Below are 1,153,433 nucleotides of genomic sequence, written 5' to 3'. Positions count from 1 at the left end.
AATGGCGGCCATTGATGTTTACATTTGAAACAGGAGATTTGTTGCCAATCTAGAGAAACTTAGCTTCGCAACAACAAAGATAACGCATTCATTTATTATTGCCAATTAAATCATGCTTAATTCTTTCTGGAATTTTTTCGAGAAAATAAGTGTTTGAAATTTACTTCGTAATTTTTAATATAGATATTTTGAGTTTTTATGTATTTTTGCCTTCTCGCGAAGTGAGAACTGAATTAAATGAGAAATACTCAATCGTCTGTGGAAAACTATTTCTTTTTTTTTTTTTTTTTTTGCTTAATTTCTTTTATATATTCTACCTTTATTATAGTATTTGAATAGAACATGTGGCAACGATTAGATAATTCTGTTCTTTAAATGATATAAATTTTGTGCATTATGAGTTATAATGTGAACGAAATATAATACTGAAGGGGAGTCATCAGTTTTGCGCAAAACAAAAAGTCAGAATTTTAACTGATTTTCGAGTTTTAATAAGTCAAAGGTTAAAATGCGGTTTAGCCCACTGCTTGGCGATTGTTTTTCAATGGGCAATAAACGCGCCAGCATGGCTAACCCGATGTTCTGAAGCTGTGTTGTTATTCTGTTGCCACTAAATGTTATCGCCTTGTGTTATATTTAAAGAAATTAAATATTGAAAAATCTGCATAAATGTTTCTCGCATTGTGATAAAACAACGGTACCTAGAGCCATCAAATTTTGAATAACATACGTTTCCAACCTAATATGGGCATCTGGAAGCCCAAACTTGGAATTTTTTTTATTATCTGATTGATATTTTGTAAAACTTGAACGAAATTTTATTAGCAAACTCAAAGATTTCAAAGCGAGCAACTGCAACACAGTACGAGAAAAAAAAAAAAATTTACTTGCAGAGCGCAAAACTGTGTATCAGAAATTCTAAAGATATGCTCATTTTTAAATTATTTTGCGATATTGCTGTTGAACTAAATTTTATGGTTTAAGTGTAAAAAACATTATATGATAAAGAAATGTAACACACAAAACGTTAAAAAAACGCCCTTTGGGCGTAATGTAAAATCTAAAGCTTTCATTATTTTTATTTTATTTATTATTTTTTTTTTTACTTGTTAATTCTGTTGCGGTTTAAATGTTCTTATGAGGTTTCTTTTTTTAATCCAGTGTTCCCCCCCCTGTGGGTTTTAGCCTTTTTTCTGCATATATTACGGAAACGGCGTACAAACGTTTGTAAATTTATTTAAAGATGAGGGGGGATCCAAAATCCAAAAGGGTTTCCCCCTGAAATAAATTCATATATAAAACCCCTCAAAAAGACTTTACATTTTTCTTTGAAAGGGTAAGTGAAAAAATTTTTCTTGTATGGTTCGTTTTAAAGTTGCTTATTTTAATATTTTGTATTTCTTTTTGGCTCAATCCTAGAAGATTGGAAAAGCTAACGTTGTGCAATTCTCTGATGTTTTTTTTTTAATGAAAATAGATCGATATGTACATGGGCAAAGCCAATGTAGTGCGCAATGCCGACGTTGTGCGCGATGCCGAGTTTGTGCAATTCTGAGAGGGTTTTTTTAAGTGAAAATAGATCGATGTGCATATGGGCAAAGCCAATGTGGTGCGCAATGCCGAGTTTGTGCAATTCTGGGATGTTTTTTAAGTGAAAATAGATCGATGTGCACATGGGCAAAGCCATTGTGGTGCGCAATGCCGAGGTTGTGCGCGATGTCGCGTTTGTGCAATTCTGGGATTTTTTTTAAGTGAAAATAGATCGATGTGCACATGGGCAAAGCCAATGTGGTGCGCGATGCCGAGTTTGTGCAATTCTGGGATTTTTTTTAAGTAAAAATAAATCGATGTGCACATGGGCAAAGCCAATGTGGTGCACAGTGCCGAGGTTGTGCGCGATGCCGAGTTTGTGCAATTCTGGGATTTTTTTTAAATGAAAATAGATCGATGTGTACATGGGAAAAGCCAATGTAGCCAATGTTTCAAATTGTGGCCAACAAATATTATCTCACTGTATTATATTTAAAGGAATTAAACGATTAAAAATCTTCATAAATGTATGTATGTTTCCCTCATTTTGATAAAACAACGTTACCTAGAAACATCAAATTTAGAATAACGTCATCCTCCTGCGATTATGGGTATCTGGAAGACCAAATTTGAAATTTGCAATGACAATGCTCTACAGATAAAAACATTTTTATCTCCAGCGCGCGAGACTGTGTATCGGAAAATCTAAAGATATGCTTATTTTAAAATTATTTTGTGATATTGCTGTTGAACTGAATTTTACGGTTTAAGTGCGAAGAACATGATATTTAATTAATAAAGGTAACACGCAAAGTGTTAAAAAATGCACCTTTGGGGCGTAATGTAAAATCTTAAATTTCAGATTTTATTTTGTTTTTTAATTTCATTATATTTGTTGTCTTTTTTTTTAATTTCCTATCGTTGACAATATTACCTATCGTAGCTTTAGATATCGAAAAGCCATGGCTTTCACAGCGCTTTTTAATAACTAGATACGAATAAATTTCTTCGGAGAGAGCACAAATATCCGAAAACAAATTGTCAATTAGCAGACGATAATTTATGCTTTCAAAACTATACTTGCAGTTAAAAAGAATTTCCAAGCAGACGATTTCTTTTGGAATTTTTACTTCGTAATTTGAGCAGTTAATTCATTTGCCGTTTGAATGTTCTTATGTGGTAGTTATCAATCGAGTGGTTTTATCTGTGTGTTTTTTCCATATTTCTGCATATATTTCGTTAAATAAATAATCGCTATGGATTTATCTGTGATGCTGAGAGAGGTGAGTGAATGTACATGTAAATTTATTACTTTATTGGAAATGCAAGGGAAACGTGCCGTCATCGTCAAAATGACTTTTTATTTTCCTGAAAAGGGTAAGTGAAAATATTTTTTCTTTTTAAAATTGCTTATTTTTAATATTTTCTTATTTTTTTTCATTGTGAGAAATTAGATTTTTTAAATTTATTAATGTGTAGAATTCTAATACGAAAGTATAGAACGTGGTTTAGGAATTTAAGAAACATGGAAATGAAAGCTGTGTATGATGTTGATATTCAATAATAAATATTTTCCCTTTTTTTATTAATATAAAGCTTAAAAATTTTTTAGAAAATAATGAAGATTGTTTACTTACTAGTATGTAAGAGATAGTGTCGTTACGTAGCAATAAGGTAATTTTGTAAAGATGATATAAAGTTAAAATGTTCCCCAATATGAAATTAAAATTTAAAAAAATCTGTTTTTATTTGTATAAATACTAAAGCTTAAAAATATTCACCCTGTATGAGAGACTGCGACGTTGTTTACAGTTTTAATAACTGTTACAATTCACTTACCGTATTTAATAGTTTGAAATAGAAAACATTTAGTATGCTTATTTCTACATCTGTAGAGAATACATTGTGACGTCACAATCTTAGTCCCACCCATTTATAAACGTCACATAGCTCCGTCTTCGCAACTTTGTTTATACAACGTTTACTGAAAAATCGCCAAGCAGTGGGCTAAAGCACATTTTCACCAAGTCAAATTGTTTTTGTCATACATATATGAAATTTTCAGTGTGTCATCTTTATACATAGATGATTATCTTTCTTGATTTATTTTACTTAATAGTGTATAAGAATTTGTTTTATAAAGAAAAAACTAACTGTATTTTCTGAAAATTTAAAATTTGTACTGAAGCACTGCGCGCAAACTAACAGTAATACAAATTTAGCTACAGTAATAATTTTTAAGTGAATCTGTTATATAATTATTGGATTATATAACAGTTAACTTAGTTTCCGTTATATAATTATTATATAAGTTAACTGTTATATAATTATTAATACTGTTAAGTGAATCTAGCCCCAGAGCGTCGCTATGGTAAACAAATACTAGAGAGAATTTTAAAGAATGCATTTATTCTATTGTGGTTTATGCGCTGTCGGCGAAGTAGACTTAATTCAATCCAATAAGTTTAAATGAAATGCAAGAAAAATGCGTATAATTTAATATTCCGTACAAGGAAGTCATGTGGTGTACACATCAGATTTTTTACACATGCCTTCTGGCAGATTTTCTTTACGACTATATTCCTGAAACAGTAACTGTTACGCTAAGCGTGCAACGGACAACTATTGCTGGTCACTGAACCAAAATATGAGTGAAGGTTTTAGAAATTTGTGCATATTCCATTTTAAGTACAAGGGTGATAGCCCGAATGGACTACTAGTTTCGAAACCGGATTTTGTATCGTCCACTCTAAACGGCTGTAATCACTTTTAAAATTATTGCCACCAAATATTATTGCCTTATATTATTTTCAAAGAAGTTAAATGATGAAGAATCCGCATCTATGTATGTATTTTCTTCACATAGTAAGGAAACGACGGTACCTAGAGCCATCAAATTTTGAATAACATACTCCTGCACCGGAACATCTGTAACTGAAAGCCCGATATTTGAATTTCGAATTTTGTATTTTGTAAATATTTAATGAATATTTTATTAACAGACCCAAAAATTTGAAAATGAACAATGGCAACACTGAACGGAATAAAATATTTTTGTCTCCAGGACGCGAGACTGCCAGTTGGAAATTCCAAACATACGCTGTTTTAATATTTTGTAATTTTGCTGTTGAATTGAATTTTATATGGCGTAAGAGCAAAGAACCTGATAATGAATTGATAAATGTAGTACCCAAAACTATAATAATAAAAAGACAAAAAAAGTTTTTCAAGCCATCTTACTAAGAAAACGGAACTCTGATATGGTAAACTGAGAAACGACTGAAAAATAATAAAAAATATATGCCAACACTTTACACTGCATCGAAAATTCTAAACATATGCTGCTATGTTGCTTTTAAATGTTTTGTATTTTTGCTGTTGTACATGACGTAAGTGCTAAGAAAACGATGCTTAAATAAAGCTTAAAAAAAAAAAAAAAAAAAAAAAAAAGGGTTATCAGGAGCAAGTGCAACAGCAGACTTATAGACTGCGAGTTGAGCGAGAGCGTAAAAATTCCTTTAACTAACCCTTTTGGGCGACCATTCAAATCTAAACCCTTTCATATTTTTCTATTTTTTCTTTTGTTTATTTTCCCACCTTTATACTTTTCTAAAGCAAAGTCCTTTTTAAAAATGCTGTTTTGGAAAAATCTAAAGCTTTTTCTTGGAAGTTAAACAGGTTTGGTACGCACATTGGATCATGAATGGCTAATTTTAATGCAGGATAAATTAATTATTCACTCGGGTGAAATCTGAACGTCAAAGCGGAAAATATCTGGTGGAATTCTTTTTTCAACGGTGAATCATTTTTTAACCCAAAAGGGCGGTAGCCCAGAAGGGCTGTTAGTCTCAAAACGGCATTTTGTAGCGTTTCAGTATAAAAAGCGAATCACGTTTTAAATTTTTACCACCAAATATTATCGCCCTGTATTATATTCAACGAAATTAAATAATGATAATCTGCATGAATGTATGTATGTTTCTCGCATCGTGAGAAAAACGACGGTATAGAGCCATCAAATTTTGAATAATGTAACCCTCCTCCCGAACTTGGGCATCTGAACGCCCGAATTCTGAATTTCTAATTTGTTTTATTACCTATTTCATATTATGTAAAACTTTAAGGAATTCCTAGTTAACAGACTCAACAATTTACTCAACAATCAGACTAATCAATTAACAGACTCAACAATCATATTTATTTCCAGCGCGCGAGGCTGTCTATCGGAAATTCTAAAGATATGCTGTTTTTAAATATTTTGTGATATTGCTGTTGAATTAAATTTTATGTAGTTTAAGTGAAAAGAACGTGATATTTAATAAATAAGGGTAACGTACAAAATGTTAAACCCTTGGACGTAATATAAAATCTGATCTGAAAGATTTCAGGTTTTATATTTTTTTAATGATTTCCAGGTTTATTTTCTTTTTATTATAATTACTTTTCTTTTAATATTTAAAACTTCTATGCTTCTGTCGGGTGTTTACCGTATACAGAAACAGGGAAAATATCAAGCAATTTACAATACCGAACAATGAATGAGAAGCATTGCTTACGTCTCTACAAGCTGACAATTGTTGCTTCTACGTGATTTTTGAACAACTTCCATTATGAACCTTAAACAAACAATAGACGATAACAAACAATAAACGTAAACATAAACGTCAATAGACGTAAACATAAACGTCAATAGACGTAATAGACGTAAAACATAAATTCAATAAATACAATACCTTAAACAAGCAATAGACGTAAAACATAAATTCACTAAATACAATACCTTAAACAAACAATAGACGTAAAACATAAATTCAGCAGTTTGGTTTCAACGTCTAGTACGAGTTGTACACTTCTTTTCTATGCTGAAAGTGAAAACATTACTGAAATAGGATTTTCAGTAAGGTAATAAATTTTTATCGCTAAAATTATGTCTTAATTCACGTCAAAAATTCATTACAATTCTTTAAAATTCGAAATTGCAGTATTATGTTCATTTGTCATGATTGAAAAAATGTGGAAATTGGGAGGCACTTCAATGTAACAAAGATTTCGGGGTATTGAGATACATTTTATCGTTTGGCCGATTTTTTTTCTGGTAATGGCAAAAGTACCAAAGCTGTGGTAAAGCGTATATACAATAAAACGGGATATAGAAAAGCGTAATTTGGAATATCTAGTATTTAGTAAAGATTCCATCATACAATAAAACGGGATATAGAAAAGCGTAATTTGGAATATCTAGTATTTAGTAAAGATTCCATCTTACATCTTTCACATCGTCAAGATTTCGACCAGGCTCGTAAAGAGGATTCATGCCGCATAGAAAGGAAAACTGCCAATGGAGGAATAATTCACTTTTCTCAGTAATTACGCCCAAGCCAATAGAGAAAAACTCTTGGTTGGAGGAAGCTGTAGCAGAAACTTTTCCCGATAATTAGTTAGGTTGTATCCTAACGGATAACTTTCGAGCACGCAATATGGAAGCTCAGAGCTAAGCGAGTTATTAATTAATAATTATAAAGTACTTCAAAACGCGTAAAACTACTTATATGATACAAAATTTAATGGATTTGAATGTCAGTTTGTGTAAGCTCTTTCGATTATTAAGTATATGTGTGCATGCTCATCTTAATTAAGAAGATAAAACATAAATCTTTCTTTACCTCAAGTCATCAAAGTTGTAAAATTGTGTAAAGAGTATTTAAAAGATATGCAGTCCTCCATTGAGTACTGCAGTTATTTGATGGAATATTTTAAAGAGAACATCTGTTTATTCAGTGATTAAATTAAGATTTAGTTATCTAATTATTTCCTACAACTCATTAGTCTTTTACTTTTAGTTACTTTATTATATTTTTTATCTAGTGGATATACATTGGACTATCAAATTTGGACAGTTTTGGAAACCACCGACATTTTCTGTTAATAGCGTTTATTTTTAATTGTAATACATTATGTCTTACAAAGTATTTCAAGATAGAGAATATTTTGATATTTTAATTACTAAATATGCATCATTAGGGAATTGTAATTTTAAAAGGCATTTAAATTATTTTAACCATCATATATGCTCGATGTATATAATAACGCTCCATTTCTGAAATGATATATTTGGAAAAAATAAAAATTTTAGAATTTCGTCGAAGGTAAGGACATGAGCGTACAAAAATATGGCAGTATCGTAAATTTCAAGCAAAGTAATAAGATTAAGTTAGGTTTATTTATTTCAGACGCAGTCCGGCCCACATGACGAGCGAAGCTCGTCTTATGACACGAAGGGAGCTGCGCCCATAAAAGTTTAGTTAGCTTATATGAATACAATGAAATCTCTTGTAACCGGAAATATCAAAATAACGACACTTTTGAAAGTCTAAATTCAAATCCGAAATTTAGGGCTTTGCGATACAAATGTACGTTACTGGCTAAGAATGTGAAGACTTAAATGTTAAAATCATTTGCCGGCCAGCGTAATAAGCGTTAGCCAACTAAAAGTAAATCAAAGTATTATCCAAAATATAAAGTATCGATATCTTTTCATGCTTCCATGTGTAAACTTTCAATGTAGTGCCGGTGACTTTCAAAAACAATTCACTTAAGAGATTGCGATGTTTTCTCTGTGCTTTCTTTTCTCCCACGATGTTTTGCACGACGACATTTTCGCCTTTTATTTTCTCCGCAATGTATTTGCTGCAATGTTTTTGGCAATTACAGGCCGTTGCGGTTGCAGGTCACAAAACATCGCGACAAAAATTAGCGGAGAAAACATTGCAAGACGCCTTAGAAAATATCATTGATGAAAAGAAAGCAAGAAGAAAACATCACAGTTTAGTACCCATGGTACCAAACATCGTCGTTAACAGTAAAGCGGTTACAAAATTCCGCGTTTTAAAAACATCGTTGAAGAAAATACCGCTGTAAAGTATAAAAAATCTACAAATCATCGGATGAGTATAACATTGTAGACAAGCGTTTTTCAGGCTTTAAAATTTTAAATGCATATCACATAATGATTTGGGAGGACAGGAAGAAATGAGGAATAATTAGCCCAAAAGGTATTAATTTCGCTTTGACATTTTGTAGTGTTTCACTATAAACGGCGTTTCACTTTTCACATTGTTAGCACCAAATATTATCGCCCTGTATTATATTCAACGAAATTAAATAACGAAGAATCTGCATGAATGTATGTATATGTTTCTCGAATTGTAATAAAACAACGATACCTAGAGCCATCAAATTTTGAATAACGTACGTCTCCACCCGAGTATGGGGATCTCGAAACCCAAATTTGGAATTTGTTTTATTATCTATTTCATATTTTGTAAAGCATTTATGAGTTTCTGATTAAGAACTCAACGATTTCAAAGCGAGCAACGGCAATACTACACAGGGAAAAAAAAAAAAAAAAAAAAAAGAGAGAGAGAGAAACTTTTTCACCCAGCACGCGAGACTGTGTATCGGAAATTTTAAATATATTCTCTTTTAAAATTATTTTGTGATATTGCTGTTGAATTGAATTTAAGGGTTTAAGCGCGAAGAACAGGATATTAATAAATAAAGGTAACGCACAAAACGTTGAAAAAGCGCCCATTTGGTCGTAATATAAAATCTGAAAACTTTCAAATTTGTTTATATTTTTTATTTTACTTTTATATTTGATATTTTTGTATTAACTAATAAATTTTTGCCGAAAAAGTAGTGAAAACTTTAATTTAAGAATTGAAAAATTTTAAATAAGTAGAAATTAAAGCTACTGTAGCAGTTAGTAGAATTTTAAATTTACTTAGCTAACTAATAAAGGTCATTAATTAATTAACCTCTTTTATAAAGTTTTACTGGTAAATTTTACTGAAAAATATAGCTTAAAAAGGATCAGTAAAAGGAAGATGAATAACTTCATGAGGTTACCTTCATGTGCACGTGCAGTTAATCGCTTGTATGTCGATTTGCTGCTTATGACGAAACATGTCAGCTACATAATATGAGTAGGGAATTTAAATTCCATTAACCGATATAAGTAGCATTAATTTTCTACAAAGTTTCTTTCCAGTTTTTGAACACTTAAGTTATTTTTTTCTTTTTTCAGCAAACATTTATTGGTTAATTCAGAAATATGAAAAATAAAAGCAAAATTATTTCGCATTCCTTCTTGCGCTGACAAATCATTATGCAAGTATGCAGTTACAACTTTTAAAGCCTGAAAGACGCATGTCATGCGATGATTTGTAGGTGCTTTTCTTTTTACCACGATATTTTTAAACTGAGAAATTTTTTAACCGCCTTTGTTTTCCACGACGATGTATTGTACACCATGTTTTAGAACTGCTCTGTTTTCTCTGTGCTTTATTTTCTTCCACGATGTTTTGTACAACGACGTTTTTGCCTTGCGTTGTTTTCTCCACTTCTCTGCTATGATTTTGTTGCGGTATTTTCGGCGGACGCCGATGGATGCCGCATTTACCTTGTCTCTTTCCTGAAAAGATATAAAGAACATCTCTTTACGTCGCTATTTCTATAAATTGTGGCCTATGATCATGTTCACATATGAAGAGTCAAAAGTCGAGTGATAAGCATTATCTTGGTTTAAAAACACGTCCGGTGTCCGTGTCAGATATCCTGGATTTACTTACATATTTGGAGAAGATTAGTGTTTAGTGTTAGTAAAAAGGAAGTGCAGGGTTGGATGGATGCCCTGCACTTCCTTTTTTATATTCAATTTTATATTCACGACAATTTTATATTCACGTCGTACTTTCTCAAGATGACGATATAGTTATAAGGTATTTCTCCCACTTCCCTAGCGTGCCTTCGTGGTGTAGTGGTTCTGCACACTGAGCCGGTCTTTCAGAGGTCCGTGGTTCGATTCCCGGCGAAGGCGGTTGCATATTTTTCATCTTTTCTGCTTCCAATTATCCTAATGACTCTACATAGTAATCGGACATGTACTGGGAAAAGAGAAAAATAATGTTGAAGAGGAGGGGGAGGAGGAAGATGATGACAACACGCAGAATAAGGAAGTTACACGGAAGGAAGCTGCCGGAGACTTTCATAAGATTTTACGAGAAATGTTCTTTTATGTCATTACATGATGTTATGAAATCTCATTGTGTACACATCGAATTATTAAAACTACGGTGGCTGTCTTGTAAGCAGGCAGAATATTCGAAGTTATGTGCCATTATACTAAGAAATTCGTAAATGCCTTATGATAATAAAAATTATAATTATAAAATACTAGCGTAAATGCCCGATGCCTGTTAAGTTAGATCGAGAGTAATGTATCTAACAACAGAGAGAGAGTAATCCTTTTCTAATAACGATGCAAAAAAAATATGATTCATGTTATACGTTCGTTTTTCAGTCTGAAGCGATATGGAACCCACATAAAATTTTCCATAGAAAAATAAACCAATTTTCTATTATATCAGCAACAATGGCACGCAGTTTTTAATGATTTTTGTCTTTATAATCAAATGGTCGTAAAAGCTCACGTGTTTCAATTTTAGTCGATTAAATGTGCCGAAAAATTTATCATAATTGATCGGAAATCAATAGCGCGAACAAACAATTAAACAAGCATTCTTCTTTATATATATAGATTTTGTAAAACTTAGAAATTTTTGATTAACAAACTCTACAATTTGAAAGCGAGCAGTAGCAACACTTTTCGAAATAGAACATTTTAAACTCCAACGCGTGATACTGTTGCCACTCGGGAAAATGATTGCAAAAATTAGTGTTCTCGGAGTTCCTTTCTGGAGAGAAGCAAATCTTCCATTTAATCTTACTGAATAGTTCTTCCTTGGGCCCAGAGTGTGTCTTCGTATACTTATTCTTCAGAGGGGTAGAACTGATTGAAAATTACACAGCACTGTCCCAGCCGACGATGCATATGATTATAATACTCCTTGCTTCGTCTTAAAATTTTAAAACTTATAACCAGATTTTTTTTGTCATACTTGACACCTCTGGCAAAAAGTTCCAAATTATGTTTTTAACAGGCAGAAATATTTTAAGTAAAAATCATTTTGAAAGAGAAAACGTAAAATAACTGAAGACGTTTTTAATAAAAATAACAATGTATGTGTATTACCTTCTCCTTCGCGAAGCCTATAATAGCTTAATATACTGCGTGTTATGTAAGCAGCTTAAAAAAAAAACTAATGCTTTAATGATACAGTACTTTAATTTTTCGGTTCCTCGCATAATGATGTAGGGAGAGGAAACTTTTAAGTGGTTTTTTGTTTAGAGAAATACAAGTCGCATTTAATGCGCTAATTGCTAGATCGCTGTCAATTTAATGCACTGATTGGTAACTAGATGTAAAACAAAAAAACAAAAATTTGTTTTGAACATATTACGCCCTTTTTAGATTAATACGTAATTTTAAAGTGCGGTTGAGTGTCTTAGAAATCAGTGAACTGTTTTGAGCTAATAAATTCAAGATAGCCACTTTGTAAAATTATGTATATATCGGATAGGCTTGATTTGGTATGGTTTTGTTTACGCGATTACGACAAATCCTCGAGAGCTATCTGCCGAAGAGGATAGATGCCATCATGAAGGACTTTCTAAGTGAGACTGGCTCATATACGTGTTACACATGTATCTGTTAAGCTGAACTTTTTCTGCTATCTGCGATTTATCTCTAGCAGAGAAATTAAGTGCTTTTAGTAAAGAGGAAATAATACACTAGCAATAAAAATAACAAAATATTGAGATCTACACCTTATCACAAAACCTGAACTGTAGTTTACAGGTCCTCTACGACTGTCAGGGATTAAAATATTTATTACGAAACCAGTAGAGCTACTCTCAGCACTTTCACGTGCGTATTTGAATCAGAGATCTCTAACTATATATAGGAACTTTTCTAGAAAATTATAGGTGTCTTATGTTTAACTGGAAATGCATTAGTGATAATTGGAGATACACTGGCGGTCATTGTCGACTGATTTATTAAACTCACGTGATGAAAATATATGTGTATTAAATTTTTGATTATTGCTAATAAAAATCATTGCCTTTCACGAATATTGGTCACTTTTATATCACGTAATAATCATATCCCCAAAGTCGCTAAGTGTGTGCCTTCATACGACGATTAATCCATTAAAGGAACTTACAGCACAAGCTCCGCCCAAACGGGATAGTGGTTAGTAATTCTTGACTACTGTACCGAAGGCCCGGGTTCGAATCCCGGAAAAAGCATCAATGTTTGAAATCCCGGAGAAAGCACACATGGGTGCATTCTAAATACTCTCGTATATGACGAGCCGAAACGTCCTCTTGTGTGGTTTGATGATAGGGGAAGAGGAGTGGAAGACCCTTGGACACACCTCCTCGGGTTGCTGTCTTTCTAAATTGAGGTAGAACTGGGCAGAATTATACTGTCGAAAAATCGAACTTGGTAAAACTTTGGAAATCCCAAGCGGTTTTGCACCTACATCGCGGTGCTCTGGTATTTATTTCCTGGTCGCACGGAAAGGTCAGTTTCAGGCACATCAGATTACAGTCGGTTTTCTAACGGTAACCTCACCTTTTTAACGGTCAGAACATTGTCAGTTCGTTCTCTCTATCTCAGGCAATCCTACCCTTTTTACTTTCTTTAGAGAATGCTCTCTTTTATTTATTTCAATTCTTATATCTCTTAACTAGCTCCTTTCTTTAGCACATAATGGCTTCTTTCACTTTCTTTGCCGAGTGATCTCTCTTATTTATTTCAATTCTTATTAACGACGATGACAAAGATAATTGCATTTAAATACAAATGTATTTCGTAATCAAATGCCTTGGTCCTATATGCTGCCCAAGGCTCTTGCCAACGATAGACGTAATTTTGTATTCCTTGCCACGATAAAAATCGTGGAATTGTTCTGATGATAAGACCAGACAAGTCAGATTAGTCACAACACGCACAGCCACAAGCGCGATAATATCTGCAATTCTTTGCTTTAAATCAACTGGCAAAGCGAGCCGTAGCAATACACTCAAAGAACTACGTTTAAGTTCTTTGGCTATAAGTCGTATGTATCATGCAGCTAAACTAATTGCTAAACTGATACTTCAAATAACACTCGATGCTTCTTCTTAAATGCTGAGTAAAATTTTATGTTTGAGGATTAGGACTAAGCTGCAAAGGACAGACAGTAACTGTTAAAATCAAACTGTTATTTAAACTAAACTTTCTTGAAACAATTTTGTTCCTTAAATATTTAATTGTTGATGAATAATTTCTTTAAATGCAACTTAAAATAGTGTTGATGAAAGTTCAGCTGATGAAGAACATTTTCTCTCAATAAACTTTATACGTTCCAGTATTGGTGAACAATTTCTTTCAGTCTTTTAAACTGGACGAGTGAAATTGAAATCTTGTGAAAATGTTTCTTTTTGTTTAACTGAAAGTATAACCAGAACTTTTTATTGACTATTAACGGACTTCTTATTGATATTTTATTATTTTTATAGCTAATCAGTGCACATTTATTTTAATCCGAGAAGTTAAAGATCATAAAAACAATTGAATCACTTTAGGATACTAACAACCGCTCTGCTTACATAGTAGCAGAGGAGCTGGTTGTCATAGCAGGATCTGGATTAATCGAAGTTGAAATGCCCGAGAAAATGTAAATGTTTTTATGTAGTGCACGGGTTCTCAATCGGTGGTATGCGTACCACTGGTAGCACGCAAGAATACGCAAAGGAAGCAAAGTATTTTTAACTATTAAATTCAAAAATTACAACCCCAACATCCTGATTGAGTTTATTGTCTAATACTCGTAAATTTATGCGATCTGAGCTTTGTTCGCCCACCAGCGGCCGAGCGGTAAAAACGCTGAACACTGGTAGTTCGGTCTGAGGTTCGAATCCCGCGAACGGGCTGGCTGCATGGGCGTTTTCGTGGTTTTCCCCATGTGTAACGTGTATACGAGCCAGTTTCCCTTAGAAAGTCCTCCACGAAAGGCATCCCTCCCTTTAGGCAGATAGCCCTCGTGTGCTTTGCCATAATTAAATACACCACACCACACTGAGCTTTGTTCAAGAGTGATGGTGGTGGTGGCGGTAGTAGTAGTACTTTGTAGTGGTGGAACTAAAGGTTTTAATTTTTTGTTTAGATGGTACGCGTTAGTCAAAAGGTTAAGAACCGCTAGTGTAGTGGATATTAAAAAGTCCCCTTGAGAGGTTTATGGTAAGGAAAGGGGATGTCAGAGACCCTCGGATACATCCTCGGGAAATTCTTATTCGAAACTGGGACAGAGATGCGCAGATTCGTACTCTTAGCTATAAGATGCCTATAAGGTTATTCTTTTGCCGACGATAAAGTTACTAAATCTGATTTGGTTGTAGGTTCAGGTCAAGAGGATCAGAAACAAGAACAACAAGAGGATGAAGATACTAAAAGCTGTACCCGAAATTACACTTTCTTAAGATTCAGCGCTTTTAGCACATTCGTATATTACCTTACATAACATACATATATGTATCATCCTATTACCTAGTTACCGCCATTATTGATTTAATTATTATCTCTTGATTATTTCATTAATTTTGCTGCCTACTGCGTGACTATAATAGCAAATGGTATTAATTTTAATTTTCTAAACGCTTATTTATATGCATGTAAAAAAAAAGTTGCTTTATAACTGAAGAATTGTTATGACTCTATAAAAAAAAACACCTCTTAAAATACTGCTAGATAAGAAATTAAATTATTTCATTCACTTCTTACTGTAATAAACTCCATAAAATATTGCTGCAGGCTGTAAAATAATTTATGATCCGGTACCGCGTAACTTAAAATGGGAATCCGAGAAAATCTGAGTGCAAAGGTTTTGCCAAAACACAATAGAATGCATATAGGCTTCCAGGCAAGAGAAAAGAATACGTTTTTCCCCATTAATACACTTGCCCCCAAAAAAATAGGCCACGACCGTTCAGTTTGAGATCTTTTCACTTTAACGCAGCTGAAAAGGAATTTCCACGTTGTTCAGTTTATTCTTTATTTTATTTCTGTTTGCTGGCTTTTGAAATAAAATCAATGAAAGTTTCTGCATGTAAGCAAGCCTTATTTTTTTTTCACTTTTCGAAAGTTACGGACTGCTACACGTTCTTTTATCGGACAGGCTCAGAATGAAAACCTGAATTTGATATTTTACTTATCACTGTAACTTTCAAACCTATGTATTCGAAGAACGGTAAAAAATTCTGAAAATTATCGGTTTTTACTTTAACACACCCAGTCGTTGTTAAGTAAGTACTTCTTCAAGCATAATAAGGAGTGAATAAAAAGAAAAAAATAAAATCAAGAAAGGAGGTTAATATTTTCTTCAAGAAATTATATTGCAACGTATTTGAATGCAATATTTTTATTAAGTGTTTTTATAAGCAAATATTTTCTTCCTTGGCAGCTGTTCTTCGTAAATTTCTGTGCATTTTTTCCCCTTTACTCATGTGTTCTTCCTTGATCAGTCATGTTTCTTTTACTTTTCTTGGAGAACGAAATGAAAAGAGTTTGATGGGATCAAGAAACAAAAGATTTTAGACAAGACACACTACTCGGTAAGAGTTTGTGCAGGAAAGCTCCTCTCGACGCGATTTCGATTTATGTGATAATCAATTGATGTTATATTATTATCCCTTGGCTTTAGCGAGTATTAATCTAATATATTATATTTGGATCTTTTTCGTAAATAGGTTTCAAACACGCGTCAAACAAATTTATCTAGGAAGATTTATTCTCCAAATTGATACATTCATCTGGACATTAAAAATAGTAATCTCTTAGTTCGTTTATTTCTACCATTAAAAAAAGAATATAAGATTTAAAAACAAGACAATACTTATTTTAAATATATAATACATTCCTATATAAATAATACATTAATAAAGAATACATTACTATATAAATAATTCATTAATAAAGAATACATTACTATATAAATGATACATTACTATAAATACATTATACAATATACATACAACTTACATTTATACAATACTTAACTATTATAAGAGGAGAAAATGGCGAATTTTATAAATAGGTAACCAGTAACCCTAAAGTTGGTAAATTTATCTTTTTAGTGTGATGTTCCAGCTCTAGTTCCGTCTAGTGTGATTTATCTTTCTAGTAATTATGGAAGTATATGATGTCCTATATGGAAAAGATATCTTTTTACTTCCTTTTATGAAGTAAAAAGGAAGTATTGTAATCGTGAGAAATTTCTGGTATCATATTTCAACGAAAATATCCATTTTGACCGCCATCGAAAGCAATTTAACGATGATTTTGCTTGACATCTCTACTTAGGGACAGAACAACGGACTCTTTTTCCCCAAAAAATTTATAAAACTGATATAAAATGAATTCTGAAGAGATATTTTCGTGGTGTCTGTACGAATGTACGTATATCGCATAACTCAAAAACGAGTTGCCTCAGAACGTTGAAATTTTGTACATAGGACTGCTCTAAAATGTAAATGTTCATCTCCCATTTTGGTTGTAATCTGCCGCACCAAAAGTATATATATATATATATCCGCTCTCTTACTTGGTTCAGTGAGCTCAGGTTCTTTATTCGTATATGTTTGTAAATTGTGCTGATTTTATGTTGCTCTGGTTAAGATTTTTATGCCTTTAGTTAGCCTGCATGCAATAATTGAGGAATTATCAACAATTTAAAAGTATTTTAAGTGCGGCTAAGCCTAATTTCTGATTACCATGGCAGCCATGTTTGTTTACATTTGAAACTTATCAGAATGATGAATTCGTTGTCAATCTAGAGACACTAAGCTTCACAACAACAAAGTAATGTCTTCTTTTATTAGTGCGAGTTAAATTATGCTTAATTCCTTCTGGAATGAACATTTATTAGCTTGTTTTGGCGTAGAAAATATAATTTTAATTTAAAAAGTGTTTTTATAATTGTCTAACTATTCTTTTTGTTTTATGTTTTTCTATATTTTTAAAATTTTAACGAAAATATTTTGAATTTTTATGTATTTTTGTCTTTCTGCGAAGTGAGAATTGAAATAATTAGTAGCGCATGCACATTAGGTAAGCGGCGCTAAATCTTCTGCGAAAAACTGCTTCTTTTTTATTTGTTTAATTTCTTTTATACATCATTTTAGATTTATTATGGTATTTGAATAGAACTTGTGGTAATTCTTCAGATGATACAATTTTTGCGCACTCCGAGTTATAAAATGAATGAGATGTAATGCTGTCAAGTGAACCTAACGAAAAATGTCTTTATAATAAATAAATATAATAAACTTTAAGAAGTGCACTTATGCTATTGTGGTTTATGCGCTATCGTTGAAGTAGATTTAATTCAAAATTCGTTAACTGTTAATTCAATATGTTTAAATGAAATGCAGGAAAATTGCGTGTAATTTAATATTCCGTACAGCGAAGTCATGTGATGTACACATCAGATTTTTTAATTTTGCGATATTGGAAAAAATACCTTTTTTTAATTTTGCAATTGTGTAGGCAAATTTGTAGGCACTTCAAGGAATTTGTGACCCTCCTCCATTTGTAATTGTTATAGGTGTCACAGACCTTATTTTCTGCACCTTATTTGAGATAGTAAGTCAACTCGTGATCCATGGGTGCGTTTTTCACTATGCGAAACATGGTAAACAGAAAAGAAGTGAAAAAACAATTTCTGAACTTGAGCATCTGCTGCACTGTCGTTACCATGGTTATGAGTTACACCAGTTGGAGAAATGACCCTGATGTGTCTATTCTAAATTAATGGACTATAATTACGATCGCTTCAATATTTGCAATTATGTCTGGCCTCTTATGTTCTATACCTATTATCTCACTGTTATTCTTTTTATTCATCGATTATGCCGTTAACACTTAAATGTACTTTAAAAATGAATTATGGTAAAATGTAAACATTCAGTTAAGATTTAACAATAATAGTGCGTTTTCAGTCTAGCATATGCTTGGATTATCTTACACCATGTGTTAAATTGCGTACCAGTATTACTGTTTATGCGAATATGGAAATAAATTAGTTGTTTACATAAAATTATAGAACTGGAATTATATTTTTCTTTATAGTGTTATAGAAATATTCATTGAGCCGTATGTATCTTCTTCCTGTTTTGAGTATCTTTTATAGACATAATAAAATTGAACGCAGTTTGTTGAAGACGCCCGTTCATGTTTCTTAGTTTTAGGAAGTCGCAATGTTCTATATTTCAGTGAAAGGGAAAGCGAATTCGCTTAGCTTCTACTTCAGTAATATAGGCAACTTCTCACATGTGGATCCAGCATGGCTTTAGTATAATGGGAGCCGCTTGATCACGTTCGTGATCATGTTTGTCCAAGATTAATTTGACTAATATGACTAATATTCGTTTGACGTCTCTTAATTCACCATGCCATATTTGTTCTTTAGAAAGTTCATCATATGATATTCTTGTATATGTTTAAAAAACAACTAGCAGATATCGTCTTCTGTCACTGACACTTCAACTTGAATTTTTTTCAGATTTGACATGAAGAATATTTTTCATATATTCTGACTAGAGAAGGCACAAACATCTAGAATTCCACCTTGATATTAAGTAATTTTGAATATGCAAGTCGATCTTTCAAAGACTTTAAAAACGGGTTCCTTTATATATGGTAGTAATCAAAATTTCCTTAAATCAAATTCAAGCTGCTTGTTGAATTAATCCTTTACTTGGTGACATGTCTCTTCCATTAGGCAATTTCGTTACTCTCTTTCGACCTTATTTGACGATTATATTGCAGTTTAAAAATTCATTCTGCAGTATTTTGATAACATTAGAACTGTTGATCACAATAAAGTGAGGTATTTTTCATGTTTTGGTTTACAAATGGGCTGGACTTCGCCGATTCTGCGATCATATTAAGCGGCGCATACGTTATCATTAATTAAAAAGAAGAGGGATCAGGATAAAGTTATTGGATAGTATTCATTTCTTTTATTTTGCTAATGAAGAACGTTGATATGTATCTGTATATCTCTTCCATATGGGCACACTTCAGATGACTTAGTTTCAGATTGTAAATGGTAAATATTAGTGAGTAACGGGATACGAATCTTTCATATTTAATAATTTTAAGATCGAAAACTATTCGTGTAAGTGCTTGCTAGGTATTCATTTATTCTAAACACTGGTGCAATCCGTACTTTTGTATAGTTTTTTTAAAATTAAGATTTGAATTAATTCGGTTAAAAATCAAAAGAAAATACAGCTGTTTAAAGACAAGTCTGACTGATGTGTTAGGCTAAACAGAATTAATCAAAGCCACACCTTAAATTTAAACTTAATTTTTAAAACACGCAGTTCTCTCACTCTTATATATATATATTATATATTTTTATTTATTTATTATTTCAAATATTGTGCATTTTGCTCTGATTATATAGTCCCTTGAAAAGTATTTCCTCCAAGCGTCGGCAAACTTTTCTTAACATTTTGCCTACTGTAACAAATACGAGAAACATTTCTCTCTTAACATGGAATATTACTCAAGCCAAGCAAAGTACCATCTTACAACTCCTCCACCTCACTGAACTCTTTTTTTTAATGTACTGAGCTTTTTTATTTGTATAAATGCCCACCAACGGCCGAGCACTTCAGTCGCAGAACACTTTAGTTCGGTCAAGGGTTCGAATCCCGGCGAACAGGCTGACTGCACGGGCGTTAACGTGTATACGAGCCAGTTTCTTTTAGAAAGTCCTTCACAAAGGCTTCCTTTCTCTTAGGCAATAGCCCTCGGTGCTTTGCCATAATCAGATTAAACCAAATAAATCAAATCTTATCCGTAGAAGCACAAAAGAGTCGCAAGGTGATCAGCGTCAGTGAAGTACAAGCATTTAAGGCTTCGTTCACACTAATTTTAAACTCAGAAGAGGCCTGAGTCCGATTTCGTTGCTAAATAATCATACTTTGTTAGGTCACTAGAGATGGTTTAAGGATTTTGCCTTCTAAGTTCTAACTTTTTAACTGGTATGCCAGCTGGGTTGTAAGAACCACCAGTCATAGCGAACCAAACATCGGCCGATGGTTTCGCTAGTCAGGTACACATGCGCAATTTGCGCTTCCTTGATGTCTGCGGCTCAAACCTCGTTAATAGGTGTGAATGGAGTTAATGATTTTGGTGTATTAAATTTACAAAGCTTCATGATGAGAAAACCGTCATCTGAACGATATGCCAAGAACTATCGGTTGGAGAAAGTTTCTTGAGAAATCTGGTGATTGGTCTTTTGACGATCTTCATTAGTAGCATATTGCAGTGATTTGTAGCCCACTGCATTTTGGATTTCAGTGTTTTCCTGATTTGTGCCCGTCATTGGATATCCAGGTTTAGCAGTCTGCATTTGACATTCGCTATTTTTTAACCTGTAAATACTTAGAATTTACTTAAAGCATTATCTTTAAAGTTTTACTGGGGCATATTAAACGCTTCAGGTGCAAAATTTCTTAACAACTGATGAAAAACAAAATTGCATGTACACAGTTTGTTTATTATAGTCACACATGACAAAGGTAACAAGAAGTTGCCAGCAGAAAAACATTCAAATCAGCTTCGAGGATGAACGATCGATTCAGACTGATAACGTTTAGCAAATAGGCATGAAAGGTCCAGGGGACAAGATTCGTAATTATGAAACGCTCGGTTGCTGATTTGTTGGATTTTTCTTCTGTTACTTGGGGTACCTTACGTATAATTATTAGCATTATATCTCTTGGAATAATTTGACAACTGTTGTATGTTTTTCCGTAATATTTCCAATTTAAGATTAAATATAAATATTTTTAAAATGTAACATGTACATTTATTTCTATTTATTTATTGTGTGTAAGGAAATGTTTAAACGTTTAGAAAGAAAGTTGTACTTAAATGTTCATGTGAGCATTCCTCATGGTATCATTGTTGTAGTAATAAATTATTGGAATTGTGTAGTACCTGTTTTAAAATGGAAATTCTGCCATAAAATATTCAGAAACTTATTTGGTTTTTAATTCAACTCCTTCGACCATGCGAGTGCCAGTCACAATCTCAGGCATTTAGTCATTTCAGCAGGGGGTTGCTAAACAGTTTACTGATGTAAAAAGAGTTCTATGAGTATTTTAAAGCATTTTTTATAATTTCATTTTACTCCAGCACTTATTTTAATATTGTTGTCTGCATTTTTATTCTGTCTTATGATCAAGAAGCATAGACAAAATTTCTACTGAAAAGAAGCTTCATTTAATTCTATTATATTCGTGCTATCTTCAAGAACGAATAAAAAAAGGGTAATATATGACCTACATATGGAAGAAAAGTAACGCAATAAGCTACAAGCCGTGACATAAAATTCCAGAAAATTCCAGTGACATCTATCACTTTGGACTCAAATAGAGTGAAAAAGGAGTCATCTTGGGTTCTAAAGAACGCGGGTTTTCTCGAATTAAACTTCTTTCGCGGTCAAAACCAATTTCCGAGCATGACAGGAAGAAGAATTGGGTATAAAACTAGAAAAGTGGTCATTCTTCTTCCCCCATTCCTGTTGATTTCTCTCCACCCCCCTTTTTTAACCCCCTCGAAAGTCAATCCACGGAAAGAAAATTTTGGAGAGGATAGGGTTCATATCGCTGTCGTGCTGCAAGGGGATATAGAAAAGAGGTGAATTTCTGTTTCTAGCATCAATCCTTTTTTATTTTTATCATTCAGGGACGTATTTTTAGAACGAGCTTCTTTTCTTTCCTTTTCCGCTCTTGAGAGGGAGGGGTTCGGTTGGTTAGCAAGCTCGTTTCTCCGAGGAATTTATTTCCGCTGATAGTAGGTATTTTACGATAGATAAAAAATTGTACTTGAATATTATGGCTATGAAGTTATATGGCCAAAGATTTTAGGAAAAGAATGTGCTTACAGTTGCTGATTGTAGAAGACATTTGCCAGTATGGGATTGCCCTTGTTTTCGATTTTCTTTGCTCAGCAGTTTTGCTCTTATATTCAGGTTTTTTTAAATGTGTGTGCGTTTCATTTTTCCTTCCGCAGTTAATTTTATCAATCTCATCCTATATATTCAATAACTTTGGTATTCATACTACTCGAAAATTAATACTGATCATATTTATTATATATGAATTATATAATTGAATATCATATTAGAAATATATAATATTATAATATTATATAATATTATATAATTGTAGAAATTGGATAATTAATTGCATTTCTAAATTTTCATTCAAAGTCAAATGCATCGGTAAGTCTGAATGTCACTTATTTATAATTTTCTTAGAGTAAAACTATTTTCTCACATTTCATACTTTTGCGACAGATATTGTCAGACCCTGATTTAACGATTGTCGAAGAAATATGGAAAGTTATCGTTGAGTTCTAGGTATTATATTATTCAGTTATCAAACTATCAAATGTTAAGTTCATTAGGTATTTTCTCCCTCTCTTCCGCACCGTTTCGTGGTATAAGTGGAAACTTGTTCGGCGCGTATTCGGGAGTCCGGAGTTCAATGGATTTCTTCAATTTCCTCATATCGAAAATTCTAGAAGATTCTACAAGTAGCGCCCAAACTAAAAATGTCTTTGACGATAATGCGTCACCACCAGGATTTGGCGATTGTGTCCCACTTTTTCCAGTCACCCTTTAGATGCGGGAGTATACAAGGTATTTTCTCCATCCTTTTGTCATGCCTTCGAGGTGTAATCGAAAGCACGCTCGACGCTTATTCGAGAGTTCCGGCGTTTGAATACCGGTGTGTGTATTTTTCACGTTTCTGCATCCATAGACCACGTTCCTGCCATTGGTATAACCTAAAGGCAAGTTATTTGTTTGCGCTTATCATTTGTGTAATTCTTTTATGTTTTAAGTATACACGAACCAATGATCTTTAATATAGAATAATATTCCATTATTTTTATACATTACGGTTTAGACGATAAAAAAGCTAAAACGCCCGAGATGGCCTTTCATTCAAAGGACCACAACCGCCCGAAATGACTGAGATTGGGATGTTGTTTTCTTCCACCCCCCTAAGGTATGCAGTAGTAGGTGTTATTTCCGCAAATGCGTTGTATCACTTTACGGCAGACAGCTTGTCCTAAAAGGTTAATGAAAGGTTCTTTGTTAGGAAGTAGAAAGGATGCCATTTGAAATCTTCACACCCCTTTGTGTGTTAATGGATGGGAAGGAGAGGAAACGGACAAGATGGGTAATAGACAGGGACGGGAGTTTCGGATTTTAAGCATATTGCTTAGAGAAATCTTCGATTTTCTAAGGGTTAATACAGAAGATAATTTTGATATACGCGCATTCATTGACTGAACATGGAATTCAATTGAAACTCGGATCCTACAAAATAGATAGCTTTGTTGATCGAAATTGTTGTATTCATTCTCCATTTCATCACAAGTGAACTTTTACATTATTTTAGGCGAGGCTTTATCAGTGTCCAACCACTGATGCATCTGTTTTGGATAATAATATTCCAAAAGAATATTTCTGGATTGGAAGACATTCTTTTCTCGTACCGGAAAAAATTGTTTCTATTGTTTTAAAGAAAGTAGTGTGTTAAAGTCAAGTTCATCGAATAGATAATTCAGAAAACTCCAATCATGTGTTCACACTGGATAATGAAAACTCACTTTTTGTTTGTTTGTTTGTCACTTTTTTTTTTTTTTTTTTTACTCAACATTTTTTTCCAACAATCTGCTAGCCGAATTGCGCTTATGCTAGAACTTTTATGGAAGAAAAGTGCTTAATCATGACGAAGATTAGGTGCGAAATTGGGAGAAAGTGCAGAATCGCCCACTGCTTGCCACGTTTTTAAGAATTGCACATACACGGTATCATCCATGTACACGTCGACCTATTTTCACTTAAAAAAACATCCCAGAATTGCACAAAAATGGCATTGCGCACACTCTTGACTTTATCCATGTACACTGCTAAAGTCCTAGCGAGTAACTTTTATCGCCTTACCAAAATGTCGCCAAACTACCTGTTACCATATTCCAAAGATTAGCCACAGAAACATTTGTCAAGAAATGTATTAAACTTGTATTAGCAGATTCATGCTATCCTAGTAGCAAGACTATCATACTTCAAAACTGTAGTAAAAGTGTGCAAAATAAAATCAACATAAATTCTACATTAAATGTTTAAAATCTTATAAGTATGCAATGGTAGCTATATATACAATATAATGAATGTTGTCATTTATAAAATATTAATGAAATGATATTTTTGGAAATAATGCACAAAATTTCAGTTTTGTTTTATAATTAGTTTAACGAATTGTTAGAAAAATATTTTAGGTCATTTCCATTTTTCCCCTGTTGATATTGGTATATTAAAATATATGGAATAATTAAGTTGCATCTAGTTAGTAAAACAAAACATTACGAAAAGTATGATACGGCATATTTTAATCAATATAATTACTTCATTTTGGAATTATAATATTTTCGTAAGAAATTAATACCACTGAAAAAATATTATTACACTAAAGGAATAAACGAGATTCTTGACCGCGTTGTTCAAGTTTTTGTAATTTTACTTCATAACACACTCGTACATAAACATATTAGACTGAATTATAAACCAAGTACAACTAATTAGGTAATCCTAGAAAAAGAATAAACTAAATCTAGTAAGCAAAAAATATATACATTACATTCCGAATTCTAAATGTTTATATAAACGTTTCTCGCAAGGCCTGCCGGGAAAAAGATGTCAAACGTTCTTTGGTCAGACGATTGGAAAAGAACGCTAAAATGATTAGTTTTGTTTTCAACAACCACATTACCATTTCAATTATATACCACAAAGAGTGATTAAATTTTGGAATAATTAGTTTTAAATAATAATAAGGGCAGTTGAAGGCGTAATTTATCGGATGCACAATGACAAAATACTACTATTAGATCTGCATTTGGAATAAATATTTTGCACTCTTTCAACTCATTAGACATTACGAACACTGATATTAATTAATCGCAAAGCTTAAACATTTAAATACTCACTACATATAACAGTGCAACGTGCATGAGAATAATCTGCATAAAATGAACAAAAAATATTTCAAGCAATAATTGTAAACTTTTTCTTACTTACCTGCGCTATACAACCAACATGCGTTCAGCCATGTTTTTTTCTGCAACTAGCTTTCAAACACTTTTCTCCTGATTGGCTAATTTCCAGTCAGTCACGTGATTCTTCCGCGCGGCTTCTGAAACATTATCTGTAACGCTACAAGCAAATCAGCTGTTACCGCTACAGTTTGCTTTCAACCTGTTACCATTACAGGAAATTCTTGTGTAACTTTTTGATTTCTGTAACTTTACAAAACTTTTGCCTGTAAAGAGCGAACTTTTTTTTTACCTTGCAGATAGCAGTTTAGATAGTAGTTAAATTTGATTTTGAAAGCAAATAGATAATTTTGTTCTTTAGTTACAGCAGATTGGGTCAACTAAAGATATCTTACAGTAATCTTCTTAATGCACTCGTCTTGTTTTTAGACAGGATGAAGCGGCTTTTATTAAATTTGTATTTCTTATGTAAGTGCTCAACTATATCTTTAATCCTTTTATTTTGTACATATTGTAGAATAGCCACAATTTAGTAATTTGTACTTATGTAGGGAAGCTAGATATCCTAGTTACGGACAATTGTGTTGAAAATGAGCCAGGTCTTTGTAAAGTGAATTAAATCTGTTCGTAATGGAGTATCATGCTACCACTCAAATAATATAACCTAAGGGAGACATAGCTGAATGCTCTTAACTCCGACACCAAATTATTAGGCATTGCGTTCACTCATTGATAATATACTGAGGAAATCCTGGACACTCCCTCAGGAAACAAGCCTAGTAGAAACAAGCTTCAATCTAAACCATTAGAGTACAATAGGTAGTTGTTCATTAATGCACGCATGATTAGTAATAAGGCTGCCTAGCATTCATCTATGTCATGTCTTCTCTGTTTAGAACCCTTTATATAGAAATTGTTATAACAATTTTATCTTTTTCTGTAGCAGCCGGGGTTGGGTTCGAAAATGAAGTATAGAATCTTTTAATTATTATATAGAAATAATAACTAAATCACATACTTTGGAAGTCGTATCCAGTTACTACTAAAAAAATACATATCCAAAAAGAGAAATGGGAATAAATAAACATGTGGCAGAAATTATTGAAATATTTAGAGTAGCTTGGGATTCTCTTTTTTAATTTTCATGATTCGTATTGTGCTGAAACATAAAGCTTTGGCCAAACATCAAGAATGAATGAACAGATGCGATCGAGAATTTTTGGAAGCTAAAATGATCCTTTCGAATCTGTTTATATGACATCATACTGTAGGATTAAGTAACTCTTGCTGTAGTATTAAGTAACTCGTACTAATGCTATTCATACACCAAAGTAACCAGTAAAACATTAAAAAAACACCACCCTAAACTCAGTGGTGCAATAGCCCTTAGCGAGCCATGGCCTGCAGTGCCCTGATATCTGGTTTCTTGACTGTGGGCCCGAATGCATGAGCGTATACCTTGGGCAAGTGGATCAGCTTGTCGCAGGACCCTCGGTGTTTCGTTCCCAAGCGAACTTGGTACTCATTTTATCGACCCACTCAAGGGATGAAAGGTTGAATCAAAGTTTGCGTTGTTTTCTCCGCAACGTTTTCATCCGTGATGTTTTCGATTCGTAACCGAGCCCCTAGCATTGTGGTGCTGCTGCGGTAACCGCTAGCCAGTGCGCCACTAGTTCGTCACAGTAATACATATACCCGGGGGTGTAGTTGATAATTCGAACGTAGTGATTTTCCTCAGAGACTGCATGAAGCGAGCCTTTGACACTGATATATGGATATTTTAAAGGAAACAGCTGGATTTCAATATACTTCGACAGTCTTTAGTAAGAAAAGAGAAGTTTCTAATGACAGCATATTTTAAAAAATCTATGGTCATTACGGTCGCCTCATGTGATAAATCCAGATGTTTTGCTGAGCTGTGTTAAGAGGAGAGTTTATGGTTACCGAAAGATAAAGCATTACTGTTGTTGAAAAGCATTACCAATGCGACAATATGCCATGTTGCAAAAAGGAAAAAAACAACAAAATTTTTGAATCATATGTGCCTGCAGAGAAAGGAGATCACATTAAACGTATGATGTGCGGTATACATATTTGATCTGACATTAGGAAAGGAAGGTCTTAAAAATTTGACAGTTATTTTAATATGTTTCTATTCTGCTCCAGTAACTTTTAATTTCGATAATGTTTACAAAAAAAAAAAAAAAAAAAAAAAAAAAAAAAAGAGAGAGAGAGAGGCAAAAGAATGTATTGCTTTAAAAAAGGAATGGATCACAGTAATATGTTTTCCATATTTACTTTGCATATTTAAAAGGGAACGCGAATCATCCCTATTTTGTTACTGAACGTATATTTTGAAATAATCTGAAGTTTTTGCTGCATGAGAGGATCCTTCAAAGGGTTATAGTTCATGTTCGTATTTCAAATATTGAAAATATTATTTTCATCATTTCAACGGGAGCCCACCAGCGGCCGAGCGGTAACGTCGCTGAACACTGGTAGTTCGGTCCGAGGTTCGAATCCCGCGAACGGACTGGCTGCATGGGTGTTTTCGTGGTTTTCCCCATGTGTAACGTGTATACGAGCCAGTTTCCCTTAAAAAGTCCTCCACGAAGGCATCCCTCCCCTTAGGCAGATAGCCCTAGTGTGCTTTGCCATAATTAAATACACACACACACACATCATTTCAACGGCTAGTATCCTTCCTCTCCTGTAAGATCAAACATTACCCGTTTTTCCGCTAAACCGATAGTTTCTTTTTTGACATTTCCGAAGAACATTTTTCGGTATATTTGAAAGAAATTATGTTGCACAGAAACCCTTAATTAATTTCATATTAATTTTTGTTTTTCCCTTCATTTGAAAGTGATACTAATTATGTTTATTTCCTATACTTTCATGCTGCATTTCAAAGTTTATAGAATATATTCATCAATTCAATCAAAAATAACGATATAATTTTGTTTTATAAAATTGATATAACATATAGGGATTTCTTAAAACAAGTTTTAAGTTATAATTATCAATCGACTTGTTGATGGTATTAATATACTAAATTAAGAGGTTTGTTAAGAGAGTTACTAAGTCCTTTTCTAAGATGAACGTCGAGGAACTTAGTGAACTATATAGCGACTTATCGCTGAGTTCAAAACAACTAAGACGTAGGAGAAGGGTTAAAGTACCCTTTTATTAACTCAAATAAGAATACCAGTCGGCCCCTTCTCGGGCTTACAGGGAAGCCTTTACTCGGGCTTTAACTCAGAATAAGAAATAAGAAACTAAACTATAATTAACTAAACGAGACTTAGACGAAGCTAGACACAAGTATCTAACGTAGTAGGCCCTTAAATTAAACTAGCCGGCAAATATCAATAGGCACGTGTAATACGTCCGAGCGTAAAAGCTTCAAGAATGACTTAGCCAGAAGGCAAACACACGCAACTAAAGACTCCTAGCACTGTCTATCGAAGTTAGTTGAACCTTCCTTAAATATTTCTTCCAACGCGTTTGCATTCAACGCGATTGTAAAAAGGGTCTAGGACTTTTATCCGTCGCCATTTCACCGTGGCCATTTCGCAGTCAAGGGATATTTTTCTTTACATGACTGTATCATATCTCGCCATAATATACTCGTATTAAATTTATTTAGTTTAATAATTGTGTTTACCTTTCGCATACGTAATAAAGGTTGCTTATAATATATATAGTTTTTGTAAATATGAGATATAAAGAAACTGCACATAGTTATTTACAAATGTAAGATAGAATACACATAGTTAGTTAGAAAATTATATCAGTATCAAAGAGAACTGGTGATAAACCTCTGATATAACAGAAGTTATATTATCGGTTTCAAAATTATGCAGGTACAATTTTTACACGATTCGTCAAAATGTCTTGAAATTTTAATCGGTAGTGGAGAACAATCACTCATGCAAGCAGGAAATTCACATTTTTATAAAATCTGAATTGAAAACGGAATTATTTTGGAATCTTGCCAGCACATTACTCTCTTAAAATTAATCTGTCATGCGTAACGATGTATTTGTATAAAATTGTATACAAAAACATTGTATATATCATTCAAAAGCTTTTAATGCGAGGAAATTGCTTAACTGTAAATGTTAACGAACTATCTGGTTCTTTAAACGACAAAAATGTAGAAAGTTGTTTTATGCGATTTGCTTAAAGTACTTCCAAGAAATTGCAAAAGGTCTTTTTCTTTTAAAATTTAAGACAACCAGAGGTATACAACAGGTAAACAAAATTATTAAATTAAATAAACTTTATAATGTAATATGACAAGATATAATATAGGCATATAAAGAAAAATATCTTTTAAATATACAAGGTTCTTGGCTCGTGAACTAAATCACATTACGGGTCTACTCCCCCTTTGGGCACTTCGTGGAGGTTCAACCTCCACTATTACCCTTCCAGGGGAGCAGCGCACCACCTGGAAACGACACCAGGCAGCACTGGTCGCCAGTTGCTCCTGCCAGTCGCATGGGCGAGCCCGTCGCAGTGGGCCGTTACCCAGCAACCCGAGGAGAACTAGCCCTCCAGCTACGGTTCCACACCGCTCAGAACATGCCAGACCCCGAGGCCGGCCAATAAGTGACCTTTCCCAGGGCCACCAAGTTCATAAATTTTATACCCCCATGGCCGAGACTGCCTAGGTACAGATCCTAGCCAGTAGCTTCGTAGAATTCTCTACGTTGACCCCCGGGGTGGTTTTAAATATACAGGTGACAGGTGACAGCAGGGCCGGACACCCGGACGGCTTACAATGACTACTCGGGTGCTGTCCGGACCCTGCAACTATCTGTAGCTGAAACTTTAAATAGACATAAATATAGTAGTTTACAAATAGACCTGATCGTGTAATCGCACAATGCGTCAATGTACATAATGCAGCACACTAAGATACTGTAAACTCAAAGATAGACACAATACACCAATACACATAATTGTGACACAATAGTATGCTATACACCAGTATACTATACAAAAATTCACTAATATACTATACACTAAAAGATAGACACAATACACCAGTGCGCATAAATGCAACACACTAGTAAACATTGACACTAATACATAAGTACCATATACACAAAAATACACATAGGTAAGATAATACAATTATTCTATTATACTACTGTAACATACACGTGGATACAATACACTGAGATAGGTAGAAACTTACGCTAAGTTACAATATATAAAAAAGTTAAGTACTGATCCACATAGATACTGCATAAATTCTATATATTTTAAAATACACTTTTGTGTAAATATTAATAATACACAGTACTACTACAGGTGTTACTCTGTATGTTCTTAGATCTTGAAACATGACAACATGATGCTAGAATATATTTATAGACACAATAAACCAATGACACGATGCGGTTTAAATATACAGTAGGTAAACAGAATTATTAAAGTAAATCAACTTAATATATTTCTTCAAGATATAATATAGTCATGTAAAAAATATGTATTCACTGCGAAATGTTCCGACGGCGAAACATCTCGACAGCGAAACGTCCTGACAGCGAAGCGGCCACGGTGATAGTTCCATTCCTTTCTAAAAATTCATTCTAAAAATGGTTCTTCTAAAAACTGTTGGGAGTTGTCAATAGAAACAAGAATTGATAGAAAAGGGTTTCAAAATTAAAATAACTGTTATAAAATTAAAATATACCTTACAGGTTATAAATAAATATAAATTACGATATTAGCTCTTCATCGATTTCCGATGTTTTGTGGAGTTTACTGTATATAGCCGATTAGTGTAGAGCAAAGGTGTACCTGTTTATGAAAATGTAATAAAAGATGTTTAAGTGTTAAGTTTAAGAACTGAGTTGAATAAGCTAAGCAGATTACGGCAATTTTTGTCCAGTAATACCTTTCAGTTAGGATAAGGGAATAATTCTTGATGGCCTCGAACGGGGAAAAAATGTATCAACAAGAAAATTGATTTCCATAGGCTTATATACTTGCATGTAAGATAAAATACTAACTTTAAATAACAATAGTCCAAAGTTGCGTTAGTTCAGAAGGGATATTAGTGTCGAAACGGGATTTTGCGTTGATTCACTGCAAAGGCAGAATCACTTTTCAAATTGTTGCCACCAAGTATTAAAGCCCTATATTGTTTAAAAAATTAAATAAAGGAGTTTGTGCATGAGTAGGTATGTTTCTCGCTTGTGAAAAGCGATGGTACCTAGAGCCATCCAATTTTGAATAACGTAGTCCTCCACCCGAATCTGGACACCCGGAAGCTTGAATTTCGAATTTGTTTTATTGTGTATTTCGTATTTTGTAAAATGTTAACGAATTTTTATTTAACAAACTCAATTTCTAAGCTAGCAATGGCAACACTGTACAGAAAAATCATTTTTATCTCCGGTGCGCGAGACTATCTATGGGAAATTCTAAAGGCTGTGTTTAAATATTTTTAGCCCAAAGGGGTATTAACACAAATTCTCTCGAAACATGTATTTGTACGTAAATGAAAAAAAAATGTTTTCTTTCCATCCTATAAATGTTAACATGCTTGTAATGAATCTTTCTAAAGGGCATCATTTCAAAACTTGTCCATTTCAGAAGATTATTGCAAAATGTTCATGACGCAGGTACTTACATTACGTTTCAGACACTAATGATTTCAAATTTTGCGAACCGAATTTTAAACAACCAATCACAATGAAGCTGAATCAAAACTAAAACTGCTTTAGCAAAAATTTCGGTGTATCATATACGCATTTCTTTTGGTTCTTCGTCCTGCTGATTTATGTCGGAGTTTTTTTAATTGATGGAAATATGTCCTTAAAATATAAAAATTGGTAAAGAACTGGCGCATGTCGTGAGTCAGCGTAGCTCTTCGTGTCAAGAATGAAAATGTAATATGCTAAATAGTGATTAGTTTTTAAAACACATTAAAAAACCCAAAGGAATAAACCATATTTTAAACGCATTTAAAAAAGCTAACATAAAATAAAATTTTGCCAAAATTATCATACTTTGAAAATCTGCGTTTATTAGCCCAAAAGGGCCGTTAGTTCTAAATGGGGTATTAGTTTCGTAACGGCATTTTGCGTTGAATCACTATAAACGCTGAATCACTTTTCAAATTGTTGCCTCCAAATATTATCGGCCTGTATTATATTTAAAGACATTAAATAATGAAAAAAGCTGCATGAGTGTATCCATGTTTCTCGCACTGTGAAAAAACAACTGTACCTAGAGTCATCTAATTTTGAATAGCGTAGTCCTCCTTCCGAACACGGGCACCTGAAAGCCCGAATTTAGAATTTCAAACTGTTTTTAGCATCTATTTCATATCTTTCAAAACTTTAACCAATTTTTTGTATTAACAAATTCAACGATTTCAACGCGAGCAATGACATTATTGTCCGGCAGAAGCATTTTTATCTCTAGCGTACGAGACTGTCTATCGGAAATTCTGAAGATATGCGGTTTTCACATATTTTGTGATTTTGCCGTTGAATCGAATTTCATGTGGCGTAAACGCCAAGAACGCGATATTTAATAAATAAAGTAAACACAAAAAAACGTTAATAATAAAAAGATAAAGAAAGAGTTTTGTAAAGCCATCTTAGTAAGAAAACTGAAAGTTGATATGATAAACTGAGAAAAGGCTGGGAAAAAAACGGAAAAATATATGCCAATATTGCATCAGGAATTCGAAATGTATTCTGCTGTGCTGCTTTTAAAATTTTTCGTAATTTTGCTGTTGAATTGTAGATGGCGAAAATACGGAAAAAAATTCTTAATAATAAACCTAAAATGACAAAAAAATGCCTTTGTATAAGAGAATATAACAGCAGACTGGTAGACTGCGACCTCAGCGAGAGCGTAAAAAAAAAACTTAACAAACCCTTTTGGGCGACCGTTAAAATGTAAAACATTTCAGATTTTTTTAAATTTACTTTTTTTTAATGCAAAATGTAAGCATCGGCTATATTTAAGATATGTCTATGAAATCGTTTTAGTCATCGTGTATATACATTTTTCAACTTGGTGCACACTTTCGTTTGGTTGCATATTATTTTACATTTCTGTTTTTCTTGCATTGTATTTTTCTTTTCCTCATGGCACATTTATTGAGAATCATTATTATATAGAAGTTGTTTTATAGTGCAATTTAAGGAGTTATTTTTGAAGTAAGTTGTAGCACACTAGCGACAAGAATTTCATTTATCATACCACACACCGACTGGAAGTATTTTCTGTCACACTTACATCCTAGTCTTTAATTTTGGCAACGTTAATGTATATGTAATCCCAGTGATTAATCTAAACTGTCACTGGAATTACGTGGCGTACAAATTGTGGTCATATGCAACCCCATGGCTAACAAATTGTGGTCATTATAATTTTTTAATTTTTTTAAAGAGATATGACATTATTGGCTCCACTTATGTGTGGTAGCGTTGTTTGCATAAACGGAATCAATAAAGAGATCGTTAAAAGAGCTCTTCAGCGCAAGAATTTCGGGTGGGCCGGAAGTGGCGGAGAGGGTGAAGCACGTGAATTTGGAGCAACGCAGAATTGATCCGTAACCTTTTATTAAGAAAGTATTTTGGGGTACTGCCACATCCAGGTGAAATAAATAAGGATTTTTTTTTTTTTTTTCCTAGAGGAGACAAACATTATAGAGTTTCCCTCTTATCTCGGCTTAATCGTTCACTATTTAAGTGAAAGAAAGACTTAGAAATATTCTGTTACATTTATTCGTGTGTGTAGGTATAAATACACAGTTCACTAAAACGAATTCTGTCTTCAGCGGGTTGTCAGTAATTTTAATCATATGATTCAAATCGTCAGTCGAATTTAAAAGAAAAATTAGTGAATAAAATCAGGTATTCTCTTTGAAGTGCGCTGACGTGGATCTTATCTATGAGACTGTGGACGGGAAAGAAGCAGCTCTTCAAAAAAAAGTACCTTGTAATTTTTTTTTTTTTTTTAACCTCCTTTGAAAAGTTGCTCATTTTAGAGGCAGCCTAGGAGCTAAAATACCTGTTATCAAGCTTCGAATTCATGTAAAAATGCTTACTGACCAAAATCCGCTCGGATAGTGACAATTTGCGCCTGCAGAATGCGTTTGCCTACCGCTCAAGAATGCCTTGTACCAACTCAACCGCCCATTCACAACATTCTAATAGAAAATCTGCTTATTTCGGTTTCCTCTACCTTTCCTTTATATATTTGCCAGGTATTTTTGTGTCGCCCTATTTATCTTTCTTATATGCTTTTGTAGAAACATTAGGTTATTTCAAAGAAGGAAACGTGAAAAATGAGCAATGCCTTCTCCGGAACTCGAACTTAAACCTCTCGAATACGCGCCGAGTGTGCTACTGTTACACCAGGAAGGCATGCAGAAAAGAGAGAGAAAATACCGTATACTTTTATATTTTTAAAGATTTAAGTTTAATGAAATTTTTTTATAGTGAATGAAGTAACGAAATCTTAAACTTTGCTTAAACTTTGTTAATAACATATATGTCGCCATGCCGAGACATGTGTTTAATTTCATTTCCTATTGGTTACACTGATTTTTATTTTTCACTTGGCTTCTTATCATTTAGAATATCCAGTTGAGGAGAAATATATGCATATTTTGGTCGTATGTTGCGTAGTACTAATTTTTACTTCAACATTCATACATCTGAAATTTCCTTGTAATTTCGTGCTTAAATTATTATCTCTTCTTGCCCTGTACCACCTTAACTAAAAAACTCAAAAAGAGCTATTTTAATTTTTATGAAATTTTCTGATGATATGATGCTTATATATTCCTGATATGATGCTTATGTATTCCTGTACTGTTTGTTGTAAGTATTATACAAAGGAAGGGAAATCGGCCATCGTTTTTAGATGAACCTGTATATTTTAAACTGTCAGAAATTCGATAATGTTGGGGTATCGCATTTATTTGGATAATCAATAGAATTCGAAGGTAAGTTAGCCTTAATTTCCATGAAAATAGCAAAAAATGTTAGAATACTAAACTTTGGAACGCTCTATTATAAGCTGTAAAGGAAAATAAGAAAATATATTTTGTTAAAATTACAAGCATTAAAAAAATTAATGTGAGCTCTTAGTACTTGGTTTAACCTTCAAAAGTGAATCAGCTAATAAACAATGATTTCGATAGAAATTTCTTCTTTGCTGGTGCTAGGACTCAAAATATAGAAAGAATATTCGTTTAAAATTATAAATAACTTAGGCTGATATTTTTATTTCACATTAAAGACAGCATTTAGAAAATTACTGAAAGTTTACACCGTATACTTAATGTCATTTATTTGTATGTATATTTTGTTATTTTCTTATTATATAATGCGTATTTTGCTTATTATTAACTCTAGCTTTATCTTTTCAGGTAAGTTCTTTATGTTTTCGAAGTTTGCCATTGGTATGGTGAGTTCTTATTTGTTATCATTTTTGTAGTGTTGTAATTGGTTTAGTTTTGCCAGTAGTGACGTATAGAAAGAATACTTACTGCATATGCGGTCCTTAATGCCAGTGTGGTGGCGTAATGCGTTTGGAAAGCGTCCTGCTTAATGTTGTAATATCCTAGCTAAATTACAGTTCTTTGAAAGCTGGAATACTGAAAAACTGTAGGACTATTCGCTGAGTTCTTGTTGCGTAAGTAACAACCCCAAAGAAGGGTTAAAATAGCCTGTTATTATACCTCAAAAACGATTCACAGATATCTTAGGCGTACAAGAAGCCTCGACTTGGGTTTTAACTCAAAATAGAAAATCGAAAACTAACTAGTACTAAATACATTTAATCAGCCGAAGCTGTACATAATCAATCTTGTATTCTGCGAAAAAAAAGGGGGGACTATTCTATACCTCCCGTTCTACTGGACCGATTGACGAAATTCAACTTGCGTTTTTCATGTTTCAAAAGCGCGACTTAGGATATGTATTAGATTTATATTAGCATTGTTTTAGTATAGGTATTTTGATACAAAATCGGGCTTTTTCTAAAATTATGCCAGTTCTTTCTTATATTTCGATGCTAGGACTCAAATTATGCAATACTGCGAAGCTATTGTAAAAATCGTATGAGTAGATTTTAAAAAATTAGCTCTCAAAATGTTAGCTCCTCAGTGTTAATTGAATTTGAAATATGTTTATTAATGTCTCTTTTTTTATTAAACTTATATGATTCTTCCTTTGATATTTCGAAATTTAGGTTCATTCCAAATAAAATTTGCCTGTTTTTTATGATTTATTTTTAAATAATTTTTATAAATTTTTCGAAAAACATTTTTAATTATAATCTGTAAACTTTTTACCATCATATTAAAAGTAGATGTATTTCTAAGCATACCTACAAAAAATTACAGTTTTTTATTCAAAATTTCCGAAGATATGCGGGATTTTACATACTGGCGTGTTTTGAAATTTGGCATATTTATTGAAAGCGATAATAAGATCAAATGTGGTTTAGGCACCTTTGTTAAAATTATTTGACAATACAAACCATATAACTTTTTTCCCGCTCATGCACAATGTAAAAAGCTATAAATTTTTGTCCGGTCCTGCACATGGAAGGGAAAGGAAAATAGGTTGCCATATATTAAGAAGTTCGCCGAGGAAATTATTCTTGGCGTAAACGGAAAGAAATCCACCAAGTTAAATTTTTAAATTTCTCCGTAAATTTCGCACCATATTTTACAAAATCTAATATATAGGCATAATTTGAGTCGTAGAATCGAAATATGGAAAAAAAATTGGTATGTTAATTTCGGAAAAAGTCCAATTTTGTGTAAAAATATCTATGTTAGAACGGCGTAAGCTAACAAACAAACTAAAATACTCAGTCGTACTAAAATAACTCAGACCTCAGCTTAAATACTAGTTTACATCTTATTTGCATAAGGTGTAAAACTGAAAACTCATTCTGGTAGGAAAGTAGTAAGAAAATGAGAGCGTTAAGAAAAGGCTTGTTCCAAAATAAAAATAACTATTAGCAAAATAAAGTAAAACTTAACAATGTAATTATAAGAAAGCATAGATTCACTATTGTGGTAATTTTAGCGGGTGGAAGTACACAGTCATTATTTTTGAAATAATTTTTACTGTACTGAGAAGTCCAGTTGTTCGCCTTGAACATACCAACAAAATGGCGGACCATTCGCAAAAGAATGCTCTGTCATCTCATGCACAATAATGCATGATGTGCAAAGCATTATGCGACTCAAAATATGCTGTGAGTATATATAATTAATGATCATGTTATTAAATGTTAATGTTATTCTTATCGTGTATCATTCTTATCTTATGTAATCATCCACAATTTATGTAAGTTGTGCTTATTTTCAGAGAAATGTTTGGATAAAAAAGTGGCAACGTGAATTTATGATGATTTTAAAAGCGCATACCAAAATTTATGAGATTTTGTTTTAAAATAAATGAGTTTATTACACCTGAAATAAATTTCCCATGAAAGCAGATTTTTTCTTGCAAAAACCTGTGTCAATCGTAAGTTGAGTTTTGCTTTGTTTGAATTTATTGTATAGAACATTTAGGGATGTCTCCTATGGTAATATAGTAAGCGACATACACATCAGCATCAGTATTTCTTAATTGCTGTACACAATAACTAATAATCTTTCTTCGCTTATTAAGCAGCGTATAATGTGGGAAATCACTAGGGATAATTATTAGTTTGCTGTTTCGCGTATGGCGCAGCTGTGAGTTGAAGAGGGAAATTGTCGCAGCCACTACTCAACCAGAGCAGGTGAATAATTAAATTCCTTACCAGAGCGATCCATTTGCAGCACGAGATGTCAAGGATGAATTCAAAATTACGCCACCAACTGAATTTCGGAAACAGGAATGGCGTTCGAAATATTTCTCAAAACAAATTGTCGAAATGGAACATCATTTTACGCCAAAAGTACATCCTTCTGGATGGAGCTATGAAATTAGTAAAAATTGTAAAGTTTTGAAATTTATTTTAGTAGAAAAGTGCTATGAATTAGATGTTAAATCTCATCTATGAATTGTAGCATAACACAATTTTTGATTTTTCCCCAATTTGTTAGAATTAGTCTCATTTAATTAAATTTAATTGCAAACAGAAAAGTAAAGAATTCACAAATTGTTCTGCGCTCGTTACCGCTGTTTTCGTTCTGTATTCACTGTATCGTAGTTGTTTATATTGTGTTATTATCATAAGCAGATCTTAAAGATCTTGGTTTAGCATTCCATTCCTTGAGTTGTTAGAGCTGGCAGGAAGTCTTTATGTGATTTCCTGAGTAATATAATTTATACATAAGCCATCAGTAATAAAAATTATGAAACGAAATGCTCATTTTTCACATCAGTAAGTACATCATAATTATTGACACCAGTGATTTTGCAGAAACTCATGAAGTTCTAAGTGGATTTGCGCTTGTTCAACTTTTCGTGGATCATATCGTATTGTATCATAACGTTTCATCTATATTATGTTAATATATGAAAATTATCGATGTTGTACGAGGATCACTCTGAAATGAATGAAATACACATAGGTTTTTAAAGTCATACTTACGAAAATTTAAAGTAGTCTCCTCCAGCATCCATGCATTTCTGTAAGCGAATTTTCCAAATATTAAATGCCTCAAATCATTCATATCTTGGAATCGATGAAAAAAAGGAATTTATATCCTTATCAGTCACATATGCGGGATTAAAATGACGTTCACATAAGTTCTTTTTAAGATTAAAGAATAGCCAACATAGATAAATCGGGTGAACAGGTTGGATGCTCCATCACTTTCAATGTGATGTTTTTTCTTCAAGAAACTCAACTGTCAATCTTGCATAATAAGAAGATGCATTGTCATGGTGGAGCTTCACTTCTTGAAGAAAATTGGTATACCAGTTAGCTGTGACTGTCTTCTGTCCTTCCAGTTTGATGGCTTTGACCAGTTCTGTACTTCTGGAAGAAAAAAAAAAAAAAAACGTCATACATTACTTCTTTCATGGCACGTTGTTTTTCACCATTGTGGGCGTGGTTATCCTCTTCAAAGACCCATACTTTACTTTCTTGACGTGTTAGAACGTCAAAAAATGGTTATGCACGTTTCATTACTAGTTACAATTTTAGAAACAATGCGGTTGCTGCCATCTTTAAATAATTTAAGGGTTTCTTTACTAATTCAGACATGCCCCTATTTTTGGTGTTCAGTTAAATTATAGGCAACCTAACGGCAAACTAGGTTTTTCTTATGCAATTCCTCATGAATAATTTTATGTATGGCGGATGATCCAACTCTGTATCATCAGGTATGTGCAGCGATTATGATCAATTCACGTTTTCCATATGGCGGACACATTATCCAGGATTACTGCTAACAACGGCCGTGATGTGTGTTCTTCATCCTGAAGAGAGTTGCGACCTCTGTGAAATTCTGTAAACCATCTGAATACAATAGTACAAGATAGACCTTCCTTTCCAAATGCTAATTGTAGACGTTGAACGCATTCTTCTTGATTTAATCCCACTTTAAAATCGTACAGCGTTAATGTTCTCGCGTTAACTCCATTTTTCCTTCTGTCTAAAATTTATTCTACGCTTCTTTAAACTACTTGCAGTTGGCCAATAAAAAGTTATTTGCTACGCATTGATATAGTTCATATTTTCAAATCTAACCGTTAATTTTTTCTGCCACCTATCGTCTGCTAGTATCTGAACAATTCCAGACTTTTATGTTCGAACAGAGATAACAAATAAAATTTTTAGCTTGAATTATATTGTATTTTTTATACAATATTACTGATATTACTGTTTTGCAGTAACTTATAAAATTTTAAATGGATTTGCACTCTAACTTTTCATCGATACTATATTAATATAGCATAATTTTCGATATTGTATCGTGTTCGAAAGGAGTAACAAATAAAGTTTTAGCTTGAATAATACTTTGTTTATTATGCGTCATGAATACTATATAATATCAAATATTCCAAATTATCTTTGTGTATATACAGCTTGTGCATAAAAGTCTTTAAACGCGACCTTTATTTTTAGAATTTTTAGGTCTGGACATGTATTTATAGTTATATACATATTTTTAAAAGTCATATATTCATGTTTCGGCATTTATAAAACTAAAAAACGTAATTTTGTACAGTAATCGCAAGATAGATTTATAACCAAAATATTTATGTTTATGTGTTAATAAAATAAAATATCAGTAAGGTGTCTGGTGTTAGTAGATCAAGTGACAATGTCTTAAAAAGTATTGATTAATTCACAGTCTTTCAAAACGATCATTTTCACGAAGAAAAATAAGAAAATATTTCTTGCCCAGTGAAATTTTGTATAACCATTGGATTATGATTTTAAAGTAAATAATAAGACTGCGTGGTATTTTTTAAAAAATAAATATTTTATAATATTAAAATATTTTTATCATTTAAAAACTTTGAACTTACTTGTGTGGATATGTTTTTGACATAATAAATGTCACAAATTTATAAACTAAAGAATGTTTCACATTAGTAAATCACAAAGGAATATCACTCAAATTAAATGAAAAAAGAAATCAACATTGAATTATTCTGATTTATTTTTTAACCGACCTCTTAAGTGTAAAGATAAAGATTATTTTTATGTCAGTGAAAAATCTGAATGTTCCACAGTATGAAATTAAATATTTTAATCAATTTCTATCTAACGTTTCATATTTTTTAATGAGTTTTATCATTTACTAATTATAACTGTACGGTCTAGAAATTTATAGAAAAGCTACATTTTGTAATTTTTCAATATTGATTTTTTAATTTAAAAATAGTGTTATTTGAATATTTATGTAATTTAAAATATTTTTGTATGTGGAAGTATAAGCCTACGACCAACGGTTCCGATAATAAAGACTATGTATAAAAAAAAAAGAGTCTTTTGGAAAATTTAGAAAATTTAAGTAAATAATTTGAAAAGAAATCTGAAAGATATCAGATATCGTTTTTTTAGCGTTTTGTGTGTTACCTTTATTTATTAAATATCATTTTCTTCGCACTTAAACCATGCAATTTAATTCAACAGCAATATCGCAAAATAATTTTAAAATGAGTATACGCGATGGAGATAAAAATGTTTTTTTTTTCGTACAGTGTTGCCATTCCTCGCTTTGAAATCGTTGAGTTTCTTAATAAGAAATTCTTTAATGTCTGACAAAATATGAATAGATAGTAAAACAAATTCCATTTTCCAGGGGGCTCATATTCGCTGGAGAATTACTTTATTCAGAAATTGATAGCTCTAGGTTCCGTGTTTTATCACAATGCGAAACACATACACACATTTATGAAGATTCTTCATTATTTAATTTCTTTAAATATAATACAGGGCTGTAATATTTGGTGGCAACAGTTTGAAAAGTGAACAAACGCAGAAAATGAATCGACGCAAAATGCCAAAACGAAAATAATCCCTCTTCTGGGGTAACGCCCTTTGAACTAAAAACGTTTTTATAAAATAAGGTTTTATCTAAAACTAATAAAATAATTAAAGCACTAAGAGGGGGAAATAATTTATCATCAATTTTAATAATAACAAGAGATTAAATAACTCTCTTTTTTAAAATTTGTATACAATTTTATATCAAGAGTAACAGAACTCAGAATTTAAGTTAGAAACATAAATTTCATTAAAAATATCATACAAATTTCTTTTTAGATCATGATATCGTTTCTGCTCTCCGATAGTGCAAACAGTAAAAGTAAAAAGTTTTAATTTGTTTATTGTGTAAACATATGTGAAAACAGTATTAAATTTTAAAATTTAATTTTTCAGTATTAAGTTTAAAAAAACTCAATCAAATACTGTCGTGAAGCGACAATACAGTGTCATGAGTCATCCACTTCCTATGTTCAAAAGTTGAATTCAGTAACTTATCAGGGAATAGTTTAACAATATTGCTGATAATATTTTGATCAGTGACGAACGCCAGAAGCGAATTGAGTAAAAACCTATAAAAACGCGGCTAGATTTTAAAAAGTCGACTAAAAATCAATGTTTAAAATCCTGTAAAAAATAATATTACGTACTATTAAAATGAGATGCTGAAAAAAATGTGTATAAACGTATGAGATGGAAATAATTCGAAATGATGCAGTAGTTTTCATTGCAAATTATTTTAAACGCTATTCAATCCCGTTATTTTGTAGATAAATAAAATTAAATATAAAATTAAATAATTTGCAAATACAAAACTTAATTATAAAAATAAGGGACAGTTGTAACATTTATAAAATCGTAGAAGACTCTTATAGTAAGCTTAATTTCTTTGAAAGTAATTTTTTATAGCAGTGAAAATGAGACATAAATAAGTAAATAAAATGAATTTTTAGAGAAATATATGCGGATACAAGAAATATGGTTTGACGTAATGGCATCATAATTTTCAATGTTTTCCAAGCGGTGGCCTAATGAAGAACCGAAACTTCCTCTTCTGTTTCATATTGTAGCATATTTAAAAAAAATCGTCCAGTTAGTATCCTATATTATCTATCATTATTTTTTTAAATGGGCGAAAAGCTTCTTTTATAATCTATGAAAGTTTTAAACTTTATGAAATCGTAGTTGACAAATAGTCGGAAAAAATTAAGTAATTTTCGAGAATTCGAAATTATGTATAAAATTTCAGAAAAATTTCATATATTGTATTTTTCTTCCGCTTTCTCTGATGGTATAAACTGGGAAATATTGTATTCTTAATTTGTTCATTAAACGAAGGTATGTGCGAAAAAGGTGTCAACATTAATTCAAAAAATGCAAATCGAATTTTGACTTAATTGCTTCACCGCATAGTTATTCAATTTATATTTACATTTTTATATTAGCATTTCATCCATTTTATTCCCCCTTGCATTTATCTTTTACCGTCCGTCTTTAACTTCTTTATCTTTTACTTTTGTCTTTTAAAAACAGTTTTTGTGCTGTTCTGCGTGTTTTCAGCTCTTTTCACATTTTGTTTGTAACACATTTTCTTTTCACATATTGTTATTTCTTATCTTATTTGTGTGATGTAGTTCTTATTTGAAGTACATTAAATGAATTTTTTCATCTGAGGGCTAATTTATTGGTAAATTGTATTCCCTTGTTTATTTTTACTTTTATTCAGCGTATTAAATTTATATTTACATTTTTATATTAACATTTCATCTATTTTATTTCCCCTTGCATTTATTACTTGAAAGGAATTTTGCGTAGATTTTTATTAAGCTACCCGGAAGTAGCAAATGTTCTCAGACTAAAGAACTTTCTATACATGCGATTTAACCTCACTTCTATTATTTACGTTCCATTGCATTGTAACTATATCTACTGCTGTTGCTTTCGATCTTTCGAAATTCCGTGTCATTTTTTCGTCCTCCTTCTGTTCCATTCCTCGTCTGTACCTAATCGGAAATGTGTTCAATGCCTAATCGTGTGGGTGAACCTGCGGCTTTACAAGGTGATTGAGCACGACGTGTCCTGCTCAGTTGCCATCAGATATCAGCTCAATATTAATCTATGTATGCCTATAGGAAAGTAGGTTACTTTTAAAGAAATAATATTGTGATCGTTACCAGTAGTTTATCCATGATTGCTTTCCGTTTATATTATGTTCCTACGGTAATCGCGTTTTTCGGAAGTTAAATTACTCGCTTAATTTTCGTTCTTGGTTTTCGCACGATAAAATTAGTTAAAAGAAGAGGAAAAAAATACACGAGAAAATATGGTAATAAAAGTTTTGCGGAACTGTCAACACTGAAGGACGCCGCCAGTGCCTTCCGCTGAGGAAGCGAAAATATCTTAGCCTTGTCTCTCAATTAAAAGTATTATGCCAGATTGGTGAGTGAAGTCAGGCGTGCTTGAGATTTAGCAAAGCCGGGAGCTGATACGTTCAAGAAGACGCAAGTGAAAGTAATCTCAGCTTTTATGGTTCCTTTAAGAGGATCCTAGACTTAAATTATTAAATCCCTTATTAAAAGCTCATTTTCCTTCGCAGTAATTGCATTATTCATTTTTATTCGCCTTATTAACGCTCAGCAAATGCTTGAAGGGGACCGGAAATGCATATTCTCAGGTGATGGCACTGTGTCAAGATAAAATGTATTTCTAACTGAGCGGAAATTTATGGCTGAATTCTTCCCGTTTTATGATTTAAATGGATTTGAGTTTCAGGTGCCTAATTTGATTCACAATTCGATTTCTGTCTTCTTTGCAGTTAAACTATGGCTCGTAAGAAAATTTTTCCTTTGATTGCCCAATTGGGCTTTGTACTTTTTGGTACTCCCAAATCGATAAAAATTACCGAATTTTAAATTTTTTGCTAAAAAAATACCTTGCTACTCTTACCCTACTAAAGAGAAATTTTGAAATCATCTAACAGTAAAAAATGGTATTAAAACGTCTTTTAAAAATTTTGACAGCACACTTTAAATGCCATTCCCCCCTCAGTGTTTATTTATTTTTTTTAATTCTAAATTGTTTCATTAATTTATTAAAAATCAGTGTAAAAGAAGAGAAATGTAAGTAAGTATGACGACTGCAACTATCAGAAAACTCTGTTTTATATGTGTAAACTGTTATAGTTAAATACTAAGTGAAGTTGATTAAAATATATTTTTCACTTTTAAACTGGCAGGTTTTTATATATATGTAAAATATAAAAAATAGGACGGCTTTGCTCTATGCAAACAAGCAACCTTTAATTAACTTTCTGCAATTTCAGGATCTTCCTCCTAGACCAGTACTTTCGAGAACATTCCAGCCTATTATGTAACCGCTTCTATAAATAGAGAACTCGCGCCATTTTGCGTCAGAGAGACCGCTTTCTCCCTTTGCTGCTAAGATCTGTGCTATTGCTCTTCTGCCTTTCTTTAGAATACTATGACGCAGTGAAATTAATTTATTTAGTATAGAGTGATGATATGCCTGTCAATTGAATAAAGATCAATCAAGACAATTAACTTCTGTATCATCATTTCTGCCAAGCTTCATTCATGTGCCCGACTGCCAAAATATTATATAAATTGCGCAAGTAGTAGAATAACTCTATTTCGCACTAAGTGAATTTAAAATAATACAACATTTTATATATATATATTCAGCTCAGCAAATATTTCTGTGTATATTATCAGTCAAATTCGCTGTGCTTCTTCAAAAATTGAAATTATTTGTGATAAGAAGCGAAGCGAAACAGGTGGCGTAATGAAAGCGATCGAGTTCCTGAATGTAGCGTTACTGAAAATATTGCTGGAACAAACATTAAAGTCATTTATTATTTAAAATACACATAAATTAATTTAAAATGCAATTTATACACGAGATCAAATGGCTGAAAGATGAGAAGAAATCGTATATACGATTGAGCTGTTTTAAATAAAATATTTTACATCTATTCAAATATCAAATGTTGCTTTTTGAAAAAATTGATAAAATGACAAGTTAATATTATTAATATTAATTATAAATATTTTAGAAATTATTTTGTAATTAATTCATGCATTAAAATTGTTTTGAAGCTGTGTTACAAAACAGAAACAGGTCGAGAAAAGTACTTGCTGCATTTTATGATTTTTGGCATTATTCTGGGCAGATAAGGTTATAAATAAAGCTTATAATTTGTGTGCATGTGAACTGGAAGCACCTCTAATTCGCAGCCGAAAGGTCCGGTGTTTGAATCTCAGCGAGGGCATCGCGCATTTTTCACGTTTCCTGCTTTTCAAGTTTTTCACGTTTCCTGCCTGTGCACTTTTCTTCACAAACCTAATCGCTGTACAAACCCTTCAAGGGAACTTAAAGGGAAGACAATCGTCATAGATGGCCCTCGTGTGCTTTTACTTAATCAATTAACAACCGTAGAATTACAAAGATTTTGAATAAAAACCCAAAGATTTCGAGGGCAAACAAACATAGGTCTTTCTTCTTCAAGAACAAAAAAGAAATAATAATAATAATAATAATAATAATAATAATAATGCTCATGTAGGAAACTCACGGAGCAGTAGGAAATTTCTCAGAAATAAAGGTTAATATGAAAATATGTAGTTGGAAGAGAAACTGCAGTAGTAAACGTTTTCTTAGGAACCGAAACTGAAGAGGAAACTGTGTCTGATCGCCCACGGATTTAACATAGTTTTTTCAAAATTTAAGCCGTCTCATTCTGTATAATTTAATTGGCATAGTTTACCCCCCCCAAAAAAAAAATTTAGGCCATCTCATTTTGCGTAATTTGTAGACAGTTTTCTTTTCCTTTTATTTCCCCCCTCCAAAACTTTAAGCCATCTCATTTTGCATAATTTTTAATTAGATCTATGCAGTAGAATTCGTTTATCCGAATTAATTGGAGTTTCGGATTAATTGGAGTAGTTTCGGATGACACATATTATATAGTTTATAGTTTCCGATAAGGTTATATTGTTTATAGTTTCGGTTATCTACTAGATTATAGATATATAGTTTCGGATGACACACTAAGTTTCTTTTCATAAAAATAAATAAATAAATAAATAAATAAATGGAAATTGATCTTTTCAAGCATTCGTTTTCAAAATTAGTGTTAGTGTTATTCTCATAAATTAAATTTACAAATTTGTACTTCAAACTTTTCATTTGCCTCGAAATTATTTCATCATAATAATAAATTTGTTGTTTTTCATTCATTTTTAACTGCACTAATCGTTGTCATACAGACGTTCTGTAGGTGAAGTTCGGTAGATATGTAAAGATTAATATTAATGTAGTTTATACGCATGAATAGTTACAAAATAAGGCAAGTTGTAAAAAGCTTGAATTGGGGGGGGGGGAACACCTTCTAACAAACCAATAAACATCTGCGAGTTTCGACTGATAGAAATCTCTTCCTGTCAACATAAGTGATAGCTCACTGTTGTTTACAATATAAGAATGCCAGTTTTATTAACATACTAACCTTAGCTGTTTTTCCCCTTTTTTTCCGTTGCTAGTGTATTCGCTTTTAAAAGAATTCTTTATCCTATTATGCAAATTTTCATTAGTATACTATTCCCGTCAATGAGCATAGATACTGAAAATTAATCTCATGGGCAGTGTTCACAATTTGGCATCTATACTATTAACATACGTGTGCATCTATCTGTCTAGAGCGGTACCCCCCAATTCCAAAAATCCGTGGGAAGCCATTGCGACTATTCTCATCTTCGTACGACTCTGATAAGCCGAGATATTAATTAAAAACACCGAAAAACGGTAATTTTCACCCTCATTTTCCCGAGTAGCAACAGTCTCGAACGCTGGAGAAAATTCATCTGCTTTTTTTCGAAAAGTGTTGCCACTGCTCGCTTTCAAATCGTTCAAACCATAGAGTTTGTTAATAAAAAAATTTGTAAGTTTTACAGAATGTGAAATAAAAATAGCATTGCCAAATATTAAATATATAATTTCGGATTTTAAAAATTCGTGAGAAGCCATTTCAACCATTCGCATCTTCGTACGACTTTAATCAGCCGAAATATCAATTAAAAACTCTAAAACAGCTAATTTTCACACTCATTTTTCCGAGTATTAACAGTCTTTCGCGCTGGAGATAAAAATCTGTTTTATATCAAGTGTTGCCACTGCTCCCTTTGAAATCTAAGAGATTATTTGTAAAGACATTAGGTTTTTTTTGGGGGGGAAAGCCGGAGAGATGAAAAATTAGCAACGCCTTCGCCGAGAATCGAACCACGGACCTCTGGAATACCGGCCCAGCGTGCAGACCACCACACCACGAAGGCACGCTAGGAAGGCGGGAGAAATACCTTATATATTAAGAAAAAAATTGCAAGTTTTAGAAAATATGAAATAAAAATAGCATTCCCAAACATTAAAAATATTATTGTTATATAAGATCATATTCTTACGTTGAAGAAAGCACGCGATTGCATGTTGCGTTAGTATGCTATATTTCTTGACAAAATATTGATTTACCTATGAAGTATGGTGGTGTGGTGTGGTGTATTTAATTATGGCAAAGCACTGCCTAAGGGGAGGGATGCCTTTCGTGGAGGACTTTCTAAGGGAAACTGGCTCGTATACACGTTACACATGGGGAAAACCACGAAAACGCCCATGCAGCCAGCCCGTTCGCGGGATTCGAACCTCGGACCGAACTACCAGTGTTCAGCGTCTTTGCCGCTCGGCCGCTGGTGGGCCCCTATGAAGTATGAAACGATGATTTAGGAGAGCGGTATAAATTATTTAGGAGAGCTAAGAATCTGCTTTTCAGGTGCTGTTAAGCAAAGTTTTACTTCCTTTCTTACTTGAACTATACAATACATTTCCAATATCTTTGAATTACGAAAGTGTTACGGAATATATGCTTGAAGAAATGTTTTAGAATTACGGAATATAGTATTTACTTTTGAAAAAATTACTATCACTGAAGTTGGCGCCTAAAAGGTATAATTAATTTTTGAAATGCTTTATATTAATTCGTATACTTCTTATTGGTATTAAAGAAGGGTCGTAAAATATAAATGTGTGTTATATAAAAACAATCAACTCAGATATATTTAACATGGTGAAATGCATCAGATGTTGAAATACTAAGGAAAGTCAGAAGATTTATTCTTACTTTAGATTTCGAATTCATTTTGTAGCATGAACAGCCTGGAAAGTACTTCAGTATCGTTTCAAATCCTTTGTATTAGTTATGATATTTGTTTTCTGTACATCTGAAGATGATAATTCTTCATATCCAAAACTATGCACCGGATAGTCCTACAAAATAAGTTCATCGAATTACGTCAGTAGCATCAGAAGTATTCTGTGATTCTGGGTAAGTTTTGGGTTTCTCAACAAATGGGATTGAATCATTTTTATCGATCAAAAAATTGTTAAACTTCTCATTCGCATTTTTAACCGTCAAAACGTGTTGATTTGCATCTTTAGTAATTCTTGAATCATTCCAATATGCCGAACAGTTTTGGACTAATAAAATTTTAATATCCGAAAATTCAGGTACCTGCATACATATTTATAAACAGCTGCATTTTTAATGATTTCAGCTGCATAATTAAATTTTAATAATAAGTTGATTGGTTAGTTAATTCATAAGGCGAAGCATACGAGAGGTGTGGTATTAAGGAAGAGTGTAGCAATCTTCTTAGAAAAACGGCTTCTTATTTATACACTCATGTGTAAATTAAGAGAATTTACAAATTATGTCTATTTTTACCAAAAAGTACTGAGCCGAAAATACTAAATATGCCGATGAAGAATTATGCAAATATTTAGAGTTGAATATGTAAGCGTAAAGTGCGTGTCTGCAAAGCTGTGACTGTGGAGGGGATATAAGCGCATGAGGCGTTTTGGGCGATTTGTGCGCTCGTACTCCTTCACGACATTCGCGGTGTTTTGGGTAAATTGTATAAGGCCATAAAAAATGAGTAATGAGTTGTAAAATGTGTTGCCATCAACGTATGGATGACGGAATGAAGAGAAAAATTGTAGATAGATTAAGCGCAGATAGTTACAGAGCTCAATATAACGCTCATTGTCGTCCGCAGTTTGTGGAAACAGTTTCAGGACACTGGATCCATATCGAGAAGACCTGGAGAAAGTCGACCAAGATCTACAACGACGAATGAGGACCGTTATTTGGTACTTTCAGCGCGGTGACACAGGACTGCTACAGCTTCACAGTTCTCACGGGTGTTGTATGCTACCAGTGGAGCCTGAGCTTCACGGTCTACAGTTGCCCGAAGGCTTCATGAGATAGGGCTTATCCCAGAAGACCAAAAAATGAGAAATGAGTTGTAAAATGTGTTGCCATCAACGTATGGATGACGGAATGAAGTGAAAAATTGTACAGAGGTCAATATAACGCTCATTGTCGTCCGCAGTTTGTAGAAACAGTTTCAGGACACTGGATCCATATCGAGAAGACCTGGAGAAAGTCTATCAAGATCTACAACGACGAATGAGGACCGTTATTTGGTACTTTCAGCGCGGTGACACAGGACTTCTACAGCTTCACAGTTCTCACGGGTGTTGTATGCTACCAGTGGAGCCTGAGCTTCACGGTCTACAGTTGCCCGAAGGCTTCATGAGATAGGGCTTATCCCAGAAGACCAAAAAATGAGTAATGAGTTGTAAAATGTGTTGCCATCAACGTATGGATGACGGAATGAAGTGAAAAATTTTAGATAGATTAAGCGCAGATAGTTACAGAGCTCAATGTAACGCCCATTGTCGTCCGTTCACTTCAACAAAAGACAGCGCGTTAAGCATTGTGCAAACAACATGTGCCTTGGACCAGACTTCAATGGAGCACCGTTATTTTTACAGATTTGTCGAGACAGATGTTCAGCTAGAACACTGATTTTTGGCATACCTGTATCTGGAAAGAGCTTTAAATATCATATCAACACTCCGTTATCAACGAAAAGGATCGTTAGGGGGGTAGAGGTGTGAAGGTTTGGGCACGCATTAACATTGGACGGCCACAACCCTGCATGTGTTTCAAAAAGGCTCCGTGACTGCTGTAAGGTATACAGAGAGGCGATCTTAGACCCCCGATGTTCGACATTTCAGGGGCACTGTTGGTACTGAGATCCTATTAATGGACGACAATGCCCGTCCACATAGGACTTACCTGGTCGGCAATTACCTGGAAAGTGAGGATATTCGCCGCGCGCGTTGTCCAACCAGATTTCCTGATCTCAACCCTATAGAGACATACCCTGTAGAAATCCTATAGGGACGCTTTTCAGAGAGCAGTTTCATCTCTGCACTCCCTCCGAAAACAACTCTGGACAACTTTGCTGCAGGACTGGAATCGATTGCCACAGGGACTGATCAACTACCTCCCGTTCAGTATGCCATCAAGTTGTGTGACCTGTCTGGCTGTGAGAAGGGACCATACCCCGTTTTAGATTTATAATCATAACGTCGATTTTAGATATCACAACGTGGATTTTGTATAGCGCTGCACTGTGAGCTTTCCTCATAATCGTGAGTACATACAATAAGTTTGGAATGGTACATATCTTTTCTTTGTTATAACTGTGTATTCGTAAGCGATATCATTAATATCTCTCCATTAGTTTTTCCAAAATTTGATATTGAAATTCTCTTAATTTTGCACACGAGAGTATTACAGGTAGGAAAAACTATGGAAACCTTAATTAACCATCACGTTCACTTTTCTTGTGAAAATTTGGAAATACAATTTTTCACCATTTGAACATAGCACACCTGTGCTAGTAAATGGTAAAATACGATATATAATTTGACATTTTTCGTTATCCCCGTTAACAACATTCCAGTATGTTCATTATCTTGTTATTGATTCAGATTTTTATTATGTTATGATTCAGATCGTGTCTCAGCGTTTCTAAAAAAATTCTAAATTAAGGATTTCTTTGTATTGTTTGGAGTAATAAAATTTTAACGTTAGTTATTTCATGATTCATAATTCTGAAATTATTTTTATGAATAACATTAAATACTGCTATCAAAATGCGCGTAACTGATGTATACGTATGCAGTCTGAAGTAGATTTATTTACTTAAAATAAGTTATATTTTTCCTTTCTTTTTTTAGCAACACATGTGTGTAACGTAGGGCTAGTTAGCATTATTTGTATTTATTTTGTTTCACGTAACAGAGAGACTTCTTTATTTAGGGAAAAATATTTGGTATTTATAGGTATTTTGAAATCAAGGGAAATAATAAAGTATAAGTGTATCATGGGGTCTCAATCTTTAATAGATTTAATCACGGTGTTAATTTAGCAATTTTATTCTTCTTTTTACTGTGCTTATGGTTAGGCTATATATATTTCTGAATTTCTTGCTATGACAGTTTAGTTATCTTATTTTTAAAATTGTTTCCTAAAGCATACGAATGTGTTGATAAAGGACTATTCCTAAATCTACCATAGTTCGACCGTCTTAAACGCAGCCCTGGCTGGCATTTTGCAAAAACACATAGAATCGTCCAAAAGGAGGGGCGTTAAAATCCTCTAAGCGGTAAGGCCGTATACTCGTATATACGGCCTAGAATATTTTTTGTGACATCTGTAAGAACGTACATATACGTGCATATTAAAATATGTCAAAGAAGTTAAGGCACTATATCAAAAGTACAAAAATCCAGGTATGAAATACCAGGAGAGTTTTTACATTAAAATAAAAAAAAAAATAATTTGTTCTCATAGTACTTTTGGGAAATTTGTGATTTCTTAGCAAAAATGGCCGCTCAGAGGGTTTATTACATGGCGCAAAGGAAAGGCTACGAGAAAATCCTCTCTGCCGAAAAGAGGGAATTTATGAGGAAGGGTTTGTAATAATTATTTGTTTTAATTTGGTTTGTAATAATTAAGGGTATAATAATTATTTTGTAATGTCAAAAAATTCTAATGTCATCGGGTGATTCTGTTGTCAGTTGTCTTTCGCGCCTTTGTTTCATATTCACGAAAATAAATGCTAAGATTCGCATTGCTTTGCAACCCCGAAACGAAGAATGTTGAGATATTTTGTTCATAATTTATTAATTTTATATGAACAGTATATATTTCATCGCATACTTTTCAAGATAAAAATCATGGAACTCTATTCTTTAGTGGAAGTAAAGAATAGTCTTTTCGTAGTAAAAATTGGAACCGGTTAATAAGTTTGCACCCCATTTGCGCAGAATTTATATAGGTCATAGTTGTTTTTAAAGTGATTTGGCCACCTATTGTGGTCTTTTGTGTAGTATTAGGGATAGTTTGTTTCTATCGTTAAAATGAGTTCAATTGATAAAAACAAGGCATTGCGCAGTGGCTCTAAGAAATTGCTACATAATATCATTACATATTGTGAATGGAGAACTTAGCTTTCCCATCTCATAGCCCATGAAAATAGCCAGCAACATTACAAAAGTATATTTTAGCTCATATAATTATCAATTAAAAAGATCAAATAATTACCTATTATAATATAAGTATAATAATTATTTTATTGTCGTATAATTATTATAATTAATTATAATAATAATTAAATTATTAGAATTAATTGTAATACTGCTATAATAACGAAAATCACACATTAAAATGTAATAATTAAAAAATTAGAATTACAATTATAAGTATGAAATGAAATATAATGAAAATCATACAATAAAATAAAGTAATCGAATGAGCACAACTACAACTATAATACAGTAAAATTTATATTTATTACTTTTTTAAAGTAATCTATATATATGTCAACACTGATATGGAAATCATTTCCATTTTTACATATATGTAAGTAAATAAATGAAAAAAATTAAATACCATGTAGTAAAGCAGCTAATAATAAATTACGATTAGGATCCGCAGCTTAGATTACTTAAAAGTAATTATCTGTCTTATCTGTCATCTGGTTCTTTGAATGCCTTGGAAATAAACAAAGAAAAAATAAGAACGCAAAAAATCCCTAATGCATTATTCATGTCCATCCACCCTGTTTTGAAAATAAGTCGGTCCAAAAGGTGCATCCGTGTTTGCGCTTATGCCCGCAGCTTATGTTTCTTGCATTGTGATAAAACAACGGTACCTAGGGTTATCAAATTCTGAAAAACGTACGTCTCCACCCGAATTTGGGCATCTGGAAGCCCAAATTTGGAATTTGTTTTATTATCTATTTCATTTTTTGTAAAACATTTATGAGTTTTTGATTCAAAACTCAAGGATTTCAAAGCGAGCATTGGCAACAGTGTACGGGGAGAAAACATTTTTATCTCCAGCGCGCGAGACTCTAGCGGAAATTCTAAAGATATGCTCTTTTAAAATTATTTTGTGATATTGCTGTTGAATGAAATTTTATGGTTTAAGTGCGAAGAACATGATATTTAATAAATAAAGGTAGTGCACAAAACGTTGAATAAAAAGAGCCCATTTGGGTGTAATGTAAAATCTGAAAACCTTCAGATTTTTTAATGTAATTTTAAATATGCGTATACTAATTACGTTTCTATTTTATTTCTTTAAAATATAACCTAAAAGGTTGTAAGGATCTTAAGTTTTACTAACGTTTATTTTATTTTAAATCTTTACTATCACTTCTTATTTTCTACTTCCGGCCAGAATTATAACCGTGAAGGTTTTTATGCAAAGTTTGTCTGGCGAACGCCAAGTATTTAAGTGTGGCCTTTTTGCCAAGCGAAAGAGAGGAAGCAGTGAGTTCGAAGCAGGCCGCTTACCTTAGAAGTTACGCAGTTGCTATTTGCCTTCCAGGCCAGAGGTTTTAATCCTCTTGATAAATTAAACGTATTGTAGTGTTCACAGTCTCTGTGCTACATACGCTTCCTGTTATTATAAGGCCAATCTTCCACGTGTATTATTCTAAAGTTAAATTAGAGTTTAGTTTTATTTTTTATACTTTTTTACGTTAGACCCCGAGTGGAGGGTCATTGTATTCCGAAGTACGGAAGTCATTGTATATAGAGAAAAATAAAGGGTTTTGTATACCCTTCGTCTGTATCCTGTCTACTTACTACAATTAGTGAACATAGCTTTAGTAAGCTCTCTGTTCCTAGTCAGGTCCTTGTATGTTCCCGAACAAGGTTAGAAGGAACATTGAACCTGATAGTGGCGCCCAACGAAGAAGAATAACCATGGCCGAGTTTCAAGAAGAAACGGCTCAGAATCCAGAAATGCCAGCTGCCGCCCTGGAAGGATTCGGTTACATCGTCCAGACCATGCGCGCTTCGATGAAACCAGAAGCAACGTTTAATGGAAACTCACCGGTAACCAGTTTTTTGGAAAAATTGGATGACCACTTCATGCTCTACCCCGTGCACGAGTTTCAAAAAGTTACCTTAGCTACCAGCGCTTTGAGGGGCCAAGCGCTTAACTGGTTCAAATGTATCGGCAGAAGTCTCTTGGGTCAAGCAGGAAGTCCCACCTATACTTACGAAAATTTCAAGACTGCCCTACTAAAAGCCTTCCCTGTTGTAAGGGATCGTGCGAAATTAGAAACGGAACTTTTTAGTATATATCAACAAAGAATCGAAAACCTCTCGAGCTTTATTTTAAGAAAAATTCACGTTTTCAAGCTCTTGTATGGAAACCGTCCGGATCCTGAAATAATTCAAGTGATTTTGCCGAGGTTACTACCCCAAGTGCAAGACTTTATTGAATTAAGAAATCCGACTACACTGGAAAAGTTATTTGAGCTAGCAATCCAGTTTGAAAGTAGAAGAACGGCGGACGTCGAAAGAAGACGCCAATATCAACAGCGAAACCAGTTTGGTACGCCAAGACTACAGCAAACTCAAGCATACGGCTACGGAGAAAAAGCGAATCAGTGGGCAAGGAAACCCGAGCATTCAAAAACAGCCGGCGAACGTCGACAGTTCAATAGCAACCCAGGAAAAAAGTCTCAAGGCCAGGGGAAAAAGAAGGAAAGCACGGAAAGGAAAAATAATTTAAACTAAAACGGATTTCTGCGGACGAGAGGGTGCGAAAATCCGAAGGCCACGAAAACCCCTCTTCCTACAAGTTAAATACAGTAATGGTGAAAAATTTGACTCTTCCGAAGATTGAAGTCTTGGTGAATAATATCCCGACCACCGCACTCCTGGATACCGGCGCGCAGTGTTCCTGTGTGGCAGAAGTCTTTTTTAGAAAGTATTTTCGCAAATACCGCATATATAATGCGGATAATACGACAGTATTAGCGGCGCAAGGAGAACAATGTAAGTGCGTAGGTAAAGTACCTTTGTATATCCGTATCAAGGACGAACAAGTAAAGGTGATGTTTTTTATAGTAAAGAATCTGCAAGCACATTTGATCTTAGGAATAGACTTTCTTTCAGGCGCACAAGCTACACTGGATTTTAATGAAGCGTCCCTTAAGCTGACAATGAAACCAGTGCGTGTAGAAAAGGTTGAACCGCCAAGGTTAAATCTTGACCACCTGCCTAATGACGAGCAAGATAGAATCCGACAAGTGGTAAGTGAATTTGCTTCGTTATTTAGTGATATTCCAGGATTTACTCAGGTTACTAACCATAGTATTGACACCGGAGATGCATTGCCAGTTCGTCAAAAACCATACCGGTATGATAAGAATAAGGAAAAAATTATAGAATGGCATATTACCGATATGCTACGTAAAAAGATCATAACGCCCATCTCAAGTAGTTATGCTAGCCCGGTGGTTTTATGTAAGAAAAATAATGATTATCCTTTGGAGCATCCAAAAAGGTGGAGATTCGCTATTGATTACCGTAAATTAAATTCCATAACGAAATATCCGGTATATCCGTTACCGATCATAGAAGAAATTTTAAGGAACATAAAATCAACCAAATTTATGACGACTTTAGACTTAACGACTGGTTATTTTCAAATATTGGTGAGGCCTGAGGACGTGCCTAAGACTGCTTTTATAACCAAGTCTGGCACTTATGCATTTTTGCGTATGCCGTTTTGCCTTTCAGGGGCCCCGGCAACATTTCAGCGATGCATGGACATTGTGTTAAGACCTGTTCTTGGAAAGTCCACATTTATCTATTTAGACGATATCATTATTACTAGTGATAATCTCGACCAACATATACAGGATTTAAGACAGGTGTTTTCTTTATTAAATGAGGCCGGTCTAAAAGTTAATGTCGAAAAGTGCAAATTTGCAGCCCCTGAATTAAAATATTTAGGTCACAAAATATCTCAAAAAGGGATCGAGACAGATGAATCAAAAATAATCGCTGTACAAAAGTATCCGACTCCAAACACGGCAAAGAAGCTCTCTTCTTTTCTAGGACTTTGTTCATATTATAGGTCCTTTATAAAAAATTTTGCGGCTATCGCTGAGCCATTCTTAAAATTAAAAAGGAAAAAGGCAAGATTCTCGTGGACGGCCGAAGCCAATAGTGCTTTCGAAAAATTAAAACAAGCATTAACGCAAGCCCCTGTGTTAAAATTTCCTGAAAAGGATGAAAATTTAGAAATTTCAGCGGATGCTTCGGATTATGCGGTAGGAGCGGTACTTTCGCAAAATCAGCAGCCCGTGGCATTTTTTAGCCGAACTTTAAATGAAACACAAAGAAACTATTCCGCGACCGAGAGAGAGGCACTTGCAGTTCTGTTAGCAGTGCAAAAGTTCCGAGTCTATTTTGGAAAGGCGCCGATAACAGTATACTCTGATCATGCGGCGGTAACTAGATTGTACTCAGGGAAAAATTTATCCCCAAGGTTAATAAGATGGGCACTCAAGCTGCAAGAATATAATCTGGAAATCAAGCATACCCCCGGAAAGGAAAATATCCTAGCAGATGCCCTATCACGAATTAAATTAGACGAACAGGGTAATACCGTAAAAGTTGCAATGCTTACAGCGCGTACAATAAATTCCCCAGAAACTGTAATAACAGAACTGGGTAAGGATCCTGAGTTTGGAAGTATTTATGAGTATTTGAAGGATCCTGAAAATTTTAACCACCAAGATATTGTGGTGATAAGAAATAGGGCGGCCCATTACGAACTAATAGATGGTCTATTATTCTACACAAAAACTACGAATTCCAACAACGAATTTCGACCTGTTATCCCAGCTAGTCTTAGATTAAATATCCTGCATGAGCTCCATGACAGCCCTTTAGCTTCTCATGCTGGTATTCGAAAAACTATCCAACGCGTACGCGAGGCAGTCTACTTTCCTGAACTGCAAAAGTTAACAAGGGCGTATGTCCAGTCCTGCCCAACATGTCAAGCCGTTAATTATATTAATTTGCGCCCGGCCGGGTTTCTAAATAGTATTAAATCCGAATTTCCAAATGAAATAATTGGCATCGATTTATTGGGCCCTTTCCCAAAAAGTCAGTTAAATAAAAGTCGCTATCTCCTTGTTATGGTTGATCATTTTAGTAAATGGACCGAAATTGTTCCCTTAAAACGAGCCTCCGCGAAATTGGTTACCGATTCTATTTTAAATAAATATATTTTAAAATACGGGGCGCCCCTAAAAGTTATATCGGATAATGGTCCTCAATTTGTAAGTAATATATTTGAAGACATGTGCCAAAAACTGGGCATACGTCATTTAAAAATGGTCCCGTATCGGCCGCAATCAAATATAGCGGAACGGGTCAACAGAAATATAGTGAAAATTATCCGTAGTTATGTTAAAAATTTTCATAAAAGCTGGGATAACTATGTCAATGAATTTGCTTTCGCCCTTAGGACCGCAAAACATGATACAACGGGCAAAACTCCTGCTGAGTTATTTCTAGGCAGAAAGATTATAACACCGTTAGATAAACTATTTTATGTGCAACAAAGAGCCCCAGAATTTAAAATGGGTGATATAGAAAAACTAATAAAAGAAGTAAAAAAGAATACGGAAGTAGCACAAAGAAAACAGAAATTATATTATGATTTGAAACGACGGGGAGTAACTTATAAAGTAGGGGATGAAGTTTTAAAAATTAAGCATTCACTTTCTTCAGCACCAGAAGATAAAACTGCCAAATTTTTTCCACGATTTGAAGGACCATATGTTATAGAAAAAATAACTCACGCTGTTGTAGTGTTAAAAGCCAGAAATGGTGAAACCTGTTCCGCAAACATTGATCAAATCAAGCCCTACTTCGATCGTAATAAAATGCAAATCTTTTCAGATCTTTTGCAGGATCCGGCACGGCAGACACCGCAGGTACAAGTTCCAGAGGTGAAAAAACGACAAGTACAAGGGCAAGCCAATGAGAGACAGAAGCAAGTGAAAAGAAAATTGCCCCGCGGAAAAATGGAAGGTAACAAGAAAAAGAAGCCGTTCCACCGTGCAGAAAACAGAGTTCACGAACACCCCCAGAATGAAGAAGGGAGAAGGACGACGTATGTGAAGAGGACCAGGAGAAATGACGGCAACTATAACCCGGCTTTAAAACGGAAGATCTACTCATCCGACAGAACTCTCCGCAGTAAAAGTCGCCGAACTGCGGAAGGGCCATCAGCGGCGGAGGAAAAAGTACAAGAAAAATTTGAACGGCCAACAACGAGGTCCAAGCAGGATCACGACAGAAGTTTTCCGGTTCCGCCAAGACCAGCTGCCATCAAACGGCAAAGACCACAAGCAGAGGAGAAAAGGAAAGTATTCAAGGGTGGCCGTACTGGTGAAAAAAGGAAGCTTCCAGAGGAAAGCACTGAAGGGCGAGCCCGTACAAGAAGGAGGATAAACCAAGCTACTATCTGCAGTACCTTTAAAGACTGGGCCCAGAAAAGGATGTCCGAATATTACAAAGATAAGTAAAATTTTATGTTACTTTGCAAACTTAAGTTAATCTTTCATTCTTACTGCAAGTGGCAGATTTCAAGAAGTTTTACCTCATGCGAGGTCTACCTTTATCGCCAAAAGGGCGAGAAATGAGTTGTGACCGATTTTCGTATTATGTTTTTAAATTACTCGTGCGTAAAACTAAAGTTGATGTATAATAGCGTTGTGTAAAGACTTAAATATTGTAAAAAGTTATTGTATAAATTTTATTTAAAACATTCTAGCAAGAAAGAAGTTTTAGTCTGAAAGACTTTTTGAAATGTAGTATTATTTCAATGTAGAAAGAATTGGCACTTGCTTTGAAAAGAATAGAAGTTAACAATGTACTACTAATGTATGTTTTCAAATGTGTAAAATTAACGGCATGTTGATATGTTCTTATATACATGTGAACTGTTATTTTAAATGTTAAGAAATACCGTGATATGGTAAAAGTGAAAGTAATGTTAAAAATTTGTTATTCGTGTGACTGTAAAGATTAAATCATGGCGAATATGTGTTAAAGGTTGAATGATGTAGTTAGGCTCTCTGACGCTACACTTTAGAGTTAGCCACTTTTAGAATAGTACCTCAGGGTTTAGAGTTGAAAGTAGGGTGTGTTAAGAGGTCTCGTTATGTTGAATTTTAACACGTTAGTGTTTTGATTGTGGGAGGAAGTGTGGCACACGTAGACAGAAACACATTCGTGTTTGGTGTTCTTTTACAACACATGTCAGAGAGCACGGGGAGAGATAATTAAAATAGTCATGAATGAAATAAGAATGTAAAGAGCAGTATAATTCTATATGTTACTTGCCATGTCATTGTGTAACATTTCATTAAACTAGTTTTCCTTCCAGATCTCTGGAAGGAACCAGAATTGAATAAAAGCTCCTGGTTAGATGCAGTACAGATGAAAAAAAGATTGTTGTATATCCTGGGAGCTGCTATTGTAACAAATTTTTTCTTTTAAATTTCTGGTTTCTAGCTAAGTTATGTTTGTAAAAGGTTGGCCTCGCGTTAGATTCTAGAGCTAAAAGTTTTCAACAAGGTCGTTTTAGACCTCAGTTTCAATCTAATTAACTCTGGCGGGAAGTATGTAAGGATCTTAAGTTTTACTAACGTTTATTTTATTTTAAATCTTTACTATCACTTCTTATTTTCTACTTCCGGCCAGAATTATAAGCGTGAAGGTTTTTATGCAAAGTTTGTCTGGCGAACGCCAAGTATTTAAGTGTGGCCTTTTTGCCAAGCGAAAGAGAGGAAGCAGTGAGTTCGAAGCAGGCCGCTTACCTTAGAAGTTACGCAGTTGCTATTTGCCTTCCAGGCCAGAGGTTTTAATCCTCTTGATAAATTAAACGTATTGTAGTGTTCACAGTCTCTGTGCTACTTACGCTTCCTGTTATTATAAGGCCAATTATTCTAAAGTTCTTCCACGTGTATTATTCTAAAGTTAAATTAGAGTTTAGTTTTATTTTTTATACTTTTTTACGTTAGACCCCGAGTGGAGGGTCATTGTATTCCGAAGTACGGAAGTCATTGTATATAGAGAAAAATAAAGGGTTTTGTATACCCTTCGTCTGTATCCTGTCTACTTACTACAATTAGTGAACATAGCTTTAGTAAGCTCTCTGTTCCTAGTCAGGTCCTTGTATGTTCCCGAAGAAGGTTAGAAGGAACATTGAACCTGATAAGGTATTAAATCTTTTCAACAAAGTTACGTGTCTAAGAGCTTTAGTCATTTATTCTTATTTACATTTGCTAAATTGTGATGTACCTTGATGAGACTATTTTCTTGAAATATACTTTATACTAAAAGAGGTTTTTCAGCTTAAGTCAAGAGACAAAGTCTTTTTCAATTATCTTCATTCTTCTGGCGTCCCCCTGTGTGATATCTCATAAGAACTTGCAATATTTTGTGATTTAAAGATTTTAATTAATAGTCCAGCAATTTTGTCATTTAGAAGGTTTAATTAGCATTCAAGCAATTTTCATCATTTAAAAGTTTTAATTAACGGTCATTTAAGCTATAAAGCTTTCAAAATACTTCTTAAAGTGGAGACATTCATTGCGTTGCTAAATGCTGTTATTATAAATTAAGCAAAAGGAAAAATTAATTAATAAAAATGTAAATCAAGAAATTTGAACAAAGCGAAATGTGAAATATCATTTTCAAAAAGAAAATTAAGCAATATATTACTCCCTTTTTTATATTTAATTAAATATCGATTTCTTATCGAATAAAGTCCCGGATATACTGTAATCGACAATGGTTCCTCATCGCATGTGTTTAGAAGCATAGCTAAAGCCAATCATGTGTTTGCTTGTTGTTGCACAACACAAACTGAGTCTAATCATAACACAAATTCGGATTGAGCTCCCTTTCTTCCTTTTTATATATTATGTTCTGGTGTGCGTTTGTTTCTTACGATAACTTTAGTTGCATACTCAGCCCTGCATAAATTAAGAGCTGCAAAAGAAATTGTAATGCTTGCTGTTTTACCCAATCTAAATTCCCGTCTGAAATGTTTCCGAATTTAGGGCAATCAAATGAACGTAAACTTCCCCTCTAGTGAAAGTTCTAGTAAAATTTCTATAAATTAATTTTTTGCCGTGCAGTTTTAAATTCGAAGGAGAATCATTACAGAACAGGTTTTAATAAAATTCTGAAATTTGAAAATTCCATTGAAAAATAAATCTGCTATTTTGAATCAAATAATGAAAGTCATTCGATTAGGACAAAACTCGGACAGATTAGCATGCTAGAAGTTACGTGAAATACAGCGCGCATTATACGGAAGGAAGCAATGCCTTCGCAGAGGATTTTTCTAAGGGAAACTAGCTTGCATTAACACGTGACACATGGGGAAAGCCGCGAGAATGCCCCATGCAGTCAGCCGAGAGAATGCCCAATGCACAAGCAATACCCCAGTTCGCGGCATTCGAACCTCGCGGCCGAACTACCAGTGTTCTAGGACTTTACCCCCAGGCCGCTCATGGGTCCGCACAGTAATGTTAACTTTCGAAAATTCAAAACTTTTTTTTAAATCTAAAAACAATGACCGCGTACATCCAAAGCACTTCGACCCACCGGCCTCCGAGCGATAAAGTCGCTGAACAGTGGTAGTTCGTTCCGGGTTCGAATCCCTTCGAACGGGCTGCTGGCATGGGAGTTTTCGAGGTTTTCCGCATGTGTAAGGTGTATGTGTTACCGTGAAAGACCGGAATTGGAGAATGTCGACTTTCACCGGAGAATGTCAACATTCACCAAGTACGTCGGTGAAAGATCGAATATTGCATTACTTTCTTGTACCTTCGGACCCTCACCGGTGTATGTCGACAATCACAGATATGCTCTGGGGCAGGTCGAAAAGAGAGGTCATGAAGTGTCATAATAGTTGTTGCAATAAATGAAATTGGAATCATATAATTTAGTGAGTTTTTTATTACTATTATTTTATTTTCTTATTTAGAACGTACTGTATAAATAAGTAAGTTTTTAACTTCTATTATTTTCCTTTCTCATTTTGAATGCGCTGTGTGTTTTAAGTTCTTAAGTTCTTATTTTAAGTCTCAAGTGCGTTTTTTCGCGACTGAATTACGGAGAAGAAAATTTAATATTCTTATGTGTTCAACATTCACCATTAGTACATGGTGAATGTCGACATTTACCGGTGTAAGTCAGAAATAAGAGTATTTGGAAAATATTTCGGACATACACCAAGTGAATATGTGAATGTTGACATTCACCGGTAAAAGTTGACATTATCCAGATTTCGTTGTTTCACCGTTAACATATGCAAGTCAGATTCCCTTAAAAAGTCCTCCACGAAGGTTCATCCTTTCCCCTTAGGCAGGTATCACTTTGTGGGCTTTGCCATAAATAAATAAACCAGAGCGCTTCAGCGGCCGCTATGCATCGCTTAAACCACTGCCTTGGCTAATATAATTTGCAATAAATCCATTGCTAAAATATTTTTTTAATTATTAAGATGTTCTTGATGATATGCTATGAAACTTTGTCGTACCAAATGCTGCCATTTCAATAAATTACATTTATTTTGGATCCAGGTTTTAATATGCCTTCTAGAACTTGATGTAGAGACCGTAGACTTCCAGAAGCTTGAAAGAAATAAGCTTCGGCAAAACAAGCCTTAATTGGGACTAACGAATCAAATCATTTCCTGGAAAAAGAAAGCACAATCTTCTTTGAAAATTGACTCGGAAACGTTGCAATCCAAGGTTCCGTGCTGAAATCGTTATTCTGAGTCCAAGATCTAAAGACAAAAACGGAGTGATTCGTTACATTGGGACAGATTGAGATGTCCAAACCACATGACTTCAAAAAACTGTCTATCGGAGGTACTAAAGATATGCTCATTTTAAAATTTTGCTATATTGCTGTTGAATTGAATTTTATGGTTTAAGTGCGAAGAACATGATATTTAATAAATAAAGGTTAACACACAAAACGTTAAAAAAAAAGACCCTTTGGACGTAATTTAGAATCCGAAACCTTTAAGATTTTTTCTCTTTCTATACTATTAAAATCTATACTTCTCTGTCTGTTTATTTATTATTTATTATTTTATTTTTTAATTTTTATTTTTTATTTATTTATTTTTTGTGGCATCATCTCTTTCAGAAATGACTTTCAATAGAGGTACCCCCGAATTCCAAAATTTTGTGGGAAGCCATTTCGACAATTCTCATCTTTTTACGACCTTAATAAGCCGACATATTAATTTAAAACTCTGAAAACGCTCATTTTCGCCATCATTTTTCCGAGTGGCAACAGTCTTGCACCGCTGGAAATAAAAATCTGCTTTATTTCGAAAAGTGTTGCCACACCTTTTTTGTTTCAGTTTAGGTAATTGACCCGATACCTTATTGCCACGTTAGTTCTTATATTGATATTGAGGAAAAGTTGTTATATTACATAAAATTTAAATCATGACATCATACGTATACCTGAAGTGTCCAAGGGTTTTGTTTCCTGGTTTGGCAACAAAAAAAATTATTAAAAAATTGGTTGTTCCTTGGAAATAATGAACTGATTTCATTCATATTTGAAATGATTTTGTACATTTTCATTTCAGGTATGCATAGAACTTATAAATTTGCTTGCCGCAGCCCGCTAGTTTCAGTATATTATTTGAAAAAATAATAAAGTGTGAATTTTATGTCTGAGAGAAACTTTTTATTTGTACCTATTTTCAGATACATTATGTAAAAATATTTGGTAATTGTAAAATTATTATAGTAGGTTAAAGAACTATCGAAATTGCTAAACTTTTTGGCGACCCCTTAGTGCAGATCCCCGCGACTCCAATTGAGATCGTGACCCTCAGTTTAAGAAACTCTGGTATATAGAAAATGGCTTTCAAGAATGATTATATTTAGTTCATTTAATGAAGGCTTCCACGAGTTTACTTTCAGTTACACTTGATCAAGAATGTTACGAGAAAAAAATTAGTACATTTTCTTCACAACTTTGAAACGTTTTCTTAATATATTTTATGTGGATGTAATATCTCTAATAATAGCATCTAAACTCAGACGCCTTGTGCTTTCAATTAAATTCAGTTAACAATTCTTGTTGTTCATTAAAAAACGATGTTAAAAAGCATATGTGCTAGCTGCGGACCCAAATCAAAAGCTGTGAATTACTGTTTCGATTACTGTATATTTTTTCTGTTCCTTTTGTATAAAATGCCTACATAAAAAAGTGTAATACATATTATCAAAATAAATACGGTTAAATAAGTTGTTGAAAATTTGCATTCCTGTGCTCCGAGACTTTTGAAAATGCTCAAAGCCATATTCTTTTTACTTATTCATTCAAAATTTGTTTAGATAATCGAGGCAGTATTGCATACTTGCTTACTTACTTTCTGAGAATGTTAAGCGATTGGTCGAATAACTGAGACTGTACAGTTTGCTTATTCCTTAGATAGTTTTGATAAGTTGATTTTAACTGAGGCAAAGTACATGAGAAAAGTATGTGTCAAAAGGTTAAGCTGTTGGTGCATGGGACGTTCCAGTAAAAAGGGCTCATGAGCACAATGGTTTATGATTCGAGGCGATGTTTTCTTCCCTTTCCCCTCCCTTTTTAATTTTCTCATTTTTGCGGGGAAGGGGGAGAAGTGGGTTAGTTGGTTCAGTTAAATACAGCAAAACATGTAAGGACTATCTGCCTAAGGGAGTGATGGCTCCGTGGAGTACTTTCAAAGCTAAACTAACCCGTATCACGTTATCCATCAAGAAGACCACGAAAATCAACGCAGTCGCCCGGGTTTGAGACAGGGAAGGACTACCGGTTATTCAACAGATTTTAACCATTCCGCTATTCACGAGGGCGATCTGTCAAAACAGAGATGCCTTCGTACGAGATTTTTTTAAGAAAACCTGGCTCGCGTTCAAACCAGCGAAATGTGCTGCCCATTTACCGAATTTTTAACCCTAATTGAACTACCAGTGTTCAGTGGTCTGGTCCATTCGACTGTTGATGGGCATTGGAAATGTTCATTAAGTTCAATCAAAATTATTTACTAGATATGTTAAATTGTTGCTGCGCGGATAAATAAGGCCGAATACTCGGTGCTCACTGAATGTGATAAATAATTATTTTAATAATCGAAACTGTATTCCATTTCCGTTTCACTTTCTTGGAATGTTCGGTAACTAATCGGATAATCGTGAATGTATTGTACTTACTTGCTATCTGCTAACATTTAAATTCGTTTTTCATTTAATTAGATAAAAGTAAAATAAAATGAAATCAATCCTAGACGTGGCTCCTTTAATTAAAAACTCCCGCATTCTCCCGTAAATAGCCAAAAAAGTCATAAACAATAGTCACCTCATCAGTAAATTAAGAAGATGGATTCGTTCTGTTATCCTTCCCCGTTCTCGCCTTTGAACCGCTCCATCACCATCAATATTCCTTTTCACATCCACACTATCTTGTCTTTGACAAAACGCCCACGTGACCTCACTCCGTCCCGAACCGTTTTATTTTTCGGGGGGTAAAAAAGATGTTACCCTTCTCCTTCGTCGTCGTCTTGCTGAACAAGATTTAATGAAGACATTTTTCAGCTCAGGGTGACTTTTTTTTCCCCTTCCTTGGATTTGCTTTTAATCTTTAAATTTAAACGACTCTGAAAAAGAAGAGTAATGTGGGGAAAAAAGTACTTATTGTCTTTTTAGCGTGCTTCAAGTTTTCGTATTTTGTTAAGCTCTCGTTTTATTTTGACTCGCAGGATGCAAGATGTATTTTTAAATCGGCGGAAATAGAGATTTTATTATGGAATTTATGAGACACGTTTTGGTATCTTTTTATGATGAAAATGCGATATAAATTTCAATCATAAAACCGTTTAAAAATCTGGAGGGCTGTTTCAGATTTCCTATCTTCTATTTTTCTTTCAAAAAATTTCTCGTCGTGTTTTCGTGTAAGTAAAATGGTGACAACGCTGACGCTGTATTAATTTCGCTTATTATTTTACTTTCACGTTAATATTATGCAGAAATTTTATGCTATATCAGACTAGTGCAAATGTTGTAAATTTCATTAATGGTAACTGGTGTCCATTTTCTTTCATTGATGTAAACCATTCAGAATTTTCTCCAAAGTTTGTGTAAACTCAAACAAGGAAACATACCAGTGTTTTAAATCAGGCAAAACAGCAACCACATTTTTGCATAGATTTTGAGTAAAATTATATCGATTTCGAGAGAAATCAGGCAGGGGTTCTTCTTCTTCAGAAGCATATACGAAAATAGAAAGAGCGAGAAAAAAAAGAAAGGGGGGGCAAGGAAAAAAATCTGCAAAATGGGGAAAGCCACGACCGGATTTATATCGAAAGCAATGGGCGGAGCAAAGCGAATATGAACGTAGCGTATAGTAATATAAACGAAGTAACAATAATGCTCGCAGCCGGGTATTAGTTTTCATGCCGCTCAGCCGGTCATATCTTCTTTTGTTCCTATTTTGCATACTCTTCACCTGAAATAACGTCTCATTCCTCTTTCGTTATTCTTACTACTAAGTTCTTTCTTTGTGTGCGAGTAGGAAACACGTTACTATTATTAAAAGTTTCTAGGGCGATTTTTGTGTAGCTGTTGCCGTCATATGCGAGATTCCTTAATACTGTAATTTTCTGTGTGTAAACTCTCGAGTGATTTACGTGTGTAGAAAGTAAAAGCAAGCAAAGCGTCGAGTTCGTTTTCCTGGTCTTCTGCCTAAGGATATAGGTTATGAAATGTATATAATCCTGCAATAATATCAAATATGTTTATCTGTTCAGCGACATGTTTCACTGCGGCTAGAATTTTACAAATTTTACAAATTTACATTTACAAAATTTGAGAAATAGTATTGGTATGAAATAATTAATATTTGTAATTTAAATTTATTATTTTATTTGTTATAGTGCATATAATTATTAATTGAAGTAAAGTTACAAAAAGTACCCTAATTTGTATACCGGCTGTACCCTGTCTTGTATGAAGTGGGATTACGTAGAGTATCCTATTTTGTATACCGCCGCTCTTATGATGCCAAGGGCTTATACAAGAGTGTTTTTACTTAACGATCAGGTAGTTCTAAGAAGATTGCTCCATAACAAGTTAAAAATTGGTCTTCGTGAAGGTAAAAAATATACAAAACAATAATAAACTTGGTTAAATTTTGAACAGAATTCAAGTTTGTATTTGTGTTTTGTTCAAAATCTAAGGCAAAATAAGCCTGCTATTTTTCCTAATTTTGAATTTTACATTGGAATGTTTCTCTTCCGATTTGACTTTGTGAAGATTTTCCCCTTTTATGCGAATATATCCATCCTTCTGATGGTTTCCATCTTAGCGGAGATTGGCTAATCTGCATCAAGATTCCAATGCCGAAGAACTGGATCCATTCATTCACAATTCGGATGTGTTCCTTTCAGTTATTGCAGATACCTAAAATTATAATGCTACTTTATCTCTTTCGGTTAACCACTACAAATATAAATCTCGAGGAGTCAAATACGAATCTAAACCGTCAACAGTATTGAAAACTGATGCTGGCGACTAGGTAATACTATGTAATTTGGAAACGACATCAGCAAATTTATCTTAGATTACTTCTGCCGCAATGATTGCCATTTCAAAGTCTTACATACATGTGGATTTTCTATTTATATAATATATACTGGTGTCACTACGTACATTCGGGTGCTTCCGTGCGCTTATCTTTATATAACCTCATCTGCCTTAAAAGCACGTGTAACCTAAGATGATAAACTATTTCCGCTAGTAGTAAAAGCGTGAAACTTTTGTTAGAAAACATGCGTTATACTTTTACTGGGCGCCATAGCAAAATTTTCACTGAACGAGTTGAATGTGTGGTCTTAATCTTTTTTCCAATAAAGTTGTTTAGCAATGCGACCCTGTTCTTGCCTGAGACTTGAAGCTGATTGAAATAATCTGTTGCTAATACCATTTTGTTGCTAGTTTTCAAAAAACCGTCAGCCGGTATCGTGGTTAGTGACCCTGATTGCCGTAGCGATGGGCCCAGATTCGAATTCCAGAGAAGGCAGGGTTGTAACTTTCCCGTCCCTTCATTAGAGGCAACGGTGACCACCTATTAAGGGGTTTCGTAGTGAAATGGCTACCACTTCCGGCCCTTGTAGTGGCGCAAGGCTAATAGCTATTAAATAAAGCACCTGGGCATTAAAAAATAAATAAATAAAAATAAAATCTGAAATGTTTCAGATTATAAATTACGTCCAAAGGGGAGTTTTCTTTATCATTTTGTGTGTTACCTTTATTTATTAAATATCACGTTCTTCGCCCTTAAACCATAAAATTCAGTTCAACAGCAATATCACAAAATAGTTTTAAAATGAGCACGTCTTTAGAATTTCTGATTCAGAGACTCACGCGTTGAATATAAAACTGTACAACGTTGCCATTGCTCGCTTTGAAATCCTTGAGTTTGTTAATCAAAAATTCGTTAAAGTTTTACAAAATAGGAAATCGATCATAAAACAAATTCCAAATTTCAAATTGGGTCTTCCACATGCTCCTATTCGTAGGAGGATTGCGTCATTCGAAATTCGATCACTCTATGTACTGTTGTTTTATCGCAGTGCGAGAAATATACATACATTTATGCAGATTTTTCATTATTAAATTTCTTTAAATATAACACATTTCTTTAAATATAACTTAAATATAACACTTTGTAACAACAGTTTGAAAAGTGATTCGCCGTTTGTAGTGAGTCGACGCGAAATCGCAAAATGAAAACAGTAGTCCTTCAGGGACAAAACCCCTTTGGATTAAAATAAATAAATAAATAAACACTCTAACTGTTGTAGCCACTCACCATGCGTCCACACACGGTCGACCTCACATGTTTCCTGGGACAAAACTGTTATTCTCTTATTATGTGATCCATTGATTTTACAAATTACTCGTATTTATTAAAATAAAGCCTAGTGTATAAAAATGAGCCTTGGCGTAATAGTTTCGGTTTAGTTTATTTAATTATGGCAAAGCACTCAAGAAGTATCTGTCTAAGGAGAGGGATATCTTCGTGGAGGACTTTTCAGGAAAATACGTTTTACATGGGCGTAATATCATGCCGTCTTCATATGCCGCCTCATAAAGAAACTATAACTCTTTTTCGTATTTTTAAATGTTTATTACACATACAGCACTACACACTAGATCATTAAACTACACTACTAATAATTGAAAAATATGTACATTCATTAATACAGGTTAATTTCGTTTCCATTTAACGACTCTTGTGAGCCCTCTCTTTATCTCTGACCTCTCTATAGGTCTCCCTCCTGGTAACTAAACTTTTGGTGCCTCTCAGATTGAGAATTAGCGTCCTCTATGCATCTTGTTGGTTGGCGTGACCCATACATAAAAATGGTTAAGGCCAGGAAAGCGCCTATGCAGCCAGCCCATTCGCCGGAATTCGAGCCCCGGACTGATCTACCAGTGTTTAGCAGCTTTGCCGCTCGGCCGCTGGTGGGCCGCTTAAGGTAATAAGAAGTAAGTGTCTTATAACTTGTTATTCGTAAAGTCATTCCTTTGCGTAAAATTATTCGCTTGGTTCATCTTCGACATAATGGTATCATGAAACTAAAATGCTGCATTATGTCTCACTTAATGAACTATTAAAATAATCTGTAACCAATTATGTTTACAGTTTGGGCTTATAAATACCTCATTAAAAACTGCGCCATACGAAGATTTAAAACCATGCGGTTAAAAAAATTCAAGACTTAAACTCTGAAGATATTTCCCACGAGCCCATTAACTTTCGAGCCATGACTGCATATAAATGGTTTCAAAATTTTCTTCTTTCTCTAATTTATTAAATACTATTTCCATAATGGAAATTTAATTCCTGCTCCCCGTCGAGGCAGCTGAAAGCGTCCTTTTTTAATTCTTTTCTTTAAGGTTTGTGCAGCGCGCCTCATTTCCTAATTGGGAAAAGGCAAAGAAAAAATGTATTCTATCCTTCTTATGTTTCTGTTAGAATAATTTCTCGTAATGGACTTCTGAAAGTTAGTCAAATGTTGCATTATCCGCCTCCTACGGAGAGACACGACAAGTGTAGGAAAGAGTTTTCTGTTTCTGTGTCGAGAAATTAGACGCTCCCATCCGTTACGGGTATGGTTAACGAGGTCGACAATATGGACAAATTACCCTTACAAGAATCGGAATGGCAGCAGCTGGACGTAACTTCTAAGAATTCTTTGTGATTACTCTTTGATTAGCCTAATCAACAAAGTTTTCCTCATATATATAAAAAAAGATAAATATTACGAATGTATGCTAATGTTCTATGTAAAAAACGAACAGACAAAAATAGCCTGTGCGTTCTAATTTCATGTATAAAATATAGGCAAATTAATGAAAACAGAAGAGAAATACGGCAAGTGATACATAAGTAACGGCAAGTGATACATAGTAACACAACAGCTGTGAGTTTGGCGTAGATTTATGTCAAGGTCTCAATCGATTTCGAGGGAAACACGTACAGGTCCCTCTTCGTCAGGAGCAAAAAAATCTGCAAGACTGGTAAGCGGACTTTTTTTGTGGAGCGGAAATCCGAACTGTCCGCAGGAAAATAAAGATTGAAAATATTTTAATGTTGCGCACACTTTTATGTGGAAATAAAAATAGAATTGTTATTATGTTTATTATTTCTGTTGTTTGTTTGAATCATAACGGAACTCATATTATTCTGTTTGTTAATGTAGATGTTTAACTTTGGGGTCTTGATGATATTCGAAGGCTCTTTCGAATTATGATTTTTCACTTTCACTTTTCTTTATAGACACTTTTCTTACACTTCTTCTTTTCACTTTTCTTTATAGACGCTGCATGGAAACCCATGGCGCCGCGAAACAGAGTTTGAAGACATTGGTCTTCAAACTCTTAACATAACTTAAAACTTGAACAAAAACTTAAAACTGCAAACTTTTGTGATGAAAACAATTGCAATCTATTCTAATCTTTTTGGAGGGTTAATGGTTTAATAATGAATGTACTGTGATGCAGAAAATGTAGAAATTTCACTAAGCTTGCATTTTATAACCGCATGCCACAGCACAAAAAACATAAATATGAAAAGTTGATCTTTCCTATGAAGCAATTTTGGAATGGTTTGGTTTGGTTTATTCGAATATGTGAGCACGTGACTATGTGATATGTGAGCAAAGCACTTGAGGGCTATCTGCTTGAGGGGACTATCCTTCATGGAGGACTTTCTAAGGGGAACTGGGAACCATGTTATACACTGGGAAAACCACATTCACGAAAACGCCCATTCAGCTATACCGTTCGCGTATAATCGAACCCAGGTCGAACTACCAATGTTCAGCACCTTTACAGTTTTGGAATATTAAATGTTAACTAAATTACTCATATTAAATAAAACATGGAACTGTCCAAAATTAACTGGAAAAAAAGTTTATCACATTTTAATTCATTAGAAAAGGCTTTAAACTTCCATTAATAATCATTTACCAGTTCCCAATCAAATGAAGCAATATTTCTTCTCAATCTGAGAACGTACGTATTCCTTGGGTAAATAAGTTTTAAAATACTATTTATTTTAAAACCACAGAATAACAAATCCCCAGGCAAACAGTTGCCATTTTTCCTCACTAAATATCCCTTTGAGGGAAGCCGAATCTGCAAAAAGACCTTGTAATATGAGAGGGCTTGAAAACTGCTAAATATAACACTAATATACATACCGAAACCGCGTTAAAAATAATTATTCTGTTTTCCCCGAAGTAAAAGATGTAATCTATCCCCCACGAGTAGGCGGAGTGTAGATTCAGGAAATGGCCATCATAACAAATTTTGGTCTCTGAAGGCCAAATGAGCATTACGGGATGCGCTCCAAAATAAACATGTTGTTGCCCGTCGTATTTATTCTAGATTTTCAAAAGTGTGGAGCAATGAGTTTGTAATAAAGAATTAGGAGTAAAGGAGTTGGGAAGTAGAAGTAAAAACACATTGTGGACTGTTTTTTTCTGGTTCTTCTTCTGCAGATAGAAACAATCGAGTTTTTGAAATTTTTATTGAATTTAAATTATTGTTGGATTTTAAAGATTACACTATTTGTGTAAGATATAAAACCAACAATAATTTAAATTATTATTATTTATGTCTTACACCGTATTAAATGAGTGCAGCTTATTGCGTAAAATGATGCGTACGGTTGACTTTCAACCAATGCGGGTTCGAAATGCGCGGCCGCCTTTGTAGATGCCATTTTTAAAGATATATATTTAACTTTTTTTAATTTGAAAGCTTCCATATTTTCTATTACGCTCAAAAGGGGTATTTTTTAACGTTTTGTGTTACCTTTGCTTAATAAATATCATGTTCTTCGCACTTAAATCATAAAATTCAATTCAACAGCAATATCAAAAAAAAAAAAAAAAAAAAAAAAAAGGATCTTCGCACATTTGAGATGCACGCGATGTCAATGTTAATGGAATGCTTTAAAATCATTGAGTCTGCTAATTAAAAATTCGCAAAATATGAATTAGATGATAAAACAAATTCTAAATTAGGCTTTCAGATGCCCAGATTCGAGTGAAGGACTACGTTATTCAAAATTTGGTTTCTTTAAATATAATGCAGGGCGATGATATTTGTTGGCAACAATTTGAAAAGTGATTCAGACTTTTATAGTGAACCAACGCAAAATGCCAAAACGAAATTAATAACCCTTCTACGCTGACGCTTCTTTAGGCTAAAAATAAAGTAGATTTATTACACTTACTTTGTTAAGGTAAAAAAAAAAGATTCTTCATCTCGGCACATAATACTTGTCACCATAATTTTATAAATTACATTAAAGTTGCAGACGTTCGAATTGGAAGGTAAGCACACTCACGTAAAGTTTAAAATAAGGAAGGGGGCAACACAGGAGGGACAAATATAAATTGTCATAGATTTTGAATAAGATCCATCAAAGATCGATCAGTTTCAAAAATGTAGGTCGTTCTTCTTCAGGAGTCAAAGGTATTTTGCTGCAGTTTTTTAAATTAATATGAAAAGAGACATACCAAACAATTAAAAAAGCACCTTATTTGAATGCAATTTTAAAAGAGTTATAAGGTATTTCTCCTCCCTTCTCGGCATGCCTTTGAGGTGTGGTGTTCTGCACGCTTAGCGCGTAATTGAGAGGTCTGTGGTTCGATTCCCGGCGAAGGCGTTGCTAATTTTTCATGTTTCCTGCTTCCAAAATATTTAATGTCTCTACAGAGTGATTGACGTTTTGTAGTAACCGTGGAGAGCGTGCGTACGATGCTACAAAATGTAAACACCAACTTTTGATCTTAGTTAGTTTGGATGCTGGTAACAGTGAACAGAATGAATAGTTTTACAATCGGTATAATATAGGGTATCAGAAACGTATTTTTGCGTTTCACAATTATGGTACAACATAGTTTGGCATATTATTAAGAAGTTAAAATAAAATAAATTTTTAAATGATTCACTTTTTTACGCTAATGAACAAAGAACTTTAGTAATATCGAATTTTAACGAAAGGAATACGCTCTTTATTTTGTAAACTTTATTGTAACATACAGGGATATCATTGCTCTCTGAAAAAGTATCAGTTCTTCGAGGTTTGAAGAATAATAAATAAAAAATGAAATTAATTAATAAATAAGGTAAATAAATAAAAAAGGGTCTGAAAGCTTACATATTTTATACTACATCCAAAGAGGCTTTTTTAACGTTTTGTGTATTACTTTATTTATTAAATATCATGTTCTTCTCACTTAAACCATAAAATTCAACACAACAGCTTCCGATACACAGTCTCGCGCGCTGGAGGTAACTTTTTACTTCCTTGTACGAAGTAAAAAGGAAGTATTGTAATCTCGAAAAGTTTCAGGCAGCATATTTCAACGAAAATATCCATTTTGACCGCTATCAAATGCAATTTAACGATGTCTTTGCGTGATATTTGTACGTAAGGACAGAATAAAAGACTCTTTTCCTTCAAAAAAAATATAAAACGGCTTTAAAATTAATTCTGAAGAGAATTTTTTGTGGCGTCTGTACGAACGTATGTACGTACGTGCGTACGTACGTTCGTGCGTACGTACGTTTCTCGCATAACTCAAAAACGAGTAGCCTCAGAACGTTGAAATTTTGTATATAACATGTAGATGCTATAACATGGACTGCTATAACATGTAGATGTGCACTTCGTATTTTGGTTGCAATCGGCCGCACCAAACGTATATAAATATATTTATATATATATCCACTCTGTTACCCGGTTCAGTGATCTCAGTTTCTTTACTCTTATATGTTGGTAAATTGTACATTTTTTGCTTTAAAAATGATTGAATTATGTTGTTTTTATCTTCCGGTTAAGGATTTTATGCCTTTAGTAAATCTGTGTGCAATATTTTTAGAATTATCAGCAATTTTAAAGTTGTTTAATTTCCGCTAAGCCTTTTTTAATGACGGCCATTGATGTTTACATTTGAAACAGGAGACTAGTGGATTTGTTGCCAATCTAGAGAAACTTAGCTTCGCAACAACAAAGATAACGCCTTCATTTATTATTTAAATCATGCTTAATCCGTTCTGGAATTTTTTCGAGGAAATAAGCGTTTAAGATTTACTTCGTAATTTTTAATATAGATATTTTGAGTTCTTATATATTTTTGCCTTCTCGCAAAGTGAGAACTGAATTAATTAAATGAGAAATACTCAATCGTCTGTGAAAAACTGTTTCTTTTTTGTTTTGTTTGCTTAAATTCTTTTATACATCATTCTAGATTTATTATAGTATTCGAATAGAACATGTGGCAACGATTAGATAATTCTATTCTTTAAATAATATAAATTTTTTGCATTATGAGTTATAATATGAACGAAATATATAAGTTAACTGTTATATAATTATTGGATTACATAACAGGTAACTTACTTTCCGTTATAAAATTATTATATAAGTTAACTGTTATATAATTATTAATACTGTTAAGTGAATCTAGCGCCAATGTGTCGCTATCGTAAAGTAAGTACTAGAGTACTAGAGGGAATTTTAAATATTAAATAATAAATTTAAAGTACTAGAGTGAATTTTAAAGAATGCATTTATTCTATTGTGGTTTATGCGCTGTCGGCGAAGTAGATTTAATTCAATCCAATAAGTTTAAATGAAATGGAAGAAAAAAATGCGTATAATTTAATATTCCAATACAAGGAAGTCATGTGGTGTACACATCAGATTTTTTTTTTCATAGTGTTGCCATTGCTCGCTTTGAAATCGTTGAGTTTGTTAATCAAAAATTCGTTAAAGATTTACAAAATATGAAATAGATAATAAAACAAATTCCAAATTTCGGCTTCCAGATGCCCATATTCGAGTGGAGGACTACGTGATTCAGAATTTGATGTCTCTAGGTACCGTTGTTTTTTCAAAATGCGAGAAACGTACATATATTCATGCAGATTTGTCATTATTTAATTCCTTTAAATATGATGCAGGGATTTAATATTTGTTGGCAACAATCTGAAAAGTGAAACACCGTTGTATAGTAGACGACACAAAATGACAAAACGAAATTAATAGCCCTTCTGTGCAAATAGCCCCTTTGGGCTAATAAGTTGGAAAAATTGTATCTGTGGTTCAACTCAACAAACAAACAGTTAGGCATGTTTGGAACGAAAAGTTTTTTTTAAATGCAAACCATATTTTGAAATCAAATGTATATAGATAGGTAGTATATTATGTAGCACTTCATAGTATCATTTAATTTAAATATATGCAACAAAAAGTATTTACTATATTTATAATTTAAGGTTTCCTTTTTTAACTTTCTTAAAACCAAATTAGATTAAAAGAAACGTTTCTCTTACTTTAAAGGAGAGAAAATTAACTAAAATAATAAAAGTAAGATGAAAGAAAAACTTGTTGTTTTTCGAAATTTTCCACCAGTGGGTATTTTGATGCGATAATCTCTTTCTTTCCTTTCTAATGATTTTCTTATTTCAATTTATTATAAATAAATAATTTGAAAAATCTCATTAGTGATCGTTTTTGATGAAGTTTGCTCTTTCAATCCTTCATTATCCTTGTTAAAGAAAAAGGTTTCAGCGGAAGTTCCATACATTGCAAAGAAATTACAACGTTGCTCTTTATTTTTCTTTTAGCCCTTTAGTTTTCCTTTTGGCAAAATAAAGACTTTTTTTTTCTTTTTCATTCAATTTATTATTTAACCTTTATAATCGATACAATTAAAAGTATTTCGCATCATCAATAAAAGAACTGAAGAAATAAAATAACCAGAACAAACAATCTTTAAAATAAATGAGTAAATTGTATTTACTAGATAACATTGTGGTGTAAAACATTAAATTCGACTAAAATTAAAAGCAAATGGATTTTACATTTCTTGGAAACTCTTCTTCAGGAGGTGGGCATCTCGTGAAACGCGAAACAAAATTAGTTTGTTTTGAATTAACAAAGGCAAAGGCACGAAATTTAATGTATGGACAATTTTAGTCTAAAATTAAATAAAAGTTAAACAAAATTGTGTGTTGATGAGCCCAATTTCGACAGAACGAAATTAAAAAAGCAGTAAAATAAAAAGCAAATCATAAAACGAAAGCAAAGTTATAAATAAAAAAAGGTGCATAATATAAAAAATATTAAAGTTTTTTTTTTTTTTTTTTTTTTTTTTTTTTTTTTTACATGAACTACTTTTGTAATTCAAATTTTATAAAATGGAAAAATGCTACAAAGTTGGCAATAGAACAGTTTCTTATCGGTAATATAAATAAAAGTTAAAAATAACAAAAAGTAAAAATTTTAACAAAGTAATTTTTAAATTTGTTAAAAGTAACAAATTTTAATCAAACTCGAAATTTGCAGATTAATAAGTTAAGTTCTTTTTTAATTCTGAACTCAATACTATGAAATAACATGCTATAAAATAAAAAAATAATTAAAAGTAACGTGTTTATGCTGTGAAGAGAATTAAGTGGCAGTTAAGTTAGTAAACATGATTGTAATATTTGTATTAAAAAAAAAAATTATAAGGTCTTTAATTTAGATAACGTCTAAGCAGCAACAGAGGTAAAAATTGAAATGCGCAATTATCTAGTATGGAAGCTCACCAAGAGAAGGTATTGGTTTAGGTTAGGAAGGTTTCAGTTCTCGAAATTTTGAATTCATGTTCCGAATTAGCTACGTCATCATCGTTACGTAAGCTGTGTGACATAGATTAATCTAGAAATGGCGCAGTCCACTACTACTTTTAAAGAGGCTATTACTAAACTAAATTATGAAGCTGATTTACATTTTATCTTACACACACACACACACACACACACACACACATATATATATATATATATATATGTAAGATAAAAAATATGCAAATCAAAATTATAACTTTAAAACCCTCTTGATAGCTTATTTTTAATTTGGGTACTTCCTGTCTAGTAATAACTTTCTCGAAACTGCATCATATCTGAAAAGTAATTCCGCATTATGTCATCTTAAACTTCTACATTGCCTATAAGTTTTAGCCAATCAGATGAACGAAAAATTTTACTATACTAAATACCGTTGCAATCCTACAACCCTCTTTCTCTGCCTGTGCTTGCTAGCTAAAGAACGTCTCTTGCTTGGCTGCTTTTGTTAAAAATGTAATGCGCCATCATCAAAATTGTGAGGTACAGATTAGTTCCATTGTGAAGTGCAACAAGTAATAAAGATATAATTGGAATATCAAGTGATTTTCCGATTTTTCAAAAGTTCACGGCATTTTCTACTACGTAATTAGTACTTTCAGTGATCTAACCTCAATCCACTCGGACTGCAAAATAATGTCTTTCCTAGTCAAGTACTCATCTCTCATCAATTTACTGCAAGAAACTAAATCTTATCATCACATATATATATAAATATATATATATGAAATGTTTCGAGGAAAATACCTTAAAAGTTTACATTTCTGAAGAATAATATGACTAGCAGTTTAAAGTTTTAAGATTATTATTATTATTATTTGTTTCATTCTTTTGGGGAAATTAGGCTTATAATTCTCAGCTGAACGCTGTCACGTTTCTAGGAGTTTTAAAAAGTTGAATATCATCAGCAAGTTTTAGGTTTGTTATCGAAATTACAAAGATCTCGATGTGTAAAAAAGATTTCTTTCGATTAATATGTGTATATTGATCATTCAATGAAATGTCCTCAAGCAGAAAATTAAAAGCGGAGATTATAGAAATGTTTTGATTATCCGTTTGATCTCATAATCTCTTCTACAATCTCTGAGCCAAGTGTGAGCGAATAATTTTAATCTTTATCGAATATTAATATGATATACACAGTGAATGATCTTATGCAAAATTTTAAACATAATTATGAAAAATAGCTGCAACATTGAGTTATAAATGATTGTCTCATAGAGAATAAATAGATAGGAAGAATATTAATCTTATTTTAAAAATTGTTCTTTTGATAAGATTCTTCTTATCAATTCTGCCTGGATGAACATCATAGGAGAGAAATAAAATGAAGATACCCCCGCGATTTACTATGTTGCATTTCTTTAATACAAAAAAATGTGTAACACCATATCTTGGTTTCACTTTAAAAAAGATATGAAAGCTCTCAGATTTTATATTACGCTGATTTTTTTTTTTCATTTACACACACATACACGTTTCGAGAGCATTTGGGTTAACGCCCCTTTAGGCTAAAAATATTTTTTTAAAATCTTCAATAGACAGACTCTCGCGCGGTAGATAAAAATGTTTTATTCAGTACAGTGTTGCCATGGCTCGCTTTGAAATCAATTGAGTTTATTAATCCAAAATTCGCTTAAGTTTCACAAAATATGAAATGGGCAATAAAACAAATTCGAAATTCAAAATTCGGGCTTTTAGGTGCCTATATTCGGGTAGAGGATTAAGCTATCCAAAATTTAATGGCTTTAGGCGCTGCTGTTTTTTTCCCACTGCGAGAAATGTACATACATTCGAGCAGATTAATTATTTAATTTCTTTAAATATAATACAGGGCGATACTATTTGGTGGCAACAATTTGGGAATTGATTATGTACGCTATGCTACCAAATCTTCTACGGTAATAGTTTGTGTGTGTTCGTACTCCAACGTTCTGCAGTTTGTATAATATGCAATTACACACACACACCGGAAAAAAAGTGGAAATTTTTTAATATATTTTTTAAGAAATAATGCTGCGGGGAATGCTGCTTATAATTATGTGAAGGGCATTTAAAGAATTCCCTGAGTTCATCATAAATGTAAGCGTAGTCTACGGAGTTAAAAAATGGTGACATATACATAAATTATAATGTAGTTTTTATATCGACTGATGAACAGAAATGAGAAAAACATTGAGAAAGTGCGACTCATAAAGATCGTAGAAATATCCTACATAGATTTCGGAAGGCATTCATCTTTCCATCTTTTTTAGCAAAGAATCTTCCATTCATCTTAGCAAAGAACAGCAATGTGGCTTATAACTTATTTACACTATTCATTAAACATTCTTCTTTCTCAATGTGCGTTTTTCTAATACTGCCAATAAAGGAAACTTTGAAAAAATAATTCAGTGTATCAAATGAAAAAGTCAGTCAGTCATGTGGATGAGATGCGAGGAAATAACTTGCGTGTCTTGAATAATATTGTTACGAAATGCCCTGCCGTGGTAAGGTAGATTCTCCATAAGGCGGTTCAGGGTTGCCAGAAAATGGCAACGGTAGGCAGGGTTTCCGTATTTGGTGCGAAATCGACCATTTGGCGACAAGAGTGGCGATATGCCGGATGGAGAACATTCTAGAACAAATTCTTACCGTTGTGGCCTAGAATGTTCTCGAAGGCAAGCCAAAAGCTATATAAACCCTGCCTGTACGCTGAGTAGCAATATATCGCAGTATATCGTCGAGTTTTATCTTGAGTGTGTTGAGTTCCGAGAGCGATCGACCGAGTCGAGAGTTGTACTTTAGTGCTTTGCCCTGAATCTGTCTTCACCGTTATGGCCTGAAGGCTGTGTCGCTGATTGTTTCAGCGTGTTTGTCGTAGTTTGTCTACGATTTTAAACGTGTTTTTGGAACTGTCCTGAGTAATACTGGCTAAAAAAATTGTGTTTTTATCCTTCATCAAGTGTTGTCGTCAATCACTTCAGATTCACGAACCCGTAGAACACAACAATATTCCGTGTGTCAAGAACTCCAGAACTATTTACATGCTTTTATCATTGTGAAGAATGCTGAGAAAAGTGTATCGATGCTGGAGGAAAACGCTTTGAAGGGGAGTAAAATATGTACGTAAAGTATAATATTAATGGTTTAAATTAATTCTGGTTATTCTTAGGTACTTCGCTTGTACATTGTTTCTGCTTTCTAAAGTCTGCGAATATATTAATATCAATGAAATGTTTTTAATATATTTTAGATTGTTCAGGTTGTTTAGTATGAATCAATAACCTTTGATCTGAAACATTTTCTTCGTCGTATTAAACAGGAATATTTCTTTATCTCTATATATCATTTTAGCTTGTGAAAGGTTTCACATGAATGCTTTGCTTTCACATATACCGGGAGAAACCTGTAATGTGCCACACCTTTATCTACGTTAGAGATTATTTTGAAGTACAGCTTCTAAAAGATCGAGATTGAGGTTAGAGATTTAAAAGGAGGAGGGAAAAGCACATGTTTCAATTTATAAAAGAGTAAAAGGATAGGAAAGGCTGGAAAAGTAAATGACTGTAATTTTGTAGCAAGAGAAAGGCAGTAATCGCGCAAACCGAAAGTACTTAATGTGAGCAAACCGAATCGGTTTCAGAAATCTAGACAGAGTTAAGAAAGTAAGAATAGCAATAAGAAAAGGCTATTAGAGTCTGAAAGAGAACAAGAAGTGAAAGAGTGTCCCAGCTCTCCAATTAAAAGCATTAAGGTTTTGAGAACTTCAGACATACTGCAAAGATTGTTACAAATGGTTTAAAATCAAGCAGTGTGTTTTCGGCAGAGTTGAGAACTCCAGAGAACTTTAAAAATATCTTTTGAGATAAAGCCGGCTGTGAGCTGTCTAATATTATAATAGCGCAGGCATTTTTTAATTTTATTTCATTTATAGTAAAGAATTTTGGTTTGTGTTTAAATTTGCTTACATTTCATAATTCCACTTCTGCTTTCTTGAAGAAACGCATAGTTATAAGGACGGAGTAGCTAATTTAAAGTGGGAGAACATAATTCAAGTGTTCTTGGTTGCTTAGATTTTTGTTAGTTGGCTCTGCTCTTTCTCATTGTGAAGCATGCTACACTGATCGTTTCTAAATTCGAATAAGAATCTTTTGGTTTAAAATAAGTCCCTTGTAAATTAAACCATTCTAGCTTCTGGGTTTGAGATACGAGTGTGATTTTAGCGTTTAACAATGAAATTAGCGTTGAAATTATAAATGTACGTAATTTGGCTTCATATTTTACTTACTATCATTAATTTACAAGTTTCATTAGTTTTGTTAGCCCAGAAGGCCTATTAGTCTCGAAACAGCATTTTCTGTCGAATCACTATAAACGACTCTATCACTTTTCAGATTGTTGCCACCAAATATTATCGCCCTGAATTATATTTAAAGAAATTAAATAATGTAGAATCTGCATGAATGTATGCATGTTTATCGCACTGTTATAAAAAATACGGTATCTAGGGTTATCAAATTCTGAATAACGTACGTCTCCACCCGAATTTGGGCGTCTGGAAGCCCAAATTTGGAATTTGTTTTATTATCTATTTCATTTTTTGTAAAACATTTATGAGTTTTTGATTAAAAACTCAAGGATTTCAAAGCGTTCGAAATTTTAAAGATATGCTCTTTTTTAATTAGTTTGTGATATTGCTGTTGAATTGAATTATATGGTTTAAGGGCGAAGAACGTGATATTTCACGAATAAAGGTAACACAGAAACGTTAAATGCTTTCAGAGTATTATTATTATTATTATTATTATTATTGTTGTTGTTGTTGTTGTTGTTGTTGTTGAATTCTCTTAAACAGTTAAAGAGAAATTCAAAGGATATAAATTCATGAGAGTTTGTAATTGAATGCTTCTCTGAGTCCGTAATGAAATAGTCATTAATAAACTTTATATTCGTATTTGACGTTACCCTAATTCTTAGAAACTGAAATTGAAAGAAGGGAGAAACAGTTCTGATTTAAAGCTAAAAGTAGATAGGATTATATACCTTAGTCATTCAGTCCGAATTTGAAGTGGGTCTGAAAGCTTAGAGTTACGAAGATTCTTTTGAGCTCACAGTTTGAGTTTCAGTTAAATCTCCTTATGATTTCTATTCTCAGCCCAAGGAAGAATATTTACTTTACGAATAATTAAATCCTACTTATGAAATTCTAAATCGTATTATTTAGTTCAGGCAGTAAGCGAATAGAGAAGATATATTAGGCTATGGGAAAGTCTAGATTTTTAAATTTAAGCTTGAGGCTAATCTTGAAACAGATTAACGCCGTATTGTAAATACTTAGAATAACGGAGCGTCTAGAAATATCACAAACTTTATTGAAAGTCGATGTTTTGGCCTCCTCGGTGACTGCGGTGATTTGTACCCAGAGGGTGCACCGCACAAAGAGTTAGTTGCGTTATAGAACGTGAAGAGAACGGACACGCCGATATGTCGGACGTATTACCGCTAATTGATATAATACATCGCATCTGCCAGGTGGCTGAAAATTAATATCATGTATCAATTTGCAATGCCAGGTGGCATAAGGCTTGTAAATAAGACTTGTTAATAAATATACACTAAAATATCTTGGTGAAATAAATCAAGGAACACGCAACAACAACAAATAATCAATTGGATACGTTCAGTCAGATTGTACAGATTTATGTGAAGAAATCAAGAAAACGATATACCAGTTTGTATCCGCTGATTTTTGTTCTTATTATTTTATTATTTTAGTTACGGATTTTTATTATGGTTACTTGTAAGGAGTTATGGCATTTCCTTGTGTGTATCCCTCGTGGAATAAGTGCTTGGCATTTTTGACTTAGAATAACTAAAAAATAAAAGATTGAACTTATTTTGTTCGTATATTTACTACCGTCAGTTGAATATTCATTATATATTCATTCAAAATGGATAAAAAATGGCAGATAATCAGTCTAGAGCACGGGGTTCTCAATCAGTGGTATGCAAGAGAAAAATAGGTGGTACGCAAAGAAGCAAAGTATTTTTAACTATTAAATCCAAAAATTAAAACCCCAACATCCTGATAGAGGTTTTTCCTTAACACTCGTAAATTTATGCAATCTGATATTTGCTTAAGAGTGGTGGCGGTACTAGTAGTTTGTAGTAGTGGTGCTAAAGGTTTTCGATTTTTGTTTAGATGGTACTCGTTAGTCAAAAGGTTGAGAACCGCTGGTCTAGTGTCTTTATTTTCTAACGCAGGCGAAAAGCAGCTATAAATTAAAAGAAATTAAGTATTGGTGGCGAATGGGATTTATATTAATAATGCCAGTCACCGAACACCCAAGAGTGGCGTTGACATAGTACCCGATGGAAAGAGATTAAAAGGCATATCCGAACTGTCATTTCGAAGAATAGTAGAAGATGAGAGGAATAATGTGGCGTCATGATTGGAGCTAGCAAAGGACGTGGTATTATACCACCCACGGCAGTAAATACAAGACTGTACACTCTACGCGCCCAAACTGACGTGAAAATGCTAACTGTGAAGATACCTTGCATTTTATAATTCTGTGGGCAGGCAGAACTGTACAGGTAGAATAGCAAACACTGTACGAGTGGGAAAAAAATTATCTCCAGCGCGTGGTGTATCGGAAATTCTAAAAGTATGCTATTTTTAAAATTTTTGCGATATTGCTGTTGAATTTAATTTTATGGTTTAAATGCGAGAACATGATATTTAATAAACACATAAAGTTTACACACAAAAACTTTAAAAAATGGCCCCTTGAGCGTAATATAAAATCTGAAAGCTTTCAGATTCTTTTTGTATTATTATTACTTTTAAATTTACAAATATAAACAATTTAAGTTGTAATTGCCCAAATATTCGGTTTTAATTAATCCAATGGCTGAGCTTGCCATATTGATGCAGTATGTATAATAGTTGACATGAAACTTCTTCACTCTTAAATAATCTCGTTTAATAGTTTTCACCCTGTTTCTAGTTGCTGATATGTTTTTCGCGTGTTTCTGACAAAGTGATCACTTAATCTTAGGAGTTCGTGTGCTACAGGCTAGGAATAGCTACCTTAAATTAAAAATTGTCAGAGTTCATTACCCATTAATTCCTTATGGGGCATTCTTTAACTCCATCCATTAATTTCTTATATTATATTCTTTGACATGGATGATTATTTCCGTATTTTTAATTTTCACAATTAACGTAAACCTTATAAAGCATAGCATATGCTATGATGTGACACCGTCATAAACCTCTTAACGTATTGATATTTCCATAGTTTGAGCGTGTAACAAATCCTCCATATTAAATGACTCATTTGAATCTTATTATCAGATACTGAACATTGAATACGATCGCAGATGTCACCGATTGTCAAACAATTGAGAATGGGAATGAGTTATAGAAAGACTTCAGAATTGTCAAACGAATACCACGTACATAATTGCACAGCTGCTTCAAATTATTCTCCATTCTGAATTTGAGAATTTGGAACTTAGACCTTTGTAAAGGTGCACAAGAAGGGAAATTATTTCTTTTAAAGGGTTCTTGTCAATATTTCTGCTCATTTTAAGCGCCAGAAAGATCGATTTCTATTGGGAAAATTATACTCTTACTGTCATAAAAATCTAACAAATTTGTTAAACGAAACTGAATTAGTGCACGCGGGAAATATCACGTACAGTCAACTTCTGATTTTCGGTAATATGTAACTTCGATTGCTTTTACCTATAATCATTAAGCACATGTTTAACGTGTAATTCACAATTTTGGCCTAGTTTTATAATCTAATGCATATTTTAAAGTGAGTTTTTATTTGTTTACAATGCTCTTGTACGCATAAAGTTTGTTATGTGTCACAAATATTCAGAAATGATATATATATATGCTTATGTTATTTATGATTTTCGCAACCATATTTGCATATGAAACTTAGGCCACACATTTTAATACTTTAAAATGTTTTTGACAGTCTATCTTTTCTGTTTTTGCGATTCCTAAACTGTTGAATGAGCAGGAAATGGCGGTTATTATATTAACAACAAATCACACTCTGAGCCCTTATTTCTAACCTAAAGAACATGTATGGAATATTAATCAATGATAATAAACCCAAAGGGGCTTTGTCCCCGAAGGACTATTGTTTTCGTTTTGCGATTTTGCGTTGAATCACTATAAATGTCCGTTTCACTTTTCAAACTGTTGCCACCAAATGTTAGAGTCCTGCATTATACACTCATGTCCATAAATTAAGGACAATGCAAAATCACACAAAGGAAGAGTTAGAAGCAAAACAAATTTGACTTATTTGTAAAGCTTATTTATTAAACAAAAGCTAAAGAGCAAAACAAGATGCTATATGTTTGATATTATTAAAAAAATTAGCGATTTTTTCTCCCTGGAGCAAATTACAAAAAAAAAAAAAAAAAAAAAAAACCCTACTTACAAAAAAACCAATATTACATGGTTGGTATGATTGTTAATACATTTATGTCTCCCAGACGATGCAATACAGTCCGTACAACGCCTAGGCATGCTGAGTATCAAATTATCGATCTGATCTTGGGGGATATTACACCATTCAAAAAGCAATGCTCTCCGAAGTTCCGGTAGACAAGTAGGAGGAGGTTGACGAGCTGCAACTCGTCGCCCAAGCATATCCCACACGTGCTCTACTGGATTTAAGTCCGGTGAGAATGCTGGCCAGTCCATACGGGTGATATCCTCCTATTGAAGGCATTCGCTTACGATGTTTGCAAGCTGAAGACGGGCGTTGTCATCCATAAACACAAATTGTACGCCCATGGCGCGCCGAAACAAACGTACATGTTGTTCCAGAATGTCGTCCCGATAGATTTGGCTTGTCATGGTTCCAATTTGAACATGCAGGTCAGTTCTGGAACCCAGAATAATTCCATCCCAAACGAGCACTCCTGCACCACCGTAACGGTGTCGTTCAATGATGTTTTCTTGGTGGTAACGGGTACCTGGAGCTCTCCATATGAAAGTCCGGCGAGAATCAGACTGCAAGCTGAACCTGGACTCGTCGGAAAACATCATACAAGCCCACTGTTGCGGTGTCCACAATGCATGCTCACTACTCCAGGCTAACCGCAGTCGACAGTGAGTTGCAGTAAGTGGAACTCATCTGACAGGTCTACGAGCATATAGACCAATCTGCCCTAAGCGTCTGTACACGATCTGCCTTGAAATTGTCGTACCAGTGGCTGAAGAGAGCTGACGAGACAGGTCTGAGGCTGTGCTCCGCCTGTTTCTTTTGGCAGTAACTACCAAATATCGGTCCTCATTTGGCGTTGTAACTGTGGGGCGACCTGTGCTGTAACGTATACTCACATTACCATCATCTTGGAATCGTTGCCAAAGCCTGGAGATGACACTCTGGGCAATTCCAAGTTCGTCTGATACTTCCAGTTGGGTACGCCCACATTCCAGACGGCCGATAATTCTGCCACCTAAAAATCATCTAAATGCGTCCTTTGTGCAATAACTATTCGGTTATTGCACTGAAATGCTTATAAAGCGACTGCGAACAATTTTACTTCTTTGCCTGTATTCCTTATATATCACTCTCATACATTCTCGTCATTGTGACGTACCATCGGTGTCATCTGGTTACTTCCTGAAATTTGCATATGATTCTTGAAGGTGCGTGTGGTGATTTTACAGGTGATATATTTATTTTAGAGTTCGATTTCGCGTGACTCCGAATTATCCTTAATTTATGGACATGAATATATTTGAAGAAATTAAATAATGAAAAATCTGTATAAATGTATTTATATTTCTCGCATTGTGATAAAACAGCGGTACCTAAAGCCATAGAATTTTGAATGACGTAATCCTCCTACGAATATGGACATGTTGAAGACCAAATTTGAAATTTGAAATTTGTTTTATTATCGATTTCATATGTTGTAAAACTTTAACAAATTTTTCATTAACAAACTCAAGGGTTTCAAAGCGAGCAATGGCAATACTTTACGGGGGGGGGAGGAACCCTTTTTATGTCCAGCGCGCGGAACTGGGTATCGGAAATTCTAAAGACATGTTCATTTTAAAAGTATTTTGCGACATTGCTACTGAACTGAATTTTATGGTTTAAGTGCAAAGAACATGATATTTAATAAATAAAGGTAACATACAAAATGTTAAAAAAACGCCCCTTTGGACGTAATTTAAAATCTGAAACTTTTTTTTAATTCATTTATTTAACATTGTATGCGCCCAACTAAGATAGCGGTTAGCGACGCTGACTGCCTTACCGAATCCCGAAGAATCAATGTATAGTAAAATACTATACATTTGTAAATGACTAGTGTCTGTGTGGCCTGAGGGCACTCTAAATATGCGGGGAGCCGAAAGTCCTCTCGAGAGGTTAGTGGTAGGGAAAGAGAGGTGGGAGACCCACGGACCCGTCAGCCGGGGTGCTCTCCATCAAAATAGGGGCAGAACTGAGCAAAGTCATGCTGTCACCTGTATGGTGCTCACGGCTCTTGTCAACGAGCAATGTTGCACTCCTTGCACGATGAATTTCGTGGGCTTGTTCTGGTGCTGTCAAACAAGTGAGATAAGTCACAACAACAATATCTGACACTGTTACAATAACATTGTGCAGTTCCAGTATTTTATCTAACAGCTAAGTGTGTAGGAACCTCGTGAACAGGTAAGCGAATAATCGCTTTAGTTCAGAAAACAGAAAGCCATGAAACAGAAAGCCAAAAAGCGAACGCGCGCTAGTCAGAAACTCTGGCTCTCTAACGAAGTCAGTGGAACTTCGACTTAATTTGTGGAAGTCAGTGGAACTTCGACTCATTTGCATTAAACCCGATTCTAAAAAACACATTCTGGTAAGAAATTGTAATCTGAAATTAGGAGGGACAGGAAAGTAGCTTTAATTAAAGATAACTGTTAAAAACTTAGGATAAAACTTACAACGTTATTAACATTGTTTTTCATTTAAAATTATATTTCCTGCTGGACCATATGTACGTCTGTAACATATACAGTAGTAACTTTCATAGCTCACGTTCGATCAGCCCGGATTCACTATAGTTTGATTTAAAAATTTTAAAACAGTTAAATTTTAATTGAGTAAAATAAAAATTAATTAAAAATTAATATCAAAATATTTTTTATTACATAGATGATCGGTTTTTCTTCCTTTATGCAGTGAAGCATTTTTGCGCGGCTTATTTTTATACAGTTTTAAAGTCAAGGGACACGATGCACATTTAAATTTTTTTCTGAAGTTTCCAGTAGTATCTTTAAGGACCTATTCTGAGACCATTCATTCCGAGTGCTGAAGAGGCATGCTCCACATTGACTTTTATCTCGATTTGGCTACAACGCTTACAGTTGTCAAAGCTTAAGTCTTAGACGTCAAGTATAAACAAGACGCCATTCTGATTGCAGTTCAGGGTATGCTGTACAATAGCATTCTTTTGAACAGCTGCATTGAATACAATCCACTCTCTTTGTCGGAATGTTTACTCAAACATTTAACCCATACACATATTTTTTCCTTTTTTGCTTGTCAACGCGGTTTACCATTGTTCGAAAGGTTAGGACGAATGTTCAAATAAATGACCTCAAAAGATAAGAGCATTGCACATATATCTTTTAGATTTCTTTGGAAAGAACTAGGTGTTCGTTATACCGTGAATATACCTAAAAATTTAAAAAGAAATGTAGCTTGAATTTATAGATACGCGTTATACGTCGGAAAATACTTTAATTGAGTGCATCCGATCGAACATTAATGAACTACGTAATGAAACAATTATTAACGTAAATGAACAATGGGGGAAACAACATTGCTGACAGTGACTACAATGAAGTGCCTGAACGAGAATTACACTGAACGACTATAAAAAGTTATTTGCAGTGGTGGAAATTTTATCAGAGCATAATATGGAAATTGATTCCAATATTGAATGTAGCTTTATAATTCCCCGAATGATAAAGGATGCAATTTGTTACTACAGAAAAATGTGTGAATTGACAAAGCAGGCCGAGACGAGAAATATGCAGATACCGATGTTGTATAAAAAAAATTAATTACGACAAATATGTATTTTTATAAATTATTTTTAGTTAAGACATTTGAATTTGTTAATGACATTTTATTTATTGAAAAGCATGAAGAAAAATAATTTGGAATCAATAATCATTTTACTGCACTTATTTACATCTTTGATTAATGCGATTCCAAATACTCTAGGATACTTGGCGGAACCGATTATTATGGGAAGTATTGCTGCATATCTAAAATTCATTCCGTATGGGTTATTTGATTATTAAATCACTCTAGAAATCACACTAGGGCTATCTGATTATCCTTATCATACGATGATATAGGACTGTTTCATATTCTATGAATAAAAATTAATTAAGCTGCAAATGATGGGAGTTTTGCTATTTAAAAGAGTGTTGTTATTGGTTTAGTATACACAGGATTGTTTTTATGCGATTTAAATTTCTTCTAATTTCATCAGTTGCATGACTTTAAATAAAAACAAAATAGCAAAATTTTTGTTTTATTTAATTATTTATTTATGAACCCAAAGGGCCGCTAGCCCAGAAGGGCTATTACTCTCGAAACGGCATTTTTCGTCGGTTTGCTATAAATATCCGTTTTATTTTTTAAATTATTGCCACCAAATATTATCGCCCTATTAGTCTCGAAACGGCATTTTTCGTCGGTTTGCTATAAATATCCGTTTTATTTTTTAAATTATTGCCACCAAATATTATCGCCCTGTATAATAATTAAAGAAATTAGACAATGAAAGAATCTACATGAGTGTATGCATCTTTCTCGCATTGTGAAAAAACGCAGTACTTAAGAGTCATAAAATTAGGAATAACGTCGTCTTCCACACGAACATGGGCACATGGAAGCCTGAATTAGGATTTTCAAATTTGTTTTATTGTGAGACTCTGCATCGGAAATTCGAAAGATATGCTCAGTTTAAATCTATTTTGCGATTTTGCTCTTGAACTGAATTTCATGGTTTAAGTGCGAAGAACGTGATATTTAATAAATAAAAGTAACAGATAAAATGTTAAAAAAAACGTCCCTTTGGACGTAATTTAAATTTTATTATTTAAATCTGAAACCTTTCAGATTAAAAAAAAATAATATTTTTATTTCTTTACATCTGTTTATTTTTTGTGAAACAAGACAAGGAAGGTTGAGACAAACACGTGCGACTTCAATTTTGGATCTATCTAATAAAAATTCTACATTTGAATAAAACATCGCGACAGTAGTGGAAATAAATTTCCTGAAACTTTTAGAAAATTACTCTCTGTAGATGCCATTTTTTTCTTTCTTCAAAAAAAGTTTTAGAATGCTGAGTCATTTAAATGAGAACCCAAAATTCTAATCGTTACGGAACATTTGATGTTATCTGAGAACGACTATGTCTATTACGCTTCTTCACTTCAGTGTATACTCTTTTAAATTTACTACTTTCTGCCGAGAACATTTTTTCGCTTAAGCTACATCAATAACTTTCATCTTCCCATTCCCTAGATCCAAAGCTTTTACCCCCTTTTATCCCCTTCTCAGAAGCAAATAGAAAACAAAATTTTTACCAAGTAAGAAGTCTTTTACAGTGCAGTTGAAAGGGGAAGGTGGTAGTGTGTTGGGAAGCAGTATTTACTGCCATACTAAGCGGCAACGGTAGGATTATTTGCGAAGACTTTGACGAATGAGAGCTGAGATCAAGTAACAGATGAAAAATGGGATACGCTGCTATATGAAGACGGGTTTTCCAAATTTCAGAAGATATTGCTCATTAGAAAGACAAAATGAAAATTTCCAGTTTCTTTGTGAGATTTATTTTCTTTTTTTTAATCCCAAATGCTTCAGTATAGTTATTTTTTTAGTACCCATATTTCATTTCTAACTGTCTGATGCTAACTGAAATGAGGAATATTATTAAATTATTTATAAACTATTACTATAGCTTTAAGTGAACTACCGTATTATCTTATGAAAATATGTGCATTGGTACACTGTACGCACACACACACACAAAAAAAGGGGGAAATAGTTCTGTATCTCCGTTCTGCTGCGCCAGTTGACGAAATTTAGCTTGCGTTTTTCATGTATCGAAAGCGCGATTTATATTAGATTTATATATAACATTGTTTTAAAATAGGTACTTTGACGCAAAATTCGATTTTTTTCTGAAGTAACAAACCAAATTTGTTTCCCTATTTCGATTCTACTACTCAAATTATACCCAAATATTAAATTTTGTAAAATTTGGGAAGAAACTTTACCGAGACATTTAGGCATTTATCTTGGCGCATTTTTTTCAGTTTGCGTCAAGATTAATTAACGTGACAAAATTCTTAATAGCAACCTATTTTCCCTTCCCTTTTTTAATTTACGCAAACGGAAAAAACGGTGTACCGTTCATTCTTTCAGATAATTTTTACAAAGTGCGTCAACAACGTTTGGCGTTATTATCGCCTATAAGAAATATACCAAGTTTCAAAACGCGCCAATATATAAGTTCACGTATATCTTGGCAAATTTTGAATAAAAAGTTTTTATTTTTCGCAGGTATAGCTTGAATTACATCTAATTTAAGGTGATGGTAAAAATTTTATAGCTTATAATTCATAAATGTTTTCTAAAAATTTACAAAAATTATTAAAACTACAAGTTTTTAAATAAATTGGAAAATATCTACGAATTTCATTTGGATTGAATCTAAATTATAAACTGTGAAAGAAGGAATCAAGTAAGTTTAATAAATAAAAAAAGAGATACTAATAAGTATATACCAAATTCAATTAACATTGAGGAGATAAAATTTTGAGACCCAATTGTTTTAAAAATTTAGCATTTTGCGTAACTTGGGTCGTAGAATTGAAATATGGAAATAAATCGATATGCCATTTCAGAAAAAATTCCATTCTGTGTCAGAATACCTATGTTAGAATAATGCTGTCTATAAATCTAATATATATACGCAAGTTAAATTTCGTCAATCGTCCCATTAGAACGGGAGATATAGAACTGTTTCCCCCCTTTTTGTGTGTGTGTGTTGTGTAAGGAGTGCCTCGGTTATGCCTCATTAATCATGCGACAGAAGTGCTGCGTTTCAGATCCTTGGACGTGTACCAAATGAAGTTTTCCAATAAGAAATTAAGGAAAATAATTAATCCGTTCTTATAAAAAATCACATTACAATTATTATAATATTGTTTAATACTAAAATACAAATACAGTGCGTCAAATATATACTGTACGTAAATGAAAAACTGCACACTGCACTGCAATTTTTCAAAGTGCCTCTAACATCTTTGATCAGCATTGGTAACCAACCTATTTCATACCCTTCGCAACGTTAGTCGGTTCAATAGCGTCCATTTGTAGACACCATCGTACTCGACATACGATATGCAGTATTCACACATGTCATCTTTACACTTTCAAAGAATCTCTTTTTAAACCTCCCCGGCGATCCTGCTAGACTTTTCTAATTAACTTTCCTAAAACGCATCGTAATGAATTTACAAAACATTTACTCGAAAAAACACAATATCGCTTGAATATTCAGAGTTATAGTGCAGGTTGCTTACCAGAACCATACTGACGCTCATGAGCAGTCATAGCATTGTCTGGAGGTAAACAAGTGTAAGTGCCCGCAATCTGACTTTATGAACTAGAGTCATATACCGACAACGTTTTCCCATCCAAAAAGGATGTACGCTAAGAGGTTACAGCCGAAAACATCGCGGACGAAAACATCGCGGAGAAAACAACGCAAGGCGAAAACGTGCTACAAAACATCGTGGGAGAAAACATCGCAGTCCTAAAACATCGTGGTACAAAACATCGTCGTCGAAAATAAAGCGGTTCAAAAACTTCGCAGTTTAAAAACATCGTCGTCGAAAATATCGTGGTAAAAAATAAAGTATCTACAAATGATCGCATAACGATAACATCGCAGACATGCTTTTTTCAGGCTTTAATAACTGTAAATGGATATTCCTATAATGATTTGTGAGCGCAAGATGGAAAGAGGGATAATTTTTACTTTCTCATTTTATTCACTAATAAATTTTTGCTGAGAAAATAAGAAGGAAACTTAAGCATAGAAAATTAATGCAACTTATAGCACTTAATAGAATTTTAAACCGACATAGTTCACTAACAAAGGCCATTAGTAAATCATTTTTATAAAGTTTTTACTGGTAATTTTTCATGAAAAGTATAATCTATAAGTTGCATTTAATTAATTAATGCAATAATTTAACTTTTTCAGCAAAAATTTATTAGTCAATAAAAAACTGTGAAAGTAAAAATTATCCTTCTTTACATCTTGCGCTCACAAATCCTTCTGAGAACCATATTTCCATTTACAAAGCCATTAATTTTTGCTTACGTTTGTTTAATGCTGTTTTAAAAGGAATATTTTAATGTTAATGTATGTTACAAATCGAAAAACGTTGGCTTATATTGCTTAGAATGTGAATATTTTACTCTACAATACTTTGCTAACATTAGGCATTACATACATTGCGCAAGTAGACGTAAAACATTCATACATTGCGCAGGTAGAGGTAGAAGTGGGCGAGACAGATGAAATTCATTATAGGTCGTACTGGTACAATCTCGCCACATTAACTGCGCAGCTCCACCCTAGTTTTGATGAAGAACCACGGAGGTAACTATTTGCAGTAACAATAATCTGCTGTCTTGCTACCTGCTACCTTGCAATTCTATGTAGTAGTCCTTTCAGACATTTCTTATATTTTTTTGAATATTTTGACTGAAATTATATTACATTTTTTTGAATATTTTGACTGAAATGAAAGGCGAGCCAAGCGAAACCGCAGGAACACGCGAAGCATATTTCCGGAGGTTGACGCCTGTTAACATTCGAGGACAACCTGAACTTGGACCTCTTGACAACAACCTGGACCTCTTGAATACGCGCCGAGTGTACTACAATTACATTACGGTGGCATGCTGGAAGGAGGGAGAAAATACTTTATAACTCTTATAATTGCGTAGTAACGGGCATGCCTTTTTCAAAAATGTGCAGTGCCCCCATCGGGACTCGGAACACTGGACCTCTTGAAAACGCCTCAAGGATGCTTCCAATTACACCACAAAGACATGCGGAGAGGAGGGAGAAAATACCTTATACACTGTTTGTTAGCCAAACGCAAAATAACGTTTTAAATATTTACATGGATTGGCACCAACATGACCAAACCTCGCGCTGAAAAGAGCGATACTACACCAAACGCGTCACGTGCCAAGTTTGTGTACGCTTGCTTTCCAATCACTCTTTTTCGATTTCCTTCCTCACTGAAAGCCTGTCTCGAAACGATGCTTTAAACGTATCGCTTTACTTCTTTTTCCGAATCCGGGAGGTTTATTTTTAAATACAGGAGGCAATGATAATTACTTCGCGTTAGGAAGATGTGGGTAGCGGAACTTACGACAGAAGTGCTGCGTGTCATTGGACGACCACCCACAGCATCTTAAGTTGTGGCTTTATAATCTGCAATCAGAAAAGTTAATTTTTATAAATTATTGCTTCCATTACTTTTACTACAGCATTGTGGGAAACGTTTCTTTGGTTTTGATATAAAAATATATAAATGTTTTCAACCATCCATCTGTCTGATATTACGATATCAGCTTTTCAACTTCCTCAAGTCAAATTGACAGTTTTAGTTTTTATTGTCTGAGCTCAGTCACATTTTTTTTTTGCATTCATCACCGCGCATTAAACTAAAAGCGAGGTAAATTGTTTTTCTCTTAATTTTTCAGATCATAAGAATTAACAAATAATTTTTAGCAATAAGCATTTGTGGTTAAATGCATATCATCTGCTAATCCAGTGTTTTGTTCACTTATTCACTTATTTACATTTTATCATATACCGAAAATGTTTTTGTAAAACAAAGAAATAAACGAACTACAACAAAATGCGGCTTATTAGCGTGGTAACTCGGTACGAGGTTCGAATTCCGCGAACGGGCTGGCTGCATGGGCCCCATGTGTAGCGTATTAATACGAGCCAGTTTCCCTTAGGAAGTCCTCCACGAAGGCATCCTTCCCTTCCATTTAGTGCCTTAGGGCGGAACACGTAATAAATAATAATAATAAAAGCTATAAAATGCACACTAAGCGAAGAATGAGCAGAATAATTGCAGCATAATTAATGCATCCGTGATTGTACCTTTGTGCTTATGCCATCTATAAGTACACTTATTCTCAGTTCAGATACATATTCACTGCTTATGCTGTGCTTTGGTTCAAAAGCGAGATTATTGTTTTTCGCCATGCTTTGCAACTATGCATTGTACTGTAAAGTTCAGGTACAAACCTTTTTATAGCTTAATTGTCTCTTGGAAATTAAGCTAAAATGTCAAAATTCCTCTTTTTTATACACACAAGAGACACAAAGTACACTATACGATAAATATTGTGTAGTTTACAGTATTTTTCATTATTGCTGCTTTAAATTTTATCTTTCACCAAACAAAGGATAGTTTAATGTATTTTATATATATGCTATACCAATTTCATTTTATACATAACGTTGGGTTTTATCTGACAAAGGCGTTATTTTATCGCAGAATAAAATGATGAAAAGTGCTTAATTTATTCTTTTTTTCTTTTTCCCTCAGTTTGAATTAGTATTCTTTAATTAAGACACAATAACACGCCGAATAAATACTGATTCAGAAGTTAAACAACAAAAATCAGCGTTTGTGAAATTTTGTGAATTAACGCTGATTTTTGTTGTTTGACTTCTGAATTAGTATTCTTTATTTCTTGTTGTATCTTATTCTCCAGTGGCCGAGATAAAATCGCTGAACACTGGTAGTTCGACCCAGGCTCAGATTCGTGCGAACAGATTGCCGAGATACTTTAGAGATTTTCTCTGTATGTAATGTGGCTAGGAGCCAATTTTTCTTTAAAAATATTTTACGAAGACATCGTACCTCCTAGACAGGTAGTTCTCGTGTACTTTGTAAACAAAACAGACTAAAAAACCCTCATTTCTGAATTTCTCAATCAAATCAATGAGAAAAATTAAGATCAAAATTTGAGCCCTCGCACTGATTCGTATCTGGTAAATGAATAGCAGTGTGCTTTTAGTCATGCATATTGAACAGAGAAAACAATTTAAATTAAATATGTTGAACTATGTCGAGAGCGTTGAATAATGAGTATTTGAATTCTTTCGTAAAATACATTTAAGGCACATGCTTCTACAGTTGAAAAATAAATTATAAATAATTCTATTGGAAGGTGGAAATTGAAGGAACAATAACCATGAACATGGAAAATGAAATTTACGAGAAAAAATTAATTAGCCCAGTCTCGGAACAGGGTTTTGCGTCGAATCACTCTAAATTAGACGTTTCATTTTCCATTCGAATCTGTTGCCATTCGGCAAAATGTAAGATTCTTTTGTAAATGTAAATTTTAATCTTTCAAATTGAATATGTCTATTGTGGATTAACAAACTAAGCTATTTGAGAGCAATAAATGCACTTCTTAAGAATATTCGTTTCTTAATTTTGAGCTGAGTTGATTTAAATATTAAAAATGCATTTCATTCATGATCTGTCTAATTAAAAATATGTTCAATATTTTCATAGAATGACGCTATATATCATTAGTCCAAAGGGGCTTTGTCCCTGAAGGACTATTGTTTTCATTCTGCGATTTTGCATTGAATCACTATAAAAGTCCATTTCACTTTTCAAACTGCTGCCACCAAATGTTAGAGTGCTGCATTATATTTGAAGAAATTGAATAATGAAAACTATGCATAAATGAAGGTCTGTTTCTCGTATTTTAAAAAAACAACGGTACATAGAGCCATCGAATTTTGAATGACATAATCCTCCTATGAATATGGGCATGTGGAAGACCAAATTTGAAATTTGGAATTTGTTTTATCATCTATTTCATATTTTGTAAAACTTAAACGAATTTTTGAGTAACAAACTCAACGATTTGAAAGCGAGCAATGACAACAATCTACGGGGGGGGGGAGAAGGAAACGTTTTATCTCTAGCTCGCGGAAGTATGTATAGGAAATTCTAAAGATAAGCTCATTTTAAAATTATTTTGCGACATTGCTGTTGAACTGAAATTTGTGGTTTAAGTGCGAAGAACATGATATTTAATAAATAAAGGTAACACACAAAACGTTAAAAAATGCCCCTTTGGACGTAATTTAAAATCTGAAACCTTTTCAGATTGTTTATTTTTATTTTTATTTATTGTTATGCCAAAACTTAACACTGGGTTGGGAATTTTAAACGTTATACGGATATATATTTATTTTAACTAACAAGTTTAATTTTAAACTTTCCTACAAGCCTTCATTCCCGTAATTGTCGATGCCAGAATATGTAAATTTGGTATTTCATAATTTAAATTTGAAGGAATGAACGTGGAACGGGAGAAGAGAAAAGTTTTTAATATTGAGTTTTAAAAGGAAGGTTAGAGAGAGTTAGGCTATAGCCGTTACCTCAGTAGCGCGAGCTTCTACGCCCGAGTTTAGCTGTATTGCTGGTTTTACGTGGCATAACAACATTTACTTTGCTACCACTGTTTTCGACGCGGGTTTAAGAAATAGGAATATCTGAGCCATGTAGTTTACAGTCTACTACTTGTGAACATCTTCAAATTTTTTGTTTAGTTCTGTGATTTTTGTTACCGCCCAAGGGAGGCGCAGTGTGTTAGCGTCGTGTTGACGCATTGTAAATTTTGAAGAGTTTAATGAAAGGTAGTTTTAGACCTTCTTCTGTGTACTTCCTATCAGAACTTACTTACACGTACAATTGTAACTTAGAAGATAAGCAAGTGTATCCTACTACGTATGCACCTCTTTTTAACCCTTTCGCCTTTTAACTTTTTCTTTTTTTCTTAGAATGTACTGTCGTTTTCTCTGTACATCATAATTTTCCATACATAACTTTCGTAGTGGATAAATAAATGTCAATGAATATTAAGTAAAGTTATAAGGAAATAAAGCATAATGGAATAGTAATAATATCTCTGCTTATTTCTAAGAGCAGGATAATTTGATAACATCTGATCCAGGTGGTCCACTCCTCCCATTTTGGAGAATGCTTGAAGCGCGTTACACCCGCCCTACAGAAGTTTCACTTGAACGCACTAGACGCGTTACGGACGACGAAGAGGTTAAAATTTGTGTGATTTTGCTGTTGAACTTTATATGGCTAAGCGCGAAGAAAACAATCTTAATAATATAGCTTATAAAACAGTGGAGGGGCGCAAGAGCAGACTGGTAGACTGCGAGCTTAGCAAGACCGTAAAAAACCTCAACAGGCTCTTTTGGGCGACAGTTAAAATCTGAAACTTTTCAGATTTTTTAAATGGTTTATTTTCAAAACCGAGATGTATGACATGTTTTTCACTTGAATTTTCATTTTCATGAGGAAAGCTATTTATGGGAGCTATTCATGAGGAAAGCTATATTATTTATTATTTATATACCTGTGGGGTGTGCAAGCCAATATTATCGAAAGTAATACTAATACGAATGTATTGCGATATGTTACGTTGTGAATATAGAATAATTAAAAAACTTTTTTTTTAATTTACAGGCTTGTATGCAGTGATACAAACTGATACGAGGATGTTTAGTTACTAACCCTATTATCCTAATTTCTTAAGTTGTTTTTTTTTTTTTTTTTCCATTTAATGCAAATCGTTAAAATTATTTCTTCATAAAATGATTTCTCTTTGCATTAGCATAAATTTAATGTTCCCAAAATCTTCAATTGTTATCATCGGCATAATCTTTCAAGCTTCGCTGATTTATTTGTTATTTGGCTTCGATACCAAGAATTACTGATACGAATAAGATATGCGGACAAGATAATAAATAACACAGGAAAAAGAAGTGAACAGAAAACTATAATGGCAGATACGATAGTCATTCTGAGATAATTGCTTGAACGCACAAAAAGTTAATTAAAATCCTTCGATATTCTTCACAGATTTTTTTCCCCTTTTTTGTTAGAATTAATTTCTTTTGCAAGCAATCGTCGTAGCGCATTATTACATTAATATATTACGTGAGACAGTTTTGCTGTTTTTTATTTTTAAATAATCATTTGAAGCTGGAATTTAAAATACGAGTTTTAAATTAAATTGAAATGCATTCTTAAGCGTTTAATTAATTTTCTGAGTCTTAAAATGTTCCTTCTTGATGAGAGTGCAAGCACAATCCATACCCAAATATATCTATATATTGATTTCTGATCTACTCTTATGATTTTCTTATAGATTGCTATGATTCCAAGCCTTCATTTTCGTTGCTCATTTATCATCTCTTCTGCTTCGAAGTAACTGAATGTCTCTACAGTGGCGTTCAAACTAAAAGGGTGTTGGATGATGATTCTCCACACCCAGGATTTGGCGATTGGGTCCCCTAAACCTCACTCGTCTTTTAAAAGGGGGAGTATATAAGGTATTTCTCCCGTCTTCTTAACATGCTTTCGTAGTGTAGTGGCCAACACGCTGGGCGTGTATTCCAGAAGTCCATGGTTCAAGTCCCGACGAGGGCGTTGCTCATGTTTCATCTGTCCTGCTTCCAATTAACCTAATGTCTCCACAGTCGTATAAAAAATTCATTAAACTACAAATATTTTTCTTTTTTAATTGATGTAAATAATGTAAGGAATTGTTTACGTGTCAGTACCAAATCCTGCGAGTGCTTTTTGTAAGATTTGATATATAAAATACCGTTTTGAAAAAAAAGTATGGTGATCAATATTTTTCGCACTAATCTGCACATCTGCATAGAAATGCTCGTCACATAATCTATTAATATCAGGACCTTTTTCTAAACTGGTATTTTTAGTTACGCTACATTCCGCTTTTCAGTATGTGTAGGACGCCTGAGTATGATAATAAGATCTCCGTTTTATAATATAAAAAATCTAGGTCAATTTTTGGATTACAGGCGAAAACATCGCAAATGAAAACGTAGCGGAGAAAACAACGCAAGGTGAAAACGTCGTCGTACAAAGCATCGTTTCAGAAAAGAAAGCAAGGAGAAAAAATCGCAGTTCTAAAATATCGTGGTACGAAACATCGACGTTAAAAATAAAGCGATTCAAGAACTTCGCAGTGTAAAATTATCGTTGTCTAAATTGTCGTGGTAAAAAATAAAGCGTCTATAAATCATCACATTACGATTAAACCTCAGATATGTGTTTTCGATGCATGTTGTAAATGCACATTAGCGTAATGATCTGTGAGCGCAAAAAGGAATGAGGAGTATTTTTACTTTTAAATTTTACAACTAACTGGTAAATGGTCGCCGAAAAATTCAGAAGGAAAACTTAAAGCATTCAAAAACTGAAAATGAGTGGAAAATTAATGCTGTTTACAGCAGTTAACATACTTTTATGATATGATAATTGATTAATCAAATTTAATGAGGTAACTACATGCAGTTTCTCATCTTCCTTATCCTAATCTTTTTTAGGCTAAGTTTTTTATGAAAAATTGCCAGTAAAACGTTATAAAAGTGATTAATTTATTAGTGGCCTTTATTAGTTAACTATAAAAGTTTAAAACTCTATTATTAGCTGCTATACCTAGAATTATTTTCCGATTCACTTTCAGTCTTTGAATGCTCAAATTTCCTCTTATTTTTTCAGCAAAATAGTATTGGTTAATTCGAAATTATAAAATTAAAAACATTTCTCATGCCTTCTTAGGCTCACAAATCATTATGCGGCTATGAAAATTATTAAAGTGCATGTATGCGACGATTTGTAGGTGCTTTGTTTTTTACCACGATATTTTCCAAGACAATATTTTTAAACTGGGAAGCCGCATTATTTATGCTTGAACCAATATTGTACATATTTATGCTTTATTTTTAAAGAGGATGTTTTGTACTATGATGTTTTAGAACCGCGATGTTTTCTCTTTGCTTTCTTTTTTTCCACGATGTTTTGTACGACGATATCGTGGCATGTTTCTATGTATCTTGAGATGATTTGTTATACAGGAGTCAAACCTTCTGCTTTTTATTTTTCATAACGAGTAACAAAATTTTCCTAAACATAAGTGTAGTCAGAGGAGAATTTATCAACTCTTAGATTTTATAATTTATCCAAAATTAGTTAAGCTAAATTTAAAAATACTTAAACATGAATCTTTACAACGTTTAAAACATTTTTATAATTGGAAGTATATATTTAGGACAAAAGTTTAAAAAAATGCCGGGTATGGACTTTTGTGGGCAGGATGTATAATCACATAAGAGTGTTTAAATTTTTAAATCCAAAGATATCTGTCATAGTACAAATAACAATGTGGATATATATTCAAATCTGTAACTTAGAGAAAAGTATTCATTCTTGAAGTTTTATTACTTGATGAATCTGTGCGTTAAATTGAAATATCTGAACACAATAACTACTTCAAACGATATTTTTACTGTTCAAGAGTTAAATTGCACTTTCTGCTAAATTGCAAAAAGGAATTACAGTCTTCAGCAGTTTGAAATCGGCTCAGAAAACATAAATTAGTATAAGGAAACCATTTTGTTATTGACCGAAATTACAGCATATCTGGACGCCGTATTATCAAGATAATTGCATTTCAGTTATTAATGACTTTATGTGTCTTTAATAAAATACATCATTGAGATAAAATGGCAATTCATCTACCCAAAAACACAATGCAATACTAATATTTTACGTCTATAACTCCTCAACCAAGCTCTTTTTAAAGTCACCACCCATTATGGGGTCATAAAAGTAGCGGGAAAATTTCCGGGGAGAAGGGGTGGCTTAAAAGGGAGAACTATTCCTTCGACTTATATATGCGTTAACATATCTTCTCCCCCGAGCGTCAGTCCTTGGGGGGCATTCATTTCCTAGCCATTTCGCGGACAAAAAGAACGCTAAGAATGCCACTAATGTGATTCCCGGGAAAAGATCTGCTGCGCATCAAAATGAAGTATGCGAAATGCTTCCCATTATGTATTTCGTATGGTCGCCATTTACTTTCTTTGAATGAAGATTCTTGGAGTTTCAAAGTAAATAGCATGATTGAGATTGTGTTTCCTTAATGTTTTATAATATTTGCATCACAAAATGTTCAGATTTAGGAAGTATTTGTTCGTATTCTGAAATAAATCTTAGTCATATACAATTTGCATGAATGGAAAATTCCAAGTAAGTCGAATAAATTCCACTAAATCACAAAGCGTTTTCGCAAAAGTCTGAATGAATGCTAGATTTTCTTTGAGTATTCACAACTGATGAAGTTCGGTCTTCATTTACAGTGTTGATTTCAGTGTATTGATTGAAAATAAATCATCAACAACTTTCTTAATAATATTTTTCCTATTCTTTACTATAGCACTGAAATTGAGAGAAACAATGATTCCTTAAAACAACATTGAAATTGTGCGTTATCTATTCAGACGACGTCTCAAGGGTTTTGCATGAATGCAGATTTTCTGGAATATCATTTCCAACAATATAATTGCCTATCCATGGTCAAAACGTGTTGCTTTTATATACAATATTCGTTTTGTTACAAGCGTTGTTACCAGAGATATTTTACAGGATAATTGTAATTTCACTACAGATATTTACAAAAGTCAAAAAAAGTTTTTTTACTAAAGTCACAAAAACTGTAAATCTCACATAGTAAGCCTCAGGTCTTAGCGATCCATAAATAAGGACAAATCATGACCTAAGCCTTAGCTCTAAAAATTGATAATCAAAAGATCAAGTATGTAAATACAATTATAGACAATCGACAGGGAATTTTCCTGGATTCCTCATCTACAAAATAATAAACTTCGTACAACATCAGTAGCTAACTGCATATGATGTATGCAAGAATATAACTGGCGCTTAAATCACCAAATAATGCGGATTCTCCTAAAAACAGTAATATCAAAAATACCAGGAATTAGCCCTAACCAGCGACAGTGAGAAAGATTAAATGTTTAAATTCAATTCAAAGGCCTTTTACTCTTTGCATTACTCGAGCGTGACACACATCTGTAAATATAACTCTTGATACTTTAGCTGGTGCTCTACCACTAACAATCAGTGCAGAAATGGAAAACACCTACATGAAAGTCCTTCAACTTTACCAAGCTGCAGAATTCAGCAATCAAACCTTTCCCCATCCAACTATGGAAAGAAAAATAATCCTAATCTTATGCATCCAACGCTCCGCTTCAGCGAAATAAAATTCTCCATGTCTGATAAAATTTCAAGTAATCTCCCGTTACATATGCTGATGAATTAAAAAATTGAAATAAAAGTTGGTTCAGTAGCCCATTTTCAAACTGGGCATTAAAATGTCGTCATATAAAAAGGTCATCTCCATAACAATATTAGTTTTTTCCAGTCTAAATTGTCAGCCATAAAAGCAGCGACTGAAATAGAGATTCAAAAAATCTCAACAAATTTAGCATAAAAATCTGTTTGCGGAGCAGCTATTTTAGCGATTAAGAATCTCTTATCTTCCTTCCCATTATTTTCCGACATAAATTTTCTTCTTGCTTTTTTTCCAAACTACAAAGTTAGAATTTCATGGACATAGTGGTTATTTTGCTAATGACTAGGCATATGAATTAGCCAAAGAAGCAGCTCTTAATCAAGATGGTATTTAAATCGTCCTTCCATGAAATTTCAAAAGCCAACTAAAACAACTTGCTTCAAAATATTGATAAGATTTGTGAATAATTCTTCACAGAGAAGACGCAAATATACTTTGATCCCCAGGGAAAGCTTCGAATCTCTATACTCGAATCCTTCATTTATATAACAGGACAACCGTTCCCTACATATTTCTACGCAAGAACTCCGACATATATATCTTATCTGGGTAACTTCTGATCATTACACTTTCTCGTGCCCCTTAACTGAGATTAATCAGATAAAATCCACACAAACTGATCTTCTGCCATTCCAAAAGTTTCTAATGAAATGTAAACCTCGGTATCCATGCAACAACTCTCTTCCTACTGCTTAGATCTTTGTTAAGTATACGTTCTTCATACTGCATAAGGCCCACCAGCGGCCGATCGGTAAAGTCGCTGAACACTGGTAGTTCGGTCCGAGGTTCGAATCCCGCGAACGGGCTGGCTGCATGGGTGTTTTCGTGGTTTTCCCCATGTGTAACGTGTATACGAGCGAGTTTCCTTTAGAAAGTCCTCCACGAAAGGCATCCCTCCCCTTAGGCAGATAGCCCTAGTGTGCTTTGCCATAATTAAATACACCACACCATACTGCATAAATTTAAAGAAATTTTACATCCTGTGAATATGTTGAAATGATTCATTCCACTTGTGAACTTTATAAACTGTAATAATCTTCTCCAGCATACCATTTTAAGTACCTTTTTTAAGACAGTTTTGGTCTCTTATCAAAATTATTTTCAATATTCCCAGTTTTTGTATTCTCGAATCCTTGAGCTCTCGTATTTTGACTCACAGTGCTTATTGATGTTATTTTCAATAGATTCGACCTCCTGGGCACTTCTTAGGTATTATTGGCACAGCTTATTTACTACGTATTATATTTATCTCATTATGTTTATGTGTTGCTTTTTTTATGTCAAAACAAATGTTTTCAATGTAATTTGTGACTTTGAAATTGTGCTGAAATTATATTTCAATCTCCTCATGTTCTAAATCACGGCTTCTCAAACTGTTTTTCAGTCGCAACACCTTTTTATCACAGATATTTTTTTAGCGACCCCAGGGCCCCTTACGAAACTTTTGTGGGACCCCATAAGCATTGCGCAAATCCGACACACGCGCGAGTGAAACTCAATTTTTTCCCCTTGTACTGTAATATACTATTGCAGTTTTAGGTCATTAACTTTAATTTCTAATTTTAAGACATAGAGCAATGTAAAAATTTTAAATAAATAACAGAGGAAATGACAGCGTCATGTGCAAAGCAAGCAGAATGAACGTTTATATTACAAAAAGAATGCGTCGAAACGTTTTCGTTTTTTCTTTGTGTGTATTGTCTTATCTTTATCTATTTTCAGATACACTGTGTAAAAATATGTGGTAATTATCAAATTATTATAATCAAGATAAGTTAAAGAAATATCAAAACTGCTAACATCTTTGGTGACCCCCATGGGGGTCGCTATCCACAGTTTAAGAAACTCTGTTCTAAATGATTAGAACTAGTGTTCTAAATTATTAGAACGGAGTTTCTTAAACTGTGGATACCTTTTAATAAATGCTGAATGGGGGTTGTACGGTGGGATCGCACGGCGTACCGTAAGAGTTCAACTCTAGATTCTTTGGAAAGCTGTAGCTGCTTATCTCCTCAACTTTTCTTCGTAAACTCTTATAAAGCTTGCAAAAAAATGGGGAGTTAGTATGAGAAGACGTTACCAGTTGATCCATGGTAAATCGCAGATGTCTCCCATATTTTTACCTTTAACTGTTCTGTATTTGCATAATATTGAATTATTTCAGACTTAACAAGTGACACTCGACAAAGGAAAAGCCGGAAAAAAAACTAGGGAAAACAAAGGAGCGAAATCGTATTCCTGAAGAAAACGTATTTAAGAAAGGAGGCAAGATACGAATGTTTGTGCTTGGTTTTGAACTTCACACAGTCACGTTTTGGCAGGCATCTCAGAGGTAAAATATCTGACGTTTAACGTATCTGAAAGTGACTAATGATCGTGTGTCTCCTCTGCATTTAGAAACTCCCAAGGGAGGTAATCAACACTAACACATTGAATCGAGATTATTTTAACATGTTGCTATACTTTTACAAACATTAGAATTAAAGTTGGTTTATAAAGCAGTTTATGCTTAAATCGATATTATGCTGGCGTGGTTGACGAACCACTTTAAAGAATAATATCAATTAGAATTTCTAATAGGCATTGAATCTAGTAGTACAATAAGGAAACATTTTGAATGTCCGAACTCTCTATATATGGTAATTTATATGCAGTTTTATAAAGTAATATAGGAATTTAATAAGAACTGGAAAATATGTGTTTAGTTGTTTTCAATTTCCTTATTGTAAAGCATTAAAAGTATCGCATATAACGCGCACTTTTAATGCAACAGTTAAGATCGAAATTTACGGGGGCGCGTTATACGCCGGATATAAAAATGATACATTTAATGATAAGGAAAAGAACAACATACGGAAATTAGATTTCTGTATGTATCTAAATGCTGTTTATTTAAAAGAAATAGCACACGTTATGAATTTAAAAGTCTTCATTATTGAATAATTTCCGTTACGTAAAGCATATTAATTATTAGTGCTTTTATATTCATCCAGAGAAAGCATCTGATTCCTTATTCCGCGACTTCATTTCGGTCGGAAGTGCATTCTTACTTCAAATTATGTCCCCTTTTCTCCAAAGCCTAGAATAACATTCTTGTGCACGGCTGCATCGAATACAACCCACCCTTTCTGGCAGAATAATATGCTCCCTCAAGCATCCCCCAACACATTGTTGTTCCCTTTATCGCTTGTCAGTCCAATGTACCATAATTCGAAAGTCTGCGGAAAATCTTCCAAGTAATGACTTCAAAAGATAAGAGCATCGCATATATATCTTTCAGGTTTCTTCGTGGAGAACTAGATGCGCGTTATACGACGAATATACCTAAAAATAAAAAATTGTAGTTTGAAATTATAGGTGCGCGTTATACGATGTAATATACGGCTCCTTATCAAGGAAATGCTTTACACTTATTACATAAACATGCAAAAAATGCATGCGAGTATCCTATAATTAATTTGATCAAGCAGACTTCTTAAATAAATTACAGCCAGCAATCTTGCAATGTGAAAATCTCAAGGAAAGGTGCATATCCGGAATTTTGATGAAGGGCATGCTCCTGAAGACTAAATTTAAAAAAATGTAATTAATGACTGGAATTTTAAATTACCATGCATTAGAAAGTTGACTGTAGTATTTGCGTATTAATATAATGGTAAATATCGTATAATATGTAAAGTAATGAAATGAAAAGGTCTCATCTTCTTTGGCAGCATAAACTAAATTGCGCCTTAGGTTAAGCGACTTCTTACGTTTTCTGTCTGTTTACTGTGTCCAGTAAACAGACAGAGAACGTAAGAAGAGTATAAAAGACCCTTTTATTGAACTCAGATAAGTTAACAAATGACATTTCTTGTGCTTACAAAACCAGCTAGCATTTATGGCCAGTGAATTCAAATTGAAACTTAACAGGTTAAGCTACGCAGAATAGATAACGCACACGTTGGCACAAAGCTATGCCAGTATGGCAATCTCTAATGGCAAAGCAAAATTAGTAAATAAATTATATATTTAAATTATTATTTTATCTTAGTACTAGTTAAAAGTTGAATACTGGTACAGTTGACGCTGATACTATCAAAATCAGTCTTTTGTTTCATTTATCATGTAACGAATACCACTGGTATTTATTTATACATGGTAGAAATGCAGGAAATCGTCTATTTTAAGTCTCAAGGGAAAAACTGCTAATTTCCAAATTTTGTCGCTAACGGCAGGAATCAATAAAGACCTTACTTTCATAGCTCTGCTTATCTTCATTTAAAAGTAATTGCGGTGAGTTTTAGTAGGAAGCATAAATGTCGTTTACATAAATTTTACATATATTTGTTTAAACTATGTTTCAGGAAATAAAGCTATTTTGTAAAAAGTAAGTTAAACTATACATTCGAGTCTTTTACGTATAGCTTTATGTGTAGCCCCCAAGTCGCGAATAATATTTTAATGAAAAGTTTAAATTATTTATTCTAACCTTCGGATCCTTAGAAGGATATCAATTGGCTAGAGGAATTATAATTGCCTTTTGAAATGCATCTAATCTAAAATGTGCATATGTCAAATCTAAATTAAAATCTAATGACTTCAGCCCTCGCAAGAGAGCGAATGTTGGAGCACTGAGAAACCGAGAAATCACTGCGTTTAACAATAGCTGGTTGTGAGTTGAAATTAGGCTCAAGACTGCATCTTTTCCCAGTATTATAAATCTTTACCATCATAATGCACTTCATACCAATCATAATGCACTGAAGACATCATCAAAAAGTAATAGTTTGGATTTCAAAGATAAAACAGAAATTATATTCAGAGAATAATGATTCAGAGAATAATAACAACATTGTTGTGTTATACTGTTAGTTTATTTTAAAGTAGCTGTGTTTATTCTGATTTTTCAGCTATCGGTTCATAATGGTTCTAAGATCGTTCCATACAATCATGGATAGGAGAAACGTATGAAATTTAAAATAATAAACATAAATCGTTATTGGAAAAAATCACGCATGATGCGGAATTCATTATTAACATAAACAAAGTAGAGTTCGAACACCTTAGATGTAATATGTGTTGACTATTTGTTTCATATATAATGTAAAGTCTGTTTCATATACACTTCGCGTTTTGCAAACATGACCTTGATGTAGGGTAAAAATCAGTTTCTGTGAGCATTAGAATTAAAAGAATATTAATAGTTTAATGAACTTTCGATTTCACATGAAATTTATTAAATGCACAAGATTAAAAAAACAGTTAAAAACAGGTAAATAAAGAGGAAAAGAAAGAGATAATATCTTTTTTGTAGTCACGCGTTTCTATTTTTAGTCACATATAAGCAAAACTATTGTGATAAGTAAACAAATTAATTTTTCTTCCTATGTTTGATGCTATTTACTAAAAGCATGTAACTTTTAATAAAATTTACGCATATTTTCACGTTTAAGGGTTAAATATGGCAACATACAAGAAACGATAAGCTTTTATAAGCTCATGAGACGATATAAGTATGATGGTAAAGTTCATGGAAGATGCGTTATTTCCAAGGTTAAAGAATGATTTGACTTCCAGTTTATTATTCCTTTTTAATGAGATGAATAATGCTATCATAAAAGTCCCAAGTTTTTTTTTTTTTTTTTTTTGTGTGTGTGTGTGTGTGTGTGTGTGTGTGTGTGTGAAACATAAAAAGAAATTAACTGTTGTGAGTGGCTTGATATAACCATCATATTAGCTCGCTATGTAAGGAATAAAGAAAAACAGTAAAAGATATCAAATTTAATCCAGGGAGCTGCTTTTTTGTTGTGGGGGGGGAGGAAGCACGTTTAGGTACGTGTTATTTTATTCTTCATTAAAAATATGTTATTGTCCTGTAATAAAGGACAAAATTAAGCATAAAATAAATTTTTGCTTCTTTTTTCATAATTTCCTCGCGTTATTTATTTTTTAGTTGCATATTTTATTTTCGTTCATTGTTAGTTCTGAACTTAAGCACACTCACTTTCCTTTCTCTATTTAATTTAAGAATTCGATGGCGGGAGACCTCATACGTCATCAAACTATAGTCATAATATTATTCTACTTTTAATATTTCTTTGAACATTGTTATACGGAATTGAACGCTAGCATTATAATATTACCCGCCAATCGGATAATAGTTAGTAACTCTGATTGCCGTATCGAAGGGCCTGGGATGAATTCCGGAGAAGGTATGGATATCTGTAAATGTATAGTGTCTGTGCGGCATGGGAGCAAATATGCGGCGAGCCGAAAGTCCTCTCAATAAGTTGGTGATAGGAAAGGAGAGGTGTGAGACCTTCGGACCCAGTGTTCGTTCTCAAAACTGGGGTAGGGGGACGGGTTGAACGATAAAATCGGGTTGTTAATGGTGCTCAAGACTCTTGCTAAGGACAGGCGCATTTCACTCCTTACCACGATGAATGTCAGACAAGTGAGATTGGAAACAACAATATAAAAACATATTAGATGGGCTGCAGTACGAAATCTGAAGAATTTCTATGCGAATGATTAGTATGGATGTATGTATGCATATAAATACTTTTTATATAGTATACAATAATTAATATAAGCTTATATAAATACGCTGCACCATTTATATACTATATGAATGGTTGGCAGCGTATTCGTTTTAAAGCCAACAGAATTTTATACTACATGGTATGTCGATACTATTGTGTGAAAAAATTAAGAACAAAATTAATTAAAAAAGAATTAAGAACTTAGATTGACTTTTTTCAAACATTTCGTAGTAAATTCGTGATATTTGATTATTTATTGTATTTCTACATAATGGAATATGGTAATGCAGCGATAACATGTATGGTATAAATAGTATGTATTGTTCCGAAATGCTTAGCGGCTGCGGGGTGAAACAGCTTCTCCAGCGGGGCGGAGAAAGAAGTCTTTCGGCTGAGCAGCGTGAGTCAACGGGCAAGGAAAAGGAGGTTGTCAGATTCGACGCGAAATTGCCCATTAGGCGGCAAAATTGGCAATATGCCATAGATGGAGCGAGAACATTCTAGAACGCATTCTTTGAGGTTTTCTCGGCAATGTTCTTGAAGGTAGGTTAAATCTATATATACCCTGCTTGAGTTCAGAGATTAACTTCAGAGCGATCGACCGAGTCAAGAGCTTTACTTTGGTGCTTTGCGTTGAAACTGTCTTCACCGATAAAGCCGTGTTGCTGATTGTTTCAGCATGTTTGTCATAGGTTTTCGACGACTGGAAACGTGTCTTTTGTACTATTTTGTGTAATAGAGTTTACTGGCGAACAAATTGTGTTTTGATTCTTCATTAATGTTATCATGAACTACTCCAATGCCGCGAACTTGTAAAACGCAACAGCATGTTTACTTTACCGCATTTGTTATGAATCATTACCTGCAGCAGCTATTTATGCAATAATTCATAATCGAATAAGAAAAAGCAAACGAACATTTTAATTATCGAAAATGATATTTTTGAAATACATTTAGTTATAACTTTATGGTTTTTACTGAATTCTACCTATGCGCCTCGAAAAATTGAATCAGATATAGTTAAAATTACAGTAAGTCAGAATCAGATATAATACAGCGAGTCAACATTGTTTAATATCTTATCAGTGATTTAATTGCAATAAATCTGGTGCTGAAAGCTTTGATTCATTAAGCTAGTTAACACACATTGAAATTATTGCACTGCGTGGGAATACTGCCCGTTGAGCTGATTTACGTTAATTACTAAATGCGCTAGAAATTAATATTGTATGTAATATATTAATATCTACGAAAAGGCTGCTCGCTACGCTGAACGCTATTTAATACATTATATATGAACAATTAGAAAATGCACCTCCAGCAGCGTGAACTATAAATTATGTCACCTGTATGAATTACTCAGTGCTAATATATCAGAATGATATGTCCTGTAATGTACAGTTTCTGTTTTCTTCTGTAAGGCTAGGCACTGACCTAAGTTCTAAACTGCCTTTAAAGCCGTGAAATAACTTCTGTGCATTTATTTTTGTCGCATTGTCTTAAATACACACAAGTGTTTCGTTCAAAACTTTTCATAACTGGGCAAATTTTCGCTCTTAGGGCAGTGGTTCGTAGCTTTGTCTGTGTTTCATAACTCTAAGAAATATTAATCAATGTTTGTACCTACTGTAGTAATCCCATTTTGGCAGCTAATTGACTGAGTGACACGCGGGACTCGTATTTCTTAAATACAATCTATTCTTCATTGCGCTTCCTAAAATTGATGTTACTGACATGCTCGATTGGAAACCCTTGTCTGATGGTGAGATTCCTCTTTGCTTTGCCACAGTTAATCTAACCATATACACTAAATCTGTTTGCGTTAGTTTCAAACGTACACTTAGGTAGGTTTTAGTTGTACTTTACTCTTTATTTCACTGCGACTACTACTTAATGAATAACAGTACATCGAAGTCCAGGTATGTAACAACAATTTCCATTAAAGCAAAGCCAAATAATTCTGCTTTTTATTCTGTCTTTTAGTATCAATGTTCATTAAAGTAAAATACTGCAGTACGAAGTAAAATAAAGTTTTGTGGCAACAATATTCATTAAAGTAAAATTATGTAACAATAATGTTCATTAAAAATAAAGCCAATTACTTCTACTTTTTATTCTGCATTTTAGCAACAATGTTCTTTAAAGTAAAGTGCTGCAGTACGAAGTAAAATAAAGTTATGTAACAACAATGCTCATTAAAGCAAAGTTATGTAAGAACTATGCTCGTTAAAGCCAAATACTTTTGCTTTTTATTTTGTATTTTAGCAACAATGTTCATTAAAGTGCTGCAGTACGAAGTAAAATTATGTAACTGCAATGTTCATTAAGTAAAGCCAAATACTCCTTTTTCTGTATTTTAGCAACAGTGTTCATTAAAGTAAAATACTGCAGCATGAAGTAAAGTAAGGATATGTAATAGATATGTTCATTAAAGCAAAGTCAAATACTTTTGCTTTTTATTCTGTATTTTAGTAACAATGTTCATTAAAGCAAAGTTATGTAACAACATTGTTCACTAAAGTAAAGCCAAATGCTTTTGCTTTTTATCCTGTATTTCAGCAGAAAGGTTCATTAAGTAAAGCCAAATACTACTGCCTTTTACTCTATATTTTAGTAACAATGTTCATTAAAGTAAAATACTGCATTACAAAGTAAAGTAAAGTTTAACAACAGTGTTCATTAAAGTAATGTTATGTAACAACAATATTCATTAAAGTAAAGTCAAATACTATTATTGCGTATTATTGCGCTTTTTATTGCGTATTTTAACAATATTCAAAGAAAGTCAGTTTAATGTATGTGATGATATAACTGAAATGTACTCTGTTTCGGTATTAAAACACTCAGAGATGATGTTCATCACAACGGATGCCTTATGGATATGTCATTTAGACAAAGCTCCATCCAGTTATTAAACGTTTGCATAAATAAAACTTCTAAGATCATCTGATTCCATAGTCACATTTACACGTACCTTCCGATAGTTGTAATTACCTGAGCAGCAACAGAACTATGATAACGAGTTTATTAATGAAGTTACTTTAGAGCCTGGAGTCGGGGGTCTGTTGGTACCATACTAAGTATGGAACTACTTAGTATACTAAGTAAGGAACTTTTATTTCCACTACAATTAGATAGACTCACGTATGGGTACCATGGAGATAGTTGATTCGTTGTATTTTTTTTAAAGAATAGAATAAAGAATTTTAAAACGCTAAACGTCACTGACCGCCTAAATAGAATGAAAATGGCTGTTGAATTCTAGGAGTATGAAAATATATTCATACTCCTAGATTGATCTATCTATGCAGCGGAAACGGGTTTGTATCTTATTAATAAACTGATACCTTTGTTTTTCTATTGTCGTTTTATTTTCATTAACTTCAGAATCTTCAATGACGTTTTCATTTCTATTATTAATTTTAATTCTCATTTAATTAAACCCTCTCATAATTAAAACCTTTTAATTACAGAGAGTACAATTTAAAATGCTTAAGAAAATGGCGCCTAGTGATTTTCTAGTATGAATATAGATGATAGTGTTTGCTACTTTATTTGTTTGCTTGTTAACGCTCCATTTTAGAACATCATATATTCAAAAATATTTAGATGGAATTTGTTCAATTTTGCGCAACATTTTATTGTTACTTGATTTGAACTGATCATGCAAAATATTGAGTTTTTTTTTTTTATTTTTAAGAGTTTATAGAGTATAGGGAGAGTTAAGAATATTGTTTTATAACGTTCCTGATTTAAAAAAAAAAAAAAAAAAAAAAAATTTTGACGTAAAAACCACAAGAAATATAAACTAGGGTAGTATTGTGGAGAGAAGGTTCATTAATGTACTGTACTTTTGAATTCAGTGCTGAAGATTAACTTGTAAACTAGATGTCGGTGTCCTGAATTAAAAACAGCCCTCCCCCCAAAAAATGTATAAATATAGAATTTCTTTTCTATGAACAGTCTATATGTTTCTTTTAAGAATACTAGATAGTAATGAAATAAAATATGAAATTTTAAAAGTTAGTAAATCTCTAATTGGATTATATATAGCAGATAAAAAAATATGTCAAATGTTAGAAATTTGTTTTGGTAAAAAGAATTTCCGAAGAAGCGTTGCAATAACAGAAATTATTCCTTGATGAAATAAATGAGTGGCATTACATAAAATCAGCCTCTGCGCAATTTTTAACTTCTAATTATTCCGTTAATGGGTCCATATTTTGGTTGAAATTACATAGGCATGAAGAATTTAAGCTGCCATTTTAAACCTCAGAAAACCATTACGGCATACTCTCACAACTTTGCCGAAAATTAATTTTTGGGGAAATGGCGGTTGAGTAACACGTTTTCACTTCCATATTTTCAATTAATTACGAATAATACCTTACGATTCCAACGTGTGGGGAGTAGGAACAACGCATGTTGTTGTTATACGTCTCACGTTGCAACGCAACGACCCCTCCACAACCTGCAATGAATTAACAATCATTCACCACCCGCCAGTGTCTATTAAGTCCCCAAATTAACTCTTCGGGGAGAATTAATGGCCGCTTCAATCTGCTTGCTTCCTTTTAATGAGCACGTTTTACAACTCGTATGAATCCTCGTCGAAAGATTAAAACGGGCACACCTAGAGCGGTACAAATCTTTCAAGATTGAGCAACTCTGTAGAAGCTACCAAAGCGGGGGTGGGTCATAGAGCTGGGGAGTGAAATCAACAGGGAATATCCATTTATCACAGAAAAGGAAGTTGTTTTCCTCGCAGGGAAACTTTCGATTAACGTAATGCGCTGAAGCGTGAGGTCCTCTTGCAGTTCTTTTTTAACCGTTTCTTTACACAGGTTTTTCTCTTTTCTTAGTAAGCGATAAATTTTGGGGAGTTTTATGATTAAACATTATTATAGGATTATTCGAAAGCAATCGACAGGAAGTGAAAGAATGCAGTGACTTGAAACAGGTGGAAGGGGGGAGGTTTTCACTGCAGTTGTAGATTATAGTAATTAGGTGTTTTTATATCGATTGAGTACAACTTTATTTGTAACAGAAAAACAGGGTCTCTTAAAGAAACTTGTCTAATGTTAGATGAAGGATAGAAAAGGCAGGCGATAAAACATAAATTCAAAGAATTCTTCTCGTGCATAGAACTGACGTGTATACGAGGGCCATCCAGGAAGTAGATTACGTTTCCGTCTGTGTCCGCTAGGGGCGGGGCTAGCGCGGCCATCTTGGGGTCAGAGCGTTGCGCAGCTCAGTCTGCATCTAGCCGTGCTAGTGAGAGGTTCGTGCTGTGCTCCGTTCAGATACTGTGACGGTTTGAAATGTCTGCGTTAATTGAAAATCCCGCGAGGTGCGCTCAGTAATAAGGTTTCTGACTGCAAAAAACTGTAAACCGATAGAAATCTATCGGCAGCTTCGTGAAGTGTATGGGGACAACATTATCACTGAAGGTGGAGTGCGTCAGTGGGTCATAAGATTTCAAAATGGCCGAACCAATGTTCACGACGAAGATCGAAGTGGGAGACCCAGCATAGTGACCGCCGAACTTCTCGAAAAAGTCGATGCTAAAGTCCGTGAAAATCGAAATTTCACAATAATGGAACTTTCTTTGAGTTTTCCACAAATTTCGCGAAGTTTGTTGCACGAAATCATCAGCGAAAAGCTTGGTTACCACAAGTTTTGTGCAAGATGGATTCCAAAAATCTTGACAGAGGACCACAAAAATCAGCGAATGGCTGCAGCGTTGAACTTTTTGGACGCTTACCATAAGGATGGTGACTCTTTACTCGATCGCATCGTTACTGGTGACGAAACATGGGTGAAACATGTGAACTGTGAAACGAAATTGCAATCAATGCAGTGGGGGCACACAAGTTCTCCCCAAAAACCCAAGAAATGCATGCAAACAATGTCGGCAAGGAAGATGATGGCGACTGTTTTTTGGGACAGAAAAGGTGTAATTTTGGTGGACTTCCTGGAAAGAGGCACTACAATAAACTCTCAAAGGTATTGCCAAACTCTCCAAAAACTCAGAAGAGCAATTCAAAACAAGCTCAGAGGAATGTTGAGCTCTAAGATCTTGTTGATTCACGACAACGCCCGGCCCCACACGGCAAATGTCACTCGTAAAGTTCTTGAATCTTTTAAGTGGGAGTTGTTTCCTCATCCGCCGTACAGTCCCGACCTGGCACCGAGCGACTTCCACCTATTCCCAGCAATGAAGAAGTGGCTGGCTATGCAGCGTTTTGATGACGACGCACAGCTGCAAGAAGAGGTAACGAAGTGGTTGAAGGCGCAGGCGGCCGAATTTTTCGACGAAGGAATTTCCAAGCTCGTACATCGCTACGATAAATGCCTTAATTTGTATGGTGACTATGTAGAAAAGTAGTATTTGAGTGTGGCTTTCATCTGTATATAATAAAATTTGTTTCCTATACTTTGTTTATTTTTTTATTCCAAAACGTAATCTACTTTCTGGATAGCCCTCGTATTTGAGTTAAGAGATGCCAGCCTCGTATCACGGATACTTTATTGTCACATACCAGTTGTTCAGCAGACAATGCCACGGCGTATCTAACCGAGATCTACGATGAATGTAAACTCAGCATCTGAGCTTCTACATGTGTGGTTCAGAGTCAGTCTGGTTTAAAAAGAATTTATTAGAATACCGAAACAAATTAATCTAATCTGTAACCTATTTAAAATCGCGTTAAGCTGCATCAAACAAATCGAAAGCAAGTTTTAAAAGTCCACACTGTTGCCATTTACCGTTCTCTAAATCAATGCGCTTCTGCTGATTTTCGTATTGCCATTCAAAAGCAGGGAAATGTGTCTATTCAAACTGGAACACCAATGTACAGTTTATTACCGATTTCACAGTATAATTCTCTGTATATCATTTAGAACACTTCACGTGATGCTCACTGGAAGTGCATGAAACGTAAACAAATGTAAAGATTTGAGTTAAAAATAACGTGCCGAATAACGATTATCGGAGGAGGTAAAGCAACAAGAATCAGCGTAATATTCATAAAGTTACAAGTTTCAAAACTAGTTCAGAGAATTCATGAGTATTGGGCTGCTTCTTGGTGCTTTAAACCCTCCAATAAATGTAAAGATGCCAATTTTAAATTATGCCCACTCCGTATGGCATTCATGTTATCTAATTGAATAATTCAGCAGTAAACACAGTACTGTGGAAAATATTTAAGTAAGTGCTAACAGAAAAACCATTTAGTTTGTAACCCGAATTATCCACCGAATTTCGGATAGATGAATATAGTGCAATTTCAGAAGTGTGTTTTATCTAATGGTTTTCTCTCATAAAAATTGGTGTTTTTCTCTAACTTTACTTACTTTTAATGCAGCATATAATAGATATATGTTTTATCTACTGTTTATAGGTATTATTTAAATTTTAGGGATGCTCATTGCAAATATCTATATAAGCAAACATGCTTATATGTTTCAATTGCTATATGTTTAAACATATAGCAATGTTTACCCTCACGGGTAAGATACGCCAGGTTGCCCTCGCAACCATAAGAAGTTTTTCGTTTTCTGTATTCTGAAGGCAACGTATACATTTGTACTCTGAATTGCATTTTCAACTTTCCGTTTGTATGCATTGTTTTTGCATGCCAGTTTTTTTTTCCCTAAGTGTCCGTACAAAAAGTTAAACTATATTGGTAAAATCTGGAAATCCGAGGGACCAAAGGTTTTAGATAAGAGGATAATGTTGCAAAAAATACTATACCAGCATATTCAACGGGAAAATAGTCTGTATAATGTATTCGCACCAAATTGGTGTACTCAAGACTGGTGTTCATTTTCCCATAGTAAATCAGTGAATCTTTTGACTAATGTCTTGGAGAGGCATTAGCATGCTTGATTGTTTCAAAAACAAATGCTTTGATGACATACGCCAAACACAAAGGTGAAAATAAGACTCTATAAATAAATACACTAACTCTGAACGCCTTGTTCGATAGGTGTCATTACAGACACATCCACTTAGACGAATCCATGAATTGTCTGTAAAAACACCTGATTTAAAAGGAGAAGTATCCTCCTCAAACCCCATTCTTCTTAAGAAGAATTCATTTCTCTACAGACAAAATTAATTTATCCATCCTTTCGTCCATAATTACCCTTCAGAGAGCTACAACGAATGAAATATAGACAAAAATATGTATCTATAAGTTTGCATTCTTCATTTAAGTTAAACACCCTGTGCATTTGTGTAATATTTTTATGCCTCTAATTACCGCGTAACTGAAAGTTCAACTGCAGTTTAGATGCTTTTCAATTCTTGCAAACACTCAGTCACAATACAAATATGAATGTTCTTGAATGCTAAAATGAAGGAGCTTCAGAAATTTAGATTTCCCTGTGGGGCTAGGACGACCTTTCTTCCTAAATCGTAGGAAATATTTGATTCTTAGTTAACTAATTAAGTACTTAAGTTAATTTTAGTCATCACTAATTAACCATAATGGTGTAGTCACAAGATTTGGAAATATGGGGAAACATCAATTGGAAATAGATAGATGATGGTCTTAGCAATTAGTAGATAGATGATCTTAGCAATTACTCCGCTACAAGCATACAGAAAGCACGCTGTTATCCATAATTAAAAAAAATTCTCAGATTATTTTTCATGCGATTTATGGGAATCAGATTCATTCCTACGTCTCTCAACGCTACCAAAGTCTAGTATCATTAAATAGCATTAAATTAATAAGTATCATTAAATTAATAAGATTCTTAAGACACTTTAATATTTCTTTCATCGTTTAATTTTGATATCATTAATATTTTTAAACAAGTATTTTTTCCTTCTTTTGAGAAGTTATTACTTTAAATTTCGTAGTTTTGTTATTTCTTTGAGAATTAAGACGAACTAACATTTTCATGTCGTTATTTTTAAATACGTGTATTGCATGCCGCAAATTAAAAAAATTTATTCAAGCCTATTCCAGGAAGTAAGGCTCGTTTAATCTATTGCATATTGATGTTGGTTTTGTTTGTTTATTACGGAAAAGCCTCGAGGGCTATCTGCTTAAGGGGAGGGATGCCTTCCTAGAGGACTTTCTAAGGGAAATTGGCTTATATACAAGTTGCACATGGGAAAAACCACGAAAATGCTCATGCAGTCAGCCCGTTAGTGGGATTCGAACCTCGGACCGAACTACCAGTGTTCAACGACTTTACCGCTCGGCCGCTCGTAGGCCTTGTGTATTGATCTTATGCAGAAGATTAGGAATTGCCGATTAACAAAGTTCTTCAGTTAAGATGCAGTGCCTGAATTAAAATTGTTTCATGTGGCAATATTTGGATAAGAGCAGGGTCCATTCTTAAATTTTTATTTTGTTTGCATGAAATGATCATGATGCTATCTCTCGTCAAATAAGATAGTATAACGTCGAATATGGTTCAAAAGAGTTCGAAAATGTTACAACACATTTTTCAAAGGGCGTTTTTGAACCCTCAAGAGCTAGCTGTGATGCTGTGACATATCACAGCCAGCTCTTGAGGACTAGATCTAGTCTGGATCTAGTTCTCGTATTTTAGGGGAAATATATGAACATACTATAACAGGGGTGGCCAACCTTCGGCTCTGTTTTAAAAAATTATTATCGTTCCGTATGTGTTTCAAATTTCTTTTAAATTACTGACAGCAAATATGAAAGACTAAGGGCAACGTTGTAACAAATTTCATTTCCGTTCAAGTTAAGAATGATATAACTCATCGAAAACTGCACGAACGAACATAAACATAGGCGTAACAGTTCCGTTCGTCGGATTTTCTTCTCCCTTCGACTGCCTCGTGAATTATGAGACATGGATTTATTCGTAGTAATGTAACATGTGTTGTTATTGTTTTAATAACACAAAATTTGTATTTTTCTAAATTTCTTTATTTATTTTCAGTACTTTTAAAACTATGACGATTGAGAACGAAAATAAAAAGAAAATACGAGCAAGAAAATAAAGTTTTAATTATGACTGGGAGGATAATTTCTTTTTTATTGACAATAACAGAAAAGCATTATGTATTATTATAATTACACGGTCAAAAATTATAAAGCTAGCAATTTATGTCGACATTATGAAACCAATCATCCTCAGTTTTCTAATCAGTATCCTTTAAATTCCAAATTAAGATAAGATAAACTTGCTTCTTTAAAATCAAATTTAAATACACAACAGTCTGTTTTAATGACCTCTAGCAATCAAGCTAATAATGTGGCTGAAGCCAGTTTTGTTATTGCCTGGAATATTCCTCGTGCAGAACGCCCGTATGGAGAGGGAGAGTTTTTAAAAAAAACTTGGAAGATGTACTTAGATGTTGTAGAGTTTTAGATTCAAATAATGCAGCATTGCACAAAGTTGTTTCGCAAATTCCCATCTCGAGACACACAACCGAATGCAATTAATACATCATACGCATAACTACAACGCATAACTGCAATTAATACATCTCTTGAATATAATTTTAAAAATGATTTGAAGAACTGTATTGCATTCAGCTTAGCCCTTGACGAATCGACAGGTATCACAGATAATCCGCAATTGGCAGTTTTCATACGTTTTGTTTCACCTGACTTCGTTGTTAAAGAAACATTATTAGATTTAGTAGCACTTCAAGAGTCAACCCGCGGTGTCGATATTAAAAATGCATTAGATTCCATAATAAAAACTTTTGATGTGTCTCTTAATAAACTTGTAAGCGTTGCAACTGATGGAGCTCCGGCAATGCTGGGTAAAAAAATATCTTATTGAGCTTTTAAGAGATAATTCTCAAATTCCACAATTCATACCGATTCACTGCATAATTCACCAAAAACATCTCGTTACAAAATATTTAAAATATCCTGATGTTATGAAAACAGTGTTACACATTGTAAACTGCATTTGCACCAATGCAAAAGAAATCATCGAGAATTCAAAAATTTTCTTGAAGAATTAAAGGACGAAGAACCTCCAAATGACATTAATTTCTTTTCCATTGTTAGATGGTTATCTAGATACAACGTATTAAATCGACTTATAGATTTGTTTCATTTCATAACTGTATTTCTAGAAGAAAAGGAAATAACCTATTCAGAATTAGACGATGACGAGTGGTTAGAAGACTTAATGTTTTTGACTAATGTCATGGAACATTTGCAAAAACTGAATTTACAATTGCAGGGGAAAGATAAAATAATATCTGACCTCTCACAGTGTATATTTTGTTTATTATAACGTTTTCAAAAGGACATTAAAAATAAAACATTTTGTCATTTTCCTCGAATTAAAAAAAAATTGTTCCAATATTAAACAAGGAAAACTCAACGAGTATATAAAAAAGCTAGAAGGAATATTGACGGAATTCCAAAATAGAATTCAAAACTTGAAATATTTTAAATCGTCTCTTTATTTATTTTTTTTTCTGAATCCATTTGAAATTAACATACTTCAAGGTGAGTTTTCCATTTCCAATATAATTATGACCCAAAACGCATCTGGAGAATTAGAATTAATAGAGATGCAACAAGATCAAGCTCTATGATTAAAATATAAGTCGACGCCGATTACGGAATTTTGGAAATTTGTACCAGAATCGAAATATCCCGAAATAAAAAAGGTTCCTTGTCGAATTATTTCAATATTCGGAACAACATACTCATGTGAATCATTTTATTCCACTTTAAAATTCGTGAAATCCCAACACCGATAACTATTAACTAACCAGCATCTCAAAGAATTACTAAGAAGTGCTGTCTCCAATTATTCACCAAATTTTAAAGAATTATCAAGAGAAGTAAAATAAATATGTTTAATTTTTAATATTTAAATTCAATATACTTTTATTTATAGGTTTTCAATAAGTATAATTTCTGTACAAAAATTGTAAAACTTTTTTGAATACATTATCCGTATTTAATTGCGGCTCCCGAGAAATTTCAAATTTTGAAAAATGGCTCGGATTATCAAGGAGCTTGGCTACCCCTGTACCCCTTTCCCAATTGTACTTTTCTCTCCTCATAAAAAAAAAAAATCTGATGTGTATACCACATGACTTCCTTGTACGGAATATTAAATTATACGCATTTTTTCTTGCATTTCATTTAAACTTATTGGATTGAATTACATCTAATTCGCCGACAGCGCATAAACTACAATAGAATAAATGCATTTTTTAAAATTCACTCTATATGTTTACCATAGCGACACTCTGGCGCTAGGTTCATTTAACAGTATTATATTTCGTTCATATTATAACTCAGAATGCACAAAGTTTATATCATTTAAAGAATAGAATTATCTAATCGTTGCCACGTGTTCTTTTCAAATACTATACCAAAGCTAGAACGATGTATAAAAGAAATTAAGCAAACAAAACAAAAAAGAAACAGTTTTTCGCAGACGATTGAGTATTTCTCATTCAATTAATTCAGTTCTCACTTCGCGACAAGGCAAAAATACATAAAAGCTCAAAATATCTGTATTAAAAATTACTAATTATTAAAAATTAAATTACTAATTACTAAAAATTAAGTAAATCTTAAACACTTATTTCCTTGAAAAAATTCCAGAAAGGATTAAGCATGATTTAATTCCCAATAATAAATAAAGGCGTTATCTTTGTTGTTGCGAAGCTACGTTTCTCTAGATTGGCAACAAATTCACTACTCTGCTGTTTCAAATGTAAACAAGCAATGGCCGCCATCAAAAAAATTATTAGGCTTAGTGGCACTTAAACAACTTTAAAACTGTTGATAATTCTAAAAATATTGCGTACAGATTTACTAAAGGCATAAAAACCTTAACCGGAAGAAAAGAACAACATAATTCAATCATTTTTAAAAGAAAAAGATGTACAATTTACGAACATATAAGTGTAAAGAAACTGAGATCACTGAGCCGGGTAACAGAGTGGATATATATATAAATATATTTATATACGTTTGGCGCTACCGATTGCAACCAAAATACGAGGTGCACATCTACATGTCATAGTAGTCCTATATACAAAATTTCAACGTTCTGAGGCTACTCGTTTTTGAGTTATGCGATATACGTGCGTACGTGTACGTAAGTACGTACATACGTTCGTACAGACGCCACGAAAAATTCTCTTTAGAATTCATTTTAAAGCAGTTTTATTTATTTATTTATTTATTTATTTATTTGGAGGGAAAGAGTCTTTTATTCTGCCCTTACGTACAGATATCACCCAAAAACATCGTTAAATTGCATTCGAAATCGGTCAAAACGGATATTTTCGTTGAAATATGCTGCCTGCAACTTTTCGCGATTACAATACTTCCTTTTTACTTAGTACAAGGAAGTAAAAAAGAAAGTTGCTACTGGGCCCAAAAAAAAAAAAAAAAAAATGCTGTGTTTGAGGACCTGAACTCTATTCGGCCCTCTTTATTAAGTCTTTATAAAGAGAGTTTAGGTCCTCAAGATGAAAGGATCAGATAATTATTATAGCACGTGCTTTTTAATCTTCCATCCTTTTATAATTAATATTTATTGAACATTATTGCATTTAATATTTGTTGAATATTGATGAAATTTAAAGTCTTCTTCTAACAGTATCCTAAGTAAGGAATTCTCTAAATGACGGCAGTTATCTGAGTGCTTTTAACTTAATAAGCTGCCAAACCCATTTGTCTGTCCTTCTAAATTCCTCTAATTCATAACAGACTTATTTCTCATGCACTATTATTTCGTTCGCTGTAGACAATTTTTTCAAATAATGAAGATTATATTTTAAGCTAATGGTCTTTTTGTTTGTTTGTTTAGAGAGTAAAGATTTAATCTTTACTCTAAATTTTTTTCGTACTGCTTCATAATTAAGGATACCACAGGAAGAATATAAAAAACAGTTATTTAATTATTTTTGTTTACAAAATAAAATAAATAATGAAAGAAAATGTTATTAACTTAAATATCAAGTTTCCCCTCACCTTCTCCCTGTTCTAGTTCCCTGTCAAGGTATTTATGGAGTTATTTTCTATTATGAATTGCTAAAGAAGCTATTATCATTTAAATTAGCTTTTTTAAAAATCATCCCAGAAGATGTAGTGTTTCTTTCTTATTAGCCTGACGATAACGCTATCGTATTAATCGAAATTGAATCACCTTTTTATTTTAATTTTATGTAGCAATATAAAACGCATTTTAAGCTGTTTTTTTATCTTGATAAAATCTAAAGATAAATAAAATAGTTTCAAGGATTTTTTTATGAATTTTAAATTAAGGAAGTTACCTGAACAAAGCCGAAAAAATACCTCTATGAAAATATTTGTCTTAAATGCTTTGGGGAATGGAATAAGAATGCACCGGAGGATATTAAAAAAGTGCAGTTTTTAAATTTAAAAATTTCAAAGCAATTATCTTTTAATTTTTGCAGTATATTTACAATTTGTTATTTCTAAATTTCATGCTGCAAAGAAGGTATATTATGTAAAATAAAAATTTCATATAAGTTTACATTAAAAATTTAGTATTTGTTGAGGCAAGTGATTTCTCGTTGTTTAACAATAAAGAATGTGGCAAAATGCGCAGTGTTTTTATGTTACGTTAACTCCTTAAGACAAATCACAGGTTTGGTTTGGTTTACTTAATTACGGCAAAACACATCAGTGCCTCTCTGCCTAAAGAGAGGGATGCCTTCGTGGAGGAGGTTTTAAGGGAATCTGGCTTATGTTACGCATGAGGATTCCATGTTACACATGGAGAAAACCACGAAAACGCCCATTCAGTCAGCCCATTCGCCGGGACTTCAATCCCGGACTAAACTACCAGCGTTCAGCGAGTGTAACTGCGGTGAATTTATATTTTAGTGGATTATGATAAAGCACAAAATTGCTATCTGCATAAAGGAAAAGATTTCTTTATGAAGGGATTTTTAAGGGAACCTGGCTTGTCTTCACTTTCCACCTGGAGAAAACCACAAAAGCGTTCATACAGCTAGTCCGTTTACCTAAATTTGAATCTGGGTTGAACGACCTGTGTTCAACAATCTTAATCGCTTGGACGCTAGAGGGGCTTGCATCTATGTTACACATGAAGAAAACTGCATGTAACTACCTCATCTATCGCAATTTGAATTGAACTTGAAGTGTCCACTCGGATATCAAATCGTTTTACTCGTGAAACAGTTGTAAACAAATATCAGTCTTATTTCGACTATTATCCTTACTTTTATTGTATAGGTTATTCATATCGTTGAAGTTGAAAATTTAAATTAGCAAAGGTTATGTGGGAAGCAATACGTATTCAGTATTTATAATTAGTTTAATGTATGTAAACAGTTTTGCTTCTGCTTCGATGATTCTTATTGTCGCAAATTTCGGTACTTGAGATCCCAAATTTTATATCTGCTGAGCTATCCCATGCGCAAGCTAACATACTCTTACGAAATGTACAGGCGCGGTGGGATAGCCTCCCCGCAAAGCAGTTTTAAGGTTGCCATAAAATGGCAAGGGAAGGCAGGGTTGCCACATTTTGCGAGAAATCGCCGCCACGAAGAAGAATAACCATGGCCGAGTTTTAAGAAGAACCTGTGCTGCCTGCAGAAACGGCTCAGAATCCAGAAATGCCAGCTGCCGCCCTGGAAGGATTTGGTTACATCGTCCAGACCATGCGCGCTTCCATGAAACCAGAAGCAACATTTAATGGAAACTCACCGGTAACCAGTTTTTTGGAAAAATTGGATGACCACTTCATGCTCTACCCCGTGCACGAGTTTCAAAAAGTTACCTTAGCTACCAGCACTTTGAGGGGCCAAGCGCTTAACTGGTTCAAATGTATAGGCAGAAGTCTCTTGGGTCAAGCAGGAAGTCCCACCTATACTTACGAAAATTTCAAGACTGCCCTACTAAAAGCCTTCCCTGTTGTAAGGGATCGTGCGAAATTAGAAACGGAACTTTTTAGTATATATCAACAAAGAATCGAAAACCTCTCAAGCTTTATTTTAAGAAAAATTCACGTCTTTAAACTCTTGTATGGAAACTGTCCGGATCCTGAAATAATTCAAGTGATTTTGCCGAGGTTACTGCCCCAAGTGCAAGACTTTATTGAATTAAGAAATCCGACTACACTGGAAAAGTTATTTGAGCTAGCAATCCAGTTTGAAAGTAGAAGAACGGCGGACATTGAAAGAAGACGCCAATATCAACAGCGAAACCAATTTGGTGCGCCATGACTACAGCAAACTCAAGCACACGGCTACGGTAGCAAAGCGAATCAGTGGGCAAGGAAACCCGAGCATTCAAAAACAGCCGGCGAACGTCGACAGTTCAATAGCAATCCAGGAAAAAAGTCTCAAGGCCAGGGAAAAAAGAAGGAAAGCACGGAAATGAAAAATAATTTAAACTAAAACGGATTTCTGCTGACGGGAGGGTGCGGAAATCCGAAGTCCACGAAAACCCCTCTTCCTACAAGTTAAATACAGTAATGGTGAAAAATTTGACTCTTCCGAAGATTGAAGTGTTGGTGAATAATATCCCAGCCACCGCACTTCTGGATACCGGGTAAAGTACCGTTGTATGTCCGTATCAAGAACGAACAAGTAAAGGTGATGTTTTTTATAGTAAAGAATCTGCATGCACACATAGTTTTAGGAATAGATTTTCTTTCAGAAGCACAAGCAACACTGGATTTTAATGAAGCGTCCCTTAAGCTGACAATGAAAGCACTTCGTGCAGAAAAGGCTGAACCGCCGATGTTAAAACTTGACCACCTCCCTAATGACGAGCAAGGAAGAATCCGACAAGTGGTAAGTGAATTTGCTTCGTTATTTAGTGATATTCCAGGATTTACTCAGGTTACTAACCATAGTATTGACACCGGAGATGCAATGCCAGTTCGCCAAAAACCATACCGGTATGATAAGAATAAGGAAAAAATTATAGAATGGCATATTACCGATATGCTACGTAAAAAGATCATAACGCCCATCTCAAGTAGTTATGCTAGCCCGGTGGTTTTATGTAAGAAAAATAATGACTATCCTTTGACGCATCCAAAAAGGTGGAGATTCGCTATTGATTACCGTAAATTAAACTCCATAACTAAATATCCGGTATATCCGTTACCGATCATTGAAGAAATTCTAAGGAACATAAAATCAACCAAATTTATGACGACTTTAGACTTAACGACTGGTTATTTTCAAATAGGGGTTAGGCCTGAGGACGTGCCTAAGACTGCTTTTATAACCAAGTCTGGCACTTATGCATTTTTGCGTATGCCGTTTGGGCTTTCAGGGGCCCCGGCAACATTTCAGCGATGCATGGACATAGTGTTACGACCTGTTCTTGGAAAGACCACATTTATCTATTTAGACGATATCATTATTACTAGTGATAATCTCGACCAACATGTACAGGATTTAAGACAGGTGTTTTCTTTATTAAATGAGGCCGGTCTAAAAGTTAATGTCGAAAAGTGCAAATTTGCAGCCCCTGAATTAAAATATTTAGGTTACAAAATATCTCAAAAAGGAATCGAGACAGACGAATCAAAAATAATCGCTGTACAAAAGTATCCGACTCCAAACACGGCAAAGAAGCTCTCTTCTTTTCTAGGACTTTGTTCATATTATAGGTCCTTTATAAAAGATTTTGCGGCTATCGCTGAGTCATTGTTAAAATTAAAAAGGAAAAAGGCAAGATTCTCGTGGACGGCCGAAGCCAATAGTGCTTTCGAAAAATTAAAACAAGCATTAACGCAAGCCCCTGTGTTGAAATTTCCTGAAAAGGATGAGAATTTAGAAATTTCAGCGGATGCTTCGGATTATGCGGTAGGAGCGGTACTTTCGCAAAATCAGCAGCCCGTGGCATTTTTTACCCGAACTTTAAATCAAACACAAAGAAACTATTCCGCGACCGAGAGAGAGGCACTTGCAGTTCTGTTAGCAGTGCAAAAGTTCCGAGTCTATTTTGGAAAGGCGCCGATAACAGTGTACTCTGATCATGCGGCGGTAACTAGATTGTACTCAGGGAAAAATTTATCCCCAAGGTTAATAAGATGGGCACTCAAGCTGCAAGAATATAATCTGGTAATCAAGCATACCCCCGGAAAGGAAAATATCGTAGCAGATGCCCTATCAAGAATTAAAATAGATGAACAAGGTAATACCGTAAAGGTGGCAATGCTCACAGCATGTACAATAAATTCCCGAGAAACTGTAATAACCGAACTGGGTAAGGATCCTGAGTTTGGAAACATTTATGAGTATTTAAAGGATCCTGAAAATTTTAGCCACCAAGATATTGTGGCGATAAGAAATAGGGCGGCCCATTACGAACTAATAGATGGTCTATTATTCTATACAAAAACTACGAATTCCAACAATGAATTTCGACCTGTTATCCCAGCTAGTCTTAGATTAAATATCCTGCAGGAGCTCCATGACAGCCCTTTAGCTTCTCATGCTGGTATTCGAAAAACTATCCAACGCGTACGCGAGGCAGTCTACTTTCCTGAACTGCAAAAGTTAACAAGGGCGTATGTCCAGTCCTGCCCAACATGTCAAACCGTTAATTATATTAATTTCCGCCCGGCCGTGTTTCTAAATAGTATTAAATCCGAATTTCCAAATGAAATAATTGGCATCGATTTATTGGGCCCTTTCCCAAAAAGTCAGTTAAATAAAAGTCGCTATCTCCTTGTTATGGTTGATCATTTTAGTAAATGGACCGAAATTGTTCCCTTAAAACGAGCCTCCGCGAAATTAGTTACTGATTCTATTTTAAATAAATATATTTTAAAATACGGGGCGCCCCTAAAAGTTATATCGGATAATGGTCCTCAATTTGTAAGTAATATATTTGAAGACATGTGCCAAAAACTGGGCATACGTCATTTAAAAATGGTCCCTATCGGCCGCAATCAAATATAGCGGAACGGGTCAATAGAAATATAGTGAAAATTATCCGTAGTTATGTTAAAAATTTTCATAAAAGCTGGGATAACTATGTCAATGAATTTGCTTTCGCCCTTAGGACCGCAAAACATGATACAACGGGCAAAACTCCAGCTGAGTTATTTCTAGGCAGAAAGATTATAACGCCGTTAGATAAATTATTTTATGTGCGACAAAGAGCCCCAGAATTTAAAATGGGTGATATAGAAAAACTAATTAAGGAAGCAAAGAAGAATACGGAAGTAGCACAAAGAAAACAGAAGCTCTATTATGATTTGAAACGACGGGGAGTAACTTATAAAGTAGGGGATGAAGTTTTAAAAATTAAGCATTCACTTTCTTCAGCACCAGAAGATAAGACTGCCAAATTTTTTCCACGATTTGAAGGACCATATGTTATAGAAAAAATAACTCACGCTGTAGTAGTGTTAAAAGCCAGAAATGGTGAAACCTGCTCCGCAAACATTGATCAAATCAAACCCTACTTTGATCGTAATAAAATGCAAATATTTTCAGATCTTTTGCAGGATCCGGCACGGCAGACACCGCAGGCACAAGCTCCAGAGGTGGAAAAACGACAAGTACAAGGGCAAGCCATTAAGAGGCAGGAGCAAGTGAAAAGAAAATTTCCCCGCCGAAAAATTAAAGGTAGCAAGAAAAAGAAGCCGTTCCACCGTCCAGAAAAGAGAGTTCACGAACACCCTCAGAATGAAGAAGGGAGAAGGACGACGGATGTGAAGAGAACCAGGAGAAATGACGGCAACTATAACCCGGCTCTAAAACAGAAGATATACTCATCCGACAGGACTCTCCGCAGCAAATGTCGCCGAACTGCGGACGGGCCATCAGCGGCGGAGGAAACGTTACAAGGAAAATTTGAACGGCCAGCAACGAGGTCCAAGCAGGAACACAAAAGAAGTTTCCCGGTTCCGCCAAGACCAGCTGCCATCAAACGGCCAAGACCACAAGCAGAGGAGAAAAAGAAGGTATTCAAGGGTGACCGAACTGGTGAAAAAAAGGAAGCTTCCAGAGGAAGGCACTGAAGGGCGAGCCCGTACAAGAAGGAGGATATATCAAACAGCTATATGCAATACCTTTAAGGACTGGGCCCAGAAAAGGATGTCCGAATATCACAAAGATAAGTAAAATTTTATGTTACTTTGCAAACTTAAGTTAATCTTTCATTCTTACTGCAAGTGGCAGATTTCAAGAAGTTTTACCTCATGCGAGGTCTACCTTTATCGCCAAAAAGGCGAGAAATGAGTTGTTACCGATTTTGGTATTATGTTTTTCAATTACTCGCGCGTAAAATTAAAGTTCATGTATAATAGCGTTGTGTAAAGACTTAAATATTGTAAAAAGTTATTGTATAAATTTTATTTAAAACATTCTAGCAAGAAAGAAGTTTTAGTGTGAAAGACTTTTTGAAATGTAGTATTTCAATGTAGAAAGAATTGGCACTTGCTTTGAAAAGAATAGAAGTTAACAATGTACTACTAATGTATGTTTTCAAATGTGTAAAATTAACGGCATGTTAATATATTCTTATATACAATGTGAACTGTTATTTTAAATGTTAAGAAATACCGTGATATGGTAAAAGTGAATGTTAAAATTTTTTTTATTCGTGTGACTGTAAAAAGACTAAAGCATGGCGAATATGTGTTAAAGGTTGAATGATGTAGTTAGGCTCTCTGACGCTACACTTTAGAGTTAGCCACTTTTAGAATAGTACCTCAGGGTTTAGAGTTGAAATTAGGGTGTGTTAAGAGGTCTTGTTATGTTGAATTTTAACACGTTAGTGTTTTGATTGTAGGAGGAACTGTGGAACACGTAGACAGAAACACATTCGTGTTTGGTGTTCTTTTACAACACATGTCAGAGAGCACGGGGAGAGATAATTAAAATAGTCATGAATGAAATAAGAATGTTAAGAGAAGTATAATTATACATGTTACTTGCCATTTCATTGTGTAACATTTCATTAAACTAGTTTTCCTTCCAGATCTCTGGAAGGAACCAGATTTGAATAAGAGCTCCTGTTTGGATACAGTACAGATGAAAAAAAATTGTGTATCCTGGGAGCTGCTATTGTAAAAACAAATTTCTTTCTTTTAAATTTCTAGTTTCTAGCGAAAAGTATTTGTAAAAGATTGGTCTCGCGTTAGATTCTAGAGCTAAAAGTTTTCAACAAGGTCGTTTTAGACCTCAGTTTCAAACTAATTAACTCTGGCGGGAAGTATGTAAGGATCTTAAGTTTTGCTAACGTTTATTTTATTTTAAATCTTTACTATCACTTCTTATTTTCTACTTCCGGCCAGAATTATAAGCGTTAAGGTTTTTATGAAATAAGAATGTTAAGAGAAGTATAATTATACATGTTACTTGCCATTTCATTGTGTAACATTTCATTAAACTAGTTTTCCTTCCAGATCTCTGGAAGGAACCAGATTTGAATAAGAGCTCCTGTTTGGATACAGTACAGATGAAAAAAAATTGTGTATCCTGGGAGCTGCTATTGTAAAAACAAATTTCTTTCTTTTAAATTTCTAGTTTCTAGCGAAAAGTATTTGTAAAAGATTGGTCTCGCGTTAGATTCTAGAGCTAAAAGTTTTCAACAAGGTCGTTTTAGACCTCAGTTTCAAACTAATTAACTCTGGCGGGAAGTATGTAAGGATCTTAAGTTTTGCTAACGTTTATTTTATTTTAAATCTTTACTATCACTTCTTATTTTCTACTTCCGGCCAGAATTATAAGCGTTAAGGTTTTTATGCAAAGTTTGTCTGGCGAACGCCAAGTATTTAAGTTGTGGCTTTTTGCCAAGCGAGAGAGAGGAAGCAGTGAGTCGAAGCAGGCCGCTTACCTTAGAAGTTACGCAGTTGCTTGTTGCCTTCCAGGCCAGAGGTTTTAATCCTCTTGATAAATTTTAAACGTATTGTAGTGTTCACAGTTCTCTGTACTACATACGCTTCCTGTTAATATAAGGCCAATCTTCCACGTTTATTATTCTAAAGTTAAATTAGAGTTTAGTTTTATTTTTATACTTTTACGTTTTGACCCCAAGTAGCGGGTCGGTGTATTCCGAAGTACGGAAGTCATTGTAAATAGAGAAAAATAAAGGGTTTTGTATACCCTTCTTGTGTATCCTGTTTACTTTCCACAGTTTTGAACATAGCATTAGTAAGCTCTCTGTTCCGAGTCAGGTCCTTGCATGTTCCCGAAGAAGGTTAGAAGGAACATTGACCCTGATAACAGCTAGTCCGTTTACCTAAATTTGAATCTGGGTTGAACGACCTGTGTTCAACAATCTTAATCGCTTGGACGCTAGAGGGGCTTGCATCTATGTTACACATGAAGAAAACTGCATGTAACTACTTCATCTATCGCAATTTGAATTGAACTTGAAGTGTCCACTCGGATATCAAATCGTTTTACTCGTGAAACAGTTGTAAACAAATATCAGTCTTATTTCGACTGTTATCCTTACTTTTATTGTATAGGTTATTCATATCGTTGAAGTTGAAAATTTAAATTAGCAAAGGTTATGTGGGAAGCAATACGTATTCAGTATTTATAATTAGTTTAATGTATGTAAACAGTTTTGCTTCTGCTTCGATGATTCTTATTGTCGCAAATTTCGGTACTTGTGATCCCAAATTTTATATCTGCTGAGCTATCCCATGCGCAAGCTAACATACTCTTACGAAATGTACAGGCGCGGTGGGATAGCCTCCCCGCAAAGCAGTTTTAGGGTTGCCATAAAATGGCAAGGGAAGGCAGGGTTGCCACATTTTGCGAGAAATCGCCCATTTGGCGACATTTCGCGACGGAATTGGCGATATGCCATGGACGGATGGAGAACCTTCTGGAACGAATTCTTACCGGTTTAGCCCAGAATGTTCTCGAACACAAGCCGAAAGCTATATAAACCCTGCTGGTCCGCAGTCAGTTAGTATGTGTACCTCGTCGAGAGGGCGAATGAGAGTGCTTCGCATAGAGGACGAGTTAGTCAGTATCGAGTTGGTGTCTCATCTAGCGAATCAATCCCTGCGGAGTCGATCGAGTTGACAGCCGGGCAGCGAGTGCCAAGTGGGTCGTCGAGTGCACCGTGTCTGTTAGTGTATCACGGTTAGTGCATCGTTGAGAGAGAGCGTGTTGAGCTCCAGGAACGACTGAACCGAAGAGTGGAGATCTGTGCTCGTGTGTCGTCGAGTACATCGCGAGTTGTTGCGTGGAGAGTCTCGAGAGTACCTAGATTTCCGAGAACGACCAAGCAGAGTCGGGAGCTGTACTCTGCTGCTTTGCAGGAAGCTGTCTCCACCGTTATTGCCTCACAGTGTGAAGGCTGTGTCGCTGATTATTCCAGCGTGTTTATAGTAGATCTTCGACGACTGTAAAAAGTGTTGTTGGAGCTGTCCTGATTAAAATTGACCAAATAAAGTGTGTTTTGATACTTCATCAGGTATCGTCGTTATTCACTCCAAATCTACGAACCCCGTACGAACGTGAAGGGAGAAGAAAAACGCAACGATACATATAGTGAAATTGGCTTTTCCGAGTACATTACAAGCAAAAGCATGATTGGCGACTTAGGACAGTTTAAACTGCAAAAATAAAATACTGTCGTTGTTTTCTAGTTTTCCTCTTCAACAGCAATAGATTTAAGGAATTCTGCAACTTTCTAACATTAAAACTGAGTTTAGATAATTGGTTATGACTGAATTAAAGTAAACCGAGTTTAGATAATGGGTTATGACTGAGTTAAAGTAAACTGAGTTTATATAATTGGTTATGACAGAGTTAAAGTAAACTGAGTTTATGTAAAAAATTAGATATTAAACATAGTCCAAATAATTAGTTCCACCAATATCCTCCGCGAAGTCCACAAGGAAGAAAGTTCTCCACGAAGGCATTCCTTCCCTTCAACCCTTTGAAGCTCACGACGGCAGATAACCTTCGTTTTTTTTTTTTTTTTTTTTTTTTTTTTTTTTTTTTTTTTTTGCCATATTCAATTTAAATAACCAACCTGCTATTGATGAAGATTCTTTTACATTTTAAAACAAGTACATAATTTTTTGTCACATTTTTACTTTTTTCTTCATTTTTGAAATTTATTTGGAATAATAGGATAATAACATATTAGTCTTTCGGATAGAATGGTGCAATTTAGAAAATAATTTTTAAGAGTATACTGTTTCTGTGCTTTTAAAATTCTTTCCTATACTCTCCGTTGTTTATCTAAAAAATATTTCTTCTAATTTGCAACTTCAGGTTAAAATAATTAATTCATGAGAATTATTTCCATTTGGGTATTATTCCCATTTTTAACTACCGTATATAAAAAAACCTGGACGTACAAAAGTACCAAATGTGAAGCAGCTGAAGCTGCAATTTCAAACCTTTTCTTTCAAAAATGTAATTTATCATAAAAGCACTGGGTACGGTAAAGTAGAGGAGGGAATCGATTCAATTCCAGTTCCTCCTACCACTTTTTCTCTATACCAAGATTTATTTCTTTGGGGAGCCTAAACCCATTATCGCAACGCCTTATCTTTTCTAATGCTGTTTCTGATTGAAAAGCTATATATACACATTTTTTTAAATAAAATACTGTATTGGTATTTTCTTTGTTATCATTTTCTCTTTTTTTCAGTAAAAGGCTTTAAAAGCTTTTCAAATATATATATGTAAAGAAGTAGACTAAGATGCAATGATGTAGGAATGTTGATTGCGTAGATACTGAGATGTTGATTTGTAATAAACAGCAAACTTGGCAGCCAAGGCAGATTAAATACTCCTTTTTATTTAAATTCGTATTTGCGGTCACAAATACTTGTCACATTAATCGCGCCTTTTCGAGAACAGTTACATTTTTTATATTGTTTTGCGGAAGAAGGGATAGCAACAAGCAGCAGTCTTTGCGGCAATAGAGGTAGAAGCAAAGTTTCTTGTGTTCAGGATGAAATCTTAATTCAGAGTGAGTGAGATTCGGTTTCAAAGCATTTGACTGGATAATTTATAATGTTGTAAAATTATTATTGGCTGTTCGAGTTTTAGTCCCATTTACGTAACCAGCGTTATGTGAAAGTCGTATAATATGGATTAATCTCGAAATGACCCAGTTCGGAAAAAAATATTACTAACTCTGTCTTATATATTTATTTCTTATATGTAGTAATGTAACAATTAAAACTTCTGAAAGAATAGCATGGAGAAAGAATTAAAATGCAGAAAATAAAACTTGGTTGAAACAAAACGCGATTCACGGTCAATAAATATAAATCCAGAATTATAGTTTTATATACTTCACTTTCAATATATTTCATCAAAATTAAAATGTCTCAGAAAGCAAAGACAAAACGTCTGAGATAAGAGAACTAATTTCAGATTTCATGAAAACTAAATTGTTATTGCATACGTTATTTTAACTTACCCTAAATTACATAAATACTATTTTAACCAAAAAATTATTCTTTTAATTCTACAGTAGCAGTTTTTATAAATTATAACAATACAAATTACAACGAATTTTAATTACTTTGTGTTATCAGCTGTATTTTATTTCTTCGGGTCTATAAGGTTGCTAAATATTGGTAATTTGACCTCGCTTCGAAACCCGCGAATATGCCTATTTGAAGGGGCTTCGTGTTTTCGCATTAGGTACCATAAAAGCGAGCTGTTGTCTTTCAGAAAAATGCTCTGCGAAGGTATTTTTTCTTAGACAGACAGAAGGCCAATGCTGAATGATTTGCCCATTGGGTCATTTTGTAGAGTCATTGGGTTATTTTGAAGTAGGAGCACAAAGAAAATGAGCAGTGCCCTCGCCGCTATTCGAACCTGGACCCCTCTAATACGCGCCGAGTGTGCTATCGTTACACGAAGGCATGCAGGAAGGAGGGCTAAAATACATACTCCCCCTTTTAAAGGGCTACTGGGGATCCAATCGCTCAATATCAGGGACCCAATCCCCAATTCCTGGTAGGGAAGAATCATCATCTACTAGATTTTAGTTCGTATACCACTGTAGAGTCATTAGGTAATTTTGAAGCAGGAGACGTGAAAAATGAGCAATGCACTCACCGGGACTCGAATCTGGACTTCTTGAATACGCGCCGAGTGTGCTACTGTTACACCACGAAGGCATGCAGAAAGGAGGGTGAAAATACCTTATAATTTATAGTATATGAGGATTGTTGGGAGGGAGAGGAAATGAGCATGTGTTACATAGCACACAGGATTATGATAGCATACATTACGAAATTGCATTCATAATTTAATTTGAGAAATGGGTTCTAATTATCAAAACTTCCATTTTTAAGATGAAAGGTGAAGAATGTGTACTTTTATTTTCGAACTCTTTGCTTATGTCTGTACCTTATAAAGTATTTCTCCCGCCTTCTTATCATGCCTTCGTAGTGTAGTGGTCAATACGCTGGGCGCGTATTCCAGAGGTCCGTGGTTCGACTCCCGGCGAAGGCGTTGCTTGTTTTTCATTTCTCCTGCTTCCAAAAAAAAAAAAAAATCCTAATGTCTCTACAGGCTTTTAAGAAATTTATAAATTTTAGACGCAAAATTTAAAAAATTCTTTCAGTTTAGTATTTGAATATATGTTTATTGATATACATGAGAAATGTTCCACTCTGATTAATTCATAATACACAATAGGTCTGAGAAGTTTAATGTATAGTATTATGAAGAAAATAAAATTTAACGCTTCGAAAAGTATGCATAGTGTTACCAAGAGTTGAGAATATGGGTGTATTCTAAGAAATGGCAGCAAGCATGTGGATTTGACTGATGCGTCGAATATGAGAACGATAAAAATTTTCTTACTCTAACTGATTTTACTGATTACAGATTTTGACTTAATTCAAATCTGAAAGTTAGTTTAGTTTAAATAGACGAAAGATAATTCAATAACAACTAACAAAACAACATTTGTTAACAGCGGGTTTAATAAAAATGACAAGCTTTGTATCCTTAAATACTATATCTATACATATATTACAAAATTTCTGAAAGTATAGCACTAGAATGCTGAAATAAATCTCAGCGTTATGCGTAGACGGGTTTTGTATAAAGTCAAAATTTAATTTTTTCTATGTTAGCACAAAATGTTGTTTTATTATTTATTATAAAACATTGCTGTTATTATTTGTTTCTCTTTCAAATTCAGTTAATAAAATGTTGCTAAAGTAAATATAAATCATTTTGTAATACAGAAACCTGTAAGCATGATATTTAATAAATAAAGGTGACACACAAAAAGTTTAAAAAATGCCCCTTTAAGCGTAATATAAAATCTGAAAGCTTTCAGATTTTTTTTTAAATTATATATATACATATATATTTCAGAACTTAAAATCGTATGGTTTGAGCAGTACTTTTAATTTATGCTTTTTGTGTCTCTTGTTGCTGTTGACATGTTTTAGATTCTCCAGCTCATGTGTTAGAAACTTTTTTTAAAAAATGAAATCTGATTTATATAACGCGTGGCATAGGCTTTTAAACCGGAAAAGATGTTTCAGATACAAAATTTGCGTTTACATGCAGCGTATTGGGAACCGTTCGCGATGAGAAACACTCTTTCTTGTTTATCAGCTTTTTAAGCTTCCTGTAAGACATGTCAAAGGCTTTTATTGACGATATGAAAGTGCGAGAAGGATGCCTATTTTTTACTAATGTGCTGCATAATGCGGTAATCCATTATTTTGTACAATTTCTTAGAAACGATGGGTAGTATTGTATATTTAACAGATAAACAGCGGAGTATTCATTTTTCCCTATTTTTATCTATCAAGAGAACGTTCTTCCACTTTTCCATAATTATTTAATCTGAATAGATCAAAAATATTATTTATCTTTAATAGGCTGAAATGTTTACATAAATGATTGTTTTATATTTCAAGTTATTTTTGTTGGCTCAACAGTAATTTATGTTTGCAGCTGAAATGTTACATGTCTTTTCTTATTTAAATTACTTGAAAGTTACATTTAGTTTGAGTATAAAAGTAATGTTAGATCCAACTCATCAGTAAGAAGAATAAAATTCGTGTCTTCTTACTTATGATGAGGATCCAACATTACTTTTAAACTTCATTAAATTTAGCAGCACTTTGCGCTAATTTATTACTTTTAGTACAAACGTACTTTCTTGTTACTTCGTTGACTGCTTCTTTTCTCTTTGAGTATATATGTATGTGTAAAATATAAAATATGAAACAAAATTATTAAACTTAATTTGAGTCAGATAGATCTTCAAATTCATAAATTTGAATTAAACGCATCCCCGCTTTAAATATATGCTTTGCTGTGTCACTGTGCCACGTGTTACGTCAATCTTTTCTTGCAATTTCTCTGCACTGCGATATCTGTAGCCCAAACGCTGCTCAGGATTAACGAAATGACTTTCTGGCTATAAGTTGCTTTTTATCGCTTGCTATTGTCTGGTGTAAACCACATCTCTCGCTTCGCCTTCTTTTTCTTTTTATCTGAAATGTAAACTGCGCAAGCGCAGTTACAAAATTGTTGTGCGCGTTTAGCACCACTATTCTTGTACCAGATTTATGCAAAAATGGCTTTCTGAATAAGTGTTTCTGTGCAAAAATAAAAATGATATTTTAACCATCGAGCCAGTCGCACCAGTCGTCATCTACGCAAGAGTCTTCTCGGGCATGACTCAATATTGTTGTCATCTTCCCCCAAAATTACGACGTCACATAGCAATATTCATATTCATAGTTTGGTATTTTTAAATTAAAAAATATTTTATAAAAACCTTAGAATTTTATATTGTTTACTAATATACTATAATCCCTATAATTATGTTTAGTAAAAGTTTATACACATTTAATGTGACCGAAGTATTTAATGTTTGAGATAATATTCAGAGGTCGTACACAAATTGACGTGTGAAACTTCTGCATTCGTCCATAACTAAAAATTCAATTAATTTAGGAAAACGTTTCCTTGTGTCAAAAGTTTAAGTGACAGCTATGCAGATTGCTTGGCGTGAAAGTTATTGGTCAGTATATATCGTTTCATAAAAGTAGACCTGATCTTATAGAATTCATATTCAAGAAATAAGAGTATTTTTCAAAACTGGCTAATTAAAAATATTTGCAGTATCTTAATTTTTTGTTATTATTATTAAATTATGATCGTGCAATAATAAAATTTCATGATAATATTGATAATTTTCAGCATTTTAAAACTTATCAGTTACTCGCGTGAAAATTTTTCTCCATGTTATATGTAAAGTTAAAAATTACACAATGCTACGCGCTAGTAAATCACAAAAGATTATCACCGAATCACAATAAAGGAGAAAATGAATCTCGAATTGTTCTAATTTATTTTTTAATCGCTCCCTCAAGGCATCCCGGAAAGGGTGTGAATAAACTTATTTTTCTTAAAGGTTATTTTTTATCGACGGACCAGCTTCACTGCTTCGTTTTTAATTATTTTATTTAGAAAAACATCATATACAAATATTTACAGTGAAGCAAAATACAATTTAATTGTGAGCTTCGGTTACAAGTAATTGCTCACGTCAGACCGGTTAGATTTCTTCTTCAAGTCTGCTGCCTCAATCGTAGGAGGCGATAATTTGGCGAGATTCGTTGGCGTAAAATGCGCCAACATCCCGCCCGGCCTTGCTATGTTCACATGCAAGAACTTAACATAAATTTAATTATGAAATATCAGTATTAAAGTTTCAGTTATTCATGTAAACAAGTATAAAATATGTATAGAAAAATATAAAATAAGTGAACAAAACATGAATATAAAAATTATTGAGAAAAATAATTTTCAATATAATTACTAACAACTGAGTAACATAATTCACAACTTGCTAAACTTCAATAGGCAATACAGCTATTTTATTAATTGTCCTTTTAAAGTCCCCTGTTTTGGTACGAACTTTTACAACACGGACTTTTCCATCAGAACCGTGGTACAATGATGTTATTCGCCCTAAAAGCCAATCGTTAATTGGCAGAAAATCTTCTTTAATCAAAACCATTTGGCCGATCATCAGATCATTTTTTTCAACCATCCATTTTCATCTAGATTGTAAAGTATTCAAGTAATCAGACTTCCATCTTTTCCAAATAAGTTGTATAGTTTTTGTAGTTTTTTGCCAACGACTTAAGCGGTTTTCCTTTAAATCCGTTAAAAACGGCTCAGAAATTGCTGTTATAGGTCGCCCTATCAAGAAATGATCTGGCGTCAGAACTTCGAAACTTTCTGAATCACTAGAAAGAGGAGTAAGCGGTCGCGAATTTAATATTCCTTCTATCTGAATGACAATCGTTTCGAATTCTTCGTAAGTGAAATGAAAATTGCCAATCGTACGTTTAAGATGGTACCTCACCGATTTTATCCCAGCTTCCCAAAGTCCACCGAAGTGAGGCGATTTGGGTGGAATAAAATTCCAATCTATATTTTCTTGCGAAAAATGATTAGCTAATTCTTTGTCTGGGAAATTAATGAGCTTATAAAATTTTTTCAATTTTGAATTCGCTCCAACAAAGTTAGTAGCATTGTCGGTATAAATTTTGAAACATTTGCCACGTCTACTTGTAAAACGTTTAAGTGTTGCAATTAAAGCATCGGAAGTCAAATCTGTTAATGTCTCAAGATGGATGGCTTTTGTTGCGAAACATATAAAAATACAAATATACAATTTATTCAGAATACCTTTACGTTGATTTTTAAATTTCACTAAATAAGGGCCACATAAATCAATACCTGTAATAGAAAATGGAGCTGAAACATTAACTCTTTCACTAGGCAAATTACCCATAATTTGTGAAGAAGTGGCTTACATTAGAAAGAGTGGGCTTACATTTAAAGCACGTTACACATTGATGTACTGTTTTGCGTGCGAGACTACGGCCACCTAAAGGCCAAAATTTCAAGCGCACTGCATTTAGCAGACCTTGTGGTCCAACATGAAATAATTTCCTGTGTAAACTTTCAAAATAAATTTTACTTAATCTTGAACCCTTAGGTAAAATAGGAGGATGTCTTTGAGAATATGGCACTGAAGCATTCTTCAGCCTTCCTCCTACACGTACTATTCCTTTGTCATCAAAAAACGGAAATAAATTCGAAATATTACTTGGCAGTTACTTTCCTTCAAGGAGAACTCGTTGTTCATGCTTAATCAACACTTCTTCGGCTTCTCTTACCTCCTCCACTGACAGTGGTCCTGTGTTTTTTACCTTATTCCTGCAATTCAAAATAAACCTGAAAATATAAGACAAAACATGGTTAATTTTATAATAATTGTTTGAAAGTTCTAAGAGGTCGTCCACAATAAAATGTTGAGAGCTGTCATTTAGCAGGGCTGTTTCTTTACAAGTCTCATCTTCAAAAGGAATTTTCCTTTCTCGCCGCAAAGTTTCTTTTTCGACTTGTTCTATGGTTTCAATCTCAGGAATAAATGGTTGCAAGTTCTTGAAACTGTCAGGCTGCATCAAGAATTCTGGACCTGCTCACCATCTAGAATCTGTCACCAAGGGATCAGCATTCATTCCACGTGAGAGAAGATCGGCAGGATTTTCTTTACCTGCACAGTGATGAAAAGAGTTGGGATCTGTCAAGCTGGTGATTTCGTTCACTCGGTTTGCCACAAATTGCTTCCATCGGGTTTTTGCACCCTTTATCCAAAAAAGTGCAATCTTGGAATCTGTCCAATGGTATTCAACAGAAGATCTTTGCAGATTCACGATTCTCTTTACCTTAGAACTAAGACGAGCTGCAACTAGAACACCCAATAGTTCTAATCTTGGTAAGGTTACACCGTTTAATGGAGCCACACGACTTTTTGAAGTTAGGAGTTTCACCGATATTCCACTGAGTGTCTTCACCTTCAAATATATGGCAGCGCCATATGCCTTTTTACTTGCGTCGCAAAAACTGTGTATTTCAACAGTATCTTCCTTTGATACAGAATCATTGACCAACCTAGGTATTTTCAAATTTTCTAAGTGATGAAGTTCAGCACACCACTTCTTCCATTCCTTTTCAATTTCCTTTGGTAAAGGTTCATCCCACTGAATTTTTTCATTCCAGAGATCTTGGATGAGGCATTTAACTCGAATGGTGAAAGGCGAAATTAATCCTAAAGGATCAAATATCTTCCCTATTGCTTGAAGTAAGAAGCGTTTCGTATTTTTGTCCATAGAAAGAAATTCCAAAAGATTTTTAGTATCCATAGTTAAATAATCTTCGTGCGTCTTCCAAGAAAGTCCCAAGATTTTAGTTTGGTGTGCGCCCAAGCTGAGAGTAGCGTCTGCAGGATAGGTATCGAATTCTTCATTCTTCCATTGCTCCATTATTCAGCATTATTGCTAATCCACTTCCTGAGGACCATTCCAGCCTCTTCCATAATTTTCTTTGCATTTTTAGATACTTCAAGTGCTTCTTCAAAATCCTCACTTCCAGAAATGAGATCATCTACATAAAAACACTGGTCTAAAATTTCAACTGTTTCGGGAAAATCTTCCTTGTATTTTTTAATATGATGTCTAATAGTAGCTGCTAACAGGAATGGGCTCAAACTGACCCCGAAATTTACTCGATTGAAACGGTAAATCTGTAAATTGGGCCTTTTATCAACACTTGGATCATCACTACTCCAAAGAAAACGAACTGCATCCTTATGTTCATCAGAGAGGCATATCTGCAGAAAAGCTTGTTTAACATCTGAACAAAATGCAATTTTGTTCAATCTGAAATTAATTAGTAAATCCAAAAGATTTGGATTTAAGTTAACCCCTGGCCACAAGCAGTCACTTAAAGAAAGTTCATTATTTTGATGACTACCCGCATCAAAGACGATCCTAGTTTTCGACGTTAAACTACTTTCTTTCCGCACAGCCTGATGAGGCAAATAATATATAGGCTTGTTTAAAGCATTTTCTTTTGTATCAGGATTTACGATGCTGATTATGCCTTCTTTTAAATAATCACAAATAATTTCACGGTATTGTTGATGTAACTCAGGATTATGACTAAATCTTCTCCACAAATTCTGAAAACGCTGCCGCGCCAAGGAATAATTATCAGATAATTCTTCATAATGTTTCCTAAAAGGTAATTGTACTACATAACGTCCATTTTTAAATTCAACGGTGTCATTAAAAATTTCCATTGCCTGATCCTTTTCATGCAAAACTGGATCATCACGAATACCAAGTCCCTCTAAATCAATGAAAAGTTTTAAAGTATTTTGAAGAGAGTCATTTTGCACAAGAAAACAATGTCCCTGATAAGAAGGTTGCATTTCGTTAAGCTTCCCGCATGCGATCCATCCGAATTCAGACTCTTTAAATAATAAATCATCATTTATTTTATACGTATTATTTTTCAAAACCTTAAAAAATAAATCAGCACTTATAAGGGCATGTACCTCTGAAGCTTCATAAAATGATTTATCAGCTAAATTTAAAAATTGTGGAATTTCTACCTTCGAAATATCTAACGTAGTACACCGAGTTAGTCCTGTTATCTTATTTACAATCAAGAATTCAACTGGTTCATTAAAGGTACATTCTTCATTTGAAATAAATGTATTCACCTTCCATTTAATATTTTGAATTGATCCATTAAGACTTGTAACAGGCATTTTAATTTTCTCCCTTTTTATTCCTAAGCATAGACTTATTTTATCTGTAAGAACACATATATTAGATGCGCTGTCTAAAATCGCACGGATTTTTATTCTTCGATTATTGGCGTCACGGACATAAATCTCTGCAGTAGAAAAAAGTACACTTTTTCTTTTTTGTTTATTCTTGTTACTTAAAACACTCAACGCTTTCAATTCTGAGTCACCTTTTCCAGCGGCGGCATCGAGCTCACTTTTGTTTTGTCTAAGTGGCGTCACCGAGCGACAAGGAGTCTTCGAATGACCTTCATTATCCATACATATTAATTTATTGTGTTTTTACCCGCAAGCGCATTTAAATTTCGAGAGACACTGACTTTTCTTATGATTTTGCCTTAGACATAATTCGCAGAGTTTATGTGAACGAATTAATTTTAATCTTTCATGAACACTTAACTTTAAGAATGTATCGCAAAGGAAAATAGGATGAAGGCTCCTACACACAACACAGTTTTTACTTTTATTTTCATTAATATATCCATACCGCTGAAGTAGGCTCCAGGGTCGACGGAGCCAGATGAATAAACTTATTTTTCTTAAAGGTTATTTTTTATCGACGGACCAGCTTCACTGCTTCGTTTTTAATTATTTTATTTAGAAAAACATCATATACAAATATTTACAGTGAAGCAAAATACAATTTAATTGTGAGCTTCGGTTACAAGTAATTGCTCACGTCAGACCGGTTAGATTTCTTCAAGTCTGCTGCCTCAATCGTAGGAGGCGATAATTTGGCGAGATTCGTTGGCCTAAAATGCGCCAACAGGGTGTTAAAATCTCAAATTTTGAAATCATATATTTCGGTCAAATTTTGTTGTATGGGATTCAAACCTTTCTTGTTTACTTTTTGTAATGATGGTAATATCTTTTTAAATAGAATTAGAAGAAGCCATATTTTTATACCCTAGTCCCTATATTTATACTAAGTTTGCATTTATTGTAAAAAGTAAAATAGCGACCACCCAGACGGTATTGTGGTTAGAGGAGTCGACTGCGTTACCGAATGGCCAATGTTTGATTCCCGGAGAAGGCATGAAATGTTTGTAAATGTATACTGTCTTTGCGTTATGGGGCATTCTAAATATATGGTGAGCCTAAAATCCTCTCGTGAGGGTTGGTGGTAGGGCAGAGAGATGGGACTTGGACCACACTCTGGGTGGTCTCAAAATGGGAGGGAAATAGAAGTCCACTTTCCTTGAGGCTGTGGCAATCATTCTTCCGTAAAATTCATGCACATGACAACAGCAACAACAATAAAATGCGGGTTAAAAATTTCATAAATTTCAAAAAATTGATTTCGTTGTTTTCACAAAATATTTTTTTTTTAATTTAAAAAAGGCCCAAACATGAAAATGTTAGTCATTTAAAACATTTTTGTAACTAACTGTAAGTATAAATAGGCCAATGGCTGCCAAAAAGAAAGGCTGGATAAAATTTTCCGTAAATACGGTGTATAATATTTAAATATTCAAATGGGTTACATTTTAACACCAGTTTACTCGCATTTCTCGTCTGACTTTCAGAACTCTACTTCGTGAAATTATTTCAAGGTCTTTTGCTCTTTTGTAAAGTTTGCATTTTTTTAAGGCTACACTGGAAGGTGAATTCACGAGGAAATATTTCGGAATACATTATTTAATCCAGAGTTAATATTAAGTTTTCCGTTCGGCGAAATTCAACACGCCTTGATAATTTAATTATCCATCTTGCTGAAGTAAATTCTTTCATTCTGAATCATTTTCTCGATAAAAATTTTCATACTTCATGTAACAGAAATAAGATAGACATATATAATCATTGCTATAGTCACATATGTTTCCTTTATAAATCTCGATTTTTAGTCAGTTTTTAACTGTGTTGATATTGTATCATACAGTCTGCTTCTTAATATTCGGATATCTGGGTAGAGGGATATAGACTATGACGAAGCAATCGAAAGGTAAACAAATAGCCTTCTTGGAGAATTTCCTAAGATAAATTGGCTTGCATTCATGCCTACGCATCCAATCATTTCGCCGGGAGTTAAACCTAGGTCGAACTACCAGTGTTCAGCAGTTTTAACGCTAAGGTGGACATATGTATGTAGCGTCCAATTTCTGTTTGACAAGTCAATTTTATTCTTATGTTTGATTTTTTTTATAAATATTTATGTGTGTGAAGCGTACAATTTTAATTACTTTCAGGAATTTGAGATCTTTTTGTTATGAAGATTCTTCTTTTCTAATTTCCGCCTTCTATGCTTAGATGTACAAGGCTATTATAAATATTCGTCGAAAATACGGAATTTTTAAAATTATACCATAATAACTGATACATGAAAAGAACTTGAAATTCACATATTGTAAACCATCTACCATTTATTTGCCCCTGTGGTCATACAGCCTACATCCAAGAGCTAGGCATCGGTAGAAGTTTGTCCCGATATCCACAACACGCCCCCAGGTTCTTCTGATCTAATACTGCGTGACTTCTTGGGATAAGATGAGGCATGTGCTTTCGATGTTGACAGTGACTGTGCTTTCATACATATCATCATTGTCAACAACTATGTTTAAAGCTCAGGGAATGGTTGAGAAGGATGTGTTACAAAGGTTGTAAGAAAATTACTAAACAAAAAATTTGTAGTACGTATGAGAGAAAACCTTGGTAAGATTTTTGTTCTTTTTATGTATTTATTCATGATCTCTTCGTCTATTATTTTATGTTCTTTTCTTCATGCACAGTGCTCTCCGTTAGACAGAGCTGTGATAGCTGATGAATCATTTATAAACGATCTAGACTCATATTTTTGATGCGTCATCTCTAATTAGCAGCGTCATATCGCTCTCTTTTTGAATAACCGCGCATGAAAAAACTCCCAATATGTAGCATTCTTTAGTCTAACATTTTAACCTTTCTCACCAGCCAGATAAATTTGAATAATATTATGATACAAAAAGAACGATACAGTGGGAAAATACTTATTTGCCCTAATCAAAAACCAAAAATAACGATGTTATTGCAATTCTGCTATTCGAAAGATGCGTGTTAACTAATAGCAGCTAAGGTTGAATCTTGCCGAAATGTCCATTTTTCTTTTTCAGATGTTTAACCGTAGTGATGCAAAGTTTTAGGCTGTTTAATGTTATTTTGATGAGATTGGATTTCTTAGTAATGGCAAAGCTATTTACCAGATGTTTCTTCGATTTTTGATGGAGAGCGTTCCGGTAAAAGGAATTCAGTCTCGTACTCTTCTTTCATCAACCATAAAATCTTATTGATACGAATTTTGTATATTTGTAAATAATTTTGAATGTGTCAGACTGTAGTATCTTTTGTATAATGTAACATGAAAACCTGAAGAGGCGAAGCTTTGTCGGAAAAAATAAGAATGTAAGAGCGAATCTGTCTGTTTAACATTGAGTAAATGGCTATCGCGCGTAATTGGCGAGATGTTGCCAAGCTGGCGACGGTTTTGGTAGCTAATTTTTGTCGCAAGAAATCGCCAAAAGTTGACAAACTTGGCGACCATTTTGTGACATTTGGTTCTGGTTCAAGCATAACTGTAATCGGTATTGTGATTCAATAAGTGTAGTTAATCTATATATGCAACTGTCTGTAACCGTATCCGTCTCTCATATGCTTTCCAATAATTTTGAGAATTGCGAAGTACTAAATATTTCTCGATGGGCGGGGGGAAACTATGTAAGACCGGAGAGAGCATCAGTTGAGTTGTTTAGTTCAGCGTGAGTTTGGAGTACTGAGGTATCTCTGTGTTAGCTTCGCTCTTTAAATACGCTTGGCATTGCATTGTGTTTAACGTTCTTAGTAGTTTGAAGTATAACTACTTGTTGTACTCTGTGATACTATGGAGAGCTGTACGAGTAGTTTTGTGGAAAGTTCCAGAGCTGTGAAGTGTTTCTTTTGGTAAAATGAATTTTATCACGCTATCATTGATTGTGTGTACATTCAGTCTATTAAGAACCCGTACGGACGCAACAGCGAAGATGCATTTGCATTTAAACACGGTTTTTAAGAGGAACCGAATTCTCCATCGGAAGTAAAGGACATAAAAACGTGCAAAATGATCAGCTCCTTTGTTTAACATAATGAGCACCCTGAACGTGAAAAGCGAAGTAAACGGAATATTTAAGATAAATCTTTAATATAAAGTCTTACATATAACGTCGTAATTCTGTCCTGAGGATAGAATGTAAGAACTACCTTTTATATGCCTACTTACTGTAAACAATTGAAGCAGTCTGAAATTACCCAGTGTTTGGAATGCTGGATGAAAAGAAGTGAAAAGCAACCTTGTTCGGCTATGAGTCCATATGCTTCTTTGATGATAGTTGCATTCAATTTCATTATGCAAAAACATGAATTACGCTCGTATATATTTTCTTATAAAATGTGTGCTATTCTTTGTATTTTCTTATAAAATGTCAATGTTTACGGCATTCTTTTTTGCTTGTATCTGTAATAAAGATATTTATATAAATGAATAAAAATACCAAGAGCGTTATCTTTTATATAAGATAAGCACAGCAAACCTTCAGTTTATTGAAAACCTTTTAAACTGTTTGTTTTCATCCTCAGGCCAAATCTTGTCATTCTGCTTAGAAAAGAAATGGCTTTTATTCTGCTACTACACTTTTGTTCTTTAGGTTTGTTCTTCGCAGTCTTCTGCTTGTCAAGGACTTAGTTTTGTAAAACTGTTGCTGTTGGTAGAGGACATTCTCCTCCTGTTACTGATAAAACTTTAAATATTTTTCTGTTACTATACTTTTTTACTTAAAAATAAGCACTTCAGATTTGTGATGACACTTCCCGCATTTACCGTCATGACGTGTAAAGTGTGTCATTATCACCGTAATGAAGGGATTACAGGATTTTTAGCTAAGTAGAGGCATCGATCATCTTCCGCAGCTGTCTTTATTGTGGTAATTAGGCATGACAGAAGGAGAGAAAATGACCTCAAGTGCCTATTCTTCGACTGCTAGACTATAGCGTAGAAACGAATTTTAAATTATCTGGAATCCAATTCCTAAAAGGTTCTCCAATCCTTCATATAAGAGCCACGTCAGTGGCCCGAGCAGTTCAAGAATGCTGAATACTTGTATCTCGTCTTGGATTCGAACCCAGGCAAATGGGTTATACTACATGGTTAGTTTTTGCAGGTTACCCCATAAACAAAGTTAATACGAGCCAGTTTTCCATAGAAAATCATCCACGAAGGCATTCCTCACCTGAGGCAGATAGTTCTCGTGTGCTTTTTTGTCTTGCTCAAATAATCAACCAACCTTCATATAAGAAATAAAAGGGAAGAGAAAAAAAACTTGGTATGAAAGTTTTTAATTAGAACAAACTCTAAATGTGATATTCATGAAAAACGAATTTAAGAATAAAATTTTTAACAAAATTTATTTTGATTAAGAAGATACAAATGTAATTTCATACATGAATAAAACTTTCAAATTTGGAAAATCATTTGCCAGTGTGGTGAAGTACAGTTCATGCACCTTTAAGTAAGAAAAACTGGCTCGTAGTTAAAACATGGAAACGGCCCTCCCCCCCCCTCCCTCCCCCCCCAAAAAAAATCCATACAGCTAGCCGTTCGCTTGGATTTTAAATTCGCCGGGACTTGTCCGCCCAGATCTTATCGCTGACAGTCCGGGCGTCACTCCCCCACCCCGCTGACGGGCTTTACGTAATTAAAAACAAAATTATATGCAATTTAAATTTTTTACTTTTATCCTGATTTTTTTAAAAATCAAAGCAAGTGTAGAGGAAGGATTATTATACCAAGAGTTAATATAGAGGATCACTAAACAGGGAATGCTAAATTCTCTCTCTTTCTAAAAATTACGACTATTCTGGGGCGCAGGTGTACTGAAGTTCCAACAATTACGTTCTTTTGGTAATGAATGCCTTCACTTGACGCCAATAAAATTAATCTTTCCGAAGTTTGGGGGTAAAATGTTTAAAAGAGTTTTTAAATTAAGATTCGATGAACTAGAATCACGAAAAACACCCCAAATCTTTTTAATTCCCGAAATTCTAGTTTTTTTTTTCTAGTTCATATATTAAAATCCATTAAGATAATTCGTACCATCACAAGCTCTTATTAAAAGCAATCAAAATAATCTCATCCTTATTTAGCTACAAAATTTACCAATGCATATATATCTTTTAAAATATACTTTTTCTTGTTAATAAAATTCAATGTTAAGCTCTTAAAGCTCCTGTTTCGTTTAGGTGAAAATAACACACAGAACAACGATTATTTCAGAGGTCAAACAACAAAAAACAGAGTAAACATTTGCACTTTGGCAGCTGAGGAAGCAAGTTCGTGATTAAACCATCGAAACTAGTCCTGGAAAATTTGCAAATACTTCTGATTTTTGTTGTTTGACCTCTAAAATAACTCCTGTTTCATGTTTTAATTCTTATGGGATACACCACGTCATTCTCAGTAAGGCTTAACATAAAATTAGGCAAAAAAAGGCAACCTAATTTTAGCGTAGATTTCAAATATAACTATATATTTCGACAGCGATCAGACGCAGATTTTTTTCCTTTGGCAAGTATTGCTACTACTGGAATCATAATATATTTTATTTATCTTTTATAGTTAATCAGCCCATACTATCTTAAACAGATTGAATGATTTAGAAATTATAAACGTATTTCTGATTGTTAACAACATATTTAATCTAATGTATATTATAATCCATTGGATTCATAAGATATTCATTTTTTATTTCATACGTTACGAACATATAAGAATTTGTTTCCTTTTTTAGAATTGTCTGTATGTTTTAATTATATAACCTGTTTGATTACCATATAATTTAATAAACATTGTTGGTCTCATTTCAAACGCCAAATTCAGTATTTTTAGACCCGAGGGGCTTTGTCCCTGAGGGACTATCGCGATTTGCGATTTTGCGTCGAATCACTCTGAATGTCCGTTTCACTTTCCAAACTGTTGCCACCAAATATTATCGTCTTGTATTATATTTGAAGAAATTAAAAAAAGAAGAATCTGCGTAAGCGTATGTTTTTCGCGTTGTGATGAAACAATGGTACCTAGAGCCATCCAATTTTGAATGATGTAATCCTACTGCGAATATGGGCATCTGTAAGCCCAAATTTGAAATTTGGAATTTGTTTTCTTATCAAAACATTTTGTAAAACTATTTATTTATTCATATTTTGTAAAACTTTAACGAATTTTTGATCAACAAACGCAAGGATTTCAAAGCGAGCGATGGCAACGTTGTACAGGCAGAACATTTTTATCTCCAGCGCGAGACTGAGTATAGGAAATTCTAAGGATATGCTCAATTTAAAATTATTTTGCGATCTTGAACTGAATTCTATGGTTTAAGTGCGAAGAACATATTTAATAAATAAAGGTAACGCACAAAATGTCAAAGAAATGCCCCTTTGAATGTAATTTAAAATCTGAAACCTTTCCGTTTTTTTTTTCTTCTTTCGCTCGATTAATGTATTTTGTAGATTGTTTCCCGATCTTTTATAGTATGTAAAAACAGAAATATATTATTTTGTTTTATGGCGTATCAGTGAACTATTGTGTAAAAGTCATTGCTGGGCTTTTCTCAAAGCTCGTGGTTTTGGCTTGGCGCCAACGGTATTCTTTTTCTTAATTACGTTCTATAATTCCATTTTAATTACATTTCATTCCTGAAACAGAGTTCTTATTTTAGTTTTATTCGTATTGATGGATTTTACGCTTCATTTTTTTTTTAAATGATGGTGTCACGTCCATGATAGTTAAATATTAATGTTCTAATCTAAAGTACTATTTTCAGCAAGAATTGTAGCATAAAAGAGTTGAATTTTTACTTCTGTGTTGGTTTCTGAATTATTGCAAGTTATAATTTTTGTTTGACTTCTACCTGAAGTTAGGAATTTATTCATGCTGATTTTAATAATAAAGTCCTCCTTGTTGTCAATTGATAGCTAAATTCTAAACATCGTAGTTTTATGAAAAATACCGCCTTCTGTAGATTCCAGATGCTAAGAATCTGTTAAGAAGTCGCAAGTTTCAAAAGGAGGGATTTTAAAATGAATATTGGACTCGAGCTGGTATTCAAATGATGCATCGTTCCACGTTCAAATGAGGCATAATTATGTTGACATTAGACTTCGCTAATGATCTCTCATATATGAACGCTGTGATGAGCAGTTAGGTTTGTTTGCAGAGCTTGGCTGGAAAACAGGAAATATCTCCCGAGGGACGTCCGTATTGCGGTTAGATCAATGCAGTCATAGGCAGAGAAGTCAGAAGGATATCATTCCATCTCTTGGGTTTATGGCCGGAAGTTGGACGGGAGCACTGTCTTGGTGTCGTCTGTCACGGACAGAAATAGAATTGCGACCGAGAAAAGTAGACGACTTAGATACAAACCAGATCTCTGTTACCTTTCTTGCAAAAGAAAAGAATTTACCATGCGGTAACAAACGCTCTAAGGAAGCTTTCAAGCAGTTCGGATGCAAGCATGCCGTCCATTTTCAATGCTAATTGTAAAAAGAATTTCTGTAAATCTTATTATGAAAAATTTGACAACTGTTTATTTGCGATGGAACGGGTATTTTGCCAAAAACGTCTTTTTAAGAGACTTGACTCATGATTAGGTAGTAAAGACAATGGGGGAAAAGCAGCATCATCTTTTGTTTCCATAGTACACTTTCATTTGTTACTTTTCAATTTTTTTATCAAGCTGACCTTTAAAGAACCTATAAAAATTAATAATAATAATTAATAATAAACTTTACGATCATCCTTCGCTATCTTTTATGTAGTTGTCTCATAATAAACCCAGTTATTACTTGTTAGCATTATACTGAAAATGAAAGATTTCGCAATGAAAGAATCAAGTATTTGCATATTATGATAAAGTTTAAATTCATTTTACACTTCAAATAAATGCGGTGTTTTTGCTTAACATATAAAGTCCTGTCCGAGCAAAATAATACCAGTCAGCCCAATCCTGCTTCGGAAGGGGATGAACGAAAAGGGCGGAAGGAATTTAATTATCGTCTTTGCCCATTGTAGCTGTTGTATGAAACTTAAAACCTGTAACTAGCATCTTCGCGCTTCCGCACACAGCAGATTCTCAGTCTTGCCAATGAGCAATACATAAGATCTTCTTTTAGTTTTCTAAATTTAATAATATCTTTACTGATTAATAAGCTAAGCGATTTAAAAGCAATAAATACATTCCTTTAATAGTTTAATTTTTTTAATTTTTAAATATGCATGTAATTCACATGAAATGAAATGCATTATAGTAACTTATAGTATATCCAGCTGGTAATTTTTATGAATATTAGCAATATTTTAATAGGTATTTCTAAAGCCATGTATTGTAACTGTATAGATTCCCCCCCCCGACCCGAGTTTTTCTTTTCCTTATTCTTATTATTAATTTTAAGTTATTTTCAAAAATAATTTTATGCCTTTCCTTCAAAAAATTCTGAAATTCGGAAGCAAAAAAGCGATACAAAAAAGTAAATAAAATAAAAAAAAACATAACATAGTACATCGAAAGGAAATACATTTTACTGAAATGCATATATGAATGTAAACACAGCTAATTGTAATCACGTCATGTATGTTTTATTATTATAAAAATATTACTTAGAAATCTCTTCCGAATATTTCACCTCTCCTTTTGTTTAAGTTGATTAAAACAAAGAAGTAACTTTTTCGAAATTTGATTTTCTCTTTCTTTTTGAATAATTCTGAATTTCTTGTACAAATGTATCTAATACTATGTTCATTTATTTGTTAACAAATGAAATTATCTGATGGCTGCTCCATGGAATTTCCGTCCCTCAGCGTGATCTTGTGATAATTATATACCGCATAAGAAATATTCTGGAAGACAAATAAATATAAGTAATTTAACAAGAACTGCCTCTTATGCAAAACAAGCTATAGAATTAGAAAATTCTTCGTTTGTAATGAATAATTTAACTTTTAGAATTAAAAGCTATTGATAACTCAACATTAAAACTTTATTTTATATTATTGATTAACTTTATTTATTTATATATATAATTATTAGCTTACTAATTAGGATTAACTCTTGGGAAAGGAAGTGAAAAACTTATGTTAATTGAAATTAAAAAATGTTAAATTTTGCAAAGAGAAATAAAATATTAATAAACTTGTTAAAACTTAAAATTTTTATATGAGATAAATATAAAAATAAACCAAGTAATAGGCCAAAAGTTAAAAACAAAAATTATTTAACCAGTCCTGAGCCATAGCTACAGTATTTCGCTTTAAAACGAAAACTTTGAACCAGATTTAGGTCGTGGTCATGTCACATTCTGTCTTCGCTTTTCTACTGCCATCTTCCTAACGCTTGCTGCTTTTTTTTGCTTCAGACATATTTCAAAAATCAAAAAGCTATCGATGTAGTTATTCAGGAACAGGCGCATTTACTGCGCCAGTATATCTGATTTGCTGAAGTGTTAGACAACGAACATGAAAAGACATTAGACCGACAATGACTTCTACACCACCTCCATACACTAAGCTTCCTCACTTCATGAGTCCGCCAACGCCCGAGCGATAAAATGGTTAACACTGGTAGTTCGACCTGGGGCTCGAATTCCGGCGAACGGTTTGTCTGCACGAGCGTTTTCATGGCTTTACCAATATGTGACATTTATACGAGCCAGGTTCCTTATAAAGTCCTCCACGAAGGCATCTCTCCATAATCAAATAAACCAAACACCAACCCGCGGCCCAATCGGGATAGTGGTTAGCGACGTTGACTGACATACCGAAGAACCAAGTTCGAATCCCGGAGATGGCATAGGTGTTTTTAAATGTATAACGTCTGTGCGGCATTGGGGCAGTCTAAATATGTGGCGAGCCGAAAGTCCTCTCGAGAGGCTGCTGGTAGGAAACTTTCTGACCCATCCCTCTGGTGTGCTCTCCATCAAAATTGGGGCAGAACTGAGCAAAGTCCTACTGTAAGTTGTATGGTGCTCAAGGCTGCTGCCAACAACAGATGCAATCTGGCACTCCTTGCCACGATGATTTTCGTGTTTTTGTTCTGATGTTACTGTCAATCAAATGAGATGAGTTACAGCAACAACAAAAACCAAGCCTGTTCTCTGCTGCGTCAAAAATTTCTAAATCATTCAGAAACCTTATCGTATCATTATAAACTGTAATAAGTTATTAAACCGTAATAATAGAGTCAAATGGTCTGGAAGTGCGAAAGATAAAGATACCTTGAATTTAGTTGAAATTGGTAAAGTTTTGATTCCAAAGTGGTGTTTGTGATGAATTACTAAGGAAGATGATAGAAATCTGGCATGTTGAAAGCAGATCAAATTACACACCTTTGGTATCTGGGCCACTCAACCGAATAAAAAGATGAAAAAAAAAATTGTTCCCTTTGTGCTAAACTGAAAAGGAAGCCAAATTTAGATAAAAATTCCTAAGCCGGTTATGTCCATTCTCATATATCTCTTTTTTACGCTATCTTGAACACGAACTCTATACTTTATAACATACAAAATGCCAGATTCGATAACTTCCACCGCATAGAGCTTAGAATTGCCGCTAACGACTTAATGCGTCCCCTGTAAAATTATTGGACGCCATCTGGTTTGGAAATAAATTGACTGAGGTAAACTACCACGAGTGATCATTTGTTACTAAAGTGATTTTTATTGAGTAGTTACGAGTAAGAACGTCAGAAACTTCATACGCACATACACAGACGCACATATATAGGAAGTCATTCAATATAACTGTTTAAATACGTACGTATTAATTATTATACGTAATACATACGTATTAATTATTATGTGTGTATTTTGTAGTAGAAAAATATATGATTTATTAAAATAAAATTTAAGATGTTCCTTTTTCCCGCATGGCTAGTGATGCTAAAACTCATGATCCAAAAGAAAATTGAAATGAATTAATAATACTTTATTCTTAAAAAGCAGAAAAAAGGTTTTGTTGGAAAGATTAGAATAGTTAATATTCTCATCCGATCGACAGCTACTGTCCGTCTAAATCTGAGTCATTTTTCTGGAATTGCTCCTAGATGAATTTATTAGATTTGGAACAAAACAAATTTTATATTAGTATACAAACACAAAATTTAATTTCACACATAAACAACTCTGCCGCCGAAATGACCACCTCGACAATAATTTTGGTTAAATGGCCAAAAGACGTGAAACATCTGAATAATAAATCGCAAATTAAACTGGCAATAAATCAAAAATCTTTAAGTAATACCTAAAGAAGAATGCTATCACCAAAACCGTGTTTAATTAATTCAAGTACCTTACTTTAAGATTAACTGAACCTTTACTAAAAGCATACAACTAACCATTGTTTCACTAATTCACTCACAGACATTTAGTTTTACTCGTATTTATTGTTTAAAAGTATGAACACCTAAAAAATTTCCCCTACTGCACAACTTCAATTAAATATGTTCAACAAATCTATTCCGAAAATCTAAAATATATGTTGTTTGGGAATGGTATCTAATTGTTCTTGCTTTAAAATTTTTTATTTCGCAAAGCATAATACACGTGTCGCATTGTCTTGCAGTGAAGCCATTAGATTTGTTTTCCGGATTTGATATGCTGTGTCAGATACTTAGTACCATTTATCCTTAGAATGTCAGAAACGTCCACAAGTTGTGGTAATATGCCAGCCATCTTAACTTTTTAAGAATGTTGTTTTTTTTTTTTCTTATGTGTATTCTGGATTAGTGAATGCAAGATAACGGTGGGTCTGGGACCGATTTGAGTAAAATTCACTGACTCATAAAGTCTGTAAGAATGACGAATGACAAGCTCTTAATAAAGAAATGTGACAATTAAATTATTTATTATGTTTTTTAAAAGTCAGGATACTTTGTATGATTTTGAAGATTATGTGGCATATGCAGCATACGTAGCTTCTAACAGTCCCCCGTGAACATTTAAGTATCTATTTTGATTTGAGAAATAGATTAAGTGTTTAAATAAAAATTAATTTTTTTTAATAAAATGACAACCCATAAGAAATTAAAAACTAAATGTGAAACAAATTTCCTTTAAAATTAGCTTTTTCTTACTTTAAATAATAAAAAGTACACCCATTTGATTTCATTTAATTTATTCCTTTTAAGAACCAAAATGTCAAACATAAAATCAAAACTATCGTAATTACTGAGAGATTAATGACTGATCTAATTGCTTTACAAAAACCGTTACGCAACTAATTTAACTCATTACGAAAGCCGGCATATTAAATTCTCTTAAATCTGAATTTTCTACAGTTATTAGTACTGTTATTTTTTCAAGCGTATGCAGTTTTTAAGTAACGTTTATTTCTAATTTAATTTATTTGGATGCGATTTCTAATGCGTAAAGTTTTTCAAAATAAACGTCTTCTATGTTTTTTCTTTAATAATTTTAATACAATATTTTGTACATTTCATACTTCGCTGACATTTTATTTTTATTTATTTACTAATGTTTTGGTTAAACGGTCGAATTAATGTTACTTCACCGAAATCCGATGCTACTTTTGTTGTTTGATCCAAAACACGTGAGCACTAACTGCCTGAGGATAAGGAAGGCGGCGTGGCGGACTTTTTATGGCAAAGTGGTAACTATTTTCGGCATACATGGATAAAAGAACGAAAACGCGATGTAGTCAGTCATTCGTCAACATTCGAACCCGAGTCAGTCCCTATATGCATTTTACTTTCTAAATAAATAACGTAATAACTGATTTTCGGCAAAGTATTATTATGTAATAAAATATTAGGTATTTATGACAAAGGCTGTAGCGTCTTGGAAATAACGATACATAAATACTAACCAAATACAACTGACATGAAATGGAAGCAACTAAACTTCTCTAGACTTGTTCTTAATCGACACAAAAGCGATTGTTCTGTATCAACATCCAGAATACGTAGCTTTCGAAAATCATTTATTCATTACAATAATTAGGCAAATATAATTTAAATTATCATTAACTATACATTTTTGTTGTTGTTTTTGGACATTATAGATGGCAGTACATCCTTTTTTCTAGATATATCCCACTTTTGAGAGAGAATACTTTAAAGGACGGAATCAATAGGCCTCGTATCCTTCTTTCCTTACGAGGAAACTGTCGCTATGATATGTAGTTAATGCCACAAAGACAGTACATACACAACAATAAAAATATAGATAAATAATAATAAATAAAGATAAATAAATAATAATAATAATAAAGATAAATATAAAGATAAATAATAATATAAAGATAAATTTATATATTTATCTTTATATTATTATTTATTATAATATGATATAAAAATAAATAATAATATAAAGATACCAGTTGTTAAGAATATCTGCATTGCTTTCAAATTGCTCAGTTAGTTAAGAAAAGCAAAGTTTTAATTTGAAACACAAATAACGAGCTCATAGCTCGTTAAACAACTCAAAACTGGCAATTTGTCTACCTACATAGGTAATAAATGCCCTTGTAGCGAACTAATGTAACGCGATTAACGTGAGATGAAAAATGGAAGGACTAAAGTAATAGTTGTTTCTAAGCTGAATATTATTACATATTTAATCTTATTATATATTTAAATTTATGTACATTTAAAAAGGTAAAGAGGATTAAAATGCTTGTGACTTGATTACGGACCTCAAGATAGATTTATTACTTTCGGTATTCCCCAGTTAACGTTTACAATTGCAAACTGTGGAATGAATTACAAGAATTAAAGAACATTAAATTTCAGATTACGTATTTCTAACTTTTTATAATTTTTAAAGGATGTTATAGAACAGGTGCAAATAAATGAATGAATAAATAAATTTAAAAAAAAAACCGAAAGTTTTCAGATTTTATATTACGTCCAAAGGGACATTTTTTTAATGTTTTATGTGTTACCTTTATTTATTAAATATCACGTTATTCGAGGTTAAACCATAAAATTCAATTCAACACCAATATGGCAAAATATTTAAAAGAGCATATCTTTAGAATTTCTGATACACAGTCTCGCGCGCTGGAAATAATTTTTTTTTCGTACAGTGTTGCCATTGCTCGCTTTGAAATCCATGAGTTTTTAATAAAAAATTATTAAAGGTTTACAAAATATGAAATAAATAGTAAAACAAATTCCAAATTTGGGCTTCCATATTCGAGTGGAGAAGGACTACGCTATTCAAAATTTGATGTCTCTGGTACCGTTGTTTTTTCACAATGCGAGAAACGTACATATCTTCTTTCAAATTCTTCGTTATTTAATTTCTTTAAATATAATGCAGAGCTCTAATATTTGGTGGCAGCAATTTGAAAAGTGAAATGCCGTTTATAGTGAACGAAGTAGTCTGGATTCTGAAAGAACAGAAAACAAGTCACAAGATGTTAAAACCTTTTAAACATATATATTCTAGCCAAAACCCCAAAATATTCAGGAACACTTTAAATCCAGTATTCAAGTGTTTTTTGCATTTCTTGTTATTATGATTTAGGAAAAAGAATTGTTCTGAATGTATTGCTTTGAAATGTAAATTTCCGTATTTTAACAATATTTAAATACACATTTAATGTATATAAAATTGTCAGACTTTGTAATTCTAATAACTCAGCTCCAACAAAGACGTTATACCGTAAATAACAATATCCTTTCTAGAGTTTGAGATACCTTCTAGCGTAAAGCGCCGAAGCGAAAAGACTGAGGAAATTCCTGTTAGAATCTTTACAAAGCTTACTGCCGGATAAGTTAACGTTTAAGGCGAAATTGGGAAAGCATGGGGTCTGGACATGAATATTGCATGAGGCAAGTTCGCAACAAAAAGGGGATTCGTTTTTTTCTTGGCAAACAAACTTGAGATGGCGAAGTTTTCTTTTCGAAATATACCGATGGCATACGCTTTGAAGAACAGTTTTTTAGTACGACATTCTGTCACTGTTATTGACGCTCATACGTAGAAAAGCGTTTCTGCTTTATTTATTTATTTATTTATTTTTAAGCAAGAAAACTGCTTTGGTATTTTGTGGGAAATATATGCGTTCTTCATATCTCCGATTCCAAATCAGTTGATTTTGAATTTTGTCACACCAATAGCCTTCTTTCCGGGAAAAGTATGAAAGAATTTTATTCATAGTATTTTTCTCCTCTAAAATTTACTGTTTGGTTCGAAGTTTCGAATTATTCTATAAGTTGTAATATTTACAAAACCATCTTCGGCCTGATCTACACCAAATTTTGTATATAGTGGAATGATGTTATATATAGCCCAAATCCTGTATACGTATAGTCGTAAAATTCCAAATCCTGTATACGTATAGCATAAAATTTAAAAATAGGATTGAATATTCGTAAGTTTAATTGAGTAATGTAAATAAAATAAATTTTTTAAGTTGTAACCTCTTTCAAAACTAAAATATTGTTAATTTTTTACCCCTTGTTTTCTAGAAGCTTCTACTATGTCATAAGTTTCGGTTTATATAACCTTCTGTATTTTCATAACCTTACTTTGTTCAGACGAATTATCGCCTTCGAAGACATTCTTATGTCTGCCCTGAATTTCAGTAACACACTACAGATAAAAACTCGATTAAAGTTTTTTTTTTTTTTTCCTACTACTTGTAACCATTACAAACTAAAACTGAAAATTAACAAAAGCATCTTCCGCTACTTGCAGAATTGAAACTCACGAAATCTATTCAAGTGAAAAATAAGCATAAAAAATTACGCATATGAAACTTCGATTTTGCTACAACTCACCCCCTTTGCTTGAAAACGACTTGGGAAACGGATAAATATGCTCAACCACCAACTGCTCAACAGTGTAGCAACTGGGCAGAGATCAACGTGTTGAGTAATAGAATTTGGATTCTTGTGAAGATTGGTAGGAAAAAAAGAAAATACTGAAGCAATTAATGTAAAATAACTTTATAATTAAATAACATACAATATAATTAGTAGGAAAGCTTGAAATTCTAGTTTAATAACCCAATTGTTCCTGTTCATAATCCACAGATTTCAGATTTCCCTATTAGACGACACGTTTAGTGCTTAGAAAATGAATGGGAACTAACTAGAAATTATTTTGAAATATCAGATGATTAAGACTTTTAGAAATGAATTTAAAAAGTCGAGATAACATGCTGAAAATGCTAAATACATAAAATGGCAACATAGGTGTCTCAAAAACATAGGTTAATCTCTTTTATCCAGAGCTTCAAACTGAACTTGTCAAGGGAAAAGTGTTTTGAAGCTTCAAACAAAGTTGATTACGGTATAAGTTGTTGTTTTTCTTTTTTCACATATAAGATTAATGTATCATTAAATAAGTAATTGCTATACTTACACACTTCAGTCTGTATATATATATATATATATATCAAGCAAAGCAGTAATAACAATTTTGGTCAAGAAAACATCTTGCGCAATATGCTGCAAAATAAGTAAAAAATAAAAATTGTAGAAAGCTCGCCTAAAAGTTACCAAGAGCTGCTGCTCCAAAAGGTTAAAGACGTTTTCAAAAATTAATACACATGAAAAGCAAATCATTAGACATGTAAAACATAAATACAATAAAATTAAATAACAGAAAAAGTTAAAAAGTAAGCGGAAAAAGGTAAATTAGCCCAATTCGACATCCAAACAGGCTTTTCAAGGGAAATTTCAATTATTTGAACGTCGAATCAAGCTAACCCCATTACGCGTTTCGCCGAAACAGACAATTGAAACTTTTTCGCTAAAAAATTTTTGACAAAGTGTCTTGGAAATTTTAATAGTCTCAATTCTCTGTTCCAATTTCCCGACGCGTCCGCTCAGAAAGACACATTAAGGTGTTAAAATATGTAAATCAAAATCAAACTTTCTAAATCTAGTCTAAAATTAAAATCAAAACGAAAATAAATAGCGATGAGCTATTAGTCCTTAAAATACAAATAGATAACATATATATATAACATACAAAAATATGAAGGAACATTATTAAAAAATTCAATTTAATTGGAAGAAATTTCTATCTTAATTGACAATAGCCCTTTAAATTCTTAATTTTAATGAAGTACATCCCCTTTTTAAGGATACATATTGCACCATTTTGCGTCATCAGCTCTCTACATTGTGAAATCTCTTGACCAGTTACTGTGCAAGATTGAAACAAAGGATCCGAGGCTTTAAACAAACCCAACTGCTTAATACATATCATTTTTCGACTGATGTGTCCTACCTAACCTCAGTTCGCCAAGCTGTAGTTTTTTGTTTGTTCTCTAAAAAAATGTAATCGCGTTTTATGTAAAATTGTGGGGGTGCAGATTGCACCACTGCACTATGTGATGTCTGCAAAATGTCCATCTAAAGAATTGCCCGTGCCCTGTAAATAAAAACGAATATTTAATCTTCATAATGGGTACAGTTGATTACAGCTGCGTCGTTATACATTGTAATGCGATCACCATCTCCACCACATACAAAAGATGTCCTAATGTCTCTACAACTGAACATTTAAATGCACTTCAAACATCATTAAAATAATATTGCCCTGACTTTCCGTTTTTGGCGATAGAATGGATATTTTCTTCTTTCCATACATATACTGTGACTTCGATGAATTTTTAAAGGTGCCAAGTAACTGTCTTAAAAAGCATATTGTCTAGCCACTTGAGTGAATTGTCCGCTGGGATTTACGCCCGATGTTGACGTCGTGTAATCTCAAATAGCGCAATAAAAATTTACTTTCTTTTCGAGGTCATTTTTCCTCGAGTCAACAATTTCTTTAATAAAAATTCCGAAATCTGAACAGAGAAATAGAAGGGTTAATGTATAAAGTGATTTCCTTGCTAACGTGTTTGAAACCTTGATACCAAGCTTGGCAGTGAACGTGCAACCAAGCATTACTTTTGTATAAGAATCCTAATTATACAAAATTCAAATTATTATATCGATTATCAGTGTAATTCATCAGTATTGTCTTAAGTACGTCATTTGCTGAAAAAGTCTCCAAAATGGAGAGAAGCAGAGTAAATACCGTCCAAGTAGTAGTGGTAGGCTTTGAGTAAATACCTTCCAACCAACCAGGGGCGTATGTTAAAATAATGTCCAGCTCCAAAGTGGCTGTGACTTTTTTTCTTGACATTTGCATACGCATGACCTTTCTACTTAATTGCGTGTTCATTGTATTGAACGCAAGAACCCCTTTTCTACAATTTAATGGCTATCCAATTAAAATTTACATTGTTGCTTAAGTTTTGCACACCAGTGTAATAATTGAATGTAGGCCTATTCATCTTCTACCATTCTTATGCCATCACCATTTTTCAATGTTTATAATTTGAAATTTATATGCAGTTTGAAAAGCAATTTTTAGATGCAAAAAATTAAAAATATCGAGTGCTTGCCTGCATAAACTCTTTTAGCTGAAGCAACTTTGCACAATCTTAACATAAAAAATATTTCAAATTGGTGAAAAATAAATAGAATAATTTCAAGTAATGTATGCTCAAATTAAGTCTTAACTCAAAAGTCTTAATTTTGTTTTCCCATCTTAGTAAATCAATTTTAATTTGTAAAAAAATAGGTAATTGTTGCATATTTTACACTTTATTGACATCTGTATCGTAAAACCGTGTAATAATATATCTCGTTTTAATTTGATGAAATAGCAATAAAAAAGGAAAGGGAAATTTCCAATGCCAACATCATTGATTTGCATAAAAATGAAATTTTTCTAGTAATTCTAATTACCAACTAAAAGAAGTTGGACAAAAGAAAAAGTCAGTCTTCGACAAAACGGATTTGCAAGAAAATATTTTCTGCTGTATTTAAATAATACTGCCGTTGTATTTCGAACATCAACAGTTTAAGTAATAATCTAATGTATTGAAAACATGAACACCATTTTTTAAAAATATTCTTTCCTAAAGCTAAACATTATTTTAAGATTTCTGTCTATCAAAAATCGTAAAGAAAGCTGCACTAGGATTTTATTAGGTTTGTATTATTGCATAAATTCTCTTTACAGATAAACCTAAACGTGGTTTTAAAGGTAAACTTAAATGTATTAATAGCCTGTAAATTCTTTCCAACTTAACGTCGCAGTTCTGTATCTTAGATGAATCTGGGTATGGATACCAATGCATTTTTCGCTGTATTCCGCCCACGCAGCTCGATTAGGGAAAAGATAATTAAACGCAGGTATGCAAACCGTATCCACGTGTTCTTCTAAGTTCTTCCCCTTCCCCTAAATTCATTTCTCCCCATTCCGCAAGTGAGGAGGCTCGAATAGAGACCCTTGGGTGTCGTGTTCTACCAAAATAGAGCCCGTTGGTGACTGCAGACACACGCCAGCTGTTCTCTTGCTGTTGACGCGACCCAAGATAAACCCTAATTGCGCGTAAGTTGACTCTTTTCGAAGTCAATAAAAAATAAAAAGTAAAATTTTGCGGCTGTACGGTAGCAGAGTTAGTGCACCAAAAAAAAGTCATTTTTTCCCCCTCTAGCCTTGCATTTGTTATGTAAAAATAAAAAAGTTATTGAAAGGGTGTGCTTTTTAACGGCCTGCAGTCATAAAAGCCTTAATGGCTTACGAGCTGTAAAACATTAATGAAAAATTATTTGAGTTACATTAATGCGTTTTTTATTGCTGATAGAAACGCGCGGATTACGTAATCGTTTTATCGTGCGCTTTTTGAAGTTTATTTTCCTGCCGTTGATATACGAGTCTGGTTTATATTAGCACTAAAACGGATGTTTTAACGGCTGTTATCAATAAGCTCGAACCTGTAAATATGTACGGTGAAGGGAACGTATAATATGCGATTTTTGGACTGCTAAATTTGTTCGCGTATTTAATATTTTAATAAATTGTTAGTGTCGTTTTGTATGAAAATACTGTATCATTACTCAATTATCCAAACTGAGAAGTAACAGGTAGAATCCAGATAAACGTTGTGTTGGAATTAGCAGTTTGACTTCCGTATTAAAAAGTTTCTTATAAACAATTTTTTCCCCTTGCACTTTACGTTCATTTATATAAACTAAACATACATATTTTCAAGAACTTATATTTTGTTTCATCATTAAATTATATTTGTCAGCTAAACAAGTAAAAAAGGATTTAATAACGGTAGCTAATACTTATAACAGTTTGATTTTCCGACAAAATTATCCTCAGTTAACGCACAAGGCTATTTTGCATTTTTAAATAATGAATAATAATTGTTAACCTATCTTTCATTAAATGAACAGTTTTTTTTTTATCAAATATTGAAATTACAAATAAGACACAGATTTTTTTTTTTTTTTTCAGTTCAAACAGCCAGACTGAACTAGTTTGGGCAAAAGAAATCAAGTCTTGAGTAACATAGGCGAAGGAAGGGCAGAACAGTGAATACAGGCACAGATTTAAATGGAATTTACAAGACATCTTATGAACTAAAGAAGAATTAATTTCGTGAATTGGATAAAAGCGATGGGAAAATTTCAAAAGATGTAGCTTATCACACGTGTATCTTATTTCCTGGCAATTTCTGAAAATTTTAAAGACATATCCAAATAATATTACTTTAATTCCAGGCAAGCATATACGCACCTTTTTAAGTTTATAAATGTAGTATTATTGAAAGTTTCATGTATAATCAATTCCCGATAACCGAGCCTTGTGTAAAAAAAATTTGTCTAAATGAAGTTCATTTACCGCGGAACGATAAAGAAGTTACGATTCTTGCGTATTATCCTGTCGATTATGAAAGCTGGCTACCACTGAACCATGAAAGCTGCCGAAGATCCCGCAAAAGTTGCGCCAGTCATCCCTCCGGAATTCTAAACGGAATGATGCGTCTTTAACAAACTATCAGTATTCGACCCGCTTCTTTTTTGCACTTCTAAAAGGGCTTTGGTCGATTTCTACCATTTTGTTAGGCCATTCGATTTTACCGAAAGCTCTGTTTAAAACTTTATGAGTACAAACTTCCGAAGATAATTGTTCCAGTCTGTTACTGTTTTGTCGGCCGTATCCTGTTGTTCGTTTCTCCGTTTAACAAATATTAATGATCTCCATCAGTTATAAATGAATCGGAATATAGTCACAAATGTAATTCTATAGCCATCGAACGGCGTTCCTTTTCGAATGGATATGCTCTTGTCGCAATTTTTCACGTTGCATCGCTATTGTTTATCTGTTTTCAGATTAAGTAACACATTATATCCTACGTATAATTACGATGGATATGATAATGGATACGATGCCCATTATCCTATCTACTTTTATTTGAAAACCTAAGCAGTTAAGACTATCATATCCTAATGGATACCATCAAATGGTAAGATCTCATTAACTTTGCAAATAATCCATTGCTTCCTGTTCTGTTGAAAGTAAGTCCAAAAACTGAATAATTTTTTTCAAAAAAAAATACGGGAATATTTATATCTTTGTTCATAAAAACAAAACGTACCTTTTAGTATTATATCAAAGTAACCCTTTGAAGACCAAATCGCCCGAGACAACCTTTCATTCAAAAGACCGCAGCCGCCTGAAATGGCCGAGATTTCGATGTTCTTTTCTTCCCTCCCAATAAAACATGCAGCAGCAGGTGCAGTTCCCCAAATGCATTGCATCAGTTTTTTCGTGACAGCTTCTCCTAAAAGGCTAATGGAAGCTTCTTTATTAGGAAGTAGAAAGAATGTCATTTGAAATCCTCCCATTTCTGTACGTTAATGGACGGGGAGGGGAGGAAAGGGATGGGACGAGTAAATGGACGGGGACGGACATTTCGGTATTTTAAGCATACAAGTTAGCGAAGGCTTCGGTTTTATGAGGGTTAAGCGCACATATTATAAGTATGTTATTAGTCACACTTATCCATAAATGACACTAAATCGCACTGCTTGGCGACAATTTCTCGGCCCACGGATAATACATAAGTACCATATTATTCCTTAATTTAAATACAGGATAACTCGTAAGTACTATATTATTCTTTAATGCAGTGTCTAACTTAATTACTTCATTTCTAGTGATGTTTATTTTTCCATTATTTACAGTTTATGTTTTTTTTTTTTAATTTCATCTGCTCAGCCGAATGAACATATTATTCCTGTAACTGTTTTAACATGCCACTTGATTAGTCACTCTGATTTATTTTGGTTATTCGTATTTCCCGTGTGCTTATGCTATCCTCGATTGACAATCATTTTGAAATAACTTGGGACATAGTTTTCGAAATTTGTTACTTAGTTTAATCGCGAGTTGACTATGTAAGTGCATTTTGCTATGCAAAACTAAATAAATAAACTTTACTTAAAAATGTTACAAAAACACAGATATTTCTCTCTAAACATTGGTTTTGAAATTTTACTTTCTAATTTCCGTTTTAGAATCAATATATTTTTAAATATTAATTATTCATTTGAACTATTTTTTTTCCAGTGTATATGTAACTGATTCACACAAAGGTGATTTGCTTTAGTATGCAATACTATGTAAATTTGAGGATAAGAAATGCAAGCTGATCTAATTTTGGGTGTTTTTCATGCGGAGTTATAACTTTCAAGATATTATTATTTTTGCAGAGTCCCCACTCTTCAAAGAGATGGATTTTGACCGTTTAATTAAAAACTCATTCTGTGCTGATGGTTTTAGTGAAAATAAAAGATGAGGAAAGCTTAGAAAATTATCTAAGAGCAAACGTTATTTTTTTAATACGTTTCAATCCGTATCTATCTGTAAAACGTAAACTAATTTTTTTAGTGTTGAGAAACCTGTAATGCTAACACTGTGTTGAAAATCAAGTAAAATTATCTCCAGTTAATTCTTAATGTGTTTCAAACTGAAATTTACAAGGTGTATTAATTTATTCGGAATATAACAAATTCAACCGAAACTAAATTCTTGTCATCATAAAATTATCTGGTAAATCATTGGTAGGTTCAGGGAATCATTGTTCACATTGCAAGCTTAGATTTTCAATCTGTGTTTTCAAAGCAACAGTTGCAGTAATTGTTTAAACTTGATTTCATTTTGACGGGTGATGGAAGAAAGGAATGATTGAAAAGAATTAATATAGAAGCAACTGTTTAATGAAACAAATATTACAAGCTATGTTAAAAATTTTAGATTTGAACAATGGTATTTTTAATTCTTGACGTCCGGACTACTGAGATTTCAGGAGTGAAATTAGTTATACTTGACTCATAATCTTCGATGCTTACTGCAGAGAATGTCCAGAGGTATCAACTTTTGCCGTACGTACCGTCTTTTTCTGAAAATAAGACATCCTCCGAAAATAAGCCCTATCGTGATTTTCGGAACTTTTTGTACATCCTCCGAAAATAAGCCCTAGTTAAAATAATGTGACAAAAAGATTTCGTTAAAGAAAGTGGGTTGATTTTATGCTGCCACCACTGTTGAGGGGTCAGAATAGAGATTTACTAGTTTGGGATTCAGCCAGTACTCACCGCGCTAAAGACATGAAAAACTTTCTTTCTGAGAGGAAGATTGATCAAATAATGATTCCGACAGGAATTATTATGACTGGTTACCTCCAGACACTTGACATTGCAATAAATAAGCCATTTAAGGATCATTTGTGGATGGAAATCAATGAATATATTGAAAACAGAATGGTGAGAAATCATCGAGGTAATTTTGTAAAACCAGGCTTACAAGAAGTTGTGAATTGGATAAAAAATTCATGGGACAAAATAACTGATAGTGATGTTTCCAATGCACTACGAACAGGCTACTTAGACAAGAAGTATTCATTTAACGATAGCTATATCGCAAGACATGAGAGATTTGGACCAATGATCAACAGGAAATGGATTTAGAAGAAAATCAGAATATAATTCATAATTTTATTTATGACGATGTTCCAGAAGAAGATGACATGACTGTAATTGAATAAATTTAAATTTCTATATTCCGTGTAAAATAAATATTAAATAAAAATATATAAATTGTGGGATTTCTTTTAAATCAGAGCACGAACGTAGCATTTTTAAATGCTTTATTTTAATAATAAGAAATAAAAAGTAATAAAGATAAATTAAGTAAAGATTATTGTTGCAGGATTAAGTTAACAGTCCACCGGATTCATATAATGATGCACAGACAGTCCTTTCACACAAACGACTATGGCTAGCTTTAAATAGTATGTACGGCTAAAGGCATAACAGCTAAAGGCGAAACATCAAAAGAAGACCAAAAAGACCGTCTGTCTTCTTTAACTCTTGAAGAGGAGCGAGCCGTCTGCTCACATCTACCCTCCACTCTCGACCACGTCTGGATGCTATCTGACGCTGTCTGGAATGATTCGCACTGAGCTAAGCTGCGATGACGTCATTGCTGGTATTCTAATTCAGCATCGGGCGTTGATGATTTCCACATAAATATACTTTTATTTTTGCCCTTCCCTGAAAATAAGCCCTAGCGCGTATTTTGGACCAAAAAAGAAAGTAGGACAGTGTCTTATTTTCGGAAAAAGACGGTATCTTTACCTCCATAACTCTGTGAGTAAACCCTAGCCATGAAGCTTCTAGTTTGGCAACTGCATACGTTAATTCCACATCAGACGATTTCGATTGCTTCTGCATCATCGTCGCTTCAGTCTAAATAATTTTTTTATCGTTTTTTCACATAGTTACATTCTTTTTCTTTAAGATGAGAGTGTAAAAAGTTTCTTTAAGAAGAGAGTATAATAAGAGTCAATTTAAGAAATTGTGTTACCTTCCCTACTTATTCACAGAGTTAGAAAATTTATAGTTGCTAACAGTTAACGATTTTTTAAGAGGTTAGGATTTTCTTATCTGTCCATATTGTATGATTTTTTCCCCATTGGCGCGATCCAGCCATTTATAGACGTTGACCACTACTAAGGCTGGAAATGGTGGTTTCTTTATTATGGAGGTACCTAATAGGTGGGCCATCGTTGCCCCCTATGAAAAAAACGGACAAATTACATATATGCCTTCTCAGAGATTCGAATCCGAGCCCTTTGGTACGGCAGTCAGGGTAATCAGTGTATGATAGTCAGAGTAGTTGGCATATGATAGAAGAATGATTTTAGAATTCTGAGCTGGATCGAATGGTGTGGGGTTTATTTGTTGGTGGGATGAGTGATCATTTTTCTTGAACAGATTTGTTTTTGAACGATTTAGGTTACACGAAAAAAATTTATTTTTAAAAACGTATTTAATTAATTTATTACTGAGAAGGCATTTTTAAATTTCAAAACACATTTTCTTTCTTGTACTATTTTGAGTGCTTTAGAATCGTTTCTGACTTCCTCATTCAAAAGTGCGATTTAATACTCATGCTCACTGAAAAATGCTGCAAACTAAAATTTCACTACAAGTAACAGAACTCTTATGGAATAATTTAATTTTTTGATCACTTCTGTTAGATTAATGTTCTTGTCATTTAGAGTTTTTGGTTAAGGCGAAGAATGTATTTAAAATTTTCAAGTCAATCTAAATGATTTAAGAATATTTCTTTGTCTCGATACCTTTGCTGAAGCATATATTTTTCGAACTGTATATTCATCAGCGGCAAAATTAATCTATCGAACATACGCTTTAGTTCATCATGTGAAAAATTACTCAAAACCTATGGTTTTCAGTTATTGAAAATTTAAGCGTTTGGGTGACTTAAATTGAGTTTAAAATCTCAAGGTCATCAATCTCTAAAGATCAGTTTACACTAGAAAGAAATCTATCTCCTCTTTTTTTTTTTTTTTTTTTTTTTTTTTTTTTTTTTTTTTTTTGAGTGTAAGTCCAAATAGGCTTTGTCACTGAAAGACTATTGTTTTCGTTTTGGCGATTTTGCGTTGAATCACTATAAACGGCGAATCACTTTTTAATTCCACCAAATGTTAGAGTCCTGCATTATATTTGAAGAAATTAAATAATGGAAAATCTGCATAAATGTGTATATTTCTCGCATTGTGATAAAACAACGGTACATAGAGCCATCGAATTTTGAAAGATGTAATCATCCTATGAATATGGGCATGTAGAACATCAAATTTGAAATTTGGAATTTGTTTTATTATCGATTTCATATTTTGTAAAACTTTAACGAATTTTTGATTAACAAACTCAAGGATTTAAAAGCGAGCGATGGCAACACTCTATTGGGGGAAAATAACCTTTTTGTCTCCAGCGCGCGGAAGTGTGTATCGGAAATTCTAAAGATATGCTCATTTTAACATTATTTTGCGACATTGAAGTGAATTTTATGGTTTATGTGCAAAGAACGTGATATTTAATAAATAAATGTAATACACAAAACATTAGAAAAACGCCCCTTTGGACGTAATTTAAAATCTAAAGCCTTTCAATTATTTTTTTTAAGCTTTTGCATTGCCATCACCAAGCTATCGTTTCACAGGAAAAACTGTGTGTAAACAAACCGCTCTGGCATCACACAAAACTGAACACGACTGGAAACGAGTCGACGGCAACTTAGCAAGTATTCAAGCAGTGAAAGTTCGCGCAGAAGTGACGCGAAAAACGGCGATACGATGATTTTTATCTCACTCTCTGTCTGCAGGTTATTTCAGCATCACTGCTGAATTCTTTCATTAAATTTTACCTTTTCTCCAAGCAGTTTTTCCCGTCTTACAGATAGTATCGTGAGTGCATGTTCTTTCCAAACACTTTCACATTCGCTTTATTTGCTAATACACAGCAACTTATTTGCTAATGCACAGCAACTTGAGAAACAAATCGCCCTGCGTGGATGCATTTGCTTTCAGAACACAAAATCCGCAGGCAAGTTTACCGCTTCGACGGCTAACAAGTTTTCTCATTGGAAGCGAAATTTTTAATGGTTGAAAGTTTATTTCTGATACTGCTACTAACATGACTGAGTAGCTAGCATTTTTGTTGTAACATTTTAAACAAACTTACCTTTGGAATGCCTGTTTCTTATGATCGTACAGAGGCTGCATGCACATTTTTTGACCATTTCGCTTTACTATAAAAAACGGTCGTCCACTTCAAAATTTTTATTTTAACTGCAGCTACGCTTTTGAACATATAAATTAACGTCTGTTACTTGACAGTTTTGTTTTCATGCAAAAAAAAACTTTTAAGAAAAGGCAATGGATGGAAGGTTAAGTTTGTGCTCTTTCCAAAGAAAATAATTCGTATCTAATTATTAAAAAACACTGCGAAAGCCATGTTTTTTCGATATCTAAACCTACGATGGGTAATATTTTCAATGAAAAGAGAAAGAGAAGGAAAAGGAAAGAAAGAAACGTCAAAGATTGGCTTTGGGTGGAAAATGTGTTCCAAATACGTATCCAAGGAAAAAACGGAATTTTCCGAATGTTGCTAAGGTTCATTAACTATAAATGACGATCTTAAATCTTCATTAACTTTAAATGAAGATCCGTCAAGTCAAGGACAGTTGCAAAATGATTAAAATGCCGAGTGACAACTGTAAACAAAATGATTAACTCTGATTTAAATCTTAAGAAGGCGGAGAAATGTAATGTGCATCGTCTTTCGCCACGATATATCGCGAACGCAGAGCGCTCTGCAGAATTCATGATGAGAAACATTTATCCGGATAAAAATGTGTCACAGTAGATGAATCTGGGGTGTATTTAAATGACTGCAATGAAAAGAGATCCACGTATTATCATTAGAGGAGAAAAATTTCTTAACACATGGTTCAAAGAATCGAAAGAAATTTTTTCAAAGAGGTATATGATTGTTGCTGGTTTCTCATATGACGGCAAATTAAAAATAAAGAGGGTTTAGAAAAACGCTAAACTCAACTCCACATATTATCAGCAACATATTTTATGCCGAATTCTAAAAATATCTTCTGTTTACCCACAGTGCCATCAATCAATAGAACTGTATCAAGACAAAGGGAGCAGCCACAAGTCAAAAACCCACTGTTAATTTCCTGGAGAAGATGGAATCAAAGCCATACCTTTCACTCATATTCCTACTAAATCTCCTGATGAATCTACTCATAGATTTTTGCGCTTTTGGACTTTTAAAAAGCGAATTGTCCAAACGTCGACCTACGAACCTCCTTGGACTTTGGAAAGCTTGGACAATGAAAATCGTTTAAAAATGTGCGAACAGCTTCTGTATTCTTTATGTTTCAAGCCATTCCTATCGTAGGAGTCATAACAAAAAAAATCATTAATTATCTATCAACTTTAAATCATTCAAGGTATTCTCTAACCGTTTTTCTCACGCTCAGTTTTATCTAGCAAAGATTTATAGTCTATACTGTAGATCTGTTTTTATTCTAACCAATTATTTCTAGTTTTACTCTCCTTTCCCTCCTGATTTCAGTTTCCTGCCGGAATGCAAATTTTTAAATGGCGTAGCATGCTAATCTAAACGTGTTTCAGAAGCAGTATTTAAGCTGCGTTTCAAGAGTTCGAAAAGAGTAGTAGTGGAGTTAGTTCCGAGTTTATGCTGCGTGTTTGAAATGAGCTGTCTAGTCAGTTTGTACTGATATTTCTCGGCTCATCTTTGCTCTGTGTGTAGCCTATTTAGCATTTAGTTAAGCTAAGGAGCCAGTCGTTAGCCGTTCAAGTTTATTAGTGATTTGTTACATTTTTATTTTTTTTATTACAATTAAGTTAGCTACAAATGGTGGTGAATTGTGAGCACTAAGTGCTTGCATCTCTTTATTTTGGTTAAAAAAAAAAGGTTATTTAAAACTTTCTTCTTCAGTATTTGTTCTTCAAAGAAAAAGCGAGTATTCGCTACTTCGTCTTCTACGTAGAGTCTACATTGTATGCTTCCAAAAAGAGTGGCACCCTATAATACTGTTACTAAATGCCCAGCCGCGGTAAGATAGCTTCCCCGCAAGGTGGTTTCAGGGTTGCCAGAAAATGGCAAGGCAAAGCAAGATTACCATATTTGACGCAAAATCGCCCTTTTGGCGACAAAATTGCCGATATGCCGTAGACGAATGGAGAACATTCTAGAACGAATCTTACAGGTTTGCCCCAGAATGTTCTCGAAGGCAGGCCAAAAGCTATATAAACCCTGCCTGTACGCTGTGTATCGAGTCAGTTTTTTACATTTCAACATTCACATGGACATTTCCATTGAAATTTTTTCTGTACTGAAGAAAAATACGTTTTTTCATTTTATAATTTTAGTTATTTTTAAAATTGTGATTATCCAAGATTTCAGCCCACAACCAATGGCATGGACTCTCTGTCATCATGTGACGAGGCTTTCCCAAATGGACTTAGATTCTCTTATGTAAATATTGTATATTTTTATATTTAATCAAGACTCATTACTCGGAACATTTTTATTTCAGGAACAATGTTTTTTAGCCATTTGAAATTGTTTTTAGTATTTTCAAATTGTATGTAAACTCACTTTATATATACTGCTTATTGCATTGTATATTACACCACCCCACGATGTAAATTTCTACTGTGGCAATGAGCCATCTTCCTTTTTACTATTCACATCTTGTCTCTGTGACACTTTTATAGATATTTTTACTTCCAGGATGCCTATATGAAGACAACTGGAAAAAAGCCTGCAATTTCACGCAGGCTAAACCCAGTATAGTAGTGGTAAATGGAATGGAGTATTGAGTCGATCGCGAGACTGTTGCGTGTCTTGTAGTCTACCGAGTCGATCAGAGAGTCTATCGGTTGTCGCCTACTCTTTCGAGTTGAAAAATATTTTATGTTAATCATTGTGTTTCGAATTCCGTGCGTTGATTTCAATTTATCGAAAAGAGCAAACATTAACGGAAGTGAACATAAATTGAAAAGCGAGTTTTATTTGCATTGTGTGAGCACTCACTAGCTAACTCGAAAAGATTCATACGAAGACATTTGACGCCGAGAAGTAAAAGCGAGCATATTAGCCACGAAAATTGATTGCTTTTCACATACCGTACTTTGTTACAAAACTGCGTTTTCTTAAGAATTTACCCCATCTTTACAGTAGAGTTCCGCAGTCTTATTCCTATCTCCTTACAGAAATGTTTAATATTGCAATTTGTAGCTGAATCAGAATGTCACAATAATATAACACCGTATCCTCCAAAAAGCATGTTGCATCCTGACTGCTATAAGCACTTTTAAAGCTTTTCCATTAAATGCGTTCAAGCAAAAAGCTTTAATCTAAGAGTCATGCAGGATTATTTTAAAATCCTAAGAATAATGGTGAATATTTAACTGTCAGACAAAATAAATAAATGCTCGTTATCTGCTAACTTAACATTACATTGTAAATTCTAGATTCATTCCCATAGCGTCGTCGCTGCGGAGTCAGATTATTCGTCAAACTTAGTTACGCGTTAAATAGCCATTTAAAGAGTAAAATATTAGCATAAATACCTATCTTAAACTTCCGAATTTTTCTACAAAATGACAGCATTATTTCGAGCGGAAGAAAGATAGTATTAAATAAAATAACTGGCTGCTGGAAAAAGTGAAATGAACATCATGCAGGATGAAAAATAATAGGCTTGCCTTATTTTCGTATAATACTGAATAGAAGCCTATTGAATATGATTATATATGCTTAAATTCTGTTTCAAACTCACTGAAATATAGGTAACAAAAATAATAATATTTAATTTAATTATTTTTTTCGAATAAATTTAACAGTCTACTTTACAATACGATTGAATTTATGTAAGTTTTCTTATTTGGAATAACTATTTCTGTGAAATTTTATTCTTTAATTTGCTTTGCAGCTTCTGGAATAGTCTACAAATATTGCTTTACATTTCATTAATCTTTTTCTCTCTACTCAATAGTAGTAGTAGTAGTAGTAGTAATGGAGGACGTGAACACCATCCCTCTACCATTACGGTTAATCGGTTCTGCCCACGTCCGCCCTTGTCTAGTATTTATTAATAATTCTAAAATTTTTACATTGCCATATATTGTGGCTGATTTACAGATAAAGTCTATACAATAATTGTATTCACATTATTAAAATTTGTTACATAAATTTTGATTGGAGAATTTTCTCTAATGAATTTCTTTCTTTTGTAATTTCTCTACTCAGTAGTCCGTAATTTCTCTATTCAATAGACTCAATAGTCTACTCTATAGTCTCTACTCAATAATCCGCATGAATCATTTCTTTGAAATTATAAGGTATTTCCTCCCCCCTTTCTTCATGCTTTCATGGTGTAACAGTAGCACACTCGGCGCGTATTCGAGAGGTCCAGGCTCGAGTACCGACCGAGGCCTCATTTTTTTTCGTCTCCAGCATCAAAATAGCCTAATGACTATACAGTGGCGCCAGAACTAAAAGGTGGTGGATGACGACGATTCTTCACCACCAGGGTTTTGACGATTGCGCCCTCTAATCCCCAGTCGCCCTTTCTCCCTCCTTTCTGCATGCCTTCGTGGTGTAGCGGTAGCACATTCGGCGCGTATTCGAGAGGTCCAGGTTAGAGTTCTGGCGAAGGCATTGCTCATTTCTTCAGTTTTCTGACAACAGAAAATTCTAAATGTCTCTACAGTGGCGCGCGAAGTAAAAAGTTGGCAGACGATAATTCGTCATCACCGGGATTTGGCGATTGGGTCCCCTATCTGGACTGGGGAGTCGCTCTTTAAAAGGGGAGTATATAAGGTAATTTCTTCCTCCTTTCTGCATGCCTTCGTGGTGTAGCGGTAGCACACTTGGCGCGTATTCGAGAGGTCCAGGTACGAGTCCCGGTGAGGCCTTGCACATTTTTACGCCTCCTGTTTCAAAAATCCCAAGGTCTCTACAAAATCAAACTGTGCTTTTTATGAACGTCTAATTTTTAGTTGTGAACTTAACGTCCTTAAATACCATTATATGTAGTACATTTTATTTAGTTTAGATGTACTTAATTCTAAAATATGTACACATAGTCTTATCTTTAAGTAGACTAACTTAAAAAAAATTAAAATTTTATAAAAATTTGTCATGATTCACCTTCATACATTTATTGTTAATTTAATAGTTCGGTATATGAACTATCATGAGATGAATGTGCTAAATATTATGTATGAATTTTTATAAAAGATTTTTTTGCTTTGAAATATTATAATAAATTTTAAAAATTAGTACATTTTCTAAATTCATAGAAATGTAACTATTCATATATAACAAAATAATATCTTAAAACATCTAAATCCTCAAGAAGTGTAAATAAAACTCTCGAGTCTAATAGTTTTAGATCAAATAACAAATTAAGAAATCGGGATTTGATCTGCAATAATTTAGTCTATAAACCAAATTTGTAAGCACAAGTTGTTTCAGATTTATTTAATCACGGTTCTATCTCTATAAACAAGGGAATATATCTTGATGTGAATACTTTATCACTAATTAATATCTCGTAATACAAATTATTTCCATTCTTAAAACCGAATGTATATCTTTATTAAGTACCTTCCGTTACATAGAAAAAGAAAACAAAGAGTCTCTTGTGTGGGTGTAGATACAAATGGAAACAGAGTATTAAAAAATATCAAGTTTTTTTTTTTTTTTATTGCAGCATCGCACATTCGCCAAAGGAGGGATGTCTGATGGATGACTTTTAATGGAACTGGCTCACATCCACGTTCGTTACACGTGGGGAAAACCACATAACGCCTGACCAGCCAGCCTGTACGCTGGGATTCAAAACCTGGACCAAGCTACCCGTGTTTAGAGACTTACCGCTCGGCCGCTGGTAGGCTCCGCTAAGAAGGTTTGATTTGGTTTTTGGTTTAGTTCATTATGGCATAGCGCTTGAGGGCTATCTGCCTAGGGGAAGGGATCTCTTCATGGAGGACTTTCTATGGCTGACTCGTACACATGTTACATAGGGAAAACTTCGAAAAAGCTCATTAAGCCAGCCCGTTCGCGAAATCTGAACCTCGGACCGAACTACCAGTGTTCATCGACTTTATCGCTCGACCGCTAGTGGGCCGCTAGGTAATTGATGAAACAGTTCAGTGAATTGGGGAAGGAAGTTAATAAATTTCTCTAGGCTAACTACTTGGATGGGTCGCTGACGAAACAATTCAGTGAACTGAGAAAGGAGGCTAATAAATTTTTCTAGACTAACTACCTGGATGAGTCGCTAAGTAATTGACGAAATAATTCAGTGAATTCAGAAAATGGCTAATGAATTTCTCTGGACTAACTACCTAGATGGGCCGCTAAGTAATTGACGAAACAATTCGGTGAATTGAGAAAGAATGCCAATAAATTTCTCTAGACTAACTACCTAGATGGGCCGCTAAGTAATTGATGAAACAATTCAGTGAACTGAGAAAGGAGGCTAGTAAATTTTTCTAGACTAACTACCTGGATGAGTCGCTAAGTAATTGACGAAACAATTCAGTGAATTGAGAGAGGAGACCAATAAATTTCTCTAGACTAACTTCCTGGATGGGCCGCTAAGTAATTGAAGCAATTCAGTGAACTACCTGGATGGGCCGCTAAGTAATTGAAACAATTCAGTGAATTGAAAGAATGGCTATTGAATTTCTCTGGACTAACTATCTGATGTTGACAAGTTTCACATAATGGTTCCAAACTTCCATCGCCAAATCAAGAGCTCATATAGAGAAATATTGAGAGATCAGGCGGGCAGTCGAGAAGTCTTGATCATCATGTTAGTCTTTTGCACTGCTGTAACTAAACCCTGAAAAAGTTCTCAATTTGTCTTTACCACTTAGTCTGGCAGATTTCGAAAATAGAAAGAAAGGCAAGGTTTAATTAAAATTAAAATTTTTGTGGAAAAAAAAAATCTCGTACGCTCTTGATATTATATGATTTTTTTTTAAACCTGTCGAAATTAATTATTAAATAACAAATAAATAAATAAACGAAATAAAATAATTACTTTAAATTTTCTTTTCATCTCATCGAGAAATAGTTGAGAAACAAACAAAACGGAAAGGCTTAATTAAAAATTTAAATAACGTTTTTGTAAATAATGATTTCAGTCTTTAATCGTACTGCATTACGCTTTCTAGATACCTAAATTCTTTTAAGTGCTGATGATGATTCTTTAGAACGTCTCATACTTTCTAAAAAAATGAAAATAACACAGCCTAATAATGCTCTCTTGAGACAACACTTAAAGTTAATCTTTCTCGAAAGAAGCTGTCTTTAACACAGACAGCACGTCTAAGTATGTTCTAGGGATGTGTGATAAAAAAACTGAAGTGCTCAAGTTTCTTTTCTCTGCAGATATTGGAAGGGTAGCTCTTTTGAGTCAATTGAGGTTAGCGGGAGGAGGAGAGCAAATATTAAAACCATTTTAAAGAGTAACGATCTTAATTTGTAGTTAATTAGATTCAGTAAATCAGTCACATTTAGCCTGTTCTTTATAAGCTTCCAAATACTAAGGCAGTGTTGTGAATTTTAATATAAAATGGAGTTTAAGCATTAGTCTTAAATGAGTTGGAGATTCAGAGTATAATTTTTTTGTCACTGTAAACATCTGTAGCTCTGTGTAAGTGACAGTTATATTACTCGGATATCTCACGAATTTAGTTTATATAAAATAATTAAATCTTTTTTTTTCGTGGCTAATCAAATTTATATTTTTAAGTACGCACACAAAATATAAGATTTCTTTCCATTTTAATTTATCTTGAAACGTACATTATTCTCTCTGTATACGGATTAAATCAAATCATATTTAATAATTTGCATAAAATATTGTTATGCTGATAGTTTGAACGCTTGTAATGTGTAAGTCCACTTTATTTTCCTTCATTATGAAGGAAGCCAGGTACTTACATATCAAGGCAACCACCTCGGCGCAATTTGGCGATATTTAAAGATGAAACGGTAAAAGTTACTTCATACATCAATTTCACATACAGCTGCAGTAAATTCATCTATTTATGTACAAAATTCGTAACAATACAGGGAAGGGGCCAGAATTTCTAGACTAATCCATGTCTTATGACTTTTACATAACACTACATAACACTTACATAACATAAAGGAAACTAAAAACATTCTATAAGAATTTTACTGCAGGATTAATTATCCAATCAAAATGCATTGAGAACCAAAACTATCTCAGTCTGAATTAAGATTTCATCATGAATACAATGTACTTACTTTCTACACTTCGACCTGGCTGTACTGCTGCCTGCTGCTTTCTTTTTAAGCTGAAGCTGTCAAAAATGTAAATATTTGAAATAAGTGCAAGTAGTGTACCAAACTGTCTGTGGCAGCAACGTGTTTACTGAATTAAAAATGAAAACTTAATCTGCTTCGACTGCCAGATTACTATTCATTGTGGATCTCATTCTGCGATGTATATATATATATATATGAAAACAGGAAAAAGACGTAGCAGTGTCGATGGTGTAAAAGAACTGATTGTATATCCATAACGGACAGCAAGAAATTTGATGGCGTTAATGGACAAATGTGGCATTTCTTTCAAATGTAGTAAAAACAAATTTAGAAGTGGCAAACAAATTTTAGCGACACTGAGACGTAGAACAGCAGAAATACTGATGGCGCAGCATATAAATAGCATAGAACTTAGATCCATACTGAAGAGGAAACTTAGCAGTCGAGTAAGATTAAATATTCAACTTTATTTCAATTGATATTTGTGGCCGTAATTTACTTGGTTAGTTCTGTTTCCGCGATTCCACTTTCCGCGTTTTTCAGAACTCTTCCTGTTCCCTCGAATTCGGAGAGTACAGCCCCCTCCCACAGCTCCTCAGGGAATGTCACGGTAAGTCATTAAGAAGAACTGGGCAGTTTCTTTGTGAATAAGTTAGTCTTCGTTAAGTTTAGGCTCCTTTCGAAATCTTTAATTTCATTATGTTTATAATTTTGTTACAATATTAGCTGTTATTTTCACATCTTATGTTAATCGATATGGATGTTTTAGGCATTACTGAAACTAAAAGGAAAAAAATCTTTAGCCCTTTGTGAAGGTTATCAGTATCGAATTCGGAATAGAAATAAGGAAAATGTAGTTTATTAGATTTACATAATTGAAAGAATTAAAAGCAAGCAGAAGTCGTTTTATAAGAACGAACGTCAATTTAGAACTTCGTTTTAGAACGAATACTTGTTCTGAAAGATTTTATTATAACTCACCTTTATGCTGAATTTTGAAAGAATATTGTTTTTTAAGTTAGGAAACTATCTTTTAGTTCATTTCCAAGATCAATGCAGAGTTCGAACATCTTTCTCTCCTTTTAAATACAGTATTAGCTTCATTCATGCAAAGATCTGAGATCGTAAATATTTTTCGATTATTTGTTTTAAAAATTATTTTTTCTAAATCTAAAAATTTATTGCTTTCTTACATTTCGGGAGAGGTGACGGTGCACTCGGCCCCCCACTATGTAACCCCTTTGAGAAGGGGGTAATAAAGATTGATGACTTCGCGGAAACATTAACGTTTTCGACAATCGCGGAAACAGGAAGACACACTCTAATCATGCCTATTCAAGAACGTGTACATTTTTGATACTGTTGCGATAGGACGAGAGCAAATGGATATACCATCTCAATAGAAAGAGAGGCAGAAGCTAAAGTGCGCGATTATCCAGTATGAAGGCTCACCAAGAGAAGATTTAGATTGTTTATTAAAAGAAAGGTTTCAGTTCTAGAAATTTTGAGTTCAGATTCCGAATTAACTACGTCATTAGCGTTACGTCAGCCACGAGACATAGAAATAGCGCAGTCCAGAACAGTTATAAGGAATTTAAAAATACAAAGAGAAAATACCCAAATTAAAAATGAGGATTTAAGAGGCTATTACTAAATTAAATTATAAAGATAATTTACATATTTTTTAACCCTACATATATAGGTTTGTGTCTGTGTTTTCATCTGAAATTCGTAAGGTTAAAAATTACCTGTGACGAAACTACGTAATTTAGTGAGCTTTTAAAAGCACAGAGAACTTTATTTATGGAATCCGATAAATTTATGTTGTAATATTTATTATATATTATAAGAAAAGTGTCGCTTACTGTTAAATATTATTTATATGATCTGTTATTCCATTAAAACAGTAGATGATATTAAGTTTGTATCATAAATAATACTTGGAAGGAGTATACAAATTGAAGGAATCCTTAACATCTATATTATTGCTAATATTATTCAGGTATTGTATTATTAATTGTATGAAGTATTAATTAATTTACTAGGAAAATGTTGAATGTCTAAACTTAGAAGTAAAAGTTTTGTATCATGAAATGTCCAATTCTCAAAATTTGGTTATTGATTAATCCTTCCAACTTGACTCAAAAGTCGAAAAGAAAAATGTCCTGATTTTTCCTCGTTTTGCAAAGGAAGTAAAGGGTAGGAGGAAGGAAGTTATGTGAAAAATAAAATAAACGTGTTAAATGTTTTAAATTAAACGACATTTCATATGGAAATAGTATATTTAATTAAGTCTACTAGTGAAAAACATAGGTGTTAAGGAAAAAAAAATGTCACAAAATGCAATACATTTTTAACATTATGAGCTTGAAGTTCATAACTTTTATATTAAAATTATTTGTTCATTTAATTTTTTGAAATAAACAATTGACTTAATTTTGGGGTATTACAATATAAATATGAAAGCATTGATATTTCAACCCTAATAATCACTTTAGGTTTTTTATAAGGATTGATATTTAAAACCCTAATAATCACTTCAGTTTTTTATAAGACTTTTATAAAAAAAAACTGAAATTTGCCTGTAGTTATATTTACAAGCACTAATTTCAAAAATTAAGAGCAGCCAGTTATCATTATGCAAGACGAGAAGATGATGGTTAATAATGCCCATAGCAGTGACTACTTTGTTATGCAAAAAATACTGACTAAAATAAAATTTCGCTTCCCCCCCCCCCAGTAAATCGACTGCTTTAATCCAGCATGTTATTTAAACAATTCCCTTAAAAGATTATATTTACGCTACAGAATAATCTGCCTTTAGTTAAAAGACATTTTATTTCCTTGTCTCCTGTTAAAAATTCTTGATTTCAGGTTATGCAACCACGTATCGATTCAAAGGGTTGGAGAAATTTAAAATACAAAATCGATATAAAAAGTCGATGCCAAACCACCCGGCCTTCAGAAATGGGAGAAAGTTTCCGAGGAAGGTGAAAGAATTAAAAGAAGAGTACCAGGTCCCTTAATACGCATTCGCAACCCATATATTGAATGGTCTGCCATCAAGATAATGACTTTCAAAAGTGATGGCAAAAGCTATTTCATTTTTATGTCCCTTGAAAAGAGAAGACGATACGAAATGTTGTGTGAAGAAAGCTCTTTCGTTGCTGCTAAAAGAAATTGTGGAATCCACGTTTGATGTGGTATTTTACGTTCTTTATGCACTAATTTCGTTGCCTTTAAATTTTAGAATAGTCTTCCTCTTGTCTGCGTCAGAACGGCCGTCCTGAAGTATTAAACGAATATCTCTCACTAGCAGGCAGCTGTAATGTGGAATTACGGAACATATTGCTGTAGATAACCATTAGTCTTTCACGATTGCTTCAGATTTACTCAAGCAATTTCCTGTCTCTAAAAAAGATCTACGTCAGAAGGGGAAAACGTTCTCCTAGGCGTCATCAGGGCCTTCTTATAACTTCTTGTGGTATGCTGTTTTTCATCTTGAGGGCAAGTATGAAATCATAGGCTAAGTGAAATAAGGTTTGATGCCAAATGGTTTTAGAATGATTTTCATTGGTGTGTTGATAACTGAAACAACGTTCAGCTCTTTGTAAGGTTTTTATTGAAAATCCTATTATCCCGAGCTGATGTAGTTTTTTAATTGTATTTCTGGTGAGTATAGCATTAAATTTAATGTAGCATATTATATAATCTATTTTAATTTTAATAACAAGCGAAGTGTGTGTCTGTGTGAATAAGGGAAAAAAATCAGCAATTCAAAATTATAAAAAATTAGCAATAGCTATTGCTTATTAGTTAATGGATTTGCAATGGATTACGGAAATAAAATTATGTGTTTAAATCAACGGCAAGTCTGGAAACTTTCCTTCTTCGTTCTCTCAAATTAAATATTCGTGCTGCTGTTTTTCTGATGCTAAGATATCTACCGAATTTACATTATATAAGGCGCGGGATTCATAAATAGTCTTTCTTTCCTTATATATATTATTAAAGACATGAAATAAGAAATTTAGAACTAATATTTCACAAAAACCAAGAATTGTCAATTCATGTATATCTTAGAAAATTTTAAAAGCTCTAAATTTTTGCTGGTGTGCCTAGAAATTCATCTAATTTAAGATGATGTTAAAAATGTTTTAGGTTGTAACACAAAAAAATTTTATTCGGAATGAATCTGAATTTTGAAGTGTGAAAGGAAGAATCAAATAAGCTTAATTTAAAAAAAAAGAGATATTAACAAATATGTACCAAATTCAATTAATGCTGAGGAGCTAAAATTTCGAGAGCTAATTTTTTAAAAACTACTCGTGCGATTTTTACAAAACTTGGTAGATTGGCGTAATTTGAGTCGTAGAATGGAAATATGGAAAAAAAATTGGTATGTTTTTTCAGAAAAAGTCCGATTTTTGTGTCAAAATACCTATATTAGAAAATTGCTATATATAAATCTAATACATATCCTAGGTCGCGCTTTCGAGACATGAAAAACGCAGGTTGAATTTCATTAATCAGCTTAGTAGAGAACTGTCCCCCCTTTTTTTCCTCCGCAGTTTATAAATTGTAGCCCTCGAAGTGATCCGAGATGAAATTTAAACAGTGTATGATCCCAATTTCATTACCAAATATATGGATGCTTTTATGTCGTACAAGAGTCAAATTTTTTGTGTTTTATTTTTTATAATGGTTCAAAATTTTCCACAGGAATCGGAGGAATGTATAAAAAGTTTGATTTCGTTGTTTTTACAAAATTGATTTCTTTAAACTTAAAAATGCCAGAACATGAATATTTTAATCATTTAAAACAGTTTTGTAATCTGAAGTAAGTTTACAGTAAGTAAAGTTTCAATGGACACGGTGTGTTTTATTAAAGTTGAATAAGCGATATTCCATTTCACATATATAAAACGAGATATGAATCGGCAATTGAATTTTCTTTGAAGGAGTGAAACAGAATATTACCTGCGTGCCTCTAATATGAAATCAGCTAAAATTTAGGCTTCGGGATTAAATTTATTGTTGTATGTTTTACTATCATACTCATTTTAAAGTTGAAAATCTAATACATTTTTAAGCCATAAGAATATTCAAGCTGGAAATAACATGTGATATATACAGCAGGGGGAGAGGGTTTATTTAAAAACTTATTAATATAACATTTGGCGTACGACAGATCCAATGTGTTATTAATAACACATTTAGAGTGCTTACAATGTGTTTAAAAATGTCTGATATGAACAACCACATTGATTTCCTTTGAAAGGCATATTACACACATTTTTTTGCTGCATTTCATTAAAATTTCTTCGAATTGCATTACAGCTATATTTCTCATTGAATAAATTCAGTTCTCACTTCGCAGCAAAGGAAGAATACATAAAAACTCGAAAGATCTTCATTAAAAACTGTAAAATACAGATAACATTAAACACCAAAAACAGTTAAAAAAGCAGTTTTTTCAATTAAAATTAGATATCTTCGCCAGCGTGCAAGAAGACAGATTTTTAGGTGCACAAAACTGAAAGTTTACGTTTGGTCCCACTTAGTAAAAAAACTGACGTTTGTGCAAAAACTGAATTAATTTTTCTACTAAGAGTTTCAAATGTAAACAAATGGAGGTTTCGTTAGGTTTAGTAGCACTTGAACAACTTTTAGAGACATTAGGCTAATTTTTGGAAGCAGGCAAGATGAAAAATATGCAACGCCTTCGCCGGGAATCGAACCGTGGACCTCTCAATAACGCGCTGAGCGTGCAGCACGATGGCTCGCTAAGAAGGCGGTAGAAATGCCTTATAAACTTTTGAATTGCTGATAATTCTACAACTATTGCACGCAGGTTAACGAAAGGTATAAAAACCTTCATCAAACATAAGAATAATGTGATTCAGTTGTTTACCAACTTATAAGAATAAAAAGAAAATGAGCTCACCAAGCCAGGTAACAAAGTTGAGATATATGTATTGCGCTAAAGCTGCAAAGTTATAAGATAATATATTATATTATGGAAAGTGATAAAAAAGTAGTTAAAATTCTATTGAAATTAATTTACTCATTAGCATATTTCAAATGGAATTATTGAAAAGAAATAATAAGTGAAAATGCATACATTAAACTAAGTAAATATCGTCATTGATCAGAAATTAGTTGACTTTTCAAGGAGAAACACTCTTAACTTCTGATCAATTGGCAATCATTAATAATGCGAAAGTGTTTCGCCTTTTTCTCAAGGAAGAATCAAGACTATAAAAGCTTTTTAGTAAGACTGAGTTTAAGTTATTCAAATTGTTAGTTAAAAATCAGTAAGAAATTGCAGGTGCCTTTGTTGCGGCCGATTGCAACCAATCGTCATTAGGAAAACGCGTATTTTCTGTATTCATTGAGTTTAGAAATTTTCATGGCAAAAAAAAAAAAAAAAAAAAAGGACCTAGGAAATCATGCCCTCTTGATTCCCTATCAGTCACCTTGTTATCTCATAATCAATTACAGATGTGTTGAAAAATGGACATAGCATTAATTTGTAACTAGTATAATAATGTACATAAAACGCAGTGCGCTTCTGTTCTTGTTATCAAAATAACGCCTGAGGACGCTTGTTTCACTTTGGATCTCTCTTCTTCCATTGCCCAACGTCTGGCCCGATAACTAGGGAGATAAGCTGTTATCCATGTTCTCGCGCTTACCCTGTTATACGAGGTCCAGAAAGAGAGAGGGAAAGTTGAAAAAAAAATAAACTCCCTCTCAGGAGGTATTTGTTTTTAACGCTGCAGAAGAAATAAACAGTTTATTCCACAAGCGCCTTCGTAATGGTGAGAGAGGTGAACTCAACCCCTCTTAAAAGATAAGGCTCGGGACTCAATAGTCGTAAATCTTTCTGAGTTAGAAACAGATGAGATGTAGTGTACTGTGCGCAGCAGGGGGGGGGAGTTTTATCGGCTGCTCGTAAGGAATTGATTCTGGCCTTGAATAGATAGATTCTTGCAGCGTTTTTTATTTGTTGTTTGTTTGGATATTACGAGGCGTTGTAGTATTGCTACTTCTCTAGATCTGAATGAAAGGTGTTGAAAACAGAGATCACGTGTGTTGTAAATACGTGCTGATAAGAATTCTTTAGAATTCCAATTATCCGAACTAATTAAATCGCGGCCGTTTCGGATAAAATATTTTCAGCCCTCGAGCTCCTAAAGCAGCCAAACCATTCTGAACAGCTGATAGAAATAAACACGTATAGCATTGTTTAGCGCTATCAACTACATTTCTTTTACTGCGTAATTATATTATTTAATATAAGGAGAGATTTTGTTTACACAAATACTTTTCTCGTCTCACTTACAACTGCATCATGCATTTTTATGACAGAGATTTCATGGTTCTGTGTATTTGTGTATAGAGGGTGTTTGTCACACATTTTTGTAACGATTTTTCAAATATTTCTATATAAACAAACCTTCAAATTTTATTTTCTAATATGTTCAATCTGGTAGTCCTTTTAGTTGAACTATCATATTACATCTTGATTTCTAAGGTTAAAGTCCTTTTCTTAAAACATCAAGGATGATTTTATTCCACTCTTCCTTCACAATCTTTAGAGTCCATCCAAATGGTTTGGGATGCCGCTTACAAACAGCTTGTTTTAAAACTCCAAATGCACTGTAATCCATAGAAGATACATCAGGGGACTTGGGTGGAATGCATATAAAGGGAATAGCTTCCATTCCGGTTTCATTTCTGATTTTTTCAAAAAATAGAGCAGTAGATGGCATGAAGACTTATCCTGATGGAACTTAACATAGTGAAGATTGTTTCAATAAAGAGATGGAATTTCTTCTTTGAAAATAGGTGTTAAAACATATTTCTGGTAGTAATGCGAATTAATTTTGGCATTTATTTCTGCTTTCCTTATGTTAAGTTTTCCATTATAAGAGTATACAGTAATAACTATAAAACCTTTAAAAAAAACTTTCCTTGTTTTCTCTTAACCAACATAATAAGTCTTTTTTTTTTTTTTTTTTTTCGCTAGTAAATCGATATTTATCTATTGCAATCAGTGACGTATATCCAACTAGCATCAAAGGTAACTATATATTTCCATTTTTCAGCTGCCAAATAATTTTCATACACCCATCTGCACATAGTCTTACACTGAGAAACATGTTTCGGCGTTAGGAAATGAACATCATGTCTTTTTGTTTTGATTAACTTTAAAACAAATTTTACAATTTTGTTAACAGTTCCTACAGTATTTAAAGATTTTGCAATAGCTATTTGGGAGACTGGACTTTCCTTTAAAAAACATGAGATACGACTTTAGATTTAATTAGAGCTCTACTTACCTTTGTTGGGGATGCAGATTTTACCTTTTTTTCCAATCAGATGTAAACTTTGAAGTTTCTTTCCTTTCATATTAATTATGTCACTTGTTTTGCGTGTAGAAATATTAAAACCACCACACCTTTCGCATTTTTTTAAATAAATAAATAAGAGTATTTCTATTCGGACAGCGCAAAAATATAGCCGTCGGTTCATTGTTTATTTTTAGCGACATTTTAAAGCGACGAATACTTTAAATGCTGCAGAAGAAAATTAAACCTTATTCCAATTTAATGGCAATTTGTATTTTAAAATCAATATTAAATTCAATTATTAAGAATCAAAATCGTTACAAATATATGTGAACATCCTCTGTATAGTTTCACTGAGGGAGGTCACATGACTTTTGTATAAAACATCTACTTCTAAAGAAAGAAGCTGTTAAAAAAAATAATGAAAAATACATAAAATATCTGCATCTACTTCTATGTACCTCTTTTTAAAGAACGAAACAATAAAAAATAAAGATTAAAGAAGAAAATTCGAAATAATTGGTTTTCTCTCATTCAGTGTTATTTTTCTACATCATTTCGTTGAAGCCAGAATCCAATTAAATGAATTTAAGTTAAACGAAATTGTTTACATATCAGAGCAGCTTTCTTAAATTTACGTCATATTGCAATTATGCTTCAGCAGTAATAAATATATGAAAGCTTACGCTGAAGACATGCTGCTCATAGTAGAATCAGAGATGAACTATTCGTTCGTGAACTAATTCAAAGAACCAATTCACTTTTCTGAGCTAGCAAACACTGATTCGTCAAAAAAGAATATTAGTGCTTTTAAAGTTCACACATTGAAAGGTCTTTTTGGAAAAGTTCTTGGGATTTCAGGGAAGAAATGAATGTTTACCCTTCCGTGTTAAAAGTGACCCATGTTAATCCTTTCCCAAATTTTTGAATAGTTTTTGTTCTAGAATTTAATTGTTAATTCTATGTAGAAAAGAGATTTTAAGGAAGCTTAAAACATGCAATATAAAGATATTCAGTCCATGGAACTAGCAATTCGATTGAGTCGATTCTTCCAATCCCAATGCTAGTTCGATTTTTTCTGCTCTTCACTCCATTCTGGGGTACCGATTTCAATACATTCCCCGTTCCCGATTTTACTCATCAAAATTAGTGAGCAGTGAGTTATAAAAAAGATCCTATTCAGTTCAGTAAGCGAACTGGATAGTTCTGATCTGATCCCATCAAAGTGGTTTTGCCCACATCTAAGTAAAAACGAAATTAAGGCGAAAAAATCTATGAAAGCAAAATAAATAACTCATCTCTGTAACATGAAAATTGGTACGAAATCGTAGGCTAAAATGCAAAAGCTCCACTTAACTGATCTAATAATGTAAGAAAAAACACATATTTAAATAAAATGGCCACATTTTTGAACGCCAGCACTGTTAAATACCTATTATTTATTCTGGACAATAATAACTCACTTGGCCTCCATTTCAATAAACGTACTATATTTGTAAATCATGGTCTGCTTCATTTTTCATGAGAGTCCTGGCCCTTTGGAGAGATTTATACCATGCCAAAAATGTCCAAAGTCTGTCATGCAACTTCTGGTTGGACCCTGCATGTCATCAAACGAATGATCTGGAAGCTTTATATTATCCGAAGATATTCGGCAATCCTAAACTTACGAGCTTTCAGGACTGTAACCAAGAACTGTTGAACGTAGCAGGACTAAAGACTGTTTTTAATCATGGAAGAAATGTGGACATATCACCTGGCTTATGTTTCAGGAAAGATAGAAACTATCTGAACCACAATGTCATTAGTACAAATTATGAAATAAATATTATATTTGCTTTCAAACAGTCACTGACCTCAATAACCTTGTCAAGTTGATGAAAATGTAAGAAATAATCGCATTCTCCTATACATGCTATATTCTGATGTAAATGGTTAACATAGCCAGTTGGCAAGTGGAAGATTCTTACATCGCACCCCAGCGAGGACAATGTTATTTTTCACACTCCTCCCTTCCTAAACACAAATAATCTGCGAAAACAATAAAAGCATTAATTTCAAAATATCATTAAAAGTACTGATTGTTTTTTAAATGATTGTTTTTCTTATACCGCTAAGTAATGTAGTTCTGCTGACAAATGAAAGCTCTTACTCTGTGTAGCTTGGCAATAGGTTCATTTTGCTCTTGTTTCAAAATATTCTAAGATCTATAAATCGACATCAATCACTTTTTAAATGCAACTTTTAATATGTACAATATTTACAGATCATAGATCAAACATGGTGGTTCAGTTGACAAATAAATCTATATGCTTTCATAATCGAAAATCGAAATCAAATAGTAACCGAAGTGTTCCTAATCAAACAGTGTGCGAACCATCAGACATCCATCTATCGAACTGCCGGTGGAGAGTCTCTGGAAATTCAGAAGGCACGTCGCGTCTCGTTAACACGCAACGCTAGCGCCATCTATCAATTAATCAAAATAATTTCCACACACTCCCCACCTGAACTCTGTCAAGAGTTCACATCAATCTAACAACAATCAAATTTATACCAATAAGTATTTTAACATATAATTATAAAACAATTGATAAGTATATTAAATGAATAGAAAATATATTCAAACTATAATCACTATACTAAATTCTAAAAAAGGTATGTTAACATCAAATATAATTTGACACTCAGTAAATTTAAACGATTCTTAATCTAATCATATGAAACTAAATTATCAAAATAAACAATTGCATAAAACATATTCAATCATATTCATATTATTAAACAATAAATTTTTTTTTTAAAGTTCTAAAGGATATAATAATTGAACTGGTCGTTTTATTATTGTTCCATCAGCAGTTTTTAGTTCACAAGAACGAACTTTGTTGTCACGACCACGAAAAACGTTTATCACTCTACCACAATTCCACAAAAGTTTGCACTTATTGTTGCCTTCAATTAATACAAGATCATCAACTTTTAGATCATCATAAACGTTAGGATTTTTTAATTGATGAGCTGTCCGAAGATCCATCAAATATTGTTTTTTCCATTTAGTCCACAATTGCCTAACCAATAAATCTTGATAAATCTTTCTTTTGGTCAGAGAGGACTTGGTAGAGCCATCTTTAACATAAGAATTAAAGTTGATAGGTAATGTAGAATCTTTGTTTCCAAAAATCAAAAAATTGACTCGCTTTAGTTGCAACGGTTCCTTGTGGTCATTGTACACATATGTCAAAGGACGAGAATTCAAAACAGCTTCCACTTGTGCTAAAACTGTTGACAATTCTTCAAACGTTAGTAAAGCTTTACCGAGAATTTTTCGTAAGCACTCTTTCACTGATTTTACTAATCTCTCGTAGAAGCCTCCCCACCAAGCCCCTCGTTCTATTATAAACTTCCAACTGATTCTTTCATTCGACAGAAAATTTTGGAATTTCTCATTCGACAATAGTTTAGAGAAATGTTCGAGTTCTTTTTTTCCCTTTTTAAAAGTTTTCGCGTTGTCCGAATAAATTACTCGACAGTTGCCTCTCCTAGATGTGAATCTTTTGAATGCCATCAAGAAAGAATCTGTAGTGAGATTTGGTACAAGTTCCAGATGTATGGCTCTAGTGATAGCGCATGTAAATAATGTTACATAGGCTTTTTGACTTCCTTCGATGTTTTTTACGTAAATCGGTCCAGCAAAATCTATGCCAGATACGTAGAATGGTGGTGTCTCATTGATTCTGTCTTCTGGAAGTTGAGAAGTGGTCTGGTCAGCAGACTTCAATGAATATCTTTTACAAATAAGACACTTGTTTATTATTTTCTTGATAAATTGACGTCCTTTTGGAATCCAAAAGCGACTTCGAATTTCAGCTAAAGTCGTTGCTACTCCTCCATGCATCATTTTAACATGTGCACTTTCTGCTATCAAATTTGTTAGCCAGGAGTCTCTTGAAAGAATTGCCGGATATTTTTCATCATGTGACAAACTAGAATGTTCTAATCTTCCACCTGCTCTCAGTATCCCATTCTGGTCTAAAAATGGGTTAAAAAGATATAAGGATGATTTCTTTTCGACTTTAATCGCTCTCTTCAGAGACTCGATTTCTTTGGAATAAAAACGTTCTTGTTCAGATCGAATCCAATAATTTTCGGCATCTACTATTTCTTCAGTCGTTAATGGACCTGTCAAATGGTTTGTTTTCCTAATTTTACCGATGAATCTCGTTATCCAACCAGTTATTCTCAACAATCTTCTTAAATTACTATATTTTGAGATGTCTATAAGCCTTTCTTCAACTGCCGTGCATACAAATTCATAAATATCATTAATATTTTTGTGGTATTCTAATTCTTCTTCAGTGACAGGTTTCTCTTCATTCTGTCGAGGCCACAACTCAGACGACATTCTAAGCCATTCTGGTCCTTGAAACCAGATAGGATTGTTTTTCAAATCTGGAAGTTTAGCTCCTCTCGAAGCCAAATCAGCGGGATTACATTTACCGGGGCAATAATGCCAATTTTCTGGGGATGTCAAATTTTGTATTTCCTGAATACGATTTTTAACGAAAAGCTTAAATTTCTTTGCACAGTCTTTTATCCAGAAAAGTGTGATTTTCGAATCAGTCCAGAAAAAACAAGAAAATTGTAACTTCAAAATTTTAGTGATGCTTGTGCCTAATTTGGCTGATAAAAGAGCTCCCATTAGTTCCAACCTAGGTAAGGTGAGTGGTTTTAAAGGCGCTACTCTAGTCTTTGAAGCAACAAAAACCGTATATATTTGTTCATTGCTAGAAATTATACGTAGATACGCTACTGTACCATACGCCTTTTTACTAGCGTCAGAAAAACAATGCAGTTCAATCCGTTCCACATCACTATTAACGATTGCAGAAAAATAATATCGTGGAATACCGATTTCGCACAAATTGGAAACTTCTTTGCACCATGTTTTCCATACAAAACATAAATTTTCTGGTAGTTCATCATCCCAATCTAAAGCAAGTGCCCAAATTTGCTGCAATAAGATTTTGACTCTAAGTACAAACGGTGATAATAGACCTACAGGATCAAAAATTCGTCCTATTGCTTGTAGGACGAAACGTTTAGTATTAACTTGTTTTGAGATAAATGTTATCAAATTTTTTACATCAAAGTAAATTATGTCATTTTGGTTGTCCCAAGCGACTCCTAACACTTTCAATGGAGGATTTCCAGCTTCCGAAACATGACTAGATTCCTTGGATTCAATACCTTCTTTAATCCATAATTCGCGCAGTTCTTGAGAATTGGTGTGCCATTTATGTAGAATCATACTAGCATCTCTAAAAATGCTAACGCATTCTAAACTGGTATTGAAAGCAAGTTCAACGTTTTGGTGTCCTCCAATGATGTCATCTACATAAATGTGATCATTTAGAAATTCGCAAGTGGCAGGGTAGGTTTTCTCATATTGTTTCAAATGGTGTTTAATGATTGCAGCCAGTAAAAATGGACTGCTATTTACGCCAAATAACACACGTGTGAACCGATAAGTTATAAAATTTTGTGGATCATCGAATGGGTTTTTAGTAAACAGAAAACGCGTTACATCTCTGTCCTTCTCATCTACTTCTATCTGAAGAAAAGCCTGCTTTATGTCACTTGTAAATGCTACAGGATGAAGCCTGAAGGCCAACAGAAGTTCAAGAATGTCAGGATACAAATTTGGACCAATATGCAAGCAGTCATTTAACGAGATTTCACCAGGTCCATGTGAAGACGCGTCGAATACGATACGTAGTTTACTAGTAGTTCGATCACTACGAACGATTTCTCTGTGAGGCAAATAAAACGTGATTTGAGATTCACTATCAACAGTGTCTGGAACTGGTTCAATGATGTTTTGTTGTAAATAATCTTGTAGAACTGTTTGATACGAATAAAAGAGTTCAGGGTTATTCTGAAATCGCTTTACAATTTTCTCAAATCGTTTCAGCGCAATCGTTTTATTGTCATGTAACTCATATTTTCTATCAGACTTCCATGGCAGCCTAACCTTGTAACGAGAATTTCTGTATAAAATTTCCGATTCGAATTTTTCCATTATGGTATTGTCTAATGGGTCGGATAATTCATTTTCAGGTTTAATTCTTTTCAGGTTAACTTTCAAGCTCCCAAAATTTCTTTATCTGATCAGATATTATATCTTCTTCAACTACGATATTAAAGGCTGTGGAAGTGTGTGTTGTACCTTTAGTGTAACCTAGCAGAGACCAACCGAATAACGTTTCAGCAGCTACTAAATGTTTGTTTAAACGCTTAAGTTTCCCAGTTACTACATCATAATAATGATCAGCTCCTATCAAAAGAGTAATTTTTTCTTTGCAATCCCAAGAATCTGCGAGTTGTAAACCTTCTAACTGTTTGCCTAAAAGGTGTCTATCCAGATTAGGAGGTGGTAAATCAGAACTTGAAATTTGTTCAGTCACGAGAGCTTCAATTTCGATTTTCAAATTCGGTGTTTCCTTGTTCTGTAATTTTATCTTAACAACGTCAAATGTTTTTCTAATGGGTGTTTTATTTCCAAACGTAAATACCGAAAGAGTCTCTGTTCGAATAACAGGAAGCTTCAATTTATCCGCGATTTCTTTTCTTAGGAAGGAACGCATACTACCTGAATCCAGTAGAGCTCTAATTAAAACCGACTGCGTAGTTGTTCGAAGTGTTACGCAACAAGTTTGAAGTGAAATAGTTTTAATTTTGCTGCGTGAGAATGCTGAAAGAACATGCGAATCTTCTATACTTTTATTTTTTTCATTTCGTTCTTTCTCAGCGCGAAAGCATATTGAACGGTTATGTCGACCTTTGCACTTGGAGCAGACGAGATCGCTTCGACACTGCTTTAGGCGGTGGTTTAATTTCAGGCAAAGGTATCATCGGGAATGTTTACGTAATAAATTTCTCTTCTCATCAACTGTCAGTGATTCACAGTCTTCAGTAACATGTTTGGATGTATTACAAAACAGACAGCAATTAGTATTTTTGTTTTCTTTAACCGGCGCCAAGAGCTGGTAAGTGGAATGAACGATACTCCCCTTCCCACCCTTCTCTTTATAAACACAGGAAGTGCTTTCTGATTTATGAGTGGAGAGCAAAAGATGGCTTCTCTCGCGACTTTCCAATTCTAAACGAACAAAGTGCAATAATTCGTCAACATTAAAAAAGGATGACGAATCCGTTTTACGATTGAATTCTAAGGTTATATCAGACGGCAGAGTTTTCATTATGGCTGGAATCAACATATAACTGTATTTATCCGGTGTGACTTCTAATGATTTCAAGCTGCGTATTTGAGTTTCGATAGTGTCACAAAGTTTGCGAAGTTTTAAAGTGTCACTGGATTTGGTTACTGGGGTAAGATTCAAGAGTTTTTGCATGTGTGAGTTTATAATTATATCTTTTCTGCCAAACCTGTTTTTAAGTATTTCGACAACTTCATCGTAATTTGGTTCCGAAATGCAAAAGCCTTCTATCGCGTTTGCGGCGTTGCCGCATAAGTACGATTTTAAATAATTAAATTTTTCGATCTTTGTTAAAGATTCATTATCATGGATTGCTACCTTGAAAGAGTTCCAAAAACTTGTCCACTGGGTGTAATCTCCATAGAATTTAGCGATGGTTAACTTTGGCAGACGCGTACATTTATTGCTTTCTATTTTAGAATTAGTTTCGTTAAGAGAGTTTTCATTATCCGAATTTGTTACTTTATTAAATTCTTTCAATTTTTTATTTGCTCTGAATTGCCATAACTGAATTTTCTCTTCGTATTCGATACAAGATAGAATTTCTGTTTCAAACTCTTCTGCCTCTGATTTCAAGTCACGCTCTATCTGAGCATCTAACTCACTCAGAGCTTTTGATTTCGTGATTAATTGATCTAAATTTTCTTCTAATGTACTTGTATCAATTTCTTCTTTATTCAACTCCGATTCGATTTTTTTTAGAATCTTGGACACGGTGGTCCTGATAACTTTGCGTTTCGATTTTAATTTAACAACAGACTCTTCCGCCATAGTTACTCTACAAATCAGAAAGTTTAGCCTTACCTTTTTTGCAGACTTCGCACACTTGCAACGTGCTAAATCCAATTCTTGACGGCCTAATGCACCAGCTGTTTCAAAATATTCTAAGATCTATAAATCGACATCAATCACTTTTTAAATGTAACTTTTAATATGTACAATATTTACAGATCATAGATCAAACATGGTGGTTCAGTTGACAAATAAATCTATATGCTTTCATAATCGAAAATCGAAATCAAATAGTAACCGAAGTGTTCCTAATCAAACAGTGTGCGAACCATCAGACATCCATCTATCGAACTGCCGGTGGAGAGTCTCTGGAAATTCAGAAGGCACGTCGCGTCTCGTTAACACGCAACGCTAGCGCCATCTATCAATTAATCAAAATAATTTCCACAGCTCTCGAACTGACTTAGGGGCGTGGTTCAGTGATTAGAAAAATAACAACCGTATCAGGATTAATTCTTTTTAACAATAGTGTTTCTTTCGGTTTTTACTATTTTTCAAAATTTATTAACTTTTAATTAAATGAAAAATTTTAACTGAAATATTTTACTTGTATCTATGACGTGCGTTAACCGCATTATGAAATTCTTGTTTTAATGGTTCACTGTATTGTTATTTAGAACAGTAGTTCCCAAATTGTGCTACTCAGAGCCCTAGGGCTATATTCTGATAAGTGCACTTTTTAGGGGCTCCGCAGCTGCTCGAGGAAAGTAAAGTAAATAAAATTTGATTGAAATAAAAGAGTAAAAGACAAATAGTAAAATCAAAATAAGAAAAGTAGAAATAACAATCTGAACGGTAATCTCCCAAGATGAATGTTGCACCTTCTCTAGCAGACGACACTTGATCATTTTGCTGCCACTAATTTCCAGTTGATCGTAATGTAAGACGGAGAGACGACGAGGTTGAACGAAACGCTGATAATAAGAGTCCCGCTCAACTTCCTGAACTGAATATCTGAGTAGTTTCTTGCAAATGCACTTTCGAAAAATTTCTCGCTCATTCTCAGTTTTTCGAAATTTAGCCACAAGTAAATAGAAACTGGCCATGTATTTAAAGTCAGAAACTGGCCATATATTTAGTGTCACATGATAGTGAATTTAAATAGTGACTAATACTAAACAGTGACTAATACTTGTCAACGATTCTTCAGTGCGATTGACCTTTTTATGAGATTTAGTTGTGTAGTTTGTCAATATGAATTAATAAGTGTTTTTGTCTATATGTACTTCAGAATCTCTAACTACTTGAACTCATTTTTATTGAAAATTTTACAGTATCTGGTACTTACGTATTAATGCAATCGCCAAATTTTCAGAATGCGCCAGACTCTGGTAACAATGAGCACAATTTTTTAGCTTTTGGCAAACAAAATCTCCATTTTCATATACGTTCTTTTTATCATCCTCCGAGTTCCAGCAATTTTTATAGGTAAATCGTTATATTTTTGTGCTAAACTGAATTGTAAATTATGCGTTTGTTATATTTGCTTTCTGTGGTGGGATGCCGATAAATAGGAATAAATGTTTTGCTGTAAAATCACCAAAGGGAACGATTCTTTTAAATCTATTCTTACAGCGATCACCATGAAATTTCCATTGAAAAAAAAATCCGCTTATAGCATTGATTGGTTGATTTTCGAGTTAGACACCAGCTTAAAACGTAGGATATCACATATGCAATACTTCCCTTTTCAGTTATAAATTATAATTTCTTCCTTAAATAAAAATTCATCAAACTGTATAAAGGTGACTGCGATAATACGTAAACACCCATTATTAACTTGATGAAAACTGCTGTTACATTTTATAAAGTTGTATACAGGGATAGCAGCATTTTTTGATGGACTATAATGCCTTAAATAATGAACACTGTGTGCAAACTGTTGTAGACTTATTAGTTAGTCGAAAATTTTATCAAAATGGACAAAATGAATCTATCATTGTAAGGAAAAAGCAGTACATTTTTTTTATGCGAACGCCAAAGTGACGTCTTTTAACAAGAAACTTGCGTATTGGTGTGCGTGGAGAAGAAAGATATCGTTTACTTACCTTTTACAAAAAGACTTCTCAAACAAAATAACATCAGGACTCGAGAAAAATATAGAGAAGCATTAAAGCGAAGCTCTGAAATATCTTGAAAAATGTTCTTGAATATTATTTTATAGGAGAATAAAGAGAAAGTACTTGGTGATTTTAAATGAGAGCTAAATTTGATGAGCATAAAATAAATAAACCCACTCAGCATAAAAATATCGGAGTGTAAGATCCGCATAGAATTTGACATTTTACATTGAACTAAAAATCGCGTTTCAAAACCAGAATCTATCATAATTTTGGCTGTATTTTACTAGAATTCGAAATGGTGTCTGAGAAAGCAAAATTAATGTTGCTGTTTTTCTCAATCGTATTTCTGTGTGAAGTGGGATTCTTTGCTTACACACGTTACCAAACAAAATACAGAAACTGTTAAAAGAACCAGTCTACCACAATCAATAATTTAATCTAAAATAAAAAATTACAAAAATATACTCACGGTATCTCATTAATGTTTATACATTATTTTATGTCACGTCCTTCTGCTGCACTATAGTACGTTTCAGTTCCAGAAGTAGATCACCACGTACTGGTGCATTGTAAAAGTATATTAAATTTTCTGTTAGACGATCATCCACATTTCCAATTATTTTGGTCTTCGATGGAGGTGGTCGTCTTAGAGAGATAATGCTCAGTACAAGCGTTTATTTCTACTCTGGGAAATTCTTTTGGAAGAGGTCACCACAAGAAAGTTCATTGTACGAGTATATTAAATGTTTAAATCCAGATCACATGGTTATAGGATTCATTTTAAAATTTTAATATAATTTTGAAGTAAACCTCTTAATTTTTAATAACTATGGTTTTCTTGTTTTCCTATTCAGCCTTAAATGCAAAATTAAACAATTTCTTCCTGTGCAAATACGTTACTTTTAATTAAAATCAAATGAGGAAAAAAATATACGACAATTAATTAGCTAAAAAATTGAGTACTATTCTTATCGCAAACCGTGACTTTAAATTGCATCTACAACTGTTTGTTATAATACTGTTTTATGCCAAAGCTCAGATGAATTGAATTCGTTTTCAATTATGCGACAATCAGTGTTCCACTAAACCGCAACTTAAGGCTATAACTACGTGGGGTGCGAAGAGAGCAATTACTAATGACTTAACAATGTAACCCGCTAGACAGCCCTCCTTCGCCGGCTGGACACCACTCTATTTTGACCATAAGGGAGAAGCAGCAGCTCGCACATCTTCTTGCAATCATTTTCAGAAGTTTCCGGTTATCCGAAGCTACGGATACTGTGATAAAACTTTTATCTCCCAGCTTGGCGATCTTTCTAAACATGCCTTACATTTCCTATTGCGGATGAAGGGGGACTTATTTCCCGTTTCCTCATTTTCCGGTGCCCTTCTTTCCGTTCCTTTTTTTCCGGGTGACATTTTTTCCTACAACCACAATATCTCACTTTATTTTGAACTACCGCCAATGGTAAATTAAAAAATTTTCAAAATGTAATTTCATTTTATCCATGGAATGAATATGAATCCATGGAATCCGTGGTATCCATGAATGAATTATCTAAATAGTCCCTTTTTATATCTTCCCTCTTCCTATCCCCGTACTATTACTTCTAAACACCCTTGCCTTCCTTGTAAGACACAGGATAGGCATAAGGGGCTTGTTCCTAAAAAAGAGCTTCGCGTGTCAGAAAGATTTTGAATCACTGTGTAAAGTTGCGCGCTTCCAACCTGCACGCAACAAAGTGGTGACTGCTGAGAGCGGGAAATAAACCAAAGTCTTGAGAAGGGTTTAAATCCCTTTTATTCAACTTTCGAAGTTACAAATGCGTGCTCTTGACGCTCACAAACTACGCCGACCCGGCGGTAAAATAAAAATAAGAAACTAAAAAGAGATAATAACAAGTGACTAACTACGAGGCTCTCTAAACGTAACTAACCTCACCGCGTTCTAAAATACCGCTGATAATTCAGCAAACTCTGAATATTACGTTGAAAGATTAACAATTTGCCGAGGCAAGCACACAGGCCGAAACGCGTGGTTCTTCAATTTCTAACTAACCACCTCCACACTCGTGAAGCAAGAAAGCACACCTTCGAACTCGTTTCCTCTCTATTTAACTCTGAATACTTCCGCTGATAATTTGAATCCTTGCGCGTTCTACTAAAATTTACATACTCTGGCATTGGCAATTCCAGGGGAAAGTAAGGCTTGACAGGAAAGATAGTTTAAACTTAAAATAAATGTTAGTAAAAATAAATATAAACCCTACATTTGCCGCTGCCAGAATTTGGAAAACTTGGAAGCAGGTCCTACAAACGACCTGTTGAAAAGTTTCTACAATTCTGAACTAAACCTTAAGAGTCTCGTTTACACAAAAAAAATCTGTTATTTCACAAAAGGTATAATAAACCTCTGTGTATACTTATTTCTCTCTTCTTACAGCAACTTTTCCTGGACTTCAGTAATCAATCTTGTTCTCTTCCTTCCAGCATCTGAAAGGAATAAGTATCAGTATCTTTCTAAATACATTATAATTTACACTTTCTTCACACTGACTAAGTTTTTGTTTTTAAACGATTTGTTTTCCTTAGTTACTGCTTAATTCACATTCATTCAAGTATTCAAACATGAATTTAACTTTACCCTGGCTCTCTACCATGTGTGGTGTCAAACGGGAATATTCGTGTTATAGTATAGCAACACTTCCCCTAACCACAATGATTTGTTAGAATTCAACGACCAAATAGACACACCTTACTCGACATTCTACAACTCGATGAGCTACTTTAACATTCTTAAAATTCAAGTGTAGGTGGAGAACCCTACAAAACACATTCATTCAAACTTCCCCCTCATTCATCTTTAGACATGCAGGCTTTCGCTCTAAAGCATGATTTTATCTACAGTTTAATACTTAAATTTGAATTCATTGCTTTTGAGCATTTACTTTTAGCATCTAAAATTTTATGCTTCTAGACTAAATTCTACTTTTACATAACTTTCAAGTATTTACGTATATTTACAAAATTCTAATACATATGATTTTTACAATTTACCATAAAATGAATAAGATAAAAGTAAATTTTTACTTTACTCATTCTTCGCCAAGCTGGCGGCACTGAAACTAAAGTTCTTATTAATACAAGAATACGAAGTTACTTTTATCTTCGGCCAAATTTTGGCTTTAATATAACAGAATTAGTCTTTCGACCAACAGAAACTGCTTGTTCTTAGATTTTATACTTAAAGAAAATAATACTTTTGCCTTAGCTAAATAAAGTAAAACAAAACTAAGTCTCAACCGAGACACTTTGACTTCCGTCAAAACATAGAACTTCTTATTTACGCATAACATTTCGGAACAAAAGAAAAAAAATTTATAGAAGATTTTAACTTATCTTTGAGTTTTCGATGATTGGAACTCCGTCATTCTTTTCTGGCAGAACTGCTCCCACGTTATAGGTTTCATGGACGTCAGTCTTCTCCTTAATGCCCTCCGAGTGTCGTCCACGTTAATTTTTCTTTTTCGCCCTCTGCATGCTAGCCTCTTGGAGTGGTAGTCGTCGGGTTGCTGTCTTTTCCGTTTTTCCCCTGGACGGCTGGTCTTGGCGTCCTCCGGTCTGGAGTCATGCTTGAATTTCTTCTGTTGGTGGTGGTCTTTTCGTTCCTCCTGCTGTCTTTTTATTTTCGGGAACGGCGGCCTTGTTTGCACCTGACTCTCTGGCCCTGGGAGCGTTCTCCTTGATGTATAATTTCTACTGCGATACGTTGTAAGTGGTGTTTTCCTCTTTACCAAGGTTTCTTTACGCGGCGGCTTTGCTTTCTTGTTTTTCTTAAATGCTGGAGTCCGAAAGTTTTCGTTTCTTCTTTTCGGTACCATCGCATGGGTTGTAGAAGGGCTAGGTTTCTCTTCAGTTCTCTGCTTCTTGGCTGGTGGAACGGGTGACGTTACTTCTGGACCTTCTACTTCTTTTACGCTTGAGTCCTGCAAGAAAATTTTAAGGATTTCAAAATCATTTTGATTATAGTATTTTTTCACCTGGTCGGGACTTGCTTTACAGATTTCCCCTCTCTCGTTCTTAAGGTACAATACGACTCCTTTGATTTCCTGAATTACATAGGGGCCTTCAAATTTTGGAGCTAACTTTGCAGTAAAATTGTCTGGGGCACTTGATAAAGAAAATTTCCGCTTCAACACTTTATCCCCAACTTTAAAATCGGCTTCACGGCGTTTTCTATCATAATATACTTTTTGCCTATTTCTTGCCGTATCCGAGCTTCTAATCGCCTGGTCAATAAGCGTTTGCACGTCTTTCTGTTTAAATTCTTGCTCTCTTTGTTGCACAAAGAATAATTTATCTAAAGACGTGATTAACTTTCGGCCTAAAAATAATTCTGCTGGGGTTTTTCCCGTAGTATCGTGATTTGCCGTTCTTAAAGCATAAGCTAACTCATTTATGTAGCCATCCCAGCGCTTGTGATGTGTACTAACGTAACTGCGAATTATTTTTACAATGTTTTTATTAACTCTTTCTGCTATGTTTGCCTGTGGTCTATACGGAACCATTTTGATATGGCGTATGCCAAGTCCAGTGCATATGTTTTCAAATATTTGACTAATGAATTGTTTACCGTTATCGCTAATGACTTTTATCGGTGCACCGTATTTTAAAATGTACCTGTGTAAGAATGCATCTGCGACTGTTTTGGCTGACGCGCGTTTAAGTGGAACAATTTCTGTCCATTTTGAAAAATGATCTACAATTACTAAAAGAAAACGATTTTTATTTAACTCACTCTGGGGGAAAGGACCAAGAAGATCTATGCCTAAAATTTCATTCGGAAATGTAGCGCGAATGCTATTTAAGTACCCGGCCGGGTTGTAATTAATATCATTTATTAACTGACATTGATTGCAGGACCTGACATACGCAGTTACTATTTTGTATAATTGCGGGAAATATACCGCCTCGCGTACCCTTTTTAAAGTCTTTCTGACCCCTAAATGACCCGCTGTTTTCGCGTCGTGTAATTCCTTAAAAATGCTTAATCGAAGCGTGGCTGGGATGACTGGTTTGTACTCGAGATTTTCGTTCGTTGTTTTCGTATAAAATAATAAATTATCTATTATTTCATAGTTTTCTGCTCTACTTCTTATCGCATCGATATCTGTATGCTCAAAGCTTTCGGGGTCTTTCAAATATGCATAGATACTTCCAAATTCAGGATCAACTTTCAGTTCAGCGATAATTGTATCTCTAGAATCTAAAATTTTTGAAGTCAACACAGCGCATTTAAGTTCATTGCCTTCGTCGTCCAGTTTTATACGAGAAAGTGCGTCAGCTACATTGTTTTCCTTACCCGGTTTATATTTTATTATTAGATTATATTCTTGGAGTTTTAAAGCCCATCTTATTAACCTGGGCGTTAGGTTTTTCCCCGAGTAAAGTCTACCAGCAGCCGCATGATCCGAAAAGACTGTTACTGGCGCTTTGCCGAAATAAACTCGAAATTTGTGTACAGCCATTAATACGGCTAATGTTTCTCTCTCTGTAGCTGTATAATTCCTTTGTGTATGATTCAACGTTTTACTAAAAAATGCCAAAGGATGGCTATTTTGCATAAGAACCGCACCCACAGCATAGTCCGACGCATCTGCTGCAATTTCCAGGTTTTCGTCCCCCTCCGGGAATTTCAAAACAGGGGCATTGATGAGCGCTTCTTTTAATCTTTCAAATGCGGTATTTGCTTCCGCTGTCCACGTGAATTTACTTTTCTTTCTTTTAATTACTAACAAGGGTTCAACAATATTAGCGAAATCTTTTATGAATGACCGATAGTAAGAACATAACCCAAGGAAAGAAGAAAGTTCCTTGGCGGTGTTGGGAGGTGGGAAATTCTTGATGGCGTTTATTTTTGAATCTTGAGTTTCTACACCCTTTTGCGAAATTTTATACACCAGATATTTAAGTTCTTTAATTGCGAACTTGCATTTTGAGGCGTTAATTGTAAGACCGGCCTCTTTTAATAATTTAAAATCTTCTTCTAGGTCTTTAATATGTTGTTCCAACGTACTACTCGTTATAATTATATCATCTAGATAGATTAAAGTCGATTTTCCTAGGACAGGCTTTAGAACAATGTCCATAGCTCTCTGGAATGTTGACGGGGCCCCACACAACCCAAAGGGCATGCGTAAAAATGCATAAGTGCCCGATTTTTTTATAAACGCGGTTTTATGTATGTCTTCGGGTCTCATAGCTATTTGATAGTAGTTAGACGTTAAGTCCAAAGTAGTCATGTATCTAGTAGATTTAATCTTTCTAATAATTTCCCTATAACCGGCAAAGGGTAAACTGGGAATTTAGTAATAGTATTCAGTTTTCTGTAATCGATAGCAAACCTCCAAGCCCTTTTATCCCAAGGAGGAAACTCGTTCTTTTTCCTACATAGTACGACTGGACTCGCGTACTCACTATTTATGGGCGTTATTATTTTGTTCTTTAACATTTCCTGAATATGTTCTTCTATAATTAGGTCTTTCTGTTTATCATAGCGATAAGGTTTAGTCCTACAGGGTTTGTCGGCAGTTAACTGTATCTGATGCGTAACTATTTGACAGCTGCCAGGCCGTTCTGAAAACAAGTTTGAAAAAGTACTCACCACTTGCTGGATGGCTTGACTTTCATGGTCATTCAGATGGCTAAGGTCAACTTGCAGTTGCTCCACAGGTTCCACCACCCTCTGGTCCATCTTCAGCAATACGGAACTGTCTTGAAAATTCAATTTGGCCCTCGCGGCCCTTAAAAACTCCATACCTAAAAGAAGTGGATTTTGCAAATGTTTTACTACAAAAATTAATACTTTGAGGCTTTCATCTTTTACCTGTATGTTTAATGATAATGTCCCGATGCATTGACTGGTTTTTCCTTGCGCCGCTATAATTTCTGTGTTTCTATTTTTAAATAATCGTAACCTATCAAATTCTTCTTGAAAAATGTATCACTCATAAAATTACCTTCTGCTCCTGTATCGATGAGGGCTTCTACTGGTACATCGCCAACCAGGACTTGTATGATTGGTAGATGTGAGTTCTTTACGATGACCGTATTTAAGTGTCTTTTTGAAGGGTTTTTTAAAACTTCCGGGGTCTGTACCCTCGCTTTCACAGGCCCCTCTACTCGTTTAAAGCTTTCCTTTCAACTTCTGCCTTCTGGGTACGCGGACGTTTGTTTTCAAATTTCCTTTTTGGGCCTTGACCTTCGAGGTTCGATGAGTTAGCTTGATAGCTCTTTCCCCCATAAGAGCGGTTTGCATTTCTGCTCTCTTCATTTGAAGATTGCCTTCGGATACTTTGAGAGTACGATGCCCCTCTAGCTTTTCCCGCTATTCTGCGATTTTGAAACTTGACCGCCAATTTGAAGAGCTCCTGCAATGTGCTTGGGTCTCTAATTTCAAAGTAATCTTGAACAGCAGGTAGTAATCTTGGTAAAATTATTTCAATAATCTCCGCGTCGGGTTTCTTCCCATACAGCATATCCGTCAGTTTAATTTTTCGCAGAATAAAGTCCGTCAACTCTTCTATATTCCGTTGATAGAAACTATATAGTTCGGCTTCCAGCCTTGCTCGATCTTTCACTATGGGGAAGACCTTTAATAACGATTTTTTGAAATTTTCAAATGTATATGTCTGGCTTCCGAATTCCACTAATAAAAATTTGCCTATATTCTTCCACCATAGCGCGGCCTGTCCTCTTAGTCCAGATGTGGCGATGGCAACTTTTTGTCTTTCCGGCACAGGGTAGAGCTGAAAGTGATTGTCGAGGCTTTCTAGAAATATCGCGACCGAATTTTTTCCGTCGAAATTGACGTTTGGCTTGATTGACGCTCTCAACGTCTGGACCAGGTATCCAAATCCTTCCAATTGGCTTGCCATTTCTTGTTGTTGTCCCGCGGCTTCCATCCAATTTTCGGCCATTTCAGTTCGACAAGTGTTTAGGGGCCAATGTAAAGTTGCGTGCTTCCAACCTGCACGCAACAAAGTGGTGACTGCTGAGAGCGGGAAATAAACCAAAGTCTTGAGAAGGGTTTAAATCCCTTTTATTCAACTTTCGAAGTTACAAATACGTGCTCTTGACGCTCACAAACTACGCCGACCCGGCGGTAAAATAAAAATAAAAAACTAAAAAGAGATAATAACAAGTGACTAACTACGAGGCTCTCTAAACGTAACTAACCTCACCGCGTTCTAAAATACCGCTGATAATTCAGCAAACTCTGAATAATACGTTGAAAGATTAACAATTTGCCGAGGCAAGCACACCGGCCGAAACGCGTGGTTCTTCAATTTCTAACTAACCACTTCCACACTCGTGAAGCAAGAAAGCACACCTTCGAACTCGTTTCCTTTCTATTTAACTCAGAATACTTTCGCTGATAATTTGAATCCTTGCGCGTTCTACTAAAATTTACATACTCTGGCATTGGCAATTCCAGGGGAAAGTAAGGCTTGACAGGAAAGATAGTTTAAACTTAAAATAAATGTTAGTAAAAATAAATATAAACCCTACAACTGATTTAAAAGTAAATATTTTATTCCATGTAGTTTTATTTGTTTCGCCTCTCAAGGGCCTGAATCAAAGACGTTCTTTGCCTGAACTGCTCGGTTTTGGCATTCCAAGATTAGATGCAAGGAGGGAAGTGTTATATTGCTTCCTTTATTCTCAGAAAGGGATTTCAGAGAAAGAACTAAAGAGTGAATGAAATACCTTTGAGAACTGACAAGAGTTGGGAAGAAACAGCCCCACAGACCTCTCAAATTTCATGTGGCGGAGGAAGAGGTTATTGTCTTGGGCCGCTGTGGAAATAAGTATTTTCCTTCTAGCTTTTTCCTCTAACTTTGAGCAATTCGTTACACCTTGTACTTTTCCATATTTCAGCCCTCCCTCCGTTATTTATCCTCTTATCCTTGCGGGAATGTTCTCCCCTACTTTTATATCCTCCTTTTTCATGAAGCTTAGCTGAAGGTTGCAAGAGGAGTTTTTCGCGTGCTTTGTGCAGAAGCTGGTAACATAGGTCTAGTATAAAAAGGACCAGGGGTTGGATGTTTATCGATTACAAGATGTTCTTTACTTTAGCAATCGATCAAAAGAGTAGGGAGGGGGTGGGAGATCGATAAAAGAAGTTCATAGTATTTGGAGTGGTTTTAATAAAAGCGGTTTCAATAAAACAACAATCGATGGTCATGTGAACTTTTCTTCAAAATTTATTTTAAACAAAACTAATAATACTATTTTTTGTCGATAAATGCATGAGTGAATTTAGTTGTTAAAACACAGCTGGCGATTTCGATGTTTTAATTCTTATTCAAAACGAACGAAATTCAGCTGTTATTCAATGAGTATAAAGGGGGATGTTTAATTTTTAATTCGTATTCTTTGAACCTGAGTTAAGGGGTATCAGCAATCCTTATACCGACAATGTTAAATTGGCCATTTTCGATGTACCTTTTCTCAAAATCTGCTGTAGGTACACGCTTGAAATTTTTTGTTTAATTAAAGTATACCTATCTGATTATACTGAAGTGAGCTTTTGAAACATTTTGAATTTTAGAGTAATTTACAGAATATTTTATTGGGCATAGTAAAATTTAGCACTTTTCTCACACAAAAAAAAAACTTTTATTCTTGGTTTATCACAAAAGCTCATTTCAGTAAATATTAGGAAATCTAATAAATAAGCCATAAAAATTTTATATACCTGTGAGCAGTACTTCCTGAGAAAAGGTACATCGAGTATAAAAAAAAAAGTCACGTTTGGAGAAAAATGCGTAAAAATCCTCATTGATCAAAGCAGTCGATGACGAATTAAAACTAGATTTTTTACAGTATTAATTAAAGAATGGTATTTTTAGAAAGATAAAACTGTAGAGAATTTGAAAATGCATAAGTCCGAAATCACAATTTTTTGAAGATTTTGGGGTTCCAACACCCCTTAATGGACTTATTTAGAATTTTTAGTGAAATAAATAAAAATATTTGAAATTATGTTTATGTGTGAGAATAATGAAACATGTCTGTTAGTGTACTATATTTATTTTTTAAAAGATGGCTTTTTGAAATTGGCAACGACGAAAGAATTACAAAGATGTAACGATAAGGTTTGTTTGAATTTTATGCTGATGCAGAGTAAAGTTTCTCTGTTAATTAACATTTTAGTCATTGCATCAGAGTTGTAGGGATTATTTCAATTTTCTAATAGTTATTTTTAATTTTACAACCCTTTAAGTTCTTGTTCTCACCTACAGCTGTCTGCCAGAATGAGTTTTCAGTATCGCATTTTATCTAAATGATGTAGAACCAGTATTTAATCTGAAGTTCATTCACTTCCGTAGAAGAGTTTTCAGTAGAGCGTGTTCTGCCTTTGGGCCGCGTCTTTGCTTTAAGCCCGTCTTACTACGTTCGGCTGTAGGCTTACGTGCCTGATAGTTTTCGCCGGTGAGGTTTAATTACGAGCCAACTCGGTTAGTTATTTCTGTATAGCTTCGGCTAAATTTTAGTTAATTAGAATGAGTTTAGCTCCTTATTTTCTTTCTTAGCTTAAAGCCCAAGTGGAGGCTTTCCTGTAAGCCTGAGAGGGGCCATCTGTGAAATATTTCTTTGGCTGAGTAAAAGAGTATTTTAATCTATCTTTGGACTTATAGCCGTAAGAAGACCAAGAAACAATCGCTAGACTCTTCCCAAGGTTCTAGTAGCCAAGGACACGTAAATTAACTATAACTTTATAGTTTTAATTTATCATATTTGCTTAAACATATATCCAACCTATATATATATGTGTGTGTGTGTATGTGTAAGATATAAAATATGTAACTTAAAATTATAACTTAAATTAGCAATAGCCTCATAATTCTTCATTTTAATTTGTATATCTCCCCTTTCTGTTCAAAGCGTAGAAATTGTATATACTAATTTTACTGGCCTGCATCTTTCTCAGTTAATCCGTTCCATGCTTGCTTATATATAATCCTGCAATGTCCCAACTCTTATCCAGTGTGATTAAAGAATCTGTTGGCATTTTTTCTTGATGCGTACTTATGTTATTTCCTACTTCGCCTTGCTACTTCCACTGCGCATTTGCCGCTCCACTTTGTTCGTTGCCTAAATATGTGAATAGCTGTACAAAATTGTAGTGTTTATCGCGCCCAAAATGATGTGTGATTGAGAAGTGGCCGTTGATTTAAACACAGAGTTTATTTTCGTAATAGAACGAGCTTTGATACGCATAAACAGATTTCACGCAGTATCATTTATATGTGCGTTCGTTATGTACCTCCACAATTTTATACAGTTTACACTTTCAGAACAATGGACAGTGGCTAGCAGAGGTTAACCAACACGTCTAAGCATCAGCAAGCAGATTTGAAAAGGGGTCGCGATGTTTAAAGATTTGATTTCTTGGCTTAAATTTTAAGCTGAGCGATTGGATGAGAGCCATCCGCAATGCAAAAGGATAAAATGTCATAATGCAAATTAGTTTTTAGATATAACGAACTTTAGATTCCAAGAAAGAGACGTAGTCAAAATAAAATCAGGAACTAAAAGAACTATTGCTAAAATAAAATTAGTAATTTTATTATTTTATATCTTACACACACGCACACACATATATACAGGGTGATCAGCGAATAAGCCCTGATTTCAAAATTAAATATCTTTACAACAAAGATCGATAGAATTATGCGGTAAACTGCATGTTTACCGCATAATAATCAAAACTGTAAAAATCAAAACTGTAATCAAAACTGTAAAAATGGTGTACAAAAGTTTAGAAAATTTAGTTACGAGAATCGTTAACAGATGACGCTCTAATCGCAGTGACCTATCAATAGGCTTTAAAAATGTGCTTTGAATTCAAAAGTGATAAGTACGACTGTTGGCTAGTGATAAAAGGCTCAATGTTCAAGTGACCCCGATTCACTGTTCCAATTGGCCCCGATGCGAAATCTATTCGCATGCTCTTTGCAAAATTTGAACGGACTGGCAGCGTGGCTGATGATCGAAAGGGAAATGTTGGGCCTAGGCAAACTGTAGTCACTCCTGAAAATTCAGCCAAAGTTTCTGGAATTGTTCAGCAAAATCCTAGGAAAAGCATCCGACGGATGGCATCAGAGACAAGTTTGAAGTACACGAGCACGCAAAAAATATTAAAAAATAGCCTACAGCTGTTTCCATACAAAATCCAAAGTCATCAGGCCATACCCATGAAAGCTGTGCAACAAAGGTTGGCTTTGTGAATCAGATTCTAACAATGGTCGACAACCACAGATTTGATGTGAGCTGCATCTGGTTCACAGATGAGGCACATTTTCATTTGAATGGAATCGTTAATAAACAAAACTGGAACAAAAGTTTTCGGCTACCGAAAATCTTCATTTGTGTGAAGAGAAAGCACTGCATTCGCCTAAAGTTACTGCATGGGCTACGGTATGCGCCAGAGGCATTATCGGATCATTTTTCGTACGAGAAATGATAACTACTGAACCTTACGTTACAATTTTGGAACAGTTTGTCAGCACTCAACTAGCGTTGGAGGATCGACCAGGTATCGACTGGTTCATGCAAGATGGGACTCGGCCACATCGAACAGATAAAGTTTTTCGCTTTCTTCATGAATACTTTGGATCTTAAGCTTGAAACCATTGTAGAGTTTATTAAAAGAACAAATGAGGAATTCTTCTCTAAAGCTGTCCAATGCGACTATGAACTATTCCCAAGTCTTCAACTACGAAATACTCAATGAAGACCGCAACATAAGACCACTTGCAGCTCACACCTTCATGGGAAGAGGCCTCTGCTTCTTCTCTTGCTCCTCAATTGGTGGCTGTAATTTCTTTCATTTTATCTGATGATGACAGTGCTCTACTCTAAGTTGTTTGGATTGCTAGTGTCATGTTCTAATAACCGTTGTGTGTTGATATTCTGTTGTATGGGTTGAATTTGTGTAGCTTTATAGTAGTATTCATTTTTTGTTGTTGTTGTATAGTATTTTGAACCATGTTTTGCATTTGTCGTTTCTCTAAATTGTCAAGGATCCGTTCGGATTTTCTTCATCTTGTCAAGTTTGGTTCACCTGCCAGATGCCTTTGGCCTTTATCTTTTTGATAGCCCTCTCACTTTTCCTTTCTCCGTTTTCTCATCCGAGATGTTTTCCATTTCCAGAATTCATTATGTCATGGGCCCTTGGGCTTAATTTAAGGAACCGGCAACGTTGCGCCTGCAATAGCTCTAATATAGAACTGTCTAAGTCAACTCGTTCTACTTCTCTTCGCTCGTCTCTTCTGCTGCTTTCCGCTTGTGTCGCCTTGCCGCAGAGTTTACTTTTCTAATTTTCGTCTTTAAGAAGAAGTTATCCGTACGAAATTGGGGAGGGAGCATAGCGCACCTACACTGACAATGTGCATTATCGAAGAAATAAAATTATTTGTAGAATTTAGGCATCCATTTTTTGGCTTATGCATCCAATTGTTTTAACTACGCAACAAAGTCTTCAAGATATGATGCAGTCCTTTCCGACGCCAATCCTTTTCAACTCTCACCAAGTTATTTTGTTTCAATAATAACACAGTTTTTTTACATCTAATGGAACAGTTTTATTATTTACATATATTTGAGTTTGTAATTATAGAAGGGCTCCTTTAATCCTTATTAAAGAAGGTGGAAGCAACTCATATAATTTTTTTTTCCAAATAACCTATATTAACTATTATTTCTTTTCGTATTGAATACTGATGTTATTTTCCCGTAAAAATTTATTCATTTCAAAACCGAAAATTTCTGCTTATTCTGTAATGAAATATTTTAGTATATTAGTTCTATTAATAACAGCTCTTAATTCAAAAATTATATTTTATTTTATATTTCCCCCCCCCCCCAACTACATTTTTACTAATTTCTCTTTCTTATGTTTAAGTGAATTAGCTAATAACAAAAAAGCAGTCGTGTGGTGTTTAGATTGAAAATTTAAGCTTTCGGCCGAAAAAAAAAAAAAAAATGCAGTGAAAATTTAAGACCTAAGGCGAAACATTAGAATGAAAGGAAGGAGAGAAATTGTTGTACAATTTTGTTATCCGAATTTCCTGCTATTTTAAAATTTCATGCGCAATTAATACAAGATATATTTATTAATTAATCAATTCGTGCCATTTCGGGACGATAAAAAGTAAGACATTATTTCTCTCTGTTGTCATCCCACAAATCCCAGCAGTTTGGATTTAAATTTTTAAAAAGTTTGTCAATTAATTAACCCATTCAAAAGCAGAATAATTCTTGGATTCTTGTACGATTTTCCATTGAAGGTTTCATTGTTTCATTACAAATAGCTGTTAATATTTTTAAATCTTCCTTCCTTTTGAATTCAATGATCTAAATTTTAATTAATGATGCTGAAGCAAAACCTTTGTTAGGAAAGGCGAAAGAACTTTCCTATAATACTGCTAGAATATTTCAACTTAATTAGCATATCAGAACATAGTAATTAATCATAGATATAATTAAATTTGTGGTTCATCTAAGTGTTCTTTGTTTTTCCCCTTAAAATTAGGTGAACTAATTTTCAATTCATAGCTGATTGATTGGACAGTTAAATGTATATATAAGTCTAGAACTGTGCACTACTTGCTCTCGTAATCTTTCCTTTTTTTGGAGGGGGATGGCATCTTCTGTGCGGAGTAATTAATTATCTTTCTTTCAGAGCGAGAAACTAGAAAAATGAGAAGTACCCTCACCAGAATTAGAATTCTGGACTTCTTGATTGTTAGCTGGACATGCTTGCAAGCACGCAGAAAAAAAAGAGAAAAATCCCTTCCCCCCCCCCACTAAAAGACCAACTGGGGAGGTTGCTAAAGCCAGGTGGTGACGAATTTTCGTCCACCACCTTTTTTTAGTTCAGGCACCTCTTGTAGAGCGATTAGTTACTAAAGAAGGTATAAACAGAAATTATCAGCGCTGCCTGGAATATGAACTCTGAACTTCTTGATTGCTAGCCAGATATTCTTCAAATAGTATCAGGAAGACACGCGGTAAGGAAGGAGATTTGAAAAAAAGGGCTGCGCGGTATTTAAAGCTTTGATTTCTTGGCTTAAATTTTGAGCTGTGCGATTGGATGAGAGTAATCCGCAATGCAAGAGGATTAACAAAAAAGCAGCCAGATATTTTTTTAAAAATTTTATTAGCCCAAAGCAGCGTTAGCTCAGAATGGCTATTAGTCTCGAAACGGGATTTTGCGTTGAATCACTTTTCAAATTGCTGCCACCGAATATTATCGCCCTGTATTATTTTAAAAGAAATGGAATAAAAGAGACTCTGCATGAATGTAGGTATGTTTCTCTCATTTTGAAAAAACGATGGTACTAGAGCCATCAAATTTTGAACAACGTAATCCTCCACCCGAACATGGGCTCCTGGAAACCCGAATTTTGAATTTCAAATTTGTTTTATTTATTTCATATTTTGTAAAACTTTAACGAATTTCTGATTAACAAACGCAACGATATCGAAGCAAGCAATGGCAACACTGTAGGGGGGGGAAACATTTTTATCTCCAACGCGCGAGACTGTGTATCGTAATTCTAAAGCTACGTTGTTTTTAAATATTTTGTGATATTGCTGCTGAATTGAATTTTATGTGGTTTAAGTGCGAAGAACATGATATTTATAAAATAAAGGTAACACACAAAACTTTAACAAACGCCCCTTTGGGCATAATATAAAATTTGAAAGATTTTGGATTTTTTATTTATTTATTTATTTACATTTAAAATATAAACTATCGAAATTTTGATATGGTAATAAAGCATCTATCAAATCATAACTTTATCCAGGCTCAAATCGTAATGCTTAGATTGAAAGCGTTACTTGAATTACAGGATATTATTAAATTATTGGATCATTCTCGTAAAATGTTCAAGCTATTTTCATGAGATTCCTTATCTTATTTTGAGAACCTTTCTAATTGAAAATACAGGATTAATTGTAATATTTAAGGAAATAAAGCATATACAGCCGCCATCGCTATATAATAAGACTGAATCATTTAAACTTGCAAGTGTGGAAATTCAAATTTCGGTTTGCTTTCATTGTTTCCATTATTAATATTCAGATCAGGGTTTCTGGTATAAGATGCTTTTAGTGGGTTCAAACATTTAGTGTCCTGTCAGCTTTAAAACCTATCCATTATATACTTGCAAATGCTCTAAATTAAATAGTTCATTGAATGCGTTTGTTACTATTCAAGAAGCTGCAACAAAGGCCTAGAGATTGAGCGTACTATAGCTTTGCCTGATTAAAATTATTTTCGCATAAAAGTAAGTAAAACACTCAGATTGTATGCACGGTTGCTAGGTGCAGAAGTATGTAAATAAAATCAGGAATTTTGGTTGTTTTTTACAGGTGGAAATAAATCTGTGCTGATATTAACAGCGAAATCATACGACGAAATAGAATGGGGTATATAAGAAGAGAAGTAAGCCAATAATTTTAAAATTTAAAATTAAGCGAAAAAGAACCTAGAGATATTGAATAAAACACTGAAAGGTGTATTTGCTCCTGAAAAGCTAATTTTTCTCCGCTTTTTTATGTTTCCTGGAAAGTAAAATTTTTATAAGATTTTTTTAAAAGTATCCAAAATTATAGGTTACACTATATTTTGAGCACCAATTTTTGAAACTGACAGCATTCAAGTTTTTCCTTTGCTCAAAAGCTGGAGTCGGTTAGCAAACTTCAGAAGTAACAACAACGGGCATGTGGGGCCATTTCTTCTCTTTTGACAAAATTAAGTCTTGAAATAATCCTTTCTGTTAAGTTTTACACTTCTTCTCGCCTTCTTGTTTTATACGATATGTTTATTTGACATCTTTCTGTGATACCAGATGCATTTAAGCATTCGGTACCGCTCCACACACATAGGGAAAAATCCGTCATAACAATTGGCTGTGACTTCAGATGAGATCATTACTTCTAGGCTTAGGACGGCCTTCACTTTGCTTTTCTCGAAAGTACACCTCCATACTTTTTTTTTTTTTCCCTCCATAGCAGTACCGAAAAGATTATTACCTTTTATTTTTGCTACCGTGATATTGAGATTATATTTCTCGTGGTACTGTAATGTGGTGAATTTAATATAAAAAATATAGGGACATATTTTTTCTCTAAAAAGAGAGAAACTTTATTTCTTTCAATGTGCTAACTCCCTAAATGTGTATTAATATTGGGTGCAGAGGCTTTTAATAAACGTATTCTTAACTTAAAACTATTCATATTAAAGCTATGATCATTAATTCATTATGTATCCAGTCTCTGCAGATACAATCTCCGAAAGCATGAAACAAATCAGCTTTTGTAAACGGCAAAATGTTGGGACATAATACACAGTTAACATAATAACCGTAAATTCACGATATTTGCAGTCAGTCTGGAAAAGTAAATTACTTTTGAAGTTAGAATACTATAGATTTGGAACAGAGGAACACAGATGCGTATGTTTAAATTTAATATTACTTAAAGCGATAATATTGAATTCATAATATTAAATACAGCGATAATATTGAATGCATTTTTTTATTCATTTTAAAGTAACAGAATATTAAAAATGTGAATGACGTGGACATTTTCATCGATATAACATATGCAGTTGAAAAAAAAATTCTGCAATGTGAAAGAAAGAGAATGCAATAAAATTACATTAATAATGTAATTACGAGCAGACAGCGCCTTTACAGTTGGGGCGAGATCGTCGTGTAATCCAGTGTATTTGCATTAAATTCATGAACTCAGCTATTTGTATCATCTAAGCACTAAAGGGGTGTCAAAACCCACTATACCGACAATGTTAAATTGGCCATTTTCGATGTACCTTTTTTCAGAATCTGCTCTAGATACACGCTTGAAACGTTTTATACCTATTTGATTATACTGAAATGGGCTTTTGAAACATTTTGAATTTGAGAGTAATTTACAGAATATTTTGTTAGGCATAGTAAAATTTAGCATTTTTCTCACACAATTAAAACAATTATTTTTTCTTAGTTTATCACAAAAAGCTCAGTTCAGTAAATATTAGGAAACCTAATAAATAAGCCATGAAAATTTCAGATACCCGTGAGCAGTAGCTACCGAGAAAAGGTACATAGAGTGTAAAAAAATCACGTTTGGAGAAAAAGCCGTTTTTAATGTAAAAACTCTCATTTATCAAAAGCATTGATGACAAATTAAAACTAGAGTTTTTCCAATTCTAATCTTTATAGAGATTAAAGAATGGTATTTTTAGAAAGATAAAAGTGTAGAGAATTTGAAAATGCAAAAATCCGAAACCTGTATTTTTGAAGATTTTTGGTTTCTAACACCCCTTAAAATTCCTTTCCATAATAACATCATATCTAGAAAAATTTATAATTTTATTATTCCATGAAAAGGAAGGCCACCAGCAGAAAGTTGCATGTAAATGTTTTCGACTGCCATTGTTATTCAAAGAAAAAAAAACGACAATTGTCACGCTTCCGTGCCACTCATGTGCGTCATTCAACGAAAACATACCCATAGGAATTCCGCCTAATATCATTAGGCCCACCAGCGGCCGGTCGGTAAAGTCGGCGTTCGGTCCGAGGTTCGAATCCCGCAAACGGGCTGGCTCCATGGGCGTTTCCGTGGTTTTCCCTATGTGCAACGTGTATACGAGCAAGATTCTCTTAAAATGTTCCATAAGTAATGTTCCTTGGGCGAATATTATCGTGTGCTAAGCCATGTGTAACCTGTATAAAAGCCAGTTTCCCTTAGGAAATCTCCCACGAAGGCATCCCTTCCCTTTAGAAAGATAGCTTTAGTGTGCTTTGCCATAATTAAATAAACCAAACCTAACAAACCATATGTGTAATGTGTATACGAGCTAATTTCTCTTAGAAAGTCCCCTACGAAGGCATCCCTCCCCTCAGGCAGATAGCCCTTAAGGCTTTGACGTAATCACAACAAACAAGTAATATCATTACGCCAAGAGAAAGTTATATCATCGGAAAGTATGTCCTGTCACAAGTAAGGACTCTTCTTACGCGCACGCTTCCTCGATTAATATATCCATTCAGAAAGAAATAAACAAGATATAGTATATAGTACTGCTAATGCTCAATAAGTTGTAGGGTCTCAGTTGTTTTAGTAACATAGTCTGACTTGTTTGTTACCAAAGTTGTAGGCTCTGAAGTAAACCTAAGCGACTTATTGCCATCCATGTCTAAATAAGCAACCAGAAAAATACGTTGAACAGAAGGTACTCCCGGTACTTACAAATCAGCCAGCATTTATGGCGTAAACTCATACGTAGACTTTTAAATTAAAAGTAAATATAATTCTTAATAAGCCTAAAACTACGCAGAGATATTTAAACGCGCAATGTGGCTGTGACCTACACCGACATGACAGCACAAATCTGCAAGAATAAAGAACTGCGTAGAGAGGAATTCTATCGTAGAATATCAGCTAGTAACGTGGCCTTCAGCAGGGGGAACATGTTGTGACTAAAACAATCTTATATCCTCAGTTAAATCCTTGCGAGCTAAATTAGCATTCTGACAGGAAAACGGAGAGAGAGTATTAAAAATTCATAACCTAAAATAACTGGTAAATTAGCATAAATAACCTTATAAAGTCAAGGGTGAAAGCAATTTTAAAATATTCCGTTTAGGTAAAAATATCGAATTTTCTTAACAACAAAGAAAACCGTGGGATTCTTATCTCGTTTGGGTAATTTTACTTTTTCCCTCATATAACTGCGTAAAAATACTGAATACGAAAGAAACGAAACTGCGTGCCTATTAAATGTTACTTTAGGCAGAGTGCTTTGTGGCTTTAAATAGAAAGGAGAGAGAGAGAAGATTTCACCGATGTATGGCAACTAAAAGAACCAAGAATATATCCTATTTACTTAATGATCTTGTCCTTCGTCCGTCCTATCAGAAGGTATGTGTTTTGTATCTCTTAATGGGTAGCATGTCAAATATTTTTACTTAGGTAATAAAATGTGACTTCATTTGATGTTTGAGAACTTGCACGAAAAATATACTGCAGACCAACGTTTGACGAATTTTTCGAAAGCAGAGCCATTACTGCGTTTTTAAAGCATTTCAAGCTACTCTTCCCTCGAAAGTTTTAATGAAACTTCCCCATGTAATTCTTAGAATTTTAACTCTTATAACTATGAACAGTATGATTCAAAATATTAAATTATTACTTATAAGGGAAGACACATTGAGCAGTTAAAAAAAATTACTTTACTTATTTAGTGTATATTAACTATTTATGAATGAAGGAGAAGTCATCATCGGCCAGGAAAATAGTTGTGGAATTATCCAATAATCATCATCTTGACGGTGTTAACCCCTCACAGCCAGCACACTTTGCAGCCGGCCACCACGTCGAAATACTCATTCAGAAGTCAAACAACAAAAATCAGCGTTATATTTACAAAATTTTCACAGGACTAGTTTCGATGGTTTTACCGAACCACCATCCTCAGCTGCAAAACCGCAAATGAACAAGATAGGAAATAATGATTAGATATTATCTTATCTAATCATTATTAGCCTGGACAAGAATAAGCAAGTGGCGTCATCTGTTGGTGAAACTAGAACTAAAACATAATTTCTTTAAAGGCCGAAGGCAAATTTGGATTGGAATTAGGATCGTTAGCTAACACAGAAAGATTTTTATGGATGTGAAATGCCTCTAGAAAATCCAGTTCTCCAATGCAAGATGTTTTTTGAATAATTTTGGCAGCAGAAAAATTCAAATATGTGATTTTCGGACCAACATAGTTGAGCAACAGAAGACTTCTGTGTTTCCTTTTTTCTAACATATGCCTCATGTTCCTTGACGCGAAATTTTGAACCATAAAAATCCTTTAGATAAATATTTAGTTTCTAGATTTTCAACTATATTAGACAATAACATTTGGGGGCATTAAGATGCCTAGAAACCAGACTTCGCGAATTTCATTTCTCTTGCATCGAAATTGATGAGCTAATTTCTCTCACTCAACTCTGTTTGAAATAAACACATTTTGTTTTCCAAAATAAATATTACAAGCAAACTGAGGGATTAGCCATGGGAAGCCCCCTCAATCCCATTTTGGCTGATATCTACATGCATTATTATGAATCAAAATTGTTTGAAACTTTAAACTTCCCGGCATGGTTCCGCTACGTAGACGATCCTTTTACCCTGTTTGAAAGTAATAACGATGATTTAAATAAAGTTCTTTCAACAATGAGTTCTATTGATCCTGCTATTCAGTTCACTTCTGAACTTGAGACTTGCAATTCTCTTCCGTTTCTCGACATTCTGGTCACACGTAATACATCCAACTTCAGTACTACGGTTTACCTTCCACCACACTTTAAATCATGTCATCCGACTAAACAAAAGTTAGCTTCATTTCATTCCTATGTTTTCCGTGCTCTTCAAGTTTGCTCCTCCAAACTAGTCCTTGATGAAGAACTAAATTATTTAAAAGCAATAGCTATTGACAGGGGCTTTTCACCCAACATTATTAATCAAGCAGTTAAAAAATTCTCATCTCAACACACTAAAAGGCACACTCTTGTTTTAGGAGATTATAAAAATTCTGTTGTCATTCCCTTCTTTCCATCAATTAGCTATAAAGTTGCACATATTTTGCAGAAATTTGACTTTCGGGTTGTTTATTCTCCCATCAATAAAATTCTGAGTTCGATACTCAAGGACCCCATTCCGGATATGAATTCCTGGGGTATTTATAGGATTCCTTGCCAGTGTGGTTTAATTTACATTGGCCAAACTAAGAGAGCCTTAAAATTTCGCGTCAAGGAACATGAGGCATATGTTAGAAAAAAAGAAACACAGAAGTCTTCTGTTGCTCAACATTGTTTGTCCGAAAATCACATATTTGAATTTTTCTGCTGCCAAAAATATTCAAAAAACATCTTGCATTGGAGAACTGGATTTTCTAGAGGCATTTCACATCCATAAAAACCTTTCTGTGTTAGTTAACGATTCTAATTCCAATCCAAATTTGCCTTCGGCCTTTAAAGAAATTATGTTTTAGTTCTGGTTTCACCAACAGATGACGCCACTTGCTTATTCTTGTCCAGGCTTTCTTATGTTATCTAATCATTATTTCCTATCTTGTTCAGTTGCGGTTTTGCAGCTGAGGATGGTGGTTCGGTAAAACCATCGAAACTAATCCTGTGAAACTTTTGTAAATATAACGCTGATTTTTGTTGTTTCACTTCTGAATTAATATTTCAGTTTGTTAATTAAAACGTTAGAGGTCCTAAAATCCGCACCACTCAGAGGGTCAAAGTGACTGAGTCTTACTAAGGTTAAAGTAACCTATTTATTAAATCCTTCAGATTAACAGCACTACTTTGCTACAGAATATAACTACGAGTATTTCTCTCGGGTATTTAAAATAAAATAAGATGAAGTATTAAACGAAATTTGAAGTATTATTATTATTAGTTAAATTCAAAACACGTTGTCTGAGACTACACACAAAATATTCTACTTAAGATGGCTTAAGTAGTTAACAGCGCACCTTGGCTAGCAAAGTGGCTAAAGCCTTAATAAAGTTTGGCAGAGCTGGCAATATTCCGTAACAGTAAGTAGGGCTGCCAGAAGCTTTAAAGCATTCAAACCCTCGACTGAAATACTCTACAACTAATTTATATTCTTTTCAGAAATACGGAAAGAAGTTATAACAAAGTTTCATATCATAACAACCTGTGAATTTACATAAAATCTTACACTGTTCCTTGGCAGCTGTTTCTTTTAATGTCCAACCGTGCTCAGTTTGCTTGTTTCTTTTAATGTTCAGACTCTGTAAATCTAATTCGAAGAGAAACGCTGCACTGTAAAATTTAGACAAAACAACAACCTTAAATTGGCATACATTTTGAATAAAACTCTATCGCCTTCGAGGGCGTTTGACACTATCTCTCTTCATCAAAAGACAAAAATATTTCATTCTAGAAGAAATGGGACATATCCCAGATCACTTTCGAAACCAAACCGATAGAATTTTATTCAAAATCTCCGCTAATCTCAGTTTGATTTAATACATGATTTTAAACCCTAGAAATGTTAACAGCTCCTATTCAGAAATACTTAAATTTAGCAACCTTATTTTAAGGGGATTTCTAATGGAACTCTATCAGTTTTGAGGGACACATGTCCCTCTTCTTCAGAAGCAAACACATTCTATTAAATTTCCAGGAACCCTGCGCGTACCATAATGCTCAAAATGCAGATAGTTATTTACTTAGCCAGTGATGTTTTTGAAAAGCATATAATGAGACAGTGGAAACAAAGCTAAACTGAAACTAACTCTTTCTAACTTAAGTTTTTATCTTGCGCACATCTCATTCTCTCTCTGCTACTCTACTGGCAACTTTCTAGCTTTATGCTGTTGCGGCTTTAAATTTTAAAAAAATACCTAAATTTTTAGGCACATTTACTGCGCCAAGTTATGTGTGGTTATTATTATATATATATATCAAGAATAAAAGAAATGTTTAACAGACCTTGGTGATTGCTATTACCTGTATACATCAAGACTTAAATTACTAATTATATATGCGTGTGCGTGGGTATTTATATATATAAGATAGCTTTATTTATATAGATATCTATGTAGAATCTTTATTTATTTTTAAGTTCAGTAGCATGCTTGAAGGAATATTAAACAAGTCTATATATACATTTACGAAGCCTGTATTCTGTTTCCTTAAATTTTCGTATTGATTAAACCGATGGTTATGAAACATATTTTTTCGTAGCTTTACCTTTTGTTCCTAATCAAAAATCTTTGTATTCGTACGATGGAAATTCTCCAAATACTTTAGAAATAATTATGACAACCTATAATTCAAAATACAGTCTAGGATTCCTTGTATTTTATAGAAGCCGCCTGCTTTTCGGGAATGAGAAGTATGGAATTCCTCTTTCACTAGTAAAATATTTATTATGCTTAAAAGCAATAATATTCATTTTTAAAGAGACAAAATATTCAATATTTTTTATTTTTAGGAATATCTGAACTTGCGGCGGACCAAACAGAGATGAAAAAATTGTGTGTGCAGTCCCCGCAAGTCACCATTTCCAAGCTTTTGCGATGTGTCACAAGACATGGTTCTGAGATCGCAGATGCAACAATGCGTTCTAGTCGACTGCAAGAGACATAACTTCAAGACCAGTGTCAAGAGATTTTAGCGTTCTTCACTGTTTCTGTCGTCAAAGCCTCTTGATTTCAGGAGGCTGACGAACCAATGATTTTGTTTTTCCTCTGATATCGTTCTAGATATAAAGAATCGGAGGATGTAAAATACCACTGAAAAATTTAAGGAGGCGCGGCTAATTCAGTCTGAAGATTTTTTTCTATCAGAACAACACGTCAGAATATTCTTGAACTCTTGACTAGAGAGACCCTAGTTTAAAGGTTCCTCACATCACGAGGACTATAATTCACTTCAATAACTGTTCTATGCTATCCATGAATTATATGTATTTACAAAAAGCTTCTCGTAATTGTAATAAATATGTTTTAAGTTAAAAATTCAGCAAGTATTACGCAACCTCACAATTGTATTAATCATTATAACGAGTCAGAAGCGCTACCTGCCGCCAGTCATCCACAAACTTTTGCAAGAATAGGAACCTCCTCTTTCGAAAAGTAGAATTTTCCTTCAACATCATTTCCAAATCTGAATTTTGCCTTAACTTTAAACTAACCAGTTTACATACTACCTGCAATCTGTTGAAAGATGTGCAAGTCCAGCAAAGCGATGTAATAGATCCTATTTTTATTATCTTGGCAATATATCTTACAGAACATTTTTATGCTTAGTTTCAAAGTATAAAAAGCTAATTTTATTATATAAATTCTTCAGAAATATTTTATACGTTTTCTTACAAAAATTCATTCAAGTATTACACTCCAGTGGTGATGGTAGTAGGGGAGGGGCGAAAAACTCTCCTCATAGTCGGTATGTTGTTGAGACTAGAATCATAAACTTAATGCTACGGTTGGTTGACACGCAGAACTCTTTCAGTCTCAGCAACCATAATTCTGTCAAAGATGTTTTTCTGAAACTGGATTTGAGAGTTTATCCTTAGAAGGTTCAATAATTCTTTCTTTTTATCGCGTTGAGAGAAATCTAGAAGCGTAATTTTACTGAAGTGTTTCGCGTCGAGAAGTTTTTGTGTAAATTATTATGGAAAATTTCAGTAATGTTTTCAGAAAATCCTAACAATGTTCATTTATATATTTGAAGAAATAGCCGTAAATTAGTTTCCATCTACGAAATTTGCTGAAGAACGAAAAGAATAGTCATTTCAAAATTTCTGTTGTTCCAAATTAAAATTTATCTTTCCCCAAAGCTTTCATTTTCGCATAAACAAGAATGCTGTATGAAGGCTTTTTTTCCAACTCATTCAAGTTCTATCAACCATGAAACTAACCTCACACATTCCTGTTGCCATTGCTATTTGCTTCTTATTGGAATTGAGATGACTTTCCTCTAATTTGGGGCGAAACTGCACAGTTAGTGAAGCGAGTCTATACCTCTACGACCAATAGTGAATTCCTGGTGTCCCGCTCACTTCTACCTGTAACTATATTCAGTGTATTAGATATATCATGTTGATAGATCACGCTTACAGCTGCGTAAAATCTTTGCAACTTATATTCTTTGTGTAGTTTCCTAGTGAACTGTTTAATAGCTTATCGATGAATTTCATCTTAAAACATTTATCGCACCTGAATATCCACGAGACATAGTTCCATTGGTCAAAGATACACACAGTTCTCTTACTTATTTTTCAGCATTAAGACTTGATACCACGTCTTTTGCAGCAGACTGTAAATACACGGGTTTAAATTTAATACATTGTAAATACACTGGTTTAAATACACAAAATTACAGCAATAAACTGAAAATTTGTAACTCAAAAGGTATGCAAGCAAATTAGACGAAATTTGTAAATAATATTTATTGTACCACTTGCAACTTAAAAACACAAGACAATGTTATACAGAGAATGTACGATTTGTAATATCAGAAATCAGAAATCTCCTAAATTCGAACATACAAACTAAATTAAAAAAAAAAAAAAAAAATCTCTTGAGTAGTGACTATGATCACCCCGAACATCATTACAGGCATGACAATGATTTCTCAAGCTATTTATGATGTTATCCTTGAGCTGCGTGGTTAGTAATGCCCACTTATCATGAAAAGCAGCTTTAAGCCCATCTCGGGCTCAGGGAAGAGGTTGGAAGCAGAAAAAATGCATCCTGCACATGTCCAGTGGGATTAAGGTGGGCAGAGCGTACTGTCCATTCTGTTCGGATTATAGTTTCTTCTTCAAGAAATTTTTGCACTAGGGGAGCAGTGTAAGGTTGGGCATTATCTTCTTGCAAAATGGAGGTATCGCCAATTACGGCAGCCATACGAACGAAAAATAGGATCAAGAATATCGTTTCTGCACTTCAGAACATTGAGAGTTCCCTGTGACAATATATGCAGGTCTCTGAGCCTTTCTAACAATACTCCTTCCTATACAACTACCACCTGCATATTATCCCTTCTCATATATTAACCGGAAGATATCGAGTGTTTTCTTCTCTCCATATGTAAACACGTCAAGAAACAGTCTGTAAAACAAACCGGGACACATCAGTGAACAGAACCGAACCTCCACTGATTCCCAAACTCCAATTTACATGACTAGGTGCTCAGTTCAAATGTTCTATTCTGAGGTGTGAGGTTAGTTAGTTAGAATTTGGGCACAGCTCGGCCCGTCTAGTAAACATAAATTCCATTTATAACCAAAAATGGACTGCCCCCTAAAAGACACTAGGAAAATACAAAAGGAAAGACGGGAGAAAACAAACACAAAACAAGTGTTGTTGTGAAATAAAATAAAGTAGAAGGAAAAACATATAATCACAAGCACGTGCACATCACATCACATCCACATATCATATATATACACAGATAAAAAAGGGAGGAACGTCTCCTAATACTGAATTTTCGATAGTATCTTTATTGTTCATTATGATTTTCATAATATCCTTCTTATATTTCTCTGGGAGTAATAATCACGTTCACTGGTAATCATAAAATCTTCTCTGAAACAAGCAGTTAATTCACATAATTTCATAAAGTGCACATCATTACTTATTACAATACATATTTTACTGTATGGATTGCCCTGCATACCAAAACTTGGTAGACGGTGGCGGGAGGTAGCGGAGCGAACCTCTCGCTTCATACAGACCTGTTTCATGTAGCCTTGAGTACTATCGTAGCTGATACTGTACTTCCTGTATCAAAAATAAATCCGGATCTAAGCTAAAATGGATTTGCAGTCCTGTTGCGACGTGCATTAAATCGCAAATACCGGTCACCTTCAGAACTGGTAACTGGTAAGCTTCGGTAGGTCCTGTAGAGGCTGAACCAGTAGTCAGAAATTGGTTCCACAACCGATTTACTACCGGAACGACAGACATTTAGCCATCTTGCAACGTTTGACTGTCGTTGACCTGCTCTAGCTCTCTAACACAATTTTGTTGGCAAAATGTTGTCTCGAACTCATTTATACGTTTTGGCCATCTCGAAATTGTTTACTATATTGTCGTTTATTGAATGGATATTTCCTCGTAAACAGCTGGTTTTCAGTATTTACGTAAAACGATGACAGCGCCACTATTTTGCATAATGCTACTAAAAGTAGCTTGCTTTTATTTGTAACATACCCAGATTTCAAGAATTTCAAACTATTTTAGCCGATTTATCGCAATTCTTCAATTTATCAAATTTAGAAATGAAGAAAAGGAACTTTTTTGGATACCAGATTTTATCTCAACTTTCCATCGCTTTGGAAAGTCAAGTGACTTCTTTTTCAAGTGTATAAGTATCTTACACATTAGGTGCTTTTCAATGAAGATGATGTCATTAATTGTTGGAAAATATCTTCCGAGAAAGTGTAGTTCTGCCCCTTCCGACATAATAAAATACTAAAGACAAGTATTCATTATTATACTTTCGTATCTAAGATTGTTCTGATGAGTTTAATAGAGCCAGAAGACAGCCAACTTCCGGAGTTTCAGCGGTATTTTTGCAGTCAGTATTTGTCTGTATGACTAACTTCACTTGTATCCTTACACTTCATTTAAATCTTTGTTTTATATAGTTAAGGTTTTCTTTTTTTAATTAACCGCTTGTCTTAACCAATACGAAAAAGAGATCTGAAGTCAAAGGTTTGAAAGAATAGCGTTTCTTTGTGTTAAGTGGGAAGGCGAATTTTTACTATAATCTAAAACCATATGTCAAGAATAAGACAAGTACATAAACTAGTATGTTTAGGATATTTATTTTGAAAGAAAAAGCAGCCTCAGAATTCTAAGCTATGCTTTGAAAACTATAAGGGTACAAGTCCTAAGTAAGTAGAAATGTGTGACCTAGAAAGGTGGGAGATGATAATCCAAAGATGCTATTATGTTAAATTTTATCGTTTTCGTCTAGTATACAATAAAATGAAATAAAGAAAAGAGCACTTATATCATTTGAAATGAATAGGAAGTTTTCTCATGCTTGTGTTTGGGTTTGCCCGTTAAGAAATAACTGATAAACCGTCAGCATCGAGTATTGATTTACACTTCTGTGTTCACACGAAATGAAGTACTCTAATTGGTGATGCGAAAAAGATTCTTTATGCTCATGTTACACGAAAATGACAGTGATTGAGTCCAAAAGAGAAGCCAAATCTCTAAGATAAAGCAGGACTGCATCCAAAGAAGGTTTTGCTCTACATTTAGTGTGATTATTTTGACCTGTCAGAAAACAACTAAATTATTGATGTAGATATAAGTTGCCATCAGTGTCAGATCGCTTGAAGCAGATTTAACTCAAAGTTGACTTGCACTGATCATGTAATACTTCATCAAGAACGTTAAATTACTTTCTGCAAAAGTTATTTGATAAAAGTTTAATATTCCTTATTTATTCACCTAGCAGTTTAGACAGTGATTCGTTCAGCTATTAGCTGTTTAGGTCACTTCAGTATTTTATTGTTGACAAAAATTTCCTCTATAAACAGTAAGTCGAAATTGTAATAAATAAATATTCAGTATCAAAACTAAGGGAAAGAAGTTTTCAAAAAAGGGAGCACATAAGTAAGTTGTTTCAAAGATAGTCAGATGTCATAGAGAAGAATGAACACTGTATTAAGGGGGGCTTGTAAAGCCCTCAGGGTCTTCTGATCTGTTACTGTTCGAAGAATGGCTTATTTATTTTAAAAGAAATTACTTTCAGTTCCTTACAGCTGACTACATAACATAGTTGTTTTGAGAATTAGTAACCAGAATATTTGTGTGTTTTGAACTGTATGCGCAAAGAATTAGTAACCAGAATATTCGTGTTGCCGCCAAATATTCTGGTTACTAATTCTTAGCGCACACAATTCAAAACATTCTGTTGCATTTTTCTGCTAGAACTTAAAATCCTGCAGATGAATGCATAATCAAGTTAAAAGTTTCTTGCTGCATGTAAAATTAAAATGTCCTCGCTTGAAACAAAATTAAAAATTTTGAATTTTATCTCAAGCGAGGGCATTTTAATTTTGCATGCAGGAAGAAGCTTTTAACTTAATTCTGCTGCACATTTTAATTTCATATTTAGCATATAGCTTTTATTAATTAGATCTGGAAATTAGTGTGAACCCAAAACCTAAGAATTTCAGGTTTAAGTTCTCATTTTATTTTGAACTGAGTTTTTGAAATGTATTTCAATACAAAAAATGCCTAATACTTCCATGCATAAATTTTTTTTAATATTAAAATATTCACTGAATTTTTTGTTAGATTATAAGATAATCCTCGAAAAAATTATTTCAAGTATGGGGCAATTTTATCATTCGCGCAATAGTGAAAAAATGTGTTTTGAGAGAATCAAGTTTTAGTGTAAATGTTTTTTTTTTTAAATACTTTTCTTGTTATGAAATGTATAAAGTATTTATTATCTGAATGATATCATAACATATAACCTCCAGTAGCTGCTACAAGCATAATTAGTCTAAAATAAGCTACATTCACCAAAGTATAACATGTCGACTAAAAATGATTCAAAACTTGTATGCAACCAATGATATACCTTTTAGCAAGATTTTCTTGCAAATAAGAACTTACCTATAAGCAACTATTACAGCTAACATTTTCTGTAACACATTTAAAGTATATCCTACACAGAAAGTATTTAGTATAGCTTTCAAAGAGCAACTTTAACATACTTTAAATATTATGCGTGCAACTGCGAAAACCATACTTTAAGAAAAATTGAGTTTTAACTTTTTTTAAAACTAAACTATGTAAATTTTTTAAATACAATTTTCTAATAATGAAGTGTATTGTATATTTATTTTCCGAATGATAAATTAGTAATATATAAATTTTAATAATTTTCAGAAGTTTTATTAGTATAAAATATGCTAAATTTAACATAACACAGTGTCACGACAGAAAATGACAGCTACACATTGAAAGATAAGTCTAAGGCTTATTTGTACAAATAATTTGTTTGTATTTATAAACATTAAAAGTAAGCTCTAAATTACCATTATCTATTGACGGTAAAATATCATCACTTTATAGTTTCTTGAACCAGGAACTAACACGATTTTTTTTATGTTGAAGAGTACTATACAGATTTCCATGGAGTCTGCGTGTCTTGGGTCCCGACACAAGAAATGCAGATTCCATGGAAATCTGATTGATACCAAATGATCTTATATTTTTTACACATTTTGCATAAGTCTTCCTTAAGCTTGTAAAAACACTAAAAAATTATTTGTATTATTAAATTGTAATATTATAATAAAATCGTCTTCCAGAGGACTTAGAAGAAATTTATTAAATCACAAACGAGTTTGTAAACAAACATGCTCCAGAATCGCTAACTCAAAGCTGGAGTAAGATTGTAACACACAGCTTAGAAAAAACTCCAGTGAAAGTACAAATTATAAAACAATATGTGTAAAAAATGTTAAGATAGTAATTGAAATCTAGACGATAAACACTATGGCAGCTCATCACTGACGTCAGCCCTTTAAGTCAATGAAATGAAGCCTGACTAACTATTTATATTTAATCACAGAAAAAAAAAAAGCAAGTGCAGTTATACCGAGGAGAGTGGTTGCAAAAAAAAGCAGAAAAATAAAAAGCTTTAAACTGAGACCAACCTTGAAAAAATCAGATTTTTTTAGAGTTTATGGTGTACGAAACATACTTTTAATAACGAAGTTTTTGCAATATTTTTAAAGTTGTCTGTTCCACATTATTTTCTCACCAACCTTATATTATTCATTAGATAAAAACAAAGTACAAATGATATCTTAAGAGATACCTTCATGAAGTATTATTAAGAAAATCGTTTCATTTATCCACTACACGTAAATATCTAAGGAATTTTCACCCTTCTTACTGCGTGCCATCGTAGTGCAATTGGAAGTATATCTGGCTGGCAGTCGGGAGACACGGAATTCGAATGCCAATGCTGATTTTTTATGTTTCCTACTTCGAAGTAAAGCAAATATGTCTACAAGTAAACTAGAAGAAATTCCCAAGCAGACATCCATTCGTTTATGAAATCCGAACCAGTTGTCTGTCCTTTCATTCAATTAGATAATTTATCCAGATATCGAGAGATAATATAATGGTATCTGATATCAAGAAAGGCAAAATATTTCCTTACGTTAAGGATGTCGAAGAAGAGTAGCTATCATTTCTGTATGATGACCTAGGTGATTATTTAGTTGCGTGAGATTTAATTCTTTCCTAACTTTTTATTTCGCAATTATATTTGCTTATAGTATCATTCTTATTTCATTTCATTGTAAGGCAAAAGCTCACTGAGCAACTGTTTCGTATTTCGTCAGTTTTCTGGTGTATACTTAATTCTGTCCGTTAGTGGTCTTCAAATATTGTCTACTCAGGGAACACATAAAATTATACATATGTTCGAATCCCAGCTGTTCCCAGAATGCATCAAAAATTTATCAATTTTGCGTATAATTTATATGGAAAATGAAAAGAAAATGATTACTTCAGTACTGTCTTTTATTGAGAATTTAAAACCAAGTTTAATTATTAATTTATTGATCACTACCATGTTATGGTTAATGATCAGTGGTAGCTACTCGATACCATGATATGGTAGTGTTCAAGTGTAATGGCTGAGATGAGCTCGTACTTTTTTAACCCTCCGCGTATTGCTGGATTTTGATACAGTCTGGTCCTGAAATAAGGAGCGGTTTTTTTAAATTTTCTCTATCTTCATATATTACTATTCACATCTATATAAACAAAATTAGCACAATGCATGAAATAAAAATATAAAAATACACAGGATCTTCTTGATTTTACTAAATATACATGATAACTAATTTGTACAGCTAATACTTACTTGTACTCACTTTTTATTATACAAAATATTTTTTAGTATGGTAAACTTTGAAACATGGCTCTAAATGTAATCCAGCTTTACATTTCTTCACACCAAATGCGAGTCTCTTTACGTATTTTCCCTCTTTGTTGTCTTTGTTGGAGCAACACAGAGCAGCACATTGCCTTCTTGATTCATTTTTTATAGAATTTGGTGATATGTGGCATGAAAAATGTCTGCCTACAAGACGCATAAAGTTTACACTATCATCACTAGACCGTATTGATGAGCATGTTGCAGAAGGGTATTTGTCAAAGGTTTCCTCGATTACAACTAACTTGAAATCAAGAAGGCATTTTTTCGTCTTTGTTATTTTTCTGTATATTATGTACGAATTCCACACTGCTTGATCCAATATATAGAAAACTTTGTTATTTTTCTGTATATTATGTACGAATTCCACATTGCTTGATCCAATATATAGAAAACTATTTTCTTGAAATAGTTACGAAGTTGTTTTCGGGTACTAGGAGAGTGCGACATCTCCTGATCGCATCTGTCGGCAGCATCCATTGTAAAGTTATAATCATAAATCACTTTATTTTTTCCTTTGACGTCCCTGAGTAAACTGATACAGATGACGCATCGTGAAAAGAACTAAGCATATTTACTATTTTCTATATTTACTATTTCAAAGTATGCTTCTCTTGATGTTGCCTGATAGACGCTTTTACGTTCAGTACTCAGTCGGAATAAATTTTTGAAGTTACGTAGGTTAAAAGCAATTTTTTCGTCGAGAAATGTGTGGATTCCCATGCAAACAGTGTATATTTTATATGTATTTATTTAATCGCTTTAGTAACTTTTTTAGGTTTGGAGTATTTTAAAGGAGTCAATAGAATTCGAAAATTCCCTCAAGAATCCCTTCCATTTTCTTGAAAGACATCTGTTACTGGGAAGATTTATGTTTATTTCATCTCTTAAAAGCACAAAGGCAAGCATTTTCAAAAATAAACGTGTATTTCACAGTTGCTATCTGTCCAACACCCTTGCGTCTTGAATAAATATTCCCATCTGTTTTTGTAGTTCCCCATAAAAAACAACAGCGAAAAGTCTGTCACTGTAAGAAATAGAAATAAAAATTGGGCTGTTCTCCAGAAGTCATGAATTGTCGCAATATTTTTTCCCTTTCCCTATTCTTCCGTTTCTTCTTTCTTTGCCTGTCCCATGTCTCAAAGAGTGACTAAAGTCTCACTCGACCTTCCTTCAACAAAAAGTAACAAATTCCTTCGTGTCGTAGATCTCTCTGGACATTAGGGTTAACTATCCTGAAAGCGATCAACTCGAATCTAGCAGAAGTTTATCGGAATGGAGTGGACATTTAGGGAAAATTGATGCCTGTCGACTTGTTTGTTTTATCGTGTTCGTGTAGATTGGCACGATTGGCCCAAGAGCTAGATTTTGATCAATGATAAATTTTACAAGATTGCGTTCATTTATTATTAAAACAGGTTGTACTCTAAGGTATTTTCTCCCTCCTTTCTGCATGCCTTCGTGGTGTAACGGTTAATACACTCGGCACGCGTATTCGAGAGGTCCAGGTTCGAATTCCGGCGAGGGCATTGCTCATTTTGCGTGTACTCCTGCTTCAAAATATCTTAATGTCTCTACAGTACGCGATTTCAAAGATAGTCTGAATAAGTAGTAAGATATTCTCTTTTCTTATTCTATTACGATGAGAGAGCATTAGATTTTTTTTAAAATTCCGGCAACATATGTTTGTATAAATTTAAAGTTGAATATTTATACTTGGGTCTTTCTTGCCAAATTTTTTAACATATCAACGCAGCTTTAAAAGCAAAGTTTTAACGCAAACCACATCCATGTAGGTTTCCTTATCCCTTTGCGACACAGTGTGTCCGGTCCGGACACATCTAAAAATTTCCTTCTCAGAAATTTCCGCTCAGAAAAATTGAATGAAAAAGGATTTATAGGTTACTCTGAACCTTCTTTATTTATAGTAGATGGCAGCTCAACACAAACCAGTCTACATATATTTTAGCCATGTTTAGTTTTTTAAGACCCTCATTTTTCAAAGAAATCTTCCAGATTCTTTTTAGAGTATAAAAGAAATTGTTTGAAAGGAAATTTCTATTTTATTTTCTTGGCTGTATGCTAATCTCCTTATTCTTAATTAGTTTCAAATTTTTACCTTGAAATCTTGCCTAAAATCAAACGGCGAACCCTAGGTGTGCCCAGACTGGGCTCACCGATAATCTAGGACAACTGAGAGTCTGTATTTTTTGTTTCTCCGCATCTCATCGGTCAGTTCATTGACAACAATGCTCGATTCAGCACTCTTTTCGAAGCTGTATTCAATCTGTGGGCCCACTTTGGGCACACCTACAGAATTAAAACGATAAGTGCTATCTTCTCAAAATTTTACTTGTGTACTCCTCTAGGCCTAATTAGACTGTCTACCGTGTTTTTTTTTTTTTTTAATCAAAACTCCTACTTTAAAAGGTAGTGTGCCGGAAAGGGTTAAAGAGAAAATAAAGAGATCCCTTAAATGAAGTAATGTAACAAAGAAGAAATGAAAGTAGTTATACGTAATTATTAACAAGTAAGGAATAATTATACAAATTACTATATGTAATAGCTCGCGAGTGAGCGGTGGCAGCAGCAGAATTGGGGTGTTACAGTTTCAAGAAAAAGGCTGTCTAAAATCAATGCCTATGTTATATTTGAAATCCTAACCCCCCTTTCCCAGTTAGCAAATATTAACAGTTTTCGGTAAATAAAGAATCTGTTAGTTTATGTGATGCAATTTATCCAGTGTATTAAATATGTTTACTGTTCTATTTGTACATTTTTATGAATTTGAAAACCTGAGCTCATAAACAAAACTATAGCTACATACTATGAACTGGGCCGTGACTTACTGCTGGGTTGTGACCCATATTGTTGGTGCCCTTGTACAGGACATTGTAGAAAATTAACACAACATGTTAACAATGATACTGACTACAAAAATTTTATTATTAAAGATCATATTTACAGTGTTTCATGTATTCTGTTTGAAAGCTTTCATTCTTAGTTGTACTTCTGCATTACACTTTCTCAGATATAAGGCGCTGTCTAAAAAATGCGAGTCATTTTTAAGTTTGTGCAACAACTTTATTTTATACAACTTCGCCAACCGCACATGCAGCCCAGTGGTTAAGACCTGCGATCCCGATTGATCGAAAAACAGACTGGCTGTGTTGGTCTTTCATGGTTTTTACCGCACGCAACGTTAAGTACGAGCCAGTTTCCACCAGTCTCCTGAGCCAAATATCCTGTATGCTTTGCCATTTTCAAATAAGCAATCTATATATAAAGAACAATGTCTGTATGTTTGTTTGTTCGCGATTAACTCAGTCACTACTACAGCTATCATCACCAAACTTTCTGCAATTCTTCTCTGAATCCTGGGAAAGGTCGACGTCTACTTTTTTCCAAAAAAAGTAGCTAAATTCAGAGATATTAATTAAAAACTCCGAAAACGCTTATTTTCACCCTCATTTTTCCGAGTGGCAACAGTCTCGCACGCTGGAGATAAAAATCTGCTTTGAGTATGCCACTGCTCACTTTCAAATCGTAGAGTTTGTTAATAAAAATACACAATGAAAATCAAAATACACAATGTTTTACAATGAAATAAAAATAGCATTACCAAACATTAAATACATTATTCCCGATTCGAAAAACTCGTGGAAAGCCATTTCGACTGTTCCTATCTTCGTACGACTTTAATCAGCCGATATATTAAATAAAAACTCTGAAAACACTCATTTTCGCACTTATTTTTCCGAGTGGCAACAGTCTCACGCGTTGGAGATAAAAATGCTTTATTTCGAAAAGTGTTGCTACTACTCGCCCTCAGACCCTAGCGTTTGTTAATCAAAAATTTCTAAGTTTTACGAAATCTATGTATCTATATATATCAAGAAGAATGTTTGCTTGTTTGTTTGTTCTCGTTATTGATTTCTGATTCGTTATGATGAATTTTTGTCGCATTTAATCGACTAAAGTTGAATATAGGTGAAATATCGGATGGAACTTGAGCTTTTACGATCATTCGATTAGAAAGACGAAAGTCATTAAAAACTACGTGCCGGTGTTGCTGATATAATGAGAGAGAATTAGTTTATATTTCTATCGATATTTTTTATGTGGGTCCCATATCGCATCAGAATGAAAAATGTATGACTATGAATCGCATTTTTGCATCGTTATTGGAGAAGGATTACAGCGGCATCGTTCTGTCTGTTGTTAGATATATTACTCTCAATCTAACTTAACTGGCATCAGGTACTTCCGCTAGCCTTAACTAATTCGGCTGTATCGTGGACCCGCTCTGTTTGTTTACCAAATCGGTATTTCGTTATCACAATGATGTATATTTTAATATTTATGGTTAAATTTTCTAAATACTGGCCCGTTGATTATGATGTATGGGCAAATATTTTTATGGTGATTATGATAAAGTGTAGGGCGCGTAACATCATAGAACCCGTGCAGCTTATTGCTGCTGGTACAAGTTCGCGTAACGTAAAAAAGATCGTTAATTGGTTAACCATTCGCGCAAGGTTTGGGCATGAATTCGCGTCAGTTTCCGATTAAACGGGTTAATAGACAACCAACAACTTTTGTGTTTAAAACATACACCATAACCATCATACCCACCTTGGGAAACTTTGCTTGTCAGAACTGTTTTTGAAAATTCTCTCATCCTTTCGGTTTAACCCCCCCCCAATCTAAAAAAAATCCTTTACTGTGTGGTAAATAACTTCATCACGGATAACTAAATTTTTTTGACCAACCTAAATTGTCTCATTAAGACTCCAGTTTCAGTAATTGAGCTTCTTCTCAAGTCTGCTTTTCTAAGGCGGTGAGAAAATGAAGCAGGAAGAGCCTTTCAAGGTCAAGAGAGCTTGGTGAATTATTTTCAACGTAGATGGCTCAAATGATTTTATACATTTGCCTGGTTTTCTTTAGGTTGGAACATTCATTTTAAGAATCATTTGACAAAAATTGTTGGACGCTGTCCTAAGTGTGCATTTTTGATATATGTGATATTTTTAAAAATTATTATGAACTTATTTAACGTTTGCAGATCTCATTCTTTCGCTTTTAAGTGTGGTAATACTACATAAGGTATTTCTCCCGCCTTAGCATGTCTTCGTGGTGAACTGGTCAGCACACTTGGCGCGTATTCGAGAGGTCAGTGGTTCGAGTCCCGGCGAGGACATTGCACATTTGTCATCTTTCCTGCCCCAAAATAACCTAATGTCTCTATAACGAAACGTTTTGTTTGCGCTATATTATCAATTCGGAATATAAATATACGTCTTTGGAAAGGCATTCATATCTCTTGACATTTTTGAAAACCTTTTAGTAGTATTTAGTAGAAGAACTTTTTCGCGTGATTTCTAAGAATCTGAGTCTCTTCGAATAATCAACCTAGATTCTTTTTATGCCGTTATATTAAGGAAACAAATTTTTGTAGTAATTACTGGTAATTAAGAACCTGCTAAAGGACATTACCGAGGAGATTAAAAATTATCCTGATGGTGGAAAAATACATGACCGAAAACATGTAGCGTTACATCAAACTGTGGGGAGAACAGAGATCTAGTGTATGATATAGAAGTATTTATTTTGAGGCGAAAAAAATCTGCTGAAGTTATGGATATTTTTTGATAATTTTTTATATATTTGTATACGATTAAAATTTAAAATGTGTATAAATTTGTTAATTATTATTTTACTCTCTGAATTATTTCTTATATCGATTTCTGAAATTCGATATGAATGGATTCGTCTATATATACAAAATACGCTAAAATGAATTAATAATCTGCCTGAAATTCACAAAACCCTGATAAAATGGCATGAAAAATGTGTAGATTATAGCAATAAGTAGAAATATTTGGGCTGAACATCACCGAAAGGAAAATGGGAGAGATCTGCACTCAAGATGTGATTTTTAACTTAGGCTCATAAGGTATGGGTCTAGAGTACCATATTTTAGGGGCCTCCAAACTATTTTATACAGCTCCTGATAACTGTCTGAACTCGCAAGATCTGGATTCCTGGCTCCGTATTTTAGGGGATCTCGAAAACACCCTATAACGCCTCGTAAATTTGTTTTCCCCTCAAAAACGCATATTAAGTGGATACTAGAGGACTGAAAAAAAAAAAAAAAAAAAAGAGTTCTGCCTAAAGCCTTATAAATTCTGTGCAAAAACAGAAGCCGTGTCTGTCTAAGTCTCAGCGTTTGTACAAAATACGGATCTGTTATTCTTATGCACAAAATAATTTCAGCTGTTGTAGACATTTTTTAACGCAGTTTTACTTCCTTTAGTCTAAAATTCCGGTATTGGGAGATAAACCGAAGAAGGGAATAAAACTGAAATATATTCTACAGTTCAATTTAGACATATCCTTTTTCATAAAATAGCTGAATGGTTTTACTTCATTTTCAAAGTATTTGCTTTTTTGGTATGTCTCGCTATTTTATGTTCAAAAGACCGCTATCATGTAATGGGATCATTCCTTTCAAGCTTTTACAGTGGTGCATAGTTATATAGGTTTTATTCCCAAGAAAATCATTTTCTTATATGGACCGTGAATCAAATTTTAAGTCTGTTAAATTTTTAAAAAAAAATCCACATGTTTCGCTCGTGAAGAAAAGATCAACAGCAGCTGACGTTTAACAGGGTATGTATTAAAAATGAGTGATGTAGAAAAAGTTGAAAGCGGAAGGACAAGTTGATGTACGGTTATTACATTATTTAATATACCTCTGCAGTTATATTTCGGATAATACAGTAAATTAACTCATTACAAATATAAATAATTGTTCTTTAGATGAAATCTGAGAAAATAATTGGAAATAATATTTTTATTAGTAATAAAAATTCTTTGAATTCTGAAAGCATCGCTTAATCAACTGCTTAAGCAGCTGATTAAAGCATATGTAGGTAATCTTTGACTTATGAGAGAAAAGAATTAGTGTTAAATATATTCTAATTTAAATTGTCGCCAGCATATGGTAGAGTCATTAGTTTTTTGAAGTAGGAAACACAAAAAATGAGCAATGCCCTTGCTGGGACTCAAACCTGGACATCTTGACTACTCGCCGAGTGTGCTACCGTTACACCACGAAGGCATACTGAAAGGAGGAGAAAATACCATATATGCTCCCTCTTTTAAAGGGGTACTGAGGATTAGAGGACCCAGTCACCAAATACTGATGGTGATGAATTATCACCCACCACCTTTTTTAGTTCGGGCGCCACTGCAGAATCATTAGTTTACTTTAAAGCACCCCCTTCGCTTGAAACTCCTTGTTATCTCTGGAAATTCTAAAATTCCAATTCGAGAAGTTTAAAACTTTGTAAATATGGATGGTGTTAAAATTTGTTTGCAAAAAAACATATTTTTACAAAACATTTAGTATATTTTTATTACCAAGTAGTTATTAGTTATGAATCAGCTTTTGTTTTAAAAACCAAGCATCATTATGAAAAGAGTATATCTGGAAAGAAATTATAAAAATACCTTTTACAATACACCGAATAAAATAACTTTTTAATCGTAATGTTAAGTTCTACAGTTTCTGTGAGCTTTGTATATGACATCTGTTTTGAATTTTTTAAACTGAATTTTTTATTCCTTTAAGGAAATTGTTAAACTTGTTGTTAAATCGCATTTTCACCTTTAGAGGTTTTCTCCCCTTAATAATTGCATTCCTTTTATTTTTCAGCTTCCTTTTACGGCGCCAGTTATTTAAAGATTCCCCTACAAGATGCCCAAAGCACGACTTACATCTACTTCAAATTCCGCACTTACAGAGCTAACGCTTTCCTGTTCCTTGCCGCTGGGTCCAGTGACTATTGCCTGCTTGTTCTCGAAAAGGGAGAGATTCAGGTATGCCTTTATTTGTATTGAGCATCTGCAGCTGCACAAACAATTTTCTATTGTGTTTATGAACAAAAGTGTTGCTTTTTCTCCATCTTCAAAAAGAATCCTTTGAAAAAAATTTTATGCTGAGGTAACATTGCTGATACAAATCGCTACAAGTGATTTTTCTTGAGAAGAATAATGACTAATAATAGATCGAAGAGAAACAAGCCTTTGTTAACTTTAAGTGTAAACAAAATTCAGCCTCAAGTCTTTAAGTGTTTTGTATCAAATTTTATTTCTTGAGGAACTTAAACATAACCTCTCCTAATGATTTAATATACACAGTCAAACTTTAAAATTTCGCTTTAAAAGAATAGGAATGTTTTGCCAAATACAAATTTTCCATTAATATTTGTTGGTCCGTTAATCATTCTTTCAACTTTATTTTTGGGTGATCACAAAGACTTTTTTCATTTGGCGAATTAAATTTCCATGAGTGCACAGTTCGACTCCTTCTCAAATTTTATAGCTCATATGTTATATGTTTTATATATTTCCTCTGATTTATCTGTTCCCTCAGTTGGTACTACAATTATTGTTTATTTTTATTATTCTCTTATATTTTTTTCATGTATTATTTTTTAAACATAGATACAGTATTTTTGCTTTTTGGGAGGGAAAAAAAAAGGTCTCAATTTCCTTTATTAGAAATATGATTTAAAAAAAGTGGTGCAAATATTGAATTTTTCCTTACTTGCAAACACTGCAATTAATTAAACAACTGCCTCGTGTGACTAGACGTAGAGCATTCTTAGCAGAAAGTATTCATAGCTTCTGTCAAGAATTATGTTATGAACATACTGCAGCTGATATTATAGTAGAAATTATTAATGAAAATAAAAAAATTAATTATGGTAAGTCATGCATTCCAAATAAGCAGTAATTCTTGAGAAATCATAAGGACAAAGACAGATTCCTTCGAAACCTTTCGTCATATTCTGTCGAAATCAAAAATCACTTTTCTGAAAGTAGCGACAAATTAAGATTTAATTCATTTAAAAAATTATTTCATCTTATTTGTCTAATTATAGCATTCACTAAGCTCTAAAGTGGTTTCTAAAGCTGTTTTTCAATACCATTTCTGCTGGCCGTTGAAACAATGCATGGTATTTTATGTTATTATATTTGATTTCTCATTAAAAATGTTATAAAAGTTACCTCAAGTAAAGTGATAAGTCTAACTAGTACCGACCTTAGTGTACGATTATATACCAATATTTTATGGAATCAGATTTATCTAATAATAACTGAACGATAAGATAGTTATCGCTGACCTTATAACAAAATTATTCAATGATAAAGAAAAAAAATAATAAAATAAAATCTGAAAGCTTTCATATTTTACATTACGTCCAAAGGGGCGTTGTTTTTTAACGTTTTGTGTGTTACCTATATTTATTAACCATCAAATTCAGTTCAACAGCAAAATTGCAAAATAATTTCGAAATGAGCATATCTTTAGAATTTCCGATACACAGTCTCGCGCGCTGCAGATAATTTTTTTCCCCGTACAGTGCTGCCATTGCTCGCTTTGAAATCGTTGAGTTTCTTAAAGTCATAAATACTAAAAACTCATAAATACTTTGCAAAATATGAAATAGATAATAAAACAAATTCCAAATTTGGGCTTTCAGTTGCCCATATTCGAGTGGAGACGTACGTTGTTCAAAATTTGACGGCTCTAGGTACCGTTGTAGAAACATACATACATTTATGTAGATAATGCGGAATAGCATGTTACTTAAATATTAGTATGATGTGTTGTGACATTTCGTAAATTTAATTTAGTGGTTGATGCTCTGACTTTTAAACACTTATATGGACTATCCTGAACACTGTGGTTTTCTTCAAATTCTGCATAATTACAATTCGTTCACTAAAATTTGGTTACCTTGGAAGTAATACATCTCCAAATGCCTGATACGACTTCTGGAAAAAAATAAGCAAAATCTTGATTAAAATTTGGATGATTTATGTATTATTTACCATCATTATTCCTTAGTTTCTCATTGATTGCAGGCGGCTGGAGAATCAATTGCTGGTCAGTGTAGCTAATTTCTTTATGGTAATGACTTCGTCTTTATGCTAATTTTCTTTATTTCCTTTTTAATTTTAAACCTTAAAAACGATAGCAACGCTAAAGGTTGATGCTATTCGAAAACTTCGGCAGCGTATAGCTTTATTTATTCAGTGGTATATATTTGTTTTCTTATTTATTCTGTTACAAGCATAATTCTGTGTACAGCAACGATAAGAATATTTATCATGAAGGTGTAGAATATTTCGGCATTGCGACATTACATAAATTATATCAACTCGATTTTTGTTTTTTAATTTTGAAGTTAAAAAATTGCACATCTTCAAACATTTTAACCATGCCCTTAGTGGTGGATTCCTGAAACTTTAAGAATTATTTTCCAGATGATTCCATAATAATTACTTTTTAGTTGGCTGTCCATCAGCAGCACCACAGGTCCGGGGCTCCAGGGATGAAAGGCTGGGCAAGGTTGACTCAGCCTTTCGTCCCTGGAGTGGGTCGATAAAAGGAGTACCAAGTTCGCTTGGGGACTAAACACCGGGGATCCTGCGACAAGCCGACCACTTACGCTAAGATGCACAAACACCCCGGAGCCAACGGTCTAGAGAGCAGATTTCAGGGAACTGCCGGCCATGGCTCTCTATGGGCTGTTTGTGCCGCCGAGTTTAGTTTTAGTGTCTGTCCATAGGTGTCAATGTTGACATACGTGAATGCAATGCATAACAAGGCAGATTTTGCATTATCGACCTCATGTGTTCTTTAAGTGCCTCCATTAATTGAAATACTGAAGCAAAATAAATATCTCAATAATATATGCATATAGTATTTCAAGTATTTCGTTATCTCTTTTCCCAAATTTAACACTAAATTCAATCGCATATCTGCCGTATAAGAGAGACGTCTTCGTCGTCCATCACGACAAAACCTATTAGATACTTCATTTGCTACAACCAGCTGCAGTGACCAGATACTGAAGGTCATTGCTGTCAAAGAACCTCTAACCCTTAGAGGTACTTTGCCGTCTCGCTACAAGTCGAAGCACAATTTCATGAAACTCGTACAAAGTTGCTACGTCTAATATTAGGAAAGAAAAACAAATGCGATCTGAAAAACTTTCAATTAGCTCTTATAGTTTAAAAAAAAAATAAATTTTGAAAGCATCTTTCAATGGAACGATTTCTGATTTTAAGTTGTAAAATACTACGTATAATAAATTACTTTTTTGAAAAATATTTTGACTTCACTGTAGGAGTATATCGCAGAAAAAATCCATAAAGAAAAAGAGGAAATACATAGTTGAATTTATTTCTTGCAGTATTTCTTTATGTTATTCTTATTAGGATGATATAACATTTTAAAAATACTTCTTATGAATAATTTTTTAAAGTAATAATATAAATGAAACCAACCATACTTATTCTTTTCAAGGTCCCCGTTACCACCATACTATCTGAGACTTTGGCAATTTAAGAAATTTAAATAATATATTTCTTACTTAGAATATTAGTTTCGATTTTCTTGCTTATTTTTGAGAGATGCGTGTTAAGAAATTGCTTATGCCTTTTTTTTTTTTTTTTTTTTTTTTTTTTTAAGTTTGCGATTACTTTTCAAAATTTGGGCGAAATCCGCTTGTCCAAAGACTTGTCAATTGTCTTTGTTAGTACTTTTCCAATTGAAACTCAGTTGTATTTTTTCGAACGAAATTATAAAAAAATAATCCATCTGTAACTATTTGGTGTCTTAAGTATTTTACATTTTATTCTGCTGAAACTCTGCAGAACATTTCTTTGGTTTCGTGATTAGATTTCGACATTCTACTTAATGATTGTAGTCCCGATATCGTTTTAAATATGTCATTCTAAGCAGAAAGAATATAGATGTTTAAATATTGTTTGCTATGCAGATGTTAAGAGAATAGGTTTTATCTTTGAGCTAACAGGTTTTCATGGAAACATAATACGGTTCGATATTTATTTTACACTGTATGGATATTGCTTTCTCTCTTATTTAATATTCTATTATTTTAGTAGTCTCTTATTTTAATATTTTGTTTCTATTATTCATTCTCTACACAGGACCGTCACCGGCAATCGGATAGAAATCTCTTTCCTATACGTTTAAAGTATCGTATCTGTTACTGCAAAAAACTTAATCAATTCTTGCACTGGCATGAAGGTATTTTTTTTACTTGGAGAATCACGATACATTGCCTTTTAGGGCCACAATGCAAGAAATAATTCCGATAATAGGAATAAAAAATACCTATTTGTCATAAAGGTATGGAAATCTGTTGTTTCTGTATGGATATATGTACCGCTTGCATGAATATAGTTATCTATCCTATAAAGAAAGGTCCGGTAGGCGTATACAGTTGAACTTTTGCTTAGAAATGTAAATTAAAAAATGTAGTGTTGTCATAGTAACCTGTAATGTTTTCTTTTATGTTTTGGCAATAGATTATTTCGATAGACATATGGGCTTGAGACCGATTTGATTCAGGCTGAAGTATCTGCTCAAACAGATGCCCATATCGATCTTTTCTAAATTTATCTGTGTTTCTGATTTTTCTAGAAGTTATTACTTTTCTGCGTTGACTTTTATCTAAAGCATATGGGCTAAAACCGTAGTTTCCAGACTGTAGATACGGGGTGGAGGATGAATAATTATATTTAAATGCATTTCTCTTTGACATCAGGAGAAAGGAAAAGTATTTATTGTTTTAAAAATAAAATGCTTTCAGAAATCTATAGAATTTTTTCATTTTATTGTAACACTTTATGGAATTATTGCTGTTGATTTTATGCTTTTGGTATGTAACACGCAACACACGAAGTAGTTAAGTCTTTTGAGTGTAATGTGTAAAGGCTTTTATTTTTAAGAAGCATTACAATATTGACTTTAAAAATACTCTAGAATTATCTTTCACAAGTCACACTTTTGTTTTGTGAAACAATGTCGAATTAAATTAAATTTAATAGATTAGCCTAACGGCTCACAGACTAAATTAATGCGCACGGAAGGCTGTGGTTTGCAGAAAACCAGCAAGATTAGCTAGATGGCTAGAAGCAGTCAACGTCGCAGAATCAAATGGCTAATAAGTCACGGTAAAATGTGGCCTGAAGTAGGCTGTAAAGTTAACTTGCGTAACCTTCGCTTAAATAAGCACTTCTTTCTCCCTCAATCTATCAATTATAATTAGCCAGGAGGTGTTGCCATCCTCCTGGCTAATTGTTAAAATCCTCCTTGCTAAAATATTGTTAAAAACATCAAATCAAAAATCTCTTGAGTATATCTCCAAACTGCACATGTTATAGCTTTATTCGCATGTACTTCAAATCTGTATATGTTGTATGCGTTAATGTTTTAATGTGTTGTATGCGTTTGATTTAGTATTTTCGGGTCATTTTTTAGTTTTCCGAAATTCTAAATTAAATATTCCTCTGAACTACAAATAAGTATTCGTTGTGGTAGTGTGGTTGTCGCATTGAATTTCGTCATTCTCAAAATCGTTTCTTCATGATGTCATATATTCAAGTATTTTATGATGTCGTTTTACCTTGCACCTATTACGAATAATGTTTTTCATACTGTTATCATATTAAAATCAGGATAAAAATGCGTGCATGTATTTAATATTTCAAAAATGTATATTGGACAACGGGCTAAAAATAAAAATTAAAATTAAAACTTGTGTTAGAAATTTATACTTCAAAATTGGAAAACGCTGCAAGTTAACATATATGACAATAAATTAAAAAAAAAAAAAAACAGCATTTTAATGAAAATGCCTTTTATGAATACTTTGATTATCCTTTTTGTAAATTTAATTGTTGCTGAAAGAGAAAAAAAATTAAAATATGTGTCAGGCTTTCTTGTGTTCAAGAGTCGTGTGTTCTGTGGCTTGTTTTTTGTTTCAAGAGATTAAAAGGTCTTGTGCGCGTTTATCTTTAAATGTTTCAGTGGTCGACTTACATGCCTCATAAATAATGTTCTTATGCTTTAAAATTAGGTTTTACTATCGATTAATAAAAACTTGTAAAAAAATTATAGAAACAACTCCCCAAGATCGTCATTATCACATAAAATGAGTATCTTTAGTGGAAGTTAGTATCTTTTCACATAAAATGAGTATCTTTAGTGGAAGTTAGTATCTTTTCACATAAAATGAGTATCTGTAGCAGTAGAATTCACTCATAAATGCTTAAATTTTTGTGCAAGTTCTTTCGGAATGAATGGGAACGAGTGTTCAGATTCTTATTTCAAGTACTATCCTAGTAGTTGGATAAAGGTTTCGCGTGTGAAAGATGGATTATGTGTCTGAGAAAGTATTTGATGGATTGTGAAAATTACCGTGGGATTTAATTTGTTTTTTTTTTGGGGGGGGGGTGTTATTTCAATACGAACTTTACTCAAAAAATAACTCTCGTAAATCCCTAGTACGAAACATCTTAATGGAAACGCATTTATTATATATTCCGGCGTATAAACACCAGCTTTTAATACAAAAAAATAAGATCAAAATTTACGAGTGTGCATTGTACGCTGAATATAAAAATGATAGAATAAAAATAAGGAAAAGACGAGCACACAGAAGTTAGATTTCTACATGTAACCTAAGTGTTTTTATGTAAAAGAAATGATATACCTAAGAGTGAAATATGAAAATATGCTCCATAATATGCTTCGATTTAGGATCAACAGTACTATACTTCGATTTTAGATGCACTTTTAACGTTATGTTTTTTAATGAATTTTTCAATATTTATACCCTTGGCATAAAGTATAGAAACTATAAAATATTTAAGTAAACTACTTGAAACTTGGAACAATTTTTGTGTGTAGTTATTACATTAAATACTTGTTTGCATAATATTTTCCTTTAACATTTAGTCTTAGAAAATAACAATTTCTGAAGTATTGAGGTTTGGTCTTTAATAGTTTCTGACGTTAACGAATAATTAATTAAGAATATCTCTGTTAAGGGCATCTCTTTTTTTCTAGGATATTTCGTAATTTTTCGAGTATTTAGGTATTTAATAAGCTTTTAGAAATATTAAGTAGAGTTGTTGCATTTTTATGGATGAGAAATGTTTCGAAAAGGCTTCACGCAATTAATCTTCTGAATAAATGAACTATCCTGCCACAATGCATAAAAAATATTTGCAAAATGTTCTTAAAACTCATTGAATTACTTTCTAAATTGTCATTTCATGGTGTTTGTGTTCTGTTCTCATAATAGTATCGGTGGCATTACGTTTGACATGTTTGGAGGACATTTTCGGTAACATAGCTCCGTAATATTAAGTATAACGTTAAATAGCATTAAAAATTTTAGTTTGTTAACTAGTAAAGTTCTAGAGTCATTAGATGTTTTTAAAGCCGGTCCTCGCCGGGTTTCCTGTCCTGGGTCTCTCGAATTTTAGTTGAACGCGCTTTCAATTATACCACGAAAGCGTACGGTAAAGGAAGAGAAATTTTCTTACAAATTTTAACCATTTTTTTTGCCAAAGAATTACTTAGCTAATGCATATATGCTTACGTTTTATTCTGATATATACACATAAAAGCTGATGCTTTAATTTTCATTAGCGCGTTGGCGAAGTTAGAGCTTTTGCCCACCAAAAAATCAAATCTATAAAGTATCAAAACATCATATAGAGAAATAAATAAAAGCTATGTGTTAATTATTGAGATAAAACTTTAATTCCATTGCTTTGTGAGGTTTATTTTAATTTGGTTAATCAGTTATTTTATGATTTGAATCTTTATTGCCACTTTCCTGTTTCCGTTTTCCCGCCAGAAGGCAAATTAGCCCGCGTGTATTTAAGTGAGGTTTTGAGATGTCAGAGCGTATTCTGCCGTTTGGAGGCCACGTGATTAGGTTTTCTATTCTAGATAAGAATTCCTGTCTTCAGCGTTGCTACTTGCCGATAGCTTAAGTTCACGCCGGTGAATTCTGAGCCAACTTCGCAACTGAATTACTCTGTGTAGCCCTCGGCTATTTGTATTTAAATTAAATTTACTTTTTAAATTTCTTGTGTGAATTGAATGCACAAAGAAACGATGATCCAGAAATCGATGGTATTGGACATTTCTCGGCGGCCGGGGGGGGGGAATCATATGAGAGCGGAGAAAGCATCAATTCTTAGTTTTATTTCAGAGTTTAGTTCGGAGTTTGCTTTGAAGAACTTACAATATTATTTTCCTTGTAGAAGGGGAAGATATGCATTATGGCACGAAAAGGAGCTTCACATAGTAACGTTCCGTAGTATCGAGAAAGGGACATGGTGAACTCAAGGCTTCTGGCACTGCCTTCTGAAATTTCGCGACAAAATTCGAAACTTGGCACGTAGATGTATCTACAGTCTTCGGGAAGATTCGGAAGCGCCTACGTTGAGTGTGTTAAGAAAATTGGCAGAACATTCATTATGCGACCGAAGGTTAGAAGTAAATATATTACGTAATATTTAGTGACATATACGTTTGGAAAGCGTGAAAGTGATCATCTTAGAAATAAAACTGGAATTTATTAAACCCTTTTTAAAAAAACTGTATTAAAAAAGATGAAAATCAATAAATGTTATTACGCTGAGTGGTCTTTACCCTGAGCGGTGTTGGTATTGAATAACCCAACAGCGACCAAATGGTTAAGGCGCGGAACACTGGTAGTTCGATCGGAGGTTCGATCCCGCAAACGGGCTGGCTGCATAAGCGTTTTCATGGTTTTCGCCATGTGTAACGTGTCTACGAACCAGTTTCACTTAGAAAGTCATCCACGGAGGCATCCCTTTCCCTAGTCAGATAACCCTCGATTTGCTTTGGCGTAATCAAATACACCATGTTGGTATTAAATAAATTTTAAACTGTCCGCCCAGTTATCCAAACTTTTGCTGTTCGAGCTGTGCTAGTTCCCGACAAGTTTGGATAACCAAAATTTTGCTGCAGCTGTTGTCTGGAAATTTATTTGAGATTGGTTGAAATTTCAATTTTAAATCTTTATCCCTGACTGCTTATTATATAATTTGAATAGTCTTTTATTTGTTTAATCATTATTACTAAAGATCTTTTAAAAGACGTAAAGACTTTATCTCAACTTTAAAATACTTTCATTAAAGTATATATTTTTCCATTTATTAAATTTCTTTTATTCCCGTTTTAGAAGAAGAATATAGAAGAAGAATAAGAATTGCTTTTAAACTCATTACCAGGAAACCAATAAAATTCTACGAATTCTCCAATCATTCCCTTGGTACATTCGCACAAATTTATTTTAAACAAGAAACAGAGAACATTTCTTTTCTTATGGAAGAAACTAAAAGACTTCTGAAAGCCGCTCTTATAAGGCGGGATAGAATTTGAGAGAAGCAAGAAATGCAAGTTATGTAAATACGCGAAAAACGAGAGGAAATTGGGCACTTAGAGGTGAATTTAAAGCTGACGAAGCCCAGCACGCGTCATTTCTTGTTAAATCTTTATGTTTATTAAGATGAGTTAGATTCTAGTTTAAAGCAGTTTATAGAAAAAATTTTCTTATATGTTTCTACTAATGTTTGTGTTTTACTGGTAGATTAAAAGTATTAAACTCATATCATAATATCTCAGAAGATTAGGAAAAGGACTGTATAGAATAACCCTCATGTAATATTGCTATCAAATTAGAAGCACTGAGAGTTGTAAAACTATATCATTTAAAAGAATTGAAATCAGGATAAGGAAAATTGTTTTCATACTTCATATGAGTCACAAGGGAATTTTAATTACAAAATAACACTCATATAAAAAATTTTTAAAATACAATCTGAGAACCTTAGTTTGCAATCTAACACATCAAAGTGAATTTTATCATTGTATAAGTAAAAATAGTACCTCATGTTGCCTACTAATTAAACTAAATATTTACCCTTAAATAAAAATAAAACTCAACGATAGGAAATAATTTCTGTTTCAAAAGTGCAGCGTTTGTTTCTGCATCATTTTTCAGGGGAAGGGAGTGAAAAACATAAAATGGATAAATAAGAAAATATCAAATATTAAAAATGTAGAAGATAGTCTTAAAAAGGCATTTGAATAAAAGTTAAGCTGTATCAAATAGAAAACTAACATGCCAACGTAAAATTTAAAACCTTGGAAAACATTTTTAGCTTGGCATAAATTTTGAATTTGTAAAAAAAAAAAAAAAAAAAAAAAAAATAAATAAATAAAATAAAATATTACTTCAACTTCATATTTACAAAAGTTCAAATATGAACTTTTGTAATCATTTGGGATTTTAATATGTTGGTTGTTGAGCCTCGCCCACTGCAAATAAATAAAGTTTTAGTTTTCCAAGCCACTGCTGCTATTGAAAAAGCTTTTAGATTTAGAAAACGTTCGGAGGCATAGAAAGATACAATCCGCCTCTTAATTACTTACAATCTTAATTTCAATAATAACGTTTTCCTTTGGAATCCTAACTAAAAGAAGCTATCATGTAAAATTCATTCCTATCCAAATATTATTATTATTTCCAAATCAACAGATCGTTGTTATGGGAAAATTACACATGCATTGATGGAACCACGAAACTTGTAAATGAAGACCCATACTGTTGGATTTCTGAAGGTCATTCAGTTTCTGACCTTCAAAAATTAAAACAGCTATTAAGTCCTCGCATGTAATCAAAAACTCAGTGTAAAACTTTATTTATTCAGGTAACTTCTAAATGTGCTAGCATTTATACTCCTCACAAACTTCTCAAGTTTGGAATTCCCTTTCGCCCCACTGTTTGTAACTTAGGAACTTCTGTCATAAGCTTTAAGCAAATATTTAGTTTCTAGATTTACCCAAGTGCTTTCTAACAGTATTTATACTGTTAAAATTCTTTTGAAATCGTCAGCAAGTATATTTCTTACCAGCATTCAACTATGACTTCTTTTAATGTTAAATCATTGTTTACTAATGTTCCAGTTAACGGAGCATTAATGTCTTGAAATTGCTCAGATTAAATTTTTTGGGACAGCCTTTCTATTCTGGATTTCCGACGTTGATGACACATTCGCGCTTTTTCGCAGTAATTCAAAAGATTGAATCTGAAACTGAATCTACCAAAAAATCTGAAAAATCATGCAATTCAGTTTTTAAACTGAATTTTATAATTCCCCTATTTTTGTTGATATTCTAATTATCCACAATGAGTTTTATTTCAGTATCACGATTTACCGTGAACTATTTTCTATCTGTCTACCTCCTAATGCTAAATAATGTCAGCTTGCTAAATAATAAAGGACTTAATTCAGAAGTCAAACAACAAAAATCAGCGTTATATTTACAAAGTTTTCACAGGACTAGTTTCGATGGTTTTACCGAACCACTATGACTTATACTATGACTATTAACTTTTATCAAATTTAGGTACTGCCTCGTATCCATTAGCTAAATATTTAGTTTCTAGATTTTCAACTCTATTAGACAATAACATTTACACCATAAAAAATTCAATAGAGTTTGTAAAAAAAGTTAAAAACATTTCTCCTAGTAATTTACTCATGGTTTCTTTTGATGTAAAATCATTATTCACCAATGTCCCAGTGGAGGGTGCATTAAGATGTCTAGAAACCAGACTTCGCGAATTTCATTTCTCTTGCATCGAAATTGATGAGCTAATTTCTCTCACTCAACTCTGTTTGAAACAAACACATTTTGTTTTCCAAAATAAATATTACAAGCAAACTGAGGGATTAGCCATGGGAAGCCCCCTCAGTCCCATCCTGGCTGATATCTACATGCATTATTATGAATCAAAATTGTTTGAAACTTTAAACTTCCCGGCATGGTTCCGCTACGTAGACGATACTTTTACTCTGTTTGAAGGTAATAAAGATGATTTAAATAAAGTTCTTTCAACAATGAATTCTATTGATCCTGCTATTCAGTTCACTTTTGAACTTGAGACTTGCAATTCTCTTCCGTTTCTCGACATTCTGGTCACACGTAACACATCCAACTTCAGTACTACGGTTTACCGTAAACCTTCATCGGTTTGCCTTCCACCACACTTTAAATCATGTCATCCGACTAAACAAAAGTTAGCTTCATTTTATTCCTATGTTTTCCGTGCTCTTCAAGTTTGCTCCTCCAAACTAGCCCTTGATGAAGAACTAAAGTATGTAAAAGCAATAGCTATTGACAGGGTCTTTTCACCCAACATTATTAATCAAGCAGTTAAAAAATTCTCATCTCAACACACTAAAAGGCACAATCTTGTTTTAGGAGATTATAAAAATTCTGTTGTCATTCCCTTCTTTCCATCAATTAGCTATAAAGTTGCACATATTTTGCAGAAATTTAACTTTCGGGTTGTTTATTCTCCCATCAATAAAATTCCGAGTTCCATACTCAAGGACCCCATTCCGGATATGAATTCCTGGGGTATTTATAGGATTCCTTGCCAGTGTGGTTTAATTTATATTGGCCAAACTAAGAGAGCTTTAAAATTTCGCGTCAAGGAACATGAGGCATATGTTAGAAAAAAGGAAACACAGAAGTCTTCTGTTGCTCAACATTGTTGGTCCGAAAACCACACTTTCAGTTTTTCTGCTGCCAAAATTATTCAAAAAACATCTTCCACTGGAGAACTGGATTTTCTAGAGGCATTTCACATTCATAAAAATCTTTCTGTTCTAGTTAACGATCCTAATTCCAATCCAAATTTGCCTTCGGCCTCTAAAGAAATTATGTTTTAGTTCTGGTTTTACCAACAGATAGCGCCACTTGCTTATTCTTGTCCAGGCTTTCTTATCTTATCTAATCATTATTTCCTATCTTGTTCATTTGCGGTTTTGCAGCTGAAGATGGTGGTTCGGTAAAGCCATCGAAACTAGTCCTGTGAAAACTTTGTAAATATAACGCTGATTTTTGTTGTTTGACTTCTGAATTAGTATTTATTCGGCGTGTTATTGTGTCTTAATTAATAAAGGACTTATTTTTATTCCTGTGTATATCGTAGTGTCAAAATTCGCTGTTTAGAAGCTTTACTTTCTCATGAACTCATTTATATGAAACTGATTGCTGTTGACAGGATTTTCTCATATAGTCATTGATAAAGCCTTAAAAACATTTTTATCTTCCCATCAAAAAAGACATTTCACTACTTGAAATAACCATAATAATCTTTTTGTTATCCATTTCATCCTTCTGTGAGGTATAAAAAAGTACGGATTTTTCAGAAGTTCAACTTTCTGGTCATTTTCTCATCTATCCGTAAAGCAAGTTGTTGGATTTTTAAAAATCCCAATTCAGATTTTAATTCTTGGGGAATTTACAGAATATGTTTCCAATGTGGTTTGTGATACATCGGCTAAATTAAAAGACCATTGAAAATTTCATCCAGAAACAGGAATCTAATGTTTGAAAATGAGAAATAAAAAACTCTTCAATAGCTAATCAGACTAAAACTTTCTTTATTCTTTCTGTTTTTTTTTTTTTTTTTTTTTTTTTTTTTTTTTTCAGTCAACAGCTAACAGTTTCTGTTAGCTCAATTTTAATTTAGTTCTGCAAAAACATCCGTAACGTTTCTTAAGGTGGTGAATTTGATTACCTTCAAGCTTTCCACATTCACATAAATTTATCACTTTTTATTACAAAACATTAACTCCAATACTGACATTCGTAATGCTTTCAGAATTCTAATAGACAGGTTTTTCACGCTTCATTACTAGTTTGCTCAACAGATGGCGCTACTTTCATGTTCGCTTTACCTTGCCTATTGCTTTTGATACATAAACAGTTGTCGTTACTCCAATTTTGCCAAAAAAAAGTTTTACTCCGAAGAAGAGAGACCTTTATCTGAGCGCCCTTAAAATTGACAAAGTTTTCAAAATCTACTCCAAAATAAGGTTGTATACACAACCACTTTAATAAAAGGCGTCAAGTTTTCAGAATGCGCCAAATTCTGTCAACGAGGCGCATAACATTTCTTCAGTTTTAAAAAGCAACTTCTCTATTTTCATGTTCTTCGTTTTTGTCGTATTCCAAGTCCTAAAACTTTTTATAGATAAATCTTGAAACATGTTGTCTTAAATTCAAACTGAAAGCAGGGGTTTCTGGAAATTCCCTAGCAATTTTTTTGCAGTTATAAGTCGTGATTGTTTTTCTTCTGTAAAAGATCGCCAAATTGCGCCAAAAGAGTTGCGCTAATATATAAATATCTATTAAAATAAAATTATAATCAAAATTCATAATAGCGTTCCTAACACCAAACTAAAGCTGCTTTTCTGCCTGCTTTAAAAGATGTATATAGTATAAGATGTATATAGTATATATATATACTATATACATCTTTTAAGTATATATATACATGACCACGTAAACATATATATATATACATGACCACATAAACACATATATATATACATGACCACATAAACATATATACAGGGGATTGGAATTTGTATGTTACTACACAATGATTTTTTTTTTTTTTTTTATTTTATTTTATTTTAAATACTGTGTACACACGAACATAGTCTACACAAGTACGAGAATTAGAAATCTCGTAGAATTAGAAACTTTGCTGTCGGTATGCGCTTTTAGTTAGTTATTTTTTAGATACCAACGCTAAAACTGATTTTTATTTTAACCATTTCTTTTTCCTGCCATTTTACACACGTCTAAATTTAAAAACAGTGTTTTAGTGGTGCCATCTAAGAAGTAAATAATTAACTAAACGGGGGATGTCGCATACTACAATGACTACAGAAACTTTCTTTATTCTTTCTCTTTTTCTCGATTATTGCACCACGCAGCACTTCAGGCCAAAGATGAAAATCAATTACATTTCTTGAGAGGAGGGGGGGGGAAGTAGCTGGGAAACATTATTGAGTCCCTCCTTTGTGTATATTCTGTTGAATGTTATTTGTAATGTTTCTTTTTTAATGGTATCTTTTCCTGAGATACCGGTACGGTTTTTTAAGTGCATTTTACTAAGAATTAAAAAAAAGGGGGGAGAGAAAAAGAATTCTTGAACGCGAAAACTAAATTGACTTTATTTTATTGTGTAACATGTTAAAGTATATTAAGGTTTCTTAGCAGGAGACAAGGTCTAACAATTTTCAGTTGTACCCAGTTTCAGTTGTAATTTCAGTTGTACTTTTCGTTGGTCAGCTGACATGATAATTGATTTTTAAACAAGATTTGAAACTGAGGATTGTTTTATGTACGAAAAATTTCATTTTATCATTCAGTTATTTTTCCCTCTGATATTTTAAATTATGCAGCTTAACGTGTAAAAATACGATTGTTAGCTACACACACTGGCCAATAAATTAGAAACCAAATCAATATTTTATTAAACCACCTTTTGCATGGACAACTGCTCTGATTAGTTTGGGCATCGAGTGCTTCTGAAGTGCGTTTACGTCCAGAGAATACCATGCATTGGCTATGCAACTTTTTAGATGTTATAAATTAGATGGAAGAGGAGAGTGCTGTCGAATGCGTCTTTCCACGATATCCCAGACGTGTTCTATAGGGTTAAGATCCGGGCTATGCGGTGGCCAGGGAAGGTATTGGAAGTCAGACTGATGTTCAGGGAACCAATTTTGAACACTTCTGGCATGAGTTGCATTATCGTCTATGAAGTATCTGTTGCCATCAGGGTAAACATGCAACATTACAGGGTGCACTTCATCTTCCAATATATCTGCCAGTCATGGGAGATTCATAACTTGAAGATATACTGCTATTTTGTTTTCGGTATATATCGAATTATATATTAAATCGGGACAATTTTGTAAAGAAATGCATTCACTCCTCATTGCGTATCTTTGAGCGGAAATTGAATAATACACTGACTACCACTAAGTATTTGGACACCTGTGATAGAAAACAAAACTAACTTTATTCAAAATCAATAGTTGGTAGAGCCTCCACGAGAGGTAATTACAGCGTGGACCCTCCGGGACATACTTTCCGCAAGTCTTTGTATGACAGCTAGTGGTATTTTCTTCCACTCGGCTTGGAGAAGACATAGAAGTTCCTTCACCGATTTTGCACTTGTAGTGCACCCCTGAATTCGGCGATGCAACTCGTCCCAGAGGTTCTCGATAGGGTTCAGGTCTGGACTCTGGGCAGGCCAGTCCATTCGATGAACTCCATTGGCACCATACCAAGCCTTGGTTAACGTCGAAACATGACAACTGGCATTGTCGTCCTGAAAGTAACAGGGGTCCAACCCATAAAACTGCCACAACGTAGGAAGCACATTATCATCCAAAATAGTGCAGTAGGCAACGGAGTTGAGTTTACCATGAATGAGGACCAAGGGTCCCAGACCATACCAGGAGAAACACCTCCAGACCATAATTCCATCTCCGCCGAACTTGACTGTTGGCACAATGCATTCTGCAGGAGACCTTCTCCAGGTAGACGCCAGACTCAGACCCTGCCATCCGAACGGTAAAGGGTGAGCCTTGATTCGTCACTCCTAAGAACTCGTTTCCACTGATTTACGGTCCAATTTCGATGTGCCTTGCACCACATTAACCGAGCAGCGCGGTTGGACTTTGTGACCAAATGCTTATGGGCAGCAGCACGACCATGAAAACCAAGCAGATGTGCTTCCTTACGGATGGTATTCATTGAAACAATACTCCCGGATGCCTGTTGATACTCCTCGCGGATGAGGGCCATCGGTTGGGTGCGGTTCTTCCGAATTTCTCTGGACAGCACTCGTCGGTCTCTATCTCCCAGTTTCGTTGGTCTGCCGACTCGGGGCACATTTAGACAATCACGGCTCACCTTCCACTTCTTAATCACATAGTCCACTGTCGATTTTGGGTACTTCAGATCGCTAGATATGTCCCTTAAGGATCGGCCACATTTGTGATACCTGATAATTATACCTTTCTCGAAATCAGGGAGCTCCGGACTGCAAGGCATCTTGCATGCGACTAAAGCCGATGCTGTTTCCTACACGATATATACCGGCGGAGTCCGTGACGTACCTTAGGACCGCAGATATCGTCATTTGCATAGGTGTCCAAATACTTATTGGTAGTCAGTGTATCTAGTGAACTGTTATTCTATACAATCTCAATGTGTAGATAAAATTCACCTACGATATTTGCAAAATATTTCATAAAAAAGAAACTTCTCTCTCAGTCCAATCCCACGCATATTTATTCAGCTTACGTTACGTTTACGAATTCCACACAAGAAAAACTGCTTTATTTATTTCTATTATATTCACGATGTACAGTTTCTTCTCTGGATATGTAAACAGCCACATATATTCGGACACGTTTGACTCGCATCATTAAACAGCGTACAACATTCATTCCTACATCATGTGCTGATGGCACCATTGCATCCGAGCTTGGCAGTGGAAGAAGTAGCAATTGGTACTCTTGCAATTGTAATCTTGTTTCCAAGAGGATTGTTTTGCTTCTCATTTCTGAGTCTTGTACGGGTTTATACACTGCGCTAGTCATTCTATTTGCTAAATTGTTGTTTCCTATAGGATGATCCTTACCTTAATCTGTTCATCTCATTTGGACCGAATCGCTTCTTCTGCTCTCTTTTGCGTGCTAGATCCACTGTTGATAACATTCACAAATTGCTCTATCAGTTTTATGCATTGTTTTCATTTCTCTTGTCCGTTGCTCAATTTGAGGAAAGGAGAGTCTGGCTTAGGCTGTTATGTGACCATAACTAAATGACCATTTAGGTAAATAACGCACAGCTTGCTTCTCATTCTATATATTAATAATAAAAGTACGGTAGTAAATAAAAGTAAACTGTAAATGTATATCTAACTCGTCTAAAAGTAAACTGTAAACTGTAAGTAAGGGAAATACCTAATTGTTTGTATATTTAAAAAACCTCTGAAAGGTTTCAGATTCTTTTTGTGTGTGTTTAGCTTTATTATTAAGCATCAGTTCCTTCGCACTTACGCCATATACAATTCAATGGCAAAATTACAAAAAATTTTGAAAGCTGCATAGCAATTTACGTTCAGAATTCCCGATACAGCGTTAAGTTGTTAACATATATTTTTCTGTTTTTTTCAGTCTTGTCTCAGTCCATCATATCAATGTTCAATTTTCTTTCTAAGATGGTTTTACAAGACTTTTTTTTTTCCTTTTTATTATTAATATTTTGTATGTTTACTTTATTTATTAAATATCATGTTTTGCGTACTTAAACCACATGAAATTCAGTTCAACAGCAGTATCACAAAATCAGCAAAACAGCGTGTCTTTAGACTTTCCGATACACAGTCTCGCGCGCTGGAGATATGTTTTTTCTGTACAACGTTGCCATTGCTCGCTTTGAAATCCTTGAGTTTGTTAATCAAAAGTTCGTTATAGTTTTACAAAATATGAAATAGATAGTAAAACAAAATCGAAATTTCTAAATTCGGACTTCCAGATCCCCATGTTCGGATCAAGGACTACGCTATTCAAATTTCGATGGCTTTAGGTACCATTAATTTTTCACAGTGCGAGAAACATCCATACATTCATGCAGATTCTTCGTTATTTAATTTGTTTAAATATAATACAGGGCTTTAATATTTGGTGGCAATAATTTGAAAAGTGATACGTCGTTTATAATGATTCAGCGCAAACTGTATATCCCATGCGGGACTCCGTTTTGGGCTAATAATGCAAACTCTCTAATCTGCATCACATTCTGCATCGCCTTGACTCTCAAATTTGCTATTAAAATACCCGGAAATTTGGTTCAGAAATCTCTTCGATCTTACATAATGACTTTAGTACAGATGTCTGACAGGCGGCCCGCGAAGACATTTCAATTATATATTTGTTACAAATACGGTGTTACAAAAATTTCGAGATTTTAGTTATGTGTAGTTCGAGTTCACAATTTTTTTCATTACCTTTAAAAACGAACATGAACAGCACATTAGAAAATTTATAAATGGTGCAAATTAATTTAGTGTGATATAAATCTTATTCAGAGATTAGATTTTATTAACTTTTATTGTTACTGTTTATGTACGTTTTGATAAATATTTAGTAAGCGAAATTTAAAACCTTTCTAAAATACTTTTATTTTGTTAGTAAAAAATGTTCTTCTACCTGTATGGCGAGATTTGAACATACTTGGAATTGCTAGTTCTCACCTGTTAAGGCCCCTGGTGGGCGCAGATGAGTTCCGTTGCACTTTCATACGGATAGAAAATATAATTAGCAAAATTTTAAATTTATTTTTTTTAGTATCAATAAAAATTCATGGCAAATAAATAAATGTCGAATCACACAGAATTCCCTCCTCTTCTCCTTTTTCTACCTTCATTATTCGTTTATTCTCTTCGAGGCAGACCTAAATTTATGCCTTCAGTTTCTATATTCATTAGTTCAGTATAGCTGGAATCTAATTAAAGAAAAAAAAAGTCTTATCTTATAGGATGGTATTATGTACGCTACTATTATTACGCCTCGAATAACTGCTAGAGGGTCAGGATATTTATTTATGGCTTAATCTCTTAGATTAGTAATTCCTATTCTCCTCTTTCTTTTGTGGAGCGAAAATGTTCTCTTGCCCTTATAAGGTGATCGTAAATATGATATATATGGGCCAAAATGTACTTTTTCATTTATTACGGTAGGATTAGCCTTTTCAAGACACAATCTTTTCATTTTCCCTAAGTCGTAAGTAAAGATCATATAGATTAGGGCTTCACAATCTAATACGAGGGGTCGTGTAAAAATAATTTGGAAGGCAGAAACTTTGTAAAATTGTATTTTAAAATGACTGAAGGCTTCGGAAACATGTGATAATTTTAGTTTTAGCCCAGAAGGGCTATTATTCTCGAAACGTCATTTTGCGGTGGTTCATTATAAACGGCATATCACTTTTGAAATTGTTGCCACCAAATATTACTGGACTGTATTATACTTAAAGAAATTATATAATGAAGAATCTGTATGAATGTATTTATGTTTCTCGCGCTGTGAACAAGCAACGGTACCTAGCGCTATCAAATTTTAAATAACGTAACACCATACCAGAACATGGGCACTTGGAAAATCGAATTTTGAATTTCGAATTTGTTTTATTATCTATTTCATGTTTTGTAAAGCTTTAACTAATTCTTGATTAACAAACTAAACGATTTCAAAGTGAGCAGTTGCAACACCATACGAAAAAAAAAAGATTTTTATCTCCAGCCGCGAGGCTGTATGTCGGAAATCCTGCTAAGTGATATGTTTAAATATTTTGTGATATTGCTGTTGAATTGAATTTTATGTGGTTTAAGTGCAAAGAACATAATATTTAATAAGGTAACAAAAAAAAAAGTTAAAAGAAGCCCCTTTGGCGTAATATAAAATCTGAAAGTTTTAATATTTTTTTTAAAATGTATGAATGATTATTATTTTTTTTAATACCGCGGTATTATTTTAGATACCTTTTAGCGCTTGCAAACTGTGAAATAATCAATTAACGTTTCAATATTTTATGTATTAGTAATTTTTAAATGTATGCCACTTCTTTGTTTTTTAAAAAGCCGAAAATAGATGTTGCGAATCATAAGCATTTGTCAGTGTTTTGCCTAATTCGCCAATGCTGAAATGAAAGCCATCAAAAGTAGAATGAGAGGAAGAGTGCGTTGAGATCAACACGGACCATTCAGGAAAGAATTTAGATACTCTGATAAAGATATTTATTTTCTTTAATGTAATAGAAGCACAAATATGTTAATAGTTCACAAAATAAAAACTTCATTTAGCGTCGATTTAAAATATGAATTGAGTAGAATTTGCGTAATATTAAGTATTTTACTGCTATTTTTAGCAGCTCAGAATTGGAAGAGCTTTTATGTAATTGAATTCCTCTTAGATTTTAGTATAAACTTATGAAAATGCTTAATAATTTTATATGAAACAAAATAAAATTTAATTGTAAACTAAATATTTTTGGCCGTTAATTTTTTTAATATATTTTTTTAAATGCGGGGGGGGGTTACTTTTGGAATAGTGAAAGGAGGGCAATTTTGTGAAATCAATATTTATTTTAGATCTTTTCCACAAAAAGCAAACCAGGTTTATTGGTAATCATTAGCGAGCAGTGGTCAAAAATTAAACAATAGTACCTACTTAGAAAAGCAAACTTTGTTAAGAAACAACTTTGTGTTTTATATGTAATTTTAAGGGGTTGAATAAGTACAATAAAATGAGAACTAATTGTTACTGGGCACACAAATGATAACTTTATAATGGGGTGCGTAATAATTGCTGTTAGAAGCATTTTTATTAATAGCAATAATCGTGCAAATGCTTATGAAAATTATCAACATTTTAAACTGTAAATCACACGACTTAAAATCATTTTAAATACACAAAACTGATAAATTTGTAGGTAAGCTGATAATTCGATGTAACAATGCTAATTTGATTCCAATAACCCTAACAAACGTAAAGCAACTTATTGCTATGTCTGAGATAAAATGACAAAGTCCTAAGAAGGTTATAATAATCTTTTTATTTAAACTGAGAATATAAGAGCATGCTCTTATGCTACAGTAACCATAACTCGTTGTTATGCAAATAAATAAGAACAATCAAATTTAAATTAAACTAGAACATTACTCAAAAACTATACAATTAAATACTAAACTAGAAGCTGGCTCAATGAATTTACCGGGACGTCAGATTCAAATTATCGGCGGCGAGGGACCTGCAAAGCCGAAAAATTGCAATTGCTAGAGCAGGCAGAATCACGTAGAATCTAATCTAATGAATCTAAGCACGTAGTGTGGAAATGCTAGAAACACACCTCCCTCAAAACTAAATACCTCAGCTTGTATAATCACACTTAATTTGCATTCTGGTGAGGAATGCGGAAAGAAGTTGTAGTAAAGACGGAAATCTTAATTACTGGTTAATTAACATAACATACGCTACTAAATTTTATTTTTAAAAATGAAACAAAGATATAACTGATAAATTTGTAGGTAAGCTGATAATTCGATGTAATAATGCTAATTTGAGTATTTCAAAGCAAAGATATAGTGCGTTTAAATCAGTCTCTAAATTCGGCACACTTAAAAAAAAAATCATGCGGGAAATTTGCATAATCGGAGAGCAGTTTTCACTTAAAAAGGAGTAAGAGAGGCGAACTTATTTGGAGGAGGATAGCCTGTATTTAGTTCAAATGTTTCCCACTACGTGGTGCTGCACGGCTAATATCGCAAAAATGTGCACATTTAAATCCTTTAAAAGGCGATGTATAACTGAGATCTAATAATGGACTGTTAAAATACTAATGTAACATATTCACAAATACAAGCAAAAAAATGTTGTGTTTTCTTAATCTTCTGACTCTGTTTTTTTAATATGCAACAACCAACGCCATCTGTTGATGAAAATGTGTTTATGCTAAAAGAAACGTCTTATTTATGATAGATCTTATGTGCTAAAAGAATTCTAAAACGCTAGTTTGCTAATTTTAAATGACTTTTAAAATGTGTCTAAATTTATGAGACATCCTGTACATAAAAAATTTACGGTTTCAATATGAAAGGTAATTAAAAATTTTATGCAGAACCGAACAGCCGTATCTCTGAGAACTAATCAATTTATAGGCTGTGCACACAAAACCACCACTTCGGAAGTTTAATGTAACATAAGGGGATGCGAAAAAATGGAAAGTTAAATCTTGTGAACATTTTCGACGTCAAAACTATTATAGGGATCAATAAAAAGTCGGAAATAATAGCAGTGACAATACTCTTTGATACTGCCCATTCTTGGAAATATAAGCTCCTATTCTGTATGTTAGAAGTTACAGGTTATATGGCAATAGCACGTGTTTGCTCATCCGTTAACGAAAGGAGAAAATAAAAAAAAAAAAAATAAGTGATATATAATGCTGTAACTTTTACTGACAAGAAAGAGAAGACAAGGAAAGGGAGGAGATTTCGTCGGATTTTGTCTGAAAGTGTATCACGAAATCTAGCTCTCAGACAGCTAACTTGCTTTGAGGTTAAAAAAAAAAATTACTTAAGCAAGTCTTCAGTTTATTTTACATTGTTATGTTCATTCATTTGTTTGTGACGCTGATATGTTTTTATATTCATTAGGTATTTTGGAAATTCTTGTTAATGTAAAATAAATGCAAACAATTGCTGACTTGTTTGTTTGTCAAAATGAAAACCGGAATTAAGAAGGTTTAAAAAAAAAAAAAAAAAAACCTTAAATCATTATTTTAAAAGTACAAATCTGATGCGGACGCCATAGGACTTCTTTTTACGGAATATTAAATTATACGCATTTTTTCCTGCATTTCATACATAGAAATAGAGATAGATATATTTCTCATTTAATTAATTCAGTTTTCACTTCGCCGCAAGGCAAAAATACATAAAAACCTCAAAATCTCTTCATTAAAAACAGAAAAATACAGAAAAACATAAAATGCCAAATACAGTTAAAACAATTTTTACAATTTAATTTTAATTATTATTTCTACGCAAAAAGCAAGCAATTCGACCAGCCGGCAGGAAGGCAGATTTTTCGGTGCACAAAACTAAAAGTCTACTTTTGTTCCCACTCGGCAAAAAGACACTGCAGAAGCTGACTTAATTCATTATTCTGCTAAGTTTCAAATGTAAACAAATATGGTTCCTATGGTAAAAAAATAAGGCTTAGCTGCACTTAAACAACTTTTAAATTGTCGATAATTCTACAACTATCACATGCAGATTAACTAAAGGCATAAACACACTAATCGGTTGATAAGAACAACGTAATTCAATCATTTTGAAAGCAAAAAGTGCGCAATTTACTAGTATATAAGAATAAAAAAAACTAAGCACACGGAGCGAAGTGACAGATTAAAATTTGGTGAGAATTAGAATTTCTTCTTTTTGTGTTTCTATTTCAGTGTAAACTTTTTTACTTCTTCTAATTTGGATAATAATAGTATTTGCAGTAACTTTTTTAGGTATGTTGGGATTGGGATTATTCAATTATGGCAAAGCACACGAAGGCTATCTGCCTAAAGGGAGGGATGCCTTTCTAAGGGAGTCGTGGAGGAATTAAATTGAAACGCTTGATTCAGATTAAGTCGTGGAGGACTTTCTAAGGGAAAGTGGCTCGTATACACGTCACACATGGGGAAATCCACGAAAACACCCATGCAGCTATGCCCGATCGCGGGATTCGTACCTCGGACCGAACTACCAGTGTTCAGCGTCTTTACCGCTCGGCCGCTGGTGGGCACTTAGATATGTTGGAGTTCCAATTTATAAGTTTAATAGTAGAAAAATTAAATTCTTTTCTTTTATGAAAAAGTTTTAATTTCTTTTAAGATTATGAATACTAAAATCAAGATAAACTATTTCTAATTGGTCTTTATTGGCTTTATTAATTTTAAGACAGTTTGGGTAGATGTTGCTATTTTCTATGACATTATAATTGTTCAAAGTTATAATGTCTTCAATATACCTATAAGCGTGTTCAAATTTACTGAAATCTTTAACAGAAAGGCTTTTTAGGAATTTAAATTCTTTAGAAAATAGAAACAAGTTACAAAGATGAGTTGAATATGAACCTCCCATTGGAATTCCTTGTGTTTGCAGGTAAAAAAAAAATATTTAGTTATTAAAATATATATTGAAATATATATTATATTGAAAAATGTAGAAATTCTTTCCATTTCTGTAAATCCAGAATAAGTATTAAACGAACAAATTTTGTCATTTCTAAAAGGCTTTCGTAGATTTCTTTGAGTGGTAGAGACGTGTAGAGGTTTTCCAAGCTACTCGTTTTTGAATTATGCGAATTACATGCATACATTCGTACGTCCGTACATATGTAGAGACGTCACGAAAATAATCTCTTCTGAATGTATTTTAAACCAATTTTGTGATCCGTTTGGGAAAAAAAAAGAGTCCTTTATTCTGTCCTTACGCACAGATGTCACGCAAAAACATTTAACGATTTTTTTTTAACGATTTTTGGTTAAAATATGGTACCCGGAATTTTTCGTGATTACAATAATGCTTCCTTTACTTCGTATAAGGAAGTAAAAATGGCCATGTGCAAGAGACAAGTGTAATTTCATAAACTTACGAAATATTTATTAATACAAATAACGATTTAAATTTGAATAAAATTGGAAAATTATGAACTGTTTGATCTTGTCTGACCGCGCTTATCTTCTGAATGAACATTTTGATCTTGCTCGATCACACTTGATCTCCTAAATGAATACTTCGATCTTGTTTGAAAACGCTTAATCGCCTGAATGAACATTTCAATCTTGTTTAATCACGTTTGATCTTCTAAATGAACATTTCGATCTTGTTAGATCAAGCTTAATGAGTGCTCATCAAGCTTTGAGGGATCACGCTTGAGGACAGATGAGGAGATTTTGCGGTCTTGTGTCCAACATTATTGCAGAATCTTCCGGAAAATAAGAAAAAAATTAGACTATTTCTGTACCAGAATAAACTTCAGAAACACCGACGATATTTCGAAACAGGCTTAGGAGATGCTTTGTTAAAAAACATGCTGCAGTAGGAAGGGTTTATTTCCTGATTTTTTTGGTAACTTCAATTCTGATTCCTGTACAAGTTCTAGATCATAATCAAGGAATCGAGACATTTTAAGAAAGTGTCAAATTGGGCGGTTAGACAGACCACAGTGGCGTAGTTAGAGCGGGCCGGAGAGGGACAGTCCGTTCCGGGTGACATATTTGACGTAAAGTAATATTTTATAGGGATTTAGGCATGTGGAATACCGTGGCTGTTAAAGAATAATGAGATTTTGAATGCCCACACGGAATTAAATTGAAACGCTTGATTCAGAATTACGAATATCAACTAAATTATAATCATGGTGACATTAATAAGGAAAAATTCTTCATTAAAAGAGAAGTATTTCCAGTTTTATTTCCCTTGTTGCTAGGAAAAATAAAACAGGAAAGTGGGAGGGTGGTCTTTTTCAATTTTAACAGTTTATTACAATGTCTATAATACGAAGTTCCGAGTATTTTAATATATAATTTAGTATATTCCGACGATATACTTGCAAAATGAAAATGATAGAAACATGTAAAATGAGTCCAGAAGTCAAACAACAAAAATCAGTGTTATATTTTCAAAATTTTCGCAGAAAACTGTGAAAATTTTGAAAATATAACGCTGATGACTTTTGAATTAGTATTTGTTCGGCGTGATATTGTGTCTTAATTATGTAAAATGAGTTTAAAAGCTTCCACAAAAATAATATGTATAAAACAAAACTAAAATCAAAATATTTATGCAACATTGTTTTCGCAAATAATCGTATCCCAACAAGGCAAAACACGATTAAAAAAATTGTTATACCGTTGAAAAACACCAGACTGTTTCGAATGAAATTAGAGGATATTTCCTGATTGGGCTTAATCGGGAATAAAATTACTACGCACTCTCCTCTAAGGCTTAAATGGGAACAAAACTGCTAATGTTATTCCGGAAACAGGCTCATTCGGCACCTACTTGCTAGGCAACCTTCAAAACTATGTCGGCTCTGTTATAAAGAGATGAACCTTGTTTTATGTTGTCAACGTTACATCAGCTTGCATTCAACGCTTAAATTCTACTTTCGTTTATAGTCTTCTTCTTATAGATTTGAAAATAAAAATTGGAGCTATTGAAAGTTAACGTTTGGAGTCAAGCAAATACTAATTAACTAATATATGTAATTTTATCTTAAGAAAATATCATGAGAACTTTATAATAAAAAATAAATAGCATACCGTATTAGCGAGAATGTAATTTTAGGTATTTTGCCGTAAGATGATCCTCTAAAAACTGCCCGTGTTATAAAACATTTCCTAACAACGGTCAGACAATTTATTCATTATTCCTCAATCTTTATTTAGTTTTAATTTTAAGTGTTAATTTTAAACATTTAGTTATTAGAGATTTTGTAGAATACTTTCAGCCGACAAAGCGAATATCTATTTATCTGTCTTATATGAAAAAACGTCTGTATGGCTAATACCTCACTGCCATTTCCGAAAAAAAAGCTTTCTCATCCAAGATAGAAAAAGCTTTACAAAAGAGCTCTTTTATAGTCTTCGGTAGAAGGACTACGAGAGGAAGATGTACAATAATACATGTATTTGCTGAAAGAAAACATCCAAAACGAAGACACAATCTTTTCGCAGATTGTAATATTCTTCTGCGTACAGATTGCTTTACGCTGTTTCACATAAAATAGTTTAGACACATTTTCATATGCGTAATTTTAAAAGATACTTTTTACATTAAAAATATTTTAAAAGTATGGATTTTTAATTTTCATTCGTAGCACTTTTAAAATTTGAAATTTTATATACCTTGAAACCGGCATAAATGTTTGATCTAAAAATCGAGAACTTTAATTGAATGAAATTTGTTTATTTTACGTAATTTTGAAAACTTTTTAATAACAAATTTTCCAATTAACCAATGAAGAAGAACGTATGCGAAACAAGATACTAATTAGAACATTTTTATGAGAGCCTCGTATAAAAATCTGACATACACTACTAACTAAAAGATGTCAAGATTGTTTCTACCTGAAAATCAGCATTTTTGATTCATTTTTTAAACTAGGAACATGTACCTAAGACGAATCTTTTGAGGTTCATTTAAACAGTTTTCTAAAACTCACTAAATATGTATATATAAAAATATCGCTGTCTCCTCTCACAAGAAACCTTCAAGATTACTCATTTTTCTTATATGTGTGGACAATCCTATATTTGGGTAATATGGTAATGTATTTGCGCATAAGAAGTTATTTTTCTTCATGATTTAGAAATTGCCATTAGCGCATTTAACATAGTTAATTAAAAGGATCTTGTTATGTCACTGAAGATTATTAATATGTTTATTGATTTTTAATTAGCAAAGTTTGTAAAACATATATCAGCGGCTAAGAAAATTCAAGTGGTCTTGCCTTTCATTGATTCTGTATGAAGCAGTTAAAAAAAAAAAAAAAAAAAAAAAATGGTGTATTGATCGTAAAATGTTCAAGTCTCTTGCTTTTGTTTCTGTCACGTTCTAGAATGATTTATGTTCTTGTAAATTTAACGGTAAATTAACCACATTTTTCAATGACCTTGTTCTGTTCTACTGGACCTATAATGGATAAACCTTTAGAATTTACAGAAGTATGCCTCTACTGCAGCAGTGTTTTATACTAGTAGTATACTTTGAATTTAAGTTTAAGAAATAATGTCATATTGTAATGCGTTAAAAAGATTCGAATTTTGAGGAATTTAATGTAGTTGGTTATAACGTAATTCGCCCTGCAAATGTTTAGCTCTTGAATAGTAAAAATATTGAGTTAATAACAAATGTATATTATTAATAAGAGTATTCTGTTTTGTTTTTGGCTTAATGGTAGTTTATAATGTAAAATGTTTGTTGATCAAGGAAATACCGATCATTGTTTCTTTTATTGTTTGCAGTTTTTGTGATGAAAATTAGACCCAATAGAAATGAATAAAAATTTTTAAAAAATTAAATATATACACATAATATACAAGATACCGCTTCTAATGTTTTATGTATATATTTACTATGTCCATTTAAAATTATTTTAGACCCTTATGTTATGAATAACAAAAAATGAGAAAGATAGAAAAACAGTTAGAATAAGTAATCGACAGATTTTGTTTTTTAATTACAAAAATTCGCTTTCAGTAGATTCAAAAGTAGAACATTCGTTCCCGTACGTAAATCACAAGATTTTACTTTTAGACTGGTAATCCTTTAAATAAATTTAATATAATGTAATTATCCCGCCTTCTTAGCACGCCTTCGTGATGTAATGATCAGCACACTCGACGCGTATTCGAGAGGTCCGTGGTCCCGGCGAGGGCACTGCTCATTTTTCACTTCTCCTGCTTCAAAAATACGTAATATCTCTACAATATTAGTAAATAAAAAGGGTTTCTAACGCTGTATAAACCTACATCGGTTTCTCAGCTGCGGTGAGATAGCTTCCCCGCAAAGCGGGGTTAGGGTTGCCAGGTTAGTGGCAGGGAAAAGCAGGTTTGCCAGTTTTGGAGCAAAATCGCCCATTTGGCATATTTGGCGAAAAAATTGGCAATATGCCAGAGACGGAGTGAGAACATTCTAGAACGCATTCTTAGCGGTATTCTCGGGAATATTCTCGAAAGTAGGTTAAAGCTATATATACCCTACTATATATGCTTGTACGCGGAGAAAATAGTGTAGTGTAGTAGTGTCTTGAGTTCAAAGGTTAGCTTTAGAGCGATCAACTGAGTTGAGAGCTATAATTGAGTGCTTTGCCGTGAAGCTGTCTTCATCATTATAGATTGAAGGCTGTGTTGTTGATTGTTTCAGTATGTTTATCGTAGGTTTTCGAGGACTGCAAGCGTGTCTTTGGAACTCTCATGTGTAAGACTGGCGAATAAATTGTGTTTTGATCCTTCACCAAGTGCTATCAAATTTATAATTGCTTCATGAAAGTACAATATCGATTACTTGCTGAAATGCTCAATACAGATCGTTCTCATAACCTGGTAAATAGATAACATTTTAATCGATGTTGACTTTTGTACTCAAAATATTGTTGAAAGTACACAAGTGAAATGAAAGTAAGGAAATGGAAGCAATATTTCCACCTAAAATAAAAGACACCCATGATCGATAGAAAGAACATAAATATTTCTTTTCTTTAAGAGGCTTAATTTCATGTGACATTTCCTAATATGCTTTTCAGTGGGCGAAATTGTGCCTAAGCAAACTATGCAAATATATAACCTCTTCTCTTAAATAATTTCACTAAGTAATTTTGACTAACGCCCTGTAATGAGAGGGTGCATGTGATATCGGCTAATTATCGCCTTGTTATTAACTAAAGCAGACACATTTTAACTAATATCCATCTAAAGTTTTATCGCCACGACTTGTGATTTAGAGAATTCAACTTGAAAAATGACCGCAAGCTGTTTCTTGAAGATGTACACCGTTAAGGTCTAATACGGAAAATCAGTTTGATATGGATGCGAGTACATATTCATCCAAAACAAATTGCTTGATTGTATTAAAGTATAGAACTGCTCTACCCTGACTAATTTCTTCGAACAGCTCTTAAGTTGAGAAATTGTTACTTACTGTCCTAATTGTAAACGGGCACCCATTGTGCGAAGAAAGTAATCAATGTAATAATTTACCTCAGTCCAAATTTGCATGCTTTCCTGGAGTGAATTTCTGTTCAAAAAGAGAAAAGACAGGAAATTCGGCTAAAATTAAAAGTAACTGATTTGAAAATCGAAACGCTTATAAGTAAGACTGTAGAGACATTAGGATTTTTTGGAAGCCAGAGAGATGAAAAATATGCAACCGCCTTCGCCGGGAATCGAACCATGGACCTCTGGAATACCGGCCCAGCGTGCTACCGTTACACCACGAAGGCACGCTAGGGAAGTGGGAGAAATACCTTATAAGACTTTGAATAGTGATATTATATTTTCGTTCAGCAAGTTACTAACTAGTCGTGTCTAGAGTTTACCTGTAAAAGCGTATCATCACCAGTGCTGACAGACACTTCACATTTTTACGCGTTATATCGGATTTCGCATTTTTTAGTGATATATATGTGATAAAACGTTGGACGTGACCGATGTATAAATGAAGCAGATCTATGCTAGACAAATCATTGCAGATCTATGCTTGACGTTAATAAAAGGTAAAGTTCTGCTGTATCTACAAACCTGTGTTAATGTCCTTCAGACCCTACTAGATTAGAAGCGACCTATGTCTTAGCTTGAAACAAATCACAAATTCTTAAGAAAGTTAAAATAGCCTTTTTATTCAAGTATTAAAGGAAGAGAAAGGCACAACTTGTGCGACAGACGAACTACCGCTATTTCTGGGCATTTCAATTAACATAATATAAAGTTAAATTAAAATATAGGTAATATTATCGGAGACTACATAAGCTCGATCATGATAGTTAACTACGCGTATTTTAAACGTCGGCCAGCAAGTTGCTAAAACCGAAGTAAAATTTTATAGAGATGGCAGTACTAAGTAACAGCGTGATGAACCTGCCAGAAATTCTAATTTAAGCATTCAAAACCTCAGCTTAAATTCATAAACAAGTGATTTACATTCTGGTTAGGTCTACGGAAAGAAGAAGTTATAGCAAAATTTTAAATCGTAATAATTGGTTAATTAACGTAAAGAACCTTATAACACATATTTGGCTTGGTTAAAAAGGCATGCCCTTTAGTACGCTATTATAAGCGTTATAAGGTGTTTTCTCCCTCCTTCTAGCATGCTTTCGTGTTGTAACGGTAGCACACTCGGCGCATATTCGAGAGGTCCATGTTCGAGTCCCGATGAGGGCACTGCACATTTTTCATGTCTCCTGTTTCAAAAAAAAAAAAAAAATAGTGACTTTACAGGGGCGCTCGAATTAAGAGGTAGTGGACGATAATTCGTCACCAACAGGATTTGACGATTGGGTGCCCTAATCACCAGTAGCTCTTTAAAAGAGGGAGTACATAAGATATTTCCTCGCTCCTTCCAGCATGCCTTCGTGGTGTAATGGTGATACACTCGGCACGTTTTCTGGATGTCCAGGTTCGAGTTCTGGCGAAGGCATTGCACATTTTTCGTATCTCCTGTTTCATAAAAACCTAATGACTCTACAGCATGGGTTCTCAATCGGTGGTATGCAAAGAAACAAAGTATTTGTAACTATTAAATTCAAAAATTAAAACCCCAACATCCTGATTGAGTTTTTACTCTAACACTCGTAAATTTATGCGATCTTAGTTTTTTTCAAAAGCGGTGGTAGTAGTAGTACTTTGTAGTGGTGGTGGTACGGTACTAAAGGTTTTCAATTTTTGTTTAGATGGTAGGTATTACTCAAAAGGTTGAGAACTGCTGCTCTACAGCATATTAACACATGCAGACATTAAAAAAGCAGCAGTCATATGTTAGCCAAACAGACGTTAAGAAAAGCGCATTTTGCGCAGCTTATGTTAGTTTAAACCGGCAAGGCCGTATATATACGGTCTAGAGTATTTTTTGTGATATCTATAAAAACGTATATATACGTGCATATGAAAATATGTCAAAGAAATTAAGGCAATATATTAAAAGTACACAGATCCAGGTATAAAATACCAAGAGAATTTTTACATTAAAATCAAGAAAATAATTTTTCTCGTAGTAGTTTTGGGAAATTTGTGCTTTCTTAGCGAAAACCCTGGCAGGTCAGAGAGTTAAGAATAGTGAAGTTCGCTGACACGTAATTGCTATTGGTCTTTAAAAGTTTAAAATTGAATACTTTTTGTTACTATTATGTAACTGATTTCACTTTTGCCATTTTGTAAGTATATATGTTACACTCATTATATAACAATCATATGACAGAGATTATTTTGGAAAAAATGTGCTTCGAAAGGATTTGTTACAATTATTTTACTATTACTAGAATCGGAAGGAGAGATAGGTAAATCGAAAAGGTTGTAAAGTTAGTACTTAAATTAACCATTTATTATGATTTCGGTCTTTACTATAACTTCTCCTTTCCGTATTCCTTACCAGAATGCAAATGAGGTAACCATTTTAACTGAGGCTTTTGGATTTTAAGACAGAGCGTGTTTCTGTCTTCGCATGCACGCTACGTGTTAGTTTTCTGCCACCTCGGATAGTTATAATTATTCGACTTTGGGTCCAATCGCTGACGACATTTTGATTTTGGCGTTCTGATAGAGTTACAAAGTCATTTTCTGGAAAATACATAATTGTGTAGTCTTTGACTTACGTAAATATGTCTATTTACTGGATCATCACGATATATGACTAATATTGTTGCACAAGAAAGTGCTTTTATATTTTAAATTCTGTTTAAGTAAAAATTTTATTTAAAACTTCTCACGACCTTGCAGTTACTTCAGGTATAGCGATAATTCGTTCTACGTCTGCTAGAATTATTGAGTTATTGGATTAATTAACATTACCAGATCAAGTAAAATCCTACACGATAAGGATCTATTGCAAATTATATTGCATGTATATTAATTCTTTTACGTATAAAATTAAATGCTTGATGAATATGCGCCAAAATTTATCTTAGATAAAAGCAGTTTTTATCTAACAATTCCTGTTACTTCTCACTGTTAATGTAAATTCATCTATAAATAAATTACCCACCATTTCAAATCTGCTATGCCATCAGGGCACTTAACCGAAGTCTATAACAGTTTGCAATTGTTATTTGCTTCACTGATTTGAAAGCGAAATCAGTTACGCTAATTGTGGCTCTCGAAATGCATTTACCTGGAATGCTCTGGGCGGCAAAACGTTGCGTGATGCAATACTTGACAGACTGCGTAAGTGAGCAAGAGGATGAAATAGCTTTCCAAGCCGATCTCCTCGTTATATTCGCGATCATCGGAGCTTATACAATCAGGAGACAAACTGATCTGCTCAGCAATCTCGTATACTAGCCTACGTATAAACGCTTTGCACGGATGAGTTAATCTGCAAATCCAGCTGGAGTATAGAGTTGCAATGGTCCATTTCGGGTTATATGCATTTGTCTTTGAACGAGTAACATAGAGTGAAACTGTTATTGTATAATATTTCTAAAGGACAGTTATGCATGCCTGTAATATAACGAAATAGTTAAATGCACTCTTCAGATACAAGGTTACCCTAAAAAAGATAAATATATTGTAGAGTCATTAGGTTATTTCGATACGGGAAATGTCAAAAATGAGCAATGCCCTTGCCGGGCCTGGACTTCTCGAATACACGCTGAGTGGGCTAACAGTTACACAACGAAGACATGTTTGAAAGAGGGAGAAAATTCCCCTTTTAAAGGGCAACTGGGGATTAGGAAACCCAATGATATCCTCCTTTGTTTTATAAGGTATTTCTCCCGCCTTTTTAACGTGCCTTCGTTGTGTAGTGGCCTGCACACTGGGCCGGTATTCCAGAGGTCCGCGGTTCGATTACCGGCGAAGGCGTTGTTAATTTTTCATCTTTCCTTCTTCCAAAAATCCTAATGTCTCTACAGTGGCACCCGAATTAAAAGTGTGTTGGATGATGATTCTCCTCACCCAGGATTAGGCGATTGGGTCCCCTAAAATCCCCAGTCGCCCTTTAAAAGGGGGAGTATATAAGGTATTTCTCCCGCCTTCGTGGTGGGGTGGTTTGCACACTGGGCCGGTATTCCACAGGTCCGTGGTTCGATTCCCGGCGAAGGCGTTGTTAATTTTTCATCTTTACTGCTTCCAAAATACCTAATGTTTCTACAGTTTCTTTTCGTGACGTCAGCATCACGTGAGCGCTTTTGCCATAAGTCGAGCATAATGGGCGTTAAAAGAGTTTTGTACGCTTGACTGTACAAAAACAAACTTTTTCATTGTTGTATACTGTCGTTCTAAAATATGGTATGGACAAAAATCTGCGTCCTCCTTGGGCTGGCTGTTCGACAAACCAAAGCATGGTTCTGGTATCTTGGCCAACAAGAATTAAGGATTTAACATCATCTGACTACTTCTTGTAGAAATACATGAATTATGGAACTTTTTTCTTTTCTTTTCCTATAAGTTTGGATGATCATAAAAACCATATTACAACAACTGCTGTGATTGTTGACATGGACAAGCTGAGATTATCGCGCTGATTTCTGTAGGGTTACAAAAATAGTCATATACAGAAAGTTTTTAACTTAGCCATGTAAACTTAGGACATATTTTTCTAACTGGGTAATATTTCAGCCGTGATAAAATGATAGCCATGATTTCAGATAAAATTCTTGTTCTTAAAAACTTTGAAAATATCTATTTATTTTAGGCTAATCCTTTATTATCATAATATTACACAATGTCAAATGGCAGCATACCTTTTTATCCTTCTTTTTTTTTAAATCCAGCTAATTAACTATCATATGTTGGCCCGGAATAATTATTGAAGAAAACGAAATCATTCTGGTTGCTTAACGAACGCAGCAGAATAGTAATTCTTTTAAATTACGATTATTACCGGAATCGCTGTTGCAGTTACCGTTGCTTTCGCTAGAAACAGCAGCGAAATAAAAAAAGATATTCCAGGTTATAATTTAAGCGTTAATGATGTTGATACTAATTAAAATTGGAATTACTAATTTACTGTATTGAAGCATACTTCTTCATGCAAGTTTAAAAATAATAAAATAATAGTAATAATGATATATGACGATAAAAAGTTTATGAAAGTGTAAAATTATTCAGTGTAATTTTATTCTTCTAATACGTAAAAATTTTCGGAATGGCACTATTAATTACATTTCGATTTATATAACAAAGCGTTTGCCATTTCCAATTTTTTAGAAGTTATGCTATTTTAAATTCAGATTTCTTTTTGTGTAGACAATGCTAGTATTTCGATCTGTATAGTATAATATACGATGTAACTTACATACTTATTTCTAAAGATCTGTGTCTTCTTAAACGCGCAAATTTGAATATTTAAGGTAAATATTCGAATGATCAGATTGATCACAAAGTGATAAAATTTTCTTTTAAGACTTGAAATAGTTTCTCTGTCATGAGAAATTTCTAATGAGACAATCTAAGCAAGTTACGAATATATTGTCATTCAATGAAATTGCAACACCAACTACCCCATGAATTACGGCACATCTTTTTATGGGAGAGATAGCATTTGATATCACATAGAAAGGATTGAACTTGTATTTGAAAAAAGAACGATCTAAATTATACATTTTGTGGGCCTAAATTTAGCGGATTACGTATAGCGTTGTACTGATAGATAAATATACTAGATGATTGCTTATATAATAGTATGCTGTGCAGGTTTAACGCGCATTTTCACAACGTGGAAGTGTGACCACGGTTGCTGTCATTTAAGTCAGTTTCCGAACAATTATACTCTTTATATTTTATGGGTGTCAAATCGAGCGATCGCGCTGGCCAAACTAAAACTGCTACATGCTGGCCATAGAAATAATGCTGGACATTGCATGCTACATGAGTAATTAGCATTGTCCTGTTGACAGCTACAGAAAGGTGAGATGTTGCGTTAAAGTCTTCGCATCATATGTTGTATTAATATCATGCAATGTAAAGGGCATTTTTGTAGCTCGGTGACAAATTCTGCAACAATTGTGTCTGATTGTGTTATAAAAAACCATTATTTTATGTCATAACTTTTAAAGTTATACCAGTATTTTAAATGCGCTAAGTGCCTCATACAATTTTCCTAAAAACTATACAATATTTATTAAGTTTGGGTTTAAAATGAATTTTGAATTATCCATGTGTACAGGAGATATTAGAAATTTTGTATCAGGCTGTATTTATAACTTTTAACAATCAGATCCAATGCCTGTATTTAAACCCATTCTTGGATATGGCATAATTATGTCGTCATTACTTTGTAAAGTGTTTCAAAATATTTCAATGCCATAGGTTGCGTTCCATTCAAACAGTACAAATCACAACCTGATACTCTAATTAATACAGCATTTTGTAATGTAATTAAAGAGCGTTCCTGCGATATTGAAAGATATGATTGATATATGTGATGAAAGGAAATCTTTAAGTCTCTCAGATAAACCGATTGATTGAACACAATTTAAACAGAATTCGCCTACTCGTGTTAAAGTCCCTTTTAAATAAAAATTATTACAAAATTAATGAAATTCTTCATTTCAGAATTGCAGAATATGTTAACATGTAGAAAAGATAAAATTCTTACGTATAATTAATTATACGTCCTAACTCGAGTTTTTTTTTTTAATAATGCCTTCAAACATAAGTAGAGCATCATTTTTAAAGAAAATTTTGTAGATTTAAGCTATTAGTATCATTTTAAAAGTTATGATGGAAAACATTTCTTCAGAAGTATTTTCACTCCTATCTTCTGGGCTTTAATTTCATATGAAGCACAAAAATTAGTAGTTTATCTCAATTTAATAACAAACGCAACGCTCATAACAATTTAATAACAACTTCGCTCATTTTGACGCTAGCCAGAAAGTTACGTTGGAATTCTGCTAAATATAAATACGAACTGTGCCGAGTTAGAAGAAATTTAAATTAGTTTTTTAATGAAATTTTTTTCGTTATCCCCAGAAGACCAAAATGAAACTCAACGAAATTAAAGAAAATACTTGAAAGATAATTTTCAGTAGCTGTTGAATTAAGTGACTGAATATATGATGCATTGGACAGTATAAATATGTATAATTATTATTTTTCTTAGACGCCTGCAATTTACGTGAAATGTGAAGTACACATTAATAAAATGTGTTCGAATTTATATGTATGCTGATATGTGCAACAAATTTTAGAATTTCGTACTTATACACACACAAATAAAAATAAGATGTTTTTGGAGGGGGAGACATGTTGCTTGTGTTGTTTATTACTTCATAAAATGTAAAGCTTATTATACAAAAATAACAAAGCATTAAATTATGAAACATAAAATATAGGAAGTAAATATAATTCAAAAATAGTTTATTAAACATATATATATTATATATTCTTTACCGTCTTTGCAGTATTAAACTGAATGTTAGATCATTTTTGTCCTATGTTTTAAAATCCGAATGAATTAAAGTATTAAATGTGTATCTCATGTTATGTTCGCTGATATTTGTAATCGAATTCTACAAATTTATTGCAATTAATTCAACTGATGGTATAAATCGTAATCAGAATTTTAGAGCAAAAACGTAGTTATTTTAATTAACCTTTAGACACATTAGGTATTTTTAAAGCAGGAAAGATGAAAAATGAGCAACGTCTTCGCCAGGACTCGAACCAAGGGCCTCTCGAATACGCTCCGAGCGTGCTGACCACTACAGGTGGCAGGTGACGGAGGACGGGGACGCCTGAAGTTTAACAGAGGTTAACAAGCATATGTCCCGCGTCCTCCCCTGGAGTTTATTTAATAGTTATAAGTGTGGATACATGGCCATACAGGGGCAACTGTTTGACATCTGGCATTTGAAGTACATTTGAATTAACATACAGGCACGGTTTAAAAAAAAAAAAAAAACACTTAATAGGTTATAACAAAAGAAGAAAATTAAACACCTAAAAATGGTGTTCAATTTTCTTCTGCTTCCTATGCAGTCAGAGATTAGATGGTAGAGCATTAGAGTGCATATGTCAGTGCAAGTAATGCATGTAAGCCATATTACTCTGGTTGACAGAGGTCCTGGCCATATGCTGCAATGGTGGTTATTATTTTGCAGATTTTATTTATGGCCGCTCTGTTTTTGGCTAGGAACTTGTGAAATGCTGAGATATTGGCTGGTATCGGGAAGTGGAACTGTTCCGTGAGTGGGCACTGAAAGATATAATGGTCCGGTGACCCCTCACCCCCGCAAACACAGCGATCCGTGGTTGAGATGGTGCGGCGGTAGAAGTAATCCGGGAAGGGACCATGACCAGTAATGAAGTTGGTAAGGGGAGCAATTGCCATAAGGCGCTCCATGGTTACTTTTGGCAAGAAGCTATGCGCTCTCCTTCCCGTGTCGCCCTGATCCCATTCTCTTTGCCACCACTGGATAGCGGCATTTCGCAGTTGACTTTTGAGGAAAGATGGTGGTGCTGATACTGATATCGGTCTGGCATTTTGGTTCGAAGCAGCCTCTTTAGCGAGTTCATCCGCTGTCTCATTACCCATGTTACCTGCATGGGCTTTAATCCATACTAGGTCAACATGTGCGTGCCGATTATCTTTTAGGATATGCTGCAGTCGTATGATCAGCGGGGAGGCGTGACTATGTTTGTCAAGAGCAAGCAGTGTCGACATACTGTCTGTATAAAGCTGCACATGTGTGATGTTGTTGAGCGCCACGTATTCAATGGCAGCTGTTATGGCAACTACTTCTGCTTGAAAAATGCTATTATTTGGATTGAGGTGCCCTTTCCAATGGTGTGCAGCATGGCCTTGCCTGTAGTATATAAAGGCACTACCTACACCCTCAGCAGTTTTCGAGCCATCTGTGTAGAACGCGTGCATATTAGGGTTTCCTTCTGGTTGACTTCGTGACGGTTTGAGGACAGTGTGAATGCCAAGTCCCTTGTGTGCTGGGTGCGTGTGGAGAGGAGTACATGGATGTTCGTAATTTGCAGGGCTATGTAAGGTGCCTGCAAAGGTTGCGTCTTTCTGTAGATGTATTATTTTAGTATATGTGGCCTCTAGCTCCGCTTGGATATGAAGTGGTATGATGCCTGCCAAGGTGAGTGCTGCATAAGTTGCAGTGGTGCGGTAGGCTCTGCATAAGCCTATGGCGAATGGGCGCTGTAGTGATAGGAGTTGCTTAACCTTGCGTGCGGTCATGGGTTGTGCCCATATAGCTGCCGCATAGAGTGCCACCTTCTCAGCTACAGTTTTATAAAGTACCTTTTGAATGTGGGGATTCCGTCCCCAGTTCCGGCCTTGGAATTGTCGTGATCTCCTGGCAATTGCAGATGTTTTAATCTTTTGTGCCTGGATATGCGGAAGCCAAGTCAGACCTGGGTCCCATATTACCCCAAGGTATCTTAAAGTTTTTACGACTTTAATATTCCGGCCTTGTAGTTTGATACATGGGCTACGTGTTGGATTTGTACCCTTTCTTGGAAAGATGATAGCAGTGGACTTTGTGGTGGATATTTTGAGTTTTAGCTCTTCGCAGAGGTTGGCAAAGATAGTGCATGACTCACTGCCATGGGCTTCAAGCTCAGCGCGTGTGCGGCCTCTGACCAGTAATGCCGCGTCGTCCGCGTATGCAACTAACACAGTATGTTGTGGCCACCTTGCCTCTAAGATTTTATTAAAGGTGAGGTTCCATAGCAGAGGCCCTGCACAGGACCCCTGTGGACATCCTCTCACTTGTGTTATTGAAACAGTACTACTGTTGTTAGAGATCATCAGTTGCCGGTCTGCCAGATAGTTGTCCAGAACTTGAAAGATATTTCTTGGGCATCAGGCAGGCCACCAGAGGGTATCGAACGCACTTTGCAAATCTATCGATATAAAAGCCGTCTGGTAGCCCTGCGATTTGTTCTGAATTATGACTTCATGGATTCGCTGCAGGGCATGAATGGTAGAACTGCCTTGTTTGAAGCCAAATTGTCTTGGGCTAATGCTTTGGTATTGATGTAGATGAAATTTTAGCCTGTTGACGATGAGCTTCTCGTAAATCTTTCCCATCGCCGACAGAAGGCAAATTGGCCTAAAGGAACTCGATACTAGGGGGTCTTTATCCTTTTTTTAAAAATAATACCACATTGCCTTTTTTGAAAGCTGTGGGGAATATTTTATAATGCAGAAGCTGGTTGTAGTATTTATGGAAGTAGGATGGTCGTGCCTGATATGCAACTTTGATAATTGCGTAATCGAGTCCGTCTGGACCCGGGGCCTTTTTTAGTGGCAGATACCGGAATATATTACGTATCTCCTGTGCAGAAAACTGTATATCGTTCGGTGTGCATGGCGAGCTTGTATCTTCTCTAATTTGCCTCTGTTCTGAAGTATCTGCTTGTGTATCATCTGTGGGAAAGATAGCATTTAAAAGTTCCTTGGCGGTGGAGGCCGCTACGTCCATAGTATGTGGTGCTGTTGTTTGAACTGGTACTTGCGCTGGTTGGAAGATCTGCGTTACCAGTTTGTGTAAAATTCCATATGGATTACTGTTACTGGTGCAGAAAGATCTCCAGCTGTTAATTTTAGCTTCAAGAATTGCTTTCTTGTAGGCGGCCCTTTCTTGCCGAAAGGCCGTAAGGATGTTGGAAGCTACAATTTCGTTGGTAGCAGATCTGAGGCGGCGGCGCAGAGCTCTGCACCTCTGTTTCATCTCTCTCAGTCTTCCCGTCCACCAGGATATGCCTTGGAGTTTTTTGGCGGTCCTTGTAGGGAGGATCTGCTGACATATTTGTCTGAGTAATGACAGAATGTGGTCTGTGTAATGATCCAGTTCTTGGGGGTTGGTAAGGTCTTCTAGTATGTCTTCTTCTCTGATGAGCAGCTCCTGAAAGGCATTCTTCAGTCGTCGTATCTTTCCGCCCGGTAGTTTGAATCTCTGGAGGATATTAATGCTGGCTTCAAGTGTTAGTGTGAAGTGGATGTATCGATGATCTGAGTTACTCTCATCATCTAGAACATCCCATGAGCTAAAGTTGTTGGCAAAATTAGCAGTTGAGAGTGTAAGATCAGGCCATCCTTTATGATAAGTATTGTCATAGGTTGGTTGTGCCCCTTGACTATTATGTAAATGTAGATCGTGACAGGCCATAAAGTCTTCCATGTCTCGCCCTTTAGGCGTTGTGTCTTGGTAGCCCCATATAGTATTATGTGCATTGAAATCTCCTCCAACGACGTGAGGTACTGTTGGGCATTTCTGTTTCACTCGTATAAAGTTGCAAGTCACATCCGTAAGACCTTCCGTGGGCGGGGAGTAGACGGAGGTTAGGAGGAATTGCTGCTCTTCAAAGATGACTAGAATAGTAACGAAGTCTCTTTCTGTGGTTACTACGTATGGAGACCAGGAGGGGTTGCAGCAGACAATGACTGCCCGTGGTGCTTGTTCTGCATTGGCTTTCTTCTGAAAAATTTTCCATGCCATTGGTAGGCTTGCCACTTGTCCCTCGCGACAATAAGGTTCTTGAATTATCAAGAAATCTAAGTTATATTGAATAGCATGCTGGACTACCTGCGTGGTCGCAGCTACCGCCCGTTGTAAGTTAATTTGTGTGCACTTTATCTGTGCTTGATTAGAATTAGCTTCCGCACTTGAAGTTTCTTGGGTTGGCCCGCGTATCGCTTGTTCTGTTGTCGTGCTGTTCGGCTCTTGTTCATTATTCATAGAGAGTGCTCCTTCTGACGCGTTCGATGTATCGTCCATACGTTGGGCAGTTGGTATCATAGGTCGGATGGTTGCATGGCATTGTGCTGCGCGTTTTATAGTTGGCGTCTGAACAGTTGATGCATGTTGGCCTGCTGGCGTGACAGTCCTTAACACTGTGACTTCCAGAGCAGAAGGCACAGTAGATTCTATTGGTGCATGTTTGCTGCAGATGGCCAAACTCCTGGCATCGGAAACATCTTTTTGTGTCGAAGTGCTCAGCAATCCTATGTCCTCTCCACCCAATGAAGAGCTTGGATGACTGGAGGAGGCTTCTAAATGCTGCTGGTTGACATTCAAGTATCCATTTGACGGTGTTTCCTCTGTCCTTGAGTCGGTACATGACTTTGGCTGTTGTTTTGGTGAGGTGGAGTTCTGAGGCGAGTGCATTTTCTATCTCTTCTGGCTGGACGTCAGGAGATACGTTGTGGATAGCCACTCGTGGTAGTCTAGTCAGTGGTTGCTTGATCTTGACTATTACTTGTCCCTGCGTGCTTTGTAAACTAGTAGTGAGCTTGGTCACGTCCTCTTTGGAAACACAGTCTACAGCTAGTCCTCCTTTCTGTAGATTTCTAATGGAGGAGATTTTAATTCCAAGCTTCTGAATAGGGAAATTTTCGTTAAGGACAGCTTTTAGGTCCTTATTACCCTGTGCAGTACCCTCAGAGGGATAAATTAAAACCGTATGTTTTGGCTTCGGTCTGGTTGCTTGCGCGTATGTTTTGACTCTGACGACGGTATCGCTAAGCGCTGATGAATCGTTGGGAGCTGTGCCGTGCAATGAACCGCAATAGACTATGGAGGGAGTGTTGGTACAGGCGTCTGCTGCTTCAGGTTTCGGTATGTAATTTGGACCTTCGAGTGCCAAAGTGTGCACTGCGTCTATCAAATCCAGGAGAGATACCTTTACGTCTGAAGGAAGAAGGTATCTGCCTCGTCTTTGTATGGAGGCTGTTTTTCTAAGACTTTCGCAGAGCTTATTGATTTTTGTGTGATAGTCTAATTCTGAGCCAGCAAGAGTTGCCGGATCAGAGTCGCAGTTAGAATTGTCGTACTCAGCCACTGAGGTTGATGGCCGTGTCATAGTAGCAATCACTTGCACTATACAGTGCGAGAAACAGTTGTGGACTTGAGATGGCGCACTGAATTTGATGCAAAGAGTAAAATCACATAGAGACACACAGAGGTCGCTTCACAGGTATCACTGTTACACTTAAAGATCACTTATACATTTCACTGTGACACTTACTCTGCTCGTAAATGCACTCACTGAACGTAAATGCACTTGTGCTAATCAGCACTAATCACTAATGCACTTTTTGTGCACTAATTACTTGCACACGTATCACTGTAAGCACTTAATAATCACTTATTCACTTTCACTGTGACACTAACTCTAATCACTAATACACTTTTTGTGCACTAATTACTTGCACACTTATCACTGTAAGCACTTAATAATCACTTATTCACTTTCACTGTAGTAAAATTTCACTGTGACACTAACTCTAATCAGCACTAATCACTAATGCACTTTTTGTGCACTAATTGCTTGCACACGTATCACTGTAAGCACTTAATAATCACTTATTCACTTTCACTGCAGTAAAATTTCACTGTGACACTAACTCTGCTCGTAATTCACACACACTTGCACTTTAAGTAACGCTAATGCTCTTATTCGAAGAAATTTGTAATGGTCAACAAATTAATTAATGCTAATTAATAAAATAGAATAATCAAAAGGTGACCAGAATGCTGTAATAGTACTATTATACATTCACGGAATAAATAATATGCACAGGGATACACACAAATAATATAGTATTACTATTTATGTTTAATTACTGCCTAATTAAAACACGTTGGTAAGCCAATTACCACACGTAAAAGTCTAGAATAAAGTACAGAGAAACTAAATCATAATGCTCTGATAAGAAATGCTACTGTTTATGCATTCCGTAAAAACATATTATCAAATACTGATACAAGAGAATTATACTGGCAATTAATATAATTAATGAGCCAGTTTGAACTGAGGTAAATAAAACAGATTTGTAATGGGAGCTAGAGCCTTCTGTGCAGAGTACAAATTAAATGCACACGATCACAGCAAAATTGTAGCGTTAGAAACTGTAATTAAATTAACATAGCAGTAATAGATATTATTAGATAGCGCGAAATGACACAAATTGACATAGTTTGATAATTATACAGTATCCGGTGTTATACCTGAAGCCTATTTTATAATATGAAGTTAATGACTAAAATTAGCCGAGTCTAACCAGTAAGTAATGCGATTCTTAATTAAACTAATTGATTTAATTAGAAACAGGCAATCCTACCTTGGTTGCTAACCTTCTCTGTACTATCTATGAGCAGCCGCGGTAAGCGAATTGACACTTGGCCGCTATTTTCTCTGCTCTTCTTCTGTATAATGAGTTTCTGCAGAAATCGTTCAAATATTGTCACTGTGTAATCCAAGAGATGGACATAAATCAGGTAAACACTGTACGTAAACACAGGCGCGCGAAGGTGAAAATCCTGTCCAAAATAAAGTCACAAAAAATGAAAACTCGGTTTGTAGTCGTCCAAAAAATTTGAAATTTATATCCCTGTAATCCCTGTCACATGAGGAGTCCAAAACTGAAGGTTCCGAACAGCTACTTCAGTTAGTTGCCTAATTAGCGAAAAGACGAATTAAAACACAGTCCCTTTTGTTGGTCTTCTTTCCCCTTTGTTGATAGAAAGGAAGTCGCTGACGCCGGGGGGTCGCTGGACAGCAGGTGGTCGTTGGATCGCTTGAAAAGGTCGAGGGTCACGGACACCTCGTGGCTGCAGAATCACTTACTTTAAAAATTAATTACTAGCGGTATAATTAACCAATTGTCTTGAAACTGGTCTGTAAATACTCCTTGTAAGGTCCTCTTTCCAGCGATATAAAATTCAATATGATTCGGCTTCCGGCGGTCGCTCAAAAGCAATTTAAGTTTCAGCCCCGTTGGATGTTAAACTGAGAAATTAATGAATCCGTAATTAATGAACCGTTGGTCGTAGAACCAAAACATTAGTGTCTACGTATTCCTACTGATGTGGGCTAAATAATAAATAGTCGCCAAATCCTGTGGGTGGAGAATCATCATCCAGCACTCTAATTAGTTCGTGCGCCACTGTAGAGATATTAGATTATTTAGAAGCAGAAGAGATGAAAATTGAGCAATGCCCTTGGCGGGAATCGAACTACGGCCCTCTCGAATTCGTGTCGAGCGTGTTGACCACTACACCACGAAGGCATATTAAGAAGGTGGGAGGAAAAAATAAATAAACCTTTGTTAAAACCTTTGTTTATTTTTTTAAGAAAGTACGAATGACGTAAAATTATGTCAATATTTATACAAATATACAAGTAGTTCGTATAAATATTGACATAATGTTTCATTCGCATTATACTAATAATGACTCGTATTATTATGCATAATATTTTGAGGATTTTTATGCACTAGAGGATATAAGTGGGTTTATTCTTACGATTGTTTAATTTATTGGCATACTTCTTTTTCATCTACTCTTTGGCTGCAGTTACTATATCTTACGCTACCCAGCACCCGTAAGTCTGACTGAACTGAAAGGTAATGATTGAATGAAAATTTGCCCTCTCTACCGCGTTTTTCTCTATTCAGTGAAAACTGACCATTTTTTCTGAAGACAACTTTAATTACAATCAAAGAACGCATATATCGGGAAACTTACTGATGCCTAAACTATGCCAAATGATCACACTATCTGTGTGAAGCAATGACCCGGTATCATAACCCCAAGGTTTATAGCCCCGAGGTCTCCTGTTGGGTACCTTGAAGCAAAAAGTTAGAGAAACAGTATTTAATATATGTAAAATCTTGAAGAGGTATATGACGTAGTACGCAGATTTCGAAGATAGAAGGATAAAACTGGTAGAAAATTGTAGCCGTAGATACAACATAATTTTATTTCTGGACAAGATAATTCTTGAAACACATTTTCTAATTCACATATCTCTATAGGCTCAGAATTTTGGAAGCTTAATACACCTTCTTACAACGACTGATAGACAGAAGCGAACAGCTAAGTGTTAGAAGGTTAGGTTATTTAATTACGGCAAAGCCTCGAGGGCCATCTGCCTAAGGGGAGGGATGCCTTCGTGGTGGACGTTCTAAGGTAAACTGGCTCGTATACACGTTACACATGGGGAAAACCACGAAAACACCCATGCAGCCAGCTCATTCGCGGGATTCGAACCTCGGACCGAACTACCAGTGTTCAGCAACTTTACCGCTCGGCCGCTGGTGGGCCTAAGTGTTAGAAGGAAAGAAGCAAGCAAAAGCCCTTTTTCTGAGTACTACGCATTCAGAAAAAGCGTAGGAGAGCGTCAGAAAGATTTTGGTTTCGATTGAAATCTTATTCATTGTTTGGCTTAACGTATCTGAATAGCAGCGTTGTGTAAGATCGTTGAAGCAATTTAGATTAATGTGTTAAAAGCAGATGCAATTTTTAGGACAGAAAAGAGATATCCTCAGATTAAAAATGAAGAATATATAGGGCTACTGCCAGTTAAAATCAGAAGTTTGCTTTATATTTTTTAATCTGTATGTAAAATATAATAAAATACAATGGCAATACATCCAGATAATTAGCAACCTCAAAATTGACTCTTCTAAATTTGGTGTTATGGCCCATAAGCTCATCCTTTTTCCCAAATTCGAGTTCTTTCCAAATTACATAACATTGCTTGAAAAAGGTAACTAAAATTAAAATTAACCAATCATGGCTTAGCTTCACATATGCACCCACATAGTATAATTATTGCGTCGCGAGCAATGACGCCTTCCTTTTTTCCTGACTTCTGCTATGTAAACAACTCTGCACCGCTTATGCTTTCCTGCCTGAAATGACGTCTTATCTTTTTACCTGTGTATATAAAAATTTATTGCATTCAACGATGATTGAAAAGTAATTTGTCTGCCAAAGAGATGATTTTAGATGTGTAAAAATAAAGGTCTTCAGTTTTATTAGCCGCTTCATCAAGCCTTCACTCTCAGCCACTACGACTACTGAAAACTAAAATTACCGGATTTCTACTACGCGTTAAAATATTACATATATATATATATATATATATATATATATATATATGTAAAATATAAAAAATACGATGGCTTTGCTCTTTGCCAACCAGCAACCTTTAATTAACTTTCTGCAATTTAAGATCTTCCCCATAGACCAGTACTTTCCAGAATATTCGCGCCTATTACGTAACCGCTACTATAAATAACGAATGCGCGCCATTTTGCGGCGGACAGGAGCTCTTCTCTTCCTCCGCTGTTTGAATCTATGTTACTGCGCTTCTCATCTGCCTTCTTTTTGTTAAAATTAGTTATGACGCAGAAAGTTTAAGTTCAATCGTACTTAGTTTAAATCACTATTGAATATGTAATTTGGAGAATTTCATATGAAGTAAAGCATGATCTACGGTGAAAATTGAATTAAAGCTATTCAATAAATAATAATAAAGATGTGCAATAAAAAGCTAAACCATCTTGTCTCGTCATTTGGATTCGCCTTACCACTTTCCAAAAAGCAATACATGAAATTTGATGCCAAGCTTCACCACGACTGCTAAAATATCATATATATATATATCAAATTATTTTGAATAAAACTGGGATTAACTTTCGGAAAAATAAAATGCAAAAAGTGAGGAAAAATAAAATGCAAAAAGTCTAATATAAAATATGAAAAAATATTATCGCTAAAGAAAATTGTAAGTGAGTTAGAGCTAAATTTTAGATCTTAAAGTTAACTCAATTTTTGTGTATATGTTACGGTGAAACACCGAAATCTGGAGAATGTCGACTTTCACCGGTGAATGTCAACATTCACGTAGTCGCTTGGTGTATGTCCGAATTATTTTCCAAATACTCCTATTTCTGACTTACACCGGTGAATGTCGACATTCACCATGTACTAATGGTGAATGTTGAACATATCTAATCTGTAATTCATTCGCGAAAAAACGCACTTGAGACTCAGAATAAGAACTTAAGAATATAAGAACTTAAAACACACAGAACATTCAAAATGAGAAAGGAAAATAATAGAAGTTATAAACTTACCAAATTATGTGATTCAAATCTTATTTATTGCAACAATTTAAACTTATTATGACACTTTGAATTGCACAAGAGGCCCTTGCTTTTACAACTGCATTTATATGTGGAATCTCTGTGATTGTCGACATACATCGGTGAGGGTCCGAATGTACAAGAATGTAAAGAAATATTCGATCTTTCACCGACGTATTTGGTGAATGTTGACATTCTCCGGTGAAAGTCGACATTCTCCAATTTCAGTCTTTCACGGTAACATATATATAAGAAAAATAAAGAATATGTAAAAGATTAAATTAGCAACGTAAATTTCCCTTCTCAATTCTAAAAATAGTATCCCCTCTCTGCACTGCATCATTTCTAGATTAACCCATGTCATACGACTCTTACATAATTCTGGTGATGTCAATGGAACTAAAACTCAAGCAGCCAATAGTAATTTTACAACAGTATTAACTATCCAATCAAAATGCATTGAGAACCAAAACTAACTCAGTCTGAATTAGATTTCAGCACTGAACATAACGCACTTGCTTTCTACGCTTTGGCCTAGCTGGACTGCTGTCTGTCTTCTCCTGCTATATTACTGCAAATTTATCTAAAATGTAAGCTTTTTGGGATAGCCACATTTAATGTGACAACTTGTTTGTGGTCGCAACGTATTGCTGAAATAAAAACTGAAGATTTAATCAGCCTTCGCCTCCAATTTCCTAGTCATTATAAATCAACTCTTCTACACCATCAAAATTTCTGCTTGTCATTACTTCTAAGTTTGATTTTATTACATATATATTAGAAACGTTTACAGCAAACTTCTGATTTTAATTGGCAATAGTCTCTCTTATTCTTTTAGCCTTCATTTTAATTCCTGTACTTCTCCTTTCTTCCTAAAATAGTAACTATTTATAATATATCAATTTAACAAATTTAACACGGCATCATTTCCTATTAATCCGCATCATACTTTCTTACCTGACGCTGCAATGCAGATAATTTTTATCCAAGCTCTGAATAAGATTTTTCTTGAGAATCAAAACTTTTTTATTTACTTTCCCACAGTTGTTCTGAGTGCATCATATTTCGCTTTCACTTCGCTGCTGAAATTTGTCGCTGCCTGGTATCGTTAGAAATATATTTCACAAATTCATCGGTACCGACGTGAAACGTTCTTTCAGAAAAAGGTGCTAGAGTATCCATTTTGTAAGTACTGGCTTAATGAAAAATGTGTTTACACTTTATACACACATTATACAGTGTACGTGAATACTGTGCGTTCCTGGTATAAATCCACTTTTGTCTTTATATGCCAGCTTTGCATTTAAAATTTTTTATGATTACTTATTACCAATCCTTGAACCTTTTCTTAAAAGGAATAGCTATTTACTATAATGCAATAAACCATCGCCAATGTATTGTAGCTCTGTTTTTAAATACGTCCTTAATTAATGACAGTACGTATAAAATAATATGTGTTTTAATATGACAAGAACGGGGATTTAAATTATTACGAACATTCTCAAGCAGTTGAAATATGTTAAGAAATCTATAAACGGTAAAATTCTTAAACTCTCAATTTGATCTCAAACTAGAGTTTTACTTCCGCTTTTCGTGCTCATAGAGCGAAAGAAAAAAAGGATAATCGTAAAAAAAAGAAAAAAAAAGAGAGAGAGAGAGAATGAGAAATATCACGCTGAACTTAATAAACAGTTATAACACTCCAAATGCGGTACATTAATTTCTTAAAAAATGTGCACAGAGCAACGAAATATCTAAAAAAGAAGAAGAAGAAGAAATCGGTTTTCCAGTTTTCTGAGTAATCTCAGGTTAGCTTGGGACCGGCATTAGAAAGCAAAAAACATCTTTCATAACGGAAGATGAAATCTGATAGCATCAGAGTGGTAGCGCTCACGCACATGTAATTTCTTATCATTTGATCCTAACGGACTATATAGCGTAACACTAACAAAGGCCTCTGTGGCGATTAATTGAGGAAAGCTCCACGATCGATTCCAATTCATATTAGGAGGAAGCTTGAAAGTAGAAATTGTGCGGCTTTTCTTAATAACATATGTACACACGTACGCACATACACAAACAAAAAGAGAGAGAAAGGGAAAAAGAAACAACTCAAATATATTTATTAATATTTTAATAAAAAATTATTTTATTCATTAATATTTATTATTTATTTATTTATTTATATTTATTAATTAGTATTTATTAATTATTTATTAGTTATCAGATTTCTTTGAAGCAGAATTTTTTTACTTGAATTTCCTTGACCCTATATTCAGGCAATCCATTTAGAGATGAGATTCATCTTGAGAAATTTCCTCGAATCCCAATCCTAAAAAGTTGTGGAATATCCCTTATCTTTTACATAAAAATAAGAAGAAAGAGAGAAGGTAGGAAAAAAGTTTTTATTTGCCATTTAGAGTTTTCAGTTAAAGCAAAATTTGAAAATGTCTTTGAGTAATAATAATCGTAAAATTTTATTTTACATTAATGTTTCTTAAGTAATGCTAGTGATCCAGCTCCGCTGAAACAGTAGCAGTTTCGTTCCTTTTTCGATGTATGTTTTTTTAGATGTCACAAGCTTATATTTTGAAAGCTTTGAGTTAAATTGTTTACCGATGTTTTAGGTTAGGATACGCAAAATTCGAATGACTAAATTTATTAATTCTGATTTTTAATTCTTCCTCTGCGTCCTTCATAGTGTTTTTAAATACAGGAATTGATTTCTTTTTCTCTTTAGTAGTTCCTGGGCATCTGGGACTAAAATAAGTAGTTACTTAGTGCTTTCTAATGAAAATATTTATTTACTATGCGATTAACATTAATTTTAAACTGACTCCACGAATCTTGTTTATCTGTTTCTGAACCCGTGAACCGCTTTAGATAATTATGGGCGTGTCAAAATAATTATTTAATTATTGACCCGCATAAATCAACTAAAATAAAAAGGAAAATTATCGTTTTATTACCACGTATGACAGGATGGTTTATTTTCTTCAGCATATTCCTCTGAAATACACCTTTGTCTTCATATGCCCGGCTTTGCATTTAAAAATTTTTACTAATCACTTAACTTTTTATTAAAAGCTTAGTTTTACCTCCAAGCCTGGTATTCACATAATTAATTAAAATTTTCATGGAATGCTTTCGTTACATCAAAAGCTGAGACTGTTTTTCTATATCAAGTAAACTGTCGTCAAAAAATGCAAGATCATTTTATATGTGAGGCCTTCTTAAATCTGGACCCAGAGTCTAAGTAGTTTTCATTCTCTACATTATGTTTCCCTCTAGAGTGAGCCACTGAAGTCACAATTATGTGAATGGTCTAAATGGCATTATATGATTGAGCCGGGCGCATTGCTTCTGCTGTATTCTTAGTCATATCAAGTATACTAAATTAGACGGTAGCTGTCTAGTAAAGAATTTCTGCCGAAATACTCTAGATGGGTATATATGAATCTGCTCCTCTATAAATACGCAATGATAAAAATTAGCCGTTAAAATGCATCAAATAAGGATATATGTTATTCTCATGTTTAAGTTAGCAACGTATTTGTTTTCAAATTGTGTTTTTTCACAGCTTTACAACAGTTCCTGCAAGTCATATGTTCTTTTTCTCAATGTGAACTTGCCTGATGAAGTTAAACCAAAGAAGAGATTTATGGTTAAAAAAATATGGATAGAATTTTTTTAGAAGCTCCATGCTGCAGTTTCGCTTTGTGTAACCTATATACATTACTTATTTCATCTGTTAATCAGCATGGTGATTATAGATTAAATGTATAGTACAAATAATATGTAATTTGAACTCACTATTAAAACTCGCTAAACGCTAGTAGTTCGGTTCAAATATTTCAAATACCGGCGAATGGGCTGGCTGCATGGGCGTTTTCGTGATTTTTCCCATGTGTAACAAGTATGCAAGCCATTTCTCTTCAAAGGCCCTTCACGCAGGCATCCCTCTCTTTAGGCAGATAGCTTTTGTGTGCCTTTTCATAATTAAATAAAACCAAACCGAACTTACTGTTATGTACCAAGTAACATGAATTCACTATTTGAGATCTGAAGTGGCATCACTTACATTGTAGACAAAAGATTAACGAGATCTGCGTAATGAATTGAGGAAAGAGTAACGAACTCCTGTCAGAATTCTTTATTTCTCCGTTAATTTATCAATGGTTCAGCAGAAGTCTGAGTAGTTTTAAAGGCATGCCGTGTACTAAAGTTGATAATGCGGATCAGTGTATGGATGTTGCATTACTTTGTAATTTTGAGTAATTTATTTATTAGCGTAACAATAAAACTAAAGTTACAAATATATGAAAATAATTATCTGTACCTTTCCGTATACATACAAGAAAATTAAAGAATATGTAAAAGATAAATTTTAATGTAAATTAGCAGTTGTAAATTAATTTCCCTTCTGTTATTCTAAAAATAGTAATTTCTCTTTGCAGTGCTTATTTCGAGACTAATCCGTGTCATATGACTCATACATATATGACTCATCATACATAATTCTGATGATGTAAATGGAACTAAAACAGCCAGTAATAATTTTACAGCGGTATTAATTATCCAATCAAAATGCATTGAGAACCAAAACTAACTGAAAATATAAACATTTTGAAACCACAAGTAATGTGCCAAGTAGTTTGTGGATGCAACATGTTTACTGAAAAATCTGCCTCATCTGCCTTATCCAATCAAAATGGATTGAGAACCAAAACTAACTCAGTCTGAATTAAGATTTCCTCCTGAACATTAACGCACTGGCTTTGTAGGTTTTGGCTTAGCTGGACTTCTGCCTACTACTCTCTTCTTAATGCAAAACTGTCAAAAATAAAAACATTTTGAAACAGGCATAAGTAATGTGCCAAGCTGTTTGTGGCCGCAACATGTTTACTGAAATAAAATGAAGATTTAATCTGCCTCGGCTGTCAGTTTCCTATTCATTGTGGATCGGCATTTTAGCATTCTATGCCTCAAAATTCTTACTCTTCATACGGTTTCAACCTTCTGCGTTCTACACCATCAATATTGTAAAGGCCTTTTTTATTACATACACATACCATACCGTTCATAATATGATCAATTTATTTATTTTTTTTAGATCCTAGAACTAAAAACGGAAAACATGATTAACTGCATGTTTGTGATTATCTTTCACAGAACTATAATTCTCCATGATATAAACCAAACCAGTGCTTCAGTTATTTTTGCATTTTACAACTTTAAAAAAAAATCAGCGCGTGTTTATTAAAATACAAAATAATGCATGTCTGCTATCTATTGACAGAATGTTAAATTTGCTGTTTTTTTAAAATATCATGTTAATGGTACTAATATTTCCTTGAGGTCTAAATAGCGATGCATGTCATTCTTTAAGAAGCTGAAGCTAAGTTGGCGCCGGAAAATGTAATAATAATCATTTGCTACCAGAAAAGCTTGAATTGTTTCATTCAACATCAACTCAAGGCATTCGACATTACAAAAATTTTGCATCGTTTAACCCTTGCGAAAGTATTTTAATGAGATTCCTTTACGAATTCCAGTGCCCTAGGCTGTTTGTTTTCTTTGCTTATGAAAGCGGAAATGTAAACTACATATTCCTCTAATTGGAACTGAAAGCTCTTTAAATTAAAATCTTAATAGTTTATGCAGAATGGTTTATTATTTTAATTTTGTGTATTTGTTTATTTCTTGCTAAAGTCACGAGTGAATAGTCTTTTAATGAAGATTAGAATGCGCCATCTGTTGGTTCCAAAAACAAACTCTGCCAGGCCTTAGTGAAATTTAACAGTCCCATTAACGGTAACGAAGTACTACAGTCGTTGTCTCAACTTCCTTGAAATTTTTCAACTAATGCGCAAAAAGCAGAAAAGAACGAAAAAGAGGGGGAAAAAACTGAATAATTTCTTATGCCCCTCTTTTCTGAGAAATAGCGCTCACAAACACATAACCCCCCTGTTGCTGTTGCTAGTAAACAGCCATTATCCAGTAACGGGCGTAGATATGAAATAAATGCCCCATTAGCAGCTGCGAATTTTGCCGTGCAGGCATTTATTTTGTATGCTTCATTTAAGGCAAATCTGTGGCTAATTAAAAAGGCGGGAAAGCTGCCGAAAGAAAGATGACAGAACGACCGCCATTGCCCATAACGAGTTTAGATGGGTAGTTCACGCTTATTTGAAATGGCTTTCCGCAGCCTGTCAACAAGTTTATTCTGCTATACAAGAACTTCTTTATATCTGGTTGTTTGTATTTTTTAAGCTTTACTTTTTGAACTTTAATGAAATATTTAGACACAAACCGAATGCTATTTCGGATTTAAACTTGGTTTCTCTGTTAATGCTTTTGTAATTAATAAACATAAAAAATTTTTAAACATTCTTTGCAAGTTGGCTGAGTGAATTGTCTTGCATTCAGCTAAACAGTCATTATACAGAGGTTGTCCGTACATTTTTAGATAATTTTCATTGTATTTACAGAAATATTTTACCTAAAATTTTTGTGTTTTAAATGTTCTATTGATAACTCTTATTCTTCCCTATCTTTGTACATCATGATTTCCAAGACAATAAAGCTTTTCGTAGTATCGGAAAATGTATTTTATTCCATTCCTCTTGAACAACTTTGCAAAGTCTATGGGGGTTTTAGGTCGCCCGCTTTTTGGACAACCCGCTTTTTAAAAGTCCAAAACCCCAAAAATACGTTGGTGATAGATCAGGAGATTTTTTATTTGTTGGTTTGTTGTGCATTGCTTCCATGACAAAAACGAAATTTTCTTGGACCGGATGATTAATTGGTGATGAAAAGTAGATTACCTATACAATCATCGTTAGGAAAAGATCATACTTATCCCATACAACCTGCCTCCTTCAGCTCTAAACTGAGCTTGAGCTTAAATAAGAAAATGCTGTACATATGGTAGGATATCCAAGAACCAATACATTGTGAACTTCCGAAGTCTAATGAAAAGATGCTGCCAGCAAGTGGATCATTTTAAGAAGCGCAGTCAAAGAAGATAGGCTGGTGATTCAATAGGAAGCACATCGTAATGGGTCAGACCGCATGCCGCTTTGGCGATTCATTAGAAAATCGCAGAGCTAGGTTGGGAAGTTCTACCTCATCCACCATACTCCCCAGATCGAACAATCTCGGATTATCACTCGTTTACTTCTTGCAAAATTGTTTGAAGGGAAAAAATATATCAACTAAGCACTATTTCAGTTCTTTGCCTCTAAGGATAAGACATTTTTCAAAAATGGTATTTACAAATTACCATCACGCTAGCAAGAAGTCATAAGTAACGACGGAAATTATATTATGCAATAAATTCGTATTATTAAAGGTATGAAAAATTTATTACTATCACTTCTCATACTGGTAGTTTTTTCCAGGAGATCTTGTGTATTGCGTCTTTTGTTAATTTTTGAGTTAAAAAATGTACTTTTCTCTTATATGTATTATATATAAGTAATTTTTTATTAACTTGTTCTGTAGGTTCATATTTACCAAAGGAAAAACATCTCATTTGCAAGTAATGGGAAATATTTATCACGCATATATTAAGTGACACTTTTAAACTTTCTGAATTTCGCTGAAATACATCTAGATGAACACAAAACGTTCGTTACCGTTCTGAAATTTAAAGAAAAAATGAAAACAAACTAATACCTGCTTTTTGTCATTTGATAAAATCAGCTATTTAAAGTTAACTAAAATGAAATCTTAACTCGAAATTTATTTCAATTTTAAAAGCTCTTTGTATTTTGTTTTAGAACTAAAATGGTATAAATAGAAAAATGACAAAATATTAAACGTTGCATTACCGTTAGAATAAAATTAAGAAAAAGGGAATGCATTCGGTTGCAATTCCATATGTTACTACTAAGTTTTATCATCATAATTAGATTTTATTTTTAATGTAGATACAAATTTGCATTTTATGTAGAGCTGGAAATTTTATGATCGAGATGCATAATATATGGCGTTAGAAACGTCTATTGCATAATTAATAAAAGACGTTAATCAATTGATATTAATTATACCAATGATATGAACGTTAAATAACCGCTTTTAAAATTCTGCATATTAGTATTAAGAATAAAATTGTTTTTAAAAGTTTCATTTTCTCACCACTCTGTAATACATTCTTTATAATATGGAGCATATAAATGAAAAGACGCCTTACCAAGTGACAAATATTTTCTGTTTTGTGAGACCAAAATTTTAATATTCGCGTAGTAACACCAGTAATGCCTGATTTTGTATGTTCATAATGATACTAACAGCAAAAGAGAATTAATTTCTTTAAGTTATACAAAAAAAATATTGAATTCATTCTATTTATTGCCTATAAAGTTAAACTGTCGTGTAAAATTTGATTACGTATTGATTGAATAATAAATAACGTAGCCAAATATTTTAAATGCAGCTTTGAAATACAGCTGGTAACGGATGAAAAACGTTAAAACTGATAATTCCATACTTGCTTCGGTATCGTGTAAAATTTGCTACTTGGCTATTTAATTTGCATTAGCTTAATCTTCCTTGTTCTAATGAATAATCATCAAATTAATCAGCACTCTAATAAAACTGGAAAAACACAAACACATGGCAAAATTTAACTAAAAACGTTTATTCGAATTACATTTTTTTCAATAAAAATTAATGAAGGCTATTTGCGGTTTTCGGAAACTCCGCATTTGAAGCAGTAAACCATAAAACCGAACGTTCACCTATCAGTTCTGAAAATGGGATTAAGTTTCTACCCTGAATACAGAATTCTGTACAGGTCTACACAGGCCACACACAGTTCGGCCAGGTTAAAGAGGCTTGTCGTTTTCTTCCCAATTACAGTTTGCTTGCTTTTTAAACTAAACCTAATTTGCATTCTGATGAAAACTAATAAAAAAAATATGGGAAGGGGGTACAGGGGGGAAAAATTTGTAACCTAAGGGAGTGAAATGGTAGTTAGGCAGACTTTCATTTTGAGATATGTTCCATACTAAGGCGGTTTACCGTTGTTCTACTCGAAGTATTTAATTTTTCCTGTTGTTGTAATCTCTCCTTTGGAAGCCTTATGACTTGTCATTTCCAAGATTGTTTTTACTAACGAACATCCAAGGGTGTTTTTAATAATGAATTAAACGAATCTGAATAAGTGTTCAACCAACTCTGATGCCTTGGCTTTATGGTTTACTTTAGTTTCGTGATTATATTTTTAGCTTTCTGTAGTTTTGATGCTATTGAATAAATGGCGTAATTCATTAAAATTAGAAAACAAAGAAGTAGCGTTTTTCGATCAGCGTTGTGTGGATTGCGCTGATTGAGAAACGTGTGCATGTCTTTCATTCTTCGTTCCTGACAACATTTATCTGAAACGTATCAACGGAAGCTGTTGAAAAGTTGCAAATGGACTGATAAAACCATCAAAGTTATGAGACAGGGCAAAGTGCGTCACTCCGTGGTATAAAAAATTCGGAGAAAATAGGAGAGGTGTTTGTATAAATAACGAATAGAGTAACGTTGCGTAAGTCGTTCTCCATAAGAAAAAATTGGTGTAAATCGTAGAATCTATGAAACAAAAATAAAAAATTATGTGAGGAGATATTATTATATCTTGTCGTTGCTGATATTTATTGCAGTAAATTTCCACTCTTGGATAAAATAAACAAAATTTATAAACGCGAATTTGATACGACTTAGATAACCAATATTCGAACTACGTTTAAAATTGGACAGTTATAATTAAAAAACTCCAGCACATGAATCGTGTACCCATCCTTTGCATTTTAGGCACTGAATGATATTCTCTTCGCGGTTCTTCTCACAAATATTACAGGAAGATGAACACAATGTAAAATAATATGGTTAACTAGGGCAAGGATTTTGAAACGTTTTGGTGTGGGGACCCCATACTATTTACGAAAATTTTGTCGGACCCCATAAGCATTGCGCAAATCCGACACATGCGTGAGTGAAACTGTCATTTTCTTCACTTGTACTGTAATACACTACTGTAGTTTTAGTTCATTAATTTTTTAAAGTAGTTCTATTATAAAAAGTGCGTCAAAGGCGTTTTCGTTTTTTCTTTGCCCGTATTGTCTTATCTTTTTCTGTTTTCAGATACATAATGCAAAAATATTTGTTAATTGTAAAATTATTATAATAAATGAATACCAAAATTGCTAAAATGTTTGGCGACCACCCTGTTTCAGGTCCCGTGACCCCAATTGAGATCGTGACCCACAGTTTAAAAAACTCTGGACTAGGGGACTACTTGTTCCCTCGGAAGAGGCGCAATTGGCATGATATTATGCCTAATATTTGTTGTTGTTGCTAATGCTCACCTGTCTGACCTATAGTCAGCCCAAGCCCACGAATTTCCTCGCGGCAAGGAGTGCAAGTTTACGCCTGACGTTGGCAACAGCCTTGAGCACCTTACAGGTGACAATACGATTTAGCTCAGGTACGCACCCAATTTTGATGCAGAGCACCCCGGGGGGGAGAGTTCGAAGGCCTCCCACCCCTCTTCCCCAATCACTACCCTCTCGAAAGGACTTTCGGCTCGCCGCATATTTAGAGTGCCCCCTTTGCTGCACGGACACTATACATTTATAAACATGTATGCCTTCTCCGGGATTCTAACCTGGACCCTTCGGCACGGCAGTAGCGACGCTAACCACTATACCGGTCGGGCGTCTGCCTAATATTTAAAAGCTTCGACTTTAGCAGTGATGCAACCTGTGCAACCTAAATGTTAACAAGCGATGGTTTCAGATCACGCTTGATAATATGGTGTCGTGGGAACGATAAATGTATTCTGGGAACCTTACGCAAACACCTTGAAGGGTTTGGTTTATCTTTGTAGTTGGGGGGGGGGATTTAAATATTTGAAAGTTTTTTTTTAATTAAAAATTAAATTTTAAATAAATTGCAGTTCCAAATGATATGCAGGTTTTAATTTAACATCTAAAATAATTTCAGGCTAAGCAAAGACTTAGTCCGTGGGAAATTAAAAGTTATAGAAAATAAAATTTCTGTTTAAACGAGTCATTCAAAATAGCAAAGGGAAAACAGAATTATTTATTTCAGCATAAATTAACATCATGTGGAGACTTCTACACTCTATTCAAAAACGTAGCTGTGCATATATTTCTTAGGAACGCTTTCGTGTGAGGCTTGCATCAAGTACTTCACTCAGATGATAGCTTTTGTATTTTGCTAGGACCTCAGATCCGCAAAATGAACAATAAACACCTCGAAGGCGTTTTCTTTGGCGTGCTTAATTGTACCAATAGCAATAATAATAAAAAAGACAGGACTCAGTCTATATTTGTTAAGGAACTTTGCCAGTCGATTAGATCCATGGAATTGATATTGCTAAAATGCTTAGAACTCTCATGTAAATATCTAATTTGAAATTTACTTACTTAAGTTTTTGAAATTTACTTAAAAAAATCAAAAAATAATCCAATAATGTTAAAGAGACATTAGGTTTTCTTGCAGCAGGAGACATGAAAAATGAGCAATGCCCTCATCGAAACTCGAACCTGGAACTCTGGAATACGGGAAGAGAATGCTACCGTTAATCCACAAAGACACGCAGAAAGGAGAGAGGAAATACCATACATGCTCCCCCTTTTAAAAGGCGACTAGGAATTAGGGGACCCATTTGCCAAATCCTGGTGGTGAAGAATCATCATCCATTACCTTTTTTAATTCGGGCGCCACTGTAGTATCATTAGGTTGTTTTGAAGCAAGAGACATGAAAAATGAACAATTGCCTCGCCGGGACTAAACCCTGGACCTCTCGAATACGCGCTGAGTGTGCTACCGTTACACCACGAAGGCATGCAGAAAGGAGGGAGAAAATACCTTACAAGGTGTAACTCTTAAATTATTGATTTGCATGTGAAGGGTATCAAAATTACTGTATCGTATTTTTTATATCTTTTGCAATATAAATCGATGATAATATTGTTGAGAGTCAGCATAAATATTTTTAAGCTCTATATTACATATTCTAATTTTGGAAACCTATAATTTTGAAATGTAATAAGAACAAAATAGATTGATTGATTATCTTTGATTGATTATTGTATCTTTCTTTTAAAATTTCTGTCACAGAAAAAGGAATTTTTATTTCTTTTCTAACTCCCGTTATGTCATTCAAAGTGCAGAAATCAATCAATGTCATACGATAAAAATGATGTTATTTTGTTTAGAAAGTATATTAGCTTCAATGGAAGTTCAGTTTTAAAACTCAACTTCGATTTTCAAAGAGTTCCATAAAACGGTAATCTCAAGAATATTTTATTACAAACCACACTGCAAATCAGCATTACATATTAACGTGTTTAATGTGAAATAATTCTATTTTTTATCAATCATGGATGATACATTTAAACTCTCATGATTTTTTTTTTCGGTAGCAGTTATTTAAGTAAATCCATACTTCATCAAGAATCACACTGTATCTCCATTTATCTCATGCTAGATAATTTTCATACATGGTCTAAAATTGTTCTCATATAGAGTTCTGCAAATTGAGCCACATGTCTCGGGAAAAGCTTAGGGAATTTATGGTTTTTAGGTTTTTTAAGTTGTAAATCTTGGTTTATTCTTTTATTTATTATTGCTACAAACGGATTTAAAGATTTTACAACTGATTTCTGCGATACAACGCTTTTGATTTACAGAATGGAAATATTTCTCTTCTGAAAGCACAAAAACTTCCTTCAGTCCACGGCTTGTTTACATACGGTATTTTGAAAGAAGAATAAATTTAAAAGCCTCAGAGGGTGTTTCTTATTTCAAGTAATATTCTGTTGCTAAAAAGTTTTATTCCAAAACATTCGCTTTTTTTAAAAAAAAAAATTCTTTATCGAAATCGTTATCTAAAATGTGTTAATACCCTCTAGAGTACCGAAGAATTGAAACCAATTATTTCAAGTAATAAGAAATTTCGAATATATTTGCGTCCAAATTTAGGTACTTAATCATTTCTGAAAGCTTATTACCGTCCAAAACTGAATACTTCTCCTCAGATTTATAGAGAAACTTCAAAAAGTTAGAAAATTAATAAAAATGTATTAATCATTTTGAAGAAAAATATGCCTATATAGAATACAATTAAATGGCAACATTGATGCTGGCTGTATGAAATTGTAAATTATAAATATCTTCCCGAATTTTTTTACGTTAAGGTATTTAATTTTTTATTTAAAGATAATGAGAGTTTTCGAAATTGGATTTTCTTAAGTACCAGGACAATATAAAAAAGAATAATTTCATATTTACTGTTCTGTTCTATCACACAGTGCTGAAACTGTTTTCATGAAATTTTTACATTATTTTTAAAGTAAGTTTTAAGTATAATAAAAATATTGAATCGTTATTCAAGATAACAAAAGCATGTAGACACATTTTCCGAAAGACGTAGTATTCCATAATTATTTTAGTCTAAAACTTATGTTTGTTGTAGAACAATAAATGAGGAGGTAAAATTATTAGTCTCTGAAGAAAAAGGACAAATTTATTGATCCGGTAAAATTAACTCAAAATTAATACATGGTCAGTATTTTATATATATATATATAATTTTAAATATCAACAATATTTCCCTAATTTAATTTGCCATATTTTTCACTGAACTCTTCCTATTCAATATTATTCAACCTTCCTATTAAACTTTATTATGCTTGCAAGACATATATATTATACAGGTAAGCAGAGGTACAGGTAAAAATATGGGGAACACCCTCGTTAGGGTGGCTATATAGGTAGGTAGATGAACAGAAGTGTATGGATATAAATACAAGAGAAGGATTATAAAAATCAATTAACTATTTCATTTCAGTTTAGGTTATTTAATTACGGCAAAGCCTCAAGGGCTACCTGCCTAAGGGGGATGTCTTCGTGGAGGACTTTCTAAGGGAAACCGGCTCGTATGCAGGTTATACATGGGGAAAACCACAAAAACGCAGATGCAACCAGCCCGTTCGGCGGATTTCGAACCTCGGACCGAACTACCAGTGTCCAGCGACTTTACCGCTCGGACGCTGATGGTCCCTATTTCGGTTCAGAATACCAAATGGATTCGCCAGCGGTAAAGTCGCTGAAAACTAATAGTTCGGTCCGAGGCTTGATTCCTATGGAACGGGCTGGCTGCGTAGACGTTTACGTGGTTTTCCCCATTTGTAACGTGTATACGAACCAGCTTCCCTTGGAAAGTCCTCTACGAAAGCATCTCTTCCCTTAGGCCGATAACGCTCGAGTGCTTTGCCGAAATCAAATAAACCAAGTCAGAAAACTAAGCAAAAATGTAATAAAATACCTAAAAATACAAAAATAAAATTGAAAAGATTTTACAGTTTAATTTCTCTTAGTAAGTAATGGAGAATTTGAATTGTATGTATGTATGCATGTATGTTACTCACATTGCGGAAAAATGACGGTACCTACAAGGAAAGCTCATTTATATAGCCACCAGATGTTGAATATACTTAGTCATCCTCTCGAACATGTACACCTCGAAGCTGGAATTTTAAACATCGAATTTGTTTTTGATTTATTTCGGATTTTATGCACACTTAATGAAAATTTTGATTAATGAACTCAGCGATTTAAAACAAATGGTTTACCAGTCGGCAAATCGTAAGATATTTATTTTTCAAGTTTAATTAACAATCTCATTGGTTTAAAGGATATGTGTTGCCTCTTTCCGAAATAAAATATTTTTATCTTCTATACGTCAATAGGTTGTTATTCGGCAAAGCGTGAAACATTTAATTTTTCTTTCAAATTTAATCTGATTAAGAAAGTAAGCCATTTAAAAGCAATAAACTTGCAATTCTTCACTCCATTATAATTAACTAGCCGCTTGCGTTGCCAGCTGACCCAAATATCTGTTATAAAAAATATATATAAAATATAAAAATTCTGGAAATGTTCATATTTTAATAGTCGCACTAAAGGGCTCTTTTAACGCTTAAAATGGTTTATCAATATCAGGTTATCAATAGGAGCGTGAATGATATTGGCGCGTGAAATATAATAATATTGTAAATGGTTGATTAATTTTTTTAGGAAAAATATTTTACGCTTTGCCAAATGGCAACACATTGCTTTTAAAGTGCTGAGTTTTCTGATTTTCTGTTAAACTGAAAATATAAGTACCATACGCTATAACGAGTAGTAATACATAGCTTTTAAAGCGCTGAGATTTGTAACGAAAAATTTGTTAAATTTGTTAAAGATAAAATAAATGGAAAATTCGAAATTCAAAATCCCGGCTTTGAGGTGTACATGTAAGACTGTGTTAGTTCAAAATTTGGTGGTATTAGATGCCTCCGTTTTCCCGCAATACGAGAAACATACATACATACATAAAGCTTCTTCAGTGTTTAACAATAGAGATTACTAGCTGAACTCGTGAAATTGCAGTAGTTCGACTGATTAATTTTTTCTATTTTTATACTGATAAAAAGTGAGCGCTTGGAACCAGTCTAGCTGTAGACACATTGGACTAACCAGGAGTTATAGTCTGGGAAGCAATTTATTACGAGGAAGGAGCAACCATTCTTTCTTCCACTGGTTATAAACTTTTAGGAAAATGGGAAATTTTAAGTCATTTCTGGTTGCCAATTTGCGTACTATAGTAATAAATATTTTTTAAATATTATTTTTATGTATTACTTAAAGTTTCTTGTTGTATAAACTATGAAATTGTTGGAAGGTCATGTGCTGGCCACATCACATTTTATCCCATTCTCTGGTTTTAAACTAAAAGGATTTAACATTGCTTACAGAACCTGGGTCCAACCCGTAAAATTCATTACTAAGTTCATTGTGTTGAATAATTGTAAAAAATTGTTTTGCGTAACGATACTACATTTATCTGTTTCACAAAAACATACAATTACGAAATAAAATATGTTGATTTGCTAATAGTACCTTTCTAATTTTTATATAGCATAAATAATATAATACTGAACACTTGTGAAATTTAACAGTTGCTTCCTAAGACTCATTTTAAAATATTTCTTCTTCATTAGTTGTAAAGTTTTATAATTCAGTGTTGTTATTAAACGTCTGTTATGTTCTGTTAGTCTGAGAAAAATTATCTAACCTTCATAATGTGTCAGAATATTTATTTCATTGTGTAACTCTTATCTAAAATAATTTTTATTACTGAGCTAAATTTATCTCTTTTTACTTGCTCCAATGTTTGACATAAGTATTCCATCTAAGAGTTCCAAACTATTACTGTCTGGCTGATAAACTTAATTGGATGTAAACATCCAATTAATAAATAATCTGGAATCTTTTTAATTTTATGCTTTGTCATTAGGGATTCGCAGTCAAGAAAATCTATTTGAATACCGTCTCGGCATTAGCAATTTAATGAATCTTTTCTGTATTTCATGCAAGCTTCTTCCAATATTTATTCTTATCTCTTTCATAAAAGTAGCTGAAATGTTTAGCTTTATGCTTTTCGAAACTTGTCTTCATCTTGTTTGCATTATAATTAATTACTGAGGACATACATTTAAATTAATATTTTAAGGCATGTCTTTGATAATTGATTGTATTACTTTAAACTCCAAAGCCTTTTCTGATTAATGCCAGGTTTAAAAGCTGTAAATTTGATCATTTTCACTAATTAATTAAGGTTAATATTTACTTACTGTATCAAAAGCGGTTTTGTTGATATTTCATTAGCAAACTTTTTATTGAAGAAACTTTTTCTGTAGCAAAAGCATTGAAAATTTAGAATTAAAATGCCCTTTCTGAATTTGATCATCATAGGATTTCGTGATACGAAGCGGTTATTAAATAAAAAATAAATATATAAATGAAATTAACTGACTGAAAGAAAACGTCGAATAAATCTGAAACCTAGTGGTTTACCTTTCTTACTAATTTATTTTAATAATTTTTAATTCTAAAGAAATAAGAGTTTGCGAAAATTGATGTAAAAATAATCCTTGCGAAATGAAAGAGATGAACGTCATTTAGATGTTTGAACAGAATAATGTTAAGAAAATGTAATATATTTTTGCAGAGTTTTATTTAGCTTTCTTTGTTTCTCTGTCGGTTTGGTACCTTGTTTGAATTAAATCTTTAAATTTATATTTGACCTCGTTGTACCAGTCTAAATTTCTTCAACCTTTTCTGCCTTGCAGAGTTATGATGACAATATTTTGTTCTATAAGATTTCTTCAAAATTTGACTTCATTCACTGCTGAATACTTCTCGCAAATACTTCTTAAATTGTAAAACTAATACATATGACGAACTTTGCATCGTCAAATAGATCGAAACGTAATATAGATTTAGAACGAAATATAGATTTTTTTTAAAATTCTGATTTGTTTAATTCTGGCAGTTTTTCAAAGAATTTTTCTATCCTTTTAGTTATACTATCGCCAATAATAAAGATTTCTTAAATTAAAGAACAGTGAAGGTTAAAAAATTTAAAATCTTCGTTGTTAGAGATCCATGACTTTAAATGATGAGATCGTATTTGTAGGTCAAACAAAAAAGTTAAAATAATTGTAATTTATCTTACGCTATCGGACAGACAGAAAAGTCCTTAAAAAAGATAAACGCGTTCTCTGTTGTTACGCTAATGAGACAGAATAATGATCTTGCGTTCAGAGTCAGTCTCTTTCCTTAATATTTTTTCGCATTCTATATATTAAAAGGTGCGAAGCAACACATATAAGAAACATTTTTAAATTACAGGTTTTTAGTTAAGTGCACTAAAATATTAAAAATAGATAAATAAAATCTGAAAGCTTTCAGATTTTGCATTACGCTCAAGGGAGCGCTTTTTAACGTTTTGTGTGTTTATTAAATATTATGTTCCCCTTTATTTATTAATGCCTTTATTTATTAAATATCATGTTCTTCGCACATAAACTACATAAAATTCAATTCAACAGCAATATCACAAAATATTTAAAAACAGCATATCTTTAGAATTATCAATTGACAATCTCGCGCGCTGGAGATAACATTTTTTTTTTCCGTACAGTGTTGCCTCTGCTTGCTTTGATCGTTGAATTTCTTAATGAAACACTAATAAATGCTTTACAGATGAGGAAATAGATCATAAAACAAATTCCAAATTATGGCTTCCAGAAGCCCATATTCGCTGGCGGATTACGTTATTCAATATTTGATGGCTCTAGGTACCGTTGTTTTATCACAGTGCGAGAATCTTACATACATTTATCTAGATTCTTCGTTATTTAATTTCTTTAAATATAACACACGGCGATAATATTTGGTGGCAACTGTTTGAAAACGGACATTTAAAGTTTTCGACGTAAAATGCCAAAACGAAATTAATAGCCCTTCTGGGCTAACGCACTTTGGGCTAAAAAGAACATGTTATTTCGGCACTGTTAACAATATTGAAATGTTTCAAACGTGTCGGAAGAATGCAAGTGATGGCTCTAGGTACCGTTGTTGTATCACAGTGCGAGAAACATACATACATTTATGCAGATTCTTCATTATTTAATTTTTTTTTAAATATAATACAGGGCTGTAGTATTTGGTGGCAACAGTTTAAAAAGTGAATCAACGTAGAAAGTGAGTCGACGCAAAATGTCAAAACGAAATTAATAGCCCTTCTGGGCTAATGTAACGAACGTCCTTTGGGCTAAAGACAGTTTTTTTTACTTGTTACAGAAATAAAACTGGAGGTCTCTCGTATAGAAATTATATGAAAACATTAACGGGATTTTAAGAAATAATTGAAGTTTAAGTATAGACTAGGACATACATGATAATAATTACAAGCATTTTTCTTAAATCTCTGTTTGCCACATTGCCCAATGGTTTTATTTTTAGTCACACGTGGCAAAAAATATGTTACTAACTATTTTTGTTTTACTTTTTATTGCATTTACCTGATACAGTCGTAATAAACACAGCTATAAAGTTGGCTTATATTTGATAATAATGTAATGTGATACTGTAATAGTAATAATAATAATAGTAATATTACATTCTAAAGTAATAAGCGGAAGAATTTTTTTTTCTTTCTAGTTAGAACGGGTATATGTTCGCGAGCAGTTACATATGAACTATCGCATCTTCCTTACTAACTGTTATGTTATAGTGCTCAGCAAGTCGAGATAGCAAACTGGAGAATCCAATCGGAACCACGAAGGAATATGGTTAGGAAGTAGAATATGTCTTACATTCCGCCCCACTGAAAGTGTGCCTGGAAAGAAAGAGACGCAATCGATAAATCGTGGTGGTGAAGAATTATCGTCCGTCACCTTTTACTTCGGGCGCCATTGTAGGGTTTTTTTGGTTTGTCGAAGGAGGAAACCTAAAAAAATATGTAGTGCTGTCGCCTGGGTTCGAACCTAGGCCCTTCGGTACTACAGTAGGCTACCCTAACCACTATAACGTCTGGACGGCACAGGATGAGTTGTTTCCCACTCAAGTACAATTTAATCGTTACAACAACAATTTTTTTCTAAAAAATAGAATAGCTTTCAGATTTTATATTACGTCCACACTTTTTCCCCCATTTACAGACACATGCACGTTTCGACAGCATTTGGGCTAACTCCAGATTCGACTAAAAATATTTTAAAATAGTATATCTTTAGAATTTCCAATAAACAGTCTTGCGCGCTGCAGATAAAAATTTTTTATTCCGTACAGTGTTGCCACTGCTCGCTTTGAAATCTTTTAGTTTGGCAATAAAAATTGTTTTAAATATTTTCAAAATATGAAATAGGCAATAAAATAAATTCCAAATTCGGGCTTTCAGGTGCCCATGTTAGGGTGCAGGTGTATGTTATTCAAAATTTGACCGTTCTAGGTACTGTTATTTTTTTTTTTTTTTTCACAATGCGAGAAACATACATGCAGATTCTTCATCATTTAATTTTTTTTTAAATATAAAACAGGGCGATAACATTTGGTGGCAACAATTCAAAAAGTGATACAGCCGCTTATAATGATTCGACACAAAATGCCATTTCGAAGCTAATAGCCCTTATGGACTAAAGCCTATTTGAGGGTTTTTTTTTTTTTTTTTTTTTTTTTTTTTTTTTTTTTTTTTAAAAGACGAAAGGAAGAAATGAAGGGAAAAAAAAAAACTAATTTTTTAACTGGAAGATTGTTGTTGTTGGGACCAATCTCACTTGTCTGAAATTAGAACGGGCTCACGAAATTCATCTTGACAAGGGGACAAGATTGCGTCTGTCCTTGGCAAAAGCCTTAGGCACCAAACAAGTGACGGTACGACTTTGCTCAATTCCAGTTCCCAAAGACAACACCACGAGGGGACGGGTCCCAGTGTCTCCTACCTTTCTTCCCTTACCAATAACATCTCGAGAGGACTTCTGGCTCGTCGCATATTTTGAGTCCACCCATGCCGCACAGATACTATACATTTACAAACATCCATACCTTCTCCGAGATTCGAACGCAGGCGCTTCGGTACGGCAGTTAGAGTCACTAACCACTATCCCGTTTGGAAGATTTGTATTTACCAAATGCTTCTAAGCAGGTCTAAATTTAAGGTTTTTATTTTAAATTTATCAGAAATTTTGAGGGTTTATTTTTCTGCTTTAAAGCAGTCAAAATACTTCATAAAAGACTAATAATAAAAGAAAACCTTAAAAAAATATTGTTCTAAAAAGGGAATTAAATGAGAAAAAGATAACCGAGAAATTTACCTAAAAAATATTATGTATAACACCGAAATGATATATTAAACTATTATCAATAATTAACGTAAGAATTGTTGGGAAATCAAAGGATTACTGGAAAAACTGTCTTATCTTAAATAATTAGTCTAATAAAACAAATTAACAAACTAATGGAAAATCATTCATTTGTTTGATATTATCGTATAATTGATACTATCGTTAATTTTATATGTATGTCGACTTTACATTAACGTTTGATTCTGGATTTGGTTTTAGTATATTTAAATTTAGTGCGCTTTTAAAATAAACGGAAAGATTTTATTGATTGGTAATTGATAACAGAAGTTTAGCAATGGAAAATTTTGAGAGATTTGCTGAAGATAATCAAAACTAAATGGCATTCTGAAATCCTATGCAGTGATGCGACATATCTAACTGATCTCTGGGAAAAGAGATCTTTAGTTTTAGTATTACTATCACCGTATTAGCATACTGAAAGTTTGAAATTTATTTACATTCCGAATAGGCTCTGTTACTAATGCAGAAAAGTTGCTCAAGTTACTAAAATAGATACAGTATTGGGTACAGAATATTAAATTCGAACGAGGCATATAAATTTAAAGATATTCAGTAAATATTAACTACGGAAACAATTCTGCTCCCATTTGAGAAATGCAATTTATATTAAAGGCTTAGATTTATCCCGAGACTAAATCTCTTTTCCTTTCGATACTCCCATAAATAAAAGCTTTTTAGTTTCGGGCTACAAGTCAGATGAAATTAGTTTTAACTCATGTAGAAAGAGGTTAAATTGTGTGGAATGAAGTTAAATTGAATGGAGAATATTTAAGGTTCATGGTACCAATTTATAGTAATTTTAGATCCTTTGTTAGTTTAAAGTTGCAGGTTCTTAAGCAAAATAATATTTTTTAAGCTTTAAATATTGTGGTAAAACAAATGTTTTACTCGTATAATCTTTGCACCAAACTGGACCAGTTGCAGTGTACTTAAGTAGTACCTAGCATTTATTTTAGAGCTAAGTATTAGCCTTCATCTGAACTATTCATGAAGATTTTAAAGCTAAAGTTCACTTTGAGGTAAATAAATAAATTTCTGATAAGAATGGGTATTATACTAAGCATTCTTCTGGAAAGCTTTCTTTAAAAGTGCATTAAATGTTACAAAATTTAACGTAGTTTTCTTACTTGGTAAAAGAGTTTTTTAATTGCGAACATTGGAAAGTTTAGCAACTATTAAAAGCCATAGACTTACAGAAATGGGAAAGCTAATTATAGTGTAGGCCAGGAAAGAAAAGCAAAGAAAACAAAATCGATATTTTGCTCTTTTTTGTGCGAAATAGCGAAAATAATAAAAAGTACTTATAAAAAGGATTTTTCGTAAATTAGATATTTCACAAAGGTATTACTTTGCTTCTGTATGATTGTAAAAGTTAGTCAGCTTTAATATTGGATGTAGATAATTTGGGAAGCTCTGAATTAAAATTTGTTTATGCATTAATACGTTTCGTGATGTGCGAGTTTTGAATAACGTCGTAAAAGAGTAGTATGCTGATGTAGTGCAAAGTCAGTTTCATGGTTATCAAGATGGTTAATGTGATCTAACTGGATTATTTTTATGAGTCATATTGAAATAGTTGCTCATTAAATTTATGAATTAATTATAAATCATTATCTCTTTACATTAATTTAAGAGGACCATAGATGTAATTCATTCATTGGTAGTTCAGGAAGTACTGAAATGATATTTCAAGCGTCTTTTCAACGAATTGAATATCAGCTTCCTGTGATGTGTCACGTAAAGAATTTGATTATAGTAAATGTTAGATATATGAGCTGTCCTGATGTGAAACCTCAGAAAAATAAAGCTGTATCTAATGTTTTCTGTATCTCATATCTTGTCCCCATGATGTCCTTTGCTTGCGTCATGTTGGGTAGCAATGTAGAAAATTGTCGCTACCACGAGCAAAATTTCATTTACCATATGACATTCTGAAAACAGCTCTTGGGCATTTCACAAACTCTTTTATTTAATTGAGAATAGTTATTCTCGCCGTTCCCTTCGGTGCAGCGATAGGAACTGGAGTGCCATTAAGTTGAATTTTTAACTGAAACGAAGAAGCATTCAGTGTTATTCTCAGCTCTTTGGCCTGCAGAATTTACAGTGATTTCTACTTATTTCGGTGGCAGAAGCCATTGTCAGTTCTATAAGCCAAAGTGCTGAGAATAAATAACATTGAACACTTGCCAGTTTTGGTGTATGTATGCATATGTTGTTAATGTATTTCAGATAGAGCATCCTTAGGGACCTCACGGGAGGTCTTAGTGTCTCCAGATAGTGGATGACGGCAGATAAATACCTAATTCAGAAGTCAAACAACAAAAATCAGCGTTATAACGCTGATAAATATAACGCTGATTTTTGTTGTTTGACTTCTGAATTAGTATTTATTCGGCGTGTTATTGTGTCTTAATTAGATAAATACCTGTTTACCTTTTTTAGACATCAGGTATCCCCGGCTTCCGTCACCTCTCATCTGTTAATTTGGGTGCCGCAGCCCAGTTTCGTACATAAAAATAGATTTAGTCATTGGCACATGTGAAATTTAATTTACAACGTGCATCCATAGTTATTAAAGTTGAAATCTACAGGAAGACATTGTGAACACTCTGCATTTTTAGCCACACAGCAGTTTGCATCTTTATAAATCCCTAACTTAATTACATTACTTTACAGTTGTTTTGGGAAAATATGAGAAATTATAGCTCATATTGTTTACCAGACTAGCTTAGAAAAAAAGGTAAAATTCCAGACTTAAGTGCTATGCTGCATATCAGCCTGTATAACTACAGAATTTCTCACATTGTTTTTATATTTCCACACATGTTAAAATGCTCATCTTTAAATTATAGTACTAATTATCCTTTTGCGTAGTGATAGTGTAGAAGTCTTGCTTTTCGCTGAGAATTTTGGAAAGAGTATTTTGTATGTATGACTTAATATCCCATAATATGTGCTAAATTTGTGAATAATTAAAAGGCGTCGCAAATGCAACTATTTTGTATTCGAAATAATTTGAAGCGATATTTAAAGCCCTCATAATCTCGTTATGAACATGGATTTTTAGAGATTGTAATCATCATGGTTACTGATAGAAGACAAAGACTTAAGGAAGGACGTATTGAGACTACGATGAAGTTGGCTTTCAAATTTTTTCCCATATTGTTAAAGCAATATAATATTTGTTTACAGTTTTAGAGTCTACGAGGCTTTTCGAAGCCGTAAACGTGAAAAGGTCAGCTATGTCGTCTCCTGGATTCGAGCTCCTAAACTTCTGACTGCCACCCGGACGTACTACCACTAAATGACACGAATATACGCAATGGAGAAGGCAATCCTTATACAATAGGTTATAAAACAGTAATTTGTGGTTCTCGCTGTATTTTCTACTTCTCAAAATTGTGCAAAATTTTATTTTTGCGAAATTTCCGCTTTTAACGCGAAAACTTTATACTTCTATAAACGATAACCAAACTTAAATTCTTTTTGTCTTATCTTTATTATTTTTTAGCCTTGCTACATTTAAACCGGAATCCGAGACACTTAAATAATAGAATGAGTATGAATGAGAATCCTGAGCATGCATCAGAATAGATTGAGATGTTTTTAAAGTCTGAAATCCACGAAGAGTCTTAAAGTAAAGAGTACAAATTAGTTCTTTGCTTATTGATTATATAAAGACCTTGGCTCCAATTGAAGATTGAACCCATTTACCATCTCCAGATGATATTTCCATTTACCCACGAGACTTTAGCATGATTTATTGATATTAATATGATTTGGCCGGGGCATTCTCACGCAAAACATCGCATTTTAAGGTAGTGCTTTTTAAAAAATTGAAAAGAAGAATGACATCCGTATTTGTGTGTCTTTAAAATGTTAAAGCTAGTTCTTACGTAGATAGAAATAATCCCTTGAAATAGAAATATGGACTTTTTCTATCTGGGTAAAAACTATCACTCAACTATAAAGACACATACACCTCGCTCTTCTTCTCTTCATTTATTTAAAAACATTTAAAAACAATTTTTTTAATTTATAAGTTTTTTGCACTATATAAAGTATTTGTTTCATTATTCCGTCGCTTTCGCATTAATTCAGTATGGTTTGCAAGTGTTAAATTCAGAAGAATAAAGTTTTCGCTTCGTTTCTTTGTGAATGCTCAAAGAAAATTAAAAATGAAAAAATTTGATTTATGTGTACATAAATCAGAGTTTGCTCTTGCTATTGTTTACTTGTCAGTAACAATAAATGATGTGAAAATTCCTGGACTTCGATGTAAGCAAACACGTAAAGTAAACAACGCTAGAGTTCATGGCAAACACACTGAGCAGAGAAGAGGAATTCAGTACAACGGCCAGTTTTCTTGTTTAATTAGTTTGTACGTGTAAATTTTGCAAGGATAATTTTCTGTTAGTGCTTCATTTAATTTTATTGTTCTTTCTAATCTGCGAGGCTATCGCATTCATTTTGCTATGATATTACATTAAACAATTTGAATTTTGCTCCTTCTGAAGCATGTTACTGTATTTCCTGACACCTTAGTCACTTACTAAATATTTGCATTTTACATTTGACCGTCCTACGCAGGATGATTCGCTTAAGCGTGTACGACTTCTGGGAAGGGTTAGCTATTCAAGAAAAGGATTCAGAAATACACAGGAATATAAGCGTTGAATAGTTGCGTTGTCAATCTAGAGGGGGTTGCTGTGGAACAGGTAAAACCTCCACGCGCGAAATTCAGCATTTCACAGTCAACCGCAAAGGAAATAAGATGGAAGATTTCAGTAATTTCGAGGGAGCAGATGTGCAGGGTGAATCAAAAGTCCGTTAACATTTGAAAATTCAAATATTCACTGAAAATTGGAGGTAAACACTGACACAAGTGCTTGAAATGTCATGGGATTTTATTCAAAGCAAAACACAAGTGTTTAAAATGGCTAACAGATGGCGTTTCACATGATAACAAAGGCAACAATTAGCATACCGATTGATTTTTTAGAAATGACTATGTTCTTTATAACAAATATTCTACAGGTCGGCCCTCATTCATCTAGAATACCTGTAGTCGAAGGATAATGTTGTGAATAGAACTGTACAGCATATCTGTATGTATGGTGACAAACTGCCGTCGGAATTTGTCTTTTAGCATCCCTAATCAAGTCGGACGAAAAATTATTCTTTAAAGGCGACGCTAACCACTAGACCGGTTGGGCGGCTAGTTTAAACATTACTTTTCCCAATGAATAGAGGAGCTTAGCTAGATTTCAGATCCTGTCAGTAAAGATTTAAATAAAAATGACTATGTTCTTTATAGTTATCATTCCCTGAGAAAGTTACCTGAACTACACAGTTATCATTCCCTGAGAAAGAACAAACTTACTGAGCTTTCACCCAATTATTCTTTAAAGGCCTTAGTTGAAAAAGAGTAATTATTCCTTTTGCAGTTCCAACAAGAAAAGAAAACGACGAAATGAGTGAGAAGGAACTAAAATGTTTGTTGCCATTCACAAATAATGAAATAAAAAGGACATTTTCATCTAACACGTATATTATTTACAAATGGATGCTGTTACGAATTTAAGACTTTAGCTAGCTAAATTTGATTCTAACTTTAATAGACTCAGCTCAATGAAGTAGACTCAAGGATTACGTTAATAGCACAGGGCTTGAACAACTCAAGATTACCCTATTAAACTGCACTTTTTCATTTATTAATTTTTAGATGTGCGGTATAATTATTTTATTATTCATTTTGTACTTAAAATCTAGTAGTTCTTCCTCAGAGATCGAGTCTCAGTTTTTTTTAGTATGAACAATGTTATATATTAATTCACTTTATTTTAAATATAGGCTTGGTATTTTACTAGGGTGCAATGCTATTTCAAGAATGTTTAGTGCTTAGACCTCATCAATAGTCAATAAATTCACCAGTTTGCCCATTTTCGTTTTAGAAAACATGCTATTCAGAGAAATTGCAAAGTGTTAATAACGCACTACCAAAACATATTAAACACCTTTTGGTGTAAAATATGTGTTATCGCTGTATTTTTTATTTGAAGTAAATTGTAAAAATCCGTATTTGTTTGTTTATATTTTTCTTATCTTATTTACTGAAGTTTATTAATTTTATGGTATTAAAATAATACACTAATATGGTTTATTATGGAAAGGATAAAGGTGTAAGATAGTTATAGGTTTTGAAATGTTAGGGTAGCAGTACTATATAGTCAGAAAGTGTTAATAAGAGGTACGCGAGAAATAAAGGATTTGGAATCACTTGTATAAACGATTTCGAAGTTTCAGCGAAATCAATCAGTTTTGTGATTTTTTTTTCCTGCAAGAACCGTGTTTGGACCGTGTTTGGCAAGAGTTCGATTATGGCGTTGAAATGTGTCAAGTCACACATAGCTCCCATATAGAATGTTTGTAAAATGAATGATACGTAAACAAACTTACATCCTCACTCTTTGAAATTATGTACTTTCTTACTTCCTACTGACAATAGTTTATCTACACTATTTTTGAAAGTGTTCGCGTGCTTTCTGTACATCTACATATGTGCAAGAATGTGTATGTATAATCAAGAAAGAATAATTAAATAAAAAATAGGGTGTTATATATATATAATTTATCAAGCAAAGCAGTAATAATAATTTTTGAAAAACCAATTTTGGTCAAGAAAACATCTTGCGCAATATGCTGCAAAATAAGTAAAAAATAAAAATTGTAGAAAGCTTAACTTTTTCTGTTTTTTAATTTTATTGTATTTATGTTTTACATGTCTAATGATTTGCTTTTCATGTGTATTAATTTTTGAAAACGTCTTAAACCTTTTGGAGCAGCAGCTCTTGGTAACTTTTAGGCGAGCTTTCTACAATTTATATATATATATATATATATGTATTCTCCGTAAAAATGCTATTAAGCTCCATAAAAATGCTATTACGTTTAAGTAAAATTTTAAGTCTTTCAGTTCATCTGGCTTTTCACGAACCGTAGCTCAGGATTCCACAAAGAAAAAACTCACTTTTCTCAGATTCTAGTGTTGAAATTTGAATAGATATCTCATGAAGACGCGTCCTAAGGCGTTGTTCAGTTTTCTATGTTTCTACGTAGATATCACTTTAAATTCAGCTGACCTTTATAGGTGCTTGGAAAAGAAACACTGGCGAAATCTGAGTACCCAGAACTCATTCAGATAAATTCAAGTAAAAGCTTTATACCGGAACCAGTTTTTTTACTTTAACTTTTCGTGTCAGCTGTTGGAAATGACGCAGAAAATGAGAACCGCTGTTTTTGATTTTTTGATATTTTCTCCTGTTCTGCGGACTTAAAAATGTTTAGCATATTTCTGTGCCAAATGCGTACTTCAAAGAAAGAAAAATTGTAAAATTTCTTTTTTTTTAAGCATTTATTTGGAACCTGTATATATCGCTTTTAACTATCAAGAGTTATGCTAATCAGAACACCGTTAGTGCTGAATTTATTTTAATTTCGGATTCAATAAAAACGAAAGCTGGAAAGTTTTTTCCTGTGTATCGCCTGTCTGTATTGTTACGAATTTGGTATTTAAAAAGCTAATGTTAGTTCAATTATAAATTAAATGGTTTTATTTCTCGCGCAGTGCAGCGCGTGACGAATATTAAAAGAAAGCTAAGCCGGAAAAATTAAAAATACAAGAGCGCGTGCATTAAATAAATAAATAACTCTTTTTCATTTCGAGAAAGTACTGGAAAATTCTAGCGCGTGATTTTAAAATGTTATAAAAGGAGGAAAACATCTCAGTTCGTAGTAGTTGCTTAGTTTGTTGTTGTTTAGAAAACTGCCGTTGTTGATTGTAGCGAATTCGCGGATTAGCGTTCTTTAGCTGTTTTGAATTACGTTCTATTGGACATTTGAGTAGTTAAAAGAAAACTACTGTGTGAAACTACGGATGTTGAATGTCTCATCTCGCCTTTTCGGAATGCCCGACAGAAACAAGGGAAATCCTGTATTTGCAATACTTTATCGACGGCATCCGAGATACTGAAATACAGAAAGCACTGCGAATGGCAGATGTAAAGGATGTAAAAAGCGCTCTGTTGTACGCCGTGAAATTGGAGGCAGCCCAGCAAGCAACTCTTAGGGATCGCTACCCAGTCAGAGCTGTGCGAGTCCACGACCCAGGGGACCAATTGATGGCTCGTTTAGATGATTTATCCAGACAAGTCGATGCTTTGATACGGAGTAGCAGTGAGAACAAAGTGGCTGTAAGATGTTGGAGATGTGGTTCTGAAGGTCACCTACGACGGCATTGCAGAACACCCCAGGGCACGGATAATGAAACGGATGAGTTGACAAGACCAGTGAATGCTTTAAGACGGAATAGTGGTGAAACAAAACCGACCCTAAAGTGCTGGAATTGCGGTGTTGAAGGCCACCTACGAAGGAACTGCAGAACTCCCCAGAGCACGGAAAATAAGGCATACGATTTAAACAGACAATTAAATGCCACGGGAAGGAAAAGGACTGACAAGAAACCAAAGTGCTGGAACTGTGGAGCTGAAGGCCACGTACGAAAGAATTGCAGAACACCCCAGGGTACGAAAATTGAGACAATTTCTGAGCAACGACGCAGGAAACAAATTAATGACCATATCAAGGAACGGAGGTTGCCAGATAATGAAAAACCCTGTTTTAAAGCGCTTAAGATCTCTATAGTGAGTGGCAACAATAACGGACTGTCCATCAATGGGAATATCGATGGAGTTCCTTGCAATATGATCATTGACACAGGAGCTAATGTTACCATCATTAGGAAAGATTTAGCTGAACAGTTTAAAGATAAACTTATTTGGACGCCATCCTGTGTTACCCTTCAGACTGCGTCTGGTGACAAGATCGACATAACTGGGAAGTTAAACGTAAACATCACGTTTGGAAGTGCCGCCTACCATCACACGGCATATGTGGCGGATATTACAGATCCATGCATACTCGGATTGGACTTTTTAAGGAAATACAATTTTTCCTTAGATTTCAAAAACAATAAGCTGCATTCAGCATCTGATGGCATGACTATCCATCCTCAAAAGGGATCCTCGCCTGGAAATGTCGACGCCTTGTCCGAAAGATCGAGCTCGGGAAGCTGCCGAAATCATACCAGGGTCGAAAAGAAACTCAAGACTACCAGCTATTCTCCATCCCAGAAGCTCTTCGGACGAGACCTTCGTCTGCCTTGTGACCGCCTGTTTAGTCGCCCTACGGATGCGCCTTCATCGCCTGAGGAACACATCCAAGATGCCCAGGCCCGGTTTGAGGGGATGCACCGTTCTGCACGAAAGCGAGTCAACTTGGCGACGGAGAAAATGAAGACCAGATGCGACACAAGAGCTACTAGACAGAGATCCAACAAAGGAGACAAGGTGTGGTTGTGGAACCCAATTCAACGAAAAGGACTGAGTCCTAAATTACAGTCCCCTTCGGATGGTCCATACACAGTGCTGAACACGAATGACGTCGTGGTTCGGATCCGTGAGTCTTCGAACTCTTACGACAGGTTAGCTTATTACTATGGCCATAGTACGTAATGTAAATAATTGTAAATAGTATCAGACCATGGTCCTTTTTGTTTTTAAATGTGTATTTGATTTGCATTTAGTATTTGATTTGTATTTAGTATTTGATTTGCGTTTAGTATTTGTTTTGTATTTAGTATTTGATAGCATTTGATTTGTTTAAGTTAGTTATTGCATTTATTGTTTATATTGTTTGATATTGTAATGTAATGTTTATGCCTCAGTTGCATTTATGTCACAGTTGTAAGTTTAGCTTCCTGTCCAGGGATTGTACTGCCCGGGACGTGCAGTCCTTGGGAAGGGGGCAGTGTTACGAATTTGGTATTTAAAAAGCTAATGTTAGTTCAATTATAAATTAAATGGTTTTATTTCTCGCGCAGTGCAGCGCGTGACGAATATTAAAAGAAAGCTAAGCCGGAAAAATTGAAAATACAAGAGCGCGTGCATTAAATAAATAAATAACTCTTTTTCATTTCGAGAAAGTACTGGAAAATTCTAGCGCGTGATTTTAAAATGTTATAAAAGGAGGAAAACATCTCAGTTCGTAGTAGTTGCTTAGTTTGTTGTTGTTTAGAAAACTGCCGTTGTTGATTGTAGCGAATTCGCGGATTAGCGTTCTTTAGCTGTTTTGAATTACGTTCTATTGGACATTTGAGTAGTTAAAAGAAAACTACTGTGAGATATTGTAATACTGCGTGATAATTTGAGAAAATTTAAGCATTTTTGTTGTGATAATAATAAATTTTTGTTCATTTTTCATCGGACTTGTGCATTCATTTAGTAACGAATCCGTACGCACGCAACAGTATTATTGATTGAAGGAGGAAGATTTGTTCAATTGAATAAACAGGTTTTATTTCATAGCTTAAGTGGAAAGAAAAGTTTTTCGTACATTTTTCTAATTAATCTCTGTCACACAGCAGGAAAGAAATCAAAGTTCGATTAGCGAAGGTGAGTTTTCTACCTAGGAATAAGATATGACAGATTTTTTTGTTGTTGTTTTATTCATATTTTTTTTTTTTTTTTTAATTTTGTGCTATTTGAGGTAAAAAAATTATAGAATTTTTTCAGAAATAAGTCATTTAACCCCTGACTGCAAAATTATTTCATTTATTTTTAACGACTATCGAAACATCAATACGAATCAGTTTCCTTTACGAAGCATCTTCTCCTGTAAGCAGATAGTTTACGTGAGCTTTTGAGCTTTCTTTTTATCACTCAGTTTCACCAGTAGTTAATCCGAGGTTAGTATTCTACGAACATGCTGGCTGCATGTAGTCTTCGTCTTTATCCCCTTGTGTAACATGAATATGAACAAGTTTCCTTAGAAAAAACGTATCCATGAAAGCTTCTTTACTAAGCCAAATACTAAGGTTTGCTTTCCTGTAATCGCAACCAATCGATTAACATGTCTCTGTTATGTATATTTCTAATCAGTCTTGACATTTGTCTCAAGGTCATAATTAGTTTAATTTCCTAGTAATTTTTAATTACATTTTCCACCCTGTTCTTGGAAACTTAAGTGGTTAGCAACCATGTTATAATCGTCAATTTTGATGAAATTTTTGAAAAAAAAATTATTACATTATTTTAATGCTCATAGATTAAGCTTCCCAAAACTACTTTTATTTTGTTTCCCGATTGTTGGAAGCATAATTACAGCTGTTCTTGTTCTATGCCGGGACCAGAAGTTTCTGTTTAAGAACCGAAAGCTGATATCTAAAGGTACAATGCGGAAAAAAAAGAAAAAGAAAAAATTCTAAAAGGTGTCAGTTTTAAATTACGTCCAAAGGGGCGTTTTTATAACTTGTTGTCTGTTATCTTTATTTATTAAATATTATGTTCTTCGCACTTAAACCATAAAATTCAGTTCAAGAGCAGTATCTCAAAATAATTTTAAAATGAGCATATCTTTAGAATTTCCGATACACATTTCCACGTGCTGAAGATTTTTTTTTTTTTTTTTTCACACGTAGAGTATTGACATTGCTTGCTTTTAAATCGTTGAGTTTGTTAATCAAAAATTCGTTAAAGTTTTACAAAATATGAAATAGATAATAAAACAAATTCCAAATTTGGGCTTCCAGATGCTCATATTCGGGTGGAAACGTACGTTATTCAAAATTGGATGGCTCTAGGTACCGTTGTTTTATCACAATACGAGAAATATACATACATTTATGCATATTCTTCATTATTTAATTTCTTTAAATATAATACAGGGCGATAATATTTGGTGGCAACAATTTGAAAAGTTAATCGGACATTTAGAGTGAAACAACGCAAAATGCCAAAAGGAAAATACTAGTCTTCAGGGCAAATTGCGCCTTTGGACAAAAAAAAAAAAAAAAAAAAAAAAAAAGGACAGTTTTCTATCTCCCGTTCTATTGGGCCGATTGACGAAATTCAAATTGCGTTTTTCATGTCTCGAAAGCGCGACTTAGGATATGTATTAGATTTATATATAGCATTGTTTTAATGTAGGTATTTTGAACAAAATCGGACGTTTTCTGAAATTACAGATAATGTTTTTCCTATATTTCGGTTTTACGACTTAAATTCTGTCTGAATATTAAATTTTGTAAAATTTGGTGTGAAATTTATGGAGAAATTCAAAAATTTATCTCGGCGCATTTTTTTCAGTTTGCGACGAGAATAGTTAATTCACTTGGCGAACTTCTTAATTTATGATAACCTTGTTCATGAGCGGAAAAAGTCACATCATACCTATGCCAAATTTTAAAAGGCGCCAATATATAAATTCACATATAACTTCGGAAATTTTGAATAAAAATATCTAATTTTTTTCAGGTATGCTTAGGAATACATCTACTTTAAGATGATGGTAAAAATTTTATTGGTTATAATTCGAATTTTTTTGAAAAATTTATAAAAACCATTTAAAAATACATATTTTAAATATAAATCATAAAAAATGGGCGAATTTTATTTAAACGGACCTAAATTTTGAACTATGAAAGAAGGAATCAAGTAAGTGTAGTAAAAAAAGAAAGATTACTAAATACATACCAAACTGACTTAACATTGAGCAACTAAAATTTTGAGATCTAACTACTCGTGCAATTTTTACGAAACTTGTCAGTTTGGCATAATTTGATTCGTAGAATCGATGTGTAAAAACATTTGGCATCTTATTTCAGAAAAAGTCCAACTTTGGGTCAAAATACCTATATTAGAACAGTGCTATATATAAATTGAATATATATCCAAAGTCGCGCTTTCGAGATATGAAAAACTGAACTTGAATTTCGTTTTTGGATCTTTCTTTTTTATATTAAGTGCTCGGGAACTTGATTATTTTTGCAATATTTAATTTTCATACTTAGCAACATTTTCTTTTCTTTCTGTTTGTGTTTGCATCACATTAAATCTATTTTTGAAACCTTGATTTTTGCAACTTTTCTGTTACGAAAAATAATTAAAATAGTAATTTTATGAAATTTTCCACAAATATTCCATGAAATATTGTTAATTAAATGGACTAAATGTTTAGGTTTATGTACATACCTAAAATGTTTTCAGACAATTTTGTAAAGAAAAAGAGAGAAATTCTTCGAAAAAATAACTAGTGTATGTACCTAAGCAGGTATATTTAACAGATATTTTTATTTTATCACTTAGATTTTAGTCCATTTGATTTCTTATACCTTAATAAATATAAGTGACAAATATAAAACAAAAATATTGATAAATATTTCTATGTGAACATATGTAGTAATCCTGAAATTTAACACATTTGTAACTCAAAATAGAGGAAAAAAATTACATTTTGATAATATGGTTATCACCTGTTTTTAATATTTTAAGTAATATTCTGCTAAATAACTTCAATAATAGATTTATTTATACTTTTTTCCCAACTCTGGGTGTCGAACGCGGTCAGATACCTTAAACCGATAGAGATAGCCTTTCAGTAAACTCTTACATTCGCTCATTCTTTGAGTGCACTCTGATTTTACATGCCACAATAGCAGCGAAGTTATAACATATTAAAAACTCAAATTTCCCTCTAAAACACCGTCCACTTCGTTAACGTGTACTTTTACAAAAAAAGATTGCTAATTTTATCGTAAAACTGTCTTTCAGACTTTCTTTGTAATTGGTGTATATATTTACTTAATTACTCTGGCTGTAGTAACAGACTGTATTGTACTGTACTATAGATTGTACCAGTTATTTCTGAGAATACCCTGTAACAGCATCTTTATTTAGTTAATTATAGTATTTACTTCACAACTAATTTTTAAGCTATGCATAATTTGAAATTGTGGATTGTAACTTCTTGATCAAGTAAATAATTAATGTTATTAGCAAGAATTTATGTAATGACAAGCTGAAATAAAAATTATTGATGAGCGTCTATGTTTGGGGCTTATTAGGAGCAAATGATGCGATTCTAGCAAAGTTTCTCATCGATTATCTATGCAGATATTGGAGATAAATTATGACCACTTAGTGAATGGTAATCAGTGGGTCGATGTTCATGATTGGCATGTCATGAGTGAGGATTGTAAACAAAATTATTTTATAGGCTTATAAAGAGTATGTTGTGTTGGAATATACGCCTAAAGTATCTCTAAAGTTCATCATTGTGCATAATGTTAATTGATATTAAAACCAGATCATTACTTTGACAAGAATATTGAAAAAAATATTTCATATTTAAAAAAGTATTTCTCTAAAGCTGTTAAATATATTGCTGTATGAAACGATATCAGATGTGTAAAGTTTTTCTTGCTTTAACGTGTTTCAGTGTTTCCTTTAATTATCGCATGACAAATGGAGGCTACTGCAAACAGTAAATTAGTGAGCCGCCTTTCATCCATGCATTATTTGAGTCCTCCCAACTATGTCGCTTTAAAGTCGCTTTTTAAAACTATGCTTATGAAACTGTATCCGATATTGTGCCGAAGTCCGACAATTACAGTTGGAATACTTATTGAGATCTTTTACAGTAGGTATGGTACTTAACTAATCTTTTTACAATGCACAATATGGATATATATATATATGTGTGTGTGTGTAGGATAAAAACTAATAAAAAATATGTGAATCAAATTTATAATTTAATGGTAAAATATTAATTCTCTCTATATATTCTAAAAATCGTAATAACCTCTCTGCATTGCGTCATTTCTAGATCTTCTTCTTTCTTTTTTGCATGGCCTCCGCAGCGCTAATGACGTAATAATTGGGAACTGAAACTACCATTGTAAACCAAAACTTTTCTCTTCGCGTGCTTCCATCTTTCATAACTATGCACTTCAGCCTCTGTCTGTGCTGTGCTTGGACGCAACTTCGCTACGCTGCTTCCTATTGCAATAAAATCAATAATGTAAATGTTCTTGAACAGGCACGATTAGGGTGCCAAGTGATCTGTGGAGTTTCATTTATGAAGTCAAAACATTAGCTTACGATGCAATCAGAACACTTCCTCTTCAATATAGGATAACTAATCATCAACAGTGCTCCGTCGTTTCCTTGTGTTCTTATTCTTACATATATTATTCTCAGCTATTGTGTGTGTGTATTTTTGCAAGTGGATTAAGTTAGCCATTGGTTCAAGTTTTGAAAACTTCTGTTTCACGTGTTTGCTCGACAATCACCCCAGAGACGATCGTATTATCCGCAAACCTAAACCTCTTTGGGGTGCCAAAATAGAGGGTCATATTTCTTGACCACGTATACACAAAAAGAAAAAAATGCTTGCTTATATTTTGTATTTCTTAAATATAGTTATATATTGTCTGAAATAAAATTAAATAAAGAATTTTTAATGTTATAAATAATTATACAAAAAAACCTTTCATGGTGATTACCTTGCCAAGACAACTGCTTTTGAAAGTGGCAGGCATTTCGGCCAACTTAACGGTGTTCAGCATCGCCTAATATCCTGTTCGCTACAGAAAATCAGAATCATCTGGAACCATGGTTGGTCATATTAGAAACCTTTTACTGTGTATCCTGCGTCTAAATTTTCTTTGCCTAGAGGCATCAAATACTCTTGCGATGACCATAATGAAAACTTACATTGTTTTGACACGTTTGAAACATTTCAACATGTTTAACAGTGCTGAAGTAACCCTTTGTTATAGAACTGATTTTAAAATAAATGATTTGCCCAATACAGCATATTGAAAGCAGTACTCCAAATTCGTTATCTTTACCATTTATATTCTTAACACTGGCTTCATATCTGATAAATGAGGTTCAAATTTGAGATTTCTCAGTTTCTTGTATTTTCTTTTCAGGTTCGAATTAATCTTGGAGCTGGTGAAGCTGTACTTTCATCCACACCTGGTCTCAGCCTGAATGATCTGTTGTGGCATGAAGTTGAACTGCATCGAACCGATGCGGAATTAACGCTCATCATCGACAGTCTTCACACTACGTATTTGGATATACCTGGCCGATTTTTTGAACTGAATGTCAAATACGGTGTCTTCATTGGTGGAGTGGGAGGATTCAATGAACTTTTCCTCGGTAATATTCCTAATTTCCGAGGCTGCATCGATGACATCCTTTTCAATAGCCATGATATCCTCAAGATAGCGGCGACATCATCGTCTTCAGATGAGCACAATGTATTTTCTGTTAGCTGGAATTGCAGCGACGAGTTTGAAGCCTTATCAAATCAAGCCATCAGCTTCATGGAAAAAGGTCTGTACTCATTCTTCATGTATAAGTATAATATTTAGTTTATATCGGCAAATTATACACTCACTATATAAGTACAAAAGAATGCACCTTACATAGAATAGACCTAGCCGATCCTTTTTAATTATAGTTATTTTTCGTTTATGTGCTTTAAAAATGAACCAAAACTGTAAAATTAAACATGTTAGCAAGAGTGTTGGAAGGCATACTTATTGCTGGAGATAATTATGCGATATATACAGTAACAAGTATATTATTGTCTTTAATCCCACTAGTTTTGTAATATTCTCAGGCTATGTCTGGTATAATTATGTGACAGTAGGACTGCAAGAAAAATGTCATACTGTGAAGGAGAAAGAAAATAATATAAAATAAAAATGGAGAATTAAGTAACGGTTGTCCTTGTGTGAGCCTTGTGGAAGGAGAGTAATGCTAAATGTTAACTGAATTTTTAATTAGTATAGCAATATTTCGTTTGTATAGTAAATTACTGTAAAACAAATCAGTTGATTACATATCTAGTTATGACGAATAATGTGACGCATTGGAAATTTCCTATATGATTAGCTTGTACAACTTATATGTACATCACAGTTATGTAATTAACAGAGTGTTGTAAAAGTCATCTGTGTGTACATGTAACTAAAGTCATTTTAATTATTTTGCAAGTTTTGCTTTAATTCATCTCCAAATTTAAAGCAAGCATGTTTAAGAGCAACAACTAGTGATTCTTATTAATTCTTATTAATTATTGCTTTGTTATCAAAGTATGTATTACAATTTTATTTGGACTCAAGATGAGATTATATCTTGATAAATATGTTTTATGTGCCTCTGATGCACATAACATGTCCCAAACACTAAAACTTAGTCTACCATAACCTATTTTAAATTCATTTAGAAGACTGTCTACAACTGCGCAGAATTATTTATAACAAAGGCTCTTGTATGATTAAATATTGAATGTTTGATGTAATTTACTGAATATCGAGGTAATAATTATAAATAAAAATAGTATGAGTACGGACCTATGTATCCGCTAACGTACACAGCTCAAATAAGACTGTGCTTAAAAATTTTTGAAGCTGAATTTTGAAAAAAGTTTTCAATTAATGTTAAGTGGATGGAGTGCGCATATTACAACTGTAAAATTTCTTCTATTTGAAATAAGATCAGTAGCATATGGTTGAAGAACACCAGGCCATACTTACTTGTTGAGGGTTTAGAAAGTCACTAAAATTTATTGTAATATCAAATTCAGATTGCACAACTCCTTTATATATTTCTCTAAAGATACAAAAACAACCCGTATCTGTCTTTTAATACCATGGGGAAAACCACGAAAACGCCCATGCAGCCAGTCCGTTCGCGGAATTCGAACCTGGGACCGAACTACCAGCGTTCAGCGACTTTAGCGCTCGGTCACTGGTGGGCCCCAAATTTGGAATTTGTTTTATTATCTGTTTCATATTTTGTAAAACTTTAACGAATTTTCGATTAACAAACTCAAATAATTTCAAAGCGAGCAATGGCAACGTTGTACAGAAAAAAATATTTTATCTCCAGCGCGTGAGACTGTTTATCGGAAATTCTAAAGATATGCTCAATTTAAAATTATTTTGCGATATTGCTCTCGAATTGAATTTTATGATTTAAGTGCGAAGAACGTGATATTTAATGAATAAAGGTAACACACAAAATGTTTAAAAAAAAACGCCCCTTTCAACGTAATTTAAAATCTGAAACCTTTCAGATTTTCTTCGTTTTTCTTTTTGTATCTGTTATTTTATGTAATTTTAGCGTTTAGTCTTGTTAAATATATAAGTCTTGTAAGTATATAGACGATTTAGTCTTGTAAATATATAGACAGTTTAATCTTGTAAATGTATAGTTTATTTAATAAATAAGTTTAGTCTTGTAACTATATAGGCAGCATATTTTTAACATGTTCAATCTGTATGTCATGAAGGTGAACAGGTGAATACAGGGTTGAACACCCGGACGATTTTTTATGGTTTGGTTTGGTTTGGTTTTATTAGATTACGGCAAAGCACTCGAGGGCTATCTGCCTTAAGGGAAGGATGCCTTCGTGGAGGACTTTCTAAGGAAAACTGGCTCGTATACACGTTACACATGGGGAAAACCACGAAAACGCCCATGCAGCCAGCCCGTTCGCGAGATTCGAACCTCGGACCGAACTACCAGTGTTCAGCGACGTTACCGCTCGACCGCTGGTGGGCCCCGACTTTTTATGACAAATCGGGTATCGTCCGGCACCTGTAACTATCTAGTTGGGCCACACTCTCCCGGCGTCCAATAAGGGCCGCATCGGTAATTTATTAATATTAACGCTATACATACATGATCATACAGGGTCTGCCAAAAACGTAGAGTTACGTAGATTTAGGTGTTTGAAACAAGTGCGTACAGATTAAACGTTTCAAAAATGTGTGGAATGTGTTGTGTCTTCGCACCTGAGGGTCATCTGGGAACCTCAAATTTTTCCGGTGGCACTTCGGCCGTGACTCAGCATCGGACTGCTGTGGATATTCGTGGAGATATTCGTGGCGCCCTTGATTGTTGTTTCTTGATTGATTATACCTGCCTATTTGATAGTAACAGCATGGTGTCCTTCATGTTTAGTCCTGTCCTGCCCTGTCCTGCTTTCAGAAATGATTTGAGTGGATAGCAAAGTGTATCAGCGATCGAAGTATAACACGTATATTTCGATTCTACCATATTTTATTTCTGTCTAAAAGATTTCAGTGTTGCCTATATGAATCTGAAATGCAGAATCTCAAATTCACTCATTTATAGTTTGTTTGATGGATTTTTATTCTATTATTATTCAATAATAAACACATATTTTATTATGCAATAACTAAATTATTATGTAATAATATAATTACAAAAGATAATAGCAGTTTGTATGCCAAGATAAAGAGTTTGAAATCTCTCTATCGTGAAGATGGCATTTGGTATTACCGATGGCTAAAAATTTGCCTTAAATTGAATTATTTTTATGAAAGGAAGTAAACTACTAAATAAAATGTATCAAAGATTTAAATAAATTAATTAATAAAATATGTAGCAGCATTTTCCAGGAATCGCACTAGTGACCGAATGGATAAGATCGCTAAACGCTAGTAGTTTGCATTCCGATGGCTATCATTCATGTTGCAACCTAAATTTTGCTCTACGTGGTTGGTTTATCTAGATCTGAAATGCATAAATTTCAAAATAATAAAATTTTAAATAATTTTGCTTTTGTTTTAAAAATTTCTGCCTAATGTAATATTATTACGGTATGCAGTATTTTTATTAATAAAATGCAGCTTTAATAAGTATCCTATTATTTTCCAAAGCAATGTCTTCTGAAATGCTCTTATATTTAATCTCTGTTTACGTATTGCTGGTATGAGGGAACAAAATGCGTGTAGAAATTATAGAACAAAAAAATCAATAATGGTAAATATTCTGAAAATAATAAAACTTTATGTTACTTTATCTTATTCGATATTTTATGAATCAATACTCATAGCAATGGATTTGAAAAGCTTTTCTTGGGCAAAGCACACTCACTATACAATCACAAAAGACTTCAATTTAAATCAACTGGGTTAGAATTCAACCAGCATTGTAACCCTTTATGTCTCTACCATTATCCTTTCTCGAATTCTCGGAGAGGTCTGTTTAAGACATTGTATATATGTTAGACGGGTTTTAAGTGCCCTCATTTTGCGTAGCCAGTATTCATAGACTTCAATGTTCCACATAAAATTCGAATCAGCGGAACTCCGTTATAATCATTTTTCATTAATCATGCTAAGTGCAAAAATAAGCAAAGTTGTATGCGGAGTATGTACTATTACTATTTAGTTAACAGTTTGAAGAGAGATGAAACAGTACTAGTGGAAATAAATATAACGAAAAATAATAAATCACAAAGCATAAATATTATATTTTTGCTAATTATGTAACTCTCATAACTTAAAAACGCCCTCAGAAAAGCGAGATTATTTATCTAATGAAATTTGTTATTTTTAACTGAGTCGTTACAGACGAATTGTCGTCGTTATCAATTCTTTAAAAACAATTTCGAAAATGAATCTAGTATGAGTAATCTTTTTAGAGGATTACTGGAACAGAAAAAACGGTTCATTGTGTCTATAAATAATCTGAAATTGCTGCAATTTTAAGGATAAATTATTACTTTAATATCTGGAAAACTGTAAGAAGGGCTATTGTTTTTCAATTTACGTTGTTTGATAGATATTATTTTTCTTCCAGAAGTAGCTTCAAAATTTCAAGAATAGAATTCAAAATGATTAGAATTACAAATAAATAGACTATTGTTACTAAAACTGATGCATTTATTACTTTGAGATTTCTAATTGATTACTTCATTAGCACAGGAAAACACCATTTCTTTTGCGAAATAATGTGTACTTTAAATAATGAAAATAAATTTTCCGAAAGTATGGCTAATTATCTTTAAGGATAGAACTAAGTCAATCTTTTGATAAAAGTAACTTAAATAGAACATTTGGTGTTAACAAATTGAAATATTTCTAATAGTTGTTTAATAATTCTCGTATTCTACATATTGATTGCAGAAAAGCCATCATTTCTCGAATAGACAAAGTTACTAGTTGTGATAAAGGTATTCAGAAAGCTGCTTATGCATTTAATTGGTATATTTGTTGGTGTTACTTGCTTTCAATATGCCACCCAGACGAAAAAGGGGTTAGTGATTCTGACTGCCGTACTGAAAGGCCCGGGTTCGAATCCGGGAGAAGGCATGGGTGTAAATAATCTATATTTTCATTGGAAGCAAAAGTGGACCATCTATCAGGTGCCTTCATAATAAAGTGATTACCGCTTCCTGCGTGGCCAACGCCCATAATGTGTAGTGCCCGCTATTGGATTAAGAACTTCCTTTCAATATGAGGCATGGTTTCACCTCTCGATTTGTATTAATACACGAAACACATGACTGTGTTTCATCAGTTTTTGCACGGGAATGCGAGCTGCGATATCCAGATATTACAGTATTAGCATTTTATGATTTAAGGAAACAGTGAATAATGAATATTACTGCTTAACACTCACGATTGCATCGGTCTTTCTCTAGAAGACGAAATCGTCTCCTCCTTGTTTCAGCTAGATGAGTCTACTTTGCATGCATCTACTAATAGCTGCTGATAAATATTCCAGCTGAGGTCTGTGCTTTTGGAGATGTGTGTAGCATCTTAAAGTATTTGGGTCCTCGCCCCTCGGAACATACAGTTTACAGCACTTCCTCGATTGCCATCATTCTTAGGGGATTATAAAAAACATCTGTAGAAAGTGTTTGAAAATAAAATGAAATAGACTATTTGCAATGCCCTTACAAAATGTGTTTCAAGACACTTTGTAAATGTAAAGATTAAATGCATAAAATTGCTTCAGATTGTACTTTTATATCCCTTTTCTAAAATTAGGGGACATTGTTGGGAGTAATAAGCTTTTTAGCCATTTACATTGATTTTCAAAAATGTTTCTTTTTGTTGGTATATATTTTGTTCCCCTAATATGGCTTTGTTTATTGGCTATTTTCTTTCCTTAGTGTGAACTGAAATATAATTTTGGAAATTATTATTTTTCTTTTATATTTTTGAGTTCCACATGTACAAAAACAATTTTGCCTTCTCTGTAATTTTGATTTTTTTCAGTTATCTTATTCTTAGTAATTTTCCCAAATTTCTAATTTTTAAAATGATCAGTTAAATTGTTTTCCTTTTGTTATAAATTTTGACTTTTAACGACAATTTAACGACAATGAAACCTCAGTTAACGAATTTAATTCGTCCTGAAAGCTCTTCGTCAAATGTTCGTTCGTTCGTTCGTAAACCGAAGCAGTTTTCCAGTATTTTCTCCCTCCTTCCAACGTGCCTTCATGGTGTAACTGTTAGCACACACGGCACGCATTCGAGAGGTCCGAGTCCCGGCGAGGGCACTGCACATTTTTCATGTCTTCAGCATAAATATAACCAGATGGCTCTACAGTGGCGTTCGAACTAAAAAAGGTGGTGCCTAGTGATTCTTCTCCACTAAGATTTGGCGATTGGGGTCCTCTAATCCCCTGTCGCCCTTTAAAAGGGAGAGTATTTTCTCCATCCTTCCAGCACGCCTTAGTGATGTAACGGTTAGAACATTCGGCGCGCATTCGAGAGGTCCAGTTCCAAGTGCCGGTGATGGCACTGCACACTTTTCATCTCTTCCGCATCAAAAATAATCTAATGACTCTACAAAGATACTTGGATAAAGAGAAAATGGATAAATTCATCCCTTGGCGACAGATGATTGCTTATTTAAATTTCGCAACAGTACTCTTCCCGAAGGTTCACTGGAAATCAGTAAATAAAAACAAAAAATATAAACATATTATTAAACAGGTAAAATAGACGAAAACTTAATTTAGTTTTGCTGTGCATGTACGAACTAAAGTCGACGCCATAAATGGAAAATGAGGAGAAAGGTGTTAATGTCTGGATTTAAAATACCTTTTTATAAAACAAAAACGTCAAATAACTGTCTTTAGGAGGTATCTTCTTTTTATCTTTTCGTTACTTTAAGTGTCATTCGTCTCTGCTTGAGACTCACTAAACCTCCGTTTCTCTCAAAATTTGACCAATGTAACATGCTGTTTCTTACGTTTTAAAATGTTTCTAAATGTAAGAGGAAGCATTGCCACTGAAAATTGTAATGTTGTAGCTTGCTGCTGCTTTATCAGGGTGATATTGTTATGTACAAACTTTGCATCTTACCCGATTTTTCAAAAATTTCGCGTATCAGAGAACAAGGCTCATTTTTCTTTCCTCCTCCTCTTCGAAAGACATTTCTTTCACAATCACCTTTCGTTGTTGTTTCGTTACTGATACATTGTTGCAGCTTTTTATCGTTTTGAATTCATTTTTATGATCTTGTAATAACTTCTCCCTGTCTTCATTAAAACTTCCTAGCCTGTCGTTTCGCCAAGAGATGCAATATCTAGATAACAAAAGAAAATTTCTGAAGCATTCAAAGTCTGTGCTTACAACCCAATCTGGCCATAATTTTTTTCAGGCCGAATTCATGACGACGTAAGTCACTTACTGCCAGGGTTTGTTAATGGTAGATGAGAAATGGAAAATATTCAAATGATTTTTTAAGAAGTTCGTGAGTCTTAATTATATGGCATAGGTTATTTCAAAACACCTTTGAAAATCATATGTTGCTCCAAAAGTTCGGCATCCGAGGCGTTTTTTGTTCAAATAAAGTGAACGCGTGAAGTGTGGCATTTGTGATCCGAGGTTTCACCATATTATGTATCTAATTTCATTTTTAGTTGTTTTGGTTTGATTTATTTAATTATGACAAAGCACACGTGCTATCTGCCTAAGGGGAGGGATACCTTCGTGGAGGACTTTCTAAGGGAAACTGACTCGTATACACGTTACACATGGGGAAACAGCCAGCCCGTTCGCAGGATTCGAACCTCGGGCGGAACTACCAGCGTTCAGCGACTTTACCGCTCGGCTGCTGGTGAGCCTTCATTATTATTATATTATTAAAAATAAATAAAATAATATAAATAAAATTTAGTAAAATGATATGAAATTTAATAAAATTTAAATTTCAAATATTTATATTTGTAAAGTATATCATATTAATTAGGCAGTTATTATTATTATTAAGTCTTTATTATAACTTCTCCTTTTCGTATTCCTCACCAGAATACAAATGCTTTATGCGTATGTAAGCTTCAGTTCAAAGAGAGCTTCTTGCAACCGCTTGTTGTTGTAGTGTTTTCGTCAGCTCTGCTTAAAAGTGACATTCCGGCTTTAGCATTCTCGCTAGCTGATGTTTTAAATAACGCGTCGGTAAAATGTTTGAGCTAGCTTATTCTGTTTAATGTGCAACCTTAGTCTACGGTTATAATTTAATTATCTGTTAAGTTGAATATCCATAAGTGGTGGAAATTTTGTCTGTAGCACAAGTTTTGCCTTGTATTTTAATTTAAGATTAAAATAAAAAGGCTAAATTAAACCCTCTTCCGTATTTTATGAGTTGTTTTAGATGTAGTGATGACTTGCTTAGTATGGTCTGCGGACTTTAGTTTCCAGTTAGAATAACAACCCTGCATTTAATGATTATAAATTTAAAGAATTATTTCATTATTTTTTAAATTGATTCTGATATAATTTAGAGACTTGGCTTTAAGTTTTGCAGTTGCTGCTTAACTAAAGAATTATCAGTTGTATGCGAATTTTGTCTTGTAATTATTTACTTTCATTTCAGTTTTGCCTTCCATATTAGGATTCAATTGTTTTTGAGGTTTTCCAAGTTTTAATTCTGTTGTTTTTGAATCGTTCAAATGGTTTTCGAGTTCTGATTTAGTAGCTTTTAATTTATGCCTTTGTGTTAAAAAAATGTGTCATATTTAATTAATATTAAATTCTATGTAATTCATCTCTTTCTTATTTCTTATATATTTTCTGGTCATTTAAAAAAGGAAAATAAATCTAATAGAACAAAACAAAAAAAATTAGTATGATCTTAATTCTGAAAAAAATTATAATGAAATAATAATGATATTAATCATAAAAATAGTAATAATAATTTTAATAATGAAAAGGTTTTAAAAAAGGAAACCAAATTAATTTGAAAAGCAATTTACGTTTCTTCCTTCAGCTTTCAAGTAAATTTGTTTTGACAAAAATACTTTTTTACTTTTTTATTATTAAAAGTTTCTTAGTGATGATTCTAAACATCATGATACCTAGCAAAGCGTAATGAAATGCAACTAACATAAAAACTTTTTTTTTTTTTTTTGGTATCAAAAAGGGGTGCTTTTGTTTCATTATTATCACGAAACATTTAGTAACAAGAGTAACAGAAAAAAGTATGTTTATCTGTTTATCTCCCTTTAAAAATGTGAGATGAGTAAGTCGAATTATGTTCAGAACAATAAACACACCTGTGCTTTAAAAAGTCATCTTTTGCTTTCTTCAGTAAAAAACTTCCATGAAAGTCGTGAACATAGAAATGAAATATTCTATACACGTTTTTATTGTTATTTATTATGTTTTAATGCAGTTCATTCAATGATGTAGAAAAATGCAGCGCTCATTTGTAAATAGAATTTATGAATTGCTCCATTTTAGTAGAATTGAATGAAGAAAAAAAAAATGTTGGACTGTAAGTTTCATTGACTTTCATGATTAGTATCATCAACGTTAGTTGTACGAAAGTTACGTGTAATTAAGTTTTCAGGACTTGTCTTTAAGGTGCTTACCTTGAAGCATTCATCTTGATCGGTTATTCTGTAAATAATAAATAAAATTTCTACCTATTAACTCACAATTTTGCGCCTAAGTATCTCAAAACGAGGTAATTTAAATATGGATAAATTAATTCGAAATTTCGTTATTCAAATTATAATTTTTTGTGTCGTTGTAGTAAAGATCAAAGCAAAAAAATCCAAGAATGATTTTTAAATGCTTTTAAATAATTCTTAGTTATTACTGGTCAGCTAAAAAATTTATCACCATTCTTCATCCATAAGTATATTGTGGCCTCAGTAGGCGAGCCAAAACACATAAAAAAGCTCCGTTCAGGATCTCTGCTCATCGAGATTACATCTGATGCACAATCTTCCTCTCTCCTAAAAATGACCATAATGGGGAAACATTCTATTACTGTATCCCCACATAAGTCTTTGAACACGTCAAGAGGTGTCATTTCGGAAATAGACTTGATATCAGTCTCTGAGGATGAACTTTCAAAAGAACTCGCCGAGCAAAATGTGTGTGGGGTCCGCGGAATAAAAGTCCGTAGAGACGGGCAACTCGTCAACACAAAACATCTTATTCTGACTCTTTCATCTCCAGAGCTACCGAAAGCCATTAAGGCAGGTTACCTGAATTGCGCCATCAGACCTTACGTGCCGAACCCACTGCGCTGCTTCAAGTGTTTGGTCATGCGAAGGCCGCATGCCGGGGAAACCTGGCATGTGCTCGCTGCTCTGCAGGTGGTCACGAAAGTCAGGAATGTGTAGCTGATCCAAAATGTGTAAACTGTCATGCCGATCATCCAGCATACTCACGAAACTAAGTGGAAAGAAGAGAAAGAAATACAGCGTATTAAGACTACAAGAAAAATCTCCTATCCTGAAGCTAAGAAACTTTTTAGCACGGGTCAGTCAAAAGCAAATGTCTCCTATGCTCAAGCCACTAAATCATATCGGTCAATAAGTACACCAACATCGCATAGCACACAGAAGAAGACACCTGAACCAAAAACAAATGACAAAGATAAAGTTTTTCCTCTAACTCCTCCCAAACAGACAATAGAAAGTCGAGAAATAAAAACACAAGAAACAGAGAATTCAAAAAAGAAAATCAAAAGCTCAGAAAAGAGAAGCTCAAGCCGAAGCTCTATTGAAGGGATCTTTTCAGACTTTATCGAATCTGAGATGGAAACAGATGGAGGCAGAGATCTCTCGAAAAATGTTCTACCTCACAAAACAAAGAAACAGCATCGAAGCAATAAACATTCCTAATGGCTACTCTCATTTCGTGGAACTGCCGGGGCTTCTATCAAGGTATTGATGGCATTAAGCAACTTATTAATAAATATCGACCTATTGGTATAGCGATACAAGAGACATTCCTCAAACCTGGTAATTTTGCAAAGCTACGTAGATACTCGATGATAAGAAAGGATAAGACTTTCAGTGAACGCGCAAGTGGCTGCTTACCTCAATTAATTGCCCTTCGAGTGCTCTCCCTTTGGATACTCCTCTCCAAGCAGTTGCAGTATAGTTGAGCATTCGATCATTGACTACTGTTTGCAGTATTTACATCCCGCCTAATGAGAACATTAATTTAAGAGATTTAGAGGATCTAATTGTTCTCACTACCAGCTCCTTTTATTCTAGTCGATTATTTCAATGGGCACAATACCTTGTGGGGTAGTAAATACACAAACCCACGAGGGAAACAAATTGAACAGCTACTCCACGACCACTGTCTCTGTATCCTCAACAACGTAGAAAGCACTTATTTTCATCAGCCAACAAGAACCTTCCATTCCATTGACCTTGCTATTGTTTCTCCACAGCTTTTGCCATTTTGTTTCTTTAATGTCGAGAATTATCTATATAATAGCGATCATTTTCCTATTATCATAAGCATTACAGGAAATAGGAGTGTTTTTATACCTAGAACACCACGCTTTTTGTTGGACAAAGCCGACTGTAGATTTCCTCACTTTGTAATTATATAGATACTGCTGGAAGTGAAGAATATTAAGAACTGATAAGCGAATAATCGCTTGACGAATAATCGTGTGACAGAAAACAACAAGATAGAAGGGTAAAATAACCCTTTATTATTCCAACTAAGATTTAACAAAACTCCGTCTTGGAGTGTACAATAAGGCCACACTTCGGCTTGAACTTAAGATACTAAGAATAATACTAAATTAATCTTAAATAAAGAGATATAGCAGAAGCTATCAAGATTGTAGCCGAGTTGGCCCCTTAACGTTAATAGACTGCGAAGCTATCAAGGGCCTAAAGTACGGCCGAGCGTGATAATAGCTTACGAGAGAGTAGCCTAAACAAGGCGGACGCGTGCAGACAGAATACTTGGTATCTCTCTCCCTAGGACCGAAGAACTTCGCGGTTAAATACCGCTTTTCCTCTTTTTGTATTCAAATGGGATTCTAAAACTACGTTCTGGCCGGAGTAGTAAGTAGTAAGTTGAAGTTAAGAATCAACAGGAAAGGAACTTTAACTCAAAATTTAACTGTTCAATAAAATTAACGTAATTCTTACAGTTCTATCAATCTTATGCGTTTTTCCTTTTGGGATTTGGCTGCTGACATCTTTGGGTTGCTATAGAGATAAATTACGTGTATTTTTGTTTACAACTGTTAGTTCACGGTAAATTTAAACATGAGGTGCAAAAATAACCATTTTCAATACATTTAATTAATTTTTATTTTCATAGAGGTGCGGCTGAAGCTCACAACAAGATATGTGAAGTTGATTCCTTAAGAGAACGCATGTGTCAGAATTGGTTTAAAAATTTGGTTCTGGACATTTTTAACTTACCTTCTGAAGCTGATGACGACAAAATGTAAGCCATAATTAAATCAAATTATCATATAACTGGGCAAGAGATTGCATAAAAGTCAAATGTATCACACACAACAATTGAAAATCAATAAAATGTCTTGGACTCGTCAAGAAGTTCGATGCTTGGGTTTCGCATAAGTTGAAAGAATTTCCCTTAATACAACGAATCAATATTTGAGATACGCATTTCAAACGTAATGCAATCTGCCGTTTTTTTTTTTTAAACGAATTTCCACTAATAATGAAAAAGGGCTCGTCTGCAATAAATTTATAGAGTCTGTCTCTCTTTGTTCCACATAAACTAGAATAGATCCTATAATGACCTGGAGAATTCTCGGACAGGCGTGAATAAAGCTACTGACTCAGACGAAGGTAAAAATAGCCCTTTATTAATTCAAAATAGTTAACAGAAAGGCACGGGGCTTCGTGCGTTACAAAAACACCGTCAATTTTCGGTGGAAACTAAACGCATAATTTAATGCAAGTCAAACCTGAAATAAATAGTGCAAGATAGCACTTAGGCTACGCCTAAGAGGTGGACTCATAAAAACCTAACCGGCGTGAGGTTAAATCTGATAAGGCTAAAAGGCTTACTCGAACAGCGAAATAACACCGAAACTTGCTCTTGGCTAGCGAAACACGCTCTGAAAAACTTAAATATTCACCCGTTTAAATAAGCACTTAACTTAAATTTACATCCTGGCGAGAGAATGTGAAGGGAAGTTGAGAAGTCTAGAATAGGTATCGAACTTAAAATAAATTTATGCAAAATATGGAAAACCCTACAACTTTAGTCGAAGAAGATCATGGTACAAGCATAATGAATCAGCACAAATCATGTCGAAAGCCAAATTGTATCAGAAAATGATGATGCTATCAATTTGATGGTATTAGAAAGGTGTTGTGTATTTTTGACTGTTTCTAAGCAGCTAGACCAACTCAGAGGTTTACTGCCAGCAACTTATTGAAAGTGGAGAAAGCAATCAAAGAGAAAAGGTTAGAATTGGAAAAATCGCAAAGGAATCATGTTCCACCACGATAATGCGAGGCCTCACATATCTTTGGTAACACGTATGAAATTATTGGATCTTGATTGAGAAGTGATGTCGCATTCCTAGTATGACCTGGACTTTGCACCACCGGATTATCATTTATTCCGAAGGTTACAAAACTTCTTATGTGGCAAAAATTTCTATAATAACGGTGACCTCAAATCAGACTTGCTTGCGTTTTGTGCTGGTAAAATCTAGAAGTTATATGAGCGTGAAATCTTGAAATTACCAGAACAGAATGGAAGATATTTGACTGATTAAAGTTCATTTTTTGTACAGAAAAATATTTAGTTTTATGTCACACTATAAAACTGAAATTACTTTTTCGCCAACTTAATTGATAGTTTTTATTAGATATTTCATTTGGCTTGAGAACATAACCCAAGTGATTTCAGCGTTCTTATTTTCGTGTTCACTTCATAAAGGTGCTTATCTTGTCAACATGTTAATGGAAAATTGTATTAATTCTTTCTTAATGGAAAGAAACACTGAATCGAAAATAAAATACGTTAAAAAAATGAAATTGTTTTAACTAGTAATATTTTTTATTATATAATTTTTTAAATTTAAGACTTATTCCAAATTGAGTTCGCTATTTTTGGGGTATAGTAGACAAAAACTGCTTATGGAGTAAACGTGTAAGTAAACTTTAGGTAACTCAAAAACATTTTTTGCTGATAGTTAACTTTAAACTTTGATAACTAATTTTATTACATTTGCATTGTATGAAAAGGTTTTCTACAATGTTCATTTCTTTAGTAATCAGGTTTTGATGTATGAAACTTTCTTCCCACAGGTTCCTTTCTTGCACTGCCTCCTTGGAATGCCCGAAATGGTGGTTCGGTGTCCCTCGATGTCAAGACGCAAACACATTCTGCTGTGCTTTTTTATAACGCTGGAGTGCCTTTGAAATCTGATTTCATCTCTTTAGAGATACTGGATGGTAAAACAGTGATGTCTGTCAATGAAGGAAATGGTGTGGTCATGCTTCAGTCTGACATCACTGTCAGCGATGGAATCTGGCATCATGTGGACGTCCAGTTTAGTCAGTCATACATCGAAATCGTTGTCGATGGCCATATGAAAAACTTACGTCCAGGTCTTGGCGATAACCGCTTCTTTGATTTGTCTGGCTTCTTCTATGTTGGTGGCATCGAACTTAGTAAACAGTCACGTGCCTTACAGGATGGCCTGCAGTCCATCTTAATGGAAGGTGCCGAGTCTTCCCTTAAAGGCTGTATTAAAAACGTGAAAGTAAATAATCAGTTAGTTGGATTCAGAGAAGCCGAAGTAACACACCGAGTGCAACCAGACTGCTCTTGGGAATATACGTGCCTGCAAGATCCTTGCGTACCTGAAGCAGAGTGCTACCAAGACGGTGTTGACAGTTTTCGCTGTATTTGTGAACTTGATAACTGCATTCGGGCAAATTTTTCCTCGAGTTACAAACTATTTACAAAGTCTTCCAAACCTATAGATTTAGAAGTGCTGAATCTCCAGCCTTTGGTGATATCCGAGGGTGGAAGTGACCTTATCACGTCTACCCACATCCGTGTTATTTTAGATTATCAAAAATATGGAATAAGAGAATCAGGAGTTATCTTTCATATCGTGGAAGCGCCAAAACATGGCTCTTTGGAAATCGAAATTTGGCGGAGGACAGTGGACAATATTTTTACCCTTCTGGATCTTAATACAGACAAAGTGAGATATTCACACGACGGCTCAGAGACTAAGTCAGATGCTGTGGTTTTCGATCTTGAATTTCGAGCGCGAAATTTCAGACTTCCGTCATTTCTCGAAGAAAAACATCGCTTCGTCTTCCATATTCAGGTGATTCCAGTGAACGATCCTCCTAAATTAAAAATACCGCCTGAAAGAGTATTCAGGTTAGCCAAATTCACTAGGAAAACTATTACGTCAGACCTTCTAAATGCAGAAGATCCCGATAATTTGCCAAGTGATCTTGTATATACTGTACTAAATTTAGGATCTCCAGAATCCGAAGGATTCATAGAAAATGCAAAAAACCCAGGCAAAAGCATTGATACTTTCACTCAGGCTGACATTAATGATGGTGTCATTAGCTACAACAACAAAGGTGCAGGTAATGTCAGGGTTGCAATACGTATTTCAGATGGTATCCAATCAGACCAGACAACGTCAATGTTCCGAATTGCACCATTTGACTTAGAAATAACTTTAATGAATAATACTGGGATTATATTGCCTTATGATTCATATGCCTTGATTTGCTCTGATAATTTAACTTTCATTGATAATGCTCCAGATCAGAACCTAGAAATACGATACAATGTAACAAAGTTGCCTCAATATGGAAGCATTCAAAGATTGCGTAATAATGATCGATGGTATACTGTTAATCATTTTACACAAAGACAGCTCAAAAAGGAAAAACTGCGATATATTCACATAAATGGTAGACCAGCATATGATGAATTTAAATTTAAAGTTTCTTCTGGTGATGTAAAATTCCCAACTGTCTATGATTTTAGGATAACATTCATCGCAATTGATTTGAGACAAGTAAATAACGTAGAACTTATTCTCAACAGAAAACTGGACAGTCATATAAGTGAGTCTGAATTGAAATACGAAACATATCCCATTGCAACGTCTGCAGATCATATAACATACGTATTGCAGTCCCTTCCTTCGTATGGAAATCTTATCTTGTTTCAATCTGGTGACTCTGAACCTCGTCACAAAAAGCTGGAAGTTGGCTCCATCTTTACTGAAAACGACATCATTTCAAAAAGAGTAAAGTATAAGTTGCACCGGAAAAGTTATTCAGTTATAGAAGATCGTTTTACATTCAAAGTGTCTTGCCCTGGAGGTGTGACATTGTTATCTCAAGAATTCAGAATTAAGCATATACCTGGCGAAACAGAAGCAGTAGTAATTAACGAAAAGATAACTGTACTGGAAGGTGGAACTTCCACTATTGGTCCCAGTGAACTTCATATTGAAATTCCGTCTGCTTCAGATATCATCTATAACATCACAACATCCCCGAGGCATGGTATTTTGAAAAAATTAAGCCTTGATCTCTCAGAAGTTGAAGAGGAAAACGTCCAGCTTATAACTGGTAGCGACATTTCTCAGAGCAGGTTGATTTATGTTCATGACGACTCAGAAAACCAAAGAGATATGTTTCATTTTGTGGCATCTGCTGCAGGTGATAACAGTGATAGCTTTGTTTATTATGGGACTGTACACATTCACGTGATTATGAAAAATGATAATCCGCCAACAAGAGCAATAGACAAAGTTTTCAATGTCGTCCTCGATGGCGAACGAAAACTGACAGGTAGAGACTTGAAGTATGTAGATCCTGATATCGATTCGACCCCTTCTGACATTCAATACACAAGAAGAGGTATTCCAAACGGTGCATTGTTTCATGTTGACGATATGTCAACTCAAGTTTACCAATTCACGCAAGTGGATCTGAACACGGGAAAAATAGTATTTCGCCACAGTGGCGCCCCTTATGCCAAAGCTGTGCTTAGGATAACAGATGGTAAATTTTATGCAACTGGCATCTTGGAAATCCAAGGTTCAAAGCCTTACATTAAAATAACACGAAATACAGGTTTAGTTGTAAAACGCGGCGAGAACGGGCTTTTAACGGCCGATAATCTAACAGTAGAAACAAATTTCAACGCTGATACTGATGATATAACTTTTAAAATTACTTCAGCACCAAAGCATGGAGATATACTTCTAAATGGGAAGCAAATCAATCAGTTCACTCAGAAAGATTTGCTATCAGAGAATGTTGAATATGAAAACGATAATAGTGTTAGTTTCCAGGATTCTTTCCGTTTCTCTGCGTTCCTTGGAGACAGCACTGTTGAAGGCAAATTCGAGTTTCGTATTTATCCTGAAATTTATTGGGAACCACTAAAGGTTATTAGCAATAAATCTCTTTATGTTGACGAAGAGAAGTTAGGAACCATAGATGCTTCTGTATTAAATATAACCCAAATAGATATCAATACTAATAATATAACGTATACCCTTAAAGTGCCACCTAAATTCGGTTTCTTAATAACTGGTTATGTTCAAGATTTTGAAGATTGGAAATCCGTTTCTAGAACGTCACCAGCAAAACTGTTTACACAGTCAGACATTAATGAGCGACGTTTGCATTATTTTCATACCGAACAGAATGTTTCAGAAGATTATTTTACTTTTGATGTGACCAATGGAATCACTATGCTCAGGGATTTAATGTTTAACATAAAAATAATTTCAAAGATAATATTTTTAAAAACAAGTAACATTACAGTCATAGAAGGAAGTGAAGTGCCTCTCAAAAGCAGTGATATAGGAGTCATGAATCCTTACTATGAAGACTGGATTACAGAATATCTCATTATAGAAAAGCCCCAACATGGTTACATTACATACATCAAGAACATTAGGTCAAGAATATCCAGGTTTCCCGTGTTGCACCTTAAAAGTGGATTCATTCATTATGTCCATGATGGCTCCGAGACGACTCGAGACTGGTTCACATTGGTAGCTAACGCTACAGCTCTAAATAAGGAGAGTGCCCCTAGCACAGTTCATATCCTTATCGAACCTGTGAATGATGAAATACCGCATATCGTCAATAATACAGGTCTGGATGTATGGGAAGGAGATATAACCGTCATAACAAATCGACATCTTGCTGCTATTGATGATGATTCCGATCCGTCTGACATAAACTTTGTGATTTCATCCCCCAGCAATGGTTATCTGGCATTGAAGAATGACACTAAAACTCCTATTCTGAGCTTTACTCAAGAAATGATTGATCGAGGAATGGTCACCTTTGTCCATACAGGTAAAAATATTTTTATCAAAATCCATTAGACTTTATGCATAATAATGTCTACTATATTTTTAATTTCTTTTCCAACAGAAATCTAAAGCAACTGTTAAATATAGGCTATTTCTTTTACTTCTCTTCCTTATAACGTAATATTTAGCAAAATCAAATTTCTGTGGCATATTTAATTTTTATGCAAAACCTGTACCCTTAGAGTCATGGACTTTAGGGTATAAGTAAGTATAGTTCCATCATGGACTTTAGTAATGAAAAATTAAGTCACTCTTAAAACACTTTTTTCTTTCTGGTACATGTATAATTCTTGGATAGTCTTCAGAAGCTTATTCTGAAATTTTGACTGTAAACTATCATTTTATTTACCTATTCAAGTTAAAAAATTTCTAAAGAAATAGAAATTAAAATTAATTTTAATTTTTATCTTTAATGCTGGATTCGTAACTGTTTATAATTAAAAAATTCATATTTTTCGCTTTTTATTTTCAGCCATGAAACTTTTTTTCTTGTCTTATTTAGTTTATTTATAATATATTACCTAGATTTTTCCTGTTTTAAACTTTTATACTATTTTATACTATATTTGAAAAGTGTAAAGTATACAATATAATTCTTATATTTCATCTAGTCTTATTTAATATTAATTTTCATAACCGTTAAATTTCTCCTTGAATTTCCTGTTACTGTTAGACAAAGTAATATATTGTACTTGAAAAACAACTTGCTGTATATATAGGTTTTTATACAACTGAATACATCTGCGTTAAAAACTTCCATATTAATAATGATTAATGAGACACATTTTCATCAATTTAGATCTCCGTTTTAAAATAAAATATGTGTGTCAGAGTTAAACAGAATATTTAAGTTACAACTATCCGTAACTGATAATGCAGAAGTGGTGTAAGTGACCAGTAACTAAAGTAAAAATCTGAAACGGGTACCTAATACCATTGCGGCTCATAATCGCAATGAGAAATGTATCCAGTTTACCAGAATAAATACGACGTGAAAATACAGGGAGTTTCAACAAATAGGTTACAAACTTTCAGGAGAGATAGAGTACACGTAGATAATGAAACACACATAGCAATGCATGGTCGGAATCGCTTTTCTGGCGCGGTAGTGACGATACAAAACACAAGAAAGGAATGACACTAACAGGGTGAGGCTATATGTTTATTATGCTTAGTGCATTGACAAAAAACCAAGAAATAAGAGCAAAAACATGCGATCGTCATCAAAGAAGATATTCGAAATTACGTTCGAAATGTATCCCCAATAATCGATCGGCAGTCGTGCATTGACCAACAAGATCACCAGAACTCACTTGCATTGACTACTTCCTCTAAGGATACGTCAAGAAACTGGTGTACGAAACTGCTGAGGAACTTGTTGCACGTATCGTGGCAGTTGCTAGGGAAGTCCGGGACATGCACGGTATTTTCCAGAACATCAGATCTTCCATGTGCCGAAGATATGAGTCCTGCATCAGGGTCCGGGGTTGTTAATTTTGAACACCTTTTTTGATGACGATCGTTGTCTATTTTTGTTTTTATTTCTTTATTTCTGTTGTACTAAGCATAATAAACATGTTTTCTCACTCTGTTCGTGTTCGTCCTTTTTTGTGTTTTGTGAAAAAGCCTTTTCAACCATGCATTACTATCTGACTTTCCATCGTCTAGGTGTACTCTATCTCTCCTGAAAGGTTGTAACCGATCTGCTGAAACAGCCTGTATATTAAGATGCGTATAGATTATAAAAAGAGGCGACGGAAGCATCCCTGGTGGCTAATATAGCTAAATAAGTATAGTTCCATCGTCTTTTCTCCATTTAGAAGTAACAATGTAAGAACCTGAACTAAGCTAGAATATGAGATTATAGAATCTTAAGAATAGTAATTTCGGAGTTATACTGCATTTTATTTATCTATGAACTTGAGATTGAGGACATAACATAGGAGCTTGAATTATGTGCATTGGTGCATGTAATTAAGTATTTGCAATTAAATCCTGCCCCTTCGATGTTAGAGCGCTGATGTATATAATATGCGTTGTTGCATCGCTAGGGTTTTCTCTATATATCTTTTATATGTGTTGATGGTAGACTTATTTTACCAGTCCGGTAAACTGGGTCACGAGGATCTAGCAAATATTGAGCAAAAGAGTCACATGAATGTCTAAAATTAGTCTTTAAGAATCTAGAGTTAACAGAAGAAACCGATAAATAGCTGTTCTAGTTGGATAATTTAAACTACTAAAATCTAACCCATATATCTAATCTATGTGCCATATAGGCTATATCTAATCTATGTGCCGATAAACTGGGTCACGAGGATCTAGCAAATATTGAGCAAAAGAGTCACATGAATGTCTAAAATTACTCTTTAAGCATCTAGAGTTAAGATAAGATAAATAGCTGTTCTAGTTGCCTACTTTAAACTATTAAAATCTAATCCATATATCTAATCTATATGTCATATAGGCTATATCTGATCTATGTGCCATATAGGCTTCACGACGCAAAGATCGATGATTATAAGTAGAAGGGAATCACGAGGGAACGACTTGTGTATGATTGAATTAGTTGTTTCCTAAAAAGCAGAAAAGTAAAACGACTCGGAAAATTGTCATTCTCTGAGATCTCAATTTTTCTAAGCAAATTGGTTGGAGGTTCTTACCTCCACAAGTATAAATTTTCTTCCAAACTTTCTCTACGGTTATATCAGCAGGAAGCTCTTTCCACGATTTTAATTTGCTCTCCTAAAGTTTAAAATTGTACTACAGCCTAAGCTGAAGTTAATTGTTTTTATAAATTTCTCTTAAAAGAGGATTGCTTGTGTTTTGATACCGTCTTCTAGCAGCATTTAATTGCTTTTGCATGCAAGATATTTCAGTCGACCACCAAGGAACTTTATGAAAACGACACGTTTTCAAAGGAACAGACTTTTCCCCAGTAAAAGCATCAAGTTTTGTAACTCTTGAACACATAACTAACATATCAAGTTGAGTACAATTTTCAGTGGAGTTTAAAATATTCATGCCAGTATTAACACAAAGTTTATAAAATACTTCCAATTTTTTGTTTTCATATTGAAGAAATTTTTTCCCGGAAGCATTCAAAGAATTGTTACCATTTGGACTTTTAATTTCAAAATAAATCATTTCGTAATCAGATAAAGAATCATACTCGGGTATATACCATTTCCTACCACGCGTACTTATGCAGGTTAAATTTAACAAACCTAAAACAGTTCTTAAATGTATTAGCCATAATCAATGCGAGCAGTCATTCGTTCTCTCATAAAAATGTGACTAAGCCAGCAGTTAAAGAAAGGTTTATAATTTAACATCTACATTTTTATCTCCACTTTTCAACTTTTCGCACTTCACTTTTCAACAACGACACTTTGAGCTGTTATTTTATCCAGAGAAAAAATACCAATACTAATATATATTTCGGCAGTGTGTAGTTTTGTGATTATACCGAGACAGGAAAAGCACTTATTAATGACTATAAAATCTTCAACATTGCACATATTCCACAGCAATTTCAAGAATCCTAACGCAAGTATATATTTCCAAATTTTCGCATACACTTCAATAGTTACATATCAAGTTCAATAACAGCAGATCATACATGTTAACATTGCTTCAGAACAAAAGGTAATGTTGATTCACTACTTCAACTCTCAATTTTGCTCCAGAACAGTATCAAATATTTCTGAATTTTTAACATCATTCGGAATATTTTAATTTATACAGTGGATTATTTCCGTTTAGGAATAATTTATTTCAAAACAACTGGAGTCTTCTCAATACAAGCAAATAATTAATTTTTATCGCTTTTTGAAACACAATTAATCAAAATTCTATTTTTACTAATACTTTTAATGTGTAGAATTTCAGTGTTTTCTTTCTGGGGATCAATTTGAATCTAAAATGTTTTTTAACTTCGTCCGAATTACATTTATCAGCCACGTTTAAAAAGGAACAATCGATACATTTTGTTTATTGTTTTTCAATCAACAGATGACGCTACCATCTGACAGTAAGATTTTTTTCTGGGTATGGTTAATGATAGTTTCCTTGGAAACATAACGATAAGTTGCAGGCTTAATCTTTTCAGTTTATTTAATAACAAGAGTATTTTCAACTCGTCCCCCAACGTTGTTCCTGCATCTTCCTGTAACTGTTGGCTCATGTTGAACTGAAAGAAGGGCAGTATCAATACTATTTGAAAAAGATTCCAGTGAAGCATGAAAACATCATCATTTACAATCCACCATCTTGCCCGTGATGCAATTAAGAAAATCGCTCTTATATTCGAAATAAGAGGTATTAAATCCAAAAAAGTGCATATAATGATTCCACAACATCAAGCACGTAAAAAGCATCAAATTTCTCTATGGTGTTCATAAAATTACCGCATAATGAACTAAAATGAAAAGGGTCAAGATTTTGGAAACGGCTTAAAAACGCTGGTGATCTATGCTGACAATCAGGTCAATGTTAAAACGTGCCATAACAGACTCTCTGGACCATTACTTGGCAACGGTTTTTAAATGAAATAGATAACTGATTACTGCAAGGGAGTACGCTGCACCTACAGGAACTCGAATCTCCAAACATACCGTGTGTGACAGGTTGCATGAAAGAGGGCGATGTGCAAGGAAACTCATGATTTGTGTCCCACTAGCTCGCTCTTCAAAATGCGTGTTGTTGCAGTGGATCATCTGAATTGAAGCAACACGGACTGTAACCGAGTTCTCTTTACTTGTAAGTGTCGGCTTGCTTTTGAGAGGGATTCCAGATGTGTTAAAATCTAGAGGGAGCATACCACAAGCAATAAGGCTGAAAACATCCATGAAAAGCATTCGTACAGAGTTGGTGAAATCATGATATAGGAGGACATCATTCTGAACAGCCACACAGATCTGAATAGCGGATTGTAAATTATGACATTTTTACCAGAGCAACTATGAATGCTGAAATATACAGAAACATGGTATTTGATCGACTGTTATATGATAATTGTAAGGATGTAATCAATAATAACTTCCTCCTGATAGACGATAATGTCCGCATCACTATCGTGCTGTCCTAATGATTGAATATATTGAGGAAGAAGATATCCAGCGGATGAAGTGGTCTGCATATTTTCCGGATTTAAATCAGATGAGGCACTGTAACCCTCACGATGATCTGAGGCACTTGTACTGCTGACTTTATTACTACAGTCTCCCCTGACACTCACTGGGAGGTGGACAAAAGTGTTGTTCACCATCAATATACATTGTTATCACATTTCGGTTTACACCTTTTAAAGGTTTTCTATGTATCTCTAAAAAGTCGAAACTAAATTTTACCTGCCCCACTTTATATTTCTGAACACTCTTTTAAAATTTATTTGTTTACATATTGAGTATGATCCCACTAGTCTCTAAAATAATATTCACATTTTAATAATATAATGCTTTCTGTGCTACTTAAAATAATGCCTCTCCCTTTTAGTGTTAAATCTGATTGATATTTTTTCCCAATGAAGTGCAATACTTTTATTTAATAGCAGCAATATTACTTTTATTTAATATTTACAGTTTTTCTAGTTATAATATGGTAATTTTCTGAAAGACAATTATGTTTATTTTTAATGTTGTATATTGAAAGTCTTTTTTTAACGAGAAACATTCTACTTTTCCTCTTTTAAATGTCTTTAGATGTTTTAAATATTTCTTTATGCTCAGAGCGCAAAATGTAATAAATTCTGATGCCATACTTACCTTTTTTTGTAGGGGAGAAAGCTGGTGGATTCAAACTACAGGTTAATGACGGCGTCAATTTTGATTCCCCACATGTGTTTACAATCACTGCCCGAGTTCTTCAGATTCTGCTTGCAACAAATGAGAAGCTGAGCATCTTGCCACGAATGCAGCAGTCCATAACAAAAGATCACCTTTTCGTTACTACCACTGACCACGATTTTACCAGAGTCATAGATTTCAAAGTAACTCGCCGACCAGAGTTAGGAAGGCTTCTAGTAGAAAATCCTGACGGATCTCTAATGCCCGTCTCAGAATTCACCCAAGAACAAATCAACAGAAACTTAGTGTTGTACGAGCACAACAAGCCAATGGTTGGGTTAACATCATCAGACATGATAAGGTTCAACATAGAGACACAGAATGCTCAAACTATGAAAGATGTCGAATTCCACATAGAGATCTCTGTAGGTAATTTTGCTGCAGGGAACGTAGACCAGCTTGTTGTATTACATCCATTAGAGGTGAAGGAAGGTGGTGTGGCTGCTGTAGGTCAAGAACATATCGATATGTCACGCTTATTCAGTCTTTGGCAAGGAAAAGTTAAAAGCGAATTTGCAAAGAAACTCAAAATAGTTCTTCATGTGCCTCCTGTCAATGGCTGGCTGGAAAGCAAAGAAGGAAATTCTTCCTCCATAAGTAAATTCACATTCAATAGAGATGATATTCGAAAGAAAAGGATACGCTATCATCATGACGATTCAGACACTTTCAATGATAGTTTCAGTCTTGGTTTTTATCTTACTGATGATAAGGAATATCCTGATATTCTCTTATTTAATGGTACTCTTAATGTCATAGTGTATCCCATCAACGACAATCCATTTATGTTGTGGACTCGTACAGCTGTTCTCGAAGTTGTGCAAGGTCAATCTCTTACTTTAGGTCCTCATGTATTAAACGTTTCAGATGCAGATGGAGTGCCGAAAGATATTGTGTATGAAACTATTAAATATCCATCTAGCGGTAAGTTGGTTATGGGCAATATTTCCGTTAGCAACTTTACACAGGATGATATCAACAATCACTTGATCCGCTTTGTTCATGATGGAAGTAAAGAAAATAGGAGTGCATTTTCATTCAAAGTAAGCGACGGAAAGCATAAACAAGATTACGCCGTATTAGATATTGCTATAGTTCCTATAAAATTGCATTTGGTAAACAGAAGTGCCATAGAAATTCAACAAGGTTCAAGTAACGTATTTCTGAGCCGCAAAAACTTGGGAGCCGAAACCAATGCGTACAACGAAGATATATGGTATAACATAACATTTTTGCCATTGCATGGTCATATATTCGTAAATGATGATGCCATGCGATCATTCAGGCAAAAGGACATCAATAACAAATCTGTGCTTTATATACAATCTGATCTCACTGCTTCCGAAGATTACTTCATCGTTACTCTACAGAGCGGGAGCAATATCGTAAAAGATGTAATAGTGAACATTACTGTTGTTCCCCACGTAAAACAAAAACCTCTTCTTGTCAATGCCTCCGGTTTAACATGGATTACGTTAGATGTCTTAAATGCGACTGAACTTGCTCTGCAAACCGAGAGCAATCCAAAATACGTAGTCTTCAAATTTCCTAGATATGGTGTTTTGAGAAAATTAAACTCAAATAAATATTCGAAACGAAGTTCTTCCAAAACCTTTGAGTTCACTCATGAGGATATTGTGAAAAAACGTGTAACGTATGAAGGAAAAGATATGGAGCTGAAAGGAAATGTTGTTGACAGTTTTGAATACATACTTACTGCTCCTAAAGTTCAGCCAGCAAGAGGTAAATTTATTTTCAATGTACAACCTTCCGTATATCATATATCTACCTCTGGACCATCAAAAGACTTATCGACACCTTCTGTGAAACCACAGCCTCCTCCTCTCGTACCGGATGTGGGCAAAACTGCCACCACCGCACCAGAAACATCAAGTGGAGGAGTATACCAACCCAGTATCAGCAATGACCATTTATTAATAGCTGGCATCATCCTAGGCGTAGTTATTGTGAGCCTTGTGATCATTATTATTGTAAAATGCAGATCTATGAGAAAAGAAAGACGCAAGAATCGGACTGGGCAACCTTGTTTCGGCCATCGTCACAGCAAAAGCAATGCCGTTGCTGGTTCTCACACAGCTCAGTCCGACCTTGACCTTTCTGATCCTGTACCTTCTAACGGCAGCTTGTCTCTATCTGATGATATACCTCCTCCCCCTCCCCCACCGACATCCCCTTCAAGCAGCAGTAGTCACCTCGGTTGTATCGGTGGAGGAGGAACCCCTAAAAATAGAACTCTTAAAAAGAAGGGCAAATGCCTAGACGCAGAGCCTTCTTTACCGCCGCCCCCTTATATTTTAGAAAATGGTGAGTGGACAGAGATAAACGTTCCACTCCCCACGTGTAAAGTGACTCCTATATCTCATGGAGACCAAGACGAAATCAATGAAACAACTCTTAAGGGCCCCTATCTTCTGCGAGATCCGAATGAAGGAGAGGACTGGAGTAATTACGAAGGATCCGAATTGAGATTTGGGCCTCCCTGTAATCCGGTGCTGAGGAAGAACCAGTACTGGGTATGACGCACAAGCAAACTAGAGACTCAGTTATAAAATTCTTTTTAATTAGAGTTTTATATATTTCTTACTATATCGGTAGCATTTAATATATTGTAATATGAGGTGGCTCTATGATGTTCATTCACGAGGTATATGTAATGCATTTAAATATTCATTGCAGCTAAACTTCTATAGTTAAGAATTTGTAACAAGGGAAATAGTTTTAAAATGGCAGTACCTTATTTTTTGTATTTTCATGGATATGGCTATCGAGTGCTAAGAGGAAATAAATATCACCAACATAGCTACTATTGTATTATCGTAGAAACTTAGAAACGATAAAACAGGCAATGTACTTAAAGGGGAAAGAAAAATATGAATGAATTTAAATTAACGCAGTTTTTATCCCCGAAGATTTAGGCACAAAAAATGAAGCAAATATAAGGCAAGTATATTTTTGCCATAATTAAAACACTTAATATGATCACGTAAAATTATGCACTAAACCTTTTTTTTTTCAGTGTGGAGTTAATGAGATAGATTACGTCTATATTGTCTAAAGCCGACACTTAAGTCATGAAAGTAAATATATTTCCCTAATTTTATTCTTCACCTTTCCATGCAATTGCGCACGAGTGCGTGACTAATAAAATATCTATTAAGCTAATGCATTTAATTATCAATTAATCAATTAAGTGATAACTTTTACGAAGTATATGTAAACATTTCGTTAGTCAAGCAAGTATTTAATTCCACACAATGTAGCAGATTGCTTAGGCTATTGTTTAATAGAAAGCAACATAAACCAGAATTATGTATGTACAGTATTTATGTAATAATGCTTATGCAGTGTATATGTATTAAACTAGAAATGCGTTTTTTCGATTTTATAAACGAATATCAAGCATACGGGATTAGGAAAACAATTTGCAAAAAGATATTTAAAAATAATGAATTTTTTTAATGTTAATTGAGTCGGTTGCAAAAATCTATAAACTGTTATGTTCTATACACAAACACGCACCGAATTACTGAAGACGAAATTTGAACTTTAATCTAAACATTTTTAAGTACATCCTCTTCGAAAATAATTGTTTAATTTATTTATTATTAATTTGTAGCGTTGCGCGCCTCCAACTTGCACGCAACCAAGAGGTGACTGTTGAAACTGGATAAATGACAGAGTCTTGTTAAGGGTTTAAGTCCCTTTTTATTCAACGTAATAAATTACAAGTGCGTGCTCTTGACGCTCACAAACTACGCCAACTCGGCGGTAAAATAAAAATAATAACCTGAAAAGAAACTAATGACAAGACTCTAACTACGAGGCTCTCTAAAAGTAACTAACCTCACCGTGTTTTACAATACCGCTGCTAATTCAGCAAACTTGAAGGTCACGTTGAACGATTAACAATTCTTCCAGGCAAGCACACAGGCCGAAACGCGGGGTTCTTTAATTTCTGGCTAACTACCTCCGCGCTCGTGAAGTAAGAACAGCACACCTCGAACTCGTTTCCTTTCTATTTAACTCAGAATACTTCCGCTGATAATTTGAATCCTTGCGCGTTCTACTAAAATTTACATACTCTGGCATTGGCAGTTCCAGGGGAAAGTAAGGCTTGACAGGAAAGATAGTTTAAACTTAAACTAAATGTTAGTTAAAATAAATATAAACTCTACAAATTAATTAATTTTTTATGTTTTTATTGAGTATGAGTAGTTCCTGTTTTTTTATTATATATATAGATAGATAGATAGATAGATATAAAATAAAATATTCAGCTTCTACTATTTTCTATTAGTTTTTTTAAAAAATTGAACTTTTTCCGAACCTGCAGCAATTGCGCAGTTCGTCTCTTAGTTTTAAACTTAGATTTTAAAATCTTTTCAAGAAGCTTTGACTGATGACTTTTGAATTTATATATATATATATAAAATATATATATATATAATATATATACATACAAATAGTTCAAAGTATAATAATTGTTCCGGTACACAGGAACAAAACTACTCAACCTGACTCTATTTCGCTTTTGGCATTATGCCAAAGAACATTAATTCAAAAAACAAGCAGTTGAATTGTCGGACTCAGACGGTCACATTCGCAAGGCAGCTGGAATGCAGTCTATTTTTAATTATTTATTATTTTTGTTCTGTTCTCGCATCTACAAGTTTGATATATCATTTTCGTGTTTATACTTATATACTGTGCAACTACTTAATATAGGTTTTTGTGTTTTAAAAAGAGGATGTGTATCTAATTCATTCACATTAATTGCATTACAATAATAATGTTAACTTATTTTGACTATAGTATTAATGCTAAAAAAGGTATTTATAATAAAAGAAGAAATTTTGACATAATATAAGAAACTAAGAATGAAATTTTTGATTTAATATAAGGAAGCTGATATTTAAAATAATGATTTTAGCAGATATTAAAAAAAAATTATTTCTGCTTGAAATAAAATGACACTTATTAGTATATAAGGTCAATTACCAATTCTTATGAAAAGAAGGTAAAACATTTTCTTGAGCGTTAAAATTTTGAATTAAAACTACCAAAACACATCAAATAATTATTCCATCTTTATTAAACAAACTGCGTTCTTATTCTTATTAAATAATATGTATCCTTAATTTTATACGCTATGTAAATTACTTTAAATTTGCATAACTTATATAGAGAGAATGAGAGAAAAATGGAATGTTCTTCGTTGCTGTAAAAATTTTCCCTTAAAGCATACGAATTTTCATAAAGATTTTTACACAAAATACTAAGAAACAAAATATACGCCTGAAAAGATCGTCTGTAAGAAATTAAATAAGAAAACTAGCACACTACTGCAAGATTTAAGCACTCTTAATGCACTCAAGAGTTATATTTTTTTAATATAATTTTCTATGCATTCATCAATTTTTTATATTTTGGTCAGAAACACCAATAAATACTTCGTATGAAGAACATTTATTTAGATATTTTAAAACATTATTTTTCATGATATGACTGCATACTATTTATATTCATCTGTATTTTTTAGAATACATTTCTAGTAACTATATAAGTATGTTAACTATAATGCAGATAGACATATGTAATTTTTGTTACATGAACTGCAAATGCTACTTTTGTGTATATTGTTGGTTGGTATATATGCTTACTTAAAGTATTATTTTTGCACAAATAAGAAGTAGTAATTTCTTGAAGAAATTAATGCTTGCTTCGTACTGTTTACGTCTGAATACACGCGGAAGTCTTCCAAATATACCTTGTGAATGTTATATCAGTTTATGTATATAATTCATAAAACTGTGTAGATAAAAGCATTTGAATTTTTATTGTAATTTAGCAACCATGTAAGAAAAAGTGCTGCCGCTCATAGGAACAAGCATTTATTGTTTGTCATATTTGTATGTGGTGGAAGCAATTGCCAGGTGCTAAATGTGTAATCATTGGCACTTAGTTATAATATTCGTCTAATAATGTGCAATAATGCTTATGCATCTTAAATATCCATCAATGTATAATTGCTGTTTGTTATTTTGTATGTTTTTATAGTATTTGTTACTGATCATCATCTGAAATTTTAACCAAAGGGAAAAAAAAAAAAAAAAAAAACGTCGACACAATTGCTATTAAACTCATCATCTATTAGAGGCAGGTAAAATATATCATGCACTTATTATTGAAAATAATCATGCACTTTTATTGAAATTATATCTCTGCGATGATGTTTTCTTATAATATTTAGCATATAGCATAATATACATTTTCACACAAAACTAAAGATCGATTTTGTTTTTGTACTTATTCTCTGGGCTGAAAGAAAGATATTTTTAAGCACACGCAGTTCTAGAGTTAGGTGTAGTATTTCATTTAAAAGAATTTATATTCCAAGCAAGTTCGCTTGAGTTTTTGTTTCGCTTTCAGTTCTTTTTTGAGCAAAACGCTTGGAGTACCTCTTTTTAAGAAAATTTTAAAAATTACGAATTTTTTTAAACGTTCTAAATGTAGTATAATTCGGATAATCCTCATAATATCAGCTCATATTAATGCTTGTCATATTTTAATGAGAATTTTTATAGGATTCAAAATTCGAGAACGCCGTGGTACGTTTCTTTTCAAGACTAATAAACAGCTTTAATACAAACAGATTACAGGGACATAGTTTTAAATTTTCTATTCTAGTTAAACTTATTGCCACTGATCTAAACGCAAAGCCTTATCTCATGATCGATGTTTAATAGGAAAATAAAAATAATGTTATTTATTTTGCTAAATTTCTTTCACATTTTAACAAACTCCAGATTAAGTAACAACGTTCTCCCTGCTTAAATGTTTCTCAAGTAAGTCCTAAGTGTTTTCCTCTTGAGCGCTATCTTAGCTTCTACCGAATTAAAAAAGACAAAAAAAAAAAAAAAAAAAAAGATTGTAGGTAAGGCAACAATAATTTTCAAATTTTAACATTTTCAGAATTTTCAAGGTGAGGAAATGTTCCTAGAACTTCCTTAATTAATAAAGGATTTTATGCATGTGTTTATAAATAAATGGTGTTGTTTTAAAATTAATAATAAATCGAAGTATTACTTTATATGGGCAAATCTTACAATATAAGCAGCGGCAACTGTCCAAGGTTTTGATGCATTAATCACAATCCTTGAATATGTACACCCTTTGTCATACAACACACATCTACAGGGTCAATTCTTCCCTTACTCTGTGTAGCATATCCGCCGTGACGGTCTCCAATGCATGGTTTATCTGACCAGGATATGGGCATTGAAGGTACATAAAATAGGTCTTTAACAACCCCAAAAGAAAGAAATCGCATGGACTTAAATCCGGCGAACGGGTTGGCCAATACAGCACGAACATTCCAACGTTGGTGAAGAACACAAACGCTGTCATATATTTCTCTGAAAATGGAGCGGAGCACTGTCGAGTTACAAAATGTAACCATTATGATTGGGTTCAGCTAGAGTAACAACCAGGTTTCCAACATGTCTAGAAATGAGTGAAAAATCACAGTTCCTTGTTCGAAGAAAAATAGGCTGTGTACTTTCTCACGGGATATCGCACATAAAACGTGCATGACATTCATACTGCACTCAAACCACAGATCTGCACGCCTCAAAACGGAACACAAAGAAAGCCTTTTCTTGTTGCGGCGCCATCTTGGAAACTGGTGCTGCGGCTGCGCAGTAAGCATGACACGCAAACGGCAGATAGCACATGAGAAGCTTGGACAACTGCCAATGCTTACGGCGTAGGTTTTATATGGGTATACATCGATTTACTATTAATTTTTAAATTACTATTCATTTATAAACATCCTGTATAAAATGACAGCTAAACACTCTACGTTTATTTCAATTTTTTTTTATTAAAGCTGACAATGCCATCACTCAGTATTTCATTGATCAATTTTGCATGTGCTGGCCAGGAAAAAACAATAAAAGAGAAACGTAATGGAAATACTATGTTTTTTTTTGAGCACGTGTACATATAAAAGCAAAATCGATTTAATTTATTGAACTGTGAATCCAAAAAAAAAATAGTTTGTTTTTGTAAAAAAAATTACGTATAGATGTTTATTAAGGAAATAAGTTCTAGCTAAATCGTTTAAATATAGTCAACAGAAAATCAATACCTTTAGCCTGAGAAAAGAACATTGAACAGTGCCTTTTTCGTCACGAAACGTTTATCTTGAGAAAGTCTGGAGCTTCAGTATGTATATATTTGATTTGCGAGCTTTGTCTTCCTAATTTATGATATTTCAGTCTTTAGCAATGACCAATATCGTGTTCGAGATTTAATTAATGTTAGATTATCTGAAGAATGTTAGAATATCAGCCAGCTGTTAGATGGTGTACAAATCTGATGGTGTTCTTTATGTGTGTGTCATCAAATTTATTGTGTTTCTGATCACCATGGATGTCTGTGTGTTTTGTCTTTCATATTCGAAAAGGAATATTCATCTATTTAGATTAAATGAGTTTGAATACAAAACTGATTTTGTCTTTTCTTTTTTTTTTACTTGTGTTTCGCTATGCATCTTTTAAGAGCATGTATAGTTTTGCACAAGTTACACTTAACATTTCTTCTAAGCTTATGTTAACCCTCTTAAATCATCTAGACCAGAGATCGGCAAAACTTTTATGGGTTTTTTTCTGTCGGTGGGGGAGGGGGGGGGAAAAGAGTCGCTATGTAAAAGGTTTGGTTTGACGGATCTGATAGCCAACTCAAAGATATTTACGTGTGTAATTAATTCTACTCAGAGAACAAAAAAAAAAAAAAAAAAATCCGTTTAGAACAAATATTTTAATACGTAATATCTATACATATTTTGTTGACACTTGCAAAAAAGCGAATAAAATATTCTCATTCGTTAATAAGTATATTATAGGGTAGGTTAAAGTTTCTACTAATATAATAAATGTGACGCTTTTTTCTGAGAAAATATTTCATCATACTAGAATTCGAAGTTAGAACTCTCGATCATTAAAGTTGTTTGAAAATTGTCGTCTGTTTATAATGATCTGTATTGCGAATTTACATATTTCATTTTCAAAAATGACCTTTCACATTTGTAAGTACTTCCAAATACAGAAATAAATTCTCATGTATATTATTTTAATTAAACGTATTTATATTCCAAAAGACGTTATAAAACTCGCTTAGATTCCACATCTTTAAACATCATTTTGCAGATCAGTTACTTCCAACTGCGAATTTGAAGGAAGCTTCTCAGGTGTACATTCAGATGAATTTAAAAATATGGTGATAGCTTTTACACCTGCCTGAAAATCGAAAAAACGCTATTTAACTTTAGTTCTTCAGAAAATACATCTACCGCATGTGTTTTTAGGAATGAGCTAATATTTAAAATTCTTTGAAATGGCCAAACTTTGTGTTTCAAAGGATGCAAATTTTGGCAATATACTTTAGATTACGTTTCACATATGAACACTGTTTTCCTCTGTAATTTTAAGTTAATTTATCCAACGTTGAGATATCACGTAATGTCTGTAGCAAACGCTAATTTCAATAGCCATTTATTATTCGATAACAGTGGTTGTGAGCAGTTTTTTTTCCTCATTTAGATTAATCTAATGTTTCTGTGAATTCAAAAAATCTCGATAAGTCTTTCTCATTTCTGAGCATCATTAAACTGATGTATGGTATGTCAGGTCAGGATATTTATTCTATCTCTACTAAAAAAATCATGAATGATGATTAAGTTCACGACAGACTGAATAAAGTTAACCACCGACACGACTGGTTCAACAACATTATGACTGATTTAGGTAGTACCCAAAATGAAGCTTAATATATCACCAAAGGTTCTGAACATTTAGGTGTTTCATAACCTTAAAAATTGTTCAGTCCTTTGCCCGCGCCACGCATATTTTTATCACCAACAATTATGACACATTTTAAGCGATTCCATTGTAAATTATACTGTGTTAGCACTTTCTAGACTTCCTTGAAGATGTAGTCTACAGCTGCATCTTCCAGCAAATTTACAAGAAATAAAGTAACTCAAAGATGAAAGCAATAGCATAAGAAATGAAAGTATTCTTCTGAAGGAAACCCGAGCGTATGAGTTGCTCAAAACTCAAAATTAATCTCTGAAAACAGAAAATTTACTTATAAAATACAGTTTAGAAAAATACCTCCAATTAAGCAAAGAAGCCAGTTGAAGAAAACGAGAGTATTCTTTTAAAAATTTTTACACCAAGCCAAAATAAATATATTATTGGATGCTAAGCCAACTGCATGGAATTCAGAAGACATTGACGCTGCAACTGCTTTAAAGACCATATCTCGAAAAACATATATTTATTTAAAAAATCAAATGAAAATTCCACTATCAGGGCTATCGGTCTACGAAGCAAATAATCTTTTCAAACAGGTACGCAATCAGAAGTTTTAGAATTAATGAAAAATAAAAGGAAAGAATTTACAAAAGGTAAAAAGGTTTGAGTTCTTTCTTGTTGCTGAATGAAAGTTTCGTCCAGGCTGTGTTGTGATTGGAGGAAAAAAGAGCAAGATGCCGTAATTGGACCACATCAGTTTGTAACGGTTTCTTATGGCTAGAGGAATGTTGAAATCTTGGAAACAACAGTTAATCCCTTGACATACAATAACGTCCAGAAGACGTGATCGATCTGTGTAGACTTTGACATCTCCGAGACGTCAAGAACTGTCTTCGGGAAATGCCGCGCAATATTGTTATATAACAATGTAAATTTGAAAATAAAACGTTCTGTTTCTAAACTTGCACATGAGTTGCAAATTAAATGGCATTCTTCGTACACGTATTTTAGCTTCATATCAAGGGGTTAATTATATTGTCGTGTAGATGATGTAATCGTACAAATGAAGACGTAGGGACTTAAAGTCTGAACTCAAGACGGTTACTATTCGAACTGACTGAGTAACCACTTACATACTTACATACACCTGATAAACGACCCTGAACATTCTAGACTTGGAACGTTATAGAAAATGGAGAAAATTATCCAATAAAGGAAACAAATTAACAGGAAGGAAATTTAAACAAAACTAATTTTTAGGCAACGTGCCTTTGGCGGGTTTCCAACTCGAGATCTTTGCTTTTCAAATATTATGTCTTACCCACTGAGCCTCGATGTGCTTGTGCTCGGTTGAAAGGAACAGTTTCGCTACAATATTAAATATTATAAAAGAAAATTTATTTTAATTATAATTAAAACTTTAGAAGACATTGGTTATCTAGTGATGCCCATAGTATCAGATTTAACAAATCAAACATTATTAAAAGAACTTTTCGTTCAACTGTCATTCATTTCTTAATCCTAAGTATAACATTAGAAATATTTTTACGTTTTTGCTGATGAACTTCATCAAGTCGTACGTAATCAATTATTTGATAACGGTCTTATAATTGATGGATATCTAGTAAGCAAAATGATCTTTCAAAAACTATTATCTAAAACTAGAAAACCCGGCGGTCATACGAAATGACCGCTTTTCTAGATATTATAAATTGTAATTAAAATAATTTGTGCAAAGGTGTCTGCTAATTCAAACTGAATTATCCAGGGCAGGCGGCGAGGACGCCCCTTTGCTTACTGTCCCACGAGGTTTTCCCCTTCTGCTTCCTTAATTGCTTAAAGTAGAGTGCAATGAAGGAAACGGCTGGCGGTACATTTCTTAAGAGCCACCGCTAGCTCAATAAATAAAGATGATTTAAATAATAAAATGTTAGTTCACATGCCAAAGTGTTGTGTTGCGGCACCAATAATGTGGTGTTGCTGGCGTGACCGTCTAAAAGTAACGACACTAAGAGTATCAAATACAAATTAATTCCGCGTAAATAGTTAAACTAAAATTTAGTGGTTAGTACATTGCATGATCTTTACTAAATAGAATAAAATGACTTACCCAATAATGCATGAATGAGTCGATAACTCTCTTTTTCCAATCTCACATTTATTTTATCAAACACATTTTCTGTATTAAATAAGAAACATTTATCACACACGTATAAAATATTAAAATATCATAACTTAGATACACACAATGCGAAAAATAAAATCTAATGTTCGGTGAGTGCCGAAAACGTGACTATTCGTGCAATCTTGTCTCATCAAAATTATCTGCGGTCCAAATTTTCTCATATTCCTTTTCGTGTTGTCGCGCGGTCTTATTCACACGTGTAAGCTCTTCTTTTTTCACATTCACATTTTTTTAATACATTTATCATCACGTGGTGACACATCGCTGGTCAAGCACATCTTGAAGTCGAACACCTATTGCTAATCTGCTTGAACGTTTATTTTATGTTATTCACGGCAGCAGGGCTTTGTGAGTCTCAAACCAAGCATTTTCCTTTAGATATTACGTCTCTTAATTCTGCTTCTTTCTATGCATAATACGACGACATTCCACGTGAAAGTATGCAGGAGCGATGGCGACTGCTGAGTGTGTGTGGCCCGAAGGCCCACACACTCGTTAACACGAAGTCAGGCAGAAAGAGGGAAAAGAGAAAGACAAACCAGTCCTTCCAGTTTTTATACACTTCGACGCACGTGGAGCGCGCGATAGCGATACAAGAATCGATGATGGCATGTTGTTCACTATGAGAATTCTGTGTTCTCACACAAAGATCTCTTTGTACACAACATTTCTTGTGTATATCTCTCCATCATTCTTTAGCTCGCCTTGCAGAGGACCATCTATTATTTTTAATTTTACGTCCGTTCTTTCATGAACTCTTGAAAAGGCAACATAAAGTTGACCGTGTCCAAATACAGGCTCAGGTAAAAAAATGCCAACACGCTTAAGTGTTTGGCCCTGAGACTTATGGATGGTCATAGCAATGGCAAGTTTTATAGGAAATTGTCTACGTCTCAATTGAAACGGCAACCCTGTGCCGTGCCAACTTCACCCCATTGGCTAGTACAATTACGCAAGTAACCCATAAACTATCGGCGACAAACAGACACTTAAGCCGCATATAGATATGGGGAGAAGTAACATCATCTCCTCCGAAATGGATGGCTCCCAGACTTAGCGAAGCTCACCGTTGGATTCCGCAGGTCCGTGGCACGCCATTTTGATCATTCGCGTCTTTTTGGGACATTAATTAGCCGAGATATTAATTAAAAACTAATTTTCCCCTACGTTTTCCCTACATTTTCCACTTTCTTCCATGGGTTTTCTCTATTAGAGGGATTTGGCTACGTGCTAAATTCTTTTTTCTCGAATATCTACGGAACGGCGCCGAGTTGAAATTCGAGACGCGTATCTTCGGATTCCAAAAAATTCTCCAAATCCACCGATACCGTTCTCATTTTCGTACGACTTTAATCGGTCAAGATATTAATTAAAAACTGCGGAAACGTTAATTTGGGCGCTAATTTTTCCGAGTGGCAACAATAAACTATCGGCGATACACACTTTAGCCGCTTATATGTATAAAGAAGATTTTAAACTGACGGATAAACATCTCGTGGTTAAAGTATCAAAAAAGCAAATACCACCAATTAAGCAGGAATCTAAATACGCTGTTGAATTTTTATCTGCAAATGTTGGTAATGCTATCAAGTATTTATTTTCGGAAGATTCATTTATAGCAGAAATTTTATTTTAATCGATCCGTTCTTTGATATTATTAAATTATTGCACATTATATACTGATAACATATTCCGCAATGGATTAAAAACAAACCAGGTATAAAACTTGATGCTGCATATGAACAGTTTTATAAAATAAAGATAAACACAAAACATAAAATATTACCTTCGTAATAATATTTATTAGTTAGCATCTTGTCAATCAAATAATTATACTTCTGTCTCCGAAATAAGTAGAGAATTCTCTATCTTTTAACTCAAATTTAATAAGGATATTATTAAAAAACCTTTTCAGTCAAATTCGCAGCATTGGTCGCACTTAATGATTACCTAACTCCTATAAAATTCCCATGGAATTTACGAACGCATTAAAGTTATTTATAATCGAAAAATCTCTTACAAAATTAAGCGGAAATCAAAATGTAGAATGTGAAAATCCCCAAAATCGGGAATTTCTTTCCACATAAATATTTTCAACCGCATCTGTTATTGAAACGAACGCTGTTGTTTCCAGTAAAAAGAAGAAAAATCCTAAACAATTAATGATACGTGCAAACAACTCTTCATAACTCATAATTATTAAATATTTCATATTTCAGTAGCCTATCAAGAACTATGTCGCTAGACGTAATGCATATAAAAACTAGATATTATAAACAGTCCCACATACAAAATTTCAACGTTCTACGACTAATCGTTTTTGAGTTTTGCGAGATACATACGTACATATACACATACGTACGTATACTTAAGTACAGTCTTCACGAAAAAAATTAATTTTACAATCTATTTTGAAAAAAAAAATCTTTTATTCTCTCACGCAAAAACATCGTCCAAATGGATTCAGGAAAAAACAAAACGGATATTTCCTTTTAAATACGATACCCAAAAATTTTCCCTGTTACAATACTTCTTTTACTTCGTAAAATGTTTGCCTTAAAGAAAGAAAATAATGAAGATTAGATCTGTCTGCCAGTAACAAAAGCACTACTTGATTGGATAACAATAGCAAGCAAAGGATAGCTTAGGGTCTACTCCAACCATGGAGGTAGGAAAGGGAGGAGGGGCCAACCCGCCCTAAAAGTGAAGCACTGCTTTGAGGCTTGGGTCACCAGATGGGGTGTTCTTTGTTTACATTCAGAAGCTCGCTTGACAAGATTCTGATAGTATTTCGACACACGACAGTTCCATAGAAATCGAAAAAGGGACACTCTCGCATGAAAGAAACATTCATAGTGGGATGGATAATAGCAATTTGTATAGTTTAGTGACATTTACACAAAAATCACATCTTGGTTATTTTTCGATAACTAACAACAGCGATTTTGATTATGAATTTGTTTTATAAAATTATAAGCTGTTGCACTACAAAAATATAGATTTTAAGAAAAATGTTATGCTTAAAAAATGAAAAATACCTTACGGTACATTTAAAATTGTATACGTCTTTCGATACCCTTGATAGAGTATTCGCTACTTTTATTTTATTTTCCAAACGTCAAAATGTTTTAAATAAAACAAATTTTTTTCACATCCATATATTATTGTAACATGTACCTTTTAAAATTTTTTAGAGGAGAGGCTTTACTGCTGCTCATTTTAAACCCACCGTTTTAATTTTATATATCTGAAAAATAATCACTTTGGGCTTACACGTTTTATAAATATAAAATTACGTATGTTAAAATATTTGTAATTAGGCACATAGGTCAGATTAAGTTTTTATTAAATAGAGTAACGCATGCAAGAGCTATCTGCCTAAAGAGAGAGATGCCATCGTGAAGGAATTTTGAAGAAAAACTGACCTTTGAGTGGGTATTAAAAATAATACTTATAATTTTCATTCAAATTATATTCATATATATTTTTTATGTAAAACTTTCGGGTGTATGCTAAATTAGTGTAAATTAATTTACACGAAAAATATAGTGAATGCACAGAAATTAAAGATTTGCACATGCCGGAAATGATAAATAGGAAATATGTATGGGTATTTATGCATGTGCTTGCAAAAAGCATGTATCTGCCTTTGACAAAAAACTTAAATATTCATTAAATTATTTATAAATGCATTTGAAATGAAGAATTTATTCACTTATAAACAACTGTGAAAGTACTGTGAAGAAATCTAATTATTAAATGTATCTAATTTATAATAATTATAAATGTTATCTAAATATATAATAACCTTAATATTGAATTGTAAACATAAATTGAAATCCTGTTGACAAATACGTTATAAAACTATTTAAGCAAGAATTGTTCGTATTGGAAAGCAATCTGTTAAAAGGTATTGTAAAGCAAATGCTATGAGATGCGCACTTAAGAACGTAATAAAGAGTTTTGGAATACGTATTGTTGAAATGAAGGGTAAAAAAAAAAAAAAAATCTGATAAGTATAATTAGAAGAATTATTCCCCTTACATTTTATAATAACTCAGTTACAAGTTTTAAATAATACTAAAAAAAAAAAAATAATAATAATAATAAATAAAAAAAAATAAAAATAAAAAAAAACTTATTTTATTCCCTTTCAGAAATGTTCAGAGAAAGTCAAGTACTATTTAATTCCTAATAATTCTCTAATTTATAATGAACCGAATAGAGCATTAATTATAAATTGACTTGCATTTTTCGATTTAAAAGATGCTTCAGAAGCCAAAAAATCATGTCATATTTAAGAAAGTATTTTAGGAAGAAGCTCTATAAATAGAAAAGAAATAATGCATAATTATAATATTAATAATACAATAAACTTTGATCTTAATTTTTGTACCTTAACCGAATAAAATCGAATTACCTTATTTTTTTTTTCTAATGTAATTAACGAAAACTTGTGAAAATATTTCATTCAAATTAAACCATTCTGAGCAAACTGTCCTGTGAAAAGTATAGCATTTAATTCCGTTCAGAATGAAATGTTGTTTAAAAATATGTTGTTTTCACATACTTAGGACTCTGAAGTGTTGTAGAAAAAGAAAATATATACATTTATATGTATATTTGCGACGTAATTACAAAATATTTACACCCGAACGCGTCAAATCCCATAGAACTCAATGGTAAATGACCCAATGTTTTGGTCACCATGTAGGGATCGCCGGTGCTTCAGAGCAGGGTACGGAGAAACTTGTTTAGGGCGACTCCTTCTTACTTCCTACTTCCATGTAGGCAGCAGGGGGGAAGAAATTTTGATTGCGCAGTTGGACTATGGCTCGACCCGGGGGGGGGATTTTCATTAGCGCAGTTGGAGTCATGGAGGTAGGAAGTAAGATGGAGTCGCCCTAAACAGGTTTCTCCCGTACCCTGCTCTGAAGCACCGGAGATCCCTACGTGGTGACCAAAACATTGGGTCATTTACCATTGAGTTCTATGGGATTTGACGCGTTCGGATGTAAATATTTTGTAATTACGTCGCAAATATACATATAAATGTATATATTTTCTTTTTCTACAACACTTCAGAGTCCTAAGTATGTGAAAACAACATATTTTTAAACAACATTTCATTCTGAACGGAATTAAATGCTATACTTTTCACAGGACAGTTTTCTCAGAATGGTTTAATTTGAATGAAATATTTTCACAAGTTTTCGTTAATTACATTAGGAAAAAAAATTAAGGTAATTCAATTTTATTCGGTTAAGGTACAAAAATTAAGATCAAAGTTTATTGTATTATTAATATTAAAATTATGCATTATTTCTTTTCTATTTATAGGGCTTCTTCCTAAAATACTTTCTTAAATATGACATGATTTTTTGGCTTCTTTTAAATCGAAAAATGTAAGTCAATTTATAATTAATGCTCTATTCGGTTCATTTTAAATTAGAGAATTATTAGAAAAATAGTATTTGACTTTCTCTGAACATTTCTGAAAGGGAATAAAATAAGTTTTTTTTTTTTTTTTTTTTTTTTTTTAAGTATTATTTAAAACTTGTAACTCAGTTATTATAAAATGGAAAGGGAATAATTCTTTTAATTATACTTATCAGATTTTTTTTAACCCTTCATTTCAACAATACATATTCCAAAACTCTTTATTACGTTCTTAAGTGCGCATCTCATAGCATTTGCTTTACAATACCTTTTAACAGATTGCTTTACAATACGAACAATTCTTGCTTAAATAGTTTTATAACGTATTTGTCAACAGGATTTCAATTTATGTTTACAATTCAATATTAAGGTTATTATATATTTAGATAACATTTATAATCATTATAAATTAGATACATTTAATCATTAGATTTCTTCACAGTACTATCACAGTTGTTTATAAGTGAATAAATTCTTCATTTCAAATACATTTATAAATAATTTAATGAATATTTAAGTTTTTTGTCAAAGGCAGATACATGCTTTTTGCAAGCACATGCATAAATACCCATACATATTTCCTATTTATCATTTCCGGCATGTGCAAATCTTTAATTTCTGTGCATTCACTATATTTTTCGTGTAAAGTAATTTACACTAATTTAGCATACACCCGAAAGTTTTACATAAAAAATATATATGAATATAATTTGAATGAAAATTATAAGCATTATTTTTAATATCCACTCAAAGGTCAGTTTTTCTTCAAAATTCCCCCACGATGGCATCTCTCTCTTTAGGCAGATAGCCCTTGCATGCGTTACTCTATTTAATAAAAACTTAATCTGACCTATGTGCCTAATTACAAATATTTTAACATACATAATTTTATATTTACATTTAGCCATCAAGTTTCAAACTTTTCAAATCTTCTAGAAAATAAATTTTGGCAGATCTCTTTTAGCAATTTTCTTAAAATCTATATTTTTTAGTGCAACAGCTTAGAATTTTATAAAACAAATTCATAATCAAAATCGCTGTTGTTAGTTATCGAAAAATAACCAAGATGTGATTTTTGCGTAAATGTCAGTAAACTATACAAATTGCTATTATCCATCACACTATGAATGTTTCTTTCATGCGAGAGTGTCCCTTTTTCGATTTCTATGGAACTGTCGTGTGTCGAAATACTATCAGAATTTTCTCAAGCGAGCTTCTGAATGTAAACAAAAAACACCCCGTCTGGTGACCCAAGCTTCAAAGCAGTGCTTCACTTCTAGCGCGAAATGGCCCCTCCTCCCTTTCCTACCTCCATGGCTGCCTACAGGGTTACAATTTAACTTTTCGAAGCCAATTGTAGCCAAGAGGAAAATAAAAATAAATAAATAGAATTACATATCACAAGAACAAGTAAAAAATACCTAACAAGCAGGCTAATTACTTGAATAACAGTAATAAATGCGAGAGCTAACTAAGAAAATAAAAGGTATTGGTAAACATACATATTAGCATTACAAACATCTTTCATTTATAATAATAATATCATAAATTAAATAATTATAAAACATACAAATTATATTTTTAACAAATTACATCAATAATAGTCAAGATGTCTGAACTAGACTGGAAAATTTAATAGAGTGCAAAAAATTATTCCACATCAAAGTGTGTTAAAGTGCGCTAGAAATATTTTTCGTTAATTAAAGCAATCATGTAAATGTTTGCAGAAATTAATAGTTAAATTTAAAAAAAAGCTTAGCATGAAATCTATTATAACAACATTACTATGCGTTTGGATCACTGACGTATAAATTGTAAATAAATTTAAATTATTATGCTATTGGGTCGAACTACCAATGTTTAGTGACTTTTCCACAAGACCGTTTGAAATTAGGCTGAACGATATATTAAAGAAAATAGAAGATACAGCACACGTAAGAACAAAAGTGGGCTGAATTAGAGATTTACATGTTTGGTGAATGAGTTAAACTTACCTGTATGCCATTATGAAATATTAGGAATGTAGCATAAAAGCATGAGTGAAGAAGGCAACGGCAATCTAAATCATCGTAATCTAAATGTATATCATTATCAGTATCCGCTATTAATTTCAATACTGCTGAAAAAATTATAAATGAATTATAATATAAATCTCACGAACTCGTTGCATTATAAATTACAACAGTTAGAAATATTATTAGCGTGATTTAGCGACCATCTTTGTAAACAGATAATTAAGTAATTAATTTTACAAATAATTCAGACTGAAACTAGGTTGGAAAATAAGCTACATGCTGAAGATTAAGCTTTGCCAAGGTGTTATCTTCTGTTAATTAGAGTTGTGATGCAAGAATTTGTAAAAATTATCATTTAAATATAAATTGGCATAAATACAATACAAAGTATATAAATTCTACATACATGAAAACTTGAGTACAGTGCAACAATATGTGAAAAAGGAATGGATTAAAAGGGAACTGAAAATCCCAGGATATGAATACAAGGGAGTTTTTTTTTTTTTTTTTTTTTTTTTTTTTTTTTGTTAATTATGAAAATTCTGCTGACGCTCATAATTATTAATTTATTAATTAAATGTGTATTAGAAATTAAATGTATGCCAAAGTACATCTGGTGGAAAACAGAATAAATATTTAAACGTTTCTAGTATCTAGTATTAAAATATGGAATTTGCAACAAAGTTAAATAACCTTAAAATAACTTCAATGATTAAAAATGGAAAGCTTAATACGGGAATATATTGCAATAATATTAGTGTGAATTTAGAACGACTTAAGAAGTCCAATTTTTAGATTTAATAAAGATAAATTTTATAATTGAATTAGAACTGTTTACCTAAAATGGTAAATTTGAAAGTTAAAACCATTCTGCTATCTAAGAAGATTTGTTAATATTTATCTAGACAAGAAACTTATTTAAGGTGAGTTACAAATCCGATATTTGATACGTTGATTGCGTATCTGTTTTGTGTATGTCATTAATCTATCAATTTTACTATTCAAAACTGATATATATATATCAGCGACTAAAATCTACAACTTGGAAAGTTTTTAATTCTTACAAAGAATAAAAAAGATCTGGCTCATCATTCCTTTAAGCTTCATAAAACTTTAAAATGAAAGTAAAAGAAATTTATATTTTAGCACACCCCAGACTTTAAATTAATATTTGTTTTACATGCACAATTTTTACAATATTGATAAACGAAAATAAAGGCTTGCAGTCTCAATAGAATGTCCCATTAATGGCGATAAACGACTTTTTGTAGCACCTAATCTTTTTGGAAAGAAATGGGGGACAGGAAACGTCGCGCAGTTCGTGGATTAGAAAAGTGGGGGACGGGGATTTTCGATCAAATTTGGCGCTGTTCGTACCCTACCATAGCTTATGGCATCCCTCAAAAGAATGGATGAAAATCGTTTGTGAGTAGAAAACATTTTTAACAAATTTCACGCTAATAATAAATAAAAGGCATAACTCAAATTTTACCGAAAGAAATTTATTTGATGTGCGCTAAATAGTTCAAACTAGCAATAAATTTCTTTGATAAGACATGAATTTTAATGCGAATGAAAAATATTATTTCAAAGTATAGCTCTTGTCTTCAAAAGAAACGAAACATTCTGGAAAAGAATTAAAAAAAAAAAAAAAAAAAGTTTTCCAGTTCAGTTGCACATCTCTGTGAAGTGAGATATTCTGCTTATAAAAATGCCAAAATAAAGCCGCCTAAATGCAGAACCAGACATTCGCTTGTTGCAGTTATCTCCAAATAAACCCAAAATAAGAAAACCGCACTAAAATTTCCAACCATATGTATGACATTAAATCATTTATATACGATTTTAATTTAGGCCTGTAAGAATAAACTTAAAAGCTTAAAAGCTTTATTCTAAATAATAGTAAAAATTGGAAAAGCAAAATAAAGTTGGAGCTAATAATACACTGGATATTTTGATATTTTCAAACAAGCTAAAATTGAAATTATACATATAAATTGTATTTAATGTTGTTATTATTATTTCAAAATAAAATTAATTCTGTTTTAGATAATCAAAAACATCAGCCACAATAAACTGCCCCAAATTAATAAAAATTAGCTCATCGAAATGTTTAATATATTTTCCAGCTGTTAAAATTGCTCCTAAATATTCTTTTGATTATATGACTATATGCTGTCGATCTAGTTTAAATTTATTGTTTACCACTGTACATTTTTCACGAAGTCAAACCCAGTAAGATAAATAACTTCTTAATTCACGTCATCTTAACTCGCTCTTACCTTAACAATATCTTTATAATTTTATCTCGTTGTTTCAAGACGTGAAATCCCATACGGTATTCCCAAACAGTAATAAATTTAAGAGATAGCTGGGAAACAGGAAATAGGAAACAAACAATTGGAATTAGCGAAAGAGGAAATTGGTGTTAGTTTTAACACGATAAACCTTGGATTAAATACAGTTTACCCTTGTAATTTATCACTGCTTTACTTGTCTGTCCAGCAAACCCTTGAAAATTATATCGAGATTCTCTAGTAATTTATTTTAACCATTTTTGTTATTTAAAATTAAAGTAACTTCTATGATCCACATTCTATGAAAAGGCTTCTGAAAAAAGGAATCATCATAGAAAAGAATTTGTTTCCGACAGAAATTCATTATTATAACCTTTTGCAATGCTATGTAATTCAGTCAAATAAAACGAAATTAATCTTAAATATACGATTCGAGATTTTAGGAATGCTAACAAAATCACAAAATCAAATATGTTTTTGCCCCATTTATTGGAACCAAGTTTAAACATGTCTCGTTTTTTTTTTTTTTTTTTTTTTTTTTTTTTTTTTTTTTTTTTCCCTCTAAAACAATGTAAGATTTCTGAATTCGAAACTTAAAAATCTGATCTATGTATGATCATTATTAATTAAAATGTTTATTTAAAGTTTATTAGCAAAGTATTAGTGATTTGAAATAATATTTTAAAATAATTTCCATTTTAAAAGGCATAAGGAAAACATGTCAACTTTAAAATTAGAGAAGATTTAACTTGAAATCGGCTTTAGTTCTAAATTAAATCCCACTATTAACTTAGAAGGAACATTAGATTAAGAATTAAATATGTACACTACTTTAACATAGATATTTTTTTAAGACTTTATTTTAATTGAAATAAAGCTGGAATACACGACTTTTTATTTTTTAAATATTTTCTATCCGATACAAGAAAAAAAAAAAAAAAAAAAGACCCACCAGCGGCAGAGCGGTTCAATCGCTGAATACTGGTAGTTCCGACTTGAGTTCGAATCCCGGAGAACGGGCTGGCTGCAGGGGCTTTTTAATGGTTTTCTCCATGTGTGACGTGTACGAGTTTTCCTTACAAAATACTCCACAGAAGTATCTCTCCTCTTAAGCAGATAGTCCTAGTAAATGCTTTGTCGTAACTAAATAAATCAATTCAACCGATACAGAAAAAGGCCAGTTTAACAAGGACAAATGCACACCTTTCTTACATTGTTTGCATACGAAAATCGGTAAATTCATGAACTAATTGTAAATGAGAAAATCTAAATTACACACACAAAATAATAATAATAATAATAATAATTTAACATATTTCTACGTCATTTTCATTCTTTGTTAATGTACTGTAAGAGAAATTCTCAGTTTAGCAGAAATCGTTTTACTGCTTACTGTATTAAAATGTTTCATGTATGGATCTAAACTGAAGTCATTAATTTAAATTTAAACATTAACATTACAATAGAATCAACATTTTAAAATGAATAATTTAACCTTGATATATAAAAACGTACCATTTAAAAAGATAAATACTGCCTGTACCAACTTTAACTATAAACTATTTTTAAACTATATTTTTGCACTTTTTAAAAAATATTTAACGGAATACTTTTCGAATTAGGCTTGTCTGAAAAAAATGTCCTTTTTAGTATCTTTGTTAATTCCGAGTAAAAACAATTATTTAAGGTACAGTAAACCCTTCCTGAACGCGGGGATTACGCATGGGCCTTATAAGGTCCATGGGATTACGTTATTGACGCATCGCATGACGCAAAGTTATTTGTCTATGGACGAATCCACGTTAGACACTGCGAAAACTACGAAACGCCCGTGCAGCCAGCCGGTTCGCCAACATTCGAATCCCGGACTGAACCACGACATTCAGCGACTCTACCACTCGGGTTAGGTATGGTTCAGATTAAGATAGTATGCATTATTTTTACAAACCTAAATATTATTGTAGTTACAAGGGAAAACTGAAACAAACGGTCAATTGAAAGGATTTCTATTACTGCTTGATGCTTTGGTTGCGTATTCTGGTGTTCAGTAAGAATTTACCCTGCTCTTACCAGAGCTTATCACGGGATCCCAATAGACGCCTCACACATAACGACTCTTCATAATTGTTTCACGATAAAAATGTGAACACTTGAAATTAATAAAAGGAGACACCTTGTCTGTAGACTCACTGGCGGATCAGAGTGCGATGAGCTGAGCGAGAAAATAGTCATGTGAATCCTGCTATACATCTACAAGTATTACTGCTAGTAAGTAGGCACATAATACAATTAAAAAAAATAACCGGTGATTTTTTTCTTAGGACAATATCTGACACAGCTCATTCGCGGTAAGAAGTACAAAGTTTCTCAATAAGCTGCACTAAATATTCTATTCTTTCTTCATTCGGGTCACTCCCCATTACAAAATCAGACAGTTCCTATGCTCCCCCCCTTTTTTTTTTTTTTTTTGATAAATCGTTTAATTTCGTATCTTCTTTACCATCTCTGCTTTCACCGTCTACTGGTATTACAAGATCCTCCAATTCTTCATCTGTTATTTCCGGATCATCATTCTTGACTAATTCTTTAATTTCTCCTTCTTCCATATCTGAAAATGCTTCGACCCCTATTATTTTTGCAATTCGTATGATTTCCTTGGCTTCCTTTTCAATCAAAGAATTTCAATCGATTGAAATTCTTTAAAATTGCTGATAGCTTCTGGTAAGAGTTGATGCCAGCAAGCTTTCATTGTTAATGAATACCCATGTTTTCATGCAAGTTTAATCACTTCTGTGCAATATCTTTAGTTGAATCGCTTCCAAAATGTCACTGGTTTGCTGTTATATAAATAATTCTAAGCCTGGTATACATATCACTACTACCACCAACAACACGTTCTGATAAAAGTAAACCGAATTCCAACAAAGTTACTGCCAACAATTAATTTTATGTTTATGTGCGCTAATTTTGCTTCATATTCCTTTATATGTGTACTACTCAAATATTCAGATGATGTATATTCAAGTATAAAATATTTAGATGATGTTGAACTAAGTACATAATAATAAAACAACTGAACAGACATGTTAATAAGAAGAATAAAATTAAGTTGAAAATAAGAGTTATAAAAATAGTGAAATCACTTCCCGTTAAAAATACTGATTTAACAATTTATCACATTAATTTTTGATTTGTTAGAATTTTCAAGAAAATTCATATTCAAGATTTAAATTAAATTTAATTCAAATAAATGCTTGACATCTGTTCAATTATTTTTCAAATACAATAGACCTGCAGTGAATCTGTAGTTCTTTCTTCTCAGCCAAAAAAAATTAAAACTCGCTCCCAAATTTCTTCATTGCATAGAATTTTTCATTATTTTACAAAAATGTAAGTTACTTACGTGTAGATTATTAATTTTGCTTTACTACAATTTTGGCTAATAGTAACACGCATTTCCTTTCACTCGAAACAAACTGATAATGATCGCGATTTTCTTTTTACTTCCTTGTACGAAGTAAAAAGGAAGTATTGTAATCGCGAGAAGTTTCAGGCAGCATATTTCAACGAAAATATCCATTTTGACCGCTATCGAATGCAATTTAACGATGTTTTTGCGTGATATCTGTACGTAAGGACAGAATAAAATACTCTTTTCCTTCAAAAAAAATATAAAACTGCTTTAAAATTAATTCTGAAGAGAATTTTTCGTGGCGTCTGTACGAACCTATGTACGTTTGTATCTTGCATAACTCAAAAACGAGTAGCCTCAGGACGTTTAAATTTTGTATATAGAACTGCTAAAACATGTAGATGTGCACCTCGTATTTTGGTTGCAATCGGTCGCACCAAACGTATATAAATGTATTTATATATATATCCCCTCTGTTACCCGGCTCAGTGATCTCAGTTTCTTTACTCTTACATGTTTGTAAATTGTACATTTTTTGCTTTAAAAATGATTGTATTATGTTGTTTTTATCTTCCGGTTAAGGTTTTTATGCCTTTAGTAAATCTGTATGCAATATTTTTAGAATTATCAACAATTTTAAAGTTGTCTAAGTGCCGCTAAGCCTTTTTTTAATGGCGGCCATTGATGTTTACATTTGAAACAGGAGACTAGTGGATTTGTTGCCAATCTAGAGAAACTTAGCTTCCAACAACAAAGATAACGCCTTCATTTATTACTGCCAATTAAATCATGCTTAATTCTTTCTGGAATTTTTTCGAGGAAATAAGTGTTTAAGATTTACTTCGTAATTTTTAATATAGATATTTTGACTTTTTATGTATTTTTGCCTTCTCGCGAAGTGAGAACTGAATTAATTAAATGAGAAATACTCAATCGTCTGTGAAAAACTGTTTCTTTTTTGTTTTGTTTGCTTAATTTTTTTTATACATCATTCTAGCTTCATTATAGTATTTGAATAGAACATGTGGTAACGATTAGATAATTCTATTCTTTAAATGATATAAATTTTGTGCATTATGAGTTGTAATATGAACGAAATATATAAGTTAGCTGTTATATAATTATTGGATTATATAACAGCTAACTTATATATTTTTAACTTATATAATTATTGGATTATATAACAGTTAACTTAGTTTCCGTTATATAATTATTATATAAGTTAACTTTTATATAATTATTAATACTGTTAAATGAATCTAGCCCCAGAGTGTCGCTATGGTAAACAAATACTAGAGTGAATTTTAAAGAATGCATTTATTCTATTGTGGTTTATGCGCTGTCGGCGAAGTAGATTTAATTCAATCCAATAAATTTAAATGAAATGCAAGAAAAAATGCGTATAATTTAATATTCCGTACAAGGAAGTCATGTGGTGTACACATCAGATTTTTTTAACTTCGTATAAGTAACCTACAATTATCTTTTAAAACACATATTTCTTATTCATTTAATTTTTGTTGAAAAGTGTAATAAGTAATTCGTTGCGAAAAATAATTACAAAAGCTAACGTGCTACTTTTAGAAACTAAACGATATTATACTTATTTGAAAACGGCAATTTTTTTAAAATAAAGTTGGTATCTTTCTCTTGCATGTCTAAAACATAAACATGCATTTTATTTCTAGTTTCGTTTGTATCCAACAGATGGCGTATACATACAAGCCAGTAACAACAACGTCATTTTTCAAGAAACGTGATATTAGCAGTAATTTTTGCACTGATTGAATTTTATTTATTATGAAAACTAATTCTAGTCTCAATAAATAAAACCACACCAACTACATCCAAGCAAATATTAATTATATTTCTTCTAGTTAAAAGCTAGTAATTTGGCATACGTCATTTATTATTCTATTGAAAAAAATTATTAACCCGAAATGTGACCAACTAAATGGGAATTATTTTTCTTAAAAATAGCTTACGGTATTGTAGTCTGTATCCATGTCAATGGTGGCTTTTATTAATCCTAAAAGCCTAAATATTTCAAAATATCCTGAACTTTTTTACAATTTATGGAAACATTTTTTGTTTTCTTAGTTTCACAGGCCGTCGATAACTTGATAAAATAATCATACCAGAATGTAACATATATTTTAAATGATTATTTTTAGCTCATGATTAAGATTTTCAAGTTTAAGGTAAAATAATCATACCAGAATGTAACATTTATTTTAAATAATTATTTTTAACTCATGATTAAGATTTTCAAGTTTAAGGTTTATTATATAAATTTGTTACCTTTTTAACATTAAATTACACTGGAATTAAACCTCTTTAATATGACTATTCTTATAAAAGTTTGATCTTCAGCGTACGGTAACACATTTTTAAAATAATAGCCCACGGTATCGAATGATTTTGGTTTTTTTTTTTTTTTTTTTTTTTTTTTTTTGTGAATTTAGTGACGTTCGAGAACATGTCATTCTGTCATATTTAACAGCAATATTTCAGTATGATCTCAGAAGGATTAGTCACTTCCAGAGGCGGTCGTCTTAGAGAAAAAATTGACCTGAGATTTGCATAATATAAAGAAAGAAAATATGAATAAGCAGTTCAAATGGGAAAACTGGACGATATCTGTTTCTTTTTCTTAAAATACATGCGAATTTACGAGTTACTACATAGTAAAGTAGTTTAAGTAATGAGGATTAACAATATTACAGTATAAAATGCATTCATTTTTAATAAAACTGAAACAATAATATCGGTATAATACATAATAAATCCGATATATTCTAAATAAATTAAATCTAATTCTTAATCAGTTTTATTTAATTTAAATTATGTATAAATCATCCCTATTCAAATCGCATGAACTATCCAATTACATAAACTCAAAAGTAAACTCGAAAATTAGAATAGTCTGCAAAAGCCTTCGTTATCTTTCAGAAAACAGGGGAGGAAATTGTGTATCATTGCGCGAAAATGAATGGTTACATATGGACGTAAAGGATCCTGAATATCAACTTTTAAATGATGATAAGAATGTATCATCAATTTAAGATGAGCAAGAAATCGTTGAAATTGAAAATAATTGTTACAATTCAGATTATTTCAGATTATAAGATTCTAGTGAAATTGATTGTCTTTAGCAACTAGAATACTTGAGAAGTATGTAGCAACTATTCGCTGGCTTCTAAAAGGCTGGACTAACAAGTCCAAAGAAGGGTTAAAATACCATTTTATTGCACTCAAGAATATTTACAGTTGGCCCCTCTCAGGCGTACAGGAAAGCCTCCACTTGGGCTTTAACTTGAGATAGAAGATAAGAAACAAACTAATGCTAGCTGACTAAGACTAGCCGAAGCTGTACAGAAATAATTAACTAAGTTGGCCCTTAATTAAACCTCACCGGCGAAAACTATCAGACATGTAGCAATACAGTCGAACGTAGTAAGATTTCGTTTAAAGCAAAGACGTAGCCATAAGCTCTTCCAAGTTTTACTGCGAAAAGAGATCGAGACTTCCCCTTTAATATTGATTCTACCTCATTTACATAACACGCGATCCTGAAAACTAATTCTGGCAGAGAATTGTAGTTCGGAAACAAAAAAAGAAAGGAAAGCAGTTCAAAATAAAAAATAACTATTAGTAAATTAAAATAATCCCTACAAGGTTCATCAAATAAATTCTTAAAACAGTAACCCAAAACCCAGAAATTAATTGTAGGAATAAGAGGATCTTGACCTAATTCAACATCTGTGCTTATTTAAATAAATAAATAATAATAATAAAAGAGCTTTGAAACAAAAAAACAGCTCTGGTTTTTTATTGATGATTTTAAAAAATAATTCATAAAGTGATGAGTTTTTATAGCCGACCAGTGTCTGAATGGACTAGTTTTGTAGCTTTGATTTTCTACCTTTTGGACTAGTTTTATAGTTTGACCGAGTTTTATAGCTAACTTGTGACCGAGCGAATAAAATTGCTGAACACTGGACGTTCGACCAAGCGAACGGGTTGGTTGCAATATTCGCGTAAGAACTGGAAAAGATTAAATGCTGAATCCAGCCCTAATAAACGTATTTAAAATTTGAAAATATCACTGAAATACTTATTTTCTGTGTACTGTGATAATTATTGGTGACATTAGAGCGTATCTAACATGAAAGTATAACCTAGGATTTGCTTATCCTAGGTTCTTAATCGATTAATCTTAAACGATTAATATTTTTCCGCGGCTTATAATGCTGAAATTAATAGGAAAATATAAAAAGAACGCTAGAAAAATGTAAAAAAAAAAATCAAAATTGCCAGAAAAGAATTTAACCTGTTAATGTGCAGTGTAACGTCTACAAACCATATATAATCTTTGTTTTTACAACTTTATGTAAACTGCGAATGGCAACACAAACGTGTATGATTCTAATAATAATGTTTTAAAGAGATTGATGTCTTAAAAAGTAGTAAATAATTTTTTAAAGTAGTGAAATGTTACACTTAAACAGAAAAATAACGTTTTCGTGATGTAGCCACCGCTACAAGGATATCATCCATGGTGGCGTAGGATAAAAATATTCCCCGAATATGGTTGTTTCATAAATGCTGTCTCCTGCTTCAAACATCGTGAAAAGTGGCCATATCTGCATTGCTATCAATCTGTTCGCTAATTAATCACATCCATGCCTGCAGAAATATCAATTTCTGCCTTGGATCTTTCCACGAAAAAATTTAAAATTTACTTAACTCTGGTCTAGCGCCATATGCCAATGAACCTATTAATCTGTAAAATCTTTCCTATCCGCTTTTTGCTTTAGTCTTGCATTTATATTAAAAATATAAAATATATTGTTATAAAAATATAAAAAATACTAAAAAAACTGTAAAATTAAAAATACAAAAAAGTATTAAAACCAAAAAACTTCCAAAAAAATCAACCAATGATTTTCTTGATTTTGCTCATCCCTAAGCTTTCTGTGGCTCCCTCTAGTTTGCATCAAGTTAATTTATGCAATTTTCCTATTTCTGCTCACTAATTAGACATTTTTCTGATGTGGAGGTACATGGTTTTGAAGTGAAATTTAAAAAAATAATGAGCTCTACAACAAATTTAATTTAAAATTTTTGCTTTTATAGCTTTAGATCTAAAAACTGATATGGCGAAGTAGGTGACATAATATTCAGCCTCCTGTTAAATAAAATAATAAATAAATTTGAGGATTTTGATTCTAGGATATTTACCACCTGTTAAACAGAATGAAATGAAATAAAAGTTAATAAATTATAGGACCTTGCCATGTGGCTTAAAATACCTAGAAAGTAAATACTGCAGTCGGTTTCATAGTGTTGCGAAGAACACAGAAAATATATAAATCAAATATATTCAAAACAGTTCGTTCAGTTGCGGGCTGCCTCTACCCGAGGTTGGGTGTATTATGAATAAAGACAAAAAATTCTTAATAAGCCATTCTTTATTTTCATCAGAACAGTCTCAATCTTCCGAGATCAGCTTTCGTTCCGTCTACAGCAAACCATTCGAAACAAGGAGGTTAGAATACATGGAGATGGCGTCTCTGCTGTCGCAATACGAGGAGAGTGAAGCCGGGGGAAGCAAATAAGCCACGCCTCGTGAGGGCAAGAAAACGCTTCCCTTACTATGTGAAGTGAGGTTAAACGTCAGCTTGTTTGAAGTTTTGAGTGTGTTTTCTGATTTCTTATGTGAAGACGTGAGAGGGTTATAAGGTACTGAATGGTTACATTGAAATAATGTCTACATTTCGGATTTCATTTCCATATAAAAGAATGTTTTTTTAACATGCATAAATAAGTAGAATAATTGAAATGTGCGTTTGAAAAGCCGTCAGAAAAGAGTTTGAGTATTTTCTCGGTGTGACGTGCGCGAAGAAACATCTATAATTCTCAGATTTTTCTTCAATTAATGGTTTGAGTATTATACTCGTAATTAACTGAGTTGTAAAAGCAAAACGGTAAGTAAACAAGGGAAGGGGGAGTGGTCAGCTCATCGTGGAAAAGAAAACGCGTTATTTTAAAGGTGTGATCATATTACATTACAAGTCATATTTTATGTATTTAATTTTATTTTCTGTTCAAGTAAATATTTAATAACAGGATTTAATTTGGGGTGAAATTTGTGGGAGTTTTAAAAATAACAATGCAGAATTTAAATATTATTTTTTATCATTGTTCATGCAATTTAATATTTTTCAAAACGTAAGTAGTATTTCTAACATGGAAAATTGAGAATTATACCTGTATATATTTAGAATAACTAAAATATAATCAATTAATGGTTTGAGTATTTATTTATTTATTTTCACAATACCTTTATTGCTAGCATTCATTAATGACAGCATGTAATTACATAATGCATTTCTCATTTAACTCATTTTAATGGAATCAGTCCCTTTGTACATATATTTTCCCTCTGCATATCCTGATAATCATTAGAATTGATACAATTATCAGCACTTGCAGCCGTTTCCTTGGATATGTTTTAAACATGCACAGCAAATTTTTATCTAACTTTGAGCAAAGTATAATTAAATAAATGATAGTATATATGTTAAAAGAATATTTACCTGTGAAATGTAATACCGGATCCTGCTATTCTTCTATTTGTACAGCCGAAAGCGACGCAGGAATTTACCATTTTGGCAGGAATAAAAATTGCTTCTCGGAACAATATTGCAGCCGTCTACAAGATGATAGAAAATGTAGAAATAAAATGAAATGGCGGGAAAAAGTGAAGGAAAAAGCGCGCGAAGAATCCACGGTCTTTAATTTACGAAACTGGGTGTGGCTAGGTTCTGCCTCATTGGCTGAAGAGCTCGTCAATCTTTCTAAAGCCACGACTACTAAGGGCATGCTTTCCCCCACTTTTTGGCTTCACTTGAACTGCGCGCAGGGCATCTCCATGTATTCTAACCTCCTTGATTCGAAACACTCAGCCATAGTTGGCCTTGACTCAGCCACTCAGCACGCAGGCTGACGTCACGAACAGCAGCGCCTCGCGCCAGTTATTACTTCAGTTCATTTCACAATACAACAAAGTCGACAAATTTCCTGCACGTCGTTTTTTTGTTTATTGATTTAGGACTTTCGACAAAATAATGTCTGAATCTGAGAAACTGTGCATGAATCTTCACTATGATCCGTGCAAGATAAATTTCTAACTTGTATTGTTGAATTTTGTTACTTACTTCAGTCATGATAGGAATAAGTAATACAGAAAATTAAATCAATAAACTTGTAAAAAATTTTAATTTAATGGAAATTTTTCCTAGCCGAAATTTATTTCATAATTGACTTAGGATTCTAGAATTCCTTCTCTTCTTTCCCCTCCCTTCAAAAAGAAAAACTGCTAATAAAACCCCGCTTTCAGCCTTTTCTTTTCTTCAGTTTTCTGTTGGCAAACAGAAGCGGTTATTACCCTTTAACTGTGGGTTCTTAAATATGGAAGACACGAATTGCTTTGTGTGTTTATAATTAGACTAGATGGGTGAGAGGGAAATAACTGTGGGAAGCTTCTGTAACAATCTTTTTCCGCATCCTTTCTTTAAAAGCCATCTACCATTTTCTGCAGCAGAAGCGCCAACCTGGATAGGAACTTCTGAAACTTTTACGGCTTATGAAAACAATTTAATGCACCTAGGTTTTACGGGCGCTCGCAAAGTAGTTTTTATTATAACCTGGTTTAATACTTGAAGAAAGAATGTTTTTATGAACTGTGGTTGTAAGTGATTTTAATAAAATGTAAATGAATAATAATGGTCTACAGATGCGTACTAAGAAAACTATAACATAGCTGAGAGCTAAGATGTGGCGAGATAAAACTCCTTGCCCGGCCTTTATCTTCGCAACAGTTTATAGATATAGCCTTTCCATTATAAGAATGTTATTAAATATCGTAAATATTAGTATTTTGGTTTATTTGATCATGGCAAAGCACCACCTGAGGGGAGGAATGCCTTCGTGGAGGGCTTTCGAAGGGAAATTGATAGGCGTTTGGGCAATCTGAAATTTAAAAAATTCAATTTCGGACAAATTACGAAATGTGATTTTATATGCCCCCTCAGTGGCGTAGCTAGGAAGCTAAGGGAGACATCTGCCCTCGTGCGTAGCATCTAGGGGGGCTAAACTGGTGCTCTATATTTCATTTTGGGAAAAAGGAAGTGGCGCGAAATCTTCACTTGTTCCCAGGCTCTAAAAACCGTATTTACATTTTGGTTCTCCTTCCCGTCCCTATTTAAAGAATTAATGAAAGTTTTACGCTCATTACAACTAGCACAGTACAAAAGTTTTACTCCCGTACAGTAAAAAGTGAATAACATATTTAATTTCAAAATTTGTGTTTTTTACGATGTTTAGCACTTGCTTTGAAAGGCCGGTTCATAAATAAATTAAAATTATTCGAGGTTGTTTTTTTTCCCTTTAAATGCCATTCGGTGATATTCTATTGCGATTTACTAGTATGTAACATTCTTTAATTTAAAATTTAGTTTTAAATGTTATGCCGAAAGAATTTTCACACAGATATTTTATGAATTTTGAAACGTTAGAAATACGTTATAATTACTCTCGTGTAGTTTTATTGCTTTAGAATCGTAATCTAAAAATCATGCAAAAAATTCATTAAATTAGAAATATATTTTAATTTATGCAGATAAGATTACGACTTAGCGATATGGTATATTGAATCCCGGCAGCATATTTCATAAGTGCACATCAGCGTAGCCACTGAGGGAGGAGTTACGAAAGTGGACCAATGAGCTACTACTGCTCTTGTGACGCTAAGCGTATGTTGTTTACGTTTTAATTTGCATTTGTTTCGCAAATATAAATGTATGGCGCAATAGTAGAAAATCTCGTAGTGCTTTCGTTTTATGAGTTTAATTAATCGCTGACATTTCACTTACGCGATTTTTATCACGCATTAATATTTGGATTGATGTTCACGACATATTATTGCTCTTTACGTCGAGAAAATGACTCAAGCAACAATTAGCCTTCAATATTATGCATTTACTAACACCTGTGGATTTAGAGAATTCAAGTGTATAATTTTTATTTATTTATTATTTTTTTTAATTGCGCTGAGAAAGACTGGAAGTGTTGCGATGACTCTAGTGTTTTCTTATTTCAGTGCTTGCATGCTTTTGATTTTTAAAATGTAAGATTCAGAATACATATTATGTATGATCTGATTATATCCATTGACAAAAGTTATATGTGAATAAATTGAATATATCTTTTGTGAATAAGGTAAATTCATTCTGTTTGATGAGCATTTCTTGTGTAGACAGTGCATTTAAGAATGAGCAGTTATTAAATGTGAAATTTAACACACTAAATGTATACGAATGCAAATTAGTAAAATTCACTTTGAATAAAATTCTGCATTGGCTATTGTTTATAGAACATCTTTTTCATGTAGACTACAATAAAAAGTGCTGACCTTCCAATAACATATATAATTGGCGTAAACATTTTTCTCGTATGCATAGTTCTATATAAAGATAACGTTTGGGCTCAGATGTTTATTACATATTTATTTTTTCATCTTATTTACCACTTATTAAGTAATATTTCACACGGATATTTTTGTGGAGTAACCAACATGTGTTTGTATTTATTTCAAGTTCCTTCAACTAGGTAGTGAAATCTTTACAATTGCTCATATTTTATTTAACTTTGCAGTGAAAATTTTCAGAAGAAATGGACGATGCTTTAATTATTTTTTACAGAAAATTACGTGGCAGAATATTTTCAACCATCTTGCCTAAATCTTAAGGCACACGAAAGGTCATGTGAGATGCAGAGATATCGGATGCCCATTGGTCCATCCTAGAAGCCACTCCCTCGGTGGCTACGCAGATGTGCACTTGTGAAATATGCATCCCGGCAGTATCGCCTGGAACAAGAATTTCTTTTTTTGAAACAAATTATGATTACCACGTTTCATGATAATATGCACGGAAATGCTGTTAACACCAATAATCTTTTCCTAAATTTATATATTACTTGCCGTTACGCGGCCAGCCTTCCTCTGGCTTTTAAATGTACCGGAAAAGTGGACACCAAACATTAATTTAATTTAAAAACTGCACAGAATTTTACTTTGCAGAGCAACTTTATATATATATATTATAAATATATCAATAAAAATGTATTGCATATAAAAATTTTTTTTCACAGACGATTCAGTATTTCTCATTCAATTAATTCGGTTCTCACTTCGCGACAAGGCAAAAATACATAAAAACTCAAAATATCTGTATTAAAATTTACGAAGTAAATCTTAAACACTTATTTCTGCGAAAACAATCCCGAAAGAATTAAACATGATTTAATTTGCAATAATATATGAAGGCGTTATCTTTGTTGTGGCGAAGCTAAGTTTCTCTAGATTGGCAACAAATCCACTATCCTGCTGTTTCAAATGTAAACAAGCAATGTCCGCCATCAAAAAAATTATTAGGCTTAGCGGCACTTAAACAACTTTAAAATTGTTGATAATTCTAAAAATATTGCATACAGTTTTACTAAAGGCATAAAAACCTTAACCGGTTGATAAAAACAACAGAATTCAATCATTTTTAAAGCAAAAAATGTACAATTTACAAACATATAAGAGTAAAGAAACTGAGATCACTGAGCCGGGTAACAGAGTGGATATATATATAAATATATTTATATACGTTTGGTTTGGCCGATTGCAACCAAAATACGAGGCGCACATCTTCATGTTATAGCAGTCCTATATACAAAATTTCAACGTTCTGAGGCTACTCGTTTTTGAGTTATGCAAGATAACGTTCGTACAGACGCCACGAAAAATTCTCTTCAGAATTCGTTTTAAAGCAGTTTTATAAATTTTTTTTGAGAAAAAGAGTATTTTATTCTGTCCTTACGTACAGATATCACGCAGATACATCGTTAAATTGCATTCGATAGCGGTCAAAATGGATAGTTTCGTTGAAATATGCTGCCTGAAACTTTTTGCGATTACAATACTTCCTTTTTACTTCGCACAAGGAAGTAAAAGGGAAAGGAAATGGGTTGGTATAAATTAAGAAGGTCGCCAAGTAAATTATTCTTGGCGCAAACTGAAAATAATGAGCCAAAAAAATTTTTAAATATCTGCATAAATTTTTACCAAAAATTACAAGATTTAATACTTAGACATAATTTGAATCGTACAATCGAAATAAGGAAAAAAAATGATATGTTATTTTAGAAACAGATCGATTTTGTGTCAAAATACCTATGTTAGAATAATTACCAAATCTAATATATAATCTAAGTCGCGCTTCCGAGATATGGAAAACACAAGTTAAATTTTGACAATCGGTCCAGTAAAACGGGAGATATAGAACTGTCTCATTCCCCCCCCTCGCAGTGTATTTTTATAACACTTCCTTTTTACCCTAATTGTGCATCTAACGCATATAACTTTAAAGGAAAATCTGCTTAAAATGTATATAATATGTAAAAGTTGTTTCACATCGTTGATAAAAATTCCGATTAAAGGAAAAGAATATCTCTTAAAGTTGCTGAAGGTGAAATGTATTGGGATTTGGTAAGTACATATAGGTTGGTCAAAAATGTAAAAGATAAAGATTGCTATTAGACATGTTCTACAAATGACAAAGTTTCTCAAAATAAAGTAGAAACTTCCTGTTAAGAGTTTCAACACTGTGGGTGAGAGGATTCTGCAAAAATCTAATCTAACCTGTTGTAAATACTCCATGGAGTAATAAAAATTTCAGTTAATAAAAAATATTTAGTGTCTTTTAATTAATTAAAAATAAAATATTCCATTATTTGGAGGGGAAAGTGAAAAGTTCAAGAGATAAAGATACTAATATTTTCACAAGATAATAGATTATTGTTAATTAACAATAACTAAAAGTTTTGGCGCTTACGTATTAATGGCGCAATATACCTTGGCGCAATTTGGCGATTTTTTGCAGATAAATAGGTAAAAGTAACTAATCAGGTGCAAGTTGGTGGTTTTTCAGGTCTTTTTAGAAGGAATCCCAAACTATCATTATCAACATAAACAAAACCTAAGCCTTATCAGCATAAACAAAACCTAAGCATTATCAACATAAACAAAACCTAAACATTATCAACATAATGAAAAGAAAACATACTTTAGCAATTTATAATAACGATTGGAATTATTAAATAAGGATTACGAGGTACATTAAAAAAAATAAAACACTTACATTCTTCTTCAAAATCTTTCTGTAATGCTTTGCGTTCTTCTTCTTCCGAAGTACACAGCAATATATTTTCGTTTAAAAAAACATCAGAAATATCACGATTTGTTCGTAAAAACCGTCAGAACTTGCAACAAAAAAGAACGCACACAAAAATGGCGACGTTGCTTGACTGAAGGTTTGTTATGAGCATGTTTGCCGGAAGAAAGTTTATGCGAATGGTTGCCATAGTTTGGCACATTGTGAAAATTTGGTGACTCCTACCAAGATGATTGTGTTAATACATAAGTACCAAAGTATTGTTATTATTATTGTTATTTTTATTATTAGAATTATTATTGTTGTTATTATTATTATTATTAGTATTGTCATTTACAAAGTTTATAAAAAGCGTTGTATATAACCACCATCAAATCCAACTACTTTTGTTTGGAGGTTCTCCTTAAATTTGAATAAATTCTGAGAGAAATGACCAAGTAAACTGAAAAGTGATCTGAGTTGGTAAATTTGTTTTCTAATACCTTCATGAATACCGGCCAGACGGTTTAGTGGTTAGGGGAGCCAACTGCGATACCAAAGACTAATATAATACTAAAGACTATTATACCAAAGACTATTCTAAGATTTTATGCTCCTCCCCCTAAATTCAACTGTTCTTCCAGATTCGAGATCTTTCCATGTTACATAACACTGCTTGAAACAGATAACTAAAGCTAAAATTAACCAATCATAGCTTAGAATACTTTCTGCACCTAATTCGGTATAAATACCGCTTTGGAAAAACAACTACGTCATTCCTTTCCCTGCCTTCCACCCTGCAAAGAACTCTGCGCCGCTTATATATATATATACATATACTTTATTATATTCAGTTTATATATATATATACTATATATTTTCTTGAAAAGGGAACCACGGCAATTGTTTTAATTCTCTATCCATTCCCCTAAAAAAGAATAAAGCAATAATTCTCCGTTTCACGCTTTTAGCTCTTTGGCTTATAGTTTCATTTTTGAGTTCTTATGTTTTTCATGCGGATTTTTTTAAAACTGACTTCTGAATGTTATTTTTCTTTTTTCCCGTATCACTTACCATCATTTATTTTTTTTGTGGGGGGGGGTAAATAAATCAAATTACTGTTTTAAAAGTATCATCCTTTTAATTATTGTTGCATTTGCCTTTGCATAATTAATTATTTCTTATTGAATGGAGAAATTAGTTTATAAAAATTTTTATTTTTATTAAACTTAGTTTTTAAAGTGTTATCATATATACAATATGGTACATAATAAAGACATAAAGTAAGAAATTTCGAACACTAATTCTTCACATCAGCAGCTTAATGCGCGAAAATACTAGGCATGATTATATTTTGTTTTTAAAAAAGTTGTTTATATACATATATATATATATATATATATAATAAGATATAGCAAAATTCCCACCATCATATTTAATGTATGGAAAATTACCTTATGATTCCTTACTTCAAAATGAATAAGTATATCCACTAGTTGAAGAAGCTAGAAAATTTGCCCAAAAAAAGGTCTGATCATTAAGACATGATACTCATTATAAAAAGGTCTGATCATTAAGATATGATACTCATTATAAACCCAGTAATTTTAAAATATGTGATTTTGCAATGTATGAAGAATTTCAATATCCTAATAGCCGTAAACTCTCTCTTTCTTTTTCAGATTTACAAAATTTTAAAAGAATATTTTGAAGTTGCTTTTAAAGTTTATAAGCCTAATCTTCTAACTAAAACGAAATCAGACATTGTTCATTCTACAAGACTCAGAACTTTAAATCCAGCTAGTGAATTTAAATTAACTGTTAGAAACAGTACAGGTTCTGTTTCTGTGCAAAATTAATTTAATTTAATTTTCCAAAATCCTGCATTAAAAAAATTTCCCGATCATTTAAAACCTGATCTACACTTTAAATCTTAACTAAGACAAATTATTTTTCCCGATTTTGACCTTTCTCAGTTTGGCTCCTTTCATATCCTGCCTTTCCTTCTTCACAGAGTTTTTCCGTTCAAAATTTGTTGTATACGTTCCCCATAGTCCAGAAGATGAGGAGAGGAAAAACTCTAGCACGACATTTTGAAAAGTCTGAATCCAATATGAGATATTTCGTTGAAAGACGAATGTTTTTATTCTTTTTTTTTCCGACACTAGGTGTCACAGTATGTGTATTACTCCTTGCAACCTCTCTTTAGGAAGGATACAAGAAGTGATAGCATACGCACGCTGTCCCCCTAGGGACACTCCTAACACCTCCCCCCACAAATTTTTTTCTTATTTTTATTGTTAGAAGATTCAACTATGGCCATGATTCTGACTTGGGTTTTTCTATTTCTTTCTTACCAGTTACGATTTTCTGACTAAAGTTTAGTACAGAATTACTACCACACACACACGCACACACTGTAAGGATCTAAAGTTTTACTAACGTTTATTTTATTTTAAATCTTTACTATCACTTCTTATTTTCTACTTCCGGCCAGAATTATAAGCGTTAAGGTTTTTATGCAAAGTTTGTCTGGCGAACACCAAGTATTTAAGTTGTGGCTTTTTGCCAAGCGAGAGAGAGGAAGCAGTGAGTCGAAGCAGGCCGCTTACCTTAGAAGTTACGCAGTTGCTTGTTGCCTTCCAGGCCAGAGGTTTTAATCCTCTTGATAAATTTTAAACGTATTGTAGTGTTCACAGTTCTCTGTACTACATACGCTTCCTGTTAATATAAGGCCAATCTTCCACGTTTATTATTCTAAAGTTAAACTAGAGTTTAGTTTTATTTTTATACTTTTACGTTTTGACCCCAAGTAGCGGGTCGGTGTATTCCGAAGTACGGAAGTTTTTGTAAATAGAGAAAAATAAAGGCTTTTGTATACCCTTCTTGTGTATCCTGTCTACTTCCCACAATTAGTGAATATAGCTTTAGTAAGCTCTCTGTTCCGAGTCAGGTCGTTGCATGTTCCCGAAGAAGGTAAGAAGGAACATTGACCCTGATAGTGGCGCCCAACGAAGAAGAATAACCATGGCCGAGTTTCAAGAAGAACCTGTGCTGCCTAGAGAAACGGCTCAGAATCCAGAAATGCCAGCTGCCGCCATGGAAGGATTTGGTTACATCGTCCAGACCATGCGCGCTTCGATGAAACCAGAAGCAACATTTAATGGAAACTCACCGGTAACCAGTTTTTGGGGAAAATTGGATGACCACTTCATGCTCTACCCCGTGCACGAGTTTCAAAAAGTTACCTTAGCTACCAGCGCTTTGAGGGGCCAAGCGCTTAACTGGTACAGGCAGAAGTCTCTTGGGTCAAGCAGGAAGTCCCACCTATACTTACGAGAATTTCAAGACTGCCCTACTAAAAGCCTTCCCTGTTGTAAGGGATCGTGCGAAATTAGAAATGGAACTTTTCAGTATATATCAGCAACGAATCGAAAATCTCTCAAGCTTTATTTTAAGAAAAATTCACGTCTTCAAACTCTTGTATGGAAACCGTCCGGATCCTGAAATAATTCAACTGATTTTGCCGAGGTTACTGCCCCAAGTGCAAGATTTTATTGAATTAAGAAATCCGACTACACTGGAAAAGTTATTTGAGCTAGCAATCCAGTTTGAAAGTAGAAGAACGGCGGACGTTGAAAGAAGACGCCAATATCAACAGCGAAACCAATTTGGTACGCCAAGACTACAGCAAACTCAAGCACACGGCTACGGAGGCAAAGCGAATCAGTGGGCAAGGAAACCCGAGCATTCAAAAACAGCCGGCGAACGTCGACAGTTCAATAGCAACCCAGGAAAAAAGTCTCAAGGCCAGTGGAAAAAGAAGGAAAGCATGGAAACAAAAAAGGATTTAAACTAAAACGGATTTCTGCTGACGGGAGGGTGCGGAAATCCGAAGGCCACGAAAACCCCTCTTCCTACAAGTTAAATACAGTAATGGTGAAAAATTTGACTCTTCCGAAGATTGAAGTGTTGGTGAATAATATCCCAGCCACCGCACTCCTGGATACCGGCCCGCAGTGTTCCTGTGTGGCAGGAGATTTTTTTAGGAAGTATTTTCGCAAATACCGCATATATAATTCGGATAATACGACAGTGTTAGCGGCGCAAGGAGAAAAATGTAAGTGCATAGGTAAAGTACTGTTGTATATCCGTATCAAGGACGAACAAGTAAAGGTGATGTTTTTTATAGTAAAGAATCTGCAAGCACATATAATTTTAGGAATAGATTTTCTTTCAGACGCACAAGCTACGCTGGATTTTAATGAAGCGTCCCTTAAGCTGACAATGAAACCAGTGCGTACAGAAAAGGCTGAACCGCCGATGGTAAATCTTGACCACCTACCTAATGACGAGCAAGGAAGAATCCGACAAGTGGTAAGTGAGTTTGCTTCGTTATTTAGTGATATTCCAGGATTTACTCAGGTTACTAACCATAGTATTGACACCGGAGATGCAATGCCAGTTCGCCAAAAACCATACCGGTATGATAAGAATAAGGAAAAAATTATAGAATGGCATATTACCGATATGCTACGTAAAAAGATCATAACGCCCATCTCAAGTAGTTATGCTAGCCCGGTGGTTTATGTAAAAAAAATAATGACTATCCTTTGACGCATCCAAAAAGGTGGAGATTCGCTATTGATTACCGTAAATTAAACTCCATAACTAAATATCCGGTATATCCGTTACCGATCATTGAAGAAATTCTAAGGAACATAAAATCAACCAAATTTATGACGACTTTAGACTTAACGACTGGTTATTTTCAAATAGGGGTTAGGCCTGAGGACGTGCCTAAGACTGCTTTTATAACCAAGTCTGGCACTTATGCATTTTTGCGTATGCCGTTTGGCCTTTCAGGGGCCCCGGCAACATTTCAGCGATGCATGGACATAGTGTTACGACCTGTTCTTGGAAAGACCACATTTATCTATTTAGACGATATCATTATTACTAGTGATAATCTCGACCAACATGTACAGGATTTAAGACAGGTGTTTTCTTTATTAAATGAGGCCGGTCTAAAAGTTAATGTCGAAAAGTGCAAATTTGCAGCCCCTGAATTAAAATATTTAGGTTACAAAATATCTCAAAAAGGAATCGAGACAGACGAATCAAAAATAATCGCTGTACAAAAGTATCCGACTCCAAACACGGCAAAGAAGCTCTCTTCTTTTCTAGGACTTTGTTCATATTATAGGTCCTTTATAAAAGATTCTGCGGCTATCGCTGAGCCATTGTTAAAATTAAAAAGGAAAAAGGCAAGATTCTCGTGGACGGCCGAAGCCAATAGTGCTTTCGAAAAATTAAAACAAGCATTAACGCAAGCCCCTGTGTTAAAATTTTCTGAAAAGGATGAGAATTTAGAAATTTCAGCGGATGCTTCGGATTATGCGGTAGGAGCGGTACTTTCGCAAAATCAGCAGCCCGTAGCATTTTTTAGCCGAACTTTAAATCAAACACAAAGAAACTATTCCGCGACCGAGAGAGAGGCACTTGCAGTTCTGTTAGCAGTGCAAAAGTTCCGAGTCTATTTTGGAAAGGCGCCGATAACAGTGCACTCTGATCATGCGGCGGTAACTAGATTGTACTCAGGGAAAAATTTATCCCCAAGGTTAATAAGATGGGCACTCAAGCTGCAAGAATATAATCTGGTAATAAAGCATACCCCCGGAAAGGAAAATATCGTAGCAGATGCCCTATCAAGAATTAAAATAGACGAACAAGGTAATACCGTAAAGGTGGCAATGCTTACAGCATGTACAATAAATTCCCGAGAAACTGTAATAACCGAACTGGGTAAGGATCCTGAGTTTGGAAGCATTTATGAGTATTTGAAGGATCCTGAAAATTTTAGCCATCAAGATATTGTGGCGATAAGAAATAGGGCGGCCCATTACGAACTAATAGATGGTCTATTATTTTATACAAAAACTACGAATTCCAACAACGAATTTCGACCTGTTATCCCAGCTAGTCTTAGATTAAATATCCTGCAGGAGCTCCATGACAGCCCCTTAGCTTCTCATGCTGGTATTCGAAAACTATCCAACGCGTACGCGAGGCAGTCTACTTTCCTGAACTGCAAAAGTTAACAAGGGCGTATGTCCAGTCCTGCCCAACATGTCAAGCAGTTAATTATATTAATTTCCGCCCGGCCGGGTTTCTAAATAGTATTAAATCCGAATTTCAAAATGAAATAATTGGCACCGATTTATTGGGCCCTTTCCCAAAAAGTCAGTTAAATAAAAGTCGCTATCTACTTGTTATGGTTGATCATTTTAGTAAATGGACCGAAATTGTTCCCTTAAAACGAGCCTCCGCGAAATTAGTTACTGATTCTATTTTAAATAAATATATTTTAAAATACGGGGCGCCCCTAAAAGTTATATCGGATAATGGTCCTCAATTTGTAAGTAATATATTTGAAGACATGTGCCAAAAACTGGGCATACGTCATTTAAAAATGGTCCCGTATCGGCCGCAATCAAATATAGCGGAACGGGTCAATAGAAATATAGTGAAAATTATCCGTAGTTATGTTAAAAATTTTCATAAAAGCTGGGATAACTATGTCAATGAATTTGCTTTCGCCCTTAGGACCGCAAAACATGATACAACGGGCAAAACTCCTGCTGAGTTATTTCTAATCAGAAAGATTATAACGCCGTTAGATAAATTATTTTATATACAACAAAGAGCCCCAGAATTTAAAATGGGTGATATAGAAAAACTAATTAAGGAAGCAAAGAATACGGAAGTAGCACAAAGAAAACAGAAGCTCTATTATGATTTGAAACGACGGGGAGTAACTTATAAAGTAGGGGATGAAGTTTTAAAAATTAAGCATTCACTTTCTTCAGCACCAGAAGATAAAACTGCCAAATTTTTTCCACGATTTGAAGGACCATATGTTATAGAAAAATAACTCACGCTGTAGCAGTGTTAAAAGCCAGAAATGGTGAAACCTGTTCCGCAAACATTGATCAAATCAAGCCCTACTTCGATCGTAATAAAATGCAAATATTTTCAGATCTTTTGCAGGATCCGGCACGGCAGACACCGCAGGCACAAGCTCCAGAGGTGGAAAAACGACAAGTACAAGGGCAAGCCAATAAGAGGCAGGAGCAAGTGAAAACAAAATTGCCCCGCGGAAAAATTGAAGGTAGCAAGAAAAAGAAGCCGTTCCACCGTCCAGAAAAGAGAGTTCACGAACACCCCCAGAATGAAGAAGGGAGAAGGACGACGTATGTGAAGAGAACCAGGAGAAATGACGGCAACTATAACCCGGCTCTAAAACGGAAGATCTACTCATCCGACAGGACTCTCCGCAGCAAATGTCGCCGAACTGCGGAAGGGCCATCAGCGGCGGAGGAAAAGTTACAAGGAAAATTTGAACGGCCAGCAACGAGGTCTAAGCAGGCACACGAAAGAAGTTTCCCGGTTCCGCCAAGACCAGCTGCCATCAAACGGCCAAGACCACAAGCAGAGGAGAAAAAGAAGGTATTCAAGGGTGACCGAACTGGTGAAAAAAGAAGCTTCCAGAGGAAGGCACTGAAGGGCGAGCCCGTACAAGAAGGAGGATAAATCAATCGACTATCTGCAATATCTTTAAGGACTGGGCCCAGAAAAGGATGTCCGAATATCACAAAGATAAGTAAAATTTTATGTTACTTTGCAAACTTAAGTTAATCTTTCATTCTTACTGCAAGTGGCAGATTTCAAGAAGTTTTACCTCATGCGAGGTCTACCTTTATCGCCAAAAGAGCGAGAAATGAGTTGTTACCGATTTTGGTATTATGTTTTTCAATTACTCGCGCGTAAAACTAAAGTTGATGTATAATAGCGTTGTGTAAAGACTTAAATATTGTAAAAAGTTATTGTATAAATTTTATTTAAAACATTCTAACAAGAAAGAAGTTTTAGTCTGAAAGACTTTTTGAAATGTAGTATTTCAATGTAGAAAGAATTTGCACTTGCTTTGAAAAGAATAGAAGTTAACAATGTACTACTAATGTATGTTTTCAAATGTGTAAAATTAACGGCATGTTAATATGTTCTTATATACAATGTGAACTGTTATTTTAAATGTTAAGAAATACCGTGATATGGTAAAAGTGAATGTTAAAATTTTTTTATTCGTGTGACTGTAAAAAAGACTAAAGCATGGCGAATATGTGTTAAGGGTTGAATGATGTAGTTAGGCTCTCTGACGATACACTTTAGAGTTAGCCACTTTTAGAATAGTACCTCAGGGTTTAGAGTTGAAATTAGGGTGTGTTAAGAGGTCTTGTTATGTTGAATTTTAACACGTTAGTGTTTTGATTGTAGGAGGAACTGTGGAACACGTAGACAGAAACACATTCGTGTTTGGTGTTCTTTTACAACACATGTCAGAGAGCACGGGGAGAGATAATTAAAATAGTCATGAATGAAATAAGAATGTTAAGAGAAGTATAATTGTATATGTTACTTGCCACTTCATTGTGTAACATTTCATTAAACTAGTTTTCCTTCCAGATCTCTGGAAGGAACCAGAATTGAATAAAAGCTCCTGTTTAGATGCAGTACAGATGAAAAAAAATTGTTGTATATCCTGGGAGCTGCTATTGTAAAAAAAAAAACAAATTTCTTTCTTTTAAATTTCTAGTTTCTAGCGAAGTATGTTTGTAAAAGATTGGCCTCGCGTTAGATTCTAGAGCTAAAAGTTTTCAACAAGGTCGTTTTAGACCTCAGTTTCAAACTAATTAACTCTGGCGGGAAGTATGTAAGGATCTTAAGTTTTACTAACGTTTATTTTTATTTTGAATCTTTACTATCACTTCTTTATTTTCTACTTCCGGCCAGAATTATAAGCGTTAAGTTTTTATGCAAAGTTGTCTGTCGAACGCCAAGTATTTAAGTTGTGGCCTTTTGCCAAGCGAGAGAGAGGAAGCAGTGAGTTCGAAGCAGGCCGCTTACCTTAGAAGTTACGCAGTTGCTTGTTGCCTTCCAGGCCAGAGGTTTTAATCCTCTTGATGACTTTTAAACGTATTGTAGTGTTCTCAGTTATCTGTACTACATACGCCTTCCTGTTAATATAAGGCCAATCTTCCACGTTTATTATTCTAAAGTTAAACTAGAGTTTAGTTTTATTTTTATACTTTTACGTTTTGACCCCAAGTAGCGGGTCGGTGTATTCCGAAGTACGGAAGTTTTTGTAAATAGAGAAAAATAAAGGCTTTTGTATACCCTTCTTGTGTATCCTGTCTACTTCCCACAATTAGTGAATATAGCTTTAGTAAGCTCTCTGTTCCGAGTCAGGTCGTTGCATGTTCCCGAAGAAGGTAAGAAGGAACATTGACCCTGATAGTGGCGCCCAACGAAGAAGAATAACCATGGCCGAGTTTCAAGAAGAACCTGTGCTGCCTAGAGAAACGGCTCAGAATCCAGAAATGCCAGCTGCCGCCATGGAAGGATTTGGTTACATCGTCCAGACCATGCGCGCTTCGATGAAACCAGAAGCAACATTTAATGGAAACTCACCGGTAACCAGTTTTTGGGGAAAATTGGATGACCACTTCATGCTCTACCCCGTGCACGAGTTTCAAAAAGTTACCTTAGCTACCAGCGCTTTGAGGGGCCAAGCGCTTAACTGGTACAGGCAGAAGTCTCTTGGGTCAAGCAGGAAGTCCCACCTATACTTACGAGAATTTCAAGACTGCCCTACTAAAAGCCTTCCCTGTTGTAAGGGATCGTGCGAAATTAGAAATGGAACTTTTCAGTATATATCAGCAACGAATCGAAAATCTCTCAAGCTTTATTTTAAGAAAAATTCACGTCTTCAAACTCTTGTATGGAAACCGTCCGGATCCTGAAATAATTCAACTGATTTTGCCGAGGTTACTGCCCCAAGTGCAAGATTTTATTGAATTAAGAAATCCGACTACACTGGAAAAGTTATTTGAGCTAGCAATCCAGTTTGAAAGTAGAAGAACGGCGGACGTTGAAAGAAGACGCCAATATCAACAGCGAAACCAATTTGGTACGCCAAGACTACAGCAAACTCAAGCACACGGCTACGGAGGCAAAGCGAATCAGTGGGCAAGGAAACCCGAGCATTCAAAAACAGCCGGCGAACGTCGACAGTTCAATAGCAACCCAGGAAAAAAGTCTCAAGGCCAGTGGAAAAAGAAGGAAAGCATGGAAACAAAAAAGGATTTAAACTAAAACGGATTTCTGCTGACGGGAGGGTGCGGAAATCCGAAGGCCACGAAAACCCCTCTTCCTACAAGTTAAATACAGTAATGGTGAAAAATTTGACTCTTCCGAAGATTGAAGTGTTGGTGAATAATATCCCAGCCACCGCACTCCTGGATACCGGCCCGCAGTGTTCCTGTGTGGCAGGAGATTTTTTTAGGAAGTATTTTCGCAAATACCGCATATATAATTCGGATAATACGACAGTGTTAGCGGCGCAAGGAGAAAAATGTAAGTGCATAGGTAAAGTACTGTTGTATATCCGTATCAAGGACGAACAAGTAAAGGTGATGTTTTTTATAGTAAAGAATCTGCAAGCACATATAATTTTAGGAATAGATTTTCTTTCAGACGCACAAGCTACGCTGGATTTTAATGAAGCGTCCCTTGAGCTGACAATGAAACCAGTGCGTACAGAAAAGGCTGAACCGCCGATGGTAAATCTTGACCACCTACCTAATGACGAGCAAGGAAGAATCCGACAAGTGGTAAGTGAGTTTGCTTCGTTATTTAGTGATATTCCAGGATTTACTCAGGTTACTAACCATAGTATTGACACCGGAGATGCAATGCCAGTTCGCCAAAAACCATACCGGTATGATAAGAATAAGGAAAAAATTATAGAATGGCATATTACCGATATGCTACGTAAAAAGATCATAACGCCCATCTCAAGTAGTTATGCTAGCCCGGTGGTTTATGTAAAAAAAATAATGACTATCCTTTGACGCATCCAAAAAGGTGGAGATTCGCTATTGATTACCGTAAATTAAACTCCATAACTAAATATCCGGTATATCCGTTACCGATCATTGAAGAAATTCTAAGGAACATAAAATCAACCAAATTTATGACGACTTTAGACTTAACGACTGGTTATTTTCAAATAGGGGTTAGGCCTGAGGACGTGCCTAAGACTGCTTTTATAACCAAGTCTGGCACTTATGCATTTTTGCGTATGCCGTTTGGCCTTTCAGGGGCCCCGGCAACATTTCAGCGATGCATGGACATAGTGTTACGACCTGTTCTTGGAAAGACCACATTTATCTATTTAGACGATATCATTATTACTAGTGATAATCTCGACCAACATGTACAGGATTTAAGACAGGTGTTTTCTTTATTAAATGAGGCCGGTCTAAAAGTTAATGTCGAAAAGTGCAAATTTGCAGCCCCTGAATTAAAATATTTAGGTTACAAAATATCTCAAAAAGGAATCGAGACAGACGAATCAAAAATAATCGCTGTACAAAAGTATCCGACTCCAAACACGGCAAAGAAGCTCTCTTCTTTTCTAGGACTTTGTTCATATTATAGGTCCTTTATAAAAGATTCTGCGGCTATCGCTGAGCCATTGTTAAAATTAAAAAGGAAAAAGGCAAGATTCTCGTGGACGGCCGAAGCCAATAGTGCTTTCGAAAAATTAAAACAAGCATTAACGCAAGCCCCTGTGTTAAAATTTTCTGAAAAGGATGAGAATTTAGAAATTTCAGCGGATGCTTCGGATTATGCGGTAGGAGCGGTACTTTCGCAAAATCAGCAGCCCGTAGCATTTTTTAGCCGAACTTTAAATCAAACACAAAGAAACTATTCCGCGACCGAGAGAGAGGCACTTGCAGTTCTGTTAGCAGTGCAAAAGTTCCGAGTCTATTTTGGAAAGGCGCCGATAACAGTGCACTCTGATCATGCGGCGGTAACTAGATTGTACTCAGGGAAAAATTTATCCCCAAGGTTAATAAGATGGGCACTCAAGCTGCAAGAATATAATCTGGTAATAAAGCATACCCCCGGAAAGGAAAATATCGTAGCAGATGCCCTATCAAGAATTAAAATAGACGAACAAGGTAATACCGTAAAGGTGGCAATGCTTACAGCATGTACAATAAATTCCCGAGAAACTGTAATAACCGAACTGGGTAAGGATCCTGAGTTTGGAAGCATTTATGAGTATTTGAAGGATCCTGAAAATTTTAGCCATCAAGATATTGTGGCGATAAGAAATAGGGCGGCCCATTACGAACTAATAGATGGTCTATTATTTTATACAAAAACTACGAATTCCAACAACGAATTTCGACCTGTTATCCCAGCTAGTCTTAGATTAAATATCCTGCAGGAGCTCCATGACAGCCCCTTAGCTTCTCATGCTGGTATTCGAAAACTATCCAACGCGTACGCGAGGCAGTCTACTTTCCTGAACTGCAAAAGTTAACAAGGGCGTATGTCCAGTCCTGCCCAACATGTCAAGCAGTTAATTATATTAATTTCCGCCCGGCCGGGTTTCTAAATAATATTAAATCCGAATTTCAAAATGAAATAATTGGCACCGATTTATTGGACCCTTTCCCAAAAAGTCAGTTAAATAAAAGTCGCTATCTACTTGTTATGGTTGATCATTTTAGTAAATGGACCGAAATTGTTCCCTTAAAACGAGCCTCCGCGAAATTAGTTACTGATTCTATTTTAAATAAATATATTTTAAAATACGGGGCGCCCCTAAAAGTTATATCGGATAATGGTCCTCAATTTGTAAGTAATATATTTGAAGACATGTGCCAAAAACTGGGCATACGTCATTTAAAAATGGTCCCGTATCGGCCGCAATCAAATATAGCGGAACGGGTCAATAGAAATATAGTGAAAATTATCCGTAGTTATGTTAAAAATTTTCATAAAAGCTGGGATAACTATGTCAATGAATTTGCTTTCGCCCTTAGGACCGCAAAACATGATACAACGGGCAAAACTCCTGCTGAGTTATTTCTAATCAGAAAGATTATAACGCCGTTAGATAAATTATTTTATATACAACAAAGAGCCCCAGAATTTAAAATGGGTGATATAGAAAAACTAATTAAGGAAGCAAAGAATACGGAAGTAGCACAAAGAAAACAGAAGCTCTATTATGATTTGAAACGACGGGGAGTAACTTATAAAGTAGGGGATGAAGTTTTAAAAATTAAGCATTCACTTTCTTCAGCACCAGAAGATAAAACTGCCAAATTTTTTCCACGATTTGAAGGACCATATGTTATAGAAAAATAACTCACGCTGTAGCAGTGTTAAAAGCCAGAAATGGTGAAACCTGTTCCGCAAACATTGATCAAATCAAGCCCTACTTCGATCGTAATAAAATGCAAATATTTTCAGATCTTTTGCAGGATCCGGCACGGCAGACACCGCAGGCACAAGCTCCAGAGGTGGAAAAACGACAAGTACAAGGGCAAGCCAATAAGAGGCAGGAGCAAGTGAAAACAAAATTGCCCCGCGGAAAAATTGAAGGTAGCAAGAAAAAGAAGCCGTTCCACCGTCCAGAAAAGAGAGTTCACGAACACCCCCAGAATGAAGAAGGGAGAAGGACGACGTATGTGAAGAGAACCAGGAGAAATGACGGCAACTATAACCCGGCTCTAAAACGGAAGATCTACTCATCCGACAGGACTCTCCGCAGCAAATGTCGCCGAACTGCGGAAGGGCCATCAGCGGCGGAGGAAAAGTTACAAGGAAAATTTGAACGGCCAGCAACGAGGTCTAAGCAGGCACACGAAAGAAGTTTCCCGGTTCCGCCAAGACCAGCTGCCATCAAACGGCCAAGACCACAAGCAGAGGAGAAAAAGAAGGTATTCAAGGGTGACCGAACTGGTGAAAAAAGAAGCTTCCAGAGGAAGGCACTGAAGGGCGAGCCCGTACAAGAAGGAGGATAAATCAATCGACTATCTGCAATATCTTTAAGGACTGGGCCCAGAAAAGGATGTCCGAATATCACAAAGATAAGTAAAATTTTATGTTACTTTGCAAACTTAAGTTAATCTTTCATTCTTACTGCAAGTGGCAGATTTCAAGAAGTTTTACCTCATGCGAGGTCTACCTTTATCGCCAAAAGAGCGAGAAATGAGTTGTTACCGATTTTGGTATTATGTTTTTCAATTACTCGCGCGTAAAACTAAAGTTGATGTATAATAGCGTTGTGTAAAGACTTAAATATTGTAAAAAGTTATTGTATAAATTTTATTTAAAACATTCTAACAAGAAAGAAGTTTTAGTCTGAAAGACTTTTTGAAATGTAGTATTTCAATGTAGAAAGAATTTGCACTTGCTTTGAAAAGAATAGAAGTTAACAATGTACTACTAATGTATGTTTTCAAATGTGTAAAATTAACGGCATGTTAATATGTTCTTATATACAATGTGAACTGTTATTTTAAATGTTAAGAAATACCGTGATATGGTAAAAGTGAATGTTAAAATTTTTTTATTCGTGTGACTGTAAAAAAGACTAAAGCATGGCGAATATGTGTTAAGGGTTGAATGATGTAGTTAGGCTCTCTGACGATACACTTTAGAGTTAGCCACTTTTAGAATAGTACCTCAGGGTTTAGAGTTGAAATTAGGGTGTGTTAAGAGGTCTTGTTATGTTGAATTTTAACACGTTAGTGTTTTGATTGTAGGAGGAACTGTGGAACACGTAGACAGAAACACATTCGTGTTTGGTGTTCTTTTACAACACATGTCAGAGAGCACGGGGAGAGATAATTAAAATAGTCATGAATGAAATAAGAATGTTAAGAGAAGTATAATTGTATATGTTACTTGCCACTTCATTGTGTAACATTTCATTAAACTAGTTTTCCTTCCAGATCTCTGGAAGGAACCAGAATTGAATAAAAGCTCCTGTTTAGATGCAGTACAGATGAAAAAAAATTGTTGTATATCCTGGGAGCTGCTATTGTAAAAAAAAAAAACAAATTTCTTTCTTTTAAATTTCTAGTTTCTAGCGAAGTATGTTTGTAAAAGATTGGCCTCGCGTTAGATTCTAGAGCTAAAAGTTTTCAACAAGGTCGTTTTAGACCTCAGTTTCAAACTAATTAACTCTGGCGGGAAGTATGTAAGGATCTTAAGTTTTACTAACGTTTATTTTTATTTTGAATCTTTACTATCACTTCTTTATTTTCTACTTCCGGCCAGAATTATAAGCGTTAAGTTTTTATGCAAAGTTGTCTGTCGAACGCCAAGTATTTAAGTTGTGGCCTTTTGCCAAGCGAGAGAGAGGAAGCAGTGAGTTCGAAGCAGGCCGCTTACCTTAGAAGTTACGCAGTTGCTTGTTGCCTTCCAGGCCAGAGGTTTTAATCCTCTTGATGACTTTTAAATGTATTGTAGTGTTCTCAGTTATCTGTACTACATACGCCTTCCTGTTAATATAAGGCCAATCTTCCACGTTTATTATTCTAAAGTTAAATTAGAGTTTAGTTTTATTTTTTATACTTTTACGTTAGACCCCAAGTGGCGGGTCAGTGTATTCCGAAGTACGGAAGTTTTTGTAAATAGAGAAAAATAAAGGGTTTTGTATACCCTTCTTGTGTATCCTGTCTACTTCCCACAATTAGTGAACATAGCTTTAGTAAGCTCTCTGTTCCGAGTCAGGTCCTTGCATGTTCCCGAAGAAGGTAAGAAGGAACATTGACCCTGATAACACTCACATAAATTTTAAACAAAATTTTTCTTTTTCTTTCTTCTTATTGTAGTGTAATGTCTAATTATATTTTTGCAAAATTTAAAAAGACTTAATTATACAAGTTATTTGTTTTAAATTTCAGTCTTAATTTTGTAAAATATTGTATTTTTATTAAGTAATATGGAACATTATTCAAAGAAAAATTTTGACAATTGTACAAAGTCAAAACCAGTTACCTTTTTTAAGGAATGGTGGTTTTTTTAAATCTACTTAAGCACCCCCCCCAACCATCAGCAAGATGGTACGCTGATTTTGTCGGAGAGGACATGCCAAATTAATCGTCAAATTATTATTGTATATTCCATTATATTATTATGTTTTTATATTTAATTTTCTGTTGTATTAGGTATGCGTATCTACAATAAGAAGAGTTTATGCAATTAATTGTAAAATTGAGTATTATATTTCACTGAATATAAAGGTTAATTTCACATGATCTGTGTATGAGAAAGGTCATGAATAATGAAGGGGCATAGGCAAACCTACAGGCTGCGTCCTTGTTGCTACTTCATGTCTTTCCTTCATGTCTTCTTCATGTATACTAAGCTTTCTCTTGCTTCGCTCGTCCTTTTCTGCCCCCCCCTGCTCTCCCGACCTTTCTTTTGAAAGGGGGGATATGTAAGATATAACAAAATACGATAACATAAAAATGAAAAAAAGAAATGGCGAACTCAAAATTAACATTCTAGGTTTGGTAATCTGCCCCTAAATTCGAGACTTTTCTACAGTATATAACGCTATTGGAAAATGACTACTAAAACTAATATTAACCAATCATAGCGTGTTTCTAGAATCGCGCTTACTTTGGTATAAATACCTCTGGCGAGCTAAGTATAGCATTATTCTGCTAGCTTCTACCTTGCTAATATCTCCTCGCTTCTTTAATGGGACAGAAAATCTTTTATTGAAAGTTTGTACTACAACAGGTGTTCGAAATTACGACCAGAAGCTCTCTGGCAGGCCTGACAGCGGCGTTGCATGGAATTTCTTACTTTCTGGAAGAGTCCTGGCATGTCATGTATCCTCCTGGCAGCGACGAGTTCTTCATCTGAAGGAACGGGCGTCTCGTACACCGAACTCTTCATGTGATCCAGAAGAAAAAGTCCATACATGATAAATTCGGTGATCTGCCAGGCCAATCAACTAGGCCACCGCGACCTATCCACCGCTGCTCAAACTTTACGTCGTGGTGTCGGCGGACGTCAATCGTGTAACGGGGAGAAGCCAAAGCTGCTTTAAGGGAAGTGTCGGCGCTCCCATATTACAACCTGTCGCCAAATAGGTGACTGCAGGGCCAATCCAGTTTGTAGAGGTTGCGCTGGTGACTAAAACTCTCGCCCCCTTCTCCTCCCCAATTCAGTAACCTGAAAGTAATGGCATTACTAAATTAATTAGATTAATTTATATCTGAAGGGACAGTGTATCGCTTTACTTTTTTTTTTTTTTTTTTTTTCAATTTTTTTCCTCTCTCTCCCAAAAATTTAAGTTTTAACTTTCGCGGACTTGTTTCAATTATCCAACAAAATAAGTTCAAAATCAGACGGAATACATTTCTACAGATTTCCTATAGAACAGCAAAGGTTAGTACTTGATTATTTTACACTTTTGTTGTTTGCAAATGTATTAGAAATGTGATTATTGTATATTTATTCATACGAATATTTTATTCTGGATGATATGGCTTATATATTACTGTGTGTCCATTAAATCTATTGGTTTACTGCAGAAAAATTCATATGATTTACAGTAAGCATTTTATCAGCAATATAATACTAAAAGTATCTAATATTTATGACTTGCATTAGCCATATTAAAAATAAGCGTTTCAGTAATTTTTTTAATTTAATTTACGTAATAATCTTTTTAATGAAAAATGTACTGGGTATAAAAATGGTTTGAAATACTGAATCTTTTAACACTTTAATGCACATTTTCCATCTTTTACTAATTTATTTGCTATAATAAATTCATAAGTCGCTCTCTAAGATAATTTTGGGTATTAGATCCTAGAATTACCGACAAAGAAACATGCAAATGCTTGCATTAAAGAGATACGAGAAGAAAATATTACGTATAAATATAGCAAAAGGGGTTGCCAAAGATATGTATTTTGATGGAAGTGATGAGTATAAATCTCTCATGAATGATCATCATTTTAATAGTAATATGTCATTCCCTCATTTTGTCAATAATTAAGATTTTAGAGGATTTCCAGAGAAACTATTTGGATAATTTTATTTTTTGATGATATAGCATAGGTGCATTTTGAGGAAAATTTTCATAATTTTTTGAGCAATTATATTTTTAAAAAATTTCTCTCTCAAAAGTACCAGTTTTGAGACAACGACTTATTAATTTTTTCAGGCAATATATTAGTAAAAGCTGGAAAATGTGCATTAAAGTGTTAAATGATTCAGTATTTAAAACCATTTTTAAACCCAGTACAATTTTCATTAAAAAATTACTACATAAATTAATTAAAAAATATTACCGAAATGCTTATTCTTAATGCAAATCACCTTTGCTGATAAAATGCTTACTGTAAATCACATGAATTATATCATATCACCTTGAAGAGAGGGAGACGCGCCACCTGGGACACTTCGCCCAGAAGGCACTGGTCGTCGATTTGCTACCAACCAGTCGCAATGGGACATTACCTAGCGAACCCGAGGGCGCTAGCCCCCGAGCAACTACAGCCACACCGCTCTAGGACTGCTGCGAGGTTTTCAGAACCACCAAGTTCTAAAAATTTATACCCCCGTGGTCGAGACTGTCTGGGTACACATCCTAGCCAGAAGCTTCGCAGAGTTCTCTACGTCGACCCGTGCAATCTTTCAATAAAGTGTTTTTTTTTTCCTCATTATTGTGTTAGTGTTTCTATTCTTTTTTCTCTGCTTTGCATAGTTTGCAACCCTGGCATTTGCGACTCTGCATTCCTATGTGATTTCGAATCGTCTCTGTACTCCCTACACACCCTTCAAGTTTGTCGGTCTGGTAGCAAGTCATAATGTTATATATGTTCTATTTGATTATATTTAAAAATACTGCTCATACGTCCTGCTTCAAAGAGGGGGAAAACAGGTTTAAAAACTTCTCTTTATTAAAGCTATGAATACAACACTTGTTGGCATAGTTTGTAAAGTTTTCAAATTTTACTTACTTAGAAATAACTTATTGAAGGTTCTAAATTTCGAGCATGACTCCTTATAAGCGCGAATTTGAAATAATTAAGCGAATTTGAATTAAGCGAATTTGAAAAAATACAAGGTATATATAATATACCTTGTATTTTTTCAAATTCTTTTAATTAAAAGATTAATTAATGTGTTATTTATACTTGCATTAAAATTGAATATATGCAGTTCATGAATATATGTTACATTATTCAGTAAAATTACACATTTAACAGCTTACAGGACCATTTTAATACATGGACCCTCTGGCCACTTTTCCGGGGGGGGGGAAGCTCATCCATTTATAATTAGTTTCTGTGAGTGGTTGTTGTAGTGATTTTGTTGTTTTTCTGCTGTTTGAAAATAGTTCTTTGGAAATTGAGGTAGCTAATGTTGTGTTGAATTTGTAGCGTCGTAACTTTGTAGTCCAGGTTGTTGCAGTATTGTTGTATTGAATTTGTGTGGTTTTTATTAGTATTGATTGAGGTAGTATTGGAGATTTTGAGTTTGTCATTGAAAGCCAGTATAGTATATTATATTTCTCTTATTGTTGTCATTGAACCTACATTGTCTTGGATCCTTCTGGAAAACTCTGCTCGCTCGTCATGTTTTGAGAACTTGTCTGATAAGATTGTCTTGCTCCTTTTGGTATTTCTCTCCTTCCCCCGTACTCCGTTTTCTCTTCTGAGATTGCTTCCACGTCCGGAATTTATTCTGTCATGTGCCCTAGGGCTTTATTTCAAGAACCGGCAACGTTGCTTTTCGCAGTAGTTCGGTATAATATTGAGTTTAAGTCTAAAGTTGTCATAGGAGCGCAGGCACATTGATTTGCCTAGAGGTTCATACCGCTGTTAAGACGGCACTACCTGTGTAACAGAAAGATCAAAAATCCGAAACATAATATTTTATTTCGATTATGCTGCCTTCAGACTTACTTCATTGCCGAAACATATATATAGGCAATAGAAAAGGAAATAATGTTGGTAGCATTAATAATAATAAGGTAGCATTAACAAGATAATAATAGAATAAGAATAAATAAGATTGGAAATAATTTTAGAAACTTGTAGTTCAAATTTCAGCTAGTAAATTTTGAGGATTTCTTTTACGACTGTTAATTAATTTTCACTTTCGGAATTAATACGATTTTGTTCAAATAAACAGATAAATCATTCTCAGAAACGTGGCGCCATCTCTCGATTAGAAGGTAAAATAAACTTATAATTTCTCTTCTCTTTATTGTAAGATAAAATAAAATTATTTTATGCATCTCATAAAATTTAGAGGTTTCCTTGCAAATTTAATTACTCTACAATAAATAATTATTATACCTGTACCTTTAGAAGCTTGAAAACGTTTATAAAATACATAAATGTTTCATTTTTTATTAAAACTAGGCTGACCATATTTTTGCAATATAAAATTGGGATATTGCGAAGGCCCTAACCAGACGATATTTGTTTATGGTAAAGCAAACTAACAGAAATTTTAGATGTGAACTATATTAAGAAGCAATTGTATTATGAGTATTTCAGCGTTGAAATTAATGCAGCGCTGCAGAAAATCTTGAAAATTTGTGACTGTTTCTCTCATCTCAAAAGTATATAAATAGCCTTCGAATGCTTTGCCAGAATGACCTAAACTTCATCTAAAAAAAAATTCTGTACCCATTTATTAGATACAGAAATTTTCTAATAATTCCAGAGTTGCTCCAGAATTTTCATAATTCTTTGAGTTCTGCCAGTATCAATACTAATTGAATAATACAACTCCGTTGTTATAATACTAATATATGATTACAAATCATGAGCAATAATTTGTGATTCCCAAGTAAAAGATGTTATCTTTTTTTTATTTTCCAAAAACGGGATAAAGCAGTAATTTGTTATCAAAATAACAAAACGGCTGGGTAATTTCCAAAATAATTAAGTGTGTTCAACTAAATTAAAACTTGAAAATTCGAAGCAAAACAAAAAGCAAAGCGGGGCTAAACTTTAATATCCAGAAGTACTAGTATTAAAAAACAAAAAATTTTAAAGAAGCAAACTGAGAACTTTAGACTTACACTTAAAAGAGGTGCAAAAAATTTTAAAATATTTAAAACTTAAACCACTCATCTATATAAACCACATTTTAAAGTATTTAAAAAACTAAAAAATTTGTAAATAAAATTAAAAGGATTAAAACATACAAATATTTTGCTGTTCTTCTTCAGTAAAAATAATTTGTACTATTACAAGCACATAAAACTAAATTTTACCGTCAAATTAAAATTGAAACTCGAATTAAAAAGCATTCTAATTTTAAAAATTCTATTTGTTTCTTCACTGCATCCTTGAATGTTAAATAATATAAACAGAAAAATATATAAAAGCATTAAAATCTTATATTACCTTTACAATAAATTTAAGATATATATATGTGTAAGAAAAATAAAGAATATGTAAAAGATTAAATTAGCAACGTAAATTTCCCTTCTCTATTCTAAAAGTAGTATCTCCTCTTTGCACCGCATCATTTCAAGATTATCACAGCCGACTGTATCATGGCCTTGAAGCGAAATCAGTTTCGGAGATCGAGAAAAGTCGATCTCTTTCTCTTTACCATAATCCCGGAGTTAAACTTTACCGATAATAATAGTTTGTATTAAAATAAATATAAGTAAAATTAATAAACGCGAGTAGGTCGTATGATTTACATTAAATTTTTCATAGTGCAATATTTTTACAGGCGGTAAAAATGTATATCTTTCCGTAATTTTTAAAACAATTTGTACTTCGTTTATGTAACTAAAAATATCACTGAGAATCACCACATGCGAACTTTATTTATGTAATTTTGATAACAATGAAGTCCATTTATGTAATCTGAATCAAATTTATTGCCAAAATAATATAAAATCCACATAAGGGGGGAATTCAATAGATTTATGGATGTAAATTTTAGATTTTCTCTACTAGTAAAATAAATATTAAGGACAGAATTATTTTGTAAAACTCCATGCTGCTACCATCGCATCAGCTTTATATAAATTTTTAGAAGCAAATACCCTTAGCCCACTCCATTCACTAATAAAATCTGCATATCTCAATTTTATCAAAACAGGGAAATGAATTAAAATTCCTTAAATGCTAGAAAATTTGAATATAAAGATGAACTTACATGCATGTTATGCTATAAATAAATCTTTCAAGATAATTTCAAAGAACTAAATGCTAATTGCATTCATAAGAAAGGACAGCAATCTATTTGTACCAGTTCCAATTTGATGTTGAATCACTTTTTCCAAACCATCAAGAGGTAAGTGATTAGGCTTGGTTTTTTTAATCTGATTTCCCCAAATTACAGGCCTATTCCACTATTAAAAATAAATTCATAAAACTTGTAGCTGTACCATATACATACATGCTACGTATTATACATAATCTATGCAGAAACATAATCAAAATAAACAATTGTCAGTTATTAACTGAAATTAATTAAATTTTTTAACTTTTTTATATGAACATTTTATATTAATTTGTCATTTTTATATTCTGTATAATTATTTAACATTATTTTACAAGTTATCAAACATATTTTGTAACCGAGTTTCTAAAGTCATTCCTCAAGTGCAAGAATCTGTTAAATTAAAGTAAATGCATGCTGTACTAACTGTGTGCAAGATAACTTATATAAAATATCCATTTGCTTTCCTGGCATAAGAAATGTATTTTCCATGTTTTTAAGAATTTCACCAAATAAGAAATATACAGTTGAAGATTTTAATAGAGTAACTTCAGATGGAAAATTTTTAATTTACCCCTTATCTAATTCTTTAAGAAAACTAAAAATATCTGCTGTATCTATTGAATGAATACTTTGCAACCACTTGGCAAATATTGCATTTTATCTGAATCATGAATACTTGGCAAATATTGCATTTTATCACCCTTAATCTTTTCACGGCATCATAACCTGAAACATAAACTAGCACTGCTAAAATATCAGAAGAAACATTTTCTATAAAAAAAATCATTAATTAGTAAATTTGAATAATTAATTAATATTCACAAAAGTGACGATAGAATCCTTATCATAATCAGGTAAAAGGGACATTCATATTTGATGATGAAATTATAATATTGTTTTTAAAACGAAGCTTCTTCTCACTTTCTAATAATTGTAGGTCATTTATTTAATAATCTGAACCTGACATTTGCCGATACATTTCAAAACGTGATTCAGGAGCATCAGTTTGAAATTTTCCTAACAATATGTATTCAGCTTCATACTTTTGAAACAAACATGGAATCAATTGAATGAATGCATCTGTAGTTGTTATTAATGCCTGAAATGTTTGTGGTGATAAAGTTTCTTTTATTGGGACAGAATGTCAAATATGTTATTAGAAAGAAATAATCAAAATAAGGAATTCCTACTGTACTATTCCAAACAAATATTCTAAAAAACACTATGCAAAATGTCCAAACTAATGTATTCGATGTTATGTTAAAACGAAATACTTGAATAGGATTGAGAACAGCTACAAATTTTCCCAAATAAATCTAAAAATTAAAAAAGAGTATAAAACGAAGTATAAATAAAAATATTTATTTAAATATTACTTAGCGAAAGTGATTTAAAATGAATTAGAATAGCAAAATATACTCCCAAAAAGTCCACGACCACGAATTCACAACCACACGCTACCACAAAAAGACATCAACCATCCTGATAACGTGACTTTTGCGCTTCAAGGCCATTATAGAGTTGGTTGTGAAGACTATTCTATGTCATATGATTCTTACATAATCATGATGGTGTAAATGGAACTTAAGCAGCCAATAATAATTTTACAGCAATACTAACTATCCAATCCAAATGATTTGAGAACCAAAACTAACTCAGTCTAACTTGAGATTTCATCCTGACCATTACGCACTTAGTTTCCACGCTTCGGCCTCAAACATGTAAGCACTTTGGAATTGGCACATTTAATGTGCTGACTTGTGTGTAGTCGCAACATGTTGCTTAAAATAAAACTGAAGATTTAATCTGCATTCACCTCCAATTTTCTAGTCATTATGGATTAACACTACTAAGCCATCAAAATTTCTGCTCCTAAATTTATTACAACTGAGTCGACAGGATACATGTCCTGTGCTTTGGAATTCCAGTGGAAATGTCATCGCAATGTCTGCAATAACCAACCATCTCCTCAAACTTCCAAGTGTAATGGAAATTCAAAATGGATATCGAGTACCTGCAAGTCCAAAAGTGCTAACGTCAGTGAAGATGAAGTGTTCAGCCATCTCTTAAATGTTTAGAAAAGAAAAAGCGTTTTAAATCATCAAAATGTGCCTGTTCTTCATAGAAGTGTTATCATCCAAATTGTAGCTACGGATTGAGAAAGCGAATTAGTTAATTAATGCCGTCATGTTCTAATCTTCAATATATTTACGGCTTCGTCGATCTATGTGCGCATATCAGGTGATTTAATTAGTGCAACGTAATTCAACAGCAATGTGAAAAAAAAAATCGAATCAGAGATTTGCTGCGAGTGCTTAAAAATAAAATCTAGTGGCGTTTGTTTATAGTAAAATTACGAATGTTTTCCGAGTTTCAAACCATGCCAGTGCTTTCAAGGTTAAGGTTATTAAATCTTAATCTGGCGAATAAATAAATAAATTACGATGTTCTTTCGCAGCTATAGGATAGGATTAAATTTACAATTAAATTTACAATTAAATTTACAATTGAAGTAGGTGGCAGAAATTTATTTTCACTTCTGCTTTTGCATAATTAAATCTCCATTGGGAAATGATATTTTTTCTCAATAAATTGGACATTAAAAATGTGATATGAAAAATATAATTTAATAATATTAGAAATTTGAATTCTAAAAATTTAATAAAATAAGTAATTCTTAGATGTTTAATTATTTTTAGGTAAGGCTGTTAAGATAAGTTTTTATATTTTTGAAATTTTGTTGAAAATTTTTAATACGAATTTTATAATTATTCTAAAAATGAAGAAGATGTAAAAATAAGTGAAATTAGTACAGATAAGTAATATGAAATATGGTAAATGCATGCTAAATTTTATGGGTGATTGTGTGTTAAGTATAGAGTATATTGAGGAAGTACTGATTTCTAAAACAGAGGCCTGTAATTACCTCTGTACAGTTGTTCCTTTTACCCTCTTCATGCAAGATAATGTCGGAGGCTCTCATTTTGTGAGTGTGTGTAATTTTTTTAATATTATTATACTTTTTTTGTTGTGGAATGTATTAGTGCAATTCTCATAGACCAGTTACCTTATGCAAGGAATGGAGGCCTTTTGAAGTAACTGCGTAGGCACCTTGAACCACCAGTGCAGAGCACACTGGTTAGCTCAAGAGGACAGCCCTATTGATGGATATGTTTGTTTAAAAGTATAGCGAGGCTTTCCAGTTTGGTAAAATCAGAAATTGTAAATGAAACATAATAACGTTGAAACCATAATTTCTGAAACTGTTACTCCTACTATATTTATGGTGTTAAAATATAATTTATCGGTATGGAAATTAGTATCATAAATATTTATGTGAATTACATTTAATTATAAGTAATGATTATGTAAAATATTTATTTTGTGATATTTTGTGATAACAAGAACCTTCCCTGAAAAATTATGATTATGTGAACTCTCAAACAAAAATACTTTTGGACTGAAATGCTGAGAAATTCAATAGGACTCTAAAACATAAATTTATTTTTAAAAAATTGATATTTATAAATTATACTTTTACAGGATCAAAATTTTATGATTATTTATTTATTTATTTATTTTTTATTTTGCTAGTGCTTTAACGCTTTTTCTTATAAAAGGCTTCTCTATCGCCACGCCTTTTTCTTCTTGAAAAGGGGATATGTAAGAAAAATAAAGAATATATTAAAGATTGAATTAGCAACGTAAATTTCCCTTCTCTATTCAAAAAATAGTATCCCCTCTCTGCACTGTGTCATTTCGAGACTATTCTATGTCGTATGATTCTTACCATGGACCTTATAAAAAATAAACTAACCCAAATAGGTTTTCTCCCTCATCTGAGGCGTTCCCGGCTGTCACCTTGATCACATCCGAAGGAGTAGGGACGACTTGCAGAAATTTAACAGTGGTTGCCTATTGCAGCGTGTATAATTGTCAAGAAAAAGCTCGTTGCAGCGCCTCATTTCACAAATTAGAATTTCTCCATATTTTTATTTTTGAAATTGAGATTGATTTTTAAAAATTTAGCATATTTATCAAGCATAATTTAACGTTCCAAATAATTAAGCTATTGCATGCTTTCAGGGCTGGATATTTTTTTTAGCTTTTCCTATGCTGTAAGGAAATTTGTAACTACTTCTTTTAGAAAATAATATTTTAAATCTGAACTAATAGAAGATTTCAAACAAGCAGTTTTCTCTTGCAATTTTTATGCTTTTCATTGGTGTAAATAAGTAAAAAATACTAAAATATTTAAAAACGAATTTTTGAAAGTTTTGTTTAAAATTCTAAATTGTGCTGTTTTTCTAAAATTATAGACGAATATTATACCACAATTTCTATAAAAGAATTTTATTTCAATTATATTTCATAATACATCATAGTAATAACACTTTTGACTTCTTAATAATTTTTATACATTTCTAATATTAAAATCATATTTAACCGTAATAATTTATTTTGCTTGTATTTTATAGTGATTATTTTTCACGTTTATTCTTAGTTCTGCATAAATTTTTTTTTTACTCTTAATATAATTTATTAGCCCAAAGGGGCGGTAGCCTAGAAAGGCTGTTAGTTTCGAAGTGGCATTTTGCGCTGTTTTATTATAAATCTCCGTGTCTCCTTGCAAATTGTTGTTACCAAATATTATTATCGCCCTGTATTATATTTAAAGAAATTAAATATTGAAGAATCTGCATGAATACATGTATATTTCTCGCACTGTGACAAAAACGACAGTATCTAGAGCCATCAATTTTTGAATAATGTATTATGAAATATAATTGAAACAAAATTCCTTTATAGAAACTGTGTTATAATATTCATCTATAATTTAAAAAAAACAGCACAATTTAGAAGTTTAAACAAAACTTTCAAAAATTCGTTTATAAATATTTTAATATTTTTTACTTATTTACAGCAATAAACCCGAACATGGGCATCTGGACGGCTGAATTTCGAATTTGTTTTAATCTATTTCAAATTTTGTAAAACTTTAACGAATTTTTGATTAACAAACTCAACGAATTCAGAGAGAGCACTATACAAAAAATAACAGTTTTATCTCCAGTGCGGAAATTCTAAAGATATGCTATTTTCAAATGGTATATGGTTATATAAAGGTGTGGTTAAATATAGATAACACACAAAAGGTTAAAGAAAAGGTTCCTTTTGGGCGTAATATAAAATCTGAGTGCTTCTAGATTTTCTTTTACCTTTTTTCCCCCTTCATTACACTCAGAAAATTTTATGCTCCGAATTTTATAAATTACTAAAATAAATATTCCACTTTAATGTTAATAAGTTAATGATGAGATAATCAAATAAATTATTGTTTTGTAATGTTATTATAGTTTTGAAAATCACTGTCTGAAAATGGGCATTAAATTTTTTAAAAAAGTTATCAGATCTTGTTTAATTTTACCTTATTTATTTCAAAGCATTACGTACTATCAATCTTATTTAATTTTACGTTATTTGTACGCAAAATTAAGTTCATAAATTTTGTGCCTAGAGTTTTTATCGTTTTACTAAAGTAAAGATGTTTGTACAAGAATTACGCGTGAAAAAATTGCGCGAAATGCAATAAAAAGTGCTTTAATGAGATATATAAAATCCTATTTGGAAAAACTGTGGCTTTCATAATCTCATCACTATACAACGTATCAAATTTAATAATTAAAAAGAGTTATGTGATACAAACGCCATAGGTTTCAGTATTAAAGTAAACCAGATCGTCCCTACTCTTTCTTGCCGACATGTCGGTAACGCGCGCACCGCCCACTGGGTTAGTCTATCTGTTATAAGGTCCACGATTCTTACTTAATTATGATGATGTAAATGAAACTTAAGCAGCCAATAATAATTTTACAGCAATATTAACTGTCCAATCAAAATGCTTTGAGAACCAAAACTAACTCAGTCTGACTTGAAATTTCATCGTGAACATTACGCACTTGCTTTCCACGCTTTGGCTTAGCTATACCGTTGTCTGTCTGCTTCTTCTTGTTTGCTGCAAATATATAAAAAATGTAAACCCTTTGAAACAGGCACATTTAATGAGCGGACTTGTATGTAGTCGCAACATGTAGCTTAAAATAAAACTGAAGATATAATCTACATTCGCCTTCATTTTTCTAGTCATTACGGATCAACACTACTAAGCCATCAAAATTTCTGCTCCTGAATTTATTACACACACATATACACACACACACATATGTATATATATAGAGAGGCATATATATCTGTATATAGTGGCACAACATTTTTTTTGCAACTGTTGGTTATTTTGGATTTAGAAGACAACGAGCAAAAATCTGAAATATTGCAAATTCCCTCATACAGAGTCTTAGAAATCTACTTGATTTTTAACACTTATGCTTTACTGTTGTGGCGAAATACCGTTAGAAAGTCCAGATAAAGTGATTTTTTATATCATTACTTTACTTTGTATTGAGCAATGCATTTTTATAATATTAAAGATAAAAGAAGATCTTATCTATCATCGACTGACAATAACCTTTTTTTTATTATCGCAGATGTGATTTTATCAAAACTGAAAACAATAATATCTCGAAAACGTTTTTCATTGAGAAGACTTTTAATTTAAAAATTCCGGCGTTTATTTCTGAATTTCTCTCCTGAAAGGAAAATTGTATGAACACAAAAATATCAAAATAATAAAAAATAAATTATTATTTGAACAAAATGAAAAAGGATTTTGTATGGATGATTAGAATCCAATATTAATGGAATATTTCCTTATAATTATCCGATTTCAATATGGATGTAAATGGCAGGGGGCGGAAGAAACAGAACTGGAAATTTTGTAATCAGTATATCATAAATTGTGTAGTAATTTCATTACATCCCAAACTTCCTCGATAATTTTCGCAAATGTTTCTAGAGATTTGGAAATTTCGCTTATATCAAGTAAATCCACGCATTCCAGCCATTATTCTGACTTATTACAACTGCAGAATTATTTTTCATGTTATTTAATATTAATATACCTTTACTTAATTGAAGTATCTTTACTAAATTTAACAGCGTGTTGCAGGACAACAGATACCATATTAAAGAAGAAGTGTGTGCGTGTACATATCCAAAATCGAAGTTATAAACGCATTGTTTGCAAGAATCCAAAACAGCCCCCCCCGCATTAATATGTTTAAAAATTTGAAGACGTATATCATTGGCCTCGTGCAAAACTGATGGGCCGAGAACCGGATTTAGACTTAATAAGGCCCTAAGCTATTTGAGGTATGGGGCCCTTTATAAGTCTGTTATACTATATTTTAACTACATTTTAATATTTGGGGGGCCCCGAAGAAAGTGGGGGCCCTAAGCTATAGCTTGTTTACCTTATACGTAAATCCTGCACTGGATGGGTCATCCCACCATAAGTGACAACATTCAATCTTATTTGCGTCCACACGTTTTGAGAGTATATAGGTAAGATTTTCTTTTGAAATGATATGCCTCCAGCTTTCAATTTCTGTAAGCTCTTGACACGACTTTTTACAAATAATTTCAATTTAGATGGTGGTTTTGCGACCCAAGCCAAAACAGTTGCTGAGTCTGTGTAAAGAAACACTTTATCAGTATTAACCCTTAAAGCATCTTTCACCCTTTTTACCAGTTTTGCTAATACCATAGCATCGCAACAATTCTAAACTTGGAATAGTCATTCCTTTCACAAGGGCGGTTTTTAATTTACAGCAAAGAAGACGCACCTTAATTTCTCCCTTGCTGTTCAGACCAGAAAATGAACTACGGCCCCATATGCTTCCTTTGCGGCATCAGGAAAACTATGCAGTTACAGTGATGCGATCCATTGACACAGAGTGTAAAGTTTTGATCATCTTCAGTTCCAACAAATGTTTACGAAAAATTTCCCATTTTTTTCGTTTTCTTGATATGGCAATTGCTCATTACAGTCAATTTTAGTATGTCCTAATTTTTGCATAAATTGTTTAGCTGCGTGACAACTAGACCTAAAAAGACTCAAACACTCAAAAATTTCGACCAATTTCAAATAACAGTGCATGCTCGGAACTACAGGACGCATTAAAAGAAGTTTCTTCCCTTTTTTCCGATCTCAGTCCAAGGGTTTTTACCGTGTTAATGCTAGTTTCAGCCAAGTCATATTCCTTATGAATGGTGAGAACACGATCCAACAAATACTTATTCATTTGAAGACTATTTGTGAAGTGTCTTTACCGTAAACAATGTTTCGGGTAAAAACATTATTGCGTCCTACGTACACACATTTGCTTTTTATAAATAAGGTTATACATACATATATGTAAGATATAACTAAATACGATAGCTGCTTAAAAATAATTGGCGGTCTCAAAATTAACATTCTAAATTTGGTGCTCTCCCCCTAAATTCATCTGTTCTCCCAAATTCGAGATCTTTCTATGTAATGCAACGCTACTGGAAAAGGGCAACTAAAACTAATATTAATCAATCATAGTTTGCCTTTACAATTACATCAAACTTAGTATAAATACTCTTGGCACAATAACTACGTCATTATTCTGCTACATTCCTTTCTCTAGCTTCCGCCTTGCAAACATCTTTATTTTGCCATGCCGTCCTTTGTTCTTATTCGAAGATGATATCACGCACATATAAAAAATATTGTATTTGATTATGATCTAGAAACATCCTATCTACTTGGAAATGATTTGATTATGTGCTAAGTAATAAAGCTTGGTGATTTATAGAAATCCAGTTTTTGTAATATTCATCGGTATGCCTTAACCATCAGCCATGACGGGCATTGAAAACTGTTAAGCTTTCCAGCGTTCGACTGCGCATTCATTATATATATATAAAAGTAGCAAGACAAGATGAATTAGAAAGACCTTAGTGGTCAAGAATTTTGCGCACTGTGCAGTGAAATTTTTTAAAATTTTAGAAGTAAGAGGAACGTTTTATATACATATTAGGTTGAAAAATTAAAATGGGCGATAAAAAGCACAAAAAATGGCAGAATAGCAGAAAATTCGCAAAATCACACAGACATAAATTTATCAAAAGTAGTTAATTTGTGAAAAATCGCCCGATCTAGCAACACGGTTTCCTGTGGGTGAAACAACTGTTGCGAATTTATACATTGCACTCTAGTCGAATTTCTGTGGACATAAACAGTTGAAAACCTACGCTTCACTGAGATTTTCTTAAATTTCAAGTCTTATGGAATGCAAATCGACATGTCACAAACATCTTATCTACAGTTTGTTGGGATATTCCCGTTCATTTGATCCAAGTCGATATAAAACGTTTATCACAATAGAAATGTGGTTGTAAAAGTGAGAGGGACGCATAATCCGTATAAATGAAGTAATTTTATGGAACCATTAATAGGAATGAATTGGGACAAAAATGAAGCTATGCATAAATGTGAAACGTCTAAACAATGTTTTCCTGTATTTTGAAAATCAAAATTTTCTTCGAAATTTCAATTACTTTATGAGGTATTTTCTCTCTTATTTCTACATGCCTTCGTGATGTAACGGTAATACACACGGCGCGTATTCGAGAGGTCCAGGTTCAAGCTCTGGAAAGAGCATTGCTCATTTTTCATGTACGCTTGCTTCAAAATAACCTAATGACTCTGCAACTTAACTTTTGTAAACTTTAGGTGTTTATTGTCAAAAGAAAGGGAAAACTACAGATTATATACTAAATGCTATCAATCTTATAGGATGCTACAAAGAAAATTCTTCTTTTCTTGTTTCAAAATTAGGGAAAACTACATATTATAAATTAAAAACTATTAATCTTATAGGATGCTACGAAGAAAATTCTTCTTTTCTTGTACCAAGAAAAATTTTATTCAATTAAATCAAGAAAAATGTGACCGAAATTTATAAAACTGAAATATTGTAGCTGTTTAAACTAATAAAATGTGAATGCGGAACTAAATACAAATCACCTGTGAGGTGTCTGGCTTTTAAACTGCGAGTACTTTTCATCAAGAATAAAAGGAATATTTTTTATTACAAAGAATAAAAAGAATGGTGGAAACACACATATGCATACATTAGAGAGGAAAGTTTGGTTGATTAATTACTGTATTCGACGATTAGCCGTCGAAAAGGAGAGATACCTTCATAAAAGGCCTAAGGGTTCCCTTAAGTCCATTGAACCATACTTAGGTGATATGCACCTTAAGTGTGCCCTCACAGCCAGGTAGTTCATACGTCATTAATTAAAGAACGGGATTAGATTTATCTCTGATACACTAGAAAAAGAACTCCAACGAAACAAGTACGAAATCCAGTTGGATGATGGAGTAACAGAAAAAAGACAAAACAACATAAACTAAGAAGATGGTTAAATATCTATGGCAGGCAAGATGCGTTTAAAATTTCGTATCTAGACTTTTTTAAACGATACATTTCTTCATCTGCTTCATTTTTATAAGTACTGACATGCATTTTTTAAATGCATACAGTATGTTTCGAACCACGATTAAAACGGATCACCAAGAAAAAATGCTTAAAACATAAAACTTGGCGCATAGATAGAAAGGTATATTCTGAGAACAGAGATTATAATTTCTAACTAATATACATACTCAGTATCTAAATACAAGATGTTAAGTGTGGTCACATCACTACCATAAAGTAGGGATCTGAAAAACATTTTAGGGATTTTCAAGGATTTTGTTTTCTTTTTGTCTTAGATCTTACCTTACACTAAGGTTTTTCTTAATGTCCTTCGCTTTTAGCAGTACCTTGCTTTCTTTGAGACTTTGCACACTTACAGCATTCCGGCAGTAATATAAATTTAATATCCATTTACTTACAGCAGTAATATAAATATGATATACATTAAAATTACCGTGGCATTTATTATACTTTTACTTGATCCAAGAATTGTTTAAAAGAATGTTTTCACCAAGATTAGTTTAAAAGGTGGTTTCAAATTGGTGGACTGCAAATGCATTTCAGTTATATGTTTCCTTTACACATGTCGCATATAACCTATAGAGGTACAGAGCTATGAACCCTTTAGAGAAATAGAGATAATTATAACGCGACTGCTATTGAAGAAAAGGAGGACGCAATTTTGTGACAATATGCTTTTACGCCAGACTATGTAAGATTAAGGTATGGTGGGAGAAATTTCCACGTCGGTGCAATAATTAAATTTAGTTCGCCAGCCGTCAGTTGGGAACGTTTCAGTATTTTGGTGTTTTCCGATTTTTCTATTGAGTTGGTACTTCAGATATATACAGGGTGTTTATAAAGTTCCGGACCCATTTTGATGTTTAATAACTCATAAAATAATAAAGATAGATTAAAATTAATAACATAAATGGTTAGATAGACTCAAAAAGTTTCGCGACTCTTGTCAATGAACTTCCGCGTGTGCCCCCTTCGTCGCACAGAGAATATCAAGTCGATATTCAATTTCACGCCAGGTACCGGCAAGCATGTCGGCATTCACAGAGGCTATTGCGGTTGTAATTCTGGCTTTTAGGTCATCAATGTTCGACACTCTCTTCCTGTAAACGTTGTCCTTTACAAATCCCTAAAGGAAAAAGTCCAGCGGCGTTATATCAGGTAAACAAAAACAAAAGAGAGAAAAATACAATTAATAAGCAGACGATATTTAGAAAAGTACAGATATTTAGCCTGGAAAATGAAATTATCTGAAATTAACCACACACGCAGACGATATTTACAAAAGTAAAGATATTCAAACCTGAAAAGGAAAATATATAAGTTATTCCATAAATAAGTGCCATAAGGACTTAACTCCCTGTATTTTCCTTCAGGCATTCGCTAGTTGGTTACCTGGATGCGCATTTGTACAGTTCGCATTGTAGAACAAATGGAGACTGTTCAATTTTATAAAATCTGTTTATTTGTGCTTTTTGTTAAATCTGCATTATATCAATTCCTATTCTCTAAAATCGTGCATAAGTTTTGAGGATTGTTGTCATACGATAATTTCTTTAATTAAGGATAAAATAAAAGGTGGACAAGGAAGAAAGTGGTTTTCAAGATGGATAGGTAATTACGTAATCTCGTGCTGTTGCATGCAATAAAATCGCATGCTTTGTTCGTAATAAGTGAACATCAGTTCCTAAAGAATACAGTCTATATCGGCATTACGAAACGAATTATAAATTAAAACATGAAATGTTGGAAGGCAAACTGAAAATAAAACATTTTTCTTTAAACTAAAGCAAATATACCTAGCGATGCAAAAGTTTGTCCAAGTTTTATTCTCGAGTACATTATCACAAAATGATGAAAACCATGTACTGATAGCGAACTAACTTAAAAATTGTTTGATTAGGTCTACTGAACTTCTTTCCCCTGACAAACAACAATTATTTACAAACATTACATTTCGTTTAGTTACGAAACCGCTAGTGATTTATGATGTCAGTCAAAAGAAAAAAAGGAACATATTTTGTAACTTCTCAATAACAGTTGATTAGAGTGTTGACATTACAGATATAGCACAACTTGCCATTTCCGGACCAGGTGTTACTGATGAAATCAAAGTATTTTAGGAATGATTGGAAATAGTTCTTATGAAGGAAAAAATGGGCACACCGAATATTTTTTATAAAATAAAACTTAAGTAGATAAATATAAATTGAGATAAAATGGTTAAATTTGCTACTGATAGTTTGCAAAGTTTGGTAAAAAATTGCAATAGCTGTAAGGTTAAGAAATACAGTGGAATCTAGGTTCAGAAACAAATATTTTAGAAGAGAATTGTCTTGGATGACGGTCTCCAAATGACAACAAGTAAGCAGACAAAAAATGATAGTCTAAAATGCAAGTAGAAGAAAGGTCCTGATAAGAACCGCGGAATTTCTTCAAAATATAGTCAAGTGCAAACATTCATTTAATATTACACCCTAATAAAGCAGTAGTTAACCGTCTTAAAAATATTTTCAATGAAAACTTTGGAAACATTTTAAACAGAAACAAATCACAGGGAGAAACAAATCACAGTGAGCACATTTTTACTGGCATAAAACCTCACCATTTTTAAGCAGAAGCGAGCTATCTTAAGAGCAAGAGATTTGTGCGATCTGAAAGTGTTACAAAGAATGAATGAATTTACCATTGACATATATGTGCTTGTAGTAAAACTTTTACATTGCTGCAATCAGGGGAAACACAAATTTTATTTCACACATTTCCTATATCATAAATTCCACACTACACTAGTGTGCAAAAATTAAGGACGAAGTCGAAAAATTAGCATATCAGCTGAACGAAGAGGCAGAGCGGACAGAAAGACCAATCAGGAGATTAAGTAAGGTGATGTACGGTAGCACATGCGCAGATATGCAGGTAGACGTAATGGGGGAGTGTCTGAGTAGTATAAAGCATGTTGTGGGTGTAAGATCAGTATTTCTGGCAAAGAGATTGCACGCCGTATAGCAGTTAAAATCACACCGAGTTGCTGCCTCAGCGAGAAATGGCGAATAATCAATCTGTTAGACGACATCTGGATGCTTTTACCCGAGGTCGAATCATTGGGAAGTTGGAGGAAGGCCGCAGTGTGACAAGTGTGGCTGCAGAGTTCGGAATTGCTCACAGCATCGTTTCACGACTTTGGAGACAATTTCAAACTACAAGAACAGATATCCGGGGGTTTAGTAGTGGTCGTCCCGAGGAACCACACCCGCAGATGACCGGTATATTGCCTTACAGGCCAGAAGAAACAGGCGGCAGACAGCGGGAGAAATCGCTAGACACACGACACAGGCGACTGGACGACCGATATCGCGTTTTACCGTGGCCAGAAGACTGCACGGTGGTAGTCTGTTTGCACGATGCCCTGTACGGTGTATACCTCTAACGCCTGCTCATCGGAGAAGGCGTTCTCTGTGGTGCCGGGAACACCGGAATTGGAGAGACAATGAATGTGGACGAGTACTCTTTACAGATGAGAGCAGATTCAGTCTGAGTAGCGATTCTCATCGCATACTCATCTGGAGAGAGCGGGGAAGCCGCAATCATCCCTCGAACATCATTGAAAGGGACAGGTATGGAGGTGGCGGTGTTCTCGTTTGGGGAGGCATCATGCTTGGTAGTCGTACAAACCTTCACATCTTCGACGCAGGTTCAGTCAACGGGACCCGTTATTGTAACGAGATTCTTCTTCCATATGTGCGTCTTTTTAGAGGCGCTATGGGTCCGCAGTTCCTTTTCATGGACGAAAATGCACCATGTCATCGCACAGTAGCTGCCGAACAGTTCTTAGAGAGTGAGGATATTGAACGTATGGATTGGCCGGCACGATCTCCGGATCTCAATCCCATCGAGCATGTACGGAATTTTCTAGGCAGACGCTTGGCAGCTCGTACCTTACCACCAGTAACGATTCCGGAGCTTCGATTGGCGCTGCAAGACGAATGGGCAGCAATGCCTCAACAACTCATTGACACCCTCATTCTCAGCATGGGCAGACGCTGTGAAACCTGCCTAGCAGTCAGGGGAGATTATATCCCCTATTAAAGACCGGATGTTTCTTGCTGGACACCTATCACAGGGATGTTTCGGCCTTCAGTCGCATTGCGCTCCATGCTACTTTTTCAATAAAGCTTCTTTTTATCCCTCTGATTTCTCTTTTAGTAAGTGTTGCTTACATTACTCATGTCCTTACGTATTGGGGATCTTACGGTATTAAATGTGTTGATTTGGAAAGCTTTTGTACAAAGTTATATTGAAAAAACCGTCTCGTCCTTAATTTTTGCACACCAGTGAGTGTATAATACTATAATACACTAAAAATAGCATTATTTGGTCAACACTCTGAAGAAAGTTTTTAAATATTTAGAGTCCGATTTTGCATTAGCATTAAAAACGAACGAATTTGAGTAACTCCCGGGAAAATTTATAAATGTTATTAATTTACAAATAATGAGTGATATAAATTTAAATCATATACATAATGTTTTGACTAAATATTTTTCGTACATTTCAAAAGATACCTTTAGTTTGGAATTTTTACAGTGTGAATAATCTCTTTGTCTGAAAGTATATTCATATGTGAACAGTTTGTTTTCGCAGTTAAAATTATTAAGAAAAGAACCCAAATTGACTGATGAACATTTACAATCCGTGACGAAGAAAGTTCCTCCTGAATTTCCTTTCAACGCTCCGAACATTATTACCTGAGTCAAAATGCCACACCATCAAATGTCAAGTTGTAGTAAGAAGTAAAGAAGTTTATAATTCTTTACGTACAATATATAAATTACATAGTTTCTGTATACGTAGGAAAAAAATTATAAATAACAGAAAGAGAGGTATGTTGTTATTATTTATTCTCAAATTTTGACCAACTTCGAAAATTTTCATAATTTGTTTTAGATAAAATTATAAGACAGTTATTTAGTGGTTAATTCAACATTAATCACTAAATTAATTACTAAATGTGTTAAATTACTTAACACAACATTAACCATATTTAGTCACTTAGAATTATATGAAATAAATGAGTTTGAATACATAAAATTGTTAATATCTTTGAATTACAAAATGTTAACGTTTAAAATTAAACGTTTTTCCGATACCAACACTCAAATTTCCGATAGAATACCGATATAAATTTGAATATTTTTCTTTTACTATTAACGAACCTAACTTCTTCGAATGGATTAAAAAACAATTCACTCAAATTAAAGATTTTTTTAAGAAATTCAAGGCTGCAAAAACAATAATGGAGAAATTAGAAGTCGGTATGACTGCATTTGAATACTTCACAAACCTCAACTATGAATTCTAGGCCTCAAAACTATAACCCAAATTTGATTGCAACTACAACAAGTTTTCTCAAAGTCTCGTACATTAATGCCAACGGCATTCTCAGACAAAAAGATGAATTGATCAATTACCTTAATTCTCACGACATTGATGTGATGATGATTAACGAAACCCACTTAATTCCCAGTAATAGATTTAGAATCCCAGGATATAGCACTATCAGGACGGTCAGACAACATAACAGAGGAGGCGGCACCGCGATACTCATCCAAAAACCATATTAAGAATACTAAATTCGATGTGCATAACACCGGAAATATTGAAAACACGGCAGCTCTCATTTACACAGGTTTCAATGAACCCTTTCTGTTCATTTCGGTGTACACTCCTCCAAGCAACACTCTCAGCAACAATGATCTGAACGCCTTAACTAATTTTAGATACCCCACTGTTATTGCGGGTGATCTTAACGCAAAACATACAAATTGGAATTGCCGCTCAAACAATAGAAATGGTAGTATCTTGAACAACTATGCAAATAACTCTGATATTCGAATTATAGCCCCAGACATCCCAACAAGATATCACTATGACGGAAGAACATCTATTTTGGATATAGTTATCCTCAAAAATATCAACACCACCCCACATCTGTAAGTTATCGAACAACTCACTTCTGATCATTATCCGATTACATTTGACTTTTACGGGTTTTACCCACCGCTGATCAAACCAAGAGTACAAGTTAATTGAGTTTTTTATAAAAATGAACTAATTAAAGTTCCATGCAACAATAGGATAAATAATCCCGAAGATATTGAAAAAGAAATCAGTAAGCTAAATAAGAATATTCAAAATGCTATTTCCACGGCTACCTATACCATTAAAAACAATATCGCGCAGAAGCTCCCTCAGAATATTCTCAATCTAATAAAAGAAAGAAACAGGCATAGAAAACGCTGGCAGCTTACACGCTGTCCTAGAATTAAAGCTCATGTAAATTATCTAAACAGGAAAATCTCTCAGGAAATAATTAATTTCCGCTCGAATAACTGGGACTCCCTTATGGAAAACATGGATTTACAGCCACACCTAGTTTGGAAAATTGCTAGGTCACTCCGCACTTCAAGAACAAATCAGCTATACCCCGTAAACTATGAAGGCCAACTTAAAAACTCGGAAGAAGAAATTGCAGAGGCTATGGCTTCGAACTTAGAAAAAGTCTACGAAAAGCACACAGAAGAAAATGCAGAGTTCGAATACACAATAAACAACACGGTCGAAGAAATTCTCTTAAAAAGAACTCTAATTTTGTAAACTTCACCTCTACTACGGAAATTAAAAATATAATCAAAAACTTCAAAAATAAAAAAGCGAAAGGCTACGATAAGATTAACAATGAAGCTCTACAAGCCCTCCCTAATAAGTGTATCATCATTCTCAGAAATCTTTTCAACGCATGCATTAGACTGACATATTTTCCCAAACAGTGGAAACACTCAATCGTCATAATGCTTATCAAACCAGGAAAAAACCCGAAAGAAATTACCTCTTATCGTCCGATAAGCTTATTACCAGCAATCAGCAAAGTTTTCGAGAGAATAATAAGTGAAAGGCTTAATCCTTACATTGCACAAATAAACGAAATTGATAAACAACAATTCGGATTTAAAGAAGGACATTCAACCACGCATCAAATCTTAAATTTGGTAGAATTCATCGCAGGAGAATTTCATAAGAAAAATGGAGTTGCTGCATGCTACCTCGATTTCGAAAAAGCTTTCGATCGAGTGTGGCATGCAGGACTAATTTACAAATTAGCCAGATTCTCGCTACCAAGTAGTTTTCTTAAACTCCTCATTTCTTACCTAGAAGAAAGATCTTTCCAAGTAAGATGTGGAGATACTTTGTCATCTACGAAAAATATTCAAAGAGGGTTGCCTCAAGGTTCTGTTTTATCTCCAAGAAATTTTAATATATATGTTTACGACATGCCTAACCCAGAAAATTCTAAAGTACTTAAATACGCAGACGATACTGTCATCTTTACTAACTCACTCAACCCACAGCATGCAATTGATAAGCTAAAGCAGCAAGTGCAAATTATAGAAAATTGGTGTAAAACCTGGAAAATAAAGTTAAATCCTGCAAAATGTCGCATAGTTCTGTACAGAAGGTACAAAAAATTCTTCCCTGTGGAAATTGATATTCGAAGTAACAACATTCCCATCCCTACTGCAAATTCGTACAAATATCTGGGCGTTCACATAGATAATCAGCTCACGTTCAAAGAACATATTGACTACGTTACAAACAAAGCAAATGCCGCATTTATGGCAATTTATGCTTTAATAGGGCGAAATTCCAAACTGAATTTAAGCACGAAACGCACACTCTATCTGACCCTCATACGCCCAATTCTACTGTATGCCGTCCCGTCCTGGGCTACTGCAAGTAAAACAAGCCGGAAGAAAATCAGCGTTCTGCAAAATAAAGTTTTGCGATCAATAACAAATGCTCCATGGTTTGTGAGAAACACAATTATCTACGAAGGTTTAAAAATCCCAGAAATTCAAGATCAAATTCTCATTCACGGCGCATAACTTCTTTAATAGTATAAACAATTCTCAAAACGAAGCATCAAAAATCTTTTAAATTACGACCCTATAATTGAAAGTAAAGTCAAACGACCACGCTCCATTCATCATAACTCAAAATGGTGAATGTGTATATAGTGTAAATATTTTCTAGTTTATTTTATTATTTCATTTTGAATTTGTAAAACTTTTTGCACGTTATTGGACTATATAACGAATGGACTTTGTTTAACTTGTGTTTTGTGAATCGTTCGACTTCATGGAAAACTTCAATTCCAAGCTTTCAATTGGACCATGTGATTTCCCGCCTCTTTTACAACTACCGGAAGATACAGAAAATTCTAAGATATATGCTCGACCGAAATTTATTTTTCTACCAAAAGTGCACTGCCTCAGTACTTACATTGTATTTAAATTAGAACTTAATTAACAAAATTTCGTTAAATTATCGAAGAAAGTGATTTTATGCTCATGCAAATTCCTACCAATGAAGAAGCAATGCTAGATCACGTGATTCTCGTTCTCCTCTCTCGTATCTGCTGCTAAGTTAGGAACCAGAGACGATATGCTTCCAGCACCTACTCATAAAATTTCCACGACGAAAAATCTTGATAGAAAAATTAGTAGATTTTGGATTGGATCCAACTCTTGCTTTCCTGAATGACTTGCCACTCAGACCACTTTCGCCTTCGGGCGCGGTGCTCATGCACCTTTAATGTTTTTAAAATTTACGAAAGGCCATAGGCACACTTGAGATATTAGTAAAAACTCTTAGTAGTTGACACTAAAAATGAAACTGAAGATTCAAGATTCAAGATTAATGTAAAAAGCATATTTTTTGCAATAACGCGCAATATGAAGTAGAAAAATTTGTAATCTGAAAAAAGATATATGTAATTTCCAACGACAAACAAACAGTACTTGCATACCTGTAGCTTACGAAGCAATTGGAAAAAGTGATATTCTGCTAATCTTCAGTTTTGTTAGCGAAATAATTATTGTTAGAATTCCATAAAATAAATTTCCACAATCGTTCAAATAATGAATTAAGAAAGGCGACAAAAAATAAGTTTGATGCAACGGCTACTGCCGACCAGCGGTCGAGTCGCTGAACACTAGTAGTTTGGTCCGATGTTCGAATCCCGTGAATGGGCTGGCTGCATAATCGTTTTTGTGTTTTTCCCCATGTGTAACGTGTGTACAAGCCCCTTTCCCTCAGAAAGTCCTTCCCTTAGGCAGATAGCCCTAGAGACTTTGCCATAATCACATAAAACTAAACCAGCGGCTATGAGTTAATCAGTTATCAGGAAAGTCGTTTTTGTAATATGAAAACAATTCCCTAGAAACTAATAATATATTCAGTTCAGAACATGTTTGTCAACACGCTGCTTTTAAGAGCACAGTGCTGTCAGCCAGATAGTTTAGGTTCGTCGCCTTCTGTGGTACTGAAGTAAACAGATGGCAAGCTGAATAAAGTCTTTCTTATTCCATATAATAACTTTTATTGCGTTCTGAAAATCATTCCAGGACAAAGCAAAAAAGGACCATTTTCTAATGAATGAAGATACTAACTGATACTGAAGATGGTTTTATCTAAAGCATTTATGCTAAATCCCCTCCCAATCGTAATGTGCAGTTACTTTACGTTTGGATCTTTACTGTTACTTTTCGTTTCCGTTTTCATGCCAGAATGCAAATCAGGTAGAGAGCGTTAGTATTTAAAGGATGGTTCAGAGCGTGTCCTGCCTCTCTGAGACTAGGTTGCTGCTAGCTCAGATAAGATTTGTAGTATATGCCCTTGCATTATAATTGCCGATATTTGAACATGTACGAAACGAATATGTTTGAAATTTAGTATGATTCGTATTTTACAGTGTATATTTCAAATGTTTCCCCACAAAATGTGTTTAATTTTAGAATATCCATGTTTGTGAAGGTTTAAATAAAGAACCGAGTCCAAAAACTGCATTTCAGAAACATACATATGTATATATATATATATATATTTATTTAAAATCAAAGAATTCAGAGTTCTTATGTACTTTTTAAAGGTTACAAACCAATTATTTCACATGTGAGTCTCTCCAAAGGTGCATTTTTACTAAGAACCTGAAAAGATTTTACAATTAATATTCTCTAGAAATCTAAATGGATACTATATATAGTCAGCAAACATTCGGAAACCGCTGATTATGTTCCCTTAATTTTTATTTTATGAATAAAAATTCTGGATTATATCCAGAAAACCAGATCGTTTAAAATCTATTTTAATAAACAAAGCGTCCTATTTCGGCAGAATTTTCTTGAATTTTCCTGAATGAAAAAAAAACCAAGTGTTGTATAACACTATATTTCGCGTTTTGTTTTCCTTCAATTTATTATACTTCACGAAAGCACAAATTTCCCAAAACTACTATGAGAAAAAATTATTTTTTTGATTTTAATGTAAAAATTCTCCTGGTATTTTATACCTGGATTTGTGTACTTTTAATATAATGCCGTAATTTCTTTGACATATTTTAATATGCAAGTATATATATACGTTCTTACAGATATCACAGAAATATATATTCTAAGCCGTATATATACGTCCATGCCGGTTAGAGGGTTAACATTTCATCTGGGACTGAAGTTGACAGACGTCATGAATATGATACTGCACTTTTGTTTTATTTAATTTCTTCCTTGTATATATACTAGAAAATGTAATGTGATTTGTATAGCGTAAAATGGCGAGTATATGGGCTAAGCTGAGAGTTAATTTAAAAAAAAACTGACTTATGAATTATTTTTAGGACCGCGCATTCAGAGTTTATGATAATATTAGTTACTTTCCTCTTGCCTATCATAAAACCTCCTCGTAATCGTAAATACAAACAGCTTAACTGACTTGACAAATGAAGAATACAATTTTAGTTTCGTGTACTAATAAGATTTAATGAACATGTGAATGATTCATTTACGTGGACTAGTGAAGTCTAAGTGATATTACTTCCCAAGTATTCTTTCCTTACTAAGTTCCGCGAATAAAACGATCAAGAAAAATGTATAGTTTGCTTCTTTACTACCAAAAATGGCTAGAAAGAGACATTTGTAATACCTGGTGTCCAGGACACAACTTTGCACTTGGCTTAGGTATTTTCATATGTTATATAACATATATATATGTTTTGACAACATTTTATTCAAATTTGTTATTTTCATAACATTTTTATTGCCAAAAAATTTTGCTTACAATTAAATTTAATTTACAAAATATGTGTATCTTTTTCCTTGGCAAAATATACATTCTAAGAGCGGTAGGCTCAGTTCAAAACATTCATTCTTTAAAGACAAATCTTACCACTTAATAGTTACAATACAATACATTTCAATATCACAATTATACTGCATTGACACTATTGTAAAAGATTATTCTTTATACTGATCGATATAAGTATTCACCAAATTTTACTACTACTTAAATTTTCACGTCACGTGCTTACAAAAGGCTCATAGATCAGAATGTTCAATAATGTTCTAATTTTGCTTCAGGTTCAAAGTTTCTATGCACCTTCAGACAATAGCAAATAAATGGTCAGCTGTCATGGATATATGAAATAGTTACGCACTTGTACTAGTCAAAAATTGTCCTGAAAAAGTATAATTATCATTCAGCACCTTTAGGTGGTAAAAGATGGCAGTAAACGAAAAATAACATTACAACAAGCAGCCAATTTTCAACAAAACATAAATATCAATGTATACATAATTCACAATACATTCATTAGTATTCCGATTACAAAATATACTTCATTATACTGTTATGATCAGAATTATTTTTGTACTAGTATAATCAGTACTTTTGTACTCCAGAGAAGTGAAACAAATAATATTTATATTTGAACACCATATCCATTTTCACATAACTACCACACATTTCATAAGCACAATAGTGATATAATAATATACTATTTTAACATTTTCAGAAAAACAAATTTGTATTTGAGCCATGCTATACATATTCAATATGAAGAGCTCTTTCAATGAAGAAACATTAACATAAAAAGTACATAAAAAATCACAGACATCTCACAATAGAAACAATGTTGTTTTTTCAGCAAAAAACAATGTGTATAAGTGATAAAAATTTCCATATTTTTTTAACTTTTCAGACTAGATAAAAATCATGCTAAAACATACATGCTGTATAACAGGTTTGAAACTCCACAACATTACATAGTTCCCTATTATTAACATCTCAATTTAGAATAAAATAATGATTTATATGATAAATGATTGGCTAGATAAAGAATTCTCTTTACTAATGTAATTCAAGCATTTCATGATTTTATATGTACACACTAAAAATACGGCGAGCAAAGACTGTTTTTACTACTTAATGGGACTTCCTAGTACTAATAAGAAGCTCAAAATGTCCATTGCTATATACACTGTTAAAGTTTTTTCCCCCTTTTTGATGGTTAATGTATGATTTAAATGGTTTAAGATCTACAATAAATAATAAAATTTGATTAATTGATTTTTTAATATCTAGCATTTTATTTGTCGCTTATTATAAAGTTACATAAATATTCCTTCGATGTCAATTAAAATATCCAACCTTAATTTAATTTATTATTTACTGAACGTTCATACTGTGTGTGTACAGTTGAAAGCTGAAAATATGAATACCTTTAAGAAGTCCTACAGTAGGGTCTGCCTATTCCATATCCATGACTGCAGCTAAATAATCATTTATCAAAAATATCTTCCGTTTTCTACAGTACAATGAAAATATCTGAAATGCATTCAGACGCATTTGCATTCTTTTACAAAGGTTTTAAACTGCAATTTTAAAGATCTAGAATTATTTCAGCGGTTTATTTAAATGCATATATTTTTTAAATAAATAGTTACAGGATTCAAAGAAAATTTTTTCACAGAGAAATTCAGAGCACACAAGTTTCGTCCTGTTACCGAACACCGACAGTAAATCTTCTCCACTTTTAACTAAGTGATCTTCTAATTACAAAAATTTCTCATCATTTCATAGATTATGTCTTAGATAGTATTTTCCATTTGCTTTTATCTTTTATGCATTCAAATTTTAATTCTGTATGTATTTATAGAGTTTGAAAACATCAAATTTTACTTAAAACATTGTTTTAAATACGTTTCAATAAATTTTGAATGTAATTCTGATAAAAATTTAATCGTAACTTCTGGCAGCCAATAATTAAAATACCAAAATAATTTGAATAAATGCAAAATTCCTCTTTAACTGATATTTTCTATTAAAATCACTTCTGATGATAACGTTAATGTATACGCTTAAGTAGTACGCTGAAATGGGAAAAAAGCAACACAACCAATTTCTTTTTATTAACTAGTAAATGCAGACAGTACTAAAAGTTCATTAAATTTTCAAGGACGAAAAAGGAAATATAAATCGATATAAGTTTTTTATTAATTATTATTAGAGTTCCTCGTTCTACTCAATGTATGCAACGCTAACGACTACTTACTGCATTTTCGATATTAAACATAAACATCTTTACATTCAACAATCACTACATTAAACATCTGTTCACAGTCTCACAAATTGCACATGATGGAAAGTTAGTAACATATTTTAGCACCCTATATCCCTTCTTTAAGGAAAAAATATAAGCTAAATATGGTTTAAGATGATAAAACATATCTGCAAATTTTTAAGCATTTCCTTAGGACGTTAAAGAGAGTTTTACTGTAAATTTTTCATAAAATAGATGCAAGATGTTTATGGTAAGTCTGTATTAAAATATATAATACATTTAACAGGCAGCTTTAGAAGGTAAAATAATGCATTTGAGGGTAAATGAGAAATTATAAACATTTTAGAATATTAACGTTCTTTAAAATACTCATGTAAAATAGATTTCTAAAAAGCTAATTTTTGCTTTAAGATCTTTAGGCTAACGATAGCATTTTGACAAAAATATAGGTTTACTAGCTATACTTTTATTTCACATACATCATACATCCTAACGAGAGACTATATTTTCTTACTATGTTAAATGAATAATGACTATTTCAGATGGAACATTAGAAACATCACATTCTAAAGAAAATTTTAAGGCCACACTCATAGTACCACAACATTTCTTTTACCTTTTTTTTTTAATAAACAGCAGTTACATTTTACTTTAGTTCTCTAAAAATGAAAAGAAATATTGAAACAGCTGAAGTTAAAACCTGCCTAAATAAGGCGATTACCCGCGCCTGCAGACGATCTTGGTCTCCTGTGGAAATGGCTATCTTACAGAATACAAATAATCGGTAGGCAAAAATTTAATTATTCAATTATACTCTCAGAAATACTGGTCCCTTTCAGAGACGGTTGTTTACCATAGGTAGTTGCCATGAAAAATTTCGCTATAACGTACTTCGATTCTTAGAATAATTAATCCGATTTAATTATTTTTAACGCTTGTGTTAAACAATGAAACTTTACAATAAATAAAAAAAGGAATTACTGTCAAATAACTTCCGAGATGATAACACTTAACAGCATGAAAATGACTAATTAATACTTTAGTTAATTAATTTTTTTTTGTACTTAATATTCTTTTCTGAAGATGATTTAGCATAACGTTGTACACACATGGAAACATTATGTACATATACAATACATGTTTATGTATTAGTGATAATTAAAAATAATGTTAAAAGCATTATAATTATTCAGGTGTGGAATTAAATTTCGACTCATCTTTAATGAAATAATTTAGATCTAGACATTCAAATAGTTTGAAGATGAGAGTGTTAATTATAATTTCCCCCAGAGTCATTTATGTTAATTCAACTACACCATTTTGATACTACATTGTGTGAGACCTTATGAGTGGATTCTTACGAAACGTAAGTTAATTATTACATATAATAGTTATTCTCAAAACTTTTGATTAATGGCTAACTTCAAGAAGCCTGAAAAGAATTTCTTTTTCACCATTTTAATTATTTTTAACGAACGATTCTGTCTCTCAGTTTTTAGATTTTATTTCCTGTTTAGTAAGTAAGTTAGGGGTTTCATGTCCAACATTTTCAGCAAACCCAAGGCAGTGGTAAATTTATGAAGGGGGATGATCACTTGATGATTTGCAATAAGTAAACATACTAATACTAATATTTCCAGGAAAAAACTATATGTCCATTTAACCTAGTAAAATATTTTTATCATTTGCAACCTATTACAAATGAACACCATTCCGTCGTCGATGAGGTCATTACACTGTTATTCTTATGCAACATTATTTTCTGCAAAGTGACTAAAATGGTTTGAAGTAAGTTTTACCAGTTTCAGCTTACACAAATCCTTCTCTCTTCTAAAACATTTGCCTCTTTAAGGAAAGAAATAGCGTCAGCACGCTCTTGTCAGCATTCATACATCGCACCTCAAGCTCGTCTTCTCAGCCCTCCACTTAGCAGCATATCCCTATGGTTCGGGAAAACAACTTCAATGGTGCCCTTTTAAAATCGACCCTGTCAGTGACCGCGTATGTCGCCTACGCTTGGAAGAGAGTTTATTTATTATTTTTAACAACATAGTTAAATGTTTAGAATTTAGTAAATCAGCAGGAAATTCAAATATGAATAAATAATACAAATATGAAAAAAAGTATTTACAATAAAAGCACTGAAGGGAATGAAAGAGGGATAAAATTTAAAGTTGGCAATGTTTTCCTAGGAAAAAAGCCTATTATTAATTGGCCTTTGATTACTCAGTTTATTATGCTAAATGATACCCATGACTTTCAATGCACGATTTCTTTTATGATGGGTATTATGAGTGTGCAAATAATGAGAAGTACCAACAAACACTTTAGCACCATTTTTGGAATACCAAGTATTTCAAAAGAGTCTGCTTCCACACTTTTATGCAGAATTCATTCGGTATATTATAAATACTCCCACAGACGTACATAAAGTACAAAGAGATATGCTTGAAGTTGCATGAACTCATTTTCCAGCATTTTTCTGCAACTCTGTACCTAGATAACGATATCTAATCCCAAAATGTAATGCCTGCAAAATAAGTAAGAATTATACATTAGTACTTGAAAATTTGGCTCATATAAAATAAATCATTAAATGCAGAGTACTATCATGTTCAGAGATGTACAAATGATTTTCTATTTATTAATGAAATAAATAGGAAAACACCTGAAATCGTAAATATTCATTTGTTTATGTACATAATGCAGAGGGTTTCAACCAGTGGGGAATTCATAGTTTTAGGAGGAATGAGGTCAGCCTTTTAGTTACCTGTTAAGTATTTAATTTTAGTTTATGAATATAAAAAACTAGTTTTATTAGAGTTTTGATATTTATCAACTTTTTCTTGTTTAATTTACAAAAGACAGCGAATAATCTAAAGTTAAATTAATGAATATTGTATTAATGAGTAAAAATCAAAATCAATTAGGAGTCAATTTTAAATAGCATTACATTAACATACAGAAAACGATGAAACAGAAAATGGAGTTACACTAAAAATAATTTTAAAGTTTAGAGCGTGAGTTCAAACAACAACAGCTCACTTCTGCAGTTCGCGTGCGTTGAACTGAGTATTTTCTCCATATCGTCCGTAGAAAGCGTTGCCGACGATATTCATTTGTTACAATATGCATATTTCCAGTTTTGGAAAGAAGGCGGATAAATAATCATCAGATATGGAGCGGCGGTGCGTGAGGCAAAAAAGGTTGAAAACCACTAATATAATATGAAAGATCTCTGCACCTCAAATCATACCGCGAAACTTTAACCATCAGTCACTGATAAGGTAGGCTATCCAACCTTAATGTTAAACTTATTTCAGAGAAAGGGGAGAGTTCAAAAGCTACATATTCATAAGTGAGGCACTGTCAATAAATTATACGTGACAATTTTAACTAGCTGTCTACAGAAAGTTTCACTAGCTAATTTTTAACAATATTTAATTCTAGACAAAGTCATCAACAGTTTCACTCCCTTCGCCCCGAAGTTCGCTTTATTTACAATAACTTCTCGTGTTTACAAAAACCACTTCCTCGATATTTCACCAAATTTGCAATCTATAGACAGAAAATAAATCAACAAAGTGTTTAAGCAATATTAGTGCCTGCATTTTGATTATTTACATAAGCGTACTGAAAATTAAATTGTTGTTACAGTTGAGTTTGCATTTGGTATATGGACCGCAATCATTTGTGACTTTAGACGTGTATTTGATTTCAATTCGTTATATGTAGCCGACGTAAAACATACCATAATTTTAATCTTTCTTCTTCACTACACCTTATTTGTGTTATGCAAGTCAACCCATAACAAATGGATTGACTGTCTTGTGAAATTTTTATTACTTATACTATAACGTGAACTTGGTCGTGATTCTGTAAGGTGTCTTTCCTGCAGTCCGAATGAATTTGAAAAACGTTAAATTTCCTTCAAATTTGTTTAGCTGAAATAACTCCACTTCCAATTATCGTTCTCCCTCACCCCTATTATTTTTTAACTGCCCATCTACGGCGCTTCACTACCTACGTTTTAAATAGTATGTATTTCATAATCAATTTCTGCATATTGTACAGAAAAATTGAGAAAGCCAAACTGAAGGATTTTATTTACTTTCTTACAACTCTCAGACATTAATAAGTCATGCAAATTTAAAACTGGAAATCCCACTGATATACGAGTAAGAAAATGCTAACCTTCATTTGCATTTCGAAATAAATCAAGTGTATTTTATCATAAATGCTTTAGATTATTAGTTATAACTTCCTTAACCTACAGCACTAAAGGTCAGTATATTTCACTCACTTTCTGACTTATTTGGTTTAAATAACAGCCAACGTTTTAAATCATGACTTCACTTTCAAATAACTGAAGCAACTGGTAATACTCCATCCTTATAACTTTCCTATTTTAATATTTGCTGTTTTTTTTTTTTTTTTTTTTTTTTTTTTCGCTGGTTGAAACAGGTAATATGAATTTTTCTAGTTTTGTAAAGAAGGAGGGAGAGATGATCGTCTAACAGTAATAAGAACGGTGCATGGGGCAAAAAAGGTTGTGAAACACTAATATTATATGAAAGACTAAGAAACTTCAACCATCAGACACTGACAAAGTAGGCTTTCCAAACTTAATGTTAAACTAATATCAGAAAAAGGGGAGGAGTAGAGAAGTTGAAAAACTATATATTCATAAACGAGGCATTTATCAAATAAATTATACTTGACAATTTACGTGAAGTATTAAAAGAACCACTTCAGATTTAAAAACAATATCAGAGGTGTAAACATTTTAATTCCAGTTTGTGCCTCGAGATTAGAAACAGGATTTCCATTACGAAACAAAATATCGCTTTAAAATAATTAAAATTAACATATTCTCATTAAAAATTAATACAATTAACCTTGTAGAACTTAATATAAGAAAATTAAGCTACAAATAATCCGAATCGCAATGCAATGAATAAGGACATTTAACAGAAGTTTTCTAAAAGGAGTAAGGAGTGTTGTTAACGATCAAACAGACTCGCGCACCACTCTTTACATTATACAGACACTTTCAAAATACTAAGCGTCATTTTGAAATTTAATCACTCTACTGAACTATAGATTTTGTAATAATACTAACGAATCAGCATCTTTAATGATATGGTAGCGAGAGAGAGTAAAAATGATAATCCAGAATCTAATTCCAAGTAATGAAAGACTCACAGTTTTACAAGCTAAACTATGCAAATGCTCTACCTCAAAAACAAAACAACAATAGCAACAACAAAAAAAAGTAAAAGGTTCTATTTTCATTTCCAATTTTAACTCTTAGCGTTCAAACAAAACAGAAATTTCTCACGACGCAATGTTATAATTAAGTTCTAAGAGTTGTCAAAAACGTACATCTATATTTTGAGTATAGTTATGGGAAGGCAACCATCTTGAACTTTCTGATTAACTCAAGATGAAGGTACTGATCAAAGATTGCAAAAAATAATCTTTAAAACGCATATTACATTATTTTTGTAAATTAAACCTATTTCTAATATCTTCAGATTTTAGCTCCTATGCTATTTTTAAAAGACTAAAAGAGTTCTTCATGCGCTTCAACTTCTACTTAAAATTTCTTCGTCGAGACAAAGAGGTAAAAATAGAGTCTCGATTAAAAATATTTACAGCAAAATTTAATTCAGAAACAACAACGCATTTATGTATATCACCTAAAGATTTTTATTTAATTACATCATTCCTGAATCCCTCTACTTCAGTATAAATTCAAAATTATCTCAATTAGCATATATTGGCATTATTTCAGACACATGAAAACTGAGGATTTTTACGCTCGGAATTCATTTGCTCTTAGATCTGCAAGGAAGATAATTTTATAATTTTAAACTTTAATCAAAATAAAAATTTGGAAACGGCTCCCACGGAAAGGCGTAATAATTCAAAAATGAGTAGCTTCTTCTTCAAATATCCTTTCTCTCTGCAGTATGTATGCAGCATTAAACATTTATGAAAAACATTGAGAAAAACATTTATGAAAATTAATTTACCTTTCACTGCTTGAATCCATTCTTCCATTCATCAACTGATGAAAGAAAATCAGTACATTGTTGAACAGTATTCAGATGTTTTTTGGCCCCTGGAGATGAAGACTGTGCATACCCGCAATCCGCGATACACAAATTAGATGCATCATTAGCAGTACTGTGGCTTTGTGCGTTTGGAGGCTGGCTTAAGGTTTTAAAGAACAAATCAAGTTCATAGAACAGTTCTCCATTAATATCAGCCTCTGCGTTAGTAGTATCTGCATGAGTTTGTAATGGTGCATAAGAAGAAGGCCAGTCGGTATTCTCCATTTTTTTATCAACAGTATATTCTGAAAATAGCTGGAGGCTACCATCCATGTTTCCCAATACATCTGCTCTTTCTAGCTCTTCAGATCTTTGAATAGATCTGCCATCATCCATGCAGGCAAAGAAATCCGTTGTAAGATTAGTTTTTTTCCTTTTAGTTGCCGTTGTATAACCTTCTGCAAAAGTTCTCCCATTCAACGAATGATTGACTTCCGACACGTATTTCGAATTAATTTCATCGTAATTCAGATTCTGAATGTCATTTGCGTAATGACTACTTAAGCTATTAATGCTGGTATCTTTGTTCAACCTATTAATTTTATCATCGTATTTGTTTAACCCATTTATTCTACCATCGTATTTGTTTAATGCAATAACTCTACTATCATGTTTGATTCCATCACTAAAGCCATTTTGATGAGAATTTATATTATTTACATTGTCATGACAGTTGCTTACCCTCGTTCCACTAAGATGAAGGTTATTTACACTAGTCAAACACTGATAATCAACATCGTTTAACGTATCTGCAACATTCTCATGCAGTCCATTATTCATACTTACATTCATATCATTGCTATAAAATATAAGATCTGATGACGCTAGAGCACCATTATATAAGTTCGCATGATGTGTAGTGATATCATTGTTCGGATTTGCAGTTTCCAGACAACCATAATTGGCAGCTGCCATTTTATTTAAGCTCGCAGCGTTGTTAGGATACTGTAATTTTGGCAAGCATCCTCCAAAATTATAATGAGGTATTTTATCAGTCAATGTTTCAGCTACCATTCCATTTTGAGATGTCAACAGTACATCAGATAACAGAGCAGCAGTATTGTGATCAATACTGCTCGGAAAATCTTCTTCATTACATTTTGCATAATTCTCAGTATTCCCCTTGAGGTTCTGCATCACAGATTCACTGCTGCCAGTTTGATACGGCAAGGAGTAGGATCTTGAAAAACTATTCATTTTTTCATGTTGAACATTCGGAACATATTCTGATAAATTTATTTGAGTCATTTGATCTCGAGGAGGCGTGACAAAATCATCAAACTGAAAAACTCCATTATTTCTCAAGCACTCACTGTTTAGTTCAAAATTCATTGACTCGGTTGCAAGTGGTCCATCTGAGTGCCTTCTTCTGGGAACAGAATAAGACTTACGAGGATGAGCTAGATTATCAAAATAAAACTCACCTTCAGGCTGTTGATTCACGGTAGCAAACTCGGCTGACATACCACTAAAAGTTTGATTTAGTACCATATTTTGAGCGGATTCATATGAGGTTGTGGACGACATTGTTGAACATTCAGACACAGATACAGAAGATTTCGTATAGCGGAAACTATTATTTAATATCGCATTTTGGGCAGATTCATACGAATTTATATACATCGCTGATCCTTCGGATTTAAGTACATACTGATCCTCTTGCTGTTCTTGGAGATTTATAGCATTGACGATGGGTGATGAATTATTATTCGTTGGCATATTTGTTTTATTCTGGCAAGATTCATAAACACTAGAAGCGGAAGAATCAACTCGTTTATGTATACCACTTCTAACAACTTCTTCCTGAGTTAGCACGCTTTCAACAGATAACTTTTTCTTGGACCGAACTGACAATAAGTTTTCAGCAAACTTTTCAGGTTCCAAAGAATTTTTACGTGAACCTGACGGTTTTTCAGTTATGTCAGTGAAAGTTGTTGACTGTTGACTTAAAGCAGAAGCTCCTTTGGCAGTTTGGTTACATTTTAATGATTTGGAGCATGATGGTAAAGAGTCAGTTAAAATAGACAAAGCAACATTTAGTTCCCCTTCAGGTATTTGACCCTGTGATTTCTTTTTTCCATCCATCATTTTTGAAGCAATAATTTGCGGTGCAAACCGTTGCTGGAATTTCTTCAGTTCTTCACTACCTTCTTTATTGCTGAAACAAAATGAAAAGTTTTAACACAACTGACCAAACTGTAATGGTAAAAAAAAATCTAAAACCTTTTTTTGGCTATTATAAATTTACTTTAAAGAGCGGAAATAAATATTTTCATTAATACTAACTCATTCTTCTTTTATATACCAAGAACAGTTTTAAATTTCAGAAATGAATCTTGGAAAATACAAAGCATATACATAAAGTGAAAGAGATTATTCCTCAAAAGAAAAAAATATTATTTTTATAATTAAATAACAAGCTTCGTTACATTTTGGCTACATTTTTTAATCTTATTTTATTGTTGCTTTGGTGTATATTAACACAACAGAAAATACTGCCTTTGGTGAAGCTTTCCTAGTTCTGAGAAGATTTACATGCAGCTACTTCGTATATAACACACACTGATCTAAGACAAATGGAATGGATAAATGATATCTATGTTTAAATCAATACTTATAAATAAAAGAAAATCTTTCAATACTTCTATTGGTAAATTTAAAATGTTAGAAAGTAGCTAATACTTAAAACCTTAATTATGCAACATGTATGTCTTAAAACTGAAAATTGTTTGCACAAACCAATGGCTTCAAACTCCGTTAGAAGCAACGCAAGGTGAAACGGGACAATTTCTGTCCTAAGGCGTTAAACTTGGTGATCACTAAGGGTTCCGAATTTTAAAAAAGCCTCAGTTTCCTTTGCTGTATAGCAAGAATGGCCATAACGTGGCTTTCGTAGGCAAGTATGCAAATAAAATATATGTATTAAATATGGTAAGCTACAACTACTCAGTGTCCGAAAGCAAGTAATTTATTTCATTTCTTTTTACAAGGTTATTGGTAAACTAAACTGATCAATTTCCACATGTAACTATTTTATTTCATATCTTGTTAGTTGCGAAACTTAATACTACTGATCTAAAACATAAAAGAAATAAATAAATGAAAATAAAAGATAAAAATATTTAACTCATTCTGTCAAATAATTTTATAAAAAAAAAAATTCTTAAACGTTAAATTTGCTCGTTGATGCTTTACAAAATGTTGTTGACCTTAGCAGTTGTGGCGAAAGTTTGGCTGATAATTTGTTTGGGCAGTTCGCACAAACTTAGTTAAATGCTGATTAGTTAAAAAGGACAGATGCATTTCTTGACGGTTAACTATCATTGAATGACTGTTTTCCATTTGAAGCCTGTTTCACTACTTTTAAAATGATGGATTTGCGGCGTTTGAAAAATCTAGTTGCGGCTTTTGAACTTCCAACATGCGGCTCGGATGCGTACATGAATTCCAATACGCGGCTTTTAGGACATGACACCTCTGCTGCATACTTCACATTTTTTTACATTTATGGTTATTATAAAGTATAGCCCCGTATGCCACAAGGTAACGCACACATACACTGACAAATGAAGATATATTTGGAGAATATTTCCTACCTATTAATGGAACAACAATAAAAAAATAATTATTCATGTGAAAATTAGAATCCATGGAAGGAAGAAAGCTATGAACATACTCTGTTTGAAGAATGTTGGAAAGAATTATTTTTTTAACTATGAAAACGTTTCAGCATAATAAAAGTGTCTTTACTGAAGTGCATCTTGCAGTGCGCAAGCTGTACTGTTAAATTTCCGGCACATTAAAGTGATATAAAATATGCCTAAAGTTGAAGATTTTATTGCTATAAACAAGTTCTTCAAATTTGGGTTATTTCACAAAGATTCTGATAGTAGAAATTCCTTTCTTTGTTTTTGCTGTTCTGGGGAGTATAATTGATCAGAATACAACAACAAAAAAGGAAGGATATAAACATGCTTTAATTGCATAAGATTCAATAGAAAGGCGAAAATGTAGCCAGTAAATCTGACATAAACAATAAAATATTTTCTGAAATTTGCTCCACTATAGTATTTTTATCATGATTCTAGGAGTTTCAAAAGTTTATTATCGGTAATTCACGTATTTCTTTTCTACAGATCGCAAGAAGAAAAGGACACCCAGACCCAGCTTATATGAGCTGCCATGCACAGTTAAACGTCCCAAACACTAGAGGCCGTTCAAGGAGGCATAAATCCCCTTGGTCAATCCAACGGGACGATTGTTTTTTCACTTTATCTGGGAAATGCAACACAATGACAATGGTGAACAGTTAGCATGCATCGAAAAAAGCTTAGAACATAGTTCCACATCGACCATCCTCCAGTGTTGACTAAGGGGAGCCAAACCCCCAAGGACAACCTCCGATGGCAACCATCTAACGTCCAAGACAGTACCGAGTCTGAACCTACCACCGAATAAACGATGGTTTTAAGTCACTGTGATGACTGTTAATAGGGCCGGCGCACCGTCAGGCAGAATTTGGAGGCCTCAAAACAGTTTATGTGATTACGGTAAAGCCTCGAGAGCTATTTGCCTAAGGAGAGGGATGCCTTCGTGGAGGACTTCAAAAGGATAACTGGCTCGTTTACACGTTACACACGGGGAAACCCACAAAAATGCCCATGCAGCCAGCCCGTTCATGAGATTCGAAATTCGGACCGAACTACCAGTATTCAGCGACTTTAACGCTCGGCCTCTGGTGGGCCTACCTTTATTTTGTGTTACATCTTTTAAACGTCACAGCTTTAAAAGTGTTGTTTTAGCATGAGAAATAAAAAACAAGAAAATTAAAACAATTAGTAATAATAACCTCACAGATGTAGATATGGCTTTTGGATATTTTTCCCCCCATACTGTTTGTTAACCAAAGAGTTGAAAAATTAGTTTAAATTTACATTAAAAGATCATAATGTAAAAATTATTTGTTAATATTCATTTTTTAATTCTGAGAAAGGTTACTTAAACTCACAAATACACACAAAATACGTCTTACTTTAAAAGTTTATTGAAACACACGAAGTGACTGATCTCATTTGTAGAATCCTTGAACGCGATCTGACCACTGGTTTGTAAATAAATATATCTCATATCACAAGTTCTCAACCTGTACGTTATAGCTCCTGTTCCATCACTGCTCGTAAACACTGCAAAATGAAACAATAACATTTAAAAAAATCGTGTATATTTAAAAAACAAAGAAAATAAAACTAAAAAAAAAATATAGATAAACAGAAATGCTTATTCAACCTCAGAGAAAACTAAAGGCAACAATTTCTTACAACTGAAAGAAGAGTAAAATCCATTAAAGTGACAAAAATATGCATTTTTTCTTACCATCCTTTTCGTCAGAAAAGAAACTCAGTATCTAATTTTTCAATAAATTCAAAAACTTTTTCAAACAATTAATTGACAGTTATCTAATTTCATGTTTAGGAATTATAATTTTATTTCAGAGCTCATATACTTACTCGCTTTCTGAGCAAATATTGCAACTGGTACGTCTGAGCTACATATAAACTTATAAGCAGACATTCCTTGTACCTCTCGAGGCATCCAACCAGCAATAGTTGAGATTCTGAAAAATAAGTACAAGAAAGTATGTTTGTAAAATTAGATTTATAACGATAATTAGAATACACTCATGTTTAAATATAAGAAAATTAAAAAAAAAAAAAAAACTGAAATTTTTCAGATTTTAAATTACGTCCAAAGGGGCGTTTTTTTTAACGTTTTGAGTGTTACCTTTATTTATTAAATATCATGTTCTTTGCACTTAAACCATAAAATTCAGTAACTGCTTTTGAGGAATAATAACACTTCTGTGGAGTCCATCCTGCAAGCTATTGTATTATTATTATATTAAAATAGATACACGTAGAATAAAATAGGTATTCGTAGAATTAAATAGATACTCGTATAGTCTGAACTGTGAAGATCTGATGCAATTTTGATGCAGAACATTGTGGGAGTCGGATCCGAAGCTCATTCACCTCAGTTCGAGATAACTTCTCCTTCCCGCATCTCTTTCACTTCTTGAGAGAGCTGTTGGCTCGCCAGTATTTTAAACATCTCCATGCCGGACAGACACTATACACGTAAAAACGTCCTTGATTTTTCTGGGATTCGAGCCCGACTCAACGATACGACAGCCAACATCACAAACCGCTATACCGATCAAGGCGGATTACATTACAGAGAAAATTATGGAAATAGCATTCAACTGATCTCTATAGTGCAACAACTGAAAAACGAACTTCCGTTTATGCGAATTTCAAAGAAATTGTTTGCATCAAGAATCGTAAAACAACAAACGCAGACCCAAACAAAACATATATTAACGAACAAAATAATGCATCAGTCACCATTTTTGAGAATCAAGTTTTTAGTACGGAAAAATGATATATTTAATCAGAAAAATTGCTGTTACCCAAAGAGATGTTTTTATTAGAGATAAATTACAACTCTCTTGCTAAAATCAGTTATTCAAGTACGATTAATTAAAGGCAGTTTTTAAAAGGCAATTTTTAAATGTCATTCCAGCTTTTTCTATTATGTAGCTATTTCGTGTATTCTCACACGAAAGAGACTAATGGTAACTTTGAGCAGTATTTCGAAATACACACCAGGACACTATAATTGGAATCTCAAATAATATAATTCACAGGCAGCAGCATTACTGATGCAAGCATTACCTTTTGCAAGCAAGTTGTGTTAGACAGTTTTTAATGCAAATGGAACACTTTCGAAACACGTGTATTTTGATTGCTAGTTGGACGTGCTTCTAGTTACACCACGAGAAAAATGCACGAGGAAGGCGATACATTTTTACAATTATCCCCCCCCCCAGTCAAACAAATCCAAGTGGTGACGAATTATCGCCTAACACATTTAATTGAAAGGCGATAATTTTTTACATCCCCTACCTTAATAGCGACTGAGGAGAGAAGCAAGACTCAGTCGTTAAAATACAAGTAGTGGCAAATTATCATCCAACACATTTCAGTCGAGCGCTTCGGCAGAGTTATTAAGTTCTTTCTGGAATAGGAAAAACGAAAAAAAAAAAAAAAAAACAGCTATGCCCTCAGAGTGATTCAAGCCCGGGAACTTTCGACTGCCAGTTATATGCTACCAGTCGTAGCATGAGATTGCGCACAGAGAAGTGCATTCCTTGTAAGTTTAGGTCTTCAGATCCCTTAAAACTCCAGGAAGAGAGTGAGAAATATATCCCGTTTGTGCTTTCGACAGAGTAAAATCTATAATAGGTACCTGGAATTACAGGAGAGCACTTTTTAACCACTTAAGCTACGATTTAACTTCACGGTTGCGGTGCCGTGCACTACAATATAACAAGCGGTAAAGTGTCTCATTTACGCTGCTCCGCATCTGCGAGTGCAATCCAGAGCTGTAACTCGAGAAATAAACAATCTCGTTGTTAGGCGACGTGTGCACCACGTTATTTTCATTTTTGCGATAAATGCCTATCGAAGTGGTGTTCACGTCGCTCGCGGTTTGAGACAAAAGCATCTCGACGCGCGTGTAACGTCTTTTTAGCGCAAGTGGTTAAATGTAGAACAGTGCTATTTTATAAGATAAAGAGAATATTTATTTCCAGTGGCATACCTTTAAAGTGTTCGCTCACTGTTTTATGAATTCAATGAAGGTAGTGAATGAAATTTAAGTACTTTTAGAGTTCGCAATTTAATGCAAAACTATTTTCATATTTTAATGACTTTATTTTATAACTCGTAGAGTTTGCGTATATTTTATTTCCCGAAGCAAACAGGTGGCATTAAGGGGATAAAAATTCACAATAAAAACAATTTTACGACGTTCCCGGGAGACCAAGTCTTATAAAAATACATAATCAATGAATACATACAAAAATAATTTTAATAAAATCTAGTTATCACTGCTAAAAATGGATCAGTCGTTATACTATTTAAATAAAAATGTTAGAATGCTAGAAAATCATAAGGGCATATATACTAGCTTTCAAAAGGTATGCACGGAAAGAAAAAATCAACAAAAATGGAAATGTCAAGCTTTGCCTTACGCTAGCACATGAGAAAGTGGCAGCAGTGTTTATACACAAAAGAAAACAAGAGCGCCGCCCAACCGGTATAGTAGTTAGCGTTGCCGACTGCCATGCCGAAGGGCCAGGGTTCGAATCCTAGAGACGGCATGGATGTTTGTAAATGTACAGTGTCGGTGCGGCATGGCAGCACTCTAAATATGCGGCGAGCCGAAAGTTCTGTCGCGTGGTTCGGTGGAAGGAAAGAGAGGATGGGAGGGGGTGCTCTCCATCAAAATTGGGGGAGGAACTGAGCTAAATCGCACGGTCACCTGAAAGATGCTAAAGACTGTTGCCAACGGCAAGTGTAACCTGGCGCTCCTTGCCACGAAACATTTCGTGGGCTTGGCCTGAGCATAAGAAACAACAACAACAGAAAACAAGAATTATGTTTAAGGAAGAAAAGGATATTCGATTTCGGTAAATTATATGATCTCATGAGTCCTTAACTAATTGATATTTAAAGCTAAAAACAAACAAACAAAATTTACATTAATAAGATATGTTAACTTCGGACTTATGTGGACCACTCAAACTGCCATTGCCCATGCTTTCAATAAGATGATCAAACATCGCAGATGCTGGACATTCCTACATTAGGAGAGTTTCTAACTACCGGAGACTCTGAAAATGGTAAATATGCAGTAACAGCAGGCCCGAGACTATCCCAAAGATTTTTAACCGGATTAAATTCGGAGGAATATGGCGGCCATTCTATATGAGAAATCCCCTCCAGCTACTTCAGATACCAATAGTATTAACGATGGTGGCTGAGGACAGGTATTATCATCCGTTCATGAAGTCAGAACCAACTGCTACGCAGAGTCACTATCGGGTACAAGACTTCATCCCGATACCACGCAGCCGTCACAGAACCGACTCTAAAGATATTCAGCTGGTTGTGATATCCCACTGAAATTCCAGCCTACATCACGATACTGCCACCTCTGAACGCGTGCTGTATGCGGATATTCTGGACCTGATTCCGTGTGTTTCGCTCTTTTTAGACCCTTACATTCTTCAATTGATTCCAAGACAAACCTGTACCCTCCATGAACAAAACCTTGAGCCACTCTGAACCAGTCATGATCAAGAGGTTAGTGAAACATAAACACTTAATACGTAGCAGTACACAAACCTTTCATGTGACACTTTCGAGGCAATTTATTGGAACATATTGCCTCAACCAAGTGACGTCGCAACCATGGAGCTGTGGAGGTCACTCGTCGATTCCATTTGGCTACTAAAGAAATATACCCATCTTTGGAAGAGTTGGTAATTTACTTGGTCGACAGCTCACATGCCTCCGGACAATCTTTGACTTGTTTAGAATTGTTTCAACATTTGAAAAATTATTGAATGATCAAGGTCAAAGGAAAGAAAGATATCTTTGATTGGCTGTCCTGCTTCAATGCGTCCGATAGCAAACCAGTGCTCACTGTTTGCCATTCCTCTTGAATCATTCATTATTGGCTGTAACATATGATATTTGCATGCTGGCGTTTGCATCCGCAGAGATTTTCAGATACTCATATTCAATGACGCTTTTGAAAATTTCTAATTTTCAACTGTGTGCTTAACTATTGGAAGCCACTACAGAAGCACTGCTCTACCTATACAATATATTACAATCCCCTCATCACCAAAATCTTAAATGCATGGAATGCTGCAGGATGCCTTCGGAAAGGACTTTTTAAAGGAAAACGGTTCCTATTTCTGTCATACATGAGTTATTACGGGGTTTAGCGCTCGTATCCACCCTGTACTGCAAGAAATATGAATGGGGTTGGGTTGAATTCATACTATCAAAGCACGCGAGGACTAATTATGGAAGGTGAGGAAGGATCTTTTAAGGAAACTAGCTCATATTTACATTTATCCATGGAAGAGACATGCTGCTACCCAGTTCAATTACTGGGACATGAACGATGAGATTCATAATCCATTTTCATTCCTTCAAATCCAAAAATTGATGTAATAAAATATTCTTAACAGCACGTAGTTTTAACGAATGAAACAACAGTGAAATACATATATTTTTTTAACATTTAGAACACTCTATTTATTTTTTAACTTTTTTTTATCTATTTTTTTAACATTTAGAAGCTATCAAGACAGATAAAAAGTTAGAATTATGAGATTGAAAAGTAAAACGAAAATGTTTTTTAGGTTAAACATTATAATGAAACGTACATTTAAAAAAATATTATATTCTGCATTCTTTTATCCTAATTACTTGATATAGAAACTTACATAACCTACTAATTTCCTACATTTTTTACTATCTAACTGATTTTCATATTTTGTTTTCATAAAAAAATTAATCGACTGTTAATAAAGTTCTCGAATGTCCAGGATTTTGTAACACATAAACCACAGCCTAAGTTTTAATTAAACGCAGAATTTTAGTAAAATAAACTGCATCTCTTGATCTACAAGAAAAAATCTTTTTACCATACAAAATGTATGCATTATTATTTTAATTCGAGAAGGTAGTCTTTACCGAGTTTAGAATCTTCACGTTTTAATGATACCATGTGAATCAGGGATGGTTAACCTGTTCCTATCGTTCTCTAATGGGAGATTTACGCTTTCACGGTGGGTAGCGGGGTTTCTTTTATCTGACAATGATCAAGGGAGATCGAATCATGCATAGATGTTACACATTTATGCACACCACTTAAAGTTTAATTCTCTACTTGACCGTTCCCCTTTGCGCAGGGCTTTTTCTGTTTCCATATACTTATATGGCTTGTTTTTTAATACATTTTCTATCTATTAAAAGTATAATATTATAGTACAAATAAGTGGAGAAATTTAACTACACCTTTTTTTACTAAAATTCCACTTAAAAACTTCTTTGCATTTGAGCTAAATTAAAATACTGTGGACGGTACAGAAATTTTACTGCCTACAAATTGGGCTGACTGTAGATGGCAAAGGCAAGCTTCCTCTCGTGTAAATGAATCTAGTAGTTGGTCAAATTTTATTGCATTTATGACGCCATTAAGTTACAAACAATCTCCAAACGTTTTGTCTTCAGCAATGCATTGAAAAGAAAAATGTATTTTTTTCCAGGAGGAAAGTGTTGCTGAATTTGGAGGGAAAAAAGAAAGCTTAAATAATCTAACATTACAAAATAAATTGAAACACTCTTAACTTCGGAGACAATATTATGAAATAAATTCAATGATAACATTACAAAATAAATCCAAAGATTAGCACACAGCAAAACTCCGCTTTTAAGAGCAAAATGATAGTTGAAAGATCTTTGAATAAAAGGTTAACAACGCGAAAACTTTCTGAATACATCCATATCCTTAAGCGCCATCAGCTTTCGAAATTGAGGGGTGTGTGACGGAACACTTCCTATTCTATGAAGAACCAAGCTATATTTACACCAATCAGTCGAACAGTTAGAAGTCTTCGCTTAGTAAATGATCTTTGAGATAAGATCGAATGGCTGTGGCTTTTGAAAGGCTTGCGTGCTTTACCAGTGTAATTGAAAGGCTGCCGTTTTTCAAAGATAACCACTAGAACTCTCTTTATAAATGCGTCAGCATTATCTATAGTACAAAATTCTATCAGAGCAGTGTTGACATTTTTTATCCTTAACACGTATTATATCGTAGTTTTCTTACTCAAATGAGTTCAAATGAAAGAAGTTTTGTTTATCATTTCTATACGTGTTCACTAAATATAGCTGCCTATAAGACAAACATGAGAATTTACTATGTCACACAAAATAAATTTTAATTCATTACTGTAAACGGGGTAGGATTCTGTGCTGATGTTACAAAACGATTTTTTGCAAAAGCACTAAACAAATACACTTTTCGACCAGACATTATTTCCTTATGATGAAAATTACATTCCATTAAGCTGGAATGTACAGGCAATATTGTGATGGCATGTACTTGTACTACGTACACGACTTCACAATGACGGCAGCAGATGTGAACTCCCTTCCAGCTTGCTACGCGAATGACACCGCAATCGCAGTCAATCCTAGGTCCCAAGTACGTCCTTCGTAAGCTGTAATCAAAACTGCAGGTATTAAATTCTGATGTTCACAATGCAGGATATTACATATTTCCAGCGTCAGAGGAAGAGGGCGCTGTGTTCGTCCCAACAGTTAGTGGCAGGCAGGATACTAAAGGCGTAGGACATGGAAGGCAGAGATGCCTGATAATATATCTCTAATTGATTGAAATTTTCATATATTTTCTTGTAAATAAATGTTGTTATTGTTTACAAAACCTCTTATTATCTCTTGGATGCACCTTTAGTCTCACAGAACCATTAGATGCAAAACTGGTGCATCTTGCCCGCGAACGTGGAATATTGGAAGTAATTAGTCATCATTACTGGATTATATTTCTGAGAAGTTTGGATACTGTACGTACGCTTTTGGATATGTAACATTGTATACTGGACTGTGGAGGTAAGATCTTTTGAACTCACAAATTCTGAATTAATATGGATAAGCTTTCGAAAATAATTGAAAAAAGAAGTAACGTTCGCGATAGTTAAAAGAGTGCAGAAGCTCGATGAAGCTGTCGAAGACGTAAGTTCATGATCAGAACTACTGGAACTATTAGAAACGAAGGAGCAGATCTTGAAAAGCCATGATTTAGAGGTGGAAGAACTCATAGACGATCCGTAAAAATTTTAAATTGAATGAAAAGGTTCGGAAGAATACGATGACAAAATATTGTTCGCTAAGATTAAACTAAAGAGCAAAATTAAAGAATTAGCAGCACAAAATGTTCAGCGGACTTCTTCAGTTTTTAACACATCTAGTGTTTCGGAAACCACCGTTACGGCTTTAAAATTACCAAAGTTAGAAATTTCGCGATTCTCTGGTGATTCTGGCAAATTTATGGCATTCTTAAACTGTTTTGATAGCGCAATCGATTCAAACAATCCACTTACGAAAATTGAAAAATTCCAATATTTAAAATCTCTTCTTTCTGGTCCTGCATATAACGTTGTTGCGGGTTTTGAATTAAATGAGAAAAAACTATGAGTCATGTCTTGAGCTTTTAAAACAAAGATATGGTAGAACTGATTCTATTATAAATTCTTACATGACTAAATTATTAAGCTTAGAACCCGTGAGATGTTCATCTAATGTTAAGGGTTTGCGTATATTATACGATGAAATAGAAGTTAATATAAGAAATTTGCGTTCATTAAATGTAACGGAGGGTTCATATGGGCATTTATTGAATCCAGTATTATTGAAGTTGCTACCACAAGATATGGTGTTAGATTTTCACCGAAAACGAAACAGGGAAGAGAATTGTGAGGTTTCGGGAATTATTACGTTTTTGAGGAATGAAGTCGAATCTAGCCCCTTCGCGCCGACTGTCACGTATACGTGCCAGCAACGAACGCACTTACCTACCGGCCGACACGCAGGCGTGCCAGAGGATTGTTCCATTCTCTACCGACTGTCACGTATTTGTGCCAGTACTTTGGAACGTTTTTCAAACTATAATTTCTGCCACAAGATGGCACTGTATGTCCATATGGTTTCAGATACATGTAAATTAGACCTTCTACTCGAAATGAGAGAAGCATGACTCACATACACGTGATTTTTTTATTATATTAACAAACGGGGAAATAAATGTTTCCGAATGGCGTGATTTATGACGTCTCTTTAAATCGCACTTTATTCGCACGTGGTAGTTGTTTACTGTAAGTAGAGAAGTTTTATTTACTCTAAAGCGTTGGGTATTTCGGTTTGCAGTTCAGTTTTTAGAAAATAATTAGATCTTGTTAGACGTGAATTCTTTGTTTTTACCGTTGCAATGTCGAAGCGTCGGAAATGTTTAACAGAGCATGAAATAGCAGAAATGATGCAAAATATTTCAGATATTGATTCTAAAATTCTGATACTGATTCTGAAAGATTAACTGAAAGACATTTTCCAAAACTTTGTTCAGAAGAGACTGATAAGAAAATGAGACGACGATGTTTCGTTTGTTCACATTCCCGGAAAAATACTCCAAAACGGCAAATGAGTTATTACGAGTGCAAGGAATGTAACGTAGGACTGTGTGTAGATACCTGTTTTCAAATTTTTCATACGAAAAGAGAATTTTAAGTAATATATTTCGTTTTCAGATGTATAATGTTAAAATTCATAAAATGGTGAGTAATTAAAATAAAATGTGTAAAATATGCATTTAAACAAGAAATAAGGTAATTAAAGTATATATATATATAAATATTTATAAAGCATAAGCCGTTTAAATACTCTTTAGAGCATTATTAAACAATGCGTTGATACTCGGGAATTCAAGGCAAAAACATCGTGTAAAAATTGTTTAAGCAATTTTCATCATGAGTCCGTGTGTAGAAAAAATAAACCCGTTAATGTGACGAAGGGAGGTTGTGAGAAGCAAGTGGAAAGCGAAGCTGTTTTGAATGACTCACAATCTAAATCTAATAAAAACGCCGAGAATATTTCTGTGTTTCATAGTAATATATGTACCAAAAATAAGCCCTTTTTACAAACATGTACAGGTTTAGCCTGTTCGGATAAAAATTCAGTCTTAACTAATGTTATGTTAGACAATGGTAGTCATCGAAGTTTTATTTCATTTCGATTAGTTGAATTAAAAGTAAAGCCAATAACGCTACGAAACAATAGCTATTTTTGCTTTCGGAGACAAAATGGCACGTGAGAAGGAATACGGTATCGTTTCATTGACGTTGCGCAATAGGGATCAAAGTTCGAAATCGTACCAGTTAGAAGCTGTCATAACGGAATATATATCTAATTTGTCCTTGAAAATTCCTGATGTATCTATTCGCAATGCGTTGAAGGAAAGAGGTTTACCTTTGGCTGATTCATTTTCTGGCGACTATCAGACGGAAATACTTATCGGATGCGATTCATTTTGGGATGTTGTTTATGGCAGAAAGTAAAAATAAATGAAAACATTACTGCGATAAATTCTTGTTTCGGTTGGTTACTAGCGGGAGTAAAAGGAAGTAATAAATTGACAAATAATTATGAAAATGTATGTTTAGTCATGGACTCTTCTTCCAGTTTGTGCGATTTGAAAAAAATTTGGGAAATAGAAGAATTTCAGTCAGACAAACAACACTTTTCTGAATGGGACAATCAATTGATTGAAAAATTTGAAAATTCTCTGGAATTTAATGGGGAAAGGTACGTTAGTAGATTGTTGTGAAAGGAAAAGTTGGGACCTGCAGTTGGGTTGAATTCTAATTATGAGGTTGCGAAAACGCGTTTTGATTCGTTAAAACACAAACTAAATAAAAATCAAGAAATTTATGACCAGTATAAACAAATTATATCGGATCAGTTAGAATGTCAGATTGTGGGAAAATGTGTTAATGAAGATAAAAATTCAGGATATTAAATGCCCCACAGAGCGGTAATTAGGGATGACAAAGAAACAACTCGAGTTAGAATTGTTTATGACTGTAGCAGTAAGGCTAATGAAAATGAAAATTATAAATCTCTTAATGAGTCTCTAGAATCGAGAGTAAATTCGAGAATATCAAGTTGCATTTTGCGGAGATTTAGAGAAAGCTTTTCTTATGATAGAGATTGCAGAGGAAGATAGAAAATACCTTAAATTTTTGTGGTTTCCCGAAGAGGTAGGTGATCCAACGGAAACTCTTCATTTAAATCGTCTCCCATTTGGTTTAACTACTTCGCCATTTTCCTTGGCTTGCGTTTTGAAATTTCACATTAAGAAATTTAAGGAACATCATCCAAAATGTTATGACATGTTAAATTCTTTTCTTTATGTTGGTGATCTCTGCTACGGAGCCAATACCGTTCAAGATGCTTATCATTTGACATCTACGGCAATAGAGATATTAAAAGCAGCGGGATTTCATTTGAGGAAATTAAAAACTAATTGTTCGGAATTGTATAAACTTTGGAATGAAAACGGATATGAGGAAAATACGGACTTCGGGAAAGGAACAGGTTTCTTGGGATTGAAGTGGGATCCGATTGAGGATAAAATTAAATTAGATTTAAGAGATGGTAGGGATTCCATTGATGCTAGAATCACCAAGCGTCACGTTTTGAGAGTTATTTCAAAGATATTTGATCCATGCGGACTGATTAGTCCCTTTGTAATTACTGTGAAAATTCTTCTGCAAGAGATGTGGGAACGTGGTCTACAATGGGATGAAGATTTGCCAAGTGAACTACAAAATAAATGGATAACCTGGTGTTCTGAACTTTTTGATTTTGAATCAGTATCTATTGAAAGAAGGTTTTTTGAGAGTGTAGAAATAAGTGAAGTTTCTCTTCATGTGTTTTGTGACGCCAGTCCCATAGACTCCAACCTTCAGCAAACCTTGTCAGTAGTCAACGTGCGAACGACATTTTTACAACTTTGAAAATGTGCGCGTAGCGTATGTTGTAATTAACCATTCATTAATTTTAAATTAATAATTAATTGTAATCAATTTTATTACATTTAAAATCCATATACATATAAAACTGAATAATTAAAAATATACCTTGTAAATTATATGCACATTTAATTAGAAATTTTCTTTTAACTCCTCAAGCATTCACTAATAAAAAGTACTTCAAATCAATCACTACTAATCATAGAAAAAATCAGAAGCTATAAATCATATCTTTATTCTGGATATGATTTCTACAGGGAAATAAAATTTAAATAACCAAGAATGATACATATAAGTATTAAACAAAATACGCATAATTTATGAATGCAAAGATTTATATGTAGCATGCTTAGCAAGCTTAAGTTCTGATTTTGAGAATGTTTTTTTATAACACAGTTCTTCATTTGCCTGCATATTTATTTTTTCAATCAAAACTGCTTCAAGAGTTTTAAGACCTAAATTTGGTCGAAATTCCGTCTGATTTTTTTTAACAATAGAAAAAATTCTTTCGCAAGCTGCATTTGAATGAGGTATTATTAAGACAGCAAGCATTACAAAAGGCAATACTTTGTATTTAATACACCCATTCATATTTTTTAATTTGGCAATTTCTCCCCATGCTATATCAATACGCAAATCTACAATTTCTTTCAAATCATCTACTTGATACATGGAAAATTCAATTTCTACTTGATTAAGATATTTTTCATCAATAATGGATGGAAAAGTATTCATCAAGTAAAGAACAGATGAAAATGAGACTTCAGTTCTCAAGTTGATGTCCGCAACTTCAGCATGTTTTAGAAATGGATCTCTCAGTGGAAATTTATCAATTATATATGAACATGCAGTTACAAAAAAAGCTCGCACAGAATTGAAAAATCATTTCACTTCACTTTCATTCAACTTGGCATTTTTTAAATATAGTCTTGTTTCCGCACCAATCACTAAATTTTCATTTTCTTTTTGTTTACTATACTTCTGAAATGGAATAGACGTTAGAGTAACATCTTCATTTTCTTTAGAAATTACTGATGGTTTTACGAATCTAACAAATAAATTCATTAAAAGTTCAAAAAGTTCTCTTCTCAATTTATGTATATAAGGAGCTTGTTGTTGCAAATTAATATTTACTGTTATAAACAAAGGCAAAGTATTTTTCAAAAATAACAAGTACAATTTGGTGGTCGGTGACTGTAAAATTTTTTTAATGTTTTGCAATCTCTTTCCTTCATTCTCACTGTTATCTGGTTTATCTCCAAAAAAATTTATCACAGCATCCCACTGTTCCAAAATCCTTGTTATAGATTCTAAAAGAGACAACCATCTCGTACTGCAATATTTCAAAATTTTATGAGATTTTGCATTTTGTCCCAAAATTTGTTGAGCAACTTTGAAGCTATGCTTCCGTTTCGAACTTTTCTCCAAGTAAAAATATATATCTATTATCAACATTTCAATTTCTGAGCCAATTAATTTTTCAGTAGCTTTTTTTGCAGCTATATGCAAGAGATGGCACGGACAACCTCGGGTGATTATACTTGGTTGATGCATTTTGATAAATGATGCTACACCTTTAAACTTTCCAATCATATTACTAGCATTATCTGAAGAAAATGATAAGCAATTTTTCCATTCTAAACCTTTGTTTTTAAAGTTTTCATGTATACAATTAAAAATACCTTCTCCTGTATTATTCGTGCATTCTAAAATAGAAATCAATGAAGTAATTATCACTCCCTTTTCTTTACTGTAGTATGTTATAACCAATCGGTACAGTTTGTTATCATTGTTATCATTACTTCCATCAGTACTTAGAGAAAATGATGTACTGCACACTGATTTTATAATATCAGCAACAGTATTTTCTGCAAGCGTTTTCACAATAGCAGCAGTTTTGGTATGACCGCAGCTAAATTTTTTTGCTATGGCAGAATCCGGAAACATTGCTTTGAAAAGCTCTTTGGAATGATCCGAAACAGAAAGCGGTAGATTATGTTCAATTAAAAAAAGAACAAAATAGCATTCGGCTTTTATAGGATCTGTTTCATCATCTTTTATTAAGAAATTTGTTATTTCTTTAGATTTTACGGTGCCAAGTTCTATATGCTTTTGAGAAAACACACGCCGTTTACAGTCATCTTTTCCGCCATGAGCAACTGAGAAGTCTTTGTTGCATACACTGCAGTGTGCGTGATTCACAGAAATTTCGGACGCTTTAATGCATGGAAATTCTGAAGAATATGAATCTTTAAACTTCTGCTTTGATAATTTGGCTTCTTCGTTCGAGGCAGCATTATGATTAAAAATCTTTCACCTGATTCACAGTTCACAAGACACACGCTAAGCTCTCGCCGTAAACTACACAATGCAGCCGAATGCAGCCTAAACACGCATCAGCGAGGAACCTGGGAGACAGACAATTGGGTGGAACTATTGATAAGTCGTTAACGGTTGGAGTTACTGATCTACGATTGGCTAATTCTTCAAAACTAGGAACGCACTCAACACGTGATATATGATAACACGAGTATTCAGCCAATCATCGGATGAATTATTTGGTTCCGTTTTGCGTACTGGTTCTCCTGCTCTTGTTTCTGTAAAATCCGTAGTTTTTTCCATACTTTTCGTAGCTCGTAGTTTTTCATGAATTTCCGTAGAAACTACGGAGAATCCGTAGTAGTTGGAGTCTATGCAGTCCCAAGGCATATGGGGCTGTTGCGTTCCTAAGGTACGTGAATTGCAATGGCCAAATCCAAGTGAGCTTTATAATGTCAAAAAGTAAGGTTGCTCCTTTAAAAACTTTGACTCTTGCAAGATTAGAGTTAATGGCAGCACTCCTCGCTGCACGTTTAGGAAATTATTTACAAGGTCTATTTCCTAATTTCGCGAAACAAATTTTCTTTTGGAGCGACTCTCAAATCGTCCTTCATTGGTTGAAAGGATCTTCTAAACAATGGAAACCATTTGTCGCCAACAGAGTAGCTCAAGTACAGTCGCTGACTCTACCAGAGTGTTCGAACCATTGCAGTGGCTCCGAAAATCCCGCAGACCTTACTACTAGAGGAGAATCGGCTAGTAGGATTCTTACAAGTTCTCTGTGGTGGTCAGGCCCTGTTTGGTTGTCTAAACCGCTTTACTCGTGGCCTCTTCAAGAATAGCTACATCATTTTAATGACATCTGTGATGAACGCGTTATAGTGAAAGAGCGACGCACTGCACTGGTTAATTCCTGGTAACCAGTTCAGCTAATGTAAACTAACCTATGTCGTCGTTACTGGACGTTAATGACTTCAGCGAAATAAGTAGATTACTGCGTGTTACTGCTTCGATTAAAAGGTTTGTGCACAATTCTAAACCTAATTCTACAAAATTAAATGGACCTATATGTGCTCCAGAACTCGAACAAGCTTTGAGTTTTTGGATCAAAGCTACTCAATTCAAGCATTATAGTACAGAAGTTACCTAACTTCTTTCTAAAGGAACTATCGATAGGAGTTCACCCATATTTAATTTGAATTCTGAACTTGATGATAATAACTTACTTTGTTTAAAGGGACGTTTACAGTTTTCAAGTAACGATATGCCAGCCAAACATCCTTGGCTTCTTCCATCTAATAATAAATTTGTTGAACTACGTATCTGTGATTCTCATACTAAAATGTGCCATTTAGGTGTTGATGCAACTTTAACACATTTACGAGAACAATTCTGGATTGTTAAAGGTCGTCATTTTGTGAAAAAAGTGTTAAATAACTGTCTGATTTGTAGACGATTCAAAGTGAAATCTGGAATGCAGGTGGTTGCCCCTTTACCGCCTGATAGAATTCAAGAGCATCCACCATTTGATATACGCCGTGTGGATTTTGCCGGACCATTTCTTGTTTGTGATTTTAATCCAAAGTGTTATTTACTTATATTCAGCTGTGCAGTGACAAGAGGTATACACTTAGAAGTAGTTCTTAACATATGTGCTGATTCTTTTTTGTTAGGATTCCGAGAATTTGTTTCTCGTCGAGGATTATGTTCCACTATATATCCTGATAACGTCAAAGGTTTTAAAAAAGCAAATTGTGAATTGAAAAAATGGTGGAATCAGATAGATAATGATCAAGTTAAAAATGTGTTTGCTTCTAAAGGTATAGTTTGGAAATTTATAGTTGAAAAAAGGTCCATGGTGGGGAGGTTTCTGGGAGAGACAGATACGAACGGTTAAAACCTGCTTAAAGAAAATTGTTGGACGATCCTCTCTGTCTTTGAAGGAATTGGAAACTGGTTTTTTTTTTTTTTTTTTTTTTTTTTTTTTTTTTTTTTTGAAATTGAAGCTCTGGTTAATTCCAGGCCTATCACGGATGTGTACAACGAACCCTCAGAACCCTTTCCACTCACCCCATCTCATTTTCTTATTGGTAAAAGGTTGGTGTCTTTAGCTGTAATAAAACATAAAAATGAAAATTTTAATGTTAATAAGGAATTCTTTGTTAAAGAAATATAAATATCAGCAAACACTTTTGAATCACTTTTGGAACAGGTGGAGAAAGGAATATTTACTTAATCTAAGATCAGCTTATATTTCTCCACAACCAGGAAAAATAGTTTCATTTAAAGTGAATGATATTGTTTTGATTAATGATGAACGTTATCCCAGAAATATGTGGATGATGGAGAAAATTTTAGAGCTATATCCTGGAGGAGATGGAAAAGTTCATTCTCTTCTTATTCAGACTCCTAAAGGACAAATAAAACGCTCAGTACAACTTGTGTATAATTTGGAAATTAATCCTTAATTTTGTTAGTTTAATTGAGTTGCAACCTGTTAATGTTCTATCTGTGTGTTAATAATAGTTTAATTGTGCTTATATTTTAAGGCTTGATATTTGAACAATTTTCTTTGGAAGTTAAAAGTGTAATTTGTTTTTGTATGTCAAGCGACTGAATAATTTTGAAGCTTGATTTGATATAATATGCTATGTATATTTTTATTCTTGTAATTTTAAATGGTTCCTGAATGTAAATTTAGTTAAAATTAAATGGTAAGTGAACTCAAGTGAGTTCAGGTGGGGAGTATTACATATTTCCAGCGGCATTCTGACTAGAAGGCGCTGTGTTCGTCCCAATAGTCAGTGGCAGGCATGATACTAAAGGCGTAGGACATGGAAGGCAGAGATGCCTCATAATATAACTCTAATTGATTGAAATTTTCATATATTTTCTTGTAAATAAATGTTGTTATTGTTTACAAAACCTCTTATTATCTCTTGGATGCAGCTTTATTCTCACAGATCCATTAGATGCAAAACAGGATAAGCATTAATCATACTAAATCTTAATGCTATTTACTCAGAAATATAAAATCATGAGCCAGCGTGACTGAAGTATTAAATTATTCAACGAAGACGTCCAAGGAGTTAGAACTGCATATTACTTTGGGGTAATTCTTAACCAAAAGCTCACCTGGACAGACCTTGCATATTCGCAACAAAAGAGTTATCCACAGCCTTTATCCGCTGCTAAGGAGAAATTTTAACCTTAGCCTTAAAGGAAAATTTAAATCTGAATTCTTAAACAGGTCATTACCTAAGCATCGTCAGCATGAACTGCTATTACTCCTGCCAACGTGAAAACTCTATTCTACAAAACCGTATACTACGAATTATTACAAACGCCCACCATGTGGTTAGTACGGACTTTCTTCACGGGATCTTAATAACCCTAGAATACACACCACACTCTGAAAGTTCAACAAGAATTTCTTTCTGAAAGCAGTGAACTGTCGAACAGTAAACTGTTCAGAAGTATTTCAATATGAAGTGCTCGAAAATGACAAATTACTCAGTCCTTCGCAGCATATCTGACTCCATTACGACAACTCCATTACCCAGACTGTTATCGTGACATTTTTACTTTAGTATTTTCTTAATTTCCTCTGTATTTTATGCTTTTATTGCATTTGTACTGTAAGACCTTTGATATCTTCACTTTATAATTTTATCTATCACATGACTTTGGAGATCCAATCGTTTCTATAATCCAATCGTTTAAGTTCTATGAGCAAAATTTAGGGGGTGTACGACACGGAGCAGGCTTCCGTCCTAGAAATCCATGCGGAATTTGTTTGGTGGAAGAATCTCAGGGTAGGACTGACAGACATAAATTTATTCGTTGTCACTGAAGAGTTTCATGGACAGGGTAGGTTGTTGCTTTGTCACCTTGCATAGGAATGCCACGATTAATCGTGGGGGGGGACTATAGTGGACTATCGTGGGGGGGGACTTTAGACTATAATATGCCTTCGTGTTTAAATCACTAAATGAGTTCGCAGTCAAATTAGAAGTGGAGAGTCCGAAGTTCTAGGAAAATACCATCGTGCCATTGTGGATATTTCCGTGGAATTATTCCTGACAATAATACACAGTGATCAGACGTTACTAAACCGTTATGCTATTATGCATAGCTATCACATAACATGGTTACTGCACATAGATTATACATATTATCAATGGCCTTTCCATGGGGATACGTGCCACAGTTATTAACAAATTAATATGGATAGCCTTAGTAATACTTTAGATTATAACAAATAGTAGAAGACTTACACTGAATATCTAAGTAGCGACGTGTTTGAACATAATTGCATAGTGTAAGAGCAGTATATAGTGTAACTATACACACATTCGGTACACATAGTTATAAGACAGTACATAAGAAGACTTAAACCAAGTATCTTAATACTGACTTCCTATAACATAACACAGTTACTGTACACATATTGCATGCATTATCAATGGCCTTTCCATGGGTAACCTGCAACAGTTATTAACAAATAAAAATGTGTACCCTCATTAATACAGATAATGGTTATAACAGAAAATCGAAGACTTAAGCTAAAGTATGAACTTAAGTACCTAAATACAGACATGTTTGAACATAATTGTATAGTATATGAACAATATATAATATAACAATATACACATTCGGTATGCCAAGCATAAAAACAGTACATAAGCAGAATATGATTACTGAGAAATTAATAAGTAAAAACAGTACATAACATTACCAATACTACTAAACACGGTATAATGAAAAAAATTACAAAAATACAATAATAATTTTACAATAGTAAGTTACAACGATTGCAGGCTGTAACTTGAATAAACTATTCAGAATATATGCTCATAAATGTGTATATTAACAGTAGTGTGTACTGCAGTACTGAAATAAATTTATTAATTTAACTGAGTGCACCTTTATGCCTCATTAAGCGCAATGCCCACTCTTTCCAGTATGATTCTGAAGGCTTGGACAGAAGGTATCTCTTTGTAAACTCGCAGGAGAAAGCGTAGTGGTCAAGATTGCCTTGCTGTCCATACTCGCATATATCGTTTTCAGTGATTCCAAAACGGTGTAGATACGTCGGGAATAGGCCATGGCCACTGAAGAAGGTAGTTAGCGCTGATGAAAACGAAGATACATCTGTGGAAACGTGCAGTAAGAGACGAAGAGTACGTCTTCCGATGATTGATTCATTCCATCTACTTTGCCATTTGGAAATTAGCTGTGCATATGTAGTCTTCTTGAGATAGGAATTTGGGAACAATTGTGGATGTTCTGGTAGGTAAATACTCATTGCTGCTTCCTTAGCAAGTTCGTCTGCAATTTCGTTACCGATGATGCCAGTGTGCGCTGGAACCCAGCGTAACCGAGGCCTTAATGGTCTGGCGAAATTGAAAGCAGTTGTTTTTGTATTGCAAAAACGAGTGAGTTCCTGAACCTGGTACCGCCAATGGCTTCCAGACTTGAGTCGCTCAAAATTTGTACAGGTGCATTAAAGCGGCTGGAGAGGTTAATCGCCTTTTTTACTGGATCTCAAAATCACATGACCACCTAATATCTCCTAGAAGACTGCGCTGGGAGCCACAAGCAGCCAATGAACAAGCTCTCTCCGCGCGAACGGCACACTGGCGCGTTGAGTTACGTGTCCTGTTTCTCTGCACATTTCAGGATTGGACTTTTCCAACACGATCTCTACAACCCACCCAACAATATCCTCAATAATCAAGATCTCCAATTAATTACTTCCTATCAATATCCTACTATCACTGCTGCGAACTTTAAGGCAAAAAGTAACGCCTGGAACTGCAGAACCAACAATAGAAGTGGATTTATACTTAATAACTTCATTATCAACAATGACATTCGCCTCATAGCTCCTGGTTCACCCACACGCTACCATTATGATGGGCAGGGAGAAATTCTGAACATCCTCCTCCTCAAAAACATCTCAAGCATCCCCCTTCTAGAGGTTAAAGAGGAATTAAGCTCGGATCATCTTCCTATCAACTTTAACTTCCATGGTTTTACCACTCCAACCCAAAATACTACACTAAAATGAACTGGATAAAATTTAATTCACTACTTCAAGATTATCCTTGCAGATCCTCCTTTCTTCCCAATGCAGATGTGGAAGAAGAGATCACTAAAATCAACTTCAGAACGCCATTAATAGAAAATACCTCCATAGAACCAAACTCCATTTGGAAAATAGCTAAATCCCCCAGGAGCACCTCACAGTATACCTCCCATCCTAACTATCACATGGGTACCCTACATCACTCTGAAAGTGATATTGAAAATATAATGGCTGATGAATTGGCCAAATATTTTCAAAGATCACCCTAACAATCATTCAGATCAAGAAAACGAAATTAATCACTCTCTGAGCAGCATCAAAAATAGCCCATCAACTGATTATATCTCTTCTACTTCTTCCAGAGAAATTAAAGAGCTTATTAAAAACCTTAAGAAGAAAAAAGCAAAAGGCTTTGATTACATCAATAATGAAGCCAGCTCTCCCTCACAGAATTATTGTCACTCACCAATATCTTCAATTCATATATCAGATTAAGCTACTTCCCACAGCAATGGAAGTACACCATTATTATTAATATTCTGAAACCAGGCAAAGACCCCAAACAAACTCCAGTTACAGGCCTATCGGCTTATTACCAGCCATAGGTAAATTATTTGAAAGAGTACTTAATACCACCCATCTAGAAAGATTGGAATTGCTAGATAAACAAGAATTTGGCTTCAGGAAGGGTCACTGCACGACACATCAGATTCTGAATCTTGTTGAATTTATAGCACAGGAATTTAATAAGAAAAATGCAGTTGCTGCATGCTACCTCGACTTTGAAAAAGCATTGGATCGAGTGTGGCATGCAATGCTCATCCATAAATTATCCAACTTCCTATTAAATACTATTGTTTAATAGGAATAACTATTGCAAATGAAATAAGTTTAGAACTATTACCTTACAGTTTTATTCATTTGCTCATCTCATTTCTTAAGAGAAGAATTTTCCAAGTTAGATACGGTGAAGCAACTTCTGCAAGAAAAACCATTTTTAGTGGGGTCCCTCAAGGGAGCTGTCTTTCTCCAAAGCTTTTTAATATATTTGTTAATGACATTTGTTAATGCCTTTTCATTCCAAAATCCTCAAATATGCTCATAACACTGTCATACTGTCACAGTCAAGAAACCCTGCAACTGGCAATAGATAAAATCCAACTTCAAATCAATCAAGTTATTAAATGGTGATCACTATGGAAAATTAACCTAAATGCTTCCAAATGCTGTGTGGTTTTATACAGAAGATATAAAAAGAATTATAGAGTCAATATTGTTGCGTGCGTACGGGTTCGTTATGAAATGAATGCACAAGTCCGATGAAAAATGAACAAAAATTTATTATTATCACAACAAAAATGCTTAAATTTTCTCAAATTATCATGCAGTATTACAATATCTCACAGTAGTTTTCTTTTAACTACTCAAATGTCCAATAGAACGTAATTCAAAACAGCTAAAGAACGCTAATCCGCGAATTCGCTACAATAAACAAGACCAGTTTTCTAAACAACAAACTAAGCAACTACTACAAACTGAAATGTTTTCCTCCTTTTATAAGATTTTAAAATCACACGCTAGAATTTTCCAGTACTTTCTCGAAATCAAAAAGAGATATTTATTTATTTAATGCACACGCTCTTGTATTTTCAATTTTCCGGCTTAGCTTTCTTTTAATATTCGTCACGCGCTGCACTGCGCGAGAAATAAAACCATTTAATTTATAATTGAACTAACATTAGCTTTTTAAATACCAAATTCGTAACACTGCCCCCTTCCCAAGGACTGCACGTCCCGGGCAGTACAATCCCTGGACAGGAAGCTAAACTTACAACTGTGGCATAAATGCAACTGAGGCATAAACATTACATTACAATATCGAACAACATGAACAATAAATGCAATAACTAACTTAAACAAATCAAATGCTATTAAATACGAATCAAATACTAAATACAAATCAAATCAAATACACATTTAAAAACAAAAAGGACCATGGTCTTATACTATTTACAATTACATTACTTTGGTACATTTTACAGTTATTTACATTACATTGGTCCTTTCCGACCTGCACAGGCATCGCAAGATCGGCAACACTTTTGCACGTCATCCTTCGCATTATTCCAGTAAAAGCGCTCACGAACTTTCTGTAAGGTCTTCATAATTCCAAAGTGACCTCCTGTAGGGCTGTTATGTAGTTCTTTAAGGACATCAGGAATCCGGGATCTTGGAAGTATCAGTTGCCATCGGAACGTCTTCCCATCATCCGATTCGAATTTCCAGTATAAGACGCCGCTTCGAATGTGAAGTGAATCCCAGAGTGCCCAGTACTGTTTTGTTGTAGAGCTACAGATAGTAATGTCCTGCCAAGTAGGTTTTACTATGACCATAGTAATGAGCTAACCTGTCGTAATGAACGACTTTGGGTTTAGAGTTCGAAGACTTACGGATCCGAATCACGACGTCATTCAGCCTGTTTAGGACCGTGTACGGACCATCCCAAGGTGACTGTAATTTCGGACAAAGTCCTTTCCGTCGAGTCGGATTCCACAACCACACCTTGTCTCCTTCGTGGAATTTATGTTCAGTAGCTCTTGTGTCGTATCGGGTCTTCATCTTCTCCGTCGCCAAGTTGACTCGCTCTCGTGCAAAGTTGTGCATCACTTCAAACCGGGCCTGGAGATCTTGAATATATTCCTCAGATGATGAAGGAGCATCCGGAGGGCGGCCAAACAATAGATCACAAGGCAGACGAAGGTCACGACCGAAGAGCATCTGTGATGGAGAATAGCCGGTAGTCTCGTGGACAGCACGGTAAGCCAGTAAAAAGAGTGGTAATTTCTTGTCCCAGTCCTGTTGGTTTCTGGAAACCACTGAGAGGTTATTAAGGATGGTTCGATTGAACCTCTCTACCATGCCGTCCGACTGGGGATGCAATGGCGTCGTTTGAGTTTTGTCAATGCCGAGTACTTTGCATAGTTCTTTGATTACTGCCGAGGTAAAATTCCTTCCCTGATCGGAATGTAACTGAAGAGGCACTCCAAACCTGGAAATCCAGTGCTGTATCATTACCTCAGCTACTGTGACAGCCTCTTGATCAGGAATAGGATAAGCTTCAGGCCACTTGGTGAAGTAATCAATGACAACGAGTATGTATTTGTTGCCATCAGCACTTCGTGGCAGAGGTCCCAAGATATCAAAGGCGATACGTTTAAACGGCGCACCTACGTTGTAACGTTGCAGCTTGCCTCGGCTGCGTTTCCTCGGTCCTTTCCGACCTGCACAGGCATCGCAAGATCGGCAACACTTTTGCACGTCATCCTTCGCATTATTCCAGTAAAAGCGCTCACGAACTCTCTGTAAGGTCTTCATAATTCCAAAGTGACCTCCTGTAGGGCTGTTATGTAGTTCTTTAAGGACATCAGGAATCCGGGATCTTGGAAGTATCAGTTGCCATCGGAACGTCTTCCCATCATCCGATTCGAATTTCCGGTATAAGACGCCGTTTCGAATGTGAAGTGAATTCCAGAGTGCCCAGTATTGTTTTCTGTTTGATGACTCCATTAAATCAATTATGGGTTTAATGTCGCGGTCTTACAGCTAGTCTTTCCTGACTTCATCATTACTCCACGGGTCTCGATCAGCCGATGTTGATGTTGTAATTTGTCTTGCGACTGGAGTCAGCAGCTCGTATTTCGACCCTGGAACAATATCGGCAGCTTTCTTGGTAAGGTCTTCTAGACAGGGCGTCGGCGTTTCCGTGTGATGATCCCTTACGATGACGGATAGTGATGTCATATTCTTGGAGTCTCTGTATCCACTTGGCTATTTGACCCTCAGGATTCTTGAAATTTAAAAGCCAGGCCAATGAGGCATGGTCCGTGCGGAGGAGGAATTTTCTGCCGTATAGATAATGATGGAAATGTTCTACAGCTTTGACTATGCGAGCAACTTTTTCCTGGTGACACAGTAATTCCTCTCCGGTTTAGACAGGCATTTGCTCCAGTACGCTACTACACGTTCTTGTCTGTCTATTTCTTGGGACAAAACCGCACCGACACTTTCATTGCTCGCGTCCGTGTCGAGAATAAATGTTCTGTCGAGCTGAGGATACGTCAGGATTGGAGCAGATGTTAAAGCTTCCTTTAAGTTGTTAAATGCATCTTCGCATTCTTTTGTCCACAAGAACGTTTGCTTGCTCTCTGTCAGCTTGTGAAGGGGTCTTGCGATGGAAGAAAAGTCCTTCACGAATCTCCTATAGTAGGTGCAAAGCCCTAGGAAGCTTCTCAGCTGATGGACATTTTCGAGACGTTTCCAGGATTTAACCGCTGATACCTTTTCAGGATCCGTGCGTACACCTTCTGCAGAGATGACATGTCCCAGGTAAGTCACTTCCTTTAGGAACAATTTGCATTTAGCGGGACTCAGCTTCAGATTGGCTTCTTTCAGTTTCTGAAGCCCCTTCCCAAGATTTTCTAAATGTTCTTCAAAACTCTTTCCGACAATAATGATGTCGTCCAGGTATATCAGGCAGGCTTCGTAAGAAAGGCCTTTCAAAACAGTTTCCATAAGACGTTCGAATGTTGCCGGCGCATTACACAGTCCAAACAGCATCACTTTGAACTGCCAAAGTCCCTGTCCCGTAGTAAATGCCGTCTTTTCTCGTTCATCAGGATGGATTTCTACCTGCCAATACCCACTCTTTAAATCAAGTGTTGAGAACCACTTGCTTCCAGAAAGAGTGTCTAGAATGTCATCAATTCTAGGAAGAGGGTAACTGTCTTTCTTCGTAACCTCATTCAACCGGCGATAATCAACGCAAAATCTTGTTGAGCCATCTTTCTTTCTGACAAGAACGATGGGAGATGCCCATGGACTCGCTGAAGGCTCGATGACATCGCCTTCTTCCATATCTTTTAACAGTGTTCGCACCTCTTCCTGTTCAGAAAACGGTAGACGTCTTGGATGTTGCTTGATCAGGGGATGATAGCCGGTATCTATTCTATGTTGTGTCAAACTAGTTCGACCCACGTCGGAAGACGAGCGGGAGAAAACAACTTGAAGATCTTTAATGACGCGATAGGCAGCATTTTTCTCTTTATCGTTTAATTGTGCATTCTGCAATAACTCCTATGTAATGCTCTCTGAGGGCACGGATTCGGGGATGTTACTCTTTCTTTCAACGCTGGTTACTGGAGTACATGTTGCAACCACTTCACCTTTCTTAATAACTCTCGACTTTTCAGTTACATTGGCGACTCTCACCGGGATAACCGTTCTGGATAGGTCGACGAGCGTTGAGGCTACTAGTACTCCTTTTGGGCTATTACAGTTATTGGGATATTCTATGATGCCGTAGCAGAAATTTCTGTTTTCGGCTATGGGATCCAGGAAGTAAAATTTCTGTTCTTGCCGGTATTGTGATATTGTGTTGTGCTATGATTTTATGGACAGATTTAACTTCTTCATCATTAACTAGAAATAACGCTATGTCCTCAGATGTAGAATGCAATTCGTTATTTTTAAAATCCAAGGAAAAATTGTATTTCCTTAGAAAGTCCAATCCGAGTATGCAAGAATCAGTGATCTCTGTTACATATGCCGTGTGATGGTAAGCGGCAGTTCCAAACGTGATGTTAACATTTACTTTTCCGTCGATGTCGATCTTCTCACCGGACACAGTCTGGAGGGTAACGCAGGGCGGCGTCCACATAAGTTTGTTTCCTAGTTGTTGAGCCAAATCTTTTCGGATAATGGTGACGTTGGCTCCTGTATCTATAGTCATATTGCACGGAATTCCATTAATATGTCCTATTATGAAAAGTCCATTACTGCCGCCTCTCACTGCAGAAATCTGAAAATCTGCTTTAAACGGGGGCTTTTCATTATCTGGCAACCTCCGCCCCGCGAGATAGCCACTAATTAGTTTCCTTGTTGCTTGTTAGAAGCGGTCTTAACATCCGTACCCTGGGGTATTCTGCAGTTTCGTCGTATGTGTCCTTCAGCACCGCAGTTCCACTATTGTTTAAACAAATATGGCATGTTACCACTTCTGAATTTAGATGGGTTCCAATTCGTTGCTTATTCTGCTTTGCTCCGTTTTATTGACTGAAATCATGTGTAGACCAGCGGTTCTCAACCTTTTGACTAACGCGTACCTCAAAACTGAAAAACTTTAGTACCACTACTACATTTTATAATGATTGTTTTTCAATTTCTCAATAAAAATGTTATAAAAAGATATATTTTGCCATTTGCACAACCTATTGGCTATTTGTATTAAATATACCACATTAAAAATATTAGATTAAAACTTGGTTAGCATTTTAATTATCAAAATTTACGTTATTCTAAAATTTCTATAATTTAGTGTGAATTTTGATGTGAGAATTAGTTAATTATCTGTAGAATTTTAGTGTGAATAGTTCTAAAATTTAGTATGAAATCTGGGGCTGTTTAACAGATAAGATTCCATTTTTTCATGTCTGGTCTTATTTTACTTAGCTTTAACCATAAATTAGAATCCTTTTAATTTTGTTCTGTATTTATTTTTCAAATATAACATGGAAAAAAAATCCTTGTTCACACAAATTGGAAAATCACAAACACGAAAAGGATCCTCAAATAGGAAATCTTTTGTGCAAAAAAGGCAATAAAAATTTGATAGCTTTATCTGAATTGCCTTTAATTTTTCTTTTTCCGGTTCAGTTTGATCACAAAAAATTTCTATCAACTATTTTTTTTTGGGGGGGGGGCGGGGGGTTAGGAGATTTTAAAAATTTAATTGTTAAAAATACTTTGTTTCTTTGCGTACCACCGGTTGAAAATCGCTGCTCCAGACCATTTCCTCGGCAAGGCATTGCCTTTATATTATTTTTAGTTACAGAATCAGAAATTTTTATTTTATAGCACGAGGCATTATTAGCCATTAAAACACAGTTTGTTTCAGCCCATAAATCACCAATTTGCGGCATAAGAGGGTTTCCAAATCACTGATGTACTTTTTCTGTCTCCGAGTACCTTCTACAATATAACCTCTCTAGATCTTCAGCATTCATAAGACTTGAGACTCTTAATGAAGATGTCTGTTTTACCGCCTTTTATCTTAAAAAATGTCTTTTGGTTGGTCATAAGCATATTGTGATGCTTCTTCATTAATCTAATATGTTTTATAAGCATTGCTCTTCAAATTTTCCCAACAGTTTAGATATCCTTAAATCGCATAAAATTCAAAATTAATCTAAATATTTTTAATAATATAAATGAAATGAGCTTGTTAAAAGTTCCAACTTGATATATGAATAATTTACTATCTCACTAACATGATAAATATAACTGTTTCATTTCGTTAATCTGAGTACACTAAACAATAGCGGAACAAAAGCTTTCATTACCTTTGATCAGCGTAGATAATTTCAGCCTGTGGTCCATGTATGGTGAAATAAGCATCTTGATGTGCTTCTATGTATGATATGTCAATTTCTGGTTCCAGTTTTGCAGGCTCTACGAACATCAACACTACTGCAGTGGTTCCGAAGTCTTTCGTTCGGGCTTAATGAAAAAAAGATTATATTTAAAAATAATGACCGGTTAATCCCAACCATGTTATATTTTCTGATATTAAAAATGGAAAATATTTTTGAAATTATTTTTCACAATAATTTGCTCTTAAATGTATAACTATTCACTTCTTCAGGCAGTCGAACACAAATTACCTGTACACAGTTTACATGGTGATTCGGAATTCGGTTGAACAAACTGCTTCTTCTTTTCTTAGCGTTAAATGAAATTAAATTGGTTGTTATTTTACTTGGATGTTTTCTACTCTCCAAGTGCTTCGAATAAAATTGAAATATATTATATTATGTGCGGAATACATAATTTTAAGATGCTTTTAAATTAATGCAGGCGAATATATATTACATATCGACTGGGCTCGGTGTTGAGCAAATATGCAGCTTATAAATATTCTGTGCAATATGTAAGATTTAAGTTTTACTAACAGTTAGCTTTATGTTAATGTCTTCCTTAACATGGTCTAGACACGTTCCTCGATAAGACCAAAGAGTATAGAAAATTTTACGGCAAGTGGCACAGGTTAAGAAAAGGACGCAATCTTAATCGGGATCTCAATAGAAGGCCGAGGCATTGCCATTCTGGAAAAGGAAAGCGCTCGCCGAAAAATTAAAGAGCTGTCAGAGGTTGGCCAAGTTCAGAAAGTACAGTAACATCCCTCGTAATCAGCATCCAGTTAACCGACAAATATCAAAATAACAGCGTTTTTAAAAGCCTAAATTTATATCCGAAATTTAGGACTATGAGAGGTAATCGGCTGAAAATATGAAGACTTTCGTATTATGTTTCCATAACACAACGAAACAAATCTAACCCAACCAATAAATTGTCCAGAATATAACGAAGTACCTACCTCTTTTAATGTATCAAAGTGTGAACATTGAAAGCAGTGTCCATGATTTTTAAGACACAATTTACATTAAAAGACGGCACTTATACTTTGGCTATTGCCTGAAGAGTGTTAAGAACATTATTTTACGTCAGAGCCTATCATGATGTTTGTAGATGACAAATCGAGTGACAAATATTCTCTTGGTTTTAAAATAAGCCCGGTGTCTTTGACTTAGTTGCATAGTAGGAGAAGAGTTAGTGAAGAGGAGGTGCAGGTTTGGATAGATTGATGTCAATTCTGATTCCATCCTGCAGTCAAGATGGCGACGAAATAATCGGACGTATGACTGGAAAGGAAAAATATGATGACGATAAGGAGGAGGAGGAGGAAAATTAAGATGAAGACAATAGCAGAGCAAGATAGTTATGTGAAAGGAAGACGACAAATAGTTACAGACTCATCAGATTTGCCGACAAATGTTCATCTATGTTTGTACATGATGTTATGAACCTCCATTGTACGCACAGCAGATTTTTGGAGATAATCTTGTAACCAGGCAGAAATTCTGAAATATATGTCTTCACACTAATAAATTCGCAATTTTCACATAATAATAACTTTAAAATGTATGTATGTATGTATGTATGTATGTATGTGATTATGGCAAAGCCTCGAGGGCTATCTGCCTAAGAGGAGGGATGCCTTCGTGGAGGACTTTCTAAGGGAAACTGGCTCGTATACACGTTACACATGGGGAAAACCACGAAAACGCCCATGCAGCCAGCCCGTTCGCGGGATTCGAACCTCGGACCGAACTACCAGTGTTCAGCGACTTTACCGCTCGGCCGCTGGTGGGCCTAACTTTAAAATGATTTTCTCTTGAAAAAAATCATCTTTAATTTTATGTAATTTTTACGAGTTTTCGGTATTATTTGTGTAATAGTTAATAAATCGAAAACTACGAGCAATGAACTTTCTACGCCGCAATTTCTACAGATGGCATCATAAAACAAGAACAAATAAGTTCTAGAGATGCATATTCAATTATCCGGAAAAATCTCTAATCCAGAGCCGGTTAAGTCAGATTGTATCGTGTTAGAATCTTTAATTGGTTACCTCCGATCGAAATAGTGTTATAAATCTAAACAGGCCCTTGTGGCTCTAACCGCATCGTAATTTTAGCTTACCAGTAAGTCACTGTTGTTGACCTCGATGAGAAGTCCCATAATTTAATATTTTACTATTTTAATTTTGTTAATAAAGCTTTGTGTTAGATTTTGCTTTGAGTTTTATCTTCAGTATTCAGAATTAAGCATCAAGAAAGGCATAAACTCGCCAGCCATTAGATCTCAGGTCAACTGTTCATAATTAAGCCATTATTGAGAATAAGTAATTCCCAATTAATTCAATACTTCAATCCAGAAATGCAAGCTGCCGCCCTGGAAGGATTTGGTTACATCGTCCAGACCATGCGCGCTTCGATGAAACCAGAAGCAACATTTAACGGAAACTCACCGGTAACCGGTTTTTTGGAAAAATTGGATGACCACTTCATGCTCTATCCCGTGCACGAATTTCAAAAAGTTACCTTAGCTACCAGCGCTTTGAGGGGCCAAGCGCTTAACTGGTTCAAATGTATAGGCAGAAGTCTCTTGGGTCAAGCAGGAAGTCCCACATATACTTACGAAAATTTCAAGACTGCCCTACTAAAAGCCTTCCCTGTTGTAAGGGATCGTGCGAAATCAGAAACGGAACTTTTCAGTATATATCAACAAAGAATCGAAAACCTCTCGAGCTTTATTTTAAGAAAAATTCACGTTTTCAAGCTCTTGTATGGAAACCGTCCGGATCCTGAAATAATTCAAGTGATTTTTCCGAGGTTACTACCCCAAGTGCAAGACTTTATTGAATTAAGAAATCCGACTACACTGGAAAAGTTATTTGAGCTAGCAATCCAGTTTGAAAGTAGAAGAACGGCGGACGTCGAAAGAAGACGCCAGTATCAACAGCGAAACAAATTTGGTACGCCAAGACTACAGCAAACTCAAGTACATGGCTACGGAGAAAAAGCGAATCAGTGGGCAAGGAAACTCGAGCATTCAAAAACAGCCGGCGAACGTCGACAGTTCAATAGCAATCCAGGAAAAAAGTCTCAAGGCCAGTGGAAAAAGAAGGAAAGCACGGAAAGGAAAAATAATTTAAACTAAAACGGATTTCTGCTGACGAGAGGGTGCGGAAATCCGAAGGCCACGAAAACCCCTCTTCCTACAAGTGAAATACAGTAATGGTGAAAAATTTGACTCTTCCGAAGATTGGAGTCTTGGTGAATAATATCCCAGCCACCGCACTCCTGGATACCGGCGCGCAGTGTTCCTGTGTGGCAGAAGAGTTTTTTAGGAAGTATTTTCGCAAATACCGCATATATAATGCGGATAATACGACAGTGTTAGCGGCGCAAGGAGAAAAATGTAAGTGCGTAGGTAAAGTACCTTTGTATATCCGTATCAAGGACGAACAAGTAAAGGTGATGTTTTTTATAGTAAAGAGTCTGAAAGCACATTTAATTTTAGGAATAGATTTTCTTTCAGAAGCACAAGCTACGCTGGATTTTAATGAAGCGTCCCTTAAGCTGACAATGAAACCAGTTCGTACAGAAAACGCTGAACAGCCGATGTTAAAACTTGACCACCTCCCTAATGACGAGCAAGGAAGAATCCGACAAGTGGTAAGTGAATTTGCTTCGTTATTTAGTGATATTCCAGGATTTACTCAGGTTACTAATCATAGTATTGACACCGGAGATGCAATGCCAGTTCGTCAAAAACCATACCGGTATGATAAGAATAAGGAAAAAATTATAGAATGGCATATTACCGATATGCTACGTAAAAAGATCATAACGCCCATCTCAAGTAGTTATGCTAGCCCGGTGGTTTTATGTAAGAAAAATAATGACTATCCTTTGACGCATCTAAAAAGATGGACATTCGCTATTGATTACCGTAAATTAAACCCCATAACTAAATATCCGGTATATCCGTTACCGATTATAGAAGAAATTCTAAGGAACATAAAATCAACCAAATTTATGACGACTTTAGACTTAACGATTGGTTATTTTCAAATAGGGGTGAGGCCTGAGGACGTGCCTAAGACTGCTTTTATAACCAAGTCTGGCACTTATGCATTTTTGCGTATGCCGTTTGGCCTTTCAGGGGCCCCGGCAACATTTCAGCGATGCATGGACATTGTGTTAAGACCTGTTCTTGGGAAGTCCACATTTATCTATTTAGACGATATCATTATTACTAGTGATAATCTCGACCAACACGTACAGGATTTAAGACAGGTGTTTTCTTTATTAAATGAGGCCGGTCTAAAAGTTAATGTCGAAAAGTGCAAATTTGCAGCCCCTGTATTAAAATATTTAGGTTACAAAATATCTCAAAAAGGGATCGAGACAGATGAATCAAAAATAATCGCTGTACAAAAGTATCCGACTCCAAACACGGCAAAGAAGCTCTCTTCTTTTCTAGGACTTTGTTCATATTATAGGTCCTTTATAAAAGATTCTGCGGCTATCGCTGAGCCATTGTTAAAATTAAAAAGGAAAAAGGCAAGATTCTCGTGGACGGCCGAAGCCAATAGTGCTTTCGAAAAATTAAAACAAGCATTAACGCAAGCCCCTGTGTTGAAATTTCCTGAAAAGGATGAGAATTTAGAAATTTCAGCGGATGCTTCGGATTATGCGGTAGGAGCGGTACTTTCGCAAAATCAGCAGCCCGTGGCATTTTTTAGCCGAACTTTAAATCAAACACAAAGAAACTATTCCGCGACCGAGAGAGAGGCACTTGCAGTTCTGTTAGCAGTGCAAAAGTTCCGAGTCTATTTTGGAAAGGCGCCGATAACAGTGCACTCTGATCATGCGGCGGTAACTAGATTGTACTCAGGGAAAAATTTATCCCCAAGGTTAATAAGATGGGCACTCAAGCTGCAAGAATATAATCTGGTAATCAAGCATACCCCCGGTAAGGAAAATATCTTAGCAGATGCCCTATCAAGAATTAAAATAGATGAACAAGGGAATACCGTAAAGGTGGCAATGCTCACAGCATGTACAATAAATTCCCGAGAAACTGTAATAACCGAACTGGGTAAGGATCCTGAGTTTGGAAGCATTTATGAGTATTTGAAGGATCCTGAAAATTTTAGCCACCAAGATATTGTGGCGATAAGAAATAGGGCGGCCCATTACGAACTAATAGATGGTCTATTATTTTATACCAAAACTACGAATTCCAGCAACGAATTTCGACCTGTTATCCCAGCTAGCCTTAGATTAAATATCCTGCAGGAGCTCCAAGACAGCCCTTTAGCTTCTCATGCTGGTATTCGGAAAACTATCCAACGCGTACGCGAGGCAGTCTACTTTCCTGAACTGCAAAAGTTAACAAGGGCGTATGTCCAGTCCTGCCCAACATGTCAAGCAGTTAATTATATTAATTTCCGCCCGGCCGGGTTTCTAAATAGTATTAAATCCGAATTTCCAAATGAAATAATTGGCATCGATTTATTGGGCCCTTTCCCAAAAAGTCAGTTAAATAAAAGTCGCTATCTACTTGTTATGGTTGATCATTTTAGTAAATGGACCGAAATTGTTCCCTTAAAACGAGCCTCCGCGAAATTAGTTACTGATTCTATTTTAAATAAGTATATTTTAAAATACGGGGCGCCCCTAAAAGTTATATAGGATAATGGTCCTCAATATGTAAGTAATATGTTTGAAGACATGTGCCAAAAACTGGGCATACGTCATTTAAAAATGGTCCCGTATCGGCCGCAATCAAATATAGCGGAACGGGTCAATAGAAATATAGTGAAAATTATCCGTAGTTATGTTAAAAATTTTCATAAAAGCTGGGATAACTATGTCAATGAATTTGCTTTCGCCCTTTGGACCGCAAAACATGATACAACGGGCAAAACTCCTGCTGAGTTATTTCTAGGCAGAAAGATTATAACACCGTTAGATAAATTATTTTATGTGCAACAAAGAGCCCCAGAATTTAAAATGGGTGATATAGAAAAACTAATTAAGGAAGCAAAGAATACGGAAGTAGCACAAAGAAAACAGAAGCTCTATTATGATTTGAAACGACGGGGAGTAACTTATAAAGTAGGGGATGAAGTTTTAAAAATTAAGCATTCACTTTCTTCAGCACCAGAAGATAAAACTGCCAAATTTTTTCCACGATTTGAAGGACCATATGTTATAGAAAAAATAACTCACGCTGTAGCAGTGTTAAAAGCCAGAAATGGTGAAACCTGTTCCGCAAACATTGATCAAATCAAGCCCTACTTCGATCGTAATAAAATGCAAATATTTTCAGATCTTTTGCAGGATCCGGCACGGCAGACACCGCAGGCACAAGCTCCAGAGGTGGAAAAACGACAAGTACAAGGGCAAGCCAATAAGAGGCAGGAGCAAGTGAAAAGAAAATTGCCCCGCGGAAAAATTGAAGGTAGCAAGAAAAAGAAGCCGTTCCACCGTCCAGAAAAGAGAGTTCACGAACACCCCCAGAATGAAGAAGGGAGAAGGACGACGTATGTGAAGAGAACCAGGAGAAATGACGGCAACTATAACCCGGCTCTAAAACGGAAGATCGACTCATCCGACAGGACTCTCCGCAGTAAATGTAGCCGAACTGCGGAAGGGCCATCAGCGGCGGAGGAAAAGTTACAAGGAAAATTTGAACGGCCAACAACGAGGTCCAAGCAGGAACACGACAGAAGTTTCCCGGTTCCGCCAAGACCAGCTGCCATCAAACGGCCAAGACCACAAGCAGAGGAGAAAAAGAACGTATTCAAGGGTGGCCGAACTGGTGAAAAAAGGAAGCTTCCAGAGGAAAGCACTGAAGGGCGAGCCCGTACAAGAAGGAGAATAAATCACACAACGATCTGCAATACCTTTAAAGACTGGGCCTAGAAAAGGATGTCCGAATATCACAAAGATAAGTAAAATTTTATGTTACTTTGCAAACTTAAGTTAATCTTTCATTCTTACTGCAAGTGGCAGATTTCAAGAAGTTTTACCTCATGCGAGGTCTACCTTTATCGCCAAAAGGGCGAGAAATGAGTTTTTACCGATTTTGGTATTATGTTTTTCAATTACTCGCGCGTAAAACTAAAGTTGATGTATAATAGCGTTGTGTAAAGACTTAAATATTGTAAAAAGTTATTGTATAAATTTTATTTAAAACATTCTAGCAAGAAAGAAGTTTTAGTCTGAAAGACTTTTTGAAATGTAGTATTATTTCAATGTAGAAAGATTTGGCACTTGCTTTGAAAAGAATAGAAGTTAACAATGTACTACTAATGTATGTTTTCAAATGTGTAAAATTAACGGCATGTTAATATGTTCTTATATATAATGTGAACTGTTATTTTAAATGTTAAGAAATACCGTGATATGGTAAAAGTGAATGTTAAATTTTTTTTTATTCGTGTGACTGTAAAAAGACTAAAGCATGGCGAATATGTGTTAAAGGTTGAATGATGTAGTTAGGCTCTCTGACGCTACACTTTAGAGTTAGCCACTTTTAGAATAGTACCTCAGGGTTTAGAGTTGAAATTAGGGTGTGTTAAGAGGTCTTGTTATGTTGAATTTTAACACGTTAGTGTTTTGATTGTAGGAGGAAGTGTGGAACACGTAGACAGAAACACATTCGTGTTTGGTGTTCTTTTACAACACATGTCAGAGAGCACGGGGAGAGATAATTAAAATAGTCATGAATGAAATAAGAATGTTAAGAGAAGTATAATTGTATATGTTACTTGCCACTTCATTGTGTAACATTTCATTAAACTAGTTTTCCTTCCAGATCTCTGGAAGGAACCAGAATTGAATAAAAGCTCCTGTTTAGATGCAGTACAGATGAAAAAAAATTGTTGTATATCCTGGGAGCTGCTATTGTAAAAAAAAAAACAAATTTCTTTCTTTTAAATTTCTAGTTTCTAGCGAAGTATGTTTGTAAAAGATTGGCCTCGCGTTAGATTCTAGAGCTAAAAGTTTTCAACAAGGTCGTTTTAGACCTCAGTTTCAAACTAATTAACTCTGGCGGGAAGTATGTAAGGATCTTAAGTTTTACTAACGTTTATTTTTATTTTGAATCTTTACTATCACTTCTTTATTTTCTACTTCCGGCCAGAATTATAAGCGTTAAGTTTTTATGCAAAGTTGTCTGTCGAACGCCAAGTATTTAAGTTGTGGCCTTTTGCCAAGCGAGAGAGAGGAAGCAGTGAGTTCGAAGCAGGCCGCTTACCTTAGAAGTTACGCAGTTGCTTGTTGCCTTCCAGGCCAGAGGTTTTAATCCTCTTGATGACTTTTAAACGTATTGTAGTGTTCTCAGTTATCTGTACTACATACGCCTTCCTGTTAATATAAGGCCAATCTTCCACGTTTATTATTCTAAAGTTAAATTAGAGTTTAGTTTTATTTTTTATACTTTTACGTTAGACCCCCAAGTGGCGGGTCAGTGTATTCCGAAGTACGGAAGTTATTGTATATAGAGAAAAATAAAGGGTTTTGTATACCCTTCGTGTGTATCCTGTCTACGTACCACAATTAGTGAACATAGCTTTAGTAAGCTCTCTGTTCCGAGTCAGCTCTTTGTATGTTCCCGAAGAAGGTGAGAAGGAACATTGACCCTGATATACTCTCCTAATATGTTTCTTCATTTAATGTTGTTTAATAGAGAATTTTAACCTTTATTAAAATAAGATGAAAATTAAAAAAAGGAGAGAAATATATAAAAAAAATTGAAAGCGTTCAGATTTTATATTACGCCCACAAGGGCGTTTTTTTAAGGTATTGATTTTTACTTTTACTTATTAAATCTCATGTTTTTCACACTTTAAACCATAAAATTGAATTCAACAGCAGTATCACAAAATATTTAAAAGAGCATATATTTGGAATTTCCGATACACAGTCTCGTGCGCTGGAGATAAAAATGCTTTCTGCCCTGTACAGTGTTGCCATTGCTCGTTTTGAAATCGTTGAGTTTGTTAATGAAAAATTCCATATTGTTTGACAAAATATGAAAGAGATAATAAAACAAATTCCAAATTCCACATTTGGGCTTCTAGATGCTCATATTCGAGTGGAGGACTACGTTATTAAGAATTTGATGTCTCTAGGTGCCATTCCTTTTCAGAGTTCGAGAAACATACATATGTTCATACAGATTCTTCATTATTTAATTTCTTTAAATATCATGCAGGGCTCTAAAATTTGGTGGCAACAATTAGAAAAGTGATCCGACGCAAAATGCCAAAACAAAATTTAATAGCCCCCTTCTGGTCAAATTTCCCTTCTGGGCTAATCAACTTAAAATCCTCTTACTTGTATTACAGTAAAATACAGACTTGGCTTACCCTATAAAAAGAACTTAACTTACACGTTTAGCTAAATCCAAAGGGCACAACTGAACTATTTGTGCTACAAGAACAGAACTGCATCCTTTGGTTATTACAATATTTCTCCTCAGTAACGAAACACTTAAGCACTTACTCAGTTTCTTTCCTTTTGTTGTGCTGGCAGGTTCAGTATTTACATTCTCTTGAACTTCATTAATATGAACTGATATTTTAAATACCATTTTTCGATGTCTAACCTCTCCGGATCGAGGCAATGGACGCTGCTGCATGTGCGCTTTGACAGTCTTCGTCCTTCTCTTCGACGGCTCTACAGAGGAAAAAATGTATCGATCAATACATAAATGAAAAAAACACAGGAAACTGCAACAAAGATTATGTGCATGAATAAATCATGAAAATCATACAACATAAGTTTGAAATGGAAATTACCTTATTTTCCAAAACATAAGATGTATATTCTCCACGAAAACTTACCTCAAGAGTGAATTATAACTTTCGAAATATAAACAGCGCATGCGCAGACTGATACCCCCCCATCGCGCTGGGGACCAAACTGCTGGATTAATTTCAGCCTCATACAGGCTCTTAGTCACCGTGTTGCCGTTGAAAAGTTTTAGTTCGAGTGAACGGGCTGGGTACGCAACTGCTTCCACGGTTTTCCCGACGTTTGTATGAATGTACTAGTTTTTCTTGGTAAAGCTTTTACGAAGACCTAATATTTTAGGTGGCTAGCTCTCGAGTGCTTAGCCTTAACTAAACTAAACATTACCGGAACCGTTTTGTAATGGAAAAGTGAACTGAGAATAAAATGAAGACCACACGGAAGCACAATGATGATGATTTTTAATTCCACCAATGCACATATTTGAAAGTGCAGTTCAATGACGTTCTGTGTTAAGCTGAGTTCAAGTTTCCAAATTTTTTTAGGGCTAGTACGTTAAATTTATTTTCAATCATTTGTAGGGATTTATATTTATTTTAACTAACAAGTTGAAGATTAATTTTAAACTTTCCTATAAGCCTTCATTCCTCTAATTGTCAATGCCAGAATATTTAAATTTGGTAGCGCGCGCAAAGGAATGCAAATTCTGCCTTGTGAAGAAAGGGTTTAAAAACCGAGGTTCAGTAGGAAAAAGAGAATTAGGCTGGCGTCGTCACCGCAGTAGCGTGAGCTACTACTCCCGAAGTTACTACGTAGTTACGTGGTTTATGTGGCATTTACTTGCTGCTACTCGTTTCGACGCGGGTTTAAGAAACAGGAATATCTCAGCCCTGTAGCTTAGTTCTACTACTTGTGCATATCTTCGAATTTTTAGTTTAGTTCTGTGATTTCAGTTACCGCCCAAGGTCGAGTTAACGCAGTGTAAATTTTAAAGAGGGTACTTTTAATCCTTCTTCTGTGTAGTTCCTACCAGAACTTACTACATGTGCGATTCTCACTTAGAAGTTAGTCAAGTAGACCCTACATACTGTAGGATAAGATGCTGTGATTACTTTCAACAATATGGAACTTATTTCAATAAGCTGACATCCACTCCTGAAGTTTTTAAATTTACACCTTCTTGTTCTTTAAAATTAAAAATAGCGTCTGTTCTTCCAATAAAATATATGACTCAAAAACGGGAAGGGGATGAAAGCTTTCAGATTTTATATTGCGTCCAAAAGGATGTTTTTTTCATTTTTTATTTCAGTTCATATCTTTTTATTTTATATTACGCCCAAAAGGATGTTCTTTCTACTTTTAAATTTTTTTTAGCATACAAGTTTCGACAGCCGTTTCCAAAGCATTTGGGCTAAGAATATTTAAAAACAGCATATTTTTAGAATTTCTGACAGACAGTGTCGTGAGATGGAGATAAAAATGTTTTATTCCGAACAATGTTGCCACCGCTCGCTTTGAAATCGTTGAGTTTTTTAATCAAAATTTCGTTAAAGTTTTAAAAAATATGAAAGAGATAATAAAATTCGAAATTCAAAATTCAGGCTCCCAGGTGCCCGTGTTTGGGAGGAGAACTACGATATTCAAAATTTAATGGCTCTAGGTACCGTTATTTTTTCACAATGCGAGAAACAAACATACATTCATGCAGATTCTTCATATTTAATTTCTTTAAATATAATATAGAGTGATAATATTTTGTGGCAACAATTTGAAAAGTGATTTAATGATTTCAGTGATTCGGTGCAAAATGCCGTTTCGAGACTAATAGCCCCTCTGGGCTAGCGGCTCTTTAGGCTAAAAATTTTTAAACTGTTAAATTAACAGCAAAAAGATTAAAATGGATACTAAGGTAAATATTACTTATATTTGTATACCTCTTTCCATTCAAACTAATTTAAAATATAAATGAAAAACATCATTTTATTACCGGAAATAAATAGCTGTATAATAATTAGCTTAAATGCAAACACTTCAATTCCTTCAACGTAGATAAAATGTTAAGCTAGTAAAGAATTCAGTAGATAGGGAGAGATTCATATGAAAAAAAAAATAAACAGAATTTTACGGGAGCAAATTTATGAATTTCTAACCGACGTCAAATTGAGTTCTTTTGAACATGTATGCTTTGGAATGAACGCAAATATGCACATTGTGAATGACATTCTAAAAGCAACACATATGTCAATAAAGAAGTTGTCATGATAATGGCAGTAATGATGTTTGCACAAATTCGAGTTCCAGTGCTAATGATAAAAATAGCTTTTTTTTTTTTGGTTGCTCCAAATGGCCAGACACTTGTAATTTACAGTCTTCTTCCGGAAAGGCCAAATCCATTAGTCGTTCTGCCGTCTCATCAGCGAGAACAATAAAATAACAGGAAACAACAAAATTAGTACTCCAGAAAGCGAAGGCTCTGTCCCAATTTTGATGGCAAACAGCTCGAAAAATCTCTTACCTCTATTCTACCACTGAAGTTCTCGACAGAACTTCTGGCTCGCTAATATTTAAAGTTCCTCCATGTCGCAGAGACATTAGAGATTTACAAACATCTAAACTTTCTCCAGAGTTCAAACCGGGCCAACAATACAGCCATCAACATCTCTAACCATTATTTAAATCAGGCACCAATATAACTTATGTTAAGAAATCTTTTTTCTACCTTAGCATAACATTTTTTTCTGCTCAGTTTTTATCTCTAATGCACTATAATATTACAATATGCATATTCTAAGTATTATTTTACTTAGAATATGCAACCAATGCTAAAACTTCGAGCATTATATAGAAAAAACTGGATGGAGATGGTTATAACAAAAATAAGAATGAACATCCATTTAAAAGACGCATATTTTGCCAATGCATTTTGTAGAAAATGCGTGATTATTAAACATACGTATCTTTTGTTACACTGAAAAAACTACAACTATAGGACAATAGCATAACATATTGTATAAAGCAGATAAGAAACAAAAAAAGCTAAGAAAAATACAGAGAATGAAATGATAAAATACAAATAATACCAAAGAATAAAATTCCAGAGAATGACAAAAATAAAATATTAAGAAAGGCAAACTTATAAGATGTCTGCTAATAAAAGCTGGAAAGAATTGATTTTTTTCTCTGCAAAGCACATTTATTCACAAAAAATAAATTTAGAATATTTTATATCAAGTATAAAAGGAACACAAAGATGAAAGAAAATTACTACAGCAAAACATACTGAGGGGCATACAGCAAACATATTAAAAATGAAGATTCCAAATGGTTTGTTATAAGAAAAATAATACTAAAATATTGTAAATATTTTATATGTTCAAACTTTATAAAATACAATGCCCAGAAATAAGATCCGTCTTATCCGTCAAAGATTTTTTTCCTTGAAATTCAGATCTTAATGGAATATATTAATATTAAAAAAATTCAACGCCCCACACATACGATTTTAATACCATTGTTATAAATAGCATTTATTTGTATTGAAAGACGTATTATGTTGGCTGTGTAAACATACAAGTATACAGCAACTTGATTAGATAAGGTATGGGAAAAAAGATGGCTTCAGACAATTTTTAATAAATAAGAATACAAATATTTTCTTTTCAAATCATATATAATTGTACTTGTTTTTGTGCAGTCTAGACTGCTGTTCTCCGTTTTTTATTTTATTCATGCATGTATAATTCTTAACGTTTTAATTAATTACTTTTGTAAGCCCTATATTTCACTTTGTTATTCACGGAAAGTTAGCATTTTCTCAATATATCGGGTGACCCAAAAGTCCGTTAACATTTGAAAGCTCCAATTCGATATGCTACGCAGAGCAGCGGCTTTAACGAACTAAAATTCATTGCAGGATAAAAGCGCAATACGGTTAATCATGTGTGCTTCTGCAGTAAGCGTAGAGTGGTCTCTCACGAAAATGTATTATAGAATTCTATAAAAAAATTCACTGTTAAAATTCTCAAGCAGTTTTTTATAATTATGGTCCAATTTTCGAAACAATGTACAGAAAACTGGGCTTTTTACCACTTATGCCCTTTATACCGTCGTCTGAACACAGCTTTACAAAACTGATTATATATGTAAGAAGTATACTTATCGACGACCGATGACTGACGTCACTCAACTTGCTACCATTGCAACTCAGAGAGGAGCATATAAACACTAGCCGTGGACGACAGCAGACGTGCTCTCACGTAAGCAAAGCCTACGGGCTTGGAAACCGCAAAGCAGATAATAACACTGGGCCTTCGAAGAGTGTTAAAGGAATTGTTGTCTTCCAGTTATGTAACAATGTCCTGCCAGCGTTTGGGAACACCTAAAGTATTTTCCCGAGATGCAAATTACAAGACTCTGTGAACTCTTCATTATCCTGTGAACCCTTTCTGAACTTTGCTATCTTCCGTGGGGTCACCGACAACTATTTACCAGCTTTCAAATCATCATCCTAGTTTAGTAATAAAGTTGTGTCGTGAATATTTTCGTCTCGTGCTCTAGTCATCCACATAAACCTACACATATAACTGGTGAAACGAAACTATCTATCTACTTATCTATTGTTGCTGCTAGTTCTCTTCATTAACTTGTATTGTTTCTTCATTTTTAGAAATAACAGAAAAATTATGGCTTAAATCTCAGAAAAGTCGTTCATTTTTATTTATTGATACTCCCAGATATTTCTTAATCGTTATTGACATCTTATTCTAATAGTCATCTGAATAGGCATACCATTTACAATTCCAGATCAGGTACTAAAATATTTAATTATTTACATTTTTCTCAATAACGGGTTAAAAATATTTCATTCGAAATTAAGATACCGTAATAAATAACACAATGGTAGCGACATCTGATCCTCTGCCAAGTGTTTAAAACCCATCTCAGAAGTTATTTATGGAAGTTACGCAAACGAAAGCCTTATCAACAGCTGTTATTCAATGACCGACTTTCAGCAGTTCTTCCACTGCTGTCGTTTGTACAGAATACACAGGTATAAGTCCATTCTCTGTAGATTCAGAGCTCTTTTACGTCCAGACTGAAATTCTCTGCACCACCTGGAGGTCTTCGCGCGTGGAAGGTATCCAAGGCCACAAACTATCAACTTAAGTTGTAATATTTCTTCTTTACCTACTTCTCTCTTTTGCCAAGAACTGAATCTTAGTCAGTTGAGGTAACCGTGAGACAAAGTCTGCGTACGTTCTTTTGAATTTTTTTCACATGCAACGGAATGAATCACATGTTGAATTCGCCTTCTTTTGTACAGATATTATCACTACGCGAATCTATTATTCAGAAGTACGACTTATATAAAAGATTACAAGCGTACAAGCATGCAACCCATTGAAAGAAATTTTGCATAGTTACAGGTGTTCATTTAAGAAATTTGTTCGACTAAAAAGTATATTTTACAGAAATAATGCAAACTTAATTCAGGAAAAGGCATATAAAAGTTACATGCATTATTTGTTTTATTACACTACGCTAATATCAAATATTTTCGTAATATTTATAACAGCACAAAATTGATGAGAACTTACTTTTCTTTTTCCTATTAATGACTGAGTTCACCTTTTTCTCGAAATGAGAAACATCAGCACTATGAATATAATTGTATATGGAATTTCCCATAATATCTATCTGTAAAACAATAAAAGAAATCCAATAAATTGGTGTAAACTGGAAATCGCAATACAAACTAAGTAAAGATATTGTTACGAATTTTGTATTTAACTAGATACATTTAGTAGAATTGTAATTAAAATTGTTTTATTTCCCAGTGCAATGCAGCGCGTGATAAATTTTAAGAGAAAGCTACCCCGAAATATTTAACATTTTAGTAGTTTAAATATAACTACTGATTATTACTGTGTGATATTATGAACACTTCTACACATACTTCTGAGAAAAATTTCAGCGTTCTGTTATATTTCTTTTGATAAGAATAAATTTTATTAACCTTTTATCGGACGTGTGCATTCAATCTATTACGAACCCGTAAGCACGCAACAATATCAGTCAAATTGAATACCCAGATAGATAATAATTTCAACATTACAATAAAAATCATATGCCAAACTGATTTTTCTTATAGTATCAGAAACAGTATTCAAAGTAAGTAACAGAAACCAGAAATACATCTCCTACAATGTTGTTTGTTAAAACTATGCCATATAATGGCAGTTGTTTATCTACTGTTTAAAATAATCAAGAAAGCAGTCGGAAACATACTCGGGAACAAGCAGTCTGCAACATCCTTGACAACAGATAATCAGTCTTATCGAAAGAAAGAAGTCTGTAACCTATCTGACTACAAGACTCTCCAACATAGAAAATGAATCCCTCATAGTGCACATTAAATTATCTTCTCTTTTGTTTCTATACCCGCGTGAACATATTAGTGGTACTGATGATATGATATTCACGTAGGTTTTTCTCAGACTTCAGAGGTCTGTCCAATTGCTTGGGATAGGGTTGGTGAGTCCACCATATCCTTGGGCCTGGGTTAGAATCTATTGGTAAGACATGAATGCTTGCTATCGTCATGTCTACATGAAGTACAGGCATAAAATATACTGCGGCATCTGCGAGCGGTTAGTAGTAAGGAAAGTGGGGCATAAAACGTTTCGAAACCACCGCTAGAAATCAACAACTCTTTAGCGTTATGGCTATTTCATTGGATGGACCATTTTCCCTGGTATCTCGTTAAAAACTGGAATAGTGATCTTCGTCTACCTATGAACTTAAAGTACCGACAGGATGTCCACGCTGTATTTTTATTTACCCACTCATTCTGGCTAGGAAATTGGTTGGTATAAGGAATTTTAGTTGTATTCCAAGTGTGCAACGTGGCTTTGAGCCGGTTTCCATACGAAAATCGTTTACGAAGGCATCTCTTCCCTTAGGAAAATAGCCCTCGCATTTTTTGCTATAATAAAATAAACTAAACCATTCAGCAGAGTTTCAGATTAAGATGGAATTCTGGTTATCTTTTTAAAACGATTAGCTGAAAGAATAATTGAATCCAAGATTATAGTGATAACTTTCTATTGAACTATTTTAGAAATTAGCAGCTACGTGGATAGCCCTCGTCTGGCTTTTAAATATAGCAGGAAAATGCCTGAAGGGAACACCAAACGTTAAATTTAAAAACTGCGCAGAATTTTACTCTGCAGAACAACTTCATAAAAAAAAATATTACATATAACAAAATTACAATGAAATACGCATTATCTCTTAATACAAATATTAATTATCCTAATAAATAAATTAACCAACTTCCTGTTGCCTTCTCTCAACAAACGTCCAGTATCCAAGAGAAGCATTAAATTTAAAAACTGCACAGAATTATGGCCCTCTTTTTTCCTAGTGGCAACAGTGCTGATTTTCAACAGTCATCAGTCTAGTAGACAACTGAATGAAACATTGTTGCCAAAATCACATTTCTAAAAGAATGAAACAATTCAAAATGATTAGATAAAATCGAAAAAAAAAAAAAAATAATCTGATTCGAATTTTGAAAAAAATCGCTTCGAGGTGCATTGGCTCTTGTCTAGATGCACCTATATATCAAATTTCGTAGCCCTGGGTCTATTAACTTACGCGCAGCACAAACGAAAGACACACAGACTCTTTCTTTTTTTATATGTAGAGATAAATATGAGGTATACAAGTTATAAAATTATTGAATATTATGAGAAGTTAAGCAGTTGAGCTACCAGATCTTTAAACTGAGTTCGGCCCCCAACGGCCGAGCGGTGACATCGCTGAAAAGAATAAAGAAAAAAAGTAAAATGTACTTACATTTTGATATCCAATGTAATCTTCTACACATCTTGAACAGAACACAATGACGCCTGAGAAAGTAGTGACGATGACGAACCCACCAATAGTCTATAAAATATAAGAAAGAAAGAACTAACAAAATCTTTTTTATTAAATTGCGCAGAAAAAGCTCATTGGGATTTTATATTAAGTACTAGCGGGCAAGCCCGCCAGCTGAGCGGGCTGAAACCCGCTATATATCGCTCGTGTGTAAAAGAGTTCCCGTGTTAAATTTCGCCGGTATTCGAAAGTTGGACCGAAATACCAGTGTTCATCGATTTTACCCGGGCTGCGCCCGCTTAATTCCCAAATGCGTCCATAAGATCTTGCATACACGTTACACGTGCGGAAAATTACGAAAACACCCATGCAGGAAGCCCTTTCTCCGATATTCGAAAGTTGGACCGAACTACCAGTCTTCAGCGATTTTACAGCTCAGCCGCTAATGGGGGCCTTGTACGAAGTGTAAGGCCCGTCAGCAAGCCCGCTTTCCTTATTGGTGTGTATTAGAGTTCCCGTGTTAAATTTCGCCGGTATTGAAAAGTAGGACAGAACTACCAGTGTCAGCGGTTTTTCGCGGGCTCCCCGCGCTTGATTCACATATGCATCCAGAAGATACTGCATACACGATACTCTTGCGGAGAATCACGAAAACACCCATGCAGCCAGCCCTTTCGCGGGTATTCGAAAGTTGGACCGAGCTACCAGTGTTCAGCGGTTTTGCGCGTGCCGCGCCCGCTTTATACATGTATGCATGCACAAGATACTACATATACCATACACACGCGGAAAATCACGAAACCACACATGCCACACTCGCCGGGACTCGTAAGTTGGACCGAACTACCAGTGTTAAGCTTTCTTGCGCGGGCTGCGCCCGCTTTATTCACTTATGCATGCATAAGACATTGCGTATACGATACACATACGTAAAATCACAAAAAACACCCGTGTAGCCTGCCTGTTCGCCGGGATTCGAAAGTTGGACCGAACTATCAGTGTTCATCGGTTTAGCGCGGGCTTCGCCCGTCTTATGCACATATGTATCCAGAAGACACTGCATACACGGTACAAATGCGGAAAATCATGAAAACACCCATGCAACAGCCTGCTCGCCGGGACTCGTATGTTGAAGCGAACTACGAGTGTTGAGCTTTCTTGCGCGGGCTGCGCCCGCTTTATTCATTTATGCATCTAGAAGACGCTGCATACACGATACAGATGTGTAAAATCACAAAAACACCCGTGTAACCTGCCTGCACGCCAGGATTCGAAAGTTAGACCGAACTACCAGTGTTCAGCGGTTTTGAGCGGGCTCTGTTCTCATTATTCATGTATGCATTCAGAAGATACTGAATATACTATATACATGCGGAAAATCACGAAAGCTCCCGTGCAGGCAGCCCGTTCGCCGGGATTCGAAAGTTGGACCGACCTACCAGTGTTCAGTGACTTTACGGTGCCGCTAATGGGCCGTTATAGAAAGAGAAATTGCGAAAATTTACGGGTTTGTTATTCAAACAATAGATTCGTTATTAAAATTCCTTTATTTTTTATAAACTTCAAAATAATCACACATAAAATTGTATCAATATATATATATATAATGCGATTTATAATTCATAATTATTTATAATAAGAAAAGTTCTCATATACCGTCTCCAAGGATCACATGTTCAATTTAAAACCCAAAACGAAAAAAATGTTTAAATTTACAGAATCCGCGCAAAGTTTCAAAAAAATTGTTTCACAAGAATACAGTTAAGTTAAATTTGCATGTATGAATTAAATCAAAATCACTGGAACTTATGTGACTGAGCATATACATAGAAATGACCTATAAATCCGTCCACTGCATTTGATTTTTGATTAGTATTTCAGTCTTCACAGCAAGGAAACAGCGTGTCTGAAAATATCAAAATTTAAACCTGCAAGTTAACCAATTAAAAAGTCTTATGAAGATAACGTTCTGACCGGATTCAAATCCAGAACTTCAAAATCTACAGTGCTCCGAAACCGTTCGTAAAACTGATTTTGGGATATGAAGCTTATATAAATTTTTCTTTATCATCATTTAATGAATTCTAAGATATATCTGATTGAATTTAATGATATAAGAATAAATTCCCTTCATTCTGAGACCTGTTTTGCTACCGTTCCTTTTGCAGTAATCAGACCTTATTTTTCAGGAAAATAATGCCAGACCACGTACGGCACGTGTTGCTATGAAGTGTCTTATAGCTTGTAAAACACTTTCTTGGCAGCAAGATCGCTAGATCTCTCTGCCATCGAGCATGTCTGGGATATGACGGGAAGGCGACTGCATCTACCAGGGAATGTTGATGACCTAGCCCGACAATTGGAAAGAAAAAAAATGGAAAAACATTTGGAAAGAAATACTGCAGGAGACCATCCGGGAGCTTTATCAGTCTATGCCACGCCGTGTGGCAGCTTTCACCTAGGCTAGAGGTGGATCAACATCTTACTGAGCTCGTTACATTGCAATTATGTAACTTTGAAATTAATCATTCAATTGTTCTAACATTTTAATCATTTTATATTATGCACATAAGCTTCCTATCCACCATATGTTTTCTCTATCGGACAATTTCTTTTTGGTGCGTCGATTTTTTTTGTTATAGAGTGAATATTCTCACTCTGTTACTCGGCTCGGTGAGCTCAGTTTTTTTTATTCTTATATGTTTGCAAGTTATGCATTTTTTGCTTTAAAAATAATCGAATTATGTTATTCATATCTTTCAGTTAAGGTTTTTATGCCTTTAGTTAATCTGCATGCAATAGTTGTAGAATTATCATCAATTTAATAGTTGTTTAGGAGCGGCTGAGCCCAATTTTTGTTTATCATAGCAGCCATATTTGTTTACATTTCAAACTTAGCAGAATAGTGAATAAAGTCAGTTTCTGCACCTTCAATGTATTTTTGCCTAGTGGGACCAAAAGTAAATTTTTAGTTTCGCGCACCAAAAAATCGGCTTTGTTGTCTGTTGGCCCTAATTTTACTTGTAAAAATTGTTTTAACTGCATTTGGTGTTTTAATTTTTTCGATATTTTTCAATTTTAATGAAGACATTTTGAGGTTTTATGTACTTTTGCCGTGAAGTGAGCGAAGCCTTACCTTTGCCGCGAAACCCTACTGCGAAGTGACAACTAAATTAATTGAATGAGAAATCTATCTCTAATGAAATTCAAGGAAATACGTTTAAATGCAGCAAAAAATGTGTATAATATTCCGTACAAGGAAGTAATGTGGTACCCGCATCAGGTTTTTAATTCAGAATTTATAGTTAGATTAGTGTGTGCATATATATATATATATAACTGATGAAAGGAGAACTTATATATATATATATATATATATATATATATATAATTGAAGAAAGGAGAACTTATATATATATATATATATATATATATAACAAATATTCTCTATTCGTAAAAAGTTAATTTAAATTAAAATTTTTAAATTATGAAATTTCAATTGCATACGAATAAAAGATTAATTATTGCCGCAAATTAATTTACAATATCATTTAGATTCTGAAAGCATATATAAATTAAGTGCAAGTATCTAAAACCACAAAAAAATATATAATATTTCAGAAAATTAATCTCAAAAATTTTTTAAAGAATTATTAAGACTATTAATTTTGTATTATTTATAGATTCTATATAGTATTTTTGGTTTACGTACACGATTCGTGTCGGGAAAGTTTCCAATAGGCAAGGGTTTCTAAATTACTTTGGTTTTCTAAAAAGCTTTGGTTTTCTACTCTTAATTACATTAGCAATTTTCCTTTAATTAATATTTTGATTCCTAGTCAATTTGCTTAGTAAATTTCTCAAAATTCCTTTAGTTCAACTTCCCCTTGATAAGATCTGGGGTTTGGAGGCAACTTCCCCTTGATAAGATCTGTCTCCTGCCTGCTCAACAATTATTCACTTATGCAAATTAATTTAGTCTTAAAAATTCTTTAAAAAATGTTTTGAGGGGATTTATTTTTTGAAATATATTGTTTCATGGTTTTAGATACTTGCACTTAATTTACATATGCTCTCAGAATTTAAATGATATCGTAAATTAGTTCGCAGCAATAATTAATCTTTTATTTGTATGCAATTAAAATTTAATAACTTAAAAATTTTAATTTATATTAACTTTAAATTAACTTTTCTACGAATAGAAAATATTTGTTAAATTCAAATTTCATTCCTTGCAGCAGTGGAAAAGAGAATTATTTAAATTTAATTTAACTTTAGTTTTTATTCTTACGAAACACACACACACACACACATATATATATATATAATTTTGAATAAAATTCTAGCAGTTTTCAGTATAATCAAGCATTCTGAAGGCTTCTTCGGAAGTAAAAACATTTTGTAAAGGTAAGTGAAGCAACAATATTATTTATAATGATTAAATGGGCTGAGTAAATAGAAAACGAACGTAATACAGTATTTGATGAAACCAGCAATGAAACGTGGAAAAGCTAAGATATGAGAATTTTGATATCATTAGAAAGGAATTTGATTAGAATTACCGTATTCTCGCGTGTATAAACCGCATCCTTAATTTATGCCTCTAATTTTTTTTTAATTTACTCATTTTCAAAATACACAAAATTAATGTAAAAATTAAATAATGTCAAAAAATTATAGCTAAATTATAATCATTCGCATATATAATAAGCCGCAGCTCCGTGTATGATGTATTTTTACAATTTTTAATTTAGTCTTGAAATTAATCTTTACATAAAAGATATTAAGAAAATTACATACAAAACAATTCTACGTAGTTTTGAACGCGTTGTCTGTTAAAATTCAACCACATTCATGCCAACAGATCAACATCATTTTCGCTGTTTATGAACAAAATCTAGAACTATTTTTAATTGTTAACAGATTACTGCAACTTATTTCTCAATACTCAGCGTGTATGTTATTTTTGCAAAATTTTCTTATTTCGTTTAGCTTATCTCTAGAATACTGGTTGCATGCCGCGTGTTAATTTTACCATAATGCGAGTGTTCTTAAATTAATTGGTGAAGACTTTTGTTGTGAAGGTTAAATTTATTGAATCTTTTGTTACGAGCAGGACAGTATTATCTTGTTCATCGTCGTCTTTATTATGGTTGAGAACATTTAGATTTTTATCGTATACATACGGCGACTTATTATTTCAACAGTTAATCTTGATATTATATTAAAATTATATTTATCATTTTGACTCATATTTTTTTGTAGTTATAAATAAATTATAAAGATTTTGTAACTCGTTCCTCTTTTCCTTTTCTTTAATTCTTGTAATTTCCAGCTTCTTCTGTTTTAACAATTCATCCAGCATAAATAGTAACGTAATATTTCGCTATAAATAATTCGGCATTTTTATGATCAATTACTTGCATTGCAACTTCTTATATGTATTCAAAGGTCATCTAATAATCTAAGTCTTCCTTTATTAAATAATCAACTATTTCCGACTTAAGTACATTCTTTAACAATGCAGTTCTAAGTTTCATGAAAATATCGTAGCATTTCCTGTAAAAGGTTGTAAAGACATTAGGTTACTTTTAGGAAGCAGGCAAGATGAAAAATTAGCAACGCCTTCGCGGGGAATTGAATCGTTGACCTCTCAATTACGCTCTGAGCGTGCAGATCACTACACCACGAAGAAGGCGGGAGAAATACCTTATATACTCCCCTTTTAAAGGGCGACTGGGGAATTTAGGGGTCCCAATCGCCAAATCCTGGGTGAGGAGAATCATCATCCAACACCCTTTTAGTTCGGGCGACACTGTAGAGACATTAGGTATTTTGGAAGCAGGCAAGATGAAAAATTAGCAACGCCTTCGCTGGGAATCGAACCGTGGACCTCTCAATTACGCGCTGAGCGTGCAGACCACTACACCACGAAGCCTTGCTAAGCAGGCGAGAGAAATAACTTATAAAGTTCCATCTGATTTTTTAAATCCATTATTAACGACTTTTTTCATTTGCAAAGTCTTCTATACATAGTTAGCACTTTAGTATTATTTTATTAGAAGTAATATTTTTTAATCATTCCAATTGCCGGCAGTTATTACCCATTATAAAGAAATGCAAGTTTTATCTTGAAATACCAGAAATACTACTAATTGTTTATCCAATAACGCAATCTATATTAAATACTAAACATAAAATGAACAAAAGCAAGCCTATTAAGATATACGGTGAGCTACAGCTAAATTTTAAGACGGCTGTTATCTTTTACGAATTTACACTAAACATCTTTTTACTATTACCACCGTATTTCGATATCAGAAAACTTCAAGATGTCCATATTCAAACTTCACTGTTTTGTAAACGATTAGTTTTCTCCTTTTCCGTCCTACCCTCACTTATTTCATTCGTTCGCTTCAGAAATATGTAAATGCGAGATTAAGATGCGCCAGTACATTTGACTGATTAAAGCGACATCAGCCTTGAACTTGGCACCTAAGAGAAAGTTCCTGCTACTTGAGCTGATGGCACTATTTATCTATGTATTTGCAAACGCAGTTAGTTGCCCAAAGGGACGTAAAACACCTGCTGGATAACTCTGATTTCAGATAAAATTCACTCACTTAGAGATAAGAGAGAGCGACAAGTAGGCGTTCCGTTCAAATTATGTTAAGCTCTGTATGTTATGTGCAAAATTACGTCAACTGTCTGATGTGTTATCAGGCTAAAAGCTGCAGCCTTTTACCTATTATCTTTCAAGTAGTAAGCAAAATTTATATTATAGTTTGTTTTATTTTAACTTTATGTGTTTATTGAGCTAGACTTTTGTTAAGGTGGCAAAAGTGATAATTCGCTATAAAAATTACACCAGAAGATAAGAAATAGAGAAAAAATTCAAATGATTATAATACATCAAATATGAAATAGAATATGATAATCTAATACAGTTATTTATTACTGTCATTTTGTGTTTCCTTTTATAAATTGTACTTCGATGTTAGACTAACAGGGAGAAACACTGGAGCTTAGATCTAAAATTAGGGCTTATTCCTAAAATTAGAAGTGCTGAAATCCTACAGGAAACCATTACAAAGAGTGAACGAAAATAAATAAAAATAGTTAATATTATATAATAAACAATGAGCAATTAAATTAAATGTAAGTAAATAAATCAACAAAAATACCATTCAATTAGGTTATGACATCGATTAAAAAACATATATGATGATAAATTAAAATAATGCATTATAAAATTAAACAGATATAAATAAAGTGGATAAAATGTAAATATTGTGAAGAGTTTTCTTTGATGTTATCTAAAGCAGCTTCTTTATTTTGGGCTACTAATTTATTTAAAGCCATTTTGACTGGATGGGTTCAAACATTAAAAATTCTTCTGTCTGAATGAATCCCATTTTGAAAAAGCTATCTTCCTAAGCTGCTCGAGTTTTACCGTGTACTGGTTTTTCGAAGGAAAATGAGGCGGACATTCTAACTCAATAATATTTTTATTAATTAGTAAAAGAGAAACTGCATTATTAACAGAATTATTTAGAAAGTCATGCATTCAGTCATATAACAAATTAATTGGAGCTCCAAACAGAATTACGATTTCGCTCAAACATTACGCAGTATCTGAAGCCAAAGTTCCAGCTGAAATTTATGTTCTAGATACACTAATTCAGAAGTCTAAACAACAAAAATCAGCGTTATACCTACAAAATTTTCACAGGACTAGTTTCGATGGTTTTACCGAACCATCATCTTCAGCTGCAAAACCGCAAACTGCATTTGCGGTTTTGCAGCTGAAGATGATGGTTCGGTAAAACCATCGAAACTAGTCCTGTGAAAATTTTGTAGGTATAACGCTGATTTTTGTTGTTTAGACTTCTGAATTAGTATTTATTCGGCGTGTTATTGTGTCTTAATTCTAGATACACGTCAAACATACACACATCAAAATATACTGTAATCAACTCTATCTGAAAATCATACGAATGGAGTTATTACAGGTGAAGACAAAGCTAAGCAGAGTCCATTCCTTTAGAAGAACATTTCTACAGATATGCTATAAATAAAGCTTTAAAACAGTGCTTCTAAATATTAAACGGAAGTGTTTTTTCAGATACAGAGAAGGAAAAATCATTCCCTACCTTTTCTATGACATCCAAATATGCTGTAACAGAAGGTGGTAATACAATAGATTTACTTTTGAAACGTTTCGGATTCAGACAACCTAAAACAAATGAACAAGGCTTAGGAAAAATATATTAAAAATAATATTGTAAATTATGAAGAGAATGCTATGAATATTTCATTCCTAATAAGTCATACATTTTACAAATAACTTGAGATTTAAAATATAATTATATACCCAGAAAACGTAAATTCAGAAATACAACTTTTGGAGCATTTTATCACATTCGCTTGATATTTTTCAAATTTCCGCAGCTAATTAGATCCAAGCTCTTTACAAAGTGTACAAAAAGTAAGAATATAAATCTTGTTTCATAAGCTTTATACTGATGTATATCCTAGTGATAACAAGTATTTATTTTTTAAGAATTTTTCTCTCTATGTGCATGATTAAAGATCTTAATCTATGATATAATAATATTATAAACAGACTTTCTGTGCATAGATATGTCGCATCGCGTAGAAAAAGACCAAGGTCATCAAAATTTGACAAAGATTTTCCACGGGGGAAAAGTCATTGCATCTAAAAACGATTTTTCAAAATTCAAATCAGTTCTTTTTACGGATTGTTTGCACATATACTATAACTGCTTATTGATCGAACTTATCATCACAGAATTTCCATATCGGTATTCCTCAGACATATTGTAAAAAATACATACACGGTTACAGCTGGTTCCAAATTTAATCAGCAAACTCAATAATTTATAAAGAATGCGTACAAGTAAAATATTTGCCTTGTACGGATTCTAACTACGTTAAGTGTTAATTCTGGCTCTATGAAGATAGTTAAACGTCTTAAATCTCTTATTTACGTAATACCAACATACAAAAAAAAAAGTTAAAAAATAAACCTTTCTATTAATTTGTTAACCCAACAATACACAACCTATGTAACGAAGAAATTATTTCCATCCCTGGAGCGGATATATATGTATATATAAATCAAAATTATAATTTAAACTAGCAATAGCCTCTTAATTTCGCTAGTAATACCTTTTCCTGGACTACGTCATTTCTAAATCAATCCATCTCGTATGACTTGCGTAACGCTGCTGACGTAGCTAACCCGGGACTTAAAATTTCGAGAAGTGAAACTTTACCTTAATATGCAACTTAAACCGAAACCTTCTCTTAATAGGCTGTCATATTGGATAACGGCGCACGTTTTGCTTCAGCTAACTCACTTTAAGGTGCTAGTTCGCTCGCTTAGCCTTTGTCAGTTGTTGTCCATTCTTCTAAAAATATAATCTGCATAACACTGTGGGTGTTTTGTTGTCCATTCTTCTAAAAATATAATCTGCATAACATTGTGGGGTGCATAAAGCACCCACAATGACGTTGTGAAATGAAAAAGAATAAGTGTCCTCAGAATTAATAACCCAGGAATAAAATTATGGGTAGAATTTACGGTTACGTCTGTCTTCAAGTGTCATCTTTCTAACTACCGCAGTACAGTCTCTTCAAATTATTATAACACAGAGAATCATCGCCAATCAGCTGCAGCTTTTTCCAAGTCATCCCATCATATATATATATAAGTAAAAAATTATGAGTAATTTAAAATGTCAAACTTGCGCTAAAGCAGCTAAGTAATAAAAAAATAATTTATTATTAGAAAAGGTACCTATATATCATCTCCAAGGAAAAGAAATTTAATTAATACTATGACTTACTATAAAAAACTTTAGTAAATATTTTTAAGTACCTTTCCAAGATACCTTTTCAGTATCCAAAGTTATCTATATTGTAGTAAATATTATTTAAATTCTTTTGTAGTAATAATTATTTAAAATTTGTAAAGGAAAAAAAAAAAAAAAAACCTTCGACCATAAAAAATAAATTCAAAATCCAAAGCACTGAAAAAATAGCCATTGTTATTGATCACAGATTAACTGACTTGTATATATATATATATATATATATATTAGCAGCACATAGCGCCCCCAGTGAAACAGTCTACCGACCTTGGAAGTCATAGAAACAAAGTTTACAAAACCACAGGTCCGTGGTTCGATTCCCGGCGAAGAGTTTGCTCATTTTTCAGTATCTCTTGCTTCCAAATAAACCTAATGACTCTACAGTGTAATAACAAAAAAGAAAACTTTCGGGTTATTTTTTTGAAAATCATTAAGTATTCTTATGATGTTGTTTCGGATAAACTCATTAAATGGATTATGCATTTTTCTAATAACTATTTTAAGGTGCTAATTCAGAAGTCAAACAACAAAAATCAGCGTTAATTTGCAAAATTTTCACAGGACTAGTTTCGATGGTTTTACCGAACCATCATCTTCAGCTGCAAAACCGCAAATGAACAAGATAGGAAATAATGTTTAGATAAGATAAGAAGGCCTGGACAAGAATAAGCAAGTGGCGCCATCTGTTGGCGAAACCAGAACTAAAACATAATTTCTCTAAAAGCCGAAGGCAAATTTGGATTGGAATTAGGATCGTTAACTAGAACAGAAAGATTTTTATGAATGTGAAATGCCTCTAGAAAATCCAGTTCTCCAATGGAAGATGTTTTTTGAATAATTTTGGCAGCAGAAAAATTGAAAGTGTGATTTTCGGACCAACAATGTTGAGCAACAGAAGACTTCTGTGTTTCCTTTTTTCTAACATATGCTTCATGTTCTTTGACACGAAATTTTAAGGCTCTCTTAGTTTGGCCAATGTAAATTAAACCGCACTGGCAAGGAATCCTATAAATACCCCAGGAATTCATATCCGGAATGGGGTCCTTGAGTATAGAAGTTGGAATTTTATTGATGGGAGAGTAAACAACCCGAAAGTTAAATTTCTGCAAAATATGTGCAACTTTATAGCTAATTGATGGAAAGAAGGGAATGACAACAGAATTTTTATAATCTCCTAAAATAAGAGTGTGGCTTTTGGTGTGTTGAGATGAGAATTTTTTAACTGCTTGATTAATAATGTTGGGTGAAAAGCCCCTGTCAATAGCTATTGCTTTTAAATAATTTAGTTCTTCATCAAGAGCCAGTTTGGAGGAGCAAACTTGAAGAGCACGGAAAACATAGGAATAAAATGAGAGCTAACTTTTGTTTAGTCGGATGACATGATTTAAAGTGTGGTGGAAGGCAAACCGATGAAGGTTTACGGTAAACTGTAGTACTGAAGTTGGATGTGTTACGTGTGACCAGAATGTCGAGAAACGGAAGAGAATTGCAAGTCTCAAGTTCAAAAGTGAACTGAATAGCAGGATCAATAGAATTCATTGTTGGAAGAACTCTATTTAAATCATCTTTATTACCTTCAAACAGGGTAAAAGTATCGTCTACGTAGCGGAACCATGCCGGGAAGTTTAAAGTTTCAAACAATTTTGATTCATAATAATGCATGTAGATATCAGCCAGGATGGGACTGAGGGGGCTTCCCATGGCTAATCCCTCAGTTTGCTTGTAATATTTATTTTGGAAAACAAAATGTGTTTGTTTCAAACAGAGTTGAGTGAGAGATCGGTAAAACCATCGAAACTAGTGCTGTGAAAATTTTGCAAATTAACGCTGATTTTTGTTGTTTGACTGTAAGGATCTTAAGTTTTACTAACGTTTATTTTATTTTAAATCTTTACTATCACTTCTTATTTTCTACTTCCGGCCAGAATTATAAGCGTGAAGGAGTTTATGCAAAGTTGTCTGGCGAACGCCAAGTATTTAAGTGTGGCCTTTTTGCCAAGCAGAAGAGAGGAAGCCGTGAGTTCGAAGCAGGCCGCTTACCTTAGAAGTTACGCAGTTGCTACTTTGCCTTCCAGGCCAGAGGTTTTAATCCTCTTGATAAATTAAACGTATTGTAGTGTTCACAGTCTCTGTGCTACATACGCTTCCTGTTATTATAAGGCCAATCTTATTCTAAAGTTAAATTAGAGTTTAGTTTTATTTTGATATCTTTTAAGTTAGACCCCGAGTGGAGGGTCATTGTATTCCGAAGTACGGAAGTCATTGTATATAAAGAAAAAAATAAAGGGTTTTGTATACCCTTCGTCTGTATCCTGTCTACTTACTACAATTAGTGAACATAGCTTTAGTAAGCTCTCTGTTCTAGTCAGGTCATTGTATGTTTCCGAAGAAGGTTAGAAGAAACATTGAACCTGATATGACTTCTGAATTAGTATTTATTCGGCGTGTTATTGTGTCTTAATTATTTTAAGGTGGTTGCGCAAAAATTTATTAAAAATAAGGAACCTTACATTAATGAGCACATTCATACTAAATGTGTGCATAAATGCTGAAATTAATGCTAAAAAAACTAAAATACACTAAAATAAAAAAATTAAGTTTTTACTTAGAGTATATCAATTAATAAAAAAGATACCAAAAAGGAAAATGGCAAAGAACATGGCATTTATCTGCCTAAGGGGAACGACGTCTTTATGGAGTATTTTCTAGGAATATCTCACCGGTATCCATGTAACACTTGATGAAGCCCCAATGTAGCTGCCCCGTAGTCTGGAACTGAACCCAGGTTGAACTATAAGTGATCAGCGACGTTCTGCAACTGGCGGACTATAAGGAAAACTTCAGGGAAGAATGGCATTCTTTCACGTTAAGAACCACTGAGTCAGATTCTGACTTCTCATTTCTTATTCGTTAGTTAAAGACGCTTTCTGGATACCGATATTTTATATTCATACACTGAAAGGAAAATATAATGTCTTGTAGGAAACGAAATGCATCTTTTGGATAAAGCAGCTTTGCATTACTGAGACAGTTCTTTCTTTTTTTTTTCTTTTACTGGATATATGCGTGGCAAAAACTAAAATGAACAGAGTTCCCCCTCCCTTCCCAAGGATCGTTCAAGACATCATATACGTTATTATTGCGCATTATTTACGTTCTGTGTCCAAAGGATAGGGAATTTACATAAAAACAATTTACGTTCAAACAGCAAACAGGAAATGGAGAATATTATTTTATTGGGGGGTTTAATAAAATCGATATTTATCGTGACATCGTAAGAAAGCAAAATATGCACCTTAATATGGAAAAGTAAAAAAAAAAAAAAAAAAAAAAAAAAAAAAAAAAAAAAAAATGCATCTCATTAGAGAAAAAATACTAATAATAAAAATAATAAAAAAATTGTATCATCAATCAGTATGTCCGTAGTTACCCTTGAACACCTTTACCTAAGTAACAAACTAAAACTTTACTCGAACTAGAAAGAAAAAAAAAACCCATCAGAACGATGTTTTTTGTCTTTTTAAATCATACTTGTGAAAAAGGTCTCAGGACTCTTATCACGTGAAAATCGCCCTTAAAGCTTATTTTTCTAAGCAAGTTGTAAGGTCAAATAGCTAGTCACGTTCTTCAAGTTTTATGAAATACTTGATTGAAAATAAAAGACGTGGAAAAAGCTTTAAAGTAGTCACGTACTACTCTTAGAATTAGCAAACGATTATTTTTAATTCCGACAAAGGATTAACAAGGCAATAATTAAATTTTGCGTCATCACTCTACTTTATTCTAATGTTATAAATTTATTACTTGCATGGATTCTCTATTTGCTGGGCTTTTCGGTTCCTAATGTAGCATCTATATTAATTTGATATACTACATTACATTGACAAAATCATAATAAATACATCATATTAACAAAAACAAAATAAATTAAGACTTCCAGAAAGAGCGATAACTGAAGCTATTCTTATTTTTTTGATAAAAAAAAGGTAAGTGGGTAAATCTATTTCGATATATCAAACAAAATTATTCTTTAAGAACAAGCAATTTAAGATAACGCGTTATTACTTACGAGATAAAAAACTAATATAATTCTAAATACTTACATAAATACCTGTTCTCAACGAAGATCAGTAATTAAAGATTAAATGAAGGTGTTCACACATTTCTGTAACGATTTTGATTTTTTCCCTGAATTTAAATATTAATTTTAAAATAAAAACGTGACTGGCATCAAATTGGTATAAGGTTTAATTATCGTCTGCAGCATTGAAACAAGAGAGAACAAGGAAAGTTTTCATAAAGGTTTTAATGGTTATGACTTGATTCTCTTATAACGGAAAACTTAAAATAAGGAAACTAGAAAAAAGTGTCAAAATTAATTTGGATTACGACGAGAAATATGTTTTAACTAATATTTTTAAAGAAGAAATTCCAGCTCTTTATCAAACAATCTTCACTCTGCTAAGCTCTATCAAGATAAAACCCCAAACCATTCCTCTAAATCTACTCCTCTATTTTTTGAAAAAAATGAGAAATGAAACCGGAATCGAAGCTATTCCCTTGCATTCCACACAAATCCCCTGATGTGCCTCATATGGATTACCGTGATCTGGAGTTTTAAAACAAGCCTTTTAAAAGCGGCATCCCCAAATATTGGAAGGACTATGGAAGATTGTGAAGAGGACTGGAATAAAATCAACCTTGATGTTTTAAGAAAAGGACTTTTATCTTGGAAATTAAGATGTAATACGATAGTTCAACTAAGAGCCATCAGACTGAACATAGTAGAAAATAAAATTCTAAGGTTTGTGTATATATAAATCTTTGCAAAATCGTTACAAAAATGTGTGAACATGTTGTTGATGTATGTTTATCTGAGAACTTAGACAGCAATAGAGGATAAGCAGTAGGCTAATCTGAAATTAGCCTAAAACAAGCGTTGCCACAGAAGCTTTTGTTTTCTCGAAGTAGTTCTAGAAAATTGTTAGGCTAATCGGAGAAGTAAAACAACAGCAATTAACTACAACATGTCGATAAACCGTTATTCGGTTCTAAATGTTTGTCTGAACACACGAAAAGGAGAAAGGAACATGAAAAGCAATTCATTCTGGAGATCCCTGCTTTTGGAATATGGACATACATACAAAAGAATATTAAACAAGAGTCTTTACCCAAGAAATCTATCAATATACTATATCACATTCATCCTGACAGTTTATAAAGAGCTGGCTGTTTGAACTAGTGTACACAGTATTAGGTTTCGATACGACATCAATGAACTTCTCAGCTGTTTAGTATCGAAACAAGACTCAATGTAACTAAGATTTTCGACGTGGTTTACACGTATGGGGAAAAGCAGGAATCGGAAATTCTAACTGCAGAGATACTGGGTGACCACTTTAGTAGAAGTGGCCTGCCTGTGGCGCCATAGCAGAACGTATGTCACTCCGCATGTATGTAGAAAGTTCTTTCGACTACTCCGGTAACGAAATGAAACCATGAGGCCTTTTACAGATTTTGCCCTCAGTTTATTTGAATGGATAATAAATGCTTGTCCATGTTGGCGTGTTTGATCAATGAAAACTCCGATGTGAGGGTATTCAAGTAAATGTATGGATTGATTGAAGATAACTAAATGAAATCTGAATTGCCTTTGAATACAAAGATCGTTTAAGAAACTTAAGCAACTTTTTCGACAGTGTTACTATGTATAAATAAAAATGTGCGTCACAGTCTGGCAATAAATTGCACTTGCTGCGGATAGACATACAAAATTACGAGCGTCATCTTTCTTTGCTTTTCTTGTTTTCAACCGCAAACACGTACGCCTAATTATCCTACATAAGAGTGCCATTAATTTATTGTAATTATCCATACTAGTAGTAGACAGATTAAGTGATACTTTCAGTCGGTTTTTTTACTTTTGTATTGCTTAGCTTTTGTATTATATAGCAATACTCCAGAAGGATGATTAATAATTCAGGAAAACTGCTTCTTGCATTACATAAAGGAATGTACCATATTTATGGTGTCTATAAACATGTAAAAGTATAATATTTTAAAACGCAGCACGTTTCAACACTCTTTATCACGTTTCAGAACTCTTAAAAGACATCAACTGAAAGAACGCAGTTTCTAGGATACTTACTTTGAATAATATTTGATTTTTTCGATTTAGACAGGTTTACGAATTCCCAAGTCGCAAATTTATCCAGATAGAAAAAAGAATTGTCTACAAAAATTACCGTGGCTAGGGAAATAATCTCGATGAATAAATTTTATACTTAAATTATTACACTCAAAAGCAATTAAAAACGAAAAAGTGAAAGTGAAAACGAGTTAAAAGGAGTTGGATTTACTGAATTACAGCAAAGTACTAAACTTATCTATCTTAGGGAAGGAATGCTTTTATGGAGTATTTCCTAAAAAAAACTCGTACTGACGTTATACGTATGGAGGAGCAAGAAAATGTCCCGGATTGAGTGGATTAGAGGTTCCGATGCGACTTCCATGCTAGAATGATAAATAAGTCCAGGATGTCCATACATTTTAGAGATCAAATACCTTCTGGCGACAGTTTTTACACTAAATTAAGTGCCATATTAAATTCCTAGGAAGCCTTATTTTAGTTTCGTACGCATATCAAATGCGTCGCCTACAACGCAAAAATACGTATTTTTTACTAATTTCATAGTTGACTTATAGACACCATTTCTGTGATATAGTACGGTGCAGGGTAAGTTTCATGATTATAATTACCTTATTAACATATTTACTGTTTTATAAATTTAATTAATTTCGCTGAATTGTGCAATATTATCACGATTTGCGACAGAAAACAGACTGTAAGTTTCTAACTGCATGAATAATTTCTGCCACTTTAATGAAATAAATTAATCACGTAATTATCCTTTTGCGAGTGAATTCCAAGCATGCAAATGAAATTTTTATTTAAAAGGAACTGATTCATTTTATCACTTTTATGTCCTGTAGCGATTGTATTCTATGAATTAACATAAAATTTCGCTTTTACCTGGAACTAATTACTTACTTTTTATTCTTCTTTTGCGTTAAGATGTTTTCATGCTTTAATTTTGGTTTGACGTTTTTAAAATTTAATATTTTATAAAGTTAAAATTTTAATTAGGTTTTCCGAATGAACTCGGCTTTGTTATTAGCTATTTAACAATTTTCTACGGCTTAAAAGTTTAATTTTAGCTTCATTAAGGAAGTCATGATTTTAATTATAATTTTTTTTCTTCGCAATCTGAATTCTTCAACGATTCATAAGAGAACTTATTTCAGCATTCTGACCGAAAATGAAATCCCAATATCAAAAAGGAGTTGTGTTAAATAAACGAAATTTAGGAAGCGTGTTTGCATATCTGAAAGGTAAGGTCTGCATATCTCTAGCTATGAACATACAATCCCGTTTGATTTAAATACACGATGTAAACTTCATGTACTTTATTTATTTTTCGACGTTCGGGTTAGCGTTGTGAGCGAGATCTGAGTCAAGAATACCTTTAATGAGACAAAAGTAGTGTCAGCAGCTTACGGAGTTTGAACTGTAACATATATACTATATATAATATTGTTTGTATAACAGATCTACGAGAAGGTGGATTTTCTTTGAAAGGCACTATGAAAGGGACAAGGAGAGACAGACACTCCATGCACAAACACACACACATATGTATATATGTAATACGATTACTTGGAGTTAAGCTGCAACAGACTGACGATAGTCTTCGGATCCCGGAAAAGGCCATGGATGTTTGTAAATGCATAGTGTCTGCGCGGCATGGGGGCACTCAAAATATACGGTGAGCTGAAAATCTCTTGAGTGGTCTAGCGGTAGGATAAAATGGGTGGCTGACTCTCAGACTTCTCTCCCAGGGTGCTCTCCTTCAACGTTGTGACGGAATTGGGCAATGTTGAAAAAATGGTACCAACGACAGGTGCAGTCTTGTTCTCCTTGTCATTATAAAACTCATGGACTCGTTCAGATCAAGTCAGAAAAGTGACATTGGCCGCAGAAGCAATAACAACAGAAGTAGTTAAGGCATGACAGGTCTGGCGATAAAGCAGTCCACAGCACCGGACTCTCATGCCCGATTCCCTCTTAGGCAAACGTAAAGTGGCCCTGTTTACCAGATGCATATTGCAAATTGACTAAATTCGGGTCCGTATAATTGCACGTACTACCTCTACGTTAAGGAGTAAAATAAACCTACCCTGAAAGAATGCCCGGGCGATTGCCATCTACCGTGACAGGAAGGCAGTTTCAACTTTAGATTTCTGTGCGATATTAAGTCAATCTGAATACACCCTGCTCTTCCTACATGTTTATATCCCCGGTACTGAAACATACTGTATTCTTTAAACTCCTATGAAATATGTTTCGATGATATTTAAGGAATGAAATGGAAACTATATTTTCAGTTTTATTCCTTACATTTTACGTATGCACTTTTATCATTGATGAAGACTACTGTCAAAAAAGGGATTATGATGTCTGGTGTCCTTCCAGGCTTGAAATACTATTCGTAATGATATATCCCTCAGCCGGATATGTCTTGAATGTGGGAAAATAGGCTATTTTTATTACCTTTTGCATTGGTAAAGAAGGCAGACAAAGCTGAACTTTGCCCAAAACTCAATTTCAAAGCCAACTCTTGAACCTACAATTTGAAGTCTGCAAAGACCGACAATGTACACCGCACATTTAGGCTGTTTGTTCCCACCAAACTATCAGAGTTAGCACCCAACTGATTTGGAAATTATGCAGCGAATATTTTACTGACTTTTTAATTCTATAAGCTAAACATGTGAGCCCTTCGCTGATCGTATTCTGCCTTTCTCCTAAACCATTTTCTGCTTGGGGAAATTGAAAGAACATTACATTTGGGACTAATATTTAACAGAATTTAAGAAACTTTTAAAATTTATAATATGACACTTGCTCTCTACCTCACTGTAATATACTACTAGTATATTCGGGATGCTTATAATCCAGTTCTTCGAAGGCGGTTACTTCTTCATTAACATGGTGGTAACTGTAGGGTTATTTTTACTATAACATTTGGTATGTGTGACTTATGAATGCAAATGATCCACGTTAGCTGTTCCCTATGAAAAATAATTCTCAGTAATCTCCATTAAAGTGCCACGGGATCATAAAGATGAAGACTTTTGAGCAAGTATTTTCTACAGGACTCAGCTTGCTGATTAATATGGTGGAAGATGGCAATCTTATAGGATGTCAAGGATATCTGAGTTAGTATAGATTTATTAATTACAGCAAAGCAGACGAGCGCTGCCTATCTATAAGAAAGAAGTGACTTTTCAAAGATATCAAGACGCATTATTATTACACATCCTTAAAAAGGAAAAGCATGCATACTTAAAAAGCAGTCACGAGTTAATAATTAATCTTTCCCAGCGTCAAGTAGAATTTGTACTTTAACATGCACAATAAGTTAAAATAACTTTAGGTAGCAAAATAACAGTGAAACTTTTTAACATTAGTTTTTTAAAACTTTTTAACTAAACGAATGCAGGAAATGACGTAAAAATAGAGAAAAGATAAAATTTTTATTTTATTCTATTTGTTCCATCACATCGTTTTACTCAACCAAAGAATAGTTAGCAACATTAAGTATGCTTTGATGAACATTGCTTAAATTATAAATTTTCATACACGCTTCCTGATTATCACTACATAATTTTGTGAAGCTCGTGCAAATCGCTAAATTTACTCACTTATTAATTTTTTTAAAATTAAATACTGTAGAGACATTAGAAGTTTTTGGAAGGAGTCATAATAAATGAGCAATGCTCTCGAACCTCGGACCTTTCGAATTACACCATGAAGGCATGCTAAGATGGAGGGTGAAATACCTTATATACTCCCCCTCTTAAAGGGAGACTGGGGATTAGGGGACCCAATCGCCAAATCCTGGTGGTAGAGAATCATCATCCGCCACCTTTTTTCGTTCGGGCGTCACTGTAGAGATATTAGAATTTTTGATGCTCAGAGACGTGGAAAATGAGCTCGTACCTCTCAAATACGCGCCATGTGTACTAACCACTACACCACGAAGGCATACTAAGAAGGCGGGAGAAATACTGTATAACATTTATATCTTAAGTTTTCATACAATTTCCAAAGTATAGTTAAAATCTCTTACCACGGGATCACGCGTAAGACAAACTGATGAGTAAATAGTTCCCTAATTACGAATGTAGCTTACTCTATTCACGAAAGATGCAGGAAAATCCCGACAATATGCAGAAAAATAAGCTGCAGTGGTCTGAGTGAGATTCATAATTCATATTCCCATAATATCAGCGTTAAGTTTAAGTGCACAGTTTTTCAAAACTGAAGTTGTACCTAGATACATAGAGCTACGAAGATTCTTGTGACAAACTCCACACTTGAACTTACTTAGATTACCGAAATCAGACACTCTTCAAATGGAAACGCATATCCTACCAGATAAATTGTTTTATCAACTGCTTTAACTGAACACTAAGAATTCTTTGTTACAGGAAACTTAATGAAAATTTATATCTTCTTTTGTACAGTTAAAAACCATCTCTATGACGTCTCTTCAAAACCATACTCATGATCTTCCTGATGAAATATTGGATAGGTGCGAAGCGGGTGGTATTGGGCTGCAGTAATGCACTTCATTAGGAAATTCAAAATTAATAATACTAGTTATTTCACCAGTAAAAGTCACTCACTGAGAGAATAAAAAAAACATTTTCATCCATTTCTAGATGTTCTTCAATATAAGTATTATCATGAAACCTAATTATGTTGAAATGAGCCTATAAGGCTCACAAACACTGTTTGGTAAGTGTTGTTCTTCCAGCTACTGAATGTTTTATACTTTATTATCAAGAAATTACGTAATAAGCCGAATCATACTTACTGAAATTCAACCTCATCTGCGCTGCTGCTAATCTTAAAATGCTGACTTTGTCTAATGGTTTGGATGCATTGGCAATCATAGGAACAAGTGTCGCCAATTCTGAAATGTAACCATTTAACCTATCCCGCCTTTGCTTTTCTGCCTGGTTTCTTTGCAATCGTGTGGAAGCACTGTAATGAAAATAATATAATATAAATACTTTACGAAATCTCTAACATATATACAGAAATTATAATTCGTCAAGAAGAGTTCAGTTTGTTTCTTAAACAGATGTTGAATACTTAAATAACAAATTACCCAGATTTGACTTACAATTAAAACAGTAATAAAAATAGGAAGAGATAAAAGCGATCGAGTTAGTTTTAAAATTTTATTCTTTTATATTTTAACAAGAAACTACAAGAGATCTCCCATAAATACTCAACGAAAAAATATAAAAACAACATTACTTGTATTTGTTCCCTAAATGACAAAATCAACGGATTGGTTTTAAAACCCATGATGGATGGAGTAGCTGTTTAACCGAATTCAACACATAAGAGTACTGTTTGAGTGCACTTAATCTATCTTAGTAAAGAAGCATGCTAATCGTATTTACAAAGTACACTGGTATTAGGATTTTTCTAATTGTTTAAATTTTATACCAAAATTTAATAATAAAAATACATATACCCAAAAGGACGTCATTTTACATTCTCTTGAACATTCATTTCAATATTTTGCGTAAAAAGTGCATCGCAAAAATAATGTAATGTACCATTAATGGTACAGGTATTACATTTAAATGGAAGGGAAAACCTGCCATCATGGAAAGGGATGATTTCGTACAAAACTTTCTAAGATAAATTGGATTTTACGAGTATTAAAAAATGAACAGAAGGAAAAATATATTGGGTCATATAAAATGTATCCGCAGTTTTTTGCCACTCGATGGTGTTGATACCTATATAAGCGGCAACATTCACCCGATTGTCTGCAACGAACATGTGCTTAAACGGTGGCATTCAGTTTCCACTGTTTGTGAAACTAGCTTTCCGCTTCGTTGCTCGCGTAAAACGTTATACTGATTTGAAAATGAGTGAAATACAGGAAGAAATACGCTATGTGATGCGTTTTTACTATGAAAAAGGTCAAAACGCTGGAAAAACATGCCGAAAAATTTGTGACGTGTACGGTAAGAATAATGTAAGTGAGTGAAGGACCCAGGAGTGGTTTCCTCAATTCCGTTCCGGAAATTTCGATGTCAAATATGCAACTTGCTCTGGTCGGCCAGTCGCTGAAATTTTGCAGCTGGTGGAGCAAGACCGGCACGCAAGTTCTCAGGAAATAGTGGGGGCCTTAAACGTCGACCACATGATAGTTTGGAAGTATTTGAACACAGGAAGATATAAAAACAAACTCGATGTTTGGGTGCCACACGACGAACTGCCCATTATGATCTGCTGCAAAACCATCAATTCGGCCCTGCACTGTGAACCAGGCAACCCATCAATTCGGCCCTGTACTGTGAACAAACTCGACTATTTGAACGAAGCAATCCAGAAAGAGCGACCAGAATTGGCCAATAGAAAGGGAGTTGTGTTCCATCATGACAATGCGAGGCAACACACATCTTTGATGAAATTGACGGAACTTGGTTGGGAAGTTTTGATGCATCCTCGGACCTTGCTCCGTCTATCATTTATTTCAGTTTCTGCAAATCTCTCTTGAAGGTAAAAAATTGGTAGAACGAAGCACCGCTGAAAATCACTTGGCCAAGTTTTACGACGATAAACCACAGAAATTCTACACCAATGGAATTATGAAGTTACCCGAAAAATGGCAAAAGGTCATAGATAATACTTGTTAATACTGCATTAAAACTGATTTTCAATAACGAAAATGTTTGTTCAAAAATGTACCAAAAAACCGCGGACACGTTTATGTGGCCCAATATACCTCTGCAATTACTTTGTTCCCTAGGATTTAAAACTCATAAGAAACTTTGGGGTTTCAGTGGTCTCATTAATTCAGTCATGTACATGGCACAAAACAGATGTGAAACTGAACCAAGAATGTATACGACGGCGCACAAAATGACATGTTGAAAAAAAGATGATGGAAGCAAAAAGTTCGGCTGGATGTTGAATGTCACACTGCTATGTCAGACAACAGAAAATAGGTCATACATAAAGTTAGAACATTTCACCATCATTAAATGGCACAGAGAAGAATGAATCTGAACCACATCAACAAGCGAAAATATTAAACAGAATTTCTGTTTACTTTATTTTCAATAAAATATAATGCAAGACTATTTCTGAAAATAAATAAATAAATAAATAAATAAATAAATAAATAAATAAAATAAAATTGGATTCTTTTTCTTATTGGGACTGAAATTAAAATTTGTGAAAACAGAAAGCGATTTCATAATTTTTCTAGCAAAATGATTTTTCACTTTAGACCAACATTTTCTGCTGTAATATAATATCGTATCTGCCGTAAGGAGGACAGACTGAATTTTGATCACTTGTTTTATTCTCCGATAAATTAGCCATCAATAAATTAAAATCAACTCGTGTTCCTAAAAAAGATGCAGTTCACTAAGCAACCTTTATTAGACAGCAGTAACATATAGCGTACTACTCCAACAAGTATTACATAAGACACTGCTGGCCAGCCATTAAAACTGTTACACCATAAAGGCGGCATGCAATATATGTCAAATGTGCACGAAAGGCACTGCATTATGGGATACGCAAATGAACAGCATTCCAGCAAATTCGAAAAAGGAGATATAAGTAACACCATCTATAAAGAAGAAGATTTCACAGATGGTTAGTCATATCAAAATGGCGTTTGAAGAGATTTTTTTTATGCGTAAAGGTTGTAGAGATATTATGATTATTTGGAAGCAGAAGGCTTGAAAAATGAGCAATGCCCTCGCCGGGACTCAAACCACGGACCTCTCGGATAGGCGTCGAGCGTGCTGACCACTACACCAGAAAGGTATGCTAAGAAGGAGGGAGAAATATCTTATAAGCTCATGTTATGAATCGCGTAAGGAGGAGAAATTCTAATCAATACATGACGAAATTCGACTGCGGCAGGATCGCGGATCCTATCGGGACTGCGGATCATGGTTACATCGATGAGTGTATCGATGTAACCATGTGTTACCATGTGTGAGTGTTACATCGATACACAGAGTGTTCGATTATTGTTATACTAGCATTTTCTTCAGATCTCTCACTCACGGATAACATCTGGTTATAGTTAGTCGAGAGACTAATACGCCACCACACGCCACGATTGATGAGATACTGAGATTAAGCCGCATGGAATGAAGAACCCGTTCTTGTCATCTAATCTCATCTCAACTAGATGCTCAGCCGGATTAAAGTAGTTCTCGGATTAATTCAGTACACAGAGCTGCCAGAGGTGGAAGCTCTGTGTACCGAATTCTGTAACTTAAACTACCTGCAAATTTAATAATGCCTTCCTCCCATTATTACTATTTATATGCAATAAATATGACACTGCTATTTGTTTTTCTTCCTGGTGTCGCAGTCTGAATAGCCTGCAATGTAATTTTCGTTTCGACGAAGTTAACTAAGCAATTATCACACATTTTGTCACTTATAGAATTAACAAAACAGTGAATAATCGTAGTGCACTGTGTCCAATGGCAATAAGAAACCTCTTTTGCTTTGCTTCGAAAAGAACAATGTTTCTGAAAACTGATCTGTAACAAAGTGTATTCTTCATTGAAAAGTGGCAAATTTCCAAAATGTAAATAAAAATTAACTATTGTAAAGAAATAAGATAATCGCAAGGAAATTACCTGAAATATTTCTGTGTCAAGAGATTCTCATCTCATCAAGCAAATCGTGAAGAAAAGAAAGGATTGCATTACTTAACTCTAAGAAAATAAACGACGGCTATATATGCCCAGAATGAGTTCGAGGAGGGCGTTCTACGGAAAGCTGATCGAAATATAAGCCATACATAGAGAAAACTACGAAATTCCGCTAGAACTAGACCATTAAGCTTAAGAAGAACGGAACCTAAAGTGAATTACCAGTGTTTGTCGGCTTCAACCGTTTTTCCCTCGATAAACCACTAGGGCGGAAAGCTAGTTTGATAATTTAATTCAGAAAGCAAGTCAGTTAAAACAAGTTCAAATCCTGAAGCAGAATTTACAATATATTTCCAAATAAGGTTATTACATAAGCGTACAAACAGCTGCAAAAAGACATATATTGCTAAAAAAATTATTTCAAAGACATTCATATTTCGTCATATATCTGTAGTATAAATTATTAAAAATTTATTAAGAATTCCTAGTTTTCTTAGTTTCCCAAGTCTAAAGAAATAAATAGATTTATTAATTACCATAAAGCGATATTTAGCCATCACAAATTTCCGTGGCGTAAATAAAAACTACCAAGTTGTTCAGAGAGAGAAGCAAAAAAAGTAGTGTATTCTTATAAATTAGCTTGGTGAGCGGACGGAAGCCAATAAAATTGCTGAAGAACATATACAATATCGTTTTCAACAGCTTTCTACTTTCGTTGCATGATACTATTTCGAGCGCTGACGTCAAACGTTAGTTCCCATGACAACAGCTAATCATCAAACTGTTAGATTTTGACCACAGGATAAGACATTCAAGTATGAGATTTTTAACGGCACAGAAACAGGCCATTTCCAGACAGAAACCGAGATTATGCTGAGTACTTTTAGCATGAATTTGGTTTCTGAATTTTATTAATTAGCTATATAAACAGTAAAATTCAGAAAAACTACATTTTATATTTGAGTTTGAGTAACATACCAAATTTAGCTACATGCTCATAGCAGCCATCATTAAGTTTATCCAATAATTAGTGAAAACTGCTGTCATGAATAATGACACCTATTCTGTCCGCGTAACGCAGATTGTAATATTAATTGCTCTTCGCATGTGATAAGGAACACATCTACATAAAAATAATATAAATAAATAAATAAATTTTAAAAATAGTAATTTTTTTAAAACAATTATTAGGACTGCAATCCCGACCCTTCCCCACAGGGAACAGGACTCTCCAACAAACTTGGGAGCGGAACTGAGTTAAATCGAACTTGTAAGGTGCTCAAGGCTGTTACCAATGAGAGGCGTATCTTGCCCTCCTTGCCACGAAATATTTCGTGGACTTGTTCTGATGTTACTGTCACAACAACACTGTTCGACTGACGTTAACAGCATCCCCATAAAACAGTATCAAACGCTTCCTAATAAAAATAAACATTTTTTGATTTATAAACATTTAATCCATGTCTTTTAGGCTAACGCTGAAGATACACACAGCGCAGAAATTTACATGGATCGCTTTTAAAACTATTACAGAATTTATTTATTTATTTAGGACGTAGTCCTGCCCGCCTAACGAGAACTATTGCAGAATATGCAAACGTCAGAGAAAGCTAAACTTTTGATAAAGGTTGACTCCCAGTAATTATTAAAAAATAATTGCAATACAACACAATTTGGCAGGTTTATTTGATTATCATAGTATACAAAACATATCTCACCTCGGTTGAGCAGATATCTTACAACGAGCTGGTTGAGCTTTTGCTCTTTCATTATTTTCGGATTTGGAAACACCCGATGCTGTGCTCATATTCGTCGATTCTCACAACAGCTAAAACAAAAGAAAAAATTAAGGTTTCACAAATGCTTTCTTCTTTAAACTGAAAAATGTATTACATTTCCTAAATTTCTAACACTTAGAAAACTCATGTATTAAATATGTACAATTCGATGTAACTCCTTCAAAATTCCAAAATGCAAGTATGGAGTTTTGTGAAGAATGGTACAACATTTAACACAGGGTTACCATGGAAACATATTCACAAAAATCCAAAATAAAATTTATTAATATCTGGTAATTAAAAAATTAAACATACAGCAATATAAAATCTTAATGTAGTTTTAGAATAAAGCGATATGCTATATACAAAAAATATACAGTAATGTTGAAAGAAGAAAAATATTTACTAAAGATACTGAGAAAAATCATTAGTTTTAACATATTTAATATAATTATAAATGCAACACAGATGATAGTGCCACCTGAAAGTAAATGATGGTAAGCAGGTTGTTTTTTATTGTATTTGGATATGTAAAGTTTTAAATATAGTTTGTAATACATCGCCTACAACTATTTGCATTAGGCGAATACTAAAATGCTAATAAATAGTAAATACAAGGGAGGTTAGTACATTTAAAGGTATAAATCATATGCATAATAATAAAACACAGTTTAAGAATTTATAAATCTCAAATATAAATCAAATGCACTTAGAAAGCTCATAGTCTATTACATCAAGATTCAAGAAAAGCATGTATTAGCAATTAATTACTTCCTTTATTCAAAACATTCAAAACAAGATACGGAGATCTTGTTTCAGTAATTCCATATTTCTTCCATTCATTTATTATCTTCTTTATAGAAGCACGCTCTTCGGCATTGGTTTTATAAGACTTCATGCAAATAGGCTTATTCCCTTCAATTTCTTTAATATCCATTTTTATTAAATTTGTACACCCTAATTCCTGCATATTAAATGCAAAACAATCTCATTTATCAAATATACTCATTTATCTATCAAATATAAAACTTCCTTTTTCTCTCTGGCATAATATTGTTATTAACTTTAATTTCTTCTAAAGTAATCGGTCTCTTAAACGTCTTAATTTCATTTATTATCATTATTTCCTTTTGATTTGAATTTTCAGTTTTTTGATCTGAACTTGGTTCAACTAATTCTGCTACTTCCGTTCTCCCGATACATTAATTCTCTTTCAAAATTAATTTTCGATGGCTGTAGTTAGTGACTAGTATCACTGTTTCTCCCTGTATTACTTCCAATAATGAGCCCAACTCATCTTCCGAGCCACTTATTAAAACATAATCGTTATTTATTTCATCAGTTTTAACTTTCACGAAATTAACCGTATTACTTCCGATTTGAGTTTCTTGGGAAACCTTCAGTTTAATTCGCGGAGTGTTCCTATCATTGCTCAACTAGAAACATAACAGTATTTCCTTTATTGATAAGTAGTGTGCTAGCACCGACTGAAATACACTGCCCACCAAAGGTTAAGGAACAGCATGGTTTTTTTGTGTGTCTAATTTGAGAGTAAAGCAACACAGAAACCAGAAATACGCAGGACATGTTCAATAAACAGTTCTTTAATAATGCGACATAGAATATTTCTAAAGTTCAACACAAATATGAATTACAGCAAAACATTGCATTCTTGGCAGAGAAATCCAGTTTTGGAGAAACAGTATATCACAGTTTTTTGAGGAAACACGATGGGGGGGGGATAACATTACAAAAATGTGTTCGAATAAGGAATTTGTCCGCCACTAGTTCCAATATATTGGCGGCAGTGACGTTCCATGCTGTCAATTAACGGGTTCCCAAAAATGACTGATGGATTGTGTAAATCAATAAAAAATTTAAAAAAAGACGGAATGCGATAGATATGTATCTTTTGCAGCCTTATGCTCAGGAAATCGGGGAACTTTACCCCACCAAATTTCAAATTTAGTTAACGTTTTCACCCACAGGTGGCGCTGAAAACTATGAACAAATAAAAACCGGTATGAAACTTTTGCAAGGACTGTTGCAAAAAACTAAACAAAGACACTTTCAATGTAACTCCTATTTGCTACAACAACGTGGCGCAGTCTCAGGCAAAAATTTCCAAAAATCCGTTCAAACATGTCACTTGTCAATTGTCTCACATGCAGTACAGATGTGCGCTTCAGCTCCGCAATTGTTTGTGGAGTTTGGCGGTATACCACATCTTTCAGGTACCCCGAAAGAAAAAACGTCGCAGGGCGTCAAGTCTGGCGAATAAGGAGGCCATGCCATGCCACTTCCTGCATGAATGTCATAATCCAAGGCAGCTCACTGAAATGTTCTTTCAAGAAATCAAATACTGCAGACGTCCGATGTGGACGAGCACCATCTTGCATGAACAAGAGGCATTCGAGCGGTCCTCCAAAGCACTATGAATCGCCACAAATTCTTCCAGAATCTCAAGATATCGTACAGCATTTATAGGTTGCTCTCGAAAAAATGGTCCTATTATTCCTTTAGAGGAAACCGCAGCCCATACCATTATTTTTGGTGAATGAAGTGATGAAGGTTCAGCAATATGAGGATTTTCGCTTTCCCAAATTCGCGAGTTCTGCTTGTTGACATAGCCATCGAGGTGAAAATACGCTTTGTCTGAGAACTATATGTTGATAACATCGAGTTCACCGTCATCCACAGGTTTCAGCATGGTAACTTGACAACGAACTACGGAATGGCAAGCTGAAATACTTCGTTTTAACTATACCTGTTACAGATAGCCTGCAGCACCACCTGTGGGTGAAAACGTTAACTAAATTTGAAATTTGGTAGGATAAAATTCCCTGATTTCCTAAGCATAAGGCTGCAAACGATACATATCGATCGCATTCCGTCTGTTTTTTATTGATTTACAAAATCCATCAGTCATTTTTGGGACACCCGGTAAGTTGCCGTTCAGTGAAATGGGAAGCAACGACCAGACAAGGAGTCATCTTACGGCCCTGGAGGAGGAAAAAGTAGGAACCCGTCTCCCAAGGTAGTCCCAAATATGCACTAGCGGATTCAGGTCTGGGGATTGAGCTGGCCATTCTATTCGCTCCATACCGTGACTCTCAAGATAATTCTTCAGCAACTCGAGCTCGGTTGCGGTCCCGCATTGTCGTCCATCAGAAGAAATGCAGGACCAATAACAGCGGCATATGGACGGACATACTGATCAAGGATTTCATCTCGATATATCACACCGGTCAAAGTTCCTCCATGGAACACATGCAGGTCATTATGATCACCTAGAGAGATCCCAGCCCAAACCATCACTCCACCACATCTGTAACTATATCTTTACACAATGTGCGACTTGTTGTGTCTGGTGCGTTGTTCCCTCCAAATCAGCAGACGACCTGAATCACGCTTCAATATGACCCTGGACTCGTTGTGAAGAAAGCAGACGCCCATTGTTGACTAGTCCAGGAGACGTGATCTGCTGCCCAACATTAAACGGGCACCTGTCGTCGGGCCAAGGCTATAGAAGCAACTGGTCGTCTCGCATAAAAACCTGTACTGTGCAGGTGTCTGCGCACTGTAGTAGCTGAGATTCTTGCTCCTGTTGCCACTAAATGATCTTCCATGAGCTAAGGCATAGTAATGTTACTCCTCCTTTGGGCCGAAAGAGCTAAATAATGGTCTCTCACACATATTGTACCTCGATGTCTACCTGTAACATGTCTTCTAGACACAGAATCCTCGGATTCAAACTGATTCCCTAGTCGGTGGGACCACACTACGAGAGACATTGAAACATCTATCAGCATCAGCTAGTGACTTCCCAATTTCCTTCTATTCAATCGACCGCCATCTCAACGAATCGGACAAACGATGTCTCCTAGACACAGATAGACTCTCCTGAATATTATCAATGAAACTGCTAATAACAGTTGAAGATCAACACTCGTGAACAAAACTTACAATTTTTCCCTTTTTTCTACAACTCCAATATAAGTATTCCTGCTGCCAGACGGTATAGTGGTTAGGGGAGCCTGACTACGATACCGAGGAGCTCGAGTTCGAACCCCGGAGAAGGCATCGATGTAAAAATTGTCTGTCCCTTCATACGAGGCAAAGGTCCACCTACTGGATGCATCCATAAGAAAGAGACCACCACATCTGGCCCTTGGGAGTGGCCGATACCGACATAGGTAAGTGCCAGCCATTGGATAAAAAATATATATAAGTATTCCTTTCTATAAAATAAAAATGGTAGCTGTTGTATTTGCATATATTTTCTTAAACTTCGTTATTGTCATGCATATAAACTGTGAATTTAAATGTACTGGCATTTTTGTATAAGTAATGGTGAGCCTTCAAAAACATGCTGTTCCTTAACGTTTGGAGGGCAGTGTATCATGATTACTGGCATTATATATTATTTCAGGTAGATAAGACACAACACAAAGTATAAAATTAGCCCTTTCTCAATTAAGACTTAAATTAGCATACACTTTACTTCTAATTACATTTTAATGAAATAAAATCTATTTTGTTCCATCTTTTAAAAAGTATACGTATCCAATACAATAATACTTTTCTAATTTAAAATTTCATCACTTTTTTTTCTCTGCACGGAGCTATCCAAAAATTCTTTATCATAAATAGTAGTCTAATATTATTGTTACGCAAATTTCAGAAAGTTTGCATTAGAATAAATAACTAGTTTCCGACTTTTCTCTTTCAATTTCGAAGTCATATTTACGCTGAAGAATTACACAATGAGAATGAAGATAATAACCCTTTTGTAAGTTTACGGTTTTGATATAAACATCGACATGTTTAACGCGTTTAACGATATCTTCTTAGGCACATTTTTGGGAGAATTTATCATTTTTTGTGTGTTTATGTCATCAGAGATGCATTCATCTGATTTATGTGTACCTTGTTTCGACCTTGGTTTTAGCAAATGACAACTGTTATCTAAGAACAAAAGCAGAACAATAAAAAAACAAGGCATTTCAATGTTTTAATCTGAAGTTACGAGAGCATAAATTCAAACTTAAAACTTCCAGAAAAAAGGTTTCCTAAGAATGTATTTCAAAGAAAGCGCATGAGACAGTGAATTGATTAAATACTTCTTCCTGGAAGTGCTAACAGTTCAAATATCCCTCGAACAATGCACCTCAGTGGCGTGAAGTCAACGCAGAGAAGGTGTAAAATTCCAAAGACATTTTATCACTCAGAAGAAAGGTATCATTTATATTTTTATTTTTGATGATGGTTTTGCTTCTAGGGAATGGTAATAAGAAATAACCTTAGTGGGAAGAGAAAGGAAAATGTATTTCACTTAATCACTGAAGACATACCAAAGGCAATTCACACATTAATAATGTTAACATATCTTTGGAATAGCTTTAATTATTTCTGTTATTTATTTGATCTTACTCTTAAGTCAAAGACAAGATACCCATCTCCTTCCAAACAAATAGTCCCCAGCGGTCTAGGGGATAAGACTGTTGAAAGGTGAGAACTCAGTCCAGGTGTGGATTGGTTGTACGGCCGTTTTTGGGGGGGTTACCTCATATGTAAAGTAAGTAAATACCAGATAGTGTTTCTTAGAACATTCTCCACAGACACATGCCTCTCCGTAGGCAGATAGCTCTCGTGTGCTTTGAAATATTTAATTAAACAAGCAAACCTTTTAAATCAAAGGAAAGAATGACGATCCCGTTTAAAATTGGACTAGGAATAATTCGTTGTAAGATTGTTCACGATCATTTCCAGTGTAACTTACATTCCTCACAGAGCACTATGCCGATGTTACAGCATTACGTATAAACCAAGGAGTTAAATAGTCAGCTTGTAAATTATCTTATTTTAATTAACCAGCTATTAGAATTTAAACCATCACTAATAACATCTTTCCGTATTCCTCCCCAGAAGGCAAATTAGCCTTATGTAATCAAGCTGGAGGTTTTATCTTTATAAAAGAGCTTCTGCCAACTGCGGCCTGCAATTAGTATTTTTTGTCAGCTCTGCTCAAAAGTTATATTCCAATTTAGAAGTCTCCTAGTCGATGTTTTAAATACACGTTGGTAAAATATCTCAGGCAGCTTATTTTTTTTCTCTTTTTAATGTGCAGTCTTAACCTACGTTATCAACGCTTAATTTTAAGTGTCTGTTATGTTATTAAAGATCCACAAGTGGTGGCAGTTTCGTCTGCAGCACACGTTGTGCCTATTGTATTACATCAAGACAAAATAAAGAGCTTAATTCATGCTTAATCGATATTTTGTGAATTGTTTAAGAGGAGCGATAACTCACTCACTAGGGTCTGCAAGACTTAAGCTTCTAGTTACAACAGAAATCCTATAAGCTTCTAGCGAAATAAACTGTCAATATGTACCTAAATGAACAGGCCATTCATATGCAACAATACGCTTGCGAGACGTCACAGTTAGTTCAAAGTTACAGTTAGTTAGAGAAAAGTTAAAGAGGCACTTTTCTAATAAACTAAAGTGATCCTTGTGAAAAATTTCATATTTTGATAGAGATAGCTCAACTAACCACAACTTATTCAATCTCGACCTATTACTCTTAAAAATCATTACAATAATATTAAGGTTTTTTATATTGTTAAGTTTAGGATTGTGTATCCATAGATCGCCAATAGATGGCGGTAGTGTTTGTTTGTAAAAAGAAACTGTGATGTCAATTATGTATATGTATCAGTTCGTCTTTGGTGTTCGTGAATAAATGTTGTGTGGAAGAACGCTCCTCTGTTTATTAATTTAACTGCGATCCAGTCTGATTTATTAGAGATTTACACATATTTTGTTTATATATAATAGGATGAAAATTTTAGCAGTGGTTAAAGTAATGAAAGTAGAGGAAAATTATTCCATCTCTGACAAGTAACCAACATTTTTATCGCTAAGAATATAAACAAAATTCGTAATTAGGCATCTTCTCTCGAAGATAATGATATCCGCAAAAGACCAAGATTGTGTAAAACTGTGGATGGTCGTTGTAGACAGACTGTATTTAGATAAAAAAATCAGAATACAAATAATGACTATAACAGTTTTCAAATAAAAATATGTCAGATTACGAAAAAAATAGAAGATGCGTTACAAAGCAAGCTTACAACAGCACAGAAAATGCATGAAATAGCTATTGTAGAATGTAATATTTTCTACCTCTGATAGATGATATGCGTTTAAAAAGGAAAAACAGTCTTTAATCGCGATTTGACATCAAACTTCTATTTACCATATTCATTTGTCACAAAATTACCCATCTGAAACTTACAGAGGGAACAAAAAGAATAATTTTATAGTAAATTAAACGTATTTTGTTTATAACAGAGATGCTCAAACTTTACAGTTCGTGTATCATATGTGAAACGCAGAGAACTTACTTTTTACGCTCACATGCCTCTTGCGCTTTCAAAATAGAACCTTGTGACGTGTCTGACCTTGTACAGTGCTGAGAAGAGAGAACGCAATCGCGACCTGACAGATCATATCTTAAAAGCTGGTCGTTCTTATGAGAATTTATGGACACCGCGAAAATACTGATAAAAAGGATTCAGCACTAATAGATGCGAGTAGTGGGTTTACGTAACGAATCTCTGAAATCCGTGAATATTTTACAGCGTATATTACAATTGAGAACAACTTGTGATAAACAATAATAAATTCGATCTCGGTGAAAAGGAAGAATATACAAGTAACTCGACACAACCAGAAATTTTGACTTAATCTATCTTTTCAAGTTGTAGAGTCATTAGGTTAATTGGAAGCAGTGTCTTCGTGGTGCTACCGTTACACCACGAAGACACGCTACGGAAGTGGGAGAAATACCTTATATAGTTACATATATTTCTTCGCCTGGTATCAATTTTAGTCGCCAATTCTCCGTACTGGTTCCTTTCCATTATTATCAATATTTTCAAATATGTTAAATTCTACTTCTCATACAATTGTATAGTAAATGCGAATACAACCCATATTTCCATAATTTAAATGTAAACTAAAACTAATATTTGTAAGCAGAAACCAATGAGCTGATATTCTTGCTTGCGGCCTTCGTGAGTTTTCACGCGTAAACCTGATGATGAGCCAGTTTCCTTTAGAAAGCCTTTCATGAAGGCATTCCATCTCAGTTATAATACGCATAAAGCACAGCGCATAAAATGCTATGATGGTGAGCCAAGTTGGTAAAGAGCAGCAACGATAGTCTGGCAGTTGAAAATATGCTCTGGTGTTAATTGGGTTTGTGAGCAATTCATGCATATGAGGTAAGACCTTCAGTTATCTCCTGAACATATCTTCATAGCTTTTAAATGGCTTGTAGGAAGTCTTGCTACTGCAGACAAGAGACCTCTGGGATAGTCAAGGTCCGAAATTAGGGGCTTTTTAAAACATCTAGCAAAATGTTTGCGCTTTGCACTTCATTTCTATGGACTGTGCATTTAATGAAGTGATATTATTGTAAGCTCTAAAAAAATACCAAATGTAATTGCCCGTAACACATGTTTGATTACGTGCCCTCTCGCGCATTTTTCAAAACTATTACTAGTAAAAATTTAAACGAACAAAAAGAAGTAAAAATAATTTCTTCGACTATTAGTAGTATTTTGGGCAAAAATTAACTTTAACTATTATTACTATTTCAGACATCATTTGCATATTATTCAATGTTATTGGAGCATATCACTGGTAAACATTTGTCTCGCATTTCTTTATTTAATAAACATTTCCTAAGAAGAACTACAGTGGCACCAGTGGTTGTGGTGGGGATGGTGGTTCAGTCGTTACGAAGTATTTAAATATGCTTTTACATCATAACAAAACTTATAAATATTAGAGCATTTGTTTATTCAATCGTATAATAAAATTTGAACACATTAAAATACGGAAAGTTTGAAAGTTAGCAAATAGTTTTTTTTTAAAAACTATAATTAGATCAAAATATTGACATGGTTGTTTTCCCATGCATAGTAAATGTGAATGGAAAATATAAAATATGAAAGACAAGTACTACAAAATTCCCAACGTGATTGCCAATGGACCTTTAAATTCCTAAATTTAATTTAGATATAACTCCCTTCAAAGGATCTGTGCTGCGATCACGTCAAGGATCTGTGATCACGTCATTAGCCTCCTGCATTAATCCGCATTGCTGAGAAAACTCTTGCCGAATAGCTGTTCAGGATTTAAATAAGGAGCCCAGCCTATAAATCAGCTGCTTAATTAACGCATTATAATTAATTCCAGCTGCTTAACTAACATATTATAGGATATTACTTGGGATCTGAATCTTAAAAAGAACTCAACAGACTGAACAGTTAAATTAAGAAAAACGCTAATAAAGAAAAGAAAAAAGGTGAGACCAAAATTCGTGGTCTTGATGCCACAGAGGGTTCCTTCTGGTCATTTTTCAATAGAGTTTAAAGCACCTATATATGTAAAAGACCTATCTACATGAATAATTAAGCAGCATAATCACATGAAGAAAAAAATTACAATTTCCGCGAACCACCTTAAAAATCAATTTCTGCCAAGTGCTTCACCACGCGATGTCAAGTTTGTAAACGAAGTCTGTTACTTTGTAGAAGACTGGTTAAATGCCACCAATCTTCTACACGGTATTTCAACAGTTTACTGGTAAAAAATTAAAAATTCGCAAAGCACCAGGCTTTGATAATATTTCTAACGTTGCAAGCAAAAACTATTACTATAAAATTTATTAGCATAATAAAAGACTGGCTGAATATTTATTTTTTACCTGAAAAAGAGATATGCGCGAAGATTATCCTTTTACTTAAACCTGATAAAGAAAAACCTAACATTAGGAAAAAAATTAAATGAATCATTTTCTGTACAATGTAACCATACCATTAACTTCTACCACCTGAACAATCTGATTTCAGAAGAAAATTTTTCGACTCTCAAACAATTACTAAGATTTGCCGATTTTGCTGGCGTAGCTCTTCATAATCGTCAAAATGTAGCCTTACTCATGTTGGACGTGGCGAAAACCTTCGAATGCTTCTGGGATAAATAGCTAATTCACAAATTCATAAATATGAATTTCCATTGTAACTATGCCTTTCCTTACTAATAAGAAATTTACAGTTACTATTGATAAAGCACAATCAGATTTTCAAGAAATAAGGGCTGGTGTCCCACAGCGTTTCATCTTAGGTCCTATCTTCTACCTCTTCTATGTGACGGACTTTCTGATAAATTATACAAACTATTTCATGGTCTGCTAGTTGATGATACCGCCTTGGAACTTGGCAGTCAAGTCAGCAAACGCAAATCATGCCATCTGAAAACTAAAAAAAAAAGCGTTAATGCCAAATATTGAAGATTGGTGCAAAAAATGGATAATATCCATCAATGCCTCCGAATTTCAGCTGTTACTAATTCGTAAAAAGAACATGAATATACTACTTAAAAAATGCCTGATTCTTTCTGATGAAAAATAATTCCAAAAGGTTGCAAAGCCAAGTATCTCGATGCTATTTTCATTAGCAAACTTAACTGGAAGGATCACATCAAAACTATTAAGAAAAAAGCCACAAAAGCCATCAGCAATCATTTTCTCATTATTCGCAAATACTCCAAAGTACATTTAAGAAAAAAAAAAAACACTCCTCACCTATGCATCATCGGCTTGGATTACTGTTACCAAAAATGACATGCTCAAATTCCAACAACTCCAAAGTAAAGTATCATTATTAACGCAGTTAGCCATCTACGTACCATTACATTCACGCACATTTCTACGTGCGCAATCAATATTACACGAGCACCTCAATATCGAAACAACTGATAAGGTTCTCAAGAAAACCAACAGAAATGTTTATGAGAAAGCAACGACTTGTAACCACCTCACCAATTTCAACTTATTTGAATACGAAATACTACCAGAAAACAAAGAATTACGTTCTTATGCAACACACCTCTTACGTGATTTAGTTTTCCCAATGTAGTCTCTATACATTCATACCTGTAATTAATTGCATATATAGTTAATTTTCTCTCTATCTGAATTTTTTTTTTCTTTTTTTTTTTTTTATTTCGCATATTACTTTCATCTCATATTGCAATCCATTACGACTCTGGTTTGATTTTCTCAAGCCTGGAAGAAAATGTTCTCTCCTTCTACCATTTATTAATTTTTCCCTCCTGGGAATTTCATTTGAAGAAACCATTACGTGAAGCGCCCTTTATAGCAACATTTTTATTGACCCGGACATGTTGCAAACGTCGTAATAATTGCGGTATAACGTTACATGCCGATTGATAATTATGTATTACTTTCTCCCCTGCTCTCGTGACGCTAACATGTAACTAACTAACTGCTTTGAAATCTTCATCTGCGGTAGCAATGCAATTTGCATATTTCAAATTGTAGGGTGAGATTTAACACATAATTGCTAAGTCAATCAAGAAGCTATGTCTTAGTAGATTAGTCGTCAAATAATGAAATAATGTTGTAATTATGTAGTTATTCGCGGTTCTTTTAAAATTTCACCTAAGACGCCACCAGTATGTCTGCCATTTTGTATCACCTCTCCAGCAACTTTCAGAATTTATTGCGTTCTTCTTCGCTCATTGTACCATCCAAAAATATCACAAGTAGGCATAGCAGCTAGAACTGACATTAAAAAATGAATATTTTGCACATAATTCAACCCGATCAGATAAAAATATTTTGAAATAAATATATATGTAAACATAACTATAATGTACTTTAAATTTTTAGGTTGCATCTAACATGAACTGTTCCATACTACAAATTTTGTCTGTAAAATCCTGCAAAATATACATAGACCAGGGGTGGCTAAAGTGCGGCTCGCGAGCCTGATATGGCTCTCGCAGGCAATTTGTGCGGCTCGTGGATATAAAATATATGTATGAAATATGGTAAATTAAAACTATTCAGTGTCCAAAAAGAAGTAATTAATTAGTTTAGACTCTTTTTACAACGTTATCAGGGATTTCTTTCTATTTAAAAGCTCCTCCACTACTTCTATGATGATGTAAATATGAACTTGTGGTTTTTAAAAATGTAGATGCGGCTCTCGAACATTCCTTAATTCAAACGTGTGGCTCTTACTGACATGAAGTTTGACCAACCCTGACATAGACAGAACCATATCAATATCGTTCATAATGATAATATTTTTGCAGACTAACTGTATAAAACGAGCGAATGTTGCACTAAACTTTGATTAGATGAAATGCATAACAAGAACTGAACCAAGATGATATTTAAGACCAGAACTTTAAATCAGGAGAATGATTCAAGCAAGGGGAAAAAATACTTATACCTTTGATAATATTGAGAGTTAACCATGTAATATCTGATTAGAGATTAGCGCTAATTTGTGCAATTAAACTCCATGAATAATTATTTAAACACGGTGTTAATTAATTAAATATTACTATTAACATAAGTTGATACATTCAAAGATTTAAATACCGCCCATCAGACGGCTGAGTGATTGAAATTGCTGGATACTGTTTGTTCTACTCGAATTCAATTTCCTGGATGTTCTCGTATTTTTTTCGAATGAACATAATTATAAGATAATTTTTCTTAGAAATTTCACGTCGGAAATTCATTTTCCTTAGATTAATAGCTTTCGTGCTTTACGCCACTTCAAACAAACCGAAAAATAATGCTTGTTAAATTTGTGATTTTCCAGATACCAGATAACGGCTGTTGCATTATAAAATAATACAAATGAACTTAATTAAATACTATAAAAGAACTTAAACTGTTTATTTATCCACAAGTTACCTTTTTTTTAAAGGTGGAATCAAAGTTTTCCTATAGAAGCACCATTTATATAGTTTCGACTCTACGTATAAGCAGCATATTCCTATTTGATTCCATATGTATGTGAATAGCAGGAGTGCTCAACTCGACTATCTGTACTGCATAAGATGGACGATGGAAGATAAGGAAATCGTGCTTCCGACTAAGACTAAATGATGTGTCAACAAAGATGTAACCTCTCAATCATCAATCCTTCTTTTTTTATTTTGTAAATAGTCATTAATGTATCTCCATCAATACCTAAATAAAATAATTTAGTCACCTAAAGATGTGTATCGTCAGCTTAGAAATCCCCTAGACGCCGAGTTCACATGTATGGCGCAAGAGCAGGCATTCCCAACATTTTTCTTGTATCGATATTTTTCAAGGGAATGGTTTTCTTCATCGAACCCCTTACATTTTTCTCTATAGCATACAATTTGCAACATAATCATAATACAAATAAATCACATATCAAAAACCTGAAAGTTAAAAATTAGACTAGGAATACGAACATAAGTTTTGAAAAAGATAATTAGACTTCAATTATGCTATTTTTGTATTATTAATTTATTAAAACTTTACAAACCAGTTTTCAGATTCTGATCACGCAGAATCACAGATTCTGATCGCACAGTAGTTCCATTTTAATTAATTAATATGATGACTCTGCTTGAAGTATTAATGCAATTTTTTTAACATTTGCCATAAAACTGCATAACGTAATTTTTACATTTAAATCGCTCAAAAGTGGATGACTAGTTTTGTGGTCTTCGTATTTTTTGGTTATGTTTTCTTATGTTCCTACGTTTTACTTTTTTATGCCGAATTCACAGCATAAACGAATTATATATTTAAAAACATACTTTTTGGTTTTAAGAATACATTAAATAATTTTAGCGTCTTACACTTATTTTATATAAATTACTCCTTACATGATGCAGTTTTATATCAATAAACTATTTATTATTGTTTTTATGAATAATTTTTTTTGTAATCATGAGGATCTTGACTATGCCGATAAACTGCTGATACACATTTGGGTTATCGCCCTAAATCGACCCCTTGATTTATTACACACCCTTTAAAATTTTATAGACCCCCATGAGATCAATACCGACGAATCTTCTCTAGAGCAATAAGATTTAAAGTGCTTTGTAATGCAAATTATCTGCCCATTAATATTTACCCAATACAAAGAACTTAAGATAAGTCTACCTGAATGTAAAAATATAGAGCTTGAATTTAATGTTATCTTTAAACGATGAACCGAATTTCTGAATACTTGAATTCCTTTTGTCCCCTGCTTTCTTAAGTTTGGGTTTATCGAACTTCAACTGGATTGTATAAATTTTTAGAAATAAAAGTTTAAGTGGGGATAAACTTGCACAAATTTTTATGTTCGCTATGTTAAAATGGTTATAAATTCAGCAAAAGATTTTCAGGAACTGTCAAGGATATTAAACTTCACTAAATTTTCAAACTTTACCAAAGATAAATATTAGAAACTTCGAGAAATACTGATAACGCGCAATTCTAATAAATAAAAAAGAAAGAAAATAAGTACTAAAGTAAGTCCTTATTTGAAACAGTTTCCTTCCATTTCCAGTTTTATACCAAACTAAATAAACATGACCGTTTTGATATTGCACCGAATAAACGCAGTCGCAAGCAGATCAAAATATTTACGCAGCAAGCGTCAAGCCTTTACATACGACAGACTAAGAAACGGATTAATTACTTCCCTAGCTCTTATTTAAACTCAGGCAAAAGTACATACATGAGTTTCCCACGGTTCTCCGAAGAGAAGTTCCTACGATACATTTCGTAATCTGAAATAGCCAAAAGCGAAGACTGTACAGTCATGATATCAAAAGGAAATTTCTAAACATTCCTAAAAATATGAAATAAACGTACCAAATGACACATAAAACTTAAACAACCCTTAACCCTTTTCGCCCTGAAACCGCATTTTCAACATTTTTTTTTTTAAATTTAGAAAATTTGTTTTTTTTCTCAAAACCGCTGCTAAAATTAAATTACTTCTTAAAGCTGATAACAGATGGCAGCGGCAAACCTTTCTGGGCATCCATTAATTGATACGAATCATTCAAAAATAGCTTCTTTTGCACACTACTCTTTTTTACTCATTAAAAAAAAAAAAAAAGAAAAAAAAAAAAAGAAAAAAAAAACCAAAAATTTTTAATTTTTCCACAATATATTTTATAAGCAGGCATCAATGAGTAATGAAATGTCCTTAGTTCACTAAAAAAAAAAAAAAAAGTAATGGAACCCTTTTAAATTTGAATGTTTTCATTGCGGTTTCAGTATGAAACCACCGCCCCTCTGAGACATCGAAGAGAGGATCAGATGACGCAGTCGCGAGATTTTTTGCAGTTGCGTTTATTGCTTTCAGATCACTGCTGTAAACAGTTGCACAGTATCTTCATTTGAGTGGCTTCAAAGATGAGGATTTATGGAGCTTTTGAGAGATTGAAAACATTTCTTATTTTTTACAGAGACACAGAGCACACTGAAAAACACTCACAGTTGCGTTTTTATAATGCTTCTCTTAACGGTCACTGTTCTCATGCTTCTAGTTCATAGTAAAATAATTGTATGCATCTTAATTTATTTTATTTTTACATATAATTTTCTTAGTTTTAAACATAATTTTTAAAAATATTTCATAGTTTTATGCAAGTAATTTAGTGCATTATTAGTTACTTTTTGTCCCATACTTTTTTGTTTCCTGTTTTAAATTTTTTATTTATAATTAAAAATGCGTGTTTATGCAAATATTACTTACTTCATTAGTTGTTCAGTAATTTACTAGTGTAATCTGCAATTTGGGTTACGTTCAGATAATTTTCAGCGAAGTAAAGATAAATAAGCAAATGTTTAGTCTTAAATGCTCTAGACGGGCGCTGGTTTCAAGCCGAAACCGGTCCCCTTTCCATAAAGGGAGACGAAAAAAGTTATTTAAACGCATTTATGTTGTCTATAGGTCCATTGCATGTCATTATGCTTACTTTTTCATAACTTTTAAAAAATCATAACATTGGGCCCCTGAAAGGGTTAAAGCAAGAATGTTGTAAAATACGCTACCTATAGAAATGATGCATTTTCAGTGTTCTTTTACTTTAACCCGCTAATGCCCACCACAAGAAATTTACAAACAAAAAATTATTTGTTAAATAAAAGAGTGTTATTTTAGGTCAAATAAAACAAACATGGCAAAAAATCGTGAAAAAGAATATGTTAATGGTAGAAAATATGCTGCCATGGGTAGCGGTAAGACCCGCCTAACGCTAGAGGGCGCTGAGAGCGCCATTGAGTGTGTTCTGAGACCCGATGGAAGTTACTCGATGGATGATGTGCGATTTCTGAGATTGAGATATTATTATGTTTAATTAAATCAATTTATATTTTATTGATTGGTGATTATTGATTTTGATTTATTGATATGAGATGTGACATTATGTTTTGCTGAACCACCACACTTTCGACAAACTTGGATTACCACTGAATCTTAAAACCACCGATGCGTAGGTAGATTAGGATACAAATCAAGTGATTTTCAAAATTTTCAGACACATTTTTGTAGATTTCGTTTAGTTTGTATACAGTTTATTACAAATGATAAGCTCTAAACCAGTTTCTGTCCTTGTTAAAACAAAGATATTTTTCACATTTGTCAAACTTGAGTAAATATTCCTCTAGGGCATATGTGGCATCTTTGCCGTATGAAATTATTACACTGGCCAGTGATGCACACTATCAGTTCTTTGATCCTAAAAGTAATAAATAATTGAAAAACAAATATTTAAGGTTACAATATTTATATTTACAGCTATGATATCTGCATTGTTTACAGATACTACAGAATAATCAATGGATCCTCTACCTTCTTTTTTCAATTCCTTCTCGTTCTTTAATTTACATTTCATTAGCCTGTTTTCTCTCAAAGTCCCAACAAATCCTATATTTTTCTTGGATAATTCACATACTAATAGATTCCAGGGAAAACGTTATCCGCAAAGATAGTAGTTTTTGTTGGGTTATTTAGACTGCTGCATAACTGCATCACAACACCTGCTCATAGACCTAATGCGTAGGCAGTTTGTCTCAACAGTAACCTTCAGATTTTCAAGTGTAAACATCAAAATCGTACAAATGCCTGATTGTCCATACCGGACCCACATTTTTAAACCCATTTTAGATGAGGATTTTTAGGCATATATAGTTTGATGTGGATTCTTCCATGAAATGGAATCATTATTTCATCAATAGACTGCTTGGTCTCACTTGGAACGAATAGCATGTTTTCTCCAACTCTAGACAACCACGGTCGCACTTTCCAGCATTTTGTCAATTCTAACATCATCATTAATTTGTGTATTATCCGCAAAATACAAAAATCTTAAGATTTTTTTCAAATCTGTTTCTAGACATTACTTCTGAAATTGGTTTATACTTTATTCTCTCTTCTCAATTCCTCTAATATGAGGTATACGGACTAATCCCATTTTGATAATCATTCCTATTACTTGCTCTATTTCATTTGCCGTCACCATAAGAGAAGTTCCTGTTTGTTAAACTAATAATACAGATTTGTTTGTTCAACTAATAATTTTATCATAGCTGTTGATCTGACAATCTGAAAATATGTAAGAGTAGATGGAAGAGGTTCTGTAAAATTAGGAAAGTTATCATCATTTTGATGAAGGCATAAGATTAGGTTCTTTTTTTCTTCTAGAGAATTTAAAATTTTTTATAGCTCTTATGTTAGACACTTTCTTCAATATTTGATGCATTTTGGTCATTTTCTACATCTTCATTAGGATCTTGATCTTCATCATCTGAGTTTCCTTCATGGAAGATATCAGACATCCATGTAGGCATGTATTCATCATCAGAGGCGTCATCAGATATATCGGATAAATCACTTTCCAAATCATTCATATATGCTATGGCATCTTCTAAATTTTTAGACACATTTCTTCCTTTTACTCTTTGGAAAAAGGAACCTGATGTGCATGGCTGAAAAAAAATTTAAAATTTTACTCAAAATTTTGAAAATTTTTATTAAGTTATTATTAAATTATATTAAATTATTTTTTTAAATTTCAATCAATAAATAAGGTACAAATATATAAAAAAGAACTTGAGATTTAATAGAGGATTAAATTTATTTTTCAACTTAAATCTCAAAATAAATTTTCCTAGACTTTTTTACAGGAAAAATTTTTTTAAATTATAAAAGATATTTTTTAATTTCAAAAATATCAAAATTTAAACTAATATAATTTAAATCCATAAATTGTATTTAAGTATATATTATCTGTAAAATTACACATATTAAAGATCATGAACTAATTTCAATGTAAAAACATATTTTCTTCAGAGAACTGCTAAGCTTAGATACACTAATGCCCATGGTAGCAGATTTGCTACCATGATTTTAAAAATACATTTTAGCATTAAAAACGAAAATTTTGTAAAAATTATTTTATACTGTGTGATACACTAATTCTTTTACTTTATATAAATAGTAATTATTAACTGTTTTATTAATAAAATGTTTGTAAAATAAACAAACAACTTACGTCTGAAAAGGTGCTTTCACTGTTTGCTGCAACCATGCTTCTTCTAATTTTTTTTCCTTTAAGCTGGTGCCTAAAATTTGCTAATAATACATGAGAAAGGTTCAGTTTATAAATTTATGACATAAAAATTACATTTCATGGCGTTCCTGGTATAAAAAAATGGCGTTTAATATATGGTAGCAAATATGCTACCATGAGCATTAGAGGGTTAAGTCCATAATAGAAAGCTTAGGTGAAATGTCGGAGACAATATAACTCGCCGGAGATACTGCAGTTTAGAACTGATTATTGTTCCGATCTTTTAGGTTTCTACTTCTGCAATTTTTATGTGTTTCATCTCACTGCCAAAACTCGACGTTAAGTAAAGCATAAGAAAGACACGAATTGTATATTTCACTGATTGATTTAACAGAATATCAACATTTACAAGTCTGAAATTGAAGTCTACGCACAAGTCTGTTACAAGCGCACAAGTTTGTAACAAGTCTTTTACAAGGAACTTAACAAACAGCTTATAGTAGTTAGCGATGTTGGCTGCTGTAGGGTTGGGCCTGGACTCGAATTATAGGGAAGTCTTTTGGATGTTTGTAAGTGCAAAGTTCTTTGTGGCATGGGGGCATTTAAAATACACGTCGAACCGTAAGTCATCTCAAGTGGTTTGGTAGCAATAGGAGAATGAAGGAAGGTTCTTGGACTCGTTCCCCGCAGAAATCTCCACGAAAAATGGAATGGAACTGGAAGTTGTACCGTCATACATACAGTGTCCAATGCCCATACCATGAGAACTGGAATTCTGCGCTCTTCGCCAAGATAAAATTTGTAGACTTGTTCTGATATTACTTACTGTCAGACAAATCACAGCAATAATAAAAATCCCTCAAACAGGCGTCCCAGCTCTTAGGCATACAGACCTCGTATGATTTCTCGTAGTCAATTAAGCAAAAAGTTGCGTCATAGTTCTTACGAACTTCATCAATCATCAGGCAGAGCTTTCAGCATTAACGTTGCACTGAAAATAGCAAATGACCAGAGAATCCCCCATATCATAATTAAATCAGACAGTTAGGCGTCAATATCATGACTTCGTAATCTAGTAACAGTAACGCTAAAACTGCGATCGAAATTAATCAATATTGAAAAAACACGCAACGTACAAAAATTAAACTCCTGTGGATAAAATGACACAATGGGGACTCAGGTAACGACGCTGCAGATGTATTTGCAACGACAGCACAAAAGTAAATTCGAGAACCACCTGAAGAATTTACTAAACACGCACACACAAAAGACGTGGCAATAAGAGTGGGACAAAGCGACAACGGATCGTCTCACACACACGAATTCTTTCGAAACGTGGACAACAAACAGAAGTACACAAGGTTTTCTAACGAAATATTTGCCGTACCTATACCCATTTACTACTACTCCAGATTATTTCTCCAAGAGGATCTTGGCAAATATTCACCCATGCTCATGCGGAGAATAGGGTGACGCGAACAATTATGTTTTGAAACGTCCATCTACAAAAGAAAACTTCATTTGAAAGGACGCTCCAATATTGATATACCATTTAGATGTCTAATAATAACTCAGAGAAACTCAAAACAATTAGGGAAAAACTGAAACCTTACGGACTAGAACTCTGATGGGTATAATAACGCAAGAGAAGCCGAACGTAATCATCAAGGCACAAAAATATTTTCGCAAAAAACTATAATGCTCAGGATCTGTACCTAATAACTACATGAAAATGGAAAATCCGGTCCTCACCTCGAGTTAGAGGTATCACCGGATACCTAATAACTACAAACAGATTTATTCTTACTATGACCATCAACAAATGCACGTATGCTCCAGAAAACAAGAAAAATATAAATGTAAATAAGCAACATATGTAGCAAAATGAATTTATGAAAAAGTAACGAAAATAATGTGTATATCCACAATGTGCTGAATAAAAATGGGCGGTAAAACTTGACGATTCAGTAAAACAGGAAACCGCTCAGATGAACATGTACTATGGAACCTGTAGAGCAATTGTGATATCAGAAATATGGAACTCCTGAGTTAAACAGAATAATGTATATTTAACTAGATTAGTCAAGTATATAGGCCTCAAATAATACTAACAATACGGAAATTAATACATGTACGAGTATAATAAGAATGCATCATGTCATCGCGTTCAAATGCATATTCAAAACAAAAGCAATGTATTCAGTGAGGATATACGATAATGAAATAATCTGAAACCGAATTAACTGTAACTGTATGAAAAGTGATGACGCCGAAAAGTATTAATGTGGCAAATAATACTATTCGCACGGCAAATAATGCAACGCTTGATGGAGCTCAGATGTAATTGCCCATCGGAAGTAATGTGAACAATAGTGATGCATTATTTAGAAGTCAAATATTCAAAAATAAAGTTTCCTTCATTTTCCAAAGGAATAAATAGCACGGCGCGAATAAGGAGTCTCATCCCCAAACACAGCCAGTCACCTTTTCCACCCAAATTCAGTAATTTCTCCAATGCCCCAGCAAACTCAACTTATAGTCCTATGAGTGGGATTAATTTTGAAGTTGGTTAGCGTGCTGGGGCGCTACCATTGTGATCCATGGTCAAGTTTCTGGTGCCTCACTCACTTCTACTATCTACCTACCTATATTATAAGTAAATGCGCATTCATGGTTAAAGGGCCAAAAGTGGATTATTATGCTAAAGATAACGCACACAATTATTTTTAGACACTGGATTATTCAATTCAGGAAAAATACACATGACGGCTATCTCTGTAACATAAATACAAACCAATATTGCTTCAAATCAAACTTAATTTTTCCGTATCCCGTATAATACTTGATCATCGTTAATATAAGGCATGAAATGAATAAATGGCAAACTCCTTTAATACCAATAAAATAATATACACGACTTGAGACACTGGCAAGCCAGCAACCGATGGATTCAGTAAATATATGCTAGAAACTGAGATATTCCAGATGGGTATAATGTGATGATGCTATAAATCCCATTATTACAATGAATATGAATACTATGAATCACCACATTATTTATAATCAAGAGAAATACCTTGCAGACTGTAACGTTAGGAGTAAAAGTAAGGCATGTAATTATTTTTAGGCCCTGGATGTTTCGTATATTTTGTTCTATTAATCAAATAATACAGGTTATTTGATTAATAGAATAAACCATACGAAAGATAAAACAAAATACTAGTGAGCTATCTTCCTATTGTTTTTTTACGCTCTGTAATAAAAGTGCAATAAAACTTGTGACTATAGCAACTGAAGTAACATTGAATAATTTAGTCCCTCCCTTTATGATAATGCACATTTCATAATAATCATAATTTATTTTGAAATACCAAATTTAAAGATTATTTTACTGTCTCTCTCAGACAATTTTGCCCTGCATTCAGTTTGGTTCATACAGAAATGAAAACTCAAGGCATTCAGATCAAAATAACAGAGAGGATTTAATTCAACTTCTTTCTTAAAAACTAAAAGATATTTTTATTTTGAAATTCAATATGATGAAACTTTATACAAACGATTCAGCTTCGGATTTCGATGTTTTTTCACTTTGACACACGTTTGGATAGATTTCGTTTTCAAGTTGAACAAACAAGAAATATTCATATTATATAAGTACTATTTTCTATTTTCGAATAAAAAGTATTATTTATTATACACAGTGTAGATATAATATGACATTTTTACACAGAGTTACCACAATAAACTTTTAAAGAATATTACGTAAGTACTAAGAATACATTCAAATAATATATTTAAAAAACTCTCCTTGAAATATTACCTTTACAAATTAATTACTTATAGATAACAGAATAAGCTAATAAATTATTCATAAAAATTATGGTTCTCAGTATTTCTTAATGCAATTGCAAAGACCATTCGCGTTGTAACTCGCTTAAAAATATTTTCAGCAGAAAACACAAATTTTTGCTTCGAACGATAATTATTCAGAATGCCTTTGTTTTGGTAAAGAAGTTGGCTTATATACCCTAAAATCCTTTTCGATTATTAATTGATTCAAATTCCAGTTCTAAGAGTCCACCGGATTTTAAACGTCTTATAATTCCCTATCATTTGAGCTTCCATCAGTAGACGAGTGTATCATTTAATATTATTAATCTACATGTACTTCGAATAACCAGTCTATTATAACATGCATCTTCTTATGGCATTACAGCCGCTCAGTAAGTACTCAATTTGAAATACTCCTAAAAATTAATTAAATAAAAAGACAAAGGAAAAGAAAAAAATGAAAGCTTTCACATTTTATATTACAACCAAAAGGGAGTTTTTTTATTTATGCACAAATACACGTTTCGAGAACATTTAGGCTAACGCTCTTTTGGGCTACAAATATTTAAAAACAGCATGTCTTTAGAATTTTCGACAGACAGTCTCACGCGCTGGAGATAAAAATATTTTATTTCGCACAGTGTGTTGCCACTGCTCGCTTTGAAATCGTTGAGTTTCTTAATCAAAAATTCGTGAAGTTTAAAAAATATGATATAGATAATAAAACAAATTCGAAATTCAAGATTCGGGCTTCCAGGTGCCCGTAGTTTTGTAGAGGATTATGTCATTCAGAATTTGATGACTCTAGATATCGTTGTTTCTTCACAACGTGAGAAACAAATTTCGTGCAGATTCTTCATTATTTAATTAACAGGGTGATAACATTTCTTTGCAACAATTTGAAAAGTGATACAGCCGTTTATAGTGATTAGACGCAACATGCCGTTTCGATACTAACAGCAATTCTGGGCTAACGGCCCTTTGGACTAATAAAGTACTTAACAACAAAATTATTGCTCCTATGAAAATTTTAAGGACAAGCTCTAAAGGATGGTGATCAAATGTTTCATTTGACAAAAAAAAAAAAAATTCATGCAGATAAAAAGATCTCGCAAGAAAGATATCTAAGGACTGATAAAAGGAACCGTGCACAGTAGTAAATAACAACGTTCATGCTCCTCTGATTGTCTTGATGGCGAATATTCACGAACGAGATGCTACAAAGTCTATGCAATTCCTATCATGCAAATTTGAGATAGTTTTCCAGCAGAAACTTGTTCTATATACCGAGAGATGGGAAGGAATTGGAGTAACTGGAAACGCTTGAAAGAATTATAATTTCTTTGAAAAAATCCTCATTTCAAAATTCGTAGTAAACGTTCTTGAAATGAATAGACTTATGCGCTACAGTCTTCGCAAACCACTGTAATCAATCAATACCAAAGACGATTTTCTAAATACTCACTCCATTCATAGAAATATATAATATGATGTTTCAGAAAATTAGGCTAAGTATTCGATGTCACGTTGACGAGAAAATTTATTGTACACTCATTTCACGTGTTGTTAATTTTGACGTGAAGGCTTCATGCTTAGCAAAGCACTCACGTGTTTATTTGCGAAAATATAAGGCAGAAGCAAACTGACTTCAGAGATGTTATAATTAAACCACTGGGGACCACCATGATACAGAAACAAAGAGAGAGGATGTAGGATAGAGCTGTGAGTATTCTTGAAACTCCGATCTTTTTATTGCTAACTATTTTGACGCAGTAAACAAAAATAAACAAAAACGCTTGTCAGATAAATAGCCAGTGAAGAAAGGTTAAGAAACGTCATCGGATAACCCTGGTTTGCTGGCCTATTTACGATCAACGAAGCACTTTTCCTTCAAACAAAGGTCAACGCTGTGAGAAAGTTGGCAAAATACTATGTCGCAAAAAACCTATCAATGAAAGTCGACTTCTAGATTGCATGACAGGCGTAGACGTAGAGTTTTTATTCTATGCATCCAAAACCTGGGGGCCCACCAGCGGCCGAGCGGTAAAGTCGCTGAACACTGGTAGTTCGGTCCGAGGTTCGAATCCCGCGAACGGGCTGGCTGCATGGGTGTTTTCGTGGTTTTCCTCATGTGTAACGTGTATACGAGCCAGTTTCCCTTAGAAAGTCCTCCACGAAGGCATCCCTCCCCTTAGGCAGATAGCCTAGTGTGCTTTGCCATAATTAAATACACCAACAAAAAAACCTGGGTTTGCAGAATATATTAAAATATACGTTTACTCCTACCAAAGAAAAAATTCTTGTAATTCTCAATATGTTGTGCGATATTCTGACATGTTTTTCATGCTGTAAAGGAAGACACGTGAATATTTCCTTTTAAAACAACGAAATCATTTCTTCAAATTTATTTATGTCGTAAAAATCAATTTCAAATAAAATGCAACCACTTTCAATTATATAAAACTGACTGTAATATAAGATGAGAACATTTAGATTACCGTGACACGTTGAAGGTATTCCATATTAAAAAGATAATTAACGTGTTTAAATACTACATTTTGAGGTAATAAGTACATATATATTTTCTTATAAAGCTTAATAATAAATAGGAAATGGTCATAATTATATATTTTACTCCAAAGATTTCATTACACAAGCACTTTCGTAAAATTTCTCAAGTGTATTCATTTCCATTCGTCTTCCACTACGCTACAGAGTCTATCAATCAAGTTAAGTTTTCGGTTAGAAAGAGCTGTTTTCAAGACACCAAAGTACAATATTACATAGTTGAAACGTGAGTGGACTTTCCAGGAATACGTTGGAAAGGTATATAAGCAATAGCCGTATCAGTCTTCATTTTTCAAGGAATGCAATGATACTTTTCGAAGTATAACTTGTTGCTTTTTCTTGGTAAAATTTCACTCTTTGAAAGTCACTGGGATAAAGAAATGAAATTTCTTTTGTAAATATCGGACGTTAAACTTTCTCTCTATAGTACGCTGAGTTGATTTTAAAATTTTTTCCCACTCTTATTATTTTTAATTTCTCATTGTAAGAGAATCTTGACACTATCATAAACCTCTTACTGGAACTTTGGCATTGATGGAGCCAGGTTTGTATAGTTTTTCCTCTTGATTTTCGATTATTAAATATACATTTATTTTATGCAGTTATTTAGGCAAATTCATGCTTCATAAAGAGTCACAATATATTCCCATTTACCTCCTGGAAAACGTGTTTTCATATAGGGTTCTACAAACTGTTCTGCGTTTAGTCACAAGCCTCGGCAAAAGCTGGTAAACATTATGGTTTTTAACTTTTTTAATTTGTAAATCCTGGTTAATGATTTTATTTATTGCTGCTATTTAAAGACTTTGCAACTGATTTCTACGTCGGTGAATTTTTTTTTTCTTTTACCAATGATTTAAATTTAAGATTTAGAAACAGCGAGTACCTTTTACGAGTATTTTTTTAGTTCCCCCCACCCCCCGAAGTAGAAGAAATGATTGCGGGTTTTCCCCTTTCCGATTAATAATATTGCTTATTTTGCACTAAAAGATTTGAATACCATGCACCACGTTGTTGAATTATGGAATGGAATTAAACGCAAAAACTAAGCTGCTAAAAAGCGGAAAAAACATATCCTTCAATCCACATCTTATTTACATTTAACATTTTTTGGAGGTATGGAATAAATGTATAATTCCTGCTTTACCAAAAGAAGCCTCTGCAACATTATATAAATAATTTATGTGCATGGAAAACCCTACTGCACAGCATTAAACTAGCTTTGTAAAGTTTTATTCAATTAAACAAGTAATATAAATAAAATGTAAAGTCGATTCCTACTTAGGTCAACATAGAAAAATTTTATTTTAGTTACTTTTTATTTAACATTATTAAAATTTTTTCGTTTCTAATTTATTAAATATCTCCTGAGTTAATTAAAATTAAATAGATTATTCAATTAAATGAGAATAAATCTCAAGATGAGACAATGTTTACAACTCAGGAGCATTACAGCATATCTTTAGTTCCGATAGACAGGAATAAATAAGTAGGAATTGACTTTAATATGTAGAAAAACTGTATTAACATCAAGTGTCATCCACTACTAGTTAAAAAAATGTATTTGAACTTGAGTGGATGCATAAAAGTATTTTATTAACGACTGAAAATTTCAACAAGATATAGGGAGAGTGTAAGCTAATAGTAGGAATTTAAACAAAATACAAGAAAACATTCATTGTCGTTTTCAGGGTTATCATCACTCTGATCACCACGATTGCACATACTTCCGTAAATATTCAAATAAATGTTTAAAACAAAAGAGATAGCTATGATTTACCTTTATGCAACAGCAACAATTTGCTCGACATTTGGCATATTTGCAGATTTTTGTACTACCTTTTATTTTAAAGTATCATTTTAAGAAAGACAAGAAGGAGAAAAGAAAAATCCCGATCTTTTGAAGCCTATACAGTATTTTTCATCCTTAAAACACAAAATTAAATATATACTTTTCGGCACAAATCCATTACACTCGGAAAATTAGTGATATAATGCAATTAATAAACTCAATAAACTCTCGCAGCAATTCTGTGATTAATGAGTGTTATCATATTTTTGTCCCTGTGCAAACTAAATACAAGCCGATTTAAGTAAGATTGCATTATAAAGTTCTCCTCAAAAGGATATCCCTTAGATAATTCCATTAAATAACGAAACAATGGATAAAACCCCTTAATACAAGTCGTTCGAGCGGGGGTTCAGTACCTGCAACCGGCCGGCTGCATGGAGTTTCCGTTATTTTCTCCCCGTAGAAACACGAATACAATTTAGTTTCCTTCAGAGAAAGTTCATTTAATATATGCCTCACAAAGCAGAAACTACTGTATGCTTTACTAGAATTAGCTAATTAAACCAACTTTTATAAAAATTATTTTGTAACATAATATTTATAGCCTGGCTATTCTATTTTTATAAAAAATTTAGTTTTAAGTTTTTTTCCATGATTTCTAATAGCTCTGAATTATAAAAATACTTCATGGTTTTAATAATTCTGAATAGTAAACTCCTTGAGGACGGTATTTGTACAAAAGTCTAATATTTTTCTATTGGTCTAATGTATACTAGTCTAATATATTTCTCTAAATATTTTTTCTGAGCGTCCTGTGTTTAAGCAGCCTAACGTACAGTGTTTGAAATTATTAGAGGCCAGACAAATTCAGAGTTTTTTCATATGCAAAGCATAACTAATTCTTTAATCTCTGAATTTTTTAAACAAAATTAGAAGAAGGGCAGATTTTATTTAATATTCAGTTATTAGTTAAAGCAAAATTTTAAATAGACGTTTAACAAAAAAAAAGTAGCTTTTGAAAAACCAATTATATTTATTAAGACAAACGAAATTTAGCAAATGAATTACATAATTAGAATTCTATAATTCTGAGATTGATTTTATCAATATAGTTTGGAAAAAAAAAAATATATATGAAATACTTATATGGATGTTTTATTAATAATTCACATTTCTTATCCTTTTCCAAGTTTTTCTTTTTCAGCAAATTAAATGCAAAGGAGAAGAGATTGTTTCAAGAGTTATCATACATAAACAACATGAAATACAAAATGCTATACAAATTTTTAACAAAATCATAAACTGTTTATTTTAAGATTTCCTAAAAGCACTGAGGGTCGACACGAAGTTGATTTTACAGAAAACCACCAAAAATATGACAATTTTTTTAATATACACTTTTATCAAGCTGCAATAAAACTAATCTCACCAATATTTTCAAATAAAATGTTTCATGACTAATATTCGAAAGATACATATGCCGAAAAAAAAAGGAAGAAGATTCAAGTTCTTTATTCCTTTCTGAAAATTCGTGAGGTTTGAAGATTCGGTTATCCTATCTCTAAACATTATGCATGCACTAACGTCATTCCATGAAGTGCAGATGGAAGCACAGAGCAGCTATTTTAGAATTTATGAACATTTAAACTTTAATATCACTTACTGATTTCAAATTTAAATTAAGAATTGTAGTAATCTTGTTATTTTTGTCTGTATTAAGCATTTCACTATTCCTTGTCTAGCATTTGTATTTTATTAAAAACTAGCTGTACCCGCCCGGCGTTGCCCGTGCATTTAAAAATTGCAGATAAGTGAATAGCGCAGGAATAGTAGTGTAGGACATGTAGACTGTCTCTCTCTCTTCCCCCCCCACAAGCTACAAAAAAGAAATTAATTGTAATTAATCGATTTAATGTATCGTCAAAACAGCAAACTAACGCTAGAATAAAGAAATCAATTGTTACAATCGAACGTTATTTGAAAACAAATAATAATATCAGTGAGTCAAAAAAACCGTGATTAATTAATTATAAATAATTTTTAAAAAATTTTTCTAATTCAAAAATCGAAAATCGGGCTTCGAGGTCTGGTGGCCAGCCCCTTTGTGCTTCCGTATAAAAAATTCCAGGTCCCTGCGTGCGATAGATTTGGCTGGAGAGCTCGGTCAGACAGACAGACAGACACATTACACTTGCTTTTATTATTATATAGATTTCATACATGTTATTAATTCTGGACACTAATTTTAGAATTTGTGCTCTGTTAACATAAAAATATAAAGCGCATATTCCGTACGCATCTATGTAATCCAAATCAGAACTCCTTATCTTTTTTCGCATGTTAACTAACATTTATTGAACGTACTTCTCATTACCATGTTGAGACGCTTCATATCTTCATTCTTTAAAGTTTGAACCAACGGAATAAAAGCATGACACCACCATCTACAACCATCGGCCATGATTAAAAGTTATTTGTGCCTTCTCTCCCGCATCCTAAATTATTTCATGTGCGAAAAGAAGTAGCTTTAGAATTTATTTCAAATATACAAAATTAATTAAAGAAAATTACATTTTAATGAAACAAATATGCTTCTTTTTTCTGACACTGCTGGACGTAAACCATTTTAACTTTAAGCGTTGAATGGACACTTTAAGCTTTAAAGCTGAGAAAGTCGTTTCACATAAGTATGTGGTGCTAAAAGGCAGAAGAAAATTTAATGCCATTTTAAAAATTGTGGCAAATTAATTTCTACCTCCTATTCAGAATTAAGTCAAGAAGTTTTATGAAAACTCAAATTCTAAGCCCCTCGAAACAACAACAAATTCGAGTTTGGTTTTATATGGCAGGTAATTAATCTTCTTAATGCCAAATTAATATAATGCATTTTAAATTTTCCATTAATGCAATTCTTTAAATTCATGTAGCTGAATTAAAATTTCGCGACCCGAAGATTTCGCTTTGCAACCCCAACTGGGACCGCGACTCAAGAGCTCAAGAAACACTCATAGAAGAACAGTAAACCCTATGGCATTATCTTTTGACATTACTTAAATCAATGAAAAAGAAATACCGTCAAATTAAAAAATATGTAGTACATAAACACATCAAAAGCCAACTAAACTTAATTGACTTAACAACAAGCGAGAGAGTTTCTGATGTATTTCATTAGACATTTTTTACTTAAAAAAAGTATTTTTATTTACTTTTTAAGCATTATAATTAAGAGTTTTATTTTAGTTATATTAATGGAAGTTTATAAGTTTTTTATTGTATGTAGATTGTAAATAATAATTTTTAAAGCATTTTGTAAAGGTAAATGGCGATTATCACTATCCACTATCTTGAAAGCAATAGTCGGTAATAAAGTGAAGATGTTCGTTATAAGGCAAATAGGCGATGCCCAGCACCTGCTTGCCATTCCTTCATTACAGCCTGCTTCCTTCTTTTTCAAAAGTTATTTGAAAATGTTTCCAAATGTGATAGTAAGGAGAAGGCGGACAAAGAGATGCCGAACGTACGCGTCAGTCTGGCGTTTGAAACAAAATCTATATCAACAGCTTTCAGTGTAAAAGTGAAACCTTGGATTACGAATTTACTTCGTTCCTGGAAGTCGTTCGTTAACCGAACTGTTAAAAATAAAGAACTGTTAAATTAACACACCATGGGGAAAATTAATTCATTCGTTAACAGAAACAATTTTTACCATAGGCATTACTGTAAATGAATTAATTCATTCATGGATTACATACGATGGCTTATTTAACATTTACAAGAGTACTTCGCGCATAATTTCACAACTTAAAACCAACAGAATTCATTAAATATAAAACAAAAAAATATAAACACACTATTAAACAGATAAGACAGACAAAAACTGAATTCTACTGATTCTTACGAACAAGAGTGGGCAGCATAAGTATAAAATGATGGGGAAGATGTTACCGTTTGAATGAGGTGTCCCCTTTCATAAAAACATCAAGCAGCTGTGTTTAGGAACATCATCTTATACATTTTCTTTCTCTTTACCACTCAAACTCTGTTTGAGACTCGTTAAGCCTTCGTTGCACACAAATTTTATCCAAAACGATTTACTGCTATCTATGTTTTAAAATGCTTCTAAAAAGGAGACATGGTATTTTCAATGAAAATGCTTATATTGTAGTTTGCCATTGCGTTTATCAGGGTGATAACGTTAGGTGAAAACTTTACATCTCACCTCCATTTTGCACAAATTTCGCGAATTTGAAAACTAGAATTTTCTTTCTTCATTATTATTTCTAAAGATATTTCTCCCACAATCGCCTTTTGTTGATGTTTCTCAAATTTTCGTATTTCTTTCTTGTTGAATTTATTTTTATAGTCCTAAAGTAACTTCTTTCCGTTTTCATTCCTAATTCACAGAAACTTCCTAATTCATGGCTTTAATCAGAAACACAGCATCATAGATTATCATAAGTCTTAAATGTCAAAGCGTCAAAGGGCTCAAGGTCTCTGCCGGCAATACAATCTGGCAATAATTTCACAATCTAGCAATAAGGCTGAATTCGTGATCTTGAAAGTCACTTAGTGACTAGCTTTGTTAATGACAGTTAAGCAATGGAAAATATTAAAATAACGTTTCCAGAAGGTTCTGAGTGATTATTATGTGGCACAGGTTTCTTCAAAACACCTTTGAAAGTAATATACTGAGGAAATGAATATTCGCAACTGGAGACACCCTTCGTCATCCGAGGCATTTTTATTCAAATCATTTTTTACGGACCGAATTTTTTGTAAAGTAAGGAGCTTGCGATCCGAGGTTCCCTTATATTTCATATGGTAATAAATAAACTGTGCATATAAGGCGAGAGCTGCAGTTCTAATTATTCTTTCGAATACTTCAATATTTTTTGTTTCGTTCACCCCAAATTATCGATTTACTATTTTGATGTGTTGAATATTAGACACAGATTAAACACAGCACTATATTTTTTTTAAAAAATCTTTATTTAGGAATAATACATAACATTTTAGAACCCGTTTTGGAGACTGTACAAGGTATTTCGAAATGTGCGCAGTGTCCCCTCAAAGGCTTAAAAACAAGAATTAAGAATAAGAAATTCTTAACATGTCAGTTACTTTTCCTCATTCCAACATAGACACCAGCATATTAACAGAATATAAATATATAATTAGCATCTGAAAGTTTTAAGTCACAAAAAAAGTGTCATTTAATCACAACGGACATAATTTCCGGACAGCTAGAACCAGTTTATTTTACCCCCTCCCTTGCATCAGTCAATGTGACCTTGTAGTTAGCTGTTATATAACAATTTTTTTGTCAAAAGAAATTATGAAGATAAACGTTGTAACGCCATTGTTGAAATGTCACCGTCATTTCAGCGCACGGTGAATAACATATTATTCTTGAATCCAATAACTGGTTAACATTCTTTTCAATAGGTAGTAGTACAGTAAAGCTAGAAGATTTTATAATATCATGCCCAATATTTTACTATTATTTAATCAAATCTCTTAACGCATTAACGATTTATTCAAAATTTTCTCAAGCAAGCAAATAATGGAAAGTCTAGATAATTTGACATTCTCCATTTATGATAGATTTTAAAACCGCTTATGATTCAGTTAACAAAAAAAAAAAAAAAAATATTTATTTTATGAGAACATTTAACATCCCTAAAAATCTTGTTAAATTTCTTGCCATTAACTTAACACAGACTACACTTAAGAGTACAGATGGAAACTAATTTTTCAGAACCTGTTCCTTTTACAAATGGTTAGAGGTAGGACAATGCTTTGGCTTGTCTCCTCTTTTATTTAGCTCCTCAAAAAATCATTAATGATTCAAAAATAAATACTAGGCGAAATAACTTTTAACAAATCAGTTCAAATCTTAGCATTTGCGAACGATATTGAAATCATTGCTAGATGAGATGGCTAGACTGTCTGGACAGAACTTAACGGTCATTAATGCCAACAACAGAACAACCTAGAATAAAATTTTTAAGAAGGCCAGGAGCCATCATAGGCTGTCGAGTCACCGAAGACGGGGAAGAAATTTATTCGAATATCACATTATTTGTAGAACTAAGGTCCATTAAGGGGGCTCATACACCTTAAACCATTTATGAGCTTCGAATTATGTGACTGTTGCAAGAATTGAGTATTTTATTTATTTTAAAAGTAATTACCTCCAACTTTTTATAGCTGACTATATAATATAGCTGCTTTGGAAACTAGTAACCAGAAAGTTTGTGTTGCCACAAATATTTTTGTAATTTAATCCGCTTTGTAACAAAATTTTTCGTCATTTTTCCACCTTGTGCGCATATTTTCAAAATGGCTAATGGTACATACTTAAAATTTAATGGAATACTTTATATGGGCACTATTTTCTAAACCAAAAATCTGATGAATATTTTAATATTAAAAAATTTTATGCACAAAAACATTACAGATTTTTTCAATAAAATATATTTTATAAACTCAACTCCAAATAAAATAAAAATCTAACATGAAATTCTCAGTTTTTTTGGTTTACAGTAGTTTCCAAATGTTATAAAAGCTATATATAAACTATGGAATTAAATAATGCAACAGATAATTTTAAACTGTGCGCGCAAAGTGGAAACATGACGAAAATTTTTGTCACAAAGTGGATTAAATTATAAAATTTGTGGCAACACAAACTTTCTGGTTACGATTTGAGAAAGCAGCTATATTATGTAGTCATCCATAAAAAGTTGGAAGTAATTGCTTTTAAAATAAATAAGTTATCTCAATTCTTGCAACAGTCACATATTCGAAGATCATAAAGGGTTTAAGGTGTATGAGACCCCTTAATGATTGAGTGGTTGAAGCCACAAAAACACGGAGGAAGGAACAGAAGTAAACACCGTTTTTCTCCGCGATTAAAGCAGTGCTTTTCAAGCTTTTGATAATCGTGTGTGATACGATCTCAAGAGTCGTATAATATATTCAAAACATTCCACAAGAACAATTATTTAGATCGATTTTTCTATTTTGTCAAACAGCAGCCAACCACAATGTAAAACAGCCAATATAAAACAACCAATAATATATTCAAAACATTCCAAAAGAACAATTATTTAGATCGATTTTTCTATTTTGTCAAATAGTCAACCACAATATAAAACAGCCAATATAAAACAACCAATCACAACGTATTACTTTGGTATTCCTATGTAAAAGAGGTATCTAGCTCTCCTTTACAAATTATGGTTGATGATGGGGAATACGATGCTGATAGCTAACTGACTGATTGTTGAAAACAAACCATTTGACACAGTTGATCGTCAAAAACAAATGGATCTATGATAACAGCTAACGTAATCATTAATGTGTCGATATCTGGCGTTTCCCCGTCAACTTGGTTACATTCTGGAAGTTTCTAGAAAGCATACTTTCAAGATACTAGGAGCAGGTTTTCTAGCTTACTGTGCCACTGAGTGTTATTACCCTTCAGTGTACTGCCCTTGAGTATATTTTCGCAATTTGTGGTACTTGTGTCATACAAGCATTGTGTTTACCTTGTATTCAGGATAATTTCAGTTTATTTCTCTATTCGTCTCAAATTTTTTCCGTAGTTTCTCTTACCTGTAAAAACCATTTACGCCTTAAAAAAAAAAAGCTTTCCTCTTTATTTCCTGGCTACTTAAGGATATCTTGACTAACCCCCACAAGAGATAGCAATATGTTAAAGCAATGGCTTGAAGCTAAAAATGAAGACTGAAATGAAACAATGCAATTGTCCGCGACTAAATAGTTAATTTTATAGAAACTTAGATATGTTTAAGAAAAATATAAACGGTCGAATGTTTAACTCATAAAGGAAAAAATGCAGAGACTATTTCAGATAAGCAGTTGAAATACAGCTAAAATTTCAGACCTATTTCTTAAACCATTATTTTGATACGTAATGTGAATTTCATCCATAGTTCACACAGACATGGTTGTATATCTTTATTTTTTATGCACAATTTGTTTCTCATATTTGATTTTTTTTGTTTACGCGATTTATTGATTGAAATGCTTAAACGGGTTTTCAATTTTAAAATTAAATGCAACTCCTTTGCTTAAAGTATAGATTCGTGCATTGGAAAACCTCATTTTTCATTGTAAGCGGGTTCTATTTTTATATCACCCCCCCTGCATTATATAGAGGATGTAGTTTTAGTAATTGAAAGAAAGAAATTATTGCATAAACGCTTTAAAATGTAAGTATGCACTTTATGTTATTTTTATAAATGCTTCCAACTACCAACATTGCAAGAAAATGCTTAATTCTATTCTAGTAAAGCAAAGGGACCTCACCGATTCTCGATAATAAATTTTTTGTATATTTGAAACAATTTCTAAAACTACTTCTTTTCATACATACATGAAGCAATTTATATTTGCCTCATTAAAATGTTATTTTCTTTTATTAATTTTGTATATTTGAAATAAATTCTAAAAATGCCTTACAAACTCTCCTTTTAAAGGGCGACTCGGGATTAGGGGACCCAATCCCCAAATCCGGATAGTGGAGAAACATCACCATCCACCATTTTTAGTTCGGGCACCATTGTAGAGACATTAAGTATTTTTTGAAAGCAGAAGAGAACAGAAATACCTTACAGACCAAAGCAAAATTAACAATACAATTCTTCAGAATTTATTTTGAGAACACATTAGCTTGAAATGATGAGAAAAATTCTGAATTTTATACTCTGAAGCTAACTACGCTTTAAGTGCTTTTCTAATTCAGCAAAAGAAATACTTATTTTTTATATTCTTACGCATACTTTCGCTTTCTTTCACTAACATCTTCCTATCAGTGTAAGAATTCAGGACTTCACTAGTTTATTAGAATCTAACAATAATCCGAGAAGAATTACACGTATTACAATTCCATATTCTCCTAATCCACATACTAATGGATAAGTGAGCCTTATGTCTGTAGACTAAGCAAAAATAACAATACAGCTTTTTCAAACTGAGAATGGGGAAGGCAAGTAAGGATTTTATGAACTCCTACAAGCTTTGTGAAAGATTACTTTCGAAGAATCAATCAGACTGAAAATTGTGGATAAAGAGAGATTTGGCTAACACTAGGAAAGATTTAAGCTTCTTTAGTATAAGGTAATAGTCACATATGTACGCTCAAAGATTTCAAGCTGCACCATCAGTAATACTTTTAAAAATGTGCTTAAAATCTTTTAATGCCAGAAAGCTGTAGTATTATTTACACTTCTCGAGGGAATTCGCTATCGACATAAAAGTAGGAAGATGTTCCAATTAACGCAGCGTAAAACCTTTTATTTCCCATTATTACAGTATTTATTACTTTAGAAAGCAAAGACATTAAATTGATGTGAACTTCTGAATAACATATCGATACTTTCCCACTGTATGAAAGCTTATTAATAGTTACATCATTAGTATAATAAGCAGGAAAAGTTTTTAATGCCATGTATGATGTGTCTTATCCCAGATTCGGTTTGGAAAACTGAAAACTGGGGCTAAATTCTGTTACGAAGCCCCCTTTTTTTTTCAGGATAGTAGACATCTATGATGCAAATTACATTTCGTGTAATGTATGACACAAAATAACCTTATATAGGTCAACATTTTTCGTTCAAAGTTTATTAAAAAAACATTTTCTTCTTTTTATAAACTGCGTTTAGATTAGTGTGCACTGTACAAAACTGCTTATACATTTTAAATTGAAAGCGTGTTTTTTCCGAAGGGGGCTGAAAAAAAAAAGAAAAAGGATGCATTCTAATTGATTTTAGTGCAAAACTAAATTAAATTATTGAGATATAATCATATTCATGTAATTTATTTTTTTATGACTGCAATAATTCCACGATAAAATATAGGAATAAACTTGCGATTCGTTCGTATGTGGAAGAAATTATTTATTTGGCGTGCCATATGTGGTTATTTTTTCCCAGATTATTATAAAACATAAGTTTTGAATTGTTTGATGAATCATGTCATCTCATTCGCTATAAATCATTATTTAATAGTTTATAGTTTTTATAGTTTTAATGAAAATGAATGGAGTTACTTATTATACATTATTTCTGAGTAACTGTAATCATTAATTTTATAAGATAAAACTACAAATTATAATAATTAATTTTGTATTTTTAAAACTTGAATAAATGCTTAACATTTTACATATATTAATACTAGGATTTGAAGCGTAGTATTTAATATACATAGAAGGATTTGGAGCCTACTGCCTAGAAAGCGAACGCTTGGCACATGTGCACCATTTGTCCTTACGGAAATCAAGCCGCGATCTATTTTACTCTAAACATAACTTCTCAACTTAACTTCTTGTTAACTAAGTATTTTGTAATAATAATAGCATTATATAGACCTTCTGTTTAATTCTATGCAAGAAATTACGGTTACTTTACATGTTTCCTAAATTTTATTCAAATGGTGACAACTTAAATTTTTCAGACGGCATTAGCAGCTATTATTTTTATTAAAAAAAAGAAAACAGAAATATTTGGTGCAGTGTTTATTAATTTATATTTCAATAAATCTGGGTTATTAGAATCCCAAATTTTTATATTTCTTATTTAATTTACATAAAACACGAATGTATAAGTAAATATTTCTTAATATCATTAAATAAAATTACATTTCTGCTGGCTCGTATGTTTACGTTGCAAGGCTTAATAATTACACCTCTCCAATATCAAGTTCAAATCGGAACAACCAAACAGCAGGTTTTACTGTTATTATCACTGAAAGCAAGTTTTGGTTACTCTTGTTATTGACAGCAAGTTTTACATAATACTATATTAAAAGAATGGAAAGTTCTAGAAAATGAAGAAATCTCAGATCATGATTTAATATATTTTAAAATACATCATTGTATTTTGTCATTGTGGATTGTCACATCAGTCACTTCAGAAATAAATGCAGAATAAAAACTCAAGAAACAAGGAACAAATTAGAAATAGATGATTTAGCCTCAAAAATACTTATCCCCATTCAAAGACATTGCGAAACAACGTTTAAAGTTAAAACTACTACTAATATTTATAAAGTTAACTGGTGGACTAAAAGTCTTATAAGTGAAAGAAATAAAACAACAGCATTAAAAATACAAATGAAAAAAATAATGCATATCAAATATTTTCAAAGCAAAGAGCAATAGCTATTGAAAAAAAAAGAATGCAGTATTTCTAGATGATAACTTAGAAAAAAACTGCTGAAGAACAGAAACAAAAAAGGCAAGACTATTTAGCTTCATATACTAAAGATGACTTTCCATTTACTAAGCTTGAAGTAATGAAAATCATAAAAATATCTCTCCTAAAAAAGCATCCTGCCCTGACAGCACTGACAATCAAGTGATAAAAATCGCCCATCAGCATTTTCTTCCATTAATATAGAAGTCTTTAACAAATGTCTTCAATACAGAACATACCTTCAATGCTTCAAAGTAGGATAAATTGTTTTATTCAATAAAAAAGGACAAGATCCTTCTAATCCATCATCATATTATAGACCAATAAACGTTCTATCCGCACTAGGAAAAGTTCTAGAAAAGCCCCAAGAAATCGTCTTAGACATCATCAAAAAGTCAAGAATAAAATCAATAAACTTCAGTTTGGATTTACACCTAATGAAAGCACCATAAATGTAATAGAGGAAGCACTTAAACAAGTTGCTAATAACAAAGCCCATGAACTTAAATGTGTTTAGTGTGTTTAGACCTCAAAAAGGTCTTTGACTGAAAAAAAAAAAAAAAAAAAACTCAAAAAGGCTTTTTGAAGGTGGACGTAGTTACTGACCACATTCAAATTAAATATCCTACGAACATATTTGAAATATTTCAAAGCTACTTCTCCAATGGAAAAAAAATTATTCCTGCAAATAATAAAATTACAGGCATAATATGAAAAGGGAGATGTCCACAGGGTTTTTCTCTTAGTGCGGATTTTTGGAATCTCACACTTAACAAAATTCAATATTAATCGCCTTTTCATACAAATGTATTGTACAGATGATACATCGTTTATAATTAATGGACATTTAAGATTAATTTTGGAAAACAACGTCAATTTACAAAAATTTAATGATCTCTGTAAAATTTAGAAACTCACAATATCACAAGAAAAATCACAAGGTATTATTTTTCATGAGTCGTCCCAAAAAATAACAAGATTACTAAAATGCCATGCAAACAACAACAGAATTAAAATATTGAAGTATATCAAATATCTGTAAATTATTATTGACAATAAACTAAATTCCAAAGAATATCTTCAACAATTCAAAAAGACAACTTTGAACATTGCGAACAATCTAAGAAAAATCCAAGGCATTGGATGGAAAATCTCCAAATACCAAAATTAATCTACAGTACAGTTATAGAAAAAATAGTATTGTGTGGTAGTGCAGCAACTTGGGCTCACTCAATGACAATAAGAAAACAAAACCAACTACAGCTTGTACAAAGAAAAACCTTTCCTCCTAAATATTCCAAAGGATACTGAACAACTTCTAACGCTGCAAAGTACCAAATAACAAACAGTATTCCATTATTCATAACTGCAGATCAAGAATATACAAAAAACTTCAATCCTAACAACTGAACAAAATTGTAAATTTAATAATGAAATAATAACTGCTAATTCCTATTCCTGGCCAGTACACCCTTATATAAGGCATCTAGTTAGTAAAAATAACTTTACATTCCGTATAAAATACAATAAATGTCGCATCTAGTTAGTAAAAATAACTTTACATTCCGTATAAAATACAATAAATGTCAAAATGTTTTCCCCAAAATATACACTGATGGTTCTAGCATCAACAATGGAAAATTATGTGCAATTAAAATATGTTAAAACAATCTGAATCACAAGATTTTAAACATCAAACCTGACAAAGAAAACAATGTTTTTCAATAAGAAATCTACGCAAGTCTTCAAGTATTCGAGCAAAGCATAACGAAGTATTTCTCAAATGCGTAGATCCATGCTGACTGTTTATCTTGCAATGCACGCCATCGCTAATACAAGCAATAAATCATACTTACTCAAGAAATTCGACATAAATCTTCTAAAGTCTAGGGTAACATTTTGCAGAATATTGATAAACGCTAATACTGGACACAAAGGCAATGAGTAGGCTGATCAGTTAGGCAAAAAAGAAGGCCAAAGTTTATCTGCTACAAAACTTTATATTCCATGGCCAGTTTCACACATAAAACCAAAATTACGAATTGCTAAACATGTATGGCAACAATGATGAGATACCACCGACAGAGAAACAACAGCATACAACCAATTACCAAAAATTCCATAATACTGCCAAAAAAAAAAAAAAAACCATGATTCATCACTAGACACAACAACACCTTTCCCATGTAGTTATATGAAAATAATATAAATTATCCACAGAGTTTTGTTTATGTGATTTTTCACTATATTTTTCATATCATGTACAACTTCATTATATCGAAAAAAAAACAGCTTACAGCGGAAACTTTTAACTTTTCTAAGACTTGTAATAATAAACAAACATACCAGAAATAAAATTGCAAAAATTATGGATTTCCTATGTGGTAGAGACCAAGAACATTGCAGCTTGAGTTAATTACAACGAACCATTGTGATTACCATGAACGGCATTTCTTATAACTAATTTATGACACTGAATGCTATATGAATATGTTGTCATCTGTTTGTTGAAAGAATGTCGGCCATATGGATATGTTGTGTATGATTACAAGCAGTGTATGAGGTCACTGCCCAGTCACTTGTGGCAAATATTGAGTGGCTTCTGCACTTAACCTATCTACCTACGATTATTATTTTTGCATCGTCAATGTATTAAAAGGAAGTGCGAAAACGACGGCACAGGTAGAAATAAACGTTCATACAATTGAGTTTAATCTACGTTGCAGGGCATATGTTTAACGCACATTGATACTGTGGAGCAAAATTTTCAAGAAGATTTGAAACTGCACAAAAAACTGATAAAGTTTAATGCAATGCCCCATTATGCAAATTGAAAAATAGTAGTCGAACTTACCTATGCATTTCATGCGAAAGCCATAGTCTCAATTACATCCAAAGCAATACACAAAATGGTTTAGCAATTAGCACACACTATTACATTCGTGTAATAATAATTCAACACGACAACGTACAAGCTCTATAGAATTTTTCAAAATGCTTCACATAACATATTTGTAAAATTCAAACGCGTTTGCTACATACACACACATGATCTTCATCTCATGAAAGCAAGCAAATGAATGATGCTGCATACAAAGCTAACCTTCACGCAGCCAGAAAAAATAAACAAACTCACAAAATACTGAAGAGGAAATAAGAATCGCATATTTCAAAGAATAAGATAAAGCGATATATATGCAGATAAATTCATGAAACATGGTCCAGAAACGGGACTTCAAATTGACCTTGAATCTTATCGAAGATGTAGATGATGTGCTCGTTGCTTCATCTCTGCAGCATTCTAAATGTAAGTAAATGCAGATTCTCAGTTGTATTTGATGGTACAGTTATTAGATCTGCATAATTAACGTAATTTTATAACAGACAGTATCAATTTTGCAATACCCCTTCCTTGATTCATATTTTTAAATAATAATAATAACAAAGTAGCCTTGAAAGAAGAGTTTTCATAAATATTCCAATTCACTGTAAATAAAAATCATTTTTAAATTTTTGGATCTTTATATACAGATTGGTATAACTATCAGTTTTTCCTGACATTTGTTCTTAATTTCATTTTAAAAATTACAGTAATAAACAACAACAAAGTAATTTTAATTAAACCCCTTCTTCGTAACGAAAGAGGTATGATTTTCTTTTTTCCACGCTAGTATGTAAGTCCTACTGCATCCGCTGCTTTTATTATAAAAGACTTACTGCACTTAAAATCAACCTTGACAACTGAAAACATACACACTGTAATTTGTAAGTTTGTAAGTTTTACAAAACAAGCGCTAATTGAAAATAGGCCATTATAATGAAATACAAAAATGTAGACAACTCCATTACTATCTTTCCCAAGACCATAACTGTAGCATACATAAGGGCTATTCGGACCAAAGTAATATGCAGAAGGAATATTTAAATGGAAAATCTTCTTCGAAATTGTACGTGATACTATGCAGTATAGGAAGAGTATTTATTCATAGCTCTATCTTTTCTCCATTAAGTAGATTAAGATAATTCAGATTAAATAAAATTTAGTAAGAAACATTATACTGAAAATCACTAAGGGAGGAAAACGAATTTGCGCAATTTTAATTTCGTTACCTGAATAAATTTCATTAATATCTGTAAATATAACCTTAGCAAATGTAAGAATTAAAAAATGCGAGATACACCGTGATCTGCCAGGAGACCGGGATATGCGATGAAAAACCGGAAAGTTTCCTGTTATGCGTATATAAAATAATCAGACCAAATTCAGAGGAAAATATATTAACAAGTAAAATATATTTTTACAATTTTGACTGTGAACATTTTTTACACTTTCCTGAAACAGCACATTTTAGGATAGTATTCTACGTACCTCAGAGCATACTCTACTTCTTCCCGTGCTGCTTACAAAAATAAAATGTAGCTTGGCAAACCCGTCGAAAACAGGGAATATTTTTAACACGTTAAGTCAGCAGAATGATGATATAACGGTTGCATAACAGAATGCGTAAGTAAAGACAGTAAAGAATAGGAAACGTGTTTCAGCGTGTGTAGATAGATGGAGACAGGCGAATAAATAAGCTTAGTTTCCTCCAATAATTCAAGCGTATGTTTTTCATTACTAATTTTATTTTAATTTGTGCTTTTTTTCCTATAATGGCATTGAGTCAAATAATTATTGCACTGTCTTAGTTCAGTTTTTCTTTAAATACAATATTTTTCATCAGGAATAACTATCATTTTTATTTCTTTATCATTTGCATTTATTATGATTTTCAAAGCAATGAAATCTGCGCTATAAATTTCTTTCTTTTTGATGATAAACAATTTAATACATTTATCACAATTTCACGTTTAAAAATAACATTGAGTCCGGCGTATCTAAAAATTGGAAATAAAATAGTGACATTTGTTTTAAGATAACCAATCACTACCCTCAGAGACCGCTAATGCGCCCCACCCAGAAAAACAACAAAAGACGGCTAAGTGGAGGATAACACTAAATTTCAAAATCAGACCTAGTTGCATGATTATTAGTGGACATGATTGTGTATTTACATTAATCATTCAAAAGAAGAACAAAACAAGTTTCGATACTTCAATGCATAAATTCATGGAAAATTAAAGAAGTTTATTATGTAGCTAAATACACAAATATTAAAATGACTTCGAGGAAACTTTTAAGGGATGAATTGCATACAAGCAATTCGAACAATATTTAAATTAGAATATAAATAAAACTTGATATTTCTCTAACAATATTAAGTACTGCTTATATTTGCTACGTTAAAGCATGGAAAACGTTTTTCGCTATTTAATGTACCATAAATAAAAATAACCGTCTTTTCCTCCAGCTGCTTCACCTTTGAAGTTTTATGCTGAATACACAGCATTGACAGAAGCCTGAGCGTGTAAACGTTTTTTTGCATGCGCGTGTAAATGATAACAAAGAATTGAACTAACATAGTAATATGAGTAGCAGGTGCACTGTGATGTAACTGCAGTAAAATAAAAATAAAACTAAAGATGCGAAGTGAAGACACCATGCCGCTCTTCCACACTGCAGTCCAACTGCTTTGAATCCATCTCCTGCAGTTTTTCTTAATATGTGGAATACTTTCTTGATAAGACAATGGTCCCTACCTTAGACAATGGCCTTTCTTCATTCTCTCTTAGAATTGATTTTACACTTCCCAGGACATAAGTTCTAGATCCCCTAGACACATTAATTACTTGAAACGAACTTTATGTGTGTGATGTTGAGAGGCCCCAACTTGTCAGCAATAGTAGTAGTAACTGCTATGACCTGGAAATTACACAGACTCTTAAGAAGGGTTTAACTCCCTTTTTATTTCACTTTAGAAATTACAGTTGCGATCACTTGACGCTCACAAACTACGCCGACCCGGCGGTTAAACCAAAATAGAAAAGTACAACTAAAAATAAATGTCAAGATGCATAACTAACGAAGTCACTATCTACGAGGCTCTATAATTGTAACTATCTTAACCGCGTTCTAAGATACAGCTGAGATTCAGCAAACTTTCTGATTGAGAATTTGAAAGATTCAACGAACTGTCGAATAGGCACACAGGCTCAAACGCGCGGTTCTTAAACTTTCTACCACGCAACCTTCACGCTCGTGATTCAAGAAGCACACTTAAAATCTCGCTTCCCTTCTATTTGAAGTCAATTACTTCTGCTAAAATTTGAATACTTTGCGCGTTCTACTACGATTTACATACTCTGGCATTGGCAATTCTAGGGGAAAGTAAAGGCTTGACAGGAAAGATAGCTTAAAATAAATGTTAGTTAAAATAAATATAAACTCTACATGTGTTTCGTTTTTGGCGTGAAATTCACAGCAAAATCTATTCAGCTCTTGCTGGAATGGTGAAAAGTGCACTTCAGCATACATGCTGTTCATTCTTTGTAATACAGTTTTTCCAACAACGTTAAAATATTAATTTATATTCTAAAAGTGTAGTCGAAAATAAAATTGCTGAATTAGAGTCACACTTTGTTTTTAAAGAGTTTTTGACTCCAATATTTTACTTTTGGATTGTATTCCATCTGTATTATGTATACAATACAAGATACAGCTAAAATTCCGTTATTTCAAAATAATATGAACCGATGTTACCTTGGGTAACTGGAAACTTAGTTGAAAATTAAGAATTCAAAGATATAAAAATTATAGATACGTCAGAACTGCTCATAAATTTTACAATGAGATACAACAGTATTTTTTCTCCGGGCGTAAGTCATCTTTTACACGTTAATAAATTTCAGAGAACGGAAAAAAAAAAAAACAACTCTATGTTTACCCAAAAGTTTATGGCATGGCTTTCATTATACATATAATACGTACATTGTATACGTATTTACATACACACACACACACACACACACACACATATATATATATATATATATATATATATAATATAACGCTATAAAAATTATAAAAATATTCATTTAAGATAAAAGTTCAGATACAGTATATTATCAACTTCGAAATACACGTAATCGATTGCAGCAACATCAAATACGGAAATAATTGCTTTAGTGCCACTGGAACATTCATATGCTATACAATACCAGTTTTTATTCTAATTTTCAGTGTTTATTCTAATTTTCATATTCCCACAGGAAATATGAAAATTAGAATAAACACTTTTAGGAATTCATTGACTCATTTAAAGATAGGAGTTTCATAATTTGTTTTGGTGTATTTAGTTATGGCAAAGCACTCTAGGGCTATCTGTTATATGTTTAGTTATGGCAAATCACTTTAGGGCCTAAGGAAAGGGATGCTTTCGTGAAAGTTTCATAATCTGAACCGAGCCTACACTATAAATTACATTAGGCTGAATTGAACAATTAGTTTTTTGTTTTTCATATCAGTAGTTTTGCCATTACACTAAAAAGCCCGAAAACACTGTTTTGCTGTTACAATAAGATCTGGAACCAGTGGCGGCTCGTAGCTAAAATTAGTGGGGGTGCTGTTCTAAAAAAAATTTACCTTTGTTTTAAAATTGCGTAAAAGGAAACAAACATGTATAAAAAGAAAATTTATTATGAAAGGTTACGAGAAAAAAATCAAACATTTCTTAATTACTTTAACCTAAACTGTTACAGTTCAATCTATAGCTATTTATTTAAAAATGAAATCCATTCTTCTTGTTTTAATTTGCGAGAAAAGATCAATAATTTTCTCCTTGATCTCTGGATGACAACCAAGAAATTTTTCTTTTCATTGAAAGCAATGCAAGCGCATTCAGTCTTTCCGAATTCCTAGTGTTTCTTTGAAAAGTTTTCATTCTTGTCAATGTTGAAAAGCAGCGTTCTGCCTCTGATGTAGTCATGGGAACTCGCAAGAGAATTTTTATCAGTTTCGTAATTTCAGTAAGAACATCATCTAGATTATTTTCGAAGATAAATTCCAGTAGCTCAATTAATTTGCAATATTCATGAATATCAGACCTGCAATATAATACTTTTAGTTCAGTTTCAAGCTTTTCTTTGTCAATCATTGGATATGCTTTAGTGGTCAGTACTATTTCTTCTGTAGAATGTTCATTCCTAAAATAGCGAAGCATTTCTTGTTAAACAAGTTAGCAGCTGCTAAGTATTTAGTGGAGAAAAATACCTGTGCATTATAACAATACATAGTATAAAATCACATATTTCCTTAGCTTCTGCCATCAGTGTCTTTGAAAAATTATCACAGTACTTTGAGTTTCTCAATTCTAAAATAGCAATTTTGAAATTTAACTTTAAACAAACTAATTTCTCTGGATTGCATTTAGTTGTACATTATTTCAACATGAGGCATAATCTGATAAAAAAGCTCTAACCAAAACTAGAAATTATCATCATTTAGATATTTTAAAACTCCTGTCGCTTTTGCAATAGTTTGATTTGCATTTGATGTTGATTGAATTTCAGTAAGGCAATTTTTTAAAGGTTGCAAATTTTTATGAACTCTGTCTATGGTCCGTATGATGAAGTTCCACTTTGTGGGGAAATACAACACGCGCGGAGTAAAAAGAAATCACGTTCCCAACAATACGCCAAGAATTTCGGCACTGCAAGAGCGACAGTGCTTTCTCTCTTCCTGGCTCGGCGTGCTGCTTTCTGTGTGCCCGTGCGCAGAACAACCTAATACCCATACCGCTGGAACTGTGAAGCGCGCAGTTCCAAACAAAGTACCTTTTTCACAAACGGGGGGCTGACATTAAGCTTAAGGATTATGTATTGTAAAAGTATAAAGAAAGCATTAAAGACTAAAAGGCACACTATATTCAATATTAAAAGTTATAATAAGTGGAAATAGGAGAGTGCTGCAGTTCCACAGTGCTCATTACGAGTCGACACTGTCTGGAACTCTTTGACTTAAGTTGTACATAAAATGATTTAACGTTTAATAGCGAAATTATATTTTGTAATAGTAGCCTTATTATATATTTTATGTTTTCAGTTCGGGCTTAAAGAAAGGTCATCATAGAACATTTTTATGATTACTAAGAACTTGGTTTACTTATTTCTGAGAAATATTGGTTATATTTAGAGGTGGTCATCTTAGGAATATTGACAGAGCTCATTGCACTTCTTTTTTAATAAACTGATGCAACAATTTAAAACAATCATCTTCCTGCAAATACTGCAACGCTCTAAGGAAAGTCTATTCACTCCCAGAATGCCTTGATCCTTCTTAAGCATTCCATTATCAAATATCTTGCAGTATTAAGTAGCGAAACTAGTTTATTCAGATTCAAAGTTAACTGAGGGCGGGTCATCTTAGGGCAGCGCATGAAGCGCATGCCTATAAAGTTAAAATTATGAAAAAAGAGGTATTATTGTTTAACTAATATCGCACAGCAAAATGCTTATAAATGTTTTTAAATATCCCGCTTTGCAATGAATAACGGTTTTACTTAGAATCAAAAACTTCAAATAAAGTGCTGTTCAGCCTTCTTCCTTTCTTTCTGCACAGAGACTGCGCATCTTTACGCGCAGTCTCTGTGCAATGCGCAGTCTCTGTGCAGCACCAGGTAACGAAATATTACTTTACATAAGCAAAGTCGTCTCCCGTTTTCCTCTTTCCTTCCACAACATTTCAAGTGGGTTAATTTTACCATGCCGCTGAAAGACAGTGTTTGTTGTTTGCCGATAATTCAGTGCGATTTATTATTATTTTTTTAGGTAAGACACTGCAGATTTTTCTGTTATAATATTTTTACTGTATGTTTAGTAAACCCTGGTTTATTTCTAGGTTTACTTCTAAATTTGCGTTTGATCTTAAAATTTAAAATTAAGTGGAGTATTTTTTTCTAGAATCTGAAGAGAGACTGAGAATGAAACAGAGAGGGCCTAATCAACAGATGTTTAGTTTTTTGGGTATTTTTCTGATAAAGAAAATTATTTAAAATGGTAAACTGACATGAGTAATAAACATAAAGATTAAAACACGACGTGTTATCGAACATCTTATTGTTGTGTAGCGAATTTAATTTAATTAAGTGATTCATAAAAATCAAAAATTTAATTTGTAATTATTCAAAATTTGAGCTACACAAGTTTGGTTATATTCTTTTTTGGCTTATTAATTCTAGTGTAATATATTTTGGCTTTCCGAGTTTACGCGAACTGCGTCGTCAATCTTGTACACGCAAACAATGGATAGGTGATTTTTTTCACGTAATAAACTCAGTTTTTCATGTCAAAAATTAATTTGATTTCTTAGTATTTAATATCATTAGTTGCAGAAAAATTAACTCTTTAATTTGACATAACTTTCGTTTTTCTAACTTTAATTGCATTTCAGTTATGAGCTTTAATTAGTAGATTTTTCTTCGTTGCTTGTGATTTAGTTAAAGGGGGATGAAATGCCCTCTTTCCGGTTGAAAAGTCACTTTTGCGAGTTTCAGCGTTCTTTCGTTGGGACCCCTTGCAGGGTTGTTGAAATTCCTAATTCCCCCTTCCACAGGTGGTGTGTATTTGGCGACATAGAATTTCCGTTGAGGTTTCAAAGTAGTGGATTTGGCGAGTTTGATAACATGAGGGAATGCTGTTGTTGCAACTATTTTAACTTTTGGCGAAGAGTGGGTTGTGCCAACTTGGGAGTCCAGCGTCCTCCCTTTTAACGGGTTGTTTTGGGGGACGAGCACTCTTTTGACACGTCTTCTGCTTTCTTTTGAATTCCTTTCTGGGCTGCGAGCAACGGCAGCAGATTCTGCCGAGAAAATCATTTTCTTAACCGATAATGTTACGGGCCTCGTGCCTCCGCGCTTTGAGCGCGGGCCCTGGTTTACGGGTATCTTTGTCTCCACCTAATTCTTCGTTACTACATTATTTTTTGGGTGTATGCGTTTACATTAAGGTTCTCAAGAAATTTAATGATGAAAATCGTCGTTTAGAAAGATGTCTCTAACTAGTTCTCTACCATAGAAATGCTTCAATTGTTTCTGGCTACCTCGAACACCCGCTTCTTCTTTGAACTTAGAAGTCGGACTCGCCTTTTCCACCGACTGATTCCTGAGCTGAAATTTTCTCCTTGCTGACAGCTGTCGTCTCCAAGTCCTGGACTGTATTTCAAATTTCTTAAAAGATGGAATCTTCCTTGTTCATCCTGTATCAAATAGAAAACCTCCTCGGCTCCCGTGATAACCTCCATATAACTCTCTTTTCCTGCTACTTGCTGCCGGCTTTACTCCTGAACTTCAAGAGACAATTTTGTTTCATATGGTTAGATTTTGCCTGCTACTCAGCAACTGCTTACCTCAGATAAGTTTATTTATTTATTTATTTATTTTTTATGTTTTCTTTCCCGGTTAGATAAAGAATAATGAATTCTCCAGTTAAATGATTGAATTAATTGATGTGTTGAGCATTAAATTTTTTTTTTGTAGTAGATCAAGTTAACCTAACTCTATAGAAATCATTTTTTTTGTGTGTGTCGATTAAGTATAGTTTTAAATTGATGAAGGATTTAATTTTTTTTATTATTGTAACTTAACTTAATTGTAAAGGAAAAATAAGTTCTTCTTGTAATTATGTAATTCAACCTTGGAGTGCCTGCTTGGTGAGGATTGATTTGTAATATCTTTGTTTGAGCCTCTCTGCTACTCTCAGAAATTAACTTTTTGGTAGGATCGTAATAGCGTAATTACTTAACATTTATCCGGTTAAACACTACTTTAATAAACAAATGTAAAAAAAATGAAAATTATTATGTGCAACAACTATTTTGTTTTTGTTGGATGGTATTGAGTGCAATAATATTTCTTCTGTATTGATTATTCTGTGTGAAGTGGAAGGTGTAACTTGTTAAAATTTATATTTTTTTTTCTCCCCGGGGAGGATACTGTTCAATAATTTATAGTTTATTTTTGGTATGTTTACTTGATTGCAAAAGTAACTATAATAGAGATTCTAAAGACTAATGTTAAGGAAATAATTACTCAGTAATAGTTTGATTTGTAAAACAATAGTACTAAATTTGTTGAATATATTTTGATTTTCCAAGTAATGGATAATATATATATATATATATATATATATATATATAAATTGCAATAAGAGTTAAATAAATAAATTTTTTTTTCTAGATCAATCAATGGTTAATTTATTTTGTGTGCTCATGATTTTTACCAGTCTTTACTCAAATGGATTTTAGGGTTAATCCGGAATAAACACAACGCAAAATTTTCAACTTTATTGTTACTAGTATTTTTCTGTGGTAAGAGTATTCTGGTGTTATGGTCAATTTGTAGGGTACCTTTTGGTAACTTAGGAAAATTAGAAGAAAAAATTCAAAACACCATAACATTTTTGGTGCCGTGAACCTACACTATAACATTATTGCCACAAAATTAGCTAGCTAATAATTTATGATGTTGAGGGAAAGCCTGGTTGTCAATTCTTTGATATTACAAGAACAAGTACGTGGACTAAGAATGGATTCAGTCTTTCACTGCGTTATTACTATCTATTTTAAGACACGCAAAATCTTGTTATAATCAGGGTTTAAATTTAACGCGTGGCTTCATTACATCTTAAGTTTTGATCAAACCTAATTTCAGCAATCATAATTTGATCAATCCTAATTTCAGCAATTATAATTTGATCAATTACAATTTTACTGCAATCATAATTTCAGCAAAGGCGCATCGAAGCTCTAAATAAGATGAACTTCAGCACTTTGTTGGGCAGTTAAATCGCAATAGTAACAGAAAATCTTGTTAAGTAAAAGAAAATCAGGTTACATTAATTTAGCGAAAACATTAGAGAAATCCGAACACATTAGAGGAAAACCGAAATGCAACACACGTATATCATTGACTTGCAAGAAAAGCTTTCATAGGCTAACTTTAGATAAGCTTTCACATTTAGATGCCTCAGAACCTTGGTTTTCGTACTTCTGAATCTTGTTTTCGAATGATGAAAGCCACTAAAAATCCTTGAACCTATTAGCAAAGTGTTCTCAATTTCGCTCGTTAAACGACATCTGTGATATCACCAGCGTTACGAAAATTATAAACCTTCAAAGAAAGTTATGATTTCAGAAACTCATACATAGTTCTGAGAAACCCCTTTAGTAATGAAAAGAAATAAATTAATAATTTTTTGCATAAGTCTTTCTATTTGGCATTCATTCTTAACCCTCAAGCCTCGCTGGAGAAAGAAAAACTTGGGTTTCAGTAACCTCGTCCGAGGAAAGATGCGCTCTTGACCTCAATGCCAGAATTTACGTTTCCAGTCACGATCAAGGCCACACTCTAGGGCTTGAGTCGTAGTTGCACAGTTATTAAATAAACATCAATGACTTTTTAAATGGGGTAATCACGTGACATTATTCAAAAACAGTTAAGTAAGGTGAAGTTACGCATCTGAATTTGCGAACAGTTAATTGTTTTCAAAGGAATTCTGTATTCATGATAATTTTAATATTAAACACTTTGCAGACTAATATTTTGCTGCGGATATGTTGCTACTAATACTCTGAATTGAATTCCATCGTGTAATCTTCTCAACAAATAGTTAATTTAAGTAATTTTTTACAGTCTTACTGCTTTTAGAGTTAAAATTAGCAGACTATAAATTATCTTTTAGAAAAATTCTGTTACAACTTAAATATATTTATTACATAAAAGACAATAAAAATAAAATACATTGATATTGTTTCGAATTTTGTATATAGGTAAATAATTTTAGTGAAATTACATGCAAATTGTAGTACCTCTTGTATAATGTAACAAGAAAGCCTCAGAAAAGCGAAGCTTCGAAAGCAAAATAGGATTATAGGGGTAATTCCATTTACATTAAGACAGACGGCAATTCCGCGCATTTAACGAGATAGCGCTATGCTGGCGATCGTTTTGGCAAATAACTTCTGTCGCCAGATTTCGCGGAAAATCACCGAACCTGGCGACCATTTGGCGACATTTTGATCCTCTACCTATGCAACCGTAAAGGGTCCGATATATATGCAACTGTAATTGTGTATGCTTTCCAAGTATTTCGAGAAATCGAACGCAGTAAAAATTTCTCAGAGGACGGGGAACTATATAAGTTTAATATAATTCAAATTATTGAAAGTATTTACAGCTCATTGTGCGACCTTACGCCATTTGATCATTTTTTATACTATCTTGTGTTTAACGTTCTTAATAGTTTGAAGTCATCACTACTGACTGTACTCTGTCACACTGAGAAGAGCTATAAGAGTCCTTTTGTGAAAAATTCCAGATGTCCATTAGCTGAGGAGCTTCCTGGAGCTTTGTATCAACATTAGGGCCTTTCATCTATCGCAAAACCTCTTCACAAACTGACAGAAAAAACGTTCTTGCGAACAAAAGAATGGGAGGATGCAATTTTACAAACTGAAAGAGGTTTTAGCATCCTCGACAATCCCGACGTAACCTCAGCTCGAAAAACTGTTTATTTTTTATATAGACGCAAGTAATGAGTATCAGTGCTATTTTATCCCAAGAAATGAACGATCAAGAACGTATTGCAGCATACTGAAGCAAGTATCTAACTAGTTACTTCAAATCATTCATCGTTGATCTGGCTCTTAAATTTTAAGAATCCCGAAGGCCAAATAACCATCACATCGAGGGACCAGATACAGGAACCTCAGAAATATGATATCATTCTTCGTCATCGAAAAGGATCTCTTTTTGGAAGTGACATAGAATCGCTGACCAAAAACTGCCGATATTATTTCCAGTTCGAAGCAAAAAAACAAGCTGGTTAATCCGGTCGTCAAGTTACAACTTCAATATAATCTGACCGAGAACCATGGAGTGACGAAGTCAGGAAAGACCAGTTGGAAGACGGCAATATTAAACTAATGTAACAGACTTAATGGAATTTTCAAATAGGTGTGGTGTGGTGTGGTGTATTTAATTACGGCAAAGCACACTAGGGCTATCTGCCAAAGGGGAGGGATGCCTTTCGTGGAGGACTTTCTAAGGGAAACTGGCTCGTATACACGTTACACACGGGAAAAACCACGAAAATACCCATGCAGCCAGCCCGTTCGCGGGATTCGAACCTCGGACCGAACTACCAGTGTTCAGCGACTTTACCGCTCGGCCGCTGGTGGGCCAATTTTCAAATAGGAAACTACCAGGAACGACATTTCGATGTCTCAAGACAAAATAATATTTTGCTCTCTGTAACTGTGTATGCCTTTCACTAATTCCGATAAATCGAAGGTACTGAAATTTCTCAGCAGACCAGTTAAACTTTAACGTTCTTAGCATTTTGAAGTGGTAACTACTAATTTTTCTCTATAATACTCAGAAGATTTGTACAAGTACTTTTGTGAAAAATTCGAGAATTGTGAAGTTTTTCTTTTGGTAAAATAAATTTTATCAAGATAGAATCGGTTCTGTGTGCATTCAATCTATTACGAAAACGTACGCAGGTAGAACATACTTTGTACCAATATTAGCTTTGTTAGATTTGTAGTCATCTTAGAAAACTGCTTAATTTTCGAGTTATATGGGAAATTTAAAAATGCCAAAAGTTTGAGTTTTTTTCGATTTTCGCTGAGAAGTCGGCGTCTGGTGAGGTGGCAAACCTAAAATCCGTATTCATCATCCCAGAAAAACATATATAACCGGGAAAGAAAAAACTTTTATAATTTTTTCTGGAAACACCCTTTGGAACCTTCGATGGCTGGACTATACGCGGTATCGCTGCGTGTGCTAAATACACTCATGTTAAAAATTATGTTTACATGCATAAATTCACGGATTTCTCAGAGACTATGACTTATAATTTAATGAATTTTCGTGGAATCATACATAACATGATGATACATAAATGCAAAAGAAAAAATTGAAGATCACCTCATATGATATAAAAATGTAGCATGAAACAATAAAAATGGTAATAAAGTGTGACAAAGAGAGTTAAGAAAAAAAGGAATGATTCAGAGAAAGAATTAAGTCTTACGAATTTAATATGGAATATGATCTCCCCTGACTTGTACACACATATCACAACGTGTTTTAAGGCTGGAAATAACGTTGTTAACCACAGTTTGGGGAATTAATCTCCACTCTTTCAGCAATGCCGTCTTCAGAGCATTTACATCTCTAGGAGGAGGATGTATACGTGCAATTGCTCTTCCAAGGCAGTCCCATAAGTTCTCTATCGGGTTAAGGTCAGGAGAGTTTGGTGGCCAAGGTATTCGCTTAATGTCTTCACTTTCAAGGAATTCATCAACGAGGTTTGCTCGATGTGGACGGACATTATCATCCATAAATAAAAAGTCAGGTCCATATGCACCCCTGAAAAGTCTTACATAAGGATCTAAGACCTCATCTCGATATATCTGGCCTGTCACAGATCCGCTGCTGAACACGTGTAGGGGCGTACGTCCATCGATCATTATTCCAGCCCATACCATCACACCTCCACTACCGAAACGGTCACGTTCCACAATGTTCGAGGGATCATTTCGTGTTCCTGACTCCCTCCAGATGTAAACACGTTTAGAATCACCAGTTAAACTAAACCGCGATTCATCAGTAAAGAGAACATGGGACCATTGATGTTCAGTCCAGTTTTGATGTTCTTTACACCAATTAAAGCGATCCCTCTTTTTCTGTGAAGACAGTAAAACACATACTCTTGGCTTTCTGGCATAAAGGCCTTTTTCATTAAGCCTTCTATATATTGTTTGCCGTGATGCAACAGTTCCAGTGGCGGCTGCAAGCTCTGAACTTAACTGGCGAGCAGTAGCCTTTCTGTTACGACGGGCAGTTAATGCCAGATACCGATCTTCAGAAGCAGTTGTCATTCGTTTCCGACCTTGTCCAGGCCTCCTTACAACACTTCCATCATTTTGAAACTGTTTCCATAGCTTAGAGACTGCTTGTCTTGAAATATTCAGACATGGGGCTGTTTCCATGATTGACTGCCCAGCTTCTAAACGGCCGATAATTCGCCACTTTACAGATTCTTCCAAATGATACTTCGAAGCCATAACAAAGCGCTTTGAGTCCCTACACACTGAAATCAAACGCTATGTTGCAGAAATTCACTCAAATATTCAGTTTGCGCAAAGCGCTTGATTCACCCTTCGATGACGTAACGCCTAGATTTGCATATCACAAACCGTTTGATTACTTTTGATTGGATAATGCTAATTAGGCTTGGTTTTCACACATTTCCTGCAAATACGGATCACATTGATTCGATATTTCATTGAATATCATCATTTTTGTGTATGTAAAGATAATTTTGGACATGAGTGTATATCAGCAAATAGTAGCGCCAGCTGTCCAGGAGTGACTTCTCAGTTTCTGCACCTGTGTTCGCTTTTTTGATGGGTTGAGTTTATTATGAATCACATACAGACACTTCAGTTGGATTACCTGGATATGGCAAAACATGTAATGTTTATCTACCTAAAGGTTTTGGATGCGTTTGAGGAGGATTTCCTAAGAAATGGCTCGTATTTACTTTAGACATAGGGAAAAAGCACGGAAACTGTCCACACAACCTGTTCGTTTGCCTAGTTCGAACCTGTTCGAATTCGTACAGAACGATCAATATTCAGCAATTTTAACTGCTCGGCTACTGATGAAACTCAGATACTTCGAGATGACAAAGTTGAATCTAAAATTTGGACTTAGCAACTATTGTTAGAAAATTTGGAAGACTTAAAAAGTTAAAAAGCTGGAACAATTTAATTTTGAAGCCAAAAATTTTCAAAAACTCCAAAACACTGCGCGTATTTCTCATAACTTCAGTATGTAAAAATTCCGATGAAAAATTAAGGTATTCTCCGACGCTAAGTCAAAAGATAGAAGGGATTGAAAAGGATAATCTGATAGATACGGCAAATTAGTCAAAACTGTTGAACTGATCCCCGATTCACTTTAAATCTAATAAACTGCATATTAGCATCGCAGAAAAATAAATAAATACCGCAAATTTAACCTTTAGGACACAAAGGAAATATCGTCATGATTTAGACAAAGATTTCTTTGAGTGGTTACACTGATCTCTGTGTAAGTTACTTATTGCAATTACTGTGTAAGGAAATGGTACAACAATCACGAAAATGCTAATGCGGAGTACTCATGAAATGCCAACGGCACTGTAAGTAAAAAAAAAAAAAATTCTACCAACGTATTAACAGCGTGTGCTAGTTCAGTTCGTGTTCGTTTCTTCCCTTAATACTGGAAGTTTAAAACTCAACCTAACGAACCTAAACTACCCAGTTTATATTGATAATCTTAACAGCTTAGTGAATGAGCTGGTCCATTCATATTACTAAACCTCAATCCTACCGTACATATGTGATTAAGAAAAGAGATGACTCCTATTCTTTTATAAGATCTTTAAATTTCCATTTTGATGAATAAAAACAAAAATTGTCTATTTTGGAGGAAAATACAAAAACCAACAGCTATGGAAAAATATCGAAAATAAGAATATGTTTCTTTCTGTAAATTTAATCCAAAGGATAAACAAGAAAGGTACTTTGAATTGCATAAAACTTGATCAGTACAGAAATTTACTGAAAGTTCAAACTACCGTCATAAAAAAAAGAAATATAAAATTAAACTTAAAAAATCTCAATAAAATACCTGATCTTTTTCATCTATACTCTCAAGTAAAGGATGTTGTCTTTGGACCTTTTCGTAAAATGGCTTATTTTTTACCAGAAATGAATAATATAATTTCATGATATGATGATTCCCAAAACTATAACCATTATATGCTAGTTCTGGCTGGAAGAGAGGGAGCTGTTCATCGTAATTTTAAACAAGGCTGTCACACCTAGGGAATTTACATATGAGAACAGGAAACGTAGAATGGCAGATGATAATCACACAACCGTTTCAAAAATAACTATGTTTAAAATAGCAAAATAAAAAATATCTCAATACATTAAAGGTATCACATATAATCAGACCTCTTTAGTTCAGTAATCAAATTCAATTAAAAATTCAAGCAAACTCTTAGTCTTAGTTAATACATTTCCTTTTATTCAAAAATAAAAAAAGCGTTTCCTGATTCAATTCTAAAAATGATTTAACCTAAAGGCCTTAAAAACTAATTTAATTATACTAGAAAAATTCGTTTCAAACTAAGAATCATAAATAAAAATAAAACAGCGACGACAAGTACTGAAATTATTCCATCCGATCCCTCAAGGAAAGACGTTTGCTTAAAAGCAAAAATAAGATACGTTTTAAAATGGCAGTATCGTATCAAAATTTGCATCTCTGCCAGTTACCTGTCGTATGTCTCTGTCGTAAATAAGAGTTACGTGAGCCCCGCGGCAGGAAGGATGAAATCATTTAGAAGTTATAAAGAACTTTCGTAAAAACTTAATGACCTCATTTTCGACGCTCGTAACGAACATCGAAAATCAGGTTGTTAAGTTTTTAAGACAACATGACCATATACTGCTAGTTAAATAGTATACACAAGTAAATACGATAGCAATCGTGGTCAGAAAACACAAATATATTTATGAATTTATGAACCTTAGAAACTGCCACTTTAAAATGTATTATAAAATTTTTCATGTTTTACTGTAGCTTCCAACAATGAAAGGAAAGACATTCAGATTAATTATATATATATCATGCAGTTAACGAAATTTTAATGCATTTCATCAAAACTTTTCAAATATACTCGTACATAAATAACAGAAATTTATACCTATGATATTCTTATGAAAGCAACAGAGACATGATTTAAATTGGAATCATTCACATTTGTTAGATAATGTTATGTCTAAATATTATTAATACTAAATCAGATAGGCGTGTTTCGCAATCCAAATTATAATTTCACTTACTTGCCTTACTTTTAAGCTAAGTTACTGCAGGAATTTAAACAAATGCAATAGTCATTTTTATCATTAAAATGGAAGCCATTTTTTCATGAAAAATATTTTGCTAAGAATTTTACTGGAACTAAAAATGCCTAAAAATATAAGAACGACACTGATTCACTGTGCTGTAACGACAACAAATGCTATCATAATTTAATTACCATGGGTCTGATAATGATTCCTGTACTACCGGAGCAATCGATTGTTTTTCTCCTTTCATAGCAGAAAAAAATGCCTAAGGTCTTATCTAAATATTTTACACACAAAACATAGCTATAAAGAAATAAGAGTTCCTGTATAAAATTTAGGAAACTATAATCGTACTTACTTATTTATTCACGATTTATATATATATATATTTTTTTTCAATTTACACCCACGCAGAAAAGAACAGAAAAATTTATAAAAATAAATCTCTAAAATATCCGAAAAAGGCAGGTGATGCAAAGATTAAAAATATAATGTTGCTGGTTGCTAATGCCGTTGCTATTATTTTGAAACAAAATGCTTTCTCTAACATTCAACCCAAAAGAATAAAAGAATACAAGCATCATACGATTGTAGAGACATTAGGTATTTTTTGCGGGAAAAAAGGGTAAAGCTAAGGGGAAAAAACACATGCTATTTTTAAGTTTCAACAAATGGTCAAATTTTTAAATTAGTACTTTTACGATTGGATTTTTGTTTTTCAATAAATAAAAATTATTATTTTTAAAGTACTTAAATAATAATCATAACTAAGCTGATGATATAGCAGGTGATTAAATATAACAGCAAGAGAGCAATTCTAAGAAAACTAAAAGTCAAAACGCTTGATTCCTTACGTAATCGTTTCGTTGTTTACCGTACTTCACAAACCACATTCTTATAACAGTCTTCACACAGAACTTTTCATGTTTTCTTTCCCTTTATCTACTAAACTGCGTCGTGACATTTTTTGCCCTCAAAATTATACTACAAGAGTCATACTTTTTGAGTTTAAAAAAAATGTTAGACATTAGATAAAGACATACCACGAGAATTTCTTAAACTTTCAAATTATTTTTACGAAACTTCTTTCTTTATTTGCTTATTCATTTGAATACATAATCGGTTAACTATTTTATACAGATATATAAGCATTCCAAGAATTGTTTCATTCTCGAAATGTAACTAACTAAAAAATCCTGTACTTAAGATTTTCTACAACTTACGCAGCATTTTCCACACAGTTAAGCATGACACATCCCATTTACTTGACTACATCTGAACTCTGTGCATTCAAAACCCCTAGCTTCGCTAGCTGCATTTTCTTTAGCTGTCGGAATTTAAATGCTTCCACTTTCTTCTAATCTTACTGCTAAAGAAAGATCCCTTGCTCTCAAAGCGTAAAAACCACATTTTTTTAGTTTGTTACTGTCATGGTTCTTTGCTCATATCCTCCAAACGCCGAAATGATCAAACTGCATTGTAACTTTTAACACTCTGTATCTTGCTACGATTAATAAAGTTAGAGTAGTACAGAACGTTCAAATAAAGTGGTAAAAAACAGCATTTCAGTCTCATTTAAATGCTGTCCCCAATGCTATGATAATTTTAGAAGGTATACCATTGGGTATGGGTTTGAAAACCAAAGAAGGGATGGACATTAGTTGAATGTATAGTGTGTTTCGAAATAAGAGCACTGAAAATCTCTTGATCCGAAAAGCTCTTAAGAGAAAGAAAGCAAAAAAATAGTGGTAACTGACCGCTAGATTCCACCTCGCAGTTTGTTCTCAATGAAACCTGATATGGAACTGGACAAACAAAATCATTGTATTTCCACAGAATCAGAAGGCATCAGTGAAGAAACAGTGTCCATTAATACTTAAAAAAAATCCAAAGACTAAAAAGAGGTAAAAACAAGCTACTTCAGTATCTTAAGAAAATAATACAAATAATTTCCCTTTCTGTCAATGAAAGCATTATTAAAACGGGCAAGTGTAAGCAAATGCTTTCCTCCTTTTAACGCTCAGTCAACTTAGATTTTAATAGTCCTCTAAAACATCATTTTCATAGAATTAATTTAATTCTTATATTATATATTTATAATACTATTCATTTATAATTTTTATAATAAGTTTTATTTCTCCAGAGCATGCTAGCATATTTTCAGACTATTGGATGATTCAATATTACAGCCATTATGATTTAATATATAAATAAATCATTTTATTACAAATGGAAAAACATGTAAAAATACATGAATTCGCTCAGAGACAACAAAAATACAGAATAATTTAAACTGAGCCGAATTGTAATGTTCTTTTTTTTTTTATTGAAATTAGGCTTTAAACGATTTTAATGTTTTCTACTTTATTTTCATATGCTCTAAACAAGCAGGTAAATTTAAAGCGAAATAGAATTCTGAGCTGGATGACTGATTTTTGACTGAGCTTCACTGGGACTTGTAAAACAACTCCTTCCTGCCAGACGCCAATTCGAAACTGCGAGGAAGTAAACCTTAGCGGCTTTAAGCTACCACCAAGGCCTTAAATTATTAAGTTACATTGATTAATATTTGCAACAACTAACAAGTCGTTGCTTGTTAAGTTCTGTTGCTATTGTAAATAATTATACGAAATGATTTCGCTGTGTTGTTAGTTGTATCCCTCCTCGGTGCAAAATATTCCATGTTTTTTAAAAGCCTATATTTACTATCAGTATGAGGTAAATGATTAGATCGACTGTTTTAACCTTACGTGTTTATTTAGATTATTGAGTTTCCTGTTATGCCTAAAATTAAATCACCAAAACGTATAAAATTACTCACAGACAAAAAGAGAAAAAGGTAAGTTCTATAACATGCAAAATTATTTGACAATTCTGCAACTGCATAGATACTCTTACTAATAATTCCATTTCCTTTCTCATACTACGATTAACTCCCAATTCGTGGGAAGAGAAAATTAATCAGCCCAAAATGATAATTAAAAAAGTTTCTTTGTAAAATACAAATGGTAATCACTATCGAATTTTCAAGCCTTTCTTTATGGTATTTTTGCTTTCCAAATACTTTCTGAAGATAGCGATGGTATCTGATATACTCGTGTCTAAAAAGGCAACTGTTTAATTTACCCAAACAGATCGATCCGTTACGAAAGCAATGAAACCACGGAAGTGCCAGATGACATACAACGTCCTTCTCATGGCTGCTTTCCAATTAAGTGGATTTTCCTCCTTATAAAAAGTATTATATTTTTTTCTCTAATGTTTAAGTACTGGAATTCTTTAAGTTCTGTGGCTTCTTTACACACACATTCTTGATTTAATGAAAAGCAGAGCGAGAAACTGAAATCTCGAAGTTTCGTGTTTGTTAAATTCCAAGCCACTGGGGGAGGGGAAAAGCTTTATACTTTTTTGCGGGGAGGGAGAGAAAGAGAGAACAGTTTCTATTTTGATGCAACATTACGAAAATCATCTATTTTGAGGCAACATTACGAAAATCATCTATTTTGAGGCAACATTACGAAAATCATCTATTTTGATGCAACATTACGAAAATCATCTATTTTGAGGCAACATTACGAAAATCATCTATTTTGAGGCAACATTACGAAAATCATCTATTTTGAGGCAACATTACGAAAATCATCTATTTTGATGCAACATTACGAAAATCATCTATTTTGAGGCAACATTACGAAAATCATCTATTTTGAGGCAACATTACGAAAATCAATCTCGATTGAAGTAATTGGAGATTAGCTTTCTCCAATTACTTCAACTTGCTAAGAAGTCAAATTCTTTCGTTGCATTCAAAACGTTGGTTGAGAAGATTGCGTCTGTAACTTATACATACAACATACCCGTAAAAGATTTTATGTGGCTTTAATTTTTGCAACCGTTGGCTGTAGAATTACAAACACTTCGAATTACAAAAATCATTTAAATATCCAAAGTAATTATATTATCGCATTTAAAATTTAGAAAAATGAGTTTTGTACAAAGTCTATTTTACATACGACCCCATGGTCCCTATATTTATAATTAGATAACGTTTTATGTTAAATGATAAAAATTAAAACACAGAAAGCTTGAATCCTGCAGGATAAAAATTAACCACGATACTTAATTTTTAAGTTTGAAATCATATAGAGGGGTCCTAGACAAATTAATTGAAAAGAATGAAATCTAGGTTCACGAATATTATTCATTCCTGAAAATTGTTCGTCGTCCTCCGAAATATTCGCAATCTAAAACTATTTTATCCACAAGAATACACGTAAAATGGATTAATCGGTTCTTGGATCACAGGTGATTAATTATTTAATCTTTAACAAAAGTACTTTGTTCACAAATTCATAGTATAAAACCAGTTGGAATTATTAAATCTAACATAAAACATCTGATGTGCACACCACATGACTTCCTTGTACGGAATATTAAATTATATGCATTTTTTCTTGCATTTCATTTAAACTTATTGAATTGAATTAAATCTACTTCACCGACAGCGCATAGAGCAGAATAGAATAAATGCATCACTGTATTTGTTTACCATAGCGACACTCTGGCGCTAGGTTCATCTAACAGTATTATATTTCGTTCATATTATAACTCAAAATGCACAAAATTTATAGAAAAGAATTATCTAATCGTTGCCACATGTTCTATTTAAATACTATAATAAAGCTACAACGTTGTATAAAAGAAATTAAGAAAACAAAACAAAAAAGAAACAGTTTTTCACAGACGATTGAACATTTCTCATTCAATTAAATCAGTTCTCACTTCGCAAGAAGGCAAAAATACATAAAAACTCAAAATATCTATATTAAAAATTACGAAGTAAATCTTAAACACCTATTTCCTCGAAAAAATTCCAGAAAGCATTAAGCATGATTTAATTGGCAATAATAAATGAAGGCGTTATCTTTGTTGTTGCGAAGCTAAGTTTGTCTAGATTGACAACAAATCCACTAGTCTGCTGTTTCAAATGTAAACAATCAATGGCCGCCGTAAAAAAAAAAAAAAAAAAAAAAAAAAAAAAAAAGAGGCTTAGCGGCACTTAAACAACTTTAAAATTGTTGATAATTCTAAAAATATTGCACACAGATTTACTAAAGACATAAAACCCTTAACCTTAACCGGAAGATAAAAACAACATAATTCAATCATTTTTTTAAAGCAAAATATGTACAATTTATAAACACATAAGATAAAGGAACTGAGATCACTGAGCCGGGTAACAGACTGGATATATATATAAATATATTTATATACGTTTGGTGCGGCCGATTGCAACCAAAATACGAGGTGCACATTTACATGTTATAGCAGTCCTATACACAAAATTTCAACGTTCTGAGGCTACTCGTTTTTGTTTTATGCGAGATACGTACGTACTTACATGTACGTATGTACATACGTTCGTACAGACGTCACGAAAATTTCTCTTCAGAATTTTTTTTAAAGCAGTTTTATATTTTTTTTGGAGGAAAAGAGTCTTTTATTCTGTTCTTACGTACAGATATCACGCAAAAACATCGTTAAATTGTATTCGATAGCGGTCAAAATGGATATTTTCGTTGAAATATGCTGCCTGAAACTTTTCGCGATTACAATACTTCCTACGAAGTAAAAAGGTAAGCAAAATAATAAACAGATGAAATAGAAGAAAATTTAATTTCGCCCTACCTGTATGAAAGAGAGTGAAAGGTATAAGTGAAAAGTGACGCGAAAAAATTTTACTGTTTGCATAAGGAGCTCTTTGCATAAAAACATCACGTTAGTAGACTCTAGATATAGTAGACTTCCGTTTCACTTAAAATTTGTTCATTCATATTGTCATATATCATAGCATGCTATTGTCAACATTTTAAATTGTTTCTGAAGTGAGACATAGCTTTGTCACCGAAACTGTTTGTGCTGTATCTTGCTGTTGTTTATGTGATAGAGGGACATTAAAACTTTACACTCACCCCATTTTGTATAATAAAAAACCAGAATCGTCTTTTTTTTTGTTCTTCTGCAGAAGACATTTTCCCCACAACCACGCTAATTTGTTACTTTTTCTGAAGTTGCTTCAGCTCTTTCCTGTTAAGAATATTTGTGCAGTCTTCTAGTAACTTCTCCATGTCTTCACTAATAACTTCCAAGCCTATGGAGTTCGATTAGAAACACAATATCGTAAACACCAAAACAAATCCTAAATATCAAAGCCCTCAATAAATTCCCTCAAGCTAGCTTTTGTAAATTATTTGCTACAAAGCTTTGTTGATGAGAATTGAGCAATGGAAAATATTAAAATGTTTTCCAGAAGTTCTTCGGTATTAACTTTGTGAAATAGGCTACCTCAAAACAAATTCGAAAAATTATTTGTTATCGACCTCGAGAGCTATATTTCACATTTCTTTAATTCTTATTTTGCATATTTATACGGTACTTTGAAATTTAATGGTACAGAATTTCACTTTTTTTGGGTCTTTGTGAAACTGCCTCTAAATTTCTTACTTTTATGGCGTAGCAGATGTATGTATACAGAAGAGAAAACGTGGACATGAGGGCGAATTCAATTATTTCCTTTTTTGTTCACGGTTGACAAACATTTTTACTTAATCCAACGCAAACCAAATAGGCGTTATAGCGCTTTGTTCTTAACAAACTTTTATATAGGTACCGACAGATTTGTAAAATATATTTTTGACGAAAGCTGGCAGCGGCAGTATCAAGTTGACCAGCAGCGAAGCGTAAAGCCGTATGTGATGCCTTCAGAAGGAAGTGTGGGAAAGAGATTCAATAAGTTTCGGTTTTCAGTAGGAATCTTATTCAGTGAATGGATAAAATGCGTCTGCATTGCAACGCTACGTAAGGCTGTATGAAGCGGACTGATTTTGAAATGACGCAGTTTAAATTTATATATTATAAATAGTTACTATATTAAGACAGAAAGGGGAGGTATCCAAATTAAAATAAATAAGAAGGGCTATTGTAAAATTAAAGCTAGTAGATTTACATATGTATATATGTAATATAAAAATATAATTCAAAATACTAGCTTTAATTTATATATATGTAGCATAAAAACATAAATCAAGTTACTAGCTTTAATTTTAAAATAGCCACTAGATATATATATACGAATAAATAAAAAGTATAAAAGAATTCAAAACCTAAACTAATTGAGCGCTGATAGTAGCAAAAAGTGGTGGTAATAATGCAAAATTAAATTTAAAAAATTTTTAAAAGGCTTTAAAATTTATCACGTATTTAATTCGGAATAAAATCCATGTAATAAATAAATACATAAATAAATATAAAATCTGAAAGCTTTCAGATTTTACATCAGGCCCAAAGGGACCTTTTCTTAACGTTTTGTGTATTACCTTTATTTATTAAATATCACGTTCTTCGCACTTAAACCATAAAATTCAATTCAACAGCAATATCGCAAAATAATTTAAAAAGAGCATCTTTTTAGCCTTTCGGTACACACAGTAAATAAAGATAAAAAAATGGATGATGGAGATAAAAAAATGTTTTTTCGTATTACTTACTTTGAAATCGTTGAGTTTCAAATCAAAACTCATAAATGCTTTACAAAATATTAACTATATAATAAAACAAATTACAAATTTTGGCCTCCAGATGTCCATTTTCGGGTGGAGACGTACGCTATTCAAAATATGATGGCTCTAGGTACCGTTTTTTTATCACAGTGCGCACATTTATGTAGATTCTTCATTATTTAATCTCTTTAAATATAGTACATGACGATAATATTTGGTGACAACATTTTGAAAAGTGATTCAGACTTTTAAAGTTTTCTACACAAAATGCCAAAACGAAATTAATAGCCCTTTTGTGGTCTAAAAAACAGAAGTACACTGGCAAACTGCAAGAAATATGAGGGCAAAATATTCCAATAAAATTTACATCTTTCGCTGCACTGTCATCAAGGGGCTGGTGAAACGAAGAAAGTAAATAAACATAAGATATCTATTTTTATCAAATAGTGTATTTTCTAAACAATCATTTATTTTTTGATACGTTGGGTTACCTCTGCTTTACATGTTTTTGGACTCAGTCCACTAAAATTGTAGATTTTTATTATCCTGGAATGGATGTTTTCAAAATTTGTATATAATTTTGTTTTTTCAAGTACTGGAATAACTTGAATATGGTTTTATTTGCTAGTTCTGGATTATTATTTTTGCAAGTTTTGTTTTTGGACTCGATTATATTTGTATGTCTGTTTTTCGCAATCTTTTTCAATTTGTCTGCTTGGAGTCGATTATATTTGTATGTCTGGTTTTCGCAATCTTTTTCAATTTGTCTGTGTTTGATGCTTGAGTTTGAACTGCCAGAGTGGCGTTTCTCCCTAAAACATTGGAAGAGAACCTTTTCTCGTGTAACAGCATTTACAATGCTAGGAACGCTCAGAAATTAGCAGGTCACAAAATCTAGGCTATATACAAGGTATTCGAATATTACAGGTCGATTTAAATATAGCTACATCAGCAACATGCAGCTGGACTTTATCCTGAATAAAAACACAAAAGGTTGTTTCTTGAACTAATCCGATCTTTTCTTCTTCATGGCTGCACGCTAATGGATGACTTTACTGAATGCATGCTTACGGTGAATAATGCTGACATCCGCATTGGATAACTTCCGGAAAATATTCTGTCATTATTGGTGCATTACCACTTTGAAGATCAATCTATAACAATATCAAAGCAAGACTAAATGTTTTTAATCCATATATGAATTGCAATATTAGAGCACGACTAAATGTTTTATCCATATATGAATTGCAATATTAAAGCACGACTAAATGTTTTATCCATATAATGAATATAGTAGCATTGCAAGTGTATTATTATTCCTCTTTCCAAGTTTAACACAAAATCCAATCACATCTCGGCCGTACAGACAAAATCCTCCTCACTTGTCATAACAGAACATACTAGATGCTTCCGTTAGCTGTGACTAAACGGTGAAGACTGCTCAACTGTAGCGCCAGAACTTCACAAAATCCATGCTACAAAAATTTTTCCAAAACCTTCATAGTACCCAGTGCGACAGTGAAACACACATACGATATAAAAGTAGTATTGGTAAAGGTGCAGCGAAGTGTGTTATTCCATTGTAATACAATCTTCCAGTTTTCAGCATTTCTTCCATGAAAGCGAGGTTCGGTGGGATGGATATTTATTTTATTAATTGAAATGTTTAAACATTTATTCATCACGAACGTGCAATGTAACTAAGATGGTTATTGGAACTACCGCTTTGAGATCATAAACGTTATTGGAAGGTCTAAATTTTTATCCACACTAAGTATTGCGAATAAAGCATACTAAAACGCTTATATGTTTTGTACGGGCAATATTTTAGACATGTAGCAGAATAATAAGCTAATCCTAATGAACAGATGCAATGAAAGTGGTTAGAAGAGCTTGAAGTAAAAGTTTTGAACACACACGTGGAGAAATCTCCCCATCTTGGACTTCCACACCAAGCAGAAGATAAATAAATGCTTTCTTAGCTGAAGTACAGATAAATTATTTGATAATAAATTTGATGGGCTGGCAATATCATAATTAAAATCTCTGCAAGGTCTTTGAAACACGTAATAAGCAAAATTATATCGGGCCCCTTCATTATCTTTGCTTACAAGCATAAAACGTACGTGAATAAAAGTATAAACACAAACATTCTGATTAACCATAATTTATTTCTATTTTGAATTAACTAGACAGTCTTTTAATTCATCTCACCTTTTCATTACTTATTTCTGGTTTAACATAAATAAATATAGTATATACTCACGTTATTCCCTCCCTTTTATACTATTCTTAATAGTTGAAAACTGAGAATGGAGAAATAAGTGGTGTACATCACACCTGTTCTGATGCAAAGACAAGGAAAATCTCATTCGGTTAAAGGATATGAAGAGACGTTGAACTTCGTATCTCAAATTTATCCCCTTATTTTCTAAAGATTTTTTTAGAATTCAAAACTAATGCTCACATTAACGGTATTACTTATTTACACAGTATAATAATAAAGCCACACAGCATTCATACGTGTATCAGATAAGCTACTTACATGTCAATACAATAAATGTAAAATGTTTAACGCTCTATGCCCATTCGCCAAAAATAATCAAGCAGTCAACATCCGATTATCCGAAAACGGATAAACATTGGCTCTGTTTGAAAAAATCATTAAAACTAACCCTCAAAGTAATATAAAACTGTCTAAGCGAAATACAAAAAGGAAAACAAAAATTATACGAGCTAACAGCAATGATAACAGATAATGTCATAGCAATATTTGGAAGTCGTTTTCACACGCTATAGTACATGACAATATTGTATGCAGATTTCATCCGTAACACTGCGCAATTAATCGTACTTGCTGTGGAATATATAAATCTTTCGTTAAAATCAAATTGATCAAGCTTAAATAGTCAGGTGTACAAACATTCATTTTTTGTTTCACAATGTTTCTTATCGAAATACAAAAATAATGTGAACAAAAATAAATAACATGAGTGTCAAGAAATAAGGAAGAAACAGAAAAAGAGCTGCATGCGCTTGCTCAATAAGGAGACAGCAAAGAAAATATTGATTTAATTTACTTAATCAAATGAACTCGTTTTTCAGATAAACTGTTTGAAAATACAGGTAAATTGTTAATAGTAATTTTATCTTAATTATAACATGGATTATTTCTTTTTTCTGTGTTTTTAACTACCCTCGGATTAACTATAGTTTTTAATTAACCGTGGCCGTCGTTTCCGATATTACCACAATTAATCGGAGTTGACTAATTCTCTCCAAATCAAACTTAAAGACATATGATACCAAAGAGAGGGGGAATGAATCGCTGTTTGAGCCGTCGATACAAACTCGGAAGCTGCGAAACAGAATTTTGTATTTTTTCTAAAATAAGTAATATCTGAAGTAAAATTAAATAATTTCCTAATTTACTTTAAAAAAAGCTTGTTAAAATGTTAACATTTCTATTAAACAAGCATTATTGATTTGTGCAATTTGACGATAAATTATTTCACAGTGATTCACATATTTGCCACAAAAGCTAATTCTCAAATTTTCAATAAGTTATCGCTTTGTCCGGAAAATAATGCAGGTTTTTGCAACTGTTTGTTGTTCCTGTACATTTTTGGCAACAAAAATATTTTGAATTGCATTGGTTTATATCATTTGAAGCTCTATTTTCGTTCTATATTTCTAAAATAATAATTTTGTTACAAAATTATTTTAAAAAACATTTACTAGGTGTTTTTGTTTGGATGGCAAAACGGGATTTTCGGCAAATTTACTTTCATGAGTACAAGCTAGGCCACAGCGCAGCACAAACGGCTCGAAATGTAAACGAAGTATGTATGGGACGAGAAAAGTGTTACTGAATCTACACTTCAACGGTGGTACCAAAAGTTTCGCGTTGGAGAATTTGACCTGGAAGATCACAAGCGTCGTCGACGCTCTTCAGCTGTTGATGACGACGATTTGAAGACTTTAAGACTTTTTGAAGACTTTTTTTTTTCTCGTTGGCAAAACTGCATTGATTCGGCTGGTGCTTATTTTGATTAACAAAATTGTTTTTGAGTTGAGTTATGATACTTTAAAGATATAGGTTAAAAACCTGCATTATTTTCCGGACAACCTAATAACTGAATTGTTGGCGGCATGGATTCTGTGAATGTGGCTAATTTTATAAAGCTGAAAACTCTGCCCTGATTTTTCATGATTAATTTCGATTGCAATTCTTTCAAAACCACAGTTTTAAAACACTTCTTGCAAAACTGAAGAGAAGCTAAAGATTACACAAGATTCGCTTAAATCTAACCGCTGTTCTTAGTATGTCTCTTAAAGTATGATTCCTGGAAATCGTCAATGAGGACTTACATTTTGCGCAATATCTTGTTTTCCTCATTTACTGACTAGAGTAAAATACAGGTTCACTTTCGGTGAATAGAATAATTAGTGACAGCTTAGCGACACATACGAAAATACATAACAATATATTGTTTTGATTAACAGCGCATTACGCATTTATTTCTAAATTTAACTACCAAAAACAGTTTCTACGATTTATCAGCTAATAGATACGATAGATTCGATGCGGCTTTCCGCCACTGGTTCTGATAAAAGTGATTCCGCGGGAAATTCACTTATCTGAGCCAGGACCTTTAACATAAGGGGCTCAAATAAAGGAGAAGTCATAATTCTATAACATAAGTCAAATTTAAATATTGTTTTAAATCATAAAGTTCGCTAAATGCGTGACGAAGTGGCAATTTATAAATGCATTCCACCCTTTTTAAGAGTTCTTGTCAAATATCGCCAGCAAAGACTTTTCGAATTACGTACAAGGGTTTAAAAATTGGAGTATAAAATAGGAGTTGTACAAAAAAATCGCAATGAAAGTATAAAGTACGTCCAAATATATTTGAAATTAAATCTGCCCTCGGTTTACACAAACAGCAAATAAACTGTATTAAAATTGTATTTTTAAAAATTTTTTTGACTGCATTATTAATAGACACAATACCTAAAGACATAATAGTCCATAGGTGAAATGTCAGAAGACTTCGCAATAACATTTTAAAAAGTTAAATATGCAATATGTGTATCATCAACCTTCATTTTTGCAACGAATGCAGTGGTATGCAGTATCTCTTGTTGATATGTCTTCATAAAGTTTCACTATTTGAATGTCACTGGACCAACGAAATATAATTTCTTTCTCAAAGCCGTAAATATCAAACGTAAAGTTTTTTTTTAATCATTAACTGAGTTGGTTTTAAAAATTTGTCCCGCTTTTCTCATTTTAAATTTCTCAATATAAGTGAATCCTCTACCGTATTTCTCATTTCAAATAATGAGCTGTTGCCACAAATGTTTATTTCAAAATATTTTCTTTTCTCTAATGAAGTCATTTTAAAAATGTGTAAACACCTTTTATACAATCGGTTAATTAAAATAAAATGGAATGTTAGACGGCCTTTAATGTTTTTCACATGATTCTTCATGAAACCTTTCTATTTAATACTGTTACGAAATGTCCAGGCGCGGTAAGATAGCTTTCCCGCAGAGCAGGTTTAGGGTTGCCCCATTTGGCGAGAAATCGCCCATATGGCGACATTATTGGCGATATACCATGGACGGATGGAGAACCTTCTGGAACGAATTTTTAGGGGTTTAGCCCAGAATGTTCTCGAACACAAGCCAAAAACCATATAAACCCTGCTGGTACGGGGAGAGTCAGTGCGAGATAGTTAATCTCGAGTTAGTCAGTCCGTGCGGAGTCGATCGAGTTGATAGCTGGGCAGCGAGTGCCGAGTGGGTCGTCGAGTGCATCGAAAGAGTCTCTTAGTGTATCGTGGTTAGTGCATCGTCGAGAGAGCGTGTTGAGCTCCGAGAACGACTGAACCGAAGAGGCGGGAGCTGTGCTCTGTGTGTCGTCGAGTGCACCGCGAGTTGTAGCGTAGAGAGTCTCGAGAGTACGTGAAGTTCCGAGAACGACCGAGGAGAGTCGGGAGCTGTACTCTGGTGCTTTGCAGTGAAGCTGTCTCCACCGTTATAACCTGATAACCTGAAGGCTATGTCGCTGATTGTTCCAGCGAGTGTATAGCCCCTTCGAGCCGGGTAGCGAAAACGCGCGCTTATCGCGGAGGCCGGCAGTGTCTTCCGCGAGCGTCTCTCCAGAGCCGGGGGCATTTTCGCTACTAAGCCTAAATGAATAATGAATTTTCCGAAGTATCAACGCATTGTTTAATAATGCTCTATAGAGTATTTAAACGGCTTATGCTTTATATATATATATACTTTAATTACCTTATTTCTTGTTTAAATGCATATTTTACACATTTTATTTTAATTACTCACCATTTTATGACTTTTAACATTATACATCTGAAAACTAAATATATTACTTAAAATTCTCTTTTCGTATGAAAAATTTTAAAACAGAGATCTACACACAGTCCTACGTTACATTCCTTGAACTCGTAATAACTCATTTGCCGTTTTGGAGGATTTTTCCGGGAATGTGAACAAACGAAGCATCGTCGTCTCATTTTCTTATCAGTCTCTTCTGAACAAAGTTTTGGAAAATGTCTTTCAGTTAATCTTTCAGAATCAATATCAGAATATCAGAATTTCAGAATCAATATCTGAAATATTTTGCATCATTTCTGCTATTTCATGCTCTGTTAAACATTTTCGATGCTTCGACATTGAAACGGTAAATACATAAAGAATTCACGTCTAAGAAGATCTAATTATTTTCTAAAAACTGAACTGTAAACCGAAATACTCAACGCTTTAGCGCATATAAAACTTATACTTACAATAAACAACTACCACGTGTGAATAAAGTGCGATTTAAAGAGACGTCATAAATCACGCCATTCGGAAACATTTAGTTCCCCGTTTGTTTATATAATCAAAAGCACGTGTATGTGAGTCATGCTTCTCTCATTTTGAGTAGAAGGTCTAATGTACATGTATCTGAAACCATATGGACATACAGTGCCATCTTGTGGCAGAAATTATAGTTTGAAAAACGTTCCAAGGTACTGGCACAAATACGTGACAGTCGGTAGTAAACGCAACAATGCTCTGGCACGCCTGCGTGTCGGCCGGTAGATAAGTGTGTTCGTTGCTGGCACGTATACGTGACAGTCGGCGCGAAGGGGATAGTATATCTTCGACGACTGTAAAACGAGACTTTGGAGCTGTCCTGACTAATATTGGCTAAATAAAGTGTGTTTCGATACTTCATCAAGTGTTGTCGTTATTCACTCCAAATCTACAAACCCCGTATGAACGTGAAGGAAGAAAATAACGCAACAATAAATATAAAGCAGATCTGTGATTCTTTTTTACCATAACCTGTGCGAACAATTTTAATTGATTTGCACGTAAATCAGTAGTTGCAATATTAAAGAGGTATTAAAGTGCAAAGAAATGAACGCTTTATTGCCCGATCTTAGACTTGATGAATCTCTGACCCCAGTGGTATTTTGTAAAGTCTGTCTTTTTTTTATCCAGCTCAATAAATACAAAACAATAGTCTAAGCCTGTATGTTCAAAATATTAAATCGGCGATCAAAAATTTAAACGCATTTTCCTGATTGAGTAACGTATTTTTTCTTTTATATATAATGCAAAAGAAAGGAAATCCAAGATTATGATGTATGGGCTTAGAAACATTTTATACTTACTAATAATATCACGCTGGCAAGTTTTACGTGCTAGTTGATAATCGGCCACAATTGAATCTCTTAAAATGCAAGACAAGAAGTCAGTTTCTTTGAGTAGTAGAAACAATATATAAATATATAAACAATAACACAATTAAAAAAAAAGAAAATCTAAAAGGTTTCAGATTTTAAATTACGTCCAAAGGGGCGTTTTTTTAACATTTGTGTGTTACCTTTATTTATTAAATATCATGTTCTTCGTACTTAAACCATAAAATTCAGTTCATGAGCAATATCGCAAATACATTTTAAACTGAGTATATGTTTAGAATTTCCGATACACAGTCTCGAACGCTGGAGATAAAAATATTTTTTCTGTACAACGTGCCATTGCTATCTTTGAAATCCTTGAGTTTGTTTTTCAAAAGTTCGTTTAAAGTTTTACAAAATATGAAATCGATAGTAAAACAAATTCCAAATTTCAAATTTGAGCTTCCAGATGCCCATATCCGCAATAGAATTACGTCATTCAAATTTGGATGGCTCTTTGTTTTATCACAATGGGAGAAACATATATACATTTATGCAGATGCTTCATTATTTAAATCCTTAAAATATAATACAGGGCAATAATATTTGGTGGCAACAGTGCATTCAGAGTGATTCGACGCAAAATCGCAAAACGAAAACAATAGTCCCTCAGGGACAAGTCCCTTTGGACTAAAAATCATTCTTCAGTTAAGCCAGTTTCCCTTAGAAAGCCTCCTTGATGACCATAAACTCCACAAATAGGGAATAAAATAAATAATCGCAATTAGAGTATTTAAAATTACAACACAGTGAGATAAATCTTAAATTATAATTTGTCGTCCCAGCGTTTTCATTTAGATATACATTTTTTTCTCTGTTGCAAATAAATTTTTGAAGAAAAGGATTCTGATCTCTCCTTCGGTTGCTAGATCTATTTAACTTGCCATACATCAGCGAGTAAATTGGTAAATTATAATAAGTTAGTTCAAAGCAATATATTTACATAGATAAAACAGTAAAGCTCTGGTATACATAGAGTGTCCCTTCGTAGAAAATAAGAATAGCATGGAGTTCTCACATAACAGAAAATCATGCTATGTTTATACCAGAAAGTCACGCCTTTTCATAGCAAAACAGGGACATACCCCACTTCTGAGTATTCTTCTGCCTCGGATTAGCAGGAGTATAAAATTAGCTGATACAATGACAAGAAAGAAGAATGTTAACAAAGGAAAATATTGTCGGCAGATAGTGAAGTCCTGAATTTGACTTTTGTGGAAGCAAATTTGTATAATTCGTTTACTTAATTTACGCAGAAATATAAATAGAAGTTTAAGCAATCTTAAATTTTCTCGAAGCCGAACCTGAATCCGAATCCTAAATTTTCTCCAATCTGAATCTAAGTCGAAGAGTTCTCGAATCCTTCATAAAAGACAAGAGTAAATAGAACTTTAACTCAGTATGAAGAATTTTTAATCAAAGTAAAATTTTAGATCTGCGTAGATCTGAAAGTTTACTTTGATAAAAAAAAATTGTATTATTAAACTTTGATTTAAAAACGCACTGTTATTTTTTTTTTGGTTGCGCATTTAAAGGAAAACAAATTTAATAATACAGTTTTTAAAACTTACTGGCATTTGTTAAAAAATTCAAAATGAATTTCAAATTAATTTCAAGCAAATCAAGTATTTAATTAATACTCTGAAATCATCAGATTTATTTCCTTAATATAAATTTTACAAAAATATTTGAATAAAATTTCAAAGTTGTTTTATTTTTCAAGAATTGTTTTCAAGGGTAACATGATTTTTTTAAAGAATTAATTTAATCAGACATTAAGTATGGAATGCTAAATCCTCTTCAGAAAATTTAGTATGTGGAACTCACAATGTGGCACAGGTGATCCAGGTCTTTGAAACTGCCATTATACATCTATGGGACGTCAATGAAGTAAATATTTCCAAAGTTTGAACGTACACATGAGCGGTTTTTTTAAATTAAGATTTAGAATGCGAATGGCGAAAAACATTAAGCCCAAGGAAATCGTGCATTTATTTTAACGTATATTTAGTAATATTTATCAACAAACAGAAATCAGAATTTTAACCAAAACGTTTTTAAATAATAGCAAGTTAATATAACATGAACTTAATATTTGTTATTCTACGATTTTTTACGCGTAACTCACGATTTTTTATATGTAACTCAATGTGAAAGGTGAACTTCGATCAAGTAAAATTAAAAAATTAAATAAATATTTAAGAATGATTTAAAAAAAAGCATTAATTTTTTATTACCAAAGCAGTCTTACTTCCAGTTACGATTTCCGATAAAACTTGATTTCTTTTGGGTGCTTATAATGTTTAACAACACAATGCATTAGAGATAGCAACATAAAATAAGCGATTCTAAGATGTATTCTGACATGCCTGAAAGTGAATGATAAGCTTTAAAGAAGACTGCTGGCTAAATAATCATTATATATCTCTTTGTCAATACAATAAGATTTACACAATACAATTTTTATCTCGCCCTGGTATATGCTAGAAGAACTAAAATTTATGTTACTTTAAAATTCTTAAAAAAATCAGTTAATAAGTGTTTTTTATGCGTCAGTTACAGAGATGAAATAGCTATGCAAGATATGTTTCCTTCTTGAAGTGAAATGTTTTCTCAAATTCTCTACAACGTTTTATAGATACACAACGCCAATAAAAGGCCGAATTTTGCTAATTTTGAAGTTTACTGTGGCGCGAAAATCATCCGTCAATCCATGTAATGCTTATCAATGAGTCATCTAAAACAATTTTTCTATAAGACGTTTACCGTTTTATTGATAACAAGGCAGTGGAGCGGTGGAGACGAAAACACAACATGATAAGGAGAAGGTCTATTCTAAATTTCTTTACTTAAATATGTTGCTAAAAATAAAATTAAGACAACAAGAACTGAAAATTACGTATACTGCTTTTAAATACACTAGTCTGCAAAATTTAAGGAGGAGACATGTTTTCGGATGTACAGTCATTCAGAAGTGTTCTATATTGACTCAAATAATACCATAATGCGAAATAATAGCAAGATGTGAAAATATGAGGCAAATGACCGAAGAAGAAGGAATAAAAAAAAAAAAGATAAAACGGTACTTTAATGAAGAGACAGCTACGAGCACAACTGGAGAGAAGACAGAAACGTCTGACAAGAAACATCCCGTCTTTAGAAGACAATATGATCTCCCTCGACTGTGATGCAAATATTCAACGTCTGTTCATGCTGAGGACAATGTTTACCACGGAGCTGTTGAAGCATCGCGGTCAGATTTTCGTGTAACGCCAATTTCAGCTTCGGAATCGCTGTTAGCTGCTGGTAACGTGTTGGCAAGCATCTCTCGTGAAGAGACGTGTTCAACGGAATTTAGGTCCATGTATCTTGCAGGTCAGTCCATGCGCTGAATATCTTCACTCTCCAAGAGCTCTGAGACAGTTGTACGATGAGATGTAGCGCTGTAATCTCATGAAATCCGGACTCCCAACACCCCTAAACGGACATATATGAGGCAAGAGAACCTCGGTACAATAGCGGACAACAGTGACTAAAACTCCTTGGAAGATGTAGATGTCGGTATGGTTAACACGCATAACACTACCTCAAAGAAGAACTTCGGCACCTCCTAAACGGTGCCTTTCTATGATGATGGAGGAGGGGTTGCGTGTTGTCTTCTCTCTTTCCAGATCTATATATAGAGACATTAGGCATTTTTTTAGAAGCAGGAGAGATGAAAAATGAGCAATGGCCTCGCGGCGACTCGAACCACGAACCTCTCCATAACGCGCCGAGCGTGGGTTGCGTGTTGTCTTCTCTCTTTCCATATCCATATGTAGAGACATCAGGTATTTTTTTGGAAGCAGGAGAGATGAAAAATGAGCAAAGTCCTCGCGGGGACTCGACGATTACGCGGCGAGAGTGGAGCGTTGACACCACGAAGGTATACTAAGAAGGCTGGAGAAATACCTTACATATATATATATATATATACCCCCAGAATGTCTCGTTAGACTAAACAGGCTTTCCGTTACGGGCACTCGATCGAACTTCTGCTGCGTCCAGTTTCTGTGTTCACGGCACCAGAGAAACCGCCATTTCCGATGAGCAGCATATACCGCACTGGTCGTCCTGCATATAGATCGCGTTTTAGAAGCTTCCTGTCCACGTTAGAACGTGATATCGGACGTTCAGTAGTCTGCAGTACGTGCCTTGCAATATCTTACGCTGTCTGTCACATGGCTCTTCTGACTAGTAAGACAGTGTACCGGTTGTTCACTGCCGTTGTTGCTCGTCGACGACCACTGCCAAATGTTCGAGCAGCTATTTCTGCCGTTTGAAAGGCTCTCCAGGGTCGTGAAAACAAACTGTGAACGATCTTGAACTCCTGCGCTAAATTTCACCCTTCTTTGAACTTTCCAATGACGCGACCTCGTATAAAATCATCCTCGTGATGTCTCCTGGATTGCATATTGGCCATATAAAATGGAAATAGCAATTCTACTTCGTTGAAATCACTGTACACCATAAAATAGCTTTCAGTGAATTGCTGAGCGTACACTGCCCGCGTGTGACACCTCTTTCAACTCTCGTAATCGTAAGTCATGTGCCATAAATGCACGTGTGCTTTATTCGACCGTTCCTAAGTCCGCCTCCTGATTGTTTTTCGGTCCGTTTTGCTTTTTTGTTCCGCTTTTATGCTCATTTATAAGTCTTGTCTTAATATTTTACATTCCACTATAACTCTGTTAATAAAGAAATAAGCTGTGTCAATTTGAAAGTCAAATTTAACATCCAACGGAAAGTCAAATGGCAACATCTCTGTGAGACAGCAAACTACCAGCTGTGAGATTGGTAAATAAAACATTGAAACTTTCAGAACGTATGATAAATGGCCTGGTAGCATACAGTAAAGTTAAAAAACGAAAATAATCAGCTTTGCACGTTCCTAATGTTAAAACTTTACAACAGCAAATTCAAGAATGAATATGTTATCATCAACACTTAGCGCAATGAATATTATGCTCCTGTCTCTGATGCTGCCACGACTAAAATTTTATTAAATTCATTACCACTTCTGGACTTCCCATTGTTGTCTTAGTAATAAAAAAGGGATTTAAAGCATTATTACTGTGGTGATTCTTAAATTATATATCCACACATAAAAAAGATACGGAAGAATCGGGAAATTCCTCCATCTCTTTTACATGATTACCAGCATTTATTTAATTCTTAGTTATTAAGTTAATCATATTTCTAATAGCCTTGAATTATTAGAAACAAACATCATTTTTCATCTATTAAGTTAATACCAGTATTATGAATCAATGAAATTTAATTAATTTCATTTTAAAATAAAAGCATATTGGCAGGCTAACAACTGCTCTTGAAGGAACAACTGTAAGATGATTCACCGAATATAAAATCTATAAAATAATATTTATAAAAGGGGTCCGCACTTGAAAAAAAAATATGAGAAGCGCTATTTTGTTTGAAATGAACACTGCTTCGTGGAAAGTACATACATTCTCTCTTATGCATAAAAACTTAAACTTCTCGCGCTGATCTCCTCCATGATACTACAGGTATTCATGAAATATGATTAAAAACAATATTGAACATCGCTGACAGTCTTCTTGTCTGAGGTAACCAGCTCCACAGAAGGCCAGTATCATTTGGAAGCGTGAATGATTGTCTTGGGGAGTATAGTACGTACTGAAATCAGCAAAGATAATTAATGGCCATCGGAGGTATTAGAAAAATCAGAATAGTTGGTTTGATTTTTCGCCGTACGACCCATTACATGCTTAATGTAAGTGCAAGTGAAATAATTTTATTATTTCACAATTAAAAATACTTTTATATCCATACAAAAACACATAGAATAAACGTTATTCACAAAATTAAATAATGAAATTATTTTTATTTGCCTAAATACATAACACCATTTTATTTTAACTACATTGAAAACTATTTAATTAACGGAGCAACTCTTTTAAAATAATTAAATTAATTTTTATTCATGCAGCGTTAAAACACATAGAACAGTTTTGTTTACTTCAGAAAGGCATTCTTTAGAAATCAATCTTTTTATTTTATTTCATACTTTTATATTATTGAAACGTGAAAAAGTTAAAAACATGTAAATAAATTAACATCTACATAGTCTACTGGACATATTCGGATCTTTTCTGGAATTTCAGATATCTAGAGACAAGATACAATTCGAATCCTATTAACTACAGCTTCTATTGTAAAGTAATTTAAACAACGTATATATATTCATACAAATACCAGCCAGCTTTTAGTACTCCGATTACCATAACTGGGATGCAGCCAGTTAGAATTACAGATTAATCCTTTCTCAAATGAACTGCCTATTTATTAAACTTTTAATACATAACGCATTTTCAAATCTTTTCGGGAAGCAATTAGATTCCTGAAAACTCTCATTAATTTACAGAAAGTATAATTGAGAGAATCTCATGATACACATAAAATATAAAAGCGACGATACTTACTAAAAAAAGGTCAATGATTCAAAGACTGTTACTATTTATTTAGGTTAAGCTGCTTCTTTTGTATCCCAGATAAGCAGAATAGTTAATTATAATGTGAAGGAAAACATTAATCCTATTAACCATAACACGGAAGTCTCAATACTCGGAAAATAACTAACATTTAGTTTCATAAAAGGAAATTATTTGTATTTATTGCACTAGAATGAAGTCATGGGAATAACGGCAGAAAATAAACCAACTCCATCTTAATTGAAAAATAACGGGGCTTTATTTCCATGCACCTTTTTCTCTAAGTTTTGTATTCAGAGTAGCAATAAGGCTAATGTATGTAAAGAATGCATTTTTTAAATGAATGCATGGACATTCAAAATGATAACCATGTTTACGATTTACTTAAACAAAAGCTGACTTAGCTGCAATTTGCTTTCACTGTTAAGCATATCCAAAGAGCAGTGGTTGATCATATCATAAATGCATTTATGATGTAAACATTCTTATCTGTTGAAAGTAGCAAGTTAAATGCAAAAAACCGCAAATATTTTAGTCATTTACATTTTCTTCTCAACCTTTCGCTGTTATATTTACATAAGGTCTCTCGGTTTAGAGAGCAAAAGAAAATAATACGTTTTCGTGTCTTTAATAAAATTTATTGTACAGTATATTTTCGAAGGTTACTTATAACATTTTGTCAGCGCGAAGGTAACTTCTAAATACAATTTTTAGAAAGGTCTTATCCTTAGAGGCGAACTCAAGTAGTGCCTGATTGACGTCTGCTCCAGTTTTGAAAATTTCCCCCTTCAAAACATTTTGAAAGGAGAGAAGCAAATGATAACTAGAGGATGCTAGTTCTGGGAAATATGGTGGATGCGGCAGGATTTCTCAGACTAGGTCTAAGTTTTACTGACATGTCACCAAAGCAGCAATATGGTGTGGCATTATCATGATGCAACATGATGTGCTTCCTATTGAACATCGCCGAGCTCTTGTCTTTGACTGGTTTGTTTAAATCATCCATTTACTGAGAGCACATTTCCGAACTGAGCTTTTCGTTAGGTTTTTAAAAGCTCAAATATTGGTTCTTGTGCTTCCTATCAGATACACAACGCTCTTTTATTCAGATACAAGTTTGGTTTAGAGGTCGAAGTGGCAAGTTGCCCTAACTTCCAGTATGCTCTTTCCCTAACGATATTTTCGTTAAGTAATCCACGTTTTCATCGCCAGTTATCATTCGATCCTAGAAGGGTTCGTTTTTGTTCCGAAGAAGCAGAGATGAGCACATAAGATTCTTTTTCATGCAAATGTTTCTCATTTAACTCATTAGGCATTCATTTGGAATATTTATATACCAATCCAGTTTATGAATTATGGTCCGAAATGGTCTGCTGAGCGAGCTAAGTTTTTCTGCAATCTCCGATGTTGTGAAACACATTTTAATTATATATTTGCTGTAAATTAGGTGCTGCGAAGATTTCAAAATTTTAATTATTTGAAATCCGAGTTTAAACTATTTTCATTACCATTAAAAACTAACGTTAATAACCCGCAAGATAATTTAGTTAATTTAATTGCAGCGTGATATAAACCTTATACATAGTTTCGAATTTAAAGATTTAACTTTTACTCGTACTTAAGAATAACGTTTCGTTTGGGAATATACTTACGTGACTTAACTTTTTATTAATAAGCAAAGATTACGATTGACTGACGAACATTTATAATTCGTGATGAAAATAATTTCTAGCAAGTTTCTCACCAGTAAATGGACATTTTATACAAACAATTTTTATATTTACAAATTAAAATTATAGTGTTTCACACAGAAACATATGCATTTTAATTTATGCGTCAAAAACCAGTTTAATAAATAATAGAAAGAGACCAAGTTACCATTATTTATTTCCAAGTTTCATCCAATTCAGAAAATTTTCTTTAAAAATTTAGAAAGTTTTCATAATTTGTTTATTTTAAATTTAAATTATCGTACATTATTACACTATTTATTAAGTATGTTAGAATTATTTCAAATAAATGTCAGTCTGAAAAACTAATATTCGGCTCTTAGTATGAATTACAAACTGTAACCAACAATATTGTCTCTGTCTTGTAATTTCAAGACTTTAGATTTCAAAGAGAAAATAAATATTAATTTTAATTTTTTGTGGTTTTATTATTATTTTGTTTTTTTAAACATTTAGTAATTAAAATTTAAAATTTAGTTAAAATATTTTTATTTTATTGATAAAAAACTTTCATTTTCAAAAGAAGTTTGACCCTTCAATTGTTTTCATATTGCGAATTCGGCCTGTATGCAAGTTGAGTGAGACCACCGCCAGACGGTAATCGAATCTGAGACAAACAACAAGTATACTCGTGTGCAAAATTAAGAGAATTTGCGCATTATGTCGAATTTCTGTCAGATTTTAAGAAGTTTCGTATGAAAATACATTTATATCAGAGAAAGAGACGTACTATTCAAAAGACATTTTACGTACGCATGATTATCAGTGAAGCTCATAGTGAAGGGATGCCCCAAACCCACATTATGATATCAAACTGCAAAGGAGTCTAATATGAGGCATGCTCTACTCTCACAGGTCGCGCAGCGCGTCAGCATACTGGATAGGAGCCAGTTGAGGAGGCTTTATGGCAGTCGATCCCACTTCTACATCAAAACAGTTTTCTACTCCAGGATAATTCTCTAAGGGGGGGTGAGATGAAACTACCCTCTCAAGAGCGTCTCAGACATACTCTATATTGCTCAAGTCAGAAGATACAGTTAGCCATTCCATGTGGCGAATATCCTCACTATTTAGTGGACCAACTCAGCCCTATGGGGCCAAGCGTTTTTGTCCGTTAACATGAATCCAAGCCCAGCTGTGCTACTGAAAACTCGAACATCTCTGCATCTCCTGTCTATAACTCACAGCAATCAGAGAACCTTTTTTAAACACATGCAGGGGTGTGCGAACAACACAATATCTCCTCAAACCATTATACCTCCACCACCGTAATGATTCTTTTAATTGATGAGTGAGGAATGGTATCGTGTTCCTTACTAGAACACATTATCAGTCTGTTCGTTAAAACGTGGCACTTTCCTTAATTTTTGCTACAGTATATAGATGTTGACCAGAACTTTCGTTCTTTATCATCTGGTTGTTCGGGAGAAATTTAAAATAAAATACTGCGCTACCCCAGTATACATGATTAATCCATTCTGGATCCTTGGACGTATAACAAACGAACTTTTCAGATAAGAAATAAGAGGAAGATAAAAAAATCCGTTATTATTAAAAAACTATTGTTATTATTATAACTCTATTTAATAGTAAAACGCAAATGCAGTGTATGAAATACATACATTATATAAATGAAGACATGATAATGTACATAAATCATTTTCAGCTATACATATTAAAAGCAATTTTTCAACTTGTTTTTTATGTCTCTGATCTCTTTTTGGTCTTCTGATCTCTTATTTCACTCCCTTCGCAATGTTAGCCGATTAACAATGTCTTTAGTTTCACAATCGTAGACATCATCGTACTCGACATACGGTATGCAATAGCCAATACCAATACCAATAGCCATATACTCATGCCATCTTCATGCTTTTCAAGAATCCTCTTTTTATACCTCGATGGTGATCCCAACAATTTCTCCCATTATTTAAATTTTCTCATTAACTGCTTAATTTCTAAAACTCATATATATTGAATTAAAAAAAAAAAAAAAAAAAAAAAAAAAAAAAAACCCTAAACAGACTTTTCAAAACAGACTGACATATGGATTTCTCGCACAATTCTTTTCAGTAATATTATTCACTTATAATGATAGAGACATGTGGTGACCGATTATAAAACGAATTATGTACATTCGGCACATAATTTCCAATAAATCCCGCAAAACAGAATAACAAATTTGCAAGATGAAAACTTTCAACAAACAACCTGTGTAGCCCATGCGACTGAGTTTCAACATCACGCAAACATTTATTTTTGTCAACATCTATAGATTCGAAAATTACATTAGGTTTTATTATGGTCACTTCGCCGTCCAGACGGTACAGTGGTTAGGGGAGCCTGACTGCGATACCCCCTTCATAAGAGCTAACGGTGTCCTCCTATTAGGTGCCTCTACAATAAAACGGTCACTACTTCTGGCCTCAGTGGTGGCCAATGCCGTTATCAAGTGCCCGCCATAGGAAAAAAGAAATATTAACTTCTAAGTACATAAAATCTGCATTAGGTTTCATTACATTTAATTGGTACATAATTTAACATTTTGAATTTTTCTGGAAATATATATATCAATAATAACTACAGTATACCGACACTATATAATAATTTTATGCAGCACTTCTTATTTCGAAATTATTGCCGATGAAACGCACAAAACGAGTTCCCTAAGCGTCAGTAAGAAATATTACAAATGACGCTTTATAATGATACAAATAGCTACAGTTGGAAACGTAAAATATTTATTTACATTAACCATCAATGATCTTTGTTTGAAAGTTGAAAGACATTGGTTGCTCCACATGACGTAATTGTAGAGCTCATTCAACGTATACAGAAATCAAGTTAAAGGATGATAACGACGGCCTTCTGCAGCCATCAAATAGTCAACAATTACTTACCGTGATGAAAGAATATATACCACTGCGCAACTCCGAGCGTTAAAATATTTCTTGAATACTATTTTATGAGTGGGAGAATACATGATAAAATAAGCTGCAACACTAGACAGGCGAGGACGAGTTCTTCCGTCTATATTCTTTCTCTTGTCAGATATGCAATGGCATAAAGGGCAAGTCTAATACACAATAAATAATGACGTATTGCTTGATATATTTTCTTGTATATAATTAAATGTGACTTAGAGTAGAACATTTATTTATCGGTTTTTATATTAAATATTACAGAGCATAAAAGCAAACTTTTCAGCTTTTTATCGAGACTAATGATACCAAAACCAACATTTGCGTTGTAGTACAATAAAAAAAGAAGGATTGTTTGAATGTGAACGCATGCGATATAGAATTCTTTGTAACAATAATAATAATAATAATAATAAAAGTTAATTTTATATAAACTATTATATTGTGCTTCATCATAAAGCAATTTACTTAGTTATAGCAAAATAACTATACAAAACGAGCAAGTTTTGACTTGCAAAGACAAACGTGAAGGTTACCGGATATATCGTTGTAGTACAACAAAAAAAAAGAAGGATTGTTTGTATGTGAACGCATGCGATATAGAATTCTATGTAACAACAATAATAATAATAAAAGTTAATTTTATATTAACTTTCTTCGTTGTTTTTTAACTACATTTAGCACTCATAAAATAATTAACTAAAAGGAGAAGATAATGCGTTCCATGCACTTTTCCTTCCTCTCAGAAGTACTACAGCCATCTAGGAACCAGTTCGGTTGCGAAGACTATCATCCCCAATAACAACTATTTCTCGAAAGAAGGGCAACACCCGATACAACAAACTCGAACTTAAATACTTGAAAAGTATCCAAGCACTGTACTGCGAAATACAAAACCGTCGAAAAAATGAAAATGTTAAATCATTATATTGTGCTTCATCATAAAGCAATTTACTTAGTTATAGCAAAATAACTATACAAAACGAGCAAGTTTTGACTTGCAAAGACAAACGGGAAGGTTACCGGAAATATCGACGTGCCCAACCGGATGTAAAAGTTGCGAAGAAAACAACACATCATCATACAAAAATACCGTAGTAGGAAAAAAAAAGCAAGCAAGGAGAGAACTATGTAGTTTTAAAACTTCATTATACAAAACATTGTCGTAGAAAATAAAAGTGGCGACAAAATTTCGCCATTCGGATACGTTTTCGTACAAAATATTGCCGTAAAAATTAAAGCAGAAGCCAAACATCGAATGACAAAAAATCGTAGGAATATGCATTTTATGTATCTAAGAGGTTCAAAATTCAATGAGACATATGTTTTGCAAATGCAATATTATTTTAAGTACAACGAATCTTCTCAAAAACGATCATTCAGATCATTCTACAATGAATCCTCTAATAGCAACCATCTTCCCAAGAGGCTTAGTAGGTTTTAGAATGGAAATTTAAATCCTTACTAAACATCTCTATATCTTTATTAAACATACCTCTTTAAAAAAACGAGTATTTGAACAGAAGACTAAAATCCTTTAGTATCATAAGTGGTCGTCTTAGAGAGAGTTCGTAGTATCCAAAATAATAATGCACTGTTAAAAAATATTTAACAAAATTCTGTACGTCTTAGACGCATAAACTGCAATTTCAGAACTGAATGCAAACATCGATCCGTGAAATGATGTTTTTTAAATTGCGTAATTTTGTCACCTTATTTTCTACGACGACACTTTTTACCGCGATGTTTTATTAAATGCGAATTTTTCTTTCCCCTCCCCCACATCACCGCGATATTTTGTATAATGATGTTTTCTCCGCGACATCTTCATTCGCGCGATAATTTTGCCGCGCTGTTTTCGGCAGACACCAACTCTTCAGACATGATTCAGCCGTACGTAGAGGGAACACGAATCCCGTTTTAATATTTACAAGGCAACCCATAAAGCTCATATTGAAATTTAGTAGTTATTATCATTTAAAAAATGTAACTTTATGTCTGTTTTGCAGTATAAATTGCAAACTTGCCTTAAATACTTCACTAATGAAGCTGCTTAAAATCACGTCCATCTTTTTCGATGATCCTGTCATATGAGTGTTTATTTATATTGCCGAAAGTAATTTTCTTTAATGAAAAAACATGTTGACGAAATATCTCCATCACAGACGTAACGGCGCAGTAAAATAACGAAATGCGATATGACTGTAGAGGGAAGGCCGTTGAAGACTAAGAAGCTTAATATAGGGTTGGTTGCTCAACTGTAAGAACATAATTTAGGATACTGTTTAAATTATCAGCGTTTAGAATGTCCCATAAAGGTCAAGAACGGCTCAAGAAAATGAATCAACAACAACTAAACAACAATTTTAGGATAATTGTAAACTTAAAATCTTGCAGACAAATGCAAAAACATGAGCTGAAACTCGAAGTCTTTATTTTGGAAGAATTATAACGTTTGCGAGTGGAATTCGTAACTGTGGCACATTTTAGAGTATTATTGTATTTTAGTAACACCTGAACGAGTTATAAGGTAATCGCAAGGAATATAAAAATTAAGTTTACAGTGTAAAGGTAAGTTCAGTTTAAGAAAAATATTTACCTCAGTTTAGGATTATTTTGAGGTTTTCGAATAGACTGAAGAACTTAGGAAAGTATTAAAACTAATCCTAATAAAAATGATATAAAAAAATTACGGGAAAATGAAAAACGTTGTAATGAAAGAAGGAAAGGTAACAAATGTGTAATGTATGCGTAGTTTTGAGTTATCTGGACAAAATTTTCACCCACAAGAGCTTTCCCAGCAAATGGCTGCAAGTTTTAGTTTTCCAGTACTGCTCTTAGGCTTGTAATTATGCACATATCTAAAAGTATTATATAAAAGAATTCAACACCGCGAGTGTAGATTTTTCGGTATATATAAAAATCTGCAGAATTTCCTGTTATTAAAATACTCGTTATGCTTTAATCAGTTATAAACAAAAACTCAACGTTTCTGTAGCAAGTACGTATTCTATGTCGTTAGAAACATTTTGCATTAATAAAATAATGCTGAAAAAGTTACAATTACTGATTCGACACATTGCAAATCACATGCATTTAAAATTAGGTTAATTAAATACGTTGTAGGGATTTATAATTATTTTTACTAATAATTTAAAATTTTATTTTAAACTTTCCTATAAGCCATCATTCCCCTAATTGTCAGTGCCAGAATAGTTAAATGTTGTAACGCTCGTGAACGAATGCAAATTTTCTATTTTGACGGAAGTAGTTAAAAGCCGAGTTTCGGTAGGAGAAAGAGAGAGTTAGGCTCTAGCTGCCGTCTTTGCCGTAGGTACGTTTGCTTATTGCTGGTTCAAGTGGCTTAATTGCATTGCTTTGCTGCCACTATCTTGAAGGGGATTGAAGTTCGGGATCTCGCTGAGCCCTATAGTTTTATCACTTGTTAATATTTCAACTTTTAGTTTCAATTATCTGACTTTCAGTTACCGCCCAAGTAGAGGCGAAGTCTGCTAGAGTCGAGTTGACGCATTGTAAATTTTAAAGAGTTAATAAAGGGTACGTGAATTCTTCTCCCGTGTAGTTTTCTGCTACTCCAGTATACAGATAGAAGTTAACCCACCTGGACTCTACAACGTTACATAAATAAACTGAAGGTAGTCATCAAGGCCACTGGTCGCTGCTGACTAGAGGTTTGAGAAATGCCGGTATAGGGCGGCACAGTAAATTTATAAAGATCATTAAAATATCAAATGAAGAACAATCAAAATCAAAATGAAGAACATCGATGGCCTAAATGGCGTTAGTCGGGATTCACTTACAGATTCACAGTGAGCGATAGACCAGCTATAGGTCAAATGAAGGGCAATGTGGTAAACGTAGATAAATTATAAAAATTAAATCGAAAGACACTAGTGCCTGTCAAAACCGTTGGTTACGGATGATGAATGGTTTGACAATCACTGTTCTGAAGAAACAGTCCAATGTTTCATACAGTGGTAACACACGTCAAGATGAAAGGATGACAAATACATGGTAGCTTAATGTAGTAACGCTCCGAAATTTCCGAACAGATTATGCTACGCATGTTTATAATGTCAATGATTACACAATTCTTCACACAAAATGCATGCAGGTACACTGCTCTCAAAAAAAAAAAAAAAAAAAAAAAGGGCAGTGCTATATCTCCCGTTCTACAGAGCCGATTGACAAAATTCAAATTGCGTTTTTCATGTCTCGAAAGCGCGACTTAGGATATATATTAGATTTATATATAGCACTATTCTAACATAGGTATTTTGACACAAAATCGGACTTTTTCTGAAATAACATACCAATTTTTTTCCCATATTTCGATTCTACGACTCAAATTACGCCTAAATATGAAATTTTGTAAAATTTGGAGCGAAATTTACGGAGAAATTCACAAATTTATGTTGTCACTTTTTTGTCAGTTTGCGCCAAAAATAGTTCACTTGGCGAGCTTCTTAATATATGGCAACCTAGTTTCCTTTCCCGTGATTCTTTATATTGTATTTTTAATTATAACTTATTATTTTAAGTAATTTTTTCTTTTTCGAAATTCATTTTAATTGTTTAAGTTGCATGGTTTTTTTCGAATAACTGTTTTAAAAATTTCTGTTTACCTATTCGAACTGCGTAAATAAAGGTGCAGCGTTTATTTTTTTTCAAATAGTTTTCTTTATATATATTTTTTGTCATACTTATTATTTTAGGTAATTTTTAAATTCTTATACTCTTATTTTAATTGTTTGTGTTGCATGGTCTCTTCAAATAATTGTTTTAAAATTTTCTATTTATTCCTTCGAAATGAGCATTTTAAATATATTTATTAATATAAATTTTGCAGAATTTGATTTTATTTATTTGAATTGCGTTTCTTTCGGAGGAATACTTTGTAACCCAGACTACGATGCGTTTGAAAACTGCATATATTAAAAGAGCAAATACAGTAAAGCACAAAAAGAAGTCAACTTTTCGAAATATCTTGATATTTCTGACAATCATTTTAAATAAAGTTATCGCCTTCCATTTCATAAAGGCCCACAAACGGCCGAGCAGTAAAGTCGCTGAACACTGGTAGTTCACTCCGGGGTTCGAATCCCGGTAAACGGGCTGGTTGCATGGGCGTTTTCGTGGATTTTCTCATGTGTACCGTGTATGCCAGCTGGTTTCCCTTAGAAAGTTCTTCACAAAGGCATCCTTCCTTTTAGGCAGATAGCCCTGCTTTGACGTAACTTAATAATCCAATTCAATCCATTTCATCAATATTTGGTCAGAGCCTTTATCAGTTTTTAGAGGCTAAACATTTTGAAGGTATGAGATGAAAGGAAAGACTGGTTTCCTCAATAGGTTTTGGTTTTATTAATTATGACAAAGCACACTAGGGCTATCTGCCTAAGGGGAGGGATGCCTTCGTGGAGGACTTTCTAAGGGAAATTGGCTCGCATACACGTTACACATGGAGAAAAACCAGGAAAACGCCTATGCAGCCAGCACGTTCGCGGGATTCGAACCTCGGACCGAACTACCAGTGTTCAGCGACTTTACCGCTCGGCCGCTGTTTCATCAGGAAGGGGAAAAACATCTTTAAGTGACATCCACATTCATCACTGGATAAACTCCTGAATCTTCAAATAATTCGACTGAGGAAATCATGGGATTCACCATTTATGATACGATATGATGTTCTATAACGTAATTTACACAATCATATATCATTGCATATATGATTGTGTAAAACCAGTCGCTCTTCACTTTAATCTGCAATGATATCGTTTTTGTCTTTTCTGATAACACAAGCTCAATTGATGGTATTTGCTGGTGTACACGTCCAAGTGTTTTCTCTTTGAACGCCTAAATTCTTTGAAGTAACCTGAAAGTATATTCAAAAGCGTCCAACTTTTTGAAACATCTTGGTATGTCTGAGAGCCAAATTTTCCCTGCAAATTTTTGCTTACTTTTCTCCCTAATTTTCTTCTTTCCTTCTACAGTTATTTTAAGTGCTCACACAAGAAAATTAAGATTTTTCGATTGCTAGATTTCCATAAATTTTGCATTCTTGTCAATTTTTTAAAATATCAATTGCATCAACTGTGTTTCAGCTGAAGACAGCTTTTCATTTTCTAGACATTTTAACTATAAACAAAGTATAGAGCAAAGTCCAAAGGATAAATATTTTAATTAAAAGATTTTTTGCTAAATGACAAAGAAATAAAACAGTCCAGCAGTGTTTATTCTTCACCACCGAGTGACCCGATTCTTATATTGGTTGAAACAATCTAAATCATATTAAAGATCATGTTTTTTTTATACAATCTATAATGCGAGAGAAAATTTAGCTTCTTAAAACCTTTTTTCTAAGAAGAATAAGATAAAAGATTATATTTATATATATATTTTTAAAGCTGTGACTTGAACCAAACTGTCAAACTTTTAAAGTTTAATTTACATGGTGGTTATAATTAAAGTTCCAATTTGAAATGGTCATAAAAGGAAAACTACCGGACCAAATCTTATCAAAATTGGGAATCGTGTAAAGGAAGTTATGGGAATTCATTATCCGCAGAAAAAAAAAGAGTTCAAAAACTCACCACCACGGGAAAAATGGCGCTGTATACAATATTGTTAAATGAAATAAGACACGAAAACATCTGTTTAAAATGCGTTTAATATTTTCCGAAACGTGTTACAAAGCATGTTCAATGTAGCGTCCAGCATTTTCCGAAAGTAAGTTAAATCCTGTTACTGCCTTCTCAACAGCAGCTCTTAGCATATCAGGAGGAATGTTACGGACATGTCAGTGTATCACATTTTTCATTTCTGCCAAATTGTTTAGATTATCACCATAAACAGTGCTTTTGAGATAACCCCATAGCCAAAAGTCACAGAGGTTGAGGTCTGGTGAGAAGAGGGAAAGTGTTGGTTTATATGACGTTCATTCGTGAAATGTTGCCTAAGTAACTGTACGACACACGTGAGGTGGGGCCCAGCCCTGCATAAAAATCGTAGTATCTAAAATGCCACGTTACTGCAGTTCATGTATCACGAAACATTTTAACATTGACTCTAAGTGAGCTGCAATCACTGTGGTCCAGCTGTCGAGTGCTCTTCAGAGAAAAATGGTTCAGTTATGTAAGATGGCATCGTTGATTATAATCGGATGACGCGACAAGCTATGAGAATAAATCTTTTACTTTTCCGATGATAGAAGGCAGACGATTCCGCCATTAAGACGATGACGCGATTCAAAGATGTTTGCTTATAAAATACGATTCCTTCTCTTCATCTGTAAATAATCTCATCTGTTTCCTTCTACGTATGTAATTACTTTGTAGCAACTATTCATGTTTCATTAAATATTCAAGTTATTTGTAAATCGGACTAGTTTATTAGCCCCTAGACAGCCACATCGGAAGTAAGTTTACAAACATCATATTCCTAGACCGTAAGTACCGAATCTATAGTTATAATACTAGCTGTCATTCTACACTAAAAGGTGTGGAATGACTGCTATGCAATCGAATGCAGTAGGAGAATGCAATGGAACTACATAGATAACATGAGGGATTTCTTTGGCCCAAATCGATTAAAAGCGTTTTGAATCAGTATCTTCATGTTTTAGTGCCGAATTCAGTCTTCAAAAGTTACAAATTAGCGATCTGTAAGAAAACGATTTCCAGATTGTACGCACTTGTGCGAGTGATTTGCGATCTCACATTTTCTAATCACTAATTCGTGGTTTTTACGGACTAATTTCTCACTTACACGGATGGCGCACTCGACTTTTATCGAATTTAACGCCTTTAAATGGTAATTTGCCTACTTCAAAGTTTCTTAAGGGTATACAACATATTAAACCCGTGTAACAAAAGGTTAAGTTAGATTCCGACCCATATTTCGTTTAACAATATTGCATACAGCGCCATTTCCCTCTGGTGGTGAGGTTTCCACCTTTCTTTTTGTCGTAGAAAATAAATTCCCATGACATCCTTTACACGGTTACAAATTTTGATAACATTTGATCCAGTAGTTTTCCTTTTATGACCGTTTCAAAGTGAAAATTTAATTATAACCACCCTGTATATAATTAAATTTTAATTTGAAGCTATGCGTTATATGTATACCATGCGTAAGATTTTAGCTTTTATGGAAAAAATAAAGAATCGAAGCAAATATACTTAGGATATTAGACCAAAACTGAAAAAATTTCCCCTTCCTCCGAAAATAAAATATTGGAACTTCGACCATGAATTTATTGAATTATCGAAATATTCAATTTGACTTAGAAGATAAGTCCTAGTTCCGACAACAATTCCGTCAAAAATTCCGAAATACTGAAGCTGAAGTAAAAGGTTTAGTATATATTCACTGCATGTTAATAAAGTAATAAGAGTGTAACAAAAAATAGATTATAGAATTTACGCTGATGCAACTATTTGTCTGAATGCACGACATGTAATGGAAGAGAATGCTTGTAGAGATCTGTTTTTGACATGCCTCTAAAAGTAGATGTCATACTCTTTTGTCTCTTCAATGTCAAAAAACTTTCCTTTGAGAGACCTTTAGTTTTGGGGAGGAAAAAATCAGAAGAAGACAAATTTGAAGAACATGCAGGACAATTGAGTACACATACTTATTTTGAGCACAAGCGGTTCTCCGATTGGTTATTGAATAATGAAAAGATGCATTGTCATGCAATAAAAAACATTTGGAATACGTTTTCAGACTGAAAACGTAAGATTAAAAGTCATCTGCTTAATTCACAGCCATTTCCAAGTCACCTACTCGGGCAATTGCAGAATCGTTTTGATCCTGAGCTTGTAAAACAAACCTAATATCACTGGATTTAAACACTTCTTTAATCTTCCGAGAACGTTCCTTCTTTAGCTCATATTCCAAGAATATTAAGTGAATACAATTATTGCAAAAGAAATTGAATATTCATTTGCATTACGGCTTGGTAGTTTACTAACGAGTTAACAAAACTTAAATTCTACCGTTTGTGTCTAAGAATACAACAATATTTTAAATATTTACAAATAAAATATTAAATTGGAGATTTAATTGGAGCCTCACCAGTTGCCTAGCATTTGAAGATTGTTAAATACTAATTGTTTGGTTCGAAGTCTAACTCAGGCTGCAGGTTGGTTTTCGTAGTTTTCTAGGTTCTCTTACAGTTGCTGCTGGTTGGTTTTCGTAGTTTTCTAGGTTCTCTTTACAAAGGTTCTCTATGAAAGCATCTTAATCAAATAGCTCCCATGTTCTTTCTATGTTCAAATAACCAACTAACCTAGTTTAAGCGCGATTTCCAAGGCAGGTTACTAGCAAAACCCGAATACTCATTAAAAATCATGTAGCTTGTCAATCGGGAGTAACATGAAAGATACGGCCCCAATAATTGAATTGCTGTTACGGTACGCTGTTTCTAAACTTAGATGGTCATTCCTTAATTAAATAGCGCACTAGCGGCCGAGCGGTAAAGACGCTAATCACTGGTAGTTCGGTCCGAGGTTCGAATCCTGCGAACGGGCTGGCGGCATCGGCGTTTTCGTGGTTTTCCCCATGTGTAACGTGTACACGAGCCAGTTTACCTTAGAAAGTCCTCCACGAAGGCATCCCTCCCTTTAGGCAGATAGCCCTCGTGTGCTTTGCCATAATCAAATAATCCGATCCAATCCTTAATTAAATATAATTGATTTGTAACTTCTACTAGAACTGACGGTAAGAATTGAAGTGCAAATAAATAATATCGTGTGCAGTCTTGATTAACATAAAATTAAAAATATTTGCATTCAGACGGAAAGTTTTTAAAAATATTTGTAATTACTTTATAAGAAGGATTTATTAATAACCGTAATAATTATTTATTATATTACTGATGATTAGGATTCACTTCTTGACAATTACATTCTAAATTTGAATTTTAAGGATATAATGAAAATACGCTACGCACAAAAATACATTTTAGGATAAAAATGAGTTGATTTTTTATGTTTTAAAACTTTTTAAATTCATTTAATAAACATCGTATCATCGTTGTTAATTGAATCCAGAATGTTGGATGGCGTTTATATAATTATTCTTACTCGTCCACAGAATCTGCTGACTTATCCAGCCATTAAGTAGCTGCAGATCATTTCTACATAACCATTGAACTTCCATTAATTCAGTCTCTAGAAGGCTGTATGTTTATATCATAATTTGACTTTTATAAAAATGGTTATTCTAAATATTATGTTTCTATAAAAATATACTGTGCTTTAAAAATGTGGATGATAGTATCAGCCGCTCTTTCAGCCACTTCAAAAGCAACAGTTTGTTTAGAAATAAATTATGCAGTTAATGTCATAAAATTCAAATAAATATCAAACGAAAATTCTCAGTTTTAGACAATTCGATTTAAACGAAGTAAAGTAGCAGACGATAAAACGCCGAAGGTAAAAATTTACTCTTATTTTTTTTAAAAAAGAAGATAGAGATAAATTAAAAAAAAATAGTTAAAAATTTGAATAATATCATCTATAATTTAAAAAAATAGCTTTTCATATAGTATTAATAAATATTTATTACGCATCATTGAGGGAAAAAATGTCATATAATTAATTCTCCGTAAAATTTTACTTGAAATTTAAGGTTAAAAATAGCTGTGGCAATTCACTGTAACAAAAATCCATGGACCACATTTGGCGTTATTATCGCTCAAAGAAAAGATGCCAAATTTCAAATCTCGAAAATATGTAAATTCGTGTATATCTTAGAAAATTTTGAATAAAAAAGTCTAATTTTTTGCAGATATGCTTAAAAATACACCTTTTTTAAGATGATGGTAAAAATTTTATAGCTTATAATTCAAAATTTTTTTCGAAAAATTTATAAAAATTATTTAAAAATACAAATTTAAAAAATAAAACACAAAAAATGGATAAATTTTATTTGGAATGAACCTAAATTTCGAAATGTGAGAGAAAAAATCAAAAAAGTTTAATAAAAAAGAGATATTAATAAATATTTGCCAAATTCAATTAACATTGAGGAGCTAAAATTTTGAGAGCTAATATTTTAATAACTACTCGTACGAATTTTACAAAACTTGATATTCTGGCATAATTTGAGACGTAGAATCGAAATATGGAAAAAAATTGGTATGTTATTTCAGAAAAAGTCCGATTTTTTTGTCAAAATACCTATGTTAGAATAGTGCTATATATAAATCTAATATATATCCTAAATCGCGCTTTCGAGTCATGAAAAACGCAATTTGAATTTTGTCAATCGGCCCAGTAGAACGGGAGATATAGCACTGTCCCATTTTTTTTTTTTTTTTTTTTTTTTTTGGGAGCAGTGTACAACCAATAAATAACTTAAAGGTATCGTCTCTAAATTTATTAAGGAATATTGTTTTATGCAAGACGGAGGCATTTCTCGCCAAAAGGAACGACTCTGATTCTAATGAAATCTCTAGACCAGCGGTTTTCAACCTTTCGACTAACGCATACCATCTAAACAAAAATTGAATAAAGCTCAGATCATATAAATTTACGAGTGTTAGAGAAAAAACTCAATCAGGATGTTGGGGTTTTAATTTCTGAATTAAATAGTTAAATATTATAAAAGTAAACATTTTACCGCTTTTCTTAAAAATTTAAAATCGACTTTCAAATTCACTTTTAATGCTCATAATCGAACTTTCGAATATATTACAATTCGTTCATCAATATTTTCGTTTTCATGTTGTCCTTTTAAGAAGGGAAAGAAATAAAATATTTGTTTTATCTCTGTTACAAGTAATATTAATTTCGGAGAGAAACTTCCATTCCTCCGTACATTTTCAAAAGTGTGTGGTTATTTCTTTGGAGTCAAAAGTTGAAATAATTATAATGGTTCATTATATCTGTTAAGAACAAAAGTCTTTAAAAACCCATTCATTGAATCCGAGATCATGTTTACTGATTTGGTAAAGGAATATTTAAATCTCATCAAAATACTGTACAAATCTATTGATAACGTTTCCTCGGCTTAACCATCATTTTTCCGAATGTAACACTAAATCTCCATATTTCAATGCAATATCCGATAAAAAAAGCTTTGAAGTGACTAAGTATTGATGTTGATCGCGCCAATCATGCTTACGATCTTAATATTAATAATCTTTTAACTTATTGCGCAGACTCCTTTGAAACTAAATTTTCGTCATTATGATACAATAAAACGATAAAAGTGAACGGCAAGTACATTTTCCATCAGTTTTGCGAATGTAACAGCATTTCTTCTCATAGTTGAAGCAGCATCAGTTATTATAAAAAGAAATTTAAGTCACTTACCCATTTTTGAAACGAGTAAACTCTTGTATTTAAGGGAAAATGTCAGTGCCTTTCCTTGGTCATGTCATCCATAGAAGCAATACCGCAAAGTTTTTCACTGACTACTGATCTGCTTATTGAAACGTATTTAATTACAACTGCAAGCCTACTTATACTATTTACATCAATACTTTCATCGAGTGATATGCTAATTACGTCACTAGATAACAAATTATTTTTCTACCTGCATATGATAAGAATTGTGAACTGCACAGCAATCCACGACCGGAAACATCAGGGGTAAGTTGTAGCAGTGATAGAAGATCGGAAAGGATACAAGAAAGCGATTAGTTTGAACATTTATTAGATATCATGAGTACAATGTAGCACGAGATGAATATAGCTCTAATGTTACCTCGAAATTCGAACCATCTGACGCCAAGCATACATGACACCGACGGAACATTAACTGCCGGACACGGTCGAATACACCGGATATTTCTTAGATAGCAGCAGCAGCGCAGACGAGTTTTGCCACGAGATTCATTTCAGACTCCACAGGATCGTGATACACAATCAGAAAGAAATCAAGGCACGATAAATCAGGTAAGCGTGGAGGCCAGGGAACGGGTCCAATCTATCGATGAGGGAATGATCAGTTCAAATGCCTACGAAGAATCAGTACAAAATGAGCAGGCGCCATTATATTGGAACCACGTGTTGGGCCTCACATTTTCTGGATCATTATTAAATAAGCCGGGAAGAACTTGCTCCAGAAAGATCTGATAATTCGAGGCAGTCGCGACCAAATCAGCCCACACGTTTACTGCGAAGCTACCCTGTGCCACCTGGTTCCGCACACAGTGGGGTTTCTCTTGAAACCACAAATGCTGATTGTGCTCATTGTGCTGATTGAATCGATATTTATTGAATAAGGCCTCATCAGTGAACAACACATTAGCTAGGCAATTCACAACTACGCACACGTGCATAATGATCCATCACGGAGGAGTAATTGAACCCCTTTGAAATGAAAGTTGCGTAAGGACTTAGCGTCCAAAATACGCTGCATGCTATAACGAAACACTATTAAGGCATAGCAACGGCGCGTACGCTGGTACAGGGATAGTCTCCGTAGCATCCAAAACACATCATTAGGAGCGAAAACATCGATCGTGGCCAGCCCTTAGTACTTTTTAATGATCCATACTCGTACAAATTTCGATGCACATTTGAAAACCGAGAACCATACCGGGAAGTTTAAAGTTTATTATGAATCAAAATTGTTTGAAACTTTAAACTTCCCGGTATGGTTCCGCTACGTAGACTTTACCCTGTTTGAAGGTAATAAAGATGATTTAAATAAAGTTCTTTCAACAATTAATTCTATTGATTCTGCTATTCAGTTCACTTTTGAACTTGAGACTTGCAATTCTCTTCCGTTTCTCGACATTCTGGTCACAAGTAACACATCCAACTTCAGTACTACGGTTTACCGTAAACCTTCATCGGTTTGCCTTCCACCACAATTTAAATCATGTCATCCGACTAAACAAAAGTTAGCTCTCATTTTATTCCTATGTTTTCCGTGCTCTTCAAGTTTGCTCCTCCAGACTATCCTTTGATGAAGAACTAAATTATTCCTTTCTTTTAATCAGTTAGCTATAAAGTTGCACATATTTTGCAGAAATTTAACTTTCGGGTCGTTTATTCTCCCATCAATAAAATTACAAGTTCCATATTCAAGGACCCCATTTCGGATATGAATTCCTGGGGTATTTATAGGATTTCTTGCCAGTGTGGTTTAATTTACATTCGCCAAACTAAGACAGCCTTAAAATTTCGCGTCAAGGAACATGAGGTATGTGTTATAAAAAAGGAAACACAGAAGTCTTCTGTTGCTCAACATTGTTGGTCCGAAAATCACACTTTCAATTTTTCTGCTGCCAAAATTATTCAAAAAACATCTTCAATGGAGACTGGATTTTCTAGAGGCATTTCACATTCAAAAAAAAAAATCTTCCTGTTCTAGTTAACGATCCTAATTCCAATCCAACTTTACCTTCGGCCTTTAAAGAAATTATGTTTTAGTTCTGGTTTCCTCAACAGATGGCGCCACTTGCTTATTCTTGTCCAGGCTTTCTTATCTTATCTAATCATTATATCCTATTTCGTTCATTTGCGGTTTTGCAGCTGAGGATGGTGGGTTCGGTAAAACCATCGAAACTAGTCCTGTGAAAATTTTGGAAATATAACGCTGATTTTTGTTGTTTAACTTCTAAACCCTACATATTGACAAATAAATACTAAATTTTCAGACTGACATTCCTTTCAAATCTAACATGCTTAATTAATCATTTAATAACTTACTTAAATTTAAATTTAAAATAAGCAAATAAAAAAGTGTCATAAAAACTAGGTTTTCAGAGAAACATTTTACAAGTGCGACGAAACCTGAGAATAAATAATTACAACCTATCCTCTTTCTCTTATTTATTAAAGTTTTCTTTGACACATAATACATTTAATATAAATACGTTTGCATGTAAATAGTTATAAAATTTTGTATATAAATACATATTTGTATATAAATACAATATTGTGCAATGTCCATTCACTGCCATTGCTAGAAATTATCTTCTTGTAAAAGCTTATTGGTAGATAGAGTTCTTTCTTCATTAATTTTCAACTCGGTGAAAAAGCTGCTTCCATATAAATATATTCCCAAATACAGTGATTAATTAATCTTAGTGCAAAAAATTCGCTATTTGCGTATTTATTTTTGACAAGTACGCATAAAAGTTAATCAAATATGTATCTTCAAATCTTTGGATAACATTTATATCACACTGTAAATTAATTAGTTGAATTTGTAGTTTTCCTGATACATTATTCTCGTTAGTTTTTAATGGTAATGAAAATAATGTAATTTCGAGCTTCAAATAATTAAAATTTTGAAATCTTTGCAACAAATACATAACTGAAAGGTATTCGCGGGCCGCATAAAACTGATTCGAAGGACGCATACTATCCGCGGGCTTATAATTTGAGACCACTGCCCTACAAATAACTCTAGATTATTTTCCCATAATCCACAACGCAGATGGTAAAATAGGCAATATTGCTTTTCTTTGTTGCAATCTTGAAAGCTGCGATGAAGACTGAACGTAATAAACTGACGTCTGAACGTACTAGACTGAACGTCTATAAAAACTCCAAAATAAAAGCTTTTAAATGTCATTATATTTGCCCTAGTTGTTCAAGATTTCCAGCATGCAGGTAGGTTGTTAAAACTCACTGAATTTTTAAAATGATTTCTAACTTCAGTTTCTAAGTTTTACGCAAATTTTATGCAAACTAAGTGACAGCTACGATTTTATAATGAACATAACAGTTCTTACGAATAAGATAAACTAAGAACCGTGGCTGCAGCAACCGCATAAACGCTCCAAACCATCTGCTCATAATGAAAAATGGTAAATGATTTTGCCCATGCTACGAAGCGCAACGATATTTCAAACACCTAATGCGATGTAAATGTAAAATTTTAAGAAAAATATTCCTTTTTTGATTTGATTGAAAGACCTGCATCTTAGTCACTGTGACATATACTTAGAAACCTAGGCACATATTAGGAACTAAATACACATTATTCTTTAATTATAATGAAATGAAAACGTTCTGAGATTTCCTTCTTTCAAATATAAAGGTATTTTGTTATCTAAAACATGAAGAATACAACAAATCCGAGGAAAGCCATGTCAAGTAATATTGTATTATTTAAATGGAACTTGTAACGAAAGTTCAATTTGCATTTTAGATAAATTTTCACATTTAAAGTACAAACTCAATTACAGAAATTTGGCACCATTATAAGTAATTCAGCGTTTTGAGATTATTATAAGTATTACGTACAGGATTTTGAAATTTAATACAGCAACACTTTATATAAAGTATGAGAATTCTATCGTAAAAAGTATATTTTTAATTCATGAAAGCAAATATTTTTTACACATCGATATATGAGTTTTGTTTGCATGAGATATTAATGTATTTTTATACATACAACATTTACGATGACATATACATTGTATTTTAAGCAAATTAATGTGTTTATTTCAATATTAATATTTTATTATATACCCACAACAAATAATGTCACAATAATACACAAAATACAACATACGACACAGTAAAAAATAATGTATACACTGACTGAAAATGCAAAAGTACTGAAGCTCTTTTACGAGGTTCAGTCAACTCTCGTAGAAACACCTTATTAACTTGAAAAAAAAAAAAAAAAAAAAAAAAAAAAAAAAAAAAAAAACAGATACATACTACATGAACTGGTTCAGAACTGATTTCACTTTCATGGGTGTTAAAGCAACATAGCAACGTTTAATGTTACGAAATCTTGAAGAGCAATCTAACGACATCACATGTACGTACAAAGGCTGAATATATGTCGAACGAAATCATTCTGTGCACTTCGGCATGCAAATCAACGAGGTTGTTGAGGTCTCCATAAGCGGAAGAAATTCATCCAATAAAGTTAGCAATCGATGACAAATCCGTTTATAGAAACATTGGCGCACTGCCCGAAGAGGATGCTGAGTAGCAACTATGTTAGCAAAATGGAACATCGCATTTTCTTTTCGTGAAAAATGGCTCGGAAGTTCCTCTGATGGGAATAACGCTAATCAGTTTTTACAACACATGATGCACGGCATGCTTTCTGCATGTCATATATATATACATGTGAGTGCCAAATAAAAAAATACAAGAAACGCGTATATTCATTTTTCCAGCTCTCTAACATTTCAGCTAGGTCTTCATCAAGAAGTTCTTGTCATTCTTCGTTCCCAAATTTTTTTAGTCCCTTTTCCAGAATTTCAGACAGCTTAAAAAGGAAACGTATCAAGCGGGTCTAAGGGTATTTCCGATTTTATTTCTATTTCTAGCTTAATTTAGTACGGATTTATTTCGAATTCGTAAAGAAGGGTACCTTATTTGTGGATGTATAAAACCTAGCTGAATTCTTTCGCTGACTCTCGAGCTGGCATATAAATCTTACAAACAAGTTACTGCTTGCAGGCTGATAACAAAATATAATAATTTAACTATATATAAAGAACATAAAACAGTTTCTAAAACGCGTAGAAAAACGCATATATCATTCTAATACTTTTATCAAATTACAGTGATTACAACTCAAGGCTCAAATCAGGATCTGAAAAATAATACCGCAGCATTCTCATTAGTACTAAGGTAAAGACTGCCTTCGTACTAAACAAAATAATTAAACTTTCGCATTTTCTAAAGTGCTCTTACACTTAACCTTAAGCGAGGGTTAAATTCAGCAGAAGCACGCTGGAGAAAATTATGTTCTTTACTACTAATAATACTGATAATTGCTGCTGAATGTATTTCAGGTATCAAATTATGAGAGAAACATTTAGCAGCTGGGAAAGAAGCTTTCCAAGCTGAAGGGCGATCTTTTCAGAAAGGACCTACCAATGGCCTAGTGGTTAAGACCGCTGATTGCTGATAGTTCAACCCAAGTTCGATCCCAGGCGAATGAGCTGACGATATGGTAGGTTTTATTGATTTCCCCATGTGTAGCGTTAATATTAAGCAGTTTTCCTTAGAATGTTATTCCCGAAGGCATTCCTTCACTCAGCCAGATAACCCTTGGGTGCTTTATCATATTCAAATAATAAAACCTTTCAGAAGGATGAACATTTATACAGCCCAAACAAAAAGACTTTTAGTGGATTAAAAAGCAAAATTAAGATTCAGTTTTATTTGTCCGCGAAAGATATAATATGCCCCCCTCCATTTTCAGTTCTGAGTATCATGTTTGTTATCACATGATGTAAAAAGGCACAGGACTGACCCCTCCCGATGTGTTATTAGCTTGGAAATAGCAAACAGAATACGTAACTGTACTCTCTTGCTTTAGAATAGGCACTTCAAGGACATTTTCGTCCGTCCTGGCTTGTAACCACAGTAACAACAGCTGCGATAATTAGCTGAGCATCTAAGAATTTTTCCCATTTTATTTCTGTTTAGCGTGTTTTGCTTCGTGAAAAGCTCACGAATGAAGGCCGATTTGAACAAAGTCTCAAATAAGACAGATAAAAAATCAGTCGCGCGACGAAAGCGACACATGTTAAGATTGTATATGAAGGTAAGTCGGAAGGACTTTGAAGTACCAATTTAAAAGTAACAAATTATGGTCAGCGCTCCAATCTCCTCATAAAGTATTTTTAAAAGTTGTGGAACGGTTAGTTCAGCAGTGCAATTAATATGGAAAAGGTGCATATTTTTCCTCTCCATCGGAATCATGATACGTTTTCCTTGGCAGTGGCGCATTAATGTGCGCGTAAATTTATATACCAGCTACAGAAACGTACAAGCTGCAATATAAAGTTTATAGTAATGATTATTTATCCCGTACTCAATATTTTGGTTGGTTCAAAAGATTTAAAAGCGAAAGAGAAAAGATCTAAAATAATAACCGCATCGGTCATTCTTGCAGATCCATGATTTGTGCTAACATCCACAAAATCGCTTAATTTTTGCGCAGCTAAAATCATTGGATCAGTACTTAGATAACGGCTGAATTAGTAAACTTTAACAAACAGAGTATTCGAAAAGTTAGTTTCATGCTACTTTTATTAAAAAAGAAAGTGTTTTCAAAATTCTGTCTCTTGAACGAAAAGAAATTCGAGTAAACTTCCCGAAGACTTCTAAACACTGAAAATTATCTTTTATAAAATGCTATAACTTGAAATAAATCACGAGTTTTTTAGTATAATGCTTAATTAAACTAAGGGTCTAACCAAACCTATTACGATGAGCTTTTTGAGAATTATTCATGAAAGAATGAGAAGAAACTAATTTGAAACATAGTAAATTGGTTTCTGCATCGTGAAAAAGAATATTCACCTATGTCTCACTTCCTTTTTGACTAAGCACATACTTTCAAGTTTAGAATGTTCACTCTATTATTCTCTTGTCTCTGTACTAAATGTGACATTTTCTGTTTCCAAAAATCAGGTTTGCATGAAAAGACACTAGATTTCTGTGCATTGATGCAGTGAAGAAAAAGGACGAAGAACCTCCTGAACAAACCAACAAAAATGGCCTACACTACCACATGCAGTAGTGCAAAATTCACATGCAATGACGCAAAAGATCGAGTAAGGGATTATAGTGAAGAACATCGTAACAAAAGTGGTTAGTTTCTAGACGCACTTCGAATATATGTATACAGATTTCATTTGTTTAATCATTTCATTCAAATTCTATGAATATCACTTTCATATATTATTTTTTTACTCACTATTTCACGTACTGTATTGATATCTTGAACATCTTTTCATTAAATTTTAATAATTAATTATTTTTGATTTGTTTATCATTATTTTATTTGTTCAGTTATGTTTAAATTTTTTGGGGGGAAAGGACTTTCATAAGGATCCAACTCTTTAAATTTTAGAAATTGAGAGATACCCTATGTTAGCATATCTCCGTGATAAAAAAGGCTGGAAAGTTTTTAAGACATGTTAAAAATTGCAGAGGTCTGAAATGAACAAAAGCTTAACATTAATTCAAATTTGGGAAAGAAAACTTATACCTCATACTGCAAAGGACGCAAGTTTTTGCTATAAGGTAACAAATGTAGCCTTGGTTAAAAAGGCTTTTGTTTAGGAGTTCAAAAGTATACATGAACAAACAATTCAAGAGTGGCTTCTGATAATAATAAAAAAAAAAAAAAAAAAAAAAAAAAAAACGAAACAAGCTACAGAATTGTAACACACTAAGATATTTTGACTGAACAATAAGTGCGTGAAGGGCATAAAGAAGGAGATAAAAAGCAAATATGACTAACGCTGGGACACTGGGACATGTAAACAAACTATTAACGTGCGCAGTGTGATGGAACTGACCTCAAATTAAATGATATCATAGTCTCGGCAGTATTCTCCACGCTGCCTAAAAGCATGTAATTAAGAATCCGTAAGGATAGGAATATAATACGCTATTCATTCCGAAGAAAATTACAAAATCTATGCAAATTATTATTTTTATTCAATCTTGGCTTAATCAATATACTGTACGTCATTACTTGAGAAAATCTTTGAAGAATTCATTTTGTATAGCACATTGGGATTATTTCTGGACTATACGCGTTTTATGGTTATATATGTGCGCACCCATGCATGAGTTAGCACAAATAATACAGGGAAGGAGGGCGAAAAACTAACTGCTGGCAAGGCAACAAAAACATTTTTATCATTCACTAATATAAACATAATAACAGTAAACAGGGCTGACCAAATGCCGAATTTAAGTTCGTTTATATGCAATAAAAATTCGTTTATACTAAATAACGAACAATTCAGTTGTCTTTTATAAACGTAAGACTGTTTGCAGTCTCAAAACTGTTTAAAGTTGCTGTTGATAACAGCTATGTATATTGTACTAAAATTCATAGAATACGTCTAACCTCTTATTAACGTTTCTTTAAGAAGGAAAGACGCAAAACAATAAAAGCTTGCGAATTTCCCTCCGCAGTGACAAATATTATTTCTCAGCATGTCCTTCAAAGATACTTAACGGAAATGTACCAGTTTCAGAAAAACAGCTATTATAATGACTACAAGGAAAGAACTAAACTTCTGTTTGATAAAAGATACGACAAGACTGCATTTGAGGGTTGAAGACAAGACTGCATTTGAATATTAATTTCTGCTTTGTTTAAAAATATAAATGTTAGCAATTACGTGTTTTATTCTTCCCCCTCCTTTCTAGATAAAACTCAAGACGTAACATTACAGCATTAACAGCAGTTCAACAGAAAGAAAACAGAAATGCATAGTACTTTAATAAACTTTATAAAAGGAAAGAAAATAAATTCGCCGAATTCAAGATGGAAACCAATAAGATACTACGTTAATCACTGCTCAGTGCAGTGTAACAGCTATTCGAAACAATCATAAAATCAATACTAGATAAAATTCAATATTTTTAAAAGATAAGTACCACATTCCGAGATTTTCGCTGAAGATATTTTTAGAAAGTTCAAGTTTATGTTTAAAATATCTAGCGAGATCGTAGAGTATTCCGCGTTGTATGTCACTAAAATATCTAGTCAGAACGTAGAGTTTTTCATATTGCATGTCACTGTTCTCTGGATGGAGAAACGACAACTTCACGCAATAATTATGTTTAGTTAGGTTAAAGCACTTACTTTTCTATACATAAAAGTTTTGGAAATATGGTAAAAGTATGAGTTATTTCCTCCAGAACGGCGGGGAGTTGAGTTACGAGAAAGGTACCTCCGGATTCCAAAAATTTGTGGGAAGCCATTTCGATCATTTTCATTTTCGTACGACTTTAATTAGCCGATATATTAATTATAAGCTCTGAAAACGCTAATTTTCGCAATAATATTATCGAGTGGCAACAGTGTCGCGCGCTGAAGATACAAATCTGCAATATTTCGAAAAGTATTGCCACTGCTCGCTTTCAAATCGTAGAGTTTTTAATAAAAAATTTGCAAGTTTTACAAAATATGGAATAAAAATGGCATTGCTAAACATTAAACACCATATTATTATATAACGTCAAATTCTGACGTTGAAGAAAAGCACGCGATTGCATGTGACGTAATTGCATGTTGAAAATTTTTCTTTGATGTCAGCATTTTATATAAACAGTTGCTGTTGGCAACATTTTTGTTTCAGGTTAGTATATCTGACACTATAGGTGATAGCTACGTTAATTCTTTTATTGATATTGAGAAAAAGTTGTTATATTACACTAGTTTATATCACGACGTCATGCGTATACGTATTAACCGGAAGTGTCAAAAATATTTTGTTTCCTGGTTTGGCAACAAGAAAAATATTTATTAATTGTTTGTTGTTTGAAAAGACTGAACTGATCTTTCACAAATATTTGCGAAAGATTTTGTGAGGAAAATCGGCTCATATTTACGTTACACACATCAAATTGGGGAATGCACGAAAACACTGATGCAGTCAGCCTATTCGACAGGACTTGAAATTCTGTTGAGAAATACAGCGTTTAGGAAATTTTTCAACTCGGCTACAGGTCTGCCTGTTATTAACTACATCCACGTTCTTCAAAAGTTCGAGATAAATTAAATTCCGTATTCTGAATCTACCACTAGAAAATGCTTTCGGAAACCGAAAACGAAATTACAACTGTTTGCAAATAACAATACTTATACATATGGCCCACCAGCGGCCGAGCGGTAAAGTCGCTGAACACTGGTAGTTCGGTCCGAGGTTCGAATCCCGCGAACGGGCTGGCTGCATGGGTGTTTTCGTGGTTTTCCCCATGTGTAACGTGTATACGAGCCAGTTTCCCTTAGAAAGTCCTCCACGAAGGCATACCTCCCCTTAGGCAGATAGCCCTAGTGTGCTTTGCCATAATTAAATACACACACTTATACATATGCATCTTACGGAATCAATAAGCTGTGAGTATACACACACACATACACATATTTTGATCTTGCATGTGTTACGTAAATACGTAAAGCAAATTTGTAATTTTAATTGGCTAAAGTACATCTTATTCTTCATTTTAATTTGGGTACTTCCTCTTCAGTAATAATACATTTACAGCTTTATTAATTATTCAATCAAAATGTATTGAAACCGAACTAACCCACTCTGAATTAAGATTTCGTCCGGAACACATCGTACTTCACATCTGCTACTCGGCCTAACTAGATCGCTGCTACGCTGCTTGCAAGAATATTAAAGATTTAAATGTTCTGGAGGGGGCACGATTAATGTGTAAAGTTTTGTGACAGAATTTTTAATTAAAATAAAAGGACTATTATTAAACTCGGCCACGATAGCTTATTATTAAATCTCTTACATCTGCAATTACTGCTTCAAGCTTTAGTATCTCATACACACATAATAATTCCTCTAAAAGTGATCAGAATTTCATAGAATATAAATAAACAGCAATTATTGAAAATCTCCAAAATGAGCGTTTCCGAGAAGGTTAGTATCATTCGGAAGCGTATGCGATCATCTTAGGGGGGTGGAGAAGATTCAATATATTACGCATACCACACTATATGTATACACGATATACGTAATGCATACCTTACGATACATGACGGTAGTATATAGCACATAATATATATATGTGTGTGTTTGTGTACACGTAAAATCACATACATTTAAGCAAAAAAACATCATTTTTTGTTCTTTGCCCTGAGCATAAATTACGTGTAATATTATAAAACTGACATACAGAAAAGCCAAATTTTCTATGACGCTAGTCAAACTGCAAACAAAAACCAAACTTCTAAGACAGCCATTCTAGCAATCAGTTTGAGGCTAATTTTTAAAATATTTAGTGTATTCAGCTACAGAAAAACGCCAGTCTTACACTTGAAGAGCAAAACATTTTGAAAGAAATTATTTCAGTTGTCTCTGAAAATCTCTAAAAATACGTTAAAAAATTTTCATCTAAAAATCTACCTTAACTGATATTATTAAAATGTTTAATATTGTCGTCTATATTACAAAAGATAATCATCGCGTATCTATCTATATACGACAAAAAGTAGAAAAGATTAAAACAAAGAAAAGAAATTTTCCTATTGTCAAAATATAGCGGTTAAATGAAAGCATTAAATTGTGGAGGAGAACAATCAGATGACGAAATTTGATAAAAATATAATAAATTCTATCCCGCATTGCGACAACAAATCTAGAAAGAACGATAAGGATTGGAAATTTAGAAATCAGCTTAGGAACTTCGTTACAGAGAAAACCAACTCTAGTGATAAGGAAGGAAACCTATAATAGACGGAAACAATTGCAGGAAATGGAATACTGTATTACCAAGAAGGCTAAATTGAACAGCAAGGTTAGTGGCAAACTAGGCGAGTAAACATGAAATAAGGCAATGCAAGAGAATAAATATGCCTAAAAATAATTTCGCAGTTAGAAGAAAGAATCATGTTTTCTAGAAAAGAAGCCCAAAATCTATGATTCTGTTTCTATTAGGTATTAAGTATTAGAAAAGATGACAAGCAGGAAATTAGCAGCTCAGTACTAATAATTCCTATAATTTGAAGGAAATGTAACACTCTGATAAAAGAGAAGTACACTATAATAATTAGTACTAAAAGATTAAATATACATATATAAATTTGAAATGCATCATTTGAATAAATATTTTCCATCTACCTCTTCTCGATCTCCATTTGCTCTGATATTTTATTGTGAACAGCACTTTTCTTAACGTTGTTAATAAATTGGCAAATAATAAATTTGATTAAATTTCATCGGCTGCAAAATACATAATTTTTACAGGAAACGTAACGCTAACACATCGGCATGTAGAGGAACAAACTGGAATGAAGTAAATGTAGAAAAGGTATTCATTACATTACTAGATTTAAAAATTATTCTTGGTTACATATAATTACGAATCTCATGTATAATAGTTTCTAATCAAAATCAACTTTCAAAAGATAGTACAATTTTCTGTAAAGTTTCTGGAATCAGAATATATTTAAATTTATTTTGAAATGCATGTAAGATGAAATGAATAATTCTTTTACGTCGAATACTAAAGCATTCCTTCCAAATGAGTTCTAAAAACGAAACTAACCACAATAATGACAATGATTATCTTCATCTTAAAAATCTGCTAAGTTATCATTATTTTGAAAGGAAAAAGGATACTTTCCCTCTTAAGATATCATCCCTTCTTGTGATGTTAAATGATTGGCACATTCAGATAGGTACTGGAGATTCTTGGTTTGAAACCCGGCTGGGCACAGTCGACTTTTACCGTTTGTTATTCCCGAAAATCCTAAATGTACATATACAGACTCCCAAAATAAAACAAAGCGGACGAATTTTCGTCCTGGATTCATTACACTTTCCATGGACTGAATAAACACAATAGTAAAATAGAGCAAAATTTATTTTAGACTGCAACCCGAAGTGGAAAATAAAAGTTGAGAAAAATTTATTTATAAATATGTAAATTCAAATTTAACAAATATGTAAATTCAAGTTTTCTACAATTTAATAATTAATTTGTAGTTACCACTGGTTCAGTAAATTTCATGATGACAGATTTTTCAGAAGAGGGCTTTGCGGTCATGAGTCGAAATTTGTTGCTAAGCTGCAAAACTTCGCCACGTCACAGAAACTGGTATAAGGATTTTGCCTAAATGTTTTCACTGTCCAATTTTATGCAAACCTGCCATAAGAATCCACCAGTCACGGCAAATCAAACACGAACTTTCGATGCGTCAGCGGAACATGTACGAATCGCAATTTTACCTTCTCTGATTGGCTACGGCTTAAATTCCATTTACACAGATATGAACGTGCTTAATGAATATTATGTCTTCAGCTTACGCAACTAATGACGACTAGACCATCGTGAGAATGGAAATGCAATGTCAAAAGGAAAACTCGCAAAACTCCGAGAATTATTGGTCGCATCAGATGCAAACAAAGGATACGCTTTAACATGACTGGCGATGGCGATTCTCATTCTCTTAGATTATTTCTTCTATTTAAATTTCTCTAATTTACACGTTCTGGTAAAAGCAAATGAAATACCAAGAGAAATAAAGGACGGATTTTAACGTAAGCAAAGCCTACTAAAAATGAATCTTACAAGCATACTAATGCAGCGTTAAATATTAGTCTTGAAATTAACACCATGTAATATCAGGATTATGGTGATTATGATAATGCGAAAAGTAATTCTGTGATCCTAAAGATATATTTGTGGCTACCTAATATACGATTTCCTCCGCGTACCGTTCCTTCCCTGCAGTGTCACTTGGATATTAGAAACTTATATGTTTTACTCTAGAAAACATACATAAATTGCACCAATGTAATTTTCATTAGCGATTATTTTACATGTGCCTGGCCTGGAAAATTTTTTTACGAATATTCGTAATAATTATTTTTAAAGAAAAGAAATGAGTAAAATGTATGAATAATTAAAATGAACAAACTTAAAATATCTTATAGCATAATATGAAAAATTCAAAGACTTCATTTCGATTACAAGACCTCTTAATGAAGGAAATCATCAGAATTACTAAAATTTACGTTAAAAACATTAAACAAGAAAACTTTTGTGCTATAAAATATCCTAATCGTACTTAAAAAAGAGAAAAAAAAAATTCCCCCTCCCCCTCCATAAAGCATCTCTGCTTCATTATTGTTATTTATTTTTAACATTTTTGAAAACATTGAAAAACAACATATGAAAACAAAAACTAAGTAATTCAGAAATCTCAAGCACGTCGGAAATCTTAAGTACAATAAATAAAGTGAACGGCATTGACGGTGTAAATAAGTATCTTCTTACTTTATTCAATTTCCTTTTTGGTTTTACTTACAGCTCTCCTTGAATATTTCCTCTTGCCATCTGTTCCTCTCAACCGCTGACCACTGAACTTCAAAAAGATTTGCCACATATTGTAACACTAAAGTGAGCTCCTATGCGACACATAAATGCCATACGAAGATAAATTATACTAATTTCATATATGCAGATTGTTTTAAGCGTTATATAAAACTGAGTTTATCTAAATTCAGTTGAATGAGGTCATGCTGTACAGTTATTAGTTTTTTTTTGAAGCAGGAGACATGAAAAATGAGCAATGCCCTCTAAGGGACTTGAACTAGGACCTCTCGAATACTCGCCGAGTGTGCTACCGTTACACCACGAAAGTACGTTGGAGAGAGAAAATGGCGAGGAAAAATATTGAAGGAGAGTTATAAATAAATAAACCTTATAATAAAAACAACACCTTTTCTAATACGGACTTCGACAAATATCACACTCTGGTTATACGCATCGATTTTCAAGATTATCAAAATGGACGTGCAAAAGTCTCAGTCTTCTGATCAAAGCACCACTCTAGCCAACTTGATAATTCTTCTGAGCGTTAGTAGATCACGGGCTTGATTTCTCGTGAACTGGCTGATTGTTGGAGTTTTCATACTTTTACTCATATGCGAATTAAATACCGAATTAATACCGAATTAGTTGCCCTCTTGTACTTTGAATTAACCAACAAAATAACTTTAACTCCTCCCCATAAAAAGAACTAGCAATTACTGTAACAATTATTTCAATACAAAAGACATTTCTGCCCACTTCATTCCTAGAACTCTTTTAAGATCTAAGATACGTAAGTCCAGGATCTTTGACACTGACGTAAAATGTACTGTTTCCCATGCATTTCCATCGTTTTTTGTAATAATTATCATCGGCCAAGACTAAGTACCTAAGAATGTAGCCGCTAAAGTCGTCTCTCCCTCAAGTTTGATCTGATAGTAGATTAAGTTGTTTCTCATGTAACCGCAGCACGCGCCAATAGAGTTCTAGCGTGTATTTAAAATGAAATATTCAAATTTGAAAGATTTTGCAGAGACAATAATGAAAATTATAAATACAAAGAAAGACAGAATTGGAATTCGGCATTGATACTCAGATTTTGGACTTTCCATGTTTATATACATATATATATATATATATATATATATATATTTCCCTGACCAGTCTCATTTTTTGATCATACGGCCGACTGGTGCTCGCAGGGAGGATCGGGGCTGGGCCTTATAATGATAATGATAACGTAAACACAAGAAAGTCAATGGCTAACAAAAGATCAGAAAGGATCTTTTATATAAAAATTATCATCATTATTTCTGTATCTTAGCCAGTTAGGTATTTAATAAAACAAATTCAGAAATAAAAAGAAAAGTTCAAAAAGAAAGAACACTCAGAAAGTTTATTTTGTCAAAATTTAATTTTAGCATTTTTGTATGTATTACGAATAATCATACAAAAAGAACCGGCTTTATCAAAACAGTTCCATTTGATCATTAAATTTTAACTCAATCATAGCACGCATGTGGTTGCTTTCCATGACTTTTTTAACTGGAGTTTCCAAGACAAAAATAACAGGCTTTAATAAAACAGTTCCATTTGATCATTAAATTTTAACTTACAGAATAGCACGCATGTGGTTACTTGCCATGACTTTTTTTTTAACTGGCGTTTCCAATACAAACTGTTTCCCGTTCATGTTCCTCACAGAAAAATCCACACTCCTATCTACTCCTGCAGAATTAAAATGTTAGACAATATCTCCAATGGTTTATTTAGTAGCCGATCACGTCTTTTATCTTAAAATTATCTGAGAAAACTGACGAAAGTCATTTGTAAGTGAACAAAATATCAAATATGACATAAATCAGAACTGGCTTCACCATTCTGGCGTCTTAAGCGATCAGGATTACTGGTCCATTGTAAAACTTCACATATTGATAATTTAAAGCAAAATATACATATACAATATATCAAACATAAATACAAAAATTGTCATTTCTGTGAGCTTAACTCCTCCGAAAATTGGCGCCCTGTTCTTGAAGCCGTCTACGAATATAATAACCATAAAGACTAATCAGGTGACACAACTATACCAAATATTTTGTGAGTATGTTTGTGTGTATGACGGGAGGAACTGTAATACAATTCAAACAGCAAGCAAATCAAGCACCATTTAAAAAGAAAAATGTTATTTAAATGTTGATGTTACACAAGATTAGTCGCTATGGAAGATTCAATGATTTTATACTTCATATTGAGAATACTATTGAAACCTGGTTCTCTACTTCCACGGAAAACAACATTATTAACTTGATCAAGGAAAAAGAGTTTAAAAATATTATTAAAATAACATAACCCAAGTAGCCTAGAAAGGATGCTGTAACCATCTGTATGACATGAAATCTTCCGAGAAATATCATTACCAAGCTTACACGTAATTTTAATACCTGCTCCACCATTTTCTATATTCCGAAATCATGCAAACCTCCTTCTACGCTTCTCCCGAAACTTGGCAAAGATCAGAAAGAATGTGAAACAATACAGACTCATTAGCCTGTTTTCAGGGCTAGGTAAAACTACTTGAGAAATTCATCATCGAAAGACATTAGCCACATTTTGCGCTTCTCCCTGAAGACTAATACCTATAATTAAGGGTAAAATAGCACGACGAACAGCAATTAATTTAAAAGTGAAATAAAAAAATCAACGTTACATTTACAAATTTTCCGGGACTAGTTTCGATGGTTTTACTATCGAACCATCTTCCTCAGCTCCCAAATCGCAAATTAATAAAACTGGAGCGCAAAAGTGCATTTACACTATGACAAGTGAGGAAGATGGTTCGATAGTTAAACTATCGAAACTAGTCCTGGAAAATTTGCAAATATAACGCTGATTTTACCTATTTCGCACGGTTAATATTATAAAAAATTTATTAGAATTGTTGAAATTTTTGGCTCTGCAATCCATAGCAACCGATACAGTATATTCTATCCTCATACTATACGTGGCGAAAACCGTTGACAGCGTTTGCATAAGGTGTTGCTTTACAAATTACTATCTTTAAATTTCAGCCCAAAAATTATTCTCATTTGCACCAAACGCCATTGATGTGACGCAAAAAACTTTACGTGTTATGAAGATCATACAATTACAGAAAAAATTACATTAATATAGTTACTAAGTTTTCAAATGACAGAGAACTATATGCTTGATCAAACTCAAGCAGAAATATAATTTTATCCACTAAACGAAATCTGCATTTGTTATGCATTATTCCATTGCATCATAATACATTTTGTGTGTTGAAAATTACAAGTTTATCGACGCAATAGTTCCTCTATACACTTCTTCGGATCTCTATCGGTAGCCTGTCGCTGAAATTCGGAATGTAGCATTTTACATGCCAAATCACTTAAATACACCCAAAACTAACGCAACTCTGTCTGTAGTTTTTCGGGTTTTCGTCAGGTACGAAAAATATGGGATATTTTATACCGACGTTGTATAGCCACTGTCTAGATAACAGCAATTTCTGAATGTAGTATATCGTCAAGGCTATGGAACATTTTGGCTATTCCTGGGAACATGGAATTCGGAATGTTGCCAGATAGCATATGGAATTATCGAAGACATAATAAATTTCAAGTAAATTCTTTATACTGAATCTGCAAAATCGAATTACACATAAATCCACAGACATATTCTGTTTTTAAATATTGGCAGATACTATACGCCTAATATTAAAACCGCTTCATAAAAAATGTGATCAGTAATGAAGGCTAGTAAATGAAAAAAAAAAAAAAAAAAAAAAAAAAAGCAAAATCTTCTCTTTTAAAGGAATATACACAATTATACCAATCAGAAAAATGAAATATTATTAATGAAACACCTTTACGTTTTTAAAAAATACAACTTTCATTCGACTTATGCTGATAGAAATTGTTGCTATCTTGATTTCAATTAAATTGAAAAAAAACTTACCTTTGTTGGAGACAGAAATCGATTTTTCAGTGTCGGATTTGCATTACAGACACCATTACGGAATAAAACACGGGAATGAAAGTACTTGGTTGTTAACTTCAATTTCCTTTTCAGATCTCCATACTAAGTTCTGCAAAGAAAACAATATCATCTTAAGAACTCGATGAGAATAGTCATCTTGTTTACATTTATCGAAGATCATTGAAGACATTTGAAAGTAATGACACAGCAAAACTTCCATGGGAAAAAGACTCAAATTCCAAAACATACATGCAAATTAAATAGCCATTCTATTATTCAAAAGGTTTCATTAGCAGTATAATTACACGATAAAAAAAGGCACTAATAGTACATGTAATCGATGAGAATCAACACTAAGTTGACTTTTTAAGCGATATAAGCCATTGATAGAAAGATTTTATAAACGAATATTAAAAGATGTGCAGTGAATTTTTTTAAATAGAAGTTTTTTCATTTTTATTTTGTAAATTCAGTATATATCTGCCAGTTATTTCAATCAACCGTAAGAGTCAAAATTTGTATCTACGGAATAAATAAATAACAAACTGCGAGCAAGCACAGTAGGAAATCGTTTAAATTTTATAAAATATGTTATCAAAGGTTAGTTTTGTAATGAGGTTATTGTTTAAAAATTACATGTGGTGTACACATCAGATTTTTTTTCAACTGCATTACTCAAAACATATACGAATTTTAAAAGGGAAAAAATGAAAACGGAAAACGATAATGGAAATCAGCTTTTGCTCTTGAAACCAGTTTGTGGCAGACTGTTTTCCTCAAACTCATTAACTTATGCATTCAAGTATAATATCAGAAGAACTCTATGGATTCCACAGGCAACTAAACTTCCAGGAATTTTGTTTCACTTTTAACAAATCACAAGTGTTTAGCTTTATATGAAACACTGTAACGAGTTCTCTACTGCTGTATGTTTAACAGCATGATTAAATATTTATATATATTTTACATTATGCAAAGATTTATTATACGAGGAGGGAATTAAAATGCTGGTAAGTTTTGGAGATAAATTTTAGAACGATTTTATACAATGGATACGAAACAGTATGTTTCTTCTTATTTCAAAAAGTATTTTGTTAAGATTATTTACTAGAAATGTCATATCTGTAAAACTCGCAATTTTTTACCACATATCAACTGGTGCACTTCGAAAAATTAAACAATTTTTTTAGAAATCCTTCAATGCCACTCATTTTCAGGAATCGACGGAAATCTACCGGAATTTTACGAAAGGAAAGATACCTAAATAATGTTAAGCACTTCTTCATTTTCAGTATTTGCAAAAAAGATCAATTATAATAAATGAAGAAAAATTTAAACAAAAATGAAATAAAAAAAATAGTTATTTCGTTTACATATTTATTCGTGATTTCAATTAATAAAATCTGATTTTAGTTTTAATCAACCTTTTTGAAATGTTTCGAACGATTTAAAAAAAATCTGCACCTGACTTCCTTGCACGGCTTATTGAATTACACACACTTTTTTGTTGCATTTTATTTAAACTTATTTTCTCCAATTTCATTAGTGATATATTTCTCATTCAATTAATTGAATTACATTTCGCGGGAAGGCAAAAATACCTAAAACCTCAAAATATCTTTATTTAAATTTGAAGAATATAGAAAAACATAAAACACCAAATACAGTTAAAACAATTAAAAAAAAAATTTTTACAGGTTTCTACGCAAAAACAAGCAATTTAGCCAGCGGCCACATTTTTCGGTGCACAAAACTGAGAGTTTACTTTCAGCCCCATTTGACAAAAAGACTGGTGGGTTTTGTTCACTATTGGGGGGGGGATCACTACTGTGGGAGTGACTCTCGGTCCGAGGTTTGAATCCCGCGAACGGGCTGGCTGCGTGGGCGTCTTTGTGGTTTTCCCCATGTGTAACGTGTATACGAGCCAGTTTCCCTTAGAAAGTCCTCCATGAAGGCATTCCTCCACTTAGGCAGATAGCCCTAGTGTCCTTTGCCATAATTAAATAAACCAAACGAATTATAGTCCTCGTGAGGCATCTATTAACGAATTTCTCTCTAGTCGAGAGCTCAAGAGCATCGTAGGTCTCTCTAGTCTAGAGTTCAGGAGTGTTCTCTTGATGTTACTCCGATGGCGAAAATCTTCTGACTGAAGTAGCCACGCCTCCCTAATTTTACAGTAGCATTTTACATCCTCTGAATCATTATATCTAGAACGATATCAGGAGAAAAATCAGATCATTGGTTCGTCAACCCTCCTGAAATCGAGGGGCTTTGACTACAGACTCAGAAAGGCTGGGAGCAGTAAATTGCAGGGACAGCACACACGATTTACTTATCTCTGTGGGGTCCGCCGCAAGACACTGAAGGTGCAGAAACTGACTTAATCCACAATTCTGCTAAATTTAAAATGTACACAAATATGGCTGCTCTGTTAGGCTTAGTCGCACATTAAACAACTTTTAAGACAAAATTTTCAATGAACAAAATTGCAGGTTAATGTTTGACTCCACTGCTCGAAAAGGCACTCAAGTTGGTGCACCAATTGACTTAATTCACTATTCTACTAAGAATTTCAAATGTCAACAAATTCGCGCCAAGTTAGGCTTAGCTCCACTTATATAATTCTACAACTATTTGATACAGATTAACCTAAAAGCATAAAAACCTTAACCGGATCATAAGAATAACATAAATCAATCACTTTTAAAGCAAAAAATGTAAAATTTACCAGCATATAATAATAATAATAATAATAAAAACTGAGCTCACCAAGCCGAGTAACAGGGGGAATATATATACATTTATATGCTTTGGTGCGGCTGATTGCAGTTAAAAAGGAAGGTAGTAGACAATTACACGTTATAGCAGTCCTATATTCAAAATTTCAACGTTCTAAAGCTACTCGTTTTAAAGTTATGCGAGATACATACATATGTACCTACGTAAGTAGAGATGTCACGAAACAATTTCTTTTAAATCCATTTTAATAGGTTTTGGAAAAAAAATCTGATGTGTACACCACATGATTTCCCTGTGCGGAATATTAAATTATACGCATTTTTTCTTGCATTTCATTTAAACTTATTGGATTGAATTAACTCTACTTCGCCGACAGCGCATAAACAACAATAGAATAAATGCATTCTTTAAAATTCACTCTAGTATTTGTTTACCATGGCGACACTGGCGCTAGATTCACTTAACAGTATTATATTTCGTTCATATTATAACTCATAATGCACAAAATTTATATCATTTAAAGAATAGAATTATCTAATCGTTGCCACATGTTCTATTCAAATACTATAATAAAGCTAGACCGATGTATAAAAGAAATTAAGCAAACAAAACAAAAAAAGAAACAGTTTTTCACAGACGATTGAGTATTTCTCATTCAATGAATTCAGTTCTCACTTTGCCAGAAGGCAAAAATACATAAAAACGCAAAATATCTATATTAAAAATTACGAAGTAAATCTCAAATATTTATTTCCTCGAAAAAATTCCAGAAAGGATTAAGCACGATTTAATTGACAATAATAAATGAAGGCGTTATCGTATATCATATATCATGTTAGCGTTCCAAACGCTATTTCATCATAATTTGCGTTGAATTAATTTCTGTTTGTTTTCTTTCAGTAATGCGTTACTACTGTAAGTTATTAAACCCAACAGTTACATTACTGTTTATGTTTTAGAGATTTCAGGATTATTTATTTTTCAGTTTGGGTGTAGAAGGGATATGGACGCACAGGAAAAAAATAAGAATAAGAAATGGTGCAGAGCTTCACCGGGACTTACGAAATAAATTATAATAATAAAAAAAGAGTTAAAGCGTTCGTAGTTTGTTCTATGAGCCAAGCCCGCGAATGCATTTCAAATCTCGAAAAGCCCTACCTTCAATTGAGGCAAAATTCAGTCAAGAAGCAAAGGAAAAATATCATAAATATTTGCGTAATTAAGGCTGGATATAACACGCTGGTATTAGTATTTAAACTCTCTTTCCACTTAACTGATAAAAGTAATTAATTTTTAATGTATTTACGCCTACAATTTGTGGGGAAAAAAACTGATTCCTTTTCCTACAGCAATAACTAAACACATTAATTTTTTTAGATTGCTTTTGGAAGTTATTTTATGTTCTTTTGCTACTTACTGAAGACTTTAATTAATATTTGACTAAACGTGAGAATAGATTAACGTTGGTCTTGATTTCTGCCTACTTGTACCAGACCAAGACCTACGGTCCCAGATTTCAGTGGGCCTTGAAATTATCCTACAGGTTGCTTGCAGAAAATAATCCTACAACTACTAATGCGTTACCCCCATAGGGGGAGCAGTTGTAAAACAGATTAAATCTTTCCCAAGTATCTTTCTGTTTTACAAAATCACGACGTCATTAGTTCTTTAGGTTTCTTAAGCAAACATAAATAACGTCAGATTTCTATATTTGTGTTCCATATATTGATTGACGATTGAAGAGGAGAAAGCCGCAACTAAATTTATAAATTTCCTCCACATATAACTTAATTTTTATTACACAATTGTAGGGAATCTTATGTTAATTAACTAGTAATTTTGATTTCAGCCTTTACTATAACTTCTCATTTCCGTATTCGTCACCAGAATGCAAAACTGGGTTTTATTTAAGCAGAGGTTTCTGGATTTCAGATGGAAAATTTTTCTGGCAACGCGTACGCAGTCAGTTTCCTGCCAACTCTAACAGTTATAATTATTCGGTTTTGCGGTCTCTCGCTGAGTTAGCTTCTAGTACAATACTTTATATAGTCTTAAACTATATAGTTATAAAATTATTTAAATTATATAGTTATAAACTGTAATTATATAGTCCTAATAGTCTATATAGTTTTACATAGTTATAAAAACATATTTTTTCACTTTTTTAATATTATGCACTATGTTTAATATTATGTATTTACCTTTCTAGATGGTTAGGTATTCAGAAAACCAGCATAATAACTAACAGAAGACTTACATAATTAAAAAGGCCAACACGCAAATGTTATTGGTTAACTCATGTATATCATATATCATGTTTTTAAATCATACTTTTCTAATCTTTCTATTATGGTGAAACTCTTGAATTAAAACTGCTCTCTTCCCGTTAACATTTGAAAATTCCATAATTCACACAATAGTGTACGTAGAGAGGTAAAAACTGACACACATGCTTGAAATGTCATCGGCTTTTACAAAACAAAGTGCTTAAAACGGGCAACAGATGGCACTTCATATGATAACAAAAGCGATAATTAACATCACAACTGATTTTTAGAAAAGACTATTCTTAATAACAAATGTTCAACATGTCGGCCGCATTGACCAACAATGCCTGTAGTCGAGGGACAATGTTGTGAACAGCACTGTACAACATACCTAGGGTATGGTGAGAAATTTCTGTCGGAAGTTGTCTTTTAGCATCCCTAATGAGGTTGATGATCGCGGTAAACTTGCGATTTCAGGTAACACCACAACCAATAATCATACGGATCTGGGGACATGAGACGCCAAGCAATCACGGAAGTGGCGGCTCAGCACGAGATCCTCACCAAGTGCAGCAATATGGGGTGGAACGCCATCCTGCATAAAAGTCATACCTTCCAACAGGTGTTTATCAGCCAGACTAAGGATGATGAGATTCTCTAACATATCAGCGTACCTCGCACCCGTCACACTGACAGTTTGAATAGCAGAACCACGCAGTTCTTCGAAGAAAAGGACCCGATCACGATTGATGCGATAAATTTAAGTCACAACCTTCATTATTGCTATTGATGTTCGGTCGGAATGTTGATCACCTCGAGACGAGACTAGAAAAGTGACAAAATCATGAAGGGACTGATTTTCTCTCTCACTATAGCTAATTTCATACACGATTCTCATGCGGCGTCACTGATATTTTGCTGCACAGCGCCATATGCTGGCCTTTTCTATGTGCTTTCAATAAAATTCCATGTCACTTCAAGCACGTGTGTGAATTTTTACTTCTCTACCTACATTATTCTGTGAATTGTTGAATTTTTAAATGTTGATAGGCTTTTGGGTCACCCGGTATTTGCAGTTCAAGGGGTGTAAAAATATACTAGCGGAAAAATTAAACAATGACTATAAAAAATCAAGTAACTTGAATGGTTTTGCCCCTACGAACATGGAGCTTGCTCAATACCTTTATTTTGTCATATTTGACTTATCTAAAAAATGTAGAATTGCCTATAGGTATAAAAAGTTAATTTTGATAGGAAATGTGATATAAAGTGCGGTAGATAAAAGTTGATGTTACAACGTTTTTAGACACATAGGGAGAAAAAAAGAAGATGCACCTCGACCGAAATTCAACAGCGATTTTCTATGCTATACTGCGGTAGCAAAGTGTCTTCGCGTGGAATAGTGTCCTGAAACTCCTAATGGTAGTGACAGCAATAATAAAGGTCATCGCCAGAGCATATCCCATAAATGTTTTGTCAGATTTAAATCCGAAGAATATGCGATCCGCACCATCTATTAGATTCCTCCTCCTTTAAAACCCGAGGAGATAAGCATTAGTGTCCATTAATAGGACGTTATTACCATTTCCACCCTTAGCAACATGATATAAGGGTAAAAAACCTCAATACTACATACTTCAGAATTTATGGCTGAACTGGTAAAAATGTGTAGCTCAGTGTGGCCACTGAAAATGATGCCCACCCATAACACGATAAGTATAGGTTTATTCATTTAAAATCGAATCTCGAAAATATCCAGAATTTTTCCCTTTGAGATTCGATTTTTTCGGTTTTAAACTAATTTTAATGTCTTAAATGAAAATTTAAGTAAACATTTTTCGGTTCTTGATCTCAAATGAACCAGAAGAACGAAAAATGTATTCTAAACATATTAATCGAATTTCCTGAAACTTTTAATTCAATTTCCCCTGATGAGTTTTGAATTACAGTTTCAGTGAAAGGAGATTAATTTATATAATTTTGTATATTTTTTCCTTTTCGCGTTTTTATTTTTCGAGTTTGTTCTATTGATGAGTTCTTATTTTAATTTTGATGTGTTTAGATACAGTGTTAAACCTCTATCCACGGCACAGCTGCAATTATTAATATTGTTGAGGAATTAATTACCTTGCTTTGATTCCAATTTAATTTTAACTTTAGATGCTTTAATTTACTTCCATCTCGCAGCTATAGCGCAGGACTGGTTGAAACATTTTTGGTTTTAATTTTCGGCTTATTATTAAGTTTCTTTATATATATATATATATATATTTAATTTTCAAGCATATGTTAAGTTTAAATGCTTAAAATTATTTCCCACTAGAAAAGCTTAATTGTTTACTAAAAAAATAAGCGATGTATATGATGTAAAGAAAAGGTTTTAAGATAACAAAAAAATATTAATTGATTTCGTTTCCCGTTCCCACTCCTTAAGCTGGAAGGTATTCTCAAATGCAAAAATGGATGTAGCTACAACACGCCGACAAATTTTATTCTTTTTCTTGCAAAAATATCTTAATGCTTAAAAAGTACATCATTTTAATTATTACAAAACAGACCATTGAGAAGAAAAAGATAATGTGACCCTGAGAAAGAAGAATGCGTTTTGCCAGTTGTAGGGGAATTATTTTCCTCTTTCCTCTTTGCTGAAGCCATTTCTATAGCTATCAGGAGCACAGTTTGCATTAGAGCCAGGTGCAGATGGATGGCCATTACTTGTTTTAGTAAGCTTTCTTTCCTTGTAAGGTTTAAATAAAAATAAATACAAAACTGAACTTGAAGCGCGTATTCTAATTAAAATTGACAAATTAATTTGTTACTTACGACACAGATTCTCGACCAGGGGACGGGGGGGGGGAAGATTCCTTTGACCGAAGATCCAATCGGTAACAAAACACTCAAGACAAAAAAAGCTGAAAAATATAGAAGTAGGTACCATGCAAGTGCAGTTGACTCATCTTCCAAAGTATAATGTGTTCCCTCCAGGGAATGTGTGCAGAAAAACAAATGAAATTTAGCAATCAACTCAAAATGTCACACTTTAGGCAACTAGTTAACGTACCTTAATAGGTAACAAATGGCACTACATAAAGAAACTAGAAGGTTGTAGTAGAGTGCTCGTGTTGGGACGGTTAAAGTTAGTCCATAAGAAAGCATTTGACTGAATACAAACATGCAGAGGTGAGGATAGACAAAAAATATCAAAAAATACTTCTTACAAAATTTGGAAACGGTTGAGGGACACAGAAGCTTAGCTGCTTCTCAAGATCATTTTAATGTTTGCATTCACCACACACACACACACACACACACACACACAAAAAAAAAAAAAAAAAAAAAAAAAAGGGAACAGAAATAGGTACTTTTCAGATTGCAAAGAAATTTGCTATAGCCATGAATGTCTTGGATATATCCAAATACCCTGAGCGAAAGGCTTCATAAAACTGGTTTCTATATGAAGATCAATGAATTGTCTGCTATTCGTTCAGGAGGCGAAAAACGCCTAGCGATAAACGATGCGGAAAACATCATTAATTAAAGCACTTTAATTTGAGAACAACTAACTTCTTTTCCCAAGTCTATTCTTTGGAAAGTCATTCTACACATATTAAAATCTGAAGTGAGGCAAACGTAAGGAAGTGTATATTGCCATCTATACTCTGATGACGACACTCATTACGAATGCAAATTAGGAGAGGTTCTCTACAAATATGTAGTGGCTATTTTAATGTAACAGACTATAGCAGATACCGAGTTGAAATTTTCATTCTTCTGCTAAGTTTTTAGAAATACAGTATGTGATAAGTTCTTTTTCTTAGAATAGCATGATAAAGCTTGTCTCCAACGCGCCCTATTAGTGTTAGAGCACTTAAAAAGCGAAATAGGCAACCGGATACCATTGCCCACATATTTATTCGATTTAAATCCCACTGAAAGTACGTGGGATGCATTGCGACTTGCATCACAGCAGAAATTTCAGTTCGTAATTCAATATGAATTGGCTTTGTTATCGCGATGCTACTGTACGGCCTAATGAAAAAACTTGAATTATCAATGCGAAGGATGCATTTCGATCAAAGGTGCGCTATATAATTACATTATGCTTTGAAGTCAAGATAAAATTTTATACATTAAGCTAAGGAGCCTGTGAAATTTTCATTTTCTTATTTTTCAAAATAAAACTAGTTACATTCACTTTCTGCCTGAGTAGTGTCGTTTTTTTTTTTTTTTTCTGCCAGAATTAATTTTATTTAAGAACAGAAATCAAACATTTGTCTGATTTCTCGCTGGTGTGTATATATCAGAGACGTTTGGCTGGTATAATTCGAAATTTTTATGCTTCGGTTTTAATTTGCATATCATAGACAAATACGAAAACATATTCCTCTTGTAAAAATTTCGATTTTGGTTTTGTTTAAATTGACGCATCGTATGCATATACGAACAAAATTTTCTCCTTTTTAAAACTTAAGTCAACTTTCAGATACTCGTATTAAGCTAATATCTAAACATAAGCCAGATAATAGTTTATTTTTAATTTTTTTAAAAAGTAAGACGAAAACATACAGAAGATTTTGATCCATACATCACTACAGAATTAGTATCGAAAAAAGGTTTATTTTTGATGCGCGATTACATAATAGCAAACGTTTAAACAGTCAAATTTCATGAGAGGGAGGATGCGAGTAATTTAAAATTAACTTATAAAGAAAAGTAGCAATAATTTCCAACATTTTCGTTTTCGACGTTATGATTCGTTTTTTAAGAATTCGAAGATTTACAGCATACAGCGTTAAGAAATGTCTTTCATTAATTATACCGATAGGATACATGTTAATAAAATATTATGCTATCAAAAAGTAATCATTAGAACGTACATGTTACTGTATTTTAAATGGATCAATGGCTAGTCCCGTTACAATCAAAAAATCATCTTATCAATTTTAGAGATCTTACGTATGGATTGCGATCAGCTTCATACTTTGAATCAGACATATATATATATTTCTTTGTGTGTGTGTGTGTGTGTGTGCGTGTACGCGCCCGCGCAAGTGCGTGTGACGTGAAAACGAAGTACCATCTCCTTAAGTAATAAGAATTCAGTTAATACAACGTTGAACTGGTGAATTAGCATTTGGCGGCAAAATTTCTGAGAATGAAAACTGAGAATGAGAGCGTCGTTTTAAAAAAAAAGGTTTATTGCGAATGTAGCATTAGCAACGTTATCAAGTTTTCCGTAGGAACCAATCTTTTACTCTTCATTCGACAAGGTTCGTATTTTCATCAGGTGTTGAAGCCTGATGTCTGTTAATTGGTTGAATCTGTCTTTTATGTGACGATGCGTAATGGGAATGAAAAATAATTAATGATGATATCCTAGAAAAGTAATTTGTTTCGAAAACAGTAAAAATAAAACCACTTATTACGTGCTATTACGATGCCACTAATTTTGTCGGCAATGCATTAGAATGAACTAAATGTTACCTTTGAAAGGTTAAATTTGTACGCTTAAGATACGCAAATGTCTTCTGGCAAATTAGATAAACATCTTGGAGAAAAATGCCCATTGTCAAACTGATAATGCTTTAGAAGCAATGAATGAGTGTATTGCTTTAAATACTAAATTTGATAAAAATGTTAAAATCCATGACCTCTTAAATGCATACGCTTTTAAACTGCGTTTCGTAAATTGGATAGATTACTTTTTCAACCAAACCTCTGAAGCTTTCTTTGAAAAGAGGTGTTGTGGCTTATATTACCAGAATACAGTCATGAATGTCATCGTGGTGAAGAGCGCAATATTTTACTTATCAATCGCAGTGGCTTTGGACATGCATTATCACCGAACACTTTACATACCTAGAAATAGATATCCGCAGCTTTCACGGTTATTGCTGTTAAGACCGTATTTCACACACAGTGAGGAGCACAGTTTTCTAAAATACTGTAATTTTTAATTACGAACCATGCAGACTAAAACTGACAATGCAAGAGGCATCGGATTCTGAGGAAAGAAGAGCTTGTCCGCGCATTTATTCTTGCGTACGGGTGAAATTTGGAATGATATTCATAAATGAACTTTGCTTAATAAATAACTTATGTATTAATAACGTAATATTTGTTTATTTCAAGAATAAATGTAAATTACTAAAGGAAGCCTTTATTAAAATAATTAAGCAAACATAACTCAAATTTTATTTGAATTATTTTACTATAAAATAATTTATTCATAAACAATGTACAATCAATGTACTTCAAACAATTATTGACATAAATATCACATCTGACAATTATTAACGTAAATATCACACTAACTACAAATTTACAGACGCTTTACCACTGCCCACTTTCATTTCTTTGTACTTAGTACTTACTCTTCGGGGTTCGATAGTTATTCAGTAACGTAAAATCAATAGCTATTTTATCATCAGTTTTTCTCATAAAATTTGATGAAGTAAATCCTAATTATTTCGTACAATATTGCTTTAAATGTTTTGAGTGATGAAAATAATTCTGTGGCCAGTAAAAGGGAGTATCATGAAAATACACTGGCAAAACAGTGATGTAAATGAAATCAAAGAATGTCAGCTTCAGTAAATTAACCCGGAAAATCAAATAAAGCAAAAGTGATAGAAGCAAAGGAGCAAGGAATTTTATTCCCCAAAAGGTACATTAGAAAATGGCTTTAGGATATGTCCCAACATTATATGGTCTAAAAAATAGAATATTATAAATAATTTATCAGCAATAAGCATTTTATCTGCACCTACATATTGTTACGTTTTTCGTATTCTTCTGACACCAGTTGTTACGTTATTTTCTTCCTTCACGTTCGTACGGGGTTTCTAGATTTGGAGTGAATAACGACGACACTTTATGAAGTATCGAAACACACTTTATTAGTCAGTATTGTCAGAACAGCTCCAAAAAACGTTTTACAGTCGTCGATAAACTATTAAAAACACGCTGGAACAATCAGCGACACAGCCTTCATACTGTCAGGCAATAACGGTGGAGACAGCTTCCTGCAAAGCACCAGAGTACAGCTCCGGACTCTGCTTGGTCGTTCTCGGAACTCCACGTACTCTCGAGACTCTCCACGCTACAACTCGCGATGCTCTCGACGACACACGAGCACAGCTCCCGACTCTTCAGTTCAGTCGTTCCCGGAGCTCAACACGCTCTCTCGACGATGCACTAACCGCGATAAACTAAAAGACACCTTCGGTGCACTCGACGACCCACTCAGCACTCGTTGCCCGACTCAACTCGATCGACTCCGCAGGGATTGACTCGCTAGACGAGACACACTCTCGATGAGAGATATATACTCACTGACTGCGGACCAGCAGGGTTTATGTAGCTTCTGGCTTGTGTTCGAGAACATTCTAGGTTAAACCGGTAAGAATTCGTTCTAGAAGGTTCTCCATACGTCCATAGCATATCGCCAATTATGTCGCCAAATGAGCGATTTCTCGCCAAATGTGACAATTTCGTCTTCCTTTCCATTTTTGGCAACTCTAAAACTGCTTTGCGGGGAAGCCATCTTACCGCGTTTGTACAGTTCGTAACAATATTTTCCTCATTATTTAGCTATTTCTGTTTATTTTACCAAAGCTTGAAATCACGTATATTCCTGTTTTCACCGCATGAAGATTAAAATTCCTTTCCTAGCCTTACAGGAAGTTGTTGCCAATTAATAAGGCATAAAATCTTTAACTTATCAGCTTTACTATAAAACAATGTTTATCATTTACAGTCATAGAATATATGAATACTACGCAAAGAATAATGACAAATAAATATTACGTAAAGAATAATGACAAAATCCTATATTAATATATAGATTGTAAAATATTTTTTCCAAGTGGTAAGGTATTTTTAATTTAATATTTTTTAGTTATAATTTATTCAAAAGTCAGTATACATTTCAATAATAATTTGGTACTTTATTATTTACTTTTTAAGCCTGCAAAAGGAACCGGACACTCGAGCTTTTAAACGTAAAATATAATTTTGTGTTAATTTCCAATTTTATACTATAGTAAAGGTTTGGTTTTATCACATGGCAACAGTAGATGCTATTTTCATTTAAAAGGAGAAGGGAAAAGTTTATCGCATTTTCTGCGGGCTTCTATTTCAGAAAACTTAAACATTTAATTAATGGAATCTTCAATATCTCCGTTTAATTTTCATATTGTAGGTATGCATAAATAACTAGTTTTCATTGCAAAAAAGTTTCAGTTCCTTCCTCCATGTTATACGAATGTACGAGTAGTTTTAAAAGTTAAGTTTTGGATAAGCTTACATTTTTTACATTTTTCGCACAAAAAACATATGTATGCGTCAAATTTTAGGTATTAAAGTGGCATCTGACCGCAACTCATATTTCAAGTTTTATTTCACTTACTTTTCTAAATTTTGCGAAACAGTATGAAATATACCAATTATTATGTTAATGATACGTAAAATAAAATTTCAAAGATAAAAATCTTGCAAATTTACATTTGAAATACTTCCCCTCCACTCCAATTTTTATTTTAATGAAAAAATACTACTGACGAGAAAAAGTATCAAATAAAAGAAAAATAAATGAAAAAAATATCTGAGAAAAGTATTCTCTGCAGCAAGCAAAAAAAAAAAAAAAAAAAAAAAAAAAACGTCATAAAATTCAGCTGTTAAAGAAAAAGCTGCATATTAATTAAAACTATTCAAGAAAATAGTATAGCATGTAGAAATATTATTCGCACAATGTTTGAACAATTTTGATTAAACAAGTAATTGATATTTACGAAACATAAAAAAAATTAACTGGCATAAGCTTTTGTACATAGAAATTAATTATCATCCATTGCAGTCAAATTTCAATATGGCTCATGCGCCCCCCTTGTATGTTAATAGTTATCATAGATTGGCTGAAAACCCTAAACTAAAGCTATAACCACATTTTCCTGTTCTAACATGTCTATTATGTCGCCCTGATCGGCATAGCAGTTAGTAATGATAGCTGCCTTATCATTTGACCCATGTTCGAATCCCGGAGAAGACATGAATGTTTGTACAGTATAATGCGGCATGGAAGCATTTAAAAAAAACTGGCGAGCCAAAAGTACCTTTAGAAGTCTGATAATAGAGTAAAAGGTGTCGGATACACTTGGATACGTCTCCCGGGCTGTTCTCCAGTAAAACCGGAGCGGAGCTATATAGTTAGTGCGGTGGGACTCTACTTGCGGTGGGACTCTCACGTTCCGCTCACTTCTTCTGTTCGTACATGTATTATCGGTGATCAACTGTGGTGAAACCTCGGCAACGTTCCCGGTAATCATACAGCCAAATGACTGAGAGGTTCGGCTATTCCTGATGAATGCTTAAAAGAAGCAAATGCTCGGCCATCAGGTTACAAAAAAAAGTGTCCCTGATAAAATGCTACTCTTTTACTTCCCGTAGAAAAATATACTCATTTCAACTATAAAAGATGTCGGAATCTTGGAATCAAGCTATATATGGGCATGAATGAGCAATATCGTTCACAACGAAGAAAAATTTCGCAAGGAAACAAGAGTGATTATAGTTTTCTACAGAAAACAGAGTGCCACATCCAGAAAAGATGCGTTCTTCAAAAGCCATTTCAAATAAGATAGTGGAGCTGGTTCTATGGCGTAGAACCACACACCTTTAAATTGAGAAAGAAGAACTTTTACCTCTACCTCTAAAATGGGACGGACCTACTCAACGCGCAGTGATCTCCTTAGAATTTTAAATGTGTATATCTTCTACGAAAAAGTAATAAACGTTGATTTAAAATTTAAAAAGTCCCCCAAATAATACACCGTTTTTGATCTTTTTCCGACACATGTAGCAGTGTAATAAACCAGATGTACACTTTATGAAAACCATTTATGGCAAAGGGAATTCGAAGCTGTTGTGAAACCCAGATGACCAGATCTGAATCATTGTAAACCACAGATGCCACCTCTAAGTGAGTGTCGCCTCGGAGATTTTGCCGTCCCAAAAATCTTTAAACTAATAAGTATATATATATATAATATATATGTATATATGTCGCATAATTTATTGTTAACTCAAAATCGTTAGCTATTATTAAATTATTTATATTTTTGAGTTTAATACTCGTATAAACTTATATAAATAATACACGCTTATATATATATATATATATAGATAGATAGATAGATATTGTTGCGTGCGTACGCGTTCGTAACGTATTGAATAAACAAGTCGATAAAAAAGTTAATAAAATTTATTCTTATTCCAGGAAATAAAACAAAATGATGAAATTTTCTCGAGGACATTCGTACACTATCGCAATATCTCACAGTAGTAATATTTTAAACTACTAAAACGTTAAATAGAACTCAATTAAAAAAACAGAGAAAAGTAATCCGATCTCACTGCGAATTCGCTACAATCAACAACAACAAAAACTTAGTAAACAACTAAACTGTTTTCCTCCGGCTTTCATAAGCTTTTTAATCATGCACGATATCATTTTGGTATTTTCTTGATTTTTCTGGATAGCAAAAGAGTACAATTACGAGATATCAATTTATTAAATTTTAAATGCGCGTGCTCGTGTATTTTTAATTTTTCGGCGTAGCTTTCTCTTAAAACTTGTCGCGCGCAGCACTTCACGGGGAAGTGAAACAATTTATAACAATTTTACTAAAAATAGCAAACTAAATACAAAAACCGTAACAATATATAAGCACATAGTACAATGGTTAATAGGTAGATAACGTTGCTGTCATTTCTAGATGTCGATGCTGTCACGTATTGTACACTGGGCAAAAAAAAGAGGGGGCAGTTCTATATCTCCCGTCGTTACTGGGTCGATTGACGATTGTTTTTCATGTCTCAAAAGCGCGACTTAGGATATGTGTTAGATTTAATATAGGTATTTTGACACAAAATCGAACTTTTTCGGATATGACATGCCAAGTTTTTTCTATATTTCGATTCTACGACTCAAATTATATCAAACTGCCAAGTTTTGTAAAAATCGCACAAGTAGTATTTAAAAGCTGAGCTCCTCAATGTTAATTTATTTGATACATATTTATTAGTATCTCTTTTTTTTTTATCAAACTTACTTGGTTCCTTCTTCCAGAATTCGAAATTTAGGCTTAACCCAAACATAATTCGCATATTTTTTATAATTTATTTTTAAAATTTGTATTTTAAATATTTTTTATAAATTTTTCGAAAAATATTTTGTATTATAACCTATAAAATTTTTAACATCTTAAAGTAGACAGATGTATTTCTACGCACACCTGCAAAAAATTAGAGTTTTTTATTCAAAATTTGCTAAGACATACATGAATTTACATATTGGAGCATTTTTGAAATTTGCCATCTTTTTTTGAGCGATAATAAATCCATTCCATAATACGCACTTTATTAAAATTATTTGAAACTATGAACCATGGCTTTTTCCTTCTCATCTACAATGAAAAAAAAAAGGAAAGGAAAATAGGTTGCTATAAATAAGAAAGTTCGCCAAATAAACAAATCGCAAAATATTAATATGGAAAGAAATTGGCATGTCAGTTCAGAAGCAGTCTGATTTTGTGTCAAAATACCTATGTTAGAATTATGCTATATATAAATCTAATATATATTGCGAGCCGCGCTTTCGAGACGAAAAATGCTATTTGAATTTCGTCAATTGGCCCAGTAGAAAGGGAGATATTGAACAGTCTTTCCCCCCCACACACACACGCATTGTACATTCCAAGTAGTTCTGATTCGAGCAGAATAAACACTATTGGAATGCTGAGATTTCACTCATCATAGAAAATAAGGGCGTTTTATCAAATCATAAATTAATTCACGCACTAAAATAGTTCTATAGATCTAATTAACAAAACCAAATCACAGAGAATTTCATTAAAACCTTCGTTAAAAGTTCGTTCATTAAAAGTCTTCAGGTCGAAACTAGTAAGGTGGCAACCGTGATCGTAACAGAAAGCACAGAATTTACTGTAGCCAGAAAATGAGAGAAAAACTTGAAATATTGTTTTAAAAAGTCTGAAGAACGTTTCCAGCAAAAGATTTATAATCATATCTGGTTTTCCATACAACGGAAAACTAAAGTTAAGAAGTGTGCAAAGTAAACAATCTTTCGCAAGAGCGATGTGGTGTAATATAAGTAAAGCACGGAACGATTATTTAAATATTGTACACTTAAAAATGCTTTATTTATTACTTTTCCCGGTAACATAATAATCTCCATAAAACAGAATTATGGGCACCATATGATAAGTTTCTGAAGATATAATGTGACTAAATATAAATGAGCAATTTTTAGTTATAATTAACTACATGAGTTTGATTAAATTTCAGAAGTACATATGATTACCTCTCTTGTTGTTACACTAAAACCTGACCCAATTACAGAAGAAATTATCACTATTAAAAAAATGATGATGTTTAAAAATCGGTTATGGATTTCCGTATTTGCTTCCGTTTCTTTTTGTTTTCTCCTCCATTATGTAAGTAATAGGCATGATGAACACTTCAAATATAAACACACAATAAGAATAAATGGGAAATCTTATTTATATTTCATTATTCATCTACTTAAAAAGAAAAAAAAAAAAAAATAAAATTTTAAATGGTTTGTCAAAAGACTGAAATTAATAATTTCATACTAATTATAATATTAATTCGTATTCATGCTAATTATATTATTAATACGACCGAACTTCCGTCGCTCGATGAAACTGTGCAAATTTTTATTTAAATACACCTTTTTATTTGGTCCAAACAAAAAGAAGACTTAACCATTATATTGCTTTCTGATGAATTTCGCTACATTTCATAAAGGAAAAAAAAACAATTAAAAACTTCTTAAACATATTTTATTTTGTAATATTTATTCAGGCCCGTCAGCTGCTTTCAGACCCTGCATGCAGTTTGGGTTTGAGACTTTATCATATATATATATATATATATATAATGTGGTTTCAACTTCACAAAATAGAAAGATAGAAACAGAACTTTTATCATTTTCTTTACTCTGCCGATGCTAAACGGTCAGAATAATGTTTTTCTATGATTTTATACAATGCTGAATTCAGCAAGAACACGATACAAAGAACTTATGGAACACAACACAAGATGTGATATTGCTTAGGAGCATTGTATATAAAATAAGATACAGTAGAACTCCAGTTATCCAAATCAATTAGGATCGGACCCCATTCGGATAATTGGATTTTTTCCGAAGAAAGGGTTTACGTACACTTTAATTAATTACTCTATGAACAGTATGTTGAAAATGGAAGGAAAAAAACTATCTTTTTAATAAAGAAGTTTTAATTAATTAAAATAAAAAGAGGTCATTGCTTGCTGAACATCTGGGTCAAAGTAAGGTGTGTGTCGTATACCATGCCTGCACTTAAAATTTCTTAACAAGCCGTTACTAGCTTTAAATGATGAACAACCAAGCTTCTGACCTAGGATCGTAGCGTTTTCTTAAAGAATCAGACCCAAAATTGGGTTTCTCATAGAACGTTGCTGCAAAAACACTTGAAAACGATATCTTCTAAATTTTTGTTTGTTGGTACCTTTATAGATTTTTCTATATGATTATAGGTTTCTTATTTCTGCAACGAAAAGTATTTGAAAGTGCGGATTAAGAAAGTTGGGAAAAGAAAATGTAAGAAAAAAATGTAATCAACAACATTTCACAAAATTTTAGTAAAGCTTCATTCGGCATAAAATAAGTCACTCGACGAAAGAAATTTACTGAAAGTATTTGTTCGTTACGATTTTTTATGTGTTTCTACCGAAAAGACAGCGACTTCACTCAATCACACTATCCACACTGCGAATTATCTGTCATCGCTGTAATGTTAAACTCACAAACCAATCATTATCAAATATCGGGGGCAATAACCTTTAGTTAGAACGCATTTCTGTGGCATTAGTTATTTGTAAACAACGGCAGAGATTGCAAACAGACGATCTCTGCGCCCAAATCAGTTACATAACACTGCAGTAATTGTTGACGAAAGTGAAACTGTCAAAAAAAATACTCTTTCCAGTAAATACAGAATTTAACGATGCTCTTTAACATTTCGATTGTTGTAGCTTATGAGAATTACAAGAATCATTCGTTTACAATCCCCACTTTGCTGTTAGGTTTACTTCCTGTTCTGCAAGCTTAAAAAATATTCGGTCATCCAGCAAATTCTGCCTTCCCCCCTTTTTAAAAGATAACTACAAATGAAACAGAACAAAAAAGATAAGAAATTTTTCCACTGAATCACCTAAGTATCATTTTGTTCTACGACGTTTCGCTATTTCTCCGTCAGCTGAAAGATTCCTTTAAAAAATCACTATGGTACTCGTAAAGAAATCATCAAGATTTTGTTTGACATCTCCAAAAAAGTGAACTCTCAAGTCGTTCAGAAAATTTTGAAATAAGTGACCTAAAGAGATAAAAATCCGAGGAGGCAAGGTCTGGTAAATATGGTGGGGGGCGGGGTTGCCACAAAACATCCCAGTCATCAATAAGTCTTTATATGACATTCATCGAAATGTAGAGCTTAGCATTTTCAGGATGAAAGACTGCAGCACCTCGAAGACTGAGCAGTTTGGGGCGCTTTGCTATTTTTGCCTTAAAAACTGCGTTTTAAGAATAGTACTTTTCCGAAATTATTGTCAGATTTGTTGGCAAGAATTCATAACCTTCAATTCCCTTTAGTCCTACGATAGACAAAGTATTTCGTTTTGGGGATGCAGCCTCACTCTCTATGCTACTAAAGGGGATACACTTGGCTTAACTGTCTGAATTTTTTCTTGCAACATTATTATATAATACGCATTTCTTGTCTCCAGTAATACGTACTTTCAAAATGAGAAGCTTCCTAATTTCGCTTCAGTAAAGAAACACATGCCGAAATTTGAGCAAGCGTATTCTGCTCTATTAAAGTATGCTACGATACCCATATATCGTAGCACGCTACATACCCAGTCTTCTTGAAACGATCTATATTGTACTATTCGGAATATTTAGTTTTTCTAAACTGTATAACCGTTGATTTTCAGAAAAGCTTCTTGAATAGGTCCCTATTTATAAAGGATGGTCGTCCACAGCGCGCATCATCTTCGAGGCGACTACCGGGCCTAAACTTCTCAAACTATTTTCAAAACGTGTCATAAGAAACAGCACGAATTTTAAGACCAGAGTCATTAGCATGTTTTCCTTTTTTAAAATACTAAAAGAATATAATATTAGGAAAATGAAATTTTGAGTTCGCCATACTTAGCACTGCACTGAAGAAAAGGTACAGCACTACACTTGGTAGAATTATGCAAAATGAGCAGAAAAGAACAGTACTTAAGTATCAAGGTTCATGCCCTAACAAAATAATTCGAAAACATCTGATGTGAACACCACATGACTTCCTTGTACGACCTACTAAATTTAACAAATTTTTGGCTGCACTTCATTTAAACGTATTTCCTCGAACTATTCTAAATTAACTATCCGATCCTTCAAGACAAGTTGAAAATGACATTAAAAATTCAAATTTTGAAATTCAGTTTTTGTCAAGACGGAGTCAAAATTCTTTTATCTTATTATCTCATAACGAGTATAAAACTTCTACAAACATAAATATAGCAACAGGGAGAAAAGTTAGACTTAGTCACTTGTCGAAAATTATTTTTTATAATCTGACATTGCTAAAATATAAAATTTTTGTCGTTTAAAACACTTCTGTACACTTTTGTATACGTGTTGACCAACAATTGTGAAAATAAAGGCCGAATAAGGACTTCACCCACGGTTACCCTATTTAATTTGTAGAGGCATTAGGTTAATTGGAAGCAGAAAAGATGAAAAATATGCTACCGCCTTCGCCGAGAATCGAACCACGGTCCACTGGAATACCGGCCCAGCGTGCAGAACCACTACACCACGAAAGCACGCTAGGGAAGGGGGAGAAATACCTTATATACTCCAAGGGGGACTAGGGTTTTAGGGGACCTAGTCGCCAAATCCTGGGTGCGGAGAATCATCCTCCACAACCCTTTTAGTTCGGGCGCCACTTGTAGAATCATTAGGTTAATTGGAAGCAGAAAAGATGAAAAATATGCAACCGCCTTCGCCAGGAATCGAACCACGGTCCTCTGGAATACCGACCCATCGTGCAGAACCACTACACCACGAAGGCACGCTAGGGAAGTGGGAGAAATACCTTATAAATTATATATATATGCAATAATAAAAGCACAAGGAAAAACCAGAGCAGTGTCGATGCGTGCTTAGATCCATATTGAAGAAGAATTTTGATCTAAAGAACTTGGCAGTCGAGGCAGTTTTAATTCCATTTTTATTTCCATTTGATATTTGTGGCCACAATCACTTGGCACTCTAGTCGTGCCTTTCCACAGAAGATTTACATTTTTGATATTGTTGAGACAGAAAGCAAGCCAGCGAAATTACATCTTAGCACAGTAGAGAGCAAAGCTGAAGTGCGTAGTTATGCAAGATGGAAGCATGCGAAGAGAAAAGTTTTGGTTTGCGATTTGGTGATTGGTCAAGAGGCATCTGCATTAAGGGTTACGTAAGATAGCATGATTAATTTGAATGACGCAGTTTAGACCTAAGCGCTATTTTTAGAACAGATAGATGAAGTTCCCAAATGAAATAAAAAAAATATAACAGGTTATAAGAATTAAATTCAAAACTTTGCTTTTATATTTTTTATCTCACATATATGTATACATAGTACTGCCGATTGCGATAAAAAGGAGGTGGACAACTAGATGTTATAGCTGTAACAAATACAAAATTTCAACATTATAACGGCTAGTCGGTTTTGAGTTATACGAGATACACATTAACGCACGTACAGACCTCACGGGAAAAAAAAAGATTTTTTTTTGAATGCATTTAAAATCCATTTTAAAATACGGTTTGGAAAAACAGCCCTTTATTCTATCCGTGCGTATACACGTCAAAGAAAAAAAATCGTCTCGTCCAAATGGATTCGGGAAAGGTCAAAATGGATATTTTCGTTGAAATATGACATCTGAAATTGTGAGATGAATGATACCACGATTGTGACACACGAATGAGATGTGATCTTTACTTTGAGAACAAGTCCCTGTGAAATAATATTAATTAGCGACAGAACATTCGAAACCTTGTATCTCAGAAAACTGAAAAAGTCATAATGTTTGGAAAAGCGAATTCTTAAGTATCATCCTATGTCAACCTGAATACCACGCTCGTAATATTTTGCGTATAATTTTATATGCTTGTAATTATCTATGTCAACCTTTGAAATAATCCTCCGATAGATGTAGATACACAACTTTCTGAAGACGTCATCAAACACAGAGTCCTACAGTTCATCATTGGCCAGTGGCAGGACAGATGGGAGCAAACATCAACTGGACGGCACACTTTCTCCATATTCCCGGAGATCTCTACAAAAAGACTGCACACAGACTTCTACCTAACGCAAGCCTTTACGAACCATGGTAGGTTCGTAGCCTATATGGACAGGTTCCTACACAGAAACTCCAGATGCTCCTGCGGCGTCATAGGACAAGACACAGACGCACTCCACTACATCTTAGAGTGCCTATTAACTTCCTCTTTAAGGGATAAACGTTTCCCAAACAACTACAGGTCCAAGGACCGCACGGACCTGTTTACCGACTACTATTGTTTAAAAGGAATCAGAAATATAATGAAATATGTAAATCACACACCAGGCATTGTAACACGCCAATAATATAGTCCATCTTTGTCCATGTCGGGCACGCTCGCCCATGTAAATATTGTAAATATTGTATCGTGTAAATGTATTTGTAATTTGTATTAAGTGTTAAATAAAGGACGAATGTCCACATACTGTCGATTGCTGGCGCAACGACCAGAGTGATTCGAACAGACCTGTAATACCTAAGGTGGAACAGGTAAAGGATAAATTTTTATGTTCACATACCTTTAAATTTTTCTTAAAATGGATCAAAGTTTCTTTTTCAAGAAGGATCTTATTTTTTCTTTCTACAGGATCTGTAATCCCTAAAACTTCTAAATCCCATATCTTCGGCAACTCAAAATTTTGAAGATTTAATGTAACCAAATTAACCACTTGCCTTTTCTAGTCTAGCCCTAAAATTGTCCAACCTAGTAAAGTCTCAATAGCTGAAACTCCAGATGTAAGTACATCAATTCTTCCAGTTAAAATGCTTCCAAGTACATCGGCTCCTAGAAGAACTCTTCCAACATCTGTTAGTTTTATCCCTCGTGAAGCAAGATCAACAAGCAGTACTTCCTCACGTATTCTGGGTAGCGTTGAACAAATTTTCTATTGATCAAGCAGAGACATTGAAGTAGAATACATTTGATCTAAGCTTTCAATAGTTACTGTATATACAGCCAGAGAAATTCCTCCGCCAAACAATCCTTGAGATAACACTTCCTTTCCGGAAGGAGGAAGATTTAACTCAGCAGCTAAGCTCTTCTCAATATAGGAACGATGTGATCCATCATCCATTAATGCTGGAACACAGATTTCTTTGCCTCTATGCCGTAATCTGATCGTGATTGTTTTCAAATATATTTCACGTTCTGAAGGAAGATTTGTCAGTAAAGTTTCTGTAGAATTTTGTTTTTGATCTGCTACTTTGTCTTTGAAGATAAATTAATATCCTTACTTAAATCTGGGCAAAGTAACGCGCAATGCCTCCGTGCACAAATCAAACATTTCATACTACTACGATACCTTTTTGCCATATGACCAGGCTTAAGGGAAACAAGGCAGCATCCTTTGCGTATAACTTGAGATTTCCTCTCATCTAGAGTCATCTTGGGAGCTTTCGTACAGTGTCTACTAAAGTGTGGATGATCACAAAAAAATACATTTAGCCCTTTCCTGTGTGGATGAAATAAGAGCTGAAGCAGAAGGGATATCATTTCTTGTAGTATCAACTTCCCTTTTAACCTTAACTTGAGTTCCGAAACCTGATCGAGCCAAATTTATCATCTCTTCTGATCCGACTTCATGGCGTAAAAAGCACATCAGTTTTTCCAGGGATCTCTGACTTGTAGCTTCTGCTTCGTCAATATTTTCTGAAATTCTACTCCTTTCCCACGCTCGCAGAACATTTTCTGGCAAACATGACTCAACCAATGGCTCTAAAAAGTCAACAAATTTTTCTTTTGTACGCCCTCAACTTTCTAATGCTCTTGATTTGGTTTCTAGCATATCGTAGAGGGTGGTTGAATCAGGGGCATTCTTCCCGGACGTAGCATTTTTCAGAACCAGTGAAAGGAGATCGCGGACATATATTTGCACTAGAAGATCCTCCCGACCAAACCTTAATTTCAGCTTTTGGATGGCCTTTGGATAATTTTCAGCTGTTATTGGGAAACTGGATATTAATCTAGCAGCTCTCGAATCAGGCACCATAGACTGGTATAAATATTGGAATTTGATATAGCAGTCAGTTTCTCTGAGTCATGTATTTTTGATAAAATACTCCAAAATGTTAAAAAGTCTTTAGGATCTCCCGAAAACATTTTTAATTCAAATTTAGGTAATTTTAATACTTGGTTGTACTTTTACTCATACTGTGCATATTGTAGCGGCAGACTTCGACAAAATGAATGTCCATCTAACAGTCCTCATTGCATAAATTGTGAAATCGGCAACAAACAAAATGGAAAAAACTATCCTGCTTATGTAAACTATTGTCCAACGTACATAGATGAAGTAAAGAGAATCAAAAATCGAACGCAAGATTTATATGTGAGAAACATTTATGTTATGCTTCTGATGCCCGTCGTAATAACATTTACCCAATCAATGGATCACAGAATAATTTAGAATATAAAAAGAACTTGCTTCGAAATGTGAACTTTGAAGATACTATTAATTTAGATACTATTAATTCAAACAATTCCCACTGAAAGATGCAATAATTTGTGTCCTACTATTGTAACTTGTTGTTCATGATCATGTTCGTAGATGACGAGTTGATTGACGACGATTCTATTGGTTTTAAAACACGTTCGACGTCCGCAGCTGTTATCTTGGATTCAGTTTCACGTTCGGAGAAGGTTACAATCAGTGAAAAGTAGGTGCAGATTTGGATGATTGTAGACAATCCGTCATACACTCTCAAGATGACAAAGAAGAATAACTGGATATTCTTGTGAAAGGAGAAATATGAGAAGGAGTAAAGAAAGGATAAAAATGAAGAGTAAAGAAAGGATACACAGAGCGAATTTTTAAACGTTCGATAGAAATCTTGTCGTCGTAAATAAGCAGACATTCGAAATTATATGCTATCACACTAAGAAATTCGCAACTTTCATGTTATAACAAGTATAATGATTTTTAAGTGCTGTTTAATTTTATTCTTCAGAAATGCAAAATCAAGTGTATACGCTTTAAATTATCTGCATGATTTTCGAAATTATTAATTTAATTGTAGCAGACAGATAAAAAAGGACCACAGGATTCTGCGAGCTTTGATTTCTAATAGTATTACAAAATATGAACACGTAAATCTAGAAATACCTGCATGTATTCAAAACCTTCTTCCTATTCCTCCTATTTTTAAGAACTTCATATTATCTGTTAATCGGCGACATTAAGATCTCTGATCACTTCCCAAGTATGAAAGATCACTAGCAAAACTATTTCCATTTTTAACCCTGAGACGTTCGTAAACGTAATTAGTAATGTTAAGGAGAAATTTTTATGTAAGATATATTAAGGTCACTTAAAAAGTATCAGACTTCGTAAAAATTATTGAATAACTGTAATTTGTCTCTAATGCAAATTTATAATGAAATGATGGCCATCAAAATTACAGAAAATTTTTCTAGTAAAAAACACATAATTGCAATTGAAACTATAACAGTTAAGTTAACTATATTTCTGAAAGAAAACGCGTCAGAAAAAACTTATTAACAAAGGGCTCGTTACGAAAATTATACAGATACATCACAAAGTTGTAAATGTACTTATCCCATTTACCTTTCCATGAATTTGAACAAATGTATTTTTAGTTTTTGTTGTTTTTACACTTCATATTGCTTCGATTCTCATATAAAAAACACAATGAAGGTACGCTTTCCAGAACACATTTTATTTTTATATCATATTTATTTTCAGAATACATATTTTAGACAGTGGTCATAATTTTCATCTTCCAGAGACAGACTTACCTCTGAGGACCCCTAATCGTAAGACGCGAGGTATGTTTAACATTTTTAGAAGTTAATTAATGCTTTGAAGCATTTTGAAACGCGAGGCCATTCGGCTTGATGGTGAAAAACTCGATAGTGACAAATTAGCGTCCACCACATTTTTCACGTCCAACTGTAGATCTGTTATGTTTTTCGAAGTAAGAAATATGAAAAATTGGCTATGCCATCGCCATGGATTTCAAACTAAGGATTTTTCAATGCTAGCTGAACACGCTATACCACTTACAGCATGACACTATGGAATCATGCACAAGAGAATGAAATATTCCTTATAAACTTACCATTAAATTTAATAAATCTGAACTAGAAGATATGTACTTGCTTTTGCGTTAGTATTTGAAATCCAATGATGTTCTCAATGCAATGATAATATCTTGCAGAATTAGCACATCACCAAGCTGCGTGAATGATAAAGATCTTCATGTCGCACAAAATGGTAGCATTAGTCAGGTAGCGTGATTAATTCATACTCAAGTAGCGCAACGGTGTCGACAGGAGGGGAACACTGGAATTTCTGATGTCAAAAGTGATTATAAAAGAGAGATAAAGCTTTAAAAAATACATCTTAAAACGTACTAGACCCCCAAAAATTACAGAAAATAAAAAAGGAAAATTATTGTTTACGTGGTTTGAATACACAATCTGCGCACACACAGAAAGGGTCTATGCTTTCAGGAAGCAAATGGATCAAATATGCAAATTAGTGGAACAGGAAAAGTTCTCTTTAGCGCTACAGTTAATAAATCATTTTCTCCTCAAAACTTACAAAGTTCATATCTCCTTAACAGATGGTATTTGGATTTGACGAGCAAACGTTATCGCCAAGCGAAAGAATTTCAATTGACTTGAATTATACGCAGAGCCAGGATAAAGCTGAGGCAAGTGAGGTAGGTAAATAATTAGAAAGGGAGCCAAATGATCTACAGAAATTTATTTAAAAAATAAATTATTAACTTTCAACTTTGGAACACATCGATGAGTATCAAAAGAATTATGTGTTATAAAGAATTAGCTGAATTAAGAATGAATAAATAAATAAATTCGAAAAAGTGCTAAGTCACCACCCGCTGCTGCTGTCAGAAATTATACACCACAATATTATATATACGTATACCGTTTGCAGCATTAAAACGTAATGTTGGAACTAAAAGTTAATTTATGCTAATTTAAACTACGTACTGAGCTGAATCAACTAAACCAACAAGGAAAGCATCATGCTACCAACATTAGTAATTCTATACTAATGAAATGTAATGTATCATCAACTGTGTTTCAAGTTTTGTGTAAAATTATAACAAGATAAAAGGTTGGAGGCTTTGCTTTATTCTGTCCATATTTCGCGCTGGTACGTTTAATTGGTTTCGTTTACGGTTATTTCTGGAGCGAACTGTTGGATCGATCAAACGAATGGACATATTACTTTCTCTCGTTCTTTGCTAAAGCTATACATGTATACATATTAGGTAGAATATGACTTTTCTTTTTTTAATTGTTCTACTGTTTGCAGTGACACAATACAGTACTATCAATGAAATAAAGAAATAAGTTTAAAATTTTGAATTTTTTCCGTGGAAGGCTTAAGATAAACCGTTTCACTTAGTTCTAATGCAGTTGATACCAGTATAAAAAATATGTTTTAAAAAGTTTATTTCCGTTGGTTCTGATGCGTAGTATATAATTCTATATAAATAAATATAATATTATTTTTTAATATATTGCTACTATATATTATCAGGTTCAAAGTTCCGTCTTACTTTCTTCGGGAACATGCAAAGACCTGACTCGGAACAGAGAGCTTACTAAAGCTATGTTCAATAACTGTGGGAAGTAGACAGGATACACAAGAAGGGTATACAAAACCCTTTATTTTTCTCTATTTACAATAACTTCCGTACTTTGGAATACAAAGACCCACTACTTGTGGTCTAAACGTAAAAATATAAAAATAAAACTTAACTCTAATTTGACTTTGAAATAATAAACGTGGAAGATTGGCCTTATATTAACAGGAAGCCGTATGTAGTACAGAGAACTGTGAACACTACAATACGTTTAAAGTTATCAAGAGGATTAAACCTCTGGCCTGGAAGTCAACCAGCAACTGAGTAAAACTTCTAAGGTAAGCGGCCTGCTTCGACTAATTGCTTCCTCTCTCTCGCTTGGCAAAAAGCCACAACTTAAGTACTTGGCGCTCGCCAGACAAACTTTGCAGAAATACGTTAACGCTTATAATTCTGGCCGGAAGTAGAAAATAAGAAGTGATAGTAAAGATTTAAAATAAAATAAACGTTAGTAAAACTTAAGATCCTTACATACTTCCCGCCAGAGTTAATTAGTTTGAAATTGAGGTCTAAAACGACCTTGTTGAAAACTTTTAGCTCTAGAATCTAACGCGAGGCCAATCTTTTACAAACATTTTTCGCTAGAAACTAGATATTTAATAGAAAGAAATTTGTTTTTACAATAGCAGCTCCCAGGACACGCAATTTTTTCATCTGTACTGCATCTAAACAGGAGCTTTTATTCAAATCTGGTTCCTTCCAGACATCTGGAAGGAAAACTTACATAGACTCCAACCTTCAGCAAACCTTGTCAGTAGTCAACGCGCGAACGACATTTTTACAACTTTGAAGATGTGCGCGTAGCGTATGTTGTAATTAACCATTCATTAATTTTAAATTAATAATTAATTGTAATCAATTTTATTACATTTAAAATCCATATACATATAAAACTGAATAATTAAAAATATACCTTGTAAATTATATGCACATTTAATTAGAAATTTTCTTTTAACTCCTCAAGCATTCACTAATAAAAAGTACTTCAAATCACTACTAATCATAGAAAAAATCAGAAGCTATAAATCATATCTTTATTCTGGATATGATTTCTACAGGGAAATAAAATTTAAATAACCAAGAATGATACATATAAGTATTAAACAAAATACGCATAATTTATAAATGCAAAGATTTATATGTAGCATGCTTAGCAAGCTTAAGTTCTGATTTTGAGAATGTTTTTTTATAACACAGTTCTTCATTTGCCTGCATATTTATTTTTTCAATCAAAACTGCTTCAAGAGTTTTAAGACCTAAATTTGGTCGAAATTCCGTCTGATTTTTTTTAACAATAGAAAAAATTCCTTCTCAAGCTGCATTTGAATGAGGTATTATTAAGACAGCAAGCATTACAGAAGGCAATACTTTGTATTTAATACACCCATTCGGATTTTTTTATTTGGCAATTTCTCCCCATGCTATATCAATACGCAAATCTACAATTTCTTTCAAATCATCTACTTGATACATGGAAAATTCAATTTCTACTTGATTAAGACATTTTTCATCAATAATGGATGGAAAAGTATTCATCAAGTAAAGAACAGATGAAAATGAGACTTCAGTTCTCAAGTTGACGTCAGCAACTTCAGCATGTTTTAGAAATGGATCACTCAGTGGAAATTTATCAATTATATATGAACATGCAGTTACAAAAAAAGCTCGCACAGAATTGAAAAATGATTTCACTTCACTTTTATTCAACTTGGCATTTTTTAAATATAGTCGTGTTTCCGCACCAATCACTAAATTTTCATTTTCTTTTTGTTTACTATAGTTCTGAAATGGAATAGACGTTAGAGTAACATCTTCATTTTCTTTAGAAATTACTGATGGTTTTACAAATATAACAAATAAATTCATTAAAAGTTCAAAAAGTTCTCTTCTCAATTTATGTATATAAGGAGCTTGTTGTTGCAAATTAATATTTACTGTTATAATTCTGGCAAAATGTTATAATAAAGGCAAAGTATTTTTCAAAAATAACAAGTACAATTTGGTGGTCGGTGACTGTAAAATTTTTTTAATGTTTTGCAATCTCTTTCCTTCATTCTCACTGTTATCTGGTTTATCTCCAAAAAAATTTATCACAGCATCCCACTGTTCCAAAATTGTTATAGATTCTAAAAGAGACAACCATCTCGTACTGCAATATTTCAAAATTTTATGAGATTTTGCATTCTGTCCCAAAATTTGTTGAGCAACTTTGAAGCTATACTTCCGTTTCGAACTTTTCTCCAAGTAAAAATATATATCTATTATCAACATTTCAATTTCTGAGCCAATTAATTTTTCAGTAGCTTTTTTGCAGCTATATGCAAGAGGTGGCACGGACAACCTCGGGTGATTATACTTGGTTGATGCATTTTGATAAATGATGCTACACCTTTAAACTTTCCAATCATATTACTAGCATTATCTGAAGAAAATGATAAGCAATTTTTCCATTCTAAACCTTTGTTTTTAAAGTTTTCATTTATACAATTAAAAATACCTTCTCCTGTATTATTCGTGCATTCTAAAATAGAAATCAATGAAGTAATTATCACTCCCTTTTCTTTACTGTAGTATGTTATAACCAATGGGTACAGTTTGTTATCATTGTTATCATTACTTCCATCAGTACTTAGAGAAAATGATGTACTGCACACTGATTTTATAATATCAGCAACAGTATTTTCTGCAAGCGTTTTCACAATAGCAGCAGTTTTGGTATGACCACAGCTAAATTTTTTTGCTATGGCAGAATCCGGAAACATTGCTTTGAAAAGCTCTTTGGAATGATCCGAAACAGAAAGCGGTAGATTATGTTCAATTAAAAAACGAACAAAATAGCATTCGGCTTTTATAGGATCTGTTTCATCATCTTTTATTAAGAAATTTGTTATTTCTTTAGATTTTACGGTGCCAAGTTCTATATGCTTTTGAGAAAACACATGCCGTTTACAGTCATCTTTTCCGCCATGAGCAACTGAGAAGTCTTTGTTGCATACACTGCAGTGTGCGTGATTCACAGAAATTTCGGACGCTTTAATGCATGGAAATTCTGAAGAATATGAATCTTTAAACTTCTGCTTTGATAATTTTGGCTTCTTCGTTCGAGGCAGCATTATGATTAAAAATCTTTCACCTGATTCACAGTTCACAAGACACACGCTAAGCTCTCGCCGTAAACTACACAATGCAGCCGAATGCAGCCTAAACACGCATCAGCGAGGAACCTGGGAGACAGACAATTGGGTGGAACTATTGATAAGTCGTTAACGGTTGGAGTTACTGATCTACGATTGGCTAATTCTTCAAAACTAGGAACGCACTCAACACGTGATAGATGATAACACGAGTATTCAGCCAATCATCGGATGAATTAGTTGGTTCCGTTTTGCGTACTGGTTCTCCTTGCTCTTGTTTCTGTAAAATGCGTAGTTTTTTCCATACTTTTCGTAGCTCGTAGTTTTTCATGAATTTCCGTAGAAACTACGGAGAATCCGTAGTAGTTGGAGTCTATGAAACTAGTTTAATGAAATGTTACACAATGAAATGGCAAGTAACATGTATAATTATATTTCTCTTAACATTCTTATTTCATTCATGACTATTTTAATTATCTCTCCCCGTGCTCTCTGACATGTGTTGTAAAAGAACACCAAACACGAATGTGTTTATGTTTACGTGTTCAACACTTCCTCCTACAATCAAAGCACTAACGTGTTAAAAATTCAACATACCAAGACCTCGTAACACACCCTAACTTCAACTCTAAACCCTGAGGTACTATTCTGAAAGTGGCTAACTCTGAAGTGTAGCGTCAGAGAGCTTAACTACATTCATTCAAACTTTAACACATATTCACCACGATTTAGTCTTTTTACAGTCACACGAATAAAAAAAAATTTTAACATTACTTTCACTTTTACCATATCACGGTATTTCTTAACACTTGAAATAACAGATCACATTGTATATAAGAACATATTAACATGCCGTTAATTTTACGCATTTGACAACATACATTAGTAGTACATTGTTAACTTCTATTCTTTTCAAATCAAGTGCCAATTTTTCTACATTGAAATACTACATTTCAAAAAGTCTTTCAGACTAAAACTTCTTTCTTGCCAGAAAGTTTTAAATAAAATTTATACAATAACTTTTACAATCTTTAAGTCTTTACACATCGCTATTATACATCAACTTTAGTTTTACACGCGAGTAATTGAAAAACATAATACCAAAATCGGTAACAACTCATTTCTCGCCCTTTTGGCGATAAAGGTAGACCTCGCATGAGGTAAAACTTCTTGAACTCTGCCACTTGCAGTAAGAATGAAAGATTAACTTAAGTTTGCAAAGTAACATAAAATTTTACTTATCTTTGTGATATTCGGACATTCTTTTCTGAGCCCAGTCTTGGAAGGTAGCGCAGATTGTCGTTTGATTTATCCTCCTTCGTGTGCGGGGTCGCCCTTCAGTGCCTTCCTCTAGAAGCTTTCTTTTTTTTCCAGTTCGGTCACCCTTGAATACCTTCTTTTTCGCCTCTGCCTGTGGTCTTGGCCGTTTGATGGCAGCTGGTCTTGGCGGAACCCGGAAACTTCTTTCGTGTTCCTGCTTGGACCTCGTTGCTGGCCGTTCAAATTTTCCTTGTAACTTTTCCTCCGCCGCTGGTGGCCCTTCCGCAGTTCGGCGACATTTGCTGCGGAGAGTCCTGTCGGATGAGTAGATCTTCCGTTTTAGAGCCGGGTTATAGTTGCCGTCATTTCTCCTGGCTCTCTTTGCATACGTCGTCCTTCTCCCTTCTTCATTCTGGGGGTGTTCGTGAGCTCTCTTTTTTGGACGGTGGAACGGCTTCTTTTTCTTGCTACCTTCAATTTTCCCGCGGGGAAACTTTCTTTTCACTTGCTCCTGCCTCTTAATGGCTTGCCCTTGTACTTGTCGTTGTTCCACCTCTGGAGCTTGTGCCTGCGGTGTCTGCCGTGCCGGATCCTGCAAAAGATCTTTGAAAATTTGCATTTTATTACGATCATAGTAGGGTTTGATTTGATCAATGTTTGCGGAGCAGGTTTCACCATTTCTAGCTTTTAACACTACTACAGCGTGAGTTATTTTTTCTATGACATATGGTCCTTCAAATCGTGGAAAAAAATTTGCAGTTTTATCTTCTCGTGCTGAAGAAAGTGAATGCTTAATTTTTAATACTTCATCCCCTACTTTATAAGTTACTCCCCGTCGTTTCAAGTCGTAATACAGCTTTTGTTTTCTCTGTGCTACTTCCGTATTCTTTTTTGCTTCTTTAATTAGTTTTTCTATATCACCCATTTTAAATTCTGGGGCTCTTTGTTGCACATAAAATAATTTATCTAACGGCGTTATAATCTTTCTGCCTAAAAATAACTCAGCAGGAGTTTTGCTCGTTGTATCATGTTTTGCGGTCCTAAGGGCGAAAGCAAATTCATTGACATAGTTATCCCAGCTTTTATGAAAATTTTTAACATAACTACGAATAATTTTCAGTAGTTCCGCTATATTTGATTGCGGCCGATACGGGACCATTTTTAAATGACGTAAGCCCAGTTTTTGGCACATGTCTTCAAATACATTACTTACAAATTGAGGACCATTATCCGATATAACTTTTAGGGGCACCCCGTATTTTAAAATATATTTATTTAAAATAGAATCAGTAACTAATTTCGCGGAGGCTCGTTTTAAGGGAACAATTTCGGTCCACTTACTAAAATGATCAACCATAACAAGGAGATAGCGACTTTTATTTAACTGACTTTTTGGGAAAGGGCCCAATAAATCGATGCCAATTATTTCATTTGGAAATTCGGATTTAATACTATTTAGAAACCCGGCCGGGCGGAAATTAATATAATTAACTGCTTGACATGTTGGGCAGGACTGGACATACGCCCTTGTTAACTTTTGCAGTTCAGGAAAATAGACTGCCTCGCGTACGCGTTGGATAGTTTTTCGAATACCAGCATGAGAAGCAAAAGGGCTGTCATGGAGCTCCTGCAGGATATTTAATCTAAGACTAGCTGGGATAACAGGTCGAAATTCGTTGTTGGAATTCGTAGTTTTTGTATAGAATAATAGACCATCTATTAGTTCGTAATGGGCCGCCCTATTTCTTATCGCCACAATATCTTGGTGGCTAAAATTTTCAGGATCCTTTAAATACTCATAAATGCTTCCAAACTCAGGATCCTTACCCAGTTCGGTTATTACAGTTTCTCGGGAATTTATTGTACATGCTGTGAGCATTGCCACCTTTACGGTATTACCTTCTTCATCTATTTTAATTCTGGATAGGGCATCTGCTACGATATTTTCCTTTCCGGGGGTATGCTTGATTACCAGATTATATTCTTGTAGCTTGAGTGCCTATCTTATTAACCTTGGGGATAAGTTTTTTCCTGAGTACAATCTAGTTACCGCCGCATGATCAGAGTACACTGTTATTGGCGCCTTTCCAAAATAGACTCGGAACTTTTGCACTGCTAACAGAACTGCAAGTGCCTCTCTCTCGGTCGCGGAATAGTTTCTTTGTGTTTGATTTAAAGTTCGGCTAAAAAATGCCACGGCCTGTTGATTTTGCGAAAGTACCGTTCCTACCGCATAATCCGAAGCATCCGCTGAAATTTCTAAATTCTCATCCTTTTCAGGAAATTTCAACACAGGGGCTTGCGTTAATGCTTGTTTTAATTTTTCGAAAGCACTATTGGCTTCGTTCTTCCACGAGAATCTTGCCTTTTTCCTTTTTAATTTTAACAATGGTTCAGCAATAGCTGCAAAATCTTTTATAAAGGACCTATAATATGAACAAAGTCCTAGAAAGGAAGAGAGCTTCTTCGCCGTATTTGGTGGCGGATACTTTTGCACAGCGATTATTTTTGATTCGTCTGTCTCGATTCCTTTCTGAGATATTTTGTAACCTAAATATTTTAATTCAGGGGCTGCAAATTTGCACTTTTCGACATTAACTTTCAGACCGGCCTCATTTAATAAAGAAAACACCTGTCTTAAATCCTGTACATGAGATTATCACTAGTAATAATGATATCGTCTAAATAGATAAATGTGGACTTTCCAAGAACAGGTCTTAACACAATGTCCATACATCGCTGAAATGTTGCCGGTGCCCCTGAAAGGCCAAACGGCATACGCAAAAATGCATAATTGCCAGACTTGGTTATAAAAGCAGTCTTAGGCACGTCCTCAGGCCTAACCCCTATTTGAAAATAACCAGTCGTTAAGTCTAAAGTCGTCATATATTTGGTGGATGTTATGTTCCTTAGAATTTCTTCAATAATAGGTAACGGATATACCGGATATTTAGTTATGGAGTTTAATTTACGGTAGTCAATTGCGAATCTCCACCTTTTTGGATGTGTCAAAGGATAGTCATTATTTTTCTTACATAAAACCACCGGGCTAGCATAACTACTTGAGATGGGCGTTATGATCTTTTTACGTAGCATATCGGTGATATGCCATTCTATAATTTTTTCCTTATTCTTATCATACCGGTATGGTTTGTGGCGAACTGGCATTGAATCTCCGGTGTCAATACTATGGTTAGTAACCTGAGTAAATCCTGGAATATCACTAAATAACGAAGCAAATTCACTTACCACTTGTCGGATTCTTCCTTGCTCGTCATTAGGCAGGTGGTCAAGATTTAACATCGGCGGTTCAGCCTTTTCTCCACGAACTGGTTTCATCCTCAGCTTAAGGGACGCTTCATTAAAATCTAGCGTTGCTTGTGCCTCTGAAAGAAAATCTATTCCTAAAATAATATGTGCTTGCAGATTGTTTGCTATGAAAAACATCACCTTTACTTGTTCGTCCTTGTCGGACGTATAGCGGTAATTTATCTATACACTTACATTTTTCTCCTTGCGCCGCTAACACTGTCGTATTATCCGAATTATATATACGATATTTACGAAAATACTTCCTAAAAAAATCTTCTGCCACACAGGAACACAGCGCGCCTGCGGTGGCTGGGATATTATTCACCAACACTTCAATCTTCGGAAGAGTCAAATTTTTCACCATTACTGTATTTAACTTGAAGGAAGAGGGATTTTCTTGGCCTTCGGATTTCCGTACCCTCCCGTCAGCAGAAATTCGTTTTAGTTTAAATTATTTTTCATTTCCGTGCTTTCCTTCTTTTTCCACTGGCCTTGAGACTTTTTTCCTGGATTGCTATTGAACTGTCGACGTTCGCCGGCTGTTTTTGAATGCTCGGGTTTCCTTGCCCACTGATTCGCTTTGCTTCCGTAGCCGTGTGCTTGAGTTTGCTGTAGTCTTGGCGCACCAAACTGGTTTCGCTGTTGATATTGGCGTCTTCTTTCAATGTCCGCCGTTCTTCTACTTTCAAACTGTATTGCTAGCTCAAATAACTTTTCCAGTGTAGTCGGATTTCTTAATTCAATAAAGTCTTGCACTTGGGGCAGTAACCTCGGCAAAATCACTTGAATTATCTCAGGATCCGGACGGTTTCCATACAAGAGCTTGAAAACGTGAATTTTTCTTAAAATAAAGCTCGAGAGGTTTTCGATTCTTTGTTGATATATACTAAAAATTTCCGTTTCTAATTTCGCACGATCCCTTACAACAGGGAAGGCTTTTACTAGGGCAGTCTTGAAATTCTCGTAAGTATAGGTGGGACTTCCTGCTTGACCCAAGAGACTTCTGCCTATACATTTGAACCAGTTAAGCGCTTGGCCCTTCAAAGCGCTGGTATCTAAGGTAACTTTTTGAAACTCGTGCACGGGGTAGAGCATGAAGTGGTCATACAATTTTTCCAAAAAACTGGTTACCGGTGAGTTTCCATTAAATGTTGCTTCTGGTTTCATTGAAGCGCGCATGATCTGGACGATGTAACCAAATCCTTCCAGGGCGGCAGCTGGCATTTCTGGATTCTGAGCCGCTTCTGCAGGCAGCACAGGTTCTTCTTGAAACTCGGCCATGGTTATTCTTCTTCGTTGGGCGCCACTATCAGGTTCAATGTTCCGTCTTACTTTCTTCGGGAACATGCAAGGACCTGACTCGGAACAGAGAGCTTACTAAAGCTATGTTCAATAACTGTGGGAAGTAGACAGGATACACAAGAAGGGTATACAAAACCCTTTATTTTTCTCTATTTACAATAACTTCCGTACTTCGGAATACAAAGACCCACTACTTGTGGTCTAAACGTAAAAATATAAAAATAAAACTAAACTCTAATTTGACTTTGAAATAATAAACGTGGAAGATTGGCCTTATATTAACAGGAAGCCGTATGTAGTACAGAGAACTGTGAACACTACAATACGTTTAAAGTTATCAAGAGGATTAAACCTCTGGCCTGGAAGTCAACCAGCAACTGAGTAAAACTTCTAAGGTAAGCGGCGTGCTTCGACTAACTGCTTCCTCTCTCTCGCTTGGCAAAAAGCCACAACTTAAGTACTTGGCGCTCGCCAGACAAACTTTGCATAAATACGTTAACGCTTATAATTCTCGCCGGAAGTAGAAAATAAGAAGTGATAGTAAAGATTTAAAATAAAATAAACGGTAGTAAAACTTAAGATCCTTACAATATTACTACTATATACTAATATACAATACTATTTTCGTGCTTCTGTTTTCCGCTATGTCCAGAATGTACGTTACAGTGTCACCGACACTGTTGGTCTGGTCGAGAACGATATGCTAGCATGCATGTTGGATTCTGCCGTATCAAAAATAATGCCTAAATAAATTTTGGGGAAGCAATTAAAAACATTAATGAGTTTGCCTCTATTTCAAAAATAAAAATTGTTATTAGTTATGTAGTTTGTATATTACTAATTAGTAAAGGTTTCACAAAATTATGAATCACCTTATCTGTATATAATTAATCATATTTTTTTAAATTTGAACTGGGCGTCACAAATAAACCACGGTTGATACAGAAAAATTATACATGCATTTGAATTCAATGTTAAAATCTCCATTAGTAATTCTAGCTTATAAACTGGTATTTTTTCTCGTGTGCATATCTCCCGACAAAACAAAAAACGTAATTTTGTTTCCCAATGTAATTTGTTTGTGTAGGTTTAAAATTACTTTTTCAAACAAAGCTAAAATTCTAAATTTGGTATGTTTTATACCAACCAAAAACTGATTATTTCTTCGAATGAAAGCAGCTTATTTCGTACATTTGTGACAATGTTTTCAGGGCCGAATTTACGCTTCATGTTCTTTTTTCACAAAAATAAGGGCATTTAATAAAGGGACAATATTGTGTTCCTTTATTAATATATTCTAATATATATTAAAATTGTGTTTGAATATTAAATAGTAATTTTTAATTTTAACTAAAACAGTATCAGATACTGTGGGCACCAGATATCCACATTATTAATTAATTACGGTTTTTGAAAAACAAATTATGTTTTAATTCGAATAAAAGAATAGCGAAAGCAGAATGACTACGATCAAAACTGAAAGTAAAAAAGAAGTTTGAGAAAACCTGCTATTGGAAGCAATCTTAAAAAAACAAAAGGTCCTTTGGAATGAATGAAGTCATTCCAAATGAACGAAGTCGTTAGGAAAACTTATATGCAATTTAAACTCGGGTGCTGCAGAGAAAGAAGACTGAGTAATGACAAGGATAAATGAAACTCCAAAAACATATATTTCTCTTTTTTCTATAGTTCTTCCCATATCCTCCAAATAATTATGATTAAGATTTTAATACCATGAAGATATAAGGGCATTATCAGCAGACACACCTCTGGTTTTCACAGAAAGTATTCTTTAATTTTCAATCAATCGGTAGGTAAATTCTCTAACTTAAAGATTTCACTCATTCATTAAATGCATCTTTACAAAACGTTTTGCATTTTCTATCGTGTTTCAACCAAAGTTCCCCATTACTGCGTCTGCGCAAACAGTTCGTGTTGGTGTGTTTAATTATATTTTATCGAAAACGATTTTTGGCATTTAAAAGAAGGAGACTTGCTTAAGAACACTGCATTGTGAATCAGTATTGACTGTATTGTGAACCCTACTGTGTCAATGGAAAAGTTAGCGGAATACCAAACTGTTGGAATTGTATTCAATATGAATCTTCAGATAAATCTTCAGTCAGATCAGCTATCATCATCAATAACAAATCTCCAATAATAATCTTTACGAGTAAAGATATAGTTTCCATATTATCAAAAAATAAAGAAAATCAACTTATCATCCCCTCCTTCTATGCATCGCCATTAGAAAATTTAGAAAATAACATTACAAGCCTTTCTTCAATAATAAGGAAACATTCAAAATATCAACACGTAATAGGAGGCGACTTTAATGCCCACCATACAATATGGGGATATAATAATAATATTGATGATACAAGAGGTGAGCATGTCGAAGATTTTATAGCAGAATATAATTTAATTCTTCATAATAATGGTAACAGCCTAACTACGAATGAAACAATACATAGACGTGGATGGCCTGACTTAACTATAACCTCATATCAAATAGCTAACAAAATTTTATCATGGGAAGTTTTAGATACCATATCGCTATCTGACCATAAAATAATCTCATTCAGAATAGATCTTAATTTTGAAATAACCTTAACTCATCGATTTAAAATTAATCCAAGATCTATTAAAACTTTTAATAAGCTCATGAAACAAGATCTCTTCAAGATCCATGGGGAAATCAATAATTCATCTGATAAAATCACACTCAATAAATCAATGGAAAACCTGACAATATTCATACAGCACTGCTGCAAACAATCATTTATAACCCAAGAACCAAATAATAAACTTATCTTAAACTGGTGGACTAAAGAATTAAGGATACAGAGAAACAAAACAAGAGCATTCTATAGGAAAATGAAAAAAGCCTCCCTTCAAGAATTGAAAGATAAATTTTACATTATATACTCACAACAAAAAGCAATGTATAAAAAAAAGGATACTATCAGCTAAAAATAAATTCTGGAGAGATTATTGTACCAAAAACACAGAAAGATATGGAAATATTTACAAGATCTGTATGAACAAAGTTTTTAAACCAACCCAAATCTCCATCACTTCAAACCTCAATCAATCTCAACATCAAGATCAAGATGCAACTTTAATAACCCTTTCTAACATCATGGAACAAGTTTTTCTACAAGACTCCTCTCAAGAAGATAATCCTGAACAATCGTACGTCAGAAATAATAATACAGCTCCAGATACAATGGATGACTTTCCATTTACATTAAAGGAAATCTCTAATATAATAAAAAATTTAGCAAGAAATAAGGCACCAGGAACAGATGGAATACCTAACCAAATAGTCCAACTTATTCATTCTATTGATCGAACTAATTTCTTAGATCTCAGTAATAAAGTGCCTACAATTAAGCACATTTCCTATTCATTTCAAAACTGGTCAAATCATTTTGTTTAGCAAACCAAGCGCAGATGCAAATACTCTAAAATCATACAGATCATACAGACCAATCAACTTATTACCGGCAATAGGAAAAGTCTTAGAAAGAATAATAGCAAATCTCCTACGACATCATCTAACAAAAATAGAATTTATCAGCAATAATCAATTTGGATTCATCCCGAATAAATCGACAACGAATGCCACAGATTCAGCTTTAAACCAAAGTCATATCAATAATTCCAATAATCTGCGTTCTGCTTTTATTTGCCTGGATCTAACCAAAGCTTTTGACTCATTATGGTGGCCATCTGTAATTGAAGCATTAAGAAAAGCAAACTGTCCAAAAAATATATTTAACTTACTTCAAGATTATCTATGTGAAAGAAAAAGTTTTATAATATACAACAATAAGATAATAGAATATGCTCAACAAAGAGGTTGTCCACAAGGTTCCTGCCTTAGTGCTGACCTTTGGAACCTTACGTTTAACTCAATAACATCTTTCAAATGGCCAAACCATACACAAAGTGTTGCTTTTGCTGACGACGCAGCTTTTGTGATCAGGGGTAGAACAAGAAATATTCTGGAAAATAATGTAAATGAAACTCTTCACCTTTTTAAAACTGAATGCAACAAATTGAAACTGACAATAAGTAAAGAAAAATCAAAAGCTATAATTTTCCATAAAAAATCTCAAAAAAAAAATAAAAAAAAAAAAAAAAAAAAAATCACTTGACTACCAAAATTTTCAATAGAAAATAGTTCCAAAACTTAAATTTCTAGGCATAATCATTGACAAAAACCTCAACTGGATTGAACATCTCAAATATATTAGAACTAAAACACAAAAAATAGCAAACAACTTACGTTATGTCCAAGGACTAAATTGGGCACTAAATCCTCATATTCAAAAAATATTGTTCAATACAGTAATAACAAAAATAGTCTTATATGGTGCAGAAATTTGGGAGCAGCCTATGACTTTTCGGAAACAAAAACAACTGCAAGCCATACAACGTCAATTCCTTTTCCGGATCACAAAATGTTAGAAAACAACATCAAATGCTGCCCTATGTGTACTTTCAGGAATAGCACCTCTTCATACTTTAACACAAACTGAACATGCAAAAGCCACAGTTCTCAAATTAAAAAAATCCTGCATATTACATGATGAAATATTTAATCCAAACAACTTTGAAATTTCAGTCAACCCCTACAGAAGACATCCTGCCTCTAATCCTAAAATATATAGCACAGTAAAACCCCCACCAATAATATACGAGGGCTATCCAGAAAGTAGATTACGTTTTGGAATAAAAAAATAAACAAAGTATAGGAAACAAATTTTATTATATACAGATGAAAGCCACACTCAAATACTACATTTTCTACATTCGCTGATTTTTGTGGTCCTCTGTCAAGATTTTTGGAATCCATCTTGCACAAAACTTGTGGTAACCAAGCTTTTCGCTGATGATTTCGTGCAACAAACTTCGCGAAATTTGTGGAAAACTCAAAGAAAGTTCCGTTATTGTGAAATTTCGATTTTCACGGACTTTAGCATCGACTTTTTCGAGAAGTTCGGCGGTCACTATGCTGGGTCTCCCACTTCGATCTTCGTCGTGAACATTGGTTCGGCCATTTTGAAATCTTATGACCCACTGACGCACTCCACCTTCAGTGATAATGTTGTCCCCATACACTTCACGAAGCTGCCGATAGATTTCTATCGGTTTACAGTTTTTTGCAGTCAGAAACCTTATTACTGAGCGCACCTCGCAGCTCGCGGGATTTTCAATTAACGCAGACATTTCAAACCGTCACAGTATCTGAACGGAGCACAGCACGAACCTCTCACTAGCACGGCTAGATGCAGACTGAGCTGCGCAACGCTCTGACCCCAAGATGGCCGCGCTAGCCCCGCCCCTAGCGGACACAGACGGAAACGTAATCTACTTCCTGGATGGCCCTCGTATACAGATGGATCGAAAATGGACTTAGTAGTTGGATGTGCATGTATAATACATATAGATCAAAAAAGATCACGCTTTTTATCTGGTGTGACTACCGTGGTATTATCCACAAAGAATGTCTGGACAAAGGTAAAACCATTAACAGTAGGCGTATAGCGAGATGCTACTCCGTGTTGACGCTGCTATCAGAGAGAAACGTCGAACTGAGTTTCTGTGCAAAAAGGCAATGTTCCATAAAGATAATGCAAGACCACATGTGTCTGCGCATTCACCGCTTGGGCTCTGTATGGACTCGAATGGGATATTTTGCCACACCTACCATATAGCCCTCATATCGCTCCTTCGGACTTTTTTGACACCTGCAGCTACATCTTGTGCTATCTTCCATTTTGCACAGGACATCCGAAATGAGGTTGATCTGTTTTTGGACTCGCGTCCACCAAGTTTTGAAAAACTTCCAAAATGTTGGCAGAAACACATAGATTTGGGTGGTGACATAGATCTATCTGCATAGGTAATGCATAGAAGTTTTTTTTTTAATTTTGCCTCAAGATAAGCTAGCTATTTAGCACACATAATTATCCTTCGTGTACAATATTATACAGATTTTTCAAAAATATATTTGAAAAGTTATACCTATCTATCTTTTTATCATCCTCTTTAAATATAATTTCTCATTTTACTAATCACTAATTCGTACCCTATACATTTCTGTCTATTACTTGAGTTATTAATTATGCCGAAGTCAAATTTCGCCTTCAGAAAATTAAACGGTGCATGCCACACTGCAGTGGTTGCTTATGCGCAAAGTTTAGTAACCTCTGCTTTACAAATACCTGAAACTAAATTTCCTATACATTTCTGTCTATTACTTGAGTTATTAATTATGCCGAAGTCAAATTTCGTCAGAAAATTAAACGGTGCATGCCGCACTGCAGTGGTTGCTTATGCGCAAAGTTTAGTAACCTTTGCTTTACAAATACCTGAAACTAAATTTTAAGCGGCATTTCTCTCGATTTCAAAAAAGGATGGCATTAAAAAATATTCTAAAAATAAATTTTAATTAACGATACGAATAAGCTTAACATGAAAAACATCGTTCAATAAAAGTTCAGACTACTTAATAAAAAAAGAACGGAAGTATTTTAAGAGATAATCTCTAAGTAACCTAAATAATCCGGAGCAGCAGTGGAGATAAGTCTGAAATAATTACGAATTCAGTTTTTGCTAATGTTGGCTAATTTTTAAAAAGCGCATGAAATCGGTTTAGGGAAGCGAAATTTAATTAATACATAAGAATGTTTAAATAAAATTTACTTTTTAAAAATTTAATTTCAGTTTCTACGAAACAAATACTTCGTTTTTTATATTTCTTAGCATCTAATAGGCTAAAATTCCTATTAACCAAATGCGTTCAGTATATTCTAATTATGCGTTCTATACACTTGCTATTTATATGCATTTAACTTGCTGAATTCAAAGCAGACGAATGGTGGAAATACTTTGTTACATAATGGTACGAATTCTTACCTACTTTATGATAAAAATTTCTGCAATTCAAACCCTTCAGTTTACAATAATTTAACGCATTGAATATGATATTTGAAGTATATTCATATTCCATTATTAGAGTATTTGCTAAATTAGTCTATAAGTAGTATAAACTTTGCAGCTTCAAATAGGATATTAAATTCATATTTTATATCAATCAAAATAATGATAAAAAATTTACCGCAAGTATTATAAGGCATTTTCTCCCTTTCTGCATGCCTTTGAGGTAACGGTAGCGCACTCGGCGCATAATGAAGTCCTGGCAAAGGCTTTGCACATTTTTCTCGTCTCCTGCTTCAAAAGATCCTAATGACGCTACACTAGCGCCCGAAATAAAAGGTGGTGGATGATGATTCTTCACCACCAGAATGTGGCGAATGAGTCCATAATCCCCAGTCGCTCTTTAAAATGGGGAGCATATAATGCATTTTCTTCCTCCTATCTGTATACCTTCGTAGTGTAACGATAGCACAATCGGCGCGTATTCGAAAGGTCAGAGTCCCCAGCAAGGGCACTGCACATTCTTTACGTCTTCTGCTTCAAAAAATCCTAATGACTCTACAGTATCACAATTTGTAACAAGCATACATAGACACGACTCTGTACACAATTAAAATTTAAATTCACGCTATAATTTTTATACTACATACGTATGTGTTAAATATTTCTCACGTAACTATTGATAAAATCTAACGTGTTAATGATTTTAATGATTCTCGTGTTAAGAAATATCTCCCCCAAATACGTGTTAAAAATATCTCAAGTCCCTCCTTATACCCCAAATATATACATACGCATTTAATGTTCCATTTCATGTAAATACTCGAACTAGGAAAAAATGTACATGTATTTTATATATTTTATGCTTAATTTGACGAAAATACTTATAGCCAAAAAACATAGACGCATAGAATAGAGACGAAGATTTAGTCAAAAGAATAATATTATTGAAGTATCAGCTTGACTGAAAAGAAATGCATGATGGCTACAGAGATACAGTTCTTTGAAATCAAAGGTTTTACAAATAATTATTATTCTGATGTCATATTTCATTCCACAGGCGGGTAATAACAATTCTATTCCATAGGCGGGTAATAAAACTTCACATTCTCAACATAATGTTTAATGAGTTTCGCTTAATGTAGCAGAAGATATTCGGGAACTTTTTTTTTTCTTTTAAATCTTAAGCTTTCAGATTTTACATTTACGCCCAATGGTCGTTTTTTAAAGTTTCGTGTGTTATCTTTATTTATTATTCACTTAAACTATAAAATTCAATTCAACAGAAATTCATTTTGTTATAACAAAATATTTAAAAGAGCATATATTTAGAATTTTCGATACACAGTTTCGCGCGCTGGAGATAAAAATATTTTTTTTTCGTACAATATTGTCATTGCTCCCTTTGAAATCGCTGAGTTTGTTAATCAAAAATTCGTTGAAGTGTGGTTTATTATGTTTTTAGGCTGTGCTGTATTTTCAGGGCCTTCGTCGCCTTGCATTTCAGCAAAAATGAGAGATGTCTTGCAACTCATGCTGTGCTACGATTCCTCAGTACGCTGGTTGCTCAACTACTGCCTTCGCCGAGGGTTTTTCCAGATCTCTTACCAACTGTAAATATCGTATCAATGATTGCAGAGACGCTGGCATGACAACATCGGTACGAAGATGAATTTTGGCATAAATTTAAAGGCACATGGATTGGAGTGTCGCGGAATACCATTTTAAGTTTGTTCAACTCCATACTCGTCGTTTAAAAGGCTGGTACTGCTATCAAAAGCGAATGCCTGGGTACTGATTTTTGCTTTTTTGTACCTTAAAATTACTTAAAATGTTAGTTTTTTTATCGTTCCATTACGCATTTGTAAAATAAATATGATCTCTAATTGATCTACTAATCCAATCTCTTTATCATTTTAATTCCCGAAAATATATATTTGAAAACTATATTTTGGTAGTTATCTATACTATAATAACTGTTGTTCAAATGTCTTTTATGAACTGCGATAATGATATGAATGTTTATACAAATAATATTTCAGATATATTATAAACCATACGATTTAGATTATTATTGAAAATTAAATTTAGATACAAAATTATTAAACAGCACATACTTTCAAATAGCTCACTTTGTTTCACTCTGCCCGATAAACATTTATAATTTGAGATAAATGTTTTTTAATCTTATGCTTAAAGATTGGCAGCAGCTGTAAAAATTGACAATTTGCAAGGCTGCGTAGATTTAATGATAGATGATTTAATTATATGTTTTCATAATGTACTTAGACGCTTAAAGGTACGAAAATCTGAATACAAACGTTTTTTAAACGTGAAAAACTAGCAATTATAATTGTAAGAAATGAATATAATCAATTCTTAGACTCATAGAGCTAAGAAATTACGAAAGTGATTCAACACAATTGTAAGGAAAAAAAAAACAAGTACTCTTTTCTTGTTCCACATAATTCCTACCGATAACAAGACAAGCGAATGGTTGAAGTTCTATCTCCCGGAAACAAACAAACAAAAAAAAACAATTAGTATCTAGTGTTTACGTAATGATTTACAGGTGAGGTAAGGAAGGAAAAGAAAAGAAAAAAAGAAAAAGATAAATTTGGACAAAACTTGCTCACTCTGACTGCTACAAGAAATCCACAAGCACTGAAAACAGAATGTTTTAAGGCGTATTTTTATTTTCCTATTTTCTCTTATTTTTGTTTGCAATTATATGTTCTTTACAATATAGTTTTTTCCTTAGAGTAAGCTAATTAGTTTTCAGACATTCGTAAACTATTTTTTCTCATTATATTTACAAATTAGCTGCTACAATCTATTAACAGATAGCCTCCAAAATGTAAACTAAAAATATGCATTTAATTTCAATTTTATACCCAGGTTATTTCGGTAATGGTTAATGCAAAAGTCAAAGATTGCTTTTCTTACCCTGTCAGATGAAGCAGATCCATAAAGTTCGGTTCTAGAGGGTAAGTTATACAGAGCTCCCAAATCACCCTGTACTTCTCCCTAATTTCTATATTTTACCTAGGAATTTGTAATTTTCCTCTGAAGGCCCCTGAAAGAATGCACTTCCTAGTGCCCCAGAATGGCTGAACCAGGCCTTGGAAATAGTTAAAAAATCGGAAGAAAGAAAACATTAGTTACTATAAAATCCACAGAAATAAGACTTTAAACGATATAGATCTACATAAAAAAAAAGTACAGTTTGCAGACGCATCTGTCCCAAATTTTCTGCAGTCATTCAGCCTATGGCTACGCTACGAGCGACCAAGTGGTTTTATCGAGTGTTGTTCATTAATATAATGCGTTATGGAAAGACATTATAATTTTCACAAGTTTAAAAAATTGACTGAATCTGTTAAATTTGCTAGGATTGTCTTGGAACTCTTTGAAATCTAACTGGGACTCCGTTGATGTTTTATTTAAACGGTAAGCGATTTTCGTCGGCTTTCTTGTTCCACAAGGGAAGGCACACTTTTGACAAAAACTCTTGGCCCCACTTTAAACAAAATACACTGCTGGTCATTAAAATTGCAACACCAGGAAGGAATGATCTGACGAACGTCAAAGTCATATGAAAGGAAGAAGAGGTTGGCAAATGCAAATAATTAGTATTTTAGAGCATTTAGATGACACAGGAGGGAGGAACGACATCTGTAGCACTGCATAAAGAAAAATTGCGTGGTGGATTTCTCATTTGGAAAGTGCTTTGTAAGGTTGGAGTTTGCTCATAATATCGTGTTATGCCTCGATTAAGAAGAGGAAATGCTTACCAGGAAGTTCTGAAATTCAATAGAGGCAGGATCGTTGCCAATCGAAAGTGTAGATTATCGTTCCATGATATCGCCGGTCGCACTGGTCGACATCCAAACATTGTCATGCCAATATGGAATCAATGGATTGCTGAGGGTCATACTGAACGGCATGCAGGATCTCAAAGCCCTCCCATGACTACCGCCAGAGAGGACAGACATATTGTGAGGTCAGCTCTGCAAAACCGTACGACCACATCACGGAGCGTTAGTCAGGAAATGGGCATGATTGCAGAACGCCCAGTATCAGCTCACAAGGTGCGTCGACGTTTGCAGTAGCGTGGACTATCAGCAGGGTGACCATTACTTCGGCTTCCCTTGACAATGCAGCATAGAGAGAGAGGGCGACTCTGATGCGCCAGACGACAAAGCTGGATACAGGAGTGGCACAATGTCGCCTTTTCAAACGAGTCCCGGTTCTACGTACATATTTTGATGGCCGTATACGTGTGTGGAGTGTCCGAGGAGACCGCACGTCGCCTGCTTGCATTCGATATCGGCATAGGAGCCTTGCACCCGGTGTGATGGTTTGGGCAGCCATTGGGTACATGATATGCACGTCTCTAGTTCGGATCGACGGTAATTTGAACGCAGATAGGTACATTTATGACATGTTACGTCAAATGTTTGTACCTTTTCTTCAACGCTCCCAAACGCCATGTCCCAACAAAATAATGCAACACCACATGTTGCACGTCATGTTCTGACCTTCCTAGTTACACAGGGTATTCGATCGCTGCCCTGGCCTGCACGGTTTCCAGATCTGTCACGCATTGAAAACATCTGGTCATGGGTCGCTGAGAGACTAACTCGCCACCCCTCTCCAGCTAATATGGTTGATGAAAAATGGCATAGACTTGAAGCAGCATGGAATGAGTTGCCCATTTTTGTCATCCAATCCCAGTTTGATTTTATGCCTAATGGGGTAAGGGCCGTTTTAGATGCCAGGGGTGGCAGATGTTTCTAATAATTTCGCATCCCTGTAAACTTCAAAAATGCTTACAAATTTAATCATTTTGACTTCATGCCACATTGTTTACTTGCAATAAATATCTTTCTTGTATTTGCTTTACTTCATGGTGCTGCAATTTTAATGGCCAGCAGTTTATATCCACGAAGGGATACAGGACAAAGCACAAATCTTACATTTTAGAAGCATAAAAGCACAAATCTTACATTTTAGACTATTACGAGGATATATCAGTTTCTTTGACATCTGAAATCAAGTATCTCTATAGAATGATTTAGTATGTTCGAAGCACGAAACTGAAGCAATCCGTGATGTCCTTGCCAGGGTTCAAACTCAGAACTTCCTGATTGCTACCCGTACGTGCTTCCAGTTAGACCACAAAGGCAGGTGTTAGAAAGGAAGACAATACCTTAAATTTCTTCTCCATTTACAGGACGACTGTGGAGAAGAAGCTCCAATTAGCAAATACGGGCGGTGCAGAATTATCTCCACCACTTTTTAGTTAGGGAGTCATGATAAAGTCATTTAGAATTTTCGATGCCTGGAAGCTGAAGAAATTTACGATGCCCTCTCCGGGATTCGAATTCCGTACCTCCCGTCTGCCCGCCGGACATGCTTGCAATTATACCACAAAGGAGTGAGAAACTACCTTATATCTGTACTCCTCATATCTATAATCTGCGTAATAATACTTTTTACGTTCTGCAGAAAGTTATCTCTTGGCTCTTCCTTTGAATCATAAAGTTTTTCCAAAGTATCTATTTGGCTGTGTAGCTAATTGGTAGCACCCTTGATCTTTGGATTATACCTAGGCTCAGTAAAATTATTCAGTTCTGTACTAATTGGTAGCACGGTCTCTGACTTATGTTTACTAAGAACGTTTTGACAACTGAAACAGAAAAACACTACTAAGAAAAAACTAATCCTATTCATTTATATCTGAAACAGGGACACTGAAAATTACAGCTATCGAAATTTTAATTTTAGTTCAAGGAATTAACTTCACAAATATGTAAAGAGAAACCTTCTTTATTAAAAAACGGCACATATATTTCCATTAACCAAACCTGATATTTAATGACGGCAAAAATACTTTTGTCTATGACAATCAAAGACTTCTTAGTTACATTTTAGTTTCCAGTTACCATATCTTTCCTCAAGAAACATTAGAAAACAGGAGTCACTTTTCGTTCTGCTAGCCTTAAGACGTTAGAAGAAGCTTAGGCATTTCATGCATTCGCTTAGTCAAAGAAAACATCACATTATTTTTAATTTTATACAAATCATTTACTGATATACGTCGTCGTTCCTTTTCAGCACTAAATTAATGGTATTATAATTTTATTTGTTGATAAAAAGTGGGTGATTAGAATCAGACGATTTTATTACCATTGTACGTATTAAATACTACTGTTGTACTAATAAAGCTATCGGTTTTTAAACACTCAAAAATATTTTGTGTCTCCAGATAAGCTTATGTAAACACAATAACAATCAACGTTCCCTGAATCTCTCTGCTTTCTAGGAATGCATAAATGCTTTGCTGTTACTGTTATTTTTGTTGTTACTACTGATCATTCAGAAAGTATGCGAGTGTAATCATAACGACATATTTATCGACAAAAAAGGTGTTTTGCATTTTCAGAAAAATTATAGAAAGTGTTTACGTGATCATAGTTTTTTTAAATCGGGCTCGGCGTTAAAAGAGAATAACAATGCCTTCGCACATACACATTTGTTACGTAACATTCAAATGCAGACGTAATTTTTCAAATCGATATCCCGATTACAGAGCCTGTTTCAAGGTTATAAACGCATCAAAGCAAATTTGGCGGCTGAGTGTTTATTCCACTACGCAGTTACGTCATTTCACGCTTCGCAGCCACAACTATCATCGTGATCACGTGAGTGCAACTACGCAAATGTCTCGCCGTATCAGAAGTGACTCGGTGGGTAATTTACATGCTTCAAGTACAAAGTCAGGTTTGTGAATAAGTGTTACTTTATCGTCTAAAAAGATTCACTTTTATTGCCCACATTATACTTTATATCTAGTAACTTAAAAGCGCAGAATTCCACCAGAAGCGTACTCGGGGAGCCACAATTTGCTAGTCTTATTTCTATCATTTCAAAGTAATTGTATTTTGCCATACGAAACCTTGATAGTACTTTTCGTTAAACTAAATTAAAATGGAGGCATTTATATATATAAAAGTTCACTTCTCAATCAAGATATTGTACGCAAACTTAAAACCTCATTTACTAAATATGCAAAAGATACAAGTATTCATAAACGTTTTCTACTAAATATTCTACAATAAATCATATTTTGAATGCTTTATTATTAATATTTGTATAAACTTTTATGATGCAAATAACTTTTAAAGAGATAGTTTTTTATACTCATAATTAATGTACTACTAGATTTTGTAGTCCTTAAAATTTAAAGTAAAATATACATTCTTAAATGTCTACGTATAGTGTTGTTGTTTTTTGCTGACTATCGCAATGCATAGCGTGGGCTATGTGCCTGTGGGTAGGGCTATCTTTGCGGATGACTTTTTCATCAAAATCCATTAATATCAGTTTTTAATATTCATATGAAAATCAGTATTATAATTTGAAAGATAAATTAAAGATCTTAAGCTGGTAACAGCTGTCATAATTCGCAATCTGAAAAGTGGAGATGTGATAAAAGTTGTAGAATAGGAAAAGATTTAACTAGAACTGTACCTTAAAATTAAACATTTTCTGCAGTCTGATATTTCGAACTCCAATGTAACATCTAATTAACCTACAAGAAATATAATTCGTAATTTTCTATTATTATAACTTTTTTTAAAAATTTCTTTTATCATCACGTGGTAACTATGCAAGCTTTTGATTCTCATTCCTTGACTTGGAAATACTACAATACTTCATATAATCCCGGTAATCGGCTCCACCATTACCTTAGACTGTTTTAAATAAGACTAATCGAGGAACTAGACAAAGAAATGATAACTGGCTCAAAATATGTTTCTGACAATTTTCAATAATTTCAATTTCTTTATTAGCAAACTCAAATGTCTTTACATGGAATATTTTTTTAATACGTATTTCCGTAATTAATTCTTCATTCTCTTAAAATTGCAATATTGACGTCAGCACATATTTCTTCTTTTGCTTTTTCCCTTCATGCACTTCTTTATAGCAAAACACTGTACTGTTTATCGCTCTTCAAATGGCAAGTATTAGAATCAGCTTTCATAATATAATATGCTCGGTTTCAACAATTACAATAATTTTATATAGTTAATCAACTGTTAATTCTCATGCAGACACTTCAACATTATCGTAATTAGTTAAGTTTTCCTTCCTTTCAACATAACTCCATTAGTAAAATGCCGATTAAATCACATGAAAAAAACTGCACAATATATTTTTTTTAGAATAACTTCTTTTGCTCAGTTAGAATTTAGTTTAGTTTGAAATATTCAAAACTATTATAATGAATCATGGCTGATTAAAGCTGACTATGGAAGGTATTGCTGCATTGCAATACTTGTCATATTGCTCCAGGAAATACACTGGTGTGCAAAAATTAAGGACGAGACGGTTTTTTCAATATAACTTTGTACAAAAGCTTTCCAAAACAACACATTTAATACCGTAAGATCCCCAATACGTAAGGACATGAGTAATGTAAGCAACACTTACTAAAAGAGAAATCAGAGGAATAAAAAGAAGCTTTATTGAAAACGTAGCATGGAGCGCAATGCGACTGAAGGCCGAAACATCTCTGTGATGGGTGTCCAGCAAAAAACATCCGGTCTTTAATAGGGGATATGATCTCCCCTGACTACTAGGCAGGTTTCACAGCGTCTGCCCATGCTGAGAATGAGGGTGTCAATGAGTTGTTGAGGCATTGCTGCCCATTCGTCTTGCAGCGCCAATCGAAGCTCCGGAATCGTTACTGGTGGTAAGGTACGAGCTGCCAAGCGTCTGCCTAGAAAATTCCGTACATGCTCGATGGGATTGAGATCCGGAGATCGTGCCGGCCAATCCATACGTTCAATATCCTCACTCTCTAAGAACTGTTCGGCAGCTACTATGCGATGACATGGTGCACTGTCGTCCATGAAAAGGAACTGCGGACCCATAGCGCCTCTAAAAAGACGCACATATGAAAGAAGAATCTCGTTACAATAACGGGTCTCGTTGACTGAACCTGCGTCGAAGATGTGAAGGTCTGTACGACTACCAAGCATGATGCCTCCCCAAACGAGAACACCGCCACCTCCATACCTGTCCCTTTCAATGATGTTCGAGGGATTATTGCGGCTTCCCCGCTCTCTCCAGATGAGTATGCGATGAGAATCGCTACTCAGACTGAATCTGATCTCATCTGTAAAGAGTACTCGTCCCCATTCATTGTCTCTCCGATTCCGGTGTTCCCGGCACCACAGAGAACGCCTTCTCCGATGGGCAGGCGTTAGAGGTACACACCGTACAGGGCGTCGTGCAAACAGACCACCACCATGCAGTCTTCTGGCCACGGTAAAACGCGATATCGGTCGTCCAGTCGCCTGTATCGTGTGTCTAGCGATTTCTCCCGCTGTCTGCTGCCTGTTTCTTCTGGCCTGTAAGGCAATATACCGGTCATCCGCGGATATGGTTCCTCGTGGACGACCACTACTAAACTCCCGGATAGCTGTTCCTGTAGTTTGAAATTGCGTCCAAAGTCGTGAAACGATGCTGTGAGCAATTCCGAACTCTGAAGCCACACTTGTCACACTGTGGCCTTCCTCCAACTTCCCAATGATTCGACCTCGGGTAAAAGCATCCAGATGTCGTCTAACAGATTGATTATTCGCCATTTCTCGCTGAGGCAGCAACTCGGTGGGATTTTAACTGCTATACGGCGTGCAATCTCTTTGCCAGAAATACTGATCTTACACCGACAACATGCTTTATACTACTCAGACACTCCCCCATTAGGTCTACCTGCATATCTGCGCATGTGCTACCGTACATCACCTTACTTAATCTCCTGATTGGTCTTTCTGTCCGCTCTGCCTCTTCGTTCAGCTGATATGCTAATTTTTCGACTTCGTCCTTAATTTTTGCACACCAGTGTAAATTAATTTGGACTGGATATATAGCTTCGGGTATATTCGTGCTTCGGGAAGCTTCGGCACACATAATTAAATCACATACTGAAATCTTCAAAAATAACTGTAAAAACTTAAAATATAACACAAGACAGCCTTCACAAAATTAACAAAAAGCACCATGATTCATCAAAAATTTTCATCAAGTAAAAATTCTATTCGTTACAATATCCGAACATAATCGGAGATGGCGCTGTTTTTCTTTAAATTATTGAAGTTTTTAATATCTTATTTACATTTACAGTTAAACACAGAGAAAAATTCAGAAAAATATAAAAATTTAAACTTTTTCTTAGCTTGAAAAGGGGAGGGAATGGAACAGAATTTGCAAGCGCGCAAGACACACTAGCTCAAAATCAAATCTATATATTAATTTTGTGTAAGTTTTATAGAAATTAAAAAGAACATTTTTTTAAAGTTTTATAGAAATTACAGTACATTTATTTTCGTAAGTTTCATAAAAATTATAACGTTAATTAATATATTAATCAGTTTATAAATATTTTTATAAAGTTTATAGACACTTTAAAAATTTCTTTGAAATCTTCCTGTGTTTTTAAATGTAAATTTAGAATGTTATTTAAAATCGCAGAACTTATTTTCTCCAAATATCTGATTTTAAAATTAAATTTTAGCATTTCTAAGAACCTTAGGTACCCTTAGAATTCCCATTAAACTTAATAATAGCACAATATTTTAATGTTTAGTAGTTTCAGAAAAAGCAATTCTCTCTCTCTTTCGTACCATCTGTTATATAATTCCATTAATATAAATGCCGCAAAAATGGAAAGCAGAGATAGGGGGAATTAATCAGAATTTCTAAGACAAAAAAAGTTAGGTGTCATGCACTTGTATATTATAACTGTGGATTCTGAATAACTAAAACCTTTTAAATGCTGAATAAATGGCAGTACAGGTATTCAGACTTTCCAATTTTTTACTTACGCAATTTCTTCCAAAGCGGTTTATATAAAACTGATATCTTTCGCTTCTTCCCAAACTTCCATCACTTAATTTCGGAAAAGACAATTTTAATACGCTATTTTTAATATACAAGTTCATGAAGTTTGAAAAATAAATCAAAGAAGTAAAACACAAACAGAATATATAGTTGCCCGACATTTTATTCGGATTCGCATAAAACATTCAGGTTGTCAGATATAACTTAAAAAATATTTTACAAAGTGAATTTTTAATTTATAGATATTTATCAAGTTATCGAATGCAAATCGGATGATCCAAACGGCAATTTGTGAGGACCGTGGGAATAAGAAATTAATAATGTTATGTTGTGTGCTCGTAAGATTCTGTTTTAACGCTATTTCAGTTTTAGACGGAAGTATTGGGGATTCCCCAAAATCGTTCGCAGTATCGGTATTGCTGAGTTCGCTTAAGGATTTAAAGCTGCAATAAGATCGCTTAACACTTCTAGACTTCGGTAACGCTAATGGAGACTTTAAATTAAGTCAGTGCTTGTGTAGCATTCGAAAACCCAAACAATATTGAAGGGAACTTTAAAATCACCTTTGTCAATAATTTGGTGGTACAATACAGAATCTTGAATCACTATAAAAATTTTCGAAAGTTAGTTTACTGAACAATTTTAACCGTCTGTTAAACGTTCCTGAGAATTTGAAAAACTAGAACCAAGAGCTTTACTTTTTACTGATAATGGCTCCAAGCCATCCAACTCATTTGCCGAACAAGCATGCATTCCAATAGAAGAGGTTTTCTTGCCGCCAAACGCACCTTTGTAAACCCAGGTAATGAACCAAAGCATAATATCAAAATGTAAAACTTACTACTATCTGCAGCGGATATTCCGGCAACTGTCTGATAAAGACAAAAAAGAAGATAAACAACCCATTGAGATATTTTTGAGAAAACTTCAATATCATGGATGCTGCAGATCAGCGTTTCTCAAACTTTTGGCCCGCCTACAGGTAAAATTTGTGAACAAATTTCGCGGACCGGGAGATGTAGTGAGTGAAAAATGTAACCACACTCCAGTATTGTCAACTTTCAAAGGAAAAAAAAATTATGGATTTTCGATTTTAAAATTAAGAGACTAAGGTAAAAATACCGTACAAAATCCGAATCTCTCCTATACACAACATCAGTCTTTCCTGGAATGAGGTGATCGAGAAATGTTTGAATGGACGAATCTTATGCCCGAGCTAAGTAGAGATGTTGAGAATCCTTTGTTAAAGTCCACGAAATGGTCAAGCTTGCTATGAAACAAGCTTGGAAAATGCACATGCGCAGGATATTGAAGAATTATTACAAGTGCTGGAAGTTTTCCCAACGACGATCTTAACGAATAAGTCGAACAACAAGTGTGTAGCGGTTAAATAGAAATGTCAATTTATTTTCTTAAAGTACAAATGCATATTTTTAAATATAATCTTTTTATGCTTACATTTTTTTTTGTAATCTCAACTGGTGTCAAGGTTACCAAAACTTTTTTTTTTTTTGTAGTTCAGAATGGCAACAACAAAAAACAAAAGAACTAAAACATTTAAAATAAAATGTATTATTAAACCTCTTTTTTCGAGTATTTCTTTTTTACTAAATATGAAAGTATGTAATCACTATTTTGGGGTAGTTGCCAGCTGCAGCTTCTAATCTTGGTGACCCAGCAGAAATTTACTGCGCAGTCATGACAAACGAAAGGCATGGAAGTCCTACTTTAAATTCAGAGTATGACAAATTAGAATTAAACACGGTACGCGTTAAAATTCCTGCTTTTGGAAAAGAAAACCTGAAATATGAACCTTATCAAGTGAAAGCTCAGTAAGTAAACTTGAAAAACCTTATCGAAGAGGCTTTTATTATTATCAAAGAGGAGCTCAACTCTCTGTTGCTAACATTACTCAAGGTGAAACGAAATTTAAGTATCTTGTCACACAATTAAAACCGAAATTTGTCGAAAATATATGGAATATCAGCCACCGTGATATAAATGACAGATATTCAACTGCAAAAGACAGATTCGTATTAATACTTTTAAAGAAAGTCAGGGAAAATGTACCAAACGATTGCTTACGGGAATTTCTTCAGGTGGTATGAAACCTATATTGACGACTATGATTATGACGGTATGATTACTACGGTAAAATGAAATCGCTAGGTGGCGGAACTAATATAGCGGATAAAGATTTGAGGACATTGCGGCTCGATAAATTTTCAGAATCAATAAAAACATTTTAGCTGTAAATAATGAAAATGTAGATTGTTGTTTAATGGAAGAAAAACTTTTAAAAAATGAAACCCTCAACAGAACTGTATTATGCCTGCAGAGATCTATTTGTAATACCTCTGATTTGAATAATCCTATTTGAACCCTTTAATTGAAAAAATGTTTGAGATGGAACAGATTTCGAAAGCAATCTAAGAGTGCAGCCTGGATTAAACAGAAATTAGAGTGGCAGCCCTTCAAGGAAGCGGTTTAATCCCCCCGACGGGAAATACTGTTACTATCACTTTAATTTTGGTATTGAGTGTTATCCTAATAAATGCAACAGTCCATGGAAAGAATCGGAAAAGTCAGAACAGCAGTAGATTTGGCGGCACATTCTGCTGCTGAGAAATGGACAGATTTCCGCAATTACCGTTTATTTTTAAAAGATAAAACAGCCAGTTTACACTTTGTGGATAACGGAGTTGGCTTATCTATTATCTCTGCATCACCAAAACATGTGTAATTCTTTCAAATTATTCCCTGCAGATGGCACAAGTATTCTTGCATTTGGTTTAAAAATTTTAACTCTGACCTACGCCTCCACAGGCAATTCTAATATAATAACTTTTATAATAATAATTTTTATAATAGCTAAAGCACATAAATCCATTTTAGATGTAGATTTCCTTAATATATTTAAATTACATATTTATATACATAATAGAAAATTATTAGATGGCGTTACTAACATTTCTTCTCGAGGTGATATTATGTGCATTTCAAGTGCTGATAGCATAAATCCAATTGATAACAACTCTCAATATGCATATTTTTTGTTACAGTATTCATATTCAATTGAAATTCAATCTTCTAACTTGTAACTCCCAACATAACGTAAAACATTATATTGTTACTGAAGGCCCTCCTTTTTTCTTCGAGATTTTTCAAATGCTTAAAATTAGTATTAGCCAAAAAACGAATTCGGATTTATGTTAGATAATGATATAATGAGATCTTCTGTATCACCATGGGCAAAACCTCTTCATCTAGATTTCAAGAGAGATACAATCTTACCATGCGGGGATTAAAAGATGCCTAAATGCCCACACAATTCTCGATCGTTACCTCACTCCCAGAACAGGCGATTTTATTCATATCTTAAAAGGTTTAAAACTGTTCTCTAAAACTCTTTTTAAAGCCTACTTTCAAATTCCAAATGACAAGGATGATAAGCGTATCTTTGGATTATTTGAATTTCTTGTGATGAGTTTTGGCCAAAAAATGCCCCTACAACTTTCCAACAGTTTATCCACGAAGTTTCAAGAGATCTTAATTTTGTTTTATCGTAGCTAGATGATAATATAGCGATCTCATGGCTGTACGCTCGCTTGATGCTGCTCGGTATGTAGTTACTTGCTTGTGTCACCATCTACTAGCACCGATGAGAAGTGCAATAGCGCACGAGTTTCCTTATGCTCTTCAAGATCCTAAACGCTCTTGGGATTCGATCGTGGCCCTATTACACGGCAATCGAATACCGTACAGCTATCGCATAACAACATACGACAGGATTCTCATATTCGGACTACCCTGTGGTGCGAGCGGTTGACTGGCTCTTGAGATCGAAAAACACTTCCTTCTCCAGAATTTCTGAGGACTTATGAGGTGATGCGACTAATCTTCATAAAATGTTCGTTCAGTGCGTCTGTTGATGTGACTTAACGTTGTGTTGAAGGGCAATGGCTGCGGCTCCATTGTGTGGGCGTGCTTAGTTGGATCCTTTAATGGTTGATGAAGCATCTGTGAAAAAGCGCCTTGGCGTGTGTGACGTATTTCATCATTTGTCTCAATAACTTAATACCATCCTTCCCACAACTGCAACCTAACGGCAACACATATGCCAATCGGATCTCTCAAGAATGCTCCACCCTATAACTACACATTCTCGTCCACTGGGGACACATGATGAAACTACGTCACATACGCTCGACCTTGCAAAAATGGATCCAACTAAGTACACCCACGCACTGCGGCCACAGTCACAGCCCATCAGCGCACTCGGCTCATAATCATGCCCCTCCCCTAACGCGGACTCAATTCACGACGAACAATCGCATCTCTTCATATCGCATCGGAAAGGCTTGGGAAGGGAGTGTGTAACAATTATGCATCGGAAAGGCTTGGGAAGGGAGTGTGTAATAATCTTGGGAATCAATCAAAAGCTCTCACTATAGAATAATATAGAGATTTCACTACAGAGTTCGAATACTACAATCCACCGCACCGTAGCGCTTTTGCGATAGAGGGCAGTAGTCAACTGCCACGTAACAGACACAAGATCAAATCACAAGATGATTTCAATCTCGAAGTCCATACGAAACTCGTGAAACTCGAAAAACATTTCAATGCGAAACTCTACTGCACTTCTTATCGGTGTTAACAGATGGCGACACGATCAAGGAACTATATATTGAGCAATACCAAGCGAGCCTACCACCAAGTGATTGCTACAATATGCTAGCTGCATCTGCAGATTAACAACAATGCGAAAAGTATCTCCGTTTGATTTTCAATAAATTTAACATATGAAGTCTTAGATTTAATATTGCAAAATCGGTGTTAGCTGTTAAGAATTGAATTTTCTGAGTACTTTATAAAACCCAAAATTTCATTGACCTCGAAAAGTCTTTTATCCTAAAAATCTTCGGCATTTCTGCCATTAGTTGACGAGCAACCAAACAAACTGATGAGAGTATAACACACAAAGGTAAAAATTAGCTTCAATAGAAATGTCTGTAATAAACGTTAAAATAATAGGGCTGTTCTTGAGATGGTTACCATCCATATCATCCTGATGACACAGAGGGCAACAAGCTAAAACCTTAACACCAATCCGATGCAAATGTTTGTGTAAATTATCCCGGCTAGTCTTCAAACGAAAGCAAGCAACTCCCAACAGCCCTAGGTAATTGGAACTGGAGATTTTATTTTATTTCTTTTGTTGAGCACGACATTCCACTTCTTATCCACTGCTGCATCAATATATAAGGATATTCTGATATTTTTCGTTTTATTATACATAATTCTCTACCTCGAAAAGAAGGAGGCATACTAAATTATATATTGCCTGATATCATCCGCAAGTTAAGAATTTTCCTCGGCATAATCAACTTTTATAGTCGATATCTGTAAGATACCTTGGCTTAGTTTGTATCTTCTAGAATGAAAATCATTATATTTCATTTGTATATATCTGGCCTTCAAAATTTCGGAGATCCATGGCAAGGCCTGTCCTTTGACATAATATTTTCTTACTTTTCTGTTATCGGGACCAGATGCAGAAATGAATGTTCGCATGTGCACATACACACATACACCTTTGTACATTCATACATTCATAAATACATGGATACATATATGCATACATTTCTAATCCGATCCTGATAACAGAAAAATACCCAGAATTTTTATAGAACTTTGTTAGCAACTTATTCTTAAATATTTTATCAAAAGGCCTTAAAAAAAATTAAGAAAATCGGCATCGTGTGGTTCGTAGGCGTCATATGCTGAGCGTTTCTGATATTTTGAGTAAAAAATAACATCTCGTGCATTCGACTATGACCCTCTATAAAATTATACTGCTGTCTGGGAAGCACAGCAACGGATTTAGATTTGACAAGGACCTAAGCTATTTGAGATATGGGGCTCTTTATGAGGGATATGAGTCAATTTTGTTATATGGAATATGGTACAATTTTTTGGGGGGGGGCCTCAAGAAAGTGGGGGCCCTAAGCTATAGTTTGTGCAGCTTATATGTAAATCCGGGTGTGAGGAAGTTTGTTATTTACGTTAAAGTATGTGACATTTAACACAAAATTAGCTTCTTCATGAGCTTATACGAAATCTTAGTTAATGAAACAGGTCTTCATTGATCAGCATGTTCTGTTTTCTGGTGAGAATGATATGAGCTTTATGCGAATCTCTTGGAAGCTTATCATATCACCAAGAAGGACAGCACACATGCTGTAGATATTTTTTACTTGTTTGACTCAAGCTAGCCGACATGCGTCTATGAATCCATCCAAATCAGGGGATTTACTAGAATAAAAGCCACTGTAAACAATATTCAATTCTTCATTACCTAAACTCTTACCATTTTGTCACCGGGGTTATATAAAATTTGACTCTAACTTTTATACTGTACTCCTAATATGTATTTCGATACACGATGCCCATTTTATATTGTCCTCCCACTGTGTATTCTACACATAAGTTTTTAAATACCAGGACTATATGAATTTCTTCGAATTATGCAACTATCCACAAAACAACACATCAAATTTAAACAAGCAAACAAAAGTTATTGAGTTAACATCAATATTGTCATTTGATAACAGCATCATTGCAAAATCGTTTAGAAAATTAAATGCCCAGTTTAGTTAGCACAGAAGTTTTCAAGCGTAAGAAAACAACTCATGCATGACAACTTTGTTTTTACGTTAAACAAAGAGTCCAATATGTTATTATTGATCTGCTTAAATTTAGACTTCACTTAAGTACATTCAGACTAATCCAGCGAGAACTAATATCATAATAATGTTAATTTAAATCCTATTAATCACAACTAATTAATATTATCTTTTAAGTAAAATTTCCGATTAATTACTATTAATTAAAATTACTAATTTAAAGTAAATGATATAAATCACTACCAAAAAATTTAATTTAAAAAATAATGTAGCTTACTTCCGCTTTCTTCTCTGTATGTTCACTTTTTCTTTGTTCTCTTTTCTTCTTGCTACCAATATTTTATGCATATAATAATTTCATTCATTCTTTGGGGAAACAACTGACCTGTAAAACACGAAAAATAAAATAATATATCCTTTGCTTCCACACTTTTTTTCTAATTTTAAATTATATAGATGGCGCTTCTATATGATAATGAAAAGATTTTGTGAACTCATTTTCACTTATATTTAGAACAAAATTTAGTGGATCAATCCTAAGAAATTCTGAAAATACTTCTATCAGAGCAAGCAGTTAAAAATAATAAAATTCATTTACTGCCCGCTCCGTAATTATTCCAATATGTTTGACAGCGACAATCATGTAAATACAAAACATGCATATGTAACTTTAGAAATTAATTTTTAGAAGCAACAACTTAGAAGATAAATGTCGTACAACAAGCAATTTTATTTACTTTACCGACAGATTTATGAAGAATTTTACAGAATAACTTAGATGCTCAGAACCGATAGATATCGTGTATTAAAATAAACATCGATTTATACAAATTAGTATAACTAAGTAATTTTTTGTATTTCATAAAAAATTAAATCATCAGTTGAACGCTTTCCAAAGAATTTTAATTCACCCTAACAGGCTCTGGATTCCGTTCCAAAATTAATTTAGAAGAAGGAATTTGACTTCAAAATAATATACAATTCAGGTATTTCAGTTCATGGTAAAAAAAAAACTTAATGCATTTTTTTATCTTGAATTCGCGCCGTTTCATTAGCCATTGCTGATTAAATAATTTCAGGCATTATAAAAGCATCTACAATCAACAGCCGATTATGCAGATTAACTGGCCATTATTTATAAAAACGTTAAGTCGTACTGTGGAACGATGAAAAATTTTCTATTACGAACCATCAAATAAAGCAAAAGGTTTTATGGAAAATGGCGAAAAGATGAAGAAACAGTGGAAGTAAATGATGTCTTAGCATTTAGAAATTGTTTTTATCTACAACAATATGTAATTTAATAACACATAATCAAGAATACATATATGCGGTTAAATCATCCATTAAAGACGAACTGCTAAATCGTAAAAATAAATTACGTGTACAGTTATTAATCTTCTGTTACCAGCTGACTCCTATGGAAATTAAAGGGCAATTTTCTGTTTCCACACTTTTTGTTTGTCGTATCGGTAATATAAATAAAATACACTGGTAATATAAATAAAAACATTGTTCTTTCTGTTTGAAGCGTATTCCTGTTATGAATGTTTATTAAATTTATTTTATATAACCAAAGGAATATATTCTCCAAGTTGACCTGGTTCAAAACGGATGCATCGTTAACAAGTGTTTTTCAAATAATTGTAACATGGATTATTCCTCTTTCTTGTGTTTTTAACTGCAGTAGAATTAATTGTGATTTTCGATTAACCGTGTACGTCAGCCCCGGTAATAACACTGATTATTCAAGAGTTGACTGTGCTTGAAATTAATTCAGGGACTACTTGTCAGCATTTCAGAGTCATCAGAATGGGTCGTAAAAATCAAATTAAATCTGCGGTTTTGAATCTTTTCTAAAGCAGAATAATTTTAAAAAAGAGAAACATGTAATAAACTTATTTACCAATGAGTATTCTCAGGGAACAATTTAAAAAATATTTATATTTAATTTCCATATTTTACATAATGACTCATTTACTCAATTTATATTTTACTGGAATGGATTTACGTGATAATTTGTCTCGTCAAAAGGAAAATATATCTTATTTAATACTTATTTTCATATTTATGAGTACTTTTGATTTTTTAAAACTTTTCCTAAAAAACTATAATTTTTTAACGAATAAACGATATTCTAGAGACTGTATTTAGGTAGCGCTAACCTGCTTTTGATTTATTATTACCTGCTTTTGGAAATTTCAAGAAAGAGGACTTCGTTGCGGGATTTAACCCTTTGAGCGCTGTACCGAAACTGCTGTCCTCTTCACTCTGCCAGCAGCGAACGAGTACTGGGGAGAATGAACAGTGAAGACTGCTTTGTTTCACTGTCTTATTTTTCTTTCGGACTGGGGCAATGGTGCAGCCAATTCACAAATATACGAACTGCAAAAATGTGACCTTCTAGTTAGAAAAAAGCCATGGAAGTGTATAGACGATTTTGAGGATAGAAATCTTTTCGTTTGTTTTTGAAAGTATTTATTGCCCATAAGACCAAAATTGTTCAGAAGAGGAAGAGATAGCGATACGTCGAGTGAATTATTTCCATCATCCAAGCGTCGGCATCTCGAGTATTATGGTTGTCATCGTTGGAAGATGATGATTCATTAAACCAAGCAATGGAACTTGACAATGACAGTTGCGACATAAGCGCTAACGAAACGGGTAACCAAAATGAATAGTTTGATTTAAAAAAAGGCAATCAAGCACACATTATCTCTGTCATGAGTGCCAAAAACTAATAAAAATAAATACTTTTTCTTAAAATAAATCCTTTTTGAATAAGTTTTAATAAATTTAGCTGAAATTACTACATTTATTTTTTAACTTTGATAGTATCGGTTCTTACAGCACGAAAACAGAAAGTTCACTGTCGGAAACAGGAACAGATGCCATGCTAAATGTGTTAAAAAGAATCATATGATCTCACCATCACTATCAGTGAAAGCGTATTTGTAAGCTACATGTTAATATTTTGAAAAGAAAAGTATGCATCTCTTTACCACTCCCCCTCTTAAAACCACTTGCAATCTAAATTGTAATTCCATCTAACACCTGATACCTGATGCAAACATGCATTTCAGCGATACGCCAGTCAATCAGAACACGGTCTTTCGTTAATAAGAAAGTATACCTACTCGTGATGATTTATCAATGATGTTTGAACATCATGTACCAAGAGCTGTAATCTTTCAAAAATTCTCAGTTTTTTTAATTCTCACTAAAGCTTTATACAATAATAACAATACAATGTTTACAAACTTTGTTTACTATAAATAAATAAGTCTACCCAGTGTTCCGAAAGATCCTCACCCAGCTTTTAGTTTCGCAACCGTCAGGGCCGGATTTAGATTTGACCAGATCCTAAGCTATTTGAGATATAGGCCCTTTATGAGGGATATGAGTCAATTTTTTTATATGGTATAATTTTTGGGGGTGGCCCCAAGAAAGTGGAGACCCTAAGCTATACCTTGTGCAGCTTATATAAAAATCGGGGAATTGCAACCGTTGGTCGTAAACACATATTACAGAAATGTTTTAAATGGCGTGAAGATTAATATTAATATTTTGACATCTTTAAATTTTAGGAAATCGATTTCGTAAAAATTACAAAATCCACTTTTTCACATTCCTTTCGTCTCTACTGTTATATTTAATAAAATGTTTTGCTCGTTATGAAAAATGAAACACATAAAGTTTGACTTCCGTACGATTAAAACTGACGGAGATGTTTAACCTGTTTTTGTTGCATCATGTCTACTCTAGTAGACAAAAGTTTAAATTTGTTTATTCTTCTGTAAATGCCTTAACAGATTTCACTCCTGTGTTTATTCATTCTATATTATTAGAACTTTCACCTGTCGATCATAGATGGCTGTATAGCATCACTAAGTAAAGCATTGCTATTTAGAAAATGGCTGCTACTTCTGTTTCCAAATTAGTACAATTTCTCATAGTAAACATTATATAATACTGCTTACATTTTCTTATACTGCTATTTTATATTCATAATTAGTAATTTCAGACATTTTATTTTAAATGACAGTTTGAGAAAATTGTGAAGATCCACCGAAAAGAGTGAATTGAAACCCAAATGTACTGCTTATCAAGCCAAAACACCACTGGAAATGCTTATGTTTGGCAAGGAATTTCTAGAACATTTGACATCTGAATCCAATAGGTACAGTTACAAAATCGTAGCAAAATGAATGCAATCAAAATCGACGAAATGAAGGTATTTTGGGGGATCTGTATGTACATGTCAGTTGTAGATTTACCATTTAGAAGATGGTAATGGTCACTGCAAACAAGGCAGGAAACGATTTCAAATGCAATGACCGTAAATCATCGAGAAGATATTTGTATGCATGTACGTATATGCATGCTGTCCACTGTAGTGAACAAACTGTAGCAATTATTTAAAACGAAATTTGAATAAAATTATTTTTTTATTATTATTATTACTAAGGTTATTTTAAGTACAAAAAATACAAACATTTTCGTTTAACTTCTCTAGCTTATTTGTATGCAACAAAGGATTAAATTAAAAATTTGCGATTTTGATTTCATTCTGAATTTGTATTGAGGGGTCTGTTAATAATTAATTATACTAATTAAGTTCAAGTTTTCCAAGTCTAAAAATACACAATGTTGTAACAAAAATTGGCTGTCATTTATACGTAAATTTTCAGCCGTCGAGAAATCAGCCGCTCTGTATACCTGAGAAAAGTTTGAAGAAACTGGTAAAAGTAACAAAGAAAGTAAACGGATATATTTTAGGAAGAACAAATTCTGGAAGCTAAAATTTTGTTTTCGAAATTAAAAGGAAACTTACAACTATGACTCCGCCATTCCTTTCGTTTTCCTCCAAAAGACCCAGAAAATATGCACAATGGGCTAAGGCCTACTCCTCCATTCCGTAAATTATGCAGCATGTGGATGAAACATTTACTTGTAAGAAACTAAAACTCAGTTTTTAAAAAAAAAGCAGGGGAAAGAGAGAAATTTCCCATTTTTTTAAAGCCCAGCGTTTGTTTCTGCATTTTATTTGTGAAGGCACAAACTGAAAATGTCGAAAAACACTTGACTACTAACGGCACATATATGTTCCTCTAAAAGTTTAAAAATTGCTGCTGGGTTAAAAAGTACTTGGAATCTCCTGAATGGTAAGGATCATCTTCTAATAGTTGGAAAATCAGGACGACGACTGTGCTCGTTGTATACAAATGAACATAGAGAAAAGAACAAATATGAGTTGCCCAATGTATAATGTTGGGTTATACAAAGAAATGCTTTACCCTGTACCGTACGATGTAAAATCTATTACATATAATAAAATTTTCCAGAATAACAGGTGTGCTTATAGTAAGTCGATCGCTTACGTGTGGGATATATGTATTCCACCATTAACTTCGGGTGGGACATACGTGTCTAGCCTCTAGCTTGAAAACTGTTTGCGAAAAAAATCCCAAATGCTAAATTTATCTTATTTATGACATATTTTGTTCACCTGGATAAAAAATGGGGTAGCATTTTCTTTTAAATTCGTAGTAAAGGGTTAAGTACTTAAGCGTATGAAAAACAGTACGTATAGCGTTTGAAAAAGAATAGTACTGTTTGATTTTGAAAAAGTATATATAGCTTAGTCGGTATTCTATACATTACTAAAAGTGTTTATAATTACCATTACAGTTTATTTTTTATGTTGCCAATACAATAACAAGAAGCAGAGTTATAAACTAACATAATATATTTTATATATTATAATAATAGGAGAAACTTATTTTTGCAAAATATAACTGAAGAATAAAAACAGAACTCCATATAATCCGTACTACTGAGACAGAACTGCGGATAATCGAAAAATCAACATAAATGAATAATCTTTTCCTCTCCCTGGTAAAGAATGGAATGATTAACTTCCGCTTCATAGACAAAATTTTCTCACACGAAAAAAGAACTGGGAAGATATCATCATTTTTTTAAAATCTATTTTTAGAATAGAAGCGCTTATCATTGTTACACAATGGTTCATGGAGTCAACAAAGAAAAACTGGTCTATATTTAATAGGTAATTCTTTTCTATTCTTAAGTTTAATGGCTGCATATTTGTGGAATATTTTATGCCAATCTACACAATCATCTAAATTAATTATACTTTAAAAGCATGTGTTTACTATCTCTTTATACAAGTATTATTCATGAAAAAATTCTATAACAAAATCAGTTTTACTTGTCTCAAAAGAAAAGCAAGCAATCCAGGTAAAACAGTTCCGGATGTTCAAATAAAATAATAATACTGATGAGCAACGCACTTTTGTAATCTGAAAGACGAAGACCTTAATCCTCGTAGACTGACATCTTCAGATATTTATTTTTGGCAGACAAAACTCAATGAACGGAAACGATAATACCTCTCCGAATTAAGAAACTAACATATAGCTTTACTCCCTATACATACTCTATTACAATCTACTATACAGCAGTAGAACAGAGACGGTAAAATACGAAGTCGGCCAATTAATGGAGTTAGTTGGCTAATATTATCAAGAAATTCGTATTTAAAATTTCTCTTCATGAGATTTTTTGTAATACTTTCTAGCAAACAGTGCTACGTCGTTATTCCAGCGTTCTTTCCTCAAAGCCTCAAACAGTTGCTTCTCTTTACTTCCTATTTCCGGATACGTATACTACGTATGCTTCCTTGATAGCCGTTCAATTTAAATGACTAAAAAAAACATTTCGAATACTGTCTTTCAGCACCATCAAGGAATATGTTTGTATTTTTTTTATTCCATAGAATTAGTTTTCGAATGGTAGCAGCTAGTTTTAGCTACTTTCTCACTTACTATAATCAGGCATTACGTAACCTCACTCGGAGGACACCAGAAGTTGAGGATAAAAAAGAAAATGAAGAACTCGCTTTGTGAAAAAGTTAACGACGGAATATAAAAACAGAGGAAGAGATAGCAGCAGCTATGCACTCCGTAAATAGTTAAAAAGGGTTGGAAAAAAAAGGAAGATTCGCGGCCAAGGTCGCAGCAAAGAGCGCTCCCCATTCCAAACGTTGTTTCTGGTCCGATTTCCTTTTTAAACTGCCTCTTTTGTCGTTTTTCAATTTTATCTTTTGAAGCTGTCGCAGTAGCTTTATCTGAACTATTTACATACTATTTTATTCTCACCAGCTGTCGTAATGGTATCTTCGAAGTTGCTAAGGGCTGTAAAGAAATTTAAAGTGTTACTATATATATTTTCTCGAACATAATTAAGTCTTACATAACGTTATCCTTAGATTATAGTCTTCACATATTACATAATATTAAACTTTCAACAAAAATTTGTTTAGAATAAATAACCTGCTGATTAGAACTTTTCAAAAAAAATCTAATGTGTACACCACATGACTTTTTTGAACGGAATATTAAATTATACGCATTTTTTCTTGCATTTCATTTAAACTTATTGTATTGAATTAAATCTACTTCATCGATAGCGCATAAACCACAATAGAATAAATGCACGCTTTAAAATTCACTACATTTGTTTACCATAGCGACACTCTGGCGCTAGGTTCACTTAACAGCGTTATACTTCGTTCATATTATAACTCAGAATGCACAAAATTTATATCATTTGAAGAATTATTTAATCGTTGCCACATGTTCTATTCAAATACTATAAAATCTAGAATGATGTCGAAAAGAAATTAAGCAAACAAAACAAAAAAGGAACAGTTTTTCAGACGATTCAGTATTTCTCATTCAATTAATTCAGTTCTCACTTCGCAAGAAGGCAAAAATACATAAAAACTAAAAATATCTATATTAAAAATTACGAAGTAAATATTAAACACTTATTTCCACGAAAAAATTCCAGAAAGGATTAAGCATGATTTAATTGGCAATAATAAATGAAGGCGTTATCCTTGTTGTTGCGAAGCTAAGTTTCACTAGATTGGCAACAAATCTACTATTCTGCTGTTTCAAATGTAAACAATCAATGGCTGCCATAAAAAAAAAGGCTTAGCGGCACTTAAACAACTTTAAAATTGTTGATAATTCTACAAATACAGCATTAATAAAAACCTTAACAGGAAGATAAGAACAACATAATTCACTCATTTTTAAAGCACAAAATGCACAATTTACAAAGAAAATTAATTTGAAAATTAGAGAACAGTCTGTTTTGGGTATTTAAACAAGTTTTTAATAGATAAACTGCCTATATTTGCTAAATACAGTCTGTTTTGGGTATTTAAACAAGTTTTTAATAGATAAACTGCCTATATTTGCTAAATACAGATCATTATATCATTACAGCATTTATCACAACATATTTATGTTTCTACACGCTAAAATTTAGCTTAAAGAAAGAAAGGAGAAAAGAAAAGAAAGGTTTCAGATTTTAATGGTTATCCGGAAAGGTTTGTTAAGGTTTTTTACGCTCGCGCTCTACCAATCTGGCTTGTTATACTCACTCTACTGACCTTATTTTTATTTTAAGCATTATTATTAAACACTACTTTCTTCGCACTTACGCCATATACAATTCAAAATTTAAACTAGAAAAATTTTAAAAGCAGTATAGCAGTATATGTTTAGATTTCCCAATGCTGCATTAAGTGCTGGTATACGTCCCCGCCCCCAAACTCTTTTCTTACGGTTTGTGTGTTTGCTTTTTTATTAAATATCACGTTCTTGTAGCTTTCGCCACATAAAATTTTATTGAACAGCAAAATCATAAACTATTTAAAAAGGGCAGATCTTTAGAGTTTTCGACGAACAGTATCGCGCGCTGGAAATAACAATGTTTTATTCCGTACAAAGCCGCTTTCAAATTGTTGAGTTTGTTAATAAAAGATTTCGTTAAAATTTTACGAAATATGAAATACATAATTTTAAAAAATCGAAATTCAAAATTCGGGCTTCCAGGTGCCCATGTTCGGTTGGAGAACCACGTTATTTAAAATTGGATGCTTTAGCTACCGTTGTTTTTTCACAATGCGAGAAACACGCAAACATTCATCCAGATTCTTCCATTATTTAATTTCTTTAAATATAATACACCGCGATATTATTTGGTGGCAACAATTTGAAAAGTGATACCGTTTATAGCGACTCAATGCAAAATGCCGTTTCGAGATTAATATCCCATTCGGGACTAACGTCTCTTTTGGGATAAAACTATTAAAAGTAATACAGTAATAGACGTACAATTATTATAGATCAAAGAATGTAATAGGTCATATGAGTCTTGAATCGCATGCTTTGCTATAACTCCTTAAAGAATCATGCTTTGAATGTGATATTTTTTTCCAATTGTTGATCATTTGCATATGATTAATATATCTATCAAACCTATAAATTTCAAATTTATACGGAATTTTCTTCCTGGCGTTTGAATTTCAGTGTTTACTGTCAAAATCCTTACGTGAAAAAAATGTTTTTTGATTTTCATGAAAATAAGACTGATTATTGATTATTCAAAATTATTTCTCACAAATTGATACGGATATATTATAGAATACGAGAAGTGAACAGTAATAATTTAGAAGAAACAAAGCACTATTTATTCCATTATAAAAAATAAGAAAGAAATATAAAAAATAAGGGAAGAAAAAAAGTCAGTACAGTTTGATGCTGAATTATTTTATGCAGTTCATTATTAACTTCTACGTCTGTAGAACTAAATGCAAACGTCTATAGAGATGGAAATGTCTATAATCTAACTCTATCTAAATAACTAAATCTGGTTTGTCCCCATGCATTCGTAACACTATAAATAATACGTCATTGCAATTCACGACGTAACTATCCATAGACGTATCTATGCCGCATATCTAATGATATATATGTAAAGTCGCCTATTTGAATTCATAAGCTAACAAGAAAACCAGTTTTAACTTCATAAAATTTGTGACATCACACTTCCTTATCCACCGCTATATCAACACAGCAACACATCGCTGAGGTTTTGCAAACTCAACTAGATAGCAGCATTCAGTGGCCAATAATAAATTGCGTAACTTTTTTAAAATGCTTATTTATGCACTTAGAGAATTTTAATGAAGTTTTAAAAATTCCTGAAGAACAAACTTCTAGATGCCGCTGTACTCGTATGCTTACAGAAATAAAAGTAGATGTATAATTTAATTGCACAAAAGAAGTGACTTTATTTATTTTTTAATTCTGCATTAAAAAAGGAATTTATCAACATTTCGAAGAGCTATTATTATTTTCATTTGGCGATGAACTACTACCCGTTAGAAACTTTGTTGCGCAATCATGAGCTCTTTCGTTTATTTTCGATATTATAAAAGTGTACTGTCACCAATGTAAAACAAAGTTAATCAGTAAAATGTTAATTTTATCATGAATTCTTAACAACATTATGCACACAGTATTATTTTATATCATGCATACCGTAAATAAATATGTATTTAACATCCTATAATATGTACATTTCAAAATTTCTAACTCCTATTCGTGTACACTATCATATGTGATTTTTCTATCAGGGGTCTTTAAAGGAGACGATATACGTAGACCACCTAGGAATGCATATGACACTGAAAGGGATAGACGGTCGGAGGTCGATAGGAAAAAATGCAAATTAAAAATAAAAAATTACTAGTATATTAAATAATTAAATGTTTACTCTTTTAGTTTTAAAATTGCTTTGATGATATACCGGGTGGTTATAATTAAACTTCCCCTTTAAACGGCATTTTACATCTCAAAATGGCGAACGGAATGCAACGAAATTTTGTATACGGTCCATACACGAGATGCGCTCACAAAATTTAAAAAAAAAAGTTTCAAAATGTCCACCACAAATGAGAAATGAGCCTCGTCGCTGCACAGAATATTCCAAGGCCATGACAGATCAACAGTCATTCTGTTGAGAAAAACTAACTGCGAATGAGAGACGTTCCTATTAAGCAGCTCCTGGGTATGGCGGATCTTGTATGGGAAGCAGTGCATTAAGTTTCTGAATACTTTTCGGACAGCGCTGTAAGAATAGCCTGTCTGTCGAGAAATTGCAGGCACGCTACTGCCCCGAAACACTCATGTCTGTGACTGTGCGTCAACAGCTGTCTTGACGGCATCAATAAGTACCGGTGTGACACGCTTACGGCCTCTTCCAGGTTGAACTCCTAATTTCCCCGTCTCTTCAAATTTCTTAATGATGGCCCGGATACCTTTAGCAGACATTGGTCCACGCCGTAGGTTCTTTCTACGACGAAATTCACGAATTGCAGCAGAAGCATTCCCCTTGTTTTCATAAACAGCCTAATCAATAACCACACGTTCAACTAAAGAGACTGTCATTAGTATAGCCGGGAAACATCGGCTTCCTCTTCTTTCCAAGCATGCAAATCTGGACATTTTTCTCCTACAACTGACAGCTTTTCCTTGTTTTGCATTTTATTATTCACAATTCTTGTTCTGGATTGTTAATATTGTTTCTGCATTCCCCCCTTTTTATTGTGTTAAATTTCATGTTTTCCCCGTAAAGGCGCCCTCTGGTAGACAGTTTGGAACTGAAATTTATTTTTCGAAATTCCGTGCGTTCATCTCGTGTATAGCCCACATACACAATTTCGTTGCATTCCGTTCACCCGTTTGCTCCGTAGCTTGCCAATTATAGGGGAAGTTTAATTATAACCACCTGGTATACATATATAGATATTTCATGTTTGTTGTAAAAAATGCAATAATAGAAATGAAATCAGCCGTAGCATTACTACATAATGAAAACTTTCATGCCGAAGTAATTTATTTAAAGTTACATTTATAATGATGTTTCCATACATCTTAGATGAGGTAAAAATTCTGAATTATAGAACACTTTTTGAAATTTTGATTATTTTCTAAATTTTGAAATAAGTAATTTATTAATTCACTAAAAAGCCCCCGATTCTCTAATGAATCGAATAAGCGAATGCGTGAAATTCGTTACGGAATGACAGTATGGGAATGAAAATAGAAGAATAAAAAGTGGAACATAAATACAACTTCAAAGTTGTATATTCATCTTGATTAAAATAATAAGATTAAACAAAATTAAATAATACATAAATAACATTAAATAAAGATTAAACGAAGATGGATTAATTATTATTTTGTTTTATTTTACAACATAACTCACTTTTTGTGTAACAACGAACAGTACGGTAAGTAAAATAGGTTAACTTATAAAATTAATCAACAACTTCACTGTACAATAACGTTTCGGATAAAAACATTATTAAACATTGATACTACTGCCTAAAACATAATAAAACTGCGGCAAATTCAGTGCTAAATTTTTCAATATGAAAAAAATAACTTCCAAGAAACATTTGACCCTTCTTTCACGTTGCGAGAGGACAGGTAGGAAGAGACGTTTTCCTTTGACCTTTCAGGATAAGCTGAGTGCGCCCACACCACACACTTTTTCTCATCGCCTTTACTCATATAAGAATATTTCGATACCATAAAGCTGTGATTAAATTTATTACTTGTGAAATTTTTACTAATTAATTAGTTAGTTATTTGAGTATGGCAAAAATACACGAGGGCTATCAACGTAAAAGGAGGGATGCCTTTGGGAAAGACTTTCTAAAGACAACTGGTTCGTATTTAGGTTACATACACATAGGAAAAAACCAAGAAAATCAAACATGCAGCCAGCCCGTACACCTGGGTTCGAACCTGACACAAACTACCATATTCAGTAGTCATTGACTGGTCGGCTTGTGACACATTTTTATTAGACATTAGACACAAATATACGAAATATGCATATTTATTAGACATAAATACACGAAATTACTGTGATCCAAAAAATAATAAACACTGTAACATATCAACCCAGAAAGCGTTGATAAATGCTGAAAAATTATGAGTGACTGTCAAAAAAGTTTGAGTGGAATTCTTGAAGGTGATTCTTCATATATCTTCTTCCTTTTTCTCTCCCTCCTTTTCTTGTCTAAACGGTAGAGTACATTTATAATATTATGATATTTTTCCGTTTATATGAATTTATCGTGTTTGCAAGAAAGTAATTTCGTTTTTTTAGTGTCAAATATGGCTGAACTTTTTCTGTATAAAAAAATAACTTCAATTAGTCAAATATCTTCCATCCCGTTTGAGAACTTTTTGCCATCTTTCTGACAACTTTATGATTCCGCGCTCATAGAACTTTACCATTTAAAAAGTTTTTTATACTTCGAAATGAATAATAATGCGATGGTGCAAGGCCGAGGTTATATGGGGGGGGATACGACATCACTTCCGAAACCAAGATCCAATAATTTCGCACGTGTTGCTAAAAAGTTGTGTGAGGCCTCGCATGTTGTGGTGGAACATGACTGCTTTGCGATTTGCCAATTCTGGCCTTTTCTTTTTGATTGTTGTCTTCTGTTTCATAAGTTGTTGGCAATAAACAAATAAGCTGGTCATTTCGTTGCTTGGAAGCAGCTAAAAATACACAACACCTTTGTAATTCCACCAAACTGACAGGGGAATCTTATTCTGATGCAATTCAGCTTTCGATATGATTTGCACTGATTTATCATGCTCGAACCATAATATTTTGATTAATGTTATTAATAGACGATCCATTTTTCATCACCAGGATAATTTGTTTGAAACAGGGTCCATTGTATTATTTTTGAAACGCGATTGATTCGTTAAGTGAATTTCCAATTCGGAAATCAAATATATACCTTCTTATCGAGCCCAAGATATCGCATGTTTTTTTTAACTTTTATGTGAGATACATTGAACCTTTTTGCAGTCGCTCAGTTACGTGACTATATGATTCAATCATGGCTTTAACTTTGTCATCATCAACTTCGAAAGACAGGCCAGAACGTTGGTCATCTTCAAGTGAAAAAATTTTAGAACGAAATTTTTTAAACCAATTCTGATACATGTGTTCTGTTAAGGAATCAGCATCATAAACTTCAATAAAAAATATCATAAAACTGATCCTCAGCCGCTTTCTTGACTTCATGAAAATAAAGAAGTAAAAATGTCGAAAATATTTATTTTTGCACCCCATGTTAAAACTGACAGCAAATCTTTCAGTTTAAACAAAAATACACGGAATTTGCTTCTAACGCAAACTTCAAATGCCATCTGCTAAATTTCAAAAAGAAAAAAAAAATATAAGATTGACAGAAGAATCACAAAAGCAACATAATACGATATTTTTGCAAAAGAAATTGCATTCTTGCCTACCCAACACATTCAAAAGAAGAAACGCAACAGCTAATGGCCACAACGCCTAAAGTTGAAATTCCTTGTAGGCTGAGTTTTAATTTTATTCGAAAGCACAGATTTATTTTTATGAGATGAGAACACATATTATTTTTATATAAAATGAGAAGAGATATATTTTCTTCCGTAAAGTTTTATTCAATTACTTAATTTTTTAAAATCAAACCTTTTTTTCCAGGTGTTAGACCGATGATGTTTTCAAATTGAAAATTTAATGCAGTACTTGCTTAATTATTTTTATTTTATTTTATTGTGACTTTTATTACTTTTAGAATATAGAGAGCACTTTTCTTATTTATAAGCATTAATTAAATATATTAATTACACGCTTATTCTAATTCAGAAGACAAACAACAAAAATCAGCGTTTAAACCATTAAAATATATTCGTTGTCATTTCATTTTAATTCAGGAGAATTCGGTTTTTGTAAATATAACGCTGATTTTTGTTGTTTGTCTTCTGAATTAGTATTTATTCAGCGTGTTATTGTGTCTTAATTACACGCTTATTCTCATTGCAGGGTATTTTGATAGTTTTAGATGTAATCATGCGCATATACTACTAATACCTCCTAATAAAAGGGCTTTTATTACGGATACTGCTTACGGAGGTGTTGATTTTAAACAACATTTCTTTAAAATATTTTTAAAAAGTATTATTTTACAATTTGAAAATCGTGAATAAAAAGGATTTTAATTAACATCCTATAACAGGTTAACTGCAAACTCTAGTTCTCCATCTGCATATTTATTGCAGTCTAGTCATTTACCTCCATTTTATTTACGTAGATTACGCGTGCATAGATTACATAGATTACACATGCGTGTCAAAAATACCACTCAGCTTATCAATCATTATGCCCTAAAATTTTTCCGTCGTACTTAACAATTTTTTTACGATAAGATAACTTTACCAGCAGCTTGTTGGTAGATAAAACATGTTGGCAGACATTTAACCCAGAATTCTCAAGCTTCGATAATACTTAATCGTTTTAGATATGACACCAATTTACTGTTCGGCCGTCACATCATGGGGTCTCTGCGCGATGAAGCTCGGATTAGCTGATTCGGAGACAGATTGCATTTCTCTAGTTGCTTATGTATTGTCTCGTCTTCAAAGCAAAATTTGATAAATGATAAGAAGATACTAAATGCAGTGTTCTGCATTTCAATAGTTAACTTATATCCAGAACATAATAATTTCCCCCTGACTTTTAAATATACGTAAATATTGCTAACTAGTTGGAAAATACTACATAAAGGCATCCTTTCAGGGTCTCTGATGCACACAGCTCTCACATGCTTTGCCGTCATCATTTAACAAGTTTCATGCTTCAATACGAAATCTTCATGAAATTCAAATAGTAAAAAATTGCATTCGTTTACTACAAATTTTAAAATTTAATCAGGCTGAGCTTATCTTACTCATTTCTAACAAATATCTCTAAAACTACACTGCTTAAGGAACAGAGATATTTTTCGGAATAATTAATAACAGACTACTGACCGAGGAAATGAAATTTAATATGTATTTAGTAAAGCTATCGCGCATTCTTTGTAGTGCAAAATGATACAGATTTCGTCATACGGAAAAAGAAGTTTGGAAAGGGAGAAATGGTCCATGGAGCAATTTCAAAGGGGTAACGAAAAAATGTTTCTTTCAGTGGAATGATGGCAGATATGGATCCCTCAGTAGACTATCTGATCTTGAATATTAATGCATGTTTTGATAGTTGTTATGTAAAGAGAATTTGGTTCCAATAAAATGACTGCACGGTTTGGGAAGCCTGCACGGTTTCGAAAGGATAAATTCCTTGTGCAAGACCTCTACTAAAAACTTTCCAGGCATATTTTATGGGATTTGAGTCGTCTGGTGAATATGCAAGTCATTCCATGCATTCAACACCTTCCTTTTAAAGGGCATATGACACTTAACTTCTCTGCATGGACGTACATTATCGTTCATCCACAGAATATAAGCGTACTAAGTTTATTTAAAAGCTAAACCACGAAATATCATCAATGCCCTCGCCAGATTCGAACTGCAAATCTTCCGCTTTGCTAGCCGGAAGCGCTTCCATTTACACCACAAAGGTACGCGGTAAGGAAGGAAAACATCCCTTACAACTGTACGTAGAAAAGACGGACATAATCCAAGAGAATCTTGATGCAGTACCGTTATGATGTAACAGTACTTGCGACAAAAATGGAATGCGTGTTTTACCATTAGAAATAAACCTCCCCACATGACATCTTGACTATAATGATCAGCTTCATGGATATTCTGCTACTGATATCGGATTTTCCTCTCTCTCTACACAATTTCATGTGAAACAGATTATTCACGAAGCTGGTAGCTATAACAAGGAAGCACTGCGTGCTTGGGGAGGGGGAGGTATTACGCATAAGGGCAAAACACGTTTCACATCTTTAATGTAAATACTGTTACATCGCAACGGTACTATATCGAGATTCTTTTTTTTTTTTTTTTTTTTTCCCCAGCGTGGGTCCAGACTTTGTTCATGAACGACAATGCATGCCCACATAGAACAGTTAAACGTCGGGAACTTTATAAAGCAGTTCTTGTCAAACTGAAGTGAGCCAAAAAGCCATGAGAGTATAATAATTCGAGCTGCAAGAAAAACAGCAATTTTCATACTTTATGATGTATTTTGAAAGAGAATAAAGGCATGAAATCTTTTTTTTTAATATTAAAGAAGTAATACAAGGAAATTCGAGTAGTTAACAATAACAGATAATTATTTTTCTTTCCTGAAACCCTGTCATTGTTTTTCTAAAGTCACTTTCGGATGTTTGGTGACATGTTGCTCGCACTAGCGATTCTCAAAACAGAGGTAAGATGAATATCTGTTAACCTGTAACTCGCTAAGAACTTAATCCTTTTCATAAATGAGAAAAGTTGTTCACTCTAATGCGTACTACCGAACACTGAAATCATATACGATCCAAATCTTTCGCTTCCTGGGAGCCTCGCAGGCAAGCATTTGTTAAATTCGGAATACCTACTTCATTATTTTCTCTTTAGAGTTGAAGGGCATTGAATTTCTATTAATTCCATCTGTAAATAGACAGAAACTTTCTCAAAGTCGTTAGGAAAGGGGGACGAGAATAGGAAAAACTCAGATTCTAATAGATCTATCGCAAAATCTTTCTTCGAATTCTGTCGTTAAACGCTGAACTTTCTTGGCACAAGTTTTGTACAAAAGAGGCTCCCCTTTGTCATTTTTTTATAACCCAAATTTTTTTTAAGAGGAACAATATCCCCCAAAACACTTTTTTACATAACAGATATGAAACATGCTTTAGTATCCGAGAGATCACATACCTAGTGAGAGATCCATATCTGCCATCATTCCGGTGAGAAGTATTTTACGTGTTCGTTGAAACTGCTCCAAGCAGCTATTATTTCCCTTAACTTATGGCCAAAGATTTGTGTTTTGACATCGCTAATTTTAAACAAATCAGTTTTGTAAAAATTACGAAATCTAACTCTTTGCATGTTCTTCTGGTCCTTACAATTAGAAAAACCTTGCACTCGTTATAAGAAATAAATCACATACGAGGTTCACAAATGTTTCATATTTCTAAAAAAATTTTATCCTAGTAAAACGAGCGTGAAAGGACTACTGAAACTAATAAAAACATTTAGAAAATAAAAGAGAAACTGAATAGAAATTAAAGATGAGAAAATAAAAATTATTAAATTTTAAAATGATTTAATTTGAGAATAAAATAAATTAAAAAATCCTTTTATTAAAAATATTTTAAAATAAACTGCATTTAATTATATTCACAATTTAATGTTTGAGACAGACTCATAAGGATGGTAATTATCTCAACTATCAAAATTAAATCCGAATAGTTAAGGAGTCATGAAAATGCGTTTCGTTCTTTTTGGTTATTTTAGAGAACCAAACAAACCATTTACAATATTAAAAAAATAAATAAAATAAAATAAATAATTTAAAAAATCTGGAAGCTCTCAGATTCTACGCCCAAAGGGTTTTTTTTTAAAAACGTTTTGCATGTTACCTTTATTTATTAAATATTATGTTCAATATTGCAAAATAATTTTAAAATGAGCATAACTTTCGAATTTCTGATACACAATTGGGCACTAGAGATAAAAAATTCCCCCTCCCGTAGAGTGTTGCCATTGCTCGCCTTTAAATCGTTGAGCTTGTTAATCAAAAATTCGTTAAAATTTTACAAAATATGCAATCGATAATAAATCAAATTACGAATTTGGGCTTCCAGATGCCGATATTCGGGTGGAAACGTACGTTACTCAAAATTGGATGGCTTTAGGGACCGTTATTTTATCACAGTGCGAGAAATATACATACATTTATGCAGATTCTTCATTATTTAATTTCTTTAAATATAATACAGGGCGATAATATTTGGTGGCAACAATTTGAAAAGTGAATCGGTTTAGAGAACCAACGTAACATGCCAAAACGAAATTAATAGTCCTTCAGCGCTAATTGCCCCTCTGGATTAATAAAAAATAAAAAATTTCTGAAAGCTCTCAGATTTTATATTAAGCCAAAGCTGCATATTTTTTCCCCCATTTACACAGACATACACGTTTCGAGCGTCATTTCGAGACCTTTTGCGCTTACGCCTCTTTGAGTAAATATATTTAAAAACAACATACCTTTAGAATTTTCATTTACAGTCTCGCGAAATGAAGATAATTATTTTTTTATTATTCTGTACAGTGTTGCCACTGCTTGCTTTGAAATCACCGAGTTTTTTAATCAAAAAACAATTAATCAAAAAATAATTAATAATTAATTCTTAATCAAAATATGAAATAAATAATAAAACAAAGTCGAAATTCAAAATTCGGGCTTCCAGGTGTCCATATTATGGTGGAGGACTATATTATTCAAAATTTGATGGCTCTAGATATCGTTGTTTTTTCACAATGCAAGAAACATACATATATACTATATGCAGATTCTTCAGTGTTTAATTTCTTTAAATACAATACACGGGATAATGTTTGGTGGCAACAAACTGAAAACAAATTCAACGCTTGTAGTCATTGAATGCAAAATGCTGTTTAACGACTAAACCCTTCCGGGCTGACGGCGCTTTGAGCTACATATTAATAAATAAAAATCATTTGACGCTTTTTGAAGTTAAAAAGAAGAATGAAGTTAAAAAATTTGTATACAATTTTAATGATTATTTTTATTATCATAAATGAATTCCTTGGATCTCTTAAACAGTCAAGAAGAGCGAACCGCATTTTCAGAACATTTAATTTTTAAATAATTACCCCCTGACAAGTGTGTCTCAAACATTAAATAATAAATAATTAGTTGCTAATAATTAGTTTGTTTTAAAATATTATATAAAAGATTTTTTTTATTTATTTTATTCGTGAACTAAATTATTTTAACATTCAACAATTTTTTGTGAATATTTTAATTCGTATTTTAATTTATCTTTCACTAGCTAAATATTTTTACTTGTCTTAATAGTCCTTCTTACACACATTTAACACTTTCGGATAGAATAATCATTAATTTATGAAAAATTAAATTTATTCAATCTCAACTACAAGTTGCGCTAGAATTTTCACATTGAAAGTCCTAGATTTTATTAAAATTTTTAAATACGTTTATCTATATATCTATATATAATTAAAAAGGAGATTTTTTAGAATTGTTAGTTTATGAATCTAAAAGAACAAAACTTCATAATATAAATAACGTATTTTTAAGACTTCGAAAACTTATAAATAAATTACTTGCGTGAAATTTCTTTCGGCATACCAAACGTGACAAAATTATAAACAAAAATACTAGAAAATCACAAAAGAATTTCACCGAATTGCATTTAAGGGAGAAAATAATCAAACCTCGACTTATTCTAATTTATTTATTAACAGTACAAATACAAAATGACGTAAAATATCGCGATTTTTTAAATTAAATAACTCGGTCAATTTTAGTCGTTCGGAAGTCAAACGTTTTGTGTTTCATTTTCCATAACTAGTAAAAAAACGTGATTAAATATAGGGACCAAAGGAATATATAGAAGTTAAATTTCGTATTTTAAAAAAATCTTTTTTTTTTTTTAATTTAAAAATACAAAAATATGAATCTTTGAGTCATTTAAAACATTTTTGAAACTGGAAGTCTACGACTAACAGTTGCGAGAATAAAGAAAGGGTTACAATTTTTACCGACACGGCGCATATACAAAGCTAAAATAACATTCATAAAATGCATCAGTTCACAGATGGCGCACATTCCTACATTTTCGCTTTGGGAATCCTCCATTGTCAGAGAACCTGAACTCTTTTTATATTTATTTTTATTTCATTCAACAGCTGATATTCTTCATTCGGAATTCCCGCGGATGTACGAGGGCTATCCAGAAAGTAGATTACGTTTTGGAATAAAAAAATAAACAAAGTATAGGAAACAAATTTTATTATATACAGATGAAAGCCACACTCAAATACTACTTTTCTACATAGTCACCATACAAATTAAGGCATTTATCGTAGCGATGTACGAGCTTGGAAATTCCTTCGTCGAAAAATTCGGCCGCCTGCGCCTTCAACCACTTCGTTACCTCTTCTTGCAGCTGTGCGTCGTCATCAAAACGCTGCATAGCCAGCCACTTCTTCATTGCTGGGAATAGGTGGAAGTCGCTCGGTGCCAGGTCGGGACTGTACGACGGATGAGGAAACAACTCCCACTTAAAAGATTCAAGAACTTTACGAGTGACATTTGCCGTGTGGGGCCGGGCGTTGTCGTGAATCAACAAGATCTTAGAGCTCAACATTCCTCTGCGCTTGTTTTGAATTGCTCTTCTGAGTTTTTGGAGAGTTTGGCAATACCTTTGAGAGTTTATTGTAGTGCCTCTTTCCAGGAAGTCCACCAAAATTACACCTTTTCTGTCCCAAAAAACAGTCGCCATCATCTTCCTTGCCGACATTGTTTGCATGCATTTCTTGGGTTTTTGGGGAGAACTTGTGTGCCCCCACTGCATTGATTGCAATTTCGTTTCACAGTTCACATGTTTCACCCATGTTTCGTCACCAGTAACGATGCGATCGAGTAAAGAGTCACCATCCTTATGGTAAGCGTCCAAAAAGTTCAACGCTGCAGCCATTCGCTGATTTTTGTGGTCCTCTGTCAAGATTTTTGGAATCCATCTTGCACAAAACTTGTGGTAACCAAGCTTTTCGCTGATGATTTCGTGCAACAAACTTCGCGAAATTTGTGGAAAACTCAAAGAAAGTTCCGTTATTGTGAAATTTCGATTTTCACGGACTTTAGCATCGACTTTTTCGAGAAGTTCGGCGGTCACTATGCTGGGTCTCCCACTTCGATCTTCGTCGTGAACATTGGTTCGGCCATTTTGAAATCTTATGACCCACTGACGCACTCCACCTTCAGTGATAATGTTGTCCCCATACACTTCGCGAAGCTGCCGATAGATTTCTATCGGTTTACAGTTTTTTGCAGTCAGAAACCTTATTACTGAGCGCACCTCGCAGCTCGCGGGATTTTCAATTAACGCAGACATTTCAAACCGTCACAGTATCTGAACGGAGCACAGCACGAACCTCTCACTAGCACGGCTAGATGCAGACTGAGCTGCGCAACGCTCTGACCCCAAGATGGCCGCGCTAGCCCCGCCCCTAGCGGACACAGACGGAAACGTAATCTACTTCCTGGATGGCCCTCGTATGATAGGAAATGGCAGTGGTTTGCAGTTTTCTCTCTGTTCTGATTTTGCATCATTACGCTAATGTCCTTGAATACGCTTTACCAGGTTACACTTCGCCCTTACTTAAAGATTTATACATCCGGAGCGCTTCGAGAGTTTAAACTAGGGCATTGGGCTGAATGCCAGTTCGAAATATATACATAATAAGCCTTCGGTGAAAGATGTACCTAAAGTTGGACTTTACCATTTACCAGGACCGCTTTTGATTAGACTAAACATTTTGAAATTCAATTACTCTGTTTTTCGTGATCATCATACTTAGCAAGAAACGGAATTTATTAAAAATTACTATATATTTATTATGCACTTCATCATTAAAGAAATATAAAGAAGAAGCAAGTTGAAAACGATCTGGCAAAAGGGGTCCGAGGTTCGAATCCCGCGAACGGGCTGGCTGCATGGGCGTTTTCGTGGTTTTCCCCATGTGTAACGTGTATACGAGCCAGTTTCCCTTAGAAAGCCTCCACGAAAGGCATCCCTCCCTTTCGGCAGATAGCCCTCGAGGCTTTGCCATAATCACATACACATACATACTGGTAAAAGGGACCTTGCGGATAAAGCCTCTCAATACGCAAGACCAATGGCCAAGAAGTGAGGCATGCGGCTGAAGTCGACTCTGTTTCTCAGAGCCACATTTGATACGAAGATTGAGTTAGGCTGCTACGTCACGACAGGGTATCAATCCTAGTAAAGAGATAGTGTTTTTCCTCCTAATCCATTTACGAAACTTTCACCTGTTTCTACGATTTGACAGAAGTGTTTAGCTTAAAGAACTAACAGCACGAGAGGTAAAATCCAGAGACTTAACGTCTGAAATTGTCATACGCACCCTAACACTTTCGAACCACAATGATGATCATCAGCTGGGCTTCCGCTCGTTACCAAAAAATCTGCCTTCTTGCCTGCTGGCCGAATTGCTTGTTTTTGCCTAGAAACTCTAATTTTAATTGTAAAAAAAAATGTTTTTTAATTGTTTTAACTGTACTTGTTGTTTTATATTTTCTATGTTTTTCAATTTTGAATAAAGATATTTTGAGGATTTTTATGTATTTTTGCCTTGCTCGGAGTAAGAACTGAATTAATTGAATGAGAACTATATCTCTAATGAAATTCGAGAAAATAAGTTTAAATGAAATGCATGAAAAATGCTTATAATTTTATACTCCGTACAAGGAACTCAAATAGTGTTTGTTCACATCAAATTTTTAATTTTATATTTCATACTTTGCGAAACTTTAATAACTTTTTCAATAACAAATTCCACGATGTAAAAGCGAGCGGAACAAAGTATGTTTATCTCTAACGCGAAAGACTATAGTATATCAGAAATTCTAAAGGTATGCTCTTTTTTAAATATTTTGTAATTTTGCTGTTGAATTGAATTTTACGTGGCTTAAGTGCAAAGAACGTAATTTTAATAAGTATACCACGCAAAATGTTAATAATAAAAACACGAAAAAAATTTTTGCAAGCCATCTTATTAAGAAGTCTGAACACTGATAAAATGAACCGAGAAAAAAAAAAGTATGCCAACACTTAATACTGCATTGGGAATTCTAAACACACGACGTTATGCCGCTTTAAAATTTTTGCAATTTTTCTGTTAAATTGTATATGGCGTAAATGCGAGGAAATCGATGCTTAATAATAAAGCTAAAAAGACAAAAAGAAATGGATTAGCAGAAATGATTGCAACAGCAAATTAGTAAACTGCGAGCTTCGAAAGAGCGTAAAAAATCTTCATTAATCCTTCTGGGTGGCAATATTCCAAACAGAATTTATTTACATATATATATGTATTTAAGAGAGAAAGACAGATTGGCGGATGATGAAAAAAGCATTTTGTATGTCAATTAAAAAATAATATTACCTAGAAAGCTAGGTACAAACTATCTTAACAAAATGTAATCCGAAGAAGACTACGTTTACAGTCTGGCACTTTGAGGCTGCATCAAATTCCCCTCGTTTTCCAACATTTAAGCACACGAACTATTGTAGATGTAAAATTAATTACAAAAATGGCCTTATCTGAAATTAAAGGAGAAAAATGCCAGTGTGAAATCTAAAATTCGGCAAAAACGCGACCTTAATTTGGCATAGACTTTTAATAATACTCTACTGATTTTGAGGGCGAGAAGACAGCACAAAATAGTTCCACGTCAAACAAAGCTTCTTCCTTTTTTTTTTTTTTTTTTTTTTGGGGGGGGAGGGGGGGTTAATTTCTACGCTTAATTGGCACAAATTTTAAACAAATTTCTAACGATTTCAAAGGTACCTGATATATATCCTTCTTCAAGAGCAAAAAGGTTTTGCCTTTTTTCAAAATGTTTTATTCATTTTTAATAGTGGACCAGAAGTACAATCTTTCATCTAATTACAATCAAACCGAATCATTTATTAATCAATAGTAATAATGCCATAACTATGCAAATTTGTTGAGAAATTAAGTAACTTTTCCATTTTTTATTCAACCTCAGTAGCATAATCGTCGCTCTTTTCACGCCATCATTCTTCAACTGTATTGTGGCTCAACAGTGTCCAAGAGGATAACCCACTAAGCACTGGTTGTTTAACTCAGGTTCAAATCCCAATAAATGAGCTGGCTGATGGGAGTTTTAATGATTTTCCCCATATGTAACGTGAATACCAGCCATTTTCCCTTAGAAAGTTCTCAAAGAAATTCCTTTTTAGACAGTTAATCTGCGCATACTTTCCTATAGTAAAATGAACCAAGCCAATTGTATTACTGTCAATATCTGAAAATGCGTTCGAAATTTATGAACTAGCGCTCCTCTTGAACTAATTCAACTATTGCTACGTTTACTTCTATAATTATATGTCCCCCCCCCAAAAAATTATCTACTAAAATAACTAAGGGGTTGAAAGACATAACATCTTTAATTTAAGCTTCACGTGGTTACTCACGCAGGGAACTCAAAAGTTTTGTCATTCAAATGGCATATAATCATTCAGTTATTCACAATATTCCTATAGCTACTTAAGAAATTCACTGATTCATCTTCTTATAATTTATCTAATTTATACTTTTACAGATGTGTAACTCATATGACCCACAACATATTGAATGAACAATGAGTAATTAATAAAATATGAACAATGTGCAATTAATAAAATTTTTATTATACCATATATACGTAAAAAAGCAATCAACCCTAAATAAAAAGCAAAATAATATTTTCACTGTGGCTATAATCGCAAAAAGATTTTTTGATATTTAACGTATTCTGAATGTCAACAAGCCCCTTATAAAATAATAACAAATGAAAAAATTGTTCTCCATTCTAGCTGGCCATTTGGTTTAACATACCTCATTTTCGATAAATTTATTTTAAAAACATTTGTTCACCCTTAATTGCTGCATAATTAATGCAAATCCTCTGGCTCATATTTTACTATAATATAATATGAGCCAGTTTTCCTTAAAAAGTTCTCCACAGACCTCATCACCTTTGCTATATTCCAAGAAAGTAATCCAAAGCACATTCAAATTGTAGTGCAGTGTTTATTTTTTTAATCAGTAATCTTGATTAAAAAATTAGTAATTGATTGATTTTTCAAAACTAATTTCTAATAACTCGTATTTAAAAGTTTTCCCAAATGAACTGCGTATGTAATTAACTGAAATCCTTATTAATCGGTCTCGATTAAAGCACTATTTAGCTACAGAATTAGCACTATTTAGCAACTAAAATATTACAATCTATAAACAAAAAATGAGCATTCCATCATTCATAACGTCAAAAAGGCGGAACAGGATATACTATTTTTATACGTTAAGTTCGCGCGTACTCGCCAACTCCTTTTTGGCTAGGTACATGAGTTGAAAAAACCTATGAATAAATGTAGCGAACTCAAAAATACTACGTTATCGCCCTTCTTACAACAATCGGGGTTGCACTTAAAACTTCAAGGACTCCAAACAGACTGCGATGCGACCCTTTCCTTCTAGCTCCAGTTTGCTCTGCATTGGTTGAGAAATCACCTGACTTACTGACGTAAGAACTTACCCTCGATTCTTATAACTGTGGTTACCATGGCATTATGTTGCTCGCCCTTTGGCGACAAGGGGGACGCACACAAGTTTCGAAATAATTCCTTCCCGCAAAGGTTACGTCCGACGTCAGAAGAATTTAATTAGGAATTATTAGTTTATGTCGAGTATCTTCATGCTCGAGACGTTTGACATTAGAAGAGGGGAAAAGGCGGGCTAACATGAGAAATACACAACTCAAGGGTATTTCTTGACAGTCAAGCTGTTAACAGAGATCTGGCTAATTTAATATTTACATTTCTGCATATTTCTAATTTCACTAGCTACGTTTAAAAAAAGTACTGCAGTAACTACAATATGTGCACAGATAAAGGAAGGATTTTTTTTTTCTGGGTGAAGCTGTGCAAAATCAATAATTTATTACCAAAATATAAATTATTTCCTTAGCTTAAAGAAATATTTGCTACACACAGCAACGAAAGAGGTTTCAGATTTTTTTAAGAATGTTTACGACATTAAATTAAAATATATTTAAAATGGAACAACATATTAATCCCGTAACTATTAAAAAGCCATTAATTAAAAATATAAAATTGATATTTCGTGTATTTAACACAGTTAAGGCGTTGGAGTACATTATTCTCTAGTTAGCACAGTTTCATTAAAGAGCCATAAGTTAGAATAACCATGAAATCTTTATTTAACATGCTAGGGAGTTTGCTTAATTCAGATAGAACACAAAATAGAGTACAAGTCATTAAATTTTTTAACACAAAATAGAGTACAAGTCATTAAATTTTTAATTTAAATTTAATGACTTGTACTCTATTTTGTGTCATTAAATTTTTTCAAATGAAATTCAGTTAAAAGTTTTCACAAACACTTAAATCGAAGTTTAAAAAAAAAAGAACCTTCAAAAGATTCATTTTAATTTTCATTCAAGTTTTAAATAGCTTCAGGCTTACCTATTAGGCAATATTATCAGGAGTATATTCCATATATAACATATGAAAAGAATGAAGTACTAGTACAATGTTAGCACAAAATATTTTTTTAACTTTTAAGATTCTACTTTTTTCAGATGCAGACACATCTGGAAAAAGTAAAATCCTTTCTCACCAATATATCGTCTGACGCTTGTTTGTTTATCACGCTGCTGAGTTTTATAATGAAACGTCATTGCAAAAGTGACATTAGTTTATTCTAACAAAAATACAAAAATATTTAGAAATAATTCAAAGGATAGAATTGACCTTAAATGATTGAAGAAATGTGCTATTCTTTTCTTTCTAATAGTAAAAGAAGTAATCAATTTTATCATAATGATTTAAATTACTTTATTTTTATAATTTCTTTCATTCCTCAGTTTTAGAACTAAATGTGTTTTTTTACTTGTCATTACCCTATAATTCCACTTGGCTTGCGTGTACAAACTTCAGCACTTTCCCAATACTTTGTCATGTACATATGTTATAGTCTAATTACATTAATCTACGATTTATCTTGCTATAGTGAAGTCTTACATTGCTAAATTAGAATTGTTATTATATACAGTGTCTCACAAAAGTGATGAGACACTTGTGCTTTAAAAAAGAAAACTGTAGTAAAATAAATTTAAAAAAAACATGTAAAATTTTTTTGTGGGTGTGTTTCATACTTAAATTTAGTAACAATTATTACATAACATACATTTTCTCAAAATATTAAAATATTAATTTAATAAAAATAAAATTGTTTAGAACGGAGGAAAAAATGGCTCACATAAGTGATGGGACACTTACTTTTCCATCAAATATTTATCCAAAAATTTTACTTTTTAAAGGTTTTAATATTTTGTTGGATTTCCTTTTACTTTTAAAACATGATTTAATCTTCTTGGGATGCATTCGACTAATGTTTTTGTGATTTCTGGAGTGATTTTACCCCATTCTTCTTGAAGCACCGATTTTAATTGTTGTTTTGAAGAAATGGTGTGTTTGCGAATTCTTGATTCCAATTCTTGCCAAATATTCTGTATGTGATTTAAGTCTGGAGATTGTAGTGGTGTTTTTATTATTTCAGGACAGTTATACAGCAGCCAGAGTCTAATGCTCAAAGCAGTGTGCGTGGGGTCATTGTCATGGTAGAATTTAAAATCGTTATGAAGGTTCAATTTTCGAGCTGAAGATTTCAAATTTTGATTTAAAATGTCAATATACTTGTACAGATCCATTATACTGTCAATAAAAACAAGATTACCAACTCCAGCGGATGACATACACCCCCATACCATAACTCCTCCTCCACCATGTTTTCGGGTTCTGTTTGCGAAATTCTTCCCTGGGTTTTCTTCACACCAAGATTCTACCGTCAGAACCAAATATATTAAATTTACTCCCATCAGGAAATATAACTTCATTCCAGTAATCAGAATTCTTATTTATGTTGGATTTTGCGAAAGCCAGTCTGAGTTTTCTATTCTTTTCACTTACGAAGAATTTTTTCCTGGCTGCTCTACCGTGATATCCAGCAGATCGAATTACTCTTCTAATAGACTCAGGTTTAACAATTACTCCATATAATGCTTGTAAATCAGCAGGAACTTTAGGAGCACTCATTCTTGGATTTTTTTTTTTAATATTTCGAACGATAATTCGCTTTATTCCATTGGATAGCTTTGATGGTCGGCCAGGTCTTCTTTTATCCTGAATCATATGATTCTTTTTATATCGTTTAATGATATTGTAAACTGTTGAATGACTCAAGTTAACTGTTTCAGGAGTTTCTCTAATAGATTTTCCACGTTCAATATGCAAATTAATAACTAATTTTCGAATTTCAGGCAAAGTTTCTTTTCGTTTAGTATTCATGGCTGCACAAAGCTAAAAAACACAAAAATTCCAAAACAAACTGGAGAGAAATACTGCAGACGATTTTATAAATTATTACCAATTGCTTTTGAGTAAAATTAAAAACCCCAAAAATATTTTTATTGTAGTACGTAGTAGTATCTAATGGTGGCCCATCACTTATGTGAGCCATTTTTTGCTCCGTTTTAAACAATTGTATTTTTATTAAATTACTATTTTAATATTTTGAGAAAATGTATATTATGTAATAATTGTTACTAAATTTAAGTATGAAACACACCCACAAAAAATTTTTATATGTTTTTTAAATTTATTTTATTACAGTTTCCTTTTGTAAAGCACAAGTGTCCCATCACTTTTGTGAGACACTGTATTTTGTTAATGTGTTTCCACTCTTCATTTCCAGTGCCTTGGTGGAGCTAAACAATGTTACCAATTTGTAATTGGGGGAAAAAAAAAAAAAAAAAAAAAACTGAATTAATTGATATCAAACGCAAGAATCAGTTCAAAAGGCAAGAAGTTCAAAGACAAGAATGAAATTAAATAATTCTTAGTTTCCATCTCAGCAAGAAAGAATTTATTACAGCCATGCATTTTGATTTCAATATATTTACGTATTTAAATCAAAGGCAATTCCTAACTTTAGTAAGCAACCCTTTATTAAAAGCAGTTCCTTTTTTTTTTCAATCGGAAAAGGTCAGCTCATGTTTTTAGCAATGGGAATATCATAAATAAAATTCTCTTGACAGCTGCTCTCTTTCGGCTCACTGCCATAATATTATGCTGTTATGTTTCATGGAAGAACTTGCCACGCTGAAACGTTCCAATATCGGATAACGCTCAGATGTTTGTAATTTAGGCAATGGACGATATATGGATAAACAGCTTAAGCTATGGAACTCGTAATTTGTTCCCGAGTTCGATTCCTAGCACAAAGTTTGGCTGAATAGGGTGTTTTCGTACTTTAATGCATGGTGAAATTTCAATATGTCAGTTTTTCGGAAGAAAAAAGAATTATTTAGAAATAACAAAAGTAAAAATCTACAATTTTAGACATTTTTGAGTTCCAAAATAATTACTATGTTTCACAATTAATTTTTAGTCCAAAAGGGCAATTTGTCCAGAAAGGCTATTAATTTCGTTTTGGCATTTTGCGTTGATTCACTATAAATGTTGGTTCACTTTTCAGACTGTTGCCACCAAATATTATCGACCTGTGTTTGATTTAAAGAAATTAAATAATGAAGAATCTGCATCAATGTATGCATCAATGTTTATCGCACTGCAATAAAACAACTGTACCTCGAGCCATCAAATGTTGAATAACGTAATCTTCCACCGAATATGGGCATCTGAAAGCCCTAGTTTGGAATTTGTTTTATTATCGATTTCATATTTTGTTACACTTTAACGAATTTTTGATTAACAAATTTAACGATTTCAAAGCGAGCATTATACAAAAAAAAAAAAAAAAAAAAACCTCCAGCGCGCGAGACTGTGTATCGCAAATTCTAAAGATATGCTCATTTTAAAATTATTTTCCGGTATTGCTGTTGAATTGGTAACACAGAAAACGTTAAGAAAAACGCCCCTTTGGGCGTAATGTAAAATCTGAAAACTTTTAAATTTTGTTTTAAATCAACATAAAGAGGTCAAGCATTCACTCAAAAGCAATATCTATTTTAGAAAATAATACATATTATTTCATTTTTAAATAACACGGAAAGCATCGCACATATACTGCAGTTTATAATAATAAGTTCAATTTAGCATATATTTTCTTAGTAGGAAAGTACATAAATACACTTGCGAAGCGTTCGCCTTAGAGACTAATATTTTCTGTACAAACTTGAGATACACATTAAAACAATATCTATCCCGCAGCCAATGATGATACAGTGTGTTGTTGTCAGAATTTAAAGTACAGGTACCTTCAAACATGGTTAAATCGTCTCCAGAAGGTCACTATTTTAATTAAAACAACATTAATATTCTACTTTTTTAATATAATTGAGTGAGAAATTTTAACGCTGCGAGTATGTTATTTCAACACGTCCTGTTGTGCTAATACCTTTCACACTTGATCTAGTTTTTCAGATTTTCACATCACTCTTTGCTGTTTGCAAATATTATATTACCATCTTTATGTTTTGTTATTTTTAGCTGAGAAAACAAATTAAGTTTTGAATATGATTATTATTAAAATCGAGATGAATTCGCTTCTAGAAAAATATTTCCTAATCGAATAATTAATATGCCAATCATTTCAACACAATAAACTTTAATTTCATATACACTCATTGCCATAAAAATTTGCGCACCAAGAAATAATTGTGGGATCGTAACGAAACTTGGCATGAAGGTACCTGTCACGTAGATATGCAAATGATTAGAATGCAGCGTGATTGCGCATTGCGTAATGCCACTAGAGGGCGTTGAACTCTGTTCTTCTTGGAGTATAAAACAGGTAAGCAGTTGCTTCGAGCTGGTTGTCTTTCACGCATCCGGATTCTTGGTAAGCATTTTCAAGCTTTGTTCTTAGCGATTGTTTTCTTTTGATGAAAAATGCCTTGCTTCGAGTTACGTTAAGGATCTCGTAAAGTTTAGGTTTTGTTATGGATTTAGATTTTCTTAGGAATAGGGATTTAATTCATGATATTATTGATAATGGCACTCCGGAAGATAAGTATAAGTTATGGATTAACTTAAATACGCATCGTAATCAAATTCTAAATGGAGAGGTTACTGTTGCTCCTGATATTCTTGATGAAATTTGTAAACTCACTGAAGTCCTTAACTTAGGCATGAAAATGTTCAAAAACGTTGATGAACTTAATGAAAATTTTCCCATTGATAATGAATCTTCTGTTAGTAAGCCTAGTACTAGTAAACCAACTGATTCTCAAAATATGCAAAGCATAATAATACCTCTCGATAATATTCAGAAGGCTACTGCTGATAAACAGAAAGAAGAATGGATCTATCCCAAAAAAACCCACAAACGCAATCTTAGCGAAGATAGCAATCATTCAACCACATCTGTTAAAAATAAATATTCCGCTCTCCCTAACGAAGACGATATGGATGTTCAAGTCATCAGTTCTCAGAATTCTCAAGATAGCGAAGGATTCGTTAAACCCAGAAAAACCGCTAATAGAATACCTCCTATAATCATTTCGGACGTAAACGATTGGAAAAAACTCCGCGATGAAATTAAGAAACTAACTTCCCAAATGGAATGCAACTTTAAAGGCACTGATATACACATCAAAGTTAAAAGTTCAGATGATTACAGATTAATCACTAAATTCTTAGATGATAAAACTATCTCGTATCACACATTTCCTCTGCCAACTGAAAAACCCATACGCGCTGTGATTAAAAAACTCCCAGCACAAACTAAAACAGAAGACATCTTTGAAGAGTTAACTGAAAAAGGAATCCCAGTTAAAGCTGTTAAGCAGTTCACCAAGAAAATTAATGGCGAAATTGTCAAAATGCCCACCTTCTTAGTGGAAGTAAAAAGAAGCATCGAAGGGAAAAATATTTATAAAATTACACATATCCTAGATTTAGGAATTAAAGTTGTTAGCTTCAAAACTACGCCAGGTCCGACACAGTGTCACAACTGTCAAAGGTACGGTCATAGTAAAATGCACTGCAAGCATAAAACGCGCTGCCTAAAATGTGGCCAAAATCATGCTACGTATATTTGTACTAAAGATAAAAATCTACCTGGTACCTGTGCCCTTTGCGGAGGTCCGCATATAAGTTCTTATCGTGGGTGTGAAATGCACCCTGATAATATAAAAGAGAAGATAGCCCAGCAGAAATCAAGAGAAGAAAATCGTAATACCAGAAGAAATAACCCACCCCCACCTCCAAGGGACTTAGAAAATTTTCCGCCGCTTCCTACTCAAAATCAAACCCAAAATGTTGAAAATAATAACAACGAAAATAATACAAGTCAAACCAATCGGAACACAGAAAGTTCAGGAGAAGCACAAAACTCCGCCCCCGGATTCATATTATGGCTAAAAAACTTATTCAACCAAGGCAAATTACTTTTCCAAAAATTTATGACAGCAAAATCACTAATTGACAAAATCCAAATCGGATTTGAAGCATTTGAACTCTTAAGCAATATGAACTATGAATTCTAATCCTTATATCAATGTTACTAGTTATCATATCACTGCCTCGAGTAGTTTAAATGTCGCATATTTTAACACAAATGGTATAAAAAATAAAAATACCGAGATACTTAATTACATTAATCGTCATGATATTGATATTTTTCTCGCTAACGAAACTCATCTCAGAGCATATGACAAATTTAAAATACAAGGATTTAGAACTTATCGTTCTGACCGCTCTCATAATAGAGGAGGCGGGACTTTGATTCTTGTTAAAAATTATCTTCGCTCCACTCCATTTAGCCTCAGCGGCAATACCAGCATCGAACACACAGCTATCATTGTGCACTCTCGTACCAACGAACCAGTGGTTTTTATCTCTGCCTACAATCCACCAAGGAACACCATCAGTGGTCACGATCTCATCAGCTTTAGCAACATCACTTTTCCGGTTGTCATAGCCGGCGACCTTAATGCCAAACATAATTCATGGAACTCAAGAATCAGGAACACTAATAGTAACATACTCTATAATTTCGCACTAAATAACGATCTCAGAATTTATGGCCCTACTGACCCTACCCGTTACCACCATACAGGTACAGCTGATGTTCTTGACATTGTCATTACGAAAAATATTCTTCAAATTCCATATCTTAAAGTGAATAATGAAATGAGTTCAGATCACCTTCCAGTCAATTTCACATTTTATGGATATGAAAGGTCACTCCCTCTCAAAAGCATCATCACTAACTGGACTAAATTTAAGGAAATCCTTGAAACACTACCTGCACATCCGGTTTTAGCTGATATTTCACACATCGAAGAACAAATCACTAAAATCAACAGAAGAATTAACACTGCTATTATCAATTCTACTACTTTTAAAGAATATCAGAAGCCCAAATTACCTGACAACTTAATTGATAAAATTAAAGACAAAAATAGGACTGCCAAGCAATGGAGAAGGACGGCTGATCCTACTATTAAAAACGAATTAAATAGAAAAATCCGTGAAATTCAAGAAGCTATCTCTGAATATAGGTCAAATTCTTGGGATGATCTCCTTGATTCCATGGACTTTAACCCAGGAACTGTCTGGAAAATTGCAAAAACACTCCGTAAAAATCAAGACTATAATATTGCTCCTATTAACACTAATTATGGCATCGCCTACTCTGAAAAAGATATTGCAGAAGCTCTTGCCGCCCATCTGGAAAATACTTTTACTAACAACAATTATTACAATGAGGAAATAGAAGAGGATGTTTATAATTTTAATATTCACCTCTCGGACCGTATTGGTAATGAGCATATTAATCCCACCTCACCTAATGAAATTTATGACATAATCAAAAATCTAAAAATCAGAAAAGCTCCGGGTTTCGACGGGATTTCAAATAAAATTCTAAAAATTCTGCCTAAAAGCTACATTGTCCTAACAACTAATATCATAAATGCGTGTCTCAGGTTAAACTATTTTCCACAGCAGTGGAAACATGCAAATATTGTTACTTTCCTTAAACCGGGGAAAAATCCAAGAGAGCTTAACTCATACCGTCCAATTAGTCTGCTTCCTGGGCTGGGCAAAGTTTTCGAAAGGGTCATACAAAGAAGACTTACAAAGCACCTTCAAGATAAAAATATCATAAATAGTGAACAATTCGGCTTCAGAACTGGACACAGTACTGTTCATCAACTGCTTAATGTAACAGAGTATATCGCTGATTCATTCGTTAAAAAGAATACAATTGCAAGTTGTTTTTTGGACTTAGAAAAAGCATTTGACAAGGTGTGGCATGATGGTTTAATTTACAAGCTACACCTCGCTCATCTGCCAATTAACTTCATTAAACTTCTAAAAAGTTATCTGAGAAACCGTACCTTTCACGTAAAAATTAACAACACTTATTCTACGAAGAAATATATCAAAAGCGGAATTCCACAAGGAAGTGTTCTTGGACCCAGTCTTTTTTGCATTTACACAAATGACATGCCCGTCCCACTTAATTCAAAAATAGTTAAGTTTGCTGATGATACAGCGATATTGACCAGATCAATGAAACCACAACTTGCTGTTGATAAGCTTGAAATTGCAGTGAATCACGTTGTGCATTACCTTAAATCATGGAGACTCAGCATTAATCCCTCTAAAAGCAACATTCTACTTTTTCGCCGACATCGAAAATTCACCCCAGTTGAAGTGAACATTAAAATTAATAATCAAGAAGTTCCTGTGGTTAACAGCACTAAATATTTAGGTATCTATTTTGATTCACAATTGCTCTTTAAAGAACATTCCGAATATGCACTCAGAAAAGCGACTGTCGCAAAAATTGCTCTTCAACCCTTGATTGGCAGAAAATCCAAGTTAAATGTGAGAATTAAAAAGAAAATATATATTACACTTATTCGTCCGATACTTCTGTACGCTATCCCTGTTTGGGCCACCGTTTATAAAACCTACAGAAGAAGACTACAAATTTTTCAAAATAAAATTCTACGCGATATCATCAATGCGCCGTGGTTTGTCAGAAACTTACAGATTCATAAAGAATTGAAGATCCGGCCCGTTCCTGATGAGATACTCACTACAAGCCACAATTTCTTTCAAAAAATAGCTAACTCAAGATATGACCATATAAGGGATCTAATTAATTATGATCCTACCCTGGAATGTGCTGCAAAAAGGCCCAGAAGCATCTTCCATAATGTGAAGTGGTGAATTGTAAATAGTGTATATAAACAATTTTATTATATGAGACTACAATATCCCACAGCATCGGACTTTGGATTAAAGCTCACTTATTCTTCGTATTTTCAACTACCTCAGATGAACATTGCGACATCCTAATGGATAATGGCATTGCTCTTTGGTATCTTTTTGTATATTTTTATGCTAAATTTGTTTTCTACTACTTATGATTGACTTTGCGACACCCAAATGGGTAATGGCTTAGCTCATAGGTATCTGCTTTTGTGTACATGTTGTGTATATAGAGAAATTCACCACTTCGCGTTTTGAGAATAACAGCTACAGAGTACAAGACTAAAACCACTGTCTGTTGGTTGATCAAGTGTTCTCTTGCTGTTTCATTGTGTATACATTTAATTTACTATGCTTTACAATTATTGTGTGTCTTCAAGTGTGAATTCTTCATTTTCACTTTATTATTTGACTGTGCTTACCTGCAAGTACTGATTTCTTTTTCCACCGGAGTGTGAACTTTCAAGAAACATTGGCCGAGGTCAGTTTACGGGAGGGTGACTCCTGTCGTAACTGCCGCCGACCTACGACGTTTCAAGCCACACCCACTGGGTAGAACTCATTGCAATTCAGCCTAGCAAGTGCCATTTGATTTAAATTATGAAATTCAAAGTATTAGTGATTTAATTATGATTCTTCATCACTAGTTTACTACATAACTTAATATATTTTCATATTTTGTTGCCAGCTCTAACAGTTTCCCAGATGCACTTCTAAATTCTAAATTTCATTGTGTACTCATGTACTATTCTAGCTCCGCCTATAGAGGCGCGGCGGTTACCGCCTTATTCTCATTTTTCCAAGCCTTAGGGCAATACCATGACAGGCAGTTAAAGCAGTGGGCTGCTAAATGCTGTCTAAATCAGATAACTGAACTGAACTGAACTTTCGAGCAGATATTTCCCCACTAGAGACTTTTGTGTTTTTTTTTTTTTTTTCAACTTATTTAGGACTTACAAAAGCTCAGTGGATTATTACTTTATATCATTATTTTCAAGAATTTTATATTTTATTAGTGTTCCTATAAAAAGACTGTTAGGGACACACAAACTGAATTAATTATGTGTGTTTCACCATCCCACCTTCTAAACTGTGACTTATGCTGAAATATTGTGTCTTTTAAAATTACAAGTGTTTCTTAAAAAGTGTGTTTATTCCAGAACTTTGTACAGTGTGAACTGTTTGTGAATACTGTTAATTTATATGACTTTAACATTTCTCGTACGAGAACTCTTGAAATTCACCAGGAATATGTTACTGTTGACTTATTCCTCATTTGAGCCACTCCCACCAGTATAATTACGATCCATTTCATTCTGAACCTGTTTCAAAAGCATACTTAATTTAAATTACTTAATGTTTATTTTTTCAAATGCTTTATTAAGCATACTTTTCAGCTAGTTATATCTTTTGTCACAGCTCGAACAGCTCCCAGATGCTTTTTCACTCTACATACCTTTGTATTTGCTTCAGCTTCGCCTAGTAGGCGCGGCGTTACACGCCCATTTTTTCAATTATATATACCAACGCCTAAGGGCATTTTTTTTCAAAAGCGGTGGTTAAAGCAGCAGAGGCTGCTAATTGCCTCCTAACCATTCAAAAGACAAAGACAAAGACATTTCGAGCAGAAAAACCCTAAGAAACCAGCAGTCTTTCAAAATAAGCCTGAAGATTTTCCGCAACTCATAAATGCAGAAACTGATGAAGTAAAGACAAATCCTCTGCCAAAATACAGCGAGAAAGTGAAAAGAAAACGATCAACAATACCGAGAGAAACAGAAGAAGCTATGTCTTGGTTACAAGACAAGAAGATACGAAATTGCACGGGAAACATTTTTGAATTCCTGGATAAAATACGTAAAGCAAGATCCCTTGCAGAAAACTTTTCCGTAGGATTTAAAGCTATTATGTTCCTGATGAACTTTGCTGAAGAGGAGAATTAAATATCTTTTCTCCACTAAATCTGATGAAATTTATGAACTTTTTATATCATCAGGTTTGAAAACTCAAGCAGCATCGACTCGGAACAATTTCCGGGAGGGTGACCTTCCACGTGACCAGCCTGAACAAATCAGCGAAACTTGCTCTCCTCTACCAACGCAGCCTCCTGATTCGCCAGCTCCTGATCCCGGCTTTCCACCTCCGGACTTTGAATTTCTTCTAACCTCCAACACCGTCCCCAGAGGGCGGCACATCAGCTAACTCTCTGCTTATTCTTTTCAGCATGATGTTCTCCTGCTAAAGGATTCAACTGAGTTTTTCGCAACGCCAAGTCCCTATGGAGTTCTCTCATTGCTACCGGGAAGTACTGCCGCAGTGCAGTAGAAACCCAGCAGAAACAACTTTAGTATCTTAGTTTCAGTGTCAATCTTTAAGTTTCTCCGTCTGATGACTAATGCACAATATTACGTGAGTAACGACCAGCTGCATAAGGACCTCAAATTCGACTTTCTAGACAAACATCTCAAACGAACTAATGAACACTTTTTACACGAAAGCCTTTGAGTGCGAAACTCTGAGCTATTTTGGTACCTTCCATTATGAACTGTTATACGAAGATCGAATGCTAAGGCCCTTTGCAGCTCATATGATTGAGACAAATTTTCCAAACTAATTTACAAATATTAAAATTCTATCGGGACTTGTATATAGTGTAAATAAATGTATATAATTTATCTTATTCGTCTTAATTTTGATATTATATTAATGTTTGTAAAAAATGCTGTATAATATCCTCACCACAAATCAGGAGACGTTATCAACTCACGAGACACAGAACAGCAAATCAAGACTCCTTCAGACCAATGAGTTGAAACTTCAACACTCATGTGGCAATGATCACGTCCCTTACCTCACCCTCAGCGCTCCTTCTACAACGGCAGCAGTCAGTCAAAAAATGATAAAGCCAGGCGTTGAACGACACTACTTCAGAGAGCCGGATTACGTCATGCAAATTCGCATGATAAATCCGTCATATCAGCGGAACTAGGAATTGATTGAGAGTACTTATTCTTTTGCTAAGAAAAGGCTTAGGCAGACATGCTGTTACTCCGCCATCGAAGCCAATATCAGCAGCTGTCAGAGTTCGAGAGGGGAAGAATCATCGGGATGATGAGAAGCTGGGTGGTCAGCTCGGCGAGTAGCTTGTCATGTAGGCTGTTCTGATTTTACTGTGAGGACGTGTTGGAACCAGTAGACAGAAGAGAAATCATTTATACTGCGACCAGGCTCAGGACCAATCGTCGAGACCCTCGACAGACCAGTAGTCGAGAAGACCGTCACATCATACGACACGCACGCGTAGAGCCAACTACCTCATTGGCGGCTATCCAGACACAGGCAGCAGCTTCATTACGGGCCCCTGTGTCTTCCTGAACCATCGTAAGGCACCTGGTTGAAGGACATCTGGTATCGCGGCTCCCATTACGTGTGCTGCCAATGACACCCCACCGATGCCTCCGTTTGGAGTGGTGTCGCGCATGACAGAATTTGAGGTCGTCTTCAACGACGAATCGAGATTCAATTTGACCAGTAATGAAAATCGTGTGTCGAGGCTCCGTGGTGAACGCCTCAATCCTGCCTTCGCTTTATAGCGACACACTGTTTCCACAGTATGTGTGATGATATGGGGAGCCATTGCTTACGATACACGGTCGCCGCTAAAATTGATACAAGGCAAAATGACAGGCCAGCGTCCATGACATCCTTCAGCCACATGTGTTGCCACTGATGGCAGGTTTCCCAGGAGCCTGTTTTCAACAAGACAATGCTCGGCCACACACAACACGGATCTCACCAGACTGCCTCCGCCACATTAACACCCGTCCTGCTCGATCCCCAGATTTGTCACCAATCGAGCATTTTTGGGACGGCAAGTTGGATAGCTTAAGCGATTGGCGGAACTAGAGGCGCGGTTACAGCAACTGTGGAACAAGATGTCTCAGGACATCATACGGAACTTGTACGCCTAAATGCTCGCTGGTATCGCATCGTGCATTCGCGCTGGAGGTGGTACAACCGAGTACTAAAACTTACGTTCATGTGTACTTTTTTCTGCAATAAATGATCCTTTTTTCTTTGACTTTCTTATCACTTATTTATATCAAAGTAGTACGTATATATGTAAAATTTCGTTTCATTCTGAGAACTTTTTCTTTGTGCGCAAATTTTTATGGCAATGAGTGTATATTGAAGAAGATGTAGGTAACATTTTTAGCACAGTACACGTGTTCAAAGCAGAACATATGCCTAACTTTAGCCTACCAGCGGCCAAGCGATAAAATCACTGAACACCGGGTAGTTCGGGCCGAATTCAAAATAATGGAGAACGAGTTCGCCGTATGGATTTTTCTTACTGTTTTTCATCTCCAAAGTGAATAGGAGCTAGTTTCCTTCATAAAGTCCTTTATGAAGCCATCCCTCCTCGTCGGCAGACAGCCGTTGCATGCTTTGCTATAATTAAATAATCCAATTCATTGACTTTAATCTTCCTCCTTCTGCGTTTTCTTGTGTGTTGTTGTGACTTGTCTGACAGGAAGATCAGAACAAGCCCACAAAATTCCTCGAGGCAAGGACAATAAGGTTGCGCCTGTCGTTGGCAAGAGCTTTAAGCACCATACAGGTGACAGTACGACTTCGCTCAGTTCCGCACCCCAAATTTGATGGAGAGCACCCCGGAGGGGGATGGGTCCGGAGGTCCCCATCCCTCTTCCCCTACCACCAACCTCTCAAGAGAACTTCTGCCTCTCCGCATATTTAGAGTGCTCCCATGCAGCACAGACACTATACATTTACAAACATCCATGTCCTCTCCATGATTCCAACCCGAGTGCTTCGGTTCCGCCATAGGCTTCGCTAACCACTATACCGTCTGGGCGTCCTGGCTTGAGTTTTAACTCTACCTACTTAACCGCAGTTAAAACTGCTGAACATTGGTTGTTGCAAACTGGACACTTAGTGACGCTGTGATGCGCCACAATTAGTCTTTTAATGTTCTAAAAGAGTATTGATCATCGTCTTTAATTTCTATAATGTTCCTAATATTACATCGCGTAAAAATAAAGGATTTATGTGTCTAAGACGTGTTCAATTACTTTTATAGTAGCTCAAAATGAGATAGAACAAAGTAGGAAGTATTTCTTACTTTTTATTTGGCATGAATTGTTTTATTGGTGTCTCAATATTGGCAGCTATTATACGTGAAAATGGTAAAACCTAGTGAATTACGTAAGCTCAAGAGCAAGCGGTAAACAATTAAAACTTCTTTAACTAAAATTTTTAAACATAATAAACGATACATTAAAAAGACAATGACAACTGCTGAAGACACAACTATTGATCACGTTTTGGAAGACTTAAAGATCAGTTAGAAGAGAAGGCTAAGGAGATTTCTGCTAGATACTAAAATTGAAAGCGTTATTATGGATAATTTGGAAACGAAGCTGATGTTTAGGATGATAAGCTGAAGACGATGAATAATTTGATTTATATATGAATAAAAAGGAAACTAATATTTATAATACGCTCCATCATGGAGTATTTCATGAAGTGACTACAAGAATAAGTATTGCTTTTAATGCATCATCGAGTGCAGTTAATTCTGTTTCCCGTATGACTCTCAATCTAGGTCCGAACTTAACATCAGATTTGTTAGCGTCATTTTTGTCATCAGCTTGAACAGAATCCCCTTGACAGATGATACTGAAGGTGTGTTCCTGCAAATAGCATTATCTCCGGAAGATAGAAATTAATGGAGAGAAATCTCTGGATTAAGAATGACATGAATATGGAACTAGAAAATTTATGAATGACTGAAACCAGTTTTGGATTATGGCCGAGTCCAGTCTTGTTACATGCAACGATGAAACATCAAGAAAGACTATCCAATCACGTTCCACATATTGAATAATGAATTCCATGACATTATCCATAATTTACAAGATGAAGAATCATCATAACGCATCAGCAGCTGAAGAAGAGAAACGGGATTCAACACGAGGAAGTGGGGGAACTAATATACAGCCCCTTCACAATATACTCAACGAGAAAAATATTTATAGTTCTACGCCTTGTAAGATTCGTTGTTGGAACTCTGAATGAAATTGTAAAAACACTGAAAAAAGAAAACTGAGGAATACGAAGAATGAAAATGAATTTAAATGAATTTAAGTCTTTGAAGAGATACGGGATACGAACTGTTCGTCTCATTTTTCTTAATTCACATTTCAAGCAAAAAAAAAAAAAAAAAAAAAAGAGGCACTTCAAGAGATCTGGAAAAGATGATCCTTTAGCAGTAGATTTGGCGAAAATGTATCAAGTCTGATGTGAAAAATTACATTACTTGATCGAAGTTATACTACCGCGGCATTTATTTACACTAAAGAAAGAGACGAACTAACTAATTGGCAGCTTCACCTGTTTGAAAATGGAAGTAAAGGAGCGTACTGCAATTTATTTATGTTACAGGGAGCGAGTTAAGTGAAAAAACTAGTTCAGTTTTGCTAGGCTCAAAATCGAGAATTTTACTGGCACATAAGTTACATTGCTTAGTAGATTTTTACAACTGTTGTCGCTTCTAAAATGTACTAAATTTTGTTTCTGGTCCGATTCCATGTTTATTCTTGCTTGAAAATTGAAAATATTTGTAAAAAATGGAGTCGAAGAAGTAAGAACTCATTCTAATTCAGATAAGTGGAATTCCTCTTCTGGAAAAGAAAATCCTGCAGATTTTTTCTTTAGGAAGAGGAATTAGTTGCTATAAAGGAGCTCTGGTGTATAGATCCCGCTTGGCAAGGAAGGACTCAATCCACAGGCCACATATAAGCAATTCTATATCTCAGTTGATTGAATCTCATTCTGAAACGAAAGAATCCATAACATTCTCTGTAGGAAATTCTAAAGATCGTGATTTGTAAAGATCATGACTTATAAAGATCGTGACTTAAAGAGTGATCGTAAAATATAAATAATAGGACAAGAATTTGCATTTTACGGTGTGGCAACAAGAAGAGGATTCGGAAGATTTTTATATATATTTTTGTTTAGAGAGTTTAATGTTTTAATATTTTAATAGTATAAGAGTTTTAACTGTAGTAGTTAAGAGTTTAAAATTTTGATAGTTAAGAGCTGCAGTATTTATTTATTTATTTATTTATTTATTTATTTTTGGTTCTGTTTTAGAATTCAAATAAAAGTATTTTGTTCATTCTGAAAATTTAGCTTTATTCTTCCTACAAGATTCAATATCCCTTATATTGAAATGAGGAAAGGATTTTTACTGGCGCAGCCGACAGGATCGGGATTTCCCCGCATATAATTACGAACCAAAATAAGTCAGGTGAGAGCTCAATTTACCTTATAAACGTAAAATAATTAATTAAGATTATGAAAAATTAATTATTGTTTCCGTCATGGAATCTTAGTTTATTTACTTGTCAAAGTAATGAATACGCCAGTGTTCAAATGTAATTTCGTTTTACTCGCCAGAGTAGGTGAACAACACATTAAGTATTGATTCCACTGATTGACTTTCGTGCCGAATAAAATTAAATTCATTGTGAATTATATTTAAATAGAAAAAGAAAAAAAAAAGAGAAAGAAAAAAAATTTTTTTTTTATAAAACTAAGAGTCTATTGGCTGAATAAAATCGAGACATGGCTTTTATGGGACGTGGGAAAAAAGAGGATTTGCTGGCTTTAGCTGCTGAATTAGAAATTCAAGTAGATCCAAGTATGAAAATCGTGACGATAAAAAATGAAATAATTCAAAGTGATACATATGATGAAGCATTTGTTAAAAAAGTGTTTTTAACGATTATTGAAGGGAGGAAAAGAAAAGAAGAGGAACAGCGAAGAAAGGAGAAAGAAGAGATTGAGGAACAGCGAAGAAAGGAGAAAGAAGAGATTGAGGAACAGCGAAGAAAGGAGAAAGAAGAGCTTGAGGAAAGGCGAAGGAAAGAAGAGATTGAGGAACAGCGAAGAAAGGAGAAAGAAGAGCTTGAGGAAAGGCGAAGGAAAGAAGAGATTGAGGAACAACGAAGGAAAGAAGAATTAGAAGCACAGCAGAAAAGAGAGCAAATGGAGTTTGAATTGAAGAAACTCGAAATTGAATCTCGTGTTCGACTAACACAAACTCCACCAACAAATGAAAATGGACATCATAATTTTGATTTAATTAAGCTTATTCCCAAATTCAATTTAAGACACGATGATATTGTGATTTATTTATCCTTATCTGAAAGACAAGCTAAAAAAACAAAGATTGATCCTAAAGATTGGGTTTCATGTTTATTGACTTTAATGCCATCTGAAATCATTCAATTAATTGGTAGGGAATCTGAAGAAAATTTTGAAGATTATGAGTACATTAAGGCCATTTTATTGAAGAGATTTAAATTAAATCCTGAAAGCTTTAGAAAAAAATTTGTGATGCACCAAAAGAGCGCTGAAAAATCATGGAGAGATTTTTGCTACGAAATTACAAGTTATTTTGAAGAATGGATCAATGGTCTTGAAATCACAAATTTTGCCGCGTTAAAAGACTTGATTATTACTGAACAAATTAAGAAAAGAGTACCCTATGAAGTAAGAGACCATCTTCTTGACGACTGGGCGAAGTTCGTTTCTCCAACCAAATTAGCTGATAAACTTGATGAATATGACAGTGTTCGTAATATCTCAAAACGGACTGGTGGTAATCCATCAGCAGACAGAACTAATAAAAAATGGCAACCTCATTCTCCACTTCCAGAAAGAGCTTTCAGAAATAAATCGCTGTCCGCTGAAAACACGCCAAGAGTGTACCCATCCCGTAAGAGTGACGAACCACAAAAGCCTAGTTTCAAACTAACTTGCTATAATTGTGGAAAAGAAGGTCATACATCTAAGTTATGTACCAAAAATCGGATACCAAGAAGGGCTTCTGCAACAGCACAAAACAACTTAAAACAAACACAAGCACCCCTTACAGAAAAAGAAAAACCAGAAGTGCTAACTGCCAAGATCTCTATTCCTGTCTCAAAATCAGTGGACGTGTCTAGAAACATAGATGAATTAAAACTTGTCAAAGTTAAATGTGGAGATATTATTCTAAATGGAATCGTAGACACGGGAGCACAAATTTCAATAGTCCGTGAGAAATTGGTTGACAACATACCTTGCGAAGGAGAAAGTAAAATAGAGATATTTTCTGCTTTTGGTGAAAACGAAATTACTCCACTAAAGATTTTCCAGATGAAAATTGACGATGATTTTCACGGTAGAGTGTCCATTACGTGTGCTGTTTCAAATAAGCTAGTTACCGATTTGCTATTGAGTTCTTCAGCTTATGAAGCACTCTGTGGGAATATCGAACTGTTTAACTGTGATCGTTATTGGGATGCATCCCCCTTAGAGTACAAAGGGACAGATGATAAACCGTTACCAGTTGAAGAAAATGCTACAAATTTGGCTGTTGTTAATCAGATTTCCCAAGAAAACATAGAGTCTCGGAAAACAACGAATAGAGTAAGACTAGAATTCAAGACACATCAAGAACAAGACGAAACTCTGAAAAAATGCTTTGAATGGGCAAATAAAAATCAAAATTCATATACTTTCGATGATGGCATATTACTTCATTCCGAATATATCTGTGGTGAAAACATTAAGCAAGTTGTGTTACCTTTAGAAAAAAGAAGGGAAGTCCTAAGAATGGCACACGAAATCCCTCTTGCCGGCCACCTCGGTGAGAAAAAGACAATTCAACGAATCAAGTACTCATTCTTTTGGCCTACTATTACGCAGGATGTTAAAAAATTCTGTGAAAGTTGTAAAGAACTGCCCTTTACAGAAATAGAGAAAACAGAAATGATAGAAGATAAAATTGTTGAACAGGAAGCACAGAAGGAAGAAATTATAACTGAAGAAACTAAGAGGGTAGAAACAGAAGATGAACTCAAAGAGGAAAAGTTAATTGACAGCAAAATAACAGATGTAGAAATTATTCCACCTGAAAGTAAAAACGAATTTATGGGTGAGACTGAAATCCCAGTTGAAAAAGAAACTGTCAATGAAAGTGAAACTCAAGTGAAGCCAGTAACCAAAACAGAAAATACAGATGATGCTGAAACTGCAGCTGAAAAAGAAATAATTGCAGATGACAATAAAACTCAAGTAAAACTTGATGATGAGAACATAGAAGTTAAAGAACATATTGCTGAAATTGGAAACGAGAAGGAAAAAGTAGATGATAAAAAGAATGACTTAACAATCCATAAGGAAAGTGTGAAAGCTGACTTAGTAACTGAAAATGAAAATGTAAATCACACAGAAGCTGCAGATCTTGAAACTGAAAATAAACTTGCAAATAACAGTGAACTATTACAATTTACTGAAAAAGAAATTCTGGATGATAATAGAAACAAAAAGTACAATAAGGACAGCATAGATACTGATGAACTGGGAGATGAAAAAGAAAGTGTGGATTATACGACAAATGTTGGAACTGAAAAGGAAAATGTCATCCACAATGAAACTGAAAACCACAGAAACCTTTCAAGTTCAAGGGTGAAAACATGGAAGATTGAACAGAAAGTTATTCGGATGACAGCGAAGAACTGGAAGACGAGAAAGAAACGGAAGGAATTGCTGAATTAATAGAAGAGCTCGATCCCGAGGTAGACGATCTACATCATGTTGATGAAGAATTATTAGAAAAAGCATAAGAAAAAATTGCTGAGATTTTTTCAGTTTTATAGGACTTTCACCAAGCACAGAAATCCCTTATTTGAAGAAATTGATAATTGATGAATGGTATGAGCTACTTGACAAAGCCATTGGAAAGATAGAAGAGAAGAAAGATGATAAGGAACAACAGCTACTAGGATTGCCTACCATAGGTGAGAATGATAATGAAGATAAGCCATTTACAAAAGAAATGCCCATAGCATTTTTCAGCAAGAAACTAACGCCCTGTCAACAACGATGGTCAACCATCGAACGAGAAGCCTTTTGTGTCATCGAAGCCTTGAAAAAAATTGACACATGGATTTTCGGTGCCAAAGTGCAGATTGTGTCTGATCACAATCCCCTCACCTACTTGACCCAAAGCGCCTCTCATGGTGCTAAACTGTCTCGTTGGGCCTTAGCGTTACAACGGTATAACATGACTGTGACATACCGCAAAGGAAGTTCACATGGGAATGATCCTTTGTGTGTTAACTCTTTCTCTCTCAATGAACTCTGAGCAGCATTGTCTCTACGGTGACGAATGTGCTTCTTGTGGGGGGACTTGTAAAGATCGTGACTTGTAAAGATCATGACTTATAAAGATCGTGACTTAAAGAGTGATCGTAAAATATAAATAATAGGACAAGAACTTGCATTTTACAGTGTGGCAACAAGAAGAGGATTCGGAAGATTTTTATATATATTGTTTAGAGAGTTTAATGTTTTAATATTTTAATAGTTATAAGAGTTTTAACTGTAGTAGTTAAGAGTTTAAAATTTTGATAGTTAAGAGCTGCAGTATTTATTTATTTATTTTTTTTTGGTTCTGTTTTAGAATTCAAATAAAAGTATTTTGTTCATTCTGAAAATTTAGCTTTATTCTTCCTACAAGATTCAATATCCCTTATATTGAAATGAGGAAAGGATTTTTACTGAAATGAATTAAAAACTCTTTTCGATACACAGAAATTCAATTAACAACAGAAATCCAATTAACAAACTTAACAAAGTATTACAAACCACAGCTTAGATTCAGAGATTTATTTATAATGTCAAGAATCCGCACCAAGAGGAAGAATGGCCGCTTAACAAACAGAACTTCAGTTGTCCAAACAGTACTGGATTAAAAGGACGCAAATGAGGAAGTTTCATTGAGAATATTTATATGCTTAACCAAAATAAAAACTAGTTCAAATTCTTTCACTAGGTCGTTTATAGCAGCAGTAAAAGCTATTTCACATTACGAACGAAAGCAATACATATATTACTTAAACTTACTTCACATAATGATACGTTAGCAATACATGTATATTCTAAATAATTATTGTAAAAATAAGTATGTGCAACTCCCACGAACTGTCAAGCGCTGTTATCGGTTTGGGGCGGACTGACCAATTAGGAGTCAGCACTATGCACATACTACAATCTAATCAAAACTCTATACCCGCTTTGATGGGTGAAAGCAAATGCCATTTCTGCTTTGCCAGGATTAAACAATGAGTAAAATAAAGGTAAGTAAAAAAAGTGACATATATGCAATATATACAGCATTCAACTGATCACCATTTAACATTATGATGAACCGTTCTGGAGCGTTTGTGCGGTTGTACAACTAATAGTCATAGTTTACGGTATTTTTCACAGTGTTACACACATGATTTTTACACTGCTGAAAAAAGTTGTAAGAGAGTTAAGAACTTCACAATCAATAGGTTCAATTTTGATGTTTTGATGAATTATGGAGTTTCGTACAAACCATGGGGAGTCTGCAATGATTCTGAGTAGTTTGTTTTGTAGGCGTTGTAACAGCGGCTCATGCTGGGGCGGCGTATAATAAAACTGGCCTTGTAGCCTGTAAATAGAGCAATATTTTTGTGCTTAAATTTAATTTAGAATTTCTTCCGAGAAGGGAATAAACAGCCATAAAGGCTTGACCAGCTTTATTTCTGATGATTGTAACGTGTTGTTTAAAGGTAAGTTTTCGTCTATATGAACACCGAGATATTTTATACATTTTACCCTTGGGATCAGAGTTCCATTTAATTCAATATTACCTTTTTCTTTTCTATGTTTACTGAAGTGGATAACTGACGATTTATTAGTATTTGGATCTTCTGAACTTGAAACTATTTTGAAATTATAATAATTGCTTTTTGTAGTTTTCATCTTCTGTGTTGAGGGTTTACGAATTTGCATAAAATGGCAGTGTCGTCTGCGTGTGGCGTGGCGTGGCGTGCCAGTAATGCATACAGGACGGAAGGCATATCGTATTGGTGAAATGATAAAAGTCTTGTGATACACCAGCTCTGGAGTTCTTGCTATTAGAGATAGTATTTTTAATTCTTATTTGGAATGGTCTATTATTTAAATAGTTAGCAACAAGTATGATAAGCTCAGGTGGGAAATTGAAGGAGATAAGATTCATAAGGAGGCCTTGATGCCAAACCTTATCGAACGCTTTCTCAGTATCAAGAAAAATAGCGGCCACCATTCACACACCACCTTTTTTAAAGCTTTTCCTGATATGTTTCACAATTCTAGTAACTTTCCGTATGGTAGAGAAGATATGTCGGAAGCCAAACTGGCGGTCTTTTATTATCTTCAATAAATTTATTAATTTGTAACGATGATGCATTCGAAAATTTTAGCCAAAGGTGGAAACAAGCTGATTGGTCGATAGTTCCCCGCGACCACATGCCCTTTCCTGAGATTTTATGACAATTATGACAGCGTGTTTCCAAGCTTGAGGGAAGAAATTATTCCTGAGGCATTCATTGAATTGTATTTGTAATTAACACTATTCCTTTTCTTTTGATATTTTTAAAGGCTTTTTTATTTATTACATCATAGCCTGGGGCGTTTTTCAGGTTTAACTTTTGGATGACTTTCTGGACTTCTCTAGGTGTAGTAAGGCTGCAGCTTGCAGAACTTTTACTTTTAATGAAGTCCGTAGCATGGCTAATATTTTTCATCCAGAGCTCATCCTTTTTGTTGCCAAGTGTTAGTCATATGTCTGATCTTAGCCACGTGATCTTCAGTAACGTAAACATTAAAGATTGCCACGAAAGTATAAAGGATGGAAATGTAGAAGAAAAACTGACCCATCTTAGGCAGCAGATATGGATTTCAAGAGCCGAATGTTTTACATGAATACATTTTACGTCAGAAACTTCGCACAAAACCAGCGACTCAGATTCATGCGCCATACCCAGCTGTCAGAATACCAGAAGCATATACTTTTCAAATCACTAGACTGAATTATTTAGAATCGTTATACATATGAATAAGGACATTATGAAGACTTATGGTGTTTGTTCTTCACTTTCACCGCAACCAAACTGGTTACATTTGAAACTGACACTTGGCTACTCTGTCTATTAATATTAGAGGCATTTGAGACACAGTCGAGAGTGATAGCGTGAAGACATTCCACGAGGAAAAACGACAATGCAATCTGCTTTGAAAAAAATCATAAAAGAGGAAGAAGTGCAAAATGTATTTGGTAATTTATGAAATGGAAGTTTATCGCCAAAAAGGCTATTTGGTGGAGTGGGTTTTGAGACCGTTAAGACGTCTCTGAGAATTCTACGAACAGCATCATTTATTTTTAAAATTGGAAGACATATTAATACAGACTTAAGCAATTATCAAAGCTATGTCTCTCTCATTTCTGTTTTTTTTTTAATCCAAACGAACCCGAACCACTTGTACCTGATTATTGGTAAACATTAAACGGACGGCGATTACTTACTCTTCTCCAAGCAAATAAAGTTATATGATCCTCAATATCCCAACAGTTAGAAATGAGAAGTGACCAAGAAGATTCGCTATATAGAATGCGGAAAAATTGGAATCATAAAAAATGAACTTAAGGTTATCTGCAATCACAACTACTTAACCGGCCCAGAAAACTTTTAGGAAATACCGTGGTTAAGCAATGATAACGCGCCTAGACTTTTATGGTGTATAGGCATTTTGACAGAACTGCATTCATTTATGCATGCATTATCAAATTCCTGAAAAAAACTCTAATTAGAACTCTACAACAGAACTCTTCTGACGATTCTTCAATTCTTGCTTGTTGAGCTCATTTTTGATTCTAATAAATTCTCCACAAACTCCCTACTAGTATCCTATTCCATGGTTTTGCCTAAAAAAAACCATGTGTTTTTTTAGGCACATGGTTGTTTTTATCTATGCTTATTGTGTTAAGAATAGCATAGATAAAAAAAATCTTAACTGTCAGAGAACTAAAAGTTCAATCTGTCGAAGCAGCTACAGTTCAATACAGCTAAAATTTCATCCGGGCTGAAATCATGATCCTGAAGTCATTTTCTGCCATGCTTTGATAATGAGAATCAAGCAACCGAAAAATATTAAGATGATGTTTTCTAAAATCTCCCAGTGTTAATTATGTGATATAAGTTACTTCAAAATACCTTGAAAATCATATTTTGCCGACTTGAGTGTTCGTAAATCGAGACACCGTTCATCATACGACTTTTTTTTTTTTTTTTTCTTTTCAGATAATTATTCTAGCGTTCGTAGGTTGAGGTTCCACATTACAAGATTTGCGTAAATAAATATAAACAGCATGTGCACCGTAAAATCAGGAAGAGGCGAAGACGGGATCAGAGGAGAAAAAATAGGTTGTGAGCAGGCGCTTCAGAAAGAATGTATGTTTAACACTGATTTAATTTACGTACGCAAACGATAGTTTTAATTTATTATAGCAGAGTATTATAGAAATTTACATAACAAACCTAAAATATTATATATATCTTATGTAAATATATAATATTATAAATTATAGTCATCACTGTAGATTACTATAGATAGATAATTACGTAATAATATTTTCTTTCTCTATGTATAAACACCTTTATATTCTACATCTTTGATTCCTGAAGGACCAATTATTCTTAAACTCCCATGCTTACGATAATGGTTCAAATTTATTTTGGATGTTCAACTGAAATATGCACATCAAAGTCAGATTTTATTTTTCTAAACTTTTAAATAGTTTTTTTTTTTTTTTTTTTTTTTTTACTTTTTGGAGTTTAATCGCTGAATTCTTTGAGGTGCTAGACTGCAGTTTGAAATTTTTAGACTGCCTCTCTTTTTTCAATAATAGATGCATATTGTTTCCTTTATAGGATATAAATAAAACTGCATTTTAAAAATTATTTCATTTAAAATATATTAATAAAGACATCCTTGTAGAAATTAATATGCGCAGAAATAAACTATCTTCATTTTTTTATAAAACGACATCTAATCCTCCATCATTAAGAGGAGGGAGTATGAATAACTGAAATAACTTTATCCTTGTTATAATACTTTATCCTTGATACAACGTGGTTCTACATTATAACAAGGATAATTTCACTGGCTGAATTTTTATGCATATTTTTTGTCCTCTCTGTTACTTAAAAAAGAAGTCTCGTGAAAAGGTTATTAGTTATTTTTCAATTCTAATAATTACTCTCTTTATGACATACATATATAAGACAATATACGGTGACATGAGAAAAGTTATTTAACAGATCAATACAAGTCGCAGAATCTGTATTTTAAATATTTAGAAATACTAAAACTACTTCGTATAAAAATTAGCTACATTTATTCTTTTTATGACTTGTATCAAAACTAGTGCAAACTTTCATCACATATGGCAGCAGCATTCTGAAAAAGAAAACAAATACTGTAAATAACATTTTGTAAAAGATTTCTGGCGGTGAACTGAAACACAGATCGTAAGCTCAGGAGCTTTCTACACCCACGCTAAATATTCAGAACGAGAGTCGGACAGTATCCATGATTATCCTAGGGAGAAAACAGAAATCTTTCTCGTTGGATATCTATCTATAAATCTAAAAAAGAACGATGTCTAAAAGAAATTAAGCCCACAAAACAAAAAATAAACAGTTTTCACAGACGATTAAGTATTTCTCATTCAATTAATTCAGTTCTCACTTCGCGAGAAGGCAAAAATACATAAAAACTCAAAATATCTATATTAAAAATTGCGAAGTAAATCTTAAACACTTATTTTCTCGAATAAATTCCAGAATGTATTAAGCATGATTTAATTCGCAATAATAAAAGAAGGCGTTATCTTTGTTGTTGCGAAGCTTAGTTTCTCTAGATTGGCAACAAATCCGTTATTCTGCCAAGTTTCAAATGTAATCTATTCTAACCTCCTTGAAATAAACATGGCCGACATCGCAAAAGTAATTAGGCTTAGGCGCACTTAGAAAACTTTTAAACTGTTGATAACTCTAAAAATACTGAATGCAGATTTACCAAAGGCATAAGAATCTTAGCCGGAAGATAAGAACAACATCATTCAATCATTTTTAAAGCAAAAAATGCACAATTTATAAACATATAAGAGTAAAGAAACTGAGATCACTGAGCCAGGTAACAGAGTGGATATACATAGTTTGGTACGGCCGATTGCAACCAAAATACATAGTTTGGTACGGGCGATTGCAACCAAAATACAAAGTGCACATCTACATGTTATAGCATTTCTTATATACAAAATTTCAACGTTCTCTGAGACTACTCGTTTTTGAGTTATGCGAGAGATATGCGTACGTACGTAGGTAGAGATGGCGCGAAAAATTCTCTTCAGAATTCATCTAAAGCAGTTTTAATTTTTTTTTGAGGAAAAAGTCTTTTATTCTGTCCTTACGTACAGATGTCACGCAAAAATATCGCTAAATTGCATTCGATAGCGGTCAAAATGGATATTTTCGATGAAATATGCTGCCCGAAACTTTCCGCAATTACAATACTTCGTACAAAGAAGTACAAATTAATGGAAAGGGTTTCATACTACAGTTACTGTTGCGACTATTTTAAGACTATTATTGTAGAAGTGTTTTTTTTTTTTTTTTTTTTTTTTTTTCCCCGCCAAATCGACGACATGGAGAAACAGACTCACATACTCTCACCACGACGGAGCGCCAGTGCTGTTTGTGACGATTTTGTAGGATGTGTCAAAAATTCCTAACTTTTGATTTGAAGCGAAAAGATTCAGAATCTTGTTAAGAACATCAGGAACTGTTTGGGTTTGGAAAAAGGATAACTATGTTTTGATGACCTCTACACTATGATCGGAGCAACAATCCAATGCTTCTTAACCCTTTGAGAGAAACTGCTAACTGCTGTAGGTTGAAATGCTTCACGTGAGAGACGTGCGGCCGTAGAATGACTGACCAAATAAACGAGATTTCATTTTTTCTCGTTGCTAAGCAACGAACGAGGTATTCTGCGAAAGTTGGACATACACAGAAATAATTTTCGAGCTTACACATGAGACATCAGTAAACAGCCAAAGCCGTCGCCGAGCGCGCATTTGCGTCCATGGCTTGCGGTGGATGCACGTATGCGCCCATAGGGTATGAACCGACGGTTTTTGCTGGATGCATATATGCGCCCATTTCAGATAATCTGCAATAAAAGTATTTTAGAGCAAATAAAAATTTTCATATCTCATACCATTTATTACTATGTTAACAACACAAAATACCTCTGTTTATTTTTCGGATATCCTATTTTCTACAACATTGAATCAGTATAAAAGGTTTGTATACCAACGAATTTACAACATATACCCCCCACCAGTAGATGATAAAATCATGGTGTGTGTGTGTGTACATTTTTTAGTCTAAAGGGGCTTTGTCCTGCAGGACTATTGTTTTCGGTTTGCAATTTTGCGTCAATTCACTACAAACGGCGAATCACTTTTTCAAACTGTTGCCACAAAGTATTATCGCCCTGTGTTATATTTAAAGAAATTAAATACTGAAAAATCTGCATAAATGTATGTATATTTATCGCATTGTGATAAAACAACGGTACATAGAGCCATTGGAATTTGAATGACGTAATCCTCCTACGAATATGGGCATGTGGAAGACCAAATTTGAAATTTGGAATTTGTTTTATTATCGATTTCCTGTTTTGTAAAACTTTAACAAATTTTTGAGTAAAAAACTCAACGATTTAAAAGCGAACCATGGCAACACTCTACGGGAGAAGGGGAAAAAAAAACCTTTTTATCTCCAGCGCGCGGAATTGTGTATCGGAAATTCTAAAGATAGGCTCATTTTAAAATTATTTTGAGACATTGCTGTTGAACTGAATTTTATGGTTTAACTTCAAAGAACATGATATTTAATAAATAAAGGTAACACACAAAACGTTAAAAAAAACGCCCCTTTGGAAGTAATTTAAAATCTGAAACCTTTTTGATTTTTTTAATCCAAAGGGGCTCCCTGAAGGACTATTTTTTCCCCAATTATTACATAAAATTTCAGTTACAATTATATTTACTAGATGGCGTTATACTTTGAAATTCTGAATATATGTTTGAACATTTAAGTTGCCAATATTAGAGCATTACACTAGGTTAAACTATTACAGATCAGCATTACGTTCCGCTGAAACGCTACGGAACAACCTTATGCTACACTTAACTTTACGATTTTCTCTAATTCAGAAGAAGAGCAAGCGCTGTATTTCGAGACAATCAGAACAGCGCGCCACACTCTACGTTGCTTTTTCTATAAACAGTTCTTATCCTCAACCTTTCGAGAAGATACGCTATAAGCTGTCATTTTTAATATAAAAGACATACAAATATCTAGATTTAAAGCCATGTAATTTCTGCTCTAAGGCTACCTGAAGTAATGAGTATACGGAGAAACAGTTAACCTCATTTATAGAATTAAAAATTGCTATCCGACGGCCTCATCAAATATAAATGCTTTTTCTTAAAACGAATGCTATTTTTGGGATACTGTGCGACTTAGCTCGACTTTAGTCTCAGTACTCAATGAATGACAGTCATCAGATGTAGTACTTGTGTCCTTTTGTGTCATTCGAAAGCATCTGAAAAATTAATTAAAAGTAAAAAAGAAAATGTAGAAAGGAAAGTTTCTAGCAGAACAACAAAAGATGATCCACCGGACACATTCTTCTACAAAGCAGAAAATGAAGCATCAATATTATCTCAAAATAGAGATCCTGAAGGCTTTTAAAAATTTTTTATCGAAATCGGTCTAAACATTTGTGAACATTCTCTGTAATTCTACGCACACAACTTTCAATTTTCTTAAAAGAACGTCATTAGCTAAATGAAATCATGCTGCTTCCCAAGAATCTGTTTATCAACCTCTCTTAAAGAAATAAGTTTAAAATAATGCTTTATCTCAGATATGTATACTGCAATAACTTTCCCATCGGTAATAGCAAAACTTTTTCCTCTTTACGCTTTATGTGATCATGTTTCAGATATGAAAACTGATACATACACAAAATTGCATTTTTTATTTGTTTGTTGAATTGCTTGCTAATTTTAAAAGCAGTGTCCGTCTGGCAGTTTTAATAACAATCTAAAAAGAATGAATACTATTACTTAGAAGCTTTCAACTAAATTGTTATTAACAGGTTGTTAGGTGGACTTCATTTACGGTCACGTTTTTATTAATAGTTAATTAAATGGAGATGAGCAAAAATTTAATGAATTAAACTCGATACACAACAACAGTAAAGAAAACTATTTAACCAAATGTGGTATCTGTAAGTGCGACACAATCACCAAAGGGCCTCACCAATGCGCCAGCAGCGAGAGGGAGGTGAAAGAGGAGTATGACAGAGACTTTGTTCTGCTATCCCACGCGAAGGTGGTGAGATGTCTACACGTGAAGCTGTAGAAAAAGGAACTGTAGTTTTCCACGCGAAGGTGGTAAATTGACTGTATAATACCTCAGCAAGTGCGAGTAGGCACTAATCGGTTACGTGATAAGACTGGCAAAAGGTAGACAGAATCCTGTTTGTATTTAATTCAATGTGTACCTTTAATTCAATGTGTATTTAATTCAATGTGTACCTTTAATTCAATGTGTATTTAATTCAATGTGTAATTTTCTTTATTAAATGTTCTGTGGTGTGGAAAACACGTTGGAATTGTTATGTAGCATCTTCAACTCCCCCACAACAGAAAATCTGGGGGCCTGTCTGGGGTATTTGGATACTTCAGAGAAGGTACTGTGAAAACGTTGCTTTATTTCTTTCTTGAAGATAGTGATACTTTTGTTTCGTTTTTAAAATGAGTTTCTTAAATAATTTAAAGAAAAGTGATTTAATAGTAATTGCGGAACAAATTGGACAGACTGTTCCAGAAAATGCTAAAAAAGCTGACATCAGAAAAATTATCGAAAATTCTGATGTTTTCAAAACGAACGTTGAATTTGTTCGCGGCGTCGTCAAATCGATCGAAGAGGATCGGACGCCTAAAACAAGTAATGAACACACTATCTGTTAGAGATCGAACGTCTTAAATCAGCTCAAATTGAGAAGCAGATTGAGCTAGAAAGTTTAAAATCACAATCATTATCGGGTGATAGAAGAAACGCGCAGACTAGTGTTGAAGATATTAAAAGCATCAAAACACTAACTATAGCTGTACCCCAGAAAACTGGAAGATCCACTTGAGAAAGCTTTTACTACGAAAAGCGTACCAGTGGAGTTAAAATCAGAAGTGTTGATTAATTTATTAGGTGATAAATGTTTTAACGTATGTTTCTGAACAAGAAATCGCGGATTATGATAAATTAAAAACTCTAATCTTGAAAGAATTTCAGCCAACACCGCGTGAATGCTTGAACAATTTTAAAAATGCGCAGAGACATTCATCTGAATCGCATGTTCAGTTCGCGTCTCGACTCAGCGCAACTTTCAATTATTATTGCAAGTTAAGAGAGGTAAATGACTTTTAAGAAATTGTGTGATCTCACTGTATCTGATAAGTTGTATGAAACTCTGTATTCTAAAACAAAGGAACATATTAGTGCTCGGGAGGGCCAAAGTTGGTTCCAACCAAATCAATTGGGGAGAGAATGTGATTTATTTTATTCATCCACGGGTAAATCTTTAGCTGATATCAGTAACTTTGTCAATCATTGGATATGCTTTAGTGGTCAGTACGAATCGAAAATGCAGAAAATAAAAAGCTTAATTTTTCCAAAAAGAAAAGCTCAGAGCAATTTCAAGGATTCAGGAAAGCTTGTAAATCAGAGTAAAGCAGAACGTATTTGCTATGTATGTGGGAGTAGAGGGGAATTATTTCGTTTTGCGAGAAATTGTCCCAAACGGGTAGAAAAGGAGGAAAGTTTGTCTCAAAAAAAGGTATCTGGGTTAAAGATTGAATCGAATAAATAAGTTAAAATTTATTGAACTGTTGATTGATGGTAAAAAAGTAAAATGTTTAATAGATTCTGGAAGTTAATTGATAGTTGTAAAGAAATCTCTTTTTCCGAATGAATTATCAAGTGGATGTATAGAACTCAAAAGTTCGTTTGGTCACGTGGTTAAAGCGGAAACGGCGAAGTTTATATTTTCTTTATGCGAAAGCAAAAAATAAAAAGAGATAAAAGCAGTAATGATCTCTGACCTAATAACGGAATGCATTATACCGCCTTCGAGTCTAGCTCGCATCTCTTCTGGAGTGATGTTTACATAATATGAAAATAATTCCGTTTCGTCGGAAAGGAATTTTTTGTCTTATATTTCTGCAGCCATTGAGGCAGAAAGCGAAACAGATTTATCGCATATTAAAGATGTTTCCACTCTTATTAATGAGTATGCCGCGCAGTACAAACTTAAAAATGAAAGTAACATTAAAAGATGAAATTCCAGTTTCTCAGCGTTCGAGAATTAATTCCTTTTGCTGACCAAAAAATTGTTGATGATTGTAATAGAAATGGTGGGCCAAATGTGATGATAAATGGGTGGTGTCCGCAATAACCCAGAAATACTGGATAACGTGCAGGATGAAATGTGTGATCTGAAAAAAAAAAAAATTATGGAATTAAAGTAACTTACCGTCAGTGGCGGCTCGTAGCTAAAATTAGTGGGGGTGCTGTTCTAAAAAAATTTACCTTTGTTTTAAAATTGCGTAAAAGGAAACAAACATGTATAAAAAGAAAATTTATTATGAAAGCTTACGAGAAAAAATTCAAACATTTCTTAATTACTTTAACCTAAACCGTTACAGTTCAATCTATATCTGTTTATTTAAAAATGAAATTCATTCTTCTTGTTTTAATTTGCGAGAAAAGATCAATAATTTTCTCCTTGATCTCTGGATGACAACAAAGAAAATTTTTTTTTCATTGAAAGTAATGCAAACGCATTCAGTCTTTCCGAATTCCTAGTGTTTCTTTGAAAAGTTTTCATTCTTGTCAATGTTGAAAAGCAGCGTTCTGCCTCTGATGCAGTCATGGGAACTCGCAAGAGAATTTTTATCAGTTTCGTAATTTCACTAAGAACATCATCTAGATTATTTTCGAAGATAAATTTCAGTAGCTCAATTAATTTGCAATATGAATATCAGACCTGCAATAGAATACTTTTAGTTCAGTTTCAAGCTTTTCTTTGTCAATCATTGGAGATGCTTTAGTGGTCAGTACTATTTCTTCTGTAGAATGTTCATTCCTAAAAATAGCGAAGCATTTCTTGTTAAACTAGTTAGAAGCTGCTAAGTATTTAGTATTACCTGTGCATTATACCAATACATAGTATACAATCACATATTTCCTTAGCTTCTGCCATCAGTGTCTTTGAAAAATTATCACAGTACTTTGAGTTTCTTAATTCTAAAATAGCAGTTTTGAAATTTAACTTTAAACACACTAATTTCTCTGGATTGCATTTAGTTGTACATTATTTCAACATGAGGCATAATCTGATAAAAAAGCTCTAACCAAAACTAGAAATTATCATCATTTAGATATTTTAAAATTCCTGTCGCTTTTGCAATAGTTTGATTTGCATTTGATGTTGATTGAATTTCAGTAAGGCAATTTTTTAAAGGTTGCAAATTTTAATGAACTCTGTCTATGGTCTGTATGATGAAGTTCCACTTTGTGGGGGAATACAACACGCGCGGAGTAAAAAGAAATCACGTTCCCAACAACACGCCAAGAATTTCGGCACTGCAAGAGCGACAGTGCTTTCTCTCTTCCTGGTTCGGCGTGCTGCTCTGTGTGCGCATGCGCAGAACAGCCAAATACCATGTCGCTGGAACTGTGAAGCGCGCAGTCCAAACAAAGTACCTTTTCCACAAACGGTGGGGGGGGGGGGCTGACATTAAGCTTAAGGATTATGTATTGTAAAAGTATAAAGAAAGAATTAAAGATTAAAGGACACACTATATTAAATATTAAAAGTTATAATAAGTGGAAATAGGGGGTGCTGCAGTTCCACAGTGCTCATTACGAGCCGCCACTCCCCCCAAAGGATGACACTTCAAATAATGTGAATTACGAGAAATTTATTATATCTTGACATCGTGAATTTTTAAATTAATACTAGTATAAATCAAGAAAACATAGTCAGACAGAAGACACTAGACGACGAACTACTGCAGCAGTAAGAATCAGTCCTACCATTTTGAGTCCTAATCTTTCGTGCACAAAATGCGTAAAGTTCCAATCTAATAAATCTCAGTTCATCTTCGTTACACAAAGTTACATGATAAGAAAATTCAATTTTTATAGTGGAGGACTTTGACTTGACATCTAGATCAATTTTAGTTGAATCTTCATATCACTTACTATTATTTTTTTGACAAAATGCATTCTCTTGAAACTACATGGAGATGGTCGTCAGAAAGGCACGAAAAGAACAAAATTGCAGACACGCATCATCAGCGGTGAAGACAGACAGCAGCACAGCCTACACCTTCGGAGTCTAACAGCCGAAGAGACAGGAAACCGGTTGTAGTGGTCAATCTCGCTCTGTTATTGAGCGGTCGCAGTGAACAGACTTGATGTTGAATAAATGTGGAGGCTTGCCTGCACAATGATCAAATAGATGAATGGTTAAAGGATGGGATTATAAGGCCATCGTGTTCAGAATATGCTTCGCCAATTGTTTTGTGTAGAAAAAAATGTGGGAAGACACGGATTTGTGTTGACTTCAGGCAGTTAAATAAAAAAATAGTTAAGGATTTTTTTTTCTCTGGCTCAAGTAGAAGAGATTTTAGATCGTTTGGGTGAAGCAAAGGTTTTCTTAGACATTAGATTTAACGAATTTCTAAAAGCACCTTTTGGTTTGTGCACGTCGCCTAGTGTGTTCCAAAGATTTATTTATAATGTGCTTAGAGACTTAATTCGGGATGACACTGTTGTTACTTACATGGATGATTTTATTATTCCAGCACGAAACGAGAACGGAAGTTTATAAAAGTTGAAACGCGGTTTAGAAGTAGCCAGAGAATATGGTTTGGAGATTAATTTTAAGAAATGTCAATTTTTGAAATGAAAAATATAATTTCTCGGGTATGTTATTGAGTATTGTACAATTCGCCCCTCTACAGAAAAAACCAGGGCTGTTCAAAATTTCCCGGAACCCAAAAACCTTAAGCAGATTAAGTTTCTTGGGCCTTACTGGGTATTTTAGGAAATTTATTGCCAATTATTCCAAAATAGCGAAACCACTAAGTGATCTTCGTAACGGAGCAGAATTCAAATTTGGGCCTGAGCAAAACGATGCATTTAATAAACTGAAAGAACTTTTATCGACAAGTCCGGTTCTTCATATTTTTAAACAAGCAGCACCATTAGAATTGCATACAGACGCAAGCAGTCATGGTTTTGGCCCTGTATTGCTACAAAAGTCAGATGATGGACAGTTACACCCCATTTACTTCATGAGTAAAAAAAACGAGTCTCCATCAAGAGAAGCTATCTAGTTATGAGCTTGAAGTTTTAGCTATAGTAGAAGCTCTAAAGAAATTTAGGAATTACCTTTTAGGATCTAAGGTCAGAATAATTACGGATTGTGATGCTTTGCAGAAGACCATGTTTAAGAAGGATTTAACTCCTAAAGTGGCGAGATGGGCGCTACTTCTAGAAGAATTTGACTATGAAATTGTTCACAGATCTGGGCAACCAATTAAGCATGTGGATTCATTAAGTAGAAACGCTGCTATGATGGTTACTTGTTCTCAGGGAGAAATTACAGCCAAACGTGCAGCTGCGCAAAGAAGTGATGAGCGTCTCCAGTTGCTAAAATCCTTAGTCGAGCAAGGACTAAAGAAAGATTTCCTAGTGAAAAATGGAGTATTATACAAGTTCAACAGTGGTCGTGAGTTACTTGTGCTACCCGAAGCATTAGAACTAGAAATCATACGTAGTATCCACAGCAAGGGACATTTCGCAGTGTCTGAAATGGAAGATCTGCTGAAAATCGACTTTCATATTCCTAACCTTAGAAAACGAATTGAACAAGTTATTTCAAATTGTGTAGAATGTATTTTGTGCGACAGAAAACGAGGTAAGAGCGAAGGGTTGCTGAATCCCGTACCAAAAGATAGTATTCCTTTGAGCACTTTTCATATCGATTTTATAGGACCATTACCTTCGACAAATAAGAACTACAACCACATCTTTACCGTGGTTGATGCATTCACAAAATTCGTGTGGCTCTATCCAGTAAAGTCTACATCAGCTCAAGAGGCATCGCAGAAGCTGAAACTGCAACAATCAACTTTCGGTAATCCTCTGAGAATTATAAGTGATAAAGGTACGGCGCTTACCTCTAAAGATTTTGAAGATTACTGTACTCAAGAGAAGATCCAGCACATATTTACAACTACAGGCGTTCCTACAGGAAATGGACAAGTGGAAAGGATTCATCTCACTCTGATTCCAATCCTATTCAAATTATCCATAGATGATCCAACCAAGTGGTACAAATATGTTGGAGATGTACAAAGGATCTTAAACAGCATTAAGAGCAGAAGCACAAAGAGTTCTCCATTTCAGCTTCTGACTGGTGTTAAAATGAGAAATCGAGAGGACTTAAAGATTATGGAAATTCTCGAAGAAGAATAAAAAAATATTATGATGAAAGATCGAGAAGATATGAGAGAGAAGGCAAGGAAAAACATTCTAAAAATTCAGGAAGAAAATAGAAAAACATACAACAAGAAGAGAAAAGAGGCACAGGTATACAATGTGAACGACTTAGTTGCCATACAAAGAACGCAGTATGAATGAGGTCTAAGTTAAGGCCAAAGTTCTTCGGTCCATATCGTGTAACAGCAAGGAGAGGCAAAGATCGTTACCAGGTGGAAGAAGTGGAACACCATGATGGTCCTGGATGTATACTGCTCAAAAAGAAAAAAGGGGAAAAAGAAAAGAAAATGGGACAGTGCTTAGCAAGGGACATTTCGCAGTGTCTAAAATGGAAGATCTGCTGAAAATCGACTTTTATATTCCTAACCTTAGAAAACGAATTGAACAAGTTATTTCAAATTGTGTATTGTGAATGTATTTTGTGCGACAGAAAACGAGGTAAGAGCGAAGGGTTGCTGAATCCCGTACCAAAACTAAGAGCGAAGAGTTGCTCTCCCGTTCTACTGGGCCGATTGACAAAATTCAAACTGCGTTTTTCATGTCTCGAAAGCGCGACTTAGGATATATATTAGATTTATATATAGCAATATTCTAACATAGGTATTTTGACACAAAATCGGACGTTTTCTGAAATAACATGCTAATTTTTTTACATATTTCGATTCTACGACTCAAATTATGCCCAAATATTAAATTTTGTAAAATTTGGTGCGAAATCTACAGAGAAATTCAACAATTTATGTTGGGCTTTTTATTCAGTTTGCGCTAAAATTAGTTAGTTCACTTGGCGAACTTCTTAGTATGTGGCAACCTGTTTTCATTTCCATTTTTACATAGCGCGTGAGAAGAAAAAAAGACTCAATCGTTCCTTCTTTCAAATAATGTTCTTTATCTTATATTTTTAATTATAATTCTTATTAATTTTAAGCAATTTTTTCTTTTTTGAATTTATTTTAATTGTTTGCGTTGCATCGCTTCTTTCGAATAACTGTTTTAAAAATTTCTATTTACTCATTCGAACTGCGTAGTTTAAATCAAAGGCGCAACGTTTATTTATTTTTTTTTTTCAAATAGTTTTCTTTATACTATATTTTTAGTCATAGTTACTATTTTAGGTAATTTTTAAATTTTTGGCTTTTATTTTAATTGTTAGCGTTGCATTGTCTCTTCAGATAATTACTTTAAAATTTTCTATTTATTCATTCGAACTCAGCATTTAAAATATATTTATTAATATAAATTTTCCAGAATTTGATTTTATTTATTTGAATAGCGCTTCTTTCGGAAGAATACTTTGTAACCCAGACTACGATGCATTTGAAAACTGCATATATTAAAAGAGAAAATACAGTAAAGCACAGTTAACACGCCTTTCAATGTTCCGTTCAGAAAAGATATATATAAATAAGAGAGATGTATAACCGACATTTTAACTTAGGATGACTTGCATACACTGCTTTAAACAGTTTTATCATTGTGCCCATTGCTTTACAAAATCTTATCCTACATTTGGTTTCTTAAAATGTTATTCATATTTAGTCAAATATTTTATTTTTAAAATCGCAAGAATCAAATATCATAAGATTAAAAAGTTTCAAATTAAAAAAAAGTACAAATACTAAATTTTACGCAAAAATTTATTTTTCTTCTCTTTTTCTTCAGGCATTCTGCTTCATTCTTGCTCTTTTTCTTTAGGCATTCTGCCAGTATATTCAAAAGCATCCAACGTTCCGAAATATTTTGGTATTTCTGACAATCATTTTAAATAAAGTTATCGCCTTCCATTTCATAAAGGCCCACAAACGGCTGAGCGGTTAAGTCGCTGAACACTGGTACTTGACTCCGTGGTTCGAATTCCGTTTCGGGCTGGTTGTATGGGCGTTTTCGTGGATTTTCTTGTGTGTAACGTGTATGCCAGGTGGTTTCCCTTAGAAATTTCTTCACGAAGGCATCCTTCCTTTTAGGCAGATGGCCCTGCTTTGTCACAATTTAATAACCCAATTCAATCAATTTCATCAGAGACTTTATCAGTCTTTAGAGGCTAAGCATTTTGAAGGTATGAGATAAAAGGAAAGACTGGTTTCATCAAGAGGTTTTGGTTTATTTAATTATGACAATTCACACTAGGGCTATCTGCCTAAGGTAAGGGATGCCTTCGTGGAGGACTTTCTAAGGGAAACTGGCTCGTATACACGTTACACATGGGGAAAACCAGGAAAATGCCCATGCGGTCAGCCCGTTCGCGGGATTCGAAACTCGGACCGAACTACCAGTGTTCAGCGACTTTACCGCTAGGACTTTACCGCTTTCATCAGGAGGAAAAAAAAGTCTTTAGGTGATATCCACATACATCACTGGATAAACTCCTGAATATTCAAATAATTCGACTGAGAAATCATGGGATTCTCTGTTTATGATACGGTATAATGCTCTATAACGTAATTTAAATTTATACAACCATATAGTCTAAAACCAGTCGCTCTTTACTTTAATCTGCAATGATATCGTTTTTGTCTTTTCTGTTAACACAAGCTCAATTGATGGTATTTGCTGGTTTACACTTTCAAGTGTTTTCTCTTTGGACACCTAAATTCTTTGAAGTATCCTGAAAGTATCTTCAAAAGCGTCCAACTTTTTGAAACATCTTGGTATGTCTGACAGCCAAATTTCCCTGCAAATTTTTGCTTACTTTTCTCCCTAATTTTCTTCTTTCCTTCTATAGGTATTTTCAGTGCTCACACAAAAAAATTAAGATTTTTCGATTGCTAGACTTCCATAAATTTTGCATTCTTGTCAATTTTTTTAATATATTACTTACATGAATTGCGTTTCAGCTGAAGACAGCTTTTCTTTTTCTAGTCATTTTAACTATAAATAAAGTTTAAAGCGAAGTCCAAAGAATAAATATTTTAATTAAAAGATTTTTTGCTAAATGACAAAGACATAAAACAGTTCTGCAGTGTTTATTCTGTACCACCGAGTAACCCGATTCTTATATCGGCTAAAACAATCTAAGTCATATTAAAAATCATGTTTTTATACAATCTATAATGGGAGAAAAAAATTAGCTTCTTAAAACATTTTTTCTAAGAGGATTAATACAAAAATTTATATTTAAATATATATTTTTAAAGCTGGGACTTGAACCAAACTGTCAAACTTTTAAAGTTTAATTTACATGGTGGTTATAACTAAAGTTCCACTTTGGTCATAAAAGGAAAACTACCGGACCAAATGTTATCACACTCGGGAATCGTGTAAAGGAGGTTATGGGAGGAATTTATTTTCCGCGGGAAAACAAGAGTTCAAAAACTCACCACCAGGGGAAAAATGGTGCTGTATGCAATATTGTTAAATGAAATAAGACATGAAAACATCTATTTAAAATGTGTTTAATCGTTTCCAAAAAGTGTTACAAAGCATGTTCAATGTAGCGTCCAGTATTTTCCGAAAACAAGTTAAATCCTGTTACTGCATTTTCAACAGCAGCTCTTAGCATAATAGGAGGAAAGTTACGAACATGTCGGTGTATCACATTTTTCATTTCTGCCAAATTGTTTAGATTATCACCATAAACAGTGCTTTTGAGATAACCCCATAGCTAAAAGTCACAGAGGTTGAGGTCTGGTGGGAAGAGGGGAAGTGTCGGCCTATAAGATACTGTTACTGCAGTTCATGTATCACGAAATGCTGTCATTCCACACCAAATCAGTATCTTCATGTTTTAGGGCCGAATTCAATCATTTGGATTATAGTATTTTTTCACCTGGTCGGGACTTGCTTTACAGATTTCCCCTCTCTCGTTTTTAAGATATAAGACCACTCCTTTGATTTCCTGAATTACATAGGGGCCTTCAAACTTTGGAGCTAGCTTTGCCATAAAATTGTCTGGGGCACTTGATAAAGAAAATTTCCGTTTCAATACTTTATCCCCAACTTTAAAATCTGATTCACGGCGTTTTCTATCGTAATATAACTTTTGTCTATTTCTTGCCGTATCCGAAGTTTTAAGCGCCTGATCAATTAGTTTTTGCACGTCCTTTTGTCTAAATTCCTGCTCTCTTTGTTGCACAAAGAATAATTTATCTAAAGGCGTAATTAACTTTCTGCCTAAAAATAATTCTGCTGGAGTTTTTCCTGTAGTATCATGACGTGCCGTTCTTAAAGCATAAGCTAATTCATTTATGTAGCCATCCCAGCGCTTGTGATGTGTGCTAACGTAACTGCGAATTATTTTTACAATGTTTTTATTAACTCTTTCTGCTATGTTAGCCTGTGGTCTATACGGAACCATTTTGATATGGCGTATGCCAAGTCCATTGCATATGTTTTCAAATACTTGACTAATGAATTGTTTTCCGTTATCGCTAATGACTTTTATCGGTGCACCGTATTTTAAAATGTATCTGTGTAAGAATGCATCTGCGACTGTTTTGGCTGACGCGCGTTTAAGTGGAACAATTTCTATCCATTTTGAAAAATGATCTACTATTACTAAAAGAAAACGATTTTTATTTAACTCGCTCTGGGGGAAGGGACCAAGGAGATCTATGCCTAAAATTTCATTCGGAAATGTAGCGCGAATGCTATTTAAGTACCCGGCCGGGCTGTAATTAATATCATTTATTAACTGACATTGATTGCAGGACCTGACATACGCCGTTACTATTTTGTATAATTGCGGGAAATATACCGCCTCGCGTACCCTTTTTAAAGTCTTTCTGACCCCGAGGTGGCCCGCTGTTTTTTTTCGTGCAACTCCTTCAAAATGCTTAATCGAAGCGAGGCTGGGATGACTGGCTTATACTCAAGATTTTCGTTCGTTGTTTTCGTATAGAATAATAAATTATCTATTATTTCATAGTTTTTTGCTCTATTTCTTATCGCATCGATATTAGTGTGCTCAAAGCTTTCGGGGTCTTTCAAATAAGCATAGATACTTCCAAATTCAGGATCAGCTTTCAGTTCAGTAATAACCGTATCTCTAGAATCTAAAATTTTTGAAGTCAACACAGCGCATTTAAGTTCAGTACCTTCATCGTCCAGTTTTATACGAGAAAGTGCGTCAGCTACATTGTTTTCCTTACCCGGTTTATATTTTATTGTGATATTATATTCTTGGAGTTTTAAAGCCCATCTAATTAACCTGGGCGTTAGGTTTTTTCCCGAGTAAAGTCTACCAACAGCCGCATGATCCGAAAAGACTGTTACTGGCGATTTGCCGAAATAAACTCGAAATTTGTGTACAGCCATTAATACGGCTAATGTTTCTCTTTCTGTAGCTGTATAATTCCTTTGTGTTTGATTCAATGTTTTACTAAAAAATGCCAGCGGATGGTTATTTTGCATAAGAACCGCACCCACCGCATAGTCTGATGCATCTGCCGCAATTTCCAGGTTTTCGCCCCCCTCAGGGAATTTTAAAACAGGGGCATTAATAAGCGCTTCTTTTAATCTTTCAAAAGCTGTGTTCGCTTCCGCTGTCCACGTAAATTTACTCTTTTTTCTTTTGATTACTAAGAGTGGTTCAACAATATTAGCGAAATCTTTTATGAAAGATCGATAGTAAGAACATAGTCCAAGGAAAGACGAAAGTTTCTTGGCGGTGTTGGGCGGTGGGAAATTCTTAATAGCTTTTATTTTTGAATCTTGCGTTTCTATACCCTTTTGCGAAATTTTATAACCGAGATATTTAAGTTCTTTAGTTGCGAACTTGCATTTTGAGGCGTTAATTGTAAGACCGGCCTCTTTTAATAATTTAAAAACTTTTTCGAGGTCATTAACGTGTTGTTCCAACGTACTACTCGTTATAATTATATCATCTAGATAAATTAAAGTTGATTTTCCTAGGACAGGCTTTAGAACAATGTCCATAGCTCTCTGGAATGTTGATGGGGCCCCACACAACCCAAAAGGCATGCGTAAAAATGCATAAGTGCCCGATTTTGTTATAAACGCGGTTTTATGTATATCTTCGGGTCTCATAGCTATTTGATAGTAGCCAGACGTTAAGTCCAAAGTAGACATATATCTTGTCGATTTGATCTGTCTAATGATCTCGTCTATAACCGGCAAAGGGTAAACTGGGAATTTAGTTATGCTATTTAGTTTTCTATAATCGATAGCAAACCTCCAAGCCCTTTTATCCGTAGGAGGAAACTCGTTCTTTTTCCTACATAATACGACTGGACTCGCGTATTCACTATTTATGAGCGTTAATATTTTATTCTTTAACATCTCCTGAATATGTTCTTCGATGATTAAGTCTTTTTGTTTGTCCTAGCGGTAAGGTTTAGTCCTACAAGGTTTTTCGGCATTTAATTGAATCTTGTGAGTCACGATCTGACAGTTTCCCGGTTTTTCTGAAAACAAATGAGAAAAATTACTCACCACTTGCTGTATTGCTTTACTTTCCTGGTCATTCAGATGGCTAAGGTCCAATTCAGGTGTCTCTGCAGGTTCCACCACCCTCTGGTCCATGTCCAACACCACGGAACTATCTTGAAAATTTAATTTGGCCCTCGCGGCCCTTAAAAAGTCCATACCTAAAATAAGAGAGTGTTGCAGGTGTTTCACCACAAAAATTAATACTTTGAGATTTTCCTCTTTTACCTGTATGTTTAATGATACTTTCCCGATGCAGTGACATGTTTTTCCTTGCGCCGCTATAATTTCCGTATTTCTGGTTTTAAAGAGTCGTATCCTATAAAAATTCTTTTTGAAGAACTTTTCACTCATGAAATTTCCTTCTGCTCCTGTATCGATGAGGGCTTCTACTGGTACATCGCCAACCAGGACTTGTATAATTGGTAGCTGTGAGTTTTTTACGATGACTGTATTTAGATGTCTATTTGAGGGTTTTTCTAAAACTTCCGGGGTCTGGACCCTCCCTTTCACAGGCCCCTCTAGTCGTTTAAAGCTTTCCTTTCAATCTGTGTCTTCTGGGTACGCGGATGCTTATTTTCAAATTTTATTTTTTGGGCCTTGCCCTTCAAGTTTCGATGCGTTAGCTTGATAGTTCTTTCCCCCATATGAGCGATTTCCATTTCTTGTTTCCTCCTTCCTTCTGGTACTTTGAGAATATGTTTCCCCTCTCGCTCTTTCCGCGATTCTGCGATTTTGAAACTTCACCGCCAATTCGAAAAGTTCCTGCAATGTGGTTGGGTTTCTAATTTCAAAGTAGTCTTGGACAGCGGGTAACAATCTTGGTAATATTATTTCAATAATCTCCGCATCGGGTTTCTTGCCATACAGCATATCCGTTAACTTGATTTTTCGTAAAATAAAGTCCGTCAATTGTGCTGTATCCCGTTGATAGAAACTATATAGCTCGGCTTCCAGCCGTGCGCGATCTTTCACTATGGGGAAGGTTTTTACTAACGATTTTTTGAAATTTTCAAATGTATACGTCGGGCTTCCAAATTCACCTAGTAGAAATTTTCCTATATTTTTCCACCATAGCGCGGCCTGTCCTCTTAGTGCTGATGTGGCGATGGCGACTTTTTGTCTTTCAGGCACAGGGTAGAGCTGAAAGTGGTTTTCTACACCTTCTAAAAATACGGACACCGAATTTTTTCCGTCGAAATAGACGTTTGGCTTGATTGATGCTCTCAAAGTCTGGACCAGGTATCCAAATCCTTCTAACTGAGTTGTCATTTCTTGGTGTTGTCCAGCGGCTTCCATCCAATTTTCGGCCATTTCAGTTCGATAAGTGTTCGGGCGCCAATATAACGTTGCGCGCCTCTAACTAGCACGCAACCAAGAGGTGACTGTGAAAGCTTGTATAAACCACAGAGTCTTATAAAGGGTTTAAGACCCTTTTTATTCAACGTACTAATTTACAATTGCGTCCTCTTGACGCTTACAAACTTTGCCAACTAGGCAGTCAAAATAAAATAATAACCTGAAAAGAAAATAAAGACAAGATTCTAACTACGAGGCTCTCTAAAATAACTAACTCACCGCGTTTTACAAATACCGCAGCTAATTCAGCAGACTTGAAGCTCACTGGAACAATTGCAACTACTTCCCGCCAAGCACATAGGCCGCAACGCGGGGTTCTTTAATTCTCGATTTCTACCTCCGCGCTCGCGAAGTAAGAATAACTCTCTCTCACCGAACTTGTTTCCTTCTATTTAAATCATACTACTTCCGCTGATAATTTGAATGCTTGCGCGTTCTACTCAAATTTACATATTCTGGCATTGGCAGTTCCAGGGGAAAGTAAAGCTTGACAGGAAAGATAGTTTAAACTTAAAATAAATGTTAGTTAAAATAAATATAAACCCTACAATGTAATGGAAGAGAAGGCTTGTAGAGATATGTTTTTGACATGCCTCTAAAAGTAGATGTCATACTCCTTTTGTCTCTTCAATGTCAAAAAACGTTCCTTTGAGAGGCAACTTTATTTTTTGGGAAAGAAAAAAATCACAAGAAGACAAATTTCAAAAATATGCAGGACGATTGAGTACACATACTTATTTTCGGAATACAAGCGGTTCTCCGATTGGTTACTGAATAATGAAAAGATACATTGTCATGCAATACAAAACATTTGGAATACGTTTTCTGACTGAATAACGTAAGATTAAAAGTTATCTGCTTAATTCACAACCATTTACAATTCAACTACTCGGGGGTGGTTTACTAATGAGTTAACAAAACTTAAATTCTGCTTTCTGTGTCTAAGAATACAACAATATCTTGTCTAACCCAGGCTGCATGGTTGGTTTTCGTAGTTTTCTAAGGTCTCTTTACAAAGGTTTTCTATGAAAGCATCTTAACCAAATAGTTCCCATGTTCTTTCTATGTTCAAATAACCAACTAACTTAGTTTAAGCGCAATTTCCAAGTGAAGTTATTAGCAAAATCCCAATACTCATTAAAAATCATGGAGCTTGCCAATCGGGAGTAACATGAAAGATACGGCGCCAATAATTAAATTGCTGTTACGGTACGATGTCTCTAAATTTAGATGGTCATTTCTTAATTAAATATAATTGATTTGTAACTTCTACTAAAGCTGACGGTAAGAATTGAAGTGCAAATAGTAAATAATATCGTGTGGAATCTTGATTAATATAAAATTAGAAATATTTGCATTCAGACAGAAAGTTTTTTGAAATATTTGCAATTACTTTATAAGAAGGATTTTTAATAACCGTAATAATTACTTATTATATTACTGATGATTAGAATTCAGTTCTTGACAATTACATTCTAAATTATAATTTTAAGGATATAATGGAAATACGCTACGTATAAAAATACATTTTAGGATAAAAAATGAGTTGATTTTTTATGTTTAAAAATTTCTTAAATTCATTTAATAAACATCGTACCCCCGTTGTTAATTGAATCCAGAATTTGGGTGTCGTTTACAGTGTCTCACAAAAGTGATGGGACACTTGTGCTTTACGAAAGGAAACTGTAGTAAAATAAATTAAAAAAAAAAAAACATGTAAAATTTTTTTGTGGGTGTGTTTCATACTTAAATTTAGTAACAATTATTACATAACATACATTTTCTCAAAATATTAAAATATTAATTTAATAAAAATAAAATTGTTTAGAACGGAGGAAAAAATGGCTCACATAAGTGATGGGACACTTACTTTTCCATCAAATATTTATCCAAAAATTTTACTTTTTAAAAAGTTTTAATATTTTGTTGGATTTCCTTTTACTTTTAAAACATGATATAACCTTCTTGGGATGGATTCGACTAATTTTTTTGTGATTTCTGGAGTGATTTTACCCCATTCTTCTTGAAGCACCGATTTTAATTGTTGTTTTGAAGAAATGGTGTGTTTGCGAATTCTTGATTCCAATTCTCGCCAAATATTCTGTTTGTGATTTAAGTCTGGAGATATTAGTGGTGTTTTTATTATTTCAGGACAGTTATACAGCAGCCAGAGTCTAATGTTCAAAGCAGTGTGCGTGGGGTCATTGTCCTGGTAGAATTTAAAATCGTTATGAAGGGTCAATTTTCGTGCTGAAGATTTCAAATTTTGATTTAAAATGTCAATATACTTATACTGATCCATTATACTGTCAATAAAAACAAGATTACCAACTCCAGCGGATGACATACACCCCCATACCATAACTCCTCCTCCACCATGTTTTCGGGTTCTGTTTGCGAAATTCTTTCCTGGGTTTTCTCTACACCAAGATTCTACCGTCAGAACCAAATATATTAAATTTACTCTCATCAGCAAATATAACTTCATTCCAGTAATCAGAGTTCTTATTTATGTTGGATTTTGCAAAAGCCAGTTTGAGTTTTCTATTCTTTTCACTTACGAAGAATTTTTTCCTGGCTGCTCTACCGTGATATCCAGCATATCGAATTACTGTTCTAATAGTCTCAGGATTAACAATTATTCCATATAATGCTTGTAAATCAGCAGCAACTTTAGGAGCACTTATTCTTCGATTTTTTTTTAATATTTTGAACAATAATTCGCTTTATTCCATTGGATAGCTTTGATGGTCGGCCAGGTCTTCTTTTATCCTGAATCATATGATTCTTTTTATATCGTTTAATGATATTGAAAACTGTTGAATGACTCATGTTAACTGTTTCAGCAGTATCTCTAATAGATTTTTCACGTTCAATATGCAAATTTATAACTAATTTTTGAATTTCAGGCAACGGTTCTTTTCGTTTAGCATTCATGGCTGCACAGAGCTAAAAAACACAAAAATTCCAAAACAAACTGGAGAGAAAGACTGCAGACGATTTTATAAATTATTGCTAATTGCTTTTGAGTAAAAATAAAAACCCCAAAAAATATTTTTATTGTAGTACGTAGTAGTATCTAATGGTGTCCCATCACTTATGTGAGCCATTTTTTGCTCCGTTCTAAACAATTGTATTTTTATTAAATTATTATTTTAATATTTTGAGAAAATGTATGTTATGTAATAATTGTTACTAAATTTAAGTATGAAACACACCCACAAAAAATGTTTACATTTTTTTTAATTTATTTTATTACAGTTTCCTTTCGTAAAGCACAAGTGTCCCATCACTTTTGTGAGACACTGTATATAATTATTCTTACTTGTCCACAGAATCTGCTGACTTATCCAGCCATTAAGTAGCCGCAGATCATTTCTACATAACCATTGAACTTCCATTAATTCGGTCTCTAGAAGGTTTTATGTTTATATCATAATTTGACTTTATAAATGAATAATAAATTTATAATGAATTTATAAAAATTATTATTCTAAATCTTATGTTTCTATAAAAATATACTGTGCTTTAAAAATATGGATGATAGTATCAGCCGCTCTTTCAGCCACTTCATAAGTAACAGCTTGTTTAGAAATAAATTATGCAGTTAATGTCATAAAATATTTTCGTAAAATTCAAATACACATCAAATGAAAGTTCTCAGTTTTAGACAATTCGATTTAAAGAAGTTAAAGTAAAGTAGCAGACGATAAAACGCCAAAGATAAAAAATTACTCTTACAAATATTTTTTTAAAATGGAGAAAAGAAAGAAATTAAAAAAAAATAGTTAAAAATTTGAATAATATCATCTACAATTTAAAAAAATAGCTTTTCATATAGTATTAATAAATATTTATTACGTATCATTGAGGGGAAAAATTCATATAATTAATTCTCCGTAAAATTTTACTTGAAATTTAAGGTTAAAAATAGCTGTGGCAATTCACTGTAACGAAAATCCATAAACCACATTTGGCATTATTATCGCTCAAAAAAAAAAAAAAAAAAAAAAAAAAAAAAGGATGCCAAATTTTAAAACGCGAAAATAAAGAAATTCATGTATATCTTAGAAAATTTTCAATAAAAAAGTCTAATTTTTTGCAGGTATGCTTAGAAACACACCTACTTTAAGATGATGGTAAAAATTTTATAGGTTATAATTCAAAATGTTTTTCGAAAAATTTATAAAAATTATTTAAAAATACAAATTTAAAAAATAAAACACAAAAAATGGGGTAAATTTTATTTGGAATGAACTTAAATTTCGAAATGTGAAAGGAAAAATCAAAAAAGTTTAATAAAAAAAGAGACAGTAATAAATATTTGCCAAATTCAATTAACATTGAGGAGCTAAAATTTTGAGAGCTAATATTTTAAAAACTACTCGTACGGTTTTTACAAAACTTGGTATTCTGGCATAATTTGAATCGTAGAATCGAAATATGGAAAAATATTGGTATGTTATTTCAGAAAAGTCCAATTTTGCGTCAAAATACCTATGTTAGAATAGCGCTATATATAAATCTAATATATATCATACGTCGCGCTTTCGAGACATGAAGATGAATTTTGTCAATCGGCCCAGTAGAATTTGAGCAGTGTACCAGCGGCTGATCTCATGAAGCCGCAGACTTCTACTATATAGAACTATGTGTGGTTCTTTCGCAGTTCTTTCTTTTTTTTTTTTTTTTTTTCCTTTTCTTAATTTATTTTCAGGTACTGTCTTGATGAGCCAGTGTCACTGATCCGTGTTTTCGAGGCCGAAAAAGGGTCAGGAAGGCCGATTATGGTGTCTGTAAGTGCGACACCACCAGAGGGCCTCACCGATGCGCCAGCAGAGAGAGCGAGGTGAAAGAGGAGTATGACAGAAACTTTCTTCTGCTATCCCACGCGAAGGTGGTGAGATGTCTACACGTGAAGGTGTAGAATAAGGAACTGTAGTTTTCCACGCGAAGGTGGTAAACTGACTGTATAATACATCAGAAAGTGCGAGTAGGCACTAATCGGTTATGTGATAAGACTGGCAAAAGCTATACAGAATTTTGTTTGTATCAAATGGCACTTGTATTCAATTCAATGTGTACTTTCTTCTGATTTTCTTTATTAAATGTTCTGTGGTGTGGAAAACATATTGGAATCGTTATTTAGCATCTTCAACTCCCCCACTACAGAAAACGAAATATAAAAATTTACGAGAACGCGAATTCTAAAGATCTAATTGAGCTTTTAGGTTGTCTAATTATAGTGTACTCTCGGTTATGTGGGCTAATGCCGGAGAATCAAGTCACGGACAATCCAAAATTTTCGTGCATATTATATGTGTTTATTAAAAAAAATCCGTAAATTTATTTTTAAGAACGTTTACATCTGATAAAATTTCACAGCGTATTTTTCGAACTGCTATTTTATCATCGTAATCGAATCCCCTTTGGCCAATGGAAGGTTTAACGAAGTTCGATTGGCCAACCTTTGCCCAACGAAATTTAGTGGGGTTTCAACAGAAGTCACTGCTGCCTCGGGACTAATATAATTTTCAGTATCTTCTTCACTCGGATTTTTAGTGCCATTCTCTTCCTGTTTCTACTCTTTTTGAAACGATATTTACATCAAACACTGAAAGCGCCATCGAATGATTTGATTTTGAAGGGTTTGAAACGATATTTACATCGAGCACTGAAAGTGCCATCGGACCATTTCACGATGTTTTCCGATCATACTTTCGAAAAGTTATACATTTTCAATTTTTTTGGCATACAACTTCAATTATTGCCTCGACTTCTTCACAATTAGACCTCTGATTTATATGTTATATATTATATAAATCTCCTGTTTTCACAAACTCTCGCTCACAGTTGAGTGTGAGTGCGTGGGCACCGCTACGTACGGATAATCCGCATCCGGATAATCAAGAGTATATTGTACTTATGGTTTGAATTTAAATTCACTCGATTTCACGGCTTGAACTCATCTGATTTGTACACGACAATGTTTTAAAACTACGATTTTTTCTCACTGCTTTTTTTTTCTTCCCTCAATGATTTGTATTACAACATTTTCTCTGTGCGTTGTTTTCTCAGTGACACCTTCGTCCTCTTCGCAATGTTTTTGCAGCGATTTTTTCGGCGGACACCAACACATGGGAAGAACTACGAAAGCAATCGTTCTGCCAGCCCATTTGCAGGTTTCGAGCCCGAGTTAAATTATAAATATTAAACGGCCTCACGGATTTGGTCATGTACTTTAAGAACTTAAATATAAACCAGGATGGTGCCGATTTTTCACAACTACATTCGCGACAAAAAATTAGCAAAAAATGAAAACTTCGTCTTGTTATATGAATATTTAAATTAAATAAAATAATAATTTCCTAGTCTTTAATTAATCATTATGCTAGATATATATATATATACATGTGCGTGTGTGAGTAAAATAAAAATATATGAACTTCTGATTTAAATTGGCAGTAACACCGTTTATTCTTCATTTTAATTTGGGTATTTCGCCTTTCTCCCTTTAAAATAGTAACTACGATACTCGTATTTATAAAATATGAATCTAAAACGCGTCATATCAATACGTATGATACGCTCATACATAATGCTGCAATGCAAGTAAAGCGAATGAGGTCTCAACTGAAACAAAAACCTTTTTGACGCTATACCAGGCTTTCTTCTGAATACGGTGCGCTTCCCGACATGTTAAAACGCAGGATGGTGTTTCCCAACCCTTTTTGGTTGACGAACCACTGAAAATAATTGGAATTATTTGCGGCACACCTGAATATAAAAAAATGTAAAATATGTATGACACTCTCTCCAAAAATATTATTTACAAAATTTATTCAATGGGAGGGCTGAGCCTGTTTTGTTGAACATATTCAATCACAACGACGCTCCAAAGTCGGCAGATAAGTTCGAATTTCATCGTCAACTTTTAAACATATTTCTGGCTTTTTGGACTTTATTTCTGTCGATGCTGAAAATACAAATTCAAAGGAACAAAGAAAAATGTAAAAGGCAGAAGAATTTTAATAGCTTTCAATAGCTTTCAAGCTGAATGTAAGGTACTAATTTTTGACAGAAAGAAACCTTTTCCAATTTTTTCTGGAAGAATGTTTAACGGTAAAACTTATCGTTTCTCAAATCAACGAGCTGTTCCTTTTCACTTACTGTCAAATTTGGCGTCTTGCCTATTACAAATGAGCAAATTAACCATTCACATTCGTCAAGTGAATTCGAAGGAAAGCAGCTTCTAAGTGAGATTTGAAGCTCGTCAATGGTGCTTATAATGTAATTTCGTCTGCAATCCCCCCCCGGACGGAGATTCATTAGCACCAAGAAAACATTCAAAATTTCCTTTTAATATTTCAGATTTACACAGCGTTAATTCTTCTTCAAACGATTTCAGTTTTGATGCTGATGCGAGCTTGAAGAGCTTGAAGGATGGATGGACCTTGAAGACTTAAATTAAGAGAGTTCAACTTTTTTAACAAGACAAATAGTACTTTATACCACCCAAATCTCGCCATGAAGAGAAAATTCAATATTTTTCGATCTCCAAGAACAAAAACGCTACTACTTTCAGGTGTCTAAGTAATTTTAAGACCTTTCCCTTCGAAAGCCAACCCACTTCGGAGACAGATAAATGCATATATAAGAGTTTTGTAGACGAAATCCATTGCGTCGCACAGCTGAGAGAAAATTCCGATCTTAAATAGTCAACTCTTGATGAAATTGAGAACTTGTATGACATCATCTACCTCAATTAACGCATATGGAGTTACAGATTTTGAAACCCGAGAATTTTGGTGAATCATGCAGTGGATGCTCGGACGCAACGCTGCCAGTTCATGAGATCAAGCTCTGAGGCACATGACATAGTAAAATCTGGACGAGGATAACATCTCTGAAGAGAAAACGGAGGAAAGGAAAAGGAGAGAGGTACCAAGAAAAAAAAAGGCCAAAGGTATCTGGCAGGTAATAAAACTTGACAAGAATGGGGAAAAGTCCAAAAGAATTCGAACACAATTTTTCAAAATGACAAATGCAAAACATGATTCAATAAACACTACTATACAGCAAAAAGATCAGTACAAAAAATACGATACTAATTCAGCCAATATAACATAAGTACAATACTACTTTAGTCAGTACAACATCACAAGAAAAAGTCCAAACAACTAAGAAAACAACACAGTCTAAATCAGATAAAATGGAAGTATAAACAGCCAGCGACTGAGGAGCTAAGAGAAGAACTAGTGGTCTCCACCCATGATAGCGTGTGCTGCCAGTGGACGTATGTTGCGATAATCAAAGAGAATCTCGTAGTTGAAGACTTGAGAATAGTTCACAAAGTCACATTGGACTGCTTTTGTGAAGAATTTATAATTTGTTCTTTTAATATATTCGGTGATGGTTTCAAGCTTAAGATCTCTATGTAGAAGTTCGTTGCGGATGAGAAAGTCAGCATCTAGTAATAATACAAAGAAATTTATTCTGCACCACTTGAAGTTGATAAAGCTGATTTGGAGAAGCAGTATTCCAGGCAGGAGCTGCATAACAAAGAATTGGGCGGATGCAAGTAGTGTAGATATGCCTCTTGATTCGTAGACTAAGGTTAGAAAATTTTCCTATGATTGGAAGAAATCTGCACATAATTCCAATGGCTTTATTTTTTACATTCTTAATATGATTCATCCAAGTGAGAGTTTGGTTTAATATGACTCCTAAGTATTTGGCTTTTGTAACTAAAGGAACGGGTTTTTGAAAAAGGAAAAGTTCTTTAACATTGGTGCGTTTTTTAGTTTTGCTAAGGATTAAATGTTGTGATTTACTGGCGCTAACTTTTACTCCCCAGTTGGTGCACCAGTCTTCAGCAGTGTAAAGATATTCCTGCATTTTATTAATTGCTTGATTTGCTTATCGCCGTATCATCGGCGTAGCATGCAAGCAGAGTAATTCTCAAGTCCAGGATTTGGAAAATCCGAAATGTAAAACAGGTAAAGAACCGGTCCGAGGATACTGTCCTGTGAGACACTAGATCTTATTGGTCTTGAAGTAGAAGCTTCATTGCCCAGGGGCACAAATGTAATATATCCTTTCCTTTTGGTTGTTGTTTCCCAACACTGATATTCTTCTTTGTTTCCCAACATTGGTCTGTGCAAATACAACGCAGGTTTTGTTGTAAATTAATCAGGCATTTGAGAAGAGAAAAATTAAAAAGTTTTTTCTAACTCACTTCTGGTAACCCTAAAAACACCAAAGCGCGTGAGCGTCAACCACGTCAATCACGCCGAATTATTATATCCCATGATCCTTTTGTTTTTATTTTTATTAAGCTTCCGTATGTGCTTGTATGCAACATTAATGTACACTTCTGGCCACCGTAAATGAAACACCCTGAAGAAAGCATGCAAATAACATGAAATTTACAGCATGCATTAGCGGAGGTGAGATATGTAAATGATCAGAATTTCAGCGCAGACGCACATCACACGCGCTTGTGGCGCCACTTCAAAGCGCTATTTAAGGCTTGGAGTTTTCGACGATTTCAAGTTCGGCAATTGTGTTTTTCTTGTGGTTTAAAAAAAACGATCAATTATGCCTCGTAGTAAACAGCGATCATCGTTTGATCAAGTATCCGAGTTCGACAGAGGAAGGATAGTGGCCTACCGAGAGTGTTGACTATCTTTCAGGGAAATCGGTAGTCGTGCTGGACGAAACCAAACAACTGTAATGCGGATATGTGACCGTTGGATGTAGGAGGGTACGACGGAGCGACGTGTTCGATCTCATCCATATCAGTGCACCACTTCAAGTGATAATAGGAACATTGTGCGCATGGCAGTGACGGATCGCTCAGTCATCACGAACCATAGCACAGCACATTCAGTCTGTAACGCATCATCCAGTGTGTGTGCGTACCATTCGACACCGTTTACAACAGAGTGGTCTGTCCCACAGACGTCTCCGCCGCCAATGGTGCGATGAAAGAAGGATGGGGACGACAGAATGGAATGAAATTGTCTTTACTGACGAGTGACGCTTCTGTCTGCAACACCACGATGGTCGAATTCGAGTCTGGAGACACCGTGGAGAGAGGATGCTGAACAGCTGCGTTATGCGCCGCCACACTGGTCCTGCACCGGGTATTATGGTATGGGGCGGTATTGGATATCACTCTCGCACTCCTCTAATACGCACTGCCGGTACTATAAATAGCCAGCGCTACATCTCCGAGGTGTTGGAGCCAGTTGTCCTTCCTTACCTTCAGGGCTTGCCCACAACCATATTTCAACAGGATAATGCGCGACAACACGTGGCATGCATTGTCCAAGAATTCTTCGTCAATCGCCAGATTGAACTGCTTCCCTGGCCGGCTCGCTCTCCGAATCATTCGCCGATAGAAAACATGTGGTCCATGGTTGCTGAATGATTGACCCAGATTACATCCCAAGCTGCCACACCAGATCAACTTTGGCAACATGTGGAAGCTGCTTAGTCTGCTGTACCCCCAAAACACATCCAAAGTCTCTTTGAATCAATGCCGAGGGGTGTGGCAGCGGTGATCTCCAACAATGGGCGGCTACTATGGCTACTGATTCTGGAAGGAACCACACTTCACAGAAGTCTATAAATTTAATCATTTGACACTTGATCAACGTGTTATCTACTAAATAAATTTTGTTGTGATATCTCTTGTCTTTCTTGGTGTTGTAATTTGGGTGGCCAGTACTGTATTTGACGCTTTATATTATCTCAGTTGAATAAATGTCATTAGTGTTTAAATCTGCATCCTATTTTTAATTACTGGACATATACCTTACACGAAGCATAGTTTCGGAGACTTGACCGCGCTGCTGGGTGCAGAAAGGGTAAGCTAAATTTTGCTATCTTTATTCTTGAGTTTTTCCACAGCAAACCAGAGACTGAGTTTCTTTTACAAACTCAAATATGTCTTTTTCCTGTCGTTGTGCTCTTCAAATCTTTGCAGAAAAAGATACTCATTCAAGAATTTTTTAGCTTTAAAAAATCGAATGATAGCAATAAGGAGCTGTGCTTTTCCACTGATTACTGTCAATTCAATCTGAAGTGTTCAGAGTTCACTGTCGTGAGATTCGAAATGCTCGACAATTTTTTAAGTCTGAAGATAAATCTTTGATTCTGGGTGATATCGTCTCATTGGATAATGGTCATTCGATTTTCCGTGATATTGTGTCAATGGAATTCCACAATGATAGCTAATGCTGATGCAATGATGTACTCTACATCAGTGTATGCTTTTTTCCATTGTACTATTAATTGTGCAACCTTGTAGCTGGCAAACAATCCTTTCTCTGGCATCTTCATGCAGTTTAAATTTTATTATTATTATTTATTTTGCTGCGCTGCTTAAAAGTTTTAAAAAAATATCAAAGGATTTTCAAAATATTATCTTGATTTGTTTTTGAACTCTGGGTTTGAAGTCTCCAAATGGCTTTTAAGTTTACTAGGAACGAGAGCTTCATTTGCAAATAGTTTATTTATTTATTTATTATTTTATTTTATTTTTTTAATACTACGCAGAATGTTATTTGATGGTCTTCCGTTTCAATTGTGATGAATCCGAATTTGATGTAGTCATTTTAATACTTCCGTTTGTTTCTTTGTTTATCTTTCGTTTGTGAAGCACCAGATTTTATTAAATATTTGTAAATTACGGCTAAATGTATAAAATATTTTTAATCAAATCACAGCAATGCAATTACATTAGAGAAATTTAAAGACTTACTTATTTCGCAAACCTTTTGGTTTTAAGAAACAGCCATTTGAATCAACATCAATTACAACTGAAAAAAAAAATAAAATAAAATAAAACAATAATAGCAAATAAAAACTCAGAAAAACTGAATTTAAAAGGTATTTTTGGAAACCGTTCAGGTAATTACAAAATACTATATCAAAGTTAGATAAACCATGCAATTTTAATTATTTGTCAAAAATCTCTGCGGTACATTTGACAACCACTCGTGGTACACAAGTTTTGAAAAATCTGCAGTGGCTCACTTCTGTAGCGGTCATCAATTGTTATGTGTCAAAATGTATTAAATGTCGGGCCCTAAGGAGAAATCGAAGGCAGCCAACTCCAACTTGACTAGACCATATGCTGAAGGGAGTAGCAAAGCTCCCTTTGCTCCGTATGAGTTACAAAGTATGCTTTAGAAATTCATCAGTTGAATATCAAGAATGCATTTAAGGGAAACAGTACAGCAGGTGAAAAAATTCCTAAAGAAGGTCTATCTAAAACCAACTCCAACACTAGACAGCTGAAGTATTTATACTTGGAAATTCTTCGTTTCAATTCTAAATAATGACTGGATAAAAGCTCTCAGCAATACGGAATACTGCAGAGGAGAAAGGGGTTGTCTTTCAAGTCAAGTTAGAAATTTAAAGGTCTACTACCAATCTACTTACGTGTCAGTCATGTTTTACATTTTACACACACACATATATATATGTGTGTGTGTATATGTCTACATGTTACATATATATATATATATATCCCTGTAATTCCTCAATTTAATTTATCTACCTCCTCTTTCTATTGGAAACTATAATATTTTTTCTGGACTCCGTCTTTCCATTCCGTGCTTGCTTATGTAACTATACTGCATTGCGAAAGCTCGTATCCGAAATTCTGATCCGGAATTTAAACAAAGAAATTAAGTCTATAAATACCACTGCTACTATTGTGCAACCCTTTTTTCCTACTCCTCCTTCCTGCTCGCAACATGTCGCTTACGCCTCTGCCAGTTATTCTCCATTGTTCTGAAAATGTATGCAATACGAAATTGTGGGGGGCACAGCGCACCCATAAATGATGATGTGTGAATCTATTTTTGGGTAACAAGTCTCGCTTATGTTTTTCTTCACCATTATGTCACCTTAAGAATCTACGCATCTGTTTCCCTAATCCTTAAGTCATCTACAGTATTATTACACACACAGGAAAATATGTAAGATATCAAAATATAAAGAAAAACTGATTAACAAATTAAACTTAATTCGAACGGTCCTTTAAATTCTTAATTTTATTGCATACATCCCCTCTTCAAGGCTCCATATTGCGCCGTTACATCACGCTTTCCTTACAATAACTCCATTGCGTAATTTTTTCCAGTCGCTGTTCAGGATTAAAACAAAGACTTTCCTTCCAATTTTATAAACAGTACTGCAATTAATTACGCATCCTCTTTCGCCACTTCGCCTTCCTGCTGGCAACGTGCTTAGCCTCCGCTAACTATCCCCCTTAAGCAAGATGTTAGCATCCTTAGTGTTCTACTAATTAGGAATATAGATGTACTAAAAAATTCGTCATCCAATTATAATAAATTATGTTTAACTACCATACTGTGGAATTCGTAAATGAATTATTATCTCTTAAGTGAAAAAACAATTTACTGACAAAATATTCGAAAAAACATAGGCATAACATTCGTTTGCTCTTTGACAACTGTTTCCCAAATCATTGTGTAGGGACATCACTAATTATTTAGTTGAAATGTTTTCTGTCAAATATTACTTCTGTACTCCAATCAGGTAACAATGACAAGCAGTAATATAAACGCGGATACCCTAAACGTGTTAAGGAACACGACATAATAATACTTATGCCTAAAATAAGGAAATTAAAATCGATTTATTTACTGCTATATATATAATAAAAGGAACCTAGGTAGATATTTCTGAAACTATAATTAAAGTTTCAACATATTGGTTTTTATGCAATTATTGAACCTTACGTCGATAAAAATGGACCACATAAATACGGTAAGTAAAGCGCTAAAGAATGTGCATTTTTTAAAGAAAATTTTTTATTTAAATAGGCAGAAATACCTTTGCGCAAGACCTTTAGGAGAAAATTGGCTTGTATTCACGTTGCACATTAAGAAAATCACGAAAACTTCCACACAGCAAGGCCATTTGCCCAGAGCTAATCGCGAATTCAACAACCAATGTTTAGAGTTCTTTCTAGTCAGCCACGGGTGCAATTAGATACAACTAACTATATTTTTTAAGAGATAATGAAGAAATCTATCTTGCCGCTGGGAGAATTGACTTAACGGAAGGAAAAAAATAAAGAAGAAAGGGAACAAGATGAATTAAGAACACCTTTGAAAACAAGCGCCAGAAGAAATCAGCATTTTGCAGCATAACTGCTAAAGTATATAATTATTTTAATTTTCTTAGTAAAATATTCAGATTTAATTTTATTTTATCTTTCTTGATGAAATCGCATCATTTTGAATAGTTTCATTCTTTTAAAAATGTGGTTTTGGCAACAGTTTTTCATTCAATGCTTTGTATACCGGACTTCTGACCTGTTGAAAATATGAGATAAAATGCTACTGATTTTCTTTTGATTTTTGGACACGCATATCGCAATCTTCTTATTCTGACGCATAAGTGTCTCGCGAGGCACACCAAAAAAAAATTTCCTTTCTCTCTCTCTCTCTCTTTATTAGCTAATAGCAAAGAGGTTTTGTATATTTTGAATTATGTCATCCACAAAGCACAATTTTGATTGGTTTTTGCTTTCTGGTGATTGTTTCATTCTTTTAGAAATGTGGTTTTGGCTACAGTTTTTCATTCATTGCTTTGAATACTGGACTGCTGACTGTTTTCTGTTGAAAATATGAGATTTGTTGCATATTTCATTGTTATGTTTTTATGTTATGTTTTAATTATATATAATTTTAATTATATAAAATGCTTTTTCATGATTTTTATTTAGGAAACAAGTTTTTATGTTTCTTTCTTAAAAGTTTTTTTAAAGTTATTCAAGTTTTTAACTTTCTTTACACCATTTGAATTCTTAAGATTTTGCAATGGGAAGTTGGTTAGTTTATTTATTAGGATAATTAATATTTGTATTAAGGGATATTGCTTATTTCATTGTATTTTTATATATAATACATTATTATTATTATTATTGATAAAGCTGTTCTGCAAAGTAAAATTCTGTGCAGTTTTTAAATTTAATTTTTGGTGTTCCCTTCAGGCATTTTTTCGGTACATTTAAAAGCCAGACGAAGGCTGGCTGCATAGCGGCTAGTATATATATATATATATAATATTTATAGATGAAAAATAATTTAACATGTTAAAGCGTTTTCATTTATCTTAAATACATAATTAAGTAATACTAAGTATTTAATTTTAAGTATGGTATTGTATGTAATATTTTGAATTCTTAAATCACAGCTATTTGTTTTAAGGGTGTTTTTAGAGTTGATGAAAGGTAAAATGCATATTATATTTATTATCTTACAATTCGAACCATTTTTGTAACATTTGGACTGGGATTTTGAAATTGGATAAAAGGAGTTTTGGCAATATGTGCTTGGCAAAGATCGTAACAAATTTTACAACCATGAACATAATTTTCAGACATACAGTTCAGAATTTATAATAAATAAGTATTAACAAAATAAGCATGGATTTTTTTAAATAGCGCATGGTAAGAAAACAGAAAATCAAAATATTCCCCCCTAAAACGTTCCGCGCATTTATTCCTCTTTCAAAAAACTTAAGCAAACCTACTACACTCACATACAACATCGCTGCCACCCCTTCTTGAAATTATTTTTTCTGGCTACGTCTTTGAATCCTTTCCAAGTCTTTCAGTATTTACAAACCCCATGGCATTCGTTCAAAGAATTATGCAGAGCGTGACTTAACACCTTATTTCTTTAAAACTGTCAACATTTGCTTAATATATACTTTCCCTTAATGGAATTACTGCCTGTGCCGTTACTTTTCAAAAATCAATATAATCCACGGCAATGCTTTTCATCTTCACTCATATTGTACAGATTTCCATCCACGCAAAACGGATATTCCTTTTATTTATTCCATCGATTTTCTGCATACATATTTACATAATTACATTAAAAGTTCGTGTTCCGTTAAGCAGTTACTGAGAACATAGATTGACACCATGGTACTAGTATCGCGGAAGAATTTTGAATTACCTTTTAGAGTACACTACAGGATGAGTTATTTACCTTAGAAACATTTTACTAAAATCGAATTTTTTTTTCACTCAGTTTTTTTAATCACCCAAAAGAAGATTTATATATTTTTCACTATGAACATTTTATTTCGTCTGTTGCATGCTATCAAAATAAAAAGCCGTTGCATTTCCCTGCAGCATAAGATGTTAAATTTACATTTCAAAATACGTCGCGTTATATAGTTTCTGTAATTATATCTTTTAGAAAATAAATAAATCGATGTGGGAAATTATTTAAAAATGATAAGAACTTAAATGTAAATACTTATTATTATTAAAAAACTACTCTTTTTGAAATTTTTTTATTAACTCGCATTCCCATTCTTGATACATGGTTAACGGACAGTAACATAACGTACGTTAAGTGGATTTCTTTTGCATATTACAGTTTTTATACTTGTAAGTGAATATGGCACAGCAGATGGGAATCAGTTGCCTGAAGGGGCGGCTCTCTACGGAAACTGGCTCCAGTTTACCTTTCACATGAAGAAAACCATATATTTTAAAACAAAATACTGAATAAAACACAGCAGTCAATTCATTAGTATTATTACTATTGCGAGGTCAGCTGCCTAAATATATAAAAAAAACATTGGCTTGCTTAATTCCGGTAAAGCCTCGGGGGCTATCTGCCTAAAGGGAAGGATGCCTTCATGGAAGACTCTCTAAGGGACACTGCGCTAGTGCGCATACATAAAGAAAAAAATATGTAATGATTTTAATGACTCCAGCTAATGTAACTTTAGGCGCCAAGTTAGTAATTAATAACAACAGAGATAAAAAAAAACTACGTTTGTTGCTTTTAAATCGCTTGGTTTGTTACTGAATGATACAGATTAAATTTGAAAAAAAAATATATATATCTTAAACTTTGAACAATGGCAATATACATGGCGAGTGGAAGATAAAAATATCTTATTTCGGACAGGAGTAACACATTTCTTTTAAATCGTTGACTTTGTTGATTAAATTTGGAGGACAAATATTTTACCCTCTGTGGAGTGGTAACATACTGCTTTTAAATTTCTGAGTTTGTTAAAAAATTCAATTATAAAACAAACTTGAAATTCACAATCAGCAAATGCTTCAAAGCGTAAATTTTCAGTGGAAGAAGACTACGTGCGTTAAAAATTTGGTGGCTATGGGTGTCGCCTTTTGTACACAACATACATATATATACTTTATTATTTAATAACAGAAATAAAATTCGATATTAGAAAATATAAATTCCTGCATTTTGCATTGCAAAGACTATACATTTTGTATGTAGAAAAAACACATTTCAATTATTCATATTTTCCGAGCATACGTTAGCATATATTATTAAGAAATGAAATGAAGATAGAAATTATAGCTACCACTGGAAAAAATTATACACAAAATAAAACTGAGTCTAAGAAAACAAAACGCAGATTGTGTTGACATAGAATCGAATAAATACGGATTTTAATTTAACAGTGAAGCGCTTCAAGCGATTCAACACTATCGTCATCTTTAACTACAACTCAGAACGCGATAGTGTTGAATCGATGAAAGAGCTTCTGCTAAACTCAGATCCATATAAACCAACGGTGTATTTTCTTATGCTTAGGTTTTACACATTGCTTTCCTTTTGCTCAGTTTGCTGTTACTCTATGAATATACAGCTACGATTTGGAAAATAAATTTAGAACAGTCCCATCAAAGTTGGCAATAACTTTCAAAACTAGTAACCGACTTAACATCTTTTCTTGCAAGACTGGTAAAAATTCTCAAATTGTCCAGAGTTAACAGTCTGCTATTTCATATGCTTGATTAATAACGGAGTAGTTTACATACTTTCAGTATGTAAGCGATTTCTAACATTAAAAACATTTTTAACAAGCTTTCAGCGCGATTTCTAACATTAAAAATAATGCATTATGCACTAGACATATTATATCAACATAATATTATATATATATTAACTTGAATCTTTTTTCCCCCGCGTTATTTCTTAAAACTAAATATTTTATTTCATTGTTTTGCAGTGGCCTATACTATGTGCCTCGGTACAGAATAATTATTTGTGTATTACCTAACAACGATGTTTTCAAATAGTTTTGCAAAGGTTATTTATAACTGTTTGTTATACATTACTTCATAAAAGCGAAAGCTTTCCCATTTTCAACAATGAGGCAAGTATCAAGTTTCTTACGTATACAAGGAAAAATAAACAATAATTAAAAAATAGCCATTTTGCAATATTGTATGCACAATTAAATAATGTATCAGCATACATACATTCAAGGTACCGCAATAATAAAACAAATTTAAAGCAATTTAATTCATTTGCCAAAAATATCCGGTTGTAACGAAAGTTTTCCTCCAAAAAACCCTCAATGAAATAAAATTAAAAAATCCGAAAGCGTTCAGATTTTACATAACGCCCAAAGGAGCGTTTTTAACATTCTGTGTGTTACTGTTGAGAATAATCACACGTACTCCCCGTTCTTGTTTTAATGTCATGTATTTTAACCGTAACTGTTTTATACTTTTGCTTAGGTTGATCTGGCAACAGTAGTAGTAGTGTTTGGTCATGGTGTGATATGTAGAAACGTGCTATGCCATGTGCGTGAAATTCCATCATTTAATAAAGTCTCTACTTAATTATCATCGGCCTCTGATTCACCTTTTTTTAAATCTTTACAGCAGAGCGTGGTTCTGATATTGAACACGCTAGAGGCGAAGCATTTACATTTGTTTTGTGGAACTTATTTGTTTGGAATAGAATCGCGCGTTAAGAGAAATTTGAAATGGCAGCACGTGATGAGAACACAAAGTATTGTATTGAGCCGTTTAACGGTAAAAACTTCTCTCTGTTTAAGCGCCGTGTTGAAGCTGTGCTTACGGCCAAAGAACTTGATAAATATTTAGACTTTGAAGCGGATGAAACGAAAGTTGCTGAAATCAAAGATGCAGAAAAGGCTTACGCATTGCTGCTAACCCTTCTAGATGATGCTATATTGGCGACCATCCATAAGGTGAGTGCAGTTAGTCAAATATTAGTACGAAAGAAATTATCGACACTGAAGAAACGCCGAGATTGCAGTATGCACTCACATATTAACGAACTGTTGACGATCGTAAATGAACTGCGGCTCTCGGGTGCTGAAGTCAAAGATATGGATGTGATTATTTATTTGTTGATGTCGCTACCTTCTGAGTACGACATTTTTAAATCGACGATTGAGAACCAGCCAAATGAAATGCTTACGCTGGACTTTGTTATGCAAAGGCTCTTGAATGCTGAAGAATTGCAAGGTGAGAGAAATTCTTACGATTCTCGTATTTCTTTCTGGCTCAAGTAATAACGTAGCTTTTGGCGCTGATAAGCGTGATATCATCTGCCACAAATGTAAAAGTAAAGGTCATATTGCCAGGCTTTGCAAGAAAAAATTAGTTTGTTTTGGATGTGGACGCCCAGGGCATTACAAGAAGGATTGCAGATTTAAGCATAAATCAGATTATAGAGAATCGGCTGCAGTAACATTCATGGTTGGTGAGCCTGTTGGAAATTTCATTCTGGACTCTGGAGCATCTACACACATGTGTAATAAAGGTGAGTGGTTTGAAGAAATTAAACCTTTTTCTGGAACTGTTGCATGTGCTTCGAAAAATGAAGTTTTAAAGGTAGAAGGTATTGGTATAGTACCTGGAACATTAAATGGAAGAGAAATATTACTTAAAGATGTGTTATATGTGCCTGAGTTGAACGGTCAATTAATATCTGTGAAGAATATTCAAAAAGCAGGTTACAGTGTAATTTTTAAGAATGATGTAACTGTTATTGAAAAGAGGAATGAAAATTTTTGAGTTTGCTAAACTCAATGAGAAAGGACAGTATGTGAGTCAATTTGAACCTGTTAAAGCTTCAACATATATTGCAAATCATAGTGCAGAATTATGGCACAGGCGCATGGGGCACTCATCTGATAAAATATTAAAAGAAATGGGTTTGCCAGTATCTGAGTCACCTTCAAGCTTTTGTGAAGAGTGTTTACTAGCAAAACATTCCAACACTCCTATGAACAAAGTTCTTAGAAAAAGAGAGCATATGCCAATGAGAACGGTACACACTGACATATGTGGTCCTATTGATCCACTAGGGAAGGTGAAAAGTATTTTGTTACAATCATAGATGATTCTAGATTTACTGAAGTGCATCTCTTAAAGCACAAGAGTGACATAAATGAAGTGTTTAAATTGTTCCTAAAGCAGAATCCTGAAGTCTACAAAATTCGGTGTGATAATGCCAAGGAATGCGTGTCTGGTGAACTAGCTCGTTATTGCAAGAAAAATGGTGTTATGATAGATCCTGCTCCTCCATATTCACCTCCTTTAAATGGTGTGGCTGAGAGAGCCAACAGATATCTTTTAGAGAAGGCCCGAGCTCTAATATGTGAAGCAAAGCTTTCTAAATCCTTCTGGGGATATGCTGTACAGACAGCTGCATATCTTAAGAACACAATTCCACATCAGACTGTTGAAAATGTACCTTATAAGCTCAAATATGGGAAGCCGCCTGATTTGAATATTATTAAGGTGTTTGGATCTGATGCATACATGAGAGTTTTTGATAACTTAAGAAAGAAATTGGATCCAAAATCAAAAAAGATGATTTTTATTGGATACTCTACCGTGGGTTATGGTTTACTGGACCCAGTCACAAATCATGTTGTGGTTTTTCGAAATGTATTGTTTAATGAAGAGAAAAAGAAATGTATCTCAGTTCAAGATGATTTTTCCATAGAAAGTAAAGATCCTGCAAAAGATGAAGTAGTATATGATTCCAGTGATGTAGAATCCAGAAATCTTGAAGGAAGTCATGAAGAAATTACTAGGCAAAGAAGAAATATAAAATTACCTGTAAAGTTGCATGATTACTTTGTGTATGAAGCTAATGTGGCAACTCTTGATACAGTTACATATGAGGATATAACATCATTGCCAAAAGAAGAGCAAGTCCTATGGAGAAAAGCCATGGATGAGGAAATAGATTCTCTTAATAAAAATGAAGTGTGGAAGTTAAGTCAACTTGCCAAAGGATGAAAAGCCGATAAATATCCTGTAAATGGGTGTTGCGCATCAAACGAAACAATGTTTACAAAGCTAGATTGGTTGCTCGTGGCTTTGAACAGAAGCCAGGTATTGATTACTTTGAGACCTATGCTCCTGTAATTAGTACATCATCACTTCGACTTGTGCTGGCTATCATTGTTCAAAAGAATCTTGAAATCTATGCATTAGATGTAAAGACTGTATTTCTGAATGGTGATCTCCAAGAAACAATCTACATGGAACAACCAATGGGCTAAAGTGACAATAGTGGTCGTGTGTGCAAGCTTCTTAAGAGTCTTTATGGACTTAAGCAAGCACCGAGGCAGTGGTTCAAGAGATTTACTGATTTTATAATTCTGTTGAGCTTCCAACAACTTAACTGTGAAGCATGTACTTTTGTAAGAAGAACTAAACAGAGTGAAATATTTATTGTGCTGTATGTGAATGACTTGCTAATTGCTGGTTCTAATGATTCAGAGGTAAAAATTGTAATCGAACTACTGAGAAATGAATTTGAGATGTCCAAGGCTGAAGTTGCAAACGAATTTCTAGGAATAAGTTTTGAATATTCACAGAACAAACTTACTTTAGGCCAAAAGTCTTATGTTGAAAAATTGTTAAATAGATTTAGAATGTTAGATTGTAAGCCATCTGATACTCCTCTAGTGCCAAAGTCAACTTCATCAAGTTTTGTGAATGGTGAAAGATTTCATGGCCCTTATCGTGAACTTGTAGGTGCTTTGCTGTATCTGTCTATGACAACTCGTCCTGATATTCTGTTTTCTGTGAACTGTCTGAGTCAGATACAAGAACAACATACTAACAGTGCTTGGGCTGGTCTGAAGCAAATTCTTCGATATTTAAAAGGGACATCTGAACTGAAATTATTATTTTGTAAATCTAATAGTGTTGATATTATGATAAATGTTTATGTTGATGCTGATTGGGGGTCAGATACAAATGATAGAAAATCTATTTCAGGGTACATTACTTTCTTTAATGATTGTCCTGTAACTTGGTCTGTTAAAAAACAAACATCTATTGTTCTGTCCTCTACTGAGGCAGAAATTTTGGCTTTAGCAAAAGCTATTCAAGACCGAACTGTATTTTATAATGTATCTAAAGAAATTTTAGGAGTCGACAATATTAAAGTTTCAGTTTATGAGGATAATCAGCCTGTAATTAAAGCAATATTAAATGAAAATAATTGTGCTAGACTAAAACATTTGGATATTAAATTAAAGTATATTAGGGATATTGTAAAATTGTATGGTATAAATCTTGTATATGTTTCTAGTGAAAATCAGTTAGCTGATTTGTTTACAAAGTGCTTGCCTAAACCAAGATTATGTTATAATTATCATCGGCCTCTGATTCACCTTTTTTTAAATCTCTACAGTTACCTTTATTTATTAAATATCATATTCTTCTCACTTAAACTATAAAATTCAATTCAACAGCAACATCGCAAAATAATTTTAAAATGGAGCATATCTTTAGAATTTCCGATACACAGTCTCGCGAGCACGACATAAAAATAAATAACATAATTTTTCCCCGTACAGCGTTGCCATTGCTCGCTTTGAAATCGTTGAGTTTGTTAATTAAAAATTCGTTCGTGTTACAAAATATGAAATCAATAATAAAAGGAATTCCAAATTAGAGCTTACAGATGTCCATATTCGGTGGAGAATTACGTTATTCAAAATGTGGTGGCTCTAGGTACCGTTGTTTCATCACCATGCAAGAAATATACATACATTTATGCAGATTCTTCAGTACTTAATTTCTTTAAATGTAACACAGGGTAATAATATCTGGTGGCAACAATTTGAAAATAAAGTTTACCCTAAGTGTATAACAGTTATTTTTGAAGTTTATGCACCTTTCCTACATCTTCTAGCTTCAGATTACAATTCCTTACAAGAATGAGTTTTTAGAATCACGTTGAGAAGGCGTAGTATTTAAATCAAAGTTCCACTGACTTCGAGAGAGAGAGAACCAGAATTTCTGAATATCGCGCGTTTGCCTTTTGACCACGTTTCTCTAAGCTGTTACTACGCTCAGTCATATTACGGGCCCTTAATAGCTTCGCTAGCTAGTTTGTTATTTAGGGTTCTTACACTTTTAAGTTTACGTTTCCATTTCTGAAATTACGCGATTATTTGCTTAGCTGTTCATTAGGTTTCCCAATACTTAGTTATTAGACAAAAGAGAGAAACTCTCTACAGTGAAACGCACATTTAAAGTTTTCAACACAAAATGGAAAAACGAAATTAATAGCCCTTCTATGGTAACGCCCTTTGGGCTAAAAAAGATGAAAGCAGTACCTTTAGTACGGGTAATAATCACCACCAAAATTTATGATTTTATGCTAACGGGATTTATGGGAATATTTTGGTAATTTTTTCAAGTCTTTGGCCCAGAAACTTGGTAGCCGCAAATCCAAAAACAGATCAACCTCATTTCGGACGTCCCATGCAGAATGGAAGATGGCAACAGCAACATCTAGCTGCAGGTGTCAAAAGAAGAAGCAGCAGAAGTCCGAAGGAGCGATGTCAGGGCTATATGATGAGTGTGGCAAAAGATCCCATTCGAGTCCATACGGAGGCCAGCCCGCGAATGCAGACACATATGGTCTTGCATTATCTCGATGGAACATTACCTTTTTGCGCCGGAACTCTTCGACGTTTTTCCTTCATAGCAGCGTCAACAGGTACTAGCATCTCGCTTTAGACATTACTCTTGAGTGGTTTTACTTTTTTTCCAGATAGTCTTTGTAAATAATTACCACGGCAATCCCACCAGATACAAAGCATGATCCTTTGTTACTCAAATTGCGCTCTGCTACGCTGCCGACGAGCTCACCGGGCGTAGACCAACCCTTTCCGACCTGTGTTGTTGTTGAAGTAAATCCATTTGTCATGACAAATGACAATCCGGTCCAGAATTTTGTCCTTCCGTTGATATTCGAGTACATTAGTGCAGGCGGGAACACGTCTGTCCTCATCTGCTTGAGTCAGTTCATACGCACCCAGCGACTGAACTTGTATGTCAAATTTATACGATGCACAGCGGGACTAGTAGAATAACATCTAACTCATTAGCAACGCTCTCGAATAGTTACATACTGATCTTCTTCCACAAGTTCACCCAGGCGGGCCTCATCTACATCAGTAGGTCGGCCAGAGCGCTCTGCTTCTTAAATAACATAGTCCTTGTTTTTGAAATTTCGATACCAAACCTTCACAATGTCATATCATACAACATTAGTATCTAAAGCTGTACACGTGATTTGGTGGCATTCTGTAGTAAACGTTTTGCAACAGTACTGGAAGTGGTGAAATGGTGGTTAATCTGGTAGCGTGATAGTTCCATTTCAGAAACCTTGTACTTCATGATAACCATATTTATTTCACAACACAGTGTTCTAAATCAAGTCTTTTTCTTTGAAATGCCAAAAATCGTTTGACAAAATATGATTAAACACGCCAACGCGAACTGTTTGCGCAGATGAAATTTGCGGTGGCGGAAAGCTTTCGTTAAAACCCGATATTTTACTTTCACTTACTTTATTAATAAATATTCTTCCTAAAATCTGCTGAAAAGTTAATCCCTTCCAAAATATTTACTCATTCAAAATCTCCCTCGAATCCACAAGATTTCAGAAGCTGTTTAAACAAATGAAGCCTGAAATTCGTTTGTTCATTTCCTGATTTGAAATCTTAGTTAGTGATTTCGAAACTCTTTCTTATTCATTAGATAAATCATCTAAGCTAGGTATCTTCATACTTTTACGCCCGAGGGTCATATCAGTAAATTCACAAAGATCCGCGGGCCACATGTCTGTCAAAAAAATAGTGCATTCAGAAAATTACATAAAAAAGGTGGTTTGTTTTGCAAGACTACAACTGATTCTAAGTGAAGAGATAAGTGTTACAGATTTGTATGTAGTATATACATTGGTTTCAAAAAGTCAAATGGAAATCGAATTAAAATATTTTGCACCTTTTTTTAATTATGATAAAAAAAGTATAAATATGATTGTACAGAACAATGCTACAAAAAGCATTTACAGTAAAAGAAAAAACTTGTATTACTGGCGGGAGATGTTAGTTACTTTAGTTTTAATGTCAAATTTGACATTGTTTTTGCTTGGTTAAAACTTCAATATCCGGTTTAAACTGTCTTGTTGCAATTCGTAAAGTTTCCTCCAAATGCCTGTCTGTCTGCCGTGTTCTTGTTTTTAATTTTACAATTTTCATTTAACTATAGAACTATTCACATATGTAGGTACTGCCAAAGATAGAAGACACAGAGAGTGCATGTTTACGAATTCTTGGATACAAGATAAGATGAGATAAAAAAAAAAAAAAAAATACGACAAAAAAGCTGACAAGGCAATTTTTTTTAAATCAAAATTTCTTAAAATTCTTCAATTTTTATTCAAGTTCAAATGTGGGGCCACTAAAATGCCTTCAGCGGGCCACGGGTTGAAGACCCCTAATCTAAGCGATCCAGCTGCTTCCGATGGAATGTTGCTATGCTGCCAAAAAGTATTATTATGTCTAAGGGCAAATTATTTCATGACCCCTTCCGTAAATACTGTATACCTCTCTCTCTCTCTCTCTCTCTCTATATATATATATACAGGGTGCGGCAGGGAAACTTCTTTATTTTAAACGCGCGCCATATAGCGACATTTATTCCGAGAAGGGCGGGGTCGCAATCATTGAAAAGAGCAGAATTGAAAATCATTGAAAAGAATCTCAAGTTTTATGTCATATAGGTTTGGTACCAATCATGCAGTGGACGACAGAGGCGTGCGCGTTCTCCGTGGAGTCGTACTTTTCAACGTACTGAACTTTCATCCATATAAATTGGCAGTGGGGCAAAAACTTAATCCATGCGATTTTCTTTCACGAAAAAATGCATGCAAAGCCGTTCTTCACAGTATGTCTCATGATGCCCTTGTGTTCTTTAGCGATGAGGCTCATTTTCATCTTTCAGGTTACAGCATGCATTAAGCCAAAACATGCCGTAATGGAGTGGCACGAATCCCCGAGAATTTCATAAGCAGCTCCTCCATACAGAACACGTGACTGTTTGGTGTGCATTGTCCAGAATAGGCATCATTGGACCATGATTTTTTGGAGAACATTTCCCTGGACGCCTTATCTCCTTACGAGGCGATTGTCAGTGTCCAGCGCGCTCGCCCGATTTAGCCCCGTGTGATTTTTTTTTTTTTTTTTTTGGCTGTATTCAAGCTGCTATCGACAACATACCCGTTGATATGCTGGTAAAAGTGGAACGAAACTTGAAAACTCGATGTATTGACCAGAACGGAGGCCACCTTAATGATATTATTTTTGAACCGTAATAAAAAAAAACTTAATTGTCTCTCTATAATTTGGAAAAAAAATTAAACTGCTATCGCTTATACTATTTGTGTTATTCATTTTGTTTCAGCCACCAGAGCTCTCTGCCTGTCTGTGAGATATTATTTCGCAATGCGCAGATTGTATGCGTAGTTCGCATTTTGTTCTTGCATTCTTAAAAACCGCTAATTGTAACTCTGTCGTTTTACTTTGTGCTGTGTTGTGTTCGAAAGTTCAAACCGCGAATAAAGGTTAAATTTACAGTCCACTCGCAGTGATGTATTCTTAGGTTTATTAATTTAAAGTTAAGATACCGCTTCGCTACATTATTTGGTCCGTCGAGCCGGAGCTTCGAGAAAAACCCGCGCTTGTGAATAAGAATTCTACGTGTCCGTAATGGAGTTGATAATGCAATTTCGGTTTAGAATTCTCAAGACTTACGGAATGAATACAGTGTTCGAGGTGAGTGAAATAGTTAACGCATTTTAATTGCATTTGAGATTTCCTTATTGCTACTATTGTTGTGTTTAAAGTATTAGTAAAATCGAGAATTTAGAATATTTTCAAAATGTCAGATATAGAAAAAAAGCGAAAGAAAATTTTGAAAACACAGTTAACTAAATTCATTGAGAGAATAGATTATGATAACTTAGATAATGCTGAAGCTGAATTAATCTTAGAAAAATGTAAAATTTTTAAGGAAGATTTTAAATCTCTATTTAGAGAAATTTATACAAATTGTGATGATGAAAAAATAGACACTTTCGTTGACGAAGAACAGTCGATTTTAGAGAAAATTGAGGAGGTTCACTTAAAAATTATTCGTAAGTTAAAGATTTACAAGGTAGTAAATGCAAATGGCGACAAACCTGTCGTACCTGAATCAATCTCTGAAAGTTTAAAGTTACCAAAATTATCTTTACCCACATTTAGCGGAAATTTAACTGAATGGATAACATTTAAAGATTTATTTAACGCTAGTGTTCGCAACAATTCAAATCTTTCTGGAGCTCAAAAATTACAATATTTAAAGAGTTCTTTGAAAAATGATGCTTATCGCATTATTCAGTCAATTCCCATAGCTGATCAAAATTTCAGTATTGCTTGGAATTTGCTAGAAGAGAGATTTTCTAATAAGAGAGAACAGATATTTGCCTTTATTAAAAGAATTCTTAACGTTTCACAATTACAAACGGAATCTGCATCCTCGATATTAAGTTTAGTAGATAACGTAAACGAAATAACTCGCTCATTGGAAATATTAGATCAAAGGATAGATAATTTTAGTGATACTTTGTTGTTGTATATTATTTTGCAAAAACTTGACGTTTCGACAAAGTTGTGGTGGGAGCGTCAATTAAAAAAAGATGAAATACCAAAGTTGAATGACTTGATAGAATTTTTGAAGAATTACGCTAGAACATTACAGAACAGTAAACCTTTAGTTAGTAAAACGCATAAATCAGATAAACCAGTGTATAATAGGGTTACTTCTCTGATTTCTAATTCTACCTGCTTATTTTGTAAAGAAGATCATTTTTTATACAGGTGTTCTAATTTTTTAAATTTACCAGTGCGAAAACGAATAGAGTTTGTTAAGACTAATAAACTTTGTTTTAATTGCTTGTCTAATGTCCATAAAGTTAAAATGTGTAAGAGTGCAAACACCTGCAAGCATTGTTTTAAGCATCATCATAGCATTTTGCATTTAGAAAATAATTTCAAACCAAAACATGCATCTAGATTCCCTTCACCGGAAGCACAAGTGTTTGTTCCGAAATCGCAAATTAAACCAGAAAACAACTTGAGTGAGGGTTCTCCAACTGTTTGTGCAAACAACTATGAAAATAAACTTTTTGGTGCTCATGCTAATGGTAAACGTAGTCATGTACTTTTGTGTACTGCTTTAATTAAGGTTCAAAACTCAAACCAGGAATTCATAAATTGTAGATGTTTACTAGATTCAGGTAGTGAAAAATCATTCATTCGCCGGAAAACAGCTATCAATTTAGGATTGAGCATAAAGGATTCGAAGATATTAGTGTCATGCTTAGGTACTTTCAATACAACTACTACTGGAGAAGTTGACTTGTTGTTTACACCTCATTTTAATACTAATTACAGAATTTCAACATCCGCTTACATAATAGACAAAATTACAGGAAACATTCCAAGTGTAACTTTACCTTTGAATTTTTATGAAAATTTCCAGGATTTAACTTTAGCAGATCCTACATTTCATGAATCGGGAGAAATTGATATTTTACTTGGAGTTAATGTATTCCTTACTTTAATAAATGGCGAGGTAATTAAAAGGGGCAAAAATCTTCCATTTGCATGTTGTTCTAAGTTAGGATGGATAATTGCTGGAACTACACATTTTGAATTCCCAAACCGTAAGCAGGTTTCAGTCAATACGCTAAACGTAAACACGGAGGAATTAGTTAAATCATTTTGGGATTTGGAACAAATTCCCACATCGAAACCTTTAACTAAAGAGGAAAGATTGTGTGAAAATCATTTCGTGGAAAATCACGTGCGTAGTGAAAAGGGTCGTTACTCAGTAAAACTGCCATTCAAGCCTAAAAGAAATGAGTTGGGTAATTCCAGACCATCAGCCTTTCGCAAGTTTCTTAGTCTGGAACAAAAATTAATAAAAACTCCTGGAGTATATCAACAGTATAAAGACTTCATGTCCGAATATTTATCACTTGGACACATGGAAGAATTATCCGATGATAATCCAGATAAAGTAAATTTTCATTATTATATACCTCATCATCACGTGCTAAAAGAATCCAGTCTTACCACAAAATTACGCGTCGTTTTCAATGCTAGTGCCAAAACTACATCAGGGATATCGCTTAATGACACGCTAATGAATGGTCCCAAGGTACAAGACGACTTATTTACTATTCTTTTGAGGTTTAGATGCTATCCCATAGCCATTACTAGTGACTTATTGAAAATGTATCGACAAGTTCAAATTCATGATGAAGATCGCGATTACCAAAAAATATTTTGGAGAGATGATCCATCGAAGCCGATTAAAACTTACAGGTTGTGCACAGTTACGTACGGCACTACTTCCGCTTCATACCTGGCTACTCGCGTACTCAAACAACTAACAATTGACGAAGAAACTAAATTCCCAAAGGCAGCTGAAATAATATTACACAATTGTTATATTGATGATGTCCTATTTGGTTCAGACACAGTAGAAAACGCAGTAGAGTTAATTTCACAACTGAGTGAACTTTTACAAAAAGGTGGCTTTCAATTGCATAAATGGTGTACTAATGATCGCTCGATTTTGGAAACTGCTTTGAGTGCTCGGAACTCAAATTCTTTATGTGCAGTAGTTGATACTAAATCAATAAACTTATTGGGTTTGGAGTGGTATCCAACGCAAGACGAGTTTACTTGCCACTTTGGAAATCTCGAAAACAGAGAGTGTTCTACTAAAAGAATAATTTTATCTTCTATTTCGAAAATCTTTGATCCACTTGGTTGGTTAGCACCTTTTATAGTTGCAGCAAAAATCTTGCTTCAAGACATATGGAAATTACAAATCTCGTGGGATGATCCCTTGCCAGATGAAATCAATCAAAGATGGAAAATCTATTGTAAAGATATCGCAAATCTTGAATGCATTCATATTCCTAGGAGAGTATTATTGCCCAAATCTACAAATGTAGAACTTCATTGTTTCTGTGACGCATCAGAGAAAGCTTACGCCGCAGTGATTTATTTAAAGTCTTCAAATCATTCTTCAATTTCGGTGCAGCTACTAACATCAAAAACTCGCGTAGCTCCCCTGAAAGTAATCTCTATTCCTCGTTTAGAACTCTGCTCTGCAGTTCTATTAGTGCATTTGGTTCAAGCTGTGCAGAATTCATTGCAAATTCATGTTGACAGTATTTACGCATGGAGTGATTCAATGATAGTTTTGTCCTGGATACAATCAGAACCAACACGCTGGCAAACATTTGTAGCCAACCGCGTTTCAGAAATTCAATCAGTCTTACCTTCATCACATTGGAATCACATAAAAGGAAAGGAGAATCCAGCTGATTGCGCATCAAGAGGTCTTTTGCCTTCAGAGCTTTCTACTCATGACTTGTGGTGGACAGGTCCTCAGTGGCTTAATTCAAATAATATTCCGTTCTCTATCAACTTACCATTTTCAGAAGAGTCTTTAAGGGAACAACGGAAAAATATTTCTTGTTCAATTGGAACAGTCGCTTCGCAAATTCCAGTCCTTAATGAAGTTTCATCATTTTTGAAACTTAAAAGAATCATCGCATGGTGTTTTCGGTTTGCGAATAATTCAGCTAAATCTACCGCAACAAGACTTAAGGGTTACCATAAAACCGAAGAATTGCAATACGCTAGAAATGCAATTGTTAGAGTAGTTCAAATGGATGAGTTTTTTAATGAATATAATCTTCTGAAAAAGAATCAACCGTTAAACTCAAATAGTAAGATCCTTTCTTTGAACCCGTTTATCGATAAGAATGGACTTATACGCGTTGGAGGAAGATTAAGACAATCCAACATCGCGCAGGACAGAAAATATCCTATTTTGTTGCCCAAGAAGCATCACATAACACAGATTATAGTGAATCATTTTCATATATTCCATCTTCATGCAGGCCCCCTGCTATTGCTATCAGTAATTAGAAGAGAATATTGGATAATCCACGCTAGGTCAGTTGTAAGACACCAGATTTGGAAATGCGTGAAATGTCATCGTGTACGAGCTAAAACATCTACTCAGATAATGTCTGATTTACCATCGTTTAGAGTCGTTCCGTCAAAGGTTTTCTCCAAAGTTGGAATTGACTACGCCGGGCCATTTCAAGTGAAGCCCAGGCAAGGTCGAGGAGTAAAACCAATGAAATGCTACATTTGTGTATTCGTGTGTTTTACTACAAGAGCTATACATATTGAATTAGTAGGTAATCTTACATCAGAATCATTTATTGCCGCTTTAAAGCGCTTTGTGTCTCGAAGAGGAAAACCAGGAACTTTTTCCTAGCTCAGATAATATTGTGCGTATCGTGAAGATCAAAACCGCTAACGGAGTTTTCAAAAGGCCAATTCACAAACTTAGTGTTTTGCCTATCAATGATTAAGTTTTTTTTCCTAAAGCATTATAACTTTGTACTTTGCTTTAGCTATATAAGTTCCTGAATTGTATCAAGGCTTCTGTGCATCTGTTTTGAGAACAATTTAGTTTCATTGCATAATTACATATTATGTTTTCTTGTGAATATTTTGATGATACATTTTTGCATAATTTAATATTGTTATGATAATTTCATTTTGTAAAAGCTATTTAGTTTGAAACGATGTTTCAACGCCGGGCGGAATGTTTCAGCCACCAGAGCTCTCTGCCTGTCTGTGAGATATTATTCCGCAATGCGCAGATTGTATGCGTAGTTCGCATTTTGTTCTTGCATTCTTAAAAACCGCTAATTGTAACTCTGTCGTTTTACTTTGTGCTGTGTTGTGTTCGAAAGTTCAAACCGCGAATAAAGGTTAAATTTACAGTCCACTCGCAGTGATGTATTCTTAGGTTTATTAATTTAAAGTTAAGATACCGCTTCGCTACACATTTTTAAAATAAGGTAGTTTCCCTGCCGTACACTGTATATATATATATATATATATATATATGTAATGATATTTTTAAATCAATTTATTAAATTAAATTCTATTAATATTGCTTAATAACGTGTTAGCGATTCTCTACCTAAATTGCATCCCTATTCCTAAATTTTGGCGAAATCCTTTCTTTAGTATAAAATATATTAACCTGTTGGCGCCCGCCAAATCGCCAAACTCATAAATCTGTCATATTACATAAAGTACTTAAGAAAACTCCTGATGAGAAGATAGCGTCACCTCGTGATTTCAATTAATATCGCTGATTGGAGGAGCTTCGTGACGTACACATATGTATAAGTAGGGCTTCTGCTCAAGGTACGAGGAGAACGCTTGTGAGATGGATGCTAAAATAAACCTACCGCTTTATATTCCAAAATTTGTCTCATTCCTGTTGCCCCGGCTGCACAAAACAAATAATGTATGAGAAATTACATTTCAGAAAGCCGGTAGGATACCACCTTCAAAGGGATTATCTAAAAAAGAAAATACCCCAAGAATTATACGGATAAAATGTTACGCACTTTAGATGAATTTGCCGCTGTGCGACTTCTATGTTTCTACATTTTTCGCTAGGCGTTCTTGCTTCAAGAGAATCATCCTTCTGTTACCTGTATTCTGGTATTTTGCAGATTATTTTACGTCCAGAGAAGCATCCTTCTGCCCCCTGTGATGTGTGATTTGTGTTTCCATCGAAAGTTCGTCGTTCATCAAATGTGCTCTTACCGTTGACCTACTTTTGAGGATGGAAATCTTTCCCTACGTCTACGCCGTTCTGTGTTGCTCTCGAGAGCTTTGTGCTTGTGTGGTGATTAATCGTGTTTTGCGAAAATCTAATCAAGAGTGCGCAAAAATGTGTATTTTCGTGTCGATTTCATCACTCGTATTCTCGTCACAATAAGTCAAACAGAAGTAATTAGTAAAAAGATTGGCGATGCAAATGATATTATTACTATTGAGTTATAATTACTCATTTAATAATAGTGTTTTTATTTTGAAAATTTTAAAAAGTATTATTTTGGTATAAATGTATTTTAAATTTGGTATTTAAAGGATGTATTTTGGTTTTAATATTGTTTTGGGAAAATTTAAAGAATATTATTTTTGAGTTAGTTTTATTTACAAAGTATTATTAGTTTTATTTATGAAAGTATTGTTAAAAGAATAATGGCTAATGAAAACCTCTCTGATCCTGATGATTCATTAAGGGCAGCTAGCGCTGAACCTGAAACAAGTATAATTCCCTTTGACACGCAGAATGATATGGATATAAATTCATGGCTTGAGTACTTTAACAAAACTCATTTAGATAAAGATGAAACGTGGAAGCTTAATAATGTAGCTCGATATCTAAAAGGTAATGCACTTAGCGTATATGTCAAAAACTGCCATAAAATTACTAAATATGATGGTAATTAAGAAAAAGAATTTTTATAAAATTGTAGTACCTAAATCTTTTAAGATTAAAATTGTTGAATAAAACCCATGAAAATTTTGGTCACCCGGGAGTTCAAATTATGCTTAACTTAATCACCTCTCAATATTATTGGCCTCATATTAGCGAAGATATCGGAAATTTTGTTAAACATTGTCATACTTGTCAACTTAATAAAAAGAAAAAACAGAAAAAATTTGGTCTTATGCAAGACGTACCCCCAACCGACAAACCTTTCGAATGTCTCTCTATTGACACTGTGGGAGGATTTAATTATTATAATTCTACAAAAAAATATTTGCATATAGTTATTGACCATGCAACAAGATATGTCTGGGCTTTTCCCTCTAAAAGTGTAACTTCAGAAACCTATGCCAATTGTCTAAAACAAATATTTCAAATACAAGTCCCCGAAAAAATTCTGAGTGACAGGAATGCAGCCTTCACTTCCTCTAGATTCAAAAAATTTCTTAAAAAGCATAATGTTAAACAACTTTTAACTTCATCTCACCATCCCCAGACAAATGGTAAAGTAGAAAGAGTAAATCAATCAATAGTAAGTCGACTAAAATGTAAAGTAAATTCTTCTTCTAAAAAAGTACCGTGGACTAAAGTGCTAGAGCAAGTTGTTATCGAATATAACAACTCCCCTCATACGGTAACTAAGTTCACCCCAGCATACTTACTATTTGGTAACCTCCCTTTTGAATCTCCAATTGATCAAAATAAATACCCTTCCTTAAATGAAGCAAGGGCTTTAGCAAAGAAAAGAACTATCGAATACCACCGAAAGAATAAAACTAGATATGACATCAGATTTGTAGAATCTAAATTTCAACCTGGAGATTTTGTCCTTTACGAGGAATTCGAATACCCAAATACTAGAAAATTGACTTCGCCCTATTCAGGCCCTTATCAGATTATGAATAAATTATCTGAAGTTAATTATGAAATCAACAGGGAAAATTTTCACACGAAGAAACCAACTGAGATTGTACATGCGTCAAAATTAAGGTTCTATTATCCACCCGAGAACTTTAAATTACATCATGAATAAATCAAAATTTATAAATCAATAAACTATCCATAACCCTTCTTTTAGTTTTCATCCTGTTGTCCCCCTTAATAATTGATTTATCTCTCAGTGTCTGAAAAGTTTGTCTGCCTTTTTCTTTTACTGGGCTCCTTCAAACTTGAGTTTCAGGTTCAATGCACTTTCCGTGTGGGAAACAATCAATTGAGGCTATACTACAAGTAGAGTACTATACCCTCACATTTCCTTGAGCTCATGTTTTCCTATGTTTGTGTTATAAATTGTAGCAACAGTTGAAAAAGTTAAATTTCAGTTGTTGAAATTTCTGAATTTCATTTTATGTTTCTGCAGCATCGTGTACAAAAAACTAGTATGGATGTTGGAAGTTAAATTTTGTTTTGTTATCATTAATAAGAGAAAAATAGAGTGACAAAATATGTTAAAAACCTAGCAAAATGTGTATTTTCAACAAGAGTATATAAGAGCTCTAGTATCGTGACATAAAAACTCAAATGTTTTCAGTGCCAATGCTGATCCATAATTCTAGCGCTAATTAAATGATCCGGAGATCTCCAAAGACCAGTAAAAGACTGAAGATGAGCCTGAATGACAACTCTAATGATTGTACGGACTCATACACAAACTGTGAATGGCATGTCCTAAGATATAAACTTACAAATTCAGTTACTTCCTATATTTCCTATTGCCGCGTAGCTAACCAGCAATATGTTATTAGTGCTTTATTTGTTCTGCACTTAGTTACTATATTATAATTTCATTAATCATTTATTATATTTTATATACTGTATTAATTATATTCAAATATTTTATGTCATATTTTATGTAAACATTTTGTGTCCCTTGAGGTAAATCCAATCAGTTTTCCTACTCACTTAATTTCCTAATAACTAAATTTTCTGCTCCCACTATCTGGACTGTCTTGAGTCGACGGCCGCGACTGCAAGCCTTTTCAGATGGGGGGGGGATAATCTATAATGATATTTTTAAATCAATTTATTAAATTAAATTCTATTAATATTGCTTAATAACGAGTTAGCGATTCTCTACCTAAATTGCATCCCTATTCCTCAATTTTGGCGAAATCCTTTCTTTAGTATAAAATATATTAACCTGTTGGCGCCCGCCAAATCGCCAAACTCATAAATCTGTCATATTACATAAAGTACTTAAGAACACTCCTGATGAGAAGATAGCGTCACCTCGTGATTTCAATTAATATCGCTGATTGGAGGAGCTTCGTGACGTACACATATGTATAAGTAGGGCTTCTGCTCAAGGTACGAGGAGATCGTAGTGTGGGTAAAAGGAAAAAGGGTCATTTTCGTCCCATTAATCCTTCTCAGCTCAAACCAGTTGTTACTCCTTCCATTAATAGTCAAGAATCAATGGACACTAGTCCTGTTGTTCCAAATGAATCTCAGATAAATGAAGAAATACAAAACGATCAAAACAAAAAAGGCAAAGCGCCACCTGCCATTTATATAAATGATAAAAAATTTGATTGGAAAGAACTAAAAGCGTTATTTGCAGAACATAAATTATCAGACAAATCTGATTACACAGGTTACATTCAAAAAGAAGGCTTTAAAATTAAAGTCTCTCATGTCAACATTCATAGAGAAATGACAAGTGTTCTGAACAAAAAGGAAATTAAATATCACTCCTTTCTCTTGCCTGATGAGAAGAATCATAAAGTGGTCTTCCGTCATCTTACAATGGACACAGATCCTGATGAAATCAAAGAACTTTTAAGCAAAAATTACGAAGTTATAAGTGTCAGTCAACTCTCTCGTAGATTTAAAGGAGAAGTTAAAAAATTTCCACTTTTTCTTATCACTCTGAAGAAAAATGAAAAATCTAAAGAAATTTCTAAAGAAACCAAAATTTGTGGATTACATATCAAAGTCGAACCATATAAAGGACGCTCTGGCCCAGTCCAGTGCTTCCGATGTCAAGGATTTCACCATTCACAAGCTGCTTGCCACAATGACTTTAGATGTGTTAAATGTGGTGATAACCATGACTCAAGAACCTGTCAAAAAGACAAGAATGCACCTGCTAAATGTGCAAATTGTGGTCTAGACCACACAGCTTCATTTAAAGGTTGTGAAAAGTTTCCGAAGCAAGCTAAAAAAGAATAAATCAAATCATATGCTGATAGGTTTATTATCAATAAGTCTTTTGCTGAAGCCATCAAAGCTAATAACAATCCTTCTCCAAATCTTATTGCAGAAGCAAAAAAGATATTTGATGACCTTAATACTCTAGTCACCTTCCTGAAAAACTCCTTGCGCAAAACATCCGTCAAAATGCCACTAATACAGTATCAGATGAAACTAATTCTGACCAGCATATTCAATAAGTCAGATTCGCTTAAACTTTGCTATTGGAATGCTGCTGGCATTGTTAACAAAATTGATGAACTTTCGGACTTTTTTATAGAATATAACATAGATATTGGCATGATCTCTGAAACGCATGTTGTTCCTGCCGATAGACTGTATATTGCTAATTATCGCACCTACAGAGGTGATAGACTTTCACAAAGAAGAGGAGGAGCTGCAATTTTCGTTAAAAACTCTCTGCAATCCTGTCTTGTCTCGACAAACTCTGCTTCTGGATTCGAAAGTGTGACTGTTGCTGTTATACTCCCACAATTTGGTACCATCCATTTTACGGCTATTTATAATCCACCACGAAACCGACTTTCTGAAAATATGTTAAAAAACTTACTTCCTGAAGATCAGCAAGTTATTATTGCCGGAGACATGAATGCTAAGCACCTCGAATGGGGATGTCGTCGTTCTAACACCAATGGACGTATTATGCATAATTTTATCTGCAATCATCCTGTCGCATTACATGTACCTTCTGAAGCCACTTATCGTCCTGCCTCTCCAAATCTCTCGGACATCTTGGATATTATCCTTACAAATACTTCTATCCCTATTTCCTTGGAAGTCAAGGCAGAACTTACATCTGATCATGTACCTGTCATTGCTTCTCTTGGTGTTTCTAAAGAAGACCCTCCTATTACCAGAAATAATACTGACTGGATTACTTTTCACAATATCTTAATCAAACATCCTCCTATTTTCACTTCACTTTCTACCAAACAGGATATCGATCTTGCCATTCATATCTTCACTGACAGTATACTGAAAGCTTTCAGAGATGCTACAGTTACCATTCAATTAACTAACAATAATATTCGACTTCCTCGCAGTATCAGAGACATTATCAAAGAAAGAAACCGATTGCTGAAGCTTTGGCACCGTAACTGGGACCCTGCCCTTAAAAGAGAAATCAATATTTTTAATAGAAGAATCAAGAAACTTATCACTGATTTTAAAAAGGAAACAAGAGAAGATTTTATATCTAAACTTAATATTAATGATGGTTCTCTGTGGAAGTATCTTCAAAATCTTAAAAGAAGTAGTATTAATAATAGACCTATTCATACGGATACTAAAATTGCCTACTCACTTAAAGATAAAGTCGATATTTTCGCTGAATACCTGGAAAAGCAGTTTACTACTAATATGGAGCCTATGAATCAGACCTTTAAAGATGTTCTCGAAAACTATGTGTATTCCTGGCTTCATTCTTCTTCGGCTCATAACATCTCAAGGCTTACTTCTCCTATGGAAATTACCAATATTATTAAATATCTCAACATCAAAAAAGCTCCTGGAAGTGATCAAATTACAAATAAAATGCTTCGTAACTTACCTAGAAAACTTATCAGTAAATTCGCTAGTATTCTCAACGCTTGTCTTGCTCTCAACTATTTCCCTGATCCTTGGAAGCAAGCCAAGATCTTTCTTCTTCCCAAACCGGGTAAAGATGTGACCAAGCCTGATGGCTATCGTCCTATCAGTTTGTTATCCAGCCTTGGTAAAATTTATGAAAGACTTATTCTCACTAGATTGGAACCTTTTCTTCACCTGCTACCTAATGATCAGTACGGATTCAGAAAAAACCTCAGTACTACTCGACAACTAGTAAGAATTGTAGAATTTGTGGGATCTGCATTCCATAACAAGCAAAGTGTTGCGCTCCTTATGCTGGACGTGGCAAAAGCCTTTGACCGCGTCTGGCATGAGGGGCTCGTCTTCAAGCTTATCAACTTCGGACTTCCTAGAGAGCTCATTCTTCTGATCTTCTCCTTTTTGCAAAACCGCACTTTCTTCGTCGCTCAAGGAAATGAAAAATCCAATTCAAGACCTATAAGATCCAGCGTCCCACAAGGAAGTATTCTCGGTCCTGTACTATATCTTTTCTACATATCAGATTTTCCTCATCCTGGTTTGGACAATTACTCTCTGTTAGCATGTTATGCCGACGATACGGCGATTGCAATTAAATCCATTCAAGCTAATCATGCAATAGACAAAATGCAAAATTACCTCTATGCCGTAGAAGACTGGTGCACAAATTGGCGAGTAAAAATCAATGCTAGCAAGTCACAACTTTTAATTCTTAGCAAAACTAAGAAAAACATTGCTTTTAAAGACCTCTACCTTTTTCAGGAAGCTGTTCCTCTGGTCACTAAGGCCAAATACTTAGGAATTATTTTGAACCAAAGGCTCACATGGTCTAATCACATTAATAGTGTCAAGAGCAAAGCCATGGGCATAATATGCAGATTTCTCCCGGTCATTGGAAAATATTCAAATCTTAGCTTGCGTACCAAAAAACATATATATACCACTTGCATTCGACCGATACTTTGCTATGCTGCTCCTGCTTGGAACACGGTCACTCAAACTCAACTGCATCAATTACAAGTAGTGCAAAACAAATTTCTGCGCATTATTACTGATTCTCACTATCTTATCCGCAATAAACTTTTACACAGAGACTTAAAACTTGAGACGATTCCAGATTACATCAGAAGATCTAATGAAAAATTCTTCAACAAAGCTGTGCAATGTGACTTTGTTAATTACTCCCAAGTTTTTAATTATGAAATTCTCTTCGAAGATAGAAGCGTCAGACCACTTGCAGCTCACACCTTCATGGGAGGAGACGACAACTTTTTCACTTAGATCCTCAATTGTTAGCTATTTACACTTCCAATGCATCTGATTTTGATTGAAGTTCTTCTGTTCCTTCGTTGAATAATTGTATTTAAATTGTGTTGTATAGTTGTTTTGTATTGTGTGGTATTTAGCACTACTGATTGATGTTGTTTAATTATATTTGAATTTGTCATTGGAACTATTGCTGTAGTGTATCTTCTCGTATTGTTGTCATTGATTTCCATTGTCTTGGGTCCTCCTTGAAAGCTATGATCGCTCGTCACCTTTTGCGAACTTGTCCGATTGGATTGTCTTGCTCCTTTTGGTACTTCTCTTCTTCCCCTTACCTCCGTTTTCTCATCTGAGATTTTCTCCACGTCCGGATTTATTTATGTCAAGTGCCCTTGCGCTTTAATTTTGGAACCGGCAACATTGCTCTTCGCAATAGCTCGGTCAATTATAGAGTCTAAGTCTAAGTCTAAGGTACGAGGAGAACGCTTGTGAGATGGATGCTAAAATAAACCTACCGCTTTATATTCCAAAATTTGTCTCATTCCTGTTGCCCTGGCTGCACAAAACAAATATTGTATGAGAAATTACATTTCATATATATATATATATATATATATATTTTAACAAATATTCTCTATTCGTATAAAGGTAATATTAAATTAAATTTTAATTCCAAAAAAATTATTATTGCTGTGAACTAGTTTACAATATCATTTAAATTCAAAGAGCATATGTAAATTAACTGCACGTATCTAAAACCATGAAAAAAATATTCCAAAAAATTACATTTATTATTCCAAAAAATTGCATAAGTGAATAACTGTTGAGCAGGCAGAAGACAGACTTATCAAGGGGAAGTTGCCTCCAAACCTAACTCTTTAATTACTCAATTTATGTTTCGTCATCCATATAGGTAAAAGTTATATTCAAAACCAAAAGTAAAACCAAATGTTGTGAATTACGAAAAAAGAAATTTAAACAACAGAATTTTAAGAAGAAAGCAAGTAAAAGACTAGAGTTAAAATTAATTATATGTCAATTAAATGTAGAAAAACAAAGTAATTTATAAACTCTTCCCCAACACGAATTATGCATGTAAACCTAAAATAAACTACATACAACTATCAAAATATAATAATAATAATAATAATAATAATAAAAGGCAAGTAAACAGCAAAATTTAGTTTACCTTACCTAGCTCTACATATCTGAATTTCTGAGTTGTACTAGCATTTGCTAAACTAGGTGAAGTTGAGTAGTTTGTTACTGCTAACTATATAAATAGAGGGTGCTAATACAATGTAAAGTTGAGTGCAAAGCTGCTACCTGTGAAAGCTATGGTAAAACAACATATGCTGTAAATTTTAATTATGTAAAATGTAAAATGCTTGTTTTGTGTATAAATGTTGCTAACTTTCAGGCATTAAAATGTGCAAAAAATTCTGAACTGCTACTGTTTGTGAAAATAGATGTTGCAAACTACAAAAGATGTAAATATTTTGAAAAAAAAATGCTTTTGAAAAAATTTGTTTAGTAAAACTAAATTAAATGTTAGAATATTTTAATTGAATTTGAATTAGAAAATAATAGAGAATTATTATATACATATATATCCCCTTTATCCTTCATTTTAATTTGGGTGTTCTCCCTTTCTGTTCTAAAAACAGTAGTTGTTTATAACATATCATGAACTGTGTCATTTCAAAATTAATCTGCATGGCGCTATCTTATGTAACCCTGCAATGCAGATACCTCTTATCCAACCACAGATCAAAATTTCTATTAAAGTACTGAAACCTTTTGACTCTGCCGCGTTTCTGTCACTGCAGTCACTTTTCTCGCTGTTAATGTGTTAACACGCTTGATTGTTAACACATTCTAATTTCTATCTGCTACCCATTGTTTTAAGATGGAAGCTTGAGCAAAAACTGCGAGTTGAATCTTGCGCCCATAATGATTATACTCTAAAGAACTGGGTTATCCAGTAATACAATTATGTTGAACTTACAGCCATGTCGGCCGGCAGATCCTTCAACCCACGTGAGCGCGCGCGCACACAAACACATTATATATGTATATATATATATATATATATACATATATAATGTATATATGTACATATATAATATAGACATATATATATATATATATAATCAATTAATCAATACTGTTTAGGAAATAAATTATTATATAATATATAATGTATATATGCAGAATAGAAATATGTAAACCAAAATTCTAACTTTAATTTGCAGTAGTCCCATGGATCTCCATTTTAATTAAGGTATTTTCCTTTCCGTCATAAAAATAGTAACTGCTTATACCTAATCTCTCTAAACTGCGTCAATTCAAAATTAACTCATGTCACACGATTCCTACATAAATCTCATGACGCAGATACTTGAATAACGGCTAAGTCAATAAATGATTTCCTCGAAATCTAAACTTTCAACAACCAATGAAAAAATTACGCATGAAAACCAAATCATTCTAACCCAAACTTTCAACTCAATCACGTCGAGTTTTGCTCTTTGCTTTTTTGTCTAGCTAGACCGCTGTCCGCTCCTTCTTTTCATAGTGCAATATCTTCAAAAATGCAAAAGTTCTTAAAGAATGGGCGTCAATTTTTACGGCGCGACACTAAACTGCATATTAAACCTTAACAGCGGAATTATCTTATTAGTGGATGTCACCTTTAACAACTACTTAACTGGGAGCAGTAACAAAAATTTACTTAAAATCAAACAGATATTTTTTATCTACTCCTGGTTAGTTGCAAACTAAACTGCTAATGCAAACTACAAACTATAACGACTGACTTATTGTTACACTAAAGTACATGATGACGCTATTTGCCTTCGTAGCTAAGATTCAAATTATTTACAAGATCCTAAATTCGAAACAAAATATTTGGTTGGCTACACTCTCTCTAAATTTGTTAAATATTTAACGCGGCACAGCAATTAACTGATTTTACTGTTTACAAACGCAGGAGGAAATAATTCTCGGTGAGACACAGCGGTGACGAGGGGAAAACTCTACTAGTCTTACAGTTCAATTTAACATCTTTGTTTTAAACTATGCAGCTTGCCATTAGATCTGTATTACTTTCTCGTGTGAGCGAGTACTCGTTAAAAATAACATATAATGTTACCTCGTGTGAGCCAAGAAGGATAGGATAGAAGTTAAATCAAATTTTATTAGTAAAACTTAAGAATGGTTGTCAAAATTAAGTGATAAAAATCTTGGAACTACTGTTAAAGATGATGCTGGAGCTGACGCATAAGTAATAGGGGGACCGGAAAGCAATGTTGCTTGCTTTCTTGCATTAAATTCAAACGAATAATTTTGTAAAAAGTTTTTATTTTTAATCAATAATATAATCACCCTCGTTATCAGCAACCTTTTGCCATCTAGTATGCCGGTTCAATTGGTTTTGAGTAAAATATCTCGAGATGGCATTTTGGACATCATCTAAATTTTCAAATTTTTTGTCACTACGAAAATGTTGTAGGGATCGGAATTAATGGAAATCCGAGGGTGCGATATCGGGCCAATATGGTGGGTGAGGCAGTACCTCCCACCCCAATTCATTATATTTTTCCAGTGTTCGTCTTGCACAGTGCGGTCTTGCATTGTCGTGTTGCAGAATGACGCCTTTTCCGTTGACAGTCGCCGGATATTTTTCGATTGGTTCACTAGATCCATTTTTCACAATAAAGGTCTACATTAACAGTTTTTCCAGGTTGCAGAAATTCAAAACGAACAATTCCGCGAATACTCCACCAAACACCCAGAAGCGCCTTTTCGGGATGTAAACCCTTTGTAATCCCTATTAAAACTGCCTTTTGAGTTTTGCCTTTTGAGTCTGCCTTTTGAGTTTTCATATAGGACTTATTTTTCTGTCTCTTCTAATCAAACGATTAAAAAACGGTTCTGTATGGTGACGATGAAGCAATACATTGCATGTGATGGATAGGTTGGCTTTGTTCTTTTCGGACAGATTATGGGGGACTCAAACATCTGCTTTGCTTATTTTTCCATTCTACTTTAAATGTTCTCGGATGGTCGACCAAGGTTGGTTAAAAGTGTTTGACAGTTCCTCGATTGTTTGACATGAGAATTTGCTTCCACTTCTGCCCTTAGCATGTTGTTGTCTAACGTTGTTGTCGACATGCGCAGAAACGACATTACTTTCCGGTCCCTCTATTATATAGATGAGATCAAGCGTAGTTGATAGAATTATTTATTTTTGGCATAACATTTCTGATGTAAATATGTATAATTAAACTGACGCAAGAGACGCATCCGTTACTCGTTTTTTTTTTTTTTTTTTTTTTTTTTTTTTTTTTTTTTTTTTTGCTGGTCCTTATTCTAAAGCTATTTTCGTCCAACCTCTGATTTTAAAGAAAACTGTGCTATCAATCACTCCTCATTTGACTAATTTGGCACTATTTTCCTTGTCAAATCACAGTGTGATTTCTAGGACACCGGACAGCGTGGGACTACACCTGCGTGTCTATCAAAGATGAAGGAAAAGCACTAGCGTTCCCGTATTCCGTTACCTGTCGCGTTGCCTATTCGTTGAAGCGAAATCACACTTTAAAAAGACATTATTTTGACAATATCGCAAAAATTCAGAAAAATTTCAACAATAAAATGAAAAAGAATTCCAATATTTAGGTTAAACTAAAGCATCCAAAGAATAGCAAGCAGGGTACAGTTTCTTTCCGCTGTATTTAAAAAGCAGAAAACAATGGGAAAACCGGAAAAATGAAAATGGTGAATTCAAATAGCGTTTTAAAGAGATTCAAACTATAAACTAAAAAAACATTAGAAAGATAGAAAGAGTAAAACGCTGCAATCAGTGAATTATACCAAACCTGACATTCACCTATACTGCACTTTCCCTCCCCCCAATAAAACACCTACTCCATCAAACTACTAAAAATAGAGGCAAAAATTAGAATCATTTTTTACTTATAGCTTAGTAATGCAGTTTATCTTTATTTAAAAAAAATATTATTTCTAGAATAAAATAAAGAAAGAAAACTGAAAGAATTCATAATTTAACGTCGCACTAGAGAATATTTTAAGTCTTTTATGCTCTCGTTGAGAATCACAGATTACCAATCTGTTCGGACTCACTCCTGCTAATACATTTTTTTGTCTTTTTAGCTTTATTATTAAGCATATCTTTCTTCACACTTACGCCACATATAGTTCAAGAATGTCATCATAAAATGTATAAAAACAATTCATATTTAGAATTCTCCATAAAGTGTTAGAGGGTTGCGATATTTTTTTTTTTTTTAATTTACTACATTATTTCTTTGGAAACTGGCCGTTCGAAGACCAGCCGCCTAAAACAGTTATCGTATAAAAGAAAAAAAATATGATTTTAATGATTCTAGCTAATGTCCTTTTATAAAAATGCGTAATATTCTAATTAGACATCTTGTGATTTAAATGTATTTTTATTAAAATCAATCAGATTAAAAAGTAAAAAGAAATGTTTTTAAGAACTGCGTTGATTGATTTTCCATCAGTTGGTTTCTTACACTGCTTTCAAATAGCGAATTTCTGGATTAAAATTGAAAGATTATAGTTTGCCGAACGGCAACGCCCAGGAGATATAAAAGGATCAAGAAGGATTGCAGCTTCTAGCTTTCAGATCGCTAAGTTTGTTAAACAAAAAATCTTTAAATTTGTACAAAATATGAAATTTAAAAAAAAAAAAAAAAATTCGAAATTCAGAATTCGGGCTTCGAGGTGGCAGTGTTCGGGTAAAGGACTACCGTGTGTTCAAAATTCGGTGGCTCTAGGTGCTGTAGTTTTTCCACAGGCGTCTGATGCTAACAAGTAATATTTTTGTTCCCTTCCCGAACCGTATTATGTCTCGTATAGTGTCTTATAAATTATCCATTGTGTCCCTCTTTTCTTAAACTCTGCACAAGACAATAGTATGTTTAAATGTAAACAAAAATAAGTACCACTGGTGAAGAGAAAATAATTTTATTTAACTTCGCAAATTAAAAAATGTATTTAAAATCAAATACTGCTGTTTGTGAAATTTCATGGTAACAAGGTAATATTTATTCACTTTCATCACTCTAGAAATTATTCTGAAGAGACTTTCAACCATAAAAATTCTGTAACAGCATAAGAAACTGAAAATCATGTAGCAACAAATACTAAATTATTTTTGTGAAGCTTATAACTAATTAATATAAGTATTTTATTATTATAAAAATATGTTTACTTTTCTTGGCAGCAAATATATGGAATTTTCATGTATAATTCTCTGAATATAAGCCCGGATATTCTTACTATGCAATAATAATAGCAGAAAAAAATGACATAGTATTTTAATACATATAATTCACTATGAGTATGTATAATTTCTTTTCAAAATTATTCAGCAGCAATTACAGATTTCAAATGACTGCAATTATTTAGCTCCATTTAATGTCATTTAAAAAATGAATAACAAAACAAATTGAAAATAGCCTTGTGTTAAGAAACATGATTTGTTTTTCAAAAATTAATGAAATATTTACATACATATTTACATTTATTTACTGCTGGAATATTTCTTTAATCGCTTTTATAATGGAAGCAACAATTTCTTCTTTTAATCAATTTCATGGCATTCAAAATATACCGAAAATTTAGCATTTGTAACGCCAGATAATAATCGCTTTCGAATCTTCTTTCTCCGAATAATTCTTTTAAAAAGTAAAGCTCTAATTATTTTGCATTGTGTTAATTTTCAGAAAAAATCTATTCACATGTACCAACAACAATTTTAGTAAATGTTGGTTTATTAATTAAAGAACAGCACAAAATACCTTAAAAAATAACTAAACAACTAAATACAACTTTTAAAATATTCCATTGAGTTAACATTTAAAATTAATAAAATGTAAATTACAAAATTCTCCTTTCAAATTTTTTGTAGACGATAATTATTTAACGAATCAAACAGTAAGGTTACAAGAAAATAATCAAATGAAACAAGCGAGATTCCTATTTTATCATTATCATTGAATTGACCGTTTTCAAGTTCTTATGTATCGACGCCCATGAATTAACGATTCATATTTAATAAAAATTAAATCCATAACTTCGAAAACAAATCAGACAGCATTTTAATAGAATGCAAAATTAAATAAACACACGCACAGATATTCAGAATTTTCTGCCTATAGCCATAAGGGTAAAAGAGATATAAAATTGAAAAAAAACTTCATAATTTTCGACAGAATACTGCGAGAGAATATCTTATTACACATTACTTGTAAACACGACATTTGCACACATACTAATCATTTTTTATAAAAGTTCTTGTAAAATCTTGAATCTGGGTCGGAGTTTTGCTTATGAGTAAAATTTCATAAGCATTTAAAGGGGGAGGTATAAAAAATATTTCCAATTTTATTTTAATGCTTTTAGATTTAAAAGGAAAAACGAATTTTAAGAGATAATTTAAGCGATTACAAGGGATCTCTGCTTTGAAATATAACAGCTTTTAAATCTAATTATGAGAACCGTAATTTTACGATGTTTTCCCTTGAAAAGGAATTAGAACTCTTATTGCCACCTCCATTAATATAAATTGACAACTACAGCATACTGTGTAGTTAGTTCAATATTGAGTATTATTTTTTTGAAATACCAAAAATAAATGCACAGATGTTGCCTTTTTTATTCTCATGTCATTTTATTTTCCCGCATAATGCATTTAAATGTTTTCAATCACATATTCCACTTTTAAATGAGCTCTGTTTCTGCATTAATATATGATATAACATTACAATTTTCATCATGTTAGATATAAAAATCACAGGAAATTATTCATAATATTCCTTTCCTTCTGTTGTATATGTATATTTGAAAGATCATTAACAGTCATTTACATGATATGTAATCTACAGGTCAACAAAGTGATTAATTGCAATAAACACTAAAAATTCTTGTAACAAACGCAACGTATGTTCAGTCCTCCAAAAGAATGAGGCAAAGTATGATATTCTTCAGATATGAGTAGGATAAAGTAATAAAAAAGTGTCTTCCAAAACTGGTTTTGTAATACTGGACAGATAGTATTATTTCTCATGATGACTCAAATACTTAACAATGCATCGCAAATGAATATCAGATTGACTGTCTTTCGAACTAACTCATTCTGCTTTGGAGATTTCCTCAGTTAAGGCAATATATCAAAGGTTCTTCCAATTTTAGTTTATGATTATCATTAAGCAAGTGAAAATACAATTTAAAAGCCAAAGTGAGTGATAAGGTTCATAGGCAAATCATTACCCATCAAAAAAATAGCAAAAGAAATTTTCTTAATCAGCTTTCAATAACCATACAAATTTATGTATTCCAAAATACTGTGAAATGCCTTAATAACGAAATCTAATAATCGAATTACACTGTCAAAAGTATAAACCATTACCTTTACGAATTTATGAAATGCGTCGCACACCTTTATCATTTCTGATATAAATATATAGATAAATTTCTCAAAGAGGATTTTTTAATCTCTTGTTCCCATCAAACTATATGATAAATTATTTTTCTCATTTTAGCTCATTAAATATTTATGAGTTTTAAATAAAAGCTTATTTTATTAAAACATTTATTTATTACAGTTACTTAATTTCCATCATTTTAATCTTAATAACACATCATGAATCAAAATGTTTCAATAGAAAATTCGTTTTTCAACAATGAATAATCAATCACTCTTTTACTTCTAACAACTCTGTTACGTCAAATAGTCGAAAAAATTCAGAGATCCTGAAAAAAGAAGGAAAAAAAAATCTGAAAGGTTTCAGATTTTACATTGCGTCCCAAGGGGCATTTTTTTAACATTTTGTGTGTTACTTTATTTATTAAATATTATGTTCTTCGCACTTAAACCATAAAATTCAGTTAAACAGCAATATCCCAAAATAATTTTAAATTGAGCATATCTTTAGAATTTCCGATACACAGTCTCACGCACGGGAGATAAAAATGTTTTTTTTTTTTTTTCTATACAACGTTGCCATTACTCGCTTTGAAATCCTTGAGTTTGTTAATCAAAAATTCGTTAAAGTTTTACAAAATATGAAATCGATAATAAAACACATTCGAAATTTAAAATTTGGGCTTCCAGAAGGCCATATTCGCAGTAGGATTGCGTCATTCAAAATTGGATGGCTCTAGGTACCGTTGTTTTATCACAGTGCGAGAAACATACATACATACATAAAATGCAGATTCTTGATTATTTAATGCCGACCAGCAGCCGAACGGTAAAGTCGCTGAACACTGGTAGTTCGGTCCGAGATTCGAATCCCGCGAACGGGCTGGTTGCATGGGCGTTTTCGTGGTTTTCCACATGTGTAACGTGTATACGAGCCAATTTCCCTTAGAAAGACCTCCACGAAGGCATCCCTCCCCTTAGGCAAATAGCCCTAGTGTGCTCTGCCATAATTAAATACACAAACACCAATACACATTAACCTTGTTTATTTAATTTCTTCAAATATAAGGGTGATAATATTTGGTGGCAAAAGTTTGAAAAGTGAAACGAACATGCAGTGATTCGACCCAAGTCGCAAAACGAAAAAAAAATAGTCCCTCAGGGTTAAAGCTATTTTGGACTTAAAAAAAAATTCAGAAACCGTATTTAAACTACATATATACTTTATTTAAAACATGTTTTAGTCCAAAGGGGTTATTAGACCCCAAATGGAATTCGGCGTTGATTCACTATTAACAGCTTATCACTTTTCAAATCACTGCTACCAAATATTACCGGACTATATTATTTTTAAAGAAATTAAATAATGAAGAATCTGCATGCATGTATGTATGCATGGCTCCTGGCACTGTGAAAAAACGATTCCTAGAGGTATCAAATTTTGAATAACATAGTTTCCACCCGAACATGTGTAACCCGGTTTCAACCCGAACATTTGTAACCCGAATTTCTAATTTGTTTTATTATTTGTTTTACATTTTGTAAAACTTTAACGAATTTTTTCTTAACAAACTCAACGATTTGAAAGCAACCAGTGGGAATGTTGTTCGAAATAATATTTTTTTCCCTCAGCGCGCGAGACTGTTGATATTCAGAAAAATGCACAACACTCGTATTTCAATTTTAATTAACAAACTCGGCTCTATGAAAGCAATGTGCTACAGCAGCCGGAAATAAAAATACAGTCAAGTTTAAGTTTTCAAGCGCCAGCGTGTTGTTATTGAGTCAAGCCCAAGATACTTCTAAATTTAATCTGGAATGTTAATGAGTAATAAACTAAGCGATTTAAAAACAATAAAAACAGTTCTTATGGATTTTTTTCTTACTTTTTAATGCGATTGATTTAAATAAACATGTATTAACATCATGAGATGTCTAATTAGAAATACTTGATGTTTTTATGAAATTACACTATCTGGACGCATGAAAATCATTACACACTTTTCAGTTTTTATGATTACTATATTCTAGTTTTCAAAGAAATAATATGGCGAATATAAAAATATGTATCGCAATCTCCAACACTCTCTTGGGAATTCGAAAGATATGCGGTTTTTAAGTATTTTGGGATTTTGCTGTTGAACTGAATTTTATGCTGCGTAAGTGCGAAAAGTCATAATGAATAAATAAAATTAACAAATAAAAAGTTTTTAATAAAAAGAAAAAAAGACACATGTTTCTTAGTAAGCTGTTAGGCAGCTTACTAAGAAAACTGAATATTGATATGATAAACTGAGAAATGACTGAAAAAAATTTAAAAATACGAGCCAACACTTAACATTGTGTCGGGAATTCTAAACATATACTGATATGAATAATTCAAAATTCAATTTCATTCAATTAAATTTCAAAATTTTTTGATTTTGTGGTTGAACTTATGATTTTGTAGTTAGTATTAAGTGCGAGAAAACGATGCTTAATAATAATTTTTTTTTAAAAAGCTTTACTATTAAGCAACATTTTCTTCTCACTTACGCCATATACAATTCAACAGCAAAATTGCAAAAAGTTTAAAAGCAGCAAACGTTTAGAATTCCCGACACAATATTAAGTGTTGGCATAATATTTTTTCTTTCCCTTCCAGTCTTTTCTCAGTTTATCATATCAATGTTCAGTTTTCTTACTAAGATAACTTGCAAAGCTTTTTATTATTATTATTATTATTATTATTAACGTTTTGTGAGAGAATATTCCGGCAATAGCCATTTGCTAGCCGATGTTAAACCACGCTATTTAAATTTGAGGCAGCTTAGTTAGATAAAATTTGTGTAACCTCCGCCTATGATCTCTTTTTAAAAATAAATTTAGCTTATTTTCAGCCTAAAATTTATAATTTTATTCAGCTTAAATCCAGCCTAAAATTTATAATTTAAATTTATAAGCAGCCTAAGAATTTTATTGTAATATCCAAAAGTGGCAAAGTTTTGACTGTAGGCACAAGCTGTGCCTTCTGTCAAATTCACACTTAAATAAAAAAAAGTTTATTTAAAACCTTCATAACAATTTGTACTTTTTCAGGCGGAGAGATAGCTCGCTTATGACCTAAATAAAAGCTTATAACAAAAACTGCGTGTTGAAATTAATACACACACACACACACACACACACACATACACAACGACAATCCATCCCTAAAATAGATTGCCTCTTTATTACTTTATTGGCATGGTGGTAAAAGAGCCGGTTGTATAGCCTTAGATCCGAGTTCGAATTCCGCAGAGTAAGAGCACTTAGAATACTGTCGAGCAGAATGTCTTCTCGAACAGATGGTAGAGTAAGAGGGATGGGAAAACTATGGATTTTTTTCATAATCGGAACGTAGCTGGGCAAACTCGTATTGTCATCTATATGGTATCTAATGCCTACCAAAGTCAGAGGTAATCCTTACTTCTTGGTCGATGTTAATCAAAATTATAACTTGAATTAGCAACAGATTCCCTATTTTTTTCATTTTAATTGGGTACCTCCTCTCTCTATTCTAAAGGCAGCAGTAACGTTTCTGGACTGCGTCATTTCTAAATTAATCCTATCATATGACTTTTACATAAACATGATGACGTACCTAATTTGGAACTTGGAACTGAAACTTTCTCTTACTAAGCTCTCATATTAGATAACTACGCAAAATTACGCTACGCACTTGCTCCTCGGCCTAGACAGACTGTTGCTTGCTGCTTCTCGTGTTGTCGTTAAGTTATCAAAAATGTAAAAGGATCCAAATAGACAAGATTAGAGTACCAAGTGAACAGTGGTCGTAAATGTTAATTGAAATAAAAATGAACACTGAATCTGCCTCGGTTGCCAAGTTTGCTGTTTATTATGCATAAACATTTCAACTAAATCTACGCTATGAATATTTCTACATTATTACATCTAAGTCTACAACATTTTGTCCTCCTAAACAAGATACCAAAAAATGTTATTTTTTATTCCTCTCTCTTTCTATTTTTTTATCTATCTTATCTCTTTCTATTTAAACGTGGACGCAAACAGCAATCATTACGAGCAATTCCAAGACTTATGATAATTGGACATCAAAGAACAAATTTAGGAAGAGGATTTCTACTTTTCGCGAGGATAAGCCAAACACTAGCAGTCCCCCCTGGGACGCAAGGCTTGATTGGTCCAATCGGCTTAAAGCAGTGCCTGTTTAGCACACAGCCAGAAACTTACTGAAATGAACGATCTTGTTATTTTGTATTAGTTTAATTCACGGCCACGAAAGAAAAATGTTACTTTTATGCCAAATTTTCAAAAAGAAACATTAGCGATTAAAAGTCAAAATAAGTTAGTAGATCGCAGGGTACTTCCATGATTTTCCATACACAGTCGCGAATTCTGCTCAAGTAAATTAATAATTTATTTACCTAATTCTGTTTAATAAAAAGAATACACTTGTTAATTATATTTATTGTAAATAAATACTTACTTTACTTGCTGTAATATAATTAATTGTTGTGTTACTTTATTGATTAAAAACTGTGGGAGGAAAAGTTTCCAAATGCATGCATTACTAACATTTTACAATGGACATTTAGTCAAATTATCATAATCTTAAAACTATTCTTTTTTCTCCTGTCTTAACTAATAATAATACTAAAAACAGTGACGGAAGAGGAAGGAAAAAGAACTAGCAATGTCATAATTAGATTTTAGCTTAAATCATATGCAATGCGAAAACGAGCAGCCCGTCAAACAACTATTTTTTAGTTTAAGAAAAATAAATATCTGCTGATATACGAGTATGAAGAACAAATAACAAATATAGATAGATAGCATTCACTCAGGTATACCCTACGATGCACATGGTTCGTACACATTTTTGCACATAGAAATTAAGTACTTTTAAGGACCATTAATTAATAAAATCCCTATCAACAAATGGAACTGAATAATTCAATTAAACTTACCATCTATGCCTGAACTTCACTTTTGTAATACCATCCTAAGAATAAAACAGATCTATAAGTAGGATGCATTATATTAAACATAATTTAATAAATTAATTATAAAAAACTTGACAATACCATCAATTTTGTAAAATTTATCAAATAACATAAATACTTTACACTTATAATAGTTGAACATATTTTAAAGAATATTAGTGACGTTTTATTTAAATTTAAAAAATCGTTAGCTTTATGTTGATTTTTTTTCCTTTTATGTTTCATTTGGTTATGTACTTATTCAGTCTAGAGGTTTAATAAATAGCAGACAGATTTTACGTGAAACGGCATAGGTTAAAATGAGAAGTAAAATCATAATCAGCATGATCTGTGACAAAAGACTGGCTGTTGCCACCGCTGCTGCTTGCTTAATGAGAGACCTGCTCATCAGAACAGATCTGAATGCCTGATGTTGGCATGGTTGGTAAGTTTTGAAAGTTTGGCCTGCCTGATACAGTTAGTGCCCTAGCTTTGTATAGAGTTCCTAGAGTTGTAACCCAGTTAAGATACTTTAAAGTTCCAGTAAGCCACTAAACCACAGCTGATAAGTAGTTTTGCATTGTTATAAGTCTAGCTATTTGTAAGGAATAAGTTTTACGTTAATTTTTGCATTTTTGTATCGTATCTTGTGACCATGGTAAGGACTAATGAAAGGCAACAGTTCGCTTTAACATGTAGAGATAACTTTTAAGGGTGAGCAATAATTTACAAATAATTAAATTAAGTAGCTTAGTCATTCTAGATTTACATGGTCACTATTAAACTTTACTTATTTTTTTAAATATTTGTTAAAAAAGCATTATTAAAATCACAAACTAGTAACATTTCACAATTTAAAACACACGTAATTGATTCTTACACAATATTATGATAGTTATACATTAAAAGCTACAAAACATTTATGTTTTGCAAACACAGTACATAATATTTACACATAATATTTATGAGTCTTTTTTGATTAAAACATATAAATTTCCTTCTCTTTAAGCATCTTTTCAAAGAAATTTGTTTCCAATATGCAAGCCAATGTTTTCACTAGTTTCTGCTTAATCTCCTAACTTGCCAATGTCTCCACAATAAACCTATGAGGTTTCACTTGATCTGGTAAACGTTCAGTAGTCCAAAACAACTGACAGACGTGATGCAAATTATTGCCATGTCTGAAATTAACTACAAAGTATTATAAACGCTTAAATAACCTCGTCATTTAAACAGAATTTAGAACATAAAAGCACTTCTTATGCTAACAAAATCAACTACAGCTCGTGGTGACGTAACTTAATATATCCAAATTAAAAATGTGAGTCAAAGACTACTCAGCTTATAAGTTGGTTTAGTAACTCTACCGTAGTAATACATTCAAATGTCGGCAGCGATAACGCAAAGCCGAATAATTACAAATTACCAGAGCTTACAAAAACTAATGCAACGTACAAGCAGACGCCAAAAACACGCTCTGTCTTACAATCCCCAAAACCTCAGTTTGAATACGGTCTAATCAATTTGCAATGGCGAGGAAATGGAAAGGAGAAGTTATAGCAAAGGCTGAAATTATACATAACTAGTTAATTTACATAATAATATCTGTACATATCTTTGAAGAATAATTTGCTTTCTCTTTATGTATTCAGTTTCCTTTCTCAATAAATTTTCTCTTCATTTTAGAATTTTTGGATTTAATTAAAGATTTCTGTAATTCTAAAACACTACATGTATTCAGAATATATAGAAGCTGGTAATTTTATTTCATTAGCAGCATGAACACTGAGAATAACTATGAAATGATATACAATCAGGGCCGGTTACAGAGCCAGTGTGGCAGAATTTTAAAAATTTAGCGATGCACAGGGCAACAAAAGAGAAATATTACTAATAATCAAATATCAGAATAATAAAAATATTGAAAATAAAGACTACCATCTGAACAAAACAAAAGAAATACACAGAGAATCGCGATCTATATATTGATAATAAGTACTAGTTGTTTTAAAATTGTTCGCTATATTACACTGATCAGCTGAATTTTGAACTTTCGCGTAATACCTGGGTAAACCTGGATTTCACTTTTCCTTCCCTTTTTCCACCCTTTCTTCATTTTTTCCCTTGTATTTTTCTTTTTCTTTAGTGGTTATCTAGATATCTATAAATATCTTGTGAGCTTTCTTTTCACTTTTAGATTATCATCGTACATATCTCTTATAAATAGAGAAGCATAGTTAAAGGAACAACAATGGACAGAGGTGAAACAGGATATAATGTCAAGAAATTTATGGCCTTAAAAGTTTCCTACTGCAATTTTCGATAATAAATTTCAACATTAGAATTTTAAAAACTTTTATTTTCTAATTAGTTAGACATAGTTTACAAATTTTCATTTGAAATTAACATTAGATAAACTGTTTTGATTCTAAGAACAAATGCCCCGATTATTTGTTATGTGAGATGTGTAATTTCCTCTTTCTGCTAGAACATGTGTTGTTAATTTATACGATTGTTAACCAGAAGATCAAATAAAAAATTAGTTTAAACAACAATAAATGCTGTTTCAAATATATGTAAGCTTTGAATTTATAATAAAAAGTTAAATTAAATTAAATAAATAAATACTAAAAAACGTGACAATTTATTAAACCTATGAGTATGAAAACTTTAGAACCACTGAAAATTTCAAGATTATTGTAGGTATTAAAAGATGTTCTTCCCATATTATATTACGTATTCTACTGAATAAACATTACTGTATTTCTTGCCCCCTAGTATTAAAGAAAGAAAGAAAAAAATCTGAAAGCTTTCAGATTTTATGTTACTTCCAAAGGGGCGTTTTTTTAAACGTTGTGTGCGTTACTGTTATTTATTAAATTCAACTCAACAGCAATATCACAAAATAATTTAAAAAGAAGCATATCTTTAGAATTTCCGATACACAGTCTCGCGCGGTGGAGATAAAAATGTTTTATTTTTCAGTACACTGTTGCCATTGCTCGCTTTGAAATCGTTGAGTTTGTTAAACAAATATTCATTGTAAATCAAATTAAATTATATTGTAAATCAAATTCCAAATTTTGGCTTACAATTTAAAATAACTTAACGTCTCTACAATTTAATTTCTTTAAATATAATGCAGGGCTCTAATATTTTGTGGCATCAATTTGAATAGTGAAACGCCGTTAAAGAAAACATATAGAGGCATAGACGTGTTTTATCGCATCCCTATTTCACTTAGAAAGGGCGTTCACGTTCTTATAGAGTATAAATTTTACGGTACTTTTAAAAAAAATTAAGTTACATTTGAATAAAGTTAATAAAATTAAAAAACATTTAATTTTATTAAACAAAAATGTTAGATTTAATAAAATTAAACTACATTTAATTAAAATACATTTTACCTGCGAAATAAATTAACAACATCTAATGCGAAACAGATGAAACGAGACCTCTTGTAAATGATCGTATGCTTTACCAAATGACACCACTCTGAAGGTTTGCTTTGCACGTGGGTGCGTAGAAGATTAAGTAAATGTTTTATGTTTCGTACAGTGGCACTTGGCAAAGGTTAGACTTTTTCGTTCCCTTCATCCGTAAATTTAACCAGGACAGAATTTTATATATTAAATGAAAACACTAATGAGCTATTAATGCTCATGAGTGAATAAAAGTAAAGCTAAAATGAACGAAAAATGAAACTACGTTTTATAATAGAATACATCTGAAATATTATAAAGATCTAAAAATAAATTATTATTATTATTTCTAGAAATTAAAAAATAAGTTTTATTGACACACACAAAATTAGTTGTCTGTGCAGTTGAAGACAGAAAACAGTTTTACCTTAGTTGCACTGAATAGATGGAAAACACGTGTACGAAGAGATGTTGAATTCATAATTCTGAATTGAGACATCCAATTGAAAAATCAAAGACTAATATTTAAGACCGTTCTATAATAGCATGCATTCTAATAAAAGTAGTCAACCTTGTTCCGGATAAGCAGATTAAAGGCCCTGAAAATGGAAATGAAACAATTTCAGAGAGGTAAATGGATATTTATTTTTAGTAACTGTTCAAAACCATATGGCTTATACATCTTCAAACATTTTACTTGCGAAATAAATTAACATCTAATGCGAAACAGATGAAACGAGACCTCTTGTAACGGTCATGGTTCATATCAGAGATGATGAAATTCCATTTAAAAGTCAATTCATGAAATTTTATTACTAGCAAGAGAAGAATTTTTATCTCACTGAACTCCCGTCGTTTTCTGAAATAATCTTCTATTAAAACAATATTTATATGCAGAATATAAATATGGAAGTTAGGCTAAATGTAAATATGTTGTTTTCTGTCGCTCACGAAATTCAGAATTTCATTAAAAAGATAATAGAAAAATAAGACAGAAATTATACAAATGCATTTTTCTGAAAAGGTTAAACATATCGAAATGATAAAATTACTAAAACGTGACAAAAAAACGGAAGTTTTGATAACTGTAGGATATCAATGGGGGAACAATTTGTAACACACTTTTTGTTCAATTCGATTTTTGAGCTGTTTTAGAGCTAAATAGGCATGCTGCACCTCATGAGAAAGTGACTACTCTCCGCGGCATCGAGCGTGAATCACAGGATATACTATAGCTCTCCTACTCATCGACATAAACCCTCCGAATGGCGCCGGGTGAATGACGCCTAAGAGACCTGCGACAGACTAGTGCAATTGTTTAGACTAGTTCATCTACACCTGAGAGACTGTAGTAAGTCATTGTCTGTCTACAAGAAGAAAAGATGGCGGGTTACGGTTGCTATAGTAACATAACTAGTATATTTCAAATACAGGCGAACCAAGGATTACTTTATCGTTATTTAGTTTTTGGCGACTGTTGGCTGAGGGGAAAAGAGTTATCATTCGTCTTCAAGACACCCCTAAGGAAAAGGGGTCAAGTCTCGTTTCTACGGCAACAGACAGCTGTAGAATAACGGGCGAGAGCTTTTCTTAAGACAGACAGACTGTAGTGACGCGCATTCCGATGTGGAATCCAAACTCTTGTTAGTATACAAGTTTAGCCAGTGTTAAGTTTTTAATTATATATGAATTGAACCCTTTCCTTATATCTTCCTCTACTAGTTCGCGTCGTAAGTGCTTAAAAAGCCATGATCAGTTTTGTTATATATGTGACAGTTTTACCATTTCCAGTCAAAGGATAAACATCAGTACATTTGTCAGGCAAGTCTATTTTGCCTATTGTAAAGAGAAAATTTATGGTCATGAAAAATCACGGGCCCCTCACAAAGTGTGCAAGCAGTGTGTTGAGAGTTTACGGACCTATCATTTGGCAAGAGACTAAAGATTACACAAGTGACTGTTACTTTTGTATAGTAAAAAACGGCAGAATATAACACGAAAAAGGAATGTACAATAGAGTATCCTCTATCAGCTATAACGCCCAATGCCTCACTCAACTGAACTCCCAACAGCAGTTTTCGAAGAATTATACCATCTTTAGAAATACCAGAGCAAGATTTTAGTGAATATAGAACTGACCTCAAAGAGGAAGATTTTAAAGCAGAAGATGATTCCGTTAGTAAGGGATTTGACCCACATGAGTTGAATGCATGGCACGCGATTTGGGACTGCCCAAAAAAAGCTTCATAGCTGTTAGCATCTAGACTACACGAGAAAAATCTTGCTTGAAAAAAAAAGAGCTCATGTATTCTACTTTCGTTCAAGAGAAAATGTGTTTCTACATTACTTTCAAAGTGCACGTATTACCATAACATACATGGTTTAATGGAAAGGTTGAGAATTTCACCTTATAACTTTTATTGTTTGTTTGGCTCATTTTAATCAAGTATGACAGAGCACATCAAGTCTTGCTGAAGAGAATGATACCTTCGTAGAGGACGTTTTACAGGAATAAAGTCCTAATACAGGTTCAACAGGGTGTCGAACCACCAATTCCCGTTCAGCAGATTTATGCACCTAACTAAACTAGGAGATTTATGTAAATAGGTTTCTCGACCTTTCTAAATTGTATTAGTTACCAATTTTTAAAGATGAATTTGCATAATTTAAAATATAAGTAATAAAATATATATTTCGATCATTATACAAACAACTAGATCACAACAAATCCTGCAACATCAGTAGTCTTATCCACTTGATTACTGGGATCTCTGTAATTCAATGAACCGCAACGTAAGAGCATTATGAATCAGGTACTTCAAACTACGCGCTCCTCTTTCAGAAATTATCATATTAAAGTATGCAACACACACATATAACTGAAATAATACGCACTGGTTCAATTCAAACACAAGCAAAGTAGAAAAAAATCATACACTAAGCATAAAAAACTATACAAGATCATTTCGAATGTTTGAAAAGATGAACAACAGATCTTTGACTTTCACAGAGAAACAATGTTCCATCAAAACGAACTGGATCCACTGATGCGCAAAAGATAATAAAATTAAACAACGAAACCGATAGCATTCGAATGTCCATTAACAGAAAATAAAGCCGTCAAACGCTTTCGCAAATTCGTAAGCCTACTTAATTTAGAATACGTTCCAAATACTTACTTCTTTTTAGAATGAACTCTTGCAGATATAAATTTAACATGAAGTAGTATGAAATTATCAGAGCTTTCAATGGTTTGCTATACATGAAAATCGGAGATACTTAATTTAGAAATAACAGCAAAAATAAAAATATTCGAAAGAAGGGCGGAGAAAGAAGAAAGTAAATTCTATGCAAAATAGCATCAATGGTCCTATATTTGCAATGCACTTAACATTTATTAGGTTAGACTTTCACGACTAGCATTAAAGTTTGGAATTTGAACTCTATATCAACTCATCAGCACAAGTGCTCCTTACTGCTGGATAATTTCTATTATCGATGAGATTTGAAACTGCGACCTTGTCGGCTTGACCTTCTGACGTTAACGTTTTCCATTTAGCTGACTGGATATGTTCTTGCCTAGCCCTTTTATCTGAAGTGAGGCATATTCCGGTCACACGTAAGGATGATAAAGACTCACATCAACCCTTACATATCTAAGAATTCTTAGATAATCACCGTCGTTATGAGCAGACTCAAGAGGAGATTTTATTTCATAATCTCCTTTTTATGTGAACAGAAACTGAGTTACCAAATCCAGCAAGCGACTTCGAACATTTTCCAGTAATCGACTTGACTTTGCAATGTAACGCTTGTATTTAACTATTTTAAATGTTAACTCTACTTCAGTGAAGACAGTCAGGATCGCCCCGTCTTAATCTTCCAGCGAAGTAACACCGAACACAGAAGAATGTTTAAAATAAAACTTTTTATTAATTCTTCAGACTAACAATTTACACAACATGTGTATTAACAAAACGGTCTCAACTATAGTGGGATTAATAGAAACAAAAGTAAAATTAAAATTTAAGTATTAAATTATGAAATTCATAAAATAAAGTGAACCTTCAAGCTTTGGCTCAGGCCTTCAATTTATGCAAGCAAACACGGCTACCAAAGCCAAAATCAAGTGACTCCAGAAGCTGGCAGATTCGACACGATCAGCGAATGCTGCCAAAAGTTCTCTTTTAAGAACTCTGTACTTACAAATATTTACTAATTTGCATCCTGATGGGAAACGACGGAAGTAGAGGTGACAATAAAGGCAAAAATAAAAAGATAATTTGTTAATAAACATAAAACCTGCGCAGTGATGATGTTAGCACTTTTTATGTAATATTTGTCGACTGTGCCTCTTACAGACTTAGACAAACTAGTCTATAACTGCTCTTTTTATATTTTTTTAAACCAAACTCACAATGCGACATAATATACTAAATAATAATAACATGGCATTCAAAATAAAAACAAACTAATTTTACTAATTTTATACGAATAGTTAAAACTTGCTTAAAATTTTGCAGATCCTGGAAGTAAATTTAAAAGAAGACTGATGTTATGTAACAATCATCGGTTTATACTGGTTACAAGCCTTCGTATTTTTGTTATCAATAATGTAATTATGTTGTAGATTCTCGCAGTTTTCCTCATTTATTATGTAATTTTAAAAGAAATACTTTCTGCTATTAACATCAAGATTCCAGTTAAATGCAAAGGTATTCGCGGGACCATTGATGACACTTAGGGATTACATTTGGTCTTCAAAATTTACAACCACTATCTGAATGAAGTTAAAGGTGGCTGAATTAATTTAAATTATTTTTAATTACTTTCGCGTCTATAATGAATCCCTTATTATCATTTTTATCTTAAGCAACATAAATTCTTCATAGAAATATGTGAAAACTAGTTGTTCAGACAAACTAATTAAATTAAAATTCTGAATAACTGCTTACTTTATAACGTAATATCATTCAAGACGAGATTCACAAATATGCAGCAGAAATAAATTCAATAATGAAATAGTACAAGAAAACTAGAGAGAGGTTCTCATATAAGCGCAGTACAATAGGCAAAAAAATATTCCCATATAAGGAATAAATATCTCCCCCCCCCAAAAAAAGGGGGGGAGACATTTAAGTCTTAAGATTATAGTCTTAAAGAAGAGTTTATTAAAAATTTAAGGAAAAGTATTAAAGACATTAAAAAAGTGTAACATGTCACATAATCTTAAAAGTGTGACATATAAATTGCACCACTAGTATTAGGAATAAACAGCACTTAATAAAATCACAATAAAATTGAAAATGTTTTATAAAAACTAGCAGTTTTATTGTATGATAAACCCAAAGGAATCTTAATTTATATTAGTTGGATATATCATTAAAACATAAAATGGAGGTTTAAATTATTCAGAAATGCTTTTATTGCTTTTCAGTTGCTCATTTGTTAACAGCTCAAATTCAAGAGATAGACTTAATTTTTGCTGAATGGCTACGGCTACATTCTTAGAATCAACTATGCGTGAGGGTGCGTGGAAGACAAATTAAAAATCTTACGTAGTGGCGATACTTGCTGCTGTGGATATTTTTTTTTCCGTTTTCTTTGTCCGCCAGTTTACAAGGTACCATCGTTATCTACGGATTTTATTTTTTAAGAACAATATTTTACGTCTTAAAATGAAAAGAATACGCCTTCTCCGAGGAGTAAAAAAACGGCATACATAAAATTATTTTTATCCTTTCATAATAATTAATTTCTCCTCTAATTAGATGAAAAATATATCTAAATTATAGAAATTAGCAATTTTTCAATTGCAAATGAATACGGATGAAGACATAAGATTCCACTTCAGTTAAAAAATTCATTGACATGACAACCATCATGACAACCGTCAATCTACAAGAACGGAGGGGAATGCTAAAATAATATTTAGTTTCTCATTTAAACCAGTGAGCTATTAACATACTATCGCTTAGTCATCTGTATTGAAGACTATGTTAACATCCGGCCGCCTAAAAATAGATTGTATTGTTCCAGTGCATTTACATTTTCTAATTGGTTATTCTGAAGAGGCAGTTTTGCAAATAATAATATTAACTATAAAATTCTGAATACAGATACCTTTGATTAGAAATTTTATCCGGACATAGACGTCAAAATACCCTGTATACACACGGCCTCTTTCAAGTTGAAACTTTTCACGTTATTAAAGAACTATTGCCTTTCTCCGGCCATGCTCCCGTGATGAATAGTAAGCAGATCCCGCTAACGATCTACAAATCGCTCGAATAGAAGTGACAGTACAGCTGATTTTTCACGTTTCTTGCTGCAGGAAAAAAATTAAAAAGGTCTACAGTATGATTAACTGAGACTAGTATATAAAGATATTATCTTGGTGAAGGTGTTTGTGTATTTATGCCTAAAGTTTTTCATAATAATGGGGCTTTAAAGCTAGTTTTGGATAAATCTTATGTAACTATAAATCTAGCCTAATTTAACCTTTTAGAAATTGAAGTGAGCGGTGACCTATCATAACCGTACAGAACCGACCAACTTACAATGTAACCGTACAATGACCGTACAGAACACATTCCCACGAAGCCTTCACGAGTTTTTAGATAAGTGCTATTTTAAAGACCTCACGCCTGGTGGGAATGGAAGACCTCATCGGTTCTAATTGGTGTATTGATGCTCTACCATTTGAAACTACAGTAGAATCTCAGTTAACCAGCAGTAATGGGAACTCACCGATTCCGGAAAATAGATTTTTCCGCATAATTAAATATAGTATATTTAGGAAACTTCATGTTTTGTTACGCCATCTGTAAAAACTGTAACAAACAAAGTCCGTTGGTCCTATTTTTCGATCTACCGGCCATAATTAAGTATGTAATATTAAATTCGCATAAATTATGTAAAATTAAATCATATGTATATTATTTTATATTTCAGAAAAACAAATTAAGTATTATTTTTAAATTATCATATATATTATGAAGAAAGTTCCGAATTTCTTAGATATATAATTATAGGTAATTATAATTAGGTATATATAATTTCGATTGTTTGTTTGCTTATGAGATTTTTGGAGTCTTAAAAATTCACTGTGGAAACAATGAACTTTCATAATAACAAGTATTGACATGTTCGGTAAATTCTACGGAAGTTGTATTTTCGATGAAGGGAGATTTACGAGGATATTTTTCGACACGCAATTATCTCCTTGATAATTACACACAAAATACAATTTTCAAACCGGGGTGCAGTCTTCTGTATTATGTAAGGTTACCTATAAGATGCAGAACCAATGAATTAAAATACTTTATAATCTAGAGATTTAAAAATAAATAAGTAGAGAATACAAAAAGAAAAAAGGCATCATATTTAATGGAAACAATAGATAACTATTTAAAATGGATGAAACATTTAGTTACTTCACAACTCAATATCCGATTCTGAAACAGATTTGGTTATTTTCTTTCTAACTTCTTAGCGATCACAAACTTGCTTTGAACCATTTCCTTCCAACTTTCACTCGATAAATGCTTTATTAACCTAATTAAAGCATACTGAATCGTGTAATTCAATCGACGATGAAATCTGATTCGTGATTACGCTTGTTAAAGAAAGTAAATTGAATAAATTCAATCGAAGAGAACTGTCTTTACACTGGAATCTAATAATATTTAATAGAGAAATTACGTTTCCCAGCAAGAATGCATAAACATCATGAATCAAATGTTTTGCATTTATATGTATGCATGACATGTGACTGAAAATTGCAGTAAAACGTGATATTCCACTATTCTCAGCAAGTTTTCAGTCGTGTGCTGGTAGTGCACTAAAGCAAACTTCAAATAACACGACAATTTCCATACGAAATTCCAACAGTTTTAGTGTAACTGCTTCAAGGAAGGAGACGAAAAGAAAAATTTGAATTGCTAGATATGCACTGTACTCTTAATTCAATTAAGTACCTATCATGAACATAAATCTATGATATGTTATCAAACTTCCAAGATGATTGCTTTTATTCATTAGTAACCGATTGCATCAGGAACAATCGCATCGAATTTTATTAATTTTACTATTTAAAGCAGTCAATGCTGGCGACGCATTTATTGTGAATGCATAGATCTTTGTAGCAGTTACTAAAAATTAATTTATTTGTAAAACTACGGCACATAATGTATATGGGACGGAGATTCCTAACTGGGCGGTATACTGCCCCCGTATGAAACTCCGTATAATTCGCGGAAGTACATTAATACCAAATAAATAAATAAATGCGAATAAAAACATAAATAAAGTAATCTTTGAGTAATTTTTAACCATAAATAAAATAATATAAAACAGTGAAACTGACACCTTTTGAAAGTGTTCGAAAGGTTTGCTAAATTCTTATTTATCTACATTAGCATCCTTCTCAAACAAATTGAAATATTATGTTTCAATGTTAATCATTTATTTTCGAGTTTAGAAATCATTTGAACAATAAATATCGATAAAATTTGTAGATGTGGCAGATAACTATAAATAATACAGTTGAGAAGATAAAAGTTCGGCGAAAAAAATAATAAATATCTTGTTGTTGTGACTGATTAATCTTAAAATAATCTAAATTTAAGCAAATGTTGAGATAACTCAGGTCTATGAGAAATGAACTACCATCAACATTCGCTAAATTTCCGCACGCTTAAGCTACTGAATTAATTTATCTCACAATGCCGCGTAAGCCAACTAAGAAAGGAAAGAAACTTCGTACTTGATATGTCTTTACGATAACTAATAATGCCCAGGGTTAAAAGCAGTATGAAACTTCGTTTTCACTTGATTAGCAAATACTAGGTAATCCCACACTTTGAAAAAATCGCTCATATAATTATGAAATTTAATTTAGAAAGTTGATACACAAGGTAGTCATAACTGAAGTTAACCAGTTCAAAGCACTTTGTAGCTATAATTGGTAAGTGGATAGATGCCAAAATTTCTACATGCACTATTTATTTACTATTCGAAAGATGAAAGACACTGAAAAGGATTATTGTAGGGAAGGGGAAAGTATTCTGTAGGAAAATATCGGCTAGGAGGTGCTGTAGCAAAAATACTGGAAAAAGAACCTTTTTAAGTAAATGAAACAAAGTGCAATAAAAATTTATTATGGGATTTAAAAGTATCACGAAGGAAATCAGGAAAATAAATATTATCAACTCCCGATGAATAGAGTGCGGATTAAACCGACCTCGTCTCAAAAGTGTTTATTGCAGAACTGTGGGAAAATTACTACCACATATCAACAGAATAAAACGAAATTCCTAGGAGAAATATAAAAAAAAGAACAAAATGTGTAGGATAATAGAATTGCTAGGAGATGATGTTACCGTATTCAAAAATTGTTTATATCCACAGCAGTACGTAATTTAATCGCAATTAATATGGAATGTATAAAAAAATTAAATCATCCATTAAAAATTGTAAAAATTAATTAGGTGTACAGCCATTAATATTTTGTTTACTTCTGACTCATGCCGAAATACAAGAACAATGTAATTAAAATCATTACATTTTTCAGTTTAAAGTGCGTCCTTGTTTGATCAGGAGTGCCCAATCTTTAAGACAGCTAGGCCGCAGGACTCGGTGATCAGCAAGGGCTACAACACCGAACAAAAGCACACCAGAGGCCGCATACAGAATTTAATACGTATTGATGACTACAATATATATCATGTTACTATCATGCTTTCTGAATGCATTTATACCTAGTTTGTTAGAAATGAACCACCATGAAACGACCATGAAATTCCAAACTTTTAGTCCTTATTTTAATTTTTGGCTTCTTACACGAAATATGTTGCTCGCAAATAATACATGAATTTAAAAAGGAACATGTTTTAAATACGAAAAATTTGTAAACCACTGTAAATTTATCATTAAAAATGCACAACTCTGAAAAACTTACTTTCACTTAAAATACCTCCTCTTCACACCGCATAAAAGAAATATCATACATTTCCATTTGCAAACTCGAAGAACATTTGCTGTTTAAGCCACACATTTTTTGTTGTCATATGGCTTCAATGGGCTGAAGTCCAAACTGAGTTAAATAATTAATGTTGAATGTAAGACTGCAGCAGTTTTAAATTAATTTCCAATGTTGTTATTCTTTGATGTAATCATTATAAAATAATTTATTAGCTATTACTGGAATTACAAACATATTTTCAGTTAATTAGATAAGCGCTCATATCCAACAAAAAACCATCTACCCAGTTTCCATTTTCAAATTCGCATGCATTCATTCACCCTTTCGTTCATTTTTCGGTTGCGATGCATTTAGTCTTTAAGCTTTTAACCGTACGCATTTTGCATCTACTTCCGCAAACTGTCATTTACATGCGCTTACAAATATACTAAAGGTTCATGGTTTAAAAAAGTTCCCAGGATTTATATTACAATATACAGAGAACATCCAAGATTTAAGCAATGGCTGTATTTCTATTACACAAAAGACAAGTGTGTCAAATTTATATATAAGGACTAATTAAAAATTTTTAAGGTTCTTTTTCTCTTTCCCAGTATTAAACGTGATAATCCTGAGCTGGGTTTTTGTGAAACGTTTTTACGCCATAATTCTGACTGAATTTTCCTCAATAGGTTTTACTCCAGGACAATGCCAAAGCATCATGCATAGGAAGCATTGTCTGAAATAGATCTGTCAATATCAGAATACTCTGCATGTACTTCTACACTTAATGACATGTGATTTCTAGGTATTCTCAATACTGAAACAACAGTTACGGGATACGAGGTTCTCTTCAGATGAGAAGTTCTAAACAAGCCCACAGTGTACCGGTTAGAGGGAATGTAGCAACCACAATGCAAGGAAACAGTCTATTTTACGATTTTGGATTTTGTTTTTAAATGAAACATTGTGAACAGCATATTTCAAGGTGATGAAGTCAAAGTTGAAAAAGGAGAAACTGTAAGAACCTTTAAATTATGTGATCCTGATGAATAGAAACCGTTTTAAAACTTTTCAATACCAGAGTTTTAATGTAGAGAAAATTGTCTAATTATAATAACATTCTAAAGTCACCCTCCTCAACGTAATTTTCGTGATTCGCTTCTTCAGCCCTTTCCATTTTTAACTGGAACCTAGATACCATCTGCAGGTTGCCCGCATGTTCAACATGTTTGTAACAACATGTTTGTAACAGCTTGTGAGTTCTAATTACTTAACTGGGACAGTTACAATCTTATGAAAGTACCTATGTTTCCTGAAGCCCGCTCAAACAGGAAAGTGCTTAGTGACTGTGACTGCCGCACCGAAGGGCTCTGATTCGAATCCCGGAGAAGGCATGGATAAGAAGTAAAAAAAGCTACCTATTAGGAGCCTCGATAATAAAATGACCATCGCTTCTGGCCTTAGTAGTGGTCAAAGCCTAAAATGGGACCATAAAAATAATTTTGTGAGGTGAATTACCACCACAAGAATAGCTAACCATCAAACAAATGAGGCACATAATTAAACCACTTAAAGTTTATTCTATCTCACAACTCATGAGTGATTAAATTAAAATATACAAACATAACATTACCAGCCTACCTGGACTTGTTTTCAACGCAAAACTTTCTTTTCAAAATGGATATAAATTCAAAAACTTTTATCTAACCTGACTTATAAGCTTACTTATACCAGGACAGAGGTTTAAACACACACTTTCCAAAACAGGATCTAACTTCAATCTACAATATTTATATCCAGACTAGCAGTAGCGCCGCCTAAGACTGCTATAATCGGCCGACCAAATTCTCACATAATTTCTGTATTTCTTCATAGTAAAACTGATTGCCACTCATTACCTCATCAGCCATTATTAATTCTGGAATTCGTGACGAAAAGAGGCAGAGTGAAGATAATTAAATAAGTTTTCATTAGCAAATCTTAAACATAAATTAAGCAAATTAATAAAAAAAAAGCACCTTATTTTATTACATATGGAAAATTACAATAAAATGTTTTCATACGTATGAAGAAACTAAAATCAATGCATTTTAAAATATATGCCATTACAAAGGTATATTATTCTCCAGAATCATCGTATCTATCGAAACAATACAAATTCTATAATAAATACCTTCTCTAGAAGGCACCCAATCGTTTTCAGAGGAGCAGAAAAATTTCTCAGGATACTGTCTTAAATAATGGACTTAGAATACGCCCAGAATATTCTAATAAAAAGATTCGCGATTTTAAGCATCCACGGAAAAAGACTGGCAGCCATCGCAAATATCATGCAATAATTGAGCGAATCTGAAACAAAACCGAATAGAGTTTCTAAGTTTCTCAAAAGCAAAATGAAACAAATTTTCGAAATCCAGTATAATGAGACGAAAACTTCATATCTTTCTCACCATTTTAACATCAATACAAACGCACAAATTTCAATGATATGCTAAAATTCGAATTTTGTTCTTAATAATAATAATGTTTTTGTGTGATTCGTGATACAACTTCTTTGTGTTTCTTTTTTTTATTAAATGAAAATACAAGTCAAATGCAATTCTGACACAATTTTTTTCCGTGGGAAACATCTGCATATAACAGAGCACTTTTTTTCATGATCTTTAATAGGATAAGAAATAACTAACTAATTCGAAGATTCTTCGTATGGCACATGTTAAATTTTAAATACTCCATATTTTTTTAAAATTTAAAGTTATCAAGTGACTACTGTCTACTTTTGATTCGCTTCTTAAACTGGATCAATCGATCGACGAATCAGAAACAGTCAGTCTTGCAGTCACCTGAAACACCCTTAATTTAACTACAAAACAGCTTTACAGATATCACTTTCTTCATTCAAATAATTCAAACAGTAACCTTTCTTCATTCAAAACGTTCTTATTAAAAAAACTGGTTAAAGAACAAGTTTTAGTCAAAGCAAATGACCTCAGTGATAATTTAAATGCAGCTCAAGTATAACGTGAAGGCAAACGATAAAATATTACGATTTTATCTGTTGACAGAATTCAATTACTAATCACGAGGGAACTTCTAAACTGCAATATTTCAGCTATCCGAATCTTTCGAAGCAAAAACTATCAATTAACGACATAACAACTGCAACTTCTTTTTCTGTTATTTTCTTTCATTTAAATTTCAACAAAATCTCGAAGAGGAAGAAACAAGTATACAAAGCATATATCAAGCTTTGAGAAAAAAATGTTAAATCTAAAACATTCATCAGACGTATTATTATATTCAATAAAATGTATTACTAGCGAAGAAAGCAAACATGATTTTTCTTCCCTTCTGAAAAAGTACTGCTGATTTAGCGGTACGTTTGACTCCTCTATGTCGTTTTGCTTTTCAACTAAAAGTAACACCTACTATCGTCCTTTCATAGAAATCATAAAAACAAAACTTTACAAAAAGTGTAGATGATTGTCATCGACAGCTACTGCAGATTTTTAAAACTATATTAGATTTTATTTTTGAAGCAAACGTTTCACACGAATGGTATAGGAGTTAAATACTCAAATAAGTTGCTCAGAATTATTTGGGAATATTATGAGTTCAAAAATTGCTGAAAACTATTAGGGAATATTATGAGTTCGGTATGAAACAACCATATAATTGATTAGTCTTTTAGCAAAAATGAGAGAAGAGATTTAAAAAAATGTGACATTTAAAAACTTTGGAAAATGCAAATTTCGTCTATGACTTCGAAAATTATATGAGTTTCGATACGGAGTGAAAACGGCATTGCAGCATTCTTTAAGTAAGAGAAGACTAAAAATGCGCCATTTAAAAACGAGCTAAATGGAAGCATTTCAACAGAAGGTTTTGAAATGTTCCAAAGTGTCATTCTGACAGCATGAAATCTGTTTTGGGAAACTGGAAGATTAGGCGAAGACAAGACGGTAGTAGTAGTGCAACAAAAAAGAATTCAAAATTTAAAAAAAAGGTCTAAATTTAAAGAATAACGGCCAGATGAAATCGCAGCATTAACGGTCTTTCGTAACAGCACTTTCTGAGGCTGAAACTTTCTGAACAATTGAGTTTAAACATTGATGAGGCTATTGTCATCAGTGTTTAAACTCATCGCCGTACGAGGGCGCCTGTATAAGGTATCCATCTAAGGACCCCATACAAGTTATCCATCCGTACATCATCTGACGGTATAAGGTAGGCACAAGAATATCTCAGATGGAGACGAAAGAAATGAGCAATGTTCTCCTCTCAAGAAGTTCTGCTTTAGTATACAACTTAGCAATAAACAGCTTATCGTGTGTACAGAATGCGGAACTTGGAATAATCCTGTTATAATAATCCTTGGAATAATAATTTGTGAACGCAAATATCCGATTTAAGGAAGTGGAGTGATGATCTGGTCAGTATTTGTTCTAATGGTCGTATCAACTTCATAAAAAACAGATAAAAACATCATAAAAAACAGATCACAGGCAGCTCATCGACACAAGAATGAGATCCTCAGATCTTTTATGGTCCCTTACGTTGCACAGTTGTTAACAAACTTCATCCTTATCAAAAAAAAAAAAAAAAAAAAAAAAAAAACCACTTCAGTTGAATCATTAGTAGCAACCTTCCCAATCTTAAAGCAGTTAAAGAAGTCAATATACTTGACATGAATTTCTACGAAAATCTTTACACATCACTGCCGCTTAATCTACAGCAGTCTGCTAGAACTACTTGAACTGTTTTCAGAGATGATGTAAGGCATTTTCTCCCTCCTTTTAACATGCCTTCGTGTCTGATGTAACGGTAGTACATTCGACGCGTATTGCAGACGTCCAGGTTCGAGTCCCGGCGAGGGCACTCTCCATGAGAAAAAAAGACTAATTACTCTACAGTGGCGCCCGAACTCAAAAATGTGGCTGACGATAATGCGTTCCCACCAGGATTTGGCGATTGGGTCCCCTAATCCACAGCCGCCCTTTAAAAGGGGGAGCATATAAAGTATTTTATAAGTCTTTCTAGCATGCCATCACGGTGTAATGGTAGCACACTCGTCGTGTATTCGAGAGGTCCAGGTTCGAGTCCCGGTGAAGGCATTGCTCATTCTTCATGTCTCCTGCTTCAGAACGCCTAATGACTCTACAATGTTTTAAGATTTTAGATAATAATAACCGTGAAGAATATCTCAACAGCTCTTTTTCATAATTACACGTTCCAGGATAATAACGGGATCGCTATGGGAACGAATTATTCAACACAGATTTGTAACCCTTACTTATTTACAAAGCAGTACAAATGTTGTCGTTCACTTTCATCTGATGACCTGCGAAAAGTTTCTTTTACCTACAGATATACTGATGCTACTATAAACAATTTTAATCTCATCGAATCTTGCCATATCCAACCTTCATGTCTTAAAACTTAACAAGACCACCTATAATCCACTGACTATTGATTATTAAGATCTTTGCAACGTCAAGAAAATGCTTACTTCACGAAGAACAAATCTTTTTCAATCACCAATTTCTTTTGAACAAGAGAAGGGATTTCCACTTTTATACAATTAAATTTGCAATTAGAATATGAACATTTCCAAAAAAAAGTAACAGGAAATACTACCTATAATGAATTAATTCGTATCAAAAATACCTGCAAAAAAGTCGAGCAACAACAAAAAATTATTTTACTTTTACAGACTGACTACTAATCACGTTCGAAGGCATTTATTAAAACATAGGGGGAATTGAGGCGAATGAGTAAGAAAATTTCACAGTATGTAACAAAATGTAGATTTTAAATGTTGCAATTTTCTGCAAATTTATCATATTAATTTTTCTTGCACTCTGGCTCTTATTTTGACTAACAATTGGCCATTTTCAACTTCAGAAAAGTCGCTCTTGTAGCTAAAAGTTGCGAAGAACTGCTACTCTATTCTAGATTTCTTTTTTCATTTTTCCTAGCTTTTGTCAGAATTTACTTATTTCATCTGAAAATTACAGTTTTACCTTAGTGTTCGAAACTTCTTTCGCCATCACAAGGCGACATTCAAAATAGCCAATAGTAATCCTGCTTTACATTCCTATCAACTCCATTTTTTCCACCCATAACTTGCAATGGTAAATTTTTTAGATGACAGCTTGGAGTAAGAGACAATTTTATTGGCTTGATTCTCTTTTGTCAATTGACGTGAACGAAATTCATTAAACTTTGATAGTTTAATTTAGTTTATTCCAGATTGTAAAAATTATAATTTTTTGCTACTGTAGATAAATTTAATGTTTAAAATTTCTTTTTGGCCATTTAGCCATTTTTTTTGGCTTACTTACCGGAATTTCTGATTTACTGAATTTCTATTTGCAAAATTACATTTGGTTTTACTTTTTTGGAAGATTAGGCAGGTAGAGGTGGCGTCTTTAATTTTCAGAGGTATAAATAATTAAAAATAATTAATTTCAATATCTCAGCTAATTTAAGACGAACAGAAACATGTCTGATAATGCCAGATAAAGTAGTAACATCGGTGAGAAACTTTACCACTTTTCGAAAATGTGTGAGTCTGACAGTGATAAACAGCTTTATCAAAATTATATTTATAAACTGTATTTATGTACTTTTTATATTTACTTAATTTTCCTTTCCCAACTCACTTTACATTATTATTTTTGATTAATACTTCCTATAGTTTGATTAAGTTTCGACTTTTTAATTGATTCTTAGCTTCTTTAGCTACAATTTGGTTTAATTAATTAATTATATACATCTACTAAATGTATATTAGGAGATAATATAATCAATATTTCTTTAGTAAATAAATTATTATATGAGTATACATATAAATTTTAAAATGTACCGAAATACCTTCTTCTGACAAAATGTTTTGTTATCTAAACCTCATTTAATTGTTATTTGTCTCAATATAACCAAAAGAGTTACTTCCAATATCGCAAAAAATACTCGATCCTATTGGATTTACCTGTGCCTAGTGACATTATTGCCGAAATTATTAGTCCAATAAGTTATGACGGAAGAGAAATAGAATATAAATTTACCTTTCTGTATAGCACATAAATTTAAAAGATGGATGGATGTCGGACCCAGAAAACCTAGAAAGTCATACTCGAGTGAAAGGTGTGTGTGTGTGTGTGTGTATTGAGAATACGGCAAAGCACACTAGGGCTATCTGTCTAAGGGAGGGATGCCTTCGTGGAGGACTTTCTAAGGGTGTGTATTTAATTATGGCAAAGCACACTAGGGCTATCTGCCTAAGGGGAGGGATGCCTTCGTGGAGGACTTTCTAAGGGAAACTGGCTCGTATACACGTTACACATGGGGAAACCCGCGAAAACATTCATGAAGTCACCCCGTTCGCGGAATTCGAACCTCGGACCGAACTACCAGTGTTCAGCGATTTTACCGCTCGGCCGCTGGTGGTCCATACTCGAGTGAAAGTCATACTTTTCGGCGACATAAAAATGCGCATAGTGCATATCTTTCTGCGGACAAAGAAGGATGTTGAGGTTTATGTCCAACTACGGCAGACCAAAGCTCGAAATAGCTTCTATCTAGCATATACTTACGGTAAGACTAGAATTATTAGCGAGCCTTGTAGCAACACATATATTTTCAACGGAAAAAAAAAAAAAAAAAAAGGTTTCAGATTTTAAATTGCGTTCAAAAGAGCGTTCCAGTCCATCAGTAGCGATCAGTAGCGAAAGGAAGATTCTAGAGAAACATCACGAAGATTACGGAGTTTTCGAAAAATTAACAAAACTTACAGAAACAAGTTACTTATACAAAAGGAAAACTATAGTTAAAAGTACAAATGTCGTTTATCATAATGTAGTTTACGGCTAGATTGTTATATTTCTCGTGATACAACAAGATAATTGGCATGACAGGGTTGATCTAAAGGTTCTATCATAAATGTCGGCGGAGAAAAATAAAAGACCAACTCACATATAACGAAGTCCAAAAGGCTTAAGTAATTTTGCTTAAAGTAGCATAGTTTGAAAGTTTTGGAGAAAATAAAACCTCAGCAAATATGAAAGTATCGAATGATGAAAACAGCTTGTTGAGAGCCAAACAAAACTTCTGCAAAGCAATAAAAATGACTCTGAATTTACTGCCATCTTTAACAGACAGTAGTTTCCAGACTGATCTCCAAGTGCAGGCCTTCAAATCTTGCACGTAAGACTACGAAAAAAATTACCGGATTTTGGAAATGAGGAAAACAGTTAAGTAAGTCATATCCAACTGAGATGTATGCAAAAGACACAAAGACACTTTATCTGAAGTTACATTTGCATCTCTACCTAAAGATCGCATTGATCATATTTTCGATATAATTTTTTTAAATTACATGACAACTGTTATCGGCATTTTCTTAAGCGCTCACATAATAAGCCTTTGGCTGTGTTTAAAAATTGTACATTACAAATCTGACAATTAATTCTGCCAATTTTGGCGACAACAATGGTAGCCGCTTCGATAAGGATCTGCAAGATATCTTGTTATTAGTCAAAGATTATCTGTAAAAAAATAATTTAATTCGCGATCCTTAGATTAGAATAAGATTCTTCCTAAAGTTAATTAAAAAACGTAGAGACAAATCAGCAAAAAATATTTGTTTTAATTTCGCAAAATATAATTACTTTCGTATTTTGAGACAAAACCGTTGTTTTATTTGCCTTGGAGCGAGATTTACATCGGATTAAGTTCGATAATACATTTTTACGTAAAGAAACTTGCGTGGGAAGCATTCCGCATCCTAATGTTTTCTTCTGTTTTTAAAATTCCTAATGTATTCAATGAATGTTTCCCTAATACTTTTCATCAATTTAATTATAAGGTTTCGTATTAAAATATATAGAAAAACCCGACTATTAGGAGGCTGGATTTCGTATAATTTGAGGGAAACATGTAAGTGTAATACTCTTCTAAATCCATTTTAACTTGTTCTTCATTCTAGCTTGTAGTTACAAGAGTATTTGTCTCGTTCATCACATCCGTAAACGTTTTCGGTTTCTAAAATTTAACTCAGTATTACTTAATTTTATGTCAAATAAATACTACTTGAACTGCATAAATATATATACATTAAAATCTTTCTTGGAAGGTTCTTGCTCCAAGACGAGCACTTTTCAAAGTGGTCAGTATTTCTTTAACCATAACTAAATAACATCTTCGATACTCTTATTCTCTAAGGCACTCATGGTCACAGACCATATTTTCTGCAGTCGTGAGTGGTCGTCTTGGGAAAATATCATTGTATATGTAATATAAATAGACGATCCTGAACTTTCTTGACCAACGGATACTATGTAGTTCTGTAGTGGCCCTAACTTAGCAGTTTTGCATTTTCTTCGTTCAAAAGGGGAAATCCATTGTTTTGACAAATGGATACACCATTTGTAACTATTACAGGAGTTAAAATGCAACTATTACAAGACAGGGATTTATTTTTATAACTACCTTGTAATCTGTGTAATAGAAGATATAGCACAAATTTAACTGATAATGATCATGTTTCATTGTTTCATATACCATTATAGTCCATACCGAGTGAAAAAAAAAGAGATAAACAGTATCATTTAAATTGTGAAAAATTTATATACTCGCAAATTTTTTAATCCAAATGGTTTATTCCAAGTTGAACAACTCCCCATGTAGGCTGGATAGTTGTAGTTCTAATCTTCCAGAAATAATTCTTTCCCCTAGAAATTTCTGGGGATATTTCTCAAAAATATCAGTTGCTTGTTATACATAGAAACCAAGATACAAGAGATAAAATACCAGATATATTTATTATTATTACGTATTTAAAAATATTTATGTACAAACAATAACAACATTTTAAGAATCGATGAGCCACAACTCAAGGTCAAACCCGTCTCACGTTACATCTACCATCACATCGATAATACTTCTTTCCTCTACCTGTTTTTAATGAACAAGTAAAAAGCATCTTCAGTCATTTCAAACAATGACAAGGAAGAATATCCCTGAGCAATTCTGCAGTCACAGTGCGAAAGGCTGTAAACCAAGTAACACCGCACAAGACTGCTTCATTAATACATAGCATAGAGACAACTTTTGTGCATATATGAATATGCTTGTAAAGTGTTGACACTTCAGCCCCCCTTCCCCAAAAAAACTCCGCTTCCGACATGTACAAATGCGCATTCCGATGCCACGGTTATGAGTATGGCACCGAACATTGAACCGACTCCTTTGGTGTCACGTGATAAACCCGATGATTCTCTCCAATTCGCGCTTGGCAAAAGTGTCACGTTCGTAGTCTCCTTCATTGCAGTAAGACAGAGATCCTTTCATTTTGAAGTGAACAGGTTAAAGTTATTGAACGCATCTTCACAGATTATAAAATAAATAAAATATATTTTTTCGCTGTCTGAATCGCGAAACAAATTTAAATCAAGAATTTTATCAAACGATATGGAACATATTTACTGAAAATGCAATATTTATCAAGGCAGAAAGCCAATCAATTATTTACACGAACTCTTACATATCTGATATGTCATTAAATATAAAACCGCAATTTTTTATTCTTTAAGTTCTACAATTTCTTTTTAATTTGGAAATTTCATTCTTTCTTTAATCATTCCAAAGCTAGAGCGCCGCGTCATCATTTTTAATCAGTGACACTAATCTTTTCAAAATATCATTTCTATTTCAGAAACACAATTTCTACGATAAAAATATATCATAATAATCTTAATATCTGTATCTTCAACTAGCATTACTAAGCGACGGGGAGGGGCTGATTAAAGTAAATTCAAAGTAGGTAAATTATGTAACCATTGCACTTTAGGTAAAAATTCTAAAATGAATGATAAGTAGCTATCGTAGAAGCAAATCCATGGAAAGATCTTAAAACGTGAGTGAGCCTGACGGCGTTAATTATAAATTAATATTCGCATAAAAACAGAAACAGGAATGTGAAACCTTGAATCCACTTTAATTGTATGTATATCGAAACCAAATATCGAATGCATACTTATGAAAACAATTTTCCCCAAATCTTAAACATTCTCTTATAAGGTATTTCTCCTGCCTTGTTAACGAGCCTTCGCGGTGTAGCGGTCTGCACGCTCAGCGCCTAATTGAGAGGTCCGCGGTTCCATTCCCGGCGAAAGCGTTGCTAATTTTTCATCTTTCTTGCTTCCAAAAAATACCTAATATCTCTACAGTGGCGCCTGAACTAAAATGGTGTTGGATGATGATTTTCCTCACCCAGGATTTGGCGATTGGGGTCCCCTCAAAACTCCAGTCGCCCTTTAAAAGAGGAAGTATATAATGTATTTCTCCCGCCTTGTTAACAAACTTTCGTGGTTTAGTGGTCTGCACGCTCAGCGCGTAATTGAGAGGTCCGCGGTTCGATTCCCGATGAAGGCGTTGCTAATTTTTCATCTTTCCTGCTTCCAAAAATACCTAATGTCTGTATACACTCTTTCTCGTAGACAAGGATGTACAATTTTCATCATCTTAGATCTATGCGTAGCACATTAAGAGTTTTCCCCCCCCTCCCTCTGTCAATTCTGAAATGTTTCGAGCTGATGGGCTTATTCTACCGCGTATTTACGTATCATCTGTACACAAACAAAACATCTTCTTCCTCCGTACTTTCAAACAAAATTTGATATTGTTTGAGAATAAAAAATCTACGATAAATATCAGCCAATTCATTAGTTTTAAAATTTTTAATCACAACTATTTGAATAGGAAACTTTTCGTTTCTTGCATCAAATTTTCATGCCATATTCTGGGTTTAATTTTTATCTGCCTTTAAAAGAACTTCTCAAATTCACTGAAGAAGTTACGGTTAGAGTCTCAGATTTAAAAGAAATACCTATTATTGATAATGTTATGAAGTTGAAAAAAAATATGATTTTAAAGGTATAAATCCCAAATTTTAAGTAGCTACACAAATTTTTTAAAACTTATAGCATCTCTCTTTCCACTTTAAGCATACAGATTTCTTTTCGTCTGTAGAACCATTACGTTATTTTGAAGCATAAGCATATTTATTTATTTATTATTATTCAGCCTGCTTCACCCCTCAATGGACACTACAGGTCAATTATTCTGATCATTGCTACAGCAACTTATTTTTGGTTGTTTATCTTTTCAACCTTATTATACATAAACAGATTTAACAATAGTTACTTTTGTTGGGTGCTCCAACTTACAATGGCCCTCGCTGACACTCGAACCTGGACCTCTCGAATACGCGCCGAGTGTGCTACTGTTATAACCACGAAGGCATGCTGGAAGGAGGGAGAATATTCAACTAATTCTCCTTACAAACCTCATCGACAATTTTATATCTTGAATAATAAAAACTTTAACAAATTCTCCCTACAAACTTCATCGACAATTTCATATCTTGAATAATAAAAACGTGGACACCCAAATAACGAAATCTAAATTAATCGAATTATATTTTCAAAAGTATAAGCCATTTATCTTTCTAAATTTACTAAGGGAACCTGACGCTTTAATTATTCGCGATATAAAATTTTAGATAAATGTTGTAGAAAAATTACTTAATCTCTTGCTCCCAAGAAACTATACGATAAATTATATTTGTTCTTTTAGTTCATTAATTATTTGAGCTTTAAATAAAAGTTTATTTTATATAAAAATTACTTAATTTTTTCTGAAACAATCCCAACATATCACCAAATGGCACATGCGAAAGTCGTTGGCTGTTCATCTGTCCTTTCCAAAAGTTTCAAACCTCTTTCTACGTCTACATGGACAACTCTAGTGACCCTCAGCAGGCAAATTGGGGCAAGCAGAACCCAACGCCCCTGGACATTGAAGCAGAATCATTTTTAAAGGCCATTACTTTAAAAAAAAAAAAGAGAGAGAGAGAGAGAAAGGACTCCGCCCTTTTTTTTTACATTCTACACGTTTTCGCGGAAGGGAGAACTGAGAAAAACTGTTCTCCAACTCTTTGCTAACTTTTATGTATTTTACCTCAAAATGATGACCTACATATATATAATCAGACCTTAATTATTAAGTTTTTTTTAAAAAAAAAACGCTTGACCATATTCTTTGAATTCGAATTAGAAAGAAAATTATTACGAATTAAAAAGAAGCTATAATATCCAAACTATGTTTTTTAATTACTGCAATTTTCCTCATCTCTTTATACTTAAAGAATTCTAACGGCAAAGATTACTTCAGAGATCACAAATTCCTGGTCGAAAGGTACTATGTTCCAATTCCTTTTATAAATTCCTTACGTTTGTCAATAACCTTCAAACTGTATAACCCGTATACTTAATTTGTTAATCTGCTAGTCAGCGGCCGTTCGTTGCTATCTCAGACCATACAAATAAGCCTATTCCTCCTCTGTAATGGTCTGTTTCGACGATGTGTGGCGGCGCCCGATCGTCATACCACTGCCCTTCGGAAATCGTTCTAGATGTTAAAACTGAGACTCATCTATAAAGAGTACGAGGCCCTATCTAACTGTGATCCTCCACCCCAAATGTCATAAGTAGACAAATAACATGGCTGATCTCAGGCTACGTTCCTTTCCCCACATATTTCTGCAAGAGGAATCCCGCACATGCGTATGTGGGGGGTATGTCCTGAGCATTAACTATTCATATGCATCATAACAACAAGTCTGCACCTGAGAAGACCAAGACTAGTACAAGATGTGAATCCGTATCTCAAATGAGCAATCAATAATAGCCATATGCGGAAGCGTATAACAAAAATAATGGCATCAAGGGGTCTAGAATTGTTCAACACACCACGATCAGTATGCAAAGAAAAGCCCCCAATGATTAATGTTTGAATTTCTAGCTGAAAGCGGTCATAGCAAACAATGAAAGCATTTCAAATCACGACTAACTTCCATATAAATGGTATGAAGCATATAAGCACACCAGCAAGTCAACGAATCAATATGAGTAAATCACGACTGCTCTAAAGAAATCAAAGTGCTCAACAATAACCAAAGTGTGTAAAGGAACTAAGTACATGGATTGTATCTATAAACAATGAATGGCTAGGTATGATGAACATGAAACAATATCGTACGCAAAAGTATACCACCACCCAAAGTAGGTGCGCACATAAAACAGGACAACTGGTGACAAAGGACAATAGGTGACACAGCCAGCGGTGGCACAGCTTGCGATGTTGGTTGCACTAGACAACAGTAGCATCTCAGCACCTGAACGGTACCATGGGCCCCAGGAAGGCGTTCCTAATCTGGATAGGTCGTGTGCCTATACCTATTTACTCAGAAAAAATAATAAGTGGCCTCTGCACTTAACCTACCCTAACTGCGATGTTCATGGACCCAATTCAACTGCGCTTTGACGTGCGATGGGGACAAAGGAACACAAATCACAAGTCGTCGGGTTTACAGTTTACCTTGATGCAGTCGACGGGATACAGTTTGACGAGATATAGGCCATCCTGAAGCAGCAGAGACATGCGACGCCAGCCGTCATGCTGTTAGTCATGCCGTACTGATGACACTACGATGCACTTTTCGTCCGGCAAATTTTGTCTTCGGCTCATGCTTTCCGCTCTGGCTGTCTCGGATTACACACAACTACCGTTGCTTGCAAATTGACGCATTGGTCCGGCATGCCCCTTTTCAAAGCGTTCTGGTGAGACTGCGATATTGCGTTTTATACTAATTTTTGCTGCCTATTTGCATTCCATGATGCTACCTCTATCTCATACGTAAACTGTGTATTTTAATTTCACTTTTTACATTCGCATTTGTTGCTTTTTTTTTTTTTTTTTTTTTTGCATGAGTGCAATATTAATATTATTATTTATCAGTTTATATTTTTATTGAAGAATTCGATTATGGGAGACAGGATTATTGTTCCGTAGCAATCGTAATATATGTAAAATTCCTTTTTCTCTCTTTTAATGCAATGAAGTTTGTAAAATCTTTCGAAGAATCACCCCGCCCCCCCCAAAAAAAAGAGCTTAAAGAAATATTATCACCAAACATAGGCTAAAATTATCTGCACGAGTTCCGATAGGGAAGACAACTGCAACTATAGTCTTCAGATTAGAATATAATCTGAAGACTGTAATCGAAGAAAGATTTGCCTTTTAAAAATGTAAAAGGACATACAGATTAAAAAAAAGGATTCTGTACAAATCACATACCGCATAACCCTAGAAAATTATTTTACAAATTACCAAAAAAATTTCACATGCTTATAACAATAATTAATTACATTTTTCATGAATTATACGCAGTTTTATTTAAATCAAACGGATATATTATTTAAAACGGAAAATAAAAACATTATTAAGACATTTATTTACTATTTTTAAACCACTTAGTTTGCTAATTAGTAACAGAGAAATTAAATTTGAGAGCTAAGTTAAATACCTTACGCTTTGTGGAATGGCAACACACTGACGCTTTGAAGATAAAAATATTTTATTTCGAACAGTAAAACATATTGCTTCTAAACTGCTCGATTTATTAATTTAAAATTCATTAAGTTTGCACAAAACATAAAATTAATTAAGAAAAAACATATGTTCTGGTGAAGGACTACGTGCGTTCAAAATTCGGCGGCTCACGGGTTTTCCACAATACAACGAACAACCATAACCATACCGATTCCTCATTTTTTTAATAATAATATGATTAGTTGACAGTAAATGATGCCACGTGTTTGAAGCCACACGCATCCTCGCTTAACACATTTAATCTTTTCACTTACTGAAATTCTTTTGTCTCAATGCGGCAGCAATATTTTAAATATATTACATTAAAAGGGAATATTGCAAGAGAAAACTTTGTTTGTAATCTTTCCTCAACCGACTATTCGACTAAACAAAAAAAAATTACAGTCAAAGCTTCTCATGTTAAATTTGCGGTAACTAGTTGGACGATTTGCTTTAATGCTTCGGCGCAGAAATTTTGAAACACAGCTCGAATAGAAAATTTACATTAACAATAATCATGTTAACTGCTCACCGTGACACAGACTGCATGCAAAATTTATTACAACTTGACACATTTTCGGTGCAAGTTTTGTAAATAGCATATGTAATTAAAAACCATAATTAATAATACTAAAAATAATAGCTTTAACAGAAAAAGTAAAGTTTTTTTAATTTTAAGAAGAGAGTATCATTTAAAATAAAAAATTAGTAATTTCCAATACAATTTTTTTATTCCAGGTTACTTTGATTACATTTTATTTTAATAAATCTGATAGATCAGAACCCCTAATAACCATTCTTCCGCATGTACCATTCGTTAGTTTTTGTCTAATGTAAGAAGCATTATTTATTTTCGCTTAAATAGTTTCGATAGGAAAAACTGAAGGGAAGTATGTAATTATTATTTACATTTGATGCTGTAAAGCTTCGCATATGGCCATCAGCTCCGCGTCCGTCTTTATTAGTGCAATTTCCAAAAGTGACTTTTTCCTTCAAATTAAAATAAAAAAACTTAAAAAAAAAAAAAAACTGTTAATTTAAAAAGATTTTCAGATTGTTTTTTAAGTTTGGGTCCACAAGAAAGATGAAAAAAGAAAATAAAATGAAATTTAAAGCGTTTTTCTGTACGCAACGTGCAAAGTGAAAGCAACTCGGATCATCGAAATATTTTTAGTTTTAAAACGTAGTATTTTCAGTTGAGGTAAGCACGAATGAAAAATGTAAAAACAAAGGAACTAAAGAACGCTTCTTTTATTCCTCGTTCGCTAAACATTTTCATCCGTACCTTCACATTTTTTTTAAACATAATATTAATGAAAGCAGAAGCTACATGTTTATTAGCAAGGAAAGCATAAGCGGAAAAGAGACGTATTTCAAGATGGAAGCTTACTTCAAAGTAGAAAGGTTTTGGATATGAAAGGACGTTACTAACTTTTTATTTAGCAACAGTCCTTTTAATTGCACATTTTAATATGGCTACGTCCTCTTCCCGGAATCTAAACTGAGTCATTTGAAAACTAATTAGCATCTCTTGTCCAATCATTTAAACAATCAACTCTATAAACACGTTTAAACAAAAATTAAACAAAACAAAACATTCAAAATTTAAACAAAACATTCAACTCTATAAATACGTTTCGCTGAAATGCGCACTCACTTTTTTGTTACCTTTCTCTCGCTGCCCAAACGCATGTTACTCTTTTCTCAAAGAAAGCCACTGTCTAATGATGTGATTCGTTTTATAAAAGTGTTTAAAGTGCGTATCGCACCCAAAATGATGCGTGAACATGTTTATGCTTATCAAGCATGTTCGCCAATAATTTAATGTCTTTTCTTTTGTTCAAGTCTGTCTCCGTTATGTCATGTTGTGTATCTATACATTAAAGCCTTTTCAAGTAATTACATATACTTGACAGCTATCATCGTTAACAGATATCATCTAATCCTCAAATCATATACACCGAATATCATAATGTGAACCGCTTTACGACTGCAGCTCAAGTTAATTTGCTACAAAGAAATGAGCAACATGCGTTTGCACAGCGAAAGGAAGACACGAAAATAGTGGTGCGCATTTCAGCAAAGCGTATTTATAGTGTTGAATCTCTTGTTTAAATTTTGAATGGTTATTGGAGAAGAAGTAACTACATCACAGGATTAATAATGCGAATTAGTTTTCATGTGATGCAGTTCAGATTCCAGGCAGGGGGCATAGCCTAATTAAAATGGAGTTAAAAAAACTTTTGCTAAATAAAGTTGGTAATTTTCTTTCACATTTTATATCTTAAACGCACATTTAGGTATATGGGCAAATAAAAGTGGCTCAGAGAACAGCGTTACTCTGTTTTCCAGGCCACTTTTATTTTTCTCACCCTACATACATTCGCTTGGAGACTAAACACTGGGGGATCCTGCCACAAGCTGACAAGTTCAGGGCATATGCTTACACACCCCGGGCCCACGGTCAAGAAAGCAGATTTTGGGCACTGAAGGCCTTCGCTCATTAGGGCTGTTACGCCACTGAGTTTAGTAGTTTATACATATACATAGTGAGAGAAAGAGAGATTTTGATAATCTAATTCTTATTGAAATTAATAAGTCTTACTTATTTAGAGCGTATAATCATTTCCTCGCATTCATTTTTTTTTTTTTTTTTTTTTTTTTTTTTTCTGAATCCCATTATAAAACGATCAATCGAAGTTCCATTGCATTTATTTTTTATATTTAAGGGTTTATACGAATGTCTGTAAATTCCAATGTTTCAGATTCCTTATTGGCACTGAAAATAGTGTAGTGTAAGTTGGAAAAAAATACTCTCATACTTTGGAAACAGATATTATATGAAATTTCTACACTCAGTTTACATTTTACGGTTATGAGAGCATTTTATAAGAATTTATATTTCATTGCTATCGCAAATTCTATTTCCATCTACTCCTTTCTCGAAATGCTTATAATTTACATACTCACAGTTTTAGACATTACACAACACACACTATTCCGTTTCAGCTTGACTTTTCTTTGCGATAATGAGCATTCATCAATCAAAAGTAACTACAAAGTGACACAATCTAATGAAACATGGCAGCTCTAAATATATTGCAATAATAGGTATGCAATGCAATACTAAGAACTTGCTATAAACTTAACAGACGTAATTGTTTATTAACTATATATTGGATGCCGCCGAAAATAAAACAATGATATATCTCACGAGAGAAGGTTATATTTTTAGCGTAACTTATGTCCCTCTAGAAAAAGGTGCCAATTTTTTTTTTTTTTTTTTTTTTTTTTTCCCTACACAACAGCAGCTTTACTCACTTTTTAGCTCCCGATGACGAATGAACCACATCAGATTTTTTTAGAAGACTCGCTGCCTCTTTATTTGAAATCAGTACCAACATCGACTGCATTCTAACCAATTTTGTAATTTCTTTCAGCGTTTTGTCGCGATAATTATTTATCGACTTATCGCTTCAGGATTTCCAATGCGCAAAGCTTCTTCAGAAATTTCATATCAAATGAACTCTTAATAAATGACACGAGTACGATCGCTTACAGATATATTATTAACAATACAGTCTAATATATGAAATTTTCCAGATTCAGGAACTTTCTGAGCGTCAGTCCTTCAGATGAGTTCCAGCTTTTGTTTTATGTATGTATTTAACACATTCCATGGATCTGTTTTCCTGGCTACGACATGCCATTAATCTTCACTGCTATTATTAATGATAGTTTTGCACACATTATGTGGCCATTAATTATCAAATAACTCTTTTCATTTTCAGCACAATGTTTTATAATTTTGTAGCACTCATTAATAAATCAATCTTAATTACAAGACATTTATTGGACGCGTAGTTACTTGAGAAACTTTACGAATAAAAGATTCAAGCACTTACAGTTCTTTTGAAGTTAGTCGATTCCTTTATTTCGAAAGAAATGTGTTATTTTCGGTTAACATACAAAACTTCCAGTCCTGTCAAAACTAATGGATGAGTAGAAAAAGGAGAATTCTCAAACGATCTTGGTAAGCTTAACACTGAGCGAAACACATCTTTCTCTTCTACGCATTTTCGAGCAGCGGATCGTCTTTTATCATTCAACGAAGCTTAAATTGTTTAATTTACCTTTCAAACTTAAGAAGTACGCTTAAACAAATTGAGATATTCAAAAGCAATGAATGGCCACTGAGTAAAGCATTAGACTTTTAAACTTACCTTCCACGCACCCCCGCACGTAACCCAGGGTGATGTGATTCTGCAAAGAAAAATATTTTAAATTTATTCAGTCTACTGCATAACAAATTGAATGTAATTCATTCAACAATATACGAAGTTCTTAATAATTTAAATATTTGCATCACTTTTTTATTAATGTTTGCAATTAATATAAGATACGTTTACCTTTACAATATATTTAACTTATAACTTTTATAAACATTTGCAACCGTCTTATAATTAATAAAAATGTTTCAAAAGCCATATGTACTGAACATATATTACGTAAAACTGGCAAGAACATATTTTTTAATTTTCATATTTTACATTAAAAGAATTTCTTAAATTTTATAATAAAAATAAACTCTTTTCAAGGTGTTACACTGTTATCTGAAATTTTCAGTTTGCATTTTTTTAATTCACTTGTTCCAATGCATTTAGTCCTCTACATGACTGCTTGACAAGAATGTGATTTATTCTATTAAACACAGGCCGTCACCAATGCCGAGCGGTTAAGACTGCTGAATATTCGGTTCTGGCGAACGGGCTGGTTAAATGGTTGGTTTCGAGGTTTTTTTCCCTATAGGTCACCTGAATACGACTTAGCTTCTCTTACAAAGGCCTCCACGAAGGCATCTGTCCCTTTTCGTAGGTACAGCTTTTGTACATTGCCATATTCAAACAGCTATAACCATAAGTTTTACTTTTTTCTGTTTGTTGTTATACAACACTAGAAAGTGCGGATTAATTACATCGAAATCACGAAGCTTTGTAATATCTAACAAACATTTATAATGAATTTTTTTTCAAAACAGATGTTGTTTCGCATGCAATAAAATTATATTTTGACCATTAGAAGAAACTATCAGTTATATGTAAAAAACGTTTCAACCACGATTTTTTTCATAATTTCATTTAAGAATATGAAAGCCTATTTCGCACAGACATTTCGTGTGTAAAGTATATTTAAAGCTGATAAGTACCAATAATCGGTCTTCTAACTGAAATAAGTATCAGACGAGTTGGAAGTGACTTACAAGTTTTCAATCACTCGAAAAACAGGCCAGGAAAAATTCGCCCGAAACGTTCAAAATATTGGATCAAAAATGATATAGACGGAATTGGGGATTCTATTAATTATGGCTTCGTTTAATGCAGAAATGGCAATGGTGCCATTCACCAGGACTTGTCTACCACAGAGAGAAATTTCCAAAATCTGTTAGAAAATTTAGAGTTGGAAAGTGATATAGAAAAGTTTGATTAAGAATATTAGGATGAGAAAATCTGATGTGTACACCACATGACTTCCTTGTACGGAATATTAAATTATACGCATTTTTTTCTTGCATTTCATTTAAACTTATTGGATTTAATTAAATTTATTCCGTCATTAGCGCATAAACCACAACAGAATAAATGCACTCTTTAAAATTCACTATATTTGTTTACCATAGCGACAATCTGGCTCTACGTTCACTTAACAACGTTAAATTTCATTCATTTTTTAACTCATGCACAAAATTTATATCATCTTAAGAATTATTTAATCGTTGCAAAATAAATCCAAAACGATGTATAAAAGAAATTAAGCAAACAACAACAAACATAAAAGTTTTTACAGACGATTCAGTATTTCTCATTCAATTAATTCAGTTTTTACTTCGCGACAAAGCAAGAATACATAAAAACTTAAAATATCTGTATTGAAAATTATGAAGTAAATCTTAAACACTTATTTCCTCGAATAAATTTCAGAATGGATTAAGCATGATTTAATTCACAATAATAAAAGAAGGCGTTATCTTTGTTTTTGCGAAGCTTTCTTTCTCTAGATTGGCAACAAATCTACTATTCTGCTGTTTCAAATGTAAACAAACATTGCCGACATTGCAAAAGGCTTAACGGCACTTAAACAACTTTTAAATTGTTAATAATTCTAAAAATATCGCATGCAGATTTACGAAAGGCATAAAAACCTTAACCGGAAGATAAAAACAACATAATTCAATCATTTCTAAAGCAAAAAATGTACAATTTACAAACATATAAGAGTAAAGAAACTGAGATCACTGTGCCGAGTAACAGAGTGGATATATATATATATATTTATATATATATATATATATATATATTTATACTTTTGGTGCGGCCGATTGCAGCCAAAATACGAGGTGCAACTCTACATGCTATAGCAATCTTATATACAAAATTTCAATGTTCTAAGGCTATTCGTTTTTGAGTTATGCAAGATACGTACATACGCACAGACGCCACGAAAATTTCTCTTCAGAATTCATTTTAAATCAATTTTATAATTTTTTTGGGGGAAAACAGACCTTTATCCTATTCTGTCCTTACGTACGGATATCACGCAAAAATATCGTTAAACTGCATTCGATAGCGGTCAAAATGGATCTTCAGTCTGAAGTTTTTCGCTATTACAAATACTTCCTTTTTTACTTCGTACATGGAAGTAAAAAACTGTGTTTGTTCTACAATTAACTTCAATTATTTCAGTGATTACTATTTATTTAATCATTCATTTTAAAAGCCATTTTAAACTCGTATTAAGACGATTCCTAAATTTCAATAAAAAATGTTAAAAAATTCCTCACTTATATACGGAAATATACTATTAAATTTAATGTTTGAAGTTTTAACTACGAAATTAATAAAAAAATTTAAAAGAAATAAAAAAATGCAGAAACGTGTTTTTAATGATAAACTCTAATGTGTTACTTTTTAAACAAATTATTTTAAAACTTGTACTTTTTTTATTTATCAGTTTCACCTAAGAAATGACTGAAATAAACAAATTTTGTATAACATTTTAAGAATTATTTTTTTTTTTTTTTTTTTGCAAATATTTTCAAACAGAAAATCTAAAAATAATTAATTTTTTGAAGTAAAAATTCCCAGTCGTAAACTTTCAAATAAATCAGAGCATAATTTATGCCTAAAAAAAATACCGAAAACGGAGCAAAGCAAACACACAATTAATTATGAGCTTGGATTTTCCACCGGACATTTCTTATAAGCATTCAAGGATGCAAATCGCTCTCACAAGAACTCAGATCACTGTCCTTTAGTCAAAACATTAGCTCAAAATCAGTGCGTGTCACGCAGCATAACTCATTCGACTATCCGAATAATTTTAGCAGAGACCTACATGAATAGAATATCGCAGTGGAAATAAGAAAAAAATAATAAATTGCACATAAATTTGCGGTTATATCTCCATGCATCAAAGAAAGTAATGCAGATGTTCGGGAAAACACACTGTTTTCACGAAGTCTGATTAAGAAAATAAACTGAATAACTTGAAACAACACGCAACAGTTCACTTAGCGTTAAACATACTTTGAAATGCATCAGCATCCTTTGAGACGTTTTGAATAAAAGTCTAGAAGTCAGCATAAAATGGATACTTTGTAAAATTTTTTTATTTCTAAATTTACACATTAGCCAACAGAAAATGCACCAGTTTTTCCACCTGGACGTAAAGAATGCCAGAAGAGTAAAAATTTTCTATCAGGATAATTATTCAATAAAAAGTAAAATAATTAATCAGCAAAGCAAATTTCAAAATACGAGAAAATGATTAAAAAATAATAATAATTTGAAATCTTCAGATAATACCTTTACGATTTTAATTTACCGTCAATCAATTAACCTTTAAATTATCTTTAAAGGTGCAAAATATTAAAGAAATATTTAAAAAATTAAAAGTATAAAAACTAAAATTAAATTAAAAGTTACAATTAATAATAAAAATTTGCTATAATCTTGATGTACATACTTCAGTTTAACACCTAAAAAATTTAAGATGTGCAGTTAAAATAGGCTTACATGTTTAACAATTAGATCCACAGAAATTAATATCGAATATTAAACCTAGCTGTTTAATTTAGCAACGCGAAACAGCAAGAAAATAAAAATTTGCTTCATTATTATTTTATCGTAAATGAAAGCCACATAGTGTAATGTAATAAAGTAACATAATGTAATGTTACACTTATGTAATAAAGAAAAAACTTCCAAACGCTGTTGTCTATTTATTTCACTGGATCGCTTGCGCACAAATTTTGCAACATATATTTACCTCAAGTGGCGATATTTTGTTCTATTGGGACATATATTCCTCCAGCTTAAAACAATAAACTCCTCGAAGAGGCTTACATTTTAAAGTGCTTAAACAGTTTATGGTTATTATTTTCGGAAATAAGAAAGATTACAGCAAAATTTAGCATAATAGAAACGGTACAGAAGTTACATTGAATCAGGGATTCCCAAATTAATCATTTTAAAAACTTTATACCTTGCATCGTTTAATTTTTTACATGGGAAGATTTCAGATGCCTAAGGTGAGGGATGCCTTCATGTATGACTTCCTATGTGAAACTTCATGAATTACTTTCTAAGTGAAAACGTTTTCACGTTTCACATTCATTATTTGGAAGTAATTATGCATTTTTTAAAGGAAACTACCGAATGAGGAACCACATGTATTACGTGCAAATACAATTAAATGTGAAACCTGTTCAGATGACCTTCGTCCATATCGCTCATCAAACCATGACGTGACACGGACAAAGAAGGCGAAAAAAATACAAAGGAACATCTTTAATTATTTTTAATAACAACGTAAATGTACTGTAACACAGGCATGGAAATGAAACTTAATGCAATTCATAATTTTGCTTAACAAAAGTAAATTTACTTCTATCTTAATTGTTGATGGCAGATTGATTTGATGATGTTTAGTAAACAATGCCTCTAAATTTACAAAAGAATACAGAAAAGAAAAATTCGAATTTTAATTAAATTATGGAGTCAAATATAGCTTTTATGCTGAAAATGAGAGGTAATTTTTAATGCAAAACTTGGGGAAGGGGGTGAATTTTATCATAAATAAATGTAAAAAAAAATAATTTAGACACAAAATATAGACTCTGTTTACATTAGATGAAACTTTTGCCTTTAAACTTGGTACTATATTTTACAAATGGAAGACAGCGTGTGTATCTGAAACTAAAATATAGGCAAAACAACTTAGTTTCAAGTATAGTCTTTTGTTAATTTATTACTTTTTTCCCCTCTGGTTCTTAAAATTTCTGCAGTTGTCTTCATTACTTACTAATAAGTACTCCACTATTTTTTATGCAGTTCCTCACTGTGACCTATTTAAGGCACTGGCACTTTTTTATCGTAAAAAGCGTTTTAATATAATTATACCATGAAACAAAATTATTTGTAATGAAAATTTCTAAAGAAATAAATTCTAAATTTTATGCTTATTGAAAAACAACATTTATGAATATTTTCCTTTTAATTTTAAATAAAGAAAGGAAATAATCTGAACTAAATGTTCTTATCCTATTATACTTTTTTAAGCTCAATATTGGATAATAAAATTGTCCTATCAAATAAATACAGCAATACCTTGCCTAATCCTGCTTCGACTACTATAGCTTGGTTTGAAAATTTCAAAACATGCTAAATTTTGATTGAAAAAAAAAAAAAAAAAAATAAATGTTTAAAAATTAGCACAAAAATTGTTTTTAATAAAAAAATTATAACTAACACTGTGCACGAGATGTCTTTGGTCTTACTCGTAAAACTCATTTTGTTGAAGTCACCAATAACATAGCGGCATAATATTCCACGGCAACTAAGGTTTCAACGAACTGAATTCCGCCTACGTAATTTAGTGCTTCAAATCGAACACTAATGAACTAAATCACCGGTTCACAAACTGTGGTACACTATTCCGAAGAAGAAAAAAAAAAAGTGGGAGGGGGGCAGTTTTATAGCTTTCGTTCTACTGGGCTCTACAGATACTCTGATTCTATTTAAGTTCAAGCAGCCAAACTGAATTAGTTTGGACAAAAGAAATCAAGTCTTGAGTAACAAAGGCGAAGGAAGGACAGAACAGTGAATACAGGAACAGATTTTAAATGGAATTACAAGAAGTCTCATGAACTGAAGAAGAATTAATTTCGCAAATTGGTTAAAAGCGATGGGAAAACTTCAAAAGATGTAGCTTATCGCACGTATATCTTATTTCCTGGCTTATTCTGGAAATTTTATCCAAACAATATTACTTTAATTTCAGGCAAGCAAACAAGCACCTTTTTAAGAGAAAGTTTATAAAAGTAGTATTATTGAAAGTTTCATGTACACTGAGAAAACAAAAAAAAGGAGGAACAGTTCTTTATCTCTCGTTCCACTGGGACAATTGACGAAATTCAACTTGCGTTTTCCATGTCTCGAATGCGCGACTTAGGATATGTATTAGATTCATATATAGCATTGTTCAAATATAGGTATTTCGACACAAATCGGACTTTTCCTGAAATAATATACCAATTTTTTTACATACTTTGATTCTACGACTCAAATTATGCCAGACTGCCAAGTTTTGTAAAAACCGCATGAGTAGTTTTTAAAACATTAGCTCTCAAAATTTTAGCTCCTCAATGTTAATTGAATTTGGTATATATTTATTAATATCTCTTTTCTATGAAACGTTTTTGATTCTTCCTTTCGCATTTCGAAATTTAAGTTCATTCCAAATAAAATTCACCCATTTTTTTATGATTTATTTTTAAAATTTGTACTTTTAAATAATTTTTATAAATTTTTCGAAAAATATTTTGAAATATAAGCTATAAAATTTTTACCATCATCTTAAAGAAGGTGTATTTCTAAGCATACCTGCAAAAAACGAGAGTTTTTTATTCAAAATTTTCTAAGATATAAACGAATAACACACTTTTGCGTTTTGAAATTTTTCGCATATTTTTGCATCCTTTTTTTTTTTTTTTTTTTTTTTTTTTAAAGCGATAATAACGCCAAATGTGGTTTATGGATTTTGTTACAGTGAATTGCCACAGCTTTTTTTAACCTTAAATTTCAAATAAATTTTTATTTAAATTTTGGAAGCCGGAGATGTGAAAAATGAGCAATGCACTCGCCGGGAATCGAACCACGGACCTCTTGAATATGCGTCATGCGTGCTTACCACTATACCACGAAAGCATACTAAGAAGATGGGGAAAATACCTCATACCTTTATTTACTATAACATGTTCTTCGCCCTTAAACCACATAAAATTCAATTCAACAGCAATATCACAAAATAATTTAAAAGGAGCAAATGTTTAGATTTTTCGATACAAGTCTCGAGCGCTGGAGATAAAAAAAAAATCTTCCCCGTACAGTGCTGCCGTTGTCACTTTGAAATAGTTGAGTTTGTTAATCTTAAATTCGTTAAAGTTTTAAAAAAATTGAAATAGATAGTAAAACAAATTCGAAATTCAAAATTCCGGCTTCCAAGTGCCCATGTTCGGTTGGAGGATAAAATTATTCAAAATTTGATGGCTCTAGGTACCGTTGCTTTTTCACAATGCGAGAAACATTCATGCAGATTCTTCATTATTTAGTTTCTTTAAATATATTACATGGCGTTAATATTTGGTGACAACAGTTTGAAAAGTGAATCGACGCAAAATGCCGTTTTGCAAATAGCCCTTCTGAGCTAACGCCCTTTCGGATAAAAATATGCACTTCAAAAAATTCTTTTTTGGGAGTGGGAAGAACAAATTATCATTTACGGTATATATATTTAGTTTCTCTATCAGTCCGGTTTCAAACAACCCGTTATATTGGTACAACATTACCCAGACTATGCGAGTTGTAATTGTACAAACTTTAAATAACTCTTTATTTAAGTAAATAAAATAAATGATATACCAGATGTCAAAATTAGATAATTAACTGTAAAATTACATTTCTTTCCAAAGACACAATAGGTTAAGCTATATGGATACGGCAAAGCACACGGCATCTAGCTGTCTAAGGTTAGAGATGCCTGCGTGTAGAACTTTCTAAGAGAAACTAGTTCATATTCACATGACACACAGAGATAACTAGTCTTCAGTCCGGGTTAACCGCATTTAGTGGTCTTAACCACTCGGTCACCGGGAAAGGGCACGAAAATACGATGAAAAATACTTTTTATTAGTCATCATTTTATATAAAAAGATATTTTTGCATAAACTAATGAAATAAATTAATTTTATTAATATGCGCGACTAAAATATGTTCAAAAATAAGTAACAAAAATTTTATACTTCTTTGCCTTTACTGTGCATTTTAAGAGGTAGAAGATTCCATCTCTTGAATTTTTAATTTGAATTCTATGAAATTCTATGGAATTCTATTCATTAACGCACAGAAAAAGGGGGGAATAAATTTAACTAACGTAAAATATAAAATTAGAATAATAAAACACTCTAAATTAATGATGTACTAGAAATTTAATTGGCTTAAGTTTAGTTTCATAATCCGTATTTTAAATGGATCCTTACATAGTTTCATAATACTGTAAGAATATAAATTTTTAAAGAACAGAAGGTATCTAATAATCGCTGTGAGAAGTGAAAATCTATGTTTTAAACACATGTTCTGTATAAATATGTAATTTTCGGAGCTAACTAAATTCACTGTAGATAATTTGGAAACATTTCTTAAGTTCGATTGCAAACAACTGAAAATGGAATTTCTTCGAGTCAGTTCAGATTAGAGCACGACATGTTCACAAAAGTGCGGCCCAATTGGGTCCGAATATGGCGTTCTTGATATGGCAGCCAGTACTATTTGCAGGTGTTCAATTAATATCCCAATACTGAAGTACACTCACGATGATTTATGATTTGATTTTCTTTCTACCAGATGGTAGCAGCTAAACATTAAGAAAACCCAGTTACGTGGCGTAAGAATTTACTCAAATAATAATTATTTCATATAATTAGGATAGCATTTTTTTCGCGGTAGAGAAAATTCGGGGGTCGATAACCCCAACCCCCTCCCCCCCCCCAAAAAAAAAAAAAAAAACCGGATAAGTTCGTGAAAATTTCTTAGCCGGGAATAACATTTCAGGATTTCATAAAACCGAGTGAGATTTTCGTGACCCTGGATTATAATATCGCAAAACTTTTGCATCCAATGATTTAAAAAATTTTCTAATACTCATATTTGACATAAAAAATCTTAACAAATGCAAAGAATTATAGTAGTACCGCGCAGATTCTGATAATATTACGATGCTGTTGAATGCGATTTCCATTTAAGTGGACGGTATTTTGATGTATGGTATCCTCGCATGCATATGCATTCTTTAATGTAAAGTCTATTAGACAGTAACACTTTTTAGTTTAAGAAAAGTAATCTCGGCATATACATTTAACAGTCATACCAAAAATTATAAAATAAGAAAAAAAAAATTAAATTCATAAATATGTTTAAAATATGGGAAATAATTTTAAATCCCTTGAAATTCGCGAAAATTTATAACGGAAGTTCGTGAAGTAATATTACAACTGATACTAAATGATAAGTTATGAAACATATATACTGAATGAAATTAACCTTCTTTACACGGTAAAAATAAAGTTCGCTCTTTACAGGCAAAAGTTTTGTAAAGTTACAGAAATCAAAAAGTTACACAAGAATTTCCTGTAATGGTAACAGGTTGAAAGCAGACTGTGGCGGATACAGCAGATTTGCCTGTAACATTACAGATAATGTTTCAGTAGCCGCGCGGAAGAATCACGTGACTGACTGAAAATTAGCCAATCAGGAGAAAAGTGTTTGAAAGCTAGTTGCAGAAAAAAACATGGCTGAATGCATGCTGCTTGTATAGCGTAGGTAAGTAAGAAAATGTTTACAATTACTGTTTGAAATATTTTTTTTTCATTTTATGCAGATTATTCTCATGCACTTTGCACTGTTACATGTAGTGAGTAAGTATTTAAACGTTTAAGTTTAGCGATTAATTAATATCAGTGTTCGTAATATTGATTCCAAATGCAGATTTAATAGTAGTATTTTGTCATTGTGCATCCGATAAATTACGCCTTAAATTGCCCGTATTATTATTTATAACTAATTATTCCAAAATTTAATCACTGTTGTGGTATTTAATTGAACCGGTAATGTGGTTGTTGAAAACAATATTAATTATGTTACGTTCGTTTGCAATCGTCTGACCAAAGAACGTTTGACATCTTTTTCCCGGCAGGCCTTGCGAGAAAAGTTTATGTAAACATTTAGAATTCTGAATGTAATGTATATATTTTTTGCTTACTAGGTTTAATTTATTCTTTCTTTAGGATTACCTTATTAATTATACTTGGTTTATAATTCAGTCTAATAATATGTTTATGTACGAGTGGGTTATGAAGTAAAATTACAAAAACTTGAACAACGCGGTCGAGAATCTCATTTATTCTTCAGTGTAATAATATTATTTTTATCACTGGTATTAATTTCTTACGAAAATGTTATAATTCCAAAATGAAGTAATTATATTGATTAAAAATATGTCGCATCAAATACTTTTCGTAATGTTCTGTTTTACTAACTAGATGCAACTTAATTGTTCCATATACTATTTTAATATACCAATATCAACAGGGGAAAGATGGAAATGACCTAAAATATTTTTCTAAAAATTCGTTAAACTAGTTATAAACGAAAACTAAAATTTTGCACATTATTTTCAAAAATATCACTTCATTATTATTTTATAAATGACAAAATTTATTATATTGTATAAATATCTACCACTGCATACTTATAAGTTTTAAACATTTAATGTAGAATTTATGTTGATTTTATTTTGGCCAGTTTTAATACAGTTTTGAAGTATGATAGTCTTGTTACTAGGATAGCATGAATCTGCTAATACAAGTTTAATACATTTCTTGACAAATGTTTCTCTTATTCATGAAATATAATATATAAATCATAAAATAAGTTTTCTTTAAAATAAATTATGATTGTTTATTGGAATTTAAAACAATTCTGTATCTGTATGTTAGTATTAAAAATAAAATAATAATTAAATTTTAATGAAGCATTGATTTTAGCATTTAACAATGTAAATATATATACTATATACCCACATGAATAAATGGAAGTGCAAGCTATTTTTCCTTACAAAGCCATCCATGAATATATACTTTCCTTTAGGCTGATAGCCTTTGCATGCTTTGCCATATTCTATCAATCAAATGATGCAAATGTGCAAAAAATTTTACTTTTTAAAGTTAATGCAGGAAATAAAATTCAGTGCATTTGTAAACTACATTATTTCTTTTATAGCTTGCCATTTAATTGCCCAATGATTTACTAGTCCTAAGTAATGCAGAATTCAGATATCGTTCAAATAAAAGAAATTTATGAAGGTCTGATGTTTTAGACGTATATATGAAGATTAATTTTTTTAAATATTATTTTAAGTTAACCAAATTAATTTCAAATTTAAGTAAGTATTCATGCCTTTCAGTAGCATTACTTTTGGAAATCTTAAATTAAATAACTGAATGCAATATTTCTTGTTAATAAAAGAAAAGCAATGTTATGAAAGACTAGTGAAGTCGATTTGCAAGTTCTAATTACGAAAGGCCATTTTTAAAAATAATTAATTTAAAGAAAAGTTTTTAACGTGAAACTTCCAAACTCACACATGTGGAATATTCTATATATTTTATCTCATTCTTATGTTATTGATTAATTTCATAGCATTTCATGTGACACTAGTAGTAATTATTAATTACATTTTATGCAGTTTCTGATCTATGTTTTGATTTTTTATTAATTATGTAAGGTTACATAAGGTTTAAAATTATGTAAGGTACAAAAACCTTCTGCATCTATTAATGCATGCAGAAGTGAATGAAATTATGCCAGTGAAATTTTTTAAAATCAAAAACAAATTTCTGTGGAAAATTAAAGTTATAAATTCTAAATTCAAACAAAGGAGTGAATTTGAAATATCAAATAAACCAAAGTGTTGGTAATTTTTGCAGTTTTGCAGAAGAATTGTTATACTTTGCAGAACGGGAATATGATGTTTGGTTTTGTTAGTATTAATTATTACAACTGAATTATTGCAACTTAAACATGTAATTTATAATTTTCTAATTTATTTTGATCATGTATATTTCATGTGTCATAAGTCTTTAAAATGAACTTAATTCTCATCATATTTATTAACACAAATTTTTTTAAAGAAGAAAAAGTCACATTTGTTTTGCTTAGTTGCACACGAAGAAACATGCCTATATAGATATATATAGAGAGAGAAGCAGGAGTTATGTTTACTTGCAGACTTTTTTCTTCTTTTTACTAATATTATAGTATGAAAATCAAGGGGGAAATTAAGCAATTAATTTAATTTTGAAGGATGTGATTACAGTAAGATAACCAATCAAAAATATCCATGAATGAACTACTGGTAACTATCATATTATTTAAAAGAGACCTACATTCCAATAAAAATGCTTAGTAACATTAACATTTCAGTATCTGATAATAGTAATTTTCATTCCTACTTCCCTATACCTTGAATTTCACTCTTATTATTGTCCATTGCTACTCCCTAGACCTAAAAGCACTTAATGCATCTGGAACTGCAATTTGTGTCGTCTTCTACAGCATTCAAGTTATCACCGTTCATTTTGTACTAGCACGACCAACGATCTTCAGAATTACCGTATTGCGTTGCATTTTCCACTCCACCCAGCTTTAGAGCCAGATTCTCAAAATAAAAAAAATATTTGCAGAATTTTCCCCTTTTTAATGCATTCAGAAAATGAAGATCCCAAGATTTTAAAATGGATTTATCGACATAATGATTGTTTTCGTCATACTAACAAAGGCAAACTTTTGCACACTAAAGGCCCCGTTGAATCTTTCTCTTCTAACTGTTGAATATTATGTCAGGCTAATAAAAAAATAATATATGATAGTTAAAGCAAATACCAACTGCCATTCACTGTGCAATTTTGCCATATCAGCTGCATATTTGCCTTCTCTAATTATTTATGTACGATCTGAGGCTTAAGGAGTTGCAGGAACAACAATGAGAATAAAAGAAATTCAAATTATAAAGAAGTAGAAATGAGATAACTTATTAGATGTTGCAATTGTCTGTATTCTTATTGAACTATAGGTTTCTTTTAAAGAAATAATATTGTGATAGTAGTAGTTTATCCATGATTACTTTTCATATTACTGTGACTGTGTCCTTTGGAAATTAAATTATTCGCCTAATTTTTCCCTCTCAATTTTCGGAAGATAAAATTAGTAAAAATAAGTGGGAATATGGCATCAAGAGCATTAGATATCCCCATTTTCTTGAAGCTGTTCACTATTATTGTTTCATCAATGATAGGCCATGCACCCAAAATCCCCTAGCAAATCAGTTAGTAAGATGAAAACGACCACTATGCGGATGAAAAATTTAGGGTAACTCTTTTGTGAGCACCTTAAGGAAGACAAACATTATTATAATCATTAAAACATATTCAGAATCCTGTGCTTAAAGAAAGCTAGGGGGAAAATGTTGTCCGAGTCCCAGTGATTCATTTGGACCAATATGTAATAGTGTTTTAGAAATTTAAGATAATAAATGCAATATTTTTCGAATGCTAGAATAGTTCGAGAAATTTATTCAAGTTATGAATTCTGAATATAAGTATACTGTATATTATATTTAATAACTATGGTGGCTTCATTTATGAAAAGATTGCATATTGGCTGTTTTTGTACAATGAACCTTCTCTAAGCTATACGTGATTCCTGAAGATTTTGATCTTCAATGATAGTGGGCATCCTAGAGAAGTTATGTTTACTAATTAGTTATTTTATGAGGAATGCTGGGTAAATTTAAAAAGTGGTTGACAGGGGTAGTTTGTCGTAATGAGATGGTTCACTGTAATCCAATATTTTAAAGAATTTAAGCTGTTCTTAATTTCTTAAGATATTATAAAGAAATATGATTAAAAGTGTTATATAAGCACACGTTTAAAACATCTATTAAAATAATTTTTATAAGCTTTTAAGAGCATGGTTATGATTTTAAAATAATGTATTTTTCTTTATTTAGGAGGCATGGTTTACAAAGAGGGAAAAACCATTCATTTTTTCCAAGCAGTCGAAACGAATTTTTATGAAGTGTTATATTGTGTTATTTTTAATTATTTCTTTTTTCAGATTTTATGTAAAGTTTATGAATTAAGTAATAAATTATTTTTACTTCTGTATTTTAATTAGCATATTATTTGCTTCATAATATTTCGCAATAAAATTATAAATTCAATAAACTTCTTAATTAACATGCTGTAATATATATATATAGGGCATAAAGTTTGTTTTCTGGTGTCACATCTATATTTCACAATTTTGTATGCAAATCTCGAACTTTATAATAAATAGGACTACTTTTTTAGTATCACTTTCTAAATGGTAAATATTAAGCTTAAATTTATTACATATCATGTTTGTAAAAAATTATAGGTAAAAATAAAATGCATTAAATTTTAAGATAAAGTGAAGTATTAATTTTTGAAACAAATTTGTTAAAGGCATAATTGTATTAAGCATTAAGAATTTTAATGGAAGCAAGGCTTTGAAAATTAAGGTCAGTTGGTGAAGTTTTATACTTATTCAAAAAACATGACATTAGGCTTTTAATGAAAGACTTCTATCTGTTAATTCAAAGGAAATTATTTGAAGGTAGGTTAAAAACGTTATGCATTTACCATCTATTATTTCAAACAATAGCAGACTGTTGACAAACACTAAGTGCAGATAAGAATAAAAAGATTAGTTGGACGTTGTAATGCAAGCTTATGAACAAAATTTTGAATTCCTTGTAGTGACAAAATAATGTTCATTGCTATGTTGAATTCTTTAATTTACTGAAAATGTCATTTTTTAGAAGGAGAGAATATAATATTTTGTAACAAAGAACAGCTGTTCTGAGTTCTTCATAGAAATATTTCACAAAATGTCTTTTACAGTAATAATATGATCATATCAACATGAACATATTTACTCATATAAGTTAAATCTAAAGCAACATGTGTCTATTTTAGCTTAAATTACTAAAAAGAAAGTTCTAGAACATATCTTAATAATTGACACTAAAACATGCAAATAAAGCATATTGTTTTTTTTCTCAGCTATTTTACAGGCCAAATATAAATTCCAGATGCCATTTCATTATTTTATATAAAGGATATACATGTAATTTAATGTAAGGAGTGGCATATCAATTTGAACTTAATTATCAAATTAAACTCAAATCGATTATTAATCAAAATGATATATACATACAGATATCACTGTTTTACTGAAAACATATTGATTTCAATGTATTTTATTATAATAAGCATCATTTTAGACAAAAATCTATTACTTTTATAGACATATCCTTTAGTATTTCATCTATAAAAAATATATTCTACACACATATAATTACTTAATGAGATATTAGAAGGAAATAATCTGAAACCTTTACAGATACAACCATTAGAATTTTACGTAAGAAAAGTATCTTCTAATCACATAATAACTTGCTGAAATAATACAAGCAAATAACCTGTAACGGTTACAGATATATCTGTTGAGATTTTACATGAGAAAAACATGTTCTTTTTACATAATTATTTGCTGTAATATTACACGCAAATAATCTGTAACCATTACAGATATATCGTTTGGGAATTTACATGAGAAAAATATGTTCTACTTACATAATTATATGCTGTAATATTACAAGAAAAAGATCTGTAACCATTACAGGTAAAACACTTGTAATGTTACAAAGAAAACACCTGTTTCTGTTACTCAAATAACCCATGGCATCCCAGTTTCCATGAGTTTTCTTAGTAACCTTACAGATTTTTTTTTACAGTGTACAAAATATATTAAATTTTGTAACTGAAAATTATATTTTAACATTCAAACGCATTTCCCCTTTTGCTTCGATTCATTGTATTAATATTGAAATATAGTATAATAAATCAAAATTATTTTTACCGATAAATGATGGTATTAAATTACATTGATAACTCTGTGAGACTCTTCTATTTCTTTCAGACCATTGCTCTCCTAATATTTTTTACACCAATTTTACAAATGTGACAGTGTTATACCTGTTTTTTCTGTTTTTTTTGTTGAATAATGCTCACTTGTTTGACGTATAGTCAGCCCAAGCCCACGAAATTCCTCATGGCAAGGAACGCAAGATTACGGCTGCTGCTGGCAACAGCATAAAGCACCTTACAGATATAACAGTGCGATTTAGCTCAGTTCCGTCCCCGATTTTTATGGAGAGCACCCCGGGAAGGACAGGTCCGAGGGTCTCCCACCCCTCTTCCCCTACCACAACCTCTCGAGAGGACTTTCAGCTCACCGCATATTTAGAGTGCCCATGTCTGTTTTTTCTACAGATAAGTAATACGAAAAATGTTTACCCACCAAATTCAATAACGGTTACAATTTGTATTTTTTTTTCGATATGTGTGCAACACTTGCAATGCTCATTCCTAAATCTATTCGCTACAATATTATTGCGTTATCATCGAATGACTGCTTAAAATTTTTTTTTATAGATTTCTGCCACCTCCACGTTAAAAATTTAAAAATGAAGTCGTTTACAACAAAAGTGTGCAGCATTATATTATTATAAACATTATTATATTTACTATAAAAGCGTTAGTATTACATCACTATAATTTTACTATACAAACAAATTACTTATTAATAAGTTCAATTAGTAATTGAAGCAAATCAGCTATTGCATAACATAAGAAAAAATAATTCTGTATCATGTTAAATAAATGGTCAATAATCGAATTATATGTAGATTTACATACTAGTTACCTAAAAATAATGCATTTCATTAAAAGTTCCACAGTTTTTTCTGGTATTGTATATTTTATGTCAGAGCCATTCTCAGGGGGCCATTATGATATGTTATGATATGTGCGTTCAAATAAAAAAAAGAATACCATGATTACAATATTTTCAGCAATATAAATATTAGAATAAGATGTAACTACATGTCCCTTCAAGTATAAACAGTTAACAAAAAATGTTTTTATAAAATAAGCTGCTGTTCTTTTAACTAGGGAAAAAAAAAAAAAAAAAAAAAAAAAAAGAGAAATAAACTAGAATTTGAACTAAAAGAAAAGAATACCTTGTAGTTTAAAGGGACCAGAGATTAAGTTATTCTCTTTTCAAAATTCATCTAAAATTTTATATATTAATTAACCATTTTACAAAGCGAGGGCCGCTTTTGATAAATTAATAAAAATAATGACTTAGTATTTTTGACAATGCATTTTGATAATTAGATTTTAATTAGGCTCCCTCGATTTTATTTATTCATGTAAAATTACAGTGAATTTATATTTTTTATTATTTATTATTTCATTTTTTATCCCTTATTCCCACTAAACACGATAAAATTCAAATTCCAAATTAGGGCTTCGAAATTAGGACATTCGGATTTTACATTACGCCCAAAGGTGCGTTTTTTAACCTTTATTTATTATTTATCATGTTCTTTGCTCTTTAATCATAAAATTCAATTCAACAGCAATATTGCAAAATAATTTTAAAATGAGCATATCTTTAGAGTTTCCGATACACAGTCTCTCGCACGCTGGAGATAAAAATGTTTTTTTCTCGTACAATGTTGCCATTGCTAGCTTTGAAATCGTTGAGTTTCTTAATCAAAAACTCATAAATTCTTTATAAAATATGAAAGAAATAATAAAACAAATTCCAAATTTGGGCTTCCAGATGCCCATATTCGGAGGCGGATTACGTTATTCAAAATGTTTTGGCTGTAGGTACCGTTGTTTTATCACAATGCAAGGAACATACATACATTTATGCAGATTCTTTAATTTATATTTAATTTCTTTCAATATAACACAAGGCGATAATATTTGGTGGCAACAGTTTGAAAAGTGAATCGACCAAAAATGCCAAAACGGAATTAATAGCCATTCTGAGATAACATTCCTTTGGGCTAATAATATAAAATAGTAAAATAATATAAAAATAATATAAATTAATATAAATAATTCAATTTTTAACAATGAATAATCACTTTCATTCATATTCATGTATGTTACCTACGATAAAAATATATTCAAGTACTTAGACTATCTTAAACAGTGAACTCGTTCTGTCCCATTTTCTCTAAAGCAATGTTATTATACGGTTTTTTTCCAGTTAACTCTGCGCGTTACCTAACTTTGTAACATTAATTTTTGGATGTTAGAATTTTTAAAATCTATAAATAAATGTATTTTTCACAATAAAATTTAAAAAATTAGCTTTTAAAATGAAATGCTGAAAAAATATATACAGTCTTATAAAATGAAGGAAAACATCTTTAATAATTATTTCAGTTTATTTTTTCCATTTCGCTTTGCATAATTCATTGAAAATAACTGCAAGTGCTGATTAGTTTATAAGGTATTTCTCCCGCTTTCTTAGCATGCCTTCGTGGTGTAATGGTCTCAGCACTCTCGTAGCGTATTCGAGAAGCTCGTGGTTCGAGTTCCGGTGAGGGCATTGCTCTTTTCACGTCTCCTCTTTCGAAGTAACCTTATGTCTCTACGGTGGCGCCCGAACTAAAAAACGGTGGTGGATGATGATTCTCCACTTTTTTTAGTTACGAGAAAAAGGTGGAGAGGTGAAGAGCTCGCGTATTCGAGAGGTGGATGATGATTCTCCACCACCAGGATTTGGCGATTGAGTCCCTTAATCCACGGTCACCTTTAAAAGGGGGAATACATAAGGTATTTCTCCCGCCTTCTTAGCACGCCTTCGTGGTGTAATGGTCAGCACACTCGTCGCGTATTCGAGAGGTCGATGGTTCAAGTCCTGGCGAGGGAATCGCACATTTTTCATGTCTCCAGTTTCCAAATAAGCTAATGTCTCTACAAGTTCTTCAACTCATTTTTTCTTTGAGTTTAATAAAATGAAATATAAATGCAAAATCTATCTATAAAAAGGGGAAATATCATTCATAAAGTATAAGAAGACTTTCATAGTGAGCTTAATTACTTTGCACATAATTCTTTTTAGTAGTAAGCGATGGAAAATGAAATAAATAAATAACATAAAATCAATATTAAGAGAAACAGTGTGACGTGTAATGACATCGTAATTTAAGAGAATCGCGTGACGCAAAGGAAGAAGCAAAACATCCCCTTTCGCTTAAGGTCATATGCAGCATATTAAAAAAAAATGAAAAAACTGCCCTATTAATATTTTTTTACTCAGTGTTGCTTTAAAAGATGGCTATAAATTTGTTTTACAGTTTGTAAAAATTTCAAAACTTTTAAAGAGGTGTATTTTCAAATGCTGGAATTTAAAAATAATAGTCGTCAAATCTTATTAACATTAAATTTTAAAAAATCTAAATCGAATTGTGAGAAAGTCGCTTGTATTGCCATCCATAAACAGTGCGTTTCCAAATTTAAGCTAACTTAAAAACTGATGACAAACTTTTAATCACAGCTACAACCATCGTGAGTGAACTAAGTTAAAGGTTATAACAATAACAGTAATAAATTCTTTGACGTCTAACTGTATGATTTAAAGTTAAATCCACAATGAAAACAACATTTTCTCAAAATTATAAATTCGAATTTTTACTCTTTTTCTAACAAGGTACATAATTCATTTAATTAGTTTTGTAATAAATGTTCCTACGCGGAAACAAGATAAACAGTAAATGGTGAATTACTTAATTGAATTAACTCACAGATTCTGAGATATTTTCTAGTCCCTAACATAAAATGGGGAAGATTTGATCATCTATATTTTTTTTAAATCAAGCTGTTTAATATTTGAGTAGCTGTTAATTCAACAACTTTAAATTTTGAAGGTTATAAATTTTAATAGTTTTTGCACTTTCTTCCCCACCCCTTTGTTAAAAATCATTTAATATTTATATATCAATAATCAGATAATGACAAGAAATGAAAATAATCATTTTCCCCACCTTATAAATGCATCATATATCCACTGTGATTATACATATTAAAATTTATAATCTAGCTTTCAAATAATGAAATAATAGCCCTTTTTCGTTTTTATTCTAAAAATAACAGCAAAATTTTTTTCTAATTAAACTCCCTGCAGTTCTGATGCGCATCTACCGATGAAATCTTAACCCAAAATCTGTACTTCCAACTGTCACGCGATCTGAAATGGAATTTGGTATAAAACGTTCAACTGCGTCGCAATGGCTCATCGCCTCTGCTTCTTTTCGCTGGGTCGCCTTGCCGCTAGTTTACTTTTTTAATTTCTTCCATTGCTTAAGATGTAAGCTGTACAAAATTGGGGGAAGTGCATAGCGCACCCATAGTGATGATGTGTATTATCAAGAAATAAAATTATGTGTCGAATTTACCGCCAAGTCATCTTTCTAGTGTCAAATCTTGCTAACTACGCAGTCTCTAACTATGCAGTTCTCTCCAACGCCACTCCGTTGCAACTCTCACCAAGTCACCTTATTACAATAATAACGCTATTTTATGGCATATATATGTGTGTGTGTGTGCCTGTGTTTGATAATTTAGAGGTTCGCTGTTGTAGCACGTGTATAGAATTTAGCAGAGAGCTGACTGGAGCAGATCAAACCAATTAACTTATTGGTCATGTTTGAAGTGGCAATAGATATGACACACAAGCAGATAGCATAATACACATCTTGAACTCTTAGAAGAACTGTACAATTATTAAACCAAAATAATTGGATAATCACAATATATATTTATTACTTGACGATTACGTTGCTCAAACATCATATTGAGTGGCACAGCATAATGAGCGCAATTTGCTCCCCAAAATTAAAATGATGCAAAGAGCATCCTTGAAGCGGGGATGTGTTTAAACGATACTTATGAATTAAAAAAACCTATTGCCAATTTGTTTCAAGTAAGTTTAATAATTTTGTTTTATATTTTACACATAGATTTCCAATGTGATTATGATAGAAAAGGTGAATGCTGGTTTTGACAAATGAAATTCCCGTATGCCTACTGAAAGGAGACAGTTTGAAAATACATGCAAGAAGCTTTCCGTAAATTGTAAATGCAGCGATGGTGAAAAAAAAAGTACTAAGGCATGTCACTATGTGAATACTTGATCGTCACAAAAGTTACTACAAACTCTTTGTTCTTTTCTTTCACCTCAGATTTATTTCAAAATTCTATGAAAAGGAATTTAGAACACCGGTTTCTAGACTTCCTCCCCCCCCATCAAATTAGTCGTAGAGGACAAACACCTACATATAGGTTATAAATTTCTCATAATTTAATTTTTTTAAATTTGTTTCTTCTTTGGTTGCAGTAAAGCCCACGAAGGTCATCGCATAAGGAGCTTTCACTGAAGATTAACTGAAGGAAACCGGCAGTGCCTGTTGCAGTACCTGTTTGCAATACAAAAAGTATATGCACATCAATTTAATAAAAACAATAGGCATAAAAATTTCAGAGTAACTATTAGCTTAAACAAACTTGTTTTTAGGTACATAATCTTTCAACAATATAGTATCAGATGACAGTTTTAATATAACGTCAGTAATTAAGCTATAATAAAGGCTAAAGTGATTCCAATGTATTGGAATTATGTGTAAGTTCAGCGAACACTTTTATTTCCATTTTAAACTAATTCATTTAGTATCTCAACTCTTAGATTTCTTTCAGTGTATTAGGAGCTGATTAAAACAATCTTTGCCAAAATGCTCGGTCAATAATTTTCCTCTAAGAGGTTCAACTTTCAGAGCATTTTTATTAGAAATACTACTCTTGAATAATTGCTGTCGATTGTTTCAAATATTCCTGTAAGATAAATATCAGGACTTTAAACTCGGATTTCAATAACACATAGGCCATTATATACTTTCCACAGTAGATATATTTTGAGTCACTATTTGTTTAAGTATTCTGCTTTTGCAAACTATTTTTGTCACTGGAGCTAAGAACATCAAATTTCTTCCCGTCAACAATTTTATTCATAACCGTATTTCTACTTCTTCTTAATACTATTTTCAGAAAACTTTAAACCTGCCTTAAGATGACCTTATGTAAGATATTTTTCTAACACTTGGCCTTGAAACTTTTGTTTCTTCAAAATATTTCTCACTGATTCAGGCCTTCTGGAAGACCTTTTAAATGTTTTTTTAACTGACACGAATTTATTTTACAGCTCCTTCTTTGTATTAAAAGTAGTTTTCGTTTTCCAACTATCTCTACTAATAACGAGTGAAAATAGTCGACCAAATTGCAATTTATTGTCCACAAATCCATTTTATTAGTTCTCGCTTATCATTTAACAGGTTTATTAATTTTTAGTATTTTATAAATTTTTTTCCCGATTCAAATTTCTGTTTTACTGTGAACAATTTTTGTGAACTCTAAGGAATTACTGAATTGCTGTCAAAATGGCATTTGGATTTTATTTTATTCTCTCCTTAGATCATTCTAATAAAGAGAATAATCAGTTGGCATACCCCGTTCAAACTTCTCCGTACAAAACCTGTTTATAGTTGTTAGTCTGTCCCTTTCTCACGATTCCGGGATTCCTTTATAAAAAGCAGATCTATGTTCTTTGGTAATAACAAGGTAAAAAAAAAATCAATATTCATAGAAACGTAGATTTATTTCGAATAATACAATAATAAACATATATATATATTTATATAGAAAAGAACAAGGAAAATTTAATGTTTACGTCCTGATACTTGACATCTCTTCTCTGCTATTATCTTTCCTATTTCGGGAGAAATTTTGTTTGCAGTGATAACTTTCAAGGTAAGCATCATTAACACGGTTTCTAATAGGAGACTTATTACCTTTCATGACTGAAAATAACTGCTTGCACCGATAAGTGCTACCAAACATGGAAATAATTTCATATGCGAATTTTCGAGTATTTTCAAACCTGGGTAAATATTTGTAAAATTCAGGCACGCCCACTTCAATGAATTTTGCTTTCAAATTTCAGTTGCATTGAATCTCGATCACCTCCATTTGCATATGGCTGGGTACTGAGTCAATACTTATTGAGAAAAATCGAAGAAAACAAAAAAAAAAAAAAAAAAATTTGTCTTCGAGGGAACTAAAATCATTAAACCTCGTTTCAAATTCAGTTGTTAAATTTGCAATTTTTTCTGCGTATTTTTGATACGAACAAGTATCATCTAAACTTGATTTGTTCATGCTGCACGTCGGGAAGTGCGTCAAATCTTCATTTTTAAGTTGTTTTTCCCAAAGAACTAGTTGACATTTGAATGCTTTAATTATGTCAAACATGTTCGTAATGATATGATCTTTTCCTTGTAACGATAAATTTAAATCGGTTAAGTGTTTGGTTATATCAACCAAGAAAGATAAATCTTGTATCCATATTGGATCGTAAAACAAACTTACGTCTTGATTTTTCGTTTTTAAAAACTTACATATTTCTTCTTTCAAATCCCAGAATTGTTTGAGAATCTTGGAGCAAGATAAACAACGTACCTCGGTATAGTAGGACAAATCCGAATATTCACTATCTAACTCACTTAAGAAAGCAGTGAATTGACGCTGATTTAAACTCGAGATCTTATTACAAAATTTTGTCATTCTCCATATTTATTAGTTTCGTGCATAGAACTTCTTGATGTATAATACAATGCATATGATGAATGTTTGAACCGTGAATTTCACTAAGTTTTTTTCTTAGTAATGCTACGAAGCCCTTGTTTTTCCTGGTCATTGATGGAGCGCCATCTGTAGCTACAGAATTTAATTTTGCCAAAGATAGATTGTATTTCTGCAGAAGTCCAAAAACACAAGTAAATATATCTTCTCCTGTGGTAGTACCAGGCATCGGTATTAGTTCCAGTAATTCCTCAAAAATGTTAAAATTCTTGTCACAAGAACGAAGCAACACTGCTAATTGAGCTTTGCCACTAATGTCCGTGCTCTCGTCACAGGCAGGCAACTTTCGGAACTAGATGATTTTGCTTTGATCTGATCACTTAAATTCGCGGCTAAACCAGTAACTCTTTCCGCAACTGTATTTCGAGACAATGAAATTGATTGAAAAGCCTTCACATTTCCAGGACAAACAATTTCTCCAGCTTTCATTAGGCATTCCTTGATGAAATCACCGTCAGTAAAAGGCTTCGAATGTTTAGCTATCAACTCGGACAAGACGTAGCTTGCATGTACCGCCGCTTCACTTTCTTGCAATACTTTACTAAACATGGATTGTTGCTTTTTCACTCCTAACTTGAGCTCTTTCAACTTTTCTTCTCTCATTAATCCTTCGTAATTGTTATATTTCGATTTGTGTTGTTCGTAATGACGTTTAATACTATATAACTTTGGTACATTAATAGTATTATTACATATCAAGCAGATTATTTTATCTTTTATTTCACAGCAAAAATATTCTAATTCCCATTTTACTTGGAATATCCTATGTTCGTCAGCGATTTTTCGTTTAACTTTACTACCACTTGGTTTTGATATAGACATACTGAATACAAAGGGCTGGAATAAACACGGTTAACGTTAAAAAGTTAACAAAAATTTATTCTTTCCACAAGAGATAAATCAAAATGCTGAAATATTTCTTCAAAAAATATTCTAACAATATCACAAAATGTCAAACGTTTAGCAAAAATCAATTCAAAACAGAGAAAGTATCACAGCATTAAGTAAACAAACAGGTCCCTAGAACTACAGCTACTACTGAGATGAGTTGTTTGTTCTCGGCTTTTATAAGCTTTATAATTAATTTCTCGAATATACTGGAAACATCTATAAATATCTGGATTTTTGTGGATGGCAACAGCAATTACGAGATATTTATTTATTAGGTATTAAATGCACGCGCTGTTCTATTTTTAACCTTCCAACGCAGCTGTCTTTTCAAAAATCGTCTGCGTTGCTAAGGCAACATGAAGCAAATCTAATTACAATTCTAAATAAAAAAACTAAATAAATAAATAACTATGAAATCCGTAACAATATGAATTAAGTAATAATTAATAATAAAGCAAAGTGCATGCATTGTAATTTAAGTAGTGTGTGTGTCAGCTCTCTGTGAGTAATCTAACAACACTGAATAAATTATCTTTAATTACTTAGCAGTAAACATTTAATTTTTTTCTTCGTCGATATGTTATTTTATTATTATATATTATTATTTGCCGATATATTGGCCGGGCCGCGAGTTTGACATCCTAGCTTTACAGCAACCTCTTTTTTACCTTAACAGTGATCCTAACCAAATTCTTCAACGATAGACTTTTGTGATTAACATTCCTAAAATTCTATATTATCAAATTTAGAAATAAATTACGAAAACTGAATCTTGTCAAAATTCAGCTTTACCGCAGGAGCTGTATACTGAATACTATCAATACCAGAACCACTGTTCATAGGTATTCGTAGTATTTCCTCTAAAGATGTAAACACGACTAATGCTCTTGACTCTCGAACTAGAGAGATCCTCGTTAGTAGGCTCCTCACACTACGAGGACTATAATTCAATTCAATAACTGTCTACGCTATTCATGAATTATATATATATATATATGCGTGTATAGAGCTTCTCTTAATTGTAATAAATATGTTCGAGTTCAATACAAACGTAACATATCATTATAAGGAGTCAAATGCGCTACTTGCTGCCACTGAACACAGTAGTCACCTGACAGTCATTCCCACTCTGGTGACAACCCCCCAAGCTCTTTCGGCCCAAAGGAGGAGTAACATTACTGTGCCTCAGCTCATGGCAGATCATTTAGTGGCAACAGGAACAAGAATCTCAGCACAGTGACAGTGCTCAAACGTCTGCATAATACAGGTCTGTACACAAGACGACCAGTTGTTTGTGTCCCCTTGACCCGAGGACACAGAGGTGCCCGTTTATGTTCGGCAAGATAACACGTCTCCTGGACCAGTCAACAATAGGCGTCTGTTCTCTTTACAGATGAATCCAGGTTCACATTGGTGAGTGATTCAGGTCGTCATCTGATCTGAAGGGAACAACGCACCAGGTACAACCAATCCCACACTGTGGAAAGACATATTTACAGAGGTGGTGGAATAATGGTTTGGGCTGTGATTTCTCTCGGCGGTCAAACTGACCTGCATGTGCCATGGAAGAACTTTGACCGGTGTGAGATATAGAGACAAGATCCTCGATAAAAATGTCCGCCCATATGCCGCTGCTATTGGTATTGGAATTCTTCTGATGGACGACATTGTGCGACCGCACCGAGCTCAGGTTGCTGAAAAATATCTTTAGGGTCACGGTATTGAGCGGATGGAATAGCGAGCTCAATCCCCAGACCTGAATCCGATAGATCAGGTTTGGGACTACCTTGGGAGATAGGATACTAAGTCCTCCTTTAAGGTCGTTAGATAAGTTTGAACAAAGATTACTCCGTGTCTGGTCGTTGCTTCCCATTTCACTGACCCACAACTTAATTGACAGCATGAACGTCGCTGTAGCCTATCTAGTGCAGCTAGGAGTAGACAGATTCCTTATTAGAACCCATTTTTTTAATTTTATCATTTTCCCTCAAAAAACTGTGGTATACTACTTTTTCGAGACTGGATTTCTCTGCCAAGAGTGCAATTCTTGTTGTAATTCATGTTTCTATTGATTTTTAGAAACATTCTATGTCGCATTCATTAAAGAACTGCTTAGTGAACATGCTCTGTAAATTTCTTCTTTATATGTTGTTTCATTCTCAAATTAGACACAAAAACACATGCTGATCCTTCACTTTTGAAGGGCAGTGTATTTTTAAAGCGGACGTACACCGAAATAGCACTAGTTAGATGAAAATACGAATTTTTTAATGCTCTTTATAACAATTTTCTTTAATCCCTGATTAAAAAATAATAAAATGCACATGACGGCTTTCCAATTAACTCCGAATCTGTATAACCGATTTTCAAAAGAAGTAACTGCGGAGAAAAAGCTCCGTGAATAAGTTCAAAGTACTTATTTTTAAATTAAATAACTTCTTTTCAAAACGCAATTCAGCATTTTGCGAAAGGAAAAAAAGCATTATGTTCGAAAAATATGAGACAATTTAAGATTTCGTCTCCAAAGGAAATGAAAGTTTTTTAAACTTTAAAGTAATGATTGTTTTATGCAGTTTAGAAAACGGCAAAAGTTTCTAAGCATTTGACTAAATTTGTTTTGTTGTTCTAAAAATATCGAAGTTGCCTTACACTCTTTTTTTCATCTTAAATTACACTATTCAATGTAATTACAATTACCTTTCCCACATATTATTATTTATCATAGATATGAAAGGTTAACAGATCAGTTTTAGTGTGATTGTGAAGCAGACTGTTTAAACACAAAATTTCAGATATTTAGTTGAAGAAGCGATAGAATAAAATACAATAATGCATGGATATATGAAACATATCCATGCATTATTTTATATATTATTGTATTATATAGTATTATAATATTATTATATAATATTATATAGTATTATTGTTTTAATGCATGGATATATGAAAATGCAGTATAGTTTTTATCTCCTTTATAATAAGCACACATTTAAAAGTTTGAAATTTGAAAATTAAAACAATGTTGAAATTAGGTTATCCTAACTTAATGAGTTTAGGTTAGTTGAGATTAGGTTATCCTAATAATCTTTTCAACGTCAAAAGTAATCCCTAAAGTACTATCATATCTACTTTTCGTAAAGAACATCCAATACTCTTTCGAGCACCCTGGAAACCAAAACTGTCCCCCCCCCAACTTCGAGAAGATAAAAATGTTGAATTTTCCCTGAATTTTCAGGATTAAAATTTCTGATGCAACTGCTTTACAAGACAATCCGAATATTAATTGAATTACACAGGTGTTATTATGATTTTGAGACACATTTTGTGAAAGACATTCATTAACGACCTGTTAATAGTCTGGAAACTAAAATTGTCTTCAATTTTGACAAGGTGCTAAACTTTCTGTATCATTTCAGGCCAAATAAAGCAAAATTTCTGATGCAGCTGCTTTACAAGACACTCCAACTGCTTACTTATTTACATCATCATCATGCCTGGATTTAGTCAGAGCATTCAATAATCTCTCAATGACCTATCAGTATTCTGGAAACTAAAACTAAACTCGCCTTATAATTTTAAGGCAAATAACTTTAACTTCGGATGAAACTATTTTACTAAACACTTTGAATACTTATTGATTCAAAACATTGGACTTCACTAATCCCGCCGCAGTTTAATACGATAGGAAAATCAATAAGTGGCAATAAATAATAAAAGGCAATACCAAATACTTACTCGAAACTATTTTTTTTTCAACATAATCTTCATCATTATTTATACACTTGTCCCACCGTTATATCAGTGATGCATTACCAGCTGCATGAAATTTTCTGATTTGCCGTTCTCAGCCACATTAGGATTATCCTGAACATCAATTTCATGCATAACGTTAGGCGGCAAACATTATTTTTATAAACAAGAAATATTCCTTTATGAATATCTTCCTCACGAAGTTCTTCTGCCATCCCTCCCCAAAGCGGCATTTTCAAACTGAGTTACGCATGTGCAGCTGGTACTCGGTAACTAACAAAATGATTATCATGAATTACTCGTAGAATGGTTCTGTTACCTACTATTATACATGTAAAGTACTCGCACTTACTGCTGTTTTCAAATACATTGTGCCAAGTTGACTTACTCATTGACTTACCCTCGTACAATTTACTCTAGCGTTTTATAATAAATTAAGTGCTGGTTTAGCGCATAGGGAAGTAGTCTATAAAATTATGTAACTTATAGATTTCCACAAAACTACTGTGAATGGATACAAACTGTGGTGAAATAAAAAGAACTGTGAAGCTCTTTACTGTTCTTTTAGTCAGCGTCAGTAATAATGGAGTCTTTAGAGATAAATGTAGTAAAATTCCTTATAAATAATCAGTAGTCAGAGAATGGCCACTTTCATATGAATGGCAAGTTGATTTAATTAAGTAAAAGCCCGCCAGGGCCATCATCCAAAAGAGGGAGATTTTCATGGCTCATATTAAAGGTAACACGAAGGAAAACTAAGAATATAATACATAATGGGTTCTCTTCAACAACAGTTTTCATTTTGGCCCACCAGCGGCCGAGCGGTAAAAGCCGCTGAACACTGGTAGTTCGGGTCTAGGGTTCGAGGTTTGACGAACGGACTGCCTGCATGTACGTTTTCATGGTTTTCCTCATGTGCAACGCGGATACAAGCCTGTTTCCCTTAAAAAGACCTCCACGGGGAATCCCTCCCTTTCCATGTAATGCCTAAGGGCGGACCCCATTATAAGTTTTAAAAAAAAGTTAAAAAATGACTTTCATTTATACTCACATTATTTTTACAATTAATTATAAATTAGTATTAATAAAGAAACAGATTGAAATTTATCTTAATTCAATAAATCAATAACAGCTTCCTCCATTTATAACGGAGCTAAAATTTCAAGTTCAAAAACCTGTCTGCACAAATTCTTGCTTATAATTTCCACCAATTTATTTCTTTAGAATTTATACGCTATAAGAATGAAATGCATTGGAATGAAATCAGCAGCACGGATTTCTGCGTCGTGACAATATGTTCAATTCAAGAGCATAATTGCTGCTTAATTCACAACGCATAGCACAAATTGTTTTCAAAGAGGAAGTAAGTCCTCAATAATATTCTGAAATATTTCCAATCTGACACATTATCAGGATAAAAAAATCCGAAATTTGCTATTAAAATTCCATACCTGCACTATCCATACATCTCTCATTTTAAAAAAGTTCACTAACACAACAGAACGTGACAAAAAAAAATCTACAAATAAAATAAATAAATAAATAAAAAGACTTAAAATACTTTATCATAGTATATTTCACAAAATGAATGATTCCAACAGAATGATAAACTGTGTGGTTATCATGAAAAATTATCTAAAAGTTCTCACAGTATGGTTTTACAGCTAGTGGTACAGCATTCAAACAATTGCATGCATGAAATGTTTATGTTAAGCCGCCATCAATACGCAATACGCAAATACGCAAAAACAAGTTTCAATTTTTTAGCCAAATCCACAGTAGTTGAAAAGAGTCATAAGCATGAAATATAAGGTTACTGGAACGTAGAAAGCTTATTAAGAAAGCTTTCATGCATATCAGGATTTCACGTCTGAAGAAGTTTCTTTGATGTAGTAGTTTTAGATCATTTTCCTTGAGATGCGTATTTCATTGTCATATGTTGTTTTGATGACAATAAATTAAACGACTAATAAAACAGTAAGAAAGCGTTAGAATTTAAAAAAATTCAAAGAATAAGGTAAGTGTAATAATATTATTATCAGCTAGTTAAAAATGTTAATGTGCTCTTAACATAGTTTTTCAAAATACGAAAAAATTACTAGATTTATCACTTACCTGTTTTTAATCTGAATGTTTTTGACATTTTTCATTAACAGAAAAATTAAAATATTAGATTAAACATGGTAATAAAACAGGACAATGAAATTTACCTTGAAATCGTGAAAAATAAATAGCTATTCATTTTGAAAAAGTTTAAAGCGAAACTGAATTTTCCTCCGAGAAAAGTTGTTCTATATTTTCTAAATCATTATTCTTTTGAAAATGAATGTACAAATACATCGAAAACACTGAAACAGATATTTGAAAGAACGTTTAAATTTTTTAATGGCAGCAGTGTGTAAATCTGTATTACATTCATGCCCCAACTAATTTTTATTAGTTTGGATCCTGTTCTCTAAAGTTTTACTTCCATACTGAAAAATAATGTTTTGCCCCAAAAAATAAGGGGGGACAAATAATGAGTTTGTTTTCGTTATTTTGTTTCCAACATTTTCCATTCATTCATCATTTTCCAAACCAAAAAATGGAACTTACCAGTTTCGATTACATTTATCGAAGGCTATAACGATGCTATCGCAACGCTCTGTAAAGCCAGTTATTACTATTACTCACAGTACGAAATTATAGAGATTCACTACAGAGCGGCATTTTCTTGAAACATCTTACTCAAATTTGATACAATTGAAACATCTTACTCAAATTTGATACAATTGAAACATCTTACTCAAATTTGATACACTAATAGTCTTCAACATTAAAAAAAAAAAGGTTACTTGAAGAGCTAAGTTACAAATCCACAATCAGTATATATCCTGGTCTCAGCAATGTTGGGCCCATTAGTGGCCGAGGAGTAAAATCGCAGAACATTACTAGTTCGGCATGCGTTTTGATTTCAGACGAGCGTGATGGCTGCATGGTCATTTTCGTGATTTTTATTATGTGTAACATGAATAAGAGCCAATTTCCCTTAAAAAGTACTCCGCGAAGGCATGCCTCCTCTTAGACAGTCCTAGCGTGCTTTCATATAATTAAATAAAAAAATAAAACAAAACAGCAACGTTGCCTTCTCGGTATAGTTTTCGATGCCAGACTCACGTTCCCCCCACATATTATACTTACACATTTCCCCTCATACACACAAAAAAGCTGAGTCGCTAAAAGCACAACTTGTATGTAATTGCTCGAAATTCTCTTTTATTTAACAATAATAATTTGTTTATTTATAAGAGCTCATTATTTGTCTCCCACTTGTGCCGCCAGTCCCGTGTGGGCACTTACTTTTTATTTCTTTATTATAAACTATAATTAAATATCGTCCTCAGATAAATAGAACACTAATCTTAAACAATTGTGTGGCTTGTAAAAATGATGAAATTTTTGAAGAACTTAGTAGCTCAAAAATTTTAATTCATTTCTCACATTTTGTATTTTATTTTTTTGTTCACGTAAAAAACTTTTCCTAAAATATTTCTTCTATAATCGGGCTTTGAGCTAAAATTTGGGGAGGGGGAGATTTACGAACACATTTTATCCCGTTTTACACCTCTAAGCAAGTGCGTATCTTTCCTTTAAATAGCCTGTTCTGCCTTCCTTTCAGCTTAGCCCGCGATATAAGATTTCATTGATATGCTGGCGGCTGAAAACTTGCGTACAATTATATCAATCGGAACGAAACTTATACCATCAAGGCAAGTGACTGATGCAACGTCAATCAAAAGTATACTGTCAGCGGGGTCTTACGTGGGTGTTACAGTGTTAAAAAATAAAATTTAGACCTAGCGAAATAAAATCCTTAGTCTTAAAGTTAATGGACATAAAAAAGGAATCTAAAAGAGACCTTGGTAATTGTTGTCACTAAGCGAAATTAAGACCTTTAATTGTCTTTTATGCATAACGGGTTCTAAGAATGTTGTCATTCGGGAAAGCATATGATCTTGAATTTAATTTCCAAATTTAATCAACTTCTTATTCATTAACAAATGACTGATTTAAAAATAATAAAAGCACTTTTTAATAACTTAAAATCTAACTTTATTTTTAATAATATAAAAAATACCAAAATTATATTTCCTGCAAGTATTAAAATTTAAAAGCATTAAAAGAAATTCATAAAGTGCCGCAGAAAACGTAAGATTTATATATACTTTCTACGCTTCTGTATTTCTCTTTTGGTTTACACAGTTGACGGTTTTTAAAATTTTATTGCTTGATTTTAAGTGAAACGTTTAAATTCTCATTTTGCAATACAAAGAGAAAAATTTGGCTCTAGAGGAAAACTATTTAACAACCGCTGTAATGATAAGTACCTAAATGATAAGAATGAAAATTACGTGAAATTATAAAAAGTGCTTTTCAATATTTCCTCCTTGTGATAGATAAATGCTGTGATATTAAATTTCATCTTCAAATTTTAGTATTTCCTTGAATTAGTTCTCAAAGACGTTTTTCCCTTTAGAGAACATCTTTAAAATTAAAAACTATGTATGAAGATAATTTCGAATGTACAAAAACCTGTACGGTGACTGAAGTTTAAACTTAGAGGGAAAAAAGGCGAAAACGTGTGCTTTTCCCTTTTGAGAACATGAGTTGATCTTTAAAATTTAAAAACTATGGATGAAGATAATTTCGCATGTACAAAAACCTGTACGGTGACTGAAGTTTAGAGCGAAAAAAGGCGAAAACGTTTGCTTTATGTTCATTTCACAACCAACAAATAAAGTCTCAGAAATCAAGTTTAATGTATTCGTAAAATGAATAAATTATGAATAATATGACAAATTTTTCTTCTAAAACTACGAAACTAAAGCGCTTAACAAAACTGTTCCTTATTCTTCACAGAAAATAGTTTTTGTTTATTTATTTCACGGAACATTTGTGGAGATGGTGGTTTTCGAATCAAAAATCATGAAAAAATCAATCCTGCCCTCAGCAAACTACAAATCGTTTACTTTGTAGCTGTACATGCTAACTATTTCCAATACAACATTATGAAAGGTAGAATTCGTCAATTCCTTACTAAATTTTTCAATAAAATAGTCTACCAAATTTTAAGAACCACTTTTAATATTTTCCTTTACAAATAAACTGGACAACGATAAAAACAACTAAGGAGTTCGTAAGACTGTAACAGTGTTTAATTATCTGCTAGTTGAAAACGGGGTTTTAATAAAAACACACCAAGATGATGAGCAAGAGAAGTTTTAGTTAATTTTATTCTGATGGTGTAATACAGTGCTTGAGTTATGCGGAAAGATGGCTTCGGTAATTTTTGCTTGACAGATTACGGCAAAGAATGGAAAGGTTTGCTGTCTAAGGGGAGGGATGCCTTCGCGGAAGGCTTTATAAAAATGATACTGCAAAAGCTAACTTGCCGCCTGAGGCAGGTATCCGACCAGGGTATTCCCATACGGAGTTTACACCTGCTCATCGGAGTTGATCTGCTTCGGCCGGGAGTGGCCATACCACAAGTTTCGAGGGTTTGGCCATACCACGAAAGCGATGGTGAAGGTGATCCAGACCACTTTTGCAATTGAATGTAGGAATACTGCGGGCTTCCATTTACGCAAGCCTTCTCATGAACACTAGCCTGGACAGCTAGCGTTTTAGAAAACAGATCAACAAACAAGAAAAGATTGAACAAACTTGAACATAACATGAGCTACTGCACAATAAGCCCACATGACGGTCGTGGCATTACCTCCACATCTGTCCATAGCTGCTTGTTACATAACTGGCGACATCAAAGATCACTCAGACCAGTGGTTCCCAAACCGCTTAGGATTGCGACTCCATTTTAGTTGTTTGGGCCGTACTGCGACCTCAGATCCTCGTGAATATGTATTTTATAGTGCGTTTGTACCCCTGTAATGCAGTTTTTCACAACCTTGCGAGTCGAAGAAAATTGTCGCGACGTCTAATTTGATGTCCACTGATTTAGACCACTGACAAAGTTACGCCGGAGAAGAATTCGACAGCCGAAGAAACGCTGAGACTTTTATTTGCAAATTTAAGATAGTTTACAATTAAATATGTGAAAAGATTCTTATAGAATTTCAGAGTGAAATACGCAAAAAAGAATGTACACAAATAACAATATAGAGCTTTGGAAATTTCTTCGAAACACACGATGTCATGAAAAGAATATACCGTATTTATGCGAATCTACTGCGCCATCGAATCTAATGCGCATCCCCATTTTAAAACTTTAAATAATAAAAAAATTGTTTGTCGGCGAATGTAATGCGCATCAATGATATGAGGAATTTATTGAATCTTATTTTATACAACAATGGATTTGTATATAAACTATCAATTAATGGTATGATAATTTTATTTAAATTTAGATACCATATTTTATACAACAATGGATTTATACATAAAGCAGCAGAACATAGAATTAACCTATTAGTGGGCTATTGTCATGTGAAACAATCATTGTTAATTAGCACTACCGTATATACGGTACCTATCGTAAAATATGAACATGAAATAAATCGTAACATTTCTATCTAGCTAACAGTTTCTACAATCAGTGATTAATAGTAAACGTCTTTATTCACTAATGTTTTCATCACTGGAATCCTCGCAGCTCTCTTCGTCAGAAGCAGATTCATTTCTTCTTTCCTCATCATCGTCATCCTCATCCTCGGCGTTTCAGAGCACGTCATCGTCACTGCCATTCAATGCATTTGAAATGCAGCATTTCTTGAAAGATTTCACAATCATTGGTGCTTCGATGCTTTTCCAGGCAGCAGAAACCCAGTGTGCAACAATGTGCGGTGCAGCACGCTTAATTTTCCTGTCGGGGTCAATACACGGTTTGGCTCACAAAACCATTTTTCGTACTCCGCCTGAACGTACCCCTTAAAAAGTTTATTTATACTAACGTCCAGGGGTTGTAACACAGACGTCATCCCTCCAGGAATTATAACAAGATCACTGCCTAGGCTGTGCATCTTCTTTTTTACGTCGTCGGTGAGATGACCACGAAATGCGTTCAGACAAAGCATTGATGGTGGATTAGAGAGCACACCGGGACGGCGTTTCCATACATTTCGGAGCCAATCAAGCATTAATGATTCCGTCATCCACCCTTTCTCTTGGTTTCGAATCAGGACATCATCTGGGAACAGCTTTTCATTCTTAGGGGTTTTAGGGCATGTTTTCCGTTTGAGGATTAAGAAAGGGGGAAGTTTGCACCCGTCTGCTGTTATTGCCAGCATCACTGTTACGCGTTGTTTTTCACATCCCGAAGTTTTGATGATACCTTCCTTAGTCCCCTTCTCCGTAATGGTGTAGTTACGAGGCATATCAAACCAAATTGCCGTCTCGTCAGCGTTGCCAATTTGCCCCATTGAAAAATTCTTTTCCTTCCGAAGTGTGATGACATACCGCTGAAATGTTAGTAGTTTTCCCTCAAAATCTGCAGGAAGCTTTTGGCATATTGTTGTACGGCGTCTTAGAGATAAACCCATCCGCTTCCTAAACCGATCCACCCATCCACGGCTAGCCTTAAACTCTTGTTTCGGTATTCCAAGAACTTCAGCCTCCTCTTTTGCTTTATTTCTTATGGTGTCACTAGTCACAGGTTGTCCATTCTTCCTCCTTTCACGTACAAATTCCAAAACGTTTTCTTCAATTTTAGGGTGTCTTCCTTTGCGAGGGCCAGTGAATTTCTTTCTACTAGCTTTAGTTGCAAACAGTGCCAATTTCTGTTGCCGCCACAAGCGAACATTGCTCTCAGCTACGTTGAACTCTCTCCCTGCCTTTCTATTGCCATTTTTTTCAGCATAAAGAATTACTTTATGTTTGAAAGTAGCGTCACATGACATTCTTCTCTGTTTGCCCTCCATTTCGTGACTACGTACTCTGCAGTTTGTATCCTCTATGCAATAATGTGTCAACGATAAATGTAACGGTAAATGTAGTCGAGAAATTTGGTTGACGTCATCGGCGAACTTTGCACTCGAATCTAATGCGCCATCGAATCTAATGCGCACCCCAATTTTGAATACTACATTTGGCCAAAAACGATGCGCATTAGATTCGCGTAAATACGGTATTTTTAAAAATACTTTCAAAATAGGACAGCTAAATATAGCAAATGAAATGCTGGACTGTCTTTAAGAAGCAGGGTAGAAAGGAAATAATGAATATTTTTTTTCCTTTTAAGTAATAGCTAAAAAACATTTTAATTCTGACGATGACGAAATCCATCTAATGTAAAGGAACAAATATTAGCATCTTATCGAAAGTAATTACATTTATTCATAGCAGGAAATTTAAAACTGCATTCTCTAAGTCAGGGGTCGCCAAAGTGGTCAGGGGTCTATTTAACAACAGTAGGGGTCTATCTGACCCAAGGGGTCGAATGGGGGTCTATTGGGACTCGAAGGAAAAACAGTTCTTAATACGCAAATCACACATATCTAACTGCGTACTTAAAAATTTAAAATATTTTTATAATTGACTTAATATTAATATTGTCCGATCTTGAAGCAAAAACGCTTATTAAAAAATTGACAATACATAAATTTTGGACTAATATAAATATAAAGCAAAAATATGTGAAACTTTACGAAATGGCTCAGCCATTTATGCTGGCGTTTCCAAGTTCGTATATGGTTGAAGCCGGTTTCAGTCACGTTAATTCAATTTTAACTAAAAACAGAAATAAATTAAATGTGGACCTTCGAAGGGATTTTACGGTTAAAATTTCTAATTTCGAACCCAATATAGCGAACCTTGCAAAGAAACACCAGGCACACTCATCTCATTAAGAAGTAAAAAATCTGTAGCTACTTTACTTACTGTTTCTGATTTATTAAATATTTAGACTAATATATAGTTTTATTTTAATTACCTGAAAATTACCTTTGTGGGGGTCTATGGAGATTTCGAAAAATTATATAGGGGGCGATGATCAAAAACGTTTGGCGACCCCTGCTCTAAGTAATGATAAATACAAGTATTAATCAGTCTCTTTCGCATAAAAATATGCTTTTTCTAAATGCCTCAGCTTTCGAAAAACCAACATAACCTTGTCTACAGCTAAGTCTACATTCGCGCAAAATAAATGCATTTTCTTCTTTGGGTAACAATTTTATTGCCGAGAGACAAACGTGAATGAGTTTCTAAACGACCGTTCTTGAAAAAAAAATATAGTTTAAATTTACATATCACATCAGATATTAACTTTTTGTATGCATTTCTGTATGCATAATTTATTATCACAATCACCTAAGTTTTTATTATATAAAATTCAAGCGAATTAAATATCAACAAACTTTTAATTTTAAAAATTAAAGTCAGTTAATTATAAGCAAGTTTAATTTCCATTTTTTTCAAATTATAAAGTCTTACTGAAGTAAATAACATAGAACCTAGGTTCTGATGATTCGAATATCCAAATGAAATCACAAAAACATTTTCTCTAAAAATGGAAAATACAGAAAAATCCTAAACAGAAAATCAAAATACAACCCATTCCGAAAACGATTTAACGATCCCAAAGCAATTTTAAATCAGCTGAAATTTTTCCAATGCATCTGACTGGAGAAACTTACACTGCAAAGATATATTTAGTACGAACACGAAGAGATTAGATACGTACAGTGATATACGAAGAGATTAGACAGTTATATCACTCAATACTGTTAAGTGTTTATTATTCGTACTTAGAGATATCTTAACAGCGTATACCATAGATATCTTCACACAATGCATACACACCTGAATTTCAAACACACAACATATGTATATATATATATATAAGCTTTTATTTAGTTTACTCACGGTGTTTGAAGCTGTGAACAAAAGTTAGTCATCGATTTTTAAAATACTTTCTAATAAACTATCGACTTCCAAGTCTGTACACACAATATATATAGATGAGAATATAATGTGAAGAAGTGATTCTTTCAAATTTCTTTCAAAAAGTTTAGTTCAAAATTCAGTTTAGTACTAAAATGAGTTTTTGCACTTATCTTCGTTTACCGAACAAAGTGAATTCCTCAGAATTTTACTGTTTGCACCATAGAGAGAAACATTATAGGAATTAAATTTGTATGAAAGTCTTAGCGTTATTTCTTTAGAAAATCGTTTTATTTTTTTCTATAGTTGATGTATATTATTTTAAGTTTTATATATATAAATATGTAAAAAAATAAAGAATATGTAAAAGATTAAATTAGCAGCGTAAATTAATTTCCCTTCTCTATTCTAAAAAGAGCAACATCTGCGTCATTTCGAGAAAAATCTATGTCATATGACTCTTACGTAATTCTGGTGATGTAAATTGAGCTAAAACGCAAGCAACCAATAATAATTTTACAGCAATATTAACTATCCAATCAAAATGCTTTGAGAACCCAAACTAGCTCAGCTTGGTTCTCAAAGCATTTCTGATTTCATCCTGAACATAACGCACTTGCTTTACACGCTTTGGCTTAGCTAGACTGCTGTCTGTCTGCTTCTGCTTTCTTGCTACAAAGTTATCAGAAATGTAAGCTTTTTGGAACAGGCACATTTAATGTGGCGACTGGTGTGTAGCCGCAACATGTTGCTGAAAATGAAACTGAAGATTTAATCTACCTTCGCCTCCAATTTCCTAGTCATTATGGATCAACACTTCTACGCCATCCAAATTCCTGCTCCTGAATATATTACTTTTTTTTTTTTTCAATTTACGCTGTTAATTTAATCTTAATATATTCAGGTACAGGAATTTTGACTCTGATGATACGTAATTCTGGTTTTCAGTCATATGACATAAATTTTTCTCGAAATGACACAGTGCAAATAGATGTTGCTATTTTTACAATAGAGAAGGGAAATTACGCTGCTAATTTAATCTTTTACATATTCTTTATTTTTCTTATATACATATACGGCAGACCTTCGAATCCGGAGAATGTACGGTTGTAATTGTCCTGTTTACATCATCAGACAGAACGAAAGAAAATCTTCTACATGGGAGTTTTAATGCAATTTCTGACGTTTTCTGCCAACATCGCTGGATTTGTTTCGACCATTTATTTGCCTAAGAGTACTCTTAAAAGTAAAAGAGTGATTATCATTATTGAGAAAACGATTTTCAATCGAAAAATTTCATTGATAACGTTTCATTGAAACTAAAGATGAAAACTGACTAAAGTTGAAAGATGAAAATAATATATATATATAAACGCTTTTACAAGAAAGATTTTATTTAAAACTCATAAAATAATTAATAAATTACAAGAAAAAATTAATTTATCATCTAGTTTAATAGGAACGAAGCTTATTTTATTAAAACTTTATTTTATTTCCCGATTAGTTACAATCTTTTCTTGCAATGGTGCTTTAAAAAGCAGCAAACGCATCTAAGATAAAAGACCCATGATACCACTTCCATTCGCAAAAGTTTATTTTAACACTCAGAATAGTCACATGCACTGTAACTACATTACGCATTATCTCCATAAGACACTCATATTTAAATACTTCTGTCAGCAGTTAATCGTCGATTCAAATTTGCATTATCTATTTGGCTGCCCTTTGATAGAGATATCTGCATTGGATTTTTGCCAAGAAGGATCGAGAATTCCACTCTCTCCTTCGAAACCAGAGAAATACACCTAATGAGTATACGCGGGGAACTCAAAAAATAATATTGACTAATTCAGAAGTCAAACAAGAAAAATCAGCGTTATATTTACAAAATTTTCACAGGACTAGTTTCGATGGTTTTACCGAACCACCATCCTCAGCTGCAAAATCGCAAATTGCGGTTTTCAGAAAGCGCTCTGGTATGGTATCAGAAAAGTGGCATGTTTTGGTTTGGGTAAGTATGCGTAATGTAAATCTTGTAATACTGGAATGGTCATTTCTCCAGTAGTATACTGCTCAGTAATCAAACGGTTTTTATTCTATATATGTGCATAAATAATTTCTTATTTTGTACAAACTATTTCACCCTTTTCATAAAATTAAAATCCTATTTGATAATGTTACGGAAAGTCATAATCAGCTATTTTTACGCAAAGCGCAAAATTTGTATGATGCAACGCAATTAAATTCAATGAGTATTACAATTTCGAAATAAAAGAACCTTGGAAAACGTTAGCGTGGCAAAAACTTTTCATAGCAGGAAAAGTTATACATATTTCTGATTCATCAGATAAGAACTTCTCTGAACTCCATCAACTCTCGGCGAAAACCTACTTCCCAAAGTATTCCGATATACATCTCGAAATTAAGTTTCCAAACATGTACTTCATACACGAGAAGCAAAGTAACACACTTTCAGTTTTATGTCCGCTATCCAAGGGCGTATTTACTTATTCCGATGCTCCAAGCAATCAGATGTGTGTTGTCCTGTTAGGTGATTCTGATTTACTTCCTTTGCCTTCTTTCAAGGAAATGTAAACGTTTTGCCTTCATATTTCATTCATAAGTTGTTGCCAACTGCGTACAAGATACACTAATGCATAATACAATGAGATGTTTCTTTTGTTGAAACGTATTTTGCGCTTTCAAAATTAACATCTGTTTTATCCTTATGTGAAAGGATATCACGAGTTGCGATAGCTGCACCAAAGGTTAGGTGATTCATAAGTTGAATAGCCATAAAATAAGAAAGGAATTTTAATTTTTGACTTTTAAAAAATTCCAGCTATTTTTTAAATAATACCAGGAATTTCCCTGATCTGAGCTCCGTGTTTTTTGAGATGGTTCATGTTGTCCAGAAGGAAAATAATTTATTTAGTTTTATTTAATGCGCAAAAGGAGGTTTTTTAATATTACGAAGAAAGTCCAATTAAAATAGAAAAAATATTACTAATGCACTAATACAAGATCATCCGTTCAATTTAAGAGGGCTAACGACTTGCTTCCACCTTGTAAAAATGTAATGCTATTCCTAATTTAATGAAATATTTTAAAAAATTAACAAATAAATTATGCAATCGATGCTTCATTTTATTGTACTGAAATTGACGTATATTCATAAAAGATATTTTTTAACATACTTAATGTTCAAAGCATCCATCCTTACTGAAAAACTAAATAGCCATGGATTCTTCCACGTTTGGCAATATAATGTCGAGTAACTATAATCCAGTGATGATCGCGTTAAGAAGAACTTAAAACATGAGTGCAAAATGCTGGCAAAGGTCTTATAGAATAACTAGCTGCTTGTTAATTGATGAAGAGAGACACCTAAGACATCTAAAGGCTATCTACTTAAGAGGAGAGATGTTTCTGGAGACGAATTATTAAGGGAAAATGGTCTCCTATTAACTAAGTTAGAGACAGGTGTTTTTAATTGTAAAAATAAAGCTAACATATTTCAAAGTATTTTACCAAGTATATTACCCATAGTCATGACGTTTGTGACTCATAAAAAACTGTTAAGCTTATAGTTTTGAGAAATAAGCAGCAATTAATAAATTAGCAGTCAACCCAAAATACACCATATAAACCAGTCCTCTGACAATTAGTTTTCTGCATATGTCGCTTTCAAAATTCTTGAGCTATAATTTCATCCTAGGTTTCAATCAGTGTCTTTCTTCATTTGCATTCATTTTAAAGAAAGAAAGTAAGAAAATATTTTTGCTTTAATAATCTTGCTCAAAACAAATATTCTAGTATTTACTTGTTTTTCTAGTATTTATTTTAAAATGTTTTAATATTTCTATACCTTAGGTTAAAAAAACAGGTTCTTTGTTTAAAAAGAAGGAAAGAGAAAGCCAAATGGTTGAAGAAATACCTCCAAGAGATGTCTCTTCATTTTCTATGCTATATATGAAGAAAGTGCCAACTATCTGTCGAACGGTAAAATTCGCTCAACAGTGGTAGTTCGTCCAAGGTTCAAGTCCCGGAGAACGGGCCGGTTGCATGGGCGTTTTCGTGTAACGTGGTTATGTATCCCATGTGTAACGTGGTTATGTACCCCATGTGAATATGAGTCAGTTTCATTTAAAACGTTCTCTACGGGGCATCCCTCCCTTTTCGTGTAGTGCCAAATGATAAGCACGTAATAAATAAAAAATAAAATATATCAAGAAAAGCATAAGCATTCTCAGTTCATTTCTGTTGAAATATCGTTAACAATCACTCTGAAAACAGTGTTTCAGGAGAACTTTGCCGAGCTCTTTAGCTACCCAGCTTACGAGGAATGCGGCTCTCAATTCGCGAGATAAAAATAAAATGGGAGGTTGAAAAATCAACAGACAGAAAACTAAATATTATAGTGCTCAATAAACAGTGCTCAAAATATTACAGAAAAAAAAAAAATTTTTTTTTAATTCCTTTTGGCTGTTATCAACGCGGGTCGTGTTTTAAGGAATACTATAAAACGTAAATTTACCATAATTTCAAATTCTAAGACTGTGGCATTTTGAAGAAGAGAAAATATGAGCTTATTATTCTCCGTATTCTCTTTGGTAGTATACAACATGGTCTCTACGTAGAAGACGAGCATGGTCTCTACGTAGAAGACGAGCATGGTCTCTACGTAGAAGAAGAAATAGCGAATGCTCGTTATGTCTTTGAAGAATAAATACTGCAGAAGAAAGAGTTAAGTAATCTTTTTATTTAAACTAAATTAAGCAGATGCACATACTTGGCGCTACCAATTCACCATCACTTGTGGCTAACTAAATTAACAGAAAAATATAAATGTAAAACGCACATTAAATTAAGGGGGCTAACAACTGGCTTCTTAGCTTAACTAAACGCTGCACACAGCCTAATTAAACCTAAATTGGCTGCACTTAGCAAAGCCGAGCCTAGAAATATCAGAATAAACTGAAAGATGTTAACACCGACTAAATAGCTAATTTCAAACACGCTGCGTAAACTCGGAACTACTCCACTACTACTCGTCACGAACTCTTCAAACGCAGCTTAAATACTGCTTCTGAAACACGTTTAGATTAGCATACTACGTCATTACAAATTTACATTCCGGCAGGAAACTGAAATCAGAAGGGAAAGGAAAGTAAAACTAAAAACAATTGGTTAGAATAAAAGTTCTTACAACATTTCTTAAGAAAATTAAAGAAATATTTATCCACAGCAATTACGTTCTAAATTACGTATATAAGATTAAACAATAAGCTTAAAAATTCTAACTTTAGTTTATAATTCCTCCTAAACTGTTTTTTATTTTGGTTATTTTCCCTTTATACCTTAAAAATTTTAAAAGTTTCACATTAATCTTGTCTTGTCTAATGATTCTTGTCTTATGATGAAAACTTGTCTTATGATTCTTACATAATGCCTGTGACACAAGTACTTATGTAAAGCAAAAGTTGCCTTCTTGCATGATGGCAGAAGAGCCAGCTACCAAAGCCTAGGGTCCGGGGTTCGAATCCTAGAGAAGGAGTGGATATTTGCACAAGCGTACAGTGTCTTTGCGACACATGGACACTTCAAATACTATCAGACAAAGTCTTATCGAGAGATTAATAAAAGGGGAAGAGAGGTACGAGACCCTCAGATCCCTCCCACCAGGGATTCTTCACAAATGGAACGACGATGTGAAAATTCCTTTTATCAAAATATACGGTGGCCAAGCTTAAGGCAACGACAGACACTATCTCTTTCTCTTTGCAACGGTAAAATTTGTGAACCCTATCTGATTTTACTGTTATATAAACGAAATTAATTAGAGCACAATATAACGTAAAAATGTTTTCAGCCAATAACAATTTTAAAATTAGCAAAGCAAAACCTTAACCAACTAATAGAATTAAAATGAAGACATAAATTCACTATACGTAATCTGGCATCTTTGTAATCCACAGTCTCTTCTTTTCCACGCTTCGCGACGGTGTAATTATGTATTCCAGGTATGATGCAGTCTGCTACTGCTGTTTTTCTACAACTGTAATGCTACGCACGTGAAACTACATATGAAATCTTTGAACCTCGAGCATCTTTGCCTCTGTTACTTATATTGCTAAGTTATGTTCATTATACGGGAGAAATGTTATACAGACATTCGGTTTTTTTTTTTCGAAGCAGGAAAGATGAAAAATTTGCAACGCCTTCGTCGGGAATCAAACTGCAGGCCTCTAGAATACGCGCCCAGCGTGCAGACCACCACATAACAAAGGCATGCCAGGAAGCCGGGAGAAATACCTTATATACTTCTTTTTAAAGGGGGACTGGGATTTTTAGGGTACTCAATCTCCAAATCCTGGGTGTGGAGAGTCATCATCCACCACCCTTTTAGTTCGAGCGCCACTGTAAAGCTATTAGATTATTTAAAAGCAGGAAGAAGTGAAAAAAAATGAGCAATGCCCTCGCCGGGAATCGAACCACGGACCTCTCGAATACGGGATGAGCGTGCAGACCACCACACCACGAAGGCATGCCAGGAAGGCAGGAGAAATCCTTATAATATATACTGAAAAAATAGAGGAACCGACAAAAGCGGTGATTTCCAAGCATGGATCCATTTGACTTCTTTAAAGACACGACACCACCAACCAATCATGTTCATTATATCTAAACAAAAAATAATCACTAAGCATACAGCAACATTTTCTTCATGTTCTTCGTCAACTTGTAAAAATCCCAGATAAATGTACACTGATAAAAAGTAATTACGAATGTATAATTCCGAAGTAATGTTAAAGGACCATATAAAAACACTAAAATTTCATAACATAGTTTATTTTATTTAGTTTAATACTATTTATTTTATAACTGTAAAGTCATTCATCATACAAAAAAAAATAAATAAATAAATAAATAAATCTTCGACTAAATTAGAATCAATAGCAGAAACCTAAAGAGAAAGGTGCGAATATGTTTTCCTTAAAACTAATTTTCATAGCTAAATTGCAAGTGTTTTTTTTTTTTTTTTTTTTTTTTTTTTTTTCATTTTTTTTTAACACCACGTTTCAAAATGACTTGAGGGAAAGATAAACGCCAAGCAATTACTTTCAATGAATAGAATTTTTCTCTTCCCTTCGAAAATTGAAATTCTAGGAAATGGATCGCATAATGTTCACTGATGAACACACATAATGTGAAATAAAATATGTAAAAAAAAGAGTGACAAAATTAAAGAGATTAAACCACGAGAAACTAAAGGCAAATTTAATTAATTAAATCGTGGAAATAATTCAATAAGTCTAACAAGTTATTTAACCAAAAAATAATAACGATATAACCTTTACTACTTGGATTTGCATCGTGGAAATGAAGTGACACACACAGGGTGTGAAGAAAACTTGTTTTTAGTTATTTAATGTATTAGTTATTATTATACAGGTAATTAATTTTGAAAATATAATGTTTCAAAATTCTCTGAATTATATACAGTTCACGTCTATTTTATAAAAGAAAAAAAATACGTTCAGCAGTGGAAACAGAACAAATGTGAATGTTATAAGTATATATAAATAAAACACATTTTAAAAAATTCTGTATTAATATTTTAAGTATTTTCTTCATCTTAAATTTCACTGACCTTTTTGATTAAACTTGTGTTTATTCTACATGGAGAACATTATGTGAAACAGAACAGATCCCGAGGTGGGAAAAAATATAATTAATACGTATATAATTCCACATTTTTATTTCACATATAATATAATATGAAAAATCTAAAATTAAAAAAAAAATTCGCATAAGATTTAAAAGAAAAATTATTAATGGCATTATGATATTTCATGACATTTTATCAGCGTATAGTCAGAATAAGGGGGATATTGAAAAACCATTCATGGAAAAAGTTACTGTCTTACAAAAAGTGTGAGAGGGTAATCGTGGTTTAGAATAATATCTTGAAAATGTTACAGTTATTGTTTTATTTTACACTTATATTACAGTTTGTAACTTTTTACCTAATAAATATCTTTAGCTTGGGTTTTCCAAATTTATCTGGAATGTTACGTAATCATGCGCTTAGCATCATCACAAAAAGGTATTCAAAAGAATAAATAGTAAAGTTAAATTAAATTTAAATAATTCTCTTGCGCCATTGCTGCAAGGAATGAAATTTGAATTTAACAAACATTCTCTATTCGTAAAAAGCAAATTTAAAGTTAATTAAATTTTAAATAATGAAATTAATTGCAAACAAATAAATGATTAATTATTGCTGCGAACTAATCTACAATATCATTTAAATTCTGAGAGCATATGTAAATCAAGTGCAAGTACCAAAATCCATGAATAAATATATAATTCCAAAAAAAATTTTAATCCTAAAAAATTTATAAAAATGCATAAGTGAATAACTGTTGAGCAGACAGGAGACAGACTTATCAAGGGGAAGTTGCCTCCAAACCCAACTCTTCAATTATTCAATTCGTGTTTCGTCATCCATGTAGACAAGGGTAAAAGTAAAAACAAATGTTGTAAATTACTAAAAAGAAATTTAAACAAGTGTAATTTTGAGAAATTAGCAGGTAAATGACTAATTAAATTTTAAAAAAGGTCAATTAAGAGTAGAAAACCAAAGTAATTTAAAATCTCTTGCCTACAGAACACTTTCCCGACACGAATTATGCATATAAATCAAAAAGAAACTAGATATTATCTATAAAAATACATAAATAATACTAAAAAATACCAAAAAGGCAAGTAAAAGTGAGTTTTAATTTAACTTCTATATTTGTATTTGGACTATATTTGTATTTGGAGAGTGAAGCAGCATTTGGCAAAGCAAGTGATGTTAAGTAGTGTGTTTCTGCAAACTTTATAAATAGAAGGTGCTAATATAAGGTTAAACTGCTATCTGTTAGATCTATTTTAAAAACCTATTCTGTAAACTTTTAAGTAATGTAAAATGGGTGTTCTGTTGCAAAAATGTTGCTAACTGTGAAGTATTGTAAAAATTGTAAAAATGCTAACTGTAAAGTTATGTGAAAAAATGGTTGCAAAATATTAAGGACTGTAAAAAAAGTACGAAAAAAATGTTTTGAAGTAAAATTAAATAAATTTAAATTTTGAAAACATTTTTTAATGTTTTTAATTAAAGTAAGAAATTTATTGTAATAGTCTTAATTTATTAAAACTGAATTTCAACAGGTTTAATCAAAGTTTTACTAAATACTGGCCAAAGGTAATGAAAATTAGAAAAAAAAAAAAAAATCTTCACTCAATTCGGGCTATAATTGAGACTTTTGAAAAGAGTTGGCCCTTCATTAGTAAAAGAAAAGAATCCAGTATTGATTAAATATACATTTTTACAAATTAATATTGTTGCTATCACGCGAAACATGAGGTCTTTAATTTATGTCTCAGACCAGCTTGGAAAATATAAAATTTTCAAAGTATTGCCATTTTATGTGTCATTAGATCTGTAATGCACACTATTTTGGTCTATAAAACTATTAAAACTTGCACACTATTTTGGTCTTTTTGGATATTAAGGGCGCCTTCGACTATGCGTGGTGGCCTTGTATTCTCAATCTTCTCAAAAAAGTGGAACTTCCAATGAATATTTTTTCACTTGCTGCTGATTTTTTAAATGATCGGGCGGCCAAATTGCAATTGGACTCGGCTTCTGCAATTCGTCACCTTGAAAGGTGTTGCCCTCAAGGTTCTGTTTCAGGACCTACGTTTTGGAATATTATTATTAATGATCTCCTATTAAAACTGGAAAATCTTGCTTGTTGTGATACTATAGCCTTTGCGGATGATGTTTTGTTTTGCTTCCAGCGTAGGGACCTTTCTGCTACTTTTTTACAGGCACAAGAGACTTTAAATTTCGCCTCCAACTGGTCAAAAGGTTTTAAATTAGATTTTAATCCTGATAAAACCAGGGTTATGATTATTGAAAAGCGAAACATCTGTTATGATGCATTTCAGTTATCTCTCGATGGCACCCCTTTGACTGCGGTAAAGCAAATGAAATATCTTGGGGTTTTTCTTGACTGTAAATTTTCTTGGAAACAACACTTAACTTATGTATCAGAGAAATGTGATAAATTACAGCGTGGATTAAGTCGTATTGCACGCAACACATACGGTATTAATTACAACGTTCATTCGCTCATCTATAAACAAGGAATTGCCCCCTTCATTATGTATGGCTCTAGAGTCTGGGGTATATCGCTCAAGAAGAAGATAAATTGTAGATATTTACGACGTGTTCAAAGGCGGATACTTCTGCGGGTCATATGTGGATATCGTACCGTAAGCTATGAGTCTGTTTATGCAATTTCTGGCTTTCCTCCAATTGACATTGCCATTCTTCATTCTATTGCTTATAAGGAAAATATTTCTGCTTCTACTGTCTCTCAGTATGATTGTATATTACCTCTATCTGATCTCCCTCATCCTTCAGAAAGAAATGCTGTTAATTTTATTCAGTTTAGCAATAAAATCGTAGATGATTCCCCTGTAACTTGCTATACTGATGGCAGCAAAATTGATGGCAGGGTTGGTCTCGCATTTGTTGTCTTCAAAAATGGTCTTGAATTTGAGCACTTTCAATTTAGAATCAGAGATGAATGTACCGTTTTCATAGCTGAACTTTTGTGCTTAAACTTCGCCATCAAATGGGTTTCTAAACAAAACAGTGCTGTTTCAGACTATCTCATTTGTACTGATTCCCTTTCATCCTTGGAGATCTTAAAATGTATTTCTTCTTCTAATAATATCATTATTGAGATTCAAAAAGAACTGAAAAATCTAAAGGATAAAAATATTTCGGTTTCATTTTCATTTGTTCGTGGTCATACAGGTGTTGTTGGGAACGAACGAGCCGATTTCCTTGCTAAGACTGTGACTAAGCGGGAAATTGACACTTTTGTCAATATCCCTAATTCCTTCTATAAGAAGGTCATGTATGGAAGCATTGTGGAGTCGTGGAATCACGAATTCATTAATTCAAATAAAGGGAGTTTAACTAGAAGATTTTCCCCTTCTATTAAAATGAGATTGTCGTGTCATCATTTCTTCACAAATTATAAATTAACCCAGTTTCTTACTGGACATGGGAATTTTAAAAGTTATTTGAACAGATTTGAGTCCTGAGTCTGCCTGTGACTGTGTCCTCGGCGGCGAGGAGAATGTAGAACATGTGCTTCTTCTATGTCCTAAATATGAGAGCGAAAGAAAAGTCTTGAAACTGGGACTGAAAAATTTTAATATTAACTGGCCTCCAGAGTTTTCCGAGAGAAGTGCATTTAACACTTTTTGTCAATTCATTGTAAAACTGTGTAATCATCCTTAATTTTATTTCAATTTTCTCTTCTGTTTAGTTTGTATTGTGTTTCTTACTTACTTCTGTAAGCCCCATGTGATACTATGTGGCACATGGGGAACTTGTTGTGTTTCTTTTAATAAAAAAATAAAAAAATAAAAAAAAATTAGATCTGTAATTCATTCTTCATACTGCAACTGCGTAACAAACTGAGCAATATGAAAGTAATTGAAGCACTTGTTAATAACTTTATTTTAACTTTTAATAACTTTATTTTTTACTAATCTAATGTATATAACTGCCATACTTTAAAATATATTTAATTTAAAATATATCCAAATGATAATTATGAATATTCTTAGTACTACTGTAATTAATAAAAGATATTTCCAACATTATATATTATACGTCTCCGTCAGAATCATTTCTTCTACACAGAATTTTATATCTTTAAGCGTTATAAACACGTTTACCATACATTCCCAAAATTTTCGAGCGTTTGTTTTTCATTACTTATTTGCATGATTTAAACAGCGTTTCCATTGCACGAGGTATAAAATCTTTTTATTTTCCACGCGAATTCGTTAAATATTCACCGTCAAGTGCTTTCAATCCCCAAAGCTTTTCAAATTTAATCACTCTGTAAACACTTAACAATTAAAATTATTTAACCACTCCTAAGAGATCCTTAAAGTAAAAAGACACAATTTGTGATAATTTAAATGCTTTTTTTTACTAATGGAAGATGACATGGAGCTAACTGATACATTTCAAAGAGCCACAGATAACATAGAAATACAGGAAAAAATAAAGGAAACAGTCTGCAAACATATCCAAAACGTCGTATATCCAATACCATTGTATTATTACACACAAATTGCACGCTTTGTTTTTAAATTTCATTCTATAAAAAACATGTTCTTTCTCTTATTGCGTGCTTTCATAGTGTAATCACCACGAAACGGCTGCATTTTTCGATTGCCAGCACATTAAGCTGGCGGTCGGAAGATCCCGAGTCCCAATCCTGCAAAAGCATCGCTGATTTTTCCTGTTGCCTACTGCTAATTAAACGTAATGTCTATACAATGCCAATGCTGTTTTTACATATCAAAGCATCGTCGCAAACGTCACGAAAATCAACATATAAAAAAAACAAGCGAAGTTTACGTCGAGTACTAAACGTGATATGCATGTTCATAGTGGCGCTACCAGCGACACATTTATTTATATAGTGCGAAATCTGAACAGACGTCATCTTTCAGATATGCAGACACGCCTCCCAAATTTCGTTTATCTGGCACAAATCATTCTTAGTGTTGAGATTTCATTTTCCATCAATGCATCTAACGCTTTTCCGAGTAGCAATACATTCTTTTAAATTACTTTTCTCTGATTAACTTTGAAATAAAATTTCTTACGCTTTGCCAAATGTCAACACATTGCTTTTAAACGGCTGAGTCTGGTAACGAAAATTTCATAAAGTTTACAGAAAAAATAAAATAAATAAAAATCTCATCCTAAATTCAAAATTCGGGCTTTGTATTTGCACATGTTCGAAGGGAGGATTATGAGCCTTAGGTGCTGCCGTTTTTCCACGAATGAACGTGCATACCCACGCACGTATACCTATACCTATCTATTTACCTACATACACAAATACATACGTAAAACATATGTACATATACATGCATATAACAACACACGAATAAAACGGCCGTACGTATAAAAAACGCACCTACATACATGTATACAGATTCTTTTAGTATTTTTCAGTAAATATATATAATACAGGTTATTTCTGTTTCTTGTGGCTTTGTTAGTTGTCCTCGTATCAGCCATGATTCTGAGTTAACTGCAGACTTCGTTCCCATTATTAAGCCGGCTAATTGGAAGTTGACTACATTACGAATTATATACATTAAATGTATCATAAATTACATCAGTCATAGGATATTATAAAGAAGTATACATAATGCTCTTGAATTGCTACATTAAACAATATAATGCTTTGAAAATCTTACAGTACATAGAAGGACAATTTATCCGAAAACTAGCAATTTGCCAGGCTGCATGGATGATATATGTAAAACATGATTCCTTGAGAAATGAAGATAGTTTCCAGGATGTGTGGATGATAAACGCCCTCACACTGTAACATAAAGTAACACAACGGTGACAGAAAATGGAAGGATTAAAAGAAAATCAACGTAACGAATTTGGAAGGGAAAGCAAAAGAGTTTAACATCCCAATGAATCGAAGCTACCGTCTAATCTAAGCACGCGTGTATTATGAATTCATTAAAAACAAGCATTTATAAGATTTGAAAAGAATTCCTAAAGATCTCAACTAAGATTCCCCCTCCCTTCATTTTGAACAACTTAAAGAATGCACAACTAATGACATAAAATTTCAGCAGAAAAAGAAGCATTAGATATTAAATGAACTAAATGCCTGTTATTCAATCAACGCACGGGGTAAAACTATACATTACAATTAGAAGTCTCTGAAAAGCAGAGGGAACAACAGCAATTAAAAACTTTTTCCATTGAGGAAAGAGTATTTTATTCAAAAGATGTTCGCTACAGCTTTATGTGGGTGGAATTAAATGGAGGGGAAATTCTTTGAAACGGACTATGGATGATTAAGAATCAAATGAGGTTTTCACATTAATAAAGCATTAAACTAGCTTTTCAGAGGGGGTCATCAAAAGCTTCCGTTTATTAGCGCTGAGGTCGCGTGTACGATGTTTTCAAGCGCATACTTTTAACTGCTAATTGCCTTCCTTACAAACGCAATGTTTGTACCAATTCAACATCAAGCAACTCGGTAAGTTTTATGCTCTCAACCGTATTTACTGTAGACATTTGCTGAATCATATCTCTGTGTCCACCAGTAATAGGATCTCCTGAACCACAGCTATCATTTTTTACTAAATATACTCTTGCATTTGCATCTTTAGTGTAAGTTATTGCGTATGGATTTGTATTATTTTCAACTGAATTTAATTTAGTATATTTTATTCACTTCTAATTATGTTCTAGTCACATTATTCACTACATACAAATGTTGTTTAGCACAGGATGAAGAAACAGACACTCTTATGCATGTACCTTGATATGAATGTATTCCGCCACATGTATCACAATTTGTATCTTTCTCAGTGCTTAATGTATGTTATTGTATACGAGCCGTTCACTGCACAAATTGATTAACTCCACTTTTTGAAGCATCTTAAATTTAAGTGTCAAAACACTTGGCTCAGTCGTAACTTTTTATATATTTATAATAAATTTTCCATATAATAAAGATTAACACCGTTAAGCGACAAAATTGTTTTGGCTATTGAATAATAAATAATTTATTTCAGAAGTCATTTTTATTAACTCCATATTTTGTAAATCGTTGAAATAGTTTAGCTCAAATTCAGCATCACGTGGTGAATGATAACGGTACATTTTTAGTGCCATTTTATCAGAATTAAAGTAAAATAAATTATTGTCACAATCTAGATATTGAAGAATCAAGTACTGTGTTTTTATTATTATAAAAAATTATTTCAATTTTATACTACTTTAAGAAAATAAATATTACACCGTTATAATCAAGATGAGATTAATAACAATTTGGATGTGGAAACTAGTGAATCAAATGATGGTTCTTCAATACGTTTTATTAACAGAATGTTTGGTTCAAGAAAACAGTTTTGTTTTGATAGCAATAGTACAATTACAGCAGTAAACACATTGATTGGGAGGAAAAGAAGTTGTGATCCTGATAATTGAACCCGAAATTTACAAAAGCATAAAAGAACAAAAGGTCTGGCATACAGGAATAGAGCAGGAAATTTAATATCTGCAAAACCATTTGTCGATTTAACAAGAAAATATCCTCAAAAGTGCAATCAAAAAATTATTTTGGATGACAGAGAGAGGCTACCATGAAGCCATTTTATAGTTTTCAACTTTATAGTAAGTCAACTTAAAATATTTTTTACAGGTTGTATTTAAGTTAAAGAAATAAAAAGAAGACGCCCCACAAATAACATTAAAAACTAACATCACATTAGTTCATATAACATTTTCGAAAAAACAGACATGATATTCCCGTTTGCAAAAAATATCTTACGGATGCTTATCATGTGACTAACGGGTGCTTTTTTGATCAAAAGAACAGATTAAGTATTTGGTTGATCAGTGCGAAGGCCGTGATGCAAGTAATAAAACATATGACACACATATTATAAAATATATAGAGTCAATTTTTTGGCTTACACTAGTCACTATACCAGAGCTCATAATCTAAGACGACAATATTTAAATTCTAACTTAAATATTAAGAAAATGTATGAACTATACGTCACACATTGTGAAAAGAAAAAATTTAATACCAGTGAAAGAAAACTATTACTATACAGTATTCTCTAAGATTAATTTAGATTCTAAACAACCGTCTAAATATACATGCGAAACTTGTGATTCTTTGCAAAAAAACACTTCTATTGTCAGATGCTGCGGGAATTGAGATGGCAGAAATTGAAGAGAAAACTCACTTAGAAGACGTTGAACGGGCTAGTAGTCATATGGCTACATATCGAATGGCACCAACACAAGACATTGAATGGCACCAACACAAGACATTTTCGTATTATCTTTCAAATTAGAAAACGCTTTAGCCTTTCCTAAACTAACCACATCCGTAGTTTATTGTAACCGAAATTTATATGTTCATAATTCCAGTTGCCATGATTTCAATAAAAATATAAACCACATGTTTTTTCGGTCAGAAACTGAAGGATCTCGTGGGTGTCAAGAAATTTCATCATGCCAAGTAAAGTACATAAAGCCTTATGCTAAAATTTTTCAAAAAATAATAACATATTCAGATCCGTATACCGGACAAAAGAGAAATATCAAAACTGCCGTAAGTTTATTGAAACTTGTTCAAAGTACGAAAATAAGAGATGAGTCAACTGAAATTAATTTTTTTGGTAAGTGGACATAGCTATTTGCTTAATGATTCAGATTTTGCAATTTATGCGACTCGTGCGATATAATCAAAACATGTAATAACCGTTACAAGGTTAGTAAATTGGCTTAAAATGCGTTGGATAAAGTTAGTCCAAACTTCACCACACACAATTCAAATGTGACTACGATAGATTCAGAATTTAATGCCATTAATATAAGTAAATCTATAGCAGGTACAACAAATCTCTCGTAGCAATACTATATAACAATCATGTAATACTGTTAAATCTGCAACAATATTTCTGTATTTAAATTAATAACTGCCTCTGAATCCCGGTTAAGGTTCGCAGATAGTAGATGGCTTCTGCCGAAATAATAAATAAATACTCAAATACTGACCGAATCCTAGGGTCTGTGGTAGTGGCAAACTATTTTCCTAGGGTCTTTGGTAAACTGCACTAAAACTGTGCACGTAATGCATGTACAATCAGGACTTAATTTCGAAAATTAGAAGTACCGGAGCTCTACGGAAGGCCATCAAGAAAAATACATATATAATAAATAATGAATTAAAATGGGGGGACAATTAATTTATAAGTCAATAAATTAAAAACAAATATTTAAAAATTAAATACAAATAGTGTTCATCTTATTTAGAGCTCCCACGGGAATTATGATTTGACGTAAAAATTGAGAAGTGTCGGAGACGAGTTCATGTGGGCTTCGGCTGAATCAAAGCCCTGTGTACAGCATCCAAAGCAGAACAACGTACACTTGTTATGATCTAAGGAGGAAGGATTCCTAGGACTTAAACTGAAGAACATTTATCTAGTTCTAGTTTCTTCAGCTGAGAAAAAAGGCTCACGATAAACTAAAGGTATAATACTATTATCCGATGTCTCCTCCCATACTGATAGGTCGTGAAACAGAGTTGGACACATTTAAAAGAAGACCATGGCCCAGTACGCCATTCTGAGAATGTTATCTTCGATTTTAAAAAGCTTCTAAAAGGATATCTTTTCCACTTGACGAAGACATGGTTCGTTAAACAGATAATTTCCTTTTAATCACAGCAACAACTCCTTTTAGAGCCACGTGGCTCTTGATCGGAACCTTTCCATAACATGTTACATAAGGGGTAGGCAAAATGGTAGAACGCGTAATCGGGATGTCCGTAGTTCCAGTCCCGGCACTGCACTTTTTTCACGTCTACAACATAAAAAACCCTTATGACTCTGCAAGTGGCACCCGAACTAAAAGGTAATGCACGATATTAGTCACCACCAAGATTTGGCGACTGGGTACCTTCATCCAATCACCTTTTAAAAGGCGGAGTATGTAAGTTATTTTCTCTCTTCTTTACAACATGCTTTCGGTGCGTAACAGGTAGCACGCTCGAAGCGTACTCGGGAGGTCCGGAGTTCGAGTCCCGGCGACGGCACTCCACATCTTTCACGCCTCCAGCATAAAAAATACTTTCTTAAAATGACTCTACATACTCAGTGATGGGGAGTTCGTTAAACAATGCATCCTCAAAGTTTGTGATGTATGTCCAGACAAGAAAACGAATTTTAAGACTGTGAGCTTAGGTCAAAAAACGGTGACTTCTAAAAGACATCAATAAAAATGTGGCATCACGAGTCAAATGTGCAGTCAAAGATTCGCCCTTTAAATTCTGCTCCATAGCTATGTATGACGGCACTGATATAAATGATTACTGCGCAATTAGTATTATTATAAGAGATGTCAACGAGAACTTTGAAATTACCGAAGAAATCGCATGCATGCTCGTTAAACGGAGCTACAAAGGAATATGTTATTTTTCGTTAATTTCTAGAAAGCTTTTCAACACTGAAATTACCACATGTAACAAACATATGCAATACTGCGACCAACGGAGCACCCAATAACACAGGATGAAGACAAGCTTAAGAATTATGAGAAAACTGCATTTTTGAGTTTGAACGCAGATTCCAAAATATTAATGCCATTCAAACAGAACTGGATACATTCACCATGGCTTTCAACGTAATTGTGAAGCAGTGAGACTGGATTTGCAGCTTGAATTAAAATTGAGTTACAATCAAACGATCATCTCAAGCAGCTGTTTCTCAGTATTCTAAAATAAGAGGTTTAAAAACCCTTATCGAAAGCAAGTTTCCCAAATTTAATACTCAAACCTAGAAAATTAGTACTATGTGAACTTCATCTTATGCGAACACGTGTTTTGTGCCATGAGCATTAGGATGAATTCTATTAGAAACATACGGAGTGATGAGTATTTAGCATCACTTCTCAGAATTATCGGAGTTTGAACGTAAATTTGAGGAATTTTTAAAAATGCATTTGCAATTTCATTCATCATACTAATATTTGCACTGCAATATTTTAAAGTTTTACAATAAATTACACTAGCCCGCTAACAGTTTTTCTTTTCTACTTTAGCCAATTCCAAAATCGTTTGTCCATCACTGTGTTACATATTAACAGATCTATCTTTAAAGATTTGAATGATTTTATGCTAAAATCAGCGAAGAAGTTTCGTTCACCCCAACATCACAGAAATAATAATGATAATCTCAATTAATTATAGGCACTATACTATATTTTTTTCTTTTAAACTCGTCAAAAATAATAGTAACGATATTTACAGAAATGAACTTATGCATAGCAATTTTACTACCTTGAACGAAGTAAAAAGTAAGTATAGTAATCGCGAAAAATGTCGGGTATCATATTTCAACGAAAATATCCATTTTGACCGCTATCGAATGCAATTTAACGATGTTTTTGCGTGACATCTGTATGTAAGGACAAAATAAAGCATTCTTTTTCCCCAAAAAAATTATAAAACTTATTTAAAATGGATTCTGAACACATTTTTTTCAAGGCGTCTGTACGTACGTACGTATGTATGTATGTATGTATATATCTCGCATAACTCAAAAACGAGTAGTCTCAGAACGTTGAAATTTTGTATATAGGACTGCTATAACATGTAGATGTGCACGTTCTATTTTGGTTGCAAATGGCCGTACCAAACGTATATGTATATATATATATCCACTCGGCTCAGTGAGCTCAGTTTCTTTATTCTTATATGTTTGTAAATTGTGCAATTTTTGCTTTAAAAATGACTGAATTATGTTGTCGGGTTAATGTTTTTATGTCTTTAGTTAACCTTCATGTTATAATTGTAAAATTATCAAACAACTTGTTATAATTGTAAAATTATCAAAAAATTTAAAAGTTGTTTAAGTGCGGCTAAGCCTAAATTTTTTGCCACATTTGTTTGAATTTGAAACTTAGCGGAATAGTGGATTTGTTGCCAATCTACAGAAACTAAGCTTCGCAACAACAAAGTAACGTCTTCTTTTATTATTGCGAATTAAATTATGCTTAATCCATTCTGGAATTATCATTTAAGTTATTAGATTATCCCACATATTGACTCAGCATAGCGTGCACAATAGATTAAATCAGTTTCTACGCCTTCAGTGCCTTTTTGCCGAATGAGACCAAAAGTAAACTTTCAGTTTTGTGCACCGATAAATCTATCTTCTTGGACGCTGGCCGAATTGCTTGTTTTTGTAATTTTAATTGTAAGAAACGTTTTTAAACTTTTTTCAACTGTATTTGGTGCTTTATGTTTTTCTACATCTTTCACTTTTTAATGAAGATATTTTGAGTTTTTATTATATTTGCCTTGCAGAGAAGTGAAAACTGAATTAATTGAATGAGAAATGTATCTCTAATGAAATTCGAGGAAATAAGTTAATATATATATATTAACAGAAAATACTATAGCTACTCTGTTTCGGACAGAGAAGAATGTTTACGAATAGTGCATGCGCATTAGGTAAGCAGCGTTGAATCGTCTATGAAAAACTTTATTTTTTATTTGTTTAATTTCTTTTATACATTTTTTTAGATTTATTATAGTATTTGAATAGGACATGTGGGAACAATTATATAATACTCAGATGATTTTTTTTTCATTCTGAGCTATAAAATGAATGAGATGTAACGCTGTTAAGTGAACCTAGCGCCAGGGTATCGCTATGGTAAATAAAAATAGTGGCTTTAAAAAAGCGCATTTTCTGTATTGTGGTTTATGGGATATCGACGAAGTAGATTTAATTCAGTTCAATACGTTTAAATGAAATGCAGGGAAAATGCGTATAATTTAATATTCCGTACAAGGAAATCATGTGATGTACATATCAGATGCTTTTCAATTGCTTACATGACGTTACTAAAATTTAATAATTAAAAATGGGGTATTACTGAATTAAATTTCAAAATTTCATTAATTTCAGCAAATTTTACTAGTAGATGTTTTGAAGGAATAACCCAATTCAATATGAAATTATTTTCCCATCAACTGATAAATCACGATACACTAATATCGGCTGATAAAATGAGATGACATAACCCTTAGCTTACTCCACGAGGAGAGATATTTTTTCCATTATTCCCCTACTGAGTAAATAAAACATTTTTAGGCCATGAGATAGGTGCTTATTTTCTTATTTTTGTAGATGAGATAAAATTTCGATGCTTCCTAATAAACAGCTAGAATATTATTCTAGCATAAGTCTATTCAATATGACAAAGCACACAAAAATGGTCTTCCTAAAGCGAGGAAAACTGGGTCACACTTTAAACTATTGTAAAAAACAGACCGCTTCTCTGTCGAAATGATTTTTAATTTATCGTTCAAATCGTACACTTCTGTCATTCATTTGAACTTTGTAGAGTCATTAGGTTTTCTTTTAATGTGGGAAACGTTAAAAGTAAGCACTGCCCTCGCCGAAACTCGAACCTGGATCTTTCGAACACGCGACGCGCTGAGTCTGCAACCGTTACATGAAAGGCATGCTAGAAGGAGGGAGAATTAAAACTCATCTTTAAATTCGAACGTGTCAGATTTTGAATCAATTTATACACTATACTGCAATACATCGTAATACAGTCAACAATCTCAAAATATTGTATATAGTATTTCTTAATATTTTTATGTTTCAAACTATAATTTAAAAAGCTTTTAGACTCATAGTCATATTTAATATTCATAGCATACCCTTTTACATCTGTAATTTTGCTATTATAGGATAACGAGGTAAAACTTTGGCATACATTTTATATAATTTCTGGGTCCAAATCCAGGTTCTTTATAACGATAATAACTGTTTATCTATAAAGTTGCTTTTAGTTCTCATAATCACAACATTATAATTTATAGTCAAATTGAATATTGAATTAACGACGACAGAAACCAATTATTACCACTTTTAAAAAACCACAATTATTTTCCTTAGAGCTAAATATTCATGCAGGATTAAAGTAAACAGATAACATAAAATGCTAACTTTTATTTGTAATAGCCTCTTAATCTTCTTTTTTATTTGGTTACTTTTCCTTTTCATCCTAAAAATAGTAATAACTTCTTACAATAAACCGTTCTATTAAATCATTAAAAAATTAATCCTATTCACCTGATTTTTACATTGCACTAACGACGCAAACATTTTCATAACGCTTCAGCTAAAAATACCTTTAAATTTTGCGAAACAAAGTAACCAATCAGAATGATGCTGAACCAGAACTGATTTATTCTTTACCTGGAGTTTCGTCTCAAAAAAGTCGTATTCTCTTTTTCTCGCTTTTTTCCTTTCTATTTGCTGACGCTTGCTGCTCTTTCTTCCATCGAATTTAGTTGTTATAAAGATGTAGAAAAGATGCTTCGCAACTATAGCTGTTAAAATCTTTTATGCATTGTTCACTCCATCAGTCTACTTTTCATGAATCGGCTCTCATCATTATGCATCTATATTTGTTGTTAAAAATGAAGCCATTACCCACATACTTAATGAAAACTAATTTTCCCAGTACTATAATGTATGCAAAATTGGTGACTTTTTAAATGTCTATCCAAGAGGAGATTAATTCTCAAAAATTATCCGAAATGACTTCTCTCCTGCAGTGTTCGGATAAACAGTATTCTACTGTGTTGGTAAATAATAAGATCTTATGATCGAAATTTGTTGAATCTCAATAACGGAAACTGGCCACTACATCCTGCGACTGACTGGCAAACTGGCCTGGCTACGTGGATATTGTTTGGATTTTATCTATGAGGAAATCAAGTACGCCAATTTCTCTTAGAAGGCCTCGGGCGATGTTACCCGCTTTTAAGTGGACTGAGTGAGTGTTACTATATTGGCTAAACGTATTGAAAAAGTAGATGTTTTCCCCATTTGGATTGCTCAGTGCAAAATTATTTGGCTTTCGGTTTTCTCCCTTAATTTTTAAAATGCTAAATGCTTACATGAAAATTAATAGAAGAACCGAATTTTGTTTCAAATAATGATGCTTTATATTCCTCCTCAGTCTTTTTTAAAATTGACTCTTTCGAACAAATTTCACATTTCTCTGTATACATATATTTTCATAATAAATCATGTATTTCTATCTCTATAATTGTTAAGATCTTTAAATGGGAAAGAAAAAGGAAAGAGTTTAGTTCGAAAAAAGAGGGAATGATTAATTTCTGTCAATTCAATGTCCCTTTTCTTCACCGGTTTCTATCATGAGTCAAGCCTGCTACTAAACTGCGGACTTACAAAAGCGATGCCCGTCACAGATCCTAACCGCAGATGCAAAGATATTAAAATTGTGTTTAACGTACATGGCGTATTCTCATAAAGAAAGTATGCCGCTTTAAAACAACAAGCACAACTAAAAATGTAAGACTTCTGGCGATGATAAATAAAATCAGAGCTTCTGTTAAGCGAGCATCCAAATTTTAGAAGCTCCTCATTCTAAAGATCATCCCATAAAGTATTTTATCCCTCCTTTCAGCATGTCTTCGTCATGTAATTGGAAGCATACTCGAGGCGTATTCGACAGATCCAGGGTTCGAGTCCCGGGAAGGCATTGCTCAGTTTTCACGTCTCCAGTTTCAAAATAATCTAACAATTCTACAATCAAATATCGAATACATACTCCTTTGAACACATTTCAATATTTAAATTACTGCGGTGTGCTTAGTTTTGGAATAGCGATTCTTTATAATTCTGGCGTTCTCTTTTGATGGCTCGAAGAATATTGTAATAGCAGCATAAGCCGACCGATAGACCATGGTAATAAAATGAACGAACTCTAAGACGACCAGTCATGTTCCAGGTAGTTTAGACATTCAATAGAGAGAGTCATCTTATAGAGATTCTGATGTTCAGAATCCAAAGGTCGTAGCTCGGTAGAAGGTGCAAATTCTGTTGTTCGATGAAAAGAATGTAAACTGAGATACGACGTAATAAGCTGTAAGAGAGTGAAACATGTGTGATAGCACCGTTCTTGAGTATTCATTAATGTGTTATGAGAAACAAAAATATATATTCAACATCACTGCAGGCTCACAGAAGGTTCACCTTCAGATGTCAGATCTTTGGGAAAAGGTCCCCAAGTGCCATCTCGCTGCATTATACATAAATTATACTAAACCGATCCGAACCGAATAATTACAGCCGAATTATCATGCGAAGCGCGATGTTACCGCAGCAACTTTCCTGTTATATTTTCCCCATCGAATATTGCAACACAGTACTCCTCCACGTTTGCTTGCTTAAGTTTGGTTTGATTTATTTGATTTCGGTAAAGTACTCAAGGGCTATCTGCCTAAGGGGAGGGATGCCCTCGTTGAGGACATTCTCAGGGAAACTGCCTCGTATACATATTACATATGGGAAAAACGAGGAGAATATCAAACAACCTTCATGCAACCAGCCCTTTCGCCGTGATTTAAACCCGCTTCGGAAGATCAGTGTTCAGCGATTTTAACCACTCGACCACTGGTTGGCTTGCCTTATTTTTAAAAATGTGTATTTATCTTTTGAAACAGATGGAATACAGCAGAATTTATTTCTTTACTTGCAAGTATTTTTTTTTCTTTCCGTATAACATAAATACAAGGCAGTTTCATTTTAAATTAATCTACGAAGGCATCTCTCTTCTTCAACAGATATACCTCGTATGCTGCATTTACTTAAACAAACTAACATGGTAAACATCTGTATGATTCTTACTCAATATATGCTTGTATTTAACTCCATGTTCTCGATAGACAAGCGAGTTATCACTCTAGTTTGAAGTCTTAAGAAGGTTAAAACAAGCTTTTAACTCCTGAAATTAAGAGAAAGCACTACTTGTGAGACAAAACTTCGCCATTTGCAGATATTAAAAAGAAACATCTGACTAAGATTTCGTTACATGAATCTAAACTTTGTACACAAAATATAATACTTACGCAGTCTGAGTAATTAACGGCGCATATTTAACGTCGGCTGTCAAAATGGCTGCTTTTAGTCGGAATAAGCTTTGGAGGATCTGGCCAAAAGTTGTAACAAAAAAGTTCTGTTGCCAGAAAGAGTTTTCCAGAAATTCTAACACAAAAACGTTCAACTCTCGGGTTAATGCTCCACAACTAATTTACCTTCTGGTAAGGACTACGGAAAGAAGTTATAGTAAAGTTTGAAATCATAATAATTAGTTAATTAACTATATATCTATACCTTAATTTTTGTTAATTTAGGACAGAAATTTTGTATTTACATTTAGTTTCCCTTACACTGTTTTTCCCCAAAGCGGCCTATTGGCAAAGCGGCCGATTGGCAAAGTCCCTGAACACTGGTAGTTCCGTGCAGGTTTCTAATCCCAGCGAACGGGCTGACTACGTGGCGTTTTCGTGTTTTTCCCTTATATAACGTGTACACGAAACAGTTTCTCTTACAAAGTTCTACATGAAAGTATCTCTCCTCTTAGGCAGAAATTACATAGGTAAAAATTTAGTAATTTACACAGATAATCTATGCATGATATCGTATAAGTCTGATAATTTTAGATCCTTCCGTACTTTAGAAAATGATTTATAAGACGAAAAAAAGGAGGCAAGTGATTAAATTATTAAGACGCGATTACGTAATTTTCATTTCTTCCACTGCCTTAATTTTAATAACTTCGGTTTCCTAAGTTACTAATTTAAAAAATTTTCAATTAATAAATTTCTTCCTCTTGTTTAGTTCATTTTGACTTTTAATCTATTTTATATACTGTATACCTACTTTCGAGTCACGTCGGAGCAGGTTATATCTTGATGACTGATTTTAGATAATAGCAGTTTTTATCCTTATATATTTTTTTAAAATTTAAACACTTAAAATTCTGTATAAATATATTTTGTTTAATTATTTAAAATTTTACGATTTATTTTACAACTCATCCAGATATGTCTTCTTGATATAAACAATTCTTTTGTTTCTCAAGGTATTGATTCAGTTGTCTTTAATTTATGTTGCCTTGTTAGAAAATTTACCATATTTAGTTCAAATTAATTCTAAATCTTTCATCTCCTTCTTATATGTAATAGATTGGAGAGCTTTTTTGCGTAGTTAAAATGCTAGGCCAGCACCTTTGTAGTACCACAGGTAATTCAGGTATTTCGGAACTTAGCTATTAAGCTTCCGTTCCAATTCTGAGAATAAAGACCTCGGGAGGGGGCGGTCCGAGAGTCTCCACCTTCCCCTACCACCAAACTCTCAAGAGGACTTTCGAGTATTTTGAGATCCCCCCACGTCGCTCGAACACTATACGCGTGCAAACATCCATGTCTTCTTCGGGATTTGAACTCGGGCCCATCGGCACGGCAGTCAGTGCCACTAACCACTACATGGCATGTGCGGCGTACAGCACAGTAGCTATACAAATAATACACATAAGAGATTGTCCTTGCGAACTTGGGCTACTGAGGCGCTCAAAACTCAAAATGTTTGTTCAAATGTTCTTTCTAAAACGGAGGTTGTAAAAGTCCTTGGAAGTTCCGTCCATCAACATTGCGTTATGGAGTTTGTGAATTACCGGAAATGATCCTTTAGCAAAAATACAGGGGACAATTTAAACCCAATTGCACTTTTCGAAAGAAACTGAAATTATTAAAACATTATATAGTGAAAGTGGAGTTAATATACAATAAAATTATACAAAAAAAAAAAGGACGTTATACTTGACAAATTTACAGTCCGAGTCTCTAGGTATGCAGAAGAATGTTTCTGATATTGAAACATATCTATTATTTATTGCGTATTTTCTAAAGGGAATTAGAAACATAAAACTTGCAGACAAACGCAGCCGTAGATATCCCATAATTTATTACTGGGCAACTAATTTTGAGACACAGATTCTGATCCACACGCATCCCACAATTCTGGAAGCTTAGCACATCTCCAGACAATGGATGATACAGAAAAGCCGGCAGCGGTGTGTTGGTTTGAGGCTAACACGCAGAAAAGTGTATGTCGTATTCATAAGAAAACTGGGAGACACAGATCAAAAGTTTTGGTTTCAACAGAATTCATAATTCCAAGTCATTCAGTTTCGGTGTGAATACTATTTGATTGGATAATAAATAAAGCTTTAAAATTATAATTGGCTACACGCTTATGTTAGTTGATTTCGTCAGAGCGTTATGTAAAAGTCATATGATATGGATTAATCTAGAAATGACACAGTCCAAAGGAAGTTATTATAAGAAATTACTATTTTTAGAATTTAGTGAGGAAATACCCACATTACAATGAAGAATTAAGGGTTATTCCAAATTTGGATTAGAAATTTGCTTTCATATTTTTATCTTACATATGTTATCTGAGATTTTATCTTATATATATAATTTCCTATGATTTTACAACCTGCCTACAGTATGGTTATGCAACCTGGAATATATGATTTTTATATCTTGACACACTGCCAGCCGTACGATTACATAATGATATTAATTAAATATCAACTCTTAAATATGCGAACACATCTTAGGTCTGTGTGTAAATTTAATGCAAAGATAGTGGCGCAAATAAGGGTATGCAAAGAATGCCGTCTCAGAGGGGCCCGAAGGCTTAGGGGGCCTTGAATGTTCTGCTGAACTACATTCACATGATTAAACTTAAAAGAAGACGCCTTCTTTTATAAATACTATGACCAAGGACAAGGTACCCCCATAAAAGTAAATTCAGTGTTACATATACCAAAATGTCGGATATCATAATTCAACGGAAATATCCATTTTGACCGTTCCCAAATCCATTTGGACGGTTTTTTCGTGACGTCTGTACGTACCAACAGAATAAAGGGCTCTTCCTTTCCAAAAAAAAATATATATATAATGGATTCAAAAGGGATTTTTCTCGTGACATCTGTAATCATCTGTATTACTATGTACGTATATGCTGTATATCGCATATACGTACATACGTATGTACGCAGAGAGATAGAGATATAAATCTCGCATAACTCAAAGACGATTAGCCGTACAGCGTTGAAATTTCGTATATGGAAGTGCTATAATAGCTAGTTGCGCACTTCACTTTTTATTGCAATTGGCAAAATATGTATCCACCCCCTTACCCGGCTTAAAAGTCCTTACCCGATCTTTATTTTCGCAGTCGTTGGTCGTAGTCATAGCTTTCCATTCAGAAGTCTCCCAGGACGGAAAATGTTTTGGCAATGTCAAATTAAAAAAAAAAGGGAAAGAAACACAATTTTCGACATATAACCAAATTTAAATTTTCTTCCAGTCTTATATTTGGGAAAATGTTATACTCATGGGGGAAAAAAAAAAATAAATTACAAGAAGTTTGACTTCTGTGCAACAAAAACTGACCGGGATATTTAGTTGAAAATTTTAAATTTTTGATGTCATTTTCTTCTTGCCTTCAGAGATCGGATCATTAAATTAGAATGATTCAAGGAAGTAAGTTTAGATGAAGTGCATTTATTTTTGATCATCATCAAAATCATCATTAAAATTTTGGCTCCTGGAATCATCGAATTTTGGGAGGTAGAGTACTGTTAATTTAATAGGGGGTCCACATTTTTTTTTTCAGAGGGGCCCAAGAGTTCTAGGTTCTAGTTACGCCACTGTGCAAAGATAATAGGTATACTAAATAAAATAATTACCTGACTATCGCAGTGCAATTCACATATAACCATCACCTTAAAATGACCATAGTTTAAAGCGACAAATATACATAAAAGAGAAAAAAAGTCATTATTCACACAAGTTAAGGATGATCTAATAACGGTTATGATTTTCTTAGAGAGAGTCTATAGTCATATTGTAATCAATCTTAGGCGAAGAAACAAGAATCTTCGAAGACAGTTTATTTATTTGGTTATGGCAAAACATGCAAGCGTTATCTGCGCAAGAAGACATGGGGAAAACCACTAAAACGCTCATGCAACCAACCAGTGTTCAACGAATTCAGCGCTCGGCCGCTGGTCCATCGTCCAGGACAGTGAGAAAAAGCTCCGAAAATAGTCGGAAGAAATGCAAAAAATAGAAATCATAAAGACGTTACAAGAGATCAGATCCCTACTCAAACAAAGAAAATACTCAATGGCATTTAAATTATGTTTAAGGCCTAAACTCTATAAATCTGAAGTAAAAATGAAGAGAATACACGTAAGGGATGAACTGTATCTTTCAAATTCACCTTATGTTTTTCTACCACCTCCTTTCCTCCTAAAACACATTTTCGTGATCTATCCATCTTATATATATAGTATCACATTTTTTTAAACAAGTTATCCTAACAGTATTTCCGCGCAACATGCTGCTGAAAGTTAATTGCATTCCTCTAGTTGAACCAGCCTTGGACTGCATTTCTCTGCCTATATATTTTTTGTTATTTTTGTGTTTCCCTTCTCTATATTTCTACTGGTTTAATGACTAGTCGTTGATTTTTTTACATATTTATAGGAATTTTGGGTTTTACTGGTTTTAAATTTCATTTCTTTCGTGTCTTTGTGAATTAAGTTTGTAGGGTTTATATTTATTTTAACTAACATTTATTTTAAGTTTAAACTATCTTTCCTGTCAAGCCTTACTTTTCCCTTGAATTGCCAATGCCAGAGTATGTAAATTTTAGTAGAACGCGCAAAGTATTCAAATTGTCAGCGGAAGTAATCTGAGTTAAATAGAAGGGAAACGAGTTCGAAACGGTGCTTTCTTGCTTCACGAGCATGGAGGTGGCTAGGTAGAAATTGAAGAACCACGTGTTTCGGCTTGTGTGCTTGCCTCAGCAGATAGTTGAATCTTTCAACTTAATATTCAGAAGTTTGCTGAAATATCAGCGGTATCTTAGAACGCGGTTAGGTTAGTTACGTTTAGAGAGCCTCGTAGGTAGTAACTTGTTATTATTCATTTTTAGTTTCTTATTTTTATTTTACCGCTGGGTCGGCGTAGTTTGTGAGCGTCAAGAGCAGATATTTGTAATTACTAAAGTTGAATAAAAAGAGATTTAAACCTTCTCAAGACTTTGTTCATAGCAGTCACCACTATTGTTGCGCGCAGGTTGGGGCCGCGCAACATTACAAGTTGTAAATTCCTTACTTTTTGTCTCTATCTCTATATAAAATTCTAGGTATGCTACTGAAAATGGGAATACAAATTAAGCGTTCTTCTTGATAACTGCGACAGCCATGTGAAAAAGGCTCCAAATATAAATTTATTAAAAGAGTTTAACTTATTTAAAAGAAATGTTTCATTATTCTTCAAATAAAATGTAAAACGGATAAAAAGCATTATGTCTCATAAAAAAACCAGAAATATTTTAAGAATCATCTATGGCGCATCGTTAAGCCATTTCCTTACACAGTAATGTCTCAGTTGGCAGAAAACGCACATCAGAAGAGTTTCGGAAAAGGCAGGAATGTTTTGGAAAATTTATAACAGAACGCGCTACTTTACGTATTTTAACTGGTTGTATTGGGGCATGGCTAAGATTTTTAACTTGCATAAATAAATACAGGATTTGCTTAATAACATGGAACCTACTTTCATTACATTATATCGTTTACATAGAAATAACGCAACTATTGCTGGTGAATGAATAAGAAGTTAAAAAACGCTCAATTTACCGCATTCAGAAACAGTTATAGATTCAGAAAAGATATTCATCCCCTCTCTCTCTGTTGGTATACTTTTCATCAAACGTATACAGGGAAATTTTCAACTCAGGTAGCAGTAATAACAAGCAACAGCAAAGAACTGGATAAAAATCAAAAATAATGAAATTTAACATCTTTTCTGATACACTTAAAACTGTGCGCTGTTTCGCTAATTTTAACTCATCCTGATGTAGCGCTCCTCTAGCGTTGGTAAATATATTTCCCGTGACTCCTATGTTCGATTAAACAAACTCTTTAATTACGTCTAAAATACATGAAATCATGGTTGAAAAGCATGCAGGAATTTCTGAATCTTCTTATGATAATATGTCCTATAATTGAGACTGTTCTAAGATATCCATCCAGTTCAATAAGATTTGAGAAAGTTTTCGTTCCCTTTTCTTCTTATTTTTAGTTATTAATTCAAATTTTCGAAATAGGTTTTACTGCATGGTATAATTCTCCCTTCCCCCCAAAACATAGTCTGCTCTGCTTCTCTAAACTCTATTAATGACGTTAATATGTTTATTTTCTAATTTAAAGTCTATCAGTTTTGTTTTCCATTCTTTATGAGTAAATACAGAGGGTCTATAAAGTTTTAGGATAGCGGTTCTCAACATTTTTGCTCCTCATACACCACCTTTTACCATGTTGCTAGACGATCGTTCCCCCCTTTCATCACAAAACACGAGAAAAACTTACACAGTTTTTAAAGTTTAGGTTATTTTTTAATGTGTTTTATAAATCAAACAAGAAAAAGTATAGACTATGTTGATAAATACCGACAGAAAAGTAGTTTTCTATATTCTTAAAATAAAACTAAATACTTAATAGGTAAATAAAAAGCTGGCTGAATTCCTCTTCCCTAAAACTATGAAATTTGCCCTTCCACACACAAGTTTTGTTAGGCTATAATAACGTTTAACATGTTAAGACAACTACAAAGTCATTTTTTGGAATACAATTTACGTCTCTGGTTACGGTTTTGTGAATCTTTTCGATGCCCTTAAAAATGGCCTTTGAAATAAGCCTTGCCAATAGCCAAAATGGCCTTTGACACTCAAACTAAAATTAAAATGCAAAAATTGAATGATAGATTTTCAAAAAGGGCATGGTAAATGCACGCACAGAACTTTAAGTAGCACATTCCCTTTTAATAACTTTTAAACAGCATTACTCCCTTGGGAAAACTAATTATGATGAACAAGCAACAGCGCTATAGTTAGTGCAAGAACTTAAAGCATTCCTGATCACCAATGACCACTGTTTTATAAAAATAGTACGACATGGATTAATTTTTGAAAAGATGTACTTGAGAATAATTTATTATGAGTATTCGACTCTTTTTTATGATACAGAAAAGAAATAAACAAATTAATAAGAAGCCTTTTGGAACTATTACAAATTAAAGTTAGAAATTTATCTTACACATAACAAAAAATTATTGAGTACGATACTGTGTATAAATTATACACATAACCCTCACATACAACCTGTAATCTGATTACACAATGTCTGCATAGTTAACAACATTTCAAATATTTTATGATATATAACCGAGAATTCTGTCGCACCTACGAGTAGCCTTCCTGAGAGTTTAAATATAGCTTTACAAGTGAACCTTCTACCCATTCCTATCACTTCATTTCTTTTTCAACGGCCGTGTACCCTGTACGTTAGATACCCATCCATATACCCTGTACGTTAGATAATTTACCATCTGGAAATTACGCTAATATGCGCTCTAATTGGTGTAGTAGCCTAAAAAAACAGTCTAGACGCGTTCAAATAAGTTGGTTTCGAGTTGAATGCAGAAGGTTTCCACAAGCAAGGTTTTTAAATACCGTTATAAAATACTATAAACTTGAGGTAAATGATGCTTTTTTGTAACGTAAAATTTAAGAGATAAGTTCAAAATGATCTTCTTTTTATGTACAGTTTTTTTTTAATGTTAACTTCTTTGTTCAATAAACTCCCAATTAACCGCGGTCATACCAGAGATTATGTCCAAAGTTAATTCAGAATACATGCCTTTTGAAAATTCAACGAAAAGAGAAAGAATATGTAGAACTATTATTAAACTTATTATAAAAGCTAAAAAGAAGTTTGGTATCGGAATGCTGATTTACTGTGTTAAATGTAAATGTAAAAAAAAAAAAAAAAAAAAAGAAACTAAAAGTTATCATGAAAAAGTTCCAAAAATGGGAAAATAAATAGGAAAAGGAAATTGTGCAGAATGTAGATGTAAAAAAAAGTTCCTTTTTAGCTAAAAAGAAGCCGAAAAGCTACTAAAGGAGACATATTATAATCCAGAAAAGAGATATTCTAGAATTAAAGAATTCAAAAGGAAAACAGAATTACCAAAGAAAGATGCTGAAGAATATTTACGTACATAAGACGCGCATATAAATCCTGCTAATCGTAAATTTTAAATCAGTATTCAAAACAAAAAGAGCATTACTACAAATAATCAGTATTCAAAACAAAAAGAGCATTACTGCAAATAACGGAAGACTCAAGATAGAAATGATGAAGATAACATAACATGAAGAGACATCTTTTGGTTTCTATTGCAGGTTAAAATTAGCATCCAAGTAATGAATACAGGGACATAATTAAACCGTTAGCTTTTTTATATAATAGTTATTGATGATGAATGTACTAACATAATGATAAAAGCGACAATAAAATCTTATTTATTTATTTAGTTATATTAAAATCAAAATTTCTATCAGACTAAGTGAAATTACGTCCCTTGCTAAGAAAACTAGTAAGTAGCTTCATTATTTTTAATATATTATCATTAACGTAATCTAGTTCCTCCCATTTTTGCTTATGTTCTGCTAACGTGCTGCATCTATTTTTCTCAAATTGAGCAATGCAATGTGCAAAACATAAATGTGAATCTGCTGAACGTGGGTTCTCAAAGAATTACATCATGGTTCTAGGTCTGAACAAGCTCACTTTAATTATAACTTACTTTATATATATATATATATATATATACACCTAAAACAGCTATACAGAGAGGATCAATGTTACCACAATGCAGCTTAAAATCATCATGCAACCGCTTTTCAAGTGTTTAATCTGTTTATTCCCCTTTTTTGTACTTAAAAATATTTTAAAAACGTCAGGCTCTTCCTAAGTGTGAATTAATGTCAGGCTGGTAAGGTATGCATTATTTCTGAAGTTTTTAATTGTGTGATTTTTAATTTACGGAGATCTGTAATACATTGCAAGGAAAACCTTAAATTGCACACACAAAAGTTCTGGCCTAATTTAGCAACAGGTAAAATACGGAAGTTTAGTTAGTCCCAAAGTTATTTAGCTTGTTTATTTGAATACAGGACAGCATACTGTCTGTATCTGGTTAAGGAGAGGGATGCCTTTGTGGATTACTTTCTTAGACAAGTTAACTAGTGGCCGAGTCGTTAAAATTGCTAAACACTGACCTCTCCTTTTTTGAAATGACGGACACTAGCCGTAACACATCGTTAAAACCGGCATTAAATTCCTTCAAAAGGGTTACTGCAAGAAGACTTTATGATTTTCCCTATGTGCAATGTAAATAAAAGCTAATTTCGCTCCCTTAAAGCCTTCCATAGAAGCAACACTCCCTTTAGACACATAGTTCTCGTACGGTACATCTCAATCAAATAAAAATCATATAGTTCCCCTAACCATTTTGCTTTCGATTACTGATTTATGAATCTTCTTGAAAATAATGTAGATTCAAAAACTGCTAAATTCTTTTAGGGAAGAAAATCAAATTAGGCTACAATTTTTGAAAATATTTTCGGAAAAAATTATTGCCTGCATGTACTTATGGGAAAACACTGCATGTAATTATGGGAAAACACAGTGGTCAATTAACAGCTCTAACAATTTTTCCTTCGTTCTTGCATCGAAAATTATTTACAAAAAAATTGTTTTCACACTATTTTGATGGAAATGGTAGAACAATCTCCAATTTTCAGTTTGCATTAACTTACTTTGATCTAATATATTTCAAATGATGCCTTATAAAATATCCATTTGGCTGATTATCTACTTACTACACATGAAGATGCCTTCTTTAAAAGGGATGCCTTCGTAGTGGATGCTCTCGAAGAGAACCTCGTACGCTTATGTTACACATGACAAAAATTAAGAAAACCCCCAATCTAACCTAAAGTGACCACACGTCCCGATTTTGGCGGGACAGTATTGCCTTTTGGAGGACTGTCCCGCCGACTTTTAAAAATGTCCCGCTTTTTAAAAAACATCTGCATTTCTTATTTTAAATGTACTGTAAAATATATTACCTATTATTTATTAATTATTATAGTGAATATAAAGAAATAAAAAACAAACAAAATGCATGCAGAGTAAACTAAATTAGGCGATGTAACGAGTTAGATTTACTCGGTGGTGTTCGAACATTGTCGTTACGTCTCGTCAAGGAATATGTGTTGTTAACGGAGGAACAGCTAACATTAGCTGAAAGGCTATTTGCTTTCCACACCATAAACCACAATCAAAGTTTCAGATCAACTGATTATACGTCGCAAATGATCAAAACATTGTACGACAAAAAATTTGCATGTGCAAGGACAAAAGCCGAAGCAATTATTTGTAATGTTTTCTCACTATATTCGTTTTCACAATTGCAGAAAGAAATAGATTTGCACATTTATATCCATATATTATGATGCTTCCAACCACAAAGATTTAAAATTATTTCCCACAATTGTTAGGCTTTTTGATCCAGAAACAGGAGTTAAAATTAGAATATTAGATTTTGTTTCAATGCCGGGTGAAACTTCAGAAATAATGTTTGATTCAAAAAGTACTATTTTAAAAAAGAATAATTTGAACAATAAAATTATTGCCTATTGTGAGGATAACACTAACGCAAATTTTGGTGGAAAAGGTAGAAGAAGCATCAAAAACGTTTTTACGAAACTTAACGCATATTTGAACAAAATATATATATATATATATATATAATACTGGAGTAGATTGTGCAGCGCACATTCTACACAGTACTATTCAAACAGCATCTGACTTACTTTCCAGTGGATCTTGACAATATTACTGCAAAAATTTATTCGTATTTATATATATATATACTGTGCGTATTGAAAGTTTGAAGGACTTGCGTGAAAGCGCAGAAATCGAATATAAAAGAATTATTGGTTACAGCAAAACACGATGGCTAGCTCTTTTACCAATTGTAGAAAATATTTTTAAAATATACGAACCAATAAAATCATACTTTTTATCACAAGATAAATGTCCAAGAATATTGCTGTTCTTTTTTTAAAATGACACATCACAAATTTGGCTTCAATTCATCCACAAGCAAGCTATATTATTTCATTATTTCACAATGCTGTAAAAATTAATAAAGGGGATAAAATTTCAATTACAAAAGTGTCAAATGAAATCAATAATTTAAAAACAAAATTGCGAGGAAGAATTGATAACGATTACATTCCTTTAGTTATTTGAAAGGACATCACTAGGTTGGAAGAACAAGGTGCCATATTAAACGACTTGGTTTTCTGAAAGAAGTCAGAAGTTTTTATAATAAATGCTTGGATTATCTTGAACGGACAGTTCAATTCGAGGCTATTAAAAACTTTCATTGGGTGACATTAAAAAAGGAGATTTTATGGGAATATGTGGTAAAACGTAACCATTTTCCGAAAAACAATACTTGCGAAAATGTTCTTTTTGATGAGGTGTCATTGGTAAAAAGATGCGTTACTGATGAAAAAATTAAATTTTGGTTGTCTGCAAATGTGGAAACAGACAAAAAAAAAAAAAAAAAAAAAAAAAAAAAAAAATTGGACGGAGTTATTCCTTCATTTTAAACAGAATAATATTCCTTGTGAAAATATTTTGAAAATTGTAGAACATACTATTCTATGTAACAACAATTGTCTGTATTTTATTGATACTATAGAAAGTGTTTTCTATAGTATCAATAAAATACAGACAATTGAAAAAAAAAGCAGTTGAACATTAATCCTTTAAAATCTGTATTAAACCTAAAATATAATTTGATCAATTCATGTGAGAAGTTTCACGACATTTTAAGAAATTATCCGAATCTATTGCAAAGTACTGAGTCGGATAAAAAATATAACTGTGAAAGAAAATCATATTTTTTTAATAAAATATTAAGTTCATTAAAGAAAATAATATTCAAATTATTGTTTTTTTTACAAATATTTTTATAGTTACCAATTGTTAATAATAAATGTATTTTTGTATTTATAGACAAGTATATGAATGCATATAATAAAATATTAAATAAAATATATTGTTTTGAATTACTGGTCTGCTTTCATAACTAAATCATAATTCTCATTTCATTCCATTTGTCCCGCTTTGTCTCAATGAAAATGTGGTCACTTTAATTTAACCATCCAGTGCTCTTATATGTATATGTATGCATGTATAAAAACTCATGAAGGAAGAAATTGTTTAAATAAATAAAGACTTGATATAGATAAAGATTTTGATATGATTTGCAGAATTTTTGACATGATTTGGATTGGTTGACTTAATTCCTGAAAAGCACCTGTCTACCTAAGTTTTGGCATGTGGAATCAATCTTCTGCATTTTTACAAGAACTGCACTGCACTTCTTTTTTAACCCATTTAGGCAACATGGCTGGTTTTTAAGTGATTGCCGAATATTCTAACAAAAGTGTTTGTTTATTAGTTAAAGGCTTGCAGTATACAATTTCTCGCTAAATAAATGTTTTTTAATTATTAACTTCGAATAATAATTGCGAAGACAAGTGTGTATATATTAATGTATATTTAAAAGTTATAATTTTTTTCGTGCTCAGTAAAATGTTACTCACTTTTCTTACGTTGAAATTTGGAATTCCATTCTTCCTCTCATATTTTACTATCAAACACTACTCCTAAAAGTATTATCCCGTATGCAATATTTCTTCTTCTCCTCTTTAAAAGTATCTGAATATTATGCCTTTCTTAATCATGTAATATATCAAGCTAACTTATCAACTAATGTTTAACTTTTACATTAACAACAAACTTATTTACTAAGTTACGGGTTTCTGGTTATTAAATTATGTTTCTTCAGACTGCCTTTAATCAAGCTAATGAACGTAAGGTTATCTTATCTGCAAAACATTTTCTCTGTAAAACAGCTTCATAATCTCAAGTCTTAAATTTAGTTCGAAATGGTTAATTCGAGAAATTTGCACAATGTGTTCTGTCTTACAGAATACGTGCATCATTTCTCCTACTGTATTAAAAGAAACTGCTTAAAATTCCAACGATTATATTCTACGTTTAATTCTGTTTGGTTTCAAAAAGCCTTAAATTTTTCCTTAGATTATAAATAGCATTTTTGTTGTCATAATTTCAATGCTTTTCCTATCATTTCCTGATTCTGCGATAGTAAAAAAAACATTTCCAAGATATTAAAGCAAAAATATGTAGCCTGAATTATTTATCAAGATTCTCTAAAATTTTCGAAAATGTCATAAAAAATTATAGCACCTACTCCTTATTATAAGCAAAATATAGTTAATATATAAGCTACCTTTTGCCTTTCTTCCTTGCATCGGATTTCGTGTAAAATGTTTTTGTATTTTTATGCAGATATCCTGATGTTTGCCTCGGATTTTTCAGTCTTCATTTTTGACTCGGAAAACTACCTATCATTTTTAACGAAAATAAACAGTATAGGTACTCACCAGAAAAATCTCCCAATGGACTCGAAGAACTTTTTACCGTTCCGGGAAGATCTCGATAGCCCCGCCGGAATCAACAAGTAGGACAGTCAGCGCACCGTTTTATCTTCCATGCACAATTCTATCACTCGATTTGTAACTCCACGCAATCAACGACTTAAGAAAGTCATGGTAATTTCCACACTGTGAAAATCAGTGACTGTACATTAATAAAACTGTGTTAAATCACAACAACGTCAGCAGAAGTTTCGCCTATTGCGTCGCAGGAACTCAGAACACACTATCAGCTGCGGAAAAAATATCGTCTGCTCTTGGCGCCGTGGTCATAGTAACCGATGTATCTTGACGAAACGAAGGGTTGCCACGTCACGCCTTGGCGAATTTTGGCTTCCTGTTTGGCGAATGCATTTCCGAAGTGTCATAGTTGCAAGATATTTTGTTTACTTTTATTTATTTACATCGTCAGTTTTGAAATGCAGTTTATATTGATGCAATTGCAGATTAAAGAATAAAAATATTTAAAAATTGCGTAATAAATAATTTAAAGTAAACATAACTGTCGTATTATTTATTCAGACGATAAAGACAGCAAGATATGAAGTTCTTCAGTAGAACGTCGTTTATTAGGATTAACTGGGGCACAGCTGTTTTGAAAGACGCATGGTAACTATTTTCGTGAAGAAAATCGAAAAAAAAAAAAAAAAAAAAAAAAAAAAAAAAGAGCTTTTATTTATTTTATTGTATTCTATTTTATTTATTTATTTTAAGCTTTCACAAGAGATTAGTTTTTGTACCTATTTCCTTCAAGAATTTTAATTTTCATTTATTTTCCATAAAGCAATTTTAAAATTTTTATTTTAATTTAAATCAGATAAAGAAAATAATGTGATTTAGTAGATTCATAAAAATGATAAATTTACATTTTTATTAAATTTATGCTTTCATGTTACTCAACACGTTCTCTAAACGAAATCGAAAAATACGTTTATTAAAATTCATTCAAATTCATAAATTTTTTTAATGAACTTTTGAAAACTTAAAATTAAATTTAAAATTTGCAATATGAGAAACTTTAGATTACAGTCACCTCATAAAATAATTTACCCTAAATATTTGTTAATCATTAAATTATACAAAGAATTTGAAACAAAAATTAAATTGAATTAAATTAATACTAAATTGAAATCGATTTATATGACCTGTCAACTCTTTGTATAATTTAATTCTATTTATTTTCAAATTCTTTGTATAATTTAATGATTAACAAATATTCCTGGAATTTCAAAAATAATTTAAATTAGCACCGGATAATATTGTCGAAAATATTATAATTCTTCTAGAATAATTTAAATATAATGCATATATTTCGAAATATATTTTAAAAGTAATTAGCTCTTTATCTTGTCCGACAGCAGAATGTTATGCTGAACATTCAAAAAAAACTTGAAGCAGCGGCTAAAAAATAAGTTTAAAAAATCGACTGTTTCTGCAGTGAGGCACATAAGTTTAGAAACATCTTTTATTAGTCACAAAGATACTTCACATATTTATAAAAGGTATTATATGGGTATACGATAAAAAAGAGTTTTAAAAAAATATTGACTTGTTGATTCCTGTTCAAATTTTACCGAAACTATGGTTGACTGGAATTTGCGGGATTTTCCCCATATATGTTCTGTAAATACGTGTTAGCAGGGAACCATCAGAGACTTCTTGAAGGCGTCCCTTTCCTTAGCTTGCTAACACATAATCCTAATGTGCTTTGAAATATTTAAATAAATGATGATAATAATTGTAAAAGTATTATAAAAAAGATTATATATAATGATTTAAACCAAAGGTCTCAAACTGCCGGTCCCCGAAGCAATTTTGTGCGGCCCGCAGAGACATTTCATTTATGAATTTGTTGGAATAGAATGCTTTCAAGATTTTAATCATTTGACGTCCGAGTTTACGTTAATTTCATTATTGTTAAAAACTAACGCAAAATCTATAAATGGGGGTAACAAATTTACAGTGTGATATAAATCTTAGCCAAAGATTTAAACATTATTACTTATGTTAATAACAGGACGTTATTAACTTATGTTAATAACATCTGTATTTGTACTTGTCAAAAAGTAAATGCAAGTTCAGTTACGAATTTTTGTTCTGGGAATAATCGCTTTGTTCGAAAATACATTTACACGTGAATAGTTTTTCTCGAATTAGAAATTAATAGTAAAAAATAATTATAATAAACAAAAAACGACTGAGCGATGAACATGTAAGGAAGATAATTTCTAGCAACATCCTCTCCAAGGCTACAAACCTTATCGAATTCGAAACGCGATCAAGTGTCAAGCTGTAATAAGAAATAAAAGAAGTTTCCAATTTTTCCATGCAATATATGTACTATTTATACATAGAAAAAAGTAATAAGTAAGAGAAATAAACTAAGTTCTCATTATTTATTCTCAAGTTTTGCCCTACTTGGAAAATTTTCTCTGAAAAGTTAAGAAAGGTTTCATAATTTCACTCAATTTAAATTAAAGAAAGTTATTTAATAATTAACTAAGCTTGTCAGAACTATTTTAAATAAACGTCACTCTGAAAATTTGTTATTTAGCTGTCAGAATTACAAAGTGTAACAATCAAAAATGTCTTGCAGGTACCAAATTTTAGATTTCAGAGAGAGAATAAAGTGTATCATCACTGAATTTTTGAAATTATTTCTTTGCGATATTATTACTATTGTTCGTGCATATTTCGAAAAATACTTAGTAAACAAATTTAAAATTTATTTAAAATATTTTTATTATTCCAGAAGTTTGCCATTAATTTCGTTTTCGAATTTTGCGGAGAAAACTTAAATGCGTTGGATCACTTTTCAAATTTTTACCACCACATATTATCGCCCCGTATTATATTTAAAGAAATTAAATAATGAAGAATCGTATGTTTCTCGAACTGTGATAAAACATCGGTACCTAGAACCATCAAATTTTGAATAACATAATCCTCCACCCGAATATGGGCATCCGGAGAAACCCTAATTTGGAATTTGTTTTATTATCTATTTCATATTTTGCAAAACGTTAAAGAATTTGTGATTAACAAACTCAAAGATTTTAAAGCACGGAAATTCTAAAGATATGTTCTTTTAAATTTATTTTGCGATAGGGCTGTTGAATTGAATTGTATGGTTTAAGTGCGAAGATCATGATATTTAATTAATAAAGGTAACACACAAAACGTTAAAAAAAAACGTTCCTTTGGACGTAATTTAAAACCTGAAACTCTTCAGATTTTTAGTCCAAAGCGGCTTTGTCCCTGAAGGACTATTGTTTTCGTTTTGCGATTTCACAAAACTGTACAAAAAGGCCTCTTTGGACGCAATATAAAATCAGAAAACTTTCAGATTATTTTTAGATTAAGAAATTCGCTTAGTGCTTTTAAATGCAAGTAAATAAATTTATTAAGTCACTACAGATTAATTAAATTTGGTAAATTCTGAAAGATTTTAAAGCACACGCACTCTGAGAATTGCTTGTTTGTGAGGATTACGTCTATTTTGCGATCTAGGTTTATAGAATGTGGTTTTTGTAACCGAGGTAGATGCGATGGGAATGATATTGTATATTATGTAATTGACTGGAGTTGTTTGTATCCCATGCTCTTTTTTCAACATAATTCATGCTCGTAAAGAAGGAAAACTGGGGGGAAAAGGGAAGGTTATATTTAGCAGGATGGGGGGGGGGAACCTGAGAGTTATCTGGCAATTAGCATCGTTATCTGACTGAAAGTAAAGTGAAAGAAAGTGAGAAAGGAAAGGAATAAACAAAATTGATGACTTCTTGTTTTTACGACTTTATTAAATGCTATAAATAAAAGTTTAAATTTATAAAATATATAAGAAGAAGAAAGTTTTTCTTTTAATAACTGGAAAGTAAAGCTTGTTACATGAGTAGTTTCGAATTTTTTTTAATAGTTGGTGTTCAGAAAGTTCCATTTGCGTTAAAAATTAATATTTTAAAATTTGTTCGTTTTGTTAATGACAAATTGTCTTGTCAACCGAACGAAATAAGCAAACAGACATTTTCTTTCTTCATTTTTATGCATTTATTAGATAATTCACAATCATACCTTCAAATAACAATGTTTGGATCAATGATAAGACTTTTGATAGAATGATAAAGTGATCCGCTCGAGTTCCTGTTTCATGCATCGATGACTTATTACGGATACTAATAAAACACCTAGAAGGTTAAAAGATTCGACCCAACTGTTACACATTTTGGTGGCAATATCCTCGCGGAAACAACCTTCATGTTACTAGCTAGACTCTACAACCGTGTTTCGCATTTCTAAATTAAGAAATCGCAATTTTAAATTGCTTTGCAGGCTATGGAGTTAAAAGCGAAAATAAATGTATGACCAAAAATCTGATGAATTGAGATCTTGAGAGGTTGTCCTTTAAAGTACCGTGGTAATAAAATAAAACTGGTTCGTAATGGTATCTTCGCTGTTTAGAGTACATTTCCACGAAAGTCCGAAAACGCTTTTCCGAGACAGTTTCATTTTGGCTAACATGTATTTCTTTTTGAGAGTGTTGATGGTGTGCTAGTATTGTGCATTGTTTTAAGGATTAAAAATAAGCTGTTTCAGTATACATAAATTAGAAAACAACGAAAACAAGCCATACGCTGTATGCAATGAAAATAAATAGCCAATCCACCGAAAAAAATTAATTGAGGCATATATTTGTCTCTACAGGAAAGGGAGAAGGAATCCCCCTCCCACTGGTCGAGCATCGACTCGAAAGCACTTCAAGGAGATCACCGGATCCCATCGATCTTTCATCCGTCTCCTAGTCAAGAAAGTCGCCCAGTGTGCTCAACAGGAGGCAGACTAACTTGCACCTCCGAGAAGAAGAAAGAGCACACATGGACAGCCAAGCTTTTACTTGGGAGTCGAACCTACACCTTTGTTTCCGGACTAACAATCAGCCTCCACTAACCACTATATCGTCCACAGTTACAGAAGAAAAGAAAAATGCAAACTTAGAATTACAACAAAGCAATGCTATGTGTTAATGTAGCAGAAAAGGGAGTTTTTAGAGAAAATACGTAATGCGGAACAAAGAACTCAAGAAACGACGCGGCCTTTGCCAATGATGTATAGGAAAGAGGTAAAGTAGGTAGATTATGATTCGGATCCGATTATAAACTCACGTTATGAACTATAGGATGTATGTTAAGATTATGATTCTGTAATTTGTGGTTCACTTGACTTAAAACCGTTTGAAGAAAGAAATGTGTGATTAAAGAGACCCAGGTGTTCGTTGTGAGTGCCTTTTATTATTTGAAGATTATTTTATTAAAAAATTAGCCGCTATGCGATCAGCCTTCGCTTGGCTTTTAAATGTACCAGAAATATGTCTAAAGGGAACACCAAATATTAAATTTAAAAACTGCACAGAATTTTACTCTGCAGAACAACTTTATAAAAAATAAAAAAAGAGAAAGAAAGAAAAGGAAAAAAGAAAGAAAGAGAGAAAGAAAAACACAAATTAAAAAAAAAATACATTATATGTAAGCAATATCCCTTAACACAAATATTAATTATCTAATAAATAAATTAACCAACTTCCCGTTGCCTCCTCTACATATTCTTCTATAGTACAGAGCGAGAGTACAATAGTGCATTTGTTCTCATTCAAAGAGACTACAAGTTTTTGAGATGGGGCTGTGAGCCGACAGAGCCATTCAAAAACTCTTAATTAGTATATCAGACAATCGTAGGTCCAAACTTCAGTGGGTACCAGGTACCTATACACACCAGAATACTAAGTAACAAAATTGCAAATACAATACCCAAGAGAGCATCAACTTAGCCCTATTTGCGCACTCTTGATGTTCCCCTGCCGAGCTCCCTGTTCTTAACCCCTTCGCGCCGACTGTCACGTATACGTGCCAGCAACGAACACACTTATCTACCGGCCGACACGCAGGCGTGCCAGAGGATTGTTGCATTCTCTACCGACTGTCACGTATTTGTGCCAGTACCTTGGAACGTTTTTCAAACTATAATTTCTGCCACAAGATGGCACTGTATGTTTATATGGTTTCAGATACATGTGCATTAGACCTTCTACTCGAAATGAGAGAAGCATGACTCACATACACGTGTTTTTGATTATATAAACAAACGGGGAACTAAATGTTTCCGAATGGCGTGATTTATGACGTCTCTTTAAATCGCACTTTATTCGCAAGTGGTAGTTGTTTATTGTAAGTAGAAGTTTTATATGCGCTAAAGCGTTGAGTATTTCCGTTTACAGTTCAGTTTTTAGAAAATAATTAGATCTTGTTAGACATGAATTCTTTCTGTTTTTACCGTTTCAATGTCGAAGCGTCGAAAATGTTTAACAGAGCATGAAATAGCAGAAATGATGCAAAATATTTCAGATATTGATTCTGATATTCTGATATTGATTCTGAAAGATTAACTGAAAGACATTTTCCAAAACTTTGTTCAGAAGAGATTGATAAGAAAATGAGACGACGATGCTTCGTTTGTTCACATTCCCGGAAAAATCCTCCAAAACGGCAAATGAGTTATTACGAGTTCAAGGAATGTAACGTAGGACTGTGTGTAGATCCCTGTTTTAAAATTTTTCATTCGAAAAGAGAATTTTAAGTAATATATTTAGTTTTCAGATGTATAATGTTAAAAGTCATAAAATGGTGAGTAATTAAAATAAAATGTGTAAAATATGCATTTAAACAAGAAATAAGGTAATTAAAGTATATATATATATAAATATCTATAAAGCATAAGCCGTTTAAATACTCTATGGAGCATTATTAAACAATGCGTTGATACTTCGGAAATTTCATGGATTTAGGCTTAGTAGCGAAAAAGCCCCCGGCCCTGGAGAGACGCTCGCGGAAGACACTGCCGGCCTCCGCGATAAGCGCGCGTTTTCGCTACCCGGCTCGAAGGGCTTAAAAGTTGAGCTTATAGAAACGTCGGCAACATTAAACAGATATTATTGGTAGAGTCTAAAAACGTTTTCCAAAAGTAGGTCAGCTTAAAACGTGGCTCGTTTAACCTTACTTAGTTTTTAACAGGCCATGGGCTCTTCATATCTTATTTGCATCGCTTTAGACAACGTGAAAACGCCAAGTGCTTATGCGGAATGGCAGGGAGTCTGCTCGATTGCAGAATATCACCTTCAGCCTGCAGCAGTGTATATCCGCTGCTATGGTATGAGATATGCATAAGATCTCATAGCATAAGATCGCTATGCTCTGAAATGCATACGCAGTTGTATCAGTTTTGCACCTAATTTATCAAACAAGGTGAAGTAACTTTGGGCCGCCATCGATATCGTCAACAGAGCATCTGTACGTTCTGTACTTAACTGTATTTCGTTTACTGTTTTTTTTTTTTTTTTACTTATTGGAAATTCATTTTATTTCATATATTTTTAAAATTCTCTTCAAGTTAATGTCTAATTTAACCACAAATAACTATGTTTATTGCTTTACTTAATGTACTATTTTAATTTTTATATCAATAATTGTGCGAACTGTTTATTATGATACTTAATTTATTATTTAACTGATTATACCTAGCCTACCCGTGTAACTTATCCATACCTTGTACCTGTATTGTAAATATCTATAGAACTCACTAGTATTCACGAAGTAGGAGTTCACTAACAGTATTTCAGTTTTATCAATCTATCTCTCATTACATGTGGAAAATTTATTTATTCTCCTTACCCACATTACATTCACCTTCCGTTTCTGAATCGAAAAATATTTTACTCGTTCAGCACTCGGCATTCCCCTTCCCACATTTGAAAAGAATTGAAACACATCAGTTAACTAGCCCTTTTACCAAAAATCAAAAGCGTGCAGTTTAGGAAATTGTAAAGCAAAGATAAGTTTTTGACCTCACCAACACCTATAATCGATAAGTTTTCCACGACGACAATACTGACAAGACAGATCATTCAGTCAAGCCAAAACTGTCATGATCTGAGAGCAGTTTGGATTCCGACGAAATTTATCCACAGCGTGCCAGGGTAGTTGAGGTAATCTCCGAAGGTCTAAAAAGTCTACTGTTGGACTCTTCCTTGACGCAGACTTTTGATAAAGCCTCTTTGACTTTTGATAAATTGTCGCTAGACGGCCCCATTCACAATTTACTTACTGTGAGATTCCCAGGTGAATAAATCCTACTTAACAGATAGAAATTCTGTACTTTCACATTAACTCGTACTCTACGCGCCAAGCTATATTGGAATAGCGTACTACCAAGGGCTCACTACTTGGGCCCACGTTTTTCAGTTTGCATGAACGACATCCCACAATCATACAGTATCATACTTCATTATAGACAGATATCATTAAGATCCTATCACAAAATGCTTTTCTTCATCCAGTAATATAAGCATTATAAAACCACATTCTCTCATTTGAGACCTGGCTTACACGATGGGAAACTGAGATAAATATTGACACGTTTACTGCAATATTGCGATGCAATTTACAAGAAAAGAAAATATTGGCAATATTCGTCTTCAAAGGAAACACGTTACTTGGGATTAACGATTCCTTTATCTCGAAATGATCCTCCGCCAAAATCTTTCATGCCCACCCATGCATCCCATTATACAGAAGTTCCGAAGCCTTTCCCTTTAGTTGCCCAGAACAGCTTTCTTTCTCTATTCATAATACGTTTCTCATTTAAAAACTATACTGCCTTCTATAAAGCATAGACCTATATGGGCATATTCATGCCGTATCAACAAAAAATAACTACAAAAAGTATAAAGCTGTGTCCTGACACCGACAGTCCATGTATGCTCAGAACAACAAAACTTATGAAGAACTGGATCTTTCTCAGCTACGCGTTATCAGTCACCAAGTAACGCACAACTTTCATAAAAGTTTAAGTGAAATTAGCCATTCCATCATTCCAATTTATAATTATGATTAGTGGCAATATTAAACAATCATATGTGAATCACTTGCAATTGACAATATGTTTCTGTATTTTGTACATATTATTTTGTATTTTGTATATTACTATATCTTAGTTTATCCTTCTGCATCATGGGGTGATTTGGAATATTATTATTAATTGCAATAAACTGCCAATTTCTTCCATGCTGATCTGGAGTGATTATTTAAAAAAACATACATGAAGCCGTAGCTCGAAGCAATGTATTTGTACTAATCTTATATAACTTCAGAAAATTATTACAATTTCAAAGAGGTTCGTGCTAGTCTGCGTCCCAACTCCTTTTTTGTCATTTTCTAGCCAATAAAGCAAATTTCAATTTTCGATTATTATTATTTTTCTTTTTGTTCTACTGCGTGTTAAAAAATGATCATCTTAATCAAATATACTAAATTAACTTTTCGCTTGGATTATTATCTTATTCCAATATTTAAAAATTCTTATTTTTCATAGATTTTCTAAAAGAAAGCGGAATGTTTCTTTTCTTATAAAGGATACAAAATTTTTAACTTGCCACCCAGCCATTACACCCTATATATCAGATTACTATTTTAGCATTGAATCGATTAACGGATAGTCTGTTTGATAAATAATTGTTCTGCTTCAAGTTTGAGAACGCCGAGACTTCAATTATTGCTATTGTTGCGTTTTTTTTTTCTTCCTTTTGTCACCAGTTGTTACGTTATTTTCTTCCTTCATGTTCGTACGGGGTTCGTGAGGATTTGGAGTCAATAACGAACACACTTGATGAAGTATCGAAACACACTTTATTTAGCCAATATTAATCAGGACAGCTCCAAAATCACGTTGCAGTCGTCGAAGAACTATTATAAACACGCTGGAACAATCAGAGACACAGCCTTCACACTGTCAGGCAATAACGGTGGATACCGCTTCCTGCAAAGCACCAGAATACAGCTCCCGACTCTGCTTGGTCGTTCTCGGAACTCCACGTACACTCGAGACTCTCCAAGCTACAACTCGCAATGCACTCGATGACACACGAGCACAGCTCCCGACTCTTCGGTTCAGTCGTTCCCGGAGCTCAACACGCTCTCTCGACGATGCACTAACCGCGATATACTAACAGACTCCTTTGGTGCACTCGACGACCCACTCGGCACTCGGTGCCCGGCTGTCAACTCGATCGACTCCGCAGGGATGGACTCGCTAGACGAGACACCAACTCGATATTAACTCTCTCGCACTCTAGACGAAGCACTCTCACTCGGGCTCTCGACGAGGCACACTCCCGATACTAACTCGACGAGGCAGACACACTCGCCCTCTCGACGAGGCACGCACACTCGCCCTGTCGATGAGGCACATTCACTGATTGACTGCGGAGCAGCAGGGTTTATATAGCTTTCGGCTTGTGTTCGAGAACATTCTGGGCTAAACCGGTAAGAATTAGTTCCAGAAGGTTCTCCATCCGTCCATGGTATATCGCCAATTCTGTCGCCAAATATCGTTAAATGGGCGATTTCTCGCCAAAAGTGGCACCCCTGCTTTCCTTTGCCATTTTATGACAACCCTAAAACTGCTTTGCGGAAAAGCTATCTCACCACGCCTGGAGATTTCGTAACACTGTAATGTTTGGCAATATTTCGTTGTAGTACCCACGGCATCTTTGAAAATCTTCCACTTATCTTCATTTTGAATGCTCTAATGTTTTTAATAATCATTTACTGTGTTCAAAACTGTTAAATGCTTTAAATTAATCATTTCAAATATTACTTTTCTAGTAAATTTTTCTATTTCCAATTACAAATTGAGATAAAAATTACGAATTTCTACTTTTGAATTTGGTTTCTTGAATAAACCACGGTAACGCAAACTTAATAGTTTAAGAGAGGATTTTTTAGATTTTTTTTTCCTTCGATGCCATATAATATTGTGAATTTACATACTACATATTCTGCTGAAGATTTTGAATGCAATCTCATTAATATCCGGAAAATTTCATTACATTTTCATTTTAAATGGAAAATATTGATTTTTAAACTCGGTGTTTTATTTCTGAAAAACAACTTAGTATATATCATGTCATTAAAAGTATTCTTGCATCCTGTATTTTTGCCACCGTTGGTCGTAGGCATTTCAAGTTATAAAGATATTTTAAATAACGCAAATGTTTACATTTTGGTGTTTCTAAAATTTAAAAAAAAAAAAAATGTAAAATTAATTAAAAATTAATTTTTTTATTTAATTTCCCTCCGATCCCTATAGTTACATTCAGTAAAACTGAATATTAAATGAAAAATATTAAACATAAAATGGCTGTTTTCCGTGCGACCAAAATTGATGGAGATATTTAATTTTAAAGTTTTATTGAAATCATACTTCTAAAAATTTAAGGGAATTACATAAACTGAAGGGCGAAATATATAACATATAAAATAGATATAATAGTTCAAAAAAGTTCTGATGATTAAGTGATCAGGCCTGATATGCAGACTGTCATGAAAAGATTTATCGATAAAAATTTTCAAAAAAGAGATCTTATTCATAGATTGTTGCAGAATTTTTATTCTAGAAAACAGTATTCGTTCATAGCCTATAAGGTATTTCTCCCGTCTTCTAGCGTGCCATCATGGTGTAGTGGTTTGCACACTGGGCCAGTATTCCAAAGATCCGCGGTTTGATTCCCAGCGAAGGCAATTGCTGATTTTTCATCTCTCCGGCTTCCAAAAAATACCTAATGTCTCTACGAACTAAAAGGGTGCTGGATGATGATTCTCCTAACACAAGATTTGGAGATTGGATCCCCTAAAAACCCCAGTCGCCCTTTAGGGGATTATATAGGGTATATCTCCCGCTTTCCTAGCGTGCCTTCGTGGTGTAGTGGTTTTCAACGCTAGGCCGGTATCCAGAGGTCCGTAGTTCGATTCCCGGCGAAGGCGTTTGCTCATTTTTCATCTTGCATTCTTCTAAAACTACCTAATGTCTCTACAAGCCAATTCATGATATTATTTGCATAAATTAGGATGGAAAAGTATTTCTAGTCAAACGAATTTTTTTTTTTTGCTTTGAAACGCTTGTCGTGAGTTCCAAATAGCATAGCTGCATCAATACAGTATCAATATACTGCATCAATACAATATAGTGTTACATCTACTCTGTGACTTGAATTATCACCACTAGAATATTTAACCCTCAGATAAACACAGAATAAAACACTTAGAATAATACTAAACATTGTAAGGTTCATTTTAGTTTTATAACCCGTTATTTTAGTCTTCTTTCCTATCAAACTTCGATTCATTTTCCTGCCAGAATACAAGTTTCCAGGAACCGCGATATTAAAATTGGGTAGAAAGTGTTTAAAGGAAGGTTTTGAAGGGTAAAATTAAAGCGTGTTCTGCCTACTTGAAGGCCATGCTGCTAACTTTGTTTCTCTAGGGACTAGAATTTTGCGACGTTCAGTTATCCTTTTCTAGGTATCTGGAACATATATGTTCCGCATGTTAACAACTTTAAATGTGTCTCAATTTCAGTAAATTTTGGTGATTTAAAAGTTACTTTTTAATAAGGAGTAGGAAGTGTAATATACTGTTTTACTGCTTCTTCCTGTAAAAATAGCTGACTAAATTACCCTAGTACTTAAAATTGTTCCGTTTAGATCACGGGAAAAGGTTATTCTTGCCATAAGGCTTGTTTACGGCGACTTCTGTCAGAACCAGCTTGCACGCTAAATAAATTGTGTAGCCTTTAGACCTTACTTAAATTTCATTAATTTTCAGTTTATCCATTATCTTTGATTTCAGCCAAAAGTGTTGGCTTCTGCAAGTACGAATCAGTGCCGACTGTTAAACTGTATTTCAGTTAATAAAAGTGTCCTTTTACATCCCCTACAAAGTTTAAAATGTCCTCTACAAAGGCATCCCTCCTCTTAAGCCTCAGCGAGTTTGCCATAATTAACCAACCAAACATTTCTTTAGATTATGATACAGAATCTTTCAAAACTCTGTACAAAATCTTAATAATTAAAGCTTTTTCGCTTGATAAAATTTCACTTCTCTTCATTCATTTAAAAACTTAACATGAAAAATTGAATTTAATGTATATGTTGCCTTAAATGAATAATAGTTGATTGACATTTTAATTTTGCTCTGTTTTGTACTTAAAACGAAGCTTAACGAGAAAAATTCTTTAACCCAGAAAAACTGAAACATATTTGAACAGCTGATCTCATTTTCTGCATATGAAATATACATCTATATGGATTTGCAGAACACATAAATCGGAAGATAAAAATAGGAAACTATGATTTTTCCAGTTTTGTAGCCTCTTTCCCCTCTTTTCGGTAAATTTCCCGGGAAAATTCTACTGTTTCTCAAGAACGAATGAATGAATGTAGGAAAATCTTTTGTGCATTCGCATACATTTAAAACCATTTAACTGATCATCTCATAAATAATACGGTTTTGTTTTTCCTTTTCCCTTTCTACCCCAATTATATGAATTAAAATTCGAAAAGGCACGAAATAAAGTACCAGCATTAACTTTCTATAAAAGCAAATACAGTAACTCCCTTAAGTCGAACAATCGATTGTTAGTCCCTGCAACGATGTACATGATCTTACAGGAAGTTGTATAAGTTAACACGAATTTCGGTTATCACGAATTACGAACTGTTTTTTTAGTCCCTTGCGTCATTAGATTTTTTTTCATTTAATATGAACTTTCTAAGTTATTTATATTTTTTCCTGTTGCTTCTCTACTAGCGATGCGTTCAGAAATGTTACCTCCCGTTTAATTGAAACGGGAATACACTGTATTCTTTAAAAAGGAGCCAGCAGGAGTAGCACTGCGCGACATGTGTGATTATCATGACAACAAGGAGGTTCAATCAACAATTGCAATTCTGTGTTCGGATGTGCTTTTCTCACTCTTTAAAAGTTGTGAGTACAAATTGTCAGGCTACAGTACAATAATTAATGTAGTGTTTTCGATGACGACATACATAATATACTGTTGTAGTTACGTATGCACCTATACTGTAAAAATTTGAGCTCTCTAGTTAAAGTGAATTTTTTTAACACAAACTCTTGATTTTTCGGTCTCTTGGGATTCGTTTCAACGAGGGTCTAATGTAGTAGTAATTTTACCTTGTTCTTAGTGCAAGTTTTGATGAGTGCAGTTCGATTTTAACAGTAATTTCTTCAAAGCTATAACAGGATGGTAAAACAGCATATTCGGCATATATTGCTTTATGAGTTCAATTAAATTGTAGAGTCATTCGGAATTTTTGGACGCAGGAATACATGAAAAATGAGCAATGCCCACGCCGGGATTCGAACCTGGACCTCTCGAATAAGCGCCGAGTGTGCTACCGTTACACCACGAAGCCATGCAGAAAAAAAAAGGAGAAAATACCTTAAATTAATTATTAATATTGAGGCAGTTTATGGTGATCGAACGATATATTCAGCCAGTGTCAGCGGTGGTTCCAGAAATTTGGAAATTACAGGCTAGAAGATGAACCTTATCCTAAAAGATTTGTAGATCTCGACGAGAACGCTAATACAAACCCTGATGGAACAAAATTCCATCGTAACCCCTGAGGAACTAGCAGAGGATGGAAGACAGTATATTGTTGATTAAAAAAGAACTTTGTCTTAATTTTGGAAAGTAAAAAAGCATTAAAAATACTCATTATTTATGGGGTGACCGAATAATTTTTAAATAATTTATAGGACATAAATGAATAACGAAATACTGCATTTTATCTATCTAGTAAATAAAATTGATTTATTTATGATAAAATATCGAAACATTAATTTTTTTCTTTTAAAAAAGCAAAGCATGTTTAATTGCTATTTTAGCATTTGTAATTTAAAAAGGAATTTTATTTCATTTATTTTGACACCAAGTTTTAAGACGCACTTAAACGCTTTCATCAGTAAGTCTTATTTTCAACTTAAAAAAAAAATAATAAACTATTTCTGAAAACAGTCTGAACTCCAAGTTGTTTTAATGCCTTTTACTGAATACATTAAATGTTGGAAGTTCTGGATTAAAGTTGGGAGCTCTGGATTTACTTGGAACGATTTGCAGTTCTTATTTCAGAAGGAGTGTGCGAGTCGTAATCCTCAAATAAAACCCAAGGAAACAAGATAATGAAAGATTTGCTCCTAAATCGTTACTTGCAGTGCCATGCACATACTATGTCTTTCAGTGTTATTAGTTTAGTAGGTTGTTCAACTTGTATGCTTCGTCTAGTGACTAGGAATTAACTGAAGAATTGTTTTCAATGGATAATTTACCGTTCAGAAACTTAACCTAATACATAAAAAAAGACTTAACCATTAAAAAACTTTAAAATTAGGGGAAAAGTGAAAAATAAAAAATGAAAAAACGTCAGAAGCGTGCCTATATTTCCCTTTTCTTCTTGAATAAAAACAAATATTTCTGCTAACTGACAAAGCTAACTCTGAAAAGAATTTTGAATTTAAAAGCGTCGGCGTTAGTTTCTCTTTGATTTCTTGAATGCAAATTCGTATGAATAGCAGAGTATCAAAGAATAAAAAGGTATGTTACTGTTTTCTCAACATAAGTAAAACACTAAATGATACTAGATAAGAACAGTAGATGATACTAAATAACAAACACTACATAACACTAGCTCTCAGATGAACTAGCAAAAGAGGCAGCAAACGATTCTTCGCTTCCATATTACTCAATTCCATATCCAATATCATTACTAAGAACAAAATTAGAAACAGAATTAATGCACTTATGGAAGCAAACCTGGGTTTAAGCAATAACCGGCAGAAGAACTTTTACCTTCATATCAAATCCTTCCAGATCAACCGACCGTTCAATTACATTTTTCCTAACAGCTCATGGTCTATTTACAGAATACCTTCATAGATTCGGACTTCACCATACAAATCTCTGTACCTGTGGGAATCAAGGCACAATAGATCATTATATCTTTCACTGCAACATTAGTAAAGATTATCACCTTAAAGCATATAATTTAACTTCTGCTCAGTTAAGGTTTCAACAGTTATTAAAAAGTAATACTCTAAAAATTCATCTTCAAAATATAATAAATTATACCTCCGCAAACATCGATAATCTTAAAGAAACTTGAAATCATATTATTCTATGTTTATTTTCGGCACACCAGCGGCCGAGCGGTAAAGTCGCTGAACACTGGTAGTTCGATCCGAGGTTCGAATCCCGCGAACGGGCTGGCTGCATGGGTGTTTTCCCCATGTGTAACGTGTATACGAGCCAGTTTTCCTTAGAAAGTTCTCCACGAAGGCATCCCTCCCCTTAGGCAGATAGCCTTCGAGGCTTTGCCGTAATTAAATAACCTAACATATGTTCATTTTCCTTACTTAATACGCCATCCTTTTTGCTACCTCATTTTAATTACTTACTTTTTAAAAATACATTTGCATGCTTTCACTCAAGACCATCTTTATTTAAGTACATCTTCAAAATCTTCCAAGCTCAATCAAGAATTTTATAATATTTTCTAACTCCATCTTCTTAATATATTAATCTTAAATATATTAATAAAGTCTCAACTCAAGATTATTAGTCAAGACTTTTACTCAAAAATTACTCTCTACCAAGAATTTCCAATAACTTTTCATTCAAATCATCCTAATTCATTCAAATACTATTTCTCATGAACTTTTATTCAATTACTACTCTTCACTTTCCATAATAAAAAACTATACTCTCATTCTAAACTCTTTACAAAACTTACATTCTCAGCCCCTACTTTCTCATACATTATGTTGTTCATTTTCAAAATTTGTAATGATCTTAAGTATTTACTTATGTATTTATGTTTCATTTACTTACGTATTTATTTAGGTATTATGTATTTATATATTTGATTTTTTTAAAATTTTTATTATATGATTCTCAAAATTCTAATACTATATTGACTTCATATATTGACATTGTATTTAGGCATTTATCTAATTCTAATTTTTTAATTTTTATTTATTGTATCTATTTATGTATTTATATATTTATTTCTTTATATTTAATTTTTATTATGTAATTATCAAAATTCTGAAATTTTATTGTATTTTATATATAACAACACAGTTGGTAGATAATTCCATTCCATCAGTTGAGCATAAAAGCTGAATGTCTTAAAGGCGGAACAGCTGCTCATCTGATAGTAAATAAATAAATATAAGTAAAACACTGAGTACTTAAAAATACTGTGGTCTGAATTTCTGCTATTAAATACCGAAGAATTATGTATGCATGTATGTACACATGCATGCATATATCTATGTTCCTCGCTTTGTAGAAAAACGGCAGCACCTAGAGCCACCAAAGTTTGAACACACAAATAGTCCGCCTTCTGAATATGTACACCTCAATTTGAATATCGAATTTGATGTTTTTAATTTTTATTTATTTAGTATTTTGTGCTAATTTAATGATATGCACTATTTAAAAACAATAGATTTCATGAGAAAAACTAGGCGATTTAATAGAAATATGTTCTCACTGCCGGAAATAAAATATTTTTATTTTCTGCTCGCCATTGCTTTGCCATTCAGAAGAGTTAAAAGGTTTAAATTTTCTATGAAATTTAATATGTCTATTTTTGACTAACAAACTAAGTGATTTAAAATATAATAAATGCAGTACTTTATCTCTGTTTTTATTAATTTACTGGACTTGTGAAATTATACTAGCTGGACTTTGCAAAATTATTATATATTTTTCCTGAAGCTAGAAAAGGCTGTTAGCCGTGCAAATGGCTAGTATATTGCTAAAACGTTCATCATCACGTTTAATTTTATTTAGGATACACAAGATAGACAGTGTGCCAAGAAATTATTTATTTATTACTTATAGGACAAAATATTACTGTAAACTGTTATCAAAACGTACACATAAAATATACGTTTAAATTAAACGCTTTCTTGTGCTGATGAGTAAGGCATTATTATAATAATAAAGACATATTAATAATTTTATTTATCGTCGATAAACAATAGAGCACTGTCGTTACCGATTATCTTTGTTTGTAAAGCATAGAGTTTTATTCCTGACTTGAAGAATAAAATTTGTTTTTAACATGTTAGTAGTCAGTATCATCTGAGAAAATACAAACATTGATTCTTTATCTGCTAGCGATGGTGATGAGAATGCCATGTATAATTTAAGTAATTTTTCCAAATGTGTATATATTGAAAAAGGTGGATCAAATCTTTCAATAATTCATTTAAAAATGTATTTTTGCTTCATTTGAAATCAGCAGTTCCTGGCATAATATAATGAAAAATTCAACTTCGTTAGAATCAACAGAGTTAGATAAAAACGTATTATTTTTGCAAATTTTCAGGCTTCTGAACTAAAATGGTTTCTTGTTGCTCGTGAGACTCTTAGTGGTTTGGTAAACATCTTACAGTATTCAAATTAATTTGTTATTGTCAAGAAAAGTATGTGAGTAATAAAAATAATCAACTAAAATAGGCGGAATATGAAGAATGTGAGACTCTAGGGAAAGGTTCCGATTTAAACTTATTCAACTTGAACATAGACATTTATTAAACAGTTAGCTTTGAATTAAAAAATGTGAATTTTTATTTTCAGTTAACAAAAGTGAACTTAAAAACTAGCATTAAAAATTCTCAGTCTGTAGATTTTTTTAATAATATGTTTTCGCTGCATAAATTTACAATAATTGGTTACCACAATAAATTAATTTATCTCAGAATCCTTAAATTTTTCTTAATTTACTCTGGGCAGAAAAGTGAGCATATGTTTTAGTGCTGATTAAATTTGGTTGCCCCGAAATTATCCAAACATATTTCTGATCGTTAGTTTGAACTTTGTAACTGCAATGAATTAACATCTTCAAAATTTTACATTTTTTTCTCTTTTAACATAGATCAATAAATTGTACTTTTATTTTTGTTTGGTAAATCTTAGCCTGTACTAGCCGAATAGGTGAGACTGTAAACGATCTACATTGTACTAGTAGATAGACACAGGTACGAATCTGTACGAACGAACTGGCTGCAAGCGAGTTTCATGATTTCACTCATAAGTAACATACATGCAAATCAGTTTTCCTCATAAAATCCTCCGCGAAAATGTCCTTCCCATTAAAAGGGCTGTTAGATATGTAAAAACTCTAGTTTTAATTTATCATCAAATGCTTTGATAAATGAGGATTTAAAAAAAAAAAAAAAAAATAAATAAACGCGTTTTTCTCCAACCGTGATTGTTTTATACTCGATGTACCTTTTCTCAGGAACTACTGCTCACACGTATCTAAAATATTTATGGCTTATTATTTATGATTATTACGTTTCCTAATATTTACTGAAATGAGCTTTAATTGATAAACCAAAAAAATCGCAATTTTTTTGTGGGAAAAGTACTACGTTTTAGTATGCCTAATAAAATATTCTGTAACTTATTCTAAAATTCAATTTAAAGCCTCATTCCAGAATAATCAGATAAGTATACTGTAATTTTAAAATTTCAAACATGTATCTACAGCAGATTTTGAAAGAGGGTGCATCGAAAATGGCCAATTTAACATTATCGGCATAGAGGCTTAAGTTCTTGTTCTTTGTCGTATTCAAGTAAATGAAAGAAACTCTAGATATACTTCTGATTTCGAAATCGTAACAAAACATTAATTCCTATGTTTCCGCTTTTCAAATTACTATTTGTGATATCCTGTAATTGAAAAAATCAGACCACTGAGGCATATAGCTTGCGCTAGTTTTCGTTGTTTTTCTATGATCAAGTTGGCTGCTTGAAGGTTTCCTCAATGTGCAATATATAAGTTAATTTTCCTTATAAATTTCTCCACGAAGTGTCCCTCTTAAGTGCAATTTTTAATCAATCGAAGATGCGAAATAATATTTTTAAGTATAGTTTTCTTATTAATATGTCTTATCTTTCATCTGTCCGCCCACCACTCATTGCCCTACGTAGCTTCAATATATTAAATTTTGTTAGTTTGCTATAAAGCTCGTGAATAATTTTTATTCAAAAACTCAATTGCAGCAGCACACACCTCTTTCGACATCTGAATCTATATAAGTGTAAAATGTCAACAGAGTATCTCCATCTGTTGCCATTCCGATGATGCATAATGTTTTTCTTGATTCGTGAATCTGCGATTTATCGCCTGCAATTTAATATCCATTTAAAATTAGAGTAAATTTTAGAAAAATTAAACTGCGATTTGTTTAACAAACAATAATGTTTATGATTTAATAGTAACCATAACTATGCAAGTTCGAAAGCAAATAAATATGGATACAACAGACAAAGATTTGAACCATGAGTCTTATTTAACAACAAATATTCTTCGGAAAAAGGAACAATAAACTGATCTACGATACTTTCGTTTTCAGTCTTATGAAATCGCATAAGATATTCGTAAAAGAAAGTAATCACGTAAATTAATTAATTTATATTTCAGTAATTTTGTATTTATTTGTTTGATTCTGCAATGAATAGAATGAAGACTGAAGGGCGGCATATACGAAAAAATGATTAATGGAAACCAAGTAGTTAGCTAAATAGAACCGATAAGGAAACGCAATGTTCGGGACACAATGCGCCGCTTTTTATCGTGTTCTTTTATATCATGTTTAAACAATATAATATTTTAAAACTGAATGGTTTTATGGATATTTCCTCGAAGCGCTTCAAGTTCCACTGCTTTTTTTTTTTTCTGTGGGAAGAAAATTGAATCTTACATTCAATTGCATCTCATATATTTTGTAACTGCCTTTGTTAATGTACGAAAAGTTTTTGGACTATCACTTTCTTTCCCTTTTCTAAATACTTTATTTCACAATATAGTTCTTGCTTTTGATACATGTTTTCTTTTTATATGCGTATAATCAAACATTAGCAATGAATGTAATCATATAATCCCTAGATTGTCAATATACAATTACCAAATAGTTCACGATTTGATAAGCAAGATGTAAATGAGCAGGATATCGAAGAGACTGTAGCTTTCTGGTGAGATGCATACCAAGGACGTCCAAGACTTTCAAAACAGGAAACTCGTGTAAAACATGAAGTCAGTTACTCTGAAGATGAATTGCACAAGAAAACATTTGCAGCCTTCCTTTCCACATTTGACATCGGTAATGGAAATTCTGACTTGTTTTTGTTCATGAAGCTGCTACCAAGAGCTGCTTTATGAACAAAAACAAGAGTTGATAGTATCTGCTTCTTAATTAAAACGCTCCGAAATTCAGAATTACTAGGATATACGTGAGCTGAACGGAATTGTTTCAGCCAAGGATGAATTTTATTCCAGAATTTTGCTTCATTGACCTTGTTTTTCTTTGTTCAACGCTAACGCAATGCTTTTTTAATTGTTTCTTCCAACAGTTAAAAACGGCATGGATATCTTCGTGATTTTACCATGTGTAGCGTAAAACCAAGCCGGTTTATATCTAGGACATCCCTCCTGTTAGGTATATTGTCCTCATGTAGTTTTCCGCTTTCAATTAAACAAACAATCTAGTCGTAAAATAAGTGCCTATTGTTAATTTTTTATGATGCCCTTTATAGTACTAGTTCGGCATGTTTCATAAGGATTGAAAATTCAGCAAAGTACTTACTTCGTACTTGTGACTTCTGTGTCTGAAACAAAAAAAAATTAAAAAGGTCGCATTAGGCTACATGTATAGTTATTCGGAGCAGAATTAATGTCGTTTGCCTACATAACGTATCTTAAAATTTTCTACGCGGGTCCGTGTATTGTCATGATCTAGAGCCTCATGGTGGGGCCGATTTTGGGAAGGGATGGTCTGCACTGTGAAGAGACCACTGAAGAAAGAAGCTTGGTAGGATTTATTTCACTTTTGGAGATATGGAAACGACGCTGACTGAAATTGAAGCAGTTATCAACTCTCAGTCATTGTGTTAAATCTACAAACAGCCCTCTAAGTCAGAACCAATAATTCTAGTTCATTTCTTGGTAGGAAAAAAAAAAAAAAAAAACTAACATCATTGCTTCATCATTGCCTGTAACCACTGGATCTGAATTCAACAGAAGAATGCTTACCGAATACTTAAAATCTCGACAGCAAGCCGTTCATCACATTATGAAACGCTTATCAAATCACTCCCAACAGAATACTCATCATTTAAAGCTGATGACGTAGTGCTGATCCATGACGAAAAGTTATCGAAACATCTTCAAAAGTGCGTATACATTAAAGAATTCTGTTTCGGGATATGACTCAAAAATTAGATCCTTTTTACTTCAAAACACTAACAGGACTTATAAAAAGACTCATTCAATTGCTATATAAATTTCAATTGGTGTTGATGGACTAATGTTTGAATGCACAGTCATAAAATTATTTGCAATCTTTATCATTTTAATTTTTCATACAATTCATTTATTATTGTATTATTATATATTTATTTATTTCATATACTCATTTATTCTGGATTTCTGCTTTGTGTTGCATTTTGAATTTGAATATTTTTTTTCCTCCTATAGTGAGTATAATTTAGTCGCATTTTATTATTATCCAAAAATTTGAATTGCCTACTTTGAAAATATTGAATACCTAACCATTAATTTAGGGTGTTATATTTTGAATTTATTATTTTCTTTTAATGATAATTACCACTATTATTCAACCGGGAGGCAGTGTGTTGCGACTGCCGATTGGGCCATTAGGCAGCGCTAAAGTGCGTGCTTGATATTTTTGCATACTTTTGTGGTATTTGTTCAGAATTGATAGAAGAGCGGATTGAGTGCGTAGTAATAATGTTGAGCTATCGTTTTGAGGTTAATTTAAAATAGCTAATATATTAGCTTGTAAATAGGTAGTGTGTTGATTTATTCACATACTAAAGTGATTTCTTGACCCGTGTTTACGGTAGACCTTTCACACTGATTTCCATTAAAGTGCAAAATGACACTTCATTTTTTTTGGCATGTGTGTGTGTGTAGACGTTTAAATCAGTGTTCTTTAGACTCTAATAGACTAACAAGAGAATTATCGCTTCGTCTGAATCACTATGTTAAAGTCCCGAGAAATTAAGGTAACCTTTTTATTAAATCTTTAAATTAGATGGGAGGTACCACTTGTGTACACAAATAACCTTCGCAACTTGCGGGCAAATAAAATAGTATAAGTTGAAATTCAAATTTGAGGTGACATAGTCGGAATCTGAAGTAAGGTAACGTGTTACACAAAACAGCCTACTTAAGGATCAAATACTGTTCTAATGGCGAGTTTTTAACGTCGGGCTAGCAAAATGGCTAAAGCCGGAATAAACACTAACAAAGCTAGGAAATAATGTTCAGGCAATGCTTCCAAAACGTTCTGACTAAAAAATATCTAAAATCGTCCACTAAAATACTCTGTTACCTATGCATTATGGTGAGAACTACGGAAAGGAGAAGTTATTGTAAAGATTTTAAATCGTAATAATTGGTTAATTAACGTAAAATACCTTATAACAATTCGAAAACTGACCATATCAAGACAGATACAAATGTCAGTGTCAATCTAACTCAATGTATAAAGAACGTCATATAAAAAACACTCTTACGTTCGTTTTCATAAGAACGTTTTGAATTATATGCACGTGTTACAGCTCTGTAATACAAAATAGCACGTTAAATAAATAATTATATCACTTTCGCATAACATATAGTGAACATACTATAAAAGTACACTTAAAACAAATCACAGAACTGCGTATTTTCGTTAAAATACATTTGCCATTTTTAAATGAATTTTAAGGAAATGGTATATATATAAATATATATACCATTTCCTTAAATATTTCAGGAACATTTTTTGACATAAATAATCTGAAATTATTCAGTCCTGTTTTAAATAATTTAATGAAGTTGTAATGATGTTCATAATGTAATGAAGAAAAAAAAATTAAAATAAGTTGATTTAAACTTTTTTCTCATTCTTTCACGCACATGGAGAAAGAGGATGATTTGTTTTATTAATTTCCAGAATTTATTTCCTCCATGTACTCCAAATTTAACTCCTCCTTTCAAACTACAACTTCTTTCTCAGTTGCTTTTGTTTACTAGGTAATAGAATATTTGACTACCGTGTATTATATACCTCATATCTGATCTATTATCTGTATTCGTTTACGATCTATTCTATTCAGAAGAACTTCAAGTAATTTTAAGAAAGCCGCAGCTGGTCATAGAAACGCACTTTGTAAAACCAATTCAAATGACTTACAGTTTAACACTTGACTTACTTCAAAATGTAGCTTCTGACACCAACGTAGATGATAACTTATTAACTAAACGGAATTATCGAAAATTGCAAATAACTCCATATGTTGTCATAAAATAAAGCTGATCCTCGGTCTCTCCAAAAACATATTACTAAATCTCCATAGACATTCAAAATGGATTGTATGATTTTTTTTTTTAATTTCTAGGCATGATTTTAAGTTCTTTTGGAGAAGTCAATTTTTTTCCGGAAATTATCCCAGGGGTTGGCAGAGCATAGTCGAACCCACTATGAAAAATGAAAAAGCTTAACTTGTGAACTGAAAGTGAAAATTCTTAAATAACGACCATTCATCATTCCCTGTAGTATATAACACAAATGTAGAAAGAGGAAAATCTCACTCAAGTTAATTTCCTAATTTATGATCCTAAATTTAATAGTTTAAGTTTTGTTAACATTTGCAGAGTATATATTCATTATGTATACCCGCAGAATGGTTTCTCGAAAACTATAATGTTTACCTTATAGCTAAAAGCTTTCGTTCCATTTATCGCAATAGACTAGTCTCATTCTCTCTGCCTTGAGTATATAAACAGTGCCTTTGGAATAAAGGAATCAACAAATGTGTTTAACAGGAAAATAAGAAGATTTTATTGACAACTTAGACGGCTGTCCGTTCTACCTCGGGGCATATTTTTTCAGGTCTTCCTAACTGTTCCTGTATTAATTATGTCATTTTCTTAATTATATTGTAGAGTCATTAGGTTATTTTGAAGCAGGAGGTATGAAAAATAATCAATGCTCTCCCTGGGACTCAAACCTAGATCTCTCGAATACGCGCCGAAGGTGCTACCGTTACACCACGAAGGCACGAAGAAAGGAGGGAAAAAGTATGATTGAAAATCCAGCAGGTTCTCTATGATTTAGTTCTTTAACTACTTCACTAGGTAGCGTTTTAGCTAAAGTGTTATTATTCCACTTATGTTTTTCCATAACGAAGCATACTTTGTAGAGACATTAGGTATTTTTTTAAAGCAAAAGACTTGAAAAATGAACAACGCCTTCGCCGGGAATCAAACCACGGGCCTCTGGAATACGCGCCCAGCATGCTGACCACTACACCACGAAGGCACGCTAAGAAGGTAAGAGAAATACCTTTTAACTTTAATCCCCAGCTTTATTGAAATATATGCAGCAGTATATCTAATTATTGCAGAACAATCAGTTGCTGAATCATGATAGAAAGACTATGAGAAATAACAAAAATTAGCAAATATCTGCAAAATATTTGAATTTTCAGTAATAAAAGATCAAAGAAGGACCTAAGAAAATATCGGGTAAGCGAAACCCCGAGTTTTTCAAAAAGGACTCCACTTTTCATTTGTAGTTGTGCTCATTATCAAGCATATCAAATTTCAAATGTTAAAAAAAAAAAAATTCATGTTTTTTCAATTGTTTTAAATAAATAAATAAATAAAATAAGCAAACTAAATTTCCTTACGTAAGAATTTTTCAAAGAATATTTTAAAGAAATTTCACGAGTTTTCGTTATTTTTCGTACTGAGTTTTCAAAACAAGTTATTATACTTATGTTTATGGATTTTTATTATTTTCAGGTTTATAAATAATATTTTAGAGTATTTGGTGGAATCATACACCCACAAAAAAAAAAAAAAAAAAAAAAAAAAAAGAAAGAAAGAAAGAAAGAAATTTAAACTGTCGTACATTTCAAATAATCTACTGTATTCTAATTTTTATTTTTATTTTGGAAAGTACCTTTTCTAGTTGTAAAATGCTAGATATAAAAAAAATTAAGTTTGAAATTTACCCTGTTTTAAATGTAATATAATTATTTTTCGCATTAACGAAAATAATGAGTTGTTTGAATTAGATTTATTTGAATAATCTGAATGAATTAATATTTTTATTTGTATTACACAGTTTTTGCTATTAATGTGTATATGAAAGAAAGAAATTAGCAGCTTGCAAAAATTATGTATCTTAATTTTTTATTACAAGAACACACACAAAACTGGTATTTAAAATAGTGCAAATAAATGCGTTGTACAAATAATCGAGGTGCTATAACTCGAAACATCTTCCACTTTTACTTCCTTGTACGAAGTAAAAAGAAAGTATTGCAATCGTGAAAAGTTTCAGGCATCATATTTCAACTAAAATATCCATTTTGACCGCTAGCGAATGACCACTAATCACGGTTTTGCGTGACATCTGTATGTAAGGACAGAATAAAAGACTCGTTTCCCCCCAAAAAAATTATCAAACTTTTTTTAAATGGATTCTGAACACATTTTTTTCGTGGCGTCTGTACGTACATATCTCGCATAACTCAAAAAGCTCAGAACATTGAAATTTTGTACATAGGACTGCTATAACATATGGATGTGCACCTCGTATTTCCGTTGCAATCAGCCACACCAAACGTATATAAATATATGTATATATATACTATATCCACTCTGCTACCCGGCTCAGTGATCTCAGTTTCTTTACTCTTATATCTTTGTAAATTGTGCATTTTTTTTTGCTTTAAAAATGGTTGAATTATGTTGCTCTTATCTTCCGGTTAAGGTTTTTATGCCTTTAGTAAGTCTGCATGCAATATTTGTCGAGTTATCAAAAATTTTAAAGTTGTTTAAGTGCGGCTAAGTCTAATTAGTATTGCGATGGCGACCATATATGTTTACATTTGAAACTTGGCAGAATATCGCATTTGTTGTCAATCTAGAGAAACTAAGCTTGGCAACAACAAAGATTAACTAACTTCTTTTATTATTGCGAATTAAATCATGCTTAATCCATTCTGGGAAATATTAGAGGAAATAAGTGTTTAAGATTTACTTCGTAATTTGTAATATAAATATTTTGAGTTTTCATGTATTTTTGCCTTGTCGGGAAGTGACAACTGAGTTAATTGAATGAGAAATACTCAATCGTCTGTGAAAAACTGTTTCTTTCTTGTTTTTTTTTTTGCTTAATTTCTTTTATACAGCCTTTTAGATTTATTATAATATTTCAATAGAACATGTGACAACGATTAGATAATTCTTCTAATGATATAAATTTTGTGCATTCTGAGTTATAATATGAACGAAATGTAACGCTGTTAAGTGAACCTAGCGGCAAAGTGTCACTATGGTAAACAAATATAGTACATTTTAAAGAGTGCATTTATTCTATTGTGGTTTCTGTTTCTATCGACGAAGTAGATTTAATTCAATCCAATAAAGTTTAAAATTAAATGCAAGAAAAAATACATATAATTTAATATTCCGTACAAGGAAGTCATGTGGTGTCATCAGATTTTTATGTAAATTAGTACTTTTAAAAGATGACTTTTACAAATGCTAGATCCATTAACTATTGTTTTGATTACTTGATGTACTTTTTGAAAATGTAAAAATATTCCACTATTGTACAGAAAAATTCTAAATTGAAAAGTCACCAAGTGGTACTAATGCAATATTGCTCGTTAACCCCAAAGTCCTTTTTCAAATAATATTATATAGTTTCAAGATAAGATTATCAGACATCCGGGATTAATCTAAATAGTCAAAATTTTTTAAGTATGTCCAGGAGTTCCAAATGGGATGACTATCCTCAAAATTAATTAGTTTCACCATTATATACAGTGGAACCTCGGGATAATTCGTTCCAGCATTGAGCTCGTATAGAGGATTTCTCGTATCTAGAAACAAACTTACCCATTGAAAATAATGTAAATCCAGTTAATCCGTTCCGCAATCCCAAAAATCTCATTACCGTTTCATGTTCAGTCGACGTGTCTGATGTTTTTCGGAGAAAGTCCAAGTACAGATTCTTAGCCTCTGTTCAAATGATAGCTTCCGACACCGCCTTTTATCTACTTTCTCGTTAATCCACACCAACAACAGCTTCTCAACATCTTCTAAGAATTTGGAACGGTGCTTGGAAATAACGGTAACTCCTTTGGCCACATCATGTTTCTTAATTTCTTCCATCTTCTTCAGAATAGTGCTGATCGTCGATGTCGGCGGCCGTAAGTCTTTTGCCAGTTCCGTCACTCTTACACCACGCTTATCTTTATCTATGATTCCTTTCTTAATTTCAACGGCCATGGCTACCTTCTTTTTCTTTAGAGCACTATCTGTGTCAACAATCTTCTTAAGAGGCATGGTTAAATAATTATTTTCACGTTTATTGTAGAAAAACAATTAACTCAAAAGCGCACAAACACGTAGATCAAAGAACACTGAGTGATCTGACGAGGGTATTTTCCGAGTGGAGCCGGACCGGGAAACGCACTACGCATTACCAACAGCCTGGATCGTTTGCTCGTTACTCGAGTCAATGCTCATATTTAGAGACGCTCATACTTTCCTCGTATCTCGAATTTCTCGTATATAGAGGTGCTCGTATCTCGAGGTTCCACTGTATTTCGGGAGTATTGTGTAGTATTGAGGACTGTGATACTTCTTTGGCAATATGAAGCAACTCCAATGAATGAACACAGAAAAAACTTTATTTAGCACTCAAAATGGCGACATAGAAAACAAGAAAAAAAAACGAATTCTAACATTTAAAAAAAAAAATTACATTCTTCGTGCGAGAGCCGCAAATGGCACTGGAGCCTGGTTTCAAATATTGCCATTCACAAATACCTTAATGTTTATCTATTTAAATTATTTAAACTACAAGATTTTAATAATATTTAAAGCTGTTACAACCTCTCCCACAACGGAGAGACATTTTCCGAAGGGAAAAGTTCTGTAAAATTCGACAATTTAATAAGCTCGGCTTGCTCATTTGCTTAAAGACAAAAGGTAACTTCTCTCATAAGTTTCCAAAATTCAGGCCAAAAATTTAAGTTTTAAACAAATACTTTTACACCACATTTAATTAGAAAAAAATGGAGAACGTTCAAATACATCACTTGAGCATACATTAAATAGTAAAATTAATTCTGAACGTGGTTACATACACTAAGAGTTAATATATTACTTAATTCTACTCAGAACATCTACGTTCTTGTGCAAAGATCCTTTGCGATGAATGAACGTAAAATTATAAGGTTGTAATGAGAGTGCCCGCGCATCAATCTAGAGTTACATTTCATTTGGCGTTGGATAGTAGCCAGACCAAAGGGTTATGATCAGTTTGAATCAAGAATTCTTGCTGACCATCCAGATAAAAATGCAGTTTCTTGATAGCAGCGCACTCCTTTTCAGTAGTACAATAATTCTTTTCAAACTTAGTAAATTTTTTGCTTATATACAAGATAGGATGTTCACGTTGTTCATCATCTAATTGGCATAGTACTATACCCATGCCATTGTCGGAGGCATCGGTTTGTATAATAAACCTTTTATCAAAGTCGGGAGCATACAGAATTGGTTTCTTGCATAGCAACTCTTTTAAATTTTTAAAAGCTTTGTCACATATTTCAGACTATTGTATATTTCTTTTTTTTTTGTTACCCCCTTCAAAGCGTCCGTGAGGGGTGAAGCAATTTCCGAAAATATCGGTATGTACTGGCGATAATACCCTACTAGTCGTAAGAAAGCACGTACTTTTGTTTTGGTTTTAGGTGTAGGATACTCCTTTACAGCCAGGATCTTTACTTCATCCGGGGTTCGTTGTCCTTGTCCCACAACATGGCCTAGGTATCTGACTTGATCTTGTGCAAATTTATATTTTGATGGTTTTAGTCGTAAGTTTGCTTTCTGAATTCTCTCTAGAACAGAAGTTAAGTTTTTAAGGTGCTCTTCCCAGTTTTCTGAATAAATGGCAATGTCATTCAGGTATGGTACAGCGAATCCTTCGCATCCAGCCAGGACTTTAGTCATAACTTTGCTAAAAAATTTATGGGGAATTTTTTAATCCAAAGGGTAAACGTAGAAGCCTGAAACTTCCAAAACTAGTTACAAATGTTGCATATCTTTGGGCTCTTTCTGTTAACAGAATTTGCCAGTAGACTCAAGATAAATCTAATAGGGTAATGTCTTTTGCTTTTGCTACAGTTTCGATACGTTCTTCAATATTAGGCTTCAATATTAGTTCTTCAATATTCTTCAATATTAGTTCTTCAATATTAGTATTCAGTTTTAGTAACAGCATTGAGTTTACGATAATCGATACAAGGCCGAGGATCCTTTGATGAAGATTTTATCAAAATCATGGGAGATGTATAGTCCGATTCTCCCGGCTCTATAATTTTAAGATCGAGCATTTTCTGGATTTCCTTTTTGAGAATTTCAGTCTGTCGGGGTGACAGTCTGTATGGCTTTATTTGTATTGGTTCGTTATTTAATAGCTCAATATCGTGACAATCGTTTGTTAGTCCAGGATTATTTGAAAAACAACCAGAATATTTCCAGAAAACCTTTCGTAAATCTTCTATTTGCTCGGGTTTCAACCTTTTCTCGAGTTCATTCTCCTCTAATAATGTCCGAGAAATTTAATATACTTGGATTGGAAGGTAAATGAGGAATGTGCATTTTTAAGTCTCTTCCATCTTCAGTTATCATATTAATCATTTCTGGTCTTTTGTAATATGGTTTAAGCTTGTTAATGTGATATACTTGATTTGGCTCATTTTGTTCCTCGAAACTTCCAATATAATTGGTTTCTGAAATTTTCTGCTCTATTTTTCCAGGTCCTTTCCATCGTACTTCTAGTTTACTTTGACGATTCGTTGATAAAACAAGAACTAAATCTCCTCTAGCAAATTCTCTTTTCACTGCGTTTCGATCGTATCATGTTTTCCTCCGTTGTTGAGCTTCTTTCATGTTTTCCACGGCAAGTTCTTAGCATTTCTTCATTCTATTAATAAGTTCGAAAATGGAACTAACAACATTATTACTTTCTTCAATCGGTTCTAGCCACTGCTCATAAAGTAAAGTGACTGACGTTCGTAGGGTTTTGCCATGAACCAATTCTGCTGGTGTAAAACCAGTGCTTTTGTGTGTGACTGTTCTGAGAGCAAAAAGAACTGATGGTAGACAATTCTCCCAGAAATCAGAAGTCGCTCCTATACATACGACTCTTAACACCCTTTTTAGCATTCTATGGAATCGCTCAACGGGATTACTCTGCGGATGATACACAAAGCTTCTTACATGTTTAATTCCGAAACGCTCCAAAAATTCCTCTGTCAAAGCACTGACGAAAGAGGTCCCCTGATCTGTTTAGATCACTTTTGGGAAACACATACGACTGATAATCTGTAAGAAAACATCAATCACAGATGGCGAAGAAATGTCTGTCACCGCAACAGCATCTGGATATTTGGACGACATACACAGAGCTGTAATAATATATTTTTTCCAGTCTTTGAAATAGGTAGCGGATCAATGGCATCGACATTTATTTTAGTGAATATTTCGGAAATTAGTGGTACTAATTTCATTGGAGCCTTCGTTTTGTCATTTCCTTTTCCAGGGCGCTGACAAGCATCACAGGTTCTTACAAAATCTTCAGTTTCTTTGTAACACCTCGTCCAGTAAAAATGTTTAGCAAGTCTGTCTTTGGTCTTTTTAACACCCAAATGACCAGAAGTTCCTTCGTGGCACATCTTTATAATTGACGGCTTGCGTTTTTCAGGTATAACTACAAGCTGTCTTTCAAAGCCCATTTTATCCGTCGTTTTTTTAACTAAAAGATCTTTTCTTGTCAGACTATAGTTCTCATTTTTGCATGTACCTTCTTTAACCCTCTAAGCGGCAAGGCCGTATATATACGGCCTGGAATATTTATTGTGATACCTGTAAGAACGTATATATACGTTCATATTAAAATATGTCAACGAAATTAAGGCAATATATCAAAAGAAAACAAATCCAGGTATGAAATACCAGTACAGTTTTCACATTAAAATCAAAAAATAATTTGTTCTCATAGTAGTTTTGGGAAATTTGTGCGTTCTTAGCGAAAACCCTGGCCGCCCAGAGGGTCTTGGATGATTTTAGACAGTTCCTTATCAGTAAGCTGAAGTTGTGCAACTTCTTCTGAGTCAATGTTTACCAATTTCATTAGAGCTTCATCTTCTGTATTTGGTTCCGGTAAATTATCTTCTTCTGCAAAAACATCTCTGGATGCTTTATTTTCTTCTTTCATCGGTTCCAAGATCTTCTCTTCAGCTATTTTTCTTTTCCTTTGAACTCTAGTAGAGACGGCATTAACCTGGGGAGGATGATTATCAGGTTCCTTTCTTTGTTTATTCAACAGTGCAAAAGTTCGATTGCCTAATAAATACCTTCCTTTGTCGAGTTCATTTCTAATAATGGCAGCTTTAGTTATTACTCGCCCAAGATCGCAATTTAGTTCGATCTCAGCCAATGGTAAACAGGTAGGATTAAAATGTAATGGCTGTTGCACCCACAAATTTTCACCTGTCCGCATTTCCGGCGTGATGTGTTTGCGACAAACTATATCAATACTAGCACCTGAATCCCTTAATATAGGAATTTTATGACCATTTACGTAACCCATACTAGTATAAGGTAATAGAAATTTATCCTCTGGTTTTGCACTAATTCTGTTAAGATTAGCAGGAGATTCAGTACTATTCTTAAGTTTCGGACATTGGGGTCTTAAATGTTGATAAGACCCACACTGATAGCATTGTGGCGTCTTTCGTTTTTCATATTTATCATCTGGACATGGACTTCTAGGTTTATGAAACTAGCTTTGCGAATTAAATCCTGATGACAATTTTTTTTCAGTTTTATTTTTATTATCTGAACTTAATTTACCTTGAGTTAGTGCATTGTACCTTTCTTTCTGCCGATCCACTACAGGCCTTTTTTGAAAGGTTCCGCAAATTTCTCTCTGTTGTCATCTTTTGCTCTGGTAGACTGTTTGACTTTTAAGATTTGATTACTTTTGCTGAAATGTTCACCTTTAGTTTCTTTCCCTGTGAAACGGCTTGGAAGAAATGGTAATTCCCTTAAGTACATCTTCTCTTTTCGGCTCGTATATGTGGTAAGGCAATCTAACTTGCAGTAAGCCCCTTGAAAGTTCCAGGTATTAATTGGTCGATTTAGAATATCTTTTTGTTGTATATCTTTAATTAATTTCTTCTCTTTAACTTTTCCAGTATTTCTTCGTATGAGTAAAAAGCTTTCAGTTACTTTACATTCCCGAAAATATAATAGTACGAGTTCTTTCCTTTACGTTGAAACGACGGCCGAGCAGTAAAATCGCTGAACGCTGGTAGTTCGTTTCAGAGCTCAAATCCTGACAAATATGTTGACTGCATGGGCATCTTCGTGGTTTTCCCCATGAGTGACATGTATAAGACACAATTTTCCTTAGAATGTCCTCCACGAAATTATTCTTCTTCCCCTTAAGCACATAGCCCTCAAGTGCTTTGGCACGGTCAAAATAAACCAAACTAAATTAAAGTTGATATACAACTGCTTGTTCACCAACATTGCAGAGATACTTGCACAATCGTGCAGAGGTAAAATAGACTTCAACTAAAAAATTACATCTAAGACTTTATTTCTTCTATTTCCGTTTAAATAATTAAAGTTTTCTTCCAAAAACTCTTAAATATTATTTCTAATACTTGAAATAATGAAATCTCATAAACCTAAGTTAACCTGATTATACATAAACTGGAACTTGGTACTGAAAATAATAAAGTTTTTCATTTAATCTCCTGGGATAATTATTCCTGGGAATTAAAATACTTTGAATGCATTTCCAAAACTGCGTATTAAACTGCTTTAAATTTACTCTTAAATATAATCGAAATTTGATAACTCTAGAAAAGGAACGAAGAAAGTTATAAAGGTTTATAGCTGTGAGAATGGAGGGAATAAAATTATCGTTTATGTAATGTAATTGCAAGGGGAAAAAAAAAAAAAAAAAAAAAAAAAAAAAAAAAAAAAAAAACAGATTTCCTAAAACTGCTCAACTAATTATTTATTTCGATATTTAAATCCAGGGCAATGCATAATAAATAAAACTACTATGATTATGCACATTGACATATTAAGGTGTTTGATACTCAGCTCGATAAAGCGAAACATTTACTGGTATAGGTTGTACGAGAACGGAGAAGGCATTACGATATATTTGGGCACGAAGGAGAACTAAACTCTAAAAATTAAAGGCTCATTTTGGGAATAATGAAATTTAATTTTGGATGCAACAGATGTGTAATTGTGTAATACTGGCACTAATAAATAAAGCTTTTTTTCTTCCTATATACACTGGCGAGCCAAAACATTATGACCATGCCCACACTTTTTAATGAACTCGTCTGAATGACGTGGAGGGCATGTGATTAGGTGGGAATGGTATTCAGCTGTCATTGCCACTTAATCACGTGATAGATAATGTATAGAGAAGGTAAGAAATCATTCTTGGACTTTTGCAAGTGATGGGAAAAGCTGCTGCTCTAAGTAAATTTGACGGAGGGCAGATTGTAATGGCCCGAAGACTCAGAACGACTACTTCTCAAACTGCACTGCTGGTCGGCTATCCACGATCTGCTGTTTCTAGTATTTATGCAAAGTGGATAAATGACGGTGAAACTACCAGTAGACTACTAAAGAGTTGACGTCCGCGCGTCAGCAAAGAAAAAGGACGTCGGAGACAGTCTCGCTTTGTACAGCAAAATCGGGGCAAGACAGTGACTTAGCTGACAGCCCAATACAATGCAGGTCCAAGGGCAAGTATTTGGGAACACACAGATCAGCAGACACTGTTAGATATTAGACTGCGCGGCAGATGTCCCACTCCTGTGCCTGTGTTGACTAAGCGTCGTTGTCAACTACGCCTACAGTGGGCCCGAGAACATCCAGACTGGACCATAAATAAGTGAAAGACAGTTTCTTGGATAGACTCAATTTTAGTACCTGTCAGAAATTTCAGTATTTTTAATCTAAACACCTTGTAGGGGTTGTACTGTATCTAAAATTATGTGTGTTGTAGGGGTCTGCAGGCGCTTTAGTCTGCAACAAATGACCAAGTCTTAAGAAGGTTAAAACAACCTTTTTGTTTAACTCTTAAATGAACAGAACTTGCGAGACAGATAAACCTCCGATACTTGCGGGTATTCAAATCAACGTAAGATAAATTAAATTCATATGTAGGTAACATAATCTGAGACTGCAATAAAAAATAAACTACTTACGAGGGCTTAAGATAATTAACGGCGCGTATCTAAACGTCGGCTAGCAAGATGCATGGACCTTATAAGAAATTGACTAACCCAAACGGGTTTTCTCCCTCGTCTGAGGCGTTGCTGGCTGTCACCTTGATCACATCCGGAGGAGTAGGGACGAGTTGCAGAAATTTACCATTGATTGCCTATTGCAGAGTGTATAATTGTCAAGAAAAAGCTGATTGTAGCGCCTCATTTCACAAATTAGAATTTCTACATATTTTTATGTTTGAAATTGAGATTGATTTTTAAAAATTTAGCATATTTGTGAAGCATTAATTAACGTTCCAAATAATTATAAAGCTACTGCATGCTTTCAGGACTGGATATTTTTTAGCTTTTCCTATGCTGTAAGGAAATTTGTAACTACTTCATTTAGAAAATAATATTTTAAATCTGAACTAATAGAAAATTTCAAATAAGCAATTTTCTCTTGCAATTTTTATGCTTTTTATTGGTGTAAATAAGTAAAAAATACTAAAATATTTAAAAACGAATTTTTGAAAGTTGTGTTTAAAATTCTAAATTGTGCTGCTTTTTAAAAATTATAGATGAGTATTATAGCACAATTTTTATAAAGGAATTTTATTTCAATTATATTTCATAATACATCATAGTGATAAACACGTTTGACTCCTTAAAAAAGTTTATACGTTTAATTCTAATATTAAAATTGTATTTAACGGTAATAATTAATTTTGCTTGTATTTAACAGTGATTATATTTTTTAATTTATTTTTAGTTCTGCATAAGTTTTTTTTTTATTTACTGTTAATTTAATTTATTAACTCAAAGGAACGGTAGCCTAGAAAGGCTGTTAGTTTCGAAGCGGCATTTTGCGCTGTTTTACTATAAATGTCCGTGTTTCCTTGCAAATTGTTGTTACCTAATATTATCGCCCTGTATTATATGTAAAGAAATTAAATAATGAAGAATCTGCATGAATACATGTATGTTTCTCGAACTGTGACAAAAACGACTGTATCTAGAGCCATCAAATTTTGAATAATGTAATCCTCCACCCAAACTTGGGCATCTGGATGGCAGAATTTCGAATTTGTTTTAATCTATTTCATATTTTGTAAAACTTTAACGAATTTTTGATTAACAAACTCAGCGAGTTCACAGCGAGCACTGTACGGAAAATAACAGTTTTATGTCCAGTGCGGATATTCTAGAGATATGCTGTTTTCAAATGTATGTGGTTTACGAAGAACATGATATTCAATAAATATAGGTAAGACACAAAACTTTAACAAAAGGTTCCTTTTGGGCGTAATATAAAATCTGAGTGCTTCTAGATTTTATTTTATCTTTTTTCTTTCCCTTCATTACGTTCAGACAAATTTTTGCTCAAATTTATGAAGTATTAAAATAACTAATCCGCTTTAATGTTAATAATTTAATGATCATATAATCAAATAAGTATGATCGTTTTGTAATGTTATTATAGATGAAAAATCACTGCCTGAAAATGTTCATTAAATTTTAAAAAAAATTATCATATCTTGTTTAATTTTACCTTATTTATTTCAAAGCATCGTGTACTATCAATCTTATTTAATTTTACTTTATTTTTACGCAAAATTAAGTTCATAAATTTTGTGCTTAGAGTTTTTACCGTTTTACCAAAGTAAAGATGTTTGTACTAAAGTTACGCGTGAAAAAAATGCGCGAAATGCAGTAAAAAGTGCTTTAATGAGATATATTAAATCTTATTTGAAAAACTGTGGCTTTCATAATCTCATCACTATACAACGTATTACATTTAATAATTAAAAAGAGTTATGTGATACAAACGCCATAGGTTTCAGTGTTAAAGTAAACCAGATCGTCTTTACTCTTTCTTGCCGACATGTCGGTGACGCACGCCCCGCCCACTGGGTTAGTCTATTTCTTATAAGGTCCATGGCAAGATGCTTAAGCGGGAATAACATTGGCGATAGTATGTAACGAGCAGACGATGGTACGAAACTTCAAGGCAAGCCTGCCCTAAAACATTCAAATCATCTGCTTAAATACAAAATTCAAGTTATAATAGCTAGTTAATTAATGTAAGATCCTACAACTTTTTAATTCACGCTTTCTTCCGTCCATTGTTCTCTAATGAAAAACTTAATTCTTGAACATTGTTTTTCGCTACAGGATTTTCTCGTAATGAACTATTAGAAAATTTATTCTAAATTTTGAGTTAAATAATCTAGATCTTAAGGGATTTTTTATCACTATAAATTATTTATTATAATGTAAGAAAATTTCTATTTAAAAAACGGTTATGTGGTTTAAATAGAGATGTGCCTTATGGGAAGTCATACTGTTTATAGATAAATAAATTCTTGGACAGATAAGGATTAGCTCTGCCAAAGATGAAACAGTTTTGACAGAATGCTATAGCACGTCTTGAAATTAATAAGTTCTTTTAAAGTTCATGTTACATTACACAAAAGATACTCCAATTTTGCGCATAATTTCACTAAAATTATTTACATATATATAAAATTTGTAACAATATTAAACCATACGAAAGAAAAACAAGCATTACTACTTTTTTCCTCAAATCGTATGACTGGACAGTTCGTGGTACGGTTGAACCCATCGGCCTTTTAACCTTTTGATGACCAAGAGCATTTCTCAGAGTGAATCGAGGGCATGGAGGAGACAGATATTGCATCTGGTAGAAGACAGCACACACACACACACACACAACAAAAAAAAAAAAAAAAAAAAAAAATCTTTATGCGGGAACGGAAAAAAGCATCCTGGATTTCCGAGTAGCAGGCAATTTCCGATAAATACTATATCTTCCAAGGCGACATATTAGGAACATTTAGATCTACTTGGCACAAAAACTGTCATGCTACCGCTGTTCTCCAAGATCCATTGAATTTTATAGGAATTTCAAATTTCACTGAGAGGTAAAATTCCTTTACATTCAGGTAAAGCGAGGGTTTCAGGTAAACCTGAGGGACAGTAAGGAAAGAACATACTAAGCACAAATCTGAGTCACCAGAACGCAAATTGCATGTTGAAAAGCTCATTTTTCAATTATCTTAGAGAATACTTGATCACATGTTCCTCAATTCTGATGTTTTTCGTAAATTTTTTCTTTGACTCAGATGTATATCAGGGAGAGCAAAATGCAATTAATTATTGTCATAATAAATGTCTTGCTGTCCTAGCTTTCATGCATATAACCTGTTCCATAAGGAAAAATATGTGTCTGCAAAAAGACTGAATTTATACATATGTATATAATTTATTTAAAGCGGTATCACATGCGACAATTATCTTCTATTTATTCTATTATAATATGCACAGTGATCATTTGTAGGGACATCCAGTTACACGTTTATTACTTTGATGACCTTGCCTGACTGTTAGAATTTCCTTTTCCGAGCGTAAATGAGGTAATCACCATGGAATAAACGACATGCGAATTCAGTATTTATTAATGCAAATAACATAAAACAGAATTTTAAAGAACAATTGTAAAAACGTTTCGTGTAAAGAAAAGTAATAATAATATAAAATAATAATGATTATAAAAATAGTGCTAAAATACTAACTAAGTCAGAGTCGTAGCAAAAGATTTTGACACCTCAGGCAAATCTCTTAATTGACTCCCTCGGCCGAAATATTTTATTTTATTTTATTTAACTTCAGGAAAGTGTTTCATTTGCTATATCATTGTCTCAGCTATGCATTAAGCAGCGAATAAAAACGGAATTAAAGGTCTTTAAATTAATACTCACAACTACTGTGAGTAATGCTATTGTGGTGCGGTACAGAATGCTTATATGCTGGAGGATATGGGTTTTGTTACATGCCTTAAAAATTATTTGGGAAGATAAGTTTTTAAATATCTTTGTATTATCAATGAAGAAGCTCTTTGCGCCAAGGACCTAACCTACTTCTGTTGTTGACTTTGTAGCGCGCTGTATCAACAAAATACGAGCTTCTGTTCTGAATGGACAAGGTTTTTTGTGAGCTTTTTTCCCTGAAGGAACGGAAAAGGATGACGAGTTTTTCTTTCATTGTAGTGTGCTCTAGCTCTCCAAAGAAAGTACAATAGGGAGATTTTGAAATTAAAACAATTTGTGTTTTAAAATATCTGGAAGAAAACAATGAACTCCCCAGTCAGTGCTTGAAAACATAATGAAGATTGGCTATGGGATTTAGCTTTCTTAACCGACATTATGGGACATTTAAATAATTTGAATTTAAGATTACAGGAAAAAGATAATATTTTTCATACCTTAGTTCCCTCAGGGGAAGTTGTTGGATTATATTTTGTGATTGAAAGTGATGTTAGGAAAAGCGATTTATTGTTGATAAAGTCTATATTTGAGAAAAGCCATTAGAAAAAAAAAAAAAAAAAAAAAAAAAAAAAAATCCCAGAGTTTGGTACCTTGCCGTGGTCTGAGGGCTCCTCCTCCCAAGGAGGGAGGTCGAAATCCGAACTCCAAGTTCGATCGGGGAAACCTCAGTGTCCCGATTGAATTAGGACAAAATATGGATATAAATGCAGAGACAGAGACAGTGCCTCAAAATGAATTAATTGAAGAAGCTCGATCGCTAATAGGCGATATAGAAACTAGTTTAGAAGAGGCTTCTAGAGTTATTGTTCCATTAAGGAAAAATACTTTTAAAGCGCAAGAAGCGTTATTTAATTTTATTGTTTCACAAGCATTAAATATTGAAAACTTAAAAGAGAGATTAGATGTAATTCAAAAACCATCAACTGAAAAAACTTTCTCAGATGTGGTTAAGGAACAAAGACTGGAAAAAAGATCTGGTTAAAAAAAAAAAAAAAAAAAAAAAAAAAAAAAAAAGATAAAATAAAGAAAAAGACGAACATGTTGCATTAATTTATCCAGAAATCAAGGAATATCAAGGTAAAACTTAAAATTGGAATTAGAAACGTAAGGAAAATAAATAATGGAAGCATTGTTGTTGAATTAAGACACAATAACACGCCGAATAAATACTAATCCAGAAGTCAAACAACAAAAATCAGCGTTATATTTACAAAATTTGCACAGGACTAGTTTCGATGGTTTTACCGAACCACCATCTTCAGCTGCAAAACCGCAAATGAACAAGATAGGAAATAATGATTAGATAAGATAAGATAGCCTGGACAAGTTGTTATTGTTGTTGAATGTTCAAACAATGAAGAAATAGATAAATTAGAAGAATAAATTAAAACAAATGTTTTATTAAAAGGAAGATATTGAAGTGAGAGCTCCAATTAAGAAAAATCCAAAAATTATATTGTACAATATTGATTCTGAAGTTAAGAAAGAAGAATTGCAAGAAGCAATTTTAAAACAAAATCCAGTATTTGAAGATGGTGGATTTAATCCCTCTTTTCAAATAAAAAGTAAGAATAATAAAGTTCATTGGGTTGCTGAAATCCAACCCCAGAAATTTAAACCGTTAATAAATTTTAAAAAAATTAATTTCAAGTGGTTCCGTGTTAGTATTAAAGAATATTTAAACATCATAAGGTGTTATAAATGTCAAGACTTTGGTCATTTCCATAAAAGATGCACACAGGAAATGATTTGCGCAAAATGTGCACAAAAAGGTCATAATCACTGGTACTGTAACAATAGTCCTGTATGTATTAACTGTGCTATTGCTAATAGCAAATATAAATTGGGAGTGGATGTGAGGCACTCAAGTTTACACAAAAGTTGTTCATGTTTAAAGAGACAATTTGAATTATTAATCAAAAGAACTAATTATGGCTCTTAGTTCTTTTAAAGGATTAAAAGAGGTTCAAATTAATTTACATCGTGCACGTGCAGCAGTGTCTCAACTTCAATAACATTCTATTAAACAAAATTATTCATTTGCTCTTATTCAAGAGCCATATCATATTGATAATAAGATAAAAAGATTTTCATCACAATATAGATTGTACTATTCTGATAAAGAAATTCCATTGGCTGGAATAGTTATTTTTGATATCGTTATTTATGTTATAGAAATATTTACATCCAACTGTTTAGTTGTTTTGAAATTTAATTTTGGTTTCAGTGATTTATTATTGATTTCTGTCTATTATTCTCCGCAGGCTGATTTGGCAAAATGTTTCAGTGAACTTTCGAGGATTCTACTCAAACAGTTAATGAAATCTTGATTGGAGCAGACTTCAATGCTAAGAGTGGAGAAAACAAGAAGAAGACTCAAGAGGGAAATTAGTTTTAGAATTTGTCAAGGCTCATGAATTATGTATATTGAACAACCCAGATTCTTTTCCTACTTTGGAAAGATCCAGAGGTTCTTCGTAAATCTATTTAACCCTGACTCAATCTTCATATAATATTGATTGGAAAGTTGTTTCTGACGTCTCTTGTAGTGATCATAATTACATTGAGATTGATATTGATATTAAAAGACGGTTGTCTAATTTGAAGAAAAGATACAATCTTAATAAATTAAACTGAATTGATTTTAAGCAAGATGTGGCGGTTCTATTGAATCGATTTAATACAATTTTAGTGGATGACAAGAATGTTCAAGAAGCTGTCGAGAGTTTTACAAAGGAAATTATTCTCATTTGTGAGAAGAATAGGCTTAAAAAAACTGGTGTTCAGGCAAAAGAAGAGCAATATGGTGGCTAGAGAAACTGGACTTTGATTGGAAGAAAACTTAGGCTAAAAAATTTGGACTTTGATTGGAAGAAAATTTCTTCGAGCTTCAAATATTAATGATAAACAGTTTTTAGATGATATTTATAAACGGCTGAGAGGAATTTATAAGAAAGAAATTAATTCTGCTAAAAACCGTTCATGGGAGGATTTGTGTTTACAAACTAATCTAAACCAACCCTTTGGTAGTCCTTACAAGGTTACCATGGGAAAATTTAAATCGGCATTGACATTAAGTCAATTAAAGAAGGATGATGCTTCATTTACCGGATCCATTCAAGAAACTTTAGAATTTTTGGTTAAATATCATTTTCCAGATGATCTGGATGTTGATGATACGCAATTTCAAAAGGAGATAAGACAAAGTTCCTTATGTTATTCAAAAAAAGTTAATGATTTGGATTTTACTGTTGAAGAAATTTTAGATATTGTAAATTTAATGGATAAAGGTCGTGCTCTAGGACCTGACGGAATTTGTCTTGATATAATAGAGGACATCTTAAAAACTGATCCTATTTTTATGTGTAAAGTTTACAATGTTTGTTTGAAATATGGAATCTTTCCAAAAAATTGGAAAGAGCTTCATTAATCCTCTTAAAAAAACGTATAGAGAAAAATGACCCATCCTCCTATAGACCTATTTGTTTGTTGTCTAACTTTGGAAAAATTCTTCATAAACTAATTACAAAAAGACTTATTCATTTGAGTACGTTTTATATTTTGAACCTCTCAAAATATGGCTTTATTTAAGGTAAAAGTACGACACTGGCCATTAAAGATTTTTTGGAAAAAGTAAAATAAAATAGAAAGAATAATAGGCATACAGCATTAGTTTCATTAGATGTCAAGAGTACATTTAGCAATGTATGGGGGGCCTTTTGTTCTCTATCAATTAAAAAGATTCAACTTTCCATTGATTTTATTTATCTTGACTAGAAGAGAAACACGCTAATGTAACAATCAGAATCGTAAAAACAACAACCTTGTATTTAGCGCAAGTACAATGAAACACTCAATCGATTTCGAGCGCAGCTAAAGGTCCCTCCTCATCAGGAGAAAGAATTAACTAGAAAAAAGAAATTAAAGGAGAAGGAGCCTCAGAAACACGTGGTCCTTATCAGCACTGCACGTGGTTATAACTGGATTTTTAATCAGAGTTGCACTGGACGCCTACGTTTACTGAGCCAGGCTATCTGATCAAGCATAAAGGACAAAAAATATTAGCGAAGTTAAAATAGGGAGCGAGGGGCAAATGCACCTTCACGCTCAAAATCTGAGCTTTAAATAATGGAAAGCAACCACTGAACGGATTTATATACCCTCTGGTAGTACCAAACGCGAGGAGATAACGCCATCTATCGGCAAAAATAACTGAAATAAGATAGTAGAATTTTAAAGGCATTAGGAAGGACTGGATTGGACTTTAAATCATTAACTAAACCTGCTAAATCTTTGTAAATGTGAAAAGCCTCAAGAAAATCCAATTCACCTTGTAGGGTTTATATTTATTTTAACTAACATTTATTTTAAGTTTAAAATATCTTTCCTGTCAAGCGCAACATTACATTTTGCCCGAACACTTGTCGAACTGAAATGGCCGAAAATTGGATGGAAGCTGCTGGACAACAACAAGAAATGGCAAGCCAATTGGAAGGATTTGGATACCTGGTCCAGACGATGAGAGCGTCAATCACGCCAAACGTAAATTTCGACGGAAAACATTCGGTGGCGATAATTCTAGAAAGCCTCGAAAATCACTTTCAGCTCTACCCTGTGCCTGAAAGACAAAAAGTTGCCATCGCCACATCTGCACTAAGAGGACAGGCCGCGCTATGGCGGAAGAATACAGGCAAATTTTTAATAGGGGCATTCGGAGGCTAGACATATACATTTGAAAATTTCAAAAAATCGTTATTAAAGGCCTTCCCCATAGTGAAAGATCGAGCAAGACTAGAAGCCGAACTATATAGTTTTTATCAACGGAATATAGAAGAGTTGACGGACTTTATTCTGCGAAAAATTAAGCTGACGGATATGCTGTATAGGAAGAAACCCGACGCAGAGATTATTGAAATAATCTTACCAAGATTGTTACCTGCTGTTCAAGACTACTTCGAAATTAGAAACCCAAGCACATTGCAGGAGCTCTTCGAATTAGCGGTCAAGTTCCAAAATCGCAGAATAGCGGAAAAAGCTAGAGGGGCATCGTATTCTCAAAGTATCCGAAGGCAATCTTCAAATGAGCAGACCAGAAATGCAAACCGCTCTTATGGGGGAAAGAGCTATCAAGCTAACTCATCGAAGCTCGAAGGTCAAGGCCCAAAAAGGAAATTTGAAAACAACCGTCCGCGTACCCAGAAGGCAGAAGTTGAAAGGAAAGCTTTAAACGAATAGAGGGGCCTGTGAAAGCGAGGGTGCAGACCCCGAAAGTTTTGAAAAAACCCTCAAGAAGACACTTAAATACGGTCATCGTAAAGAACTCACAGTTACCAATTATACAAGTCCTGTTTGGCGATGTACCAGTACAAGCCCTCATCGATACAAGAGCAGAAGGTAATTTTATGAGTGATATTTTTTTAAGAAGAACTTTAATAGGTTACGATTATTTAAAAATAAAAACACAGAAATCATAGCAGCGCAAGGACAAACTTGTCAATGTATCGGAAAACTATCTTTAAAGATACAGGTTCAAAACGAAAGCCTTAAAGTATTAATTTTTGTAGTAAAAAATTTACAAAGTCCACTTATTTTAGGTATGGAGTTTTTAAAAGCCGCGAAGGCGAAACTGAATTTTCAGGAAAGTTCTATCGTGCTGGAGATGGATCGGAGGGTGGTGGAACCAGTGGAACAACCGCAAGTCGACCTTAGCCATTTGAATGACCATGAAAGTCAAGCCATCCAGCAAGTGGTGAGTACTTTTTCAAATTTGTTTTCAGAACGGCCTGGTAGTTGTCAAATAGTTACGCATGAGATACAGTTAACTGCCGACAAACCCTGTAGGACTAAACCTTATCGCTATGATAAACAGAAAGAGCAAATCATAGAACAACATATTCAGGAAATGTTAAAGAACCAAAAAATAACGCCCATAAATAGTGAGTACGCGAGTCCAGTCGTACTATGTAGGAAAAAGAACGAGTTTCCTCCTTCGGATAAAAGGGCTTGGAGGTTTGCTATCGATTACAGAAAACTTAATACTGTTACTAAATTCCCAGTTTACCCTTTGCCGGTTATAGAGGAAATTATTAGAAAGATTAAATCTACAAGATATATGACTACGTTGGACTTAACGTCTGGCTACTGTCAAATAGCTATGAGACCCGAAGACATACATAAAACCGCGTTTATAACAAAATCGGGCACTTATGTATTTTTACGCATGCCCTTTGGGTTGTGTGGGGCCCCGTCAGCATTCCAGAGAGCTATGGACATTGTTCTAAAGCCTGTCCTAGGAAAATCGACTTTAATCTATCTAGATGATATAATTATAACGAGTAGTACGTTGGAACAACATATTAAAGACCTAGAAGAAGATTTTAAATTATTAAAAGAGGCCGGTCTTACAATTAACGCCTCAAAATGCAAGTTCACAACTAAAGAACTTAAATATCTGGTGTATAAAATTTCGCAAAAGGGTGTAGAAACTCAAGATTCAAAAATAAAAGCCATCAAGAATTTCCCACCTCCCAACACCGCCAAGAAACTTTCGTCTTTCCTTGGGTTATGTTCTTATTATCGGTCATTCATAAAAGATTTTGCTAATATTGTTGAACCCTTGTTAGTAATTAAAAGAAAGAAAAGTAAATTCACGTGGACAGCAGAAGCAAATACCGCATTTGAAAGGTTAAAAGAAGCGCTCATCAATGCCCCTGTTTTGAAATTCCCGGAGGGGGACGAAAACCTGGAAATTGCAGCAGATGCGGCGGACTGTGCTGTGGGTGCGGTTCTCATGCAAAATGGCCATCCATTGGCATTTTTTGGTAAAACGTTGAACCCTACACAAAGGAATTATACAGCTACAGAGAGAGAAACATTAGCCGTATTAATGGCTGTACACAAATTTCGAGTTTATTTCGGCAAAGCGCCAGTAACAGATTTTCGGATCATGCGGCTGTTGGTAGACTTTACTCGGGGAAAAACCTAACGCCCAAGTTAATAAGATGGGCTTTAAAACTTGAAGAATATAATCTCATAATTAAATATAAACCGGGTAAGGAAAACAATGTAGCTGACGCACTTTCTCGTATAAAACTGGACGATGAAGGAAATGAACTCAAATGCGCTGTGTTGACAAAAATTTTAGATTCTAGAGAAACAATTATTGCTGAATTGAAAGCTGATCCTGAATTTGGAAGTATCTATGCATATTTGAAAGACCCCGAAAGCTTTGAGCACACAGATATCGATGCGATAAGAAATAGAGCAGAAAACTACGAAATAATAGATAATTTTATATTTTTTATACGAAAACAACAAACGAAAATCTCGAGTACAAACCAGTCATCCCAGCATCGCTTCGATTAAGCATCTTGAAGGAATTAGACGACGCGAAAACAGCGGGTCATTTAGGGGTCAGAAAGACTTTAAAAAGGGTACGCGAGGCGATATATTTCCCGCAATTATATAAAATAGTAACTGCGTATGTCAGGTCCTGCAATCAATGTCAGTTAATAAATGATATTAATTACAACCCGGCCGGGTACTTAAATAGCATTCGCGCTACATTTCCGAATGAAATTTTAGGCATAGATCTTCTTGGTCCTTTCCCCCAGAGTGAGTTAAATAAAAATCGTTTTCTTTTAGTAATTGTAGATCATTTTTCAAAATGGACAGAAATTGTTCCACTTAAACGCGCGTCAGCCAAAACAGTCGCAGATGCATTCTTACATAGATATATTTTAAAATACGGTGCACCGATAAAAGTCATTAGCGATAACGGTAAACAACTCGTTAGCCAAATATTTGAAAATATTTGCACTGGACTTGGCATACGCCATATCAAAATGGTTCCGTATAGACCACAGGCAAACATAGCAGAAAGAGTTACTAAAAACCTTGTAAAAATAATTCGAAATTATGTTAGCACACATCACAAGCGCTGAGATGGCTACATAAATGAGTTAGCTTATGCTTTAAGAACGGCAAATCACGATACTACGGGAAAAACTCCAGCAGAATTATTTATAGGACGGAAGTTAATTACGCCATTAAATAAATTATTCTTTGTGCAACAAAGAGAGCAAGAATTTAAGCAAAAAGATGTGCAAATACTTATTGACCAGGCGGTTAAAAGCTCGGATACGGCAAGAAATAGACAAAAATTATATTATGATAGAAAACGCCGTGAAGCCGATTTTAAAGTTGGGGATCAAGTGTTGAAGCGGAAATTTTCTTTATCAAGTGCCCCAGACAATTTTACTGCAAAGTTAGCTCCAAAATTTGAAGGCCCCTATGCAATTCAGGAAATCAAGGGAGTCGTATTGTACCTTAAGAACGAGATAGGGGAATTCTGTAAAGCAAGTCCCGATCAGGTGAAAAAATATTATAATCAAAATGATTTTGAAGTCCTTAAAAGTTTCTTGCAGGACTCAAGCGTAAAAGAAGTAGAAGGTCCAGAAGTAACGTCACCCGTTCCACCACCCAAGAAGCAGAGAACTGAAGAGAAACCTAGCCCTTCTACAACCCATGCGACGGTACCGAAAAGAAGAAACGAAAACTTTCGGACTCCAGCATTTAAGAAAAACAAGAAAGCAAAGCCGCCGCGTAAAGAAACTATGGTAAAGAGGAAAACACCACTTACAACGTATCGCAGTAGAAATTATACTTCAAGGAGAACGCTCCCAGGGCCAGAGAGTCAGGTGCAAACAAGGCCGCCATTCCCGAAAATAAAAAGACAGCAGGAGGAACGAAAAGACCACCACCAACAGAAGAAATTCAAGCATGATTCCAGACCGGAGGACGCCAAGACCAGCCGTCCAGGGGCACAACGGAAAAGATAGCAACCCGACGACTACCACTCCAAGAGGCCAGCATGCAGAGAGCGAAAAAGAAAAAGCAACGTGGACGACACTCGAAGGATACTAAGGAAACGATTGACTTCGATGAAATCTATAACGTGGGAGCAGTTCTGCCAGAAAAGGATGTCGGAGTTCCAATCATCGAAAACTCAAAGATAAGTTAAAATCTTCTATAATTTGTTTTCTTTTGTTCTGAAATGTTATGCGTAAATACGAAGTTCTATGTTTTGACGGAAGTCAATTTGTCTCGGTTGAGACTTAGTTTTGTTTTACTTTATTTAGCTAAGGCAAAAGTATTATTTTCTTTAAGTGTAAAATCTAAGAACAAGCAGTTTCTGTTGGTCGAAAGACTAATTCTGTTATGTTAAAGTCAAAATTTGGCCGAAGATATAAATAACTTCGTATTCTTGTATTAATAAGAAATTTAGTAATTAAGACACAATAACACGCCGAATAAATACTAATTCAGAAGTCAAACAACAAAAATCAGCGTTATATTTACAAAGTTTTCACAGGACTAGTTTCGATGGTTTTACCGAACCACCATCTTCAGCTGCAAAACCGCAAATGAACCAGATAGGAAATAATGATTAGATAAGATAAGTTATTTAAATTATATTTAAATTATATAATCAAATTTAAATTATATAATCAAATTTAAGTGTTAAACTGTACATAAAATCATGCTTTAGAGCGAAAGCCTGCATGTCTAAAGATGAATGAGGGGGAAATTTGAATGAATGTGTTTTGTAGGGTTCTCCACCTACACTTGAATTTTAAGAATGTTAAAATAGCCCATCGAGTTGTAGAATGTCGAGTAAGGTGTGTCTGTTTGGTCGCTGAATTCTAACAAGTCATTGTGGTTAGGGGAAGTGTTGCAATACTAAAACACGAATATTCCCGTTTGACACCACACATGGTGGAGAGCCAGGGTAAAGTTAAATTCATGTTTGAATACTTGAATGAATGTGAATTAAGCAATAACTAAGAAAAATAAATCGATCAAAAACAAAAAATTATTCTGTGTCAAGAAAGTGTAAATTATAATGTATTTAGAAAAATACTGATACTTATTCTTTCCAGATGCTGGAAGGAAGAGAACAGATTGATTGCTGAAGTCCAGGAAAGTTTGCTGTAAGAAGAGAGAGTTAAATAAGTATCTACAGAAATTTATTCTACCTTTTGTGAGGAAACAGTTTTTTTATGTAAACGAGGCTCTTAAATTTTAGTTCAGAATAGTGGAAACTTCAACAGGTCGTTTCTAATGACCTGCTTCCAAGTTTACCAAATTCTGGCAGCGGCAAATGTAGGGTTTATATTTATTTTAACTAACATTTATTTTAAGTTTAAACTATCTTTCCTGTTAAGCCTTACTTTCCCTTGGAATTGCCAATGCCAGAGTATATAAATTTTAGTAGAGCGCGCAAGGATTCATATTGTCAGCGGAAGTATTCTAAGTTAAATAGAAGGGAAACAAGTTCGAAAGTGTGCTTTCTTGCTTCACGAGCGTGGAGGTGGCTAGTTAGAAATTGAAAGACCACGCGTTTCGGCCTGTGTGCTTGCCTCGGTAGATAGCTAAATCTTTCAACGTAACATTCAGAAGTTTGCTGAATTGTCAGCGGTATCTTAGAACGCGGTTAAGTTAGTTACGTTTAGAGAGCCTCGTAGTTAGTCACTTGTTATTATTCTTTTTTTTTTTTTAGTTTCTTATTTTTAGTTTCTTATTTTTATTTTACCGCCGGGTCGGCGTAGTTTGTGAGCGTCAAGAGCACGCATCTGTAATTTCTAAAGTTGAATAAAAAGGGATTTAGACCCTTCTCAAGACTTTCGTTCATAGCAGTCACCACTATTGTTGCGTGGAGGTTGGGAGCGCGCAACATTACAACCTATGGAAAGAAGCCTTTTGGATAATTTTTGCAGACCCAAAGTCAAAATTATGGTTAAATGTCCAACTATGATACGCTATTGAAGACTTGTTAATTTCTCCTTTTCTGACATAAGATTCATGTTCCTTGATACGAAACTTCAACGCTCTTTTTGTTTGGCCAATATATCTTAAACCACACTAATCGAAGGGTGAATTTTATTAATAGGGAATAAACTGACTTGAAAATTAAATTTCTGGAGAATCCGTCCAATTTTATAGCTAATAGAAGGATAAAATGGAAGCTCGACAAGGTCAATAATATTATTTCTAACAGTGGAATGTCTTCTTTGATGGGAATCTGAAAATTTTTTTAACGGCTTTATCAATAATCACGGGAGAAAATCCACGGTCAATCGCAACTGCTCTCAAATAATTAAGTTCATTGGTAAGCAAAGATTCAGAGGAACAAACTTTAAGCGCGCGGAATACGTAATAGTAAAAAGAAGCCATTTTTTGTTTAACAGGGTGACATGACTTGGCATGGGGTGGTAAACAAACTGCAAAGGGTTTACGGTACACAGTAGTGCTAAAATCAGTTTCATTGCGGATTATAAGAATATCAAGGAAGGGGAGGGAATTGTTGGATTTAATTTCAAGAGTGAATTGGATGGCTGGATCAATTGAATTCATAATAGATAGAATCTCGGATAAATCCTCTTTATAACCGTCAAAAAGTGCGAAAGTGTCGTCAACATACCGAATCCAAAGACGAAAAGATAGTTTATCAAATAATTTCATCTCAAAATAGTGCATATAAATGTCAGCAAGTACCGGATTGAAAGGATTATCCATAGCCAATCCTTCAACTTGACGAAAATATGCATTTTGGAAAACAAAGTGGGTTTGACTGAGAGAAACTTTAGTAAGCGAAACTAACTCATTAATTACAGTATGTGTGAAGTGAAATTCTCGAAGCCTAGTTTCAAGACAATTTAGTGCTCCTTCGACCGGAACATTAGTAAACAGTGATTTGACATCAAATGAAACCATAATGGAACGAAATGGAGAAATATTTTTAAGTTTATCGATGACTTCAACAGAATTTTTACAGTGTGAATATTGTTAGCAAGTAGAGGAGAAAATCTGGAAACTAAATATTTGGCCAAAGGATATGAAGCAGTACCTATGTTGGAAACAATTGGTCGAAAAGTAATGCCGGTTTTGTGGACTTTTGGAAGAGCATAAAGCCTAGCGCAATTAGTAATAGGTGGAATAAGTGATTTCTTCAATTGAGTTGGCAGAATGTGGGAAGATTTGATAGCACTTTTAACTTTCGTGAGGTCCGAAGTTGAAGGATCTTTAGGGATCGAGCAGTACGAGCCTTCATTTATCAGTTTAGAGACTTCAGTAATATATGTGTGTTTGTTCATAACAACGATCTGTCCGCCCTTATCAGATTTAGAGATAATGATATTAGTATCAGAATGAATCTCACGTAAGATCTCATTTTTCTTTTTGCTAAGATTCGAACCCAAAGATTTGTTGATAAAATTAACGTTATGAGTAATTAGGTGGCGAATTGTATCCTTCTGCGTTTCCGAAATTTTTTGAGGAATTTGAGGAATTGAAGGTTTAGATGTCTTTGAAAAGTTGGAATTATATTTTAATACTTTTAACTGATCCTCCGAAAGATTCCTATTGGAGATATTAACGATGGGGTTAACGTTTACAGTGGGAAGATCAGCTAGATAGGTGGGACTATCCGACTGGTATGTGAGTTCAAGGAATTTAGAAATAAGCACATTTTTATGCCGTTGACAAACGGTATCGGTTCTAGACCAGGATGTATGTTCAAATGAGGAAAAAATTTTTTCTGTCTTGAATTCTTGGGCAATTTATAGCATATCGTGTCAGTGTGGTTTAAGATATATTGGCCAAACAAAAAGAGCGTTGAAGTTTCGTATCAAGGAACATGAATCTTATGTCAGAAAAGGCGAAATTAATAAGTCTTCAATAGCGTATCATAGTTGGACATTTAACCATAATTTTGACTTTGGGTCTGCAAAAATTATCCAAAAGGCTTCTTCCATAGGTGAATTGGATTTTCTTGAGGCTTTTCACATTCACAAAGATTTAGCTGGTTTAGTTAATGATTTGAAGTCCAATCCAGTCCTTCCTAATGCTTTTAAAATTCTACTATCTTAATTCAGTTATTTTTGCCGATAGATGGCGTTATCTCCTCGCATTTGGTACTACCAGAGGGTATAAAAATCCGTTCAGTGGTTGCTTTCTATTATTTGAAGTTCAGATTTTGAGCGTAAAGGTGCATTTGCCCCTCGCTTCATATTTTAACTTCGCTAATTTTTCTTGTCCTTTATGCTTGATCAGATAGCCTGGCTCAGTAAAAGTAGGCGTCCAGTGCAACTCTGATTAAAAATCCAGTTATAAACACGTGCAGTGCTGATAAGGACCACGTGTTTCTTAGACTCCTTCTCCTTTATTTTCTTCTTTCTAGATATTTCTTTCTCCTGATGAGGAGGGACCTTTAGCTGCCCTCGAAATCGATTGAGTGTTTCATTATACTTACGCTAAATACAAGGTTGTTGTTTTTACGATTCTGATTTATTTATCTTGTTTGTAAGTTATTTAAGTGATCGTTCTATTACTTTCCAAGAAGGAGATCTTTGTTTAACAAGATCTTGTGGTAAAGGCTGCCCTCAAGGATCCAACTCGGGTCCATTATTATGGAGCATTCTCTGTGATTCTTTGTTTGAGTTACCATTCAAAGATAATGTGATGATTCAAGCTTATGCGGACATACCATTGATCAAGATATTGATCATACTTTAGAATTGATCAATGAATGGTCCAAAAAAGTTAAATTAAATTTTTATATATAGGAATAGGAAATGTGCGATTATGGATATAGCCAAGAAAGGAAAAATGATTACTTTACCTAGAGGTTGGCTTAACGGTCATTCCTTGAAAACTGTTCGGCAAATTAAATACCTTGGAGTGTTGATTGATGATCAACTTTCGTTTGTTCCTCATCTAAGAATGATTAAATTACAATGTTCTGTAATTTTAAATAAGCTCTATGCCATTAAAGTTCTTAGTTGTGAAATTAAGAAAGTACTATTTTATAAAAGAGGAATAGAAAGGAAGCTATTGTACGCATATCCTGCATGGTAAAATAAACAATGTGAGAATTAATAATTTGATGATACAAATTCAAAGACTTGCAATGTTAAGCATTACAAAATGTTTCGCACTGTTTCTAATGCTTGTTTGTTTGCATTAAATGGCTGTGAGCCTGTATATTTGATTTCCCGAAAAGATTGTATTACTTTTCATTTTAAAAATGGTCGGAGCTCAGACTATGTTTTTGATTTGTCTGTTGGCATTTCAAATATTGAGATCTTAAGTCTAAAGAATGTTAAACATCCTGCCTTATATTCAAGCTATTATTGGGACAAGAAACTTCCAACAGGTGAAGGTTTTGAAATCTTCACAGATGGTTCAAAGATTACAGAAAGAATTAGATGTTCTTTTGTAGCGTTTTCAAGTGATGAAATAAGTACTATACAAAACTTTCGTTTGAGTGACAATTCAACAGTTTTCCAGTCAGAAGTCTATGGTATTTTAAAGTCCTTAGAGTTGATCTTAGATAAAGATTCTCAAGAAGATATTGATTTATATTCTGATAGCCAAAGTGCTACAGGCTTTGGTTTCTACAAGGATTTATTCTGATTTAGTTTTTAAAGCTTATAATTTATTATTGGAAAATACTAAGAAATATTAATTTCCACTGGATTCATGGACATGTTGGTCATATAGGCAATGAATTAGCTGACTTTCATGCTAAACAAGCGTCTAAGAAAGAGTACATTGATGAATTTCTTCCTACATCTTTTGTTTCATTCAATAATTTATTAAAGAACAATATTTTGCAAGTTTGCAAACCTATTGGGATAATGATCCTAAAGGTAGATATACTTTTAGGTTCTTAAAGGATGTAAAAATTAAAAGATGTATTGGAAATGAGTATTTAAATCAATTTCTTACGAATCATGTCCATGTTCCTTCATATTACAACAGATTTAATATTAAATCTGTTATGTGTCAATGTGGCGAACAAGATGCCGATGTGGAACATGTCTTTACCTGTGATTTGTTAAGGAATAGATGGCTCAAGCTTTTACCAAGACTGAGATCCGAATCTCACGTTGTCAGATTGTTTTTTGACGAAAAATCGAAAAATGGTATAAAAGAAACAATAAATATCATAAATGAAAAAGAAGAACGTATGTTCTTACGATCTCTGTAATGTAAAACTTTGTTTAAAATAAGGAAAAAAATGTAAATTTGTTTTCTTAATCCATTCTACTATGTAATTTATTTGATTTGTATTTGATATTTAATGTACATATTGTATATATTAATTGTAATCCTAAGTTTGGATTAATTATTATTGTATAAATTGTAATCAAGATGATTGTAATTATTTTGTATTTTGACTTTGTTTAAATAAAGATATTTGCTTGTGAGGCCAGCGAATCTGCTATTCAGGGACGAGTACAGAACGGTGGTTGAATTATTAGTTCCAATAATCCCTGCATATACCGTCAAAGTTCGCAAGAGTTATAACCGGTCTTACCTTACTTAGTCATATGTCTTTTGTGACCAAAATTTTGCCTTTTGTCTCGATTTTTGGAAGGTAAAAAATTAACACATTTACCGTTAACCCTCCAGGCGGCAAGGCCGTATATATGCGTTCGAAAATAATGGCTCTCATAGAGGCAAGGCAGCATATATGCGTCCAAATATTTTGGTCCTCATGGCGGCAAGGCAGCATATATACGTAAACTTAAATTTGGCCCGAAACGGCAAAGCAGCATATATACGGCCTGTCTCAGAGTGCCCTCCCCTCTCTGCTCTTAATGTAAACTGACAGGTGATAATTTTTCTCTGCGGGAGGTAATTCAGGAGAGGAAACTATCTATTCGCTAGGGGCAAATGGGTTTTATCGTTAGGTTTTGAATAACAGCTCGGAATAAATAGCTCGTTCAAAACTTCCAGCTGTTCCAGCTGTTCTGTGCTTATACCAGCTATAGTAAACTTAAATGTTTATATTTGTAAAGAGAATTTTCATTTTCCAGCCTATTTATTCTCCAAATTTTAGATGCAGTTTGGCAAAATGTAATTGGAATTATAATTAAAATTGCAAGAAACTGCAACAATATTTTGAAATATGTGATTTCAATTATATTGCAATTGTAATTAGCTTCGCAATTACAATTAGAAGGTAAGTACTTTTTAAATGCAACAATAATGTATGTAATTGCATTTTAATTCTGAAGTCTTACAATTACAATGCAATGATAATCACAAACATTATAATTATATAATCTAATCACAATTACAAATTTTATTGCATCTAATCACAACTACGGTAATATTAGCTAATTACAACGTAATTTTAACTGCAATTGCAGTAGGTAATTATAACTACGTAATTAGGAAAGTAATTGTCTCTGATAATTAGAATTACTTAACATAGTGAAATTATGATCATAATTGTAGTTCTAAGTGTAGTATGCAATTGTAATAAAATTATGCAATTACTAAGTAGTTATAGTTAAAAAGTAGCTGTTTTTTTAATTACAATTACAATTTACGTAATTTCATTTAAATTACAATTACTCTATATTTGTGAAATCCAATTTCATATTCAATGCAACTGCAAACATATAATCTAATTACAATTACACTGTCATTGTAACTCCAGTAAGTAATTATAATAATGTAATTAGGATAGCAATTGTTTCTGATAAAAGCAGTTACGTAGCCCAGGAAAATCATGATCTTAATTGCAAATGTAATTGCAGAATGCAATTGAAAACACATAGTAATTGGAATAATATTATGCAATTATCTTGTAATTACAATGTAACAATTTTTAATTATATATACAATTTACTCAAATGCATTTTAATTATAATTGCATTTTAATTGTGAAATCTAATTGAGTAAACGGTATAACTGTAATTATATTATCTAATAAAAATTACAATGCAATTGTAATGACCTCTTAATTAAAATTGCGCAGCAGATGATTGTAACTATTTAATCAGAAAAACAACTGTCCCTTATAATTTCAGTGACATAGGCTAAGGAAATCGTGATAATATTTGAAAATTACAGTCAATAATATTATATTCGAAATGTTTCTGCATTTTGGATAATGAGTTTTTAAATAATACAACGGGATAATCACCTATGAGAAAATTATTAATATTTTCTGTCATGTCTTCTGAATCATCTTACATATATTGTAGTTTGTGGTACCAGCATAAATAGGAGTTTATTTAAAGGAAATATTTTATATAGACCGAAATGCACATAACGTTAGTAAGCAAATATGTATGTTTATGATCTTCGATATACATGTGAACTTAAATTACAAGATTAAGGGAAAGCAAGCAAAGAGTTTATGCCAATGCAAAGGGATGTTTCCGCAAAGGATTTGCTACGGGACGCTTGTCCAACCTATTGCTTTAGCTGGTGAAAAAGGATTCTGATCAGCAATCAGTATGCTTAATTGCTGTGTGTATTAGACATTTTACTAAATCCATTTATTATGAATTACCGCCCAGACAGTAAAGCGGTTCGTGACTCTGGTTGCCGTACCAAAGAGCCTGGGTTCGAATCCCGGATAGGGCATGAATGTAATTTGTTCGTCCTCTTCATAGGTGGCAACGGTGGCCAACGTATTAGTTCCCTCCCTAATAATATGACCGGCCTTAGTAGTGATCAATGTCTATAAACGGCTACTCCCTGCCATTGGAAAAAAAAAAAAATACGAATTGGTCTTTTATTCAACATAACACACATTTTCCATAAATAGTTAAAATGCATTATTCAGTTACAAGTGAAAGTACTTGCATGAACTATTTTCCATCATTGTTTCACGTAAAAACAAATAAAAGTACAATTTTCTTGTGCACCTGTGATTGTCATATTATTTGGATTACGGTAAAGACTGCAAAGATGCTTCTATGGAGGACTTTCTAAGGGAAACTGGCTCATGTTCACATCATCCGTTAATAAAAGCAGGAAAAGATCTTTATTTAATTGAATGCAACGAAACGTTTAAGAAGAATGATGTACTCATAGAGAACTTTCTGAAATAAAATGATTTGTATTCATGTTACAGATAAGGAAATCCACGGAGCTATCTAAACATTTAGATTGTTTGCCAAAATGGGCATCCGATTTGAACTTGTAGTATTCAAAAGACGACTTATTATTCTGCTGAGCGAAAAATCTAATTGCTTTTGAAGTTATATTGTAATTCGAACAATCATTGTATTACAATTATTATTATTTTTTTTTCCCAATGGCAGATTGGGAACAGTTACAGTGCAACACAGTCCATTAGTCTATACAAGGCCAGAAGTTGCAGTCACTTTATTATGGAGGCATCTAATATGTGGGGTACCATCGCCTCCTATGAAAGGACGAACAGTTAAAGCCATGCCTTCTCCGGGATTCGAACCCAGGCCCTTCGGTATCGCAGTCTGGCTTCCCTAACCACTATACCATCTGGGCGGCACAATTACAGTTATAACTGCATTAGTTGTAGTTTTAACTACAAAGTAACTACAATGAATTACCAGCTTTTCTCAGTCAATAACAGATAGCTTAAACTTTAAAGATAAATGGAAGGTCTTATAATTTGTCGAATAGCAATATTCTAAGAAAGTGTAGTCTCCAGGATGGTGGAAGTTTAATTACAGTCTTACATTTCGCATACTCGCAGCACTTGCCCAAAGGCTGTTCCAAGATTATTTCTGTTCACCTCATCCATTAATTTTGAAGACAGAATCATGTCTAGAGACATTTTTTTCTGAGGACAGTATTTTATATAATAGAAAAAAAAATAATAATAATGCGTCTCCCTCAAGGTGCAACGAGTACTGATAAATTTAATTGAAATTACAATTACAATTGTAGTTAATACAAATACAATGTTACTTTAACGGTTAGAATTACATTATAGTTCCTAATGGCAAAGATATCAAATGAGTGTTATAGATTAGTATACTTATCACAATATTAAACTTTTAATACCGTTTTATTTTATTTAGCTTATCACAATATTGAGCTTTTTAACACCGTCGGTACTGAAAAAATGTTTTACTACTGTCATGAAATATATATTCGATAATAGTTTCTCATTGATGTTTTTCTGATATATTTTTCTGCATAATTCATAAATGTTTGCAATGGAAATAATTCTGAGGCTTTTATAATACTTTTCATGAAATAAAGTTCCATTAAGGTTTACTTGGGGGAGACTCTCAATGCAAGCACTCGAAAAGAAGTTATGCTACATTTACATATTATGAAATGGTTGAATGTACAGTATTTACTTGTAACAGCGGTGCTCAATATATCGCGTTTTCTGAAAGAATGCATATGTTGCCTAAAATCGAATTTAAATCACTATAATCAGAATAATTGGCTAAAGTATTAAATTGTAATTTTTACAGCATCAATCGAATTAGTGGATTTTATTGAAGATAAAAATGTGTTGATATTGACAAGCTATATTAGTTTTTGTACTATAATGAATGCTAGCTAGTAGCTATATGAATATAATGAATGTACTATAATGAATGCTACCTAGTAGCTACTCTAGCTAATAGCTAGAGTAAAACTCAGGATATGGTAACATTAAATAAATAAATAAATAAAATTTAAAAAAAAAAAAAAAAAGAAGAAGAAGCAGAAAACAAAAGCGAAAAGGAACTGAATACATTCCGAAAGAGAAGGCTTACTATGGTGAAACATTAGAAACGTGTAGACAAAGTGTTAATACTTATATGTGAGAAAATACTAAAGACAAATTAAAATACATCATAACTACGTTTGGTGCTTTCTATATTATTTGTATCAATATTAATATAAGTACCGAAAAATACTTAAAAAATAGGTATTTTCGAAAATTTAAAGGAACAAAATTGCAGTCTGAAAATTTATAGCAGCGGAACTTTTGAAGTAATTTGATGCCTTCTGAAGGTCGCCATGAACATAACAATTTATAACTGTCAGCTTTTACAACTTGGAATCAGATAAACTCTATTGTTTGGTAAACCGGACTGTCTAGTAATGTTTTCGGTACTGTCTAGTTTCCGGGAATGGCGATGTATGCAAGCTTTTTCTTCTTTCTGCCCTAAGAATAAACAGCTCATAGGGGAATTCTGAACGGAAAGCAAATCATCACTTACGGATAGAAGAATGTTCTAAGAACTACGGGATAAATTTATAATGGGAATAAAAGAATGAAAGAAATCGGAAACTCTTTTCTAGTAATCATTTTACTCCTCGAAAGTTGGTTTCAGTATCACCTTTTTAAGGAAATAACACATGAAATGGATTTCAGAAACTGAATCTCGAAATCATCAATAACTATCCAATATTATGCATTTGTAAATATTTATTTAATTTGCATTTCAACCAAATGTTGAAAACAAAGCGGAAAAAAATCTCCTTGCAAAAGGAGAAAAAAAAAAGATTCCCATTCTTTTACAGTGATATTCCATTAAATTATATCAGAAAATCATATCACTGTTGGATGCAATAAATACTAATTTCAGACATGTTACCTGTTTATGTTGTTAACTCTCTTTTGCAACTGAACACTGGTAGTCTTGCCTAAGTTTGAATTCCGGCGAATGCGTTCGTTGCTTGGTATTTTGGTGAATTTTAGGTTGAATATACCAAACCAGTTTCCCTGAAAAAGTCATCTACAAACGCATCCTTTTCCTCAAGCAGGTGCCCATCGTATGCTGCCTGACGAATATGCAAGAATTTTTCTTCTTTTACACAGCTTTCATAATCACATATTACCCACCAGCGGCCGAGCGGTAAAGACGCTGAACACTGGTAGTTCGGTCCGTGGTTCGAATCCCGCGAACGGGCTGGCTGCATGGTCGTTTTCGTGGTTTTTCCCATGTGTAACGTGTATACGAGCCAGTTTCCCTTAGAAAGGCCTCCACGAAGGCATCCCTCCATTTAGGCAGATAACCCTCGTGTGCTTTGCCTTGAATAGTACCATACCAATAATACCATAATCACATATTATATTATTGAACATTTTTAATTTGCAAAACTATAAATTATGGAAAACTCTATGACATATTTATTTAGATTAATAAAAAGATAAAAATTAAATGCGTCATCGGCATCATTTTGTTAGTAATATCATTATATAATCTATTGTACTTTTTTTTTTTTTTTTTTTTTTTTTTTTTTTAGTGTACTGGGGAATCAAAGAAAATTTCTCAAAAGTATCATCATGCTTTCGTAAACTGATATATAGTGTTAAATTATTATATTAAATTTCAGTTTATTATAGCAGAAATCGTAAATAGCTGCATTATGTATAGCTCTTGCTTCACTGAGCTTTCGGAAGTTAATCTGCGTCCATCCGCATAATCGAGAAGCAGGTCGATTTGTTTCTCAGTGCAATCGCTGTGGGATCTTAATTCTACTGACCGATGTTCTATAAATTTAAAATATTTTGCCCTGCCTAAATTCTCTAGCTCTCTACATTCTAAAACTTTTGCCGTTGTCAAGTGCCAAATTCTTAGAATTTCGCCATCCCTAAATTTTCTTGTTCGATGCCTCTTTAAATTCTAAGAATTTTCAGCCATTAATCTGCCTCCCGGCCAGACGTGTTTTTCGATGCCACATATGTCACTGAAAAAGGTTGAAAAATCGGAATTTTAAAAGCAAACTTCCTACTTTTCATCAAATAAATTTTATCGATTAGCAGTGCTACGGAAGCATTAAAACATTTATGTAATAAATACACAAATACTTCAGAAACATTTTTTTCTCTCTACTGAAGAAAGGCCTGTCTCTGACTACCTGCGAATTTGATTAAGTTTTATCCAAAATCTACGTCAAAGCGTTTCTTTTTGGCCTAATATTAAATTTTACATTGGCATGTTCCTGTCCCTGCTTGATGTTGACAAGGTTTATTCAAAACTGACTGTTCTTATTTTTTATTTTAAAACAAACAATTTAAATGGAAATCCTCAGCTTGCTTTTATTTATTTAACTAATAACATTTGATAATGTGAATTGAGATCTCTAAGTAATTTGAAAAACAAAAAAATTTTAAACACCAATTTTGAAGCTTTTGTTTTGGTTTGCTTTATTTTTCCTTCAAAGCAAGGGAGAGCTATCTGCCTAAAGGGAGGAATGCCTCCGTGGAGGACATTCTAAGAAAAACTTACTCGCGCCCACATTATGCACAGAGAAAACTACAAAAATTCCACCTTGAAAGGTAAAAGTGTCTAATTTTTTAGAGCGCGATTTTCCTAACAATGAATTTTAGCAATTTAATACAAGTGCTATATTTAATTAAGAATTAAAAAAATGTTCTTTTGTGATTTATGTAAGGTAACTTTTTCTGTCAAAAATAATCATATGAAAATGCACCGAATTTCAGTACCATGTAATTTAGTTCGGAAACTGAGAGGTATCTGTGACATCTTGTCTATATGTAGAAAATTTTTAATAAGGTTATTATGACTGAAATTTGTTTCAAAATATTCAATCAACCAATAAATGCGATGAAGGTAAACTCCCCTTTTATAAATATGAAACAAGATAAACGAAATAAATTTGTGGTAAAATGAATTACAAACATTATGTCGAAATGACTGACACTGAGCATGTGTTTGTTATTTTAATAGTAATTTAATTATCAATTAGATGTAGCTTTCAATAGGAATTAGGTATTTTAAGCCTCTTATAAATTTTTTCTTAGCGTTAAAGCTCGATAACATGAATCAAAAACAGAAAATTAGTTAAACTACACTGTCTCACTAGTCGTAAGATTATATTACTCAAATATGCATATAAAAACAAATTAACATTCTATAAACGTACATTAAAATACCGAAACGCAATAAAAATTAATAACATTTATACTTAAAAAGCAACAAAGCCGGGCTCATGTGAATCACTAGAAGAGGCGCCAAATTGTCTTTGCGAATTCGAAAATTACTTTAATTATTAGGGGAAATAAGCTTCGTCAAACTTAAATCAATAAAACAAACCAAAAAAATTGCAAGGAAACCTGGAAATTAATGCAATATGCATTTCAGTGTTATTTCTTATTTATCAAAAACGAATTTTTTAACGTTTTCATTTGAAAATTATAAATAATTGGCTACATTATTTCTCTGAATTTATAAAACTACGATTAAAAAATACTTTAAGAATTATGGTATAATTATGCTATAAGAGTTATGACATTTTGATTTAATACAATTACTTTTGCTTTAATACAAGTGTAGCTATTTTTATATTTATGTGGACGCGCATTGACCTTTCTGCCTCAGGTGAAAAAATATCTTGGCACGGCTCTGATAAGCAATTAAGATTAGAAATATGCACAAAATTAGTAACAATGCAATGCAAAACTTCCTTTTCTGTTTTGGATTTCCAGAAAAAAATATCTTTTTTCGTCTAACCAAAGCATGGACACAAAACGTGTTCTTCCTCCGTAAGGGCCCATCTGCTTAATCGCCTCTAGGCGTGTAATCAAAAGGACAGTAGGAAGCCATCACTTAAGTGAAACGACTTGTTGATCGCCCCTACAAGGAGGGGGGAAGAAAATCTAACAAAGGCCGTTTTCAGGACAATTTTGGTTTACTCCAAGTGAAAAAAAAAATTGTAAACATGGTTAATTTTTACTGCAGTTTTCGAGACGTAAATAGATTTGAATGCGAGCCGCCCGGTGGGTTAATGCAGGAACTAGCTACCAAAGTTAATAATGTTCCGAACTACTATTGATTTAAGAATTTAATATTCATTTTGCATGATTAATTCAGAGCTAGGTTTGATGATTTTCAAGGTGATAAAAATGTGCTGATCGTTTCATAAATCCTTTTTCAATTTCTTTGCAAGATGTTAACTGTTAATCAACTGAAATACAAATCGAAATTTTGTACCTGGAGCACCATACTACACCGAAAAGCAAATATAAGGAGCTTATTTGAACTGGAAGTGATCCAAATTACAGTGACTTTTGGATATTTGTACCAACAAACAATTTTCCAACAAGCAAAGAACTACAAATTCAAAAGTCACATTAATTACGTACCACAGAATTACCACAGAATGGATTGGCCAGCGTGCTTTCCTGATTTAATTCCCACCGAACACGAATGGAATACTTTAGGAAGACGCCTGGTGGCAGGACCTTACTCACCAGAGAATACATAACGACTGAAACAGATGCTCCTTGAAGAATGGAAACTCTTACTCCAAGAACTATTATAGATAATCTGGCGTTGAGAGTCGTAGACGTGGTTAGACAGACGTCTCCTAACTGCAGGGTTGCAGTTAGTAGAAATCATATTCCTTTCTAAGGCTGTTTGGTTTGTGGTTGCCAATTTTGGCCAGACAGTTTTTGTACCAACTTCATTTTGGTCAGGAAAGACTTTTACTCGTTTCGTACAGTATGCGTCCTATTGGTACTATACTTTCCTCATCTTTAAGGCACTATGCCGCGTATCTGTAGTATGAATTTCGTGTACCCCAGTTGATTGTTTGCAGAATTATTACCAAAGTCAGAACATTGCTTAAGATTTTCACACTTAAGTAACGTTACTTAAAAAAGTCGACGCTGTTAATACGTAATTCTAGAGGACGAAGGGTATTTGCTTTTGCTGACGCGTTTTGCTCATTGAGTATAACTATATTATATTTTTAAATGTTTGTATCCTAGAAGAAAAATCTTCTGAGTAGCCGCAATCTGTTCTGATACTGATGATTAGATCTCTGAATAGTATCACGTTTCAGTGAAAGAGACGGTAATAGAAAAATATGCTGTGAAACATGCAGTAAAGTTCATCCTAAGATAATAAAACAATACTACAACGATGGTAAATAAGTCAATAACCCTTAACTAATTTTGATATGTAGAAGGGAGAAAAACGTGATTGAAGAAACTGCAAACTGTATTCTAATTTTTATTTTTATTTTGGAAAGTACCTTTTCTAGTTGTAAAATGCTAGATATAAAAAAACTTAAGTTTGAAATTTACCCTGTTTTAAATGTAATATAATTATTTTTCGCATTAACGAAAATAATGAGTTGCTTGAATTAGATTTATTTGAATAATTTGAATGAATTAATATTTTTATTTGTATTACACAGTTTTTGCTATTAATGTGTATATGAAAGAAAGAAATTAGCGGCTTGCAAAAATTATGTATCTTAATTTTTTATTACAAGAACACACACAAAACTGGTATTTAAAATAGTGCAAATAAATGCGTTGTACAAATAATCGAGGTGCTATAACTCGAAACATCTTCCACTTTTACTTCCTTGTACGAAGTAAAAAGAAAGTATTGCAATCGTGAAAAGTTTCAGGCATCATATTTCAACTAAAATATCCATTTTGACCGCTAGCGAATGACCGCTAATCACGGTTTTGCGTGACATCTGTACGTAAGGACAGAATAAAAGACTCGTTTTCCCCCAAAAAAATTATCAAAGTTTTTTTAAATGGATTCTGAACACATTTTTTTCGTGGCGTCTGTACGTACATATCTCGCATAACTCAAAAAGCTCAGAACATTGAAATTTTGTACATAGGACTGCTATAACATATGGATGTGCACCTCGTATTTCCGTTGCAATCAGCCACACCAAACGTATATAAATATATGTATATATATATATCAACTCTGCTACCCGGCTCAGTGATCTCAGTTTCTTTACTCTTATATGTTTGTAAATTACGCATTTTTTTGCTTTAAAAATGGTTGAATTATGTTGTTCTTATCTTCCGGTTAAGGTTTTTATGCCTTTAGTAAGTCTGCATGCAATATTTGTCGAGTTATCAAAAATTTTAAAGTTGTTTAAGTGCGGCTAAGTCTAATTAGTATTGCGATGGCGACCATATATGTTTACATTTGAAACTTGGCAGAATATCGCATTTGTTGTCAATCTAGAGAAACTAAGCTTGGCAACAACAAAGATTAACTAACTTCTTTTATTATTGCGAATTAAATCATGCTTAATCCATTCTGGGAAATATTAGAGGAAATAAGTGTTTAAGATTTACTTCGTAATTTGTAATATAAATATTTTGAGTTTTCATGTATTTTTGCCTTGTCGGGAAGTGACAACTGAGTTAATTGAATAAGAAATACTCAATCGTCTGTGAAAAACTGTTTCTTTCTTGTTTTTTTTGCTTAATTTCTTTTATACAGCCTTTTAGATTTATTATAATATTTCAATAGAACATGTGACAACGATTAGATAATTCTTCTAATGATATAAATTTTGTGCATTCTGAGTTATAATATGAACGAAATGTAACGCTGTTAAGTGAACCTAGCGGCAAAGTGTCACTATGGTAAACAAATATAGTACATTTTAAAGAGTGCATTTATTCTATTGTGGTTTCTGCGCTATCGACGAAGTAGATTTAATTCAATCCAATAAAGTTTAAATTAAATGCAAGAAAAAATACATATAATTTAATATTCCGTACAAGGAAGTCATGTGGTGTCATCAGATTTTTATGTAAATTAGTACTTTTAAAAGATGACTTTTACAAATGCTAGATCCATTAACTATTGTTTTGATTACTTGATGTACTTTTTGAAAATGTAAAAATATTCCACTATTGTATAGAAAAATTCTAAATTGAAAAGTCACCAAGTGGTACTAATGCAATATTGCTCGCTAACCCCAAAGTCCTTTTTCAAATAATATTATATAGTTTCAAGATAAGATTATCAGACATCCGGGATTAATCTAAATAGTCAAAATTTTTTAAGTATGTCCAGGAGTTCCAAATGGGATGACTATCCTCAAAATTAATTAGTTTCACCATTATATACAGTGGAACCTCGGGATAATTCGTTCCAGCATTGAGCTCGTGTAGAGGATTTCTCGTATCTAGAAACAAACTTACCCATTTAAAATAATGTAAATCCAGTTAATCCGTTCCGCAATCCCAAAAATCTCATTACCGTTTCATGTTCAGTCGACGTGTCTGATGTTTTTCGGAGAAAGTCCAAGTACAGATTCTTAGCCTCAGCTCAAATTATAGCTTCCGACACCGCCTTTTAACTACTTTCTCGTTAATCCTCACCAACAACAGCTTCTCAACATCTTCTAAGAATTTGGAACGGTGCTTGGAAATAACGGTAACTTCTTTGACCACATCAAGTTTCTTAATTTCTTCCATCTTCTTCAGAATAGTGCTGATCGTCGATGTCGACGGCCGTAAGTCTTTTGCCAGTTCCGTCACTCTTACACCACGCTTATCTTTATCTATGATTCCTTTCTTAATTTCAACGGCCATGGCTTCCTTCTTTTTCTTTAGAGCACTATCTGTGTCAACAATCTTCTTAAGAGGCATGGTTAAATAATTATTTTCACGTTTAATGTAGAAAAACAATTAACTCAAAAGCGCACAAACACGTAGATCAAAGAACACTGAGTGATCTGACGAGGGTATTTTCCGAGTGGAGCCGGACCGGGAAACGCACTACGCATTACCAGCAGCCTGGATCGTTTGCTCGTTACTCGAGTCAATGCTCATATTTAGAGACGCTCATACTTTCCTCGTATCTCGAATTTCTCGTATATAGAGGTGCTCGTATCTCGAGGTTCCACTGTATTTCGGGAGTATTGTGTAGTATTGAGGACTGTGATACTTCTTTGGCAATATGAAGCAACTCCAATGAATGAACACAGAAAAAAATTTATTTAGCACTCAAAATGGCGACATAGAAAACAAGAAAAAAAAAAAAAAAAACGAATTCTAACATTTAAAAAAAAAATTACATTCTTCGTGCGAGAGCCGCAAGTGGCACTGGAGCCTGGTTTCAAATATTGCCATTCACAAATACCTTAATGTTTATCTATTTAAATTATTTAAACTACAAAATTTTAATAATATTTAAAGCTGTTACAACCTCTCTCACAACGGAAAGACATTTTCCGAAGGGAAAAGTTCTGTAAAATTCGACAGTTTAATAAGCTCGGCTTGCTCATTTGCTTAAAGACAAAAGGTAACTTCTCTCATAAGTTTCCAAAATTCAGGCCAAAAATTTAAGTTTTAAACAAATACTTTTACACCCCATTTAATTAGAAAAAAATGGAGAACGTTCAAATACATCACTTGAGCATACATTAAATAGTAAAATTAATTCTGAACGTGGTTACATACACTAAGAGTTATTATATTACTTAATTCTACTCAGAACATCTACGTTTGTGCAAAGATCCTTTGCGATGAATGACCGTAAAATTATAAGGTTGTAATGAGAGTGCCCGCGCATCAATCTAGAGTTACATTTCATTTGGTGTTGGATAGTAGCCAGACCAAAGGGTTATGATCAGCTTGAATCAAGAATTCTTGCTGACCATCCAGATAAAAATGCAGTTTCTTGATAGCAGCGCACTCCTTTTCAGTAGTACAATAATTCTTTTCAAACTTAGTAAATTTTTTGCTTATATACAAGATAGGATGTTCACGTTGTTCATCATCTAATTGGCATAGTACTATACCCATGCCATTGTCGGAGGCATCGGTTTGTATAATAAACCTTTTATCAAAGTCGGGAGCATACAGAATTGGTTTCTTGCATAGCAACTCTTTTAAATTTTTAAAAGCTTTGTCACATATTTCAGACCATTGTATATTTCTTTTTTTTTTGTTACCCCCTTCAAAGCGTCCGTGAGGGGTGAAGCAATTTCCGAAAATATGGGTATGTACTGGCGATAATACCCTACTAGTCGTAAGAAAGCACGTACTTTTGTTTTGGTTTTAGGTGTAGGATACTCCTTTACAGCCAGGATCTTTACTTCATCCGGGGTTCGTTGTCCTTGTCCCACAACATGGCCTAGGTATCTGACTTGATCTTGTGCAAATTTATATTTTGATGGTTTTAGTCGTAAGTTTGCTTTCTGAATTCTCTCTAGAACAGAAGTTAAGTTTTTAAGGTGCTCTTCCCAGTTTTCTGAGTAAATGGCAATGTCATTCAGGTATGGTACAGCGAATCCTTCGCATCCAGCCAGGACTTTAGTCATAACTTTGTATAAAATTTATGGGGAATTTTTTAATCCAAAGGGTAAACGTAGAAGCCTGAAACTTCCAAAACTAGTTACAAATGTTGCATATCTTTGGGCTCTTTCTGTTAACAGAATTTGCCAGTAGACTCTAGATAAATCTAATAGGGTAATGTTTTTTGCTTTTGCTACAGTTTCGATACGTTCTTCAATATTAGGCAAAGGATAGTATTCAGTTTTAGTAACAGCATTGAGTTTACGATAATCGATACAAGGCCGAGGATCCTTTGATGAAGATTTTATCAAAATCATGGGAGATATATAGTCCGATTCTCCCGGCTCTATAATTTTAAGATCGAGCATTTTCTGGATTTCCTTTTTGAGAATTTCAGTCTGTCGGGGTAACAGTCTGTATGGCTTTATTTGTATTGGTTCGTTATTTAATAGCTCAATATCGTGACAATCGTTTGTTAGTCCAGGATTATTTGAAAAACAACCAGAATATTTCCAGAAAACCTTTCGTAAATCTTCTATTTGCTCGGGTTTCAACCTTTTCTCGAGTTCATTCTCCTCTATAATGTCCGAGAAATTTAATATACTTGGATTGGAAGGTAAATGAGGAATGTGCATTTTTAAGTCTCTTCCATCTTCAGTTATCATATTAATCATTTCTGGTCTTTTGTAATATGGTTTAAGCTTGTTAATGTGATATACTTGATTTGGCTCATTTTGTTCCTCGAAACTTCCAATATAATTGGTTTCTGAAATTTTCTGCTCTATTTTTCCAGGTCCTTTCCATTGTACTTCTAGTTTACTTTGACGATCGTTGATAAAACAAGAACTAAATCTCCTCTAGCAAATTCTCTTTTCACTGCGTTTCGATCGTATCATGTTTTCCTCCGTTGTTGAGCTTCTTTCATGTTTTCCACGGCAAGTTCTTGGCATTTCTTCATTCTATTAATAAGTTCGAAAATGGAACTAACAACATTATTACTTTCTTCAATCGGTTCTAGCCACTGCTCATAAAGTAAAGTGACTGACGTTCGTAGGTTTTTGCCATGAACCAATTCTGCTGGTGTAAAACCAGTGCTTTTGTGTGTGACTGTTCTGAGAGCAAAAAGAACTGATGGTAGACAATTCTCCCAGAAATCAGAAGTCGCTCCTATACATACGACTCTTAACACCCTTTTTAGCATTCTATGGAATCGCTCAACGGGATTACTCTGCGGATGATACACAAAGCTTCTTACATGTTTAATTCCGAAACGCTCCAAAAATTCCTCTGTCAAAGCACTGACGAAAGAGGTCCCCTGATCTGTTTAGATCACTTTTGGGAAACACATACGACTGATAATCTGTAAGAAAACATCAATCACAGATGGCGAAGAAATGTCTGTCACCGCAACAGCATCTGGATATTTGGACGACATACACAGAGCTGTAATAATATATTTTTTCCAGTCTTTGAAATAGGTAGCGGATCAATGGCATCGACATTTATTTTAGTGAATATTTCGGAAATTAGTGGTACTAATTTCATTGGAGCCTTCGTTTTGTCATTTCCTTTTCCAGGGCGCTGACAAGCATCACAGGTTCTTACAAAATCTTCAGTTTCTTTGTAACACCTCGTCCAGTAAAAATATTTAGCAAGTCTGTCTTTGACCCAAATGACCAGAAGTTCCTTCGTGGCACATCTTTATAATTGACGACTTGCGTTTTTCAGGTATAACTACAAGCTGTCTTTCAAAGCCCATTTTATCCGTCGTTTTTTTAACTAAAAGCTCTTTTCTTGTCAGACTATAGTTCTCATTTTTGCATGTACCTTCTTTAACCCTCTAAGCGGCAAGGCCGTATATATACGGCCTGGAATATTTATTGTGATACCTGTAAGAACGTATATATACGTTCATATTAAAATATGTCAACGAAATTAAGGCAATATATCAAAAGAAAACAAATCCAGGTATGAAATACCAGTACAGTTTTCACATTAAAATCAAAAAATAATTTGTTCTCATAGTAGTTTTGGGAAATTTGTGCTTTCTTAGCGAAAACCCTGGCCGTCCAGAGGGTCTTGGATGATTTTAGACAGTTCCTTATCAGTAAGCTGAAGTTGTGCAACTTCTTCTGAGTCAATGTTTACCAATTTCATTAGAGCTTCATCTTCTGTATTTGGTTCCGGTAAATTATCTTCTTCTGCAAAAACATCTCTGGATGCTTTATTTTCTTCTTTCATCGGTTCCAAGATCTTCTCTTCAGCTATTTTTCTTTTCCTTTGAACTCTAGTAGAGACGGCATTAACCTGGGGAGGATGATTATCAGGTTCCTTTCTTTGTTTATTCAACAGTGCAAAAGTTCGATTGCCTAATAAATACCTTCCTTTGTCGAGTTCATTTCTAATAATGGCAGCCTTAGTTATTACTCGCCCAAGATCGCAATTTAGTTCGATCTCAGCCAATGGTAAACAGGTTGGATTCAAATCTAATGGCTGTTGCACCCACACATTTTCACCTGTCCGCATTTCCGGCGTGATGTATTTGCGACAAACTATATCAATACTTCCCTCATAACACAAGACATCCTCAGGATATCCTATTTAAGTCGCAATGTCCCGGGAAGCAGTTAGGATATCCTGAGGATGTTGATTCTCAGATATCCTGAGGACTTCTTAAGTCAAAATCCTGAGGATATCCTATTCAAGTCTCAATGTCCCGGGATATATGAAGATCTCAGGATGTTGATTTTCAGATATCCTGAGGACTTCGTAAATCAACATCTTAAGGATGTCCTGTTGAAGTCGTAATGTCCCGGGATATATGAAGATCTCCTGAGGATGTTTGTTTCTCAGATACCTTCAGTACTTACTTTTTATGGAAGCTCATATCTGAAAATATTAAAGTAACCTTGTACCACACGCAAGTCATGTTATAAGAATCGAAATCTTACTCTATGGATTACCTATTCTGCATATGAAAATTTAATTGTTATGCTTACACTGGTTTTCGTCTTGTATGTGTTGGCTGTAAGTATTCAGTAATAATATTTTCAAATTTTTGTTGTTGTTTCACAGTGCCTATACTTACCCGTCTCTGAGGCACTAATCAGAAATATCAAGTTATAAAAGTATTCTATTCAATTCTTCGATAGTTCTTAGCATAGAAATAACTATACTTTGAAACTTCAAAAGAAAAAAATACTTTCTGATCTGTTACACTATTATATTAGTAATGAATGATGTTTAGTGCTGTGCAGTAATAAGTAACAATATTTTTTTTTAACAAACGAAAGTTTAGTTTACAGACGCAGTTAAAAACTAGTCTGTATGAGGTTTAACTTGCTTTAATTTGAATTTATAAACAGAAGAATAATTTTATTGGGCTAAAAAATTCATTGCAGTTTCTTCGTTCATTTTCTGGTAAGTTCTTTAATAATGAGAATTAGTTTTTCAAGAGAAGGTAAGAAGTAACTTATTTTTTACCTCTCTGTAATAGGAAAATAAGGTTTGAGAATGGGAAGAACTAACATTTAAGTTCTTACTCTCCTCAAACCTCACTTTGCTACCTCTTTAACCATACAAATATTCGGTCTTTGCTAAACAAAGCGCGAAAAAAATATATCCAGCGCTCTGCAGTCTTATACGTTATGCCGACAATGCTACATGACTCCTCATAATTTAACAATAATTGCTGCTTTATTAATTTATTTGTAACATCCAGAAAATGCAGTAAACACGTTTCTTCAAGGTATATAACACAAAGTTAAATGTTGTTATGAAAACTCAAAATTAGATAACGGATTAAATAGATGGTCAAACTTTAAATTAAAATGATTTAATTTTTTAATTAAACGCGTTCTTTAAACTCAGCAGTTTTATTACTTTATTTTATACTATAAATAACAATTGAAGTTGAAAATCTTAAAGTTTTGATCATCATTATCATTGTTCGTAAAACTCCTTCTCAAATTTTCTTTGCTTTTGACAAACCGAGCTCCGCTCAGAATGTAACACCTCTGAGCACTTTTTCTGTAGGCGATGCCCCAAGAAGATTTCTCTTTTGTTAACGTGGCAGATTTATGTGTCAGACCTTCCCTTCTTTTGTATCCCCCTACAAGGCAAACATCCCTTCACATCCCTTCACAACAAAGGACGCAGAACGCCCCCCCAACGGTTTTAATTGCTCCTTAATAGTGATATCCTTGAAGAACCCCACAAAGTGGAAAGTACACGTACTTACTTTCTGATTTCCAGAATTCAGCTATTCTGCTAAACGTTAATAGCCGTCGTTCCAAATTCTCTTTCAGTTACGAACTGACTTGCTGACGCTTGCAAGCGTTTTACATTGACAGAGTGTGAAAAGTAAGTTTCTAAATGTTTCTTTTATTCTACAGAAATGATCAGAACTAAAAAAAAATTATCTCAGATATCTAAAAGACGGATTTAAAGCAGAATAAATCAACGTATATTATCGGATTCTTCAGAAGATGAAGTAGTATTTAATTATGAAAAAGGACTGTGTCGAATTTTCGCGCTAGCAAATATTCTTTAAGTTCCATTTCAAACTGTGATTCGAAATATGAACTTTTATGTCTCAAGAAGAACTGACTGATGACGATTACCAAAACGATTATCCCATTTTAAGGAATATTCCAAATATAGGACTAATAAATATTCCGTTAGACTTTATGTCCCTTGTGTGCTTAGGAGTAGTACAAAAAATGATTACTATTAGGATAGGCGAAGGCACCTTACAAGCACGATTACCACATAAAAATGTTGAACTAATTTTTTTTAAAACGACCAATTTTTAAAGCCTTATGTACCAATTGAATTTGCAAGAAAACCAAGGAAAGACTCTAAAAGAATTGAAACACTGGAAAGCTACAGAATACCGTCAATTTTTACTGTACACTAGCCCACTTATCTTTTTTTTTTTTTTTTTAATTTAACAAAAAGCTACATGATCATTTTTTACTATTACTTCATATTTCGATTAGACTCTTATGCAAAATACAGAATCAGACGACAATTGATGAATACGCACAGTCTCTATTAAAACTCTTCGTAGTAAATTTTGGGCTTTATCATGAAAAACAGTATATTGCTCATAATGTTCACGGCCTACTGCATATTTGCGAAGATGTAAAAATGTTTGGGCCGTTAGATAATTACAGTGCATTTAAATTTGAAAGCTATATATCTTCTATAAAAAAATTGATTAGAAAATCTTCCGCTCCATTACAGCAAATAGCAAGACGAACTCATGAACTGTTTAATCATATTGTAGCCATGAATAATGATTCAATCAACGTAACCGACTTAAGTTCAGAATTTCAAAATTTACACACATCTGGTCCACTATTAAAAGTTATTAAATGCTTAATTTTATTATTGAATTTTGAATACAAATTAACTGAAGTCAGAACTGAATTTGTAGAATAATTGAATTATGAATATATCGAAGAATTCAGTTTTGGGCTATTGAATGGTTAAAAATTATCGAAAGATTTTTAATATTTTGAAGCAAAATTTTCTCTTATAATATTTTGTATTAATAATTCATTTCAAGTCTCTTGCTCAGTTTTAGATATATTTACAAATTATTAAATTAATTGAAATTCAAATTAGAAAATAAATTGTATAAATATTCTTAACATTTCTTATTTTTCCATAGTAACCACAGATGGAGGACCTGAGACTGTCTGTGGAAAATAAGCAAGTTTCAGGTTATCACAACACCTTCACACACCTTCACTGGAATATAAAGAAGATTTCTGGGGATATACTGGGATGTAACATTAAGCAGTTGAGAGTATGTATATTTAAGAGGTTAAAGGGATATTGTAACTAGTATTTCAAATCCTGATAACATCCCATACGCTGTCGATGGGACCTAGATAGGATGTCCTAAGGATATACTGGGATGTGACATTAAGCACTCGGGAGGATGAGTTTAGGAGGAAACTGGGTTATTACGGGATGTCCTGAGGATGTAGTAAGTAGGACTTTAAATCCTAATAACATCCCATACGCTGTCGATGGGACATAGATAGGATGTTTTTAGGATATAATGGGATGTGTTTAGGAGGTTAGTGGGATGTCCCGGGATGTCCTGAGGATGTAGTAAGTAGGAGTTCATATCCTAATAAAATCCCGCACGCTGTCAATGGGACTTAGTTAGGATGTCCTGAGGATATCCCGGGATGTGACATTAAGCACTCGGGAGGAGGTGTTTAGGAGGTTCGCGGGATATTCCGGGATGTCCTGAGGATGTGCGCATATCCCGCGAGCAACATCCTCGGGATATCCCAAGGATGTTTTTGTGCTATGTGGGTAGCACCTGAATCCCTTAATATAGGAATTTTATGACCATTTACGTAACCCATACTAGTATAAGGTAATAGAAATTTATCCTCTGGTTTTGCACTAATTCTGTTAAGATTAGCAGGAGATTCAGTACTATTCTTAAGTTTCGGACATTGGGGTCTTAAATGTTGATAAGACCCACACTGATAGCATTGTGGCGTCTTTCGTTTTTCATATTTATCATCTGGACATGGACTTCTAGGTTTATGAAACTAGCTTTGCGAATTAAATCCTGATGACAATTTTTTTTCAGTTTTATTTTTATTATCTGAACTTAATTTACCTTGAGTTAGTGCATTGTACCTTTCTTTCTGCCGATCCACTACAGGCCTTTTTTGAAAGGTTCCGCAAATTTCTCTCTGTTGTCATCTTTTACTCTGGTAGACTGTTTGACTTTTAAGATTTGATTACTTTTGCTGAAATGTTCACCTTTAGTTTCTTTCCCTGTGAAACGGCTTGGAAGAAATGGTAATTCCCTTAAGTACATCTTCTCTTTTCGGCTCGTATATGTGGTAAGGCAATCTAACTTGCAGTAAGCCCCTTGAAAGTTCCAGGTATTAATTGGTCGATTTAGAATATCTTTTTGTTGTATATCTTTAATTAATTTCTTCTCTTTAACTTTTCCAGTATTTCTTCGTATGAGTAAAAAGCTTTCAGTTACTTTACATTCCCGAAAATATAATAGTACGAGTTCTTTCCTTTACGTTGAAACGACGGCCGAGCAGTAAAATCGCTGAACGCTGGTAGTTCGTTTCAGAGCTCAAATCCTGACAAATATGTTGACTGCATGGGCATCTTCGTGGTTTTCCCCATGAGTGACATGTATAAGACACAATTTTCCTTATAATGTCCTCCACGAAATTATTCTTCTTCCCCTTAAGCACATAGCCCTCAAGTGCTTTGGCACGGTCAAAATAAACCAAACTAAATTAAAGTTGATATACAACTGCTTGTTCACCAACATTGCAGAGATACTTGCACAATCGTTCAGAGGTAAAATAGACTTCAACTAAAAAATTACATCTAAGACTTTATTTCTTCTATTTCTGTTTAAATAATTAAAGTTTTCTTCCAAAAACTCTTAAATATTATTTCTAATACTTGAAATAATGAAATCTCATAAACCTAAGTTAACCTGATTATACATAAACTGGAACTTGGTACTGAAAATAATAAAGTTTTTCATTTGATCTCTTATTCCTGGGAATTAAAATACTTTGAATGCATTTCCAAAACTGCGTATTAAACTGCTTTAAATTTACTCTTAAATATAATGGAAATTTGATAACTCTAGAAAAGGAACGAAGAAAGTTATAAAGGTTTATAGCTGTGAGAATGGAGGGAATAAAATTATCGTTTATGTAATGTAATTGCAACGGAAAAAAAAAAAAAAAAAAAAAAAAAAAAAAAAAAAAAAAAAAAAAAACAGATTTCCTAAAACTGCTCAACTAATTATTTATTTCGATATTTAAATTAAATCCCAATGCATAATAAATAAAACTACTATGATTATGCACATTGACATATTAAGGTGTTTGATACTCAGCTCGATAAAGCGAAACATTTACTGGTATAGGTTGTACGAGAACGGAGAAGGCATTACGATATATTTGGGCACGAAGGAGAACTAAACTCTAAAAATTAAAGGCTCATTTTGGGAATAATGAAATTTAATTTTGGATGCAACAGATGTGTAATTGTGTAATACTGGCACTAATAAATAAAGCTTTTTTTCTTCCTATATACACTGGCGAGCCAAAACATTATGACCATGCCCACACTTTTTAATGAACTCGTCTGAATGACGTGGAGGGCATGTGATTAGGTGGGAATGGTATTCAGCTGTCATTGCCACTTAATCACGTGATAGATAATGTATAGAGAAGGTAAAAAATCATTCTTGGACTTTTGCAAGTGATGGGAAAAGCTGCTGCTCTAAGTAAATTTGACGGAGGGCAGATTGTAATGGCCCGAAGACTCAGAACGACTACTTCTCAAACTGCACTGCTGGTCGGCTATCCACGATCTGCTGTTTCTAGTATTTATGCAAAGTGGATAAATGACGGTGAAACTACCAGTAGACTACTAAAGAGTTGACGTCCGCGCGTCAGCAAAGAAAAAGGACGTCGGAGACAGTCTCGCTTTGTACAGCAAAATCGGGGCAAGACAGTGACTTAGCTGACAGCCCAATACAATGCAGGTCCAAGGGCAAGTATTTGGGAACACACAGATCAGCAGACACTGTTAGATATTAGACTGCGCGGCAGATGTCCCACTCCTGTGCCTGTGTTGACTAAGCGTCGTTGTCAACTACGCCTACAGTGGGCCCGAGAACATCCAGACTGGACCATAAATAAGTGAAAGACAGTTTCTTGGATAGACTCAATTTTAGTACCTGTCAGAAATTTCAGTATTTTTAATCTAAACACCTTGTAGGGGTTGTACTGTATCTAAAATTATGTGTGTTGTAGGGGTCTGCAGGCGCTTTAGCCTGCAACAAATGACCAAGTCTTAAGAAGGTTAAAACAACCTTTTTGTTTAACTCTTAAATGAACAGAACTTGCGAGACAGATAAACCTCCGATACTTGCAGGTATTCAAATCAACGTAAGATAAATTAAATTCATATGTAGGTAACATAATCTGAGACTGCAATAAAAGATAAACTACTTACGAGGGCTTAAGATAATTAACGGCGCGTATCTAAACGTCGGCTAGCAAGATGCATGGACATTATAAGAAATTGACTAACCCAAACGGGTGTTCTCCCTCGTCTGAGGCGTTGCTGGCTGTCACCTTGATCACATCCGGAGGAGTAGGGACGAGTTGCAGAAATTTACCATTGATTGCCTATTGCAGCGTGTATAATTGTCAAGAAAAAGCTGATTGTAGCGCCTCATTTCACAAATTAGAATTTCTACATATTTTTATGTTTGAAATTGAGATTGATTTTTAAAAATTTAGCATATTTGTGAAGCATTAATTAACGTTCCAAATAATTATAAAGCTACTGCATGCTTTCAGGACTGGATATTTTTTAGCTTTTCCTATGCTGTAAGGAAATTTGTAACTACTTCGTTTAGAAAATAATATTTTAAATCTGAACTAATAGAAAATTTCAAACAAGCAATTTTCTCTTGCAATTTTTATGCTTTTTATTGTTGTAAATAAGTAAAAAATACTAAAATATTTAAAAACGAATTTTTGAAAGTTATGTTTAAAATTCTAAATTGTGCTGCTTTTTAAAAATTATAGATGAGTATTATAGCACAATTTTTATAAAGGAATTTTATTTCAATTATATTTCATAATACATCATAGTGATAAACACGTTTGACTCCTTAAAAAAGTTTATACGTTTAATTCTAATATTAAAATTGTATTTAACCGTAATAATTAATTTTGCTTGTATTTAACAGTGATTATATTTTTTAATTTATTTTTAGTTCTGCATAAGTTTTTTTTTATTTACTGTTAATTTAATTTATTAACTCAAAGGAACGGTAGCCTAGAAAGGCTGTTAGTTTCGAAGCGGCATTTTGCGCTGTTTTACTATAAATGTCCGTGTTTCCTTGCAAATTGTTGTTACCTAATATTATCGCCCTGTATTATATGTAAAGAAATTAAATAATGAAGAATCTGCATGAATACATGTATGTTTCTCGCACTGTGACAAAAACGACTGTATCTAGAGCCATCAAATTTTGAATAATGTAATCCTCCACCCAAACTTGGGCATCTGGATGGCAGAATTTCGAATTTGTTTTAATCTATTTCATATTTTGTAAAACTTTAACGAATTTTTGATTAACAAACTCAACGAGTTCACAGCGAGCACTGTACGGAAAATAACAGTTTTATGTCCAGTGCGGAAATTCTAGTGATATGCTGTTTTCAAATGTATGTGGTTTACGAAGAACATGATATTCAATAAATATAGGTAAGACACAAAACTTTAACAAAAGGTTCCTTTTGGGCGTAATATAAAATCTGAGTGCTTCTAGATTTTATTTTATCTTTTTTCTTTCCCTTCATTACGTTCAGACAAATTTTTGCTCAAATTTATGAAGTATTAAAATAACTAATCCGCTTTAATGTTAATAATTTAATGATCATATAATCAAATAAGTATGATCGTTTTGTAATGTTATTATAGATGAAAAATCACTGCCTGAAAATGTTCATTAAATTTTAAAAAAATTATCATATCTTGTTTAATTTTACCTTATTTATTTCAAAGCATCGTGTACTATCAATCTTATTTAATTTTACTTTATTTTTACGCAAAATTAAGTTCATAAATTTTGTGCTTAGAGTTTTTACCGTTTTACCAAAGTAAAGATGTTTGTACTAAAGTTACGCGTGAAAAAAAGGCGCGAAATGCAGTAAAAAGTGCTTTAATGAGATATATTAAATCTTATTTGAAAAACTGTGGCTTTCATAATCTCATCACTATACAACGTATTACATTTAATAATTAAAAAGAGTTATGTGATACAAACGCCATAGGTTTCAGTGTTAAAGTAAACCAGATCGTCTTTACTCTTTCTTGCCGACATGTCGGTGACGCACGCCCCGCCCACTGGGTTAGTCTATTTCTTATAAGGTCCATGGCAAGATGCTTAAGCGGGAATAACATTGGCGATAGTACGTAACGAGCAGACGATGGTACGAAACTTCAAGGCAAGCCTGCCCTAAAACATTCAAATCATCTGCTTAAATACAAAATTCAAGTTATAATAGCTAGTTAATTAATGTAAGATCCTACAACTTTTTAATTCACGCTTTCTTCCGTCCATTGTTCTCTAATGAAAAACTTAATTCTTGAACATTGTTTTTCGCTACAGGATTTTCTCGTAATGAACTATTAGAAAATTTATTCTAAATTTTGAGTTAAATAATCTAGATCTTAAGGGATTTTTTATCACTATAAATTATTTATTATAATGTAAGAAAATTTCTATTTAAAAAACGGTTATGTGGTTTAAATAGAGATGTGCCTTATGGGAAGTCATACTGTTTATAGATAAATAAATTCTTGGACAGATAAGGATTAGCTCTGCCAAAGATGAAACAGTTTTGACAGAATGCTATAGCACGTCTTGAAATTAATAAGTTCTTTTAAAGTTCATATTACATTACACAAAAGATACTCCAATTTTGCGCATAATTTCACTAAAATTATTTACATATATATAAAATTTGTAACAATATTAAACCATACGAAAGAAAAACAAGCATTACTACTTTTTTCCTCAAATCGTATGACTGGACAGTTCGTGGTACGGTTGAACCCATCGGCCTTTTAACCTTTTGATGACCAAGAACATTTCTCAGAGTGAATCGAGGGCATGGAGGAGACAGATATTGCATCTGGTAGAAGACAGCACACACACACACGCACACAACAAAAAAAAAAAAAAAAAAAAAAAAAAAAAAAAAAAAAAAATCTTTATGCGGGAACGGAAAAAAGCATCCTGGATTTCCGAGTAGCAGGCAATTTCCGATAAATACTATATCTTCCAAGGCGACATATTAGGAACATTTAGATCTACTTGGCACAAAAACTGTCATGCTACCGCTGTTCTCCAAGATCCATTGAATTTTATAGGAATTTCAAATTTCACTGAGAGGTAAAATTCCTTTACATTCAGGTAAAGCGAGGGTTTCAGGTAAACCTGAGGGACAGTAAGGAAAGAACATACTAAGCACAAATCTGAGTCACCAGAACGCAAATTGCATGTTGAAAAGCTCATTTTTCAATTATCTTAGAGAATACTTGATCACATGTTCCTCAATTCTGATGTTTTTCGTAAATTTTTTCTTTGACTCAGATGTATATCAGGGAGAGCAAAATGCAATTAATTATTGTCATAATAAATGTCTTGCTGTCCTAGCTTTCATGCATATAACCTGTTCCATAAGGAAAAATATGTGTCTGCAAAAAGACTGAATTTATACATATGTATATAATTTATTTAAAGCGGTATCACATGCGACAATTATCTTCTATTTATTCTATTATAATATGCACAGTGATCATTTGTAGGGACATCCAGTTACACGTTTATTACTTTGATGACCTTGCCTGACTGTTAGAATTTCCTTTTCCGAGCGTAAATGAGGTAATCACCATGGAATAAACGACATGCGAATTCAGTATTTATTAATGCAAATAACATAAAACAGAATTTTAAAGAACAATTGTAAAAACGTTTCGTGTAAAGAAAAGTAATAATAATATAAAATAATAATGATTATAAAAATAGTGCTAAAATACTAACTAAGTCAGAGTCGTAGCAAAAGATTTTGACACCTCAGGCAAATCTCTTAATTGACTCCCTCGGCCGAAATATTTTATTTTATTTTATTTAACTTCAGGAAAGTGTTTCATTTGCTATATCATTGTCTCAGCTATGCATTAAGCAGCGAATAAAAACGGAATTAAAGGTCTTTAAATTAATACTCACAACTACTGTGAGTAATGCTATTGTGGTGCGGTACAGAATGCTTATATGCTGGAGGATATGGGTTTTGTTACATGCCTTAAAAATTATTTGGGAAGATAAGTTTTTAAATATCTTTGTATTATCAATGAAGAAGCTCTTTGCGCCAAGGACCTAACCTACTTCTGTTGTTGACTTTGTAGCGCGCTGTATCAACAAAATACGAGCTTCTGTTCTGAATGGACAAGGTTTTTTGTGAGCTTTTTTCCCTGAAGGAACGGAAAAGGATGACGAGTTTTTCTTTCATTGTAGTGTGCTCTAGCTCTCCAAAGAAAGTACAATAGGGAGATTTTGAAATTAAAACAATTTGTGTTTTAAAATATCTGGAAGAAAACAATGAACTCCCCAGTCAGTGCTTGAAAACATAATGAAGATTGGCTATGGGATTTAGCTTTCTTAACCGACATTATGGGACATTTAAATAATTTGAATTTAAGATTACAGGAAAAAGATAATATTTTTCATACCTTAGTTCCCTCAGGGGAAGTTGTTGGATTATATTTTGTGATTGAAAGTGATGTTAGGAAAAGCGATTTATTGTTGATAAAGTCTATATTTGAGAAAAGCCATTAGAAAAAAAAAAAAAAAAAAAAAAAAAAAAATCCCAGAGTTTGGTACCTTGCCGTGGTCTGAGGGCTCCTCCTCCCAAGGAGGGAGGTCGAAATCCGAACTCCAAGTTCGATCGGGGAAACCTCAGTGTCCCGATTGAATTAGGACAAAATATGGATATAAATGCAGAGACAGAGACAGTGCCTCAAAATGAATTAATTGAAGAAGCTCGATCGCTAATAGGCGATATAGAAACTAGTTTAGAAGAGGCTTCTAGAGTTATTGTTCCATTAAGGAAAAATACTTTTAAAGCGCAAGAAGCGTTATTTAATTTTATTGTTTCACAAGCATTAAATATTGAAAACTTAAAAGAGAGATTAGATGTAATTCAAAAACCATCAACTGAAAAAACTTTCTCAGATGTGGTTAAGGAACAAAGACTGGAAAAAAGATCTGGTTAAAAAAAAAAAAAAAAAAAAAAAAAAAAAAAGATAAAATAAAGAAAAAGACGAACATGTTGCATTAATTTATCCAGAAATCAAGGAATATCAAGGTAAAACTTAAAATTGGAATTAGAAACGTAAGGAAAATAAATAATGGAAGCATTGTTGTTGAATTAAGACACAATAACACGCCGAATAAATACTAATCCAGAAGTCAAACAACAAAAATCAGCGTTATATTTACAAAATTTGCACAGGACTAGTTTCGATGGTTTTACCGAACCACCATCTTCAGCTGCAAAACCGCAAATGAACAAGATAGGAAATAATGATTAGATAAGATAAGATAGCCTGGACAAGTTGTTATTGTTGTTGAATGTTCAAACAATGAAGAAATAGATAAATTAGAAGAATAAATTAAAACAAATGTTTTATTAAAAGGAAGATATTGAAGTGAGAGCTCCAATTAAGAAAAATCCAAAAATTATATTGTACAATATTGATTCTGAAGTTAAGAAAGAAGAATTGCAAGAAGCAATTTTAAAACAAAATCCAGTATTTGAAGATGGTGGATTTAATCCCTCTTTTCAAATAAAAAGTAAGAATAATAAAGTTCATTGGGTTGCTGAAATCCAACCCCAGAAATTTAAACCGTTAATAAATTTTAAAAAAATTAATTTCAAGTGGTTCCGTGTTAGTATTAAAGAATATTTAAACATCATAAGGTGTTATAAATGTCAAGACTTTGGTCATTTCCATAAAAGATGCACACAGGAAATGATTTGCGCAAAATGTGCACAAAAAGGTCATAATCACTGGTACTGTAACAATAGTCCTGTATGTATTAACTGTGCTATTGCTAATAGCAAATATAAATTGGGAGTGGATGTGAGGCACTCAAGTTTACACAAAAGTTGTTCATGTTTAAAGAGACAATTTGAATTATTAATCAAAAGAACTAATTATGGCTCTTAGTTCTTTTAAAAGATTAAAAGAGGTTCAAATTAATTTACATCGTGCACGTGCAGCAGTGTCTCAACTTCAATAACATTCTATTAAACAAAATTATTCATTTGCTCTTATTCAAGAGCCATATCATATTGATAATAAGATAAAAAGATTTTCATCACAATATAGATTATACTATTCTGATAAAGAAATTCCATTGGCTGGAATAGTTATTTTTGATATCGTTATTTATGTTATAGAAATATTTACATCCAACTGTTTAGTTGTTTTGAAATTTAATTTTGGTTTCAGTGATTTATTATTGATTTCTGTCTATTATTCTCCGCAGGCTGATTTGGCAAAATGTTTCAGTGAACTTTCGAGGATTCTACTCAAACAGTTAATGAAATCTTGATTGGAGCAGACTTCAATGCTAAGAGTGGAGAATCCAAGAAGAAGACTCAAGAGGGAAATTAGTTTTAGAATTTGTCAAGGCTCATGAATTATGTATATTGAACAACCCAGATTCTTTTCCTACTTTGGAAAGATCCAGAGGTTCTTCGTAAATCTATTTAACCCTGACTCAATCTTCATATAATATTGATTGGAAAGTTGTTTCTGACGTCTCTTGTAGTGATCATAATTACATTGAGATTGATATTGATATTAAAAGACGGTTGTCTAATTTGAAGAAAAGATACAATCTTAATAAATTAAACTGAATTGATTTTAAGCAAGATGTGGCGGTTCTATTGAATCGATTTAATACAATTTTAGTGGATGACAAGAATGTTCAAGAAGCTGTCGAGAACTTTACAAAGGAAATTATTCTCATTTGTGAGAAGAATAGGCTTAAAAAAACTGGTGTTCAGGCAAAAGAAGAGCAATATGGTGGCTAGAGAAACTGGACTTTGATTGGAAGAAAACTTAGGTTAAAAAATTTGGACTTTGATTGGAAGAAAATTTCTTCGAGCTTCAAATATTAATGATAAACAGTTTTTAGATGATATTTATAAACGGCTGAGAGGAATTTATAAGAAAGAAATTAATTCTGCTAAAAACCGTTCATGGGAGGATTTGTGTTTACAAACTAATCTAAACCAACCCTTTGGTAGTCCTTACAAGGTTACCATGGGAAAATTTAAATCGGCATTGACATTAAGTCAATTAAAGAAGGATGATGCTTCATTTACCGGATCCATTCAAGAAACTTTAGAATTTTTGGTTAAATATCATTTTCCAGATGATCTGGATGTTGATGATACGCAATTTCAAAAGGAGATAAGACAAAGTTCCTTATGTTATTCAAAAAAAGTTAATGATTTGGATTTTACTGTTGAAGAAATTTTAGATATTGTAAATTTAATGGATAAAGGTCGTGCTCTAGGACCTGACGGAATTTGTCTTGATATAATAGAGGACATCTTAAAAACTGATCCTATTTTTATGTGTAAAGTTTACAATGTTTGTTTGAAATATGGAATCTTTCCAAAAAATTGGAAAGAGCTTCATTAATCCTCTTAAAAAAACGTATAGAGAAAAATGACCCATCCTCCTATAGACCTATTTGTTTGTTGTCTAACTTTGGAAAAATTCTTCATAAACTAATTACAAAAAGACTTATTCATTTGAGTACGTTTTATATTTTGAACCTCTCAAAATATGGCTTTATTTAAGGTAAAAGTACGACACTGGCCATTAAAGATTTTTTGGAAAAAGTAAAATAAAATAGAAAGAATAATAGGCATACAGCATTAGTTTCATTAGATGTCAAGAGTACATTTAGCAATGTATGGGGGGCCTTTTGTTCTCTATCAATTAAAAAGATTCAACTTTCCATTGATTTTATTTATCTTGACTAGAAGAGAAACACGCTAATGTAACAATCAGAATCGTAAAAACAACAACCTTGTATTTAGCGCAAGTACAATGAAACACTCAATCGATTTCGAGCGCAGCTAAAGGTCCCTCCTCATCAGGAGAAAGAATTAACTAGAAAAAAGAAATTAAAGGAGAAGGAGCCTCAGAAACACGTGGTCCTTATCAGCACTGCACGTGGTTATAACTGGATTTTTAATCAGAGTTGCACTGGACGCCTACGTTTACTGAGCCAAGCTATCTGATCAAGCATAAAGGACAAAAAATATTAGCGAAGTTAAAATAGGGAGCGAGGGGCAAATGCGCCTTCACGCTCAAAATCTGAGCTTTAAATAATGGAAAGCAACCACTGAACGGATTTATATACCCTCTGGTAGTACCAAACGCGAGGAGATAACGCCATCTATCGGCAAAAATAACTGAAATAAGATAGTAGAATTTTAAAGGCATTAGGAAGGACTGGATTGGACTTTAAATCATTAACTAAACCTGCTAAATCTTTGTAAATGTGAAAAGCCTCAAGAAAATCCAATTCACCTTGTAGGGTTTATATTTATTTTAACTAACATTTATTTTAAGTTTAAAATATCTTTCCTGTCAAGCCTTACTTTCCCCTGGAATTGCCAATGCCAGAGTATGTAAATTTTAGTAGAACGCGCAAGGATTCATATTGTCAGCGGAAGTATTCTGAGTTAAATAGAAGGGAAACGAATTCGAAAGTGTGCTTTCTTGCTTCACGAGCGTGGAGGTGGCTAGTTAGAAATTGAAGAACCACGCGTTTCGGCCTGTGTGCTTGCCTCAGTAGATAGCTAAATCTTTCAACGTAACATTCAGAAGTTTGCTGAATTGTCAGCGGTATCTTAGAACGCGGTTAAGTTAGTTACGTTTAGAGAGCCTCGTAGTTAGTCACTTGTTATTATTCTTTTTTTTTTTAGTTTCTTATTTTTAGTTTCTTATTTTTATTTTACCGCCGGGTCGGCGTAGTTTGTGAGCGTCAAGAGCACGCATCTGTAATTTCTAAAGTTGAATAAAAAGGGATTTAGACCCTTCTCAAGACTTTGTATACTTTCCAGTTCATAGCAGTCACCACTATTGTTGCGTGCAGGTTGGGAGCGCGCAACATTACATTTTGCCCGAACACTTGTCGAACTGAAATGGCCGAAAATTGGATGGAAGCTGCTGGACAACAACAAGAAATGGCAAGCCAATTGGAAGGATTTGGATACCTGGTCCAGACGATGAGAGCGTCAATCACGCCAAACGTAAATTTCGACGGAAAACATTCGGTGGCGATAATTCTAGAAAGCCTCGAAAATCACTTTCAGCTCTACCCTGTGCCTGAAAGACAAAAAGTTGCCATCGCCACATCTGCACTAAGAGGACAGGCCGCGCTATGGCGGAAGAATACAGGCAAATTTTTAATAGGGGCATTCGGAGGCTAGACATATACATTTGAAAATTTCAAAAAATCGTTATTAAAGGCCTTCCCCATAGTGAAAGATCGAGCAAGACTAGAAGCCGAACTATATAGTTTTTATCAACGGAATATAGAAGAGTTGACGGACTTTATTCTGCGAAAAATTAAGCTGACGGATATGCTGTATAGGAAGAAACCCGACGCAGAGATTATTGAAATAATCTTACCAAGATTGTTACCTGCTGTTCAAGACTACTTCGAAATTAGAAACCCAAGCACATTGCAGGAGCTCTTCGAATTAGCGGTCAAGTTCCAAAATCGCAGAATAGCGGAAAAAGCTAGAGGGGCATCGTATTCTCAAAGTATCCGAAGGCAATCTTCAAATGAGCAGACCAGAAATGCAAACCGCTCTTATGGGGGAAAGAGCTATCAAGCTAACTCATCGAAGCTCGAAGGTCAAGGCCCAAAAAGGAAATTTGAAAACAACCGTCCGCGTACCCAGAAGGCAGAAGTTGAAAGGAAAGCTTTAAACGAATAGAGGGGCCTGTGAAAGCGAGGGTGCAGACCCCGAAAGTTTTGAAAAAACCCTCAAGAAGACACTTAAATACGGTCATCGTAAAGAACTCACAGTTACCAATTATACAAGTCCTGTTTGGCGATGTACCAGTACAAGCCCTCATCGATACAAGAGCAGAAGGTAATTTTATGAGTGATATTTTTTTAAGAAGAACTTTAATAGGTTACGATTATTTAAAAATAAAAACACAGAAATCATAGCAGCGCAAGGACAAACTTGTCAATGTATCGGAAAACTATCTTTAAAGATACAGGTTCAAAACGAAAGCCTTAAAGTATTAATTTTTGTAGTAAAAAATTTACAAAGTCCACTTATTTTAGGTATGGAGTTTTTAAAAGCCGCGAAGGCGAAACTGAATTTTCAGGAAAGTTCTATCGTGCTGGAGATGGATCGGAGGGTGGTGGAACCAGTGGAACAACCGCAAGTCGACCTTAGCCATTTGAATGACCATGAAAGTCAAGCCATCCAGCAAGTGGTGAGTACTTTTTCAAATTTGTTTTCAGAACGGCCTGGTAGTTGTCAAATAGTTACGCATGAGATACAGTTAACTGCCGACAAACCCTGTAGGACTAAACCTTATCGCTATGATAAACAGAAAGAGCAAATCATAGAACAACATATTCAGGAAATGTTAAAGAACCAAAAAATAACGCCCATAAATAGTGAGTACGCGAGTCCAGTCGTACTATGTAGGAAAAAGAACGAGTTTCCTCCTTCGGATAAAAGGGCTTGGAGGTTTGCTATCGATTACAGAAAACTTAATACTGTTACTAAATTCCCAGTTTACCCTTTGCCGGTTATAGAGGAAATTATTAGAAAGATTAAATCTACAAGATATATGACTACGTTGGACTTAACGTCTGGCTACTGTCAAATAGCTATGAGACCCGAAGACATACATAAAACCGCGTTTATAACAAAATCGGGCACTTATGTATTTTTACGCATGCCCTTTGGATTGTGTGGGGCCCCGTCAGCATTCCAGAGAGCTATGGACATTGTTCTAAAGCCTGTCCTAGGAAAATCGACTTTAATCTATCTAGATGATATAATTATAACGAGTAGTACGTTGGAACAACATATTAAAGACCTAGAAGAAGATTTTAAATTATTAAAAGAGGCCGGTCTTACAATTAACGCCTCAAAATGCAAGTTCACAACTAAAGAACTTAAATATCTGGTGTATAAAATTTCGCAAAAGGGTGTAGAAACTCAAGATTCAAAAATAAAAGCCATCAAGAATTTCCCACCTCCCAACACCGCCAAGAAACTTTCGTCTTTCCTTGGGTTATGTTCTTATTATCGGTCATTCATAAAAGATTTTGCTAATATTGTTGAACCCTTGTTAGTAATTAAAAGAAAGAAAAGTAAATTCACGTGGACAGCAGAAGCAAATACCGCATTTGAAAGGTTAAAAGAAGCGCTCATCAATGCCCCTGTTTTGAAATTCCCGGAGGGGGACGAAAACCTGGAAATTGCAGCAGATGCGGCGGACTGTGCTGTGGGTGCGGTTCTCATGCAAAATGGCCATCCATTGGCATTTTTTAGTAAAACGTTGAACCCTACACAAAGGAATTATACAGCTACAGAGAGAGAAACATTAGCCGTATTAATGGCTGTACACAAATTTCGAGTTTATTTCGGCAAAGCGCCAGTAACAGATTTTCGGATCATGCGGCTGTTGGTAGACTTTACTCGGGGAAAAACCTAACGCCCAAGTTAATAAGATGGGCTTTAAAACTTGAAGAATATAATCTCATAATTAAATATAAACTGGGTAAGGAAAACAATGTAGCTGACGCACTTTCTCGTATAAAACTGGACGATGAAGGAAATGAACTCAAATGCGCTGTGTTGACAAAAATTTTAGATTCTAGAGAAACAATTATTGCTGAATTGAAAGCTGATCCTGAATTTGGAAGTATCTATGCATATTTGAAAGACCCCGAAAGCTTTGAGCACACAGATATCGATGCGATAAGAAATAGAGCAGAAAACTACGAAATAATAGATAATTTTATATTTTTTATACGAAAACAACAAACGAAAATCTCGAGTACAAACCAGTCATCCCAGCCTCGCTTCGATTAAGCATCTTGAAGGAATTAGACGACGCGAAAACAGCGGGTCATTTAGGGGTCAGAAAGACTTTAAAAAGGGTACGCGAGGCGATATATTTCCCGCAATTATATAAAATAGTAACTGCGTATGTCAGGTCCTGCAATCAATGTCAGTTAATAAATGATATTAATTACAACCCGGCCGGGTACTTAAATAGCATTCGCGCTACATTTCCGAATGAAATTTTAGGCATAGATCTTCTTGGTCCTTTCCCCCAGAGTGAGTTAAATAAAAATCGTTTTCTTTTAGTAATTGTAGATCATTTTTCAAAATGGACAGAAATTGTTCCACTTAAACGCGCGTCAGCCAAAACAGTCGCAGATGCATTCTTACATAGATATATTTTAAAGTACGGTGCACCGATAAAAGTCATTAGCGATAACGGTAAACAACTCGTTAGCCAAATATTTGAAAATATTTGCACTGGACTTGGCATACGCCATATCAAAATGGTTCCGTATAGACCACAGGCAAACATAGCAGAAAGAGTTACTAAAAACCTTGTAAAAATAATTCGAAATTATGTTAGCACACATCACAAGCGCTGAGATGGCTACATAAATGAGTTAGCTTATGCTTTAAGAACGGCAAATCACGATACTACGGGAAAAACTCCAGCAGAATTATTTATAGGACGGAAGTTAATTACGCCATTAAATAAATTATTCTTTGTGCAACAAAGAGAGCAAGAATTTAAGCAAAAAGATGTGCAAATACTTATTGACCAGGCGGTTAAAAGCTCGGATACGGCAAGAAATAGACAAAAATTATATTATGAGAGAAAACGCCGTGAAGCCGATTTTAAAGTTGGGGATCAAGTGTTGAAGCGGAAATTTTCTTTATCAAGTGCCCCAGACAATTTTACTGCAAAGTTAGCTCCAAAATTTGAAGGCCCCTATGCACTTCAGGAAATCAAGGGAGTCGTATTGTACCTTAAGAACGAGATAGGGGAATTCTGTAAAGCAAGTCCCGACCAGGTGAAAAAATATTATAATCAAAATGATTTTGAAGTCCTTAAAAGTTTCTTGCAGGACTCAAGCGTAAAAGAAGTAGAAGGTCCAGAAGTAACGTCACCCGTTCCACCACCCAAGAAGCAGAGAACTGAAGAGAAACCTAGCCCTTCTACAACCCATGCGACGGTACCGAAAAGAAGAAACGAAAACTTTCGGACTCCAGCATTTAAGAAAAACAAGAAAGCAAAGCCGCCGCGTAAAGAAACTATGGTAAAGAGGAAAACACCACTTACAACGTATCGCAGTAGAAATTATACTTCAAGGAGAACGCTCCCAGGGCCAGAGAGTCAGGTGCAAACAAGGCCGCCATTCCCGAAAATAAAAAGACAGCAGGAGGAACGAAAAGACCACCACCAACAGAAGAAATTCAAGCATGATTCCAGACCGGAGGACGCCAAGACCAGCCGTCCAGGGGCACAACGGAAAAGATAGCAACCCGACGACTACCACTCCAAGAGGCCAGCATGCAGAGAGCGAAAAAGAAAAAGCAACGTGGACGACACTCGAAGGATACTAAGGAAACGATTGACTTCGATGAAATCTATAACGTGGGAGCAGTTCTGCCAGAAAAGGATGTCGGAGTTCCAATCATCGAAAACTCAAAGATAAGTTAAAATCTTCTATAATTTGTTTTCTTTTGTTCTGAAATGTTATGCGTAAATACGAAGTTCTATGTTTTGACGGAAGTCAATTTGTCTCGGTTGAGACTTAGTTTTGTTTTACTTTATTTAGCTAAGGCAAAAGTATTATTTTCTTTAAGTGTAAAATCTAAGAACAAGCAGTTTCTGTTGGTCGAAAGACTAATTCTGTTATGTTAAAGTCAAAATTTGGCCGAAGATATAAATAACTTCGTATTCTTGTATTAATAAGAAATTTAGTAATTAAGACACAATAACACGCCGAATAAATACTAATTCAGAAGTCAAACAACAAAAATCAGCGTTATATTTACAAAGTTTTCACAGGACTAGTTTCGATGGTTTTACCGAACCACCATCTTCAGCTGCAAAACCGCAAATGAACCAGATAGGAAATAATGATTAGATAAGATAAGTTATTTAAATTATATTTAAATTATATAATCAAATTTAAATTATATAATCAAATTTAAGTGTTAAACTGTACATAAAATCATGCTTTAGAGCGAAAGCCTGCATGTCTAAAGATGAATGAGGGGGAAATTTGAATGAATGTGTTTTGTAGGGTTCTCCACCTACACTTGAATTTTAAGAATGTTAAAATAGCCCATCGAGTTGTAGAATGTCGAGTAAGGTGTGTCTGTTTGGTCGCTGAATTCTAACAAGTCATTGTGGTTAGGGGAAGTGTTGCAATACTAAAACACGAATATTCCCGTTTGACACCACACATGGTGGAGAGCCAGGGTAAAGTTAAATTCATGTTTGAATACTTGAATGAATGTGAATTAAGCAGTAACTAAGAAAAATAAATCGATCAAAAACAAAAAATTATTCTGTGTCAAGAAAGTGTAAATTATAATGTATTTAGAAAAATACTGATACTTATTCTTTCCAGATGCTGGAAGGAAGAGAACAGATTGATTGCTGAAGTCCAGGAAAGTTTGCTGTAAGAAGAGAGAGTTAAATAAGTATCTACAGAAATTTATTCTACCTTTTGTGAGGAAACAGTTTTTTTATGTAAACGAGGCTCTTAAATTTTAGTTCAGAATAGTGGAAACTTCAACAGGTCGTTTCTAATGACCTGCTTCCAAGTTTACCAAATTCTGGCAGCGGCAAATGTAGGGTTTATATTTATTTTAACTAACATTTATTTTAAGTTTAAACTATCTTTCCTGTTAAGCCTTACTTTCCCTTGGAATTGCCAATGCCAGAGTATATAAATTTTAGTAGAACGCGCAAGGATTCATATTGTCAGCGGAAGTATTCTAAGTTAAATAGAAGGGAAACAAGTTCGAAAGTGTGCTTTCTTGCTTCACGAGCGTGGAGGTGGCTAGTTAGAAATTGAAAGACCACGCGTTTCGGCCTGTGTGCTTGCCTCGGTAGATAGCTAAATCTTTCAACGTAACATTCAGAAGTTTGCTGAATTGTCAGCGGTATCTTAGAACGCGGTTAAGTTAGTTACGTTTAGAGAGCCTCGTAGTTAGTCACTTGTTATTATTCTTTTTTTTTTTTTTAGTTTCTTATTTTTAGTTTCTTATTTTTATTTTACCGCCGGGTCGGCGTAGTTTGTGAGCGTCAAGAGCACGCATCTGTAATTTCTAAAGTTGAATAAAAAGGGATTTAGACCCTTCTCAAGACTTTCGTTCATAGCAGTCACCACTATTGTTGCGTGGAGGTTGGGAGCGCGCAACATTACAACCTATGGAAAGAAGCCTTTTGGATAATTTTTGCAGACCCAAAGTCAAAATTATGGTTAAATGTCCAACTATGATACGCTATTGAAGACTTGTTAATTTCTCCTTTTCTGACATAAGATTCATGTTCCTTGATACGAAACTTCAACGCTCTTTTTGTTTGGCCAATATATCTTAAACCACACTAATCGAAGGGTGAATTTTATTAATAGGGAATAAACTGACTTGAAAATTAAATTTCTGGAGAATCCGTCCAATTTTATAGCTAATAGAAGGATAAAATGGAAGCTCGACAAGGTCAATAATATTATTTCTAACAGTGGAATGTCTTCTTTGATGGGAATCTGAAAATTTTTTTAACGGCTTTATCAATAATCACGGGAGAAAATCCACGGTCAATCGCAACTGCTCTCAAATAATTAAGTTCATTGGTAAGCAAAGATTCAGAGGAACAAACTTTAAGCGCGCGGAATACGTAATAGTAAAAAGAAGCCATTTTTTGTTTAACAGGGTGACATGACTTGGCATGGGGTGGTAAACAAACTGCAAAGGGTTTACGGTACACAGTAGTGCTAAAATCAGTTTCATTGCGGATTATAAGAATATCAAGGAAGGGGAGGGAATTGTTGGATTTAATTTCAAGAGTGAATTGGATGGCTGGATCAATTGAATTCATAATAGATAGAATCTCGGATAAATCCTCTTTATAACCGTCAAAAAGTGCGAAACTGTCGTCAACATACCGAATCCAAAGACGAAAAGATAGTTTATCAAATAATTTCATCTCAAAATAGTGCATATAAATGTCAGCAAGTACCGGATTGAAAGGATTATCCATAGCCAATCCTTCAACTTGACGAAAATATGCATTTTGGAAAACAAAGTGGGTTTGACTGAGAGAAACTTTAGTAAGCGAAACTAACTCATTAATTACAGTATGTGTGAAGTGAAATTCTCGAAGCCTAGTTTCAAGACAATTTAGTGCTCCTTCGACCGGAACATTAGTAAACAGTGATTTGACATCAAATGAAACCATAATGGAACGAAATGGAGAAATATTTTTAAGTTTATCGATGACTTCAACAGAATTTTTACAGTGTGAATATTGTTAGCAAGTAGAGGAGAAAATCTGGAAACTAAATATTTGGCCAAAGGATATGAAGCAGTACCTATGTTGGAAACAATTGGTCGAAAAGTAATGCCGGTTTTGTGGACTTTTGGAAGAGCATAAAGCCTAGCGCAATTAGTAATAGGTGGAATAAGTGATTTCTTCAATTGAGTTGGCAGAATGTGGGAAGATTTGATAGCACTTTTAACTTTCGTGAGGTCCGAAGTTGAAGGATCTTTAGGGATCGAGCAGTACGAGCCTTCATTTATCAGTTTAGAGACTTCAGTAATATATGTGTGTTTGTTCATAACAACGATCTGTCCGCCCTTATCAGATTTAGAGATAATGATATTAGTATCAGAATGAATCTCACGTAAGATCTCATTTTTCTTTTTGCTAAGATTCGAACCCAAAGATTTGTTGATAAAATTAACGTTATGAGTAATTAGGTGGCGAATTGTATCCTTCTGCGTTTCCGAAATTTTTTGAGGAATTTGAGGAATTGAAGGTTTAGATGTCTTTGAAAAGTTGGAATTATATTTTAATACTTTTAACTGATCCTCCGAAAGATTCTTATTGGAGATATTAACGATGGGGTTAACGTTTACAGTGGGAAGATCAGCTAGATAGGTGGGACTATCCGACTGGTATGTGAGTTCAAGGAATTTAGAAATAAGCACATTTTTATGCCGTTGACAAACGGTATCGGTTCTAGACCAGGATGTATGTTCAAATGAGGAAAAAATTTTTTCTGTCTTGAATTCTTGGGCAATTTATAGCATATCGTGTCAGTGTGGTTTAAGATATATTGGCCAAACAAAAAGAGCGTTGAAGTTTCGTATCAAGGAACATGAATCTTATGTCAGAAAAGGCGAAATTAATAAGTCTTCAATAGCGTATCATAGTTGGACATTTAACCATAATTTTGACTTTGGGTCTGCAAAAATTATCCAAAAGGCTTCTTCAATAGGTGAATTGGATTTTCTTGAGGCTTTTCACATTCACAAAGATTTAGCTGGTTTAGTTAATGATTTGAAGTCCAATCCAGTCCTTCCTAATGCTTTTAAAATTCTACTATCTTAATTCAGTTATTTTTGCCGATAGATGGCGTTATCTCCTCGCATTTGGTACTACCAGAGGGTATAAAAATCCGTTCAGTGGTTGCTTTCTATTATTTGAAGTTCAGATTTTGAGCGTAAAGGTGCATTTGCCCCTCGCTTCATATTTTAACTTCGCTAATTTTTCTTGTCCTTTATGCTTGATCAGATAGCCTGGCTCAGTAAAAGTAGGCGTCCAGTGCAACTCTGATTAAAAATCCAGTTATAAACACGTGCAGTGCTGATAAGGACCACGTGTTTCTTAGACTCCTTCTCCTTTATTTTCTTCTTTCTAGATATTTCTTTCTCCTGATGAGGAGGGACCTTTAGCTGCCCTCGAAATCGATTGAGTGTTTCATTATACTTACGCTAAATACAAGGTTGTTGTTTTTACGATTCTGATTTATTTATCTTGTTTGTAAGTTATTTAAGTGATCGTTCTATTACTTTCCAAGAAGGAGATCTTTGTTTAACAAGATCTTGTGGTAAAGGCTGCCCTCAAGGATCCAACTCGGGTCCATTATTATGGAGCATTCTCTGTGATTCTTTGTTTGAGTTACCATTCAAAGATAATGTGATGATTCAAGCTTATGCGGACATACCATTGATCAAGATATTGATCATACTTTAGAATTGATCAATGAATGGTCCAAAAAAGTTAAATTAAATTTTTATATATAGGAATAGGAAATGTGCGATTATGGATATAGCCAAGAAAGGAAAAATGATTACTTTACCTAGAGGTTGGCTTAACGGTCATTCCTTGAAAACTGTTCGGCAAATTAAATACCTTGGAGTGTTGATTGATGATCAACTTTCGTTTGTTCCTCATCTAAGAATGATTAAATTACAATGTTCTGTAATTTTAAATAAGCTCTATGCCATTAAAGTTCTTAGTTGTGAAATTAAGAAAGTACTATTTTATAAAAGAGGAATAGAAAGGAAGCTATTGTACGCATATCCTGCATGGTAAAATAAACAATGTGAGAATTAATAATTTGATGATACAAATTCAAAGACTTGCAATGTTAAGCATTACAAAATGTTTCGCACTGTTTCTAATGCTTGTTTGTTTGCATTAAATGGCTGTGAGCCTGTATATTTGATTTCCCGAAAAGATTGTATTACTTTTCATTTTAAAAATGGTCGGAGCTCAGACTATGTTTTTGATTTGTCTGTTGGCATTTCAAATATTGAGATCTTAAGTCTAAAGAATGTTAAACATCCTGCCTTATATTCAAGCTATTATTGGGACAAGAAACTTCCAACAGGTGAAGGTTTTGAAATCTTCACAGATGGTTCAAAGATTACAGAAAGAATTAGATGTTCTTTTGTAGCGTTTTCAAGTGATGAAATAAGTACTATACAAAACTTTCGTTTGAGTGACAATTCAACAGTTTTCCAGTCAGAAGTCTATGGTATTTTAAAGTCCTTAGAGTTGATCTTAGATAAAGATTCTCAAGAAGATATTGATTTATATTCTGATAGCCAAAGTGCTACAGGCTTTGGTTTCTACAAGGATTTATTCTGATTTAGTTTTTAAAGCTTATAATTTATTATTGGAAAATACTAAGAAATATTAATTTCCACTGGATTCATGGACATGTTGGTCATATAGGCAATGAATTAGCTGACTTTCATGCTAAACAAGCGTCTAAGAAAGAGTACATTGATGAATTTCTTCCTACATCTTTTGTTTCATTCAATAATTTATTAAAGAACAATATTTTGCAAGTTTGCAAACCTATTGGGATAATGATCCTAAAGGTAGATATACTTTTAGGTTCTTAAAGGATGTAAAAATTAAAAGATGTATTGTAAATGAGTATTTAAATCAATTTCTTACGAATCATGTCCATGTTCCTTCATATTACAACAGATTTAATATTAAATCTGTTATGTGTCAATGTGGCGAACAAGATCCCGATGTGGAACATGTCTTTACCTGTGATTTGTTAAGGAATAGATAGCTCAAGCTTTTACCAAGACTGAGATCCGAATCTCACGTTGTCAGATTGTTTTTTGACGAAAAATCGAAAAATGGTATAAAAGAAACAATAAATATCATAAATGAAAAAGAAGAACGTATGTTCTTACGATCTCTGTAATGTAAAACTTTGTTTAAAATAAGGAAAAAAATGTAAATTTGTTTTCTTAATCCATTCTACTATGTAATTTATTTGATTTGTATTTGATATTTAATGTACATATTGTATATATTAATTGTAATCCTAAGTTTGGATTAATTATTATTGTATAAATTGTAATCAAGATGATTGTAATTATTTTGTATTTTGACTTTGCTTAAATAAAGATATTTGCTTGTGAGGCCAGCGAATCTGCTATTCAGGGACGAGTACAGAACGGTGGTTGAATTATTAGTTCCAATAATCCCTGCATATACCGTCAAAGTTCGCAAGAGTTATAACCGGTCTTACCTTACTTAGTCATATGTCTTTTGTGACCAAAATTTTGCCTTTTGTCTCGATTTTTGGAAGGTAAAAAATTAACACATTTACCGTTAACCCTCCAGGCGGCAAGGCCGTATATATGCGTTCGAAAATAATGGCTCTCATAGAGGCAAGGCAGCATATATGCGTCCAAATATTTTGGTCCTCATGGCGGCAAGGCAGCATATATACGTAAACTTAAATTTGGCCCGAAACGGCAAAGCAGCATATATACGGCCTGTCTCAGAGTGCCCTCCCCTCTCTGCTCTTAATGTAAACTGACAGGTGATAATTTTTCTCTGCGGGAGGTAATTCAGGAGAGGAAACTATCTATTCGCTAGGGGCAAATGGGTTTTATCGTTAGGTTTTGAATAACAGCTCGGAATAAATAGCTCGTTCAAAACTTCCAGCTGTTCCAGCTGTTCTGTGCTTATACCAGCTATAGTAAACTTAAATGTTTATATTTGTAAAGAGAATTTTCATTTTCCAGCCTAATTATTCTCCAAATTTTAGATGCAGTTTGGCAAAATGTAATTGGAATTATAATTAAAATTGCAAGAAACTGCAACAATATTTTGAAATATGTGATTTCAATTATATTGCAATTGTAATTAGCTTCGCAATTACAATTAGAAGGTAAGTACTTTTTAAATGTAACAATAATGTATGTAATTGCATTTTAATTCTGAAGTCTTACAATTACAATGCAATGATAATCACAAACATTATAATTATATAATCTAATTACAATTACAAATTTTATTGCATCTAATCACAACTACGGTAATATTAGCTAATTACAACGTAATTTTAACTGCAATTGCAGTAGGTAATTATAACTACGTAATTAGGAAAGTAATTGTCTCTGATAAGTAGAATTACTTAACATAGTGAAATTATGATCATAATTGTAGTTCTAAGTGTAGTATGCAATTGTAATAAAATTATGCAATTACTAAGTAGTTATAGTTAAAAAGTAGCTGTTTTTTTAATTACAATTACAATTTACGTAATTTCATTTAAATTACAATTACTCTATATTTGTGAAATCCAATTTCATATTCAATGCAACTGCAAACATATAATCTAATTACAATTACACTGTCATTGTAACTCCAGTAAGTAATTATAATAATGTAATTAGGATAGCAATTGTTTCTGATAAAAGCAGTTACGTAGCCCAGGAAAATCATGATCTTAATTGCAAATGTAATTGCAGAATGCAATTGAAAACACATAGTAATTGGAATAATATTATGCAATTATCTTGTAATTACAATGTAACAATTTTTAATTATATATACAATTTACTCAAATGCATTTTAATTATAATTGCATTTTAATTGTGAAATCTAATTGAGTAAACGGTATAACTGTAATTATATTATCTAATAAAAATTACAATGCAATTGTAATGACCTCTTAATTAAAATTGCGCAGCAGATGATTGTAACTATTTAATCAGAAAAACAACTGTCCCTTATAATTTCAGTGACATAGGCTAAGGAAATCGTGATAATATTTGAAAATTACAGTCAATAATATTATATTCGAAATGTTTCTGCATTTTGGATAATGAGTTTTTAAATAATACAACGGGATAATCACCTATGAGAAAATTATTAATATTTTCTGTCATGTCTTCTGAATCATCTTACATATATTGTAGTTTGTGGTACCAGCATAAATAGGAGTTTATTTAAAGGAAATATTTTATATAGACCGAAATGCACATAACGTTAGTAAGCAAATATGTATGTTTATGATCTTCGATATACATGTGAACTTAAATTACAAGATTAAGGGAAAGCAAGCAAAGAGTTTATGCCAATGCAAAGGGATGTTTCCGCAAAGGATTTGCTACGGGACGCTTGTCCAACCTATTGCTTTAGCTGGTGAAAAAGGATTCTGATCAGCAATCAGTATGCTTAATTGCTGTGTGTATTAGACATTTTACTAAATCCATTTATTATGAATTACCGCCCAGACAGTAAAGCGGTTCGTGACTCTGGTTGCCGTACCAAAGAGCCTGGGTTCGAATCCCGGATAGGGCATGAATGTAATTTGTTCGTCCTCTTCATAGGTGGCAACGGTGGCCAACGTATTAGTTCCCTCCCTAATAATATGACCGGCCTTAGTAGTGATCAATGTCTATAAACGGCTACTCCCTGCCATTGGAAAAAAAAAAAAATACGAATTGGTCTTTTATTCAACATAACACACATTTTCCATAAATAGTTAAAATGCATTATTCAGTTACAAGTGAAAGTACTTGCATGAACTATTTTCCATCATTGTTTCACGTAAAAACAAATAAAAGTACAATTTTCTTGTGCACCTGTGATTGTCATATTATTTGGATTACGGTAAAGACTGCAAAGATGCTTCTATGGAGGACTTTCTAAGGGAAACTGGCTCATGTTCACATCATCCGTTAATAAAAGCAGGAAAAGATCTTTATTTAATTGAATGCAACGAAACGTTTAAGAAGAATGATGTACTCATAGAGAACTTTCTGAAATAAAATGATTTGTATTCATGTTACAGATAAGGAAATCCACGGAGCTATCTAAACATTTAGATTGTTTGCCAAAATGGGCATCCGATTTGAACTTGTAGTATTCAAAAGACGACTTATTATTCTGCTGAGCGAAAAATCTAATTGCTTTTGAAGTTATATTGTAATTCGAACAATCATTGTATTACAATTATTATTATTTTTTTTTCCCAATGGCAGATTGGGAACAGTTACAGTGCAACACAGTCCATTAGTCTATACAAGGCCAGAAGTTGCAGTCACTTTATTATGGAGGCATCTAATATGTGGGGTACCATCGCCTCCTATGAAAGGACGAACAGTTAAAGCCATGCCTTCTCCGGGATTCGAACCCAGGCCCTTCGGTATCGCAGTCTGGCTTCCCTAACCACTATACCATCTGGGCGGCACAATTACAGTTATAACTGCATTAGTTGTAGTTTTAACTACAAAGTAACTACAATGAATTACCAGCTTTTCTCAGTCAATAACAGATAGCTTAAACTTTAAAGATAAATGGAAGGTCTTATAATTTGTCGAATAGCAATATTCTAAGAAAGTGTAGTCTCCAGGATGGTGGAAGTTTAATTACAGTCTTACATTTCGCATACTCGCAGCACTTGCCCAAAGGCTGTTCCAAGATTATTTCTGTTCACCTCATCCATTAATTTTGAAGACAGAATCATGTCTAGAGACATTTTTTTCTGAGGACAGTATTTTATATAATAGAAAAAAAAATAATAATAATGCGTCTCCCTCAAGGTGCAACGAGTACTGATAAATTTAATTGAAATTACAATTACAATTGTAGTTAATACAAATACAATGTTACTTTAACGGTTAGAATTACATTATAGTTCCTAATGGCAAAAATATCAAATGAGTGTTATAGATTAGTATACTTATCACAATATTAAACTTTTAATACCGTTTTATTTTATTTAGCTTATCACAATATTGAGCTTTTTAACACCGTCGGTACTGAAAAAATGTTTTACTACTGTCATGAAATGTATATTCGATAATAGTTTCTCATTGATGTTTTTCTTATATATTTTTCTGCATAATTCATAAATGTTTGCAATGGAAATAATTCTGAGGCTTTTATAATACTTTTCATGAAATAAAGTTCCATTAAGGTTTACTTGAAGGAGACTCTCAATGCAAGCACTCGAAAAGAAGTTATGCTACATTTACATATTATGAAATGGTTGAATGTACAGTATTTACTTGTAACAGCGGTGCTCAATATATCGCGTTTTCTGAAAGAATGCATATGTTGCCTAAAATCGAATTTAAATCACTATAATCAGAATAATTGGCTAAAGTATTAAATTGTAATTTTTACAGCATCAATCGAATTAGTGGATTTTATTGAAGATAAAAATGTGTTGATATTGACAAGCTATATTAGTTTTTGTACTATAATGAATGCTAGCTAGTAGCTATATGAATATAATGAATGTACTATAATGAATGCTACCTAGTAGCTACTCTAGCTAATAGCTAGAGTAAAACTCAGGATATGGTAACATTAAATAAATAAATAAATAAAATTTAAAAAAAAAAAAAAAAGAAGAAGCAGAAAACAAAAGCGAAAAGGAACTGAATACATTCCGAAAGAGAAGGCTTACTATGGTGAAACATTAGAAACGTGTAGACAAAGTGTTAATACTTATATGTGAGAAAATACTAAGGACAAATTAAAATACATCATAACTACGTTTGGTGCTTTCTATATTATTTGTATCAATATTAATATAAGTACCGAAAAATACTTAAAAAATAGGTATTTTCGAAAATTTAAAGGAACAAAATTGCAGTCTGAAAATTTATAGCAGCGGAACTTTTGAAGTAATTTGATGCCTTCTGAAGGTCGCCATGAACATAACAATTTATAACTGTCAGCTTTTACAACTTGGAATCAGATAAACTCTATTGTTTGGTAAACCGGACTGTCTAGTAATGTTTTCGGTACTGTCTAGTTTCCGGGAATGGCGATGTATGCAAGCTTTTTCTTCTTTCTGCCCTAAGAATAAACAGCTCATAGGGGAATTCTGAACGGAAAGCAAATCATCACTTACGGATAGAAGAATGTTCTAAGAACTACGGGATAAATTTATAATGGGAATAAAAGAATGAAAGAAATCGGAAACTCTTTTCTAGTAATCATTTTACTCCTCGAAAGTTGGTTTCAGTATCACCTTTTTAAGGAAATAACACATGAAATGGATTTCAGAAACTGAATCTCGAAATCATCAATAACTATCCAATATTATGCATTTGTAAATATTTATTTAATTTGCATTTCAACCAAATGTTGAAAACAAAGCGGAAAAAAATCTCCTTGCAAAAGGAGAAAAAAAAAAGATTCCCATTCTTTTACAGTGATATTCCATTAAATTATATCAGAAAATCATATCACTGTTGGATGCAATAAATACTAATTTCAGACATGTTACCTGTTTATGTTGTTAACTCTCTTTTGCAACTGAACACTGGTAGTCTTGCCTAAGTTTGAATTCCGGCGAATGCGTTCGTTGCTTGGTATTTTGGTGAATTTTAGGTTGAATATACCAAACCAGTTTCCCTGAAAAAGTCATCTACAAACGCATCCTTTTCCTCAAGCAGGTGCCCATCGTATGCTGCCTGACGAATATGCAAGAATTTTTCTTCTTTTACACAGCTTTCATAATCACATATTACCCACCAGCGGCCGAGCGGTAAAGACGCTGAACACTGGTAGTTCGGTCCGTGGTTCGAATCCCGCGAACGGGCTGGCTGCATGGTCGTTTTCGTGGTTTTTCCCATGTGTAACGTGTATACGAGCCAGTTTCCCTTAGAAAGGCCTCCACGAAGGCATCCCTCCATTTAGGCAGATAACCCTCGTGTGCTTTGCCTTGAATAGTACCATACCAATAATACCATAATCACATATTATATTATTGATCATTTTTAATTTGCAAAACTATAAATTATGGAAAACTCTATGACATATTTATTTAGATTAATAAAAAGATAAAAATTAAATGCGTCATCGGCATCATTTTGTTAGTAATATCATTATATAATCTATTGTACTTTTTTTTTTTTTTTTTTTTTTTTTTTTTTTAGTGTACTGGGGAATCAAAGAAAATTTCTCAAAAGTATCATCATGCTTTCGTAAACTGATATATAGTGTTAAATTATTATATTAAATTTCAGTTTATTATAGCAGAAATCGTAAATAGCTGCATTATGTATAGCTCTTGCTTCACTGAGCTTTCGGAAGTTAATCTGCGTCCATCCGCATAATCGAGAAGCAGGTCGATTTGTTTCTCAGTGCAATCGCTGTGGGATCTTAATTCTACTGACCGATGTTCTATAAATTTAAAATATTTTGCCCTGCCTAAATTCTCTAGCTCTCTACATTCTAAAACTTTTGCCGTTGTCAAGTGCCAAATTCTTAGAATTTCGCCATCCCTAAATTTTCTTGTTCGATGCCTCTTTAAATTCTAAGAATTTTCAGCCATTAATCTGCCTCCCGGCCAGACGTGTTTTTCGATGCCACATATGTCACTGAAAAAGGTTGAAAAATCGGAATTTTAAAAGCAAACTTCCTACTTTTCATCAAATAAATTTTATCGATTAGCAGTGCTATGGAAGCATTAAAACATTTATGTAATAAATACACAAATACTTCAGAAACATTTTTTTCTCTCTACTGAAGAAAGGCCTGTCTCTGACTACCTGCGAATTTGATTAAGTTTTATCCAAAATCTACGTCAAAGCGTTTCTTTTTGGCCTAATATTAAATTTTACATTGGCATGTTCCTGTCCCTGCTTGATGTTGACAAGGTTTATTCAAAACTGACTGTTCTTATTTTTTATTTTAAAACAAACAATTTAAATGGAAATCCTCAGCTTGCTTTTATTTATTTAACTAATAACATTTGATAATGTGAATTGAGATCTCTAAGTAATTTGAAAAACAAAAAAATTTTAAACACCAATTTTGAAGCTTTTGTTTTGGTTTGCTTTATTTTTCCTTCAAAGCAAGGGAGAGCTATCTGCCTAAAGGGAGGAATGCCTCCGTGGAGGACATTCTAAGAAAAACTTACTCGCGCCCACATTATGCACAGAGAAAACTACAAAAATTCCACCTTGAAAGGTAAAAGTGTCTAATTTTTTAGAGCGCGATTTTCCTAACAATGAATTTTAGCAATTTAATACAAGTGCTATATTTAATTAAGAATTAAAAAAATGTTCTTTTGTGATTTATGTAAGGTAACTTTTTCTGTCAAAAATAATCATATGAAAATGCACCGAATTTCAGTACCATGTAATTTAGTTCGGAAACTGAGAGGTATCTGTGACATCTTGTCTATATGTAGAAAATTTTTAATAAGGTTATTATGACTGAAATTTGTTTCAAAATATTCAATCAACCAATAAATGCGATGAAGGTAAACTCCCCTTTTATAAATATGAAACAAGATAAACGAAATAAATTTGTGGTAAAATGAATTACAAACATTATGTCGAAATGACTGACACTGAGCATGTGTTTGTTATTTTAATAGTAATTTAATTATCAATTAGATGTAGCTTTCAATAGGAATTAGGTATTTTAAGCCTCTTATAAATTTTTTCTTAGCGTTAAAGCTCGATAACATGAATCAAAAACAGAAAATTAGTTAAACTACACTGTCTCACTAGTCGTAAGATTATATTACTCAAATATGCATATAAAAACAAATTAACATTCTATAAACGTACATTAAAATACCGAAACGCAATAAAAATTAATAACATTTATACTTAAAAAGCAACAAAGCCGGGCTCATGTGAATCACTAGAAGAGGCGCCAAATTGTCTTTGCGAATTCGAAAATTACTTTAATTATTAGGGGAAATAAGCTTCGTCAAACTTAAATCAATAAAACAAACCAAAAAAATTGCAAGGAAACCTGGAAATTAATGCAATATGCATTTCAGTGTTATTTCTTATTTATCAAAAACGAATTTTTTAACGTTTTCATTTGAAAATTATAAATAATTGGCTACATTATTTCTCTGAATTTATAAAACTACGATTAAAAAATACTTTAAGAATTATGGTATAATTATGCTATAAGAGTTATGACATTTTGATTTAATACAATTACTTTTGCTTAATACAAGTGTAGCTATTTTTATATTTATGTGGACGCGCATTGACCTTTCTGCCTCAGGTGAAAAAATATCTTGGCACGGCTCTGATAAGCAATTAAGATTAGAAATATGCACAAAATTAGTAACAATGCAATGCAAAACTTCCTTTTCTGTTTTGGATTTCCAGAAAAAAATATCTTTTTTCGTCTAACCAAAGCATGGACACAAAACGTGTTCCTTCCTCCGTAAGGGCCCATCTGCTTAATCGCCTCTAGGCGGTAATCAAAGGACAGTAGGAAGCCATCACTTAAGTGAAACGACTTGTTGATCGCCCTACAAGGAGGGGGGAAGAAAATCTAACAAAGGCCGTTTTCAGGACAATTTTGGTTTACTCCAAGTGAAAAAAAAATTGTAAACATGGTTAATTTTTACTGCAGTTTTCGAGACGTAAATAGATTTGAATGCGAGCCGCCCGGTGGGTTAATGCAGGAACTAGCTACCAAAGTTAATAATGTTCCGAACTACTATTGATTTAAGAATTTAATATTCATTTTGCATGATTAATTCAGAGCTAGGTTTGATGATTTTCAAGGTGATAAAAATGTGCTGATCGTTTCATAAATCCTTTTTCAATTTCTTTGCAAGATGTTAACTGTTAATCAACTGAAATACAAATCGAAATTTTGTACCTGGAGCACCATACTACACCGAAAAGCAAATATAAGGAGCTTATTTGAACTGGAAGTGATCCAAATTACAGTGACTTTTGGATATTTGTACCAACAAACAATTTTCCAACAAGCAAAGAACTACAAATTCAAAAGTCACATTAATTACGTACCACAGAATTACCACAGAATGGATTGGCCAGCGTGCTTTCCTGATTTAATTCCCACCGAACACGAATGGAATACTTTAGGAAGACGCCTGGTGGCAGGACCTTACTCACCAGAGAATACATAACGACTGAAACAGATGCTCCTTGAAGAATGGAAACTCTTACTCCAAGAACTATTATAGATAATCTGGCGTTGAGAGTCGTAGACGTGGTTAGACAGACGTCTCCTAACTGCAGGGTTGCAGTTAGTAGAAATCATATTCCTTTCTAAGGCTGTTTGGTTTGTGGTTGCCAATTTTGGCCAGACAGTTTTTGTACCAACTTCATTTTGTCAGGAAAGACTTTTACTCGTTTCGTACAGTATGCGTCCTATTGGTACTATACTTTCCTCATCTTTAAGGCACTATGCCGCGTATCTGTAGTATGAATTTCGTGTACCCCAGTTGATTGTTTGCAGAATTATTACCAAAGTCAGAACATTGCTTAAGATTTTCACACTTAAGTAACGTTACTTAAAAAAGTCGACGCTGTTAATACGTAATTCTAGAGGACGAAGGGTATTTGCTTTTGCTGACGCGTTTTGCTCATTGAGTATAACTATATTATATTTTTAAATGTTTGTATCCTAGAAGAAAAATCTTCTGAGTAGCCGCAATCTGTTCTGATACTGATGATTAGATCTCTGAATAGTATCACGTTTCAGTGAAAGACGGTAATAGAAAAATATGCTGTGAAACATGCAGTAAAGTTCATCCTAAGATAATAAAACAATACTACAACGATGGTAAATAAGTCAATAACCCTTAACTAATTTTGATATGTAGAAGGGAGAAAAACGTGATTGAAGAAACTGCAAACTGTATTCTAATTTTTATTTTTATTTTGGAAAGTACCTTTTCTAGTTGTAAAATGCTAGATATAAAAAAACTTAAGTTTGAAATTTACCCTGTTTTAAATGTAATATAATTATTTTTCGCATTAACGAAAATAATGAGTTGCTTGAATTAGATTTATTTGAATAATTTGAATGAATTAATATTTTTATTTGTATTACACAGTTTTTGCTATTAATGTGTATATGAAAGAAAGAAATTAGCGGCTTGCAAAAATTATGTATCTTAATTTTTTATTACAAGAACACACACAAAACTGGTATTTAAAATAGTGCAAATAAATGCGTTGTACAAATAATCGAGGTGCTATAACTCGAAACATCTTCCACTTTTACTTCCTTGTACGAAGTAAAAAGAAAGTATTGCAATCGTGAAAAGTTTCAGGCATCATATTTCAACTAAAATATCCATTTTGACCGCTAGCGAATGACCGCTAATCACGGTTTTGCGTGACATCTGTACGTAAGGACAGAATAAAAGACTCGTTTTCCCCCAAAAAAATTATCAAACTTTTTTTAAATGGATTCTGAACACATTTTTTTCGTGGCGTCTGTACGTACATATCTCGCATAACTCAAAAAGCTCAGAACATTGAAATTTTGTACATAGGACTGCTATAACATATGGATGTGCACCTCGTATTTCCGTTGCAATCAGCCACACCAAACGTATATAAATATATGTATATATATATATATCAACTCTGCTACCCGGCTCAGTGATCTCAGTTTCTTTACTCTTATATGTTTGTAAATTACGCATTTTTTTGCTTTAAAAATGGTTGAATTATGTTGTTCTTATCTTCCGGTTAAGGTTTTTATGCCTTTAGTAAGTCTGCATGCAATATTTGTCGAGTTATCAAAAATTTTAAAGTTGTTTAAGTGCGGCTAAGTCTAATTAGTATTGCGATGGCGACCATATATGTTTACATTTGAAACTTGGCAGAATATCGCATTTGTTGTCAATCTAGAGAAACTAAGCTTGGCAACAACAAAGATTAACTAACTTCTTTTATTATTGCGAATTAAATCATGCTTAATCCATTCTGGGAAATATTAGAGGAAATAAGTGTTTAAGATTTACTTCGTAATTTGTAATATAAATATTTTGAGTTTTCATGTATTTTTGCCTTGTCGGGAAGTGACAACTGAGTTAATTGAATGAGAAATACTCAATCGTCTGTGAAAAACTGTTTCTTTCTTGTTTTTTTTGCTTAATTTCTTTTATACAGCCTTTTAGATTTATTATAATATTTCAATAGAACATGTGACAACGATTAGATAATTCTTCTAATGATATAAATTTTGTGCATTCTGAGTTAAATTATGAACGAAATGTAACGCTGTTAAGTGAACCTAGCGGCAAAGTGTCACTATGGTAAACAAATATAGTACATTTTAAAGAGTGCATTTATTCTATTGTGGTTTCTGCGCTATCGACGAAGTAGATTTAATTCAATCCAATAAAGTTTAAATTAAATGCAAGAAAAAATACATATAATTTAATATTCCGTACAAGGAAGTCATGTGGTGTCATCAGATTTTTATGTAAATTAGTACTTTTAAAAGATGACTTTTACAAATGCTAGATCCATTAACTATTGTTTTGATTACTTGATGTACTTTTTGAAAATGTAAAAATATTCCACTATTGTATAGAAAAATTCTAAATTGAAAAGTCACCAAGTGGTACTAATGCAATATTGCTCGCTAACCCCAAAGTCCTTTTTCAAATAATATTATATAGTTTCAAGATAAGATTATCAGACATCCGGGATTAATCTAAATAGTCAAAATTTTTTAAGTATGTCCAGGAGTTCCAAATGGGATGACTATCCTCAAAATTAATTAGTTTCACCATTATATACAGTGGAACCTCGGGATAATTCGTTCCAGCATTGAGCTCGTGTAGAGGATTTCTCGTATCTAGAAACAAACTTACCCATTTAAAATAATGTAAATCCAGTTAATCCGTTCCGCAATCCCAAAAATCTCATTACCGTTTCATGTTCAGTCGACGTGTCTGATGTTTTTCGGAGAAAGTCCAAGTACAGATTCTTAGCCTCAGCTCAAATTATAGCTTCCGACACCGCCTTTTAACTACTTTCTCGTTAATCCTCACCAACAACAGCTTCTCAACATCTTCTAAGAATTTGGAACGGTGCTTGGAAATAACGGTAACTCCTTTGACCACATCAAGTTTCTTAATTTCTTCCATCTTCTTCAGAATAGTGCTGATCGTCGATGTCGACGGCCGTAAGTCTTTTGCCAGTTCCGTCACTCTTACACCACGCTTATCTTTATCTATGATTCCTTTCTTAATTTCAACGGCCATGGCTTCCTTCTTTTTCTTTAGAGCACTATCTGTGTCAACAATCTTCTTAAGAGGCATGGTTAAATAATTATTTTCACGTTTAATGTAGAAAAACAATTAACTCAAAAGCGCACAAACACGTAGATCAAAGAACACTGAGTGATCTGACGAGGGTATTTTCCGAGTGGAGCCGGACCGGGAAACGCACTACGCATTACCAGCAGCCTGGATCGTTTGCTCGTTACTCGAGTCAATGCTCATATTTAGAGACGCTCATACTTTCCTCGTATCTCGAATTTCTCGTATATAGAGGTGCTCGTATCTCGAGGTTCCACTGTATTTCGGGAGTATTGTGTAGTATTGAGGACTGTGATACTTCTTTGGCAATATGAAGCAACTCCAATGAATGAACACAGAAAAAAATTTATTTAGCACTCAAAATGGCGACATAGAAAACAAGAAAAAAAAACGAATTCTAACATTTAAAAAAAAAATTACATTCTTCGTGCGAGAGCCGCAAGTGGCACTGGAGCCTGGTTTCAAATATTGCCATTCACAAATACCTTAATGTTTATCTATTTAAATTATTTAAACTACAAAATTTTAATAATATTTAAAGCTGTTACAACCTCTCTCACAACGGAAAGACATTTTCCGAAGGGAAAAGTTCTGTAAAATTCGACAGTTTAATAAGCTCGGCTTGCTCATTTGCTTAAAGACAAAAGGTAACTTCTCTCATAAGTTTCCAAAATTCAGGCCAAAAATTTAAGTTTTAAACAAATACTTTTACACCCCATTTAATTAGAAAAAAATGGAGAACGTTCAAATACATCACTTGAGCATACATTAAATAGTAAAATTAATTCTGAACGTGGTTACATACACTAAGAGTTATTATATTACTTAATTCTACTCAGAACATCTACGTTTGTGCAAAGATCCTTTGCGATGAATGACCGTAAAATTATAAGGTTGTAATGAGAGTGCCCGCGCATCAATCTAGAGTTACATTTCATTTGGTGTTGGATAGTAGCCAGACCAAAGGGTTATGATCAGTTTGAATCAAGAATTCTTGCTGACCATCCAGATAAAAATGCAGTTTCTTGATAGCAGCGCACTCCTTTTCAGTAGTACAATAATTCTTTTCAAACTTAGTAAATTTTTTGCTTATATACAAGATAGGATGTTCACGTTGTTCATCATCTAATTGGCATAGTACTATACCCATGCCATTGTCGGAGGCATCGGTTTGTATAATAAACCTTTTATCAAAGTCGGGAGCATACAGAATTGGTTTCTTGCATAGCAACTCTTTTAAATTTTTAAAAGCTTTGTCACATATTTCAGACCATTGTATATTTCTTTTTTTTTTTGTTACCCCCTTCAAAGCGTCCGTGAGGGGTGAAGCAATTTCCGAAAATATCGGTATGTACTGGCGATAATACCCTACTAGTCGTAAGAAAGCACGTACTTTTGTTTTGGTTTTAGGTGTAGGATACTCCTTTACAGCCAGGATCTTTACTTCATCCGGGGTTCGTTGTCCTTGTCCCACAACATGGCCTAGGTATCTGACTTGATCTTGTGCAAATTTATATTTTGATGGTTTTAGTCGTAAGTTTGCTTTCTGAATTCTCTCTAGAACAGAAGTTAAGTTTTTAAGGTGCTCTTCCCAGTTTTCTGAGTAAATGGCAATGTCATTCAGGTATGGTACAGCGAATCCTTCGCATCCAGCCAGGACTTTAGTCATAACTTTGTATAAAATTTATGGGGAATTTTTTAATCCAAAGGGTAAACGTAGAAGCCTGAAACTTCCAAAACTAGTTACAAATGTTGCATATCTTTGGGCTCTTTCTGTTAACAGAATTTGCCAGTAGACTCTAGATAAATCTAATAGGGTAATGTTTTTTGCTTTTGCTACAGTTTCGATACGTTCTTCAATATTAGGCAAAGGATAGTATTCAGTTTTAGTAACAGCATTGAGTTTACGATAATCGATACAAGGCCGAGGATCCTTTGATGAAGATTTTATCAAAATCATGGGAGATGTATAGTCCGATTCTCCCGGCTCTATAATTTTAAGATCGAGCATTTTCTGGATTTCCTTTTTGAGAATTTCAGTCTGTCGGGGTGACAGTCTGTATGGCTTTATTTGTATTGGTTCGTTATTTAATAGCTCAATATCGTCACAATCGTTTGTTAGTCCAGGATTATTTGAAAAACAACCAGAATATTTCCAGAAAACCTTTCGTAAATCTTCTATTTGCTCGGGTTTCAACCTTTTCTCGAGTTCATTCTCCTCTATAATGTCCGAGAAATTTAATATACTTGGATTGGAAGGTAAATGAGGAATGTGCATTTTTAAGTCTCTTCCATCTTCAGTTATCATATTAATCATTTCTGGTCTTTTGTAATATGGTTTAAGCTTGTTAATGTGATATACTTGATTTGGCTCATTTTGTTCCTCGAAACTTCCAATATAATTGGTTTCTGAAATTTTCTGCTCTATTTTTCCAGGTCCTTTCCATTGTACTTCTAGTTTACTTTGACGATCGTTGATAAAACAAGAACTAAATCTCCTCTAGCAAATTCTCTTTTCACTGCGTTTCGATCGTATCATGTTTTCCTCCGTTGTTGAGCTTCTTTCATGTTTTCCACGGCAAGTTCTTGGCATTTCTTCATTCTATTAATAAGTTCGAAAATGGAACTAACAACATTATTACTTTCTTCAATCGGTTCTAGCCACTGCTCATAAAGTAAAGTGACTGACGTTCGTAGGTTTTTGCCATGAACCAATTCTGCTGGTGTAAAACCAGTGCTTTTGTGTGTGACTGTTCTGAGAGCAAAAAGAACTGATGGTAGACAATTCTCCCAGAAATCAGAAGTCGCTCCTATACATACGACTCTTAACACCCTTTTTAGCATTCTATGGAATCGCTCAACGGGATTACTCTGCGGATGATACACAAAGCTTCTTACATGTTTAATTCCGAAACGCTCCAAAAATTCCTCTGTCAAAGCACTGACGAAAGAGTTCCCCTGATCTGTTTAGATCACTTTTGGGAAACACATACGACTGATAATCTGTAAGAAAACATCAATCACAGATGGCGAAGAAATGTCTGTCACCGCAACAGCATCTGGATATTTGGACGACATACACAGAGCTGTAATAATATATTTTTTCCAGTCTTTGAAATAGGTAGCGGATCAATGGCATCGACATTTATTTTAGTGAATATTTCGGAAATTAGTGGTACTAATTTCATTGGAGCCTTCGTTTTGTCATTTCCTTTTCCAGGGCGCTGACAAGCATCACAGGTTCTTACAAAATCTTCAGTTTCTTTGTAACACCTCGTCCAGTAAAAATATTTAGCAAGTCTGTCTTTGGTCTTTTTGACACCCAAATGACCAGAAGTTCCTTCGTGGCACATCTTTATAATTGACGACTTGCGTTTTTCAGGTATAACTACAAGCTGTCTTTCAAAGCCCATTTTATCCGTCGTTTTTTTAACTAAAAGCTCTTTTCTTGTCAGACTATAGTTCTCATTTTTGCATGTACCTTCTTTAACCCTCTAAGCGGCAAGGCCGTATATATACGGCCTGGAATATTTATTGTGATACCTGTAAGAACGTATATATACGTTCATATTAAAATATGTCAACGAAATTAAGGCAATATATCAAAAGAAAACAAATCCAGGTATGAAATACCAGTACAGTTTTCACATTAAAATCAAAAAATAATTTGTTCTCATAGTAGTTTTGGGAAATTTGTGCTTTCTTAGCGAAAACCCTGGCCGCCCAGAGGGTCTTGGATGATTTTAGACAGTTCCTTATCAGTAAGCTGAAGTTGTGCAACTTCTTCTGAGTCAATGTTTACCAATTTCATTAGAGCTTCATCTTCTGTATTTGGTTCCGGTAAATTATCTTCTTCTGCAAAAACATCTCTGGATGCTTTATTTTCTTCTTTCATCGGTTCCAAGATCTTCTCTTCAGCTATTTTTCTTTTCCTTTGAACTCTAGTAGAGACGGCATTAACCTGGGAAGGATGATTATCAGGTTCCTTTCTTTGTTTATTCAACAGTGCAAAAGTTCGATTGCCTAATAAATACCTTCCTTTGTCGAGTTCATTTCTAATAATGGCAGCCTTAGTTATTACTCGCCCAAGATCGCAATTTAGTTCGATCTCAGCCAATGGTAAACAGGTTGGATTCAAATCTAATGGCTGTTGCACCCACACATTTTCACCTGTCCGCATTTCCGGCGTGATGTATTTGCGACAAACTATATCAATACTTCCCTCATAACACAAGACATCCTCAGGATATCCTATTTAAGTCGCAATGTCCCGGGAAGCAGTTAGGATATCCTGAGGATGTTGATTCTCAGATATCCTGAGGACTTCTTAAGTCAAAATCCTGAGGATATCCTATTCAAGTCTCAATGTCCCGGGATATATGAAGATCTCAGGATGTTGATTTTCAGATATCCTGAGGACTTCGTAAATCAACATCTTAAGGATGTCCTGTTGAAGTCGTAATGTCCCGGGATATATGAAGATCTCCTGAGGATGTTTGTTTCTCAGATACCTTCAGTACTTACTTTTTATGGAAGCTCATATCTGAAAATATTAAAGTAACCTTGTACCACACGCAAGTCATGTTATAAGAATCGAAATCTTACTCTATGGATTACCTATTCTGCATATGAAAATTTAATTGTTATGCTTACACTGGTTTTCGTCTTGTATGTGTTGGCTGTAAGTATTCAGTAATAATATTTTCAAATTTTTGTTGTTGTTTCACAGTGCCTATACTTACCCGTCTCTGAGGCACTAATCAGAAATATCAAGTTATAAAAGTATTCTATTCAATTCTTCGATAGTTCTTAGCATAGAAATAACTATACTTTGAAACTTCAAAAGAAAAAAATACTTTCTGATCTGTTACACTATTATATTAGTAATGAATGATGTTTAGTGCTGTGCAGTAATAAGTAACAATATTTTTTTTTAACAAACGAAATTTTAGTTTACAGACGCAGTTAAAAACTAGTCTGTACGAGGTTTAACTTGCTTTAATTTGAATTTATAAACAGAAGAATAATTTTATTGGGCTAAAAAATTCATTGCAGTTTCTTCGTTCATTTTCTGGTAAGTTCTTTAATAATGAGAATTAGTTTTTCAAGAGAAGGTAAGAAGTAACTTATTTTTTACCTCTCTGTAATAGGAAAATAAGGTTTGAGAATGGGAAGAACTAACATTTAAGTTCTTACTCTCCTCAAACCTCACTTTGCTACCTCTTTAACCATACAAATATTCGGTCTTTGCTAAACAAAGCGCGAAAAAAATATATCCAGCGCTCTGCAGTCTTATACGTTATGCCGACAATGCTACATGACTCCTCATAATTTAACAATAATTGCTGCTTTATTAATTTATTTGTAACATCCAGAAAATGCAGTAAACACGTTTCTTCAAGGTATATAACACAAAGTTAAATGTTGTTATGAAAACTCAAAATTAGATAACGGATTAAATAGATGGTCAAACTTTAAATTAAAATGATTTAATTTTTTAATTAAACGCGTTCTTTAAACTCAGCAGTTTTATTACTTTATTTTATACTATAAATAACAATTGAAGTTGAAAATCTTAAAGTTTTGATCATCATTATCATTGTTCGTAAAACTCCTTCTCAAATTTTCTTTGCTTTTGACAAACCGAGCTCCGCTCAGAATGTAACACCTCTGAGCACTTTTTCTGTAGGCGATGCCCCAAGAAGATTTCTCTTTTGTTAACGTGGCAGATTTATGTGTCAGACCTTCCCTTCTTTTGTATCCCCCTACAAGGCAAACATCCCTTCACATCCCTTCACAACAAAGGACGCAGAACGCCCCCCCAACGGTTTTAATTGCTCCTTAATAGTGATATCCTTGAAGAACCCCACAAAGTGGAAAGTACACGTACTTACTTTCTGATTTCCAGAATTCAGCTATTCTGCTAAACGTTAATAGCCGTCGTTCCAAATTCTCTTTCAGTTACGAACTGACTTGCTGACGCTTGCAAGCGTTTTACATTGACAGAGTGTGAAAAGTAAGTTTCTAAATGTTTCTTTTATTCTACAGAAATGATCAGAACTAAAAAAAAATTATCTCAGATATCTAAAAGACGGATTTAAAGCAGAATAAATCAACGTATATTATCGGATTCTTCAGAAGATGAAGTAGTATTTAATTATGAAAAAGGACTGTGTCGAATTTTCGCGCTAGCAAATATTCTTTAAGTTCCATTTCAAACTGTGATTCGAAATATGAACTTTTATGTCTCAAGAAGAACTGACTGATGACGATTACCAAAACGATTATCCCATTTTAAGGAATATTCCAAATATAGGACTAATAAATATTCCGTTAGACTTTATGTCCCTTGTGTGCTTAGGAGTAGTACAAAAAATGATTACTATTAGGATAGGCGAAGGCACCTTACAAGCACGATTACCACATAAAAATGTTGAACTAATTTTTTTTAAAACGACCAATTTTTAAAGCCTTATGTACCAATTGAATTTGCAAGAAAACCAAGGAAAGACTCTAAAAGAATTGAAACACTGGAAAGCTACAGAATACCGTCAATTTTTACTGTACACTAGCCCACTTATCTTTTTTTTTTTTTTTAATTTAACAAAAAGCTACATGATCATTTTTTACTATTACTTCATATTTCGATTAGACTCTTATGCAAAATACAGAATCAGACGACAATTGATGAATACGCACAGTCTCTATTAAAACTCTTCGTAGTAAATTTTGGGCTTTATCATGAAAAACAGTATATTGCTCATAATGTTCACGGCCTACTGCATATTTGCGAAGATGTAAAAATGTTTGGGCCGTTAGATAATTACAGTGCATTTAAATTTGAAAGCTATATATCTTCTATAAAAAAATTGATTAGAAAATCTTCCGCTCCATTACAGCAAATAGCAAGACGAACTCATGAACTGTTTAATCATATTGTAGCCATGAATAATGATTCAATCAACGTAACCGACTTAAGTTCAGAATTTCAAAATTTACACACATCTGGTCCACTATTAAAAGTTATTAAATGCTTAATTTTATTATTGAATTTTGAATACAAATTAACTGAAGTCAGAACTGAATTTGTAGAATAATTGAATTATGAATATATCGAAGAATTCAGTTTTGGGCTATTGAATGGTTAAAAATTATCGAAAGATTTTTAATATTTTGAAGCAAAATTTTCTCTTATAATATTTTGTATTAATAATTCATTTCAAGTCTCTTGCTCAGTTTTAGATATATTTACAAATTATTAAATTAATTGAAATTCAAATTAGAAAATAAATTGTATAAATATTCTTAACATTTCTTATTTTTCCATAGTAACCACAGATGGAGGACCTGAGACTGTCTGTGGAAAATAAGCAAGTTTCAGGTTATCACAACACCTTCACACACCTTCACTGGAATATAAAGAAGATTTCTGGGGATATACTGGGATGTAACATTAAGCAGTTGAGAGTATGTATATTTAAGAGGTTAAAGGGATATTGTAACTAGTATTTCAAATCCTGATAACATCCCATACGCTGTCGATGGGACCTAGATAAGATGTCCTAAGGATATACTGGGATGTGACATTAAGCACTCGGGAGGATGAGTTTAGGAGGAAACTGGGTTATTACGGGATGTCCTGAGGATGTAGTAAGTAGGACTTTAAATCCTAATAACATCCCATACGCTGTCGATGGGACATAGATAGGATGTTTTTAGGATATAATGGGATGTGTTTAGGAGGTTAGTGGGATGTCCCGGAATGTCCTGAGGATGTAGTAAGTAGGAGTTCATATCCTAATAAAATCCCGCACGCTGTCAATGGGACTTAGTTAGGATGTCCTGAGGATATCCCGGGATGTGACATTAAGCACTCGGGAGGAGGTGTTTAGGAGGTTCGCGGGATATTCCGGGATGTCCTGAGGATGTGCGCATATCCCGCGAGCAACATCCTCGGGATATCCCAAGGATGTTTTTGTGCTATGTGGGTAGCACCTGAATCCCTTAATATAGGAATTTTATGACCATTTACGTAACCCATACTAGTATAAGGTAATAGAAATTTATCCTCTGGTTTTGCACTAATTCTGTTAAGATTAGCAGGAGATTCAGTACTATTCTTAAGTTTCGGACATTGGGGTCTTAAATGTTGATAAGACCCACACTGATAGCATTGTGGCGTCTTTCGTTTTTCATATTTATCATCTGGACATGGACTTCTAGGTTTATGAAACTAGCTTTGCGAATTAAATCCTGATGACAATTTTTTTTCAGTTTTATTTTTATTATCTGAACTTAATTTACCTTGAGTTAGTGCATTGTACCTTTCTTTCTGCCGATCCACTACAGGCCTTTTTTGAAAGGTTCCGCAAATTTCTCTCTGTTGTCATCTTTTGCTCTGGTAGACTGTTTGACTTTTAAGATTTGATTACTTTTGCTGAAATGTTCACCTTTAGTTTCTTTCCCTGTGAAACGGCTTGGAAGAAATGGTAATTCCCTTAAGTACATCTTCTCTTTTCGGCTCGTATATGTGGTAAGGCAATCTAACTTGCAGTAAGCCCCTTGAAAGTTCCAGGTATTAATTGGTCGATTTAGAATATCTTTTTGTTGTATATCTTTAATTAATTTCTTCTCTTTAACTTTTCCAGTATTTCTTCGTATGAGTAAAAAGCTTTCAGTTACTTTACATTCCCGAAAATATAATAGTACGAGTTCTTTCATTTACGTTGAAACGACGGCCGAGCAGTAAAATCGCTGAATGCTGGTAGTTCGTGTCAGAGCTCAAATCCTGACAAATATGTTGACTGCATGGGCATCTTCGTGGTTTTCCCCATGAGTGACATGTATAAGACACAATTTTCCTTATAATGTCCTCCACGAAATTATTCTTCTTCCCCTTAAGCACATAGCCCTCAAGTGCTTTGGCACGGTCAAAATAAACCAAACTAAATTAAAGTTGATATACAACTGCTTGTTCACCAACATTGCAGAGATACTTGCACAATCGTTCAGAGGTAAAATAGACTTCAACTAAAAAATTACATCTAAGACTTTATTTCTTCTATTTCTGTTTAAATAATTAAAGTTTTCTTCCAAAAACTCTTAAATATTATTTCTAATACTTGAAATAATGAAATCTCATAAACCTAAGTTAACCTGATTATACATAAACTGGAACTTGGTACTGAAAATAATAAAGTTTTTCATTTGATCTCTTATTCCTGGGAATTAAAATACTTTGAATGCATTTCCAAAACTGCGTATTAAACTGCTTTAAATTTACTCTTAAATATAATGGAAATTTGATAACTCTAGAAAAGGAACGAAGAAAGTTATAAAGGTTTATAGCTGTGAGAATGGAGGGAATAAAATTATCGTTTATGTAATGTAATTGCAACGGAAAAAAAAAAAAAAAAAAAAAAAAAAAACAGATTTCCTAAAACTGCTCAACTAATTATTTATTTCGATATTTAAATCCAGGGCAATGCATAATAAATAAAACTACTATGATTATGCACATTGACATATTAAGGTGTTTGATACTCAGCTCGATAAAGCGAAACATTTACTGGTATAGGTTGTACGAGAACGGAGAAGGCATTACGATATATTTGGGCACGAAGGAGAACTAAACTCTAAAAATTAAAGGCTCATTTTGGGAATAATGAAATTTAATTTTGGATGCAACAGATGTGTAATTGTGTAATACTGGCACTAATAAATAAAGCTTTTTTTCTTCCTATATACACTGACGAGCCAAAACATTATGACCATGCCCACACTTTTTAATGAACTCGTCTGAATGACGTGGAGGGCATGTGATTAGGTGGGAATGGTATTCAGCTGCCATTGCCACTTAATCACGTGATAGATAATGTATAGAGAAGGTAAAAAATCATTCTTGGACTTTTGCAAGTGATGGGAAAAGCTGCTGCTCTAAGTAAATTTGACGGAGGGCAGATTGTAATGGCCCGAAGACTCAGAACGACTACTTCTCAAACTGCACTGCTGGTCGGCTATCCACGATCTGCTGTTTCTAGTATTTATGCAAAGTGGATAAATGACGGTGAAACTACCAGTAGACTACTAAAGAGTTGACGTCCGCGCGTCAGCAAAGAAAAAGGACGTCGGAGACAGTCTCGCTTTGTACAGCAAAATCGGGGCAAGACAGTGACTTAGCTGACAGCCGAATACAATGCAGGTCCAAGGGCAAGTATTTGGGAACACACAGATCAGCAGACACTGTTAGATATTAGACTGCGCGGCAGATGTCCCACTCCTGTGCCTGTGTTGACTAAGCGTCGTTGTCAACTACGCCTACAGTGGGCCCGAGAACATCCAGACTGGACCATAAATAAGTGAAAGACAGTTTCTTGGATAGACTCAATTTTAGTACCTGTCAGAAATTTCAGTATTTTTAATCTAAACACCTTGTAGGGGTTGTACTGTATCTAAAATTATGTGTGTTGTAGGGGTCTGCAGGCGCTTTAGCCTGCAACAAATGACCAAGTCTTAAGAAGGTTAAAACAACCTTTTTGTTTAACTCTTAAATGAACAGAACTTGCGAGACAGATAAACCTCCGATACTTGCGGGTATTCAAATCAACGTAAGATAAATTAAATTCATATGTAGGTAACATAATCTGAGACTGCAATAAAAGATAAACTACTTACGAGGGCTTAAGATAATTAACGGCGCGTATCTAAACGTCGGCTAGCAAGATGCATGGACATTATAAGAAATTGACTAACCCAAACGGGTGTTCTCCCTCGTCTGAGGCGTTGCTGGCTGTCACCTTGATCACATCCGGAGGAGTAGGGACGAGTTGCAGAAATTTACCATTGATTGCCTATTGCAGCGTGTATAATTGTCAAGAAAAAGCTGATTGTAGCGCCTCATTTCACAAATTAGAATTTCTACATATTTTTATGTTTGAAATTGAGATTGATTTTTAAAAATTTAGCATATTTGTGAAGCATTAATTAACGTTCCAAATAATTATAAAGCTACTGCATGCTTTCAGGACTGGATATTTTTTAGCTTTTCCTATGCTGTAAGGAAATTTGTAACTACTTCGTTTAGAAAATAATATTTTAAATCTGAACTAATAGAAAATTTCAAACAAGCAATTTTCTCTTGCAATTTTTATGCTTTTTATTGTTGTAAATAAGTAAAAAATACTAAAATATTTAAAAACGAATTTTTGAAAGTTATGTTTAAAATTCTAAATTGTGCTGCTTTTTAAAAATTATAGATGAGTATTATAGCACAATTTTTATAAAGGAATTTTATTTCAATTATATTTCATAATACATCATAGTGATAAACACGTTTGACTCCTTAAAAAAGTTTATACGTTTAATTCTAATATTAAAATTGTATTTAACCGTAATAATTAATTTTGCTTGTATTTAACAGTGATTATATTTTTTAATTTGTTTTTAGTTCTGCATAAGTTTTTTTTTATTTACTGTTAATTTAATTTATTAACTCAAAGGAACGGTAGCCTAGAAAGGCTGTTAGTTTCGAAGCGGCATTTTGCGCTGTTTTACTATAAATGTCCGTGTTTCCTTGCAAATTGTTGTTACCTAATATTATCGCCCTGTATTATATGTAAAGAAATTAAATAATGAAGAATCTGCATGAATACATGTATGTTTCTCGCACTGTGACAAAAACGACTGTATCTAGAGCCATCAAATTTTGAATAATGTAATCCTCCACCCAAACTTGGGCATCTGGATGGCAGAATTTCGAATTTGTTTTAATCTATTTCATATTTTGTAAAACTTTAACGAATTTTTGATTAACAAACTCAACGAGTTCACAGCGAGCACTGTACGGAAAATAACAGTTTTATGTCCAGTGCGGAAATTCTAGTGATATGCTGTTTTCAAATGTATGTGGTTTACGAAGAACATGATATTCAATAAATATAGGTAAGACACAAAACTTTAACAAAAGGTTCCTTTTGGGCGTAATATAAAATCTGAGTGCTTCTAGATTTTATTTTATCTTTTTTCTTTCCCTTCATTACGTTCAGACAAATTTTTGCTCAAATTTATGAAGTATTAAAATAACTAATCCGCTTTAATGTTAATAATTTAATGATCATATAATCAAATAAGTATGATCGTTTTGTAATGTTATTATAGATGAAAAATCACTGCCTGAAAATGTTCATTAAATTTAAAAAAAATTATCATATCTTGTTTAATTTTACCTTATTTATTTCAAAGCATCGTGTACTATCAATCTTATTTAATTTTACTTTATTTTTACGCAAAATTAAGTTCATAAATTTTGTGCTTAGAGTTTTTACCGTTTTACCAAAGTAAAGATGTTTGTACTAAAGTTACGCGTGAAAAAAATGCGCGAAATGCAGTAAAAAGTGCTTTAATGAGATATATTAAATCTTATTTGAAAAACTGTGGCTTTCATAATCTCATCACTATACAACGTATTACATTTAATAATTAAAAAGAGTTATGTGATACAAACGGCATAGGTTTCAGTGTTAAAGTAAACCAGATCGTCTTTACTCTTTCTTGCCGACATGTCGGTGACGCACGCCCCGCCCACTGGGTTAGTCTATTTCTTATAAGGTCCATGGCAAGATGCTTAAGCGGGAATAACATTGGCGATAGTACGTAACGAGCAGACGATGGTACGAAACTTCAAGGCAAGCCTGCCCTAAAACATTCAAATCATCTGCTTAAATACAAAATTCAAGTTATAATAGCTAGTTAATTAATGTAAGATCCTACAACTTTTTAATTCACGCTTTCTTCCGTCCATTGTTCTCTAATGAAAAACTTAATTCTTGAACATTGTTTTTCGCTACAGGATTTTCTCGTAATGAACTATTAGAAAATTTATTCTAAATTTTGAGTTGAATAACTTAGATCTTAAGGGATTTTTTATCACTATAAATTATTTATTATAATGTAAGAAAATTTCTATTTAAAAAACGGTTATGTGGTTTAAATAGAGATGTGCCTTATGGGAAGTCATACTGTTTATAGATAAATAAATTCTTGGACAGATAAGGATCAGCTCTGCCAAAGATGAAACAGTTTTGACAGAATGCTATAGCACGTCTTGAAATTAATAAGTTCTTTTAAAGTTCATATTACATTACACAAAAGATACTCCAATTTTGCGTATAATTTCACTAAAATTATTTACATATATATAAAATTTATAACAATATTAAACCATACGAAAGAAAAACAAGCATTACTACTTTTTTCCTCAAATCGTATGACTGGACAGTTCGTGGTACGGTTGAACCCATCGGCCTTTTAACCTTTTGATGACCAAGAACATTTCTCAGAGTGAATCGAGGGCATGGAGGAGACAGATATTGCATCTGGTAGAAGACAGCACACACACACACACACACAACAAAAAAAAAAAAAAAAAAAAAAAAAAAAAAAATCTTTATGCGGGAACGGAAAAAAGCATCCTGGATTTCCGAGTAGCAGGCAATTTCCGATAAATACTATATCTTCCAAGGCGACATATTAGGAACATTTAGATCTACTTGGCACAAAAACTGTCATGCTACCGCTGTTCTCCAAGATCCATTGAATTTTATAGGAATTTCAAATTTCACTGAGAGGTAAAATTCCTTTACATTCAGGTAAAGCGAGGGTTTCAGGTAAACCTGAGGGACAGTAAGGAAAGAACATACTAAGCACAAATCTGAGTCACCAGAACGCAAATTGCATGTTGAAAAGCTCATTTTTCAATTATCTTAGAGAATACTTGATCACATGTTCCTCAATTCTGATGTTTTTCGTAAATTTTTTCTTTGACTCAGATGTATATCAGGGAGAGCAAAATGCAATTAATTATTGTCATAATAAATGTCTTGCTGTCCTAGCTTTCATGCATATAACCTGTTCCATAAGGAAAAATATGTGTCTGCAAAAAGACTGAATTTATACATATGTATATAATTTATTTAAAGCGGTATCACATGCGACAATTATCTTCTATTTATTCTATTATAATATGCACAGTGATCATTTGTAGGGACATCCAGTTACACGTTTATTACTTTGATGACCTTGCCTGACTGTTAGAATTTCCTTTTCCGAGCGTAAATGAGGTAATCACCATGGAATAAACGACATGCGAATTCAGTATTTATTAATGCAAATAACATAAAACAGAATTTTAAAGAACAATTGTAAAAACGTTTCGTGTAAAGAAAAGTAATAATAATATAAAATAATAATGATTATAAAAATAGTGCTAAAATACTAAGTCAGTCAGAGTCGTAGCAAAAGATTTTGACACCTCAGGCAAATCTCTTAATTGACTCCCTCGGCCGAAATATTTTATTTTATTTTATTTAACTTCAGGAAAGTGTTTCATTTGCTATATCATTGTCTCAGCTATGCATTAAGCAGCGAATAAAAACGGAATTAAAGGTCTTTAAATTAATACTCACAACTACTGTGAGTAATGCTATTGTGGTGCGGTACAGAATGCTTATATGCTGGAGGATATGGGTTTTGTTACATGCCTTAAAAATTATTTGGGAAGATAAGTTTTTAAATATCTTTGTATTATCAATGAAGAAGCTCTTTGCGCCAAGGACCTAACCTACTTCTGTTGTTGACTTTGTAGCGCGCTGTATCAACAAAATACGAGCTTCTGTTCTGAATGGACAAGGTTTTTTGTGAGCTTTTTTCCCTGAAGGAACGGAAAAGAATGACGAGTTTTTCTTTCATTGTAGTGTGCTCTAGCTCTCCAAAGAAAGTACAATAGGGAGATTTTGAAATTAAAACAATTTGTGTTTTAAAATATCTGGAAGAAAACAATGAACTCCCCAGTCAGTGCTTGAAAACATAATGAAGATTGGCTATGGGATTTAGCTTTCTTAACCGACATTATGGGACATTTAAATAATTTGAATTTAAGATTACAGGAAAAAGATAATATTTTTCATACCTTAGTTCCCTCAGGGGAAGTTGTTGGATTATATTTTGTGATTGAAAGTGATGTTAGGAAAAGCGATTTATTGTTGATAAAGTCTATATTTGAGAAAAGCCATTAGAAAAAAAAAAAAAAAAAAAAAAAAAATCCCAGAGTTTGGTACCTTGCCGTGGTCTGAGGGCTCCTCCTCCCAAGGAGGGAGGTCGAAATCCGAACTCCAAGTTCGATCGGGGAAACCTCAGTGTCCCGATTGAATTAGGACAAAATATGGATATAAATGCAGAGACAGAGACAGTGCCTCAAAATGAATTAATTGAAGAAGCTCGATCGCTAATAGGCGATATAGAAACTAGTTTAGAAGAGGCTTCTAGAGTTATTGTTCCATTAAGGAAAAATACTTTTAAAGCGCAAGAAGCGTTATTTAATTTTATTGTTTCACAAGCATTAAATATTGAAAACTTAAAAGAGAGATTAGATGTAATTCAAAAACCATCAACTGAAAAAACTTTCTCAGATGTGGTTAAGGAACAAAGACTGGAAAAAAGATCTGGTAAAAAAAAAAAAAAAAAAAAAAAAAAAGATAAAATAAAGAAAAAGACGAACATGTTGCATTAATTTATCCAGAAATCAAGGAATATCAAGGTAAAACTTAAAATTGGAAATAGAAACGTAAGGAAAATAAATAATGGAAGCATTGTTGTTGAATTAAGACACAATAACACGCCGAATAAATACTAATCCAGAAGTCAAACAACAAAAATCAGCGTTATATTTACAAAATTTGCACAGGACTAGTTTCGATGGTTTTACCGAACCACCATCTTCAGCTGCAAAACCGCAAATGAACAAGATAGGAAATAATGATTAGATAAGATAAGATAGCCTGGACAAGTTGTTATTGTTGTTGAATGTTCAAACAATGAAGAAATAGATAAATTAGAAGAATAAATTAAAACAAATGTTTTATTAAAAGGAAGATATTGAAGTGAGAGCTCCAATTAAGAAAAATCCAAAAATTATATTGTACAATATTGATTCTGAAGTTAAGAAAGAAGAATTGCAAGAAGCAATTTTAAAACAAAATCCAGTATTTGAAGATGGTGGATTTAATCCCTCTTTTCAAATAAAAAGTAAGAATAATAAAGTTCATTGGGTTGCTGAAATCCAACCCCAGAAATTTAATCTGTTAATAAATTTAAAAAAAATTAATTTCAAGTGGTTCCGTGTTAGTATTAAAGAATATTTAAACATCATAAGGTGTTATAAATGTCAAGACTTTGGTCATTTCCATAAAAGATGCACACAGGAAATGATTTGCGCAAAATGTGCACAAAAAGGTCATAATCACTGGTACTGTAACAATAGTCCTGTATGTATTAACTGTGCTATTGCTAATAGCAAATATAAATTGGGAGTGGATGTGAGGCACTCAAGTTTACACAAAAGTTGTTCATGTTTAAAGAGACAATTTGAATTATTAATCAAAAGAACTAATTATGGCTCTTAGTTCTTTTAAAGGATTAAAAGAGGTTCAAATTAATTTACATCGTGCACGTGCAGCAGTGTCTCAACTTCAATAACATTCTATTAAACAAAATTATTCATTTGCTCTTATTCAAGAGCCATATCATATTGATAATAAGATAAAAAGATTTTCATCACAATATAGATTGTACTATTCTGATAAAGAAATTCCATTGGCTGGAATAGTTATTTTTGGTATCGTTATTTATGTTATAGAAATATTTACATCCAACTGTTTAGTTGTTTTGAAATTTAATTTTGGTTTCAGTGATTTATTATTGATTTCTGTCTATTATTCTCCGCAGGCTGATTTGGCAAAATGTTTCAGTGAACTTTCGAGGATTCTACTCAAACAGTTAATGAAATCTTGATTGGAGCAGACTTCAATGCTAAGAGTGGAGAAAACAAGAAGAAGACTCAAGAGGGAAATTAGTTTTAGAATTTGTCAAGGCTCATGAATTATGTATATTGAACAACCCAGATTCTTTTCCTACTTTGGAAAGATCCAGAGGTTCTTCGTAAATCTATTTAACCCTGACTCAATCTTCATATAATATTGATTGGAAAGTTGTTTCTGACGTCTCTTGTAGTGATCATAATTACATTGAGATTGATATTGATATTAAAAGACGGTTGTCTAATTTGAAGAAAAGATACAATCTTAATAAATTAAACTGAATTGATTTTAAGCAAGATGTGGCGGTTCTATTGAATCGATTTAATACAATTTTAGTGGATGACAAGAATGTTCAAGAAGCTGTCGAGAGTTTTACAAAGGAAATTATTCTCATTTGTGAGAAGAATAGGCTTAAAAAAACTGGTGTTCAGGCAAAAGAAGAGCAATATGGTGGCTAGAGAAACTGGACTTTGATTGGAAGAAAACTTAGGCTAAAAAATTTGGACTTTGATTGGAAGAAAATTTCTTCGAGCTTCAAATATTAATGGTAAACAGTTTTTAGATGATATTTATAAACGGCTGAGAGGAATTTATAAGAAAGAAATTAATTCTGCTAAAAACCGTTCATGGGAGGATTTGTGTTTACAAACTAATCTAAACCAACCCTTTGGTAGTCCTTACAAGGTTACCATGGGAAAATTTAAATCGGCATTGACATTAAGTCAATTAAAGAAGGATGATGCTTCATTTACCGGATCCATTCAAGAAACTTTAGAATTTTTGGTTAAATATCATTTTCCAGATGATCTGGATGTTGATGATACGCAATTTCAAAAGGAGATAAGACAAAGTTCCTTATGTTATTCAAAAAAAGTTAATGATTTGGATTTTACTGTTGAAGAAATTTTAGATATTGTAAATTTAATGGATAAAGGTCGTGCTCTAGGACCTGACGGAATTTGTCTTGATATAATAGAGGACATCTTAAAAACTGATCCTATTTTTATGTGTAAAGTTTACAATGTTTGTTTGAAATATGGAATCTTTCCAAAAAATTGGAAAGAGCTTCATTAATCCTCTTAAAAAAACGTATAGAGAAAAATGACCCATCCTCCTATAGACCTATTTGTTTGTTGTCTAACTTTGGAAAAATTCTTCATAAACTAATTACAAAAAGACTTATTCATTTGAGTACGTTTTATATTTTGAACCACTCAAAATATGGCTTTATTTAAGGTAAAAGTACGACACTGGCCATTAAAGATTTTTTGGAAAAAGTAAAATAAAATAGAAAGAATAATAGGCATACAGCATTAGTTTCATTAGATGTCAAGAGTACATTTAGCAATGTATGGGGGGCCTTTTGTTCTCTATCAATTAAAAAGATTCAACTTTCCATTGATTTTATTTATCTTGACTAGAAGAGAAACACGCTAATGTAACAATCAGAATCGTAAAAACAACAACCTTGTATTTAGCGCAAGTAAAATGAAACACTCAATCGATTTCGAGCGCAGCTAAAGGTCCCTCCTCATCAGGAGAAAGAATTAACTAGAAAAAAGAAATTAAAGGAGAAGGAGCCTCAGAAACACGTGGTCCTTATCAGCACTGCACGTGGTTATAACTGGATTTTTAATCAGAGTTGCACTGGACGCCTAAGTTTACTGAGCCAGGCTATCTGATCAAGCATAAAGGACAAAAAATATTAGCGAAGTTAAAATAGGGAGCGAGGGGCAAATGCACCTTCACGCTCAAAATCTGAGCTTTAAATAATGGAAAGCAACCACTGAACGGATTTATATACCCTCTGGTAGTACCAAACGCGAGGAGATAACGCCATCTATCGGCAAAAATAACTGAATTAAGATAGTAGAATTTTAAAGGCATTAGGAAGGACTGGATTGGACTTTAAATCATTAACTAAACCTGCTAAATCTTTGTAAATGTGAAAAGCCTCAAGAAAATCCAATTCACCTTGTAGGGTTTATATTTATTTTAACTAACATTTATTTTAAGTTTAAAATATCTTTCCTGTCAAGCCTTACTTTCCCCTGGAATTGCCAATGCCAGAGTATGTAAATTTTAGTAGAACGCGCAAGGATTCATATTGTCAGCGGAAGTATTCTGAGTTAAATAGAAGGGAAACGAATTCGAAAGTGTGCTTTCTTGCTTCACGAGCGTGGAGGTGGCTAGTTAGAAATTGAAGAACCACGCGTTTCGGCCTGTGTGCTTGCCTCAGTAGATAGCTAAATCTTTCAACGTAACATTCAGAAGTTTGCTGAATTGTCAGCGGTATCTTAGAACGCGGTTAAGTTAGTTACGTTTAGAGAGCCTCGTAGTTAGTCACTTGTTATTATTCTTTTTTTTTTTAGTTTCTTATTTTTAGTTTCTTATTTTTATTTTACCGCCGGGTCGGCGTAGTTTGTGAGCGTCAAGAGCACGCATCTGTAATTTCTAAAGTTGAATAAAAAGGGATTTAGACCCTTCTCAAGACTTTGTATACTTTCCAGTTCATAGCAGTCACCACTATTGTTGCGTGCAGGTTGGGAGCGCGCAACATTACATTTTGCCCGAACACTTGTCGAACTGAAATGGCCGAAAATTGGATGGAAGCTGCTGGACAACAACAAGAAATGGCAAGCCAATTGGAAGGATTTGGATACCTGGTCCAGACGATGAGAGCGTCAATCACGCCAAACGTAAATTTCGACGGAAAACATTCGGTGGCGATAATTCTAGAAAGCCTCGAAAATCACTTTCAGCTCTACCCTGTGCCTGAAAGACAAAAAGTTGCCATCGCCACATCTGCACTAAGAGGACAGGCCGCGCTATGGTGGAAGAATACAGGCAAATTTTTAATAGGGGCATTCGGAGGCTAGACATATACATTTGAAAATTTCAAAAAATCGTTATTAAAGGCCTTCCCCATAGTGAAAGATCGAGCAAGACTAGAAGCCGAACTATATAGTTTTTATCAACGGAATATAGAAGAGTTGACGGACTTTATTCTGCGAAAAATTAAGCTGACGGATATGCTGTATAGGAAGAAACCCGACGCAGAGATTATTGAAATAATCTTACCAAGATTGTTACCTGCTGTTCAAGACTACTTCGAAATTAGAAACCCAAGCACATTGCAGGAGCTCTTCGAATTAGCGGTCAAGTTCCAAAATCGCAGAATAGCGGAAAAAGCTAGAGGGGCATCGTATTCTCAAAGTATCCGAAGGCAATCTTCAAATGAGCAGACCAGAAATGCAAACCGCTCTTATGGGGGAAAGAGCTATCAAGCTAACTCATCGAAGCTCGAAGGTCAAGGCCCAAAAAGGAAATTTGAAAACAACCGTCCGCGTACCCAGAAGGCAGAAGTTGAAAGGAAAGCTTTAAACGAATAGAGGGGCCTGTGAAAGCGAGGGTGCAGACCCCGAAAGTTTTGAAAAAACCCTCAAGAAGACACTTAAATACGGTCATCGTAAAGAACTCACAGTTACCAATTATACAAGTCCTGTTTGGCGATGTACCAGTACAAGCCCTCATCGATACAAGAGCAGAAGGTAATTTTATGAGTGATATTTTTTTAAGAAGAACTTTAATAGGTTACGATTATTTAAAAATAAAAACACAGAAATCATAGCAGCGCAAGGACAAACTTGTCAATGTATCGGAAAACTATCTTTAAAGATACAGGTTCAAAACGAAAGCCTTAAAGTATTAATTTTTGTAGTAAAAAATTTACAAAGTCCACTTATTTTAGGTATGGAGTTTTTAAAAGCCGCGAAGGCGAAACTGAATTTTCAGGAAAGTTCTATCGTGCTGGAGATGGATCGGAGGGTGGTGGAACCAGTGGAACAACCGCAAGTCGACCTTAGCCATTTGAATGACCATGAAAGTCAAGCCATCCAGCAAGTGGTGAGTACTTTTTCAAATTTGTTTTCAGAACGGCCTGGTAGTTGTCAAATAGTTACGCATGAGATACAGTTAACTGCCGACAAACCCTGTAGGACTAAACCTTATCGCTATGATAAACAGAAAGAGCAAATCATAGAACAACATATTCAGGAAATGTTAAAGAACCAAAAAATAACGCCCATAAATAGTGAGTACGCGAGTCCAGTCGTACTATGTAGGAAAAAGAACGAGTTTCCTCCTTCGGATAAAAGGGCTTGGAGGTTTGCTATCGATTACAGAAAACTTAATACTGTTACTAAATTCCCAGTTTACCCTTTGCCGGTTATAGAGGAAATTATTAGAAAGATTAAATCTACAAGATATATGACTACGTTGGACTTAACGTCTGGCTACTGTCAAATAGCTATGAGACCCGAAGACATACATAAAACCGCGTTTATAACAAAATCGGGCACTTATGTATTTTTACGCATGCCCTTTGGGTTGTGTGGGGCCCCGTCAGCATTCCAGAGAGCTATGGACATTGTTCTAAAGCCTGTCCTAGGAAAATCGACTTTAATCTATCTAGATGATATAATTATAACGAGTAGTACGTTGGAACAACATATTAAAGACCTAGAAGAAGATTTTAAATTATTAAAAGAGGCCGGTCTTACAATTAACGCCTCAAAATGCAAGTTCACAACTAAAGAACTTAAATATCTGGTGTATAAAATTTCGCAAAAGGGTGTAGAAACTCAAGATTCAAAAATAAAAGCCATCAAGAATTTCCCACCTCCCAACACCGCCAAGAAACTTTCGTCTTTCCTTGGGTTATGTTCTTATTATCGGTCATTCATAAAAGATTTTGCTAATATTGTTGAACCCTTGTTAGTAATTAAAAGAAAGAAAAGTAAATTCACGTGGACAGCAGAAGCAAATACCGCATTTGAAAGGTTAAAAGAAGCGCTCATCAATGCCCCTGTTTTGAAATTCCCGGAGGGGGACGAAAACCTGGAAATTGCAGCAGATGCGGCGGACTGTGCTGTGGGTGCGGTTCTCATGCAAAATGGCCATCCATTGGCATTTTTTGGTAAAACGTTGAACCCTACACAAAGGAATTATACAGCTACAGAGAGAGAAACATTAGCCGTATTAATGGCTGTACACAAATTTCGAGTTTATTTCGGCAAAGCGCCAGTAACAGATTTTCGGATCATGCGGCTGTTGGTAGACTTTACTCGGGGAAAAACCTAACGCCCAGGTTAATAAGATGGGCTTTAAAACTTGAAGAATATAATCTCATAATTAAATATAAACCGGGTAAGGAAAACAATGTAGCTGACGCACTTTCTCGTATAAAACTGGACGATGAAGGAAATGAACTCAAATGCGCTGTGTTGACAAAAATTTTAGATTCTAGAGAAACAATTATTGCTGAATTGAAAGCTGATCCTGAATTTGGAAGTATCTATGCATATTTGAAAGACCCCGAAAGCTTTGAGCACACAGATATCGATGCGATAAGAAATAGAGCAGAAAACTACGAAATAATAGATAATTTTATATTTTTTATACGAAAACAACAAACGAAAATCTCGAGTACAAACCAGTCATCCCAGCCTCGCTTCGATTAAGCATCTTGAAGGAATTAGACGACGTGAAAACAGCGGGTCATTTAGGGGTCAGAAAGACTTTAAAAAGGGTACGCGAGGCGATATATTTCCCGCAATTATATAAAATAGTAACTGCGTATGTCAGGTCCTGCAATCAATGTCAGTTAATAAATGATATTAATTACAGCCCGGCCGGGTACTTAAATAGCATTCGCGCTACATTTCCGAATGAAATTTTAGGCATAGATCTTCTTGGTCCTTTCCCCCAGAGTGAGTTAAATAAAAATCGTTTTCTTTTAGTAATTGTAGATCATTTTTCAAAATGGACAGAAATTGTTCCACTTAAACGCGCGTCAGCCAAAACAGTCGCAGATGCATTCTTACATAGATATATTTTAAAATACGGTGCACCGATAAAAGTCATTAGCGATAACGGTAAACAATTCGTTAGCCAAATATTTGAAAATATTTGCACTGGACTTGGCATACGCCATATCAAAATGGTTCCGTATAGACCACAGGCAAACATAGCAGAAAGAGTTACTAAAAACCTTGTAAAAATAATTCGAAATTATGTTAGCACACATCACAAGCGCTGAGATGGCTACATAAATGAGTTAGCTTATGCTTTAAGAACGGCAAATCACGATACTACGGGAAAAACTCCAGCAGAATTATTTATAGGACGGAAGTTAATTACGCCATTAAATAAATTATTCTTTGTGCAACAAAGAGAGCAAGAATTTAAACAAAAAGATGTGCAAATACTTATTGACCAGGCGGTTAAAAGCTCGGATACGGCAAGAAATAGACAAAAATTATATTATGATAGAAAACGCCGTGAAGCCGATTTTAAAGTTGGGGATCAAGTGTTGAAGCGGAAATTTTCTTTATCAAGTGCCCCAGACAATTTTACTGCAAAGTTAGCTCCAAAATTTGAAGGCCCCTATGCAATTCAGGAAATCAAGGGAGTCGTATTGTACCTTAAGAACGAGATAGGGGAATTCTGTAAAGCAAGTCCCGATCAGGTGAAAAAATATTATAATCAAAATGATTTTGAAGTCCTTAAAAGTTTCTTGCAGGACTCAAGCGTAAAAGAAGTAGAAGGTCCAGAAGTAACGTCACCCGTTCCACCACCCAAGAAGCAGAGAACTGAAGAGAAACCTAGCCCTTCTACAACCCATGCGACGGTACCGAAAAGAAGAAACGAAAACTTTCGGACTCCAGCATTTAAGAAAAACAAGAAAGCAAAGCCGCCGCGTAAAGAAACTATGGTAAAGAGGAAAACACCACTTACAACGTATCGCAGTAGAAATTATACTTCAAGGAGAACGCTCCCAGGGCCAGAGAGTCAGGTGCAAACAAGGCCGCCATTCCCGAAAATAAAAAGACAGCAGGAGGAACGAAAAGACCACCACCAACAGAAGAAATTCAAGCATGATTCCAGACCGGAGGACGCCAAGACCAGCCGTCCAGGGGCACAACGGAAAAGATAGCAACCCGACGACTACCACTCCAAGAGGCCAGCATGCAGAGAGCGAAAAAGAAAAAGCAACGTGGACGACACTCGAAGGATACTAAGGAAACGATTGACTTCGATGAAATCTATAACGTGGGAGCAGTTCTGCCAGAAAAGGATGTCGGAGTTCCAATCATCGAAAACTCAAAGATAAGTTAAAATCTTCTATAATTTGTTTTCTTTTGTTCTGAAATGTTATGCGTAAATACGAAGTTCTATGTTTTGACGGAAGTCAATTTGTCTCGGTTGAGACTTAGTTTTGTTTTACTTTATTTAGCTAAGGCAAAAGTATTATTTTAAGTGTAAAATCTAAGAACAAGCAGTTTCTGTTGGTCGAAAGACTAATTCTGTTATGTTAAAGTCAAAATTTGGCCGAAGATATAAATAACTTCGTATTCTTGTATTAATAAGAAATTTAGTAATTAAGACACAATAACACGCCGAATAAATACTAATTCAGAAGTCAAACAACAAAAATCAGCGTTATATTTACAAAGTTTTCACAGGACTAGTTTCGATGGTTTTACCGAACCACCATCTTCAGCTGCAAAACCGCAAATGAACCAGATAGGAAACAATGATTAGATAAGATAAGTTATTTAAATTATATTTAAATTATATAATCAAATTTAAATTATATAATCAAATTTAAGTGTTAAACTGTACATAAAATCATGCTTTAGAGCGAAAGCCTGCATGTCTAAAGATGAATGAGGGGGAAATTTGAATGAATGTGTTTTGTAGGGTTCTCCACCTACACTTGAATTTTAAGAATGTTAAAATAGCCCATCGAGTTGTAGAATGTCGAGTAAGGTGTGTCTGTTTGGTCGCTGAATTCTAACAAGTCATTGTGGTTAGGGGAAGTGTTGCAATACTAAAACACGAATATTCCCGTTTGACACCACACATGGTGGAGAGCCAGGGTAAAGTTAAATTCATGTTTGAATACTTGAATGAATGTGAATTAAGCAGTAACTAAGAAAAATAAATCGATCAAAAACAAAAAATTATTCTGTGTCAAGAAAGTGTAAATTATAATGTATTTAGAAAAATACTGATACTTATTCTTTCCAGATGCTGGAAGGAAGAGAACAGATTGATTGCTGAAGTCCAGGAAAGTTTGCTGTAAGAAGAGAGAGTTAAATAAGTATCTACAGAAATTTATTCTACCTTTTGTGAGGAAACAGTTTTTTTATGTAAACGAGGCTCTTAAATTTTAGTTCAGAATAGTGGAAACTTCAACAGGTCGTTTCTAATGACCTGCTTCCAAGTTTACCAAATTCTGGCAGCGGCAAATGTAGGGTTTATATTTATTTTAACTAACATTTATTTTAAGTTTAAACTATCTTTCCTGTTAAGCCTTACTTTCCCTTGGAATTGCCAATGCCAGAGTATATAAATTTTAGTAGAACGCGCAAGGATTCATATTGTCAGCGGAAGTATTCTAAGTTAAATAGAAGGGAAACAAGTTCGAAAGTGTGCTTTCTTGCTTCACGAGCGTGGAGGTGGCTAGTTAGAAATTGAAAGACCACGCGTTTCGGCCTGTGTGCTTGCCTCGGTAGATAGCTAAATCTTTCAACGTAACATTCAGAAGTTTGCTGAATTGTCAGCGGTATCTTAGAACGCGGTTAAGTTAGTTACGTTTAGAGAGCCTCGTAGTTAGTCACTTGTTATTATTCTTTTTTTTTTTTTTAGTTTCTTATTTTTAGTTTCTTATTTTTATTTTACCGCCGGGTCGGCGTAGTTTGTGAGCGTCAAGAGCACGCATCTGTAATTTCTAAAGTTGAATAAAAAGGGATTTAGACCCTTCTCAAGACTTTCGTTCATAGCAGTCACCACTATTGTTGCGTGGAGGTTGGGAGCGCGCAACATTACAACCTATGGAAAGAAGCCTTTTGGATAATTTTTGCAGACCCAAAGTCAAAATTATGGTTAAATGTCCAACTATGATACGCTATTGAAGACTTGTTAATTTCTCCTTTTCTGACATAAGATTCATGTTCCTTGATACGAAACTTCAACGCTCTTTTTGTTTGGCCAATATATCTTAAACCACACTAATCGAAGGGTGAATTTTATTAATAGGGAATAAACTGACTTGAAAATTAAATTTCTGGAGAATCCGTCCAATTTTATAGCTAATAGAAGGATAAAATGGAAGCTCGACAAGGTCAATAATATTATTTCTAACAGTGGGATGTCTTCTTTGATGGGAATCTGAAAATTTTTTTAACGGCTTTATCAATAATCACGGGAGAAAATCCACGGTCAATCGCAACTGCTCTCAAATAATTAAGTTCATTGGTAAGCAAAGATTCAGAGGAACAAACTTTAAGCGCGCGGAATACGTAATAGTAAAAAGAAGCCATTTTTTGTTTAACAGGGTGACATGACTTGGCATGGGGTGGTAAACAAACTGCAAAGGGTTTACGGTACACAGTAGTGCTAAAATCAGTTTCATTGCGGATTATAAGAATATCAAGGAAGGGGAGGGAATTGTTGGATTTAATTTCAAGAGTGAATTGGATGGCTGGATCAATTGAATTCATAATAGATAGAATCTCGGATAAATCCTCTTTATAACCGTCAAAAAGTGCGAAAGTGTCGTCAACATACCGAATCCAAAGACGAAAAGATAGTTTATCAAATAATTTCATCTCAAAATAGTGCATATAAATGTCAGCAAGTACCGGATTGAAAGGATTATCCATAGCCAATCATTCAACTTGACGAAAATATGCATTTTGGAAAACAAAGTGGGTTTGACTGAGAGAAACTTTAGTAAGCAAAACTAACTCATTAATTACAGTATGTGTGAAGTGAAATTCTCGAAGCCTAGTTTCAAGACAATTTAGTGCTCCTTCGACCGGAACATTAGTAAACAGTGATTTGACATCAAATGAAACCATAATGGAACGAAATGGAGAAATATTTTTAAGTTTATCGATGACTTCAACAGAATTTTTACAGTGTGAATATTGTTAGCAAGTAGAGGAGAAAATCTGGAAACTAAATATTTGGCCAAAGGATATGAAGCAGTACCTATGTTGGAAACAATTGGTCGAAAAGTAATGCCGGTTTTGTGGACTTTTGGAAGAGCATAAAGCCTAGCGCAATTAGTAATAGGTGGAATAAGTGATTTCTTCAATTGAGTTGGCAGAATGTGGGAAGATTTGATAGCACTTTTAACTTTCGTGAGGTCCGAAGTTGAAGGATCTTTAGGGATCGAGCAGTACGAGCCTTCATTTATCAGTTTAGAGACTTCAGTAATATATGTGTGTTTGTTCATAACAACGATCTGTCCGCCCTTATCAGATTTAGAGATAATGATATTAGTATCAGAATGAATCTCACGTAAGATCTCATTTTTCTTTTTGCTAAGATTCGAACCCAAAGATTTGTTGATAAAATTAACGTTATGAGTAATTAGGTGGCGAATTGTATCCTTCTGCGTTTCCGAAATTTTTTGAGGAATTTGAGGAATTGAAGGTTTAGATGTCTTTGAAAAGTTGGAATTATATTTTAATACTTTTAACTGATCCTCCGAAAGATTCCTATTGGAGATATTAACGATGGGGTTAACGTTTACAGTGGGAAGATCAGCTAGATAGGTGGGACTATCCGACTGGTGTGTGAGTTCAAGGAATTTAGAAATAAGCACATTTTTATGCCGTTGACAAACGGTATCGGTTCTAGACCAGGATGTATGTTCAAATGAGGAAAAAATTTTTTCTGTCTTGAATTCTTGGGGAATTTATAGCATATCGTGTCAGTGTGGTTTAAGATATATTGGGCAAACAAAAAGAGCGTTGAAGTTTCGTATCAAGGAACATGAATCTTATGTCAGAAAAGGCGAAATTAATAAGTCTTCAATAGCGTATCATAGTTGGACATTTAACCATAATTTTGACTTTGGGTCTGCAAAAATTATCCAAAAGGCTTCTTCCATAGGTGAATTGGATTTTCTTGAGGCTTTTCACATTCACAAAGATTTAGCAGGTTTAGTTAATGATTTGAAGTCCAATCCAGTCCTTCCTAATGCTTTTAAAATTCTACTATCTTAATTCAGTTATTTTTGCCGATAGATGGCGTTATCTCCTCGCATTTGGTACTACCAGAGGGTATAAAAATCCGTTCAGTGGTTGCTTTCTATTATTTGAAGTTCAGATTTTGAGCGTAAAGGTGCATTTGCCCCTCGCTTCATATTTTAACTTCGCTAATTTTTCTTGTCCTTTATGCTTGATCAGATAGCCTGGCTCAGTAAAAGTAGGCGTCCAGTGCAACTCTGATTAAAAATCCAGTTATAAACACGTGCAGTGCTGATAAGGACCACGTGTTTCTTAGACTCCTTCTCCTTTATTTTCTTCTTTCTAGATATTTCTTTCTCCTGATGAAGAGGGACCTTTAGCTGCCCTCGAAATCGATTGAGTGTTTCATTATACTTACGCTAAATACAAGGTTGTTGTTTTTACGATTCTGATTTATTTATCTTGTTTGTAAGTTATTTAAGTGATCGTTCTATTACTTTCCAAGAAGGAGATCTTTGTTTAACAAGATCTTGTGGTAAAGGCTGCCCTCAAGGATCCAACTCGGGTCCATTATTATGGAACATTCTCTGTGATTCTTTGTTTGAGTTACCATTCAAAGATAATGTGATGATTCAAGCTTATGCGGACATACCATTGATCAAGATATTGATCATACTTTAGAATTGATCAATGAATGGTCCAAAAAAGTTAAATTAAATTTTTATATATAGGAATAGGAAATGTGCGATTATGGATATAGCCAAGAAAGGAAAAATGATTACTTTACCTAGAGGTTGGCTTAACGGTCATTCCTTGAAAACTGTTCGGCAAATTAAATACCTTGGAGTGTTGATTGATGATCAACTTTCGTTTGTTCCTCATCTAAGAATAATTAAATTACAATGTTCTGTAATTTTAAATAAGCTCTATGCCATTAAAGTTCTTAGTTGTGAAATTAAGAAAGTACTATTTTATAAAAGAGGAATAGAAAGGAAGCTATTGTACGCATATCCTGCATGGTAAAATAAACAATGTGAGAATTAATAATTTGATGATACAAATTCAAAGACTTGCAATGTTAAGCATTACAAAATGTTTCGCACTGTTTCTAATGCTTGTTTGTTTACATTAAATGGCTGTGAGCCTGTATATTTGATTTCCCGAAAAGATTGTATTACTTTTCATTTTAAAAATGGTCGGAGCTCAGACTATGTTTTTGATTTGTCTGTTGGCATTTCAAATATTGAGATCTTAAGTCTAAAGAATGTTAAACATCCTGCCTTATATTCAAGCTATTATTGGGACAAGAAACTTCCAACAGGTGAAGGTTTTGAAATCTTCACAGATGGTTCAAAGATTACAGAAAGAATTAGATGTTCTTTTGTAGCGTTTTCAAGTGATGAAATAAGTACTATACAAAACTTTCGTTTGAGTGACAATTCAACAGTTTTCCAGTCAGAAGTCTATGGTATTTTAAAGTCCTTAGAGTTGATCTTAGATAAAGATTCTCAAGAAGATATTGATTTATATTCTGATAGCCAAAGTGCTACAGGCTTTGGTTTCTACAAGGATTTATTCTGATTTAGTTTTTAAAGCTTATAATTTATTATTGGAAAATACTAAGAAATATTAATTTCCACTGGATTCATGGACATGTTGGTCATATAGGCAATGAATTAGCTGACTTTCATGCTAAACAAGCGTCTAAGAAAGAGTACATTGATGAATTTCTTCCTACATCTTTTGTTTCATTCAATAATTTATTAAAGAACAATATTTTGCAAGTTTGCAAACCTATTGGGATAATGATCCTAAAGGTAGATATACTTTTAGGTTCTTAAAGGATGTAAAAATTAAAAGATGTATTGGAAATGAGTATTTAAATCAATTTCTTACGAATCATGTCCATGTTCCTTCATATTACAACAGATTTAATATTAAATCTGTTATGTGTTAATGTGGCGAACAAGATGCCGATGTGGAACATGTCTTTACCTGTGATTTGTTAAGGAATAGATGGCTCAAGCTTTTACCAAGACTGAGATCCGAATCTCACGTTGTCAGATTGTTTTTTGACGAAAAATCGAAAAATGGTATAAAAGAAACAATAAATATCATAAATGAAAAAGAAGAACGTATGTTCTTACGATCTCTGTAATGTAAAACTTTGTTTAAAATAAGGAAAAAAATGTAAATTTGTTTTCTTAATCCATTCTACTATGTAATTTATTTGATTTGTATTTGATATTTAATGTACATATTGTATATATTAATTGTAATCCTAAGTTTGGATTAATTATTATTGTATAAATTGTAATCAAGATGATTGTAATTATTTTGTATTTTGACTTTGTTTAAATAAAGATATTTGCTTGTGAGGCCAGCGAATCTGCTATTCAGGGACGAGTACAGAACGGTGGTTGAATTATTAGTTCCAATAATCCCTGCATATACCGTCAAAGTTCGCAAGAGTTATAACCGGTCTTACCTTACTTAGTCATATGTCTTTTGTGACCAAAATTTTGCCTTTTGTCTCGATTTTTGGAAGGTAAAAAATTAACACATTTACCGTTAACCCTCCAGGCGGCAAGGCCGTATATATGCGTTCGAAAATAATGGCTCTCATAGAGGCAAGGCAGCATATATGCGTCCAAATATTTTGGTCCTCATGGCGGCAAGGCAGCATATATACGTAAACTTAAATTTGGCCCGAAACGGCAAAGCAGCATATATACGGCCTGTCTCAGAGTGCCCTCCCCTCTCTGCTCTTAATGTAAACTGACAGGTGATAATTTTTCTCTGCGGGAGGTAATTCAGGAGAGGAAACTATCTATTCGCTAGGGGCAAATGGGTTTTATCGTTAGGTTTTGAATAACAGCTCGGAATAAATAGCTCGTTCAAAACTTCCAGCTGTTCCAGCTGTTCTGTGCTTATACCAGCTATAGTAAACTTAAATGTTTATATTTGTAAAGAGAATTTTCATTTTCCAGCCTAATTATTCTCCAAATTTTAGATGCAGTTTGGCAAAATGTAATTGGAATTATAATTAAAATTGCAAGAAACTGCAACAATATTTTGAAATATGTGATTTCAATTATATTGCAATTGTAATTAGCTTCGCAATTACAATTAGAAGGTAAGTACTTTTTAAATGCAACAATAATGTATGTAATTGCATTTTAATTCTGAAGTCTTACAATTACAATGCAATGATAATCACAAACATTATAATTATATAATCTAATTACAATTACAAATTTTATTGCATCTAATCACAACTACGGTAATATTAGCTAATTACAACGTAATTTTAACTGCAATTGCAGTAGGTAATTATAACTACGTAATTAGGAAAGTAATTGTCTCTGATAATTAGAATTACTTAACATAGTGAAATTATGATCATAATTGTAGTTCTAAGTGTAGTATGCAATTGTAATAAAATTATGCAATTACTAAGTAGTTATAGTTAAAAAGTAGCTGTTTTTTTAATTACAATTACAATTTACGTAATTTCATTTAAATTACAATTACTCTATATTTGTGAAATCCAATTTCATATTCAATGCAACTGCAAACATATAATCTAATTACAATTACACTGTCATTGTAACTCCAGTAAGTAATTATAATAATGTAATTAGGATAGCAATTGTTTCTGATAAAAGCAGTTACGTAGCCCAGGAAAATCATGATCTTAATTGCAAATGTAATTGCAGAATGCAATTGAAAACACATAGTAATTGGAATAATATTATGCAATTATCTTGTAATTACAATGTAACAATTTTTAATTATATATACAATTTACTGAAATGCATTTTAATTATAATTGCATTTTAATTGTGAAATCTAATTGAGTAAACGGTATAACTGTAATTATATTATCTAATAAAAATTACAATGCAATTGTAATGACCTCTTAATTAAAATTGCGCAGCAGATGATTGTAACTATTTAATCAGAAAAACAACTGTCCCTTATAATTTCAGTGACATAGGCTAAGGAAATCGTGATAATATTTGAAAATTACAGTCAATAATATTATATTCGAAATGTTTCTGCATTTTGGATAATGAGTTTTTAAATAATACAACGGGATAATCACCTATGAGAAAATTATTAATATTTTCTGTCATGTCTTCTGAATCATCTTACATATATTGTAGTTTGTGGTACCAGCATAAATAGGAGTTTATTTAAAGGAAATATTTTATATAGACCGAAATGCACATAACGTTAGTAAGCAAATATGTATGTTTATGATCTTCGATATACATGTGAACTTAAATTACAAGATTAAGGGAAAGCAAGCAAAGAGTTTATGCCAATGCAAAGGGATGTTTCCGCAAAGGATTTGCTACGGGACGCTTGTCCAACCTATTGCTTTAGCTGGTGAAAAAGGATTCTGATCAGCAATCAGTATGCTTAATTGCTGTGTGTATTAGACATTTTACTAAATCCATTTATTATGAATTACCGCCCAGACAGTAAAGCGGTTCGTGACTCTGGTTGCCGTACCAAAGAGCCTGGGTTCGAATCCCGGATAGGGCATGAATGTAATTTGTTCGTCCTCTTCATAGGTGGCAACGGTGGCCAACGTATTAGTTCCCTCCCTAATAATATGACCGGCCTTAGTAGTGATCAATGTCTATAAACGGCTACTCCCTGCCATTGGAAAAAAAAATTACGAATTGGTCTTTTATTCAACATAACACACATTTTCCATAAATAGTTAAAATGCATTATTCAGTTACAAGTGAAAGTACTTGCATGAACTATTTTCCATCATTGTTTCACGTAAACACAAATAAAAGTACAATTTTCTTGTGCACCTGTGATTGTCATATTATTTGGATTACGGTAAAGACTGCAAAGATGCTTCTATGGAGGACTTTCTAAGGGAAACTGGCTCATGTTCACATCATCCGTTAATAAAAGCAGGAAAAGATCTTTATTTAATTGAATGCAACGAAACGTTTAAGAAGAATGATGTACTCATAGAGAACTTTCTGAAATAAAATGATTTGTATTCATGTTACAGATAAGGAAATCCACGGAGCTATCTAAACATTTAGATTGTTTGCCAAAATGGGCATCCGATTTGAACTTGTAGTATTCAAAAGACGACTTATTATTCTGCTGAGCGAAAAATCTAATTGCTTTTGAAGTTATATTGTAATTCGAACAATCATTGTATTACAATTATTATTATTTTTTTTTTCCCAATGGCAGATTGGGAACAGTTACAGTGCAACACAGTCCATTAGTCTATACAAGGCCAGAAGTTGCAGTCACTTTATTATGGAGGCATCTAATATGTGGGGTACCATCGCCTCCTATGAAAGGACGAACAGTTAAAGCCATGCCTTCTCCGGGATTCGAACCCAGGCCCTTCGGTATCGCAGTCTGGCTTCCCTAACCACTATACCATCTGGGCGGCACAATTACAGTTATAACTGCATTAGTTGTAGTTTTAACTACAAAGTAACTACAATGAATTACCAGCTTTTCTCAGTCAATAACAGATAGCTTAAACTTTAAAGATAAATGGAAGGTCTTATAATTTGTCGAATGGCAATATTCTAAGAAAATGTAGTCTCCAGGATGGTCGAAGTTTAATTACAGTCTTACATTTCGCATACTCGCAGCACTTGACCAAAGGCTGTTCCAAGATTATTTCTGTTCACCTCATCCATTAATTTTGAAGACAGAATCATGTCTAGAGACATTTTTTTCTGAGGACAGTATTTTATATAATAGAAAAAAAAATAATAATAATGCGTCTCCCTCAAGGTGCAACGAGTACTGATAAATTTAATTGAAATTACAATTACAATTGTAGTTAATACAAATACAATGTTACTTTAACGGTTAGAATTACATTATAGTTCCTAATGGCAAAAATATCAAATGAGTGTTATAGATTAGTATACTTATCACAATATTAAACTTTTAATACCGTTTTATTTTATTTAGCTTATCACAATATTGAGCTTTTTAACACCGTCGGTACTGAAAAAATGTTTTACTACTGTCATGAAATGTATATTCGATAATAGTTTCTCATTGATGTTTTTCTTATATATTTTTCTGCATAATTCATAAATGTTTGCAATGGAAATAATTCTGAGGCTTTTATAATACTTTTCATGAAATAAAGTTCCATTAAGGTTTACTTGAAGGAGACTCTCAATGCAAGCACTCGAAAAGAAGTTATGCTACATTTACATATTATGAAATGGTTGAATGTACAGTATTTACTTGTAACAGCGGTGCTCAATATATCGCGTTTTCTGAAAGAATGCATATGTTGCCTAAAATCGAATTTAAATCACTATAATCAGAATAATTGGCTAAAGTATTAAATTGTAATTTTTACAGCATCAATCGAATTAGTGGATTTTATTGAAGATAAAAATGTGTTGATATTGACAAGCTATATTAGTTTTTGTACTATAATGAATGCTAGCTAGTAGCTATATGAATATAATGAATGTACTATAATGAATGCTACCTAGTAGCTACTCTAGCTAATAGCTAGAGTAAAACTCAGGATATGGTAACATTAAATAAATAAATAAATAAAATTTAAAAAAAAAAAAAAAAGAAGAAGAAGCAGAAAACAAAAGCGAAAAGGAACTGAATACATTCCGAAAGAGAAGGCTTACTATGGTGAAACATTAGAAACGTGTAGACAAAGTGTTAATACTTATATGTGAGAAAATACTAAAGACAAATTAAAATACATCATAACTACGTTTGGTGCTTTCTATATTATTTGTATCAATATTAATATAAGTACCGAAAAATACTTAAAAAATAGGTATTTTCGAAAATTTAAAGGAACAAAATTGCAGTCTGAAAATTTATAGCAGCGGAACTTTTGAAGTAATTTGATGCCTTCTGAAGGTCGCCATGAACATAACAATTTATAACTGTCAGCTTTTACAACTTGGAATCAGATAAACTCTATTGTTTGGTAAACCGGACTGTCTAGTAATGTTTTCGGTACTGTCTAGTTTCCGGGAATGGCGATGTATGCAAGCTTTTTCTTCTTTCTGCCCTAAGAATAAACAGCTCATAGGGGAATTCTGAACGGAAAGCAAATCATCACTTACGGATAGAAGAATGTTCTAAGAACTACGGGATAAATTTATAATGGGAATAAAAGAATGAAAGAAATCGGAAACTCTTTTCTAGTAATCATTTTACTCCTCGAAAGTTGGTTTCAGTATCACCTTTTTAAGGAAATAACACATGAAATGGATTTCAGAAACTGAATCTCGAAATCATCAATAACTATCCAATATTATGCATTTGTAAATATTTATTTAATTTGCATTTCAACCAAATGTTGAAAACAAAGCGGAAAAAAATCTCCTTGCAAAAGGAGAAAAAAAAAGATTCCCATTCTTTTACAGTGATATTCCATTAAATTATATCAGAAAATCATATCACTGTTGGATGCAATAAATACTAATTTCAGACATGTTACCTGTTTATGTTGTTAACTCTCTTTTGCAACTGAACACTGGTAGTCTTGCCTAAGTTTGAATTCCGGCGAATGCGTTCGTTGCTTGGTATTTTGGTGAATTTTAGGTTGAATATACCAAACCAGTTTCCCTGAAAAAGTCATCTACAAACGCATCCTTTTCCTCAAGCAGGTGCCCATCGTATGCTGCCTGACGAATATGCAAGAATTTTTCTTCTTTTACACAGCTTTCATAATCACATATTACCCACCAGCGGCCGAGCGGTAAAGACGCTGAACACTGGTAGTTCGGTCCGTGGTTCGAATCCCGCGAACGGGCTGGCTGCATGGTCGTTTTCGTGGTTTTTCCCATGTGTAACGTGTATACGAGCCAGTTTCCCTTAGAAAGGCCTCCACGAAGGCATCCCTCCATTTAGGCAGATAACCCTCGTGTGCTTTGCCTTGAATAGTACCATACCAATAATACCATAATCACATATTATATTATTGATCATTTTTAATTTGCAAAACTATAAATTATGGAAAACTCTATGACATATTTATTTAGATTAATAAAAAGATAAAAATTAAATGCGTCATCGGCATCATTTTGTTAGTAATATCATTATATAATCTATTGTACTTTTTTTTTTTTTTTTTTTTTTTTTTTTTTTTAGTGTACTGGGGAATCAAAGAAAATTTCTCAAAAGTATCATCATGCTTTCGTAAACTGATATATAGTGTTAAATTATTATATTAAATTTCAGTTTATTATAGCAGAAATCGTAAATAGCTGCATTATGTATAGCTCTTGCTTCACTGAGCTTTCGGAAGTTAATCTGCGTCCATCCGCATAATCGAGAAGCAGGTCGATTTGTTTCTCAGTGCAATCGCTGTGGGATCTTAATTCTACTGACCGATGTTCTATAAATTTAAAATATTTTGCCCTGCCTAAATTCTCTAGCTCTCTACATTCTAAAACTTTTGCCGTTGTCAAGTGCCAAATTCTTAGAATTTCGCCATCCCTAAATTTTCTTGTTCGATGCCTCTTTAAATTCTAAGAATTTTCAGCCATTAATCTGCCTCCCGGCCAGACGTGTTTTTCGATGCCACATATGTCACTGAAAAAGGTTGAAAAATCGGAATTTTAAAAGCAAACTTCCTACTTTTCATCAAATAAATTTTATCGATTAGCAGTGCTATGGAAGCATTAAAACATTTATGTAATAAATACACAAATACTTCAGAAACATTTTTTTCTCTCTACTGAAGAAAGGCCTGTCTCTGACTACCTGCGAATTTGATTAAGTTTTATCCAAAATCTACGTCAAAGCGTTTCTTTTTGGCCTAATATTAAATTTTACATTGGCATGTTCCTGTCCCTGCTTGATGTTGACAAGGTTTATTCAAAACTGACTGTTCTTATTTTTTATTTTAAAACAAACAATTTAAATGGAAATCCTCAGCTTGCTTTTATTTATTTAACTAATAACATTTGATAATGTGAATTGAGATCTCTAAGTAATTTGAAAAACAAAAAAATTTTAAACACCAATTTTGAAGCTTTTGTTTTGGTTTGCTTTATTTTTCCTTCAAAGCAAGGGAGAGCTATCTGCCTAAAGGGAGGAATGCCTCCGTGGAGGACATTCTAAGAAAAACTTACTCGCGCCCACATTATGCACAGAGAAAACTACAAAAATTCCACCTTGAAAGGTAAAAGTGTCTAATTTTTTAGAGCGCGATTTTCCTAACAATGAATTTTAGCAATTTAATACAAGTGCTATATTTAATTAAGAATTAAAAAAATGTTCTTTTGTGATTTATGTAAGGTAACTTTTTCTGTCAAAAATAATCATATGAAAATGCACCGAATTTCAGTACCATGTAATTTAGTTCGGAAACTGAGAGGTATCTGTGACATCTTGTCTATATGTAGAAAATTTTTAATAAGGTTATTATGACTGAAATTTGTTTCAAAATATTCAATCAACCAATAAATGCGATGAAGGTAAACTCCCCTTTTATAAATATGAAACAAGATAAACGAAATAAATTTGTGGTAAAATGAATTACAAACATTATGTCGAAATGACTGACACTGAGCATGTGTTTGTTATTTTAATAGTAATTTAATTATCAATTAGATGTAGCTTTCAATAGGAATTAGGTATTTTAAGCCTCTTATAAATTTTTTCTTAGCGTTAAAGCTCGATAACATGAATCAAAAACAGAAAATTAGTTAAACTACACTGTCTCACTAGTCGTAAGATTATATTACTCAAATATGCATATAAAAACAAATTAACATTCTATAAACGTACATTAAAATACCGAAACGCAATAAAAATTAATAACATTTATACTTAAAAAGCAACAAAGCCGGGCTCATGTGAATCACTAGAAGAGGCGCCAAATTGTCTTTGCGAATTCGAAAATTACTTTAATTATTAGGGGAAATAAGCTTCGTCAAACTTAAATCAATAAAACAAACCAAAAAAATTGCAAGGAAACCTGGAAATTAATGCAATATGCATTTCAGTGTTATTTCTTATTTATCAAAAACGAATTTTTTAACGTTTTCATTTGAAAATTATAAATAATTGGCTACATTATTTCTCTGAATTTATAAAACTACGATTAAAAAATACTTTAAGAATTATGGTATAATTATGCTATAAGAGTTATGACATTTTGATTTAATACAATTACTTTTGCTTAATACAAGTGTAGCTATTTTTATATTTATGTGGACGCGCATTGACCTTTCTGCCTCAGGTGAAAAAATATCTTGGCACGGCTCTGATAAGCAATTAAGATTAGAAATATGCACAAAATTAGTAACAATGCAATACAAAACTTCCTTTTCTGTTTTGGATTTCCAGAAAAAAATATCTTTTTTCGTCTAACCAAAGCATGGACACAAAACGTGTTCCTTCCTCCGTAAGGGCCCATCTGCTTAATCGCCTCTAGGCGGTAATCAAAGGACAGTAGGAAGCCATCACTTAAGTGAAACGACTTGTTGATCGCCCTACAAGGAGGGGGGAAGAAAATCTAACAAAGGCCGTTTTCAGGACAATTTTGGTTTACTCCAAGTGAAAAAAAAATTGTAAACATGGTTAATTTTTACTGCAGTTTTCGAGACGTAAATAGATTTGAATGCGAGCCGCCCGGTGGGTTAATGCAGGAACTAGCTACCAAAGTTAATAATGTTCCGAACTACTATTGATTTAAGAATTTAATATTCATTTTGCATGATTAATTCAGAGCTAGGTTTGATGATTTTCAAGGTGATAAAAATGTGCTGATCGTTTCATAAATCCTTTTTCAATTTCTTTGCAAGATGTTAACTGTTAATCAACTGAAATACAAATCGAAATTTTGTACCTGGAGCACCATACTACACCGAAAAGCAAATATAAGGAGCTTATTTGAACTGGAAGTGATCCAAATTACAGTGACTTTTGGATATTTGTACCAACAAACAATTTTCCAACAAGCAAAGAACTACAAATTCAAAAGTCACATTAATTACGTACCACAGAATTACCACAGAATGGATTGGCCAGCGTGCTTTCCTGATTTAATTCCCACCGAACACGAATGGAATACTTTAGGAAGACGCCTGGTGGCAGGACCTTACTCACCAGAGAATACATAACGACTGAAACAGATGCTCCTTGAAGAATGGAAACTCTTACTCCAAGAACTATTATAGATAATCTGGCGTTGAGAGTCGTAGACGTGGTTAGACAGACGTCTCCTAACTGCAGGGTTGCAGTTAGTAGAAATCATATTCCTTTCTAAGGCTGTTTGGTTTGTGGTTGCCAATTTTGGCCAGACAGTTTTTGTACCAACTTCATTTTGTCAGGAAAGACTTTTACTCGTTTCGTACAGTATGCGTCCTATTGGTACTATACTTTCCTCATCTTTAAGGCACTATGCCGCGTATCTGTAGTATGAATTTCGTGTACCCCAGTTGATTGTTTGCAGAATTATTACCAAAGTCAGAACATTGCTTAAGATTTTCACACTTAAGTAACGTTACTTAAAAAAGTCGACGCTGTTAATACGTAATTCTAGAGGACGAAGGGTATTTGCTTTTGCTGACGCGTTTTGCTCATTGAGTATAACTATATTATATTTTTAAATGTTTGTATCCTAGAAGAAAAATCTTCTGAGTAGCCGCAATCTGTTCTGATACTGATGATTAGATCTCTGAATAGTATCACGTTTCAGTGAAAGACGGTAATAGAAAAATATGCTGTGAAACATGCAGTAAAGTTCATCCTAAGATAATAAAACAATACTACAACGATGGTAAATAAGTCAATAACCCTTAACTAATTTTGATATGTAGAAGGGAGAAAAACGTGATTGAAGAAACTGCAAACTGTATTCTAATTTTTATTTTTATTTTGGAAAGTACCTTTTCTAGTTGTAAAATGCTAGATATAAAAAAACTTAAGTTTGAAATTTACCCTGTTTTAAATGTAATATAATTATTTTTCGCATTAACGAAAATAATGAGTTGCTTGAATTAGATTTATTTGAATAATTTGAATGAATTAATATTTTTATTTGTATTACACAGTTTTTGCTATTAATGTGTATATGAAAGAAAGAAATTAGCGGCTTGCAAAAATTATGTATCTTAATTTTTTATTACAAGAACACACACAAAACTGGTATTTAAAATAGTGCAAATAAATGCGTTGTACAAATAATCGAGGTGCTATAACTCGAAACATCTTCCACTTTTACTTCCTTGTACGAAGTAAAAAGAAAGTATTGCAATCGTGAAAAGTTTCAGGCATCATATTTCAACTAAAATATCCATTTTGACCGCTAGCGAATGACCGCTAATCACGGTTTTGCGTGACATCTGTACGTAAGGACAGAATAAAAGACTCGTTTTCCCCCAAAAAAATTATCAAACTTTTTTTAAATGGATTCTGAACACATTTTTTTCGTGGCGTCTGTACGTACATATCTCGCATAACTCAAAAAGCTCAGAACATTGAAATTTTGTACATAGGACTGCTATAACATATGGATGTGCACCTCGTATTTCCGTTGCAATCAGCCACACCAAACGTATATAAATATATGTATATATATATATATCAACTCTGCTACCCGGCTCAGTGATCTCAGTTTCTTTACTCTTATATGTTTGTAAATTACGCATTTTTTTGCTTTAAAAATGGTTGAATTATGTTGTTCTTATCTTCCGGTTAAGGTTTTTATGCCTTTAGTAAGTCTGCATGCAATATTTGTCGAGTTATCAAAAATTTTAAAGTTGTTTAAGTGCGGCTAAGTCTAATTAGTATTGCGATGGCGACCATATATGTTTACATTTGAAACTTGGCAGAATATCGCATTTGTTGTCAATCTAGAGAAACTAAGCTTGGCAACAACAAAGATTAACTAACTTCTTTTATTATTGCGAATTAAATCATGCTTAATCCATTCTGGGAAATATTAGAGGAAATAAGTGTTTAAGATTTACTTCGTAATTTGTAATATAAATATTTTGAGTTTTCATGTATTTTTGCCTTGTCGGGAAGTGACAACTGAGTTAATTGAATGAGAAATACTCAATCGTCTGTGAAAAACTGTTTCTTTCTTGTTTTTTTTGCTTAATTTCTTTTATACAGCCTTTTAGATTTATTATAATATTTCAATAGAACATGTGACAACGATTAGATAATTCTTCTAATGATATAAATTTTGTGCATTCTGAGTTATAATATGAACGAAATGTAACGCTGTTAAGTGAACCTAGCGGCAAAGTGTCACTATGGTAAACAAATATAGTACATTTTAAAGAGTGCATTTATTCTATTGTGGTTTCTGCGCTATCGACGAAGTAGATTTAATTCAATCCAATAAAGTTTAAATTAAATGCAAGAAAAAATACATATAATTTAATATTCCGTACAAGGAAGTCATGTGGTGTCATCAGATTTTTATGTAAATTAGTACTTTTAAAAGATGACTTTTACAAATGCTAGATCCATTAACTATTGTTTTGATTACTTGATGTACTTTTTGAAAATGTAAAAATATTCCACTATTGTATAGAAAAATTCTAAATTGAAAAGTCACCAAGTGGTACTAATGCAATATTGCTCGCTAACCCCAAAGTCCTTTTTCAAATAATATTATATAGTTTCAAGATAAGATTATCAGACATCCGGGATTAATCTAAATAGTCAAAATTTTTTAAGTATGTCCAGGAGTTCCAAATGGGATGACTATCCTCAAAATTAATTAGTTTCACCATTATATACAGTGGAACCTCGGGATAATTCGTTCCAGCATTGAGCTCGTGTAGAGGATTTCTCGTATCTAGAAACAAACTTACCCATTTAAAATAATGTAAATCCAGTTAATCCGTTCCGCAATCCCAAAAATCTCATTACCGTTTCATGTTCAGTCGACGTGTCTGATGTTTTTCGGAGAAAGTCCAAGTACAGATTCTTAGCCTCAGCTCAAATTATAGCTTCCGACACCGCCTTTTAACTACTTTCTCGTTAATCCTCACCAACAACAGCTTCTCAACATCTTCTAAGAATTTGGAACGGTGCTTGGAAATAACGGTAACTCCTTTGACCACATCAAGTTTCTTAATTTCTTCCATCTTCTTCAGAATAGTGCTGATCGTCGATGTCGACGGCCGTAAGTCTTTTGCCAGTTCCGTCACTCTTACACCACGCTTATCTTTATCTATGATTCCTTTCTTAATTTCAACGGCCATGGCTTCCTTCTTTTTCTTTAGAGCACTATCTGTGTCAACAATCTTCTTAAGAGGCATGGTTAAATAATTATTTTCACGTTTAATGTAGAAAAACAATTAACTCAAAAGCGCACAAACACGTAGATCAAAGAACACTGAGTGATCTGACGAGGGTATTTTCCGAGTGGAGCCGGACCGGGAAACGCACTACGCATTACCAGCAGCCTGGATCGTTTGCTCGTTACTCGAGTCAATGCTCATATTTAGAGACGCTCATACTTTCCTCGTATCTCGAATTTCTCGTATATAGAGGTGCTCGTATCTCGAGGTTCCACTGTATTTCGGGAGTATTGTGTAGTATTGAGGACTGTGATACTTCTTTGGCAATATGAAGCAACTCCAATGAATGAACACAGAAAAAAATTTATTTAGCACTCAAAATGGCGACATAGAAAACAAGAAAAAAAAACGAATTCTAACATTTAAAAAAAAAATTACATTCTTCGTGCGAGAGCCGCAAGTGGCACTGGAGCCTGGTTTCAAATATTGCCATTCACAAATACCTTAATGTTTATCTATTTAAATTATTTAAACTACAAAATTTTAATAATATTTAAAGCTGTTACAACCTCTCTCACAACGGAAAGACATTTTCCGAAGGGAAAAGTTCTGTAAAATTCGACAGTTTAATAAGCTCGGCTTGCTCATTTGCTTAAAGACAAAAGGTAACTTCTCTCATAAGTTTCCAAAATTCAGGCCAAAAATTTAAGTTTTAAACAAATACTTTTACACCCCATTTAATTAGAAAAAAATGGAGAACGTTCAAATACATCACTTGAGCATACATTAAATAGTAAAATTAATTCTGAACGTGGTTACATACACTAAGAGTTATTATATTACTTAATTCTACTCAGAACATCTACGTTTGTGCAAAGATCCTTTGCGATGAATGACCGTAAAATTATAAGGTTGTAATGAGAGTGCCCGCGCATCAATCTAGAGTTACATTTCATTTGGTGTTGGATAGTAGCCAGACCAAAGGGTTATGATCAGTTTGAATCAAGAATTCTTGCTGACCATCCAGATAAAAATGCAGTTTCTTGATAGCAGCGCACTCCTTTTCAGTAGTACAATAATTCTTTTCAAACTTAGTAAATTTTTTGCTTATATACAAGATAGGATGTTCACGTTGTTCATCATCTAATTGGCATAGTACTATACCCATGCCATTGTCGGAGGCATCGGTTTGTATAATAAACCTTTTATCAAAGTCGGGAGCATACAGAATTGGTTTCTTGCATCGATAAGATCGAGCATTTTCTGGATTTCCTTTTTGAGAATTTCAGTCTGTCGGGGTGACAGTGTGTATGGCTTTATTTGTATTGGTTCGTTATTTAATAGCTCAATATCGTGACAATCGTTTGTTAGTCCAGGATTGTTTGAAAAACAACCAGAATATTTCCAGAAAACCTTTCGTAAATCTTCTATTTGCTCGGGTTTCAACCTTTTCTCGAGTTCATTCTCCTCTATAATGTCCGAGAAATTTAATATACTTGGATTGGAAGGTAAATGAGGAATGTGCATTTTTAAGTCTCTTCCATCTTCAGTTATCATATTAATCATTTCTGGTCTTTTGTAATATGGTTTAAGCTTGTTAATGTGATATACTTGATTTGGCTCATTTTGTTCCTCGAAACTTCCAATATAATTGGTTTCTGAAATTTTCTGCTGTATTTTTCCAGGTCCTTTCCATTGTACTTCTAGTTTACTTTGACGATCGTTGATAAAACAAGAACTAAATCTCCTCTAGCAAATTCTCTTTTCACTGCGTTTCGATCGTATCATGTTTTCCTCCGTTGTTGAGCTTCTTTCATGTTTTCCACGGCAAGTTCTTGGCATTTCTTCATTCTATTAATAAGTTCGAAAATGGAACTAACAACATTATTACTTTCTTCAATCGGTTCTAGCCACTGCTCATAAAGTAAAGTGACTGACGTTCGTAGGTTTTTGCCATGAACCAATTCTGCTGGTGTAAAACCAGTGCTTTTGTGTGTGACTGTTCTGAGAGCAAAAAGAACTGATGGTAGACAATTCTCCCAGAAATCAGAAGTCGCTCCTATACATACGACTCTTAACACCCTTTTTAGCATTCTATGGAATCGCTCAACGGGATTACTCTGCGGATGATACACAAAGCTTCTTACATGTTTAATTCCGAAACGCTCCAAAAATTCCTCTGTCAAAGCACTGACGAAAGAGTTCCCCTGATCTGTTTAGATCACTTTTGGGAAACACATACGACTGATAATCTGTAAGAAAACATCAATCACAGATGGCGAAGAAATGTCTGTCACCGCAACAGCATCTGGATATTTGGACGACATACACAGAGCTGTAATAATATATTTTTTCCAGTCTTTGAAATAGGTAGCGGATCAATGGCATAGACATTTATTTTAGTGAATATTTCGGAAATTAGTGGTACTAATTTCATTGGAGCCTTCGTTTTGTCATTTCCTTTTCCAGGGCGCTGACAAGCATCACAGGTTCTTACAAAATCTTCAGTTTCTTTGTAACACCTCGTCCAGTAAAAATATTTAGCAAGTCTGTCTTTGGTCTTTTTGACACCCAAATGACCAGAAGTTCCTTCGTGGCACATCTTTATAATTGACGACTTGCGTTTTTCAGGTATAACTACAAGCTGTCTTTCAAAGCCCATTTTATCCGTCGTTTTTTTAACTAAAAGCTCTTTTCTTGTCAGACTATAGTTCTCATTTTTGCATGTACCTTCTTTAACCCTCTAAGCGGCAAGGCCGTATATATACGGCCTGGAATATTTATTGTGATACCTGTAAGAACGTATATATACGTTCATATTAAAATATGTCAACGAAATTAAGGCAATATATCAAAAGAAAACAAATCCAGGTATGAAATACCAGTACAGTTTTCACATTAAAATCAAAAAATAATTTGTTCTCATAGTAGTTTTGGGAAATTTGTGCTTTCTTAGCGAAAACCCTGGCCGCCCAGAGGGTCTTGGATGATTTTAGACAGTTCCTTATCAGTAAGCTGAAGTTGTGCAACTTCTTCTGAGTCAATGTTTACCAATTTCATTAGAGCTTCATCTTCTGTATTTGGTTCCGGTAAATTATCTTCTTCTGCAAAAACATCTCTGGATGCTTTATTTTCTTCTTTCATCGGTTCCAAGATCTTCTCTTCAGCTATTTTTCTTTTCCTTTGAACTCTAGTAGAGACGGCATTAACCTGGGGAGGATGATTATCAGGTTCCTTTCTTTGTTTATTCAACAGTGCAAAAGTTCGATTGCCTAATAAATACCTTCCTTTGTCGAGTTCATTTCTAATAATGGCAGCCTTAGTTATTACTCGCCCAAGATCGCAATTTAGTTCGATCTCAGCCAATGGTAAACAGGTTGGATTCAAATCTAATGGCTGTTGCACCCACACATTTTCACCTGTCCGCATTTCCGGCGTGATGTATTTGCGACAAACTATATCAATACTTCCCTCATAACACAAGACATCCTCAGGATATCCTATTTAAGTCGCAATGTCCCGGGAAGCAGTTAGGATATCCTGAGGATGTTGATTCTCAGATATCCTGAGGACTTCTTAAGTCAAAATCCTGAGGATATCCTCTTCAAGTCTCAATGTCCCGGGATATATGAAGATCTCCTCAGGATGTTGATTTTCAGATATCCTGAGGACTTCGTAAATCAACATCTTAAGGATGTCCTGTTGAAGTCGTAATGTCCCGGGATATATGAAGATCTCCTGAGGATGTTTGTTTCTCAGATACCTTCAGTACTTACTTTTTATGGAAGCTCATATCTGAAAATATTAAAGTAACCTTGTACCACACGCAAGTCATGTTATAAGAATCGAAATCTTACTCTATGGATTACCTATTCTGCATATGAAAATTTAATTGTTATGCTTACACTGGTTTTCGTCTTGTATGTGTTGGCTGTAAGTATTCAGTAATAATATTTTCAAATTTTTGTTGTTGTTTCACAGTGCCTATACTTACCCGTCTCTGAGGCACTAATCAGAAATATCAAGTTATAAAAGTATTCTATTCAATTCTTCGATAGTTCTTAGCATAGAAATAACTATACTTTGAAACTTCAAAAGAAAAAAATACTTTCTGATCTGTTACACTATTATATTAGTAATGAATGATGTTTAGTGCTGTGCAGTAATAAGTAACAATATTTTTTTTTAACAAACGAAATTTTAGTTTACAGACGCAGTTAAAAACTAGTCTGTACGAGGTTTAACTTGCTTTAATTTGAATTTATAAACAGAAGAATAATTTTATTGGGCTAAAAAATTCATTGCAGTTTCTTCGTTCATTTTCTGGTAAGTTCTTTAATAATGAGAATTAGTTTTTCAAGAGAAGGTAAGAAGTAACTTATTTTTTACCTCTCTGTAATAGGAAAATAAGGTTTGAGAATGGGAAGAACTAACATTTAAGTTCTTACTCTCCTCAAACCTCACTTTGCTACCTCTTTAACCATACAAATATTCGGTCTTTGCTAAACAAAGCGCGAAAAAAATATATCCAGCGCTCTGCAGTCTTATACGTTATGCCGACAATGCTACATGACTCCTCATAATTTAACAATAATTGCTGCTTTATTAATTTATTTGTAACATCCAGAAAATGCAGTAAACACGTTTCTTCAAGGTATATAACACAAAGTTAAATGTTGTTATGAAAACTCAAAATTAGATAACGGATTAAATAGATGGTCAAACTTTAAATTAAAATGATTTAATTTTTTAATTAAACGCGTTCTTTAAACTCAGCAGTTTTATTACTTTATTTTATACTATAAATAACAATTGAAGTTGAAAATCTTAAAGTTTTGATCATCATTATCATTGTTCGTAAAACTCCTTCTCAAATTTTCTTTGCTTTTGACAAACCGAGCTCCGCTCAGAATGTAACACCTCTGAGCACTTTTTCTGTAGGCGATGCCCCAAGAAGATTTCTCTTTTGTTAACGTGGCAGATTTATGTGTCAGACCTTCCCTTCTTTTGTATCCCCCTACAAGGCAAACATCCCTTCACATCCCTTCACAACAAAGGACGCAGAACGCCCCCCCAACGGTTTTAATTGCTCCTTAATAGTGATATCCTTGAAGAACCCCACAAAGTGGAAAGTACACGTACTTACTTTCTGATTTCCAGAATTCAGCTATTCTGCTAAACGTTAATAGCCGTCGTTCCAAATTCTCTTTCAGTTACGAACTGACTTGCTGACGCTTGCAAGCGTTTTACATTGACAGAGTGTGAAAAGTAAGTTTCTAAATGTTTCTTTTATTCTACAGAAATGATCAGAACTAAAAAAAAATTATCTCAGATATCTAAAAGACGGATTTAAAGCAGAATAAATCAACGTATATTATCGGATTCTTCAGAAGATGAAGTAGTATTTAATTATGAAAAAGGACTGTGTCGAATTTTCGCGCTAGCAAATATTCTTTAAGTTCCATTTCAAACTGTGATTCGAAATATGAACTTTTATGTCTCAAGAAGAACTGACTGATGACGATTACCAAAACGATTATCCCATTTTAAGGAATATTCCAAATATAGGACTAATAAATATTCCGTTAGACTTTATGTCCCTTGTGTGCTTAGGAGTAGTACAAAAAATGATTACTATTAGGATAGGCGAAGGCACCTTACAAGCACGATTACCACATAAAAATGTTGAACTAATTTTTTTTAAAACGACCAATTTTTAAAGCCTTATGTACCAATTGAATTTGCAAGAAAACCAAGGAAAGACTCTAAAAGAATTGAAACACTGGAAAGCTACAGAATACCGTCAATTTTTACTGTACACTAGCCCACTTATCTTTTTTTTTTTTTTTAATTTAACAAAAAGCTACATGATCATTTTTTACTATTACTTCATATTTCGATTAGACTCTTATGCAAAATACAGAATCAGACGACAATTGATGAATACGCACAGTCTCTATTAAAACTCTTCGTAGTAAATTTTGGGCTTTATCATGAAAAACAGTATATTGCTCATAATGTTCACGGCCTACTGCATATTTGCGAAGATGTAAAAATGTTTGGGCCGTTAGATAATTACAGTGCATTTAAATTTGAAAGCTATATATCTTCTATAAAAAAATTGATTAGAAAATCTTCCGCTCCATTACAGCAAATAGCAAGACGAACTCATGAACTGTTTAATCATATTGTAGCCATGAATAATGATTCAATCAACGTAACCGACTTAAGTTCAGAATTTCAAAATTTACACACATCTGGTCCACTATTAAAAGTTATTAAATGCTTAATTTTATTATTGAATTTTGAATACAAATTAACTGAAGTCAGAACTGAATTTGTAGAATAATTGAATTATGAATATATCGAAGAATTCAGTTTTGGGCTATTGAATGGTTAAAAATTATCGAAAGATTTTTAATATTTTGAAGCAAAATTTTCTCTTATAATATTTTGTATTAATAATTCATTTCAAGTCTCTTGCTCAGTTTTAGATATATTTACAAATTATTAAATTAATTGAAATTCAAATTAGAAAATAAATTGTATAAATATTCTTAACATTTCTTATTTTTCCATAGTAACCACAGATGGAGGACCTGAGACTGTCTGTGGAAAATAAGCAAGTTTCAGGTTATCACAACACCTTCACACACCTTCACTGGAATATAAAGAAGATTTCTGGGGATATACTGGGATGTAACATTAAGCAGTTGAGAGTATGTATATTTAAGAGGTTAAAGGGATATTGTAACTAGTATTTCAAATCCTGATAACATCCCATACGCTGTCGATGGGACCTAGATAAGATGTCCTAAGGATATACTGGGATGTGACATTAAGCACTCGGGAGGATGAGTTTAGGAGGAAACTGGGTTATTACGGGATGTCCTGAGGATGTAGTAAGTAGGACTTTAAATCCTAATAACATCCCATACGCTGTCGATGGGACATAGATAGGATGTTTTTAGGATATAATGGGATGTGTTTAGGAGGTTAGTGGGATGTCCCGGAATGTCCTGAGGATGTAGTAAGTAGGAGTTCATATCCTAATAAAATCCCGCACGCTGTCAATGGGACTTAGTTAGGATGTCCTGAGGATATCCCGGGATGTGACATTAAGCACTCGGGAGGAGGTGTTTAGGAGGTTCGCGGGATATTCCGGGATGTCCTGAGGATGTGCGCATATCCCGCGAGCAACATCCTCGGGATATCCCAAGGATGTTTTTGTGCTATGTGGGTAGCACCTGAATCCCTTAATATAGGAATTTTATGACCATTTACGTAACCCATACTAGTATAAGGTAATAGAAATTTATCCTCTGGTTTTGCACTAATTCTGTTAAGATTAGCAGGAGATTCAGTACTATTCTTAAGTTTCGGACATTGGGGTCTTAAATGTTGATAAGACCCACACTGATAGCATTGTGGCGTCTTTCGTTTTTCATATTTATCATCTGGACATGGACTTCTAGGTTTATGAAACTAGCTTTGCGAATTAAATCCTGATGACAATTTTTTTTCAGTTTTATTTTTATTATCTGAACTTAATTTACCTTGAGTTAGTGCATTGTACCTTTCTTTCTGCCGATCCACTACAGGCCTTTTTTGAAAGGTTCCGCAAATTTCTCTCTGTTGTCATCTTTTGCTCTGGTAGACTGTTTGACTTTTAAGATTTGATTACTTTTGCTGAAATGTTCACCTTTAGTTTCTTTCCCTGTGAAACGGCTTGGAAGAAATGGTAATTCCCTTAAGTACATCTTCTCTTTTCGGCTCGTATATGTGGTAAGGCAATCTAACTTGCAGTAAGCCCCTTGAAAGTTCCAGGTATTAATTGGTCGATTTAGAATATCTTTTTGTTGTATATCTTTAATTAATTTCTTCTCTTTAACTTTTCCAGTATTTCTTCGTATGAGTAAAAAGCTTTCAGTTACTTTACATTCCCGAAAATATAATAGTACGAGTTCTTTCATTTACGTTGAAACGACGGCCGAGCAGTAAAATCGCTGAATGCTGGTAGTTCGTGTCAGAGCTCAAATCCTGACAAATATGTTGACTGCATGGGCATCTTCGTGGTTTTCCCCATGAGTGACATGTATAAGACACAATTTTCCTTATAATGTCCTCCACGAAATTATTCTTCTTCCCCTTAAGCACATAGCCCTCAAGTGCTTTGGCACGGTCAAAATAAACCAAACTAAATTAAAGTTGATATACAACTGCTTGTTCACCAACATTGCAGAGATACTTGCACAATCGTTCAGAGGTAAAATAGACTTCAACTAAAAAATTACATCTAAGACTTTATTTCTTCTATTTCTGTTTAAATAATTAAAGTTTTCTTCCAAAAACTCTTAAATATTATTTCTAATACTTGAAATAATGAAATCTCATAAACCTAAGTTAACCTGATTATACATAAACTGGAACTTGGTACTGAAAATAATAAAGTTTTTCATTTGATCTCTTATTCCTGGGAATTAAAATACTTTGAATGCATTTCCAAAACTGCGTATTAAACTGCTTTAAATTTACTCTTAAATATAATGGAAATTTGATAACTCTAGAAAAGGAACGAAGAAAGTTATAAAGGTTTATAGCTGTGAGAATGGAGGGAATAAAATTATCGTTTATGTAATGTAATTGCAACGGAAAAAAAAAAAAAAAAAAAAAAAAACAGATTTCCTAAAACTGCTCAACTAATTATTTATTTCGATATTTAAATCCAGGGCAATGCATAATAAATAAAACTACTATGATTATGCACATTGACATATTAAGGTGTTTGATACTCAGCTCGATAAAGCGAAACATTTACTGGTATAGGTTGTACGAGAACGGAGAAGGCATTACGATATATTTGGGCACGAAGGAGAACTAAACTCTAAAAATTAAAGGCTCATTTTGGGAATAATGAAATTTAATTTTGGATGCAACAGATGTGTAATTGTGTAATACTGGCACTAATAAATAAAGCTTTTTTTCTTCCTATATACACTGGCGAGCCAAAACATTATGACCATGCCCACACTTTTTAATGAACTCGTCTGAATGACGTGGAGGGCATGTGATTAGGTGGGAATGGTATTCAGCTGTCATTGCCACTTAATCACGTGATAGATAATGTATAGAGAAGGTAAGAAATCATTCTTGGACTTTTGCAAGTGATGGGAAAAGCTGCTGCTCTAAGTAAATTTGACGGAGGGCAGATTGTAATGGCCCGAAGACTCAGAACGACTACTTCTCAAACTGCACTGCTGGTCGGCTATCCACGATCTGCTGTTTCTAGTATTTATGCAAAGTGGATAAATGACGGTGAAACTACCAGTAGACTACTAAAGAGTTGACGTCCGCGCGTCAGCAAAGAAAAAGGACGTCGGAGACAGTCTCGCTTTGTACAGCAAAATCGGGGCAAGACAGTGACTTAGCTGACAGCCCAATACAATGCAGGTCCAAGGGCAAGTATTTGGGAACACACAGATCAGCAGACACTGTTAGATATTAGACTGCGCGGCAGATGTCCCACTCGTGTGCCTGTGTTGACTAAGCGTCGTTGTCAACTACGCCTACAGTGGGCCCGAGAACATCCAGACTGGACCATAAATAAGTGAAAGACAGTTTCTTGGATAGACTCAATTTTAGTACCTGTCAGAAATTTCAGTATTTTTAATCTAAACACCTTGTAGGGGTTGTACTGTATCTAAAATTATGTGTGTTGTAGGGGTCTGCAGGCGCTTTAGCCTGCAACAAATGACCAAGTCTTAAGAAGGTTAAAACAACCTTTTTGTTTAACTCTTAAATGAACAGAACTTGCGAGACAGATAAACCTCCGATACTTGCGGGTATTCAAATCAACGTAAGATAAATTAAATTCATATGTAGGTAACATAATCTGAGACTGCAATAAAAGATAAACTACTTACGAGGGCTTAAGATAATTAACGGCGCGTATCTAAACGTCGGCTAGCAAGATGCATGGACATTATAAGAAATTGACTAACCCAAACGGGTGTTCTCCCTCGTCTGAGGCGTTGCTGGCTGTCACCTTGATCACATCCGGAGGAGTAGGGACGAGTTGCAGAAATTTACCATTGATTGCCTATTGCAGCGTGTATAATTGTCAAGAAAAAGCTGATTGTAGCGCCTCATTTCACAAATTAGAATTTCTACATATTTTTATGTTTGAAATTGAGATTGATTTTTAAAAATTTAGCATATTTGTGAAGCATTAATTAACGTTCCAAATAATTATAAAGCTACTGCATGCTTTCAGGACTGGATATTTTTTAGCTTTTCCTATGCTGTAAGGAAATTTGTAACTACTTCGTTTAGAAAATAATATTTTAAATCTGAACTAATAGAAAATTTCAAACAAGCAATTTTCTCTTGCAATTTTTATGCTTTTTATTGTTGTAAATAAGTAAAAAATACTAAAATATTTAAAAACGAATTTTTGAAAGTTATGTTTAAAATTCTAAATTGTGCTGCTTTTTAAAAATTATAGATGAGTATTATAGCACAATTTTTATAAAGGAATTTTATTTCAATTATATTTCATAATACATCATAGTGATAAACACGTTTGACTCCTTAAAAAAGTTTATACGTTTAATTCTAATATTAAAATTGTATTTAACCGTAATAATTAATTTTGCTTGTATTTAACAGTGATTATATTTTTTAATTTGTTTTTAGTTCTGCATAAGTTTTTTTTTATTTACTGTTAATTTAATTTATTAACTCAAAGGAACGGTAGCCTAGAAAGGCTGTTAGTTTCGAAGCGGCATTTTGCGCTGTTTTACTATAAATGTCCGTGTTTCCTTGCAAATTGTTGTTACCTAATATTATCGCCCTGTATTATATGTAAAGAAATTAAATAATGAAGAATCTGCATGAATACATGTATGTTTCTCGCACTGTGACAAAAACGACTGTATCTAGAGCCATCAAATTTTGAATAATGTAATCCTCCACCCAAACTTGGGCATCTGGATGGCAGAATTTCGAATTTGTTTTAATCTATTTCATATTTTGTAAAACTTTAACGAATTTTTGATTAACAAACTCAACGAGTTCACAGCGAGCACTGTACGGAAAATAACAGTTTTATGTCCAGTGCGGAAATTCTAGTGATATGCTGTTTTCAAATGTATGTGGTTTACGAAGAACATGATATTCAATAAATATAGGTAAGACACAAAACTTTAACAAAAGGTTCCTTTTGGGCGTAATATAAAATCTGAGTGCTTCTAGATTTTATTTTATCTTTTTTCTTTCCCTTCATTACGTTCAGACAAATTTTTGCTCAAATTTATGAAGTATTAAAATAACTAATCCGCTTTAATGTTAATAATTTAATGATCATATAATCAAATAAGTATGATCGTTTTGTAATGTTATTATAGATGAAAAATCACTGCCTGAAAATGTTCATTAAATTTAAAAAAAATTATCATATCTTGTTTAATTTTACCTTATTTATTTCAAAGCATCGTGTACTATCAATCTTATTTAATTTTACTTTATTTTTACGCAAAATTAAGTTCATAAATTTTGTGCTTAGAGTTTTTACCGTTTTACCAAAGTAAAGATGTTTGTACTAAAGTTACGCGTGAAAAAAATGCGCGAAATGCAGTAAAAAGTGCTTTAATGAGATATATTAAATCTTATTTGAAAAACTGTGGCTTTCATAATCTCATCACTATACAACGTATTACATTTAATAATTAAAAAGAGTTATGTGATACAAACGCCATAGGTTTCAGTGTTAAAGTAAACCAGATCGTCTTTACTCTTTCTTGCCGACATGTCGGTGACGCACGCCCCGCCCACTGGGTTAGTCTATTTCTTATAAGGTCCATGGCAAGATGCTTAAGCGGGAATAACATTGGCGATAGTACGTAACGAGCAGACGATGGTACGAAACTTCAAGGCAAGCCTGCCCTAAAACATTCAAATCATCTGCTTAAATACAAAATTCAAGTTATAATAGCTAGTTAATTAATGTAAGATCCTACAACTTTTTAATTCACGCTTTCTTCCGTCCATTGTTCTCTAATGAAAAACTTAATTCTTGAACATTGTTTTTCGCTACAGGATTTTCTCGTAATGAACTATTAGAAAATTTATTCTAAATTTTGAGTTGAATAATTTAGATCTTAAGGGATTTTTTATCACTATAAATTATTTATTATAATGTAAGAAAATTTCTATTTAAAAAACGGTTATGTGGTTTAAATAGAGATGTGCCTTATGGGAAGTCATACTGTTTATAGATAAATAAATTCTTGGACAGATAAGGATCAGCTCTGCCAAAGATGAAACAGTTTTGACAGAATGCTATAGCACGTCTTGAAATTAATAAGTTCTTTTAAAGTTCATATTACATTACACAAAAGATACTCCAATTTTACGTATAATTTCACTAAAATTATTTACATATATATAAAATTTATAACAATATTAAACCATACGAAAGAAAAACAAGCATTACTACTTTTTTCCTCAAATCGTATGACTGGACAGTTCGTGGTACGGTTGAACCCATCGGCCTTTTAACCTTTTGATGACCAAGAACATTTCTCAGAGTGAATCGAGGGCATGGAGGAGACAGATATTGCATCTGGTAGAAGACAGCACACACACACACACACACAACAACAACAAAAAAAAAAAAAAAAAAAAAATCTTTATGCGGGAACGGAAAAAAGCATCCTGGATTTCCGAGTAGCAGGCAATTTCCGATAAATACTATATCTTCCAAGGCGACATATTAGGAACATTTAGATCTACTTGGCATAAAAACTGTCATGCTACCGCTGTTCTCCAAGATCCATTGAATTTTATAAGAATTTCAAATTTCACTGAGAGGTAAAATTCCTTTACATTCAGGTAAAGCGAGGGTTTCAGGTAAACCTGAGGGACAGTAAGGAAAGAATATACTAAGCACAAATCTGAGTCACCAGAACGCAAATTGCATGTTGAAAAGCTCATTTTTCAATTATCTTAGAGATTACTTGATCACATGTTCCTCAATTCTGATGTTTTTCGTAAATTTTTTCTTTGACTCAGATGTATATCAGGGAGAGCAAAATGCAATTAACTACTGTCATAATAAATGTCTTGCTGTCCTAGCTTTCATGCATTTAACCTGTTCCATAAGGAAAAATATGTGTCTGCAAAAAGACTGAATTTATACATATGTATATAATTTATTTAAAGCGGTATCACATGCGACAATTATCTTCTATTTATTCTATTATAATATGCACAGTGATCATTTGTAGGGACATCCAGTTACACGTTTATTACTTTGATGACCTTGCCTGACTGTTAGAATTTCCTTTTCCGAGCGTAAATGAGGTAATCACCATGGAATAAACGACATGCGAATTCAGTATTTATTAATGCAAATAACATAAAACAGAATTTTAAAGAACAATTGTAAAAACGTTTCGTGTAAAGAAAAGTAATAATAATATAAAATAATAATGATTATAAAAATAGTGCTAAAATACTAACTAAGTCAGAGTCGTAGCAAAAGATTTTGACACCTCAGGCAAATCTCTTAATTGACTCCCTCGGCCGAAATATTTTATTTTATTTTATTTAACTTCAGGAAAGTGTTTCATTTGCTATATCATTGTCTCAGCTATGCATTAAGCAGCGAATAAAAACGGAATTAAAGGTCTTTAAATTAATACTCACAACTACTGTGAGTAATGCTATTGTGGTGCGGTACAGAATGCTTATATGCTGGAGGATATGGGTTTTGTTACATGCCTTAAAAATTATTTGGGAAGATAAGTTTTTAAATATCTTTGTATTATCAATGAAGAAGCTCTTTGCGCCAAGGACCTAACCTACTTCTGTTGTTGACTTTGTAGCGCGCTGTATCAACAAAATACGAGCTTCTGTTCTGAATGGACAAGGTTTTTTGTGAGCTTTTTTCCCTGAAGGAACGGAAAAGGATGACGAGTTTTTCTTTCATTGTAGTGTGCTCTAGCTCTCCAAAGAAAGTACAATAGGGAGATTTTGAAATTAAAACAATTTGTGTTTTAAAATATCTGGAAGAAAACAATGAACTCCCCAGTCAGTGCTTGAAAACATAATGAAGATTGGCTATGGGATTTAGCTTTCTTAACCGACATTATGGGACATTTAAATAATTTGAATTTAAGATTACAGGAAAAAGATAATATTTTTCATACCTTAGTTCCCTCAGGGTAAGTTGTTGGATTATATTTTGTGATTGAAAGTGATGTTAGGAAAAGCGATTTATTGTTGATAAAGTCTATATTTGAGAAAAGCCATTAAAAAAAAAAAAAAAAAAAAAAAAAAAAAAAAAAATCCCAGAGTTTGATACCTTGCCGTGGTCTGAGGGCTCCTCCTCCCAAGGAGGGAGGTCGAAATCCGAACTCCAAGTTCGATCGGGGAAACCTCAGTGTCCCGATTGAATTAGGACAAAATATGGATATAAATGCAGAGACAGAGACAGTGCCTCAAAATGAATTAATTGAAGAAGCTCGATCGCTAATAGGCGATATAGAAACTAGTTTAGAAGAGGCTTCTAGAGTTATTGTTCCATTAAGGAAAAATACTTTTAAAGCGCAAGAAGCGTTATTTAATTTTATTGTTTCACAAGCATTAAATATTGAAAACTTAAAAGAGAGATTAGATGTAATTCAAAAACCATCAACTGAAAAAACTTTCTCAGATGTGGTTAAGGAACAAAGACTGGAAAAAAGATCTGGTTAAAAAAAAAAAAAAAAAAAAAAAAAAGATAAAATAAAGAAAAAGACGAACATGTTGCATTAATTTATCCAGAAATCAAGGAATATCAAGGTAAAACTTAAAATTGGAATTAGAAACGTAAGGAAAATAAATAATGGAAGCATTGTTGTTGAATTAAGACACAATAACACGCCGAATAAATACTAATCCAGAAGTCAAACAACAAAAATCAGCGTTATATTTACAAAATTTGCACAGGACTAGTTTCGATGGTTTTACCGAACCACCATCTTCAGCTGCAAAACCGCAAATGAACAAGATAGGAAATAATGATTAGATAAGATAAGATAGCCTGGACAAGTTGTTATTGTTGTTGAATGTTCAAACAATGAAGAAATAGATAAATTAGAAGAATAAATTAAAACAAATGTTTTATTAAAAGGAAGATATTGAAGTGAGAGCTCCAATTAAGAAAAATCCAAAAATTATATTGTACAATATTGATTCTGAAGTTAAGAAAGAAGAATTGCAAGAAGCAATTTTAAAACAAAATCCAGTATTTGAAGATGGTGGATTTAATCCCTCTTTTCAAATAAAAAGTAAGAATAATAAAGTTCATTGGGTTGCTGAAATCCAACCCCAGAAATTTAAACCGTTAATAAATTTAAAAAAAATTAATTTCAAGTGGTTCCGTGTTAGTATTAAAGAATATTTAAACATCATAAGGTGTTATAAATGTCAAGACTTTGGTCATTTCCATAAAAGATGCACACAGGAAATGATTTGCGCAAAATGTGCACAAAAAGGTCATAATCACTGGTACTGTAACAATAGTCCTGTATGTATTAACTGTGCTATTGCTAATAGCAAATATAAATTGGGAGTGGATGTGAGGCACTCAAGTTTACACAAAAGTTGTTCATGTTTAAAGAGACAATTTGAATTATTAATCAAAAGAACTAATTATGGCTCTTAGTTCTTTTAAAAGATTAAAAGAGGTTCAAATTAATTTACATCGTGCACGTGCAGCAGTGTCTCAACTTCAATAACATTCTATTAAACAAAATTATTCATTTGCTCTTATTCAAGAGCCATATCATATTGATAATAAGATAAAAAGATTTTCATCACAATATAGATTATACTATTCTGATAAAGAAATTCCATTGGCTGGAATAGTTATTTTTGATATCGTTATTTATGTTATAGAAATATTTACATCCAACTGTTTAGTTGTTTTGAAATTTAATTTTGGTTTCAGTGATTTATTATTGATTTCTGTCTATTATTCTCCGCAGGCTGATTTGGCAAAATGTTTCAGTGAACTTTCGAGGATTCTACTCAAACAGTTAATGAAATCTTGATTGGAGCAGACTTCAATGCTAAGAGTGGAGAAAACAAGAAGAAGACTCAAGAGGGAAATTAGTTTTAGAATTTGTCAAGGCTCATGAATTATGTATATTGAACAACCCAGATTCTTTTCCTACTTTGGAAAGATCCAGAGGTTCTTCGTAAATCTATTTAACCCTGACTCAATCTTCATATAATATTGATTGGAAAGTTGTTTCTGACGTCTCTTGTAGTGATCATAATTACATTGAGATTGATATTGATATTAAAAGACGGTTGTCTAATTTGAAGAAAAGATACAATCTTAATAAATTAAACTGAATTGATTTTAAGCAAGATGTGGCGGTTCTATTGAATCGATTTAATACAATTTTAGTGGATGACAAGAATGTTCAAGAAGCTGTCGAGAGTTTTACAAAGGAAATTATTCTCATTTGTGAGAAGAATAGGCTTAAAAAAACTGGTGTTCAGGCAAAAGAAGAGCAATATGGTGGCTAGAGAAACTGGACTTTGATTGGAAGAAAACTTAGGCTAAAAAATTTGGACTTTGATTGGAAGAAAATTTCTTCGAGCTTCAAATATTAATGATAAACAGTTTTTAGATGATATTTATAAACGGCTGAGAGGAATTTATAAGAAAGAAATTAATTCTGCTAAAAACCGTTCATGGGAGGATTTGTGTTTACAAACTAATCTAAACCAACCCTTTGGTAGTCCTTACAAGGTTACCATGGGAAAATTTAAATCGGCATTGACATTAAGTCAATTAAAGAAGGATGATGCTTCATTTACCGGATCCATTCAAGAAACTTTAGAATTTTTGGTTAAATATCATTTTCCAGATGATCTGGATGTTGATGATACGCAATTTCAAAAGGAGATAAGACAAAGTTCCTTATGTTATTCAAAAAAAGTTAATGATTTGGATTTTACTGTTGAAGAAATTTTAGATATTGTAAATTTAATGGATAAAGGTCGTGCTCTAGGACCTGACGGAATTTGTCTTGATATAATAGAGGACATCTTAAAAACTGATCCTATTTTTATGTGTAAAGTTTACAATGTTTGTTTGAAATATGGAATCTTTCCAAAAAATTGGAAAGAGCTTCATTAATCCTCTTAAAAAACGTATAGAGAAAAATGACCCATCCTCCTATAGACCTATTTGTTTGTTGTCTAACTTTGGAAAAATTCTTCATAAACTAATTACAAAAAGACTTATTCATTTGAGTACGTTTTATATTTTGAACCACTCAAAATATGGCTTTATTTAAGGTAAAAGTACGACACTGGCCATTAAAGATTTTTTGGAAAAAGTAAAATAAAATAGAAAGAATAATAGGCATACAGCATTAGTTTCATTAGATGTCAAGAGTGCATTTAGCAATGTATGGGGGGCCTTTTGTTCTCTATCAATTAAAAAGATTCAACTTTCCATTGATTTTATTTATCTTGACTAGAAGAGAAACACGCTAATGTAACAATCAGAATCGTAAAAACAACAACCTTGTATTTAGCGCAAGTACAATGAAACACTCAATCGATTTCGAGCGCAGCTAAAGGTCCCTCCTCATCAGGAGAAAGAATTAACTAGAAAAAAGAAATTAAAGGAGAAGGAGCCTCAGAAACACGTGGTCCTTATCAGCACTGCACGTGGTTATAACTGGATTTTTAATCAGAGTTGCACTGGACGCCTACGTTTACTGAGCCAGGCTATCTGATCAAGCATAAAGGACAAAAAATATTAGCGAAGTTAAAATAGGGAGCGAGGGGCAAATGCACCTTCACGCTCAAAATCTGAGCTTTAAATAATGGAAAGCAACCACTGAACGGATTTATATACCCTCTGGTAGTACCAAACGCGAGGAGATAACGCCATCTATCGGCAAAAATAACTGAAATAAGATAGTAGAATTTTAAAGGCATTAGGAAGGACTGGATTGGACTTTAAATCATTAACTAAACCTGCTAAATCTTTGTAAATGTGAAAAGCCTCAAGAAAATCCAATTCACCTTGTAGGGTTTATATTTATTTTAACTAACATTTATTTTAAGTTTAAAATATCTTTCCTGTCAAGCCTTACTTTCCCCTGGAATTGCCAATGCCAGAGTATGTAAATTTTAGTAGAACGCGCAAGGATTCATATTGTCAGCGGAAGTATTCTGAGTTAAATAGAAGGGAAACGAATTCGAAAGTGTGCTTTCTTGCTTCACGAGCGTGGAGGTGGCTAGTTAGAAATTGAAGAACCACGCGTTTCGGCCTGTGTGCTTGCCTCAGTAGATAGCTAAATCTTTCAACGTAACATTCAGAAGTTTGCTGAATTGTCAGCGGTATCTTAGAACGCGGTTAAGTTAGTTACGTTTAGAGAGCCTCGTAGTTAGTCACTTGTTATTATTCTTTTTTTTTTTAGTTTCTTATTTTTAGTTTCTTATTTTTATTTTACCGCCGGGTCGGCGTAGTTTGTGAGCGTCAAGAGCACGCATCTGTAATTTCTAAAGTTGAATAAAAAGGGATTTAGACCCTTCTCAAGACTTTGTATACTTTCCAGTTCATAGCAGTCACCACTATTGTTGCGTGCAGGTTGGGAGCGCGCAACATTACATTTTGCCCGAACACTTGTCGAACTGAAATGGCCGAAAATTGGATGGAAGCTGCTGGACAACAACAAGAAATGGCAAGCCAATTGGAAGGATTTGGATACCTGGTCCAGACGATGAGAGCGTCAATCACGCCAAACGTAAATTTCGACGGAAAACATTCGGTGGCGATAATTCTAGAAAGCCTCGAAAATCACTTTCAGCTCTACCCTGTGCCTGAAAGACAAAAAGTTGCCATCGCCACATCTGCACTAAGAGGACAGGCCGCGCTATGGTGGAAGAATACAGGCAAATTTTTAATAGGGGCATTCGGAGGCTAGACATATACATTTGAAAATTTCAAAAAATCGTTATTAAAGGCCTTCCCCATAGTGAAAGATCGAGCAAGACTAGAAGCCGAACTATATAGTTTTTATCAACGGAATATAGAAGAGTTGACGGACTTTATTCTGCGAAAAATTAAGCTGACGGATATGCTGTATAGGAAGAAACCCGACGCAGAGATTATTGAAATAATCTTACCAAGATTGTTACCTGCTGTTCAAGACTACTTCGAAATTAGAAACCCAAGCACATTGCAGGAGCTCTTCGAATTAGCGGTCAAGTTCCAAAATCGCAGAATAGCGGAAAAAGCTAGAGGGGCATCGTATTCTCAAAGTATCCGAAGGCAATCTTCAAATGAGCAGACCAGAAATGCAAACCGCTCTTATGGGGGAAAGAGCTATCAAGCTAACTCATCGAAGCTCGAAGGTCAAGGCCCAAAAAGGAAATTTGAAAACAACCGTCCGCGTACCCAGAAGGCAGAAGTTGAAAGGAAAGCTTTAAACGAATAGAGGGGCCTGTGAAAGCGAGGGTGCAGACCCCGAAAGTTTTGAAAAAACCCTCAAGAAGACACTTAAATACGGTCATCGTAAAGAACTCACAGTTACCAATTATACAAGTCCTGTTTGGCGATGTACCAGTACAAGCCCTCATCGATACAAGAGCAGAAGGTAATTTTATGAGTGATATTTTTTTAAGAAGAACTTTAATAGGTTACGATTATTTAAAAATAAAAACACAGAAATCATAGCAGCGCAAGGACAAACTTGTCAATGTATCGGAAAACTATCTTTAAAGATACAGGTTCAAAACGAAAGCCTTAAAGTATTAATTTTTGTAGTAAAAAATTTACAAAGTCCACTTATTTTAGGTATGGAGTTTTTAAAAGCCGCGAAGGCGAAACTGAATTTTCAGGAAAGTTCTATCGTGCTGGAGATGGATCGGAGGGTGGTGGAACCAGTGGAACAACCGCAAGTCGACCTTAGCCATTTGAATGACCATGAAAGTCAAGCCATCCAGCAAGTGGTGAGTACTTTTTCAAATTTGTTTTCAGAACGGCCTGGTAGTTGTCAAATAGTTACGCATGAGATACAGTTAACTGCCGACAAACCCTGTAGGACTAAACCTTATCGCTATGATAAACAGAAAGAGCAAATCATAGAACAACATATTCAGGAAATGTTAAAGAACCAAAAAATAACGCCCATAAATAGTGAGTACGCGAGTCCAGTCGTACTATGTAGGAAAAAGAACGAGTTTCCTCCTTCGGATAAAAGGGCTTGGAGGTTTGCTATCGATTACAGAAAACTTAATACTGTTACTAAATTCCCAGTTTACCCTTTGCCGGTTATAGAGGAAATTATTAGAAAGATTAAATCTACAAGATATATGACTACGTTGGACTTAACGTCTGGCTACTGTCAAATAGCTATGAGACCCGAAGACATACATAAAACCGCGTTTATAACAAAATCGGGCACTTATGTATTTTTACGCATGCCCTTTGGGTTGTGTGGGGCCCCGTCAACATTCCAGAGAGCTATGGACATTGTTCTAAAGCCTGTCCTAGGAAAATCGACTTTAATCTATCTAGATGATATAATTATAACGAGTAGTACGTTGGAACAACATATTAAAGACCTAGAAGAAGATTTTAAATTATTAAAAGAGGCCGGTCTTACAATTAACGCCTCAAAATGCAAGTTCACAACTAAAGAACTTAAATATCTGGTGTATAAAATTTCGCAAAAGGGTGTAGAAACTCAAGATTCAAAAATAAAAGCCATCAAGAATTTCCCACCTCCCAACACCGCCAAGAAACTTTCGTCTTTCCTTGGGTTATGTTCTTATTATCGGTCATTCATAAAAGATTTTGCTAATATTGTTGAACCCTTGTTAGTAATTAAAAGAAAGAAAAGTAAATTCACGTGGACAGCAGAAGCAAATACCGCATTTGAAAGGTTAAAAGAAGCGCTCATCAATGCCCCTGTTTTGAAATTCCCGGAGGGGGACGAAAACCTGGAAATTGCAGCAGATGCGGCGGACTGTGCTGTGGGTGCGGTTCTCATGCAAAATGGCCATCCATTGGCATTTTTTAGTAAAACGTTGAACCCTACACAAAGGAATTATACAGCTACAGAGAGAGAAACATTAGCCGTATTAATGGCTGTACACAAATTTCGAGTTTATTTCGGCAAAGCGCCAGTAACAGATTTTCGGATCATGCGGCTGTTGGTAGACTTTACTCGGGGAAAAACCTAACGCCCAGGTCAATAAGATGGGCTTTAAAACTTGAAGAATATAATCTCATAATTAAATATAAACCGGGTAAGGAAAACAATGTAGCTGACGCACTTTCTCGTATAAAACTGGACGATGAAGGAAATGAACTCAAATGCGCTGTGTTGACAAAAATTTTAGATTCTAGAGAAACAATTATTGCTGAATTGAAAGCTGATCCTGAATTTGGAAGTATCTATGCATATTTGAAAGACCCCGAAAGCTTTGAGCACACAGATATCGATGCGATAAGAAATAGAGCAGAAAACTACGAAATAATAGATAATTTTATATTTTTTATACGAAAACAACAAACGAAAATCTCGAGTACAAACCAGTCATCCCAGCCTCGCTTCGATTAAGCATCTTGAAGGAATTAGACGACGCGAAAACAGCGGGTCATTTAGGGGTCAGAAAGACTTTAAAAAGGGTACGCGAGGCGATATATTTCCCGCAATTATATAAAATAGTAACTGCGTATGTCAGGTCCTGCAATCAATGTCAGTTAATAAATGATATTAATTACAGCCCGGCCGGGTACTTAAATAGCATTCGCGCTACATTTCCGAATGAAATTTTAGGCATAGATCTTCTTGGTCCTTTCCCCCAGAGTGAGTTAAATAAAAATCGTTTTCTTTTAGTAATTGTAGATCATTTTTCAAAATGGACAGAAATTGTTCCACTTAAACGCGCGTCAGCCAAAACAGTCGCAGATGCATTCTTACATAGATATATTTTAAAATACGGTGCACCGATAAAAGTCATTAGCGATAACGGTAAACAATTCGTTAGCCAAATATTTGAAAATATTTGCACTGGACTTGGCATACGCCATATCAAAATGGTTCCGTATAGACCACAGGCAAACATAGCAGAAAGAGTTACTAAAAACCTTGTAAAAATAATTCGAAATTATGTTAGCACACATCACAAGCGCTGAGATGGCTACATAAATGAGTTAGCTTATGCTTTAAGAACGGCAAATCACGATACTACGGGAAAAACTCCAGCAGAATTATTTATAGGACGGAAGTTAATTACGCCATTAAATAAATTATTCTTTGTGCAACAAAGAGAGCAAGAATTTAAACAAAAAGATGTGCAAATACTTATTGACCAGGCGGTTAAAAGCTCGGATACGGCAAGAAATAGACAAAAATTATATTATGATAGAAAACGCCGTGAAGCCGATTTTAAAGTTGGGGATCAAGTGTTGAAGCGGAAATTTTCTTTATCAAGTGCCCCAGACAATTTTACTGCAAAGTTAGCTCCAAAATTTGAAGGCCCCTATGCAATTCAGGAAATCAAGGGAGTCGTATTGTACCTTAAGAACGAGATAGGGGAATTCTGTAAAGCAAGTCCCGATCAGGTGAAAAAATATTATAATCAAAATGATTTTGAAGTCCTTAAAAGTTTCTTGCAGGACTCAAGCGTAAAAGAAGTAGAAGGTCCAGAAGTAACGTCACCCGTTCCACCACCCAAGAAGCAGAGAACTGAAGAGAAACCTAGCCCTTCTACAACCCATGCGACGGTACCGAAAAGAAGAAACGAAAACTTTCGGACTCCAGCATTTAAGAAAAACAAGAAAGCAAAGCCGCCGCGTAAAGAAACTATGGTAAAGAGGAAAACACCACTTACAACGTATCGCAGTAGAAATTATACTTCAAGGAGAACGCTCCCAGGGCCAGAGAGTCAGGTGCAAACAAGGCCGCCATTCCCGAAAATAAAAAGACAGCAGGAGGAACGAAAAGACCACCACCAACAGAAGAAATTCAAGCATGATTCCAGACCGGAGGACGCCAAGACCAGCCGTCCAGGGGCACAACGGAAAAGATAGCAACCCGACGACTACCACTCCAAGAGGCCAGCATGCAGAGGGCGAAAAAGAAAAAGCAACGTGGACGACACTCGAAGGATACTAAGGAAACGATTGACTTCGATGAAATCTATAACGTGGGAGCAGTTCTGCCAGAAAAGGATGTCGGAGTTCCAATCATCGAAAACTCAAAGATAAGTTAAAATCTTCTATAATTTGTTTTCTTTTGTTCTGAAATGTTATGCGTAAATACGAAGTTCTATGTTTTGACGGAAGTCAATTTGTCTCGGTTGAGACTTCGTTTTGTTTTACTTTATTTAGCTAAGGCAAAAGTATTATTTTCTTTAAGTGTAAAATCTAAGAACAAGCAGTTTCTGTTGGTCGAAAGACTAATTCTGTTATGTTAAAGTCAAAATTTGGCCGAAGATATAAATAACTTCGTATTCTTGTATTAATAAGAAATTTAGTAATTAAGACACAATAACACGCCGAATAAATACTAATTCAGAAGTCAAACAACAAAAATCAGCGTTATATTTACAAAGTTTTCACAGGACTAGTTTCGATGGTTTTACCGAACCACCATCTTCAGCTGCAAAACCGCAAATGAACCAGATAGGAAATAATGATTAGATAAGATAAGTTATTTAAATTATATTTAAATTATATAATCAAATTTAAATTATATAATCAAATTTAAGTGTTAAACTGTACATAAAATCATGCTTTAGAGCGAAAGCCTGCATGTCTAAAGATGAATGAGGGGGAAATTTGAATGAATGTGTTTTGTAGGGTTCTCCACCTACACTTGAATTTTAAGAATGTTAAAATAGCCCATCGAGTTGTAGAATGTCGAGTAAGGTGTGTCTGTTTGGTCGCTGAATTCTAACAAGTCATTGTGGTTAGGGGAAGTGTTGCAATACTAAAACACGAATATTCCCGTTTGACACCACACATGGTGGAGAGCCAGGGTAAAGTTAAATTCATGTTTGAATACTTGAATGAATGTGAATTAAGCAGTAACTAAGAAAAATAAATCGATCAAAAACAAAAAATTATTCTGTGTCAAGAAAGTGTAAATTATAATGTATTTAGAAAAATACTGATACTTATTCTTTCCAGATGCTGGAAGGAAGAGAACAGATTGATTGCTGAAGTCCAGGAAAGTTTGCTGTAAGAAGAGAGAGTTAAATAAGTATCTACAGAAATTTATTCTACCTTTTGTGAGGAAACAGTTTTTTTATGTAAACGAGGCTCTTAAATTTTAGTTCAGAATAGTGGAAACTTCAACAGGTCGTTTCTAATGACCTGCTTCCAAGTTTACCAAATTCTGGCAGCGGCAAATGTAGGGTTTATATTTATTTTAACTAACATTTATTTTAAGTTTAAACTATCTTTCCTGTTAAGCCTTACTTTCCCTTGGAATTGCCAATGCCAGAGTATATAAATTTTAGTAGAACGCGCAAGGATTCATATTGTCAGCGGAAGTATTCTAAGTTAAATAGAAGGGAAACAAGTTCGAAAGTGTGCTTTCTTGCTTCACGAGCGTGGAGGTGGCTAGTTAGAAATTGAAAGACCACGCGTTTCGGCCTGTGTGCTTGCCTCGGTAGATAGCTAAATCTTTCAACGTAACATTCAGAAGTTTGCTGAATTGTCAGCGGTATCTTAGAACGCGGTTAAGTTAGTTACGTTTAGAGAGCCTCGTAGTTAGTCACTTGTTATTATTCTTTTTTTTTTAGTTTCTTATTTTTAGTTTCTTATTTTTATTTTACCGCCGGGTCGGCGTAGTTTGTGAGCGTCAAGAGCACGCATCTGTAATTTCTAAAGTTGAATAAAAAGGGATTTAGACCCTTCTCAAGACTTTCGTTCATAGCAGTCACCACTATTGTTGCGTGGAGGTTGGGAGCGCGCAACATTACAACCTATGGAAAGAAGCCTTTTGGATAATTTTTGCAGACCCAAAGTCAAAATTATGGTTAAATGTCCAACTATGATACGCTATTGAAGACTTGTTAATTTCTCCTTTTCTGACATAAGATTCATGTTCCTTGATACGAAACTTCAACGCTCTTTTTGTTTGGCCAATATATCTTAAACCACACTAATCGAAGGGTGAATTTTATTAATAGGGAATAAACTGACTTGAAAATTAAATTTCTGGAGAATCCGTCCAATTTTATAGCTAATAGAAGGATAAAATGGAAGCTCGACAAGGTCAATAATATTATTTCTAACAGTGGAATGTCTTGTTTGATGGGAATCTGAAAATTTTTTTAACGGCTTTATCAATAATCACGGGAGAAAATCCACGGTCAATCGCAACTGCTCTCAAATAATTAAGTTCATTGGTAAGCAAAGATTCAGAGGAACAAACTTTAAGCGCGCGGAATACGTAATAGTAAAAAGAAGCCATTTTTTGTTTAACAGGGTGACATGACTTGGCATGGAGTGGTAAACAAACTGCAAAAGGTTTACGGTACACAGTAGTGCTAAAATCAGTTTCATTGCGGATTATAAGAATATCAAGGAAGGGGAGGGAATTGTTGGATTTAATTTCAAGACTGAATTGGATGGCTGGATCAATTGAATTCATAATAGATAGAATCTCGGATAAATCCTCTTTATAACCGTCAAAAAGTGCGAAAGTGTCGTCAACATACCGAATCCAAAGACGAAAAGATAGTTTATCAAATAATTTCATCTCAAAATAGTGCATATAAATGTCAGCAAGTACCGGATTGAAAGGATTATCCATAGCCAATCCTTCAACTTGACGAAAATATGCATTTTGGAAAACAAAGTGGGTTTGACTGAGAGAAACTTTAGTAAGCGAAACTAACTCATTAATTACAGTATGTGTGAAGTGAAATTCTCGAAGCCTAGTTTCAAGACAATTTAGTGCTCCTTCGACCGGAACATTAGTAAACAGTGATTTGACATCAAATGAAACCATAATGGAACGAAATGGAGAAATATTTTTAAGTTTATCGATGACTTCAACAGAATTTTTACAGTGTGAATATTGTTAGCAAGTAGAGGAGAAAATCTGGAAACTAAATATTTGGCCAAAGGATATGAAGCAGTACCTATGTTGGAAACAATTGGTCGAAAAGTAATGCCGGTTTTGTGGACTTTTGGAAGAGCATAAAGCCTAGCGCAATTAGTAATAGGTGGAATAAGTGATTTCTTCAATTGAGTTGGCAGAATGTGGGAAGATTTGATAGCACTTTTAACTTTCGTGAGGTCCGAAGTTGAAGGATCTTTAGGGATCGAGCAGTACGAGCCTTCATTTATCAGTTTAGAGACTTCAGTAATATATGTGTGTTTGTTCATAACAACGATCTGTCCGCCCTTATCAGATTTAGAGATAATGATATTAGTATCAGAATGAATCTCACGTAAGATCTCATTTTTCTTTTTGCTAAGATTCGAACCCAAAGATTTGTTGATAAAATTAACGTTATGAGTAATTAGGTGGCGAATTGTATCCTTCTGCGTTTCCGAAATTTTTTGAGGAATTTGAGGAATTGAAGGTTTAGATGTCTTTGAAAAGTTGGAATTATATTTTAATACTTTTAACTGATCCTCCGAAAGATTCCTATTGGAGATATTAACGATGGGGTTAACGTTTACAGTGGGAAGATCAGCTAGATAGGTGGGACTATCCGACTGGTGTGTGAGTTCAAGGAATTTAGAAATAAGCACATTTTTATGCCGTTGACAAACGGTATCGGTTCTAGACCAGGATGTATGTTCAAATGAGGAAAAAATTTTTTCTGTCTTGAATTCTTGGGGAATTTATAGCATATCGTGTCAGTGTGGTTTAAGATATATTGGGCAAACAAAAAGAGCGTTGAAGTTTCGTATCAAGGAACATGAATCTTATGTCAGAAAAGGCGAAATTAATAAGTCTTCAATAGCGTATCATAGTTGGACATTTAACCATAATTTTGACATTGGGTCTGCAAAAATTATCCAAAAGGCTTCTTCCATAGGTGAATTGGATTTTCTTGAGGCTTTTCACATTCACAAAGATTTAGCAGGTTTAGTTAATGATTTGAAGTCCAATCCAGTCCTTCCTAATGCTTTTAAAATTCTACTATCTTAATTCAGTTATTTTTGCCGATAGATGGCGTTATCTCCTCGCATTTGGTACTACCAGAGGGTATAAAAATCCGTTCAGTGGTTGCTTTCTATTATTTGAAGTTCAGATTTTGAGCGTAAAGGTGCATTTGCCCCTCGCTTCATATTTTAACTTCGCTAATTTTTCTTGTCCTTTATGCTTGATCAGATAGCCTGGCTCAGTAAAAGTAGGCGTCCAGTGCAACTCTGATTAAAAATCCAGTTATAAACACGTGCAGTGCTGATAAGGACCACGTGTTTCTTAGACTCCTTCTCCTTTATTTTCTTCTTTCTAGATATTTCTTTCTCCTGATGAGGAGGGACCTTTAGCTGCCCTCGAAATCGATTGAGTGTTTCATTATACTTACGCTAAATACAAGATTGTTGTTTTTACGATTCTGATTTATTTATCTTGTTTGTAAGTTATTTAAGTGATTGTTCTATTACTTTCCAAGAAGGAGATCTTTGTTTAACAAGATCTTGTGGTAAAGGCTGCCCTCAAGGATCCAACTCGGGTCCATTATTATGGAACATTCTCTGTGATTCTTTGTTTGAGTTACCATTCAAAGATAATGTGATGATTCAAGCTTATGCGGACATACCATTGATCAAGATATTGATCATACTTTAGAATTGATCAATGAATGGTCCAAAAAAGTTAAATTAAATTTTTATATATAGGAATAGGAAATGTGCGATTATGGATATAGCCAAGAAAGGAAAAATGATTACTTTACCTAGAGGTTGGCTTAACGGTCATTCCTTGAAAACTGTTCGGCAAATTAAATACCTTGGAGTGTTGATTGATGATCAACTTTCGTTTGTTCCTCATCTAAGAATGATTAAATTACAATGTTCTGTAATTTTAAATAAGCTCTATGCCATTAAAGTTCTTAGTTGTGAAATTAAGAAAGTACTATTTTATAAAAGAGGAATAGAAAGGAAGCTATTGTACGCATATCCTGCATGGTAAAATAAACAATGTGAGAATTAATAATTTGATGATACAAATTCAAAGACTTGCAATGTTAAGCATTACAAAATGTTTCGCACTGTTTCTAATGCTTGTTTGTTTACATTAAATGGCTGTGAGCCTGTATATTTGATTTCCCGAAAAGATTGTATTACTTTTCATTTTAAAAATGGTCGGAGCTCAGACTATGTTTTTGATTTGTCTGTTGGCATTTCAAATATTGAGATCTTAAGTCTAAAGAATGTTAAACATCCTGCCTTATATTCAAGCTATTATTGGGACAAGAAACTTCCAACAGGTGAAGGTTTTGAAATCTTCACAGATGGTTCAAAGATTACAGAAAGAATTAGATGTTCTTTTGTAGCGTTTTCAAGTGATGAAATAAGTACTATACAAAACTTTCGTTTGAGTGACAATTCAACAGTTTTCCAGTCAGAAGTCTATGGTATTTTAAAGTCCTTAGAGTTGATCTTAGATAAAGATTCTCAAGAAGATATTGATTTATATTCTGATAGCCAAAGTGCTACAGGCTTTGGTTTCTACAAGGATTTATTCTGATTTAGTTTTTAAAGCTTATAATTTATTATTGGAAAATACTAAGAAATATTAATTTCCACTGGATTCATGGACATGTTGGTCATATAGGCAATGAATTAGCTGACTTTCATGCTAAACAAGCGTCTAAGAAAGAGTACATTGATGAATTTCTTCCTACATCTTTTGTTTCATTCAATAATTTATTAAAGAACAATATTTTGCAAGTTTGCAAACCTATTGGGATAATGATCCTAAAGGTAGATATACTTTTAGGTTCTTAAAGGATGTAAAAATTAAAAGATGTATTGGAAATGAGTATTTAAATCAATTTCTTACGAATCATGTCCATGTTCCTTCATATTACAACAGATTTAATATTAAATCTGTTATGTGTCAATGTGGCGAACAAGATGCCGATGTGGAACATGTCTTTACCTGTGATTTGTTAAGGAATAGATGGCTCAAGCTTTTACCAAGACTGAGATCCGAATCTCACGTTGTCAGATTGTTTTTTGACGAAAAATCGAAAAATGGTATAAAAGAAACAATAAATATCATAAATGAAAAAGAAGAACGTATGTTCTTACGATCTCTGTAATGTAAAACTTTGTTTAAAATAAGGAAAAAAATGTAAATTTGTTTTCTTAATCCATTCTACTATGTAATTTATTTGATTTGTATTTGATATTTAATGTACATATTGTATATATTAATTGTAATCCTAAGTTTGGATTAATTATTATTGTATAAATTGTAATCAAGATGATTGTAATTATTTTGTATTTTGACTTTGTTTAAATAAAGATATTTGCTTGTGAGGCCAGCGAATCTGCTATTCAGGGACGAGTACAGAACGGTGGTTGAATTATTAGTTCCAATAATCCCTGCATATACCGTCAAAGTTCGCAAGAGTTATAACCGGTCTTACCTTACTTAGTCATATGTCTTTTGTGACCAAAATTTTGCCTTTTGTCTCGATTTTTGGAAGGTAAAAAATTAACACATTTACCGTTAACCCTCCAGGCGGCAAGGCCGTATATATGCGTTCGAAAATAATGGCTCTCATAGCGGCAAGGCAGCATATATGCGTCCAAATATTTTGGTCCTCATGGCGGCAAGGCAGCATATATACGTAAACTTAAATTTGGCCCGAAACGGCAAAGCAGCATATATACGGCCTGTCTCAGAGTGCCCTCCCCTCTCTGCTCTTAATGTAAACTGACAGGTGATAATTTTTCTCTGCGGGAGGTAATTCAGGAGAGGAAACTATCTATTCGCTAGGGGCAAATGGGTTTTATCGTTAGGTTTTGAATAACAGCTCGGAATAAATAGCTCGTTCAAAACTTCCAGCTGTTCCAGCTGTTCTGTGCTTATACCAGCTATAGTAAACTTAAATGTTTATATTTGTAAAGAGAATTTTCATTTTCCAGCCTAATTATTCTCCAAATTTTAGATGCAGTTTGGCAAAATGTAATTGGAATTATAATTAAAATTGCAAGAAACTGCAACAATATTTTGAAATATGTGATTTCAATTATATTGCAATTGTAATTAGCTTCGCAATTACAATTAGAAGGTAAGTACTTTTTAAATGCAACAATAATGTATGTAATTGCATTTTAATTCTGAAGTCTTACAATTACAATGCAATGATAATCACAAACATTATAATTATATAATCTAATTACAATTACAAATTTTATTGCATCTAATCACAACTACGGTAATATTAGCTAATTACAACGTAATTTTAACTGCAATTGCAGTAGGTAATTATAACTACGTAATTAGGAAAGTAATTGTCTCTGATAATTAGAATTACTTAACATAGTGAAATTATGATCATAATTGTAGTTCTAAGTGTAGTATGCAATTGTAATAAAATTATGCAATTACTAAGTAGTTATAGTTAAAAAGTAGCTGTTTTTTTAATTACAATTACAATTTACGTAATTTCATTTAAATTACAATTACTCTATATTTGTGAAATCCAATTTCATATTCAATGCAACTGCAAACATATAATCTAATTACAATTACACTGTCATTGTAACTCCAGTAAGTAATTATAATAATGTAATTAGGATAGCAATTGTTTCTGATAAAAGCAGTTACGTAGCCCAGGAAAATCATGATCTTAATTGCAAATGTAATTGCAGAATGCAATTGAAAACACATAGTAATTGGAATAATATTATGCAATTATCTTGTAATTACAATGTAACAATTTTTAATTATATATACAATTTACTCAAATGCATTTTAATTATAATTGCATTTTAATTGTGAAATCTAATTGAGTAAACGGTATAACTGTAATTATATTATCTAATAAAAATTACAATGCAATTGTAATGACCTCTTAATTAAAATTGCGCAGCAGATGATTGTAACTATTTAATCAGAAAAACAACTGTCCCTTATAATTTCAGTGACATAGGCTAAGGAAATCGTGATAATATTTGAAAATTACAGTCAATAATATTATATTCGAAATGTTTCTGCATTTTGGATAATGAGTTTTTAAATAATACAACGGGATAATCACCTATGAGAAAATTATTAATATTTTCTGTCATGTCTTCTGAATCATCTTACATATATTGTAGTTTGTGGTACCAGCATAAATAGGAGTTTATTTAAAGGAAATATTTTATATAGACCGAAATGCACATAACGTTAGTAAGCAAATATGTATGTTTATGATCTTCGATATACATGTGAACTTAAATTACAAGATTAAGGGAAAGCAAGCAAAGAGTTTATGCCAATGCAAAGGGATGTTTCCGCAAAGGATTTGCTACGGGACGCTTGTCCAACCTATTGCTTTAGCTGGTGAAAAAGGATTCTGATCAGCAATCAGTATGCTTAATTGCTGTGTGTATTAGACATTTTACTAAATCCATTTATTATGAATTACCGCCCAGACAGTAAAGCGGTTCGTGACTCTGGTTGCCGTACCAAAGAGCCTGGGTTCGAATCCCGGATAGGGCATGAATGTAATTTGTTCGTCCTCTTCATAGGTGGCAACGGTGGCCAACGTATTAGTTCCCTCCCTAATAATATGACCGGCCTTAGTAGTGATCAATGTCTATAAACGGCTACTCCCTGCCATTGGAAAAAAAAAATTACGAATTGGTCTTTTATTCAACATAACACACATTTTCCATAAATAGTTAAAATGCATTATTCAGTTACAAGTGAAAGTACTTGCATGAACTATTTTCCATCATTGTTTCACGTAAAAACAAATAAAAGTACAATTTTCTTGTGCACCTGTGATTGTCATATTATTTGGATTACGGTAAAGACTGCAAAGATGCTTCTATGGAGGACTTTCTAAGGGAAACTGGCTCATGTTCACATCATCCGTTAATAAAAGCAGGAAAAGATCTTTATTTAATTGAATGCAACGAAACGTTTAAGAAGAATGATGTACTCATAGAGAACTTTCTGAAATAAAATGATTTGTATTCATGTTACAGATAAGGAAATCCACGGAGCTATCTAAACATTTAGATTGTTTGCCAAAATGGGCATCCGATTTGAACTTGTAGTATTCAAAAGACGACTTATTATTCTGCTGAGCGAAAAATCTAATTGCTTTTGAAGTTATATTGTAATTCGAACAATCATTGTATTACAATTATTATTATTTTTTTTTCCCAATGGCAGATTGGGAACAGTTACAGTGCAACACAGTCCATTAGTCTATACAAGGCCAGAAGTTGCAGTCACTTTATTATGGAGGCATCTAATATGTGGGGTACCATCGCCTCCTATGAAAGGACGAACAGTTAAAGCCATGCCTTCTCCGGGATTCGAACCCAGGCCCTTCGGTATCGCAGTCTGGCTTCCCTAACCACTATACCATCTGGGCGGCACAATTACAGTTATAACTGCATTAGTTGTAGTTTTAACTACAAAGTAACTACAATGAATTACCAGCTTTTCTCAGTCAATAACAGATAGCTTAAACTTTAAAGATAAATGGAAGGTCTTATAATTTGTCGAATAGCAATATTCTAAGAAAGTGTAGTCTCCAGGATGGTGGAAGTTTAATTACAGTCTTACATTTCGCATACTCGCAGCACTTGCCCAAAGGCTGTTCCAAGATTATTTCTGTTCACCTCATCCATTAATTTTGAAGACAGAATCATGTCTAGAGACATTTTTTTCTGAGGACAGTATTTTATATAATAGAAAAAAAAATAATAATAATGCGTCTCCCTCAAGGTGCAACGAGTACTGATAAATTTAATTGAAATTACAATTACAATTGTAGTTAATACAAATACAATGTTACTTTAACGGTTAGAATTACATTATAGTTCCTAATGGCAAAAATATCAAATGAGTGTTATAGATTAGTATACTTATCACAATATTAAACTTTTAATACCGTTTTATTTTATTTAGCTTATCACAATATTGAGCTTTTTAACACCGTCGGTACTGAAAAAATGTTTTACTACTGTCATGAAATGTATATTCGATAATAGTTTCTCATTGATGTTTTTCTTATATATTTTTCTGCATAATTCATAAATGTTTGCAATGGAAATAATTCTGAGGCTTTTATAATACTTTTCATGAAATAAAGTTCCATTAAGGTTTACTTGAAGGAGACTCTCAATGCAAGCACTCGAAAAGAAGTTATGCTACATTTACATATTATGAAATGGTTGAATGTACAGTATTTACTTGTAACAGCGGTGCTCAATATATCGCGTTTTCTGAAAGAATGCATATGTTGCCTAAAATCGAATTTAAATCACTATAATCAGAATAATTGGCTAAAGTATTAAATTGTAATTTTTACAGCATCAATCGAATTAGTGGATTTTATTGAAGATAAAAATGTGTTGATATTGACTAGCTATATTAGTTTTTGTACTATAATGAATGCTAGCTAGTAGCTATATGAATATAATGAATGTACTATAATGAATGCTACCTAGTAGCTACTCTAGCTAATAGCTAGAGTAAAACTCAGGATATGGTAACATTAAATAAATAAATAAATAAAATTAAAAAAAAAAAAAAAAAAAAAAAAAAAAAAAAAAAAAAAAAAGCAGAAAACAAAAGCGAAAAGGAACTGAATACATTCCGAAAGAGAAGGCTTACTATGGTGAAACATTAGAAACGTGTAGACAAAGTGTTAATACTTATATGTGAGAAAATACTAAAGACAAATTAAAATACATCATAACTACGTTTGGTGCTTTCTATATTATTTGTATCAATATTAATATAAGTACCGAAAAATACTTAAAAAATAGGTATTTTCGAAAATTTAAAGGAACAAAATTGCAGTCTGAAAATTTATAGCAGCGGAACTTTTGAAGTAATTTGATGCCTTCTGAAGGTCGCCATGAACATAACAATTTATAACTGTCAGCTTTTACAACTTGGAATCAGATAAACTCTATTGTTTGGTAAACCGGACTGTCTAGTAATGTTTTCGGTACTGTCTAGTTTCCGGGAATGGCGATGTATGCAAGCTTTTTCTTCTTTCTGCCCTAAGAATAAACAGCTCATAGGGGAATTCTGAACGGAAAGCAAATCATCACTTACGGATAGAAGAATGTTCTAAGAACTACGGGATAAATTTATAATGGGAATAAAAGAATGAAAGAAATCGGAAACTCTTTTCTAGTAATCATTTTACTCCTCGAAAGTTGGTTTCAGTATCACCTTTTTAAGGAAATAACACATGAAATGGATTTCAGAAACTGAATCTCGAAATCATCAATAACTATCCAATATTATGCATTTGTAAATATTTATTTAATTTGCATTTCAACCAAATGTTGAAAACAAAGCGGAAAAAAATCTCCTTGCAAAAGGAGAAAAAAAAAAGATTCCCATTCTTTTACAGTGATATTCCATTAAATTATATCAGAAAATCATATCACTGTTGGATGCAATAAATACTAATTTCAGACATGTTACCTGTTTATGTTGTTAACTCTCTTTTGCAACTGAACACTGGTAGTCTTGCCTAAGTTTGAATTCCGGCGAATGCGTTCGTTGCTTGGTATTTTGGTGAATTTTAGGTTGAATATACCAAACCAGTTTCCCTGAAAAAGTCATCTACAAACGCATCCTTTTCCTCAAGCAGGTGCCCATCGTATGCTGCCTGACGAATATGCAAGAATTTTTCTTCTTTTACACAGCTTTCATAATCACATATTACCCACCAGCGGCCGAGCGGTAAAGACGCTGAACACTGGTAGTTCGGTCCGTGGTTCGAATCCCGCGAACGGGCTGGCTGCATGGTCGTTTTCGTGGTTTTTCCCATGTGTAACGTGTATACGAGCCAGTTTCCCTTAGAAAGGCCTCCACGAAGGCATCCCTCCATTTAGGCAGATAACCCTCGTGTGCTTTGCCTTGAATAGTACCATACCAATAATACCATAATCACATATTATATTATTGAACATTTTTAATTTGCAAAACTATAAATTATGGAAAACTCTATGACATATTTATTTAGATTAATAAAAAGATAAAAATTAAATGCGTCATCGGCATCATTTTGTTAGTAATATCATTATATAATCTATTGTACTTTTTTTTTTTTTTTTTTTTTTTTAGTGTACTGGGGAATCAAAGAAAATTTCTCAAAAGTATCATCATGCTTTCGTAAACTGACATATAGTGTTAAATTATTATATTAAATTTCAGTTTATTATAGCAGAAATCGTAAATAGCTGCATTATGTATAGCTCTTGCTTCACTGAGCTTTCGGAAGTTAATCTGCGTCCATCCGCATAATCGAGAAGCAGGTCGATTTGTTTCTCAGTGCAATCGCTGTGGGATCTTAATTCTACTGACCGATGTTCTATAAATGTAAAATATTTTGCCCTGCCTAAATTCTCTAGCTCTCTACATTCTAAAACTTTTGCCGTTGTCAAGTGCCAAATTCTTAGAATTTCGCCATCCCTAAATTTTCTTGTTCGATGCCTCTTTAAATTCTAAGAATTTTCAGCCATTAATCTGGCTCCCGGCCAGACGTGTTTTTCGATGCCACATATGTCACTGAAAAAGGTTGAAAAATCGGAATTTTAAAAGCAAACTTCCTACTTTTCATCAAATAAATTTTATCGATTAGCAGTGCTATGGAAGCATTAAAACATTTATGTAATAAATACACAAATACTTCAGAAACATTTTTTTCTCTCTACTGAAGAAAGGCCTGTCTCTGACTACCTGCGAATTTGATTAAGTTTTATCCAAAATCTACGTCAAAGCGTTTCTTTTTGGCCTAATATTAAATTTTACATTGGCATGTTCCTGTCCCTGCTTGATGTTGACAAGGTTTATTCAAAACTGACTGTTCTTATTTTTTATTTTAAAACAAACAATTTAAATGGAAATCCTCAGCTTGCTTTTATTTATTTAACTAATAACATTTGATAATGTGAATTGAGATCTCTAAGTAATTTGAAAAACAAAAAAATTTTAAACACCAATTTTGAAGCTTTTGTTTTGGTTTGCTTTATTTTTCCTTCAAAGCAAGGGAGAGCTATCTGCCTAAAGGGAGGAATGCCTCCGTGGAGGACATTCTAAGAAAAACTTACTCGCGCCCACATTATGCACAGAGAAAACTACAAAAATTCCACCTTGAAAGGTAAAAGTGTCTAATTTTTTAGAGCGCGATTTTCCTAACAATGAATTTTAGCAATTTAATACAAGTGCTATATTTAATTAAGAATTAAAAAAATGTTCTTTTGTGATTTATGTAAGGTAACTTTTTCTGTCAAAAATAATCATATGAAAATGCACCGAATTTCAGTACCATGTAATTTAGTTCGGAAACTGAGAGGTATCTGTGACATCTTGTCTATATGTAGAAAATTTTTAATAAGGTTATTATGACTGAAATTTGTTTCAAAATATTCAATCAACCAATAAATGCGATGAAGGTAAACTCCCCTTTTATAAATATGAAACAAGATAAACGAAATAAATTTGTGGTAAAATGAATTACAAACATTATGTCGAAATGACTGACACTGAGCATGTGTTTGTTATTTTAATAGTAATTTAATTATCAATTAGATGTAGCTTTCAATAGGAATTAGGTATTTTAAGCCTCTTATAAATTTTTTCTTAGCGTTAAAGCTCGATAACATGAATCAAAAACAGAAAATTAGTTAAACTACACTGTCTCACTAGTCGTAAGATTATATTACTCAAATATGCATATAAAAACAAATTAACATTCTATAAACGTACATTAAAATACCGAAACGCAATAAAAATTAATAACATTTATACTTAAAAAGCAACAAAGCCGGGCTCATGTGAATCACTAGAAGAGGCGCCAAATTGTCTTTGCGAATTCGAAAATTACTTTAATTATTAGGGGAAATAAGCTTCGTCAAACTTAAATCAATAAAACAAACCAAAAAAATTGCAAGGAAACCTGGAAATTAATGCAATATGCATTTCAGTGTTATTTCTTATTTATCAAAAACGAATTTTTTAACGTTTTCATTTGAAAATTATAAATAATTGGCTACATTATTTCTCTGAATTTATAAAACTACGATTAAAAAATACTTTAAGAATTATGGTATAATTATGCTATAAGAGTTATGACATTTTGATTTAATACAATTACTTTTGCTTAATACAAGTGTAGCTATTTTTATATTTATGTGGACGCGCATTGACCTTTCTGCCTCAGGTGAAAAAATATCTTGGCACGGCTCTGATAAGCAATTAAGATTAGAAATATGCACAAAATTAGTAACAATGCAATACAAAACTTCCTTTTCTGTTTTGGATTTCCAGAAAAAAATATCTTTTTTCGTCTAACCAAAGCATGGACACAAAACGTGTTCCTTCCTCCGTAAGGGCCCATTTGCTTAATCGCCTCTAGGCGGTAATCAAAGGACAGTAGGAAGCCATCACTTAAGTGAAACGACTTGTTGATCGCCCTACAAGGAGGGGGGAAGAAAATCTAACAAAGGCCGTTTTCAGGACAATTTTGGTTTACTCCAAGTGAAAAAAAAATTGTAAACATGGTTAATTTTTACTGCAGTTTTCGAGACGTAAATAGATTTGAATGCGAGCCGCCCGGTGGGTTAATGCAGGAACTAGCTACCAAAGTTAATAATGTTCCGAACTACTATTGATTTAAGAATTTAATATTCATTTTGCATGATTAATTCAGAGCTAGGTTTGATGATTTTCAAGGTGATAAAAATGTGCTGATCGTTTCATAAATCCTTTTTCAATTTCTTTGCAAGATGTTAACTGTTAATCAACTGAAATACAAATCGAAATTTTGTACCTGGAGCACCATACTACACCGAAAAGCAAATATAAGGAGCTTATTTGAACTGGAAGTGATCCAAATTACAGTGACTTTTGGATATTTGTACCAACAAACAATTTTCCAACAAGCAAAGAACTACAAATTCAAAAGTCACATTAATTACGTACCACAGAATTACCACAGAATGGATTGGCCAGCGTGCTTTCCTGATTTAATTCCCACCGAACACGAATGGAATACTTTAGGAAGACGCCTGGTGGCAGGACCTTACTCACCAGAGAATACATAACGACTGAAACAGATGCTCCTTGAAGAATGGAAACTCTTACTCCAAGAACTATTATAGATAATCTGGCGTTGAGAGTCGTAGACGTGGTTAGACAGACGTCTCCTAACTGCAGGGTTGCAGTTAGTAGAAATCATATTCCTTTCTAAGGCTGTTTGGTTTGTGGTTGCCAATTTTGGCCAGACAGTTTTTGTACCAACTTCATTTTGTCAGGAAAGACTTTTACTCGTTTCGTACAGTATGCGTCCTATTGGTACTATACTTTCCTCATCTTTAAGGCACTATGCCGCGTATCTGTAGTATGAATTTCGTGTACCCCAGTTGATTGTTTGCAGAATTATTACCAAAGTCAGAACATTGCTTAAGATTTTCACACTTAAGTAACGTTACTTAAAAAAGTCGACGCTGTTAATACGTAATTCTAGAGGACGAAGGGTATTTGCTTTTGCTGACGCGTTTTGCTCATTGAGTATAACTATATTATATTTTTAAATGTTTGTATCCTAGAAGAAAAATCTTCTGAGTAGCCGCAATCTGTTCTGATACTGATGATTAGATCTCTGAATAGTATCACGTTTCAGTGAAAGACGGTAATAGAAAAATATGCTGTGAAACATGCAGTAAAGTTCATCCTAAGATAATAAAACAATACTACAACGATGGTAAATAAGTCAATAACCCTTAACTAATTTTGATATGTAGAAGGGAGAAAAACGTGATTGAAGAAACTGCAAACTGTATTCTAATTTTTATTTTTATTTTGGAAAGTACCTTTTCTAGTTGTAAAATGCTAGATATAAAAAAACTTAAGTTTGAAATTTACCCTGTTTTAAATGTAATATAATTATTTTTCGCATTAACGAAAATAATGAGTTGCTTGAATTAGATTTATTTGAATAATTTGAATGAATTAATATTTTTATTTGTATTACACAGTTTTTGCTATTAATGTGTATATGAAAGAAAGAAATTAGCGGCTTGCAAAAATTATGTATCTTAATTTTTTATTACAAGAACACACACAAAACTGGTATTTAAAATAGTGCAAATAAATGCGTTGTACAAATAATCGAGGTGCTATAACTCGAAACATCTTCCACTTTTACTTCCTTGTACGAAGTAAAAAGAAAGTATTGCAATCGTGAAAAGTTTCAGGCATCATATTTCAACTAAAATATCCATTTTGACCGCTAGCGAATGACCGCTAATCACGGTTTTGCGTGACATCTGTACGTAAGGACAGAATAAAAGACTCGTTTTCCCCCAAAAAAATTATCAAACTTTTTTTAAATGGATTCTGAACACATTTTTTTCGTGGCGTCTGTACGTACATATCTCGCATAACTCAAAAAGCTCAGAACATTGAAATTTTGTACATAGGACTGCTATAACATATGGATGTGCACCTCGTATTTCCGTTGCAATCAGCCACACCAAACATATATAAATATATGTATATATATATATCAACTCTGCTACCCGGCTCAGTGATCTCAGTTTCTTTACTCTTATATGTTTGTAAATTACGCATTTTTTTGCTTTAAAAATGGTTGAATTATGTTGTTCTTATCTTCCGGTTAAGGTTTTTATGCCTTTAGTAAGTCTGCATGCAATATTTGTCGAGTTATCAAAAATTTTAAAGTTGTTTAAGTGCGGCTAAGTCTAATTAGTATTGCGAAGGCGACCATATATGTTTACATTTGAAACTTGGCAGAATATCGCATTTGTTGTCAATCTAGAGAAACTAAGCTTGGCAACAACAAAGATTAACTAACTTCTTTTATTATTGCGAATTAAATCATGCTTAATCCATTCTGGGAAATATTAGAGGAAATAAGTGTTTAAGATTTACTTCGTAATTTGTAATATAAATATTTTGAGTTTTCATGTATTTTTGCCTTGTCGGGAAGTGACAACTGAGTTAATTGAATGAGAAATACTCAATCGTCTGTGAAAAACTGTTTCTTTCTTGTTTTTTTTTGCTTAATTTCTTTTATACAGCCTTTTAGATTTATTATAATATTTCAATAGAACATGTGACAACGATTAGATAATTCTTCTAATGATATAAATTTTGTGCATTCTGAGTTAAATTATGAACGAAATGTAACGCTGTTAAGTGAACCTAGCGGCAAAGTGTCACTATGGTAAACAAATATAGTACATTTTAAAGAGTGCATTTATTCTATTGTGGTTTCTGCGCTATCGACGAAGTAGATTTAATTCAATCCAATAAAGTTTAAATTAAATGCAAGAAAAAATACATATAATTTAATATTCCGTACAAGGAAGTCATGTGGTGTCATCAGATTTTTATGTAAATTAGTACTTTTAAAAGATGACTTTTACAAATGCTAGATCCATTAACTATTGTTTTGATTACTTGATGTACTTTTTGAAAATGTAAAAATATTCCACTATTGTATAGAAAAATTCTAAATTGAAAAGTCACCAAGTGGTACTAATGCAATATTGCTCGCTAACCCCAAAGTCCTTTTTCAAATAATATTATATAGTTTCAAGATAAGATTATCAGACATCCGGGATTAATCTAAATAGTCAAAATTTTTTAAGTATGTCCAGGAGTTCCAAATGGGATGACTATCCTCAAAATTAATTAGTTTCACCATTATATACAGTGGAACCTCGGGATAATTCGTTCCAGCATTGAGCTCGTGTAGAGGATTTCTCGTATCTAGAAACAAACTTACCCATTTAAAATAATGTAAATCCAGTTAATCCGTTCCGCAATCCCAAAAATCTCATTACCGTTTCATGTTCAGTCGACGTGTCTGATGTTTTTCGGAGAAAGTCCAAGTACAGATTCTTAGCCTCAGCTCAAATTATAGCTTCCGACACCGCCTTTTAACTACTTTCTCGTTAATCCTCACCAACAACAGCTTCTCAACATCTTCTAAGAATTTGGAACGGTGCTTGGAAATAACGGTAACTCCTTTGACCACATCAAGTTTCTTAATTTCTTCCATCTTCTTCAGAATAGTGCTGATCGTCGATGTCGACGGCCGTAAGTCTTTTGCCAGTTCCGTCACTCTTACACCACGCTTATCTTTATCTATGATTCCTTTCTTAATTTCAACGGCCATGGCTTCCTTCTTTTTCTTTAGAGCACTATCTGTGTCAACAATCTTCTTAAGAGGCATGGTTAAATAATTATTTTCACGTTTAATGTAGAAAAACAATTAACTCAAAAGCGCACAAACACGTAGATCAAAGAACACTGAGTGATCTGACGAGGGTATTTTCCGAGTGGAGCCGGACCGGGAAACGCACTACGCATTACCAGCAGCCTGGATCGTTTGCTCGTTACTCGAGTCAATGCTCATATTTAGAGACGCTCATACTTTCCTCGTATCTCGAATTTCTCGTATATAGAGGTGCTCGTATCTCGAGGTTCCACTGTATTTCGGGAGTATTGTGTAGTATTGAGGACTGTGATACTTCTTTGGCAATATGAAGCAACTCCAATGAATGAACACAGAAAAAAATTTATTTAGCACTCAAAATGGCGACATAGAAAACAAGAAAAAAAAACGAATTCTAACATTTAAAAAAAAAATTACATTCTTCGTGCGAGAGCCGCAAGTGGCACTGGAGCCTGGTTTCAAATATTGCCATTCACAAATACCTTAATGTTTATCTATTTAAATTATTTAAACTACAAAATTTTAATAATATTTAAAGCTGTTACAACCTCTCTCACAACGGAAAGACATTTTCCGAAGGGAAAAGTTCTGTAAAATTCGACAGTTTAATAAGCTCGGCTTGCTCATTTGCTTAAAGACAAAAGGTAACTTCTCTCATAAGTTTCCAAAATTCAGGCCAAAAATTTAAGTTTTAAACAAATACTTTTACACCCCATTTAATTAGAAAAAAATGGAGAACGTTCAAATACATCACTTGAGCATACATTAAATAGTAAAATTAATTCTGAACGTGGTTACATACACTAAGAGTTATTATATTACTTAATTCTACTCAGAACATCTACGTTTGTGCAAAGATCCTTTGCGATGAATGACCGTAAAATTATAAGGTTGTAATGAGAGTGCCCGCGCATCAATCTAGAGTTACATTTCATTTGGTGTTGGATAGTAGCCAGACCAAAGGGTTATGATCAGTTTGAATCAAGAATTCTTGCTGACCATCCAGATAAAAATGCAGTTTCTTGATAGCAGCGCACTCCTTTTCAGTAGTACAATAATTCTTTTCAAACTTAGTAAATTTTTTGCTTATATACAAGATAGGATGTTCACGTTGTTCATCATCTAATTGGCATAGTACTATACCCATGCCATTGTCGGAGGCATCGGTTTGTATAATAAACCTTTTATCAAAGTCGGGAGCATACAGAATTGGTTTCTTGCATCGATAAGATCGAGCATTTTCTGGATTTCCTTTTTGAGAATTTCAGTCTGTCGGGGTGACAGTGTGTATGGCTTTATTTGTATTGGTTCGTTATTTAATAGCTCAATATCGTGACAATCGTTTGTTAGTCCAGGATTGTTTGAAAAACAACCAGAATATTTCCAGAAAACCTTTCGTAAATCTTCTATTTGCTCGGGTTTCAACCTTTTCTCGAGTTCATTCTCCTCTATAATGTCCGAGAAATTTAATATACTTGGATTGGAAGGTAAATGAGGAATGTGCATTTTTAAGTCTCTTCCATCTTCAGTTATCATATTAATCATTTCTGGTCTTTTGTAATATGGTTTAAGCTTGTTAATGTGATATACTTGATTTGGCTCATTTTGTTCCTCGAAACTTCCAATATAATTGGTTTCTGAAATTTTCTGCTGTATTTTTCCAGGTCCTTTCCATTGTACTTCTAGTTTACTTTGACGATCGTTGATAAAACAAGAACTAAATCTCCTCTAGCAAATTCTCTTTTCACTGCGTTTCGATCGTATCATGTTTTCCTCCGTTGTTGAGCTTCTTTCATGTTTTCCACGGCAAGTTCTTGGCATTTCTTCATTCTATTAATAAGTTCGAAAATGGAACTAACAACATTATTACTTTCTTCAATCGGTTCTAGCCACTGCTCATAAAGTAAAGTGACTGACGTTCGTAGGTTTTTGCCATGAACCAATTCTGCTGGTGTAAAACCAGTGCTTTTGTGTGTGACTGTTCTGAGAGCAAAAAGAACTGATGGTAGACAATTCTCCCAGAAATCAGAAGTCGCTCCTATACATACGACTCTTAACACCCTTTTTAGCATTCTATGGAATCGCTCAACGGGATTACTCTGCGGATGATACACAAAGCTTCTTACATGTTTAATTCCGAAACGCTCCAAAAATTCCTCTGTCAAAGCACTGACGAAAGAGTTCCCCTGATCTGTTTAGATCACTTTTGGGAAACACATACGACTGATAATCTGTAAGAAAACATCAATCACAGATGGCGAAGAAATGTCTGTCACCGCAACAGCATCTGGATATTTGGACGACATACACAGAGCTGTAATAATATATTTTTTCCAGTCTTTGAAATAGGTAGCGGATCAATGGCATAGACATTTATTTTAGTGAATATTTCGGAAATTAGTGGTACTAATTTCATTGGAGCCTTCGTTTTGTCATTTCCTTTTCCAGGGCGCTGACAAGCATCACAGGTTCTTACAAAATCTTCAGTTTCTTTGTAACACCTCGTCCAGTAAAAATATTTAGCAAGTCTGTCTTTGGTCTTTTTGACACCCAAATGACCAGAAGTTCCTTCGTGGCACATCTTTATAATTGACGACTTGCGTTTTTCAGGTATAACTACAAGCTGTCTTTCAAAGCCCATTTTATCCGTCGTTTTTTTAACTAAAAGCTCTTTTCTTGTCAGACTATAGTTCTCATTTTTGCATGTACCTTCTTTAACCCTCTAAGCGGCAAGGCCGTATATATACGGCCTGGAATATTTATTGTGATACCTGTAAGAACGTATATATACGTTCATATTAAAATATGTCAACGAAATTAAGGCAATATATCAAAAGAAAACAAATCCAGGTATGAAATACCAGTACAGTTTTCACATTAAAATCAAAAAATAATTTGTTCTCATAGTAGTTTTGGGAAATTTGTGCTTTCTTAGCGAAAACCCTGGCCGCCCAGAGGGTCTTGGATGATTTTAGACAGTTCCTTATCAGTAAGCTGAAGTTGTGCAACTTCTTCTGAGTCAATGTTTACCAATTTCATTAGAGCTTCATCTTCTGTATTTGGTTCCGGTAAATTATCTTCTTCTGCAAAAACATCTCTGGATGCTTTATTTTCTTCTTTCATCGGTTCCAAGATCTTCTCTTCAGCTATTTTTCTTTTCCTTTGAACTCTAGTAGAGACGGCATTAACCTGGGGAGGATGATTATCAGGTTCCTTTCTTTGTTTATTCAACAGTGCAAAAGTTCGATTGCCTAATAAATACCTTCCTTTGTCGAGTTCATTTCTAATAATGGCAGCCTTAGTTATTACTCGCCCAAGATCGCAATTTAGTTCGATCTCAGCCAATGGTAAACAGGTTGGATTCAAATCTAATGGCTGTTGCACCCACACATTTTCACCTGTCCGCATTTCCGGCGTGATGTATTTGCGACAAACTATATCAATACTTCCCTCATAACACAAGACATCCTCAGGATATCCTATTTAAGTCGCAATGTCCCGGGAAGCAGTTAGGATATCCTGAGGATGTTGATTCTCAGATATCCTGAGGACTTCTTAAGTCAAAATCCTGAGGATATCCTCTTCAAGTCTCAATGTCCCGGGATATATGAAGATCTCCTCAGGATGTTGATTTTCAGATATCCTGAGGACTTCGTAAATCAACATCTTAAGGATGTCCTGTTGAAGTCGTAATGTCCCGGGATATATGAAGATCTCCTGAGGATGTTTGTTTCTCAGATACCTTCAGTACTTACTTTTTATGGAAGCTCATATCTGAAAATATTAAAGTAACCTTGTACCACACGCAAGTCATGTTATAAGAATCGAAATCTTACTCTATGGATTACCTATTCTGCATATGAAAATTTAATTGTTATGCTTACACTGGTTTTCGTCTTGTATGTGTTGGCTGTAAGTATTCAGTAATAATATTTTCAAATTTTTGTTGTTGTTTCACAGTGCCTATACTTACCCGTCTCTGAGGCACTAATCAGAAATATCAAGTTATAAAAGTATTCTATTCAATTCTTCGATAGTTCTTAGCATAGAAATAACTATACTTTGAAACTTCAAAAGAAAAAAATACTTTCTGATCTGTTACACTATTATATTAGTAATGAATGATGTTTAGTGCTGTGCAGTAATAAGTAACAATATTTTTTTTTAACAAACGAAATTTTAGTTTACAGACGCAGTTAAAAACTAGTCTGTACGAGGTTTAACTTGCTTTAATTTGAATTTATAAACAGAAGAATAATTTTATTGGGCTAAAAAATTCATTGCAGTTTCTTCGTTCATTTTCTGGTAAGTTCTTTAATAATGAGAATTAGTTTTTCAAGAGAAGGTAAGAAGTAACTTATTTTTTACCTCTCTGTAATAGGAAAATAAGGTTTGAGAATGGGAAGAACTAACATTTAAGTTCTTACTCTCCTCAAACCTCACTTTGCTACCTCTTTAACCATACAAATATTCGGTCTTTGCTAAACAAAGCGCGAAAAAAATATATCCAGCGCTCTGCAGTCTTATACGTTATGCCGACAATGCTACATGACTCCTCATAATTTAACAATAATTGCTGCTTTATTAATTTATTTGTAACATCCAGAAAATGCAGTAAACACGTTTCTTCAAGGTATATAACACAAAGTTAAATGTTGTTATGAAAACTCAAAATTAGATAACGGATTAAATAGATGGTCAAACTTTAAATTAAAATGATTTAATTTTTTAATTAAACGCGTTCTTTAAACTCAGCAGTTTTATTACTTTATTTTATACTATAAATAACAATTGAAGTTGAAAATCTTAAAGTTTTGATCATCATTATCATTGTTCGTAAAACTCCTTCTCAAATTTTCTTTGCTTTTGACAAACCGAGCTCCGCTCAGAATGTAACACCTCTGAGCACTTTTTCTGTAGGCGATGCCCCAAGAAGATTTCTCTTTTGTTAACGTGGCAGATTTATGTGTCAGACCTTCCCTTCTTTTGTATCCCCCTACAAGGCAAACATCCCTTCACATCCCTTCACAACAAAGGACGCAGAACGCCCCCCCAACGGTTTTAATTGCTCCTTAATAGTGATATCCTTGAAGAACCCCACAAAGTGGAAAGTACACGTACTTACTTTCTGATTTCCAGAATTCAGCTATTCTGCTAAACGTTAATAGCCGTCGTTCCAAATTCTCTTTCAGTTACGAACTGACTTGCTGACGCTTGCAAGCGTTTTACATTGACAGAGTGTGAAAAGTAAGTTTCTAAATGTTTCTTTTATTCTACAGAAATGATCAGAACTAAAAAAAAATTATCTCAGATATCTAAAAGACGGATTTAAAGCAGAATAAATCAACGTATATTATCGGATTCTTCAGAAGATGAAGTAGTATTTAATTATGAAAAAGGACTGTGTCGAATTTTCGCGCTAGCAAATATTCTTTAAGTTCCATTTCAAACTGTGATTCGAAATATGAACTTTTATGTCTCAAGAAGAACTGACTGATGACGATTACCAAAACGATTATCCCATTTTAAGGAATATTCCAAATATAGGACTAATAAATATTCCGTTAGACTTTATGTCCCTTGTGTGCTTAGGAGTAGTACAAAAAATGATTACTATTAGGATAGGCGAAGGCACCTTACAAGCACGATTACCACATAAAAATGTTGAACTAATTTTTTTTAAAACGACCAATTTTTAAAGCCTTATGTACCAATTGAATTTGCAAGAAAACCAAGGAAAGACTCTAAAAGAATTGAAACACTGGAAAGCTACAGAATACCGTCAATTTTTACTGTACACTAGCCCACTTATCTTTTTTTTTTTTTTTAATTTAACAAAAAGCTACATGATCATTTTTTACTATTACTTCATATTTCGATTAGACTCTTATGCAAAATACAGAATCAGACGACAATTGATGAATACGCACAGTCTCTATTAAAACTCTTCGTAGTAAATTTTGGGCTTTATCATGAAAAACAGTATATTGCTCATAATGTTCACGGCCTACTGCATATTTGCGAAGATGTAAAAATGTTTGGGCCGTTAGATAATTACAGTGCATTTAAATTTGAAAGCTATATATCTTCTATAAAAAAATTGATTAGAAAATCTTCCGCTCCATTACAGCAAATAGCAAGACGAACTCATGAACTGTTTAATCATATTGTAGCCATGAATAATGATTCAATCAACGTAACCGACTTAAGTTCAGAATTTCAAAATTTACACACATCTGGTCCACTATTAAAAGTTATTAAATGCTTAATTTTATTATTGAATTTTGAATACAAATTAACTGAAGTCAGAACTGAATTTGTAGAATAATTGAATTATGAATATATCGAAGAATTCAGTTTTGGGCTATTGAATGGTTAAAAATTATCGAAAGATTTTTAATATTTTGAAGCAAAATTTTCTCTTATAATATTTTGTATTAATAATTCATTTCAAGTCTCTTGCTCAGTTTTAGATATATTTACAAATTATTAAATTAATTGAAATTCAAATTAGAAAATAAATTGTATAAATATTCTTAACATTTCTTATTTTTCCATAGTAACCACAGATGGAGGACCTGAGACTGTCTGTGGAAAATAAGCAAGTTTCAGGTTATCACAACACCTTCACACACCTTCACTGGAATATAAAGAAGATTTCTGGGGATATACTGGGATGTAACATTAAGCAGTTGAGAGTATGTATATTTAAGAGGTTAAAGGGATATTGTAACTAGTATTTCAAATCCTGATAACATCCCATACGCTGTCGATGGGACCTAGATAGGATGTCCTAAGGATATACTGGGATGTGACATTAAGCACTCGGGAGGATGAGTTTAGGAGGAAACTGGGTTATTACGGGATGTCCTGAGGATGTAGTAAGTAGGACTTTAAATCCTAATAACATCCCATACGCTGTCGATGGGACATAGATAGGATGTTTTTAGGATATAATGGGATGTGTTTAGGAGGTTAGTGGGATGTCCCGGGATGTCCTGAGGATGTAGTAAGTAGGAGTTCATATCCTAATAAAATCCCGCACGCTGTCAATGGGACTTAGTTAGGATGTCCTGAGGATATCCCGGGATGTGACATTAAGCACTCGGGAGGAGGTGTTTAGGAGGTTCGCGGGATATTCCGGGATGTCCTGAGGATGTGCGCATATCCCGCGAGCAACATCCTCGGGATATCCCAAGGATGTTTTTGTGCTATGTGGGTAGCACCTGAATCCCTTAATATAGGAATTTTATGACCATTTAGGTAACCCATACTAGTATAAGGTAATAGAAATTTATCCTCTGGTTTTGCACTAATTCTGTTAAGATTAGCAGGAGATTCAGTACTATTCTTAAGTTTCGGACATTGGGGTCTTAAATGTTGATAAGACCCACACTGATAGCATTGTGGCGTCTTTCGTTTTTCATATTTATCATCTGGACATGGACTTCTAGGTTTATGAAACTAGCTTTGCGAATTAAATCCTGATGACAATTTTTTTTCAGTTTTATTTTTATTATCTGAACTTAATTTACCTTGAGTTAGTGCATTGTACCTTTCTTTCTGCCGATCCACTACAGGCCTTTTTTGAAAGGTTCCGCAAATTTCTCTCTGTTGTCATCTTTTACTCTGGTAGACTGTTTGACTTTTAAGATTTGATTACTTTTGCTGAAATGTTCACCTTTAGTTTCTTTCCCTGTGAAACGGCTTGGAAGAAATGGTAATTCCCTTAAGTACATCTTCTCTTTTCGGCTCGTATATGTGGTAAGGCAATCTAACTTGCAGTAAGCCCCTTGAAAGTTCCAGGTATTAATTGGTCGATTTAGAATATCTTTTTGTTGTATATCTTTAATTAATTTCTTCTCTTTAACTTTTCCAGTATTTCTTCGTATGAGTAAAAAGCTTTCAGTTACTTTACATTCCCGAAAATATAATAGTACGAGTTCTTTCATTTACGTTGAAACGACGGCCGAGCAGTAAAATCGCTGAATGCTGGTAGTTCGTTTCAGAGCTCAAATCCTGACAAATATGTTGACTGCATGGGCATCTTCGTGGTTTTCCCAATGAGTGACATGTATAAGACACAATTTTCCTTATAATGTCCTCCACGAAATTATTCTTCTTCCCCTTAAGCACATAGCCCTCAAGTGCTTTGGCACGGTCAAAATAAACCAAACTAAATTAAAGTTGATATACAACTGCTTGTTCACCAACATTGCAGAGATACTTGCACAATCGTTCAGAGGTAAAATAGACTTCAACTAAAAAATTACATCTAAGACTTTATTTCTTCTATTTCTGTTTAAATAATTAAAGTTTTCTTCCAAAAACTCTTAAATATTATTTCTAATACTTGAAATAATGAAATCTCATAAACCTAAGTTAACCTGATTATACATAAACTGGAACTTGGTACTGAAAATAATAAAGTTTTTCATTTGATCTCTTATTCCTGGGAATTAAAATACTTTGAATGCATTTCCAAAACTGCGTATTAAACTGCTTTAAATTTACTCTTAAATATAATGGAAATTTGATAACTCTAGAAAAGGAACGAAGAAAGTTATAAAGGTTTATAGCTGTGAGAATGGAGGGAATAAAATTATCGTTTATGTAATGTAATTGCAACGAAAAAAAAAAAAAAAAAAAAAAAAACAGATTTCCTAAAACTGCTCAACTAATTATTTATTTCGATATTTAAATCCAGGGCAATGCATAATAAATAAAACTACTATGATTATGCACATTGACATATTAAGGTGTTTGATACTCAGCTCGATAAAGCGAAACATTTACTGGTATAGGTTGTACGAGAACGGAGAAGGCATTACGATATATTTGGGCACGAAGGAGAACTAAACTCTAAAAATTAAAGGCTCATTTTGGGAATAATGAAATTTAATTTTGGATGCAACAGATGTGTAATTGTGTAATACTGGCACTAATAAATAAAGCTTTTTTTCTTCCTATATACACTGGCGAGCCAAAACATTATGACCATGCCCACACTTTTTAATGAACTCGTCTGAATGACGTGGAGGGCATGTGATTAGGTGGGAATGGTATTCAGCTGTCATTGCCACTTAATCACGTGATAGATAATGTATAGAGAAGGTAAGAAATCATTCTTGGACTTTTGCAAGTGATGGGAAAAGCTGCTGCTCTAAGTAAATTTGACGGAGGGCAGATTGTAATGGCCCGAAGACTCAGAACGACTACTTCTCAAACTGCACTGCTGGTCGGCTATCCACGATCTGCTGTTTCTAGTATTTATGCAAAGTGGATAAATGACGGTGAAACTACCAGTAGACTACTAAAGAGTTGACGTCCGCGCGTCAGCAAAGAAAAAGGACGTCGGAGACAGTCTCGCTTTGTACAGCAAAATCGGGGCAAGACAGTGACTTAGCTGACAGCCCAATACAATGCAGGTCCAAGGGCAAGTATTTGGGAACACACAGATCAGCAGACACTGTTAGATATTAGACTGCGCGGCAGATGTCCCACTCCTGTGCCTGTGTTGACTAAGCGTCGTTGTCAACTACGCCTACAGTGGGCCCGAGAACATCCAGACTGGACCATAAATAAGTGAAAGACAGTTTCTTGGATAGACTCAATTTTAGTACCTGTCAGAAATTTCAGTATTTTTAATCTAAACACCTTGTAGGGGTTGTACTGTATCTAAAATTATGTGTGTTGTAGGGGTCTGCAGGCGCTTTAGCCTGCAACAAATGACCAAGTCTTAAGAAGGTTAAAACAACCTTTTTGTTTAACTCTTAAATGAACAGAACTTGCGAGACAGATAAACCTCCGATACTTGCGGGTATTCAAATCAACGTAAGATAAATTAAATTCATATGTAGGTAACATAATCTGAGACTGCAATAAAAGATAAACTACTTACGAGGGCTTAAGATAATTAACGGCGCGTATCTAAACGTCGGCTAGCAAGATGCATGGACATTATAAGAAATTGACTAACCCAAACGGGTGTTCTCCCTCGTCTGAGGCGTTGCTGGCTGTCACCTTGATCACATCCGGAGGAGTAGGGACGAGTTGCAGAAATTTACCATTGATTGCCTATTGCAGCGTGTATAATTGTCAAGAAAAAGCTGATTGTAGCGCCTCATTTCACAAATTAGAATTTCTACATATTTTTATGTTTGAAATTGAGATTGATTTTTAAAAATTTAGCATATTTGTGAAGCATTAATTAACGTTCCAAATAATTATAAAGCTACTGCATGCTTTCAGGACTGGATATTTTTTAGCTTTTCCTATGCTGTAAGGAAATTTGTAACTACTTCGTTTAGAAAATAATATTTTAAATCTGAACTAATAGAAAATTTCAAACAAGCAATTTTCTCTTGCAATTTTTATGCTTTTTATTGTTGTAAATAAGTAAAAAATACTAAAATATTTAAAAACGAATTTTTGAAAGTTATGTTTAAAATTCTAAATTGTGCTGCTTTTTAAAAATTATAGATGAGTATTATAGCACAATTTTTATAAAGGAATTTTATTTCAATTATATTTCATAATACATCATAGTGATAAACACGTTTGACTCCTTAAAAAAGTTTATACGTTTAATTCTAATATTAAAATTGTATTTAACCGTAATAATTAATTTTGCTTGTATTTAACAGTGATTATATTTTTTAATTTGTTTTTAGTTCTGCATAAGTTTTTTTTTTATTTACTGTTAATTTAATTTATTAACTCAAAGGAACGGTAGCCTAGAAAGGCTGTTAGTTTCGAAGCGGCATTTTGCGCTGTTTTACTATAAATGTCCGTGTTTCCTTGCAAATTGTTGTTACCTAATATTATCGCCCTGTATTATATGTAAAGAAATTAAATAATGAAGAATCTGCATGAATACATGTATGTTTCTCGCACTGTGACAAAAACGACTGTATCTAGAGCCATCAAATTTTGAATAATGTAATCCTCCACCCAAACTTGGGCATCTGGATGGCAGAATTTCGAATTTGTTTTAATCTATTTCATATTTTGTAAAACTTTAACGAATTTTTGATTAACAAACTCAACGAGTTCACAGCGAGCACTGTACGGAAAATAACAGTTTTATGTCCAGTGCGGAAATTCTAGTGATATGCTGTTTTCAAATGTATGTGGTTTACGAAGAACATGATATTCAATAAATATAGGTAAGACACAAAACTTTAACAAAAGGTTCCTTTTGGGCGTAATATAAAATCTGAGTGCTTCTAGATTTTATTTTATCTTTTTTCTTTCCCTTCATTACGTTCAGACAAATTTTTGCTCAAATTTATGAAGTATTAAAATAACTAATCCGCTTTAATGTTAATAATTTAATGATCATATAATCAAATAAGTATGATCGTTTTGTAATGTTATTATAGATGAAAAATCACTGCCTGAAAATGTTCATTAAATTTTAAAAAAATTATCATATCTTGTTTAATTTTACCTTATTTATTTCAAAGCATCGTGTACTATCAATCTTATTTAATTTTACTTTATTTTTACGCAAAATTAAGTTCATAAATTTTGTGCTTAGAGTTTTTACCGTTTTACCAAAGTAAAGATGTTTGTACTAAAGTTACGCGTGAAAAAAATGCGCGAAATGCAGTAAAAAGTGCTTTAATGAGATATATTAAATCTTATTTGAAAAACTGTGGCTTTCATAATCTCATCACTATACAACGTATTACATTTAATAATTAAAAAGAGTTATGTGATACAAACGCCATAGGTTTCAGTGTTAAAGTAAACCAGATCGTCTTTACTCTTTCTTGCCGACATGTCGGTGACGCACGCCCCGCCCACTGGGTTAGTCTATTTCTTATAAGGTCCATGGCAAGATGCTTAAGCGGGAATAACATTGGCGATAGTACGTAACGAGCAGACGATGGTACGAAACTTCAAGGCAAGCCTGCCCTAAAACATTCAAATCATCTGCTTAAATACAAAATTCAAGTTATAATAGCTAGTTAATTAATGTAAGATCCTACAACTTTTTAATTCACGCTTTCTTCCGTCCATTGTTCTCTAATGAAAAACTTAATTCTTGAACATTGTTTTTCGCTACAGGATTTTCTCGTAATGAACTATTAGAAAATTTATTCTAAATTTTGAGTTGAATAATTTAGATCTTAAGGGATTTTTTATCACTATAAATTATTTATTATAATGTAAGAAAATTTCTATTTAAAAAACGGTTATGTGGTTTAAATAGAGATGTGCCTTATGGGAAGTCATACTGTTTATAGATAAATAAATTCTTGGACAGATAAGGATTAGCTCTGCCAAAGATGAAACAGTTTTGACAGAATGCTATAGCACGTCTTGAAATTAATAAGTTCTTTTAAAGTTCATATTACATTACACAAAAGATACTCCAATTTTACGTATAATTTCACTAAAATTATTTACATATATATAAAATTTATAACAATATTAAACCATACGAAAGAAAAACAAGCATTACTACTTTTTTCCTCAAATCGTATGACTGGACAGTTCGTGGTACGGTTGAACCCATCGGCCTTTTAACCTTTTGATGACCAAGAACATTTCTCAGAGTGAATCGAGGGCATGGAGGAGACAGATATTGCATCTGGTAGAAGACAGCACACACACACACACACACACACACACACACAGACACACGCACACACACACACACAAAAAAAAAAAAAAAAAACTTTATGCGGGAACGGAAAAAAGCATCCTGGATTTCCGAGTAGCAGGCAATTTCCGATAACTACTATATCTTCCAAGGCGACATATTAGGAACATTTAGATCTACTTGGCACAAAAACTGTCATGCTACCGCTGTTCTCCAAGATCCATTGAATTTTATAGGAATTTCAAATTTCACTGAGAGGTAAAATTCCTTTACATTCAGGTAAAGCGAGGGTTTCAGGTAAACCTGAGGGACAGTAAGGAAAGAACATACTAAGCACAAATCTGAGTCACCAGAACGCAAATTGCATGTTGAAAAGCTCATTTTTCAATTATCTTAGAGAATACTTGATCACATGTTCCTCAATTCTGACGTTTTTCGTAAATTTTTTCTTTGACTCAGATGTATATCAGGGAGAGCAAAATGCAATTAATTATTGTCATAATAAATGTCTTGCTGTCCTAGCTTTCATGCATATAACCTGTTCCATAAGGAAAAATATGTGTCTGCAAAAAGACTGAATTTATACATATGTATATAATTTATTTAAAGCGGTATCACATGCGACAATTATCTTCTATTTATTCTATTATAATATGCACAGTGATCATTTGTAGGGACATCCAGTTACACGTTTATTACTTTGATGACCTTGCCTGACTGTTAGAATTTCCTTTTCCGAGCGTAAATGAGGTAATCACCATGGAATAAACGACATGCGAATTCAGTATTTATTAATGCAAATAACATAAAACAGAATTTTAAAGAACAATTGTAAAAACGTTTCGTGTAAAGAAAAGTAATAATAATATAAAATAATAATGATTATAAAAATAGTGCTAAAATACTAACTAAGTCAGAGTCGTAGCAAAAGATTTTGACACCTCAGGCAAATCTCTTAATTGACTCCCTCGGCCGAAATATTTTATTTTATTTTATTTAACTTCAGGAAAGTGTTTCATTTGCTATATCATTGTCTCAGCTATGCATTAAGCAGCGAATAAAAACGGAATTAAAGGTCTTTAAATTAATACTCACAACTACTGTGAGTAATGCTATTGTGGTGCGGTACAGAATGCTTATATGCTGGAGGATATGGGTTTTGTTACATGCCTTAAAAATTATTTGGGAAGATAAGTTTTTAAATATCTTTGTATTATCAATGAAGAAGCTCTTTGCGCCAAGGACCTAACCTACTTCTGTTGTTGACTTTGTAGCGCGCTGTATCAACAAAATACGAGCTTCTGTTCTGAATGGACAAGGTTTTTTGTGAGCTTTTTTCCCTGAAGGAACGGAAAAGGATGACGAGTTTTTCTTTCATTGTAGTGTGCTCTAGCTCTCCAAAGAAAGTACAATAGGGAGATTTTGAAATTAAAACAATTTGTGTTTTAAAATATCTGGAAGAAAACAATGAACTCCCCAGTCAGTGCTTGAAAACATAATGAAGATTGGCTATGGGATTTAGCTTTCTTAACCGACATTATGGGACATTTAAATAATTTGAATTTAAGATTACAGGAAAAAGATAATATTTTTCATACCTTAGTTCCCTCAGGGGAAGTTGTTGGATTATATTTTGTGATTGAAAGTGATGTTAGGAAAAGCGATTTATTGTTGATAAAGTCTATATTTGAGAAAAGCCATTAAAAAAAAAAAAAAAAAAAAAAAAAAAATCCCAGAGTTTGGTACCTTGCCGTGGTCTGAGGGCTCCTCCTCCCAAGGAGGGAGGTCGAAATCCGAACTCCAAGTTCGATCGGGGAAACCTCAGTGTCCCGATTGAATTAGGACAAAATATGGATATAAATGCAGAGACAGAGACAGTGCCTCAAAATGAATTAATTGAAGAAGCTCGATCGCTAATAGGCGATATAGAAACTAGTTTAGAAGAGGCTTCTAGAGTTATTGTTCCATTAAGGAAAAATACTTTTAAAGCGCAAGAAGCGTTATTTAATTTTATTGTTTCACAAGCATTAAATATTGAAAACTTAAAAGAGAGATTAGATGTAATTCAAAAACCATCAACTGAAAAAACTTTCTCGGATGTGGTTAAGGAACAAAGACTGGAAAAAAGAGATCTGTTCAAAAAAAAAAAAAAAAAAAAAAAAAAATCTGAAATGTTTCAGATTTTAAATTACGTCCAAAGGGGCGTTTTTTAACATTTTGTGTGTTACCTTTCTTTATTAAATATCATGTTCCTCGCACTTAAACCATAAGATCCAGTGCAACAGCAATATCGCAAAATAGTTTTAAAACGAGCATATCTTTAGAATTTCCGATACAGAGACTCACGCGCTGGAGATAAAAATGTTTTTTCTGCACAACGTTGCCATTGCTCGCTTTGAAATCCTTGAGTTTGTTAATCAAAAATTCGTCAAAGTTTTAAAAAATAGGAAATCGATCATAAAACAAATTTCAAACTTCAAATTTGGTCTTCCACATGCTCATGTTCGTTGGAGGATTACGTTATTCAAAATTCGATGACTCTATGTACCGTTGTTTTATCACAATACGAGAAATATACATACATTTATGCAGATTTTTCATTATTTAATTTCTTCAAATATAATGCAGGACTCTAACATTTTGTGACAACAGTTTGAAAAGTGAACCGACATTTATGAGTCCGACGCAAAATGCCAAAACGAAACTAATAGTCCTTCGGGATTCAAATCCCTTTGGACTTAAAAAAAAAAAAAAAAAAAAAAAAAAAAAAGATAAAATAAAGAAAAAGACGAACATGTTCCATTAATTTATCCAGAAATCAAGGAATATCAAGGTAAAATTTAAATTGGAATTAGAAACGTAAGGAAAATAAATAATGGAAGCATTGTTGTTGAATGTTCAAACAATGAAGAAATAGATAAATTAGAAGAATAAATTAAAACAAATGTTCTATTAAAAGGAAGATATTGAAGTGAGAGTTCCAATTAAGAAAAATCCAAAAATTATATTGTACAATATTGATTCTGAAGTTAAGAAAGAAGAATTGCAAGAAGCAATTTTAAAACAAAATCCAGTATTTGAAGATGGTGGATTTAATCCCTCTTTTCAAATAAAAAGTAAGAATAATAAAGCTCATTGGGTTGCTGAAATCCAACCCCAGAAATTTAAACCGTTAATAAATTTTAAAAAAATTTAATTTCAAGTGGTTCCGTGTTAGTATTAAAGAATATTTAAACATCATAAGGTGTTTTAAATGTCAAAACTTTGGTCATTTCCATAAAAGATGCACACAGGAAATGATTTGCGCAAAATGTGCACACAAAGGTCATAATCACTGGTACTGTAACAATAGTCCTGTATGTATTAACTGTGCTATTGCTAATAGCAAATATAAATTGGGAGTGGATGTGAGGCACTCAAGTTTACACAAAAGTTGTTCATGTTTAAAGAGACAATTTGAATTATTAATCAAAAGAACTAATTATGGCTCTTAGTTCTTTTAAAGGATTAAAAGAGGTTCAAATTAATTTACATCGTGCACGTGCAGCAGTGTCTCAACTTCAATAACATTCTATTAAACAAAATTATTCATTTGCTCTTATTCAAGAGCCATATCATATTGATAATAAGATAAAAAGATTTTCATCACAATATAGATTGTACTATTCTGATAAAGAAATTCCATTGGCTGGAATAGTTATTTTTGATATCGTTATTTATGTTATAGAAATATTTACATCCAACTGTTTAGTTGTTTTGAAATTTAATTTTGGTTTCAGTGATTTATTATTGATTTCTGTCTATTATTCTCCGCAGGCTGATTTGGCAAAATGTTTCAGTGAACTTTCGAGGATTCTACTCAAACAGTTAATGAAATCTTGATTGGAGCAGACTTCAATGCTAAGAGTGGAGAATCCAAGAAGAAGACTCAAGAGGGAAATTAGTTTTAGAATTTGTCAAGGCTCATGAATTATGTATATTGAACAACCCAGATTCTTTTCCTACTTTGGAAAGATCCAGAGGTTCTTCGTAAATCTATTTAACCCTGACTCAATCTTCATATAATATTGATTGGAAAGTTGTTTCTGACGTCTCTTGTAGTGATCATAATTACATTGAGATTGATATTGATATTAAAAGACGGTTGTCTAATTTGAAGAAAAGATACAATCTTAATAAATTAAACTGAATTGATTTTAAGCAAGATGTGGCGGTTCTATTGAATCGATTTAATACAATTTTAGTGGATGACAAGAATGTTCAAGAAGCTGTCGAGAGTTTTACAAAGGAAATTATTCTCATTTGTGAGAAGAATAGGCTTAAAAAAACTGGTGTTCAGGCAAAAGAAGAGCAATATGGTGGCTAGAGAAACTGGACTTGATTGGAAGAAAATTTCTTCGAGCTTCAAATATTAATGATAAACAGTTTTTAGATGATATTTATAAACGGCTGAGAGGAATTTATAAGAAAGAAATTAATTCTGCTAAAAACCGTTCATGGGAGGATTTTTGTTTACAAACTAATCTAAACCAACCCTTTGGTAGTCCTTACAAGGTTACCATGGGAAAATTTAAATCGGCATTGACATAAAGTCAATTAAAGAAGGATGATGGTTCATTTACCGGATCCATTCAAGAAACTTTAGAATTTTTGGTTAAATATCATTTTCCAGATGATCTGGATGTTGATGATACGCAATTTCAAAAGGAGATAAGACAAAGTTCCTTATGTTATTCAAAAAAAGTTAATGATTTGGATTTTACTGTTGAAGAAATTTTAGATATTGTAAATTTAATGGATAAAGGTCGTGCTCTAAGACCTGACGGAATTTGTCTTGATATAATAGAGGACATCTTAAAAACTGATCCTATTTTTATGTGTAAAGTTTACAATGTTTGTTTGAAATATGGAATCTTTCCAAAAAATTGGAAAGAGCTTCATTAATCCTCTTAAAAAAACGTATAGAGAAAAATGACCCATCCTCCTATAGACCTATTTGTTTGTTGTCTAACTTTGGAAAAATTCTTCATAAACTAATTACAAAAAGACTTATTCATTTGGGTACGTTTCATATTTTGAACCACTCCAAATATGGCTTTATTTAAGGTAAAAGTACGACACTGGCCATTAAAGATTTTTTGGAAAAAGTAAAATAAAATAGAAAGAATAATAGGCATACAGCATTAGTTTCATTAGATGTCAAGAGTGCATTTAGTAATGTATGGGGGGCCTTTTGTTCTCTATCAATTAAAAAGATTCAACTGTCCATTGAATTTATTTATCTTGACTAGAAGAGAAACACGCTAATGTGACAATCAGAATCGTAAAAACAACGACCTTGTATTTAGCGCAAGTATAATGAAATACTCAATCGATTTCGAGCGCAGCTAAAGGTCCCTCCTCATCAGGAGAAAGAATTACCTAGAAAGAAGAAATTAAAAGAGAAGGAGTCTCAGAAACACGTGGTCCTTATCAGCACTGCATGTGGTTATAACTGGATTTTTAATCAGAGTTGCACTGGACGCCTACTTTTACTGAGCCAGGCTATCTGATCAAGCATAAAGGACAAAAAATATTAGCGAAGTTAAAATAGGGAGCGAGGGGCAAATGCACCTTCACACTCAAAATCTGAGCTTCAAATAATGGAAAGCAACCACTGAACGGATTTATATACCCTCTGGTAGTACCAAACGCGAGGAGATAACGCCATCTATCGGCAAAAATAACTGAAATAAGATAGTAGAATTTTAAAGGCATTAGGAAGGACCGGATTGGACTTCAAATCATTAACTAAACCTGCTAAATCTTTGTGAATGTGAAAAGCCTCAAGAAAATCCAATTCACCTTGTAGGGTTTATATTTATTTTAACTAACATTTATTTTAAGTTTAAAATATCTTTCCTGTCAAGCCTTACTTTCCCCTGGAATTGCCAATGCCAGAGTATGTAAATTTTATCAGAACGCGCAAGGATTCATATTGTCAGCGGAAGTATTCTGAGTTAAATAGAAGAGAAACGAATTCGAAAGTGTGCTTTCTTGCTTCACGAGCGTGGAGGTGGCTAGTTAGAAATTGAAGAACCACGCGTTTCGGCCTGTGTGCTTGCCTCGGTAGATAGCTAAATCTTTCAACGTAACATTCAGAAGTTTGCTGAATTGTCAGCGGTATCTTAGAACGCGGTTAGGTTAGTTACGTTTAGAGAGCCTCGTAGTTAGTCACTTGTTATTATTCTTTTTTTTTTTTTTTAGTTTCTTATTTTTATTTTACCGCCGGGTCGGCGTAGTTTGTGAGCGTCAAGAGCACGCATCTGTAATTTCTAAAGTTGAATAAAAAGGGATTTAGACCCTTTTCAAGACTTTGTATACTTTCCAGTTCATAGCAGTCACCACTATTGTTGTGTGCAAGTTGGGAGCGCGCAACATTACATTGGTGCCCGAACACTTGTCGAACTGAAATGGCCGAAAATTGGTTGGAAGCTGCTGGACAACAACAAGAAATGGCAAGCTAATTGGAAGGATCTGGATACCTGGTCCAGACGATGAGAGCGTCAATCACGCGAAACGTAAATTTCGACGGAAAAAATTCGGTGGCGATATTTCTAGAAAGCCTCGAAAATCACTTCCAGCTCTACCCTGTGCCTGAAAGACAAAAAGTTGCCATCGCCACATCTGCACTAAGAGGACAGGCCGCGCTATGGTGGAAGATTACAGGCAAATTTTTAATAGGGGAATTCGGAGGCCAGACATATACATTTGAAAATTTCAAACAATCGTTATTAAAGGCCTTCCCCATAGTGAAAGATCGAGCGAGGCTAGAAGCCGAACTATATAGTTTTTATCAACGGAATATAGAAGAGTTGACGGACTTTATTCTGCGAAAAATTAAGCTGACGGATATGCTGTATGGGAAGAAACACGACGCAGAGATTATTGAAATAATCTTACCAAGATTGTTACCTGCTGTTCAAGACTACTTCGAAATTAGAAACCCAAGCACATTGCAGAAGCTCTTCGAATTAGCGGTCAAGTTCCAAAATCGCAGAATAGCGGAAAAAGCTAGAGGGGCATCGTATTCTCAAAGTATCCGAAGGCAATCTTCAAATGAGCAGACCAGAAATGCAAACCGCTCTTATGGGGGAAAGAGCTATCAAGCTAACTCATCGAAGCTCGAAGGTCAAGGCCCAAAACGGAAATTTGAAAACAACCGTCCGCGTACCCAGAAGGCAGAAGTTGAAAGGAAAGCTTTAAACGAGTAGAGGGGGCCTGTGAAAGCGAGGGTCCAGACCCCGGAAGTTTTGAAAAAACCCTCAAGAAGACACTTAAATACGGTCATCGTAAAGAACTCACAGTTACCAATTATACAAGTCCTGGTTGGCGATGTACCAGTAGAAGCCCTCATCGATACAGGAGCAGAAGGTAATTTTATGAGTGATATTTTTTTTAAGAAGAACTTTAATAGGTTACGATTATTTAAAAATAAAAACACAGAAATCATAGCAGCGCAAGGACAAACTTGTCAATGTATCGGAAAACTATCTTTAAAGATACAGGTTCAAAACGAAAGCCTTAAAGTATTAATTTTTGTAGTAAAAAATTTACAAAGTCCACTTATTTTAGGTATGGAGTTTTTAAAAGCCGCGAAGGCGAAACTGAATTTTCAGGAAAGTTCTATCGTGCTGGAGATGGATCGGAGGGTGGTGGAACCAGTGGAACAACCGCAAGTCGACCTTAGCCATTTGAATGACCATGAAAGTCAAGCCATCCAGCAAGTGGTGAGTACTTTTTCAAATTTGTTTTCAGAACGGCCTGGTAGTTATCAAATAGTTACGCATGAGATACAGTTAACTGCCGACAAACCCTGTAGGACTAAACCTTATCGCTATGATAAACAGAAAGAGCAAATCATAGAACAACATATTCAGGAAATGTTAAAGAACCAAAAAATAACGCCCATAAATAGTGAGTACGCGAGTCCAGTCGTACTATGTAGGAAAAAGAACGAGTTTCCTCCTTCGGATAAAAGGGCTTGGAGGTTTGCTATCGATTACAGAAAACTTAATAGTGTTACTAAATTCCCAGTTTACCCTTTGCCGGTTATAGAGGAAATTATTAGAAAGATTAAATCTACAAGATACATGACTACGTTGGACTTAACGTCTGGTTGGACTTAACGTCCGCCAGCTTGGCGAAGAATGCGTAAAGTAAAAATTTACTTTTCTCTTATTCATTTTATGGTAAATTGTAAAAATCATATGTATTAGAATTTTGTAAATATACGTAAATACTTGAAAGTTATGTAAAAGTAGAATTTAGTCTAGAAGCATAAAATTTTAGATGCTAAAAGTAAATGCTGAAAAGAAATGAAATCAAATTTAAGTATTAAACTGTAGATAAAATCATGCTTTAGAGCGAAAGCCTGCATGTCTAAAGATGAATGAGGGGGAAATTTGAATGAATGTGTTTTGTAGGGTTTTCCACCTACACTTGAATTTTAAGAATGTTAAAATAGCCCATCGAGTTGTAGAATGTCGAGTAAGGTGTGTCTATTTGGTCGTTGAATTCTAACAAGTCATTGTGGTTAGGGCAAGTGTTGCAATACTAAAACACGAATATTCCCGTTTGACACCACACATGGTGGAGAGCCAGGGTAAAGTTAAATTCATGTTTGAATACTTGAATGAATGTGAATTAAGCAGTAACTAAGTAAATCGATCAAAAACAAAAAATTATTCTGTGTCAAGAAAGTGTAAATTATAATGCATTTAGAAAAATACTGATACTTATTCCTTCCAGATGCTGGAAGGAAGAGAACAGATTGATTGCTGAAGTCCAGGAAAGTTTGCTGTAAGAAGAGAGAGTTAAATAAGTATCTACAGAAATTTATTCTACCTTTTGTGAGGAAACAGTTTTTTTATGTAAACGAGGCTCTTAAATTTTAGTTCAGAATAGTGGAAACTTCAACAGGTCGTTTCTAATGACCTGCTTCCAAGTTTACCAAATTCTGGCAGCGGCAAATGTAGAGTTTATATTTATTTTAACTAACATTTATTTTAAGTTTAAACTAACTTTCTTGTTAAGCCCTACTTTCCCTTGGAATTGCCAATGCCAGAGTATGTAAATTTTATCAGAACGCGCAAGGATTCATATTGTCAGAGGAAGTATTCTAAGTTAAATAGAAGGGAAACGAGTTCGAAAGTGTGCTTTCTTGCTTCACGAGCGTGGAGGTGGCTAGTTAGAAATTGAAGAACCACGCGTTTCGGCCTGTGTGCTTGCCTCGGTAGATAGCTAAATCTTTCAACGTAACATTCAGAAGTTTGCTGAATTGTGAGCGGTATCTTAGAACGCGGTTAGGTTAGTTACGTTTAGAGAGCCTCGTAGTTAGTCACTTGTTATTATTCTTTTTTTTTTAGTTTCTTATTTTTATTTTACCGCCGGGTCGGCGTAGTTTTTGAGCGTCAAGAGCACGCATCTGTAATTTCTAAAGTTGAATAAAAAGGGATTTAGACCCTTCTCAAGACTTTGTATACTTTCCAGTTCATAGCAGTCACCACTATTGTTGCGTGGAGGTTGGGAGCGCGCAACATTAGAACCTATGGAAAGAAGTCTTTTGGATAATTTTTGCAGACCCAAAGTCAAAATTATGGTTAAATGTCCAACTATGATACGCTGTTGAAGACTTGTTAATTTCTCCTTTTCTGACATAAGATTCATGTTCCTTGATACGAAACTTCAACGCTCTTTTTGTTTGGCCAATATATCTTAATCCACACTAATCGAAGGGTGAATTTTATTAAGAGGGGAGAAACCGACTTGAAAATTGAATTTCTGGAGAATCCGTGCAATTTTATAGCTAATAGAAGGATAAAATGGAAGCACGACAAGGTCAATAATATTATTTCTAAATTTATTTCTAAATTTCTATATTATTTCTAAATTTCTAAATTATTTCTAACAGTGGAATGGCTTCTTTGATGGGAATCTGAAAATTTTTTTAACGGCTTTATCAATAATCACGGGAGAAAATCCAAGCTCAATCGCAACTGCTCTCAAATAGTTAAGTTCATTGGTAAGCAAAGATTCAGAGGAACAAACTTTAAGCGCGCGGAATACGTAATAGTAAAAAGAAGCCATTTTTTGTTTAACAGGGTGACATGACTTGGCATGGGGTGGTAAACAAACTGCAAAGGGTTTACGGTACACAGTAGTGCTAAAATCAGTTTCATTGCGGATTATAAGAATATCAAGGAAGGGGAGGGAATTGTTGGATTTAATTTCAAGAGTGAATTGGATGGCTGGATCAATTGAATTCATAATAGATAGAATCTCGGATAAATCCTCTTTATAACCGTCAAAAAGTGCGAAAGTGTCGTCAACATACCGAATCCAAAGACGAAAAGATAGTTTATCAAATAATTTCATCTCAAAATAGTGCATATAAATGTCAGCAAGTACCGGATTGAAAGGATTATCCATAGCCAATCCTTCAACTTGACGAAAATATGCATTTTGGAAAACAAAGTGGGTTTGACTGAGAGAAACTTTAGTAAGCGAAACTAACTCATTAATTACAGTATGTGTGAAGTGAAATTCTCGAAGCCTAGTTTCAAGACAATTTAGTGCTGCTTCGACCGGAACATTAGTAAACAGTGATTTGACATCAAATGAAACCATTTTGGCCAAAGGATATGAAGCAGTACCTATGTTGGAAACAATTGGTCGAAAAGGAATGCCGGTTTTGTGGACTTTTGGAAGAGCATAAAGCCTAGCGCAATTAGTAATAGGTGGAATAAGTGATTTCTTCAATTGAGTTGGCAGAATGTGGGAAGATTTGATAGCACTTTTAACTTTCGTGAGGTCCGAAGTTGAAGGATCTTTAGGGATCGAGCAGTATGGGCCTACATTTATCAGTTTAGAGACTCCAGTAATATATGTGTCTTTGCCCATAACAACGATCTGTCCGCCCTTATCAGCTTTAGAGATAATCATATTAGTATCAGAATGAATTTCACGTAAGATCTCATTTTCCTTTTTGCTAAGATTCGAACCCAAAGATTTGTTGTTATAATTAACGTTATGAGTAATAAGGTGGCGGATTGTATCCTTCTGCGTTTCCGAAATTTTGGAGAATTTAAAGGCTTTCTCTATAGGGGCAATGATTTGAGGAATTGAAGGTTTAGATGTCTTTGAAAAGTTGGAATTATATTTTAATACTTTTAACTGATCCTCCGAAAGATTCCTATTGGAGATATTAACGATGGGGTTAACGTTTACAGTGGGAAGATCAGCTAGATAGGTGGGACTATCCGACTGGTGTGTGAGTTCAAGGAATTTAGAAATAAGCACATTTTTATGCCGTTGACAAACGGTATCGGTTCTAGACCAGGATGTATGTTCAAATGAGGAAAAAATTTTTTCTGTCTTGAATTCTTGGGGAATTTATAGCATATCGTGTCAGTGTGGTTTAAGATATATTGGCCAAACAAAAAGAGCGTTGGAGTTTCGTATCAAGGAACATGAATCTTATGTCAGAAAAGGCGAAATTAATAAGTCTTCAATAGCGTATCATAGTTGGATATTTAACCATAATTTTGACTTTGGGTCTGCAAAAATTATCCAAAAGGCTTCTTCCATAGGTGAATTGGATTTTCTTGAGGCTTTTCACATTCACAAAGATTTAGCAGGTTTAGTTAATGATTTGAAGTCCAATCCAGTCCTTCCTAATGCTTTTAAAATTCTACTATCTTAATTCAGTTATTTTTGCCGATAGATGGCGTTATCTCCTCGCGTTTGGTACTACCAGAGGGTATAAAAATCCGTTCAGTGGTTGCTTTCTATTATTTGAAGTTCAGATTTTGAGCGTAAAGGTGCATTTGCCCCTCGCTTCATATTTTAACTTCGCTAATTTTTCTTGTCCTTTATGCTTGATCAGATAGCCTGGCTCAGTAGAAGTAGGCGTCCAGTGCAACTCTGATTAAAAATCCAGTTATAAACACGTGCAGTGCTGATAAGGACCCCGTGTTTCTTAGACTCCTTCTCCTTTATTTTCTTCTTTCTAGATATTTCTTTCTCCTGATGAGGAGGGACCTTTAGCTGCCCTCGAAATCGATTGAGTGTTTCATTATACTTACGCTAAATACAAGGTTGTTGTTTTTACGATTCTGATTTATTTATCTTGTTTGTAAGTTATTTAAGTGATCGTTCTATTACTTTCCAAGAAGGAGATCTTTGTTTAACAAGATCGTGTGGTAAAGGCTGCCCTCAAGGATCCAACTCAGGTGCATTATTATGGAACATTCTCTGTGATTCTTTGTTTGAGTTACCATTCAAAGATAATGTGATGATTCAAGCTTATGCGAACATACCATTGATCAAGATATTGATCATACTTTAGAATTGATCAATGAATGGTCCAAAAAAGTTAAATTAAATTTTTATATATAGGAATAGGAAATGTGCGATTATGGATATAGCCAAGAAAGGAAAAATGATTACTTTACCTAGAGGTCGGCTTAACGGTCATTCCTTGAAAACTGTTCGGCAAATTAAATACCTTGGAGTGTTGATTGATGATCAACTTTCGTTTGTTCCTCATCTAAGAATGATTAAATTACAATGTTCTGTAATTTTAAATTAGCTCTATGCCATTAAAGTTCTTATTTGTGAAATTAAGAAAATACTATTTTATAAAAGAGGAATAGAAATGAAGCTATTGTACGCTTATCCTGCATGGTAAAAAAAACAATGTGAGAATTAATAATTTGATGTTGCAATGTTAAGCATTACAAAATGTTTCGCACTGTTTCTAATGCTTGTTTGTTTACATTAAATGGCTGTGAGCCTGTATATTTGATTTCCCGAAAAGATTGTATTACTTTTCATTTTAAAAATGGTCGGAGCTCAGACTATGTTTTTGATTTGTCTGTTGGCATTTCAAATATTGAGATCTTAAGTCTAAAGAATGTTAAACATCCTGCCTTATATTCAAGCTATTATTGGGACAAGAAACTTCCAACAGGTGAAGGTTTTGAAATCTTCACAGATGGTTCAAAGATTACAGAAAGAATTAGATGTTCTTTTGTAGCGTTTTCAAGTGATGAAATAAGTACTATACAAAACTTTCGTTTGAGTGACAATTCAACAGTTTTCCAGTCAGAAGTCTATGGTATTTTAAAGTCCTTAGAGTTGATCTTAGATAAAGATTCTCAAGAAGATATTGATTTATATTCTGATAGCCAAAGTGCTACAGGCTTTGGTTTCTACAAGGATTTATTCTGATTTAGTTTTTAAAGCTTATAATTTATTATTGGAAAATACTAAGAAATATTAATTTCCACTGGATTCATGGACATGTTGGTCATATAGGCAATGAATTAGCTGACTTTCATGCTAAACAAGCGTCTAAGAAAGAGTACATTGATGAATTTCTTCCTACATCTTTTGTTTCATTCAATAATTTATTAAAGAACAATATTTTGCAAGTTTGCAAACCTATTGGGATAATGATCCTAAAGGTAGATATACTTTTAGGTTCTTAAAGGATGTAAAAATTAAAAGATGTATTGGAAATGAGTATTTAAATCAATTTCTTACGAATCATGTCCATGTTCCTTCATATTACAACAGATTTAATATTAAATCTGTTATGTGTCAATGTGGCGAACAAGATGCCGATGTGGAACATGTCTTTACCTGTGATTTGTTAAGGAATAGATGGCTCAAGCTTTTACCAAGACTGAGATCCGAATCTCACGTTGTCAGATTGTTTTTTGACGAAAAATCGAAAAATGGTATAAAAGAAACAATGAATATCATAAATGAAAAAGAAGAACGTATGTTCTTACGATCTCTGTAATGTAAAACTTTGTTTAAAATAAGGAAAAAATATAAATTTGTTTTCTTAATCCATTCTACTATGTAATTTATTTGATTTGTATTTGATATTTAATGTACATATTGTATATATTAATTGTAATCCTAAGTTTGGATTAATTATTATTGTATAAATTGTAATCAAGATGATTGTAATTATTTTGTATTTTGACTTTGTTTAAATAAAGATATTTGCTTGTGAGGCCAGCGAATCTTCTATTCAGGGACGAGTACTGAACGGTGGTTGAATTATTAAATTATAAAAAAGGGACGAGTACAGAACGGTGGTTGAATTATTAGTTCCATTTAGGATTCATCCAATTAGGATGGTGGAAGTTTAATTACAGTCTTACATTTCGCATACTCGCAGCACTTGCCCAAAGGCTGTTCCAAGATTATTTCTGTTCACCTCATCCATTAATTTTGAAGACAGAATCATGTCTAGAGACATTTTTTTCTGAGGACAGTATTTTATATAATAGAAAAAAAAATAATAATAATGCGTCTCCCTCAAGGTGCAACGAGTACTGATAAATTTAATTGAAATTACAATTACAATTGTAGTTAATACAAATACAATGTTACTTTAACGGTTAGAATTACATTATAGTTCCTAATGGCAAAAATATCAAATGAGTGTTATAGATTAGTATACTTATCACAATATTAAACTTTTAATACCGTTTTATTTTATTTAGCTTATCACAATATTGAGCTTTTTAACACCGTCGGTACTGAAAAAATGTTTTACTACTGTCATGAAATGTATATTCGATAATAGTTTCTCATTGATGTTTTTCTTATATATTTTTCTGCATAATTCATAAATGTTTGCAATGGAAATAATTCTGAGGCTTTTATAATACTTTTCATGAAATAAAGTTCCATTAAGGTTTACTTGAAGGAGACTCTCAATGCAAGCACTCGAAAAGAAGTTATGCTACATTTACATATTATGAAATGGTTGAATGTACAGTATTTACTTGTAACAGCGGTGCTCAATATATCGCGTTTTCTGAAAGAATGCATATGTTGCCTAAAATCGAATTTAAATCACTATAATCAGAATAATTGGCTAAAGTATTAAATTGTAATTTTTACAGCATCAATCGAATTAGTGGATTTTATTGAAGATAAAAATGTGTTGATATTGACAAGCTATATTAGTTTTTGTACTATAATGAATGCTAGCTAGTAGCTATATGAATATAATGAATGTACTATAATGAATGCTACCTAGTAGCTACTCTAGCTAATAGCTAGAGTAAAACTCAGGATATGGTAACATTAAATAAATAAATAAATAAAATTTAAAAAAAAAAAAAAAAAAAAGAAGAAGCAGAAAACAAAAGCGAAAAGGAACTGAATACATTCCGAAAGAGAAGGCTTACTATGGTGAAACATTAGAAACGTGTAGACAAAGTGTTAATACTTATATGTGAGAAAATACTAAGGACAAATTAAAATACATCATAACTACGTTTGGTGCTTTCTATATTATTTGTATCAATATTAATATAAGTACCGAAAAATACTTAAAAAATAGGTATTTTCGAAAATTTAAAGGAACAAAATTGCAGTCTGAAAATTTATAGCAGCGGAACTTTTGAAGTAATTTGATGCCTTCTGAAGGTCGCCATGAACATAACAATTTATAACTGTCAGCTTTTACAACTTGGAATCAGATAAACTCTATTGTTTGGTAAACCGGACTGTCTAGTAATGTTTTCGGTACTGTCTAGTTTCCGGGAATGGCGATGTATGCAAGCTTTTTCTTCTTTCTGCCCTAAGAATAAACAGCTCATAGGGGAATTCTGAACGGAAAGCAAATCATCACTTACGGATAGAAGAATGTTCTAAGAACTACGGGATAAATTTATAATGGGAATAAAAGAATGAAAGAAATCGGAAACTCTTTTCTAGTAATCATTTTACTCCTCGAAAGTTGGTTTCAGTATCACCTTTTTAAGGAAATAACACATGAAATGGATTTCAGAAACTGAATCTCGAAATCATCAATAACTATCCAATATTATGCATTTGTAAATATTTATTTAATTTGCATTTCAACCAAATGTTGAAAACAAAGCGGAAAAAAATCTCCTTGCAAAAGGAGAAAAAAAAAAGATTCCCATTCTTTTACAGTGATATTCCATTAAATTATATCAGAAAATCATATCACTGTTGGATGCAATAAATACTAATTTCAGACATGTTACCTGTTTATGTTGTTAACTCTCTTTTGCAACTGAACACTGGTAGTCTTGCCTAAGTTTGAATTCCGGCGAATGCGTTCGTTGCTTGGTATTTTGGTGAATTTTAGGTTGAATATACCAAACCAGTTTCCCTGAAAAAGTCATCTACAAACGCATCCTTTTCCTCAAGCAGGTGCCCATCGTATGCTGCCTGACGAATATGCAAGAATTTTTCTTCTTTTACACAGCTTTCATAATCACATATTACCCACCAGCGGCCGAGCGGTAAAGACGCTGAACACTGGTAGTTCGGTCCGTGGTTCGAATCCCGCGAACGGGCTGGCTGCATGGTCGTTTTCGTGGTTTTTCCCATGTGTAACGTGTATACGAGCCAGTTTCCCTTAGAAAGGCCTCCACGAAGGCATCCCTCCATTTAGGCAGATAACCCTCGTGTGCTTTGCCTTGAATAGTACCATACCAATAATACCATAATCACATATTATATTATTGAACATTTTTAATTTGCAAAACTATAAATTATGGAAAACTCTATGACATATTTATTTAGATTAATAAAAAGATAAAAATTAAATGCGTCATCGGCATCATTTTGTTAGTAATATCATTATATAATCTATTGTACTTTTTTTTTTTTTTTTTTTTTTTTTTTTTTTTTTAGTGTACTGGGGAATCAAAGAAAATTTCTCAAAAGTATCATCATGCTTTCGTAAACTGATATATAGTGTTAAATTATTATATTAAATTTCAGTTTATTATAGCAGAAATCGTAAATAGCTGCATTATGTATAGCTCTTGCTTCACTGAGCTTTCGGAAGTTAATCTGCGTCCATCCGCATAATCGAGAAGCAGGTCGATTTGTTTCTCAGTGCAATCGCTGTGGGATCTTAATTCTACTGACCGATGTTCTATAAATTTAAAATATTTTGCCCTGCCTAAATTCTGTAGCTCTCTACATTCTAAAACTTTTGCCGTTGTCAAGTGCCAAATTCTTAGAATTTCGCCATCCCTAAATTTTCTTGTTCGATGCCTCTTTAAATTCTAAGAATTTTCAGCCATTAATCTGCCTCCCGGCCAGACGTGTTTTTCGATGCCACATATGTCACTGAAAAAGGTTGAAAAATCGGAATTTTAAAAGCAAACTTCCTACTTTTCATCAAATAAATTTTATCGATTAGCAGTGCTATGGAAGCATTAAAACATTTATGTAATAAATACACAAATACTTCAGAAACATTTTTTTCTCTCTACTGAAGAAAGGCCTGTCTCTGACTACCTGCGAATTTGATTAAGTTTTATCCAAAATCTACGTCAAAGCGTTTCTTTTTGGCCTAATATTAAATTTTACATTGGCATGTTCCTGTCCCTGCTTGATGTTGACAAGGTTTATTCAAAACTGACTGTTCTTATTTTTTATTTTAAAACAAACAATTTAAATGGAAATCCTCAGCTTGCTTTTATTTATTTAACTAATAACATTTGATAATGTGAATTGAGATCTCTAAGTAATTTGAAAAACAAAAAAATTTTAAACACCAATTTTGAAGCTTTTGTTTTGGTTTGCTTTATTTTTCCTTCAAAGCAAGGGAGAGCTATCTGCCTAAAGGGAGGAATGCCTCCGTGGAGGACATTCTAAGAAAAACTTACTCGCGCCCACATTATGCACAGAGAAAACTACAAAAATTCCACCTTGAAAGGTAAAAGTGTCTAATTTTTTAGAGCGCGATTTTCCTAACAATGAATTTTAGCAATTTAATACAAGTGCTATATTTAATTAAGAATTAAAAAAATGTTCTTTTGTGATTTATGTAAGGTAACTTTTTCTGTCAAAAATAATCATATGAAAATGCACCGAATTTCAGTACCATGTAATTTAGTTCGGAAACTGAGAGGTATCTGTGACATCTTGTCTATATGTAGAAAATTTTTAATAAGGTTATTATGACTGAAATTTGTTTCAAAATATTCAATCAACCAATAAATGCGATGAAGGTAAACTCCCCTTTTATAAATATGAAACAAGATAAACGAAATAAATTTGTGGTAAAATGAATTACAAACATTATGTCGAAATGACTGACACTGAGCATGTGTTTGTTATTTTAATAGTAATTTAATTATCAATTAGATGTAGCTTTCAATAGGAATTAGGTATTTTAAGCCTCTTATAAATTTTTTCTTAGCGTTAAAGCTCGATAACATGAATCAAAAACAGAAAATTAGTTAAACTACACTGTCTCACTAGTCGTAAGATTATATTACTCAAATATGCATATAAAAACAAATTAACATTCTATAAACGTACATTAAAATACCGAAACGCAATAAAAATTAATAACATTTATACTTAAAAAGCAACAAAGCCGGGCTCATGTGAATCACTAGAAGAGGCGCCAAATTGTCTTTGCGAATTCGAAAATTACTTTAATTATTAGGGGAAATAAGCTTCGTCAAACTTAAATCAATAAAACAAACCAAAAAAATTGCAAGGAAACCTGGAAATTAATGCAATATGCATTTCAGTGTTATTTCTTATTTATCAAAAACGAATTTTTTAACGTTTTCATTTGAAAATTATAAATAATTGGCTACATTATTTCTCTGAATTTATAAAACTACGATTAAAAAATACTTTAAGAATTATGGTATAATTATGCTATAAGAGTTATGACATTTTGATTTAATACAATTACTTTTGCTTAATACAAGTGTAGCTATTTTTATATTTATGTGGACGCGCATTGACCTTTCTGCCTCAGGTGAAAAAATATCTTGGCACGGCTCTGATAAGCAATTAAGATTAGAAATATGCACAAAATTAGTAACAATGCAATACAAAACTTCCTTTTCTGTTTTGGATTTCCAGAAAAAAATATCTTTTTTCGTCTAACCAAAGCATGGACACAAAACGTGTTCCTTCCTCCGTAAGGGCCCATCTGCTTAATCGCCTCTAGGCGGTAATCAAAGGACAGTAGGAAGCCATCACTTAAGTGAAACGACTTGTTGATCGCCCTACAAGGAGGGGGGAAGAAAATCTAACAAAGGCCGTTTTCAGGACAATTTTGGTTTACTCCAAGTGAAAAAAAAATTGTAAACATGGTTAATTTTTACTGCAGTTTTCGAGACGTAAATAGATTTGAATGCGAGCCGCCCGGTGGGTTAATGCAGGAACTAGCTACCAAAGTTAATAATGTTCCGAACTACTATTGATTTAAGAATTTAATATTCATTTTGCATGATTAATTCAGAGCTAGGTTTGATGATTTTCAAGGTGATAAAAATGTGCTGATCATTTCATAAATCCTTTTTCAATTTCTTTGCAAGATGTTAACTGTTAATCAACTGAAATACAAATCGAAATTTTGTACCTGGAGCACCATACTACACCGAAAAGCAAATATAAGGAGCTTATTTGAACTGGAAGTGATCCAAATTACAGTGACTTTTGGATATTTGTACCAACAAACAATTTTCCAACAAGCAAAGAACTACAAATTCAAAAGTCACATTAATTACGTACTGATTATTTAATAATTATTTTGAATTCAGTGTTTCAAATTATCCATTTTTATTTATAAATAACCTGGCTGACAGAACCTTTAAAAATTTTTATTAGCAATAAAACCTAAGTTTGTGCTTTTTTTTTTTTTTTTTTTTTGTTAAAACCTAAGTTTGTACTATTTATAATATTATTTTTAAATCTGCACTACTCAGGTTAACACGAAAAAAAAATGTGCTTTTTGAATAAAAAACCACATAATTAGCTTATAAATATTTTTTTACCTTTTATATTTTAAGTGTATTGAAAAAGTGGCACGCATAATTGTTTCTTCAGATAATCGCACTCTTCCCCAAACGCTGGCCACATCTGTCCTAGAGCCATTAGTACACCTGTATCTCATGTTATTCGTTACAGAACATACCGCATATACGTGATACCGCAGATAACAGCGAACGCTTTGCAGAACAGGAGAGGAATTGATAAATTTGGCAATATCAGTATTAATAAATAATAATAAAATATACTGCACACTGTTTGTCTCTTTCATATACCTTATCGTTAATACAATGATGCAAAATTTACTCTTCAAAATATTTGTCTTTTTATTAAAGGTGTCACAGCATTTCTTAATTTTAGAAGCAATCATTTCTCTAACTCATGGAAGCTACTGTAATCTGAATAAAAATATCTGAGCAGGAATATTGCAGCCGGAAGTCACTAATGAGAGCAAAGAGATCATTACAAGTAAAGCTCAGAAATATTTAATGGGAAAACCTGAGTACTCGAGGAAAGAAGAGCGATAGATGCCCCACGTCTCCCACATACACAGGATCACTAACAGGCGTAGATCTTGGAAAACCTTTACAGGAGAAAGATCAATTACGAAAACCACAATTCTAAGGAACAATTTGTAACTTGAGAACGTACATGAGATTCTGAAGATGTCGATTTTCACGATTTTCACCCTCCTGACAATTAGTTGCATCCGATAACAACATATATACACGTGGCATGATTCTGAAGAAATATAGTGTTTCAATGACTCTTCCAACATTTGATCATAGGCTGTTTATCACTTAACTTACATTTTAAAACCTCAAACATTCCTCCGTTGTGTTCGCGGATACTGGGGTGTGACTGTAATAATAATAATAATAATAATAATAATAATAATAACTGTTAACTTTACTTTCCATAGGCCGCGAATACGTAGCTCACGAGTATCACAAGCCATCACATTACAAATATTTCTAAGATATTTTTGACAAATGAAAGTATAGAAAAGAATGCAAGATAGACATGTAAGGGGAAGGTGCACACAATGTTATACACTGCTGCGCAAAATTTAAGCAACAAATTCATTTTTCGGCTTTCTGCGATCAGCACAATGAAAAATCAATTCAGAAAGGTGATGCAGGCACAAATATCAGAATCAGAACATCAGAGAGTATGCCAAGGCACGCAAAAGGCGACGAATCAGCTTGCACAGTGGGAGGTAACTTAAAAAGAAGAAGCGAAGGCGCATTTCCCGGCATTCTTTCTGCAAGTGAAAGTGAGATTATACGTGCAGTATGGCTACAGGGAAATATCAGGACATCTTCACTCTTGGCAGAATGATTCGCGAACTTGAAAAGGATGTAGTTTGACTTGGAAAGTGAAGATATCCACAGAATGGATTGGCCAGCGTGCTTTCCTGATTTAATTCCCACCGAACACGAATGGAATATTTTAGGAAGACGCCTGGTGGCAGGACCTTACTCACCAGAGAATACATAACGACTGAAACAGATGTTCCTTGAAGAATGGAAACTCTTACTCCAAGAACTATTATAGATAATCTGGTGTTGAGAGTCGTAGACGTGGTTAGACAGACGTCTCCTAACTGCAGGGTTGCAGTTAGTAGAAATCATATTCCTTTCTAAGGCTGTTTGGTTTGTGGTTGCCAATTTTGGCCAGACAGTTTTTGTACCAACTTCATTTTGTCAGGAAAGACTTTTACTCGTTTCGTACAGTATGCGTCCTATTGGTACTATACTTTCCTCATCTTTAAGGCACTATGCCGCGTATCTGTAGTATGAATTTCGTGTACCCCAGTTGATTGTTTGCAGAATTATTGCCAAAGTCAGAACATTGCTTAAGATTTTCACACTTAAGTAACGTTACTTAAAAAAGTCGACGCTGTTAATAATTCTAGAGGACGAAGGGTATTTGCTTTTGCTGACGCGTTTTGCTCATTGAGTATAACTATATTATATTTTTAAATGTTTGTATCCTAGAAGAAAAATCTTCTGAGTAGCCGCAATCTGTTCTGATACTGATGATTAGATCTCTGAATAGTATCACGTTTCAGTGAAAGACGGTAATAGAAAAATATGCTGTGAAACATGCAGTAAAGTTCATCCTAAGATAATAAAACAATACTACAACGATGGTAAATAAGTCAATAACCCTTAACTAATTTTGATATGTAGAAGGGAGAAAAACGTGATTGAAGAAACTGCAAATAATTTGCAGTAATAATCGTCTTGCATTAATTAACAGAATGAATCTAGTGATAAAAAGGGAAATCGAAACTCTAAAAATGCAGATATATTTTCTAAGTATCACAAGTCATCAAAATAATACAAAATCGAAAGTCAATTTAAATTACAGGTCATTTTAAAATACAGGCCTTGACTAATGGTATTATATTATTAAATATGATATGCATATAAATTAAGATATGGCTACTTACAATAAGTACAAGCAAAGCAAAACAGTGTCAACAAAAAAAAAATAGAAATACTTGCTAATAATTGTAATTCTTCTACTCTAAGTTAAAATCTTATGCTACTTCAGTTTAGTTTATTTAAAACACACATAGCAGATATTTGAAAGAAAGAGTGTATACCCTCTTTAAATGTTCGCACTGTGTTATTTGACAGAGGAAAAACTGGAGTTATATGCATTTATTAAATTACCTTTCTCTGGAAAGCGTTTGAAAGTGAAGAACTTAAACTAACTTTACCATCAAATAAATCCAATAAGCACTATATTATATTATAAGGTATTTCTCCCGCCTTCTTAGCATGCCTTCGTGGTGTGGTGATCTGCACGCTGGGCGCGTATTCCAGAGGTCCATCGTTCGATTCCCGGCGAGGGTGTTGCTCAATTTTCATCTTTTCTGCTTCCAAAAATATACCTAATGTCACTACAATATATGGGAGCTATATGTGTATATGAGTGACATATATGTGTATTTTTTCTGTTGCAGTAATAGATCATATGTCCCAAAATAACTTCTTTTTTTAAATTAAGACGCAACTTGTTATAAAATAACTGCAAAACCTGTAGTTTGGTTCCTGTAATAGGAAAGCGGGTAACGAGAATTTGTAGTGTTCCTTACTTCCTCTCGATTCTGCTAGATTAAATGTCGAGGAACCTAGTGAACTGTTAAGCGAATTATCGCATAGTTCAAAGAACAGAAATTGTAAATTTAAGAAGGGTTAATTACCCTTTATTTACTAAAAAATAAGAACTAACTATAACTAACTAAGAGATTTAGTCAAAGCTAACGCAATTCTAACGCAGTTGGCCCATAATCTAAACTAGCCGGCGAACTATCAAAAGGCACGTAATATACGTCCGAACGTAACAGCAGTTAAAGAGACTTAGCTCAAAGGCAAACGCGCTCTACTCAGAATTCCTAGCTCTGTCTCTCGAATTAAGTTGAACTTTCCTTTAATACTATCTCACTCATTTGTATTCAACACGATTCTAAAACCTCATTCTGGTAGGAAGTTGTAAGTCGAAACAAGGAGCGTTAGGAAAGGTTAACTAAATTAAAAGAACTGTTATAAAATTTAAATACACCTTACAAATTATCATGCTCAAGCATTTCTTATGTAGTCAAAACTGTTAAACACCCATGCTACTTTTATCATTTGACCTATAGTAGTAACAAAATCTTAATATATTGAGGTCTTAGCTTCACGGATTCAGAGATTTGATCCTCTCGAGTTGAATTTTGTGAAATGGAGTGGTGAGCAGGCTCACCACTCCGTTTCACCACCATCTAGACATTATAAGATACTGCATGCGACTTTAAGTCTACGCTAGAGTTTATTTGTCGTACTTGCTGGCGGCTATTGTCAATCCTTTTGAAATCATCCAGCAACATACTTAGTTGG

At 33.6% G+C, this 1,153,433-nt stretch overlaps 2 protein-coding genes across 8 annotated transcripts in view; one reads left to right on the top strand and one right to left on the bottom strand.

Moving 5' to 3' along the window:
• LOC118190444 (chondroitin sulfate proteoglycan 4-like) overlaps positions 1–356,291 on the top strand; it is a 440,283-nt gene extending 83,992 nt beyond the window's left edge. Inside the window, exons 2-5 of the mRNA XM_085810557.1 lie at positions 240,111–240,274; positions 325,000–325,408; positions 339,420–343,481; positions 349,276–356,291. Of these exons, the coding sequence (XP_085666683.1) occupies positions 240,111–240,274; positions 325,000–325,408; positions 339,420–343,481; positions 349,276–351,884 (7,244 nt within the window). The 3' untranslated portion in view covers positions 351,885–356,291. The remainder of the gene's footprint in view (positions 1–240,110; positions 240,275–324,999; positions 325,409–339,419; positions 343,482–349,275) is intronic.
• A 73,005-nt stretch (positions 356,292–429,296) lies between these two features.
• LOC118190443 (uncharacterized) lies at positions 429,297–925,074 on the bottom strand. Of its 7 annotated transcripts, XM_085810552.1 has the most exons (18): positions 924,743–925,074; positions 848,601–848,640; positions 819,346–819,517; positions 815,482–815,516; positions 774,100–774,157; positions 692,407–692,514; positions 630,426–630,555; positions 515,412–515,521; positions 509,853–510,022; positions 497,167–497,249; positions 488,993–489,082; positions 486,730–486,829; positions 480,884–481,057; positions 471,299–471,455; positions 444,471–444,577; positions 443,996–444,146; positions 438,883–441,121; positions 429,297–435,374 (listed from the first exon to the last, which is right to left on the bottom strand). In XM_085810552.1, exons 8-17 carry the CDS (start codon positions 515,498–515,500, stop codon positions 438,886–438,888), a joined length of 3,357 nt encoding a protein of 1,118 aa, XP_085666678.1. In that variant the 5' UTR covers positions 515,501–515,521; positions 630,426–630,555; positions 692,407–692,514; positions 774,100–774,157; positions 815,482–815,516; positions 819,346–819,517; positions 848,601–848,640; positions 924,743–925,074; the 3' UTR covers positions 429,297–435,374; positions 438,883–438,885. The 7 variants fall into 7 exon arrangements, with proteins under 7 accessions (XP_085666678.1, XP_085666681.1, XP_085666677.1 ...); XM_085810555.1 differs by lacking the exon at positions 774,100–774,157; XM_085810551.1 differs by lacking the exon at positions 819,346–819,517.
• Positions 925,075–1,153,433: the final 228,359 nt, after the last annotated feature.

This window comes from Stegodyphus dumicola, chromosome 2, assembly GCF_044657685.1.
Source record: "Stegodyphus dumicola isolate Sdum_Otavi_A_Nest chromosome 2, ASM4465768v1".
In the NCBI taxonomy this organism is placed as follows: domain Eukaryota; kingdom Metazoa; phylum Arthropoda; class Arachnida; order Araneae; family Eresidae; genus Stegodyphus; species Stegodyphus dumicola.
The sequence above is the reverse complement of the archived record's forward strand: the minus strand, read 5'-3'. Positions and strand labels throughout refer to the sequence as shown.

Bases quoted from the DNA above. Each gene is read 5' to 3' on its own strand.
- LOC118190443 (XM_085810552.1), bottom strand. From the start codon at position 515,500: ATGAGCACAGCATCGGGTGTTTCCAAATCCGAAAATAATGAAAGAGCA. The intron at 486,830-488,992 runs GTAAGTACATTT...ATTGTTTTACAG, and splicing joins ATTACATTGGATATCAAAAT to ATAGATATTATGGGAAATTC. The intron at 444,147-444,470 runs GTAAGTATATGA...TTCATTTTGCAG, and splicing joins AATATTTGCTCAGAAAGCGA to TGTTTACGAGCAGTGATGGA.